The sequence below is a fragment of the Podarcis pityusensis genome (assembly GCF_964106645.2).
Source record: "Podarcis pityusensis genome assembly, chromosome: Z".
Classification (NCBI taxonomy): Eukaryota; Metazoa; Chordata; class Lepidosauria; order Squamata; family Lacertidae; genus Podarcis; species Podarcis pityusensis.
Window position 1 is genome coordinate 15,753,133 of NC_138044.1, and position 1,147,336 is coordinate 16,900,468.

At 45.2% G+C, this 1,147,336-nt stretch overlaps 26 protein-coding genes and 11 long non-coding RNA genes across 110 annotated transcripts; 19 read left to right on the forward strand and 18 right to left on the reverse strand.

Annotated features, from left to right (window-relative positions):
- Positions 1–21,152: 21,152 nt before the first annotated feature.
- Positions 21,153–31,261, reverse strand: EXOSC2 (exosome component 2). Of its 2 annotated transcripts, none has more exons than XM_080990515.1 (9): positions 31,063–31,261; positions 29,725–29,826; positions 28,471–28,516; positions 27,669–27,758; positions 26,911–26,976; positions 26,594–26,662; positions 24,185–24,361; positions 22,576–22,704; positions 21,153–21,734 (listed from the first exon to the last, which is right to left on the reverse strand). In XM_080990515.1, exons 1-9 carry the CDS (start codon positions 31,227–31,229, stop codon positions 21,654–21,656), a joined length of 927 nt encoding a protein of 308 aa, XP_080846641.1. In that variant the 5' UTR covers positions 31,230–31,261; the 3' UTR covers positions 21,153–21,653. The 2 variants fall into 2 exon arrangements, with proteins under 2 accessions (XP_080846641.1, XP_080846640.1); XM_080990514.1 differs by having other exon boundaries at positions 21,153–21,737.
- A 12,273-nt stretch (positions 31,262–43,534) lies between these two features.
- PRDM12 (PR/SET domain 12) lies at positions 43,535–70,323 on the reverse strand. 7 transcript variants are annotated; one of them, XR_013981651.1, is made up of 9 exons: positions 70,164–70,323; positions 65,021–65,180; positions 63,043–63,440; positions 53,662–53,852; positions 51,275–51,430; positions 48,475–48,586; positions 47,073–47,135; positions 45,258–45,694; positions 43,535–43,828 (listed from the first exon to the last, which is right to left on the reverse strand). XR_013981651.1 is itself a non-coding variant. In XM_080990650.1 (9 exons), exons 3-9 carry the CDS (start codon positions 63,305–63,307, stop codon positions 43,823–43,825), a joined length of 1,017 nt encoding a protein of 338 aa, XP_080846776.1. In that variant the 5' UTR covers positions 63,308–63,440; positions 65,021–65,180; positions 70,164–70,323; the 3' UTR covers positions 43,535–43,822. The 7 variants fall into 7 exon arrangements, 5 of the variants coding, with proteins under 5 accessions (XP_080846776.1, XP_080846772.1, XP_080846774.1 ...); XR_013981652.1 differs by having other exon boundaries at positions 44,621–45,694; XM_080990650.1 differs by having other exon boundaries at positions 45,471–45,694.
- On the forward strand, positions 51,371–52,584 carry LOC308468459. Its single transcript, XR_013981661.1, has 2 exons — positions 51,371–51,522; positions 51,636–52,584. It is a non-coding gene; the product is annotated as an uncharacterized lncRNA (long non-coding RNA).
- A 23,576-nt stretch (positions 70,324–93,899) lies between the features above and the next one.
- On the reverse strand, positions 93,900–156,369 carry FUBP3 (far upstream element binding protein 3). Of its 8 annotated transcripts, none has more exons than XM_080990694.1 (19): positions 156,255–156,369; positions 139,138–139,243; positions 127,325–127,375; positions 126,718–126,751; positions 124,895–124,941; positions 123,635–123,706; positions 122,492–122,549; positions 116,183–116,345; positions 114,919–115,017; positions 113,211–113,315; positions 111,878–111,980; positions 110,606–110,706; positions 108,805–108,946; positions 103,137–103,297; positions 102,008–102,081; positions 101,265–101,341; positions 99,419–99,490; positions 97,180–97,307; positions 93,900–95,553 (listed from the first exon to the last, which is right to left on the reverse strand). In XM_080990694.1, the coding sequence occupies exons 2-19, from the start codon at positions 139,238–139,240 to the stop codon at positions 95,545–95,547; spliced, it is 1,599 nt and encodes a 532-aa protein (XP_080846820.1). In that variant the 5' UTR covers positions 139,241–139,243; positions 156,255–156,369; the 3' UTR covers positions 93,900–95,544. The 8 variants fall into 8 exon arrangements, with proteins under 8 accessions (XP_080846820.1, XP_080846816.1, XP_080846818.1 ...); XM_080990690.1 differs by lacking the exon at positions 156,255–156,369 and adding an exon at positions 156,031–156,170; XM_080990692.1 differs by lacking the exon at positions 156,255–156,369 and adding an exon at positions 142,535–142,666.
- Positions 156,370–156,550: 181 nt separating this feature from the next.
- LOC308468477 lies at positions 156,551–159,613 on the forward strand. Its single transcript, XR_013981686.1, has 3 exons — positions 156,551–156,670; positions 159,215–159,292; positions 159,425–159,613. It is a non-coding gene; the product is annotated as an uncharacterized lncRNA (long non-coding RNA).
- Positions 159,614–160,817: 1,204 nt separating this feature from the next.
- Positions 160,818–165,136, reverse strand: LOC308468478. The gene is made up of 3 exons (XR_013981687.1): positions 162,521–165,136; positions 162,344–162,406; positions 160,818–161,367 (listed from the first exon to the last, which is right to left on the reverse strand). It is a non-coding gene; the product is annotated as an uncharacterized lncRNA (long non-coding RNA).
- Positions 165,137–165,147: 11 nt separating this feature from the next.
- Positions 165,148–194,880, forward strand: LOC308468476. Of its 7 annotated transcripts, none has more exons than XR_013981680.1 (3): positions 165,148–167,557; positions 194,113–194,180; positions 194,578–194,880. It is a non-coding gene; the product is annotated as an uncharacterized lncRNA (long non-coding RNA). The 7 variants fall into 7 exon arrangements; XR_013981681.1 differs by adding an exon at positions 175,793–175,874 and having other exon boundaries at positions 165,148–167,037; positions 194,113–194,880; XR_013981682.1 differs by having other exon boundaries at positions 165,148–167,037.
- A 45-nt stretch (positions 194,881–194,925) lies between these two features.
- Positions 194,926–203,033, forward strand: LOC308468479. The gene is made up of 2 exons (XR_013981688.1): positions 194,926–195,064; positions 202,591–203,033. It is a non-coding gene; the product is annotated as an uncharacterized lncRNA (long non-coding RNA).
- A 1,578-nt stretch (positions 203,034–204,611) lies between these two features.
- ASS1 (argininosuccinate synthase 1) lies at positions 204,612–287,386 on the reverse strand. 2 transcript variants are annotated; one of them, XM_080990214.1, is made up of 15 exons: positions 287,294–287,386; positions 284,644–284,756; positions 283,596–283,664; positions 282,293–282,481; positions 275,104–275,160; positions 272,780–272,854; positions 261,549–261,619; positions 261,305–261,335; positions 240,382–240,472; positions 236,971–237,055; positions 235,557–235,621; positions 228,479–228,610; positions 216,901–217,057; positions 207,158–207,223; positions 204,612–205,849 (listed from the first exon to the last, which is right to left on the reverse strand). In XM_080990214.1, exons 2-15 carry the CDS (start codon positions 284,749–284,751, stop codon positions 205,798–205,800), a joined length of 1,248 nt encoding a protein of 415 aa, XP_080846340.1. In that variant the 5' UTR covers positions 284,752–284,756; positions 287,294–287,386; the 3' UTR covers positions 204,612–205,797. The 2 variants fall into 2 exon arrangements, with proteins under 2 accessions (XP_080846340.1, XP_080846341.1); XM_080990215.1 differs by having other exon boundaries at positions 287,299–287,318.
- A 9,016-nt stretch (positions 287,387–296,402) lies between these two features.
- Positions 296,403–359,841, reverse strand: NCS1 (neuronal calcium sensor 1). Of its 3 annotated transcripts, XM_080989991.1 has the most exons (10): positions 359,600–359,841; positions 342,956–343,297; positions 342,274–342,798; positions 318,985–319,009; positions 309,205–309,343; positions 303,473–303,551; positions 303,027–303,115; positions 301,063–301,140; positions 299,972–300,089; positions 296,403–297,736 (listed from the first exon to the last, which is right to left on the reverse strand). In XM_080989991.1, the coding sequence occupies exons 3-9, from the start codon at positions 342,335–342,337 to the stop codon at positions 299,991–299,993; spliced, it is 573 nt and encodes a 190-aa protein (XP_080846117.1). In that variant the 5' UTR covers positions 342,338–342,798; positions 342,956–343,297; positions 359,600–359,841; the 3' UTR covers positions 296,403–297,736; positions 299,972–299,990. The 3 variants fall into 3 exon arrangements, with proteins under 3 accessions (XP_080846117.1, XP_080846118.1, XP_080846119.1); XM_080989992.1 differs by lacking the exon at positions 342,956–343,297; XM_080989993.1 differs by lacking the exons at positions 318,985–319,009; positions 342,274–342,798; positions 342,956–343,297; positions 359,600–359,841 and adding an exon at positions 310,035–310,353.
- Positions 313,064–327,162, forward strand: LOC308468073. The gene is made up of 3 exons (XR_013981446.1): positions 313,064–313,763; positions 322,790–322,905; positions 326,525–327,162. It is a non-coding gene; the product is annotated as an uncharacterized lncRNA (long non-coding RNA).
- Positions 327,796–342,264, forward strand: LOC308468077. Its single transcript, XR_013981450.1, has 3 exons — positions 327,796–328,272; positions 330,617–330,729; positions 340,597–342,264. It is a non-coding gene; the product is annotated as an uncharacterized lncRNA (long non-coding RNA).
- A 7,137-nt stretch (positions 359,842–366,978) lies between the features above and the next one.
- On the reverse strand, positions 366,979–419,964 carry GPR107 (G protein-coupled receptor 107). Of its 3 annotated transcripts, XR_013981401.1 has the most exons (19): positions 419,766–419,964; positions 403,578–403,697; positions 402,948–402,998; positions 401,870–401,958; positions 400,715–400,812; positions 399,923–399,966; positions 398,856–398,912; positions 396,848–396,946; positions 395,068–395,201; positions 393,161–393,236; positions 392,870–392,943; positions 391,921–392,038; positions 391,186–391,316; positions 390,588–390,631; positions 381,827–381,876; positions 376,928–377,011; positions 374,798–374,922; positions 369,031–370,707; positions 366,979–368,993 (listed from the first exon to the last, which is right to left on the reverse strand). XR_013981401.1 is itself a non-coding variant. In XM_080989860.1 (18 exons), the coding sequence occupies exons 1-18, from the start codon at positions 419,925–419,927 to the stop codon at positions 370,608–370,610; spliced, it is 1,656 nt and encodes a 551-aa protein (XP_080845986.1). In that variant the 5' UTR covers positions 419,928–419,964; the 3' UTR covers positions 366,979–370,607. The 3 variants fall into 3 exon arrangements, 1 of the variants encoding a protein (XP_080845986.1); XM_080989860.1 differs by having other exon boundaries at positions 366,979–370,707; XR_013981402.1 differs by lacking the exons at positions 366,979–368,993; positions 381,827–381,876 and having other exon boundaries at positions 370,683–370,707; positions 419,766–419,946.
- Positions 419,965–430,167: 10,203 nt separating this feature from the next.
- On the forward strand, positions 430,168–550,738 carry FNBP1 (formin binding protein 1). 15 transcript variants are annotated; one of them, XM_080989822.1, is made up of 20 exons: positions 441,844–441,991; positions 471,172–471,287; positions 479,748–479,804; positions 480,859–481,006; positions 500,142–500,204; positions 500,860–500,964; positions 511,522–511,650; positions 514,934–515,080; positions 517,333–517,527; positions 521,049–521,234; positions 525,331–525,420; positions 531,608–531,622; positions 531,795–531,830; positions 534,711–534,820; positions 536,242–536,374; positions 537,816–537,937; positions 539,930–540,069; positions 540,632–540,790; positions 543,509–543,540; positions 544,857–550,738. In XM_080989822.1, the coding sequence occupies exons 1-19, from the start codon at positions 441,935–441,937 to the stop codon at positions 543,520–543,522; spliced, it is 2,022 nt and encodes a 673-aa protein (XP_080845948.1). In that variant the 5' UTR covers positions 441,844–441,934; the 3' UTR covers positions 543,523–543,540; positions 544,857–550,738. The 15 variants fall into 15 exon arrangements, 14 of the variants coding, with proteins under 14 accessions (XP_080845943.1, XP_080845948.1, XP_080845941.1 ...); XR_013981399.1 differs by lacking the exon at positions 543,509–543,540 and having other exon boundaries at positions 441,841–441,991; positions 540,637–540,790; XM_080989823.1 differs by lacking the exon at positions 543,509–543,540 and having other exon boundaries at positions 441,845–441,991.
- Positions 474,235–476,532, reverse strand: LOC308468091. Its single transcript, XR_013981464.1, has 3 exons — positions 476,301–476,532; positions 476,013–476,197; positions 474,235–474,445 (listed from the first exon to the last, which is right to left on the reverse strand). It is a non-coding gene; the product is annotated as an uncharacterized lncRNA (long non-coding RNA).
- On the reverse strand, positions 549,693–587,726 carry USP20 (ubiquitin specific peptidase 20). 4 transcript variants are annotated; one of them, XM_080989767.1, is made up of 25 exons: positions 587,266–587,726; positions 583,558–583,655; positions 582,765–582,818; positions 582,463–582,525; positions 580,982–581,113; positions 580,270–580,366; positions 580,072–580,141; positions 579,494–579,607; positions 578,526–578,604; positions 577,075–577,507; positions 575,481–575,618; positions 573,131–573,279; positions 571,596–571,771; positions 570,032–570,126; positions 567,278–567,311; positions 566,882–566,927; positions 563,869–564,049; positions 560,958–561,084; positions 559,853–560,022; positions 559,530–559,611; positions 558,764–558,872; positions 557,548–557,650; positions 556,922–556,993; positions 555,955–556,139; positions 549,693–550,332 (listed from the first exon to the last, which is right to left on the reverse strand). In XM_080989767.1, the coding sequence occupies exons 2-24, from the start codon at positions 583,636–583,638 to the stop codon at positions 555,979–555,981; spliced, it is 2,766 nt and encodes a 921-aa protein (XP_080845893.1). In that variant the 5' UTR covers positions 583,639–583,655; positions 587,266–587,726; the 3' UTR covers positions 549,693–550,332; positions 555,955–555,978. The 4 variants fall into 4 exon arrangements, with proteins under 4 accessions (XP_080845893.1, XP_080845892.1, XP_080845891.1 ...); XM_080989766.1 differs by lacking the exon at positions 549,693–550,332 and having other exon boundaries at positions 551,684–556,139; positions 587,459–587,726; XM_080989765.1 differs by lacking the exon at positions 549,693–550,332 and having other exon boundaries at positions 551,684–556,139.
- A 1,329-nt stretch (positions 587,727–589,055) lies between these two features.
- Positions 589,056–601,191, forward strand: LOC308468038 (splicing factor C9orf78). Of its 2 annotated transcripts, none has more exons than XM_080989974.1 (9): positions 589,056–589,218; positions 592,939–592,998; positions 593,619–593,670; positions 594,655–594,725; positions 596,736–596,813; positions 597,396–597,593; positions 598,091–598,227; positions 598,982–599,080; positions 599,931–601,191. In XM_080989974.1, exons 1-9 carry the CDS (start codon positions 589,190–589,192, stop codon positions 600,020–600,022), a joined length of 816 nt encoding a protein of 271 aa, XP_080846100.1. In that variant the 5' UTR covers positions 589,056–589,189; the 3' UTR covers positions 600,023–601,191. The 2 variants fall into 2 exon arrangements, with proteins under 2 accessions (XP_080846100.1, XP_080846101.1); XM_080989975.1 differs by having other exon boundaries at positions 589,065–589,223.
- A 2,683-nt stretch (positions 601,192–603,874) lies between these two features.
- Positions 603,875–616,957, reverse strand: LOC308468081. The gene is made up of 3 exons (XR_013981454.1): positions 616,526–616,957; positions 612,677–612,738; positions 603,875–603,894 (listed from the first exon to the last, which is right to left on the reverse strand). It is a non-coding gene; the product is annotated as an uncharacterized lncRNA (long non-coding RNA).
- Positions 613,305–625,210, forward strand: SET (SET nuclear proto-oncogene). Of its 3 annotated transcripts, none has more exons than XM_080989947.1 (8): positions 613,305–613,563; positions 619,440–619,497; positions 620,792–620,934; positions 621,650–621,753; positions 621,891–622,004; positions 623,518–623,688; positions 623,789–623,935; positions 624,329–625,210. In XM_080989947.1, exons 1-8 carry the CDS (start codon positions 613,431–613,433, stop codon positions 624,350–624,352), a joined length of 894 nt encoding a protein of 297 aa, XP_080846073.1. In that variant the 5' UTR covers positions 613,305–613,430; the 3' UTR covers positions 624,353–625,210. The 3 variants fall into 3 exon arrangements, with proteins under 3 accessions (XP_080846073.1, XP_080846075.1, XP_080846074.1); XM_080989949.1 differs by having other exon boundaries at positions 623,789–623,879; XM_080989948.1 differs by lacking the exon at positions 613,305–613,563 and adding an exon at positions 617,148–617,433.
- A 12,126-nt stretch (positions 625,211–637,336) lies between these two features.
- Positions 637,337–645,443, reverse strand: ZDHHC12 (zDHHC palmitoyltransferase 12). The gene is made up of 5 exons (XM_080990202.1): positions 645,280–645,443; positions 643,428–643,564; positions 642,345–642,431; positions 639,655–639,821; positions 637,337–638,476 (listed from the first exon to the last, which is right to left on the reverse strand). The coding sequence occupies exons 1-5, from the start codon at positions 645,383–645,385 to the stop codon at positions 638,164–638,166; spliced, it is 810 nt and encodes a 269-aa protein (XP_080846328.1). The 5' UTR covers positions 645,386–645,443; the 3' UTR covers positions 637,337–638,163.
- A 2,864-nt stretch (positions 645,444–648,307) lies between these two features.
- Positions 648,308–669,558, reverse strand: ZER1 (zyg-11 related cell cycle regulator). 3 transcript variants are annotated; one of them, XM_080989797.1, is made up of 16 exons: positions 669,162–669,558; positions 663,954–664,252; positions 663,003–663,153; positions 662,061–662,491; positions 660,357–660,533; positions 659,573–659,687; positions 658,553–658,699; positions 656,743–656,916; positions 655,756–655,971; positions 655,297–655,338; positions 654,463–654,582; positions 653,074–653,189; positions 652,283–652,471; positions 651,833–651,930; positions 649,937–650,036; positions 648,308–648,735 (listed from the first exon to the last, which is right to left on the reverse strand). In XM_080989797.1, the coding sequence occupies exons 2-16, from the start codon at positions 664,109–664,111 to the stop codon at positions 648,678–648,680; spliced, it is 2,292 nt and encodes a 763-aa protein (XP_080845923.1). In that variant the 5' UTR covers positions 664,112–664,252; positions 669,162–669,558; the 3' UTR covers positions 648,308–648,677. The 3 variants fall into 3 exon arrangements, with proteins under 3 accessions (XP_080845923.1, XP_080845921.1, XP_080845922.1); XM_080989795.1 differs by having other exon boundaries at positions 649,937–650,039; positions 669,162–669,549; XM_080989796.1 differs by lacking the exon at positions 669,162–669,558 and having other exon boundaries at positions 649,937–650,039; positions 663,954–665,150.
- Positions 669,559–672,690: 3,132 nt separating this feature from the next.
- TBC1D13 (TBC1 domain family member 13) lies at positions 672,691–697,682 on the forward strand. 2 transcript variants are annotated; one of them, XM_080989903.1, is made up of 12 exons: positions 672,691–672,908; positions 680,719–680,792; positions 683,536–683,576; positions 684,162–684,223; positions 685,277–685,376; positions 685,667–685,749; positions 685,885–686,044; positions 686,685–686,895; positions 688,048–688,211; positions 690,321–690,481; positions 691,098–691,155; positions 693,372–697,682. In XM_080989903.1, the coding sequence occupies exons 1-12, from the start codon at positions 672,886–672,888 to the stop codon at positions 693,435–693,437; spliced, it is 1,203 nt and encodes a 400-aa protein (XP_080846029.1). In that variant the 5' UTR covers positions 672,691–672,885; the 3' UTR covers positions 693,438–697,682. The 2 variants fall into 2 exon arrangements, with proteins under 2 accessions (XP_080846029.1, XP_080846030.1); XM_080989904.1 differs by lacking the exon at positions 683,536–683,576 and having other exon boundaries at positions 672,694–672,908.
- A 2,592-nt stretch (positions 697,683–700,274) lies between these two features.
- ENDOG (endonuclease G) lies at positions 700,275–703,571 on the forward strand. Its single transcript, XM_080991053.1, has 3 exons — positions 700,275–701,104; positions 701,975–702,084; positions 702,305–703,571. The coding sequence occupies exons 1-3, from the start codon at positions 700,571–700,573 to the stop codon at positions 702,615–702,617; spliced, it is 957 nt and encodes a 318-aa protein (XP_080847179.1). The 5' UTR covers positions 700,275–700,570; the 3' UTR covers positions 702,618–703,571.
- Positions 703,572–706,289: 2,718 nt separating this feature from the next.
- Positions 706,290–732,883, reverse strand: LOC308468894 (uncharacterized protein). Its single transcript, XM_080991364.1, has 26 exons — positions 732,724–732,883; positions 731,298–731,356; positions 729,800–729,950; positions 728,823–728,972; positions 728,065–728,151; positions 727,513–727,641; positions 725,293–725,413; positions 724,913–724,989; positions 724,043–724,132; positions 722,908–723,094; positions 721,424–721,500; positions 720,680–720,766; positions 720,357–720,421; positions 717,152–717,326; positions 715,015–715,057; positions 714,271–714,387; positions 713,771–713,930; positions 713,048–713,137; positions 712,612–712,661; positions 710,876–711,006; positions 709,884–709,956; positions 709,487–709,585; positions 708,693–708,795; positions 708,453–708,600; positions 707,903–708,090; positions 706,290–707,656 (listed from the first exon to the last, which is right to left on the reverse strand). Exons 1-25 carry the CDS (start codon positions 732,805–732,807, stop codon positions 708,016–708,018), a joined length of 2,628 nt encoding a protein of 875 aa, XP_080847490.1. The 5' UTR covers positions 732,808–732,883; the 3' UTR covers positions 706,290–707,656; positions 707,903–708,015.
- Positions 732,884–734,240: 1,357 nt separating this feature from the next.
- On the reverse strand, positions 734,241–774,353 carry LOC308468895 (uncharacterized protein). Its single transcript, XM_080991365.1, has 27 exons — positions 774,235–774,353; positions 763,517–763,642; positions 760,427–760,560; positions 758,998–759,056; positions 757,504–757,654; positions 756,527–756,676; positions 752,897–752,983; positions 752,345–752,473; positions 751,305–751,425; positions 750,925–751,001; positions 750,059–750,148; positions 748,924–749,110; positions 747,440–747,516; positions 746,589–746,675; positions 746,263–746,330; positions 743,056–743,230; positions 741,880–741,922; positions 741,135–741,251; positions 740,635–740,794; positions 739,918–740,007; positions 739,482–739,531; positions 737,770–737,900; positions 736,779–736,851; positions 736,382–736,480; positions 735,586–735,688; positions 735,346–735,493; positions 734,241–734,983 (listed from the first exon to the last, which is right to left on the reverse strand). Exons 3-27 carry the CDS (start codon positions 760,508–760,510, stop codon positions 734,909–734,911), a joined length of 2,631 nt encoding a protein of 876 aa, XP_080847491.1. The 5' UTR covers positions 760,511–760,560; positions 763,517–763,642; positions 774,235–774,353; the 3' UTR covers positions 734,241–734,908.
- Positions 774,354–774,436: 83 nt separating this feature from the next.
- On the forward strand, positions 774,437–813,974 carry LRRC8A (leucine rich repeat containing 8 VRAC subunit A). Of its 4 annotated transcripts, XR_013981398.1 has the most exons (5): positions 774,437–774,571; positions 783,370–783,549; positions 801,548–803,711; positions 811,151–811,667; positions 813,687–813,974. XR_013981398.1 is itself a non-coding variant. In XM_080989787.1 (4 exons), exons 3-4 carry the CDS (start codon positions 801,555–801,557, stop codon positions 811,424–811,426), a joined length of 2,433 nt encoding a protein of 810 aa, XP_080845913.1. In that variant the 5' UTR covers positions 774,437–774,571; positions 783,370–783,549; positions 801,548–801,554; the 3' UTR covers positions 811,427–813,974. The 4 variants fall into 4 exon arrangements, 3 of the variants coding, with proteins under 3 accessions (XP_080845913.1, XP_080845914.1, XP_080845915.1); XM_080989787.1 differs by having other exon boundaries at positions 811,151–813,974; XM_080989788.1 differs by lacking the exon at positions 774,437–774,571 and adding an exon at positions 777,763–777,955 and having other exon boundaries at positions 811,151–813,974.
- A 2,785-nt stretch (positions 813,975–816,759) lies between these two features.
- PHYHD1 (phytanoyl-CoA dioxygenase domain containing 1) lies at positions 816,760–836,293 on the forward strand. 3 transcript variants are annotated; one of them, XM_080989950.1, is made up of 12 exons: positions 816,788–816,907; positions 818,015–818,339; positions 820,708–820,866; positions 823,009–823,084; positions 824,763–824,810; positions 828,205–828,260; positions 831,146–831,208; positions 831,325–831,346; positions 833,184–833,312; positions 834,568–834,684; positions 834,959–835,085; positions 835,578–836,293. In XM_080989950.1, the coding sequence occupies exons 2-12, from the start codon at positions 818,307–818,309 to the stop codon at positions 835,627–835,629; spliced, it is 882 nt and encodes a 293-aa protein (XP_080846076.1). In that variant the 5' UTR covers positions 816,788–816,907; positions 818,015–818,306; the 3' UTR covers positions 835,630–836,293. The 3 variants fall into 3 exon arrangements, with proteins under 3 accessions (XP_080846077.1, XP_080846076.1, XP_080846078.1); XM_080989951.1 differs by lacking the exon at positions 818,015–818,339 and having other exon boundaries at positions 816,760–816,907; XM_080989952.1 differs by lacking the exon at positions 820,708–820,866.
- Positions 836,294–836,599: 306 nt separating this feature from the next.
- DOLK (dolichol kinase) lies at positions 836,600–844,474 on the reverse strand. Of its 7 annotated transcripts, none has more exons than XM_080989848.1 (3): positions 842,460–842,596; positions 841,598–841,739; positions 836,600–838,623 (listed from the first exon to the last, which is right to left on the reverse strand). In XM_080989848.1, exon 3 carries the CDS (start codon positions 838,469–838,471, stop codon positions 836,897–836,899), a length of 1,575 nt encoding a protein of 524 aa, XP_080845974.1. In that variant the 5' UTR covers positions 838,472–838,623; positions 841,598–841,739; positions 842,460–842,596; the 3' UTR covers positions 836,600–836,896. The 7 variants fall into 7 exon arrangements, with proteins under 7 accessions (XP_080845974.1, XP_080845975.1, XP_080845971.1 ...); XM_080989849.1 differs by having other exon boundaries at positions 841,598–841,671; positions 842,460–842,594; XM_080989845.1 differs by lacking the exon at positions 841,598–841,739 and adding an exon at positions 840,377–840,511 and having other exon boundaries at positions 842,460–842,570.
- A 223-nt stretch (positions 844,475–844,697) lies between these two features.
- Positions 844,698–892,123, forward strand: NUP188 (nucleoporin 188). Of its 3 annotated transcripts, none has more exons than XM_080989709.1 (44): positions 844,698–844,743; positions 849,783–849,837; positions 850,971–851,044; positions 852,004–852,088; positions 852,407–852,487; positions 853,382–853,426; positions 854,616–854,708; positions 854,812–854,931; positions 855,245–855,456; positions 856,567–856,681; positions 857,009–857,206; positions 858,111–858,200; positions 858,380–858,445; positions 859,149–859,268; positions 859,576–859,702; positions 861,811–861,966; positions 862,563–862,689; positions 863,801–863,888; positions 863,994–864,070; positions 865,395–865,509; positions 866,001–866,121; positions 866,578–866,644; positions 867,612–867,740; positions 868,599–868,732; positions 869,230–869,336; positions 870,409–870,615; positions 871,779–871,948; positions 872,124–872,193; positions 872,990–873,057; positions 873,864–874,077; positions 874,384–874,458; positions 875,572–875,657; positions 876,571–876,716; positions 877,331–877,512; positions 878,143–878,343; positions 879,492–879,584; positions 881,625–881,783; positions 882,943–883,080; positions 884,903–884,977; positions 886,309–886,518; positions 887,680–887,811; positions 888,580–888,653; positions 889,002–889,131; positions 889,674–892,123. In XM_080989709.1, the coding sequence occupies exons 1-44, from the start codon at positions 844,718–844,720 to the stop codon at positions 889,842–889,844; spliced, it is 5,229 nt and encodes a 1,742-aa protein (XP_080845835.1). In that variant the 5' UTR covers positions 844,698–844,717; the 3' UTR covers positions 889,845–892,123. The 3 variants fall into 3 exon arrangements, with proteins under 3 accessions (XP_080845835.1, XP_080845837.1, XP_080845836.1); XM_080989711.1 differs by having other exon boundaries at positions 873,882–874,077; XM_080989710.1 differs by lacking the exon at positions 844,698–844,743 and adding an exon at positions 844,978–845,009.
- Positions 892,124–898,949: 6,826 nt separating this feature from the next.
- On the reverse strand, positions 898,950–953,825 carry SH3GLB2 (SH3 domain containing GRB2 like, endophilin B2). 4 transcript variants are annotated; one of them, XM_080989898.1, is made up of 12 exons: positions 953,529–953,824; positions 933,380–933,521; positions 929,995–930,123; positions 927,693–927,826; positions 925,846–925,938; positions 917,967–918,029; positions 912,824–912,847; positions 908,713–908,802; positions 906,113–906,213; positions 904,882–904,896; positions 901,865–902,138; positions 898,950–900,469 (listed from the first exon to the last, which is right to left on the reverse strand). In XM_080989898.1, exons 1-12 carry the CDS (start codon positions 953,589–953,591, stop codon positions 900,362–900,364), a joined length of 1,236 nt encoding a protein of 411 aa, XP_080846024.1. In that variant the 5' UTR covers positions 953,592–953,824; the 3' UTR covers positions 898,950–900,361. The 4 variants fall into 4 exon arrangements, with proteins under 4 accessions (XP_080846024.1, XP_080846026.1, XP_080846025.1 ...); XM_080989900.1 differs by lacking the exon at positions 917,967–918,029 and having other exon boundaries at positions 953,529–953,825; XM_080989899.1 differs by lacking the exon at positions 904,882–904,896 and having other exon boundaries at positions 953,529–953,822.
- A 2,769-nt stretch (positions 953,826–956,594) lies between these two features.
- On the forward strand, positions 956,595–978,919 carry MIGA2 (mitoguardin 2). 7 transcript variants are annotated; one of them, XM_080990220.1, is made up of 16 exons: positions 956,595–956,638; positions 961,207–961,431; positions 962,521–962,731; positions 963,536–963,648; positions 964,091–964,208; positions 964,753–964,886; positions 965,631–965,748; positions 966,912–967,018; positions 968,060–968,175; positions 969,641–969,713; positions 970,481–970,567; positions 971,617–971,715; positions 972,054–972,188; positions 973,842–973,895; positions 974,778–974,894; positions 975,495–978,919. In XM_080990220.1, exons 2-16 carry the CDS (start codon positions 961,336–961,338, stop codon positions 975,693–975,695), a joined length of 1,779 nt encoding a protein of 592 aa, XP_080846346.1. In that variant the 5' UTR covers positions 956,595–956,638; positions 961,207–961,335; the 3' UTR covers positions 975,696–978,919. The 7 variants fall into 7 exon arrangements, with proteins under 7 accessions (XP_080846346.1, XP_080846342.1, XP_080846347.1 ...); XM_080990216.1 differs by lacking the exon at positions 956,595–956,638 and adding an exon at positions 956,707–956,855; XM_080990221.1 differs by lacking the exon at positions 956,595–956,638 and adding an exon at positions 956,707–956,855 and having other exon boundaries at positions 965,634–965,748.
- A 15,770-nt stretch (positions 978,920–994,689) lies between these two features.
- On the forward strand, positions 994,690–1,017,184 carry DOLPP1 (dolichyldiphosphatase 1). Of its 2 annotated transcripts, XM_080989981.1 has the most exons (9): positions 994,835–994,951; positions 999,894–999,957; positions 1,006,664–1,006,764; positions 1,010,426–1,010,510; positions 1,011,544–1,011,643; positions 1,012,660–1,012,758; positions 1,013,736–1,013,864; positions 1,014,857–1,014,946; positions 1,015,368–1,017,184. In XM_080989981.1, exons 2-9 carry the CDS (start codon positions 999,930–999,932, stop codon positions 1,015,402–1,015,404), a joined length of 669 nt encoding a protein of 222 aa, XP_080846107.1. In that variant the 5' UTR covers positions 994,835–994,951; positions 999,894–999,929; the 3' UTR covers positions 1,015,405–1,017,184. The 2 variants fall into 2 exon arrangements, with proteins under 2 accessions (XP_080846106.1, XP_080846107.1); XM_080989980.1 differs by lacking the exon at positions 999,894–999,957 and having other exon boundaries at positions 994,690–994,951.
- A 1,074-nt stretch (positions 1,017,185–1,018,258) lies between these two features.
- Positions 1,018,259–1,045,050, reverse strand: CRAT (carnitine O-acetyltransferase). Its single transcript, XM_080989839.1, has 14 exons — positions 1,044,805–1,045,050; positions 1,039,807–1,040,070; positions 1,035,916–1,036,034; positions 1,032,552–1,032,605; positions 1,031,045–1,031,210; positions 1,029,731–1,029,905; positions 1,028,536–1,028,714; positions 1,028,036–1,028,136; positions 1,026,355–1,026,474; positions 1,025,749–1,025,871; positions 1,024,661–1,024,796; positions 1,022,443–1,022,505; positions 1,021,461–1,021,598; positions 1,018,259–1,021,191 (listed from the first exon to the last, which is right to left on the reverse strand). The coding sequence occupies exons 1-14, from the start codon at positions 1,044,829–1,044,831 to the stop codon at positions 1,020,976–1,020,978; spliced, it is 1,881 nt and encodes a 626-aa protein (XP_080845965.1). The 5' UTR covers positions 1,044,832–1,045,050; the 3' UTR covers positions 1,018,259–1,020,975.
- Positions 1,045,051–1,047,559: 2,509 nt separating this feature from the next.
- PTPA (protein phosphatase 2 phosphatase activator) lies at positions 1,047,560–1,071,254 on the forward strand. Of its 2 annotated transcripts, none has more exons than XM_080989942.1 (10): positions 1,047,560–1,047,712; positions 1,051,024–1,051,127; positions 1,052,695–1,052,781; positions 1,054,900–1,055,025; positions 1,056,385–1,056,502; positions 1,060,008–1,060,107; positions 1,060,439–1,060,563; positions 1,061,181–1,061,281; positions 1,068,268–1,068,375; positions 1,068,493–1,071,254. In XM_080989942.1, the coding sequence occupies exons 1-10, from the start codon at positions 1,047,688–1,047,690 to the stop codon at positions 1,068,565–1,068,567; spliced, it is 969 nt and encodes a 322-aa protein (XP_080846068.1). In that variant the 5' UTR covers positions 1,047,560–1,047,687; the 3' UTR covers positions 1,068,568–1,071,254. The 2 variants fall into 2 exon arrangements, with proteins under 2 accessions (XP_080846068.1, XP_080846069.1); XM_080989943.1 differs by lacking the exon at positions 1,047,560–1,047,712 and adding an exon at positions 1,047,731–1,047,860.
- Positions 1,071,255–1,080,290: 9,036 nt separating this feature from the next.
- Positions 1,080,291–1,084,371, forward strand: LOC308468095. Its single transcript, XR_013981468.1, has 2 exons — positions 1,080,291–1,080,573; positions 1,084,192–1,084,371. It is a non-coding gene; the product is annotated as an uncharacterized lncRNA (long non-coding RNA).
- A 3,080-nt stretch (positions 1,084,372–1,087,451) lies between these two features.
- On the reverse strand, positions 1,087,452–1,090,289 carry IER5L (immediate early response 5 like). Its single transcript, XM_080989888.1, has one exon. It carries the CDS (start codon positions 1,090,037–1,090,039, stop codon positions 1,088,717–1,088,719), a length of 1,323 nt encoding a protein of 440 aa, XP_080846014.1. The 5' UTR covers positions 1,090,040–1,090,289; the 3' UTR covers positions 1,087,452–1,088,716.
- Positions 1,090,290–1,107,123: 16,834 nt separating this feature from the next.
- Positions 1,107,124–1,115,456, forward strand: LOC308468071. Of its 2 annotated transcripts, none has more exons than XR_013981442.1 (2): positions 1,107,124–1,107,543; positions 1,115,324–1,115,456. It is a non-coding gene; the product is annotated as an uncharacterized lncRNA (long non-coding RNA). The 2 variants fall into 2 exon arrangements; XR_013981443.1 differs by lacking the exon at positions 1,107,124–1,107,543 and adding an exon at positions 1,110,768–1,112,113.
- Positions 1,115,457–1,147,336: the final 31,880 nt, after the last annotated feature.

Consider the following 1,147,336-nt stretch of genomic DNA (forward strand, 5'->3'; position numbering starts at 1 on the left):
ATACACAAACCCCCGCTGCAGGCTTGTTGACATTCTCAAAGAACTCTGGAAAATTTGGCAAGGCATGACTTAAGTCAAGGCATGACTTGTTATTGTGAATACAGTATTAGGCAAGCTTAGCGTTTCCAAAGCTTGAGACTTTGTTTACTAAACACCTACCAAATAAATATGCCTAAATCACTCTCTAGGGGTATCGGAAGATTTTCCAATGCAAATAGGCCTGATTTAAAAACATAGTACAGTTGTACCTTGGTTGTTGAACGCCTTGATACTCGTACGTTTTGGCTCCCGAACACTGCAAACCCGGAAGTGAGTGTTCTGGTTTGCAAACGTTCTTTGGAACCCAAACGTCCGATGCGGCTTCCATAGCTTCCGATTGAGTGCAGGAAGCTCCTGCAGCCAATCGGAAGCCGTGCCTTGGTTTTCGAACATTTTTTGGAAGTCGAATGGACTTCCGGAACAGATTCCATTCAAGAACCAAGGTACAACTGTACCATAGAATTGTAGAGTTGGAAGGAACCATAAGGGTCATCTATTCCAAGTCCCTGCAATGCAGTGTGGGACTTGAACCTATGACCCATGCATCTATGCATCTATGTGGCTGATGCCAATTGCCAGTGATTTAAGATAGGGAGTCTGCCCCAGCCAGAGTGGCTTGGCTTTGCAGTCAGTGTTATGAGAGGAACAAAGGCCTCCACAATCACATGGCAGAAGATTCCAGGGTCTGTCTTTGGAATCTTTAATGCTAACTGGCAGTGACTTTCTGGGGTCTCAGGCTGGAATCTTTCCCACTCCTTGTGTTTTAGGGAGTAGAGCATCTGCTTTGCATGCAGAAGGTCCCAGGTTTGATCCCCAGCATCTCCAAATAGGCCTGGGAAAGATTCCTGCCTGAAACCCCCCAAACACATTGTCAGCATAGGCAGTACTGAATTAGATAGACCAATATTCTGATTCATTAGGCCCAATTTTATTTTCATTTATATCCAGCTCGTCTCCATAAGAACATAAGAGCCTGCTTGATCAGGCCAGTTGACCATCTAGTCCATCCTGTTCTCACAATGGCCAACCAGATGCCCCAATGGGAAACCTGCAAGCAGGACCCAAGCACAAGAGGACTCTCCCCTCCTGTGGCTTCCAGCAATTGCTACTCAGAAGCATCTACTGCCTCCAACTGTAGAGGCATAGCATTGTCATCGTAGCTAGTAGCCACTGATAGTCTTATTCTCCTCCATGAATTTGTCCAATGCGCCCTAAAAGCCATCTAAGTTGGTGGCCATCACTTCTTCCAGCAGGAGCAAGTTCCATAGTTTAACTATGTGCGGTGTGACCAATCCCTTCCTTTTGCCTGTCCTGAAACTTCCAACATTCAGCATCCTTTGATGTCCATGAGCTCTAGTGTTTGGAGAGAGGGAGAAAGGTTCTTCCTTATCCACTTTCTCTATGCTGAGCATAATTTTATAAACTTGTATCTTGCTGTCTCCTACTCTCTTTTTCTCTCAAATAAAAAACCCAAAAAGCTGCAATCTTACTATGTTTGCCTAGATTTGAAACACCTTTATTTTTGCACCAGGTTGTAGTTTGTGCTAGTTAAGAAGAGGTGGTGTTCTAACATTGCTTGACGAAACAAAAACAAAAACCCTACTTTAAAAATGGGGGGGGGGGGTAGTATGGTTGGATTGGATGAATTGACTGGACCAATTAGTAGATGAGGAAGATGAATTATATATGTATGCTGTGTTAAAAGATAAATACCACTTATTGGAGATGGCCCAATTGCAATATTTGCAGTTGCAGAATTTGTTAATAACCCTGTTTGGCCAAGCAGCTTTTACAACATCTAAGACACCAGAGATATTAGAACAATTGATTAAACCCTTTGAGACTAAAAAGCAGGTGGTCACTTTTTATAGATATTTGGTATCAATAAATCAGTCTGATACACAGATTCTGAGAAATGAATGGAATAAAAAATGGAGGTTCCTATGTTATCTTCTAATAGTGGGAAAGTGTTTTAGCTTTTGTAGCAAAGGTGTTGGATTTTAAATTATGTCTTATATAACAAAAATTTATTGGACTCCATAGAAAGGGACTATCTACGAAAACATACTGCTGGAGAAGTATTAAGGATAATGCTTCTTTGAAACATATGCTTATGCAGTGTCCCACACAAAGTTCTGGGAGAAAATACTAGGTTGTATACATATTACTTTGGGGGGAAAACCTAATACTATCAGAGAATATTATTATTTAAAATTATCTACCCACTATATGGAATTTGACAACTGGTCAACATAAATGGATTCTTTGTGCCCTCACTATGGCTAAAAGACTGATTAATCCAAAGACAGATAAATCAATGCCCCCTTTAATCAATGAAAAGAAGATATAACAACTCTTGCAATATACAAACTGATTGTTTATAGAGGTAGATTGTTTATGGACAAATTGTTTATGGACAAATATAATGACATTTAGAATGCATTTGTAAAAAAAAAATATAGTAGGTTATAAATAAATAATAATTTTATTACTTATCCTCCACCCATCTGGCTAGGTTGCCAGATGTATTGGAATAATAATTTCATTTATATTAGGCAAGCATGTACACCCCTTCATGGATCACTGCCTTGCCGTGGCGAAGGGGCTTGAATAACTCAGAGAAGCTATGAGCTATGCCATGCAGGACCACCCAAGATGGACAGGTCATAGTGGAGAGTTTTGACCAAACGTGACCCACCTGGCGCAGGAACCGGCAAGCCACTCCAATATCCCTGCCAAGAAAACTCCATGGACAAAAACAACAGGCATATAAAAGTTATGACGCTGGAAGATGAGCCCCTCAGGTCGGAAGGCGTCCAACATGCTACTGAGGAAGAGTGGAGGACAAGTACAAGTAGATTCAGAGCTGATGAAGCGGCTGGGCCAAAACCGACAGGTCGCTCAGTTGCGGATATGCCTGGCAGCGAAAGGAAAGAAAACAATGCTGTAAAGAAAAATATTGCATAGGAACCTGGAATGTAAGAACCATGAACCTTGGTAAGTTGGATGTGGTCAAAAATGAGATGGCAAGAATGAATATTGAAGAGAAGACTCCCTGGAAAATACCCTGATGTTGGGAAAGATTGAGGGCACAAGGAGAAGGGGACGACAGAGGATGAGATGGTTGGACAGTGTTCTTGAAGCTACCAGCATGAGTTTGTTTAAAAAAAAAAAAAAATTTATTACTTTTCCAAAAAATTTAAACACTTAAAAAAACAACAATACAATACAATACATTAAACTAACAAACAAAACAAAAACAATAAAATAAATCAAACAATTTCATTATCCCATCTTTCATTCACTTATTTCCACGACCTCCTCACACCTCCCTTTTTGTTTTTTTGTTTTTTTAAATGATATTTATTAAAATTTCAAAAGAAAAAGATTACATTGATAAGAAAAATAACAATAGAAAAAAGAAAAATACATAGTACAAAAAAGAAAAAACAGTTAAAAACAATTCCATCTTTTCATCACTTCTCTTACAATTACTTGTTTCCCGGACATCCTCATACCTCCCTTTTTTGTATTCCAATTCAATTTTTTAGTCCAGCAATTCCTTTCCCTCCTTTTTAATCCTGATCTTTAATCTTAATATATTATAACATTAAGTTTTTACGTATTGAAAACCAATTTTTCCATGTTCTTTTATACCATTACAGCTAGAAACCACTTAACTTCAATCCAACATCATTCTAACATTCATTAATTTTACAATATTTCTGTAAGTAGTCTTTAAATTTCTTCCAATCTTCTTCCACCGACTCTTCTCCCTGGTCTCGGATTCTGCCAGTCATTTCAATTTTTTGCAAGCTTGACTGGTGTCATGTACCACCTGTATATCATTTTCATAATATTTTCTCTTAAGGCATTACATGCCGTAAACTTCATACCTGTGGTCCACAACTGTTCCCAGTCAGCCATCATTATGTTATGTCCAACATCTTGTGCCCATTTAATCATAGCAGATTTCACCGTTTCATCCTGAGTATTCCATTTCAGCAGCAAGTTATACATCTTTGACAAAATCTTAGTTTTGGGTTCTAACAATTCTGTTTCTAATTTTGATTTTTCCACCTGGAAGCTGATTTTCTTATCCAAATTGTATGCCTCCTGTGATGAGTATGAGTTACTCGTGCGTAAACTGGTGCCTCTCTAGGCTAATTTGCCTTGTTAAACCTTTCTGACTGCACAGCCCTTTCTCATCATGACTGTCTCAGTCACTAGCAGAATCCGTCAGTGGGCGTTTCTTGAATCTCTTCCAACATAAGAGTTGTTTGACACCCAGTCTCCTCCGCCTCTCACTGCGCGGGAGCCTTCTGCGCAGGGAGGGCGTAGGTAGTGGAGGACCTGTCCCCTCCTCACTGAGTTCCAGTGAAGAGTCCGTGAGCCCTCTCTCCGATTTCCCCATCTGCCCACTTTTGTTCCTGGTGTTGCGCTTAAATGCTTCCCCCTCCACTGAGCTGCTTCTCCCCCTGCTGCTGGGTCCTTCTCCAGCATCATCTAGGAGCCTCCCCTTCGCCTCCCGCTCTGATGTCAGTTCCCTGACATCCACCTCCCCCCCAGAATCCCCTCCACCTCTGGACCGACCTGTGGGACCAACTTCGTCCCCTTCGTCGGCCGAGGAGGCGGGGAACCCCCGGAAGGAACTGTCACCATCTTCTGTGGATTCGAAACCCGCTTCCCAATCGCTCTTCCACCTACCAACGGGGTGGTCTTCCCCGTCTGATGCTTCTTCCTCCGAAACCTCTCCTCCCTCCTCCTCGGAGTCAGAAAATCCCTCAAAAACCTCTTCCTCATCTGTGGTTCCAAATTGCTCCTCCCAGAATCTCTCCAGGGGTTTGGGTTTGTCCGGGAACCGGCGGTGGAATACCTCCACCAGATACCTGTCCTCGACGGCTTCCGTGGGGACCCACGTGTTTTCGGACCTGGGTTCCCCTTCCCACGCTACCAAATACTCCACCTGGCGCCCTTGCCACCTTGAGTCCAGTATTTCCGTGGCCCTGTGGTGGTGTTCCCTTTCTTCTACCTGCGGGTGTGTGGTGACTTCTCCCTCTTGCCCCTGGAATTCCCGCCCTTCCCTATGCGGTGAGAGCAGGGACCTATGGAAAACCGGGTGTATTTTCATGCTATCAGGCAACCTGAGCTTAAATGCCACGGGATTAACTTGCTGTGTTACCTCAAAAGGTCCCAGCCGTCTGGGCTGCAACTTCTTGCACCCCCCTTTGAAAGGTAGCCCTTGGGTGGACAACCACACCTGGTCCCCCACCCGTATGGTCTCCCCTTCCCTGCGGTGCTTGTCTGCCTGCCTCTTGTAAGTTTCCTTGGCCCGCTCCAAGTTCATCTTAAGTTGCTGGTGTAGGGCCTCCATTTCTTCCACAAACTGCTCTGCAGCGGGTACGCTCCAGCTTTCCTCTCCACTCCCCGGGAAGGCCCTGGGATGACACCCATGGTTGGCCATGAATGGGCTCATTCCCGTGGACACGTGTTCCGCGTTGTTGTACGCGAATTCAGCCAGCGCTAGTTTTTCTACCCAATCGTTCTGCCTCTCGCTGACATAGCAGCGTAGGTATTGCTGGAGTATACTGTTCGCTCTTTCTGCTTGCCCGTTGGTCTCTGGGTGTCTCGCCGTCGAGAAACCCACCTCCACCTGCAGTAAGCTCATGAGCTTCCTCCAGAACCGGGAAGTAAATTGTTTTCCGCGGTCGGAGATAACCCTCAAGGGGGCGCCATGCAGCCGGAATATGTGCTCCACAAACAACCGGGCTGTTTCCTCTGCTGTTACAGCATGTGAGCAAGCTATAAAATGGCACATTTTTGTCAGTAGGTCGACCACTACCATGACTGCTGTCTTTCCCCGGGACTTGGGCAAATCTGTCATAAAATCAATGGATACCACCTCCCAGGGTTTCCCTGGCGTGGGTAAGGGTTCCAGCAATCCTGTGGGGGCAGCCCGCTCCCCCTTTGCCCTTTGGCAGCGGTCGCACCCCCGTACATATTCCCGTACATCCTCCCTCACCCTGGGACACCAGAACTGCCTGGTCACAAGCATCATGGTTTTGTGCTGTCCAAAGTGCCCTGCTGTGGGGTTGTCGTGGAGTTGTTTGAGTACCTTTCCCCTCAGGGTCTCTCCCGGTACGTGCAGCGCTCCCCTATAGTACAGTACCCCTTCCTTCTCCTCAAACCCTTCTTGGGTCCCTCTTCCGTCTCGTAGTTCCCGGATTTTAGTTTGCGCGAACACGTCGTTTCTGGTCAGCCCGGCTAGTTCTCGTTTCCCCACCAAAGTTCCCCCACACACCCATCGGTCCTCGGGGATCACGTGTCGTTTCTCCGGCGGCCCCTCTCCTTCCAGGTACTCCGGTTTACGCGAGAGAGCGTCTGCTCTTACGTTTTCCTCTCCAGGCACGTAGCGGATTTCAAAGAAAAACTTGGAGAACTCCTGTGCCCATCGAATCTGTCTCTGGTTGAGTACTCGTGCGGTTCTCCAGTACTCCAAGTTCTTGTGATCTGTGCAAACCTGGATCTGTTGTTGCGCCCCTATCAGTAGATGACGCCAACGACGAAAGGCCGCGTAGATTGCCAGCAGTTCACGGTCATACACTGTATAGTTTTGCTCCGACTTGCTCAGTTTTCTCGAGAAAAAGGCACACGGTTTCCATTCCTGCTTGCCCTTCCCTGGCTGCAAAAGGACCGCCGCTACGGCTCTCTCGGACGCGTCGGTCTCTAGCCTCAGGGGTTTCTCCAGATCTACGTGCAGGAGTTGCTCTTCCGATGCGAACGCCTTCTTCAGTTTTTCGAAGGATTGCTGGGCCTCTTCTGTCCACACAAACTTCTTTTTGCTACTGAGACAATCCGTGATGGGCGCTGTCAAGTGGGCGAAGTTCTTGATGAACTTCCTGTAGAAGTTGCTGAACCCTAGGAACCTCTGTACGTCCTTCCGTGTTTTGGGAGCCTTCCACTCCAGCACTGCCTGCACCTTGCTTGGGTCCATCGCTAAGCCTTTGTCAGACAACTTGTACCCCAGAAACTCAACTTCTCTGGCGTGAAACTGACATTTTTCCAGCTTGACCCACAACTGGTGCTTCTGCAGTCGTTGTAACACTTCCCTGACGTCTCTAACATGTTGCTCCTCATTGTCCGAATAAATTAAGACGTCGTCCAAGAAGGCTACGCAGTTCTTGTACAGCAGAGACCCCAACACGTGGTGCATGAAAGCTTGAAAACAGGCGGAGCCCGACTGTAATCCAAAAGGCATAACTAAGTACTCAAAGGCACCTAGGGGTGTGAACATTGTGGTCTTCCATTCGTCCCCCTCCCTCATCCTGATCAAATTGTATGCGCCCCTGAGGTCCAGCTTGGTAAAAATTTTGCCTTTCCTCACTCGCGTTAAAATGTCGTCAATCCTGGGCATTGGGAAGGTCACGGGTTCTGACACCAAATTGACAGCTCTATAGTCCACTACGAGCCTGGGTTTATTTGTGTCCTTTTTGTCCACAAAGAACACCGGACTGCCCCCTACTGCCTTTGATTCTCTTATGAAGCCTCTTTTCAGGTTCTTGTCAATAAATTCTCGCAACTCCTTCATCTCCCTGTCTGACATGGCGTACAGCTTACCCACTGGCAGCTGAGCCCCCGGAAGCAAGTTGATCTGGCAGTCAAAGGGCCTATGGGGTGGCAGTCTATCTGCCTCTTTCTCGCTGAAGACCTCCCGCAGATCTGCGTATTGTGGCGGCACCTCCCCTTTCCGCTCCACCGCCATCCCAGCCACCCTGGCCACGGTCATTCTTGGGGCTTCCCCCCCTAGACAGTGTTCCAGGCAGTAAGCTGACCCAAAGGTGACTGTCCTCTGATGCCACGCCACCACTGGATCATGTTGTGCTAGCCAGCTCATCCCTAATATTATTGGGGGTCCTGCTAGTGAGGCGACGTGAAAGGCGATGGTCTCCGAGTGCCTGGACACCCTCATTCTCATTGGCGGGGTCTGGTGTGTCACTTCCCCTCCTAGAAGCTCCCTGCCATCAATGGTGGTCACTTGCAAGGGAAAATCCAAAGGCAGTAAGTGGAGCTGGTGCTCTAATGCAAAGTCTTTGCTGAAGAAATTACATGAGCTGCCTGAATCCAGCATCCCTTTCACCTTGACTGGGTGCCCGTTCGGGAGTTCTAGCACCACTTCGATGGCTATTGCCGCCTTGGGGGGGTCTGGTTGGGGCACTTTTACTGGTGGCTGGCCTGGCTGTTGTGCCCCTTGATTGGCAGCCAAGCGTTCCCGTCTCCCTGTTCCTGTTCCTTTACCACCTCCTCCTCACCCCCTGCGGTTCCCACCATTCCTTGCCAAGCCTTTCTTTGAGGGCAGGCTCTGGCAAAATGGCCTGGCCGCTGGCAAAGGTAACACTTCTTGGAGGTTTTCCAATCCTTTCCCTCCTTCTTGCGCCCTTCGCTGGTGCTTGAAACTTCCCGCGCGCGTGCCCCATCTATTTCCATTGGCTCTGCTGGCGGGGAGGGCTGCCTTGGTATTTCAGGAATGTGGTAGTCATGGCAACGTTGCTCTCTCCCTTCCCGCCTCTCCTGGGCCCGCGCTTCCTGGCGCACGCCAATCGCAAGCACAGCCTTGGTCAGCTGATCCATCCCCTGTGGGCGGGGTGCGCGGGAAAGTTCATCCTTAACCGTTGGGGACAACCCCTCCTCGAATAACATCTGTATGGGTTCGGAGCCCAGTTCCCACCCGAGGCGGTGAACTATCATGGCAAAGCGCGACCAGTAGTCCCTAACTGACTGGCTCCCCTGTTTACAGTTCATCAATTCCCGCTTTGTCACACTTTTTTGAACATCAGTGGAAAACATTGCGTCCATTGCTTGGAAGAATTTCCTCAGGTCCTGCATGGCGGCATTCTGCATCGCCATAAGGGGCCTGACCCATTCCCTGGCCCCGTCCTGCAGGTGACCCACAACATATGCCACCCGCGCCGCGTCGTCTTCAAAATCGTTATGCTGCAATTCCAATGCGTACTCTATTTCCGTTCGAAACGCACTGTATTCTTGCGGCTTCCCCCCAAACTTGTGCACCAGTCCCGGTACCTTCCTTGCTATGGGGGTGGGTCTGACCTGTGCATCTTGAGACCGCCTTTCGTCCAGCCGCGCCGTCAGAATGGCCACATGCTGCTCCAACTCTCGGTTCCTCTCCACCAGCGTTTGCCCTCCAGCTGCTCCCCCCTGGGTGCCTGCTTCTCCGGGCTTGCTCATGATGCTGCCTGCCTGCTGCTGCGCACGAGCAACTTTTCAGGGACTGACGGATTGCTGTGATGAGTATGAGTTACTCGTGCGTAAACTGGTGCCTCTCTAGGCTAATTTGCCTTGTTAAACCTTTCTGACTGCACAGCCCTTTCTCATCATGACTGTCTCAGTCACTAGCAGAATCCGTCAGTGGGCGTTTCTTGAATCTCTTCCAACATAAGAGTTGTTTGACACCCAGTCTCCTCCGCCTCTCACTGCGCGGGAGCCTTCTGTGCAGGGAGGGCATAGGTAGCGGAGGACCTGTCCCCTCCTCACTGAGTTCCAGTGAAGAGTCCGTGAGCCCTCTCTCCGATTTCCCCATCTGCCCACTTTTGTTCCTGGTGTTGCGCTTAAATGCTTCCCCCTCCACTGAGCTGCTTCTCCCCCTGCTGCTGGGTCCTTCTCCAGCATCATCTAGGAGCCTCCCCTTCGCCTCCCGCTCTGATGTCAGTTCCCTGACACCTCCATTATCTGATAATAATGAAGCCAGTCTCGCACTTTATTTTTTAGTTTTTCAAAACTCTGCAGTTTCAATCTATCTCCATCTTGTTCCAAAATTTCCCAATATTTCGGCCATTTGACCTCCATATTGAGCTTTTTGAGAGCTTTCGCTTCCATCGGTGACAGCCACCTTGGGGTTTTATTTTCGAATAAATCCTTATATCTTATCCAGACATTAAACAATGCTTTCCTGACAGTATGGTTTTTAAATGCTTTATGTGCTTTGACCTTATCATACCACAGATATGCATGCCTTCCAAATACATTGTTAAAACCTTCTAGATCCAAAATGTCAGTGTTTTCAAGAAGCAGCCATTCTTTCAACCAGCAAAAAGCTGCTGATTCATAATAAAGTTTGAGGTCTGGCAGGGCAAATCCACCTCTTTCCTTTGCATCTGTTAGTATTTTAAGTTTTATTCTAGGCTTCTTGCCCTGCCAGACAAATCTAGAAATATCTCTCTGCCACCTCTTGAAACAGTCCATTTTGTCCACAATTTGCAATGTTTGAAACAAAAACAACATTCTAGGCAATACATTCATTTTTACCGCAGCAATACGGCCCAGCAGTGAAAGCTTCAAATTTGACCAAATTTCTAAATCTTTTTTCACTTCAGCCTTTTGGTACTAGATTCTGGCTCCTGTAACGTCAGTACTAAGTCTTCTGCAAATGCTCTCAATTTGTACTGTTTGGCTCCGACCTGTATACCTTTAACCAACTGGTCCCTTCTAATCATATTCAGCAAAACCTCCAGGACCGATATAAAAAGCAATGGGGAAATTGGGCAACCTTGTCGTGTCCCTTTTTCTATCTTAAATTCTTCTGTCACCACATTATTTACAATTAGTTTAGCCTTTTGTTCTGAATAAATTGCACTTATACCGTTTTCAAAGCCTTGGCCTACCCCCATACCCTGTAAGTTCTTCTTCATAAAACTCCAAGAAATATTGTCGAAAGCTTTCTCCGCGTCCACAAATATCAAAACTGCTTTAGTATTTATGTTCACTTCTAGTTTTTCCAAAATATCAATTATATTCCTCAAATTGTCAGACAAGTGTCTTCCCGGGAGAAAGCCCGCTTGATCTTTATGAATCTCTTCCATCAACACTTTTTTTCAGTCTCTTGGCCAAAATGTCTGCAAAAATTTTGTAATCCACATTAAGTAATGATATGGGGCGGTAGTTCTTAAGCTGCGTCTTTTCAGTCTCTATTTTCGGTACAAGTGTGATATATGCTTCTTTCCACGACTCTGGTGCCCTTTTCCCCTCCATTATTTCATTACAGACCTCTTTCAAAGGTTGTACTAGCCATTCTTTCAAGGATCTGTAGTATCTAGAAGTCAGTCCATCCGGTCCTGGAAATTTACCCAATTGCATGTTTTGAATGGCACCTTCTATCTCCTGTTCAGTTATTTTGTAGTTCAACATTAATTTATTTTCTTGAGAGATTTTTTGTAATCCATTTGTTTTCAAAAATCGATCTACATCAGTTTCTTTCAGTGGCCCTTGTGTATATAGTTGTTTAAAGTACCTCTGGAAACAATTTCTAATCTCAGCTGGGTTCTGTATATTCCTTCCTTCCACTTCTAAATTTGTAACTGTATTTAATTTTTGTCTTTTTTTCATTTGCCAAGCCAACAATTTCCCACATTTATTAGCCGACTCGAATGTCTTTTGTCTCATTTGTTTAATTTTCCATTCTATCTCCTGATTCATCATTTTCATATATTGCACTTGATATAACTTTATTTCTCTCAAAATCTCTTGAGACTTTGATTTTGTTCTCAATCTTTTTTCACTTTCCTTTATTTTCTCCAATATTTTATCCTTCTTCTCATTTTGGATTCTCTTCTTTAATGCATTCTGTTGTATCAAGAACCCTCTCATAACCGCTTTACTTGCGTCCCAGATTACTCTTTTTTCCACATTGGTGCTCATATTTATCTCAAAATAGTCTCTCAAGGTTTTTTGGGCCTTCTTAAGCACTTCTTCATCTCTAAATAAGGTGTCATTCATCCTCCATCTAAAGGAGCCAGTTGGTGTTAGTTTCATTTCCATCTTAACAGCATTATGGTCGGAGCAGGTTTTTGGGCAGATTTCCACTTTTCTTGTCTTTGGTGCCATTCCTCTAGTTACCCATATTTGGTCAATTCTTGTCCATGTCATATTGGCTTCAGAAAAGAAGGTTCCTTCTTTAGCCATGGGGTTCCTTGTTCTCCAAATATCGACTAAGTCCAAGTTGTCTGTCATCTCAAAAAAAGTTTTTGGTAGTCTACCATCCTTAGTGACTACCTGTCTTTGTGCCTTGTCCATATGTGTAGATACCACTCCATTCATGTCTCCCATCAAAATCATGTTATAATCCAAATAGTCCATCAGGGTCTCATGCAACTTCTTAAAAAAATCAGATTTCCCCTCATTTGGTGCATAAATTCCTACTATCAAAAATTTTTCTCCTTGTGTTTGAATTTCAATTGCCACAAATCTTCCTTGGTCATCTTTAAAAATAAATTTCGGTGATAATCTGTCCTTTGCATAAATCACTACCCCTCTTTTTTTAACCTTGTCCGATGAAATAAACTCCTGACCAAGTCTTTTATTAATCAATAGTTTCCTGTGTAACCTTGTTATATGTGTTTCTTGTAGACAAATCAAGTCCAATTGTTCCTTTTTTAATAAATGAAACACAGATCTCCTTTTCTGAGGGGAGTTCAAGCCATTACAATTCCAACTTAGTAGTTGCAGAGCCATGATGTAGCTACTTTACTTCTCCTCCAACAGCACCCAGTGCCTGTTCCTGTTCTGTCGGTGGTATCACCTTTTTCAGGCAGTCTTTTAGTTCCGGAGGTAAATCTGGTGTGTCTAAAGTTTCTCTTACAAGTGCTCTTAGCTCTCCTGTAACTTTCTTCTGCAGGTCTTCTCCGTGGTCTCTCCAAAATATATCTTTGTCGTCTTCTGATCTTATTTTTATCTTCTTCCCTTTATAGCTAAAGGATAGGCCTTGGGGAAATTCCCACCTAAAAATGATTCCGTTGCTTCTCAACAGGGTAACCAAATCTTTATAATTGGACCTAAGGTCCAAAAGGTGTTTCGGAATATCCTTAAATATCTCCACTTTTGACTGTTGTATTTCCAAGGTCTTCTGGAAATGCAGGCTCAAGATTTTATCTCTCTCCTCTTTTGTTCGGAGGGTGATCAAACAGTCTCTCACCCTGTTCTTTCTCCCTCCTTTTCCAAGCCTAAAAGCACTCACTATCTTGAAACTATCCTTCCCCAAATCTGGGTTCCAAAAGTCTGCAAATTCCTGCGTAAGAAATTCAATCAAATTGTCTTTCTCCACTTCAGGTACAGCCCTGACCCTTAAATTCACTTGTTTCTCCTTCAACTCAATCATAGACAGTATTGACTTGTGGTCTTCAAGTTGTTTGTGTAACGATGGTATCTTCTCTTCTACAACAGTGGCTGTAGCAGTTGCAATTTCTTTAGCCTCTTCGGCTGTCTTTCGTGTCGAGGTGGATTCCTGTAATAGTTTCTGAATAGTTTCTGTATTGGTATTTACCTTCTGTCCCAAATTATTAATACTTGTCGTATTTTGATCAATTTTACCCGATGCCTCGGCTACTTGTTTACTTATTCTTTCCAAAGATTCATTAATTTTACCTAGTGCCTGAGCCAGGGCATCGTCAGCTGCCATACCTTTGGGTTTAGGTTGTGCCGATGAGGTTGCTGTTGGTAAACCAGGAGGGCCAGATGTTGAAGCCCTTCTTTGCAGCCCACCGTCTGTGCGAAATACTCTGCCAGACCTCGTTGCTTGTAACAAATCTATCTTCTCTTTCCCATCTGCCATAACCCTCAAGATATAACCCAAGGTCAATCTCACGATCAGAGTCAGAGTTGTTTTGAAGTGGAAAATTCCCTTAGGAAATTGAAGTGGAAAATTCCCTTAGGCCAGCTGCAGTTGTAGCAGTTTCAAGCTTCCTCTAGGGGGACACAGTAACAGTCAAAAATGTCTTAAAGTAATTAACTTCTCCCTTTAGCCCCCCAATTCACCAAAAAGACAACAGTTTCTATCTCAGTAGTTTCCTGTTACTTTAAAACCAGGAGATACCTGTCAGCAATATTGTATCTTAGTTGTATCTCAGATGCAGAGTTAACTGTCAAAGAGTACTTTCAACAACAGCGCAGTTCTCAATACGGCTTCTTACTGTCACTGGGAACCCGTTCCAGGGTTTTAAGCGGTGGATTTTATCTCCTCTTCCTCTCTTTTTTCAGGGAAATAACGTTCAAACCTTCTCCCCCCTCCTCCCCTGCAATCAAGGGGGGGAAATCACAGTTTTGATGCTCGAATTATAATCCTTTTCCAACGTCTTTTAAAGCTTCCGCTTTCAAGTTCATTGCTTTACTCCGTTTACAAGAACGGGAGGCAGACTTCCTGTTTATACCTCTCCGCTTCGGTGCCGAATTATTCATAAAATTTGTAAAGTTCCCTTAATTCCAAAGTTAGCCTACTCACGGATCGTTGTTTTACAGCCAAATTGTCCCAGGAAAAAGGCAGCGCTCTCCGGTAACAGCTGCACGGCTTCACTCCACGGAAGAAGCAGACAACTCACAGCACAGCGCCACTTCCCCGCTCCGCTCCGGAGCCCGTTGCCGGGCTCCTTTGCCGATTGGGGGGGCGCAAACGGTGCCCGCCGAGTCCCACGGTCACAGGCTTCACCCGCCTGTGATTTTTGAAGGGTCCCTGCTGTGCCGTAACGGTACAGACCCGATTTCCGTAGAGCCGGTTCCCTCCAATTTAGAGGGAATCCGCCATTACCGATGGCGACACCCCGGAAGTCCTCCACACCTCCCTTTTTGTATTCCACTTCTGTTAATTATTTCAGCAATTCCTTTCCATCTTCCTCTGTTTTCTATCCTATAATTATCTTAACTCATTCTAACCTTATTTTTTCCTTTAATACTCTATTAATCTATTTATACTTAATTCCTTATAACATTTCTACTAAAGCCATGTAACTTCATTCCAACATTTTTCTAAGATTCATTAATTTTACAGTATTTCTGTAAATAATCTTTAAATTTTTTCCAATCTTCTTCCACCGACTCTTCTCCCTGGTCTCGGATTCTGCCAGTCATTTCTGCCAATTCCATATAGTCCATCTACTTCATCTGCCATTCTTCCCGGGTAGGTAAATCTTGTGTCTTCCAATATTTTGCGATGAGTATCCTTGCTGCTGTTGTTGCATACATAAAGAAAGTTCTATCCTTCTTTGACACCAATTGGCCGACCATGCCCAGGAGAAAGGCCTCTGGTTTCTTCAGGAAGGTATATTTAAATACCTTTTTTCATTTCGTTGCTACCAGCATGAGTTTGACCAAACTGTGGGAGGCAGTGGAAGACAGGAGTGCCTGGCATGTTCTGGTCCATGGGGTCACGAAGAGTCGGACATAACTAAATGACTAAACAACAACAACAAGCATGTACAAAATTGCAGTTTTTTCTTATTCTTTATCTTTTTTTCCTTTTTGTATTTTTATGTACTTTCTGTTTCCTTTTTTATTTCTTCCATTTAATTTATATATTGTCCGTAAAATATAAATTTTTCAAAGAACAGTTGTGTCACTGGAGATCCTCTATTATTTTGAGCTCAGACTGGATATGTGTCACAGGTTGGCCACTGTGAGAACAAGATGATGAGCCATTAGCCTAATCCAGCAGTCCCTTTTTATGTTCTTACAAAAGCAATGTAATGCTGAAAAACTCTCTGTTCATACAGAATAAAATTTCACCTAGGTCTGGCCAAAAGGATTTAGAGACCCCGTAGTAGCTGATGCATGCCCTCTGGTCATCACAGGTCTCCAGATGTTTGGAGCTACAGCAGTCTGGCTGAAGCTGGTGGGAGCTGTCATTCAAAACACCTGGAGGGCATCATGTTGACGAAGGCTGCTGTAAATTCCTATTATTAATAACAATGCTATATCCTGCTCTTCTGAAGGTATCCAGCATAAATAAAACCATATCATATAAGTGAATAAAAGTGCAATGGTTTCCAAAATTGGTAATGAAGAATATGATATACAACCAGCACTTAAAAACACCTAAATGGCAGCAAAGGAACATAATGGCAATAAAACTAGGTATTGCACATTAAAAGCCTGCCAAAATGAAACTGTCTGTCTTCATTTTCTGCAGAAAGTCACATAAAAGAGGGAGCCTGACTTAATTTCTGTTGGGAGAGCATTCCACCACCGTGGAGAAGAGGAGGGCACAAATTGGCATAAAGTTTGTGTATTGTAATTTATGTACGTAGGTGTAAACTTACTGCTATAATCTAAATAGAAATGCAGTATGTCTCACTATAGTGGAGATGTGATCAGGAGACTTGTGTGCCTACTCATTCAGCTGTACATTTGAACATAAGAAGAGCCTAGCTGCTGGATCTGGCCAATGGCCCATCTAGTCTAGGATCCTGTAACACAGTGGCCAACCAGATGCCAACTCCAGGAAACCCACAAGCAGGACCTGAGCATCACAGCACTTGCCCCACTTGCACATCCCAGCAATCGGCAGTAGAGGCATACTGCCTCTGGAAGTGGAGGTAGAATGTAAGAAGAGCTGGCTGGCCCAGGCCAATGGCCCATCTAGCCTAGTTCCCACAGTAGGCAACTGGATGCCTCTGGGAAGCCTGAAAGTAGGACCAGGGCATGATAGCAATCTCCACACTTGTGATTCCCACCAGCTGGTAAGACCGTAAGAAGAGCATGCTGGATCAGATGAATGGCCCATCCCACCCAACATCCTGTTCTCACAGTGACTAGCCAGATACCAGTGAGGAACCTGCATGCAGGATCCAAGCACAAGCACTTTTCCCTCCTGCAGTTTCCAACAACTGGTATTCAAAAAGTGTTACTGTCTCTGACCATGGGGGCAGAATACAGCCATGATGTGTAGTAGCCATTGATAGCCTTGGTGGCCATTGCTAACTACTGTGTGTGTCAGGGGCTGACAGGGGCTCTGATGAGTGCGTGTAGCCAGTTGAATCCCTACCATTCTCTATTTTTAATGTTTGAGGTTTTACTGTGTTTTCAACATTTTGCTAAAAACTGCCCAGAATGGCTGGGGCAGCCCAGTCAAAAGGGCGGCATATAAATAATAAAATCATCATCATTATCATCATTCCACTGTCTCCTAGAAACGAGGGAATAGCAGTGATGGTTTCCATTCAGAAGCCTAAGGTTGCATGTGGTCATCTCATCAGATGAGGGTACATAAGCTGAAGTGGGGGTGAATGGTCCCACTGCTGCTGCAACTGCTCCATACAACACAGACCTGCAAACAGCTGTCTAGACTCTAGATGCTGTGTGTGTGTGCATCTGGAGTACCTTGGGAGCTGTTGTAAGTGTGCACTTCTGACAATAAATAAGGGAAGTCATGAATCTTCCAGCATCCAGCTTCTAGTGTTCTAATGTGATAGGAGAGGCATAAAAAGTTTGCTCTATTCACTTTCTTCATGCCATGCCTAAGATTATACGCTTCTATCTTTCTGCCTTTTCTCTTAAAAGTTCCAAAGGGGAATTTCTCCATCCCATGGATCGTTTCAGCTGCCCTTTTCTGAACTTATCCCAACTCCACAGCATCCTACTTGGGGTGAGGTGACCAGAACTACACACAGTATTCTAAATGTGGTCGCGCCATAGATTTGTATAATGTGATTCTGATATTAGTCATTTTATTTTCTATTCCTTTCCTAATGACGGCATGATGTTTCACTGAGGGAAGTACTATCTCCTGAACTACAGGGAATTGTGAACACAGCATGTTGGAGATATCCTCTGCTTCATTAACGGCCTCATCGCTAATAATGCCACTGCGGGGACCCCAATTTGCCTCTGCTTTCTGAGTACAATAATTAATCCAGCCATTTGTCATCTGCACAGAGACAATATCTTTCAAAAACTAGAGAGACTCAGAAGAAGACATTTCACTAGCGTCAACGTATCTCCTCTATCTTTATTACAGCAAGCAGGCAGCATGCCTAATCTGACACTAAAGCAGCCCCGGAGCTTAATAAACGTGACACTAAAATGCACATTTCTCGATTTATAGAACTTCTCACGTTGCCATGTGCCAAAAGCAGAAAACTGACTTTGCAAGGCAGCTACCGTGGCATTCTGGAAGACTTGAAAAAGCTCTCAGGTGCATGTTTGAACTGTGGTGTAAACAAGCTGGTAAGCCTGGGCCTTCTCTGAACTGCCACGTCATAAATTTGTTTTCCCTGACATCCATATTGCTTTGGGGACAGTTTCCTTCATTCCCCTCCCTTCTTTATAGCTAAGCAAAAACACAGGGAGATGTCTAGGTTGGTGAAAGATAGCAATGAAAGGCATTCCTGGTATGAGATAATTAAGCAGGGAAAACCAAAGAGTCATGGGGAACTTATGCATAGAAGGTCCCACTTTCGTATTTTCTTTTTTATTCCAGAAAAAGCTGCTTTGGAACTATGGCTCTGCCATAGTCCAGTCCAAAACAGCAATACCCAAACTCAAGTGCTGCAATCAGAGACTCCCCAGGTCAGCCATGCCCTGGTGTCCTCTATGTTGAGCAATTAGTATTACGTCACCTAGCTTCCCTAGGGAGTTCCAAAGTATGGGAGCAGCCACTGAGCAAGTCCTCTGTAATGCACTCTACGTGGGTCTGCCTTTGAAGTCTTTGTAAACTAATTCATAGGTCAAGTGGCTGATGGGTGCCAGGCCCTTTGTTTCCATTTCGCACAAGCTGATGTGTTCTCGAGTTCAGATCAAGGTGCTGATGTTACCCTTTAAAGCACTAAATCCCCTGCAACTTGGATACCTTAAGGGAAGCCTTCTTCCATATGTTCCTCCTCACATGCCCCAAATGAAATCGAAGGTCCTGACTCCAGCTCCCTCAACCTTTTGGCTTTAAGCAAGGTGAGATAAAATACAGTATCTTGAGTTGGATTCAGAGATTATAGGAACACAGGAAGCTTCCTTACACTGGGTCTACCGAGCTCAGTATTGTCTACACTGACTGGTAGCAGCTCTCCAGGGTTTCAGGCAGGGTACTATTCCAGCTGGTGATACCAGGGACTGAACCTGGGACCTTCTGCACCACTGAGCTACATCACTTCCTTAACTACCCTTGGGTCCCATTGCAATTATTATTATTATTATTGCTTTGCAATCCCAATTTCAAATCATCAGTATAGATATCTTTTCCACAATCTCCAGTCTGACTGGGTTCAAAAACTTAATATAGGGCATAAATCTAGGAAGATCAAGTCTATTTGATTGATTGATCTATTTTGCCCAGCTATGAATTTTATTTTTTATGTGGTTTCACTCTTTCCATTAAGCAGAGGAGCAGATGGGGAAGCTTGAATATATGTATTACTCTCTTTTATTTCTTATTCCTTTCTTAATGCTACTCTTTCCTCCCTTCTTTGTTGAGTTTTGTGCAAGTTAAGGAAAAATGAGTGGTTTTCTTCTTCTTTGACCTTGCTGCTAGAATCTATGTATAAAAACTTTGTATGTGCCACCATGACATTTAATAAATACAACAGTAAAGGGTCAACCTACCTTAGCTGTTCTGGTCACTGAAAACACCTAAGCACCTTGAAGCTTTGACAGTTTGTTCCTGCATCAAGGAAATAGGTTTCATGGTCTTAGAGAACTCTGACATGATTTTCTCGAGGAGCCGTCTGCCACCTAGCGCTTAGCTCCTGCCAGCACACTGGGATTTCCCCTCATGAAGAAACTGGATGGTTCAAAGAATATCCCTCTCTCCATCCTTCCTGGAAAAATGGTTGTGCAATGAGCTTAAACAAAACACAAAAGACTATTTGGGCTACCGGAGCCGTTGGTTGTTAGTGAGGCTGCCTCAGCCTCCCAAAAGAATGCAATGCACCACTATTTTTAACTAGAATCAGCTCCTCACACATGTACCTACCTGGAACCCTGATATGCTCCAGGTGCCCTTGTCAAACAAAGTAAAATGGATCGTTGCTGGAGAAAGGGCCTTTTCCAGAATGACCCTCTGACTGTGGAATGCTCTCTCCAAAAAGGCTCACTTGTTAGTGTCAGATTAGGACCTGGAAGGCCAGGGTTCAAATTCCCTCAACCATGAAACCCACTGGGGGACCTTAAGCCAGTCAAATACTCTCAGCCTACCCTACCTCACAGGGCTGTTGTGAGGATAAAATGGGGAAAGAACTATGCACATCACCTTGAACTCCTTGGAGAAGGTGGGATATAAATGCAATGATTAAATAAATTCAGATTTTAAAAGTAAATGTATTGGTTATGTTAGGTTGTATCGAAGTTATACTCAGTGTAGACCTATTGAAATGAATGGGCTTCAGTTAGACATGCCTATTCATTTAAATGGATCTCCTCTTGAGTAGGATTGTTTAGTCTTGTATTATTTTTAATGTTCTTGTAAGCTCCCTTAGAAAGCTTTGTTGTTGCGTGGCATATAAAAATGAGTCAGCAGGTAACACTAGGAGTTTGGGGAGTAATTGTTTTGTTTGTTACTATGCTATGCATTTTTGTCTTTTTATACTGTAAAGCACCTGGTGATCCTCAGATGAAGGGTGGTATAGAATTATTTTTTAATGGTTTCTTAAGCCATGGTTTGTTTGATCACCTGCATCCTACCTAAACTATGGTTTGCTTACTGACAACGAACCACAATTTGTTACTGGCTCACAAACCTTAGGTAAAGGTAAAGGGACCCCTGACCATTAGGCCCAGTCGTGACCGACTTTGGAGTTGTGGCGCTCATCTTGCTTTATTGGCCAAGGGAGCTGGCGTGCAGGGAGCTGGTCATGTGGCCAGCATGACTAAGCCGCTTCTGGCAAACCAGAGCAGCGCACGGAAACACCGCTTACCTTCCCGCCGGAGCAGTACCTATTTATCTACTTGCACTTGACGTGCTTTCGAACTGCTAGGTTGACAGGAGCAGGGACCGAGCAACAGGAGCTCACCCCGTCGCGGGGATTCAAACTGCCAACCTTCTGATCGCCAAGTCCTAGGCTCTGTGGTTTAACCCACAGCGCCACCGGCTTACAAACCTTACCTTGCTTTAATTGTGGCTTGGCATTATGGGTGAACCTGGCACCCATCCTTAACTATGGTTTGTTTGGCCAGACACATTAGTAGCCATCAGTAGCCTCGTTCTCCATTAATTTGTTCAATTCTCTTTCAAAGTCATCCAGGTTGGTGGCCATCTCTGCCTCCTATGCGAGAAAGTTCCATAGTTTAACTCTGCACTGCTTAAAGAAGTACCTTCCATGTGAAAACTCTCTCAAACACATATGCACTCATTTTTTTAAAACAACTAAAGTTTATTGAAATATCTCCAGTAAAAATAAAGAAATAATTCCCCCCACCCCACCCCGCACACACACACACACACATAGCTTGAAGCATCCACAGTATTACAGATGCTTTTTAGGATGCTGGCTACATGTAAAGGAATGTGATGCTGCATTTCGGCTAGATCAGGGGCTGAGGAAGCAGTAGCCATTGAGAAACTGTTGGACTCCTATCCTGCTGGAGCCCAACTTATCAGCCCCTGCAGGCAGTACAGCTAGTGGTTGGGGGTGGTAGTGTGAACTGTAGTCCAGCCTCATTGGGAGGGCCACAGGATAACAAATGATACCAAGATTCTTAAGCAAAAGTTCTCATCGTTTCCACAGTCCCCCTTTTTCTATTTGGTATGGAATTTGTAATGGAATCTCACACTGGGAAAAAAAAAACACATCAGGGAGGCTAGATCCCTGAAAAGAAAGGACCATCACTGCCTCGCCACTTTCCCTCTCCAATCACCCCTCCAGTTCCAGCAGTCTCTGACGCGTCTCCAGCACAATCTTCTCCATCACCTCTGGCTTGAGAAGGTCCTTGATCTGCTTTAAAAAAAAAAAAAAAAAAAGTTGAATTAGCATGCAAAGATGATCACAACACACAGCACAGACGGTTCAGGAACAATTTGTAGTCAATCTAAACCCGCCCTACAGCTTTTTAGAATGCTTCTGTTTGAGCAGGAAGAAGCTGGCTGACCTGTAATGTACAGCACTGATCTGTAATGTCTCCAACTCTCTCCCCCCCCCCCCCCAAAGCAGCTTTGCAATTGTTTTAAAAGTACTTGTAGGTTTGGGGATATTTCTCACCACCAGAACTTTCAAGGAAAAGGATAAATGGATAAGACAACATGTGCTTCAATCAAAATCTTCATAAAAGTGAATAGCCCGTCTGATGGCTTACTGGTTGGTGTACATCTGCAAACTGCTCAGTAGAAGCTGGGCTCACATCACTGGCAAAAAATATTCTCACATCCGTCGTTAAAGAGATTGTGTTTGTCTTCAGACTGTCATCGTTCATGAACAGCAGTGTAATGGCAAATTCAGTAGTGCAGGATCCCTTCCAGATACTGAGAGCCACACCCCATTCTAACATTATACTCACACTAAGATTGTGTAAGAAAGGGCGGTGGGGAAGAGAGACTGCATGAGTTTTGGAAGTCACACCCTTATGGCTTGCATTAATAACTGAAGAGGAAGTAGTGTCCTATAGATATACAAGGGGCCAACTCATTGGTGGGGAGAAATGGACACCCCATTTCATTACAGGAAAACATTATGGCCTGTGGAAGTGTGTGCACGTGTGGATGTATAGCCAAGCCAGCCTGCCACCACCCCTGCCACCCTTCCACAGCCCAGAACAAAGAGCAGCAATAAGATACATCACCTCATGAGAAAGGGAGGCCTCGTAGCAGTAGACGATGCTGGTGTCATAGAGCATCTGTTTCTGCTCTGCCAGAGCCACAACGCAGTTCCGGAGTCGGGAAATCACTTCACGGTCAGACAAGGGCACTGGCTAAAAGGGGGAAGTAAGGAACCCACATGAAGTCAGCGACCATTGTCTCAGGAGCAACAATGGAGAGTGATGAAGGAAGAACCCCAAGTTCACACACGTAACACCAAGCTGCAGTTAAAACAAACCCAAGATTTGCAACCCAAAGAATGGTTGCAGACTGTGGTTTGCTGGCAATAACAAGCCATAGTTAAGGCGCCAGTCAGAGTTCACACACAACACTAAGTCAGTCAATCTGGAAGTAGGCAGTGGAGTTACCTGGGGTGGGAAGGAACAGTAACTAAAAGGCAGGAGAGGTACTGAAGGCATACAGATCTATCAGACTTTGAAAAGCTGGTGTCACTGAATCATATTCACCAATTTTGTTGAATTAATTAAATTAAATGGTTTTAATTAGATTTTGAATAAATGTGCAAGTAACTGTTACTGTTTTGAACTTTGTTAATATCTTCTTTAGTGGGTCATGCAAACTGCTATTCTGAATAATGCTTTTCACAGGGTAGTAGGCGGGGGGGGGGCATTTATAGAATCAGGGTGGCAGGGGTCTGAAAAAGTTGGGGAACCACTATGCTAACCTGTGGTGTAACAAACTATGGTTTAGGGTTACGTGTCGACCATACAAGTGTGATGTGAAAGACTTTAGACCTAACGTGAACAGGACTTTAGACCTAAAGCGAACAGGAGAGAAAGCAAAAGACAGCCTCTAGTGATGAACATTAGTTCTGGTGAACTGTCAGTTCAGGTACAACAGCAGTCTATAAGACACCAGAAGACTGTTAGTTTTGCTGCTACAGGCTAACACAGCGAGCCCTCAAAGTCAAACACTCTCCAGCCAATCTTCCCAGGATCTCACACAGAACTTCCCAGTTTTACAATCTAAAACTGTAATGATGGAAATTGTGGACATATTGTGGATGAAGCTAAATGTTGGAAGATTCAGGACAGATAAAAGAAAGTTCTTCTTCACTCAGTGCATAGTTAAACTGTCAAACCCGTTCCCACAAGAGAACGTGATGGCCACCAAATTGGATGGTTTTAAAAGAGGATAAGACAAATTAATGGAGAAGGCTATCAATGTGTATTAGCCACAATGGCTACAAGCTATGCTCTTCCTCCACAGCTGGAGGCAGCAATGCTTCTGAATACCACTTACTGGAAAACACAGGAAGGGAGAGTGCTATTGCACTCGGGACCTGCTTCCAGGCTTCCCACAGGCATCTGCTCAATCACCGTGAGAACAGGATGCTGGACTAGATGGGCGATTGGCTTGACCCAGAATGTTCTTAACTAGGTAGGAGGCTGAACCTCATAACATGTCCAGCACCACTGCTCATCCCTTACCTTGGGGGGTGGATCAAGGGGAAGAGAAGAATGCCAAGACTTGGCTGCAGGCTGCCAGTTGCAAACACCTAGTAAATAGCTTATTCATTCAACTCCAGCCAAGGGCTTTTCTCTGCTGCGTTCCCAAGGCCTGTTGGCTCACCTCCAGGTTGGTGATGAATCCCCCAGCCTCCTCATTCTTCTGTTTGGGCGTTGGGTAGATCCAGATGAACCCATTGTTGCCAAGGATAACGGAAGCCCCACAAGTCAAGTCATGGAAATGGGTCTTCTGCCGCTTCACAAGGGAAGGGGACACCTGGACGAGCACACCTTGGCCAAGCTAGAGAGAAAAAGATGCAGACCTGAAGTCAGCATAGAGCAGTCAGGATGGGAAGGTGGTGGTTAATGCACCAAGGATGCAAGAGGAAAGCTCCAATGTGCTGGAAGAGGGCAAAGTGTGTTGTAGTGGTTAGCATGTCACACTAGGACCTTGGAGGCCACATGAAGCTCCCTGGCTCACCTTGATTCAGGACAGATAAAAGGAAGTCCTTCTTCACCCAGTGCATAGGTTAAATATGGAACTCCCTCCCACAGGAGTCAGTGATGGCCACCAACATGGATGGCTTTGAAAAGGATTGGACAGATTCATGGAGGTGAGGGCTATCAATGGCTACTAGCCACGATGGCTATGCTCCACCTGCATGGCCAGAGATAGTAACCAGTTACTGGAAGCCGCAGGAGGAGAGGGTGTTACGAACAAGATGCTGGACTACATGGGCCACTGGTCTGATCCGGCAGGGTCATCTTATATTCTTGGGCCCAATCACTGTTTCTCACCTTTACCTACCTCACAGGGTTGTTGTGAGGATTAAATGAGGACTAGGGCCTTCGAGAAACCAGGGTTTAAATTCCCACTGGGCCGTGAAGCTCTTTGGGTGACCTTGGGCCAGTCTTCCCTCTCAGCCTATAGCCTACCTCACAGGGCCGTGGGAACTAAATGAGGAGGGAGAGAATCATATATGCCACTTTGAGCTCCTTGGAGAAAAAGGTGGGATATACATGTGCAGACATTAAGTCTTGAATGCAGTCATCCAAATGGCATCAAAACAAACCTGGAAAATCTTTTACATTACAGATTCAGCTCACATCCACAGAATATACAATCTAAAGCACTGCGGTAATTTCTCTGGTAATTGTTTTTAAAATTTTCACTGAAGTTTGTTAAGGAAGGAAGGAAATGTATAAGGAAATACCTTACAGAGTGGTTGTTAAGGGTTACAGAGAACATGGATTGCTTTCAAAGTACTATTGGAATACCAACTAATTATTTAAGTTCCCAGGAAGCAATTAATGTGAGCACAAGCTCTGGAACAGAGCCTAACAGAGAAAGAACTCTGTTAATAGAAGCAGAGAATGCAGGTGATATGTAGGTACAGGACCCAACATTGCTTACTGAGAAAGTTAAACATACCTTGATCATGGGGCTACCAAAGAGATTTAAAAATCCATCCCTAGAGTAATAGCAAAGGCTTAATCAAGTCAGCCCATTTTAGCAGTTATTCCTCACCGCATTTTTTAATCCAGTTTGCTGTCCTTTCACCCTTTATTCCATAATCACACTTTTCCTTTCATCTTTTAAGTAAATGCTAATCCCCCAAAGTGGGTGGGTGGGCAGGATAATCCTCAATTGCAACCTACTCCCTGGCAGGGACCCTCCCTCCGCTTTTATCCCAAGATGGGGAAAGCAAAGACTGTAAGAAATTCCCAACCTCATAAAGCCCTAAATCTGAGCCCCAGGACTCAGAAAGAAAAAAAAAAGAGAAAGTTTTCCTGTAAATGTAATAATCACTTACGCTGAGCAGGTGTTGCAATTTCCAAAAAAAAAATAGGGGAAAAAAGGTAGGAGGGCTTTATGGTCTTAGAATCACAGCCCCAGGAAGATCAAAGTTCAGAGCCCAAAAACAGGGGAGTAGATTCTCACTATATTCTAATTGGGGAACTTGATCTCTTCATCTCCTCAGGCTACCTTCTGCAGGGAATTAAAAGCACCTGGCAAGGACATGCCCTGTCCTAGGAGCAAAAGCCAGTGGAGCAATCATCTGATCCCAAGAGCAAGCATTGAACGAAGGACCCCACTGATTTCAGGTGCCATATACAAAGCATTTGCCAGTACGGTATCTCTGCAGCCCAGCTGAGCCTTCTAAGAATGTAAGAGCATAAGAAGAGCCTGCTAGATCTGGCCAATGGCCCATTTAGTCCAGCATCTTCTTCTCACAGTGGCCAACCAGATGCTGGTGGGAAGGAAACCTGCAAGCAGGATTCGAGCACAAAAGCAACTCTCCTCTCCTGTGGTTTCCAGCAACTGGCACTCAGAAGAATTACTGCACCTGACTGTGGAGGCAGAGCATAGCCATCATGGCTAGCAGCCTTTCATAGTCCTCTCCACCATAGCTTTGTTTAATCCTCTTTTAAAGACTGGCACATGTTCAGGGACATGTCCAGATTTTTCTGTGGCACACGACAGGCAGAGTGACTTCACACAGAGAGCAGCAAGCAAGTAAAGCTGACCCACCTTTCCATATTTCAGACTCCGTGTGTGCAGCGATACAGCCCCATCAGAGAACACCGCTTGGACTTCTGCCTGTCAGGATCGCTTAAGGAAATCAGCCAATTTTGTACAGGCATTTGCTGATGGGGAGTAGGGAGTAGGGAATGCCTCTTCTTAGCTTAGGGAAGGAGAACCTATGGCAGATAGTGTTGGATTTCCCCAACTCCCATCAACCACAGCAAGTACGGCCAAAGGTCCAGAGGCGTCCAACAACATAGGGCGGTTATCAGATTTTTCACTGCCCTTGGCTTCCCCCTGGCCAAGTACTAGAGTATGGATACACTGATAAGGTCCCCTTCCTGCAGGTAATCTCGCATTGCCAGTTCATCCTCTGCTGATCTCCGCCTCTGAAAAACATGCAGGCGCACCCATTAAAGGAAGCAAAATTAGAAGGCTGTCATTCATTTAAATAGGTCTTAAGTCAGTTGAACTTAATACTGAGTCAGACACGAGGACCATCTCTCTCAGTATTGCCTACACTGACTGGCAGTAGCTCTCCAGGGGTTTGAGGCAGGGGGGATCTCTCCCATCCTTATGTGGGGATGCTGTCGGGGATTGAACCTGGGATCTTCGGCATGCAAAGCAGGCGCTCTACCACTGAGCTGTGACTGTTCCTCGTACAAGTAAAAATTCCAGTCCTTGTGATTCTGATTTAAATACGAATATAGGAAGCTGCCTTATACCAAAGTCAGACACTGACTGGCACCGGCTCTCCTGGGTTTCACACAGGGAGTATCTCCCAGCCCTGTGTGGAGATGCCACCTGGGAACCTTCTACTTGAAAAGCATGTGCTTTACCACTGAGCCAAAAGTCATTTCCCCTAAATGCAATAAGAGTGCCTCTGAGCATACGCCTGATATCAAACAGGCAGCAAAATCACAACATACACACTAACCATTACTAGGAGTGTTATTCTCTGTGTGCTCAGGAGTTGGAAATGGAGCCCTTGCTTATGTGAGGGCCCAATAAGCCTGCTAGGGTGTCTTTAGATAAAACACCCAAGGCTTCCTAGCTGATGCAGCTTTGGGAGGGCACTCACCAGCTCCCCTCCTGGAAGATTCATGGATGAAAGGAGCAAGACAGAATCCAGCCTGGAATTGGTCTCGACTTTCCACCGTTTCTGCTGAACCTAAAATGGAAAAAAAACACATTTTCTTAAGTACTTGTTAAAGTCAAGAGATTTCTCTTCAGTGGAGCATGGCAAGAGGAAGATCAGTCTGGCCTTATCCACTGACCCAAGAACCAAAAGTGCCTCAATTGTGTGCAGGTATGTTATTACCATGTAATGTTTTTACAGAGGAGGGGCACCTTTTTCAGCTCAAGGGCTGCACTATCTCAGGGAGAGATTCTTGGGGGCTGCACACCAGTTAAGGGTGGGGCCAGAGGCAAAAGCCCACACAGAAAGCTTTCTCTGTCCAACCAAGGGAGAGATGTAGTCACAACTCAAGGACATGATCCAGCTAGGCAAGAGCACTTGAGGAAGACTTTGTAGAGTGTGCAGCCTGGTGAGAGCCCCGAGGGCCTGACAGAGACCTAGAGGGCCGCCTCAGATTCCCCATGACAAACCATAAACTACCTTGATGACCATTTGAGCATTTTCCTCTCGACATGTTCTCTCTCATTAAATACTTTTAAAATACAAAAGTTGGTATGTTGTGTATGTTTCAAATCTGGGGTAAGGATGCTGTGTGGTCTGCCCCTAAGATGCTGTTGGTCTCCAGCTTCCATCAGTCCCTGCAGCCAGCATGCCAACGGACCAGAGCTGAAGTAAGTGCAGCAATGTCCAGAGAGGTGCAGGTTCTCCACCTTCAGCTTAAAAAAAAAAGTGATAGCCTCAGTACCTCTGTGATTCGTCCAACGACAATATCACCAACTTCGCCATTGTATCTGCAAGGAAAATAAAAGACAACTCTCAGAAAGATGATTATTTGGTAACCTGAATTCTCTTGACTGAAAGGCTAGGAATCTGCACACTTCCCTTGCCCCCAACTGTTATTCTCAACAGTCCACCTAAAGGCAGCAAGACCAGTGGCCAGGATTGATGGTGCAAGTTGCGGAAGCAAATGAAATCACTTTTAAACTCAAGGAAAGCATCTGAAACCAAATATTCACTGGGAGCGTAAATGTGTATTGTTTTTTAAAAGGGTCACCAGTTGCTGCGTAAGCCCACATCAACATCACAAAATGTAATGCTGCAACCACATTGAATGTGTTTTTGTTCTTGCTCCTTCTGGGTAGTTCGCCACCCTGACCTCAGCTCTCATCTGCAGCTCAAGAAGCTGTCAGCATGAGACAGAAGCCACACACCAGGAGCAGCTTCAACTGGCCAGCTAAACCAGGAGAGGGTAGCCAATGAATTTCAAACCCCTGGTGAATTAGATACTCCCCCCTGCATGTGAAGACAGGCTCCAGCGGATTGAGTAGACCAATCGTAGGTCCAACAGTCAAGAATGAAGTTTCTGCACGTGCTGTAGAGGGATGTGAGGGGCAGATGGGGCTCATCTACTTGGGAAGGTAGCCCACCTAGGAAAGGAAAACTCTGATCCTAAATCTCCACTTGTGCCTAGCAAGCCAAAATGCCAGGACCATGTGTCCTGTCTTGTCCACCAACCTGCTGCAGGTCAATGACTCACAGAAGATGGCCATCACTGACTGTGAGCTGAAAACACTCAACGCTCATGTTGCCACTCTACAAGAAACCAGACTCACTTTGAATGGCTGCCTCCGAGAGAAGAACTACATATTCTTCTGGCAAGGAGGGCATCCAAAAGAGCCAACTATTCAATGTGTCATCCGCATGAGAGACAAACTAGCCAACAAGTTTTCTTCATCTTGTATTTTTATGTTGTAAACCGTCCTGAGGGCTACAGATGAAGGGTGGTATACAAACTACAATTCCCAGTGTTAAACCACTCTAGGAATCGCAGCTCCCTGAAGGGAAGAGAGGGGTCCCCTAACAACTCTCGGCACCCTGAACAAACTGCAGTTCCCAGGACTCTTTGGGGGAAGCTATGACTGTTTAAAGGGGTGCAATACTGCTTTAAATGCATCGTGCAAATGAAGTGTATGTCAGCTGCTCTTCTGGAACCTCTTACCTTGTTTTCAAAGCTTTCACACAGATCAGCTTGTTCACCCTGTCCACAACACCAGCCACAGAGGCAATGAGCTTCTCGCCTCCCAGGTATGTCCCATGGCCTCTACCAGAGAATAGGAAAAATAAATGGTCTGGCGCACAACTCTGTAGATTATTTTAAAAACATCAGAATATGATCATTGCTCATCTGTGCATTATACTGTCCTTACTCTGCTTCGATATATAGAATGCAACTAAAAATTTTAGGCTTTCTAGTTTAGAGAAATAGAGGAATGAAGGGTTCTCTCTCCTGCCCTGCCCTGGTCACTCATCTGTCCACAAGGTTGTCTCACCTATAGCAACTACCAGGCGAGTGTTTGAAGACATTTAAAGAATAGCATATGGTGTGAAGGAAGCTGCTGCTGCCGCCACCACCGCCTTCACCTCTCAGAATTCTAGAATCTAGGATCATCCAATGAACTGAACTAGATTCTGGGGAATTGCTGCAGCTTAGTGAGTAGAGCACATGCTTTGCATGCAGAAGGTCCCAAGTTCAATCTCTAATGGGATCTCAAGGTAGGTCTGAGAAGAGACCCCCTGCCTGAAACCCTGTAGTCAGTGTAGATGATATTGAATGAGACGGATCATTGCTCTGGCTAGGTTTAGGGTAGTTTCCTGTGATTGTCATAGAGATACACTTTTTTCACAAATGTAACTGATGTCTGGAATTCAATGTCACAAGCTGAGGCCCCGCGGGCTTCAATGACTTTAAAAAGGGGGTTCAGACAAAATTAATGGAGGAGGAGTATATCAGCAACGATCCTGGTTTATCTTTTGTAGATTGCCTTGAGGCTTCTTTTTCCACAGTCAAGCAGGGTACATATCATGTGCAATAAATAAAATAAATAAATAAATAAAAGTGATTGCTCCATCACCGCCACCAAGCTCTTCTCCCCTATTATTTTACTGTTAGTATTATTATTTTTTACTAAACCCGCTAGCCACTTTATCCAGCCCAGGGCAGAACTAAGTGACTTGCAACCAACTAATCTGTAAACCAACAGTGCCTCTGAGAGCATGTGGTTTAATATCTAAGCAAGCACCGAAGCCAGGAAGATCCAATGCCACCCCTTGCACTGGGAGCATCGTTCTGCACATGCTCAAGGGTACTCTTGGCTGCTCAGGTTCAGGGGCGCCGATTAAGTCCCAAGAATAGGGCTGGCGGCAGCAGCACGATAGCTGTGTCCCCCTCGCTTGCCCCATAACACGAGCACAAACACGGCAGGTATTTTACCAAGCAACCAGCTACCCACGTGGGTGCTTCCATGAGAAAGAGCCTGCCTGCCCGCCTTCCCTTCACCTCATGTATCCTGGGTCGGTGGTGATGGTGTCCCCGGGGGCCACCAGGTCCTTGTCCCGCTCGCCCGCCTCGCGGGAGAAGCTCTGAGGCAGGCGAGGGCGGGGAACCGGGAGCCGCACTTCCACGGATGTCGCCGGGGCCGGTGCTGCTGCTGCAGCTTCCGCCATCTTGACTGCTGGCACGCGGTCGCGCGATTTCCCGAAACGCTGCCTCCGGTTCCGCCGTTTTGGCGAGTCAACATCGATCACTTCCGGTAGTCATTCGACAACATCTCTCTCTCTCTCTCTCTCTCTCTCTCTCTCTCTCTCTCTCTCTCTCTCTCTCTCTCCCCCCCCCCCCCCAATTTGAATTTACAGTACGTAACTGGACATTTAATCCCATGTTTGACCAGTTCCCGCGCTGCTGCACACACGTGTGAATGGGTTGTATGTATCCAACCAGGTTTTGCTCTGAATATGTCCACGGGGGTAATGCGTTCAAATGGACCAAACGTAGGTCCATTCCGCCATCATGGACTTATATTCAGCTAAGTCACGTTGAAGTGAGTAGGCATAGCTAGCTGAGGTTCATTGATTTCAGTGGGCCTTCTTTGAGTGTAGAGAAGTTTAAAATTAGCAATATACAGTAAATAGATTTGAAAAACAGTTAAAATACAGTACTGTATTTGTATGCTAGGTTTGGGATCCGGAAGTCTCATCTACTTTCATGGACCAGGAGACTGTGTCCCCTTTGGCGGTAGAGGCATTCAAAGCGAGGGTTGCCCAGAGAAGCGTGGCTGAGCAGCCATGATGGATTCTGGCGACATCGGGCGAAAGCGCTTTCACGTTTGGTCATACGAGAGGAAAAGGGCCCGAGCAGGTTTTGTGTGCCTTTGAAATATGCTTCTCTGGCGCCCTCTTCTGTCCACGTGTGTTATCTTTAAAAAGCAACAGCCCCTAAATATCACATGCAAATATCGCTGTCTCTCCTCCTAATCTACTTCAGGGGATTGTTGTGAGGATAAAATACAGTGGTATCTCTGGATACAAACGGGATCCGTTCCAGAGCCCCATTTGCATCCTGAAGTAAACGTAAGACACGACTGCGTGTGCGCAGGTCGCATTTCACCGCTTTCAAAGCCCCAATACATCTAAAGCCCTGCAAGGTCTCAGACAGGAACTCCTAGACCTCATGAGAAACTGGAGGTCCCATCTGAGGCCTTGCAGGGCCTTGAAAGTGGCATCCTAGGACCAATGGGGCCTCCAATGTCACTTTCGGTTCCTCGCAAGGAATGGAAGTGGTGTCAGAGGCCCTGTGAGGCCTAGGATGCCGCTTCCAAGCCCCCCCCCCCGGATTTTTTGTGGGTTCCCAGGCACCCAGGGCCCCTTGGAGTTAGTGCCAGTGCTGTGAGCAAAGGCATACCTAGGGTCCCTTGCGCCTTCACAAGGAGCTGTATCTGTAAAGGTAAAGGGACCCCTGACAGTTAAGTCCAGTCGCGAACGACTCTGGGGTTGCGGCACTCATCTCGCTCTCTAGGCCGAGGGAGCCGGCGTTTGTCTGCAGACATTTTTCCGGATCATGTGGTCAGCATGACTAAGCCGTTTCTGGCGAACCAGAGCAGCGTATGGAAATGCCATTTACCTTAATAGTGGTACCTATTAATAGTGGTATCTATTAATCTACTGGCACTATTTGGCGTGCTTTCAAACTGCTAGGTTGGCAGGAGCTGGGACCGAGCAACAGGAGCTCACCCCGTCATGACGATTTGAACCACCGACTTTCTGATCGGCAAGCCCAAGGCTCATTGGTTTAGACCACAGTGCCACCCACGTCCCGTGTGCCCCTCTTCAAAAAAAAAAATGACTTTACCGCTGTTATAAGAATCCTAAGGTCCCAAATGTAAAATAAACGTTCCTAAATGTACAAGGTAAACACATACATAAGTATATAAGCCACTTGTCTGAAATAGTACAGGAAAGCAATCATGAAGTCGTTTTGACTTTCCCAAACCATTTTGACTCTCCCAAATTGACCTCTGCAAGGGGCAAGGAAATGGGAAAGCCTTTCCATTGTCTTTTGCTTACCCGTCTTAAGGGTGTATTTGTGTATGAATAGGGTGAGCCTGTGACCTGGATTCAGGAATTACAGTATTTACCATCACAAAAGAATGGCGGGATTCCCAGGTAAAGCAATCAGTGACCATTGCCAGGTATCCTGGCAGACAGGATTTCTGCTGTAGACCGCCTCCTTCTGTGATGTATGTATGATGTTTTTGGGGGTAGTCTTGAGCTACAGGGTGGGAAATTTCAAAAGTCTTTATAAGGGTTTGCGCACCATTGTTCAGAGTCCTTCTCCCTCCTGTGTGTGGTGAGTGGGGACCATGTTGCAACAGTTTAATAAAGATCAGGCTTACTAGCTGCTTTGCTTCTCAATATTCTCTGGTTGGCCTCTGTTATTTTCCCCTACAGATAGGAACCCACTAAAGGACTCTATATGGGCTCTTGGATACCACATAAGGGAAAAGGAGCAGGGTGGCTTTTTTTTATAACACCACACTAGGCAGGAGCCTAGTTGGGTCCCCCAGGAAGTAGGGAGTTTGAGTGCTGCACACTCACACACAAAATTTGGGAGAAGTTAAAACAGTTGGTAGTGGGCATGAATAGGATGGCAGAGGCGGCACCAGTTGTCCCATCTCCCAACCTCAGCCCCAATTTCATTTTCTTCTGAGGCGATTATCATCCAGACAATCTGCCTCCTATGCCTCTTGCATATCCTCCAACATTTCCCCGCTGAAAATAGGGGTGTCCTAACTAAGCACAAACAGGACATTGTAGGATCAAATCAGAAACCAGGATGGCTTCTGAAAATCCAGGACTGTCCCTGGAAAACAGGGGCACTTGGAGGGTCTTGCTTCCCCATTCTGAAGGAGGAGCCAGAGTGGTCCAGCTTTAGTGTGGAGGCTGTTGTCAAGGCAACCATGACTCACCCAGCCCAGCCTATGTGACATCACTCATTGCTGGTTTCAAAGGCACCAACTGCAACTGATCAGCAGTTGGCAGTGAGGAGCAGAGTGAAAGAGTTGACAGTGAGTTTGAAGCCCTGGCCCCCAATGATCAGGTCCATTGCTGCGGCCCTCCTCTGCCTCATCCGGACTTCCCAGAGGTGGGCTGGGCAGAAGGAGGGGCTGGTCCAAGGTCACCCTGTGAGCCTGGGGCTGGAGGGGTGTCTTGAACCCAGGGCTCCAGTTTCTCAACTTCTCCCCATTCTCTCTTAGCTTCAAGAGGCTGCGAGAGCTGCTGCAAGAGGAACAAGGTCTACCCCATGGTCTCCAAGAAAGATCCTTGTGGGTCGCCAGGAGGTGGAAACAGGCAAGTCTGGGGGGTCCAGGTGAGCAATTGTTCTTTTTAAAAAAAATATCTTCATTGCATTTTTAAAAATTACGGAGAAAGCATGGATTAAACATTACATCCAGATATTCAAGAAGAAAAAATACAAAAAGGGGGGGAGAATAAAAAACAGAAAAAAATTAATCAAGTACACAAAATTGTTCAAAGGATACAAACAGTAATTTAACTATTCTATACGCCAGGTTCTCAGAAACAAATACATTTGTTATCCTTCTTTCTTTCTTTACAGTCATTTTCTTTCTGTTCCAGAAAACTAGTTTTAATCCCTGCTGTATTAGTTGACTTCCCTCTATTTCTTTGCAGCTTCAATACTTAAGTGACAAATATTCTGTATTCATTTATTAAAATCAGTTTTTTTCCATTATATCTGTGAGATTAAGCACAACCAAGTATTGTTTTTGAAACCATATTTTGTCAGGTAGTTTTTGAAGTAATCCCATTCCTTTTTTACCTTGTCGACTGAGTGATCTCTTATTAGTTCTGTCATTATGGCTAGTTTGAGGTACTCGCACAACTTTAATTGCCACTCGTCTTTTGTTGGTATTAACTCACTTTTCCAGTATTTTGCTATTAGCATCCTAGCTGCTGTTGTCGCATAAAGAAACACTCTTTTATTTTCATTTGGGATGATTATCGTTAGAATGCCTAATAGGAAAGCTTCCGGTTTCTTTTAAAAAGTGTGCTTTAGCATTCTTTTTAGTTCCTCGTAGATTATGTCCCAATTTTTTTTGATTTGGGGACATGTCCACCACATGTGAAATAAGGTTCCTTCATTTTGTTTACATCTCCAACACATATTGCTGTTATTTTTCTTTATTTTTGCTAATTTGGATGGGGTCAGGTACCACCAGTAAATCATTTTCATAAAGTTTTTTTTTTATCAGATAGCACGCTGTGAATTTCAAGTCTTTTTTCCATAATTTCCCCCATTTTTCCATCTCAACTGGATAGCCAAAATCGTGTGCCCACTTCACCATCACTTCCTTCACCTCCTCGTCCTGAAGGTTTCTGTTATGTATTAAGATTAGTTGCAGTTCTCACTCAGGGCCACCAGTATGTAAATGAAGGATTGAAAACTGTCGTTCCTGATTGGTTATCTAGTTGTGAGTTGTTACTGTTACAAGTTACTTAGTATTATATAAAGCAACCAGCTAGGCTGCAGTCAGTCTGATTCCAGCAGCAGTTCTAACTGCTGTAATAAAGAGCTGTGAATCCGACAGAGCTGTGTCCTTCGTCCATCTTTTCCACTATTCAACATTGGCGACAAGGATGGGATAGGATGAAACAAGACACAGCCAGAGCTGAACTGCTGAGCTGAACACTCAAGAGCTGAGATATCGCTGAGGCTAGTGTCCATCCTTCACCGTTCAACCGGCACTGGGAAAACATGGCGTCGCTACTGCCTCTACCCCCGTTTTGGCCAGAAACCGAGTCCTGGCAGTCTTATATCGTTCTGTTCGAATGCTACCTTGAGGCAAATGCTTTCACCGATTTGACGGACAATTGGAAGAGAGCTCTTTTCCTCACCGTCTACGGCTCAAAAGTTTTCGAGACGACTAGGGCTCTTGTGGCTCCGCTTGTGGTGCAGGCCGCACCCTGGGACACGCTGACTGAGAAACTCAAGGGACACTATGCACCCATGGTGTCCAGAATTGCTGCCCTTCCGCGTTCCATCATTGAATCCAAACTGAGGGGGAGACAACAAATTTTTATCGGCCCTCAGGAGGGCTGCATACCACTGTGAATTGCGGGACTTGAGCGATGCCCTGCTGGATCGAATCGTGTGCAGTGTGAGGGACGAGAAACTACAGCACCGTTTCCTCGCCAACTCCAATCTCACTCTCAAACAGGCCATCGAGGAAGCTCAAGCTGCAGAGGCAGCGAAACAATCAACAGCGGAGATCCGCAAGGCCAACAGCCCAACAATTTCAAAGAAGTCAACCTGGGTCCACCGTGGAGAGATCAGTGAATCCGAGGGCTGCTCAGACGAAGAGGATGATGTTTGCCGCATCAAGCAGGAACGTGGAAAGGTCAAACGGTGAACGACGGACCAATCAGACTGTGCGGGTTGCGGTGGCAACCACCCTCGGTCCAAATGCGGTTTCAAGGATGCCATCTGTTGGCGTTGTTCACTTAAGGCTCATATTGCGAGGGTTTGTTGCTCATCTATGCCAGCAGATAGGCTACCGGCACGGGGAAACAAGAAGGCATCGACAATGTATGCTAACAAGGACTGCCACGCTGTCACCAACTGCCGTTGCTCGGCCAAGCTGACAGTTGGCCAGGCTGATGGGTCTGAATACCGGAAAAATTATGTCACCGTGACTATTGAGGGAAAACCATGCGACATGGAAGTTGACACAGGCTCTGCCATGTCCATCATCTCTTGGAGTACCATCAAAAGATTGATTCCCAAATTATCTAAGAAACAACTGGACTCTACCTACCTGCATTTGAGGGATTATCAGGGAAATAACATTCCAGTTGTAGGTGTGGGCAAGTTCAAAGTGACCTTCAAGGACTTTTTGGGATCGCTGAAGTTAGTCGTCGTCGATGGAAATCGGCCCAGCCTGCTGGGACTGGACTGGTTTGCGTCCCTGGGGTTGGAAGTTACAGGCATCCACAGTGTATCACAGTCAGAAATAGACGCCATCGTCACAGAGCTTTCGGAAGTGTTTGATGGAACCTTGGGGCAGTATGTGGGATCGCCCATATCCTTTAACCTCGATCCGCTAATCACACCCATCAGAGTCAAGCCTCGATGCATACCGTTTGCGCTCAAGCCTAAGGTGAATGAACAACTAGACAAACTGATCGCACAGGGGGTCCTGGAACCCATAGACAAAGCTAAGTGGGAGACTCCCATCGTGACACCCATCCAGCCTGATGGGTCAGTGCTCATCTGTGCTGACTATAAGTGCACGATAAACAAGGTGCTCCAACAGCATGTGTACCCCGTCCCTGTCGTCCGACACTTACTACACTCACTGGGAGAGGGGCAAGGTTTTTGCGAAACTCAACCTTGCTCAGGCATACCAGCAGCTGCCAGTAGATGATGCCACTGCCGAGGCACAGACGATTGTCACGCACCGTGGGGCTTTCCGTTGTCATCGGCTGCAGTTTGGAGTCAGCATGGCACCGGGAATTTTCCAGAGCTTAATGGAGCGGCTCCTACAGGGTCTGCCTGGTGTTGTACCTTACTTTGATGACTTGCTCGTCTCAGCGGGAACAACACAACAGCTTTTTGATCGGCTGCAGGATGTCCTGACCAGGTTCCAAGAAGCAGGTCTCAAAGTTAAAGAGAGGGAAATGCCAGATCGCTGTACCACAAGTCGAGTTCCTGGGATACCTGTTTGACAGCTCCGGCATTCACCCCATGGAAGCAAAGATCAAAGCTATACAACAGGCTCCTGAACCACAAAACAAGAAGGACTTGCAGGCCTTTTTAGGTCTATTGAACTTCTATAACATGTTCCTGCCACACAAAGCGACCGTCGCTGAGCCCCTCCATCAACTGCTGGACAAAAAGGCATCATGGTCATGGGCCCCCACTATTAACGTCAGACTCTGTCCTCACCCAGTACAACAAGGAGCCTCCTCTTGTCCTAGTCTGCAGTGCTTCACCTTTCGGTGTCGGGGCCGTTCTCAGCCATGCTTTCCCTGATGGCAGAGAGGCTCCCATTGCATACTATTCGAGAACCTTGTTGTCAGCAGAAAGGAACTATAGTCAGCTTGACAAGGAGGCGCTGGCGCTTGTGGCAGGAGTTAAGCGTTTTCACAAATACCTCTATGGCAGAGTTTTCGACCTCGTCACAGACCACAAACCTCTTCTGGGTATCCTGGCTGATGACCGCCCGCCCCCCCCCCCCCGATTTTATTGCCATGAATGCTACACTGGACTGTTTTCCTTGCGGCTTATAACTATCGGCTCCTATACCGACCAGGCAAGTTGTCAGGGCACGCTGATGCACTTAGCCACTGGCCTTTGCTGACGCTAGTCGAAGATCCAGCGTCTTTGTCAGCGGTACTCCTGATTGAGGAACTGCCTGCATTTCCTCTGTCAGCAGCTGACGTCGCTCTCCGTTCTTCCAAGGATCGTACCATCAGCCGTGTTCTCAACTGGGTGTGGAGGGGGTGACCAAAAGGGCCAACTGATCCGGAGTTCCAGCCTTTCACTCAATGGCAGCACGAGCTCTGAGCTCACCGGGGTGTCTCCTATCGGGAGACCAGGTCATCATTCCAACCAAGCTTTGTCAGCGCGTCCTTCATGCACTCCATGTCGGGCACCTGGGAATTGTGCGCATGAAGGCATTGGCACGCAGTTTTGTTTGGTGGCTGGGCATGGACAAGGCCATCGTATCCTGGGTCGAATCATGCCAGGCATGCCAGGAGTCAAGACCTGATCCACCTGTGCATCGTGGGAACTCATGGGAGACCCCCAAGGCACCATGGTCAAGGGTGCATATCGATTTAGTGGGGCCTTTCCACAGACACACTTTTATGGTGGTCGTGGATGCATATTCTAAATGGTTGGAGGTGGTATTAATGTCCTCAACCCGCTCAGAAGCTGTTATCCGAGTGCTGCAGAGGCGTTTTGCCACACATGGGTTGCCAGACGTTCTCATATCGGATAATGGAGCCCAATTCACGTCGGGTACATTTGAGCGCTACCTCCTTGGCCGGGACATCTGCCACGCTCTGACAGCCCCATTTCATCCAGCCAGCAATGGTCAGGCAGAGAGAATGGTTTGCTCAGCTAAAGAAGCGTTGTCACATATGGCACAGGGGGACTGGCACAAATGGGTAGGCTAGTACCTGTTTGTACAACACATAATACTGTGCACAACAACAGGCTGGAGCCCCGCCGAACTTTTGATGGGCCGCCGCCTGCAATCTCCTCTCAACCAACTGCACCCAGATTTCACAGTGGCAGATTCCCCAGGCTGTGCTAGCACGCCACGTGTCTTAATTCCGGAAGAGAAGGTACCGTATTTTTCGCTCTATAGGACGCACCAGACGGTAAGATGCACGTAGTTTGGGGGGGGGGGAACAAGAAGAAAAAAATTCTGAACCCCAGAAGCCAGAACAGCAAGAGGGATCTGGCTTCTGGGATAGCTTGTGAAGCCTCCGCAGGGCAGCGGAGCTAACCCCAAGCTAGAACAGCGAGACGGAACTATGCGGGGGAGGTTCCCTGGGTGCCGGCTGTGGTGGTTGGGGTTACAGGGCCAAAGTCATATCAGCATATGGCGCCGGAGCATTGACCAACTGCACCCCCAGGCTGGAGGATTCGGATGGGGGGACAGTGCCTCCGGCAGCCCGGGCAGAGGTAGGCCAGCTGCCAAGTACCACTGAAGTTCAACCAAGCGAGGCTGGGGAGGAAAGTCCAGCGTACAGCCCATCTGTACCAGAAACCTTACCGGAGCCTATGGTACAGCTGCAGTCCGGAGCCTCCACTGCAGAAGCCGACATAGAAGCCTCCAAACCGAGCCATACACCTGCATCCCGGGGGGGAGCGTGTCATTGGGCTCTAGCAGCTTGGCTGCCCCTCCAGTGATACCTCGGTGTTCTACCCGGACCCATATACATTCAGCCTACCTGAAAGACTACGCGGTATGAAGTACCTGTAATTCTAATCAAATCCGTGGCTAGCATATATGGTATATGGTTGTAACAATTAAGGATTGGGGGAGCCTAACACCTCATCTAGGTTGGGAGGGGTGTTATGTATTAAGATTAGTTGCAGTTCTCACTCAGGGCCACCGGTATGTAAAGGAAGGATTGAAAACTGTCGCTCCTGATTGGTTGTCTAGTTGTGAGTTGTTACTGTTACAAGTTAATTAGTATTATATAAAGCAGCCAGCTAGGCTGCAGTCAGTCTGATTCCAGCAGCAGTTCTAACTGCTGTTATAAAGAGCTGCGAATCCAACAGAGCTGTGTCCTTCGTCCATCTTTTCCACTATTCAACAGTTTCAATCCAATAATCTGTATGTTTTTGATAATATATTTTTATTATTTAATAATAGTTCTTTTCACCCTTTTCAGTGACGGCTCCGGCCTGGTGGAATGCTCTGTTCCACGAGATTAGGGCCCTGCAGGACTTGATTTCCTTCCACAGGGCCTGTAAGACAGAAATATTCCGCCTGGCCTTCAATTTGAATTAGCCTGATCTTGATGTCTAATTGACTGGTCCCCCCCCAAGACCTCTGAGTTTTTGAATTTTATTGATATTGATGCTGCATTTTATGTTGTATTCTATGCTGTTTTATGCTGTTTTTAAGTTGTATTTTAATCAATGTTTTATATTTCCTGTTAGCCACCCTGAGGGCGGGGTATAAATAAAAAATTATTATTATTATTATTATTATTACTACTACTATCCAATATCTTTGTGTCAAATCCATTAATTTTTTTGTCTGATTTTAAAATGTTGTTTACCTGGCAATATTGTAGTCAGTTCACACATGCCTGTTTTAGTTCTTCGTATTTTTTAATTTTAAATTGGTTGTTTTCTTCTTGTAATATTTCCTTGTATGTCAGCCAATTGATATCCATGTTTTTCTTTTTCACTGCTGTTGCCTCTAACGGTGACAACCACCAAGGGGTTTTGGGTTCCAGTAATTTTTTATTTCTTTCCTATACAGTAAATAGAGATTTCCTTCTTATGTGATTGAGGAATCGTCTATGGATTTTAACTTTATTATATCCCAGATAACTGTGCCAGCCAAACCTATTGTCCCAGACTTTGATGTCTAATATATTTGCCTTTTTAAAAATCATCCATTCTTTAAGCCTTCAGGTGAGCAATTGTTCTAGTTGCTGAGAGGAAGACGATTGCGAGGCCTGTAAGACTCTGACGATAATGGAGTCCGGAGGAGACTGACCTCTGCTTGGAGGAGTCTTGGAGGAAGGCAGAAGTGGGGTTTTTTTGTGTGTGTTGTTGTTTTTTACGTTCTTTCTGTCCTTTTTTCTTTGTTTCACCTGCAGAGTTGCCAGCCCAGGGCCCACCGTTGGAGCTCCACTCTTTGAGGAGGTTCACGGTGGAGCCCCTTGGGAAGATGATCTTCATGTGGCCGGGCAAACTTGGGAAGGGTACCTCAGCCTCCACCATCTTTGGCATTTAAAGCCGAGCTCTGGGAGCCAGTGGGGGGGGCAGTCCTTGGATAGGACATGCCAACATGCCCCCCAAGGGCACCCTGGGGGCCAGAGAGACCGCCTCTGGTGCCCACAGGTTCACCTCTCACCCCCACCAAAATCAGGCTTGAAAGAAGCATCTTTTGGTAGCCAACAGAATAGGGGCAGTTTGGGTTTCTTTCCCTTTCCCTTCCACCCAGACGGAGTCCTCATCAAAGACCTTGAGACAGGGGAGAGGGAGATCTTGCCAAGTTAAGTCCGGCCAGAAAGAATGACAACCATGGGCATAGCCAGGGTTTTGGTTGTGGGGGGCCTTTCATTTTGGGGGCAGAACCTCAGTTTGCTATGTATTTTTATTGGTTTTTATTGATGGGGGGCAGCTTCCCCTCCCTGCCCCTCTGGCTATGCCTATGGTGACAAGAGACTTCCCAGGCAAGTTCAGATACAAGAATAAGATGGGAGAAAGCTCTTCTCTTTCGGCTCACACTAGGGAACTCTCCCTGCAAATGGCACATGGTTGCTATTTGACATCACAATGAATTTATTTTGTACACTTAGGGGTGCCTCCCCACCATGCCAGGATCCTGAGACCCACAAGCATATCTGGCAGGAGGGCACCAAACAAAGGGTCCTGGACCAAAGTATTTTCTGAGATCTTTTTGATAACTGGGCCAACAATTCACCCTTCTCCTTGTCTGGCTCTTTTGAATTTGTATATAACAAGGAACTGATTTTGTATCTGTTGACACTGGTTGGGACCACAACTGCCAAATTTTGGAAGACCTCAGCAGGGCAGATTCCTCACTCCTTCCCAAAGGTGAGACTGTCAAGGCCTTTCTTCTGTGGAGATCAGGATTGACAACTGGAGTCCCTGGGACCAAACTGCCCTCCTGAGACAAATCAGCTTGTCTAAGCCACAAACGTGTCTTGAGGAAATGGATTTCTTGGATTCTCCCTCCTTCCTCCTCCTCCAAAGCCCAACTGCCTTTAACTGTCACACACACCTGTCCCAACTGTCACCTGCCTATCACACTCCATCCTCAGCCAATCAGCACACAGCACACCCCAAGGTTCCATCCTCCTCTCACAGCCCACCCACTGCTCTCACTTTACTTTATATCCCACAGATGTTTCTCTACACAACATTTTACTACATGTCCCTTAATATACAAACACCACACACAAATACACGCACACACTCCTGAACGATTTGTGTCTGGCACCTCCTCTTTCCTTGGAAGTTTTTAAACCGAGGAAGTATGGCCATTCTAAGAATGAGGGAGGTGTTAATGGTAAGTTCTGGCATCTCTTTTTCTATAAGAATAGCACTATTTAAGCTATAGTTAAGTTGTATTGAAGCAAGGCAGTGGGGAGGTCAGTGTAGTGCAAACTCACCATCAGGAGTGCCAGATAGGTTGCACCAATGTATTTGAATCACATTGCCATCTCGCCCGCTACTCCTCTTATTTCCAGTAAGCAATTGCGACTCGTGTATAAATGCTTTGGACAAAGGAACAAATCGGTACAATGCTCCTGTAAAGTATGCCAGTATTAATTACCTGCCATTATTCATGGCAGGGAAGCGGTTTTAATCTGGGACTTCGAATCACACCAATTCTAAAAAAATTAAATAATGTAAACTCTGAAGTATCTACATATCTTCCATCGCCAGTAATTTGTGGTGGGTTGTTTTTATTATTATTATTATTTATAATACAAGAGAGAATGAGAGAGGTACAAAGATGTATATACAACTGTGTACATAATACAATCAAATTATATATAATATCAAATAGCGTTTTACACAGATTTATATTTACAGTGTTAAAGTGACCAGCATTTCATGGAAGTCGAACACCATTTGTGAGACAACTCTATATATCATCTCCTTACAATAGGAATAGATATCATCATCAATAGGTACTATTACAAAAAATGTATATTTTACAAAAACAGAACAGAAACAAATGCCTCCTTTATTGGATGCAGAGTTTACAAACAATCTTGATTGCCATGGAGAGAGAAAGAGGACTGAGATGGAGAGAGGTTCGGTCAGAGTAGACAATACTGATGGACAAATAGTTTGATTTGTTCTAAAGTTATGTTCCTACTTCACAGTACATCTGTGATGGGAGCAGTTAGCCTGGGATTATAGTGGTGCTGAAACTCTTGTCAATAGCTGATCCATAAGAATTTCACCAGAGGTCAAAGAGAGCATGAAGCTTTTCAGTGGAGATAACAATTCACATCTACGGCAGAAAGCAACAGGGGTCAACCTGAATTCAGAGCTGGAGAAGGTGTGAAGAGCCCAAGAGCCCAGAACCCTGTCCAGTTTGGCTGGATCATCCACCAACCATGAAGTCCCCCACCCCAACCAACTACCTGTTAAGAACTCCAGAGCTCAATTCAGGAACCTGGGATTGAATTCTACCACAGGGGACGATAATGGAGTGCAGGTGCCTGTGAGTGTGTGGGCAGGTTTTGTCGAATCCAGAAGAGAAGTGGGATCACCTGATAACTACCACCAAGCCTCTAGAATAGCCATGTGTGGTATGTGGTGGCTTCTGGATACTTCTGGACTCCATCTCCCATCAGCCTCTGCAGCAAGGATGGCAGGGCTGGCCCAAGATGTGTTGACACCTGAAGCTGACTCCAAAATGGCACCCCCCTCCCTGCCAAGGAAGAAGGGGGGAGGGAAGATCTACTTCGGGAACAAGGGCGGAAAGAAGTATTGACATTGGGATCTGCTTAAAATTCCTGACACCCGCAAAGTTGTGAGCTTTCTTTAGGAAGACCCCAAAATTGTTGAGCTTTTTTGAGGAAACCTAACCCAATAATAGTGATTTTAAGCTTTTTGAGCTGTTTCGCTGCTTTTTCCATCCTGGTTTTCTCTGACATTTTGACGATTTGGCAAAATTCCCCCCCACCCCCGACGCCATTTTTACACCTGCAAACCAGGACATGTCAGGAATTTTCCTGACATGTGACAAGTCTAGATCTGCTGCCCTGGTGGATCCTGCTGCCATAGGAAGAGATCTCACCTTGTCTAGCTCTGGAGGATGACCAACGGTTAAGGATAATGGAGTCTAGCAACATCTCGTTCCCTATTCCTGCTTTAAACTTAAGAATGGTGTGAAGAAGTGCTTATTCCTCTACCCTTTACTTTTCTCTCCATTTTTGCCATGGCTTCATCTTACACTCAGCCTCTTATCTCGTCCCCAGAAATATATCTAACTTGGATGCCTGAGTCAATGGGCAAAATAGGGAAGACCATACAGGCCTCACATCATGAACAAGAAACCAAGATGGTGGAAATCACCCAAGGAACTTGGATGGATATATTGAAATACTAAAATAAAAAATTAAGAGAGTCCCCCACCTAGTTCTCACACTCAGGAATAATGAGACTTTGCCAGAGCAGAATCCCCATATCATTCCAGACCAGACCAAAAGGTCCTTTAATCCCTCCCCAGTGCTCTGTTTCTGGCAGTGGGCAGCCGAAGGCTGCTGGGAATCTCGAAAGCAGGGCCCAGAGGCCCCGCCCTGCCCCCCCTTCTCTTGTTCAGACGGTAGACATGTGCCTGAAGATGTAAGTTCTATTTGCCAAGCCCCACTAGAAGCCGCTGCTGGATGGGTCCACCACAAAAATCCCCCTGCCCCTTTCCCCTGCACGCTCACCAATGCTTTGGTGCCCACCAGTTCACGGCAGTGCCAGGGGGCTTCTTCCCGACCTCACAGCACCATGGTGGGGATGTGGTGAGCTAGGGAGGTGGGGTGCGGCACAGGCAGGGCCGGCGAATGCGACTGCAGGGAGCCGTTGGGGGGCCGGTGCCTGGCACTCTTCTGGTGGGCCCGCAGGCCGGCCAGCTGGGAATAGGCACTTTGGCAGACCTGGCACTTGTAAGGGCGCTCGCCGGTGTGGAGCCGGACGTGATTGCGGAGGGTGGAGGACTGACTGAAGCGGCGGTTGCAGAAGCGGCAGACGAAGGGCTTGTCCAGGGTGTGGATGCGCATGTGGGAGCGCAGGTTGCTGCGGGAGTTGAATCCGCGGTGGCAGATGACGCAGCGCATGCGGCCGGTGGAACTGGCACCTGCTTCAGCTGCGTGGAAGTCCTCTGCAGGGGCAATGGACAAGAGGGAGAAGTTTAGGTTATTTCCAGCAACAAACCCCACTCCCAAACAAAACATCATTTTATACACTTAGGCTTCATCTGTAACTATATATTTAAAATAGTTTCATACCACTTTTTAAACACTTCCCCCAAAGAATCCTGGGAGCTGTAGTTTGTTCAGGGCGCTGTTATTTCCCTCCCAGAGCTACAGTTCCCAGAGGAATTGTTTAAACCAGGCATAGGCAAACTCGGCCCTCCAGATGTTTTGAGACTACAATTCACATCACCCCTGACCACTGGTCCTGTTAGCTAGGGATGATGGGAGTTGTAGTCCCAAAACAGCTGGGGGGCCAAGTTTGCCTATGCCTGGTTTAAACCACTGTGATAGCTGCAGCTCTGTGAGGGGAGTAGATATTATTTCATTCGGGATGTGACTTTCTAGATAAAATCTGGTGAATAAGAATGCCTTTTCAGGGGATGAAAAGGTTTTATAGTGCAGTCCTACATGTTATGTACTCAGAAGGCTGGTGAGAGTGAACAATTAATTTTAATTATTATTATTACAAGTTACACACCACTTGACTGTAAAAAAAAAAAATCCCCAAAATTGTTTACAAAGAGAATAAAATAATGAAATCATCAGTAAAAAAATAGTTAAAATCAATTATTTAAAACTTTTTAAAAAACAATAAATAAGCTAAAAGCCACTTCTTTGTGTCTGGGTAGGCGTCCCTAAACAAAAATGCTTTTAACAGGTGCTGAAAAGAATACAGTGAAAGCACCTGCTTGTTCTCACTAAGCAGGGAGTTCCAAAGTGTGGGTGCTGCCACACTAAAAGATCTGATTTCTTACAAATCTGGAATGAGTATTATGCAACTCCTGTAACAGGGCCTGTTCTGCAGATTGAAGCAGTTGAGTGGGTCTACTTGTGACCTTGCAGGTAAGCTGGGTGCAAGCTGCTAAGGGCTTTATATACTAATAGTAACACCTTGAACTTGGCCTGGTAGCAAATCAGCAACCAGTGATCTCTGAGTGCAGGTTTTATATGCTGATATGGCCTCACTCCTGTCAGCAATCATGCTGCAGCATTCTGCACCAATTGCAACTTCTGGGACAAGTGTGAGGGATGGCCCACTTAGAGCGCATTGCATTAATTCACTCCTGAAGTAAACGATGAGATATTGAGCCCCTGATTTTAATAAAAAACTATATAATCCTATAGGGCCTGATCCATCCCCACAAAGGAGCCCTCTTCCTTCACCCTGCCTGGCCTCAGTAGCTCATGTGCAGTGCAGGGGCTGCCACTTTGCATAGGGGATGTCACTGTCACCCTCTGGTTCACCCCCTCCAGCCATCCCTTGTCTCCCAAGGAGCACCCTACCTTGGAAGTTACTCATGCCCGGAGCAGGTGAGCCCACAGATGGGGACGGATCAAGCCCATATTCTATATGTATGTCATTAATGAAATAAACAATGCAATTAATATTTATCATGGAGGGTCGTGCAGCAACATCAGTACCACTCTATATACAACAGGAACGAAAACTTTAAAAAGACACAGCCCGAATGAAATAATATCTTTTAAAAATTCATTGCATGCCCTCAGATTCCCAAAATTAGAAACCACTTCTCTCCTTTCCCCTGTATAAATACTTCTCCTTGATAGCTTCAAAGACCTACTGTGGGCACAATTATGCCCTGGATTTTTATTGGAAGACTCTATCAATGTAGACCCGTTTGAGATCTGGATCTCACAACTCTGGAACTTAATGCCGATGGACAAACTGGCAACCCATATGTGAGAGAGTCGAACAGGCAAGAAACCTAGTATAGTTTTATTATGTATGCAACATTAATGGGACATGGTTACAGGCCTCCGAGGACATATGGCAACTTGCAGAGTGATATCTTTGTTTATAAATTGAAAGTTGAATGTAATTAACTAGATATTTGGTGCTTCTGTGCAGGAGACAGGAATTGCTGAATATTGATTGTCGCTTCTTGTATAAATAAGTGAAATTAAGAAAATATTTTGAGGCTGGATTGCATTCCAGCAAGCCCCAGCTAAGTAAGATAAAAGCATTAAAAATGGCAGCGGCCTAGTTGATGCATTCATTTGAAACACAGCAGCAAGATTAAACGTTAAGAGCTTTGTCAATTTTATTTAAAGGCTTTCCCTGAAAAGATACAAAGTGGCGGGCCTCCATCAGGAGACTACCCCCCCCCATACACACAAGTTGTGATGCTGCAACTGACGAACAACAAGAATTAAAGTGCATGTCTGCATTGCAGGATAAAAATAGTTACACCTTTCTTTCCCCCCAGGGATACCTAAAACATTTACAACAGATGGTATTAAAAATATGTGGCACTCAGCATCAGCTGGAAAAAGAATAACTCATAAATCGCATGTCAAAATGCTCAAAGGACCCTGAAAAATTCTGTGTAGTTTGGTGGGGTACCATCTTATGTGCATCAGACACGTGAGACTCCCTCTCCTTGGTACAGCGTGGAATTTGACTTTCCTGGTGGTCTTAAGTACTTTACCAACCTATTATTAAGTCTCTTCTCAGATATACTGCACTGCTTTTTGTATTTGTTTTTTATTGATTTCTTCAAATTACTTTTTTTAAAAGAGAGAGAGAGAGAGAGAAACAGGAGGGACTGATTCCCACTTCCTCCCCACTCCACCCCGCAAATCCCGCAAACTGGCAGAGGGAAATCTTAAGAAAGGCAAGTTTTATACAATGCCAACCCTGAGCAGAATTCAACCATCTCCTCACCGTGCTTACTCTTCTTCTGCTCTTCCTCAAGTCCCAGCACTCCAGGGATCCCCAGGAAGGTATTGTGGGAGTTCCCATACCAAACAAGCAATTCTTGATCCGGAGGAATCATCTATAGAGAGAGAAGTGGGGGAACGACTTTAAAAGAGGGTTAGAAAAATTTATGGAGGAAGAGGAGGCTCTCCATGGCTACTAGCCACGATGGCTAGACTGTGCCTCCATGGTTGAAGGCAGCAATTCTTCTGAGTGCCAGTAGCTGGAAACCACAGGAGGGGGGAGAGCTTTTGTTCTCAGGTCCTGTTTGCTGGTGCGTCTGGTCAGCTGTTGCGAGGATTGTGCTGATACCCTTCTAACCATTATTCTATATTATGATATGTCCAAAGTGTCAGTCCCTGTGCTTAAGGGCTGCAATGTTTAACCAATTAGATTAGGAGTGGGGAACACTTTTCAGCCCAAGGGCTGCATTCTATTTTGGGTGACCTTCCAAGGGCCACATAACAGTGGTAGGTGGGTCCAGAGGGAAAAGTGAATGGAGCAATGCATGTAAAAATGTCCCTTTGTTTTGTTGGCTAGTTTCTCTGTCCTCCATCCAGGAAACCAGAAGAGGCATTATCAGACCTCAAATTCTCTCAAGCAAGGTCATTGAGGGATAAGAAGAGCTCAAGGGCGAGAAAGCGAGACCTGGAGGGCCATTTCCCCACCCTTGAATTAGATTAATCAGTTGGAGAAAAAAGGATAATCTAAGACATGCCATAATCGTTCCGGCAGGAGATATTTATTTCTTATTTATATGTTTAATCTTTTGGCTGCACCTAGTAGAGGAGGATAGCCTTTTTGAAACAGAAAAGGAGCTAGCCTCTTCTGCCAGGCAAACAGCTGCAGTTTTAAAATATATATAAAAACTGTAGATGGAAAGCATCCTTTTAAAACAGGCATCCTCTCCACTCTGAAATATCCATCACATACAAGAGGTTATCTGAAATCAGGTGACCAGAGAGGGGGCCTCCTTAGCACTGCCTCCCCACATTTTTGGGAACAGCCTCCTCACCAAGGCTTGCCCAGTGCTAACTGTGATATGATTTCTAGTGCCAAACAAAAGAGAAAAGAAAGAAACATTTTCCAGGCTTGGATGAAAAGGTTACACCAGCCTTTTGCAGAGAAAGGTGGTGCAATTTCTCTGCAAAAACACCCTCACATTCCACTACATCACACAGAGAGCAGTTATTTTCTTTTACGAAAGCTAAGTAGCAAAATGGCAAAAGGCGTTAGAGAGATCTTCTGCAGGAGAAAAGAACCTCCCCCTCCCCAAAAATAAACCTACAAGTGTTGCTAAAATCTTAACTATCATTTTCACATTAGGAGACAAAACCCCAGACATGAAAGATGGTGCGTAATAACTGTTCTTACACTTGGGTGTGCGTAGGCTGTGTTTGCATCTGTGTGTGTTGCATTTCAGAATATGCTGCAGGGGTAGATGCTCGCTGTGTGTGGTCTTCAGGTTCCAGCATTTCCCCACATTTGCAAAGCTTCACTTGTCCACTAAAGTGAAACAGATAGATCACCTAAAGCCAGCAGTAGAGTGACCTCCAGCCCTCCAGATGTTGTTGGACTCTAGCTTTCCTCAGCCTTGACTGTTCGGCTTCAGTGGTTGGTGGACAATGTAGCTTGGCTACATCAGGAAGGCAAAAAGCTCCCCACCCCCTAAACTAAAGTCCTCAGTTGCAATCTCTGATGGACACATGCACAGATGAAAAAGAAGTGAGCAGTTGTGGCTGCCACCAATTGGAACTGGTATGGTGTAAGGCAGGAAGCGCAACAATAGGTGGTGCCAGAGCCAATGAGGGGCAGAGCTGATGGATTCCAGTTTTCTCCCCATCTTCCTCCTCCCGGCTGAATTCTACAAAGGCAACTCTGACACTCAGGAGGAAGAAGCTGGTAGCCAGTTCCGTTCTAAATTTAAGAAAGAAGGTAGACAGGTAAGGGCTGGCTGAGGGCAGACTGAAGTTGATGGGGCACCTCCCTATTTGCCCTAATGGTCCATTCTCCTATAGAAATTATGCAGAGATGTTCTCAGCTGCACTTTATATAAGAGGCAAAACTAAAAAGTGGATAGCCTCTTAACATGGGCGTAGCCAGGGGGGAGCAGGGGGTAGTTCCCCCCACCAATCAAGTAAATAAATAAAAATACTTAGCTAACTGACCAATCAAAGACAGCATAAAAACTTGTACAGGGAAAAGCATATTGTGTCAAACACCTAAAAGTCCACAACAAAATACAATTACCAATAAGAATTTCATAGAGCCGTTCCTTCTGGCTTCCGAGATTTCAAAGAAGAGCCTGCTGTATCAGGCCAGTGGCCCAACCAGTCCAGTATCCTGTTCTCACAGTAGTCAAGCAGATGCTTGTGGGAAACCTGCAAATAGGATCCGAGCCCAAGATCACTCTCTCTTTCTGTGGTTTCCAGCAACTGGAATTCAGAAGCATTACGTCCTCTGGTTGTGGAGACAGAGCATAGCCATCATGGCTAGTAGCCATCAATAGCTCTACCTGCCACAAATGTGTCCAATCCCCTTCTAAAGCCATCCTAGTTTAATGACAAAGTGCCTTTGCATTTCAGCAGCAGAACAAGTACACCAGTAAATTGCTTTCCCTTGGCGCTACATTGGATTCAGTCCTATGTTTCTACATTGAACTCCCCAGCACCAGAAGAATAATAAAAAGTCTGAAGAAGCATCAGCAACTTAAGTTGAAGGCAAGTATTTTTGCTCTCACCCATTCCCTTGTCCGTAACACCCTTACCTCAATGGCCTTGTAAAAGATGCTGTTCCCAATTTGGACCACCTCCAGGTTCTGCTCCTGCTCATTTCTGGCACACTTGATGTATGTCATCCAGCTGCGATGGTCCTCTTGGCTGGCATCAATGAAATAACGGACAGTTCCATCTTCATTGAAGACCTGGAAAGAAGGGCAAGAGGGTTTCAGTCCATGAATCACATCCACCTACCGCATCTGAATAGATGCATCCAGGTTATCCCACCCCAGAAAAGGTATCATCAGTGTGTTGGAAAAGTTGTAGAAAATTATCCGGAGCATCAAGGTTTTTAAAAAATTGGGCTTTTAAATCTTTCTGCACCCTACATAAAACTTATTTTTCTCACAGTGGCCAGCCAGATGTTCCAATGGAAAGCCTGCAAAACAGGCCCAAGTGCAACAGCAACCCTCTCTTCCTGTGGCTTCCAGCTACTGGGTATTCAGAATCATTACTGCCTCTGGCCATAGATGCAGAGCATTTAGCCATTGTGGCTGGTAGCCATGGATAGCCTTGTTCCATAGTTGAACCAAGAGCTGCATGAAGAAGTCCTTTCTTTGATCTGTCCTGAATCCTTCAACATTCAGCTTCACTGGATGCCCATGTGTTCTAGCATCACGAGAGAGGAAGGAAAGCTTTTCTCTATCCACTTTGTCCATGCCAGGCATAAATTTATACACTTATATCATGTCTATTATGGCAACCTAGTCAGCTTGTGTGACAGAGCCATCCATTCCACCGCCTCCTTCTGACTCATTCTTTCCCACAGGCATTCCCTGCGTTCCTAATAGCTGCATTAGTTCATAACCATAGAGTCTTCTGAGAAGGCCCATAAATGGATGCTGAAGGCAACAATGCCTCTGGAAGTTTGCCCACCCCCGCAAGTGATATTCTCAGGTACAGCGTCTCTAAATACCTCAAGGACTGCCTCTCCCCATATGAACCGCTCTAGACCCTGCAAGCTTCATCTGAAGCCGTTCTTTGTTGCCTCAGCCACAAGAGGCCTTGGGGGTGGAAACACAAGAATGTATATTTTCTGCGGTGGCTCTCCGTTTGTGGAAGGCTCTCCCCAGGGAAGCTCCCCTGGCACCTTTTGTGACAGGCAAAAACATTTGTCTTCTCCCAAGCCTTTGGCTAATTAAACATTCTATGGCCTTTTAAACTGGGAGGGGGGTATTGTTTTTGTCTATCTCACGTATTTTTGTGTTTTTGTATTGTAAACCACCCTATGATACTTGGATGAAAGGTGGTATAAAAAACTAATTAATAAGATAATAAATGGGTAGGTTTTATTTAGTTAGCCCGGCTCATAACCATTGATAGACTTCTAATCCTCTTTTCAAGCAATCTAAGATGGCAGTTCTCAAACATACACACTGCAGACCACTCAGAAATCACTGAGTGAGTGGGAATCGTAGAACTGGAGAGTTGGAAGGGACCCTGATGTTCATCTAGCCCAGGCGTCAGCAAACTTTTTCAGCAGCGGGCTGGTCCACTGTCCCTCAGACCTTATGGGGGGCCAGACTATATTTTTTTTGGGGGGGGGATGAACGAATTCCTTTGCCCCACAAATAACCCAGATGCATTTTAAATAAAAGGACACATTCTACTCATGTGAAAACACGCTGATTCCTGAACTGTTTGTGGGCCAGATTTAGAAGGCGATTGGGCTGGATCCGGCCCCCGAGCCTTAGTTTGCCTACCCATGATCTAGTCCAACCCCCTGCAATGCAGGATGTCTCTCAGCAGACTTCTGAATAAACTTTTATTTGTTCTGGAAATCAAAGCGTACATCACTCACACTTGAACCATTGTGATCTTGCCATTCTAATATGACAGGTGTGCCTGTTTTCATACACAGGACTAGCATCAATTTGTGGAAATTGTGGGCTGTAGACTAGGCCATTGTTAAGAGCGTTTGCTGCTCCAAATGGCCTCAATCTCTGTCATCAGGAATGGGAGGATAAAAGGAAATACAAGGCCAAGTATACTTATTATGGGCTGTTCCACAACCCTAAGTAAAGGGACGTAGCTTAGAGCTGGAGCATCCACTTTGCATGCAGAATGTCCCTGGTTCAATCCCTAGCACCCCTTCTTTCCCCTTCCTAATGGGGGAATGCCTGTTAAAAAAAGAGGCATTCTTCCATCTCTTGCATCCCATCTCTTCATTCAGGGATAGAAGACCTGTGGCCTTTCAGTTGTTGTTGGACTTCAACTCCCATCATTCCTGGACCATTGGCCATGCTGGCTGCAGGGGTTCATGGGAATTGGGAGTCCCACAACATCTGGAGAGCTATGGCTTCCCCACCCCGCTCCAAGAAGAGCCACCCTCCTCTCTCATGTGGACACACACATGCACACATCCTTGCTTCTTTACCTCCCACATCAGATTGTTGTTTTTGCAAAGGTCCACGTGCTCCGGGGAGATGATCCGGCCAGTGAAAGGTCCCATCTCTGTGCCCGCTTTGATCCAGGTCTTAGAAAAGATGCCCAGCCCTTCTCCAGGGATGGAACTCTGGGCAATAATGACCTCTGAAGGCAGCACCAAGCTGGATAACTTCTGGACCTCTGTGGGTCAAAGAGAAAGAGAAAAGGGAGGGAGGGAAAGAAGTTAAGCTACACCAGTGGTTCCCAAACTTTTTGGGGGGGCCCAAAATGCTCCCCCCCCCACTATAAAAAGCATCATTCACAATAGCAGTTTGCACAACCCATTAAGGAAGCTAATAACACAATAAAATTCAAAACAGCAATAACTAGTTGCAAATTTATTCAAAATCCAGTTAAAACAATTCAGTGGAATAGAGTGTAAGGAAGTCCACAAAGTTCTGATTTTCCCCATGATGACTACTGTACTTCGATTGTTGTTTTTTGGAAATATCAAATTATTTCATGATTTTCTCCTTTTTTATTGGTGCCCCTCCTTCACTAGAGCTCTAAACAAACACAAATCCCTGTGCTGCAAAATGTAACAATCTACAAAAATAGAAACGCAATACGCAACGTGCTTAGGCTGCCCTATGGGTAATCCAGCATTCGGAGCAAGCAGGAACAGAGCAATGGGAACTGCCTCATCTTTGGATCAAAGCAGCCCAGTATCCCGTTTCCACCAGTGGCCAGCAGATGTCTCTGAGCCCTTGTGAGCAGTTTGCAAAGACAAAGTCTGTCATCTCTGAACATCTTGGCTATACTGCCTCTGTAAATTGAGGGTATGGTTAGAGCAGCTGAGAGATTTGTCATGAATTTTCAACAATCCTCAGTTCTTGCTCCTGGTTAAAAATTCCACTAACATCAGTGGGTTCCCCCCCCCATGCCTTTTCTCAAACTCAGCTGTCCCCAATTTGCAATGTGGGAATAACAACAGAACTACCATAACAGAGTTGTCATCCGAAGTCCCAAAAACAACACCTGTTTATGTACATTGGGCATTTGAAAGGCGGCGGGGGGGGGGGGAGCTCAAAATCATGATTTGAGGTTCTGCTACTGCCACCGTTCGCATCAGACACCTAAGGCAGACACCACACTTTGCCTAATGGTAGGGCCAGTCATTCAATGTTTTATCATGATCATGCAATGGGTTGCTCGTACCTTCCAAAATATAAGAGCCTGGTTGCTGGATCAGGCCAAGATCCAGAGGTGAAACTAGGCTTTATTTCACCTGGGTCAAAGACCCAATTTGGCACACACACACACACGAGCATTTGTGTACACATACACACACAGGCTGAGAGCCTCAATGGTGCCCCTCTGAATGCTTCACACTACCCCCACCCCCTGTAGCTACAGCTCTGCAAAGGCCCATCTAGTCCAGCATCCTGTTCTCACGGGGGCTGAGCAGATGCCCATTGCGGGAAGCCCACAAGCAGGACCTGAGTTCAAGAGCACTGTCCCCTTCTGTGGTTTCCAGCAACCAGCATTCAGAAGCATTGCTGCCTCTGATAGTGGTGGGAGAGCATAGCTATCAGGGTTAACAGCAATTGCCTTCCCATTCACAATTCTCATTGTCCAGAGGATGCAAGAAAAGAAACACAGAACACCTGGGTTGGGTCAGGAAAAGAGCCCGGGGAAAATGGATCCCATATCTCACTATCTCCATAGTGGGAGGAAGGCAACTGGCTCGTGTGCCAGTAATATGAGCAGCTGACAGTGAAACCGAGAGCTCTCCCCCAGTTCATTGCCACTTTGCTTCCATTGTCATCTCTTCGAAGAGATGCTTTTTTAAAGGTGAGGCAGGTTAAAAAGAGGCGCTCACCTCTCCGGTGCAGGCAGAAATCTAGCAAATTGCATAATTGTGCTGGTGGTGCCCAAGCTGGAAATGCAACCCGATCTGGGGACTGATTTAGGTAAGAGTGTTTGTTGTTAAAGCAGGCTGGTGCTGTGTGCACACATTACTGGCTTAAAATGCACTGAGACCATCCTTTTTCACAATTTGGATTGAATCTGGGATTTTTTAGAGGGCAATACATCAAAATGCAGCATTTCCTAAGAAAGGACAGGATAGATATGGATGGGGGTTAATGTCGTGTGTACCCAGTGCTTTTTTTCTGGGGGGACGCAGGGGTACGCATACTCCTAAACATTTTGTGAATCTAAGTTTGGCCTCACTGAGGGGCAGTATTTCAATATGAGTAGGAAAATGAGAGTACCCCTAAACATTTTTTTTAAAGAAAAAAAAGCACTGTGTATACCACTTCCCAAACCAGTGAAGGGAGTGCTCTGGATGCAGAGTAAGATGAAGCGTATATACAGCCAAGAGTCTCTGGAGAATACCAGGGGGTTATGGCTGCATTACTGTTTTGCATTAAGGGCTATAGGAGCAGGCTGGAAGAATAATTATGCATTTTTCAAAGTGCATATGCCACTTGATTGTAAAGAAGAACAAAGCAATTTTATAAAATTATGAAATGATCAGTTTTCTAAAAAAGCAGTTCAAAGCAACTATTTGAAACCTAAAAAAATAATTAAAATCAAGGAGAAGCTAAAAACCAGATTGAAAGACACATTATAATGTCTCTCTGAGGAGGCTTGCCTAAAGAAAAATATTTTTAACAGGCGCTGAAAATAGATTACAGCAAAAATGGCTGCCTGAGGTCAAGGGGCAGGGAGTTCCAAAGTTGTGGGTGCCACAATGGAAGAAGTAGGATTGAGGTACACTGGGTCCCAAATGAAAGACCAGTGTAAAACCCAATCCATTCTTGATTTGTTGGTTTATAAAAAGGTTTCTAGACAGGCTTTTAGTTCTTAAAGGGGTCACAAGACATGTAAGGATGGTGCACATTCACACAAAGGGAACACCCATAAAGGAATTGTGAACAGATGCCCCTTTGCCTACACAAAAGAATGTTGGGAACTGTAGTCTTCCCCTCACAGAACTACAGTTCCCATCACCCTTCACAAACTACAGTTTCTGGTATTATTACTACTACTACTACTACTACTACTACTACTACTACTATTAGTGTGCTTTGCATGTACAGTGTGTACACAGCCTAACCCAAAGTATATAAATTCCTCTGGGAGATTTCACTCATTGCCCCATCCATATGTATAATGCATCACAGAACTGGGTGCACTGACTCATGCTCAAAACGCCACCATCACCGTTATTCTCAAACCTTTCCTCTGTCATCTCCTTCTCTGTCTAAATTTAGAAGCACCCTGCGGCAGAGACTTGTCCAGGTTACATTATTACGGAAGTATCACACCACTTGCATTAAACAGGCCATGCCCACCATGTATATTTAAAGCCTATTTAATGCACCTTTACATCATGTGGCTTCTCCCACCCACCCAGTATCCTGGGAGCTGCAGTTTGTGGAGGGTTCTGGGTAAACTACAGTTCCCATGATTCTTTGGGGGAGCCATGTGCTTGAAATGTGTACTAAATGTGCTTTAAAAGTATGGTGCAGTTGTGTAAAATTATTATTATTATTATTATTATTATTATTATTATTATTATTATTATTTTGGGTGTGTGCACGTGTGTAAGCCCTTTTAAATTGAGAGAGATTGACTATGTTAGATCTATCCCCTGAGTGAGAACTTAGTTCAACACAGCCTATTCATTCCAGTGCATAGATGATCAAAAGCCAGGAATGCAAGACGGCACAGGAACAGTTGTACTATCTATAAAACACACTCTGTTAAACCTACATGGCAGTCCCCGCTGCAAACTCACGTCCCTTTTTAAGAGGCGATTGGACTTCTCCAGCTAAGAAGCCAACACAGTTGATGAGTGCTGACTGCAATGGAGACAAGAGAGGACTGCTGATCCAGAAGTGGTGCCAATACGAAGTTTGCAGAAGTATGAAAAACATTTTAAGAAAACTAAAACAGGCACATCCCTCTTGTGTACAAATGAGAACCATGGGAAATAAAGCTAATGGAAAGAAAAATAGGAAAGGAATGGAGTATTATGGTGAAGGGCATGGGTGGCTGGGTGGGTGGTGAATACCCAGCAAACATTTTATCACAAGCCTCACTTGTAAGTAATGTTTGAACATATTTTGGATTCCACAGCTCAAGCCTTGTCCCTATAACAAAGTACATCCTATACACATAACAGAACGCTCTCCCGAGGGAGGCTTGCTTGGCACCTTCATTATACACCTTTAGGCTCCAAGCAAAAATGTTCCTCTTCAACCAGGCCTCTTGTACACATCTTATACACTTTTTAAATGTTTGGGCAGGGACAGTTATTGATTTGTGGTTTTTGTTCTTGTTTTTATTATGCATGTCGTGTTTTTATTTTGTATTTTATGTTGCGAACCGCCCTGAGATCTACAGATGATGGGTGGTATACAAATTTAATTAGTAAAATAAAATAAACACTGAACACCCGTAGAGCACCTCAGCACTCCACAAAAGCAGGTGAGCCACATCAGCATAACGCGTGGAGGAACGGTGTGCTTCCAAGCTATGTTCTCTTGAAGAGATTTGCGTTATTCTTTAGCCATAAGGTTACAGCAATCATTTTTTTTTAAAAAATGCTTACCTCTGAATATCAGGCGCCAAGAAGAAAGAATGGGGTGGGCTGTCCCTTTAAACCTGGCATTTGGCTGTCCTCCATTGGAAACAGGATCTTAAAGCAGATCAACCATTTTGTCTGATCCATCAAGGCTCTCCCTATATGCTCTTAAAATCACTTACGCTCCGGAAATGTAGCCTCCACATTCAGGAAATGGGCCAGTTACCAATTTGCCCAACACACAAGCGTGCATGCACACACACACACACACACACACACACACACACCCTACAAACACACAGAGACACACAATTCTCACAAACCATCACTGTTGTGTGTGGGGGACACTTCTCTGTTGAGTGGAACCCTGATGAGTGTCCTCAAAGTCTTATCTTGATGACCCCACAGACCCCTGCCAGGAACCAATCATGCATACTAGGAATGCACACGCTTTCATGATAATCCACACAGACACACATCTACAAATCATGCTGAACACAATGCCCATGTGAGGTATGTGGAACACATAGGTCCCCCTTGCCGCACCACCCAACCACAGACCCCAAAAGCACAATCACTTGGCCCTCAGTCGCCAACTTAGAGAGGTGTGCGGATGTTTGGGGTAGCTGTGAATTGGGGTCATCATGGAATATGTTGGCAGAGGATTATAGCCCACTGAATTTTACTCAGAGTAGACTCACTGTTGGATATAAGCAAGAATATTGGGGGCTCCTGGGTGTGGCTTTCTCAAGGAAAAGTATGCATTGGTTAACCAATTGGTTAAGATGTCCCACTGAAACTTTAAGTTCCACTTCAGGGGAAGGGGGAATGTCCATGGATAAGTGGAAGAGCATCTGCTATGAGTGCAGAAGGCCCAGGCTGAAACCCTACCACCACCACAATGGCATCTCCAGGGAAGGCAGGGAAGATGCCCCACCTGAAACTTTGGAGAGCTGATGGTGGTTAGTGTAGACAATACTGAGCTAGCTGGACCCAGGGTCTGACTCAGTGTAATACATCACTTTTTGTTTTAATCAGTTGCTTATTTAGAACCATGAGGACTAGGTCCTTAGTTATAGGGAAAGGCTGTAGCTCAGCAGCAGAGCATCCGCTCTGAGTACAGAAGATCCCAGATTCAGTCACCAACGGCATCTGCAGGTAGAACTGGGAAGGCACCCAATCTGAAACCCTGGGAAGCTGCTGCCAGTCAGTGTAGACAATACTGAGCTAGATAGTCCTAAGATCTGGACTGGTATACAAGCAATGTTTGTGTTCCAGTTGTGCATTGAAGTATGATTCAACTCTGAACTAAATAGTTTTATGGGGACCTCAAAATAAGGTAAGTCCCTGTTGCATTGGGAGTGGGGTCCTGCTCATTTTGCTGAGTGGGGTCTAGACATCTGCTGTGCACGAGTCTTGCCCTGTTCCTTGCATGGGCAGTGAGAAAAACAGTTCTCTTTCGTCCACATTCATGGGGCCCTTTTTTTGTTGTTTCAAAGCAGCTTTGTTGGCCCACCTCTTTCCAGTGGGCTTGCACACCCTCCCCCTCATCAGTGGCGCCATCAGGGCAAGACTTGTCTGGGGACCCTCTTGGCAGAATAAGCTGGAGCCCCCACCCCTCAAATGTATAACTGCCACAGTTGGAGTTAAGTGAAGTTAATGCACATTACCAGCTGAGCTGAGGAACACAGGGAGCTCCACATACTGTAGCTCCATTTTGTCTACACTGACTGGCAGCAGCTCTCCAGAATTTCAGACGGGGTTTCCCTCCCAACCCTACCTGGAGATGCCATCCGGGGTCGAACGTGGGAACCTTTGCGTGCAAATCAGGTGCTCTACCGCTGAGCTATGACCCTTGCCCTAAAAGCAAATTAAGTTTCTAGTCCTTGTTGTTCCGGGGAAATAAACATATTTATTTTGCAGGAACACAAAACAACACACACAGAGGCAAATGGTCATCAAGTCCAGAGTTGAAAATTGTGTGCTTGCTGGTTTCCCACAGGCATTTGGTTGGCTGCTGTGAGAACATGACCGCCAGACTAGACAGAACCCCTGGCCTGATCCAAGCAGAGATCTTTTGGGGATTCTAAACTGTGCCCCTGCTAACCTCACACACAGAGTCTTTTCACTCACAGATCTTCATTGATGGGGTGTGCAGCACAACGCCCCTTGACTGAGGCCCTGTGGGGTGCATATACCCCATGGAATGGGGTGGAGGAGAGCTGGTGCATAATCTTTTACAAGCCTCCCTTTCTAAGCCAACCTGGGAAAAAGTGGGATGTGGAACAAGGGGGTTCCTGGGCTGGAGGGGGGGAGGGTGGAGAGGGTTAAATAGTGTCCATTGCACTCCATAAAGCAATTTGTCACACTGTTTAAAGTGATCTGCATTCATTTAAGTCCCTTGGATAGAAAATCACTAATTCTAAATTCATTAGCCTTTGGAGATCGCTGTTTGCCCGTCCATGGTCGGCCCTGAATGCCCTCAGAAACTTGTTCTAAAAGGCCCAGGAATTTCTCTGGACAAAATGGGAGAGATTAGCTGGTTGACATCCCCTGAAAGGCCACAGAATGGAGTTTTCATGGCAAATTAAGAAAGGAACAGTAATCTTCCAGGGAGGGTGGGGGGAGTGTAGAAGCAGGGAGTCACGGAGATGCCAGCAGGGAAAATAGACCGTCCTAGGATTGATGAATGAGGGGAAAGCACTTGAGACATTTTGAAGAAAAAGAAAAATGTGACCCCCCCATCAACCCTTTCTTCTTCTTCTCTCCACCCCCCCCCTCCCAAATTGCCCTTTTAAAGTTCTTGGTTTAAGTGGGAATTTCTCCCCCCCACCCCCGGCCCTCAGGTCAGGCCCAAGTTAACTAAATGAATTTAAAATTTCCTTTATCAGTCAGCTGCTATTACACGCCTAATAAGAATTTAAATGCCAAAGGCTTTTCAAAGAGAGAGAGAGAATAAGGCTCATACTTTTTGGGGGGTGAAGAGCTAAATTCAAGGGGAAGACAGGGAGTGAGAAAGGCAGAAAAGGATTATTTTAAATACATATATATATTTAAAAGATAGATTTAAAAACATCTTTGGGAAGGAGGTCAGAATATGGCACAAATTTACACTCTGGCTATGTTGAGGGGCAGAAAAATATGTGTTTAGTTCTTCTGAAAGGGCGGGTGAGGAGAAGGAGGGGAGAGGTTTTTGGAGACCATTCAGAGAACACTGATGGGAAAATCCCAGTATCAGAGTGCTTTCAGAATTGGTCTGTTGGGCTTTTACAGAAGCTGGATGTGTTGGCTGATTTATTTATTTTGTTTTGGGGTTTTTATTTTTATTTTCTCCTGGGGGAGGGAATCAAGGTCTCCTGTTATTTCATCCTTTTCCAGGGGTGGGTGGGGTGGAGATCCCAACCTGATCAAGCTTTTTAGATTTCTTTTTGAGGACAGGTAAGTTACTTCCCATCCGCCCCCCTCTAGAAACACATACTTTTGCTGTTGCTGCCGGCATCCTTCTGTCTCGAGGGACAATGGAAGAGAATGCTACGGTGGGGTAAAGTGAAACTGTTGGAGAGTTACAGCGCCTGCTGTGGAAGCTGCCTCCATACTGACTCAGACCACTGGCTCCATCTGCTCAATATTGGCTACACGGATTAGCAGTGGCTTTCCCAGGTTTTCAGGCATGGTTCTCCCCCTACCTGGAAATGCCAGTGAGACCTTCTGCATGCAAAACAGCTGCTCTACCGCTGAGCTACTGGCCTTCCCCTTAAAAAGAACTAAGATTCCAGTCCTCGTGGTTCTGAATTCGAGTTTGATTTAAGTAGGGACGTGGGGAGCTGCCTTCTACTGAGCCAGACCAGTGGTCCATCTAGTTCAATATTGCCTACACTGACTGGCAGCAGCTCTCCAGGAGGTCTCTCCCAACGCTACCAGGAAATGCCACTGTGGATTGAACCTGGGACTTTCCACCTCTACCGCACTTCCCTTTATTTCTGGGGTTGCAGAGAGCGCAAGGAGAGAAACTCTGATTATTTTTAGCAAGACTTTTACGCATCGTTGGTTAGAGGGGGGGAAAATTATTTTCGAAAACCCATACTTTGGGGGAAGGATGTGAAATGAGGGGCGGAAGAGGGGGTGCTGGAAATTACTCAACACATTTTTCTTGTGAGCCAGGGGTTCTAAAAGAACTTTGTGCCTCGCAGATTTGGGGAAAAGAGATCCCTGATGAATCCACAGGCGGAATGGGATGCCTTTAGGGCATTTCTTAATAAAGGCACATTTTTGTTTAGGCGGAGCTAATACTGTCGAGAGCTACCTCGGGGCTTCATCGCGTCCGGTTTCAGTGGGAGAGATTTCGAAAGCGCGCCTCAGTTTTCCTCGTGTAAGGCAACCTCCCCCTAAGGCAACCTCTCCCCCTCCTCCCAAAAAGTACGTCTTGGAGTCCCGCTGAATACTGCCCAGGAATGCAACGCTCAGTTTATAACCCTCTTTGATTTTTTAAAATACAGACAAACTTCCTAAGGCTGTAACCCTAACCCACTTACCCACTTATTTCCACTTACCTGGGAGTAAGCTCCAAGGGATGCAATAGAACTTACTCCCAAGCAAACAGGACTGGGATTAAACTTTCCAGCTGCCATCCTGACCCCACTTACCTGGGAGCAAGACCAGTTGATGCAACAGGACTTACTCCTGAGTAGACACGGTTAGGTTTGAGCTTGGAAATTATTCTCTCACACCCTTCTAGACCTCTATCCACACACACACACCGACCCACCAGGAGGTCTCTGAGGGCGATAGACTCACCTCCAGAGAAGGACTGAGCCAGGACCTCCGCCGTGAAGGCCGTTTTGGGGTTGCTGTGCGCTCCTCCTCCGCCTCCTCCGCCTCCACCGCCACAGCCCCCGGCGGCCTTCTCCTCGAAGAGCTGCTCGCCCAGGACGTTCCTCCACCGGCCGTAGAGGAAGCTGTGCAGGATGTCCGACGTGATCACCTCGGCCAGCGAGAGCCCGGGCCCCTTCAGCCCCCCCTTGAGGACCAGGGCTTCCGCGGGGAGCACGGAGCCCATCATAAGGACAAGGTGGGGCGAGGCTTCAAGGGAGATGGTAGGTTTTGGGGTGTGTGGCAGTGTGTGTGAAAGTGGGGGGCAAGCTTGGAGCTGGGGTCTGCGTGGGGGTCAGAGATCCTGGGCAGCTGGCTCTGATCTGTTTGGGGAAAGAGAGAGAGAGAGAGAGAATGAGAGAGAGAATGCGAGGGAGGTGGGCTGTCCCAGGAGCAAGTGGAGACCCCCAAGCCACTGCCTGCTTAGCAAGTGGCAACAGAGTCTTCTGGGCCCAGATCCTGAGGGCTGGTACTATATATGCGCTCCGATGACCCCTCTAATTGGTTATTAATAACCCCCCTCCTCTACCACCCTGACGTCGCAAGATAGACTTGTTCTACCAGAAGGAGCCAGCGCTTGAGAAAAGGGAGAGAGTGGGAAGGAGGGAGGGGGGCCCTCCTCCTTTAGAGGGGGTGGGGGCAGCTGATCTAGGCAGAGGTGGGGGGAGAGGGAGAGGCGGAGAGTCTGCCTTTCCTAGCCCACCCTGAGCCCACCAATGGAGGCAGAGACAGAGAGAGGCAGGACGATGTGTAGGGGGGGGGGGGGAGAGAGAGAGAGAATCACATCTTTCGACACCTGCTATTTCCAAAGGTTCCTGGCACACACAAAAAGCCTTGCCAGCCTCTTTAAACAACTCCCGGGAGGACTAGACAGGAGAAGAGAGTTTAAAAATTAAAATAATAATGTTGATAATAATCTAGGAGGGGATTCTGGCACACGCAGAGATCTCATCGCACCTGCAAGGTCCGGGGATCTATTCCCCCCCCCCTCGATTGGAAAGAGGGGTCTTTTTTTAAAGCGCAAAGAAGGGAATACTGAGGCTAGGATGAAGTGGGTCTTCATTAATGGGGCAAGTGGAGAGCCTCCATACACCCGCCCAGAGGTGTAAGGAGCGGGCGATCGGCTGGCGTTCCAGCCGAGAAAGAGAAAACGACGAGAAAACGAGAACCGGGAATCTTAGACGTGAAACTGACCCGGGAAATGGACCAGACGCTCTGCGCTCGGGTTGGAAACTGAGAGACAGCGCAGATCGGAGGGGTCCTCTTATGTTTTTGAAACAGTGTGAATAAATATAGATAGATACTTCTTCCACCTGCCCCAGCTCCCAAATATTACGCAGACCTCCTCAAAATCTCGAATCCTGCTTCCCTTAACAAAATCCACAGCACACGCGCCTTAAGATGTTCGATTCCTTCCTAAGAGTTTCTGATCTAGTGGAGACTGGGATCCGCGCGCTTCTTTGGACGCTCGTTTCCACCCAAGCGCTTTCTCTCCCAATCCGATCGCCAGATATTATGGACGCAGGTCGTTTTGGGAAGAGACGGGGACGCCCGTCGAAGGAAAAGGGGGAGCTGGGTCCCCATAGGAAACTCGGGGGGCGCTCGCTCTCACGCAAAGATTGAGGGTTGTTCAGGAAGGGCAAGTCAGATAGAATTTCAGTGTAGGATTAGGAGTGAGAGAGATTGAGAATAAGAGACTACAGAAGAAATTGTATTAAGCAGATAAGTCAAGAGGAATTTTCTGAAGCGCTGGAGCTTGTTCGAAGAACGTCTCTACCTAGCTGGATGGATGGGGCAGAAAGAACGCGAAAGCCGCTCTGTGGATCCGCTGCTCGGAACCGCTTTTAAGCGGCAGAAACGGGAACGTCTGAATAATAATAATAAACTAGCCTTACAGAATTACCTGGGTGAAAATACAGAATGTCCTGGTCGCGTGCTGATTTTTTAAAAGCAACAATCTTTATCTGTCTCACGCATACCATACGCGCTTTTTCGTTTTAAAAACGAAAATGTTTTTTCACAGTTGACGTTTTGAGGGATGATCAGGAAAGGAACCAAGGATTCTAAATAAAAACAAATTATTATAAATCTGTCAGTCTCTTACTTTTTCAAATAACGCCGCCCCACTTTTTAAAATCCGGAGTGGAACTAGATTAGAGAGAGAGAAGCAATTTGTTTTTCTTACATTTCAGAACAGAAATCTCCCCCCTCCCCTCTTTAATACCAAAAATGATAATGTCGACGGCTATCGTTATAACCAATGATAATTAGATACGGATCGGTTCCCCTTCACCACCAATTAAGTTGCCTCAAACCGGATCAAGAAGCGAAAACGCTTTCAAATCCGTTTAGGCGCCTACGAGACAGGGGTCCAGGTCTAGGATGTCCTCTTAAAGCTTCGCAAAGTGCACCATCCCTAAAACTCTCCGGCGGAATACAGGATCTGCCCTTTTAGGCTGAAGGCTACGGGACCGAGAAAGATTTGATTGACGACTGAAAAAACCCCAGTAGGAAACATTTTTATTTTATTTTCTCCCCGACACCCCCCACTTTTGTAAGCATCAGTAACAGAAGCAGATTATAGGGGCGACGCGCTATTTTTCTCCCTGGGCATAAACACAGTCCTGAGAGAATAGAGAGTTCAAAAACAAAACAAAAACAACAAAAAAACCCCAGGCAGCCATCTGCGCAGCCCGGAACCAGGTTTGCAAGTCCCGAACAGGTAATCGGGAGTCTCTTTCCCAGGGGAAAACGGGCACTGCCAGGCTCCTCAGAGCGGCCACCTTTCGCTTAGGGAGGATCCGATATGTAAATCGGAAAGGAACTCAGAATTTCTATTATTTCTATTATTATTACTATTATTATTATTATTGGCGGCGGCGGCGTCATTAAACAGAACCACAGACATCTGAAATAGGTTAAAAGCAACGCCTTAAACTCGGATTTAGGGGCGCAAAGTTTGTGAACAGTTGATACACACAGAGAGAGAGAGAGAGACGCACAAGCGTACGAGAGAGGTAGATAGAAGAAACACGGAGGTACATACATCAAGATAGACAGGCTGACAGACACAAACGCACACCCACCAGAAAGAGAATTAGACATACACAATTAGATACACGCAGAGAGTTAGATAGATGTGCACAAAGGTATACACGCACACACGATAGAGAACGAGCGAGAGAACGAATTAGATGAGTTAGATAATACACATCGGTATGCACACGTTATTTAGAGAGATACGCAGAAAGTTAGATACAGAGAGACACACAGAGAGAGACACGCAATATATAGTTATGCACAGATATACACGGTGGAGTTAGACACATATGCACACTCTATACATACAAAATACACACATAAAGATACACACAGAAATACAGATAGATATAGGGAGTTAGACAGAAACACGAAAACCAGACGTATTAGAGACTCAGAGGTTCAAATTTAACACCCCCCCCCCGCGCAAGTCTTCTCAGCTCAGCATCTCCTCAGTCGTCCCCTTTGAGATCCTCACTCTTCCCCTCCTCAAAAGGTAATTTTGCCACTGGCTGGAGAGGACCAACTTCTCAACCGATAGGTGCGGTGGTGGGGGTGGGGGGAATAAAATATCTCCGGCCTCACCGTCCCCTAAGAAGATGTTTTAGGTGCAGAAAGATATGATATTAAAAGATTTAGAGGGGGAAAGCTATTCCTCAAATAAATGAGTAAAAAGTCTGTAGTGTCTTTAAAGCTCCCTGAATTTCTTGGGTAGAGGCGTAGGAAGGCTGATTTGGTTTGCCATTCAGGTCAAGAGATATGAGGCGGGGAAAGAACTTGCATTTGACTCTTTGTACTCTATGACGCGGATTCTCACAACCGCGTTACACGGATCATCTATTTCGCAAGACGTTGAGGTTGAAGACGAAAACGGAGCGGGGAGGTGAGGTTGGGAAGCTGGAAACCTCTTTCCTTTGACAGGCTCTTGTGATCGCTGACCCGCGTTCACACGGGTTTCCCATCCATACTAGCAAAGTTGCGCCTGTGCTGTGCAGTGCATGTGTTTGCTTGTTGCACGTACGGGTTTGTTTTTAAAAAAAATCTTTAGTAAGAAAGAAGCTTGAAACGGTGGGGTACAAATCACTTGTGAAGCAGCGCGGCCCCGTGGCAGATTCATCAACACGGAGTAAAAGGATCTGATCATGGATAGGGTGTTTTAATTGCAGAAATTTTATTGCTAAATGAAAATTCCGGACGGAAGGAGAATAGAGTACTCTCTTTCTCAACAGGCATCCATCCACGCTTGCGAGTTGCCACCTTTTTTTCCCGGGTTTGTCCTCGCGCCTTTAACGCGCCACACGCGTTTCGGAGGGGAAGCTGCGCGTGGGGTTCTGATCCTAGGAAAAAAACTCTCCCAGCTGATTAATTATTTTGGCCTGGCTGTTGCTGGTTAACAAAAGTAGGGGGTGCGGGCTGTTGACGTGAAACCCAATATGCTTTATCTCTTTAGAGACTTTTTGCTTCTCCTGATCAGAGGACACATTGCAAGGGACGAAGCTCCCGTTCAGCAAAGGCTTCCAGCAAGGTCCCATCAGCTGCTCATTTCAGGCAGGGGTTGTATGCGAGGGAAAGTTTGCAAATCACTCGGAGGACTACTCATGAGCATATTAACACTAAGGCTGCCAGGGACTTTACTAGGCACCCAGAATATTCGGAGAACAGACACCTGTTTATGGGCCATTTGCAAAGTTAGAAAGTACAGCTGCAAATGTGGGGTTTAAATGTCACAGGAAGCCAGTCAATTCCATCCAAAGCATCAAAGGTAAGTTATTTGACTGTCGGATCTCTTCACCTATCAGAAAAGTTCTTCAGCTAATTTGCATCCAACCTTCGGTCACCTTCCAAACCAGTTCCACTTCAGTTTGATTACACCCCCACGAACATCGAAAAGATCCTCCTCAGAATCAGTTCAATTGTCCGTCAGTTACTCCCATTTATTACTTCCCCAAGTCATCCCTGGGTAAAGTCTTCTTGATTTAATTTAAGAAGAAGTAGCAATCACCACCAACTCAGATGGCATCAAAAATTAGGCAAAATCACAGAGGACAAAGCTATTGATAATATCCTACTCAGCCACCATGAAAAGTCACACACCCTTCTTTTGATTTCCTCTGAATCTGTTACTCAGAAACACTCATGACAGTTGGGGTCCCAGGCTACGTCAGCCTAGTAAAGGCTACCACCCTGGTAAAGTAGCCTGGATGTAAGACCTCATGGGGACTCACCTTCAGGCTGCATTGGTTTATATCATGGATGGGAAAACTTTTTCAAAACTTTAGGCAACAGCCTTTAGGGCAGCCATGTCTAGAGGTAAGAGAGCTTTCAAGTCCTCCCAGCCAAAATATATGAACGGGGGATGGGGGGACAGGGGACGGACGATGACCCACATTCAGCAGCTCATAACTCATCCTTCTTCAATAAGCCCCTTCACAGGAAGACACCACTTCCAAGTTTGCTTCACATAAATTTAGGTGCATCCATTACCACGTTCTGGAGCACACCCTACAGGAGCTGATGTCTCAGCACTAGCCTGGCTCAGACTGAAAGCCTATATAACAGGTGAAAACTCTGCCCCTTTCTGGCTCTCAGGAAGGCCCCAACTCTGGCACGTGCCTACACAAGCTTCCTTCACCTCCAGAGCAGTCTTGTGCAGTTGGCTCAATTACCCTGGCCCTGGTGGCCACTCCATTAGGGCAAATGGGGCACTGCCCCACCAACCTCAGCGTGCCCTCAGCCAGCCCCCACCTGCTTTCCTTTCTTACCTGCAACCAGTCCAAGGGGCAGCCCTGTTTGCCAGCTTTCTCCTCCTTAAGTCTCAGGTTGCCCTTGTAGAACTCAGCAGGGAGGAGGATTGGGGCAAAGCTAGAATTAGTTTGTTCTGCCTGTCACTGGCTGTGGCGCCACCTACTGTTGGGCTCCCTGCCTTCCACCCTACCAATCCCAATGAACACCATCCATCACTAGTCCTGGAATTAATGGGGGGGGGGGCAGCTGGCCCAAGCTCCACCGAGAAGCTGAAGCAGCCACCATGGGAACCTTCAGTGCTGTGGCTGGAACTGCGGGATCTGGAGGTTCTTTAGGGGTTGCTGCTAGTGTGGGAGTGCCCTGGGATGTTTAGGGAGGCTTTTCGCCAGAGGCAGTTTTAGGGCAGCACAGCAGTGATTTAGAATGGTGTGAGAGGCGGAGAGGGATGCCAAATTTTAGTGTTGCACAGGACACCACTAAAGTCCGAGAGACCAAAGTCTGCCACTGCTTTCGCAGACACCCCAGGAGGTTCTGGAGGGCACACTGTCACCTGCAGGCACCACACTGGCAAAGCCTGACCTAAACAGCCTCCATTTCTTCAGCTAAACTGCATGAGGTGCTTAGATGTGAGGCTGCACGGGTGGACTTGACAGAGGGCCAAGAATGTTTTTATCTCCAAATGACTCAGCAAATAGATTTCTTCAGCTTAATGCAGAGCCTAAACTGACTGCCAAGTCTGAATTGTGGAAGGGGTCTCTGTTAGGTACCCACCACTCAGACTAGTCCCAAACTGGTCTGACCAGCTGGTGATATCTGAGGCACTGAGTACAGTGGTACCTTGGGTTAAGAACTTAATTCATTCTGGAGGTCCGTTCTTAACCTGAAACTGTTCTTAACCTGAGGTACCACTTTAGCTAATGGGGCCTCCCGCTGCCGGCCATGTGATTTCTGTTCTCATTCTGAAGCAAAGTTCTTAACCTGAGCAGAGTCTGTCACCTGAAGCTTCTGTAACCTGAGGTACCACTGTACTGTGGGGGGGGGGTTTGTGTCGATATGGATTGGGCTGATCCCTTATTTAATTATTGGCTCCACCTCCTTCAGCTTTGTCTGTGCCCCCTCTTTAAAGAAACACACAATCCAATCCAAACCAGGGCAATCCAGTGTGAACTACTCTATTCTCATATTGTATCATATCATCCTATCCTATCCTATCCTATCCTATCCTATCCTATCCTATCCTATCATATCATGGTGATACATACTTGTCTGGGCTTTAAGATAATAACCTGCTGTCTCCTGCCCAGCTTTATAATGTTACAGATACCGCAAGCTGGATACTTCCCCTCTCTGAAACTGCAGTCAGGATATAGAAAATTCTGAGCCAGATAGACCCCTACTCTGACTCAGTAAAAGTCTGATGAATTGTGGCCAGAAGCAAAATCAGTAGCCACTGCAGCATTTACTGGATCATTGTGACATCATTCCCATGAACTTTTGTGGCCAAGTAGTCATGGTTTGGCAGCTGTGATGCTCAGGAGTTGTGAAAGTGTGTGCAGAAGGTCAAAGAGCACCGGTTGTGGACACTTGGCTACTTGGTTGTGGACACTTCAGGAACTAGCTTGGCATAGAGAAAATGGATGCAGAAAAGTTCTGCTCCCTCTCTCATAACATGAGAACTCATGGATGTCCAACGAAGCTGGATGTTGGAAGATTCAGGGCAGATAAAAGGAAGTCCTTCTTGATGCAGTGCATAGTTAGACTGTGGAACTCACTCCCACAGGAGGTAATGATGGCCCCAACTTAGATGACTTTAAAAGAGGATTGGACTGATCAATGGAGGTTAAGAGCTGTTTAAAAGTGGAACAGACTCCCTCTCCTTCCTGGGATGTTTTTAAGCAGAGGTTGGATGGCCATCTGTCTTGGATGCTTTAGTTGACATTCTTACATGTCAGGGGGTTGAACTTGATGACCCTTGGGGTACCTTCCAATTCTATGATTCCAAGGCTATCAATGGCTTCTAGCCGTGATGGTTACATTCTGTCTTCACTGTCAGAAGCAGTAATATCAATTGCTGATAACCAGAGCAGAGAAGAGTACAGTGGACGCTCGGGTTGCGAATGTGATCCGTGCGGGAGGCACATTCGCAACCCGCAGCGCTGTGTCTGCGCATGCGCAGATCGCGATTCGGTGCTTCTGCGCATGCACAAAGTGTGATTTAGCTTGGCTGCGCATGCGTGAGTGCCAAAACCCGGAAGTAACCCGTTCTGGTATTTCTGGGTTTCGGCATGTCCGTAACCCGAAAACGCGCAACCTGAAGCATCTGTAATCTGAGGTATGACTGTACTCGTGTGCTTGGATCCTGCTTGCGGGTTTCACACAGGCCTCTGATTGGCCACTGTGAGAACAGGATGCTAGACTAGGCTTTATGGGTCAAAAGCAGCACTTTGAATTGGGCCTGGGAACTAATTGGCAGCCAATGCAGTCAGGCCAGGATCAGTATAATACGCTCAATACATCTTGCTCTGGTGAACCCCTTGGCTGCTGAGTTCCGCACCAGTTTAAGTTTTCAAAGTGTCTTAAGAGGCAGCCCCACGTATAAAGCATTGCACTAATCAAACCTGCAGGTTACCAGAGCACAGAGTACAGAGTTTGGCAATCCCTTTCCAAATAGGGGTGCAGCTGGGCCACCAGCAGAAGCTGATGGAAGGCACTCTGCACCATCAAGGCCACCTGAGCCTCGAGCAACAGCAAAGGATGCAGAAGGAGCCCCAAAGTGTGTACCCATTCCTTCAGAATGCACAAATAGTGTCTCTGCTTTATCTGGATTGAGCATCAGTTTGTTGGCTCTCATACAATCCATTACCAAGGCAAGGTTATGTTGAACCTCAGATTTGGGTTAGTTTCTTTCATCCCGTATTTGGACTTAAGAGGAGCTGCTGATTAGGGCACCCTGACTTTCATCTCTTAAAGGGAGAAATGAGCAGGCTGCAGCAATGTAATATTATGAAATTCATGAGACATAGCCTAGGGACTGCTCAAGAATCTAGCCCTGATCTCCATCTTCAGAAAAACATGATTAAAGTCAGGTTCGCTGCCACATACAGATATTCTTGATGGTTCCACAACCTCCATATGGACCACCTGCAGTTGGCAAACATCTGATTCAGGGCTTTGTAAAAAAAAGTTTAGAAGAAGCACCTTGAACATGGGCCAGCATCTGAGTCCTTTTCCACCACCAAAATATTAAAGCTTGAAGTTCCTTTTGGAGAATGCTAATCTCAGCCCCAAATTTTGTTGAACATCAGAAGAGCTGCGAGACAGAGATGGCCCAAGACATTTTGCCACTGTAGGCAAAATGCTCTGATGCCCACCAGCCCCACCCAGCAGATCCAGGTCCCCTCCCACTCCTTGCACATTACATTGCGCCACTGCTGCTTTCAGCCCCTTCATCACAACTGCATCCTCACAGTTGGTTAGAGTATGGTGCTAATATTGCGAAGGTTGTGGGTTTGATCCCCATATGGGCCACCTGCATACTCCTGCATTGAAGAGAAGAAGAGTTTGGATTTGATATCCCGCTTTGTCACTACTCTAGGGAGTCTCAAAGCGGCTAACATTCTCCTTTCCCTTCCTCCCCCACAACAAACACTCTGTGAGGTGAGTGGGGCTGAGAGACTTCAAAGAAGTGTGACTGGCCCAAGGTCACCCAGCAGCTGCATGTGGAGGAGCAGGGAAGCGAACCCGGTTCACTAGATTACGAATCCACTGCTCTTAACCACTACACCACACTGGCACACCAACACTGCAAGGGGTTGGTCAAGATGACCCCTGGGGGTCATTTCTAATTCTACAATTATCTGATTCTATGATTCTAAGCTGCAGCTGCACCCACGCTGCCAGCATGCTGCTGCTGCAGCAGCAGCAGTCAGAGTGCCGTGGTGAGAGCAATGGGGCTGTGTTGGTGGCATGGGTGAAGTCACAGTGAGTCTGGCAGCAGTGCAACAGAAGGGGGGGGGTTGGTTCCACTGCCCGAAGCAAATGGATCCACTTAGCCTAATGCACAGGCTGCCTCTGCAGCTGCTGGATCAGGCCAGTGGCCCATCTAGTCCAGCAACTCATTCTCACTGTGGCCAACTAGATGCCACAAGCAGGAACCAAGCTCAAGAGCACTCCCCTGTCCTGTGGTTTGCAGCAACTAGTACAATGGTACCTCAGGTTAACTACTTAATTCATTCCGGAGGTCTGTCGTTAACTTGAAACTGTTCTTAACCTGAAGCACCACTTTAGCTAATGGGGCCTCCTGCTGCCGCCACCGCCGCACAATTTCTGTTCTCATCCTGAAGCAAAGTTCTTAACCCAAGGTAATATTTATGGGTTAGCGGAGTCTGTAACCTGAAGCGTATCTAACCTGAAGCATATGTAACCCGAGGTTGAAGAACAGTCCAGTTTAAGAACGATTTGGTTTACGAACTCTGCAAAACCGGAAATAGTGTCCCAGTTTGCGAACTTTACCTCGGTCTAAGAATGGAATCTGAATGGTGGAAGGGCACCGGCAGCGGGAGGCCTCATTAGGGAAAGTGTGCCTTGGTTTAAGAACAGTTTTGGTTTAAGAACGGACTTCTGGAACGGATTAAGTTCATAAACAAAGGTACCACTGTATTCATAAACATTACTGCCTCTGATCATGAAGGTAGAATACCACCATTGGTACTAGTAGCCATCAATAAACTTTCCCACCGTGAATTTGCCCAATCCTCTTTTAAAGTGAATTTCAAGCGTGTCTGATATGTGCATGACTGCATGTGTGCACATCACACCAAACCCAGAAGTGACCTGAAACTGTTACAAAACTGTCACAAAAAGGGGTGGGGCGTTTGCAGGCTTTTTTCAATGGCATTTCAAATATATAAAATTTCATTTAAACACACAGTGCCTTGGAACTTTACCCCCTATGTAAATTGGGAGTTTCCTGTACCCCACTCACTGTTGGCAAGTTATGGCAGAGGACGATAGAACAAAACAAAATTTATTGAATTAGAGATGAAGGAAGTTAAAAATGAAATTAAAAATGATATGGACAATTTGGATTAAAAATAGACTGTGATGGCCTGGGAATCCGATCCAGAGGCTGAACCGGAGGAATCCCAGCCTGCACAGAAGCCCCCGCCTCCAGGGCCGGCTGAACTGGGGCAGGGCCTTGATTCTGAAGCGCCTGCACCTGTGCCGGATCCTCAGGAGCAGGCACCAGGTGAATCCACTCTGGCTCCGGAGGTGGTTGAGGACTCAATGCCTACAGGTGAGTCTCCCCCTGGGTCCAGTAACCCTTCAGCCTCTCCTGAACTGCAGAGGCTCAGGGCAGAGAGGCGAAGGGAACTGGTTTCTCCCAGGAGGAGTGCTCGCCTTAAGGCCAGGAGAGGCGGGTCTCCTGGGGGCCGGGACCGCCCCTGGCCTCAGAGAAGATAAAGGCCAGTCAGCCCGGTCCCAGGTTGCAGGAGCAACGTCGTTGAAGAGCTGTTTCGGCCAGCATCCAGTCCTGTTCCCCCAGAGTTCCTGTCCTTGCCCGGCTTCTCGCTGTGGACCCCGCTTTGCCTGAGGAGGACTGTCTGCCGACCCTCAACTCAGGTCCTGGACCTCGCCCCACGGTAACCTCCCCCCTGGACCAGCACATAGACAAACAAATTGGCAAGACTACAAGGAACAGTTAATAAAAATAGAATAATCTTATACATCTATAGAAATGAGGAAATTAATTGATAAAGTGGAGAATTTGGAAAGTAAAAGTGAAGTTCTAAACAGAGATGGGCAGATAGTTGGATAAAAAGGTAAAGGGACCCCTGACCATTAGGTCCAGTCGTGACTGACTCTTGGCACTAATGAAGCTAAGGGAAAAGGAGTTCTACCTAAGATTGAGAGTGATTGCAGAAAAGGAGGATGAGTATATTTTTTTTGGCATCTGTCTGTCTCAAGAGACAATGGAGTGCACCTCCGGGGGTGAAGCCAAACCGCTGCATTACCAGCACCAAAGTGACCTTCCTGGGCCTTGTCTATGGAGGTCCTGGGCTGCCCAGATGACAAGACTCACTGATGTGGTCCAAAGGAAAGGAAAGCAATACATCTTGCACCAGCTTCGCTGCCGGAAGGAGGCATATAAGACACCATCCAACCGTCTTAGGGACTCAACTCCAGATTTGCGCAGGGTTTACTCCTTAGCCTTTCCTTCTCCTGAAGATATATCACAGGCAGTGGAGGTTTAGGATCAGAGTTATCCATCTCCTAGATGGGTTACCTTCTCAGGCTGATGAGCCTCATCTGCTCCTATGATATTAGGGATAAAGTTATTAATTCCTTGGCATGCATTTTGGAAAAAGATGTGGGCAATATGGAGGCAGAAATAGAAAAAAAATACAGAATTAATACTCATTTTGCAAAATTAGCAACATACTTTATGGAGAAATCCAAACTGGAAATGGAAGAAATACAAGTGGATGAGACTGAAGAAACAGAATTGGGAGCTGTGGGTATAGGTTAACATTTAACTGAAGCCAGAACTTTTCCTTCTAGGAATAATGAATATACAATTAGAAAAGGACCATGGAACATTATTTCAATATATGATCTCAGTGGTGAGTTTTTTATATGCACAAAAATGGAAGGATTCATAATTACCTACCATGGAGGAATGGTTGCTAAAATTTTTGGACCTAGCTGAGATGGTGAAGTTGACATGTTTAATGGGGGGGGGGCAACCATTGTTGATATTTACTAAAGATCAGGTACTCCTCTTGTGTAAAAAAACAAAGAAAAGAACTTGTGATATCTGGGTTTGAGGATTAAATAAAATACTGGATTTTAAAAAGGGGAATAGTTGGGTATTACCTTGGAGTGAATGTTTTGAATAATTTTCTATATATATATCTGTCAGATGAAGAATAGGGAGTTTTCCTTTCCCTTTTTTGTTTTTCCGCCCTTTCCCTTTTTTCTTTCTATCCCCCCCCCCCCATTTTTAGTTTGTGGTTTTAATTTAATTAGATTCTTTTATCTTTGATATTGTGAAAGAAAATTGGATGTTTGATATTAGCTATTGTGTATCATTTTCCAAACTTTAATAAAATCTATGGGGGGAAAGAGGGACGCGGGTGGCGCTGTGGGTTAAACCACAGAGCCTAGGACTTGCGATCAGAAGGTCGGGGGTTCAAATCCCCGTGACGGGGTGAGCTCCAGTCCCTGCTCCTGCCAACCTAGCAGTTCGAAAGCACGTCCAAGTGCAAGGAGATAAATAGGTACCACTCTGGCGGGAAGGTAAACAATGTTTCCGTGTGCAGCTCTGGTTTGCCAGAAGCGGCTTCGTCATTCTGGCCACATGACCTGGAAGCTGTATGCCGGCTCCCTCGGCCAATAAAGCGAGATGAGCACCGCAACCCCAGAGTCGTCCGCGACTGGACCTAATGGTCAGGGGTCCCTTTATCTTTACCTTTATGGGGGGAAAGAAAGAAGAACAGTTGATGAAGTTGGGCATGTTTAGGCTGGATAAGAGGTGACTGAGAGGAGATATGACAGCAATCTTCCAATATCTAAATGGCTGTCACATGGAAGATGGAGCAAGGTTGTTTTCTTCTGCTCTGGAGGGTAGGACTTGAACCCATGGCTTCGAGTTACAAGAAAAGAGATTCCAACTAAACATTGGTGGAGGGGTGTCTGAGTGTAAGCAGTTTTCAGCAGTGGAACAGACTCCCTTAGAAGGTGGTGGACTCTCCTTCCTTGGAGGTTTTTAAGCAGAAGTTTAATGGCCATCTGTTATGGATGCATTAGTTGAGGTCCCTGCATTGTAGGGGGTTGGACTAGATGACCCTTGGGGGTTTCCTTCCAACTCTACAATTCTTTGATTCTCTGTTAGGTTGTGGTCCTGCTTCTGGGCTTACCATTGGGGCATCTGGTTGGCCACTGTGAGAACAGGATGCAGGAGCAGTCTATCAGGATTCTTATGTTCAGTTGGAGCCTCAGGTGAAATACTTTATCCCAGTCTGCATGCTTTCTGGAACCATTTTTAACTTCCATCTCAGGAGAGAGAATTCAAAATCTGCTCTTTAGCATCACAGTCCCCAGCTCCTCCAGTCAGCCCTCCTTCCTTTATTGGAGAGGAAGGGTATGTCACCATAAGCACAGCCTTTAAACCTGAACCCTTCTGCTGCCACCAACAGAGGGTTGATCAGCCTCGATCAACCTTTATCTGTGGGCAACAATCCAAATCAGCCTCAATCAGTCTTTATCAATAACGATGTACCAAATTTTGGTTTGCACTCACAAACTCCCAAATTGTGACGGCCCCTTTCTGAGTATGGGTTGGGAAAATGACGGTCATGTGGATCGGCTCTTAACTTTGAAGCAACCTTAATGGTGCCTATGGGGAGTCCCCTCCCTGGAATAAATAACTGCCCCCTGCACATCTGTGCAAGGTTCTAAACCTCAGGCTCTCCTGCACCTTCTTATCATGCCTTTATTTTATTTTATTACCTTTCCTCCCCCGCCCCTTTCTCAGTCTATCCAAAAAGAAAGATTTTGGAGGAAGCCAGTTTAATATTCATGACTGTTAATAGAGCAGACCCCTTTTCTTCCAGACTCATTGTTGCCCTGGTATTTCCTTCTCTGTACTCCCACAGTGATTCAGAAGGACTTTAATATTCATGGGTGTTAATAGAGAACCCCTAGTATATTGGGGCATTGTTCGGAGGTGTACATATTGCAAAGGACTCAATAGCCACTGTTTCCCTTTTCTCTTTCTTCTGCCCCCCTCCTTCCCCCCTCCCTTTCTTTCATTTTTTTTCCTGCACTCCAGATTGTGATGGGACCCTCCCCCCTCCCTCCCCCAAGTCCTTTTCTCCTTTAGAAAAGGAAACATCTTTATTCCAGCTTTAGACTTTCTGGTTTCCTATTCAGAAGGCCTCCGAAATAATGTCAGGAGCAAGAACAGTGCATCAAATCAATCTTGCATGGTCTTTTGGAGACCAATTTGACATCCATGGAGTCGTGGTCTCTTTTCGCTAGCTTTTTTTTTTTTTTTTAAACAGAGGAGGGGTGATGAAGAAAGACGTGCAAAAGAAGGAGGGGTATTTTGGGAGGGAGAGAAACTAGAAAGAGCCCAACGATGGAGTGATTCGAGGGGGTGGGTGAGAGAAGGAAAATGAGCAGAGATGTCAATGCGATAAAAAAAGATTAGCCCCCAACAGCTGCTTTGGGGTGGGGTGGGGTTAGCTGGGAGGGGTCTTTTCCAAGCCTCTTTCAGCCCCCCTAGTGCATGAATAGGGATGTTATGTGTGTTGGGGGGGCGGAGAAAGAGAAGAGGCAAGATTGATTTATGGTTCTTGAGCGTCAACATTTATTGCTCTTAAAGTGTGCAGGGGAAAGTCAAGAGAAAAGGGGGACCCCCCATGGAAAGAAGGAGGCCTTTTGTAGGAAAGGGGATCGAATGAAGAGCGGGGAGCTCATCTACAGGGACTGATGGGAATTTGATTGGCGAGGGGGGGTGTATATGCGTGATACAGATTCTTTTATCGCGCTGTGATCTCCGAGGCTCTTTTTTTGGGGTGGCGATGTGAGAGAACGGGGTTGGTTCTGCAGCTGATAACTAACTATTGGGGGGGGGAGGCAGATTTTCCTTTTCCCTCAAAAAAAAGGGGGGGAGGGAAGGAGGAGGGAAGAGAAATAGTCCTCAATAGCTCTTGAAGGTCTCTCTGTGGCTACAATTACCAATTTGTGAATTGGGGAAAAGAATAAGGTTGAGTTTCCCTCCCTTGAGTTTGTTCTCCTTTTCACCCCATATCCACACACACCTCTTTTCACCCCATGTATACAAACACCTCTTCTTTCCCCCCATCTTTTTTCTTTTGAAAGAAATCCACCCCAAATGATACTGGGTGGCCTTTCTGTGGCTGGTTGGTAGCTGAGCCACATGTGACTGTGAAATTAATGGACTTGAGAATTATATAGATGCAGATAGAGAGATAGATAGATGGATAGATAGATAGATAGATAGATAGATAGATAGATAGATAGACAGAGAGACAAGGATATAGAAGGATTATTACTTATTACCTGTCCTTCCACCCTGAAGCTTCAGGGCAGGTTACAACATTGAAACGTAACGTCAGAAGCAGTTTAGCATAATGTATACAGGTGTAATGAAATGGGGGAAAGAATAGGGTATTCTTTTGAGTTACACAGTTTATCTGCATTTACTGCTGAAAAAGCATAAGCACATTTTTTTATTTTTAAAAAAGGAATAAATTAATGGGCCTATGTTAGTCACGCCCATTCATTTCAATGGGCCTACTCTGAGTAGGGCTCCTGTTGGAGCCAAACTCCTAAGAACTCAGGCATAGCGATTAGAGTGTTGAACTAGGATCTGGGAAAGGCTAGGGTTCGAATCCCTGCCTTTTTGCCTATAGTCTGTCTTTTGGGAATTAAATGAGGACTGGGACCTGGGAGACCAGGGTTCAAATACCCTCTTGCCCCCCACGTACGTGGTTCATTCTAGTTTCACATAGCCACATGGGTCCCTCTCTGCATGCAATGAGCATGCAAAGCCTAAAACCTTTCAGGCAAAGTATTCGGAAGTTGATTTAAGTTAATTAAGGTACTCAGAGTAGATCTATTTAAATTGAGGAACACGACTCGTTTAGCTCCCTTTAATTTCAGTAACACTATACATTGCAAACATGTGACTCCCCCCCCCCCCACAAAGAATCATAGGAACTGCAGTTTCCCCTCTGGGGAATTACAACTCCCAGCACCTTGAACAAACTACAGTTCCCGGGATTCCTTGGGAGAAGTAATACATAAAGGTATGGGTCATTTAAGTTAGGGGGCATTAAAAAAAGATGGTGAGGAGAGAGCCAGAGGGCCCCCCCCCATTCCCCACTAAGCGGAGCTCTGATTCCTTTCATTCACCCCCTCCTTCCCAGCAAGCAAATCGATTGGGACCCCCCCTCCCCAGAGGCCAGAATGGTTGGGAGGGAGCGAGAGATACTACATTTTAAACCAGTGGCTGAAAGTCTGTCTTTTGAACTTTCTCTCTTCAATCCTCCCCCTCCCCAAAAGTCTCCCCTCCTTTCGCCTATGCTAGCACATTTCCTTCCCAACATCTGCTTGGCCCCCAAATCTGGGCTCTAGGGCAGATCTTTAAGCCTCCCTGGTTAGGGCGGGAAAGGGGGGGCAAGTCATTAAAAAGATATTAGCGACCCCGCGAAGACGCAGCTAAAGCACCGGGCCATTTATTGATGTAGTGGCTGGGGGGGGGGCGAGCAAAAGGAAACCAACCAATTTCTTTTAAAAAATAAAATAGGGATTTCTGGACCCTGGGAGGAAAAGGCACTCCCGCCTGCGCTGACTTTAACTGCCCCCCCCCCCCCGCCACTTCCAATGGGTCCTTTTAGGAAAAACGCCGCCGGTGTCTCTTGCAGCTGAACCATCTGGGAAGGGGGCTTGCTTGGCTCACCCCCCCCCCGCCCCATCAGCCTCTGCCTTGCTGCTCTTCCGTCAGTTTCCTGCCTTCTCCTCCGTTCCCCTCTGGTTGAGTTCTTGGGACTTTTCCTTTCTCTTCGTTTTCTATCTCTCACCCTCTCTCCGCCCCCCGTCAAACACGCGCGACCACATTCATTCTGTCTCTCGCCCACTCCTGCCTTTCTCATCCCTTCTATGACGACGACGACGACTACTAAATTACTATTATTACTGTAAATATTCTCATTATTGCTAAATAATAATGGGTTTGACGCAGAGTGCCCAAACAATGGGTCTGGTTTTACTCAGAGCTGACCTATTGAAACTAATGGAACCTTAGTGAGCCAGGTTCATCGAATTCAACGGGTCTGCTCTGAGTAGGGCGAGCAGCGGATACAACCCAGCTCTTCCCTACCAGCTGCTTCTTCTCCCCGCGCCCACCTCCTCAAATCTTTTCCATGCCATCTCTCCGCATTGACCAACAACAAAATAAAATTAAAACTATCCCTCTTTAAAAAAATAAAAAGGATAAACTAAGCCTGGAGCCATCAGGTCCTTTGCCAATGGAAGCCAAGCTCCCAAGCTCTTCCTCCTCAGCCTGAGATTATGCGCTCTCGTTTTTGGTGGGGTCCACCCCCCCCCCACCCCGCAGATCATTCTCAAGGTGTCATCGACGAGCACGTTCTTTCAGATTTCCCAAGCTCACAAAAGGCCAAGCTGCTGTTTGGGGTCTTTCCCCCTCTTCTGCTTTCTGGAAGCCCCCCGCCCCAAGAACAACAACAACAGCAGTAACAAAAGAAAGAAATAGCCAACGTTTTTCAACAGCTCTAACTCAAGGGGGGGAGCGGAGGAGGCGCCCCTTTTAACTAGAGGCGATCCGGGCCTGGGAGGAGCGGGGGGGGGGGGTCGCTTGTTTGTTGGGATCACGTTTAATTAGCTGTGGACAATTCCAGGAAGACAAAAGCACCTCAGTCTGGATCCAATCCGAAACTCATTTGGAACAGCCTGAACAAAAAAAATAAGAAAAAGAAGAGGGATCAAGCAAAACAGCTACAAAGGGGGCTTTCTTTGGGGAGGGTGAAGAGGAGAAGGCAGGTGACTGGCACGTGGAAAAGAACAAGCCTCCGTCTCACCCCCCCTCAGGTCCGAGGTAGGACTTCAGAAGAGTTTTTCAAAGCTGCTTCAACATCCTTGACGGGGCTCTCCCAGCTCTTAATGGGGGAGAGAAGACAGAGGAACCCTCTTTTTGGAGAGCCGCGCCTTTTCGCCCGAACGCTTGGGAACGTCGCCAACTGTTCCGTGCGCCCCGGCTGCTCCTCGCCTGGAGACAATGCCTTTGGAAAAGCGGGCCTAGGAGGGAAGGAAGGAAGGAAGCGGAGCTGGGGAAGGGCATCATCATCCAATTAAGGTTTTCATCGGGCATTCAAGGAAGCTGACTGTTGAAAGTGTGGAACAGATAAAAGAAAGGCCTTCTTCACACAGTGCATAGCTAAACTGTGGAACTCTCCGCTCCCCCAGGAGGCAGGCAGTGGTGGCCACCAAATTGGGTGGCTTTAAAAAAGGGTTGGACAAATCCATGGAACAAAAAAGCACTATGGCTGCGTTCTACCTCTATGGTAGATGGCAGTAAATGTTTCTGAATACTGCTTGCTGGAAACCACAGGAGTGGAGAGTGCTTTTGTGCTTGGGGTCCTGCTTGTGTTGCGGGTGTTCCATTAGGGCATCTGGTTGGCCACTGTGAGAATAGAACACTAGACTGGAACATTAAGCGCATAATTAAACTGTGGAACTCCCTCCCACAGGAGGCCGTGATGGCCACAATATTGCATAGCTTAAAAAAAGGAATGGGCAATTTCATGGCGGAGAGAGCTATCAGTGGTTACTAGCCATGATGGCTGTGCTCTGCTTCCGGGTTGGAGGCAGCAATACATCTTCAGACCAGTTGTTGGAAACCACAGGAGTTGTTGGTCCCTGTGAGAAAAGGATGCTGCACTAGATGGGCAAATGGCCTGAGCCAGCAGGCTCCATTTATGTTCTTAAGGGCACATCCCAGCTGGGCAAGAACATCTGAGGTGTGAAGCAACAGCCTTGGGAAGGGTTTTGGTGGCCAAGTAAAGGTAAAGGGACCCCTGACCATTAGGTCCAGTTGCAGATGACTTTGGGGTTGCAGCGCTCATCTCGCTTTATTGGACGAGGGAGCCGGCATACAGCTTCTGGATCATGTGGCCAGCATGACTACGCCGTGTCTGACGAACCAGAGCAGCACATGGAAACACTGTTTACCTTCCCGCCGGAACGGTACCTATTTATCTACTTGCACTTTGATGTGCTTTCAAACTGCTAGGTTGGCAGGAGCAGGGACCGAGCAACGGGAGCTCACCCCGTCGCGGGGATTCGAACCGCCGACCTTCTGATCAGCAATCCCTAGGCTCTGTGGTTTAACCCACAGCGCCACCCACGTCCCTATTATGGTGGCCAAGTAGAGAAGCCCAAAGGGCTGCATTTGGCTTGAAATATTTGCCACACCTTCTTTTGAGCAACAAGCCCTTGCTTTGGTTAAGTAAATAAATGACCCTATCATAGCTGGCAAGAGCTTAGAAATGAAAACAATTAACACCTTTCTTTTTTAAAGAAGGAAAAGCATGGTATCAGTTGATTCCCTTATACCCATTCAGCTACACTGATTGGCAGAACTGGCCTTGTGACAAGTAATGGCCATTCCACATTTGTAAGAACTTGTTGTTTTAGTGTGGCAGAACCTATCCCTTGGAACTCTCTGCCTATTGACATCAGGCAGGTGCCTTCACTGCACTCTTTCCCATCACCTGCTAAAATAATTTTTGTTTAGGCAAGCCTGCCCAGATGCTTAGGGAGTTGATGCGAGTCTTAACCTGTTCTTAGTCTATTGTTACTTTAACTTTTTGAGTGTCTTAAATTATTGTTGTTAATGTTCCTTGGTGATATTTTTATTGTTTTGTCTTCTTCGTAAGAAGCTTTGATACTTTGCAACAGAAATACAGTAATAATAATCAAGTGGCGTACAAAGTTTATGAAATAAATAAGTTAATAAATAAATGTAGGGGAGACACTTTGCAAACTTCCAAGAAGCAGGGCTTGTGTCGTCTTAAAATTAATTGCCAAGGTCAAGGATTTGGAAGTAGTGGGCAGCAACCATGTAATCAATTGGCATGCCATGCTGTGCATTAATGGCCTCCACTTTGAAAGATGGCACTCGGGGGATTTTGAAAATGTACCTGCATGGTGCCAGCCACCCAGCAGTCTGATCTTGGAGTGGCTGAGATATTTAAAAAGCCCATTTCATTCCCAGAGTCTTGACTTCTCTGCAGTCTCTCTGGTTCCTGTGTAAACATAGCCCAGGTCCATCAACAGTCTGATTATCATAGCAGAGAAGAGATTCAGGCATTGTGTCATTCTCTTTGCCTCTGTGGGCATCACCAGAACCATTGCGAGATATTTGTGCTCCTTTTCTGCTCCTATAATGATATTTTTTTCAAGATCACTTTAGCAAATAGTCCCGCACATTTTTAATGAAGTGGAAAAGGCAGCTTTGGGGTGAATGTGCCGTGTTTCTGAGCTATCCCATCAGTTCATAATAGGGTCTAGGGAATAGATAAATGGCTCAGTTTCAGCTTTTGCAGATTCTCATTTTTAAAATTATTATTATTATTATTATTATTATTATTATTATTATTATATAAAAGCCAGTGTGCTGTAGTGGCTAGAGTGTTGGACTAGGACAGGGAAGGCATCCTAAGGCCTGAGGGCTGGATGCCGCCCAATCACCTTCTAAATCTGGCCCGTGGAGGGTCCGGGAATCAGCATGTTTTTACATGAGTAGAACGTGTCCTTTTACTTAAAATGCATCTATGGGTTATTTGTAGGGCATAGGAACTTGTTCATTTCCCTCCCCAAAATATAGTCCGGCCCCCCACATGGTCTGAGGGACGGTGGATGGCCCTTGGCTGAAAAAGATTGCTGACTCCTGGACTAGGACCTGGAGACCAGGGTTCAAATCCACCACACTGCTACGAAGCTCACTGGTGACCTGAGGCGAGTCACTGCCTCTCAGCCTAACCTCATCACAGGGTTGTTGTGGTGTTTAAATGAGGAGGAGAACCATGTTAGCCATTTTGAGATCCTTGAAGCAAAAGGTGGGATATGAATAACTAAGTAAAATAAAAACAAAACAGTGTATATACAAAATACTCCAAATCAGCAAAATGGTGTCAATAAATTTAGCCTGGCACAATCTCACACTTTGTACAGCTTGGCATTTTGAAATATCAGAAAAAATAATAAAAGAAAATAATTAAAGAAAAAACCCTAATGAATAAGACTACCAACATACTAAGTGGGTTCAAGTTTGAATTTCAAATCATCAATAAGATAGATATTTATCTGTGTCAATTTCCCATTTTGCTCATAATATTGATTATAAATAATAATAGGTTTGTAAAACCCATGCTGCTCTGTAATCTTATATGATATATTTGTGTACATTAAGGTGGGCTATGAGTTCAAGAACTAAGCAACTAATTTGTAAGTTTGCAGCTTTTAAAAACTTACAAAATTATTTCCTTTTTTTAAAAAAACCTATATAGTGGAGTTTGACTTTTTTGTTCTCATTCTCAGATTCTTGCTTTTTAACTTTAAATTTAGTTATATGCATTTCCATGAAAAATCATTATTTATATCCACCAGCAGCACCCCATCTATCAGCAGTGAATTTTTCTGTGGTTTTCTATATGATTTTGAATAAAATACACATTCTGATGAGCAATTTCCCCCCTGAGATATTGCATTCCTGTAAATCATTTTCATGATTATACCTTTTTTTTTTTAACATACACTTTCCTTTAATATGTGCATTTGTTTGATATTTGGGGGTTGGAGAATTGTATTGCAAAATTCACAGAAGGGCGAATTACAAAGCCTGGCTGCATTTTGGTCTATGAAGCACAAATTAGGTCATTTCTCATCAAAGCGAAAACAAAACCCAGGGTTGTTGCCCCCTCAGTGTTTGTCAGAGTAGGCCCACTGAAATTATCAGGCCTAAGGTAGCCATGCACATTCCTTTCAATGGGCCTACTCTTGGTGGGTCTAACATAGGCTATAACCCTGAATTCTCCCCCCTACCAGGGTCTCAAGCAGAGAAGGTCCTTCCTTACTCTCCAAAGAGCTTTTGGAAAGAAAAAGATCCAGGGTGGTATCCTACACTCAAGAAAAAGGGAGCCCCCACCCCAACAATATGAAACACACATCACATCAAATTGTGGTTCCTCACAGGCTGTGTTTAACTACCAAGGCAAACCAAACAGATATACAGTACAATGAAAATCTGTGGCATTTCAGTGCCTGCTAGCAGTAGCAGGCCTACATTTTGGAGGCCCCTTCACAAACAACAAGGTCTGTTATCTTCTTCACTGGAGTTGTTCCACAACAGATCATCACAATTTTTAAAATTTAATTTATCTACTACATCTCAGATTTTGATTAAAATTGATGTGCTGGATGGTCTCACAGATCAAAATCCTATGCCTTATAGTTTTTGAATTATGTGAAGGGATGAAAATTACTGAACCTAAATTCCAGGACCCCTAATCTCAGAAGTGCCAGTTTTGGGGCCCTTCTGGGATTAGGGGTCCTGAAATGTAAACTTCGTTAATTTAATAGTAAATCTGCTCCTGCCTGCTAGAAAACATCAAAATTTGATTACTATAATGCAGATTGTGTTGGGCTCCCCTCATGCCTAATCTGGAGGCTTCAGCTGATGAAAAAACTGCAGCTAAACTCTTGATGGGGGCAGCCTATTGCCAGCGCATAACAACAGCGCTCAAAAGTCTGCCCTGGTTGCCTATACTCTACTGGGCCAGGTTCAAGTTTCTTAATTCATGAGGCCCTTAGCATCTTGGGTCCTGGATACCTCAGGGACCACCTGATCCTTTATGTCCCTGCCCAATCACAGAGGTCTGTTAGCAGGGGAATAGTGGGGGAGGAGGGGGGCTGTTGCCCCAGGTGCACAATCTGAGGGGGCACAAACCAGGCGCCCTCTGCAGAGATCCCCATGATGCTCTGCTTGCAGTGGGGGCTGGAGAGCACAGAGGATGAAGATCACTCTCTGCGCACCCCACCCAGCACATGAGTGCTCACCCATTGGTGGCGGGGGCTGGGGAGTGCAGAGGGTGAAGAGCACCCTCTGTACCCCATACCCCCATCATGTGTGCAATCCTCCCCTGCTTGGGGGGTGTGCATGCACACCTGCCCGGGACACTGGCAAGCGGCACTACACCCCCAGCTGTTTGTGGGTCCCCCGTGACTTGGATCCACAGCTCATATCCATCAGGAATCATGCTGTGTTCAGTATTGTAGGTCCAAGTCTGTGGAACTTCTTCCCACCTGAGATCAGAGAGGCCCGCTTGAAAAACACTTATCTATTCCAGCAAGGTTTTTTTATTTGAAGCCTGGTTTTATAGTTTAAACTTATTTTTTTACCCTTTTCCTTCACTGTTTTAAATTTTCAGACAACTGAGATAAGAGGCAGGATGAAACATAACCCAGATAAATGGTTATTATTTTGAATTATGAGGGAGCACTATAATCTTTTCAGTGTTTTCAGTGTTCCACTGGCCCTGGAAACACACCTAAAGTTGGAGAAAGACAAAGGGCCACCTTTTTAACTTTTCCCTGTTGACAAGTGATCTTCTGAGTGATGCTTGAAATATATCCTAGGAAAGCCACCCCTTCCTGGCTTTCCATTTTAACCATTGCCTGCCCACCTGGTCTGCAAAAATAAACAAAGACCAAGAACTACAGGAAGATTGTTGTCCTGCCTGGGGTTCTGGATAAGTTTAATATTCTCCAGTGAATAGCCCAGATATGGGTCCCTGCTGCTGAGAGTGTGAGGTGGGGTAGGGCAGCTAGGTTGAGTGATGCACCCCAGACAATGGGAAGGGCCCAGTTAATCGCTTTGGGGCAAAAAGGACACCTGCACCCAGGGATTAAGAGAGCCATCCAGGAGGGACAATGAGAGATCAGAGGCTTCATGCTCTCCCCCTCCCCGCTAAAAAACTAATTGAAAGAGGATTTCCCTCAGAGATAAGGGAAGGAGTGGAACAAGGATTTCTAAAGCAGGAGGCGTTGTGTTTGTGTGTGGGGGGGTGAGGAATTAAGAGATGGATACAAGCACATTACAGGATGCACGAAACTGTACCTGAGTCTTTCATCAGTTAAGTGGTTGGATTAATTGGTTAAAAGTTTTGGGTTGCATCTGGCAAAGTTTACCTGGAGGAAACCCACTGAAATTAATGGATATAATATATGAACATAAGAAGAGTCTGCTGGATCAGGCCAATAGCCCATCTAGCCCAGCATGCTGTTCTCACAGTGGCCAACCAGATTCCCCAGCAGGCAAACACTCAAGCAAGACCCAAGCAGAGCAATTCTCCTCCTGCTGTGGCTTCCTGCAACCGGTATTCATAATCTTTTCTGCCTCTGACCTTGGAGACAGAGCACAGCCATCCTGGCTAAAAGCCATTGATGAACCTCTCCTTCGTGAATTTGTCCAGGCCACTTAGACTGGTGGCCGTCCTTTTCTCCTGTGAGAGTGTTCCATAGCTTACCTAATGGGCTGCATGAAGAACTTTATTTTGTCTTCCTTCATCTTCCAAAATCCAGCTTCATTGGATACCCTTGAGTTCTAGTGTTACGAGAGAGGAATGACAATGTTTTCCCATCCACTTTCCCCAGGCCATACATAATTTTCTAAACCTCTATCATGCTATGTCTATCATGGTATCCACTTCTCACAGCAGCCAACCAGATGCCTATTAAAGGGAAGCTTACATGCAGGACCTGGGTGCAACAGATATTCTTCCCGCTTGTCATTCCCAGCAACTGGTAACTCTGACTGGGGAGGTAGAACATAAGCAGAGTCTGGATGCTGGATCAGATTGACGGCCCCACCTAGTCCAGCACCCTGTTCTCACAGTGGCCACCGAAAGAACCTGGGTCCAGCAGCACTCTCCCTGCTTGTGATTCCCAGAATCTGGCATTCAGAGACATGCTGCCTTAGACATTGCCGCTTTTTATTTTTTTATTTTAAACCATTTGGATACCAAAGTTTAGATTTTTTTTTATATATGCTGGTTTGCACACATATAATGCAAGCTTTGCAAAATGGAGTGAGAATTTTTCATTGTGATGACATTCAGTTTTGCTTGAGCACCCGCTGCTTTGGTAGAATCTTGCCCCAGCTTTTTTGCCTTTCATGTCATAAGGACGAGTGAAAATACACACGCACACGGCCCAAATCGCTGTAGAGGAAAGTGTTGGTGAATGGGTGTTTGTGTGTGTGTCCACCCCCCCCCCTTGAATCCCATCAATAAGTTATAAATACGGTGGAGGGAAATAAGATCCCAATAAATCAGTGTATTGTCAAATGAAAATCCTTAAGTTAAATAATGCTTGAGCCACCAGCAGCGAATCTCTCTCCCCCCACCCTGAGTTATACTTTGCTAATACAAATTACTGTAAATAAGGGGAGAGAGAGTGAGAGAGCGTGATTTAAGCACACAAGTTGCTTATGAGGAGGCATGCAAGGGAAGAGACCTATCTCCTTTCGTTTAAGAATGATATAGAAAATCTATCTTCATTTCAAAGAATGTTTGGTACATGACCCACACTGTGAGCTTCCTCATGTTTGTTTGAAAATAAATCTGTGTGCAGCAGGGATTGCTCCCATGCAAGGCTGTGATCCTTATCCAGTCTACCTAGGAGTAAGCCCCATTGACTTCAATATGGCTCATTTCTGAGTAATATCCAAGTGTGGGGAGCCTTTGGCTCTCCAGATGTTGCTGGACTAAAATTCCTATCAGTTCCAGCAAGCATGGCCAATGGATGATGGGAGTTGGAGTTCAGCAATATCTGGAGGGCCAATGGTTCCTCACATCTGGTCTACCATATCTGAACAAATTCCATGGGGCTTACTTACTGCCAGGTAGAGAAGAGGGAGAAATTTGAAGGAGTTCTGTGCTTGAAAGCCTCATAAACTTGAAAGCCTTGTTGTCTCTTGCTAGCTAGAGTAAGATGGGTTCATAAATTACCTTGGTGCTTTGGAAGTAAAGGATGTGGGGTGGGAGTGGGGAGAACTGAACTCAATTCACATTTAAAGGTGAACCTACCTAATTCACACTTTCTGAAACAATACATAAACTGAAAAGTAGCCATCCTTTGAAATTCACACTTCTCAGAATTTTGCAATGCAATTCTCTAGCCAAGTAGTGTGTACAAAAATTCACATACAATGCAGATTAACACACCTGTTAGGAAAAATAAACATACAAAATACATTTTACTAGGGAGCACTGCTTTACAAAAACTGTGTACTGTATATTGGAACTGCACAAAAAAATGTGTGTTGGGGGAAATTCATGTTAAAATGATGAACTTTCATGAGAACTTAAAAAAATAAATTTGCAAAAACTGAGCAGGAAATGTGAAAAACTGAATTTAAGATTGAAAAATTGAGTGGGGGCAGGAGAGATGGATTGGTGTATTCTCCACCACCCCTGTATGCCTGGAAAGATGGATTAGGATTGCAACCTCAGGCATCAGTGAACCCGATCCAGAGATGTGCAAGTCCAAAAGGACAGATGATCAGATCTAGACACCTAGAGGACTGATACTATCAGCTTTCTTTCAGTATGATAAATATTTATTCTTGCAATGTTGACAGAACAATATCCAAACGAAAGAATATGTATGGAAATAAAATATCCACTTAAAATGAAGACTAGAGCCACAGCAGTATATAAAAGGTCCCAAGTTCAATTCTGAAAGACATCACCTGGTAGGGCTAGGAAAGCCACTGCCAGTCAGTGTAGACACTGAGCAAGATAGTCCAATGGTCTGATTCAGTGAAAGAAAACTATCCCATCTTTGGTAAATTTATTTCATCCCACTGGACACACCTTATAAAAATCCAGAGAGGACTGGCTATAGACCATGGTAAATAACTGAGCTTCTGTGGTTAGAGGCAGCAGCTATCCTCCAAAGATCCAGCTGATGTTGCCTTTTATGTTCTGAGGAGCTGCTTCCCAGAAGCTTAGGTTTGTATGCAGTAGACCTTTGGCCCGAAGCAGCCAGATAGTTCTTATGGAGGAGCAGATAAATTGAATGGGGGGAGTTTGAGAAGATGCTGTATTTATCAGCAACTGGTAATCTTGGTGTTCCAGTGGAGGGTGAATAAGGTGCTGCCCCAGTGACCTCATTCTGCCCTCAGCTGGCCCTCACCTGCCTGCCTCCTTGCTTACAAACAATACGGGAGGTGACACAGCCCATCAGCTTCTTCCTCCTCCTTAGTTTCAATGTAAGAAGAGCCTGCTGGATCAGGCCAATGGGCCACTAGTCCAGAATCCTCTTCTCACAACAGCCAACTAGAAGCCCTCATGGGAAGCCCACAAGCAGGACCTGAGCACAAGAGCCCTCTCCCCCCTGTAGATTCCAGCAACTGGTGTTCAGTAGTATTGCTGCCTCCAGCTGTTCGGGCACAGCAAGGATATCCTGGCTGGTAGCCTTTTGAAAGCCCTCTCCTCCATCAATTTGTCCAATCTATTTTAAAACCATCGAAGATGGTGGCCACCACTGCCTTTTGTGGGAACAAGTTCCATAGTTTTAACTCTGTGCTACACTAAGTACATGTTGTGTGTTGCCCTCATAGAATTCCACAGGGAGAATGGAAGCAAAACCAGAATTGATTGAATCTGTTTGTCATTGGGGTCTGTCTCTATGTACTGTTTCTCTCCTTAACCTGTTCTGCAAGACCCAATTGAATTACCACCTTTTACATGGAAGCCTCAACAAGGTTAGTCTTCCTTGCTCACTGTACCAATGGCGGCTACCAATAGGGCAATTGCATGTATGTGAACTTGTGGCCCTTCAGATGTTGAACTACAACTCCCATCAGCCCTGGCTGTTGGCTGTGCTTGCTTGGGCTGACGGGAGATACAGCTTAGCAATTTCTGGAAGGCCAGAGGTTATTTCAGTCATAAAATAAGAGGTCCACAGTTCTGGGGTCATCACTGAGAAAGCCAACCTAACCAATCTTAACCGTAGGCAGCCAAGGAGGACCCCCCCAAAGTAGATCTTAGCATATGCACCAGGATTGATCTGGTGAAGGCAATCTACAAAATATAGAGGCTACAGCCTGCTTAAGGGATTTTTGGCTCTGCTTTATCAGGGCTTGCGTTCATAAAAATACTGGAGAAAGCTCATTGCAGGCACTGATACTGGAAGAACTTCACAGCGAAAGAGATGGGGATTTTAAACATAGAGCTAAATATAGCTGTAATTTCCAGAACATCAGGAGAAAGTGTAGAGAGGGCTGTAAGAAATGTGGGTGGTGCTGATGGTAGCTCAGAATGATTCTGGTAAGGATGAGCCACGTCACCAGCAGTTAGGCACAGGAGTAAACATTAATGGAAATATATGGTTCTGTAAAAGCGAAACCATCCACAGTTGGTTCTGGATGCCAAGTTCTCTCTCCCCCCCCCCCCGACTTTCCTGCAGCTCTTAGTGCTGGGTGGGGGTGGCAGAGATAAAGAGATGAAAAATCGATTGCTCGATTTGGTAACATTTCAAGCACTTAAAATACTTATTCCCTGACACCAGACTGCTTATGAAAAACTCGGCTCCATGAGGCGCCATTCTTAATGGCCGACCCAGTTCCGAGGGCCTAGCGAAAGTAGGTTGCCCCACCCACTCGATATTTAAAGGGGGGGGGGAGTGGGAGGACTAGGGCTGCATGAAAGCCAGTTTCCATAATTCATATTATGGACATTTCCACTAGGGAGCTGCTATCTCATGTGTACTTACAGATACATTTAAGAAAATGCATCCTCCCTAGCTTCTCTCCCTTGGACCATTTATGAGTCTCGGGTTGGACGAGCCGCAATGCTCCTGTCTTCAATTAAAGGACACCTTTGGGTTCATTATCACACAATTGCTCCCTGAGAAACCTACCAAATGCTCTTTTGGCAGCGAGCTTGGAAGATGAATTAGGAGGAAGTCTTCTCCGTAATGTCCTCCTCCTCCCCCCTTATTCCCCATCATCAGCATTTATACCTCCTCTTCCCTGTTGCATACCAACCGTCCGTCCATCCACCGCCGCCCCCCCGGCTTTTCTTCTCTTCTGCCCAAGTGGCTATTACCATTCCCATCTTTCAATATGTGCCTCTCGATTCTCTGGAGGTGTATTGAAGAGATGCCATACCCAACCCCTCCTTTCTTCCGGCTTTCAACCGGGGCCCCGAGTTGCCACTTTTGCAGATGGGGTCGTGTGTGTGTGTGTTTTTAAAAAGAGCGAGTGAACAGATGCCAGGCTGGTTGGGGAGGTAAATGGGTGGGGCGGGGGGGGGGGGGGAGAGAAGAAGATGAAGCTTGATAGTGGGTTTCATTCTTTTCTTTCAGAAAGTCAGGGTATGACCTAATTTGGGTTGGGAAACCAGTTGAAAAGTTTCTCTAATCCCAAAAAAGAAAAAGGGACACATTCAATCTAGATTGACAGAAGGGGGGGATTTTTTGGGGGGGAGGGAGGATAAATAAGGGGACAGACATGCACACACACATGCACACACACCAACATATATAATTTTATTTGTACGCCTCCTTTCCATAGGTCAAAGCATGCTCAAGGTGGCTTACGACATGAACACAACACATTACATGATAAGAAAAGCAGTCATAAACAATAAATAAAACATCAAAAAAAAACACACACAACCAAATCCATTCTCTCTGTCTCTCTCTCTCTCTCTCTCTCACACACACACACACACACACAGCTACTAAGAGTGGTAATGATACAATTATCTTCAGGAAAGGAGTTTTATGCCAAGAACTCGGGGGGAATACAGAAGCATTTTGCACCATAATCTGAGCCACAACCAACCCATGGAGGAAGACTTGTTGGGTTCAATAGGGTATACTTGCAGGTAAGTGGGGCCAGAATTGCAGACCTGAAATTAGGAGGGCTCTGGCTGGGAAAGGAGGGGGAGAAATGAGAGTGGTAGGCAGAAAAAAATGCCACCTTGTTCCCCAAGTTTGAGTTGCAGAGAAGAGAAGCAGGAAATCATCTGAGGTTTTTTTGCTTATAACATGCCTCCTTTTAGCGAGATGATTCCTTGCTCTGGGGCTGTTCCATAACCACCTTACTTTGGGGGGTGGGGAAAGGAGAGACCACCTTTGCAGCTCTGCGGTTGCAAGAGAACCTAGGTGTGAAATTTCAGCACAGTTCACAAAGAATTAAAGGTTTGATTGGGAGCTAACAGCACTATAATATACCCTTTAAAAAAGCTAGTCACACACACAAGCCCACAAAAAAAGATAAAATAGAGAGGATGGGGAGGCGTACTTTTTTTAAAAAAATGATGCTTCTACATGACATCTTTTTTTTTCAGGTAATGGAGCAGTGATAAAAAACAGACTTTTAATACTTAACCCACAAGTTTCCTTGTGGATTTGCTTTATTATAGAGAGAGTGTAAAATGCAACTGTCAGTCAAATAAAAAGAACAATTTTTCATTTGTTTAAAACACATCATGCTCAATATTATCCAATTGCATTTACCTATAGTTAGACATTTCAAGCATTATAAAGAAATCAGGGAGGGGGAAGGATCCTAGAACAATAACTTCAGTACAGTTCAAAACGGAATGTCCCGCAGGTCAATTAAAAATGTCAAGAAAAAATAGCTTTACTTCCCGTTATTATTATTTTTTTCTCCTTTAAAAATACACTGTTATCTGTACAAGAAAACACTACAAGTAAACATTGGAAACCATAATATCCCTTTTATTAAATCAAAAAAGTATTCAGCGGCATACCTGGGGTTAATACTAGATTTTTTTTTTAATTATTTCTCTAGGTAAAATTTCGACAAATATTAAGATAAGAAAATACTTATAAACGAACAAAAAAAAATTGAGGGGTGGGGGAAAGCAAACACACACACACACCCTGGAATTAAAAAATAGTTACTACTATTTTATATGACTTAATGTTCCACAGTGTTTGTTAAAAGTACTAATAATAGCAGTTTTATCTTAATATTAAAAATAAGAGTATTTATTTCTGAAATAGACAAAAAGTATTTTGTTTTTGTGTGTTTTTTGTTTTAGACAAAGCTTGGAGGTCTTAGATACGCAGATGCAACCAGAAAATGGAGAACATGGAAAGCAGAATAAAATTGCTAAAAAAAAATTAAACACATCTTTTTATATTACCCCTTTAGATCTCTAAAAATTATACAGCCCCCCCTACAAAAATTCCCCCCTTGATAACCAGCCTGACAGCAAACAGTAACTGTCTTGATAAAAGAATTCACACAATTAATTACAATAACATACCATAGTTCAGTTTCTTTTCTTTCTTTTCTTAAAAATGCAATAAAATAAAAAAGAGCCAAGATACAAGAAATTAGAAGTCATATATTTAATGAATTTACATATTTAAGAATATTTAAATACTGTTTTTCAAAAATTTCTTTCTTTTTTTTTTAATTTGTTACATATCACCTAAGACTTCCAAGCCTTTTTTGTTACAACAGAAAAGATTTAAACAAGGTGGAAGAAAGGGGGGGTGGAATACACACAATAAGAGGTGGGGGGACGGGGACTAAAAACACTTGTTGAAATGTCACAGCTCTGGGGTAAGATTCGATGATGGTTATTCTCTGGCTTCTCCCCCCAACCCCCAAAAAAGGACCCTGGAGTTTCACTTATTTTCTTACTCTCTCTCTTCTTTTCCTTATAAATTTGGAAAACAAACAAAAAAGCCTCCCCAAAATAATTAACATTTCCCCCCAGATTACCCAGCAAAGTCCATAAAGTTAAGTACATTACTAATTGTTCCTGATTCTTAGAAAAAAGTTCAGTGTAGATTATCCTAACAACTAGTGTTTCACCAAAAAAACCAAAGCAAGATTTCTTCATCAAAATGGTGCAAATCTAGAAACCCTCTGTTACAAAAAGGTTTGTTTCCACAATGATTCCGAGAGAGCAAGAGAGAGAAAAGGGGGGGGGGGGGCAGGGAGGGGAAAATAACAAACAAAGAAGAGTCAAGGATGTTGTTCTACTGCTCCTGCAAAGGGGGAGAAGGGGGGAGGGAAGAGAGAGACAAAATGAAAAACCACTGTTAAGAAAGAAAACTTTCAAGAACATTTTAGAACACAAGAACCACCTTGCTGGATCAGACCGGGAAGGCACACCTAGTTTAGAGGTGGCTAACCAGTGTGGATTTCCAGATGTTGTTGGGCTGCAATTCCCACCTGCTCCAGTGAGCATGGTCGGTGCTCAGGTGTGGTGGGAACGAGTCTTGCAACAGTTAGAAGGCCACAGGGTCGCCCTTCCCTGATCTGAGAAACAGCTTCCCTGCTGCATGCAAGAGGTGGGAAGATGCCTCTGTCTGGAAGAGTCATTATTTTGGGGGAATGGCAGCAGCTCCCAGGCCTACGTGGAGATGCCAGTGGGCATCGAACCTGGGAACTTCTACATACTATCTGAGAGCCAACTATCTGATTTATAGAAGACACCTGAAGACAGCTCTGTAACGGGGAGTTTTAAATGTTTGATGCTTTAGTATGTTTCAACATATGCTGTGAGCTGCACAGAGTGGGTGGTTTATAAATTAAATTAAAATAAATAAAATAAAATAAAAATTCAAAGTAGATGCTCTACTATTGAGTTACAGCCCCTTGGGGTGGGGGCTATAAGGCAGGGGAGTGGGCAAGAGCACCCCCTCTTCTCCAGTTAGCAGACATCTACCACTGGCTTCTGCACAGAAATGTAGGGGGTGGCAATTCTCAAGTATTCCATGCTACCTCACAGCACCTTAAAAAGCTAAAGTGAACGAGCAAAGTGTGACTTCAATTTCAATTCAGAAAAGAGGAGTGCAAACAAACCTCAGCTCTCAGAAAATTTGGGAAAACAGAAAATCAGCTGCTTGCCAGCAGGGAGCCCATTACTTGGAAACACAAGCTACACTATTAACATTCTGGCCTTTGCTTTCACCAGGTCCAGAAGAGGCTAAGCCAAGTTTGGAAAACTTCACGTAAGAAGAGCCAGCTGAATGAGGCTAACGGTCCTTCTAGTCTAGCTTCTGGTTCTCACAGTGGTCACAAGGATGCCCGTGGGAAACAGGATTTGAGCACAAGCCCTCTCTCCTCCTGCAGCTTCCAGAAACTGGTATTCAGAAGTGCCACTGCTTCTGTGGAGGCAGAGCACAGCCATCATGGCAAGTAGCCATCGATAGCCCCTCTCCTCCATGAATATGCCCAATCCTCTTTTAAAACCATCCAGTTTGGTGACCATCACTGCCCCCTGTGGGAGTGAGTTCCACAGTTTCACTATGCCCTGTGTGAAGAAGTCCTTTCCTTTCATCTGTCCTGAACCTTCCATTGTTCAGCATCACTGGCTGTCCATGAGTTCCAGCGTTATGAGGGGGTGGGGGGGGTGGGATCTAAGTTTCAAGTTTAAACGAAGTTAAACTTTGGTAAACTAGGTTTGGAAAGCAGTCACCCCTTCCAGAAAATGTTTCAAAAACTGGGAGGTGATTCTTTGGGAGCAGGCAGTTGCTGATATGTCACAAGTGATCTTGTAAGAGACACAGGGCTGGTTGTTTCTGCAAAATTATTTCATGACTAAACTATGCAAGGAAACAGCTATCAGGAAGAAGGGTGTAGATACAGCAGAGAGAAGCGAGACCCACCTGGTTGTGGGCCTGGCCTTGCCCTAATGTCTGCCCATAATAAGCAGCCTGCTGTCTGTAATACTCTGCCCAGGCCATCGTGTAGTCAGGCTGGGAGCTGGCTTGAGACACAGCAGTGGCAGCGTGACCTGGAGGGATAGGAGGTGGAGAAAGAACAACAAAGAGTCAAACGTCAGCGGAGGCAAGTAACAAAATACTCAAATGCACCCACCAAACCCTGATCCCGCCCCTTTCCAAATACAGGACCCAGGGCAGGCATCCTTTAATTATGATTAGTATCCCCCCAACAACCCCCAGGGTTAAGATCCCAAACATGCACAGTAAGCATGTCCTCAGCCCAGAACCTTGGAGAGCTACTGACAGTGTCTGACTCAGAGAACATCCGCTTCTTATATTCCTACTTAAATCAGACTCACGAGGACTAGAATCTTTATTTTTAGGAGAAAGGCTACAACACTGTGGTGGAGCATCTGTTTTGCAATACAGAAGGTGCTAGGTTTAATCCACTATGACTCAGGCCCCAAATACCTGGAAGATTACCTCCATACTCTACAGATTCTTTCTTGGTTGCTAAGACTGGTTAAAAGAGAAATGATGAGAGCAGAGAAACCCCTTACACATTGCATTCATAGACCTGATGAAGGCCTTTGACCTAGTCAACCAAAGAGACTCTTCACATAGCTTAACAAGACAGGATGTCCACATAACCTCCACAAGATCACTGTGTCCTTCCACAAAGAACAGATATAGCACCGTCCAGAAATCCATCTCATCCTCCAGTGACTTCCCTATAAAGAGTGGTTTGAAGAAGGGCTGTGCTCTCAACCCCATCTCCCTTTGACATATTCTTCTTCTTGTTACTCTCACATGAGTTCAGTTCAACTGCAGACGGTGTGTACATCCACTCAAGGAGCAATGGGGGTTTGTTCACCCTGGCAAGTCTCTGCACCAAGACAAAAGTGTTGCGGGTCCTGATCCGAGATGTTGTTTGCAGATGATGCAGCCTTGACAGTGCACTCTTGAGGAAACTACAGAAACCATCTACCATTTTGCCTGAGTCTGCAGGGAGTTCGGCCTCACCATCAGTCACCACCAACACCAACATTTTGGGTGAGGATGTCATCAGCACTGGCGACCACACGCTTGAGGTGGTAGATGGTTTTGTCTACCTGGGCTCCACCATAACCAGCAACCTCTTCATTGATGCTGAGCTAGACAAGTGTATTGGCAAGGCAGCTACAGCAATGGCTTGCCTCTCCAAAGGGATATGGGAGAATATGATGCTAATGTCCAATACCAAGATGAAGGTCCACCAAGCTTACATATTGAGCTTTATGGTAGTGAGACATGGGCAGCTTACACCTGCCAGAAGTGTAGCTTCAATGCCTTCCACATGCACTACATCAGGGAGGTTTTGGGGATCACATGTCCAACAGAGTCTCAAAAGAATATGTGCTCTTCCAGGCAGGCTCCCAAAGGACGTGTTCTACAAGGAGCTGGTGTCAGGCACTAGGTCTATTGGCAGACCAACTCTGTGTTACAAAGATGTCTGCAAATGTGAACTGAAGGCTGACAACATCAACCCTACCATGTGGTAATCCCTTGCAGACAACCACAGTGCCTAGAGACAGTCAGGTCATACATCAGTAGCAGTGACCAGAGGAAGATTGAGCACTGGGAAGAGTGTAGAGAGAAGAAACGCCATGGTGCATCTGCAGCAGCACAACCAGAGACATTCATTTGCCCCAGCTGCAACAAAACATTTTTCTTCCGTTTCTGTTTCTACAGCCACAGAAGGAGCTGTAACTCTCCAACAGTTTGACTTCACCTCCAAAGGAGCACTCTTTCATTGTCTTCTGAGGTAGACTGGGTGCCAACAAGAATGTTGTGGATGTACTTCTTCATCCTAGGTTTTGACACTTGAGATGTATATTTTTGGAATCCAGCTTATTTCTGTAGTGGCAAGTTGCTTTAAAGTGCTTTTAATTTTGTGTTTTAATTCTTGTAACCCACCCTGGGACCTTAGAGTGAAGGATGGGTAAACTAGTAATAACAACAGCCCACCTGTCCCTGTAACCTGTAACCCTGTGAGGAAGGCTAGGCTGAGAGGTAGCGACTGACCCATAGTCACCTAGTGAGTTTCATGGCCAAATGGGGATTTGAACCCTGGTCTCTCCCAGGTCCTAGTTCAACACTCTTAATTACTGCAACACACACACCCAAACTCATTTTCACTCACTCTGTTTCTTGTAATAGTCCTCCCACGCCTTGCTGTAGTCTGGTTGGCTGTTCTGCTGTTGGCTCTGTTGACCTGTACAAGACACCGTGGAGAGAGAAAAAAAGTAGAAGAAAGAATAATGGGTGGGAGGTGCAGAGAACAGTGCTTCTTGCACTTTGGGGGTGTTATTGGGTTGTTGTTTTTATTTTGATAATGTATTTTGCGGTTTTATATTTTGATTTTATTCTGTGAACCACCCTGAGACCTCCGAGTATAGGGTGGTATATAAATTCAATAAATAATAAATAATAATAATAACACAACACAACACACACAACACTAGCCCTGCGTGATAGGCAAGTAGGCCCCCAAAGTAGCTCATGGTGGAGAGTGTACTTCTTCCAAGCATATAATACCAGGAGTTCTCTACCACAACCTGCCCTAGTTTGCTAGTAATGCTAAGCTATACCATAGCTAAGCATCTAGCTTGGATGGCTTTGAAGGGGGATTAGACAAATTCACAGAGCATAAAGCTATCTACTTTAACCACTGAATTATGAACCTTCCTCTAAAGCAGCAAACCAAGGTTGTAGTCTTCGTAGTTCTGAATAAAGGGCTGAATTAAACAGGAGCAAAGGAAGCTGGCTGTTAATGTCTGGCCATTGGTTCATCTAGAGCAGCATTGTGTACTCTGACTGGCAGTGGCTCTCTGGAATTTCAGACAAGCATATTTCCTAGACTCACCTGGAGATTGAACTTGGGACCTTTTGCATGCAAATGATAAGCTCAAATGCTGAGCTGCAACCTGACTACCAGTCAGGAGACATGCCCAGAACAGTGTTTATGGAGAAGGCTTCCCTCTAAAGAGCTGGCATTCATGATTTTTAATGGAAACGGGGCAATAAAAACTAACAGCACCTTCTGACCACCTAACTACGCCACACACATCCTGTTGCAATGGGAAGTTTTTGAAGCAGGGTGGTTGTGTGGCGGGGGAAGAGGAGGACAGTGATGTGCAGGGAAGCAAAGTCCTAACTTGAAGAGTGTTGAGGGCAGTTAAAAAGGACTTGACCAAAGCATTCTCTTCCAAGGAGAACGACATAGAGTCTGCAGCAAGGTTGATGGGACACCGTGTTCCATGGCAAAGTGTTTTCACCCCACCTAATTTACTGAAGGTGGGGAAATTAAAATCTAGAGGACATGTGGGAGAGGGCTGTGGGGAGGAGAAGGTGCCCCCTCTGCTCAGAGGCAGAAGGGCAAAGAAGCAGGTACTTGTTGTTAGTTCTGATGAGCAGAGCTCTGAGCACGATTCAGTCTCAATCTTAAAGACAATGGAATTATTAGGGCGGGGAGAGTGGGAAGCCCAAGTTAATAGGCTGCTACAGATATGCCTAACATGCAAACTGAGCTCATGGTTTGTCTTGCTCCAGACAAACCAAGAGCCTAGATCTGGACATAGGGTTAAGCTAAACCATAGCTTTGGTGTGAGTTGTGTGGCAAGCAGGATGACCGGAGGGAGAGGGGGAAGGAATGACGTGCCTGTGATTTTTACAAGTTCCCATATGCACCTGCTTAGCCAAAGTTTAGCTAAAGTGCTAGTAGATAACTGGGCTGCCGCATGACAGGGAACTCCAGATATTGTATGTGTGAAGTCATGCTTCCTTTACGAGTCCCAGGGTAGGCAGCCTGTAGCCCTCCATATACTACTGGACCATGACTCCCATCAGCATAGCCAATGGTAAATGGGAGATGTAGCCCAGTGACATATGGAGAGTAAAAGGTCCCCCACAGCTGAGCCCAATCAACTTAAACGTGGGCGATCCTTGCACCCGTCCCCCTGCAATCTCTACAATTACAATACACTTACTTGGAACCTGCTGCCCAGGCTGCTGCCACGTCGGATAGGTGCCACCCCAACCCTGCGTCATGAACGCCTGAGGACCGCTGTGGAAGACAAGGCCATTAGCAACAAAAGAGTGAAAGGTAGTCCAGGCACATTGGTGAGTTGGGATTAAAGTTTGTTGAAAAGTATTGAAACAGACCATGCTGTGTAAGAGATTAAGTGTGGATAAGTTTCACTACTGACACATTGGTATAAAAAGGCGCTGGTTTCAGTGGAGTATTTTCTTAGAACCTTTCCCATGCCCAGATGCTGCTGTACTACAACTCCCATTAGCCCCAGCAAGCATGGGCAATAGCCAGGAATGGTGGGAGTTAACTCAGGAGAGCTAACAGTCTCCCAACTTGATTTAAGTCAATGGTAAAACGGCCTCCTGCCCAACCAATAATCCAATGGAAGGAACCAATGAGATTTATGACAGGGAAGAGAAGCCCATGCTATGTTTATCAACCTTCTAAGGCTGCATGTGGCTACAGGCATCCCAGTAACACTTGGGAGGGCCACAGTCCCTGCCCCCAACTCCCATCTCCCAGAGCCTCAAAATTACAGGCTTTAATTAAGTTCATCAGGGCAGCGCACAGACTTCTTGTTCTTCTGTAAAAGCATTGCAGACCAAGGATGCTGCTCAATGATAATCACACCTACAATCCTATTTGATGGCGGGGGAGCAGCCTAAAGGTGAAGGGAAAGCAGGCAAGTAAACTACTTACTTTTGGTGAGGTGTAGCAGGTGCCTGATTGAAGGGGCTCTGGCCAAAACCTCCAGGACCACCCAGACCAGTACCCTGGAGAAAAAACAAACAGGTAATTTATTCACCACTCTTTCTGGACTTAGTGAGACTGCACCTGAGATTTAAGGTGCTGAGGAAGGCTTCTCAAAATGAAGAATTTAATTCTCTTTCATGTTTACAGATTTATATACAGCTTCACAGTCAGAGGGTGTTCAAAGAGGGGTACAAGATAAAAGTAGGATAAGCAATGCAGAGCCCACTTTATTAAAAAAACAAACAGTAAAATCATTCCCTGAAACCTCTAAGAGCAATAAATCCCTATATTATGAATTCTAGAAAAACAGTAAAAAAAAGCCTATCTGCATATATGCAATTAGTATTACGTAAGGGATTGGGCCACCCACTGGGTAAGGCCTTCTCAAATAAAAATGCCTTCAAATGGGCGCCTGAGCATTGTGACGTTAGTTGCCTGTCTGATCGCAGATGGCAATTAATCCCAGAGTTCTTATGCAATATGCATAGGACGCGCTGAATGGGGCTGTTGGGTTTCCCCAGCACTGACTCTAGGCCTCAGAACAGTTTCCGCATCTGTACAATGGGAACAATGGTGCCCCAAATCACTTACTGGGACTCAGCATCCGGCAAAAACACCAACCACCTTTGCAAATTAAAAAAAAAGCCTCAAGTACTGAAGGAGAATGACCACGGTGGATGTTTTGATCCTGGTGGGGTTTTTTATAGGCAAACTCCGGACCTCCATATGTTTTGGTACTACAATTCCCATCATCCCTAGCTAAGAGGACCGGAGGTGAGGGATGATGGGAATTGTAGTATCAAAACATCTGGAGGGCCGGAGTTTGCCTATGCCTGTTATAGACCAATTGGATGGTGATTTGCAAGGAGTTGGACTAGATGGCCCTTGGGGTCCCTTTCCAACTCTACAATTATATGATTCTATTATTTCAATACTTATCACTTCTTTCTAGCTGTATACTGTAACAATGACATTGTTTTGCTAGTCTTGTTCTTCATTGGACTGCAATTTCCAAAATACTTTTTTATTTTAAAAAACGAAGAAGAAAGTAGATGGGGAAGGAAACGCAACTTACACCAACTTTCTCATCTATGAGATGTCTCGCAAGCTCAATCTGCTGGGAGATGCCCCGAATGGTGAATATCCGTACATTAGGGTCGGTGTTGGGAGGCGGGTTTCTCTGGAGCTCTACATGGGCTCCAGAATGTTGGTTTATGCTCTTGATATTCTCTCCCCCTGCAAAGAAGAAAGAGGGGAGGAAGAAAAAGGAGATGGAACCTGATCAGACTTTTACTTATATATTCAGCAGCTATTGTGAATGCATGAAAGAGAAGGAGGAAGGTCCAACCACATGGATTAGATCTGTCCTCATCACACTGCCGTGTCCTTCAACTCCCATCATGCCCCAGTAGCAACACACACACAGTAATAAACCAATGTTTCCCAACTTTTTTTGGCCCACCACCCTGCTCTGTGGTTCTATAAACTCACCCCAGTGCCCCCTATAAAAAGCGTTATTCAGAATAGCAGTTTGCACAATCCACTAAGAGAGCTAACAACACAATGAAATTCAAAACAGTAACAATTAATGGCACATTTATTCAAAACACAGTTAAAACTATTTAGTTTTAATTTACCCAACGTAATTGATTAAACCAATCCAATGATGCCCCCTTTTCAAATAGTCATTTACATCTCCAGACCCCACTGCCACCCATTTGCCTCTTAGTGCCCCCCTGAATCTGGCATGATAGTAAATTAAAGAGGGGCTGTATGCTCAGTGGCAGAGCACCTTCCTTGCACGCAGAAAGTGCCAGGGTTAATCCCCAGAATCTCCAGGTAAGGCCGGAAATGATTGCTGCCTGAAACCATGGAACGGTGCTGCTGGTCACTGCAGGCAATAGGCGTAGGTGGACCAACAGTCTGATTCAGTAAGGTAGCTCCCTATGTCCGTATTTAAACCAGCCCTCAATTCAGAACAATGAGGACTGGAATCATAAGTTCATTTTTAGGGGAAGGACCACAGCTCAGTGGCAGAGCAGCTGCTTTGCATGCAGAAGGCCCCAGGTTCAATCCTCACTGGAATCTCCGGGGAGGACTGGGAACATTCCCTGCTTGAAACCATGCTGCCAGTCAGTGTGGACAATACTGAGAAAGATGGACCAGTGGTCTGACTCAGCATAAAGCAGCTTGCTATGTTCCTGAACTGGTAGCCAGTGCAGATTAGAAGGAAACTGGTAGGTTAGAAGAGAGCAACCCCTCAGGGGACCTAATGTGCAGCTTCCTTTTGTAGGTGAATAAGCAGGTGAACGGACACTGGTGCAATTAGCTGCTCCCTCACGGTGAAATCATGCACCCAGAGCACAATTTATCCCAGCAAATTCCCAGAAGAGGTCTTTGGTTATCTGAGGAAGAGCTGGTGGGATGTCTGCCGATAGTGAAGGAAACTCTGAAGATGCTACCTTTGTTTTGTTTTTTTAAAACGAGTGTGAAACAGTAGCAGCTTGTACTAGGGTGGAGCACGACTAATGAAAGTTTGGTTTGACTTGGCGGGCCAGGAGGAGAAAAAGGCAGCAGCACACATACGGTCTTGGAGGAGGGTCTCCGTCTCTTAATGAAATTTGCTTAAGAAAGGCAGAGGCTACAATGGGCCAATTCTTCTTCTGTCGGAATTTCACACAAGAGGGGAGGTTAGCCTCAGCTTGGAGAGAGGGAGACAAAAGGGGTGGGGAGTTGTGATATGCTTGACCCCTCCTGGTCCTGGATACAGCCACCAGTCAAAACCCAAGGCAACAGGGTGGAGAGGGCACTCTGCCGATCCAAGCGGACAAAACCAATTAGTTGAGCATCTGCGGCAGCTTGCTCTGTTCCGCCAACTCCCTTTCCGATGGGTTAGCGCAAGTAACTGGAGCAAATCCCAAGCTGGCAGCCACCAGGCATAAGCACGCCCGCTGAGTTGATATCCATGAAAAAGCAAGCAATTCCACCTAGCATGGAACAAAACAGCTGCTTCTTCTCCCGACTCTTAAGAAAACCATCCAATCTGACCGAATGTATAAGAAGAGCCTCATGGCTGGATCAGGCCAGCGGCCCACCAAGGCTAGCATCCTGTTCTCACAGTGGCTAACCAGATGCCCCAGCGAGGAAACCCTCAAGCAAGACTTCAGCACAAGAACATTCTCTCCCCCCTCCTACAGTTTGCAGCAGCTGGTATTCAGAAGCATTGCAATCAAGCAAATGGTTAAAAAAAATCTTCCTGGACTATAACCAATTCAGCCTTTGAGCAGTAGATTAGATGTTATTTTATTACAGTCATAACCTGCCCCAACTCCCAAAAGGAAGCCAGGGCAGCAAACATACCTGTGATTAAAAAAATAATAATTAAATGAAAAGAAAATGTAAGTAAGATGTTTAACAACTTCTAAAAAGATTAGAATGTCTAAAAGACACATTTATGAACAGACTTTACCAAATCATTCCTCTCTGGGTAGGCCTGCCGAAATGGAAAGGTTTGCAGGGAGATGGTGCCTGCCTAATGTCAAGAGACAGGGAGTTCCAAAGGACCTCCCACACTAGAGAAACAACTCATAATGAATGCAGATCAGAGACAGTGTGGCTGTTGTAGAAATGGAAATTCTACAGACTGGAGGGACTTACTTGGCACACTTCCATTTACATCTGTTACACACACAAATGCAAGTTTGTGAAGGAGAAAAGTTGAAGCAACAGCCTTTTCATGGACATGCATGCTTTTTTCTGCATGTACAACTTAAAAATGGTGGGGCAAGTATTGTCACCGTAACTCCCCCCCCCCCCCGGTGATCAACAGGCACTGCCAGCTTTGCGTTTTGGGGGAGTCTTTGGGCAAGGCTGCCTCCGCGGGGGCTCCTCCTTCAGTGAGTCCGCCTTCCCACTGCATTCAGGATCCCTCTTTGGTTTGTTACTACCAACACAGCCCATTCGTAAGCAATACAATTCCAAAGGGACTTTGCTAAAAAGAGGACTTAAGGCATTATCTTGCAGCTCAATTTACTAAGTCATCACATCGCTCAAAAACAGCCCGTCAGTTAAAATCGGCTCATAATGAAACGCCGCCAGCGAGCCCACTATTTGAAATACGTTGTTTCAAAACATGACGTTAGGATGTCATGAAACTTAAATACACCATTATCCTCTTTCTTTTAGGAAGCTTCTTGTTTGGATGTTAAACGTGTAAGTGAGCGTCACCTTTTCCCCCCTCTGCCCCTTGAGAAGTCCACCCATCGGCCTTGGACCTTTTGCCCTCCCAGAGGCATTCAAAAGGGGAATCTCACTCCCAAAGACATTTCCTTCGAGGAAGGAGAAATGAGGACAGATAATTAGCCGCTACTCAATAAAACGCCTGCTTATGCCTCTCAGTTCCGCGTTAATTTGAGTATGAGATTCTTTGAAAAGAAAACAGAAAAAAAGAGTGTGATTCTCCGTTTCAAAATAATTAAATTCTTTCTATGGGCTAGGAGTGAGGAATTCTGCAAAGCTGGCTGGGGACGGACTACTGATCTCTCAATAGAGGAGAAAAGCGGTACAATGGAGGCAGTGATTGGTCACAGATTCACTTTTGTCTGACCATTGCCTCTGGTCAAAACCAAGTTTTGCAGCGTTCTCCCCCTTCCCGCCCAAAGCACTACAAAAACCCACAAACACTGAATGGAGGAAATATTTGTTGCTGCAAATATGAAAATGCACCACAGGCACTGACGGTGAGTTTCAACTCTCTGGGAAAGTCTAGCTTCCTCCCATCCCCATTCTGAGCAACTCTCAACCCGCACGGAGGAAGCGCCTTCAAGGGCAACACAATTTGAGGGGGGATGACATGACGTTGTGCTGCCCAATGCCAGAAGTTTCGCCTCTGTTCACGAGCGAGGGTCACCCGCTTCGAACATGGCGCCTTTCTGCACAGACCCATTCAACAGGAGAGCTTCCATTCTTCCACCTGACCACGGATGCATGTGGGTGGGTGGGGGAGCGACCGAGCAGGCGAGGCCCCCCGCAGCTGGACGTGAAATTGTAAAGCAATTAATCAAACGGGGCTAAAAGGCAATGTTGACAAGAGAAGGGGCTGGCCACGCTATCTGTCAAGACTGCTGCGTTTATCATGGAAATCCAATGGGGCCCCGGAGAGGCAGCTGTCTGTCTCTGCAGCAGTGGCACACACAGGAGGGAGGAAGACTTGACCACTGCAGAACAGGCTGGCCCCAGACCTCAACGCCACCGTTACCCTTTCAGAAAAGGAGGACCAGGCTTAATGCCACTTGACCCCCAGAGTAATGATTATATAGTGAGGATATTTAAAAGTAGACCAAAAAATTGAAAACTGATGCAGAAATGTAATGAGCTGCAGACTGGAAAAATGAGAGAACGTAACTTGCAGCTCCAACTAGTCCACACATTTACCTGATATATTTACAGTCTATGTTCCGCAGTCTTAAAGCGTTGTGAGCACAGAGGCACTCTTGGTGCCTGCTAATGTAAGACACTGATTCCCTTTCCCTGGAAACTCAATGCCCAAGTCTAGGTGTCACCTGGAAGCGGTCACAGTGTTGGACATAAGAGCAAGTAGGGGACCTAGTTCAAATCCCCTCCCATCTACAAAGCTCACTATCTTGCTTATCTGGGTTCTTATCGAAGGAGGGGGGAGCTGTTTCATGTACCTGAGGCTCCTCTGAAGCAGGATGAAAAGACAGCAAATAAATAGTGTCCCAAAAATGTATTCTTAAAGCAGCAGAGCCTGAACCCCATGAAAGAAAAGGAGCCAGGCAGGTCACTCAAGGGAATTTCAGTCTGGTGGCCACCACAGAAAAGGTCCTGCACACTGCACCTCTGTCAGCTGGCTGGGTTTTTTGTTTTGTTTTTAAAGAAAAACCCCAGAAGGCAGCTTGAGCGTGTAGGCCAGTTTCCACTGGGAGAGGGCAAAGAGATGCTATTGATTGATTGCCTTTATATCCTGCATTTCTTCCAAGTTGGGATTTGGCTTCCAACACTTAAAAACATCATTATAAAATACAGTAGCACCTCGGCTTACGTTACCCTCAGGTAATGTAAACTTCGGGTTGTAAAAGCGGCTAACCCTGAAGTGTTTCGCTGCGCACACATGTGCAGAAGTGCTCTACCACACCGTGCACATGTGCAGAAGCGTTCCCTCCAGTTGTGGAAACCTCAGGATCCAACCAGAGCTCCAGAATGGATCCCGTCCACAACGGGAGGTACCACTGTACAAAGTAATAAAAAGAAACTAGTTAATAACAATAGCTATAATACATCCAAACACATGGATGTGTTTGGATTAGAACCAGCAATTCAAATCCAGTTTGCCCCAACAGCAGCCCAGTGATCAGCACTGCCTACTCCTGAGTTTCCAAAGGTCCATCTGAGCAAGGAAATCTTAGCTTGCCAGTGGAAGGAAAACAAAGAGGGAGTTAGTCTGACCTCTTGGGAGGAACTCTACAATATGGAAGCAGCCACCAAGAAGTCTACCTCTCATGTCACCTCCAACCATGTCTCTGATGCTGATGGAAAACTGGGAGAAGGCTGACACCAGAACACTGGGAAAACTTCCAATATCTGGCAATGCAGAACTACCTCCCACCTTTAAAGCATAGAGTTTTAAGATTTCCATGCATTGAGTTCTGCTTCCTACAGTCGGTTGGACTAGATGCCCCTTGGGTTCCTTTCAACTTTACAATTCTATGATTCACGCTGCTTACCTTTGCCTATGACCAGGCCGCATTTGTCAGCTGGCACTGTGTAGGTGATTTCATGCATGCCTCCAGGGGTCCCAACACTCCAGTCTCCGCGGCTGCGTCCTCTTCCCCGAGCCACAGTGAGGCTTCCAAAACCATCACGCTCCTTGAAGAAGAAAGAGGACACACCTGTTAACATGTTTATGGTCCTCCTGGGACTTGCCGTTTGCTGCATCGCCATACGTTCAGACAACAGACTTGCTGCCCAATGGATGCATTGAGTCGCTTAAAATCAAAATTTGCCAACCTGGTGCCTGCCTGATGCTTTGGTCTACAACCCCCAACAGCAGCCCCTGCTTTAATAGCAAGACCCAGTGAAACCACAAGGATTCTACACTCAGCCATAATATCAGTGTTTACAAGTCCCTCCCATCCTGGATAACAGGCAACAAGTTTGTTGGCCTTCTGTGACTGTGGTGTGGATCAGCTGCTCTTCAAGGTCTTGATTTCTGACAGAAAGTGGGGTCATCCTCCTTTCCAAGTTTCTAGTCAAGGGAAATAATTTTGAAAATGGAAAGTCAGTGTCCAAGTGTTGCAATTTTTGGACAGGTATTTTGCCAAATGATTTTCAGACTAAATTTACTGCACCAGCATTCACCAGGGTTAACAGCCAACTTAAGGATGTGTGAATTACTGTATTTTTTCATGTATAAGACTAGGGTTTTTTTTACCAAAAAAATGGTTTAAAATTGGGGCTCGTCTTATACATGGGTAAGTGCTGAGTGGTGTTTTCTTAATCTGAAGTCCCAAAAAACAGGGAGCGTCTTATACACGTAAAAATACGGCAATTTGCTCTAAAGTAAAGTCTCTTGCTAGTATGCAGAAGAGATGACAACATCCATGTTTCTCAGCTTCAATATATGCAAATGAATGAAAGGTAGTATCAGCCAACCTGGTAACTCATCCAGCTGGTGAATTTCCCCCCTCAAAAATCACCACTGAAGTATGTAACTACCAACACTACCAGCACTTATAGAATAAGGGTCATGGCTCAGTGGTAGAGCACTTAGCTTTGCATGTAGAAGGTCTCAGGTTAACTCCCCAACATCTCCAGGCAGGGCTTGGAGTGACTGCTTGAAAACCCCAAGAACTGCTGCCAGTCAGTGTAGACAATACTGAGCAAGATGGACCAGTGCTCTGACTCAGCAGAAGTTAGTTCTTATTCAATTCAACCTTTTATTCAGAACTGTATGAGGGCTAGAATCTTACTTAATTTTGAGGTGAAGGGCCATAGCTCAGTGGTACAGAACTTGCTTTGAATTCGGAAGGTCCCAGCTTCAATCCTTGGCATCATCTCCTGGTGGGACTGGGATGAATTGCCCAGTCCAATACTCTGGACAACTGCTACCAGTCAGCATGGATAATATTGAACTATAATATTGAGCTACATAGACCAATTGTCTGATTCAGTATAATAATAATAATAATAATAATAATAATAATAATAATAATAAAATTTATACCCTGCCCATCTGGCAGAGTTTCCCCAGCCACTCTGGGCGGCTTCCAACAGAATATTAAAAAAGAATAAAACATCAAACATTAAAACTTCCCTAAACAACTTTGTGTAGGGTTAGGGCCACAGTTAAATAGCAGAACGTCTGCTTACAATGCGGAAGGTTGCAGTTTCAATCCCCCACAATGGCATGGGAATGTTCCCCTGCCTGAAACCTTGGAGAGCTGCTGCCAGTCAGTGTAGAAAGCACCAATCCAGACAGATCAGTGGCCTTACTCTGCATCTCAAACTTTCCTATGTCCCACCTACCTGTGCAGTGATAATGAGTTCGTTGATTATGTGAGCTGCGTGCTGACACCGATCCGGAAGGCCCATGACCTGCGCGACTCTTTCCGGACTAATCCCATCATCTGTGAAGCAAGAGGAAACAGACCCTAAATTAAATACAAATACAAAGAGGGAAAAGGCAGGGAGGAAGGAGCTTCCCATGAGAGAAGGGAACTAAACAAGCCACATGGTTACTCAGTGCCACCAATATATGCACATCTGGCTCATGCAAGACTATACAGAACCACCATTCTCAATACAGACAGAACTTAAAATGGCAGAATACTTTTATTATTTGTAAATGGAATCTCTGTCTGTGTTAATACTTTATCATCCCTTTGGATTTGTGTTGTATCTTTGTAATTTGGTCCTTCAAGGCTGTGACACTTTAGGGTTTAACTTTTAATTCTTCGTTTTAGTTACTTTTTGTTATGTCTGCATTTTTGCTGTCAATAAATCAATATAACCAACCAATAAATAAAAAAGAAAATTTCAAAAAGGGTTAAAACATGCCTCCAGGACTAAAGCTGAGGAAGCAATATTTACATGGTGGCGACAAGAAACTCAGGGGCAAAATCTCCCAGAGGAAAGACTGCCACATCACACGAGGAATTTAAGGCTATGCAAGCTGGCACAGGAGAAAAAACAAAATATGATACCTTGGAACAGAACCTGCCCTTGCCCCGGGCATATTCTAAGACTGACTTACAATTTTGTAATTGTTTTAACATTTTTATTGTGTGATGTTATTTGATGCTTTTATTTAAAAATGCAACATACACTGGTGAAATTAAGCTCCTGTTGCTTTGGACTGATTTACAGTGCCCCCCTCCAAGTGTTCCCTTGTGCTCTGATCCCCCCCCCCCCCAGATCTTTGGCTATGGGCCTTGCACCGAAATGAGATGGGGATGTGACTGTAAGCTCAGGGGTGCAACACCTGCTCTGTGTACAGAAAGCCCCTGGGTTCAATACTCCTGCCATTTGGTGGTGGCAGTACTGAGTTCAGTGAACCGACTTTGTATAAAGGCTATGTTCTCAACTTTAGGAAAGGGGCGTAGCTTGGTGGCAGGCTCAATTCTCAGCATTTCCAGATACAGCCGAGAATATCCCCTGCCTAAAACTCTGGAGAGCTGTTGCCAGTCAGTATACAGACACTTTCTGAGCTGAGTGAACCAATGATATAAAACAGCTTCCCTGGAAGGGGGAGAGAAAGTGGTTGCCAGTTACAGGCTATACACTAAAAATTAGACAGACCTGGTTTAAATTGAATCCTAACACCAGCATCATTCTGAATCTTCTTTATCATCTCTCCATTTCTTCCTATTACGATTCCCACTGCAAACCTAGGCACCGAGACCTAGCGGGAGGAAAGAAAAGCAGTGAGAGGAAGCAGACCCAGAAAGGTAGCACACAGGTGTCCCATTAGCTACATCAGGCAGCTTGAATACCAAGCCAAGAGACACGTTCACATACTTAAGAAAAAACATTGCTCCCACTTTCTGGAACAGGAAGCAAAGTCCAGCTCTGCAATTCCCAGAGGCAGCCACACCCATATCAGGAAGGGGGCAAATCTAAGCATTGTTTGCCCCCACTTTATACCTCAGATTTGAAAGAACCCTACACTCCACATCCAAAGCTGCACATTCTGGGGATGGGTAAATGGGAAACCTTAAAAGCCTAGCAGTCAGATGTGGCCCTTTCAGGCTTCTTTCTCTGACCACTGGGACATGCTGGCTGGGGCTGATGAGAGGGCACTGGGCTGGGGGAAGACTGTGAACACTGTTTTGTGCATGTAGTGCACCCTCTTTCCCAAACTTGTTTTCTGTATTTCTGGAAACCTGAAGGGCTGGGAAGGCAGGATGATGAACCCAGAGGAAGGAGGGAGGACAATGACTCCTTGTCCTACTGGCACTGGCTGATGGTCCTCAGGGATCATATTCCTCCGGACTCAACCCTGGCAATCCAGGGTGGAAGTCAAAAGGGTGACAAAGGCTAGACATGGATGAAGTTGACACCACTGGACAAGATGAATACACCAAGGTGCTGACTCAGTACATTCTTTTGCTTAGCATTTGCTTATGCTCTATTGCACACACCCATACCCCCCAAAAGCAGAAGTTGGTGTCATCAGCCCAATCCTGCAGAATCAGGTCTTCCAATAAGAAATTCAGCCAGTGTTTTCTATTTTAACCTTCAAAGGCTTGCTTTAAAATTGTCTTGGCCACCAGCCTTATGCTGACAATTAAGAAAACATTTTTTGTAATACGCTAGCTGATGACAGGTTGTTTAAAATCTTTACTGTGGTTGTTATAATTGTTGACTGCACTGATACTTATTTCTATGAAACTGCAATATAGAAGCATTTTTTTATATATAAATGTGAAATTTCCACAGCCACCTAAAACTATGCAAGTAACACTCAGCAAATGAATGAATAAACATGATGATGATGATAATCCCCCCACTCCCTATTTTTTTCCCCAGGGAGAAGATTCCTGTGCTGCCAGGGTGTTGGACTAGATGACACCTTGAGAGCCTTCCAGCTCTACAATTCTATTATTCTGTAACATACAAGACATGTCCATACCTCTATGCTGCCTCCACCCATTCTGGAAGTAAAGTCGTTGCGTACGCCTCTGAAGTCCGCCTGGTCTTTCTCTCGAATGATCTCCAGTACCATCTCTCGTGCTTGCTGTACAAGTGCAGGAAGAGGAAAACAAGCTGATTACAGATTCTTTGGACCCTGGCAATTAAATGTGATCCCTGCCTCCTAACAGGAGTGGCTTCTCCACAAGCTAACCATTTCCCCCAAAGCAGGGGTATTCCATTCCGCCTTTTCTCTTCTGACACACTCAACATTCCATGACTACTGAGCATGCTCAGTCGACCCTGTTTGGGATGCTGTTTCTTCCCCTTCCCTTAGAGCTTGGGGTTTCGTTTGGTATTTTGTTGTTCTGGTTTTGCCAGAATATGCCTCCCTTTTCATTCAGTGGCTTCATCTGCATCAGCCCGTTACCACCCGTGTTGAATATTTACAGTGTGCAACAACACTGCCCCGCCCCTACTAATCAAGTAGACTTGCAAACTTGCAGACTCTGGTTTCTGGCGGGGGCGGGGGGGATGTATCTAACTTCCTGAACTCTCTTAAGCTTTCATGAACAAAGCAAAAGTTTTGTTTCTAGACCTTGTGGAGGTAAGTTTAAAAATATTCAACCACCACAAAAAGCTTCCACTGTTTAAGAAACTGAGCTTTCAGATTTGGCCCTCCCTCAGGACCACTTTTTCAGGCCACCGATCCATAGTTAACCTCCTGCCATTACCTCACTTCCATTTCCAAAATACACCATTACTTTATTCGAGTTCCAAAGGTGTCTTCTCAAAAAAGAAGATTACACCTATTACACTTCTCTCCTGCTAATCTCCCAAGGCTCTCAAGCCTGCATATATGGGTTCCCCTATTTTTATTATCCTCAAAGCAACCACGTGAGGCGGGATTAAGAATGCAAGAAGAGCCCAGCTGCTAGTCGAGCATCCTGTCGGCCAATCTACTCGATGGCCCTTGTGGTCTCTTCCAACTCTATGATACTGGAAGCCTGCAAGCAGGACATGAGTGCAACAACACTTTCTCCTTCTGTGGTCCCTGGGACCAGCTATTCAGCATATGGCCTCTGACAGCGGAGGCAGAACACAGACATCAGGGTTAGGTTGGCCCAAGGTTCTCCAGGGAGCTTCATGGCTGAAGTGGGGAGTGATCCAAACCTAGGGCTCCCCTCACCTAAGAACATAAGATGAGCCCTGCTGGATCAGGCCAAAGACCTATCTAGTCCAACATCCTGTTCTCACAGTGGCCACCCAGATGCTTCTGTGAAGCCTACAAGCAGGACCCAAGCCCAAGAGCAATACTCTCTCCACCCTGTGTTTCCAGCAACAGATAACCACTAGCCTGAAACAGTTTTCCAGCATGCCACACTCAATCTCTTTATTGCAATTTCATGAAGCATGCAGAGGCAGCTTTATCACTGCAGTGCAAGGATTTGCATACTATTCTGGTTCATTAGTGTGGGTCACTAATGTAAAGGCAGGGTGGGTGTGGGGTGCAAGATGTAGATGGGAAAAGGACTGTTTGGCCCATAGGCCTGAGATGCCCCCACCCAACTCCATCGTACACACACACACACACACACACACACACACACTACGAGAGACTGTGGCTCACAAATACTGCCAACTGTGCCATTATTCTAAATCCTCCTAACGTTCCATCAGCACGACGGCAAATCCTCTTTGATACACACCTGTACTTTAAAAGCATCGCCGGTAATCCGGAGAGGTTTATCCGCTCCAGTCGGCAAAGGGCCATCTTGGATCATAATCATTTTCACGCCCGTTCGTTCCTGCAGACGTACCAATGGCGATGGGGAGGGAGAGATAGAGAAAGCGCCACAAAAAAATAAATGGAAATGCCAAAACAGGCAGAAAGGCTACGAAAGTAGGAAAGGGGGGGGGGGATTTTTAAAAAGCACAGATAAGCAATAGGAGCCCCACCACCACCACCACCGCAGCTATGGACATTTATGTAGTTAAGTGGCTTGGTCTGGCCAAGTTTTCCTGATAACTCCATAAAAGAAATGCAAGCAATCGTAAAATGAAGAGGGAAAAGCAGACAAGGAAGCCACACTTTACCACCACCACCCAAACACAGACAATTGCAATTTTACTTTGCATTAAAAAGCTAGTGGTCATGGTGCATTCATAGAATTGTAGAGTAGGAAGGAACCCCCACTGGTCATCTAGTCCAGCCCCTTGTAATGCAGGAATTCAATATATTTTATATAAAACCCTGCAGGGGTGGAAACATGGTTGCCAACATAAACTGTTGCAGGTACCATACAACCCAAAATGAACTGCACACTTATACTGGCTACAACTGAATGCTTCCTTCTAACCTTGCTTTGTGGGGGGTGGGGACCGTGTGGGTGCACCCACACACAGGCACACCCAATTCAAGGTGCTGGCTTTGACCTATACAGCCTTATTTAGTTATTTATAACATTATGTATATACTGCCTGCTGAATCTCTATCGGCAGAGCAACCCACTGGACTGGGCTAATTACACTAAAGGCTTGGTTTCTCTTTATCAAGTGAACCTCACGAATTCAGAGAATGATTAACAATGCTCCTGCAGATGATCTCAGTGATCAAGTGTTCAGGCCATCCCCGAGATACCCCAGACGTAACTTGCTATCCGGGTTTAGTGAATTAATACATGTATGGCTTAGGGCATCAATGCATCAAGGACTGCCTCTCTATACAAAATGAGTGGTGTCTGAGGCGCATCTAGTTCAGCCTCCTGCTCTCTCGGTGGCCAACCAGATGCCCACTATGGGAAGCCTGCAAGCAAAATATGAGCACAATAGCACTCTCCCTATCTGCAGTTCCCAGCAACTGGTATTCAGAGGCATCCTGTCTCCAAAAGCGGAGGCAGAAAATAGAGCCAGCGTGGCTGGTAGCCACAGACTCCTCCTACTAGCATCTGTCCGAAGCTGCATCCTGCCCACCTGTAGCTGCTTGATGGTTTCTCCACCTTTGCCAATGACGAGGCCCACTTTGGACGCCGGAATGAGGATCTCTTGGATTGTGCTGTTGCCGTCCACGTCGTTGTGGAACCCAGGCCCATTCCGACAGCGGTCCACAATCTGCCCCAGTAGCCGCTTTGCTTGTCTTTGGGGGGTGGGGTGTGTGGAAGGGAGAGAACAGAGGGGGAGAGAGAAATAGCCTCAAGGAAAACAGCTATTATATTGCAAACACCCCCATCTTGCTGGGTGTAAGGGGTGGGGACTACCACTGGAATACAGGGAGTTTGGGGAGGGGAGGAGAAAAAAAGAGAGAAAAGACAGGATACAGAAGGGAGAAAATAACCAGCGGCCATGATGGCAACTCTCTGCTTTGGATCAGATTCCCCTCTCTCAGGCGCACCCCATTTTGGAGTAGGAGAGAGTGGAGAAGGAGCTCACAAAGTCCAACCAGCACCTCAAATGCTTCCTTTTTACTGCGGTGGCTTTTCCTACCCGATATACCTCTCCCATCACCATGTCCACTTGTAGCTCAAGTGGTAGAGCATTTGCCTTGCATGCAGAAGATCCCAGGTATGATCCCTAGCATCTCCAGGAAGCCCTAGAGAGACCTCCTGCCTGAAAGGCTAGAGAGCCACTGCCTGTCAGCGTAGACAACACTGGGCTAGAGTCAGTGTAAGGAAAGCTTGGTGCTTAAAATCATTCCTTTATTTAGAACCATGAGACCAGGATCCTTTTGTTATAAGAGAAGGGCCATAGCTCAGTGGCAGAGCACTTGCTTTGCATGCAGAAAATCCCAGGCTCAGTGCTTGGCAATTCCCAGGCAGGGCTGGGAAAGTCCCGTTGCTCTCAAACCTCTCTAGCCACTGCCAGACAGTGTAGGCAAAACTGAGCTAGATGGAGCCAAGGTCTGACACTGTATAAGGCAGCTTCCTGTGTTCAGTCCCTGATGCTTCTGGTCCCTATGGCACCAGTTAGCCACTGGTGAACTGACACCTAGCTCACCCAGCAGCACACAAAAGGAGAAAAAGACACCATCCTTCCACCTTTGCATTTGTGCAGGTTTTGAAAAGGATGAAACTCAAGTGAGTCACCGTGATCATAAATTGCAGCAGCAAAAGGAAAGCGCTCTCTCTCTTCTCACGTAGCTCTGAAGAAACAGACCTTTAAGCAGAAAGCCACAAAGTATCCACCCAGGTACTCTGTGCAACAAATGAATAATGCACATCAGTTTTTCTGGATCTTATAGCTTCTTTGCCTTACAGTTTTCCTTTTGCTCCAAAACAAAAATACTGGAGGAAGGGTAGAGGTGAGAGGGAGCCCACTCCAGTACCAGCACAAAATAAATACGCAAAAAATCCAACCAGACTGCTTTGCCCTCTAACATGCACCTCTCAGTTATATTTATCCTTACACCTACGGAAGAAGAAAAAGAAAATCCAGGAAACCTCAATGCTTTTTTCAATCATCCAAACGCAACTGAAAAAAAGGAAAGAAAAAAAAGATCCCAACAGATGGATTTGGAAAAAACCCACCTACCCAAAGGCTGCGGGAGAGAAAGAGCAGCTCCATATGGCTAAGTGGGTTCCTGTTAAAGCCAAAGGCTCGTGGCTCCAAGTCCCAGCGGGGAGGTGATCCTCAAAATGGCTTGGGAAGAGGCAAGCTCAGCTCCTGGGGAGGGGGAGGGAGGAAACACTGACCCTAAATTTTTCTATAGGGCGAGAGAGAGAGAAAGAGAAAGAGAGCAGAATCCCCACCCACCATCCCCCAGCTGGGCTGCTGGGTGGAACATTCTTGCAAGGGGCTTTGGGAAGGGCAGGGGGTGAGGGGGGAAATAGCCAGCAGCACCTAGGACAATGTCTCACACCAAAGGAAGTGGCCGGTGGTGATGGTGGTGTCAACTGACACATGCCCGGCCCCAAATGGAAACATCTTGACCTGCAGGTTTCTGCAGAACCAATGCCTCATAAGTTATTAAGCACATAAGAAGAGCCTGCTGGTTCAGGGCAATGGCCCACCTAGTCCAGCTTCCTGCTCTCACAGTGGCCACCTAGATGCCCCAGTGGAAAGCCCCTCACAAGCAGGACGTGAGAGCAACAGCATCTCTCCCAGCTTGTGATTTCCAACAACTGGCATTGAGAGGCAACCTGCTCTTGATACTGGAGGTGTAAAATCAGAACAGCCCTGCCGGATCAGGCCAGTAGCCCACCTGGTCCAGCATCCTGCCCTCAGAATGGTTGACTAGATGCCTCATGGGAAACCTGCAAGCAGAAGCTGAGCACAACATCACTCTTCCCTCCTCTGGTTTCCAGCAACTGGTATTCAGAGCGCACAGGCAGAACATAGCCATCAATAGCCTTCTCCCTCTGATGAGGAGGATAATTAGTTGATTGAGGCATGTTTCTGGTAGTGCCCTTTTTAGACTGAGAAGGTAGATAAAGGAGGCCACTTGAGCATGCAGTCATCCTGGGGAAACCAAGAACTCCCCTCATTTGATCAGATGTGGCCAATGAAAACTAGCCACTAGACTAGTCCAAAACCCATCCACCTAGGCAAGTGTTTCACACCCTCCAAGCACTGGGGTTGCCAACGCAATGCTCCTCTCCAGATGTCTCTTGGGACTCCCATTTCCCCTCACCTTTGAGGATTGGCCTTACTGGCTGCTGGGTGTTAAATACTCAACAACATCTGGAGAATGCCACACTGTCTGGCAGGATACATTTTCTTCCCCCAAGAGAGCAGTGATTAAAGCATTGGACTAAGACACGGGAGATCAGGGTTCAAATAGCCACTTGGATGGACTTCCAGGAAAAAGGAATGGTGGACTGTAGTTCTACCAGAAGATAATTATGTGCTGATTGATGCTAGTCAGACAGACATTCTGGATATTAAATCACTCTGGAAAATAAGGGTGAATTAGTGAGAGAATCCTCATATGCTTTGATTGAGGCTGTTCTCTGCTATCTGTGCCTGGGGACTTGTACAGGGGTCAGAACAAGCTGAAGAGCGAGTACCTGACACTATGTAAGAAGTATGCCTTTATGGGTATAAAATCTGTATCCTCTCTTTCATAAACACTTTCATGATAAGAAAAACTATCTTGGATAGATTTATATGTCTGCTGGCTAAAATCTGTAATTGGAAATCCTGTAAAAACTACTTTCTGTTGTTAAGAGTAACAAAGGGAACATGGGTCTAAGCAAGAGCAAAAAGCTTGATTTATGAATGACAATAAAGATTAAACGGATGAGGCGATTACTTCTTTTCCTTCTTTTGGGAAAAAACGAAACTGAAAGTAAAGAACCCTCAGTGGGGAAGAATCTTGCTGTGGCTGTGAAGGTGCTCTTAAGGTGGAACCTTAAGGGGGAGTTGGAACTTATAAAGAGACTGAGTTACAAATAACATCAAAAACATCAAAAGTATCCAGTATAGAAAATATATCTTTGACTTTTCCAGTGACTGTTGGGATTATTCAGCAGTTGTTGGCTGAACAATTAAAAACTATCAGATCAATGTTTGATGAATCAGAGGGCGATGAAATGGGAAATATCTAGAGACATCAGACCAAATCAATGAACAGCTGGCAGGACTGGATGATGAAATAGTAAAATGGGGGAAAGCAGATGGTGGAATGGAATTGCCTTCTATTCAAGGATTTGGAGGAGAGAATGGAATCATAAATGGAGAGATGGAGAGTCATCTGCATTTGACACTGATGGAGCTACGAGAAAAAGAAGTCTAAGGAAAACCCCAGTCCTGGCCTTTCTTCAGTTCTAGCAGAGAGAAAGTATTCTGCATATGATTTGGAGTGGATTCAGATAATTATGCTAATAAATACATGGTGCTTTCTCTGAAAAAAAAAATGAAAAGGGAAGCTCCTAGAGGAGGAGATCCAGAAACTATCATAAACAACATAAAATGGAAAACAGGAAATTGAATGTGAACATACGGAACTGGGTAAGAACTGAAGAATATATAGTAAGGGGAAGGGGGAATTAATATTATTAATAGAGGTAAAGTTAATTACTAGTAATAACAATTTGGGAATCTCTCCTAAATATTTCGTAAGAAGAAGAAATGAATGATTAAGACACTTTGACTTAGAATATGGTTTGACAGAAAGAGGAGAAGATGGATATTAACACTGACAGAATGTCGTTAATAATCTTTTTCTTATGTAACCGACAGACAGAAAATTGGAAGTTTCTTTTCTCTATCTTTAATGTTTCTTTCCCCATTGTTTCCCCCCTCTTGTCTTCTCTTGTTTCCCCTCCCCCCCTTTTTTCTTCATGTTTCTTTTGGAATACTAGGTTTGGGGGCCTTTATTAAGCTCCAGGAATTAAGTATTTATGGGGTGGTGGATGGCTGATGGAGGACCCTGGGTGGAAGAAAGGGAAGTGTTGGTCTTCCAGGGTGAGAGGCTGGGGGAGGGATTCCAAGTGAGAGCTAGGAGGGACTGCTATCCTCTATAGGTTGTGGGGGCTGAGAATCACCTCCAGGAGAGGACTCAGTATTCTACTTGTTCTCTTTGTAGTTTCTGTAGCTATTATCTTATTGATAAACAATGTATTCAAATACCCACTTGGACATGAACTTCATTGGGTGGTGGCCTTGGGCCAGCCACTGCCACTCTCAACCTAACCTATCTCATGGGAGTGGTGTGGGGATTAAATGAAAACTAGGACCTGGGAGACCAGGGCTCAAATCCCCCCCCCCCCCCGGCTATGAAGCTCACTGGATGGCCTTAAGCTAGTTACCGCCTCTCCCAACGTTACCTACCTCTCTCAGGGTTGTGGTGGGAGAAAATGGGGAGCAGGAGACAATGTCACCTTGAGCTCCTTGGAGGAAAAGTGGGATATGAAAAAATGTAAAAAAATTAATAAATAAAAGCTCTTGCATCTGCTGTTTTTTCATTCCTCTGCTGCTGCCCTTTCTTAACTGATTGTCCTCACTGGCAGAGAGAGGAAAGAGGTTCTCTTTGCTCACCATGAGTGGGGTGGGGGCTTGGAAAAGTTTCTTCTCTTCAACAAGCCACTGTTCAAGTGAGCGAAGACCTTTGGATGCCTCTGCAACAGGCTTTTAAAAAAAATGATTTTTTACACAAAAGGGAGAGAGATCCTTTGCACTTGTCTAGGAGATTTGAGAGAGTATTGAGGGGTCTCTCCTCATTAACACTATAGCTTGAAGATGGTAAGTTACACCAGTCTTCGGGAGCTTCTTCTCTTCATCAAGCTACAATGCAAGTGAGAAAAGACCCTGGGTGTCTCACTCAAGCTCCCAGGTGTCTCTCCCACTGTTTACTTTCCCAATACAGTACTTCATTGCAAATGAAAGAGGACTTTGGGGTGGGGGGAGGGGGCAAGCAAAGTAAATAAACACAAGCATAAAAAGAGCTTGCTGGATCAGTCCAATGATCCATCTAGTACAGCATCCTGCTCTCATAGTGGCCAGTCAGATACCTGTGGGAAAACCTGCAAGGAGGACCAGAGCTCGAGAACACTCTCCCCTCTTGTGATTTCTAGCAACTAGTATTCAGAAGCACTGTGGAGGTAAAACAGTCATCACAGCAAGTAACCATTCTCCTCCATGAATTTGTCCAATCCCTTTTTTAAAGCCATACAAATTGATGGCTATCACTGCCTCTTGTGGAAGCAGGTTCCACAGTTTTAACTATGCACTGCATGAAGAAGTCCTTTATTTTATCTGTCCAGAATCTTCCAACAACCAGTTTTGTTGGATGTCTGAAAGTTTTCATGTTACAAGAGAGGTAGCAAAACTTTTCTGCATCCACTTTCTCTATGTAATTCATACTTCTATAAATCAGTTTTTATAAACAGAGGCTCCCCTGAAATCTAATTATTTATATGTGGAACCCTCCTCCAAGTGATGGGGCTCACCACTTGCCATTAATAACAAGAGTTGCATGTCAGAAGGCCAGTTAAATGCTTCTCTGGGGTCTTCTCTGCAACACCAGGGTAACTTTTCAACCCTTAAAAGGGTGCCCTCGTTCAAGCAAACTCACTCAAGAGTTTTTGTAGAGGACCACAAAGACAGTCTACGCTGCAAAATGGAGGTAAACAGCCCTTCAATGGGCTAAACTGTTGAGCTACTATGTATGAGATAGAAGTGTTTGGAGCAGAGTGAGTCTATGCTGGCTATAAAGAGGACAGCAAGCAACTGAAGAGAAGAAAAAGGGTAAGAGAAAAACAAAAAAGGAAGAGGGAAGAGGACTAAGGGGAAAAAGTGGAGGCAACCAATGTTATATAAATGTATATGCCAATTTAAAAAACTCACTCAATGCTCTCTGGCGTTCCAGTCAGCACGCAGGGTCTCTCTGGCATTCCGCCGCTGTCTGTAAAAGACAAAGCAAAAGAAAAGAAAGATCAACAGGTACTGGGTATCTGATAATTCTCAGCAGCCTATCAGTTTCCAGCTGGTTGAATAAAAAAGGATGGATTACTTCAGTGCATTCTATGTTAGGCTGCCCTTGGGCTTGGTTTGGAAGTTCCAACTGGTGCAGAACACAGAGGCCAGGCTGCTCATGGGGGCACCTGGCTGACAGCATGTGACACCTTTGTTGAAACATCTGCACTGGCTGCCCATCCACCACCAAGCCAAGTCCAAGGCAAATTAGTCTTGTACTAATTTAGAAAGCCTCAAATAACTTAATAAACTTAACTCAAATAAATAAAGCACACGCACAGATGCACACTCTGCCTGGCTTTGTGTAAAACAGAGTTTGGCTTTTGGAAGCACAAAATCTTGAGTTCTGTCCCCTGTATAAACCATCCAAGCAAGCAGGCAAGCAAATTCTGCACACATTCCCTTCAGCGTCCTTGTTTTAGTCTCAATATTGTTACTCATGGGGAACGGAGTGATGCCAGGCTTATACTAAAGCTAGCGTGAGCAACGAAAAAAACTCACCTGGCATTGAACAACTTAGGACCAAGGTTGCTATATCCATTGTCAGCCCTACTCAAGTGTAGACCCCTTGAAAATTAATGGACCTAAGAGAGTTGGTCAAGTTTATTGATTTTTCAGAGTCAACTCTGAGTAGGACTAACAATGGCTACATACCATGGCTCCAAAATTGTTCAGGGCTTTTAAAGCGGTCTCTAGATCACCGCCTTCTAGGGAGGAACGAAGGTACTGATTTTGGGAGAGGAATGTGGGGCATGTTTTTTTTTCCATTGGGACTGATCCTTCTTGTGAAAGGAGAGGGAGAAGGCTCTGGCCCTGGTGAGGAGCCTTGCAGGAGAGTACTTTTGGAGTATAATAGAATGTTTTACAGGACATTTCTATTATCCTAGCTTTCAAGTTGGTCAGACCGTTTCATATTTAATATACCAATCTAAAAGACTAGCAGGTGTGTGTAATCTTAGTGCTGCCTTGGTTCTTTGGGAAGCTGGAGGTGGTGAGGGGGTGAAATAACCTTACCTGGCGCAATCTGAATTTTGCAGCCTGACTCTGCCTGAATCCGAGAAATCTGCTCACCACCCCGGCCGATAACTGAAATAAAATTTGGAATTGATCAGGATTTTGCTGCTGCCAACAGACTAAAATATTGCTGGGTTTTTCATTATTTCAAGAGCAAGATGTAAACAAGCACATGACTGAAGTTTTGCATATATCTATGAAGGGAGCATTTGTAAACTTAAATGTCTGGAAGAAGATGAGGCGAAGATGCAATGCTCAGAAATCACAAGTTTCAGGTCCTCCACCCACCTATCTGTTAAGTGCAACTGAGTTGACACCTTCAGTCAACAAACAATTGACCACTCCCATCCAGCTCTGCTAAACCAATAGCTAAGTCTCAAATTCTGCTGGCAGGCCATCCTGCTTGTGGCCTTTGGGGCATCTGGAGAGAACAGGATGCTGGACTAGATGGGCCTCTAGCCTGATCCATCAGGGCTTCTCTTAAGTTCCACTTGCATGCCTGGAAGCAGAATGCCTTTGAATACCAGTTGCTGGGAATGCACTCAGCTTGATGACTTCCCACAGGCATCTGGTTCATCAGTGGGAGATCCAGATGCTGGACAAGATAAGCCGCCTTTGGCTGGATCCAGCTGCAAGGCTCTTCTTATGTTCTACCCCCACTACCTCCGAGTACTAGTTGCTAGGAACTACAGGTGGGGAATGTGCTGCTGTTGCGCTCAGGTCCTGTTTGTGGGTTTCACAGTGTGGGTGTCACAGTGGCACCTGGTTGGCCACTGTGAGAACAGGAAGCCAGACTGGGTGGACCCCCTTTGGCCTGATCCAGCAGGGCTCCTCTCCTGAACCTGGGACCCTGAGCAGGCAAGCACATGCTTCACCACCAAGCTGCACACCCTCCCCCTTGAAATAGCCCTTCAACGGTATATCCTCCCCCCCCACATACACCCCAAACCATTTCTCCTCTGCTCACCCCCTCCAACCCCTCCCTCCCAGCACATTACCGGCAAAGTTGGCCATCAAGGTCTTTAACTACAGGCCACTGTAGCACTCAGGAAGTAACTAAATTATCCTCAATTGATTTTAAGGTTCACGTGGAAAGCATTTCCCCCGAAATTGCCACGTTCTCAGCAGCATTAACAGAAATCCGCGCTGTTATGCTGAGCACTACCTATCATAATATATATTAGTCTTCAGATGGAAGGAGTGTTCACAAAGGCCCCGTATGAAGGAAAGAGAAAAATTGCTGCAAACCAGAATACTTACTGAATCCAACCATTTTATCAGGCACTTTGAATTCTTCGGTTATTACCCTGAAGAAAAGAGAAAAGGGGAGACTCATCACGACAAGATAGACATCGTCGCCTTTTCCAATAGCATCAACTGTCACAGGACATTTAGGAAATTGAGTTTCCATCCCCAGAAAGTGAAGTAGGAACTAGTTCCAATGTTATGGAAAACTGGGTGATGAAGAATGGAGCTTTTAGCCAGTAGCCCCTACCAGCTTCCTACAAGGGTGTCTGGAAAGGTGCCCTCAAACCAGTCAGCCCATGCCTTAACTGCTGTCGGGAAGGGCTTGCTCTGCCCCATCTCAGGGCATGAAGGACATTACAGACATGGGCATGAGCTTTTCAATGTGGTGGTGCACCAACTCTAAAGAAGGCTTGGCACCAATGCTGCTGAGTTTACAAGGCCAGTTGAAAGGACACTTCTTTGTCCAGGATTTTGCAGGGGTTTGATTCAGTTTGGCTGGCTGCAAATTAACAGCTAGCCCATGTGTACTACAGTCATACCTCGGGTTGAAGTAGCTTCAGAGTAAGTATTTTTGGGTTGCGTGCTGTGGCGACCCGGAAGTAACAGAGCGTGTTACTTCTGGGTTTCGCCGCTAGCGCATGCTCAGACGGTCAAAATGACATCACACGCATGCACGGAAGCGGCGAATTGCGACCCGTGGACGCGGGTTGCATTCGCTTCTGGATGTGAACGGGGCTCCGGAACGGATCCTGTTCGCATCCAGAGGTACCACTGTACTGAGAAGGAGAGGAAGGAAGTAATATAAAACTTACATATTGCTGACTGTGGAAAAACAACAACCTCAAAGTAGGTAGTGCCCAGGATCCTATTCCAAAGGCAAAAACTAGGCTGGGATCCAAAAAGGCAGGCTGTTTTTGAGTATACATCTGGTCGGGGTGGGGTGGGGGGTGGCTTTGAGCTTGCAGCTCTTGCATACCACCAGAACAGACATCATGCTACACGGCAACCTGCTTTCTAAACCAAGCGGGAAGGGCCACAGCTCTGCCAACAGCATTCCCCAGGTAGGAATTTTTTGTAAACCACTTCGAGGGTTTTTATACGATAAAGCAGTGAACAATTTCAACAAATAAGTAACTCAATAATAGGACTTGGGTGTCCTCTGGCCTCACACACGTGAGAGCTGCTGACAGTCAGAGAAGGTAATACTGAGCTAGATAGATTAATAGTAAAAGGTAACTTCCTATTTGGGAAGAGACATTGCTCAGTGGCAAAGCACCTGCGGTGCATGCAGAAGTTCTCAAGGCTCCAAACCTGACAGCATTCTCATGTAGGAATGGGAATGACCCCGGTCCCAACCCTGCTGCCAGTCAGAGTAGACAATACTGCACTAGATAGATTAATTGTCTGATACTGTGCATACACATACAAAAACAACACTCTTACTGATAGCTTTTCAAAAGAAGCCTATGCTTTGGCACAAAAATCTGTTGTTTCAAGGTTTTCGTGGGTTTTTTTCCAAACTCCATTTGGCTACCCTAAGCAGCTTCATGAATCTCAGCCCAAGACACAACGTTTAATTCAATGCAGACCTTCCTTTCTGCGTTACCCACTGCGTACGCGTGCCTCATCTCTTTCCAAACAAATGCATGCAATATCCAGGAACGCAAGCAGAAAACTTCAGTCTTGGGGCGGGGGCATGTGGGAAGAGGAGAAACTGAGCCTACGCAGTTCTGCCACGTTCTCAACCTCTGACTCTCTAACACTCCAGTACAGATGGCAGATCAATAAACAATTAGAAGTGATCAATAAATAATAAAACATAACCCACTGCTTACCTTTGATGTACCAGGGCCCCTAACTGGTTACCTACTGTGTCGGAGAAGAGAGAGAAAAGAAAAAAATCAAAGCATTAGTACGGATAAACTAACTTCATCTCTATAGCAGGGGGAAAAAAGAGTTCTTACCATTTTCATCAAGGGGGGAAAAGAGAGCGAGAGAGAAAATAAAGGAGAAGCAGCGCTAAAAAACAGCAATTTGGGTTCAGTGGCTGAAATGAATGTGTTACGTGGAACAAGAAACAGGAGGGGATTTCTTGATCAACAACAGCGGAGAAGCGAAGTGTCCAGCTGAACGCAGGATAGGAAATTGATCCACCTTGCTCCCATGTGGTGAGAGGCATGGGGAGGGGGAGAAATCCAGCACCTCAGGATCCCAGAATCCCTAGAAAAGTGCAGCCCACTCCAACCTCCCCAAATTAAACCCAATGTAAAAAATAATAATAATAAAAGATCAAGCAGATTGGTACAGCATTTAAAAGGTGGGGAGAATAAGAAGCCATAATACACAAGAGATTTGGAAGGATTTAGTCTAATCAAATGCACTGAGAGAGAAGAGAGAGAGAGAGATTGAGGAGGGGTTTGGGAGGGGGGACTTGCAACATACTTCTCTGGGTCTCTCTTAACTGTGCTCCATGGAGCCAATTTACCCGAAGACCTGTTAAAGGAATAGGGCTGTTAAAGAACCTTGCATCATCACCAAATTTTATGTGCTATGACATTTCTACTCAATACGACCAGGGGAAGAGCTATGTGCAAGGTTGTCTTCTGTGCGTGTAGACACACACCCGAATCGGAAAGTTTCCATTAGTTGTTGTCACTACAATTTATTACCTGCCCTTCACCCTAAGGATTACAATTATTAAAACACCACCTTAATGCTAAAACACAATACTGCATGATATCAGAAACAGTTTAACACAACTTAAAATTACAAAGAGCTGCATCCTAAAAATATACATCTCTCAAGTATATACAACTTATTCTTGCATTTGCAGCGGGGTTGAATAGATGACACTTTGGGTCCCTTCCAACTCTACCATGCTAAGATTCTATGTGCCAAAAGCCAGGGTAGGGTGATGTGTCTTCTGCATTCGCTGGAAGATACATAGTGAAGGCACCATATGCACCCACAACGTAGGAGCTTAGTACCAGGGAGAGTCTGTAGGGAAGGATGCAGTTTTTCAGGTATTTGGGGTCTAAGCTAGTTGGGCTTTAAACACTAATGTGAGCACCTTGAATTGGGTCCAGAAACAAACCAATACATCTATTTAAAAACAAGGGTTATAAGAGATCTGAAGGGAACCCCAGCCAGCAATCTGGCCACCACATTTGAGGCCAACTGAAGTTTCCAAGTTGTCTACAAGGGCAGCCCCATGTAAGACACATTGCAATAATCCAATGTGGAAGTTACCAGAACACGGAGTACAGTGGCCAAATCATCTCTCTCCAAAAGGGGCCGCAGCTAGTGAGCCAGTTCGAGCTGAAGAAAGGCATTCCGATCAGTGAGGTCACCTGAGCCTCAAGTGATAATGTTAAATCCAGGAGTGCCCCCTCCCCACCGAGCACAATGATCTCTCCCACATCAAAGGGCTGAATTGCAAATAAGAGACAGTAGCAAAGCTATGGGGGGGACCATGTTGTGTCCAACTAAATTATGAACAACTTCCTCAAGTGCAACAGAACTTCTCTCTACCCTACTTCACTCCTGCATCTGTTCCAGAAAACTGTGGTAGAAGAACACCCAGAGCAGATTGGCCAGGGGAGGTGGAGGCAGAGCAGTGGCGGTGGGAAGTTACGGTATGTTGTGCTCCAGAAAGCTATTTAGCACCCACAATAATTACATTAACTCCTCAAGTTGTGAGGCTTTGAATACATATATAATTGATCTAGAACAAAAGAAGAGATCCAATGATACATCAAACTCAAGGGGTATGCCCACACAAATAAGTGGACTAAAGTCTATGAGCTTCAGGGGGCCTACATGCCTAATTTAGATACCACCTGAAGAGTCTCCTGGCACCTTAAAGACTCATTGCATTAGCTTCCATGGACTCCAGGCCACTTTGTTGGATCAGCAGTTTCAGGGAAGAGTCATTCCTTGACCAACATGAACAAACCTAAAATTGTTGCTTAACTTTTAGAGACGATACCTGCCCATACAACAACTGTGAACACAGGAAGAGCCATAGGTCAGTGGCAGAGCACCTGCTTTGCATGCAGAAGGTCTCAGGTTCTTTCCCCAGCAGCATCTGCAGGTAGGACTGGGAGAGACGTCCTGTCTGAAACCCTAGACAGCCGCTGCCAGTTAGCTCCCTATGTCCCTGCTTAAATCAGTCTTCAATTCTGAACCCTGAGGACTGGAATCTTAGCTCATTTTCAGGGGAAGTACCACACACAGCTCAGTGGGTAGAGCAACTGTTTTGCAGGCAGAAGATCCCAGGTGCAATCCCCAACATCTCCAGGTGGGGCTGTGAAAGATCCTCTGACTAAAACCAGGGAGAAACACTGCCAGGCAGTGTAGAAAATACTTAGTAAGCTGGAGCAAGGGTCTGACTCAGTATATAGCAGCTTCCTTTGTTCATACAATGGTTTGTACCTTAAGGCTATGTGAACCAAACAGAATCCAATTGCCCACCCAAAAATGGGGGTTTGGGGGGGCATGCTCAGCAGGAAGCACCCAACATATCCCATTTTATACTCATGCAAGCAGAACCTTAGCAGAACGTCTCACAAAAATGAGTTGCTGAGATATAACAACTGGCAGAAACCATTTCAATTGCATCTCATTGCCGAGGGGCAAACAGACTAAACTTCAATGAGATAATTTTTCACCTAACCACGAACCTGGGCACCCACTTACTATTTTTAACCTGAGATTAAGTGGGCCATCCTAGGAATCAAAGTGGTGTTGGAAGGGCAGGTACAGACACACACACAACACGAAATTGAGGAGTGATAAAATACTACCAAAGCTCATCACGGTCTCTGATTAAATACATGTTTTAGGCAAATAAACACAACAGGCAAAAAGATGGCCAATCTATTTCTGCTCTACATCAATCACTTCCTGACAATACAGGTCCCCAAAGTCATCGACCAAGTGCCAATATTTTTATTGCTCTGCATCTCTTAGAATGGGAGCTGCCACTGAGCAATTAACACCCTGATATGCCTTTTGAAAGTTCCAACTGCAAACTGAAGGAAATTGCATAAATGGGGGGGGGGGCACAGCACAAGGCTAGGGGGCCACAGAGGGAAGGGAGAAGTCAAGGGGGGAAACAATTGTTAAAAATCCTCATTGGCTGGCTATCCACTTGGCCAATCACAAATGGCTAAGGGGCGGGGCCTAGCACTCCTTTTTGCCACATGCATTTTCTTTGAGCAGTCCTGGTGTGTTTCTGAACTCAGTGCCTAGCTGAGTGGAGTTGTCTGGTGCTACTGACTTGCACCTAGTATATAACTAAGTGTCTACTCAGCAGAAAGCTGCACTGAGTTCAGTGGGCCTTACTCTGAGGTAAGGGTGTGTGTGGCTACAGCGTTTTATCTAGGCAGCCAGGGCTCCTCAGGATGACAATATCTTTTTGCAACAGGTCAGTGAGGACCACTTGCTTTTTTATTTTTTCCCATATATACATAACTCTCTTTGCGCCTTTCGGACTGTATCTGTAGCTTTCCTCCTCTGTATCAAATAACTAGGGTCAAATGAGTGTTGCTTACTTTTAATAATACATGCTTCAACAACATTTCAGTATGTTCCTATCATTTTATGTAACAGTATTTTACATAATGGCGTGCTCTGGTCTATGGGGTCACGAAGAGTCAGACACGACTAAACGACTAAACAACAACAACAAATTTTGTATAAATTATAAAAATTATAAATAAAATATGTTTTGCTTAAAAACAAAACATTTAAATAGCTTCCTTTCTACCGGTGGGGGGGGGGGGGCATGGGCGTAGCCAGGACTTTTGTTAGGGAGCAGGCTTACGTTAAGAGGGCAGAACCTCTTATTTGTATTGAATTTTACTTATTCGGGGGACAGCTAGCCCTCTTCCCCCCTTGGCTACACTGAGGGCTGGGCACAGGAAGGAAACAAGGTTAGAAGAGGGCCATGGTCGGAAAAAGGTTGGGAAACACTGAACTAGAGGACAGAGGGGCTCTTACGCTAGCAGCTTAGTGAGTTTCAATGCCGTGCAACACAGGGATCCAACACTATGATGGAACTAAAAGAAACTCATCCAAATGGTGCCATCTACTAGGCAATCATCACCTGTTTATGCGCACTCTAGTGCAATGATGTTCCTTTGGGACAAAATGTTTTGCTGGTGGAACAAGTATGACATACACACACAAACACACATACAAACACCCCACATCGATTCTCGAAACAGACTGTGGGGAAAATTTCAAATTGCTAACATTGACAGCAAACTTCTACTATTGATCCAAGAACTATTCAGCAATACAGAAATAACGGTCAGAGTAGGTTTAAATAGTGATATGACTGATGCTTCTAAAATGTCACGAGGAGTGAAACAAGCTTGCCTTCTGGCTCCCACTCTTTTAAACTTTCATATTAATGATTTGGTGCCAACGCAAATTCCCCATCCCTAGTAATTAGGAACAGAAATATCTCAATATTAATGTAGACAGATGATTTAGTGCTTCTTTCCCAACTGGGCCTCAAAAATCTCTTGGAGGTGTTCAGTACATAATGTAAATAAGAAGGCCTACCTATAAATTACTCATTATTTTTGGCAAACACAGTCCTAGGTATAAATGTTCAGATCAGGAAGCCATAGGACAAACTTGCTCATTTAGACGCCTGGGTGTACTCTTTAGTGAAACCCCCTGTTGGAAGTGTCAAATGCAGGCAGTGCAATTTAAAGCACAGAAAACCATAGGGACATTGATGAAGTTTTATTACAATAAGGGAGGGCAGCTGGTTGAACCTGCCCTAAATATATTTGGTAGCAAGTGCTTACTCAAATTTTCTGTATAGGACTGAAATCTGGGGCTCTGATTTGAACTCCATTAAAGTTTTGGAAACACTGCAAAATATTTTTTGGGGAAGCTATACTCTCTACCAGAGCTTTTTTCCAGCTGGAACTCACTGGAACTCAGTTCTGGCACCTCTCAAGTGGGCACCATTGCCATTATAAGAGAACAAGGGAGGCATTCTTGGTGAGTTCCAGCACCTCTTTTTCTAGAAAAATAGCACTGCTCTCTACCATCAGGTCAACAGCTCTTCTCCATACAGAATCCAGGAAGTCAACAATTAAGGCAAGAGCAGGCTGCACTCAGTTAATCTTAAAAAAATGCTACTATGCCTATTGAGCCTCTTCCTGCGTTGTGCTATACAGAATTGGGTGATAACCAACTCCAGAAAGCAGCTTGTCAAGATGTTTTGGACTATTACTATTTTCAAGAACTGAGCTCTGCATTGACTTTGATAAGTGTCAACTAAGGCATTGGCTCTTCTGAATATAATCCAGAAGGGACCTACAACTAATCTGAAACACAAAAAATTTCCCTTGGTATCCACTCTTGCAAACTAGAGCTAGTTATCCAACTCTGACTAGTTTCCTTAAGAAATGCTTTCATTGAACTGTGTTTCTAAGTGATGCCCACTGCAGTCTTGGATGGTCACTACAACAGGGTCCCATACACAGGGAGATTTTGCATTAGTATTCATGTCATGTTTGCAGACATGAAGGCTGGCAACATCAACTTGGCCAAGTAAGAATCCTTTGCAGACAGCCACAGTGCCTGGAGGCTGACAGTCAGGTTGTGTATCCATAGCAGTGACCAGAGGAGGAATGACCACTGAGAGGAATGCGGAGAAAAGAAACGCCACAGTGCATCTGCAGGAGCATTACCAGATGCCTTCATCTACCCCAGCTGCAACAAAACATGTCTCTCCCATATCAGTCTCTACAGCCACAGCAGGCACTGCAACCTTCCAACAGTTTGACTTCAACCCCAAAGGCACACTTCTCCATAGTCTCCCAGGACAGACAGATGCCAACAACCAGAGGCACCAATAAACTCATCCAGTGTGATTTCAGATTAAACTTCCAAATCACTACAACAATTTATAGTGATTTCATCTAACTCCTTTTCCCCTGGTGTTTTCTTCTCTCTAGTATAGCATGTATGTTGGCAAATTAGGTTTTAAAAAGGCAAAATAATATTGGAGCTGTCAGAGATGCACAAGGGAAACTGTTTTAGTGCTCAGGAACTTGGCAATGTCTTTATTTTTATTATGGATAATTATATCATGGATATATGTTCTGTATTCTTTTATTAATACTAATACCTAATACAAGTTTGTCATGGCCTTTGGGCTAGAGCAATAAAATAACTTGAACAACGAGGGTTCTACAGGTTTCCTATAATGAGTGAGAAGGAAGTGATGGGTATTGTATCCAACTAAGTTTTGCTCAAAATAGACTTACAGAACTTAATGGACCTAAGCCTACATATGTACATATGAACAGATACTACTTCAACCCACAGTTTGCTCATATTTTTAAAGGACCATCGATTTTTAAATATTTGTTTTTTACAATCACTTCAAGTAGAAAATAAGTGCATCAAGGAACAGAAGGCTGAGTCAGAACCAGAACTACAGTTTCCTAGTTGCAAGAGCATCTGTCTCTTCTCATTTTTGAACAGGGTGTGGGGGACATTCAATGTGATACACACACCTGTAGCACAGTCCACTATCTCATGTCAAGTTTCTGCCAGGATTCAGAGCAACCTTAAGCAAAACATGTTCAAAAGATCACCTTTTTCCTCTCCTCTATAACACAAACCCTGCAAGACATGGAAGCATGTGCAAGCAGTTAAGACTAGAAGACAGTTATCCTTCCTGACAGCCCTTGTGGAGGAAATAAATTAAAAGAACATCAGAGCTCAAGGTTGCAAGGTACAGACAATCTAAAGCTCTATTTGCTGTCAAACAAGCCCATTTTGCTCTGAAAAGAGTTAGGCTAATAGAGAAGCAAACCTCTGGCTTTTTTTTTTAACGGGGAGGGGATCGTTCAGAATGCAAGCTGCCATTTACTATTGAGGCAGAAAAAAACTTCCCATCAGCCTCTGAAATAGAAGGGTCGGCTGAACTTGCAGCCCCCATCATCGCATGTGCACTCTTTCCCCTCCCCACTTTTACATCTAGCGGGCACAATTTTAAGTTTAACGGCTGTCATTTTACTGCAAAATAAGGGAAAACGTTGCATAAAAATCGGCCCCATTTTCCAGGAGCAGCCCCCATCATTCAAAAAAAAAAAAAAAAAAAGTCTGAGTCTACCTCAATTGAGATTTACTCTGAAGAAAAGACAAGCAACATCCACAGGATGGATTCATTTTTGTTTTGTCTAAATGAAAACGTTTTTGACAAGTGTTGAAAAGAGGACAGTGGCCAACCACAGCAGACTTAGACCACTTTCACCTGCTCCTATCTTCACTACCTTCACTAAGGGACATAGTCACAGTGGCCTTTGAGGCTCTTAGCTCCTGCTTGTTTCAAGACAGGCAGGCAGGCACATTTTGCAGCACATAATTTAAAAGGGGGGGGGGGGAATCTGTTCTGTGTTCCCAGCTCCATTTCAAGCCCAGGTCAGCTCAGCCAATTCCAGCTGCTGCTGTATATTAAGGATACTTTAAGGGAAGGAGGTGGGTGTTAAGATTGCATCCTCAGTATGGCCAATAAAAACCCCTCCACCCTCTCTTCTCCCCTTCCCCCAACACCCTAAGAACTTGTTACAACCAGCACACTGCTGTTAAGCGCCTCATGCATAATCCTCCATCAATCAGCTGCCCATTTACAGAAATGGATAGGTATGCTGTTAAAAGTCATATCTGACGCTGAAGCTCATTGCTGCTCATCCCAGCGGTTGAGAAAGCAGCCCCAAGAATATGCACAAGTAATAGAGGTGAAGAAAAGGAACAATGAGATTTCGAATGCAAGCAAGACAAGGGCCCCTTTTTCTCTTGTTGTCCCCCTGCCCCCCAGACAGGTTCAGCAGGAACAAAATAGGTAAACGTCAATTCAAAAAGTTCCCAGAACTTTTGCCACTGATGCAAAAATTTCCAGGCTTATTTGCACTGGGGAAAATTTCAGTGCCTTTGAAAGCAATATAATTTAGCATGCTTTAATAAATGAAACTTAAAAGCTTTGAAGCACTGCCATGCTAGCTAGATGTACTTAGGAAATAAAGGTGGTTTTCCCCCACCCCCCAAAAAGGAGAAAACAGAACATCAGAATAATCTCCTGGTTTAAGAAATTTCCTCACCCCACATGGTAGCTCAATCATCATACAACCAGGGGTACATCCTAGTTAGCTCCCTGCCAGCACCGGGGCTGCTGTGGAACCTTCTCTATGGCCCTTATTTCTCTTTCAAGTGAAGATCTTCATTATACTAGTCTGCATCTTTTTTTGAGTTACTTTTAACTCTTCTTATTTAAGGAACTGTTTGTTTGCATACTTCGTTGTGGTGGCAACCATTTTACTTGTTTTATAATTGTATATATTGTTGCAACCTGCCCTGGGGCTCTCTGGTAAAGGGTGGGCAAGAAATCAAATAAATAAATGAACAGAACAGGGATCAGCAACAGCCTCCACAGAAGGCTTGGGATCTGGGTGAAAGGGGTACATTGTGTAGCAAATTCTCTACATTTTCAAAGCTAAGCAGGGTCAAGTATGGTCTCACATTGGATGGGGTACAGAGTGTTGAGATTCCTACATGACCCTCAGGTTCTAACTTCTAACTCTACGATTCTATGAATTCTGAGTTTTGCAGTTGTATTAATGGTTTTTTTGAATCAATGTTATTGTCAATTGTTATAAAATGGTTATTGATTGCTTGAATAGTCTGTTGACTGCAAATAAAATGATGGTAATGGTAAAAAACTTAATAAAATCAAACAAATTGGGGGCCGTCTTCTCCCTTGCTGAAATCAGGCTTGAAAAAAGAACCTGCAGCCAAGAGGTTGCAGCATGCGTGCTTGGCTGCGCTGAGTGCTTGTGGGGCCCAGAACAGTCTCTCCGGTTCACAAATGTGCCCAGGAAACCTTGACGAACACAGTCATAACTGAACAACTCCAGGGCCACCAGCTGTTCCATGTGACAACCAAAGTTAAAACGTACATAGCAAGCACATATAGCTGACTGGTGCTGAAATGCATTATAATTTAAGTCAGTGCCTAGTCGCGTTGTCTGATACATTTGTGAAGTTTTTGTTTCAGAAATAATTATAGGGAGCTGCTGCCCACTAAAACACTCAAAATGTCTTTTTCGCCAAGCATGACATGGAGAGCACATTGCAGCAAGCCAAGAGGGGGAAGGGGGGGGGTCACCCCATAAGTTATTTTGTTTGAGCTTAGAAATAAAGTAAAACTCACTACAAATTAAGAAAAGAGACAAAAAGAGTTCAGAGAATGCACATCCTTTCAATGCATTTAGGATCTCACAGTGAGCTAGAAGAACATTTGCATAGTTAGCCTCAGACAACAGGGCAAAAGCATTTACACACCATGAACTTAAATATGCCTCAAGCATTCAGGATCTAATCACAGAGGAATACAGGTTTGATGGGGGACCAGAGACCTGCCAGTGACCTATAACTCCCATCATCCAGGCTGGTTACGGCTGAGAGGAGTAGAGAGTTTAACAATACATGGAGGGTGAAACAGTCCTGCAGCCCTAATCTAAGAAGAGGCATCCTTCCATCCCGATTGTACCAGGGAATTCTGTTACTTAGATCATCTATGGGGATACATGGGGCCTTCCAGATATCGCTGGATTCCAACTTCTATCATCCCAGGTTATTGGCCACTATTGGTGGCTGCAGGGGCTGAAGGGAGCTGGGGTCCAACAGTATCTGAAGGACCCACAAATATCCCCCAATTCTTGTTTGCACTAACTAAAGCATTTTGATCCAGAATTTATAACATTTAAACATTTCACTTTATATTCTGAAACCACTCCTATTTTTCCCTCCAATCTTTCCCAAACTCACCAATGGTTCCAATATTGGGCGGTGTGTGTGTGTTTGTATGTATGTTTCAGATGAGGGTATGCATTCTCATTTTTAAATCAAGGTTTTCCATGCACATACTGTACTTTTCCGTCTATAAGATGTCCCCATGTATAAGACACCCCCTATTTGGGGGGACTCAAATTTAAGAAAATGAGGGGAGATGGCCCAGAGTTGCTGAGCTTTTTTGTGGAGGATTGCACAAAATCCACCTCCCATCTGCCCCATCACCGTCAGCAGCTGCCTAACGCCCACCCAACTGATAGAGCGTCAGCCAATCAACACCACCCACTGATGCAGCAACAAATAACACACACAATAGCTGCTGACAGCCACGGCAGCAACCAATTAAATGTTCACCCTATGCACTACCCATGTATAAGGCGACCCCCCACTTTTTGGCATGATTTTTAAAGAAAAAAATATAATCTTATACACGGAAAACTATAGTACACTGATTTCGTCAACTTATTTCTGAATGCAGCCGCCCATGTGGCTGCAGTAGATGCCACGCCAAGAGGAGTTTTCTGGGAAGCCCTGGATGCAACTGAGGGATGCGGACAAAAGTCTCAGCACACCTGGCTCTTTGAAACCCAGCCAATAGGATTTTTTTTAAGGGGGTATTAAACTGGAGACCATCTTAAAATCACAGCAGGTGAAACAGACCACATTTAGTCAGGGCAGTAAGCTTTCAAATACCAATCTCAGGAGGGAAGAACTGTTGCACGCAGCTCCTGCTTGTGGGCTTCCCACTGATTTGCCACTATAAGAACAGAAGGTTGGACTAAATGGACTAGGGCTCTTATTATTTTCTGTTCACTTGGGTTAACATGAGCCAGCTCAGTGGGGTTCACCAGCCAACCTATCTATGGTCCCACGCACAGAGTCAGGCCAGTCACATAGTGAGTTAGAAGCATATCAGCCTATGGAAACCAACAGACCAATAGGACATACCTAACTCTGCAGCCATTGGGTTTGAACTAGCAGACTCCAGCTGCCCTCTCCCCTCCTCTCGCTTCCCAGGCACAGCTTCAACTGAATTTCACCATCAACTAATCAAGGGAACATTCAATCTAGCTTCATCAGCACTGCCAAAACCTACTTGTCATTTGACAAGCCCTGCCAGCCAGGTGCAAAGATTTGATCAGTGGCGTTTAACTACCACGGTTCTGCTTTGTCTGGAAAAAGAGTAAAGTGGCTGTCCAGACATAGTGACTGTGGAAGACATTATTCTCTTAATCACTTCTGGCATTCCAGTGTTAATCTTCTTTAAAAAAAAAATAATTTTATTCATAAATTTTAACAAATAAACAACATTTCAAATTTAGCAAACCATCATTCCTCCTACAACTTCCCCTCCCTCCCTCCATGGTTCCCTCAAAATTTCAGCTTATGCTGCATATTATAGTTACTCTATACCTTCACCTTATCTCACAATAAAAACAAAAAGTTCATCCCTACTGCTACTCTTACTCAAATCCTATTTGCGTTAACATTTTTCCAATGAGTTTTAAAGTATTCTGCAAATATTTTCCAATCTTCTTTAAAATCAGTCTCTAATTTTATCTCTAATTTTACATGTCAAAACTTGCCAATTCTACATATTCTATCCATTTCAGCTGTCATTCTCCTTTGGTAGGTACCACCTCATCACACCCTTTTTGTGTGTATAATATGCTGTCATATTCCGTAAAGAAATAGATTTATCTGTTTTGGAGGGGGGTGGATATCTGCTCCAGTTATCCCTAGTAAAAAAGCTTCCGGTCTTTTGGGGAAAGTTACCATAAATTCCAACTCATTATAAATCATCTCCCAAAAGTCCTTAGGTATTTTGCATATTCACCACATGTGGCAAAATGAATCTTCTACTACAGGGATGTCTAACAGGTCAATCGGGATTGACTGGTCGATCCCTGCGAGGTTCCGGTCGATCGCTGTTGATCGCAGGATCCTTTTCCTTTGTTTTTGCCTAAGAGCAGCCGCCGCCGCCCATCTCCCCGCCCTTCATTTTCGCATGATTGTAGGAACGGAAGACGGAGTTTCCGCTGTCTTTTGGTGAGTGACTAATCTCCTTTCCCCTTTACTCTAGTCCGACATTTCCCCCTTAATAACGGGGCTTTCCTCCCTAAAGCAAGCTCAAAAACTTTGAGCTGAAACCTCCCCCCCCCGGGGGTAGATCACTGCCAGTTTCCCCCCCTTGTAAGTAGATCACAGTCTCTTGGGAGTTGGACGTCCCTGTTCTACTACAATGCTATTCTATTAATTTGCAATAAGCACTCTGCCAGCAGACATCATGCCACCAACCCCCTCCCCAAAATAATATGATTAACAGCAAGTATCAAAAGGCAAAACAGAAGAAAACCAAGGAAACTTACTTCCATCATCCAGGGGCCGTTTTACTCCGTAACCGTACACTGAAGGGTCCACAAGCGGTGTGGAATTATTCAAGTGAGGGATCTCACCAATTTTAGCAGCCATTTGCTGTAGAGAAAGAAAGAAGAAGTTTGGAACAACATGAGCAAACTAGTTTACTTCTTATGTGGCTGAAACAGCAAGAAACAGCTTTTACAGCAATATAAATATTGCGGGGTGGGGTGGGGAATCAAAATTTCATCATGCTAGAGCGTGACCAAAAGACACACGATGCAGCATGAGTGAGAGACGGAATCCAAGAGGAGGCTATGCAGATGGCAGCAAGTTTACAAAGGCAGGAGAAGGAACTGATTAGTTAATGGACTGAGCCAACCAGAGCACAGTACAGATTACCTGGGACATTGGTGGGTTTGCTCCTATGGAAGTGGTTGACGCAGATACTGCCAACAAAGAAATAACAAGTCGCACCCCTCCAGGGTCACTGCAACATTATACTCTCCCGCTGCTCATGCCCATTTTCCTGACTAAATTAATTAGAGGTGCCTGTTCCTAGATTCTGTTAACAGTTGAGCAACAGGCTGAAAGCAACTCCCACAGAGATGCTTTAGGAGCACATAGGACCATGGTCTGGCTCACAACTCAGCCATGGTCAGCTGGAGGACTCCTCCACATGGGAGGTGTACAAGTCACAACTGTGGTGGGGTATGCAGGGAGTGTCCACCCAGAGGGTATGGTGCAGCAGGGAGGGGCTATGGCAGAAACATGACACAGTTTCACTGTTGTTTCAAAGGGCTGGTAGTGCAAAGGAACAATGCCATTTTGGTGGCTCAGCCAGAGGGAACCAACCCCACACTGGCAACCAAGAAACTGAATTAATGTCACATGTCAAAAAGGATACTGGGAAGCCCAGCTAGTTGGAGCTGCATCTCAACCAGACTCCCCGGGCAGCTTGGCTACACCAAGGGATGGCTAACATGGCACCTGCAGGCACCAGTGTGCCTGTCACTATCTCCAGTGGCACCCATTAACAATTTCAGTAAATACCCCCTCAAAAATCCAAAATGCACTTAAGACATTTTGCTCTCCCTGCTCAGTTCCTGTTTGCACTGACTCAGCCTATCAAACATCAATGTCATACCCTACCCACCAACAGCTGTCATTCTCCCAATGTGGAAACCCATACATGCTGCTAGAACAGCCACAACACATCACATGCCCCTATGTCAGCCTCAAGCTAATAGCTGACAAATCCTGAGCACCTTCTAATACCAGAACACAAGGGGTGGGGTACTAAGAACTCTCCCTCCCTCTATAAAATAGTAACAGGTCCAAACACATTTTTACAAATGCCGTATTAAAATGGAAGATTTATTGGGGGTGTCAGGAACAGAAAAGAGACTTGATTATGTTGTTCTTAAAAAAGGTAAAGGATCCCTGACAGCTAAGTCCAGTTGCAAACGATTCTGGGGTTGCAGCGCTCATCTCGCTTTAGTAGCCGAGGGAGCCGGCGTTTGTCTGCAGACAATTTTTCTGGGTCATGTGGCCAGCATGACTAAACCCAGGGGTAGGCAACCTAGCCACTTCTGGCAAAACCAAAGCAGCACACGGAAACACCATTTACCTTCCCGCCGGAGCGGTACCTATTTATCTACTTGCACTTTGACGTACTTTTGAACTGCTATGTTGGCTGGAGCTGGGACCAAGCAATGGGAGCTCACCCCATCGCGGGGATTCAAACCGCTGACCTTCTGATCGGCAAGCCCTAGACTCAGTGGTTTAGACCACAGCGCCACCCGCGTCCCTTATGATGTGGACATAGAAACGGAAGCCACCTTATCACACCAGGCAACCCTGACAACTGCAAAGCTGTTGCGGAGACATCTCTTTTTTCCACTTTAACTTGTCTCCCCCCCCCCTTTTTTTAAAAGTACGGCAGAAATGAGAAACCTGTGACGCTTGTGATGTTACAGGGAATCCAACTCCCATCAGCCCCTGCAGCCAGTATGGCTAACGTTCAGGGATGGTGGAAAGTGGAGTCCAGCAACATCTGACCCCTGATCTAGCTTGCAGCATCATTCCCTACTGCTTGCAAGAGAGGTTAGAAGCCCTCTTATTTAGAAGAGGCAATCATCATGAAAGAAGAGGTGACCTCTTCTTAGATCAGGGAACTGTGTGGCCTTCCAGACCATGTTGGGACTCCAATTCCCATCAGCCCCAGTCAGCATCGCCCAGCCCAAGCCCCAATACTGCTCCAGCTCACACAACCCAGAAGGGCATTAGGGCTTCCTTAAACTGCTCAGCTGGGGGTGGCAAGCCTCCCGCTCCCCAGCTGAGCAAGCCCCCACATTACTCTGGCTCAAGTAAGCTGGTGCGGCAGGGGGCTTCTTCAAAGGCTTAGGCAGGCAGAGCCTGAAAAGTGCTTGCTGTGGCTGGGAAATATATCGTCCAAAACTGATGTGAAGTCCATTTCACTCACTCTTTACTGACCCCTGCACACTCCTTTTGAATACAAGTGACAAACATTTTAGGTACGTCCAAATGATATATGATCACTAGCGCACAGGTCCTTTTGGACCTGGATGAGGGAAGAATGTAGGTGGAATGGGGGAGGGGCAGAACACACTTATGCGAGATCTGCCAATACATGTGGGGACCGGGAAAAGAAACTCCCATGTGAAATGGTTGTTGCCTATAGTCACATACATATAACCTTCCTAACTTCTCAAACTATGGTTTACACAGGTGAGAACAAGTGTCTGGCTTGTCTGCTTCCCACTGTGTTAAGGCTTTAGCATTCCATTGTGGCTCACATTAAACCACAAAGTATCTGAAGAAGTGTGCATGCACACGAAAGCTTATACCAAGAACAAACTTAGTTGGTCTCTAAGGTGCTACTGGACAATTTTTTAATTATTTAAATATATTTTGACTGCATCATACCAACACGGCTACCTACCTGAATTAAACCACAGTTCCCTGTTATAACTGGAGAACTCTAGCTTAGCACTGGTTTATGAATGAGACTGATAAACCTGTATCTCCTGACTTATTACAGAATCATAGAACTGTAGAGTTGGAAGGCACCCCAAAGGTCGTGGCCCAATTCCCTGCAATGCAGGAATCTCAACTACCCTGGTTAGATAAGATTAAACCACACCTCCCCACTTGGAAACTGCCCTTGCAGTGAGAATAGAATAGCGAAACAAAGGGAGTGGGGAGTGAGCAGCACAGCCATGATACATCAGTAGTAGCAGGGAAAAGAACTTACATAGACAGAGACAGAGACAGACGCATAAAATTGCTGCCCCAAACATCTGCCCTAAAGTACATCCCTCTAGGAAGAACCCCAACCTTCTGATCTACCCACAAAAAAGTCCATACCAACAACATACAACCTACATTCGAAATCAGCAAGAGCAGCATCGTTCAGGCTTCCTAAGAAACAAGAGTTATGTCAGCTAACTCACTTATCTGAGACTTGTGATGCCCAGGATAAAGGGGAGTACGGGGGAGAAAAAGACTAGAAGTTCATGAGTGCCTGTCACAATAGAAGACGGCTGTCACAATGGAATTGTCACAAGGGAATGAGCTGTGGGGTCTCCCAAGGATCTGCTCTGGGACCTGTGCTATTGAACCGGGTTCAAAAACAGGGTTAGAAACTCAGATATATAAGCTAGGCACCAGATGGCTCCTTAAACCAAGGTTAGTTGCTAAAACAAAATATCTAGTTGCCCCTTTCTTTTGGGTATTGTCGGCCAAGGGGTGGTAAAGAAGGACCGGACATTTTTTATGTACGCAACAACAGCAGCAAGGATACTTCTTGCAAAGCACTGGAAAGCTCAAGATCTACCCACACTGGAAGAATGGCAGATGCAACTGATAGACTATATGGAACTGGCTGAGATGACCGGCAGAATCCGTGACCTGGGAGAGGAGAGGATGGAGGAGGACTGGAAGAAATTCAAGATTTATCTACAAAAATATTGTAATTTGAGTGAATGTTAAGCAAGATGCTAGATCATAAATAATTGAGCACCACTAAATTAGATGATTCAAGATGATAAGTGAGATTGAGAAAATATAAATTTTTTTCGAGAATTACAAGATTATAAATAAACAGATGGGACATAAGAATGCAAACAAGATGATAAATTGCTGGCAAAAAGTTATAACGATGAAAGTGGGAGCAGGAGATGTGAGGGAGTCCAAAGAAGATGTGAAATTATGTTAAGACATATGCTATATTGTTTATTATATCTATTTGTATTTTAAATTCTAATAAACATTTATAAAAAAAACAACAACAAAATATCTAGTTGCCATTTAAGGGCAAGATGACTCTAAAGTCTTCTTTTTCATAGACTGACTGTGACTGATTATCAGTTAAACATCTGGCTAGTTCTGATGACAACCCTGGGCTAGGTTAAGAACTTTGAGAACTTAAAGAAGAAAAGTCACTTTATCCAGGGACAGTCCACATATATATTGGTCTATTCCTACCTCTTTTTCTTAATGGCAACACGGACCATTCATAACATAAGAATATTCTTCACAACTGTGAACAAAGCAGTGGGGTGGGGTAAGTGCAGACAAGTTACTTTTAGTTCAGCAGCCTGTCTTCAAAGTGCCCAGCCCAGGACTTCCGGGGTGGCGCCATCGGCAATGGCGGACTCCCTCTGAACTGGAGGGACCAGCTCCACGGGAAACGGGTCTTTTCCGCTACGGTGAAGCGGGGACGCATTCAAAAATCACAGGCGGATGAAGCCTGTGACCATGGGACTCGGCGGGCACCTTTAGCGCCCCCCCAACCCGCAAAGGAACCCACTAACGGGCTCCGGAGCGAAGAGGGGGAAGTGGCGCGGTGCTGAGAGTCAACTGCTTCTTCCGTGGAGCAAAGCCGCACAGCCGTTGCCAGAGAGCGCTGCCTTTTTCCTGGGACAATTTGGCTTTTAAAACAACCACCCGTGAGTACTTAAGTTTCGGACAATTGGACTCTAAATAAGGATTTGTGAGCAGAAAGGAAAACTGGACTTAAAAGTTTAATTTAATTTGGCATTGAAAACGGGAAGGTCTAAACAGGAAGTCAGCCTTCCGTTTCTTTGTAGATAGATTAAAGCAAAGACACAGCAAACTAAAGTTCTGAAAACCGTTTCTAAAGGATTAACTTTCATCATTTAAAATTGTGGAACCACCTTTGGAAGCAGGAGAAGAGGGCGGATTTTTTCTGGACTGTTTAAACCTGCAGAAGTGAGTGTAAAATAAAGTAACTTTCCACCGTCTTGATCCTGGAGCGGGGTGTCAGGACTGACGTTCTTTGAAGCTCATTGACCAGAGACAAACGTTTTTAACAGATAGCTAAAGGAAGAGATACATAGTGATTCCATTGTTCCCCTTCACATTTTAAAGGAACAAATATTGACAAAATATCTGAAAAAGGAAACTTTGTTGTTAAGATTTGTTTTTAAAAGAAAAGAACAAGCAGAAGTCTTTCCCCTAGAGGGAGCCTGTGAAACTGTAACTAATTTTGAATCGGGAAGCTCGCAGCTGTTACAGATTACGATCGTGGGAATAGACTTCTGACCTTGCAGGACAATGTATTCAGAAGCTCTGTTGAGTGCTTTCTGTAAAACAAGTGCCCTACTGAAACAGCTACATGAGAAGACGGATTTTATGACTGATGCGATTAGAAATTTTGGACAGGCAGTGGGATATTATATAGAGCAGTGGGATATTATATAGAGCCCACCCAGGAATTAAATCAGGAGTGTGCCCTGACAGAACAGATGAGGGAAGAGGATGTTGCTGAATCTTGGGCGCCAGAGATGGAGGGAGCTGTGGCCCAGCAGGAACATGAGCTTTTGGATTTGACAAATGAACTTGGAAAAAGCCAGATTTGGAAAGATAAAGTTGGTTTGGTTTGGAAATGGGGGGTTGGATAGACCCCCCTCTATGAAGGGAGGTTTGGACTTTTTGAGTCTGGCAATGGGCCGTGAGATGTTTGGGGTTGTGGGGGCTCTTAATTTTGGAGGGTTTTTGAAACATGTTCTTAAATACCACATGGAACTTAGTGGGGACTATGGAAAAGGGGCTGATTTGTCGAGAAGGGTCAAAAGCATTGTCAAGCTGGAGTTCCCAAGAGTGAAAGAAGTAGGAGATAAAGGAAAATATAGCTATAAATATGAAGAAGAGCTGCGGAAGGGACATGGAAGAGACTTAAGGGCCTCGGACATAAGGTTACCAGGTTAATGCGCTAGATTGATGGGATAGAAAGGACTGACAAAACCCGGGTCCAGGAGGAAGAGACGCTGGATGAAGATTGGATTGTTATTTCTTTTATTATGATTGTTTTATAAAATTGATGAATGTTAGAAAAATGTTGGAACGAAATTATTTGGCTTTAGCAAAAATGTTTAAAGAATTATGTAAGAATATTATGGTTATGAGAAATTGGTAAAAATAAGATTTAAGTTTTAAGTTTTAAGGTTTTCATAGTAAGATAAGATTAAAATAGATTAAGGTAAAGTAATGACAGAATATTATGAAATATGGAAAGGATTTGCTGTGACAATTAATAATCAGGATACAAAAAAAGGGAGGAGGAGGAGGTCAAAGAAAGAAGGTAATGACAGTTAAAGATATGAGAATATTGGATTTGTTTTTAAATGTTTGTGGTATATTTTTGTTTTTTAATTGTGTCGTGTTATTTTTTTATTTTGATTTTTATTAATTTGTATTGTTTGACTGTGGTTTGTCTTTTCTTTCTTTTTTTCTTTTTTATTCTCTTTTGTAATTTTAAAATTTTCAATAAATATCATTAAAAAAAAAAACAAAAAAAAAAACAAAGTGCCCAGCCCAGATGCCCATGTGGAACCAGCAAGCAGGATTCAAGTACAAGAGCACTCTTCTCTTATTTGGTTTCCAGCAACTGGTATTCAGAAGCACTTCAATGGTGGCAGCAGAGCATAATCATTGTGGCTAATAGCCATCGATAACCCTCTCCTCCATGAATTTGTCTAATGAAAACAAGGTGGTTGTTTTTTTTAAAAAAAACACAGGATGGTGAAAACTCAACCAGACTGTGAAGCACTCTAAAAGACCTCTCTGAACTAGATGAACAGGTGTCAAAAATAACAGATTTTAAGTAAAAGTAAAGTAATGCATACCAGGCAGAAGTAAATCCCTAACTCGACTTATACACTGATGGGGGTCTGAACTGGCAGTGGTTGACCAGGGAAAAGGATTTGGAATCATGGTGAATAATACCACCATTATCATTATTTAAATAATTTATATAAGAAATACTTCTGAAATTCATTTCAAGAAGAAATGCCAAGGTGCTTCAATAAACATGCAAAATCAAAGTTTGCATGTTGGTATTTGGCAAGATCACAACAATGATTATTACATGTATAGGGAATAAAAACAGACCCTCAGAATCACTTACTAATGAAACATTTTTGGCAAGCCTAGTGGATACTAGGGGACTCAAACCCATACCTCATCCATCACATATCTGCATATTGTGGGTTGAGCCTGAGAAACCCTAGTTTGCCTATGGCCAAAGATGAAGGAGTTGAAACCCAAGTTTCTCAAGCTACCTCTGACAAATCATGTGGCCTCCTCAGCTACAATGCAGGTCACTGATAGAGATCAACTATGCATGTGCAACATACGAGTTCAAAAGTTAAAAGGTCTTGACACAAACCTGCTGTCAGACTAGAAAGCAGTTTTATGGCCAACAAGATTCTAAGGCAACTCCATACATCTTTTCACATACGCTCTAGAGCAGCAGCCTCCAACTTTTACAGGCATGGGACCCACCTTTAACCCAACCCAACCCCCACCATCACATTTGTATGCCACCTTTCCATAGTTAGAATGCTGCTCAAGGCGGCTTGCAATATGAATCATTTTCATGATTGCAAACATAACAGAAGTAGCCATAAACAAGAAATAAAACACATCAAAGGGTACACAACAAAACTGAACAAATTCCCACATAATTCATTTTAAGATCTAAAAATAAAGATACAATAAATAATATCAATGACAACAACACCGCACTAAACAATACCCCAAGATTCTGTTCACCTCCCAGGTCAGGTGGGGAAAGTCTTGCAAGGTGGGGAGCAGGTCTTCCAGACCTCAAAGCTGAACACGTTTGGAGACCCATTCCTTTTTTTCTACAATAGATGCACTGTGTTAGGGCTGTGAATCCAGCCCACCTTAGATCAGTCCACAAGCCTTTTTGGGATGGATGGAGGAGGGTCTCAACACATCAGCTGAAGACCAGTGCTCTAGAGCAGGGGTAGGCCACCTAAGGCCTGGGGGCCAGATGCGGCCCAATCGCCTTCTAAATCCGGCTCGTGGACAGTCCGGGAATCAGTGTGTTTTTACATGAGTAGAATGTGCCCTTTTATTTAAAATGCATCTCTGGGTTATTTGTGGAGTCTGCCTGGTGCTTTTACATGAGTAAAATGTGTGCTTTTATTTAAAATGCATCTCTGGGATATTTGTGGGGCATAGGAATTCGCTCATTTCCCCCTCCAAAAAAAATATAGTCCAGCCCACCACATGGTCTGAGGGATGGTGGACCAGCCCACGGCTGAAAAAGGTTGCCAATCCCTGCTCTAGAGTCCACAAGGGTCCTTTCAACTGAAAAAGGTATTTAACACACACACTATGTGGTATCAGCCAAGTATTACATAGAAGCTGACATGTCCCAAGGGCAAAGTAGCAGGAAAAAATAAGAAAGTTCAGATTTCAGGGATGCATGGGGTTGGACTAAATGAGCTTTTGGACTCCCCTTCCAATCCTACAATTCTATGAGGTTTATTATCAGTTATACTGCTACAAAGCTTGAGGGCATATTTGCAGTTAGAGAACACTACTAGCCCTCCAGCATTTATCATCATGTCATAGACAGTGTACTCACCTAAATCCCCTTTTCACCCCCCTCTACTTTCAAGAAGATCATTAAGAGGCCTTAAGGAGTTCCTAGATTGCTGCCCCCTCCGCAAAGGATAACGGAGGGCAGGGAACAAGAACTTCAATCATTGCTGATTTCTACTTTCTGTCTTCCCGTCTTTCATTTTCCTTTCCAAAAGACCAGACCAGAAAGAGGAATCTCTTGAGAAAGATTCTAGACTGGTTTGTGCCCCACAATCAGTAATGATTATGAAACGAGACAGCCAATATGTCTTCTGGCAACTAACAGATGTTTGGTGGCACAACTTTTCACAGGCCAGAGCAGAAATTGGGAGCTCCCCAGTTTTCTACAACTCTCATCACCCAGCCCTAATTGAACATGCTGGCCGAGACTGATGGACTACAGATTCCCTATCCCTAGCCTAGAGTCTATTTCCTCAAGGTGTGTGAAGTATTACAGTCAACTAACAATGATATTATGTATAGCACTTCACACACACACACACCCACACACCAAAAAAATAAGAAGAGATTACTGGGAATTGTAAAGCAAGCCAGGTAGAATGCAGCTCTACCATTCTGAAGCAAACAGAAAGGTCTGTTGAAACATACATGTATGGCAGAGATATAAAGCAGAGCCTTTTGTCAGATAGCACAAAGGTGTTATAAATATGCTCTATGGGAGAGAGGCACCTCATGCTCTTTCATAAGTACGGAGGGCCAAAAGTTGAACAGGTGCTAAATACAGTACTGTACTGGTCACCATATCAGCTGGTGATGGTGGCTTAAGAGTTTGGCATAGCGTTGTCAAAAAGGTAGCACATGGGGGGGGAGTTTAACCCTTTCCTGCCCTGCCCACAGTCCCAACCAGAATATGCCAATGGAAAATAAGGCAAATTTATTTCAGGAACTGTTTGGGCTCTATTGAGAATTTGATCACATCCACAGCATACATTTAAAACACATTAAACCACAAAACTGCTCCCAAAGAATTATGAAAACTGTAGTTTGTTAAAAGTAATGGAACGTGTAGAACTGTGAGGAGTAAAGTTCCCAAGATTCTTGGTTGTGTGTGCTTTAAATGTATGAGATGTATGAAGCCTGACTGAGAGAACTGCAGTCCACAAAGGTTTATACTACAACAAATCTGTCTTTTAAGATGCCACAGGAATCTGAGCTGCCACGGAATGGCAGCCCTCTGGATGGCGAAACAAGCAAAAATCATTAAATTAGAAGAGAACTCTTCCAAAAGTATCATGCTGGACATCTCCTGGTTCTGGCCCCTATCATCTGACCCCTACTCCCCGCATTCCTCTCCAGGAGCCTCCCCCAAAAGAACTCAAGAATCTCTGACAAACACATCCCACTCACGCCCTGAAGAGATAAAACCAAATGAAAACAGTGAACAGAAAGACAAAATTGCCAGCTTCTTAATTCCTTTACACAAATCTGTGTGCTGAGGCCCAACGCTTACAGTTCCAGTTGCTGTATCTCAAGAAGGATACAGCACAGCTGGAAAAGGCATAGAAAAGGACAACTCTTCTATGAGGAAAGGCTACAGTGAGATTATTGAGAATGTTTGCCTTAAAAAGTAGGTACGTAATGTGCAGGGGGAGGAGAGATACCCCCATTGTCAGAGGCAACATACCTCTGAATACCAGTTGTGGGGAACTGCAAGTGGTGTGTGAGTATTGTTGCACTCAGGTCTTGCTTATGAGCTTCCCAAAGACAGCTGCTTGACTACAGTGAGAACAGGATGCTCAACTAGATGTGACTCTGCTGTAACACAGGTTTAGATTCACAGGGGGGTGGGGAGCTAGCAATAGCTACTTGCCATCTTGGTTGTATGGCAGGGGCAGCAAAACTGTAGCCCTCCAGATGTTCTTGGATTCCAAATCCTATTAGCTCTAGAGAGCACAGCAAATGGTCACAGTGATGGGATCATAGTCCATATATGGGACCCAAAGATTGAAGAAGGCTGGCTAAGGGGGTGGCAGGTACACCACATGATATACAATAACAGGCTCTGCAGGAGCATGATTTTCCATTGATTACCCTGATGCCACCGCCCATTCCCTAGGGAGCTACCTCACTATGTCCTAATGGTAGGGCCGGCTCCAGGGTCAGTGATCACACATTCCTAACTCAAGAACTCAACTCAGCCACATCTGCTGTATGTTACCTCCAAGTTCAAGAGGGGTACTGTACCAACGTGCTAAGAAGCAACATCAAGGACACTACTGCCTTCATCTATTTCTTTGCTTCCTAGGCATCTTGGGAAGATATCTAATGAGCAAAGCATTTGCCTTGCATGCAGAAGGCCTCTGGTTCAATTCACAGCAGCATCTCCAGGTGGAGCTGGAGAGAGAATCCTGTCCAAAACTCTACAGAACTGCTGCCAATCAATGTAGACAAGACTAAATGGACCGCTAGTCTGACTTTGTATCAAGCAGCTTTCTATGATCCCAGGAAGGGCTCTGGCCCTGCTGCAGAGCATCCGCCTTGCACGCAGAACATCCCAAATTCAATTCCTGGCATCTCCAGGTAGGGCTGCAGTTTTCTACATTACTGCCCACTGTGAGAAAACAGGCTGCTGCCCTTGATTCTGCAAGGCTCAGTTTTTACTAAGCCATCCTAGTAATACAACAGGGGTCAGCAAACTTTTCCAGCAGGGGGCCGGTCCACTGTCCCTCAGACCTTGTGGGGGGCCGGACTATATGGGGGGGAGAGAACGAATTCCTATGCCCCACAAATAACCCAGAGATGCATTTTAAATAAAACCACACTTTCTACTCATGTAAAAACACCAGGCAGACCCCACAAATAGCCCAGAGATGCATTTTAAATAAAAGGACACATTCTACTCATGTAAAAACACACTGATTCCTGGACCGTCCGCGGGCCGGATTTAGAAGGCGATTGGGCCGGATCCGGCCTCCGGGCCTTAGTTTGCCTACCCATTGAATAGAACATTCATGTCCAAAGGTAGTCCACCTGGCAGGTGGGTGTGGCAATAGCAGAAAAGGGCTGCTGTTTTCACCCCCAGCTTATGGGGCTCTCCAAGATGCTTTGGTCTTACTGGTTTGGGTGGAGGGGAAAATAGAACGCCTGTTTGATTCTACATCCAGCAGAACTCATTTAGAAGTTCCGTAAAAAAAAAAAAAAAAAAAAGACAAGAGAGACACCATCTACTTTTGGCTCTTCCTCAACTGGACGTTTACATCTGGCTGAAGAGCAAAAGCAGAGGAGCCCAGCCGGGCAATCCCACAATTTCTGCATAGAGACCAGCAGCCTTTGGTTCCCTCTCAACTGTCACCCAGTGGCAGACTGAAACTGTTATCTTCCCACCCACCCCCATTCTTCTTTCCTCTTGCATCATGTATTTTCGATAGCAAGCCTGTGAGGGTAGGGACTGTCTTACTACTGACCTTTGTTAAGCTGCTCTGTGAGCACCCTGTCCCCCCACGGCCACTGCCATGGAGCAGGGTAAACAAAATTCTCTGAACAAAATAGATGAAAACATCATCAGCATAATAAAACTTTCATTTTTATTCAACAAAGCCCTTTTGGTTTTATTAACCATGACAAACATTAACTGTCCAGAGGCAGTGTACCTTACAAAAAGCAACTGCTGGAGAGGGCCATCGCCCCTTATCCTGCCTGGGGTGCGGCTCCCAAACAGGGCAATGGGGTGGTTCTATGAAAATTATTATTATTATTTATTAAATATGTATACCCGTAGGTCTCAGGGTTGTTCACATGATAAAATCACAATATAAAAACACAAAATACATAATCAAAAGAAAAGCAACAACCACCCAATAATACCCCAGCACATTTTAAAAGGGCGTTGAATATCATATTGGCCACTGTCATGAAAACATGACAGTGCCCAATATAGACATTTTGGGACTAAGCAAGCAAAGCTCCACAATAGCTTTTTCTAGCTACAACAGGGAGCAAAGGCTTCATGCCCACAGGAAGTCTACCTTTGGAGACCAGTTGCTGAAGGAGGGAAACGGGTAGAGAGGGAAGCCAAGCAAGGGAGGAGAAGGGCAGATTTGGGAGGGCTTCCAAAAAAGCATCTGGGCTTGAAAAAGAGGCTGCTGGGCTACTCCTCCATGTCAGAGGCAGTCTACCTTTGGAGATCAGCAGCTGGGGAGGGGGGGAGCTGGAGGTGAGGTCATGCAAAAGAGAAGGAAGGCTGCTTCAATTCCTGCATTGCAGAGGGCTGGAGTATATGACCTTTGGGGTTCCTCCCAACTCTACAATTCTATGACTCTATGAAACATCCTGCTTTGGGAGAGGGCTTCCAAAGTTGGGAAAATCTGAGTTGGGAAAAATGGGGGGGGCAGTGTTAGAAACTCAAATACGTAAGATAATTGCCAAATGGCACCTTAAACCTAGGTTATGGTCGCCACAACAGAATATCTAATGGAAAATCTAATAGTAATGGATTTTAGTAGTAGTAGTAGTAGTATTCATTTCATTTCTATACTGCTTTATATTTTAATGAAAAAAATCTCAAAGTGGTTTACAACACATTAAAACATCAAACAAAACAATCCAGAATACAGTCATACCACGAGTTGAATGTGCTTCAGATTGAGCGCTTTCAGGTTGCGCTCCGTGGCAACCTGGATGTAACAGAGTGCGTTACTTCCGGGTTTCACCGCTCACGCATGCGCAGACGCTCAAAATGACGTCACACACATGCGCTGAAGCAGCAAAATGCGCCCTGTGCAGACACGCCGTCGCGTTCCATTCAGGATGCGAACAGGGCTCTGGAACAGATCCCGTTCGCATCCCGAGGTACCACTGTACAACAAATTCAAGCTTCAAGAAATATATTTCAGACCCTTCTCTAAGTGACATTTTGCTTTCCCCATATTTATTTATCTACGTAATTTATATAGCCACCTCATGGCAGAAGTACTCTAGGATGTCGGACTAGGACCTGGGAGATGATCAGAGTTTAAATCCCCACTAAGTCATGATGCTCACTGGGTGACCTTGGGCCAGTCACAGCCTCTTAACCTACCTCATAGGATTGTTGTAGGGATTAAATGGGGGGGAGGTGAACTATGGAGAAAAAGGTGGGATATAAATGCAATAAATACGCTCTTCCGCTTACCTGCTTAAGAAAGCTGGAGCGGCCAGTCAGATGGAGATGTCAGTTACCAACCTGACATCCAAAGATTCCCACATAGTCACAATTGGACCTGCACCAGTTGCAAAATGCACCTGGTGAATTTCTAGCATGGGTATGTGTGGCCAACATTAATTATACTCAGGGTTAGACGCACTGAAAATTATTTGGCATGAGTAGCTTGAAGTTGACTTATTTCAATGAGTCTGCTTCGAGTATTATTATCAATAAATTGTAGTTAAACTTACTACCAATCCTTCACCAGCAGGTCCCAGGATTGGTTCAAACAATTTAAAAACTAGAATTAAAAACAATTAAATTGTAAACAATATTACAATCACAGTAATGGGGTGAGCACCCAAAACACACCTCAGGTGCCGAAGGCCACTTAGGCAGGCTATAACATCCTAGGTCAAAGAGACCCACAGCTGGGCTCTTCTTGGATTCTTAACTTGAAAACCTGGAGAGCTGCAGCTAGTCTATGTAAAAAATACCGGGTTAGATAAACCCCAAAAGTCTGACTCAGTACAAGGCAGCTCCCTATTTAATTCAAAACCCTGAGGACTGGAACCTTGCTGTAACTTTAGGGGAAGGGCCCCTAAAGTTCATCATTAAAGCACGTGCTTTAAAGGTCCCAGGTTCAATCCTCAACATCTCCAAGTAGGACTGAGAAATACTCCCTACCCAACACCCTGGGAAACGGCTGCCAGTCATTGTGACAATACTGAGCTAGACGGACCAAGGGTCTAACTCTTTTTAGAGAAAGGCACCATTGCTCAGTGACAAAGTATGCATGCACAAGACTCCAGGCTCAACCAAAGCAGCATCTCCAGGTAGGGCTGGGAACTCTCCCCTGCCTGAAACCCTGGAGAGCCTCTACCAGTCAGTGTAGGCATTACTGAGTTAAGACAGATCACAATACTCTTTCTCAATATAAGGCATATCTTCCTATGTTCCCAGTTTTAAAACCATGACCCTATTCCTATACAGTTTGGTCACAAACCGAAAAGGCTTCTCCACACCTGACACACAGCATTAATATATGTCACCCTTTCCCACACTGGTCTCCCATCTCGCAAAAGGAAGCATGACAGGTGGCCCTTCTCCCATATGCCTCGTCCAGGCCTGCCCCAGACCAGCCTTCTGAGCTTGATGGACCAACAGTCTGATTCAGTATAAGGCAGCTCTGTAAGTCCCTATTCAAATCAGCTTTTATTTCAGAACCATGAGGTCTGGAATCTTAGTTCATTTTTAGGAGTAAGGTCACAGCACAGTGTTTAAACATATGTTTAAAAGTCTCAGGTTCAATTCCCTGCAGCATCTCCAAGTAGGGCTTGGAATTGCTCCCTGTCTGAAATCCTGGAGAGCCACTGCCTGTCAGTGCAGACAACGCTATCCAACAATGAGGTAGTAAAGGTAAAGGGGACCCCTGAGCATTAGGTCCAGTCGTGGCCGACTCTGGGGTTGCGGCGCTCATCTCGCTTTACTGGCCAAGGGAGCCGGTGTACAGCTTCCGGGTCATGTGGCCAGCATGACTAAGCCGCTTCTGGCGAACCAGAGCAGCGCACGGAAACACTGTTTACCTTCCCGCCAGAGCGGTACCTATTTATCTACTTGCGCTTGATGTGCTTTCGAACTGCTAGGTTGGCAGGAGCAGGGACCAAGCAACGGGAGCTCAACCCATCGCGGGGATTTGAACCGCCAACCTTCTGATCAGCAAGTCCTAGGCTCTGTGGTTTAACCCACAGCGCCACCCGCGTCCCTAACAATGAGCTAGACCCTAATAATCTTACGGTAAGGCAGCTTCCTGTGTTCCTATATTATGGGGAATGGTTGTAACTCGGTTGCATGCAGAAGGCCCCAGGTTCAATCTTCAGAAGCATCTCCAGCCACAGCTGGGAAAAGACCACTGCTGAAAGCTGCTGCCTATCAGTGTAGACAGCACTGAGATAAACAAACTCCAATGTTCCAACTCAGGAAGTTACCTTATGCCTCATTGTGTCCCATGGAGAAAAATGTATCCCCACACTTGACACACACCCTTTCCCACAATGGCATCCCTTCTCCCAGGAGGAGTTGTGATGGGCCCACCTTCCATATGCCTACTCCTCCTCCTGGCCTGGCTTAGCCTACCTACCCCATCCCAGCCCACTAAGCTAAACAGGACAACGTTCTTACATGGTATAAGACAGCTTTCTCATGCCCCCACTTAACTCATCCCTTTATTCAGAACCACAAGGGCTAGAGCCTTGCTTTCCTCTTTAAGAGACAGAACTGTGGCTTGGTGGCTCCAAGTCCATTCCCCCATGCCCACATCTCCAGGCGGGATTGCGAAAGGTCCCTGCCTGAAAGCCCTTAAGAGCCACTGCCTGCCAGTGTAGGCAACGCAGTCTGCCTCGTTTGGGAAAAGCGGCCACAGTTCAGTGCTAGGAACGTTTCCTTTACACAGGACCGTCGAGGTTCCCCCCAACACACACACACCAATCCGCCTGAAACGCTGGACAGCCTCTGCCTGCCAGTGCAGGCAACACTGAGTTCGACCCACGCCAGAGAACTCGGGAAGTTGTCTCGCGCGCCACGCTATGGCCCCTGGATGGGATGCAGTTCGGGGCAGACCCCTGGAAAGGACCAGAAACGCCTCCCCGCGCCGGCCTCCCTGCCTCCCACACCCCCCAGGAGGAGGCCCGAGGGGCTACCCTTCCCCACTTCTCCATATGCTGCCTCCTCCTGCTGCCAAGGCCGAGGCGAAGCGAGGGGCCAGGCCGGGCCCTCCTCGCCGTCTGCCATGCGGCCTTCGCCCCCACCCACCCGCTCTTACCTGGCGGACGCGGTGCAGCGCGTCGACGAAGCCCTCGCTCTTCCCCGCCCCCGCGGGTGCCGCGCTCGGCCCCAGAGCCAGCTCCGCCATGACGCGCGCGCCGCCGCCGCCGCCTCGGCCCAGGCCTCCTCCCGCCGCCGCCTCGGCCTCCTCCTTCCTCCTGGGCCTCCTCCTTCCTCCTGGGCCTCCCCCCGCCCGGCAGCTCCTGCCGGCCGCTCACTCACTCAGCCTCTCCTCCGTCCAGCGCCCGGGGGCTCAATCTCGCTTCGCCTTCCTCTCCCTCCCCCCCTTCTCCCTCTCCCTCTTTCTCTCTCCGCCTGGGGACCCGTACCCGGAAAGGGAAATCCCGCCCCTCGCTTCCGCCCGAGACAGGAAGTAGAAGGAGGGAGGGGCAGCCAGGGAGAGGAGAGACAGGCCGGGAAAGAGGCGCGGCGCTAGCCGCGCGAACCTCTGCTTCCGGGGGAGGCGGGCGGGAGGAGGAGGGGGTCACGTGGCCAGGGGCGGGCTCCGCGTGGCTCCTCAGGAAAGGCCCAGATGGGAGGAGCCTAGGAGAGGAGGAGACGGGACGGGGAGGAGCCTTAAAGAGTAATGCAATATGTACTGTGCATATTTGCGGTGATCAAAAGCACACCTGCTGCGGGTTTGTTTTTTAATCTAGTTTTAACGTTGACCACGTTTCTGTTTGCATGATTCAGGGCAGCTGCAGGACTCAGGCCTGTTGCAGCGCTTTCAGTCACCTTTTGTATTTTGATGATGATGATGATGTACGCAACCTGCAGAACTCCAACTTTGGAGTCACGTTTTATATTTGTATAATTTAAATAATAATGTCTATGCCAGCTGCAGGGCTCAGACTTGTTGCAACTTTTGGATTAACATTTTATATTCAGATAATTTAAACAACAACGAGAAGAACAATATTGTTGCATGCTGCCCAAGTCACTGAGCTGCGCAAAATTCCAAGGGTTCCAGGTGCTTATGCCATGTTAAGTTTCCTTGGAAGCAGGGATGGTGGATACTATATGGGTTTATTTACACAAATTTACCCTGGTCTCCCAAGGCCGAACACTCTAGCCCAGAGGTCAGCAAACTTTTTCAGCAGGGGGCCAGTCCACTCTACCCTCAGACCTTGTGGGCGGCCGGACTATATTGGGGGGGGGGGGATGAATGAATTCTCTGTGCCCTACAAATACAGTGGTACCTTGGGTTACATACGCTTCAGGTTACATACACTTCAGGTTACATACGCTTCAGGTTACAGACTCCGCTAACCCAGAAATATTGCCTCGGGTTAAGAACTTTGCTTCAGGATGAGAACAGAAATCGTGCGGTGGTGGTACAGCGGCAGCAGGAGGCCCCATTAGCTAAAGTGGTGCTTCATGTTAAGAACAGTTTTAGGTTAAGAACGAACCTCCGGAACAAATTAAGTATGTAACCCAAGGTACCACTGTAACTCAGAGATGCATTTTAAATAAAAGGTCACATTCTACTCGTGTAAAAACACGCTGATTCCCAGACTGTACACGGGCCGGATTTAGAAGGCGTTTGGTCTGGATCCGGTCCCGGGCCTTAGTTTGCCTACCCATGCTCTAGCCACAAACTTTCCTCCCCAATCAACCAAAAGAAATGGTGGGGGGTGGGGTCTGCCTGTGCTTCAAAAGGTGGCAAGGTGACCCTCCTGCTCATTCCACTGAATGGAGCTCTGGGCCCATTCACTAGTTTTTGACACAGCTCCCCCCCCCCCCCCCGAGTCAAAGCGCAGCTGTGTGCGATGATTCACTTAGGTGCCTCATCCTGCCACTTTTCAATGTGGTTTTCCCTTCTCATAACAAACATATATAAACAACATCCTTGCCAGCTAGCTCCCCCTGCCACCCCCAACTAAGCCCATGGGGCTGAATGCTGGGGTTGGAGATGCTCCCTCAGGATTACAGGGACACCAATCCTTTGAATTGTGCTCAGAAACGTACTGGAAACGTATCTAGGTTGGTGGCCATCATTGCCTCAGTCTTCCAACATTCATGGAGTTGCCCATTAGTTCAACGTTTTTTCCTACAGGTCTTTTCAGTGCTATTTTTCTAGAAAAAGAGGTGCCAGCGGTTGCCATGAACTCCTCCCTTGTTAAATTGGAATGGCAATGGCGTCAACCTGAGAGGTGCTGGAGTTCAGCTCTGGTGAGCTCTGCCTGAAAAAAAGCCCTGTGTCTTGCACAAAGCATGTCAGATAAATAGTGGAGTTTGGTGCCTATTTCAACTGCTAGGGTGGAAAACAGGGAGCCCAAACAGTAGGTGGAGCCAGAGCCAATGAGAGGGAGGAGCCAACTAATTCTAGTTTGGTCTACATCCTCCTTCCTAGTGAGCAACACTGAGAGTAAGGAGGCGGAAGCCGATAGGCCGGTCCACCCCTGGATGAGATGTAAAAAAAGAAGGCAACAGGTTGGGAACTGGCTGAGGATAGACAGGTTGGCAGCGCAGTGCTCCATTCACCCCAACGGACCAGCCTCCACTGCAGATAACCAATCAGGCCACTCTGCCAAACCTCCAAATTGCAGGGGCCCCCCATCTCTATTTTTTACTATTACAATCGGGATTTGGGCCCTGAAGTTCTAGCCACTCTCTGATGATTGCATTAAGGAGTAAGGGTTGCCATATATCCAGAATTCCCCTGACATAGCTCATATTCGGCCCTCGTGAACAGCGTCTGCGTGGAAATCGCTTAAATGTCCGGAAAATTCCAGACCTATGGCAGCCCATGTCGGAAGTGTTGTTTTTGGCAAATTTCATTAAAAATAGCTCAAAAGCTCAACAACTTTGGGCAAAAGAAAGGGCTAAACAACTTTTGTGTCACTTTTTTGAAATATGGCAACCCTATGATAGCTATGAGCACTCATTTGATGGTAATTGGCATTGATAGCTCTGGGATTTAGTGCTAATGGATCAACTAACACGCCGATGTTGTGCACACCAGAAAATTCAAGCCACAGAAAAATTCTATGCAGTCTGGTTAAGTTTTATTTCTTATGCAAAGATTAACGAACATGGATAAAAACCACCAAGTTCATAGAGTCTTTTCAAGGTCTTGTTAAAGACTTTGAACATATCTACACTATACATTTAAACTGTGCTCTTTTTCTAGAAAAAAATGGTGCTGGAACTCACCATGAATGCCTCCCTTGTTCTCTTAGATTGGCAATGTCACCTACCTGAGAGGTGCCAGAACTGAGTTCCGGCAAGTTCTGACTGCAAAAAGCCCTGAGTTTAAAGTAAGGTTACCAGATTTTTTTCAACGAATCCAGGGACATTTTTTTAACAAAAAAAGAGGATTTTTAAAAAAGTTATTTTTTAAAAAATTAAGAAGTAATATCTTCTCTTTTGTGGTCTCCTCTGTCGCACAGCCTTCCTCTGGGCCCTGACCTGCTCTCTTGGAGCGCTAGCCACAGTGGAGGAGGCTCAGATCGGGCCTGGGCTCGGCCACATGTCCTTGCCCTCCTGGTGCTCTCCTACTTCTTGTCCTCAGTTGGCGCAGCAAGGTCGGGGCTCCCCTCTTTTTTCTCCTTCCTCTTTCTCTCTCTTGCTTCTCCTCCTCTCCTCCTTCTCCCTGTGTCAGCCCCGGAGCGTCGCTGGGCTCTCGCTCCTGGCTCGATTTGGGTCACGGGGCAGGGTGACCCAGTTGACGCGGCAGGCGTCCCCAGATCCCCCTTGGCAGTGGCGGCAGCAGCAGCAGTCCCAGCAGCCCGGAGCCAGCCTGGTAGCACAGTTGGCTCTGGCTGGCTTCAGGAGCTGCTTGCTGCCGTGGCATCCACCATTTTGCCTCGTCAGAAGTCCCCATATGATGTGTCTTGTGCCGTTGAACTAATCACACAACATTCATTCCCTACTAATAAATCTACAACACTTAAAATATAAATCCAGGGACGTTAAATGAAATCCGAGGACATTCCAGGGATGGATTTTGTCCAGGGACAGATTTGTAAATCCGGGGGCTGTCTCCGGGAAATGGGGACATCTGGTAACCATAGTTTAAAGCACATTTCATGAGCATGGCTTTCCCCACAAAATCTTGGGAACCACTTTACTCATTGCAGAGAATTTTTTTTAGCAAATTAAAGTTCTTAGGATTCTTTGGAGGGGAAGCAGTGCCCTTTAAATAGGCTTTAAATGTATTGTACAGATGTGCCCATGTTTTGATACATACTTTTTGTGGGAATTGATCACTGCGCATTCCCATTCATTTTGCTATATTGTTTGGCTTTTGTAAAATCAATACAAATAGTTATAAAAACACATATTTGTTACATATGTTATATATGTTTGTAATAAATGTGTATATTATATACATGTTCAAAAAGTTTATGTGGAGTGTTAGGGGAGGGGTAGAATCTCTGGTGGGGGACATGTCATATTCCTTCTGGGGTCGTCCCCCTTTGGTCCCCACCCTGCACTCAGCTCTCCCCTGTAGCTCCTAGAAGCTGTCAGCATGGGACTGCGGTCACACCGCACCCCAGTAACGTATTTGATTGGTTGGCTAAACTAGGAAAAGTTTTCCATCTAGAAGGAAAACTCTGATCCTAAACCTCTACTTCCTTGTGGGATTTTTCAGGAGAAGAAAGGGCTATGGAGTAAACCCTACACAAATATGGAATGGAGTCCCTAAGACAGTTGAATGGCGCCTTGTGTGCCTCCTTCCGGTAACTCCTGCAGCCAAGCTGCTGCCAAGGGTGTTGCTATGCTTTCCTTTGGGTCACAGCAGCAAGGCTGAGAGGGGACCACTGTCTGGGCAGCCCAGGACCTCTGTACACACTTCCCAGGTTTGCACCCCTGGGAGCTCACTTCAATGCTGCTAACACGGCTGTTTGACTTCAACCCAGAGGTGCACTTCGTTGTCTCTCGAGACAGACGGATGCCAATAAAATATGTTTATATATTTATTTTGATTTATTTATGACACTTATTCCTTATCCATAGCGTTATGTGTAGGGTTGAAATTATGGTGGCCATTTATCCACTGTCCCCCATGAAGGAAGTGCATCACCCCTGAATGAGGAAAACAAATCTGCACTAAAAAATTATGCACTCATTTAGATCTATAGTTACAAATTAGAAACAAATACTATAATGTAAAGATAAATACATTTCCCTGTAATGGGGAAGAATGTGACCAGGTGACCTGTCCAGGTGCTCGCTACTGATAAACATATATTTCAAGGACTCTGATCTCTTTTCTTATCTTTACGCTGAACTTGCACTAGGTGGTCTTCAAATGGAGAACACTTTGGAATAACAGACTGCCCTGTAAAAAGTCCTGGGATATGATCTTGAAGGCACACGAGACCAGCAGCTTGCTGAAGTTAAGCAGGTCTGGGTCTGATCAAAATCTGAATAGAAGACTATCTGGGAACTACACATACATCACCTTGAGTTCCATGATTGAAGAAAAAGGGTATGTCTCTCTTTACTATTGTTATGTATTGGGTTTAACCCATTTTATGTTACAAGGCGTGTTCTAACCAATCACAGAAGCGTTGGTAGACGAACGTTCTAATGGCAAGTAAGCGCATGCTCTTTCAACTGTCAACTGTCAACAGTCAGTTTATGCTTGGGATTATTAGCATGTTGTCCAGTCAGTTTGGTTCTTGTGTTCCTATGAGTGAGCTGTTGTCACTAACAAATGTTGAATAAACTTAGTTGAGGAACTTATTCTGCCTTGGGCTTCTGACTTTTTCAGAACATTTAACATTGGCAACAAGGATGGGATGTTGATGAGCTCCCACCGGCTGCCAGAGGCCCAAGACTGCACCGCAGCACCACCGCCTGCTGCCTCGCAGTAAGCGCGACCTCACCACCACGCTGGACTCAGCAAATAGTCCTGGAAACGAGACCGCGCCTGCCACTTCTTCGCAACCACCCACAATCACACAAGCGACTGCTCCAGGTCTGAGGATGGCTACCAGTCATAGTCGGCCGCCACCGGACTTCAATATGAGCCATCCTGCAGAATGGCCGCAGTGGCTCTGCCAAATAAAGAGCTACGGCCGACTACAAGGCTTCACTAGGGAGGCAGACAAGGTGGATGTGCTACTGATGGTGCTGGGAAGTTCCACCATCACTCTACTGGAAGGTCTGGTGGCACCCAGGGACATAGAGGCATGCACTTTTGATGAGCTGACACAGGCTATGACAAGACACCTCACGCCTCAGCCAACTAAGAACCACCACCGCTATGACTTTGCAGACAGACAGCAACAGGTCAAGAGTCAGTGAGTGAATACATCATAGCGCTTCGGGTGATTGCAATGTATTGTCAATTCGCTGACATCGAGGAACGACTTCTCGAAAGGTTCATCAGTGGCATGCGAGACAGCCGTCTCCTCTGCAAGCTGCTGGCAAAAGACGACATCACAATGATGGAAGCAATGAATATGGCCACGGCCTTTGGGAAGGATAGCGCCCATGAGGCGGCCTGCAGCCTACGTACCAAAAGGAGAACTCACCGCATCCAGCAAGACCGGTCGTCTTCTGTAGGTCCCCACAATGAGGATGTCCACTGAGCTTCGGACCTATCCGACCGACACCACCACTCCCAAGCTACAAGCGCATCATTGAACCAGCGTTCATCTGACACACGAGGGACCTGTGCCAGCTGCAGAGAAAACCACGAGCGTCGGACATGCAGGTTTTGGGACGCCACATGTCGCCGTTGTGGGAAGACTGGGCACATTGGTCGAGTCTGCCGCTTCAAGACCTCTGCAGCATGACCCAAGCAACGTGTCCATGAGGCCTACATAGAGGAGTTACAGTCCACCTCTCCAGCCAGGGTACTTCAGCTTCCGTCTCTGGGGTCCAATAAGCTTAGGGTACAACTCAAGATAGAGGGAACCCCGTGCACTATAGAGTTGGATACTGGCTCATCCTATTCCATAATATCTGCTAAGACTCTGAAAGAGCTTTGCCCTAACGGCGGTCCTCCTCTCCGGCTCCCATAGTGCTGCAGGACTTCCACAGAAAAAGAATTGAGCTAAAGGGGGTGGGCACCTTCAAGGTCCAGTTTAACAAGTACACAAAGAATTTGAACCTCATCATAACTGAAGGCCCATTCACTAGCCTTCTAAGCCTAGCATGGTTCGGGCCGTCAGGCTTAGATATTTCAGGGTTTAATCAGATTTCCCCAGGGGCAGATTTCGAATCAATCTGCCAGGAGTTTCGAGCAGTCGTCAATGGAACCCTGGGCCTGTACAACGGACCCCAGATTTCCCTACGGCTCAACTCCACTGTACAACCCATTCAGGTCAAGGCCCGTAGAGTCCCGTTTGCGCTAAAACCCAACATTGCTGCCACAACCACGAAAGATAGGCTGTTGTCCCGCGTCTCGGACTAGGTGGGGAGGGGGTGACCCGGGAAGCCAGGTCCAGAATTTTCATGCTACACAGCCCACAAAGACAAGCTGTCTACTCACCGAGGATGCGTGTTATGGGGTAGCTGTGTCATAGTGACCCCCCCCCCCCGTTAAGGAAAAAAGTCTTAGAAGGGCTGCATGTGTCTCACCCGGGGATCGTCTGGATGAAGGCATTGGCCCATAGCTATGTATGGTGGCCAGGCATAGATGCAGAAATAGAGGGCTGGGTGAAACGTTGTGAGCCCTGCCAGGTCTCCTGGCTGGATCCACCCAAGGCACCAATAGTTCTGGGAGTCCACACAGTCCCCATGGTCTCAGGTGCACGTGGATTTCGTGGGGCGTTTTCAGGGCCAACACTTCCTAATAGTGGTCAATTCTCAGTCCAGGTGGCTCGAGGTGGTGCTGACCTCAACCATGTCCCCTAGAGTGACTATAAATGCGCTCAGGAAGCTATTTGCGACACACGGCTTGCCAGATACACTGGTGAGTGATAATGGGACCGCTTTTACTTCGGCGGAATTTAAAGAATTTGTAACCAAGAATGGAATCCGCCACATTCGTTCATGCTACTTTTCACCCAGCCACTAACGGTCAAGCTGAATGTATGGTCCATACTACCAAAGATGCACTCAGGTGCATAGTGCATAGAGACTGGACTCTCCAGTTAGTGGAGTTCTTATTGGCCCAACAAGTGCAGTGACTGGCCGGAGCCCAGCGGAGTTGCTTATGGGGAGCCCGACTGGGCTCTTGAGCAATGACCATCCACTGTGGTGTGGGGGGCTCCAAGAGGGTTCTCCCCGGGGGACACTGTGTACGTCCAAAACTATGGGCCCAGACCCAGTTGGGTTCCTGGTATCATTGCCCTCTGTACAGGTCCGGTTTCCTACAATGTAGGGTTGGAGGAGGGACTGGTTTGGAAGAGACACCTTGACCAGATCAGAGCCAGGGCACGTCCAAACACGGAACTTCGAGTGGAAAACAGAGGACAGAGAAATGGGTACTTCAGAAGATTGTGTGCCCAGGCCAGGGTGGGAACCAGACGGGTTGCCGGTGACTGAGTTATCCCAGCAGGGCGACTTCAGGCCGGAATCCTCAGTGGATCCATCGGCAGTGACCCCTTCCGAGCCAGCCTTGCTGACCGCCCCACTCAGACTGCGGGTACCAGAGGAACCTCGTGGGTCACCCACCTCCTGCGTACTGGAGGAACCTCCTGGGTCACCCACTCAAGCACAGGAACCCTGACAGTCCCAGCGGGAGCGGAAAAGGCCGGCACACCTTGATGACTATGTTTGTTCCTTTTGTTAGGAAGTTGGGGGGAGGAGTGTTAAGCATTGGGTTCAACACATTTTATGTTACAAGGCGCGTTCTAATCAATCGTAGAAGCGTTGGTAGACGAACATTCTAATGGTAAGTAAGCGCATTCTCTTTCAACTGTCAGCTGTCAACATGCTTGGGATTATTATCGTGTTGTCCAGTCAGTTTGGTTCTTGTGTTCCTATGAGTGAGCTGTTGTCACTGACAAATGTTGAATAAACTTAGTTGAGGAACTTATACAGTGGTACCTCAGGTTAAGAACTTAATTCGTTCTGGAGATCTGTTCTTAACCTAAAACTGTTCTTAACCTGAAGCACCACTTTAGCTAATGGGGCCTCCTGCTGCCGCTGTACCACCGCCGCACAATTTCTGTTCTCATCCTGAAGCAAGGTTCTTAACCCGAGGTAATATTTATGGGTTAGCGGAGTCTGAAACCTGAAGTGCAAGTAACTTGAAGCATATGTAATCCAAGGTACCACTGTACTGCCTTGGGCTTCTGCCTTTTTCTGAACATTTAACAACTATATTTTCTCTAGTCCATCACCGTGCTGTTTTCATTGGCTTTTCCTAAGAGACTAAAGGCAGAGTGGGTGGGAGCAGAAGGAAAAGGAGGGGACTCTTGTTTGTAGAAAATAACTTGAAGAGAGGTTAAGGAAAGGCCTTGCTGCAGAGAAGAAGGGTCTCTCTGTATATGACACCTTCAGCTTTCTGATGGCAAGGTGGAAGAGAAGGGAGGAATTGGGTGGACGTAAAGGTGGCGTATGGAGGAAGAGAGAAAATATGGTTGGGAGGGAGGTAGATGGGTGAGAGACAGTTTAGGGTTCTGGGCATGAGGAAGCTTGAGAGGAGAAGGAATTGGGGAGAGGGAGGAGGAAATGGATGGCGTTAAAGGGGGCATTTCCAGGAGGCACTAAGGTAAATGAAGGGGAATATGTCAGCATCCTTTTCTTCCTTGTCTGTTCCTTTGCTGCCTCATATGAGAGTGATAAAGGATGACGAGCCCTCACTTATTCTGTAAAACCTGCACACATTTCATCTCACCCTGGCACCATGTGTTGTGAAAATGAAGTCCTAGATCGGGGGTCAGCAAACTTTTTCAGCAGGGGGCTGGTCCACTGTCCCTCAGACCTTGTGGGGGGCCGGACTATATTTTTTGGGGGGGGGGAAATGAACGAATTCCTATGCCCCACAAATAACCCAGAGATGCATTTTAAATAAAAGGACACATTCTATTCATGTAAAAACATGCTGATTCCCGGACCATCCACGGACCAGACTTAGAAGGTGATTGGACCGGATCTGGGCCCCGGGCCTTAGTTTGCCTATCCATGTCCTAGATTCAATGTAGTAATTTAGAACAGGTATTTCATTAAGTAGTAAACACCCATGTATGTACAACATATGTAACAACACAGCTCATACCCTCCAACCGCCCCAGTTTTTGTGGGACACACCAATTCACAGAAGCATTCCCAGCTTCTGTTTGGATCTGGGAATGTCCCCCTTCATAACCGCCGCTGCTGAGCTCAGGAGGAGGATGAGCTGGCAGAGCCTCTCCATGGCCACCGCTGCCAGCCTCCTCCCTTTGGCAGCTCATAGTGGCTGCTGGAGAGTGGGCAGAACAGAGGCGTAGCTAGGGGGCAACGGGTGCACTGGGCACCAATCACCCAGGGGGCAGCACTTACCATGGGGCTTGCAGTGCGCCCAAGCTACACATCTCTCCTGGGAATGACGCAGTGGCTCAGGAGCCTGCAGGCTCAGTGCTGCCCAAAACAGCAGCGTGGGGCTTGCGTCTACCCGCCACATCCCCCTCAGCCACCCTACAGCTGAGGGAGAGGAGGTCGGCAGACTTCATGCAAGCTCCACACTGCTTTTTTGAGCAGCGTGGGGCTGGCCTGACTCAATAGAAGGCAAATTCCTGTGTTCCATACCAGGCCTCAATTAAAAAACATTCCATTTTTGCGGGCCCTGAAGTCTGAGTGGAGGGAGTTTGTACAGACCTAAAACATAATTCTTAGCACCTTCACTGAACAGTAGGTCCCAGGATCTTTTGCAGGGGGAAGCCATGACAGTTAAGCTGTATATTTGTATTGTAGATAATATGTGCTACTAGCTGCAACCAGACACCTTCAAGTTACTTTTGTTGTTTTGTGAGGTAAATGTGATGTCAAAAAGAGAGCTACAGCTGTTGGCAACACATGTTGAGATATATAGAGGGGCAAATGTGCACCAGGCAGGAAACTTGAAGCAGGAACCATGGCCGCTTTCCATGCCACCTTCCCCAAGAAACTCTGTTTTAAGGCAAGTGTGCCGTAAAATTACGTCAAGATCAGGAAGGAAAACGATCTGGCATTTGGGCACTCTTGACAACCCCAGGGCCTGCGGTGTTTTTGAAATGGATCAGCTAGGCAGCTGACAGCTTAAAGCTGACAGAAAGATTGACGGCGTTTTTGTGAGGAAAGAAAAACAGCGGCAAAATGAAGCTTAGGTGGGGGTGGGAAGCTGAGGGAATCAGACAGCATCAAATGGTAATTGAAAGAGGAGGAAATTACAGTCCTTAAACACTCCCCAGAAACAAATTTTTGATGTAAATCTTTTTTCTCTCATTCATATATATATATATATATATATATATATATATATGACAAGAAAAGAAATCTTGATTCAACAACACTCTTCTCCTCACAAGAGCTTGTGCATACAGACACACACACCCCTTTCTCAACACACACACACACACACACACACACACGCATTCAGGAGAATCAAAATTAGTTGTGACAGCTGAAATTCTGTACTCATCTAAGGACATTTTGACAGGGTACTTAAAAAAAATACACATAAGAAGAAAAGAGGAAAGTGGTTCGGCGTAGCGCTAGGGGGTAAGAGGGATGTGGGGGGATTCAAAGTGATACAAGACGCATAATTCGAACCTCCTTGGATTGCAAAGCTCCTTTTACCTAAGGGGCCTGCTGCCTTATTTTTATCCAAATGGCTCAATTACCTCAAAGCCCCACAGAGAAAATTATGGATGCTGGCCTTTATTTTCTCTCGCTCTTCCTTCCTTCATTTCTCTCTCTCTCTCCCTCTTTCTCTCTCCCTCTCTCTCTCTCTCTCATCTCAACAACTGTAGATATTTTGTTTTCTTTACATTCTCTTTTCATTCTCTTTTGTTTTGGGGTGTTTGGTTCCCCCCCCTCTCCCCATCCCCTCATGGTTATCAGGGAGGAGGGTGTGTGTGTGCGCGCACACACACACACCTTAAATGTGTTCTCATATAAAGGTTTAAGAAATTTCAAGAAATTACGAAAATTTGGAGGCGAGTGGGGGGCCAATGAGTTGTGGAAATAAAATGAAATAAATAAATAATGTGAAGGCCAATTTTTCTCAGGTAAATATTCCCACTGTGCCTTCTCCCCCCCCCCCCACATCCCCTCTCTCAAATTCACTTACTCTTTTTGCACAGTCACCCCACCTCTCATTTTCATTTTCCCCACCTCTCTTTTCACTGCCCCCCTTTCCCCACCACTCCATTTTCTCTTCTTTCGTACACCTCTTAAAGCTGCCATAATAGTAGCCTGTTTGGCACTTCACTCAGCCTCAATGAGAAAATATCCCCTCTCCCCATCGACGGCTTCGTTATTTCCAAACCCTGCAATAGCTCCTTTGCAAAAGGGCCACGGGGAGTAGCCATTTTTCGGCATTTTCCTTTGCCTCATGTTTGTCATCCTTCGAATTACCACTCCGGGGGGTTCTGCTCGGACCAACACTGGGCCTCGCTATTCACGCCTCTCCTGCTCCTTGAGATCATGCAGGGAGAAATTAGTTATTTATTTTGAGCGCCCGCTGCAACTCGTTTTATCTTCAGAAGTGTTTGTTTTGATTACTGGCAGGGGGAGGGGAGCAAAAAGAACGAGGCTCAGCAGGGAACAGCTTTGGAAACGCTGAGCCGTGGCGGCCTCACGGCCCCTCCACACCCAGCAGGGAGTGCTAGAGAGAAGTGTGCAGTGGATATGTAGTGTGTGTTTGTATATATAACAGACAGACAGATATGGTTGCATATGGGGGTGAAGAATGTTAGCAGAATGAGTGCAATGAAGCTGACGGAGTCCAGAGAAAGAGAAAAGTGATATTACTTCACTGATGTAAAAAGGAGGATAGCTGCAGTAGTTTTTCACAAGGGGAGTCATTCCATTCAGGGCCAGCCCACCCATGAGGCCAGGTGAGACAACTGCCTCAGGCAGCAGGATCTACCAGAACGGCAGATCCCAATGTCAGTCTTCCTTCCCCAGTTGTTCCTGATGTAAATCTTTCCTCACCTTATCCCCTGGTAGGAAGTGGTGGGACCATTTCGGGTTCCACCTCAGGTGCCCAAATGTCTTGGGCTGGCCCTGGTTGCAGTTTTTGTGTCCACTTTGTCCTCACATCCAAACTTAGCAGGTGTAAGTGCAAGGAATAGGGCTGGGCCATAGGCAGGAACACCTGAATCCATACCTAGGAGGTACCAAGGTATTCTGAGCAACTTGGGCAGATGAAAACCAGGAGCCTGAAATCTGGCAAGCACAACATTTATCTCTGCTTATCTGCCAGAGGCAACAGGAAGGACACAGGCTTAGGACTTCCGGGTTGGCGCCTCTGGCAATGGCGGAGCTCCTCCGTTCGGGAGGAACTTGCTCCGTGTAAAACAGGGTCTGACTGCCACGGCGAAGGTGGAGACCCATTGAAATCACAAGCGGGAGAAGCTTGTGAACCTGGGATTCGGCTGGCACCTTTTGCGCCTCCCCTACTCACGGGGAAACCCTGTTTTGGGGTTCCGGAGCGACGTGGGGTGAGTGGCGCAGTGCTTTGAATCGACTGCTTTTTTCACGGAGTGAAGCCGCATTGCTGTTGCTGGAGAGCGCTGACTTTTTCCTGTGGACAATTGGATTTTAAACAACTACTCGTGAGTAAATCGGAAAATTGGATTTTTAAATATTTTAATTTGGCACTGAAGCGGGAGGTCATAAACAGGAAGTCCGCCTTCCGTTTTTGTAAATAGACTGAAGCAAAGACGTTACAAGTTAAAGTCTATGAAAGTTTTTGGCAAAGGATTAAATTTCCATCGGTTTAAAATACAAAACCCCCCTTGGAAGCAGGAGAAGAGGGGGAAATTTTGGATCTAGTGAGCCTGCAGGAGAGAGTGAAAAATCAAATTACCACTGCTCTGAACCTGGGAACGGGCTGCCAGATGACATTTGGAGAGAGTGCATTTGACAGAACGGATTTGACAGCTAGCTAAATAAGAGTAAGATACTGTTTCCATTGTCCTCTTCTGCGTTTAAAAAAGAGGAAAAGTAACTGAAAATTTATCTTTAATGCTTGAGTTGTGCCTGAAAGAACTGATACAAGTGGAGACTGTTTCCCTCTAGAGGGAGCTTTTGAAACTGTTACAGGAATGTAACTGGGGGATTTCCAGCTGCAGATAAGGATTCTGAGAACCAGAGAGTGACCTTGGACCATTTAAAAATGTTGACAGGAGAGGCCATTGTGACTGTTTTATGTAAGATAAGCTGTTCGCTGGGACAGCTTCACAAGAAGATGGATGACATGACTTTTAAAGTTGATAATTTGGAACAGAAAGTGACTAATTTGAGTCAAAAAGCGAACACCAACACAGAAATAATTCAGGACTTGGTACAGGAATCCATTTTGGCAGGACAAATGGTGGAGGAGAAGGAGGAGAGGGAGAATGCTGCTGTTGTTGAACATAAAGTAATACAAGTAAGATCCGTGGCTTTACAGAAGCAAATTGAGGACTATAAGTTGAGGCCTTTTATGATTGAATCTAGGAAAAGTCAGACTCTGAGGAATGGATCCCGGCTTGGACTAAAGAAGGAAAGTTGGAAAATCCCTCTATGCAGGGATTAACTGACTTATGGGACATGGACTCGGGCCTGGAGGAGATTGAAGTTTTGGGGGCCTTTGGACTTGGAGGAATCTTGAAATACCGTATTTTTCGCCCTATAAGATGCACTTTTCCCCCTCCAAAAATGAAGGGGAAATGTGTGTGCGTCTTATGGGGCGAATGCAGGCTCCTTGGCTTCAGCGATAGCAACGCGAAGCCTCCGAAGCCTGCGCTCTGGAGGCTTTGCGTTGCTTCCGCTGAAGCCAGGAGAGTCTGCTCTTTGAGGCTGGCGGTGGGGGAAAGCAGCGCTTCCCCCATGGCCAGCCCCAGAGGATGGGGGGCATCCAACCCAGGTTGGAGGCTGGCGGGGGGGAGCAGCGCTTCCCCCATCGCCAGCTCCAGAGGATGGGGGGCAGCAGGAAGGCGCGCGACGCCTTCCTGCTACTCTCCAACCCGGCTTTGAGGCTGGCGGTGGGGAAAGCAGTGCTTCCCCCATGGCCAGCCCCAGAGGATGGGGGGCATCCAACCCAGGTTCGAGGCTGGCGGGGGGGAGTAGCGCTTCCCCCATCGCCAGCTCCAGAGGATGGGGGGCAGCAGGAAGGCGCGCGACGCCTTCCTGCTACTCTCCAACCCGGCTTTGAGGCTGGCGGTGGGGAAAGCAGTGCTTCCCCCACGGCCAGCCCCAGAGGATGGGGGCAGCGGGAAGGCACGCGACGCCTTCCCGCTACTCTCCAACCCTCCTGTGGGCTTTTGCGGGAGATGGGGGAATTCCCCCACCTCCCGCAAAAGCAGGCAAAAGCCGCGCGCTCTTTAAAGGGGCTCCGCGGCTTCTGCTGGCTTTTCTAGGAGGTGGGGGAATTCCCCCACCTCGTAGAAATGCCCGCAGGAGCCGCGCACCCTTTGAAGAGCGCGCCGCTCTTGGGGGCTTTTCCCCGAGGAGGGGGAAGGGACTGACTGGCCATTTCAGTCCCTTTTCCCTCCTGGTCGAAAAGCCCGTAGGAGTCGCGCACGGCTCCTGTGGGCTTTTGCGGGAGGTGGGGGAATTCCGCCACCTCCCGCAAAAGCAGGGAGAAGGTCTTGGAGTAGTGCACAGGCTGCATGCAGCCTGTCCGCTGCTCCCAGAGCTGCGGGGGGGGGAAATCATATTTTTTTCCTTGATTCCCCCCCCCCCCGAAAACTAGGTGCGTCCTATGGGCCGGTGCGTCCAATAGGGCAAAAAATACAGTATGCCCTGAAATACTTTATGGACTGTAGCTTTAACTATGGAAATTTGGCTGATCTGTTCAGAAGGAAGAAAAGGATTGACAGGTTGGAGTTTCCCCGAGATTTGCTCTTTAGCATTAAAGAAAATGAAGAAGACCTGCAGAAGGGACTTGGAAAAGAGTTAAGAGCCTCGGACATAAGATCACCAGGTTGATGGACTTTATGGAGTTGACGGAAAGGACTGGCAGAATCCGAAACCAGGGAGAGGAGATGGTGGAAGAAGATTGGAAAATTTAAAGTTTATATATAGACTTATGGTAAAACTAATGAGTGATAGAAAAATGGTGGAATGATTTTTTATGGGCTTAGCAGAAATGTTATAAGGAGTTAAGCATATATAAGTATTTTAGTTTTAATGGAAAATAAGGTTAAAAAATACATTATTTACAATATGATAGAAAATGGAGAAAGATGGAAAGGATTTGCTGAAATAATTAAAAGAAGTGGAATACAAAAAGGGAGGTGAGAGGAGGTCGAGGAAACAAGGGAATGAAAGATAGAGTACGGAAAAGAGATGATGTATGTTTTTAAATTGTTTTTGTTTTGTTTCATTTAGGGTTAAGGTTAGGGAGTGGGGTTTGTTTAGTTTAGTTTAATGTGTTTAGTTTTGAGTTTAGGTTGTTTTTTGCATTGTTTATATATTGTATTGTATTTTTTTTTCTTTCTTTTTTTTCTCCTTTGTCTTTTTTCTGTTTTTTTTTTCTTTTTTCTCTTTTTGTAATCTATAAAAGTAATAAATATTATTTTTAAAAAAACAAAAAACAGGAAGGACACAGTCTTGCTGTATATACCAAGCCTGGATAATTCCAGAGGACTTTGTACCATCTGCTAAGTCAGTGCTAAGGAAATGGCCCTCCAGATGTGGATGGACTCCAATTTCCATTACCATATTTTTTGCTCTATAAGACTCACTTTTTCCTTCCTAAAAAGTAAGGGGAAATGTGTGTGCGTCTTATGGAGCGAAGGCAGGCTGTGCAGCTATCCCAGAAGCCAGAAGAGCAAGAGGGATTGCCGCTTTCAATGCACAGCGATCCCTCTTGCTCTTCTGGCTTCTGAGATTCAGAAAATTTTTTTTCTTGTTTTTCTCCTCCAAAAACTAGGTGCGTCTTGTGGTCTGGTGCGTCTTATAGAGCGAAAAATACGGTAGCTTCAGCCAGCATAGCTGATGATCAGGGATGCTGGCAGTTATAGTACAAAAACTTTGGAGGTCCACAAGTTCCCCATCCCTGGTTCAGAAGAGGAGGAGGAGGAGACAGAGGCAGGTGGTAATAGTGTCTATATTTAAGTTATTCTAAGAGACCAGAAGATAGATTTTCAGACAGTTGGCATATATTCTGAATGGCCTCTCCGAATGGAGAGTTCTAATGAAGCAGCCTTCTCATTGACAATCAGGCCTGGGGACTTCAGGATTTTTTTTATTTCTGACACTGACAGATGGACACTCCAACTGCAAACCTATAATCCTTTGATTTTTCTTGGTGTTCAATGTGTTTAACTCCTCCTTCCCTGAAAATGCAGGAAGCCCCTTGGAGTCAGAGAGTTATAAAGAGCATAGTAAAGGGTCAAGACCAAGAGATGAAATGCAGCTACTTCCTCCCTAGAGATGAAACTGGTACCAATATCTATTAACACACACTCTCTCTTTAAATCCATTTGAGCTTTGAGACAATGAGTGTTGTGGGTTGATTTGTTAAAATGCCACATTCTGCTTTGTTATTTTAACTAATCTCTATAGGTTCTGTATCAGGACAGCAGTAATTATTTTAAAGGGCGAGTGGAGAACCTCAGGTCTGGGGCCCCAAAACAACCCTCCAGGGCTTGCTATCTGGCCCTTGAAATTCTCCCTAGGCCACACCCTTCATCACCCTTCCTTTGCACCCTCCTCAATCGTTTTTCTCTACTGGGATATGTCCTTGAACTGTATCTTGCTTACTTTGATGGAGGATGGGAAGAGGTGTATGTGTTTAGAAACATCTAACTTGTTAAGGGATGTAATTAAAAAAATCAAAGCAGTTTGCAGCAATAAAACATAAAACTGCACAACAGTTAAGGACCACAGTATGAAATTTACGGCATGTAATGCCCTAAGAGAAAACTTAATGAAAATGATTTATAGGTGGTACATGACACCAGTCAAGCTTGCAACAATTTACCACTTGCCTGACAATAAATGTTGGAAATGTAATGAGACTGAAGGCACATTCTTTCACCTTTGGTGGACGTGCCCAAGGATTAAGACATTCTGGGAGATGATTTATAATGAAATGAAAAAGGTATTTAAATATACCTTCTTGAAGAAACCAGAGGCCTTTCTCCTAGGCATGGTCGGCCAAATGGTGCCAAAGAAGGATAGAACCTTTTTTATGTATGCAACAACAGCAGCAAGAATACTCATCGCGAAGTATTGGAAGACACAAGATTTGCCCACCCGGGAAGAATGGCAGATGAAGTTGATGGACTACATGGAACTGGCGGAAATGACTGGCAGAATCCGAGACCAGGGAGAGGAGTTGGTGGAAGAAGACTGGAAAAAGTTTAAAGACTATCTACAGAAATATTGTAAAATTAATGAATGTTAGAAAAATGTTGAAATGAAGTTATATGGCTTTAGTAGAAATATTATAAGGAATTAAGTACAGATAGGTTAATAGAGTATTAAAGGGAAAAAATAAGGTTAGAATGAGTTAAGATAATTATAGGATAGAAAACAGAGGAGGATGGAAAGGAATTGCTGAAATAATTAACAGAAGTGGAATACAAAAAGGGAGGTGTGAGGAGGTCATGGAAATAAGTGAATGAAAGATGGGATAATGAAATTGGTTGATTTATTTTATTGTCTTAGTCTTGTTTTGTTAATTTGATGTGTTGTATTGTTTTTCTTTTTCTTTTTTTCCCTTCTTTTTTTAGTGTTTTTGGAAAAATAATAAATATTATTTTAAAAAAACACACCATAAAACTGCACAACAGGCCTAGCAAAATAGAAAAGTTTTCAGCAGGTGTTTAAAAGTTGATACAGAAGACACACACTGAATCCTACTGGCAGAGTATTCTGCAGGACTGGGCTAATGACCCGAAAGGCTCAGTTTCTTGTTAAATGAATGACCAACTACCTTCCTGCAGATGATCTCAGTGATTTCACTGGGATAGAAAGGTTTAGGCGTTAGCCACCATCAATCTGTTAGCCACCATCCATCCTCCACCCACCTCCAGACACTCACACAGGACAATCACTGCCTTCACTGGTTCCAATTTAAAAGAGAGGTAGAACTGGGTATCATCTGCATATTGATGGACACCCAGTCCAAACCCCCTGATGATCTCTCCCAGCGGCTTCATATAGATGTTGAAAAGCATGGGGGAGAGGACAGAGCTCTGAGGTACCCCACAGGTGAGAGCCCAGGGCTCTGAACACTCATCCTCCAGCATTACTTTCTAGACATAGCCCAGGAGTAAGGAGCAGAACTACTGCATAACAATGCGCCTTGCTCCCAACTCCTCTAGAAGCTCCAGAAGGATACCATGATCAATGGTATCAAAAGCTGCTGCTAGATCCAGCAGAAATTTGTAAGTTCAACCTGATTGGTGGAAGGTACCAGTTTTACAGGTTGCCTTCATCGGTGGGAGAGATTATTATGTCTCACTGGTCAGTTGCTGCCCACCTTTAGCTGGACAGTGTCCAGTAAATAAAGTGTTGACCTGTCATAGTCCACTTGCTTCAGTGGGTGCTCGGTACTCAGAGTGTCACTAAACAAATGGACTGAACTGCTTCAGGCAAAAAAAGAAAGAAAGAAACTGTCTTGTGCCAAGATAGCTAGAATGTCAGGACCATTGCAGGTCAATGATTCACGGAAGATGGCCATCATTGACCATGAACTGAGAATGCTCATCATTGATGTTGCCACTCTACAGGAGACCAGACTCATTTCAAATGGCTGCCTCAGAGAGATATACTACACCTTTTTCTGACAAGGAGAGCATCCAGAAGAACCAGGTATTCACGGTGTAGGCTTCACAATGAAGAACTTCCTTCTGTCTGTGATAAAGGGCTCAGAACATTTGTTTTCCCTCGACTTCTCAATTGCCTTCATTTTGGTTAACATCTTGAGCATCCAAGACAGACGGATGTCAACAAGGACCAAAACTCAGGCATCCTTTGAAATTTGCACTTCTCTGAATTTTGCAGTGTGGTTTTCCTGCCAAATAATGTGTTTTTAAAAATGGATATACTGGGGCAAAGTGCCCATAAAAATTAATCCCCCCTGCCATGAAAACAACATGAAAATGCTTTATTTTAGGGCAAAATGGCTTTGGAAAAATGTGTCTATTAGGGGAAATTGCAGCTTGTAAACCACTTAAAAGTTCTGTCGACGATCAAGCATTATATACATTATATACATTTTTTAAAAATTAAAATAAATCAATGAAATAGAAGGATGTATAGGTTGGCAGAAATTTGCATTGAAAATGTTGAACAATGTTATTTATTATCTACTTATCTGTTGTATTTATAACCCACCATTTTCTCGTAAGGAGCTTAGGGTGGCATACATAGTTCTCCTCTTCCTCATTTAACCCCATGAGGCAGGTTAGGTTGAGAGGCATTGAATGGCCCAAGCATAAAAAATGTCTGGTCCTTCTTTGCCACCCCTTGGCCGACAATACCCAAAAGGAAAGCCTCTGGTTTCTTAGTGAAGGTATATTTAAATACCTTTTTCAATTCATTATAAATCATTTCCCAGAACGCCTTCACTTTAGGGCAAGTCCACCAGAGGTGGAAGAACGTTCCCTCACACTCTTTACATTTCCAACACTTATTATCAGACAGGTGGTAAATTTTTGCGAGTTTGACTGGGGTCATATACCATCTATAAATCATTTTCATTACATTTTCTTTCAGAGCGTTACATGCAGTAAATTTCAATCCATTACTCCACAACCTCTCCCAGTCCTCAAACATGATATTATACCCAATGTCCTGTGCCCACCTTATCATAGCCGATTTAACCGTTTCATCTTGTGTATTCCATTTCAACAGCAAGTTATACATCCTTGAAAGTACCTTAATCTTTGGTTCTAACAATTCTGTTTCTAGTTTCGATTTCTCCACCTGGAACCCTAGTTTCTTATCATTTTTAAAAACTTCTTTAATCTGAGCGTAATGTAACCAATCTCGCACTTTGTCTTTCATTTTCTCCAAACTCTGCAATTTCCAATTGTCTCCATCCTTTTCTAGTATTTCCCAATATTTTGGCCATTTAGCCTCCATATTGGGTCTTTTTCGGGCCTTAGCTTCCAGAGGTGAAAGCCACCTTGGTGTTTTATTTTCCAGCAAGTCTTTATATTTTGTCCAGACATTAAACAGTGATTTTCTGACAATATGGTTCTTAAAGGCCTTATTTGCTTTAACCTTGTCATACCATAAATATGCATGCCATCCAAAAGCATTGTTAAACCCTTCCAAATCTAACACATCAGTGTCTTCAAGAAGTAGCCAGTCTTTTAGCCAGCAGAACGCTGCGGCTTCATAATACAACTTTAAGTCTGGCAGGGCAAAGCCCCCTCTTTGTTTTGCATCGGTTAATATCTTAAACTTAATTCTGGGCTTTTTGCCCTGCCAGACAAACTTAGAAATGTCTCTCTGCCACTTCTGAAAGCACTCCGTTTTGTCCAAAACCTGAAGTGTTTGAAATAAAAACAACATCCTTGGCAATACATTCATCTTGATAGCAGCAATTCGGCCTAACAAAGAAAGTTTCAATTTTGACCAACTATCTAAGTCTCTCTTAATTTCTGTCCAGCATTTTTCATAATTGTCCTTAAATAGACTTAGATTTTTTGCTGTTATGTTTACCCCTAGGTATTTTACTTTTTTAACCACATTAAGTTCCGTCTCATTCTGAAACCGTTCTGACTCTGTATCAGTCAAATTTTTCCCCAAAACCTTAGTTTTCTGTTTATTTAGTTTAAATCCAGCCACCCGACCAAAGTCATTAATCAGTTGTAATACTCTTTTCGTACTGGGCTCTGGCTTCTGCAGGGTCAAAACCAGGTCATCTGCGAAAGCTTTTAATTTATATTGTTTCTGACCGACCTGAATTCCTTCCACCAACCGATCCCCTCTAATCATGTTCAATAGCACTTCCAGAACCGAAATGAATAACAAAGGGGAAATAGGGCAACCTTGTCGTGTCCCTTTTTCAATTTTGAACTCTTCTGTAACCACATTATTAACTATCAATTTAGCTTTCTGTTCTGAATATATCGCCTCAATCCCATTCTCAAAACCCCGTCCCACTCCCATCTCTTTTAAATTTCCCATCATAAATTTCCAGGAGATATTGTCAAAGGCCTTCTCCGCGTCTATAAAAATTAAAACTGCTTTTGTATTTATATCTGTTTGCAAAAGTTCCAAAATGTCAATAATGTTCCTTGTATTAGCAAACAGATGTCTACCTGGGAGAAAGCCGGCCTGGTCCTTATGAATTACTTCATTTAAAACTTTTTTAAATCTATTTGCCAAAATGTCTGCAAATATTTTGTAATCCACATTTAAAAGAGAGATGGGACGGTAGTTCTTAAGTTGTGTCTTTTCAGCTTCCGACTTTGGTATTAATGTGATGAACGCTTCCTTCCACGACTCCGGTGCCCTCTTCCCCTCCATAATTTCATTGCTGACCTCCATCAAGGGTTGTATCAAATAATCTTTTAATGTCTTATAGTACTTGGAGGTCAGCCCATCTGGTCCTGGAGATTTGCCGAGTTGCATGTTCTGGATGGCTTGTTCAATCTCCTGTCGTGTTATTTTAGAATTCAGGATTGTCCTATTTTCTTGTGACAATTTAGATAGTCCATTTTTTGCCAAAAATTGTTTAATCTCAACATCGTCTTGCGGCCCTTGGGTGTATAATTTTTTGAAATATCTCTGGAAACACTTTCTAATGTCCACTGGATTCTGAATGTTTTTTCCATCAGCCTCTAAGTTTGTAACAGTATTTAATCTTTGTCTTCTCTTCAACTGCCAAGCTAGCAGTTTTCCACATTTATTCGCCGACTCAAACGTTTTTTGTTTCATTAATTTAACCTTCCATTCAATTTCCTGATTTATCAATTTAGAATATTGTGTTTGATAAAGTTTAATTTCTCTCAGAGTTGGCTGTGACTTCGGATTCACTCTTAATTTCTTCTCTAATTCTTTTATTTTATCCAAGATCTTATCTTTTTTCTCATTTTGTGTTCTTTTCTTTACTGCATTCTGTTGTATCAAGAATCCCCTCATTACAGCTTTACTTGCGTCCCAGACTATTCTTTTTTCCACCATATTATTCATATTTATCTCAAAGTAATCCTTCAAAACTTTTTGGGCCTTCTTGGTAATTTCCTGATCTCTGAACAAATTGTCATTCATCTTCCATCTAAAGGATCCAGTTGGTAGTAGTGTCATATCCATCTTTACTGCATTATGGTCGGAACAGGTCTTTGGGCAGATTTCCACTTTTCTGACCTTAGGTGCCAGGCCTCTAGAAATCCATATTTGGTCGATTCTTGTCCAGGTCAGTTGGGCTTCAGAAAAGAATGTTCCCTCTCTTCCTAGTGGGTTCTTTGTCCTCCAAATGTCAATCAAATCCATATTGTCAGTCATTTCAAAAAAGGTTTTAGGTAGTCTGCCGTCTTTTGTAACATTTTGACTTTGTGACTTGTCCATGTTAGTTGATACGACCCCATTCATATCTCCCATCATTATGATGTTGTTGTAATCCAGATAGTCCAGCATTGTCTCCTGCAGCTTCTTGTAAAATTCCGATTTCCCTTCATTAGGTGCATAGATTCCTAATATCAACAGTTTCTCTCCTTGATATTGTATCTCAATAGCCAAAATTCTTCCATGTTCATCTTTAAATAAGAATTTAGGTGACAGGCTCTCTTTTGCATATATCACCACGCCTCTCTTCTTAACTTTGTCCGACGATACAAATTCCTGGCCCAATCTTTTATTTATTAACACTTTTCTGTGGAGCCTCGTCACATGTGTTTCTTGTAAACAGATAATGTCCAATTGTTCTTTTTTTAATATGTGAAATATTTTCTTCCTTTTTTCCGGAATGTTACAACCATTAATATTCCAACTCAGCAGTTGCAGAGACATCCTGGATCAATCTGGTTATTTCTCCAGGGGTGGTATCTTCTCTGAATCTTCAGGTTCCCCAGGTGCTGGTGTTGATGCTGGCGTTGCCCCAGGCCCAGAGGGTAGTTCAATTCCTTTTTGAAGATCCTCTCCGTATGTAGCCAAAAATTTGTCTCTCTCTTCCAATGTTCTAACTTTGACCTTTCTCCCTCTAAAGGTAAAAGATATTCCTTGGGGAAATTCCCACCTGAATGGAATTGCGTTGCTCCTTAGTAGTTTAGCAAGTTCAGAATAGGCGGCTCTAAGATCCAGCAGTTGTCTTGGGATATCTTTATAAATTTCAATTCTTCTATCCAAAACCTCCAGTGACTTTCCGTAATGTAGGCCCAAAATCTTATCCCTTTCCTCCTTTGATCTCAATGTTATCAAACAGTCTCTGGGCCTCTCCTTCTTTATGAATCTTCCAAGTCTGAAAGCTGACACAATTTTAAAGTCCTTTTCTTCCAAATTCCAGAACTTGGAGAATTCTTTGGTCAAAAACTCAGTTAGATTTCCTTCTTCTGCCTCTTGTAATGATCTAATCCTCAAATTATTCTCACGATTTCGCAGTTCTATCATAGAAAGATAAATCTGATGTTCCCCAACTTGTTTAGTGAGTGGTCTTACCTCTTGCTCTAAATTTTCCAATTTTTGTCTGGTGTCCTCAGCCAATTTCCGATTTTCTGCTGAGGCCTCCGTTAACTGTCCAATTGCTTGTGTATTCTGTACCACTTGTATGGTTAATTTATTTAGACATTCTGTATTTTTGTCAATCTTTGCTGATTGCACATCTACTTTCTTGTCCAAAGCTTCCAATTTTTCGAAGATTTTGTCTAGAACAGAAACAGATACTCCTGAGGCCATATCTTCCAATTGTAACTGCTCTGCTTCACCCTCTCCCTCTTTTGCCTGTGACAAGGCAACTTCTTCAACTTCTACTTCTGAGGGCAAAGTAGGTACAGATGATCTACGTGTCTGCGAGGCTGAGGTTAGAGTTGTTAAAGTTGTTTGTCTAACTCTCCCTCTTTTTCTTGTGCCACTCATTCCAACGTTATCTGTCAGTCAAGGTCACACTGAGTTATTCCCATGGGAATGGAAAGGCCCAGAGCGAGCAAACAACAAGGGAATCGAAAGTAAATGTACATGTAAAGTCACTGTTTTAATCCAATCCTCTAGAGGGAGCTTAAAATGTCTTTCAGAGTCTAATTTAATGTCCAAGAACCTTCAGATACAAATGTTTAGCAGAGTTTATAAATGGTCACTTTGTTACAGACAGTGCTTATTTGTCTCCAAAAAGAATGTTTCAAATTTAAAAGGTCTCAATACCCTCAGATTGTTGCAAGTTCCAATATACAGTATCCAAATCTGCAGTACTGACAGCTCAATCTCTTAATGCTCAGGCAGCTCCTGACTCTGGGTTTCACCTTCTAATTTGTAATCCAATAAAAGGAGGAAAGTCAAGTGCAAGTAATAATTCCAAATCTTTAGCTTAAAGTCTTTACTTTAAATTGCAAGTTCAGTAGATGCTTAGATCTGTAAAGTTTAGAATCTCTTTCTTTCAGCCTCCACTCCTCCAGCTGATTGCTTTTTTCAAGTTCAATGGCTGCGGAAGACGGACTTCCTGTTTCCACGTCTCTCCGCTTTCAGCCAAGTTCAAGCCAATTAAGATTTTTCCTTTAAAGTCTCTAATTTCAAGTGATTCAGTCTTTTACTCACGAATAAGTTGCTTTTCATCCGAATCCGTAATTTGACAGGAAAAGGGATCAGCGCTCACCGGCAGCAGCAGCGCGGCTTCGCTCCACAGACTGTGAAGCAGCTCTCAGCGCCGCAACCCCCCTCCACGCTCCGGAGCCCCTTACGGGGTTCCTTTCGCGCTTGGAGGGTCGCTCAAGGCGCCCACCGAGCCTCAAGACCCCAGGCTCTTGCTGCCTGGGGTTTTCCGAAGTGGGTCTCCGCTTCGCCGTAGCGGACGACCCGTTGTCTGCGGAGCCTCCTCTCCCGTTCAGAAGAGGACCGCCATTGCCGTTCGCGCCGCCCCCGGGCGGTATGCAACAACAGCAGCAAGGATACTTCTCGCAAAACACTGGAAAACTCAAGATCTACCCACACTGGAAGAATGGCAGATGCAACTGATAGACTACATGGAACTGGCTGAAATGACCGGCAGAATTCGTGACCTGGGAGAAGAGAGGATTGAGGAGGATTGGAAGAAATTTAAGAATTATTTACAAAAGCATTGTAATTTGAGTGAATGCTAAATAAGATGCTAGACTAAAATAACTGAGCACCACTAAATTTAGAAGTTTTTAAGAAAATAAGTAAGACTGTGAAAATTTAACTCCTTTCGAGAATTATAAGATTATGAAATATAGAAGGGATATAAGAATTTAAATAAGATGATAAATTGCTGACAAAATGGTACAACGATGAAAGTGGGAGCGGGAGATGTGAGGAAGTCCAAAGAAAATGTGAAATTATGTTAAGACAAATGTTATATTGTTTATTATGTTTACTTTTATTGTAAAACCCAATAAATTGCTTTAAAAAAAAAAATGAATGGCCCAAGCAAGCTACATGGGCTAGTGGTGATTTGAACCCTAGTCCGACACTCTAACGACTTCATGTGGACCTTTCATAAAAAGAATGCAAGTTGATGTAGAAATGCTGAAAACCAAATTTAAAATTGGAAAAATGAGAAATGAAATTGAAAACTTCACCTCAGTGTGCCATTGCTTAGAATTGCAAGAGGGGAGAGAGTGCAGGGTCTGCTTGTGAGACTTCTATTAGGCCATTCAGCTGGTCATTGTGCAAACAGTGTGCTGGGCTAGTCGGGCCCCCTTTGGCCTGATCTTGCACATTCTTATGTTCTTAACAAGTTTTTATTTAAAAAAAGCTTGCTTCACAATCACATTCCACAAATGAAATCAGAAAACAAGTCAACACATGATATGTCTCACTCACATCTTGTTAACATATTGTTGAAAATTAAACGGGTCTGAATTTTCCATTCCAGCTCTCGTTCAGAACCCTCCCTGGCAGACCCCGTTGCATTGGGGTTTGAGCCTCCTGCAACCAAAGATACAAGCGCTGCCTCTACTGTAGGCTGACACAGGCCTCTATGGGGCAAAACCAGCTGCTTTGACATTACTGAGGCTTTCTACTCAGAGAGGGAGAGGGAGAGCAAGAGGCCTCTCTGCCTTGCCATACTGCTTTTGCCTCAGGGCTTAAGCTAGGCGTGTCCATCATGATTTCTGCAAAGCTATCTTTGTAAAAGTTAATGTCATGAGTCTCTACTCCCCTGTTTTCTTATCCTAGGCCATCTGCTGCATTATTAAAACTCCCCCCCCCCCTGCAACCTTAGAGAGCTCAACTCACCACACAGGATTTACTGCCACACCTTAAAAACCATGTTATTAGTGCTATGTAGCTTAGGGGTCAACATGTCACAGTAGACCTTTATTGATTTGGTTTATTATTTTCTTTTTTCTTTTTTAAGAAACCCTTTCCCCACGGCTAAAGCACTTTGCCTCTCAGAGTGGTCTCAGGCTTCACGGGCCTCTTTCCCCTACCTTCCATCGACTGACCTGAGCTTCTCTGAGGGGATGGAGGCGAGAGGGAGGGAAACCTCAATCCAACGCTGAAGGCCATCAAGTGTTTCTGAAAACATGGCTGGCGGGGTAAAAAACCAGCTGGGTGGTTGAACTCTTGACCCTTGAGGAAAGATGTAACGTGTCTCCCTAGTTTATTTTAATCAATACCTCTATAAAATAAAGCCGCATGAGGCTGGCTTTTGAGGGCTCTCTCTGAAATCCCAGGACACCTTCTGCTTGTTTGCAAAATCAGAAACTGCCATTTCTGGCTTTTGGTTTAGTGTTGAGCGGAATGGCAGATGGCCCACATGGCCTTGGGATGGGGAAAGGTCAGCGGACCTTGTAAGAATCTTCCAGCGGTCCTCAGATGAGATCTTCACAACCTTCCTCAGTGGGGAAAACAGAAGCTCGCTGTTAAAATGGTCACTTGGGACTAGGAAGGACCCCATAATCAGGACCCCATCCACAAGACCTTGTATAGGCTACCAAGTCAGGTACAAGGTTCTTGTATTAACAGGTACAAGCCCCTTAACAACTTGGTTCCAGGATACCTCAGGGACCACCTGACCCCTTATGTCCCTGCCCAGCCCCTGAAGACTTCTGGGGAACCACTGTTAGTGGCCCCCTGTGACACAGACGGCTTTGTTTTCCTTCCACTGTTGGAGGCAGCAAGCCTCTAAATACCATTTTCTGGGAATCACAAGTGGGGAGGAGAGTGCTGTTGCACTTAGTTCCAGTTTGCAGGCTTCCCATTGAAGCATCTGATCGGCTACTGTGAGAACCAGATATCGGGCTAGAAGGACCACTGGCCTGATCCAGCAGTGTTCTTCTTATGTTCTACCTCTATTGTTGGGGATAATTTTTACCTCTGAATACCAGTTGCTGGGATTAGCAAATGGGGAAGAGAGTGCTGTTGCACTCAGGTCCTTCATGCAGGCTTCCCAGAGGCAGCAGGATGCTCAAATAGTCTTTTGCCTGCTCCAGCAGCCAGGCTCTTCTTTATGTTCTGCCTCCATCATAGGAGACAGTAATGCTGCTGAATACCAGTTGCTAAGAATCGCAACTGGGGAGAATGCCATTCCACTCATGTCCTACTTTTAAGCTTCCTGTTGGGGCATCTGGTTGCCACTGTGAGAACAGGATGCCAATCTAGATGGGTCACTGGCCTGATCAAGCAGGGCCCTTCTTCTATTCTTATGGAGATAAGACAGATATAAATATTAATACTGGGCTGAATGAAGCAGCTGCCTGAAGCAGCAAGCCCTGAGAAGTTTGTGTGTGTCAGGAACACGCTGTAGTTGTAGGCTGTGTGCACCACACTGCCAGGCCTGTGCCCTCTAAGCCAACCTACTGCCCTCAGGTGTGGAAGAGAGCAGTGTTATAACAACACTCAGCCAGCATACCCTCCAACATTTCAGCCATGAAAATAGGGATGTCCCATTCCATAATGATAACTTTACTATTTATACCCCACACATCTTACTGGGTTGCCCCAGCCACTCTGAGCTGCTTCCAACATATATAAAAGCACAATAAAATATTAAACATTTTAAAAAACTTCCCTATACAGTGGTACCTTGTTTCTCGAACTTAATCTGTTCCGGGAGTCCGTTCGATTCCCAAAACCAATTGAAAACCAATGTTCCAATTGGCTGCAGGAGCTTCCTGAACTCAAGTGGAAGCTGTGTCGGATGTTCGGCTTCCGAAAAACATTCACAAACTGCAACACTTACTTCCGGGTTTGTGGCATTCGGGAGCCGATTTGTTTGACAACTAAGCCATTTGAGAACGAAGGTACCACTGTACAGGATTGCCTTCAGGAGATGGATAACTCCATACCCTCCAACATTTCTCCCATGAAAATAGGGATGTCCTAAGGAAAACTGGGACAGTCCAGGATCAAATAAGAAACTGGGATGGCTTCTATAAATCAGGGACGTCCCTGGAAAATAGGAACACTGCAGGGTCTAAGCCAGTACCAGTCCTGTCAGCTCCTGTAACTGAAATGGCAGCCATCTTGTTTTTCACCTCAGGCAGCAAAATTTATTCACCTGGCCATGACAGGAAGAAGTGAGGAGGAAAGGAGACATCCCGGTAGCCGTTAACCATCGCTTAACAAAAGTGGAAATTCATATGTCATGAGTGTGTTAACCAGGGAGGGAGGGGCCCCTCATACCTCTCTGTCACAATTCATGGGGTGGTTTAGTACTCTCCGAATGGGAGATTGATATCCCATGATGCATAAGTGCCTGCAATATAATATATGTCAGAATGTGTACGTGCGGCATATGTGTGTGAATGGGAGAAAAACTGAAAATATGGGGGGGGGGGATTGTGGAAACAGTCTCCAGTTGCTCCCTAGATAATGGAATAGGGATACAGGGAATTATGAAATGACCTCACTTCCCATTTTGCCAACCACACCAGCTGGGGTTTCTCACATTGTCCGATCTGATGGGGGACTCTTCAAAGTGTGAGTGAATTTTCAAGACAAGACAATAGCTGAGGTACTGTGGGAATCGTGATGGGAAAAGTTAGGGTTGCCATATTCCCAAAAGGGGGGGAGGCCTTTTGAGCTGCAAACTGGTGGGGAGGGGTTGCCCTGCCAGGTATAGCGCTGGAAGAGCCTAGGGGGGCTTTTCCTGGCGCTAGATGCCAAGGGAGGTGGAGCCTCAGGCTTCCAGTGTGGGGAAGATCGGGTAGTGGAGGGAGCAGGTTGGCTGACTGCACGCACATGTCTGTGCATGTGCCCAATGAGAGCTTCTCCTACACACCAGCTCCTGGCACACTCACAAACACCCACAGCCTGTCAGCAGAGGAGGAAGAGGAGGAGGCTTGACCTGGCGAGACAGTTAGTGGGGGGGTTGTTGCCCCCTCCTGCACACACACACCTCTCCCTATAGCAAAGTGCAAGGAGTTCTATGTTATTGGTGGTGGTGGTGGTGCACCAGGGGAGGCAGAGGCTGCTGGAAAGTTGCCCCCAGCCCTCCTGTAGTGTCCTCCCAGTCTTTACTGTTGGCTGCAAGGTCCGCTTGGAAACCTCTCCTTAGCAGGCACTGGAGAGATGATAAGCCAGCACTCACCTCACCAAGGCCGTGTTTGTGTGCTGGAGGAATGGTTGCTGCTGCTGCTTCCCCCAGAAAAGAAAGCCACTGCAGTCATTTGAATCCTGCGCTGCTTTTGTTTTGAGAAACATGAAATTGGTTGAGGCTGTTTTTGGATTTTTAAAGCATTTTTTAAAAATAATTTAAAAATATGTTTCTTTTTTAGACGTCCTACTTGCCACACGTCAGAGTTTTCCTGGACATTTTGCCAATTTGACAAAAATCCGCCCTGACGCCATTTTGTCAGTCCTATTCCCAGAAAGTCCAATTTCTTGGACGTATGGCAGCCCTAGGAAATTTCCATCCAAACCAAACAGCAGTCAGTTTTGTCTTTTGTAGGGTTTGACACTGCCTTACAGCCATGAGACAGACAACAATAATTTAAAACTGATTGAAGGTTAAATATCAAAGGGAACCACCAACTGACCTTGTGCTTGCTTATTGGACTAGCGCTGTCCCAAGATTTTGTCCTCTTATTTTTCACCAGTTTTCTTCCTCTGCAAAAGAGGCTTCCATTTTTCTGCCTTCCCCCCCTGCTTTTCACACTTGTGCATGTGTAGCTTCTGGAAGAGTTACACTAAGATCATAGCCCCAATCTATATTGCAAGTCCGGGGGCTGGGTGCAGTGCTCTGGGCCTCTCTCTGTGGCCCTTTGAACTCTCTCTCTGACCACACCCCATTTATCCAGGCCACGCCCCTCACTGGCCCTGCTTTTGTACCTGAGTGTTTTTGCCTGGCTGAGGGCTGCTTCTCAGTGGTGGGTGGGGCCAGAGGCAAAAGTGGGTGGAGCACAAAATGCCTTCAACACCCATCTCTTTCTATCGTCCACCCAATGCTTTTTTTTTACTTTCCTGGATGGACGATAGAAAGAGATGAGTGTTGAAGGCACTTCTTGCTCCACCCACTTTTGCCTCTGGCCCCACCCACCACTGAGAAGCAGCCCTCAGAAGACTGTCCAGAAGGAAATGTGTTCCTATCTTCTACTGGTTGCTTGAATATTAAACCCAAAATTAATTTCTATCCATTAGCTTAAAAAGATGTGGGTTTTTTCCAGTTTATCTTCAAAGGACAGCTGTGGTGGGCTTGCTTGAAAGAAAGACAACTGGAGATGCCAGATGGTACCTTTCACTGGACTGAACTCCTGATCCAGGAAATGCACATTCTGGGATGGAGGAAAGCCGTGTGGCTTTCTCCAGATGCAGCTGCTAGGACTGTGCATCCAGTGAAAGGTTATGTTTTGTCTGGGAGACAGGGAAAGAAGAGCTTCTGAGCTGGAGCAGTCTATCTGAACTTGGGATTTCAGCAGCAAGACCTTTTGAAGGCTCACACAGCTATTCTTTTCAGTGGCCCCACCTGCTGCCTATCACTCCCCCAGCAGGGATCTAACTCAATATGACCATTTCTGAACACATGCAGTTAACAGTTCTGGTAGAGATGAGCCTCTGAGTTTGAATTGGGTGGTGGGAGGGAGGGGAAGATGAAAGCCCTTAAAGAAATCTACAAACCACAGTTGGAGGCAGTAATGAATACCAGTTGCTGGAAACCACAGGAGGGGGCACATTGCTGTTGTGCTTAGATCCTGCTTTCAGGCTTCCCATTGGAGCAGGATGCTGGATGGGATCCCCTTTTGCCTGATCCAGCAGCCCGGCTCTCATGTTTTCCCTCCACTGTCAAAGAGAGCATGAATGCCTCTGAACACCAGCTGCTGTGAATCGCAGGAGGGGAGAACACTGTTGCACTAATATCCTCCTTGCAGGCTTCTGCTAGGCTACTGGACTAGATGGGCCACTAGTCTAGACTACACCAGAGCTCTTCTTTAATCCATCTGTGCCCCCCCCCCAGCTGTCACAAATCATCCTCTTTGCCCAAATGAGCTGAGTTCCCTGTAATTCACCGTAGATGTGTATTTTGTCAAGTTGCTCTGATGGTTTGTCGATTTTCAGTAGAAAATCTCTCTCTCTCTCTCTCTCTCTCTCTCTCTCTCTCTCTCTCTCGTGTGTGTGTATGTGTATATATATATATTCCCTGTTCCCCACAAACTCCCTTTTTGCTCCTTACTGGTGACTTTTGTCCTTGATGGGTTCAGCATCTGAATGAGACATTATTATATCACATAGAGGGAGCTATTAAGGAGAAAGTGGCGCCCATTCTCCCCTAGACAATGCCAGGTTTTGCTAATTCTCTCCTGTGTTATCCGCATTTGGGTCCCATCTGGCTGGCACAGTTTGCTCCAGTCCCTCCCGCCATTATGTTACCGCTTGCCTGTTTGAATAATATTGCTTCCCCCTCCCCTTCTACACTTTATCCACCTCTAGCCTCCCTCTCCCCTCCTCTCCCTTTTCTTCTCTCTTTTAATAGTCTCCCAAAGGCCAGAACCGAACTTGCTTAATAGAGTAATGTCAAATGTGTTCAAAACAGACCAATAAAAAAAAACCTAATGCATTTCCTGCTCTTTGTCTGTCAATCGCTCTAGTGCCTAACATTTTCCACTCTGAAAACCACTTAAAACACATCTACAACAATCCCTCACAAAACAGCCACTTGTTGGCTAATTGTAGGAACCTCCCTCCTCATTCCCCCCCACCTCTGCTGTTCCGCCTTTTCCTCGTCTTTTGCATTTGGAGGATCGATCCTGACTGGAGCACTGCAGAGCGCCTGTGGCTCTGAACCAGAGTGCCACAGCAATTCAGGGGGGTCTGTGCGGAGTTCAGCACCTGAACAGATCTGGCCTTTTCCTTTCAACTCCTGGCAAGATGGGAGGCCATATGCATTCGGGGCCTTCCGTTCCGACGCTACTGAGTCACTCTGGTGACCTTGAGCATGTTGCTTAAATGCGAAATTGTGTTTTTAGGTTGGCTGCCTGCTTTATATTCGTTTTGCTTTTTTTATTTATTTAAAAAAAAGGTTGGTGGGGAGAGAGGGAGGGGGAAAGTATTTAAGTGTTTCAAGTAGCCTTCCTGCAGGGCTTCATTATAAAAAAGAAAGAAAAGAAAAGACAGAGAGTATTTTCTATAAAGAGATGACATCCGATTGGCGGCTGCCATTGGAGAGTTATAGAACTACTGCTTAAGCAATGGAATAAGGGGCAAGGGAGGAGGGTAAACCTCAAGACTATGGGGCAAATGCAGCCCACCAGGCCTCTCCCCAGAGACATACCTCTTTTCCCAAAGCCACACTCTTCACTGGCCCTCTTTCACCCCTCAAATACAGTGGTACCTCGGGTTAAGAACTTAATTCGTTCTGGAGGTCCATTCTTAACCTGAAACTGTTCTTAACCTGAGGTACCACTTTAGCTAATGGGGTCTCCTGCCGCACCGCCGGAGCACGATTTCTGTTCTCACCCTGAAGCAAAGTTCTTAACCTGAGGTACTATTTCTGGGTTGGTGGAGTCTGTAACCTGAAGCGTCCCACTGTATATTTATCCTTGACACTGCCTCTAGCTTGTTTGGATGGGGAGCAGAGAGAGCAGCGTGTGAATTTGTCAGAAACTACCCTGCTTTCACATTCCTTACTCCACCCACTTTTGCCTCTAGCCCCACCCACCACTGGCACATGGTCTCAGAAGGCTGCCTTAAAGGGAATAGAGCCCTTGGACACTATCCCTGATTTAAAACAGAAGGACCCCAGGCTATTCAAAGTTGGTGCGTTGGGTATTGTTTACATCAAGGATGGACAATCGGTTGACATCTTGATGTTTTGCAAAGCTATTTCTCATAATATAGTTCATTTTTGTATGTTCGTTTCACTATGCATTTTCATGCACACACTACCCTGGTATATGCATTATTTACATTACTTGGTTGGAGAGCGGCATTGCAAAATTTGGAGAACTGCACTTTTCAAAGGATAGCAATGTTTCTGTTCACATTCTTTTGGAAAATGTGTATTGGTTAGGCTTGACTTTAAATGTGAACTGAATCAAATTCCTCCCCTTTCCCTTGCCTGGAAGGATCCATGTTTCCATGCACTTTTTAAGAGGGAGGACAATGATTCCTGTCCCTCTCTTCTGAACTGGCTTAGTCACAATGCGAGGATTGGCAAGCAGGCAATGCAGAGTGAGAGTGGGAAGCATTGTTTTTGCTCTGAATGGTTATTGAAGCAGAAGAGGAAATGATGGTGTGTCCAGCCAGTTAGATGGGCGAGGAAAAAATACTTTGCCCCTGTTCTTGGTGGCCACAAACATGGAGACTTAGCTTTTTGCAGATATTGCTATTTATATGGAGTACAGGCAGCCCCTTGTTTATCCAGGGGTTACATTCTGAGGCACCATGCATGTTGGTGAAATCAGGTATAATGGAAACCCACTGAAAAAGCCTGTGAACAACCTGTTACGCCCCTGCCTCAGCTCCACCCTTTTAGTGATGTTTCAGGGACATCGTTATGACGTTTCCGGGTCACTTCTGGGTTTGTTTGTGGTTTGTTTTTTAATGATATTTATTGAAAAAAGAATTTCTAAAAAAATTACAAAGAAAAAAGACAAAACAGAAAAAGAAAAAGAAAAAATAAAACCATCATTTTCAAATTCTCCACTTTCATTACCTTCTTTCTATGACCTCCACCTCCTCCCTTTTCTTGTAGCTTGATTAATAGTTGTCACAGCAAATCCTTTCCATAATTCATAGTATTCTGTCATTACATTACCTTACTCTATTTTCATCATATCTTATAAAAAACTTAAAGCCTAAGACTTAAATCTTATTTTTACCAACTTCTCATAACCATTACCTTTTTACCTAATTCTTTAAACATTTTTACAAGAGCCAAGTAATTTCATTTCAACATTTTTCTAACATTCATCAATTTTATAAAAATTGATAGAAAAAAGAAATAAGAACAATCCAATCTTCTTCCAGCGTCCCTTCCTCCTGGTCCCGGGTTTGTCAGTCCTTTTTATCCCATTAGTCTGGCACATTAACCTGGTGATCTTATATCCAAGGCCTTCAAGTCTCTTCCATGTCCCTTCCGCAGCTCTTCTTCATATTTTCCTTTCACTCGTGGGAACTCCGGCTTGGTAGTGTTTTTGACCCTTTTCAATAAATCAGCCCCTTTCCCACAGTCCAGACTAGACTCCATGTGGTATTTTAAGACATGTTTCAAATTCCCTCCAAAATTGGGAGCCCCCACAGCTCCAAACATCTGACGGCCCATTGCCAGACTCGGAAAGTCCAAACATCTCTGCATAGGGGGGTCAGTCCAACCCCCCATTTCCAAATCAATCCAAACTTTATCTTTCCAAATCTGGTTTTTTCCAAGTTCATTTGTCAAATCCAAAGGCTCATTTTCCTGCAGGGCCAAAAGTTCCTCCCTTTCTGGCGCCCAAGATTCAGCAACATCCTCTTCTCTCAACTGTTCTGTCATGGCACACTCCTGTTTAAGTTCCTGGGTGGGCTCCATATAGTTTCCCACTACCTGTTCAAAGGTTCTGGCCGCATTAGTCATCAAATCCGTCTTCTGACTTAACTGATCCAATAGGGCATTTATTTTACAGAAAGCACCCAACAGTGCTTCTGAAAACATTGTCCTGCAAGGTCACAAGTCCTTTCCCACGGTTGTAATCTGTGGCAGCTGCAAGCTCCCTAGAATTAGTTACAGTTTCACAGTCCCCCTCTAGGGGGAAAACTTCTGGTTGTTCTTTCTTTTAAGGACAATAGCAACAAAGTTTCTTTTTTTAAGATATTTTGTCAATATTTGTTCCTTTAAAATGCGAAAGGAAACAGTGGAATCACAATGTTACTCTTCTTTTAACTGTCTGTCAAAAACATTTGTCTCTGGTCAATGAGCTTCAAACGTCAATTCTGACACCCCGCTCCAGGATCAGGACGGTGGAAAGTTACTTTACTTTAAACTCACTTCTGCAGGTTTAAACAGTCCAAAAAAAGTCCCCCTTCTTCTCCTGCTACCGAAGGGGGGTTCAACGATTTTAAATGGTGAAAACCAATCCTTTGAAAGTGATTTTCTAAGCTCTAGTTTACGTTGTCTTTGCTTTCTTCTGACTACAAGGAAACGGAAGGCTGACTTCCTGTTTAGACCTTCCCGTTTCAGTACCAAATTAAGGTAAATTTTTAAGTCCAATTCCTTTCTAATCGCCAGTTCTTATTTGAAGTCCAATTGTTCAATGTTTAAGTACTCACGGGTGATTATTTTAGATGCCAAATTGTCCCGGAAAAAGGCAGCGCTCTCCGGCAACGGCTATGCGGCTTCGCTCCACGGAAAAAGCAGTTGACTCACAGCACCGCGCCACTTCCCCCTCTTCACTTCGGAGCCCGTTAGTGGGTTCCTTTGCGGGTTGGGGGGGCGCTAAGGGTGCCCGCCGAGTCCCACGGTCACAGGCTTCATCCGCCTGTGATTTCTAAAAGGGTCCCCGCTTCGCCGCAGCGGAAAAGACCCGTTTCGTGCGGAGCTGGTCCCTCCGGTTCAGAGGGAGTCCGCCATTGCCGATGGCGCCACCCCGGAAGTCCCACTTCTGGGTTTGTTGCACATACACTGTCACACACTTATTGAACGTGCATAAATGGGCAGTTTATAAAGTAACCTAAGCAGGAAGGACAATGCCTCCAAAGGGTTTACAATCTAAATGCTAAGCCAGAGACAGAAAGGTTAAAAGCAACCCAAGACTAATTGAAGCAACGCAGTTAAGTATAGCAATACAGAAGTTATTTAGTGGTTCTTGGTTCTTGGTTTCCAAACCATGCCACACAATTAGCTGGGGAAACTAAACAACAGACTTGTAAGGTAGATCAGTGTTAAGTGTCCTCACATTGCAAATGGACATACATTCAGGTTGAGAATGGCTTGCTTAAGACCACCTAGTGAACTTAAAAGGAAGGGCTTGTAAGTTAACTCACAAGGAATTGCAGGAAGAATTTGGGGAAGGGCTGTAGCTCAGTGGTAGATCCTGACATGCAGAAAGTCCCAGGTTCAATCCCCAACATCTCAAAGTTGGGCTGGAAGACTTCTCTGCCTGAAATCCTGGACATATATAAGGTCACTTCCAATGGCCTGTGAGGACTAGAATCTTTACTTTTAGATGGACGACAGTAATTCAGTGACAGAACACGTGTTTTGGACCAAGGGTTTGGCTCAGTACAAGATCACTTCCCCTGTTCCTAGCAAGGGTCATAGCTCTATAGTACAGCATCTGCTTTCTATACAGAAGATCCTAGGTTCAGTGCTCAGTGACATGCCTAGGTAGGGCTCATAGAGACCCCTGCCTTAAACCCTGAGAGCTGATGCCAGACAGTGTAGACAATACTGAGACAAATGAACCACTCAGTAGAAGACAACTTCATATGAAGATTTGGAATGGCTGGTCCTGTTCATCTCTCTCTCTCTCTCTCTCTCTCTCTCTCTCTGTCTCTCTCCTCACTTTTGCAGGTTGTCTCATGACCCAGAAAGGCTGTCGGGCCAACAGCAGCAGAGGGGCAGATAATGTCAGCGTCTAAGTGAGCATCTCACATAACCAAAGAGGTCACCCTGGTGACCTCCTCTCCCCCCCCCCCCCTTTTCTACAGAGAGGAAAAAGTCAAGAGAAAAAGCCAATATCTTCTGTTACGAGGGTCCAACAAAACATACCTGTATTTTTGGATGGCCACATTCTCAGTTTGGATGATGGGGAAACAGGGAGGGGTGCTCAGGCAGAAAGGAGACCCCACAAAGGGCCAACTGACCACTGCTATTGAGTGACCAGATGGGTGTCCGGAGTTCCTTGTGTGAGTCCCTTGTCTTTTCCTTTTACGGCGGTGAGGCTTTGAGGCCTAGACCCCTCGGGGCAGCCTTTTGTAATTGCCATGCTTATCTGCCCTCCCTGCTTTTGTGATCCCGCCTGTCCTTCTCCCTCAGGTGGTTCCCATGATGGCGTGGACCGTCAAGGAGGAATAAAGCTCCCTTTCAGCAATCGCTGGTGAAGACTTTGGGAAACTCCCGGGGAGAGATGCAAGGCAGATCCTTGTGAAATGCAGAGACAAAGCCACCTTGTTTCAAGAAGTTTACAAAGGGAGCCCATCTCCTCCTGGGAAGTTTTCATCCAAAGGCTCTCGACCTCAGCACAAAGGGAGTCTTCTCAGCCAAGCTGGGTGTATGTATTTAATAAACCTACTAGCAGCAGGCAAGGGGCCACAGATGATTTTTGGAGATGCTGTATGTGTTTTTGTCTCTGTTGTTCTGAACATTTTGTATTTAAGAACAGAAGAAGAGCTTGGCAGCTGGATCATGCCACAGGCCCATCTAGTCTATCACCCTGTACAGACATTGGCCAACCAGATGCCCCAGTGGGAATCTCACAAGCAAGACCTGGTTCCAACCGTGCTGTCCCCACTGGCAATTCCTGGTAATTGGTATTCAATCAATCAATCATTTTATTTGTATGCCATCTTTCCAAAGTTAAAACAATGCTTGAGGTGGCTTACAACATATAAAAATTACATAACTGCAAACTTAACAAAAGACACAAAATATTAACAACAACCACCACCACCACCATGCAAAAAATACTCCAGCCCAAAATTCTGTTCAGCAGCTTCAGCTATTGTAGCTCGAGTTAGTCAGGGCCTTGCCCTGCCAGGCCAGGTAAGAAAAGGTCTGAAAGGCAGGGAACAGATCTTTCAGGACTGACTGTCAAACCTCCTCTGCCAGTAGAGGTGGAAGATAACCATCCTCGAATGATGCATCTGACAAAGTGGATTCTAACAAAGCTTATGCCATAATAAAAAGAATTGTTAGTTTTTAAGGCACCACAAATCCCTTGTGGGAAACTCAGAAGCAGGACCTGAGTACAAGAGCCCTCTCCCTACCTGCAGTTTTCAGCAACTAGTATCCAGAAGCATTGCTACCTCCAACTGTGGAGGCAGAGCATAGCCATTGTGGCTTGTATAAGGTTACCAGCCCTCTTTTAAAGCTATCCAAGTTGCCACTGCTGTCCCCTGCTGGAGCGATTTCCATAGTTTAACTATGCACCGCATGCATAAAGTCTTCCTTGTGTCTCTTCTGAATCTTCCACCATTCAACTCCGTAGGACATCCATGAGTCCAAATGTTATGAGAAAGGGAGGAAAACATTTCTTTTTCCATTCAATGCATAATAGTATAAACCTCTGTGATGTCTCCTCTTCCTTGCCTTTTCTCTGAACTAAAACATCCCAAATGCTGCAACCTTTCCTCATCTCTCTCCCTTAAAAAACAAAACATCTGTTTTTCTCCCAATGTGGCTCTGCAAGCAGAACCAACACTCCCCCCAAAGTAGAATAGCAGGCTTTTATTTTAATTTTTCTCAAAGCCTGCATTCAAGGAGAAACTGAAGAAGATGGGGAGAGTTCAGCTCATCCTCCTCACACCCATGCTGTGTTGTAAACACCCCCACACAACTTTGGAGGTATTTTGAATGACCCCGGTTGGTGTGGCATTGTGCACCTTAGTCTCTTCACTGGGTTAATGATGTCGTTGAGCCCTCAGGGACTGAATTAACCCTGCATGTGGTTCCTTGAGGTGGCTGTTTATCTGCCACAATGCATTATTTATTACACTTTACGGCGCTGGACTCTGCTTCCGAGGGGTCTCCATCTGCCTCCCTCACTCAGGGAGACGGATGTCACATGTATCCCTGTGGGGGAACTTATCACTTTTCCCTCACTGTACCGCCTGCTTTGCCACAGCCTTAGGCCTACAAGAGGGGTGTGTTTAGTAGGGATGGGGAACCTGCAGCCCTCTAGATGTTGTTGGTCTCCAACACGCATCAACTGCATCCGATACAGCCAACTGCCAGAATGACAAATGGGATAGGAGTGAGGGGAATTGGAGTCAAACAACATCTCGGGAGCCACAGGTTCCATATCGTTGATCTAAAAAAGACCATTCTCTTCTGCGTAATGGGAGAATGCCTATACAGTGGTACCTCAGGTTACATACGCTTCAGGTTACAGATTCCGCTAACCCAGAAATATTATCTCAGGTTAAGAACTTTGCTTCATGATGAGAACAGAAATCGTGTTCAAGCGGTGCGCCAGCAGCTGGAGGCTCCATTAGCTAAAGTGGTGCTTCAGATTAAGAACAGTTTCAGGTTAAGAATGGACCTCCGGAATGAATTAAGTACTTAACCCAAGGTACCACTGTATGCAGAAGAAGCTGTCTGTCATGCGAGAGGAGGGAATGCCTCTTGTTAGATCAGGTTCCCCACTGCTGATCTAAAAAAGAGACATTCCCTTCTCAAAGGATGGATGAGTGCAAGTGAAGGGAGAATGTCTCTCATGAGAGAGATGGGACCTTCTGCATGCAAAGTGCCACAAAGGCAGTATCAAAATGACATTTCACCTGCCAACACGCCACCCGCAAATACATGCAACAGGGAAATTGTCAGCTACAAAAAGTGGAGCAGTTAGTGACTCAAGTTCAGGCTTGGAAGCTAAAGGCAGCCTTCCAGGAGTCTCTAATCTGGTCCTCAGGACTCTCCCTAGGCCACACCCCTCACCAGCTCTGTTTCACACCCTCTTTGACTGTTTTTGCCCAGCTGGAAATGTGTCTTTGGAACTCCAATCATGTATATTATTTACCCGGAGGGGAACAGAGGGGTGGGTGGGTGTGGACACCAACCTACTTACATTCATTTCTCCACTCACTTTTGACTCTGGCCCCACTCACCCACTGGCATGTGGCCCTCTGGTGCTTGCCCAGAAGGGAATGTGGTCCTCAGGCTGAAAAGCCTTCCACATCTTTCCACTAAGTGAAAGGGACTCCAGTATCCAGGGACTCTCCTGGCTTTGCTGCCTCCTGGAAATGTGGGAAGTGAGAACCCAGTGAACACATAATGGACTGCGATTCGTGGGCCATAGGGGTGGCCTGGCCCACTCCTTCCATGCCCCATAAGCTGTCCAGTTTGTCCCAGCCGGTGAAGATCTAGCAACAAAAAAGGGAGTCTCTGTGCCTTTAAAGAAAAGGGTCCTTTTTTCCCTCTTCTTCTCTTGTGTGCTGCTGTTGGGGAGCCCAGCGGTGTGTCGGGAGGAAGATGCCAGAGGCCACCTGCAGAGATCCTGTACAGCTGGGGAAGATTAGCCTTTTCCACTAGACCAGAGCCATTACCTTCTTCCAATATGCTATCACTTCCGCTAGGAGAGCCTGCAGATGAGATATCGATTGACAGTGACCCTGGAGGAGCCCCTGCACTCCTCAGCCTGAGAGGCGTACAGATCAGCCCTGCTGGCAATGCAGCGCGCCCGAGGCGGAAGCTAACGGGAAGGGTCATCCAACAGCTGTCCGTTACCCAGAGGCCTCTGGGCTTGGCTCAAGAGGGCTTGCAGCCGAGGGCAAGAGGGGGAAGGAGACCAGAGAAGGCTGCGTGGGAGGAGTTTCAAGGGGGGGGAGCCATAGTGATGCTGCCAATGTTATCAAACCAGCATTTCCTAGCCTGACTTGCACATACAAGTAACACTGGTTTGGTAAGTGTGCCCATTCAGTGTTTTCAGGCGGACCCTTGGACAAGACTCACTGGGGATGGAGTGACTCCCCTTTGAAGAAATTTTGTGGTCAGTGCTCCCCCCCCCCAAGTAAAATAGGTGCCAGAAGTCACCATGAAGTTGTTACAGTAAGTTGCTGGGCAACTTCAGGCAGCCCTGAACATATGCCGGTTTGACAACAGCCACATTCACCACCTGCGGATGTGCTAAAAACTACAACAAGCTGTCTCTCTAGCTGGTTTTTGGGTCACCCCTGGTTCTGGTGCAGGTGAAGCAAATGTTCCCACACCTCCCTTATTGTGTTAGATTTGGGCAAATGGCTAGGGCAGCTCGGAAGGACATTCACACAAACACTCTCAGACACTTCAAGTGTCGCTAGGGACGTCCCTGGTTTAGAGAAGCTGTCCGGCATTCTGATTTGATCACGGAATGTCCAGCTTTTCCTTAAGATGTCTCTATTTTCACTGGAGAAATGTTGGAGGGTTTGCACGCATGCATGCAATGGCAGAGGCCTGGCTGCAAAGCTTAAAGCCCGCTCCCACTACATGGGAGACACCAGGCAGATTGAAGAAAAGGAAATATGAATTGCCCCCACCCCATAGCTTGACCAAGGAGCAAGGTGGAGTCATAGATCTAAAAAAAGTTCAGACCCGCACATGCTGGCCAGCTTCCCTTTTGACTTGAAAAGTTTGTTTTGGGCTTCTCAGAAGTATGTAATGCAAGAAACTGGTTGGGGAGTGCTAGCCCACAATGGTGCCCACCTGAGAGGTGCCTGAACTATGCTCCAGTGCACTACAACTGAAAAAAATACTGATTTTTGTTCAGGGACTTTGGAGAAAAGAAGAGCGAAATGGGAAATGATGGAAGTGAATAAATTTAGGCATGAGGGTGGTGGAGACAGTGGGCAGTAACAATGGCAGTGAAGACAGGGGAAGCAGGCCCACTCAAGATGGGGGGGGGCACTGAGAACATGTGAAGAGCCTGCAGGGTCAGGCTAGTGGCCCATCTCATCCAGCATCCTTTTCTCATAGTGGCCAGCCAGATGCCTGCAGGAAATCCTCAAGCAGGACCCCAGCACAAAACTGGGGCCTCAAGAGCATTGTGATGGACAGACAGAGATTCCTAGAGGGCCACATTGAGCCTGTGGGCCTAAATCCCCTCACATATCCATATATTAATAGCCAATATTCAACATTAATAATCACAGTTACTGTGTGTAGGCCCTGCAGGCCCAGGATGATGGCAGCAGCCTGAGTCATGATGGGGATTTTACAGAAGCCCTGCAGTCAACACTGAAAAGCACACGAAGACCAAAGACTAACTGTTATGTAGTGTAGTTTCACCCTGGGCCAACAGGGGGATACTGTATATAGTTTTCACTCAGGTCTGTAGATAGTTTTCACTCAGGTCCGCGCCAGTTATTTTAGGCGGGAACTCTGGGCTGTTGTGGTTACAATGTTGACAGCCGGCTGCCTATAAATACAGGCCGGCTGAGCTGTTCGCAGTCAGTTCTATTCCAGCTTACCATAATAAAGAGCTACTTGAAGAAATCGCTGTGCCGGCTGCTATGTCAACCCACGACTTAACACTGGCGACGAGGATGGGATAGATGGACATCAGAGCACAGCCAGATGCGGCCAGCCTCTGAACTGAGCTGAATCACTGAGCTGAATCACAGAGCGAAATCACTGAGCGAAATCACTGGGCAGAACCAATTCAGAGCTGACTGTTCTGGCTAGAGCACTGTGTTCCATCCATCGCCCTTCACGCCGGCATCGGGATCATGGCTTCACTTGTGCCTCTACCGCTTTTTGCGCCAGCCTCTGAATCATGGGACTCCTACCTCGCTCGGTTCGACTGCTACCTCCAAGCCAACGAGCTGACAGAAGTATCACAGGAGCGGAAGCGGGGCCTATTCCTCAGCCTCTGTGGGCCTGAGGTGTTTGAGACGGCCCGAGCGTTGGTTGCGCCTGAAGCAGTCCAGGCAACACCATGGGACACGATCCAAGAGAAGCTCCGCAACCACTACGCACCAAAGCCGTCCAAGATTGCTGCCCGCCATGTGTTCTACCACCGGAACCAGGCAGAGGGGGAGTCAATCAACAACTACACTACATAACAGTAACCACAACAGCCCAGAGTTCCCGCCTAAAATAACTGCCGCGGACCTGAGTGAAAACTATCTACAGACCTGAGTGAAAACTATATACAGTATCCCCCTGTTGGCCCAGGGTGAAACTACACTACATAACACCCCTCCCCACCGAGATAAGGCGTTAGTTACAATCGTAATGGTTTCCTTATATACAGCACTACGCGTAATGGTTCAATTAAGCACAAAAGCATATCGGTTACATTTCCCATACTTAGACCACAACACTCAGATACTGGAGAAGACAAGCAATTTTCACTTGACCCAGGAAGTAATAGAATCATAGAATTGGAAAGGACTCTGAGAGTCATCTAGTCCAACCCTGCTGCAATGCAGAAATCTCAATAAAACATCCGTAACAGATGGCCATCCAACCTCTGCTTAAAACCCCTCAGAGAAGGAGGAGTCCATACCACTGTTGAAAAGCTCTTATTATCAGAAAGTTCTTCCTGATGTTTAGTTGGAATCTCCTTTCTTGTAACTTGAGTCCATTGATTTGGGTCCTACCCTCCAAAGCAGGGTAGAACCATTGCTCCATCTTCCATGTGACAATCCTTTAGATATTGGAAGATGGCTATCATATCCCTCTCAGTCTCCTCTTATCCAGGCTAAACATATCCAGCTCCCTGTTCCCTTATAGTCCTGCCTGTCCAGGAGCATCCAAGGCCTAGCCTGGGTAGGCAGAATTGCTTTCCAGGGCCTGAAGGTACTTTCACCAAGGAGGCTGCTACATGCACAGTTCAGTGGTTTGCTTCAGGGGGAAGCAGCTGCCATGGACTGGTTGGAAGCAGAGGAGTGGTGGGAGACACTAGCTGGGGAACCCCCAAGGGATGATGCCTCTTAGCCAGGGGATTGGTGGTGGGATGACAATGAGTGGTCAGAGGGAGAAGAGGAAGCAGACTAGGAAGAGGCGGTATCAGAAGCTGAAGAGGTAACAGGGTTTAGTGAGCAGGAAGAGGCTGTGGCAGAGAGCAGTTCAAACTCCGAGGCAGAAGCAGGGGCTAGAGAGGCAGTGAGAGGGCAGGCTGCTGAAGAATCCAGGGAGCCTCCCCCTCCTGATGTGACCAGCTCCCTTCCACTCTGGTCTCTTGGAACACAGAAATGAAAAGGGTGGAGCAGAGATTGGTTGTGCACAGTTTGCAACTGCTTGGGAAGGACCCTGGAGAGGAGAAGACTAAGAGAGCAGAGGGAAGGCAACTGCCTCAAGAGCAGAGGGAAGGCAACTGCCTCAAGGCAACAAGACCAATGGGAAGAGTTGTTGGGATCACTAGGCCTGAGCTGTTTTGGCATCTTTGGATAAAGAGTTAACTTCTTACGGATGCTAAAGAAAGAGGTGGTTTCGCTTTGCCAAATTTGAAATTATGTTATGAAGCATTTTGCCTTTGTTTGTTATGAGACTGGATTTTGCTAGATAACACAGATTTATTGGATCTGAAAGGTCACGACCACAGATTTGGGTGGCACACGTATTTATGGTATGATAAAGTGAAAGTACATAAGGGATTCTTGAACCGCACGTTGAGAAAATCAGCCTATGAGGTATGGGACAGATATAAAAACTTATTCGAAAGGAAAATACCTTGGTGGCTCTCACCCTTACCTTTCAGTTAAAAAGGTAAATACGAAAGGGAATTGGGCCATCTATAGAGATTTATTAATTGAGGCAGAAGACCAATTAAAATTGAAAACATTTGAAGAATTAAAAGAATATATGACAGATCAGTTACAAAACCATCAGATAAATGATATCGTTTAAATAGATTTAAAAAATCGTTTTGATACAATAAGATCAAGGTTTGAAATAGATCTGTTGGAGAATAAGGTGAAAATATTATCAAAAATGTTTAACTTACTTTTAGAACGGCATACAAAGGATGAAGAAGTTAAGGCAGTCATGATACACTGGGTTAGAGATTTTGGATATAATATTCAGTTGCCATCTTGGGAAAAATTATGAAAGGAAGAAAGGAAATTTACTGCATGCCGCTCGCTGAAGGAAAATATTATGAAAATGATGTATTGCTGGTATTTAACACCAAGCAAAATTGCAAAAATGTATAAAACGAGTTCAAACTTATGTTGGAAATGTAAGGGAATAGAAGGTACTTTTTACCATATGTGGTGGTTATGTGACAAAGTAAAAGACTTCTGGGAGATGATTTATAATGAGCTAAAGAAAATACAGAAGCCTTTTTATTAGGTATTATAGGTAAAGAGATACTGAGAGAAGACAAGCGACTATTTTTGTATGTAACAACAGCAGCAGTATGACTAGCCCAGAAATGGAAGCAAGATGAAGTGCCATTGAAAGAAGAGCGGCAAGCGAAACTGATGGACTATGGGGAGATGGCAAAACTGACGAGAAAGATTCGAAACCAGGAAGATCAAGCATTTGAAAAGGATTGGAACAAATTTGTACTTTATTTAAAAGATCACTGTAAAAATTTAAAGACACTGGCAGGAATGTGAAGATACTTGTAATGTGAAATTCTGCTATATTTTACTTATGATTTATATAATGTTTTGGAAAATGTAAAAGATGCAGTTAATTATGGGGTAAAGAAAGAACCCATGGAGGGGTGGAGGGAAGTTCAAGGGTTCAAAATAACCTATTAAGTAGAGGTGAAAAATGAATATTGTGAGGATATTAAAAATGTGGAAAATCAATTAAAAAATTATAACAAAATAAAAAAGTTAACTTCACTGACACTGTGTTTTTTACTGCTGAGCTACACTTGACTCCAATTCCTAACAGTAGCATGCAGATCTCAGCAGCTCCTGAAGTGGTCCTGGTGTGGCAGGAGAGGATGGCAAGTGTGGTGGGAAGGTTCAAGGCCAAGCAACATGTAAACATTGCAGTATGGTATACAGTCATACTTCGGGTTAAAGTTGCTTCAGGTTGAGCATTGTCGGGTTGCGCTCCACGGCGACCCGGAAGTAACAGAACGCCTTACTTCTGGGTTTTGCCGCTCGCACATGTGCAGACGCTCAAAATGATGTCACGTGCATGCACAGAAGCAGCAAATCGTGACCCATGCACACGCAGATGCGCGTACGCAGGTTGCGTTCACTTCAGGATGCGAACGGGACTCCAGAACGGATCCCATTCGCATCCAGAGGTACCACTGTAGTATTAAAATAATTGTTTTATTTGCAGAAGACGCATATATATCTTTTCAAGATTAAGCACTGCTGGGAGTTGTTAGCTTTTGTTTTTCAATGTATTTCTTCTCAATAAAAAAATTGGTGCTGCACAAGCAAATTTTCATTCTGAAAAAGTGTGGCCCAGAGAAAAAAGTTTGAGAACCACTGTCTTATGAAACTGAGCAAAGGGTAGGGAGAGGCGGACAAAGGAGTGAGGCTGTTCAGATTATAAGAGATTTCCCTAATTTATTGTTCCTCTGTTCTTCAGTTCTGGTTTGTAAAGTATGGGGTCAAAGTGAGATTTTTCAGGGTGCTTTCAGTCCTCACCAAGTCAAAGCAGGATGTTAATAAATGTTCCCAAAGTCAGATCACAACCCCCCTTCCCAAGTCCAGAGGAGCTTTGCATTGCTTCAGTACATTTTTGTACCTGTATAACTGTATGTTATCCTACTTCTCTGTTTCTGTAGGTCCATGGGGTTTGCCAAAAGTGAGGCTGTCTAAAATGCTGCCTGTGGAGCTTTGGATTTTTGTTTTGGTTGTCATTTTAAAAAGTAAAAAATCATCATCTGCTGTGCTTTAAGTTTCAAACCTTCATTTAGTGTTGTTCAGCTTTATAAAGGAGAACTCTGCAGGCAGCTAGACAGTGTCAGGTTGTAAGAACTATCAGAAACGATCAAACACCAGAAATGCTAGTATAAAATATGCAAGCAAGAATATACACCACTCAGCCAACTCTAAATTATTTTATAAAGAGCAACCCCTGCTCCCCACCTCTTTGAAATTTTGAAGTGTATGGATTTTGGAGTTTTAGCTGGTCTAATAAAAGTATTGCCCTAATATGAATTATGGAGGATAGTTAATACATAGGGCTATGGCAGTGATTCAGTTCACACTTAAAGGCAAATCGATGAAATTTCATAATTCCAAAACAAATTGAAAACCAAAACACAGACACCCTTCAAAATCTGCAGTTCTCCAAACAATTGATGTTTACCAAAATGTGTATATGAAGGGGAGAGTGTATATAAAAATAAATACATTTGTGAAACTAGCAGACAAAGATGCATTATCTTAAAGAACATTGCTTGCAAAAATGTGTACATGAGTCAAACAGACAAATTTGCACTAAAGCATTAATGAATTTTCATGAGGAATTATTTGTTTATTTGAGCGTTGTGGAAAACTGAATTTAAGAACAGAAAAATGAGAAACTGAGAGAACTGGAAATGACTAATCTTTCCACCCCTATTCAGGGACAATGGGAGCTTGAGTCCAAGAACACCTGGAAGGCTACAGATTACTCTCTCTTGGTTTTACACCCTTTCAGCTGCGTGACATCAAGCTCAATATCTGCCGAGCAGAATATAAGTTTTCCTCTAAAGACACTTTTGTACCTTACAGTAGCACAAGCAAATCTAATTCTCATTGGTTTTTCCTTCTATGTTTCAAGCTCTTCTGGAACCAGTTCAAGTCCACAGTTGACGCTTCAAGTGGAATATTGAAAAATTCCACATTTCCCCACTGCGCAACCTTCTCCATTTTTCTCTATCCTTTTTTACCTTGATTTTTATTTTCAAACTGAAGCATCCCTGTAGGGATGTGGGCGGTGGCGGGGAGGGGGGTGGAAGCAAAAACAAATTGAGAAATTCATTTTAATAAAGGGACTTTTTTTAAAGGGTGAAATTAAAGCAGACCTCGTTGCAATTAATGCAAAGACAAAGAAAGCAATGCTCTTAGTGGTGATCAAAATGGAACAAATTATTTTATTTCTTCACCTCCCTCAACCACCCCCATTCCATTTTCCCTTTAGTCTCCCCACAGGTGGAGTGATGGGCTTGTGTAGAGTCCAGGGCCCTCTTTCCTTTTGCTGTTTCTTCCCTCCCACCCACAAAAAAAAAAAAAGCAAGCCCAATCCAGCATGTCCTTCAGATGCACTTAAACTCGTATGAAAGGACAAAGACTAAAGCTTGGCAAAACAGCTTGGCTGAATAAGGGTGAGGGAAACAGTGAGAAGCAAAACAGAAAGAAAGGAGGTCCCGTTCATTAAGATTCCAGAAATAATGGCACAGATATTTTAATAACATATTCGTGTGCAAACTGACAGGCGTGGTGATGCTCCCGCCTTTCCACCAACCACCTTTTTCTTGATTCCATTTCATTGATGCCACTAAAAGACTGTAACAAAACCATTGTGGGATCCCTCAAGGCACAGGGAGATGAGTAACTATTACCAATTACTACTGCAATTAGCCGTGAGTGGCACATAGGTGTGTTAGCTGGGTGGGAAAAGAAAAAGCCTGCAGCCCCCACCCCACCCATTATATTATTTCTGCTGTGCTTTGACCTTGCGTTGTAGTCGATGATATTCCTTCAGCCTGGAAACCAACAGAAAGAAAGAGAACGTGAGAGAAATTCATTCTGAATTAAAATTAGTATTGGGCAAAGTTGAGACAAATAAATGAAACGAGCGGGGAGGGGGTAATAAGTGCAAGGTGATATGTGAGTTTTTCTAAATTTTCCTGTCTGCTGCTGAAAAACTCATCATTGTATAATTAATTTATCCAAAGGGGGGGGGGGAACAGTGTACATTAATGCACAGGACAAATAAGTTAACAGACTGCTACTGGGGGAGGGAAGGGGCAAAAGAGGCTATTAGGTAACTGTGTCTCTCTACCCCCTCTCCGATTTCAGAAGGGTGTGTGCATAGGACAGATTATGTAAAAACCCAAAACAAAATAGATGATTGCGGATAGCATTAATTAGCTGGGCTTTCTATTCCTGGAAGCTGGGCTTTCTATTCCTGGAAAGTTCCATTAGCTAAACAGGGCCATCTGATTCTCTCCTTTATAGAATTCATGACTGTAAGATGAAGGCATACTGCATGCAGAAGTCCAATGAATTAGGGAGGAATGCAGTCTTTTGCATGGGGTGCTAGGTTTCCCTGTATGTAAGGAAATCTTTCGTTATTGGGGAGCATGTGATGCCCCCACCCACTCTGAAATGGAAGAACTCAGCCATGCCAGTAAGGGCTGGTGGCTATTGAGACTGTCAGAGTGAAATGTAGGGAGACCAAAGAGGAGGTGGAGCCAGAGCCAATGAGAGTTGGAGCCAACTCACTCTAGTTTTGTCCCCATTCTCCTCCCTGCTCCTCCTCTAAGGAGACCCCATGTCCCACATCTGGGCAGGGTAGAAGCCACCCCAGGCTCCATCTCCACTGCTGGGTCTACAGGGGCCCTGCGACCCACCCAGCTGAGTGGCAGACCTTGGGTAGGAAGAGGAAAAGGCAGGAATTACCAGGTAGGGTTGGAGACTAGTGGCTGCTAGTATAACAATACTGAGCTATATTGACAAAGTGGTCTGATTAAGTAGATGACACTGTCCTGGGTTCCTACTTTAATTCAGAACCCTGAGGAACCTTATTTCATTTAAGGTAGGGGGTCTTCCTAAAAAAAGCTTTCGGGGTGTGGCAACCTTATTTTAGGGGAAGGGCACTTTGAATGCAGAAGACCCTGGGTTCAATCCCCAACAGCATATCCAGTTGGGGCTAGGAATGCCCCCTACCGGAAACCTTGGATAGCTGCTGCCAGTCAGTGCAGACAATATTGAGCTAGATAGACTAATGGTATAAAGCATCTGCCTAGAACATTGGCAGGCTTCTGAAACTATAACGCTTCAATACAAACCGAAGGGAGTTAATGTTGATAAAGCCAGTAGCGTCTGATGGCTCATAATCGCCCTGGACATCCATGCTGCAGGAAGGAAAGGCAAAAGAATGATTTGGTGGCTATAATAAAGACAGTAACGCAGTGCCAAGGTTGGCTTTCAGCGGTGGAAAGGCAGGCATCCCGCACAACTTCTAGAGACCAGGATAGGTATGTGTGTGTGTGATCTGTCATGGATGCTTTAGCTGAGAGTCCTGCATTGCAGAGAGATGGACTAGATGATCCTTGGCATTGCTTCCAACTCTGCATTTCTATGATTCAATGAGATGTTTAAAGAAGGGACAAGGAGGCCTTTTCAGCCCAAGGGCCACATTCCCTCCTAGGCAACCTTCAAGGGGCCACATGCCAGTGGTGGGCAGGAGCAGAGGCAAAAGTGTGCAGAGAAACAAACGTAAATTTTAATTTTGTACACTAGGCTTGTTTCCACACATACCTCTTCTCTACGCTTTATTCATCCAGAGAAGCAAGGGGCACTGGATGTGCATGTGCCATACCTCTGAAACACATTTTTTCCACTGCAAAGAATCCGGAGAACTGTAGCTTCAGGTCAGTTCTCAGGATTCTTTGGAGATATGGAACGTGTTTTAAATGAACTTTAAGTGTATGGTGCATATGCTGCCAGTTCAAGGACATGTTCCAGCTGAGCAAAAACACTTGGGGGGGGGAGCCTCTAAAGGGCCAGTGAGGGGTGTGGCCTCAGGAGTTCTTAGGGCCACATAGAGAGGTTTAAAGCAGGGGTAAGCAAACTTTTTCAGCAGGGGGCCGGTCCACTGTCCCTCAGACCTTGTGGGGGACCAGACTATATTTTGAAAAAAATAATAATGAACAAATTCCAATTCCCCACAAGTAACCCAGAGATGCATTTTAAATAAAAGCACACATTCTACTCATGTAAAAATACCAGGCAGGCCCCACAAATAACCCAGAGATGCATTTTAAATAAAAGGACACATTCTACTCATGTAAAAACACGCTGATTCCTGGACAGTCCACGGGCCAGATTTAGATGGCGATTGGGCCGGATCCGGCCCCCAGGCCTTAGTTTGCCTACCCATGGTTTAGAGGGTTGTAATTGTCCCCTGGGTGCCTGAGGTTTACCACCCCCATCAGTTAAAGAACGCAGCCTTGACAACCCAAAATAACATATTTAACACACACACACTCAGACACACATTCCCAAAATGACCCCAGGTGCTGCAGTGCACTGTGGGAGGCAGAATGTGGTTGTCCTGGAGTCCAAGCTGGGTGACAAAGCCCTCTCTGTTTCCTATTTCAACTGCATAATCAAAGGCTCTGAGCTTCTGCAGAGAGGGGAGTCCCCTCCATGAGCTTAAGTCCCCTACCTTACCAGTGATCTGTTTCCCTGCAACTTCTATCTCAAAAACCAGGAGCCCCATTAAAGGTGCTCAGAAATACCCCTTTGTTAAACCAAGCACAGTCCCATTAATTAGAAAGCAATAAAAGATACTCTACAATGGCTTGGCACCCCCAAAGTCTCCAAAGCAACCCATTTTTCCTCTCTCCCACCTCCCCGCATCACTTCAACTGCAAGAGGATGGTTTACTTTGCAAAATGTGGGGAGGGGGTGTCAGTGTGGGTGTTTCACCTTGAGACCAGCCTCTTAGTTTGACCCCATAGCAGATGTTTGAGGTCCAGGGCAGAGCTAGGAATGCTGCTCCCTCTGAAAACTAAATTTCAAAAAGTCAAAATCTCAACACAAAAGTTGTTGAGTTTTGGGGCAAAGTTGTGGAGCTTTTTTTTTTTTTTGCCCAAAGTTTCTAAATCTCTCTTTTTAAAAAAAATCTACACTTCTGACATGGGTTGCCATATGCCTGAATTTTCCTGGACATCTAAGCGTTTTCCTCCTGGGGCACTGTTTCCGGTGGCCGAATCCCGGCTATGTCCGGGAAATTCCGGATGTATGGCAGCCCTAAGAAAATGATATTATGTGTGTATGGTAAGGCTGAAGGCTAAGGGTTGGCACCAACCCTAGTCCTACTCAGAGTAGACCCAATGAAGTTAATGGCTATGATGAAGGTCACATTCACGCCATATATTCAAAGCACTATAATACCACTTTAAGCAGTCACGGCTTCCCCTAAAGGATTCTGGAAGCTCTAGTTTGCTATGGGTGCTGGGAGTTGTTAGGAAATATGCCCCCCCAACAAAGCTACAATTTCCAGAGTTCTACGTGGAGAGGAACTGGTTGTTAAACCACTTCGTTGCTGTTCTACAACTCTGGATGTGTCTGACCATTGGCCATGGTGGCTGCAGAGGCTGATGGGAGTTGGAGTCCAGCTCAACTTGTTCAGGCCCTGTTTTTAAGCTTCCCACAGGTACCTGGTTGGCTACTGTGAGAGCAGGAGGCTGGACTAGACTGGCCACTGGCATGATCCAGCAGGCTCTTCTTATGCTCTTACATCATCATTTCAAATCCTCTTCCATGCAACAACAACAACAAAAAGACAGAATATTTTCTGCTGAGAAGCCTCCATCAGATCCATTAATAGCAGCAGGTATTCCATCAGACTGCTACAGAGAAGGGAAGAGAAGCAGAACCATTCCATTGGCACAGCTGAGAAATGAGCAGCTTTTGGCCTCTCCTCTCGGACTTTGCCACAGCAGCTGGTCATTAAAGGAACTTGTAACTGAGAACTGGTACAAAACTTTGCTCATTTCCTCCTCCGGCCAATTCATTTTTTTCTTTGGTGCTGTGTCTTTTCTTTGTTTAAGAGCATAAGCCTGCGGACAGAGACTGTCTATTTTTAGTGACCTTCTCCAAGAGCCTTTTTTGGCCAAAGAGCAGGATTTAAAATACTGGGTTGTATCCAATAGTGGTCTTACTCAGAGTAGACCAACTGAAATTATTGACCATAACTAATTTAGGTCCATTAATTTCATCGGATCTACTCTGAGCAGAATCCAATTGGTTACACTTCTTTAAATATTCTCTTTAAAAAATAAAATAAAATGTTCCCTTACATAAAACAAACCTGTAATTAGAAACATGAATTTTAAATACTCTCCTTTGTAAAATAAATAAACACAAATAATTCAGAATACTGAATACTTTTTCATGTAAAAAAGCAGCAAAATCTGCAATTAAGAGAGTTGTGTTTTGAGTGCTCCCACGTGGGGAAAAACAAAAGCTTGCCTTTAAATGTAGTTTTCAATACTCTGCTGCATTTTAAAAATAATAATAATCACATCATATTTTAAGTCTGAAGGGAGGCACATTTTGGCCTCTGCTGCTAGCCAGGGGTTCAAGGGCCACACTGGAAGTTAGCACCTCCAGGGAAAACATCATGGCAAAGGGATAGCCACTTGGCCCCCATCCACTAGTCAATGAAGGACCAGCTAAATGTAAGAAACTTGCAGGCTCATCTCTTCCAGCATTGTTAACTGGATTCGGTGACCAATCCAATGCCCATGATGGGAAGCCAGGAAGTAGGACCTGAGCACAACAGCAATATTCTTCCCTCAAGCAACTCCCAGCAGTTGGTATCCATAGGCAATACCGCTTATAATGGTGGAGCTGCTCCAACTCTTGATTTCTTCATTCCACTTGTCTACTAGACAGTAGTAAGCCTGCGATCAGAGACGCCTTCATCTTTTAATACCTGCATGGCACTTAGCAAATTGCAAGCACTTCCTAAGTGTTAAATCATATTTTTTTAAAAAATACATAATGCTTCCTGATGTTAAAAGAAAGAAAGAAAATGAAACACAAACCCTTTAATTAGTACAGTAGCAGAGCATGAAGCGTTGCCATAGCTCTCTGGGCCTGATCTGCTAGTTTACAGCATGCATGGGATCTTTTTTCCCCTGCTGAGGAATGGCCTTGAATCTTATCAGCTCATTTTGCCTAATCCGCAGATTGTCTCAGCACTAAGAGCTGGGCAAAGGACGTCAAGGGGCTCATTGCAACCATGGCATAATCAGGGGGCTCTAATCACACCCTGTTAATTATTTTAATTGTTAAATATGGAACTGGAAAACAAGGATTGGGGATTAATGGCCATTATAGCTCTTCATTATCCGACACAGCAGTTTCAGTTTCCAGAAGGGGCAGGACAAAAATGGAAACACTGGCAGGGATCGTGATTTTGACAAAGCAATCACCTGAGTAAGGCATTTGCTTTTAATTGAAAGTGCTACATGCTGTTGCTTGCTGCTGCCACCGTGAGATTTTATTGCTTTAATATATATTCCGAAAGCTGATTTGAGGGTTCAGTCCTTGCATGCACATACATACACCCACAAGACTGAGGCGCATAAGATCATACACAGTGTGGATAGAGCAGATAAGGAAAGGTTGCATTTTTTCCCTCTCCTAGCAAAAGAACTCAGGAACACCCGATGAAGCTGAATGTTGGTGGTCCACCTGCACATTTTCAGGGGATGAGGTCATGGATTCAGACAAGGTATGGTGGTTGGAGAAGGTATGGTTCCCAGAGCCAGCCCTGGATAGCTCCAGATAAGTCCATCTTGACAGCATGTTTCCAGCCTGAGGAGGTCACATTGTCCTCCTCTGACTCCAAAAACCTCACCCCCAAAGCCCCAGCAGAACCACAGTCTCCCGTACCCCTGGAGTAATTGGCAGTTGAAGCAGGCTAGTCCTCTTTAACAGAAGATACATCTCTCAGTGGAGACAGGACAAGCTCATATAAGGCTCTGTCTGAGGTTGCCTGTTGCTGAAGCAACATTTGAGCTGTGCTCTGTGCTCTGTCCAAGGTCCTGGCCTCCAGCCTCGCTGGATTTGCTTGGGGCCCCAGATGTAGCTGGACTACAACTCCTATGTCCCTGACCCCTGGCTGAGCTGGCTATGGATTATGGGAGTTGGAGTCCCTCAATACAGGGAGGGTCACACAGTCCCTGATCTATTAAGAGGCATTGCTTTCTGAATGAGTTCCTAACAGGCCGACATAATTACAGTGGTACCTCGGGTTACAGACGCTTCAGGTTACAGACACTTCAGGTTACAGACTCCTCTAACCCAGAAATAGTACCTCGGGTTAAGAAATTTGCTTCAGGATGAGAACAGAAATCATGCTCCAGTGGCGCGGTGGCAGTGGGAGGCCCCATTAGCTAAAGTGGTACCTCAGGTTAAGAACAGTTTCAGGTTAAGAACGGACCTCCAGAACGAATTAAATTCTTAACCCGATGTACCACTGTATTTTAAAAGAAAACACACTTGGCTTTAATAACTGTGAGAATAAGACTGTGTATACACCACACATTAATCCACATTGAATCACAAGCTGGGAGAAAGAGGGGTTATACATATATTAAATAAATAATGTTAAAGAACCCCAATAACTTTGGGAACTGGAGTTTACCCTGCCAGTTCCCAGCACCTGCAACAAACTTCAGTTACCAGGATTCTTCAGTGTGGGTGAGAAATCTGCTTTAAATATCCTTTAAATGTCTGTGTATGCAACAAACATTTAATGCACCCCACTCAAAGAATCCGAGAACTGTAGTTTACTCCACAGAGAACTTCCATTCCTAGCATCCATAATGAACCACAGTTTCCAAGAATCTTTGGGGAGGGTGGTAAACATGGTTTAAATGTCCATGTCCACACCATACATTGAAAACAATAACCCCTATGAATCCTGGGAACTGTAGTTTACCCCAGAGCTCCAGTTCCCAGCACCCATAATAAACAACAGTTCCCAGAATTATTCAGGATGGATAGGTAAATGTGCTTTGAATGTCCCTGTACATACCATACATATAATCTTCCCCATGAGAATCCTAGGAACTATAGTTTATCCCACACAGAACTTTCATGCCCAGCACACACAACAAACCACAGTTCTCATTATTCTTCAGGGTGAGAAGGAAGTGCACTTTAAATATCCTTTAAATGTTTGCGTATACATCAAACATTTAAAACAAACATCCTAAAGACTCCTGGGAACTGTTGATTATCCTACACGGAGCTCCCTTTCCAGGCACCCACAACAAACCATAGTTCCCAGGATTCATCAGAGTGGATGAGATATGCACTTTAAATGTGCGTTTAACATATGCAGTGTATGCCTCAGTACGAAAACCCCAAATGAGCTAGTTTCTTGCCTCTGCAAAGGGGGTGGGGAGAGAGAGACACCCCACACGTATAACTCTGTTCATTTTCTAAAAATTGCAAAGAAAAAACAACCCTTTTTATTATTGGGGGGGGGGAGGAGAGAGAGAGAGAGTTTACAATGATGTTACCTCCCCTGACGGGCTGCAGAAAAACCTCTGCGCTTTTATTTTTGCTCAGCCGAGTGGTTCTGACCTGCTCTATAATTACGTTACTTTCTACCTACTGCGCGGAGGCATTTTTGCTGCGATGCACCTCGTTCGGCTCCCTCGCGGGTCCCCGCCATGCCGTCACTCAAACGCTTTTCAAACCAGTGATGTAGAAATCAAAAAAAGGAACAGGGGGAGGGGGGTAATGGGCTAAAGACACACTGGGAGTAAGTGCTCCTGTTTCAAACCCCCCTCTCTTTCACTTTCTCTCTGTTTTTTTACCTCCCATCTCTGGCTCCCCCATAAAAAAACCCCTCTCTCTTCTTAAAAAACGTTATTCATTTAATCTCCACCGCATGAGAATGCAAACGATAATGAAAGGTTGGGGGACGGATTATTAGGAGCTGTTGATTTCAAGAGGGAGGGAGGGAAAGAAGCCGAGATATGGGGGGAAGAGGATAATTTGACATTTACTCTGACTGATCTAAACTGATTTGGGTATATTTATGGCTTATAAAGTGTTTAGAAGGATTGAAAGGGGCTGAGAGGAGGGGTGGGGGAAGTCGTGAGAGAGAGGCAGACAGCAGAATAAAAGAGGGGGAAAGTGCAATGTGGGGAAGAAAAAAATAGATTTGACTTTTAAACAAGACCTTTGCTTAATTTATTTATTTATTATTATTATTTTAAAAAAACAGGTTAGATGAAGTACTTGCTCCTAAGTTATTCATGGGTTATGTCTGTGGGGAAACTTTCTCTGCCTCCACTTTTAGCACAGGGGGTGTAAGGAGTGTTGATTCCTTGAGTCAGGGAGCTGAGCTGTAGCTCAGGGGTTGAGCAGCTGCTTTGCATGCAGAAGGTCCCAAGTTCAATCCCCAGTGGCACCTCCTGGTAGGGCTCCAAAAGACTCCTATCTGAAATGCAGGTCTTGTTTAAAAGTCAAATCTACAACCTCCTGAAATGTTGAACCAGCTGCCTAGCCCTAGTACTTCAGAGACCGGTGCCACAGGGGAAAGGAAGAACCACAATTCCTTTTAAGAAAATAAGTGAGATTGAGAAAATATAACTCTTTTTGAGAACTAGAAGATTATGAAATTTAGAAGGGATATAAGAATGCAAATAAGATAATAAATTGCTGACAAAATGTTATAACGATGAAAGTGGGAGCGGGAGATGTGAGGAAGTCCAAAGAAAATGTGAAATTATGTTAAGATATATGTTACATTGTTTATTATGTTTATTTCAATTGTAAAACCCAATAAATAATTTTTTTTTTTTTTTTTAAAAAGGAAGAACCACAATTCTTACTTCGGTATTGGGTCTGTGGAGACCAGTGGCAACAAACCAGAGTACGGAATTTGCGGTAAAGTGTCTCCACGCAGTGCCATGTTGCCAGAAAAAATGTGTTGTCATTTTGAGAGGGGTTGGGTCTGTCCAGAACGCAAGACCAAACAGGCCGATTTCTTCAGAAGGAAGTATGGTGAACTTACACAAGCCCAGAAAATCATATCCTACCACTTTAAAACAGTTAACGAAAAGGCTTTGATGGTGGTCATACTTAGTTACCAATTTGCCCAAGCTGGCGAAGCCCATACCATCTCTGAAAACCTTATCAAGCCTTGTGTAAAGACATAGTTGAAGGTATATTGGATGGAAAAGGTATGACGCTCCTTTGTCAAATAATTCAATCTTGTGAAGAATTGGGGACTTAGTGGAGGATGTGAAAGCTACTTTACTCTCACAAATAAAATGCACTGAATTTTAGCTTCAAATGGATGACTCAATGGATGTGGCCGTGTTAGCAATTCCAACAGTATTTGTGCACTACCATTACTTGAAGTCTTTTTCAAGAGAATCTGCTTCTCTGCAAGCCGTTACTGACTAAGTTGAATTTTTTCAACTTAATAGATGAATTTTTCACATTGAAGGGCATCCCATGGGATAATGAACATGAAAGTAATTAATTTTATCAAATCATTACCTAAGAATACAAGGCTATTCAAAATGTTGTGTGGTAACATGGGGAGTCTGCACACATCTTCACTTCTTCACACAGAAGTAAGGTAGATTTCTCACGGCAAAACTTTGACTCAACTCTTTGAAATGAGGGCTGAAGTTTCTCATTTCAAAGTCAGATGAACACTTTGCTTTGGGAGACAGGTTGTGTGAGGAGCATTGGCTCATAAAATTGGCATATTTAACAGATTTTTTATAAAAAAGTTAATGACTTAAGTCTCTCACTTCAAGGAAAAGCAATAACTTTTTTTTTTAATGCTAGTGATAAAGTGGTACCTCTGCTTATGTGCCCCTCTTGTTACATATCCTTTGAGATATGCACATGGCAAACCCAGAAGTATATTTCCGGGTTTCGCTGCACACACATGCACAGTAGCACTCTACCATGCTGTGTGCATGCTCAGAAGCACTTTATTGTGTCGTGTGCATGCGCAGAACAGGCACCTCCGGTTGCAGAAACCTTGGGATCTGACCAGAGCTCTAGAACGAATCTCATCCACAACCGGAGGTACCACTGTACAAGCCTTTAAAAGAAAATCAAGTTTTGGGCAGAATCAATGAAAATTTGAAATCTAGACAGCTTCCAAATGGTAAAAGAATTTAGAGAAGAACTAGATTCTGACATGCCATGAGTTTCACAATCACCTGCTAAGTTTGCTCGATAGTTTCAACTGTTATTTTATGGAAGCACTCCATGAAAAAATTAAGGAAAATTTTTGGGTTGTAAACACATACTCTGCTGTGTCAGAAAAGCCAGTACGTCTGTCACTGCAACAGTAGGAGTGCTTGATCAATTTGACATCAGATAATTTTGAAACTAAGAAATCACTATCAGAATTTTGGGGTCAGCTAAAAGATGAATTTAAAGTTTCATCAGATAAAGCAAAAATAATCCTGCCCTTTGCAACAATTTAGTTATGTGAATCAGGGTTCTCTACCTATGTGGCTACTAAAACAAAATACAACTCTCATCTTAATGCACAGCCTGGTATTCGGTTGCAGATGTCTCAGATTCAACCAGATACAGCCACATTGTGTGAATCAAAACAGTCCCACCCCTCTCATTAGAATCTGAGTTCCGGGGTTATGCTTTATCATTTTTTTTTTTCAATTTCAGGTAACATTTCTTTTGTTTTGCAACTGTAAAAATGGTTTTAAATACCATATGAGTAACATATTGTGGATTTACACTGCTTTGAATTCATTCTTAAATGTTTTACCTTACTTTATGTTTTTCTGTTTTTATTTTTTGTTTTTTTGTTTATGTAATTAAGTAAATTTCCTTTTCTCTGGATTTAGTGGAGAAAATAATGTTTTGAATGAAATAAAACGCTATTTAACATGCCCAAATGTAGAAATCATTGGACCCATTAATGGCCTTGTTCAAATGCAAGGGAAGTCCCTAATACACTGAGGATTTGAGACACACTGGCCACCCTCACCATGCTTACCTCACTAGCTCCTCATTGTACAAGGACTGTGTGGACTCCCTTCCCAAAATGTAGACCTTGCCTTTCAGGACAGAGACCTGAACAGTCCCTTCCACAAGTTCTTGGGACTGGACAATGCAGTGGCGGATGTAGTCACACTCTGGGCTGTACCAGAAACCTGCAGCAGAAAAGGAGAACAGACAGGCTGAAAGTCATCAGTGGCACCTTCATAAGAACATAAGAATGTAAGAAGAGTCTGCTGGATCAGTCCAGTGGCCCATCTAGTTCAGCGTCCTGCTGTCACAGTGGCCAACTAGCATTGCTGCCTTCAGCTGTGGAAGCAGAGCATGGCCATGGTGGCTTTTAGATACCAATTGCATCCTCCATGAATTTGTCTAATCCTCTTTTAAAGCCATCCAAGTTGGTGGCCACCACTGCCTCCTGTTGGAGTGAGTTCCACAGCTTAACCATGTGCTGTGTGAAGAAGTCCTTCCTTCTATCTGTCCCAAGTCTTCCGATACTCAGCTTCATTGGCTTTTATGACCTAGTCACCTCCTCCTGCACAAGGCAGCTTATCACACTCAAGATCTGATCAATCCACATAAAGTTTCAGTTGATATTAGCTCCCAGCAGAGAAACATCTTCAGCACCAATGGAGCTGTCCGAGGTCGTAGGGTCACCTGCCCTCTGCTTGCGTTGGATACTGTCTGCATCCCATGCTAGCCTCATGTTCCCATGGAAGCAAACACTTCAGGTTGTGTGTGGAGGGTTTGGCTTCCTTTACTACCTTAAATAAGGTGGCCCAACTTCAAGCTCTGGCCCTCCATATGTTGCTGAGCTACACAGATAACACAGGACTTCACCCTTGTTGATCACATAGGAAACTGCCTTTTACTGAGTCAGACCACTGGTCCATCAAGCACAGTATTATGTACATGAACTGGCAGTGGCTTTCCAGGGTTTCTGGCAGCCCTGGAGACAGAGGAACACATATGACACTTACCTGGACAGAGAACACATATGACACTTCTTTACAATGGGTTGTATTTCAGCCATACAAAAGTTTATAATTTCTGTATCTCAAAACATACCCTCTCCATCCCCCCCCCCCCCCAAAAAAGCAAGAGGCATTATCACAATTCAAGGACACATTCCAGCAAGAAACTGCGGGCCACTGCCACGTGTGGTGTGCTGCATTGCTGCAGCTTCCCTAGTGAAACACCAGAAGGTTGTAGACCAGAGCCAGTGAAGGGTGTGGCCTGAAAAAGTGTGGCCTGGGGAGAGTCATGAGGGCCAGATAAAGAGATATGCAGAACCACATTTGGCCCCCAGGCAGGACAGAGGTATTCTACCTCTGCTCTCACTCCTTGAGTAAAAACAATTAGACCCACAGAACTTTAGATCATAGAACCCCCTGCAATGCAAGAATCTATGTCCACCAGTGGTAACTACTCATATTGCAGGGAAGCTAGGCATGGATTTAGGGAACATAGGGAGGGTCCTGACATCCTGCCAGTGCTGGATGGTGGGAAGAAGTCAAGAGCTGAGAACCAGAGGTCAGGACTGAAAAGCAACCACAACTGAAGGATCTGAAGAGCAATGTTAGACACATGAAGTGTAGGTGAGTTCCCATGAGGCAAGACACAGTGATAGCATCAAGAACCTTTACATAACTGGGAAACAGAGGCAAAGCAACTACTTATATACATTTCTGAAAGCCTGGGCCACTCCCAGTGTGATTGGCTATCTACACTTCCATATTGCGAATCATGACTCAAGAGTTCAAGGCCCAATGGCAGAGGCCCAAATCCTGAAATGTTCTGTGATTGGACAACATATATCGAATCAAAACACAGGAGCTCAGAATCCTTGGTCCTGAGTCAAGCTCAGGCAAACACAGACCACTGAATGCATAACAACACACATGCTTGAAGTCAAATAAAGCTTGTCAGGAATTGCCACTGAGGCAAGAAACCCTGTTAATTCTCCCTGCCTAGGAGGAGTCAATAGCCAACCTCAGTGAAGTCAGCCAGTAACATTCTTTGCTGAGAAACTGCAGTGATAAGGCTAGCCAGAAGGGAGCCAGCCGTTCCCAGCTCTTCACGTGACAAGCTGCAGTGATGCAACTTGCCACATAGGGCAGTGGTCAGCAGTTTCTGTTGCCCCCATCTTTTCCACTCTTCACCCCACCCCCATCCATCTTTCTTCACCAATCTCCAAAACCTTTGCCTCAGCTTCTGAAATTGGGAGCATTGAGTTGCTCCCAACTCCACAAATCGCATTCAGGAAAGAAATGAGGAATGCCAAAGTAATGGAGACACCTTCTGTCTCTCCCAACATTTCCAAAACCCTTGCAGGTCACTGTTGGAACATGACAAAGAGGCAGAATCTTGGTAATCGGCATTAATATACATGTAACATTACCAAAGACCATCTGGGGGGAATCACCTGAAACCAGGCAGCTGCAGTGCCTGGAACAGATGGCAGAAAGCATTCAGGTGGGTATGCATTTCCACGGGCAAGGCTTCCTGCCTACACAGGGGAACAGGAGCACCAGCAACAAATTCAATCTCACAAGAGGAACAGGAGCAGCTTGGACAGAATTTGGACCAAGAGCTGGAGACGATCAAGGATTGGAATCGGAAGACAGGAAACAAAGCCTTCTCAAGCCATATTTCCCTGTGGAAACCACTCTTTAGCACTCAATCAGAGCAAATGGCAATTGAGATTTTCTCTGGGTGGATGTTTGCTCTGATTTAGCACTAAAAGAGCAAGTTTTCCATGGGAAAGGAGCAGGGCAAGGGGAAAACCACTCAGACCCATGCCTAGAAAGCATGGGTCAAGTAGAAAACCACTCGGACCTGTGCTTTCTAGCCACAGGACTTTGAACAGGCATGAATTTCCCCAAAGAATCCTGGGTGCTGGGCATTGCTGGGAGACCCCTATTCCCTTCCCAGAGTGATTTAGCAATCACTCCTTCTTCACAAGGAACTCTGGGAAATGTGCGGGGAAGAGGGATCTCCTAAAAACTCTGAAGAGGGACCTCCTAACAATGCTCAGCATTGTTGTTGTTGTTGTTGTTGTTGTTGTTAAAATTTGTATACCACCCTATACCAGTAGGTCTCAGGGCAGTTCACAAACACAAAGTTACAGTATAAAAGCATAAAATACATAATAAAAATAATTTAAACAATTAACAATACTAATATATACAAACTAATAAAAAATACTCCAGACCCCACAATTCCTTGTGGGAAAGCCATGCCTATTCAAAGCGGAATGAAAATGCTTAAAATGTAAAGAGTCATGGCTTCCCCCAAGGAATCCTGGGAAATGTAGTTTGTTAAGGATGCTGAGAGGTGTTAGGAGGCCCCCACATTCTTCTCACAGAGCTCCAATTCCCAGAATTCCCTGGGAAGAGAGATTGACTGTTAAGCCACTTTTGCCTAAACTAAAAAAAATCTGAAATGCTGCAACCATTCTTCATAAGGGGAGTCACTCCATCCCACCTTGATCATGTTGGTTGCTCTTTTCTGAACATTTCCATATTCTACAATATCCTTTCGGAGGTGAGGTGACCAGAACTGTACACAGTTTCCCAAACGCAGTTGCACCAAATATTTGTTCCTCAGTCCCAACCACAGACACAGACTCTTCCTCCGCCATCAAGAAGTTACCTTTGAAACAGAATCCCTTGGTGGTGCTATCCGCCCCCCCTCCAATCTGTTGTACTTCTGCTGTCTTGGAGGTAAAACTGAACATGATAATTGGGCTTCCTGACTCTGAAGAGATAAGGCCTTTTGGAGCAAGTGAACTTTTCACAGAGGGTTCTCTTCAGAGCTCAGGGGTCTTTATCGGGTTGGAGATCAGGACCCATCTGTCCCAGGTGGACTCCCTTCCCCATCTCTTTCATATATCAAGTGACCTCATGCCGTCACTCAAGCAAGGGGGGGGACAGTCTCACCTTTCCCTACAGATCATGGCTGAGGGGGCATCTGTCTACCCTGAGCTGCCTCCTTGCCATTGTCACCAGCCCTCTGGTGGGAGGGAGTTCAGACCCTGGGAAACAAAGGACACAAGAAGGTACCTTATCCTGATTCAGGCCACTGGTCTATCTATCTAGCTCATAATTGTCTGCACTGACTGCACACAGCTCTCCAAGGTTGCTTGCAGGAATTTCCTCTCTCATCAACGGTAGGACCAGTCCATTTTCTTAATGGTAAAGACTGTCCTCTTCCTGAAAGCTGCCCTGGATTAGTTTCTACCCCTGTTGCCAATTAGACCATAACACTGCCAGAGGAACAGAGAGAGGATTAAAGAACTATCCTATTTCACTGTTTTTGGTGATCAGAACAGTTTATCCCTTTAATCCCTTTGCACTCTCACTTACACACAGGTGGCTCCCTTGCCGCCGCCCTCGGCTTTTCATTCGCAGCTGGCTACAAGTGCTGATGCAGTGAGCAAAACATGTTTGCCTAGGTCACACTGTACTTGCTTTTATAATTGCATTGAATCAAAGGTGGTCAACCTGTGCCTGGGTTAATACAGACTGCAACTGCAAGAAGGGATTTACACCATGGAATACTCTGGTGTAGTCATTTAAATAAATCCCTGCACCTAGAAATCTAGCATGTGGGCAGGAAGACTAGGCTTCATCATGCGAGCCGACACCTACTCACTGAAATGCAAACCTCAGACACAGGATTATTTTATTATCCAGATAGATAAGCATAGAATACTATGCATTCAGGGAAATGTTGGAGGGTATGCTGCCTGATGTCAAAAGGCAGAGAGTTCCAAAGGGCAAATGCCATCAGGCTAAAAGATTGATCTCTTACAGATGCAGAATGGGAGTTATGAGGCACCTGGAAAAGTTCCAGTTCCACTGATTGAAGTAGCTGACTGGGTAGAGGTGAGCTAAGGTGACCTTGCAGGTAAATTAATCATTATGATTACTATTAAATGTATCAATATCCTGCCTTTCGTAGGTACCACCACAGTATTATTTTGTTGTTATATATGAAACAAAATTGTTTCACTTCTTTTTGCCTCTGGCCCTGCCCACCGCCAGCACATGGCCCCCGGAAAGCTCTCTGGAAGTCAAAGAGGCCCTTGGGCCTAAAATCTTCCACCCCACCTCCACCCCCAGTTCAACATAATCGCTTCCTTAAAAGACCCTTCTCCCTTTTTCTCCATCCACTATTCCTGCAGCCCATCTGCCCCTTCAAAGCAAATTTCCTATTCAACGGGACACTGCCCCCCTTTCTTAGTCACCTTCTCACTTTGTAAGAGTAATTCCACTCCTAATCCTCGCAGTGGAGGGACCGTGGGAGAGATGGCAAGATTTCCAACACCTGGCTTCTACCTGGCAGCGAGAGAGAACAAAACGGGGAAGTCTCTCGCATTTGCCGTGCCACCTTTCCCACAGCATGATGGGGAGCAGGGGAGGGGGATTTTGCAAGGGGGGGGAGGGAAATGACAACCGCTAATTGCCTTAAATTCAGAGAGACTAGTTACAATAATTAGGTGTTTAAGGAAGACAGGGGCATGAAAGCCTGGCCTCCAGCAGGTTCCCTCTGCTGAGTGGAGTCCTCTGTGATCTGCAATATTGTTATTTGGCCTGTGTTTATTTTAATTTTTTTTAGGAAAGAAAATGCTTTTTTTTTAAAAAAAAAAAATGTTCTCTTTGCCTAAATGGTTTATTTATCATCTTGCAAATGGTTTCTGTTCTTAGAATGGAAAACATCATAAGCCTGGAGTGGGCACGGCTGTGAGGGTTGGGTTTTTTAAAATTAAAAATAAAAACTTAAATGGCTTTTTTTATTTAAAAGAAGAGGTGTTGTATGCTGGCGCTCAACTTTGATTCTCCGGAGGTATGTTCCCACCCTGTTGCAAAAGCTCAGGGCAAGCTGCAAACGATAGGACCTGTTCTGGGTCAAATGTTGTCCAAGAGACTTCATAAGAAAATAAAGAGCCTGCTGGATCAAGCCAGCAACCCATCTAGCACAGTGTTCTGTTCTCACACTGGCCACTCAGATGTTTGTGGGGAACCACAAGCAGGACTCAAGCACAACAGCCTTCTCCCCTCCTGTGGTTTCTAGCAACTGGCATTCCAAACCATTACTGCCTCTGAACATGGCGGTAGAATGTTATGGGACAAAACAACAACAACCCACAAAAAACTGCTTGAACACAGACCTAGTGATCTCAGACCTGTGTCTAGAAAGCACAGCCCCGAGTAAGACAGTTCTCTATGTTCCTATTTAATTCAGCCCTCTGTTTAGAACAATGAGGACTAGAAGCTTTTTACGTGAAAGACCACAGCTCAGTGACAGAGTGCATGCTCTGCTTGCAAGAAGGCTGCAGGCTGTATCCTTAACATCTCCAGGCCGGACTGGGGAAAGGCTCCTGCCTTAAACCCTGAGGAGCCTCTGCTAGTCAGTGCAGACAACATTGAACTAGATGGACCACTGGTCTGGCTCTGTTTAAGGCAGCTTCCTGTGTATTTTTTCTTTAAATCTGGGAAACAAGACTGAAGAAGGGCAAATAAACATAGAACTACCACCCAGACCCTCTCATAATGGAGGGGCTTCCCATGCCAGCCCCCATCTGGAATGTCACAGCCTCCAGCACAGCCGTTCTTTCTGCCCCTCCTCTTCTTTTCACCCTCCAAATTGCAGCAATTCTGTAATAGCTGGCCCTGCTGACCACAGGACTGATTGAAATGTCAGAGGTAACAGTCTCCTTTTCTCCCCGCTACCACTCTCCCTCACACACACCCAAAAAAGCCTTCTCAGATCTACCTTTGCAAACCAGAAATTTCACCTGCCATTTCCCATGGTTTGGTCATACAAAAGATGACCAGATCCTCAATCATGGGGAGTGAGAGGAAAAGGGGGATGCACAGTGCCCCAGTGTGGGCTCAGCATCACATAGCAGGTTTCCTTCAAGAAGGAAAGGAGGAACAAATTAAACTACAAAGATCCAACAATATTTTGCTGGAGCAACAACAAAATCTGCTTCTTAAAAATTCTATCTAGATTATTTCCAACCAAGCATCTCCCCCAGTTCACCAAATTTTATAGTACTTCCAAAAAACCTTGGGTTGATTGAACTAAGTCCTACTCACAGCACACCCATTGAAAAAAAGGGTCAGAAAAGGGCAAGGGAAATGATCGATGGGATGGAGCAATTCCCCTATGAGAAAAGGATGTAGCATTTCGGACTTTTTTAGTTTAGAGAAAAGGCAAGTTAGAGGCAACATGAAAGCTGCTTATATAAATGATGTATGGCATAGAGAAAGTGAACAAAGAAAAGGTTTTCACACACAGCCCCTAACATTAAGGACTCAGCTACACAGCTCCAATAAAACGTTTTAAATGTTTTGTAAAGGGCAATATACAAATGTGACACTAGATGGCAACAGTGAGCTATGCCAAATTCAAGGCATTTTTCAAAACTTTTTTTAAAAAAGCTTTTTCACAGCATTTTTTTAAAAAAAATAAAAATACATAGATTCCACCTAAAACTTGTAGACATCCAACGGATATGAATGTTGGAAGATTTGGGACAAATACAAGGAAGTCATTCTCCACACAGCAAAGAGTTATGTAAACTATGGAACTTGCTCCTGCAGGGAGTGGTGATAGCCACCAACGTGAATGGCTTTAAAAGAGGGTTGGACAAATTCAAGGAGGAGGATAAGGCTGTCCAGGGCTACTAGCCACAATGGCTATGCTCTGCCTCCAGGACTTTAGGCTGCAGCAATGCTTTTGAATACCAGTTGCTGGAAAACACAGGAAGGAAGTTCTTGTGGGTTTTGCTTTCAGGTTTCCCACAGACATCTGGTTGGCTACTGTGAGAATAGGATGCTAAACTAGATGGGCCATTGGCCCGATCCAGCAGTGCTCTTATTATATTCTTAAATTAATGGGCCTACATTAGCCATGCTTTCAGCCTGCAGGGAAGAGCCTGTGGCCCCTCCATTTGTTACTCAACTACAACTCCTATCATCCCTGACCACATTGGCTGCAGGAGCTGATGGGAGCTGGAGTCCAATCAGCATTGGGAAAGCCTCAGGCCTTCCTTCCCTACTGCAGGGAACTTGGAAAGACCTGGGGGAGATGGAGTGTCAGCAGGGAGCTGTCCAGCAGCAAGAGCAAACTTGTTCCACTCATAGAGTTTCCAAAAAAGCAAGACTACAGGAGGGGAATCAGGGAATTCAGAGAGCTGCCAGGAAAGGCAGATACTGATCCAGCTCAACTAAAGCCTTATGGTCTCATGAAGACTAGAGTCTCGTCTCTCAAGCAGAGCTGCTCACAGTTTAAAGGGGTGGTGTTCTAATGGAAGGAAGCCGAGCACTTTACTACTGTCGGAATGGCCTCTGATTATCCTTAGCTTTCTTCAAAGGGAGCAGTTTGGATCTGTGGAACAGACAAAGATAGTGGTGCTCCATAACACTCATTCTGCATTTCCAATAAATTGATCTATTAGCATAGCAGCACACAACCTTTGGAACTCCTTGCCTATTGGCACAAGACAGGTACTTTCACTGTAGTCTTTCTGACACCTGCTAAAAACATTTTTATTTAGGCAGGCCTCTCCACATATATAGAATGCTGACAGGCATTTCAATGTGGTTTTTAGCTTATCGGTTATTTTAGTTATTATTTTTTGAATGTGTGAAATAACTTTTTTTCAAACTGTTTTACTGAAATTACATTGTTTCACTTGTTTTGAAAAACTGTACAGTGGTACCTCGGGATGCGAACGGGATCTGTTCCGGAGCCCCATTCGCATTCAGAATGGTACGTAAGATGCGACGGCGCATCTGCGCGTGCGTGGGTTGCATTTTGCCGCTTCTGCGCATGCGCGTGACGTCATTTTGAGCGTCTGTGCGAGCAGCGAAACCCGGAAGTAACGCGCTTCGTTACTTCCAGGTTGCTGTGGAGCGCAACCTGAAAGCGCTCAACCTGAAGCACATTCAACCCAAGGTATGCCTGTATTATTATTCTTATTCTTATTATTTTAAAAAACAAGCTGTATGAAAAACATGCTGGAGCTGCTATGTTACCAGACAAGAACCACTCCCTAGTGCCCGTGGGGGGGGGGGTCAGAGACAAAACTGGGTGGAGCAATGGGATGTCAATTTTGGGTTGTCTCCAACTGAGTTCAACATAAATCAGGCCCATGGACTGTAATGCAACTTAGTTGTGCCTAGCAAATTCAATGCGTCTGAATAGGACTAGGACTAGTGACAACTCTTTACCTTTGTATAGCAGGCTTGTTTCTATTCACATGACTCTCTGTCCTCCATCCAGCAAGCTAAAGGCAGGACACACTTTCTAGCCAGGCTAAAAACACATGAGGAAGGCGCCAAGCAGAGTTGGTGGGATTTTGGCCTAGGGAGAGGTCAGAGGACCAGACAGAGAGTTCCAGATGTGTTGGGATGTCAGAGTTTTGTGGGTACAAGTCCCCCCTAATTCTTAAGGAACGAAGCAGTGTAAGGTCAAGGAAACCACCAAGAGAGATTGAAGACTGCAGACTCCAGCTGTGTGCTGGTGGGCAGAGACCAAAGTAGTTTAGGATTTCAGGGTGGATGATGTAAGCAAACAGGAGGAGAATGTTAGGTTTGCAAGCAGTTTAGAAAGCAGAGAAAGGCGGGGCGGAACATGATGTTGACTGATAGTGGCAAGCTGCTAAAAAAGGAGACAGAGAGCATGGTTTTCAGCTGTTCTGTTTTCATGCTCTGCAAACGCTTCATCTAGGTTCAGGTTGTATATACGTGTGAATAAACCATATATCATAAAGACACCACAGTCTCTGCTGTGCCTCATTGTCTGAAAGGAAGCATGAGCTCTGGGTAAAATGCACCTGCAACCCCTGGAATCCTACACTGCTGGAGAAGACAGGGGTGGAATGTAACAATAGCAAGTGTGTCAATTACACACAGAGACTCAGGAACTACATCAGTTACTGATGGTGCTCAAATCTAAAGCTGTTTCCCTTGAAAGGGATAGAATATTTGCAAATACTTAACAGGAGAGGTACAGTGAGCACTTCCAAGATATCTGAAGACCCCAAGATCCAGGCACTTACCTAAATTCATATTTAACACCAAATTATTAGCACAAAATGTTAATGTATGCATTTCTAGATGCATCTTATTCCCCAAAAGATGGATTTTAACACATTTTGGTCCTTTTGTGTGTGTTTTAAGCCAAGGACTGCATTGCAAGATTCAGAGCCCTGCAAAAGGAGAGCTGCATTCCAATCTTCACCTTAGTCGAAGAAGCATGGATCAGGCCCGTTCACATCAAAATTGAATCCCTCAACCATCCCAGGTGGGGAATTATGACTTTGTTCTCCAGATGGTGACTTGTGACTGGGAATTATCTATTTCATGACTTGGTCAGTGGCTGTGTCAGGAGAGGGCTTTGGGAGGCCACAGGTTCAGACATGGCGCCATATTGCAGATAGGAAGATTTACTAAGGCTGTTAGCCAATCACTGAAATCACAGTCTGATTTTGAATTGTTCCATCAGTATTGCACTTGCAGATGTTAAATAAAAAGAAGAGTTAGCAAAAAGCATGCTTTTGTCACATGCTCAGATATCTGAACATGATGCACTTCATCATGATCAGAGGCATCCCCTCCTATGGCAGGAAGAGAAGGGGAAACACCTCTTTTTAAAATTTTCTGGTTTCCCCCTTTTTTCTTCTTCCTGTACACTTTGTGATACATCCTCCTCAAATAGCCTCCTTGAAAACATTTCATTGAAAGTCAGGGTAAAAAAACCAAAAAAGAATTAGCAAAGAGCAAACAGTTAAATACAAAGATGGTGATTGCCTTCTTTGCTTTTTAGAATCCCTTGTAATACACACAAACACACATATAAAGTAAAGATACAGTGCGTTTCTTCTACATAAATGGGTGCTGGTACTCACCATGAAGTTGTTACAGTAAACGCCACATTTTTAACCAGTGCTTTTCTTCGAGAATAAAAGGGGCCAGTAGAGCATACCTTTGAGTACCCCCCCCCCCAAGCACTCCATATATGTTATGATTACTTATATTTTTTAATTTCTTGTTTGTTTGTTTTTAAACTGACTTATTGCTATGTTGTTGCTTTTGTTACCATTTATTATCTGCCCTTCACCTTAAGGTCCCAGGGAAGATTAAAACAACTGAAATATGATGTTAATCTTAGTAGATTAAATTTGTGAGCCTCCCCCCACACAACAGAAAACCTAACTAGTTAATGGAACAAACGTTATGGGCCTTATTTCATATGAAATCTGGAAAGAAAGATGTAACATGAAAGTGTGGACTGACAGTTGCTTATACCTTGAACTCTCTGTGTGTGTGGTGTGTGTGTGTGTGTGCGTGTGTGTGTGTGTGGAGGAGAGAACTAGGTTAAATTTATCTGGGCAACTGAGCCACCCCTAAAATACAAGGAATAAGCAATGGTACTGAGCGACATCTAAGATGCAGACTTCCTCTGTTGCTTTATACCAAAGCATAAATGAAAAACAGAGAGAGGCACTCTTGGAAGGAAAATGATTTTGTTTGTTTGTTTGTTTGTTTGGTGCTACATACCATTGTACACCAGCTCAGCAAATTTCAAGGCCAACGCTTGCTTGATTCTCCTCACTTCCCGGTCCATGGTGAAGGCCTCAATGTCTAAATGAGCGTGGTACAGTATGGTCCCCGCCGGAGTCTCGTAGATACCTAGCCATTTCACGAGGCAGGGGGAGAAAGAAAGAAAGAAGATGGGGGGAGAAGAGAAGAGGGGGGAGGGGGAGAGGAATGAATGAGACCCAAACTGTCAGGAAATGACAAAAAATAATGATTTGGCTGACAGAAGGAGCCGCAGTCCTGGCTCCATTCACTCTCAGCTTGCCGTAAAATGCATGTGTCATTATAGTCATGCTGAGGCCGAGACAGTCCACTCCGCACCTTGCGGAGAAAATTTCTAGATTCCCTTCTTTGAAGAGGCACTCCAACGAGGCTAAATGACAGGGTTTTGGAGGCGACTCCCCCCACTGAAGCAAGCCCACCGGTCTGTGCCTGAAAACCTGTAATTAAACAAGCCACGCGGGGCAAAGTCGTGGGGGTTTGGAAGAAAACCTTCCCCCTCGCTCCCCCCGCCCCGCAACACGGTTCCACTGAAGAAGAAGTGAAAGCCCCTCTCCCGTCTCAGCTGTGACAAAAAATGGAGGGTACCTGAGAAGGTGGGGGACGGACGGTAGTTTTAATCTACCTTCACTTGGGGGCTGCCAACCCAGACTGTCCCCACCGCAATCTGTTCCTCATCGCCAAGCTTAACTCAGTTTAGGGGATATGGGAGAATGTCCATTCGGAGTCCACATTTTAACATGCGGTTTACCTTGTGTTCTGTTTGTAGCAAGATGATGCATAAAACACAGCTTTCCTTTGAAATTTATCCATGCAAAGCAGGTTCCATGACCAGAATGAAATAGAATAAATGTGTGGAAATAACACATGGAAATGCATTGCGTGGCGAGGGGGGGGGGGGTTGCTTGCAAAAAATTACAAGTGGCAAAAGTGTGCATAAATAACAGCCTTGAGAAAGGCATTCTATGGAACGAGTTCCATAGTTTAATTATGAGCTGCATGAATAAGGATTTTCTTTTATCTGTTCTGAATCTTCCAACAGTCAGTTTCATGGGCTACTTTGGTTTTTCTTCGGACCGGACGAATCTTTCGCCTTTAAAGCTCCATGGGATCTCTACAACTTGTAGCATTATAAGAAGGGGATAAAAACTCCCCCCATCACTTTCTCCATGCCCTGCATCATTTTATAAAGGTCTATCCTGTCATCTCTCACTTGCCTTTTGTCTAAAGCAAAAAGTTCCAAATACTGCAATCTTTCTTTCCTCATAAAGGAGTTTCTGCATCCCCTTGATCATTTTGGTCAGTTTTATCTGTATCTGACAGGCAAATCTTGAAGGAGGGCTGCATTTCAGTTTGCATTTTGTCTCAGAAAGTGTGAATTAGGTAATTTTGCTTTTATACATCAATTGAATCATATTTCTCTCCCATCTCTACTCCTGGTTCACTTTCACCCCCATCTAGCAGAAGAGTTCCTATCTAACTCAGTACTTTCCTCACTGACTGTCAGTGGCTTTCCAGGATTTTGGGTAGGGGTCTATCCCAGCCCTACCTGGAGATGCTGGGGATTGAACCTGGGACCTTCTGCATGCAAGGCGGATGCTCTGCCACTGGGCTATGATCTTGCCAACCCAGAAAGACTGGGGGAAGCCTGACACCTTGATGTATCTCTTTTGATGTACAGAGAAAGAGGAGAAAAAGAAATTCATGCCATGGACAGGAGATCAAAGACCTTTCATGTCTCACAGGTTGGTTTGATGGGTAACCAGCCGGACCTATCAAGTCTTGATGTTTGTAGACTCTGGCTCACAGATCTTCACAGCCCAAGAAGCTAAGAAAGTTTCTACAGCAGGGCAGAGGAACCTCAGGCCTAGAAGCCAATTGTGGCCCTCCATGAGTTTCTACCTGGCCCTTGGAAGTGTCCCCAGGCCATACCCCTCAGTGGCCCTGCTTCACACCTCCAGGTGTTATTTGCCTGGATGGATGGAAATGTGTCCCTGAACTCTGACCCCACCTCTTGTTGGCTTGACGAAACATAGGGAAAGGGTGAGTTAGCATGTCTACAAACTAGCCTACTGTACAAAGCCAAAATTTACATCCATTGGTTCACCCACTCAGGCCTCTGGTTCTACCCATCACTGGCCTGCACCCCTCAAAAGGTTGCCCAGAAGGGAATGTCGTCCAGAGGCTGAAAAACATCCCACTTCCCTGCCTCACAGAGCTAGGAGGAACTGGTCTGATCCAATGATGGCACTGGCCAGGGTCCCAAGATTATATTAATCCTGGGAGGATGGAGAGGGCAGTGTGGAAACCCCAGGAGCCACTTAAAGAGGAGCTCCATGGGAAGGAATGGTGGGTGAAAAGTAGGTGGACACACACTGTCAAAGGGATCCCACTAGAAGGTTTCCAAATTCTCCCCTCAGCATTTGCAATTCCAAGTGAGCTTGCAATGTTTGGCAGTGGTTAAGTGACAGGGCTAAGGACACATGGCAGACAGTTGCACTGGTGCAATGCGAAGGAAGAGAGGAATGTGGTGGAGGGGATGGAGAGAGAGAGAGAGACCATCCTTGTTCCTTAATCCCTTGAGTGTGCAGCAGAATAAAAATGTTCTTCTACAGCATGGGTAGGCAAACTAAGGCCCGGGAGCTGGATGCTGGCCAATTGCCTTCTAAATCCGGCCCGCGGATGGTCCAGGAATCAGCATGTTTTTACATGAGTAGAATGTGTGCTTTTATTTAAAATGCATCTCTGGGTTATTTGTGAGGCATAGGAATTCGTTCATCCCCCCCCCCCAAATATAGTCCAGCCCCCCACATGGTCTGAGGGACAGTGGACTGGCCCTCTACTGAAAAAGTTTGCTGACCCCTGTACACCACAGAGGGCTTAAGAAACAACAACATAGAAACAAAAATATCTGTGGCAAGACAAGGGTAGTCTCTTATCACCAAATCTGTGCAGTAACCCTAATCCACTCCAATTAATCTGTCTTCTCCTTTCCTCAGAAGATGTTAAAGTTAATTTGGACAGATAAAAAGCTTGGTTTTCTCTGTGTGTATATATAAGCTTTCATCCACCCATTCCTCCTCCCTGGGCAGCCCTCCCCTTCCATATTGCCCCACACATTTCTCTGAAAGAAAAAAGGGAGTGTTAGAAATGGATTATTTTCTTCTGTCTGTCTGCCTCCCCAGTTCTCTCTCTCTTTTTTGTTTTTGTTTGATTTGTGACAGGAACCCGGAGCCACAAAGACTGCAGGCCTGGAAGCTGGGGTTTTTTCTTCTTGACAGTCGAAGTACGATCCACTGTGCGTGGGGGAGAGGAAAATGACAGGCGCCCGTCCTGCGTCGCCGCACAGGAGACAAGAGCCACCTTCAAAGTGACACTCACCGCCGCTCCAAGTGTCTATTTTCATCTCTCCATGTTTACAGGAAAAAGACAGAGGTGTCAGCGATGCGTGGCTCACGGCATTTCAATCACGCCGTAATTGCTGCCGTGAAAGTGGACGAGGATTGGGGGGGTGATGGGAGGAGGGGGGTATAAAAGACAGCTGCCGCTACTTAAAAATTTCTAATTTGTAACCTCGGCTGTCTGTTTACCTCCAGCAAAGCTGTTTCGGCTTCCTTGACAGCAATCCACCTGTGACACTCTGTAACCAGAGGCACTAACTCCAGCGCACTCCGGAGCATGAAAGGAGGGCGAAACCTCTCCCCTTCCATACATGAAATCGCGAGAAGAGCCTGCCGGGTCATGCCAGAGAGAATCCATCCAGTCCAGTGGCCAACCACAGACCCTCAAGGGAATCCCACAAGCAGGACACAAGAACAAGAGTATTCACCCTTCCTTTGCTTTCCAGCAACTGGTATTCAGATCCATTGCTACATCTGACTGCTGGTACCCATTGGTAGTTTTCTCCTCCCATCATGTGTTTGCCTAATCCTCTTTTAAAGCTATCCAAGGTGGAGGTCATTGCTGTCTCCTATGGGAACGAGTTCCATAGTACGACAGTGACCTCACCCAGACTGCCATTAAAAAAATAGTAACTTATGGACATAAACAAATCAATAAAATAGAAATAAATAGAATTACAAAACAGTTGCATAGTATATCTGGAAGAGAATTAGCTTGCCAAAGTACTTAAGGACATCAGGTAAGCCAAATTTCACATTGTACTGAGGAGACAAAGTCCTGTGCATCCCCATTAGTTGTTTATGAGATAAAATCCCACCAAGGAGCCTAAAATCTTTCTGGGACCTCCAAGCATTTTGTTACATGTAATTTATTATTGGTTGTTTTTCCGGCTAATGCTAAACACTACATATTTTTATATCAAAGCAAAAGTCACAAATCCTGCAAGATATAGGGGCAACTGAGGTTCTGGCAGCCCCTAGCACTCATGTCAAGAGTTCCTAAGAACTGAAACATTTCTGTCGTTTAATGTGGACAGTTAGCTTCCTGGGCCTCCATTAAGTCTCTGTGGTCCATATGAGGCTCTCCTCCAAATCACTGCCTTCCCACACTTTTCACTTCTTCAATCCATGTTTTCTTTTACTCTATCCTTTTCAAAGTATTCTTGGTGTGAGGAAATCCTAACCAACTGAGAGAAAAGAGTTGGGGAGGCAGAGATCTGGAGGAACAACAACTCCCCTATAAAGAAAGTTTGCAGCATTTGGGACTTTTTAGTATGGAGAACAAGGTGACATGTTAGAAGTTAATAAAATTGTGTTTCTTCCCCCCTCCTCTCATGACCCTAGAACTCATGGGCATCCAATGAAGATGAATATTGGAAGATTCGGGACAGATAATAGAGAGGACTTCTACGTGCAGCAAATAGTTAAACTATGGAACTTGCTCCTGCAGGAGGCAGTGATGGCCACCAGCTTGGATAGTTTTAAAAGAGGATTGGACAAATTAACGGAGAAGAGGGCTATCAATGGCTACAAGCCATGATGGCTATGCTCTGCCTCCTAGGCTGGCTTAACAGTCAATCCCTCTTCCCAAAGAACTCTGGGAATTATAGTTCCAAGAGGAGAATAGATTGTCGCCTAACAATCCCAAGCACCCTAAACAAAGTACAGTTCCCAGAATTTTTGGGGGGAGCCATGGCTGTTTAAACAGAAGCTGAAGCTGAGGCTCCAATACTTTGGCCACCTCATGAGAAGAGAAGACTCCCTGGAAAAGACCCTGATGTTGGGAAAGATGGAGGGCACAAGGAGAAGGGGACGACAGAGGACGAGATGGTTGGATAGTGTTCTCAAAGCTACAAACATGACTCTGACCAAACTGCGGGAGGCAGTGGAAGACAGGAGTGCCTGGCGTGCTCTGGTCCATGGGGTCACAAAGAGTCGGACACGACTAAACAACTAAACAACATGGCTGTTTAAAGTGGTACCACAGTGCTTTAAGTACACAATGCAGATGGGGCCAAAAAAAGAGCAGTGTCGAAATAGCAACAGGTTTGAATAACATATCTTTTAAAAGATTTGTTGTTGTTGTTTTACAAAGAAGAGAAAACCAGACGTCTCCCCAAGCACACACATACACATACACATACACGCATGCATCCCTACTGCCATCCGTCTAGGGGGCACCCACATAAAAGAGACATGCCATTCACTATTCCTGCAGCCGCTCCTAGAGATCTGAGGGGAGTTTGGTAGGAGAAAGGGAGAAATTGTTTCAAGGGAGCTGAAGAATCTGAAAGAATGGCACTTCCTGAGCTGCAAGCATGACTCAACATCTGCCCCTCACAAAGCCCATTCGCCGTTGCTGATATTGGGGTGAGCGTTCACACCATAGTCAAGGATACCTTCAACCACCCCACCTGCAATTCTTTAGAATCATAGGATCATAGAGATGGAAGGGACCCTGATGATCATCTAGCCCAACCCCCTGCAATGCAGGAATATGCAGCTGTCCTATATAAGGCTTGTACCTGCAACCTTGGCATTATCATCACCACCACGCTCTAACCAATTGAGCTATCCAGGCTATCAATTTATTTATTACTTTTATTAAATTTATTTAATGCATTTATAGAACACCTTTTATCTCCTCGGAGGTCAAAGCGGCAGATGTGGTTCTTCCCCTCCTTAATTAATCTCCACAACAGCCCTGTGAGGTAAGCTATAGGCTGAGAGGCAGTGACTGGCCCAAGGTCACACCCAATGAGCTACGTGGCCAAACAGGGATTTGAACCTTGGACTCCCAGGTCCCAGGTCGTAGTCCTCATTTAATCCCCATAGCAACCCAGTGGGGTAGGTTAGGCTGAGCTTCAATGGCAAGTGGGAGATTTGAACTCTGGTATCACAGGTCCTAGTCCAGCACTCTAACCACTACACCATACTGTTTCCAACATATTAGGAGCAATGATTGGAACAGACTGCTCCAAGTTTTGAGTGACCTTTAGATGTTGTCCCTTGTCCGGAGGAAACACAGGAAGCTGCCTTATACTGAGTCAGACCATCTAGCTCAGTATTGTCTACACTGACTGGTAGCAGCTCACCAGGGTTTCAGGCAGGCGATCTCTCTCAATCCTACCTGGAGATGCTGGGGATTAAACTTCAGACCTTCTGCTTGCTCTGTCACTAAGCTATGGTCCTTTCTAAGGTTCAGGAAAGGAGGAAATGGAAGTACAGCTTGTGTGTTACTGGATTATAGCCAACACCAGCCCAATAATTAGGCAAGGAGTAGGGCCAGATCTCCAACCAGATTTAAACAACTCAACCACTTCCAAAAACTTAGGCAAAGAGGTGCATCTCGAAGAGGCGCATGATTAATCAACAAGGAGTACAGCAATGTTGCTAGGCCCACCTCCAAAGAGTGGGCACTTCTTGGGCCTACCACCAATAAGGCACTCCCATACACCACAATCCGTGGGCCTCAAAGTACAGTGGCACCACCAGCAGGGCTTCCACAGATGATCCTGACATCCAGGCAAGCCAACATAGTAGGGAGCCCCCTTCCCTTCCGATAGAGGGAGCTCAAATTAGTGTGTCAGGTCTGGGTTTAGCTGCAGCTCTGCAAGTTCAGAAAGAACAATGCTTACCTCGAGACTTCATTCCGATGAACCGGTTCTCCACGATGTCAATGCGCCCAACACCATGCTTGGCACTGTGGAGAGGAAGGAGGCGAGAGTCAATGCTCACAGGCATGGAACAGACTCCCACAATACATGCTGGACTCTCTTTCCTTGGAGGTTTATAAGAAGAGGTTGGATGGCCAGCTGCTATGTATGATCTGTTTGAGATTCCTGCATTGCAGGTGGTTGGAATAGATGACCCTTGGGGTCCCTTCCAATTCTAAAAAAATCCATAGTTCTATGTGTTTCTAAACCTGCAGGCAAGGCAGTGCAAAGCACTAGAAGCAAAGGGAAAGGGTAAAGGTCTCTCTCAGGATTGCTGGGTACAAGGGTTTTGACCCCTTTTGGACAGATGACTTAGCCACTGTACTCCATGCTCTTCCACCTTCCAAATTGGATTCTGCAATGTGATCTGTGTGGGGCTTCCCTAGAAGATGACTCCAACACTTCAGCTGGTGCCAGGTTCAGTGGATCGGGTTACATTTAGAACTCACATACCCCTCCACCCATTTTAAATCAGCTGCACTGGTTGCCAGTTTGTTTCCAGACCCAATTCAAAGTGTTCACTTTAGTGTTTAAAGCCCTAAACAACTCAGGCCCCAAATACCTGAAAGGTCACCTCCTTCCCTACATACCATCCCAGGTGCCAAGACTGGCAGAGGGGGACCTCTTGGTTGTTCCACCACCCTCAGACACCCAGGAGAGGGCCTTCTCTGTGGCAGCCCCTAAGTTGTGGAGCTCCTTCCCCACAGAGATGTGTTGGGCACTTTCACTATACAGCTTCCAGTGAATGCTAAAGACACACCTCTTTATCCTAGCCTTTGACACCTGAGGTGTATATTTTTAGAGCCCACTGCACTTCTATGATTGCAAGTTGTTTCGAACTTGCATGTGCTTTAAATGGCTGTAACCCACCCTAGGTCTTTAGGATGAAGGGCAGGTAATAAACAAGAAAGACAAGGAGGGACATGTATATTTCCTCTCCCTCTTTCTCACAGGAACACTGCCTTATATGAGATATATATATATTGGACCCACCTTATTTTTGTGATTGTAAGTTGTTTTAAAGTGTTTTAAATACTGCATTTTGACATGTTAATCCGGGTAATATAATGCATTTTTGTATGTTATCTTCAGTACATACGTCCCTTTTCTTACACACGCTTTATCCTATTTGATGCATTTTGGGGCACATTAATTGGCTGGAGAACCACAGTGCAAAATTGGGAGAAGGGCAAATTTCAGAGGATGGCTGTGTTTGTGGTTCATGTATCTTCCAGAAAGCGCAAATTATGGTAGGTCTGATGAGAAACATGAACCAAAATGAATTTCTCTTCATCCTTCATCCTTCCATGGGGCCAACACAGACGGGGAAACTTACGCAATTTCATTCAGGTAAACGAAGAGCTCGAGGGACGAATGGTGGGCAGTGCCGTATTCGACATTGGTGACCTTGATGGGGACACCTGTCAGGCAAGAGAAAAGGGACATGGAGATGGACGGGGTGGGGGAGAGAAAGTCGGCACAGGAAACAGACGGGCAGGGAGGGTAACAGGGGAACTGGACTTTGAAATCCCCTTATTAATGTCAAGAGCGCCTCTTTAAAACATCACCCTGGACGTGTTAAATAGATGTGACAGATATGAACTCTAAATAACTTCTTAAAAAGGCATGGCTAAGCTGCTCCGCTCAGAAGGCTCTGGTGTTTTTTTCCCCCTTTAAAAAGCAGGGTCGGGTGAACCCTCACACAATACGAGGCCGAAAAAAAGCCCTGAGAGAAAAGAGGTGGGTTTTTTTTTTTTAAGGCAATAAAAGTTTCCCCCCTCCCACATACAACTGCCCCTTCCCACCCGCCCGTCTATTCCCCCCCACCTCTTTTTTTTTGAGGAGCTTGAAATTGCGGGTAAGGCCTCGACTAATTAAATTTCACGCTCCCTCATTGTCTCAGCCCGTCGCACCTTCTGTTCCACCAGCCACCGAGACTCGGCCCCGGCGGACAAACTCTACACCCCCACCCCACAATTAAAAGAGGAGGAGGAGGAGAAAGGACGGGAAAACTGAGGCGCAAGTGAAAACACAGCGCACGGCCCCTGTTAACATCCATTTGGCGGACAAATGCCGCACATGTCCCCAGTTATCCACCTGACAGGAATGAATAGGGAGCTTGACTTGGGACTGTTTGTGGCCAAAGACCGAGAAGATTCTCAGGGAATTCAAGACTACACTTACTTTCATTTTATTTTTAAGAGGGTGACAGTGAGGGGAAGTGGCGGGAACCCCGAGAGTGGGAAGCCCAGAGGTGTGGCAACCAAAACAGAAAGAAGTATTATTTTCTGTTCTTTTTAAGAGCATGAGGGAAAGACATGAAGAGCCCAAGGTGGTGACTGAAAGAGAAAGAAACCGCTCTTTTCTTCTCTCCCCCCCCCCCAGTATGAAATGAGCAATAAATGTATACGGAAGCAGGACACAGGGGAGATGTGTGAGGAGGTGGAAAAGAGGGTGGGAGACCCATAAAAGAAAAATAGGGGGAAACTTGGCAGTGGGGGGAGGCCGGTGAGCCTGTTCAGAGGCTAATCTCTCTTCCATCTGCCCTCCTCATTACCATATAGAGCTTTATCAGTCACTAATCAGGATTCAATAGCTTCCTTTCTAGTCTTTATTACAAAAGGCCCGCTGTGTGGTGAAGGCTGCCTGTCAGCGTCTCCATTCTAAACCCATTTATATATTTTATTTTTTTGTTGTCCCCCCTGCGCCTTACACACACATACACAGGAAAGAAAAAGTGGGCTAGGAGACTGGAGGGTTTATGAATTCGGCTGTAAATGACTATTAAATGTAAGCCCCGGCGATAATGAACCCTAAATCTCTTTCTGGTCAGCACAGCCGTCAGCACCTCCTCGCCATCGTCTTTCTCGGTCTATTGTAGCCTTTTCGGACAGCGATCGGACGTGGCCCGCCTGGAGGAGCGCAGGCATTGTCCAGGAAAGCTGCTTATCCCTTTTAAAATAGTTAATAATTAGATTAGAACTTCAAATAAATTAACTAGGGGGTAAAACAAGGATGTGTTTGCAGGCGAAAGGAGGGTAGCATGTGGGTGCGTGTGGGTTTCTGTGGGTGCCAAAGCACGCCTTTCTCTCAAAACACAGAGTGAGTTATTAAACCTCACTGCATCACTCTGTGTCGTCCGGTAGGGATGCTGGGTGGACACATGGTGATGGAGGGAGAATCCATTGATGGGCCTTCGCTTTCCCTACCGGTTAATTTATTTGTGCTTTGATCAGGCTATTAATTATATTGTGCCTTGGCGTTGTAGTGGATCGCTCTATGAAAATGTCGGCCCAGTGCACAGTGGCTGTGGAAAAGAGAAATTTCATGCTAGGGATCATTAGGAAAGGAATTGAAAATTAAAATGTGGATATAATGCCTTTATAAAAATCTCTGGTGTGATAGTGTTTGGAATACTGTGTACAATTCTGGTCACCTCACCTCAGAAAGGATATTGAAGAATTGGAAATTATCAAGGGGCTGAAGGGATTCTCCTATGAGGAAAGGTTGGAGCTTTGGGGATTATTATTATTATTATTAGTCTAGAAAAAAGGCAGCATGATAGACAATGATAAAATTATGCATGGCATGGAGAAAATGGATACAGAAAAGCGTTTTTCTCCCTCATAACACTAGAAGTTGTGGATATCCAATGAAGCTGAATGTTGGAAGATTCAGGGCAGATAAAAGAAAAGGGATTTTCATGCAGCACATAGTAACTCTGGAATTCACTCCCACAGGAGGCAGTAAAGGCCACCAACTTGGATAGTTTTAAGAGACAAATTCATGAAGAAGGCTATCAATGGCTAGTAGCCACAAAGGCTCTGCTCTGCTTTCATGTTCAGAAGAAGTAATGCTTCTGATCCAGTTGTTAGAAACCACAGGAAGAGAGAGTGCTCTTGGGCTCTGGTCCTGTTTTGAGTTTTCTCAGAAGAGGCATCAGGTTGGCCACAGTAAGAACAAGATGCTGGACCAGATGGGCCACTGGCCTGATCCAACAGTCTCTTAGGTTCTTAATCAGTAGATCAACCCAACTAAAGCTTGATTTCCCATCATCTGATTACTCTGTTTGATGGCCTTTGGATGGATATGTTAACAAACTCTACTGAAAAGCACCAAAGCCTCACCTCAAAGCTTGCTCCAAGCCCCCTGACTATTTAGAGCAGGCATGTCCAAAGTCTGTTTTGGGGGCCTAATCTGGTGCACCAGTCAATGTAATCTGGCCCCTGTGGCAGTATATGTCCTGGGGTAAAAACTCAGCAACTTCAATCCTAAAAAAACTCAACAACTTTGGTCGGCCCTCACGCATGTTCACTCCATCAAATCTGACCCTCTTTGAAAAAAGTTTGGGCACCCCTGATTTAGAGTGTCCTTTTCTGCACCATTTCCAAGCCTACAACACATTTTTATTTTAGATCATGGGTAGGCAAACTAAGGCCAGGGGGCCGGATCTGGCCCAAACGCCTTCTAAATCCAGCCTGCGGACATTCCGGGAATCAGTGTGTTCTTACATGAGTAGAATGTGTGCTTTTATTTAAAATGCATCTCTGGGTTATTTGTGGGGCATAGGAATTCGTTCAGTATTTTTTTTCAAAATATAGTCCGGCCCCCCACAAGGTCTGAAGGACAGTGGACCGGCCCCCTGCTGAAAAAGTTTGCTGACCCCTGTTTTAGATGTTGTGACCAGAACTGTACTCACTCTTCCGAATGTGGCCACAATGCAGCATTGCAAAAAGACTGTCCTTACCCTTCTTGAATTCAATCTCTAAGATGTCTGGAGTGTCTGGGGCTGTAGCAGGGTCTCTTGTCCTTGTGTAAAGGCCAGGGGGTGCCTGGTTCTGTAAGAGAGACAGAGAGAGAGAAATGAGTGTTAGCAACACTGGATGCAAATCACCTAAGCCCTGGAAATCTGGGAGTGAAGACAGGAATGGAAGGTGTGGTTTGGAAAACCCCTCCTGGCATTCCCAGTACAAGCATACATTTGTTTCTGACCCAGGGTGAGCTCTGAAATCAGTTCAGGGTGGCTTTGATCAGTTCAAACCAGGGGTGGGAGGAGAGGTGACTGTGCAGGCACCTACTGGCTAGTGCCTGTGATATCGTAAACACATGTCCACTCATGATTTGTTGTCAACCATACACAAGGACTGCAGGGAATGTTCTGCTGAATGTAGCTCATTTTCTGGGGGAAAGGGGTGAACAAATAAAATTTCGGGGGGGGGGGCTTAGAAAAAATCAAGCAATGTTCTGTCAATAGCAGACTTATGGAACATGACACTGGTTACAAGCAGAAGCGGCTTTTCCTAAAAGTATTGGTTAAATAGATAGGGAAAAGGATCTATTTCTAGAAACCAGCCATGAGACCTAGCAGCAAAAACTCTAGTTTTCAAAGTTTATATAACCTTTGACATACTAGATGCTGGGAGGGAAGAAGGTGTGAATGATGAGGCTGTCACTATGCCTCTATAGCTTCTGGTCAGCCACTGTTGGGAAGGAGAATGCCAAGATAGAGAGACAAGTTGATTGGATAGCCAGTGGCATAGCACGGGCTACCAGTGCCTGGTGGCCGCACAGAGAGTAGGGGGAAGGAGGGAAACGGACAGAGTACACATGCGCATTCAACTGCCTAATGGCATCTGCATCACCCAGGGAGATCACAGCTGCAGATATAAGAAAAAAAGCTGTTCTGTCGTCTGGAAAGGTCACTTCCTGGTTTGCATGGAGCTCAGCTACGGAAGCATGCAGCTGTATTGAGGCAGTACCAAGTGTTGAAATTTTGCACCCCTAACAATTTTGCACCTGGGGCAACTGCCCTTGTGGCCCCCCCCCACGCTATGCTGCTGTGGACCAGCATGTCCTGTGTTCTCACATGGTCCTGCCTACATTACAACATTCCCTGCAGGCTGTGGTGATGGCTACCAACTAGGATGACTTCAAAAAGAGTATCATACAAATCCATGTTCTTCCTCCATTGTCAGAAGCCTCTGAATACCAATTGCTGGGAAGCACAAGTGGGGAGAGTGTTTCTGGTGCAATCAAGTGCTTGCTTGTGGGACAATCTGATGTTGTAGAGTTGCCTGGCCAGAACTTCCTTTTAAGAAACTAAGCATTGCCTTGGCTGGATCAGACGAAGGTCTAGCCAGCAGTCTCTCCCCAACAGCAGCCCAACTGAATACCTCTGGGATCTCATGAATAAACCACAAGGCCTTCTGAGCATGGCAGTCTGGCATCTTGCCTCTGGTCATGGGGGCTTCGTTGGAGTTGCTAATGGCTTTAACACAGGAACATAAAAGCATAAGAAGAACCTGCTGGATCCGGACAATGGTCCATGTAGTGGACAACCAGATGCCGGTGGGAAACCCACAAGCAGGATTTCAGGAACTGGTGTTTGGAAGGACTGCTGCCTCCAGCCATGAAGGCAGAGCAGAGTCACCATGGCTAGTAGACATTGATAGCCTTCTCTTCCATGAATTCGTCCAATCTTCTTCTAAAGCTACCCTAGTTGGTGGTCGGCACTGCCTCCTGCAAGAGTGAGTTCCATAGTTTAACGATGTGCTGCTTGAAGAAGGACTTTCTGTAATCTGTCCTGAATCTTCCAACATTCAGCTTCATCAGATGTCCATGAGTTCTAGCATCGTGAGAGAGTGTGGTGGCCGGGCATTCAGAGATATACTTCCCCTGAGCATGGAGGCTTCCTTGGAGTTCTTAACAACTTCCCTTTGACAACTTCCCAGCCTCCTATGCATGCAATCCGCAAACCTTTACACACACACACACACACACACACACACACACACACAGACCTCTTCTTAAAAGCCTAAGACTGCTCAGGCAGCAAAAAAAGAAAGAAAGAAACCCTGCCAAAGGAAGGGTTGGGATTTTTTATTATTATTTTGCCACCCTTTGCAAAATGAGAGCACCGGAGGTGTTTGGGAACAAAGGGCCTTGTGGGGAATCAGACAATTTTTTCCCCTCAACTTGATCTCATCTTTTCCTTTGACGCCCCCACAGCTGGAGGTGGAATAGCTATGGAGGAACAAGTCAGGCAGGGAAAACGGCGGAGGGTGGGGGGAATGCGACTTTGGCAGAGAGGGAAAAGATAGAGGCAGAACCCCATACACTTCCAGAGAGAGGGAGAGGGAGAGAAATGGGGTTTATTCTGCACTGACCGAAAAACTAATGACTAGCCTTGACCCCAGCAGGTGCTCTGGGAGACTGTGCATTTTGACGGTGTCCCCAAGGTTAATACACCCAGGGGGGAAATAGAGGAACAAAGCAAAAAAGCCATTTCAAAACACATCAACCTTTATGTATATATATTTTTCCACCCCCCTCACCAGATTTTTACAGCACAGGGGTGTCTTATCTCTTAAAACCGGGCTGGTGGGAAAAAGAGCAACAACATTCCCATAATTAGTTTATGCCTCGGGGGCTTCTGATGAATTTCCACATTTGCGGGCATGCAGTAAGTGGGGGGTGGAGCTGAAGAAAAGAAAGGGGGGGAGAGAATAAGGGAATCTCTCTGGGCATGTGGAAATAAATTCCTCTGTCTACTTGCTGGCTTTGCAATTTCACAGAGTCCAGCTCTTTCCTGGGCCAGCCTCCGACTCCGAGGCGTCATGTTACACCAATGGCTGGAGAGCGGAACTGTGCACAACATCTAGGCCCAAATGCAGGATGGCTTGACGTTTACAGGGGTTTGAAAAGATAAATTCAGTTTGAGCAAGGGTGGGTGACATCTCTAGCTGTATAAACTGTACAACTGACACAGGTTTGCGTCAAGTCCACTGAGAAACCACTTGCCTCCCATCTCCAGGGACCTAGTGATGAACCAATCTGTCCATGTTGGTTTCACTCCCCTCCCAATCTTAAAAGTTTAGTTTGCCACATTTATGCATCAGTTGCCAAATTTAAAGGTGCATTTTTTAACATGTGTGTACAGTGGTACCTCGGGTTAAGAAATTAATTCGTTCCGGAGGTCTGTTCTTAACCTGAAACTGTTCTTAACCTGAAGACCACTTTAGCTAATGGGGCCTCCTGCTGCCGCTGCACCGCTGCTGCATGATTTCTGTTCTCATCCTGAAGCAAAGTTCTTAACCCGAGGTATTATTTCTGGGTTAGCGGAGTCTGTAACCTGAAGCATATGTAACCTGAAGCGTATGTAACTCAAGGTACCACTGTACTATATATTTTAAAAAGTGGTCTGTCTACTTGTTTGCCTGCTTGTCTGTCTGCCTGCCTGTCGCTTCTCTATGCATTTGGATGCCTCTTGAGATATACTTGGCATGAAGGCGGGAGTAGGTGGCTTTTGTCAACACGTCATTTTGAATCAAGATGGTGGACCAAAACTTGACTTCACCATGACTTTGACCAGTTTTTGGTGGGCCAGTTCCAAACTCACAAATTATACTGCCCATTAAAAAAAAAAAATCACCGTATTTGTTGGTTCCCATGCAGCATCAGACAATCCATACTGCATAATGCACATTTACCCAAGCCATTTTCTATAATGATACTAGAAAATGCTCCCTAATAAAGATTTATTTTCACCAATGCATGCATTTTCATACATACTTCCTCATGCATATTTTTAGACACATTATTTGCTTGCCGAACTGCACAGCACAGAATCTGAAGACACACATATTTCAAAGCATCATTGTGCTTCTGTTTTCAGGAAGTTCAAATGAGCTAGATTTGAATTAAAATGTGAGCTCAACTGAACCTAATTTCTGTTCTTGTCTTTGCTGGAAGCCCCACATTCCTTAAAGAGTCACAGATGAAGATTTTTTTTTAAAAAAACCACCCTACTAACTACCTATCCACAAACGTTGCTCAGAACAGCTAACAGCAATACGATGTCATGAAACAAATTTAAAAATATTAAAATGTGGGCATGGCTCCCAATGAAGAATTCTGATCTAGGAGGGTTCTTTTTACAATAAGATCAGCCCAAGGGCAGTAGTAGGTTCAGGGCTGGCTAAAGGAAGTATTCATTCTGCATGGTGCATGGTTAAGAAATCCCCTGTGAAATAAGGAGGCTTCCACCGCTGGTTGAAACGGTTTAGACAGATGCACTGGAGATCAAGCCTGTCAAAAGCTATTGCAATGATTACTAAATGAAGATATTACATTCTTACCTGTTGCTGGAGGCAGTACTAGCCCATCCAGTTCCCCTGCATGATTTAGAATAATGTGGAGCCTCTGCTTCTGCATGCAGGTTCAATCCCCAACATCTCCTGATAGAGCTCGGGGAAAACTCCTGCCTGAAACTCTGGAGAGGAACTCCCAGTCAGCATAGACAGTACTGAGCTAGATGGACCAGGGCTCTGATTCAGTATAAGGCAGCTCCTTATGTCCCCATTTAAATCAGCCTTTCATTCAGAACCATAAGGACTAGACTCTTAACTCATTTTTAGGGGAAGGCCTGCAGCTTAATTGCAGAGAGCTTGTGTTGCATGCAGAAAGTGCCAGGTGCAACCCTGAGCATCTCCAGGTAGGACTGGGGAAAGACAACACTGAACTAGATGGACCCAACAGTTTGATTCAGGAGAAGGCAACTTCCTATGCAGGAGTGGCATGTCCCATTTCACCACCGAAGATGAAATAGGAAGGTGTCTCCCTTGCGTGGGTTGTGTGGCAGTGCCAGCAAAGTGGAGGCAGCGACAGTCGGTTCCGGTGAGTTTTCCCGAGATCTTGCTGGGTCAGAGCTGTTGCTGGAGACACTTCTCTGCCACCAGCAGAGGTGGTGATGTGGGCAGGGTCCCTGCAGGGATGCCTCCTCTTGGGTTTCCACCACCTGAGGCGGCTGACTCAGCCTGCCTCATGGGTGAGCTGGCCTCTTCCTACGCCTTCCTATTTAATTGTGGAGTGTCCAGTCCTTCTCTAATTCAGAAGCAGAAGGACTGGATACTGCGCAAGCTCTTTCAAGTACCCCATAGGGACTAGAAATTTGTTTGTTCATGAAAGCAGAGATTCACCTCTCATGACCTACCACTGAGGTATATTTCTTCCCCAAAGGTACTGTGGCTCAGCGTTAGAGCATTTGCCTTTCACGCAGAAAGTCCCCAGCAGTCCCTGGTTTCTTCAAGGTAGAGCTGGGAGAGCCTCCATGTCTGAAAACCTGGAAAGCCACAGCTGCCAGTCAGAACAGGCAATACTGAGCTAGATGGACTGACTCAGTAATATAGCAGCTTCCTATGTCCTTATTCAGGGTGTGTGTGTGTGTGTGTGTGTGTGTGTGTGTGTAGGGTCTTCCAAGGAAACCCCTCATATACACACAGCCCCCTGGATCAGAAGCTGTTCATGTCACTGGGAAAGGCTTCCACTTAGTACAAAGAGCCCCTGGCTGTGGTCCAACTAGAACATTTATCCCATCAAGCAGACACCACCAGCAGATGGGAGTGCCCAAGGAGAAGGCTAGGGGGCAGCCATAAGGGGGGGGTGGAGCAGTGGGGAGATGTGCAACTTAAATTATTTAAACATTACAGATTGAACTCGCTCGCCAACAAAAAGTGGGTGCAACTCCATTTTGGTCAATGAAGCTCCCAATGGAATATATTCCCAGTACTGGAAGATAGGATCTTTTCCAGGTTTCTCAGGTATTTATTTCTTTATAGTAATAAAAAATATATATACCATCAAAAAAAGCAGAGCAGCTTGCAATGACGATATCTATATACATTTAAACAAAATTAAAAACCACTTTAAAAAATCAGAGATTATCAACTCACCATAGAAAGAAACTTCCTTAATAGCCTACAAAGGCCGGGCAGAATAAAATTTCTTTCAGCAGGAGTTTAAAAGTTAAAACAGAAGGTCCCTGCTGAATCTCTATTGGCAAATAGTTCCAAAGGGCTGGGGCCATGACACTCCAGGCTCAGTTTCTTTTTGTTTTCAGATGAAACTCAACAACTCAGGAAATGACTGCAATGCTCCTGCAAGAACGAGTGGTCGTTCTGGGATATAAAGGTTCAGGCCGTCCCCAAGGTACCCTGGATCAGAGTTGTTCAGGGATTTGTAAATTAGCAACTTGAACCTGGCTCAGTCATTGATGGGCAGCCAGTACAGCTGTTCTAACAAGGGTCTCCCATGTTGTTGACTAAGTGCCCCCATCAACAGCCTGACTGCCCCATACTGTACCATCTGCACTTTCCAAACCAGGCCTGCAGGAGGCCCTACCTAAAGTGCATTGTAGTAATAGAGCCTTGAAGATGTAGTTTGAGGCTTCTTTTTTCCAAACTGCATCAGAAACCAAAATTTGCTGAGAAACGAGGTCTCTGGACACTTCCGGGGTGGCGCCATCGGTAATGGCAGACTCCTTCTGATCCGGAGGGACTGGTTCTACGGGAATCGGGTCTTTCCACTACGGCGAAGTGGGCACCCTCGAAAAAATCACAGGCGGGTGAAGCCTGTGACCGTGGGACTCGGCGGGCACCTTTTGCGCCCCCCCCAATCTGCAAAGGAGCCCAATTACGGGCTCCGGAGTGAAGCGGGGAGGCGGCGCGGTGCTGAGAGTCAACTGCTTCTTCCGTGGAGCGAAGCCGCACAGCCGTTACCGGAGAGCGCTACCTTTTTCCTGTGACAATCTGGCTACAAAATAACTACCCGTGAGTAGGTTAATTTCAGAAATAAAGGAGAATAAAGACGTAATTTGATACCGAAGCAGGGAGGCATAAACAGGAAGTCTGCCTTCCGTTCTTTGTAAATAGAGTAAAGCAACGAACTTGTAAGCTAAAACCTTGAAAGATGTTTGAAAAGGACTACAATTCTAACATCAAAACAAGTGATCTCCCCCCTTGGCTGCAGGAGAGGAGGGGGGAAAGGTGTGAACTGTATTTCCCTGCAAAAAGAGGGGAAAGGAAGCTAAAATCCACCGCTTAAAATCTGGGAACGGGCTGCCAATGGACAATAAGAATGCCGTACTGTGAATTGCGCTGTTGGTGAATAGAGTACCTTTTGACAGCTAACTCTGCAAGAGAGATACAATGTTTCTGGCTGGCTTTTCCTGGTTTTAAAGTAACTGGAAAATAACTGAAATTGAAACTGTCGTCTATTTTGTGAATTGGGGGATTAAAAAAGGTTGTTGTTTTTTTTAAGGCAACAACTTCTGACTGCTACTGTGTCCCCCTAGAGGAAGTTTGAAATTGTTACAATAACAACTGGGCCAGGGGAATTTTCCACTTCAAAACAAATTCTGGCCGTGGGACTGACCTTGGGCTTTAACTAGAGTGTTATGGCAGATTTGCCTCCGGAAAAAACAACAAGGTCTGGCAGATCTTTTCACCCAGACGCTGGGCTGCAGCGAAGAGCATCAACGTCTGGCCCCTCTGCATCATCAGGGGCCGCATTTGTACAACCTAAACCTAAAGGAATGGCATCCAAAGATGTTTTAGCTCAGGCATTAGGTAAAATTAATGAATCTCTGGAAAAACTAAGTAAACAAGTAGCTGAAGCATCAATCAAAATTGATCAAAATACTACAAGTATCAACAATTTGGGACAGAAGGTAAATACTAATACAGAAACTATTGAGAAACTGCTACAGGAATCTACTTTGACTCGAAAGACAGCTGAAGAAGCAAAGGAAATAGCAGTTGCTGTAGAAGAGAAGATACCACCGATACATAGGCAACTTGAAGACCACAGGTCGATATTGTCTATGATTGAATTGAAGGAGAAACAAACGAATTTGAGGATCAGGGCTGTACCTGAACTTGAGAAAGACAATCTGACTGACTTTCTTATGCAGGAATTTGCAGACTTTTGGGACCCAGATTTGAAGAAGGAAGATTTTAAGATAGTGAGTGCTTTCAGGCTTGGAAGAGGGAAGAAGAACAGGGTGAGAGACTGTTTGATCACCCTCCAAACAAAAGAGGAGAGAGACAAAATCTTGAGTCTGCACTTCCAGAAGACTTTGGAAATACATCAGTCAAAAGTGGAGATATTTAAAGACATTCCGAAATATCTTTTGGACCTTAGGTCCAATTATGGAGATTTGGTTGCCCTGTTGAGAAGCCACAGAATCATCTTTAGGTGGGAATTTCCCCAAGGCCTATCTTTCAACTTCAAAGGAAGAAAGATAAAAATAAGATCAGTGGACGACAAAGAAAGATTTTTGAAAGACCATGGAGAAGACCTGCAGAAAGAATCTGGAGAAGAGTTAAGAGCACTAGAAAGAGGAATATTAGACATAGCAAAACTACCTTTTGGATTAAAAGACTGCTTAGAGAAGGTGATACCACCGACAGAGCAGGAACAGGCACTTGGTGCAGTTGGAGGAGAAGTGAAGTAACTACATCATGGCTCTGCAACTATTAAGTTGGAATTGTAATGGTCTCAACTCCCCCCAGAAAAGGAAAAAAGTGTTTCATTTATTAAAAAAGGAACAATTGGACTTGATTTGCCTACAGGAAACACATGTGATAAGGCTACATAGAAAAGTATTGATTAATAAAAGACTGGGCCAGGAGTTTATCTCATCGGATAAAGTTAAAAAAAGAGGAGTAGTGATTTATGCAAAGGAGAGACTATCACCGAAATTTATTTTTAAAGATGACCAAGGAAGATTTGTGGCAATTGAAATTCAAATACAAGGAGAGAAATTCTTAATAGTAGGAGTTTACGCACCAAATGAGGGGAAATCTGAATTCTTTAAAAAGTTGCACGAGACCTTGATGGACTATTTGGATTATAATGTGATTTTGATGGGAGATATGAACGGAGTGGTATCTACACATATGGACAAGGCACAAAGACAGGTAGTCACTAAGGATGGCAGACTACTGAAAACCTTCTTCGAGACGACAGACAACTTGGACTTAGTTGATATCTGGAGAACAAAGAATCGCTTGGCTAGAGAGGGAACCTTCTTCTCTGAAGCCAAAATGACATGGACAAGAATTGACCAAATATGGGTAACTAGAGGAATGGCACCAAAGACAAGAAAAGTGGAAATTTGCCCAAAAACTTGCTCCGACCATAATGCTGTGAAGATGCAGATGAAACTAACACCAACTGGCTCCTTCAGATGGAGGATGAATGACACCTTATTTAGAGACGAAGAAGTGACTAAGAAGGCCCAAAAAACCTTGAGAGACTATTTCGAGACAAATATGAACACTAATCTTGAAAAAAGAGTAATCTGGGACACAAGCAAAGCTGTTATGAGAGGGTTCTTGATACAACAGAATGCAATAAAGAAGAGAATTCAAAATGAGAAGAAGGATAAAATATTGGAGAAAATAAAGGAAAGTGAAAAGAAATTGAGAGCAAAACCAAAGTCGCAAGAGATCTTAAGAGAAATAAAGTTATACCAAGTACAATACATGAAAATGATGAATCAGGAGATAGAATGGAAAATTAAACAAATGAGACAAAAGACATTTGAGTCGGCTAATAAATGTGGGAAATTGTTGGCTTGGCAAATGAAAAAAAGACAAAAACTAAATACTATTATAAATTTAGAAGTGGAAGGAAAGAACATACAGAACCCAGTTGAGATTAGAAATTTAAACAACTATATACACAAGGGCCACAGAAAGAAATTGATGTAGACCGATTTTTGAAAATAAATGGACTACAAAAAATCTCTCAAGAAAATAAATTAATGCTGAACTATAAAATAACTGAACAGGAGGTAGAAGGTGCCATTCAGAATATGCAATTAGGCAAATCTCCAGGACCGGATGGACTGACTTCTAGATACTACAGATCTTTAAGAGAATGGTTAGTACAACCTTTAAAGGAAGTCTGTAATGAAATAATGGATGGGAAAAGGGCACCAGAGTCGTGGAAAGAAGCATATATTACACTTATACCGAAAACAGAGATTGAAAAGACGCAGCTTAAGAACTACCGCCCCATATCACTGCTTAATGTGGATTATAAAATCTTTGCAGACATTTTGGCTAAAAGACTAAAAAAAGTGTTAATGGAAGAGATTCATAAAGATCAAGCAGGCTTTCTCCCGGGTAGACACCTGTCTGATAATATGAGAAACATAATCAATATTTTAGAAAAATTACAAGTGAATATTAATACCAAGGCAGTTTTGATATTTGTGGACGCGGAGAAAGCTTTTGACAATATTTCTTGGAGTTTTATAAAGAAGAATCTACAGGGGATGGGGGTAGGTCAAGGTTTTGGAAATGGTATAAGTGCAATTTATTCAGAACAAAAGGCTAAATTAATTGTTAATAACGTGGTGACGGAGGAATTTAAGATAGAAAAAGGGACACGACAAGGTTGCCCAATCTCCCCATTGCTTTTTATATCGGTCCTGGAGGTCGTGTTGAATATGATTAGAAGGGACCAATTGGTTAAAGGTATACAAGTCGGAGCTAAACAGTACAAATTGAGAGCATTTGCAGATGACTTAGTATTGACTTTACAGGAGCCAGAATCTAGTACCAAAAGAGTTTTGGAACTGATTCAAGAATTTGGTCAGGTTGCAGGATTTAAACTAAATAAGTTAAAAACAAAGGTCTTAGAGAAAAACTTAACAGAGATTGGGAGAGAGAGGTTTCAGAATGAGACAGGTTTAACAGTGGTTAAGAAAGTGAAATACCTGGGGATTAACATGACAGCTAAAAATGGGAATTTATTTAAAGACAATTATGAAAAATGCTGGACTGAAGTGAAAAAAGATTTAGAAATCTGGTCAAATTTGAAGCTTTCACTGCTAGGCCGTATTGCTGTGATAAAAATGAATGTATTGCCTAGAATGTTATTTCTATTTCAAACATTGCAAATTTTGGACAAAATGGATTGCTTCAAGAAGTGGCAGAGAGATATTTCTAGATTTGTCTGGCAGGGCAAGAAGCCTAGAATAAAATTTAAAATACTAACAGATGCAAAGGAAAGAGGTGGATTTGCCCTGCCAGACCTTAAACTTCATTATGAATCAGCAGCTTTTTGCTGGCTGAAAGAATGGCTGCTTCTCGAAAACACAGACATTTTGGATTTAGAAGGCTTTAATAATGTATTTGGATGGCATGCATATTTATGGTATGATAAGGTCAAAGCACATAAAGCATTTAAAAATCATATTGTCAGGAAAGCATTGTTTAATGTCTGGATAAGATACAAGGACTTACTGGAAAATAAAACCCCAAGGTGGTTGTCACCGATGGAAGTGAAGGCTCAGAAAAAGCTCAATATGGAGGCCAAATGGCCGAAATATTGGGAAATTTTGGAATAAGAGGGAGACAGATTGAAATTGCAGAGTTTTGAAAAACTAAAAAATAAAGTGCGAGATTGGCTTCATTATTATCAGATAATGGAGGCATATAATTTGGACAAGAAAATTGGCTTCCAGGTGGAAAAATCAAAATTGGAAACAGAACTGTTAGAACCCAAAACCAAGATTTTGTCAAAGATGTATAACTTGCTGTTGAAATGGAATACTCAGGATGAAACGGTGAAATCTGCTATGATTAAATGGGCACAAGATGTTGGACATAACATAATGATGGCTGACTGGGAACAGTTATGGACCACAGGTATGAAGTTTACGGCATGTAATGCCTTAAGAGAGAATATTATGAAAATGATATACAGGTGGTACATGACACCAGTCAAGCTTGCAAAAATCTATCATTTGCCCGATAATAAATGTTGGAAATGTAAAGAAACTGAAGGTACATTCTTTCACCTTTGGTGGACGTGCCCAAGGATTAAGGCTTTCTGGGAGATGATCTATAATGAAATGAAAAAGGTATTTAAATATACCTTTCTGAAGAAACCAGAGGCCTTTCTCCTGGGCATAGTTGGCCAATTGGTGCCAAAGAAGGATAGAACTTTCTTTATGTGTGCTACAACAGCAGCAAGAATACTTATTGCAAAGTACTGGAAGACACAAGATCTACCCACTCTGGAAGAATGGCAGATGAAGGTGATGGACTACATGGAACTGGCGGAAATGACTGGCAGAATCCGAGACCAGGGAGAAGAGTTGGTGGAAGAAGATTGGAAGAAATTTAAAGACTATTTACAGAAATACTGTAAAATTAATGAATGTTAGAATGATGTCGGAATGAAGTTAAGTGGTTTTAGCAGCAATGTTACAAAGGAGTATGTAAAAATGGATTGTTAACAGGTGAGAATCTAAAGTTATGATATATTAAGTTAAAGGATTAAGATAAAAACAAAGAGGGAAAGGATTTGCTGAATTAACTAACTGAACTGGAATACAAAAAAGGGAGGTGTGAGGAGGTCAGGGAAACAAGTAAACGAAAGACAAGACATGGAAAGACTGATTTGTTTTTAAGTGTTTCTATTTTTTTGTATTTTGTATTTTTTCTTTTCTTTTTTTTCTTCTTCTTTTTTTTGTAATCTTTTCTGAAACTCTAATAAATATCATTTTAAAAAAAAAAAGAGAGAGAGAAATGAGGTCTCTGAACTTCCACCGCCTGCCTTCTCCCTACTGTGGGGCTTTTTCTACCCTCCAGGTTTCTGCACCCTTCATTCTAGCTGAGGTCCTGCGACCGGGGCCCTTCCCTACCATAATCTTGGTGAGCGGAAGGGCCCCACCCTGCTCCTTCCAACATAGGTGGAGCCTCCTGGTGGTGTCCAGATATGGTCTCCTCAGGAGCCATTGCCTGGTTGGTGCTTGGTGGTGAGGACTGGGGCCTGCAAAGGACCATCGAGCCCCTCTAGCCCATCACACACACTTCCAAGTTCCAGTGCTATTAAAGGACAAAAAACAAAAGCAAAACCTCTTTCTACCACCATGATGGAAAGCTTCTCTCCACCAACACCAAATGCTAGAATGAAGTACCAACACAAATAGAGGTGAAAGGAGTTCACTGAGGACAAAAGGAGATGTATTGGCATACTTTGGGGGAATCTAAAGTGTACCAAGATAATATCTGTGGGGCCAAACATGCACCCCAAATCAAACATGTGCCCTGAATTCTGAGCATGATCAGTTCTCATGGGATGTCATTTTGGGAAATAAAAATGGCAAAAGGATGTCTGCTTAAGCAGCAACAGCTCTTATATCTTGGAGGGGCTAATGGCTAGTGAGAACCCTAAAGAGGAGCACTCCTGCAAAAAGAGAAGTGCATGCTGCAACATTTTGTGGCAGGCCCCACTTTTAGTTAGATCGAAATCTGCCACAGATGCCCTTGGGCTTCTGGGGACCCATGAACTAGGTCATGCTAGAGTCCAACAACATCTGAGAATAAGAACATAGGAAGAGCCCTTGGGCAGTGACCCACTTAACCCAGCATCCCCACAGTGACCAACCAGATATCCCAATGAAAGCCCACAAGCAGGACCCAAGAGCGAGAGCCCTCCTCCCTCCAGTAGCATCCAGCAGTGTTCAGAAGCATGACTGCCTCCACCCATGGAAGCACCCCATCATGGAAGAACTCCAGCTTCCCCACCCCAATGTTCTGGTGTCCTGACTGTAGAGCACGTTAGGGGAACTGTGAGCCTTCCAGCCCTTGTTGGACCATGCTTCCCACCACCCATGGCTGTTGGCTAAGCCAGCTGGGGCTGGCGGGTGCTGCCACCCTAGATCCCCATGGACCAAAATGAACGGTGGGTGTTCAGGCTACTTTTTTTTCTCTGAAAACCTCTCTCTATTTTGAGTTGCAGCAAGAGTTAGATGGGGGGGGAGAGTAGAGGGTGCTGATATGCTGACACCCTGTCCCTCCGTCTTCTCCTCCTCCACCCCCTTTTGCCATCATCACCCCCCCAACAGACATGACCCCCCCCAGACCTGACAGCCGGAGGGATTTGAAAACAGATGGTTGAGCTATTTTCTGCCTCTGTGAGGCCCGATTGAGGAGCAATGAGGCAGCTAATACCTCGGAAGATAGAAATTTACTTGCTTTAACTTCATATGGGTACCCTGAAAAGAGTTCATTCAGTCCCAGGCACAACAATATCAACCCTGGATGAATAAACCATTTGCAGCATCGATAGCTGTACATCACACTTTAGTTCATGGACCATTTACTTCCAATTTTTTCCTCTTCTTGCCCCACTCCCTGATTCTTCATGCACACACACCCTCCCCACAATCACCCAGCCTCCTCCTTCCCTCCCTCCCTCTCCCCCCACCTTCTTTCTTTCCCCATTGCCCCTTCATCCCTTTAAAGATGACATCCCAAGACCAGCCCTCCTATGGTGTGGGATAAATAAGGAGGCATTGATATACTATAGCAAACCTCTATGTTGTTTGAACTGGGGCATTTTCCTTCTTCTTCTTTTTAAGGGGGGAACAGAATAAGCCAAAACATGTACCCAAATGATGGAATGGGGCCCATAATGCCATGTTGATGAATTTATTTATTTATTTTTAAAAAATCTATTTAGTTGTTTTATTTAACGGGCCTGGTTTAGGGAATTGTAACTATAGACCCAAGTTTGCTTTCAATTCATTTGGTTAAAGAGTTTTAAATATTTCACATACAGATGTGTGCCTTTTCTAGGCACTCAATTCTCCTCTACCTTTTACCCAGTGCTTTTTAAAAAAAAATGTTTAGGGGTACTCTCATTTTCCTACTCATATTGAAACACTGCCCCTCAATGAGACCCAACTTAGATACACAAAATGTTTAGGGGTATGCGTACCCCTGCGTACCCCCAGAAAAAAGCACTGCTTTTACCTCTCCCTTTCCTGATCCCCCCTCCCCCCGCCTTCGTCTGCTTCCCTCACCCCCCACCTACCCCACCAACCTGGAGTACTAAAGTTTTTCATGATCTGAGCACAGGTTCTTCCTTGCTTTCCAAATAAGTATGATCAAGCCTTCCTGAAAAGCACAGCCAGAGTAAAATTGGAATCTGCCGCCCGTATAATTTGGGCTTCTGCGTTTACGCATTTTGAGTACATGTGTGTGTGTTGTTAAAATAACAGACCCATACATGAAAATGCAGCATTTTTTTTTCTTTGATGTAAAAGATATCGTAGGAAGGGGGAAATGGCGCGAAGGGGGAGGGAGAATCCAATCTCTCTTGCTTTAGAGCGGGTCATAACCTTGTTTCATTAGGTTTTTGTACAGATAGGCTTGTTGCATGAGCGAGTGTGTGTTTTGAATATAGACATTTCTGTATATATACCCTAGGAACTGTTTTTTATTTTTTTAGGGGGGTGGGGGTGGGCAGGGACACAGAAACTTAAGGCATTGTTATGGGCACCAAAAAATGCCCATTTCACAGGAGGAAAAACGGGGGATCATTTATTAATTAGGTTTCTGGCACTGTGGGTTAAACCACAGAGCCTAGGACTTGCCAATCAGAAGGTCAGTGGTTCGAATCCCCGCGATGGGGTGAGTTCCCGTTGCTCAGTCCCAGCTCCTGCCAACCTAGCAGTTTGAAAGCACGTCAAAGTGCAAGTAGATAAATAGGTACCACTCCGGCGGGAAGGTAAACGGCATTTCCATGCGTGGCTCTGGTTTGCCAGAAGCAGCTTAGTCATGCTGGCCACATAACCCGCAAGCTGTACGCCAGCTCCCTCGGCCAATAAAGCAAGATGAGCGCCGCAACCCCAGAGTCGGTCACGACTGGACCTAATGGTCAGGGGTCCCTTTACCTTTACCTTTTTACCCTCACTCTTCAGCACAAGATTCAAGGGTAGACTGGAGAAAGGAGGAAATGCAATGGATTCACATAAGCTTCACTCATAGTGCACCTATTGAAATTAATGGACTCAAGACTGTCAGAAAAGCCTGCTGTGTCAGGGCAATGTCCCAGCCAGTCCAGTATCCTGTTCTCACAGGGGCCAATCAGATGTCCCAATGGGAATCTCGCAAGCAGGATATGAGTGCGCTGACGACGCTCCCCACTTGTGGTTCCCAGCAAAAGGTATTCAGAGGCATCCTGCTTCTGACAGTGGAGGGAGAGCATCACAAGAGCCTGGCTACTGGATTAGGCCAAAGGCCTATCTAGTCTAGCATTTGGTTCTCACAGGTAGGAACCCTAACAAAGAGGACATGAATGCAGCAGACCAACTTAGTTGTGTTCGTTAATTTCTATGGGGGAAACCTAGCTGAATACCACCCAATATCCAAACCCAGTCAAAACACCTTGCTGTGCAAAGAAATAGGATGGATCCTAAAATATACTTCTCAGTGGCTAAAGGCCAGAGTACAGAGGTACATTTTCAGCATATCTGTACAATGAGGGTGACCGGCGCATCTCTGCAGAGAGGGAATTCCATCATCTTTAATTTATTTGTGAGTTGTCTAACATGGGGCAGTGCTGAGGTGACTTAACATCAAGTTTAAAGACTTTACAGATTTCATCAAATGCCTGGGAGAAGTGAATTCTGTCTGTCTTTATTAAAGTTTAGAGGTGGTCCTCTGACTTTACACCCCCACACACAAAGGCTCAGTTTTCAATGTCTCCACACTCAGTTAAGCTCAAGCCCCACTACCTGAGTCCCCTACTTGCATCTGCCTTTTCAATTAATTGGTGACAAACCTAGAGTGCTGACTTGTGCAGAGATTCAACAGGCAGCCTCCTCTGTGAGTGGCTAATTCTGCTGGAGGAGGGTGTGTGTGAATGAAATGATACCCAATACCATGATGCTGCAGAAATGCCTATCCTCAACAGGGGTTGCCAAGAAGCAAGCAAGTCCAGAGCAGGGACTCATGCAGGGATATGATAGGCAGCCTTCTTTTGGGGCAAATTATTGTGCTCCTCTCTGCATTGCTATGATCAAAACACAGAGATTCAGAGCAGGCACACAGTAATATTATGCTATATGTTGTTAATGTTGTTGTTGTTGTAAGTTGCATTCAGTGCAAGTCCTACTCAGAGCAGATCCATTAAAATTAATAAATGTAACTAACTTATGTCAATTAATTTCAATGGATCTACTTGGGATAAACGTTAGTTGTATATATTTTACTATTATTAGGCAGGTGGCTTCTGTTTTAACTTTTAAACACCTGCTGAAAACTTTTCAGGCCTATGCAGGTAATTAAGAATACATATTCCCATAATGGTTAACTGATGTCTGTTTTTTAAGTTTTTAATGGTTTTAATGTATGGTTTTATGTGTTCTTGTTGTAAGCTGCTTTGATTTTTAAAAATGAAATAGTAGTCTATAAATGTTTTTCATAAATAAATAAATATACTAATTGTTGTTGTTGTTGGGTTGTATTCAATGCTAATCCTATTTAGAGTGGACCCATTAAAAATAATAAACATGACTAACTTATGTGCATTAATTTCAATAGATCTACTTGGTGCAAACCTTACTTGGATACAATTAGTAGTAGTAGTAGATTTATTTATTATTTACCCACCCTTCACCATAAGGTTCCAGGGTGGGTCCCAACAATTTGAAGTACAATACTATGCATGATTTACACCAAATTAAACTGCCTGCCCAACCTCTTTCAAGTGATGTTTCCTTGGGAGGAAAGTAATCATGCAGAGACATGACAGCACCCTCCCTTTGGGGGTAAGCTGGTGCTTACAGGAGCCTTTCATTTTACATCTCGCAGCACATTAGCAGTCCTCTATGGCAGAAAACTTCAAGAAGCCATAGTCTAGGGCATCACCCAGTTTCCAGGAATGGCACAAGAACCTTTATCCCAAACACACACAACTTTCTCACCCATCATCACCTCCCCCCCATCCCCGGCCAACCCTCCGTGCCTGATTGTCTAATTAGTGCTGATGGATAGTTTAAGTAGCTCCCCTGAGCGTGGCAAGTCCAGCAGAGCATAAAGTGGAAGCGATTAGGACCAGCAGGCAACAAAGCCATCCAGCCCCATTAAGATGCAGTGAGGGCCATGCCCAGAAACTCCGGAGTGACACGCAGAGCTGCTAGACAAGGAGGACAGCACTTGGAAGTGGGTGGACAGTGCCTGCTGGGCCTGCCCCCCCCCCCCATAGGAGCGCTTAAGGAGTAATGTCCACATGGGCTCAAGCAAGGAGGATCTCTGGAAGAGACGCAGGTCCAAGGCTTTGTGGGATGCTAGGGTGGCTTCCCTCAAGGAATCCTGGGAAACGCAGCTTGTTACAGGTGCTGAGAGTTGTTAGGAGATTCCTCCCCTCCCAAGAGTTACAGTTCCTAGAGTTCCCTGGGAAGAGGGTTTGAGTGTCAAACCACTCTGAGAGTTAGTTGGCTCTGCCTCTCATTGGCTCTGCCTGGCTCCTCCTATTGTTTGGCCTTCCTGTTTCCTGCCCTAACAGTCTCAATGGGCAACAGCCACCATGGGATTTTTGCACAGAACTTGACTGTTCTGATCCCATCAAGCTCTGCCCGCCTCCTGCACTGAGCATATGCCTGAGCTATTCATGTATTTTAATGCAGAATTATACATGGGGAATAGTATATTATAACTATAATATGCATTTAAAAATGCTATTCCTGTGTGGTACTATAGTTCTGCAACATCATGCTTTACCTATCAACATATGGTTATTTTTTTTTTTAATACAGTTGTGTATCTTGTTGTGTGCATCTGTTTTTGTACAGGAATAGCCAACAAGGACGCGGGTGGCGCTGTGGGTAAAACAGCAGTTCGAAAGCACCCTTAAGTGCAAGTAGATACACTACTTTCAGTTAAATGCAATGTTCAAAAAAGAGTTGTCAGAAAGAGGTTTTCAGGAAAAGAAATCTAGGTTTCATCAAGAAATTTTGGACAGTGATGTTAAAATTTTATCAAAAATGTACAAGTTATTACTTGAGTGGCATACAAAGGACGAGGAAGTTAAATCAGTTATGATTCAGTGGGCTAAAGATTTTGGTTATAATATACAATTTGATGAGTGGATAAAATTGTGGAAAGAAGGAATGAAATTCACTGCATGCACTACAATAAAAGAAAATGTTATGAAAATGATGTATAGATGGTATGTAACACCAGTGAAACTTGGTAAGATGTATAAAGTCAGTAATAAATGTTGGAAATGTCAGGAAAAAGAAGGAACATTCTATCACTTGCGGTGGGAGTGTAAGAAAGTGAAAAGCTTCTGGGAAATGATTTATAATGAGATGAAGAAAATGTTGAAATATACTTTTGTTAAGAAACCAGAAGCATTTTTACTAGGAATATTAGGGAATGAAATTAAAGAGAAGGATGTGAAACTATTTAGGTATGCAGTGACAGCAGCTAGAATTTTGATGGCCCAGAAATGGAAACAGGAAGAAATGCCGACGAGGGAAGAATGGAGAATGAAATTGATGGAATATGCAGAAATGGACAAATTAACGGGGGAAATTCGGAATCAACGTGACCAGAGATTCACCAAGGACTGGAATAAATTTACAGAGTATACCAAAAATGTATGTGAGAAGCAAATAACGCTTGTTGGTTTTCAAGAAGCTCTGTGAAAATGATGGATAGAAATGTTGCTTAAAAGATATGATAAGATTAAGATTGTTAAAGCGCAATATAAATTTAAGAAATGTGAGTAATTGTGATTATATGGAAAATTGTCAGATAGGCTGAGGGAAGTCTAAAAGATGTATATGTTAGAAGTGGATGTTAAATATGGATGGAATGTATATTGGAAACTGAATAAAAATTATTATAAAAAAAAGTGCAAGTAGATAAATAGGTACCGCTTTATAGCGGGAAGGTAAACGGCGTTTCTGTGTGCTGCGCTGGTGCTGGCTCGCCAGAGCAGCTTCATCACGCTGGCCACGTGACCCGGAAGTGTCTCCGGACAGCGCTGGCCCTCGGCCTCTAGAGTGAGATGAGCGCACAACCCTAGAGTCTGTCAAGACTGGCCCGTACGGGCAGGGGTACCTTTACCTTTACCTAGCCAACAAGGCACCAGAGATTTTATATTTATTACTTTACTTATCTCATTTATACCCCACTTTTTCCTCCAAGGGGCTCAAGGTAGCTTATGCGGTTCTCTTCCACCACCACCACCACCCATTTAATTCCCACAACAACCCTGTGAGGTAGAATGGGCTGAGAGAATCAGCAACTGGCCAAAGGTCACGCCCAGTGAGCTTCATGTTTGATTGGGGATTTGAGCCCTGGTGTCTCCCAGGTCCCAGTTCAGCTACTGCACCACATTATCTCAGACTGGTTTGGGACCACCATTCCTAACCACTGGGCATGGTGACTGATGGGAGATATAGTCCAAAACATCACATCAGCTATCCCTGCTTTAGGAAACCTGTTCATACGCATATAATATTGTATATATAATAATGTCTATAAATGAAAGAATTGTTCATATTTTTAGCAGAACTGGTAAAAACAAAAATCATTTTGCATCGTGTCAAGGCCAACGAGTGAAATGGGAATTAAGAGGAAAGGAAGGAGGAAGAGGAGGAGTAGTTTTAGACTTGATATCCCGCCTTTCACTCCCCTTAAGGAGTCTCAAAGCGGCTAACAATCTCCTTTCCCTTCCTCCCCCACAACAAACACTCTGTTAGGTGAGTGAGGATGAGAGAATTCAGAGAAGTGTGGCTAGCCCAAGGTCACCCAGCAGCTGCATGTGGAGGAGCGGGGAAGCGAACCCGGTTCACCAGATTACAAATCCACTGCTCTTAACCACTACACCACGCTGGCTCCCTGACTGGCAGTAGCTCTCTGGGGTTTCATGCAGGGGTCTCTCCCATCCCTACACGGAGATGCCACAGGGGACTGGACTTGGGGCCTTTTGCAAGCAAAGGAGGTGCTGTTCCATCGAGCTATGACCCTTTCCCATGTCCCCTCTGTTTTTTCTTGGTAGGCACTGCTTACCTTAGGGTTCTCCAAGATCCCGGCCTCATAGCTTTTGAATATGGAGATCAAGAAAGGGAGAAAAGGAGAAAAGTTTAATTAGTAACTGGGTCTCTTGTCCTCCTGAGCCGCTTGTGGCATAGGGCTGACCTCTGTCAGAAACAGAACACTGGGCTAGGTGGCCATTTGCTCTCAAGCAGCAGCAGCAACAACAACAACTTTATTATTCGTACCCCGCCCATCTCTGGGCAGCTTATTGTCTCACCTGATGTGCATAAGGTTTTCATCCATGCTCCATGGATTGGTGGGCGTCACTGGAATAGGGATGCCATGCTCCTACAGACAAGATAAAATGAAAAGGGGAGAAGGAATTAAATCTGGGAAACACAGCAGAGCAGCGTCAGGAGAATCAGCTTTTGCTATGGCAGACAGACAGCAGCGCAACCTGTTGCTTTTGCCTGCTTCTTGCTTTTCAGATCATCAGTTGTCACAGGATGTACGCCCCTTTTGCAATATTCCTGGGGCCACGAAATAAGCAATGTTTTTGGGGAAGTTAGCTGGAGCAGAATCATAGAATTTTAGAGTTGGGAGCGACACCAAGGGTCTTCTTGTCCAACCTCCTGCAATTTAGGAGGGAAGCTCTTGGATCATGTGAGGCTGAGTCCTGCCTATTATTTATTTATGTATTTCAACCATTTATATACTGCTCAATCACAGTTGTCAGTTGTCCAAGGAAACACAATACACAATGCAAATTAAAATCAATTAAAAATTACAAACTCAGAGTTCAGTTAAAAAGCCTCCTGGAATAATTTTTTAAGTATTCAGTAGGTGCCAGAAGGATACTTAACATCATGCACTTAAAGTACAACATTCAAACTTGCAGCACACTGGTGGCTTAAAGTACCTATGGAGTGTTGGTGTTTTAGCATTTTCCTGTTTAAAATCATTTTCAGCTTTGCAATTCAGCAGGGAATCCCTATCCACACATGAACAGAGGATAATTTGATTGGGTCAGTTGATATCAAAATTTGCAAAGACCAAACCCCTCAAACATTCTTACCTGCAAGTGAAACATATTCATAATCACATCTATGAACCCAGGGAAGTCTGACCGTTCATCTGTCTACCTCAGTACTGTCAACCCTAACTGGCAGCAGCTCTGTCCAAGGTTTCAGGCAGGAAGTCTTTCCTACCCTTACCTGGAGATGCCACTGGGGATTAAATCTGGGACTTTCTGCATGCAGTGCAGATGCTGTCACTGAATCATTGTCCTTCATCTAAAAATACTGTAAGGCTCATGAATAGAAGATGCTGGGGACTGCCCAAGGGATCTTCTGCATGTACAGTAGATGCTCTAGCACTGAGCTGTGGTCCTTCCCACTGACAGAGGTGTCTAGAGAAGATTCTCTTGTATGAACTGGCGGAGGAAGCGGAGTGCTGGGGGAGTGCACCGCCCCCGGCACTAGGTGCCACGCCTCTGTAGGTGGTCACCACGCCCTGCCCCCACCCACTCTCCGCCCCTCGGTGCTGGAGCATGAAGCTCCGCCACTGCTTGTATGGATTTTATTCAATCCAATTTTTTAAGTAAACTGTCCTGATTATCACATGCTGGACCTAGTGAACAGATCACAGCACAGTTAATATCCTTCAGTTAATATCCCCTCCAATTTTTTGCAGTCCAGTATTCATCTTTCAAAAAAAAGTCCAAAAAAATATAGCTTTTATAGTAATGTTGTGTGCTTTTTATATATACTTTCTAAAGTGCTCAGAAACCTATTTTGGCATTAAGCAATAGTTATACAAATAAATCACAGCAGTTTGCCAAATATTAATTTTATGCAGTTTTTTTAAAAAGTTAAAAAGTATGTAGATTTATGCAGAAACAGGATAGAAAGGTTATATGCATGAACACATGCCAGGCAGAGAGCAGACCAGAAATGGAATCATCCATCCTTATCCTATAAAAAGTTTCACGCTGTCCCTACCTGCCTTTCACAAGGCCTCAAGACGTTTCCTCCTCTATTAATCTCCTTATCCTATCTCCCCCTTTCTCTCTCTCTCTCTCTCTCTCTCTCTCTCTCTCTCTCTCACACACACACACACACACACACAGAGCATATAGATAGTCATAAACCTCAGCTCTGTTACGGGGTCACCCACTCAGTCAATTAGCCGGCGACATTTCTGTGGGTGAAATGGTCTGTGAAAACTGGGTGACTTACACGACGGGCATGGAATTAGCGGGAGATGTAGCAATGACATGGTTCTCAGCCTGACAAACGACACAGCAGCGGGGTGTTGATCGAGGGGGTGTTAGGCTCTGCCAGGGAAAGGCAAGGCTCCACCAGCATTTTCTTAACTTGAAAGATTTGACAATTGGGACAATAATTTATTTTATTTGCCAGAAGAGATGTTTGCTGTTTGTTTGTTTTTTGCAAAGTTGCAGAGAGGGGCATGCAATTCCTGGACAAATCCAGTCAGCGGGTGCTGACGTGGTGCTTGTTCCTTCCTGCATTAGAAAGTCTTGAATCAGAGCCTGGGTGACCATCTGTTAGGGACAGCTTTCAAGTCTAGGTTCTTTGCACTGAGGAGGGTGTGTGCGTGCCTGTTAATTTATTATTTAGTTATTAAGAGATTTATTACCCAACCCTTTGCTGCAAGGTCCCAGGGTGGGTGACAAGAACCATGTCACCATTCAATATTGAAATCCAAGAAAACACTTTAAAGCAACAGCAATGGCCAAAGAATGTACCTCAGGCTATAGCCCGTCCTACCTCAAAAAGGGGTATTGTAGGGTTCAAAAAAGTTCAGGAAAGGGCTACCCAAATGATGCAAGTAGATAGAGCTGCACTAAGAAGAAAGGTGGCAGCACTGGGGGCTTTTTAGTTTAGAGAAAAGATAAGTAAGAGATGATGTCACAGAGGTTTATCAAATGATGCATGGCTTGGAGAAAAAGAACACAGAAAAGTTTTTCTCCCTCTCTCATGACAATAGAACTAGTGGACACCCTATAAAGCTGAATGTTAGGAGACTCAGGACAGATAAAAGAAAGGACTTGTTCATATAGCAGAGTTGATGAGTGGAACTGATTCCCATAGGTGCCAGTGGCCACCAACCTGGATTGCTTTGAAAGAGGATTGGGCAAATTAATGGCGGAGAGGACTATTGATGGCTACTAGCCCTGATGGCTATGATCTGCCTCCACAGCTAGACGCAGAAATGCTTCTGAATACCAGTTGCTAGAAACCACAGGAGGGGAGAGAGGGCTCTTGTGCTCAGGTCCTGCTTGTGGGCTTCTCAGTTGGTAGAGCATGAGATTCTTAATCTCAGCATTGTGGGTTCAAGCCCTACATGGGGCAAAAGATTCCTGCATTGCAGGGGATTGGATTGGACTAGACTACAATTCAATGTAGTCCATAGCAGCCAGACTCTACTTATGTCCTACCACCACTGTCAGAGGCAGTGACTCTGAATACCAATTGCTGGGAATCACAAGTGGAGAGAATGCTGTTGCGTTCAGGTCTTGCTTGTGGGCTTCCACATCATGGGCATCTGGCTGGCCACTGTGAGAACAGGATGCTGGACTGAATGGGCCACTGGCCTGATCCAGAAGGCTTTGTTTACGTTCTTATGACAGAGGCTATCTCACAAAATCCCCCGCGAATCTTCACTGTTAAAGACCAGTGCTTCCAAGTTTCGGCAGGGAGGGACATGCCTTTCTGTTGCTTCCATGAGGGTGGCAGAAAAATAAATTACCCAAATCATTTGCATTGGCATTTCTCTTGTCGGAGGCTGGAGCACCTCAGGCCTAGAGGCCAAATGAGGCCTTCTGAGCCTTTCCCCTCCTGGATACCTCACCCAACACCAGCCCTGCTTCCACAACCTCCTTGAGTGTTTTGGCCTGGCTGAAATGTGTCCTCAAAATCTGATCGTGTCTCTTGCTTGCCTGGGTGGACGATAGAAAGGGTATGTTTGTAGAAACTAACCAGCACCGAGGGCCTTCTGGCAGTGCCCTCAGACTGTGAGAAATGAAGCTACAGGGAACCAGGCACAGGGCCGTCTCTGTAGTGGCTCCCGCCCTGTGGAATGCCCTCTCCCATCAGATGTCAAGGAGATAAAGAACTACACAACTTTTAGAAGACATTTGAAGGCAGCCCTGAATAGGGATGCTTTTTAATGTTTAATGTGTTTATGTTTTTATATATGTTGGAAACCACCCAGAGTGGCTGAGGTAACCTAGGCAGATGGGCAGGGACAAATAAAATATTATTATTATTAGGCAGATGTAACCTTTATGTTCTTTGCTCCACCCACTTTTCCCTTTGGCACTGCCCACCACTGGCATACTGTCCTCAAGTGGTCACCCAGAAGGGAATGTGGGCCCTCAGGGCTGAAAAAAATGCTCCTTGCCCCACGTCTTTCAGCTCACAAGGCACTCTTCCTGGCCTGCTGTTCTTTTCTCACCCATCCATCGGGGTGAGGCCGACTGCGCGAGCGTATAGTTGTCCACGCTCCGAGTCCTGTGAAAGGGAGCAACCCCCCCACCCACCCACTTCACACTCCAGCGACCGCACTGGTCCATTAGCTTTGAAGAGCTCGTTAGTCAATTAAAGCTCCCCTTTGTTTATACTGAATGGGCTGTTATAAGAAGCGGAGGGCAGGCTGGGGAAGCTAATTCTCTTTTTATGACCACAAATCTCTCTCTCCCCCACCCCACCCGCCATTCCGCGTCCTGGAGCCCACCCCGGAGGCTACGCGAACACACACACACACACCCTGACAAGCCTATGAAACATAGATTAGGTGTTTTATGCAACCATGGGTTTTAAAAGAGGCAGTGGTTTAAAGGTTTCAAATAAATAAAGTGAAGCAAAACCCTGGTCATTTTCTTTTCTGTTAGTGGCACTCTGAAAACGCTCCAATTCCACCTGTGTTTTAAATGACATTAGACTAAATTTTATCTTTATTTTTCTCGAATGACAGGAATACCTGTTAGGGATTCAGGAGACTGGGCGTTGGACTCCAGAAGCTAATAATAATTAGCACTCTTGAACTCAGCATTGCTTGGTAATTCTTAGGAACCCCCAAATCTATGGAGTTTTGAAATCTGGATAAAATCAATGCAGTTTTGAAAGGTACAGTCTGCAATCTTGTTTCGAAACGGCATCCAATTTTATCCAAACCTGCTCCTAGGTCTTGGGAACCGCTGTGCAAAATTTGGTTATGTCATCTCAAGAGGTATCCAACTGCAGAGTGAATAAGCAGATAAAATATACAGTGGTACCTCTGGTTGCGAATGGGATCCATCCCGGAGCCTCGTTCGCAACATGAGCAGAACGCAACCCACGTCTGCGCTGGTCACGATTCGCCACTTCTGCGCATGCGCGTGACGTCATTGTGTCCGTCTGCGCATGCATGAGCGGCGAAAGCCGGAAGTAACCCTTTCCAGTACTTCCAGGTCACCGCGGGACGCAACCTGAAAAGACGTAATCTGAACTGAACGTAACAAGAGTTATGACTGTACCATAGAGAAGGGGTAGAGAACCTTTGCCCCCACCCCAAGATGTTGCTGGACTACAACTCCCATCAGCCCCAGCAAACATGGTACTTGCCCACAGCTGGTGTAGAAAGTAATACCAGCCATAAGACAGTAATAGTACCAGTACAAGAATCTTTCCCAACCCTTACCAGAGATGGTGGGGATTGACACCGTGAACTTTGGTAGTAGCAGATTCTGGGTACTAGTTATAACACGGAATAATATTTACTGACTTTATAAGTCATTTGGTACACAAGCAAGGTCTCCAAGTGACTTGCAAGCATTTTCAAGAACTGTGCTCAGAGCCCTGACCACTGCCCAGCTACTCGCAGAGACAGATGCGGCAGGCCTCTTAAGGGTGTTCCACATCAGTCCCTGTGATAGACTGGTCTATGAAAGTTTTGTACAGTAGGGCTGCTTAGGTACTGGATCTGTGACTTTTAACATATAACCTGCAGGCTCCACCACTAAGTGATAGGTCCCTTTGTATCATCACTAAGAACATAAGAGGATAAGGACCTAAGAGCCTGCTGAATTAAGCCAATAGCCCATCTAGTCCAGCATCCTCTTCTTGCAGTGGCCCTGCTGGGAAAACTGCAAGCAGGTCCTGCGCACAAGAGCATTGTCCCTCCTGAAGTTTCCAGCAAGTGGCATTCACAAGCACTGCACAGCTGGCATGGCTAGTAGCCATCGATAGCACTCTCCTTCATGAACTCACGCTAATTCTTTCATACAGCCATCCAAGTTGGTATCCATCTGTTGCTATTCAAATTGGTAGCCACTGCCTCCATGCAGGAGTGAGTTCCATAGTTTAGCTTTGCACTGTGTGGATGAGTCCTTTATTCTCTGGGTTTCTCCAGCCACTCTGGGCGGCTTCCAACGGAATATTACAATACAAAAACCTATAAAACATTAAAAGCTTCCCTAAATAGGGCTGCCTTCAGATGTCTTCTAAAAGTCTGGTAGTTGTTTTTCTCTTTGACATCTGGTGGGAGGGTGTTCCACAGGGCGGGTGCCACTACCGAGAAGGCCCTCTGCCTGGTTCCCTGTAACTTGGCTTCTCGCAGTGAGGGAACCACCAGAAGGCCCTCGGCACTGGACCTCAGTGTCCAAGCAGAACAATGGGGGTGGAGACACTCCTTCAGGTATACTGGACCGAGGCCATTGGTCCAGTATACCTGAAGGTATACTCAAGGCCGTCTTAAAGCTTCCAACATCCAGGAGGAAAAACTTTCCATTGGGGCATTTGTTTGGCGCCCTGTGAGGATAACAGACAGTGCAGGGATAGATGGGCCAATGGCCTAATCCAACAGGTTATTCTTATGTATGTGTTATTTTTCGACTGCCTTTTAGTCTGGCTCTCTAAGCATTACAAAACCCTGGCTGAATCTGCTGGACAGGAGATAAAGGAACAGTTTGCTTGTGGCAGGACAGGCTGTCTAAAAGCTCTCCAATATCCTCATCCAGCACCTTAGATTCAAACAACAATACCCTGGTGGTGAATGAACACAAACAAACACAAAAAAACCCCAGGTTGTGCATCCATTAACCAACCATTTCCCCTTCCCCCCTGCCCTTTCCCTAACACACGGCCACGGTTTGAAAAGTCTGGAACGCAATTCTTTTCGTCCACATTAATTGCTTCGAGCGGGGGCCCTCTCCTCAGCTTATAGCTGTGGCCTTTTTTTTCTTGGAAAGAGAAAAGGCGCACACTTCAGTTTCCCATACAAATAACAATTAAAATACACACACATACATACACACAAACAGAGAGAGGGCGAAGTTAATAATTTGACCGTTTGGAAACATATGGGAGTCTCTTGGAAATTGCCTACTTAGGAATAAATAACAGATGGTAAAAGACAAGCGTCGGGAAAAGCACGTGCCTCTTTATTTCCAAAATATAAAATTTAAAAGGGAGGCCGAGAGCGACAGCATCCGGTCTCAGAACCCTCTGCAGAATAATTCTTTCTGACTCAACACAGCTTTGGATCCGCTTTAGATGGGCGTTGTTGTTGGGTGTTTTTTATTTTAAAAAAAGAACTAGGAAGGAGAGAGAGAGAGAGAGAGAGAGAGAGAGAGAGAGAGAGAACCTCAAGCAATTTTCTGGTTTATACACCGAACTGCTCTTTTCCTCTTGATTGATTGAGCCCAGTTGTCAACCATTTCCATAAAGTCGCAGGGAAAGAAAAGGTCCCCTGGTGGGCAGCCAAGGGGCTCTGATGCAAAACTTCTAATATGTTTTATTGAAACTTGTTCTTCAAAAAAAAAAAAAAAGCGGGGAATAAAAGGCATTGGGGAGGGGAGGGCAAAAAAGGCATTTACTTTGTCTCTCGAAGGAGCTATTGAAGTGGGGACAAGTTTCTGCCTTCAAAGTGGATGACAATTAACATCTAGGTAATTACGGGCCTTTTTTTAAAAAAAAAGGGAGAAGGGGGGAACTATCCTTACGCCCCAAAAACCGAGGATATGTGGAAGCCTCCTGCAGGGGGTGCCTGTAATTGCTGCGGTAACGAGCAGGCGAGATTGCGTTCAGCTAAAATCCAAAGTGGCCTTGAAGGTTAGAAAATTAAAGGTTCGTTGTGATGAAAGAAGGGGGGAAATGACACGTTGTGAACGGTGTAGAGAGAGAGAGGAGGCAGAATGGACGGCAGTTTTTTAAAGCACTCTGGAAGGTTTCAGCCCCCCCCCCCCCCAGGGGACATGAGCAAAGCAGCCTCGATTTCACAGGAACGGGGTGCTCAGTGATGGAGTAACTGTGTTCCAAGTTTGAGAAGGGGAAATGAGAAGAAGAAGAAGAGTTTGGATTTGATATCCCGCTTTATCATTACCCAAAGGAGTCTCAAAGCGGCCAACATTCTCCCTTCCCTTCCTCCCCCCCATAACAAACACTCTGTGAGGTGAGTGAGGCTGAGAGACTTCAGAGAAGTGTGACTGGCCCAAGGTCACCCAGCAGCTGCATGTGGAGGAGCGGGGAAGTGAACCTGGTTCACCAGATTACGAGTCCACCACTCTTAACCACTACACCACACTGGCTCAAGTCAAGTCATAGAATCATAGAATTATAGAGATGGAAGGGATCCCAGGGGTCATCCAGTCCAACCCACTTAATGCAGGAATCTCAACTAGCATCCATGACAGGTGGTCATCTAAACTCTGCTTGAAAACCTCCAAGGAAGGAGAGCCCACAACTGCCTGAGACAGTCCGTTCCACTGTCAAACAGCTCTTACTGTCAGAAAGTTCTTCCTGATGTTTAGTTAGAATCTCCTTTCTTGTAACTTGACGCCATTGGTTTGAGTTTAATCCTCTGGAGCAAGTTTGCTCCATCTTCCGTGTGAAAGGAAGCCCTTTGGATATTTGAAGATGCTTGTCATATCGGGGGGCCACCAGGTGGCACATTGGAAGATGGCTGACAATAACATCTCTCCAACCCATACGAGGTAATTAAGAGGCTGCTATGGGAAGTATGCAGTCTTCCTGCCCCCCCCCAGGAGATGGGGGGGGCTGCCTTGCCAGCGGTGTCCATAACGCACCCCCGGATTCGAAAGAAGGGGGTGCCAGTCACTTGGCACGAGCCCTCGATGAGGTCGGCTCTTCCTGACACCGGTTCCAATCAGCGCGTGATGGTTCGCTTTAGCTCGAAAATATAATTGGAAACATATAATTGGAAAGAAGCTAAAGCACATACATCAAGCAAAGTCCAGGAGATAAGACTGCTGATTAATGGATCTCTGTGACCGGGGCGACAGATGGGACAAATAAATCAAGTGATGAACCACCATTAAGAGACTGGTATGTTTGGAGTGAAAAAGAAAGGGGGTGGAGGAAAAAACTTTTCTTTACTTTGCCTTATGTGAATATTAATAACCCTCCACCCCAGAAAGAAGATCGTTGCGTTTTATTAATCACAAGCAGGAATTCAAGAACTGTGTGGAGTGGATTATAGTTAAAGAGATGACTGGTAAACAACGGAGAATGGAGGAAAATTTTATGACGCAGCTTTAAATGGCATCTCGCTAAGACAGGCTTGTCTAAGAAAGAAAGACAGGGGGAGGAGGATCAGGACCATCGGAATGTGAATGATGATTGGAATGTGATCTTAACCTGACAGAGCCCTCCTGATATACTTGGCAAGCCTGAGAAAATTAAAGGACAGACCGAAGATAAATTTTTTATGGAAGCGTGGAATGGCGGCTGTCCCTAAGTGATATGATCTTTGGAGAGTGCAAAACCCACACAGAGGATGTCTGTTTCTAATCCGCTTGTGAAGATTATCAGAGATCGCAAAGAAAGGAATATATGATAACAACAAGAAGATGAAGAAAGTAATAAAGGACTATCTGGATTGAACTGGATAGAACTGTTTAATTAAAGCAGCAATATAAGTGATGTTTGGACCCGTTCGGAGCTTGATGTATGGGTACCCCCAACAAAATTTAAAAATTTGGCTGTATAATTTGGAACTAGTGTGATTTGGATAATGTGATGTGATTGGCCTGTTAATAAAAATTATTTTTTTTAAAAAAAGAAGATGCCTGTCATATCTCCTCAGTTTCCTCTTTTCCAAGCTAAACAGGCCCAGCTCCTTCAACCATTCCTCATAAGGCTTGGTTTCCAGACCCTTGATCATCTTGGTTGCCCTCCTCTGCACACATTCTGGCTTGCCAATATCCTTCTTAAATTGTGGCGCCCAGAACTGGACACAGGACTCCAGGTGTGGTCTGACCAAGGCAGGACAGAGTGGGACTATTACTTTCCCTTGACCTGGACACTATAGGTGTTGCTGCAGTGTAGAATAATATCACCCTCTTTTACCTTTGCCTTCAGCCCCACAATAAAAACATCTGAGGGGGCAGGCACCCCCCAAAAAAAATAATTGATGGGCGTTGCCATTCAAATGGTGTGCATGCATCACATCACGATCAATTATGCAGCACAGGGCTTACCTCCCCCCCCCCCCCAATATTTTATTCAGGTTGGCACCCCTGGCCTTTGCTAACCCTGCTCTGAGTTCAAGACAGACAAAGGAACAGATTTCAAAATGTATACTCTGAGTAAAACTTATTTGAAGACCATTCCGAGGCTGCAGCAAATTTCCACATGGAAGCACATGCTGAGAATCCGAAGTAGCAAAATCCTGTTCATGACCCTTAAATCCAGCCGCAACCAGGGCATAGAGTTAGAGGCTACAGAGGCATCAGCTATGAAACAAGGCCAGGTCTAAGACTTCCAGCCAGCTGCTGCAGACCAAGTGACCACAGCGCCTGAGGCCCTGGAAGAATGTCCTGCACTAGAAAGGCCGAGAGCTGGGTTGCTCAGAGGCCCCTTCTTCCTGTGGGCCTGAGAAACCAAATGCCTCTCACATTGCACACCAGGAGGCAGGCTACAAAATGGGAAAGGGACATCTGCCTGGCCTGTTAAGATCCTGAGGTTCTTCTTCTGAGGCTAGAAGAAGCAGCCCAGGGGGCAGAGGCTTAAAATGCCTCAGGCTGCTCTCAATGGCGATGAGAGCAAGTGGCTCATTTATTACTAAATTTATTATTATTATTTATATACTGCCTATTCCCCCAGACCAGGGCTCAAGGCAGCTTACACAAACTGAAACAACACAGATAAAAAACAAAAAAACTAAACCATTATCTTAAAAAGTAATTAAACCCAAATAGGATAAAAACAATATTTAAAAAAACACACCAAATGTATTAAAATACAGATGACAGAAACAGCACAGCACTATTTAAAGCCCCATCCTTAAGAAACAGTCAATTCTCAAAGAACAAAACAGTCTTTCCCTGCCAGTGGAAGGACAAGGAGAGAGCCCAACGGGCTTCTCCAGGAAGGGAGTCCCAATACTCAAAAGAATCATACTTTTAATTGCAGGAATTAACAGGGGTATGGCAGTTACAGGAACAAGGGGAAAGGACTAATACAGGAGATGGGCGAATTCTCCTACCTTGGCATATTCCATGAGGTCACTTCGGCCCCGAAAGCGGTTGTAGAATTCCGGCATTCTCCAAGGAGCAATGATCTACAGAGAGTGGTGGGAAAGAACTGGTTATTCGGGGGTGTTGTCAGCAAATATGAGTTTGGTAGAATCGGGTTCTAACATAAAATCAAGGACAGAGTAACCAATGGCTTCTAGCCGCAATGTGTTCTATCTCTGCTGTCAGAGGCACTATGCCCCTGAATACCAGTTGGTGGGAATCACAAATAGGGAGAGAGCTGCTGGACTCAGGACCTGCTTGTGGGCTTCCCATCATGGGCATCTGGTTGGCCACTGTGAGAACTAAGATGCTGAACTAGATGGGTCACTGGCCTGACCCAGGAGCCAAGCTCTTCTGATGTTCTTCTGCCAGAAGTTGAAGGACAGGATCCACTGATAGTCCTCCTTAATGAGAGGACATGGCTAACTTAAGAACATTCATTCCAGTGAGTCTCCTCTGAGTAGTGCTTGGTAGGCTATAACCCCAGCAACATTTGGAAGATACATTATAGGCCACTTTCACACCATACATTCAAAGCGCTATGAAGCCACATCTAACAGCCACAATTTCCCAAAATAACTATTGGAGCTGTGTGAGCTATTTTCATGATTATATGCATTTTTATGCACACTTTACTCTAGTGTATACATTTTTATTTATTTTGGGGGGCACATTGCTTGGCTGGAGAAGGGCAGATTTCAGAGTGCAATTTCCAAAACGTGCAAATTTGGGTTGGCTCATATATAAATGAGGCCAGAGCTGGATTTCTCCCCCTTAGACCTGGTCCACAAGGTGAAGACCAACCCCCTGGGGGCAGTGGGATTACCTTCTAAGACACATGGGGATACTTTGAAAAGCTGGTATCACTGGATCAAGTTCATCAGTTTTGTTGAATCAATTTTAATTGGATTTTCAATAAATGCTAATTCATTGTTACTGTTTTGAATCTTATTGTGTTATTATCTTCTTTAGCGGGTCGTGTAAACTGCCATTCAGAATAATGAGTTTCTGGAACCAAGGTGATAGTGGCCTGGAAAAATTTGGGGACCACAGCTCTGGAGACTTTCCCCAAACCAGCTACTAGAATGAACCCTTGCCTGGAGGAGAGAGAGTTTCAAAGCTCTTTTGGATAGCCAGGAGCACTGGCCATTAAGCATCTCCTGCATTAATCTCACCAAACAAAGGTAATCCAAGATGCTCTCAAGCTGTTACTGTAACTTAATGACCAGCCCAAGGCAAGGTGCAATTCAGGTGTCCATTTCGCCTTTTCCAGTTTGGGTTAAAACAGGAGGCCGATTAAAAGATCAGAACAACCCATTCGAAAGCCAGTAGATTTGACAACAAATTTTCTGGGTTTTTTATGTAACTCAGAAGAACTGATTTCTAGTTTCAGTTGTTTGGCTGGGAAGGGACATCAGCTAAAATAGGATTGCCTTCAGATGGGCATCAGCAAAAAAATGGGGAGGGAATTGTGCGTAAGACAACAGAATGGAATTCTAGAGTATATTGAAGCTTCAGGGTTAAAAAAATGGTTCCCAAACTTTTTCTGGCTACTGCCCTCTTGGTTCCATACACATCTCCAATGCTCCCGTCCCTATAAAATAGCAATATTCAGAATAGCCCCACTAAGGAAGATAACAGCACAATAACATTCAAAATAGTAACAATTAATTGCACATTTATTCATAATCCAATTAAAACTATTTAGTTGAATTAATTCAACAAAACTGCTAAATTTGATCCAGAAATGCTAACTTTTCAAAATATGATGGTCATTTACATATCCACCAGCACCCTCTGCTGCCCACTTGCCTCTTAGCACCCCCACATGTAATCCTACTGCCCCCCAGGGGGCGGTATCACCCACTTTGGGAACCACTGGGTTACTAACTGAGGCCACATTTGCACCCTACATTTAAAGCGCTATGATACGACTTTAAACAGTTACGTTTCTGCCCCTGCAAAGAATTCCAGGATCTGTAGTTCATTATGGGTGCTGAGATTTGTTAGGAGGCCCTCTTCCCCTCCCAGGGCTACAGTTCCCAGAGTGGTTTAAACAATGATTCCCTCATCTTAAGGAAACTCTGGGAATTGTAGTTCTTGGGAGAGGAACAGGGGTCTTCTGCAATCACCAGAGAGAATAAACTCCCCCATCTCATGCTATGAATCGGCATCCCAATTGAGGCCCAATTCAGTTTGATTTTCTATTCCCCACTAAAACGAATGCCCCCTCCGATAATTTATCAACTTTGTTTTGATGGGAGATCATCAGTGCACTGGTATAGCTCCTTACCTTGATCTGAGGGCAGATGGCATAGTAGGTGAGCTCAAAGCGAATTTGGTCATTACCCTAAAAAGGACAGAAGAACACAGAGTACAATCAAACACTCCTGAATCACAGGCAGGTTTCAATTCCTGCCATGCTGATCAAGGGCTAGCATTTTTTTCCTGCCCCACTGTGACTGATTGGCTGCAGACTGACTGAGGTTCACTAGGAAAGTTGATAAAGGCCAGCTCTTTATGAGAGCCCCCAATTGCTTCCTTTTGCCGACTTTAAAGCTTATAGTCCTCATTGCAACTCTTGAAAAAGAGCTTTATGGGGAGATACATCAATAACTCTTGATTTAATACCTGTACAGACCTTCTTTTCTCTAAATTAAAAAAGGTAAACTTAAGGTTTGGTTTACACTGGCATCCTATAAAAGGTTCTTTTAGCATTTAGGGATAGGCAAATCAGTCAATTTTGGTCTCTTATTTATCGGATAGTTGACATTTCCATAGAAGCTGGCATTTTTTTAGTTTAAAAAAATATCACAAAGCCTGTATTTGTAGCAGTACCATGCCACTTTAAACAGTTATGGCTCCCCTCCTGGGAACTGTAGTTTGTTAAGGGTGCTGAGAGTTGTTAGATGATCCCTGTCATCCTACAGAGTTGCAGTTCCCAGTGTTCCTTGGGAAAGGGGATCGATCGTTAAACCACTCTGGGAAATGTAGTTCTGTGAAGGGAATAGGGGTCTCCTAACAATTCTCCTTAACAAACTACAGCTCCCAGAATTCTTTGGGGAAAGTCATGACTGATTAAAGTGATATGATACTGTTTCAAACAAAGCATTAATCAGAAGAATGGAGGGAAGAGGCTAATTAGTATCATGGAACATGAAGGGTGGGAGGTTAACCTGTTCCACTATCTGCAGGAAAGTTTCAAGTGCATTCTGGATATTTAGGTTTATGCACGTAAAGCAGATTAAAGTGTTCTGTCACCCTGGCTCTAAAAGAGAGAGACTTTTGCAGTTAGGAAAGTGAAAGGGAAATGCTTGAGAAGAGTGGGGTGAAGGAATGATTAATGGGAAGATGTGTAAAACCCTGCCAGCAAATCCAGAGATTAGCAGGATGAATACTCCTTTATAGTACATCCTCATTGCAAACAAACTCTCCTATATTGTATAACCTCCTTGGAAACAAATGAGAAAACATACTCATTAAGGTCTGGGCATAGCCTAACCCCTCCATTGGTTTTGTACAAGCAAATCAGGAGGATATTCAATAAACAGGTCATCTGGAGTAGTCCAGAGTTCCCACTTGCGACTCACAAGCTGTAGGAAGAGGTAATAAGTGTCAGGGAAAGCACCTATCTTTTAATGAGAACTGTAGCTAATGGCTTGATGGGCTCCCCCTGTACATCAATGGGCATTTTACACCCCCAGACAGTGTCTTTCTCTAATTAACCTTCTCAGTGAGCGTGTAATCCCTCGCCCATCTGCTTACCATTATTGCAAAAGGCAAATACTGGCACAAAGCCATCCCAAAGATGGATCGTTCCACTCAGTTATCAACCAGCGGGGCTGGGGGCTGGTCTGTTTGATGTCACCAGGTGCACATACATCTCACAATTTTCAAAAGCAAGAAGTGTGTCAGATTCCAGTGGGGAGGGGGACCTCTGCTTTGATTTGTGGTCAAAGTTTCTAGTCCCTATGGGACACTTGAAAGAGCTTCTGGTCATCTTGGTTCAGAACTAAGAGCTGATTTAAATAGGAACACGGGAAGCTGCCTTCTCCTGAGTCAAACCGTGGGGTACCTCTAGCTCAGTGCTGTCTACCCTGTCTGGCAGCTGCTCTCCAGAGCTTTCAGGAAGAGGGTCTTTACCCAGCCCGGCCTGGAGATGCCCACAAGGATTGGACCTGCAACTTTCTGCCTGCAGAGCAGGTAGCCTACAACTCAGCTAAGCCCCTTCCCCTAAAAGTTAAGATTCCAGTCCTCCTAGTTCTAAATTAAAGATGGGAATTATACAGGGACTTAGGAAGCTGTCGAACCATTGCACCACCAGCAGCAGCTGCTCAGGGTTTCAGGGCAGGGTGCTGGGGATTGAACTTGGAGGACTTCTGCATGCAAAAGCAGTGACCTCCTAGCCTTCCCGTCAAGGAGAGCTAGTGTGGAATAGGGGTTAGAGTGTTGGGCTAGGACCTGAGAGACCAGGGTTCAAATTGCTGCCTGGCCGTGAAGCTTACCGGGTAACCTTGGGTTGCCACTCACTCTCAGCCTAACCTGCCTCACAGAGTTGTTGTGGGGATTAAATAAAGAGTGTGAGGACCATGTATGCCACCTTGAGCAACTTGGAGGAAAAGGGGGGATTCCAAAAAACAGTCCCTTTACACGGTTTCAAGGTGAGGAGATAACTCAGAAGGTCCATAGTCTGGAGCAGTGCTTCGTAAACTTAGCAACGACTGCACACCGCTTTTGAGAGTTTACAGTCTTACCATCGCACCCCTTCTTGGGTGGAGACAATTGGGGGGTTAGTTGGGGGGGCATGACCTTGGACCTATCACTGTCTGAGAGCCTAGACTGCCTCACAGGGTTGTTGTGAGGTTGCAAGTGGGTAGCAGGACAACCATGTGTGCCGTCTTTGGAGAAAGACGGGGTATAAATGTAATCACAAGTAATAAACAGTGCCCATGGAAATTAGGTGGAGATGTTCTTCAGGAGAGGGCTGGAAAGAGAATACACATGGCTAAACTTGTTCCTGACTGCAGGAGCCTCCAGGGACTGTTACAAAACACTCTGGAGGAAACATCTATTAGAACACTCATTTCCCTTGCAGGCCCCAAACAGCCCCATCTGCTGCCCAGCTGCAAGGTCCTGCAGATGGTGCATGGTGCATTAAAGAAGTTGGCAATGCAACCAGAGGATGGACTGCTTTGGAGACGGGGAATCAGGTTACTGGTTCTCCTGGCCTCCCTAACCATTTCCCCTATGAGAGAATGGTTGCAGCATTTGGGACATTTCCGTTTAGAGGAAAGACAATTAAGAGGTGACACAACAGATATTTATGAAATTATGCATGACACAGAGAAGGTGTATAGAGGCAGGTTTCTCTCCTTTTCTCATAACAAGATTTCCCAAACTTGGGCCTCCAGCTGTTTTTGGACTACAGCTCCCACCATCCCTAGCTAGCAGGAGGTCAGGGATGATGGGAATTGTACTCCAAAAAACAGCTGAAGGCCCAAGTTTGGGAAACCCTGCTCTAGAACTTGTGGCAACCCACTGAAACTGAATGTTGGAAGCTTCAGGACGCAGCACACAGTTAAACCATAGAACTTGTTCCTGCAGGAGGTAGTGATGGCCACCAGCTTGGAGGGCTTTAAAAGAGGATTGGGCAAATTCATGGAAGGGAAAGCTGTTCCTTCATGGCTACTAGCCACAGTGGCTGTGCACAGTGGCTTCCACAGCTGAAGGCAGCGGTGCTTTTGACCACCGGTTGCTGGAAATCACAGGAGGGGATAGTTGTGCTTTTGTGCTCGAATCCTGCCTGCAAATTTCCCATTGGGGCATCCGGTTGACCACTGTGAGAACAGGATGGCAGTCCATCTCCCCTGTAGGTCCAGGGAGATTTTTTTATTCTTTTGAGCTCACATAAGCCGTTGTTTATTTCATTCCTCTCAACACCCAAGCAGTGAAGTTAATGGACTGGAATCAAAGGGGAACAGAGATCAGAGCAGCCTTTAATGGCCACGAAAAGCTTCATCCCTGATTCACGAACAGTCCACAGGCACTCCTTGGAAGGATGCTGGGGGTCCATTGCACAGTCTCTCTCCCCCCCTGCTGGACAGTTCCTGCCTTGTCAAGCCAGAGAAACTCTGAGTCAGCAACTTTAGAATGGGAAGGAAGCGGCTTTAAAAGCACGGTTTCATTGCACCCTCTCGTGGAAAGAAGCCTGCTATACAACTTTCTAGACCAACAACAGAAATAAAGAGCACTTATTATTTCCACATAGATTTCCAAATTATTTCCAAAGTGAGACCGAGAATGAGCGCTGTAACTTCACTAGAGTGAGATTTAAATGGGTAGCTGCTTATTTTAAACCCCCTATTTTATAATTAAAATTATAAAACAGATATGGTAGAATCAAAGAATTGTAGGGTCGAAAGAGACCTAAGGATCATTTAGTCCAGCCCCCTGCAAGGCAGGAACGACAGCTGGAGAATCCCGGGTTGCTGGAAGCCACAGGATGGGAGTTTGCTTTTGTGGTTGAATGTTTTGTGGTTGTGTTTCCCACACACATCCGGTCAGCCAGTGTGAGAACAGAATGCTGGACTAGATGGACCCCCTTTGGCCTGACCCAGAAAGCTCTTACATTTTTATGTCCTGGGATTAAAGGATCATCTAGTCCACAAATAGAGAGACTGTGTGGTTCTCCAGAACTTGTTGGACTATAACATCTTGTTGGGCTTCAATCCCTGATTGGGCACCAATTCCCATCAACCACCAGTCAGCATGGTCAATAGTCAAGGATGATGGGAGTTGTAGTCCATTAACATCCAGAGGCCTCAGGTTCCCACTCCGTTTGCTCCCACCTGATTGTGGCATTTCCTTTCAGCTGAGCTGTGCGCACCACTGCCATCATTCCAGCTTCATCGGAAGACACATTCATTTCTCTGGGCATTTGGAGAAACAGTGACTGGGGTTTGATGGGCTAGGATTTCTTGTCTGTAATACTGTGCAAGCTGTTCCCCCTGAAGATCTCCGCATTGCAGAGCAGATGCCCCAGGAATCTTGGGGTTCCTCAAGCGGTTGCTTAGGCTTAGCATGCTTCCATGGTTAAATAGATGAGCTAGCCAGCCAGCAACTCCAGGGCAACAGATGGACTCTCCCCTCTGCCGGAAAGCAGCTTAATTTTTAACCGAAAAAGAAAACACGCCAGATTTGAAAAAGAAAACACGCCAGATTTGCAAAAGCATGGCATCCAGTCTTCTTGAACAACCCCAAAGGGCATAGTCCGAAAAGGCTACATTATCTTCCTCCCACCCCTACCCCAACTTGGGATGGGTCTCGTGAGAATTCCAGATCCAGTTTTGTTTTTAAAACAAGCTTCTAGTTCTCATGTTTGTGCAGTGCTATCTTTTGCAGTGCAGTGCTAAAAGGCTATCTTTTGATTCAGTAGGACTGCATACACATTTAAAGCACTTTTAAAGCAAATTTCACAGCAGCCCAAGAGCCCTGAGGTCCATAGTTTATGCCTCACAGAGCTAAATTTCCCAGTAACCTTAACAAATTACAGCTCACATGATTGGGTGGTGTACTTTAAATGTCTGGTGTGTACACAGCCTAAGGGTTGATTAGGTTGCTCTTCCATGAAACCCCAGTCCTGAATTATGGGCTGTCTATGGCAGAGCACCTGTTTGACATGTAGAAGTTCCAGGTTCAGTCCCTGACATCTCTAGATAGGAGCTAGTAAAACTCTGGAAAGCCACTGCCAGTCAGTGCAGACAATACTGAGCTAGATGTATCAGCTGTCTGGCTCAGTAAAAGGCAGATTTATGTTCCTATTTAATTCAGTCCTTTATTCTATGAGGACTAGAATCTTGGGTCACATCTACATCATACCTTTAAAGCACCCTCGAGCCCTTTGAATAGGCATGGCTTCCCACAAATCCTGGGAACTGTAGTTAGCTTGGGCTGCTGGGAACTGTAGCTCCATGAGGTGGTCTCCAAGCAACTCTCAGGCTAAGCAGTTGAGGCCACTGAAAGAGCAAATGGGGCACTGCCCCAATCTCAGCCAATATGAATGTAAGAAGAGCGTGCTGGATCAGGCCAAACACCCATGCCTCCTGTTGTCACAGTGGCCAACTTGATGCCCGCAACAAACCCACAAGCAGGACCTGTGGGCAAGGGCCCTCAACTCTCCTGTGTCTCCTAGAAACTGTTATTTGGACGCACTGCTGTCTCCAACTGTGGAGGCAGAGCCGAGCCATTATGGTTAGTAACCATTGATATCTCTCTCCTCTATAGATTTGCCTTATCCTTTTCTAAAGCCATCCAAGTTACCGGCCTTCACTGCTTCCTGCAGTTTTGAGTTCCATAGTTTAACTTTGCACTGCAGTGCTCTTGTTCAAGAAAAACATGAAGTTGTTACAGTAAGTCGCTGGGCAACTCAGGGCAACCGTGAACAGATGCTGGTTTGACAACAGCCACATTCACCACCCGTGGAGGTGCTAAAAAATAAGGCAAGCTGTCTCCCTAGCTGGTTTGGAGGTCACCCCTGGTTCTGGTGCAGGTCAAATAAATACGCCCCTGCCTCCCTCATTCTCTTAGATTCAGGTGGCTGACTAGGGCAGCTCAGAAATGCCCTTGCAGAAACACACATGTGTGCAACAGTAGAGGCCTGGCTGCAAAGCTTATAGCCTGTTGCCGCTACATGGGATAATGATTGAAGAAAATGAAATACGAATTGGCCCTGTCCCATAGCTTGACCAGTCATGGCTAGGAGCTAGGTGGAGTCATAGATCTAAAAAAAAAGTGTAGACTGACACATACCGGCCTGTTTCTGTATTGACCTGAAATGTTCATTTTGGGCTTCTCAGAAGTACATACAGTGGTACCTCTGGTTGAGAATGGGATCCATTCCGGAGGCCCGTTCGCAACATGAAAAGAACGCAACCCACAGAGGCACGTCTGCACACGCGCAGGTTGCGATTCGCCGCTTCTGCACATGTGCATGATGTCATTTTGTGCATTTGCGCATGCGCATGCGCGAAACCCAGAAGTAACCATTTCTGGGTCACCGTGGGATGCAACCTTAAAAAACGTAACATGAAACAAACGTAATATGAGGTATGACTGTAAAGGCAAGAAGTGCAGGGGAATGCTGGCCCGCAATGGCACTCACCTGAGAGGTGCTGGAACTGCACTCCAGCACACTCCGGTTGAATAAAAGCACTGATGCACTGCATGAAGAAGTCCTTTCTTTTATCTGTCCTGAATCTTCCAGTCTGCGCTCAGCCAGCTCCCACCTGCCTACAACCAATCCAGCGAGTGGCACCGCCTGACAGCTTCCTTGTCTTCCTTAAGTCTCAGTGTTGTCCTTGTAGAACCCAGCAGAGGAAAGATGGGGACAGAACTGGAATCAGCTGGCTCTGGCGCCACCTACTGCTGGGCTTCCTGCCTTACATCCCGTCAGTCTCAATGAGCACCAGTCGTCAAATGCTTACCTTGCCTGTAGCTCCATGGGCAACATACTGGGCACCTTCTTTCTGCGCTATTTCCATCTGCTTACGGGCAATACAGGGCCTGGCCAGTGACGTGCCCAGGAGGTATCTGTCCTCGTAAATCGCGTTGGCTTGGACCGCCGGCCAGATGAATTCCTCCACAAACTCTCTGCTGATATCTTCAACGTAAACCTGAGACCGATGGAGAGGAGGAGAGGGGATGGGATTGTTCCCAGTTATTTATCAGAAGCTGAAGGGAGGCACATTTTGAACTCAGAACCCTGCCAAGGGGTGATGGGGCAAGTAAAGCCTGCCCCAAAAATTACATTCATCATCTGACACCCTGATTCAGGTGCCCACCCTCCCCGCTTCAGAAAGTTGGCAATCCACACAACAGCTATAGAAATACAGTTTTAAAACTGTAATACAAGGCTGTATTTTACAAAAGTTACAAAGAGTGCCTAGTAGGTATATCTTGGGAGTCAATGCACAACTAAGCTGTGCTTAGTGTTCCCAAGTGCAAACTCTGTGGTGCAGGGCCAGCCCAAGACATTCTGCTGCCTGAAAACCAAAAAATGGCATCGCTTCACCCCCCCACCCCCCACCCCCACCATGCAACCTCTTGCTAGAGCAGGGTGAGGTCAGCCTGGGGCTGACTTTGCCTGGCTTCAGCTTGGGCAACAGTTTTCCAGTGGTCCCCTTCAATGGCACTAACTTGAATAAAATATTGGGGAGGGGGGTACTGCCCAACACCCAACCAAAAGGTCAACAGAAGGAGGGAGGGAGGGAGGGAGGGAAGTTGGAGCCAAGTGAGTGCAGCCCAGGGAGAGGCCCCCAGCCCAGTGTAGCCTTCCTCCCTCACCCAGCACTTCCGAGGCCCAGGCAGTCAGGCACCAGGCATGGGAGGTGGCACTGCCCAGGCTGGGGCCAGTGCTGAGAGGCTCCTGTTGTCAAGCTGCAATTGGCATGGCCACCTATTGGCAGCCATGTGAACTGCAGAATGATGACAGTCTTAGATTTTATGTCTATAGGAAGATTTATACTTGGAGAGTATTTCTGTGCTGCCATTGTAGGCAAATTCCTCCCACGCCATCATTTCATATACATAGCTGTAGAGGCAACTTTCCAAATAATTCCCAGAGCAATCCACTTGCAATGCTTCTGACCTGTTAATAATGCATGCATAACATTCTCTCCCATCAACCTGACAAACTAACCCTGCAAATTAGGCCAGTCTGACAGCTCTGTGGATTTGCAACCCATTTGATTGACTGTTAGCATGTGGAGGGGGGGGTGTAGGAATCACCTTTTCGGCTCCCAAGGAAAGTGCTTTCTTTCTTGCCTTCTCAAAATCATCCTCTTGTCCAACATTGGCCTGGAAGAGTAGACACCGTGCCATATATTAATATTTGTTTTGGGGTAAAAGGGGTGGGGAGATGGAAGACACACATAGATCAGATTCTTTGCTGAACTGTGGCTAACCCAGAATTTCAGCCAGAACTGACCCAAGATTTAACCAAATCTTACTGCAAAATAGAAGGAGGAGGATATTGTGGAGTTGGAAAAGGTTCAGAAAAGAGCAACCAAAATGTTCCCCTGTGAGGAAGGGTTGCAATTTTTGGAACTTCTTTGTTTAGATATATATAGTGGACAGAAGAAGAAAAAACATTTTCCCCCTCTCTCATAACGCTAGAACTCATGGATCTCCAACAAAGCTGAATGTTGGAAGATTCAGGATGCTTAAAAATATGTCCTTTTCGCAGTGCAAACTATGGAACTTGCTTCTACAGGAGGCATGGATGGCTGCTAACCTAGATGGCTTTAAAACAGGATTAGACAAGTTCATGGAAGAGGATAAAGCTGGCCACAATGTCAGTTGCTGGAAACCACATGAGGGGAGAGCTGCTCTTATGCTCGGGTCCTGCTTGCTCAGCAGCGTAGCAACCCCCACTGGCACCTGGGGCAGGCCAAAGTTGTTGAGTTTTTTAAGGGCAGCCACCAGAATTCCATAGCTGCTGATTTCAGGCATGGGAAGTGGGTCTGCCCCCCTGCAGAGTCTGAAATGCCCCATTACCACCATGCCACCCTCAAGCTCCCCTGCTGCCCAGAATCCCACCTCCAGATGCATAGCATCCACTGTGCCGCACTACAAAGCTCTGTGCTACCCTAAAGACCCCCATGCCACCCTATGCCCCCACCCACCCAGTGCGGACTGCCCCCGCTGGCCAGCTACACTACTGTGCTTGCTGGTTTCCCACAGGCATCTGAGAGGCCCCGGTGAGAACAGGATGCTGAGTTACACCTATAGCCCTTCCTCTCCTGGATCCTGCTCGAACTCCACCTTGTCAACTTACCAAATAGGCGATGACCTTGTAGCCTTGTTCCTTCAGCCAGACCAGGATGCACGAGGTGTCCAACCCCCCACTGTAGGCAAGGACCACGACGCCTTTGCTCTGAGACATTGTCTCTATCAGTAGAAACAGAAACGATTCCTCACACTGGGTACCAGACAGAGGTTGGGACAAAGACTCTTTAGTCTCCCCCCCCCCACAACAACAGTGGTCTTTTCAGTGGTGGCTCCGCAGCTGCAGAATGCTCTCTCCAATGAGGTGCACTTTTCTCCATCATTATTAAATTTCAGGAGGAATTTGAAAGCCCCAGGGAATTCAGTGGCTGAGGAATACTCTTCTTGGCGACCAGAAGATTGGCCTTGGGCACATCCCTATTTCACTGGAATTTTTATCCCAGGGATTCAAAACCCTTTTTCCTGCCTGAGGGCCACATTCCCTTCTGTGCAACCTCCCAGGGGCCAGGGGCAAAAGTGGGTGGAGCGAGAAATGCAAATTTTACATTTGGATAGTAGGCTAGTTTCCATAGACTCTCACACATCCATTTCTCTAGCCTCCATCCAGACAAGGAAGAGGCATGGTCAGAGTTCAAGGACACATCCCATCCAGGGAAAGAGACTTAAGGAGGGTGGGGGGCAGGGCTGGTGGGGAAAGAGACATGGGGAGGTCTTTGTGTGGCAGAGGAGGAGGTAGTGTAGCCCAGAGAAAGCCCCAAAGGCCATAAAGACTTGGAGGGTCACATACAGCTGTGAGGGCTCCCCACTCCAGAAATTAGACTATGAGTCCACCCCTGTTTTAGACACCCAGGTCAAATCTGCGCCATGCACTCTGATACCACTTTCCCCGAAACCACAGGCATGGCTTTCCCTCAAAGAATCCTGGGTACTATAGGTTGCCAACTATAGGTTGTTAAGAAATCCTCCCAAATTCCCCCTCAAAGAGCTACATTTCCCAGGGTTCTTTGGGAAGAGGGATTGGTTGATAAAACTACTCTGGGAGCTTCAGTCCTGTGAGGAGAAATGGGGTCTCCTAATGTCTCTCAGCACCCTTAACAAATTACACTTCCCAGGATGCTTTGGGAGAAGCCATGGCTGTTCAAAGCAGTATGAGGATGTGGCCTCTGTTCCAAAGGCTAGTTTGAACAATAAAGTTCTTAAAAGACATCTGAAAGAAAACAGGGTGAAATCAGACTGCAGGCCGTTTGCAGCCCAAGAGCTGAAAGGTGTCCGGCTCTGCTTTAGAGATCCATGTGGCTGTTTCTACCATCATTTGTCCAATTAAAAGTTGTTTTTTTACCCCTCAGTGGACTTGGCACATTGTGTAGGTAGCCTCGTTGGCACCATCATGCCTGGCATCAGCATAAATGATTGAGAAGACCAAACAAAGACCTCCACAGTTTCTGCTTTGGACAACCAGCCTAGACTGCATTTTCAATTTCTTCTGTGTGCAGCCTGGGATTTATTTGGAGCAGGGGAAGAAGAACGAATGGGGGTACCAGTTGCAAATGGAACAAAAGAATAGCCACAATCCATAATTTTTCTGGGTTTGCTTTTTTTTGCCAAGTATTTGGGGGCTTCTGTACAAGCCAGCTCATGCAGCATGGTGTCAGGACCCGGGAGATTCAGGATCAGTCATGAAACTCACTGAGATGCCCATGAGCCAGTCCCTATCTCTCAGCCTAACCTCTGGGTTGTTAGGAGGATAAAAGGTGGACATGTCCCGAAGAGTCAGTGTGGTGTAGCGGTGAAAATGCTGAATTATTTGTTTATTTCTAAAAATTTATTTCTGTCCCCCTAACAAAAGCCTGCCCCCCACAACAAAAATCCTGGCTATGCCCATGTTTGTTGGGGTGTCACAAGCATAAAATAGGGAGAAAAACAAAATATTCCATTTCCAGAATCAAAGCTGGCTACAAGCAGATGATAGCTACTGTGAACAGTATCTTTCTCCCCACCCCACAATTTGCTGGATTTAAATACAACCCACCCACCAGCTAGAACAGAAGGCAAATAAGTTCATTACGAGAGGCTCCCTTTACTGAATATAGGGCAGAGCTGCTGGCGAATAACATTCATCAGAAGTTTTTCATTCTACTTTCCCCTTTTAACTCAAGGGGCACCAAAAATGTTTGCTTTGGAGGTCTCTACAAACAGCCCTGCAAGGTAGCACCTGCTCTTTGTTAATGCATTTTGTGGGCACTGGGGAAAACTTGAATCTAAGGCTTCCCAGGTCATTGCCCTTAGTGGCTATCATTCACCCCCTTTCCTTACACCTTTATGATACGAAAGCCACAGCTGTCAAGTTTCTAGTTCCACCTATTGCATAATGCATAGCAGCCCTGCTGGCATTTATGTGTGGCTATCTGAGGCTAGGTTTCAATGAGGGACTGGAGATGCCCAGTCAGTGGGGGTTCACAACGCTCCCAACTGCCCTAGTGAAAAGCAAAAGCCCCAGAATTACTCTTGCACTTTCAAACAGGTTAAACATATACATGCAGTCCTATTCAAATTATTTTTCCACGTTGCATTTATCCACTTTAAAACACAGCCTCAACTCTTCTTTCCTTGTCTTCCTGGATCTTAATCTCCTCTTTAAAAAAACCCCTTTGCAATTTATCTCCTTCACCTTCTGTAAAATTTAGAAAACCCTCACTCACCCCACCACAGGGAATCTGCCACAGATGGAATAGTGCCACTCAGCACACAAAACTATGTGTGCCTCTCCTAGAGAGCCACCCCAGATTATAAATCACAGCCACTTGTTTAGGGTGGGAGGAGCCGGGAATAACTGAGGTGTGTCTAACTCTCAAAGGGACTGTTCTGCATACTGCAGACCTCCCTCTTCACTCATTCACAATTTCCTCTCTAAATTGGGTTATGGAGTGAGGAGGGTTTTAAAAAGGCAGCCTTCCCCAGGGATCAAAAGGCCCCAACAAAGACCTCCGTAGTTCCTAAGGAAACCAAGACTTATGAGGAACAGTTGAGGGAGTTGGGTATGTTTAGATTGGAGAAGACAAGATTGAGAGGTGATATGAGAGCCATCTTCAAATATCTGAAGGCAAGCTTATTTTCTGCTGCTCCAGAGGTTAGGACCCAAACCGATGGATTCAAATGACAAGAAAGGAGGTTTCAACTAAACATTGGGAAGAGCTGTCTGATGGTAAGAGCTGCTCCACAGTGGAACAGTCTCCCTCGAGAGGTGATGGGCTCTCCTTTGTTGGAGGTTTTTAAACAGAGGTTGGATAGCTACCTGTCAGGGATTTTTCAGATGGGATTATTGCATTTCAGGGGGTTTGACAAATGGCCCCTTGGGTCCTTTCCAACTCTACAATTCTGTGATTCTGTACTTTGGACAACAAGCCTGACAGAAGGTATTATATAAGAACTGTAGTACTGCCAACTTTGGGGGGCACTTTTCTGCCTTTGACAGGAGCCAGGCAGGTGAGCAATTCGCAAGTGATGCTCTTCCTGGGTTAGAGGAAAAAAGTGCTGAAGAAAACTTTATTTTCTGCATGTCTGACAGTGGGTTTAAAGACACAGGAGCAGGTTCAGGAGCAGAATTTGGTAACCCCCTTGTCAACAGAAGATCCATGGCTTGTGATTGCTGGCTCAAGGCCAGAAAGAGAGAGAGATAGTAGCCTGCTGTGCCAGAATGTCACCTGTCTTTTTTGGCACCTGGGTGTTGACATGGAGATGTTTGCTGACTCTGCATTCTTCACAATCCCATCCCCCTTTCTTATGCAGTCTTGTGGATTCCAAACTCCATGTGCTGAGTCAGCAGCAGACAAAGCAAAGGGCCAAGGCACACAATCTTGCCTATTCTGGATGCAGCCGCGGGACATCCTCTCTGTAAACACAGAAGGATTGCCCTCTTGGATCAGACCCCAAAGTCCATCCAGCTCACATTCCAAAAGCAGAACATTTGATGCTTTAGGAAGTTCAAAAGCAGGCATAACTGGAAATAGCCAGCCGCCCACCCACCAACCCCCCACTCTAGGAATGCAGAGGTAAGGAATTCAGTTCACTTTGTATTAAGGAGACAAATCTATCTTGTACTTTGCAAAACAATATGCAAACTGAAATGCAGCTATTCTTCGAAATTCAGACTTATCCAAATTTTGCAATGCAGCTCTCCAGTCATGTGATACATGGAAAACCGCATGTGTTAAGTACAGTGTTCATTAAAATGCACACATTAGTGAAAATAACATACCGAACAGTGGGTGGAGTATCACTGGGTTCATTTCATTGGAAAGAGAAAATTCTGAAGACTTTATAATACCAGGTTATTCACTGGTATATAGACTAAGTAGGTGGGAAGTTACTCTCTAATATGTCATGAACTTTACCATTATTATTATCACAGAGTCATAGAATTACAGAGTTGGAAGGGACCCCTAAGAGCAGGGCTGGATTTAGGTTTGATGTGGCCCTAAGCTACTGAAGGTAATGGGGCCCTTTATATGTCCAGCTGTCCTTTGTCAACAATAAATTGTCGCTGTTTTTTGTGTTGAATATATACTATATGGCAGGGGTGTCCAACTCCCAACAGACTTCGGGAGCCGAAGTTGTTGAACTTCTTTTGGGGGAGCCAGCGATCTACCACAGATGTCCAGTGATCTACCGGTAGATCACGGTCCACCTGTTGGACGTGCCTGCTATATGGTCATTTAGGTATCTAAAGCCATTTGCCACTGTTGCTGTATGTAGGTTTTATTTTATTTGTTTTTTATCTTATATTTTGGAAATGTACATCCAGGTGGTTTTTTCCTTTAAATTTTTTGGGGCCCCCAAAGAGATTGGGGCCCTAAGCTATAGCTTGTCTAGCTTATACAGTGGTACCTCAGGTTAAGAACTTAATTCGTTCTGGAGGTCCATTCTTAACCTGAAACTGTTCTTAACCTGAGGTACTCCGGAGCAGCAGAAAACTAGCTTGCTCCATCTTCCATGTGACAGCCCTTAAGCTATTTGAAGATGACTATCATCTCACATCTCAGCTTTCTCTTTGCCAAGCTAAACATGTCCAGCTCCCTCAAGCATTCCTCATGAGGCTTGGTTTCCAGACCCTTGCTCCCCTTGGTCACCCCACTCTGTGCACTGTCCAGATTTTCTTCTTAAAACTTCCAGGCATGGGAACTCTGGTGAAGCACATCTCAGTCACTCCCTGCCCCTCGTCTGCAGATGTGCCTCTCTAGCAAATTTCATTTAGATACCAAGAAACATCAGCACATTTTGCAAATTTGCAGATGTTTACCCAGGGTAAATTTGTGAGCGTGTGTAACCCCCATGGCCATAAAAGGCAGACGTTCCTTCTATGCTTTTCTCTAAAACTGTTGTGAACCGCCTTCTGATTTTCAGATGAAGAGTGGTATACACATTTAATTTATTATTAATTACATTATAGATGTGATCATGCTCCCCCCTGTGGAAGTGCCATGGTCTGATCACTACGCTCTGAAAGCCAAGATTGACTTCCCGCTCCTCCCCTGCTCGGGTGGCGAGCCTATTTGGGCTCACCTGCGAAAACTGATAGATCCTGATAGATTCCGTCAAGCCTTGCGGGACCCTGCTCCTCCTGGCGACTCATTAGATGACCTTGTTGAGGACTGGAATAACCGGCTCTTGGCAGCCATTGATGAGATCGCGCCTAAGCGCCCTCTGCGACCCCATCGAAACCGGGCCCCTTGGTTTACTGAGGAGCTCCGGAAAATGAAGCAGGATCTCAGACGGCTAGAGCGAGTCTTGCGACGGACTCGTGGCGGAGCCTCAATAACATCTTATAGGACGCTTATGAAAGCCTATGAGATGGCTATGAAAGCTGCTAAGAAATCTTACGTTGCAGCTTCCATTGCATCTGCTAGCTCTCGCCCGGCACAACTTTTTAGATTAGGTCAATAACGTCCTTAGGAGGACAACCAAATTTAAGCACAAATTCAACCCACAGCTGTGAGGCATTCGCAAGCTTTTTTGCGGAGAAAGTCCTGTTGCTCCGCCGTAACCTCCCTGCCAATTTAGATACAGTGACTGAACTGGAGGCTCCTCGACTGACTTCAGGTCCAGTGTTGGACCATTTCGATCAGATACTCCCTGCTGATGTGGATAGATTCCTCCAAGTTGGTAGGCCCACCACCTGCCTCCTTGATCCGTGCCTGTCTTGGCTGATTAGGGGTTGTCCAGATGTCGCGTGGACCCCCCGGTTGAAATTATCAATTTGTCCCTTGGCACGGGGACATTCCCGGGGGAACTGAAGGAAGCAGTGGTGTGTCCACCCTTAATGAATTCTTCACTAGATCCCTTAGACCTATCCAATTACCGCCCAGTTTCAAATCTTCCATATTTGGGTAAGGTAATTGAGAGAGCGGTTGCTGAACAGCTTGGTAGGTTTCTGGAGGAAACATCGACTTTAGATCCATTTCAGTCCGGTTTCTGTCCTGGTTTTGGGACCGAGACGGCTCTGGTTGCCCTAACAGATGATCTCCGTAGACAACTGGATCGAGGCGGGTCAGGACTGCTGATCCTTTTAGATTTGTCAGCAGCCTTTGACATGGTTGATCATGATCTTCTGGACCACCGCCTCGCAGACGTGGGGATACAGGGCATAGCCCGTAACTGGCTGTGCTCTTTTATCTCTGGTCGGGGACAGAGGGTGGCACTAGGGAGGGAAATGTCGTTGCGGCATTCCTTGGTGTGTGGAGTGCCACAGGGCGCAATTCTCTCCCCAATGCTTTTTAACATCTTTATGCACCCCCTTGCCCAGATTATCCGGAGCTTTGGGCTGAGCTGTCACCAATATGCTGATGACACTCAGCTCTATCTGCTGATGGATGGCCACACCGACTCGGCCCCGAACACACTGACCAGATGCTTGGAAGCCGTGGCTGGATGGTTTCGTGGGAGCTGATTGAAACTAAATCCTTCGAAGACAGAGGTCCTATGGCTGGGTCGGGATGGCATGGGGATGAGGAACCAACTCCCTTCACTTGCGGGGGCCCAATTAGTGCCATTGCCTTCCGTTAAGAGTTTGGGTGTAATCCTTGACGCCTCCCTTTCCATTGAGGCACAGGTTACAGCAACAGCCAAGGCGACATTTTTCCACCTTCGCCACATCAAGCAGTTGGTCCCTTACCTTTCCCGCCCCGACCTGGCCACAGTGATCCATGCAACGGTCACCTCCAGACTTGACTACTGTAATTCACTCTATGCGGGGCCGCCCTTGAAGCTGTCCCAGAAACTCCAGCGGGTGCAGAATGCTGCGAGGCTCCTCACGGGGTCTTTGCCATGGGAGCATATTCACCCAGTGCTTTTCAAGCTGCACTGGCTCCTGGTGGAGTACAGGGTCAGATTTAAGGTGCTGCTTTTGACCTTTAAAGCCCTTCACGGCCTAGGACCCTCGTACCTACGGGACCGCCTCTCCCGGTATGCCCCACGGAGAGCCTCAAGGTCCATAAATAGCAACACCCTAGTGGTCCCGGGCTCTAAGGAAGTTAGATTGGCTTCAACCAGAGCCAGGGCCTTTTCAACTCTGGCTCCTGCCTGGTGGAACGCTCTGCCTCATGAGACAAGGGCCCTGCAGGATCTGATTTCTTTCCGCAGGGCCTGTAAGACAGAGTTGTTCCACCTGGCCTTTGGCTTGGAGCCAATTTGATTCCCTTCCTCTCTTTCTTTTTTCTTTTCCTTTCTCCTCCTGCGATGAGGCTACATTTTAATATTTTAATGTTTCAATATTTTAATGTTGTATTTTAATTTTGTTTTTAAGTTGTAATCATTCAACTTGTTTTTATTATTGCTTGTTACCCACCCTGAGCCCGGCCTTGGCTGGGGAGGGCGGGGTATAAATAAATATTATTATTATTATAATGATAATGATAATGATGACGACAACAGTGAAGTGTTGCCTAGAGTAGGAATGGTTTAACAATGAGGATACCTTAGAAAGGTGACTGAGGACAACCCCAACTGTGCAACATCTACTGCCTCCTCAAGCTTGAACTGTGACCCTGAGGAAGCAGACATGGAGCATAGGAAGCTGCCTTATACTATTTGGCCATTCCAGCTCAGTATTGTCTACACTGACTGGCAGCGGCTCTCCAGTATCTTTGAGAGGGTTTCTTTCCCAGTCCTAACCTGGAGATGCCAGGCATTGAACCTCAGACCATTTGCATGCAAAGCAGATACTCTGCCACTGAGAAGGTGAAGGCAGCACTGTTGGAAACTGGTTTGGATTTAGAGGGGGCAGCGAATCACATTACTTACTCCAGAGAGCTTTCTGTTCTGGAGCTGCTGAATGACTTCCCTTCGTTCGAAGCCACTTCATAAAAGCTGTCCTCTGCGGGGTCTTGCTGAGCAAAATGAAATATCCTTTCACTGCTTGGGGCTGCTGATGTGTGGCAACAGGCAACACCACTACGTCAGTGGGAGATGCAGTTGCCTAGCAACCCCACAGCTCCATCTCCTGCTAGGATGTGAATCCTGAATGAAACAGCAAAGACACATGCTCACCAGCCAACAGCACTGAAGCACCTTGTGGATGGATGGGCAACCCATTCCTTGCACCTTACATTTGGCAAAGTGAAAGCCCAGTTAATGTGTTACATGAAATGAACCAGAGGGGGGCGGCGAGAACTTCCAAAGGATGTCAGGTCCTACCACTGGTAACTCATGGAGACCAAAACAGGGTCTTGTGATGCTAGTGCAAAGTGGTAGCTTTATGTACGGTACTGAAGGGTGTGGGGGGTCTCTCAAAACTGGGTCTTCTACAACCAGTCATCATCACCTCCTCCACCTATCAGAATTCTGGTCTCTCCGGAAACCAAGGGCATTAGATGTGCCCTATAGGACACCACAGTAGTCTAGTGGCAAATTCAAAAGTGCAGGGTCCCTTCATGATATCCACAGCAACACTTCTTCCTTGTCCACCGTTGCAGCCCTCAATGTTCTTCCCATGTACTTTCTCCAGAGGGGCCCCAGGAGCCCATCCTCAGTGGCTGACTTTCATTGTGATTGGTACCCATCAGCAAAAAGGGTGAGAAGACATCTTCTCAGTGGCCAAAGAGCTGGCATCTTGAAGCCAATAGGGACACACCAGGCTTTATAAAAACCCTCACATCCATGTCAGTCCTCAGTCAAAGTAGCTACAGATGGGCATGCCTTGCCCTTCCAAAATATGATCCTGCCCCAACCTCCCAGCCTACCTTTGACCACATTTACTTCTGGCCCTGTGGGAACTCTGATGTTTGCAGGGTCTTGACAATGAAGCAGGAATAATCTGACCTACTGTTATGTAACCTGGCCATGTGTCCGCTTCAGGAATACTGTGTGCTGTTCTAAGCAGGCCTTCTCAAAATAGGATATTTAAGTGCTACTGGGGAGGGGGATCTCACTCCCCCCCTAAATAAAACTGCCAGAGGGCTGGAACATTTTTTTTCCTGACTGAAAAAGGTTACATGAGCTCTAGCCTAGGGGTGGGGAACCGACTAACAGCACAAACCTATCTTTGTCCACTGGGTGGGAGTCAACGTGAGAAGATTGGTGCTCTCACAAAGGAAAGGCCTTTGTGTAATGAGGAACACAGTTGGGTGAAAAGAGACTTTGTTGTCTCTCATGCACACACAGAAGACAGTTGTGCCCCGATTCCTGGAAAAGCTTGGTGGTGTGGTGATGAAATAACGTTCTCATCCCTGTCTGAATTGGGGGACTCATGCAGTACCCCCAAAATGGCTGAAATATATTCAGATGATACAAAAACCTGAAACTGATATAGACTCTGTTCAAAGTATCATAACATAAGAGTCTGTTGGATCAGGCCACTGTGGTTCATCTAGCCCAGCCTCTTGTTCTCATATAAACTACACAGATGCCCCAGTGGGAAAACAGCAAGCAAGACTAGTCTGGGTAGCTCAGTTGGTGTGTGGTGCTGATAATGCCAAGGTTGCAGGTTCAATCCCCATATGAGATAGCTGCATATTCCTGCATTGCAAGGAGTTGGACTAGATGATCCACGAGGTCCCTCTAAAGTTCTATGATTCTAAGACCTGAGCACAAGAGCCTTCTCCCCTCCTGCTGTTTTCAGTAATTGGCTTTCAGAAGCACTGCTGCCTCCATCTGTGAAGGCAGAGCAGAGCCCCTGTCACTAGTAGCCATTGATAGCCTTATATTTTCCTCTTTCAAAGCTGCCTGAGTCAGTGACTACGATTGCCTCTTGTGGGAGCAATTTCCATAGTTTAATTATGCATGGTGCTCTTTAACACCTATATGAAGCCACTGGATGTGGTCATTAGGGGTTTTGGAGTGAGGTATCATCCAAATGCTGATGACATCCAGCATCATCTCCCTGTAACATCTGAATCAGGCAGGCAATTCAAGTCCTGACCTGGCGTCTGGACAAGGTGATGGGCTGGATGGCAGCCAACAATCTGAAGCTGAATCCTAGCAAGATGAACACCTTGTGGGTGCATGGGTCCAAATGACAGGTCAGTTGCCTGTTTTGGACAGGTTTGCAATTCCCCACCCCACCTCCAGATCAGGGTGCCTTCTAATAGTTTTTGCTTATATGACAGCTACAACTATTCCTGGGCAGGGCAGCAGCTGACCTCAGAGAATTATCACATCCCACCATTTTCCAGTCAGGATCAACCCAGAGCTTGATTAGCCCTCGTGGGGAAAAGAGGAGCCTGCCATCCTCCAGGATTACACACAGGAGCTGAGCAGGCAACATCTCCAAATAGAGGCCCAGACCTGAAACATCCCATTCCTGAGAAGTCAGACTCCTCATATCAGGTATATACAACGTGGTGCCCTCCAATGTTGCTGGGCAACAGCCTGCATCATCCCTGACCACCATTGGCTGTACTGGCTGAGACTGATGGGTTCTGTAATCCAGCAACAGGTTACCCGTCTCACGTGACCAGCCAGCTATAAAATTGTTCTTTTTCATGTTAGCAGCTCCCTGGGCAGGTATGGAATTTGGAGCTCCACAGTAGCAATATCAGGAACAGGACTAGGCCTGGAGTTGGGAATTTATCCTTGACAGAGATGTGAGCCTGTGGCCCTGCAGATGATATTGAACTACAAGTCCCAGCAACCCCTGCAAGCATGGCCAATCGTCAAGGAAGATGGGAGTCGGACTCCAGCAACATTAAGAAGGGCACAGGTTCCCCTTCCCTGACCCAAGAAGGAACAATTATTAGAGGAATCGAAGTTGAGATCTATGTTTAGTGAAGTCAGCTTCACATGCGCAGGATTATGGCCTAACCACAAAATAATTAAGAACCAATTTTGGAGGGGCCTAGTTGAAAGTTAGAGTGAAAAAGAGCTCAAGATAAGATGCAAAGAGGCCTCTGCAAGTACAAATTGGGCTGGGCAACATTTTCCAATGACTATGATTGGCTGAGGTGAAAGAAGAGGGCAGAATAAAGTGTGTTTCATAATGGAAAGTTTTCACAGACTTTTTGGAATCTGACCTGTAATACATTACTAAGTAAAAGTCTAATTGAGAATCTGGTTTGAGCCTCTGTATTGAACCCCTTAAGTGAATTTTCTCCCCCAGGATCCATTTGCCACGTCACTACAGGGTTCTGCCCAAAGTGAGGTTGCAGCTGATTTTTAGAGGTTTCCCCCCTTAGACGAAACTTCCAAAGAATTCTGAGGAACTAGCTAAAATTCCCCAGTGGTGATATTAGCCTTAAAACAGAAGAGAGTTAGAGAAAGATTGGATGCTCCCAACAACAAGTAAGAATCCAAAAGCCCACAAACAAACAAAAACAGAGGTACTATTATCACCATCGTCATTATTATTACTTCCTTTCAGAAAGAACTGTGTTTTTGTTGTCATTTTTTTTAAAGCTCCAACAAGATTGGCCACATTAACACTTCTTTAGTTTCATGCAGAGAGAGAGAAAAACTTGGGGTACTGGATTGTTTCATCATTCCTCTTTTACAATGTAGGCAAAATGGCAAAATGAATGCAGGGGGGGCAGAAAATAAAGAAATACAAAAGAGGTGGGGAGACAGCATTCAGAGGGGGTGCTGCAGACATCGCAAGTCCCAGATGCAAGGCCTGCCAAGAGCAAGAGGTTTGGGGCCTTTTGGGGTAGGGCGATGGATAGATGGACGAAAGACAACATAATCAGAGGGCACACTGACCCCTTTCTACCCCAGCCAGGCAGCACAGCAGACATATATAAGTTGTGGGGATCTTTCTTTCTTTGTTTCTTTCTTCTTTTTGGCTTAGATTTCTTCTGTGAGGGACAACACCCCTGCAGCATGAGTTGTGGTTTTTTTTGTTCTTTTTCGGAGACACGAGACAAAAAAATTATACAGCAGCTTTGACACACAAAAAACGGCAAATAAATAACTACCGGTTGTTCAGAGGTCATTCAAAAGAAGAAAAAGCGTCTCACTTTTCCGTCACGCACACACACACAAAATGAGAGCATACAATAACAATGTCACACCCCAAATAATCATCATAATAATGTGTGTGTGTAGCATTGCAATTTGAACCACAAACCCAAATGAGGATGGACATCAATTTCAAATGGATTTTTAACACACACCCCCAAGCACACACACGTGCGACACCCCCAGGATTTTAAAAGCAAAAGCTTAGATGCGATTAAGCCATCCACTGACAGTTCCGGTCCAGTCCAGTGGTGCCCTGACACAAGACGTCTTAATGGGACCCTACATCTCCAGTCTGCATGATTCTGCCCCCCCCCCAAGAGATATTTAAAAATGGTACTCGTTCTTAATCCATTCGAAACAAACAAAACAGAATATTAACATGTGAGAGTATTCTTCATGGCCCCAAGGAAATGGCGCTTATCTTTTCATCATCCTCTTCATCACTACTTTCTCCTCCTCCACCCCCACTTTTCTTTTTTTCTTTTTTCTTTTTTTTTAAATCGTTGTTAAATGCAGACGCTGGCAAATGGAGATGTCGAGCTGGTTTTTGAGCACAAAGTGGTTGGGTTGACGTCACGCTCCAAGCACACCCCTCTCCCACGTTTTTAGCGCGATGAGGGGCTGGCATAAGTCAGGCGAGAGAGTCTGGTCTGAGGTGGGTGTTTGATGGCACTGGAAGGGGGTTCCTTCAGGTGTGTCTGGAAAAAAGGGAGCAGAAAAGCAGTTAAAAGGGGGACAAAATTGTTACAAACATTTTGACTTGATGGACATTCCTATGCTTACAGACTAAGGCAACATTCACACCATACATTTAAAGCATAATATCACTTTAGGCAGCCATGGCTTCTCCCAAAGAATTCTGGGAACTGTAGTTCATTAAGGGTGTTGAGAGTTCTTGCGAAAACTTACTGTTCTCCTCACAGATCTACAATTTCCAGAGTTCCCTGCAAAGAGGGACTGATTCATTAAACCACTCTGGGAACCCCTCTACTATCACTCTAATGGATGTCTGTTTTAGGTTTTATTAGTTCTAAATCAGATTTGGAAAGCAATAAGTTGGTCTCTCCAAATGGTCTGTTGATCCTTGGTGGTGTTTGCTGACTCTACTGACACAACAAACTTGCAATATGGACATCAAAAGCTTGCCAATTATTTGACCTCACAGGCAGAACCCACTCCTGTGACAGATTTCCAAACTCCCAGCACTTGCATTCAGGTTGATAAATGTGTTCTCTCATTGCATATCCAACTCAAAGGAGACCCACTGATATTAATGAACATGGCTTGCTTAGGTTTATTAATTACAATGGGTCTCCTCATGAGCAGGCTAACTGGATAAAACCCAATGTATTTTGACAAGCCACTAATCAGTATATTATTCACAGAATGGAAATCTTGAAAATTAGACAATGAGTTGAGCAATGTTATCCTCATATTCTACCTGTTCATCAGTTCAAATGGAAATTTTATCAAATTCAAGAACCCTAAGAACAGCCTGCTGAATTAGGCCAATGGCTCATCTAGTCCAGCACCCTGTTCTCATAATGGCCAACAATATGCCTCTGGGAAACCCTCAGGAGGACGTGAGCACAACAGCACTCTCCCCTCCTGAAGTTTCTAGCAACTGGTAGTCAGAGGAAGCATTACTGCCTCCACCCATGGAGGCAGGGCATGGCCATTGTGGAATTAATTTGTCCCCTCCTCTTTTAGAGCCACACAAGTTGGTGGCCTTTACTGCCTCCTGTGGGAGGTCCACAATTTAATTATGCACTGCATGAAGGAGGACTTTTTAAAATCTGTCCGGAATCTTCCAACGTTCAGCTTTTTGGGATGTCAATGATTTCTAGTGTTATGCAAGAGGGAGAAAAACTTTTCTGTAACCCCTTTCTCCATGCCATGCATAATTTTATAAACTTCTATTATGAATCATAGAATCATAGAGTTGGAAGAGACCACAAGGGCCATCGAGTCCAACCCCCTGCCAAGCAGGAAACACCATCAGAGCACTCCTGACATATGGTTGTCAAGCCTCTGCTTAAAGACCTCCAAAGAAGGAGACTCCACCACACTCCTTGGCAGCAAATTCCACTGTTGAACAGCTCTTACTGTCAGGAAGTTCTTCCTAATGTTTAGGTGGAATCTTCTTTCTTGTAGTTTGGATCCATTGCTCCGTGTCCGCTTCTCTGGAGCAGCAGAAAACAACCTTTCTCCCTCCTCTATGTGACATCCTTTTATATATTTGAACATGGCTATCATATCACCCCTTAACCTCCTCTTCTCCAGGCTAAACATGCCCAGCTCCCTTAGCCGTTCCTCATAAGGCATCGTTTCCAGGCCTTTGACCATTTTGGTTGCCCTCCTCTGGACACGTTCCAGTTTGTCAGTGTCCTTCTTGAACTGTGGTGCGCAGAACTGGACACAGTACTTCAGGTGAGGTCTGACCAGAGCAGAATACAGTGGCACTATTACTTCCCTTGATCTAGATGCTATACTATTATTGATGCAGCCCAGAATTGCATTGGCTTTTTTAGCTGCCGCATCACACTGTTAGCTCATGTCAAGTTTGTGGTCAACCAAGACTCCTAGATCCTTTTCACATGTACTGCTCTCAAGTCAGGTGTCACCCATCTTGTATTTGTGCCTCTCATTTTTTTTGCCCAAGTGCAATACTTTACATTTCTCCCTGTTATGTCACCTCTTCCTCACCTTTTATCTAATCTAAAAAGTCCCAAGTGCTGCAACCTTTCTTCATAATGGAGTTGCTTCATCCCCTTAATCATTTGGGCTGCCCTTTTCTGAACCCCCTCTTAAAGAAAGCTGAGGATATATTCCTCATAAATCAGGGAGGGGGCACAGCATCCAGATGTTCCCAAAGCAACCCCTCATCCCCACAGCCCCCCTCTATCTTTTTAAAAAAAAATACACCCACTTACCAAAGCATAAGACTGCAAGCTATACGAGTCCATCATAGAGGGAGAGCGCCTGAACAATGGAAGGGTCAGCCTTGGAGCCCTCCTGGAACTCCTGCAGGGTGAGTTTTCCATCTGAATTCTAGGACAACAGACAACAGTGAGGGATCAGAGAGGATAACCACAACAACTCTGTGAGGTAGGGGTGTGTGTGACTGGCCCATTATGGCTGAGGGAGGATTCGAGCTCAGGTCTCCCCAGCCTCACATTTTCTACCTAGAGATGCTAGAGACTGAACATAAGGTGTGGCTTTGCTTGCTCTCAGGTTCAATCCTCAACCCAAAATACTGTTTCTGTATGGAGTCAAGCCATTTGGGCCTACCTAGCCCACTACTGTTGATCCTGACTGGCAGCAGCTCTCCAGTACCATCAGGCAGGGAGTCTTAACTAGATATGATGGGGCCTTCTGCCTTTGAAACAGATGTTCTACATGTATCCCTTTAGAGCCAAAGGCCTCAATCCCTCATAGGAAATCTTCTGGGGACCAGATGATCATGATAGGTGGGACCATATGCAAAAGAGGGTGGAACAACAGGTGTTGTCTTGTATATTTGAACAACCAAAGTCAGAGGACTGCACCCACACACCTCTCTCTACCCAACATGTAGGAAAACAAGAGGCATGATCAGAGTTCAAGGCCAAGCAAAAACACTTCAGGAAGTTCTGGAGTGAAGCAGATAAGGACAGTGGTCTGAGGAGAGCCCCAAGGGCCAGATAAAGAACTGCAGAGGACCACATTTTGCCCCTGGGCCTGAGTTCCCTCTACGCCACTCAGCTACAATTCTTCCTCCTCCTGCAGAGGAGGACTGCCCATGCAGATCTCTGGATCCGTTTCTGCCCACATGGAGAGTTTGCTACATGTAGGAATAAGCCTGATGACAAACTGGAGGAGACAGCCTGCCTTCTGGACCCTCAAAAGGCACCCTCAAATTCATTGAAACAGGACATGGGGAACATTGGTTGTGATCTCTGGTGTGGGAGGGTGGCAGGGAAAATGGGCCTGGCAATTTCTGGATGGTTGCCTCAAGGTGAGACAACGTCTGGATGCATCTTACTTTATCCATCATGGCAAAAATCCGGTCCACCCGCTTCTCTGGGGTGTTTTCCTCTTCAGGGAGCTCCACGGTGTTCCCCTGAAGAGAAGAGAAGAGAAAAGAAGAGAAGAGAAGAGAAGAGAAGAGAAGAGAAGAGAAGAGAAGAAAAGAAAAGAAAAGAAAAGAAAAGAAAAGAAAAGAAAAGAAAAGAAAAGAAAAGAAAAGAAAAGAAAAGGTGGGGGGTTCAGTCTCTGCCTCCTGGCCTGGAATGAAATAAATAAACAAGCTTCTCCCAAAGAATTCTGGGAATCTGTAGTTTGTTAATAATAATAATAAATTTTATTTATATCCCACCCTCCCCAGCCGAAGCCAGGCTCAGGGCGGCTAACAACAATAAAACTGTACAACAGTACAACACAACACAACACAACACTCTAAAATCATTCATTATAAAATTAATTCAAATCAAACCACTGGCAACCATTGGGCCAGAGCTCCGCGAAGACTGCCAAAGGAGGGAGTCAGGCTGTGCCCTGGCCAAAGGCCTGGTGGAACAGCTCTGTCTTGCAGGCCCTGCGGAAAGATGTCAAGTCCCACACGGCCCTAGTCTCTTGTGACAGAGTGTTCCACCAATCGGAGCCACAGCCAAAAAAGCCCTGGCTCTAGTTGAGGCCAGCCTAACCTTTCTGTGGCCTGGGACCTTCAAAATGTTTTTATTTGAAGACCGTAAGTTTCTCTGTGGGACATACCAGGAGAGGCAGTCCCGTAGGTACAAGGGTCCTAGGCCGTATAGGGCTTTAAAAGTTAAAACCAGCACCTTAAACCTGATCCTGTACTCCACCGGGAGCCAGTGCAGCTGGTATAGCACCGGGTGAATGTGATCTCGTAGCGAGGACCCCGTAAGGAGTCTCGCTGCAGCATTCTGCACCCGCTAGAGTTTCTGGGTCAGTCTCAAGGGCAGCCCCACGTAGAGCGAGTTACAATAATCCAGTCTGGAGGTGACCGTCGCGTGAATCACAGTGGCTAGGTCAGGGCGAGAGAGATAAGGAGCCAACTGCTTAACTTGGCGGAGATGGAAAAATGCCGCCTTTGTTATAGCTGCAATCTGCGCCTCCATGGAAAGGGAGGTGTCGAAGATTACACCCAAACTCTTAACGGACGGTGCTGGCACTAATTGCGCCCCCGCAAGAGATGGGAGTTGCCCCCCCAATCCCATATCGTCCCGTCCCAGCCACAGGACCTCTGTCTTCGAAGGATTTAGCTTCAACCGGCTCCCACGTAACCATCCAGCCACAACTTCCAAACATCTGGTCAGTGTGTCTGGGGCCGAGTCAGGATGGCCATCCATCAACAGATAGAGTTGGGTGTCATCAGCATACTGATGGCAACCCAGCCCAAAACTCTGGACAAGCTGGGCGAGGGGCGCATAAAGATGTTAAAAAGCATCGGGGAGAGTATCGCACCCTGAGGTACTCCACACACCAAGGAGTGGCGCGATGACAATTCCCCCCCCCCCCCAGGGTGCTGAAAGTTCTTAGGGGACCTGCTTATTCCTCTTATAGAGCTACAATTAATTCCCAGAGTTCCCTGTGAATATGGACTCCTTGTTAAACTACTCATAACAAACTCCAGTGCCCAGAATTTTAGGGGGGAACCTTTGACCATTTAAGTTAGTATCATAGTGCTTTAAAGGTATGGTGTGAATTGGGCCGAAGACTACAAAAGCCTTTAGAGGTTTTATTCACCCCAAGGAGTATAATTTGTAGCAGCCTGGGGAAAAAACCAACATAAACTCCCAACTTCCCCCATTTACAGAAGCATCCTTGACTGGTCGCCTGGAAATTGTTTGTGAATTACCCAGGTGACCAAATTTTGCTCCTCCAGGGTGGAGCCTAGCATTTGCCCTTCCCTCCACCTAGTTTCTCTTTCTATAAATAACAGCTGGAGTCTTACTCATATTGCATCCTGCTCTTTCAAATACTCACCACCATCTGGTAAATGGCATCAACGATGTCCAGCATCTCATTCCTAGTGATGTAGCCATCATTGTCAAGATCATACAGCTTAAAGGCCCCTGAAACCACAAGTAGAAGATTAGGGAGAGCTATGCTGACCTGTGGCTTAAAAGCTCTAATTAAATGTTAGCCCCGCCCTCATCTAGGCATCATCTGGATGCCTAGATGGTGTGCGTGTCTGCGTGCGCATGTGCGTACTATGTACAGTCTTTGCAGAAGACTTTCATAAGCTGCCATCTGAGAGCAAGAGGGAAAGGGGCAAGATCCTGAGGGTGCCACATGCCAAAAAGGAAGCCTTCGCTCACATTGCAAAGGTCAGTTTTGCTTGGGGATGGATTGTGGGAGCTGAGCCCTAATTTAGAGTGTTGAATGCTGATAGGACCAGTTTTAATTTTCAAATCCAGTTGACCACTTACACCGCAGTTTCTCATCCAACGTCCCCCGGGAAGTGACCGACAAGGCTTGGATAAACTCGGAAAACTCAATCCTTCCATCCTGAGAACAACAGAAAAGTGATTTGGTAAGGCTGGAGCCACCTAGTATGGCCCAGGGCAGCGGGGCATCTCCAGGTAGGGCAGAGAGAAGCTCCCTGTCTGAAACCCTGGAGAGCTGCTGCCAGTCAGTGCAGATGTTATTGAGTTTGATGGAACAATAGTCCTGACTCTTATAAGGCTGCTTCCCAAACAAGGTAGTTTGTGATGACTGGGGAAGAGGGTGGGATCTCACAGTTGGAAAGGACACCATGCTGCAAGGGATAGAAGCCTCAATCTATTTCTGCTCCACATTAATTCCTCACACACTCTTTCAAAAATCTATCCTGTCCTGCATCCAATTTAATCTGTGCTTGTTTTGAAAAAATATGCACAAAAATTCCTATTTAAATACGTATTTCAGGAAGTGTTTTATCCCCAAACAAGATGTTCTTGTTGAATTTAAATTCTACATACACATTTGTAAATGCATTTTATTCCAAACTGCACTCACAGAATTTTCACATGTTTAAATCTGTTGAGCCGAGAGTTCTGTGTGTAATATTCTGGAGGATATTTTAATCCACACATCTAAGTCCAGGAGCTGCAAAATCCATGCCCAATTCACTTTGGGAGACACAGAAATCAAAATTCCTCAATCACCTGGAAATACAGCATAGCTGAGCATTGCTACAAAGGAGATTCTGTTGGAACTATCAAGGCCAACTTTCCCACCTACCTCGCCCTTCTCCATGCCTAGTCGGGGTGTATTTTGTGGATGTTTTATATTTTATTGTCAGGCATTATTTCAGTTGCTTTTAGTGTGAGATGTTTGCTTGTCTTACAGACATTTTGTTTAAATTGTGATCTGTTTTGTATGCTCCACCGCCATAGCTGGGGCACTAATGCTTCTGAATGCCAATTGCTGGAAACTGCAGGAGGGGAGAGCGCCCTTGTGCTCAAATCCTAATTTTGGCTTCCCACTGAGGCATCTGGCTGGCGACTGTGAGAACAAGATGGTGCATAACATCATGTTCGCTGACTGGGAAAAGTTATGGACCACAGGTATGAAGTTTACGGCATGTAATGCCCTAAGAGAGAATATGATGAAAATGATATACAGGTGGTACATAACCCCAGTCAAGCTTGCAAAAATCTACCATTTGCCTGATAATAAATGTTGGAAATGTAAAGAAACTGAAGGTACATTTTTTCACCTTTGGTGGACATGCCCAAAGATTAAGGCTTTCTGGGAGATGATATATAATGAATTAAAAAAGGTATTTAAATATACCTTCTTGAAGAAACCAGAGGCCTTTCTCCTGGGCATAGTCGGCCAATCGGTGTTAAAAAAGGATAGAACTTTCTACAACAGCAGCAAGAATACTCATCGCAAAGTATTGGAAGACACAAGAGCTACCCACACTAGAGGAATGGCAGATGAAAATGATGGACTACATGGAATTGGCGGAAATGACTGGCAGAATCCGTGACCAGGGAGAAGAGTCGGTGGAAGAAGATTGGAAGAAATTCAAAGATTATTTACAGAAATATTGCAAAATTAATGAATGTTAGAGTGATGTTGGATTGAAGTTAAGTGGCTTCTAGCTGTACAGGCTTTAAAGTTATAAATATATCAAGACTAAGGATTAGGATTAAAAAGGCTATAAGAATGGAAAAATTGGTTTTTAACAGGTAAAAATTTAATGTTATAATATATTAAGATTAAGGTTTTGGATTAAAAAGGAGGGAAAGAAATTGCTGGACTAACAAACTGAACTGGAATACAAAAGAGGGAGGTATGAGGAAGTCCGGGAAACAAGTAAATGTAAAAGAAGTAATGAAAAGACGGAATTGTTTTTAACTGTTTTTTCTTCCCCCTTCTATTTTTTTGTATTCTGTATTTTGTATTGTGTATTTTTCTTTTTTCTTTTTAAATTTTTCTTTTTTTGTGATTCTATTTTTTGTGAAACTTTAATAAATATTAATTAAAAAAAAGAGAGAGAACAAGATGGTGGACTAGATGGGCCCCTGGAGGAGGAGGCTTTAGATGGCTACTAGCCACCATGGCTGTGCTCTGCCTCCCTGATCAGAGGCAGTAAACACTTCTTCGTCTTTTTAGATTATATATGGCCTTTAATGAGCATTCATTCCAATTTGTTTGCAAGGTTATACAACAGGGAGTATTCTTCCTGATTTGTTTGAAAGGTGTTGACACATCTTCCCGTTAGTTAGTTAGTTAGTTAGTCAGTCATTCATCCCACTCTTTTCTATGCATTTCTCCATCATTCTCCAATACCAACAGTCACTGGGAGATCCAAAGGTACCTTTGCCATACTGGTTGCTTTTGATGTGTTGGGCATTATTAACAGCTCAGTCTGCCTTAATATTTCCTAAAGGTCACAGCTTCAATAGCTCTTATCTCAGAGGAATGCTGGAGTACTGGCCAATTAACTTTCAGTTTCCTTAATGACAAAAAGCAGAAAAAGGGGGAAGACACTTCACACCAAGAATTCCTTTGTCCATTTAAGATTTATTGTCAACCATAAATCAGGCTTTTCACTCTGTCTTAGCCAGATGGCCAAGATATAAATAATAAAATTGTTATTATTATTACTTTAACTACCAATTTTCCTTCTGTTCTTCTTAATGACAGAAATTTGTTATTCCAAGTTTCTGGACTGTAGATTTTCACCAGCAGACAGATAAATCTCTCTCTAGTTTGTGGTTTAAAAAACGTTTAAAAAAGAGAGGGTGTGAATATTTCTACCCATGGAGGGTGTTTACATGGTGTTTTGGCAAAATGTCCCTCCTTAGCTTGCCAGCTCTTTCTAGCTCCTGTCCAAGCCCCCAGGTGCAGGCAGCAGAAAACAGCCTTGATCAAAGCATTCAAGGTACTCTCTGATCACCCTTATCACCAGAGTGATTTAATAGTCGGACTATCTATCTAACTATCATCAATTGCGAGCTAACAGAGAGACAGCCGAAACACCATTCATCTCCCTGGAAGCCCACAATTCTCAGCACTCTTAACAAACTACGGTTTGAAAGGTTCTTGGGGGTGGATGTTATAAATGTATAGTGTGGATGCAGCCTAACAGAGGAATACAGTGGTGCCCCTCAAGACGAATGCCTCGCAAGAAGAAAAACTCGCTAGACGAAAGGGTTTTTTGTTTTTTGAGCTGCTTCGCAAGACGATTTTCCCTATGGGCTTGCTTCGCAAGACGGAAACGTCTTGCAAGTTTGTTTCCTTTTTCTTAACACCGTTAATACAGTTGCGACTTGACTTCGAGGAGCAACTCATAGAACGCGGTGTGGTAGCCTTTTTTGAGGTTTTTAAAAACTTTGGTGATTTTTGAAGCTTTTCCAAAACTTTCCCGACACCGTGCTTCGCAAGACGAAAAAAATCACAAGACGACAAAACTCGCGGAACGAATTAATTTCATCTTGCGAGGCACCACTGTACCTTTTCTAAGATGGGACCTTCACAGGTACTTTCCTTAAGTTAAATTATTCAATATATTTCTAGCCCATCCTTCATCAGATCACCCTCATCAAAACAATCCATTCAAACAGTAAACACTTATAAATATCAGTTGCTGGAAAGGGCAGTAGGAGAGAGTGCCCTTGTGCTCAGGTCCTGCTTTTGGGTTTCCCATTGGGGCATCTAGTTGGCTACTGTGAGAACAAGATGCTGGACTAGGTGGGCCATTGGCCTGATTGAGAAGGCTCTTCTTAGGTTCTTAAGCTCATTCTTAGGTTCTTATCTTTAAATGTTGTTGTATTTTATTCTGTATGTTGCTATGAGTCACTGAGCATGAAAAATGGAAAAGTGGCATACATATAAACTGATTCACAGTGATGGTGGTGAGCATAGCCAGGTGCTGGGCACCTCCAGTTCCCTTCCCACCTAAAAAGTAAATTAATCCACAGTTCTGCAAAAGATGCTTACAAGTGTCATGGCCTTTGCTCAAGGTGGGAGGGATGTTCCTCAGTGGGATAAACCTAATTTTCTCGGATCCCTTTTGGAAAGGAAAAGGGATGCATTAAAATGCCAGAGGAGGAAAGCGGTTGTGGGGAACAACTTAGAAAAGAGCAGGTGTCTGATTAGCATTTAGCTTTACTGCAGCTCTGTTCGTTTCGAGATGGTGAGGCTGAGTTTACCAGTTGGCAATGTTTAACCTGATGGATTGTGTAATTTCTGCTACTTTTACTGGATGGGGCAGTTGTCCCAGCAGAGGCTTTCCACAGTTGCATGACATGTCTTGCTTCCATCCCTCCTGCTTTGAGTGTTGCAATTGTTGTTGTTGTTGTTGTTGTTGTTGTTATCCTGCCTTTTTTGAGGACTGCTAGTCAAGTTGGGTTACACAAATTAAAATAAGCTCAGATAATTATGATTTGTGGCGGTGGGGGAATGAGACACAGAGGAAAATCAAAACTGACAGATCTACCAGTCCCTAGTGAGGGTTCAAACTAGGAATAAAATTATTTATCCTGCCTAAATAAGGCTACTGAAATGAAAGAAAGCTGATCACACATGGTTTTCTGCTTATGACAGGACTGTGAGCTTAGCTCAGTTGTGTAACTGCAAACAAATCTCTAGACTCAGAATATGCTCAGAGGCACCCTTGTTCTTTCATTTTAATGGCATGTCTTTTGCACCTTGGAGCTGGTATTGGTAGATGATATTATTATTAACTATTAATATTATTTATATTCTGCCTTTTTCCCAGACCAGGACTCAAGGCAGCTTACAGAAATTAAGACAAACTAAGATAAAATACACAAGGCTAAAAACATTTAAAAGATAATAGTGAAAAAGTAATTAATAGAATTAAATTAAATTAAATTAATAGAATTAAAAACATATAAAAACAAATCTAGTAAAATACAGATAATAAAAAAGCACAGCACTTTCTGAAAGCCCTTTCCTTAAACAGTCAGTTCCCAGAGGTCTGTTGGAAGAAAATAGACTTTACCTGCGAGTGGAAGTTCAACAAGGGGAGATCTGGTCTTGCTTTAAAGAGGGAGTTTTACTTAATCTCATTTCCTCCCTAATAACAACAGACCAATAAATGGGTAAATAAATAAATTCACCCCTAGGGACTTGAGTAGGCAACAATTTTCAGCCACCATGGAGCTAAGGGATGGATTTTCCTCCCTTCTTAGACCAGCTGTGCTGGAAATTGTTATGGTTTGGAGGTGGGACATTGGCCCAGGGTTTGTCAGGTCAGGAGCATCCCAGACCCTAATATTTCAGGGCCGAAATCTGAAACCAAGGTGTTGTCACAGGGGGCAGTGATGTCATGAGGATGGGCCCTAGACACGGAGGTTACTTGGGACAGGGAAGCAGAGGAGGACAGACACTACACTGTAATTTGCAGCCAGCTCCTGCCAGGCTGTAGCTTGCAAGCTGCATGCACAGTCCTCTTAATAATTTTGTTTATTATAATTAAAGGCCCTCTCACCCACCTGGAGATTCAAGCCCTCTGCCTGCCACCTGGAGGCAGCCAGGCCAATCTGGAGACTTCAGGTGACACCTGGCAACCGTGTGTGTGTGTGTGTGTGTGTGTACATGCTTTCAAACTGGCAAGCTCCATTAATGCTTCAGAGGGGAGGATAAGGAAGAATAAGGAAGTGAGGGGGGAGCGAATCACAGGGGAATGCAGTGGACTTACTTTGTTCTCGTCGAAGACGTTGAAGACGAATGTGGCAAACTTGGTTGGGTCCCCAAAGGGGAAGAACTGCTTGTAGATCTTTTGGAACCCAGCAGCGTCCAGCTGCCCACTGGGGCAGTCCTTGATGAAGCCTTTGTACCTGCGCAAGGAAGAAAGGGGAGGGGGAAACAGCTTGAAGCATATCACCAAGGTGCCTCACAGTATTGACAAGGCGCTACAGATTCTGTTCAAGGTGGCTCTGATGATACAGTCTTGAGCAAGGCAGAAAGCAAGGGACACGGAGTTATATCCAACTTGTTCACGGGGTTATATCCAACTTATATCCAACTTGTTCTTCTCAAGAGTATACCCACTGAAATTAATGAGCCAATACCTTTGGCTGGTTTGCTCTGAGTAAGACTGGCACTGGGTGCTGGGCACTGGGATCCAGCTCCCTGGAAATCTCAGGTTATACCTTTCCAGAGTTTATTTTGCCAGCGGCACTTGGCAGCCATTTTCCTTTCCCAGAATGTCCTTGGCTAACGTGTGGCTTGAGGGCATTCCTGGGGGGCGGGGAATGGCGGCCACCAGAAGGGGCACTTTTATTCTCCCCCACACTCCATGGCATGGAATAACACAACGTCCAGGACATACTGGGGAATGAAAATGTCTCCCTTGCCTAACATAAATGCATTAGAAGAGAAGAGCCTGCTGGATCAGTTAAGAAACCCTGAGAGTGAAGGCAGCATAACAGCTCAAAAGACTGAGCTAAAGTCAGCCATGGGTTCATTTCTTGCCTCTGCCATGAGTTGACTAGCTTGGTCTTAATCAAGTCCCTCCCCTAGCCTTACCCCCAATGTAGGGGAGAAGAAGATAAGAAGACCCCTGAAGCGGGATCATGACAATGGGCCTGCACCTCCTTGATGTTAGTATTTGGCATGTAATTTCATTGGGAATGTATTTCACAAAGAACAGATGGTATTGGGGAAAGGATGTGGCAGTAGGCAATTGGCAGTTGAGAACTGGCAGTTGAGAATAGGCAGTTGGCAGTTGGTTGGTTGGTTGGTTATTTCTGTTAGTTCTATATTGACTGTGAAGGTGAGAGGTGTGGGGACTTCATGCAGACGCTGCCTGGAGGAGTTTGGAAATAATACTTGTTGTTCAAATGTTACCAACCTGACAAGTAAAAAGATTTATACTCAGCTATTTGTGTAAAAGTGGGTGGGTGGGTGGGTGGGTGTATCACACCGGCCTCCTGTTCTTACAGTGGCCAACAAGATGCCCCAGTGAAGAAGAAGAAGAAGAAGAGTTTGGATTTGATATCCCACTTTATCACTACCCGAAGGAGTCTCAAAGCGGCTAACAATCTCCTTTTCCCTCCTCCCCCACAACAAACACTCTGTGATGTAAATGAGGCTGAGAGACTTCAAAGAAGTGTGACTAGCCCAAGGTCACCCAGCAGCCGCATGCGGAGGAGTGGGGACGCAAACCCAGTTCACCAGATTACAAGTCTACCGCTCTTGTAAACAGGACCTAAGCACAGGAGCCCTCTCCCTTCCTGTGGCTTCCAGCAAGTGGTGTTCAGAAACATTGCTGCCTCCAACCATTGTGGCTAATAGCCATGGAAATCCCTCTCTTCCATAAATTTGTCTGATCTTTTAAAGCCATCTAGCTAGGTTGGCGGCCATCACTGCCTCCCATGTTCCAGCTGGCCAAGCTGGCCTGATCCAGCAATGTGGTCTCATTTTGCACCCCCTTCATTCCACTGTGCTGCAGACAATGGCCCATCTAGCCCAGCATCCAGATCTCACAGGGGCTAACCAGATAGCCCAACAGGAAACTCATAAGCAGAATCAGAGCACAGTTCCCTCCTGTGGTTTCCCACATCCAAAGGGAGGCAAAACACAGTGGAAATCCATCTTACTCCCTTGAGTCTATGGTGGGAGCAACAGGAACAAATGGCCAAAATATTTACTAACCAGCACCCTGTTCCCCCAGCTGTTATTTCTGACTTAGGTAACACGGCAGCAGGAGTTATAATAATATTTACAGGAAAAGAGACCTTGATGGATGCAGCAGCTGTCACTGTGGGATTCTGGATTACCTTTCCTATGCATGCATGAGGCATATGGGTAGGCTGGCTTGATCAAAGCATGCCATTAGAAGGTTGAGGGTTTGTTTGTTTTTTAAATAGGTAGCTCTTCTCCATATAAGCCCACTTGCAGGGGGGGAAAGACTGGCTGGTACACCTCTCCTCTGACTGGCTCGAGAAGGCGCCTGATCCTCCCTACATGATTACAGGAGGTTTGGAATCCCAGGGATGATTTCACTATTCCCCTATACAGTCATACCTCATATTACGTTTGCTTCAGGTTGAGCGTTTTCAGGTCGCGTCCCGCAGCGACCCGGAAGTACCAGAAAGGGTTACTTCCGGGTTTCGCCGCTTGCACATGCGCAAAATGACATCACGTGCATGTGCAAAAGTGGCAAATCGTGACCCGCAGACACGGGTTGCGTTCTGCTCATGTTATGAACCGGCCTCCGGAACAGATACCATTCGCAACCAGAGGTACCACTGTATAGTATGGGATCATCATTCATGACAGAAGTTTATAAAGTTATACCTGGTGTGAAGAAAGAGGGTAGTGAAAAGCTTTTTCTCTCTCTCATAATACAAGAACTCACGGGCATTCAATGAAGCTGAATGTTGGAGGCTTCAGAGTGGATGAAAGAAAGGACATATTCATGCAGTGCATATGTACACTATGGAACTCGCTGCCACTTGAGGCAGCGATGGCCACCACTTTGGATGACTTTAAAGAGGACTGGACGAATTCACGGAGGAGAGGGCTATCAATGGCTTCAAACCATGATGGCTGTGCTCTGCCTCCATGGTTGGAGGGAGCAACGCTTCTGAATATCAGTTGCTGGGAATTACAAGTGGGGAGCGTTCCTATTGCACTCAAGTCCAGCCTTCAGGCTTTGCACAGGCATCTGGTTTAATCACTTTGAGAACAGAATGCTAGACTAGATGGGCCAATGGGAGCAGCCTTCCATGGTTTCAGGCAGGGGACATTCCCAGCCTTACATGGAGATGCTGGGAATTGAATCCTCTTTTAAGGCCATTCAAGCTGGTGTCAATCGCTGCCTACTACACATCAAAAGGCAAAAGAAAAGAAAAGGTCTCTGCCCCAAGGAGCAAGCTATCTAGATTTCATCAGTGGGAAGACCGGGGAGACAATGAAGGTGCTCTGCCCACCTGCCAAGATGGCCCATGGGGAAGGTTCCCCCGCCCCCCCGTGTGTGGGAGGTCTCTTTCTCAAAAGACACCTTAAGATACGACAAAGGGCTAAAGCAAAGAGTGAATCCATATCCCTTTTCTCATAGACACTGTAAGATGAGGAGAGAGAGACCATTCAACCCTGGCCCCCAAAACTCTGCTCTAAAAGAGCAATTCAAGATAAGCCACAGGGAGCCCTTGTATTTGGGGCACCCAGGGGAATCTGGGCTGATCAGGTCAGAGATCAGGTGCTTTCCGTGAAACCAATCCCTCTGACACACCTCAGGCCCACAAAAGGAACAGCTGATGATACATTTGCAAGGGCTGCCTTCTGCTGGTGAAGGCGAGGTGAGGGTGACCTGGTTTCAGACCCTGCTCTCCACTTTAATCTATTCCCTGAAATTATCTCAACAGCAAAACCTCATCATCTTCCACCTCCAAGAGCATTTAGCCAGATTTTCAGCAAACAAAGAGAGGCCAGCACCACCTACACCCCCCTTTTTTTGCATATATATTTTTTATTGAATTTGAATATTACATCACAAAATTAAAAAGGAAATTTTTTGATCGTTTTCAGCACAGCTGATCCAGGAGGCACCACCACAGATGGTAGGTGAGGAGAAATATCATTTTCAAATATTTATCCATGCTGATTAATATTTAGAAGAGGCATCGCCCCACAAATAGAAAAAGCGCTAGCTAGAAGCCTTCTGTCTTGCTCTGCTACTTTTCTTCTGGCAGGGAGCTTGCTTACTTATTTGTTTGTTCCTTTCTTGCATGTGTATCCCTTCTTTCTCTCCATGGGTGTTAAGGTGGCTTACATGGTTCTGCCCAGTGTTGATCATTCTAAGAAAAGGTATTCCCCTCTCAAAGGACGGGTAAATACAAGAAATGAAAGAAAAACTCTATTTGGAAAAGGCATTACTCCATGAGAGAGAAATGCCCCTTCTGAGATCAAGGCTGAGGAACCACATTCAAATATTGTTGGACTCCAACTCTCATCCAGCACCAGCCAACATGTCCAAAAGACAAGGATGTGAGTAGTCCAGCAACATCTAGATGGCCACAGGTCTCCCAAGTCTGCCTGAGGTACCGGCATAAAGTTGGCATGGTTGTGCTACTCAGTGTGGTTAACAAACCCACTTCAAACAATCGTTTCCCATTTCGGTTTAACCATTCAGATGCACCACTGAGACTGCAGCTATGCTCTACATTGCATCTACAGAGCACTGCACCATCGGAGTCCGCCTTCAGTTCACAATCTCCTAAAACAGGTCACACTATCAGACTACCTCACAAGGTGAGAGATGGCCCAAGAGAAAGCTCTTTTCTACTTGATTTAATTTAACACATTACCTATAAGAGAATGTCAGATTCTTTCCCACACACTCCCTTTTTCAGTTGCATGAAACAAAATTGGGGTGGGGATTGCTCCCTCTCTGGATACCATGGGCATAGCCAAGGGGGGGCATAGCAAACTGAGGTTCTGCTCCCTCAACAAAAGACCTGCCTCCCCCCCAACAAAAGGCCTTCCCTCGTAACAAAAATCCTGGCTACTCCCATGCTGGATGCTTAGTTTAACACTAGTTGAATTCCCCACCTTTACAGCCTGTTCTGATGGGGAATTAATCCTCCCTTCCCCAAACCAAGCTGTGCGGGAACCATCTCCTTCCCACGTGCCAAGATAAAATGGGAATAAACAAGGAACAGGAAGGGGGGGAAACACAGAGAGAAATAGCAGATGGGGGCGGAGAAGTGGGGAGGGGGTGAGATTAGGGGAGCATTATGCAACAGGGCCACCCGAATCTGTCAAGTATCAAACTGAGCGGCAAGGGAAGGGGGGGGGCTGTGTGTGCTAAGATGAAACTGATCAGGAAATATGACAGGGAAAGAGGCTGCATCTTCTTTCTCTCATTGCTGTCCATGACACAGCAGGAATCAGAAATGGGGCGGTGATGCATTTGAGGGCTGTTGGAACAAAAGAGAAATGGGGAGGGTGGCCACCTTTGTGGGAGTTTGCAGAGGGGGTAGCACGAAATCAGGAACACAGGAAGATGCCTTAGAATCACAGAACTGTAGCGCTGGAAGAGACCCCGAGGGCCAACCCACTGCAGTGCAGGAATATGCTGCTGTCCTATACGGGGATCGAACCTGAAACCTTGGCATTATCAGCACCACGCTCTAACCAACTGACCAAAGAACATTAAGATGATCCCACCTAGTCCAGCATCCTGTTCTTACAGTGGCCACCCACATGCCTCCTGGAAACCCACAAATAGGACCCGAGCACAAGTGCACCATCCCCTCTTGCCATTTTCAGGAACTGGAGGAGGAGATGGCCTCCATGGTCAGAACCAGAGCATAGCCATCGTGGCTAGCAGCCATCAATAGTCCTCTCCTCCTGCATGAATTTGTCAAATCATCTATTAAAGCCATTGAAGTTGGTGGCCATCACTGCCTTCTGTGGGAGGGAGTTCCACAGTGTAACAATGAAGTTAATCATTATTGTTCATTTATTATTATTATTATCAGCAGCAGCAGCAGTAGTAGTAGTAGTAGTAATATCCTGCCTTTCTCTTGAGACGGGATTCAAGGCAGCATCTAATATTTAAAAAACAACCTTATATAATGCAAAGTAATAAAAAGAAACTAGTTAATAACAATAGTTAAAATACATGCAAACACATTTAGAGCCAGCCTTTCAAATCCAGTGATCAGCATCACCTGCACCTTAGTTGGTCTCAACAGGAAGGTCTTAGCCTGCAGGCAGAAGGAAAGCAAAGAGGGAGCCAGTTCAACATCTCTTGGGAGAAAATCCCACAATATGGGAGCCACCACAGAAAAGTCTCTCTCTTTCTCTTGTGTCACCATAAACCATGCTTCTGATGGGACCAAGAGAAGGTGCTCACCCAAGGATCTGAGTACATTGGGTGGGTTTGTAGAAGGAGATACAATCTTTCAGGTAAGCCTGGGCCCAAGCCATATCAATCATGTGCTGAGCATGAGTGAAGCACAAAAGCTCCAAATCTAAGAGCTCTCCTGCCCCCATACAAGTTCACCTCCCATCCGCCAAACCATTCCCTGGAAGGAAACTGAGAAAGGAATAGAATGGAACATCCATGCCCAGCCATTTAACGCTTAGCCAGCTGATTAACTATAGGGGGCGGGAGAGTTGTGGGCGGAATTTTTCATTTCATTTCAGGCGGATGCTGTTCTCCTTCCCAGGAAGAATGAACTAAGTGTTTATTCTTCTGTGACTAACAGTGCAATTTGTTGTTCAATCTGGAACAAGCCAGGCCTGCTAGCATGGCCACACTCAACAGTGCAAATAAGTGAGCACGTTTGCATCAGCAAAGGGAATGCGCAGAAATGTTTCTGCGATGTGCTATGTGCTAATAAAGGAATCTCTGTACAAACTAAGGGTGCCTCTCCTCTCAATTTCCTGGAGCAGTTATTGGTAAGAGTGTGCAGTGATGGCCATCCATGTGAATGGCTTTAAAAGAGGATTAGATCAATTCATGGAAGAGAATATCAATCGCTACTAGCCAAAATAGCAATGTTCTTTCTCCCACCATTGGAAGCAGCATGTCTCTGAATACCCGTTTATGGGAATCTGTGCACCCAGGGTCTTTGCACCTTTTGATCATGCCTAGTAGTTATTGATAGCCTCATCCTCCATTTTTTGCCTAAATGCTTTTCAAAGCTGCCCAAGTTAGTGGCCATTCCCAGTCCAGTAGGAACAAATGTCCATCATTTTAATAATGCCCTATGAGTGAATGTGCTATTAGGTCTGTCCTGGATCATTGACCATGTTCTCCCTCCACAGCCTGAGGCAGTAATGCTTCTGAATACCATTACTGGAAACTGCTGGAGGGGAGAATGCTCTTGTGCTCAGGCTCTGCTTAAAGGTCCCCCATTGAGGCATCTGGTTGACCACTGTGAAAACAGGATTCTGAACTAGATGGGCCTTTGCTGTGATCCTGCAGGGCTCTTCTTAGCCACGGTAGCTAAGTTTCTCTGTTCAAATGCAGACTATCTCTGCATACCAGTTGTTGGGGAGCAACAACTACTGCACTCGGGTCCTGCTTGTGGACTTCCTATTGCAGCATCTCGCTGGTCACTGTGAGAACAGGAGGTTGGACTAGATCACCATTGGCCTGATCCAGTAGGCTCTTCTTATGTCCTACCTTCACTGTTGGAGGCAGTATACCACTGAAAACCAGTTAACATACATCACAAGGTACTGCTTGTGGGCTTCCCACCAGGGCATCTAGTTGGCCACTGTGGGACTAAGAAATGCCACTGGTTTGATCCAGTAGGGCTCTTCTTAGTTGCAGTTGCCATTTTCATGCATGTTCACCCAGTTTGGAGAGATTCCTTTGGAGTTCTCTGCAATCATCCCCTTCTATCCTTATGGTGATGAATAATTTGATGCCTTCTGTAAACTTGGTAAAGCTATAGCTCTGTCAGTGTTTTCAAATTCTGATATTTTGGTGTGGATGGCAATTTACAGAATTGTTGCTGTTTTATTAATTTAAAACATGTTTTACCCTGCTATTCAGCAGGAAAGTCTTCCTGGGCAGCCTAGAAGTAAAAAGTCTCTATGTATATGTGTAGATAGATAGATGTACAGATATGATAGAATATAAAGATAGAGAAAGATATAGGGGTGTTGGTGTGGGTGGGTGCTTACCCTGTTAGCTATCTAAAAGACATCACAGAAAAGAAAAAAAGAAGGGGGAGAAGCAAACTCAGGCAGCAGCTCTTAAGATAATGAAAATTCCTATAGAGAACTGGCTGTGATGGAAACAGATTGAGGGTTTCCAGGGTTTCAGGCAAGGGATGTTCCCAGCCCTACCTGGAAATGCCTGGAATTGAATATTCTGCTCTTCAGCTGCATTTGCGTTCCAGGCTGTAAAACAGTGGTGCCTGTCTTGCCCTGATAACAGATGGATGCCTTCCAAAAAAAACAAACTACAGAGGTTTGGGGAAGGAGCCAGCCTTTCTAGACTGTATGTATGCCCTGGAGGAAAGGCACCATTGATCGCACAGCACAGCCATTTTTATTATTTTTAAGTGTTATCTACAAGATGAAAATATAATGAGAAGGTTTTGCAAATCAGATACATGCAGGGTTTAATTCAAGCAGGGTGGGGGGGAATGGGAGCTTGTGCAATCCTAGCAAAGAAAAGAGAGCCTCTGAGGGAGTGCAGAGCATTTTTCCACCATAAATGTAGCACATAGCAGCCCTTGTTTCTTGAGCTACATCAAGTTTCTCACTGTAAATGGAATTTCTGCACCCTAACTTCTGCCAAAAGACTGATAGTGATTTATTGGAAAGATAAAACCATGGCCCGCTTTAAACAACTGATAGAAAATATGACAACACTCGCAATATACGAACAGATTGCATTTAGATGTAGACTGTGCATGAATAAATAAAATGATATTTGTAATGCAGTTATAAAAATGCACATGTAAAAACTGTAATATATTGTTAGTAATTTTTCATTAGTTGGAATAACTATATTGCTTACATAATTATATATATCACAATTTCAATTTTTTTGCTTTTTCTTTAATTTTTGTTTTTTTTCTTCTTTTCCTTTTATTCTATTCTATTCTATTCTCTAACTGAAAGTTTTCAATAAATAATAATAATAGTCTCTCACTGCATTTGGTTTCTGACTATACATTAGGCAGAACTGTCAGATAGTGAGAGCTGTTTGACAGAAGGTAATGGAATCTCCTTTATTGGAAGTTTTTAAACAAATGTTGGAAGGCCATCTGTCAGGAAATCTTTAGGTGAAATTTCTGCATTGTAGGGGGGTGGACTTTATGACCTTTGGGAACGTTTCCAGCTCTCCAGTTCTATGGTTCTATGTTTCTTTACAACTAACACAGCGGGAGTCAGAGGCAAAATAATTGGAGCAATGAATGTAAAATAATTACCTTTGTATAGTTGGCTAATTGTTGTTGTTGTTGTTTTCTCTCTCTCTCTCTCTCTCTCTCTCACACACACACACACACACACACACACAAACAGTGTCTATAATATCCCCCCAGGCAAGCAAGAAGCACTATCAGAGTTCAATGACACATTCCAGCCAGGCAAAAGCACTCAGGGTGCAAAGCTGAGTCAATGAGGGGTGTGGCTGGAAAGTGGGTGTGGCCTGAGAAGAAGGGGGAATGGCTTAGGGAGAGTTCCAAGGGCCAGAGAGAGGGGTCTGGAGGACCGCATTTGGCCCCCAAGCTTTAAGTTCCTCACCCCTGCTTTGTTCCTCTGCCCAGTCAAGATTTCATTCCTCCCAAATTATCAGGCCTACAGATGCTACATTCCATTCCAGAAATTGCATCCCACAAATGAGACAGGAAATTATAGAGACCATCAGGCAAGCATGTAACATGCACACCTGTGCAATGGTAGCAGCAGACTCCCCATTTCGCTTTTTTCGTGCTCACGAACACAAATGTGCATGCTTGTGAACTCACAAGACTCCAGAATAGCTCTGAGTACTCACCACTGCTGGACCTCCTTCTCCGTAACTGGAAAAAGAACAGAGAAAGAGAGAGTGTGTTTACTGGTCACTCAAAGAAAAATGCAGTTTTGAGTTCTCAGTTCTCACTACCTAAATGTTTTAATCTAGTTCATACATTCTGACTCACTGCTTTAAACTTGATTCAAGCACAGTACCATTGTTTATCAGCAACTGAAGCCTTGCTCACACTTTATGGTACAAGCTGCCTCTACACACATGCAAGTGTTTGTGTGAAAGAGTGCCCACTTGTTGCTTTGCACAGCTCAACTGCCTGGGTACACAGGCAAATGGACCCTACACTCCACTGAATGTTACATGTGAGTAAAGTGAGCATCTCAAATGTTTGTGAACACAAATTAGTCACTCATTGAATGTAACCACCAATTTGAACATTCTGCCAGTGCTGCTGTTGCTTCTTCTAATGTTGAAGGCAAGCAGTGAGTGTCAAGAGCTCCGGAGCAAAAGAACAGTGGGAGATATCAGCAACACATCTTTACAACAGCAATAAAATCTAAGAGGCAACCCCTCCCCCCAATATAATAAAACTCAGTCTAATGAGGATAATGCTCAGCAGCCAAATAACGTTGAATGTCATTTAGAAAACAAAAACAAGACGGGTTGGGTCAGAACGAAATGGAGTAATGTGGAAGAGGCTGTGGCTGGCTGGCTAGCAGGCTAGAACCTTAAAGAAAAAGAGATTTTATTAAAGCTTTTTCATAATGCAATAAAATAAAAAACTAATCTAACTAAAAACAAAGAGAAAAGAAAACATCAAAGGAAAACAAGAAAAGAAAGAAAAGAGAAGTAGAGAAGAAAAGTAAAAAGGACTTTTTATTTTCTGACTGTCAGTTACGTAAAAGAAATTATTCAAAATATTGACTCCAGAGTGACACCCACCTGATCTCCTTTCTGTTACACAATATTTTCCCAATCTTCTGACCCAAATAGACCAAAAGTCCAAAAGGGATTATCTAATTATTATTATTAATAATATTAAATGTCACCAATAATTTTTCTCTAATTTAGAATATTAACCTTGTCTCCTGTAACCTCAACATTCCTCCATATATTCAATAATAAGTATTTGTCCACACAAGAGTCTCTCCACTGTGATCATATATGAAAACAATATTTCATAATTTTTTTTACTCATTAGTTCGCACCCAGTTTCACATCATCTGTTCCTACTGACTGTTATAACTCCTGTGGTTTTCTATCTTGATTTTGAAAAAAATATTGCTTCTATTTACTCTTTACAGCCATTCCTATTCCAAGAAAAGCGCTAGAGGTTTGATAGCTTTTTTTCTCTAACTTCAAACTGCATACAGAGTCCTTTCTCTTTCTCAACTCTATCTCTGCCACCTCAGGATGTCTCTTAATCCCGTCTCTTAAGCTTAGGACCCTCGTACCTACGGAGAGCCTTAAGGTCCATAAATAGCAACACCCTAGTGGTTCCAGGCCCTAAGGAAGTTAGATTAGCTTCAACCAGAACCAGGGCCTTTTCAACTCTGGCTCCGGCCTGGTGGAACGCTCTGCCTCATGAGACCAGGGCCCTGCAGGATCTGATTTCTTTCCGCAGGGCCTGTAAGACAGAGTTGTTCCGCCTGGCCTTTGGCTTGGAGCCAATTTGATTCCCTCCCCCTCTTTCTTCTTTTCTTTTTCCTTTCTCCTCCTGTGATGAGGCTGCATTTTAATGTTTCAATATTTTAATGTTGTATTTTAATTTTGTTTTTAAGTTGTATTCATTCAACATGTTTTTATTATTGCTTGTTAGCCACCCTGAGCCTGGCCTTGGCTGGGGAGGGCGGGGTATAAATAAAAATAATAATAATTATTATTATTATTATTATTATTTTTCTGTCCATCCATACCTTCATTCCACTCCTCCACAACTTTGCTATTTGGAGGTTTCATTCCTCTAATCACCTTTGTGAAGGATGTCTCAATTTCACCATCTTTTGCTTCCAACTCTACCATTTCACCCTCCTTTTCTGGCAATCCTTATGTGTTCTCTTTAATTCCACTTTCCATTTCATCCTTCTCTGGTTTGCTTTCATTCACAATTTCATCAATCTTAGAGCTCTAATCTCTTTTATTTGTTCATCAGACAATTGCTGAAGAATGCCAACAGTCAATGGAATGTCCAACAATGTATTTGCCGTATGAAATATTCTTTATCTTATCAACAATTCAGTACCCATCTTAAAATCTTCACAGTCTCCACCTGAATAACTTCAATCTCCACCTTAAGATCTTCACAGCATTTTCTCTTATGAAACCACATTCCTTTCTCACACATGAAATGTGAGGTAGAAAAAATACTTTTGATTTAAAGGCAGCACTTTCATCGGGAAAACAGATCATCATCATCATCATCACCATCTTAGCATCCAGAACTCTCTTGATCATTTAAAACTTTACTGGTTCAAACAATTAGAACATGCTTCTTGTTCTACCTTCAGTCTTTTAATTATCAACAGGACAGAGCCCCCAATAGCAGTTTAAATATAGAAAAGTCAAGGAGTATAGTACTAGGAATATAGATTGTTAGACCCTTTTACCTATAGTCCACTTGCAAACAGTGTGCCTCTCTTTCTACCCCTCTTGCAATGAACAGACCACACACTGTTAAATAAGTTTAAAATGCTTTACTTACAAAACCTTCCAAAGGTCAAATTCATGCATTTATCCAAGCAAGGAGAATAGAGGCAGAATACCCTTAGGTAGAAAATACAGAAAGATAGCTTCAAACATGTGCCGTGGGGGGTGGGGGTGGAGAGCTGCCGCCCTAGATCAAGTAAAACAATAGAAATGCTTAACTAACTGACCAATCACATCGGTTTTGCCCCTCCTAACAAAAGTCCTGTCCCCCCCTAACAAAAATCCTGGCTACGCCCATGGCCTCATGTCTGCTTTCAAAGGAGAGGAGACAAAGCCACTGGGGCAGAGTGATTAGTGTTGGGCTAGGAAGTCAGGGTTCAAATCCCCACTTGGCTATGACGCTCACTAGGTGTGGTATTGGGTCACAGCCATTGCCTCTCAGCCTATAACATATTTCACAGGGGTGGAAAGAGGATTAAATGAGGAGGGAGAGGACCATGTACACCACATTGAGCATCTTGGAGGAAAAAGTGGGACATAAATACAATAAATCATCAACACCATCAGAGAATTCTGCACTGGTTACAGTGGTACCTCAGGATAAGAACTTAATTCGTTCTGGAGGTCCGTTCTTAACCTGAAACTGTTCTTAACCTGAAGCACCACTTTAGCTAATGGGGCCTCCCACTGCCGTCACACCGCCGGAGCATGATTTCTGTTCTCATCCTGAAGCACGGTTCTTAACCCGAGGTACTATTTCTGGGTAAGCGGAGTCTGTAACCTGAAGCATCTGTAACCTGAAGCGTATGTATGTAACACGAGGTACCACTGTATATTGTGCCTCTGAGTTTAGGCACAGCGTACCTCTGTGGGAGGGATGATCCATTATTTGAGGGGATGTGGCCTGGATAAGTAGTGCAGCCTTGAGAAGGCCAGTGAGAGAGGTCTTATAGGCGGCTCCTCAATTCTCTCTAGATAGATCAACGGTCCGTCTGGGTATAAACCAGCTTCCTACATTCAAGTTCATTTCTGACCTCCTTCCGCCCCTCCTGGTTCTTCCTGCTTCCTTCTAATCACCTCTTTATGGAGGCAATTGTACACTGGAACCTCAATGATGCCTTTATTACAGCTTCAGACCTGTAAAGTCTTCTCCCTGCACCTCATTAGCTCATTGCTGTCCTGACAGGCCTTGATGGAGCAAGTCCAACAAAGGTATCCGTGGCAGGAGGGGAGAGGCAGCCCAGAAATGTCTCAGAAGAAACCCTGATGTTGAAAATGAATATATGGAATAGGATGCAATAGGTGGGCGGCTGTGGTCAGGGAAAGGAAAGCCAATAGAAAATTAGCTTGAGAATCTGCAAATGGCAGAGATGGGCATTTTAGAGGATAGAGACCTGCCTTATTTTGAGTCAGACCAATGGTCCATTCAGTTCAGTATTGTCTACGCTGACTGGCAGCAGATCTCCAGAGTTTCAGGCAGGGAGTCTTTCCAGCCTTACCTAGAGATGCTAGGATTGGACTTGGTAACTTCTGCATGAAAAGCAGGTGCTCTACCACTTAGCTAGCTGCAGCCCTTCTCCTAACAATAATTTCATGGTTCTGAAATAAAGGGCTGATTTAAATGGGAAGCTGCGTTATATCTAGTCAGACCATCCAGCTCAGTATTGTCTACACTGACTAACAGCAGCTCTCAAGGGTTTTAGGTGGGATTCTCTCCCAGTCCTACCTAGAGATGCCAGGGACTGAACCTGGGACCTTCTGCAAGCAAAGCAGATATCCTATTGCTGAGCTAAAGCCCCTTCCCAAATGAACCCACTCTGGAGAGCTGCAGTGTGAACAACCCTGAGCTAGATGGCACAATGGTCTGATTCAGGATAAGGAACTTCCAATGTTTGTAAGTGAAATCCCTTGCGGACCTCAAAGGGCGAATCAAGCTTATATTCTCCCCCCATAAACACACACCTTGTTTTCAATCAGACATTACTGCTGATGATCAGTGACAAGATAACTGACACTGCATTCTCCTACAGAGAAGTGGCCTCAGTCCCAAATCTGAACATATCCATTCCAATAGGCAAACTCTCTCTCCTAGTCATTATTGCCTGTTTCAGTTGCTGGAGCAAGGAGGGCACATCACCATTATTACCCTAGCCCATGATCTCACTGTCCACACTGATTGGCAGTGAAATTGTGGAATTCCCTGCCACAAGAGACAGTGATGATGCAGTGGTTAGAGCACTGACTTCAATGGCTTTAAAAGAGGATTTGTGGAGGATAAGACTATATATGACAGTGGCTGCAATATGCCCCTGTATACCAGTTGCTGGGACTCACAAGCAGACAGAAAGCTCTTGCTCTCATGTCCTGTTTGTGGGCTTCTCATAATGGGCACCCATCCGGCCACTGTGAGAACAGGATGCTAGACTGTCTGGGCCCCCTCTAGCCTGATCCCTCAGCCCATTCTAATACCCTTATCATTCTAATATTCTTTTTCATCAATCTGTCCCCCTCCTTTACAAGATGCAGTGCTGACCACCAACTTGGATAGCTTTAAAAGAAGATTAACCAGACATGACTTCTATCCATGATGGCTATGTTCCTCCTCCTCCACTAAGGCAGGATTTCGAGTTGATGGGAATCATAAGTGAGGAGAGCGCTGTTGTGGACTTACCATCTGGTTGGCCACCATGAGAGCATGATGCTGGATTAGACAGCCCATTGGCCTCATCCAGCATTGCAGGGCCTCTTCTGATGCTCTAAAATTAGGAACTGGCTCCCTGAACCACCAGGATTTCTGGACAGGGCTGGCCCAAGTCTACAATGCCAGGATTCTCAGCATAAACTCATACACAAAATTCTATTTCCACCACTGGTGTAAGGGTGATCTGAAAGGGGAAGACGACCCCTTTTGTCAGGTATCATAAGAACATTAGAAGAGCCTACTGGATCAGGTCAATGACCCACCTAGCCCAGCATCCTGTTCTCACAGTGGCCAGCCAGACGCCCTAATGGGAAACCCACAAGCAGGATTCGAGCACAAGAGCACTTCCCTCCTGAGGTTTCCAGCTATTGATATTCAAAGCATTGCTGCCTCCAGTTGAGGAGGTAGAACATAGCCATAAAGGCTAGCAACCATCAATAGCCCTCTGCTCCATCAAACCAAGCTCACTCTCCCTCTCTCTGTTAGAATCATAAAAAGCATAGAACTGTAGAGTTGGAAGAGACCTCAAGGGTCATCTAATCTAACCCCCTGCAATGCAGGAATCTCAACTAAAGCATCCATGACAGGTGGCTATCCAGCCTCTACTTAAAAACCTCCAAGGAAGGAGAGTCCATCACATCCCAAGGAGTCTGTTCTGCTGTTGAACGGCTCTTACTGTCAGAAAGTTCTTTCTGGTGGTTAGTCATAATCTGCTTTCTTGCAACTTGAAGCCATTGGTTTGGGACCTACCCTCTGGAGCAGGAGAAAACAACCTTGCTCCATCTTCCATGCAACAGCCCATTAGATATTGGAAGATGGCTATCATATCTCCTCTCAGCCTCTTCTTCACCAGGCTAAACAGACCCAACTCCGTCAATTGTTTCTCATAAGGTTTGGTTTCCTGACCCTTGATTAACTTGGCTTCAACCTCTCGACTCATTCCCTGACAATAAATTTCCATTTTGTGTCAATTGGCAAGAAAAAAAATAACAAAGATTAAGAGAAATTAATCAATATATCTTTCCCTTGCTATCTCTAAGTCTTAAAAGCACGTAGGACTGAATTATTCTTCCAGGAGGGGTTTTAATTAACCTGAAATAAATCAATATTTATTCATTACTTGACAAGGAAGAGAGAAAGAGAAAGAGAGAGATTGTGCAGGACGGTGGTATTTTTTTAATCTGTGCGGCTTTGGGAGATAGATGCAGGAAGGAGCTGGCTTGAGCATGTTAGCAAAGGCTGGAAGGACAAAAGGAGCATTAGCCGAGTGATGGATTGACACACACATGCCTAGCAGGAAAGAGGGTTTTCTGCAGCAGAGGCAGCCACGCCGCAGTGACCACGCTCATCACACTGGTGAATGGGGAGGCAGGAGAACCATGCACTTCCTCTGCCAGGGACACCTGATAATTGAGTTCCAGCAGTGTTTAGGAACACGAGAAGCTGGCTTGTGCTGAGTCACAGCATTGGTCCATTTAGCTCAGTGTTATGTACAATGACTGGCAAAAGCAGATTTCCATAGTTTCAGGCAGGGATCTCTCCCAGCCCTACCTAGAAATGTCACTGGGGATTGAACCCAGGAACAAAGAAATCTTCCTTATACTGAATCAGAGATATTGGTCCATCAAACTCATTACTATCCATACCGACAGGGACTGAACCCAGGAGATTCTGCATGTCAATCAGATACTCTGCTGCTGACCTAAGATTCTAGTCCTTATAGAGTAAGGGCTGGATTCAATAGGTACATAGTAATCCTCTTTGCACTAGCAGATCTATGTGGTTGTCATGCTGACAGCTCTTGGCAGCCACCATAGCAGTGCCATCCAACTGTTCTCTCTCTCACTCAACTCTCTCCCCATTCACACAAAATGCGCCATCGCAGCTGAATGCAAGCACATTTCACACTTCTCTGCCCACCCACCAGCACCGCACTCCCATCAGTAGCATTTACACTTCCTTCACAAGCAGGGCAAAAGTAAAAAATAAAAACCGGCAATGCTCAATTATCATAACTTAAGCTTCTAGCAGATGGTGAAAAAATGCAGGAATGTGGGGGCAAAGAACATGTAATGTGGAGGGCTGTAATGGTCAGTTTTGTTTTGTTTTGTTTTGTTTTGTTTTGTTTTGTTTTGTTTTGTTTTGTTTTGTCAAGTAGTTTTGCTTGCATAAAGAGCTGGCTTTGAAAGAACTGAACTGGTGCATGCTTCCTCCCTTCAGCGGTAAAAATAAATAAAACTGATGACACACTTTCAAAGAGAGCAGGGGCAGTTGACCGGCCTTCTTGATGCTGTTGGAATACAACCCTCACCATCTGAGAATACTGGCTGGGCAGGGGGCTCAGGCTGATGGGAACTGGAGTCCTACAACATCTGGAGGGCCAACTGTTCCAGAACAGTGAATCAAGAAGAGGTATTATCCTTTCTCATATGGGAATGCCTCTCCTAAATAGAAGCAGTCTTCCATCTATTGCATTCATCCAGCTCTTGAGAAGGTAATGCCTCCTCTTTGCATTGCAGAGGGTTGAACTAAAATACCCTTTAGGTCCCTTTCAACTCTACAATTCTGTAGAGTTCTGCCGTGGGGAAGTTGATCTAAGAAGAGGCATTCTCCCTTCTCTCAGGAGGAATGCCTCTTCTATTTAGAGGCAACAGGTATGTCCTGTGGAGAGAAGGGGTGTGGCCTGCAGAGAGTCAGGTAGAGAGGAACTGAGGGCCACATCTAGGGCCTGGACTGGACTATTCCCATCCCTGATTTAAATCCTCATCAGAGTTTTGACTGCCGTGTGTGCTTTCTCTTAGAATGCCAGTCTCCTACACCATGATCAGTCACAGACACTGGCGGAGGAAGAGGGGGGGCGGGGGGAGCGCACCGCCCCTGGCAGCGCGATCCCGGTGGGGTTCCATCGTGGCTGCCACCTGGCCCACGCTGGGTGCCCCGCCCCCAGGACTTGCCCCTGCGGGCAGCGCGCCCCGCCCCCAGGACGCGCACCAGCCCCGCCCCTGGTGCCGGAGCATGAAGCTCCGCCACTGGTCACAGAAATTGTCAGTGCTGGAAAACAATCCTCATCCACTGACAGCCCTGCCTGTCATTCTCACTGAGGCTGTAAATCCATGTCTGGACTGTACTACTTTAAATGGGACACAGGTGGCGCTGTGGTCTAAACCACAAAGCCTAGGACTTGCCGATCAAAAGGTCAGCAGTTCAAATCCCAGCGATAGGGTGAGCTCCCGTTGCTCGGTCCCTGCTCCTGCCAACCTAGCATTTCGAAAGCACCTCAAAGTGCAAGTAGATAAATAGGTACCGCTCCGGTGGGAAGGTAAACGGCGTTTCCGTGCGCTGCTCTGGTTCGCCAGAAGTGGCTTAGTCATGCTGGCCACATGACCCAGAAGTTGGACGCCGGCTCCCTCGGCCAATAAAGCGAGATGAGGGCCGCAACCCCAGAGTTGGTCACAACTGGACCTAATGGTCAGGGGTCCCTTTACCTTTACCTTTATTTTAAATGGCAGAGGTAGAGTGGGGGAGCAGTCCCATGAGTGGCGGCTGCTCCTTCCAGGTTAGGTCTCAACAATCAGCACAGGCAGGGCTATGAAGAAGGAGGAGCTCATCTTTAAAATTTCCCACAATGCATCAGAGTGAGGCTAAGCTGGGAGTGTTGTAGGAAATGGAAATGGTTTCTTGGTGGAACATCCAGTGAGGCTCAGATAAAGGATCAGCAGTGGGGCCTACCAGGGCACGGGGTCCCTGGCAGTCGCCACAAGCTTCCAAGTGCTGGAGCCAACCCTGTTCATATCTCCCACTACGATCTTGCAGAAAAGCTCAACGAGGATCCGTGGCAAATTTCATAGCATATTTGCAGGATGTGGATTTTGCTAAACTGAAAACTTTGCATTTTCAGGCCCAGGCAAAAGCTTCTCTGTTAAAAAGCAATCCACAGGTTTCCTGCATCTGTATCCTGGGGACACCAAGTAAGTCCAGCAGACCTTTATCAACTTCATGTCAGATGTTAGCTCCACATACACAAACACCCACCTCCACAAAACTTTGCAAACCCATAAAACAGGCTATTTCTCACCTAAAAAACCCTTTATAAATTCATAATTCTGAAATTGATTATTACTTGAGAACTGAGATCCTGGTGGTGCTCTTGGCTTTTATTTTTTTTTAAATGCTTTTTGGTTCAGTGATTTCCTGCCCCATCAAAATTCCAGCAATTCAAGTTAAACATTAAAAGTGCAAAAAAAAAAAAAGTATGTAACTCATTCAAGTCTACATTTTGTTGAGGTAGTCAACCTACACCTGGGCTTCAGTTACAGTCCACAGGTGCATGCTGCTCCATACAGCAACAACAAAATCCCTGCATGTCAGGATAACGGATCCCAGCATAGCCTTCTCCCTTACACACTAGGTCTCTAAATGCAGGCTTCCTGCTTTTTGTATATTGCAATGGCTTTTCAATGTATTTAGAGATTTTAAACTTTTTAAAAAAGCTTTAGATTGTTTTAAATGGTTTCTAAACGCTTTAAATGTGTTTGTTTTAAATCTAATTTTAAATTGTGCTGTTTTAACATTTTGCTGCTTAATGCCCTGGGTCCCTTTTGGGAGGAAAGGCGAGGCACAAATTTAATAAATGAATAAATAAAAACCTAAAACTATATGCACACACACACAAAAAAAACCCCTATAAATATAAAAGCAGTTGTTAAACAACCACGGTAAGTGTGTGCTGAATATGTGTTTGACACCAATGTTTATTTATTGCATTTCTATCCCAACTTTTCCCCCAAGGAGCTCAAAGTGGCATACATAGTTTTACTCTTCTTCATTTAATCCCTATGAAATAGGCTAGATTCAGAGGTAGTGACAGGCCCAAGGTCACCCAATGAGCTTCATGACCACATGGAGGATTTGAACCCTGGTCTCTCCCAGGACCTGGTCCTCATTTAAACCCCGCAAGAAGTCTGCCCAGTAGGTCAGGCTGAGAGGTAGCAGCTGGCCCAGAATCACCTAATGAGCTTCATGGTTGATTGGGGTATTTGAACCCTTGTCTTGTTCCTCATTTAATCCCCACAATAACCCTGTGAGGTAGGTCAGGCTGAAAGAGTGACTGTGACCCATACAGCAAGCTCCATGACCTGATTCAAACCCGTCTCCCAGACCCTAGTCCAGCACTCTAACCATTACACCACTACCAGCTCTCATATGTGTGTGTGTGAATGAGAGAGACAGGGTGACTCCTCCCACTTCCCACTCTGATCCCACCCACTCCCATTTGGGCCCCACCCTCTCCTGGCATGAGGCCAGGGAGGCTGGCAGCCGTCACAAGTGCGGTAAAATGCTTCCTTGCTCTCCACTAAACACCTCATTGGGAAATAGGCCAGCAATTTCTCGTCCCCACCCTCCCTCCTCGCCAGGCTTAAATATGAGATGCCGACTTTCAGAAATTTGTTCCCAAAGGGGATTTGCAGCTGGCTTCCTTCCAGCACTGATTTGTTGCTAGGCCAGTGTCACACGACAGCGAGGGGAAAGGCGGCGTTGACGGGGTGGAACCTATTGTGTGCGGGGAGCTGGAGAATAAAGAAATCCCTGACACTCCTGAGCTTATTAAAACAATGCCTACGTATCTTCAGCCCTGGTGCTTGCATCTGTGCCATCTGAATGAGAGGAGAGGGTCTCTTCAAAGGCTAGCAACATTTTAAAAATTTGCTTCAGCAGAGCAGGCGTGGAAGATCCACTCTCCCCTTCCGCCACCCAGCTCACCCACCTATGCAGAATTTCTGCTCCCTCATGGACACCCGGCCGAGCTGTCAAGATACAAGGTTGGGTGGTCAAGACAAAAAACAGAGAACTAAAAAAAAAAACCTGCTCCAGATTCCTCACTGCTCTCCAAGCACCCAGGAAGCGTGGGTGGAAGTGCTGCTTATTCTGAGACGGAAGGCATGACACCCATGCATTTCTAGAATCAGTGGGCTATTAGGCAGCTGTGGCTTCCCCCATTGGATCCTGGGAATTGTAGTTTGCTGTTACATGCCAAGAGTTGTTAGGAAACCCCCACTCATCCCCTCACAGAACTACAACTCCCAGAGTGGGTTAGCAATCCTTCTTCTCAGGGAACTTTGGGAATTGTAGCTCTGTGATGGGTAAAGTGTGAGCCTCCTGACAACTCTTGGCCCCTAATAGCAAACTGTAGTTCCCAGGATTCTTTCGGGGAAGCCATGGGTGTTTAAAATGACATGGTTCTGCTTTAAAGGTATGCTGCAGATGGTGCCTTAGTGGACTACATCCTGGTGTTGCTGCTGTTGATTTCTAAAGGTGAATGATAATAATTTGCAATAACTGGTATTCCGAGGCATATTACCTCTGGCAGGGGAAGCAGGATGCTACAAAGCCTTCCAAAACCAAGTCCAGGGCTGGCAAATTTGAAAGTAAGTTCCCAGGTCTGCTGGAATCTTTATTTTATTTTTAGGCTTGCTTCCTAAGAATGCAGCAGCCAGTCTCTCCACTCCCAACACCCTAACAAAAGGCCTTAGAGCAGACTCATCTCACTCACCCACCCCCAGGGACAGCAACAGAAAGTTACGCTAATTCGCAATTAAAATCTCTTCAGATGCCATTAAATATTGAAGAAAAAGGACTCAGCAGGATTTGGGAAATGGAACCAGCAGACAGAAGTCTCTGAGTCAAGATTGACAATGTATCATGATAACTGCAGGGAGTGGCCTTAAATCAAATCACACCACGGGATCCATCAAGCTCAATACTGTCTGCAGTGACAAGCAGGAAGCAGCTCTCCAGAGTTTCAGGCAGGAATTTCTCCCAACTCTAACTGGAGTGGTTAATATTATCATTATATTACTACACTGGGGGTGCTGAGTTCAGATTCTCCACCCCCAGTGCCAAAATGTCAGCACCACACTCCACCTGGCTTCCACCACACTTTTGATGCTGTTCCCTTTCCAGCTAGCCACTGCCACATTTGATAACCTAAATTTCTGTCCTTGGGACTGAACCCCCTTGTGATTCCCAGGAAATGCCATTCAGTGGCTGGCAGCCTCTAAGAGGAAGCCGAATGATAGGTTATCCATAACCTCTGGTGGGAAGCTGGTTTGCTGGGAAAGCAAAACCAGTACAGTGGTACCTCAGGTTAAGAACTTAATTTGTTCTGGAGGTTCATTCTTAACCTGAAACTGTTCTTAGCCTTAGGTACCACTTTAGCTAATGGGGCCTCCTGCTGCCGCCGCACGATTTCTGTTCTCATCCTGAGGTAAAGTTCTTAACCAGAGGTACTACTTCCGGGTTAGCGGAGTCTGTAACCTGAAACGTCTGTAACCCGAGGTACCACTGTATTTATTTTACACATTCCTTTCCAGTAGGTATAGGCCGCTTTTCACCAAAGTGTGTTTTACAACAGTCAACAACAAACCAACCCTTCTATCAAAGTAATGTGGCATTTAAAACACAGCATTGCAGCATAGCTCTTCTCCCCAAAGGTGGAGCATGCAGAAGGTCCGATGTTCAATCCCCAGCATCTCCTATTCAGAATCAGGAGGATTGGTTTCTTAATTTATTTTTAGATGAAAGTAATAATTAGAAAAATTCATGGAGGAGAGGGCTATCCATTGCTACTAGCCACAATGGCCATGCTCTATCGCCACAGTCAGAACAGGAATGCTTCTGCATACCAGTTGCTGGAAGCCACAGGACGGGAGAGTCCTCTTGTGCTCAAGTCCTGCTAGAGGGTTTCCCTTTGGGGTATCTAGCTGGCCACTGTGAGAACAGTATGCTGGACCAGATGTACTCCCTTTGGCCAGGAGGCTCGCCTTATGTTCTTATGGGCCGGACTAAGTACAGGGCAGCTTCTTATTTTCCTTCCAGGTCACTTGTGAAATTCTGGGTTAGAAGAGCGACCAACTGGCACCCCATGGGATTAGGCTCTGGGGGCCACTAGTTGTTGCCCACCACCCCCAGGCTGCGACAGACTGCCAATCCAATCCAGCAGGACCAGCAACCTGCCATGCATTCTTTGGAAAGACGCTGCCTGCTCTCTGAGCCTTCTCGAAACGGTGCTGGCTTTTTAAGGGTTGTGCATTGCACCACTGTGCAGGGAAAACACATGAACCTGTGGCGTCCTCTTTGATTGCCTTTTTGGGTAAGCAATTCTGTGGACTGCAGCAGAGGCGGCAACAGAGGAAGGGGAGGGAGGGTGCGGAGTGAGCACACCTTTGCCTGGGTACGTGCTCTGGATTCAACAGTTTTGCCAAAGCTGGAGTCTCGGACTCAATCTGCACATTTCCAAGGCGAGAAAAGAAAGGAGGGGCAGAAACCCTACACTGCTTGAAACATGCCCCCAAATCTTCACTTAAAAACAGCACCACCTTTTTTTTCTTTTCCTTTTTTTGTCAAGAGAATCGCCCCATTCAATGCAAACTGATCACGCCAAATAGAATAAGTCAGTGGCTCGTTGACTAATGAAATCAGATTGTGAAGCATGTTAAACAGGGGAGTTGAGAGTCCTTTCAAAAGACAGATTAGCCCAAAGATCAGCAGAGGATGGAAAGAGAGCCTGTTAGGCATTGTCTGAAAAGTTCATTTGTACAACATTTAGAAGTGTTGTGTAGGGACAAAGCTGTCGTCTACCTAGGGCATTGGTCTTCAACCGGTGCTTCCAGATCCAAGGTGGGTCACAACAGGAGCATTACTGCTATGCAAATATATGATGAAAGATTTAGAAATGGGTCCCAGATGCATATTTGGGTTAAAAGAAGGCCCTGGATCTGGAAACGTTAAACACTGTTGATCTACCTGATGTTCAAGATCCTAAGAATGGCCAGCCAGACATCTCCAGGAAGCCTCCAAGCTGGTAGTCCCCATTGACTTTTATCGGTTTTTATCCTGCCTAATTCTCAGACATGACTCAAGGTGGCTAACAAATCCAGAGCTTCATATACATATGAAACAATCCACATGCTGACTCACACCACAAGATCAAAATATTATTAAAAAAATAAAAACCCAACAAACAAACCCAGGGCATCAATAATAAAACATCAAACCAGAAAAATAAATCAATAACCCATTAATAGCCTTTTATAAACATTTTTTGATTTTTAACTAACTTTTTTTGTTTTTAAATAAATAGAAATATTAGATACAAGTACCCAGCATTACATCTAATAGTGTTCATTCTATCCATTGACTTTAGACGTAAGCTTACACACTCAATATTCAAACATTTTACTTAACATAACCTCTCGACTGAGAATATCGAGTGGTTGGTATAATTTTGCTTGTTAACATAGTTAAAGAAAGGGGTCCGTGTTTGTTGGAGGGTGTTTCTATGCATATGCCTTTAATTGCCCTCCTCAGACTCTGCTGTATTCCATTTATTATTTCCCCATATGCTCAGGGATATTTCAGTCTGGTTCTTCCATTGCTGAGCTACTGCTAATTGTTCTGCAGTCATTAAGAAGCTGTCCAGTTCTCTGTGGTGGAGAACGGAGCCCAAGTCTATGTCCAAAGATCGTAGGGCTAAGGCAGGATTTGGAGAAAGGGGTTGGCTTATCATGGTGGCTATAATGGAGAATACTCTATTCCAAAAGTTTTTAACATGGAGACATTCCCACCAGACATGAATAAATGACCCCAGTTCACAACAACTCTTCCAACATGAAAGGGAAAAGGAGGGATTAATTTCTGCAAGCCTGACTGGTATCCAGGGCCAGTGCAGAATGACCTTGAGCAAGGCCTCCTGTAAGCAAGCAGAGATGGTTTTACGGCAGCAAGGCAGAGGGGTGTCCAGCTACCCTCCCATTTGTGATCTTCAGTTGGGTGGCCTAATTCCTATAAAAAATTGAAGGCCTCTAGCATCTCCTGCTTTATGACATTACCAATTGCTGTATATTAGGGAAGCAGCACCCATCAGGTCATAGACTGACTTGCTGTAGGAGGATTCAGACAAGGTAAGTGTGTGTAAGCCCTCTCCCCTGCTCTCTAAACAAGGTGCAAAAGAATGAGCCTGATTTACCTCAAACCAGGTGCTGTAGTTCAAATGCCTTTTAATTTAACTTGCAATTTCTTTTGGATATTGCTTTCCCTCTGGGAAGCAGGTCATGGATTATGTAAATGCCTACATCTTCCCAATCCTTAAACAGTTGATATTTATCTGTGTGGCTGAAAGCTAGATGATAGAGGAATGGGACCAGTGGTGAGGGTTAGGGCCCAGTGTTTCACTCCATGTTCTCCACACTATCAGTACTTATCTTGTAAATGGATGGTCTATTTTCCTTACCTCCTGCATATACAAAGGTAAGAAAAGGTGACTTCTCATTGAAGGTGTGGAAGGGACCATCTCAAGTTGGACCCAAGGGTCTTCTGTTCTTACCCTGAGCAATGGGATCAATGATTTGATAAGTAGCAAAACAGAACATTAAGTTATCATTTCCACTCCTCCTTTTGTTCAATGTCTACAAAGTTTTGTTGCTTATCCTAGATTTTTTGCCTCCCAACACAAATGCATTGAGTTTCTTTTGCCATCTCTTTAGATGAAGAGGAGGGACGAGAATAGGCAAACTTGAAGGGGGGGGAAGTGTAAGCATTTAGGTAACATTGACATTTAGACCATGGCTATTTGCCTCAACTAGCTAAGGCTAAGATGTTTCCATTCCCAAATTTCTTTTTATACAATTCCCTATAGCTTCTATGTCTCAGTTGTCTTGTGTCTGCAGTAAGTATTTAAATCCTCCAGGTGCTATGGCAAATGGAGAGTTAACTAGCAACCAGTCTAAATTGATAGGAGGGAGCAGGGATTTACAATAGTTGATTTACAATCCTGCTACCCTGTGATACATTTCTAACTGCCACTTAAGTGGATTTTGCAGAATTAAGAGGGTCTCATCTGCAAACATATTCATTTTGTGTACCTCATTCTCTCTATAAAAGTGTCTTTGTGCAGTTGAATGGCTAATACCTCTATGATCAATGCAAACAGCAATGGCAGCAGAGTGTCGGGTGTCCCTTAACAGCTCGATAGCCTGAGAGTCGAAGCCATTGATTGAAATGATTGGTTTTGATTTGGAGTATAATTGCTTAATGAGGTGCAAGGACTTAGATCCAAATTTCAGTTTGGTTAGCTGGTGTATCAGAAACAATGAATCAGTTCTAACAAAAGTCTTATGGCATCAAGAGAGATTATTCAGCTCTATTTAGCTCATGTATAACATTTAGTGTCCTAATGAAACTTGTGATGCTTCTCTTCTGGCCAGCATGAACCCTGTTTGGAGATATGTACTGAGTTATAAACATATTTAGACGCTTGACCATTATTGATGTGAACAACTTTGTGTCTACATTAATGAGAACTATATGACTCAAAGTAGCATCAGTGCTCCCCCCCCCCCCCCGTTCTAGTTGTACAGTTTGGTCAGCCATGGGGCAAGCTCATTGCGAAATGCTTTATAAAACTCTCCTGTAAAATCGTCCAGTCCTGAGGACTTTCCGGATTTTAAATTCTTAATTACCCCTAGGACTTATTCCCAAGAAATGGATTGGTTTAGGTACTAATATTAGGTCTAGTGTGGCACTGACTTATGGGGAAAACATGAGAATTCCCTGCCTTCTAGATGTAGTGTCTGCCAGGGGTCCACAAGGTCCCTTTCAGTTAATATTTCCACCTAGAATGGGTTGCAGATTTTGTTCACAGATCAGTGCCTACTTCGGTCCTTTGTGTCATTGCTGCAGCAATTGAAGTCTCTGCCTGTTATGGTTTGTCCTCTTTTTAAATGGTCTAATTATGTTAGCATCTTCCGGAGAAAGTCTTCTTGTGCTGAGTTGGGTGCATAAAAATAAGCAATGGTGATTTCATGGCTGCCTATGACACCTTGAACAAAGAGGTATCTGCCTGTCGGTTTCTTCCCAACTTTCCTCAACACTCAGAGGGCAGTGCTTGCTTATCAGGACACCCACGCCTCTGGCTTTCCCAGAGCCCGGGGGCTTGTAGTTTCTCGCCTATCCAGCAAGGCAGCCCTCTGGTTCCTGCACTGATGCGTCTCCTGCAGAAGAACAATGTCTGGATGTTCCCTCTGCAGGGCTGCCTCCACTCTGGCTCTTTTGATTGGTGATCCTACCCCTCTAACGTTGAAGGAGAGAAGCTTTTTACGTAGTTTGGCTTTGAGGAATCAAAGTAATGTTGGTAGAAATGTGCATAGCAGAGAGTTAAATGCTAAGTATGTAGTTCCTGCTCTATTAAAGATGGAATTTTTCAAGAAACTCGGTTTTTCTGCTAGACTTCTATAACTTGGAAATCAAAGGACATAAACTGAAAACTACATACACAAATGCTAGAGTGTGCTTCCCTGCTTGCCAACAGGAATGTGGGAGTGGTGGAGATCCTTCCCATGGTACCCAGGATCAATTAAGGGGGCAGGCGGGGGCTTGTTGCTAAGCTGCACACCTCCTAATGCCTAAGGACAAAGGCTCTTCCAAATTACTGTTGTGCTTGTTAGAGTGGAGTTCAGATGCTTTTCATGCATGAAAATAAAACAAAACAAAACAATTTCTTACTTTCTAATTGGAGTTGCCTTATTTCTTTCTGCCCTTTTTTGGTTGTCCAGCCTGAGAAGGTGCTCTTGTGCGCTTGAGCTGAGGAGCGATATCTCTTGCTTGGAGCTGGAGCTCTTTCCGTATGTTGCCAGTCTGCTGGTTATCACTTGCAACCCAGGTTCTGCTTTTTAGCCGGACTATCAGCTTAAAAGGGAAGCCCCAGCAATATGCTATGTCCACTTCTTTTAGAGCTGATGTATAAGGCTGGAGAGCCCTCTGCCACCGCGGTGTGGCTGGGCTGTTATCCTGAAATATTTCAGTGGTGGCTTCGCCATATTTTAGGTTTCTAACATTCCTTAGTGCTCTGAAAATTGAGTCTTTGAGTCTATTCTGTTCAAAAAGAATTACCACTTCTCTTGGGGCTTCCCTGGTTCTGCTTCTGCCTCCGGGAACCCGATGGGCTTTTTCTATGGGCGACAATGGTATGTTTAAATTCAAGGAGAGTATCTAGTAAATAATGAATTGAACCATGTCCCCGCCCCTCCTCCTGGTTCTCCAGTAGGCGTTGTAGATGAAAAAATTTCCTCCTATCCCTCTCAAATTGTTCCTTCAGCTTCCTAGCCATCATTTGTAAGAGTTGGATCTCAGATTGGTTAGTTAGAGCAAGATTGTGTGCATCATTTGTTGTTTTAGAAATATATGACAGTTGATTAGATAGCACATCAAATTTCTGCTCAAATAGCTAGAGCTGCTCCCCAGACCAAGACCAGTCCTTGCCTTATTTTATTAATGTACTCATCTAAGTCTCTGTCCTCTTCCATTGTGGCAGCTACTGTCCTTTGGGGCGGGGGGGCGGGCTTTATATTGCCTTTGGTCATGTCAGTGTCTGAGGCCTCCTCCGAAGCCTCAGACAGGGCTCTGTCTATTTCTTCTGAAGATCTCACCTCACAGATTTGCTTTTTGGTTCCCATATTGCTTGGCTCATCATCTTGCTGGGGCTGCATAAAACTTTTTGTTTAGATGTCAATACGCTCCATTCTGCTTAGATTTTGTCCCGGGGCAACTGGAGACAAAGAAATATGCCACCATTTAGCTTTCCAGATACCCCCCCATGCCCCCACCAACCTTTTAAAAACAGCTACTTTTTAAAATCAGCTGCCTAAAATAGGAAGAGCATAAGACGAACCTTGCTGGATCAGGCCAAAGGGGGTGGGAACCATCTAGTCCAGCATCCTGTTCTCAGAGTGGCTGACAAATGCCCCAGTAGGAAGCCAGAAAGTAGGACCTGAGAGCATCGGTGACTTTCCCCACTTATGAATCCCAGCAACTGGTATTTAGAGTCATTACTGCCTCTAACAGTGCAGGGAGAATACTGCCATTGTGGCTAGCAGCCATTAGCCATATCCTCCACAAATCTGCAATTCTGTTTTAAAACCATCCTAGTTGGTGGTCATCGCTACAACACCATCAGCCCCCAACCTGTCAGGGCCAATTCTCGTGGGTAATGGGAGTTGTAGTCCAGCAGGATCTAAAGGTCAGCTATCCCCTGGCCTATTAGGCCTTTAAAAGGTTAAACACCAGCAGCTTGAATTGAGCTTCTCGGCATCTCAGAGGTAGACTGCCCCTGAACTTGGAGGCACCCCTCCTAACTATCTCTGTTAAATGCTGTAGGCAGGCAGTTAATTTTATGAATTCCTTTCCTGAGAACCAGGTGGACTACCTAGTCATGTCAATGGAGCCATCCTGTTTAGCATCTGCCTTCTGAAAAGAACCAGCCAAAGACCTCTGCAAACCTCCCAAGCAGGGCATTAAGCCAGCCAGCCCTCCCTGGTCATCTGTCCCCACCATCTGTCTGCACAGGCTCCTTTTAGCCAGCATGGCTAAAAAATATTGATCAACAAATTTAAGGACTGGGTTAAGTCCTCTTTTTAAAAATCAAGGGCTGGCCACCCACACACCTCATATCAGCGTTAATTCCTTTAAATTAACTGTGTTAAAAGAGTCTTTGGAGACTGGTGCTCATTTGGGGCTGATAGGGCAGAAGGCAGAGTGCCCAAGCAGTGGGCGAAGCCAGAGGCAACAAAAAGCAGAGCCAACTAATTCTAGTTCTGTCCCCATCTCCTCCCTGCCTAGTTCTACAAGGGGCAACACTGAGACGGAGGAAGAGAAGGAGGAGGAGGAGGAGGAAGCTTGACTGGTTGCAAGAAGGCAGGCAGGTACGGATTGGCTGAGGGCAGTCTGAGGTGGGGGGGGGCAGTGCCCCATTTGCCCTAATGAACCAACCTCTACCATATTCCATTCATAGAATCATAGAATTATAGAGTTGCAAGGGACCCTGAGAATCATCTAGTCCCTGCAATGGAAGAAATGCAGTTGTCCCATATGGTGGTCGAACCTGCAACCTTGGCATTACCAGCACCATGCCCTAACCAACTGAGCTATCCAGGCTACATCTGTTCTGAAACTATGTCAATCAGATTTAACTGGGAGACAGCCGCACCCTCGTCACAGACTCCTAGCATCACAGGCACATTACATTTTAGGTGCTTCCAATTGGCATGCGATCGCAGACATACGGGTCCTCTTGGACCTGGGAGAAGGCAGAACAGGGGGCAGGGAGGAACAGAATGGGGCAGAGATACTTATACTCACTCTGCCAATGCACACAACAGCTGGCTGTATAAGAGAGAAAGAGCTGTCCATTAGCCCTCTCCATACTAAAAGTTTGGTCAATAAGAATGTAGAAAAGTTGCCTTATGATAAATCATACTATCGGCCTATTGAGAACAGCGTTGCTAACATCAACCTGGTGATCTCCAGGTGTGTTTGGACATCAGCACCAGTCAGCATAGCCAAAAGCTCATGGGCGCTGGGAGGTATTGTCCAGCGACATTTGAGGGCACCAGGTTGGGGAAGTCTGGTCTTCTCTAACTGGCAGTGGCTCTCCAGAGATTCAGGACTCTTTTCCCAGCCCTGTTGGGAGATACCAGTGGGTTTGAATAAACAAAAAAAAGTTATAGTCTTCATGTAATCAGGAACATGGGATGGACCCTACCTAGTTGAAAACAACAAAGCTCTTTCAAACCCAGCAATGGAAGTGGGAGACAGTGACATGTCCTCTCTAAAAGTTAACTACCCACATAGATAAATATGTCACATACATATTTTCAGCAAACAATGAACTGATATTCCCATGCAGTTCAATGTACTGTCACACACACACAACCCTTCTGAAAAGGTAGTACAACACAACAAACAACGGATCAAGCAGAGCCCAGAGACTCAGATTCAAATCCACACTCAGCCACAGAACTCACTGGCTGACCTTAGGCCAGCCCCCACTTTCCTTCCAGGCTCTTCTACCTTGCAGGGTTGTTGCAGTGAAAAAAATGAGGATGCAAGGAAGGAAAGCACTCTTGAGTTCTTTAGAAGAAATGAGGTTTTTTAAAATACAACTTTCATAATACAGAAATAATACTTCCAAAAAGTTGCTTTTTTATTTTTTATTTACTATGCTAAGATAGGGCACAGACAAGACAGGAAAAACAGGATCCCACTCCCTGAAAACAACTCCATGGAAAATGGGGTGGGAAGCCAACAAAAATAAAGAGAAAAGATGAAATTGAGTTTTGACTGTATACGTTAAAAATATTGAAACTTAATAAAACATAAGTGTGAAAAGGTGGGGGGGGGGGAGAAAGAGAAGCTGAATTCCTTCAATCTAATATAACCACATTCTGGCTTTATCTGTACAGCAGGAAACCACCCCTAAAGAGCAGAGCAGCTCTCCAGATGACTTGAGTAAGTGAGCCAAACTGAACAGGCAGAAAAGAGGAAGCAATCTCCAACACAGTTCCCGGCCTCTTGTTTTCCCTGAGGAAAAACAACTTGAAACACAGAAATCCCAAGCATGAGTTAAGAGCCATCTTCCCGCCATCGCCATAGGAAAAGTCATTGCACCACAAATCAGCGACCCACTTTCATTATTAGAAAGGCATTTTGCTTCCCTTGCACTAACATAATAGGGGAGAGGAAGGTACAGAATCTCAGAACTCCAAGGAGCGCTCTCCAGCTAAAATTCAGGACTTTGCGAACAAAGCTCCATCTAAATACCAAAGGAAACCACAAATGGACCAAATATATATACAAGTTGCCTGTCACATTTGTCTGCTTAGTGTAGACCCATTAAAATGAATGGGTCTAAGTTAGCTGTGCCCATTGTTTTCAATTTAGTAGCTGGCTCTTGTGAGAACAAGATGCTGAACTAGACCATTCATCTGATCCAGCAGGGCTCTTCTTATGTTATTAATGGGTCTACTCTGAGTAGGACTTGCACTGGCTAAAAACAAATGGGTCTGCTCTGAGTAGCACAAACTACACCCCCCACGGGGGTGCTCCCAACACTGTAAGTCCTTCTTAGAGGAAACCCACATTGAACATGATGCACATGGCTACAACTTGGGTCCATTCATTTCAGTGGGTCCTCCTTTGCACAGAACTTGTATACAGCCATCCATCTTCACCTAATGCCCTTTGTTTTATTTCTCCATATACACATTTTTTTTTCTCTCTCTCTCTCTTTTTCCTCTTCCAGATTGTTAAATCTCTCCCCGCCCCACAATGCCCAGTTTCAGGGTTGGCAAAAAGACAAACCGTTCTGCCTTTGCCACGACCCCCCCCCTTCCGAGCCCCCAGGCTACAGCGGGCTATCAGCTCCCCAGAAATGAACGAGGAGGCTTGGCTATTATGGTGCATGACGTTCCCCTTCCTCTCTCCTCCACACACGAGAACTCACACACATCCATCCTGACTCCATACTGGCTCACAGCCAGTCCCCACCCCCAGGAGAAGCTGAAGGGGGGGCGATGTTGCGATGCCGCCCGAGAGCATCTCAACACGACATGAATCACCACAGAACATGTGAGCCTCCTTGGCGGAAGAAAGAGAACCTGCTTGCCTTTTCTATTATTGTTTTTACTTTGATCTATGGAGGCGTGGAACTAATGACCCCACCTCAGCAGGCTTCTCCTTGCAAAAATTACTCCCTCCACGCCCACCCACCCTCACTCCCAACGCCAGCACCTCGGACCACCACCCCGCCTCTCCATCAATGCAGCAGATTTTGCACCACTCAACTACGGCAGGCTTGCAGACCCTGTATCCTGCCACTATCACCACCACCCAGATCTCCTGGCCAAAGTCTTTGTGTGTCATCACACAAGTACACCCCCTCTGCCTCCCAGCCGCCCCCCAAAATCCCCTACAACCAACAAAGATCCCCCCCCCACCCTCTGCAGTCCAAGGCCTTCTCTGCATCCTAGCTGGCTCCAGTACCTGGAAAGTTGCACCGTTAAGAGAACCCAAGATTATTATTTTTTTTTGCTGTTCAAAGTAATTTTTTAATTAAAAAGAGAGAGAAAGGAATGGCTTACAGTATGTCTTCCTCGTCAGTTCTTCCACAACTTCAGGCTTCAACTTGCTGTTCGATTTCCCCATCTCGATCTGGCAAGGTTTGTCCACTGGACTTTTTAACAGGGCATAAATTTCTCTCAAAGCCCTTCTTGCACTTAGCGGAGAAGCATATAGGAAGGCGGGCTGGGGGGGGTGGGGGGGCAGAGAGATCTGATGTGAAGGGTGGAGAACGACAGAGGGACTGTCTCAGTTTCAAAGCCAAACCGGACCCTTCCGATTTCCTTCAAGTAGCGCTAACACACACCCCAAAAAAATTGGGGGGGGGAGGGGATGGAAAGCGGAGGGGGGAGGGGGGAAGAGAGAGAGGTGGGGAGAGAGAAAGAGAAACAAGGGGGTAATAAGCTTTATAAGTTCAGCTGCAATTCCAGTGTCCGGATCCGGAGTCCCAGTGGAGGTTTACGTCCCCTTATTTTCTGGCATCCACAACTCAGCTCTGCAAAGCAGTCACAAGCAGATGGCGAGGCGGTCGTCTCCCTCCATACCGGCTGGTGAAAAAACGGGAAGGTGGGGAGTGAGAAGACAGAGAAAAACCTTTCGTTATTACAATTATTATTTCCCAGTGAAACAGGGAAGGTCGTATTGTTATGTTTCAGCAGGGCCCTCCTGAAATAAAAATGACGAGATTTCGCCAAGCTCACTTGCCTTTCCTTTTTTTTTGCAAAACAGAAACGGGAAATTCGTGGAGCTTTTTCTCTGCCTCTCTCCAGACAGCCTTTTCTCCTTCTTCCCTTCCTATCCGTTCTCTCTTGCTCGCTCCTCCTCGCTGGAGCCCAGTGGCAGTGTTGCTGCTGTCGTCCCTGGTTACAAAACTGCCCTCCCCTCTCCACCGCTGTCTCTGGTGCTCTGGGTTGCCGTAGCAAACGCAGGATCTGCCACTGCACTGATAAGGTGCTAACTGGAATCTGCCAGTCAGGCAGTCGGATGGGCTGCCTAGCAGGCTCTTCCTTTTGTCTTCTCTTTGCTTAGCCTTTTTTTAGATCAATCCTTTGGGTGTGGGGAGAGAGAGGAGGAAAGAAACGGGGTGGGGGGTGGGGAGAGAACAGCACAGATGAATAAGACTTCTCGTGCAAGCACTTTTTATTTTGCTTTGATTTTTTTAAAAAATCATGTCTTATCTTGTTTTTTAAGTCAGTGTTGCTTTGTTAAAAAAGAAAAGAAAATGAGAAAAGGAAAGAAGTTTATGCATCAACCTGCTCCAACCCTGAGGCCCTCCAGATGTTTTTGGACTCCAACTCCCATCATCCCTCTCCATTGCCCGTGCTGCCTGTGGCTGATGGGAGTTGAAGTCCAAAGCAGCTGGAGCACAGAGGGTTGGGTAGGACTAGCGTACATTATTGCCAACAATAAAAGTTGTGGGGGGGGGTTTATCTCCAGGTCAATGTCAGGAATGATTATGCTTCCAGTTGCTTTTTGGACATTTACCAACTGACGTGCCTTGGCAAGTGTTGAAATTTACCAGCAGGCAATGAAAAGGGGGGGTAGCATTTGGGGAATGAACAAGGTTTTGGAAAATGATGGAGGGGCTTGGGGGTTGCCTCTAATAGTAGTCCTAGTTTAGTCCTAGTCTATTAATTTCAGTGGGTCTGCTCTCAGGAGGCATAGGCTTAGCTAGGAGCCATAATGAATAAATAAAATAATGTATACAACTCAGTAGACGCACTGAAATTAATAGGCCTTAGATAGTCCTACTCAAAGTAGATGCATTGGCTTGCATCCAACTAAATTCACAGTAAACACATTTTGAAATTAATGGGACCTAAGTCACATTTGTTCATTTCAATGGGTGTATGCTGAGTAGGGCAAACATTGGAGACAACCCAATGTTCTAAACTTGGGAAATACATATGAAGAATACTCAGTGGTTCTGGAGACGAAAAGGAAACATCAGAGAATGCTTGCAGTTGTTGATAATGCTTTGGGCTAATGCCCAAATTCCATTCCACTTTTTCTCACCTACTGGTAAATATCAACACTTAACAAAGTAAATGTTAGTAAATGTTCAAAATGCAGCTGGAAGCATAATAATTTCTGACACTGTCCAGAGGACCATACTACTACTACTACTACTACTACTACTACTACTACCACCATTATTATTATTATTATTATTATTATTATTATTATTATTATTTCTTAAACCCTGGAGAGCTGCTTTCAGTGAACAAAGGCAATATGAAGCTAGATGGACCAATAGTCTCCCTCAGTATAAGGCATTGCTTCCTGTGTTTCTGTTTAAGTCATTCTTCAGAATGATGAGGCCTAGGATCTTAATTTCAAGGAATGGCTGTAGCTCAGTGGTAGAGCATCTGCTCTGCATGGAGAAGGTCCCAGGTTCAAGTTCCAGGTAGGGTCGGAAGATATCCTTGCCTGAAACCCTGGCAAGCTGTTGCCAGTCAGTGTGGACCATGCTGAGCTAGGTGGACTAATGGCAGCTCCCTATGTTCCTAATGCTCTTACGTGTTCAAAGAATGCTTTCTAATGGGAGTCAGCTCATACATTCAGCAGGAAAGTCACTAAGTGGTGACCTCATCGGCCCTATGAAATCATGCCTCAAGGCAGGTATTAGGTAACCCATCAACAAAGCACCAAGTCAAAAGGAGAGGAGACAGGCAAGGGAAGGGCAGACTCTCGAATGAATTGTAGAGTTGGAAGGGATCCAAGGATCATCTAGTCCAGCCCCCTGTAATGCAGGAATGTGTCAGTGGACTTTGATCATGTCTCTTGCTTGCCTGAAGGACACAGAAGGGTGTGTAGAAACAAGTCTACTGTACAAAGATAAAATATGCATTCATTGCTCCGCCCATTATTTCCTCTGGCCCCACCTACCACTGGCATGTTGCCCAGAAGGAGAATGTGGGTCAGGCTAAAAACACTTTCCCACTAATGACTCCAGTAGTGATACCCAGAGCAGGAAGCCAGTCTGACTTAGAAGCTTTTCCATGTGGCCTGTGGATATCACATGACCCACTCCAGCCTATCACAGTGAAGAGTTCTTGCCTTTGGCCACATGGAGGGTGGTGCTAAATTCCTTCCTCACCTCTCCAGGGTCCTGGGTTCTGGAGCTGGTACCTGCTCTCAAGCCCTAACGCCTGCCTGGGATAGTATTTCCAATCTCCACTAAGCTTTTCAGGAACCCAGGCAAGCAAGATTCTTGGGATCCTGCATTATTAAGATCATAGCTACTGTAGAAATTAGGGTAGCTCAGGTTTAGAGAAAGGCAAGCCTTATTTCCAAAGCAGATACTCCAATCACCATATGGAAAAATAAGAAGCTGCCTTAATCAGACCATTGGGTCCATCTAGCTCAATACCATATACGTACACTGACTGGCAGTAGCTCTCCAGGGTTTCAGATAGGGGACCTTCCCAGTCCTACCTGGGGATGCCAGGGATTGAACTTGGGACCTTCTGCATGTAATGCAGGTGCTCTACCACTGAGCTATGGCCCTTCCCTTTGCTCACAGCCCAGGTCTACGTACACACCACAACCCCATACTCACTACAGTGGTACCTCAAGTTACATACGCTTCAGGTTACATATGCTTCAGGTTACAGACTCCGCTAACCCAGAAATAGTACCTCGGGTTAAGAACTTTGCTTCAGGATGAGAACTGAAATCGCATGGTAGTGGCGCAGCGGCAGCGAGAGGCCCCATTAGCTAAAGTGGTACCTCAGGTTAAGAACAGTTTCAGGTTAAGAACGGACCTCCAGAACGAATTAAGTTCTTAATCCGAGGTACCACTGTACTAATAATTGTAAAAGTGCAAGAGCCTGGCATCAGACACAGAATTCAGCTTCTTGTAAACCTCAACTTTTTAAAAACAAACAAACAAACACATACACATTCTAGTCCCCTTGACGGCAAATACTACAGTACAGCACTTTTAAGTGAAATCTCAGCACCCAGAGGGGTATCTGAATACAGCGTAAGAAGAGCTGGCTGGATCTGGAGACTTGCTTCAGAGATCGAGACCATGGGGAGCTCTGAAAAATTAATAAATATAATTTGGACTATAATTTGGTCTTCTTTATTTTAGTTTTTTATTTTAATTGGAGTATTATGATTGGATATATTAATTGGATGTTTTTTATTGGAAAATCAATAAAAACTATTTAAAAGAAGAAGAAGAGCTTGCTGGATCAAGCCAAAGGCCCATCTAGTCCAGCATCCTGTTCTCACAGTGGCCACGCAGTGGTAACCCACAACTAGCTCCTCCTGGTGGCTTCCAACAATGGGTATTTAGAAGCATAGGAATTCCAAGGGGGTTGTGGGAGAGGTGCCGCTGCCTTTGCCCCAACCAACCTCTCTCTGATTATGCCAAAGCGCACAGATTGCATAATATATACCCAGGTTGCGAAATTCCACAGGGCACGGAGCGCGCGCACGCACACACACAGTACCACAGTCCTGCTCACTGCTGTCACAGCTATGATTTCCTTTTCCTTTTAGTGTGCTAGCCATCTACCCCTCCTGCTAAATCCCCATGTCCTTTGTTCCAGAAGCCAGTTTTCAATTAATGCCACTCTGCTACGCCTCAATTAACAGAAAAGGCAACTTTCTGTGAGCGGGAGAGATAAGGGGGAACCGTGTATAGATTGGATTGATGCAAAGTCTGGGTAGCAGAAAGGCCTTCTCAAAATGAAACACATCGTCATCTTTTGTTTGCCAGGTCTTGGCAAAAAGCCATCTGTCTAAGACTTCCGGGTTGGCGCCATCGCCGAATGGCGGACTCCCTCCGAGCTCCGGAGGGAGTCTGCTCGGCAGGGGCTGGGTCCTACCGCGCCGGCGACGCGGGGACCCTTAAAAACCACGGGCACGGAGTCCGTGGACATGGGTGACTCGGCTTGCACCATTAGCGGCCTCCCGACTCGTGAAGGAGCCTTTTTAAAGGCTTCGGATCGGGTGCCGGGGAGCGGCGTGGTGCTTTGAGTCTTCTGCTTTCCCTGCCGAGCGCAGCCGCATGCCATTCGACGGAGAGCGCTGACTTCTTCCATTGAAAATTTGGACTATTAACAACAACCCGTGAGTAATTGGGAAACCGGGTTCAAAATTTCGGATTTGGCACGAGCGGGGGCGATTTAAAAAGGAAGTCAATCCCCCCCCCTACTGTAAGCATTCCAAACAAGGACTGAGCAGCCAAGGTCCAAAGGGAAGTATATTTCTGATAAAAATCATTAATTCCACGATGGGAAATTATAAGAACTGTGCTGGAGGAGAAGAGTGGAGGGGGAGAAGGAAAATGCAACCCCCCCCCCCCGGGAACCGGGGCGATCCGCGGAGCCTGGTGAAGAGAGACGGAGACTTTGACAGCTGTCAAAGTAGCTGTCAAAGCTGGAGAATATAAAGAGGACTTTGTTACGAGGACTTTGCTGGTTAATTTTGTTACATTTGCTATAATATGGATACAAACTGTTGGAAAATAAGGAACAACAATTTGACTTTTGGATCAGAGGATACAAAGTTATTATAATCCCCCTAGAGGGGTATTGGGACATTACAAGAACGGTCGTAAGTGGAAAAATACTCCGGGATTTGCACAGGACTTGTTATCTTCTGGGAAAGCTGCAAAACTGAAATAGTATTTTGTCTACAGAGGTATTTACATTAAAGGAGACAATAGAATTTTCTATTGAAGAAAGGAAGGGACTGGACGTAAGTTTTTGTTCCTGAATAACAAACCTCTGTAGAGATACCAGATTTCTGAATAAGAAAGTTTTAGCAGCTGAACAGGACAAGAAACCTGAGAAAGTGAGGAATAAGAAGAACAAAGGACTGATTACGACACGGAAAGAACAATGGGAGGAGTGGTAAAGATCAAGGAAATTAAAGGCCTTTGTTAGATTGGACACTTGAAGTTAAATATCATTAAAATTAATAAATTAAAAGAAAACCGGCAAGATGGAATTGGGGAGAAATTTGGCCATGAATTGAGACTTCCAGGCTGATAATGTATAGACTGATGGACATGGGGAATTCAAACCGGGGAGGGGGGGGGGAGATTTGGAATCCAAAGGCTGTGTAACAATCTTTTGAATTTCTTTTTTTTATATCTCTATTTTCTATTTCTTTATATAACTTACGCATGTCATTTTATTTTGATTGGACGTGTTTAAAAAAAGGGAATTTGTGGAAGGAACTGGGGTGGATCTTGGGGAAAATCTTTTTTCTTTTCTTGTTAATGATGTGGGACGGTGTAAGATCTGTACAATTCAATTTGGATAGTGGGTTAAACAAATTAAGCTTCAAATTGGGAGTGAGAGCTTGTAGAACCAAATTAAGGAAAGGGGAATACAGTCGGGGGGGGGGGGGGAGTCCAAGAAAGCAGGCAATGAAAGTAAGGTTTTAAATATCTTTTTTTTTCCTTTTCTTTTTTCTTTGTATTTCTATATCTTTGGAAACTTTAATAAATATGATTCAAAGGAAAAAAAAAAAAAGCCATCTGTCTAGTCTCCACAGAGGCAAGGTTAACACCACCCTGGATGAAATATTAGACTCTTAGCTTGGCAAAAGAATCGGTCCCTACTGCCTGTCCCAAACTGCTGTTTATTTAGGAATCCTGACCCAACGTCACTTGTATTATTATTTACTTATTGAATTATATCCCACTTTTTTTCTCCAAGGAACTCAAGATGGCATATATATTTCCCCCCTCATTTAATCAGCACAGCAACCCTGTGAGGTAGGTTAGGCTGAGAGGCAGTGAATATCCCCCAAGATCACACTCTGTGAGTTTCATGGCCGAGTCGGGATTTGAACCCTGGTCCTAGTTCTTGTTCAATCCCCACAACTACCCTGTGAGGCAGGTTAGGCTGAGAGGCCATGACCCAACCAAGGCTTCACGACACTGGCTCTATTCCCAATTGATCCAAGAGCTCAGGCGGAGTGCAATGAAATTGAAAACTGCCCCCCCACACACACACATCAAAACTTCCAAAGTCTTTATTATAGTACAGTGGTACCTTGGGTTAAGAACTCGTTCTGGAGGTCCATTCTTAACCTGAAACTGTTCTTAACCTGAAGCACCACTTTAGTTAATGGGGCCTCCTGCTGCCGCTGCGCCGCTGGAGCGTGATTTCTGTTCTCATCCTGAAGCAAAGTTCTTAACCTGAGGTACTATTTCTGGGTTAGCAGAGTCTGTAACCTGAAACGTCTGTAACCTAAAGTGTTTGTAACCTGAGGTACCACTGTAATACTCTTATTAAGTCAACTGAAACGGCAAAAGCCCGTGTGGTATAGTGGTTTGAATGTCAGATTAAAAATCCCCACTCTGACAGGAACCTCACTGGGCAACCTTGGGCCAATCTCTGCTGCTCAGCCTAATCTACCTCACAGGGGTGTCGCAAGGATGAAACAGGGCAGGGTAAGAACCTTGTATGTCAAACTGAGGTCCTTTGAGGGAAGGTGGAATACAAACACAATAATAAATAAATAAAATAAAATGCAAACGAAACCTTGCTTCCCCGTCTCTGTGGGAGTAACTGCAGGGTTTTTATATTTCAGAACACTGGAAGGGGGTGACCACACTGTTGTGTGACCCTTCCCCTTGCCCCAGCCTTAGGTGCAACCTGAAACTACAGGAATTTTTCCGGAGCGATGGGGGAGTGGGCTGGTAGATAGATAAAACTTTATTCGCATTAGCCAATAGCCATAGCAACAGTAAAACATTACAGTATATGCAGAAAAGGAAATTTGATATAAGAGCACAATTTAAAGTCCTGAATCAGCCGTCAGTTAGCGGCCCTTATTCTGATTGCCCCTGCTATGAACCTAGCAACCTTTGCTGCTATCTGCTCATTTTGATCTGTTAGAAGAAAGGACATCTTGGCAGTGGTTGAGCGCCCTGGGATGGTTAGTATGAGTGGGGTGATGATCTCGTTCTTCAGGTATTTGTAGAGAGTACAAGACAGGAGGGCGTGGGGGAGTTGGGCTGGTTTTTCTCCTCCCCTTTTTGCTTCATGTCTCAATTTCATAGAATCATAGAGCTGTAGAGTTGGAAGGGATTCCAGAGTCATCTAGTCCAACCCCCTGCAAAGCAGGAATCACAGCTAGAGAATCCCTAGTCAACCAACCTTTGTATAAAAACGTCCAATGAAAGAGTCCATCACTGTCTGAGGTCGTTCATCCCATTGCAGAAAAGCTCTCATTGTCAGAAAGTTCTTCCTAGCGTTTAGTTGGAATCTCCTTTCTTGTCACTTGTATCTGTTTCAGGTTAATTTACAGTTTACCTTAGAATTAATTATTGGTATCCAATATAAGTCCTAGTCAGACAATACTCACTGAAGCTACTGGTTCATTAATGCCAGCGAGTCTACTCTGAGCAGAATTTGGCTGGATGCAATTCAGAAAAATCTTACAGAGACACAATGGGTAGACTCCATCCTCAGTTGTAGGCCTCCAAACTTAGTTGTGGAGGCTCCCAGAAGCCCGCTGAATTATTTTGGTTCCTTTCTCCCAGCAACCAAGCACAACCTCAAAAATGAAATCTGAGAACTCCTAAAGTTTCAAACTGAAGTTTTAAACCAATGGTTTGTTTGTTTACAATTAAGCAGTATAAAATTTTAGGAAATAAATAAACAATGCATAATTTAAATCATGGATATTTCAATTTATTTTAATTGCAGTCTTATATTTTAATTGTATTCTTAAACCGCAAATATCACTCTGTTTCTTTTTTTGAAGCAACAGTGACAAGATTCTCCCCTAACCTCTGCCAACTAATTTGGACTACTGCAACACACTCTGTGTGGGGCTTCCCTCGTGCTTTTTCAGCAAGCTTCAGTTAGTGCAGAATGCTACAGCCTTGTTGCTGACAGGAGTGAGACCCTGTCATCATCTAACTCCTGTGTTCAGAGATCTGCAATGGCTGCCAATCTGCTCCCAGGCCAAGTTCAAGGTGCTATTATTATTATTATTATTATTATTATTATTATATAAATCCCTTAACAACTTGGGACTGGTTTACCTACGAGATTGCCTTATCCTATAAATGTCCACTCAACCATTTTGATCTGTGCAACTGCACAATTACAGATTTCACATAAAACCCATTTCATACAGTATTTGTAAGAACTTGATCTTTAGTGTTGTGGCACCTGCACTTTGAAACGCCCTGCCTATTGATATCAGGCAGGCGCCTTCACTCAACTCAATTTGGCACCTGCTAAAAGCATTTTTGGTTAGACAAGCCTACCCTGATGTTTAGAAACCTGAGGCGAGTTTTAATCTGTTTTAGTGAATTCTTATTTTAACTTTTTGAAAGTCTTAAATTATTCTTATTAATCTTTCTTATGGACAATTTTATTGTTTTATATTTTCTGTACATTGCTTTGAGGGTTTTCTTTAAAACCAAGCAATGTATATATTTCATGAAATAAAATGATAATGAATAATTTCTAGCGATGTGAGCCTGACAGTGACATAAACAAAATAAAAACTGCTAGAGAGGACTGCCTGGGTGTTTTTTTTTAATCTACAGATTGGGGACTGATTTTTTTCTGAGAAGGAATTGAAGTAGCAATGAGATCAGCTAGAAAACATAGCTGAATGTTTTGTTTTCAAGAACCGAGCTGATCAAATCAGATCTTCAGGTGGGCCCTGGATGAAATTAAACTTTGATTAGGGCAAACTCAAGGACTAGAGGTCCAAATCATTTCATGATTTCACTACTGCATTGCTAATTTGATGCTTGATGCACAAAAGGGGGAGTGTTATGTGAGAAAAAGACTGCATCTTTTGGGGCTTCTTATCATTTAGGAGAGAGGAGCTGTTGCAGACCTCAGAACACACCAAGGTGGCTGTGGAAGGTGCAGTGGTGGTGATAGCTGACTCCCTACTGAGGGGCACAGAGGCAGTGCTGTGCAGAGGTAACAGCATGTTGTCTTTCGTTGCAAAGGTTCACAATGTGACAGAGAAGTTGCCAAGCCTTAAAAAGCCCACTGACCACAACCCCTTCCTTCTGGTTCATGTGGGTACAAACAATACTGCCACACACAACCTTCAACGTATAGCAAAGGGACTATGAGAAGGCCTTGGGACACAGGTGGTCTTTTCATCACCCCTTCCCATTGAAGGTTGTGGCCCAGGAAGAGAGAGGGAAATGCCGAAAGCAAACCACTGCGCAGGTGGTGTAGTCAGGAAATGTTTGGCTATACTGGCCACGATGGTCATGCACTGCCTCCACAGTCAGAGGCAGTAATGCATCTGGATACCAATTGCTGGAAACAGCAAGTGGGGAGGAGTGCTGTTGAACTCAGGTCATAAGGAGGTAAAAAGAGCCTGCTGGATCATGTCAAAGGCCCATCTAGTGCAGCATCCTGTTCTCACAGTGGTCAAGCAGATGCCTGTGGGAAACCAGCAAGCAGGATTCAAGCACAAGAGCACTCTCCCCTCCTGGAGTCTCCAGCAACAGACATTCAGAAGCATGACAGTTGCTGGCAGAGCATAGCCAATGTGGCTAATAGCCACTGATAGCTCTCTCCTCCATGAATTTGGCCAGTCCATATAAGTTAGTGGCCATCACTGGCCCCTGTGGGAGCAAGTTCCATAGTTCCACTCTACGCTGCCTGACGAAATACAACCATAATGTACAAGAATAAAAACATACAGGATAACATAAACCCATTTGTGTTACTTGGAACCTTGTGGTGTTAATTTATTATGCTTGGTTTTGGTATGGAAATTTGTTCCTATATGTTTGGTTCTAGGTATCCTACTTTTATTTTATTTTATTTGGAATCTGCTATTCTACTTCAATAGGTTTTTATTATAAATATACATTAAACATAAAAACGTTTCTGTTTTGCTACACCCCTGCCAATTCCATAGCCAGCAGGTTATATAAAGGCATGCTTCTCACCTGCTACATCTGGGCTGCTCTGACACAGAGCTTCTCCTCAAATTATTAGCACCCAGCAAAGAGTCCAAAAGGCATCTCTGGAAAGAGACACAAAGGCGATCCTGCAACTTTGCAAAGGCAGCAGCGGTTCCTATTGTTACCAAGAAGTGGGTGTGTGTGGCGGCTCTCTACTGTAAGAGTGAAGAGCCTTTTAACTTTTTTCTGCCAAGGACTGTACCCAGCTACAAATAGCCAATCCATTTATTTTTTGCTGCCAAATTGAAAGTTACCTGCCACTCTGAATGAAAATTAGTATGGCAACTGAGGGCCAAATGAAGGCATCTCAAGGGCAGGAAGTAGGGTTGCCATGAATTTGGTGTCAGGGAAGTGTGTGTACCCCTCCCCAGTCCCCACCCAACCTGTCCTTTATTTTGTCCAACCTGTCCTGTATTTTGCCCGACCAAAGTGGCAAGCCTACCCGGAGGTCTAATTAAAATTTAGTGAGACAACTGAGGGACAAATGAAGCCATCTCAAAAGAGGGTGACTCTTCACTCGGTGGCCCAGTTCAACTGAGTATGGCAAGTGAAGGCCAAACAAAGGTATCCAAAGGGAGGGTAGATCTCAGCTCAAAAAGGCCAATTACAAATTAGCATGGCAACTAAAGGCCAAGCAAGGGTATCTCCTTTGAGATGCCCTTGCTTGGCCTTTAGTTGCCATGCTAATGGCTCAGAAGACTAGTTTAAAATTTACTATGCCTTGGCTCAGAGGACTAGTTTAAAATTTACTATGCCTTGGCTCAGAGGACTAGTTTAAAATTTACGATGGCAACTGAGAGCCAAACAAAGGTAGTCGAGGGGAGGGTAGATATTAGCTCGGAGGCCTGATTCGAAGATTGCATGGCAACTGAGAGCCAAACAAAGATAGGGCAGGTGAATCTCAGCTCAGTCTAGCAATCATTCATCCCCTTAAGAAAGATAACAGTCATCTCTTCATGCAACACAATCACATTCCCGTAAATTGCAAAACTGTGTTGGTTTCTTCAAAAACGGGAGAGGGTTGGTTCATATTACCCATACAGAGTGATTCCTTTCCTAAGGAAAAGAGGCCTCACAATCAATCATCCAGGGACATATTCCCTTCAGCAGCCATTTGAAAAATACATAATCTGCTATTAGCCAGTCTTCTGAAAACAAGCTCATTAAAGCATCAGTGCTTAAAAACAGAGCACCCGTATTTGTCAACATGTCTCCGGAGTAGGGAATGGATTTAAATAGGCTGAGGCAGGGAAAGCGAGAGAGAGAAAGAGAGAGACGGGTAATCAGAGGTAGAGCACATGTTCTGCATGCAGAAGGCCTGAAGTCCCAACCCCATTGGCATCTCCAGGCAGAGTTAGGAAACTCTGGAGAGATGCTGCCAGTCAGTGTGGGCAATACCAAGCTAGATGGGCTAATGGTCTGATTCAGAAAAGGACAGCTTCCTGTGTTCTGATTTAAACCAGCCTTTCAATCAGAATCTTACTTTAAGGGTAGCCCAGCAGTAAAGTATCTGCTTTATCCTACAGAAGGTCCCAGGTTCGATCTCACCTGAAACCCAAGAGAGGAAGCTGCCTGCCAGATGGACCAACAGACTGATTCAGGATATGTTTTTGTTTAAATAAGCCCCTTATTCAGAGCCATGAAGACTAAGATATTAATTTTACAGAAGTGTTGTAGGTGAGTGATAGAGTATCTGCTTTGCATAAAGGTAAAGGTAAAGGGACCCCTGACCGTTAGGTCTAGTCGTGACCTACTCTGGGGTTGTGGCGCTCATCTCACTTTACTGGCTGAGGGAGCCAGCGTACAGCTTCTGGGTCATGTGGCCAGCATGATTAAGCCGCTTCTGACGAACCAGAGCAGCGCACGGAAACACTGTTTACCTTCCCGCCGGAGCAGTACCTATTTATCTACTTGCACCTTGATGTACTTTCAAACTGCTAGGTTGGCAGGAGCAGGGACCAAGCAACGGGAGCTCACCCCGTCGCAGGGATTCAAACCACTGACCTTCTGATCGGTAAGCTAGGCTCTGTGGTTTAGACCACAGCGCCACCCGCGTCCCTCTCCCAGTTCTTAGGGCTGCCAATATATATGTGCTTGAAAACACAAAGGCAATGTGGGGAAAGATGACTACTAGCCACAATGGCTATGCTTTACCTTCACAGTCAGAGGCATTAATGCTTCTGAATACTTATTGCTGGGAACCAGGAGGGGAGAGAACTCTTGTGCTTGAATCCTGCTTGTGAGCTTCCCACTGGGGCATCTGGTGGGCCACTGTGAGAAGAGGATGCTGGGCTGGATCAAGCAGGGCTTTTTTCTTATTTTATTTTTTGCATTCACACCCCATCTTCCTTCCAAGGAGTTTGATGTGGCATACATGGTTATCCCCGCTCCCCATTTCATCCTCACAACAAACCTCTGAAGTAGGTCAGGTTGAGAGGCGATGACTGTGACCCAAGGTCACACAATGAACTTCATGGCCAAGGGGGAGGATTTGAACCCTGGTCTCCCAGGTTATAATCAGACACGGTAACCATTACACCACACTGCCACTCACCCCTGCAGACTTGGTCTGGGGTAAAAAAAAAAAATTCCACCCTTGGAGACCCATCCTATTCTGCTTTTACCACATACAGAGGCAGAGGTGGCTGAGAATCAGGAATAAAACTTCTCACCCTCTGCACATTTGCAGAATCACGCCGTGTCGTTTTCTACGCAGGTCACAGAATTTCAGGTTTCCTCTGGTGAAATGTTTCATTTTGGTTTTGCCAGAACCAGGCAGGCAGAGACAAGGTCCTGACCTGCCTGCTGCCCACAGTGCATCAACTGACTTGATACCAAAAGAGAGAGAAGATGCAAACTGATTTGGTTCTATTTTAAAACCTGCCCTGCCTCCGACATCATGTGGCCAGAGCATGAAAGTCACCAGAAACAGCACAAGTCAAGGCTGATTTGCTCCCCCTTCCTAATTACAGGATTTGGTTCATTCGTAACGCCAGGAAGCAAAACTGGCAGCATCAGGCGATTTGAAGCCTAGATGCTCAAGGGATGGACAGCACAACATAAATAGTACAGAATTGCAAAGAGACCCAAAGCGTCATCTAGTCCAACCCCTGGAATCACAACATGAATGTGTCAATTATTATTATCACTGTCACCACAAATTAAATGCCTTGTGATTGCCTTTATTAATATTATGCCTTAAAGTGGAAAAACTAACTCAGAATTGTCTACACTGACTGGCAGCAGCTCTTTGGGGTTTCAGGTAAGGGACATTCCCAGTCCTACCTGGAGATGCCAATAATTGAACGTGGGACAAGATTCTAGATCTCATGCTTCTGAATAAAGGGCTGATTTAAATAGGAGCATAGTAAGCTGCCTTATATGGAGTTGGACGCTTGGTTCATCTGTTTCAGTGCTATCCACACCTACTGTGGTGGCTCTCCAATGTGTCAGGCTGAAGCCTTTCTGCAGCCCTACTTGGAGATGCTGGGGGTTGAACTCAGGACCTCCTGCATGCAAAGCAGATGCTCTACCACTGAGTGAAATGCCCTTGTCCAGAGATCCACCAGGTGCCAACTTTGCATTCTCCCCAGCACCAGGTTAAAACCTGGTTATTTATTCTAGCTTCCAAAGTCATGGTTAATCTCACTGTTGCATTTTTAAATGACCATTGCTTGGCTTTTAAAACTACTTCTGCTTTTTATCCACTCCTGACACTGCAGGTGGATGCATGTATTGTTTTAATTGTTAGGTGCCCCCCACTCTGAAACATTTGGAGAGGGGACGGGCTACAAGAAGCATTTAAATAAATAAAGCATTGAAAATAAAATCTTGCAGATGCACTGGTTCAGATTCCAAGTCACTATACGAACTACAGCCGGCTCTGGGATGAAGCCTCCGGTCTCAAATTTCTATGGCTCTTGTTACCTCTCTCTCCTTTCGCATGATAACTGCAATGTAATCGGGAAGCATGCCAGATATTTATTATTTTTTTTCCTGAGTAGCAACACCACACAACCCCAAAAGCAACATAAAGATATTTGAAACCCGGCAGGGGCTGCACTGAGCTTCCTATTCACATACACACAAACACTCATCCTGCTCATTAAGTGACTGTTGGCAACATACGGCCACACACCTTCTGTTCACCATATTGCAAGCTGCTAGTGCGAAAATGCGCATGTATAGATTTGTCACCTCTGGGGCGCGGCAAGGCTAAGAGAGAAACAGAGGAGAGAGAACATTTTGATGCTTGAAAACAATAAAAGCCCCTTCAAAGCAGCTACTTCAGTAGTCCAAAGCTAAAGATGGAGAAACTGGAGGTGGGTCCAAGTCTACTGAGGAATGCAACACTGTTGTGCTGGGAAGCCTGGCATTCTTTCAAGTTCCTAGTCCTCATTGTGAAATAAATTTATTTATTTAAGCCATGAAGCTCACTGGCTGAGCTTGGGCCAGTTACTGAGTTGATCAGACAGCTGATGGTCTCTTCCAACTTACATCTTCCACTAAGTCAAACCTAGGAGTTAAACAGCTCTTGTTTCTCCCTTGAGATGCAGTGGCAGAGCTTTGTGCTCCAGCATCGGGCGGGCAGAGAGCAGGAGGGGGTGGGGCTCACGTCCTGTGGGCGCGGTGCACTGCCCACAGGGGCATGATCCTAGGGGTGTGGCGCCCAGCGCAGGCAGGGGGGCAGCCACGATGGCACCCCACCGGGATCGCGCTGCCGGGGGTGGTGCGCTCCCCCCCCCCGACTCCTCTTCCTCTGTTGAGTGTTGAGATGTTACCTTTAAACCTTTGGCAAGAAAGGGAGATAACAGTTTTAATCCAGGCACCTATTAATTCCAGAATGGCATTCTCCATTACAGGTGCGATGATCATACCCTGCCAAAACAGATAAGGGGCTCTGTGCTGGTCACTGACCATAAAAATAAAGATTTGATTTAATAAGGTCATAAGCACTGGATGTTCAACAGAACGGAATTCAAGCGGGAGCTCTGTAGATACTGAACACACAGCTCCTGGTGGAAACAAGCTGTGCATCTGAGCCACGGGGAACCATCAGCAGTGACTCCCCCACTGACTGGGCACAGATATGAGGGATCAGGCAGTCCTTAATGTATCCCAGACCCAAGTAGTTAAGGGTCTTGTAAATTAAGGTTTCATATATCTCTTAAAGCTTAGGAAGGGAAGGATATACACCAGGATATTATAGTGAACCAGTGTGGTCTTGTGGTTGGTGTCTCAGACAGAACCTGGGAGTCTGGGGTCCAAATATTCATGCGACTATGAAGTTCACCGATTGAAATTGGGCCAGTTGCCAACTCAGCCTAGCCTACCACACAAGGTTAATATGGAGATCAGGAGGGCCATGTACACCACTTTGAGCTCTGTTGTAAATACAATTAATTAATACAAGAACCTTGAACATGGCCGGGTAATGCATGGGCATTCGGAAAAAGCTTCTGAGCACTGGAGCTATGCTCTTATGTGCAGAACATCCCACTGGTAGACCATGCACCTGCCACGGGCATCAGAGCTGTCCCACCTCCCACTCTGGCAACCATGGCCACCAAATGTCTCTCTTCCAAAGGCACATGAAATGTGGATCCGGCTTGCAACCCCTTTTTGCCAGTGATGATAGAAGGCATTTTAGGTCAAAAGGCGGCACTTCGGATGCACAATTTAGTCATTACCTCCCAATTACAGATGCAGGAAGCAGAATGCACTCAAGACAGTCTCTTAAAAGGATGGCTCTGGAAAATGGCATTGTTTGTGCATTTCAAAGTAGCTTATATAATAAGATTATAAGGACGATTCCCTTCCCTGCACTCTCAGCATATGTCCCAAATTAACTAGCATATCCAGTAGGGCTGAGGGGTCCCTGCTCCCCCCCCCCAAAAAAAACAACTATGGAGAGCTGTAGCTGCCAACCAGTGTGTAAAATGCTGAGCTAGGTGGACCAGTGACCTTACTCAGGATAATGCAGGACCCATAGCTCAGTGCTGGAGCATCTGCTTTGCATGTAGAATGTCCCAGCTATGAAAGAAGCAGCTTCCTGTGGAACCCAGCTCTTTACTAAGAATGATGAGGACTAGAATCTTGCTTTGTTTTTACGGGAAAGGCCATAGCTTAGCGGTCAAGCAATGCATGCATAAGGTCCCAGGTTCAATCACTGGCATCTCCAGTTAGGGCTAGGAAAAGACACACTGCCTGAAACCCTGGTGAGCCCCTGATGCCGGCCAGTGCAGACAGTACTGACTCCGGGTAAGACAATGCAACCAAGTGAGATTCCCAGCTTCTGATGGAGGAAAGCCTTGGCAAATGGGCTCCCATTCAAGAATGCGGGCTGGGAAGGGGGGGTGCAGGCGCAGAAGGAGGCGCCACGTGTATCCCGATCGAAGCCCGCTTGGGCTACTCACCGCTGCGGAAGGTCTCGGCTGCCGCTGCCGGGAAACCTCGGCGTGGCTGGAGGAGGAAGAGGCCGCGCAGCGGAGTGGGGGGGGGCGCGCTGCGGCTCCGAATTGGCTCCGCTCCCAAAAGGCGACGCGCCAATCCGAATTCGCCCACTCCGCTTTCTAGGATCTGGGGTAGCGTGGGAGGCTTTCTCGCGAGTCAGGGGTGAAGCCGCTACGATAGTAAGAGCTGGACTGGGCTTAACTCCCCACCACCACCACCCAGCCACTATGCAAGCGCGCTTCGCTGAGGATCGCGGCTTCCCCCGACTGGCCCCTTAATTCGGGAGGAATTGAGTAAGCAAAGAGACAGGCTTTGTGGAATGATCAGCAGTAAGGTCCGCGGCAGTCAAACGGACTCCAGTCATAGCCATAGTCAATGCGGATTTGATTTAGCAGTGCAGCCTTTAACACGGCTTATTCCGCAATAGATTTGCAATGTTAAATTACCTGATTTGGTCTCCTTTTTTCTCTTTTATTGAAGAATAACAGGGTGTATTTTAATGTCATCATCATCACAGAGGTGGCCGTGGAGGGGATGTATTGATTGAAAATGTCTAGCAAACCGGATCGGTAGTTAGGTTCCTATTGAGGGTATTCGACAAGTCAACATGACAGTGATGCGGGATAGAGGATTGGAGTGATCATTCTGTGATACCATAGCAGTGGACAAAGATGTATTGTTACTTTTGAATAGATGTTTATTAAAAAATAAAATAAAATACCTGTGTGGTTCAGATTTCTCACCTGCCTCATCCCAAGGAGACGGTAGGACCCTAAGAAGAGAGGCAGAATGGTGCAGTGGTTAGAGCATGGGACTAGGACCAGGAAGACCTTGGGGACAGTTACTTTCTCTTGGCATATACTACCTTGCAGGGTTGTTGTGGTGATGAAGTGGGGAGGAAGGGGAATCACAGGCACCACCTTGATCTCCTTGGAGGAAAGGTGGGATATGATTGCAATAGGTAAATAATAAATAAGAGCCTTGCAGCTGGATCAGGCCAAAGGGGGACCATCTAGTCCAGCAACCTCTTCCCATAGATGCTCCAAAGGAAACAACACCACTGATTTGTATACAGTGGTACCTCGGGTTACAGACTCTTCAGGTTACAGACTCCGCTAACCCAGAAATAGTACCTCAGGTTAAGAACTTTGCTTCAGGATGAGAACAGAAATCTCATGGCGACGGCAGCGGGAGGCCCCATTAGCTAAAGTGGTGCTTCAGGTTAAGAACAGTTTCAGGTTAAGATCGGACCTCCAGAACGAATTAAGTTCTTAACCCAAGGTACCACTGTACTGCCTTTCTGTCAAAAACAATGCTCAAGGCAACTCCTGGGGGGAAAGAATAACATGAAGTTACAAAATGCAGTAACATTTTTAAAACGATGCCTTTGTCATTCATAATAAGGCCTAACAAATAAAATAATAAAATAAAATAAAAAGACAGACAGACAGCCCAATGAGGACTGAGTGTACTAGGTAGCCATTGATTATGAAGCACTTGTGGATGGGAGAATGGAGAACTGAACTGGGCATGTGGGAGAACTGACAGAATAGCATATATTGAAAGAGGGCATAGTTGGTTGACTGGTACCCTGAACAGGAACACCCACTGCAACATTTTGTGGCAGGTCCCAACCATATCTCTCAAAGTACTCTTTGGGTGGGCAGCTGATGAGTTAGGGCTGTTGAGCAGGAGCAGCTAAACGATGGGCTGGGCATATAGATATTCCTGCTTTGCAGAAGACTCGATGGGCCTTTGGGATCCTTCCAGCTCTAGAATTCTATGAATCTATGATCTCAAGGATCCACTTGAAAACCATGCCAGCTGGGCCTTCAGGGCAATGCACAAAGGCTGTTTTTGATGCCCCCTGATTTTTTTGAGAAGCGGTTTCTTTGCCCGTTGAAAGCCACCCCCCCACCCCCCAGTCTCCAATCTGCAGACACACCATTGATCCACTCCTTGACTGGCAAGGCACAACCTCACAGGAGGGCTATTTTAAGATTGCCCCAGATGATTCAGTTCCAGACCACAGCAGCCAGAGATGGCTTCGGCAGCCCTTCCTGGCCTCCGGGAAGAAGCCAAGGACAACACTGGCAGAGTCTGCCTCTTTTGCAATGTTATTGTACGTCCAGGCATCCCAAAGACCTTCTGCTGCCTTAAGAGAAACTGTACTCTTTATATTGTCACCTCTTCCTCTGTCCCCCAGAACATTGGTGTGGCACAAACCCGTTTCCTCCATATCCCCCTTGCCCTGAATTTTAAATTAAGAACATAAGAAGAGGCTCCTGGGTCAGGCCAGTGGCCTATTTCTTCTCACAGTGGCTGACCAGATGCCCCAATGAGAAACCCACAAGTAGGTCCCACTCTCCCTTCCTGTGGCTTCCAGCAACCGGTATCTGTGACTAGCAGCCACTGATAGCCTCTTCTCCTCCGTGAATTTGTCTAATCCTTTTAAAGCCATCCAAGTTGGTGGCCATAATTGGCGCTTGCAGGAACAATTTTCATAGTTTACCCATGTGCTGCATAGGAACATAGAGCTGGAAGGTATCACAAGGGTCATTTTGTCCAACCCCCAGCAATGCAGAAATCTTTTGCTCAGGGTGGGGCTCGAACTCACAACCCTAAGATTCAGTCTCATGCTCTACTGACTGAGCTATCCCAGGCTCATCAAAATAGGTAATGCCCAAGCAGAGACTTGAATAAATGCTTTATTTTGTCTGTCCTGAGTCTTCAAACATTCAGCTTCTTTGGACACCCTCAAATCATGTATACAGTCATACCTTGGGTTAAATGTCCTTCAGTTTGAGTGTTTTCAGGTTGCGCTCCGCGGCAACCCGAAAGTAACGGAGTGCGTTACTTCCGGGTTTCGCCGCTAGCGCATGAGCACTCAAAATTACGTCACTCGCATGTGCAGAAGCGGCAAAACGTGACCCGCGCACGTGCCTACATGCCTTCGCATATTACGTTCCATTCAGGATGCGAACGGGGCTCCGGAACGAATCCCGTTCGCATCCCGAGGTACCACTGTATAAGAAAGGAAGAAAAACTGCTCTCTATCCATTTCTTGCATACCATGAATAATTTCAACCATGCCTCTTTCTCTAAACTAAGAAGGCCCCAAATGCTGGAACATTTCCTCATTGGGTCACTCCATCCCCTTGACCATGTTTGTATTGAAGATTTTCTTGGTTTACAAAAGTACATACAGCATTTCTGCTTTCAGTTCATAGTGTCTTTCTACAGATCAAGTTATATTTGACGTGAGGCTTTAATGTTGTATACAGTATCAGGTTGGGAGAGAAGAGGGGGTGGAGGGGGGTGGAGAGAAGAGGGGTAGAATCATAGAACTGTAGAGTTGGAAGGGACCCCAAGGGTCATCTAGTCCAACCGCCTTAATGCAGGAATCTCAACTAAAGCCTCCCTGACAGATGGCCATCCAACCTCTGTTTAAAAACCTCCAAGGAAGGAGAGTCCGTCACCTCTTGTGGGAGTCTGTTCCACTGCTCTTACTGCCAGCTCTTACTGCCAGAAAGTTTTTCCAAATGATTAGTCAGAATCTCCTTTCTTGCAACTTGAAGACATTGGTTTGAGTCCTACCCTACAGAGCAGGAGAAAACAAGCATGTTCCCTTCCTCCATATGACAGCCCTTAAGATATTTAGAGATGGCTATCATATCTCCTCTCGGTCTCCTCTTTTCCAGGCTAAACATACCCAGCTCCTTCCAGCGCTCCTCATAAGGCTGAGTTTCCAGACCCTTGATCATCTTGGTTGCCCTCCTTGCACACCTTCCAGCTTGTCAACATCCCAGAATTGGACACAGTATTCCAAGTGTGGTCTGACTGACATTCAGAATAAAGTTATACTATTACTTCCCTTGATCTGGACACTATAATGCTGTTGATCAAGCCTAGAATAGCATTAGCTTTTTTTTGCTGTCGCATCACACTGTTGACACATGTTAAGCTTGTGGTCCACCAAGACCCATAGATCCTTTTCACATGTACTGCTAGCAAGCCAGGTGTCCCCCATCCTATATTTGTGCATCTGGACGGCTCTTCCTGTCTAAGTGCAAAACTTTATGTTTGTCCCTATTGAAATTCATTTTGTTAGCTTGAGCCCAGTTCTCCAATCCGTTAAGGTCATTTTGAATTCTGATTCTGTCTTCTATGGCATTAGCTACCCCTCCCAGTTTGGTGTCATCTGCAAATTTAATGACCATCCCCTCAATTCCTTCATTCAAGTCATTTATAAAGATGTTGAACAACAGCTGGCCCAGGACAGAACCCTGGGACACCCCACTTGTCATTTTTTTTGCAAGATTATGAGGAACCATTAATGAGCACTCTTTGGGCTCGGTCAGTCAACCAGATACAAATCCACCAAATGATTACCTTGTTCAACCCACATTTTATCAGCTTCCTCTCGAGAACGTTCATTGTTATTTTACATAGTGCATGTGCAATGTTTCTGTGTCAGAGTCATGTGGGCAGGTTCTATTTTTTGTTGCTTTTTTATGAGCCTTTTCAAAGCTAGTCAAAGCTTGATTGTTAAGCTAATGAAACTGCAGACCCGGCCCTGTCCTCCTCTGTAGGTTTCTGCTCACATTAATTACACTATCTAAAGAGTAATATTCAACAGGTTCAACCCAAGGAGCAATTATGCTAATCTCAGATCCAAAGGACTGAGACCTCATACTGCTGTCGCGCGACTCCAAAGTAAAGTACATACATTTCCCTCCCTGATCAATTCTAACTTCTGGGAACGTCTAATGTCCTTCCTTGTAACTCAGTAATCAAGGCTCTTGTGAAATTTACCACCTGCCAATATCCTGACTCGTAATCTGAAGCATTTGACAGCCAGCTGTGTCATGTGTCATCTCATGACACAATGTGCCATCGCATTGTTGCGATGACTCGTGGCTCCAGGTGGGTGGCAGGCGGGTTAGAAAAAGCTTGTGGTGAGATGAGAAGCAAAAGTGGTGGAGAATGCAGGCCTCCTCTTACATTGAGTCCATCTAGCTCAGGATTGTCTATCTACACTGGGGTTGAGAAACATAAAAGCCACCTGCTGGGTAAAGGCCAGTGGCCCTCCTACTCCAGCATCCCCCTCTGTGTGGCCAATCAGATGCCTGTGGGAAACCCACAAGCAGGATTCAAGTGCAAGTACACCCTCCCCTCCTGTGGTTTCCAGCAACTAGTATTCAGAAGCATTGCTGCCTTCAACTACGGAGGCAGAGCAAAGCCATAATGGCTAGTAGCCATCAATAGCCTTCTCTTTTAAAGCCATCCATGTTGGTGGCCATAACTGCCTCCTGTGGGAGCAGAGGAGCCAACTCCTAGGAACCGAGGTGCCTTCGCCCCCCCAATAAAATATTTGTGTCTATACACTGTGTCTTTGCACTGCGTCATGTGATTATGTTGGGTAGGGCTTCCATGGGTCCCCCAATATTTTATTGGAACCCCTGCATGGGAGTGAGTTCCATAGTTTAACTACAGGCTGTGTAAGTAAGCACAGGTGGCGCTGTGGGTTAAACCACAGAGCCTAGGACTTGCCGATCAGAAGGTCAGCGGTTCGAATCCCTGCGATGGGGTGAGCTCCCGTTGTTCGGTCCCTGCTCCTGCCAACCTAGCAGTTCGAAAGCACATCAAAGTGCAAGTAGATAAATAGGTACCGCTCCGGCAGGAAGGTAAACGGTGTTTCCGTGCGCTGCTCTGGTTCGCCAGAAGTGGCTTAGTCATGCTGGCCACATGACCCGGAAGCTGTACGCCGGCTCCCTTGGCCAATAAAGCGAGATGAGCGCCGCAACCCCAGAGTCAGTCACAACTGGACCTAATGGTCAGGGGTCCCTTTACCTTTACCTTTATGTGCCCAGTATCTCCTAACCATTATCTAAATCTCCAAGATCCAAGAAAATCAGGTGTCACATCTTGTCACTCAAGCAGTTGAAGTCCTACTTTGTTTTTTCCTGTTCAGGAGGATCCAGTGGCCAGCCTGGGTGAGAAGGTCATCCCACCAGGACGTGAGAAGTCTGTTCTGTGATTTAATGAGGTGGAGCATAATGTATGCTGCCTTGAGCTCCTTGAAGGAAACACCTCTCCTTAGATCAGAGGCGACTCTCTCTCTCTATTGTAGAACTCCAGTTCCCATCAGCCCACCAAGCCTGATCCAGCAGGCACTTCTTACAATCTTATTTCCAAATGCAGAAATTCACCAAACAGGGCAGAAGGGAAGGTAAGAGACAGAAGGGAAGGTGGGGGAGGTTCTTAACACTGCCACTGAAAAGCATTGATTAAAAACTGTGCTGCCCTAGTTCAGAATTATCTGACAGGCAGGAATACAGATGAAGACGCTTATCAGCCTGAAGGAAGGGAGGTGTGCCAAACATCTTGAAATGAGGGCATTTGAGGGGGGAGGAAGACATTACACCAAAGGATAATCGACACACGGATCGTCACAGAATGGTGAGCAACCCAGGACAGACTTAGTAGGATATACACACAAGCATAATTAAAAGGATAATAGAATCATGGAATTGTAAAGTTGGAAGGGAACCCCAAGGGTCATCTTGTCCAACGGAGGATGAGGCTATCAACAGCTACTAGGCATGATCAAAAGATGCAAAGACCCTTCCTTCTACTAAATCAGTCCATTGGGGTCCACCCAGCTCACAGTGGCCAATCAGATGCCCCACTTGCAGGACCTGGGTGAAACAGCAACTCTTCCCACTTGAGATTCCCAGAAAGTGGTGTTCAGAGACATATTGCCTCTGACAGTGGAGACAGAACACAACAGCCCTGCTGGCCCATCTAGTTGAGAATCCTGTCCTCTCAGTAGCCGCCCAGGTGCCTACAGGAAGCCCACAATCAGGATTCAACCACAAGAGGATGCTTCCCTCCTGTGGTTTCCAGCAACTGGTATTCAAAAGCAGAGCAGAGCCATTGTGGCTAGTGGCCATTAATATTCGTCTCCTCCATGCATTTGTCCAATCCTCTTTTAAAGCCATCCAAATTGGTGGCGACCACTGCCTCCAGGGGGGACAAGTTCCATTGTTTAACTATGCACTGAGTGAAGAAGGACTTTTTATTTGTCCTCATCCCTGTGATGCTTTAGTGCAACCAAGAGGGAGTAAGAAAAAAAATCCGAGTCCAGAATCCGGTTTCTCACTGGCTGGACAGATGCTTGTGGAAGCCCACCAGCAGCGCCTAAAAGGAAACCCCCCTTCCTCCTTTAACCACTCCCTGTACTGGCTATAGAATATGTCAATATGAACCATGTCTCTCACAGCAGTTCAACCCAGCCCAGGAGGAAGCCATTTTTTAAATAAAGCAGCCCAGGAGAAAGTTTCCTAGTCATCAAGTCTTTTATTTTGTACATCTCTTCCATATCAGAAAAACCACATTACATAGAGAGAGAAAAGGTCCCCTGATTGGTATTGCCCCCTGCTCCCCTTTACAGAAATACTGCCATTTCATATATCTATTCTGATAAAAGGTTAAAAAACAACAACTTTAAAACATGAAGAGATTCATGAAGGAATACACAGATGTTTGAAGCACCCAATAAAATAAACCGCACACCTTTTTTTTCCTTTTTCTTTTTTGAAAAAAGGATCTATTATTTTAACTTCTAAAAGTTCCAGCAGTGAAGGAACCTGTGACCTTCCAGATGTTATCTGACTCCAACTCCCAGCAGCCAGCAAGGCCAATTATCCAGGGACAATGGGAGTTGTAGTCCAAAAACATCCAGAGGGCTGCAGGTGCAGCCCATGTTACAAATAAATAAATAAATCAGGAATCATGCGGACCTATTTTCTGAGATTAACCAAGTCTCTTTGCTAAGCTACCCAATTGGTCCTCCACCTACACAGGTCTTCAGGTGTTTAAAAAAAGAAAGCAGGACTATCCCCTGGGTTGATGTGGATGGTGCAAGCTCCTTTTTTCAGTGTGAGATGCCAAAATCTCCACTGGGAGTGAGGACACATCTGGTATGAGTGCACTCTGCAAGAAAACATAGGTTCCAGCACAGTCACATAATGGGTTCTAGAGCAGTTGCACAATGGATTCCAGAGAGAGAAAGGAGGAACTGGGAGCGAGAGAAGCTGTTCCTTCTTCCTACCCACCTTTAAAAAGGGATACTTTTTATTTTTTAAAAAGTGGCACAGTCCTGGATTTTGAAGCAGTGGGCTCATCATTTGAAGGGAACACACTGGGTGGAGAAAACTCTCTTGGCTGCTTGTCCAAAAGATTTGGCTGTCAAAGAGAGGAGTGGGTGAAGCACATAGAGAGGAAAGCTGAGCTCATTTTAGGATGAAGATGAAACATCAGTTGGGGGGGGGAGTTATCCACTCCCCCCGCCCCACAAAACAACCTACCCATTTTTTAAAAACATCAATAGTATGATTCAGAGTCGACAACATTTAAAAGCGTCGGGTTTCAACAAGCGGAAGAGTGACTGACTGAGCCCCCCATACTTGTACATGCCAGCTCCTGTTCTGCTGCAGGCCAAGAAACACTTCCCACTCTCAGCCCAATGGAAAGCTCTTGTTCTTGCAATCTCTCCTCTCTTTACAGGCCAGCTGGACCCAAAGGCCTTATAAAGCTTCAACCCAGAGCATCCAACTAAGTAATTGTGTTAGCAGAATGATTTCTACTTGTACAGTAGGACTTTCCCCTGCCTCCTCCTGTGAAAGCTGTGCACTGTCCCCAGATTGGCTCCAGAGGATCAGGGGAATCTCTGTAACAGACTTAGGGGTGTATACTGTGGCGGTTGGGGGAGGATGTTCCAATGGACAAGGAAAAATCCTTCCCATTTGCATTAGCGTTATGTTGCAATCTACTGAGAGGCATGGTTTTTTTTTTGGGGGGGGGGGGTAGTGCTTTTTGTCCAGTTCCTTCATTCTGCAGGAAGGATGGGTAGGTGGAAGATAAGGAAAGGAGTGGGATATGTGGAGATTGTAGTGCCAAAAGATGGCCTCTTCCTCAACTTCAACCCAAACTACTGACGTTGCCATTTGTCCGTCAACAAAACTTCTAATGGGCTGACTGAAGTTGGGAGAGTCTGGCTGGCCGAAGCAAGGTTGATGGCTACTGAATGAACCCTTAGTGGGCAAGCCATACCAGAGCTCAAGATGCTATGATCCTGGCTGGTGGCCCCACCAAATATCTGAGCGGCGGAGTTCAACACCAATGGCATCTTGAGGCTGATAGGGCTGTTCTTGTGGGAAGACGATACCCTGCCTCTCTTTGAGATAGCTTTGTGTGTCCTTCATGCAAACTTTGGGAGAGAGCACAACTTTGGATGAGCACAGAAGACATGTATTGACACTTCTGGACCTGCCAGCTGCTGTTTGAAGAGACCTCACTCACAATAAACAAGAAGAAAGGCTCTTAGGACCGCATGGCTCCTGATTCAACAGCAGGTCACTCGTTGATCCCGCTCTTCCAGAAGCCAGCACATCTAAATGGTAGGATGCAGCTTTTCTTTGTAACCCTTCATACAAACTTATCTTCCTGACTGGAGACCCCAGGCGTCCCTCCAGCTGCCAGGTGAACAAACTCTCTCTCTGCTCACCTGCTTTGCCAGCTTACATTTGCTCTGCCCAAGGGCAATGCAATTTCCACGCATTATCCCCAAGCTAGCCAGGTAGAGAAGGGGGCATTGGAAGAGGAGGGAGAAGGGGTTTTTAGCTCACAATGCATAAGCAAAAAAAGAGAAAAGGCTGATGTTCTCTTCACAGAGTGAAGACAGAATTTCCGTTGTGAGGTCAGAGACCTGCTTGGGCTGTTTTCTCAATGCAAAGAGAGATTTCTTGCACTGCTTGTGAATCACCCCATTTCACATATGAAAGCAAGCAGCAGGGGTTCCTTTCTTGAGAGTATTCCCAAGAATTTGGAGAGCTCGGCTTCACCGATCCTCTAGCCAAGAAACCCTCTAGGAGCAGCTGTTCATGGATCACTCCTTATATGCAGTAATTTATTTGGGGCGGGGATTTGAAACCTGACCTCACCACTTTTCAGCAAAGGGGGAGAAGAAATAACAATAATAACAATAATAATAATAATAATTCAGTGAATATCCCCCCCCTCCATTGCACATATTTGGAACCCCTTGAGGGAACTGCATAGAGTCAAAATGGGACCCAGCATTTTGGTCCACACCATTAAAGAGGGTAGTAAGGAAGCCTTGGTCTCAAAAAAGGAAGAAAAAAGAAAGAAAACATTCCTATTCCTATCTGGAGGCAGAATTCCTATTTGCTCCCCATTCAAATGAAAAAGGGGGAGAGAAAAAGATGCCTAAACTCAGCACAACATTTACAAGTAAACCCCAAAAGATCTCCCCTGCGCCACACCCAACACTTTTAAAACCATTTTGTCAAATCTCCCCAGCACACACAAAAGGTTACACATTGCAGGGAGGGGTGCATGTCAGAAGGCATCATATAAAATATAGATATACATATATACTTTTACATATACAACTCTCACCAGGTTTTTTCACATTTGGAAGTTGTGTCCCAAAGAGCCAAATAGAACCGATGGTTCTATTTTCTTTCTCACAGTCAAGTTTCCGAAAGAAAGCAGGAGGAGCGTTAAAAAACTTTAGCAAAAATGTTAAAAGGTTAAAAAAATTAAAACAAATCTGCCATCACCATAAAACAGGAGAGCTTCCTTGCAAGGCTCTAGAAGAGCCACAAATCCCCAGGACAAATGAATACGCAGGATTGTGATTCTCTCTCAATTTTGCACAGGATTTTGCCCCCACCCACCCCCAGCCGCCCTTTCCCACTGCCCTATGTTCTCCAGTTCCCATATCAGGAAACTCAACTTGCTCCCCTTCTGTTGAGGGAAGCAGAAAATCAATAAATTAAAGTTTATCTGAAAGTGCTGCCTTGTCCTAATTTTGGGGGTGGGGTGGGGGGCGCAGAAGGGAGAGAAGAAGAAACGGAGGTGGTGGTGAAAGTATTGACTCCATCATGCAGCACTCTCCCTCTCGCCTTGGGGCTCCGACGACGAGCCATTGACCACCTTCTTGACTTTCTTCATACCTTCCATGACCCCCGAAGTTGTCACCCTGTGGGGAGGAGGACAGCAGAAAAAATCGCTTAGAGATAAGGCAACGCTTCAGTGCTGTTCTTGCCCCAACCAGGGCCGCATGGCGGGAAGGTTCTCCCCCCCCCCCCGACAACCCATTCCTGGGTGAAAGAGATGTAATTTAGTTAAAAAAGAAAAGAGTGCACATCAAAAAGATGTGGCAATCTGTGGGTTGCCATCAAAAGACTCGCGGGCACATGTGCCACAAGCAAAAGCATTCCCTGCACCCTATTCCCCACCCCTTTCTCCCAGCTGGGATTAGACTCAACGAAGCTGCACTTTACTTATTTAAAAACACCCCCCCCCAAAAAAAAATCTCAAACCTGCGTACAGTTTAAGAAACAAACAATATATCATTAAAATAAATATTATTATTACAATAAGCCTGAAATTTATGTGCGTTTAAGTCTGTACATTCAGCATTATACACTTGGTAAATTATATATTAGAAGGGGGGTGGAAACGGAGCAGGTATCCAGCAAAAAAGACCTGGGAAATCTCACCTGCCATTGAAACCAATCTGTTTTGACAATACACAATTTTGGCTTTAGCAGCCATCTCTGAAACGTAACCCCCACATAGGTTGCAGGCTTACTACACTATTTTTATTATTAACCATTGGCTCTTCACCCTAAGGTCCCACTCTAACCACTACACCATGCTGACTCTCATTTGTATGTTCTTGGTTCTCTGCAAAAATTACACATACCGCAGTTAGCTTCTGCAAGAACCACACACACACCCAGTACTTGTGGATTAGTCTATTACTCCACAAGACAACTTCTGTGGTTTCCGTTGCAACGGGCTACACACAGTGACACCTCTGGGTTGCAGTCCCAAAGAACACATCATCATCATCATCATCATCCAGCTTTGGATTTGTTTTGAAAGCCACTCCTGTCAAGGCACTGCTCCTTTAAGCAAACAGAAGATCAGGCAAGAGTTCTCCAGGTCTTTAGGGGCAAAGACCACCTGAATGAATTCTGGGTTGCATCCAATGTCACCCCTTCTCATGAGTAGAACCACTGAAACAAATGATCATGACTAACTGAGGTATATTGATTTTAATAGGTCTACTCTGAGTAAAACTTTGTTGGCTGCAACTCTCTGTGCCTCCCCCACACTGCATCCACATGGAATTACACCATATACACAATCCTGAAAAATAAATGAATGAATAACTGGAATCTATTTGACCCCAATATTTTGACAGCAACCAGTCAGTGTGCTGCATTGGTTAGAGTGTTGGTCTAAGACCTGGGAGATGAGGTTTCAAATCCCAACTCACAACAAACCTCACAGGATTGTTGTAGGGATTACCGTATTTTTCGCCCCATAGGACGCACCGCCCTATAGGACGCACCTAGTTTTTTTTGGGCGGGGGGAAATAAAGGAAAAAAAATTATTTTCCCCCCAGGCACGGGGCTGGTGCGGGGGAAGCCCGAGCTTCCCCCGACCCCAGCCCCCAGAACAGCCTGCTATCCGCAAGCCTAGGGAGTCGCGCCGGTCTCCCTAGGCTTGCGGACAGCTGTGCGAAGCCCGGGCACGCTCTTCAGCAGGCCCGAGGCTTCGGAATGCAGGCAGCTCTGCGCGATCCTTCAGAGGCCGGCGCGGCTTGGCGCCGGGCTCTGGAGGGTCACGCAGAGCTGCGCGGAGCCCGGGAGCACAGGCAGCTCTGCGCGGGCTCTGGAGGCCGGCGTGGCTTCGCGCTGGGCTCCGGAGGGTTGCGCAGAGCTTCCTGAAGCCTGGAGAGCGAGAGCCTCTCGCTCTCCAGGCTTCAGCGAAAGCCTGTATTCGCCCCATAGGACGCACACACATTTCCCCTTCATTTTTGGAGGGGAAAAAGTGCATCCTATAGGGCGAAAAATATGGTAAATGAAGGAGAGTGCCTTCTCTGTGGCGGCACCTGAGTGGTAGAACTCTGTCCCCACAGAGGTGTGTCTGGCATCTTCACTGCATAGCTTCCAAAGGGTGCTGAAGACACTGGCCTCTTGACACTTGAAGTGTACGTTTCATGACCCGCCTTATATTTGTGGTTATAAGTTGCTTTCAATTGTTTCTAATGTTGTGTTGTACCCCCTGCCACACAGACACTCCCTGGAGACCTTAGGGTGAATGTTGAGCAATAAATTAATAATAATACTGATGATGAACATGTCAATGATCTTTAATGCAATGACCAGGGAGGGCTGCATTGGAGGATTTCGGTCCTTGCTTCCACCACCTTCATAAGCAACAAATGTCCAAGCTTTAACACTCTATTTGCAGCTGGCTCAGCAGCCTTGGAAGAAAAATTCTAACAGGTCAGCAGTCCTGGGAGTTTAGATTTAAAGCTTTTGCAAGACATCTGCGGCATTCAGATGTCTAGAAGAATCCTTCTCGTCAGGGGACATAAAGCCAGCAAACAGATCTTTGATCCTGCTGACAGGGACACAGAGAAGAGCTCAAGAGCATTTCACAGGACAATCATCCCAAGATCCTTTTGGGGAGTAAAGGTGTAAGACTTTAGCCACTGGACAAGAGTCAGTGGAAGGCTGAAACTGGAGCGTGGAAACCACCTCCCACCTTTTTCAACCCAACAGCCACATTTGCTTCAAGGCAACCTTCGGAGGGCCACATGCAAGTGGTGGAAAAGGCCAGAGCCAAAAGCAAGCAGAGCAAAGAATGCAAATTTTGTTTTCACACTGTAGGCTAGTCCCTTTGAAATGCTAAAGAGAACCATTGAGATGCCAGGTGATTTGACAGGTCGGTGGCTCCACCCATCCATCAAATTCAGCCCCCCCCGCCCCACCCGCAGGCCTGCCAATTTATTTTAGATATCTCATATGATTTATATAACCACCTGATTGTAATAAAGCACTGAAGTGTTTTAAGAAAGGTATAAAGCAATTAAACGATAAGCAAACAAAAACAACTATTTAAAACATTTAAAGAAAAATGAAACCAACGTGAAGCTATAAAGCAGATTAAAACACATATCAACGTTCTACACGTCAGGATAGGCTTGCTTTTAGAGATGCCAAAAAGACTAAAGTGAAGGCAGCTGCCAGATGTCAATAAGCAGGGAGTTCCAAAGTGTGGGGTCTGCCACACTAAAAGATAGCTAGATAATGGATCTGGAACCATGTATCTTGGGCAACATGAGTCAAGAACAAGAGCCACCCAAAACATCTAACGTGGGTATGAGAACCTGTGACCTAGGTCTTGTTCCAAGCTCCTATCATCCCTTGACATAGGCCCCACTGACTGGGGATGATAGGAGATGAAGATGTAACCACAACTGGAGCGCCACAAGTTCCCCACTCCTGACCTAACAGGATAGAGCAGATCATGGGACCACCCACCTTGTTAGGAGCTTCTGATTCAACACATCTCTCACCCAATTCCCCACCTTGCTGCTCTATGTAGGCCAGGCTGACTCCACAGGAGCTGGGCAGGAATCCCAATACGCAAAATACTCTTTGGATTGCCTAAAGTAGATTGTAGCAATGCTTCACACATTGCTGCTGCAAATCCTTTCCCAGGTGGACCAACATTCAAAATCACCTGGGTTTGAATGAGGGATCATGTAAAGTTTGTCCCAGATGGAGTCAGCTAAGATTTGGATCATAATATAGCAATTGTAACTGCTCCAATTTATTGGTCTTCCTTTCTAGTAGAAGTCCTGCACTACAAAAGTACCCTTTGGGTTTCAAATTATATATTAATTGCTGAAGTGGTGGGGAGGGAGGGATCATAAGTGACATTAAGGGATGCCCCCTTTCCTGCCATTTCTGCCACTGCTCCAGAGAACATTTCGTACTGAAGGGTTTGAATTTTGGAAAGACAGAGAGTTGGGACTGTATTAAACAGAAATGTTGAGATTGAATCAGTGTCTAACATTGATTCTTCCAGACGCACCCAACAGCAACAAGAGTCACATAATATCTGTTATAAGCAGAATGCACCAAAATCAAGAGACAAATTGCAGAGTCCTAATTTATCTGTTTCCCCCCTTTAAAAAAACTGTACTGTATATAGTAATGCTTAACATCTTAATATAAATTATTACAAGGAAATAGGCCCCTTACACAGCTTCCATGTCCAAGACATCATCATCGTCCTGAGAGAGCTGCAAGTAGGGGTTGTCAGAGGCAGGCCGGAACTTGTACCCGGTGAGGACGAAGAAAACCAAGGTGGCCATTTCATCCAGCAGCTGCAACAAAGAAGAGAGGGGCATTTGGAAAAGATTGCTGGGCAACAGGACTCCCACCCAAATGGGGCTCTTAGTTCATTAAACTCAGCCACTGCTGAAGCTACGATCGATCACCTGTGCTTACATGTGAAGCAACTTTATTCCAAGTGAAACCATTATTCCGTCTAGCCTAGCACAGGTCTGAAAAGCTGGTTAGTTTCGGTGGGTCTGTCCTGAATAGAACATGTCCTTGGGGATCCTGCCATCTTCCATTCTGTGGGCATGACCAAGCCAGCATAGATGTCACTGAAAAAGGGGTGTGAGTATGCTGGGAATGTGGGCTTGGGAGAGCACATCTTTGTTTGAGACTGTCCTGCCATGTGATGCCCAAAATCTTCCTGATGCAGCATTTGTGGAAGGCAATGGGGCATCAAGGCATTGCTCCTGGCGGTCGTAAGCTTACCAAAACTCACGTCCATAAAGCTATAGGTAAGATGTCCAAGAATAAGCCATCATACTGGACAGTGCCACACATGTTCTTGTATGAGGACACAATCATCTTGTGGAGCTAAGGTGGGCATTCTATCTTGTGGAACAGTGTGAAGAGTCCTTTTTGGCTGATGAGGTCAAAGGCCTTCATCAGGTCTATGAAGGCAATGCACAACAGGCCTCTCTGCTCTTTTCTCCTGCAGCTGACACAGTGAGAAAATCGTGTCAGCTGCTGACCTCTGAGCTCTAAAGCTGCATAATGACCCAGGACAGACCCTGTCAGTGAGTGACTGCAATCTGTTGAGAACTACAAGGCTTTTCCCACAGGACAAAGCAAGGAGCTCCCACGGTAGTTGTTGCAGTCACAGCGGTCACTTTAGTTTTTGTAAAGGGTCACAATGCTGGAGTTGCGTATGATTTGTGGCAGGATCCTTGCCCCCAACATTGGAATACGAGGCCGTGGAGGTGTCAAGAGGGAGGAATTGAGGCTGGCTTTCAGCACTTCTGTTGGGAATCCTTCCTGTCCTGGGGCTTTACCACATGCCTGAGAGTTGATGGTCTCTTCAGCTCGACAAGGGAGGGAGAGACATCCAGCTCTTTCAAGACAGGCAGGGTCTGAATGCCGTCGATTGCTGTGTGAGCGGCCACATTTTCCCACCAGTACAGTTCTAGATAGTGCTCTGCCCATCGCTTCATCTGCTTGCTGTGGTCTGTGATGATCTCTCCTGGCAAGGTTTTCAAAGGTGCAGTTTTTCCTGACTGTTGGTTCAAAGGCTTTCCATCATGCCTTTGTACATGTTGCAAGTGTTGCCATCGTCAGCAGTGAATTGGATGCTCTGACACAGCTTTATCAGATGCTGTCCATTAAAAATTTATGCTCCAATCGTAATGTGATTTGTATATCTACTATATGTTTTGGAAAGTTGCCTGCCTGTTTGCTATGCATTTGGACACCTCTTAAGATACTGTAAGCAAATTTTACATGATGGTTCCCAAGACCAACGAGCAGGTTTTCATCTATTTCCTGATAAAATTAGACACCATTTTTAATCGAGATGATGGACCAAACCAATTTCAAAACTACAATGATTCTCTTTTTTGTTTCTTTGACTTTCCAGGTATGAGGCTGTTACCCTTAAGTATTTTTATTATTATCTCTAATGGTTTATGGGTAGTTTTCATTTATTTATTTTCCAATTTAGGGCTTGCTTTTCTTGCTATGTTCCCACCCCGCTTCCCCATAATCTCTCCCTGACCCTTTCTGTGTTCTCAATTAATGTCTGAAGGGCATTTCTTGAATGTGTGTGTTCTCAGATCAATAAAGCAATTACTTTTCAGTCCTAGCGTATAATAACCTGCAGGAAGGAAAAAAAACTGGGGAAAGAGTGGGCGGGGGAACCAACATTTCAGGAAGGGGGGGGAGCATCAGGCTTGAAATATTGGCTACCAGTGCCAAAGCTTAAGAATAGGTTCCCATGATAGATTTATGTTATGTTACAGCATTGAAAGAAGCATGCTGGAGTGGGGGGTGGGGTACCTGGTACAGCCACTTCCACTGGAATGGAACGGCGATCTTGATGAGAATAGCAATGATCCGCGTGAAGTAAATGTAGCACACGATCTGTGAGCAGAGGGAGAGGATCAGAGTTAGCAGTCAGAACGATGGAGACACAGCCCTAGAGAGACTCACGCCCCACCAATAAATCAAAATCTCGCCAGGGATTTGGGGCAGAGCCACAGCGTACATAGAAAGCACACCCAACACACATTTAAAGCGCATGAAAATCAGTGTGGTGCAATGATCAGAGTCTTGGGCTAGGACCTGGGAGACCAGGAATCAAATCCACACTCAGATTCATGAAGCTCACTGCATATGAACTTGCTTCCCAGCCTATAACCTACTTCACAGGGCTGTTGTGGGGATAAAACGAGGAGGGGGAGAACCATGTATACTACTACCCTGAGCTCCTTGGAAATAAGGGTGGGATATAAATGCAATACACAAATAAACAAATGGCTTTCCCGCAAAGAATACTGGGAATGGTAGTTTCCCCATCACATAGCTCAAATTCAGAATTCCCTTAACAAACTACAGCTCTCAGGATTCTTTAGGGGGAAGCCATGTGATTTCAGTATGCAATGGATGGGCTTTCCATGCATCTGTAAGTCGGTTGGGAATGCCTCTCACAAAGGTGGAATTGGAGGAATGGCAGCACTTGATTTCCATCTGATCATTTGAGTCACAGCGAATCAACCTGTTACTAATTTTGATGGATCCCATTTGCGTTTCAATGGGCTGGTGCCTTCTAGGGAAGATAATTACCTCAAGCAGTGACTGCCCAACAAGCATATTCTTCTTCTCCTGCCAAAGAGGCAAGGCATTTGGCAACAGTTATAACTAAAACTCAATGTGGCTTATGGTGTGTGGAGGGGCAGGCGTGGCGGCATCCAAGCAGACTTCCCATCCAGGCACTTACCAGGGTAGGACCAATCTAATAGTCCATTCTCCAGGTCTCTCAGGGTAGCCTGTCCTTCACTGGCAGCTCGGTAGCAGAGCACACACAACGGAAGTTTGGGTGCCACTGAGCTTGCTGAGAGGGTTTTGCACAGGGTTAAAACAGAGCAACAGACTCCCAGATTCCCAGATTGTCCCTGTACCTTTGACCTATGGTGCTAACCTTCCTGTCTCTTTAATGTTAGACTGATACATCCTAGGCTGCATCCTGTTTGCAATTTCCTCAGAAGGTAATCTTTGATCTATTCTGTGAGAACAAAGGATGCAGCATGGCTGTCTTTGTCTTCTCTAGATTAGTGAGTTAGCTTAGAACTTGAAACCATTTCCAACCAAGTGACAAGCTTCCTATAATAAACAACTTTGCTGTTTTCTTACTGTACAAGCATCTCAGTGTGTGTGACTGCAGCAACTGAAGTCTACCCTCTGGCAAGAGACACAAGCCATGCTCTGCGCACTGGAAATTCTAACAGCACATGATTTGCACACAGAAGGTCCCAGGTCCAATCCACATGGGCATTTCCAGGTAGGAGTGGGAGAGGTTCCCTGCCTGAGACCCTGGAGATCTGCTGCCTATCAGCACAGACAATATGGAACCGGGGCTCTTTACAAAGCAGTTCCCCTTGGTCCCTTGCAGATGTTCACAGAATCATAGAAGTGCAGCGCTGGAAGGGACCCAAAGGGTCATCTAATGCAATCCCCTGCAATGTGGATGGACTCCCAACTCCAATCGCTCCCCAGCCAGCACAGCCAATGATCAGGGATGATGGGAGCAGTGGCCCAACAACATCTGAAGCCACCAGTCAGTGAAGAATAAGCATTATTATTTATTAAATTTGTATATACTGCCCTTCATCTGAATGCCACAGGGCAGTTCACAACATTAAAATATAAAACGAAAACAAGTAATAAAACAAAAATACAACAAACCAATAATCCCCCTTCCTCAAACAGATTTAAAAGGACATGGAATGTTAATCAGCAAAAGGACTACCGTATTTTTCGCTCTATAAGACGCACCAGACCACAAGACACACCTAGTTTTTGGAGGAGGAAAACAAGAAAAAAAATATTCTGAATCTCAGAAGCCAGAACAGCAAGAGGGATCGCTGCGCAGTGAAAGCAGCAATCCCTCTTGCTGTTCTGGCTTCTGGGATAGCTGCACAGCCTGCATTCGCTCCATAAGACGCCCACACATTTCCCCTTACTTTTTAGGAGGGAAAAAGTGAGTCTTATAGAGCAAAAAATACGGTAGTTAAAGAGAAACATTTTTGCCTGGTGCCCAAAGATACCATATTTTTCTGTGTATAAGACACCCCCATGCATAAGACTCAAGACTTTCAAACTCAAAATTAAGAAATCGTTATTTTAAACATCAAGCAGAACAACTTTGATATGTTACTAAATATTCAAAGTACCGGCACCAGCGTAGCAACCCCTAAGATCACCCGAAGTTGTTCAGCTTTTTTTTGTGAGACTGCGGAAGTGGTAAGTGAAAAGATTGGCGGTTCCGGCAGCTTCTTCATGGCAGCCACAGGAAGGCAAGTAGTGTTTTTTTAAAAAAACAAAACAAAACAACAACCCTGTGTATTCATAATCCATGTATAAGACAAACCCCTATTTCTGACTAAACAAATTTAGCAACAAACATTGTCTTATACATGGAAAAATACAGTATATAAGGAAGGCACCAGGCAAGCTTCTCTAGGGAAAGACTTCCACAAAGAGGAAGCCACCGCAGAAAAGGCCCGTTCTTACGTTTCTAGCCTCTGGACCTCTCGTGGAGGAGGCACAGAAAGAAGGGCCTCGGATGATGGTCGGTTTATATGGGGAGAGGCAGCCCTTGAGGTATTGCGATGCTAAGCCATTTAAGCTTTATAGGTCAAAACGAACACTTTGAATTGGGCTTGGAAACTAATTCGCAGCCAGTGCAGTTGTGTCAGAATTGGTGTAATATGCTTAAACCATCTTGCCCCAGTGAGCAACCTAGCAACTGAATTCTGCACTAGCTGACGTTTCCAAACCGTCTTCAGAGGCAGCCATACACACAACACGTTGCCATAATCTAACCGAGAGGTTACCAGGACATAGGCGACAGAAGTTAGGCTACTCCTGTCCAGATAGAAGTGCAGCTAGGCCCCCAGCCAAAACTAATGGAAGGCACTCTATGCCACCGACAGCACCTGAGCCTCAAGCAACAGCAATGGATCCTGGAGTACCCCCAAGCTACGTAACCACTCCTTCAGAGGGAGTGTAACCCCATCAAGAGCAGGCAACCTCCCACCCATCTGGTCTAGGGAACTACCCACTAATAGCGCCTCAGTCTTATCTGGATTGAGCTTCAGTTTAGTGGCTCTCATCTATCCCATTATTGCGGCAAGACAATGATCCAGCACATCCGCTGCCTCACTTGCTGGTGTAAAGAAGAAGAGCTATGTGTCATCATCATAATGCTGATAACACATTCCAAAGCTCCAGATGACTCCACTCAGTGGTTTCATGTAGATGTTAAACAGCATGAGGGATATGGAGCCCCATAATGAAGGCTCCATGGAGCTAAACAGCATTCCTCAAGCATCACACTCAGGAAATTGCCATCCAAGTAGGACCAGAACCACTGAAAAGCGGTGCCACCCATCCCTAACTCAGACAGCTGCTCCTCAAGGATCCCATGGTCGATGGTATCAAAAACTGCTGAGAGGTTGAAGAGAATTAACACTGACACATTTCCCCTGTTTCTCTCCTGACAGAGGTCATTCTACAGGACAACCAAAGCGGTTTCTGGGCCAAAACTGGGCCTAAACCCTGATTGAAGTTGATCTAAAATATCAGTTTCCTCCAAGACTGCCTGGATCTGGTCTACCACCATTCGCTCAAAAACCTTACCCAAGAAGGGGAGATTGGCAGCTGGCCAGTAGTTACTCAAGATTTTCCAAATCCAGGGAGGGTTTGTTGAGGAGTGTTTTACCACTGCCTCCTTCAAGCAGACAGGGATTAACCCCTCTAGCAAGGAGACACCTGCCTGGCCCAGCCAACTGTCCCCTTCCTGCTAGTTTTTATCTAGCAGGGACAAGAATGCAAGTGGTCAACCTGACTGATTCAAGCATCTTGTCCACATCCTTCAGCCTTACTAATTGAAACTCATCCAACACAACAGGACTAGACAGTGCTCTGGACACTCCTTCAGATTCATCTTCAGAGTCAATATCCCAGTAGATGCAAGCTATTTTATCAACAAATACTTTGCTAATAAGTTACAGCGAGCTACCACCAGTTCTGCAACCTTCTTCGGGCGAGACAGTAAGAGGCCCCAGCACCACCCAGAAAAGCTCTGCCAGAAAGTACAATGAGGATGCAATTGCAGCAGCAGAGTATGCCTTCTTTGCTGCCTTAACTGCCACTAGATAGTCCTTACCAGTGTTCAACTGCATTGAACTAGTTTTCCTACACTTGCGTTTCAGCCGTCTTCTAGCTTGTTTCCTCGCCCTATGCTCCGGGATATACCAGGGAGCCCAGTGGGCTCCACATAGTGGGAGAGGGTGCTCAGGGGCAATCGTGTCAATGCCCCGAGACATTCAGATGTTCTAGAGGTCAGTTGGGGCTTTGATGGGAGGGCCAGTCATATCAGCCAGAAAATCCTCTAGGGCCATCTGAAAATCCATTGGATCCATGGGTGGGCCATCCTAATAGGTTCTCTGCCTCTGCAGAGAGGGAAGAGTGCCTAAAATCTCAACAGGAGGTTACTTGTGAGATCTCCAAAACATGGCGTCTATTGAAAGAGGCTATGCAGCTGCTTACTCCTGGCCCCAATGAGCAAGCAAGAGCAGTTCAGAAGCAGTGGAGGAGGGTTAGTCAGACGGTGCCAAAGTGTGGGACCAGCAACGAGGACTCCCCGCTCACAGCTGCTCGTGTCAAACTCCTTACCATGACGTAGTAGTGCCGGAACAGCTTCAGCTTTGCTAGGTTAATAGCAGCTGTGGAAAAAGGAGAAAGTATGGATGGTTGAAGACGGGAGGGGCAAGATGGCAAAAGCTTGTCTGCAAAGGGAGAAAAATGTAGCATTTATGCAATTATTGTTGTTTAACCCAAAGGTCTCCAAGAGACTCAAAACACAAACCTCTGAGTTCCATGAGCTCTTCATGAACACACAAAAGTTTTTATTGACCCCTATCCACAACCCACATTCTGAGGAATGCAAGTGAAATGAAGTCAAGAAATATCAATCAAGTCATTTATCAATCATAAATCACCACTGGAATTAGAAAATGCAAAATATAAGGAAGTAGAACAAGTGAAAATAATAGGGTACCATAATACTCTGTGCATGTCCAGGCCCTTGACTTCTTAGGCTCATGGTCCCTAATTAATTTTTTCACACCATACCTTGTAAACTTCTTTTCTATCCATGGCCCTTTTGACCTCTAGATCTTTATTCACCTCCTGCACAATCTCATATTGACCCTGTGGAAAACCCTGCACTTTATCATTTTAAAAAATGATACAACACACCTGCAATTCAGTCTTCTCCAGGATAAACATACCCAACTACTCCTGATAAGACTTGATTTCCAGGCCCCTTATCATCTGGGTCACCCTCCTCTGCACATGGGTGGCTATCAGGCTTAAGAAGATTCACTACCTCTGCACTGGACCACATGCACACGCACGCACACACACACACGCAATCTCTCAGGCCAGAACCTATTCAGAAGGCCAAGATGCAGGGAGGTTGAAAGCCTCGGCTATAAATAAGCCAAAATTCTCTTTCCACCTGCCAAGTTAGCATTTGCTGGCTTCCGCCTTGCCAGAGACCCAAAGCCATGCTGGTTTCAAGGACAAGGTGTTGGGGGGCGGGACATGTGAGAGAGGAGTCCACAGAGTGCGGTGATGGAAAACAAGGCTAGCTGCAGTGCCATCAACTTAAGGAGGGGGAGAGTGGAAACAGAGAAGCCTCTGCTGCAACCTGAAGGAGAGAGTGAAGGTTGAGAACCTGCATTGCTTTGAGGAGGACAGACTCTCTTTGCCACGCAGAACAAAGTCCCTCGAATGAGGACACTGACTGGTCCTGCATTTTATGTTCACTGGGGACAAACCAAAATGGTCATAAGGGTGGAGCAACTCTCTTATGAGGAAACACTGCAGTGTTTGAGACTTTTTACTTTAGAGAAAAGGCAAGCAAGAGACGATTTGATAGTCTATAAAACAATGCGTGCCATAGAGACACTGGACAAAGAAATGTCCCATCCCCCTCTTTCTCTCTCCCTCTCCCCCTTCCTCTCGTTAACAATGGGAGTCACAGACATCCTAAGAGAGTGAATGTTAGAAGGTCCAGGACAGATAAAAGGAAAGGGTTCCCTCATGCGGTGCATAGTTGACCTATGGAACTCACTCCCACAGGAGGCAGTGAAGGCCAACAACTTGGAAGGCTTTGGAAGAGCACTGGGCAAATTCATGGAGAATTTTATCAACAGCTACTAGCCATGATAGCTATGCTCTGCCGTAACGCTTCTGAATATCAGCTGCTGGAAACCGCAGGAGGATAGAGGGCTCCTGTGCTCAGGTTCTGCTTCAGCGTTTTCCACAGGCACTTAGGGAAGCTCACAAGCTGAACCTGAACATGCCAGCACTCCCCCGTTCTTATTCCCAGAAACTGGTATTCAGAGGCTTAACGGCCTCTGGATGTAGGATGTGAGAGCACTGCTGGATCAGGCCACAGACCCATCAAGTCCAGCATCCTGTTCTCAGAGGGGCCAAGCAGATGCCTATTATGGGGAGCTCACAAGCAGGACATAAGTGCCTCCGGCAGTGGAGGTAGCACACATCCATCACAGCTTGCAGCCGTACCCAGCTTTATCCTTCATGAATTTGCCTGATCCTCTCTTAAAGCTGTCTGAGTTCACTTCGATCTGTCAAAAGAAGACGACAGACCCCACACCAGCAGCAGCTAAGGTTCATTCCGGTAAGTCGTGCTGTGGTCATAATGGGACAGAGCCACACTCAATCATAAGGAGCAACATGGTTCCCATGACACATCCTCGCAGGTTAGTCAATGAGCATTATGACGAGGGAGCCCAGAGCCACGGCGCTGGTTGACTGGAAAGGCTAGGGAGAGATCTTCCCCACCCAGGACATGGCTCTTCTTATCGGCACAGCCAGGAACAGCAATCAATGGCAGATGGTGCAGCTGTCACACTTGGCTTGAGGGCATGAGGAGTGTGGGCTCCTGTTGTTCCCCTGACCTTGCCGAGGGCAAAGGGGGCACCAGCCTAACAGGAACCGCCATGCAATTTGCTTACAAAGCAGTCAAGAACTCTCCTGCAGAACAACTGTGAAAAGGGGATAATTTACACCGCACGGGTCTTGCCCGGCACTGCGCAAAGAGAGAGAGATTTTCATTTGTCATTACTTTCAGAGACAAAAAAGAGGCCTCTCTGCATCAGAGACAGAGGGGTTTTTTTTTCAGCCCAAGGGTCACATCCCCTTCCAGTCTAAGTTTCTGAGGGTCACACGCCAACGATGGGTGGGGCCAACAGTAAAAGTGGGTGGAGCAACAAATGCTTTGGGGGTTTTTGCATTTTTTCCCCAAAATAATCCAGCAGTGTATAAGTCTTACAAAATGAATAAAATAGTTTTATTTCATAAAATGTATGCACTGCTTGATTCCAAGGCACCTGCCTGAAATCAACAGGCAGGGAGTTCCAAGATGTAGATGCTGGATTGACAAATAAATAAATAAATGGTCATTTGTTTTAAACATTTTTTTAATGCTATATTTTAAATTGTGACCCACTCCTGAGATGCTAGGGTGAAGCATAGGTAGTAAGTAAAAAATTGTTGTAATCAGGTGCTTTGATTTGCAGTGCTGGCACTGAAGAAAAATTCTGGAGTGAGAAACTATGTTTTTATTCATTGTTTTTAGCTATTCAGTTAAAATGTTAGGAGAAAAACATTTATTCTAAAGCAAGAGAGAGAGCGCTGGATTAAATATAGAGGGTCATGGGGAGAAGAGTGGAACGGTATACCGTGCGGTTATTCTGCATTTTTCTGTCGTTTCTTTTTTCCATTCCCACCTAGCCTCCCAATTAGTGGTGAACTGACTGAAGGGGGATGGGTTTTCTCTCTCTACGCACCCTCTTCTTCCAAACTTTTAAGCATAAAGGAAAAGAGACAGCAGCAGGCCAGAGGGGTGGGTGAGAGAAAATCACAGAGTCCATTTATGACTCAAAGCTACCAGCCCAATTGCCTTTAGCCTCTTATTTTGGGAACATAATGGATTGTGATTCATTTGGTATGCTTAAAAAAGCGCAAGGTGAGGAGATGATAGCTAAAGAACTTGCTTGCCATTTCAAAGGTTGGGGTTTTTTAATGACTTATGTTCCCCTGCAGAAGTAGCTCCTACTTGTTCTAATTTCAGTGTTGCAAGAAGTATGCATCTGAATACCTCCTGCAGACAGGCGGCTTGCATTGTCCTGATTAAACAGGTCCTAGTGGGCTTGTCCAAGACCCACTTGCATGCTCACCTATGGCAAGTGCTGATTGTCTCCAGGGAAGCAGGAACAGATGCTTTTCTAAATGACACAAGAAATTAGCTCCTCCCACTGTGCCCTCTCTTTGGGATTATTGGAGCATTGAAGACCACGCAGACAAGCGTGGCTGGAGAAAAGAGTTTTAAGAATATAAGAAAAGCCTGCTGGAAAAGGCCGATGGCCAATCTAGTCCAGCATTCTGGTCTCACAGATGCTTGTGGGAAACTCACATATAGGATTCAACCACAAGAGCAAGCTCCCCTCCTCCTGCGTTTCCCAGCGGCTGATTTTCAGAAGCATTGTAGCCTCCAAATTTGAGGCAAAGCATAGCATGTGGCTGGTAGCCATTGAAAGCCCTCTGTTAAATCCCCGTCTAAGGCCAGCCATGTTGGTGGCCATCCCTGCCTACTGAGGGAGGGAGTTCCACAGTTTAACTATGGTTCTGTGTGAATAAGCCCCTTCTTTCATCTGTCCTGAACCTTCCAACATTCAGATTCATAAGGTGTCCACAAGTTCTAGCACTTTCTCCATGCTGCACATCATTTTATAAGCTTTTATCGTGTTGTTTCGTACTTGCCTTTTATCTAAAGTAACGTCCCAAATGCTGGAAGCTTTCCCTACAGTTAAGTCACCCCATACCCACTATTTTGGTTGCCCTTTTCTGAACCCTTTCCAACTCTTGCAATATCCTATTTGAGGAGAGGCATGTGCTCCCTTTACCTGCCACACAGAGAGCTTCCTTCAATTCAAATAAGTCACCTTGACAGACACTTTCCCCTCCTGCGCCCCAGCATCATCTTTTACTGGGCTCCTTCCATTTCTCTTTCCCAGCCTTTTCCTCTAATTTTATTGCTTGCCCTTGCAATGTGCCCAGTGGCGCTGAGCAAGGGAAGCACAGAGTTTGAGAAACCAGAGTAGGTGTTCTCTTACATGCAAACACCTCTCACAGTGCCTAGCAGACTATTTTTACAACGCTGAAAGAAGTCAACAGGAAGGGAGAATGTCCGGATGTCACTGAAGATGGGCAGCCTCAGCTTAAACTGGCAAGAGCAGGCATTTTCCAGAATATGCCTGCCAGTTATGAACAAAGGAAGCTGCCAAGTCAGACCACTGGGCTCATCTAGCTCAGTGGTGTCTACACTGACTGGCAGCTGCTCTTCCAGCCCTACCCAGAGATGCCAGGGACTGAACCTTTGGACCTTCTCAATGCAAGGCAGATGCGCTCTGCTGAACAACAGCCCTTCAGCTAAAAACAAAGCAAGATTCTAGTCCTCATCAGTTCTGAATAAATAGGAACATAGAAAGCTGCATAAACAGAATCAGAACATTGGAGCCCATCTAGCTCAGTAGTGTGCTCACTGACTGGCAGCTGCTTTCAGGCAGGGGGTCTTTCCCTGGCCCTGCCTGGAGATGCCACCGAGCTATGGATGTAGGAATAGAATCAACCAACTTACCTTCATGTTTATTTATTAAGTTTGACCTCCGTTTCCTTCACTGAAATATGAAAAGGGAGAAGCAGAATACCTGAGGCGGGCACCTTTTCCCTATGAAATCACCCCAAGGGAAGCCTAGACTGCTCCTCTTTGTGGCCTTCCTTCCACCAGCCTACTAGCGTGATTTGATTCCAAAGGATAACTGAGGCCCTCCAAACTGCTGCATTAGGAATTCTTGCTTGCTGCTGCTGGTACCATTTGCACTCTCTCTCCCCCCACCTTATCGCCACATTCATTTACTACATCTTTTATTATTTCATTATCTGCTGGGCTCCTGGCAAGCCGCCTTGGGAGATGCACTTGCACAAAATGGCAGGCTATAAATATTTTTTAATAATTTAAAGCAAAAGCCCTCCAGGCTGCCAGCTTCAATGCAGGAAAGGTACACCGTAAATCAACCACCAGACAACTCTGGATGCAGACGCCCATCTCTCTCTCCCTCTTTCGCCAGCATCGACCGTGGGTGCACATTTGACTGGCCAAATATTTCACCGGCAGACCTATCCACCCTTGAACCAAGAACATATAAGTTTATGTGATCAATTTTGTGCAGAGCCTTTCCTAAATATCTGCACAGGGATTTTACTTCTTAAATAAAATGCATCAAGCAGTCTAGTATAACGGGCTCTAGCATGGGCTCACAAGACATTAAATATGCATATATATATTTTTTTAAGTGGAGAGTTGGGGGAGAAACGCAGAGTAAAAGTGATAGCAGTGTGTTTGCACGAAGGTCACAGATCACAGATTTATAGAATCCTAGAGCTGGAAAGGATGTCAAGGGTCATCTAGTCCAAACCCCTGCAATGCAAGAATCTCAACTAAAGCACCCAAGACAGATGACCACCCAACCTCTGCTTAAAAACCTCCAAGGAATGAGGGTCTACCATCTTCTGAGGGAGCCATTCCCATTTCCAACAGCTGTTACCGCCAGAAATTTCATCCTAATGTTTTAAAAATCTTCTTTCCTGTACCTTGGAAGCCATTGGTTTGGTTCTAACCTCCAGAGCAGCAGAAAACAAACTTGCTCCATCTTCCATGTGACAGCCCTTTGGATATTTGAGATGGCTACCATATCTCTTCTTAGTCACCTCTTATCCATGTTAAACATACCCAACTCCCTTAATCATTCCTCATAAGGGTTGGTTTCCGCACCCTTGATCATCTTTGTTTGCCTTCTCTGCACACGTTCCAGCTTGTCAATAGCTTTCTTAAATTATGGTGCCCAGAACTGTACATAGTACTCGAGGTGTGGTCCGATGAAGGCAGAATAGAACGGTACTATTACTTCCTTTGATCTGGACAATAGATCCTTTTCAAATGTACTACTAGTAAGCCAGGTGTTCCCCATCTTATATTTGGTGCAGCTGGTTCTTCTTGCCAAAGTGCAAAACCTTTCATTTGTCCCTATTGAAATTCGTTTTGTTAGTCTGGGCTCAGTTCTCCAATCTGTTAAGGTCATCTTGAATCCCAATGCTATCTTCTGCGGCATTAGCTACCTCTCCCAGCTTGGTGTCATCTGCAAATTGGATGAGCATCCCCTCAATTCCTTCATCCAAGACACTTTTGTCCAGGACAATGAGGAATCCTTAGTGAACGCTCTCTGGATTCAGTCAGTCAACCAGCTACAAATCCACCTAACAGTTACCTCACCCAGCCCACAGTTTACCAGCTTGTCAACAAGAATATCATGGGGCACTTTGTCAAAAGCCTTACTGAAATCAAGATACACTACACCCACAGCATACCCCTGATCCACCAAGCTTGTAACTCTATAACAAAATAAATATGATTCATCCGGCATGGCTTATTTTTGAGAAACCCATGCTGGGTCTTAGTAATCACAACATCTTTTTCTAAGTGCTCACAGACTGACTGTTGAATTATATGTTCTATGACATTTCCTGGTATCAATGTCAAGCTCACTGGTAGGTAGCTACATGGGTCTCCTTCCCTTTTTTTGAAGTTTGGGACATTTGCTCACCTCTAGTCCTCTAGGTCTTCACCTGGTTTCCAAGAATTTTGAAATATTATAGACAGAGGCTCTGAGAGTACACCTGCAAGTTCCTTTAGTACCCTTGGGTATAGGCCTTGCACATTTGAGCCAAGTGTTCCCTTAACACCTCTTTTCCTACCTTGGGCTGCAGCTCCATCTTTACATTCCTTTTTCTGTTATCATAAGGTTGGACACTATTGCTTTTGGGTGAAGACAGAAGCAATGCAGGCACGGAGCAGTTCTGCCTGTCACCCAATTGCATTTCTCCATCTTCACCACGCAGAGGACCTACTATTTGCTTATTCTTCTTGCTTTAAACATAGCCAAATACACCTTTTTATTATTCTTAAGCTCTCTTGCAAGCCTGAGCTCATTCTGAGCTTTGGCCCATCTGACCTTTTCCCTGCAACTACTGGCTACTCCTGTATACTCCTCCTCCATGAATTCCCTGTTCTTCCATTTCTTGCACATGCCCTTCTTAAATCTCAGCTCATCTGGAAGCTCCTTATGCAGCCACACTGGTTTCTTTAGATGCCTCCCACTTTTTTTTCTTGTTGGAATTGTCTGCATTTGTGCCTTCATTATTTCACCTTTAAGAAACTCCCATCCATCTTGGACTCCCTTCTCTTTGAGTATTTCTGACCATGGGATCTCATTCAGTAGCTAGCTCCTTAAGCTTCTGAAATCAGCCTTCTTAATGTCCAGAGGGCATGTCCAATTACACAGAGTTTTCCCTTGCCTCTGTAATCATGAAACCCAGGAGGTCATGATCACTTCCTCCCAAGTTTCCCAGTACTTCCACTTTGTCAATTAATTTCTCCCTGCTGATGAGGTCCAGGTCCAAGATAGATGATCCCGTTGATACTTCTTCCACCTTCTGGGAAATTAAATTGTCAGCAAGGCAATGGAGGAATTAGTTGGACCTTATGTTCTTGGCAGAGTGAGTTCCAATAGGTTATCAGGGAAGTTGAAGTCTTCCATAACTACTATAGCTCTCCTTTTTGAATGTTTGGTAATCTGCTCTAGGAAGGCTTCATCTGAGTCTTCAGGTCCCACGCTGAGTTCCTGGTATCTCCGTTTAATAAATAAAATAATGATGAGAATAATAATAATGGCTCTAGTATCAGGAATGGGAAGGGCTCTCTCAGCCTGAGAAAGCAGCTGCTGGTCAGAAGAGGTAATCCTGAGCTAAAGAGACCAAGGGGCTGTCTTGACATAGGCAGCTTCATATGTCTGAATGTTGCATCAGTTAACACAGGCTTCCTAATAAATCTTAAAAAATAAAACAGATAACAGAAGTAACGATAGAAGCTAAAGATGGCAAACACTGTCTTGAGAGGCATGTCCCCTTTCTCTCTAGTTCGGTGGTTCTCAAAGTGGGCTGCACTGCCACCTGGGCAGTGGGATTACCTAAGAGGCAAGGGAGCAGCAAGAGGGTGTTGAAGGTGTAAATGACTATCAGATTTTGAAAAGCTGGGAACTACTGATTTTGCTGGATACAATTAATAGGTTTGAAGTCTCACTCCACAGTGAGAAAATCTGAATGCCCTTAAAAAGGATCAACAAAATGCCAGCATGAGGTGGGGGCAGGAAGGGACCGGACTTGTGTAGCTTCGCTCCCCACAATAGTTTTATGGGGAGTAGGAGCTCAATGGTAATGAACAGCTTACCCTTCCCATCTGTTGCAGAAGCCTCCTGCAAATGTCTTATTGACCTAGAAGAGAGAATTAAGGTGAATTGGTAAGGAGACACCATCTTATGAGTTCAAGTCAATAGATGCTCAGAAAAGACAAAAATGGCACCACCAACCCACCAGAAGGAGGCACACAGACTGCAATGGGCTTTATGCAAGTGAGGAGCATCCTCTGCTGGCTAGGAAAACTTGCTGCTACATTCCCTGGACCAGCCAGGCATGCAAGACAGACAAAGGCAGTTTTGAAACAAAACACACACAAAGAATCTTTTAACGTATTAGGCTTAATCCATTTGGTATCAAAGGAATTAGAGACAGTTATCAAGGCAGAGTAAAAACAAGATGGTGGGTGGAGTAAGTATTACTTATTTAAAGCATTTGTACCCTGCTCTTCTTGAGCCCCAAAGATTCCCAGAGAGGCTTAACATGGCATCAATTCATACAAGACAGTCCCTGCCTGCAGGCTTACAATCTAAAGGCCATGGCACAAAAGCAAAAAGGGACAGGGAAGGTAGAGGGAGAAAGAGACGAACTTCACATCACACTCACAAATAGTTGCCCTCGCTGGTACTCACCATACAACTGGGAAGAGGATGGCCCCGCAGCAGAGCAAGTCGACCAGGAAAAGGATCTCTTTCCAGAGACCATACTCCGTTGTGCCTTCTTCTGTTGACTCAATGATGATGTAGGCTACGTTGGCCAGGACCTGGTTAGAAGGACAGTAAGCAAGACATCAGTCACCTGAGCATCTGGAAACCCAAGCCTTATAAAGAACAGCTGAAGGACTTGGGTGTGTTTAGCCTGGAAAAGAGGAGACTGAAAGGAGATATGATGGCCATCTTCAAATATCAAAAGGGTGGTCACATGGAAGATGGAGCAAGCTTGTTTTCTCCTGCTCTGGAGGGTAGGACCCGTACCAATGAATTCGACTTACAAGTAAGGAGATTCTGACTAAACATCAGGAAGAACTTTCTGACAGAAAGAGCTGGTACACAGTGGGGCAGGCTCCCTCTGGAGGTGGTGGGCTTCCCTTCCTTGGAGGTTTTTAAGCAGAGGTTGGATGGCCACCTGTCATGTATGATGTATTTGAGACTTCTGCACTGCAGGGGGTCGGACTAGGCAACCGTTGGGGTCCCATCCAACTCTAAGATTTTATTATTCTTGCCTTTGTTTCATGTAACATTCCTAAGAATCTGGGTTGGGGATCAATGATGACTTCATAAGCTCATAAAGGGTGTTCAAAGAACTCAGAAGTTCTTAGTTCATAAGTGCAACACAGCACACCCCTGCAGAGGTGGTCAAGACCTCACCTGGAGTGGAATGACAATCATGAAGATCTTCTTGTCCTTGTCAGAAAGGATGTGCTTAATGAATGCCCAGCCTGTGCCAATGAGAGCAATGGTGATGAAGAGCAGTGCCCCCTTCAACCTGGTGAAAAAATAAATTAAGTTAAATTGGCATCAGCAGGGGGAGTAAATGCTTCCTTGAACAACTGTTTCAGAAGCTACATGCATGAAAACCAAGAAGAAAAAACCATGCCCATGTGATGTTGATAGTGCTCTACAGAGAAACTGATCAATCTTTATGTAAATGTCACTAGGGATTTCAAAAACATGTTATTTAATTTCTGTGCTTACACTCCAAGCCATCTCAACAGGAGAAAGCAATTTAGGAAAATTAATCAATTAACTAGCAAAATGAACACAAAGGCACATATCAGAAGCACAGGAGAACACCAACCACATCTGCTTAAGGGTTACAGAAATGGGGTTGTGTCCAGTGCTGGTCTTACTCAGAGTAGGTGCACTGAAATTATTGAATGTGACCAACTTCGGCCCCTTAATTCTAATGGGTCTACTCTGAGTTACACTAGCATTGGCAGCAACCCCAGAATATAAAACATAATAAGGTAATCAGAAACAATATTATGAGTGTATATAGAGCAGGTGGCTTTGGCCCTCCATACATTTTTGGACTACAATTCCCATCATCCCTGGCCAACACTGTTGCAGGGGCTGTTGAGAGATACAGTTCAGGAACATCTGGAGGGCCAAATGTTTCCAATACAGCCAATACAGATGGAGGTGACAAAATAACTATTCTTGCACCTACAACAATGGGTACAGACATCAAGCAGGACCAACTCGGTGCTCCCCATGACCAATCATCTAAGGAGGAGAGGACCCACACACTCCCCTGGCAAGCCTCTGTGGAGGTGGCAAACCACATGGCGGACAGCATCATGAGCCACATACTTACAGGTGAGTGATGTAGTAGACAACAGCCCAGCCTTCGATGGGAAAACCTTGAGAGGAGATGTAGTGGTAATCAATCTGGAGGGGGAAAGGGCAGGAGTGATGTCAAAAGTGTGCAGCCAGCCAATAATCAAGCAGTATATGAACCTTGTTAAATAAATAAATATACCACCCAATGATTTGAAGATCTCACTGCCTTTTCTACATTTGAACGCACAGCTCATAATCATCAGTTTCATTTAAGACAGTTTTTTTTTCTTTGTTAGTTGCAACTAAAAAAACAGTGGTTACTTACTGCATGGAAGACTAATGAGAGGGACTTGGTGAAAGGAAGAGCAGCCATCAGCCAGTGGATCTTGAACACATCAGCCCTGAAACAAAGACAAGAGGGAAAGTCAGAAGAGAATAGTCCTGCTGACACTCTCCTGACAGCAAATAATAATAATAATAATAATAATATCTATAATAAAAAAGGCGAGTTTGAATCAAAATACTGTAGCAACAGAGCCCACTGACATCTACTGCTTTTTATTAAAATACTGTTACCCTTTTCTGGCAATGAATATTTATAGTCACAGGTATGCGCAGCAGGAAATAATAATGTACGCAAGACAGTTTTGATTCTCTCTCTCTTTCAGGACCAAAGTAAGGCACTTATTTACGACAGTTTGAAAACCTATCTTGGTACGGCTACCCACATGGAAACAGCCAATTTCTGGAAGAGTGAGGAAGGATCTCTTTGGGGAGGTGGGCATGTGGAAACTGATGCTTGCTGAGAAGCCCTGAGACCTGAGGGCATAGGGTGGCATAAAAATTTAATAATTTAATTTAATAAATAATAATAATAAATAAAAGAGTGCAAAACAGCCCTGCTGGAACACGCTAGCAGCCCATCTAGTCCAGCATCCTGTTCTCACAGCGGCCACCCAGGAGCCCATGCAAAACCTGCAAGCAGGGCCTGAGCACAACAGCATCCTGCACATCTGTGAATTCCAGCAATTGCTATTCTGAAGCATTACTGCCTCCAACCATGGAGGCAGAGCATAGCTATCAGGGTTAGTGCACAGTGATAGCCTTAGCCTCTTACACAGCAATGCAGGCTTGCTGGGGGCGAGACAGAACAGGAGGCCTTTACAGGGGACTGGTGGCCAAGTCTTGCACACATCAACCCCGACCCTGGATTTCAGAGGGATACGTTGACTTGATTGACATATATCTAAGATGTATGAAACAGATCTCACATCTGAGCACCAACTCTTGAAAACTATGCCTTGTGGAGTCAAGAGTATATGCAGTGGTACCTCGGGTTAAGTACCGTATTTTTCGCCCCATAGGACGCACTTTTTCCCCTCCAAAAATGAAGGGGAAATCTGGGTGCGTCCTATGGGGCGAATGCAGGCTTTCGCTGAAGCTTGGAGAGCGAGAGGGGTCGGTGCGCACCGACCCCTCTCGCTCTCCAGGCTTCAGGAAGACATCTGCAGCCTAGGCAGCCCTGCGGGAGTTCCCGCAGGGCTGTCTAGGCTGCGGATAGCAACCTGTTTCCCGGAGCGCCGGGCGCACTGAAAGCAGAGCGTCCGGCACTTCGGGAACACATCTGCAGCCTAGGCAGCCCTGCGGGAGTTTCCGCAGGGCTCCCCACGCTGCGGATAGCAGCCTGCCGCCCGGCGCGCCCTGACACAGAGCGCCCCTCCCGCCGGGCAGACATCGGCCAGCCCCACAAGCTCGGGGGACAGCGGGGAGGCGCAGCGCCGCCATCCCGCTGTTCCCCGACCTGGTTTTGGGGGAGAAATAAAGGAAAACATTTTTTTCCTTTATTTCCCCCCCAAAAAACTAGGTGCGTCCTATGGGACGGAGCGTCCTATGGGACGAAAAATACGGTACTCAATTTGTTCTGGAGGTCTCTTATTAACCTGAAACTGTTCTTAACCTGAAGCACCACTTTAGCTAATGGGGCCTCCTGCTGCTGCCGCACTGCTGGAGCACGATTTCTGTTCTCATCCTGAAGCAAAGTTCTTAACCCGAGGTACTATTTCTGGGTTAGCGGAGTCTGTAACCTGAAGTGTCTGTAACCTGAAGCATATGTAACCCGGGGTACCACTGTATACTCTTTTAAACTGATGGCTTTTATGTTTGCATTTATCTATTTGATTGCAGAAATTTGGCTCTCTATGAATGAGTGGCTGCTTTGCTGAGGAACTTTACCTGCGTTTCCGAAGAGTGTGGATCCACACGGCTCCAAAGATGAAGAAGAAGAGGGCCATGGAGATGTAGAGCTTAGGGAGAGGGATCTCTCCTGCTGAGAGGTAGCTGCTTGGATTCTTCTCCATAATTTCAATCTGCAAGCAGACAAAGCATTGCACTATTAGCATCGTCATTTACTGAATGTGTATAAACCACTCAACTGCCAAAGCTGCATCTAAGCCACTTGCAAGCATAAAACTCATTATTTAAAAAACTGGCACATTTGATAAAAATAAACATTCACGCCACACTGGAGGAATGGCAGATGAAACTGATGGACTATATGGAACTGGCGGAAATGACTGGTAGAATCCGTGACCAGGGAGAAGAGTCGGTGGAGGAAGATTGGAAGAAATTCAAAGATTATTTGCAGAAACATTGCAAAATTAAAGAATGTTAGAGTGATGTTGGATTGAAAATAAGTGGCTTCTAGCTATACAGGTTTTAAAGTTATATATAGATCAAGATTAAGGATTAGGATTAAAAAGATAAAGGAAATGGAAATTTGGCTTTTAAGAGGTAAAAATTTAATGTTATATTATATTAAGATTAAGGATTGGGATTAAAAAAGAGGGAAAGAAATTGCTGGACATACAAATTGAACTGGAATACAAAAGAGGGAGGTATGAGGAGGTCCAGAAAATAAGTAAATTTAAAAAATGGAGATGAAAAGGTGGTATTGCTTTTAAATGTTTTCTTTTTTGTCTTTTGCTTTTTGTTTCTTTTTTTTTTCTTTTTGGATTATGTATTGTGTATTTCTGAACTGTGTATTTTTCTTTTCTACTTTTAATTTTTAGTATGGAAACTCTAATAAATATCATTTAAAAATAAAAAGAAAATAAACATTCACGCTATACAATGTTAATTGTTATCTCTGTTCAATCCTGTTTTCCCATCATTTTTCTTTAAGCCAATTCAAGAATCAATAACCTAGATGTTGACCACTAGTGATGAACCATGTGTTGTAGATATTACTGCGAATTTACTATGCTATGTTTGTCATGTACAAATGACATGAGAAGATTTGGTCTGTTTATTTCTATCATTTATTTTTTCCTACGATTCCTGTTTATAAAACCCAATAAAAAGTTATTCAAAAAATAAAATCAAAATAAGCACCAACAATTAAAACATGCAATAAAACAAGACAAATGTAAAAGGAAAAAACCGTGTAGCAATTAAAGCAGTTTTAAAAAGAGGTTCAAGCCAGGAAATTAGGAAAATTGAAAAGGAGGTATCAGCATGGAGAATTCAGATCAGCAGAGGTTGCTCCATTTGGGTGAACTGTCTACTGCCCCACCAAACACTGTCTGCTCCCAGCCAGCCCCCACCTGCCTGACTTTTTGATTAGAACCAGTCCAGAGGGTGACCCTAGTTGTCAGTTTTCTCCTCCTCCTTAGTCTGTTTTGCCCCTTGTAGAACTCAGGAGGGGGGAGGAGGAGGAGAATAAAACCAGAATCAGTTGGCTCCGCCTGGTATGGTTCTGGCTCCACCAACCACCAACTCTGGCTGGGCACGTCACTGGCTGTAGCTCCCTGCCTTCCACCCCACCAGTTCCAATGTACACCAACTGCTGCCAATTTAGATGGTGCACCTGAGATACCATGGGGCATTCCTAGCCAATAAATATTTTGGATGTCCTTCTCACACTCTCCCAAAGCAGTCCAGAACACCAGGAGGGAGCTGGATGGGTGAGGTGTCTGGGTTCAAAGCAAAAAAAGCAAACTAAAGTCCAACTCACATCAAGAGTGAAGAGGAGCTGCTCATTCTTCGGGACACATTTGTGAAAATACAGACTGTAGAGGCCTTCTTGGTTTTCTGAGCTGATGTTGAAGGAGAACTGAGAAGAAGAAAGGAAATGTCAACAATCTGCGCAAATGTTCACGATTCATTCCACTTTAAAGTAGTCCAACTAAGGTAAACAATTGTTTAAGAATTGGTGCCTGAGTTTGATTTTTTCCTCTGCTCTCCCTATTCCTTTTCCCTTTTGTGTTATGGTTTTGTTTCCAGATAATAAATAATAATAATAATAATAATAATAATAATAATAATAATAATAATTTATTATTTATACCCCGCCCATCTGGCTGGGTTTCCCCAGCCACTCTGGGCGGCTTCCAACTGAATATTAAAAACAGTACAGCATCAGACATTAAAAACTTTCCTAAAGAGGGCTGCCTTCAGTTGTCTTTTAAAAGTAAAATAGTTGTTTATTGCCTTGACATCTGCTGGGAGGGCGTTCCACAGGGCAGGTGCCACTACCGAAAAGGCCCTCTGTCTGGTTCCCTGTAACCTTACTTCTCGCAATGAGGGAACCGCCAGAAGGCCCTCGGCGTTGGATCTCAGTGTCCAGGCTGAACGATGGGGGTGGAGACGCTCCTTCAGGTATACAGGACCAAGGCCATTTAGGGCTTTAAAGGTCAGCACAAACACTTTGAATTGTGCTCGGAAACGTACTGGGAGCCAATGCAGATCTCTCAGAACCGGTGTTATGTGGTCCCGGCAGCCACTCCCAGTCACCAGTCTAGCCGCCGCATTCTGGATTAATTGCAGTTTTCGGGTCACCTTCAAAGGTAGCCCCACGTAGAGAGCGTTGCAGTAGTCCAAGCGAGAGATAACTAGAGCATGCACCACTCTGGCAAGACAGTCCGCGGGCAAGTAGGGTCTTAGCCTGCGTACCAGGTGGAGCTGGTAGACAGGTGCCCTGGACACAGAATTAACCTGTGCCTCCATGGACAGCTGTGATTCCAAAATGACTCCCAGGCTGCGCACCTGGTCCTTCAGGGGCACAGTTACCCTATTCAGGACCAGGGAATCGCTCACACCCGCCCACCCCCTGTCCCCCAGAAACAGTACTTCTGTCTTGTCAGGATTCAACCCCAATCTGTTAGCCGCCATCCATCCATCCTCCATCCATCCTCCAATTGTAAGCCTGTGGGCACTGATTGTATGTAAGCCACACTGGGAGGCTTTTTGGCTGAGGAATGGGGTACAAATGCCCCAAATAAATAATAAATAATAAATAGCCCCAACTCTAAAACCAACTTCTTGCTTTCAGCTCAGCATTATTAATTTTTATACTGCTTCTGACCAAGAGAGAGGCTTCCAAGCAGTTTACGAAACTGAGTTACAAATCTATGACTGCTCTCCCAAGTGATGCTATCGAAACAGAAGGACCAGGCTTTTAAGAAAGAGATTATTGTAAAAGAAATTATGGCTGACTCTGAAGATGGTTTGGAAACTTTAATCAGTGGGGGAGAGAGAAAAAGGAGGCAGCCCAGGTGTTGGTGGAATCCAGAGAGATGGAATATGGAACACTGATTATGCACCAATGGCACTGGCTTCCTGTCCATTTCTCACCATCACTTATCTGTACACCACCTTTCCACAGTTAAAACAATACTAATGGCAGCTTAGCACACTGAAGAAGTTGAATAATTCACCTTAACAATCACAAAAATGTAACCATTTTTTAAAAAGTCATAAACAATAAATGAAAACATCTCAACGAGTGGACACCAAAATCAAGCAACCCCCATGTAATTCATAACAATAAAGATACAAAGAACTGTAATGTCATTAATGGCAAAAATGAAGCATTTCCAAAATCTCGGATTTCTGGGCCCCAAGAAAGGCTTTTGAAGCAGATTTTGGTGATTGTTCAAGTTTAAGATGAGAAAGTGGTATTTTAGGCAACTTCCAGCAAAGCAAACACTCACACACCCGACTTATGTTTCAGGAGCACTGACCTGGAATGAATAGTGACCATCTTTGCTCTGGATGGGATGTGTCTTCTCTGGCGGCAACTGGATCAAGAAGCAATTGAGACAAAGTCAAGCTATTGCCAATTCACTAGGAACAGGTTGAATTCGTCAAAGAAAATGCTAACTGCAAAACCACCCTCATCTGAGCAGCCTTAAGATATGCAAAAAGTTGTTGTTAACTGAATTTGTATTTCACCCTTCCTCCCCAAGGAGCCCAGGGTGGTAAAGAGGCACACAATTTAAAATCAAAAACAAGCAAAAGCAGATCAAAACATTCTAAAAACAATTACAATCAAAAACATTGAAAAGGGAGTTAGTTAAAAACTTTCTAAAAGAAGTTACAGCTAAAAAGATTCTTCCATCCTCAGGGTTGCCAGGAACAGGGTTCCTCAGTTTGGGTAAACAGAGCTGTTTTCAAACCCCTCCCGAAACTGAATATTGACAGAGAGGCAGACACACCTCGCTAGGGAGGGCATTACATGGGGGGGGGGACACAAAAAAGGCCCTGCTGCTCCTGCCTTGTGAACAGCAGTCATATAAAGGGCATGTTACACAGCGCAACAGCATTAAAGTTCTGACCATCCCCAGAACTGTGCAATGCCAGGGATGGCAAACCAGTGTTTGTCGCTAGGTTCAAACTCTCCTTCAACTCTACGATTCTGTGATTCATCCCTGTACTGGCTGCGCAAAAGGTGCTGAACTCTCCTTCACTGGAGGGTTTTCAAACGGATGTTGAGTTCCATCTGTCAGGGATTCTTTAGCTGTGATTCCTGCATTGCAGGGAGTTGGAATAGATGACTCTTGGGGGATCCCTTCCAGCTTCACAGTTCTATTACCCTATGACTCTTTTTAGATGATAATTTCAGTATTTGGCTCTCCCCTTTTCCCTTATGCTCTTCACATTCTTTGGATGGTGTACTTGTTCTTACATTTTTCTGTTTTGTGTATGTCCATTCTGTTCCTGGTTGCTACATATTCTATATAATAATGATAATAATAATAATAATAATAATAATAATAATAATATTCAAAATAAGGCAACACTCTCTTACCTGGAGTTCTGTCACGTTTTGCTTGGATTGTGGTTGCTTAGGATCTAGAGGAATAAAACACACAAGAGTGAGAACAGGGACCTTGGTCATTTACATGGTGGTCTGCACTACTGAGACTATCAGTCCTATGTGCTCAGCGCTCTCATGCTACCAGCTATGATGGCTATGCCCTGCTTCTGTAATTGGAGACAGCAATGTTCCTGCGTACCAGTTGCTTGAGTCCTGCTTGTGGTTCTCTCATATAGGTCTCCCAGTGATTAGCCACTGTGAGAAGAGGATGCTGGACTAGATGGGTCATTGGCCTGACCCAGAAGGCTCTTCTTATGGTTCTACTGAGAGCACAAAATGCAGGAAAACTCTTCACTGTGTTCCTCTTACAGTACATGGCGTAACATTTCTGCTGGGGCAAGTGGTGCTCTGCTCGGGTCCTGCTTAGAGCAAGAGGCAGGGGGTTGGCCACTGCGAGAAAAGGATGCTGAACGAAGATGGGCCCCTGTCAGCAAAAAGTTTTGATTTCCCCCAGTAAAAGAGATCGAAGAAGGCTAATTCTGGCATTTTCTCCTGCAGGTTCTGTACAGCCAGGACAGCTAACTGCCACTGACAGACAACTAGGCCAAATCCATTTCTAAAGTCACTGGAACCAGTAGTTGCATTGCGGTAGTGAACTCTACTGACAGGCCATTGACATGCACCTTTTCCTGATAAAACACAGGACTGTGATATAGAGCATGCAACTGAAGCTGTTCATTAAATTAATGGCCAGCCATAGGAGTGCGGGTAGGAGAGACTTACCTGAATTCTGCTTGCTTCCCGCATTCACACTCCCATCAGCGTCATCAAATACAATTTCTGGCAACTGGGGAATATTGGATTTGGGCTTGACTTGCACACTGGGGAGAAAGAGGGAATGATTTAATAGCACAAAAATATTTATATGGGTAGAAAAAATATATGCAATGACACTGGAACCCTGGAAACTGCTGCCTTATGCCAAGTCAGAACACTGGTCCATCTAGGGCAGAACTGTCTACAATGAGTGGCTCTCTGGGGTTTCAGGGCCAAGCTTGGGTGTGTAGAAACCAGCCTATTATATACAGGGTGAGTCCTTTAAAAGAGGCCTCATAGATACAGAGTACACATGTTCCACAGAGCCTCTTTTAAAAGACTCACCCTGTAGAAGTAAAGACTGCACCTAAAGCAAGGTTTGTTGTTGTTTAGTCATTTAGTCGTGTCCGACTCTTCGTGACCCCATGGACCAGAGCACGCCAGGCACTCCTGTCTTCCACTGCCTCCCGCAGTTTGGTCAAGCAAGGTAGATTTCAAATAGAAGAATGGCATAAAGTGTGGAACGTAGAGATTAATGATAAATTCATGTGTGCCATCAGAGAAGGGGAATATGGAAGAGAAATTATTTTGAGGAAATGTGGAAGGCATTTGTGGAATTTGTATTGTTAAAGCAGAAAGGGGTCAAACCATCTCAAGAAGTGTTAAATTTTTGGAAACTTGGATAATTATGATAAATAATGGTGTCTGGGGTAGGGTGCACATTTTTTGTATTGTTTATTTTATTTATTTATATAAGAAAAGCCTGTAACCTAGGGGCAGAGCACCTACCTTGTATGCAGAAGGCCCCAGGTTCAAACCCTAACATCTCCACGTAGTGTCTGGAATGTCCATCCTACTGCTTGAAAACCCGGAATACTTCTGCCAATCAGTGTAGACAATGTCAAGCTAGATGGACCTTGCATATGATGTCATAGCCGTTGCACTGCCCACCTTTATTTCTGGCCCCGCTCACGACTGGTATGGGGCCCTTGGAATGTTCCCCAGGAGGGAACGAGGCCCCTGGGCTGTAATTTTGTTTCCCAGAGCCTATGCTTTCTGCTACAGGCTCCAAATTGGGGGTGGCGGGTGAGAGAATGGAGAGATATGAGAAGCGTCTCTTACATCTTCTTTGTGAAGTCCAGTATCAGACGGGTGACTGAGATGTCATGGTCCGGTGTTTTATTCAAAATGCAATATTCCATTTCTTCATCCTGGAGAAGAAGGAGTAAGCAAAAGCTGATGATTCCAAACACCTGCCACCTTCTTGCATCAGGGGAGGAAGTAAATGGCCTATGGAGTTTGCTTGTCAATATTTTTATTATTATTCATTCTTTATTCTGAATTCAAACAAGGAATACATAAAACCAAAACAAAGGACGAAAATCAAATTACTTGCAAATTTCTCCAAACAAATTTAAGAGTGCATAAAAGCCAGAAAGTTGTTATATTTACATTTATTTATTTAATAAAACGTACGTACTGCTTGCTTGTAAAAAACAAGCAAACCAGAGATCTTGGGCGACACGAGGCAGGAACAAGAGCCACCCAAAGCATCTAATGTGGGTACAGGAACCTGTGGCCTTCTAGGTCTTGTTATCGACTACAAATGTAATACAAAATTCCATCACTTGCTGCATAGTTTTCAAGTTCTGTTTGCCCTCTCAAGGTGCGCAGATAATGAGTAAGCTTCTCAGAAACTGCCATAATTACAGCAATTTTTGGTACCAGTTCTCTATAACTGACAAGACAATTTTCTATCATTGTGAAGTAACTAGGCATGCTCCGACCATCAAATAAGTGATTACAGGTTTGCAAACACTCCTGGCATTTTCTCCATCTATATAGACAATAAACATAGTTTAGGATCCTATACTTCTCTCTCTCTGCTACTTCTGTCCGAAAAGTCTCTCTCTCTCTCTCTCTCTCTCTCTCTCTCTCTCTCTCTCTCCCTTTTACAGCTGGATAGGTCCACCAGAGGTTTTCACGTAGCAATAACATCACTTTTCAGAGAAGCAGACATAAATCTAAGGAGGTACTACCAATACATTGTCACCTCAGTCCATGTTGTGTCCAAGATGAATTTGTACAAGGCAGAGCATTCTTCTTCATTAGCCAAAAGAACTCAGCAGAAAACAATGATAAATTTGGGCGTTCTAATTGGTCTTGTCTGAGCTAGAATGTGCTCAACCTATGCCCTTACCAGATAGGTGGAGAATCCATCATTCCGTGTTCGGTCTAAACTGAATCCCACCTAAAAAAGAAAAAAGCACATACATTTTTTTTTCAAAGAAAGAAGCATTAAAATTTAAGGTTTTCAACAGATTTTAAGTATGTGTTAAAAAAAAAAGCAATCAAGCTTTTTATACTTCTTGATAAAAGCAGCCATTTCTCATATTAGAAAAACTTTGCTAAAGCAGTACATAAATGAAATTAAAAACAACAACAATGCCCCTCTCAGAAAGTGGCACTGTCATTGGAGGTGTTTAAGCGAAGGTTGGATGGCCATCTGCCAAGGATTCTGTAGCTGTGATTCCTGCACTGCAGGGGTTGGATTAGATAACCCTTGGGGTCCCTTCCAACTCTACAATTCTAGGAACTCCCATCACCCCTGGATGTTAGTTACCCGAGTCTGATGAGAATTGAAGTCCAGCAGCATCTGGAAAGTCAAAGGCTCCCACCACCACTTCTGGCTCGAAAGGATAGACCTTTGCAAAGGGCCAAGTGGTGTTTGATCCCAATACATGACCCTCCCTTTGACTGCTCAACCCTTCCATGAAGGCATGGGGGGTATTCCTTCAGCTGGGGTGCAAAATACAAAAGGGATGCCTACCAGGTAGTCTTTGACACCCACTCCGACTGGTTTTACTGAGAGGTTGTGTACGTTGACCGTCATGAAGCCATCTTTGAAGAAGCCGAAGGTGTTCAGATGGACTTTCTGACGTACGTCTTCCTGGAAAAAAGGAAACAGGGCTTCTTTTCAAGCTGCAGTGAGGCAAGCTGATGCAGGGATGGGCAGGGAGGGTGCTTGTCACTGGGGTTGGTGAATGCCTTGTCATTCAAGGAGAAGAGGGGGGCAATTGGGCAGGTGGGATGCTGCCCCATGGACCTCAAGTGTTTCAGCATAGCTCAGTTAGTTAGAACATGGTGCTGATACCACCAAGGTCACAGGTTTAATCCCTATATAGGACAGCTGCATATTCCTGCAATGCAGAAGGTAGGACTAGATGATCCACAGGGTCCCTTCCAACTCTACAATTCTATGGATAAGTCTACCAACAGCCAGCCCCTTTTTGCTTGCCTCTATAAGGGTGACCCTGCATGGCAGCTTCCTGATCCTCAGTCTCAGTATTACACCTTTTAGAACTCAACAGGGAGGGAGGATGAGGATGAGGCTAGACCTACAGTGAGGGGGGAAAGTATTTGATCCCCTGCTAAATTTGCCCGTCTGTCCTCTGACAAAGAAATGACCAGTCCATAATTTTAATAGTAGGTTTATTGCAGCTGTGAGAGACAGAATAACAACAGGAAAACTCCAGAAACCCAGAAGACAAAAGTCAGAGACTGGTGTGCATTATAATGAGTGAAATAAGTATTTGATCCCCTATCAACCAGCCAGATGTCAGGCTACCTGGTATCTTCACTGTATGTAACGAGCTGAGATTAGAAGCACCTGCTGTTAGGGAGAGGTCTTACCTGTAATCCCAGCTCGTTACAGTACCTGTACAAAAGACACCTGTCAACAGAAGCAATCAATCCAGCAGATTCCAAACTAGCCACCATGACCAAGACCAAAGAGCTGTCCAAGGATGTCAGGGACAAGATTGTAGACCTGCACAAGGCTGGACTGGGCTACATGACTATTGCCAAGCAACTTGGTGAGAAGGTGACAACAGTTGGTGCAATAATTCGCAAACGGAAGAAACACAAAATAACTGTCAACCTCCCTTGGTCTGGGACTCCATGCAAGATCTCATCTCGTGGAGTTGCAATGATCAGGAGAACAGTGATGAAGCACCCCACAACTACACAGGGGGAACTTGTCCATGATCTCAGGGCAGCTGGGACCATAGTCACCATGAAAAGAGTTGGTAACACACTACGCCGTGAAGGACTGAGATCTTGCAGAGCCCACAAGGTCCCCTTGCTCAAGACAGCACATGTACAGGCCCATCTGCAGTTTGCCAATGCACATCTGAATGACCCAGAGGAGAAGTGGGTGAAAGTGTTGTGGTCAAATGAGACCAAAATCGAGCTCTTTGGCATCAACTCAACTTGCCATGTTTGGAGGAGGAGGAATGCTGCCTACGACACCAAGAACACAATCCCCACTGTTAAACATGGAGGGGGACATATTATGCTTTGGGGGTGTTTTTCTGCTAAGGGGACAGGATACCTTCACCGCATCGAAGGGACAACTTTATAAAATCATTTACTTTATATTAATTTATATACTGATTAACACCAAAATAAGTTTCTAAGTAGTTTACCAAGTACAAATAATAGTCACCCCAGTAGCCTACACACCATACCCAATACGGCAAAGGGACCCAAAGAAGGGACTTCTTGTTATCTACCATTCCATACCGCCTGGAAGTGCATCAGATCTTGATAACCTTAGATTTTTTTTACATATGGGCAATGCCCTTAGTCCTTAAGGCTGTAGAGTCCTCTCCCCACAGCAGAAGAGAAGCGACATGTAAAACAATTGGTTACTTAGCAGACTATAGGCAGATTCTTGTGCTTGGGCTGGGCAGAGCTTCTGAAAGGCAAGGCAGCCTATTCTGGGTCTGTTTGGTTGTTCCCAATTATTGCAGACAGCTAATCGTTTTGCATGCTGATGCACAGGTTGACAGTTCAGTGCAGTTCCTTACACACCTCAATGCTCTTCCTACCATTCATACTGCTCTTTGCCAAGGAGGGGAAGAAATTGTGGGTGGTATTTAGCTAAGTTTTACTCAGGCACTATTTGCAATCCAAACATATATTAAATGCTTTGACACTGAAGCACTAAGTGCCCAGAGCCCCCTGAATGGAAGCTTCTGAACAGCCCCCTAAGCCAATGATGTATCTTTACCAAGCCCACAAAGGGAAAGTCCAAGCCAGGAAGAATTCCAAATCAAGTGGAGCTTGAAGTATACTTGAAGGATTTGAAGGAAATTATCAGAATTAGGCAGGCATTGCCAAAGATTCCTGAAGGGGAACCATCTGGTCAATCATAAGAAAAATATGAGCAGCACGTTCTAGCCGCCTTGGGCTTTGATGCCATTAGGAGACAGAGGAGGAGAATGGGCAAAACCATGATATAATTATAGTCTTAGCCTCATTGTGGTTAAAGGTATAATGGGGGATAGGCTCCAGGATAATGTGCTCTCCACAAACATGATGTCCTCCATTCATTTGTATTCACCTTAACAATGGTTACTGTCAATCTGGGTTTGCCTTGAAGAAGGATTTGAAAACCAGGGTTTGAAACTAGTTAGCAAACCCTGGTTGAGAGGGAAACTGGTTAGTGGCAACCTTGGTTTAAAAGGTGGTACTGACATACCTGTTAACCTGGTCAAGTCCACTGAGGGAGAGAAGAATGGCACTCTAGAGAGGTGGGAGCATAGGCTCTTGCAGCCTGTCACTGGTGCAATGGTTAGTGTGTTATACTAGAACAGGGGTTGGCAACTTAAGGCCCATGGGCCACAAGTGGCCCACGGGGGTCGTTTAACTGGCCCACAAGCCACCCTCAAACCGAGCCGCCCACTCAGTGAGTCCCCGCCCGCTGCGCTAAAACAGCACAGCATGGGGACTCGCTTCTGCAGCACCAAAAATCTCATCTGCACAGACGCCAAAAATCATGGGCACACAATCTGGCCCACGGAGGGATCTCCACTGGAATGAACCGGCCCAGGAGAGGTAAACTTTGCCAACCCCTGTACTAGAACCTGAGAGAGACCAGGGTTCAAATACTCACTCAGCCATGAAGCTCGCTGGGTGAACTTGGGGCCAGTCACTGCCTCTCTCAGACTAACCTACCTCACAGGATTCTTGTGGGGATTAGATGAGGGAGAAAAAGAAACATATGCCACCTTGAGCTCATTGGAGAAAAAGTTAGGATATAAATGCAGTAAATATATAAAAGCAATGCAGGGCAGCTTGATGTCCTGTAGTTGTTGTTTGGACTCCAGCTACTATCAGCTGCAGGCAGCCTGGCCAAAAGGTCACATCTAGAAGGCACCATACTGGCCACCCCCTCCAAAAGGGACAGGTGTACCAGCTTTCAACAACCTGGTGCTGCTTCAGATGTTGTTGGACTCCAACTCCCATCAGGCCCGAGCCAGTTGATGAACATCTGGAGAACACCATGTGTTGCTATGTTACGTCTGCACCAGCAACCCAAGAAATGCAAAATAAAACCACAGCTGCAAGTCTCTGCCTGCGCCATGGAAGGCGGACAAGGAGCGATTCATTCAAATGACAATCTGCCCTGCCCAAGATACACCTCATGGTTCTGTTTTCCCACACACACCCAACCTCAAGTGCACACACCTGGCTTGCTGATGGATGTCCAATATTTGCAGCGCTGTTTGTCTGGCCATTACTTCCAGTTAAGAAGTGTGTTACATTTACTCAATGGAAATCAGTTACATGTGAAATGTCCAGGACTCGCTACAGAGACAGAGGTTCTTAAGACACCCGCTAGATTTATCACTGAGACACAAACAAGAGCAACCTTGGAGCACTTGAAATCTGAAGATCAACACTTTCTGGTTTTAATCAGCAGGGGGCAACATCACCACAGCCCGTGTACAATGAGGGAACTAAAGGATTTCATGAAACAGGACTGGAAATGGTGGCTAACGCCCATGGGGGCATATCCACACACACAAAAGCCAAGTCTGGATGCATGGGGGGATCTTTAAACAATTATTAACAAGAGCATGGGAATGTGTCAAAGTTTTGAATGCTGAACCTGCATTTTCCACTACTTTAGAAAGCCTTACTTACTTACTTACTTACTTACTTCGAGCGAGATGAGCGCCGCAACCCCAGAGTTAGTCATGACTGGACCTAATGATCAGGGGTACCTTTACCTTTACCTAAGAAAGCCACCTATTGGGGGTCAACAGCAGGGGAGGGTTTTCTCTTCACGTCCTTTGGGGATTCCTGAAATCACTGGGTCAGTTAGCGTGTGTGTGCACTTGTCTGTGTATGCATATATGTGTGTATATATATATATTAAAAGAGTGAGGAATTCTTACAAACCCTAACCACATATCACAGCTAAAGTCTGAAGAAATAACTTGCTTTGACTCATAGCCACCATCCTTTTTTCAAAATAGACAGAGGGAAGAATTCAATCAACCTTGCATAGTCTTTTTTTTTTTTAATTGAAAACAATTTATATGCCACTTGCTCAACAGAAGACCTCTAAGCAGTTTATAAAGAACACCTACTGGTAAACCCTATACCTGCCATTATAAAGAAGTTCGAGAGAGCCGGACAAGAAAACCACTACTTTTCAATCAACCTAGCAAAGTTTTATTACACATGAAAAATCAACAGAACATGATTATAGGCCTCCAAGCACACATGGCAACTTGTGAAAGAAATTACACCTTTGTTTAAAAACTGAAATGACTTGAAAGTTAAATGTAATTAAATATAAATTCGGTGCTTCTGGAGGGGGGATTGTTGAACACTGATAATTGCTTCTTCTATAAATATGTGAAAACAATAAAATATTTGGTGAGGGGGGGAGGGGAGTCCAAGGATGCTCAGACAAGAACTATATACATGTAATACAATAACTTGGGGTGGGGGAATCACAGACCAGGAAATAAAAAAGGAAATGCATTAACTATCAGTTCAAACCCTTATTTTAAGCAATATAAGCATGTCAATTTACCATTAATAGGATTTTTAAAATGCTTAACTTTTGGCTGGATTGGTCTCTCCCCACACCCAGCCGTTGAATTTCACAAGACTGAATTAGTCATAGAACCACATTGAGATTTCAAATGTATATATTATCTATGCAGCCCATTATTCTACGGTTTCGGTTACAAGTGTTTTGCAACTTCTGAGAAAGAACTGCAGGCCAGCTAGGGAAATGAGTAAGATGTGATGGAGGAAACTGACAAGGGAGAAAAATAAAGTCAACATAGTTTTACTTTCAAGCATCAGCCTCACACATCTACTTTCGTTTACCCCATCCATACTCTTGCTTAATGGCGCATGTCTGTACTTGCAGCTTGGCAAACCACAATACCAGCTCACCAATCATGCATATGAGGATCAGAAGACCATGGCAAACCTCCTAACAAACGGCGTTACTTTTTTATCATTTTGTTCTCTGTATAGTTATTTTTAAGCATGTCACACACCCAAATGCTAGCAGTTAAGCAGTGTATAAGTGCCTTAAATTAAACAGTTATTTTCATTTTTAAAAGGGGCTAATAGGTTTAATGAATAATAATAGAGCGCGTGGTACAGTGTTTAGTGTGTCAGGCTAGGGCCAGGGAGACCAGGATTCAAATCCTCATTCGGCCATGAAACTCACTTGGACCAGTCACTGCCTCTTTCAGTCTAATCTACCTCACAGAATCGTTCTGGGGATTAAATGAGGAGGAAGACCTTGTATGCCACCTTGACCTCCTTGGAGAAAAAGGTGGGATATAGATGCAATAATAAATAAATGAAAATAATAAATGCACAAGGCTCCAAAGAACTGAACCAGAGGGGCTTCATATGCTGTGGTCCACCAGAATCCTGCCCTTGAAGGTGAAGAGATTCCAGCATCTTGGCCAAGAAGGTTCCCCACTCATGGAAAGAGAATTTGCCAATGGAATTGTGCAACAGTGAAAGGGGGGAAAAACAAAACATCCTCTCTGGTGGTAGGTGCTTTCCAAGGTGGTCCTGCATGTGTGTGAGGGACTCCACGGAACACGCCTACCCAGTGGCCACCTTCAATGTCAAGCCTGCCACAACCAAATATCCCACCTGGGATCACTGTTCACATCTCCTGGGGCACTATTCATCTCAGCAATGCCAAAGTTGGGAGAAAGGCTGGGGTGCACTTGCCACTGCAAGCAAAGATACAGAAGCCTGGCCACACCAGTGGTACAACAGCCATTTTATTTGCACATCAAACAAACACTCTACAGTTAATAATAATAATAATAATAAATTTTATTTATATCCCGCCCTCCCCAGCCGAAGCCGGGCTCAGGGCGGCTAACAACACTAAAATAGTGCAACATTATAAAAACATCAAAGAATTAATTAAAATCAAAATTGATGGCAACCATAAACTAAAGTATTGTAAAGATTGCCAAAGGAGGGAGTCAGGCTGCGCCCTGACCAAAGGCCTGGTGGAACAGCTCTGTCTTGCAGGCCCTGCGGAAAGATGTCAAGTCCTGGAGGGCCCTTGTCTCTTGTGACAGAGCGTTCCACCAGGTTGGAGCCGCAGCCGAAAAAGCCCTGGCTCTAGTTGAGGCCAGCCTAACCTCTCTGAGGCCTGGGACCTTCAAGATGTTTTTATTTGAAGACCGTAAGTTCCTCTGTGGGGCATACCAGGAGAGGCGGTCCCGTAGATACGAGGGTCCTAGGCCGTATAGGGCTTTGAAGGTTAAAACCAGCACCTTAAACCTGATCCTGTACTCCACCGGGAGCCAGTGCAGCTGGTATAGCACCGGATGAATGTGATCCCGCAGCGAAGACCCCGTAAGGAGTCTCGCTGCGGCATTCTGCACCCGCTGGAGTTTCTGGGTCAGTCTCAGGGGCAGCCCCACGTAGAGCGAGTTACAATAATCCAGTCTGAGCTACAGTCTCTCTGCAAAATCACTAGGAAAGTCCCGGTGTGCTCCATGGGATATGTTATATACAGAGCATTGCACAGACCCACTGAATCACACAGATTGGCTATTCTGGTCCACATACTGTTCTTCCTACAGTGGCTAATCAGATCAATACAGGATTCAGCTTTCATTACAGTGCCACTATGTTACTCAGAGTCCATCAGGCTCACTCCCAAGTCTGCACAGAATTGCAGTCTTTTTCTTTTTTTAAAAAATGATATTTATTAAGAATTTTTAAATTACAGGAAAAACAAAGAGAAAAAGAAGGGGAAAAACAAAAGAAAAACAAAAGAAAAACAAACCACAATCAAACAATACAAATTGATAAAAATCAAAATCAAAAAACAACAACAAAACACGTAACACATCACAATCAAAAAGCAAAAATAAGCCACAAAAATTTAAAAACAAATCCAATATTCCCAAATCCTTAACTGTCATTGCCTTATTTCATCGACCTCCTCACTCCTCCCCTTTTTTGTATTCTAGTTGTTAATTATCACAGCAAATCCTTTCCATTTTTCATAATATTCTGTCATTAAATTACCTTAATCTATTTTAACCTTATCTTACTATAAAAGACCCTAAAACTTAAAACTTAGATCTTATTTATACCAATTTCTCATAACCATAACATATTCTTACATAATTCTTTTAACATTTCTGCTAAAGCCAAATAATTTCGTTCCAACATTTTTCTAACATTCATCAATTTTATAAGACAACCCTAATAAAAAAAAAATTTAAAACTTTCTTCCAATCTTCATCCAATGTCTCTTCCTCCTGGTCCCGGGTTTTGTCAGTCCTTTCTATCCCATCCATCTAGCTCATTAACCTGGTAATTTTATGTCCGAGGCCCTTAAGTCTCTTCCATGTCCCTTCCGCAGATCTTCTTCATATTTATACCTGTACTTTACTTTGTCTCCTGCTCCTTTCACTCGTGGAAACTCCAACTTGACAGTATTTTTGTCCCTTCTCGACAAATCAGCCCCTTTTCCATAGTCCACACTAAACTCCATGTGGTATTTAAAAACATGTTTCAAAGTCCCTCCAGAGTTAAGAACCCCCACAACCCCAAACATCTCGCGGCCCATTGCCAGACTTGAAAAGTCAAAACATCCCTGCATAGGGGGGTCTATCCAACCCCCCATTTCCAAACCAAACAAAACTCTATCTCTCCAAATCTGGCTTTTTCCAAGTTAATTTGTCAGATCCAACAACTCATGTTCCTGCTGGACCACAGCTCGCTTCATCTCTGACACCCGAGGTTCAGCAACATCCTCCTCCCTCATCTGATCTGTCAGAGCACACTCCTGAGTTGGTTCCTGGGTGGGTTCTATATAGTTACTCACTACCTGTTCAAAATTTCTGATCGCAACAGTCATCAAGTCCGTCTTCTCATGTAACTGTTCCAATAAGGCACTTGTTTTGCAGAAAGCACGCACCAGAGCTTCTGAATACATTGTTATACAAGGTCAGAAGTCTATTCCCATGATCTTAATCTGTTGCAGCTGCAGAGCTCCCCGGTTCAAATTTAGTAACAGTTTCACAGGCTCCCTCTAGGGGAAGAACTTCTATTTGTATCCATCTCTTTTCTTTTTTTTTATTTCTTTTAAAAGCAGATCTAACAACAAAGTTTCCTTTTTCAGATATTTTGTCAATATTTGTTCCTTTAAAATGCGAAGGAGAACAGTGGAATCACTATGTTTCTCTTCTTTTAACTGTCTGTCAAAGACGTTTGTCTGTAGTCAATGAACTTCCCAAAAACGTCAGGACTACCACATTGTAGTCCTCATGGTTCTGAATAAAATGCAGAGTCAAACAGGAATGTAGGAAGCTGCCTTATACCGAGTCAGACCATTGGTGAGTCCAGCTCAGTACTGCCTATACTGACTGGCAGCATCTCTCCATCATTTCAGAGGCAAAGAGTATTCCCAGCTCTACCGGGAGACACCAGGGATGAACTCAGGACGTTCTGCTTGTAGGCAGAGGCTCTAGTGCTCAGCTACAGCCCTATCCTCTAAAACAGAGGTGATGAACTTGAGTTTCTGCAGATGTTGTTGGACGCCATTATTCCTGCTGCCTGGGGCCAAAGGGAAAGGGAACAAGAGTCCTCCAGCCCAGCTCTCATAGTTTTAACCTCCAATTGGAATAGAGCTAATTTAAGCAAATGCTTTACCTCTCAGCACAGTGTGCTAAGCTGTACCTGTTAAAATTCCAAAAGGAAAAAACATCATACGTGGATGTGTACCTAAGACCAACATTGTTGACTTCCTGCTGACATGACCTCAGGTCGCTTGACATAAGGTGCAGCAGACTGCAAGAACTAAGGCGAAGAAGTCTGCAAGAACAAAAAGCAAAACAAGTACAGTGGTACCTCTGGTTACGTACTTAATTCGTTCCGGAGGTCCGTTCTTAACCTAAAACTGTTCTTAACCTGAAGCACCATTTTAGCTAATGGGGTCTCCTCCTCCTGCTGCTGCTGCGCTGCTGGAGCATGATTTCTGTTCTCATCCTGAAGCAAAGTTTTTAACCTGAGGTATTATTTCTAGGTTAGCGGAGTCTGTAACCTGAAGCATATGTGACATGAAGCGTATGTAACCCGAGGTACCACTGTACTTGATTGAATCTCAAGCCAAAGGTTCCTCCAGTCCAGCCTCCTGCTCTCAGAGTGGCCAACCAGATGCCCCAATTGGAAGCTTCAAAAAGTTGTAACTTTTCCTCACAGAGGAGTTGATCCAGCTCCTTAATCAGTTTAGTGGCCCATCCCAGCTCTACAAAATCCTTTTTGAGGTGCTGCAACCAGAACAGTAAACAGTAGCCTTGTTTATACAACACAGAAAGCCAAATAATGGCTTCTAGGAGTGGAGAACAGTTTTCAGACAGAGGGTTGCATTCCTGCAATGCTGACAAAGTTAGAAGTAGCAAACAACAAAGCACTGGGAGAGAGAAATTATGCTTGTAAACTTCAACATTACTGTTAAGCAAACATCCCTAGGAAGTTGATTACAGTAAGGGTGGGAAAACCTCAGGTCTGGGGACCAGAAGCGGCCCTCTAGGCCTCTCTATCTGGCTCCCAGTACACTTCCTGGGCCACACCCCTTTCCCCAGGCCACACCCCTTCACACTCTTCTCAAGTGCTTTTGCTTGGCTGGAACACCCTTGAACTGTGACAATGCCTTTTGATTACCTCAGTGGAGGATGGAGATGTGTGTATGACATGGAGATGCAAAGGCTGGAGGAGGAGCAGACAGAAAACATTAGGGGAAACAAGGGCGTGTCAGAAACAAACAACTGAGAAGCTGACGTGAAACTGAAGCAAAGAAATATTTGCACTCCAGTTTCTTGCAATTTCTTCCCGAATTTTTCTGGGTTTTTTTCCAGGCCCTCACATTTCTCTGTATGTATAAAAATCTCCAAGCTTTGATTGGCTGGCAGGTGGGTGAGTCACATCCATGGCTTGGCCCACTTTTGCCTCTGGCCAAGCCCACCATTGGCATGAAGCCCCCCGAATGTTGTCCAGAAGGGAATGGGGCACTCACTCATCTTCAAAAAGTTTCCACACCCCTGATTTACAGAATGCCCAATAGCTTACATGTTTATTTCTTTTGTCCCTGTGTAATGAAGAGAACAAAGACAAGGTGAGTTTGGAGAAGGCAAATTAACCTGAAGCTTATGTTCAGCTGCAGTTTTCCAGTTTGAGGCATTATGCACTAGTCCTTACAACAGAAGGAAATGACCCGCTAAAAGGGACATTGCTCAACTGAGCCCTGATCTAAAGAATGCGTAAGCTTTTTTGTTGCCTGGTATTTCCTGACAGCTTTTGAGAAAACGGAACAAGAAATGGGAGGGGATGAAACAAGCTTGTAATGGGTGCAATTATAACACTGCCTAAGATGATGGCAAACAAGGCCACCCACATCTTCTGGTATGCTTAGCTCAACACATGCCACATCATGGAATGAAGCTCAGCTTACAAAGGGCAGGGCCTTCTTAGTCAGGGTTCCAACACTATGGAATGTCCCTGACCACCGGCATTGAAGCCTGGCCTCCAGCCCTCACCATCCCTGACCACTAGTCGTTACGGCTGGGACTGATAGGAGACCACAAGATATGCAAGGTACCACACTGGCTACCCCCAATTTTTATTATGTATGCGGATCCAGGGAATAGCCACAGCTCAGTGGTGGGGCATTTTGCCTTGCATACTGAAGGTCCCAGGTTCAATCCCCACCATATCCATTCCCTGCTTGAAACCCTGGAGAGCTGCCATATACAATACTGAGCTATAAGGCAGCTTCCCAGATTCACTAAGCCCTTTCTCCAGAAGTACAAACTGCAAAGACTAGAATCTTCCTTTATTTTTAGGGGGATGCACCAGCTTTGCATGCAGAAAGTCCAACATGTGACCTACCCTCCAAATAGTCCTGGGAACTGTAGGTTGTTAAGACCTCTGGAAATTGCAACTCTGAGTGGTTAACTACAGTTCCCTTGATTCTTTCAGAAAAGCCATGTGCATTAAATGTAAAGCATGGATGTGACCTGGATTGAAGCATATTTTAGAACCCCTATATTGTAGGCTTGTCTACACATTACACTGCATGATCTGGATGCAGGAGGCTCCAGGTTTAGGCCCTGGCATTGTCAGGAAAGAATCAGTTCTGAACCCTGGAGTGTTGCTGCTAGTTAAGTGTAAACAATGCTGAGATAGATGGACCAACAGCCTGACTCAGTGTGCATAGGAAGCTGCTTTAAACTGAGTCCCATCATTGGATCCACCTAGTCCAATACTGTCTACACTCACTGACAGCAGCTCTCCAGAGTTTCAGTCAGGCAGCCTCTCCCAGCCCTAGCAAGAGATGCCATGAGTTGAACCTGCAACCATCTGCATGCAAAGCAGATGCTCCACCACTGAGCCCTTTCCCAGATAAGGCAGGTTCATATCATCCTGCGCTTTACCATCTTAAAAGTTTGGTGCTATTAGCTGCCATAAGATAAAATAATTGATATCCTGAACTTAGAGGACTTTCAAAGATCTGAACTTACTGTACAATAGCCCTCATTAATGGTGTTTGTGTATAAGTAACACCAAGGTGGGAAACCCCAAAGTTCCAATTCCATTTGGCTATGAAGCTCACTGAGTAACTGGTCACTGTCTTAGCCTTACCTCCTCAAAGGATTGTTGTGAGGGTTTGGGGAGGGGTGTGTGACAGAGACTAATATTCAAGTCCCCTACATTGCCAAGAATCTTGAAAGGTGATCGTTTGACCAGTCCTAGAGGTTAGGATAAAGAGGATAAAATGAGGTGGGGAGGTGATAGAGGAAAAAATGAAGTACACGGTCTTGAGCTCCTAAGAGGAAGGACAGGACAGAAATGGTCTTTCATCATTATTTCTTAAAGAATAAGAATTTCCCTTATGAGCCAAACCTTTGGTCAGGCTCAGTACTATCTACATTGACTTTAAAAAATAATATATTTTTTAAAAAGCAACAGATAAACAAACACCTAACAGCAGCCACAGTACAACAAGCCATAAATGGGAAAAAGAGTCAAAGCAGCATGAAAGGCTAAATGACTACCTGAATAAAGTCTTTTCCTGAGAGCAGAAGGAGATTGATAGGAAGGTAATTCCATGGCTGGGCACAACCCCTGAAGAGGCCCATCCCTGCCACATGTGCCTTGGATACTAGAAGAATTGGCAGAAGGACTTTCTGGAAGATCTCAAAGGCAGGCTCATTGATAAGAAAGTAGAGAGTAACCTGGTCTTTCTAGAACTTTCCAGGTCGTGAACAACACTTTGAGCTCTGCCCCAAGAGAGCCACACAAGTTCTTGTAACTCTTCCCATTCAACACCTTTCTGCAGCATTCAGAGAGAGCTTCAAGTTTCCAAACACAGTTGAAAAGGCAGAGTTGCACAGAACATATTAGAGCAGTCCACATTAGATGTAACTAAGGCACATTATCATGGCCAGATCTAACACCTCTGCTATCCTACGGCGTTCCAGTCTACTGCCAAGATCTGGATACCCAGGCTCATTGATGGTTCCCGGAGAACACCCAGACTCCGAACAAGAGTCCTCTAGGGAAGCACAGCCCTAGCTAAGGCAGGATAACCCACATTTCCCAATTCTATTGACAACACAGGGTTCTGAAGTGGCTCAAGCAATTGTTCATATCCTCAGGTTGCAAAACCAGAGACACGCACATAATAACTAGATGAGTAGGCAATGGACATGCACATGATAACCACAGCACCTAAGTCCATATGCATATCAGCAGCTACCTACAAAGTCTCAAACTAACCACACCTGTAACTTATGCATATTTGACTTGTGCACGTTCAGCTTTAAGTGGGTGGCAAAAAAAAAAAAAAAAATTGAAAGAGGACAGAATTCTTGAAAAAATAACTTTGGTAATCCCACCCAACATTGAACCCAATGTGTTTTGATTATATACAATTTTGGCTTTTGGTGCGATACCTGAAAAATAACCTCCACATAAGTTGCAGGCTTACTGTAATGCTCATTATCATCCCAAATACTAAACACAAATAACTTTTAATTATATTGGTAACAAAAAGAATAGGTTGCATGCAACTTAGTCCTATTCACCATCGATCCATTGAACTTAACATATCTAAGTTACTCATTTGTTTCCAGGCCCAATTTAAGGTGTTCAGATTAGGGTTTAGAGCCCTAAACCACTTAAGCCCCAAATATCTGAGCTTCTGGACACTCTGAACTGTGACAGGACAGCACCTTCTCTGTGGCAGGTCCCTCCACACAGAGGTAGGTCTGACTTCCTTTGTTGTTGTTTAGTCATTTAGTCGTGTCCAACTCTTCGTGACCCCATGGACCAGAGCACGCCGGGCACTCCTGTCTTTCACTGCCTCCCACAGTTTGGTCAAACTCATACTGGTAGCTTCGAGAACACTGTCCAACCATCTCGTCCTCTGTCGCCCCCTTCTCCTTCTGCCCTCAATCTTTCCCAACATCAGGGACTTTTCCACCTCTTCTCTTAAGGTGGCCCAACGTATTGGAGTCTCAGCTTCAGGATCTGTCCTTCCAGTGAGCACTCAGGGCTGTTTTCCTTAAGAATGGATAGGTTTGATCTTCTTGCAGTCTATGGGACTCTCAAGACTCTCCTCCAGCACCATACTTCAAAAGCATCAATTCTTCAACGATGAGCCTTCTTTATGGCCCAGCTCTCACATCCATACATCACTACTGGGAAAACGATAGCTTTAACTATACGGGCCTTTGTTGGCAAGATGATGTCTCTCCTTTTTAAGATGCTGTCTAGGTTTATCATCGCTTTTCTCCCAAGAAGCAGCTATACAGCTTTGAGGTGATCCAGGGACAGTCTACATATATACTGGCCTATTCCTACCTCTTTTTCTTAATGGTCACTGCTCCTGCTCAGGCTGCACAGAAAAAGCATTCTGATTCATGAAACTCATTCCAAATGTACAGATAAAGCATAATAGAATTCTACAGGATGTGGTATTAGTGTGTAAAAACAGTCCAGATCCAATTATCCTCAGGCATGCACCTTCAGATGGTGGAGATGTCAGGCACCATTCTGGCACCCAGGCATCTTCGCTTGGTCACAAGTGGTTGATAGCCAGGTGCAAATGCACCAGGCACCTGGCTAATTTTGAACACCGATGGGGAGAGATGGTCCTTGACATAGTGTGATCCTGAGCCATTTAAGACTGTATAGGTCAAAACCAGCATTTTGAATTGTGCCCAGAAACTACTTTGCAGTCACTGCAGGTGGGCCAGGATTGGTGCAATATGTCCTTCCCCACTGAACTCTGCACCAGCTGAAGTTTCCAAACTGTCTTCAGAGGCACCCCATATGTACAATGCATTGAATTAGTCTAACCTAGAGGGTCCCAGAGCATAGGCGACAGAAGTTAGGCTATACCTGTCCAGATGGGGCGCAGCTGCGCCACCAGCCAAAACTAATGGAAGGCACTCTGTGCCACTGAGGCCACTTGAACCTCAAGCAAAATCAAAGGTCCAGAAGGACCCCTAACCTACATACCTGCTCCTTCAGAAGGAGTATAATCCCATCAGGAACAGGCAACCTCCTATCCATCCAGACTTAGGGAACCACCCAACAACACTGCTTTATCTGGATTGAGCTTCAGTTTGTTGGCACATCCACTGCCACACCTACAGATGTAAAGGAAAAGTAGAGTTGTGTCATCAGCATATTGCTGACAGAACTCCTGATGACCCCATTCAGCAGTTTCACGTAGATGTTGATCAGCATAAGCGGGGGAAACCAAACTCTGAGGTACCCCACATTGAAGGCTCCATGTGGCCGAAAAGCACTTCTCAAGCATTACCCTCTGAAAACAACCATCCAAGTAGTACTGGAATTACCACAAATCAGAACCACCCAACCCACAACTCAAGACAGTTTCTCTAGAAGAACCCATGGCCAATGGTATCAAAAGCCATTAAGGTAAAGAACTGGCAGGGATGCATTTCCCATGTCTCTCTTCTGCCAGGGGATATCATACAGGGTGGCCAAAGCAGTTTCTGCATCAAAACCCAGCCAAACCCCCAACTGAAATGAATTCATAAAAACCACCCCATTAAGTCCTTCTCAGAGATGACCTACTGGAAATCAATGACACCAACTCAGTCATAACCATCAATTTCCATGGGCCTGCACTGAGTAACATTAACTCTGGCTACAACCCAATAAAAACAGGTTCTAGCCATCTAAGTCCTACAATACCCACTGGAGGGCAGTGACCCCCGAGTCAGCCACACGGATCAATTTCAAGAGGTCTCCTCTTGGGTATTACAGTATTATTATTACTATTGTTGGTTATTTCCGATCCATTACCCACCGATTTCAACGGTTTCCTCTCGAGTAAGCCTTAACACTGCCTACAAACCAATAACGATAAGGATGGGCTTCATCCAACGAAGTCCTACTCAAGAGTAGAACCTACTGAGGTCACTGCCCACTATCTTTCAAAGGGTCTCCTGCCGAGTAAGAGCAAACAGTGATCGCAGCCCTAGCAAGGTGGAAGAAGTTGCCTCGCCGGCTTCAACCCTCGGCACACCGTGACCCGCCCGATTCGCTCATCTCCTTTTCTCTCCTCCCCCTCCTTTCCCCCAACCCTCCTGCCCCTCTCCAGCGGGCCTACTTTGAGAGTGAGGTGGTGAACTCGGGCCCGCGCGGGGTCTCCCAGGAGCAGAGCCGCCAGCAGGATCAGCGCCGCCTTAGGCGAAGGAACCAAGCAGGAACCGCCACCGCCTCTCCTGCTCCTGCACAACGCCATGTTTATTCCAGCATCAACACCGGGCATCCTCACAGGCCCCTCCTACTTCCGGGGTCAGGGGGCGACGTGGAGGAGGAAGAGCGACAGACCGGAAACTACGCTACAGCCCCCGGGTTCATAGAGAGATAGCGCTAGAGTAGAGAGACGTTTACTAGGGACGAAAGAGACGAGCCTTGGAAGCCGCGGGGTTTTTTCTCACCTAAGGGATGGGAGGGGCAATGAAAACCCCATACAGTATATGGAATTATTTCCTCCAAGAAGCTTAAGGTGGCATAGGTGGTTCTCCCCTCCCCTCCATCTTATCCTCACAACAACCCTGTGAGGTAGTTTAGGCTGAGAGAGGCAGTGACTGGCCCCAAAGTCAAACCCGGCGAGCTTCCATGCCCCAATCGCTTACTGCTGATTTTATTTAATTATTATCTGTGAATGCTTTAAATAGTTGCTTTGAACTATTTTTTTAGCAATCTTTTGATTCTAATTGTAAAACGCTCTGAGGTGTTATTACAGTCAAGCGCTATATAACTCTTTAAAACAAACAAATAAAAGATAATCAAACACAAGATTTTTTAGGTACAGTATCTGAGATTGAGCTAAAGCTACAGTCTACCAAAATGATCAGGGTGTGTGGAGCGAATCCCCTATGAGGAAAGGCTGCAGCATTTGGAGCTTTTTGGTTAAGAGAAAAGGGAAGTTGGGGGGACATATTGATATACAAAATTATGTGTGGCATGAAGAAAGCAGATGGGGAGGTTTCCCTCTCTTACATCCAACAAAGCTGGATGTAAGAAGCTTCAGGACAGATAAAAGAAAGTATTTCTTCATGCATCGCATAGTTGAACTATGGAACTCCCTTCTGCAGGAGGCAGTGAGGGCTACCAACTTAGATGACTTCTTTAAAAAAGGGACAAATTCATGGTGAGGGCTATGCTCTGCCTCCGCAGTCGGGAGTGGACCTTCATTCTCTCTTAATGCACTCAAAAACGCTGCATGGCTTCCTTAGTCCAATCTAATCCATTTGGTTCATCCTTGTGAGTCATAGCATTGAGGGTTCCCATTAGTTTTCTGTAGCTCGGGATCCAAGCCCAGCAAAACCTGGCCTGAGGCAGTGATGCTTCTGAATACAGTTGGTACTTCGGGTTAAGAACTTAATTTGTTCTGGAGGTCCGTTCTTAACCTGAAACTGTTCTTAATCTGAGGTACCACTTTAGCTAATGGGGCCTCCCGCTGCCACCGATTTCTCTCATCCTGAAGCAAAGTTCGTAACCCGAGGTGCTATTTCTGGGTTAGCGGAGTCTGTAACCTGAAGCGTCTGTAACCAAGGTACCACTGTACATACTAGTTGCTGAGAATCACAAGTGAAGAAAGTCTTGCTGTTGCAAACATGCCCTGTTTTTGTGCTTCCCATTGGGGTTATCTGGTTGGCCACTGTGAGGACAGGATGCTGGACAAGTTGGGCCAGTGGCCTGATCCAGCATGGCTCTTATGTTCTTAAACCCAGAACCGCACCCAAGCCAAAACCAGTCTGCACATTTTCTTGCATATATATTCCACTAGCATGTTGTTGTTGTTTAGTCATTTAGTCGTGTCCGACTCTTCGTGGCCCCAAGGACCAGAGCACGCCAGGCACTTCTGTCTTTCACTGCCTCCCGCAGTTTGGTCAAACTCATGTTTGTAGCTTCGAGAACACTATCCAACCATCTCGTCCTCTGTTGTCCCCTTCTCCTTGTGCCCTCCATCTTTCCCAACATCAGGGTCTTTTCCAGGGAGTCTTCTCACGAGGTGGCCAAAGTATTGGAGCCTCAGCTTCACAATCTGTCCTTCCAGTGAGCACTCAGGGCTGATTTCCTTAAGAATGGAGAGGTTTGATCTTCTTGCAGTCCATGGGACTTTCAAGGGTCTCCTCCAGCACCATAATTCAAAAGCATCAATTCTTCGGCGATCAGCCTTCTTTATGGTCCAGCTTTCAGTTCCATACATCACTACTGGGAAAACCATAGCTTTAACTATACGGACCTTTGTTGGCAAGTTGATGTCTCTACTTTCAAGATGCTGTCTAGGTTTGTCATTGCTTTTCTCCCAAGAAGCAGGCGTCTTTTAATTTCGTGACTGCTGTCACTATCTGCAGTGATCATGGAGCCCAAGAAAGTAAAATCTCTCACTGCCTCCATTTCTTCCCCTTCTATTTGCCAGGAGGTGATGGGACCAGTGGCCATGATCTTCGTTTTTTTGATGTTGAGCTTCAGACCATATTTTGCGCTCTCCTCTTTCACCCTCAATAAAAGGTTCTTCAATTTCTCCTCACTTTCTGCCATCAAGGTTGTGTCATCTGCATATCTGAGGTTGTTGAGATTTCTCCCGGCAATCTTAATTCCGGCTAGGGATTCATCCAGCCCAGCCTTTCACATGATGAATTCTGCATATAAGTTAAATAAGCAGGGAGACAATATACACTAGCATAGGAAAGGTGTCATCTTCACAGTGACCACTAGATGTCACATGAAGACAGCAAGTGGCTTTTGGTTGCCCAAACTTTTAACAATTTTTCTATTTGTTTTTAAACAAATACAGGAATCATTAAACACTTATCTAGCATTACATCTAATAGTGTTTGTTCCTATCCATTGACTTTAGATGTAAGTCTGCCCTCCTCAGACTTTGCTGTGTTCCATATACTGTATTATTTCCCCATATGCTCAGGAGTATTTCAGTCTGGTTCTTCCGTTGCTGAGCTATCTCTAATTGTGCTGCAGTCAGTAAGAAACTGTCTAGTTCTCTGTGGTGGAGAATGGAGCTCATGTCCAAAGACAGTAGGGCTAAGGCAGGATTTGGAGAAAGGGGTTGGCTTATCATGGTGGATATAATGCAGAATACTCTATTCCAAAAGTTTTTAACATGGAGACATTCCCACAAAACACAAATAAATAAACCATGTTTTCCCCAACCCTTCCAACATAAAGAGGAAAGGGAGGGATTAATTTTTGCAAGCCTGACTGGTATCCAGGGCCGATGGAGGATGACCTTGAGCAAGGCCTCCTGTAAGCAAGCAGAGATGGTTTGAAACGGGGGGGGGGGGGGTGTTCCAGATACCCTCCCATTTATGATCTGTATTTGGGCGACCGAATTCTGATTCCCATACAGTTCCAAGGCCTCTAGCACCCCTCACCCCTCATGATCCAATAGATTGCTGTATATTAGGGAAGAGGCACCCTTCAGGTCATATACTGGCCTGCTCCATATGGATTTGAACAAAATAGGCCCTCTCCCCTGCTCTCAGGGTTCTCCTGAGCAATGGGATAAAGGATTTGATTTGAAAAGCAGCAAAATATAACATTAACTTGCTTATCCTAGATTGTTTGCCTCCCAACACAAATGCACTATGTTTTGCCCTCTCTTTAACTGAAGAGGAGGGATGGGAACAGGCAAACTTTAAAAAACTATAAGAACATAAATATAGGAATATAAAAATACTGACATTTAGACCAAGATTGATATTTTTCCATTTCCTAAATTCCTGTTGATTGCCTTTATGCAATCCCCTACAGCAGCGGTTTTCAACCAGTGTGCTCTGGCACCCTGGGGTGCCCTCTCACATCTATGCCTCCCAAAGGCTTGCACAGCTGTTTGTTGCAGCAGCCCTGGCTACAAGCTCTCCAGGCGAATGGTGCCTCTGGGGCTGGCCAGGGGGTGCTAGCTGCCAGGAGCTGAGGCAGCCTCAGAGTAAGCAAGCAAGTGGGCGAGGGAGCCCAGCCAGCCAGTCTGCCAGCCCTTGCTATTGGGAGTGGACAGAGGGTCCCAGACCCCTGTGGGACAGTGTGAGGTGGCACCTCTCTTTGGGGCAGGGGCGGGGGCAGCTCAGAGACCAGGGAGAGGGGAGAGGAGAGGAGGCTGAGGGAACACTCCACAAGCGAGGGTGCTGGAAAAGGGGTGAGGGGCTGCCAGCTCTGCATGCAAGGGGTGACATAACTGGGCTCCTGAGCCCCACGGGTGTTGCAGAAAGAATGTAGTTGGTCAAGGGAGCTGTGGACTCAAAAAGGTTGAAAATCTCTGCCCTATAGTTTCTAGTAAAGCTAGAGAGACCCCTGACCATTAGGTCCAGTCGTGACCAACTCTGGGGTTGCGGCGCTCATCTCGCTTTATTGGCCGAGGGAGCCAGCGTACAGCTTCTGGGTCATATGGCCACATGACTAAGCTGCTTCTGGCAAACCAGAGCAGCGCACGGAAACACTGTTTACCTTCCCGCCGGATCAGTACCTATTTATCTACTTGCCCTTTGACGTGCTTTCAAACTGCTAGGTTGCCAGGAGCAGGGACCGAGCAATGGGAGCTCACCTGTAGCGGGGATTCGAACTGCCAACCTACTGATCGGCAAGTTCTAGGCTCTGTGGTTTAACCCACAGCACCACCCATGTCCCCTATAGTTTCTACATCCTGGTTTATTGTCTGTAATAAGGTTAACACCTCTAAGTATTTAAATCTTCCATGTGCTGTGGCAAACAGAGAGTTAAAGTCTCTTGTAGTGTCCTCTACATTGATAGGAAGGAGCACAGATTTAGAATACTTGATTTGCAATCCTGCTACCCAGTGATGCACCACTAACTGCTGCTTAAGTGTTTCCAGGGCTGTTATTGGATTTTGCAAAATTAGAAAGGTGTCATCTGCAAGCATATTCACTTTGTGTACCACATGCAGCACTGTGACACCCTATATAGAGGGCAGCTAGCCAGGTTGGTTGCCATGGGCTCCTGAGCCCCACGGGTGTTGCAGAAAGGGATGCCATTGAGGCTCCCAGCCTTTGTGTGTGTGTGTACGCAAATGTGCATGGGGGGTGTGCCAAACTGGGTCTTTGACCCAGGTGAAATAAAGCCGTTTTGCCCCTGAGGGAGGATGTGACCCAACTTAGGCCACAAATAGGGTTGGCAGCTTATTTACAACCCATGCTCCTGTGTGTTAATAGAACATTCCATTATTTTCCTACCACTTTCTTCCTCAGTTTTGATGTGCATATTCTGACCCCTGCATATAAAGCTGCAGTTAGAGCAGAAATGTAGCAAGAGGAATAAAAAAATCCCCATAAATTTGCTACCATGCCCCCAAAAAAGCCAGCTATAAATGTGTGTTTGTCAGGCTCTTTACTGTAAAAGGGAAATACAACAGAGCTGGTAAAAGCTTGGCAGACCTCACCAAATATGAGCCTGGCTCAGAGAGCAACAAGCGGACTCTCTCTCTCTGTCTGTCTCTCTCTCTCTCTCTCTCTAGTTTATTTTCAATTCACATTCCATCTGAGCTCTTCTACTATCAGCAGCCCTTTGCAGCCAGACGTTAGCAGGTGATAAGGCGTCTTATCCCACTCCCTGTTGGCATAAATATTTATCACCATGTTCACAAGTTTATTTTCAAAACACAAGAGCAGGCCATCCCCTTTCCTCTCAAGTAAGTTTGCACCCCTAACCTCAAAGGATTAAAATAACAAATGGAGGCCTTTGTTCCTCTCCAACAGCATCCTAGGGTGCCCCCTTTCTTCCTATCAGTGTTTTCACACTGGTTTTATTTTGAGTTAATGTTACACAGTTAGGTTTGGCAGGGGTGGGGATATTATTTGCCCACACCAGCCCCACCACTTTCCACCCAGAAACTTATCTGGGACAGGAAATAATTACCAGGAGAGGGGGATGATGCATTTTCCCCATTACTAGAGTACATTTCAAAACAACCAATTCTGCCTATATTGCTTCAGTGGACAGAACCTTGTTTTGGCCTTAATCTGTATAGAGCTTAATAAGGCTTAATTTGAAGTGTCTTAAATTTGCCCCCTCCCCTAGAAATCCCCCCTTCCCCCACATTACAGATAGGAATTGGTGGGGAGCTTAACAACATTTTACAGTAAGTTTTATTTTACAAATAATTTTTTTTAACAAAAATAATAATACTGTGCATAAACATTAATTACCCCCTCTTCCCATGAACGGTATTTCAGGATTCAGATTACATTTTTTTAAATACAATCTATTCTGCAAAGATTAAGAATTTTCTGTTCAGCATAATGTTCAACAGTGGTACCTCAGGTTACATATGCTTATATGCTTCAGGTTACATATGCTTCAGGTTACAGACTCCGCTAACCCAGAAATAGTACTTCGGGTTAAGAACTTTGCTTCAGGATGAGAACAGAAATCGTGCTCCGGCGGCGCAGCAGCAGCAGGAGGCCCCATTAGCTAAAGTGGTGCTTCAGGTTAAGAATAGTTTCAGGTTAAGAATAGACCTCCGGAACAACTTAAGTACGTAACCAGAGATACCACTGTATCTACCATCATATATAGTAGTATTGTTTTCCTTTACCATGTTGTTTTCTGTAACCGATATTAAAGGAAATGACTCAATTAAGGAGAGGCCATGTGGTGTCGTGGTTAGAGTGCCGGACTAGGACAAGATGCAAATCTCTCCTCCCCACCACCACCATAAAGCTCACTGGGTATATGACCTTGGGGCAGCCGCTGCCTCTCATATTAATCTACCTCACAGGGTTGTTGTGGAAATAACATAGGAAGGCGGAGAACTATGCACCGCCACCTTAAGCTCCTTGGAGGAAAGGTGGAATATAAATAAAGTAATGATTATAATTGGATTGACATTTCATGGAAATCAGGGGATTCCCTGTGGGCAGAGCAAGACACAACTTTTCTTCATACAGGGTGAGACTAGTGATCTGTGTACAGTGGTACCTCGCAAGACGAATGCCTCGCAAGACGAAAAACGCGCAAGACGAAAGAGTTTTTCGTTTTTTTAGTTGCTTCGCAAGACGAATTTCCCTATGGGCTTGCTTCGCAAGACGAAAAATGAAAACGTCTTGCAAGTTTGTTTCCTTTTTCTTAAAACCGTTAATACCCTATGGGAAACCGTGCTTCGCAAGACGAAAAAATCGCAAGACGAAAAAACTCGCAGAACGAATTAATTTCGTCTTGTGAGGCACCACTGTATCTCAGTCTTTTCTTCACTGGCAATAGTTCCTTGAGGTCTGTCGGCTGCTCTCTGAGACTATGATTGAAACAGAAACCCTCTGTGCTGCCCCACACCCTGGCCCAGGTCCAGTCATGGGCAGTGGACTGTGACTGGCTGTGGGGCATTGGTCTGGGACTGGGCATTGGTCTGGGCATGGGCATGGGTTTTGGACTGGGACTGGGTATGAGTCACTTTGCTTTGCCTTTCCCCTCTTCAGGCTGCTGTTCAACAGGCAAAGCTGACTCCTGGTCCATCATGCACAGTGAGAAAGAAATGCAGCGTTGCCACCCAAAGCAAAGTAGAAATGAGAGGGCCCTTGTGAGAACAGGAGGCTGGACTGAATGAGCCTGTTGGCTTGATTTGGCACACCTCCGCTTACATCCACCTCCAGCTGCAGCCTGTTTCTGAATCCCAGTTGTTGGGAACAACCGCACAAGAGGGCACTCAGGTCATGTTTGCTGGCTTCCCCGGCCCTACATGGAGATGCCAGAGACTGAACCTGAGGGCTTTCTTAAGAGTATACCACTGAGTTACAGTCTTCTCCCCTCCCCAAAGAAAATAAGATTCCAGTCTTCCTGGTTGTAAATAAAGGTATGATTTTAAAAAAGAAGCAACAAGCTATTGGTCCATCTAGCGCAGTACTGTCTACACTGACTGGCAGCAGCTCTCTAGGGTTTCAGGATGGGAGTTTTACCTGGAGATCCCAGGGATTGAACCTGGGACCTGCATACAAAGCAGGTGCTCCACCCCTGAGCTACTTGCCCTCATCCAAAACTTATGCCACAATAAATCTGTTAGTCTTTAAGGGGCCCATGCAACTGTAATAAAACTGTCTCTGTAAAAGAGGTACCAAAGCTGATGACCTCCAGATGTTGTTAAACTCTAGCTCCCAACAGCCCCGGAAAACATGGCCAAAGGTCAGGGGTGAGGGGAATTGGAAACTGCCCCTAGGAAATCATCAGTTGAAACAGTAGCTTTTGAAGGGCAATCCCATACATGTATACGGAGAAGTTAAGTTTCAAATCAGTAAAGTGGGACTTGCCCCCATGTAAGTAGCTAAAGAACTGCAGCCTAATTAGCATAAACCTATTCTCCTACTTCAAAGTAGGGCCCACTGTAAGACACAAGAATTGCCCACCCGAGAAGAACGGCAGATGAAAGTGATGGACTACATGGAACTGGCTGAGATGACCGGCAGAATTCGAGACCAGGGAGAAGGGTCGATGGAAGAAGATTGGAAAAAATTCAAAATATACCTTCAAAAATACTGCAATATAAAAGAATGTTAGAAAGAGGTTGGAAAAAGAATATTAGGTCATTCTGGTAGATATGATATGATATAATGGATTAAGCAAAAATGAGATGATGAAATAGAGGAGGTTTAATTATATTATTTTAATTTTAAAATATGTAAATGAAAATAAGGTTAGAAGGATTTGCTGGAAACACGATCTGAACTAGAATACAAAATCGGGAGGTGAGAGGAGGTCATGGAAATAAGTAAAGGGAAAAGGCTATGTAAAGGTTTAATCTGTTTTTGTTTTATTGTAATTTAATGTATTTTTATATTTTTTGTCAAGTCTTTTTTATTCTATCTTATTGTTCTTTTTTACTTGTTCATTTTTTGTTTTGTCATGGCTAAAGTTTTCTTTGTATTTTGTATGGTTTTTCTATTTCTTTTTTGTAACTTTAAATTTGGAATAAATATCATTTAAAAAAAAAACAAAACAAAGTAGGGCCCACTGTGCTTTATAGTTCTTGTATCTACAATCTTGTTGCTGAGTTTGCTTCTTTCCTTCTCCCTCCCAATCCACTTTCCCTTTGGTGCCATGTCTCTAAAGATAATAATAAGCTGGAGGAGGTTTTTTTAAAGTGACCCTGATAGCCTTTTTGGCTGAAGAGCAAGATAAAATACCAGTTGGTATTTTGGATTTGCTATATTGGATTTGATCTGATGCCTTGTGTGAATATTGTTTACCTTTTTATATAAACAACGTTTTTATACCTACACCTGTTTTATATGAAGTAAGAGAGAGGTTACAGGAGACACCAACAAACTCAATTCCAGTTTGCTTTCAAACTAAACTCTGAATCACAACAATTTATAATGATTGCATCTAACTATTTTTTTCTGATTTTTTTTGGGGGGGGGCAGTCAGTGCATAGAGGAGCCCCTCTGTCTGCTACGAGGCTATTATTGTCACTCAGAAGAAACCCAACTACTTCTGCTGGGATGCACCTGCTTGCTTGTGTGATCAAAGGTTTCAGAAACTGATATTCTGGGTCTCTATATAAGGAGCAGGCAACAGATAATGAGCAATGTCTTCCACTTGAGGTTGACCACAAATACAAAGTCTGTCTGAGTATAGGACCTTCTTGTAGTGGCTATTCAACACTGCAGTGGGCATCACTTGGAAACACAGCACAGTGAAGAAGGTGGCATGCATGGTTCCCCCCCCCCCCATTTAATTCCCATGATAACCCTGTAAGGTAGGATAGTCAGCTAGGCAGTGACTCACCTAAGGTCACCCAGCAAACTCCATGGCCCATTTTAACCCTGCTCTCCCAAGTCCTAATCCAACACTCTAACCACTTCACCACACTTCCTGTGAAGCACCTGGAAGCATTTTGCTATGGCTCATGTGTGTAAAAGGAGGATGATTTGGGGGCTGCAGTGTGCATGCCAAATATTCTCAAATATAGAATTATGGGTGGTGGTCTCTGGGTTCCACCTCCTGTCCGTTTACACGTGCCACAGTGGGCCACATTCCGAAACTGCACCATCTAATATTTTTCAAGGCATCTGGGACTATACTTGATAATGAGATTACGTTAATATTCTTTACGTGAAGGCAAAGTTTATTCATGCTCTTCTTTTTATGAGCTGGACTTCATCATTTTAACCCAAATGCAAATGGACTCATTCTACATGCCTATTCTATAGTTTTGTTTTTAATCTTTTCGTTTCCATCTGTAGTTATAACTGGGGTTTTTTCTGCTTTCTGTGCATTACAAAACGAAATAAGAAAACCTGTACCAAATCTGTACCACAGTTGCATCTGTGCTGCAAAGCCTTAGGATGCTGCACTGAGATTTGAGGAGCTTCACTTGACAGCTTGGCTCAATAAAATAAAATAAAATTCCCCTGGAGCATCAGTTGAGCCCACTCTTGGCGCCTGCGCAATCCCAGCACCAGACTACTGAATCCCCCCCTCCTCCTTGCATGCGCCTTACTGCCGGGCGCATGCGCGCTTCCCAGGTGCTGTCAATTCCTCCCTGGGTCTCCTCCCTTTACTACTCTGAGAGCTACTCGCTTGATTTTGCTGCCGCTGCTGCTGCTTTGGCCATTTTGCTCTGGAGGCAGCAATGAGGTGGTAGCAACAATAGCCACGAGAGGAGGCAACCCAGCAAGCAAGCAAATCAAGGGCACAAAGCTCTATTATTGTTGCTATATTGTAGTTTTGCAAGCTTATGCTCTTTTTGCAAGCGGTTTGGAGGGGTGCTGGCCTCGCTTTTGGGGTGGCAGGCGAAGGACGAGGGGGTGTGGACCCCCCGGCGTTGAATATCGCACCCAGGGCCGGCCCCGTAGCCCACCCGTCGCTGGAGCCATGAGTTGGGGCACGGAGCTTTGGGTAAGTAGAAGCAGCAGCAAGAGGAAGAAATGGGTTGGTGGTCGTGGAAGAGAGGCATGGATTTTTGCAGTGTGTGGGTGGGGGCTATTTCTACATGGCTGAGCAGCAGCATGTGGGGGAGAGGGATTGCATTATTCCTGAGCTGGGGTGGGGGGCGACGAGCGCGTCACTTCATGCATGTCTCCCTCTCACTTACTCACACACACAAAATGCTGGGGGTTTGGATCTGCATGGAAAACTGCGATAAGGTTAGATACAGATAGGCATTCTATTAGAGTTCTAAATCTGCACAGGAAAACAGTGCAATAAAGTTAGGTCTTTATTCTATTGGCAATTTAAGTCTTCCTAGAAAATGGTGTGAGAAAGTTAACTCCTCCAAAAATAAAAGCCAACCTCCAGGTTTCGGCCAATATCCGACCTCCTAAGAGTAGACCCATTGGAAATAAGGGGTATAGTTTGGGTCTATTCATTTTAGTGGGTACACTCTTGAATAGGGTTTGTTGGAATGCAAAAGCCGGTCTTTCTATGGGTGGAAGCCAAGTAAGTCTTACATAGAGTAGACCCGTTGAAAATCAATGGACTTACGGTAGTGGTGGAGATTGGGTACAACCCCCTAATAACCACAAGGTTGGTTCCGCGCAGAGCAGACCCACTTGAAATCAGTGTGCTTAAATTAGCCATGCTCGTTTTATTTCAAAGGGTCTACTCTTGAGGAGGGCTAACACTGGATACAAATCCTACGCAGTAAGATAACACAGCAGGTACCAGCAGTACACACACAAAAAATATTAAGGCCAGTTACCTTAAGCTTTTGCCATAAATATGTCCCTGAGTGGGGCTAAAAAGGTATAAAAACATAACATTAAATCAGTTAAAACAATTTGCAAGAAGAGGACCAGGGGAAGTATTTAAAACAAACACTAAAATACATTGATTGCAATGAGTCTACTCTGAGTAAGTCCTTAGATCTCAACAGTAGTTATCTCTGCTCGCCTCTCTACACGCCTTATTCTCTGCCGCCTGAAAATAACGGTTCTCCTCCTCGTGTTCCCTCCTCTGCAATGTAGTGTTTACTAGCTCCTTTTTTCTTTTTTCTTTTTTACAAAAAACCCCCAGGTGTTTCCACAGTTGAGAAAGGGGAAGGGAAGAGATAGCCAGCGAATGAGTATGTGCACACATGTCCGTATTAATTATATGCATAATTAATAATTGCCCTCTGGAATGTCATAATGAATACTGTCGTTAAAAGAACCCAAGCGCCGCACTAGACTATTCGGAGTAGACCCATTGGAATGTAAGGACTTGAGTTGGTCCTATCACGAGAGATTTCAATAGGTCTACTCTGCGTAGGACTAACATTGGCTGCAACCCCCTCCTCCTTCTCCCCTCCCCCCCCTCAAAAATATTGCAGCGTTGGTGAAGGTTTGTGAGAGGAGCAAGTGACGTTTCCTATTTAAAAAATAATCATTTGTATTTCTCAACTTGAGGAAGGAAATATGTGTCATTGCTGTGTTCACCCCCAAGACTGCAATGGAGAGAGGAGAAGGGGGGGAGGGAAGAGGAGGTGTGTTTTATGTCCATGATAAAACAGTTTCCTGGGAGAGGAGTCCTGGTGGTCTCAGCAAAGAAAAGGAAATAATGCATTTCTTTTTAAAGGATTTAAGGCTGGGGGAACAAGGTCGGAAATTGGGATCTTCCTTTCTGATGTGTTTTTGCCTTTCTGTTGCAAGGGTTTAGGATAGCTCAGTTGGTTAGAGAGCAAAAAAGGCAGGCAGTGGCTTTCATGTACAAAATGATCCAGCCTCAAGTACCCTTATAAGAGAGAAAACAGGCTGTGAGGAAACTGGTTTGAAATGGGAAGATCAGACTTGCAGGTTTCTATTTACCTGGTTTCTTGGGACTTGGCAGTTGATCTTGGGAAGTTAGGTTGCACCCTTTCTTCCTCTCACCCTAGAATCCAAGATTTGTAGAGTTGGAAGGAACCCCAGGGGTCATCTAGGCCACCCCCTGCAATGCATTAGCAGCAAAACATCTCTACCCCTAAACAGCCTCTTCACCACTAACACTGCCACCCCCAGTGCCTTTTATCTGCCCTACAATGGGGTTGGAGAGACCCACTGGCCATGGGACTAACTTGAGGCAGTCACAGCAATTTCTTAGTTTGGTCTACCTTGCAAGGTGATTGTGAGGATAGAATGGGGGAGGGGAATCAGGTCCCCCTTTGGGGCTTCCCATTGGGTGCATCTGCTTGGCCACTGTGAGAACAGGAGGCTGGACAAGACAGGACTTTGGGGGCTTGATACAATAGCTGGGCTCTTCCTAAGTTCACTGCGATGGGCTCTTTGGGAAAAAAACAGGCGTAAATCCTAAAAAACTTAAAAATAAGGTGAAAATTGGAGGTTGCGTCCGGCGCAGTCAACCCATTGAAATTGATGGATGTGGTGAATTTAGGGTCGTAAATGTCAGTAGGTCTCCTCTGAGTAGAACTTGGATGGATTAAACCCAGGATTTTTTTAAAAAAGCAATGCTTAGACATGCCAGCCTTCGAAGATTCAGCTGTGTGTGGGTGTGCGCACATGGACGCATGTGTGTTGGGTGTGCCCTGAGGTTACATTCTGAGACCACTGCAAGTCTTTGTATGAATTAAGGCTCAGTTTGCATAATCAGAATAACAAGTAGCCTTAGAATCAAAGAGTCGGAAGGGACTCATAGGGTCATCTAGTCCAACCCCCCTGCAATGCAGGAATAACAGCTATTAGTAGCCTTATCAGAAAAATTCACTGAGGATATTTACCCTGGTCTTTGACACCCATGGTAAATATTTTTAAGACCCACCACTGTTCTTGTGATTTGTCTTAAACTGCTTCTTAATTTTATATTTTGTAGCAGCATGCCCTGGGAGTGTATGGGGAAGATAATAATTTGAATTAATAATAATAATACCCCCTTTTTAAAGGCATCTAAGCCAATGGGCCATTTCAGCATTTTGTGGCAGTGAGTTCCATCAGTTAACATTGCAATTTTTTTTTAAAAAAATGTGTGTGTGTGGAGGAATACAATTTGTACTGAGTTGCCAACCTTTCAGCTTCATTGTATGACCCTGTTAGGTTCTGATATTGTGCAAAGGGGAGGGGAAGCTTCTCTCTAACCACTTCCTCCAACACTGTGCAAACCTAGACTCCTGCCCTTGGGAATCTGCTTGCAATGCCCCCCCCCCCGGCTGCTATCTTTGCAGCACTCCCTATGGCCTATAGCTGACCACAGTCAGCTATATCAATTGCAGGGTTTGTGTTATCTATGGCCCAGGTGTGCTTCCTCAGTTTGGACCTTTAACAAGCCATGCTTGAGCTTATCTTGGTTTTTGGAAGACCTGGAGGCAGGTCCCTTAGAGCAGTGTTCTAAAAAAAGGATGAAGAGTTTTGCGACAGGGATGGGGAAGCTCAATCTCAGGGGCCTAGTGTGGCCCCCTGGAACTCTGTCTGGCCCTAATAATTTTCTCCAAGCCACAGCCCATTCCATTTCACCCTCCTTCATTTTATTTTGCCCTTGAACTCTGTCATTGCCTCCTGCTTGGACAGCGGTACATGTCAGAATGAAGGCTGCTATAGAAAGGTGAAATTCACATCCATTGCTCTGCTCTCTTTGGCCTTGGACTCCACCCACCAGCATGTGGCCCCTGGAAGGTTGCCTGAGAAGAAAATGTAGCCCTTGGTCTGACACATGTTTTCTACCCTTGTTTTTGTTTGTTTTTTACACACTGGAAGAACACGGATGTATGAGCTGAGCATTGTGGGGAATGGCAGAGCAGAACTGTATTAAAGCTTCCTCTTTTGACGAGCAGGTTGGGATTTGTGGGTGCGCCAAATAGCTTAATGATAGGTGTTTTAGCTGCGGAGAGCTGGCCAAAGGGAATTTGAGCTGGAGGCCGAGGATGGCATGGCGTTAGTGGGCCTTGTGGCTTACGAGACACAGCAGGATTTTGCAGTTGTGGATGAGTGCCACAATTGCTCCTGAGGCGAAAATGCATTTACTGAATAACTCTGGAAATTGGTCGCGGTATCCCTGCTTCCTTAACAGCCATGCAGTTTCAGGGCCGGTCCAAGACATTTTGCTGTTTGAGGCAGATCAGAAAACGGCGCCCACTACTGCTGCCACAGGCAACTGGAGGCATCCCAGGGAAGCCTCAACACACCGAAGCTGGCAGGGGAGCAAAAAGGAGGCCATTGAGGAACGAGGGGCAGCAGCAAAGGAACTGTCCTGGGATGGCGGCTCCTATCAGCAGCCAAAGGAGAAATGAAGGCAGGCGAGGATGCCCTTCTCTTTCCAGTTATGCCGCCCCTCTCAGCTGTCCTCAGCCTGTGCCTGAGGCAAGTGCCTCAGTGAAGTTAATGGGTGGGTCGGCCCTAAGTAGGTCTACAGGTTGATTTGACATGTTGCTGCAGGAGAGATGATAGGCTTCATTTCCCAGGTGAAACAGCTAATTACAAACTTGTCTGTCTCTTTGGAAATTTCTGTGGTGTGATTCTATACACATGGATGATGCTATGTCTGGCTGTCATTATTGGCTGTCGGGTTGCATGGGACAATCTGGGTCAGGGGATGCAGTGAACTCCATGCTTGCCACAAGTAGCTGCTTTTTCTAACAATGTCCCTGGGAGGCAGGACAGACACTTAAACTCTTGGGATGGACTATGGCTCAGTAGGAGAGCATCTGCTTTGTGTGCAGAACCTGCCAGGCTCAATTCTCAGTGGCATCTCTAGGTGACGTTGGGAACGTTCCCTGCATGCAGTCCTCAAGAGCTGCTGCCAGTCAGTGTGGACAGTACTGAGCTAGACAGTAGCTAGACAGCTACATTTTGGCTCATTTAGAATTTTAATGACAGCCTAGCATAAGACAGCTTCCTGTGTTCCTAAACCAGTTTTGGGAATTGCAGCCCTCCATGAAACTGTCGGGATCTCAGGTTGTGAATTCTTGATGCAGAGCAGTTCTGAAGCTTTGGACAGGCTGGTTCAGCATCAGCAGAGGGCCCAAGCACCTTATGCCTACTACAGAAAAGCTTCAGGCAATATAGGAACAACATCCCTTTCCATGTATCGAGCAAGGCTTTCGCTTTGAGGAATACCCAACATTTGGCAAGAGTCTGTTCTAGTAAAGCTGAGGCAGGGTGGTGGGGCGGGGGAGAAGGATGATTGACATGTGCAGGCAGGATTTTGCAAAGCGGGGAGAGGTAAAATAAGCAGCTGTTTGCAAGTGAAAACAAATCTGAGGTGTTTTGTCCTAATCGAGTAGACTTGATAAGCACAATATGGTAGGAGCAGCTGGGAGCTACATATGCCTTGCAGGCAGTGGGTGTTGACTGAGGTACTTATAATGAGAGAATTGTTAAGAGTTGGAAGAGACCACGAGGGTCATCTAGTCCAGCCCCCTGCAATGTTGGAATCTTTTGCCCAGTGTGAGGCTCAAACACATGACCCTGAGATTAAGAGCCTCATGCTATACTGACTGAGCAATGTAGGACTTCTGCATAATAATTTCAACCTGTACATTTTTTTTTTAAGTTTCTAGTCCTCAAGGCTGAGGTACTTCTTCTGCAGGGGAATTTCAACTTGTTCATTAAAAAAAAAAAGTTTTTAGTCCTGAAGCTTTGAACACACAATGGGTATTCCAAACAGTCAGCAATGAAATAAAAGGGCACCTTGTACTGAGAGTGTAAAAGGCTTTGGGCATGCTCAAAGGTGATAGTTTCAAAAAAGGTTTGTTTGTTTGTTTATTCACTTAGTAATATTTATATCCCACCCTTCATTGAAAAAGATTTCGAGGTGGATCACATTCTGATAAAACAATACAAATGGACACGGTTTATAATCTCAAAATATTTTAAGAGTTGCCACAATCACAAAAACATATTTACTGTGAGGCTGGTAGCACTGAAATCTATTCTGATGTAGAGCGTTTTGTTCAATCCTTAATGTAAGATGGATCTCAATATTTTCAAAAGATGCTCAGCTCGCCAAAAAGGAAGTCAAGCATGTTTAACAGCAGAGAAACGTGTCTCCTAAAGGTGCTGTTTCTCGTTGCTGCAAAACTGTGACATCATTCTCAATGTCCTGCTTTACTACAGAACCTCTCCTTATTGAAATGCTTTTCAGCGGTTTGCTGGGGCTTCCTGAGATTAGCATTTTCCTCATTTAGATGTAGCCAGGAGGTAACGCATGCTGCTGTTGCAACAGATAAATCCAATATCGTGGAGGTAAACGTTTTGCAGAAAATGATAATCAGGAAGAGAGGCTCAGAGTGCAAGACTTTCTGCTCTCCTCATTTCCTCTTGTGGTGTGCTGGCAACTTACATAGCCAAGCTGAATGCTTAATTCAGCCCAATTCATGCACTTTAGGTTCTATATGCTTATGGCTGCAGATTGCTACAAAGCGTATGAATTTAGGGTTGCCAGTCTACCTGGTATTTTACCAGCCCATGGACAGTTTTCTATTTAAGTTACATTATAGTCCAAAGGCTATTCATCAGGAAATAAGGATTTATTTTAAGTTTTTGATGTGTGCTGAAGTCTAAGTTTGTTTTCTTAAAAAAATGTGTAACCACATCAGTTAACAAACATGGATACATATGCTATAACGTCATTGTTTTAGTTAAATAAATTGTTTAAATTGTTATTTAAGGAAATGATTATTTTTCTCCTTCCAATAAAGTACAGCAGAAAAGTTGTCCAAATATAAACAGTTAACTTATTAAACCTCACAATAATTTCATAATTATCTGTCTATGTATTTCTAATAGTATAACCAAATCAGTCATTTTTTACATGACTGTAAAAACTACTCTGAAAATTTATTACTCCAAAAATTAAACCTTCATCTGGCTGTAAATATTAAGATTATACCAGCAGGAATGTCTTTCTGTAAAAATAAATAAAAATGATTTTAATAATAATAATAATAATAATAATAATAATAATATCTTTATTGTCATTGCCCCCTTCGGGGACAACGAAATTACTTGACTGCTCCATAAAAATACTAATTAATCAATACAGTATAATACAGCAAGGGAGATTAGATGACTTTCAAAGTCCGGGCTTCCCATTCAGGGCCGAGATCGCTCTGGAGAAGAAGCTGTTCTTAAGACGGCTCGTTCTTGTCTTCATCGTCCTGTATCTCCGTCCCGACGGCAAGAGCTCGAAGAGACAGTGACCAGGATGCGATGGATCTTTTACTATGTCCAGTGCCTTCCTATGGCACCTTGTGGCATAAATCTGCTCTAAGGTGGAGAGTGGGCAGCCAACAATTCTCTCTGCTGCCTTAACAACCCTGCACAACCCCATCCTGTCCTGGGTAGTACAGCTTCCGTACCACACACATAAGCCATAAGTGAGCACGCTCTCAATGGCACAGTGATAGAAGGCAAGCAGCAGTTTCTGCGGAAGATGGTTTTTCCTTAGTATTCTCAAAAAGTACAGTCTCTGCTGCGCCTTCTTCACAAGCCCCCTTGTGTTGACACTCCAGGACAGATCCTCTTGTAATTCAATGCCCAAAAATCTGAACGTTGTTACCCTCTCCACACAGACCCCATCAAATCAAATCCACTCTGCCTGAGAGGTTCTTCCAGGTGCTGCCCCTGCATTGTGAGCACCTGTTCTGGGTCCATCCAGATCAGACTTCAGCACAGGGTGTATTTGTTTCGAGGAGAGCTTTTGAAATAGATATACCAACCATCACAGGCCCTACAATGGGCAGGTAAGGCCTTGGTGGTTGGCACTGAGCTACCACAGGGCCTTGCAGTGGTGGTTCCCCGGTAGTTGAATGCCCTCTCTAGCGAGATGCACCTGTCTCCATAATTATTAACTTTCAGGATGGCTTTAAAAACATTCCTGGTTACCCAGGCATTTCGTGCCTGAGGAATACTCATCCCTGGCCGCCTTGAGAATACCACCCATTTACCTTGGCTGGAAGGATGTTTTTTTTATTTACTGTAATTGAAGTTATAATGTTTTTAGCTGTGACTCCCTTCACAGAGCTACAATTCTCAGAGTTCCCTGGGAAGAGGAATTGACTGCTAAACCACTCTGGGAACTATAGCTCTGGGAAGGGAGTAGGCATCTCTTGTTCAGTACCCTGAACAAACTACAGCTCCCAGGATTCTCTGAGGGAAGCCATGACAGCTTCAAATGATATGATACTGCTTTAAATGTAAACAGCTATGGCTTCCCCCGAAGAATCCTGGGAGCTGTAGTTTGTTAAGGCTGCTGAGAGGTGTTAAGAGACCCTGGTATTAGTCTCACAGAACTACAATTCCTAGAGTTCCCTGGGAAGAGCAATTGATTGTTAAGCCACTCTGGGAACTGTAGCTCTTGGAGGGGTAAAGGGGTCTCCTGACAATTCTCAGCACCCTTAACAAACTACACTTCCCAATATATATATATTTTGGGGGGGGGGAGCCATGTCGGTTTAAAGTGGCATCATGATGTTTTTAAATGTACAGTCATACCTCGGGTTACGAACGCTGTGGGTTGTGCATTTTCGGGTTGCAGACCGCGCCGAACCCGGAAGTACCAGAAAGGGTTACTTCTGGGTTTTGGTGCTTGGGCATGCGCAGAAGTGCAAAATGACATCACACACATGCGTAGAAGCACCGAAACACATCATGCACATGCGCAGACACAGCACTTCAGGCTGCGAATGCTGCGGGTTGTGAACGTGCCTCCCGCACAAATCACGTTCGCAACCCAAGGTATGACAGCATGGTGTGATTGTGGCTGATGTTTTCATTTCCAAAATGGCAGCACTCCTCTCCCCAATTTTAGCAACAGTTTCATTGCTAACAGCAGGGATAGGCAACCTAAGGCCCGTGGGCCGGATGCGGCCCAATCGCCATCTAAATCCGGTCTGCGGATGGTCTGGGAATCAGCGTGTTTTTACATGAGCAGAATGTGTGCTTTTATTTAAAATGCATCTCTGGGTTATTTGTGGGACATAGGAATTCATTCATTTTTTCCCCTTCAAAATATAGTCTGGCCCTCCACATGGTCTGAGGGATGGTGGACCAGCCCACGGCTGAAAAAGGTTGCTGACCCCTGGCTAACAGCTTCATACTTGGGGAGCAAAGCATGCTTCAACCACCCATTAGTGGACCATTTGCTTGTTTGTGTACTGTGGGTGGCATAGCACCCTCTGGTAGTAGCTGGTGCTTTATATAGCACTCCTCCTAATCTAAATTCATAACAGCAAGCACGACAGATTGTGTGTGGATAGACTTTGCTCGGGGTTCATGCGATGCAATGACACATTATGTCGTTGTGTAGCTGGCTTTGGAGCAGGCAGGGGAAAACATAGAACCCTAGAATGGTAGAGCTGGAGAGGACCATGATTGTCATCTAGTCCACCCCCTTGCAATGCAGGAATCTTTTTGCCCACCGTGGAACTTGAATCCATGACCCTGAGATTAAGAGTCTCATGCTCTACCGACTGAGCTAATCCCAACTGAATCAAAATGATGGGCTGAGCCAAAACTTGTTCCCACAGTTCCCCCTAGGCTCAGACGCATGATCACACCTGGGGAACTCCAGATGCCAACACGACTGCAGTCCGGCAGTGGTGAAAACTGATGTGTGGATAATTCCAGTTATGGCCATGGTGGTGGGGCTGATGTAGTCCAAAACATCTGGAGGGCACCAGGTTAGAGAAGCCTAAGGGCCTGCCCATTGAGTCCACTCTGAAGGCTTCAAGAGAAACCTGTTTTGAGAATAGATCTTCAGCATAAAAACCACAAAATCTGTTAGCCAAAATTCTGGAAATCCAAGAACCTGACATAAATTCAGGAATGGTTAGGGGAGAAATATTAGACAGCGTAGAAATGGAAAGTTTGAGATCATTATGTGTGCTTTTAAAGCTGGGCACAGACTATCTTCTCAGTAAATGGATGGTATTCGACAGTAAATCGAATATCAGAATGCATCTGGTAAAAAAAAGAAAGGCTTGTTGGTCATTTGTTTTGCCAGAGGAATTATATATTTTTTCTCTCCTGCTCAAAAGTCCCTTGTCCTGGCTCCCCCTGGCCTGCAAAGAACTGTAACTCAAAGCTCCAGTTTTTATTTTGGGGTCAGATCGGTATATGAGGCAAGTGACAGGTTTGCAGGAATCCGCGGGTGCCTGAGGAAGTTGTAGTTAAACTTGAGCTAAGGTGTTGAATCAACAGGTGACACCCCACCCCACAGGGTGGACATAGCATTTAATAAGGCAAACTGCTGGAGTCCGTGCACTGGGCAGTCAAAAGGGTGGTCCTTCGAGTGGGCTGGCAGGGTGAGAACTGAGTGCCCCAGCACTAGGGTTTTCCTGGTGTAGGGGACAGGTGGGGTAAGGCCAGACACAGCATCATGTGTGCTCTTGGCCCTGCTGGAATGGGCATATCTGAGGGTGCATTAGAAGGGAGATCCCGACTACTTGCCTGCTCTCTCACTCAAGACATCACTGGGATCCTCCCCTGGAAGAGACATCTCTTGAGGTTCGGTAGATCCTCCTGATCCAGTTCCCCCAGTGCTGGCCCTAATTATAAAGATCAGAATTACTCACCTTCAGAAAAGCTAAACCTCCAGTGTCTCTCTCTCTCTCTGCATGAGTCACTATTCTGGGGACTTTTCCTGATTGGAAGCAAGGAAGGCCCAGAGCCCTGAATTGTGGAGAGATGCAACGGACAGCCTAACTTGACAGCAGTTGATAATTCTACTGCCATCAGGGCCATGGAATCAGTCCGTTACATCCTACCTGAAGCCACAACATACCAGAGCTACTCATCGCCACAAGGCTGATAAACCTGACAAGGCCAGAGAATAAGCTCATAGCAGCCTTTACATTTTAAACTAATTTCTTACACATACTGCCCACTTCCGGTTGTCTGACAGCGCCTTCAGTGTGCTCCTTCAAGCAGTTTTGAGAATTAACGGTGTTGAATCAATAATGATAAATGCTTGACGGCAGGCAGGGTGGTTTTTCCGTTGCACCATTCATTTCCTCTTTGACACCTTACTGATATTTGTTGGTGACATTACAGGTTTCGTAGTGAATAAGACATTCTTCACATGCATGGTCTTAAACACTGAAACGTGTTTAAATTCAGCTTGGTGTGGCCATTCTGCACCGCATCTGTCTTGCAGCAACTGCCGTTGGCTTTTTGGCATGCCTTGATCTTGATGCTAGCAGTGGAAGCAGAGGCACCTGCTAAGTGCCTGGTTCTTGGCAGCTATCATCAGTTGAAACTGCATCTTTGCCTGCTTGCTTCTCTACTCTGAACGGATCAGCGAGGCAAGATCCTCCCTGAAGTGACACGTGGAACCGAGTTCAGATCCTGCACCGGTTTTGCCTTTGTTTCTGCAACAGCTTTTAAGAGTTCTGGTCAAATGTCGTTCTGTTTCCTGAGCTGTCGTTGGCTATTACCAACGTGGATCTTTAAAAAGGTAATCGGTCCTTCCTCGTTTGTGACTGTGTCAGGGCGGAACCTCAGGTAACAGTGCAGTCATTAAATCATAGGATTGCAGAGTTGGAAGGGACCACGAGGATCATCTAGTCCAACCCCCTGCAATGCAGGACTCTCTTGCCTGTGTCGAGTCATCTGGCTGCCCTTCTTCAACAGTGCCAGCTGGGGATGATAGGAATTATGTTTATTTAGTTATTTTAAATATTTACCAGTATATGCTGCTTTTTGCCATCTGGGTCTCCAAATACAAACATAAACTAAAACCATCAAAGTAGCAGTCATTGGTGCAAATTGGTGCCTCCAGGAATCAAAACTGTTTTAAACTCGAAGGCTGAAACTTGGCAGGGACAGTTCCTGTCTGACTTCAAGTGGGAGGGAGTTCCATAGTGTTGTGGCCACTTCACTGAAGGAGTGACTCCTTGTGCTTCTGTTTCATGTGGGAGGGGGCTTGCTAATAATTAGGGATGGAAGAATTGTCAAATATGGTTTGGTTCATTTTCCCAGTCTTAAATTCAGTTATTCATACTTTGCAGCAATTTATTTATTTGTTTTAAATAATCATGAAAATTCAACAGTATTTTGGCGCAGATTTGGACTAATGTGCCCATTTTTTAGCCAACTTCTGTAATATAGTTCATTTTTAACTGTTATTTTCACTAATAACTTCATTTTCATGCACACTTTCCCCCAATATATGCATTTCTGTAAACATTGGTTACAAAATTTGTATAAATGCAAATTTCAAAAGATGTCTTTGCTTCAGTGATCATAAAGTTCTGGAAAGTGCAAATTTGGAAATGTACGCCTGTATAGGGAAGGCACCTGCCTGATGTCAAGAGGCAGGGAGTTCCGAAGTGTAGGTGCTACCACACTAGAAGATTGATTGATAAATGTGGAATGAATATTATTAATATGGCATCTATAACCGTGCCAGTTCTGCATATTTTAGTGTTCGCCTGATATACTGTACTCATTTTATGTATGCAATTTCCGCATTATGTACATTTTTGCAAGCAGATTTCCTTTATGGCACGCATGGCCTAGGGTGAGTCCTGAGGGCCACATACAGACCTGAGGTTCCAACTCGCGGTGTAGAAAATACTGAGGTGGATGGACCAATGGTCTGACCTCATAAATTCTTCCCAAAGTTTAATTTACCACCTCAGTGGCCTTAGAAGCTTCTGGAAATTGTAATCCTGTATTTGTATTATGATTATTTTATTCTGCTTCTGAACCGGGTACCGATTTCAGCTATTGTTACTGGCTCATTTTAAGTGTGGTTATTCTCTGGCCTGGTAACTTTCCTGAGTCAAAAACCTCTTGCAGGCCTCTCAAGTCTTGACATATTCAAATCTCCAGAAACGTCCTCCACCCTTAGCTCGCTGCGGGGAACTGAGGGAGGCAGGAAGTGGCGGCTACCAGAACCCTCTTTTCATGCTTTTTTTGTATGCAAGGGTGTTTTCTAGAAAGGAAGCTGTTGCTGTTGTTGCCACTGCTGTCTTTGTCCCTCATCTCATCCCTCCAATTTCTTATGCTCAGGTGTGAGAGATGATGCCCTTGAAGTCAAAACACTGCAACCCACAGAACAACAACAAAAATAGCTGAGGAACAGAAAACAACCCTAAGAATTCCTCCCGAAAGGGGAAATTCTTTGTCAAGCATCTTCTTTTTTTTGAGGGGGGGAGGGCAGAGGAGGTAGTCTACTAGCTAAGAGAGGTGTGTAGGTGTTGCATGGCAGCCAGGCAGAGTGGCAGGATGTTTGTCAAGAGTAGCATGTGCCATTCTGAGGGAGTTTTCCCTCCACATGGTTGAATGTCTCTCTGCTCTGCACAAGGCCAGAACTAGGAGAGCCAAACCCTCTCTCTTCAAATTTATGTGTTCTTTTTGTTCAGGTTGCTCAGTTGAGTGTTATCCAGACTTTTCTCTCTGGACTGCGTTGCTTGAGTGACTTCTCTGACATGCATATGCCTGGCAACTCCCTGCGTGCTTCTTACCTCTGGCCGTGCCCATCAGTGGCATATGCCAAGGGCAGACTTTGTTAATATGACACCCTGAGCAAGGACAAAATTTGGCGCCCCCCTAAATATTTCTTAATTTCAGGCCCTTCACCCTCTCACCTTCCATTCTGCGCATGTGCAGCAATGCAATCACCCATCTGATTGAGGCCTAACTTTGAGTATGTGTCTGTATAAAAATAGGCATTATTATTATTATTATTATTTTATTACATGCTCCCTTGGTTCAGCGCCCTGTGCAGGGGAATCACCTACAATAACCTAACTCCAGCACTGCATTCATTCCCTCAGTCCAGAATGTTGTTCATGAGGGGAAAGTCTCCCAAACCTTGTGCAATTTATTTATTAGGTTACCCTCAGGTAAATGGGCAGCAGGTTTTATATATAATATCTAAGTCATTGCTTTAATAGATTTTTGAGATGTTAAGTGGTCTATATATGCTTTAGAATTTGATACACACACACACACACACACACACACAAAAAATAACCTAGTCATAGACTCATATAACCGTAGAGTTGGAAAGGAGGTGAAAGTTTGAGAATCCCTGACAGGAGACAGAGCGCGCGAGAGAGAGACACCCACCCACCCACCAGTTCTTTCTCCCCCCCCCCCCAGCTGTTTTACGTGTATTATTCCATTGAAAATTGCTTTGCGATGTCTCATGGGGAATGATTCATGAATGTAATCAGTAACAATAATATTTAGGCCTCTGCTGGGTTTGTTCAGAGATTTGGTAAACGGAAGGATGGACTGACCAGCTTGGCTTATGTCTCCTGCTGGAAAGACTGGCTCCGCAGTATTAAGGTGCAGGGGAGGGGGTCAAGGAGCAGTTATCTTGGAAGAGGGGGCTTTTCTCTGGGCTCAATTACCATCTTGGGTTAACAGCCCTTGGCTGAGCCTTTGGGCCACCAGCTTCTCTAGCCAGTAATAATCCCTAGGAAATTCCCTGTGAATTAGTCTTGATGTGTTTAAATTACAGTTCTCACATTGATAGGAGCTCAGTTGTTGTTTGGGGGGGTGTGTGTTGAAGCAGGCTTATTCAGTGTCTGGTTTTTGTCTTGCAAACTTCTTGCAAACGTGCTTCCTGCATGTAGAAGACTGGTTCAGGAGGGAGGGTGCAGTGGATTCCTCTCATTCCCATTTTCTGCATGCAGGGACTTAGTGTGGAGGATCATTCGAAGATGGGATTCCCACAAACTGTAGTGGGTACAGTCTAGGAAGGATTCTAGCATAAAGGTCATCTCTTAACCCATTTCTAAATATTGTTGATAGTGTGGAATACATTTTCCTTTTGAATCAGGGCCTCTTAGATTTGGTGGGGTTTGATGAAAGGCGTGTGGGGCCTATTTAGACTATTAGTGGCTGCTTGCAACAATGGCTATGTTCTTCTTCCACTGTCCGAGGCTGTATGGTCTCTGAACACCAGTTCCTGAGAATCGTAAGTGGGGAGAGTGTTGCTATTGAACTCCTATCCTGCTTGCTCTGACTTGCAGGGATCTTCTTAGCCATGCCAGCTAAGAATGGAGCTTCCATCCTCAAATGCAGTCTGAGCAACAACTATTGCATTGATGTCCTACTTGAGAGTTTCCCATTGGGACATCTCATTGGCCACTGTGAGAACAAGATGCTGGACTAGATGGGCCTCCTTTGGCCTGATTCAGCAACCGGACTCTTCTCATGTTCCTTGTGGCCCTGATTTGAAGGGTTTTGAGATCTTGCAAGAATGGTCTGCGTAAGCTGTGTTTTTGTTTTAGGTGGACATGTTTTCTTTTGCCTCAAGTGCAGTAGGAGAAAATGGTTTCTCTCTCCAGAACTCCGTTGGCACTGTACATCTCCAGTTCTTCTTTGAAAACTATAGCCTACAATCCATTTAGTTTGCCTACACTGCAGGGGTGGCTGGCGACCCTCAGGACTGGCTGATTAAATATATCATTTAATAATATGAATGAACCAGACTGAAGGCCTATTAATCTGGTGACGAACCAGATGCCTCCTTGGAAAACCACAAGAAAGTGGATATGTAAGCAAGAAGAGGGTGCCCCTCCCCCATTCGTTCCACATACCAACCCCCTTCCCTGTCTCAGTTTTCCTCCCCACAGAATTTCTCTCCTCCTCACTTTGTCTGGGCCCTGCATCTCTGTCCTTCAGAACCCATTTCTTCTCCATGCCTTGCCAGGGCTGCCAGATGGCCCAGCAGCTCATCACGCTATGTAGTTTGCAGTTCCACCTGTCTGTGGGTAAGCGAACTGCAGCATGACAAGATCCTTATGATTTTATATATTAGAGAGTGATACCAGGTGCCAAAGAGCATGTCAAAGAGGTGCATCTTCAGCATGCAATGGAAACTGCATAATGAAGGTGCCAGATGTACCTCTGTGGGGAGGGAATTCCGCATCTTAGTGGCTGCCCCAGAGAATGCCCTCTCCTGGGCCACCCCATCCCCCGAGCTTCATAGGATGGTGGAGTGGTCAAAAGGGCCCCCTCTGATGATCTCAACAGAATGATGATGATGATTGTAATAGCACAGTCTTATGAAAAAATGCCTTGAACTTCCATCTGTTTAGGAAATGGGTGAGCAAAATGATGTGAGACACTCTCCCCCTCCCCCCCTCCCCAGTTCTGAAATATTTTCCTTTTATCTGGAAAAACCAAGCCCTGGAGAAACTGATCTGTTGGGGGCAGGGTATGCTCATTCCCATTCAAGCAAAGGGAGTATTAATGTCCCTTAAGGGCATGTTTGTTGCTCCTTAGATCTCTTAGCTGGGGTAGTTTTATTTGGGGGTGGGGTTGCTTCTTTTAATGCCTTTGGTTTACCAAAGTGTGGAGACGATGGCCCTGCGCTGCACCCCACCCTAAGCTTCTCTGAGGTACTGGGGCAACATTAAAATGGTTTGTGCCTTAATGGGCAAGCTGTAATTAACTCCGAGGTTTCACTTGGGTAAAGATGGTGGTGGTGCAGGGCTAGTGTTTAAAAAATAAATCAACCCACAAATGAAAGCGGGGGAGAGGGAGGGAAGAAAGCCTGGGGGGTAGGAACAGTTTGTAGGTCATGCTGCATTTTCATCTTTAGAAAAATGAGGGTTAGTGAGAGAAAGGAGAACAAATCCGCATAATAGCACTTACGTCGATACACCATGGATGTTCTCATTGTTCTGTTTCCCTGTTTTCTGTAGCTGATCCCACAATAACTACTACGCACACAGTTTCTATGTACAAATAAAACAAGTATGAGCTGAGATGAAATCATGCATTTTAATGTGATGTTTTGTTTGATCCAAGTTTCTGGTCCTTATGACTGCTTAAAAAAGAGTAAAAATGTGTAGGACACATCTGTTGAGGCCAAGTGGGGTGATTCATCACGAGATGTTCCTCTCCTCATGTAAATGGCACAGTCCAGTGTGTAAAATTTCTTCAGGTTGCAGGAGTCATTTCCTCTACTCTTCTACACAGTGTTGGGATAAAATTAAATGCACAGTTTTCATTTTCTCTTTGCACACGCTGAACTGCACAACAACCCTGTTCTACCTTTCCCTGCACAAGTAAAAACTGTAAAAATATTTCTTCTTTGCTTTGTGAACCACTAGTGCACCTCAGGATCAGGTTATTTAAGGATTTGCTCTGCAAAAGAATAATCTGACAAAGAATGCTTTTGTTCATCTAAATCCTCTGGAGAAGAAAATCTCAGGAAGTTTGTGAAAATACAAACTACAAAGCACCATTTAGTTACTTTTTGTTGGAAAGCAAGACAGGTGTGTACATTGATATGATCCTCATACAGATCTTCAGGATTTTTAAAAGCATTTTTCATAAAGCCAACGGTCTGTTTACTTTAGGAGTGTTAACTGGAGAAAGTTCAAGGAGGCAAGATGATAATGACCCCCCTTCTAGCATCCTTTTTTGTTGTCCATTAATTATGATTTGTGCTCCTGGTGTCAGGGCGTTAATATGCGATGCTGTTAGCACCCACGAAAGCTTCTGGGTGAGCATAAGAAGAGCACTGCTGGATCAGGCCAGCATCCTGTTGTCACAGTGACCAGCCTGATGCCCCCAATGAGAAGCCCCAAAACAGGCTCCAACCATGCAGGCCTCTTTTAAAGCCATCAAGGTTGATGGGCATCACTGCTTCCTGTGGGAGCGAATTTCACTATTCTCTGCATGAAGAAGTCCTTCCCTTTGTCTGGTCTGAATGTTCCAATGTTCAGCTTCCCTGGCTGTGCAAGAGTCCCAGAGTTATGAGAGAGGGAGGAAAACTTTTCTCCACTCCATGCATAATTTTATAAACGTCTTACCTGTCATGTTGCCACTTACTCACCTTTTCTCTAAACTGAACAGTGCCAAATGTGCCAGCCTTTCCTCTCAGGGCAGTCCCTCCGTCCCCTTGATCATTTTTAGCTTCCCAGAACAGAAGCTATTGTCTTACATCCCCAGCCTTGAGGGAGGGAAACAGCCTGAAGGTTGGGGAAAAGCTTTGGAAGGAATCAGTCCAGAGGGTTAGGCATCTCTTGTCTTGCTGGTGATGGATTCTCCAGTGCATTCAGGTTAAACATCAGCAAAATGTGGAGTGGAGAAGTCATGTCAGCTTAGTGCCTGAACTTGCGGTTTCCTGCAAAGATCTGATCTCTTCCCCCCTCTGATATTTCCTGTCCACCCTCAGATTTTGTGTGCATTTGTCCTGTTCCGTTCTTGCAGGGGAGCCTGTAGGACTAGTGTCGCAGTCATCAGGCAGTGAGCAACTTCCTCCAACAAAGGTTGGAGAACGCTGTGGCCTTTTGATGCTCCTCTTCCTCCCCGCTGCTTTTCCTAGGCTCCACCCCCTTTTATAGAACCAGGGTCCTTAAAGGGCCAATCCACCCCATCCTGCTTGCAGGCGGGTGCATGTTAGGTGTTCCTTGGCCTCCTTCTGGGAGCGTTCCCTGCAGAGTTGGACTGCTGAGGGTAGGTTAGGAGGACCCCAGTTCCTCAGGTCCAGGGATAAGAGAATCGTAGAACTGTAGGGTTGAAAGGGATCCCAAGAGTCATCTAGACCACCCCCTGCAATGCAGGAGTCTCAAATAGATCATACATGACAGATGACCATCCAACCTCTACAGTGGTACCTCTAGTTACGAACTTAATTCGTTCCGGAGGTCCGTTCTTAACCTGAAAATTAGCTTTTGCTAATGGGGCCTCTTGCTGCTGCTCTTGCGCCACCGGCACGCGATTTTCGTTCTCATCCTGGGACAAAGTTCTCAACTCGAGGTAACTCTTCTAGGTTAGCAGAGTTTGTAATCTGAAGTGTTAGTAATCTGAGATATTTGTAACTCGAGGTACCACTGTACTTTAAAATCTCCAAGGAAGGAGAGTCCACTACCTCTGGAGGGAGTCTGTTCCACCGCCACACTGCACTTACTAACATGCATGAGGATCCTGACTTACAGTCTATACCTTGGGTTACAGACACTTCAGGTTGTGTTTTTTCTGGATATGAACCGCCGAAACCTGGAAGTACTGGAAGGGGTTACTTCCGGGTTTCGGCGGTCACGCATGCACAGAAGCGCCGAATCGCAACCCATGCATGCGCAGACGCGCCGCTGCGGGTTGCGGATGCTGCGGGTTGCAAATGTGCATCCCATATGGATTACGTTCGCAACCCGAGCATCCACTGTATGGACCTTCATACTGTGGGATCTGGTCCATCTGGCCTTGGTCCCTCATGTCCTCATATTGGCTTCATCTTTTGATTCTGTGTCTCCATTGTTGCTGGATGCTGGAGGCCATTCAGACACTAGCGGAGGAAGGGGGGAGCGCCCTGCCCCGGCAGCGTGATCCCGGTGGGGTGCCATCGCGGATGACCCCCCGCCCGCACTGGGTGCCACGCCCCCAGGATGTGTGCCCGCCCCACCCCACCCCGGTGCAGGAGCATGAAGCTCTACCACTGTATTCAGACCTTCTTGAACGTCTCAGCTCCAGTTGGTCAACAGAAGGACTGGTTAACTGAGAACTTGGATCTGAGTTTGCACATTTCTTCCTCCTTCCTGATCAGTTTTCTTTTTGTGCTGCATCTTTTTCTTTTTTTTAAGAGCATAATTCTGACTCTGCAGCCTCTGACTCTGCATCTCTTAGTTCGCTGCTGGACTCTGGGCTCATGACAACATTAGGGAATGGCTTTTTATACGGGGGTTGTTGTGTTTTTTAAGTCTCCTTCATCGTTTATATTGTACATTGTCCTGTTGCAAACATGGTTGGAAAGAAAAGAGTTTGTCTTTCCATAGAGGCCCATGCTAGAGGCTTCATTAGTACCTCATTTACACTGCAATTTTTATAAATGAAAACAAAAACAACAGGTTGTACCCAATTCAGTCCTACACAGAGTAGGCCCACTGAAATTAATGGATTGAATTGAGCAATATTCATTGTTTTCAGTGCGTCTGCTCTGAAAGGTTGTACTGGCTGCAGCCCAAAGTAATTAAGCACACACTTAGGCAGATGGATAAGCATTTTTGCATACCTTTTATTATCCACAAGCTTTCAACACATCCCAAAATTAACCCTTTCTTTTCCTGTGATCAAAAGCCAAGTATTGCTGGGGAATTTCCAAATGGAATTGTTGGCATATTTCCTCCCCAGTCAATTTAAATATAACTCCTATACAGTATGTTGTACAGTATATGGTTTGTCAGGGTCCCCTTCGTATTCCCCCCCCACCCCCGTTTTTTTACACTGCTGCATGCTGAAGGATACCATATGGCTGTCCTGGATCAACCATCCAAGTTTGACCTTAATCTGCAGTTAATATTTGTTTTTCGACAGATTTAACACAAATCTGGTTTTGACTTGCCGCATACAATAGAAATTTCTTTTTACTGTGCAGGCAGGGCTAGGCTTGGATTAGTACATATTTTTCTGTGTGTCTCCTTTTTGCTGTGCCTATAAAAGGTTTTTTAGCTTCAGTTGTGTTGGATAGGGCTCTGGTTTTCAAACTAGGAACACAGGAGGCTGTCTTATATCCCATGAGACCATTGGTTTGTCTAGCTCAATATTTTCTACATTGTATGGAAAGCAGATGCCACATTTCCTTTCAAATAAAGTAGGGTTCTAGTCCTCGTTATTCCATATAAAGAGCTCAATTAAACAGGAACACAGTGAGCTGCCTTAGCCTGAGTCAGCCCACTCGTCCATCCAGCTCAGTATTGTCTGCACTGACTGGCAGTGGCTCTCTGGGGTTTGGGGCAGGGTGTTTTGCTCTGACCTCCCTGGAGATGCAATTGGGGCATAAACCAGGGGCCTTCTGCATGCAAAGCAGATGCTCTACCACTGAGCTGTGGTCTGTCCCCTAAATATAAAGTAAGATTCTAGTCTTCATGGTTTTAAGTGATGGGATGTTATAAATAAGAAGCTGGCTTGAGTCAAACCCTTGGTCCATGTAGCTCAGTATTGTCTACACTGACTGCCAGTAGCTTTCTGAGGGTTTCTGGCAGGGAGTCTCCCCCACAGTGTTCAAAATTTGCCAGGCACCAGGTGCGTTCCGCACCTGGCTGTCGGCCGCTTGTGACCAAGTGAAGATGCCAGGGCACCACCATCTGGAGGTGCATGCCTGGGGATCATTGGGTCCTGACTGTTTCCACACACAAACAACACCCCATCCTGTAGAATTCCATCTGTGACATTTTATCTGCACAATCAGAATGGATTTCAGGAAAACAAAAAGTTGTTTTGAAAAATACGACTTTTGAGACTTCTGGCCCCAATTTGGCACCTAGGCATTCCGTTTTGGCGACTGGTTTAAGGAGCCATTTGGCGCCTAGCTAATATATCTGAGTTTCTAGCACTGCTGTCCCAGCCCTGCCTGAAGATACCATTGGGGATTGAACCTAGGATTGAGAACATTGGGGATTGAATCTGCAGAGCAGATACTCTACCACCGAGCCACAGCCCTTCCGTGTTCTGCCCCCCCTCCCCGCCCCTGGTGGCACTGAATTCCTTTTCATTGTCATCCCTGGCATGCCAGTTTTTGAGTACAGTGATACCTCCGGTTAAGAACTTAATTCGTTCTGGAGGTCCGTTCTTAACCTGAAACTGTTCTTAACCTGAAGCACCACTTTAGCTAATGGGGCCTCCTGCTGCTGCCGTGCTGCGGGAGCACGATTTCTGTTCTCAACCTGAAGCAAAGTTCTTAACCCGAGGTACCATTTCTGGGTTAGCGGAGTCTGTAACCTGAAGCGTATGTAACCCAAGGTACCACTGTACTCTGGTTCTTCACAACTGGGTTACTCCAGAGAGAGAGAGAATATGAGTGTTGTGTCTCCACCTGGCTCCGCTCCACAGTGACATAATATTCTTGCCCAGGATTAGGAAACCCTTTTTGTCCTGAGGGCCGTATCCCCTTACATGCAACCTTCCAAGGGCCACAGTAGTAATAGACACATCATTGGAATGGGTAGGCTTATTTGGGGGCAAAATATCTTTTTTGGGGAGTGCTGTAGGAAGACAATGCAAGTGAGATCAGGGGTTGGGGCGATTTTTATGACTTGAGGACCACATTCCATTCTAAGTAACTTTCTTGGAGCCCATCTCAGTGGTGGGCAGGGCCAGAGGCAAAAATGGGCCAAGCTACATATGCCAATTTTACTCCAGCACAGTAGGCTGGTTTCTGCAGTTAATTGCATGCCCAGGAAGCAGGAGGCATTAATGTCCAGGAACTATGTCCAGGAAGCAGGAGGCATTAGTTATCAGGGTTCAATGACACATCCTCGCCAGGCAGAAACACTCACGGAAGATGTGTGAGTTATGGATTTTTACCCTGCCAATATGCATTAGCACTCTGGGCTTAAGTGTTTCTGAGGCATTTAGTTACAAATCTGAACTGATTCTCAGAACTGCTTTTGCTTGCTTCAGTGGTTTAGAAAAGACACCAGATGGGTCATTGCTCAGTGGTAGGACATCTGCCTTGCATGCCCAAGGTCTTGGGTTCGATCCTTGACATCTCCAGTTAGAGCTGAGAAAGACCTGTGCTTGAAAACACGAGAGAGAGAGAGAGCTGCTGCCAGTCAGAGTGGACAACCCTGGGCTAGGTTGCCTGATTTGGTATAAGGCAGATTCCTGTGTTCCAGGTCAACGTGTGCAAAGGCCTTGTAATTGCCGCTTGCTACTTGTAACACGGGACACGGGTGGTGCCGTGGTCTAAACCACTGAGCCTAGGTCGGCGGTTCGAATTCCTGCGACAGGGTGAGCTCCTGTTGTTTGGTCCCAGCTCCTGCCAACCTAGCAGTTCGAAAGCACGTCAGAGTGCAAGTAGATAAATAGGTACCGCTCTGGTGGGAAGGTAAACGGTATTTTCGCACTCTGCTCTGGTTCACCAGAAGTGGCTCAGTCATGCTGGCCACATGACCTGGAAGCTGTGTGCCGGCTCCCTCGGCCAATAAAGCAAGATGAGCGCCGCAACCCCAGAGTCGGTCACGACTGGACCTAACGGTCAGGGGTTGCTTTACCTTACTTGGAAGAGCACCAAAAGAGCCTTGTGTTTGGGTTAGCTCAAAGGGGGTCCATCAAAGTCCAGCATCCTGTTTTCATACTGGCCAACCAGATGCCCCAGTGGGAAGCCTGCAAGCAAGACCTGAGTGCAACAGCAACTTGACGCTCCACCTTGTGATTCCTAGCAATTGCTACTCACAGGAATGCACTCGTGCCAGGATATTTCCCACCCACCCAGAGCAACTTCTCCATTTCATATGCAGTATGTCAACTAGGTTTCAAGGGTGGCAGCTGGAAGGCCTGTCCTGGCATCTAGAAAGCCTTCCGCATAGGGGAGAGCGGTCAGTTTGGAGAGCCTTTGAACCAGCACTGTGCATTGTGAAGGGAGGCAAAACATCCTTGATTTTATACATGGACAATGAAAACTGCACACAATATGTAGTTTGGTTACATTTTCTATAGCTGCAATAGGAAGATATGATGAAACATCTCGGCAGGGAGCTGGGGGCGGAAAATAACTTTACAAGGCAAAAAAAAAGTGTGGTTGCTCTTTTCCACAGAGTGTAATGGAAGGAATTACCTCTAGGAAATAACCTGCTCTCCAGGACAATTTTTTTTTAAACACTATTTGTGGGGGTTGGGGGGGGGAGCTCACTCAATTTACAATACATAAAGGTAAAGAGACCCCTGACCATTAGGTCCAGTCGTGGCCGACTCTGGGGTTGCGGCGCTCATCTCGCTTTATTGGCCGATGGAGCCAGCGTACAGCTTCTGGGTCATGTGGCCAGCATGACTTAAGCCGCTTCTGGCGAACCAGAACAGCGCACGGAAATGCCGTTTACCTTCCCGCTGGAGCGGTACCTAGTTATCTATTTGCACTTGGACGTGCTTTCGAACTGCTAGGTTGGCAGGATCAGGGACTGAACGACGGGAGCTCACCCTGTTGCGGAGTTTCGAACCGCCGACCTTCTGATCGGCAAGCCCTAGGCTCTTTGGTTTAACCCACAGCGCCCCCCACGTTGCTTGTAAATATGAAGGCAAGTTTTATTCAATGCACCAGAAGCAACTCTTGACATGCCTGTTTAGTGAGGCTGGCTTGAGATTCTTTTGGAGTGGTGTTTTATCAATGGCTGTGGAAGCTACAACTCTGAAATAAGGCATAGACTAAAACCTGAAGGTGGTCGAGCAGGATTGCCTGCCCATGCCCAGTGAACATAAGAAGAGCCTTTTTGGATCAGGCCAGTGGACTATGAAAGATCCTGAAAGATCTTCATTGGCTCCCAGTACATTTCTGAGCACAATTCAAAGTGTTGGTGCTTTAAAGCCCTAAACGGCCTCTGTCCAGTATACCTGAAGGAGCGTCTCCACCCCCATCGTTCTACCTGGACACTGAGGTCCAGCGCCGAGGGCCTTCTGGCAGTTCCCTCGCTGCAAGAAGCCGAGCTAAAGGGAACCAGGCAGCGAGCCTTCTCGGTAGTGGCGCTCACCCTGTGGAATGCCCTCCTAGCAGTTGTCAAGGCAATAAGCAAGTATTTTACTTCTAAAAGACAACTGAATGTAGCCCTGTTTAGGGAAGTTTTCAATGTCTGATGCTGTCTTGTTTTTAATATTTGGTTGGAAGCCGCCCAGAGTGGCTGGGGAAGCCCAGCCAGATGGGTGGGGTATAAATAATATATTATTATTATTATTATTATTATTATTATTTAGTCCAGCATTCTATTCTCATAGCAACCAATCAGATGCCTCAATGGGAAGCCTGCAAGGACGACCTGAGAACAAGAGCAACACTCTCCCCACTTGTGATTCTCAGCAACTTTTATTTAGAGGCACACAACTTCCAGTAGTGGAAGGAGAACACAGACATCATGGCTAGTGGCCATCAGATAGACTTATCCTCCATAAATTTCTCTAATCTTTTAAGGCCATCCAAGTTGTTGGCCTTCACTCCCACCTGTGAAGAAGTCCTTTATTTCATTTGTCTTGAATCTTCTCAACATTCAGCTTCATAGGATGTCTGTGAGTTTGGGTATTAAGAGAGGGGGAGGGAAAAAAATTTCTCTGTCCACTTTCTCTGTGCCATGCATAATTTTGTAGACTGTCTATCATGCCTCCTCTTACCTTTTCCCTAAACTAAAGCATCCATGGTATATGAGTGCACATGTGTGCTCCAGGGTAAAGATGCACATGAGCTGGGAGCCACAGTGAATGGCACGATGTCTAACTGTGGAATTAATTTTTGAAATTATCCCAAATCAGGCTGGAATTCTGGATGAGTGGAAGAGTGGGCGTTGGGCCAGTCTTGCAAATATCCCTACTAAATTTACTAGCCTGTATAGTTAATTTGATAGTTTGTTAGGAAACTAGTAGCACAGAAATACAGATGGCTGACCGCTTAGCAAGGCTGGTGGAGCATGCAGGATCCACCTCATACCAAGTGTGTGGGCGACAGAGTGACCAGTCCCTTGGCCAGCCTGCTTGTACTAGCCATAGAAGGAGCCAGCCCATTGAACTTACCATTCCTCTGCGACTACCAGGCAAGCTGTTAAATGCAAGGCTGAAGCTGGAGGAGCCGTCTCACCCTGATCACAATATTGGACACTTTGGGACTGATTCTCACCAGCAAAGCGTTGACAATTGCCTCCCAATAAATTCAGGTTGCAAAATTAAAATGGATTTGGTGCTCGTGTGTGATTAAACCCGCTTCCAAAAATCAATTTAAAAATTAGTCTCTTTTGCAGTAAGGTGACAGGAAAATGCTCCAGAAAGTGTGGGAATTCCCTGGGAAAACAGTATGGCAGCAATGCTTCTGAATGCAAGTTGCTGGAAACCATAGGAGGGGAGGGTGCTCTTGTGCTTGTGTTCTGGTTGAGGGTTTCAAACTGAGTCATCTGGTTGGCCACTGTGAGAAGAGGATGCCGGACTAGATGGGCCACTGGCCTGATCCAGCAGGCTCTTCTTAGGTTCTCAGATGTTTGTAGACGCTCTCTGCAATTTAAATCAGGATTAATGTTCAATAAACAGGCTGTCTGGAAGAGATCCAGAGATTTCTATCAGCCTCAAACTCACAGATTGTTCCTGTTGAGAGGCTCATTCTGACAGAAATCCAAGCAAAACTTTGAGCCTTTTTTTTTATCTCACCAATTTCGATAGAAGATCCCAAACAGATGCTTTATGAACTGTTCTGTTGAAATATCTGGGACTTGTTAGTGCTAAGCTCTGGCTGGATCATAACCTTAATTTTTCTTCCCTAGTTATCCCATGAATTATGATGATTTTTTTAAAAAAAAACCTCTTAGCATGGAAAACTGTCCCCAGCCGACAGGTGCACTAAACAAAAACGTGTATGTGTGTGTGTGTGTATATATATATATATATATATATATATATGTATGGAGCTTTATTGATGATATTAAATATTGATGGTGTCCTATAAGCACAATATCACACATCCATTTGGTTGATGGAGAATTAATTTGGATCGGAGGGTAAGCAACTCTTTCAAGAACCTCCGTCAAGAAAATGGATTTCTCTCTGCGTTAAGCAAAGGAAGACGTCTCTCTCTATAGCTCCCAACTGAATCTGTCGTTCTAGCAGATGAATTTCAAAAGTGCATACTGGTAGCATGTATAATTTACTGCTCCCGCATATATTGAAAAATAGATGCTCTCAGCTCTGTAAAGAATTTAAAAGGCCTTTGCTTTCAAGGGTTCCTGGAAAGTGAGCAGAGTGTGGATTGCAATCTAGGACATACCCTGATTCCTTCACCCATCACCCTCCACTGTGGATGCCTGTGGAACTGCGGAACACTAAAGCAGTGTTCTTCAAGCTTGAGTCCCCAGATGCTGTTGAACTACAACTCCCATCGTCACTAACCATTGGCTAAGCTGATTGGGGATGATGGGAACTGTAGCCCACCTGGGGCCCAAGGCTGAAGCGCACTGCTCTAGACCAAGGCTGGAGAACATCAGGACTGTGGGCCAGATGTGCCTGCCGAATCTCTCCATCTGGCGATTGGTACACTTCCCTCTTTCCAGATTTTGTGCCCTTGTCCCTGGCTTGCTAGCTTTCTGTATACAGGGAATACGCTGTTTGTATGGAGGAGCCACCAGCCAGCGTTTATCCCTTGGAGCAAGATTTAGGCCTTGGTATTGCTGCAACATTTCTAAATGTGGCATGCTTAGTAATGGTCGAAGCCACAGAGTACAAATGAAAGAACTTGGGGAGGGTGGGGGAAGGCTTGCAAAAATTGTGTAAATTTAATGGATGCATGAGTTCCAGTTAAATTATTCATTCCCCTAGTTGAACAAGTGCCTTTGTCTGCTTTTAATGGGTCAGCATTCTTTGCAAATATTTTCACTTTTTTCTTTCTTTCCCCACCTACCACCATGCATTCATGTATTTATTTCTGTGGGGGACTCTTGTTAACTTTTGTTTTTTTGGTTGTTGTTTTTTAAAAAACCTACCTAGAGACTTCTTTTTGTTTTTTAAGGGGGGAGGATTTTGGGGTCTGGTGCGGTCTGTGAAAATATGGCTTTGTTGGTTTGGTTTTAAAAAATCTGCTTTTTTGTTGTTCTGCTCGCCCTCAAATATCCAAATTTCCTTCTATATCTCTCTGTCTGTCTATCTATTTATCTATCTATGGATCAACATGAGACATGGGTTTAACTGGATCCAGCATTACACAAACACTCTTGGAAGTCTCCAGCTCTCTCAGAGACACACAAATGTCCATATTAAATGGGGTAGGCATGTTTGGGATGCTGTTCTACATTTCAAATTAGAATACTGACTCGTTCTCCACATCATGCGCCTTGAAGAAGGCAGGGAAGTCAGTGAAACTCATAGTCAGTGTAGTGGATAGAGTGCCAAACTAGGACCTAGAAGACCACGGTTCAAATCCCTACTTGGCTATGAAGCTTATTGGGTGTGCTCTTCAGCCAATCACTGCCTCTCAGCCTAACCTACCTCACAAGGTTGTTGTTGCAGGTAATAAATGAGGAGGAGGAGAACCTTGAACTCCTTGGAGAAGATGGTGATGCATAAATGCAATAAATAAATAAATAGGTATATAACCACCATGGCTTTCTTTAGTGTTATATGCCCCAAACTCACAGCTAGCACAGTCTACCATCTTCTCCTTCTCTGCTGTGGATGCAAGGAAGTGCTTGGAAGACTGACCTTCCTTTTTCAACTAGCTGGGGTTCCTTGTTAATGTCTGAATACTGGCAAATGGTGCTTTGTGTTCACTATGGCTTACTGTGGGCTTCCCCAAAGGGGTTGATATTGATGCTCTTTGGGATCAATAGGACAGTGTGCAGGGAGTAAACAAAGACCTAGGAGTCTCAAAGGATGTGCAATGATAATCCTACTTAGAGTAGGTCTAATGAAATTAATGGGCATGACTAACTTATATCGTGAAGCTGAGGCTCCAATACTTTGGCCGCCTCATGAGAAGAGAAGACTCCCTGGAAAAGACCCTGATGTTGGGAAAGATGGAGGGCACAAGGAGAAGGGGATGACAGAAGACGAGATGGTAGGACAGTGTTCTCGAAGCTACCAACATGAGTCTGACCAAACTGCGGGAGGCAGTGGAAGACAGGAGTGCCTGGCGTGCTCTGGTCCATGGGGTCACGAAGAGTCGGACACGACTAAACGACTAAACAACAACAACTTATACCTTAGACCAGCGCTGTTCTACACTGACTGGCATTAGCTTTTCAAGCAGGAGACATTCCCTACTCCATCTGTAGAATCAATCGGGGATTGTACCTGGGGCCTTCTGCAAAGCAGGTGCTCTGGTACTGATCTTCAGTTGTTCCCTGGATTCCTAAATGCTGCAGAATAGTTTGTATACCCTGTTGTAGGGACCCACACAAACACACAGACGGGGTCTATCTTGGCAAGTTTCAATACTGCTGCAGCCTTCCCAAAACAAAAGTTTACGCTTTCGTTTATTTCTGCTCCCTAGAGAGAGATATCATATGATCTTCTGATGCATCGATGGGTGACGTTTTTTAGTAATTTGCCGGCATGCGCCCAAGGGGGAAAGACCCGTAGCTGAATTGTAATGCAAATTATTATGATGTTTTAACAGCTGGTGATATAAAAGGATGCGCTTCATGGGGTGAAGAAGAGAGGGAGAGTTCTTGTTGCGATGTAGGGTCAAATTTGAAGGCTGGCAGCAGCTGTGAGCACATGTTTTGCTTCTGTGGGGTCCCAATTCCAATCTGTGGGTTGAGAACTTACGGAGAGTTTAGCTGCTGGATCAGGCCAATTGCCCATCTAGGCCAGCTTCTCACAGTGGCCTCAGTGGAAAACCAGCAAACAGGACCTGAGCACAAGATCTCTCTCCCTTCCTGCAGTTTCCAGCAACTGGTATTCAGAAGCATTGCTGCCTCCCAAATGCAGAGACAGAGCATAGCCATTGTGGCTAGTAGCCTTCGATAGCCCTTTTATCCATTAATTTTGTCTATTCCTCTTTGAAATTCTGTCACTTACTCACCTCTTACTCACGTTTTCCCTAAACAAAAATGCCCTCCACTTCCTTCCAGTGTAAAGTATTTGAGGTTCTAAATCTGGGAAAGTTGAAGGGAATTTGGAGACCAGCTGTTAGCCAACAAAGATGGGACTGGGTGGGATAGGGTGACTGTTTGAAGCTTTTTTACCTTGATTGCTGCACCTCCAAGTTATGTGCTGCATACATATTCAGGTGCTGAAACCATTAATCCCCCTTCCTGATTTCTTTTCCCATATGAATTTCACAAGCAAAACTTGGAAAGGTGCCTGGATTTCACACTGGGCTTGCCGTCAGCCATATGGATCCAATTGCGGTAAAAATCGCACACTGTCCAAAACCTCAGTATGTGTAAACCTACTTTATGGGAATCTAACTGCTGTTACTTTTTGGCCAAAAAAAAGGACGCAGGTGGCGCTGTGGTCTAAACCACTGAGCCTCCCGGGCTTGCCGATCAGAAGGTCAGCGGTTCGAATCCCCACAACAGAGTGAGCTCCCATTGCTCTGTCCCAGCTCCTGCCACCCTAGCAGTTCGAAAGCAGCCAGTGCAAGTAGAAAAATAGGTACTGCTGCAGTAGGAAGGTAAACAGAGTTTCTGTGCTCTCTGGTTCCATCACGGTGTTCCGTTGCACCAGAAGCGGCTTAGTCATGCTGGCCACATGACCTGGAAAGCTGTCTGTGGACAAATGCTGGCTCCCTCAGCCTGAAAGCGAGATGAGCGCTGCAACCCCATAGTCGCCTTCGACTGGACTTAACTGTCCAGGGGTCCTTTACATTTACCCTTACTATTTGACAGTTCAGCTCTGAAAAGCTATGCTTGTGTGAGTGTGTCAAGGAAGCAAGCTTGTGTCCGATTACAAAATTGGGCAGCAGACGCCTTTCAACACTGCTCTTCAAAATGTTGCGGATTTGGGTTTGGCTCAGGGATAGAGCATCCGCCCGTGCATGCAGAAGGCCACAGGTTCAATCCCCAGTGGCATCTTCAGGTAGGGCTGGGAGAGGCCACTATCTAAAAGCCTGGAGAGTGTAGACAGTACTGAACAAGATGGACCAATGATGTGACTCTGTATTATGCAGTTTCCTATATCTGTATTTGATTCAGTCCTTTATTGAGAATTATAAGGACAAGAGTCTTTTTTGAGGTGAGGAAGGGGTATCATAAAAATTGTGGGTGGTTGCAGTTTAGCAACATCTGGAGGGCCTCAGATTCACTGTTCTGGTTTTATGGGTTGTGAGAATCGCTTCTTCCAACTTCCGAGTTAGACTTGCATGGTTGAACTGTGTTTGGATGATTGGAGCCATCCTATGTTCCTGGGCTGCAAGAATGTGCCCTTTTCAATATGAAAATGAGTAATAAAATCATACAATTGATTCTAAGGTCCCTCTGGAGAAGGCGGGTGGGAAGAATTCAGAGGACTTGTCCTGTGTGCTCCAACACTCAGCATTTAGGAACACTGAAAACAGAATTTTAAGGCACTCCGAAAGAAGATACTGGAGCACTCCAAATCATTTGCCCATGCATGAGCACAGATAATTAAGTAGAAAGAACTGAAAAGCAACACAGGGAAATCTTTAATGCATCCCTAATCATTATTATTATTAAAAGTATAATTGTAAGGTTATTGTATGATCTTAGAAGGTTATATAACTTTAGAAAGGGACATGGCTGTGAGGAGATGTGGCTGTGGTTATCATGAAGGGACCTTCACTTACGAATCTGCCACCATACTCCTGGTCCTCGGACTCCAAGGGGGATGGAAAAGCCAGTGCAGAAGGGGGTACTTGAGGCAAGTGGCTTGTGCATCATCTGAATGCACAACACATGGGGCGGCACTTAATCCGCAGGCCCCACCCCATAAGTAAAACTTTTGACTATGTTTTGAAACCCCAGACCCTTGTATGGGAATCAGCTGGACTGTGGATTTCTGAAGTGGGTGGTTGATCTACTCTGGGTCATGATCCTCTCAGATCAGATCAGGCACATCGGCTTTGGAATCAGAAAAGGGTAGACTTCTCTTGTGTACACTGATGATGGCATATTATTAATCCTCCAGCTTCTCTTTCTCCCACATCCTTGATTCTGGAATGAAGTGATTTAAATTGCCAGCCCCGCAAAGGTGCAAACATATTAGCCAAGTGCCAAAGTGTGCCTCCTGCAAAGTTAAGCCATGAAGCCTGAAATGCCTGGTTTCGCCTGTTTAAATGAGAGGCTGAGTTTCTCTGTCCAAAAATAGGTTAGAAGAATATTTCCACCTGCCAGTGTCGGCCCTGCAGTGGGCATTTCTGGCGCAGTGGGGCTGCTGACTCTCATGGTTGAGTTCTGCTCACAGGCTTCCCATTCTGCATCTGGTTGGCGGATGTCAGAAGAGGATGTTAGACCTGATGGGCTGCTTTTGGGTTCATCCAGGTTCTTTTTATCCTCTACTTCCACTGCCTCAGAATACTAGTTGCTGGTGATCTTGCGGCGAGTAATACAAGGGGCTTGGAATTTCACAGGAAGTGAGGAACGTGCTGCGTGGGTGGGTGAATTTCAGTTCAGTTTGGGATTTAACATGGACCCACTTAAACCTTCCTTTCCAAAATGGCCCTGTTCTTCGCTTTAGTTGTGTCAGTGCTCAACCACCCATGTTTGCTGTTAGTTGGAACAGTACCAATAACCGTGTGTGTGTGTGTGTGTGTCTGTCTGTCTGTCTGTCTGTCTGTCTGTCTGAAGCTTAGAAAGATCCAGCCACTCTTCCCCTCCTTCATCTTGTTCCTTTCCAGTGCAGCCAACCGCATGTACTCCCAGGAGGCCCAGATATGCAGCTCTCATTAACTGAGAACTGCCGACTTAATTAACAGACACAGTTTGTGAAGGAGGAAAAGGTCTTATGACATTAGAGGCAGCTGAGTGGGACAGGAAGCTTTTTTAGGCTCCTTGATCTTCCTGAAAAATACTCCTCCACCTCCACCCCTACCCCTAGCTGACTCATATTTTCTGGATGCTGCTTTTATAGTACAAAACCTGCAACCATTTCGGCCACAAGTTGAAAGGAAAAGACAGAGGTGTGTCCGTCCCTCTTTGGCCTCCGAGCTGCAGTGGGGGGGGGTTGCTCCTTCCACACCGCAGCGGCTGTGACCAGGTGTTTCTGCTCAGCCTGCTCTCCAGATGTTTACCATTGATGGACAACTTGCCCATTAAGCATAAGGAAGAACATTCTGGCAGCAAGAGCTGTTTGATGGTGGAATGGGCAGCCTCAGAAGGTGCTGGCTCTCCTATGTTGGAGACTGGATACTGTGGTATCCTCAGGGCCCCTTGACAACCCCCTTCTTAAAGTCCTTTGTCTTTAAAATTTGGACCAGACGTCTCTTGTAAAAGGAGACAGCCTTCCCTAAAGAAGGACACATGGCCACCTTGTATTAGGATGTCATGTGAACAGAAAGTCTTCAGAGGGAGTGGTGATGTTCTACCTCAGCTGTGGGAATCCCAAGTGGGGAGAGGGGTGTTGCTCTTGTCCAGGTCTTGTTTGAGGGCTTCGTTTTGGGGTATCTGTTTGGCCTCTGTGAGAACAGGAGGGTGGTCTAGGTGGGCCTTTGGCCTGATCCAGCAGAGCCCGGCTTTGGTACAACAAAAGTAGTACATTTTGTTTCTTGCGGTGGGCAGCAGGCAGTGTTAGGAAGCCCCCCCCCTCCTCCGGGCAGGGTGTGAACACAACAGTCCTCCATCTGCGTTTGAAGCTGCTGGGCGACACTCCTTCTGGAGTTAGTCAAATGCAAGGCACGGTGGTCTCTGTGACCCGCAAAACTGTTAATAAATACTCACAATAAATCTGATAACCTTTTAAAGCTGCCACAAAACTCTCCTTTCTGTTTTCACCCACCCCCACCCTTGCAAGGGAATAACAGGAGCAGCCCTCTGGAAGCAATTGATCCCTAGTAGGGTCACTGAGACACTTATCTCTGAGGGGAAAATCGCAGCACTGAAGGCTTGTACCTAACGACATAGACTCATAGAATTGTAGAGTAGGAAGGGACCCAAGGGTCATCCCCCTGCAATACACAAATTCTGCCCATTGCCACTCCTGGGTGGTCTCGAACCACCAACCTTCTGGTTAACAGCTAGGCTCACTGACCCATTGCACCACATTGAGAGCAGGACTTTGTTTATCTACTTTTCACCAGAACAAGTAAGAGGTTTCATCTCAGCTATGTTCTCCCCTTCTAGATTCCTTGAAGGAAATAAGAGCAGAGCTTTTGCCACCTATCTCTGAATATCAAGGATGGAGGACAGTGGAATAGGGGAAGTGCGTCCTTTCAGCATGCCGTGTTCATCAGCTTCCCAGAGTCCTTTGGCTGTCCCCTGGCAGGAACAGACAACTGGGCAGAGATGAACTTCTTTTTTTGGAAGCGAATGGCTTGGTCTCAAGTGGACTGCAGGTTGCAAGATTAACAGATTGCCTTGGGGGGGGGCAGAAAATGCGGCTCCCTGATTTGAGGAACCATCAACCTCCTTTACCAATGAAACAGCCTCTCCGTAGCTGTGAAGCAGATTCCAATTGGCAGAGTAACATGTGTGTCCCCCCTCCTTCCCCAGGAATGCCAGCACTGTTGCTATGGCAGCATCTTGAAAACTGCCCTCTTTGTAGTTTAACCCCCTCCCGCCTTTCAAACTGCTGGGCTGGGATTTTTTTTCTGGGTTTTTTTTCTTTTTCGTTTTAACCTGCCAGGACTTTCTCTCTCTGAAAACAGCAGTGCTGCATGATGTGATTAAATGAAATTTAACGTAACACAAGAAGCAGGGATGCCCACCAACCTGTCTGGATTTAGAAGAGGGTTGCACAAATTCATGGAGGAGGAGAGGGCTGTCAAAGGCTATTTAGCGGCAGCTTCATGCCTCACAGCCTGGGATCACCGCTCATTCCTCCTGCCTCCACAATAGCGGCAGCAGGAGCAATGGTACCAGCATGGTACCCTGGTACCTCATGCGAGTGTCGGTGCCCCCCAGGTGTGGGGCTGATTCTAAGGTTGGGCGATGTATCTTGGCTGCTTCTCCACACCTTATTTCCTCCTTTCTCCTTATTTCAGACATCATGATGTACTGCTATATCACCGTGTTTAGCTGGTTGAAATCTTGATATTGTCCAGCCCTAGTTGCAGACTCTTCTCCCTTGGAGGTTTTAGAGCAGAGGTTGGATGGCCATCCATGCGGTGTATGATTTAGCTGTGTTTCTTGCATTGCAGGGGGTTGGAATAGATGACCCTTGGGGTCCCTGCCAACTCTACCATTCTGTAATTTTAACCTTAATTTTAACCTATAAGTTTAAATGGCTTTAGAAGAGGATTAGACACAATTCATGGAGGAGCAGGCTATAGATGGCTATGATAACTCTGCTCTGCTCTCCGCAGTCGGAAGCAGCAATTCTTCTGAATACCAGTTGTGAATACCTTGAATACCTGTTGCGGGCTTCCAATAATCATGTGGTTGGCCGCTCTGAGAACTAGCTGCTGGACTAGATGGGCTCCCTTTAGCTTGATCCAGCAGGCTCTTCTTTTCTTATGCTTGGTCAAGAAATTGACCCTTGAAGTTTAGCAATGTTAAAGTTTAGCAAGGTGGCCACCTCTCCCGTTATACAAGTCAGGGTTTCACTTTACACTGGAGAGAGATCTCTTGCCTGCAGTGACACCACTTGCTCTGAAATGTTCTTATTCCGAAACTCATCCTCTTCGCAAGTGTTACGTTTATGCAAGATTCATGCACCGGTTTTCTCAGTAGGCCTTACTTATTTTCTGCGAATCGGAGGAAGTGGTTTATTTCAAAAGCAGCCGCTTTTTAGATGGCTTTAAGAACAAGAAATACTCAAGAAATACTTGCCCATCTCCTCTCAAGCAAAGCAGCATGCAACTTCATCTTTTGACACCAGCTTTATAGTCTAGTGAAAAACAGTGTCATATCAGACAACCGGAATCAACTCTCTCTCTCTTGATTAAGCAGTGTAATATGTAGGATAGTTTGCTGCTCAGATCACCCTAGGTCAGAAGGGAGGAGCTTCTGACCCTCCAGATGTTTGCTGTACTACAACTCCCATCGTCACTGACCATTGACTACAACTCCCAGCATCCCGGGCTGTTGGCTGCAACTCTCAGCATCCTTGACTATTGTTCTGAGGCTGGTGGGAGCTGGAATCCAGCAAAATATGGAGGAACAGGTTCTCACAACCCTCATCTAGAACAAAGACTTAGATAACAGGCTCAGTATGCAGTAACTAACCAATAATGCTTGTTTTGTTTTTAGGCAGGGCTATGCCACGTGGGTGGCGCTGTGGGTTAAACCACTGAGCCTAGGGCTTGCCGATCAGAAGGTTGGCGGTTTGAATCCCCGCAACGGGGTGAGCTCCCGTTTCTCGGTCCCTGCTCCTGCCAACCTAGCAGTTCGAAAGCACGTCAAAGTGCAAGTCGATAAATAGATACCGCTCCAGCGGGAAGGTAAACGGCGTTTCTGTGCGCTGCTCTGGTTCGCCAGAAGCGGCTTAGTCATGCTGGCCACATGACCCAGAAAAACTGTCTGTGGACAAATATCGGCTCTATCGGCCAGTAAAATGAGATGAGCGCCGCAACCCCAGAGTTGCCTGCGACTGGACTTAATGGTCAGAGGTCCCTGTACCTTTACCTATGCCAAATGTTCTCCAGTTTCAGTTTTAGGGTTGGAAATAAAAGATTTCAGCAGGTTATAATTTCCCCCTCAAAAAGAGATTGCACAGATGTTTAGCTTGCTTTGATCCCAGATGTTATATTACCCTCCCGTTCCCCAGGCCGTTCCTGGTACTTTGGTATAATTCTTTCCTAACTCTCCCACTGCATTCCACCCAGCAAAGCTGCTGCTTTCTCCTCCCTAGATCAGTCACATAGGTGATCCTAGCCAATTCAGGATCCCCAGTGCTCTGTTGCAAGAAGGAGCAGAGGCAGGAACCATGGTCGCAGGCCTCCCGTATTCATGTAAGAAGTTCATCTATTTGCAGGATTTATTTGAAGGATTTTGCAAACTAAACTTCCTTCTACTGCAGAGAAAATATCTGGGGTCATTAAGAGAGTCAAGATGGCTTCCAGATGGTTCTATGAACTCAAATAAAGAGATTCTTTTTTTTCCAGGGAATATTTCCTAAATTTTGAATGATGACGCATAATTGGTTTTTGTGCACTTTGAAATTTATGTCACACCACCAAACCTGGATGGGTTTTGAAAGGCAAATGAAGGCAAATTCATGGAGGATAAGGCAGCCATGAACCTTCTGCTTCCAGCCCCATGTTCTAAAACTCACCCCCCCCCCAAAAAAAAGTGAGAAGAAGGGAATGTTGTTGGTTAGTATAGCTGACAATGTTTGTAAAATGTTTCCAGTGGTTTTGTCCCAGCCTGGATCTGTCTGAATGTTGCACGAGGGTTTGAGTTTCACATCCCTGGGAAGGTTAATTTCAGAGCATCGTGGAAACATTGAAAGAGATTGCACCAAGCCCTACTGCGGAATCATTTCCCCAAATGGCCTAGGGACTACTGATACTGAATGTTAAAAAGGGGATCTCAGCCACCACACTGGAGAAACTGAAAGAGGCTTTGCATGCGGAAGATCCAGGCTCAGCCTTAGGCATTTACAGGTAAAAGGATCTGGTAGGACCAAGGCTGGAAACTCTAGGCCTGGATATCTGATGTGACCCTCTGGGAATGCCCCATTGCAACTTCCTTGAGTGTTTTGCCTGACTGGGGTGTCTCTTGCTTGCCTAGATGAAAGGTAGAGAGCAGGGTATGTGCAGAAACTGGCCTACTGTACAATGATAAAATGTGCATTCATTCATTCATTATAAATATTGAATATTATTTCATCACATTTATATCCCGCTGGATTGCAAAAAATAAAATAAAAATACCCACTTCAAAGCAGCTTACCAAAAAACATTAAAATTATCAGCAAGATAAATTAACAGTAATCTAAAGTGTTCGAAAAGTAAAAATAACAATGGACTAAAACATAAAAACTCACAGCAGCTTTCTAAACATCTGGGTAGGCTTGTCTAAACACAAAATGTTTTAGCAATTGCTGAAAAGAGCAAAGTGAAGGCGGCTGTCTGATATCAATAGGCACAGAGTTTAAGGTGCTGCCACAGTGAAGTACTGTAGTGCTTTCTTACAAATGAAGAATGGAGATTTGTTGCCACACCGACTTTCACCTCTGGTCCCACCCACCACTGGGTAACCAGCAATGGGAAAGACCAGGATAATTCCTGCCGGTCAGAGCAGCCAATATTAGTGTCGATCAGCAGAATATTTTGAGTTGTAGGGTAGTTTCCTATGTATCTTTTCTTGAAAAGTTATGTACCGTATATTAGGCAAAACAGTGTACAAGCCTTAGATTGGTTTAGAATGCAGGATGCTTGATTGAAAGGCGAGCAGTATTTTGAGACTTGGGTAAATAATGCCTGGAATCCAAGTTCAGTCTCTGAAGAAGTGGGGGGTTTGAAAAGAGGGCAGCTGAGATCTCTTGTTTAGGCTGAAGAGTTTTCTGTGTGTGAGATCATGCTAGAGGTCTCTCTGATTTTTTTCTTTCCATAAGGAAGCATGATGGTTCACAGGAAGTACTGCACAGGAAAAGGTGGTGTCACTTGTGCTTTGGAAGCAATGCAGCTAAATATTTAGAAAGGTTTCAGAGGCAGGATACCCTCAGAGTACCGTATTTTTTGCTCTATAAGACTCGCCTTTTCCATCCTAAAAAGTAAGGGGAAATGTGTGTGTGTCTTATGGAGCAAATGCAGGCTGTGCAGCTATCCCAGAAGCCAGAACTGCAAGAGGGATTGCTGCTTTCACTGCGCAGCGATCCCTCTTGCTGTTCTGGCTTCTGAGATTCAGAATATTTTTTTTCTTGTTTTCCTCCTCCAAAAACTATGTGCGTCTTGTGGTCTGGTGCGTCTTATAGAGCGAAAAATACGGTAATTGTTATCCATGCCACTATGCATCTTCTTTATATTGCACTTGTGGCATCAAATCTGATTGGCTGCAGTGATACGGAATGTTCAGCAAATGCTACCAGAATGTTTGCAGTGCAGCTTCTGCAAGGGGAGACGCAATTGGCATTTTGGCTGGGATTAAAATCTTCCATAGTCCCCAAGGGACAGGAGTTCTTGTTTACTTTTTTTCCTCCTGGGAACAGCTTTAGTATTAGTGAGAAATTCTAGGAGGTAGGGAAGCCATGGGGCAAGGAGCCTGATGAAGAAGAAACTTAAAGAGTGTGGAGTAGGTAGCGGACTGATATTTCTCACTGAGGTCATGTATTTGTGTCTATGCTATATTACTCCAGATGTGGCTCACATGTTTGAATGTTCCTCCATTAAAACACACACAAACAAATCCCTGCACATAGAAAATATGAGAGAGAAGTCCAGGCCTAAAATTCTTTTTGCTGACAGGCTAGCTTTCTATGTGCAGGGATTTTTATGTTTAGATTGAAAGAGCATTCAGCCATGAAAAACTCCAACTACAGCCTAAAGTGGTTGTGAAACAGGATAACCACAGTTTCCAGAGGCTTGGAGCTCATCTTCGTAGACACAATATGGTGCATTATATGAACATAAGAAGACCCTGCTGGATCTGGACAAATGAGGCCCATGTAGTGCAGCATCCTATTCTCACAGTGGCCAGCTTGATATACCATGGGAAGCCAGAAGCAGGACTCAAGCACTAGAGCCCCCTCTCTCCCTGTGGTTTCCAGCAATTGCTACTCAGAAGCATGGCTGATTCTGATTGTGGAGCCGAAGCATAGCCATTCTAGCTAGGAGCCATTGATAGCCATAAAGGTAAAGGTAAAGGGACCCCTGACCATTAGGTCCAGTTGTGACCGACTCTGGGGTTGCGGCGCTCATCTCGCTTTATTGGCCGAGGGAGCTGGCATACAGCTTCCAGGTCATGTGGCCAGAATGACGAAGCCGCTTCTGACAAACCAGAGCAGCGCACGGAAACGCTGTTTACCTTCCCACCAGAGTGGTACCTATTTATCGACTTGCACTTTGACGTGCTTTCGAACTGCTAGGTTGGCAGGAGCAGGGACCGAGCAACGGGAGCTCACCCCGTCACAGGGATTCGAACCGCCAACCTTCTGATTGGCAAGTCCTAGGCTCTGTAGTTTAACCCACAGCGCCACCTACGTCCCTATTGATAGCCATATCCTCCACAAATTTGACAAGTCCTCTTTTAAAGCCATCTACATTGGTGGCCATCAGTGCCTCCTGCAGGAGCGAGTTCCATAGTTTATGAACTCTGGGGGGGGGGGGATTCCCCTTCATCTGTCCTCAATCTTAAAAGATGAGTTATAGTGTCAGGAGAGAGAGAGGAAAACTTTTCTCTATCTACTTTCCCAATGCCTTACATCATTTTATGAGCTTATATCATGCTGCCCTTTACTCACCTTTCACTAAACCTTAAAGTCCCAAACTCTGCAGTCTTTTCTCATGGGGAGACTCATTCCATCCCTCTCAAAATTAATCCCCTAAAGTTTTTTATTTTGCCACCAGCCATCAGTTTTGTGATTTTTAGTGCATCCTTCCCCCTCCTGCCTGCCACAAAGACCGGAGGGGGGAGGAGAATTTGTGGGTGACCAAGAGGTCTGCTCTCCCCCACCTGATCTGCTCTTCCTCTCAGTTTGAGAAACTTTATAAGAAGCATCCGCCTTGCAGCTTCTTCTGAAAGCAGGGAGAGGCTGTGAGTCACACCAGTTACCTTCTCACATAGGGATATATCTTCATCAGTTACAGGTCATGTTTACTCACAAGATTCCCTGAGAAAGAGGGAAGTCAGGGAGAGAAATTGCTGAAACGTTTGTTAGGACAACTGGTGCTCATGGTTATTGGCCTTGCACCAAAGCCAGCGACTGCACTGCAATCCTAAAAGCACTTACTCAACAGTAAAGCTGTGATCCTGTATATAGGCTCAACTGGAAGCAAGCTGCATTGAGCTCAACCGAACATCCTTCTGCGCTAGGCATGTACAGAATCATTCTCGTAAGTCAAACAGTGGGGATTGCATCTAAGATGGGACTGGACCCCAGATAGAGTGTTTATTGGTGATTTTCTTTTTAATGACTGAAAATAAAAATGTCAATTGTGATTTGCACCAAGGCAAATGAATCCAATTTTATTTTCCTTTGTTTTTTGCTCTGCAGGATCAATTTGACAACCTTGAAAAACACACCCAGTGGGGGATCGACGTTCTGGAAAAGTACATCAAATTTGTGAAAGAGAGGACGGAGATTGAGATCAACTATGCAAAGCAACTTAGGTGAGTCTGTTTGCCAGTTTTGGAAGATTGTTTCATTTCTAGGTTTGGTCATAGGCTATCCTTTTAAAGATAATTTTGGGTGGTAGCTATTTAGAACTTCAAAGTATTTGGTATTTCCCAGCTAAATTGTACTCAGAGTAGACCCATTAATATGAATGTATCTGTGTTAGTCACATCCCCTAGTTTTTATGGGTTGTAAAAAAACACACACACAAAACCCCACCCTTAAGGATACCGCAAGCCTGCTGGTTGCATTCCTCTTAGTAAGGGGTCAGCAAACTTTTTCAGCAAGGGACCAGTCCACTGTCCCTCAGACCATGTGGGGGGCCAGACTATATTTTGAAAAAAATATGAATTCCTATGCCCCACAAATAACCCAGAGATACATTTTAAATAAAAGGACATATTCTACTCATGTAGAAACACACTGATTCCCAGACCATCCGCGGGCTGGATTTAGAAGGCGATTGGGCTGGATCCGGCCCCTGGGCCTTAGTTTGCCTACCCATGCTCTTACTCATGGTTAATTCTTCCATTGGCACTCAGAGAATTAAGTTTGCTAATACTATGTAAACAGGGATGGGAAATCTGTTGCCTACGGATGTTGTTGAACTACAACTCCTATCTTTCCTGACTGATGGTCATGCTGGTTGAGGATAACGGGGAGTCCAACTGTAGTCCATGCATTGGTAACTTCAAGACTGGATTACTGCAGTACGCTGTATATGTGGCTGCCCATGGGCCCGGTTTGGAAGCTCCAGCCAGCTGGTGCCGAATGCGGAGGCCAAGCTGTTGGTGGGGGCACCTCGCTGACAGCATTCAGCACCCTTGTTGAAGCATCTTGCACTGGCTGCCTACCCACCACCGAGCCAGGTTCAGGGTCTTTGTAATAATTTACGAAGCCCTTAACAACTGAAGTCCAGGGTACTGCCTGAACCCATTCCTCTCTGAGCATGATCAGTGAGAGCATCACTGGTTGTTTCCTGAGTTGGCGAGGCTAATTTAACAGAAGCGAGCATCCAAGCCTTTAGTGTCATTGGCCCAGCCCTGTGGAACTATCTGTCCACTGAAGATTCAGCAGGCACCTTCTGTGCCAACCTTTTAAATGCCTGCTGAATTTTTTTTCCTATTCCATCAGGCCACTGCAGGCAGCTAAGAGTACATCTTTCCACAATAGTTTGCTGATTTCTGGCTTTAACTTCTTTTATATAGCTTTTATTATATGGCTTTGTGTTTAATTGTAGTAAAATGCTCTTGTGTGTTTGTGTGTGAATGAACAGCAGTATATATATATCTTTTTATAAATGAAACAAACAGATAAATGAGCAGAATACTGTGGGGCAAAGGGTCCTCATCCCATGGGTACGGGATGCCCTTTTGTGTGATCCAACAAAGTTATTCCTGTGCTACAGCCAATGCAGCCCTCTTGACCGCTGGTGACTGGTGTCCATTGAGACTTGGGCAGAAGGCAGGGAGCCCAGGCAGGAGCCAGAGCCAACTCATTCCCGGTTTGCCCCTCCACCCTCCTTCCTGCTGAGCTGTACAATGGGCAACACTAAGAGGGGAAGGTAAATGAAGCTGACAGGCAGGGCCACGACCCGCTGGACTAGTTGTAAGTAAGAAAGGCAGGTGGGTGGAAGCTGGCTGAGGGCAGACAGGTTGGCGGTGCAGCCCTCTTCATTTATCCAAATGCATCAACTTCCACTGATCTCAGTCTCCTATGTGCAGCAGCTATCCTCTCCAAGATAGGCCTACTGTTATAAATCTTGTGGGCCTTTTTAAAAGCAGTTTTGAAACCCAAAAATGATTTTTGAGGGGTTTTTTCCCCCTGGTAACTTTAATCCCATGGCTAATCTTTCTCACACGCCTCCTAATCTCCTATGTTTGAGGCAAAGGAGAAAGTAACCAGTCTTTTCTCTTCGAGGTGCATCTGACTGAGGAAAGTCCTGCAGGCTCAGAGTTAATAATAATAATAATAATAATAATAATAATAATAATATTTTTTATTTATACCCCGCCCTCCCCAGCCAAGGCCGGGCTCAGGGCGGCTAACAAGCAATAATAAAAACAAGTTGAATGAATACAACTTAAAAGCAAGATTAAAATACAACATTAAAATATTGAAACATTAAAATATATTAAAATGCAGCCTCATCACAGGAGGAGAAAGGAAAAAGAAAAGAAGAAAGAGGGGGAGGGAATCAAATTGGCTCCAAGCCAAAGGCCAGGCGGAACAACTCTGTCTTACAGGCCCTGCGGAAAGAAATCAGATCCTGCAGGGCCCTGGTCTCATGAGGCAGAGCGTTCCACCAGGCCGGAGCCAGTGTTGAAAAGGCCCTGGCTCTGGTGGAAGCTAATCTAACTTCCTTAGGGCCCGGGACCACTAGGGTGTTGCTATTTATGGACCTTGAGGCTCTCCGTGGGGCATACCGGGAGAGGCGGTCCCGTAGGTATGAGTTAGTGGAGAGCAGTGTGGAAACTGCAACCAAAAAGTTGCAGTATACTTCCGCCTCTTCGAAAGAGCACCCCTGACGGTTCTTGCCCGCTTAAGAAGGGACTGTGGTGCAGTGATGAAGTGCATGCTTTGCACGCAGAAAGCCTCTGGTTCTGTTCCCAGCATGTCCAATAAGTTGGGTCTGGATGAACCCCCCCCCCCAGCAGTCTGAAGTCCTGCAGAGCCACTGCACTCAATGATACTGAGATAGATGGACCCAGTGGTCAGATTCAAATCATTTAGCTTAATTCAGACCCATGAGGTCTAGAATCTTAGCTTTATTTCTAGGGGGAAAGGACTGTTGCTCTGTAGCAGAACAAATTCTGTGCATCCAGAAGGCTCCAAGTTCAATCCCTGGCCTCTCCACAAAGGGCTGGGAATGTGCTGTTAATATTATTACCATTGCATTTTACTTCTACTACTACTAATAATAATATATTTATACCCGGTCTGTTGTGGCCTGTAATGGAGATAAAACTGGGCAGAAATTCAGAAGGCGGGGAGCCATCTTTAGACACAGCCATCACCTTGCAGCTGAAATCTCTGCTGTTATATGTTTCATCGTTAGGCTCAGGTGCCTCTCTTCAGGGGGATGACCTTGCTGTTCTTCTAACTTTCGATGTCCCCATTTAGCAAGGAGCACCATAAAGCACAGCTTGGTCTCCTTGCTTGTTGGGAACAAGGTGAAAGCAAATGTGTTACATATTTATCAGACGAGATGAATTCCTGAAGGTTTAGAGCTGTGAGTGCCTAACAGTGATCACAGGTGGGGAGTGCTGGTAGAAAGGGGACTGAACGTGGGAGCACTGAGAAAATAAAAGGATCAACAAGGTTTGCAGGAGTACGTTTAAAAAATAATTAACATTTAAGGGGGCACCGTGTCAAAAAGCAACATGGAATGTTGACTTTTGGTAAGGCAGGATGGCTTGGAGTCTCCTAGAAGAAGACATGGCTAGCTGGCTGGCTGGAACCCTGATCAGGAGCACTTCTGTTTAATGAGGATACGCTGCAACATTTTCCTGCTGACTCATGCCTTATGGCACATAATAGTCAGGCAGAACCTCAATTTTCAGCAGTTGTATACATCTGTCCAACAGGTACAGTAAAAAGGAACAGGAGAGGGGACTTCCGGTCTTGCTTGTTGGCTTTCCAGAGGCATATATTGGAAGCAGGAGGCTGGATTAAGCTGGTCCTGAAATCATAGAACATAGAGCTGGGAGGGACCCAAAGGGTGACCAAATCCTACCCCCTGTAATGCAGAAATTGCAGGTTCTCTTCATCTGTCTTAGCATGTGACCAATTTTGGGGGAAATGTTCCTTTCCAGCTAGGGGTGAACAAACCTGTAAATTTCAATTTCCCTCAGTATCTCACTCCTCCACCCCCCAGCCCCACTCAATTTCAGTTCTGCACGTGTCTCCAGCAATTTGCAGAAAAAACCTGTGAAGATTCCACAGCGTCTTAGTGTACGAATTTCTCTTAATAAATGCATTCTTGTACGCACATCTTTGACCAATACACACCAATATTGCATATGTTTGCTTAGGCAAGAGGCAGTGTTGCGTACTGGTTACGTTGTCAGACTAGGACCTGAGAAGGACCAGGTTTCAAATCCTCCACTCAGCCATGAAGCTCACTGGGTGTGACCAGTCACTGCCTTTCAGTCCAACCTTCCTCACAGGGTTGTTTTGAGGATTAAAAGAGAGAAGGCAGATAATCATGTTTGCCACCTTGGGTTCCTTGGATATGGGATACAAATACAATATAAATAAATAGTTTGGTGTAGTGGTTAGAGTGTCGGACTGGAACCAGGGAGGCCAGGGTTCAAATCCTCACTCGGCCATGAAGCTCACAGAGTGACCTTGGACCAGTCTCTGTCTCTCAGCCCTGCATGGTCCTTGTGGGGATTTAATGGGGGCAGCGGGAAGAGAACCATGTACATCACCGTGAGCTTGGAGGAAAATATGTTCTATAAGTGCAATAAATAAATAAAAATAATGCAATGCGTTTTTGCATGTCATTTCATGAGCGCATTCTTTTTAAGGCAAGCTCTTCCCTAATGTAACATATTCTTTACACTTTGTTTGTCTGGAGAACCACACTACAAAATTCAGTGCAGGGTGGATTTTGAAGTATCAATTGTGTTTTGGTTCGCAGGTCAGTTTGAGAAGCACAGATCGGGTAGCTTCTCATTAAAATGCAAAGAAAATGGGATTTCTCTCCCGTTTCGTACCTTCAGCATGACAGCGGCCAGATAATAAGCAGATGAAAATGTGTTCCTGAGGCATCTCCTGGGCATCAGCAGGGAGACGTGCGCACGTGTTTTTGTGCATTCTGGATTTGGGCACCCATCTCACTGGCATTCTCTCTGCGCTCCAGGAGAATTCTCAGGCATATCCGACTTCTTTCCGGAGTGATCTGGCGAGAATGAGGAGAGTCAGCCAAGCAGAACATCGGCCATGCAGGCCTTGAAATCCCTGAAGGGGGTGGGGGTGGGGGGGACAAGACCCTGTTAGCTCACCATCTCAGATGCAGCTGCTCCAAACTCAGTTGTAGAGAGGGAGGGAGGCAGCGGCAGATTTCACCATGGGCAAGATGCTGGTGAAGAAGGATGGGTTGGGGTGGCAGACATCTGCATGGAACAGACAGAGATGGGGTAGGAAACATAAACGAGACCCACTTGACCCACACACCAAAAGAATAATAATTCTGCATTTGGGATTGCAGATTCCTGCAGCCTCTATAAATTTACATGAATGGCACAGGTTTGCATGACTTCTGTTTTGAGGATAACTAGGGATGGGCGATAAATAAAATTTGGCTTTCATTTAAAGGCGAACCTGCATATAATTTGCACTTTCCATAACAATACATGAAGTGAAATACAGCCATACCCTTGGGATTCACATAGGAAGCTACCTTATACTGAGTCAGACACTTGGTCCATCTAGCTCAGTATTGTCTGCGCTGACAGGCAGTGCCTCTCCATGGTTTCAGACAGAAGTCTCTCCCAGCCCTACATGGAGACAGCGCATTGAACATGGACATCCACTTGCATGCAAAGCAGAAGCTTGTACCATTGAGGTATGGTACTTCTGCATCCAAACTAAAATGAGATTCCGGTCCTCAGGATGCTAAAGAAAGTGGTGATTTAAGTAACGAGCCAGTGGTCCATCTAGCTATTTTTTGCACTGACTGGCAGTGACTCTTCAGAGTTTCAGACAGCCCTACCTGAAGATGCCATTGAGAATTGAACCTGGGACCTTCTTAAGGCTCTGACACTGAGCTGCAGCCCCGCCCCACCCCCTTTGCACTTTTCCAAATTCTGCAAGGTGATTCTCCAGCCAAGCAATGTGTGCTAAGATGCATGTAAAGTGTGCATATAATTGCATATAATTAGTGAAAGCAGCATACTAATGTGCATTATATTGGGAGAAATTGCTTTGACCTGTGGGGCAGAACCAGTTGAGCACCCTTCCCAATTCCTGGGAAGGTTACCTTTCCCTAAAGGGACTCATCATGTATTTGGTAGCAGGATCCAGTTTTATTATGTTTTTATATGTGTTGGAAGTTGCCCAGAGTGGCTGGGACAACCCAGCTGGATGGGTGGGGAATTCTTCTTCTTCCAAGGAAGTGTACATTAGGAAAAGCAGCATACAAATGTATTTATTAGGAGAAATTCATACTAAGATTCATGCAGATGAATTTTCACGAGACCTTCTTTGAAATAAGTAAATAAATTAGAAACCAATGTGGAAATGTTGGCTGGAACTAAACTGGAAAATTGGGAGCCTGAAATGGACAGATATCCATAAGGATAACATTCTGCTTTATATTATATTATATTATATTATATTATATTATATTATAATCGTTCTTATTTATTTATTTATTTCTCTCTGTTATTTGTTTTGCTAGACAGAGGAAAAGGCAAAGAGTTACATAGAACACTGAAAGCTGCACATTTTTTTTCTTCTGTATCATACTTTTTACAGTATTCTAAATTGGCAAAACTTATACATCTGAAAAAGCAATTCAAAAGTTGCAAGTTAAAATCATGTGGCAGGTGGAATTACAAAATAACTGTGTCTTCCTCCTCTGATTTTGTACCTTAGTTTCAAATTTTTAAATGGTGTACTTTTAGTTATAATTTGGTCTGCAGTGTTTTGCCCATCCACTCCTCCAAATGTTGGAAACAGAAGGAGGTTGAATTGGGTTTAATAAAAATGCATCTGTGGAAATTACTTGGACTTTCCCAGAATTCATTTGCTGCGATTTTGCCACAAGTTAGAGAGCCCAGGAAAAAAAGGGGGGGGGGTTGAAACAAAATTCTCTCCAGTGGAAAAACTTGTTGATTTTGTTTGCATATCAGAAATCCTATTGCGAAAGGGGAAATAAAGAATACAAGAGATTTAGAAAGAAGGAAGCAATGCCAAAAAAATTGGTATTGACTTGCTGCAGTTTGGGCATAAAACAGACTTGTGAAAGTAAAACACAACAATGCAACAATTTTTTTTGTACTAAACTGCACAATAAATTCTCCTTTGGCCTTTGCTGTCATTCAAGTTCTCCTTTTAGAGTCTTGTGAAAAGAGAGCTTATTTATGAGCTATCCGGTCTGCATATTTATAAGGTTTGCATCAGTTTCTGGGAAAGTAGAGAGAGGTGGGAGAAAGCTCCTGTAACTTAGAAGGCAAATCTCTGTGCTGAGATTTGGCTGCAAGTTTTAGCTTTTGTCGTCACTTCATGTGTGCTTTTGTATTCAGGGATGGGGGGGGGGGATTTGGGTGAATTTTCAATTTAATGCAAGCCTACAAAATCTGGACTTCCTGCAATGATTTGCAAACTGAAACACTGTAATTTTTCAAAAAGCACCTTTCTCTGAGTTTTTCAATGTTGTTCTCCAACAAAAAAGTGTACAAAAATGTGTATATTATGTGGAAGCATAATAATGTACAAAATGCATTAAAATGGGGAAAATGTGTGTGCAAAAATAAAAGAAAGATGCATATACATTAGGAGAAATGTGTACTAATGATGTAGGAAGGTTGCAAAGAAGTTTTAAATTGGAAAAAATGAGAAACAGAGATTGGTTCCCGATTGCGCAGGCACGCCAGAAATAATAGCGGAAGCCACACCAGCCGTGTTCGGCTTCCCAAAAAAGTTGGAAAGCTGGAACACTCACTTCTGGTTTTTTATCATTCGGGAGCCAGAATGTTCGACTCCCAAGGCGTTCAGGAGTCGAGGTATGACTGTATATCTGGGCTTTCCCACAATGTAAACTCCGCCTCCAGAAATCTAGTGGAATACAGCAGAATTTGGTGATCATTTCCATGTTAATGTGTGTGTGTGTGTGTGTGTGTGTGTGTGTGTCTGTTTGCTGTCCCCTTAACCCAGAAAATCACAGGAGTCAACAGCAATACTGTTCTTTCCTGCCCTTTTTTTGGGGGGGGGGAGGTAGAATCATGGGGGTACAGAAGCTGACATCTGCAGGAAGAGCAGGGGAGCAGTGGCGTTCAGTGACGTCTGTCGCTGTGTCACGCTGCGCCCACCAGTGTGTAAATGAAATTTAGTGTGATGTGCCACCATTCTGTAATGAAACAGGTACTGCAGTGTGAAAGGAACATTAGAAAATAGGGCAGAAAATGGGATAATCAGGAAAATTAATGCAATATTTGCTACATCTGAATGCACCCTATATAGAGTACCCTCAGAACAATTGAAGGGCAGTAGAATAAACTGGATAAAGAACTGAAGGTTTTTTGCCTCCTTACAAAATATTTATAACACTTAAGTTAGACTCACTCAGTGTAGACCTATTGGAATTGATTGGCATGACAGACTTAAGCACATTAATTTCAGTGGCTTAAAGTAGAGCTTCACTGAGTACAGCTGGTGGGTAGAAAATTCACTGGCAATTGCAAATTTCATTTTTATTTATTTTGCTTCTTTTTTAATTATTATTTTAGGAACCTTTCAAAAAAATACCAACCCAAAAAGAACTCCAAAGAAGAAGATGAGTACAAGTAAGTTTCCAATGAACCTGTGCATGTTCAGCCTCTTTCTAGGGAGCAGCTGGTGATAGATACCGTATTTTTCGCTCTATAAGACGCACATTTTCCCCTCCAAAAATTAAGGGGAAATGTATGTGCGTCTTATGGAGCAAATGCAGGCTCCTTGGCTTCAGCGAAAGGAACCCAAAGCCTCTGGAGCGCAGCAGGAACTCCGAAGCACAGCAGGAACTCACTGAAGCCTGGAGAGCGAGAGGGGTCGGTGCGCACTGATCCCTCTCGCTCTCCAGGCTTCAAAGATAGCCACCCGAAGCCTCCAGAGCTCAAAGGGAGGTCCCGCTGTGCTCCGGAGGCTTCGGGTTCCTTTCGCTGAAGGGTGGGTGCCCTTTCAGCTAAGGCGCAGCGCCCCTTCATCTAAGCGGGAGGAGAAATGGAAGGGGCTCTGTTTCTCCTGCCGCTTCACTGAAGGGGCGCTGCGCAGAGAGGAGGAGAAAATTTTTTTCCTTGTTCTCCCCCTCTAAAACAAGGTGCGTCCTATGGTCGGGTGCATCCTATAGAGCGAAAAATACGGTAAATCAGTATTCAATTACATTAATTTGCCCACCACTTTCTGTTATGGCCCCGCCCAACCTTGGCATGCAGCCCCCAGAATGTTGCCCAGACGGCAATGTGGCCCTTGGGCTGAAAAAGGGTTCTGTCTGAATTCTGCCTTATGCTGAGTCACTCCATTGGCCCGCTCTTCCCCAACGGTACCTCAGTTGACCATATCCAAAATTCTCAGAGACATGTCTTCCCTTCTCCACCTCTGGGAAATGTGCCAGTTACTGAATCTGAGACCTTCTGTCTGCAGAGTTCAATGTTCTGCCTACTGAACTGTAGACTCCCCACAACCCAACCCCATTTATAAATATCCTTTACGGTCCACACTGGCCGTTGCCTTTGCAGAGAACTCTGGAGAACTTGATTATCTCCAAGGGATAAAGGGCAATGTGTCTTTTAAATTTAATTATTTTTTTTCCTCCTCTCCTTTTAAATGAGTGGTTCGCCTTGCGTTGTTCTGTTTTTTTAGATATTCGTCCTGCCAGGCCTTCTTAGCCACTTTGAATGAGATGAATGACTACGCAGGACAGCATGAGGTCGTTTCGGAGAACATGACCTCCCAGATCACCGCCGAACTGGCCCGCTACGTCCAGGAGTTGAAACAGGAGAGGAAAATGGTAGGTTCACTTTTCTTCAAATCTCTACCAAAATCCCCTCAATTTGTTTGCAGTTCCTTGCTTCCTGATATATGTACTTAAGAGCATGTGCAGGGAACCAGTGGCCCGCTGCATACCACTGAACTACAGGTGCAGTCATCTGTGACCATTGCTCATGCTTGCTGGAGCTGATGGGAATCCCAACAGCTGCCAGAGGGCCAAAACGCATCCCTGCCCTGATTCAGAATAGTATCCCTTACTATCATGAAGGCCTAGGACAGATAACAAGAAAACCCTGTACCCTCACTTGATGTAAGGTCGCTGACTGAAGCCAAGCCTGGTTTTTTGTGGCCCTCCAGAAGCTGGGGTCCCGCTGTTACTCACTGGGACGACTGAGGAATCCCTCCCTCTTTCATGTCATTTATGAGAGAGAGAAAGGGAGTGTAGTGCACAGAGAGAGGGGGTGGCGCGCAGTTGGGGGGCGCAGAGAAAGAGAGAGAGGCTAGATGGAACCGGCCCTGTGACTTGGCGCAAGGCTGCATACTCTGGCGACTGGTGCCCACAGCAGCAGCTGGTTTTACAAGGATGCTTAAAGGCTGTAAAGGACTTGCCTCGCCTGGCTTTGGCTGTAGCACTCGAGCTGGTGAATGCTAAAGCAAGCCGTGCTTTCTCTGCTCTTCCAATTCCCCCCCCCCTGCACCGTCCCACCCTGCTGCAGCCCTTTTGAGACATAGGCTCTCAGTTGTTCCTTTGCTGTAAGGCATAAATAATGCAGTGGCTCACGCCTTGAGGGCGCCGTGGGAGACAGAGGCTTTTGGTTATGATCTGGATCAGAGGGGGGTTGAGGCAATGAGTGGTTTCAGGTTTCCAGGCAGGATTCTCCTGCCTCTCCTTTCTTTCTTTTTCCTCCTCCTCCATGTAAACGTGCAATTAGCTCGCGGTAGGGTAAAAGGGATGATTACAGGCTGAAATAATAAACCAACTCCGCTACGTAATGCAATATGACACACACATTCTCTCTCAAGTAAACAGTGGCTGGCAGCCGGTAACGATCCAAGGAATCGGATTCTTAGCTGACTTGGATTCCAGTATTTGCCCATCAGTGATACCTTGCAAAGTCCACATTTTTGAATCATAGAATTGTGTAGTCGGAAGGGTCACCCGTGGGTCATCTAGTCCACTTTCCATGCAATGCAGGAACCACAGCTAAAGAATCCTGAAAAGATAGCTATACAACCTCTCTTCACAAACTTCCAATGGAGAAGAGTCCAAACCTTTGGAAGTCATAGAGTCATAGAACTATAGAGTTGGAAGATACCCCTAGCAGTCATCTAGTCCAATCCCTTGTAATGCAGGAACCACAGCTATTTGTTATTTTCATCTGATTCCTCCTGGCTTCTGGGTGAAGCCAGAAAAGCAAGCTTGAGAGGTTTGTGCACCTCTTAGTGGCTGGTTGGGGCTGACAGAGAGCCCAAATATGGATGGTGAGCACTAGGTGCATTCCCAAGGGTCAACATTTCAGTGCGTTTGTCCAGGACAACAGCATCACACGATCCTGGGGACAGACAGCAACAGCTGTTGGGGGGCAAACTGTGTACAGACTTCATCCGGAAAGTGAAGGCTCATAGAATGGAATGTTCTTCCATTTCAAAATTAAAACAAACATACCCGCACATAGAAAGACTAGCATCCCAGGCAGAAGTGGCATCTCGTTGGCCACTGGCCTCATCCAGTGGCCAGACTCTTATGTTCTTCTTGAAAGACTAGGACAATGGTGCAGTGATGGGAATGGGTGTGTTCCCCCCCCCCAATTGTTGGACTCCAATTCCCATTGGCTTCAGCAAGTATGGTCAGTGGTTAGGAATAATGGGAGTTTTAGTCTAGCAACATCTGAAGGGCCACGCCTTTGCCTCTTCTGGGCTAGACTAAGACCAGAGGTTTGGAGGGCCAGACGCAAATAGTGTGATCTCAGGCAGGCAGGCAAGTTCCAAAGGAAACAAGCTTTAGTCTTCCAAGAACCTATTGCAGCAAGGCAAGTTGCTCAGACCGAAGCCTCTGGTCCCAAAGCTTGCCTTTATAGGGCCTGGTGGATTGCTCAAGTCAAGTAGCTGGACTTGGATTGTAGCCTAGATGGCACCCTTGAGAAACACAGATTTTCAGCAGAAAAAAATACATCCCAGATAGCCCTGGAGGAAAGGCACTGGAATCTAGATCACCTCCATGAGGACTAGAATCTCTGATTGAGTCAAAACAGTACCACCCAGCTTGTGACGTTTGAATTTGAGTGTGATGCCTTTGCTCATCGCCAGTATATCTATTGAGTGGGTGGTTTGTTGAATCTCTTGCTTTCTGGCTCAGGAATCCACCTTAGGAATTTCATGATATCAGGCTAATCTCGCCTGCTTTTACTCACACGGGGTTGTATCCAACAAACTTCTCCTCAGAGGAAGTTGAAAGTCAGGGACTCAAGTCCTCTACTTTCATCTGGGCTGCTCTGAATATGACTGATGTTGGGTTCAGTCCATGGCACTGTGAGCACTTAGCATCATGTCCATGAGAGATGCATGTGGGTGGAGCCAGATATAAAGTGGGTGGGGCAGATTTGAAAAGTGGGCGGGGGCAGCCTCTTATCTCTCTTGCATTTTTACCAACCCCCCCCCCCTCTCCATCCACACCTGATTTTTCTCTCCTTGTTGCCTACATGAAACTAGTCCTCGGCCTGCCTGAAATTAAGCTCAGGCTAGCCCACCCCTGGTTCTAGAATGCCCATCCCAGTGGTCTGAATTCTACCTTGACTACAGCACATGGCCCAGTATAACATTTTTTAACGCGTCCCAAGTCTGACCCCGCTGACATAAACAGCATTGGGTTATGAACAACAGAGCAACCGATAGAAAACGTGCCATTGAACATTGTGTCGAGGCCTCATCTGATTGTAAACAGTCAAACGACTAAAATCAAAGGGGCCTTTCTTGAAGACAATAACGTGGAATTCAGCACAGGCCCACAGCTGGGGTGGGGGTGGGGGAGATCTGCGCCATTAGCTTCTTCCCTCTGACGTCTGAGGCCTGCCTGGATTATTGTTCTGACAGGTTTCTTTCCCACATTGCTGGACCAGTTGAGAGAACGGGACGGGAATGCAGAAAATTGTCATTTTTAAAATCATACCAGCAATTCCAAAAACTCTTGTGTGGGGACACATTAAAGATTTCAACATCATCATCATTATTATTCATAATAACAAATGAGGAGAGCATTGCTGTTGAGCCCATGTCCTGCTTGCTGACTTACTCTTCGAAGCATCTAGCTGGCCACTGTGAGAACAGGGTGCTGGACTAGATGGCCTTTTGTGCTGATCCCACAGAGCTCTTCTTCACTATGGTAGTTAAGAAAGGAGCCTCCATCTTCAAAGTTAGTCTATCTCTGAATACAGTGGTACCTCGCAAGACGAATGCCTCGCAAGACGGAAAACTCGCAAAACGAAAGGGTTTTTGGTTTTTTGAGTTGCTTCGCAAGACGATTTTCCCTATGGGCTTGCATCGCAAGACGGAAACGTCTTGCAAGTTTGTTTCCTTTTTCTTAAAACCGCTAATACAGTTGCAACTTGACTTCGAGGAGCAACTCATAGCATGCGGTGTGGTAGCCTTTTTTGAGGTTTTTGAAGACTTTGGTGATATTTGAAGCTTTTCCAAAACTTTTCTGACACCGTGCTTCGCAAGACGAAAAAAAACCGCAAGACGAAAAAACTCGCTGAACGAATTAATTTCGTCTTGCGAGGCACCACTGTACAGTGGTACCTACGCTTCAGGTTACAGACTCCGCTAACCCAGAAATAGTACCTCGGGTTAAGAACTTTGCTTCAGGATAAGAACAGAAATACGCTTCAGGTTACAGACTCCGCTAACCCAGAAATAGTACCTCGGGTTAAGAACTTTGCTTCAGGATAAGAACAGAAATCGTGCTCCGGTGGCAGCGGGAGGCCCCATTAGCTAAAGTGGTGCTTAATGTTAAGAACACTTTCAGGTTAAGAACAGACTTCCAGAACGAATTAAGTTCTTAACCCGAGGTACCACTGTACTGAGCAACAACCATTCTCTTGCTTGGGGACTTCCCACAATGGTTGACCACTGTGAGAACAGGATTCTGGACTGGATGGTACCTTTTTGACCTGATCCAGTGGCCAAGTGATATTACCTGTGGTTAACAGTTTGAAAGTGAAAGACCCTCTTCAGATGGACCAGAGTGTTTGATCTATTCATCTGTCTGCCGTTGCTGCAGAGGAAGAAGAAACATGGTGAAGGTTATTTCTTACCTGGCTCAAGTCCCAATGAATCCATTACATGATGAGCAAGTGTCTGTGGAGAAAAGTGTCTCCCCGCCCCACCCCTTTGTGTGCATGGATTGTTCTGAAGACCTTGTACCTGTGATCCCTTTTGCACTGTTGTGTGAAGGGCTTTGATCCAAAAATAGGGAGAATTATAGATGTGGCTGATGAAGAGTAGGCTCAAATGGACCTCAGCTTGTGTGTGTCCGTGTAGGGGGAGAGGCTGATGTCATTCCTGTCCCCAGATAGTTGTCTTTTGCCTATATGACATGACTACCAGCCACGATGTCTATGCTCTGCCTCCATGGTTAGAGACAGTATTGCTCCTGAATTAAGAAAACTGGAAACTGCAGGGCAGGGGGAGGGTGCTCTTGTTCTTGAATCCTGCTACTGGCTTTTCCATAATGGGCACCTGGTTGGCCATAGTTAGAACAGGATGCTGGACTTGGTGGACCACTGGCCTGATCTGGCAGGGTTCTTATTATCGTCACATCTTGGTATCCACATTTCCATGAGTGCTGCTGCATATTACCATATTTTTCGCCCTATAGGACACACTTTTCCCCCTCCAAAAATGAAGGGGAAATGTGTGTGCGCCCTATGGGGCGAATGCAGGCTTTCACTGAAGCCTGGAGAGCGAGAGGCGTCGGTGCGCACCGACCCCTCTTGCTCTCCAGGCTTCAGGAAGCTATCCGCAAGCCTTGGGAGCCCGGCAGGAGTGCCTGCCGGGCTCCCAAGGCTTGTGGGCAGCAGCCTGCAGACTGAAGCACGGGGCGCGCTCCGGAGCGCCCCCGTGCTTCGCGCAGATGTCCGCAAGCCTTGCGAGCAGCAGCCTGTTCAGGGGGCTGGGGTCAGGGGAAGCTCAGGCTTCCCCAGCCCCGCGGCTGGGGGGGGGAAATAATTTTTAAAAAAATTTATTTCCCCCCCAAAAAACGAGGTGCGGCCTATGGGCCAGTGCGCCCTATAGGGCGAAAAATACGGTACCTTCAGGGCTGCCTTGTCCTGTACGTCCTGAGTTGATCAATGGACTCACTTAGTGAAGCAACTATTAGTGGCCCCACTTAGGCCAGAAGCGTAACTTGTGCCAACGATAAAGCATGCCCTTCAGTGTCATGGAACTGACTCTGTGGAACTCCCTCCCACTGGAAGTCAGCCAGGCACCATCTCTGCTAAGTTTGAGGCACCTGGTTAAAAGTTTTTGATTGCAATCCAATGTGGAGATATGGAGAGCTGCTGCATTTAAGAATAACAGACAAACGATCAGAAACTGAAATTGACAGTCACGACCCATTGACTGGAAAATGCAAGGGTGCTTTCCTTAATTTTGTTTTTCATTTTGATTTTCAAAGAGGTTTGCAGGAAATGTCCATAAATAATCAGCCAAAGTGTTTGCTCCAGCTCCAGCCAAGATTATTCCTCTGTTGACTAGTAAATCCAAACAGTGCCTTGTGGGGACAATTAACCAATTGTTTCTTCAATACAAATGAGGCTTTTTCATTTTTATTTTTTTAATGGAACCTTTCATGAGCAAAATATTTCACATGATCCTTGCTCAATACAGCAGCACAAGCTGCTCGGTCCTGCCTCCCCCTCAACCCTCCCCCCCCCCGCTTGTTTTGGGATGCATTTATTGCAGTTCTTTATGTTTTGATTTTTTAAAACATCTGCTCATGTCCAAGGCAGCTCCATCGTTGGGACTGCACCGTGAGTCATTGTGTTTTGCACACGCAGAGAGAGCTCAGCTGATGTCATGCTGGCAGCCGTTATCCTTTTGTGAGACATTGAGTTTGGAGAAGCTTCCTTGTGGGTGCAAAGAAGGACAGAGGGCCTTCTCTGATTGCCTCACTGAGAAGAATATCATGGAGATTGGAAAGGTTCAGAAAGGGGCAACTGAAATGACGATGGGGATGGTGTGACTTCCCCGTGAGGAAGGGTTGCAGCATTTGGGGCTTTTCAGTTTGGAGAAAAGGTGAATAAGAGGCGACATGATAGAAGTTTATGAAATCATGGCATGGAGTGGCATGGAGAAAGGGGATGGAGAAAAGTTTTTCTTCCTCTGTTATATCACTTGAACTCATGGGCATTCAATGAAGTTAGATGTTGGAAGATTCAGGACATAGGGAAAGAAAGGACTAATTCACACAGTGCAGTTAAGCTATGGAAGACAATGATGGCCACCAACTGGAATGGTTCTAAATGAGCATTGAAAGGATTCATGGAGAAAATGGTTATCAATGGCTACTTGCCACAATGGCTACACTCTGCCTCCATAGTCAGAGGCAGCTATACTTCTGAATTACCAGGTGCTGGAAACCATAGGAGGGTGGAGTCCTCTTGTGCTCAAGTCCTGCTTGCAGGCTTCCCATTGGGGCAACTGGTTGGCCACAGTGAGAACAGGAAGCTGGACTAGATGGGCCAGTGGCCCAATACAGCAGGCTCTTCTTATGTTTTTTCTCTCTGTGTGTGTGTGGTCTGCTGGTCCTGAACATGATGTACAAAGTTTGGGTGTACATTGTGATTCTGCATGAAGTATAGAATGTAGAACTTTGCTTCCTGACTTCCACTTTCAAAACAATCAACCCAAGTTTCTGGTGAGCTGCATAATTTTTCTAGTGATCAAGAGGAGAGTTACATTGACATAGTTTTGTTTGATCCTCACCATGACTACCAAAGTCAGAATTATTATTTCCCTCCTCTAAGGAGCTCAATGTGATGGACATAGTTCCTCGTATTCTATTTTATTCTTCACAACAACTCTTAGATGTTGGTTAGGTGGAGAGTGTACAGTCTAAAGTCACCTAGTGAGCTTTATGGCTGAGTGAGGATTTCTTTTTCTTTTTTTAAATAAATTTTTATTGGTTTTCATACAATTATACATTTTTATCCAAATTTCAACAAATTGTCTCTTTTTGAGCTTCCTTCAGCGTCTCTGAGAATCATCCATATTTTATCTTTAATTACACATTCCCTTCTTTCGTATTGCCATTAAGCTTCCCTTCCCCCACTATTTGATATTAACAATATTCTCAATTTTTACAGTGCCTCTTGAAATCCCACTAACGTTGTGTCTACATCACATACATTTTTCAGATAATCTACAAACTTTCCCCAGTCTTTGATGAACTTTTGGTCTTTGGTATATCTAATTTTCCCAGTTAATTTGTCCAGTTCTGCGTAATCTATCAGTTTCAGTCTCCATTCCTCTATCGTCGGTATTTCCTCTTGTTTCCATTTCTGGGCCAACAATATTCTGGCTGCCGTTACTGCATATTGAAAGAGTTTACAGTCTTTTCTTCTTATTTCTTTTCCTAAAATCCCTAAAAGAAAAGCCTCCGGTTTTTTTACAAAAGTATATCTTAACATCTTTTTCATTTCATTGTATATCATTTCCCAAAAGCTTTTCACTTTCTTACATTCCCACCACACATGAAGGAATGTTCCATCTTTTTCTTTACATTTCCAACATTTGTTGCACGTCTTATACATCTTTGCTAACTTTACTGGTGTAATGTACCATCTGTAAAACATTTTCATAACATTTTCTTTCAGTGCCGTACATGCAGTAAATTTTATATTCTCTTTCCACAGTTTTCCCCACTCATCAAAATGTATATTATACCCAAAATCTTTGGCCCATTGTATCATTGCCAATTTAACCTCTTCATCTTTCGTATGCCATTCCAACAATATCTTGTACATTTTTGACAAAGTTTTACAATCATTGTTTATTATATCCATTTGAAATTTAGAATCTTTTTCTACATACCCCCTTTCCTTTAAATCCTTTTTAAACATTTCGTTTACTTGGAAATAATGCAACCAATCATATACATGATCTTTAACTTGTTCATATGGTTTCAATTTCCATTTTCCTCCTTCTTTAATTACCAATTCTCCGTATGTACTCCATTTACCTCTCATATTAATTTTCTTAACGCTCATAACCTCTAACGGAGATAACCAATGTGGGATTATTGGTTCCAATATATTTTTGTATCTATCCCATATTTCTATTAAAGAACTCCTGAAAATGTGGCTTCCAAATCCTTTATGAACTTTCTTCTTGTCACACCATAGATACGCGTGCCAACCAAATCTGTTATCAAAACCTTCAAGGTCTAATAACTCCTTATTTTCTAGTTTAATCCATTCTTTTAGCCAACATAGGCAAGCTGCTTCATAATATAGTTTCATATCTGGCAGGGCGAAGCCACCTCTTTCTTTTGCATCCGTCAATAACTTAAATTTTATTCTTGGCTTCTTCCCCTGCCAAATATACCTTGAAATCACTCTTTGCCATTCTTTAAAGATTCCTATACCCTTTATAATGGGTATAGTCTGAAATAAAAATAACATCTTTGGCAGCACGCTCATCTTTATCGTAGAGATTCTTCCCCAGAAAGATAATTTCATTCTGCCCCAGTGAGGATTTCAACCAAGGTATCTCTTAGGCCTGGGAGATATATCAATATATCGCCCAGGACTGGTATGAGGAGCAGACTGCAATGTTGGCTTCACTCAGCGGTATATCGCTAGTGAAACGACCACCACTCCTGAGTCCCTCTGCTAGTGACTTCCTCCACCCCATTCTGCCCTCATACTGTGCAGAGGGAGAAAAAAGGTGCATCAGTGAGGCACCGATACAACTTGTTCCTCCCTCTGCATCTTTAAACTGCTCGTCTGAGGAATGTGTGGTTGCCACTCCCCTCAGCTGAGCAGTTAAAGGATCCCTCAGCCTGGCACTGGCTCCCGCTCGGGGCGGTGGGGGCGACAATACCAGGGATGGTTCAGCTGGGGATCAGGAGCCCTGTCGCGCCCCAGCTGAGCTGTACAAACAAGCCACCTTGTCCCAGCCCACTAGGTGCTGGGGTGAAACTGCCTCAGCTCCCGCAGTGAGAGCTGCAGCAATTTCACCCAGTGCCTCACAGGCTGAGGCCAGTGCAGCTTGTCTTTTCAACTTCGTGGTATATCGCCAGACCATGATGTTTGGCTGGTGATATACCGCTATGTTGAAAAGCTGATACTGCCCAGCCCTAGTCTCTCAGGTCCAAATGCAACATTCAAACCACTACACCACACTTCCTTTCAAATGATCATATGCTACATATGAGAGCCAGTGTGGTGGAGTGGTTAAGAGCGGTAGTCTCATAATCTCATCCCCACTCACCTCACAGAGTGTTTGTTGTGGGGGAGGAGGGGAAAGGAGAATGTTAGCCGCTTTGAGACTTCTTAAAGGGAGTGAAAGGCGGGATATCAAATCCAAACTCTTCTTCTTCTACCTGGTGGAAACGTTAAATGATAATCACTTGTCGTGATGGCTTGACTGGTTAGAGGATAGAGAAAGGTGTGAAGAAATGGGCCTATTGCGCAGAGGTAACAATTGTATTTACTGCTCTGGCCACTTCTGCCTCTGATTGACATGTGGCCTTCAGAATGTGGTCCAGAAGGAACTGTTGCCCTGAGGTTGGAAAAGTGCTTTTGCTCTATGGCAGCAGTCATATTGTTCCACTTTACAGATAGAAAGAAACTGGAAAGTATAAGATCGAGAGGTAGGTGTGTGTCCAACCAGGACTTTCAGCTGGGGTATGAACCATGGATCTTCAAAGTCTGACACACGCAGTGTTTTGGACTATGTTGATATGGAGAGAGCTGATGTCAAGTTTCCAAAATCTGTCATTGTGAGAAACAAACACATTAGTTGCTTACCAACTGATTTTAAAAACAGACACACAAACGCGCTTTACAGTGACTCAACTGAAGAAATCTCTCTGAATATTTAGCAAGGATCTTGGGTATCTGTCGCCTTCCTCTCTGCATTTGAGGCATAAAATAGATTCATCCCTTGAAGGGGATGCTTGATGCAGTTAAAATAAATTCCTTTTAAATGTCCTGTTTGTCTTGAAGCCTCACAAGTGAAGAAATTAGGGCTGTGCACCAGATTTGGCTGAAGGCCAAAGCCCAAACTTGGGCCAGTTTGCAGAGATCCAGGCTTGGGCCAAGTCTTGTGAAAACCCACTGCAGAACCGTTATTCAGCATTACAGTGGTACCTCGGGTTACAAACAGCTCGGGTTACAAACACTTCAGGTTACAGACTCCGCTAACCCTGAAGTAGTACCTCAGGTTAAGAACTTTACCTCAGGATGAGAACAGAAGTCGCGCAGCAGCAGGAGGCTTCATTAGCTAAAGTGGTACCTCAGGTTAAGAACGGTTTCAGGTTAAGAATGGACCTCCGGAATGAATTAAGTTCATAACCAGAGGTACCGTTGTATTGTGCAAGGCATGGAAGAGGTGAAAAGAGAAAAGATTTTCTCCTTCATAATGCAAGAACTCATGGACTAGAATCCATGAAGGTGGAGGTTGGAAGATTTCAGGACACGTAAAAGGAAAGATTCTTTACACAGTGCAGAGTTAAACTGTGGAACTCCGAAAGGACACAGTGAAAACCACCAACTTGGATGGCTTAAAGAAGGATTGGGCAAATTCATGGAGGAGAAGAAGGCAACCATGGCTACTAACCGCAATGGCTATGTTCTCCCTTCATTGTTAGAGGAGAAATGCTTCTGAATATGAGTTGCTGGAAAGAACAGGAGGGGAAAGGGTTGCTCTTTCACTCAGGTCCTGCTTGTGGGTTTCCATTGGGGCATCTGTGAGAACAGGTGGGGTCACTCAGAGGAGAAGATGGTGAAATGCGAACAGGGGACACAGAAAGGGCTGAACTCCTCAATGCCTTCTTTGCCTCAGTCTTCTCCGATAAAGAAAACAATGCCCGACCTGAAGAATTTGGAGCAAATGATTCAGCAAAGGAAACACAGCCCAGAATAACTAAGGAGATAGTACAAGAATACTTGGCTAGTTTAGATGTATTCAAGTCTCCAGGGCCAGATGAACTGCATCCAAGAGTATTAAAAGAACTAGCAGATGTGATCTCAGAACCACTGGCAGTCATCTATGAGAATTCCTGGAGAACAGGCGAAGTCCCGGCAGACTGGAGGAGGGCAAATGTTGTCCCTATTTTCAAAAAGGGGAAAAGAGAGGACCCAAATAATTACCGCCCAGTCAGTCTGACATCAATACCAGGGAAGATTCTGGAGCAGATCATTAAGCAAACAGTCTGTGAGCACCTAGAAAGGAATGCTGTGATCACCAATAGTCAGCATGGATTTCTGAAAAATAAGTCATGTCAGACTAACCTGATCTCGTTTTTTGACAGAATTACAAGCCTGGTAGATGAAGGGAATGCAGTGGATGTAGCCTACCTTGATTTCAGCAAGGTGCCCCATGATATTCTTGTAAAGAAGCTGGTAAAATGCAGTCTTGACTATGCTACTACTCAGTGGATTTGTAACTGGCTGACTGACCGAACCCAAAGGGTGCTCATCAATGGTTCCTCTTCATCCTGGAGAAGAGTGACTAGTGGGGTGCCACAGGGTTCTGTCTTGGGCCCGGTCTTATTCAACATCTTTATCAACGACTTGGATGATGGACTCAAGGGCATCCTGATCAAATTTGCAGATGACACCAAATTGGGAGGGGTGGCTAACACCCCAGAGGACAGGATCACACTTCAAAACGACCTTGACAGATTAGAGAACTGGGCAAAAACAAACAAGATGAATTTTAACAGGGAGAAATGTAAAGTATTGCACTTGGGCAAAAAAAATGAGAAGCACAAATACAAGATGGGGGACACCTGGCTTGAGAGCAGTATATGTGAAAAGGATCTAGGAGTCTTGGTTGACCACAAACTTGACATAAGCCAACAGTGTGACGCGGCAGCTAAAAAAGCCAATGCAATTCTGGGCTGTATCAATAGGAGTATAGCATCTAGATCAAGGGAAGTAATAGTGCCACTGTATTCTGCTCTGGTCAGACCTCACCTGGAGTACTGTGTCCAGTTCTGGGCACCACAGTTCAAGGAGGACACTGACCAACTGGAACGTGTCCAGAGGAGGGCAACCAAAATGGTCAAAGGCCTGGAAATGATGCCTTATGAGGAACGGCTAAGGGAGCTGAGCATGTTTAGCCTGGAGAAGAGGAGGTTAAGGGGTGATATGATAGCCATGTTCAAATATATAAAAGGATGTCACATAGAGGAGGGAGAAAAGTTGTTTTCTGCTGCTCCAGAGAAGTGGACACGGATCAATGGATCCAAACTATAAGAAAGAAGATTCCACCTAAACATTAGGAAGAACTTCCTGACAGTAAGAGCTGTTCAACAGTGAATTTGCTGCCAAGGAGTGTGGTGGAGTCTCCTTCTTTGGAGGTCTTTAAGCAGAGGCTTGACAACCATATGTCAGGAGTGCTCTGATGGTGTTTCCTGCTTGGCAGGGGGTTGGACTCGATGGCCCTTGTGGTCTCTTCCAATTCTATGATTCTAGGATGTTGGGCTAGATGGGTCACTGGCCTGATCCAGAAGGTTCTTCTTATGCTATCTTGGATAGGAAGTATAAGCTTGTGCTGAGCACACCTTTTTCCAGCAGAGAAATGTGGGTGCATTCAAAACTGTTAAGGATTGACCTCTCCACTCACCAGCTCACCACAGGGAGCACCCTGGAGAGGCAGCACTCAGCAGGATTGGATCACCAGCTGGTGAGCAGAGGGTTCAATCCTGCAGGTGTCCAGGGAGGTGGAGGCACAGCATCTCCTTCCCCTTCCCAGTCACATTAATTAGGAGTTTAAAAACCCTGATTAAGCATTAGCCTTGCCAGTGAATGATTTCAGGACTGGATCCAGGTAGATTTGGGTGTTCCCTCAGTCAGGGCAATTTGGGAACCTGGATCGAGTTGGATGGACTTTGCACCATCCTAGGTGGGGGGGGGGGATTTATACCCTTTATTCCTTTGAAAATGCTTGAAATAATAGCAGTGTAGTTTAAACTGTTTAAAACTTACTATTCCCATCCTGGGTTTCATCCCCCACTAATCTTTGGTTTTAGTACCTTATTGCACCATTATTATGATATTGTTTTTAAAAAGCTTTTCTGTTCTGCCCCAGAGAAGACTTTCTCTGTGCCCAGACTGGGATTAATCTCTTGTCTCTTACGTATTTCGCAACCTGGAAAAATGAGAATTACAGATCACACTGAATTAAAATATCTTTTGTTTTGGCCAGGCAGCTATTTTAGCTGTGGAAAATGTGAAGTTGCTGGCTCCCCCACTCCCACCCCCCGCAGTTGCCTGGAAGGTTTGATATCCAGGAAATTAAGTACAGTAAAACAAAACAGAAGCAAAGGCCTCTGGGATGGTTCATCCACCATTCTGCCCTCACTGCTCCCAGTAACATTTTTGGGAGGTCAGGTTTAAAAGCTGGATACAAGGCGAGGTGGAATGAGGTTGGGCTGGATCTGAGGCTGTGCTTTGGGGAATACCGAGCTCTGAATATGCTTCTTTAAGAAGGATATTGATAAGCTGGAAGGTGTACAGAGGCGGGCAGCCAAGATGATAAAGGGTATAGAAACCAAGCCTTATGAGGAATGGTTGCAGGAGCTGGATATGTTTAGCCTGGAAAATAGGAAACTGAGAGGAGATGTGATAGCCATCTTACATACATACATCCATGCAACATTTTATTTTTATGCTGCCTTTCCATAGTTGAGGCATGTTCAAGGTGGCTTACAACATGAAAAAACTCTTAAAAGTTGTCATAAATAAAACATACAAACCAGATCAAACGATTTCCACACAAATCATAATAAGATCTAAAATAAAGGTGCAAAAAATTAATAGCAATAATAGCAACAACCTTCCCAACTAAAGCCCCTTGAATCTGTTCAGCAGCCTCAGCTTTTGTAGCTGGAGTCATTCAGGGCCCTGCCACGCCAGGTGGGAAAAGGTCTAGAAGGCAGGAAGCTGGTCTTCCAAGGCTTGCAGCCAAGTGATATATATCTGAGGGGCCATCACTTGGAAGTCAGAGCAAGCTTTCCCCCCTGCTGCTCCAGAGGGTAGGACCTGAACCAATGGATTCAAATGACAAGAAAGGAGGTTCCAGCTAAACATCAGGAAGAACTAAGTGCTGTTCCACAGTGGAACAGATGGCCCCTGAAGCTGGTGGACTCTGTTGGAGATTTTTTCCACAGAGGTTGAGTGACTATCTGCCAGGGATTCGTTAGCTGTGCATTGCAGGGGGGTGGACTGAGTGGCCCTTGGGGTCCTTCCAACACTGCGATTCTAAGTTGCTCCAGCCAAGAACAAGCTGGAGCTGAGACCTTTCTATAGTAGTAGCACCAGGTGCAGTCTGGTTCCTAGCAGTACCCATGTCACAATATGATGCTCCAATTAAAGGGACCCAGTTTTCTCTAGTCATTGCCTACTGTTACAAAAGGACGCGGGTGGGTTAAACCACAGAGCCTAGGACTTGCCAATCAGAAGGTCGGCGGTTCGAATCCCCACAACGGGGTGAGCTCCCGTTGCTCGGTCCCTGCTCCTGCCAACCTAGCAGTTCGAAAGCAGGTCAAAGTACAAGTAGAGCAATAGGTACCGCTCCAGTGGGAAGGTAAATGGTGTTTCCATGCGCTGCTCTGGTTCGCCAGAAGCGGCTTAGTCATACTGGCCACATGACCCGGAAGCTGTATGCCGGCTCCCTCGGCCAATAAAGCAAGATGAGCGCCGCAACCCCAGAGTCGTCCGCAACTGGACCTAATGTCAGGGGTCCCTTTACCTTTTACTGTTACAAAACAGGACAGATAAATGGAAGTCATTCTTTGCACCGTTCATAGTTAAACTGTGGAATTTGCTCCTGCAAGAAGCAATGATGGCCACCAATAGAACATCCTTTTATCATGAAAGCATGCATCACATCCACCCCATTTCCCTTGTGTTGGTTCCCCACAAGGGAACCAACACAAGCGAAATCTCACTTCATAAAACATAGTAATCAGCTAAGGGAATATCCTCCTAAACATCAGGAAATAAAATATTACAAATTAAACTCAACCAAAAAAAGGGGGGGGGGGTTGTATCCAATACTAGACCTACTCAGAGTAGACCCATTGAATTCAATGGGCATGACTAGCTTAAGCCTGGAATTAACTAATTCCATTGGATCTGCTCTAACCGGGCTAAGTTAGTCACACCCATTAAATTCTGTAGATCTGAATAGGGCTAGCACCGGATGTAACCCGTTAATTCCACATTTATAAATAATGTGATTCCTGCATTGCAGGAGGTTGGACTAGATTATCATTGGGGTCTCTTGCAATTCTATGATTGTCAATCAGGCAATGTCCAGGTAAATAAATACGTATATTTCTCTTTCCCATTCTGGGTCTATCTGGAACAGGCCTTAGTGTGCTTTGAAAGAAACATTAGCCCTGGAGGAGAGCAGGCGATCGTGTATTGCAATCCCCCCAGGAGTTGCAGGCGGTGTAAGCTGCCTTACTTTTATCTGCTTAGCAGGTATTAAAATATCCCACAGGTTGATGTGACAGTGAAGCAGCTCCAGAGAAGAGGAATTCATATTCAGAATGTGTTTTTTCTAATGCTGTATTGCAGTGGATGCTGGATTTTCCTTTTTTAAAAAAGGAGATAATTATTCTCCATGTGGTAGAAAAGATTGGCACAGGACGGGTGTCATCAGAGTTAATGGGAAACGATGACTCTTTCAGCTCTTGCCGTAATCCAGCTGCATTGCCTTTTATGGCTTCAGCTGGCCTTTAATTGAGTGTTCGTTTTAGGTATTAGTATGGTAACCTGGCTAAGATACTCTTGAGTAGATCTACCAAAAATTATGGGCATGACTTAACTGAGACCCAGTAATATCAGAGCAGAAGTTAGACAACCAAAAAATGTTCCCCTTTCCAGTTAGGGCTGGGGTGGCCAATGTGGTGCAACTCCCATCATTCCAGACTAACATCTGGAGGCAGAGGTGTAGTGGTCTAGGGTCTTAGACCCATTGCTGTTTCTGAAGCTGGGCCCCTGCCTCCTAGAGCTTTCCAAATAATGTGTCATTGGAGCCTATCAGAATTGAAAGGAGCTGAGTCAGCCACTGAGGATGGGCTCCTAGGGTAACTCTGGAAAAGGTGGGTAGAAAGGACACTTGAGGAGTTGTGTTTGCTCCAAAGCTAAGTGTTTAGGGACATTGAAAACATAAGGGGCTCCAGTTTCAATAGAATGGGGTGCAAGTTCTGTTACATACAATGGAACTTCAGAAGATAATTGGAGTACAGTGGTACCTCTGGATGTGAATGGGATCCATTCCGGAGCCCCGTTCGCATCCTGAAGTGAATGCAACCCGCATCTGCGCGGGTCGCAATTTGCTGCTTTCACGCATGCACGTGACATCATTTTGAGCATCTGCATGCGCAAGCGGCGAAACCTGGAAGTAGCGCGCTCTGTTACTTCCGGGTCGCCGCAGAGCGCAACCCAAAAATACTCATCCTGAAGCTACTTCAACCCGAGGTATGACTGTACTCCAAATCATTTGTCCATGTACATGCACAGATGATAATAGACCTAGCTGAAAGGCAACATGGGGAGATCTTCACTGATCATTGCAATGCATTCCTCCTGCTCCTCCTCCTCCTCCTCCTCCTTAAATTTTAAGAGCATTGTATAGTGCATGGGTAGGCAAACTAAGGCCCAGGGCTGGATCTGGCCCAATCACCTTCTAAATCCAGCTCGTGGACGGTCCGGGAATCAGTGTGTTTTTACATGAGTAGAATGTGTCCTTTTATTTAAAATGCATCTCTGGGTTATTTGTGGGGCATAGGAATTTGTTCATCCCCCCCCCCCCCCAAAAAATAGTCCGGTCCCCCACAAGGTCTGACGGACAGTGGACTGGCCCCCTGCTAAAAAAGTTTGCTGACCCCTGGTATAGTGCTAGAAGGTTGTATAATCTTAGAAAGGGGCATAGCTGGGTGGAATGGAGGGGTGTGGCTGGGATTTGCCACCACACTACTGCCTGGAGGGCACCATGTTGGCTAGTTAAGAGAAACAAGTTGCTGACCCAGAAACTAATGTGGCTTGGAAGAGAATCTCATTTAAAGTATATATATTTTTAAAATGCATTGTAAGGGGTTGAACTAGATGGCCCTTTGGGTCCCTTCTAACTCTACAATTCTATGATTCTATGACTGGGAATATAGAAATAGGTGGGTTATACAGTGGTACCTCAGGTTAAGAACTTAATTCATTCTGGAGGGCCATTCTTAACCTGAAACTGTTCTTAACCTGAAGCACCACTTCAGCTAATGGGGCCTCCCACTGCCGCTGTGCCGCCAGAGCACGATTTCTGTTCTTATCCTGAAGCAAAGTTCTTAACCTGAAGCACTATTTCTGGGTTAGCGGAGTCTGTAACCTGAAGCATATGTAACCTGAAGTGTCTGTAACCTGAGGTACCACTGGACTGACTTAGTTGTGTGTTTTTTTAATTCGAAAAATAATACCGTTGCATAAAGTGATAATGCTCATACATATTTCATAATATTCCGTTTTCCATAATGAAAGTATTGAAATAATGAAATACCATGGCCATTAGGTCACCAGTTAAAGTCCTTTTAAACAAATTCTCAGGTTAAAAATGAAGCCATAAGACAATTAAAAATATATGAAAAAATATTTGTTCAAGAAAATATAATGACAAAAGGATTAATGTCATATTTGTATAAATCTATTATAGAGGTTCCATTTTGCCCTCCGCAAAATTTGGGAATCTGTGGGAATTGAACAGGAATTTAAAAATCGAACAAGAGGCTATGGGTAAAAGCACGATATAAATCTATATGGGCAACAACAAAATAAAGAGCACTTAAAATTTTGCACAACTGGTACAGTGGTACCTTGGTTTTCAAACTTAATCTGTTCCGGTAGTCCGTTCGACTCCCAAAACCATTCAAAAACCAAGGCGTAGCTTCCGATTCGCTGCAGGAGCTTCCTGCACTCCATTGGAAGCTGCGGAAGCAGTGTCAGACATTTGGCTTCCAAAAAACGTTCGCAAACTGGAACACTTCCAGGTTTGTTGCATTCAGGAGCCAATTTGTTCAGGAGCCAATCCGTTCAAGTACCGAGGTATAATTGTACTTTACATAAAGACACCTATTCTATATAAAATCGAACAGTTATCCCATGTGTTGGAGAGGATGTCCCATTATAAGGACATATCAGCATATGTGGTGATAGTTTCCAAAAATATAAATATTTTGGTAAAATGTATTTACAGAAATGTCTTTAATTAAAAGCATTTCCGATTACTTCAGGACTAGCTCTACTTCATTTGTATAGTCATGATATGGTGCAAACTGGAAATAAAGAGCTCATAACACATTTATTAACCGCTACAAGAACAACCATTGCCAGGACATGGAAATCATTGCAATTATTAACCGTGGACCAATAATATAATGCAATTTGGTTAAGAGCATTATTGGAAAAACTGGCACAAAAATTAAAATTAGCAAGAGGCCAAAAGAAACATGGCTATTTTTATGCAGTTTGGTATTATTTTATTGATTATATGAACCATGAGGCATACAACAGAACAGTACCTATAGTTTACACCGTAGTTTGACTTGCATGAAACATGTTTTAATTTTCTTCCTTACTCCCTATAAATTCCTATAAACCCCTATAACTTAACATTGTTATTGATTCAAAATAACCTTTTATTAATGGTCAAAAATCTAAGCATATACATTATTAAACATAATTTAACACAACTTGATAATATATTGAGAAACGTTTATCTGAGTGTATACAGTTTTATTTTAAATCTCATTTTGTGTAACTGTTGCATATCATATGTCTAAATGTAATAAATAAATATAGGGCAAACAGGTGTACATACGTTTTTGTCTCAGTACAGTTCCTTAATAACTCTTTGCTATGGTTTTACAACAGCACTTTCATGACGGCAGAAAAGCTCAGCAGCACATCGAAACTTGCTGGAAGCAGCTTGAATCGGTGAGTTAAAAAAAGCCCCCCTCCTGACGTTGGTGGGTCTTACGCAGGGGTTTCACACAAGGAAGGGTCTCAGACAATCTCCACGAGGTCCAGGAACATTCTTTCCAGAAGAGGCAAGTCAAGTGGGTTAGGTGTTGTGCTCCTGAGCCACATCTTATTTTATTTATTCTTTATTTCACTACATTTATATACTGCTTGATTGAAGTTTATGTGAGGAGCAAAACATCAAAATCATAATTGAAAGCCCATTGCAAGCATTCCAAAGATAAATAGTGAAAAGAGATTAAAACACATAGCTTTCTACATAAGCTTGCTTAAACAAAACTTTTTTTTTTTGAAAAGGGTACAGCAATGCCTGATGTCAAGAGACAGGGAATTCCTTGCTCAAACCTTATTTCCTTCCATTATTATTATTATTATTGTTATTGTTATTTACATTTGTATCCCACCTTTCCTCCAAGCAGCTCAAGGTGGGTTAGATAGTTTTCCTCCTCCCCATTTAATCCCCACAATGACCCTGTGAGGTATGTTAGACTGAGAGGTCACACCCAGCTGGCCCAAACTTCATGGCCTAGTAGACGGGATTCGAACCCTGACCTCCCAGGTTCTAGTCTGGCACTCTAACCGCTACGCAACCCTGCCTTTCCCTTAACAGAGTAAAAGAAGATTTGAAAGGGACTGCAAAGAAGCAGACAGGGCACAGCAGTATTTTGAAAAGATGGACGCCGATATCAATGTAACAAAAGCAGACGTCGAAAAGGTAAACAAAAAAAAATGGAGGCCGGAGATTTGGGAATTTTCTGCGAAGAGGGATTACATGTTATAAACCACTTGGGAGTCGTAGTTCTGTGAGGGAAATAGGGGGCTTCCTATCAACTCTCTGCACCCAGGATTCTTTGGGGGAAGCCATGACTGTTGAAAGTTGTATGATACTGCTTTAAATTGGAATCATGACAACTGTTAGTATATTTTATTGATTGATTGAGCTCAAGGTGACGTAAATACTCTCCCCCTTCTCAATTGTTTCCCACAGCAACCCTATAAGGTAGATCAGGCTGAGAGGCAGTGACTGTCCCAGGGTCACCCAGTAAGTTGAACCCTGGCCTCTCCCAACCATTACACCATACTGGCTGTCAGAACAGAGGTCTTAGCTATCATATCACTGTCCTCACAGAGACAGAAGTTGCCCCAATGCTGTTTTAAAAGAAAGTCACACACAAACTTCATACCTAACTGAGCTCCCAAACGGACTGAGCACTTGCGAAACAGATAACTTCCAGTATGTGTTGGTTACTGCTGATTTTGAGAAAGCCAGGTCTGTTTCTGGTGATTGCATCCATAGCGCTCCTCTGGGAATTTCGATATTTCAGACATGGCTTGCTAAAAATAGCCAGGGTGCTCTTCTCAGCTAGAAATAAACTGCAACAAGGGCTAATCTCCATAACTTTTCTGGAGGAGCAAATTCCAGAAGGCATGTAGCTGCATTTGTCCCCCTATTAGGAAAGCTTGCAGCATTTGGGACTTATTCATGCAGCACTTAATTAAACTGTGAAGCTTGCTGCCATAGGAGGCAATAATGGCCACAACTTAGATGGCTTTAAAAAGGGTTGGGCAACCTCATGGAGGAGACGGCTGTTGATGGACAACCTCCATGGTCAAAGTGGGTGTTGGGGTGCATATGCCTATGTTTTTGTTCAAATTATTCAGAACCATGAGGACTAGGTTATTAATTTTAGGCTGTACCTCAAGAATAAAGGGTCTGCTTTGCATGAAGGAAGTCCTAGGTTCAATTCCTTGTAGCATCTCCAGGTAGGGCTGCCCTTCTTGCTAAGGTAGACTGCCTCTGGACATGGGGGTTTCATTTCAGTACAGTGGTACCTCGGGTTAAGAACTTAATTCGTTCCAGAGGTCTGTTCTTAACCTGAAACTATTCTTAACCTGAAGCACCACTTTAGCTAATGGGGCCACCATGCTGCCGCTGCGCAATTTCTGTTCTAATCCTGAAGCAAAGTTCTTAACCCGAGGTACTATTCCTGGGTTAGCAGAGTTTGTAACCTGAAGTGTCTGTAACCTGAAGCGTCTGTAACCCAAGGTACCACTGTATTGTGGTTCAGTGACCTTCACTAAGGCCCACATTACTCCCCACTGACCATGGAATTTTGACCCCAAAATGGCCAAATTGAAATATGGAAAACCCTCTGCAAAAGGCAAACAGGGAGAGAATAAATGTTCTCTCCTCTGTCTGACCTCCCCACCCCCAGGCGTATCTGGTGAAACAGCTGCCACAAACCAGCAAAACATGAAAAAGTAAGGCTTGTTTAAGGCTGCTTATTAGTTTACAGTACTACATGCAGGTCTGCCTGTTTGGATATCTGAATCTGCGATGTATAGGGAGGTTTGGGTACTAATTCCTTGTGTTTGGATATGTGAATTTTCATATAACAAGTGTTTGGATAGCGAGAGCTGCCTGTACGTCCCAATATGGACATGTCTTTCCCTTTGTTAAATTCTTGGCTTGCTGGGGATCCAGCAACTAGATACAAACCAGTCTCCTCCTATCTCACCACATTTCTTTGAAATGCAAAGTGGGGGGGCACTTTTGCCCCCCACACCCTAAATGTAAGCCTGTGCTGTTCGCTGCCAGCTTTAAAATTGCCAGAATCTCTCCCACCCCCAAATACAAAGCTGTACCACAGCAGATTGTCATTCCAAGGAGCATCACAGCTATCAAAACAGTGGCCTGTGTTTTGGCATTTAATTTTGTCAGAAATTATAAATAATGCCAAAGAAACAATTGCTCGTTGTCCAAAAATTCACTGAATATTTTCTGAGATACCAATGAATTGGTCTTATGTATCATCTTGGCAGCTCAAATAGTAATAGCAACTGAATGGAAAACAGCCCAAAACCTTACACTGTGTGCTTGGTGCCACTCAATCTGGAATGTAGCTATAATGGAGAAAACTCTGCAGATTTTGACAAGGACTAGACCCTCCAGGTGCTTTCTATAGGATTTGACATTCCTTTACAACATAGACAACGGAGCCATTATTTTCAAGACAGCCCTCGTCACAAGCCTGGCAAATCTGGAAATATATTTTCATAAGATTTTATTAAGGTTTTTTGCATAATACAATAAAAAGCAAACTAAATAAAAACAAAAACTGGAAAAAAGGAAAATGCAGAGGTAGCTCTGAACCCTTGTCACCCACAGAAAGGGATGGACCCTCCCATCTCTCACCTGGGAGCTCCCCCTTCTTCTCCCAGCCTCTCACCTTGGGAGATCCACCTTGGGAGCATTAAAAGATAAGCACTCTACTTCATTTGAGGTTTCTAAGCAGAGGATTGGGTGGTCACTTGCCCTCGATTCTTTAGCTGTGATTCCTTCGTTGTACTAGATAACCCTTGGGCATCCCTTCCAACTCTGCAGTTCTATGATTTTGTGATTTATCTGCTATTATAACTCTTCTCTGTGTCCTATGTACATTATAAAATGAAATAAAAATGTTATATATATCACTGGGGTTCTCCAAGCTTGTGCAACTAGCCTTGCCAGTAGCCACTTCTGAATGATGGGCCAATAAAATAGGAACTACACACAGAGAGAGCTGTATTTGCCTGCCTCCCTTTGGGTGCTTTGCCGTAAGCATGTGATGTGGGGCTCATCCTTACATAATTCGCAAGTGCAGAATAGGACATTGTTTAATCAAGGGACTGCTGTGATAGTTTGGGGGAAGAGGGGGAGGCAAGCAGGAGGAGGGAAGCTTGGAGGAGGTAGTTTAGCCACTCAGCTTCCAGAGGATGATGCAACAGAATCATTCCCTCTCTCTCTCTCTCTCTCTCTCTCTCTCTCTCTCTCTCTCTCGTGTTTATTTAGGAAGTTTTTAGACAGTTGGGAAAAAAGTAGTTCCTTTTTTTTTTTAGGAAGCTGCCTTGAACAGCTTCAGACTGTTAGTTCATCAGTCAGACTGTTGGTTCATCTAGCTCAGTATTGTCTACACTGACCGGCAGCAACTGTCCAGGGCTTCAGGCAGGGGACATTCTCATCTCTCCTGGGACCTTCTGCTTGCAAAGGAGATGCTCTGCCATTGCCCTATAGTCCTGGAAGGTCCTAGTCCTCATGGTTCTAAAATAATTTTGTTGTTGTTTAGTCGTGTCCGACTCTTCACTACCCCATGGACTAGAGCACGCCAGGCACTTCTGTCTTCCACTGCCTCCCGCAGTTTGGTCAAACTCATGCTGGTAGCTTCAAGAACAATGTCCAACCATCTCATCCTCTGTTGTCCCCTTCTCCTTGTGCCCTCAATCTTTCCCAACATCAGGGTCTTTTCCAGGGAGTCTTCTCTTCTCATGAGGTGGCCAAAGTATTGGAGCCTCAGCTTCATGATCTGTCCTTCCAGTGAGCACTCAGGGCTGATTTCCTTAAGAATGGATAGGTTTGATTTTCTTGCAGTCCATGGGACTCTCAAGAGTCTCCTACAGCACCATAATTCAAAAGCATCAATTCTTCGGCGACCAGCCTTCTTTATGGTGTCTAGCTCAGTACAGATTTTATTTGCTTGGCTCTCACCCTCCACATTCCCAAAGACTTCCTGGCCCTGAGACCAGATCTCTTGCTGGCTTCATTCAGAGACGGCTGCTGTTTTTCTCCACCGGCTTGATGACCTACTTTGCGTATTGTCTGAGCCCATTTTTGGAAGTGACACCCTAGCTTGCTTCTCCATGTGTTTGATTACTTTAGTAGAGCATATATTGTTCCCTTAGGTGTGCAGACACATATTTCTTTGCATCTCTGGGGAGCGCCAACATTGTCCAAAAGTGATGTGTTTGTTTGAATTATATATTTGTTTCAATTAAGAGCTGTGAGTCATTCCACCTGCCCGAGTGGGTAAATTAAGCGGGAGGCGGGGCAAGTTTTTCCTGTGTACATCATCACTCAGTTCATAGTTAAACTATGGAACTCACTCCCTTCAACCAAGATAGCTTTAAAAGAGCATTGGACAAATTCATGGAGGAAGATAAGGCTGTCAGTAGCTGCTAGCCCTGATGGCTATGCTTTGCCTACACAGTTGAAGGCAGTATAATTAATTAATTAATTAATTAATTAATTGTGTAAACTGCCCTTCACCCAAATATCACAGGGCAGTTCAATAAAAACAAGAACTATGACAGAAACAAACTAATAACCCTCCTCCCGCAAATATATTTAAAATGTTAATCAGCATTCCCCAAACAGAGAGCCACCACAGAAAAGGCCTATTCTCGTGTTGCTTCCCCTCATACATCACATGGAGGAGGTGCATGCAGAAGGGCCTCAGATGTTGAACAAAGAGTCGGAATGGTTTACATGGGGAGAACCGGTCCTTGAGGTATTGCAGTCCTGAACTATTTAAGGCTTTATAGGTCAAAACCAGCACTTTGAATTGGGCTCAGAAACTAATTGGCAGTCAGGGCAGTTGGGCAAGGATCAGTGTTACATACTCAAGCTGCCTTGGCCCAGTGAGCAACCTGACCACCAAATTCTGCACCAGCTAAAGTTTCCCAGACTCCTTCAGAGGCAGTCCTAAGTATAGTGTGTTGCAATGAATGCTCCTGAGTTGCTTATTTCCCAATGATGCCTCTGATCACCAGGTGCTGGAAGTCAGTGGCAGGCAAATTCTGTTTCCAGTTTTGCCCTTCCTCTGAGTTCTCCAAGGGTATCTGGCTAGACATTGACAGGAGACAGATGGGGGAAGTAGATGAACGTTTGATCTTACCCAGCATTTAAATTTGCATTTACAGATGAATCTTAACAAAATCACTGTCTCCAAAACAGTAAAACCTGCCTGCAGGTGTCTGGGAATGAACCTGGGACCTTCTGCATGCAAAGCAGATGCTCTGACCCTGAGCTGTCAGCGGGGAGCACACAGCTTCCAAATTGTTGGGGCTGGTGCTTCTCAGGAATCTGCACAGCCCACTTCCTTTACGATGGGTGTCTTGGGAAACGTTCCCATCCACCTTAACGCCTCCTCCCCCACATCTGCACTTGGTAAAGTTGAAAGTGCAAACATTTAACTCCAAGACTTTTGCTTCCTAAACTCTGCTGGAGCGGCAAAAGCTGGCTGGCGGCAGTTTGGGGATATGAGCCTCTTAGCCGTTCTCCTTTTCAAGACCACAGGTTTCTGTTTTGCGTTTCAATTCTTTGCCCATTTTGGGGAAACAGCCTCTCTCTCTCCGGCTCACGAGACTCTCAGAACCTGCCCCCATTTATCTTCCCTTTTTTCCCCTTCGTCACTAGCTCAAAAGCTGCTCCTGAGCTTTGGATATCCTTATTGGGTCACTCGGTTCTTAGAAGTTTTTGGAAAGCTGGGGGGTGGAAAGGAAATCTTCTTGCAGCAAGCTGCCTTGAACTGAGTCGGACCATTGGTCCATTTAGCTCAGTATTGTCTGCACTGACTGGCAGCAGCTCTCCAGGGTTTCAGGCAGGAGACCTTCCCAGCCGTTGGGGATTGAACTCAGGACCTGATGCATGTGAAACAGGTGCTGTGAGCTACGGCTTTTCCCCCATAATGAAGATCTCTGTGCCCCACCTTGAGCTTCTTGGAGGAGAGGTGGCGCAAATGGGTGTTAATAAATAAAGCCAAGTCTCTTCTTGCACTGACATTTTAAAAGGGAAATTCCTTCCTGTAGCACCTTAAAGACCAACTAAGTTAGTTCTTGGTATAAGCTTTCGTGTGCAAGCACACTTCTTCAGATACACTGATACTTCAGTGTATCTGAAGAAGTGTGCTTGCACACGAAAGCTTATACCAAGAACTAACTTAGTTGGTCTTTAAGGTGCTACAGGAAGGAATTCTATTTCGACTATGGCAGACCAACACGGCTACCCATCTGTAATTTTAAAAGGGGCGCACTTAGAAACACAAAACAGAGTTTGCAATTGAACAGCAAGAACAACAAGATGGTATTATAGGAAAGGATGGTTCCTAACAGGAGTTATAGGAAAGGGTGGTTGTTTTTTCTCTCATCAAGCCTCACTTCCTCAGTTGGTTAGAGCATGGTGCTGATAATGCCAAGGTTGCAGGTTTGATTCCTGCAATGCAGGGAGTTGGACTAGATGATCCTCAGGGTCCTTTCCAACGCTATGATTCTATGATCACAAACTATGTTCACATAGGGAGAGGCTGTAGCTTAGGGGCTGAGCCTCTGCTCTGCATGCAGAAGGTCCAAGTTTAAATCTGCAGCCCTGAAGAACCACTGCCAGCCAGCCTAAACAATCTTGAGTTAGATGAACCAATGGTCTAACATGGTATTCGGCAGCTTTTTATTTATATCATTAGAAGCCAGCTGCAGTTCTGGAAGCTCTTGACCAGGCATTTAGTGGGTGAGTTTGAGGGGAGGCCCAGAGTGCTTTTCCTCTATTCCAGGGGTCAGCAAACTTTTTCAGCAGGGGGCCAGTCCACTGTCCCTCAGACCTTGTGGGGGCCAGACTATATTTAGAGGGGGGGGTGAACGAATTCCTATGCCTCACAAATAACCCAGAGATGCATTTTAAATAAAAGGGCACATTCTACTCATGTAAAAACACGCTGATTCCCAGACCGTCCGCGGGTCGGATTGAGAAGGCGATTGGGCTGGATCCGGCCCCTGGGCCTTAGTTTGCCTACCCATGCTCTATTCAGACAACAAATATTCAAACTAAACATCAGGAATAACTTTGTGACAGGCAGAGCACTTCTAAAGTGGAATGGACTACCTTGGAAGGTGGTGGGCTCTCCTTCTTTGGAGGTTTTTAAGCAGGGGTTGATCTGTCATGGAAGTTTTAGTTGAGATTCTTGCACTGCAAGGGTTTGGATTAGACGACCCTTGGTGTCCCAACTCTATGACCATGTGATTCCACTCTGAAACTCCCTTTTTACGCCCCCCCCCGACTTTACTGACCTGAATGACATTAAATTGGACTGTTCCCCCCCCCCCTTTTTTGTTCCAACACCTTTAAAATGGATCCAAGTCCAGCTAAATGTCAGTTTGGCGCTTTCTTCTTGCACTCCCTCTAATAGCAAACTCAAGTTGTGAGGTGCCAATGGAAATAGAGGCAAAACACGATTGGCAAATAAATTTTGGGGTGGAGGGAAGTGTTGTCAGCATGTTCAGGGGAACAAAAGTCTTTACGGAGGAGGAGCACCAAAATTCTCTTCCGTGGATTTCGATGGTGAAAAGGTCAGATGCAGTGGGAATGTAAGGAACTGCCTTATACTTGTCTGTCTCTAGCTCAGTATTCTCCACACTGTCTGGCAGCACCTTCCCAGGGTTTCAAGCAGGAGCTGTGAGTCACACAGAACAGCAACAGGGCTGCCTCCCCCTCCCCACCCCTTGCTGGTATTTTTTCAGCATCAATTGAATCCCAGAGGGAGAGGCTGTGCGGAAAAGACAAGGACGGCCTGGGGCAGGTCCGATACAGAGAGGCAGCAGGGAACCTCTTCTCTCTGGCTGGTATTTCTGCAGTATCTGGAAGCATCTGAATGATCAAAGAATCACACCCCCTGAAGCCCAGAGGCAGAGGCTGTGTGAGAAAGGCACGGAAGGTCCAGGTCAGGGTCCCACACAAGAGGCAACAGAGAGTGCCTCCTCTGCAGGAAGGCTCCCACTGGGTCAATCCATTCCATGTGATTCAAATGGCTGCTGTCAGCCCGTCCAGAAAATCTTTGCACAAATATTTTCCCCTATCAATCCCTTTTGTTTTAGCATTACCCAAACTCCTGCCTTGGCTAGGATTTTTTCACCCTGGAGCCTCCTGTTTTTCTTTTTGTGCAACCTACTTAATGTTTTCTCCCCAGCTCTTCTCCCATCTGTTTCATTTTGGCTCTCTTTCCCTGCTCGCCGCCGGCATCTGAGCTGGGTTTTTCTCCTCCCGCCTGTGGCCCAGATGCCCTCTCTTCCTGTCTCTGCCACAGAGGCCTTTCAGCAGAGCCAAAAACACATGAGGATAAAGGTGAAGGGAGTGCCTCTGAGCGCCTACAGAATTATCAGTTGGAGGCTGCTCCATTGGAGCATGTTGTTCACTGCCCCCCCCCCACTCTGCCCTCAGCCAGCCCCTATCTATCGTACTTGTCTTCTTACAACTGCTTAGATACAGCCTTTCTCAACATGTGGGTCCCCAGATGTTGAACTACAACTCCCATCATCCCTAGCTAGCAAGGCCAGAGCTCAGGAATGATGGGAGTTGTAGTCCAACAACATCTGGGGACCCACAGGTTGAGAACTGCTGGCTTAGAAGGTGACTCTGCCTGCCATTGGCTCTGGCGCCACCTACTGGTGGCCTCCTTGCTTTCTGCACCACCAGCCCCAAGGAGGCTAAAAGTGAGGAGGGCACCTCTGAGCGTATGTGTAATTATTAGCATCAGCTGGAGTCTAGGTCCAATATGGCAGTAGCTGGCTGCAGATTATAACAGAGACATTTTGCAGCGGCTGGGTTGCCCTCCTCCTTTCCTCTCTCCCAGTTAACCTCCTTCTCTAGGCCCTTCCCCTGTGACATCCCCAGGGGCCTCCCCTACGTCTCAGGTTTGGCCCTGAAACCTCAGTGCTCCTGACCTGGCAGCCCTATGCCCCACCACCCTCAACCTTCCCTCAGCCAACCTCCACCTGCCTGCTTTCTTACAACCAAACAGATATAGTGGTACCTCGGGTTACAGACGCTTCAGGTTACAGACTCCGCTAACCCAGAAATAATACCTCAGGTTAAGAACTTTACCTCAGGATGAGAACAGAAATCGTGCGGTGGGGGTGGGAGGCCCCATTAGCTAAAATGGTACCTCAGGTTAAGAACAGTTTCATGTTAAGAACCGACCTCCAGAACGAATTAAGTTCTTAACCCGAGGTACCTCTGTAGCGGCTTTGCCTGTCATTGGCTCTGGCCCCACCTACTGGAGGTCTTCCTGCCTTCTGCCCCACCAGCCCAACGAGAGCCAGCCAGCGTTGATAATTACAGTCAACTATCATTTTGTGTGGGGGTTCCGTTCCCGACCCCTGTGTGTCAACAGTGCATATAAGCGCCCCTCGTTCCCTCCACCCTCATTTCTCCCTTTTCGTGATATGTTGAGTGACGTTTTGAGTCACTTCTGGGTGTAGCACACATGTATGATTGTGCATCTTTTGGACGCATATTAATCGGTCTTTGTATTAGATTAATTATCTGGTTGCTACAGTGCTTGTTGTTTGTTTAACCCACCTTTTTCTCCAGGGAGCTCAAGGTGGCATACGTTGTTCACACTCTGCTAGAAAGGGGTGTGTGTGTGAATGTGTTCAAATGAACCTACAGTATAGAGGTAAAAATTGCATCCATTGCTCTACCCACTCTTCCTTCTGGACCCACCCACCACCGGCATGCGGCCCCTGAGTGGGGCGGAGCGGGGGTGGTTGCCCAGAAGAGAAAGAAAAAGGTTCTCCACCCAGGCTCTCAGGAGTGAGGCATCTCCAAGGCTTCTTAGCAGCAATTCAGAAATTTGATTTCCAAGCTCAAAGTTAGCTGGACTTTTCCTCCTCCCACTTCTCCCGCAAAAGACTGTGTTGTTGTACCTCAACCAAAAGGCAGCCTGCCAAAACTGTAGTTCCGCCTCCGAGTAGATAAACAAGACAGGGACCGGGAGAGGCAGACACACAGGGAGGCTTCAAAAATAAACTAATGATAAAAACAGGCAGGGAGTGGGGGGAAGGAGAGGGTTTCTCCACTCCCGCTGAATCACTCTCTCGGCATCTTTTCCTTTCAGCGTTTGCCCAAAGGTTCTTGGCCCAGCGGCAGAGCACCTGCCGTGCATGCAGAAGACCCCAGGCTCAATCCCCAGCATCTCCCAAGTACTACTGGCTGAAACCCCTGGATAACCATTGCCAGGCAGTGTAGATAACACTGGACCTGATGGACCTAAGGCAGTATAAGGCGGCTTCCAATGTTCTGTGCATATTATTGTAACAGTAATAAACAATAGGATAAAGAAAACATTTCATATTAATAAAAATGCAATCAAATTGAACATACCACTGGTAATCTATAACAAGGACTAACAATAAAGGGGGACTCACTCTTTTCAGGAGGGATTCCATCACATACCAGCAAATTCAGGCTGCTCAATCAAAGCGGATTAGTTGGTTGCCTTAAAAAATGATTGTTTTATTTTATCTTTAACACTGTTTACAGGAGGCACATGGAACACAACTATGGCAATCCTCCAAAATGTGCACTGTATCTGGCAAGCATCATGCACCATGCCAGTGGTATGATACAGGATTAATTCCCCAGGTCACCCAAGTCACTGAGACTTTTATCTTTTTCTTTTTCCTCCAGGCACGGCAGCAAGCTCAGCTCCGCCATCAGATGGCTGAAGAGAGCAAAGCGGAATACTCCTCCACATTACAGAGATTCAACCATGAGCAGCATGACCATTATCATACCCACATCCCTAACATCTTCCAGGTGAGAGCTCCTCTAGCGACCCACTTTCTCCATCTCTTAGGTTATGCCCACATTGTGCATTTAAAGCACACAGTTTCCCCCCGCCAAAAAAAATCCTGTTTTCCCGTCACAGAGCTATAGTCCCCAGGGCTCTGAACAAACTACAGTTTCCGGGGGTAGCCATGTGTTTTAAGTGCAAGTTGCAGATGTGAACTCAGTGACTTATACTTGGTTTTGCTCTGTAATTGTCTTCTGAGCCACCACCTCATCAGGGCAGTTTATATCTAAGATAATTTAAAACACACACACACTTTAAAGCAAGACTAAAACCTTAATGAGCAGACACTTATGGTAAAACCCGATTTATCCAGCTGGAAAAGCCTGCATTCAGCTGAGCCCTACTCAGAGTATACCCATTGAAGCAAATGAACTGGAGCTAGCCATGCCCATTAGTTCCAGTGGGCTTACTCTAAGGAGAATCAACACTGGATCTGTCCCAGTGCAAATGGGCTAACCTAATTGAACGGATTGTCCTTGCAAGGGCTGATGGGAGTTGTAGTCCAACAATGGCCAACGGGCACCATGTTGGTTATCATTATATATTCAGTTCTGTATGTTGCTTTGCCTGCCACACTCCATGATATTGGCTGTCAGCTGTAGGGTGGGGCAGTGCTGGAATGGCAACACTCTGCTTGTTCCGTGTCTACTGCTTTGAAACATCTAGCCAAGGCCACAGTGGCATGGATATCTGCTGCTGCCCTCCCCCCTGGGGGGGCATAGTGGCTCTTCCACTTGTCTAGGGCTCAAGTAGCCCCTTGGTGGTGGTGGAGGAGATCGCAGGGTGGTTGGATGAGCCCATAGCTATTGTTCAAGGGAGCTGGATGGTGACATCACCGTTTCTCGTTCCGTTGCCACCTCTGTTCTGCAGCTGTGAGATGAGCAAAATTTTTTTGCATTGTTATGGGGTGGGCTGGTGTCAGCTGAAAACAGGAACAGCACCCCCACCCCCACCCCAAAGCATGTGCTTGAATTTGATTTTGCAAGTCTCAGGCCTCAGTAATGTATGAACTGCATCAGATCCATTATCCTTCAAGGCTGAACGTTCGCTGCTGATGGTTGTTTTTAATGTCACAGACTTAATTCTGTTTGTGGATGTCACCTAATGGCCAGTCTGCAATGCCTAGCCTGGGAAATAGGCTTCTGGGCATGTGCAGAGAGGATGTCTTGCAATCACCTCAGGAGGTTGGACTGCCCAGCTGCCTTGGTTACAGCTGAAATGGGCAATTGTTTCCCCCATTTACAAATAGATTGTTTGCTTGTTTTCCCAACAGTGTGTCATGAAATGATTAAGAACATCAGAAATGTAAAGTAGGGGCAAGGGGGAACCAAGCAGCTGCATTGAAATCTTCAGAATAAAAGTATTTTCTGGGCTTAAAGATGGACAGATCAATCACCCTTAAATATGGATGAATTTTTATGAGGACCTTTTCTTTTTTTAATTGCAAACTGATACAAAAATGTGGAAGACTGAACTTAAGACTGGAAGAATGGGTGAAACCTTTGTTGTGAATTGAAAAATGATAAACTGAATTGATAGATTCTCCTATCCTAAGTTAGCCTGATTTTTGCCCACTTTGTGCAATGGGTTAGACAAACCTAGAAGGGATTAGCTTAGTGTAATGTCTGAACATGGAAACCTGGGGCTTATCCTTTTGCCCTACCTTTTGCCCTGTTTTTTCCAGAGAGAGGTCTGCGATGTAATACTCTGTGTCTGAGTGTTTGTTTGCCCAGAGCTTTCCCTGTGGAAACCCACTCTTTAAAGCTGAATCAGAGCAAACGCCAATTCTAGTTTCCAGCAGATTGATGTTTGCTCCAATTGAGCTTTAAAGAGCGGGTTTGCATGGGGAAAGCTCTGGAGCCTAAAAAGGGGGAGGCACACAGCAGTGCTTTAAATTGCAGACTGCCTGAAAAGAGCAGAGGAAAGTTGTGTGGATAAGCCCCTGGCTTGCTTCCCCCTAGCAAGGCACGATTGCTAGTCAGCTTTAACATCTATTCGGTTTCAGCAGCATTTCCTTCACCTCTGCAAGAACCAGGCATATTTATTATTTATTCATTTGATTATTTATTTAGAGCATTTGTACCCCCTCTTCAGCCAAAAGGGCTCCCAGGAGTGGCTTATGCACAGTCAATTAAAACAAGACCACCTCTTTCCTCAGGCTTATAATGTATTAAAACAAAAAAAAACATGACACAGAAGGGAATGGGCAGGGAGGTCAGAGGAGAAGATCATACCCAAGCACCAGTTCTTAAACACCTGTTCTGACAGTAATCACTTGGCACAGGCTGTAATGTGAGCAAGCTGCCCCACCTCCTGGCTGGGAACCTTAAAAGGAGGAGCTGCTATTTAAGTACCTATTCTTGCTCCCTCTTAACATTTTTGTGCAGAACAATTTGTTGCCTTTAGGGGAGGAAATTGTATGCATTTTAATACTTTTGAAATATTAGTTCAATTTGTATTGTATTGTACAGTATTGTATTTGCATGGCTATGTTTGTGTCTGTATTTGTGTTGGGATGCTTGTTTTGGCCAAAAGGTGGCATATTAATAAATAGTAACATAACATAAGGGACGCGGGTGGCGCTGTGGGTTAAACCCACTTGCTGATCAGAAGGTCGGCAGTTCAAATCCCCGCAACAGGCTGAGCTCCTGTTGCTCGGTCCCTGCTCCTGCCAACCTAGCAGTTCGAAAGCACATCAAAGTCCAAGTAGATAAATAGGTACCGCTCCGGCGGGAAGGGAAACGGCGTTTCCGTGCGCTGCTCTGGTTCACCAGAAGTGGCTTAGTCATGCTGGCCACATGACCCGGAAGCTGTACGTCGGCTCCCTCTGCCAGTAAAGTGAGATGAGCGCCGCAACCCCAGAGTCGGCCACAACTGGACCTAATGGTCAGGGGTCCTGTTACTTTTTACCTTTAACATAACATCACAGTTCAGGGGCAGGAGGTCATAGTCATGGAAATATGTGGCTTTGATTCGTACCCTTCCCCATGCTTTTTCTGCATCCTGTTTTGCTGTGGGATTAACCCTTTTTTGTTTTTAATTGTCCTGCAAAAGGTATCACCCTTGTTTCTCCTTTTTGCCTCAAATCCTATCGGCAGTCATCACTTGAGTTTGCTATTTTGAGGGAGCGATGACAATGTTGGCCGACATTGCAGGATTGTTAGGAGGGTTGCAAGCGAGATAATGTACATGAAAAGCTTTTCACGCGTTGAAGCGCTGTATTAATGCCGATTCTTATACTTGCAGAAAATTCAAGAAATGGAGGAGCGGAGGATAATCAGGATAGGCGAATCCATGAAGACCTTTGCGGAGGTGGACCGGCAGGTGATCCCTATCATTGGGAAATGCCTGGATGAGATAACAAAAGCAGCTGAATCCATTGATCAGAAGCATGTGAGTTCAACGTTCAATGTTTCTTTTTAAGAAACACGGCTGCTGAATTCTCTGCCAAATTGGTTTTCAGGGATGCTTGACGGAGAATGGTGATCGGTCTGGACCTGGTTGGCTTTTTCTTTTGTTTTCCCCTATTACTTACATTTTGAAATAAAAACACAGCAGCGGTAAGGTATGACCAGCTTAAAATTAGTGCTTTGCCCTATCCCCAAGTGGAAAATAGGTCTGCCACCAAATTTGATCACTTGCCTCTAGCCTTATACTACTTAAGTCACATACTACCCACCCTACACTCCCTCCCCCCTTTCTGGCCTCTGCTTCCCCCCTTGTAGCATCTCCAACAAGATGGAGAGGATGACACAGCTGACGAGGAGCCCTCCCAGCAGTGACCACCAAGTGAACCTGTGTGGGATCTGCCCCCACCCTCCCCTTTATGCCAGGGGCAGACAAAGATCAATTTGTTCTGGGTTTCTGACTTCCTGTTTTTGACATCTATCCCTTTCTGCGGCAGAAAAGGGACTGGCTATTTTTAGCTCCATTGTAGTGGAAGGATGTTTGGATTGTTGTGGGAAGTATGTAATATGGATTTAAGGGGGGGGGGGAGAGCAATTAAAAAGGAGTTCTAAAGGTTGGGGAATCAGAGGAGGAAGACACCACTGCCCCCAAAACCTCAGAATGTGATTATCATTTGACATGTTTACTCTTTCAGTTTTGATCTCTGACTTTCTCTCTTCCTCTCTCCACCTCTTCCTCCCCCCATGGGTGCCACATGTGGGTGCCACAACTAGCATGCTTGTGGCTGTAGCTCTGCCCTCCACATCCTACTGGGAACAGGATGAAGGAAAAAATAAGATACCCTTGCTTTCCGCGGGGCAGGGGGGCGCTAAGCAGGAAAACGGTTGTGCCATTCCCTGCCTTTCTGGGAAATTATAACACCTGTGGTTGGGGTGGAGTGGGGGGAAATTCAGTTCAGGACCAGGTTGCATTTAAAAAGTGAACTTTCCTAATTCATACTTTTTGAAACAGTAAGCAGACTGAAATGCAGTTTTCCCAACCAAGGTTTGTGTGCAAAAATGTAGATATATATACTTGGCAACCTTGCATGCAGAAATGTGTATATGAAAATAATTTGCACTAAAATGCTGAAGAATTTTCACAAGGACTTTAAGGAAACAGATGTGGAAATATGGAGGATAAGATTGAAAAAATGAAAAACTGAAAGAAACTGAAAACGACAGATTCACCCATCCCTAGTAATCAAACTAGTGTCAAACAGCTTTTCAGAATCTCAGGCAGAGGCCTTCAGGTCCATTTACCTGAGGATTACGCATGGGACTATGTGCATGCAAAGCATATCCAACAGTTTGGGTCCAGAATATCTCCACCTGATCCCTTATATCCCTGTCTGGTCCCTGAGGTCTTTTGGGTAGTTTTTGTGGTTCAGATTCACAGCTGGTATTCACCAGGACCCGTTCTGCGTTCAGTATTGTGAGCCAAATTTTGTGGACCCCCCCCCCCTCGAAATGAGAAAGGCTCCCTCGTTGTTAAACTTCCAGTACCTACTGGATATTTTTCTCTTTTTTATTCCTGCAGACATTTTAATGGAATTCTAATGTTTTCACTCATTTTAGACTTTCATTGTATTGAGTGTTCTTTTACTTCACTTAGAGATGTCTGTAACTAATTGGTATGTAAATTGCAGAAATAATTCAAAAATACCACTAAGCCATGAAGCCCTTTTATTGAAACTCATCTTTCTGGGGAATTCAAGGGCTGTGAGATTTCCAAGACAGACAATCCCAGGAGCTTTGAGTTTCCATCAGAGGAGTTTCACGTCACAAACTTTTTTCAAAAAAAGTGAGTAATACTGCATTCTGGCAACTACAATCCTCTGTGCATCATTGGGCTCGTTTGCCAGAAGGTGCTGCTGCTGAGCTGGTCTTCTCTGCTTGAGCACCACTAGTGGCTGGAGTGTGGTACTGCATCATCTAGTCCAGTAGCCATCATGACACAAGTAGACCTATAGGACTCCACCTGGATGTACATAAGCACTCAGACCGGCTCCTCACTTTGAGTTTTTATGAAGGCTGACCTGCTTTCAGTCTGTGAACCTACCGGCCAGCTCTGCCTCCATATTGACTGTGTACAGTGTACTTACTAGTTCTGTCTAGTACACCACTTATCAATGGCATTTAAAAAAAAAACAAAACAAATTATTAGCATTGTTTTCTGTGTTGTCCTGATTGTTTCAGGATTCCAAGTTGGTGGTAGAAGCCTTCAAATCTGGGTTTGAGCCTCCAGGCGATGTTGATTTTGAGGACTTCACCCAGCCAATGAAGCGCACCGTCTCCGACTCCAGCCTTTCAAACTCCAAAGATGGGAAGCCGGAGTCCAGATTCAGCAGCAAGTCCAAGGGCAAGTTGTGGCCGTTCATCAAGAAAAACAAGGTACCGGATTTTTTTTTTCCAGATTTCGGCTTAGTTGTGTCAGTAGCTTTGTCGTTTGCTACTTGTGTGTTACTTTGTAATCCCAGCAGTGAAGACTTTTTTTCTTCTCTCTTTTCTCTTTCTTTTTCATTAGAAATTAGTTTCTAAGAACTAATAGCTGATGTCTTGTAATTTATTGTAATATTTTTAATTTATTGGATTTTGCTTTAATTTGTAAAGTTTTTTTATGATTTCTATGTACTTTTTAAAAAATATTGTGTTGCTTTTTATTGTTTTTAAAGCTGTTTTCTTCAGCTTGGTTTTGTTTGAGTTGTCATGTGTTTGCCATGGTGGTTTTTAGTTTCCCGTTCAATCCCAAAGAGTTGCTCTCTGCTTTCATTGTCTCATGCTTGCCTGTTGCCCTCTGATCACATCGCTCATCCCTTTCCAGCTAATTAACAACATGCTGTCTCCTTTACTGCATCCCTGATGCCTGTCTCTCTGTTGCTTTTCCACAACATAACTGAACTCATGGGATGCAACCTTCTTTTTCTTTTTAAAAACCCGCTTGATGAGGTCTTATTATTCCAAACATCTGCTCCAACGTATGTACCAACAATGGCTGTGTGATGCTGTTAGGCCGCTCGCATTTTGCCATGCTACACAGTCAGCCTTGTGGACAAGGATACGAAAGTTACTAGTCTATAATCTGTTCTTAGCTCATCTGCCCACATGTGTCTGTTAACTCATTGGTTCCACATAAGTGCTAGTTTGCCAGAGCTTTCCTAAATAGCCACGTCTTCCTTGCTCATGGCAGTTGACTTGGGCAATAAGTGTTGGCACACAAGTGCATCAGGCCCCTCCATCTGTGGCCTGGGCAGCAAATGTTTTGGATTACCCTTTGTAACTCATTCCCCATTCATTTACATTTCCTGCCGGCCTTTGTAACTTTATCCCCATTTGTATTTACTGTTTCTCTTTTTTCCCCATCGATGCATGAAGGCATGCTGTCTTGAAGTCCCATTGCATTCAGGGGGTGTGTGACTAACAGGATCCTTCTGTCTGATCGGATTCCTTTCCTCCTACCAAGTCCCCTGAAGTTCAAGAGTGGGTTAGAGAGTACGCATTTCTGTCTCCTTGATCCTCCCAGCTTTAGGCTATTAGTCGCAAAGAGTGCTATTTCAAACTCCCAGTCTTCAGGGAACCTTTCCCCATGCCAGGGTGTCTGTTTAGAGAAAAGGCAAGTAAGAGGTAACATGATGCAGAAATTAATAAAATTATACGCATGGCACAGAGAAAATGGAGGGAAGAAAGAAAAATTTCTCCCCTTCTCCTAACACTAGAACTTGTGAGCATCCAATGTAGCTGAATGCTGGAAGATTCAGGACAGATGGAAGAAAGTCCTCCTTCAGGCCGCATAGAGTTAAACTGCAGAACTCCCTTCCACTGGAGGCAGTGATGGCCAACCTGGATGGCTTTAAAAGAGGTTTCCCATGGGAATCTGGTTGACCGCTGTGAGAACAAGAGGCTGGGCTAGATGGGTTCCCTTTAGGCTCTTCTTATATTGGTGAATTTGTGGATATATGTCACAGAACTCCCACTAAGGAGTCTGGGAAGTAGTCTAGGGCACACTGTTCACACAGAGCCCTGCCCAGGCCCTTGGGGATGGAGATCACAGCTTCCAGAACACATCCACCCCCTCTCCTTCCTCCCAGATCTCTTCCAGTGAAGAAGTGTGTGATATTTAGGAGTCCCTATTAAGCTTCTAAGAACCAACCTGGGTTTCCTGATGTCGACTGATCCAGCTGGCAGATAACTCCCTCCACACCCACATGGAAACGTGAGCCAAGGAATGGGGGATGAATTCAGTCCTCGTTTTAAGTGCAAACTTTCAAAAGTTGAGCTTTCTAAAGCGTTATCCAAATGCAGCCATCGTTCGAAATTCATGCCTGCAAATTTTGAGATGCAGTTCTCTGGCTCAAGTAACATGTGTAAAAATGTGTGTGCAGTGGTAAAGTGTGCACGAAAATGCATCAGTCGGTGAAAGTAACATGCAAAGATGCATTATATTAGAATCATAAAGTTGTAGGGTTGGAAGGGGCCCAAAGTGTCATCTAGTCCAACCCCCTGCAATGTAGGAATCGCAGCTAAAGGATCCCTGGCAGATTAGGGCAAATTGCTTTGCAAAAAAAAAAAAAAGTATTGTCAGAGAAAATTGCCTTAAAAACCATGTGTGTTAGGATAAATTCAAACTAAAATACTGATGAATTGTCTTGATGACCCATTATTATTATTATTATTTATTATTAAAAAGAAAGAAAAAAGTCACAAACTGATTTGGAAATGTACGGAAATGAAAAGATAGCCCCCCCCAAAAAAACAGAGAAAAGAGAAACACAAAGCAACCAGAATTGACAGATCTACCCATCCCTGCTTGCCCCATCCTCATCTGCCTGCCAGAATTTGATGTAAAGAAATGCACTTAATTTTTTTTTTTTAATCCTTTGAGAAGAAGGGTGGGGTACAAATTTATTTATTTATTTATTTCATTTATCTCGCACCTTTTCCTCCCAGGAGCTCAAGGGTGCTCTTACATGGTCCTCCCCCTCCTTGTTTAATCCCCATGACAATCCTGTTGGGTAGCTTGGGCTCAGAGGCAGTGACTGGCCCATGGTCACACCCAGTGGGCTTCTTGGCTAGGTGTAGTATTCGAACCATCGTCAACACAGGTCCCAGTCTACAACTCTTAACCACTGTGACACGCTGGCTCTCGAATAACAAATGAATTAAATAAAATATGAGCTTTCCACAGTTTCATCTTGCCCGCCATCTAAGAATCTCAGCGTCCTGTCATGGCACGTGGGTTTATCCTGTTTGTACCTTTGAGGTGGAGAGAGCTGAGAGGGAGAGGGTGTGTCATTTGCCAAGGCCTCATGGTGAACTTCATAGCTGTATGAGAAATTTGAAAGTGGGGGCCCCTGGTAGCTTTGCCGTATGACTCATCGTGTTTTCCATAGAGGGAATTCGCTTGTACTCCGAGATAACAAGTTCCTGATGAATCCAGTTGTATAATCAGGGCTAGGGAAATGGGCTGTGGAAGGGAATCTCCCAATTTTCTTCGCTTCACCCTCTCATCTTGTTTGCATGTGGCATGATGAGGATTTCTGGCAGCGCAGGGTGGGGGTAGGGAATGCCGTGCATTAACTCTTTGCATTGACCACTTACTAAAACTCATCCCCCCCCATCACATGCTCCTTTAATAACACAATTTTTTTTTATTGTTAAAAACAATCACCTTCCCAACCCTTGATCCTTCCCTTTATGCGATATATATATATAAATTTTATTTGGGGGCGGGGAGGCGGGGAAACCATGGCTTTTTTTTAATTAAAAAAATGCTTTTGAAACGTTCCTTTTTTGCACTTTTGGGTTCATTTCTGTTCGGTTTTCTTTTGCGGACGTGCTTTTTTTTTCTGGGTTTGTTTTGTAACCGTTTTTTTCCCCTTTTTTAATTCTATCACTTCTCCATCTCTTATACGTAGTTTATGTCCCTTTTAACATCCCCCCATCAGCCCCCTCCTCCGCCCCCTTCTTCTTCTGCCTCACCTTCCGCTGTTCCTAATGGCCCCCAGTCTCCCAAGCAGCAAAAGGAGCCCCTCTCCCACCGCTTCAACGAGTTCATGACCTCCAAACCCAAAATCCACTGCTTCCGGAGCCTAAAACGCGGGGTAAGTTTGCCTCTGGGTGTGTCTCTGTCTGTCTCTTTCTTGGGTACCTAAACTGCAAATCCAATCATGACTTCTTTGAGTAACTGAATCTGTTTTTCCTACTGCATCCATCCCCCCCCTTTCTTCCCTGTGCGTCTGTCTATATGTTTTTAATGCATACCATACAAGTTCTCGTCACACACAACCTGCACATTTAAAGCACATGGCTCACCCCCTCTTAAGAATCCTGGGAACTGTACTTTTCCCCTCAACAGGGCCCAGCACCTTCAACAAACTACAATTCCCATGATTTTTTGCAGGGAAGTGCACATTGTATGTATGGAGTGGATGTGACCTCTGAGAAATTTTAAAAAGCTGCTGTCAAAAACCCCCACAATGAAACCACAATGCAAATATGTAGCTCTGGACTGCAGTTGAGTCAACAATCCAAGTGCAGCCTATTTGGAGGGACAACAGAAGGCATGGCATCATGCAGTGATGCAGCCTTTGCACGTCCAGGAGCATTTTTTATTTCTCGTAACACCCTGAACCTTTAATTGGCAGGACTCTGCCATAGAAAATTCCCCAGAGAAGAGTTTGCATGACTTAAAGGCCACATCTTTAGCCAGGCATTTAGAGCACTCCAAACTACCGTATTTTTGCGTGTATAACACGCCCCTGTGTATAAGATGCCCCTTGTTTTGGGGGACTCAAAATTAAGAAAATGGGGGGAGATTGCCCCTGTGAATAAGCCCCACCCCCTTTTAACATTATTTTTTAGTAAAAAAAAGCCTAGTCTTATACATGGCAAAGTACGGTACTTTACGTCATGGCTTCTTCCACTAAAGGATCCTGGGAACTGCAGTTTTTTAAGGGTGCTGCGATTTGTTAGGAAGCTCCTATTCCCCTCCAAAAGCTACAATTCCCAGAGTGGTTTAACAATCCCACTGGGAACTCTGGGAATTGTAGCTCTGGGAGGGAAAATAGGGGTCTTCTAACAACTCTCAGCACCCTTAATAGACCAGTTCCCAGCAGAGACACCACCTTGAATAAAACATTTTGAGGACCCAAATGAGCCTGCCCCCAATCATAGCAACAGATGGGGTGGAAGGTGCCCACCCACCCCACATTTTATCTCCAAAACAGCTCTGTGAGATTGGTCTCAGAAACAACGACTGGTCCAGGGATATTCTGAATTCTTAAAGTTAAAAAGGGACTTGAACCCAACTCTCCTCAAGCCCAAATTTCTAGGCCTCTGGTTGCCTCCTTGCACCTGCCCAAAATCAACAAGGGCTGGCTGCAAAATTATGCATTTGCCTGCTTGGGCATTTTTTTAAGACTCGCCTTATTTCTGTGACAGTAAGTTGCTTTTTAATATTGTGTGTTAATGGTTGTAACCTCCCCTGGAAGCCTTGGTGTAAAGGGCAGATTAACAATAACAACAACAACAGGTGGGGAGATTTCTCTCCTACTCATCTGAATTAGGTGCTTCTAGGTTTTTTGGGTTTTTTTAATGATCAGCTACAGCCGCTTCCTCACTCATTCCGGCAGAGCTCCGGGAACCTGCAGTTTGCATTCTCTCTTTCTCTCTCTGCTCCATTCACAAGGGCCGTAAGAAATGATGTCAGAGGGCTTTGCCCAGTCCCAGTTCCCTTGCCATCCAGCAACCCGTTTACAAGTTGGGAAACGAAGTCCAAATGTGGAAAAGAAAGAAAAGCAGCAATACCCATCACCGGGGAGAGGGACTGCCCCCTCAAATATTTTATTGGGGTGAGGGACACAAAGGAGTTGGCACCTATGTTTCCCAGCATCCTTTGGGAGAAGCCATCGCTGTTTAAAGTGGTATGGTAATGCTTCAGATCTTGCTTTAATGCACCACTTCATTCTTTGGTTTACACCTGATGGACTTTCCCCCCTCCTTTTGACTTGACTTGAGTCAGATCATTCCTGTACTGAGTGGGTGGATTCCTTTGCCACCATGAAAGCAAATTGCCATGAGCCAGACTCTGCCAGTGAACAAAACTGACTCTTCATTTGAATTTTTGTGGTTTTCATTCCGTGGAAGTTCTTGATGTGATTTCCCTTTCCTTCTCACTGTGTAATTAACTCTTCACTTCACACCAGGAATGTTACTTGATCATCACCTTGTTTAATTTTATATATGTGTGTGTGTGCATATAGCCAATAGTAGCCTTCAGTATGTGTAGATATTCCACCTTAATACTCTTGCAATCTAGCTGTAGTGATTCTTTCATCTGTGTTTGTGTACAGTCGGTATATAAGATATATAAATCAAAGTGTTTAGCCTGTGAAATTTTATTTTATGTCCTGGTTTGAATTATTGCAGTTAAATTTCAGTGGGGGAGGGGTTGCCCTTCATATTGTGTACATACTCACTGTTCTTATAAATGGAATGATTTTGCTGATTCATGGGGCTAACTGGGTTCAAAGGGCTGACTTTCCATGTTGTGATCTAACAACTCCACAGCACACTCTTGAGTCCCATCCGTGCTGGAAAATATATCCTGGAAATCATGTTCCATCTGGAAAATCATGTGGTCATTCTACTTCAGACCACAAACCCATAATTGAATGTCCTACTGCATCGAAGACTCCCTGCCTGTAGAAAGCTAACAGGGAGGACATTTTTTAATAGGCTTATGCTGGCGTGATAGATGTGTGGATTTTTTGGTATTTAAAAATATATTTATTTACATGGACTTCTCCCTTCTGTGTCTCAGAGTTCTTCTTGACATGCCAAATGGTGAGCTGAATGTACCCTGATGCCTCAGACAAGCTCCAAATTTATGGCTTGCTGTTTCTTAGGAACCTTACGAACAGATGAGCTGTGGAGCATGTGCAGAGGGCGACTTCAGAACAGAGTAGCAGAAAAGGAACCCAGCATGACTTTCCTAACATGTCACAATACATCAAAGCTGCTTAGAGCTGATTGGAGAACATATCCCTGACTGTTCTCTATACCTCCCCACCCCCCCAAAAAAAACCTCTTCAGCACAGAGCTGAGGGTTTATTGGTCTGCTCTGAGTAGGACTAACATTGGCTGCATCCATACATTGTGGGTCATCTGACTCTTTTGCCCCAAGCAGAACCTGGATGGTTGAACACTTGAAGATGCTTTCAACCGCATGCATAATTTCAGGATCTGCTTGCAGCAAAGTCTCTTAACTAGAGCAGAAACACCCCCCTCCCCACAGTTTTCTTTTGTTTGATGACAAAAAAAATCCTGCATGTTACCATGCAGGGAAGATTTGATATTCTATATCCACAGTGGAGTTCTGATTATTTATTACACCCCCCCCAAGTGATTTGACAACTCTGAGGCTGGAGAGGTGTTTTGGGGATTTTGCACTAACTTCAGTCTTTCGTTTCACCTACCAGGAAGGCATTAGAGCTGAGTGGTTAGGTTTTCAGTGTCGATTTTTGGAAATCCAAATCACCAGAATGCGAAAATGCATCAGATTCCTCGCCCGCAAAAAATAAAAGTTTGGTTTGGTTCTACAGCTTACCCATTTCCCACAAAGATAAAGCACTGTGAGGCCCCAGGCAGAGACATCCTCACAGCTTAGCAAAATGATCTTCTGATCTGTCCATCTCCAGGCACCTGAATTTCCTGCTTTATCTTTTCCAATAACAGGTGTGGCTTTCTGGGTGTCCCTCTGTGGGGTCAGATCCAGGGTAGTCAATGTGGTGCCTTCCAAATGTCCCTGTGGTGTAACCACTGGTCATAGTGGGTTGTATTGAAAGCGGTGCTAAGTCAACCTCCCACCAACACAACAATTCCTGCTGACTCAACTGGTCTCCCTCTGCACACACTCTGAAACTGATTCTGTTTTTTGCTGGGGGTGGGAATCCTTGTGTTTTTGGGGTGCACAAGTTGGGTTCCACCTGACAGCTGGGAACTGATGGGAGCTGTAGTGCAAACATCTGGAGGGCAGCACATTGGGTACCTCTGCTGTGTTAGATGATAATGTGGACGTCAGGCCTAAGCAGAGCTATCTGTTTATTTTTGCTGTAGAAGCAGTAAATGCAGAAGTCTATTTTCCCCCCTTTCCCCTCAACCCCTTTTAATCCATGTGTTTTTCTCTTGCTGACTCAGCAACAGTCACAGTCTTTGTATTTTCACAAAGAGCTCATGAAGAGGACTTTAGGCAAACCCACCTATGCGCTTGAGGCTAGGGAATATGTTGTAAGTCTGTGTTGACAGTGTGGCCAGGCTGTACAGTCGCTGCTCCAGTCACCGACCTCATTTACAACATTGCAAGAGGCGGGTAGAAAAGGTGGGCTGTCACTTTGCGGAAGGCTGGCATGTGCAGAATCATAATTTTTAACTCAAAAAACCCCTCCAAAATAACAAAGCCTTTTCACAGGCATTGCAGGGACCACGTGAAAGAAGGCTTGCTTTTTATTTTTAGGGTCAGAAGCAGCTCCCTTTGCTTGAACAAAACGGGAGCAAGAATTGGGTGCCAGAAGTGGGGCAGGAAAACCAGGCAGGCAAAAATTGCATTGACAGTGGAACTCCATTCAGGTGTGGGAGAGGACAAGCTGGGAGAATAGGCGTGGACTGCAAATCAAGTTTGCAAATTTATGGTGTTGGAAGGCCATGAAGACTATGCTGTTTAGACTTAGGAGCTAAGAATGCTTTTTCAGCCCAGGGGCTGCATTCCCTCATTGGCTGGTGGCTGCGAGCTGCATGCCAGGTACAAAAGTAGGAGGAGCAACAGGTGTGATGCATAACTTAATGCAGTCAGCTGTATCAGAGGGTTTCCATGCACCTGTGCCTTCTCCATCCTTTCAAGGACACATTCCAGGCAGGCAAAAGCAGGGCAGGGCCAATAAGGGGTGTGGCCTGAGGACAGTTCCAAGGGCCAAATAGAAAAGCATAGAGGGCCGTATTCGACCCAACAGCCATCCATTCCTGACTGTGAAGTGTATTCCAGTAGTGCTAAACTATGGTTTAGCATTCATTGCGTGCAAAATGGACCATTGCAACTCTTAAGGTCGCAATCTCCTATACTCTAAGTTTCAGTGGAGGGGAGGTTGAACTGAACTTGGGTTTACTCAAAAGACATAGTTAGATGGGAATACAAAACTGTAAAATTCTTCTAAATGTTATAGGAAAATGCACAGATAACACAGATCAGGTGAAGATTTTGGTCAGGCTTTGACCTGAATAGGCAAGTCGATTTGTTATTATACCATGGTTGCAATTTTATCTATTTTGACAACCGGTGTTTGGCCAATTTTGTTGTTATCTGTAAACTCTGTAAGGATTTTGGTCAGGCTTTGACCTGAATAGATAAATCAATGAGATTCCCCAGTGGGAAGCCCACAAGCAGGACCTCATAGCAGCAGCAACACTCTCCCCGGCCACGATTCCCAGCAAATGGGTATTTTGAAACATCCTGCCTCCAGCAGTGGCAGTAGAACATAAGAGCAGCCCTGCAGCTGGTTCAAGCCAACGGCCTACCTAGACCAGCATCACAGTGGCCAACCGGGTGTCCCAAAGGAAAACCTACAAGCAGGACCCAGGCATAACAGCAACTCCCACCTCCTGCAGTTTCCAGCAATTGGCATTCATAAGCATTGTGAATGCTCCAACACTGGACAGTATTATCTTTGTAATTTTATCCATTTTGATTGCATTTTCTTTCTTTTTTTTTACTTTGGATTAAAATTCTACTTCAATTTCCTATAACATTTTGAAGCCTCTTACATTTTATTTTTTTTAATTCCTACCCAATTAGTCTTTAATTTTAGTTTGGCAAGTGGAAGGTAGCATATCTTTCCTTCCTTCCTTGTTTATTTCTGAGTAGGCATGCCTTGGGTTGATTCCATTAAAAGACAACATATCCATGTCATTATTTTTAAAAAAAATTAACCTTGACCTAAAGTTTTAAAACACTGTTCTAAAGAAGACTGCCCCTAGAGAAAGCAACTTTCTTGTTATTGGTGGGTGTCAGTCTGGGACAGCTTCTTTGGACATGTACATGGCAGTACTAAGCAACTAAGGCCATTATTATTAACACTACTATTAGCAATTTATTACCCTCCCCTGACCCTAAGGTCCCAGTGTGGATTACAACAAATAAAACAACATTTTAAATCAGTTTAAAAACAACTTAAAAAGATTATTACAAACAAATTAATCCGGCCATTTCATCAGCTTCTTCTGCTAGGTTCTAAACCTTAGTGGATATGGAATCGCAGGCCTGGAAGGGACCCACAGATACCATCCAAACTGACAAACTCCCCCCCCCCCAAAAAAAACAAGTTGTGACAATGAAGAGGGTTCCAGCGTGGTTGGGAGGTCCTTGTGGCTTCCTGTTGCAAACTGCCAATACTATATATTTGCAACTGGAGATGCTTCACAGGAGGATAAGGACAAGCTTTATAAAGCTAAGAACATTCTGTATTGTTGTTGTTGTTGTTATTATATCAGTGGGCCTCATTTCTTTGAGCTACACATTAAACTTGGAAAGGGTTCAGAGAGATTTGTCCGAGGCTCTCAAAAGGAACTGTTGTATTGGCAAAACCAGAGACTTGGGGTTGGGGGGGGCAGGGTAAGGCCTGTTTTGCCCGTTGTAAGTGAGAGTCATCGTTTGTGACTTATCCAATAACACATAGAACTTGCTGGCTTTTTCATGCGCTCTTGTGTGTTATTGACGCTTGTGGCTCTTAGGCTTCCTCCATCTGCTCACCGCAAATGGCTACCTTAGAATCACCCCCAGGATGCGCGCCTGAAAAAGATTGACTCCTTTCCCCCTCTTCTGTTCTTTTTTTACATTTCCTAGAAATGTAATTAACTAGTAATCACCACCTCATCAGCTTCCCTGCGCTCCAGAGTCTCCAAAATTGGCTGAGTGAATATCTCAAGGTGGTTTTTTTTTAATGACATCCTAAATAATGTTGTAGGGCCTACTGGTCGAAAGGCAGAGTTGAAAGGAAGGACGTATGCTTAACTGATTAATTAACAAAGCCCACCCAATGCAGCAGAAAATTAGGAACAGATGAAATTGACACATGTTACTTCTATAGTGCAGCCTTTTAACAAGGCCTCATAAATTACTACATGCCATATTGGTCCAAATATAAGCTGCACCCCCCCCCTCCATATAAGCTAATGAGATCTCTTAAATCTCATCTTCTTGACTGATGGGAGTGTGATTATAGGCCACACTCAGGTTTTATACAAGCCAGATTGGGGTGGCCTATACTCAGCCCAAATACTATATATGTTGTTTGATTTGAAGGATACATAAGCTCGCCTTTTCCCATCTTCTTTTCACGACATTGTAACTAGACCACCATTGTGCCTATTTTATCAACCGGGATCACCTGAAACAAGGAGTTAGTAGCTTTTTTGCCTCAGGGCGAGAGTCTAGACTGGCTGGTGATCTGAACCCAGAACTCTGAAGATCCAGTATTATATTCTCTATTCTATTCCAGATGTTGTTGGACTCCAACTCCCTGCAGCTCCAGTCACTGTGGCCAATGGTTAGGGATGAAGGGAGTTGTAGTCCAACATCTGAAGGGTCCTAGATTCTTCACCTCTGGTCTAAGCAGTGGGTTCCTGTTGATCTTTCAAGGAATCACAACGTTCTGCAATATATTTCAGTAGTCACTGCTCTGTCTACATCAGTGTCCTTTGAACTTGGGCTCCCAGAAGTTGTAAGACTACAACTTCCATCGTCCACCGCTACCTTAGCCCAATGGCTAGGGATGATGGGAGATAAGAGTCCAACAACTAGGAGCCTCAGTTCAAAGAACACTGATCTATACTGTATTGAGCCCTGACATGTAGACAGTTTTGTTTTTAACCTGGGAATTGGTGAATCATAACAGCTAAGAGACCGACTTCCAAATCTGAAAGTCCCCTTGGTCAAATCTCACGGAGAGCTTATTATTTCTTTATTTCATAAAATCTATATACCGCTTGATTGTTGTTGTTTTCTAAAAAAAACTTCAGCGGTTTACAAAAAAAGGATAAAACAATAAAATTATCACTAATGAAAATTGACAACCATAATTTTAAGTCTTTCGAAAAGTTAAAATAACAGTAGACTAGAAACAGATCAAAACTTGCAAGCCGTGCTCTCGCTCTCTCTTTAGCATCAATTTTCCCATCTGCAATATGGGCATAATCATTCTCCATTCCCTTTCAGAGTTTCCATAAAGATTTACAACAAAATAATGTGTGGGGAACATTTAAAAGCTCTATGCAATCTAGTTTTGGTTTTTAAAACGTGCCATAGATTCAGAAGATCAGAAAACAAAAAACATCCCCCTGAGTCATTTGAGGCGCTTAATATGTTTACCTCGCTGCCCATTTAAGGGGGGGCGCACGTTTTCACCACTTAGCGAATCATGCTGCTTCTGTGGCCATTTGACAAGGCTTGGGTGAGCTTTCCATTAGGCGCTTGGTTGCTGTAGTATCTAGAAACAGACCCAGTCGAAAAGCTCCTCACCTTGATCCCTCCCGTCCCTTAAAAAGCTATAGGCATGCTCTGTGCTGTGTGGCTTCCCATTTGCTGGATTTACAGCAAAATGATAGATAGTGTTTGGTTGGCTGGCCATTGTCTGGCCTTGTGGTAGTCTTGCCTCTAGAAACTCGTTCTTCCGTTGGTGCACGTAACGTTGGCATCCCTGTGCCTTATATCTGACGTAGACTGCTTTTTTTGTAGGCAAGCCGGTTTTCTTCCCTCTCTCGTTACCGCCACTGCCATCTGTAAAATATGTACGAAATCCTCTCGACTTGTGTCATATGTGGCTCTGCTGAAGTTCACAGGGATGCTAGCATTCTGGCTGGGTGGGTGGGGTGTTAAAAGGTCTGCCAAAATTTTATGGGGCAGGGGTGGAGTAGAGGGAGGAAGCAAGCAGGTGGGTTGGGATCGTGACACTCCCTGCTTCTGCAAAGAGGACCCTGGATTGTTTCCAGCACAGGCCCATCAAAATGGCATTGCCTCCCCATGATTTCGGGGGAGTGGGATTGGTTCTTTTGTGTGTTTAGAATCAATTTGATGGTCCTTTCATGATCCACCCAGGTTCTAATTCCTGGACTGGTGGATTTGTCCTCTCTTTAAGCCTGCCCCATGCTTCTGTATCTATAGTTTTGAGGGACAGGGCTGTAGCTCGGTGAGGACTAGAATCTTACTTCGTTTTAGGGGAGCCACTGCATGCTTTGCATGCAGAAGGTCCCAGGTTCGGTCCCCAGCATCTCCAGGTAAATCTTGGAGAGGCTCCTGTCTGAAAACCAAGGGAGTCACTACTGGTCAGTGTAGACGATATTGAGCTAAATGGACCGATGGTCTGACCAAGTTTAAGGCAGGTTTCTATCCTAGCTGATCCTTTTAACTGCAGGTGTTAAGGGATTGAATCTGGGACCTTCTACATGCAAAGCATGCACAACAGTGGTTCACCTAAAAGGAAACAAGATTCTAGTCCTCGTCGTTCTGAATTAAGGGCTGATTTAAACAGGAACATAGGAAGCTGCCTTACCCAGAGCCAGACCATTGATCTGTCTACCTGCAAGTTCCAGAAATTAAACCTGGGACCTTCTGCACGCCAGGCAGCTGCTCTTCCGCTGAACTACGGCCCTCCTCTAATAACTGTAGAAGCAGAAACATTAAAAAATGCATCATGTTAGCAAGAGCTGCCCTTTGAAAAGGTGTATATTAGGGGAGTTTGCTTTCCCAAAACCATATATTAGGAGAAATTTGCAGACTAATTTTCTCAAGGACATTTTTTTAAAATTGCAAATGGGTCTAGAATTGTGGAGCATTGAACTTAAGTTTGGAAAAACGAGAAACAAAGATATCCTAAAATTCACCAATTTGTCCATCCTTACTTGAGACACTTCCCTGTGCTCCCACTCCACCCTCTGATAATGCATTTAGAATCATAGAATTGGAAGGGACCTCAAGTGTCATCTAGTCCAACTCTCCAATGCAGGAATTGCTTAACAATCCACTCCAGAATAAGAGGCAAACACTTTTAGAAACGGGCAATAGACGTTTCCCTTGTTCTCAGCAAAACAGCTAAAAGCAATATGTAGTCACTTTTTCACAGTGCACAGCCAAAAGTCAAGCACTTAAAATATAAAAAATAAAAATTACTTATCCGAGCCTGCAGACAAAACAGCAGGCCGTTGGTAACGTTTCTTACCCAGCTCTCGTGAACTTTTGAACAGATGTGTGACAAACGCAGTGTCCCATTTTCACAAGCCGTGTGAGGAGTGTGTGTGACTGTGTGTATAGACGTGCATCATTTGATTATAACGTTGGAACAGGTCGAAGTTCCACTCCTTCTGATATACCTTTGTGTTTTTTCCCCCTCTTTCTCTTTCTCCTCCTCTACTTCTCCGTTCTTACATGAAGCTTTCTCTCAAGCTGGTAAGCACAACCGCAGCAAATGTTCTTTCGCGTCTGTGTTTTGCAATCACAATTTTTTGTCCGCGTCAGTTGCAGCCCATCTTGAGCGAGCGCCCCTGAAATTAACTCAGATTTTCTGTTGTCTCTTTTCTGTGTGTGTTTTTGTTGTTGTTTTGCTTTGATATTTTATCAGATAACTCTGAATATGCAGGTCTGGAATCTAATGGAGGTGATCCGGTTTTAATGCTTATACTGAGCTGCTAAAAAATAATAACTCTTTAATTTTAGTAGTTTAGTACTTTAATTATTAGGTGTGCGGTTTTAAAAAATGCAATCTGAGGTTGTAAAAATGTAGTAGGATTTTTTTTTTTAAAAAAAATACTTTTCATTGGGTTATCAAAATAGAATGATTTTCAGTGTAACAAGCAATCACATAGCATTATAATTATTTATCTATGATAAAATCAAATGAAGTAAAGATGATTCCTGCTTTGATCTGTTGCTGCATCTTATATAATGCATGAAATATTCATTTATCTTTGGTTGCAAAGATATTTGGTATCAGTCAAAGTAAAAAAAAGAAAGTGTTGGTGGTTCAGTAAATTACAGACAAGAACCCAGATAATTCAAATGGTGTTGTGTGTGTGTGTGTGTGTGTGTGTGTGTGTGTGTGTATTTTTGTGTGTGTATTTTTGTGTGTGTGAAAGAGAGAGATCTCACACTTTCGATGTCAAGCCACAAAGATCCTAAGGTGGAAAGTCTAGATCAATGGATCTCAAACTTTTTCATCCCTCCTCCTTTGGTTCCATGCCCTCATTCCCATGCCCCCTACCCTATAAAAAGCATTATTCAGAATAGTGGTTGGTACAACATACAATAATAATTAATTGCACATTTATTCAAAATCCAGTTAAAACTGTTTGGTTTAATTAATTCAACACAGCAGATGAACTTTTTTCAATGATACCAGCTTTTCAAAGTCTGGTAATCATTTAGCAAGGGTCTTAGGTACAACACTTATTTAATTAAGGTATTTCACTTTTCAGTAAATTCTTAACACGATGGGTGGGCTTGATGAAGTGATACCAGTTTCTCAATGTCTGGTTGCAAGTCGCTTAGCAGGAGTCTTAAATCACCAGCTCCAGCTGCCCCTGCTGCCCCTTTGCCTCTTCACATTCCCTAGATAATCCCACTGTTCCCCCAACCAGGGGCAGTACTGCACACCTCGGGAACCACTGGTCTAGATTCAAGAACACGCAACACATATGGATCCTGATCCCAACGTGTATTTCTAGCCCCCAGGCCATTGTGTGGGGAATGGTCAGCCAGCCCTGATACTGAATTTTTTGGGATCCTTGTCTGTTCTTCACTGAGATCAGCTTCAACCACTGCTCTGATAATTCCAGTGACTGGCCACAAAGCATTTCCGTGTCTGGGTGTTGATATTCATTGGTCAGTGGCAAACTACGTTTTTCAGCCTTTACACAATCGTACCTCAGAACAACTAATGCCTTGTAATCAAACCCCCATCGATCCCAACTAAAAACGTTAACTCCATTTAATTTCAAAACTAGTAGTGATAGTGGAATGAAGTTTCTTACAGATATTAATCTGAAATCCTGAATCAGATAACAAAGGGTGGGGTTTGCTTCAAGATACGGTGCTGGAGAACCCATAAGCTTGGGGAATACAAAAGTTTTGATCACCATACTATTTATGAGGTTGTTCATTGGATTTTATGCCCTGGTTTTAACCTTGTTCACGACCTTTTCAGCTTGGCCAGAGTCTGGTCATTTAATAATATTAATTGGAATAAAGGCATCTTAGTGGATTAATCCCATGAGCTTTAGTTGCCAATAAATTTGTCTCAACTGAAACTGGTATGATTAAGCAATTAAGCATTTAAATTTGCTTATGAATGAAACTGATGGAGTATTGCCAGCTATCATTACTTAGAGCAGACCCACTAAAATGAATGGAGCCGAGTTTGCCGTGTTTATTAATTTCAGTGGGTTTACTCTGAGTAGAACTAAAATAGGATATGAACCAATAGTTCTGATGCAAAGCATGCTTCCCTGGTCCATGCGTCTGCCATCGATGGCATCACCTCAGAAGAGGCACCCACTGCTGATTGCCTCTCAAGAAGCTAATTAGTCTCTCCAGATTACTCTCTCTAGTATTATTATTTTCTTTCTCTCTGTCCTTTTAATAGCAAACTCAAGTGGTGAGGGATGACAGGACGGGAGCCAAAACAGGCCTTCAGGTGGCTCGGGGGAATCCCCTAGTGTCTCCATACGCACCCTCCAAAAAAAGAAGGAACAAAAATCTTTTAAAACTATATTGTCCTGGATTATCTCTGGATAGACAGGCAAATTAGTCGAAAAGGAGCTGGTGGATTATTTACAGCTAAATAAAAGTACATCCAAACGAACTGGGAGTTGTAATTCCAAAACATCCAGAGGCTGCCAGGCTGAGGAAGGCAAAAGCAAGTATGTAAAATCAAGAGGTGTTATCACCCCCCACACACCCCTCCAAGAGGCATTCCTACAGGTCAGGGGCCTGCTCCAGTCCAGCAGAAGGACTGGAGGATGGGATGGCACAGGGGCAGTGAGAGGCACGGCCTGCAAGGAGTCCCGTGGGCCAGTTGGAGACGACCATAGGGCCAGAGATTCGGCCCACGCACCAGAGATTCCTCACCCTTCGCGTGCACCGTGGGGAACAATGCCCCTGTCACACCGCCTTCATTCTCTGAAAGAAACAACAACAATTGTCTGCCTCCAGCCAGTGGCAGGGCTAAGTGGGCTGTTGTTCTGATGCCAAACTAGAGCAGCGCCTCATCATGAGAGGGTTTCTGTTTTCTTGCCCTAAACAGAACCACCATTTAAATCAATTTCAGGCTAGGCTATAGCAAGAACGTGCCTGATCACTTCCATCCTTGACGAAACCCTTGCAAGGGGCTGTCCTTCACCCCTTAGACTAGTGAGGACCCTCTGGGTCTCCAAAAACTGGGATATTCCTTGATGGGCCGAAATTTACAGACCTCTCTTTCTCCCTCTCCCCCCACCCCACCTTGCTCCCTCCTCTTTGACCGCTACTCTGGCATGTCTAGGGTGGCGGACCAGAGGACTTCAGCAATCTGCCCCCTGAGCAAAGAAGAAAGAAGCTGCAGCAAAAGGTGGACGAGCTGAACAGGGACATCCAAAAGGAAATGGATCAAAGGTATGTTTGGCAGGAACACGGAAAGAAGAACTTGTGGCTCAGTGGCACTTGGTTTACAATCAGGAGGTCCCAGGACAAAGTGCAGAGGACTGTCCTTAAATCTACCATTTCTTGGGCCCCAGAGCAGGGGAATAAAACAGATTCAGCCCTGGAGTGGTTCACTTGGCAAGCAAGAGGCATCTGGCAGGGCCGTGGCTCTCTGGGCAGCTTGGTCTTCTGTTCCAGGAACTTCCCTTCTTCAGATGCCCATCCTGCACCCTGGTCACTAGCACACACTCTGTAGAAATGTGCAAGCAGGATTTCTGTCCCCGAGCAAGCTGGGAGATTTCAGAAAGGTGCCTGAAAGCCAGGCCAGTCGCTATCATTTGCCCTAACCTACCTCACTAGGTTGTTGAAGGAAAGGGACCAGCCAAATGCATCTCTGATTCTGCTTTGCATTCAGAAGATCCTGGGTTAAATCTCCAGCGGCATCTCCAGGTATGCCCGGGAATGTCCCCTTCATGAAAACTTGGAGAGCCTCAGCTACCAGTCAGTGTAGACAATGCTGAGCTGGATAGACCACCAATGGTATAAGTTGAAATATATAAAAAAATTAAAAAATTGTCCAGTAGCACCTTAGAGAACAACTAAGTTTGTTCTTGGTATAAGCTTTTGTGTGCATGCACACTTCTTCAGATACCATGTACACCATGCACCATCCACGTACACCATGCACATGAAAGCTTATACCCAGAACAAACTTAGTTGGTCTCTAAGGTGCTACTGGACAATTTTTTTATTTTTTATATATATTTCGACTGCGTCAGACCAACACGGCTACCTACCTGAATCGGTATAAGTCAACTTCCTGTGTTCCTGTTTCTTTGAGCCTTTTATTCAGAACCATGAGGACTAGCATCTATCTTTATTTTTAAGAGAAAGGGCCATAATTCAGTGATCAGAGCACCTGTTGTGAAGAGGAATATAAGATAGGAAACAACCTGCTAGCGAAGATGTATCTTTGGGGGCATATCTTGAGCAGACTGGATCTCGCAACACCTCATGATCCCAGCTTTTGGTAGTGGGGGAGTATGCAATTTAATTATTTACTTACATGCTATTTTTATTGCATTTCCATCCCACCTTTTTCTCAAGTTCAAGGTGGCCTACATGATTCTCTCCCTCCTCATTTAATCCCCACAACAACCCTGTGAGGTGGGCTAGGCTGAGAGGCAGTAACTATGACCCAAGGTCACCCAGTGAGCTTCATGGCCAAGTGGGCGCAGAATTTGAACCCTGGTCTTCCAGGTCCTAGTCTGACACTCTTAATCGCCACATCACCCTGGCTTTCACGCAGATATGCTCTTTAAATTTTTGTTTTTTGAGGGGCGGGGCGCACTCTAGCCTCCCAGTCCCTGATATGCTTTCCTTGTTCCTTGCAGAGATGCCTTAACGAAAATGAAAGACGTCTACATCAAGAACCCGCAGATGGGAGACGCAGCCAGTGTGGATCTCAAGCTGGCCGAGCTGGCCCAAAACCTGGAGAAGCTGCGTCTGGAAGCCCAGAAATTCGAGGTATGGGAAACAGCTTTTAATTTGAAGACAGCAAAGGGAACAATGATACTTTAGGACAGTGAAGGGAAAACCTGTGACCCTGGGATGTTGCTGAACTACATCTCTCATCATCCCTGGACCATTGGGCATGCTGGCTGCAGGGGCTGATGAGAGATGGGGTCCAACAAATGTATAGGGGCGACCAGACCTGTCAGAGAACTGCCATCAGTGCCGGAGGGAGAGAGCAAAATCCAGAGGGATTCCGGAGAGCATCCCGGGATCGGGAGAGGCAGCCAATCTTCTGGGGAAGAGAATCAGCGTAGCACCAGTGGAGAAGGGGGGCAGATGGGGGAAGCGGCGAGGCGGTCCCATGACTCCTTGCCGGGGACCAGCGGGGAGAGTAGAGGTCCTCCGCTGCCTACGCCCTCCTTGCGCAGAAGGCTTTCGCGCAGAGGAGAGAGTAGGAGGAGACTAGGCGTCAAAGAGCTTCTTTGCTGGAAGAAGTTTAAGAAACGCCCACTGACGGATTCTGCCAACGATTGAGACAGCCACGGGTGAGTGGCTGTCTGGACAGAAAAGGTTCACTCAGGCAATCCAGCCAGGTGTTTGCACCGGCTTACGCACGAGCAACACCTAGAACCATTACAAGACCCCTGATCCAAGAAGAGGCATCCTCCTCTCTCATAATGGAATGCCTCATTAGGGACTGGCATTCTTCCACCCCTTGCATTCCCATTCCCAGTGGGGAACCATGATCCAAGAAGAGGGATTTCCCCTGGAGATTGGGCCCTAGCTCAGTGACTAGAGCATCTGTCTGAAACACTGGAGAGTCAATGTGGACAGTAGTGATCTAGAAGCACAAGTGGTCTGAGTATAAGGCAGTTTGCTTTGTTCCTGTGTTATTAGGAACAGTTCACTGTCAGTAAGCCTGTTTGAAGCTGCCTGTTTCTAGTTGGTGCTTGGATTCAAACTGCACCTGTAAACATGCATTTGCAAATGGAAAGCTTTGGGGTGTCTGCATAAGGAAAATGTCCATTCACAAGTGTCCAAACTGCTCTTGCAAATAGCAAAGCAGTGCTTTCTGTCAGTCCCACCCACCTGGCCCATGAGTGAGGTCAGAATCCAGCCTAGATGCTACCATCAACAAGGCCACTTCCCCCTTCAATCTCTGACCTGCCCTGTTAGAAGGAGATCTTAACTATCAGGCTTTCTTTAAAAAACAAAACAAAACAAAACATTTTTTATATTAACTTTTCAAATTCTACAAATTCTTTTAAACAACCGCCAGAACAAATCTCTTACCTCCATTGACTTCCCATCCACCCACGATGTTCTTTTCTTACCTTATAAAGCAGCTATATTACTTACATTTTACCCTTAACTGAGTGTCAGGATTATGTAGGATAAGCTGGCCCCAACCTATTGTGGACTGAGATTTAGTTTCACTCCTTTCCCACCACAGGGCTGGCTAGCTGAGGTAGAAGGCCGGTTGCCTGCACGTACTGAGCCAGCACGCCGCCAAAGCGGGATGTATGAGCCTCAGAACACCTTGACTGTCAACAACTGCGCCCAGGATCGCGAGAGGTACAGTATCTGTATTACACGGTGTCCGTTCTGCAACCTTGGGCTGCCATTTTTGCTCGAGACCCTCTCAGGTTACTTCTGTGCTAAGAATTCGTACCTACACTACCCTCGCATCCCTCGAATCTCAAAAGACACCTAAACACTCATCTCATGAACAATTGCTTGCTTTTATGTGCAGGGAGAATCCAGATGCGATTTCTGCCATTTCCCACACAGCTAGACTGGGGTAGAGGCTCTGCCTGTCCATTTAGAGAGCCAATGGCCACTAGGCAAGCTAGACCACTAAACTGAACTGATGGTATGAACCAGCCATGTCAGTTCACTATGGAAAAACATACCACCCCTCCTTTCTGCCCCTCCATTTCTCATGCACAAATTAGGCGTCCCAGAGTAGGGGTAAGAGAGCCTATTGGAGGAGAATGGCAACTAGCCCTAATGGCTATGTTCTGCCTCCTCAGTTGGAGCCAGTGATGCTTCTGAATACCAGTTGTTGGAAGGCGTAGGAAGGAAGAGTCCTCCTGCGCTCGGATTCTGGGTTTCCCTTTGTGTCATCTGGCTGGCCACTGTGAGAATAGGATGCTGGATTCAGTGGGCCACTGGCCTGGTGCAGCCCGGCTCTTCTGCTGTTCTGCCTCCCCTGTTTCCAGATACCAGGTGCTGGAACCCCAGGAGGGGAGAGTGCTGCTCTTGTGCTCAAATCCTGCTTGCTGGTTTCCCACAGGCACCTGGTCAGCAGCTGCTGTGAGAACAGGGTGCTTGGCTAGATAAGCCAGTGGTCTGATCCAGCAGGCGCTCCTTATATTCTTATGGGTTGGTAGGACACAGTAGCCCTGTGTGTACCTTAACTCATGTGTATCATGTTCACGGCATCAAGCCAGCTTCAACAACTGCACTTCCACCAGTTATCAAGCAGACATGATCCTGAGCACAGCAGCTCACTCTCACAGCTCCCAGGAAAACTTCCCAGCAGCTAGTGGCCCTTGGAGGAGAACTCTGGGCCTCTTTTCTCCCCCCATACACCCTGCCCTGAATCTGTTGCCCAAGCAAGACAATTCCCTTCCCTCTCTGGCTTCTGCTACTGCTGCTTCAGCCAGTGCTGGTTCTTACTACACAGCTCCCCCCTCTGGCTCTAGAAGGGAAAGCAGCAGCAGAGTACTAGAACTTCTTGGCCAATCTTTATATGAGGGATGGGTGGACAAATAAATCTGTCATTACCGGCCCTCCCAAGTTATTCATTCTGCAACAATTTCTGCATTCTTTTTTTTAAAAGAAAAAAAAAGCTTTTCGTAAATTGAATCGGTATTTTCTTGGGGATTTTTCTTAATAAATCATATTGTTGCATGCCGTTTCAACCAGTATATGTGTTTTTTTGCAAGTGATTTTCCCTGGCGAATTACGTTTTTTGTGTTGCTTTTATCTGCTCTGCTAAATGATGTACCTGCAAAATACGATTTAGGAAAGGTCGATCATACACGTGACAGGGCGGCAGCCTTGCATGTGGAAGATCCTGGAAGCATCGATCCTAGAAGGATCCCCAGGAAGAACAGGGGAGAGACTGTTTCCTGAAGCCATGGCGAACTGCGGCCAATCAGTGTTAGGCAGCACTGAGCCAGATGGATCAATAGTCTCACTAAGTGCACGGCAGCTTCCAGTACAATTCAACCTTTTATTCTGAACTATGAGGACTAGAATCTTGCCTTGCTGTAGCTCAGCGGTAGTGCAACTGCTTTGCATGCAGAAGGCTCCAGGTTCAGTCCCTGGCATCTTCAGATACGGCCGGGGATTACTTTGGGCTGAAATCTGAAGAGCCATTGCTAGTCAGTGTCAAACAATGCTGAGATGGATGGGCCTGTGCCGTCCTTCTTGGTGTAAGGCAACTTCCAAGACTGCTATATAATGACGCTGGCAGACCAGCGTCACCTCCTCCCTCCCTCCCTCCCTGGCCCTCTAAGCCTGTCGCTATAGTTGCTGTGTTTCTTTTCCTGTGTTGAGCAGTCCAGATGGCAGTTACACAGAGGAGCCGAGCCAGGAAAGTGAGGTGAAAGTGCCAGCACCGGAGTTTGACGATGAGTTTGACGATGAGGAACCGCTTCCCACGATCGGGACGTGCAAAGCTCTGTATACCTTTGAAGGTACGTCCCAGATCCCTCAGGGCCAGGTGCAGTTTGTGGCCAAGGGGTCCCACTGTGGCCAGGTGCAGTTCCAGAATGTGGCCAATGGGTCGCACCGTGGCACGTGCAAACAGACGTGAGGGGGAACCCAGGGACCACCACCCATACCTTTATATTTGAGGATCTTTGGCGCATACACAGCAGCCCCCAAGTCACACATGTGCCATTGCAAAAAGGCTTCCAGATGCTTCATAGGAAGTGTGGTGTAGTGGTTAGAGTGTTGGATTAGGACCTGGGAGACCAGGGTTCAAAACCCCACTCGGCCATGAAGTTTGCTGGATGACCTTGGGTGAGTCACTGCCCCACCTCACAGGGCTGTTTTGGGGATTAAATGAGGAGGGCTCCTTGGAAGGAAAGGTGGGATAGAATTGAAATAGATGGTAGATAAATAAATAAATGTTGTGGGTGCTTTTATCGTTTTAAAGAAAAGATAAAGAGAGAGAGAGAGAGAGAAATCCGCGGGAAACACTAGTCCTAATCTGTCAGGGGTTTTGCTTTGTTTTTTTTATCCCCTGTCTCTCAGGTCAGAACGAAGGGACGATCTCAGTCTCTGAAGGAGAAACGCTGTTCGTCATCGAGGAGGACAAAGGCGATGGCTGGACGCGGATCCGGAGGAATGAGGACGAGGAAGGTTACGTCCCAACCTCCTACGTCGAAGTCTTTTTGGAAAAGAATGCCAAAGGTGCAATGACTTACATTTAGCTCGCCTGCCTGGGTCGCTTTCTTTGCTTCTGCAGGGGCTGCCGTGGGCGCTTTTCCTCCGCTGCTGTGACGAAAGCCTTTTTGCACCAGGAAAGTGCATTACTCCCTATTCCGAAAGGAGCAGACTTGGGCTTCTCCAAGAACTATGAAAGCTTGGTCAGATGAGAGGGTGTCACAGGGAGAGAGGGGGGAGAGAGAGAAAAAAAGTATGGGTGATAATTGAGGGATATGCCCCCCCCCCAAAAAACTTTCCTTTCCTGACACAAGAGTTGAAATTGCTCAGAGTTTCGCTCCCTCAAGGCACAGAATGCACGGCTAATTATAGCAGACAGTCACTTGCACTTCTACTTGAGAGAACGCATCATTGTCTGTTTATTGGGGCTTACTCCCTAGTAGGCATGATTAGGGTTGCGGCCTTAATGAATATTTCCGTTCATATCTTCTGCAAGTAGGAAAGTGACATTTGTTTGTTGATTTCATAGTATCGTCTTGGACACAATTGACATACAACTTGTAGGCTTTCATCTAAGCTAGCAAAATGTGGCCTATTAAGCCTTTTTCTTTTCTAATTTTTTTTTGCTTTGGGGGGAGAAGCCTTAGATTCAAGGTCATACATCTTCTGTTCACCTTGCAATCCTGCCATTCACGTGTGCAGCATCTGAGGATCTCACTTTTTCCTTTTTTTGAGACACAGTTTCTAGCCCTCGTGACCGCGGGGGATGCATTTGAAAGCAAGGGAATGGTGTCTTAGGAGAAATGCAGAAGCAGATTGCTGCTGCTAGACAGAGGGGTGGTGGGATGGGGCAAGGGGCTGGACCCCTTCCCTTCTCCACCACTAGCAAAGGTAGGAAAAATTGTGAGCTTCGCTGGCTCTTTCTCTGGGAGCTGCTTTTCACCCCACCACAAGAGCACTTAGCTCAGAGATATGGAAAAATGATCTGCCCTGGCAGCAGCATTGTGAATATTAAGTCCGAACGTAGGGTTGTTGCCGTTTTCATTGTTCAACACACACAAAGATGTGTGTCTTTCTTTAATGCACACCGTGGTGACCCGGATGTGTGTTTTTATTTTATTTTATTATTTTATTATTGTGTTGCTGTGGAAAATCATGGGGTTTCTCAGAAGCTTTTACAGCAGTTCCCAAATGGTAAGACTATTTCCTGCCTCCCAGGAAGACAAGCTTGCTCACACCGCTGAGCGATCTTCCCTTGCAGCTTGTAAGAGAACGCCAACCTGTCTTTTCGGTAGAGGGAATGGCAAGGCCTGGAAAGCCTTGCTGGTGCTCTGTGTGAAAGGGATGTGTGCCCCAGGAATCTTCTACGGCATGTGGCGTTCCACCTGTCATTGGGTTCCTCACACACACTCACCGAATGGAAGAAGGTCCCTGAAGGCAAAGATCCTGAACCCACACCAATCCCCGTAAGTTTGGCTCTGTGCACCTGCAGAAATGGGCACCAGGCAACAGCTTCCTCTGCCACCTCAGCTTCCACTGTTTTGAAATCAGACGTTAGCTTCTAGCCCTTAAAACTGCAGAGGAAATAGTCAGCAGCAGGAGAGATTTCCAGCAGGTAGGGCATTGTGTATCCCACATAGGCGTTTTAAACCCTCTGTTGTTCCCAGCTGGAAACAGAACAAAACATGGAAAACAAACGGGTATTTGCAATTTAGTGCAAGATCAGGTTTTTGTGGGGGGGAGCAGACCTTTTGTATTATTTTGGAGGACGCTTGCAACCTTGTCTGATGGAGATCAGAAGTGCTGTCTCCGACACTCAAGCCGGCTGGGGAAGTTCTCCGGTTTTGCCACGGAGGGCACCCTGCTCCATGACTCACTGCTAACACGTGTCAACTCCAGAGAGGTGCTCGTGCATCAAGCATCATTGTGCCATACTGTAACCCACCCACCACCACCAAATGGACACCTGGGCCTTTTGCCATAATAACCATGAAGTATTACACTTGCTGACCTAAAGAGGGGACATCCGTCTGAGTCCTATCTGCTTGTCAGTGGGGCAGCATTATATGGCCAGGTAGTGGGGAAAGGAGATCCAGCTACTGCAAAGAGGCTTTTTCCCCAGCCCACCATAAGGCAGGCAAGTGGAATTGGCTGGAGAAGAGTGTTGCATTGCCTCATCTTCAACATTTTAGGGCGAGGGTGGGGGGTTTGCTTTCATCCCAGGGGAAGAGTCCCTCAGTCTGTTTGCAGATTATGTCTTGTGCAAACTCACTCACCTGCTGTACAGTATTATTGTTGCAAGGCAGACACAGATTTGGAAATGCATCTTTGCCCAAGGTATTATCCTGACCGGGGCAAGTTTTTTCTCAAGGAAACTCCGTCCACTTTGGGTCTCCTGGAATGTAGATCAGTCTTCCCAGGGAGAAGCCCAGAGACCTTGTAGTACAACCATCACAGTTTGCAGGCATTTTCCCAACAAGTCAGACTCTCCCACTGTTTAAAGGATGCCGATGCACTTTCGAATCTAGGATGATTTTTTAAAGTGATTATTTTCATGTTTGCCAAATTATTTTTTTAGATGTTCCTGTGAGCAACTCAATGGCAATTATGTAAAAAGCAACAAGGGCCATTAAGTAGATGAGCCATAGTGTGTATATGATGTAACTTAAACAGATAAAAAAACCTGTTTATGATGTTGAAGTTTCTTTCCTTCTTTTCTGTGTTTTTCCATACTTCCTGCTTCAGAATCAGCATTGTAGGAAAGTCCACCTTCTGAGGTTTGTTAAATCTAGAACTGTTTTTTTATTATAATTATCATTATTCTATTGAGTTCCTTCTCTTAATTATTTCGCTATCATTTCCAGCAATAAAAGAAAAAGAACCTTGTTTTTTTCTCAGACTTGTGAGATTTTCTTTACATTATCTGGCCACAGAAATAATTTGTTTACTTTGCCCATAGCTGCTGGAGACCATGGCATGACGCTAGATCACATCACTGCTTGTTCCTCCATAAAGCTGTTCATAGACAGTTGCCAGTTGCTTCCGTTTAAAAGTCGCTTTTCATCTGCCTTAAGAGTTCTCCATTTGCTTCTAGCTGCTGGTGCAGAAACCATAGATTGCTTGCTTTAAAAAAAAAACAACAGTTATTTGTGCATGCCACCTTCTTGAATTCAGAATAATTTTCCTTTCAGTGCTTGCTTTAAGACAGTCATTTTATTCGGGGGGGGGGGTCCTTCATTTCTCACATCCAGAAAATGATCTGTTGATGTTTAAGAGTCTGATTCTTGTCACAAATGTCCCCTGCCTGGAACCCTAGAGTTGCTGCTAGCTAGCATTTCGGACTTCACTGAACTGGATGGACCGATGATCTGACTCATTGCGCAAGAGGGCTTTTTAGAATTGCCCACAGAGAGGCTGGCTCCTCTGTAGATGTAACGCATTGCGCCAGAATCAGCAAATCAAGAGGAATCTAAGGTCACATCCATACCACGTTTAAAGTACTCAGATCACTTGGACAGTCATGACTTTGCTCCAAAGAAAACCTGAGAATTGTAGTTTTCTAAGGGTGCTGGGACTTGTAGCTCTGTAAGGGGTCTCCTTACAACTCTTAATCACCCAGAATTCTTTGAGGAAAGCCATGGCTGTTAAAGTGGTATAAGAGCGCTGTAAATGTTGCTAGTAGATGTGACCTAGGACAAATGATAGCACGATCATTGCCTGCAACTATGCCCGTCCATTTATTCTACCCCACCACTGATCTATCATTTGCATCAGTGTTGGAATAATAATATGAGGTTCTGTAATAAATAAGAGTATGTCATCAGCAAATAAAACCCAGTTAATAATCAACTGAGTTAGGACTGCACATCTGTGCCTTCATGAGAATCTTCCTAAAAAGGATCCCTGGGGAGACAATAATAATAATAATAATAATAATGTATTTGTTTTGTTTTCTTAATCCATTTCTGCTTTAGCTCTTCAAGGTACAGTGCCCCTGGGTCTTTGCTTTTTGAACACCTCCTTCCCCCAAACCTCTCCCAACTTGTGTGTATCTAACGAAATCTCTCTTTTCTTTCTCTCTCTCTCTGTTTAGATTCCTAAATGTGTTGGCTGCTGGTAACAAGAGCATCGGGGCGAGCAGGGGCACAGGAGAAACAAATGGTCTGATTTTTTTTAAAGCACCCTGTTTGCACCAGGGTTTTTTTGTGGGTTCCCCTCCCTTTTTTTTTTAACAACAGCAACAACCCTCCCTCATGTTAGGCTCCCCTCCCTTGAAACGGAGCTATCATTTGCAGAGGGAGGAATAAAACTCTTGCCCCAATAGTGGGTGCATTCCATGACTCCCAACATCATCACACAGTTGCTTGCTAAAACTCTCCAGCATGCCACCTGCTGCATCAAACTAACCCATCCCTCCTCTTCCTCTTACACCATGTGGAGGTTCCACCAGAGTCTCATTTAAATGGAGGGCGTAACCAAAAAGCTTCCGTCATGTCCGTGTTGCCCTCTGGTAGAGGCAACAGCAATTTGCTTTGGCTAGCTGACCGCCATTATGTGCCATCTTTGCTCATTCATCCTGACTCTGTTGCTGATAGTTTCTAAAAGGGGGTTTGCAAGGCAAGCTGCCTTTGTTCCCATTTTGTAGATGAGAAACCGAGGCTGAGAAAACACCGAGGTTCTGCTTTCCTTGCAACCACACACAGGCAAACCCACTTAAGCACAGGGCTTCTAAACCAGGTGTGGGGAAACCTTTGGATTTTGTTGAACTACAATTCCCATCATCCCTAGCTACTGACAGTGCTTGCTGGGGGCCTGATAGGCATTGAGTCGTCTTTCAGCAACATCTGGAGGGCCAAAGATTCCCAGCATGCCTGCTCTAGACAGCGGTGATCAGCGCTAAATAGTGAATCAAAACCAGTTTAAAAGTCTTGCATTCAGTTCTGGTTAGGGAGCTTGGCAAGCAGATTGCTGATTTTAATCAGGCCTAAACACTGAAGTAGTTCAATTGAAACCCAGCAGTAACATGGGTTGTATCCAATGTCTGCTCTGCTCAGAGTAGACACATTGAAATTAATGAGCGTGGCTAACTTGGATCTATTCATTTCAGCGTGACTTTACCCTAAGTCTGGAGGATCTAACAAGATGGCCCTAGTGGGCCCTGTAAGAACAGGATGCTGGACTAGATGGGGTCCCCTTGGGCCTGACCCAGCAGGCGCTTCATATGCTATTACTGCTTCATAACCGGACCTCAGCTAGGAACTCAGGAGGCAGCCGTTGAGGCTAAGCTGCCTTCTCTGACTCAGCCTGCCTTGTGCAGAATGGGAATAATAAGTGCTTCCTTAGGGCAAGTTTGGAAGGTCTACGAAGTGCCTATGAGAAAAGGACCGCAGAGATACCACATAATAGTATTTTCATTTTTAAAAAAATAGAACTTATTTAAATAATATTTAGTGCCACTCACTTCTGTCTCTAATCTTAAGATTGGCAATGTGGGAACAGGGTGGGGGAACTTGTGCCTTCCCATACTCTGATACATTGTGGTTGGACTCCAGCTCCCATCAGTCCCTGCAGCCACCGTGGCCGATAGGAATGATGGGAGGTGGAGTCCGACAGCATCTGGAAGGTCACATGTCTCCCCATCCCTGATCTAAGCAGCAGAATTCCCTAGTGCATGTGGGATATGGAAGGGTGTCTCTGTTGAAAGAGAGAGGGAAGGATGCCTGTTCTTAGATCAGGAGCAAGGAACCTGTGGTCCTCCACATATCTGTTGGACTCCAACTCCCATCAGCCCCAGCCAAGGATGGTGGGTGTTGGAGTCCAGGGAAATCCAATGGGTCACTAGCTAGCCATGCTTGCTGTAGCTGTTTATGTGGAAGCAAGCCCCATTGTGTTTAATGGGGCTTTTCTTCTAGTTGATATGTCCAGGGTTGTGGCCCTGGTCCTGCAACCAACTCCAGGCTGCTGCAAATAAGTGCCAAATCCTGCATGTTAACACTGCAGCGCACTGAGGACACACAGCAGCAAGCACAGCATTGTTCTGACAACTATTTTCCCCATTATGCTGTGCTCACTTGTCCTGTCCAGGCGTTGTGTTTCATTAAGCATACATGAAAATATGTGTAGGAAAGAACGTAATGTGTGAAGGGAAACCACCACCCACCAAGAAACAAATAAGAAATAGATGGGTTGAGTTGGTATGTGCCAATTGTTCAGATATCTTTTTTTGGGGGGGGGTTGGAGAGACTGAACACTTCCTAGCATCTTCACAGAGTTCAAGAGAAGTCAGCCCTTGTTCTGAAGGCCTTCCTGAGGTCTAGCCTCTTTCCTTAGTTTTTGCCCTTAGGGACTACATTCCCCACCCTCAACTGCATCTGCAGTGAGTAGGCCATTTCCTCTCATCCCAAGTTTAAATTTTGTCCACATTGTGGTTTTGCCCACTGTCAAGGATTTACTGGAGAGCCCTGAGAGGTGCTTGTTGGGAGGGGCCGGAGTGTGCTCTTGCTCAGCTGACGCTGGAAACCTCGCCATGCACCCCTTTGCAAAACGCCCGCCTACCTGTGCGCCCAAAACCAACGCCCACCCCCTGCACGCTTCCAGCCAGTTTTCTGCAGACCTCCGTTTCCACTGCCTCTGGGCCCGCATGCTCGCCCCCTGCTGCCTTGCCTGCACCTGCCTGCCTTTTTTTAAGGTGCCCAGATTTAAACTCTCTGCTGCTGTTCTTAATTTATTTGGTCCTTAGCATCTCAAGAGCTTCCTTTCTTCCCTTCTGCATGCTGTCTCTGCCTGCTCTTGCCTTTATTCTGCTTATATTCCCATACCATGTCGAAACAAAATCGCACTCTTGATTTATCCTTCCCTGCCACCCCAACCCGAACTGGAACGTCATAGCCCAGCACTTTGGCAATGTAGGCGTTCTGTCTTCAATTCCCTTTTTGGCAATGTGACCAGGTTGATTAACTGAGCAGTAGTTTCATCTGTGTTCACGCTGGACAGCACACCTTCATCATGGGCGGCTGACTGGAAGTGGCTTTCTTGCTGCGTGAAAGATAAAATACTTTGGGTTTTGAGCTCATGCCTTCGTCTCCCAAACACCTGCATTTTGACAGCGGGTGACGGATCACAGATCACACTGAAAGAGCCTGGCCCAGTTCTCATTTAAAAGACCCACGTGCACACACTTGTTACAGAGTGTCTGCCATACATATGAATGGATCGTTGCAGTTAAGATCGTCAGTGCTGGAACTTCCACGGTGTGCTCATCGATAGAGGCAGTTCGAGACAAACAAGTGTGGCCCGTTCCAGGTAGTGCAAAGAGAAGGTTTCAGACTGAGATTAGGGGACAGATTGATTTCCAAAAGCAACCTATTGTTGGTTGTATTACAGCTGGTCACCTGCCAAATGGGGGAGGGTCTTTGGCTCAGTAGCAGGGCATCTGCTTTGTATGCAGGATTGTCCTAGCTCAATTCCCAGGGTCTCCAGGTAAGACTGGGAAAGATTTCGTTTTGACACCCTGGAGATCCACTGCCAGTCAATGTAAGAAAGAGCAGGGCTAGAGGACCTGGGTCTCCAGCTCCCACCAGTCCCAGCATGGCCAAGGAGCAAGGACAATGAGAAGGCCAACATTCGAAGGGCCAAATGTTCCCCACCCCCTGGCAAACTGTTGTATGCGTTCACCCAGCATTGGATCACAAGCGGAAAGGATGAATCAAGTCTGAAGGGGATAAAGCTCTTGTCTACTCTTTTCATGGCAGTGGAAGGGCTGGTGTGTTGGAAAGTTGCATTTGTGGTCTGTGCGTGTGCATAGCTGGCCATTTGAACATCATCATAGCATAGCAAGTAAAAAAGGGGGGACCCTGTTCACTAGGCTGAATTTCTGGGTGAGGAATGTCCTTGAGCACCAGCGTTCCTGTTCAGGAGGGACGCAGAATACAGATCTCAGCTGCCATAGCATCTGCTTCAATTATATATTTATCCAGAGGACAGCAGCCTGAAAAGCAGCCAAGCTGTGCTGTTTAGTCATGAAATTAAAAAAATGTAGAGTTGGAAGGCACCCAAAGGGTCATCTAGTCCGACTCCCTGCACTGCAGGAATCACAACTAAAGAATCCTGTATGCTCCTCCTTCCCGAGATCTGCAGGAAGACAAAGTGGATATGAAACTTACAGCACCTACAGCTATTTCTGTTGGCAAAGTCTGTAACATCCCTGATCGTCCAAACATGTAAATAAGATGAAGGGATCTTCTTCCCAATTTATGGTGCCACTAATGTAAGAGAAAGTCTGCTTTTCAATAAACAGACATTAGATATAGATAGATAGATATATGTTAGGTGGACAGTATATTATTGTCACCCTGTACCAACAATGCCCAAATGATTGCTGTGTCCATGTGGCTACATCACAAGCTGGGGGGAGAATCATTTCTGCCTTTATAACTAGGCTGTGAAAATATGGTTTCCTTGAGTTTCTACAAAGTTGGCAGCTTCTTGGCAAATCTTTGCTACTCTTAAGAACCAAACAGGTAGAAAAAGAAAACATCGAGCCACCTTTGACTAAAGGGTCCTCTCTCTGTTCTACTAGGTGGACATTTCAGGAAAGAATTTAACAGAGGCACTTTTCTCCTGCCTAGGCACAGAATTGGAAGTCAAGAGAGCACCCATGTGGGTTAAGATTTTTCAGACAGCAGCACTAGTTTGTAAACACTATGACCCTGTTCCATGAAGTGTCAACCCCACCCCCCCATCCAACTGGGAAATTTGAGGTTTGATACAGCACCAACCATTTTAAAGTAAGGGAACATCACCTAGGGGGTGGTCACCTATTGGCTAGCACCTGTAGCATCACTACCACATCTCCTGCCTCAACACCTTGCCAGAGAAATTGTGTGTGTGTGATCTGGAGATAAAAATGGAAGCACAGCACACAAAGAAGTAGATGGGACACTTTATTTTAAAAAACTTAAAAAAATTAGATAGCTCTCAAAGGGACAACTGATCCACCCTTTGATTCATTTCAGAACATATCCATAAAGCAAGTTGCAAAGGCAGGGGGGTGATGTATTTGCAAGGGGCTGCTCTTAAAATCATTCCAAAAAGTGCTTATGTCTTCTGTACATCCATGTCAAGACTTCTGGTCCATGCTGCAGGCTGCCACGTGGGTCACTTCGTGACTTTTTCTTTTATGTAGCAAAATAAAAATGTGCAGAGACATTCAGGCCTTAGGTGTCTCCCAGATCCAGAATGGCCCTGGGCTCCTGGAAACCCCAAAGAATATGGGCTTCAGTAGCCAGAACAGCTTTGCACAGAAAAGGATTGAGACACTTTGCTAAGATGAAATGAGTGTATTGGTGCTCCACACACACATAAGGAGTTCAAAAGGCACTCTGGAGCACGTACAGAGCTCTGAGGCAGAGCCTCCAAATTTAACCTGAAGCAGATTAATCTAGTTTGCAAAAACATGTGACCGTCTCATGATCCTATTGAAGAGGGAAAGTTATGATCCTTGCCTCTAAGAAAACAAATCAGCCTTCTCCGCCCTCTGCTCCCATCTCTCTCTTACTCTCCCTTAACATCTGTAAATATACAAAGAGAAAAGAAACATATTTACTGAAAAGTTGTGTTTTAATGCTGAATATTTTTCAAAGTTTCCTGCTGCATATTGACTCCATCGCTCCCTGCTCCCTCATGCTTGAAGTGTCAAAAAAAGATTTTTTTAAAAAAGTAAGCCAAATTATATTTTAACATATAATGTCAAGCACTTTTTTTATTATTAAAAAAGAAATGATTTCTGTGTGAGTTTTTAGGCACTGGATTATTTTGCGTAGGTTTCAACAGCATCTTAATGTATGTGTGTGTGTTGTCTCATAACCCCCAAAAGTGTGTAAAAAAAAACCGACAACAAAAAGGTTCTGGTGTTTGACCCATTTGTTTCTTGATGAAAGAATTCTATCAAATAAAGTGCTTCCATTTGAGAGCAAACACAGGACTTGTTAACTGTGATTTGGGGAAACAAAACACTTTCATCAATGTTTGGCTCTTGGTCCTGCAACACCATCAAGAGATTATCTCTAGCTTTTAGTTAAGCACTGAGCCCCCATTTCAAACTCAGAAGGAGGAAGTCTTCTCAGCCATCAAAGGGGATGGTGATACAGCACACTCTGAATCCTGGAAGGTGAAAGCCAGACAAAAGGAAATAACACCTTCACACTGCATTATAGTTGAACTGAACTTCCCGCAAGACACAGTGATGGCCACTGACTTTGGATGGATTTAAAAGAGGACTGGCCCATTTCATGCAGGAGATAAGGCTAGCTATGGCGGCTCAGCTCTGCCTCCCTGATCAAAGGCAGCCATTCTTCTGAATGCCAGTTGCTGGAAACCTCAGGAGGGGAAAGGGCTCTTGTGCCTGGGTCCTGCTTGTAGGTTCACTGGGGCATCTGGTTGGCCACTGAGAACAGGCTACTCAGCTGGAGCCAAGCTAGTAAGGTTTGCAACTGACAGCTTGCAGCAAAATTCCATGACGGGAAATGATGCCAACTGGGCATGCAGACATAGGCAGTTAAAAGCGAAGGGAGAAAGGGAATAGAGGTGATAACAGAAACCACGTATCTGATGGCCCCCACTTAAAACTCTTTCCCCTCCCTTTCCAGGTGAATGCTTGCTTGTCCCATCAGGCAGGATGCAGAAGTTTGTTTAAAGGGTGGTGAGGGGGTTTGGCCTTGGGGAGGGGGGGTCCCAAAGTCCAGGTGGCAAGGCCTTGGGGCGGGGTACATTTGGCCATTAGAGCCTGATGTTCAGCACCTCTCCAGGCAGAGGATAAAGCAAAACCAGAGTGTCCCTTCTGAGGCCAACCTCAGCATTTGGGGGGGGGGGCACTGTGATGGAGAATAAACACATGGACAAGCAAAGCAATATTTACACAGCTTCTGAATGCAAGCGTTTTTTATTGGCTCAACAGTCTTAGCACAAAAGGAAGGAATTTGAGCACAAGAGTTTGACACTCCATAACGTACTCGGTCTCTTTTAAGGCACCACCCACAGAGCACAAACAGAGGCTGCCCTCGAAAAGGGCGTTCCATGGTAAGAGCAGAAATGACACCCCCCACAGCAAGTCATCTCCCCACACGCTCCTCGGGTGCCTAGGAGGATGCTCTTTTAGGCATTTACAGATCCAGGTCAACAGGGAAAGCAGCAACAAAAAGATGGAGAAACTTCTGCAAGAGAGTTCTCTTTAAAAAGAGGCGGAAGTGGTTGCTGTTTGCAGCAGAGGATTTCGTGCTTCCAGAAGGCCACATCTCACTAAAGAGATCTTCATGCTTCTCCCTCCGTTATCCGCTCTTATCCATTCCCATAAACAAAACAAAAAATGGTTGGTTTGGAGCAATCCCATTAAAGCCTGGGAGTGGCCAGAGAGGCAAAGAGGTGTGGGGAGGTGAGACTGAACTAGACCAATTACCAACACAAAACTATGTTGAGGGTACATGTGGCTGGACAGAAACAGAGACTGTGCAAAGCAACATGAGACAGGACCTCCCTCAAAAAGGTATCTCTTGTCAGCTGCTAAGCAGAAAAATGCAGTAGTGGTTCCTGGAATTGGGGAGGGGGGGCTCTATCTTCACAAGTGTGCCAGACTTGTTGGGCTACATGGTTTTCCCTCAGAAACTGTCCAATCTGTCACCACAGATCAGAACTGTTCTAACCGCTGGTCCTCCAGCAGTCTGGATGCAGGATGCATTTCAGAAAGACAGAGACACACCCCTGTTCTCCCACAGCCAAAAAAGGAGGAGGGTGGGGCTGCCGGGTCAGGTGGGACAATCCGTCTTCCTTGGTTTCACAGGCAGCTGCACACAAACATCAAGTATTGCCCACCTCCCTAGGAAGATGCTTCCAGTGTTCCTGGCTGCACATGCAATCAGGAGTGGGTCGTGCTGTTGTGTGGGTGCGACAAGATTAGTATGGGGTCATCAGGGGCTAATTCATGGGTACCCATTTCCTCAAAATTCCTTCCTTCCACACACCCATTTTCAGGGAGGCCACAGTCAACGGGATGAGAAGAAGCTGATCAGCTGCACTTGTTCTTTATGTGAATGGGATTGTGTTCAAGGAAGGGGTGGGGGACAGGCATCCTGAATCGGAAGGTGGAGTTTTGCATCTTTACAAACAAATAAATAAATAAATAAATCACAATGATGGGATCCACTTTGTGGTTTGAAAGCTCCCCGCCGCCAATACACACCAGAAAGGGGGGGGGGGGAATTATGTGCAATAGTAGGGGGAAATTTTGTCACTCTAATGCCTCTGGCTGAGAGAGAACATGAGCAACTGACATTACTCTGAAAGGTCATCCACCCCACAAACATCTTCTGTGTCTGACTCCAGCAGAACTGCTACATCAACTACTGAAATGGTAGAAATCCAAGAGGAGGGAGGCAGGCAAATTAACAAGAAGAGGTGTGTGGCTATGCTTGGTGCCCGAGGAGCGGGCTAAAAGGTCAGGGCTGTTGAAAGGCCACAAGGATCGCCAAAGGGAAAAGGACAAATGGGGAGGCCAGCAGAAAGAAGGAAAACTAGTTCTCCAAGCTTCCTCCGAGGTCACACCAAGCAGAATGAAGACCTATCCAGTCAGGAACTAGGAAGGAAGGAAGCAAAAACCAGACAAATGCAACTCTGGCAAAGATGTCTTCCTCTTTCTCAGCAAGGCAAGACTTGCAGGGCACTCTCTGGCCTGTGAAGCTGCAAGTGGACACCTGATAGGTCTCATTGGTGCTAGGCTAGGCATCAAATTTGTGGGGAATTGCAGTCAAATATAGCTAGAAAAACATAGGGCTAGTTAATGCATGAAGGGGTTATTATCATACTACTTTGCTCCTAGACTCAGCTAGGTCACACCCCTCACCTGGAAGTAAGTTAAGTTTCTTCCTTTGTGAGTTTGCATGGTGAAAGAGAATGAACAGAAATAGGACATGCCTGAGCTTGCTTGCTACAAGCTCAGACTGTGTGCTATTTCTGTATTTTGTAAACACCCTATGTTCTTCTTGCTGCTGCATGGAATAACACATGAATCTAACCTTTGGTGTTTTGTAAGTAAAGCATTTAAACTTAGTAATGCTGTTTTCTGTCCGTTGCAAGAAGGGTAGAGAAGGGGAAGTGCTGTACATGGCTATAACAGGATATTTAAAAGGTCTAAAAACTTATGTCCCTCTTGCTTCACTGTGCTGCATGATTCTGTGATTTTAAACCCAGGGAGGTGTTTCTCTTGCTAAAGTGTGTTAAGTCCTGTGCTTTGGATCTAGGGACCCAGCCAAGTCTTTTATTAATTACTCCACACAGGTGATCTATATCTATTTTCCCCACAAAATTAACATCGCTTCCTACACGTGTTACTCACTGTGAACAGGACAAGGTGACGGTGGTGGGGGCTGCGTTGTATGCTTTTTCAGTTCCATAACATGAGAGAAAGGGAAACAAAGAAATGCAGAGTGTTTGGACTCACTCCCAAGAATGTCCACTCCCCAAGGGGAAGTCAGGGCCAGCCCAACCTGTCAAGAGCACAGGAAAGAGATCAGAGCTGTGCTTCTTTTTAGAACACAGCTGGGGAACCTTTTTCAGCCTGGGGGCCAAGTTTCCTTCTGGGCATCCTCCTGGTAGCCACTTGGGTGAGGCAAAACATTAGGAAGAACTTTTTGAAGGTGAGTTGTTCGACGCTGGGATGGACTATCTTGGAAGGTGGTAGCCTCTTCCTTTGTTGGATGTTTTTAAACAGGTTGGATGGCCACCTGTCTGGGATTCATCAGCTGTGATTCCTGCATTGCTGGGGGTTGAACTAGATGACCCTTGGGAACTTTCCAAGTCTACAATTCTATGATTCTATTAAAAGTGGGTGGAGCAATGGGTGCAAATTTTACCTTTGAACTGTAGGCTAATTTCTACAAATGCCCACACACCTCTCTCTATCCTCTGTGCAGGCAAGCAAAAAAGCATGGTCAGGCAGTGTTGTACAAAGATGGCTTGATGAGCAGTATGTTGAGGGGGCATAGAGACTATCGATCCATGGTAGTGAACACACTTTGCATGCTCACGGTCCCAGGTTCAATCCCTGGTACCTGAGGTGAACAAAAGGGTCTTAGGTAGCAGGGCTGAGCACCTTGAGCCAGAAGAGTGGATCACGGATGGGGAACTTGGTAGCCCAACAAGACTCGTGGAATGTAGCTCAGCAGTACAGCATCCGTTTTGTGTGTCGAAGGTCCTGGCTTCATTCCCCAATGGCATCTCCAAGTAAAGCTAGGAATGTCCCCTGCCTGAAACCCTGGAGACCCACTGCCAGTCAGTGTCGGCTGTACTGAGCTAGATGGACCAATGGTCTGACATGTTGTAAGTAATCTCCCTAAGTTCTTATTCAGTTCAACCCATACAGAACCATGAGGACTAGGGTCTTTCTTTTATTTTTAGGTGAAATACAATGGCTCCATGATAGAGCACCTGCTTTGTATACAGGTCTGAGGTTCAGTTCCCAGCTTCTCCATGGAAATCTCTCCTAGACTCCCTGCCTGAAATTCCCGAGAGCCGCTGCCCATCACTGTAGATCATACTGAGCTAAATGGACCAATGGTCTGGCTCGATATAAAGGAAACTTTCTATCTTCCCACTTAATTACTTCATGCTGGCTGAACAATTGGACTAGAATCTTTATTTGGGGGGGGGGGTGCAGCTCAGTGGCAGAGCACCAGATTTGCTTGCAGAAGGTCCCAGGTTCAATCCGCAGCAGTATCTCCAAATACGGCTGGGAAAGAGATCCTGCCTGAAACCCCTGGAGAGTCCCTGCCAGTCAGTGTAGACGATAAGGAGCTAGATAGAACAATGGTCTGACTCACTACAAGGCAGCTTTTTATGCTGTGTTTTAAAAAAAAAACTGTTGAAAGGTTTTGGAACAGAGGGGTTTGTTTAAATAAACTCTTCAGGATTCAGAAACATTCTAAAGGCAGCTTCTTAACTCCCATCATCCATTGACCACTGGAGCATGCTAGCTGGGGCTGATGGGAGTTGTAGTTCAACAGATGGGGGGGGCACAGTTGCCCCATCCCTGGAGTAGACTGTAATGGGTCTAGATGGGGAAATGGTGCGACAGAAGGTAAAGCAGCTATCCACATGAGCCTAACCTCAGGGGCTCTGGATGCCCCTGCGCCTCTCCAGTGTACCTTCCCCACGTGGTCCGTTGTCTCTCAGGCCGCCCGGGTCTCAGCCTCAATCTTCTGCTCCCCGTGCATGTTCTCCACCTCCTGCACCTGGGCCACATTCTGCCGGATGGCAATCTCGGGGCCTCCGCTATAGATTGTGCTTAAGTAAGTCCACGTCTCCTCGGAAATCTGCCCGTAATCGGCTCCTGCCAAAAGAGCATAGGTAGCGGTAGAGAAAACGCTGGTGTGGGCAGGGCAGATCCAAACGGCTTCTGTCAACAGCAAAATTTTCTCACAGCTTTGCTCAAAGTAGTAAAAGCATTATTAAACGGTGAGGGGAATTACTGCTATTTTAACAGACAACTTAAGAGCATTGCAAAAGAGTGTTTATAGTGCTGTACAGGAACCCTGTGAGGTAGGCTGCTACTCTTTCCACGCTGCAAGTTGCAGAAGAGAAGCCCAGAGGGAACTAAGAACACAATAAGAGCCTGGCTGCTAGAGAAGACCAAAGGCCCGTCTATTGAAGCACAGCGACCAGCCAGATGCCCCCATGGGAAGCCTGTAGACAGGATCCAACTGCAACACCAGCTCTGCCCACTTGTGGTTCCCAGCCTCACTACTGGATCAGACAAGTGGCCCATCTAGTCCAGCTTCCTGCTCTCACAGAAGTCAACCAGATGCCCCAATGGGAAGCCCATATGTAGGACCTCAGTGCAACACTCTTACCACATGTGTTCCCCAGCAACTGGTATTCAGGAACATACTGGAGGGCTGAACACATCCATCCTGGCTAATAGACACTGGTAGCCTTACCCCTCCATGAATTTGTCTAGTTCTCTTTCTAAAGCCACTCAAGGTCCTCTCCCAAGCCCCAGAATTTTCTCCTTTGCTTCAGCTTCACTAAGATCCTGTCTCTTGAGGGAGGCAGACAGAATGGAAAACAGGAAAGGAAGGGAGGAGCTGAAATAGCTGCTGTGAGGAGCCTTACCCTGCTTGACCTGCATGTGACCGCTGCCTTTTGCCACAGCAATCTTGCTGTTGTCGATAGGTCCAGGCGGTTCTACGGGAAAGAAGGAATACTAGTTAGCAGGTAGTACAGTTCAAAATTAAATTTGCCATAGTTCCATTTATTTATTCATAGCCCACTTTTCCTCCAAGTAGCTCAAGGTGGTGTATACACAGTTCTCCGCCTCTCCCCAGTTCATCCTCACAACAACCCTGCGGAGTAGGTTAGGCTGAAAGAGAGAGACAGGGGCAGGTTTAGACTGCCAGGCTAGGATATGGCAGACCGGGACTCAAGTGCCATGAAGCTCACAGAGGACCTTGGGCCTAGTCTCCGACTGTCTGCCAAACTCTCTGCTGTGAGGGTAAAATGGGGGAAACCATTCCCATCACCTTACATTCCTATAAAAGTTTTATCATACTGTGACTTTGCCAGAACCACCATACTTGGGCCAGGGGCAGACGGGCTTGCCAGCATGCCAGTTGGCCATCCCTACAGATTGAGAGAAACCCCCTCCCCCTCTGAGTCACTTCCAAGGCACTTGGTGACAACCCTGTTCTCTCCCCATCCCTCCTTTTCCACTGCCAACTCCCCTCCCTGCCAGTCTTTACCGTTGTCCTTTCCTTTGACGAACGCCTCCCACTCGCGGAACCACTGCATGCTTATGCAATAGATGACTCCAGGAGATTCTTCGGCCTGGAAGGCCTTGTTCAGCTGATGGGCAGAGGGCAAAGAGGGAATTACTGCTATTGTCATTTGTTTTATGATGGCAGCTAAAGGCAGTGATAGGTAGAAAACACCAACACTGCCACCAGCCACCAGCTTTTGTAGGTTAGTTTTCAAATCTTCCTTTTATGCTGAACTGTATTTTTAAGGGCTGGCATAAGCTTCCTTGCAAGCCTCTGGAGCTGAAAGGTTTCTAAGGTTTGTGGATGTGTCTCCTGCATTTTATGGATTGTATTTTACTGAGCTTGCAGAGATTCGGAGCAGATCATTTGCTCTGTCACGAGGTGGATGCAGACAATGGCAGCGTCAAGGGTGGCTGCAGTTAGACTGTTCCCTCCCCAACCACCAAAGAAGCCTTGGTGGAAGGAGAGTCTGACACCAGCTGCCTGGCCACTCAGTTTCAATTTGTGAGCAAATGGCTCTTGGTGTATCTATTGTGTTTTATGAACGTCCTCAGCTGCTTTGAGGACTTGTCAAAAAGTGGGGTATAAATCTACCAAGCAAACACATGAAATCAAAGCTGCAAACACCTTTGGGCAGAGGAAGGAATCGGTTGCTTGCAGCAAATTAACGTGCTGATTCTGAATGACATAAAAAGAGATTGTTTCCACTGCCAGTCAGCAGAATCCATAACTGAGCCGGAGCATTGTTTGTTTATTTAATAAAATTTATATACTGCCTGACTACAAAAAAAAAACCCCTCAAAGCAGTTCACAAAAAATATAAAACGATAAAGTTATCACAAAGAAAAATTTGCAACAATAATTGGAAAAAATAAAATAATAATAGACTAAAAACAGATTTAAGACTCACATCAATTTTCTAAATATCTGGGCAGGCTTGTTTTTAGCAGAGAAGAGCACAGTGAAGGCGCCTGCCTGATATCAATAGGAAGTTGAGTTCTAAAGTTTAGGTGCTGCCACACTAAAGGATTTAGTTGTTACAAATGCAGAATGGGTCTTATGTGGCAGCTTCCAGATCAAGCATAAGGGAAGCCACACATAAGGTGCAGTAGATGGAATGACACTGACAGCTAGTGGTACTACTTTGTACTACCACTATGTTTCCCTACCCCAGCAGGCCTATCTGCTGTGGGAGTACCTTGATGAAAGTGTCAATTTCGATCTTCCTCCTCTTGGCCAGGGCTTCGATCTCCACCTGGCACACTGAACACACGTAGAGGTGGTTGACAGCTGGGCCGCCACCGAACCTGAACACAAGAGGAGACTGAAGCATAACCACAGAGGCAATGGGGGAGAAAGACCAAGCACACCAGCACCAAATGCCCATATACTCCAAGTATTTGTGAATGCAGTGTTGAGTCCCTAGAAGTGGGTGGACTTCAACTCCCATCAACCCCAACCAGTATAGCCAATGATCAGATTTGATGGGAGCTATAGAACAGCAACATATGGAAGGCCAGCAACATCTGGAAGTTTCCCCATCGCTGACAATCAATTCTGAGGCCATCAGCCACAGAACTGCTATGCAGGTGTAGTACAGCTTTGCAGACCTTTATTTCTTTTACGTTGCACCTTCTAGTGGCGCTTCCCAGAGGGGAAAAGACTAGGCACCTGCCCTAGCTGGATTACAATCAGCAGTTCAACTTATGAGAGATTATATTGGAGGAAGGGGAGACAAAAGCAAAAGGGAGAAAAATAGAGACCAGATGCCAAAAGCTTCACAGAAAAAATGGGCACTGAGAAGGAATTTGAAGGGACAGAAAGCCTGCATTGTGCTTGTGCTCTTGCCCCAACTGTAAGTTTTCAACTTGCTCTCCACTTACCCTAGGGACTAGGTACTTGATTTTACTAAAACAAAATAAAACAAAACAAAACACCCCCACCCCCAAACTTACTCCCCTTACCTGTTGTAGAGATACTCCCAGACATTCTGGGGAAGAATCACCACCAGGTCATCGATATAATGATATTTATTTGGAGGGATGCCTGCGAGTAAATGAAACAGAGAAGAGGTAATGAAAAACAAGGTACCTTCTGGGTAGTTGCTAACACACCTGCAGAACACAAGGAACCACACGGGCTGTGCATATCTGCCACCGGACATTTAAATCATGTGGCTTCTGAGAGGAAAACTGGCTAGCTACAAGCAGAAGCCAAGCAGATCCCTGCCTCTCAGCACAGCACCAAGTAACATTCCCTACAGTGCAGCCCTCCCTCCCCCCCTCACCTCCATGGGAGCAGAGGAAGGTATGGTTGGTGATGGGGCCTGGCTCTGCAAAGGTGTTGAATTTGTTGAGCCACTCCCGAGAGATGTAGAACTGGAGCAGCCCAGGTTCCTTCATGGTCGCCAGCGAGACCACTTTCTGCCGTTCCCGCACAGCCTCCTCGCTGCTCTTCCTGGAGGAAGATTATGAGGAAAGCGCAGAGGGTGGAGGCGTCAGTATGAAGCAGCAGGAGCCACCACCATGCAGATGATGGGGCTGTTCCATGTTTAATTGCAAATCACGGGGATTCTTTCCTACAAGGCTGCCTCATCATAATTATTACTATTATTTAATTACCTGCCCTTCATGCTAGGGTCCAAGGCTGGGTTGCAACAATTAAAATACTATATTAAAAACAGCTGGCAATCATAGAAATAAGCTGGATCCTAGAAACTGAGCCAGACTCTTGGTTCATCTAGCTCAGTATTGTCTACAATGACCAGCTCTCCAGGTTTTCAAACAGGAAGTTCTTCTCAGTCCTACAAGAGAGGCCATTGGGGACTGAACCTGGGAATTTCTGCATGCAAAGTAGATGCTCTGCCAGTGAACTATGGTCCTTCTCCTATAAATAAAGTTAAGATTCTAGTCCTCGTGGTTCTAAATAAAGAGCTTATTGAAACAGGAAGCTGAACTATACCAAGTCATCCCATTGGTCCACCTAACTCATGGTTATCTACAGTGGCTGGAAGCAGCTCTTCAGGATTTCAGACAGGAAGGGAGTACCCAGGCCAACCTAGAGATGTTGGGACTGAACCTGGAGCCTTCTGCATGCAGGGCAGGTACTCTGCCCCTTCGCCACTCCACTTTAAGGGGAAAGTGGAATTCACCAAGGAAATTCAAACTTCTAAGTTGGTTTCCATTGCAGTTCACTTGCATCCAAGTTAATTCCTATTTCTGCTACCTTGTTCTACTTCTGCATTGTTAAACTTTGTTTTGTAAGTGTCTAAGGACTAGAAATAAATAAATTTGAATCTTCCTCCCAGGCAAACACTCTCTCATCAAGCTCTTCAGACATTTCTAAAAATGCTAGTTTCCCCAGCAAGGGCCAATTACTTTTGAACATCTTACCTGTAGAACAAAACATAGGCCTCTGCATTTTGTACAACTGTTTCGTGGACCTCCGTGACATACTGATCATCAAATTCGTACCATTGGCCATTGATTACATTCTGGCAATACGCGATGTAGTGCCCACCTTTTAAGAAAGCAAGATTGGAAAGAGTCCCAAGTGAATGACCTTGAATATTGGTATCAAAAAATCATGGCATGTGAAAACAGCACAAGATCTTACATTGGATGTAAGACTTACTCTAGATTAGAATATAACTGTAACAGAATTTTTTGCACAATTTGAGATTTCAACAAGGACTAGAACCTCCAGACACTTTTCATATAATTTAGCATTCTGTTATTACATATACAACAAAAGCATTTTCAAGACAACCTTCAGAAAAAGCCTGGCAAATCTGGAACTATACTTGATAATCAGATAATGGTAATATTCTTTAGGTGGAGACAACTTTTATTCTCACTATTTTGTTTCATAACTTGAATTTTATTTTAACCCATGTGTCCCTATTTTAGTTTTGTTTTTCATCTTTTAACTATCATCTGTTTTTTAAAAAATAATTCTTTTTCTTGATTTACAAAAATACGTGCATTGTCTTTTTTTCAGGTTGTAAAGTCTTTTCTACAGATAGGTTACATTTGATATGGGACATCTGTGTTGTATACTGTATAAGGTCAGGGAAGAAGAGGAGGAGACAGGAGAGATGGGGTGGTGAAACTTGTATTCTTTTCTATAGTGTACGTGTGGGGTTTTGTGTCAGCATCAACTGGGTAGATTCTCCTTCTATTCACTTATTACATTTCCTTGGTAGTAAGAGGGATTAGGAGGGCCCAGGGTGTGGTTGGTTGTCTGTAGTTGGCTACAGTGAAGTTTGTTTGCATTTGTGAGTAGGGGAGGGATTGTTGAGTCAAGTAAGTCATATTTATTTGTACGCTGTCAGTGGGTTCTTGTTGTCTTGTTGGGCTGTGTATGTGATCATGTCAGTTTCAGTCTGTTGGTTAGCTTTTCTAGTAAGGCTATTTCCCATACGATTTGGTATCAGTGGTCCATGTTTACTCCTGCCAGATCTCTCCAGTGCCTGGCTATGATGCTTCTGGCTGCTGAGAGTAGGTGGGTTATAACCTTTTTATAATGCGAGTGGACATTATTATCTTGGAAAATGTTCTGGGGTGACTTCTAATACCTGTTCTGTTATTCTACATATTTCTTGTATGACTGCTGTCCCAAAGGGTTGGATTTTGGGGCATTCTTACCACATGTGGTGGTACAGTCATACCTGGGGTTGAAGTAGCTTTGGGATGAATATTTTTGGGTTGCGCTCCGTGGCGACCCAGAAGTAAAATGACATCATGCGCATGAGCAGATGTGGCGAAACTGCACGCGCAGTCACGTCTTACGTTTACTTCAGGATGCGAACGGGGCTCCGGAACGAATCCCGTTCGTATCCAGAGATACCACTTTATGTGCCTGTAGAAGCACAGCCTCTCCAGCATTTTGGTGAGGTTCCTGGGTGTATCATGGTGTTAGATACTACCTGTAAGTAAGTTTCAGAGTGAGTTCTTTTCTTTTGGCTGAGATGGATTCAAAGGGAGGTTTAGACTACATTCTAGTCCATTGGGTGGGGTTAATTTCATTGTTGTGCTCCCATTGTTCTTTGATTGCATCAAGGGGGGTTGTGGGATTTTGGAGCAGTATTTTGTATATTGTGGATACCATCCCCTTGCTGTGTTCTTCTGCTGTCCAGAGGTTTTCAAAGGTGGACAAGGACCTAGTGGCTGCTGAGTCTATGGATTGTTTAAGAAGGCATGTAGTGTAGTTGGTGATTAGCCAGGGTATTTGTCTTGCATTTCTTGTGTCAATATGAATTTGTTATTTGGTAGAAGTCTGCCAGGCAGTGGAGGCCTTTGGTTTGCCTGGTTTTTATCTGGAGGTTGCATGTTGGAATAGTGGGTTGTTATAACTGTTCTCTTTGCTTTATGTACATTATAAAATGAAACAGAAAATATTTGCCCCCCCCCAAAAAAAACTGTGGCACATTGCTTTACTAGAAAACCTCACAGAAAAGGGGGAATGGCCAGGGATCAAAAGCATACAGGCTAAGTCTGTAGCTACATAGCATTGTTTTATTGAGGATACAAGAGTCAATGGAAATAGCTGCCCCACACCTGCAGCAAATTATCATTTATCGTTACAGTCATAACCTTTGGTTTGGGAGAAGGGTAGCCTGGAACCTGCTAGGAAGATGCTTATGAATTTGAAATTGTCAACAAGTTAAGGCTTTATTTATCTGCCTGCTCAGTTCCTCCAGCTGATTATGCAATAGGAGGTGATTTATTTGCTGTGATCCTTGACCTGGCTTTATGTTTTGTAAATTGTTTTGTACTGATTGAAATGCCTCATTTTCACATTTTCAATTTATAAATATTATTGGGGGGGGGGGGGAGAAAGGGAGATTAACTCACAGGCACTTTTAATAACATAAGAGCCCTGATAGATCAAACCAATCACCCATCTAGTCCAGCAACCTGTTCTCACAGTGGCCAAACAGATCCCCTAATAGGAAACCTGCAAGCAGAACCAGAGCCCAAGAGCCTTCTTCTCTACTGTAGTTTCCAGCAACCGGCTTTCAGAAGCACTGCTGCCTCCAACTGTGGAGGCAGAGCAAAGCCATACTGGCTAGCAGCCATTGATAGCCCCCATCCTCCATGACTTTGTCTAGTCCTCTTTTAAAACCATCCAAGTTGGTGGCCATTACTATTTTCTGAAGGAGCAAGTTCCACAGTTTAACTCCATAATTATCTGGCTAATCTTTATTTACGAGAAGTGCTCATCACACACAACACATATGTCATTCCAGGATGCAAGCTCCCTCCAGGCAAAGAAGAATGGGAGGAGGGACAGACAACTCACTGCCAGCTGTGCCATGGTGGCAAATCACAGAGAGGAGGTCATAGGTGGTGATCTGCGAGATGCTCTCCTTGGCGAGGAAAGGCCGGAGGTCCAGTCCCTCCAAAGGGAAAGAGACGTGACTGTTGATTTTGAAGGAGTACATGACCTCATGTCGGAAACGCTTCAGGTGAATGCACAAGATCTAGAAGAAAAGGCATCAGAGCTCAGAAAGGGACTTGCGGATGGGCAAGTTCAAACCCCTCCAGACTGCCCTCATAGGTAAAACAATCAACTAGGCTTATCCTATGATACATTCAGCCAGGGCTGTGTGTGCATGGTATCATAAAGCCATCATAAACTAAAATCCTGGGGTAAAAAGCCTAAGAAGATAAAAAATAGTCCTGCTGGATCAGGCCAGTGGTCCATTATTATTATTATTATTATTATTATTATTATTATTATTATTATACCCGCCCATCTGTCTGGGTTTCCCCAGCCACCCTGGGTGGCTTCCAGCAGGATACTAAAATACAATGATTCATCAAATATTAAAAGCTTCCCTAAACAGGGCTGCCTTCAGATGTCTTCTAAAAGTCCGATAGTTGTTTATTTCTTTGACATCTGATGGGAGGGCGGTCGACAGGGCAGGCGCCACCACGAGAAGTCCCTCTGCCATCTAATTCAACATCCTGTTTTCACAGTTGCCAACACCCCAAACTCATGGAAACATGAAATGCAATCTGCTGCCATGAGGTTGGGACTCTCTGCCTCCTTTTTTGTGGAACAGGGTTTTGAGATAGCTAAAGAATTAATACTTCAAAGGCTTAGAGCATGGGTAGGCAAACTAAGGCTTAGGGGCCAGATCCGGCCCAATCACCTTCTAAATCCGGCCTGCGGATGGTCCGGGAATCAGGATGTTTTTACATGAGTAGAATGTGTCCTTTTATTTTAAATGCATCTCTGGTCATTTGTGGGGCATAGGAATTCATTCACTATTTTTTTTTTCAAAATATAGTCCAGCCCCCCACAAGGTCTGAGGGACAGTGGACTGGCCCCCTGCTGAAAAAGTTTGCTGACCCCTGGCTGAGAGACACTGAGATGCTAGCACAAACTGCTGAGATCAAGATCTGTCAATCCAACAGACTGTATGCTTTTTTCCCATTGTATCCATCCTTGCAAAGATATCTGGTAGACTTAAAGGTAAAGGTAAAGGGACCCCTGACCATTAGGTCCAGTCGTGACCGACTCTGGGGTTGCGGCGCTCATCTCGCTTTATTGGCCGAGGGAGCCGGTGTACAGCTTCCGGGTCATGTGGCCAGCATGACTAAGCGGCTTCTGGCAAACCAGAATGGAAACCTTCCCGCTGGAGCAGTACCTATTTATCTACTTGCACTTTGACGTGCTTTCGAACTGCTAGGTTGGCAGGAGCAGAGACCAAGCAATGGGAACTCACCCCGCCAAAGGGATTTGAACTGCCCACCTTGTGATCGGTAAGTCCTAGGCTCTGTGGTTTAACCCACAGCGCCACTCGCGTCCCATAGCAGACAACAAAAAGAGGTCTTTGCAAGAGATGTCCTTCCCTTCTGCGATCTTAACAATGGGTGGATATAATTGTTTGTAAGATTGTTATAAAAAGAGCATTCAAGGAATACATCAGCTATATCTTCAATTGACACAGTGTTGCAGCTGAAAGCTCTATCCTTAGGAACTCCTTTATGTCAGCCCATCTAACAGAAGGGACATTTATAGAGCTTTCAGCTGCAACACTGTGCCAATTGAAGATATAGCTGATGTATTCCTTGAATGCTCTTCTTATAATAATCTTAGAAATAATTACATCCACTCATTGTTTGTTTGTTTTTATTAAAGATTTTGTTGATTTACAAAAGTGTGCAATGTTTCTCGTGTTTTTCCCCCATGTAACATTTTTACAAATCATTTTCATTTGTTGAGACATTAGGACGAAAAGGGGGAAAGAGGTGGAGGGGGGGAGAGATGGGTGAGAGTGGGGTCGGGTGGCGATGTTTCTACTGTATTTCGCTTACTGTATGTAGGGTTGGTGTCAGTGTTGCTTGTGCAGGTTCTTTGCTATTCGCTTGTGTTCCTTTGGTGGTGAGAGAGGTTGGGGTTGGCCCAGGGTGTGGTTATTCATTTGTGGTTGGCTGTGGTGGTCTTTGTTTTCATGTGTGAGTGGGGTGGGTGATCCACCCATTGTTAAGATCGCAGAAGGGAAGGACGTCTCTTGCAAAGACCTGCTTTTTGTTGTCTGATGTAGAGAGGTATATATCCTAGAACATCCAAATTTATCGCCAAAAGGCTTTACAAATTTGTGTAATAAAACTTAAAGAGGGAATGGGAAATGATTTAGCCTGTAAAGGTCAGGGAGAAGAAATGGAAACCACTATTATTAGCAGTATTCTTGTTATTATTATTTTTATGTGTGTAATGGCTGCTCACTAAACACAATAAATCGAACTGAACTTGAACAGTGGCCAGCCAGATGCTCCAATGGGAAACACACAAGCAGAACCCAAATGCAACAGCAATTTTCCCACCTGTGGTTCTCAGCTACTAGCATTCAGAGGCTTATTACCTCCAAATAATATCCTCCAGCTATATTATTATGATTATTTATTAAAGTTGTATACCGCCCTTCATCTGAAGATGCGAGGATGGTTCACAACGGAAAAATACAAAACAAGAATACAAAATGCATAATAACAAAACAAAAGCAAAAACAAACCAATAAATCTCCTCCCATAGATAAATTTAAAAAGCCATAGAATGTTAACACGATTCCTTTTATTAAAAACCAGGACCTTCTGCATTCAATGTGCATGCACTCAACCAATTAGCTATAACTCACTTTATGTAAACTATGCTGGATGAAGAAGTGAATAAAGGACTATTCTCTCTTTTCAAAAGTGAAAAATAAGGGCCACATCAGAATGCCTTTCATCTCCAATTTCCTCACTGCATGGAATGAAGAGGTCGCTGTCTCAGGATATAAACCAACATGGCTTTATCTGCTTACCTCAGGGAGCCGGAGAACTTTGCAGTACTTGACTCCATTCCGCAACCTGGGGAAGAGAAGGGGGGGGGGGGGGAATGAAGAGTGAATTGGCCATCTGGAATATTTATTAAACTGCAAATCCCAACAAGGACCACTTCTCCCCATACAAACCAACCCACTGTAACCAGGCCTTTGGCTGATTTAACAGTCTATGGCCCTTTTATGGGAGTGGGGGTGTTATTGGTTGGTTTTTGTTTTTGCTTTTTTACATATTTTGTGTTCTGAGTTTGTATTTTTAGGTTTGAACCACCTTGTGATCTTTGTATGAAGGGCAGTACACAAATTTAATAAACAAATAAAATAAAAGGCAGAGTAGGGCAGTATTCAAAACACTTAAAAAAGGAGCCAGGGACTTACTTTTTACATCGTTCACAACTGTACATGTTGTCACCTATAGAAAGAAAAATGAAAGAGGGTGGAGGGAAGCACTTTATCCAATCTGTTGCACACAGCAGGGAAGCAGATATGAATACAGTGGTACCTCAGCTTATAGACGCTTCAGGTTACAGACTCCGCTAACCCAGAAATAGTACCTCAGGTTAAGAACTTTGCTTCAGGATGAGAACAGAAATTGCGCGGCGGCAGAGGGAGGCCCCATTAGCTAAAGTGGTACCTCAAGTTAAAAAAAGTTTCAGGTTAAGAACGGACCTCCAGAACGAATTAAGTTCTTAACCCGAGGTACCACTGTATAGGAAGCTGCCTTATGCTGACTTTGGCCATTGGTCCATCTGAGTATTATCTACACTTACTAGCAACAGCCCTCCAGGGTTCCAGAGTTGGAATGAACCAGGTGTGGGAGATTTGCACTCAAACCTAATGATTCTATTAGTATATGAAGGGGTTAAGGACCACAGAGTTCTAATTTCTAGAGCAGGCTCAGTGACTCTGGCACCCTCTTCTCCTGAGAGGAAGGAAAGCCTGTTTCTTGTTCCTTGCTCTCTCTGTGTGCAATGGAGGCGGACATACCTCAGCTTAGCTCCCAGCCTCAGGCACACTTCTGAAGCTGCTTTGCTGCATTTGTAATGTAAGAAAAAACCCTGCTCTTTTATCCCTTATGGGGTATCCAAGAGCCTGTATAGAGTCCTTATGTAGGTTCTCTATCGGTAGAAGAAAATAACAGAGACCAGCCAGAGAATACTGAGAAGCAAAACAGCTAGTAAGCCTGATCTTTATTAAACCGTTGCAACAGGGTCCCCACTCACCGCACACAGGAGGTGAGTAAGCCTTTATATAAAGGTAAAGGTACCCCTGCCCGTACGGGCCAGTCGTGTCCGACTCTAGGGTTGCGCGCTCATCTCGCTTAAGAGGCCAGGAGCCGGCGCTGTCCGAAGACACTTCCGGGTCACGTGGCCAGCGTGACGAAGTTGCATCTGGCGAGCCAGCACCAGCACAGCACATGGAAATGCCGTTTACCTTCCCGCTATAGAGCAGTACCTATTTATCTACTTGCACTTAAGAGTGCTTTCGAACTGCTAGGTGGGCAGGAGCTGGGACCGAACGACTCTTGAAATTGCCCACCCTGTAGCTCAAGACCATCCCCCAAAACATCATACATACATCACAGGAGGCAGGGGTCTACAGCAGAAATACATCAATTGGGAGGTCTACCACAGAAATCCTGTCTGGCAAGATACTGATAATGGTCACTTGATTGCTTTATCTAGGAAGTCCAGCCATTCCTTTTGAGATGCTAAATACTTAGTTCCTGAATCCATGTCACAGGCTCACCCTATTCATGCACAAATACACCCTTAAGACAGGGTTTGTGAACAAAGAGACAATGGGGAGGCTTTCCCCATTTCCTTCCTCATTGCAGAGAATATCTGAGGTCACTGGAAGAGTCAAAATGGCTTCAGGATTGCTCTCCTGTACTATTTCAGACATGTGGTTTGCCTTGTAGATTTATGAACATATGATTTATATATATAAGACCTTAGAATTCCTATAACACAAAGAATATCATTAGCTGAGTTATTTTATTATTCTTGCATAAGGAAAGATGCATGTCAGAGGCCTAGTAAAGCTTTTTAAACTTCCTTTGCAGTCCATTGTCTGTTTCACTGAAAAGGGGGTAAATGGGGGTCAGCTGTAACATGCAGCTGAACAGAAGGAAAGAAGGTTTAATAGCCTATTCCTATGCTTCATTAATCTGCCTAATGATTGGATTTAATACTCTTGTTTGCTGGCCCTGTGTTTTAAAAACAAGTACCAGCCGTTTTTTCCTTTGTTCATTAACCCACACGTGGGTCTGTTAGTAGAAGATTAACTATAATTAATATATCCTCTTACCAACTCCCATCACCAGGGACCCTTCTGCATGCAAAGCAGATACTCTATCACTGATCTATAGCCTTTCAGATATAAAGAAGACTACTGGCCCATCTAGCCCAGTATTGCCTGCCTCAGGGACAGCCAAATGCCGTGCCCTCCAAATGAAGTTGGACAACTACTCCCCTAATCCCTGGCTGCTGCCCATGCTGGCTGAGGCTGATGGGAGTTGTGGTTTTAAATTTTGACAGCTATTTTAAACAATTTCACATACCCTTAAACTTGATTTTCAGTCAGCTCAAGACTGCTCAGTGTTAGACAACTAGTAAGTGATATAAAATAAAATAACCCTGTTTAGACAGCCTCACATCCAAACAGGATTTGAACCTGAAATCTCCCTCTGCCCTTGCCCCCCCCCCCCACCACTTTAGACCTGGAATTCCCTTCATTCAGCTCATCAGCTGATCAGCCTGGCTCACAAGGAAACTCCCTTAGAGACCAAGAACAGGCAAGATGAAGAAGGTTCTGAATGAATTCATCCGAGGCACCACTCTTTGGAATTCCCTCCCATCAGAGGCACCATCGCTGTTGTTGTTTTTGACAGCTGCAGAAGGCCTTCCTCTTTTCAAGAAGCCTTTTAAGTAGAATCTGCATTCAGTCTATATGGGAGCTGCATTTGCACTCTTATATACAGAACTGTTTTTCTTTTTTTAATACGTGAAACTGCCTTTAATGGCTTTTATACTTTTTCTTTTTTTGCAGTTGTTAACAGTCTTAGGAGCAAAGGGCAAGACATTTAATAAAAAGAAACAAACATCTTGGCCTCCTTCCTGGCCAACACACCTTTCAGCTCATCTGCAGCAAAGAAGGCAGCAAGGCAGTCCTCCAGGGTGACCACCGGGCCCCAAAACCAGCTGGGGATGCAGGACACCACAAACCTGTAGGAGGAGCAAGGAAGGTATTACTCAGGGCTGACTCACAGGGAGTTATTGACTCCAAAAAGCTTAACAAATAAAATAATAAATGTTTATATAATATATAGAACATTATACTATTACATGTCTGTATAGTGGTGAGCCTCATACTATTTGCTTCTCTCTCAGCCTTTACACTCTTCACATGTAAAACATGGGCATTACCATTACTGGCTCCTCTAGCCAGTTCTGTCATGGAATGGGCCAAAGCTCAGTAGCAAAGCAAACATTTTGCATGCAGAAGGATCCCTGGCACCTGCAGGTAGGGCTGAGAAAAGCCCCTGCCAGAAAACCCTGGAGTGCTGCTGCCACTCAGCATTACCAGTAGTGAACTGGGGGAACTGATGGTTTGGACCCTGCCCAAGGCAGCTTCCTGTGTCCCTACATCCAGGAAGTCAGATACAGATTTGCTCTTTTTACCTGCAGGATATTCCAGTGTGTGGTTCATGGGGGTGCTGTCGGCATTTGGCTCTGCCCCCAAGCAAGCATTTTGCATCTGGCTTCACCCCAGGCATTTTGGGAGGACACAGATTATTTAGATCCATTCCAATGTGGATTCAGGCCTGGCAGTCAGAACTGAGGTGATCTTGGTTGCCTTGAATGGATGACCTTTGTAAAGAGCAGGACGGGGGAGTATGACTTTGCTCCTGCTTCTTGATCTTTCATTGACTTTTGACACCATCAACCACTGTATTCTCCTGGACCAGCTCTGGGAACGGTAATTGGAGGCACTGTATTACAGTGATTCCAATCCTACCTTCAGGACTGAGTCCAGAAAGCAGCATTGGGAGAGTGTATTTCAGCCCCTGGCTGTGTTATTGAGTGTTGTAGTGGACTATCTTATCTCCTGTGCTATTTAATATCTACATGAAGCTGTTGCAAGCGGTTCTCAGGAGTTTAGGGGTGAGGTGCCATCAGTGTGCTGACAACACTCAACTCTCATTCTCCATAAGATCTGAATCAGGAGGGGATGTGTGGTCCCATTTCCTGAACACAGTGGTGGAATGGACGAGGAACAACAAGCTGAGCTTGAATTCTGGCAAGACGGAGGCACTTTAGGTAAGTAGCGCCCATGTCAAGAAATTGGTCAGCTGCCTACCCTGGATGAAGTTGCACGCCCCTCAAACGAGCAAGTTTGAAGTTTGGAGATGTTCTGGATCCAGCTCTGTCATGGGAGGCTCTGGTAGCCTCAGTGAATAGAAGTGCCTTATACCAACTGCAGCTGGTTCAACAGCTACAGCCATTCCTGGTCTGGATTGAAAAATTTTCACAGTTTTATGTTTTATCTTTGGTATGCTTTGAGGGTTGTTGTATAAATTTTATGAAATAAATGAGACATGCTTTCCCCTCATTTTCATCTTGAACGCACCTGGCTGAACTTTGTCCCTCCCACAACTCCAATACCTGAAAAGGTGCTTCTGCAGCCTGCTCACCTCCGGATATACTCCATGATGAAGGCGATCCAGCCCTGCGAGGCAGCATAGTTATCCCCACAGGCTCCTGTCTTGGCTGGCACATTCTGGTAAATGGCAGAGTGCAGCTTGGCCAAGTCCTCCTTCCCAGGGATGGGAAGCGACAAGTCCTGGAATGTCTCCACAGTGGTGGACACCTGGAGGCACCACAGGAGGAAAACGGAGGATGTCAGTGGCTGGTGGCCACTATCTCAGAGGCAGTACCCTCCTGAAAACCAGCTGCTGGTGTAACTGGAAGTTTGGAGGTGTGGTTGGGCTCGTGTTCTGTTTGCAGGCTTCGCTAAAAACCTTAAACAGAACAGTATCAGAAGAGCCCTGCTGGATCAGACCAATGGCCCACCTAGTCCAGCATCCTGTTCTCACAGGGGCCAACCAGGTGCCCCAATGCAAAGCCTGCAAACAGGATCTAAGCGCAACAGCAGAACTCTCCCCACCTACAATTCCAAGCAACTGGTATTCAGAGGCATACAGACATTGACAGTGAAGGAAGAAAACTTGAGCTTTGCTAGATCAGACCAACAGCTCATCTATTCCAGCATTCCATTCTAACAGTAGCCAACCAGATGCCTCTGGGAAGACAGCAAGCAGGGAATGGGTGGGAAAGCTCTGTTCCCACGTGTGATTCCTAAAAGACTGTGGATAGCAAGACTGGGACATTTCCAGGGGTTCTGGAGAATACACAAATGAGCAGACTAGGGACTCAGCTACATTAGTAAAGAAACAGCAATTTGAATGTGTTATAAATGTGCAACACCTGATGATGCCAGAGAGCAGGAAATTTTAAAATGCGGTTTTCCATAGGGATTTCTTTTGTTATAATGATCTAATTTCTGACTTATTTATAGCGTTTTTTTCCTGTGTTTAGATCCACCCTAGGAGCGGGGAGCCTTTTTCAGCACTGGGGCTATATACTCTCATGGGCGACCTTCTGAGGGCCACATGCCAGCATTGGGCAGGGCCAGATGCAAAAGCAAGTAAAGGGACAGAAGCCACTGCCCATGGTCTTTTAGCTGGAGATCAGCATGTGAGCTGGACCGATTAGCTGCGATCCATCTCCTCCTTATGTGGTCAGGCGGTCGGGGCTGTATAAAAGGAGTTGAAGGAGAGCCTTCAAAACACAACCAGGCTAACATATTGAAGGAACCTCTGGGAGAAAAGGGGATTTCATGGTTCTGCCTTGTGGAGCAGGCCACATCAGAAAAAGTCAGTGATTTCTACACACATCTCTCTCTTTCTCTCAGACATGCAGAAGAACTTGAGGAGGCTAATGAGAGGAGGAATGGTCTAAGGGTGTGTGGCCTGAGGTGATTCTTGAGGGCCAGGTGGGCAGGTGGGGGCACACTGGGCCCCTGGGCCTGAGCCTCCCCACTCCTGGAGCAGGCACTGCTTTGCTAAAAGGGGCCAATGATCTGACTTGGCATAGATGTTCAAACCAAAGGCTCCCCCACCCCCCACCAGAGGAGGAGGAGGGGATTTGGAAAGTGTGGGCCTCTTGCCATTTTCCCTGGATCAGCAGCAGTAAGGGAACGCACTCGGTCACAGGTGAGGCACTGGACCAGGCTGAGGATGGAGCCGTCAAAGATGTCAGAGATGACGCTGCGGTAACGGATCTCCTTCTTCTTCTTGCTGGAAGTCAACATCTGAGCTGAGGAAGGAGATTGTATTTTTACTACTATTATTATTACATTTACTGCCCCCCCTTTCCCAGCAGGTCCCAGGGCAGGTTACAACAATTTAAAATTCAGGATTGAGAACAGTTAAAAGAGATTACAATATAAAGGAACAGAGTGGGTCCCAAAAACACACATCTTAAATGTGTCTGAATGGACCTCACATCCCTGATTCAGGGCCAGCTCTGCTGTTTGCCAGGATGTGGCCCCTCTCAGAGGGAAGTTGGGTTTGTTAAGGGCAGTGTGATGCCAATTATAATTTATCATAATCAACAACAACAAATGTATATCACACACCCTTTGGCCAGCAGGTCCCAGGACTGGTTATAATTTAAAATTCAGAATTGAGAACAGTTAAAACACATCACATTCACAGAAACAGGGTGGGTCCTGAAAACACACATTTTGGGTGTCAAAAGCCAGGGTAAAGAGGTGTGTCTTTGCTGAAAGCTGTATCGCAAAGAAGCCAGACCCACCTCTGTGCAGAAGGAATTCCTCAATTTAGGGGCTGCCTCAAAGAAGGCCCTCACCCAGGATGCTACTACTAACCCAAACTTCTGAAGGAGGTGGAACTACCAAGAAGCACAGAATTAGAGAACTGTAGAGCTGGAAGGGACCTCAAGAGTCATCTAGTCCAACCGCTTGCAAGGATTTCAGCTAAAGCATCCATTATAGATGACCATCCAAACTTTGCCTAAAAGCCTCCAATGAAGGAGAGTCCACAGCCTCCTGAGGGAGTCTGTTGCACCATCAAACTGCTATTACTATCAGAAAGTTCTTCCTAATGGAAGATGAAAGGGCCCCCAGGAGGTTCTGTAAGGAAAGGAGGCGGTCTCTCAGATAATATGGGCCTGGATCTTTTAGAACTTTGAACACTGGAGTGAGTACTTTGTACCCAGAAATGAACTGGCAGCCAAACAGTTTTATAGGTTTGCTAATCTTCCTGTGGAGATGGCAGTACCGAATCAGTGGCACATGCCCTTCTGGCTTGCACTCTTTATAAAGACTTGAGGAATGAAGTTATCACACCTCTTTAATTGTCCATTCTGGGTCACCCAACCACTGCCACAGTGTCCTTTCTCTTGGCAGATCAAGATGAGCAGGTGACAGCAAAGGTTGCAAGGTTTTTAGCTGGGGCAATCAGAATAAGATCCACTATTTGACTATTGATTCAAAGCCCTAAAATGTATTTTATATAACTGACCTTTTATTTCTATTCTTTGTACAGTGGTGCCCCGCAAGACGAATGCCTCGCAAGACGGAAAACCCGCTAGACGAAAGGGTTTTCCGTTTTGGAGGTGCTTCGCAAAACGAATTTCCTATGTGCTTGCTTCGCAAGACGAAAATGTCTTGCGAGTTCCTGCGGGGTTTTTTTCCTTTCCCCCCCCTTTTTCCCAAGCCGCTAAACCGCTTATCAGCTGATGGCTAAGCCGCTTATCAGCTGATCTTTAAGCCGCTTAACAGCTGATGCTAAGCCGCTTATCAGCTGATGGTTAAGCCGCTTATCAGCTGATCTTTAAGCCGGCTAAGCCGCTAATACTGTAGCGCTAAGCCTCTAAACCTCTAATGGGCTTGCTTCGCAAGACGAAAAAACCCGGAAGACGAAGAGACTCGCGGAACGGATTCTTTTCGTCTTGCGAGGCACCACTGTATATCGTATTGTTGTTTTATTGCTATGGCAATAGGTTTGGGCGTTGTTGTTTGGTAATCGCCTCACCAGTTCTCTCTTTGGAATACTATCATAGAAACTCTGCACAGATGGAGAGGATTGAATGGGAGGTGGGTCCACATAAAGAACAAGTAGGATGCCCTCAGGAGATGAATAACACATGGTTAAACTATGTAACTCCCTCCCATAGGAGGCAGTGATGGCCACCAGATTAGATGGCTTTGAAAGAGAATTGGATAAATTCATGGAGGAGATGGAGGAGGAGACTAGCGATGGCTATGCTTTGCCTTCATGTTCAGAGGCAGTAATGCTTCTGAATACTAGGTGAGAGCTTTTGTGCTGGGTTCCTGCTTGAGGGAGTCCCACGGGCATCTAGTTGGCCACTGTGAGAACAGGATGCTAGACTATGTGGGCCCACTGGTCTGGTCCAGTAGAGATCTTCTTATGTTCTTATAGAGAAAACAACTACCACAGAAGCAGCTCAACCCGGAAGCTTCCTGGACTTACCCTTTTTCAGCACATAGGAGGATCCCAGCCGCACAGGGCTCGAGCGTGGGGGGCTGCTCGAGAGCTTGGAATGCACTTCGTGATGAACAGGGCTGCAAGGCCGAGAGGAGCAGCGTGTGTAGGCATCATTATCTGGTTCTGTTGCAAGGAAAGGAAACAAATTGTCTGTGGAGAGGACTGGAACACAAGTTTTGTCTGACAAGCTCAGCCAGCCAATCCCTCATCTCTGGGCACCAACTCAGCCCCAATTGTTTTTTATTTAATTTACTTCTCAGATTGGCTACCAAGCACTTGAGCACCTTCTACTCATGGCAGAAGGTGGGGATATTATGGCTTTAGCAAGACAGGCATAGTTCTTCCAGCCTGACCCTCTAGTTCAGGGGTCGCCATGTGGTGCCTCTGGGCGCCATGGTATTGTTGAGGTCCTTCCCTGGTGCCTAAAAGGCCTCTGGGCTTCCCCATTCACTGCCCATTTGGGCATGGAGTGGTGGGACAGTTAACCTTCTTCTCCCTGGGAAAGTATATAGAGCTGAAGGAAGAAATGGGGAAGGGTGACACTCTTTTCCATTTCCTATTTCAGCTCTATGGGCTTCAAAGGCTCAGATTAATTCTTCCGGATCTAACTTTCAACCAGATCCCTGGGAGAAGGTGCACGCATTTTCCCTCTTTCTCTGGGGTTAGGGACTGATCTGTGTGCAAGGAGTGAGAAGCAACTAGAAAGAGTAGTGGCCATGGTGCTCATACTGGGGTGTCAGCCTAGCACCTGGGAAACCAGAGTACAAATCCCCACTTGGCCAACAAGCACACTGGGTGACTTAGAGCTAGGCACTTCCACTCAGCCTAACCTACGTCACAATTCTAGTTACAGGTAGGTAGCCATGTTGGTCTGCCATAGTAGAAAAATTTTTTAAAAAATTCTTCCAGTAGCACCTTAGAGACCAACTAAGTTTGCATTCGTGTGCATATCTGGAGAAGTGTGCATGCACACGAAAGCTCATACCAATAACAAACTTAGTTGGTCTCTAAGGTGCTACTGGAAGGAATTTTTTTTATTTTGTTTTGACTACGTCACAATATTTGTTGTGGGGTTTAAAGAAGGAGGGGGAGAAGCATGTATGCCACCTTGAACGCTTTGGAGAAAAAGGCAGGATACAATTTCCAAATGTAGCCAGAGTCTGCTTCAGCTATGAGATTCCTCATCAAGGGAGGACCAGGAGGCCACAGCCTTACTCCTAGCCCTGAGCCAAGCTCCATATGGGGGTAAGGAGCAGAGATCCTGCAACAAGGCCAAAGCAGGGTGGGCTGTCTGCACCCAGAGTTAGTTCATCCTCTGGCATAAAGGCCAAGTCCCAAGTCCAAGGGAAAGCAGACACTTCAAATGCAAAATCCAATGTCCTACTACACACAAGGACTCCTCAGGAGTAAAGTTCTCCTAGGGAAGTTAGACCCCCTTTCAATGAGAGATGCTATGGGCTATGGCCCTTCCCTTAAAACTAGTGAAAAAATATGAATAATGGTGCGTACGAGAGATGCAGCTTCCAAGGTTCAGGCACAGGTGCCAAGAGCATTACACACTGAACCTGTTGTGGAGTACCTGGGGTCCTAGAGGGGCTGGCTGGATGAGGTGTGGAAGGAGGGAGTGCTTCTGGGGAAGCCCTGCCATCCACTGCTGTCACAGAGGTGTCAACATCAGCATCTTCATCCACTTGTTCCGAGTTGCTCCGCCGGTGGCTACACGAGAACTTCCGGTCCTTCATCCGCTCCTTTTCAGAAATCCCCCGCCCAGCCTCGTCCTGGATCAGCAGCTCGGCCTCTGCCAGGGAGCTCCCAGTTTTGCTCTGCCCATCCCCTTCACCCCGGTCACTGCTTGAGTCACAGGAAAGGAATTCGTCCTCTGAGGGGCTGCGGTCACACTCCCGCTTGTCTTCCATGTCGCTTAAGTCGGAGTCCCGGGTCTCGGCCATGACTGGCTCCTTCAGCTCTTCGTGGAGCTGATCCATCAAGCAGCGTAGGAATTCTTGGGTGTCCTGGGGTGGATGTGCAGAGAAGAAAATATTGTATGGGACACTTCAGGCCTGGGGGCCAAATGCAGCTCTCTAGGGTGCTCTATTCAACCTCTTTCTAGGTCACACCCCCTCTCCCCAGAACTTGCCTTCCAACAGCCCTGCTCTGCCCCCTCTTCTTGTGCTTCCCCCTGGCGGAAATATGGATGGAAGATGTGGGGAGAGAGGAGGAGTGTAGAAAGCTTAGGCTTCTATCTGTGGTTGGAGTGTAACCTACTGTACAAAAGTAAAAATCACGCCTGTTGCTCTGCCCACCACTGGCATATGCCCCCAGAAGGTCCCCATGTGAAAATGCAACACTCAGGCTGAAAAAGATTCCCTACTCTGACTCTACAGGCAGCAGATCTCCAGACAGAGGCTTCTTCAAGCTGTACCTGAAGATGGTGGGAATTGAGCAAGACACCTTGTGCATGCAAAGCAGGTACTTTGCCAATGTGTTATGGCCCTTCTCCTTAAAAAAAAAGGTAAGATTCTAGTCCCCATGATTCTGAACGAAAGGAAGAATTAAATAAAAAGCTGCCTATACTGTTGAACTGTTAGTCCATCAAGCTCAGTATTGTCTACACTGACTGGCAGTAGCTCTCCAAGGATCTATCGCATCTGTACTTGGAGATGCCAGGGACTGAGCCTGGGGCCTTTTCTTCAGGCAATGTAGATGCTGTACAATCCTCCCATAAAAAGTTTTGTGATTGCTGGGGAGGGGGGCAAAATTGCATGTGGCCCCCAGATGATTGCCCAGAAAGTAATATGGCCCTCAAGCTTAAAAAGATTCCCCACCCCTGCCCTATTATACTTCATGGCAAATGGAATCCCGTGCTTGCTGGAAGGCTACATGTTGTATCAGTATCAGTCTCTGCCTTGGCTCCCTAACTGAAACAGCATCTGTTTAACTTCTCACAGCACAGGAGAATATAATTTTCTTACTGCAGCAGGAAGAGGGAATCAGAAACATCTGGGATTGCCCCTTTGCCATCCACCTCACCTGTTGTGCATACCCTCGAAACATAGGGTTGACCAGCTTGATTCCATGCGACAGGCTGCTGGGGACGACATAACTTGGGCTGGTTTTAGGGAAGAAAAAGCAAAGTTGAAAATGTATAGAATCTCTGGAGATGTGCAAGATAAATTTCAAGTTCAAGGTGTTACAGGTGGTACATAGAGCCCCTAATAACTTGGGGTCCTGATGAGTTTATTTAAACAAACCTAATTACATTAAAAACCATTGGTCTATCTAGCTCAGTATTGTCTATAGACTAGCATCAGCTCTCCAGGGTTTCAGGCAGAGAGACTTTTCTTAGCCCTATCTAGATATTATATTTCATAAAATTAGAATGCCACTGGGAACAGAACCCGAGTCAGAAGATTGGGAAAGTATTGCCTAACAGAATGTAGATCAGTTGGGTGTCATTCTACAGTGAATATTCTGAATAATGTCTTTTATGTAACTGACAGATGGAAAATCAGTACAGTCATACCTTGGGTTACAGATGCTTCAGGCTGCATGTTTTCAGGTTGCGCACCGCACCAAACCCAGAAGAACCGGAACAGGTTACTTCTGGGTTTCAGCGCTCGCGCATGAGCACAAATACTAAATCACAACCTGTGTGGGCGCAGATGTGGCACTGCGAGTTGCGAACACTGCAGGTTGTGAATGTGCCTCCCGCACGGATCACATTCGCAACCTTAGCATCCACTGTAGTTCTTATTATTTTTCTTCTCTTCTCTTATTTTTCTTTTCTTCTATTTTTTGTTTTCTTTCATTGTTTTCTTTTTTCTTTCTCTCTTTGCTTTTGTTTTAATTTAAATTAGTTTCTCTTACTGTATCATGTAAAAACCTTTTTAAAATCTTATTAAAAAAAAAACAAAAACACCAGGACCTTCTGCATGCAAAGCAAGTGCTCTACCAGTGAGCTGTGGTCCCTACAGCCACAGTGTCCTAGATTTACTCACCGCTTCTTATGCCACACTTCAGAAATCAGCTTATGGTAACTTTTGCAAAGTGCTGGCTTCTTGTCAGTGCGCACGAGACCGCCACACTCAAGGAAGAATTGAGTGAGTGGGGGACTGATAGGAAGACAAGAAAGAAAGGTGGGTTATAATTTATCCAACAACTTCAATTGGGGGCAGAGAGAAAGGGAAAACATTGATGCCTTTAATAAAAGGTGGAAGAAACCAAGCAGCTAAAAAAAAAATCTGCCTGGTCCCAATGAAGCCACCAGATCTGGCCTACAAGCAGCCTTTGCCAAGCTGGTGCATCATCCAGATGCTTTGGACTACAACGTGCTGGCTTGGTGGTTGATGGGAGTTGTGCCAAACATACTAATTGGGGGCTGATGGGAGTTATAGTGCAACACATACTGGTTGTGGGTTGATGGGTGTTATATTGCCATATATGCTGGCTGGGGGATAATGGGAATTGTAGTGCCAAACATACTGACTGGAGGGTGATGAAGGTCTGAAACATCTGGAGGGCACCAACCTGGCAGTCTGTAAATAGCAATTATCTGAAAATGACTCTGAAAACCTACCAGTTTGAGAGAGCCTGGAGTGCAGCGTTCATGTAGCAGGAGTTCCCAAGATTTTTCATTCCAGTAAGGCCTAGAAAAGGAATGAAAAAGGAGAGGGGATTGGAGGCTTGTTCATTATGCCCACTGCTACGTTTTTATTTTCTGTGTTCAAGCAAAAAGGAAAGGGGTATTTTCACACTCTAAGACCTTTGGATATACCTCTTGGTTTCAGGTCATCATCTTCCGACTCGGACTCCCCTTCATCAGCAACTGCGATGGGAACGGCTTTTAGGGAATGGGTGGGTGGAGGAGAATCCTGGAAGTGAAAGTTGGGGAGTAAATATCAAAGGCAATTCTGCTTTGCCACACAGTATATTTCTCCAAACTAAGAAACAACAGCTGAGTTTTCTTTTTTCCTCCTGTCTCCTAATCCCTTCTCTTTTCATGCCATGTATTTTAGACTGTTAGGCCTGAGGACAGGGACTGTCTCATCACTGACATTTGTAAGCTTCCAGTCATTTGGGGGCCAAAGAACGAGATTAAAATGCTTTTAATAAGTAAAAAAAGAGAAATGTTATTATTATTTATTAAAAGTGTATACCACTGCCCATCCAAAGATGCCAGGGTGGTTCACAACAGAAAAATACAAAATGAGAATATAAAACACATAATAAAACAAAAGCAAAAGCAAACCAATAGATATCCTCCCACAAACACATTTAAAAAGCCGTAGAATGTTAATCAGCCGAATTGGTTGAAGAGAAATGTCTTAGCCTAAAGATATGTAATGAAGGTACCATACTGTGTTGTAGATCCCACTGGTCCTGACACTTCTCTGCTACATTCCAAGTTGGGATAGTCTTACACATTGACCACTTGAGCTAAGAAAAAGAGTAACTCAAAGCATCCAGCTTTGCCACAAAACACTCACCTGGTCCATGAATTTTGATGGAGGGACTGGTGTGTGGGAGGACAACCGCTGGTCTAAGAAAACCTCCTTCTCGCAGGCATAGCACCATACCCGGAACGTTGTTAGGTTTACCGTCAGGTTGTGCTTTTTGGCCTAGCAATTTAAAAACACAAAAACACAGAGAGCACGCCAATTAATCTGGGTTGTGTCCAGCTATGCAGTGCAGACCCATCGAAATTAATGAGCCAAAGTCAGTCATGTCCATGAGTTTCAATGATGGGATGCTGCTCTAGGTAGAAGTAATACTGACTAACTATCTTATTTTTCTGATCTATGGTACCCAAGAAGTGGGACTGTGAAATTGCACAGGCAAGATCCAACTGATCTTGAATTCTACTGCAATGCAGTCAGAGCAGAAGCAGAAGATAGAGCCTCAGGTTCAATAAGAATATAAGCATAGCTCTGCTGGATGAGGCCAAAGGAGTGCTAGGAAGTCCAGCATCCTGCTTTCCTCGCAGCCAAGCAGCACCTGAGGGCAACAGCAATTCTCCTTGCATGCAATTCAGAGCACCCGGTACTGAGAGGCATATCACTTTTGATAGTAGAGGTGTAGTATAACATCCCTATGAGGGAAGTTGCAGCATTTGGGACTTTTTAGTTTAGAGAAAAGATGAGTAAGAAGTGACATTCTAGAAGTTTATAAAATTATGCATGATGTGAAGAAAGTGAATAGAGAGGCATTTTTCTCCCTCTCTTCAACAAAGCTGGATGTTGGAAGATTTAGGACAGGCAGTGCATAGTTAAGCTATAGAACTCACCCCCACAGGATGAAGTGATGGCTACAATCATAGATGGCTTTAAAAGAGGAGTGGACAAATTCATGTAGAAGAAGACTATCTACGACTACAAGTCATAATGGCTATGCTCTCCAGGTAGCAGTAATCCTGACTAACAATTTTATATTTCTGATTGGAGGCAGAAATTTAATGCTACTTGGAGGTAGTAATGCTTCTGAATGCCAGCTGCTGGAAACCGCAGCAGTGGGGAGTGCTCTTGTGCTGGAATCTTGCTTGTAAGTATCCCTCACGTATCTGGTTGGCCACTGTGAGAAGAAGATGCTGGACTAGGTGGGCTATCAGCCTGATCCAGCAGGCCTCTTCTTACATTCTAATGCCTCAACAGGAAGCCCAAAAGCAGGACCTGAGTGAAACAGCAACTTGTGATTCTGAGCAGCTGGTATTCAGAGGTATATTGCCTCCAACAGTGCAGGGAAAAGATAGGCACAAGAATTGGCCAAAACAGTGTGTTACGTTTCCAAAATATGTCCCTCAACTAGTACAAAAAATTAGAGGACTTCAGATCTAGACAATACTTGTGTGTTTTCAAAGCAACATGGCTGAGAGAAGTGTTGAATGCTAAACATTTGGGGGAGTGTTACAATTAAGTTCCAAGGAAATTTTCCTGGCTGCTCACTTGCTTCCTGGGGAAACTAGATCTCTTACCTGTGCATGAATGGTGCTGTGGTCAGCAAAGGATTCCCCGCAACCAACATAAGGGCAGGAAACCTGGAGTGAAACAAAGCCTATTGACAGTCACAGTGGAAACATGGCAAAAGAAATTCAGAGCAATAAAAATGTTGGTGGGTGTGGATACACACACAATGCACAGAAAATAGTGCTACTTCACACCCCAAAGGTGAAAGGTCTACCTGTACAGTTCAGTAACTTGCTGTGAATGACATTTTACAACAGGAAGAATAAAAGTCATGCATGCAGGAAAATCTATTTGAAAAGAATGTCTTTACCTGAAGACAGGCCCACAGGTTTGGTCCCCCTGCTCCACAAGACTGGCAAGTACCCTGTTTTCATATGAGGAGAAATAATTATCAGTGGCCTATCGTCCTCAGAGACAGACTCATCATCAGACAAAGGAAAGGGAAATGATGCACCTGCAGATGCTGAACTCATATCAGCTCCAGCCAGTGTGGCCAATGAAGCTTGGATGATGGGAGTTGGAAGTACAGCAATATCTGGAGGGCCATAGGCCCCTCCATCCCTGATCTAAGGAGGAACATTCCCTATGGCATGCAAAAAGATGAGAGAATGCCTCTGTTCAAAAGATGTATTCCCTCATGAAAGAAGAAATGCCTATTCTTCAATCAAGTGTGGGGAAACTATGACCCTACCTACATTGTCGGACCTGGATCTCCCATCAGCCCCAACCTGCATGCCCAGTAGTCTGGGATGATGGGAGTTGAAGTCCAACAATACAACTTGGTGTCCTCCTCTGGAGTTTGCAGGGCTCCAACTCACATCAGCCTCAGCCAGCATGGTCAATGGTCATGGATGATAGAAGTTGCAATCCAGCAAGCATGTGGATGGCCAAAGCTTCCCCCCCCCCCGATGCTATGTATAACTTTTCCTCTTAGGAATGAGCTTCAGACATGTAGGGCATACTTAAGTCAGACTTGCACTGGTTTAGTAGTCCTATCTTCTCCCCAAGGATATTCTCATGGTACTGAGGATCTCCTCAATCCCAGTCTTAAAATGTATTTGTTTATGGATTGCAAATGAATTTGCAAATGAATTTTTCCTTACTTTGGATTTAAGAAGCAGCTCATCCTTAGTGACTTCACCTATGGAATCCAGGTGAGGACAAATGTCTCTGGGATCACTCATTTTGCACCTGGGTTCACCTGTGTGGATCAAGAGAGAGGGGGGGACAGCAAAACAGGTCAGATTGTTCTCACATTCAGCTTGCTCATCTGTTCATGTTTTAAATGAGAGGAGCTGAACCACAAGCCTATCTTGTTCTATTTATTTATTTATTTATTTATTTATTTATTTATTCATTGCATTCATATCCCACATTTTTCACCAAGGAGCTCAATGTAGTATACATGGTTCTCCCCACTGTTCTTTAATCCCCACAACAACCCTGTGAGGAAGGTTAGGCTGAGAGGCAGTGGAAAGCTGAAGGTCACCCAGTGAGCTTCATATATGTATCAGCCTGTCACATTCCAGCGCAGAGTTGACCTCTAGCTAGCATGGCCTTAGCTTGGCATAACCTGGAGCTGACTTCAGGTCACTGGAGGAAAAAAAGGTTACTGACAAGGAAATCTACCTGGACTTGAAAACTCTGGGCCTTGTACAGATTGACACAATCTCCTGTTGCAGGAGAGCAGGTATTGAAACACACTTCTGTGTCCTATGATTCAAAGGACAGTTTAGTACATGTCTGATGACCCATGAAACAAACCACTCAGAAACTGGGAAAACCACATACAACATTAGGGATATGTGGGGAGTTGTAGTCAAAACCAGCTGGAAGACACTAGTTTGTGGAGGACAGCTGCAATAGAGTGAATAATAAAGTGGAACCATGACTTCTCATGAATTGGATGTCTATACTACATTGCATAAACAGACCCTAGTCTTGAACCAACTGCCACTTTGGTATGAATCAACAGGGATGGCCCATCCCAACACAGAATAACCATCATGGCTAGTAGCCCTCAATAGCCTTCTCCTCCATGAATTTGTCCAGTCCTTTTTTAAAGTCATCAAAGTCTGTGGCCATCCTGTGGGAGTGAGGCCACACTATCCATTTAAAACACAAAGCTTCCCCCAAAGAATCCTAGCAAATGTAGTTTGCCCTGGACACAGTCACAATTCCCTGCACCCTTAACAATATAATTCCTGGAATTCTTTATTTCTTTTTTTTGTGGGGTGGTGGTGGAAGCCATGTGCTTTAAATGTGTGTGTGCAGCTGGTATCTCTGCCACTTGAGGGTGCTGGCACTAGGAAGGAGACAAAATCTTAGGCTCTGCTAAATCAACCAAAAATGGTTGTTACTGTAGGGATTAATTTTCCCCTAGGCAGCGATTCCCAGCTACTGTGGAAAAGGAACAGATCGTTATTCTGAGTACTGGCAGAAGAGGGCAAAAACAAATGAACCTCCAAGCAACAATGACAGGAACAGAAAGCTCCAAAGAGCACTCGCAAGAATGAGCAGCCAATTGTCCTTCCAGTGAGCGAATGACGCATTACTCATCATTTTTTCCCCTTCAACAGCTGGAGCTGCTGCATCATCCAACCTGACATTTCTCTCCCTCCGTTTCTCACAGATGCCTGCACCCACCCACCCACCCATTCCTGCAGCCATGGACAGACAGACACAGACAGTCCAATTCTTTTATTTTCTTTGTCCAATATTCAGAAGTCCACCATATTTCTACAGGGTTCTGTTTGGGGCAAAAAACGATTCCCAGAATTAAATGCAAATCAAACCAGAGACTTTGGAAACAATTGAGAATGAAAGAAAATCAGGGTCACATTTGGCCCTCAGTCCTGATGTTCCACACCCCTGCGCAAACAATTTACTGGCGATAACACAAGCCTTGAACAGATTAATGATTCAACTTTTTCTAGCAATCCAAGTATGCTGAAAGTCCGGAAATCATATCACTCCAAGCTAGCAAAGGCAATGAAAAGGTTTGCCATTCTTCTGGCTATCATTTCCTCTATCATCTTGTAGAGTGTCGTGAGCCATGGTGGAAGGGAAAGCCTCCATTCTACCAAATAGTTACTGACATGCCATTTTAAAAGGCACAAGTGCATTTTGTTAAATCCTACATGCACCAAACCTTACTGTGACATTCACAGCTTTATCTGGGTGCAGGCACACAAGTCTGCCTACACAACACAAAGCTGCAGTTTTTCCAGCGTGCCCTCAAACTACCCAAATTTAAAACAAAAAGATACAGCATCAGAAACCTAATTTCCATTGAATTTTTGCATCCCTGAGATTTCCAAGGAAAGAGTGGGCCAACTCCCAGCACAAGCCCTCTGTTGCCACCCAAAGGGCATAACTGACATCCTTTGAGGGCATATTCTGCCCTAATTAAGAAACATCAAGTCCACCTTGACTGCACGGTCCAGCTGTCACATCAACACTCTTGCGTATTATCCCAAAGCAATGCTTTCCACCATCAAGTTTCCTATATTTAAAATAAGGTTAGACAAACTCCTGGAGAATAAGGCTACATCACTGGGTACTAGTGACAATGCCTATTTGCTGGGAATCACAAATAGGAAGAGTATTATTGCATGGCAGGCTTCCTATAGACCAATGGTGGGGCGCCTGTGGCCCTCCAGATGTTACTAAGCTACAACTCCCACATGTGCTGGGGCTGATGGGAGTTGGAGTCCCAACAACATATGGAGGGCCACAGGGTCCCCATCACTGTCAAAGGCATCTGGTTGGCCACTGAGAGAACAGGATGCTCAACTAGATGGGCCTTTAACCTTATCCTTCTGCCAGGCTCTTCTTATATGTGACCCAGACATGTTCCTATGATTGCCCTTGTGTCAGTGTCACAGAAGACAAATAGATATTGGAGAACATACGTATTATTATTTTTTAAAGGACATATTCTATATACATTATAGTTTAATGTTGAAATACCATCACTATCCCAGTTCAATGCTGTCAGTCAGATTCAATATACATAATTATAGACAATTGAGGGGTGTAAATTTCACACCACTCCGCAGAAAAGGGACATCAAAATCATGTTAAACAGTAACAAACCAATATTAAGCGATCAGAACTTTGAAACAAACTCTTCCTTTCAGAGTAACTCATTAAACAACAATGCACACAAAAATCCACAACCAAAGAACTCCCCCTTTCAAGAGGAAACATCTGAAGAAAATATTTTAAAATCCATCTTCATACCCCACTTCCCAAAAAGTAATGTCACATTACAAAGCTGGGTGAGACGGGGAGAATCATGAACTTGTTTGGAGCTGTTCCCCCCAATTATATTTTCCACTAAAAATAATGAACGGGCACAGATGGCTGCCCCACCCCAAATTCAGCACATGTGACAGATTCTCCCCACACAAACCCAAATGTAATAGTGTTAATAAAATTATAAAGGCATCCACCTCTCCCAGTATCTCCACATAGTAATAACAGGGGACTGATGCATTAATAATGCCCCCAAAGGAATAAACAGCAGTTAATGCATTAAGGTTCCCCATAATAATAAAGGGGGGGGGGTTGATACCTTAATGAGCGCTTTTAAAGAAAAATCAACTTGGACCTCCTCTTCCCACCACTCAAGCTAACGGTGGTGTGCATTAAAAGGGCTGCCCCCTCCCTTCATTTCCTCCTTGGGTCAACATCAGAAAGCATTTTATTAAAACCCCAACTTTCAAGCGGCTGATGGCTCCCCCATACCGATTTTTTTGGGGGGGTGACCCAATTTGCATCTGCCCAACTCCAAAATCGCCACCTACCTCCCCGTTCGCTCCTGGAACGCTCTTCTCCGGGGCGACGGGCCAGGCGAGGCCGGTGCTTCGGGTACCCCAACTAGGCCCAAGGCTGCCCCCGCCCCGCGCTCATCGTCCTCTCTGCAAGCCTAAGAGGCTCGGGGCGTCCAAGGCCAAATGCGGGGGAAGGTTTCCCTTTCTCAGGTAGATCGCTGTTTACCTGCTCAGGCCTCCTCGGGAGGAGGAGAGGCGGCTGCCTGACGGCAGCTTGGATGAGATGGGCGGTTTTGACAGGAGAAGGAGCAGGCGGAGGAAGAGGAGAAGGAGGTGGTACCAGCAGCCGGGCTGGGAGGGAACAGAGGCGGGCCTGGAGGCGGGGATAGGCCGACAGTAGCATGAAAATGCGAATTCCTCAGAAACCAGGGACGTTCTACTCATGTAGAATAGAATGTCCGTGTTTTCTGAGGAATGTTGGGCGCGCTCGAGCGAGCACACCCTGTTCTGTCAATGCCCCCCCCCCCAAGAGAAAAAGCTGTGGTGATACGTGTGCTCCAGGGCGGAGGCGGGGGGAGACAGTGGGGCAGCTGCCCCCCAAATCTAGTAAATCAATTTTAAAAAACTAACTGAGGTTCTGCCCCCTCCCTAACATGAAGCCTGCCTCCCTTAACATAAATCCTGGGTTACACCCCCGGTGCCCCACTAGTATAGGATCTGATGTGAAGAGCCTCCTGATCAGTTTGTGACTCTCCATAAAGCATCCTACAGTTCCTGCGTAGGATGCCCACACGAAAAAAAAATCATCTGCCAAGAATAGTATCTACCCCCCCCCCCAGGTCTCCAGAAGAGAAAATTTGTGCCCCAAAAATATAGGGTTTAAAGGAAAAGAGCCTCCTGCTCAGAATATGTGTCGCCTCTTCGAGCACCACCCCTACCCCACAAAAATCTGTCAGCAATAACTATGGCTTTTTGGAATACCGTATGGTCTCCACTTCCTTGACAGCGGTTGTTGCCCCAGCAGATTATAGGCTGGCAAATGTTGTCCCCATCTTCAAAAAGGGGGGAAAGAAGGCGGCCCTGGTAACTACAGAAGGGTCAGCTTGATATCAAACCAGGAAAGGTCTTAGAACAGATAACTAAACAGAAAAGGATGCTGTGATTATTAAGACCCAGCATGGGTTTCTCAAAAACAAATCTTGCTGGATGAATCTTGTCTTCTATGGAGGCTTTTAAGCAGAGGTTGGATGGCCATGTGTCATAGAATATTTAGTTGAGACTCCTGCATTGCAATGGACTAGATGACCCTCAAGATCCCTTCCAACTTCACAATTCTGTGATTCTATGGGCAACACATTGAGCCCCTTGGAGGAAAAGGTGGGGCACAAATTGAGTACTAAACCACTAGCGAGGGATAAGGGGTTATGAATGCTTCACAAGCCTGGGAATAAAAATTAAGATATTTGGTTATATATTAATCTGTACAGAGCCATGCAGACTGATGTCGCTATGTAAATAAATAAATAAATGATGATGATGATGAATGTTTTGAAGAACATACAAGTTTCCTGCAAAACCCCCAACTGCTTTCTAGGGGAACAAACACAGAGACACTCACGCACTCTCAGCCAAGGTCACCCCTCTCTTCTGCGCCCCCCATGCGCGCGCCCTACCGCGCGTTTGCACGTAGGGGAATCAGAACTAACATCAACCCTGCCGACCTCCCAAACCGCTGGACAGCGCCACACTCTTGCCCACACATTCTAAGGGCAAAGCGACGCGGAAGCGGCTTCGGCGTGTCACTCTAACGGCGCAAGGCGGAGGAGCAAGGCGGAGACACGGAAGCGGCCATTGTTCCTCCCGCAAGCGACGGGGCGAAGAGGGTTCTCCGCCAGTGCAGCCGGGGACATGCCTGCGGGGAAGGCTTTCCGTCGGAGGAAGGTGGACTCTGACGAGGATGACGAAGATGCGCAGGTCACCGAGGAGGTCCGGTGGGTGCTGGGGGAGTGCACGACACACACCCCCCACCTTAGTTAAACTTCGGGGGGAGTGCGGTTAGAAAGTGGTTTGGGGGTCGGGTTCTCTTGCAAAGTGGTAGATACGTTTATTTTAATGACGACTGTTGTTGTTGTCCTCCAAAAAGCTCCAGGAAAGGTTGATGGTTCACTTTCCTTCCTCCGTGCTGTATTGTACCTTCACAGCAGCTTTGTAAAGCAGGTTAGGCTGAGAGATTGGCCCAGCTTCATAAAGTAAGCCCTTCATAGACTGATCAGAATCTGTTCTCTCTCCCTGGTTTAATTAACCACTACATAGAATGGGAAAAACCAGAGATCTGTTCAAGAAAATTGGAGATATGAAAGGAACATTTCGTACAAAGATTACCATAATAAAAGACAAAAGTGGAAAGGACCTAACAGAAGCAGAAGACATCAAGAAGAGGTGGCAAGAATACACAGAGGAACTATACCAGAAAGAAATGGATGTCTCGTATACCCCAGGTGGTGTGGTTGCTGACCTTGAGCCAGACATCCTGGAGAGTGAAGTCAAATGGGCCTTAGAAAGCATTGCTAATAACAAGGCCAGTGGAAGTGGTGATATTCCAGCTGAACTATTTAAAATTTTAAAAGATGATGCTGTCAATGTGCTACACTCAATATGCCAGCAAATTTGGAAAACTCAGCAGTGGCCAGAGGATTGGAGAAGATCAGTCTACATCCCAATCCCAAAGAAGGGAAGTGCCAAAGAATGCTCCAACTACCGCACAATTGCACTCATTTCACACGTTAGCAAGATTATGCTTAAAATTCTACAAGGCAGGCTTAAGCAGTATGTGAACCGAGAACTCCCAGAAGTGCAAGCTGGATTTAGAAGAGGCAGAGGAACCAGAGACCAAATTGCAAACATGCGCTGGATTATGGAGAAAGCTAGAGAGTTCCAGAAAGACATCTACTTCCGCTTCATTGACTATGCAAAAGCCTTTGACTGTGTCGACCACAGCAAACTATGGCAAGTTCTTAAAGAAATGGGAGTGCCTGATCACCTCATCTGTCTCCTGAGAAATCTCTATTTGGGACAAGAAGCTACAGTTAGAACTGGATATGGAACAACTGATTGGTTCAAAATTGGGAAAGGAGTACGGCAAGGCTGTATATTGTCCCCCTGCTTATTTAACTTATATGCAGAATTCATCATTCAAAAGGCTGGGCTGGATGAATCCCAAGCCGGAATTAAGATCGCCGGAAGAAATATCAACAACCTCAGATATGCAAATGACACAACCTTGATGGCAGAAAGTGAGGAGGAACTAAAGAACCTTTTAATGAGGGTGAAAGAGGAGAGCGCAAAATATGGTCTGAAGCTCAGCATCAAAAAAACGAAGATCATGGCCACTGGTCCCATCACCTCCTGGCAAATAGAAGGGGAAGAAATGGAGGCAGTGAGAGATTTTACTTTCTTGGGCTCCATGATCACTGCAGATGGTGACAGCAGTCACGAAATTAAAAGACGCCTGCTTCTTGGGAGAAAGGCGATGGCAAACCTAGACAGGATCATTAAAAGCAGAGACATCACCTTACCAACAAAGGTCCGTGTAGTTAAAGCCATGGTTTTCCCAGTAGTGATGTATGGAAGTGAGAGCTGGACCATAAAGAAGGCTGATCGCCGAAGAATTGATGCTATTGAATTATGGTGCTGGAGGAGACTCTTGAGAGTCCCATGGACTGCAAGAAGATCAAACCCATCCATTCTGAAGGAAATCAGCCCTGAGTGCTCACTGGAAGGACAGATCGTGAAGCTGAGACTCCAATACTTTGGCCACCTCATGAGAAGAGAAGACTCCCTGGAAAAGACCCTAATGCTGGGAAGGATGGAGGGCACAAGGAGAAGGGGACGACAGAGAACGAGATGGTTGGACAGTGTTCTCGAAGCTACAAACATGAGTCTGACCAAACTGCAGGAGGTAGTGGAAAATAGGAGTGCCTGGCGTGCTCTGGTCCATGGGGTCACGAAGAGTCGGACACGACTAAACAACAACAACATCACACTGGCTCTTAGTAGAAGAGATATATTTTTCTATATATTTTTCTACAGCAGGGGCAGGAGGCAACATGTCCTTGAAATTTTCTCCTGGTACCTGTGAAGCTTCTGAGTCTGCCCCTCCAGCTTCCTTGGACATCAACTGATGCGGGTGGTTACCTTTTTCCCTTTGTATTATTTGTATGCTGCTTTTCCACCCACACACAAAAAAAAGCATGCTCACTGTGGCTTACAACAAAGAAACGGGTGCATTTCAAACATACACTACAAAAACAATTTCATAATAACATACCAAAACCATGGGCTGGGAAATGGTTGCTGTGTAGCAGGGCCTGCTGTGGTCCTGCCTTGTACCAGCTAGGCTGAACTTGCCCTAGATGAAAACCTGGGACACTCCTTTCTAGGGTCTGCCCTGCGCAGTAACAGGTGTGAGCATTCTAGCAGCAGCTTGATGGTCATGTAGGATACTGCATACAGATCTGTTACAACATGCAGAGAAAACCCAGACTGTGTTCTGTACTGTCACTGACAGACTTAGATATGGCAATATCTGAATTGAAAGACAGGCATAGGCCATAGGTTCAGGCTACAAGGGGTAAGTTGCCCAGTTTAATCCTTTTTAACTTTGGTAGACTTAGTCGTAGATTTGCAAAATTCACTTGTTATGCTGATTAAGCTTTGCCCCTGTTTCAGATTGCCTCTGGGGAACATATTATTCAATATTACCAATTTATTCAATACTGCCTATTTATTATACTGAAGAAATTATTTGGAATATGCAAATAGATTTGAGGAGGAATGTGAGCCCTTCAAAGTGTTTTTGGAATTTGAAACACCTTACCCACATTTCAGTACTATAAATATAATAAGATTACTTAAAACAACATGCAGCATCCAATAGCATCAATAACAAGGGAGCTTCACAGTTTCACCTTAGTCCTAGAACCACCCTTCCCATGATGTTGCTCACAGTCCCCTTTCCTGCAACAGCTTCTTATAAGGTTTCCAAGGGCAAAGGGGGGGGCAGCTGGAAACACCCCTCCCATGATATCGCTCCATAGAGTGGAGGGCAGAAGTAAGGAAGAGAAATAGAGCTAAAGGGGGAAGAGTGTTTAATTCTACTGAATCTTAACTTTTATCCAGACCCCTTGGGAAAGTGATGTGTGCATGAGTACACGTTTTCTGTCTCTCGTGAGGGTGGGGACTTGTCTGGAAGAGACAAGTGCCTGGGGTAGTGAGTGCTCACAACACATTATCAAAAATTCAAATGTGCCCATAGGCTCAAAAATGTTGATAATTCCCAAGGAATAATTTATTTCATTTTGATTTAATATTTATGTGCTTTTCCCAGCAGCAGCGTATCTAGAGAGGGTGGGCGGCAGGGCACACTGGGCACCACTTGCCCAGGGTGCAGCACTTACTGCTGGGCCTGCAACGCACCTGAGCCACGCATCTCTCCTAGGAGTGACAAGGTGGCTCTGGTGCCTGCAGTCACCACACCACCTGAAAGGGTAGTGTGTGGCTCGTGGCCACTGGCTGCCTCCCCCACAGCCACCCTGCAGCTGAGGGGGAGGTGGCTGGCAGACTCCTGCAACCACCACACCACTTGAAAATGGTTTCCCATACTATTGTGTGTTTATGTGTTGTGTCTCCCCACCCCCACCCCTGCAGGCTAAAACTAGAGGAAGCAAAAGAAGTGCAGAGTCTAAGGAGGAGGCCAAATGGAGTGAGGTAAGTGGTGTCCAGGAGTTCTTCTAACTGTAAAGATCCTCAGACTTCAGAGACACTGTGGCCATGGATGTCTTTGATCTGTTGTGGGACATTGACTTCCTAAGAAGCTCAGGTTTTTTCCCTGGGGATTAATTTGCTTTTGAAAAGTTTCAAGTACCCATGATTGCAAAACTAATTTTTGGCCATGCTTGCTGGGGCTGATGTGAGTTGTCTGGAAGAAGTAGCTCACATATTCTCTCACAACGACTCTGCAGCATAGATCGGACAGAGAATGAGTGACCGGCCTGAGGTCACCCAGTCAGTTTCATGGCTGCGTGAGGATTGGAACCCAAGCCTTTACCCAACCTGGTGCCCTCCAGATGTTTTGGACTACAGATCTCATCCGTTCCAATATCATATGATTGTGTTGACTAGGGCTAATGGAAGTTGTAGTCCAAAAACATCTGGAGGTCATCAGGTTAAGGAAAGTTACTCTAACCAGTGCTCCTACACCACACTGGCTCTGAATACTGTTCATTCAGGTGCCACCTGTTGCTGCAGATTGCCATGCATTGTCAAACCTGAGAGCACGCTGGGAGCATTGCCGCTGAATGACTTGAATTTCTTTTGTGTATTTGAAGTGCGGCTGCTCTACTTGTGGGGGAGAAATTACAAGAAGAAACCACCCTGGCGGTAAGATTGAACTTTTCTCATTTATCTTACCTAGATAGAACCGTAAAAAAAAAAAAAAATTCAAGATCCTTAGGCACAGTTCATCACCTTTTCTTCTTTTCCCCCTTTGCCTGTCCTAAACAAGGCTGACAGAAACGTTTCAGATTCCTAGCTAATGGTGTCACATTTTCTCTGCACATTATTGACAAGGGCTCTGTTTGATCTGCTTTAGCAGTTCTTATGGGATCCATTGACCTCAGCAAAGTTAGGACTTCATTACTTACAAATAGATTGCCTTAAATTTTGTTTTAGATGTGAATGTGATCTTATACAGTGGAACCTTCGTTCTCAAACAGCCTAGTTGCTGAACAAATCGGCTCCCAAACGCCGTAAACCCAGAAGTAAGTGCTCCTGCAGCCAATTGGAAGCTGTTCCTTGGTTTTCGAACAGTTTCAGGAGTTGAACGGAACAGATTAAGTTCAAGAACCAAAGTACCACTGTATTAAACTTGATCGCTTTTATTCCGCTTCTGTTGTGTGTGATAGATGGATACCATATGAAAGAAAGTAGGGTGAGTTAAATATGTGTGTTGTTATCAGCTCGACCCCTAGTAAGTGCAGAACTGTTACAGAATTCTTTACCCTTAAATAAACATTCATAGAAGTACAGCCTTACAGTGCAATCCTGACTGGGTCTACGCAGAAGTAATTCAGTGGGACTTAATCCAAGGGAAGTGAATATGTATGATTGCAGCTATTCTGTGTACACCCATCTGAGAGTGAGACCTATCGAGCACAGCAAGACCAACTTCTTAGAAAACATGCCCTATGACATTTGTGTGATGGAAATGTAGCCCAATGATGTATTCCTCTGGCCCCACCCACCACTGGAACGTGTCCCCCATGAAGGGATACAGCCCTCCGGCTGGAAAAAAAATCCCCACCTCTGTTATACTGCAATAAGTAGGATCAGATCATGGACTGTCTTCCTTCCTCTTCCCACCAGGATGATCCCTTTAAAATAAAGACCGGTGGAATGGTGGACATGAAGAAACTGAAAGAACGGGGCAAGGAGAGGTATGGAAAAACATTCCATACTCAGATAATAAACAAAGAATACTCCCACCCAATAATTAGCAGATAAACAACTATTTCCCCCCTTTAACCACCCCACCCCACCCAAAAATATGTTATCAGACTAGGTGTTGCAAATCATTGGTGAATGGGTCCAGCATCCTCCTCCAGGGATGGTCCAGCATCTCTCCTCTCCCTTTGGGGGAAGTAGTAGCAAGGAAAAGCAGGAAGACTGTAGCAAAAGTTCTACCTGCTTTCCTGTTGGTATAGCTACTGCTAGCACTGGTATCAATCTATCACCCAGGACCAGTATGGGGGGCGGAGGAAACCGCAATGACAGCTTCACTCAGCTGTATATTGTTGGTGATACCATCACCACTCTTGAGTCCCTCTGTCTCTAGTGCCCAGTGTGCTGAGGAAGAAAAAATCTAGCCAGGAGCTAGAGGCAGAGGGATTCAAGTGGCAGCAGTTTCTCCAGTGATATACTGCTGGTGAAACTTCCATTGCACTCTGCCCTGGCAGAGGGAGAAGCAAGCTGCATCGCCGATACATCTTGTTCCTCCCTCCACTTCTTTAAACTGTTTGGCTAATGAACATGCTGCTGCCGTCCCCTCAGCAAAGCAGTTCTATGGAACTCCCAACCCACCACCAGCTCGCAGGAGCCAGCGGTGGCATAGGGGCTCCGTTAAAGTTCTCCCCCTCTACAGCTGAGAGAGCCCCTACCTTGCTCCTCCTTGCATGCGAGTAGGAGCGAGAACGGGGCTGCTCAGCTGGGAAGTGCAAAGCCTGCCCTTCCCTGGTGATAGAGCCCCGCCCCCGCTCCTGCTTGCACTCAAGTAGGAACGGGATTGAGGCTGCAGGCTTGGTTTGGCTACCGCCAGGCTGACTTCATCTGGGAGGGGGTGCTACACCTTTCCTCCCAGAAAGACAGAGCCGACCCTCTTGGTGGAAGGCAGTCAGGTGGTGTAAGGATTCTTTGATGCTGCTTGCAGGCCCAGCACTTGCCAGCAGCCCCTCTCCGCAAGTTGCAGTTAGGGTGGCTTCGCACCTTGCACCTTGCAGACTTTGCCCAGGAGGGTGGACTGCATCTTTCCTCCTGGGGTGAACAACCCCCAGAGGAAAGAGGCAGTGCACCCACACAGGCTCAGGCTAAGGCAGTCAAAAGCACAAAACCTGAAACGCACTCAACCACCCCCCACACCAGCAAAGGCGGAGGCAGCCTGGCCAAGGAGCCCCAGGGTCCTTGCTGTTTAGGCACAAGTGGCAGGGACACTGGAGCTGGCTCCGCTGGGGGCAGGCACCCTCCCGCCCCCAGCAGAGCCTGGCCAAGGAGCTCCGATTCCCCTGCTGGTCATGCACAAATGGCAGGGGACTCTGGGCTCACTTAGCTGGGGGCAGGAGCCTTTCCGCACCCCCAGCTGAGCAGCAGACTGGAGCCAGCTGTATTGGCCACAGCCCACAAGGCACCAAGGTGTAAGTGCCTCAGCTCCCATGGTGAGAGCTGCAGCAGGTTCACCCGGCACCTCGCCGACTGGGGCCTGTGCAGCTTTTTACAACATCACAGTTTATCGCCAAACCACGATGTTTGGCTGGTGATACACTGTGATGTTGAAAACCCAACATCACCCAGCCCTAGCTACTGCTCTCCTGCTGCTGGTGGTGTTGGCCACCACAGCATCTTTTGGGGGTGAATTTCACAGTTTAATTATGCACTATGTAAATAAGTACAGTCTTTTGTCCCATCTTCCAGCATTCAGCTTCACTGGATGGCCCCAAATTCTTGTATTACTGGAGAAGGTGGAAACAGTTCTCTATCTGTCAAAATCAATAAAACTTTAAAATGCTTATCTTTGACTACATCAGAATTGTGGTGTGGTATACATTTGCTAGCTCAAGCTGTAGTTTAGAGCAAACTATGGTTTGGCTTAACATCTCAAATGAGACATTGACATTTTAACAAATTATTTGTTACTGGTTAAAATAGCTCCCCACCTCCCTGTCTCTTTTTTCCAGGATCAGCGAAGAAGAGGACCTCAACCTTGGGACTTCTTTTTCTGCAGAGACCAACAGGAGGGATGAAGATGCTGATATGTAAGAATCTTGTCACATCCTGTTTAGTACATCCTGTTTAGTACATCCAGGAGTAAGGATTCCTTTATTGTCCATAGTTCACACTTATCATTCCTACCCTCCATATGTTCCTGTTGGCACTTCCTATTATTCTGTGCTTAAGAACATAAGAAGAGCTTGACTGCTGGATGATTCCAAAGCCCACCTCAATCCAACATCTTGTTTTGTACAATGGCCAATCAGATACCTTCCAGAAGCCCACAAGAAGGGCAAAAGACCAATAGCCCACGCATATCATTTTTTGTCATCGTCCCTCCATCCCACCCCAGCAATTGGTCTTCAGTGGTACAAGTAGGATCTGCAATAAAATAGTGCCAAAAATCAATCTGGGCCCAGAGTCAGCCCAGTGACATTGGGCAGTCAGTAAGCCCATGGGAGGACCCTACCACCTACTCTGCTGCCAACCAAAAATGCTGACCACAGCCTGCCACCAAGGCCCTGTGTGAAGGCCTGGTGTTCTGACACCTGAAACTTAGCAGGGATGTGCAGCCCCACATAGATTGAGTGTGTTCTTGACTCCTGCTCTACTGACTCCCTGTTCAGGATGAAGTACATTGAAACTGAGCTGAAGAAAAGGAAGGGAATTGTGGAAAATGAGGAGCAGAAAGTGAAGCAGAAGAATGCCGAAGACTGTCTGTATGAGCTGCCTGAGAGCATTCGGGTCTCTTCAGCTAAGAAGACTGAGGAGATGCTGTCCAATCAGATGCTGAGCGGCATTCCAGAGGTGGACCTTGGAATTGAGTAGGTGACTTGGGTGGTACTTGTTTATTTCAAGCATTTTTACCCTTAAAAAAGGCTCTCAGAGCAGCCTCAAATATTGTAACAAGACAGTCTCAGAGCAATCCATAAGCTCAACAAAATAGCCATCAAATGGACTTGCCTGATTTAGGAACTTCATGCAAAACTCCAAGCTGGTGAGAAGTTTTAGGCATGTAGTCTGTCTGGAGGTTCCACTGCGTCAAAGGCCTAAAAGAGAATCCCCAGTGGCCTTCACCCATTAATAAGCCAGGTTTTGTTTCCTAGCTGAATAGGGGTCTCCTAACAAATTTTCAGCATCCTGAACAAACTACAGCTCCCAGGATTCTTTGGGAAAGCCATGTCTCCTTAAAGGGGTATGATAGTGCTTTATGTGTATAGTGCTGGTCTTGCTTGGGTTGCCTTTCCCCACCAAATCTGGGGTGATCGTCTCTACTTTGTATGAAGAGAACCTCATATACATATATTTCTTTTCCTTTCAGAGCTAAGATCAAAAACATCATTTCCACTGAGGAAGCCAAAGCACGATTGCTGGCTGAGCAGCAGAACAAAAAGAAAGACAGCGAAACCTCCTTTGTCCCAACAAACATGGCTGTCAACTACGTCCAGCACAACAGATGTGAGTCTCGGGCATGGCTGTGTTGCCCTCTTTGCATAAGGGCCTGTTGGGCAGACGCTGATCCAAACACTGGTCTAGTCCTCTTTGCCTGTGCTTTAGACAACCTGTTCTTTTTGAGGGACTGCAGAGCATAGGTATTGCATCTTCAGCATTACCACCATCATTTCTACACAGCTTCATATTCACTGTTTTCAGAACTTGGTAGAAAATATTGGCTCAAATCACAGAAAGCACTGTATTCTCAGAACAGATGTTTAAGTGCTTCTGGAAATGCTTTCATCCCTGATGTAAACGAAAGTACTGGTTCAGACATAATGCTAAACCCTGGCTTGGAGCTATGTAAATGAGCCTTTAAGGACCTTATGGTCCGCCAGGTACCCTTTCCTCGTTCGTTCTTCCTTCCTTCATGCATCATGATTCCCTCCCTTCCTGGTTTCAAAATTGTAGTGTGCTGCTCTGACTGAACTAGGTTTGCACTTACCCATCACACCAGGATTGGAAACCATGGTTTCAAGAACAAGGCAATCCATAGTTGCTGGTTCAGATGCCATGGCAAACTGTGGTTTGATGAAACCAGAACAAAAATCTGAATTGAAGCAAACCAAATGCAGAGAAGAGAAGGAACCTTGGAACCCCAAAGACATAAAAGGCTCATTCTCAAAGCCCAATACTATGATTTGGTGCTGGATCTGAATTGAACCATTGTCTTAAACTCTGCTGCCCTGCATTATTGTAATATTCTGAATCTTTCCAGTTTATCATGAAGAGCTGAATGCACCAGTACGGAGAAACAAAGAAGAACCCAAAGCCCGTCCCCTCAGGGTGGGAGATACTGAGAAACCAGAACCTGAGAGTAAGTTCCTGCAAAACATCAGTGTGTGGATATCTGGAATGCCTGTGTGTGTCCACAGCTTGCATACATAAGCTGCCTTTGTCTTCTGACTCTCAGCTCTGATGCGGTTAACATGCAGGTGGGGCATGAATCTTAGAGGGTCCACTCACAGTGGATGGATCCATTAAAAATTAACGACCATGACAAAGTTAGGTCCATTAATTTCAGTGGATCTAATCTGAACAAAACTTAAATACCATTCAGAGGCTTAACTATATATGGCCTTCATGCAGGTGGTCTGCCACTGAGCTGCATCCCTTCTCCATGCCTACGCTGCTGTAGTTCTCCTGCTCCAGGAAATATATTCTCTTTCATAATAATAATCAGTTCCCAGCATAATAATTGCTTGTAGTGTTGGGGATGCAGAAATAAAACCTGTAGATTCTCTTTAGCTATCCTGGCTAATTTGGTAGACCTTTCCTACCACTGAGAGACATATCCTCCACCAAGGAAAATGGAACCCTTCATAGCAGCATGGACCATTTATTTATTTATTTAGCTTTGTCTATTTTACCCCTGAATGACAAGTTGAAATTTGTTCCTCTATGCAACTGTTTAAAAATATATAGGAGCCCCTGCCTCTTTTTTGCTTGTGGGCACCCTAGAGGGGAAAAAATATAGGCATATATGATGTTTCCCATTTTTTAAAACAAACAAACAACAAGTTACATTTGGGACTAATTCTGGATTAGGTCTGGAAAGGTTGAAGGCTACCTCTTGGCGTCACATAGGCTTTTATCTAGATCTCATCGCTTATCATCTCTTTATAAAAGTTGATTTAATTAAGGTTCCCTCTTTCTTTATAACATAGGGTCCCCACCAAATCGCAAACGCCCCCCAAATGAGAAGGCAACCGACGACTATCACTATGAGAAGTTCAAGAAGATGAACCGGCGGTACTGAAGCTGGCTTTTCCGGAACGCAAAAATTCCTCTTCAGATATTAAGGGCAAATACACAGGGGACTTTGAGAAGGTGGGGGTTCACTTAGAATCATCCCTGCAACTGGGAACTATTTTTGTAAACAGCTTTGTTTTTGTTTGTTTTTTGTTTTTTGCACTCAAGCAGTGTTTTATGAAATAAAATAAATAAAATCAACTCTTGATAAAAATAAATGATAATAATAATTACAGTGGAATCTCAAGCAAAGGGAAGATTCTAAGTGCATTTACCTAAGCCATGGGTAGACATACTAAGGCCCGGGGGCCAGATCCGGCCCAATCGCCTTCTAAATCTGGCCCACGGACGGTCCGGGAATCAGCGTGTTTTTACATGAGTAGAATGGGTTCTTTTATTTAAAATGCATCTCTGGGTTATTTGTGGGGCATAGGAATTCATTCATTCCCCCCCCCCAAAAAAAATACAGTCCGGCCCCCCACAAGGTCTGAGGGACAATGGACTGCCCCCCTGCTGAAAAAGTTTGCTGACCCCTGACCTAAGCCTACTTAAATACCCCCTCCCTGCTAAATATGGGAATGTTTGATATCAAGCTAGCACATTGAGTGGAGTGGGGGGGACAGATCTGAGATGCAACTTGAGTGCATATGGGATGTGCCCAATCTCCCTTCCCCTCATTAGGCCACACCCCATAAGCTTGATTAAAGTTGCTGAAAGAGTAGATTGTCTGGATGTTAGCAGCTTCCATTGTCCAAAGGAAGAAGTGTAAATAGCTCTCTGCAAGTGTGAATATTCCTTATGACTTCTGGGTGAAGAAGAGTAGAAGAGTTTGGATTTGATATCCCACTTTATCACTGCCCTAAGGAGTCTCAAAGCGGCTAGCAATCTCCTTTCCCCTCCTCCCCCCACAACAAACACTCTGTGAGGTGAGTGAGGCTGAGAGACTTCAGGGAAGTGTGACTGGCCCAAGGTCACCCAGCAGCTGCATGCGGAGAAGTGGGGACGCGAACCCGGTTCACCAGATTACGAGTCCCCCACTCTTAACCACTACACTACCCTGGTGTTAGTTCTGCCCAAGCATCCTCCATAGGCCTACTTATACAGCAGTTCCTGATTTGCCCTTCTCATGTTTATAATGTGTGTGTGTTTTCAATAATAAAACTTTCTATTTTAAAACACAGTTGGAGTATCTTTATTGCCCTCCCGCCTTTTTAATGCTTCACTCAAAAACTGGAGATTTAGAAGTTTGTGTCTGTTTTTTACAGGTTGCTACCCCTGCTCATATACCCACCACCCCCATTTCCAGTCCCCCACCCTCCTCCCTTTACAACTCACCCAAACCCCCCATAGCTACACAGGTCCTCTCATGTCCCTCTGTCCCTGCTTTGTTCAGTTATCTGCTATTGTTTAAAACCTGCCTCCTCTTTTGTTCCTCTCCTGCACCTTGACTTCATGCAAATCCAGAATTGTGATGTAGCACTGCAAATCCTCCAGTTAAACGCAATGACAGCTTTATATTCTTACGTATATAGAAAGAAATTCCCCCTTTCCTTGAATGAGCTCAAGGTGGTGTACATGAAATGATGATGATGATGATGTGTATGTGGTTCTCTCCCCTTAAATTTATTTGCACAACAACCCAAGCATTTTTTTAAAAAATCTTCCTCCTTCCAGACCATCAGCTCTGCCCCCCAGGAGCTGCATTCTATCAAGCTGCTCACATGAACTGTCCTATGTAAGTGCCAAAATCTTTGGATTGCATCCAACTAAGTTTTATTCTGAACAGACTAATAGAAAATAATGGTCCCGAGTTAATTTTTTAATTCATATTGCCGCCCTTCCTCCTGAATAAACCCAATGAAGAAATAAAACACTAAAACATCTTGAACTGTCCAATGCAGATCCACACTGGGAAAGATCTCAAAAGGCTTGTTGAAAGAGGAAAGACTGCAGTAGGCCCCCAAAATATCTATAATACCTGGTGAAGGATTTTCCCATGAGTGTTGGGTGGATTCTTGCTACAGTCTGAACAGTTTATGTATTCAATAAACATTTGCCATATGTTATAAAAGGAATAGGGATTTTGCTTCCCCTTTTCTTCTCTGGCCATACTCTGGTATACCAAGAATCAGTGTTCAGCCCAACACCAGTTTTCCAGCATCTGGCTATCTCCATACAGGCAACTGTCAATAGAAAGGCTAAGAGGTCATAATTAGGGTAATCTTCGCCTAAGTAGTGCTAGTGCAAGAGATATTTCAATGGTTTTGTCATATATCAAGCTTATTTCTTTGAAGACAGCACTCTTAAAAAGTTTCAACAGTCACTTGGACCACAAAAGCCATCCATTTTTTATTTGGTATGTGGGTTTATCAAGCATTTTAACAGCTGGTTTAAATAGCACCATGACCATTTAAGGTTTGGTATGTCAGCTATGAATAGTTCTTTTTGTAGAGAAATACCATTTTCATAAAAGTCTTTTAGTCTCTAAAAGTCCACCTGTTCCAACCATTCCAGTCTAAGCATTCACCTGCTTTTTAAAAGGATTGGTGGAAGCAAAGGGGAGATACTGTAAGAGCCTATTTTTTTAATGTTTTCCAAACATTCAGTGTGGTGAGGAGGAAAAGGTTTATGGTTTTTAGTGAGTTAAGGGGTAGAAAATATATTCTCAATATATTGGATATGAAATTTCTATATCTACCCATGGTTTACCCTTTCGTCCATAGATGAATGACATCAAATGCTTTGTAATCAGTTTGGAGGTGTGGGATTCCGAACCCTCCACTTCCATACATAATTCTGGAGCCTAGTTGTGCTTTCCCCCTTCCTGTATGAAGTTTATTGAGCACTGCCAAATTTTAATTGAGTGTTTATTGAGCACTGCCAAATTGTTTAGGTGTTATCATTCTTGGCAGCACACGAGGAAAAAAATTTTGGGGGAAGGATAGCCATATTTACAGCAGCTATATATCCTGATCATGATCTAATTCCAAGATCTAAGATCCCATCATACCTGTAAAAAATAATGGTGTAAAGTTTGCTTTCTTTTAGCTGATAAGATTTTCGCACTCCCAAATATTTTATTACCTTGCGGCAGATTTTACAGCTCATCTGTTTTTGAATGATTGACTGTTCAGATGGAATAATACCCATATAGATTAAATTCCAATTTGGATTTGTTGATTTTTAATATGGCAATTTTACCAGAATTGCTTAGTTCTTTCATTAATACAGGTTTTGTTGTTTAGTCGTTTAGTCATGTCCAACTCTTCGTGACCCCATGGACCAGAGCACACCAGGCACTCCTGTCTTCCACTGCCTCCCGCAGTTTGGTCAAACTCATGCTGGTAGCTTCAAGAACACTATCCAACCATCTTGTCCTCTGTCGTCCCCTTCTCCTTGTGCTCTCCAACTTTCCCAACATCAGGGTCTTTTCCAGGGAGTCTTCTCTTCTCATGAGGTGGCCAAAATATTGGAGTCTCAGCTTCAGGATCTGTCCTTCCAGTGAGCACTCAGGGCTGATTTCCTTAAAATTAGATAGGTTTGATCTTCTTGCAGTCCATGGGACTCTCAAGAGTCTCCTCCAGCACCATAATTCAAAAGCATCAATTCTTTGGTGATCAGCCTTCTTTATGGTCCAGCTCTCACTTCCATACATCACTACTGGGAAAACCATAGCTTTAACTATACAGACCTTTGTTATTACAGCTTTAATAAAACAAAAAATGCAGCAATGCTAGAGAAGAAGGAAGGGGAAGAAATGGGCTCATTTCCTCTTTCTACAACTTCTTGGTCATTCCAGCAAAGGGTATTGCTCTAAGTGGTGTAGAGCCAGCTGTATTCTGGCAAACTGCTGTAAAAATCAGTTTTGCGACAAGTTCCCTGAAACAAACCACGGAAGTCAACAATGAAACTAAAGGCAATGCATTTTGTTCTCCCTCAACAGCACATGCAGATACTGTTGTCTTGACCATTGGATCTGTTATTGGTCTCGTCCACTCAGTCCGCCTGAGCCTGTCTTTGCATGCAGGGGAAGTCTCTAACTCACTGAGTGTTAGAGACCCATCAGCTGCTCTCACCTGGCTTAGCCAGCCAACCAAAGTGGTTTCCAGATGTGGCCGCCGTCGCATGCTGATAGCTTCTAGGAGCCACAGGTGAGAGCGGAGTGCAGGGTGAGGACCAAAAGTGACAAACTACTCCAGAAGGAGCATGACGTGTCCCCACCAGAGGTATTACCGTACTGGCCCGAATATAAACCTCATTTTTTTTTCCAAATTCCAGCTGTGAAAAGTTAAGTGCAGTTTATATTCGGAACCAAGCACTGTGTGCCCACCTCCTGACACTACTGCCCTGAATGGGGGACGGGGGGGGGAGCTGGCTCCGCCTTGGGGAGTTTGTGCCGGGAGGCGGTAGTACCGGGAGGTGGGTGCACAGTGTGCTCAGAACCAAGCGCCAGCGTCGGCCACCCCCCCGTTCAGGGCAGTGGTACCAGGAGGTGGGCCACACCTGCAAATAAGCCTTCAATTTTAAAGGTGCCGCTTATTTGTGGGTGCGTCTTATATTCGGGCCAATACAGTATCTCTCGTGTAACACCACACACACCCCTCGTATATCACGATTGCATATTTCGTGATATCACACAATCATGATATACAATCAAGAATGCATGATACCATGATTTCGTGCCAAGATGCCACAGAATCATGATTTCACGAATCACAACCACACAATAATGATATATTGATCTCACATTATGATATGAAATGTGGTTTCGGAAATTCATGATTTCATGCAATCATGATTGCATATCACAAAATCATGATTTCATGATTTCATGAAGCCTATACAGTGGTACCTCGGGTTACATAAGCTTCAGGTTCCATACGCTTCAGGTTACAGACTCTGCTAACCCAGAAATAGTACCTCAGGTACTATTTGCTTTGCTTCAGGATGAGAACAGAAATCGTGCTCCGGCGGCGGCAGCTGCAGCAGCAGCAGCAGGAGGCCCCATTAGCTAAAGTGGTGTTTCAGGTTAAGAACAGTTTCAGGTTAAGAACGAACCTCTGGAACGAATTAAGTACTTAACCCAAGGTACCACTGTATCATGATTGCTTGTGGAATGATATGATTGCATGATACCGTCTTGGCCAGAATATAAGCCACACTCCCCCCCACCCCCAATTCCGGCTGTGAAAAGTTAAAATGTGGCTTATATTTGGAACCAAGCGCTGCACACCCGCCTCCCGGCACTACTGCTCTGAATGGGGGGGGCGCCGCCAGCTTGGGAAGGTAGTGCCGGGAGGCGGTAGTACCGGGGGGGGGCAGGCCACGCCCACAAATAAGCCTTCAATTTTAAAGGTGTGGCTTATTTGCGGATGTGTGTTATATTCAGGCCAATACATTATTAGAATATTATGATTTTTTATTATTTGTTTTCGTTCTTTGTGCCTCTTTAGAACAATACATGTTGCACTTTAATGTCATTTTCTACAAAGATCCATTGACCTCACTAGGAATGCCACCCAGAATGCCTGCACTCTCGTTCTTTTGCAATGGCTTTGTGAAATGATGATGGTGATAATAATTAAATACTGCCAAAATTCACCCATAAATATCAACTTTTGTTTTGCTTTGTCCCTTAACGTGAAGCTGAAGAGGAGGATTTAAAGACTGGTTGCGGACAAGCAATTTTCAAACATATTTTAGCTTATTTGCTTCTCTTAAAATTGCAGCCTGCAATTTAAAATTGCAAAAGAATGAAAGCTTCTCCAGAGGGCCAAGGGAACTGGACAGGAGACCAGAGGAGGCTGCCTTGTAGCAAGTCAAACCTCAGATTCATCTCATTCAGTCCTGCCAGCCCTGACTGCAATACGCCCCTCTTGCCCCCCTTGCCAGCCAAGCGGCTGCTCCAGCCCTGCCAAACTGCCCTTCCCTCCTCGGGAAGCCACAAAGGTCTTCCTCCTTGAGGACCCCTGACGTACAGAGCCAACCAGACACCCCCAAAGTGCTGCCGCCCAAGCTGAGACAAGGAGCCAGACAACTCTGGAGTTGCCCACTGTCAGAAACTCACCTGCCTTGGGACTTCTTGGGAGGAGGAGGTGAGGCAGTGCGCAGGGCCGGATTTAAGTTTGATGTGGCCCTAAGCTACTGAAGGTAATGGGGCCCTTTATATGTCCAGCTGTTCTTTGTCAACAACAGATTGTCACTGGGTTTTTTGTGTGTTGAACATATGCTCTATGGTAATTGATGGACCTCATAGGTATCTCAAGTCATTTGCACATCACAAAAGATGTATTTTATCAAAGTCATTGTTGAACTGAAATACAATTAAGAAGAAGTATATTCATAGTGACATAATTATTCAGTTCTAACTTGAAATGATTTTTCATTCATAAACTTAATACTGCAAACACATTGGCATTGGGCAAGAACAAAAGTTCCTTTAGGAACACAATTTACAAAGACTAATCATCTAGTCTCTAGAAACTTGCTATAACATGAAATAATGATAGGTGTAAATACGTGATGCAAACGACTCATAATGATAAATAGCTTTATTCATATGGAATTAAGTGTTATAACCTGTACAATGCAACTGTAGTTCATACAATGCATTTTTTAAATATAATATCAATATCACCTTTGTAGTTTACACTGTTCATTGGGACAGCAGACCTTTGTACCCTGTTACACTTAGTGAGTGTAAAAGACGGTATTTCTAGTAATATGTCACATTCATAAATAATACAAATACTATACATGCCTGTACATCAAAAAAAAATTAACAGGTCTAATTATATAAATGCATCTACCCAATACCCATTCAATTGTATAATTTTATCATGATTCATTGTTAAATTGCTGTTTTAAGGGTTGTTCTTAAAAGTCTGGAACAGAGTAATCTGTTTTGCATTCCTTTCTGTGGGAAACATGCTTTGGTTTTGGAATGCTTTGGTTTTGGAATAGACTTCTGGAAGGGATTAAGTTTGAGAACCAAGGTACCACTATATATAGAAATGAGCAAACCAGTGATATTTTAGGGAGCAGGCTAGCAGGCGGGGCCCATTCCTTATATCATAGGAGCCGATACAACATAAAACACTGTTGCTTTATGTAGGTTTTATTTTATTTTATTTTTATCTTATATTTTGGAAATGTACATCCAGGTTTTTTTTCCTTTAAATTTTTTCAGAGCCCCAAGACAGTGGGGTTTAAGCTATAGCTCAGGGGTCAGCAACCTAAGGCCCATGGGCCGGAAGCAGCCCGCAGAGGTTGTTTGACTGACCCATGAGCTGCCCCCGAACCGAGTTGCCTGCTCGCGTGCTGCGCTAAACTGCCACAGCACAGCGTGGGGACTCGTTTCCGCAGCGCCGAAAATTGCGTCTGTGCAGACACAGACGCTGAAAATTGCAGGCTCGGGCGCAATCCAGCCCACTGACAGATATCCACTGGACCGATCCAGCCCAAGCAAGATAAACCTTGCTGACCCCTGCTAGAAGGAGAAGAAGAGTTTGGATTTGATATCCCGCTTTATTACTACCCGAAGGAGTCTCAAAGCGGCTAACATTCTCCTTTCCCTTCCTCCCCCACAACAAACACTCTGTGAGGTGAGTGGGACTGAGAGACTTCAGAGAAGTGTGACTAGCCCAAGGTCACCCAGCAGCTGCATGTGGAGGAGCGGAGACGCGAACCCGGTTCACCAGATTAGGAGTCTACCGCTCTTAACCACTACACCACACTGGCTCTCTTATTGCTATAGTTTGTTTAGCTTATACCTAAATCCGGCACTGGAATGGTTCAATAAGATGGACGATAGATGCCATCCATGTCGTACCTACTCCCCTTGCAGTGGAGAAGCTTTAGAATCTATGCCACTCATCCTGACTTGAGCATATGAGTTTTTGTATAATCTCATGATAGAAGCCATGAAATACTGTCCCATGTTCATTTTTTACATCAACACTTATAGGAACTGCCAATTGACTCGTTTTGGCAGTTTTACATGCATCAAGTGATATGACTACTAGTGGTAAATTTTTGCTTTTGCTGTCACGGATGACATTTAGTAGCCTGGGGATTGGAACAGTTGCGATGTAGGAAGAAATAAATGTGTTAAGCCTTGCAGTAAAGATTGCTGTAAATATTTTAGCATCTTGATTTAAAAAGCCTATTAGCCTATATCAGTGGTTCCCAACTGGTGGTTCGCAGGGGGTCTGCGTAACCCACCAAGGGGGTCTGTGGCACCATTCACATTACAAAAACTACCACAGAGATATCTAAATGTTCAAAAGTAGGGGGTCCCACCTGCTCTCAGCAGCCAGAAACACCATAACCAGACACTGGAGAGACCTGTCAGGAGTAAGCATGGACCAATGGTACCAAATAGTATGGGAAACAGCACTACTAGAAAAATTAACTAATAAACTGAAACTGACACGGGGACAAACAGAAGAAGACGCCTTCACCCCGGTATGGCTCCCCTTTATCAAATACACAGCCCAACAGGACAATGACAATAATCCACCAACAGCATACAAATCAATATGGCTAACCTGATCCAAAACACCCACCCACCTCACTCACACACAAAAACAAAGATCACCACAGCCAATCACAAGCAAACAATCACACCCTAGGCCAACCCCAACCTCTCTCACCACCAAAGGAACACAAGTGAACAACACAAGCAACGCTGACACCAAACTCTACATACATTAAACATAATAGAAACACCGCCACCCGACCCCACCCCTATCCATCTTCCCTCTCTCCACCCCCCCTTTCTTTTTTCTTTTTCTTTTTTTTTCCTTCTCCCCCTAATGCCTCAACAAATGAAATGGATTTGTAAAAATGTTACATGGAAAGAAAAAAATACGAGGCACTACACTTCTGTAAAACAAGAAAATCCTTAATAAAATATTTAAAAAAAAAAAAAAGTAGGGGGTCCATGGCTTGGCTTTTGAAAAACAGGAGGTCCATAGTACTTAGTGAATTGGGAACCACTAGTCTATATGGTTTACCGACTCAGGATGGCAAGATAGCAGTGACTTAATAATGTACAGTGGTACCTCGGGTTAAGAACTTAATTCGTTCTGGAGGTCTGTTCTTAACCTGAAACAGTTCTTAACCTAAGGTACCTCCTAAGGCTAATGGGGCCTCCTCCTGCCGCCTCGCAATTTCTGTTCTCATCCTAAAGCAAAGTTCTTAACCTGAGATACTATTTCTGGGTTAGTAGAGTCTGTAACCTGAAGTGTCTGTAACCTGAAGCGTCTGTAACACAAGGTTCCACTGTACAGCTACTTTTTCTCAAAGAATGAAATTTAAGCATACTTTTGGTGAGTAAGTGTGCTTATTGCAGTGTGTGGCTTGACCCTAAGACAGCAGAAGGAACCTACTGCCCCCAGGATAACAGGTGAAGAGGATGTTACTTTCAGGCTATGGTGTATACCGAAAGCGGGAGTTTGTCCCTTTCAGCATTTTGGGTTTTTCCCTTTTAAGCATAACTGGTAGAGGACTAGTTGTGTCCCCCCGCCCCCCGCCCCGCAGCATGTCATTACTGAAATAGTGCATCCAGCTTGATATAATAAAAATTTGGGGTTAGTATTTACAGCTCAACTCCCCATCAAGTGACCCAGTATCCCCTAAGTTAATTATCACAGAATCATAGAATCATAGAATCATAGAGTTGGAAGAGACCACAAGGGCTATCGAGTCCAACCCCCTGCCAAGCAGGAAACACCATCAGAGCACTCCTGACATATGGTTGTCAAGCCTCTGCTTAAAGACCTCCAAAGAAGGAGACTCCACCACACTCCTTGGCAGCAAATTCCACTGTCGAACAGCTCTTACTGTCAGGAAGTTCTTCCTAATGTTTAGGTGGAATCTTCTTTCTTGTAGTTTGGATCCATTGCTCCGTGTCCGCTTCTCTGGAGCAGCAGAAAACAACTTTTCTCCCTCCTCTATGTGACATCCTTTTATATATTTGAACATGGCTATCATATCACCCCTTAACCTCCTCTTCTCCAGGCTAAACATGCCCATCTCTCTTAGCCGTTCCTCATAAGGCAGCATTTCCAGGCCTTTGACCATTTTGGTTGCCCTCCTCTGGACACGTTCCAGTTTGTCAGTGTTCTTCTTGAACTGTGGTGCCCAGAACTGGACACAGTACTCCAGGTGAGGTCTGACCAGAGCAGAATACAGTGGCACTATTACTTCCCTTGATCTAGATGCTATACTCCTATTGATGCAGCCCAGAACTGCATTGGCTTTTTTAGCTGCCGCGTCACACTGTTGGCTCATGTCAAGTTTGTGGTCAACCAAGACTCCTAGATCCTTTTCACATGTACTGCTCTCAAGCCAGGTGTCACCCATCTTGTATTTGTGCCTCTCATTTTTTTTGCCCAAATGCAATACTTTACATTTCTCCCTGTTAAAATTCATCTTGTTTGTTTTGGCCCAGACAGAGAAGAAAGAGTAGAAGCAGGAAGCAGTCAAAGCAAGGCAGATCTTTAAAGTTCCTCTTCCTCCCCGCCTTGCAAGGAGGTGAGGACCCAGATGTGCGTACAGTGGTACCTCGGTTCTCGAACATAATCCGTTCCGGAAGACCATTGGAGTTTTGAAATATTTGAAAACTGAGGCACAAAGGGCTGGCTGCAAATGCGAAAATTGAAAAACACGCAGCGGAAGCCATTTGACTTACAAAGCACATTCAAAAACGGAAGCATTTACTTCTGGGTTTTCGTCCGGGTTCCAAAACATTCATCAACAGAGACATCCGAGAACCGAGGTACCACTGTAACAACTTTTAAATTGCCCAGACCCTTAGTCAAAGATCATCCAAAAGCATCAAACAGAAAGAGACACGTTGTCACTGGAGAATATTTCTGACCCCCTTCTCCCAGAAATTGGCATTTCTTAAGAGTACAGGAGCAAAGGACTCGGAGACAATTGGCCATGGGCGGCCACTGTAAGGGGAAATGCTGTTGCCAGAGAGGAGGGAAGAGGAGCTCAGTTGGAGCAACGTCATTATCAGGGCATACTGCATTCTTGTCTCTTGCTATTATGAATGAATAAACTCATTAAAAAGGACTCTCTACCTTGTTTTCTCTACTTCTTGCTGCCAAGGGATGGGGGTGGGGGTGGGGAGGAGAATTCCCAAGCCTGACAGTGTGACCTGTCTCCTCTCTGTCAAGACACCTGATAGTGCTTGCTGATTGCCTTATTCTGGACAGTGTAGGCCATTATTTGGAAATGGTAATACTTCAGTTCTTGAGTCTATTGTTACAGACCTCCCCTATTCATGAGAGATGTTTTATGTATTTGGAGGAGTTTGCAAATGAAAAGAACTGTTGGGAAAGGTTTTCCCAATATACTTCTTTCTACAGCAGGGAACATCTTTGGGGACATGAAGAGAGTAAAGAGAATCAATATTTATTTTTTTAAGATTGTTTTCCTTATCACACCTGGGAAAACAGGGTGATTTCCTTGTGTACACCCTGAACATCTCTCTTCCTCCCTTATTTTCTTTCCCGTTAGTAGTTTCCAACTTGTTTTTCAAATTGGTGGCCATTTTGTGAACCTCTACCACTTCACATTCTACCTCAGCTACTTGGTTCGCTATCACTAATATTAGTATTTCATTAATTACAGTGGTACCTCGGGTTTACAGACACTTCAGGTTACAGACGCTTCAGGTTACAGACTCCACTAACCCAGAAACAGTACCTCGGGTTAAGAACTTTGCCTCAGGATGAGAATAGAAATTGGGCGGCGGCACAGCAGCAGCAGGAGGCCCCATTAGCTAAAGTGGTGCTTCAGGTTAAGAACAGTTTCAGGTTAAGAACGGACCACCAGAACGAATTAAGTTCTTAACCCGAGGTACCACTGTACTTTATGCTGAAATCCCTGTCTTTATCCTACTTTTAAGTAAATTTTAACCCTGTTTATCCAAAAGTTCCCGGTCACAGTTAGCATTGAGGGAGCTATTTTAGGCCCAACCTGAGGTAAATGATTGGCAAGCTTCCTCTGTAGTGATGAGGACATCATCACTGTTACAACACCTGTATTACTTACAAAAATGACCATGAAAGACAATTGTAAAACAATCTTAAAATGCTTGCCGTTAATATACAAAATAAATGTTTTTCACCTTCACTGTTGGGTTGCTAGTTTTATGGGTTTTTTCACTTAAGAGTAAACCTGCTTAAATTAATGGACCTACTTTAGTCATGCCCATTAAATTCAATTGGTCTATTCTGAGTAGGTCTAACATAGACTGCAGCCTTTTAATTAACCTTAAGTTTTTTATTTTTTTAGCTGTTTTAATTGATCATTTTTTATATTTTTAATACACCACTTAAGACGCTTTACTACAATTAATCAGTATTTACATTTTGTTAAATAAAACGAAATGGGGAAAAAATAGCATTCAGTTGGCTGTGCACATTCTGCAATACTTTGCTCCTTGAGGTTCAAACAGCTATTCTTCTGTGCCCGTTTGGGGTTAGTGAATATTTTTCTATTTATGCAGACTTTTGCTACACCAAGTAAGAAAGGGGTCTGTGTTGAGGATAGGTTTATCTGACACTCTTTCCTTTGTTTGCTTGGGGGGTTGGATTTATATAATATTTATTTTTTATTATTTGTTTACCATTTAATACCCTACCTTTCCTCCAAGCAGCTCATGGTAGCATGCACACTTCTCATTTCCTCATCCTCACAACAACCCTGTGAGACAGGTAAGGCAGAGAGATAGTCAATGATCCAGTGAACTTCATGGCTGAGTAGAAATTTGAACCCTGGTCTCCCAAGGTCCCAGTCCAACACTTGAAGCACTACACCACACATTTTGATGATATTTGAGGAAATGGTTTTAGATATCAGATTTAGATGTAACATACCATAAGCATATTTTATATGATGGCTCCTAAGATAAAAGGGCTTAGGATCAAAGCGAGATGAGTGCTGCAACCCCAGAGTTGGTCACGGCTGGACCTAATGGTCAGGGGTCCCTTTACCTTTTTAAGATCAAAGGGCAGTTTTATGTCTATGTTTGGATACAACTGGGTGCCATTTTGAATCAAGACTAAATCTTCCAAAACTGCAATGATTTTAACAAAACTTTTGCATGATGATTCTTGAGATCAAATAGCAGGGTTTTCTTGGCCTATATTTAGATACAACTGGATGCCGTTTTGAATCAAGATAGTGGACTGAACCTGTCTAAACTGCATGGATTTTAACCACTGTATTCAAAACTGTACTGATTTTGTTGTTATTTATTTTACTATCAGCAATGCTGGATAAGAGGCTGCTGGTGTTAAAGAAAAAGCAAATGGCAAAGGAAACATCCCATAAGTGTGGAACTACCACTAAGAAGGCCCTCCCAGGAGTGCCCATGCATTGAACTTCAGCAGAAGATGGAACTGCAAATAGGGCCTGTTTTGCAAATCTCAGTTCCCAGATTGGTATGGAAGGAGGCATTCTTTCATATATCTGAAGGATATGAAAGAGATCTTGCTACTCATCACTGCTCAAGAGTGAAATTTAAGGGTAAGAAGCAATATTTTTATTACATTGTTATTGTTATAAGAAAAAAATGCTCATTTTCCCTTATGGTGTATCCTAGAGCCCATATAAAGTCCTTAGGAGAAAATAACAGAGGCCAACCAGAGTATATTGAGAAGCAAAGTGGCTAGTAAGCCTGATCTTTATTAAACAGTTGCAACAGGGTCCCCACTCACCACACGCAGGAGGGAGGAGAACCCTGAACAATGGTGTGCAAGCCCTTACATAGACTTTTGAAATTGCCCACCCTGTAGCTCAAGACCACCCCCCAAAACATTATACATACATCACAGGAGGCAGTCTACAGCAGAAATCCTATCTGCCAGGATACCTGTTAATGGGTTTACCTGGACAGCCTGGCCATTCTTTTGTGATGATAAATATTTAATTCCTGAGTCCTGGTCACAGGCTCACCCTATTCATACACAAATGTGCCCTTAAGGCAGGATTTGTGAGCACAGAGACAATGGGGAGGCTTTTCCTATTTCCATCCAAACTGCAGAGGAATATTTGAAGTCACTGAAAGACTCAAAATGGCTTTAGGACTGTTTTCCTATAGTGTTTCAGACATGTGGTTTATATACTTATGTATGTGTTTGCCTGGTACATTTATGAACATTTATTTTATATCTTAGACCTTATAATTCTCATAACAATTATAATAGTGTTTCTCAAGTCTAAATCATCTTGGCATGGTGATTCATTGATTTATTGTCACATGGATTTGGCCGCCATCAGTTTCGTGCACTTTAACTGCAAGTTTTACAATTACATGAGGAATCAAAGCATAAATTGTAAAGCCCATGACCACTTGCAAAGGATTTGCAACCCACTTGCAGGTTGTGACCCACAGGCTGGGAAATGCCAATTTGCAAAACATTTAGCACAAGCTGTCCTCAGGATTTCCCTGCCTGTTTCTGCCTGCTTGAAATCTCTGAATTTGTTTTATGTACTTTTAGATTTTTAAAAAAGTATTACTGTATATTAGATTGGATAACATTAAGGGACTTTGATGTATTATATTTGGAGGGATATGATAATCGGTATGGGTGGCATGCCTATTTAATATATGAGAAGGTAAAGGGGCTTCTTGAATCATCTAATAAGGAAATCATTATATAAGATCTGAACAAAATATAAAGGAATACTAGAACCCAGGATCCCCCTGTGGACCTCACCTTAAGAAGCGCAGGCAGTTAAGAAAAAGAATATGGAAAGGGAATGGGCCACATACCAATTATTATTAGAAGGATGACAGGAGGAGCCTACACTGAAAAAATATGAAGAAATGAATGGGCATTTAACAGATTGGCTGCAATATTTTCAAATACATCAAAGATTAATCATTGATAAGAAAACAGGACTTACAAAAGAAACATCAAAATTTGAAAAAGAATTGATACAAAGTAAAGGAAAATATATATCGCGGGTATACAACCTCCTATTAGAATGGGAAGCAAAGGAAGAACAAGTGAAAACCGTAATGGTGAGATGGGCACAAGATCTGAATTATAATATTTACATGGAACAATGGGAAAAATTATGACAGAAAGACACAAAATTCATGGCCTGTTATAACCTCAGGGAAAACACAATGAAGATGATGTACAGATGGCACCAAACTCCAGAAAAACTTGCTAAAATGTATAAGAATAGATCACCTATACTTTGGAGATGTAACAGAGAAATTGGGTTTTATTTGCATATGTGGTTTAAGTGTACAGACATTTGTGTATTTTGGAATAATATATATGAAGAACTTTAAAAACTATTTAAATTTACATTAAAAAAAGGCCAGAAATATTTTTATTAAGCATCCTGCCAAAAGAAATAGGGAAATCAAAAAGAACATTGTTCATGTACGGGATAACGGCAGCCAGAATTTTAGTAGCAAGAAATTGGAAAAATACAACAATACCCAATACGGCAGACTGGCAAAACCTAATGGTAGAATATCTGCAGCTAGCGAAGGTGACAGGAAGGATAAGAGGCCAACCAAAACAAAAAGTCTACAAGGAGTGGAGAATCTTTAAAGAATACTTTAAAAACTATGGTATAAAAGGAAACAGAACTAGAGTGATCCTTGTATTGTATAAATATAAGATAGTAGGGAGATAAAAAGACTATATAAGAAATATGCAACTGTGTGGTATAAGGTAATTGATAAAGTACAGTGAGATTAATTGGAAGTCATTTTTAATTTCTTCATAAGTTTTATAATTTCAGTATCAGGAGTATAAATGATGTTAGTTATACTATTTTTGTTGTTTCTTATATTGTGGTTGTTTGTTTTATTTCTTCATTATTTGTTTGTTTGATTACAGTAGGTTTGTTTATTTGTTCGTTTGTCTGTTTTCCCATAAATGTATTTATTTTAAATTAATAAAGATATACTTTTAAAAAGTATTACTGTATGTTAGGTTTTAGGGTTTTTTATTTTAATGACAGCTTCTTTAGACTGTACAGCACTTTAGAGATTTCTTAAAACAAGTTGTATATTTCTTGATTTATTGGTTTTAGGCAGTGTTTTCATTTTCAGGATGTATTATTTTGTTTCACAGTATGCCACTTAAGATATTTTTGAAATGTTAAGCAGTATATTTATTTAGTTCACTTTTGGAGATATGGCAACCCTGTTAAAACGCTTTTAAATAAATAAAAAGTTGAGCTTCTGGGAGAAAAGGCAGGATTTCAGTATAAGGTGGGGAAGGCAAACAAAAAAGTAGTTGCAATATAGCCTATATTATTACACTGCTAGGAAAATTCCTTGGAGAGCGCATGGCTCTCTTTTGGGCGCCAGTCAGTGCTTAGAAAAATAAAAATTTTATGTGACATGTCTGTGCATGCGCAGGGACCACCGTTCTATTTTCGCTTCTCCAGCATAGCTCCATACAAGGCCGCGCCCACTCCTATTTATACATATGCAAATATTAACTTATAGACGCACATCCATGGCGACCAAGCAGCATCCGAAGAGGAGGCGGGATTAAAGGCGACACATCCGCCCCTGCGTTTAAGTTGTTGCCCATCTTTTAAAACCTGTGCCTATAGAGGAGTGTATTTCTGCGCCTGCGCTTTGTCATCCCTCTCCTGCTATCCGTAGCCCCTCCGTGAGCAGTTATCCTCTGTACGTCCCATGCACAGATAGCGTATGCGCCTGCGCAAGAGAATTCTCTCGCTACCTGATAGGGAGGAGGGAGCTACATCTTTACGTTCTTTTCTATGATGGAAGTAGGGAGAAGAGTAAAGGCGCCTGCGCAGTAAGCTCGGTTTTCTCGCACCCGTTGGGGGAAAAGCAACATTGGAGCTTCTGCGCATGTGCCTTTGGCTCACCCGCGTTCTCTAGTCTAGGCGCAGGGACGCGTCTGCGCTTGCGCAGCCACTCACGCGCACAGGAGTAAGCGAGGGGGCGGGAGGAAGAAAAAGTCCGCATGCGTATTTCGATTCTACTATCCCTCTGGTGGCGGCCGCGGGAAAGGAGAGATAAAAACCAATCTGCGCGCCTGCGCGCAACTCGCTTTCCCCTCGCCAGAACCAGGAGGAGGCGGCAGAGGAGGAGGAGGAGGCGGAGGCTCTCGCTGTGTGGAGATAGCGTGAGGGGAGCCCAGGCTCTGCCGCCACCCCGTCTTCTCCCACGCATAGGAAGACCCAGGAGAAGGAGGAGGAGCAGAGGCAGCTCCAGCTAAGCCCGGTCTGAGGCGAGGCTGCGCAGCTGCTCTGCTCTCTCAGTCCTTGCCTGCCTGTCTCTCCCCTCTCTTTCCCCGCCTCTTCTCGCTCCCAACATGTCGGCGCCGCCGGCCAAAGTCAGCAAGAAGGAGCTCAACTCCAACCACGACGGGGCCGACGAGATCTCAGGTGCGGGTGCCGGAGGCGGGGGCGAAAGGGGGTCTTGTGTGGCGCGCGGGAATGGCGGACGGGACCCGGAGGTGGGAGGGAAGAGATGCACACGCCGAGGCTCTTCTCCTTTGCCCCCTCCGCAGCCGCCATCTTCTCCAGCAGCAGCAGCGGCCGCCACCGGAGGCGGGAAGGGAAGCGCGCCTTCGAGCGGAGGGGGGCCTCGCTCGTGTGGGCCGGATGTGCAGGCCGCGGCGGCGGCTGAGTCCAAGCGAGGGAGGGAGGCCATGTTAAAGCGCCCCTTTTGTCTCCCGCGCGGCGCGCTCTCGCCCGCTCGCTCTCCTTGCGCCCTTGGCTGCTTTCTTCTTCCCGCCTCTCTGGCGGCGGCAACAGCAGCAGAAGGCCTCGCTCTTCGCTTCCGATCCCTTTTATACCGCTTCCTCGCACACAGAGAATATATCCTCCCCGGCCGCGCTCCAACCGTGCTTTCTTTCTTTCCCGCCCCCCGCTTTTGCTTGCCGCCATGATTGCCTTCCCTGCAACGCATGGCTTTTGCCTTGCAGCAGCTCGGAAGAAGGTTTTGTACTTTGGAGGCGGAGGAGGAGAGGGGCGCGTTTTGTGGGTGTCTTTTTTTACTACAAAGCGGCGGCTTCCCTCCTGCAGTTTGAGGGGTCGCAACTTCCCACCACGTGCAGTTGTGCCATGGCTTCGGCGGCTCAGATCAAACCCGAAACTCGTGGCTTGATCTCCGCCCCCAAATCATTTATACTGTATATGCATATACGCACCTACAGATGCCCAACAGCAGATTTCTTTAAAAAATGAATTCATGTTTTCATTGTATTTGAGAGAAACGGGGCACTCCCCACCCTTTAAACGATGCTGCTTGTAAAAAGGAAACCCACAATTGTCTGGCAGGGACCAACCCTCAAAAGAGTGCCCAGCGTCCGTTACTCTGCGCACGTGTTGCTTCTACCGCCGTCTGTAGCCGCCTTTTTTTTAAAAAAAGATTTTCTTACTGGGATGAGTTTTAAGGTGATCCTGCTTTCATTGCCTGAAGCTGCACGCCACTAAGCCACGCTGCACATAGAGCATGTCGTGCAGAATTCATTGTGCCATGTTCCCAAAGAAAGGGGCCTGGAATAGCAGGCTTCCTTATGCCAAGGGGAGGAGGGGGTTCTCCTCATCCCAGGTTTTGGAAAGAGCCCATTTGTCTCCAAATAATGCAGGCTAGATTAAGAGGTCCGTGGAATCCCGCCTTCTGGGTTTTTAAATAGGCTGCTTCCCACTCTTTCAGCTGTCTGAAAGCACACTAGACAATAAGCATTGTTTCTTTTAAAGGAAACATAGTGTAGCGTGTTCACTTGCTCAACAGGGGTTTTTTATTGCCTTAAAAATGCTGATCCAGGAAATTAATGTGTTCTCAGGTGTGCTCTTTATTACATAGCTTTTTTCAGTTAAATGAAACTGATGGGTTGATTAGTTCAACAACTTGTGGCTCTATATAAAGTGCCATGAACATTCTTAAAGTCTATTGGCTGTATGATGGGCCAGATGAGAGATGTAGAAGCAAAGTAACCATCTCATGGGTCCCACCAGGTGAGAATAGTTGCAAGATTAGAAGTATAGATTGAAAACAATCTTGTGAATACATGAGAGCAGTTCTTTTCACCCACAGACCCTGTGGGGCTCAGATTTTGGATCAAATTCTTTCAGCACAGTACTGTGTGAATTTATACTTAGGAATAGGTTTGTCTGATTTGTTTATTTTTAAAACCATATTCTCAACTTCCTATGTAAGTGTACATAGGTTTGGAGCCTAAGAACGGAAATGGAATGTTTTCTTGTTAAAATGCATGTTCAGTGTATGGGGGAGAAAGCATGTGCAAAGGAATACACAGTCAAAAGCAAAGCAGATCGAGAAACAATATAGATCAAAATTCCATCCACAATATTGAGAACAAGCATTATATGTGTTTATTGTGTTGCTAATTAGAATCTGACTTGAGGCACATTTTTTTTTCCAGACAAAGAGCAGCAGGAAGCAATTGAACATATTGATGAAGTACAGAATGAAATAGACAGGTAACCCAGATGGTGTTATATGTTTATTTAGAATACATTAACAAGCATCTCAATGCTTACGTTATAAAACAACATAGCTGATAAAAGCTTTTTGTCTGCTATTTAGTAATTTGCTTATAAAGAGTTATAATATAAGGCAGCTGGAATGTACTTCAAAACTTGAAAACATGAGCTGTGCTTATTTGGATTTCATCTATTAAATACAAAAGTTGAAAAGGAAACTGCTGGTAGCAGTAAGAAGCTCGTATATTTTGGACAGAGATTTTCATAAGTGATGTGAGTCAATGCTGCTTATTAAGATGCCAGCTATGGGTGTGGAAGGGGAAGGAAATCAAGCCCCCCACTCACCCCAGCAGCCAAAGATGCAACCTGCAAATTACACACATCCTCCTTTCTGTGGATTTTACAAAGACTATTCATGGTATTTCTTAAGTGTGAAACAATGCACCTGGTTCATAGGGGTTGCAAAATGAATGAACGTTGATTTGTTTCATTTTTCATTCCCTGCGTGCGTACCTACTGTCAGCAATCACATGTGGGGCAAACTTGAGTTTTCTGAGCTAGTGGCCTTTCTGAACCTTGGGTCCCCAGATGTTAATGAACTACAACTCATATCATCCTTGATCACAGGCCGTGATGGCTAGGAATGATGGGAGTTGTAGTCCAACCACATCTATGAACCAGAGTTAAAACTGAGATCTATATATGGGAGATGCTGTGCAATATGGTAATAGGGTGTATTTGACTCAATTAATGCCACTTGAGAATGTTTACTGCTCTACAATTAGGACTGAATTCATCATCATTCAGATATAGTGGTCACTCTGGTTACAAACTTAAATTCGTTCTGGAGGTCTATTCTTAACATGAGGCATGCTTTCGCTAATGGGGTCTCCCGCTGCTGGTGCTGCGCTGCCGGCGCACGACTTTGCTCACATCCCGGGGCAAAGTTTGCAACTAGGGGCATCTACTTCTGGGTTAGTGGCGCTCGTTACCCGAAGCATTTGTAAGGAGAACGGTACGTAACACGAGGTTCTGTATTGGGCTCTGATCTGGAAGGATAGATAGTTTGTTGCTTATTTGGGCAAAAAAGTCACCCTTATTTAACAGTGCATCAATGACCTGGTCCCATTGGTTTCAGATTAAACTTTCAGGTTGTTAGAGATTGAAATAAACTAATCCTTCTACTTAGTGTTCTATTTCCCCCCCAATCTGCTGTGAAATGTCATGCTGCTTTGATACTTCCCCTACACTTTGGATCTCCCATTTTGTTTGAATCTTGTCTTTGCTATAGACTGAATGAACAGGCCAGTGAGGAAATTTTGAAAGTAGAACAGAAGTACAACAAACTCCGCCAACCATTCTTCCAGAAGAGGTCAGAATTGATCGCCAAAATCCCGAACTTTTGGGTAACAACATTTGTCAACCACCCACAAGGTACATTAAAGTGCTATAAATTCTAAATATTTATTTTATAAATTAATTTGTGCTAATTTCTCAAAGTGACTTGCGATACTGAATATCCTATCCAAGATATTTTTTTTGTTCTGGACTGTGTTGTTAATGAACCTTTTTCTATTTTTATCAGTGTTTACTTAGATTTTATTAATTGTCTTTTCTATGTTTTTAGCTTGTTCTGTTTTTGTAAGCCACCTTGAGTCCTGGACTGGGAAAAAGGCAGATATAACTAAAGATAATAACAGTAACAACAAGATGAGAGTCTATGAAAAACAATGCAGATGTACTCTCTCTAATGCAAAACCTTTTATTCAGATTCCTAAACATTGGCTTTCTTTTGTATTATTTGGCTATATTGAGCAGTGTTGTTGAGGTGAAAGCACAGCTTCCATCAGTGGAATCTCTGAAGAAGTTCCTGGTGGGGAGGGGACGGTGGCAGGGAGAAGTTTGTTGTCAGATGCAGCCTACTTCACTTTAGCTTCAGGCCTCAGCATTCTATAAAAACAAGTCAGAAATAATTTATTAGAACTGAGTTTATATTAGTTGATTTCCATTATGTGGATGAAGTTGAAGAACCCGGCAGCAATATATGTTTCAGAGCAGGTTAGGAAATAAAATTCTGTAAGGTGGTGATGCTTCTGCTGATGAATATGTAAAATGCACATGTGATGGAAACTTTGTAATTCTCTGATAGTATCTGCACTGTTGGGAGAAGAAGATGAAGAAGCGCTGCATTATTTGACCAGGGTGGAAGTGACAGAGTTTGAAGACATCAAATCAGGTTACAGAATAGATTTTGTAAGTAAAGGTGTGCTGCAGCTTCCTTACCACGTTTGTGGATGGCTGGGAGAACAGCCTAGTGCTCCCTGAGGCCGTGCTTTGAAATATCTATGCCGTGTAGTGGTATTGACGTTCTTATATTTTCTTGACTGCAGTATTTTGATGAGAATCCATATTTTGAAAACAAGATGCTCTCCAAAGAGTTTCATCTGAATGAGAGTGGGGACCCATCATCAAAATCAAGCGAAATCAAATGGAAATCTGGAAAGGTACGTAGCTGCAGATTTCTTTGAATCCCTGTTGGTTTTGTGGGATAGTTGATCCCAGACACTAGCAGCTTCTTCTCCAAACTCTCTTTCCTCCTTGCATGGGTGAAACAAAGCACGGTTGTATCTGATGGATTTTGTGTGATCTGGTGTTTCAGAGGATGGAATTTATGAGCTGCTGAGATTGCTGTGAGAACTTTTGGAAGCAAATAATACATGTGGACGCCAACCTATAGGTTATATCCAGTATTAGTTATACTTTAAGTAGACCCATTGAAATGAATGAACACGATTCAGTTAGGTGCATTCCATGGGTCTACTGTGAGTACAACTTGGTTGGGCACAACCCTTTTGTGTAGTGTGAAGGGAGGCGGTTAATTTGCAAAACAGCATGGTACTGCTGGGAGATGGAAAAGGGACAAGCATATAAAGATATTAAAAACTAATTGTTTTAGTTTATTCATTTATTCCATCCTTATCCTGCTCTTCCTCCAGGAAGCACAGACACATACATGGTTTCTCCCCTCTGTCTTCACAGCAACCTTGTGAAGAAGGTTAGGATGTGAGAGTGACTGACCTAAGGTCACCCATTCAGTGTCATGACTGAGGATCTGAACCTGAATGTAATCAGGTTGGCTCCGAGCAACTCCATAAAGATGCTTGAGGAGGCTTAGAAGTCGGATTTTAGTAATTCAGTTGTTATGTCTTCTACTTCTGTGGCCTAAAATTGCCTGAAGAATCATATTAGATGCAAATCTGTTGGAATCTTTCCTCTCTCCCCATCCCACCCAGCCAATGCTTTAATGGAGAGAACCAGAAATAACACTAAAGAAACTGGAATGGCCTAATTCACCTGCTTCTTTAGCATGGCAGCGTGGGATGTTTCCCTGAGCTACGATAATTCCACTTGCTTGCCTGAAGGGAAAGGGAGGTGTGTTTGTAGAAACCTCTAATTTTTGTGTTGCTGGGATGTGATCTGCTGTGTCTAGGTTGTCCGCAAGGGGATGTGTCCCTGCTGAAAAAGTACAGTTGTAGCCGTGGGATATTCCTGATGAAAAGGTCTGTTTCATTCAACAATCTGGAATTCTCTGCCATGTGAGAGTGTTGCACCACAGCTACACCATGTAAAGAACCCTTAAGGGTGCTGAGAGTTGGGAGATCCTTAACAAACTACAGTTCTCAGGGTTCTTTATGAGGAAGCCTTGACTGTTAAAGTGCTGTGAAAGTAGAATTACTTTAGAATGGACAGTTCATCTGTACCATCTGAGGGCCCTTAATCTTGTGCTCCTAAATTATGTTTTCTCTGAATTTGGTGGGGAATACCAAAAGCAGTTTGCTGCTGCTGCTGCTGCTGCTGCTGCTGCTGCTGCTGCTCCATAATCTTGTTCAGTAAGTGGTCCAGTGCTTCACAGTTTCTGAATAAAGATGACAGATTAGCAATCTGAGTATCTTTTCAGTGGAAAAACTCAGTTTCAGAAGGAAGTTTTGATGTTTCTGTTGCCTTTCTTTTTGTAAGGATCTGACAAAGCGCTCAAGTCAGTCACAAAACAAGGCCAGCAGAAAGAGGCAGCATGAAGAACCGGAGAGCTTCTTCACCTGGTTCACTGACCATTCTGATGCTGGTGCCGATGAACTAGGCGAGGTCATTAAAGATGACATCTGGCCGAACCCATTACAGTACTACTTGGTAAGAGTCTTTAAATGAGTTTGCATCATGCTTCTAGGAGGGGGGGAAGTTGAGTAATTTAAGATAAACATGCTAACGTTTTAATTGTTCTTCAAATAAGGTTCCTGATATGGATGATGAAGAAGGTGAGGGAGAGGAAGATGACGATGATGAGGAGGAGGAAGAAGGCTTGGAGGACATTGATGAGGAAGGTGACGAAGATGAGGGCGAAGAAGATGAAGATGATGACGAGGGAGAAGAAGGAGAGGTTGGAATGACACTTGCCATTTAGCAATGGCTTGTAAATAGGCTTAGGAAGAGCAGAACCAGTCATCTTTGCCATGGCATCTTCTCTGCATGCCGTAGTCTTGAGTGACTTGGGTTAAGTAGCTGTAATTTGAAGGATCTCCCCTTCATGTGGAAGATCAGTGTTTTGAACAGTACAGGAGCAGAAGCTTGTTCAGTGTGTTTATTAGGACAGGCCCCTTAGCAAGCATCGTCAGGATAGCAGTTTTGCCTTGTGATGTAGAAGTAGAGCAGAAAAGAGTGTGGTAGAGCCTCTCCTGAAAAGTAAAAGAGGGGAGGGAATGGATGGTATGAAATTTGGATTCTTATGGTGATTACTTAACAGCGTGTTTAAATGTTGCATTTCTTTCAACAGGAGGATGAAGGAGAAGATGACTGAACACTGACAGATTCCAACCACCCTCTTTCCTCCCCGTTTCCCCCATCTCCAGTCCCTGGGAGCAAGTTGCTGTCTATTCCCCACCCCCACCCCCAATCCTTTTCGTGCTCAGTCGCCTTGTTCTCCTGAGGTCTTTTTTTCCTCTCTTCACCATGGTTCACAAATAATTTTGCAGAAAATATCAAGCAGCATTTGGTGGAAATGAAATCTTTACTCATTTTGTTACCCTCCCCACTTCCTCTTTCTAAACAAAACAAAAACTTTTAATAAAATCAACACACTGTGTTCTGTGGGGAAGAAAGAACCTTCTCCTCCCTTCACTCTGCTGGAAGCTGAAGAGTGCTAGGCCCCTGTGTAGTAGTGCATAGAATCTAGCTTTTTCCTCCTTTCTCTGTATATTGGGCTCAGAGATTACACTGTGTCTCTATGTGAATATGGACAGCATTTACCAACATGTATCTGTCTACTCTTGTTTTTTAATTAAAAAAAGCTTAAAAAAGGAGGGGGTTATAGACAATGTAAGCAAGGGTGGGTTTCAGATGTTGGGGTGGGTTAAAGGGGCATTTGAACAAAACAATACGTCTCCTTTGGCATGTTTAATCCCAATAAACATCCTTGCAGTTTAAAATATGACACTTAGGAGATTTTTTTTTAATTACAGTTGAGCCCTGCCACTTGATGGAGAATCAGCAGAACCTGTAGGACTTTATTTGGATTTCACATTCTCTATTGTAATTTTGTTCTTTGTTTTGTTTTTTCAAAAGAATTTTGTTTTACTGGAAAAAGAAAGTTGCTCAGTTCTGAATGTTCAAAAGTGTACAAGTTGCTTTGTTACAATAAAACTTAATGTGTACACAAGGGGGCTAATAGTCTTCACTGGAAAAATGAAATAAAAACATGTTTGACCCCACCCCTTTAGTTGCTTTCTCAGTATGGACTAATCAATATTACGTTGATGGCAAGAAAACTCTTAAAAGTAAGTTATATGATTAGCAACATAGCAGTTTTCCTTTTCGTGAAACAGGCCCCTCATGCACACTTAATTCTTGAAAGCATGATTAGAGGACATCAAAAAACTAAGAGTAAAGTGGGTAGAAGAATGAAAAATAGAAAACACAGTAAATAGAAAGGACTTCCAATTCTCCGTCTGTCACTTATGTATACTGTATAAAGATTATTCAAAATATTAAAAGTATTCACGCCAGGATGATATGCAGCTGTTCCTCAATCTACTAGACAGCGTTTTCCCAGTCTTCCCAATCTTCAACCTCTGACATCTCAAGTTCGTTCATTTTCCTTTCCACACATTTTTTTAATAAAAAAGTCCAAGGTTTTTTTTGATGTTGCTAAATGTCAAGAACAGTCTTTCCTCTGGTACTCTATGATGAATTTCTCTCCAAAGAAATTCCAACACCCATTATTAGAATAATCCATAATTATTTATTGTGTGTTCATTAATTTGTACCCAGTTCAATATCTTCCAATCCCATTTCCCAGCTTAATTTAGGGGGGGAAAGTTCTTTCCACTCTTATTCCAGAAGAATTGCCAGAGGCTTGGTAGCTTTTTTTGCTGAGTTCACTCCAATTTGCACACAGGATCCTTTCTCTGCCATCTCAGTATGTTTCTTGATGTGTCAATGGTTTCATTCTACTCCAGCAGCATAATTTGATTGTTCGTTTCACTCCTCCAGGCACCTGTGTGGAGGTCGTCTCCCATCATCATTTGCCTCCCACATTCTTAACAGTTTATAATCTTAATTACAAATAATTTAGACAGGCTATCTGTTTTATTTTTCAGCCTGTTAGTGCCTTCTTATGCCGGCCATCAGTTCGCATTCTGGGTGAAAATTGGCAGACAGATCAGTCGTAATTCAGTCGTAATTCATCCCAATCTTAAAAGTAATTAAAAGAAGGGAGGTTTAGCATTATAAAAAGCTACACAGCTGGAATGTGTGCAGAATCTGCTAATGCTTCTTGCTTGCCTGGATAGAGAGTAGAGGAGCATGTGTAGAAAATAGCCTAGGGCAAAAGGTAACATTTTCACTAGGGGAAGGGCTGCATAAGCAAGAGGAGTACAGAGCTGGCTGCTGCTTGTGCACAGTTGTAGATGATGGCAACACTGAACTGCTCAGTGTTGTGTTAGAAGTTTATTTTTTAATTTTTATTTTTGCACAGAAAAACCATGCACAACATAGAGAAGCATTTTATGAATATAGGGTTCAGGGTTCTGCGTATATAGCAAGCCTGACTATCTACCTTAGTATTGCCTGTTTGGACTGTCAGAGGGCTTTCCAGTCAGCTGAGATAACTAATGGGAGACTGAAGAAGTGTGAATGCCTTTGCCACTTGATACAATGCTGCTTCCTGGCCAGTTCTTGTGGTTTTACAAAAAAAAGGGATGCTCTAAAACTGCTTTGACTGATGTGACATCGTAGAAGCATGGGACCACATAGAATGGTAGGGTTGGAAGGGACCCTGAGAGGCATCTAGTCCACCCCGCTGCAAATCGGGAATCTCAACTAAAGCAACCATGGCAGGTGGCCATCCAACCCTCTGTTTAAAAACCTTCAAGGAAGGAATGAGAGGGAGTCTACCTTGTTAGTTTCTCAGTGTGCAGCTGCCTGCAGTCACAGGACTGTGTTTACATTCCACAGATAGTCCAGGCTATTGGAAGTCTCACGGGAGTCTGTTCCATAGTCAAACAGCTCTTGCCATCAGAAAGTACTTCCTGGTGTTTAGTCAGAATTGTCCTTGTAACTTGAAGCCATTGGTTTGGGTCTCTCCCTCCAGGGCAGGAGAAAACAAGCTCGCCCCATCTGACAGCCTTTTAAATACTGGAAGACTGCTATATCAGTCTCTTTCAGGCTAAACATATCCAACTCTCAACTATTCCTCATAAGGCTGTTTCCAGGCCCTTGATAATCTTGGTCATTTTCCTCTGCACACATTCTAGCTTGACAATATCCTTAAATTGTGATGTCCTGAACTGGACGCATTACTCCAGCTAGGGTCTGACCAAAGAAGATTAGAGCAGGACTATTACTTCCCTTGATCAAGAAACTATACTTATGTTGATGCAACCTAGGATAGCATAAAAAAAAATGTTGCTGCATCACACTGTTGACTTGTGGTCTACTATATCCTTTTCACATGTACTGGCAATCCAGGTGTCCCCCATCTTATATCTGTGTAGCTGGTTCTTGGTGTCTTAGTGTAGAGCCTTACATTTGTCCCTGCTGAAATTCATTTTGTTAGTTTTGACCCAGGTCTCCAATCTGGTACGGTCATCTTGACTCAATTCTGTCCTCGGTGACATTGGTTACCATCCCAGTTTTATGTCATTGCATATTGGATGAATATCCCCTCAATTCCTTTATCCAAATCATTAGTTAAGATGTTGAACTACAACGGGCCCAGGACAGAACCATGTGGTACCCCATTTGTGACTTTTTCCCCAGGATGTTGAATCATTAGAGTTTGGTCAATCACCTACAAGTCCACCCAACCATTATCCTCACCCAGACCACATTTTGCCAACTTTTTCACAAGAATATCATGGGGAACGTGTCAAAAGCCTTACTGAAATCAAGACACACTACATCCACAGCATTCCCATTACTCACTAATGGGACTATCAAAAAAATAATATTTGTCTGGCATTACTTCTTGTTGAGAAACTCATCCTGGGTCTTAGTAATAAAAGCATAAGTTTCTAAGTGCTCACAGACTGACTGACTGACTGACTGACTGACTGACTGACTGACTTTTAGGATGTTCCTGGTACTGATGTCAAGCTGACTGGTCAGTAGTTACCTGGGTCTTCTACTTTTCCCTTTTTGAAGATGCAAACAACATTTTCCCATCTCCAGCCTTCAGGGACCTCACCTGCTCTTCAATAATTTTCAAATATTATAAACAGAGGCTCTGAGATTACATCTGCAAGCTCCTTTAGTACTCTTGGATGCAGCTCATCAGGCTCTGGAGATTTGAATTAATTTAAATTAGCTAGGTGTTCCCTGACCACCTCGTTTCTTATATTGGGCTGCAGCTTCCTCCTGGCATCCTTTATTCTGTTGTCAGCAGGTTGGGCACTGCTTTCCTTTTGGGTGACAATAGGGGCAAAAGATATGTTGAGTAGTTCTGCCTTCTCTCTGTCATTTCTCCCTCTTTTCCATGCAAGGGACCTACTACAGTACTTGCTTGTTCTTCCTCTTGCTTCAAACATAGCTGAAAAAACCTTTTTGTTTTTTCAGCTACGTTTGAAGCAAGAGGAAGAACAAGCAAGTAGTAGGTCCCTTGCATGGAAAAGAGGGAGAAATGACAGAGAGAAGGCAGAACCTATCCCTTGCAAGCTGATGCTTGAACCTGGGACCTTTGGCATGCAGAACAGGTGCTTAACCACTGAGCTACCATCCTTCACCCTAAAGGACTTCCGATCTGGAGAAATCACTGAGCAATTGTCTTTCAGGTTTTGCCTCTTGGTTCCCCAGTGCCCCCAAACCTACAGAATAGAAGTTTGCACAACCCACCAAGGAACATAATAGCCTAATAAACTTCAAACAAGTAACAGTTAATTGCACATTTATTCAGAATCCAGTTAAAACTTTTTGTATATTATACCCCATGTGTAGAGTCGTCTCTTGTGTTGTTGGAAAATAGTGTTTGTTATGACCAGCTTGTTCTCTTGGCAGAAGTCTATTAGCCTTTGCTTTGCTTTGTTTTGAACTCCAAGGCCAAACTGGCCCATTGTTCCTTTTATCTCTTGACTCCCTACTTTAGCATTCCTATCCCCTATAATGAGAAGAACATTCTTCTTTGGTGTCATTTCTAGAAGGTGTTGTAAGTCTTCATAGAATTGGTCAATTTCAGTTTCTTCAGCACCAGTAGTTGGTGCATAAACTTGGATTACTGTGATGTAAAAAGGTCTGCCTTGGATTCATATCAAGATCATTTTATCATTTTTGAGATCGCATCCCAGCATAGCTGTCACCACTCTTTTGTTGACTATGAGGGCCACTCCATTTCTTTTACGGGATTCTTGCCCACAGTAGCAGATATGATGGTCATCCGAACTGAATTTGCTCATTCCCGTCCATTTTAGTTCACTGATGCCCAAGATATCAATATTTATTCTTGCCATCTCATTTTTGATCACATCCAACTTACCAAGGTTCATGGTTCTTACATTCCAAGTTCCTATGCAATATTTTTCTTTACAGCATTGGACTTTCCTTTCGCTTCCAGGCATATCCGCAACTGAGCAACCTTTCGGCTTTGGCCCAGCCGCTTCATCAGCTCTGAATCTACTTGTACTTGTCCTCCACTCTTCCTCAGTAGCATGTTGGACGCCTTCCAACCTGAGGGGCTCATCTTCCAGTGTCATAACTTTTCTATGCCTGTTGTCTTTGTCCATGTTCTTGGCAGGGATACTGTAGTGGTTTGCCAGTTCCTGCTCCACGTGGATCACGTTTGGTCAAAACTCTCCACTATGACCTGCCCATCTTGGGTGGCCCTGCACAGCTTAGCTCTTAGCTTCTCTGAGTTATTCAAGCCCCTTCGCCATGGCAAGGCAGTGATCCATGAAGGTTATGCTTAAAATTCTACAAGGCAGGCTTAAGCAGTATGTGGACCAAGAACTCCCAGAAGTGCAAGCTGGATTTAGAAGAGGCAGAGGAACCAGAGACCAAATTGCAAACATGCGCTGGATTATGGAGAAAGCTAGAGAGTTCCAGAAAGACATCTACTGCTTCATTGACTATGCAAAAGCCTTTGACTGTGTCGACCACAGCGAACTATGGCAAGTTCTTAAAGAAATGGGAGTGCCTGATCACCTCATCTGTCTCCTGAGAAATCTCTATGTGGGGCAAGAAGCTACAATTAGAACTGGATATGGAACAACCGATTGGTTCAAAATTGGGAAAGGAGTATGGCAAGGCTGTATATTGTTTCCCTGCTTATTTAACTTATATGCAAAATTCATCATGCGAAAGGCTGGGCTGGATGAATCCCAAGCCAGAATTAAGATTGCCGGAAGAAATATCAAGAACCTCAGATATGCAGTTGACACAACCTTGATGGCAGAAAGTGAGGAGGAACTAAAGAACCTTTAAAGGAGAGTGAAAGAGGAGAGCACAAAATATGGTTTGAAGCTCAACATCAAAAAAACTAAGATCATGGCCACTGGTCCCATCACCGCCTAGCAAATAAAAGGGGAAGAAATGGAGGCAGTGAGAGATTTTACTTTCTTGGGCTCCATGATCACTGCAGATGGTGACAGCAGCCACGAAATTAAAAGACACCTGCTTCTTGGGAGAAAAGCAATGAAACGTAGACAGCATCTTAAAAAGTAGAGACATCACCTTGCCAACAAAGGCCCATATAGTTAAAGCTATGGTTTTCCCAGTAGTGATGTATGGAAGTGAGAGCTGGACCATAAAGAAGGCTGATCGCCGAAGAATTGATGCTTTTGAATTATGGTGCTGGAGGAGACTCTTGAGAATCCCATGGACTGCAAGAAGATCAAACCTATCTTTTCTGAAGGAAATCAGCCCTGAGTGCTCTCTGGAACGACAAATCCTGAAGCTGAGGCTCCAGTACTTTGGCTACCTCACGAGAAGAGAAAACTCCCTGGAAAAGAGCCTGATTTTGGGAAAGATGGAGGGCACAAGGAGAAGGGGACAACAGAGGACGAGATGATTGGACAGTGTTCTCGAAGCTACCAACATGAGTTTGACCAAACTGCGGGAGGCAGTGGAAGACAGGAGTGCCTGGCGTGCTCTGGTCCATGGGGTCACGAAGAGTCGGACACGACTAAACAACTAAACAACAACAACTTATACCTTGCCCATTTGGACAGGCCACCTCAGACACAGAATATTAAAAGATTAAAAACACAATAAAATATCAAACTTTAAAAACTTTCCTAAGAAGGGCTGCCTTCAGATGTCTTCTGAAAGTTAGATAGTTGTTTATTTCCTTGACATCTGATGGGAGGGCATTCCACAGGGCGGGCACCACTACCGAGAAGGCCCTCTGCCTGGTTTCCTGTAACTTGGCTTCTCGCAGTGAGGTAACCACCAGAAAGCCCTCAGCGCTGGACTTTAGTGTCCAGGCAGAACAATGGGGGTGGAGACGCTCCTTCAGGTATACTGGGCCGAGGCCATTTAGGGTTTAAAGGTCAGCACCAACACTTTGAATTTTGCTCGGAAATGCACTGGGAGCCAATGTAATTAATTTAGCATAATGGATGAACTTGACCCAGTGATATCAGTGCTTTGAAGTCTGACAGTCATGCACACCTGCAGCAACCCCCAATAGGGAATCCTACTTCCCAGGGGGTGCCAGAACCCACTTTGGAAAAAATGGTTTAAAACATTTTACTGGCCCTTTCATACTTTATGGGGGGAGGGGCGGTGCCAAGAGAGTAAATAACAGGTGCAGGAGGAAACAGGTAAGGCTGGTGAAGAGTCAAGGACTTCCTCACCTCTTCTTCCTGCCCCACCTTTCCTGCTCCAGGGTCTCCTAGGAGCAAAAGAGGATTGAAGCGGAAAGAGCAGGAGGTTATGCACAGGCAGAGTTTTCGCCTGCTTGCATGCAGCTCAATATGAGAGATTATAAACCAAGGTCAGCATCAGGGGATGCACAGCTAGGAGTAGCTAAGAGGTATAGGACTGATGCACAGGCCCTTCCCTAACTGACAAGCATACTTTTTACAATACAGTGGTACCTTGGGTTACATACGCTTCAGGTTACAGATGCTTCAGGTTACAGACTCCGCTAACCCAGAAATATTACCTCGGGTTAAGCATTAATTCCTTACTCTGGACATTCTGTGCCTGACAGCATCGAAATGCAGACTATGCATAGTAAACATTACAGGGTAGTAGCCAGCTAAGTTCTTCTCAGAGTAGAACTCATTGAGATGAATGAACCTAAGCTTATCATGTTTATTAATTTCAGGGTGTCTGCTCTGAGTAGGATGAACACTGGGGAGACAACCCAGCGTGTTTTCAACTTGGCCCAGAACTAGGAATCTCTCTGGCTGTGATTGCCATTCTGATGCTGACTTTTCCTGAATGAATTTATTTTATTACGTTCACAGACCAGCATAAGCAAAACATCTAAATAAATAGCATAACAGTATCTCTAAGCGGATAATTATTAAATTAATTGGGAACAAGAACAAAACGTAGATTAAAACATATACATAGAATACTTGATTAAGCATAGGAAATGGATGAATAAAAACTGATAAGGAAATTTTAAAGGAGATCAGTTAAAAAAGAACAGCTGTATGGGGTGGGGCTTCAGAAGTGCGGATCTAGCAATATGGGCCTTCTATTTAGGACTGATTTGTAGCATAGACCATCCTTCGACGAATATCTATCATGGCAGCGCAAAATTTGGTGACTAGATATGTGACTTCTGGGTTTTCGTCCTGTAGTGATAGGGAGATGTAGTGTTGTTCTGAACGCCCAGGGAAGCATATATAGGATGGGCTGGATAAACCTAGCTCGAATGTCTGTGTAATACTGGCAATGAAAAAGGGCGTGCTCCCTTATTTCCTTCTGCCCAGAGTCCCATGGGTATTCCCTCTCCTCATATGGTATCTTCCTATAACAGCCTTCCTTAACTGCTGAAGGGAAGGCCTGACAACGGGTCAAGGTATAAGTCCTTCATTGTTTTGGTATTTCACGATTAGCATTTGGGATTAGCATATGTATGGTATTTGGGAAGGCTGACTTTTCCTTTTACTTTTTTTTTAAGAAGAGCTGGTTCCTAGCCCTTATGGTTCTAGGGAGAAATTAGTGTTGCCATATTTCAAACAGTGAAAATCCAGACAGAAAAGTTGTTGAGCTCGGATTTTCCCAGACATTCAAAGAATTTCCGCCCAGACACTGCTGCTGACTGCGATGTTCAGGATATGTCCAGGGGATGTTAGGGGTAGGGGTGGGGGTTCCCTGCGTGTGTTTTTCCCTGTTTAGTGAAAGGTTCTTGTGCCTCCTGATGTTTTCTCCTCACATAAGCTCAGCAGCATGAATTGCAAGAAGTGCATATTTCAAAGTGGCTAACTCCACAGGCAGCCCCTTCCTGGTGCCCATGCCTACCCAGCCTGTGCCTTCTCCTCACACCTTCTATCTTCACAACAGCCCTGTGAGGCAGTTTAGACTGAGAAGCAGTGACTGGCCCAAGATCATACCTGGTAAACTTCATGGCTGAGTGGGGGATTGGAACGCTGGTCTCCCAGGCCCTAAAAGGTTAAGGTAAAGCGACCCCTGACCATTAGGTCCAGTCGTGGCTGACTCTGGGGTTGCGGCACTCATCTCACTTTACTGGATGAGGGAGCTTCCGGGTCATGTGGCCAGCATGACTAAGCCGCTTCTGGTGAACCAAAGCAGCGCACGGAAATGCCATTTACCTTCCCGTTAGAGCGGTACCTATTTATCTATTTGCACTTGGACGTGCTTTCAAACTGCTAGGTTGGCAGGAGCAGGGACCGAGCGATGGAAGCTCACCCCGGTGTGGGGATTCGAACCACCGACCTTCCGAGCAGCAAGTCCTAGGCTTTGTGGTTTAACCCACAGCGCCACCCGCATCCCCTCCCAGGCCTTAGACCTCGTTTAACCCCCTACAACAATCCTGTGAGGTAGGTCAGGCTGAGAAGCAGTGACTGGCCCCCAAGGTCACCCAGTGAGCTTCGTGACTGAATGGGGAGTTGAACCCTGATTTCTAGCAGTCATAATCTGACACTAGAACTGTTACACCACACTGTCTCTCTGAATGTGAATGAAGGTGGTTTAGACATAGTCATACCTTGAGTTGAATGTGCTTCAGGTTGAGCGCTTTCGGGTTGCGCTCTGCGGCAACCCGGAAAGAACGGAGTGCATTACTTCCGGGTTTCGCTGCTAGCACATGTGCAGACACTCAAAATGACGTCACGCGTATGCGCAGAAGCGGCGAAACGCGACCTGCACACGCGCCATTGCGTCTTACGTTCCATTCAGGATGCAAACAGGGCTCTGGAACGTATCCCGTTCACATCCTAAGGTACCACTGTATTTCATATCCATACAGGGCATTTGTAGGAGCTAAAGCAGAGCAAAGGAGCTTGGGAATTCTCCAGAACATACAGCTATTGCCCAAACTACTATACAACACTGCTTGTCTATGGAAAAAACGCCTTTCTGTAGGCTCTACTCAGCCTGTGTGGTTATTTCCTAAAATTCCGGAATTAGCCAATCATGTGCAGCCCATTGTGTAAATAATGTATATAAAGCAGATAAAAGTATCTGCTTTATATACATTATTTACACAATGGGCTGCACATGATTGGCTAATTCCGGAATTCTACTGTAAGCCAATCAGGTTGTGGATTCACTTCTATCTGGAGCATGATTGGGTGGTTCCTGCCAACCAATCATACTGCTGCATTGTTCTAGGACCAATCAGACTGCTGCATTCTGAATCCTATTGTTCTAGGACCAATCAGACTGCTGCATTTTGGATCCTATTGTTTTAGGACCAATCAGACTGCTGCAGTTTGGATCCTATTCAATTCAGTACATAACACTAGGACTCTGAGATAGGTTAGTCTGAGGGTGAATGAGTCACTGGCCCAGGACTGCTGAAACAGTACTGCTGGATTTAGTTGTAGCTTTCCTGGGAAATCCAGTATTTATTTTCCCCCATGTTGGCGGGGGCTGACAACTAGAGGTGTTGTGCAAAGCGCCTGGAATGCACCAGATTGGTAAAGGTTCATGTGTTTAAGTCTGTGTGGAGTGGACATGACCAAAATATATAATTATGGCCCACACTGAACACATTAAATAGGCCACATAAATGCTAAGATGATGGCTATGTTGGCAGTTCTTATTCTTTACTCCCGCTAATAGCAAACCCAGCTGGTGAATGCTGATATGACTGCAACCAAGATAGGAGAAACAAAGCATCCCCCAAAGCATACTGGGAACTGTAGTTTGCAAGCGGTGTTCAGAGCTGTAATTTCCCACATGGATTAACAACCAATCCCTCTTCCCAGGGAACGGTAGCCCTGCGTAGGGAATAGGGGTCTCCTAACTATTCTCAGCTCCAAGAACAAACTGCAGAAACTCCCAGGATGCTTTTGGGGTAGGCACAACTGTTTAAAGTGGTATGATACTGCCTGAAATGTATACAGTGGTACCTCTGGTTACGAACTTAATTTGTTCTGGAGGTCCGTTCTTAACCTGAAACCATTCTTAACCTGAGGTACCACCGCCGCGCGATTTCTGTTCTCATCCTGAAGTAAAGTACCCGAGGTACTACTTCCAGGTTAGTGGAGTCTGTAACCTGAGGCGTTTGTAACCTGAGGTACCACTGTAGTGCAATTGGGGCCTTAATCCTCTCCACTGACTTCCCTGGGTCTACCCTGAGTAAGAGTAGCTTTGGCTACCAGCCTATGTTTTTTCTTCCCTCTCTGTTTCCCAAGAGATCAGTTGGGATGCCATCTTTGCCAGGACTCTGAAAACACCCTTTGCACCCACATTGGGTAGGGCTATTGATATTGGCCACTTTGTCAAGGTCCGAACTCCTCTGGATCATCTCCACCCTCTTACCTCAGAGGGGCAGAGGTTCAAAGATTTACCGTATTTTTCGCTCTATAGGACGCACCCGAGCAAAGGATGACCTAGGTTTTAGAGGAGGAAACCAAGTAAAAAATATTCTCAATCAAATCAGTGTCGGGGCTGAAGGGGGATGCCCGGGGTTTCCCCATAAAGCCCCGGCATCCCCAAGCTAGAACAGCGAGACGCTGCGCAGCGCTCAGTCTCGCTGTTCTGGCTTCGGGGACAGCCTTTCAAGCCTCCACAGGGCAGCGGGGTGCCTTCACCCCGCTGCCCTGCGGAGGCTTTGCGCAGCTAACCCCGAAGCCTTTGGAGCGCAGCGCGAGGTCCCGCTGCACTCCAAAAGCTTCAGGGATAGCCACTTGAAGCCTTTGGAGTGCAGCGGGACCTCGCGCTGCGCTCCAAAGGCTTCGGGGTCCTTTTGCTGAAGCCGGGAGAGCAAGATTGAATGTTGTGATGATGATGTACTGTATTTTTCGTTCTGTAAGACGCACCAGACCACAAGACGCACCTAGTTTTTGGAGGAGGAAAACAAGAAAAAAAATATTCTGAATCTCAGGAGCCAGAACAGCAAGAGGGATCGCTGCACAGTGAAAGCAGCAATCCCTCTTGCTGTTCTGGCTTCTGGGATAGCTGCGCAGCCTGCATTCGCTCCATAAGACGCACACACATTTCCCCTTACTTTTTGGGAGAGAAAAAGTGAGTCTTATAGAGCAAAAAATACGGTAACTTTTGAATGTGGAACCAGAGTATGGAGCTTCTTTCAAGAATGTTGTGATGATGATGTAACTTTTGAATGTGGAACCAGAGTATGGAGCTTCTTTCTGGAATTTAAATCTGTTCTTTATTCATGACCATGAGGACTGGAATCTTTTTTCTTTTCTTTTTAAGCAGAGGTTGGATGGTCATATGTCATGTATGATCTAGTTGAGATTCCTGCATTGCAGGGGGTTGGATTAGATGACCCTCGAGGTCCCTTTCAATGCTACAATTATATGATTCTATGTTCCATGGCAGAGCATCTTCCAGTAGGGCTGGGAATGTCCCCTGCCTGAAACCCTGGAGAGCTGCTGCCAGTCAGTGTAGACAATACTGAGCAGGGGACGAATGGTCTGGACTCAATAATTAGGCAGCTTTCTTTTTTCCTTGAGAAAAGTTGAGAAAAATTCAACCCATCATAACATGCACTAGATTCAGGCCCAAAAAGGGCCAACATCAAATAGAAAGACACAGTTTAAGAACTCTCGAATTAATCTTCAAGTGAGGGATAAATTTAGGCTTGTTCTTTTAAAAAACAACCTGTCTAGAAACTGAGGTAGAAATATTAGGAAGACAGTTTTTTGGGGAAAGTTGCACTGGAAGTGAGGAGACCAGAAGCAAGAACCAAGGTTTAAGCTTTTAATAATGTAAAATTTTATTGGATTACAGAAACAGAATGTAAAAATGGAGCATGTAAAAATTGTCCCCCCCTATTGAAGAAGCAGAAACAGGTTTAAACTCCTCTCCTGAGGAGAGGCTCCCAAAAGGACCTCAAGAATTATTAAACAAAGCTTTAGTCCCTGAGAGCTACTTCTTGAAGGCACGCCGTGAAATGCTGGAGGAATACTGGGAACATAGCTCTTTGTTTTAAAAAAGAGTGAGCCCAGCCTTGACAGAAGGCACACCCTGCCCCACCCCAAACAAAACCCCAAGTACCACCCCAACAAGACTTCAGGTCTTCAATATATGGCCTCCTCCTCTTGGTCCATCCGTGGTGGCTGGGGCCCATTGGGGCAGAAGGCAGGGACGCCATGATAAGTGCAACCAAAGCCAAGGACAAGCAGAGCCACTCCTTCCTGGGGTTTAAGGAAGGCACGTGGGGGGCAGACTGAGGCTGGTTGGGCAGCAGCCCACTCTCCCAAATGGACCAGGCTTCCTAGCTTCCCTGCCCATCTCTCTCCCCCAAAAGCTGTTTGAGCAGCAAGGTCTGAAAGCAGGGTCTGCGGGGTTCACTTTCTCAAAGGACACACCTCAGAACAGCTCCGTCTTGGCTTATGGGGAAAGGCCGTTTTTTTACATATTTTGCTGAAATATGTAGGAAAGCTACTGGCAAAAGTGAGCCTCTCCCCTCAGTTCCATAGCTGCTGCAAGAATAAACAAACATCTGCTTCCACCCGGCTAACAGCTTTCTCTCTCTTAGTCCTGGGTTGGGTGCTGTCACCCAGCCCACGATCACACGGTGTGGCCTCCCACTTCGGCGTACAGGGTTTCCCAGGCAATGAGGCGGCAGGCGCAGAAGAACTGCCAGAGGTTGAGGAAGATTCCTCGGTCGAAGGGATTTTCCACTTCACAATCTCTCAGGTAGGAGATGCGGTGACGGGACATGAACTCCCAGGTGGTGATGTTGTGGGAGGCAAGGTAGAGGTGGCAGCCCAGGAGCAGAATCATCACCACAGTGAAAACGGCAACCACGAGGAAGGAGAGAAGGAGGAGAAGGTTATACTGAAACCATGCCCATGAGGGATGCTCAAAATCAAGCCCAGACCTTTTTTTTTTTTTTTTTAGTGGTGGAGGGAAAAAAAAAAGAACAACATCAGAGTTATTGCAAGATTCACAAAATTATAAAAACAAAGCTTTCGCGGGTGATATTGTCTTAACTTTGGAACATCCTTTAGAAAGTGCCTCAGATCTAGCTGCATTCCTTTCATCAGGGGCAGGGAACCTTTTTTCCCAGCTGGAGGGCTGCATTTCCTCGCAGGCATCCTTCCACGGGATGCATCCTTGGATCTGGGATGGCCAAGGGCCCAAAATGGGCGGGGCAACAGATGTACCTCTGTAGAGTAGGCTCCATTAAGCCATGCACTGCTCAAGAGTTTCCTATCCATAACACCTCTGACATTCAAGACAATCAAGGGAGAATTCTCAGTCCTATGAGTGGGTGGAGCAGGGCAGTGAGGGAGTGTGGCTTGAGGAAAGGGGTGTGGTCTGGGTCAGTTAATGTTGTGTGAGGTTCCCATGAATGGATGGATGAATGAATGAATGACTATTCTTTCATCCCTGGTTACGAGAAAGGAAATTACGACTAAACATCAGGAAGAGCTTTCTGATGGTAAGAGCTGTTTGACAGTGGAAAGGACTCCCTCCGGAGATGGTGGACTCTCTCTCATTGGAGCTTTTTATGCATTGGTTGGATGGCCATCTGACAGAGATGCTTTAGTTGAGATTCCTGCACTGCAGGGGGTGGACTAGATGACCCTCAGGATCCTTTCCAACTTTACAGTTCTATGATTCTATGGTTCTATGGTTGTTACACACACACATAAAGGTAAAGGTACCTCTGCCCGTACGGGCCAGTCGTGTCCAACTCTAGGGTTGTGCGCCCATCTCACTTAAGAGGCCGGGGGCCAGCGCTGTCCGGAGACACTTCCGGGTCACGTGGCCAGCGTGACGAAGCTGCTCTGGTGAGACGGCACCAGCACAGCACACGGAAACGCTGTTTACCTTCCCGCTATAAAGCGGTACCTATTTATCTACTTGCACTTAAGGGTGCTTTCGAACTGCTAGGTGGGCAGGAGCTGGGACCGAAAGACGGGAGCTCACCCTGCCGCGGGGATTCGAACCCACAGCGCCACCCACGTCCCACATACACACATACACACACACATACACACACCAATAATAATAAAAAATGTCTGGGGGTCTCCCGCCATAAGCTTTGCTTACCAGGCCACTGGCAGCGCCCACAAGAGAACCACAAGCTGAACAGCCAAATAGGCGACGAAGAATGGGTGATTCCTCTCCCCAACACAGTTGTAAATCCAGGGGCAGTGGTGGTCATAGCGCCGGACGCAGTGCCGGCACGCCTGGCAGTGCCTGGCCCTCATTGGCTGCTGTGAGATAGAAAAGAACAGGATGTGTTTCTGTGCTTCCTTACATTTTCATCTCCAGGTAGATCTGGGAAAGAGACACCCCACACCCACCCCACCTGAAACCCAGGAGGCAGCTGCTGCTGGCCAGTGTTGACAATACTGAGCTAGATGGGTCCAAGGGTCTAACTCTGTATAAGGCATTGCTTCCTAGGTCCCTTTTTAATGCACCCCATTCATCTGAACAAAGAGGACTAGGATCTTACTTTATATTTAGGGGAGCGGGGTCATGGCTGAGTGCTGGGCCACATGTTTTGCATGTAGAAGATCCCCATTGGTTTAATCCCCAATGGCATCTCCAGGTAACGCTAAGGAAGTCCCCTGCCTGAAACTGTGGAGAACCATGAACAGTGAACACAAGACTGAGCTATGGTCAGTCTTCAAGAGAAGGCAGCTCTCTATATCCCTATGTAAGCCACCCTTTATTTCAGAACCATTGGGACTGGGATATTGGTTCATATTTAGGGAAAGAGACACAGCTCAGCGGTAGAGCATGCAGAAGGTCCCAGGTTCAATCCCCAGCGTTATACATAGGACTGCCTCTGAAGATGGTTCACAAACTTCAGCTGGTGCAGAATTTGGTGGCCAGGTTGCTCATCAGGGCAAGACGGTGTGAGCATATTACACCGATCATGGCTCAACTGCACTGGCTGCTAATGTTCCCCAGCCCAATTCAATGTGCTGGTTTTGACTTAGTTTCAGGGCCACAATATGTCAAGGACCACCTCCCTCCATACCCAGACCCTGAGATCATCCTCTGAGGCTGTGATGGCCTGGGAATCCGATTCAGAGGCTGAACCGGAGGAATCCCAGCCTGCACAGGAGTCCCCGCCTCCAGGGCCGGCTGAACTGGGGCAGGGCCTTGATTCTGAAGCGCCTGCACCTGTGCCGGATCCTCAGGAGCAGGCACCAGGTGAATCTACTCTGGCTCCGGAGGTGGTTGAGGACTCAGTGCCTACAGGTGAGTCTCCCCCTGGGTCCAGTAACCCTTCAGCTTCTCCTGAACTGCAGAGGCTCAGGGCAGAGAGGCGAAGGGAACTGGTTTCTCCCAGGAGGAGTGCTCGCCTTAAGGCCAGGAGAGGCGGGTCTCCTGGGGGCCGGGACCGCCCCTGGCCTCAGAGAAGATAAAGGCCAGTGAGCCCGGTCCCAGGTTGCAGGAGCAACGTCGTTGAAGAGCTGTTTCGGCCAGCATCCAGTCCTGTTCCCCCAGAGTTCTTGTCCTTGCCCGGCTTCTCGCTGTGGACCCCGCTTTGCCCGAGGAGGACTGTCTGCCGACCCTCAACTCAGGTCCTGGACCTCGCCCCACGGTAACCTCCCCCCTGGATGAGAACAGAAGCCCTTCTTTGTGTGCCTCCTCCACGAGAGGTCCAGAGGATGGCAACACAAGAACAGGCCTTTTTCAGTGGAGGTTCCTTGCTTGCATAATGCTCTCCCCAGGGAAGTGTGTCTGGTGCCTTCATTACATATTCTTGGACACCAGGTGAATATGTTTCTCTTTAACCAGGCCTTTGGCTGATTAACATCTAATATCCGTTTGGAATGTGTTGAGGGGGTGTTGGTTTGTGGGGGGGGGTTGTTCATGTTTTTATCATGTATTTTGTGTTTTTATATTGCATTGCTATGTTGTGAACTACCCTGATATATTTAATTTAAATAAATCATCATCTCCAGGTAGGGGCTTGGGAAAGACCACTTGGCTTGAAAGCTTGAAGAGCTGGTGGTGGTGTGTCAACAGTACTGAGCCTAGCTGGGCTGAGGGTCTGGCATAGGATCAGGAAATTTCGTCCAAATAAGGCCTTAGCAGACTGAGATGGATGCTCTATGCAATGATTAATGGTGGGAGGTCTTCAGATGTTCCTTTCAGCAGCAGCTGGGGGCAACCTTGAAAGAGAGATCTGGGACTGACTGGAACAGGGATACACCCATTTATTTACCGTAACTGTTGAAGACGTCTAACCCAAGGGAATTATAATTGCACATTATTTCACTAAAAGGCACCAGCTGGTCAAAAATTAAGAGTAAAAGAAGAGGATTATTTATTGTTAAGATTGGACTAAATAGAACTCAAAATAAAAGTAACAATATTAATCTACTGCTCTGGACATTAAAACTTTTTTATTTTGATGTTGATGGTTGTAAAGATCTGAATATATAATTGCAAAAACCTAACTGTGAGAAATGTGGGAGAGCGGAAGGGAGTAGGCGGGAAGTACTGTTTTTTTTCTATTGAGCTGAGTGGAGTGTCCTTGACATAGTACTGATAAGGGTAAAAATAACACTCCTGGCTGTGAGAAAGGATCTTTCATTATGGAATAAAATTCTACAGAGGAAGCCAGGAAACAGGGAGAGAATCAGCCCTCTCTGTTTAATTCAGAAATGGCAGAAGGAATTTTTTAAATTTCAAAACAAACCAGCCAGGCCACAATGGAAGAGTTTGTATGATTGGCTTTTAGATTTGAAAAAGACTATTTTTCAAGGAATATCTACCTTCAGCAAGCAGTAGCCACAGCGCCGGAGCCAGAGGTTTAGAGCTTCCTGGGAGTTCATTGCTTCCTTCTCATCGCTTACAGGTTCCTACCAGAAACAAAAAAATAAAAAAGAGTCCAGATGAAGGAAAAGGGAAAAAAGAATATAAGCATTTAGGGATTGGAATGGAGGAGTGTCTAAAGCAGCGGTTCTCAACCTGTGGGTCCCCAGATGTTGTTGGACCACAACTCCCATCATCCCTGAGCTTTGGCCTTGCTAGCTAGGGGTGATGGGAGTTGTAGTTCAACAACATCTGGGGACCCACAGGTTGAGAAAGGCTGGTCTAAAGCATTTAATGTGACACACACTCCATATTTAAAGCCCATGGCTTCCCCCAAAGGATTCTGGTTTACCCCACAGAAAGTTATGATTCCTAGCACCTTTAACAAATGACTGTAACCAGGCTTCTTGAGGAGAAGACATGTGCTTTAAATGTATCCAATGGCATTTCCTGCTAGGGTTGGGAGAGGTCCCCCCTGCCCAAAACCCTGGAGAGCCATTCCTGCCAGTCAGTGTACACAATGATGAGCTAGGTGACTCTGTTTATGGCAGCTTCCTGCATTCCTGTTTAATTCCACTCTTTATTCTGGACAATGAGGGCTAGAATCTTACTTCATTCTTAGGGCACAGGGTTGTAGCTCCATTGTAGACCTCAAGCTTTGCCCACAGAAGGTTCTAGGTTCCATCCCCAACAGCTCTCTAGGCTGCGCTGAGGGCGGGGAGTGGGGGAGAACTCTGCCTGAAACCCTGCAGAGAGCTGCTGCCAGTCAGTACAGTGGTACCTCGGGTTACAGACGCTTCAGGTTACAGACTCCGCTAACCCAGAAGTAGTACCTCGGGTTAAGAATTTACCTCAGGATGAGAACAGAAATCGTGCGGCGGCAGCAGGAGGCCCCATTAGCTAAAGTGGTACCTCAGGTTAAAAACAGTTTCAGGTTAAGAACGGACCTCCAGAACGAATTAAGTTCTTAACCCAAGGTACCACTGTACTGAGACAGACAGGCTAATGGAGTGACTCAGTAGAACACCATTCCCATGACATACCTTCTCCTCTTCATCATGCTCAACATATCCTGGGTCCATGAGAGAGACAACAAAGTACAGCAACATGGAGCAGAGAACCAGTGCGAGGAACAAGAGCGGCTGGAGGAGGTCTCCCTGCTCTTCTTGCCTTTGCAGGTCTGAAAAAGAAGGGAAATTATCACGGGGAAAATGTACTGTACATGATTCTGTTTTGGGGGCTCTGACCATAAACAACCCAGCATCTCTTGGGAATGAGCTCCCAGAGATGCAAGGCATCCACTCCTATTGGAAATGTCCCAGTTGGCCAGCCCTGCACCTCCTGGACCACTGATCAGCCTCCACTATCCAAGGTAAGGCAGGTAGCAGCTGCAGAAAGAGAGACAAACAGAGCCTTGCTATGGGGGCTCCCCACCTCCAACATGATTGTCCTTTGTAAAGGTAAAGGAACCCCTGACCATTAGGTCCAGTTGCGGACGACTCTGGGGTTGTGGTGCTCATCTCGCTTTATTGGCTGAGGGAGCAGGCGTATAGCTTCCGGGTCATGTGGCCAGCAGGACTAAGCCGCTTCTGGCGAACCAGAGCAGCGCACGGAAATGCCGTTTACCTTCCCGCCAGAGCGGTACCTATTTATCTACTTGCACTTTGAAGTGCTTTCAAACTGCTAGGTTGGCAGGAGTAGGGACCGAGCAACGGGAGCTCACTCCGTCGCGGGGATTCGAACCACCGACCTTCTGATCGGCAAGTCCTAGGCTCTGTGGTTTAGACCACAGCGCCACCCGCGTCCCTGATTGTCCTTTGAGTGCCAGGCAAATACTTATATTGGGGGGACAGGACATTCCCATGTTTTCATCATTGCTGTAAAATCTATCCATCTGTGCATTTCATATCCCCCTTTTTCATCTTTTGGTAAAGGAAACAAATAGAGGAGGAAGAGGAAAACCTGTATTACCTCTGACCACGTGCAAAGTGCTCCCCCCTTAACCCCACCGCCCTCAGTCACAACCCAACCAACAGACTATCTTGCAACTCCAGCTCTCTGCATTAAGTCCCCTTGTGTATATTTATTTCCGAATAAAGAAAACCAACTGCAGCCTGGGCATGTAAGGAGAAAAAGAAATTGTACCCTCTTTTAGGTTCTTACGTCTTTAAATTTGTTATATTTATAGCCCCCTCTATTCCTTCCTCTTGGGAATGTAGGGCAGGGGCAGATGGTTCCCCCACCCCCACCCCTTTACGCTCCCAATAACTCTGTAGAGTAGGGTGGCCCAAATTTTAATATCAAGTGGGCCACAAAAGTGCTTTGACACAGAACCCACAAGCCCCACACTGCCTTGTTGCGTGCTGGGGGGCAGGCAGGACAAAATTTGACGCTCCTGCCCAGCTCTATCACTGTGGGGAAGCTCGGGGGGGGGGAGGGTTATAAAATTTTGCAGAGAGCTGCCAAAAAAGTCCTTGAGGGTTGGACCACCCTGGGCTAGACTAAGGCCACTCAGCATACTACACAGAAAGGTGCCTTCATACAGAGTCAGACCCACTGGTCCATCTAGCTTAGTATTGTCTGCACTGACAGGGAGCAGCTGCTCTCCAGGTTTCAGGCAAAGGAGATTCCCAGCTCTGGAGATGCTCCACCACTGAACTTACAAACGTTCCGCAATTACCCATGGTTTTATTTTATTTAAAAAATAAAAAAATTATTAAGGTTTATAGAGAAAAATACACAACTTAATATCTTCCCCCTTTTTGAAACCAAACCAAGATTTTTTGGGGTGCCAGAATGCTTCATCTGTAGCCTGAGTGCAGATCTGAACCCTAGGGGTCCTGATCCTACCGCCCCACTTTTGGGGAGAGGGAGGAGAGGGAGAGACTGCCTCACCTGTAGGGTAGAGGAAGAGCCCCAGCAGGACACCGCAGGTGAGCCCCACGTACACTGCCCGGACCATGAAACCCCCGCTGCCCCGCGCCCCTCTCCACGCCATCATCGCTGCCTGCCGGGAGCAACGGAGCTCGGCAGCCAAGCCGGCCACAAAGTTGCGGAAAGAGACTGCGAGAAGCGGGCGGGGCGTGTGTCATGGAAGATGCGTGGCGATTGGTTAGCGTCAGAGGCGGAATGTAGCGAATTGGATCCGAAGTCTGGAAGGGAGGGGCGGGGCGGACTTCGATGAGGCAGTGAAGGGCTCCCGAGGAGCTTTGTGGCATCTTATCAGTCGTTTTTTATTAATGATTTAAATAACAGTAGCAATGAAGTATTCTGATTATCGTTAGAACCATAGAACTGTAGAGTTGGAAGGGACCCCAGGGATCATCTAGTCCAACCCCCTGCGATGCAGAAATTAAAATAATAATAATATATCATGGACAGGAGCCCCTTCATCAAATGCAGACGTCATCATTAATATATGACAGAGGTGCATCCAAACAGCCCTGCTGGACACGTGCTTGCTCCCCAGCCCTCCATCTCTTTCAGGCCACACTAAGGCTGCCAGACTTCCAGGGTTGGCCTGCAGTCTCCATCTTTGCCTGGTGATGGGGGCAGTCTTGAATCTCCAGGAGAGCCAGAGCACCTTTCAGGTTTTTTTGTTTTGTGTTTTTTTGTACCGTGTCCAGCGTGCAATCAGAGGCATACCTAGGCTCCCCTCCTCTGCACTCTTGGCAAGGAGTTTCTGAATCTGGGAGACACCATGGACCAGAAACTCAGAAAGTTTGCTTTTCCCTGCCTTTCATGCTCTGCCAGTGACTTCCTCCATGGCCATGAAGTCTGCTCTGCTCCACCTCCCCTCTTCTGGCTTTAAGGTGCCCCAAGTGGCACCTGGCTTTCAGGGTGGAAATGACTCTCCACTCCTGCGTTAGGAGACTTGTTCCTCAGAGTTTCAGTCACGGAGGAGGGGACCCAATGGTGAACTCAACATGTTTTTGTTTAATGGTAGCCACTGATGCACTGAGTGAAGAAGTATCTTCTGTTGTCTGCTTTGAACCTTCCAGCATTCAGGCTCTGAACTGCTTTCATGATGGGTTCATCATTTTTATTGTGAGCTTGGCGCAACCCATTTGCTACAGTTTTGTGGTATGGACACTGGATAAGATTGGTCATAGGCATAGCCAAAGGGGAGCAGCTGACCCCCCAATCAATACAAATCTAAGATTCTGTCCCCCCTAACAATGTCCTCCACCCCCCAACAAAAATCCTGGCTATGCCCACGCGAGTGGTGGAGGCAATTTCAGTTTACTTATGAGCACACCTGCTTGATCTGCACGTTCCCATTTAATTTTTTCGTATACAGATACCTTAAGTAAAATGCAGTGAGGGAAAAGGCCTTTGTGAAACAGCACTAGGAAGGACCCCATCTCGTTCACATCTATTCATCCTGCATAGGTAATTGTGTGTTGAGGCAGTGAACATAAGAACCTGATGGATCAGGCCAATGGCTAGTCTAACCCAGTATCCTCTTCTTGCCACAGCCAACCAGATGCCTGTGGGAAACCTGCAAGCAGCACCCAAGATCAAAGGCATCCGCCTCTCCTGTGGCTTCCAGCGGCTGGTCTTCAGGAACATTGCTGCCTCTAACCATGGAGGCAGAACACAACCATCATGGCTGGTACCTCTCCTCCATGGAGTTGTCTAATCCTCTCTTCAATCTATCCAAATTGGTCACCACTGCCTCCTGTGAGAAGGAGTCCCACAGTTTAACTATGTGCTGCATGAATAAGTTCTTCCTTTGACCTGTCCTGAATGTTCTAATGTTCAGCTTCAGTGGATGCCCACAACCTGCAGTGTTAGGAGAAAGGGAGAGAAACTCTTTCCATCTTTCTTCAGAGGAAAGTCCCAGAGGTGAGAGTGCTGAGTTCATGTGGTCTAGCGATTGCTTGTTCCTGGCCGCTGCAACTCTGGATGGTAGTGTAGCAACCAGCTCAACAGGGCCAGGTGACACAGAGCGACCAAGAAGGTTCCACTTGGCTCTGTATGAATCTGTTGCTGAATCTGGCCAAAGTCCTCCACATGAGCAGCTGGGCCCTGAGCAAGGAGAGGAGAACCCCAGGCATGGGCTGTGTGTATATGCATGCACCAAATGCAGTTGTCCAAGCCTCTAACTCCCAGGCCTCTCTGCAGGTCACGCCTCTCAGTGGCCCTGTTGCACTTCCTTCTTGAGGCCTCTTGCTTGCTGAGATGGAGGGATGGTTGTGGGTTTCCCAGAAGCATCTGGTTGGCCACTGTTGGGACAGGAGGCTGGACTAGATGGGCCAAGGCCTGATCCAACAGGGCTCTGCTTATGTTCTTAGGTCAAATTAATGAACACGGTTGCCAATCATTTAATAGGTCCAATCTGAGTGAAATTTAGGCTACATACACACTCTACATTTAAAGCACCATGATACCACTTTAAACAGAGATGTCTTCCCCCACAGAATCAAAAAATTGTGGAGTTGGAAGGGACCCCAAGGGCCATCTAGTCCAACCCCTGCAATGCAGGAATCTCAACTAAAGCATCCATTACAGATGGCCATCCAAACTTGGCCCACCACCTCTAGTCCCTCTAGTCCATTCCACTGTCACAACAGCTCTTATTGGATAAGAAATGTAAAGCATTTTGACTCTGCACTGCACGAAGGAGGATGATTCTGAGATTCTTTTTATCTGTCCTGAACCTTCCAACATTCAGCTGCATTGGATATCCATGGGTTCTAGCATCAAGAGGGAGAAAAACCTTTCTCTCTCTGATTTCTCCATACCATGCATAATTTTATAAACTTCTATCATGTTGCTCCTTACTTGACTTTTCCCTAAGCTAAAACACCCCTAAAAGAAACAGGGAAATTATTATTATACCAATCACACAGCTAGATAATTGGGCTTACATTCATTTGAAGCTTTTCATATTCTCCAGAAAACACCAACAGACACAGGATATGGTCATTGCTTCATTTTCCTTTTTTTATATATATACAGAAATCATACACATACACACAAACTCCAATCTGAACCATTTGAAACAAAACAAGACAAAAAAAAGAGGAAGTTGTAGTGGTAGAAGGGGTTAAGGGAGAAATCCATTATTTAAAGGAAAGGGATTGTTGTTGTGCAAAATGGTCCCCACAGCTGGTGCTACTCGGAAGCGCTTTTGTTTGCTGGGGGTCTTTTTCAAAAGACGGACACACACACGTATTCATAAAGGCTCGTTCCAACTGCTAAGCTGGTGAGAAAGTCCAACCTATGTACAGTGAACGGGAGAGATGTCGAATGCAATGCTGGCAGGTGGTGGAAAGCCAGGGGTGCCTCTATCTAGACGTGTCCATGTTCTCGTCCATAAAGTTATTGCAGTGTTCTATGACTTTCCTGGAAAGGAAACAGAGGTCAGTGATTTAGGAAATGGCAAGGAACACAGACTGAGATATCACTATTATAAAACTTTTCCTCCTTCTCTTGTAACAACAGAACTTGTGGACATCCCCTGAAGCAAAGTGCTGGGAGTTTCTGGACAGATAAAAGGGACTTATTCACACAGCACATAGTTAAACTGTGGAACTCACTGCCACAAGAAGCAGTGATGGCCACCAACTTAGATGGCTTTAAAAAGAGGACTGGACAAATTCATGGAGGTGGAGAAGGCCATCAATGGCTAGTAGTCACAATAGCTATGCTCTGCCTCCACAGTAGGAAGCAGTAATACTTATGGAAAACAGTTGCTGGAAATGGCAGGAGGGGACAGTGCTTTTGTGCTCAGGTGTTGCTTGTGGATTTCCCACTGCAGCATTTGGTCAGCTGCTGTGAGAATAGGATGCTGGACCAGATGGGCCCAGGGCTCTTCTTATGTTATTACTATTAAATTTATTACCTGTTCTTCATCAGTGGGTCTGAGGACTGGTTGCAACAATTTATAGTTCATAATTAAAAACAGATTACAGTCATAGGAATAGAGCGGGTCTCCAAAACATCTCAGGTGTCAAAGGCCAGGGTAAAGAGATGCGCCTTCAGCATCCGCCGCCGGAAGCTGCATAGTGGAAGTGCCAGACACATCTCTGCAGCGAGGGAGCTCCGCAACTTAGGGGCTGCCACAGAGAAGGCCCTCTCCTAGGCCAGCCCCAAATATCTGAAGGAGGTGGAACTACCAAGAGGGCCCCCTCTGCTGATCTTAACAGCTGGGAGGGTCTGTAGGGAAGGAGGTGGTCGTCAGTCACTATTGACACACTGCTCCGTGGCTGCATCTGCATTATAGCTTGAAGCAGTATCACACCACCTTAAACAGCTGTGCCTTCCCCCAAAGAATAATGGGAGCTATAGTTTGTTCAGGGTGCCCAGAGTGGTTAGGAGACCTCTCTTCCCCTTCAAAGAGCTACAGGTTCCAAGGTGGTTCAGTAACGGATCTCTCTTCCCAAGGATCTCTGTGAATTGTAGCTCTTCTGAAGGGAACAGAAGATGCACCTTTAACAAGCTACTGGCCCGGTATTCTTTAGAGGAGGCAGCAACTGTTTAAAAGTGGTACGATACCAATATAAATGTATAGTGCAGATGGGGCCTATTTCTCCAGAGGACTTACCTTCCCATCTCCTTCGTTTCTGGCCGGGCTGATGCCATTTTGATCATGTCGCTCAGGAGAAGGAGGCCACCTTCTTTGATCAGTAGAGGGCAGTATTTGTCTGCTGTGAATGGGGAGGGGAAAAGATGAGTTTACAGTGGTACCTCGGGTTATATACGCTTCAGGTTACATACGCTTCAGGTTACACACTCCGTTAACCTAGAAATAGTGCTTCAGGTTAAAAACTTTGCTTCAGGATAAGAACAGAAATCGGGCTCCGGCGGCACGGTGGCGGCACGGGGCCCCATTAGCTAAAGTGGTGCTTCAGGTTAAGAACAGTTTTAGGTTACTGTATTTTTCGCCCTATAGGACGCACCGTCCCATAAGGCGCACCTAGTTTTTTGGGGGGGAAATAAAGGGGGGGGGATTTTTTTCCCCCCAGGTGCGGGGCTGGGGCAGGGGAAGCCCAAGCTTTCCCCGACCCCAGCCCCCAGAACAGGCAGCTCTCTGCAAGCTGTGGGAGCCCAGCGCCGGCTCCCGCTGCTTGCGGAGAGGTGCGCGAAGCCTGGAGAGCGAGGGGGTCGGTGCGCACCGACCCCTCTTGCTCTCCAGGCTTCAGCGAAAGCCTGCATTCGCCGCATAGGACGCACACACATTTCCCCTTCATTTTTGGAGGGGGAAAAGTGCGTACTATAGGGCGAAAAATACGGTAAGTATGGACCTCCGGAACAAATTAAGTACTTAAGCCGAGGTACCACTGTACTCCCAACTACACTGAATTATAAAAGGAAAAGTGATCATATTTTGCTCTTAAAAGAGGGGCTGTCTACACTTCCCAATGCTGGGTTTGACTTCATTGAGGGCAGAGGAACTCTACCCAGGAAAGGATATAAAAATAAGGTAGAAGGAAGAGAAATACCATCCTACTTGATGATCCTAAAAAATGTTTGGATACATCCATAGAAGTTATCCTGTAAGTTCAAAAAATTATTTTTCATTGAAGGTTCCCTGTCCTCCCATTTTTATCACATTATTCTTAACTGAATGTTTGCAGGGGAAGGGAATTGAAGAGCAAGAAGTAAACTATTAAAATAAGAGATTAAGTAAGCAGAGATTAAAATAAGATGCCACATTAGAGTTGGGGAACCTGTGACCCTCCAGCTGTTTTCGGACCACAACTTCCATCTTCCTCTGAGATGATGGGAGTTGGGAGTCCAGCAACATCTGGGAGGTAAAAGAAAAACCTGCTGCCCCCACTCTAAGAGAAACCACCTCTCTTGGGACGGAATGCCTCTTCTAAATAGAGGCTTTCTGGCATTCCTCCTTCCATCTCATTCAGGAAGGAACACTGCTTTTTAGAGCAGGAAGGGGAAGCTACAGTCTCGCAAATCTTCATTCAGTCATTTCATTCTTTTTAATAGTTCATATATCTCTTAATATAACAAACTCTCCAAGTGGTCTGCACAATTTGCAATCACATACATAAAGAGTCTAGGAAAACATGAGAACAGAAATACTGAAATTATGTCTATGGGCTCCTAGCAATGCTTCAAAGAAAATACATCAGTGATGCATTCTCATACCCTAAACTGTGACTAATTTTAACTACTGCTTGCTGAAACAACTCCCAGTAACCCCCCAGCAATGGCAAGGGATCATGGAAGTGAAGCCTAGGGGGTAGTTCAGTCAATACAGTGCGAGACTCTTAATCTCAGGGTCATGGGGTTCGAGCCCCACTTTGGACAAAAAGATTCCTGCATTGCAGGGGGTTGGACTAGATGACCCTTGTGGTCCCTTCCAACTCTTAACAATTCTATGATTCTAACATCTGGTGCGGATATTTCCTTAGAGGAACATTCTTAACTACCTAGTCTAAACCTCAGCTGCTGCAGTAGAGGTTTCTCAGGAGGGACTTACGGTAGACAGACACAAGGTTGAAAAGGGCCCACGTAGCCCAGTGCTGGCTCACTGGAGAGATTCCTTGAGGGATGAGCCTGAGGATTGGCTCAAAAGACCTGAAAAGATGACAAAAAGCAGGGTAAAAAAGTGATCAGGAGAAAGAATGGGAAACCTAACATTCTGCAGGTATTTTGTGGAGGTCAAACAACAATGACAACAATAACCATTTAAAAATGGTAAAGGAAAATATTACAAAACTAATAAAATACAAGGTTTTCCAGGCCAATGTGGGTAGGGGAAGTGAATCGCAGTTTAAGGATATGTCCGAGCCTAGCAAAAGCACTCAAGGGGGGGGGGGTGGAGCAGTACCCCTGAGGGTGGTGTCCTGGGGAGAGTCCTGAGGGCCAGAACTGAGAGGGTCACATTTGGTCCATGGGCCTGAGATTCCCCAGCCCAGTCTCTGCCTACCTGTAGTTGATGTTCCTCCTGGAATTGACATCCCACCGCTGGATAGCTGCCCACATCCGGTCAACCACCTCCTCCCTGCGGGGCTCACTGATCATCCAGGCTTCCGGGCCGTCAAACATGATGTGGGAGAGGACTCCACAGGCATTGTAGGATACTTCAATGCCGTCAGCTTCACTGTCCAACAGGTTGCTGTCGTGTATAAAATAGACGTATAAGCCGAACTGCATCAACCTTTAAAGCCCTGGGTCCTGGATACCTAAAAAGCCACCCTCTCCCAAAGGATTTTCTCCTCTGCAATCTTCCAACATCTGAGTTGTCTGTGGTTGGGACATGGGAAAAGACCTCAGCTCGTTGGGCAGACCTAAACATCCCCAGCAAGGGAGGCCAATCACACACCTGACTGATGGCTTTTCATTGCTATACCAGTTGGTGGGGAGAGTACCTTCACACTGAGGGCCCAGCTTGGTGCATCTGTTTGACCACTGTGAGGACTGGGTACCATACTAAATGGCCAATAGTCTGATTCAACAGGGCTCTTCTTATGTTCTATTTATTCACTCATCGCTGGAGGCAGGATGCCTCTGAAATCTAGTTGCTGGGAATGAGGTGCTGCCGTTTCACTCGGGTTCTGCTTGTGGGTTTCCTGTTGGGACATCTAGCTGGCCACTGAAGAAGAAGGGGCTGGACTAAGTGGGCCACTTTGGTCCATTCCAGCAGCCAATCCCTTCAGATATTCTCTTTTACCAGAGCAGAAGAGGATGGTGGTACTTAGCCCTAAAAGATGCACCCACCTGAATACACTGATGAACTGGGATGTCATCAGTTGTGGGCGGAGCTCTTCCACCTCTGCCACGTTTCCTAGGAGGCCCAGCATGTTGCGATGCAGTTCTTGCTTGTCGGGAAATTCCTGCAGGGAAGGCAGGTGCAAGGAACAAAGATTGTAACAGAAGAGGGAGAGGGATTTAAAATGGTCATCATGCCAACCTCCCAGCCTACAGCAAGTCACCCTATGACCCCACTACATGTTCCTGGCCTACAGCTCCCAACATGCCTGCTGGCTGGGGCTCATGGGAGCTTGAGTCTAGCAGTATATGGAAGGCCACAGGTTCCCCACCCCAATCTAAGAAGAGGCATTTCACTTTCTCATAAGGGGAAGCTTCAAGAGACATTGTTGCATCTCTTGAGAAGGAAATGCCTCTTCTTAGATCAGCAGTGGGGAATCTGAACCAGAAAGAAGCATTTCTGCATTGCTTGCAAGCTGCTTTTTAGATCAGGGATGAGAGATTTGTGGCCTTCTAGATATGATTAGACTCCAACTCCCACCATTCCTGGCTCTTGGCCAGGCTTGTTGGAGGCTGATGGGAGTCGGAGTCCAGCAACATGTGAAGGGCCCTGCAGGTTGCCCACCTCTGCCCTAACACACTTCTCACTTGGGGCCAATGTGAGACACTTTGCCACCCGAGGTAGAAAACATTCTTGGCAACAGATATCCATGCACACACAGACACAGTGCACACGTCTGGTACATTGCTTCAAAGCATACCATTCATGAGAGTGTTCCAGTGATCCCACCCCCATGTATTTACTGAATGCATGAGAGAAGGTTTCAGTTTGGGTGGGAGAGGTTTATGCACATCACACCTCCGGGAAGCTCGCAAACAGGACCTGAGCAACAACACTCATCCTACTCATGACTCCCAGCTACTGCCTTTGACAGTGGAGGTTGAATGTAAGGGTCCTGAAGGATCAGGCCACAGGCCAATCTAGTCCAGCATTCTGTTCCCCCAGTGGGCAATCAGATGGAATCCTACAAGCAGGTTGTTGAGTGCAACAGCACTCTTCCCCTTACCCCTGCTGAGATTCCCAGCAATTGGCATACAGAGACAGGGGAGGGAAAATGAAAGATTCTAGGGTAATAATCTAATTAATACATGAAGGAGTTAATTAATGCATGAAATAGGTTGTCCTGCCAGGCTTGGCCAATGTCACTTCCCCTCACCTCAGGAGGATATGGGCAACCAAGGCTTTTGTTGTACTCATGCCCCAATGGGAAGCCTATAAACAGGACCTGAGCACACCAGCAACTCCCCCACACTTGTGACTCCCAGTGACAGGCATTCGAATGTGATTATTCTGTTTCTGTAGTTCATGTAACTAATAGCGTTTGAAATTCTGCATACCTTCAAGCACTCCAAGAAGAGCTTCATGCCACTGTAGTTGAGGAACATTTCACAATTGTTTGGGGTCTCGTCCGTGATGTTCCACAAGGCGCTCCAGGAGAACTCCATCACCTGATCACACTGCCGGAGTAATGGAAAAGGAAAAAAAGATTCAATCTATTGGGGTCTCTAAGGGGCTTCAGCCTCTGGCTTCTGTTTGGCTGGAAATCCTTCTTTGTGTCCTCACCACCAATAGGAGTGTGGTGGGCAGGGACAACGGACAGCATGGTTTTGGAGGCAGCACTTTGGAATGCTGGAAAAAGTGAGGCATCCCCCTCAAAAGCAGCAGCAGTGTGTGTGATCAGCACCACCAGGGTTAAAATCCTGATGCTGCCCCCTGAAGGTCACTGGGTAGTCTTGGGACAGTCTACCCGCCCCCCCACCTATCCTACTTTGCAGGGTCGCTGTGATGGTGAAAGCCGGAGAAAAGTCAATACATTTCCTTGGAAGAAGGGGGCAGGAATGAAAATGTAATATGTTTGAAAGATTTGTTCTTTGGGGAAGAAGGTAAAATCTGGAGCTACCTGGGAGATCCTCAGAGTGATCTGTAAGTCACATGAACATAGAAAGGTGCCTTCTTCTGATTCAGACCATTAAGGCCCATCAGTATCAGTACAGTCTACACTGACTAGCAACAGCTCTCCATGGTTTCAGGCTGGGGTCTTTACCACACTCTACCGGCCTTTTGTAGTTTGATTAAAACTATTTGATTTGATTTGTTCCTGGCTCTGGTGACCTTGTGGGGTTTGCGGGGGGTGGGGGAGGGCAGGACAGAAAACCAGATCTGAGTCATACCGTTTTATCCAACAGCTTCTTCTGAATCAGTTTCAGCATGGTCTGTTGGTGGGAAAAAGAAGCTATGTAAATGTTTAGGATAATTGAGGACAAGGGGTGGTCACTGGATAAAGCAGGCCCAGGGGCCAAATGCTGTCCATCAGTTTCTTCTCTCCCCCCACCCAATGTGGCCCCCAGAACTTGGCCAAGGCTGTATCTCCCTCACCAGGCCACGTCTCTGTTGACCCTGCCCATCATTCACTTGGCATGCCCTCTTTTATCCCCTGTCCCACCCACTTCCAGCCTCTGGTCCTGACCACTTTTGGCTTCCCTGGCATGCCAGCCCCAGAAGGTTGCCTATAAGGGAATCTGTATGGTTTAAGTGGGAAAAGAATCCAGAAAGCGCCCTGGAAAGAAATTTTGGCTCAGCCTCCGTTAGCATTGAGCAGACGCCTGAAGGTTGCGTTCACGAAAACCCACCATGACAAACCCCATCTTGCCCACAGCCTCCTTGTGGTCGTTGTCCACCTGGCACACCAGGGCGTTACAAAGGTGCACCGCGATGCGCTGAATCGACTCGTCCTGCCGCGTTGGGTTTAGGATATTCAGGAGCAGCTCATTGACCCGCCGGTACTGGAACTCCACCTCCTCAGGGATGCTGAAGTTGCACAGAGTCAGGCAGCAGTTGCGCTGCACCTGGGGGAGGGAAGAAGGGAGGAAGTAGTGGTAACCAGGCAGCCAGAAAGGGCTGTCCTGCTTTAGGTGAGCTTTGGGCAATGCAGTCTCCCCAGTTTCCAGAAGGAAGCTGCCTTTCACTGAGTCAAACCGTTACCCCACTGAGCTCAGCACTGTCTACAGTGACTGGCAGTGGCTCTCCAGGTTTCAGGCAGAGAACATTCCCACATTCCTACATGGTGATCCTGACTGAACGTGGGACCTTCTGTTTGCAGTGCAGATGCTCTGCCCACCAACCCACGGCGCTTTCCATGTCTGCCAGAGACACTGGAGAGCTGCTGCCGGTCAGGAAGATATTCTGACATGGTAGAAGGCGGCTTTGTTAAGCGCAGAACTCTGAACCACTTGAAAAAGTCAGCAGTAATCAATCAATAAATCAGAAGCTTCAGCTAATAATTAACTGAAGCTTGCTTGGATTGTTCGTAAGACTGGGCATGGGGATTTTAAATCAGTGGAGATGCAAGTTAATTTGTTGCCCATTTTGATCCTGGTGCATTTTTTCACAAGGAAGTTGAGAACTTTTGCTCTCAGCTCTGCCTCTGAGCCACCAGGAGCAGCCAATCAGATGCTTTCCCCTGCTAGACTCCACCGCAACAGGCTCCACTCCTGATGCAAGATGCACTGCCCCTCTCCCTGACTCTACCTCTTGACTCTTGGGAGCCCCAGCAGACCTGGCCACCCAGGACCCACAATTATGTCAGTGAAATTATAAATTTGGCAGTGACCACTTACAGTGACTTCCTGGTAAGACTCCATGCCACTCAACACCACCTGGACAACCTGGCGCCGCAACTTGATGCTCTGCTCCAAGCGGTATTCTGCATTGGTGAGGTAGAACAGAGTGGCGCTTCCTGTCACCTGGATATTCTTATCGTATTTGTGGCACTTCAGAGCTGTTATAACTAGCTGTGGAAACGGAGCAGAAAAATGCCATTGTCATTCAATTTTTTCTTGATTTTATTTTTAGCTTTTTTGCAAACCACTTTTAGAGGTGGTTTTTTTAAACAAAAACCACAACAATCAAGCAGGGTATACATTTTATGAAATAAATACAATTCTATAAGTCTATGATTCTCCTCCATGAGAATGTAAGAGCCCCGGCTGATCAGAGAAAAAGTTCTCTCTTATACAACGCCCTGGGATCTTAAAAAATAAGGATTTTTATATTTCATTTAAAAATTCATATAAAACAGAGAAAACAGCTGTAACAACAGACAAAAAACAAAACTGTAACATAAGCATGTGGAATAAGCACAACTGAACTTGGTTTAAGATAACAAAGTAAAGAATATTATCAAGTCTAGTTTCAGATTTGCCCGGCTTGTGACGAGAGCTGTCTTGAAAACGATGGTTCCATTGTCTATGTGGTCAAGGAATGCCAGATCAGACAGAAAGCACCTGGAGGGTCCAATCCTTGTTAGAATCTCAAATTATGCACCATTTTCTCCATTATAGCTCTGCTCCAGAGTGAGTGGTCCAGTGTTTGATTTGGGGCTGTTTTCCACTGAGGTGCAATTACTCTTTGTATAAGCTTTGAAGATTATCTGTTGCTGCTACCAGTGGGGATCTCAGAAAACAGCAACAGAAATTGCCGGCATTTGGCTGTTCATCCCGTATTCGGAATGGAAACCAATCCAGTGAATATAATAGGTATCTGCTGTTGTTGCTGCTTTCAGTCGGGGGACTGAACCCAGGACCATTTGCATGCAAAGCAGATGATCTACCTTTCCTTCTAAATAAAGTAAGGTTCTAGTCCTCCTGGATTCTAGTCCAGCCCTGAATAGAGGGCTGAATTAAGTAAGAACATTGGAAGCTGTCTTATACCAATCAATCTCAGTGCTGTCTTCACTGACCAGCAGCAGCTCTACAGGATTTTTACAGGGAGGTCTATTTCCAAACCTTACCCAGAGGTGCTGTTGAGGATTGAGCTTGGGACCTTCTGCGTGCAAGGCAGATGCTCTATCACTGAGGTATCACCCTTCTCTTAAAACATAGTAAGCTGCCTTCTACGAGATCACACCATTAGTCCCAGTGTGCTGACTGACAGCAGCTCTCCAGGCTTTCTGATAGAGTATTCCCACCCCCAGCACTACTTGGATATTCCATTGGGGACTGAACCTGGAGCCTTCTGCATACAAAGCAAATGCTGTACTACCGAGCTATGGCCCTTCTCAAAAAAGAGAATAAAAGAATCATAGAATTGCAGTTGCAATGCAGGAATATCAAATAAAGCATCCATGACAGACAGCCATCCAAACTCTGCTTAAAAACCTCCAAGGAAGGGGAGTTCCCACACCTTCCGAGGGAGTCCATTCCACTATTAAATGGCTCTCACTGTCAGAAAGTTGCTCCTTTTGTTTAGCTGGAATCTCCTTTCTTGTAACTTGAATCCATTGGTTTGGGCCATACCCTCCAGAGCAGGAGAAAACCAGCTTGCTCTATATTCCATGTGACACCTTTTAGCTATTTGAAGATGGCTATTGTATCTCCTCTCAGTCTCCTAGTCCTCATGGTTCAGAATAAAAGACTACAACTTGCTCACCTTGAGGGCTCTCAGGTGTTGGTTGCAGTGCTCAATACGAGTGATGTCAAAAAGGTTGTTGATGGCTCGAGACGTGATCTCAGGACGATGCTCGGTATATGCCTCAATGGCGTTGAGCACTTGCTCTTCACTCTTGCCCCCAGTAACCTGGCATGGAGAATGGGGACAGTTCAGAGGTGGCACTGGAGGTGTGAAGTGTAGGGCAGTGGGTAGAGCATTGGCTTTTGGGATGGGGAAGACTTGGCTTCAAATCCCCAACCAGCCGCACATGTTTCACTTATTTTGTTTATATATTTTGGATCCCAAAGGGGTCCAGAAATGCAAACGACAAGCAATAAAACAGCTTTAACATGTTTAAAATAATGTTTAAAAACAACTTCAGTGCAGATGCAGACTGACAGAAAGATCTCAACTTAAAGTGCTTGTTGGAATAGGAAGGTCTTCAGCAGGTGCTGAAAAGGCAATAAAAAAAGCACCTGTCTAACATTTTAATGGGACAGAATTCCAAAGTGCAGGTGCTGCTATACTAAAGGCCCAATTCCTACATTGTGGCTAATGGATCTCCTGAGAAGACAGTATCTGCAGGAGGCCCTCACCTGCAGAGTGCAGTGTTCAACTGAGTATACAAAGGGTGAGAAAAACTTTTAGGTATTTTCTACTTAAGACCACTGAAATCGCTGATGGGAGCAGATTAGATTGTGGGGTCAGTAATTTGTTTATGTTACCAAATTATGGATGGCACTATGTGAATAATATAATGATCTCCCAGTGTAGCCTATGTGTGTGTGAGTGTGGGTGTGAAATCTGATTGAGAGCTATGTTTTTTGAACACATTGGCACAAATCAGATCAGTCCCTTTCAGAATCCATGGAGATCACATTCCTCAAGAAGACCTAATATGCATCTATGAGCTGTGTTATTTTGCCAAATGATTAAAAATATTTTTCCCTCAGCTAAAAAGATGCCTCAGTAGCAGATATAGTTATTATGAATACTTTTTGCCGTCTATTCTTGCTTTACCTTGTAGGCTGGGATGTGTGAGAGATGGCAAAGGGAGGTCTCGAAAAGGCCCAGGAACTGGAGAGGCTGCTTCAGGTTCCTGAAGGGGGTGATGCTGCTCATTTCAGGGCTGATGCTGGGGGAAAATAGGAAAGACATGAAAAACCTCACCCAAAAGAAGCAGACCGCTCGTCAGTCTGGCTAGTATGACTCTGACTGGCAGCAGCTCTCCAAGGTTATGCCTTCAGCTCCCCCAAGAACCTTTTAACTGGGAGATGCTCAGGGTTGAGCCTGGGACCTCAGCGCTCAAAAAAGAGGAACGTGTGGATTGAGTTGTGGCTCATTCCAGTCTTCTGTGCACATCAACCAGAGTCAGGCCAGTGCCCATTTAGTTGTCTTCAGCAGGGATGGGCACCCTGTTACCCTCCAAACATGGTGGGACTCCAACTCCCATAAATCCTGGCCAATGACCATGATGGCTGGGGCTGATGGGAGTTGGAGTACAATAATATGTGAGCACCCACTGGTTCCCCACTTCTGAGGTTCCCTCATGAGGAATGTGTCTTCTAAATAGTGGCATTCCTTCATTTCTTGCACGCAGTATGGAATGCTCCTTCTTAAATCAGGGATGGCAAACCTGTGGCCTTCCAACCATTGATGGACTACGGCTCCCATCATCCCTGACCTACTGGCCATACTAGCTGCTGGAGGCTGATGTGAGCTGTTGGGAGTCTAGTAAGATCTGGGAGGGCCCCAGGTTCCCCTACCCGTTTGAAGCCACCAAGATAGCTCCCATTTGACTCACCTTGTCTGGCCCACTTTCTCATCCTCACTAGAAGAGGAGCAATTCTCCAACATGATGTGGCCAGAGATGTCCAGAGAGGTGAGGTTGACCAGGTTCTCCACAAAGAGGTTCAGGACCCGCTGGGTCAATTTGAATTTGTAATAACTGGAGAGGCGGTCCCTGGAGATGTCCAAGTGCCTGGGAACAAGGAAGAACAGAAGCATGACGGCAAGATAGAAGTGTGTAAAACTATGCATGGCAAGGAGAAAGAGGCTAGAAAGGAGTCATTCTCCCTCTCCCGTGACACTTGAACTTTTGCGGGGGGGGGGGGGATCTAATGAAACTGAATGTTCAGGGCGATGCATGGTTCAACTATGGAACTTTCTCCCACAGGAAGAAATGATGGCCACTAACTTGGCTGGCTTTCAAAGAGGATTAGATTAATGCATGGAAGAAGACAAGGCTATCAATGGCTCCAGCCACAATGGTTATCCTCCGCTACCATGGCTGGGAAGCAGAAATGCTTCTGAATACCAGTTGCTGGGAATCACAAGTGGGAGCAGTTGTGTTGTGCTCAGGTCCTGCTTGTGCGCTTCCCAGAGACACGCAGTTGGATGCTGAACTAGACGGACCAGGGGCTTGATCCAGCAGGGCTTTTCTTATGTTGTTATGATAATAATATTTATTACTAGGGGCTGTGGCTCCTGCTCACCAACCCCTCTTACTCTTTGCCATTCATCTACACCTAACCAACATCCCCCCCACAATGCCTTCCCCCTCCATTAAACAGTTCACATGAGCTGGCCTGCTGCCCCTCACACTGCACTTGCAATGGCTACTTCTTGGCAGCTACGCAAATTGCAGAGTGTGCCCAACCCCTTCCATTGCCACATATATTAGAAAATGGTATTTATTTATCTATTTAGTTAGTTAGTTTGTATATCGCTCTTCATCTATAGATCTCAGGGCAGTTCACAACATAGAAATACAGTATAAAAACACAATGTAATAAAAATAAGAACAAAAACAAACCAATAATCCCCCCTCCCATAGCACTTTTGAAAGGGTATCAGACGTTAATCAGCCAAAGGGCTGGTTGAAGAGGAAGGTTTTTGCCCGGCACCTAAATATATCTATTCTAGCTCATTCCTTCTGCAGTTCTGCTACAGTTATTTTTAGAAGGTTCTTACTGTGAGTAAACATTGGATTTTCATAGGTTTTATAGGGTAATAGTCAAATAAGTTATACTCAGAGAAGTGCTGTTGGTTTCAATGGCTCTATTCTAAGGATGACCTTGAGCTTTGGCTTACAGCAAGGAAAGCATTTAAGCACATGCTGCCTGGGGGCTCATGGGAGTTGCAGTCCAAAGCACCTGGAGGACAGCAGGGTGGAGGAGCCCGGACTAAATGCCTGCAAAAACAGTCACATCTTTGGGGTAGAAATTCAATCAATTAGAAAGGCATTATCTTGTGGCGACAAGTTCCACAAGTTGGCTCTATCCTGGATGGAGAAGTTAACAATCAGGTCAACCCAGCCTTCGCCAACTCAGTGCTCTCCAGGTGTTTCGGACTACAACAACCATCCATGCAGGCTGGGGGTTGGTGGCAGTTGTAGTAAAAAAAACATGCAGGCTGGGGACTGATGGGGGTGCTAGTCCAGCCAGGCTAGTAAAGGCGGGGCAAAGTGGCTGCAAAAACAAGCGGGTCAACAGCACCACCAGCTGACCTGAGCTTGCGCAGTTGGGCGATGGCCTGAACATGCTCCTCACAGAGGTCCATGTTGTAAAGCACCAGGGAAGCCAAGCTGTCCTTCCATTGGGTGAGGAAAAAGATGTCGTTGAGCTGGATCCCAGAGAGGTCCAGTGCAGTCAGTGAAGCCAGAGGTCGGAGCAGGCTCTCCACATTCACCCCTTTGGTCATCTGGCCCAAGTTGAGGAACCGCAGGCGGCTGAAGCCCTCAAATGTGAAGTCCTTGACCAAGACCTGGCGGGTTGGGTTTAAGTCATCCTCGCAGCCCCCTGGATTCTCCTCCTCATAGAAAATGTTGGTGCAGCCGAAGAGGCTGAGGGAGACAAGGGTGGGGCTGAAGCTGCCCAGGGTCTGGAGGCTCTTGGCTGTCAGTTTCTCGCAGTTTGTCAAGAATAATTCGACCAGGTCCTAAGGGACGGAAAGGTAGAGTGAAAAGTTAGAAAAGTTCGGCTGACTTGATTTCAGGCAGCTTCTCATGTCCCTATGAAAGATTAGGTTTGGGAACGATCCTGTGCCCTGGAGAGTGGTGCCTTCTGTGGAAGATGCCAAACAGAGGGAATGTCTGTTGCTCAGTCATAAAACAACTATTTTGCATGCAGAAGGTCCTAGGTTCAATCCACCATTGCATCTCTAGGTAGGGCTGGGAAAAGACTTCTATTCCTATTTAATTCAGCTCTTTATTCAGAATCATGAGGACTAGAATGTGATTTTATTTTTTAGGGAAAGGGCCTACAGCTCAGCAGCAGAGCATCTACTTAGCATGCAGAAGGTCCTAGGTCCAATCCCCCATGGCCTCTCCAGGTGGGACTGGGAGAGACCCCTGCCTGAACCAGCAAGATTCACTGCCAGTCAGTGTAGACAATGCTGAGTTCAAGGGACCAATGGTTCAATGCTACAAATTGGCTTCTTCTGTTCCTACCTGTTTTCGTATGGCTTCCAGGTCCTGATCTTGCACAATATCCTCCCGCAAATGGATTCTTGCCAGCCTGGTGCTCCGTGGATCTGAGAAGAGCGTGAAGAAGTTCTCATTGTGCTCAAAGATAGTGTCGGCGTTTACCAGCTCCACATACCTATGTTTAGAGACAGAGATCAAGGTGGGGAAACGATCTGAGCGTTTTTTGTTAATCAAACATCAGCAGACAGAGGGGCTTGGGTTTGGCCGCCAGAAATAAGGATCCAAATCTTTGCTTAGCCCTGAAGTCCTTCATGGCTCCTTCCTGAACGAATAGAATTTTTCCACCTACACTACCTCACAGGGTAAGTCATGAAGATTAAATACAAAAAAGGATACATTGCTACTCATGTGTAAGCCTTATATATTAGGGCACTTAAGAAATTTAAATACAGTGGTCACATCCAGACCATACATTTAAGGCACACAGCTTCAACCAATAATCATGGGAATTGTAATTTGTTCAGGGTGCTGGAAATTGTAGCTTTGTGGGCCGTAAAATCACAGAGTTATATTCGCACTACCTTTAACAAACTACAGTTCCCAGGATTCTTTGAGAGAAGTTATGTGCAGCACAGCTATGACTAAAGTCTGTTTTCTGAAGCATGTGCTACCGTGCTCAAGACTTTACCATGAACCTCAGGAATGAGCAGCACTAGTAAGAAATTCAGCAGCAGAGCATATGCTTTGCATGCACAAGATTCCAGGTTCAACCCCCAGCATCTCAAGTGAAAGAGACTCCTGCCTGACACTCCAGAGAGCCATTTCCAGCCATACAATGCAGAGCTAGATGGAGCAAGGGTCTGACTCTGTGTAAGGCAGGTTCTTTTAGAAGCGTCTCTCTGCTAGGGACTGAAGTGACAAGGCTGGGATATTGAAGATAAGGTGTTCCCAAATACAATAAATAAATAAACTTACTCATTGACAAGTCTGTCACAAATCTCACTCGGCAGGAAGATGTCTGGGTGGAGACGGAGTGTCTCGTTGTCCAGCAAGTAGCAAAGAGTCCCCTCCAAGTTGTAAAGACAATAATCTGTGCAGAGGGTCATCAGAGGGTCTGGGCTGTCGGAAGCCATCTTGTGGCAGTGAACAGGGGAAGACCAGGGAGAGTGAGGGAGAAGGGGCAAATGTGGGGCAAAAAAAGTGCTTCTTCGTCCCCACCTGGAGTTCCTGTTCCTTTGTTTTAGGGATATTCCCCACTGGACTTTGCGGGAATGCTGCAGGCCGATGGCGGCGGGGTGGAGAGAAGAAGATAAATCAGAGAGTGGGGTGGGACATTTTCCACCACAAAGCACAGAAGTCCTTGCAATATTTTCCCACCCTCAAGCCAAACAAAGATTTAGTTTCAGTGGCCTGAAGGCAGACCAAACAGGGATGGGTGTGTGGTAGTCTTGGATACCAAAACTCAACCTTGACTAAATGTCTAATGAAACGGGGGTGGGGGGGGCAAAGGGGACTTTATGGGGTATTTTAAGGGACACAAAGGAGGGGTAGACAACATGGTGCGCTCCAGATGCCTTGAACTACAACCCCCCTACTCCTCGACTGTGGCTAACGGGAACTGTAGTCCAGCAAAGTCTGGAATGCAGCAGGTTGGGGAAGGAGCCTCCAGTCCATTCAAGCAACATTAAAATTACACACACACACACACACACACACAACTTTATTTTATTACATTGTTCTTCTGCTGCTCCCCAAGGAACATAGGCTAGCATACATTATTCCCCCTCAATTTTAATCTCACAACCTGAGAGGTAGTTTGATGAAGAGGCGTGTATCCTGCTTTACAGAGAAGAGGCCTCTATTGGAAGGCTCTTATTTTGAAGAGCTGCCTTTTTTGAAGTCCAATTTTGGCTTAAAGGGGAAGAATCCCAGGAAGCAGAGGAACATCAGCAGAAAACAGCTGGGCAGTAGAGTAAGCAAGCAGGCTGCTGCTCACAGTCTTCCCAATACCCCACTGAGGTGAGCTGTACGTTTCTTTCTATTCAAATTATAGTCATTATTTCTAAATTTGCATATACAGGTATAGATCAGCATATGCACATTTTATGCAAATGTGTCCTTACATCTGTCTTTTTCAATAATGTGTAAGTGACTATCTTAGTAGCCCAGAGAGAGAAAGAAAGAAAGAAAGAAAGAAAGAAAGAAAGAAAGAGAGTGTATTAAAAAGCAGTGTTAATAAAAGAAAAAAGAAAAAATATGCACAACATTACAAACTTTTACACCGTTTATCAAATATGTGAGAAAGAGACAATTACTTACAAAGTGCCAAGAAAACTTACAAACTACCTAAAATAAAGTGAACTTGCAATATCAGATTTTACTAGGTTCTTAGAAATTCTTGACTCAGTTTTTCGTTATTTCTTGTTTTTTAAATAAGTTCAAGAAGATTCAAGAAAAGGGTAAGTTCAACACTGTTCCCGGTAGCTGTGAGGTCCACATGTTATGCGATTACCCCAAAATCTAACCCTTCTTGTCCTACAAGAAATATGCAAAGTAACTAAACAGAAGCCACCCCAGAACTGGTCCTATTGAATATTTTCCAAGACAATAGCACACACATTATGAAGAGCTTATAACCCACCTACTCTCAGCATCCAGAAGCATCGTAGCCAGACACTGGAGAGACCTGTCACGAGTGAACATGGACCACTGGTACCAAATTGTATGGGAAACAGCCTTCCTAGAAAAGCTAACCAACATACTGAAACTGAAAAGGGGACAAATAAAAGAGGACGCATTCGCCCCAGAGTAGCTGCCCTTTATTACACACACAGTCCAACAAGACAACAAGAACCCACCACTAGCACACAAATCAATATGCTTAACTTGACTCAACAACCCCACCGCAAAGAAATCTGCAGTCAACTGAAGGTAACCAACCATGCCCTGGGCTCCCCCCAAAAAACTTTCTAACTGCCAATGAAAACTAATAAGTGAAAAGAAAGAGAATCTACCCAAGTGACGATGACACAAAAACCTCACACATACACTAAGTAAAAGAATGTAAGTTTACTACCACCCGTCCCCTCAATCTCTCTCCCCACCTCTCTTCTCCCCCAACCTTATATTGTATACAACATTAATGGCTCACATCAAATGTAACTTATCCATAGAAAAGACTTTGCAACCTGAAAATAGACACAAAGCAATACTTTTCTAACCCAATAAAATCTTTAATAAAAGCTTTTTAAAAAACAAAACCATTTTCATCCAGCGCCTAAATATCAAGACATTAAGCACTTTTCTAATTCCAGGTGGGAACTCATTCCAGATGGCTGGAGCTGCAACATTAAAAGCCTAGCCTTTACTGCATACATAGCACACCTCTGGGGCATGCAATACTCTCAGCAATGTCCCACCTGAGCAACAAAGTTGACCAGCAAGGATATGGGGCCGAGGCAATTTCTTAGGTAATCTGATCCCAAGGTGCAGGAAGCAAAACACTGAACTGCACCCCATAGCACACTGAATTCTCTTCCAAGATATAAAAAGATGGCGGGCACTAAATACTTATTTTAAAAATAAGTAACCTTCCTAAAAATGCACTGCTTAATTAACTGTGTGTGCCTTTTTAGTTAAGGAAAACAGGTTTTAACTGAGTGGTGGCTATTAGCCATAATAACTATGTTTGACCTCCACTGTTGGAGGAAATATATCACTTGCTGGCAATTGCAGGTGGGCAGAAAGCTCCTGTGCTCAGGTCCCGACTGTGAGCTTCCCATTGGAGCATCTGATTGACCACTGTGAGAACAGGATGCTGGACCAGGTGAATCACTGGCCTGGTCCAGCACTTCTCTTCTTATGGCCTTGTAACTGATAAAAGGTTGCAGCTCTACTACTTGCCCAAAGACTTGAAGTCTAGTGCTACTCCTGCTTCTCAAGGCAGGCTGTGCCAACCTCAAGTAAACTGTGCACCTGAGTAAATCCCTTTTATAGCCTTCTGACAATCTAGCACTCTTTTATAAGCTGCGTAACCTTCCTAGCCAGGGCGACAGAATTGCATGATCATAAGTCATCGCTGCAGCCAATGCTGCAGTTGCAGTCAAGAAGGGAGGTGTGGTGGAAGAAGACAGCAACACAGACCAACATCCAGAGTGGACTAAACCAGACCATTAGATTCCAGCAGAGCCTACAGTTTTGAAGAGGAAAGTGCTTTGACCTTCCTGCTGATGTTCCCATGGATCCCCACAAACAAAAAACTTGGAACAAATCAAAGGCAACCTGCCTCTTCACCTTCCCTCTGCATGAAAGTCTGAAGCTATTTCAGAATATGTTACTTAGTGCATGTGTGTTAGAAGTCAGTTTTCCACTCAAATCTATGTGTGTTCCTTCCAAATGATGTAGATATAAGATACAGGAGGAAAAGAATGAGACTAACCCTGCAACATCAGATTTAAACCTGATGCACTAGTATTCTTCAAACCTTTATTACACATTAACTTGAGATCTGTATGTACCATCGTAATTGATTTAAATGGGATGGTACGTCAGTTTCATACACAAGCATTGTTGAACACTCTGTTTAACAACACGTAGAGTTGCCAACTTTACAAGTATCGTCTGTAACTGACGTTTATCAGCCATTCATCTGCAGCAAATTAGCAGGTGGCATAAGGTTTATCTCCAGGCTGTGAAGAGCCTCATGGTGCTAATTTCTGCAGATCAAGCGTACACAGAATCAGGGTAGTGATTAGAATGTCAGGTTTGAATCCCCACACACTGTCATGAAGTTCACTGAGTGACCTGGGGTCTATCACAAATCTCTTAGCCCAACCAACCTCACAGAGTTGTTGTGACGAGAAAAGGAGAACTCCATGTAGAAAAGGCAGGAACAGAAATGCAATAATAAATGCATGACATTCAAAAACAGCAATTTAAGTCCCAAAGAGTTGCTCTGGGCAAAGGTAACTGTTTGATCCTCCACTAACATCTACTTTTTTTTGTCCTCCTCAATTCCAAGTGGGCATTTGGACATTTTATAACCATTCAGCAGCCATTAGGCACTCCACACCATCCTCTGTGTTTTCTTTTTCCACCCTCAACATTCCTGCCATTCTGCATACACATAGTGCCTTCCAATACAACTTTTAAAAACTAAACCAGTCTATTTTCTGCAACTGATCAATAAGTATATTTATCTGCAGGAGGGAGTATTGGGGAAATGGATTTACCAGGAGAGTCCTTTCTATGCATTATATTTTGAGGCATCTCAGCTGACACAGAGCCCACAGCACCAGATTATAGTGGGTAGACACCACATTTTCCTATGGGGCAAGTGGATTCTAAGGTTCCTCTCGTTTTAAGGAATATTTATTTATTCATCTTATATACTGCTGTTACATGCTACTTGTAGTTTAGGAACAGCATTACTATATCCTGCACCAGAGGTGGAAAACCCTTTGGTTTCCAGATGCATCTGGACTTCGACTCCCATCATCCCTGACCATTGGCCATGGGGTTGATGGGTCTGAAGTCCAACAATACCCAGAGGGCTGTAGGTCCCCACTAGTGCCCTATGAACACTCACTCACCCCAAGTGGATCCTGAGGCAAAGCTGTCTGAAAGGTGCTGTGTGCCACTTTCCCTGTGAGTCTCCCCCATTCCCAGCAACAGAACCTGCACAGATATCTGCCTTGGCACATATGCCATAGGCAAAACACAGATGGATTTTGGACAATGCATCATTTGTCAACCCCTCCTCTCAACAAGTGGGCCTCAAGGCTGAGATTTTCCAGTGATGGAATTTCAAGGTTGTGGTGAGATATGGGTTACTAGCTTTCTGAAGAATGTGCACATATTGGTGCCCTTGCCACGGGCAGATCCCAGATGGATCAGCTGTCACCCCTCCTCTCAACAGGTGGGTCTCAAGGGGCTTGATATCCTTCCAGTGGCGGGGTTTCGAGGTTTCGCCAACCCACCCACTGGGCCCACCGACTGCGCCCTTGCAGCGAGTAGCTCCCATGCAATTTGGGTGGGGTGGAAGGGGGGGTGCTGCCCATAATCTCCGCCCCCGCCCCGTTGCAGCAAGGTGGATCCCAGCGGGTCCTCCGCCCCTCCCAGCAATGCAGGAATTGCTCCCAGGGTACCACTTCCACCTTCCCCATCAGTCACACGCGCACTCACCTGGCTCCCCGGCTCCCTGGACGAAAGAGAGTGTCCGGGTTGGAGTTGGTTCCGTTTCCGGTAGGGATAAGAGAGAAGGGGCGGAGGGGGGGGGCTGGATAGAGATTAAGCGAAAGAAAAGCTGCGGGGGGAGTCCCTAGTTCCCACCCGGGTCCCCTCTCTTTCTTTCCCAATTCTCTCTCTCTCGATCGCTCTCTCCACCCCGCCGCAAGCAGCAGCAGCACCAGCCGCTGTCAACAAATCGCAACGTCACTTCCGGCAGCCGGTCTCCTCTCCTTTCCTAGAGAATCAGAATGACGTGTCTTTCTCCCCTCCCCTCCCAGAAAATAAGGCTACGAGCGGAGGGTTCCGACCCGCCCATTTCACCTCGCAGACATGGATCGCACATCCACGCTATAAACCTCTGAAGCTCTTTGGCTTCCACCGCCTCACCCAGCAAAGAATCATGGGAACTGTAGTTTGTCCAGGTTGCTGAGGGACTGTACTGTAGCTTTGCGAGGGTGACGCTACAGTTCCCATGATACTTGATGGGAGTGTGTGCTCTAAATGTGCAGTTAAGTGTATGGTGTGGATGTGACCTCTAAAGGAGATTTCCCCTTTATCACAGCGACCTGGCCGTTGGCCATGCTAGCTAAGGCTAATGGGAGCAACAGCTGGAGGACCAAATGTTCCCCACACCAGTTCCAAAGGGAGCCCCCATACCAACTTGTCAAGCTTCAGCTGCAGTTTATTTACCCAAATCCAGCCTGTTACCAATTCCACATAGCAGTTTTATGTTTCCATCTTTCACACCAGAATCCTTGTAGTTCAGTTGGGCTTATACTAATACAGAGCCTATTGGCACCTACACCAAATGTGTTCTGACTATACACAATTTTGGTTTTAAGTGTGATCCCCATAATGCAACCCCTGCATAAGTAGAGGGCTTACTATATTTGTGACCCTGTCACTGTATTACAGCAACCAGAGGGGCATAACGGCTTGTTGGTCTGTTGCAAAGCAAACAACAGAGTCCTGAAGGCCTGTAAAGACTTAACCAATTTTTAATGTAATGGGCTCTCATGGTGTACAGTCCATTATTTAAATGCATTAAGTGTTACACTTAGCAAACATGTGGGGGGGGGATGTAAACAGTGGGGTTAAATAGCAATGAGATACCAAAAAAAAGTCTGTGACAATTCAATTTAAATTGGCAATACAATTTAAGTCAAATACACGCACGCATAAAAGCACAGTGATCTTTCACAACAGCAGTTCTAGGACACAATCATCTAAGTAAGGCACCTGTGAGCAGGACAAGTCTCTGTTCTACCCTATCTATCAAAATTCATGCTACATAGACAGCTCTCCTAGGATACTTCGGGCTTGAATAAAAGCAAGTTTCCTATTTCGTTAACTCTTAAACTGGGTTTAGGGCCTGCCTCAACATACAAGTTTGGTGATAAATATTCTACAAATTGCAATAGAATAGTTCTTTTAGTTTGGAGAGTCCCCAGAACTCTAGAACTAGGAGGGTTTTTTAAATTGTTTCTTCCTATATGCATAATAATATAAGGTTATTATCACACATCACTGAAAGACTTGTAGTACCTCATCACAATCCAGGATTTGCATTAACTCAATGGTGAGGGAGGAGAGCAAAGCAGGTTTTAAAATGACAGAATTAAGCAGGATTAAGAGAAAAACAGAGCAACCTTGAGAGGCTGGGGGGGGCTGAAGAAGAAGAAGAAGAAGGAGAAGAAGAATTTTTTATTTCTACCCTGCCCATCTGGCTGGGTTTCCCCAGCCACTCTGGGCGGCTTTAAACAGAACATTAAAAACAGGATAAAACATCAAACATTAAAAACTTACCTAAACAGGGCTGCCTTCAGATGTCTTCTAAAAGTCAGATAGTTGTTTATTTCCTTGACATCTGATGGGAGGGCGTTCCACAGTGCAGGCGCCACTACCGAGAAGGCCCTCTGCCTGGTTCCCTGTAACTTCGCTTCTCACAGTGAGGGAACTGCCAGAAGGCCCTCGGCGCTGGACCTCAGTGTCCAGGCAGAACGATGGGGGTGGAGATGCTCCTTCAGGTATAATTTAGGTAAAGACACTCCTTCAGGTAAAGAAATACTATAGAGGTTTGGGTGACAGGTTGGCAAGGTGTGGGGGGGTATGTAGGGCTGGCGAGCAACTAGAGTAGGGCATGATAATAATCATTCATCTAATGAGGTGTCCTCTCTAGTTCACCAAACCTTTGTGACAATAAACCTGTTATAGCTTATTCCTATGTATGTCTGCTCAGAATGCCCATTTAATTCAATGGGACTTACTGCCAGGTAAGCCTTCATCAGCTATTCTAAACATCTTGCCTAGGAGTAAGTTCTGTTGACTCACTGGGGATTCCTTCTGAGTAGACGCTAGTAGGACTGCACTGCAAGTCTTAAGGTATCACAAGGGATATATTAAGGGGCATTTTAAAAATAAAGGAATATATCCAATTCATAGTAGAACCACTGAAAAAAAATGGAATTACCAGGTACAGTGGTACCTCAGGTTACATATGCTTCAGGTTACATACGCTTCAGGTTACAGCCTCCACTAACCCAGAAATAGTACCTCAGGTTAAGTACTTTGCTTCAGGATGAGAACAGAAATCGTGTTCCGGCAGTGTGGCAGCAGCAGGAGGCCCCATTGGCTAACGTGGTGCTTCAGGTTAAGAACAGTATCAGGTTAAGAACGGACCTCCGGAACAAATTAAGTACTTAACCCGAGGTACCACTTTATGTTCATTAACTTTAGTGCATCCACATTATGACAACCACTGAATTGAACTCAAATGGCTTAGTTTCTTTTTCTTTATAAAGCTAAGAGGTATAAAAAAATAGGAAAATTACATCCAGCTAAATAGACCCCACTGAAATTAATGGAGCAAAGTTAGATGTCCATTAATTTAAATAAGTCTACTCTTAGTAGAAGTAACATGAATGCAATATGTTCTAGTGAATAATTGTAATATATTTTAACTGTTTTTAATTCTGAATTTTAAATTGTTGGAACCTGCCTTGGAAGAGTGTAATACATTTAATACTAAATACTAATATTAATGGTATAATTAATAGCTACAACCCAATGGTTCTACCCTAAGTAGGACTAATCTAGGTCATATTAATTTCTAAGTTGTATAGGTGGCTCGTTATTTATAAAGGCTTGCATTTAATGCTCGTCCTCAGGGCAGACCCACTGGAACTAAGACCTAAGCTACTCCTTAGTCCCTCAGTTTCAGTGGGCCTACTCTATATAGGACTAATTTAGGTCCTATTGATTTCTGAGTGGTGTGCACCTCTTTGTTTATTGTGGCTTGCATTTGATACTAGTCCTCCACAGACAGAGCCTTTCAAATTAATTAAGGCCTAAGCTTGCCTTTACCTTTACCTTAAGCTTGCCATAGCCCTTATTGTCAGCGGGTCTACTCTTGAGTAGGACTATCACCGGCGCCCACCTCCCCTTCCCCTCCCGCCCAATTAGGCAGGCCAGCCTCCCTGGGGCACCTCCTCCTCCTCCTCTCCCTTGATTTATATCTTCACATTCCCCTTCGCCGGGCGGAGTCTCTGCCCGCCGCGAATGGAGCTGGCTGGTGCTGGGCTGCTCGCCAGTGGCTCCGCGAGTCCTGCGAGTGGGAGAAGGGAACAGAAGAGGAGGCGGAGGAGGAGGCGGCGGCGGAGGCTCCTGTTCGGCCTTCACCATGTCGAGTCTCCACAAGAGCAGGTGGGGCGCCCGCGGGACTAATGGTGGCAATAGCGGCCGTTATGTAGATTGGGGTGGCAGGACTTGCAGTGGGCACAAGCGTGGGCAAATGTGTGCTTGTTTGTTTCGTGTCTTTTCTTCCTTCTCCCTCCACCCCCGCCGCTTTCTCTCTTTTGAGGAAGGGTGTTTGCTTAGACTAGGAAACGTTTTCTCCTCCCCACTTTTTTTTTGCATGCAGATTGCAAGGGGTGATCTTGATATATTAATGTGTGTTAATGAATTGAAGGCGAGAGGTTTGCAATGGGCAAATGTTTTCCTCTTTTTGGGGAGGGGAAGGGGTTGCATTTAGAAAGCCAGTCGTCCTTCCCTTTTAAAGGAAATATATATTTTAAACTAATAAATAATAACTCGTTTTTTGCAAGAAGTCTGTAAGGGGTGAGTTTGATATTTATTGATATTTAATACGTATTAATGAACCGGGAAATGAGATTTGCAATGGGCAAATGTTTTGGGGGTTCCCCACTTGGCGGCGGGGGATGTATGTGTGTGTTTGCTTAGACAGTTTTCAGCACAGCACGATAAAAAAATTAAAGCATTCAATTCATTTGTTTTCTCTTAGAGAAAAACCTATCCCACCCCCACTTTTGGCATGCATTTTGTAATTGAGAACTTGTTATTCATAAGTAAATTGGGAAGGGAGACGTTTGTAATGGGCAGTGCAAACGTTAATGGCTTTCCCTCGTTTTTTGAAAGGGTACTGTTTGCTAGAGCCACCCTACTGTTTTGGAAGAAGTCTCCCCCTTTCTCTCTTGCATTGCATTTTATTATTTATCAAATGTTTATTTATTATTCAGTCTTATGTTCTGCCCTTCACCCCAAAGAAGCCCAAGGGCTGCAATGGATAAGCTTTATTTATTGCTGTTTAGTAGATACTGATATTATTTATCGGATTTGAGAAGGTGAGGTTTGCAGTGGCAAGTTTCTGTAAACGTTATTGCTTTTCCTTTTTGGTGTGTGCTTGTTTGCAGCAGTTCTTAACCTGTGGGTCCCCAGATGTTGCTAGCTAGGGGTGATGGGAGTTGTAGTTCAACAACATCTGGGGACCCACAGGTTGAGAAAGGCTGGCAGAGAGTCATTCCCCCACCCCACACAAAAAGCCCCTCTTTTTTCTTTTCCTTTTGCATGTATTTTGTAAGTGTGATGTTTATTGATATTTAATCCCCTCCCCTTTCCTGTTTTGCAAGAAGGATGCCTTCTCTTGTCCAACATTTGAGGGGGTTTCTTTTCCTCTCTGCCTCACATTTGCAACCTTCCCTCTTCCTCTCTCTCCCCCCCCCCCCCGCGTTGGTTCTTCATCTTCTTTTCCCTTATTTTTCAAAATGTAAAGTCACATTATTTCCCTCAAAGAATTCTGGGCAGTGGTCACTGTAGTTTATCCTTCAGAGGGACAATTCTCAGCAACCCTTAACAAACCACACTGCCTGGAATTATTTAAGAGGGGGAAATGTGCTTTGAAAGTATAGTATGTACACAGCTAAAACCACATTTATAACCTACCTTCAAGGAGCTTGTACTAGTATATGTTATCTCCTTTTAATACACACAAATTCCCTGTGAGGTAGGTTAGGCCTAGAGAGAGTTACTAGCTCAGGGTTGCTCAGCATAAACTTGATAGTTGGGTGAGGATTTGAACCCAGATCTCCCTGGTCCAGTTCTGGCATGCTAGCTATGATACTACCTTGCCTAAATTGATTGTTGCTACAGAAGATTAATCATCCTGGTAAACCCAGGTTGTTTTACTTTGAAACTGATTGATTCCAGCTCCATAGGGAGGCAATTCTCCCTCAAGTTTTAAAAAATGGATTATAATTATTCCTAGTTCCACTGAACCCCATTTTTTTTCAGGGGAATGCCATAGCATAGTGGTAGAGGACCTGCTTTGCATGCAAAATGTCCCATGTTCAGAACCTGGCATCTGGAAATGTTCCTTGTCCAAAACCCATGAGAGTCACTACCACTCAGAGTTGTAGAGTTTCAAGGGACCACAAGGGTCATCATGTTCAACATCCTGCAATGCAAGAGACTTGCCCGACATGGGGCTTGAAGCCACAACTCTGCAATTAAGGGTCTCATGTTCTGCCAACTGAGCTACCTGGAGAGCCACTGCTGGACAGTTTACGCAGTACTGGTGGCGCTGTGGGTTAAACCACAGAGCCTAGGACTTGCCGATCAGAAGGTCGGCGGTTCGAATCCCCATGACGGGGTGAGCTCCCGTTGCTCGGGCGTTTCCGTGCACTGCTCTGGTTTGCCAGAAGCAGCTTAGTCATGCTGGCCACATGACCCGGAAGCTGTACGCTGGCTCCCTTGGCCAATAAAGCGAGATGAGCGCCGCAACCCCAGAGTCGGTCACGACTGGACCTAATGGTCAGGGGTCCCTTTACCTTTACCTTTAAGCTAGATGAACCAGTGGTATGGCATAGTATAACTAGGCAGCTTCTTAGGTTTCTGCTTAAATTAGCCCTTTATGTAGAACCACAAGGACTTGGAATCATGTTTAAATTTTAGGGGAAGGTGGTAGCTCAGTGGTAGAGCATCTGCTTTGCATGCAGAAGTTCCCAGGTTCAATTCCCAGTGGCATCTCCAGGTAGGGCTGGGAATGTCCCTGCCTGAAACCCTGGAAAGCCACTGCTTATCAGTGTAAACAACAATGAGATAGGTAGACCAGTTAGTGGTCAGACTCTATAGTAAGATAGTTTTCTATGTTCACGTTATGATGATTATAATGCTTACTAACCTGTTGAATGGTGGTGTAAACAGAAGTCACTTTTCCACCGGTTTTAAATGTTGATGTGTTTGCTACCAGCTATGAGTTTGGGGGGTTAAAATACCACCACATAACTATGCTGCAGGAATATTTTTTTATGGTTATTTAAAAATGTGTTTTCTGAAGAGCTCCGTTATCTACAGTGTCAAGGAAGGAAACCACTGTGGCTTGAAAATCACTCCTCCAGCATTTAGCAATCCATCTTCCTTCCTGGTTTTTTTGTTTAGGTAGGGAGTCCATTTTCCCTCTGAATGCTCAAAAAATGCAAAGTAAGTTGTTGTCTTCTCAACTGATGAAATTCTCTTCACCAATTTGCATGAACTAGTTTGCTTGAATACCATCCAAGGGTGCCAGCTCCTTGCAGAATCTTAACAGTTTCTGCTAATTGCTAGGCATCGAGTCTTCTACAAAAGTCAGGGATGTGGTAAAAAGAAGGCAAGGGGGAAAGCCCATTGTAGCTCAGAAATGTTTCTGAAAACCAATTGCTGGAAACCACAGTAGAGGTTCTCAAGTCCTGTTTGTGGGTCTTCCGCAGGCATCTGGTTGGAGACTGGTTGGACACTGTGACAACAGGATGCTGGAGGAGAAGGGCCTGTCTGGTTTTTTTTCCTGATGGTGGCCAGCAGTGGTGGCTAGAAGGCGTTGGGACTGGTGGGGTGGAAGGCAGGGAGATCACCACTAGTTGGAGCCAGAGCCAGTGGCAGGCAGAGCTGCTTCCTGATTGGTTGTAAGTAAGAAGGCAGGCGGGACGCGGGTGGCGCTGTGGGTTAAACCACAGAGCCTAGGACTTGCTGATCAGAAGGTCGCGGTTTGAATCCCCACGGTGGGGTGAGCTCCCATTGCTCAGTCCCTGCTCCTGCCAACCTAGCAGTATGAAACTGTGTGATGCAGTAGCAAAAAAGAAAAAAAGTTAATGCTAGTCTAGGCTGTATAGTGTCCAGGTCAAGGAAAGTAATAGTACCATTTTCTTCTGCCTTGGTCAGACCACTCCTGGAGTACTGTGTCCCACAGTTTAAGAAGTATATGGATAAGCTGGAACGTGTGCAGAGGAGGGTGACCAACCTGATCACAGGTCTGGAAACCAAGGCTTATGAGGAATGGTTGAAGGAGCTGGGTATATTTAGCCTGGAAAAGATGAGACTATGATAGGCACCTTCCAATATCTAAAGGGCTGTCCCAAATGGAGCAAGCTTGTTTTCTCCTGCTCTGGAGCGTAGGACCCAAACCAATGGCTTCAAGTTACAAGAGAGTCCAACTAAACAAAAGGAGCAACCTTCTGATGGTTTTTGACTGTGGAACAGACTCCCTCAGGTGGAGGACTCTCCTTCCTTCCTTGAAGGTTGGATAGCCATCTGCCATGGATGCTTTAGTTGCAATTCCTGCAGCGCAAGGTGTTGACCCTGTTGACAGTCAGGATCCCTTCCAATTCTACTATTCTGTGATTCCATGGCACATTTTTAATATCACACTTTTAATAGCAGTTGTTAATTGGACACTACAAACTTAAATGGGGCTCAGTCTCAGCAGTGGTGGCCAACCATAAGTATTTATGAATTCTGGTACGTGTGTACGTACGTATCTTGCTGAATTGGGGCTTACTCCCAGGCAAATGGGATTGGGATTGCAACCTAATTCATTATTTTTGAGCATTACCTCTCCAGCAGCATGGCTTTGAATACTTCATTTGCCAGATAACATTTTTTGCCTGTACAGCTGAGCCTTCAAAATCCTGTTACATGAAAGGTTCTGGGTACCTACATGTACTGTGGCAAACTATGTATATGTTAATGCAATTTGCAGATCTTCCTTTTAATATCCAGAATCTGAGAATATATTAAAACATTAATGTAGGCATCATTCTCCTTCTCCCTTGATGGTGGCCGTGTACTCAAGAGTTTTTAAAATGCAACAACACGCTATTACTAGACAAGTAGCTATCTCTCAATTGAGAATTGAGTACCACTTTCTGAATTGAGTACCACTTTTCCTGGTGAGTGCCTAGGGCTGCAGCATATGCACATCAGACAACAAGTCAACATGTGATGCTTATTTTATCACTGTATGTCTGAAACGGGGAGGTTCCAGCAGTTTTGACTTCTGAATTCTGCCTGTCATCAAACTGTTGAAGGTACAGAAACCCTGTCATTAAAAAGTTGTAACTCTGGGTGGGACCTTGTTTATCAAATAAGAACGAAACCATGTTTGCTGTGTAATACATTTAACTTAAGTTTAATGATTTTGATAATACAATTTCAAAACCTTGATTCAGTACCTGACAGGGGTGTCATAAGGATTTAAGGAATACGTACCTGCAGCATCTGAACACTCAAGCACAATGCAAACACTTATTATGTTTAATTTTTTATTGTTCAGCAGTTCCTCCTAAATAATGGGAGTTGGGAGAAGAGAGGAGGTCCCAAACCTCTCCAAGCCAACCTTTCGGCACCTTATTACATAAACAAGAAAGGAATGCCCACAAACAGAATGAAATAAACTTGGAAAGATAGGTGTCAAAACAACAACAAAGCAACCTCCCCAACTCTTCTTTTATTCCCTTCCCACATCAGTCATGCTTGCCAGTCTCTCTTTCTCTCTCTCTCCACAACTCTGAACAAAGCTCATTTTGCTTAAAAATACATCCATTCACACCCTTTTTTGCTCCTCTAAATTGGACTCGGGGCTCTATCTGGGCTTTCCAAACCACATTCTATCTGAAATAACAGGCTGATGCAGTGTTTGAAACTTGCATTGTTCTAGGCACATTTTGCAACAGGGAATTTCATTAGCGCTGAGCTCTGGGCGCAGTACTACACCTAAGCTGAAGGAAACATTAGCGTAGCCATGTTTTGTTTTGTTTTGGAGGGCAGGCCTTTTGTTAGGGGGGCAGAACCTCAGCCATGTGTTTTTATTGATAGTCCTGCCCCACTCCTTGGCTATGCACATGGAAGGAAAGGAGGACTTTGTTCTGCCTCCCCACTTCCATCTACTCTCTGAAGACTGGAGAAGAGACCCTCTTAAGAATATTAAGAGGGTGGGCAGGGGAAGGACTAGACCATGTGAAATATGAACATAATATTTTAGCTGCAGTTCATTCATTTTCAGCTTTGTATTCTTGTTATTAAAAAAAGTGCATGTAGACATTCTGTTATTGCGCCCATAACCTAGGTTTTTGGTGCCATTTAACTCCTAGCTTTCATATCTCAGTTTCTAACATTGGGGTGATGGCAGAGAGGGGCTGGAGCAGATGACTGCCTGGAGGAGAAGGAAGAAGCAGAGGGACACCAATCCACCCCTCTCCTATTCTCCAGGAACCAAAAGCAGAGTCAAAAATGCAGAGGAGCAAAGGGAGAGAGAAGCATGAGGCACTGGTGGCTTAAAAACAGGCTGCTCTGGAGGGGGTGGGCAGGATGAAAAATCAGCTGAAACAGCCTTTGGAATCATGGGGGTAGAGGGTGGGAACAGTTGTCATGCATAACCATAGAAGGACTGAGCTAAAGGTGGTTTACATGGTTCTCCTCTCCATTTTATCCTCACAAACAACCCTGTGAGGTAGGTTAGGCAGAGAGAGGGGGTGACTGGCCCAAGGTCACACCCAGTGAGCTTCATGGCTTAGTGGGGATTTGAACCCTGGTCTGTCAGCTCATAGTTCAACGCTTGAACTGATGGGTCTTTAGACAGAAGCTGTCACATTTTGACACGTATTGGTGGCAATGATGGCCCCCAACCTGTTGTTGTTACTTAGTCATTTAGTCGTGTCCGACTCTTCGTGACCCCATGGACCAGAGCACGCCAGGCACTCCTGTCTTCCACTGCCTCCCGCAGTTTGGTCAAACTCATGCTGGTAGCTTCGAGAACACTGTCCTACCATCTCGTCTTCTGTCGTCTCCTTCTCCTTGTGCCCTCCATCTTTCCCAACATCAGGGTCTTTTCCAAGGAGTCTTCTCTTCTAATGAGGTGGCCAAAGTATTGGAGCCTCAGCTTCAGGATCTGTCCTTCCAGTGAGCACTCAGGGCTGATTTCCTTAAGAATGGATAGGTATGATCTTCTTGCAGTCCATGGGACTCTCAAGAGTCTCCTCCAGCACCATAATTCAAAAGCACCAGTTCTTCGGCGATCAGCCTTCTTTATGGTCCAGCTCTCACTTCCATACATCACTACTGGGAAAACCATGGCTTTAACTATATGGACCTTTGTTGGCAAGGTGATGTCTCTGCTTTTTAAGATGCTGTCTAGGTTTGTCATTGCTTTTCTCCCAAGAAGCAGGCGTCTTTTAATTTCGTGGCTGTTGTCACCATCTGCAGTGATCATGGAGCCCAAGAAAATAAAATCTCTCACTGCCTCCAACCTAGGCAGCTTTAAAAGAGGATTAGGGAAGCTCATGGAGGAGAGGGCTATCAAAGGCTGCTAGCTATGATGGCTTGCTCTGCTGCCATGGTTGGAGGCACAAGTGCTTTTGAATACCACTTGCTGGAAAACAAAGGGAGAGGAGAGCGTTCTTGGACTTGAGTCCTTCCTGTTTGCTAGTTTATCACTGGCACCTGCATAGCCACTGTGAAAACTAGATGCTGGACTAGCTGGGCCACTGGCCTGATCCATCAGACTCTTTTGTTCTTTTTAAGAAACTTCAGTAGTTTTGGAAGGGGCAGCTGGCTGCTTCCTTCCCCCCACCCCATAGTCTCAACGTTTCGTTTTGCTCCAATAAAAGTCCTTAACTGAACGGCACATTTCTCTGACTGTTTACAATGGGCTTGGCTAGATTGTAGGTGCCCTTGATGCAAATAGTAATAGTAATATTGAACACGATTCAAGCCTGGGCATTAACTTAGTAAGATTCGGGCCTGGTGGAATTAAAAAACAAAAAACCTCTCTTGTACCCAATGTCTAGATCATATAAGAGCTGGATAATAACAAGTAGCAACCTGGAATGCAGTTGCATTAATACTGCATCCTTCTGATGATTGTTGCATTTATCACCTGCGTGTGTGTTACCTTCTCCTCTTCCTTTAGGATTGCAGAATTTCAAGACATCCTTAGTGAGGCCAACATCTCGCTAGAGAAGCTCCGTGAACTTTGCTTCAGCGGTAAGTGACTTTGGCAAATTCTCCCTCATAATAGACATCTGCACAGGTCTAGTTTTAAGGGCTCAAGCTAAGGTAGTGTTCAAAGTTTCCCAGGAGGGATGAGCTTCAACTGATGGAGCCTAGCAAAAAATAATGCTTTGATCAGGGGTGAAAGCAGCATTCTTCAGTCAACTAAAAACCAAAAACAACCCATTTCTGGATTTGGAGATAACCCTTGCTGTTTTTCACTAGGCGTGCCTTGTGGTTGAAAACACGGATGTAACTAGAACAGCATTGTGATGTGTAGAAGGTTGTCTGAATCTGCTGGCATAGCAAAGTGTTTCCCTCCTGAAAAGACCACTTCTCCTCCACTATCAGTCTTTCCCTTCAATGCACACAGTTAAACTGTGAAACTGACTCCTGCAAGTGGCAGCTTGGTGCAGAGCATCTGCTTTGCATCCCCCATGGCATCCCTAGGTAGGGCTGGGAATGTCCCCCTTCCTGAAACCTGGAGAGCCACTTTCTGCCCGTGTTAACTGTGCTGAGCTAGATGGGCCAAGGGTCTGGGTCAGTGTAAGTCAGCGTGTCACCGTCAGTCAGTGTAAACAGTCAGCTTGCTATGGTATGAGCCAGCTTCTATCCTGAAAATTAAAAATATACCGTAACACAACTGGGCATTACCAAGGGCTAGAACAGGCAGGAGATCTATGCTCAGAGGGCTGTAAGTGGGTCCCTTAGCCATCAGGGCATCAAGTGGCTGTAAGCTGGTCCCTACACCCATAGTTTTTGTTCTTTTCCTACGTACCTCTAATTCCCATCTTAAATACATCACAATCTGTTCCCAGGGCTTTTTGCCTTCGATAATTTGCATGATGAATAAGACATTTTGCAAAGAGAATCACAGGCTGCCTCTGTACTTGGATTGCCTTGTTTGAAAGCACTGTGCAAGTGGTCAGTATTCGCATACAGTCTTGTGTCATTTTGTATTCTTCCCTGCAGTGAGTTAAGGGAATGCTGAAATGTTCTGGATAAAAGGTTCCACAATCTACTTCTGGCTGCTGTTTCAAACAACCAAAGGCCAACCTGGCTGTCACTGAGTTACTATTTCTATAAATATTTAAACATAGTAACTCTTGGAAACTTAAAAGGGCTTGTGCAACTGATTTTTTAAAAATCTTTTTACGCTGTTAGATGTGTAAATGTTGCTTGTCTTGAGATTTGTGTGCTTAAAAAAGAACTTAAGAACAGAAGAAGAGCCTGCTGAATCAGGCCAATGGCACGTCTAATAGACGTATCAGTAGACGGTGGAGAAGTGGGCTATTGATGGCTATGGGACCGCCTCTCCTGGTATGCCCCACGGAGGACCTTAAGGTCCATAAATAGTAACACCCTAGAGGTCCCAGGCCCTAAGGAAGTCAGATTAGCCTCAACCAGAGGCAGGGCCTTCTCAACACTGGCTCTGGCCTGGTGGAACGCTCTGTCTCATGAGACCAGGGCCTTGCAGGATCTGATTTCTTTCCGCAGGGCCTGTAGGACAGAGTTGTTCTACCTGGCCTTTGGCTTGAAATCAGCTTGATCCCCTCCCCCTCTTTCCTCTTTCCTCTTTCCTTTCTCCTTCTGTGATGGAACTCCTATTTGGGGACTTCCCTGGCTTTTTTTCTGGCCCACGTAGGACCAGTCTGGATAGTTGGCCTTGGTGAAGACTTGACGTTTTCATCCCCAAAAAGTTTTTGATTTGAGTTTCTACTGAAATGAGGCTGCATTTTCATGTTGTATTTTAATCTTGTTTTCAAGTTGTATTTCAAGCAATTGTTTTTATACCTGGTGCTAGCCACCCTGAGCCCAGTCTTGGCTGGGGAGGGCGGGGTATAACTAAATTTTATTATTATTATTATTATTATTATTATTATTATTATTATTTATTATAGCATCCTGTTCTCACAGCTATCTCATGGTTAGTTTATTAGATTTGGCATAAGGCAACCCAGCTTCAAAACCCTAATCGGACATCTCTGTTGCTCTCTCTGTCTGTCTGTCTTTCTGTCTCTGACTCTTTTTTTTTTCTCTGCCTTGCCTACCTCTCAGCATTGTTAGGAGGATGAAACAGAGAAATGTGCTAAAGAGCCAGTGTGATACTGTGATTACAGTGTTTGTCTGGGACCTGGGAGGCCAAGGTTCCAATTGGTGGGATAAAAGGGAAGGAGAACCATGTCTGCCTCCTTGAACTCCATGGAGAAAAAAGTGGGATGTAAGCATAAAAATTAGACTAAGGTCCAGTAAAAAAAAAACAGGTAGAGAATACTGGAGGGAATAGAACATACACACACACTTGTTGAAGGAGAAGCTGCTGGATGCCTCCCTCCTTTACTTGTTTATTTCCCTTTTTCTGTTTCTCTATTTGTTACTTCTCTGCCTGTTCATGGAGTATACGGCTATGCTGCCTGTGATCTGCCCCCACTGTCCGAAGGCAGGATGCCTCTGAATACCAGTTGCTGGGAATCACACGTGGGGAGAGTTTCTGCTGTTCTTGGCTTTTGCTTGCAGACTTCCACATTAGGGCATCTGGTTGGCCAGTGCGAGAACAGGATGGATCTTTGACCTGGTCCAGCAGCTAGGCTCTTCTTAGATTCTTATCTTTGGAGTGTCACATTTCCCCTCTGAACTGAGAGAAGGGAAATCTAGGCATGAGGATGAAAGTCATGCACTTGGTGGAGAAAGACAGCAACGCTTAATTTCAGTAGTCCTGTTTTTTCTTGTTTCACAGGGATTCCCTTTGAAGGTGGCTTGCGCTGTCTGTGTTGGAAGGTAGGGTTTTTTTGACAAGGAGCCTGAGTCTTCTCGGTGTTTTGTACAGGCTTAAGAGGTTGGGGTGATGTTTTCAAATCATACTGTATCCACTTGGGCAGAACTCCTAAGTGCTTTACAAACACAGAGCCTTCTTGGTTATGCTTCCCAGTTTGTGGAATGCCCTCCCTGGTGGGATCCGTCTCCCTTGTTATTAACTTTCAGGAGGAACTTAGAAAAGCATTCCTGTTCAACTAGGGATTTGATAGCTGAAAGTGACTGTTCCCAGAAACCTTGAAATTATTAACTGATTGTTTTTAGGTATGCTTTTAATTGCCTTGTTGATGTGTTAGCCATCCTGGGCTCCTTCTGGGAGGAAAGGTGGGATATAAACTTAATAAATGAATAAACAATAGGTTGATCCTTGCAGCAAATTCCCATTTGACAGATGGGAGAAATGTGATTTTGTGAGAACACTTTTACCCCGTGGGAAAATTCCTTACAGATTCTTGTGCTCTAGAAAAACAGGTAGCCGTAAACATTTAGCTAAATAACTGCTGCTCAATAATATAAGGCCCTTCTAGTCATCCTGCTCTCTTTATACAGATCCTCTTGAACTACCTTCCCGTGGAGAGAACCTTATGGAGCTCTGTTCTGCAGAAGCAGAGGTGAATTTATCTTTTCTGGGTCCTTCATCCCCCTGTTTATGGACTTTATATCACTACTATTTTTTAAGATCATTCTCTCTTGACTTCACAATAGCAGCCAATGCTGCAGTGTTTGATTCTATAAGTATTAATTCAAATACCCTTGCACTTGCTTCTCTACTGGAATGTCCACTGTGGTAATTTCATACTGCTGATTGTTTCATACTGAGGGCCATACTTTTTTCTTTTTTAGTTGCTGATAATAGCAACAGATCAGCAATGAAAAAGCCTTTTTAAAAATAAGCAAAAATTACCTGAATTAAACTAAATTCACTGTGAATTGATCTTCCAATTAAAGCTTCCAACTCTATTTTTTTAAAAAAACACAAACCAAAACTTAAACTAGATGCTCCAGTCAGATTAGAATAATGACATTTGGATAGCAAGATAAAATGTAAGAATAAAGCTTGGCACTTTCTATGTTTATTTAAAGCATATCTAAGAATACTGAGTGGGATGTGGGTGGTGCTGTGGGTTAAACCACTGAGCCTAGGACTTGCCAATCAGAAGGTCAGCGGTTCGAATCCCCACAACGGGGTGAGCTCCCGTTGCTCGGTCCCTGCTCCTGCCAACCTAGCAGTTCGAAAGCACATCAAAGTGCAAGTAGATAAATAGGTACCACTCCAGCGGGAAGGTAAACGGCGTTTCCGTGCGCTGCTCTGGTTCACCAGAAGTGGCATAGTCATGCTGGCCACATGACCTGGAAGCAGTATGCCGGCTCCCTTGGCCAATAAAGCAAGATGAGCGCCGCAACCCCAGAGTCGGTCACGACTGGACCTAATGGTCAGGGGTCCCTTTACCTTTAAGAATACTGAATACCAGAAGAGCCCACAATCAATTTTGCGTCATTGATGCAACTTTCTCTTCCCTCTCTTTCATTGTAGAGCAGGGTTGGGCATCATATCATGGACCTTCTGGGGTAATCTGGGGCTGCACACTGACTGGGTGGTGCCAGTAGGCATTTGGGTTTAAACCTGGTTCCTAACATATAATTCTTTCCCCTCCCTCTTGAAGAGAATTGTATACCCAGTTTTTGAAGGAAATGATTATACAGCCTGGAATAGCCAAAGCCAACCTCGGAGTCTCTAGAGAAGATGTGACCATGGAGGATCATGTAAGTGCAGCATCAACACTAAGGCTAAACCATGGTCAGAGGCAGTATGCCTCTGAATAATGCCTGTTGCTGGGAACTGTAGGTAGGAAGATTGTGGTTGTGCTCGAGTGCTGCTTGCAGGCTTCCCAGAGAGGCATCTGTTTGGTGACTGTGAGAGCAGGATGCTGAGCTAGCTGGGCCTGTAGTCTGATCCTGCAAGGCTCTCCTTAAGCTCTTAGAAGCCCTGCTTTAGTGTCTGAAGGCCTTTCTTACTCTCAACTTGGCTTCTTGTCTTAAACTCTTCCATAAAGCCACTGAATCCGAACCCTGATAGCAGATGGAACACTTACTTCAAGGACAACGAAGTGCTGCTGCAGATAGACAAGGATGTCAGGTATGCAAAGACATTGAGTGTAGGGGGTGTGGGAATCCCACTGCCAAAGCTTAATCTGTTTTGGGACGGCTCCCTTTTCGCCATGGTGCTTTGCTTGTCCTTTTTACAAGCCCAATGAATAATTATTTCACCCAGGAGGCTGTATCCTGACATGGCATTCTTCCAGAGCATGACCGAATACCCCTGCCTGTTGATCCTGGACCCCCTGAATGATTTTGAGACCCTCCGGAAGCGAGTGGAGCAGACAACGCTCAAGTCACAGACAGTGGCACGGAACCGGAGTGGCGTCACAAACGTAAGGGAAAGAGAGCTGTGTATTGTTGTTATTGTTGGACTACAGCCCCCATCATCCATAGCCAGTTTGGCCAGCATTCAGGAATGATGGGAGTTGTAGTCCAACATCTGGAGACCCAGGGTTAAAAAACAACTGAAATAGAAAATGCCTTCAAATAGAGGTCTGTCCTCTCTAAAGTAGGGACATTCGGCTACAAGATTAGCTTTCAGCTAGTTTTAAGGCCTAATTCAAAATGATGGTCTTGAGTTTAAAAGGCCAAGATATCTCAAGTCCCATCTTCTCCTGTATGAACATGAACTTCTGAGGTGTTTGTGTGTATAATTGAAATTTTAACAATATGAAATAGCAAGAGAGACAAAGTACAGAATATTTATATACAGTAAAATAAATGGAACAGTGAGGATATGAGTAATCACTCATCATGTTCCAATTCTTGGACAAGGTTATGAATATGGAGGCATATAGAATCTGTTGATTGATATTGTTTGGTTTTAGGAGTGTGGTGATTTTGTTATAAGCATGTTGTGTGCTATTTCAAAAGGTGGGATTTAAGTGACGAAAATAACGGAGGTTCCATTTGCTCCAGATCTGGTATCCTCAAATGGTTTCGTATGTTGTTCTCCTTCCTTTGATTTCTTAGGTAAGTTCTCCTCTGAAAACGCTGGCCTCTAACTCGCTGAATGAGTATGAGGTTCTGCCCAATGGCTGTGAGGCTCATTGGGAGGTCGTAGAACGAATCCTCTTCATCTATGCTAAACTGAATCCGGGGATAGCCTACGTCCAAGGGATGAATGAAATCGTAGGACCTCTTTACTACACGTTTGCTACAGACCCCAACAGCGAATGGAAAAGTAAGAAGAGCACATGCCCTTCTTGAACATACTGTCCAGTTCTCAAATATTGTAATGCTGAATGTTCAACAAACTGGTGTTTTTTCCCCTTTTTTCTTTTTCTTTTTTATTGACTTAAGAAAATTATACAGACAGCAAATTGAAGAAGCCTAAATTAACATTGCCTTCTACCGATAAGAAATAATAATAACTATTACAATAACTGGGACGCGGGTGGCGCTGTGGGTAAAACCTCAGCGCCTAGGACTTGCCGATCACATGGTCGGCGGTTCGAATCCCCGCGGCGGGATGAGCTCCCGTCGTTCGGTCCCAGCTCCTGCCCACCTAGCAGTTCAAAAGCACCCTTAAGTGCAAGTAGATAAATAGGTACCGCTTTATAGTGGGAAGGTAAACGGCGTTCCGTGTGCTGCGCTGGTGCTGGCTCGCCAGAGCAGCTTCATCACACTGGCCACGTGACCCGGAAGTGTCTGCGGACAGTGCTGGCTCCCGGCTCTAGAGTGAGATGAGCACACAACCCTAGAGTCTGGCAAGACTGGCCCGTATGGGCAGGGGTACCTTTACCTTTTTATTACAATAACTAAAATACTAAAAATACATTTACTTCCCCTTTTGAACTTCTATTCTGGTTACAATATATTACTATTCTATTAGAATCTATTATATCCTTTGCTGTCCCATATATTATTTTATTTCCCAAATTCAACCTAACCCTCCCCTCCTCCCCACTGCTTCCCTTTAGCTGTGTGAGATCTTCCCATCATATTTTTTTTTCTAGTTGCTTTAACAAAATAGAATAACATGAAAACTGTTAAATTATGATTACTTCTTTTGTCCTTACACGCTTAACAATTGCCAATAAGAGTTCTGCTTTAACACCATATTTCTTCATGTATTCCCCTATGCATTCCCATTCTGTATAGAATTTTTGATTGGAGCAGCCCCTGATTGATGACTGTATCATTCAACAAACCCTGGTTTGTTTCTCTATGGGGCAACTTGTGGCTTGTTGAACAAACCATCGCTATGGGCTGACTTGACTATAATGCTGCGTTGTAACTTGCTGAGATCCAAGAAACGTGCAAACCAGGTCACTTCCTGGCTTGTGGTCTCGATAACAAAGCTGATGGTGTCTTCCTTATCCCCCTGCTTTAGAACACGCAGAAGCGGATACCTTCTTTTGTTTCACTAACCTCATGTCTGAGATCAGGGATAACTTCATCAAGAGTCTGGATGACTCTCAGTGTGGCATCACCTACAAAATGGAGAAGGTGTACTCCACCTTGAAAGAGAAAGATGTGGAGCTCTACATGAAACTGGTAAGGAATATTGTTCCACAGTGGCCTTCAAACAGAGTCCTAGGAAGCCTTGGTGTGTGTGTATGGGGAGCATCCTTAATGAAGGGATCATCCATCGTGGCATTAAGTGGTATATCTTCCTAAATACATAAAAAGGACCAACTGCTCTCTGAAGCACCTGCCCCTTTAAAACTGTCGGGATAGATATGAGAGGGTGGGTGAGCTGTAACGAGAGGGGGAATTGGTGAGCAGGGGCAGCAGAATTTTGAAACAGAAACACTTAATATAAACCAGGGTTTAAATCTCTACTTGGCTATGAAACTCGGGACCTTGGGCCGGTCTGTACCTCTCAGCCTAACCTACCTCACAGGGTTGTTGTAGAGATTAAATGAGGAGAGGGAGAACCATGGAACTCCTTGGAGGAAAAGGTGGTATATACCGTATTTTTTGCACCATAACACTCACTTTTTTCCTCCTAGAAAGTAAGGGGAAATGTCTGTGCGTGTTATGGAGCGAATGCCTACGGATGGCGGGGGGGGGGATCTGCTGCAGTCGTGAGCAGAGGATCCATGGTTCCCCTTCCTTCCCTCCTCCGTGGCTCGCTTTGAAACAGCAAAGCGGGAGAAGAGCCGCTGAGTGGGGAGGAGAGAGGGACAGAGAGCCTGCTTCTTTAAAGGAGCAAAGCGGGAGAGGAGAGGAGCCGCTTACACGAGTGTAAGCGGCTCCTGTCCGGTTGGTTCCTTTAAAGCAAGCAGGCTCTCTGTCCCTCTCTCCTCCCCACTCAGCTCGCTACATAGCAGCAAAGTTTTTCAGCTCGCTAAGCTGGGGATGAGCGGGGAGGAGGAAGAAAAGCAGGGCCTGCTTGCTTTAAAGGAGCAAAGTGGGAGAGGAGAGGAGCCTTCTCCCCTTATACCCCTCTTCTTCATTATTAGCAGCATCCTTCTCCACTCACCCCACGCGTGCTCCTTCTCCCCTTAAACCCCTCTTCTTCATTATTAGCAGCATCCTTCTCCACCCCCCCACGCGTGCTCCTTGTCCCTTGAGTGCTTTTCCTTCCCTCCCCACTTAAAACGTGGTTACAGAGCACGGATCCACATGGATCCTCAGGATTTTTGCACTGGGTCACCCCAAATTCACCATCAGATCACATAGCATGTCCATGGCTACATCTTGCACCAAAAAAATCACGCACCCACTGTTGCCTGGGGCCGCAGTGGTACAAAAACGTGGTTACAAAGCATGGATCCACATGGATCCTCAGGATTTTTGCATTGGGCTACTCCAAACTCACTGTCAGATCACATGTCTGTGGCCACAGCATGAACCACAAAAATCATACATCCACTGTTTCATTTAGAAAAAATTTTCCTTGTTTTCCTACTCTAAAAACTACGTGCGTGTTATGGTCGGGTGCATGTTATAGAGCGAAAAATACGGTAATTGAAATACATAAGTCATTTGAACGAACCCAATGGTTACTTGTTCCTTTGCAAAGAATAGCTCCAGTGATCTGTAGCAATTTTTATTCTTCTCAAAAGACTTGGAAGGGGGAAGGAAACTTCTTGAATCAAAAATCCTCCAGAGAGGTGTAGATGCTAAACAAAACTTAAATGTCTGCTGAACAGTAACTTAAACTTGCAGAGAATTTAACTGCCTTGTAGGTTTGGTTAAGGAAATGAAAAGAGGACCAGCAAGAGCTTTTTAGTAGGCTCAGTTCTGCTCCCCAAAATGTCCCTATTTAACTCAGCTCTCAGTTCAGAGATTGGAATCTTTGTGGTTAAGAGGAAGAACCATAGATCTGATCCCTCTGCTTGCTTGTGGGCCACAGCTCAGTGGCAGAGCATCTGCCTTGCATGCGGGAGGTCTGACGATCAATCCCCAGCATCTCCAGGCAGGGCTGGGAAAGACTCCCTGGCTGAAGCCCTGGAGAGCCACTGCTAGTCAATGTAGACAGTACTCAGATAGATGGACCCAATGCTCTGACTATGTGCTCTGATACAAAGGAAGCTTCTTAAGTTCCCTCTCCCCCAGGTATCAAGGGAACTGGAGCAGATATCTCCAGTCCCTAGTCCCCCTGCACACACACTTTTAAAGTGGTCTGAAATAATGCTTTTGTCTCTCCCCCGCCAGCAAGAGCAGAACATCAAGCCCCAGTTTTTCACCTTCCGCTGGCTAACACTGCTGCTGTCCCAGGAGTTTCTGTTGCCAGATGTCATCCGCATCTGGGATTCTCTCTTTGCTGACGACAACCGTTTTGACTTCCTGCTGCTAGTCTGTTGCGCCATGTTGATGTGAGTTCCAGCACAACTGTTGGCAATGCCCCGCATGGATCGCCATTCCATCATGGTGATGGCTGTGGCAAACTAATTCTCTTTTTTCAAAGGAACAGAGCAACTCGTATAGGAGGTCAGGTCTGTCTATGGCCATTATGCAGTATAGCTGTAAAGAGTCTGTGTCCAGAGGTAGCCTAACTCTGGAATATGTGTCCAGAGGTAGCCTCTCCTCTGGAGAGAAAAGAAGGATGCATGGATGGCTGTCACCTTCATTGTCTGTTTGTGAGTTTGTAGCTGAGGGTTGTTAGGGATCCTGTTAACATCTCAACGCATCCTGTTAACAAAGCACGGGTACAGTAGGCGCTCGGGGTTGCGAACGTGATCCATGCAGGATGCATGTTTGCAACCTGCAGCAGCGCGTCTGCGCACGCGCGGGTTGCGATTCAGCGCTTCTGCACGTGCACAAAGCGCGATTTAGCGCTTCTGCGCATGCGCAACCACCGAAACCTGGAAGTAACCTGTTCCGGTACTTCTGGGTTTCAGCGGTCCGTAACCTGAAAAAATGCAACCTGAAGCATCTGTAACCCGAGGTATGACTGTACTTTGATCATTTCTTTTCCCCCCTCTCTTCCAGGCTCATTCGGGACCAATTACTAGAAGGAGATTTTACTCTGAATATGCGACTTCTGCAGGTAAAATGCAGTAGGGGAAGTTCTTCAGTTGTACTGCCTCTAGTCACTACCTTGTCCACCTCCATGCTTTGATTAGTAAGCTAAGGTGGGCAACCACTAGAGAGGACATAAAAAGAGGCCCATCTGGCCCAGCATCCTGTTCTCACAGCGGCCAACCAGATGTCCCAATGGGAAACCCGCAAGCAGGTCCTGAGTGCAACAACAACACTCTACCCACTTGCAGTTCCCAGTGACAAGTATTCAAGGGGGTAGTACAGATGAGAACTCAGTTGGATACAACTCGTATGTATGTGTGTATGTATGTATGTACAGGCAATGACCATTCTGCGTGCATCCACCGCAACCTGGAAGTGGACTGAAAAGGGGGGCATAGGCACAAAAGGGCAGTGTGGGCTTATGCAGAGCAGGGTACACAAACATAATCCCCACGCAAATTGGTTGTTGCTTATATGTACTACATTTACAAAACGTAAAGAATCGTTCATCCTGGTTTGGAGATACTCAATATGGATATAAGAAATGAACAAGAAATAAAAGGAATTGCATTAGGGAGCAAATTAGTTAAGATCTATAAATTAAAATCTAACACTTGCTGGAGATGTAATATGGCAGAAGGAATGATGTACCATGTATGGTAGGAATGTGAAAGAAATAATTCTGGTGTATTGTACATGACAAATTGAAAAAGATGTTTAAAATATCGAGAAAAAACCAGGTGTTCCTATTAGGTATCTTATCAATAGACATCCCTAAGGATAAGAAAAAAGTTTTTTTTATATGCCACAGCTGCTGCCGGAATATTAATAGCCAAAATTTGGAAAGGGGAAACAGTCTCATCAAAAGCTGATTGGCAAAATAAACTATGTGAATATATAGCTGCTGTCATCTTGGCCAATTATATCAGACATCAAATCAGAAACTTAGGAAAGAATGGGAAAGTGGAAGAATATATGATAAAACATTGTTCCAAAATAAAACAATTGATATGCATTGATGAGATTTATTGATTAAATAAAATGTGGATAGACAAGTTAATTGCTTTATGGAAGAAAACAAAAACAATATTCACAATAGAAAAAGAAATGTAAGTAGAAGAAGCTGCAGCGTGGTGGTGGGAAGTCACAGGGACAGGAAAAGATACGATATTGAAAATGGTTATAACTTGAATGTAATGTAAAGATCATTAGAAATGTGCAATTGTATAATGAACGACAACTAAATAAAAAGCAATTTGGAAAAAAATGAAAAAAAGGAATTGCAACATGGCACCACTGTTAAAGTGCAGAAAAAACCAGTTCCGTTAAATACATACAACTATAAATGACCATGATTAAAATGTGCAATAAAACGTTTCCTGTTAAGGCAATTAATACAAGGGACCAAGGGAATGCCTGTGTAAACAGGCGTGTCTTCAAAAGCCAATGGAACACCGATTCTGACGGGGCCTCCCATGTTTGGCAGCGACATCAAGTTGTCGGGCTTTATTGTTACTTTATTACTTGCCCTTCATCCTGAGGTCCCAGGGCAGTTTACAATGATTTAAAATACAACATAAAAAACTTAGAAAGGCTTAAAATGACCGAATATGCAATCGCCCCCAAAAATAGTTTTTTCTGGCAGCAGATTTTTGGGGTGTGATAAGATGTTCATCCTTCATGTCATTTTAAATAAAACGAAAACCCACCAGAAAAGGGATGTTTGTTTTACTCCTGCTGAGTGAAGCCTTTGCCCTTATTAGTCATGTGGGTGATCCCAGCCAGTGGAATGTCCAGTCTCCCTCACTCTACAACAAATCCCCACCCCCACAATTCAGGTTATTTTTTCACCCATTGTTTCTTTTTTAATTTTACTGATATGTTAACCAAAAGAAAAGAAACAAAAACAAAGAATTAAAAATTTAAATCATTGAGCATCATGCCCTGGAAGGACCAAAGGTACAAAGGCGCAGCTCCAAGGGGATAATAAAGTATTAATTCATAACAGATATTCCCTTTACAGATAATTAAGATAAATAATAATAAAAGTATTATGTGAGTTCCATCATTGCTGAGAATAATGGTTCTTTATGGTCTTTAATGAGCAAGGCATTTGCGTATAGTGATGGCACTGAGTGACCATGTCCCTCAATGTTTGTCTAAGAAATAAAACAGTGCCATATTTGGGGTGGGGAATTCGAGCTCTGCCCTTTAGATTTTTGCTCTTTTCTTTTCATGCAGGATTACCCCATCTCTGATGTTCACCTGATCTTGAAGAAGGCAAAAGATCTTCAAGACTCCAAATAGCCCTGGATCGTAGAGAGAGTCTCTGCAGGTACCTGGAGGTGGAGTCCGTTGCTGAAAGCTCCTACTTCTGCCTCTGATCAGGGGCCTGACTTGTGTCCTGGCTCTCTGCCCCAGGGGAGGCTTCTCCCCGCTCTATTAATTCACAAGAGAGTGACTTTCAGTTTTGCTGAGCCCTGCACTCTTAACATTTCTTGAATCTCACCTGCTGAAATGATTCCACATCAAGTGACCTATTCCCTTTTCAATTTTGTATTTCTCTGTTAAATGACTCCAGACAGGGAGATGGAAACACCTGTTTCCCTGTCATTATGGAATGAAGAATATCAAGGGGCATTACTGCTGCAGGGCACTTAATGCGCACACACACAAAAAAAAACCTTTTTGGGATACAGACAGGACAGGCACCAGTGGAATTTAGCCGTATGAGGAGAGAGCTAGCATATTTCAAACCTTGGCTACTTTCTTCTGTGGGGAGTTGCTGGACTCTGCTTCTACTTGTTAAACCCTATTCTGTTCAGTTCCTTCCCGCAGCAGCTAAATGCCAGATGGATCTCTGACTTTCTTCCTTCAAGGAAATGGGTATATAGCACTGAATTTCCCCAAGCAAAGCCCTCTCCAAATTCACCTCTTATCTGATCCCCTCCCCTTTTGATCTTGGCTGTACTTGGAAGCTAGTTCTAATCAGTGAAAACAAGAGCTTTGTTGAATGAAGTTGGATTGGCCTTATCACCCACTGCCTTAGAGAGGGCGCCCTATTTTCCCCCCTCCTACTCTTATTCCCACTACTGAGAGATTGCAGACCTGCTGCAGCATTGCTACATAGCTCAGGGCCCTAGAAGCTATTGGGCTGTACGGAAGATCTTGAGACACAAAAGGCCAGTGAGTGAGAGAGAGAGAGAGAGACCAAGCTTCTAGGTTTGCTGAACCGAGGTCGCTCCTCAACTGTGGGTTTCTGGTGTAATCCTTCTATCCCTCATTCCAGCTCCTTGGTGTGTGGGTAAAGATTGTCAGTCCTTCTGTAAGTTGGTGGCTTCTAATGAGCCCGTATCTCCCATGTTTTCCTGGAAAAATTAAAAGATTATGGCAAGGCTCGTGTGTGCTTGTGGTGCTGGGATGTAGTTCATCCACAAGGTTGTCATCCTGAGCATATCTGGGTAAGAGTGACAGCAAGAAGGAGGTGTCCAGCAAGTGTGGGGAACCTTTGGCCCTCCAGATGATGAACTACCACTGCCATCAGTCCCAGCAAGCATGGCCAATGGACAGGTATGATGAGAGTTGTAGTTCAGGAACATCTGGAGGGCATCACAGGTCCTCCACACCTGGTGTAAAGGCTAATGATGGCACAGCACCTACAGCCACTTGATGTCTTTTCAGAAGGGTATAGCAAAATTAGGCTTTTCAAAATAGGACTGGTAGCTTATTTTACCTATATAAGGAAGGAAGCCTGGCAGAACTGGCTTTTTCTAAATGAGGTGGCAGTAGTTTTATCTCTCTCCTTATCTAACACAGCCTGAGTCTTGACACTTCCGATTCTATATTTTTATCTTGTGTTTTCATCTTCTGGGGCAAACCATAGCACTAAAGGTTGGCTTTGATGCTGCTCTGCATCAGAACTGGTTTGGAAAAGTTCCAAGTCCTGTTTCTGAAGCTTATCAAAAGCTCAGCACATGAGCAGTGCCTCAAGTCTCAGAGGGAAGACAAGATGAGCTTTGGGGAGCAGCTGGAAGTATAAGGTTCAGTGTATTCTGGTATTCTGTGTATTCAGGGTATTCTGGTACCCTTATCCTGCTGTCCTCTGTTTACAAACTCTTGGAGTGCTTCTGTTTTACTAGAAACAACACTAGGATAGAACACGTTTCTCAGTTTGTAGGCAAAGGAAAAGATGGCTCTTCCATTCTGCCTTCAAATCTTTGCATTAGAAGAAAAAAGGGACAATTCTGCCTCTGGCTCTGTTAAGAGAAGCAACTGCTTCCTCTGAATAGTGCTGCTGTTCTGATTATAATTAAGAGTTACTTCCCAGGGGCAGGGAGAAGAGCTGCTGGTTTTCTAAATTTGTGACACTCTATTAATATGCCACATCCACGCCAAACATTTGAAAGCATGTTTAAAACGAACTGCTGCCTGCCTCAAAGAGTCCTGGAGACTCTTAGGTGCTGAGCATGGTAGCTCTGGGAAGGGGATAAACTACAGTTTCCAGGATTCTTTGTGGGGTCATGTGCTTTAAACATATGGTGAAGATGTGGCCATAGATGTCAGAGTTCATGCCTTTTGGAAGTTTTTTTTGGGGTGGGGAGAGGTTGCAGAATTTCTTGGTGCTTTTTTGTCTTTTTAGCAAACCAGAATCTGCATGGTAACAGGTCTATAAAAGACCCCTTCACAGACATCTAAATCTTAACCTCTTTCTCTGCATATAAGCAGATTTGTCTTACAGTGGTGTTTACACAAGACTAGAGCGGGTGCCCTGGATAAACTGAAGAGATTTCTGGATAAAATGGTGTCCTGATCTCATTGAGAGGAATGTGTTTTATGGGAACCATGGTGTGGATAAAGCTTGTTGGTTATGGGAAACAAGGAGGTGGGTGAGCACTATCTCTCCAAAGAATGGAATTCTCAAGGAAACGTCAGCCCTAACTCACCACCAAATGTGTATGAGAGGCAAGGGAAGAGGTGACCACAGGAAGCTTCCATTGTAAACTTGGTCAGGTCTTCAGGGATGGGGAACCTGTGAACCTCCCAGAGGTTGTTGGACTCCCAACTCCCATGAGCCCTGGCCAGCATGTGACCCTACAATCAGGGGTGATGGGAGTTGTAGTCCAGGGATATCTGGAAGGCCACAGAATTCCCCTTCCCTGAACTGGATCCTAGTTTACAGTCCATTGAGGGGGGTACAAATAATGACATTATTATTATCGTTACTATGTGCCAGAATGATGTGTCAAGTAGACCACCATGCCAATGTGGACTGCAGGTAGAAAATGCCATTTCTGAATGCTTCTTCATGTGAAGGAAAAAAACTAGTGCATTGGTGGGAGAGGGAGAGATATTCTAGAGTTTTCTTTTCCCTGTTCTGCTTGCAGAAATTAGTCATGTAGAGCATTTGCAAAAATAAATAAATGCCACTGGCATATTTCCAGCCACCTTGGAACTCTTACCACATCTCCCTGTGTGGATTTTGTCTCAGTGAAGAGACCTAAGGGATAGCCTGTTGCATGCTTAGTTTCTTGGTCTCGGCTTGCATATTTGGCAGTTAGCAAATTCTGGATGTTAAAAAAACTCTTTAAGTAGAACTTTATGCAGTTTCTGAGATGAGTTCTCTAATATTCTAAAAAAAGGAAGGTGATAGTTTTCTGTTACCTGTGGGAGTCTGGGCCTTGGCGTCTGCATTTATTTTTATTTTTTCAAAATTACATAATGACGTTTTGCAAAAAAATTGTGGATTAAATGAAGCCAATGGTAACACAGAGAGAAATCTGACTCAAATATGTGCTCACAAGCATTTAGTTTATGTGGAAATGCTCAATGAAATGGTACAGGCTTGGCCTCTCAGCTCACTAAGGTGGAAAGGGGAAACTGTTTTTGAGAGAAGCTGCAACGTTCTGCTGAGTATGTATAGTAGGAGTAGAGAACCTCTCATGCACAGGCTTTGCTAGACCTGGAACAGATCCCAGTTTGGCCTACAGGGACATTTCCACCCAAACTACATTTATCTGCCCCACCACAACTGATGTCAGCTCTGGCACAGGTAAGAATGAAAATAAGGGGCATTGAAAATAAGCTGATTGTGTTCCTTTGTAAGAAGGGCTCACTGTCGTCACTGACAGCAAGCCCTACTGGGATCTGCTATACACAGGAGTTCCCACTGTATGTCCATTAAATGCACTAAGGATTTCTCTCATTACAGATAAGGTGCCTAGATTATTATTTTTTAAGTGACACAGGGTAAGGAGCTGATTGTCAGATACAGAATGTTCTCCCACCCACCTACCCCCCATTCTTCTACATTGTATTTTTCCATTATCTTCCTCAGACTTTTTCTTTTTAATTGCCTTTTGGGAAGTTTAGAGCATGAACCACAAAAAAAATGGTTCTGGGGTTAGTGCGTGTTCTGTAGTAGCCGAATATTAATGGCTTTATTTCTGTATACTGGACCACCTACAATACTGTTACAAATTCTGTTTTCATCAGTGTGGCCTCCCTCTTGATTTCCCCTGCCCCCTCAAAAAAATAAACATGAACCTTTGTAAATCTTGACTTGATTTTTTTACCCTCTTCTGACAGTAACCATAAGGGTGGAAGTGACTGGTGCTAAAATGAAGGAGGCAGGATGTGGCAAATGAGTTTGTACAATCTCAAAATAGGTGTGGGCATGAGGTTTTTTGCAACATGGTCTTCTGCAAAAAATGTGCCACCATAAACCCTATTATTCTGTTATAAAATAAATAAGATGCTGCACAAATTTTGTTGCTATCATGGGCTTGTCAAGTGGCCTTTTAAACCTCAAAAGTTTAAATGATGGAAAAAATCAGTCTTTCAAGAACACAAGAATGTGGTGGATCAGGTGAATGGTCCATTTAGTCCAGCATCTTGTTCTCATAGTGGCCAACCAGGTAACATGTGGGGAACCAGCCTGCAGTATTTGTGCACAAGAACACTCTCCCCTCCTGTGGCTTCCAGCAACTGGTATTCAGAAGCATAGCACTTGTGGCTAGTAGCCATTGACAGCCCTCTCCTCCATGAATCTAGATTGGTAAACATAACTGCCATCCTGTTCCATAACTGTTGCATAAATAAGTACTTTATTTTACACACATTTCTTAGTGGTTTTTGCTGCATCAGACTAACCAGTAACCCCTCTAAAAGTGATACTGGCATTTTCTCCTGTGTATTTTTTGGGAAAGGATGCGGGTGGTGCTGTGGGTTAAATCACAGAGCCTAGGACTTGCTGATCAGAAGGTCAGCGGTTCGAATCCCCATGACGGGGTGAGCTCCCGTTGCTCGGTCCCTGCTCCTGCCAACCTAGCAGTTTGAAAGCAGGTCAAAGTGCAAGTAGATAAATCGGTACCGCTCCGGCGGGAAGGTAAACGGCATTTCCGTGCGCTGCTCTGGTTTGCCAGAAGTGGCTTAGTCATGCTGGCCACATGACCCGGAAGCTGTACACCGGCTCCCTCGGCCAATAAAGCAAGATGAGCACCGCAACCCCAGTCGGTCACGACTGGACCTAATGGTCAGGGGTCCCTTTACCTTTATCTAGATTGGTAAACATAACTGCCATCCTGTTCCATAACTGTTGCATAAAGAAGTACTTTATTTTACACACATTTCTCAGTGGTTTTTGCTGCATCAGACTAACCAGTATCCCCTCTAAAAGTGATACTGGCATTTTCTCCTGTGTACTTTTTGGATACATCTTTGTATCTGGACACATGGGTGCTTTCTGAGTTCAAGCAGGAGGCTTTTGTCTTAAGTTTGCAGACAATTGGACCCTGTTCTGAATCATGATGGTGAACCAGAGTTTCCAAAACCACTGATTTTAACCACTGATTTTCAAAACAGTGCTGCTTTTACTTCTTAGAATTACTGAGCAGGGTTGGGTCTGAGGCTGCTTGGTGACCTATAAATTACATCTTGGTAATTTCTTGAAAAGTTAAAAAGTACAGTTGTAAAATATTATTTAAAGTTATAGTGGTTCTGTTATTGTACTGGTTGAACCTACCAACATGCTCTACACAGTGGCATGCTCTCCACACTGTTGGAAATTATTGTTAACAGTCTTAATTCATTACAAGAAGGAAGGCTTTAAATGCGGGTTTATGGAATATAATATGAAGACAGTTGTAGTGCAATACACCTTTGCTTCAGGCCAGCCAAAGCACCAATCATCTTCTAACGGCTCCCTAAGGTCAAAGAATCAGCAAGGGCAAGGACCGTAAAGTGTGACGGGCTTTTTAGTGTCCTTAAAAGGGCAATGTTCTACATTTGTTACATGCTCCGCATATACTGTGAAGTAATCATAGAATCATGGAACTGTAGAGCTGAAAGAGACCCAAGGGTCATAGCCCCCCGCCCCTACAATGCAGAAATCCCAGCTAAAGAAACCCGCTGACATGACCATCCAACCTCTGTTTTTAAAACATCCAGCGAAGGAGGACCCACTACATCCTGAAGAAGTCTGCTTCACTGTACAGGACAGCTCTTTTGGCAAAAAGGGACTGCCTTCTTTTCCTGTTAGTGTGTGGTTTTGTAGAAGCAAGCACTGCTTTTTCTATCGTGGGCTTTTGCTCCCCCTGCTTAATCTTTGCTAGAGCCACAGCAGTACGCTCTCAGGCGCCCTTCTTCAGGAGAAGCTTACGTAGCCCTCAGCCTTTCCAGAGCCCCAGGAACCGACCTCCTTAACTCCAGTGTGCATTTGGAGGCTGATTTCTTTAGTATCAGGGCCAGCAGAAGACATTTGGGTGCCTGAGGGTGAACCCCAAAATGGCATCCCCCACCCACCACGGAAGAAAGGGTGAGTGAAGATCAGGAATAAATACTGACATCAGGATCAGCTGCCCCTGTGGGTTCTGCCACCCGAGGCGATTGTCACACCTTGCCTCATGGATGGGCCGGCCTGCTTAGTATTATTGTTACCGTGGGTACTTGTTTTGAAGACAGGAGTGCCTGGCGTGCTCTGGTCCATGGGGGTCACGAAGAGTCGGACATGACTAAGCAACAACAACAGTACTTGTTTTGTGGCAGAGCTGATGTAGCAAGCCACCTTTAGATCACGGCCCGCGCGACCCTGTAGCGGGCCCAGGTACCTCCACCAGTCGCAAGACCAACGCGGTATAGCCCGTCTTAGCTTCCTGTTCGAAAACATTGCCCCTTTAAGAAGTCGGCACGACCGACGAAGGCGGGGCTACAGTGTATCCCTTTTTGTTCCTCTTCGAACGTTCTGTCCCACTCGCACCTTCCCTGACCTTCTGCTGATCGAACGTTTCGTTCCATTCACACTTTTTTCTCATTTTCGGCGTTCCGCTGATCGGACGTTCCATCCCCATTCACACTCTCCCACCCGCAGAACCGAGAGTCCTCGTGTCTGTAGCAGCCGCTTGCAAGCTGCCGCTGGGTCGCTTCCGCCAAGCGGAGCGGATGAAATGAGGCGCTTCTGCAGCGGCAGCCGGTGGCTGGTGCCGGCGGCCTCCCTGGCTCTCGGGTTGGGCTTGGGCGCCGGCTTGTCCAAGAGAGGGAGGCAGCCGAGCCAGCTGGGAGCGGAGGCGGAGGGGCTCCTCTCACGGCTGCCGGTCGTGCCGGTGGTTGCCGCCGCCACCACAACTTCGGATTTGGCTGCCCGAGGCGGCGTTGGCGACTCGGGGGATCTGGCCAAGTACGGCTTGCCGGGGCTGTCCCTGCTGCGGACCCGGGAGTCCTACGTGCTGTGCTACGACCCGCGAGCTCGTAGCGCCCTCTGGGTGGTGGAGCAGCTAAACCCGGCCACGCTGAGCGGCTCCTCGGACCGCGCTGCCTGCGACTTCCGTTCCGACGACTCGATTCACGAGTACCACCGCGCCACCAACGCGGATTATAAGGGCAGCGGCTTTGACCGGGGACATCTGGCGGCCGCCGCCAACCACCGCTGGAGCCAGAAGGCCATGGGGGACACGTTCTACTTGAGCAACGTCGCCCCCCAGGTAAGGGAGAGTGTACTGGATTGGCTTGTTTGAAGGCAGCGAGCGACCTATTTTCCCCGGGCGCTCAAGTCCCTCTGTTAATGGTTGGAAAGCTGGTCTTGTCCCCCACCCTAAGCTGTGGCAATTGCACTCTGCATAGCCTCAGAGGCACTTCTTAATTTGATATCGAGGAAATAAAGAGAATGCCTGTTCATGAGACCAAAGGCAGACCTACATTTGGGGGCCCCATAAGCTTTAATTGTTATGGGGGCCCCTTTGCAAGAAGCAGTTATGTCTGGGTAGCCATTGTTAGTTTCTTCAGTGGGATTGTTCCATGACAATCACCAGTTGTGTTTTTGATTTTTACTACATCTCAGATTTTGATTAAAATTGCCCAACTGGATTATCTCATGTCAAAGTCACAGAAGTGAATAAAAATTTCCTATGCCTTACAGTTTTTGAGTTGTGTGACTCAAATTAGGTCTACTAGACCTAATATTTTTAAAGCAATGTGAACTAAAGTCACTTCTGGGTCACCTCTGGGATTAGGCGCCCCACAGAGGCTTTTAAAAGGTGAGCATAGAGTTAAACATAGCACCACACACATAAAGGCTGCTATGGAGTCAGGTCAGTGAGGTCCACCTAGTTCAGTGCTGTCTACTCTGACTGGCAGCAGCTTATTTGGGGCTTCCAGCAAGGGACACTCCCAGCCTTTCCCAGGATTGAATCTGGGACCTTCTGCATGCCAGGCACGTGTTCTAACCAATGAGCAACAGTCCCCCCCCCTTACCACCTTGTGGTTCTGCAACATTTGGACCACACCTAGCCTTTTAACTGCTTCATTATCATCCTCACTTCAGCTACTGAACACAACATTTATTTTGCTTCTAGAATCCTCATCTGAATCAGAATGCCTGGAATAACCTGGAGAAATACTGCAGGAGCTTAACTAAATACAACAAGAATGTTTATGTCTGTACAGGACCACTTTTTCTACCCAGGTAATTAATAAAAACCAAAACAACTTACAGACTTTCCCCTCTGGTTTACTCTGCCAACATCCCCCACCCCGCAATCACAGTTATTATTTTATGAAATAATAAAATATCAATTTTGTTAAATAAAAATTATAATATTGTTTCACATTTTTGTAAAAGGGGTGCTGGAATTACCCCACATCATGGCTTCTAACCTCCCCCCCCCCCCGATTTCGCCATACAGGATGGAGGCAGATGGGAAGATGTACGTGAAATACCAGGTGATTGGGAAGAGCCACGTGGCCGTCCCCACACACTTCTTCAAGGTGCTCATCCTGGAGAAGTCAAGTGGGGAGATAGAGTTGCGCTCCTACGTCATGCCAAACAGCCCTGTCAATGACAAGATCCCTCTGGAGAATTTCCTGGTCCCCATTGAGAGCATCGAGCGGGCCTCTGGCCTCCTCTTCGTCCCCAACATCCTTAAGAGGACTAGCAAGTTGAAAGCAATCTCTGCTGGAAGCAACTTGAAAGCAATCACAGCTGGAAGCACCACCTAAGGAAGTGATTCCTGAGACCTTGCAAACAGACACTTGCCAGGCGGTAGGATCTGCCCAAGTAGTCAGTAGCTATCCCAGCTCCAACAAGCAACTCTCTCTTTCTCAGCACACTCAAGGAACAGTACCTGCTTCTCTCTAAAGACAAGAGGCAGTGATGGCCACTAACTTGGATTGCTTTCTTCTGCTTGCTGTAAAGGGGAAACTTGGGGCAGATGGGGCTTGTCAACCTGGGAAGGGAGCCCATCTAGGAGAAGGAATCTCTGCTGCCTTGTGGGATGTCTTCAGGAGAAGAAAATGCTAAGGAGTAAACCCTATACAAATCCAGAGTGCGCCTCCTTCTGGCAACTCCTGCAGCCAAGCTGGTACCAAACAAATTGCTCTGCTTTCCTTTGGACCACACCAGCAAGGCCAAGACAGGGGTCTTGCCATCTGGGCAGCCCAGGACAGCCCAGACATGCCCTCCAAGGAGGTCACTTCGGTGCTGCTTAAGCAACACAAACAATGTAGGAGGCAGCAATTATGAGTTACTGGTCTCTGCAGCCACAGCTGGCACTGTGAGTCTCCAGTAGTATGACTTCACCCCTGGAGGTGCCATCCATTGTATTTTGAGAAAGATGGGAGGCCAATAACAAGTATTCGTAAAAACCACTTAGCTGAAAGCCACTTCTGCAGTTTCCCCTCCTTTCTCACTGGAAGCTCCGCCACTCCCCAAGAGGGTGTCAGCAGGGGCACAGGGCTTTATCAGTTGTGGCTTCTCAGCTGTGGAATGTTCCTCCCCAGTGAGGTCTGCCTGGCACCATCATTAACATTATTTTGGCGTCAGGTGAAAACTTCTCTCTCCTAGACATTTGCAGGATTAGGATGGTTTTGTCGCTGGTACATTTTTTTGCTGCTGTTTTATAGGATGTATTTGTTCTGATTTTGCTTTACGCTATTAAAAATTATGCAAGTTCACTTGGAGGCTCATGTGATAAGTGACTAATACACTGAAGTAGTATGATTATCATCATCATAGGAAAATATATCAATAAGGGCTTGTATCCAATGCTAGTCCTACTCTGAGTAGACCCATTTAAAACAATGGGCATGACTAACTTAGATCCATTAATTTCAGTGGGTCTGTGGTGGATGATCTTAGTTGGAGCCAACCCAGTATTTAGCAGGAGAGAACACTGATTTTCTGTCTGCCTGTAACAACCAGGCAAGTCTAAGAGCTGCCTGAACCACTGTTCAACACCTATTATTGGGGGGGGCGGCAGTCATCCACACATATTCTTCTCCCCACTGCAGAGGTTGTGCAGAGGGAAGCTGCAGGTTATTGAATAATAGGAGGTGGTGCTGTTAAACTGCCAGCTAGCAATTTTGTTGATTAGTGAGATAGGTTTTCCCCTGTCTGAAGCTTGAGAAAAGCTATGTGAGTTGAAATTTCGTGTCAGTGTGCACACACACACACACACACAGTTCACAACAGTGGTTCCCAAACTTTGTTTGGGCCAGCGCCCCACCCTCTGCTTCCATTAACTCATCCCCGGTGCCCCCTAGCGTATAAAAAGCAAACCGTTTGCACAACCCAATAAGGAAGATAATAGCACAACAAAACAGTACTGTGTATTCCTCGTACCTTAAGAGCAACATACTGGCATTTGTAGCGAGGGTGTAGTTATGTACACAGGTTCTGGAAGCAGGTTGTAATGGAAATTAGTGTTGGCACACAGGTCACATTGGATGCTAAGCTATAGCTGTTTTTGATGCTGCCAAGGCTGACCTTATTTGTCAACAAATAATTCTGTATCTGTTGGTTGCCACTCATCTCGTGATCTCCTCTAGTGATCTAGTAGGAGGACACATACTGTTTATTCTATGGATGTATGGTTTTAAAAAGTCACTGCCATTTCTGAAAACCGACTCATTAAATACATGTCACCAGGGGTGATGCAGACGCCTCCGACTTTGCTTCTGCTTGGGGCGCCATTTGTGATTTATATAACCAAATCTAAACTAATGGTTGGCATATTCCCACTAAAGAGGAATTGGTTTGGCAAAATTAATGAATATTCAATATGTTTGCTAGAAATATGAACCTTACATTCCACTATGGAATATATCTTACATAATTTTTTCTTTCCAAGCTTTCTGTGATTATTAGTTTATTATCTTGTAATTTGATTCTTCCTGTTTTCATGGCAGTTTTTAACTGCAGGTAGGGTGAATCTACATAATCAGCTGTCCTTTGCAACTTTTTTTATCTATTAGGGCTGCTTGCTTTTAAGGAAAGAGCTGCTGCTGCTGTGATACTTTGTATGTATAAAATCACAGAATTGTAGAGTTGGAAGGGCCCCCAAGGGTCATCTAGTCCAACCCCCTGCAATGCAGGAACCTCACCTAGATCACACGACAGATGGCCATCCAACCTCTGCTTAAAAACCTCCAAGGAAGGGGAGTCCACCTCCTTCTGAGGGTGTCCATTGCACTGTCAAACAGCATTTACTGTCAGAAAGTTATTGCTCATGGTTAGTTTGAATCTCCTTTATTGTAACTTGAATCCATTGGTTCAAGTCCTATCCTCCAGAGCTGGAGAAAACAAGGTTGCTTCATCCTCCATGTGACAGCCCTTGAGATATTTGAAGATGGCTATCATGTCTCCTCTCAGTCTCTTATTTTCTTAGCATACCCACCTCCTTCAACTGTAATAATAATAATAATAATAATAATAATAATAATAATAATAATAATTTTTTATTTATACCCCGCCCATCTGTCTGGGTTTCCCCAGCCGCTCTGTGTGGCTCCCAACCGAATATTAAAAACAATACAGCGTCAGACATTAAAAACTTCCCTAAACAGGACCGCCTTCAGTTGTCTTTTAAAATAGTTGCTTATTGCCTTGACAACTGCTGGAAGGGCGTTCCACAGGGCGGGCGCCACTGCTGAGAAGGCCCTCTGCCTGGTTCCCTGTAACCTCACTTCTCGCAGCGAGGGAACCGCCAGAAGGCCCTCGGAGCTGGACCTCAGTGACCGGGCTGGACGATGGGGGTGGAGACGCTCCTTCAGGTATACAGGACCAAGGCCGTTTAGGGCTTTAAAGGTCAGCACCAACACTTTGAATTGTGCTCAGAAACGTACTGGGAGCCAATGCAGATCTCTCAGGACTGGTGTTAAGTGGTCTCGGCAGCCACTCCCAGTCACCAGTCTAGCTGCTGCATTCTGGATTAGTTGTAGTTTCCGCTCACCTTCAAAGGTAACCCCACATAGAGCACATTGCAGTAGTTCCTCATAAGGCTTGATTCCCAGATCGTTGATCATCTTGGTCACCCTCCTCTGCACGCTTTCCAGCTTGTCAGTATCCTTCTTAAATTGAGACGGGCAGAACTGGGCACAGTAGTTATTCCAGGTGTGGTCTGATCAAGGCCAGTACTATGACTTCCCTTGATCTGGACACATCCCTTGATGCAGCCTAGAGTAGTATTCACTTTTTTTTACTGCTGCATCACAATGTTGACACGTGTTCAGCTTGTGGTCTAACAAGACCCTAGATCCTTTTCACATATACTACTGGCCACCCAGGTGTATGTGATCATTTATATGTATATATTTTACTTCTATTAATGCTTAATGGTTTAAATAATAAAAATGCAAAAACTCCCCCCCCCAAAAAAAAACCCTGCACAAAACTGAATTAAAACCATTTCATTTAATTCAACAAAATTGATGAACTTGATCCAGTGATACTAGCTATTTAACATCTGATAGTCCTTTTCACTCTGCTAAGTAATCCCTCCCCCCCCCCCCCAGTATTGCCCACTTTGGGAACCACTGGTTTATACCTTAAAAAGGTTGGCCGTTTAATACTCCTGGAATATCACATTAGGTCATACACTTGATATGTTTCTTCTTAAACTGTACGTTGCTTGGGGTAGGGGGCGGAGATCATATCCCTAGCAGTCTTAATTGTGTGGATAAAGTTGTTGCTCCTGTGTTAAACATGAATGTGTTTGCAACAGATTGCATTTGAGCTGGAGGGCATCATCCTCCAGTCAATTGCCACACTTAGGTCTTCACTGTTTCCCAAAAGTTCGAAGCAGATGCCTCCTTCTGAGAAGTGGCAGCTGAGCTAGACAAGCCAGTCTCCAAGTCCTTCCCCCTTTCCCCTTCTGTTTGTGCCTGGCTACTCTCCAACCCATGGGTAGGCAAACTAAGGCCCAGGGGCTGGATCCAGCCCAATCACCTTCTCAATCTCATCTGCGGACGGTCCGGGAATCACCGTGTTTTTACATGAGTAGAATGTGTCCTTTTATTTAAAATGCATCTCTGGGTTATTTGTGGGGCATAGGAATTCGTTCATCCCCCCCCAAAAAAATAGCCCCCCCACAAGGTCTGAGGGACAGTGGACCGGCCCCCTGCTGAAAAAGTTTGCTGACCCCTGCTCCCTGGCAGCAGGGAGGTGAGTTTCCTGACCTCCCAACAGAGAGAAGTTGGTCCTACATCACATTTCGGTGTTAAGTTGGCTGGGAGAGGTGATGATTAATTTATTATTTCGGTCACAGACCAGTTCCAGCCCACATACAATATCAAAGAAGTCATAAAACATGATAGGGATACATTTGAATTTGCAATTAGGTATAACAGGGACAATACAGATATAGCAACAGTTTAAAAATATACAAATTAAAACTTAGTCACTAACATATAACCTAAAATTATCATTTAAGGCCTTAATCATTATGATAGCACAGCTTGTTCCCTAAGTTTTATGGCAATTGCACAGAATTTGCTACCCTTAACGTGATCTCAGGATCCTTGTGCTCTACCAGGGATTTTAGACATTGAAGTTTGGATTCATTTAGAGATTTTTGCATAGCAGGGGTAATAAATACCGAGCGTATATCCCCGTACAAATGGCAGCGTAACAAGGCATGAGAGACAGTTTCTACCTCCATCAAGCCGCAGGAGCAGACTCATTTCACATATGGTTTACCCTCGAATCTGCCCTGCAATAAGGCAGATGGCAGCACGTTGAATCTAGTGAGGGTAAATGACTGTCTATATTTAGTCAAAATAAAAAAATCCTTCCAGTAGCACCTTTAAGACCAACTAAGTTAGTTCTTGGTATGAGCTTTCGTGTGCAAGCACACTTCTTCAGATACCAAGTGCTTCAGATACCAAGTGCTTTCGTGCTTGCACACGAAAGCTCATACCAAGAACTAACTTAGTTGGTCTTAAAGGTGCTACTGGAAGGATTTTTTTATTTTGACTATGGCAGACCAACACGGCTACCTATCTGTCTATATTTAGGTATTTGTAATTTTGACAAATAATTTGCTGGGGCAAATCCTGGGCTGGGAGAGGCAAAGACTGATGATGGTCTGCCCATGTTGGATGCTTGAGTTTCTGCTTCTGTTCAGAGGTTGCTGCCTTTCTTCACTGCTTCTTCGATCCGAGGTCTCAGCGCCGACAGAGAGATGAGAATTGCTTCCTAGAAAGGGAACCCCAAAAGGAAATTTATGGCCACTGAGAGAACAGGATGCTGGACTTAGATGGGCTGTTGGCCTAACCCAGCAGATTCTTCTTTTGTATGGGTGCAGGAGGCCACCATAAGGAACAAAGAAAGAACCTGGCTGTCGGATTGGGCACCTATCAGCATCCTCTTCTCACAGAGGCCAGCTAGGTGCTCCAATGTGAAGCCTGCAAGCAGGACGTAAGCACAGCAGCAATAACAACAACTCTTCCCCCCTTGTTATTTCCAACATATTGCCTCTAACAATGAAGGGAGAATATAGTCACTGTGGCTAGTAACCATGAGCCTCCATGAACATCCTTTTTTTTAAAAAACCTCACCTCGGTCCTGATGGTGCGGCTGCCCTGCCCCGGACAGGTGTTTAAATAAAAGTCAAACAAAGTGCTTGGATCTGTGACCTCCAGGTTCAGGTCTATGTCCACGCTTGCCTCCAGGCCTTGCAAGCCTCCGAAAACTATCAAAGCATGTCTGGGAGACAGAAGAAAGGGTAAAGCAGGTTTGCGGGATGTAGAGAGACGATTCTAGTCCCCATAAAACCTGGTAGGATTGTAAAGGTGTACCTGAAAGAAGGCAGAGTTGCCTGGTCCACAGAGGCCCCTCGCTCAGAGGTTCCAATGGAGAGATCGTAGCCTTCTTTATATGGGGACTCAGCAAACACAGCGCCTGACCAGCAAAAGACAAATGTCAAGCAATGCACTTAAGCCATGGACGGGGAAAACCTGCGGTTCTCCAAATTATTTTTATTAAATTTACAAGCCACTTAATGCCACTTAAATTTATAAACTACTTAATGACTTCTAAGCAACTTAAGCCTAAGAGCATACATTTCCCAAAAGAATGCTGGGAACTCTAGTCTACTTTATTTCATTAAATTTATACACCACTTAGGTGTAAATTTTTTTAAAAAAATCTCAATGCAGTTTACAAAAAGGATGATAAAAGAAAATCATCAATAAAAACAGCAATAATTCCAGGCTTTCAGAAAATCAAAATATCAATAGACATAAACAGATTAAGACTCCCACTAACTTTCTAAGCATCTGGGTACACTTGTCTAACTAAAAATGTTTTTAGCAGGCACTGAAAAGAATGCAATGGTGGTGCACGCCTGATTTCAATAGGCAGGCAGTTCCAAAGGGGAGGTGCCTCCCCACTAAAAGATCATTTCTTTACAGCTGCAGAGCAGGTATAATGTGGGGCCTGTAACAGTGCCTGTTCCCCCATCAAAGCTGTTGAGTGGGCATAATGACGTAAAGCAATCTTAAGTATATAAAGCCAGTTGTTAAAGGCTTAATATACTTAATCATAACAGTTTGTTATGGGGTCTTTTTAAAAAGTAGGCGTGTACACTTACTCAGACAGGATGCCAAGCGGACGCTGTAGCCCCAGTAGAGCCCAGAAGCAGTTCGGGGCTGGTGCGATGAAACAACCACCCCCTTCTGTGTTTTGCTCTCTAGGGAAGAAAGTGGGGAGTTAACAGGGCTGGCTGGCCCACAAGAACCCAGGTTTTTGTTGGGATGCAAATGGGCAGTCCGCCTCCCAGTTGCACGGGAAAAGGAGAGGGTTGCTTGCAAATTATGAAGTTTTTCCTCACAACTCTTGAAATCATGAAGCTCAGGGAAATGTTATGAAAGGGAGATTCTGCCCCCCACATCCTTGTCTGGGACAAATTTGAGCAACCTGAGTGCAGTGGTAGATGTGGGGCTAGCCCATTCAGCATTTGGGCCAAGGTATGAGGTCAGTCACGTTACCTGGATTTTGCTGTGGGTTGAGACGCACTGTAACACGAAGGCCTGCCTCCAGCTGCTTATCGATCTGTACCTCCTGTAGGAAGAGAACATTGGCTTGGGATGTGGCAGATCTCAGGCCTGCCGAATGCACAGCCAGGCAAGGGTGCAATATAAGCTATAGGGGTCAGGTAAGGTGACAACGGGATGTGGATGGTGCTGTGGTCTAAACCACAGAGCCTAGGGCTTGCCGATCAGAAGGTCAGCGGTTCGAATCCCTGCGACGGGGTGAGCTCCCGTTGCTCGGTCCCTGCTCCTGCCAACCTAGCAGTTCGAAAGCACGTCAAAGTGCAAGTAGATAAATAGGTACCACTCTGGCGGGAAGGTAAATGGCGTTTCCATGCGCTGCTCTGGTTTGCCAGAAGCAGCTTAGTCATGCTGGCCACATGACCCAGAAACTGTACGCCGGCTCCCTCGGCCAATAAAGCGAGATGAGCGCCGCAACCCCAGAGTCGGCCATGACTGGACCTAATGGTCAGGGGTCCCTTTACCTTTAAGGTGACAACACAGTGTAGTGGTTAGGGTGTCGGACTAGGACCTGGTAGACCAGGGCTCAAAATCCCACCGGGCCATTAAGTGAACTGGGTGACCTTGGGTGGGTCACTGCCCCACCTCACAGGGCTGTTGTGGGGATTAAATGAGGAGAACCATAATCTCCTTGGAGAAAAAGGTGGGACAGAAATGCAACAAATAAATAAATATGAGTAGCTACAGTTTCACATCTATTGCTCTGTCCCCTTTTTGGTCTTTGGCCACATCCCTCACTGGCAAGTGGCCCCCAGGGAGTTATCCTTGATGCAATGCAGCTCTAGGGTCTCCCCCTGATCCGCAGGGACATCATGCTTGCCTCTGCAGAACTCACTCACTCCATCAAGGATAGAGATTGGTTAAGGATCGTGGAGGGTTAAAAGTAGGACCCCCCTTAAGGTATAGCAGCAGGACAGGTGAGGGTTTACCTTTTGCATTCCACAGTTCACAAAGGATCCCCGGCCGGGCTTGGTGGGCCGTGACAAAACCACTCCTTCCCGATACTCCGATTCCTCACTTATCCGCACGTGGTGGGGGCTGTCTAGGGGGTTTAAGAGCCCTGAAACAACATGTCCAAGGTGAGTAATATGGAGTCACCCCCACCCTCCCCATCCAATGCAAAACAAACTAACACTGCTTTTCACATGTGCACATGTGTGCTGTCCCTACCCACTAAAAAACAACAACCCAAGACAGGACTAATTAATTACTCCTGAGGTTCAGCCCACATTGTTCACCTTCTGGCATCCACTGGAGACCAAAGAATTCCTCTAAGTCTTTCGGGGGTGGGGGTTATATACTCAGCTACTGATTTATTCCAGGGAACCAATCAATTTAGTGTAAAGTTTATGTGCTCTTATTTTATTTTTTGAGGGACCTTATTGAGTGTATAATATTTGTTTATCTGACTGTGACCTGACCTAAGACTGTTTGGCTGGAAAACGTCATTGAACTCTGATAATGAGGCTGCATTTTAAATTGCATTTTAACCTGTCTTTTAAATTGTTTTTTTTCTTTTTCTTTTTTTCTTATTATGTTTTTACTGAAATTTTATTGATGTTAGCCGCCCTGAGCCCGGCTCTGGCCAGGGAGGGCGGGGTATAAATAAAAATTATTATTATTATTATTATTATTATGCCTTTTCATTAGGAGGAATGAGTGTGTGGGGACGATGTCTGGTTTCTGACATTGTGACATACCACTGGCTAAACACTGAAATATACCAATATATAATGGTGTCACTATGTAGAGGTGCGACACAGAAACACCCGCACACACACACAGAGAAGAGGGAAAGTAAGGAAGGAGGATTAAACAACAGGGCAAATTTTATTATTATTATTATTATTATTATTATTAACAACTCAGAAGTAAATAACCCCAGTTTATTTTTCCATGGGACTAGCAGTGGCTTCCAAGCAAGCCCCGGCTGGGGGCAGCAGCCTTTCAAAAGTCAGGCTTGGGCAGCAACATGGGGGAGGGGCCTTTTAGGAGGTGGAGCCGAAAGGGCTTCCTGCTCTCGCAAGGGCCCTGGCAACCCTCAGGCATGAGGAGGCAGCTCTGCCAGCAGAGAGAGTCCAAAGGAGGAGAAAGGCAGGGGAAAGGGGCTCCCAGCAAGAAGCCTGGAGGTGCTTTGACAGGCGTCTCCCTCAACCACCTACCAGCCTGGGTCTGCACTTAAAACAAGAAGCTCATGGTGTCTACATTACTGAGGAAAGCTCCCAGGTAGGCTTCTTTATTCGGCACCTGCTCTTGTGGTTCACTGCCCCCTATAAGAGGCAGTGGAGAGCTGGGGAGGCAGAGCAATAGGGGCAGCAGGAAGCACGAGCGAAGCGATGACTGGCTTCACGGGTTTTCCAACAGCATGATTTTTTAACATAGTGCATGCACACGTTGTGATTCGAGATATATGGCCATGTCAAATATCATGAAACTATTTTGGAAACTGGTTTTGGATGATGTATTTATACATACATCGTGTGTGTGTGTGTGTGTGTGTGTGTGTGTGTGTGTGCGCGTGCAGAAATGAGCCTACTATACAGAAGGTAAAATCTGCATTAGTTCTTCTGCTTGCTTTTGCCTCCAGCTCTGTCTACCACTGGAATACGGCCCCCAGAATGTTGCCTGGAAGGGAATGTGGCCCTCCCATTGCTCTAGGCCTTACCTGCAAACTGAAGGTCCTGGTGTTTGGGGAAAAAAGACTTCCTAAGGTATCTGTCCAATAGAGGAAAAGAAATGCTTTTAGAAGGGAAAATGAGAAGAAGCAGCTTCCAATATTCAGCTGCGATAATGGTCAAGTTATCCAGTGATGATAAAATAAAACACAGCAGCCAACAGAAAAATCAAGCCAGCTAGACCTAAGGCCCCCAAGCAGAAGTGGAGTGCACTGTGAGATATACATGGGGCGGAGGGTCAAAATCTCCCCTTCATCCCATGAAGGACCTGCTGAGAGACATACAAGCCTGTCTAATCCCTGGGGCATTATTGTTCTCTCTCTCCCCCCACCAGCAAATTCCAGTCCTTGACAATAAATATTGAGGAAGCATTGGTAGCGTAAAACCATTAAAGGCGCTTTCCCATGTTTTTGCAGAATGACTTACTGGGGACATTCCAGGTACTGCAGAATCCGGGCCAGCTGCACACAGTCCTGACCTCTCTTCTTGATCCCTTCAAATTCACCTTCCACCGTCCTGAAAAGATTGAGGCAGGGGAGGGGGAACAGTACAATCTTTGGAATTAAATTATAAAAAGTTACGCCCTGTTGGCTTTCTATGGGCCACTCAGTAATTATTATTATTATTATTAATAATAATAATAATAAATTTATTTATACCCCGCCCATCTGGCTGGGTTTCCCCAGCCATTCTGGGCAGCTTCCAACAGAACACTAAAATACAATAACCTATTAAACATTAAAAACTTCCCTAAACAGGGCTGCCTTCAGTTGTCTTCTAAAAGTCAGATTGTTGTTTATTTCCTTGACATCTGATGGGGGGGCGTTCCACAGTGCAGGCGCCACTACCGAGAGGGCCCTCTGCCTGGTTCCCTGTAACTTGGCTTCTCACAGTAAGGGAACCACCAGAAGGCCCTTGGAGCTGGACCTCAGTGTCCGGGCAGAACGATGGGGGTGGAGATGCTCCTTCAGGTACTCAGACGCTGCTGCAGTGTGTCTTATTATAAGAGAGCATCTGCTGTCTTTGTGGTAACAGGTCCCTACTTTCATTCCCCACTGACATTTCCAGGTAGGGCTGGGAAGGAATCCCTGCATGGAAATGATGCCAGCTAGCTAGGGGGAAAGCCTCATGAGCAACCAGAGTCCTTACTTTGAATCCTCCCCTTGCTCATCAAACACCACAATCTCGTCCACGCAGAAGATGACGCAGGCCCTGGCGATCTGCCCGGCAAGGTAAGTCCGCAACTCTGCCGACTGGGCATTGCTGAGAATGGAGCCCGGAAGAGCAACACTGACTGTGTAGTTGCGTCCTAGGAAATAAGGAAGTTACTGTTTAGGAGAAGCAGCGCACAATAAACATTCCTAGTTTTCACGAGGAGGGTTTTTGTTTTATTACCCATCGTACCCGGCTCAGTGGTTAGAGCATCAGCTTTGCATGCAGAAAGTCCCAGGTTACTTCCCTCCTCCATAGCAGCCTGAACCAATCCTGCGCCCCCTCTAGATGCTTTGGAGTACCATCAGTCGTGCTGGCTGGGGCTGATGGGAGTAGTTGTCCAAAACATCTGGAGGTGGCTCCAGATTGCCGAAGGCTGTTCTGTAGCACATTCCAAGCAAAGTCCAGTTTCATTCCCATTTGTGGTTATCCGTTACCTTTATCTTCAATGGGCTTTGCCTCCTCTTTCTGTTTTTTTGCCGCTTCCTGCATCATCTTCTTTTCCAGTGTCCTCAAAAGCTTCAGCTCCTTCCATTTCTTCTTCTCCTCGTTCTCTGGAAGAGAGATGAGAACACAGAATGGACAATAAGTGAAATCCCTGAGAGTTAGCATTGGGGTTAAAACAGTTCCAACACAGAAGGCCTTGGACTAAGGTATACTGGGAATAATCAAGCAAGGACTGTGCAGTGCTTTTCTCCCAGGACTCTCAGGCTTGGAATACTGCTGGTGTGCCAAGCTAAGCCAAAATGAGACATCCACTTGGAAGGCAGAAAGCAGAAACACAAAGTTGTTTTTCTTCGTGTGCAGTTTGACAAAAATGTTGTGTTGCAAGGGGGTGGGGGGATTTGGAAAACCAATAATGTACAGTTTGAAAACGGATAAACTTAAGACACCATAAGCATATGTGTTTATTAGGCACTCAACAACAGGCAATGACAGGGGCAAGCCTTTACACACATGGTATAATGGGAGAATGAGCTCATTTTCTACACTAATGGCAAATGGCCCAAACCATATCAAAACACCCTCTTCTTCTGAGCTGGATGGAATGGCCTTTGGCCTGATCCAGCATGGCTCTTCCTATGTTCTTTGGCAGGACAGATTCCCAGTGCTGACTTGCCCCCCTAAAAAAAGTCTGTGGGGGTGGGGAGAAGACCCAGGAACCCAAAGAGCATTCTTACTTTCCTGCTTCCATTTGCGCCAGTCCATTTTTCTGTCTTCCCCCTAGGAAGGAGGAAAGAACACAGATCCCATTAGCTGCTTCAGCGGGATAGGTGCCTTAAGGATGGTCACACAGGTAGTTCACATCACCCACTTCTGTTCAAGACACACACTCCATTCCAGGACCGATTGGCAAACAGTTATGTACTCATAATAACGCATTGTTATCATTATTAATTACCCACCCTTCTCTGTAAGGTCCCTGGGATACAACCTAAGAAAGAGTCTGGCTGTTGGATCAGGCCAAAGGCCCATTTGGACCAGCATCTTATAATCATGAACATCATATAGTAATCACCATCAGATAATCAGCATCTTAACCAGATGCCCCACTAAGAAGCCCACAATGGGTCCCATTTTGTGGGTAAAAGATGGACAGCTCTGCTCATGAGCCTCCAGAGGTGCTTGGCAAGCACTGAGTTAGACCAATCTCTCTGCCTGGTGTTTGTGGGACATCTGTAGGGCACCAAGAAGGAGAAGGGGTCCGGGTGAGGAACTGGTATTAGATTAAAGTCTGTGGCTAAAATTGGACGCGGGTGGTGCTGTGGAGCCTAGGACTTGCCAATCAGAAGGTCGGCGGTTCGAATCCCTGCGACGGGATGAGCTCCCGTTGCTCGGTCCCAGCTCCTGCCCACCTAGCAGTTTGAAAGCACGTCAAAGTGCAAGTAGATACAGTGGTGCCTCGCAAGACGAAATTAATTCGTTCCGCAAGTTTTTTCTTCTTGCGAGTTTTTCGTCTTGCGAAGCACGGTTTCCCATAGGAATGCATTGAAAATCAATTAATGCGTTCCTAGGGAAACCGCTTGCCAGGCTGGCGGTGCGGAGAAGGGCTTTTCTCCCCACCGCAAGCCTTCAGGACAGGTACGGGAACAGAGGGGAAGGCGCGCAGCGCTTTCCCTCTGTTCCCGGGGCTTGCGTGGGAGGAGGGTTTTTCCTCCCCACCGCCAACATTCAGAACAGCATTCTGAATGTTGGTGGTGGGAAGGAAAACCCTCCTCCCACCCCAAGTCTTCAGGAAAGCCATCCGAAGCTGGGCGGCGGGAGAAGGTGTCCCCGCCCCCCCCGCCCGGCATCGGAGCTTCGTTCCGATGCCGGGCGGCGGGAGGAGGCGTCCCCCCCCCGCCCGGCATCGGAGCTTCGTTCCGATGCCGGGCGGCGGGAGGAGGCGTTCCCCCCCCGCCCGGCATCGGAGCTTCGTTCCGATGCCGGGCGGCGGGAGGAGGCGTTCCCCCCCCCGGCATCGGAGATTCGTTCCGATGCCGGGCGGCGGGAGGAGGCGTTCCCCCCCCCCGCCCGGCATCGGAGATTCGTTCCGATGCCGGGCGGCGGGAGGAGGCGTTCCCCCCCCCCGGCATCGGAGATTCGTTCCGATGCCGGGCGGCGGGAGGAGGCGTTCCCCCCCCGCCCGGCATCGGAGATTCGTTCCGAAGCCGGGCGGCGGGAGGAGGTCCGAGGACAGTGGGGAAGACGCGCTGCGCTTCCCCGCTGTCCCGGAGATTTCCCTATGGGCTGTCGTCTTGCGAAGCAAGCCCATAGGGAAATTCGTTTTGCGAAGCGCCTCCAAAACGGAAAACCCTTTCGTCTAGCGGGTTTTCCGTCTTGCGAGGCGTTCGTCTTGTGGAGTACCACTGTAAATAGGTACCGCTCCAGCAGGAAGGTATATGGTGTTTCCGTGTGCTGCTCTGGTTCACCAGAAGCGACTTAGTCATGCTGGCCACATGACTCGGAAGCTGTACGCCGGCTCTCTCGGCCAATAAAGCGAGATGAGCACCGCAACCCCAGAGTCAGTCACAACTGGACCTAATGGTCAGGGGTCCCTTTACCTTTACCTTAAACCAAAAATGACAGCTGAGTGAAACCTCCATGTCCCAACGCTGCCTACCTTGGAGTATGAGGTTGTTGGGAAGGATGTGACTTTACCCTTTGCCTCGCCCTCTCAAAGGGTCTCATTTTCTCCCACCACCATTATTTAAAAGATGTGCCCCCTCCTCCAAAAGAACAAGAGGTCCCCCGCTCTCCTCAAGCATCAGCGCCATCTTCTTATTCACCCCGAGTGGCCCCGATTTCCCACCCTCCAAGAAGGCTGAGCCCTCTCACCTTCCCCCGCGTAAATGCCCAAGCTGAACCTAATGCACAGCAGCCTCTTCCTTCCACCCCCTGAATCCCACGTGTACCTCCCGCAAGCGCTTCGCCTGGCTTTCCTCCGCCATGTTCCACTCGCCCAAGCACCATCCTACAACTTGGGGGCGGGGCCAGTATTATCCTACGACCGCTGATTGGGCGAAAAAGGGAAGGGCCACAGAGCTATGAAACAAAGAAGAGAGGGCTTCTCCCTGTATAGATTTGTCACTTCCTGGTTCATACTGAGAGGTTTTTCCCCCAGTGTGTGTTAAATCGTCTCTTAACCCTTTCGCGTTCGCCCCTCAATCCCTGGTAAAAGATTGGAGAGGGGAAAGGGATTTTTATAAGGCTGGAAAGGGTTGCATTTCCCCAGATCTTAACGTCGAACGCTAATATCTCATTCGCAACAAACGTGTGTTGTGCGTGTGTGTAAAGCGTTTCTCCGGTTGCGTTCCTGCAGGGTTTAGTGATAGTTCGCCTTGCTGACAATATTAAGTGCCCAATTAGTTATTTCTCTAATCAGGACAGAAACCGAGCTGAAAAACCCTTCTGCGGGGAAGGACAGTGACACATCAGGAAGGGAAGGCAGGATTAATCACGCTTTCACTTATTCCTCGGAAAGTTCATCCTCCGTCCTAGCAGGTTTAAAAGATGAAGAATCAGAGTCACACAGTTCTTTTTCTTCCCTTAGGAAGAAAAGGCTGAGCATTAGCAGCGGCAGCGGCACATTTCCGTGATGACAGGAGAAGTGTTACTGGAAGAGAGGGAGAAAGGAGACCACTGCTGCACGTGGCTGGATCCTCTTCTGTTATGCTTTGTGGAAGGTGCTAAACTTTTCTCTAATGGGCAGAAGCAGCCCGTCCCTGGCTAAACATACATCAGATTACACTCTTTCTAAACCAAATAAACATACAAGTTCAGGCGTTACACAGCCCAAATATTTTTTAAACAACTTCTTGACACGACTAGCCTAGTAGGGAATTGTTTTTCAAATATATAAAATTCTCACACTGTTATGTACTGAAGTTCTCACCCTGGGCCAGCAGGGGGATATTGTAGATAGTTTTCACTCAGGTCTACATATGCAAATGAGGAATTGAAAGTGATGTTCAGTGATTGGATAGTTACAGAAAGTTGTTATGTTGCTTTGTAGTTGAGCTCTATCTAAGCAGGTTGGCTGAACCCTTCAGCCCTGTTCTGGGCCTGTGAATAAACAAGAGCTGTTTGAAGAATTGCTGTGTCGTCTGATGTGTTCACCCACAACTTAACACACATAGTTGGCTTTCCTGCCCCTTGTGACATTATGATTAAAATGGGAGAAAGACTCTGCAGAGGAAGTAGATGAACAACTTTGGAATAGCTTGCCAGGTTCGACCTCAGTCAAGACTTAGAAAAGACTTTAAAAATAGCACATTGCTGGTACATGTGTCTGGTCTGACTGAATAAAAAAATAAAAACTATGCTGACAGGAAAGTCATTTGCCTGGGTCTCTAATATATATGCGGTGGCCTTGCCCCAAAATTATTTTCTTCTGGGATTTTTTTCCCTTGAACAATTGATCAAATGACAAAACAGCTTGGACCCAAAATTGATTTTATTCTTCACTCCCCAGACTCAAAATGCAACTGGTAGAGCTCTTATCCTCCATTCACTAACAGCAGCTAAATTAGTGGTAGTCAAAATTTGGAAACCCATAGATATCATTTTGAAGCTGGGATATTTTACATATAGACAAATTAACTGCTCTACAAAAAGGAAAAAGACCAACACCATTTACACAACCTGGTATCCATTTACTGACTTTGTAAAATTTATTAAGTGTGCTTTTCATCCCCCATCAACACATGGGATATTATGGAACAACATCTTTATTTGATTGCCTATACTGGAACATAAGTGACTGCAACTTTCAGCTTATATTTACCTCAATCTTTTATCACTCTCTGCATTCCTATTTAATGACATTCTATGATCATTTTGTATGTTTATACTGTTAACTTGAAATTAAAAACCCCCAAAAGTTTTCTTTTTCTTTTTTCATTTTTCATGATTATGTTGTCCTCTAAGAACCTCAGTCCCAGCCAGGATGAACAGCGGTAAGGGAAGATGGGAGTTGTAGTACAGTCACACTTTAAAGGGGCTGCAGGATCCCCCACCCTTGTTCAAGAGCAGAATTAAGGGAAATGCGAGGATTTCTCATATTGATAGGACCTGTCCTACCCTTGAAGGAGAGTGAGGGAAGATAGGACCAGATGTTCTCCTTCCTTGCACTGGAAGAGAAGTGGTCAAGTAACAACTGCGGGGTACAGGCAGGGGGAGAGATCATTCTAGACCCATACCAGTGTTACAAACCACCTACCTGCCCCAACACACACACTTCCCAAAAAGCAAATTTGTAGTGAATTGCAGTCATAACATCACATGCTCAGAAATTTCGTTCGTTAAGGAGCTGCTTCTAAAAATTATTGCACTAATAAGGACAGCCCAGCAAGAAGCACAGTCACAGTTTCAGTTAAAAATTCAGATCAAAAGTAATGCAGGGATGCCTTTGGAAGCTGTTGAGCAGGGGATGGGGAGGACCTGGGGCTTTCCAATGTTGCAGGACTACAACTCCCATCACCCCTGACCATAAGGCCATGCTGGGAGCTAATGGGAGATATAGTCCAACAACATCTGGATGGGCACAGATCTCCCCATTCCTATTTATGGAGATGCGTTAAGAGTTTCACAAGTAACACAACAAATTGTAGCCTGTTAAGGAAACGAGGAACTGTAGCTTCCTAAGGAGGAAATTACAGTTCCCAGGATTCTTTACGGGTGGGGGAGAAACGTACTTTAAATGTATGCTGGATGTGCTTTAAATGTATGGTGTGGTTCTGACCACAGATATTGGAAGCCTGACAGGCTGCGAGGAGAGTGGCCAGGAGCAGCATTCTCCATTCTGCTGCCTTCCAGATCTTTTGGACCACAACTCCCATCTGGGAGACTATGACAGGGCACCATCACGTTGGTGAATGTGCGATCCCTAGGGCCTAACACTACTTCCCTGCTGCATATGCAAATTGGCAACAGAGGGCTATTCTGCACCCTGATGTCAAGCGGCAAAATAGGCACGTGGGTTTTCTTTCCTTCCTTGTTCCAACATTCTAGCTACAGAGCCTGCTTCAAATGATCATATTACTGCCCCTGTGTCTCCCGACTCCATTGCTGCAAGATGCTGTCTGCGGCTTCCAGAGTTGAGTCTTCCTAATGCACAAAACAAAAGTAAGTTTTAATTGCTGGTGTTTGGCACTGCCAAGATTTTTTATCTGACGCCTGCCCCCCACCCCCACCTTGCACAATCAAAAATAGCTGTTCAACATCTGGAGGGTCACAGGTTTCCCAGCACCCTCATTTTTTGCTAAAGCAGCTCACAAGATACAAAGAAATGTATGTAAACATGTCCCCCTCAAGTGGTGTGAAAAATGTGGGAAATCATTCCAAATAATCCCATGGACAGCTCACCTTGGCAAAGCAAAAGCGAATGAGATGGTCAAAGTTCTTCTTCTGTGGTGGGCTAAAGAAGGCAGAGACCGGAATGGCGGTTAAGCCCTATGGAGGTAGAAGAATTGTGTATTGACAGATTTTCCAACTACATGATAAAGTATCTGCCTTAGGGTTTTTTTAAAAAAAATTGAAAACGGACACCTATTCTTTGTAAGATTAAAAAACAATTCCTGACTGTTTTTAAATGTTTGTAATTCACCTTGACACACAAGTGAAAGGGGATTCATAGATTAAATACTGTTGCTATTCTTATTAACATTATAATTACACGTATCATTGTAAACCACTTTGAGATTATTATTTTTTTACAATCAAACAATGTACAAATTTTATCAAGTAAAGAAAGAAATCTTATTATAATTATTATTATACACTCTCACTCGTCTGGCTTCATGTCCTGAGTGTTTTCCCCCTGGTTGAAATGGGTGTCTGAAAATGTCTCTTGCTTGGATGGAGGATAGAGGGTTCACTGTACAAAAGCTAAACACTGCATTCATTGATCCATCCACCTTTGTCTCTAGCCCAGCCCACCACTGGCTCATGGCCCCTGGAAGGTGGAAAAAAGTTCTCCACCCCTGGAGCTGTCAATAATGAGTTGGATGGAGTATGTAATATTGCCACCTTCAGTGTTTTCCCAAATCTGCCACCTAAGGCAGCCACCTCACTAATGGTCTGGCCGGTCCCAAATCTTGGGTCACGTACCTTGTTCTTGATCATCCACTTTGTAAAGCGATAATCGTACGGCTCCTCGGAGTCTGGCTCATCAGGAAGTTCATCTTCTAAGAAGAGAGCATGGGCATTGATTGAGAGGCTAAGTGGCTAAGATTGCTAAGTGGCAGAGCACATGTTTTCATGAAAAAGGTCTCCAGTTCAAATGCTTGGCACTGGAGAGACCCATAGTCAGAAACCCTGGAGAGCTGATGCTGATCAACAATGCAGGGCTTTATGCACAAACTATCTTAAGTGCAGTGGACGCTCAGGTTGCAAATGTGCATCCCGCATGGATCACGTCTGCAACCCGCAGCTGCGCATGCGTGGGTTGCGATTTGGCGCTTCTGCGCATGCGCAATGCGTGATATAGTGCTTCTGTGCACGGGCGACCACTGAAACCCGGAAGTAACCCATTCCGATACTTCCAGATTTCGGCGGTCCGTAACCTGAAAAAAACACAACCTGAAGCGGCTGTAACCCAAGGTATGACTGTACAGTGGTGCCTCGCAAGACGAAAAGAATTCGTTCCGCGAGTCTTTTTGTCTTGCGAAGCACGGTTCGTCGCAACTGCGCCTCTTCAAGCGGCTTTAAAAAAAAAGCGCAAGACGTTTTAGTCTTGCGAAGCAAGCCCATAGGGAAATTCGTCTAGCGAAGCAACGCAAAAACGGAAAACCCTTTCGACTAGCGAGTTTTTCGTCTTGCGAGGCATTCGTCTTGTGGGGCACCACTGTATAAGGCAGCTTTCTATATACAGTGGTACCTCAGGTTAAGAACTGAATTTGTTCTGGAGGTACGCTCTTAACCTGAAACTGTTCTTAACCTGAGGTACCACTTTAGCTAATGGGGCCTCCTGCTTCCGCTGCGCAGCCACCATGCAATTTTCTGTTCTCGTCTTCTGAAGCAAAGTTCTTAACCCAAGGTACTATTTCTGGGTTAGCGGAGTCTGTAACCTGAAGCGTCTGTAACCCAAGGTACCACTGTATCTCCACTGAAATCAACCCTTTATTCTGAATCCTGAGGACTAGAACTTTACTTTATGTTTAAGGGAAGGACCATGGTTTAGTGGTGGGGCATCTGCCTTGCATGCAAAAGGTTCTAGGTTCAATCTCCAGGCCTGGTAAAAACCTTTGCCTGAAACCCCAGAGAGTTGCTGTCAGTCACTCTAGACAGACAGTACTGAGCTAGGTGCACCAATGGATCTGAATTTGGACTGGGTCTCAAAACAAGCAATATTATGGCTGCAGACCCACCATACATGTACAGCACATGACTTGACTCAGAGAATCCTGGAAACTGTAGCTTGTTAAGCATGCTAGGAATGCAGCTGGTGAACTACATTTCCCGGGATTATTATTTTTTTGAGAGGAAAATGTGTTTTACATGGATGATGTTCTCTCTTTAAATGTATGTTCTCTCTTTTAAAAAAATAGTAAGTGTCCACCATTAACTGGGTGAAGGGGGGGTGTCACGCTTACTGAATTCGGAGAGGTCGGCCACTACAAAATAGGAACCCTCTGGGATAATGGGCTTCATGCCAACAGCAAGCAAGCTCTGGACCAGGAAGTCTCGTTTTCGCTGCAGCCGTTGAGGTAGCTGGGCAAAGTAGCTCTCGGGCTTCCCAAAGCGCTCAAACTCTTTCTCTAGCCCACAGGCCACGGCTTCCTAGAGACTCATGAATAACAACAGATGGACATCAACTGCAAATGCAATTATCAGGCAAGGTTAGCAGCGTCAAAGTTGTCACTAATTCCCCCTCCCCCAGGTTGATTATTCCAGTAAGTATATACATTCCGTGCTCAGTTCTTTGAGATGCCAAAAAGTATTAACGTGGGTCTTCTTCGGTTTTAGTCCTACTCCGAGTAGACCCACTGACAATAATGGGCATGATTTAACTGGCCCAATAATTTAAATTGGCTTGCTCCAAGCAGAAGAATAGTTCCCCAAAGCCTGCGGGAAAAGAAGCTTCACCTGCTGGCGGAAGGACAACAAGGAGGGAGCCAGGCTGGCCTCCCAAGGGAGGGAGATTCAAAGCCAGAGAGCAGCCACCAAGTAGGCCCTCTCCTGCAACCCCAGTTAGAACTACAGTGGTACCTCGCAAGACGAATGCCTCGCAAGACAAAAAACTCGCTAGACGAAAGGGTTTTTTGTTTTTTGAGCTGCTTCGCAAGACGGAAACGTCTTGCAAGTTTGTTTCCTTTTTCTTAACACCGTTAATACAGTTGTGACTTGACTTCGAGGAGCAACTCATAGAACGCGGTGTGGTAGCCTTTTTTGAGGTTTTTAAAGACTTTGGTGATTTTTTAAGCTTTTCCAAAACTTTCCCGACACCGTGCTTCGCAAGACGAAAAAAATCGCAAGGCGACAAAACTCGCGGAACGAATTAATTTCGTTTTGCGAGGCACCACTGTATTATTTAGTTCTTTCTAGATTAAGACTTGCTTTAATGGATTGCATGTAAACCACTCATAGGATCCATTTGGGCAGTACAAATGTTCTAGATAAATAAAAATAGAAAAACATGGGAGATTGTAGTCCAGCAGCATCTGGAGGGCAACGCATTGGTTACTCCTGCAGTGGAAGGGACTGTTTTGTCCAGCGCTGTTTTCTTACCTGAGCTGCTGTTGCACAATGATAAACTGAGTTTTGATGAACTGTCCTCAGGTGCTTCAAAAGGTGGTCGGGCCCAATTGTCCAGCCAACCTATGGCCACGGAAAAGGAAATGCGGTTATTTTGCAGATCTCTGGATAGCTGGTGTTCTTCATATGTCACTGAGAGTGTGGGAAAGTCTACAGTGGGCAGGTGAGGGGCTCTGCAACCAGAGGGCCACATTGCCGCAGAGGCAACCTTCTGAGGAACACCTGTCAGCAGTGGGAGGAACCAGAGGCAAAAGTAGGTGGAGCAGTAAAGATAAATGCTACCTTTGTACACCTGGCTGGTTTCTACCCACAAAGACACCCTCTAGCCTCAAGAGGCATTACTAGAGTTCAAGGACACATTAGGAACAAAGGAAGCTGCCTTATATTGAGCTAGACCATTAAGGTCCCTCCAGCTCAGTATTGTCTGCACTGACTGGCAGTGGCTCTCCAGGGTTTTAGGCAGGCTCCCAATGGCAGTGCTTGTCCCCCAAGCCTGAGGTTCTCCTGGTCTACGGGATAGTCTCCTGGTCAACACAAAGATAGCTAGGCAGCTCTACTGTTTATGAACAATACAAAGCTATGCTATGACCATCGTCCTAATATTTGATGAAATGCTGTGTGCTTTGAATTACCTGTCGGCTGATCCATTTTTCATGTGTAGATGAAGATGATTATTAAAATTGCTATGCTGCCCTTCATCCGAAGATCACAGGGCCTGGGACCTCTCACATGAAAAGTATGCACCTTACCATGGACCTATTCCTTTGCCTGCAAAGGATTAGGTAGGAATTTCAACTGGAAAACGGTCCTTAAGTCTGGCTCCTCCTACACCTGCCTCCTCACCTTCCATCCCGTTGCACTGAAGGTTTTTCCGGCACTTCCAATGGTCACGGTTCGTTCCCACATTCCTGGTAAACTGGCTGTCAGCAAGGAAAGAAAATGAAGCTGAAATCTACACGGTGGTGCATTCAAGAGAAAGGAAATCAGAGCTGGAACATTCCTCCCATAAGGGAGAAGCACCCTGAGTATCTGCTCCTTTAAAAACACTGTTCTTTGCAGAGTCTGGAAAGTCCAAGGCAAGATCTTGCAGGAGTCAGACCACTTTGGTCCCAAAAGGGAGAAGAAGGCATAGGGACCCACAAATGCTCATACCAGCTCAGGTTCACAGATTAGGAGGATGATCAGGTATGAAGCCAAGTGTCCAGAAAGCGGATCTGCCTTACCCATCCGGATATGCTTGTTGCCATCGTAGACCAGCCACTCGTATACCTCATCACTGAAGCAGAGGACGTCATGTCTCACACACAACTCTGCAATGAGCTCCATCTCCTTTCTACTGAACACCTGCACAAGAGGGAGAAGACTGGCAACTCTGGGCCCCTTTGACATAGAACAGTGGCAGCTACTCCCACTGTTGGAATAAGGACGCTCCGAACACCCATGGGAAGGGTAGTCTGCTATGCTGAGGAAGGTGTTCCCAGGTGGCAGAGAGAAGTTAAGGAATTTGACACCCTTTAAGACAATAAATAGGGACACGGGTGGCGCTGTGGGTTAAACCACAGAGCCTAGGACTTGCCGATCAGAAGGTCGGCAGTTCGAATCCCCGCGACGGGGTGAGCTTCTGTTGCTCGGTCCCTGCTCCTGCCAACCTGGCAGTTCAAAAGCACATCAAAGTGCAAGTAGATAAATAGGTACCACTCCGGTGGGAAGGTAAACGGAGTTTCCATGCGCTGCTCTGGTTCGCCAGAAGTGGCCTAGTCATGCTGGCCGCATGACCCGGAAGCTGTCTGCAGACAAACGCCAGCTCCCTCGGCCAATAAAGCGAGATGAGTGCCACAACCCCAGAGTCGGTCACGGCTGGACCTAATGGTCAGGGGTCCCTTTACCTTTTTTTTTTTTTTTTTAATATTTTATTAAGGATTTTCTTGTTTTACAGAAGTGTAGTGCCTCGTATTTTTTTCTTTCCATGTAACATTTTTACAAATCCATTTCATTTGTTGAGGCATTAGGGGGAGAAGGAAAAAAAGAAAAAGAAAGAAGAAAGGGGGGGTGGAGAGAGGGAAGATGGATAGGGGTGGGGTCGGGTGGCGGTGTTTCTATTATGTTTAATGTATGTAGAGTTTGGTGTCAGCGTTGCTTGTGTTGTTCACTTGTGTTCCTTTGGTGGTGAGAGAGGTTGGGGTTGGCCTAGGGTGTGATTGTTTGCTTGTGATTGGCTGTGGTGATCTTTGTTTTCGTGTGTGAGTGAGGTGGGTGGGTGTTTTGGATCAGGTTAGCCATATTGATTTGTATGCTGTTGGTGGATTATTGTCATTGTCCTGTTGGGCTGTGTATGTGATAAAGGGGAGCCATACCGGGGTGAAGGCGTCTTCTTCTGTTTGTCCCCGTGTCAGTTTCAGTTTATTAGTTAATTTTTCTAGTAGTGCTGTTTCCCATACTATTTGGTACCATTGGTCCATGCTTACTCCTGACAGGTCTCTCCAGTGTCTGGTTATGGTGTTTCTGGCTGCTGAGAGCAGGTGGGTTATGAGTTCTTTGTGGTGTAAATGGGCATTGTTGTCTTGGAAGATGTTTAGTAGGGCCAATTCTGGGGTGATGTCTATTACTTGCTTAGTTATTTTACATATTTCTTGTATGGCTGTTGTCCAGAATAGTTGGATTTTGGAACACTCCCACCACATGTGGAGGTATGTGCCTGTGGAGGTGCACCCTCTCCAGCATTTTGGTGAGGTTCCTGGGTGTATTAGCGCTAGTTTCCTTGGTGTTAGGTACCACCTGTAGGTGAGTTTCAGTGTGAGTTCTTTTCTTTTCGTTGATATGGATTTAAAGGGGGGTTTAGACCACATTCTTGTCCATTGAGTGGGGTTAATCTCATAGCCTATGTCATTCTCCCATTGTTTTTTGATTGCGTCTAGGGGATTTGCGGGATTATGGAGTAGTATTTTGTATATTGCGGATACCGTCCCTTTACCGTTTCCCTTTGTTGTTAGGAGGAGGTTTTCGAAGGTTGTCAGGGGCCTAGTTGCTGCTGATTTTACTGTTGGGTTGCTTAAGAGGGCGTCCCTTTACCTTTTAAGACAATAATTGCTGCTTCATCAGGAACAGATGTCATTCATTCACTCTGTTCCTAAATGGAGACTTCAGACAATATTGCTGTCTTTCAAGATTGGTTTATGAAGAGTTTTCTTTTTACAACAAAAGTTGGGAGAATCCTCAACTTTTCCCCCAATCTTGCAGGAGAGGAAAATCTGGCTGCAATGGCATACAAGACTGGGGAAAGGTGGTGGTGGTGGCGGTGGTGGGGATGGGTTCAGCTGAAGCAGAGGTTGGTGCCTATGCGATGCCCTCAAGCTACAATGATTCTATGGCACATACTGAACTGCACATACATATTTCAAATGTACATCAAGTGGCCTGTACAAAATTGCAGGGTTCTTAGTTACCTTCCCCAAAGGGTTGTTGGGAGAGTTCAGCACAATGGCTTTAGTTCGCTTGGTGAACTTTGCTGCCAGCTCGGCTGGATTCAGTTGCCAGTCTCTGCTAGAGTTCAGCTTGCCACCTTCTGCAGCATTCTGGCGGAGGAGATGGAGAAAAAGAGAGAGTCAAGGGAGAGTCAAGCCACTGGACTTCTGCCAATGGGCAAAGGCCCCAGAACTAGCTGTTTCGTTTGATTCAGGTGAAGCTGTGGAAGAGCGGAGCCACCATCTAGGATCAAGGCCAGTAAACTAAAGCTGCATTGGGACAGGACAGAGGCAGTGTTGAGACAAGACAAAAGTACTGTTGGTGAGTGACTCATCCATTCAGGGATGTGGAGTTCAGGTTGTTTTGGATGAAGTAGCACTGCCCGTAAAGAAGAGTTGGGCTCCAACCCCCATGACACCCACCCATACCCCAGTCTGTGTGGCCAATGGTCAGGATTGATGGATGTTGTAGTCTAGTGAATCTGAAGTATCAGGGTCACTGTCTACAAAGGCCAGCACAATCAGTCCACTTACTAGTTGCAGAGGTATGAACACAGAAGTCCCACCAGCCATTTTCACCATGGGCTCATAGCAGTCAAAGTAGGGCTCAATAATAATGACCTAAGAAAATGCAAAAGAGGTATCAAGCACATCATTGGTTAGTTTTTATGTTCTGTGGTTACAGGATTTCAGACCTCAATATATTACTTGATTTTGTCTGTGTGTGTGTGTGTGTGTGTGTGTGTGGATCATTAACAGCAGTGATGCCACCCATCTGCCTGTCAGGAAGAGAAGAAGGAAGTAAAGAACACGAAACAAGGCTGGCTGATGGATCAGGCCAAAGGGGGCCCACCTAGTCCAGCATCCTGTTGTCACAGTGGCAAACCAGATGCCTTAACAAAAAGGCCACAAGCAGGACCTAGATGCAACAGCAACACTCTCCCCCACTGCAATTTGCAGCAAATGCTATTCAGAAGCATACTGCCTCCCGACAGCAGAGGCAGGACACAGCTACCAGAGTCAGCAGTCATTGATACCCTTATGGATTTGGCCCATCCTCTTTCAAAGCCATCCAGTTTGGTGGACATCACTGCCTCCTGCAGAAGTGAATTCCATAGTTTAGCTACATGCTGTGTGAAGAAGTCCTTACTTTTCTCTGTACTCCCAACATTTAGCTTCATTGGGTGGTTCAGGGAGGCAGAGGCTAGAACCCCCACTTTCCAGTTTCATGAAGTCTGAGAAGCATTGTCCTAGCCATTAATATGTCCCAAAGCACACAGGCACTCTGTTACCTCATCTCCATCATCCACCAGAGCCTGGAAGCAGCAGAAGAGGGCCTCATAGGCACCAACAGTCACCATCACATTTTTCAGAGGGTCCAGGTCTCGTCCGAGCAGCTTCCCAAAAAAGCGGGCCAAGATTGCTACTAAACGTGGGTGGCCCTGGGGAAACAGCAGAGGCTGAGAACACGGAATGGTAACCTGAAGCAAGCAGGCTAGTAGACGTTTATTGCATATTTGTCCTGAACTTGATCGTAAAAACAAGTGTTCTTTCTGCTTACTTGCTGCACTTAGATTGCAGCCTCCCCAGAAATCCTCTTCTGCAGCCCCATCTGCACTATACATTTAAAGCACTATGATACCACTTTAAGCTGTCATGGCTTCTCCCAAAGCATCCTGAGAACTGCAGTTTTTGAAGAGTGCTGAGAGTTGTTTGGAAGCCCCTATCCCCATACCTAAGGGACACGGGTGGCGCTGTGGGTTAAATCACAGAGCCTAGGAATTGCCGATCAGAAGGTCGGCGGTTCGAATCCCCACAACGGGGCGAGCTCCCGTTGCTCGGTCCCTGCTCCTGCCAACCTAGCAGTTCGAAAGCACGTCAAAGTGCAAGTAGATAAATAGGTACCGCTCCAGCGGGAAGGTAAACGGCGTTTCCGTGCGCTGCTCTGGTTTGCCAGAAGTGGCTTAATCATGCTGGCCACATGACCCGGAAGCTGTACGCCGGCTCCCTCGGCCAATAAAGCGAGATGAGCGTCGCAACCCCAGAGTCGGCCATGACTGGACTAATGGTCAGGGGTCCCTTTACCTTTACCTTTTATCTCCCTACCTATAGAGCTACAATTTCCAGAGTGGTTTAACAACCAATCCCTCTTCCCGTGGGATAACTGTGCAGGGAACTATGTATAGTAGTGTTCTTGCATAGCAACACATCAGACTTATGTAAGGTATGCATGCAGCCTGAGAGAGAAAAGGAGGAGATTCTTACGTACAAATTCTCGGGTATATTGGTGCAGCAAGGTATTCTCTCCACCAACGGCCTCTACCAACGCTTCCCTGACAAAGTCCGGTGGGGGGAAATTAGGGAAGCCTTGGCCCAGGTTCACGGTCTTGTACGTGGCCGCCAACTTGACAAACTCCACCCTAAGGAGAGTGAAAGGCAAAAGAGCAGAGAGGAAGAATTAAATCCCACTAGGCCAGCCTCCTGCGATCTCAACCCCAGCTGGATTACAGATACTGTCTATTGCTGGGGTTCAGGGTGTGCAAAGAGGCAAGCCTTGGTTGGGTGGATGGTTTGAATCCCATCATTCACTGACTCCCTAAAGCAACCTGCCAGCTTAGAGCAGACAGATATAGCAGAAGCAAGGGACATGAGATAAAGGAAGGAATGCTGAAAGCCTGATGGAGGCCTGGTTGCTAGGGGAATGGTGACAGAAGTGTGACATTTGAGACCCAAATGGCTTAGGCATTCTTGGTGCACCTCTATGTGATTATGGGGGTGAAGATACCAGTATGGAGCCATGCTTGTTTTACTTCTCATGACCTGTAACCTTCCTTGATATATGTAGAAGGATGTTTATGTTTTAAGAATGTTTAGATGTTTTATGACTCTGTGTGCAATCTCTATAAAACCCTCATTCTAATTCTCCTCGTGAAAGAGCTTCTTCTTAAGTGGCAGTTCAGCTAGAACAACCACATTAAGTTTGGTTCTGCCCTACTGAAATAGTATCTAATAAACTCTGGGTCCCTAACTGGATCTGCTGAAGCTTGCTGTAATTGTAATTCTCTTGGTTCCATGTTTTCCTAAAAACCTGTTCCCTCTCATCTGGGTAATGAACAGGTGGTGTAGAAGTAAATTCTTACCACACTTGGACTGCCTGGATCATGTTTTGGGGCTGAACTGATGCTCTGTGCTTGGCTGGCTAAGACTATGCTGCTCCTTGAACTCTGCTCTCTCGGGCAAGCATTTTGACAAAACGCTTTACCCTCCTTGGACAGAGGCCCTAGCACCTAACAGCAACCCTGGACCATAACCAGTACCCCTTCGCCCAAGCAAACAAGATGTTGTTGTTGGTTTGTCAGGGTGGGACTGTGGCTGAGTTGCAGTGTGCCTGCTTTGCATGCAAAAGGTCCCTGGTTCAATCCTCAACAGTATCTCCTGTTTAAAAGGATCAGGGAGTGGGTGAAGTGACTAGGCTAGATGTAAATATAAGGCCTCTTTATCCTGAAAGGGCTCAGCACCTGTTCAGCTTTTATTTTTGCTTGGCCAGTTACCTTAATAATGCTCTGTATTTCTTTTCATTTTTAAGAATGGTAATTTATGTTTGCACGTTGTAAGCTGTCCTGATATTTTTATTATCTGGCCATACAGAACTACATTTATTAGTAAAGAAAGAAAGAAAGAAAGAGTCTGGCCTTGTATAGTCTGGCAGCTGGGCAAGTATGGACTGGGCAAGTATGGTGTATGGGGCCCACGCAAGAAGGAAATACCAGATATTCTTCTCTACGCCCTCCAGCCTCCGAGCCTGAACCATCCTGGACATTTTTGCCTAGAGAAAGGAGGAAAGGGTGGGGGGAAAGAAAGAAGGAAGGAAAGAAAGCATGTTAGAATTGCTGCTGATAATGGCTCTTTAATAACAAAGAACTGCAGAACTTTTTCATCTTCTTTCAGATCTTTTATATGCCAGTAGTTGATATGGTCCCTATAGGTTCGCTTATTTTAGTTTACAGCTGGTCTGTGGAACCTTTGGCCCTTCAGATGTTGATGGACTACAACTCCCAGCAGCCAGCATAGACAATGGCCCAGGATAACAATGGGAATTGTAGTCCGGCAGCATCTGCAGGGCCAGAGCTTCCCAACACCTCATTTAGTGGCATTTAAGAGGGTCTTCTCTAATTTTTCTATGGTGCTTTATAGTGTGTAATTCTTATTAGGGTTTTTTTGGTAATTTTTATAATGTTGAAAACTGCTCAAGGACTAGCGTTTGATGCATAAAGTGGTAAATAAATTACTAATAAAAAAGGGAGCAACCTTAGCACAGCAGGCAACAAATACCCTGACCTCCCCTGCTCTGTTCTGTCATCACCAACAAAAAACTTAAACTCCATCCATACAAAGCACAGTCACATTTTCCAGCTGGCTCCTTTTGGTTAAATGGTTTTTCCTATGGCAGGGCAGACTTTTTCAGGCCTAGGGCCACATCTCCTCCAAGGCAACCTTCTGGGGGCCACATGCCACAGGGTAGATAGGGCCAGTGGTGAAAGTAGGAGCAGCAACAAAGGTGATTTCCCCCTTTGTACAGCAAGCAACACCCACTCACACTTCTCATCCTCTATCCAGACAAGGAGACTGGAATGTCTGCAGAGGGTGACTAAGATGATCAACAGTCTGGAAACCAAACCTTATGAAAAACAGTTGAGGGAATTGGGCGTGTTTAGCCTGGTAAAGGCAAAAGGTAAAGGTAAAGCCTGGTAAAGAGACTGAGGGGAGATATGATAGCCATCTCCAAATATCTAAAGGGCTGTCACACGGAATATAGAGCAAATTTGTTTTCTGCTGCGCTGGAGGGAAGGACCCAAACCAATGAAATCAAGTTACAAACCTTAGGAAGAACTATCTAATGATTGACAATGAACAAGCTACCTCGGGATATGATGGATTCTCTTTTATTGGAGGTTTTTAAACAGAGGTTGGATGGCCACTGTTAGGGATTCTTTAGCTGGGATTTCTGCACTGCAGGGGGGTGGGACTGGATTGTGTTTATGGTCCCTTCAAACTTTGAGACTCTACAACTTTAAGACTTGTTCCAACGAGACCAAAACACTCAAGCAGGGCCAGTGAGGGGGAGAGTTCCAAGGGTTTGGTAGAGAAGCCTGGGAGTCCACATTTGGCTCCTGACACTCCTGGTCTTCCTACCTTAGAGTGATACCAGCAGAATCCAATACGATTATTCCTTCCCAGTAGGCAATGAATCAAGGACAGAGCGATACTTCTAACCATACCACTACAACACTGGTTTGCTGTGCCCTATGCATGGACCTGTGTTATTTCTTACACAGAGAGAGGAATGGGGAAGAGGAAAAGAAATGAGAGATCAATTGCATTCAGACATAAACCCAAAGCTGCTCCTTGATCTTGGGAACCGTCATGCAAAATGTGGTTAGGATATCCTAGGTCCAAATATCTCATAGTCCAAATGCACTATGAGAAAATGAACAACTTTGCAAAATACATAGCTGATGTATGAGCATACGTGGGGAGCGGATGGGACAAATTGTAAAAAGTGAGGTCAGAAGGAAATGAAATTTAGAAAAGTACGGAGGGTTATAATTATTTACTTGCAAGTGCCAAGATGTCTGTGTCATCAAACATTGTTTTGTAAATTACCACTGTTAAGCACTTAATTATCACTTTGTTTTTATATACCTTTTAACTGTTGATTGATTAATTGATTATTGATTGATTGCTTGTTTGCTTGCATTTATAACCAACCCTTTTCTCTCCAAGAAGCTCAAGAGGGTGTACATTCCCCTCTTCCTCTGTAAGGGAGGTTAGGCTGAGAGGCAGCATCCGGCCCCAAGGTCAGTCAGTAAGCCTTATGGCTGAGCAGGGGGATTCGAACCCTGGTCTCTCACAGGTCCTAGTCAGGAACTGTTAACAGCCATACCACCACTGGTTCTGTCTTTACCATTAAAATATTTCAGGATGTTTTATGAGAGGCATTTACACACACACAAGATACACACTCATATACACACAAAATCAGTGGTTAAGATCAGTGCAATTTTGAAAGGTTCAGTCTTCGACCTTACTTCAAAATGCCATCCAACTGTACCCAAACATAGATGAGAATGTGGTCTTCAGTCACAGGAGCCACTGTGCAAAGTTTGGTGGTGGTAATTTAGCAAACAGACAACTTTCCAAAATATATAGTAAAAAGCAACACACACAGGTTCCATATAAAATCCGTAACTCCCAGGAACTTGAAATATGATAGCAGAGCATATGGGTTCAGCTACCTACATTTAAGTTAAAAACAAGAAGATATAGCTGTACATGTGTTTTGGTGGAAAGTACTAAGGACCCAATTCATACATGTGTACATCTTATATGTATTCATATTAACTTTGTACTCCTAAAAGAGAAAAGAAGGTTAGAAATAAATTAAGATGGTTATGAAATTGGAGGGAGGGGGTTATCAGTTTGCTTTCGGTCTTGCTTTTATTACTTTTTCTTAATCTTGTATTTTTATGTTTAATTTGCCCTGAAATGTACTCATGGAGGATGGTATATAAATTTAATTAATAATAACAACAATAACAAAACTTTATTTCATAAAATTCATATACTGCTTAATTGTAAGAGAAAACTTAAATGCAGGGAGGTGAGTTTCCTGACCTCCCAACAGAGAGAGAATATGGTCCTACATCACATTTCGGTGTTAAGTTGGCTGGGAGAGGTGATGATTAATTTATTATTTCGGTCACAGACCAGTTCCAGCCCACATACAATATCAAAGAAGTCATAAAACATGATAGGGATACATTTGAATTTGCAATTAGGTATAACAGGGACAATACAGATATAGCAACAGTTTAAAAATATATAAATTAAAACTTAGTCACTAACATATAACCTAAAATTATCATTTAAGGCCTTAATCATTATGATAGCACAGCTTGTTCCCTAAGTTTTATAGCAATTGCACAGAATTTGCTACCCTTAACGTGATCTCAGGATCCTTGTCCTCTACCAGGGATTTTAGACATTGAAGTTTGGATTCATTTAGAGATTTTTGCATAGCAGGGGTAATAAATAATGAGCGTATATCCCCGTACAAATGGCAGCGTAACAAGGCATGAGAGACAGTTTCTACCTCCATCAAGCCGCAGGGGCAGACTCATTTCACATATGGTTTACCCTCGAATCTGCCCTGCAATAAGGCAGATGGCAGCACGTTGAATCTAGTGAGGGTAAATGACTGTCTGTATTTAGGTATTTGTAATTTTGACAAATAATTTGCTGGGGCAAATCCTGGGCTGGGAGAGGCAAAGATTGATGATGGTCTGCCCATGTTGGATGCTTGAGTTTCTGCTTCTGTTCAGAGGTTGCTGCCTTTCTTCACTGCTTCTTCGATCCGAGGTCTCAGCGCCGACAGAGAGATGAGAATTGCTTCCTAGAAAGGGAACCCCAAAAAGAAATTTATGGCCACTGAGAGAACAGGATGCTGGACTTAGATGGGCTGTTGGCCTAACCCAGCAGGTTCTTCTTTTGTATGGGTGCAGGAGGCCACCATAAGGAACAAAGAAAGAACCTGGCTGTCGGATTGGGCACCTATAAGCATCCTCTTCTCACAGAGGCCAGCTAGGTGCTCCAATGTGAAGCCTGCAAGCAGGACGTAAGCACAGCAGCAATAACAACAACTCTTCCCCCCTTGTTATTTCCAACATATTGCCTCTAACAATGAAGGGAGAATATAGTCACTGTGGTTAGTAACTATGAGCCTCCATGAACATCCTTTTTTTAAAAAAACCTCACCTCGGTCCTGATGGTGCGGCTGCCCTGCCCCGGACAGGTGTTTAAATAAAAGTCAAACAAAGTGCTTGGATCTGTGACCTCCAGGTTCAGGTCTATGTCCACGCTTGCCTCCAGGCCTTGCAAGCCTCCGAAAACTATCAAAGCATGTCTGGGAGACAGAAGAAATGGTAAAGCAGGTTTGCGGGATGTAGAGAGACGATTCTAGTCCCCATAAAACCTGGTAGGATTGTAAAGGTGTACCTGAAAGAAGGCAGAGTTGCCTGGTCCACAGAGGCCCCTCGCTCAGAGGTTCCAATGGAGAGATCGTAGCCTTCTTTATATGGGGACTCAGCAAACACAGCGCCTGACCAGCAAAAGACAAATGTCAAGCAATGCACTTAAGCCATGGACGGGGAAAACCTGCGGTTCTCCAAATTATTTTTATTAAATTTACAAGCCACTTAATGCCACTTAAATTTATAAACTACTTAATGACTTCTAAGCAACTTAAGCCTAAGATCATACATTTCCCAAAAGAATGCTGGGAACTCTAGTCTACTTTATTTCATTAAATTTATACACCACTTAGGTGTAAATTTTTTTTAAAAAAATCTCAATGCAGTTTACAAAAAGGATGATAAAAGAAAATCATCAATAAAAACAGCAATAATTCCAGGCTTTCAGAAAATCAAAATATCAATAGACATAAACAGATTAAGACTCCCACTAACTTTCTAAGCATCTGGGTACACTTGTCTAACTAAAAATGTTTTTAGCAGGCACTGAAAAGAATGCAATGGTGGTGCACGCCTGATTTCAATAGGCAGGCAGTTCCAAAGGGGAGGTGCCTCCCCACTAAAAGATCATTTCTTTACAGCTGCAGAGCAGGTATAATGTGGGGCCTGTAACAGTGCCTGTTCCCCCAATCAAAGCTGCTGAGTGGGCATAATGACGTAAAGCAATCTTAAGTATATAAAGCCAGTTGTTAAAGGCTTTATATACTTAATCATAACAGTTTGTTATGGGGTCTTTTTAAAAAGTAGGCGTGTACACTTACTCAGACAGGATGCCAAGCGGACGCTGTAGCCCCAGTAGAGCCCAGAAGCAGTTCGGGGCTGGTGCGATGAAACAACCACCCCCTTCTGTGTTTTGCTCTCTAGGGAAGAAAGTGGGGAGTTAACAGGGCTGGCTGGCCCACAAGAACCCAGGTTTTTGTTGGGATGCAAATGGGCAGTCCGCCTCCCAGTTGCACGGGAAAAGGAGAGGGTTGCTTGCAAATTATGAAGTTTTTCCTCACAACTCTTGAAATCATGAAGCTCAGGGAAATGTTATGAAAGGGAGATTCTGCCCCCCACATCCTTGTCTGGGACAAATTTGAGCAACCTGAGTGCAGTGGTAGATGTAGGGCTAGCCCATTCAGCATTTGGGCCAAGGTATGAGGTCAGTCACGTTACCTGGATTTTGCTGTGGGTTGAGACGCACTGTAACACGAAGGCCTGCCTCCAGCTGCTTATCGATCTGTACCTCCTATAGGAAGAGAACATTGGCTTGGGATGTGGCAGATCTCAGGCCTGCCGAATGCACAGCCAGGCAAGGGTGCAATATAAGCTATAGGGGTCAGGTAAGGTGACAACGGGATGTGGATGGTGCTGTGGTCTAAACCACAGAGCCTAGGGCTTGCCGATCAGAAGGTCGGCGGTTCGAATCCCTGCGACGGGGTGAGCTCCCGTTGCTCGGTCCCTGCTCCTGCCAACCTAGCAGTTTGAAAGCATGTCAAAGTGCAAGTAGATAAATAGGTACCACTCTGGCGGGAAGCTAAACGGCGTTTCCATGCGCTGCTCTGGTTCACCAGAAGCAGCTTAGTCATGCTGGCCACATGACCCAGAAACTGTACGCCGGCTCCGTCGGCCAATAAAGCGAGATGAGCCCCGCAACCCCAGAGTCGGCCACGACTGGACCTAATGGTCAGGGGTCCCTTTACCTTTAAGGTGACAACACAGTGTAGTGGTTAGGGTGTCGGACTAGGACCTGGTAGACCAGGGCTCAAAATCCCACCGGGCCATTAAGTGAACTGGGTGATCTTGGGTGGGTCACTGCCCCACCTCACAGGGCTGTTGTGGGGATTAAATGAGGAGAACATAATCTCCTTGGAGAAAAAGGTGGGATAGAAATGCAACAAATAAATAAATATGAGTAGCTACAGTTTCACATCTATTGCTCTGTCCCCTTTTTGGTCTTTGGCCACATCCCTCACTGGCAAGTGGCCCCCAGGGAGTTATCCTTGATGCAATGCAGCTCTAGGGTCTCCCCCTGATCCGCAGGGACATCATGCTTGCCTCTGCAGAACTCACTCACTCCATCAAGGATAGAGATTGGTTAAGGATCGTGGAGGGTTAAAAGTAGGACCCCCCTTAAGGTATAGCAGCAGGACAGGTGAGGGTTTACCTTTTGCATTCCACAGTTCACAAAGGATCCCCGGCCGGGCTTGGTGGGCCGTGACAAAACCACTCCTTCCCGATACTCCGATTCCTCACTTATCCGCACGTGGTGGGGGCTGTCTAGGGGGTTTAAGAGCCCTGAAACAACATGTCCAAGGTGAGTAATATGGAGTCACCCCCACCCTCCCCATCCAATGCAAAACAAACTAACACTGCTTTTCACATGTGCACATGTGTGCTGTCCCTACCCACTAAAAAACAACAACCCAAGACAGGACTAATTAATTACTCCTGAGGTTCAGCCCACATTGTTCACCTTCTGGCATCCACTGGAGACCAAAGAATTCCTCTAAGTCTTTCGGGGGTGGGGGTTATATACTCAGCTACTGATTTATTCCAGGGAACCAATCAATTTAGTGTAAAGTTTATGTGCTCTTATTTTATTTTTTGAGGGACCTTATTGAGTGTATAATATTTGTTTATCTGACTGTGACCTGACCTAAGACTGTTTGGCTGGAAAACGTCATTGAACTCTGATAATGAGGCTGCATTTTAAATTGCATTTTAACCTGTCTTTTAAATTGTTTTTTTCTTTTTCTTTTTTTCTTATTATGTTTTTACTGAAATTTTATTGATGTTAGCCGCCCTGAGCCCGGCTCTGGCCAGGGAGGGCGGCGTATAAATAAAAATTATTATGATGATGATGATGATGATGATGATGCCTTTTCATTAGGAGGAATGAGTGTGTGGGGACGATGTCTGGTTTCTGACATTGTGACATACCACTGGCTAAACACTGAAATATACCAATATATAATGGTGTCACTATGTAGAGGTGCGACACAGAAACACCTGCACACACAGAGAGAGAAGAGGGAAAGTAAGGAAGGAGGATTAAACAACAGGGCAAATTTTATTATTATTATTATTATTAACAACTCAGAAGTAAATAACCCCAGTTTATTTTTCCATGGGACTAGCAGTGGCTTCCAAGCAAGCCCCGGCTGGGGGCAGCAGCCTTTCAAAAGTCAGGCTTGGGCAGCAACATGGGGGGGGGGGACCTTTTAGGAGGTGGAGCCGAAAGGGCTTCCTGCTCTCGCAAGGGCCCTGGCAACCCTCAGGCATGAGGAGGCAGCTCTGCCAGCAGAGAGAGTCCAATGGAGGAGAAAGGCAGGGGAAAGGGGCTCCCAGCAAGAAGCCTGGAGGTGCTTTGACAGGCGTCTCCCTCAACCACCTACCAGCCTGGGTCTGCACTTAAAACAAGAAGCTCATGGTGTCTACATTACTGAGGAAAGTTCCCAGGTAGGCTTCTTTATTCGGCACCTGCTCTTGTGGTTCACTGCCCCCTATAAGAGGCAGTGGAGAGCTGGGGAGGCAGAGCAATAGGGGCAGCAGGAAGCACGAGCAAAGCGATGACTGGCTTCACGGGTTTTCCAACAGCATGATTTTTTAACATAGTGCATGCACACGTTGTGATTCGAGATATATGGCCACGTCAAATATCATGAAACTATTTTGGAAACTGGTTTTGGATGATGTATTTATACATACATCGTGTGTGTGTGTGTGTGCGTGCAGAAATGAGCCTACTATACAGAAGGTAAAATCTGCATTAGTTCTTCTGCTTGCTTTTGCCTCCAGCTCTGTCTACCACTGGAATACGGCCCTCAGAATGTTGCCTGGAAGGGAATGTGGCCCTCCCATTGCTCTAGGCCTTACCTGCAAACTGAAGGTCCTGGTGTTTGGGGAAAAAAGACTTCCTAAGGTATCTGTCCAATAGAGGAAAAGAAATGCTTTTAGAAGGGAAAATGAGAAGAAGCAGCTTCCAATATTCAGCTGCGATAATGGTCAAGTTATCCAGTGATGATAAAATAAAACACAGCAGCCAACAGAAAAATCAAGCCAGCTAGACCTAAGGCCCCCAAGCAGAAGTGGAGTGCACTGTGAGATATACATGGGGCGGAGGGTCAAAATCTCCCCTTCATCCCATGAAGGACCTGCTGAGAGACATACAAGCCTGTCTAATCCCTGGGGCATTATTGTTCTCTCTCTCCCCCCACCAGCAAATTCCAGTCCTTGACAATAAATATTGAGGAAGCATTGGTAGCGTAAAACCATTAAAGGCGCTTTCCCATGTTTTTGCAGAATGACTTACTGGGGACATTCCAGGTACTGCAGAATCCGGGCCAGCTGCACACAGTCCTGACCTCTCTTCTTGATCCCTTCAAATTCACCTTCCACCGTCCTGAAAAGATTGAGGCAGGGGAGGGGGAACAGTACAATCTTTGGAATTAAATTATAAAAAGTTACGCCCTGTTGGCTTTCTATGGGCCACTCAGTAATTATTATTATTATTAATAATAATAATAAATTTATTTATACCCCGCCCATCTGGCTGGGTTTCCCCAGCCACTCTGGGCAGCTTCCAACAGAACACTAAAATACAATAACCTATTAAACATTAAAAACTTCCCTAAACAGGGCTGCCTTCAGTTGTCTTCTAAAAGTCAGATTGTTGTTTATTTCCTTGACATCTGATGGGGGGGCGTTCCACAGGGTGGGCGCCACTACCGAGAAGGCCCTCTGCCTGGTTCCCTGTAACTTGGCTTCTCACAGTAAGGGAACCACCAGAAGGCCCTCGGCACTGGACCTCAGTGTCCGGGCAGAACGATGGGGGTGGAGATGCTCCTTCAGGTACTCAGACGCTGCTGCAGTGTGTCGTATTATAAGAGAGCATCTGCTGTCTTTGTGGTAACAGGTCCCTACTTTCATTCCCCACTGACATTTCCAGGTAGGGCTGGGAAGGAATCCCTGCATGGAAATGATGCCAGCTAGCTAGGGGGAAAGCCTCATGAGCAACCAGAGTCCTTACTTTGAATCCTCCCCTTGCTCATCAAACACCACGATCTCGTCCACGCAGAAGATGACGCAGGCCCTGGCGATCTGTCCGGCAAGGTAAGTCCGCAACTCTGCCGACTGGGCATTGCTGAGAATGGAGCCCGGAAGAGCAACACTGACTGTGTAGTTGCGTCCTAGGAAATAAGGAAGTTACTGTTTAGGAGAAGCAGCGCACAATAAACATTCCTAGTTTTCACGAGGAGGGTTTTTGTTTTATTACCCATCGTACCCAGCTCAGTGGTTAGAGCATCAGCTTTGCATGCAGAAAGTCCCAGGTTACTTCCCTCCTCCATAGCAGCCTGAACCAATCCTGCGCCCCCTCTAGATGCTTTGGAGTACCATCAGTCGTGCTGGCTGGGGCTGATGGGAGTAGTTGTCCAAAACATCTGGAGGTGGCTCCAGATTGCCGAAGGCTGTTCTGTAGCACATTCCAAGCAAAGTCCAGTTTCATTCCCATTCGTGGTTATCCGTTACCTTTATCTTCAATGGGCTTTGCCTCCTCTTTCTGTTTTTTTGCCGCTTCCTGCATCATCTTCTTTTCCAGTGTCCTCAAAAGCTTCAGCTCCTTCCATTTCTTCTTCTCCTCGTTCTCTGGAAGAGAGATGAGAACACAGAATGGACAATAAGTGAAATCCCTGAGAGTTGGCATTGGGGTTAAAACAGTTCCAACACAGAAGGCCCTGGACTAAGGTATACTGGGAATAATCAAGCAAGGACTGTGCAGTGCTTTTCTCCCAGGACTCTCAGGCTTGGAATACTGCTGGTGTGCCAAGCTAAGCCAAAATGAGACGTCCACTTGGAAGGCAGAAAGCAGAAACACAAAGTTGTTTTTCTTCGTGTGCAGTTTGACAAAAATGTTGTGTTGCAAGGGGGTGGGGGGATTTGGAAAACCAATAATGTACAGTTTGAAAACGGATAAACTTAAGACACCATAAGCATATGTGTTTATTAGGCACTCAACAACAGGCAACGACAGGGGCAAGCCTTTACACACATGGTATAATGGGAGAATGAGCTCATTTTCTACACTAATGGCAAATGGCCCAAACCATATCAAAACACCCTCTTCTTCTGAGCTGGATGGAATGGCCTTTGGCCTGATCCAGCATGGCTCTTCCTATGTTCTTTGGCAGGACAGATTCCCAGTGCTGACTTGCCCCCCCCCCAAAAAGTCTGTGGGGGTGGGGAGAAGACCCAGGAACCCAAAGAGCATTCTTACTTTCCTGCTTCCATTTGCGCCAGTCCATTTTTCTGTCTTCCCCCTAGGAAGGAGGAAAGAACACAGATCCCATTAGCTGCTTCAGCGGGATAGGTGCCTTAAGGATGGTCACACAGGTAGTTCACATCACCCACTTCTGTTCAAGACACACACTCCATTCCAGGACCGATTGGCAAACAGTTATGTACTCATAATAACGCATTGTTATCATTATTAATTACCCACCCTTCTCTGTAAGGTCCCTGGGATACAACCTAAGAAAGAGTCTGGCTGTTGGATCAGGCCAAAGGCCCATTTGGACCAGCATCTTATAATCATGAACATCATATAGTAATCACCATCAGATAATCAGCATCTTAACCAGATGCCCCACTAAGAAGCCCACAATGGGTCCCATTTTGTGGGTAAAAGATGGACAGCTCTGCTCATGAGCCTCCAGAGGTGCTTGGCAAGCCCTGGGTTAGACCAATCTCTCTGCCTGGTGTTTGTGGGACATCTGTAGGGCACCAAGAAGGAGAAGGGGTCCGGGTGAGGAACTGGTATTAGATTAAAGTCTGTGGCTAAAATTGGACGCGGGTGGTGCTGTGGAGCCTAGGACTTGCCAATCAGAAGGTCGGCGGTTCGAATCCCTGCGACGGGATGAGCTCCCGTTGCTCGGTCCCAGCTCCTGCCCACCTAGCAGTTTGAAAGCACGTCAAAGTGCAAGTAGATAAATAGGTACCGCTCCAGCAGGAAGGTATATGGTGTTTCCGTGTGCTGCTCTGGTTCACCAGAAGCGACTTAGTCATGCTGGCCACATGACTCGGAAGCTGTACGCCGGCTCTCTCGGCCAATAAAGCGAGATGAGCACCGCAACCCCAGAGTCAGTCACAACTGGACCTAATGGTCAGGGGTCCCTTTACCTTTACCTTAAACCAAAAATGACAGCTGAGTGAAACCTCCATGTCCCAACGCTGCCTACCTTGGAATATGAGGTTGTTGGGAAGGATGTGACTTTACCCTTTGCCTCGCCCTCTCAAAGGGTCTCATTTTCTCCCACCACCATTATTTAAAAGATGTGCCCCCTCCTCCAAAAGAACAAGAGGTCCCCCGCTCTCCTCAAGCATCAGCGCCATCTTCTTATTCACCCCGAGTGGCCCCGATTTCCCACCGTCCAAGAAGGCTGAGCCCTCTCACCTTCCCCCGCGTAAATGCCCAAGCTGAACCTAATGCACAGCAGCCTCTTCCTTCCACCCCCTGAATCCCACGTGTACCTCCCGCAAGCGCTTCGCCTGGCTTTCCTCCGCCATGTTCCACTCGCCCAAGCACCATCCTACAACTTGGGGGCGGGGCCAGTATTATCCTACGACCGCTGATTGGGCGAAAAAGGGAAGGGCCACAGAGCTATGAAACAAAGAAGAGAGGGCTTCTCCGTGTATAGATTTGTCACTTCCTGGTTCATACTGAGAGGTTTTTCCCCCCGTGTGTGTTAAATCGTCTCTTAACCCTTTCGCGTTCGCCCCTCAATCCCTGGTAAAAGATTGGAGAGGGGAAAGGGATTTTTATAAGGCTGGAAAGGGTTGCATTTCCCCAGATCTTAACGTCGAACGCTAATATCTCATTCGCAACAAACGTGTGTTGTGCGTGTGTGTAAAGCGTTTCTCCGGTTGCGTTCCTGCAGGGTTTAGTGATAGTTCGCCTTGCTGACAATATTAAGTGCCCAATTAGTTATTTCTCTAATCAGGACAGAAACCGAGCTGAAAAACCCTTCTGCGGGGAAGGACAGTGACACATCAGGAAGGGAAGGCAGGATTAATCACGCTTTCACTTATTCCTCGGAAAGTTCATCCTCCGTCCTAGCAGGTTTAAAAGATGAAGAATCAGAGTCACACAGTTCTTTTTCTTCCCTTAGGAAGAAAAGGCTGAGCATTAGCAGCGGCAGCGGCACATTTCCGTGATGACAGGAGAAGTGTTACTGGAAGAGAGGGAGAAAGGAGACCACTGCTGCACGTGGCTGGATCTCCTTCTGTTATGCTTTGTGGAAGGTGCTAAACTTTTCTCTAATGGGCAGAAGCAGCCCGTCCCTGGCTAAACATACATCAGATTACACTCTTTCTAAACCAAATAAACATACAAGTTCAGGCGTTACACAGCCCAAATATTTTTTAAACAACTTCTTGACACGACTAGCCTAGTAGGGAATTGTTTTTCAAATATATAAAATTCTCACACTGTTATGTACTGAAGTTCTCACCCTGGGCCAGCAGGGGGATATTGTAGATAGTTTTCACTCAGGTCTACATATGCAAATGAGGAATTGAAAGTGATGTTCAGTGATTGGATAGTTACAGAAAGTTGTTATGTTGCTTTGTAGTTGAGCTCTATCTAAGCAGGTTGGCTGAACCCTTCAGCCCTGTTCTGTTCTGGGCCTGTGAATAAACAAGAGCTGTTTGAAGAATTGCTGTGTCGTCTGATGTGTTCACCCACAACTTAACACACATAGTTGGCTTTCCTGCCCCTTGTGACGTTATGATTAAAATGGGAGAAAGACTCTGCAGAGGAAGTAGATGAACAACTTTGGAATAGCTTGCCAGGTTCGACCTCAGTCAAGACTTAGAAAAGACTTTAAAAATAGCACATTGCTGGTACATGTGTCTGGTCTGACTGAATAAAAAAATAAAAACTATGCTGACAGGAAAGTCATTTGCCTGGGTCTCTAATATATATGTGGTGGCCTTGCCCCAAAATTATTTTCTTCTGGGATTTTTTTCCCTTGAACAATTGACCAAATGACAAAACAGCTGGGACCCAAAATTGGTTTTATTCTTCACTCCCCAGACTCAAAATGCAACTGGTAGAGCTCTTATCCTCCATTCACTAACAGCAGCTAAATTAGTGGTAGTCAAAATTTGGAAACCCATAGATATCATTTTGAAGCTGGGATATTTTACATATAGACAAATTAACTGCTCTACAAAAAGAAAAAAGACCAACACCATTTACACAACATGGTATCCATTTACTGACTTTGTAAAATTTATTAAGTGTGCTTTTCATCCTCCATCAACACATGGGATATTATGGAACAACATCTTTATTTGATTGCCTATACTGGAACATAAGTGACTGCAACTTTCAGCTTATATTTACCTCAATCTTTTATCACTCTCTGCATTCCTATTTAATGACATTCTATGATCATTTTGTATGTTTATACTGTTAACTTGAAATTAAAAACCCCCAAAAGTTTTCTTTTTCTTTTTTCATTTTTCATGATTATGTTGTCCTCTAAGAACCTCAGTCCCAGCCAGGATGAACAGCGGTAAGGGAAGATGGGAGTTGTAGTACAGTCACACTTTAAAGGGGCTGCAGGATCCCCCACCCTTGTTCAAGAGCAGAATTAAGGGAAATGCGAGGATTTCTCATATTGATAGGACCTGTCCTACCCTTGAAGGAGAGTGAGGCAAGATAGGACCAGATGTTCTCCTTCCTTGCACTGGAAGAGAAGTGGTCAAGTAACAACTGCGGGGTACAGGCAGGGGGAGAGATCATTCTAGACCCATACCAGTGTTACAAACCACCTACCTGCCCCAACACACACACTTCCCAAAAAGCAAATTTGTAGTGAATTGCAGTCATAACATCACATGCTCAGAAATTTCGTTCGTTAAGGAGCTGCTTCTAAAAATTATTGCACTAATAAGGACAGCCCAGCAAGAAGCACAGTCACAGTTTCAGTTAAAAATTCAGATCAAAAGTAATGCAGGGATGCCTTTGGAAGCTGTTGAGCAGGGGATGGGGAGGACCTGGGGCTTTCCAATGTTGCAGGACTACAACTCCCATCACCCCTGACCATAAGGCCATGCTGGGAGCTAATGGGAGATATAGTCCAACAACATCTGGATGGGCACAGATCTCCCCATTCCTATTTATGGAGATGCGTTAAGAGTTTCACAAGTAACACAACAAATTGTAGCCTGTTAAGGAAACGAGGAACTGTAGCTTCCTAAGGAGGAAATTACAGTTCCCAGGATTCTTTACGGGTGGGGGAGAAACGTACTTTAAATGTATGCTGGATGTGCTTTAAATGTATGGTGTGGTTCTGACCACAGATATTGGAAGCCTGACAGGCTGCGAGGAGAGTGGCCAGGAGCAGCATTCTCCATTCTGCTGCCTTCCAGATCTTTTGGACCACAACTCCCATCTGGGAGACTATGACAGGGCACCATCACGTTGGTGAATGTGCGATCCCTAGGGCCTAACACTACTTCCCTGCTGCATATGCAAATTGGCAACAGAGGGCTATTCTGCACCCTGATGTCAAGCGGCAAAATAGGCACGTGGGTTTTCTTTCCTTCCTTGTTCCAACATTCTAGCTACAGAGCCTGCTTCAAATGATCATATTACTGCCCCTGTGTCTCCCGACTCCATTGCTGCAAGATGCTGTCTGCGGCTTCCAGAGTTGAGTCTTCCTAATGCACAAAACAAAAGTAAATTTTAATTGCTGGTGTTTGGCACTGCCAAGATTTTTTACCTGACGCCTGCCCCCCACCCCCACCTTGCACAATCAAAAATAGCTGTTCAACATCTGGAGGGTCACAGGTTTCCCAGCACCCTCATTTTTTGCTAAAGCAGCTCACAAGATACAAAGAAATGTATGTAAACATGTCCCCCTCAAGTGGTGTGAAAAATGTGGGAAATCATTCCAAATAATCCCATGGACAGCTCACCTTGGCAAAGCAAAAGCGAATGAGATGGTCAAAGTTCTTCTTCTGTGGTGGGCTAAAGAAGGCAGAGACCGGAATGGCGGTTAAGCCCTATGGAGGTAGAAGAATTGTGTATTGACAGATTTTCCAGCTACATGATAAAGTATCTGCCTTAGGTTTTTTTAAAAAAAATTGAAAACGGACACCTATTCTTTGTAAGATTAAAAAACAATTCCTGACTGTTTTTAAATGTTTGCAATTCACCTTGACACACAAGTGAAAGGGGATTCATAGATTAAATACTGTTGCTATTCTTATTAACATTATAATTACACGTATCATTGTAAACCACTTTGAGATTATTATTTTTTTACAATCAAACAATGTACAAATTTTATCAAGTAAAGAAAGAAATCTTATTATAATTATTATTATACACTCTCACTCGTCTGGCTTCATGTCCTGAGTGTTTTCCCCCTGGTTGAAATGGGTGTCTGAAAATGTCTCTTGCTTGGATGGAGGATAGAGGGTTCACTGTACAAAAGCTAAACACTGCATTCATTGATCCATCCACCTTTGTCTCTAGCCCAGCCCACCACTGGCACATGGCCCCTGGAAGGTGGAAAAAAGTTCTCCACCCCTGGAGCTGTCAATAATGAGTTGGATGGAGTATTGGTCTGACACAATCCCAGGTGACGTTCTATGTTACCAACCTTCTGAGTGCCTGAGGCAGAAAATCCAGTGTGGCCATCCCTTCCCCGTGTCAAGAAGCAGCAGACTGGTAATATTGCCACCTTCAGTGTTTTCCCAAATCTGCCACCTAAGGCAGCCACCTCACTAATGGTCTGGCCGGTCCCAAATCTTGGGTCACGTACCTTGTTCTTGATCATCCACTTTGTAAAGCGATAATCGTACGGCTCCTCGGAGTCTGGCTCATCAGGAAGTTCATCTTCTAAGAAGAGAGCATGGGCATTGATTGAGAGGCTAAGTGGCTAAGATTGCTAAGTGGCAGAGCACATGTTTTCATGAAAAAGGTCCCCAGTTCAAATGCTTGGCACTGGAGAGACCCATAGTCAGAAACCCTGGAGAGCTGATGCTGATCAACAATGCAGGGCTTTATGCACAAACTATCTTAAGTACAGTGGACGCTCAGGTTGCAAACGTGCATCCCGCACGGATCATGTTTGCAACCCGCAGCTGCGCATGCGTGGGTTGCGCTTCTGCGCTTCTGCGCATGCGCAATGCGTGATATAGTGCTTCTGTGCACACGCGACCACTGAAACCCGGAAGTAACCCATTCCGATACTTCCAGATTTCGGCGGTCCGTAACCTGAAAAAAACACAACCTGAAGCGGCTGTAACCCAAGGTATGACTGTACAGTGGTGCCTCGCAAGACGAAAAGAATTCATTCCGCGAGTCTTTTCGTCTTGCGAAGCACGGTCCGTCGCACCTGCGCCTCTTCAAGCGGCTTTTAAAAAAAAGCGCAAGACGTTTTCGTCTTGCGAAGCAAGCCCATAGGGAAATTCGTCTAGCGAAGCAACGCAAAAACGGAAAACCCTTTCGTCTAGCAAGTTTTTCGTCTTGCGAGGCATTCGTCTTGCGGGGCACCACTGTATAAGGCAGCTTTCTATATACAGTGGTACCTCAGGTTAAGAACTGAATTTGTTCTGGAGGTCCGTTCTTAACCTGAAACTGTTCTTAACCTGAGGTACCACTTTAGCTAATGGGGCCTCCTGCTTCCGCTGCGCAGCCACCGTGCAATTTTCTGTTCTCTTCTTCTGAAGCAAAGTTCTTAACCCAAGGTACTATTTCTGGGTTAGGGGAGTCTGTAACCTGAAGCGTCTGTAACCCAAGGTACCACTGTATCTCCACTGAAATCAACCCTTTATTCTGAATCCTGAGGACTAGAACTTTACTTTATGTTTAAGGGAAGGACCATGGTTCAGTGGTGGGGCATCTGCCTTGCATGCAAAAGGTTCTAGGTTCAATCTCCAGGCCTGGTAAAAACCTTTGCCTGAAACCCCAGAGAGTTGCTGTCAGTCACTCTAGACAGACAGTACTGAGCTAGGTGCACCAATGGATCTGAATTTGGACTGGGTCTCAAAACAAGCAATATTATGGCTGCAGACCCACCATACATGTACAGCACATGGCTTGACTCAGAGAATCCTGGAAACTGTAGCTTGTTAAGCATGCTAGGAATGCAGCTGGTGAACTACATTTCCCGGGATTATTATTTTTTTGAGAGGAAAATGTGTTTTACATGGATGATGTTCTCTCTTTAAATGTATGTTCTCTCTTTTAAAAAAATAGTAAGTGTCCACCATTAACTGGGTGAAGGGGGGGTGTCACGCTTACTGAATTCGGAGAGGTCGGCCACTACAAAATAGGAACCCTCTGGGATAATGGGCTTCATGCCAACAGCAAGCAAGCTCTGGACCAGGAAGTCTCGTTTTCGCTGCAGCCGTTGAGGTAGCTGGGCAAAGTAGCTCTCGGGCTTCCCAAAGCGCTCAAACTCTTTCTCTAGCCCACAGGCCACGGCTTCCTAGAGACTCATGAATAACAACAGATGGACATCAACTGCAAATGCAATTATCAGGCAAGGTTAGCAGCCTCAAAGTTGTCACTAATTCCCCCTCCCCCAGGTTGATTATTCCAGTAAGTATATACATTCCGTGCTCAGTTCTTTGAGATGCCAAAAAGTATTAACGTGGGTCTTCTTCGGTTTTAGTCCTACTCCGAGTAGACCCACTGACAATAATGGGCATGATTTAACTGGCCCAATAATTTAAATTGGCTTGCTCCAAGCAGAAGAATAGTTCCCAAAAGCCTGCGGGAAAAGAAGCTTCACCTGCTGGCGGAAGGACAACAAGGAGGGAGCCAGGCTGGCCTCCCAAGGGAGGGAGATTCAAAGCCAGAGAGCAGCCACTAAGTAGGCCCTCTCCTGCAACCCCAGTTAGAACTACAGTGGTACCTCGCAAGACGAATGCCTCGCAAGACAAAAAACTCGCTAGACGAAAGGGTTTTTTGTTTTTTGAGCTGCTTCGCAAGACGGAAACGTCTTGCAAGTTTGTTTCCTTTTTCTTAACACCGTTAATACAGTTGCGACTTGACTTCGAGGAGCAACTTATAAAATGCGGTGTGGTAGCCTTTTTTGAGGTTTTTAAAGACTTTGGTGATTTTTGAAGCTTTTCCAAAACTTTCCCGACACCGTGCTTCGCAAGACGAAAAAAATCGCAAGACGACAAAACTCGCAGAACGAATTAATTTCGTCTTGCGAGGCACCACTGTATTATTTAGTTCTTTCTAGATTAAGACTTGCTTTAATGGATTGCATGTAAACCACTCATAGGATCCATTTGGGCAGTACAAATGTTCTAGATAAATAAAAATAGAAAAACATGAGAGATTGTAGTCCAGCAGCATCTGGAGGGCAACACATTGGTTACCCCTGCAGTGGAAGGGACTGTTTTGTCCAGCGCTGTTTTCTTACCTGAGCTGCTGTTGCACAATGATAAACTGAGTTTTGATGAATTGTCCTCAGGTGCTTCAAAAGGTGGTCGGGCCCAATTGTCCAGCCAACCTATGGCCACGGAAAAGGAAATGCGGTTATTTTTCAGATCTCTGGATAGCTGGTGTTCTTCATATGTCACTGAGAGTGTGGGAAAGTCTACAGTGGGCAGGTGAGGGGCTCTGCAACCAGAGGGCCACATTGCCGCAGAGGCAACCTTCTGAGGAACACCTGTCAGCAGTGGGAGGAACCAGAGGCAAAAGTAGGCGGAGCAGTAAAGATAAATGCTACCTTTGTACACCTGGCTGGTTTCTACCCACAAACACACCCTCTAGCCTCAAGAGGCATTACTAGAGTTCAAGGACACATTAGGAACAAAGGAAGCTGCCTTATATTGAGCTAGACCATTAAGGTCCCTCCAGCTCAGTATTGTCTGCACTGACTGGCAGTGGCTCTCCAGGGTTTTAGGCAGGCTCCCAATGGCAGTGCTTGTCCCCCAAGCCTGAGGTTCTCCTGGTCTACGGGATAGTCTCCTGGACAACACAAAGATAGCTAGGCAGCTCTACTGTTTATGAACAATACAAAGCTATGCTATGACCATCGTCCTAATATTTGATGAAATGCTGTGTGCTTTGAATTACCTGTCGGCTGATCCATTTTTCATGTGTAGATGAAGATGATTATTAAAACTGCTATGCTGCCCTTCATCCGAAGATCACAGGGCCTGGGACCTCTCACATGAAAGTATGCACCTTACCATGGACCTATTCCTTTGCCTGCAAAGGATTAGGTAGGAATTTCAACTGGAAAACGGTCCTTAAGTCTGGCTCCTCCTACACCTGCCTCACCTTCCATCCCGTTGCACTGAAGGTTTTTCCGGCACTTCCAATGGTCACGGTTCGTTCCCACATTCCTGGTAAACTGGCTGTCAGCAAGGAAAGAAAATGAAGCTGAAATCTACACGGTGGTGCATTCAAGAGAAAGGAAATCAGAGCTGGAACATTCCTCCCATAAGGGAGAAGCACCCTGAGTATCTGCTCCTTTAAAAACACTGTTCTTTGCAGAGTCTGGAAAGTCCAAGGCAAGATCTTGCAGGAGTCAGACCACTTTGGTCCCAAAAGGGAGAAGAAGGCATAGGGACCCACAAATGCTCATACCAGCTCAGGTTCACAGATTAGGAGGATGATCAGGTATGAAGCCAAATGTCCAGAAAGCGGATCTGCCTTACCCATCCGGATATGCTTGTTGCCATCGTAGACCAGCCACTCGTATACCTCATCACTGAAGCAGAGGACGTCATGTCTCACACACAACTCTGCAATGAGATCCATCTCCTTTCTACTGAACACCTGCACAAGAGGGAGAAGACTGGCAACTCTGGGCCCCTTTGACATAGAACAGTGGCAGCTACTCCCACTGTTGGAATAAGGACGCTCCGAACACCCATGGGAAGGGTAGTCTGCTATGCTGAGGAAGGTGTTCCCAGGTGGCAGGGAGAAGTTAAGGAATTTGACACCCTTTAAGACAATAAATAGGGACACGGGTGGCGCTGTGGGTTAAACCACAGAGCCTAGGACTTGCCAATCAGAAGGTCGGCAGTTCGAATCCCCGCGACAGGGTGAGCTTCTGTTGCTCGGTCCCTGCTCCTGCCAACCTGGCAGTTCAAAAGCACATCAAAGTGCAAGTAGATAAATAGGTACCATTCCAGTGGGAAGGTAAACGGAGTTTCCATGCGCTGCTCTGGTTCACCAGAAGTGGCCTAGTCATGCTGGCCACATGACCCGGAAGCTGTCTGCAGACAAACGCCAGCTCCCTTGGCCAATAAAGCGAGATGAGTGCCACAACCCCAGAGTCGGTCACGGCTGGACCTAATGGTCAGGGGTCCCTTTACCTTTTAAGACAATAATTGCTGCTTCATCAGGAACAGATGTCATTCATTCACTCTGTTCCTAAATGGAGACTTCAGACAATATTGCTGTCTTTCAAGATTGGTTTATGAAGAGTTTTCTTTTTACAACAAAAGTTGGGAGAATCCTCAACTTTTCCCCCAATCTTGCAGGAGAGGAAAATCTGGCTGCAATGGCATACAAGACTGGGGAAAGGTGGTGGTGGTGGTGGTGGTGGTGGGGATGGGTTCAGCTGAAGCAGAGGTTGATGCCTATGTGATGCCCTCAAGCTACAATGATTCTATGGCACATACTGAACTGCACATACATATTTCAAATGTACATCAAGTGGCCTGTACAAAATTGCAGGGTTCTTAGTTACCTTCCCCAAAGGGTTGTTGGGAGAGTTCAGCACAATGGCTTTAGTTCGCTTGGTGAACTTTGCTGCCAGCTCGGCTGGATTCAGTTGCCAGTCTCTGCTAGAGTTCAGCTTGCCACCTTCTGCAGCATTCTGGCGGAGGAGATGGAGAAAAAGAGAGAGTCAAGGGAGAGTCAAGCCACTGGACTTCTGCCAATGGGCAAAGGCCCCAGAACTAGCTGTTTCGTTTGATTCAGGTGAAGCTGTGGAAGAGCGGAGCCACCATCTAGGATCAAGGCCAGTAAACTAAAGCTGCATTGGGACAGGACAGAGGCAGTGTTGAGACAAGACAAAAGTACTGTTGGTGAGTGACTCATCCATTCAGGGATGTGGAGCTCAGGTTGTTTTGGATGAAGTAGCACTGCCCGTAAAGAAGAGTTGGGCTCCAACCCCCATGACACCCACCCATACCCCAGTCTGTGTGGCCAATGGTCAGGATTGATGGATGTTGTAGTCTAGTGAATCTGAAGTATCAGGGTCACTGTCTACAAAGGCCAGCACAATCAGTCCACTTACTAGTTGCAGAGGTATGAACACAGAAGTCCCACCAGCCATTTTCACCATGGGCTCATAGCAGTCAAAGTAGGGCTCAATAATAATGACCTAAGAAAATGCAAAAGAGGTATCAAGCACATCATTGGTTAGTTTTTATGTTATGTGGTTACAGGATTTCAGACCTCAATATATTACTTGATTTTGTGTGTGTGTGTGTGTGTGTGTGTGTGTGTGGATCATTAACAGCAGTGATGCCACCCATCTGCCTGTCAGGAAGAGAAGAAGGAAGGAAAATTAATGGACTACAAAAAGTATCTCAAGAGAGCAAATCAGTATTAAACTCTATAATATCTGACCAAGAGGTGGAAGGAGCCATTCAGAATATGAAATTGGGCAAATCTCCAGGACCAGATGGTTTAACTGCAAAGTACTACAAATCTTTGAAAGAATGGTTAATGCAACCTTTGAAAGAAGTTTGCAATGAAATACTACGGGGAGGAAAAGCACCCGAGTCGTGGAAAGAAGCATACATTACACTTATACCAAAAACTGAAGTGGAAAAGACACAGCTGAAGAACTACCGTCCCATATCCCTACTTAATATGGATTACAAAATTTTTGCGGAAATTATGGATAAAAGATTAAAAAATGTATTGGTGAAAGAGATTCATAAAGATCAGGCGGGCTTTCTCCCGGGGAGACATCTGTCAGATAATACGAGGAATATTATTAATATTCTAGAAAAATTGCAAGTTAATATTAATACTAAAGCGGTTTTAATATTTGTAGATGCGGAGAAAGCCTTTGACAATATTTCTTGGAACTTTATGAAGAAAAATTTGCAGGGGATGGGGGTAGGCCAAAGTTTTGAAAATGGTATAGGTGCAATTTATTCGGAACAAAAAGCTAAGCTGATCGTAAATAATGTAGTCACAGAAGAATTTAAGATAGAGAAAGGAACAAGACAGGGTTGCCCAATCTCCCCATTGCTTTTTATATCGGTCCTGGAGGTCTTGCTCAATATGATTAGAAAAGACCAATTGGTTAAAGGTATACAACTCGGAGCTAAACAGTACAAATTGAAAGCTTTTGCTGATGACTTAGTTTTGACACTACAGGAGCCAGAATCCAGTACAAAAAGAGTATTGCAATTAATCCAAGAATTTGGTCAAGTAGCAGGTTTTAAATTGAATAAGATGAAAACTAAGGTATTAGAGAAAAACCTTACAGAGATTGAGAAAGAGAGGTTTCAGAAGGAGACAGGATTAATAATAGTTAATAAAGTGAAATATTTAGGGGTGCATATGACTGCTAAAAATGTGAATTTGTTTAAAGATAATTACGAAAAATGTTGGTCAGAAGTAAAGAAGGATTTGGAAATATGGTCAAAATTGAAGTTATCATTGTTGGGCCGAATTGCCGCGATAAAGATGAATGTATTGCCTAGAATGTTGTTTTTGTTTCAAACATTGCAAATTGTGGATAAAATGGACTGCTTCAAGAGGTGGCAAAGAGATATTTCCAAATTTATCTGGCAGGGCAAAAAGCCTAGAATAAAATTTAAGATATTAACAGATGCGAAGGAAAGAGGTGGATTTGCCCTGCCAGATCTTAAACTTTATTATGAATCAGCCGCATTTTGCTGGCTGAAAGATTGGCTACTTCTTGAAAATGCGGACATTTTGGACCTAGAAGGTTTTGATAATGTGTTTGGATGGCATGCATATTTATGGTACGACAAGGTTAAAGCGCATAAGGCCTTTAAGAACCATATTGTCAGGAAAGCATTGTTCAATGTTTGGGTGAGATATAAAGATTTGTTGGAAAGTAAAACACCAAGGTGGCTGTCACCAATGGAGGCTAAGGCATTGAAAAAAACTAATATGGAGACAAATTGGCCAAAATACTGTGAAATTCTAGAACAAGTTGGAGATAAACTAAAACTGCAGAGTTTTGACAAATTAAAAACTAAAGTTCGAGACTGGCTTCACTATTATCAAATAAGGGAGGCTTTTAACCTAGATAAAAAGATTGGTTTCCAGGAGGAAAAATCCAAACTGGAAACGGAATTGTTAGAGCCTAAAATTAAGAACCTGTCAAGAATGTATAACTTGTTGCTGAAATGGAATACACAGGATGAAACGGTTAAATCTGCTATGATTAAATGGGCACAAGATGTTGGACATAATATTATGTTTGCTGACTGGGAACGGTTATGGACCACAGGCATGAAATTTACGGCTTGTAACGCCTTAAGAGAAAATATAATGAAAATGATTTATAGGTGGTACTTAACCCCAGTCAAGCTAGCAAAAATCTATCATTTGCCCGATAATAAATGTTGGAAATGTAAAGAAAACGAAGGTACTTTCTTTCACCTTTGGTGGACGTGCCCAAAGATCAAGGCCTTCTGGGAAATGATATATAATGAATTAAAAAAGGTATTGAAATATACTTTTCTAAAGAAACCAGAGGCCTTCCTCTTGGGCATGGTCGGCCAATTGGTGCGAAGGGAAGATAGAACCTTTTTTATGTATGCCACAGCAGCAGCAAGAATACTCATTGGGAAATACTGGAAGACACAAGAATTGCCTACCCGAGAAGAATGGCAGATGAAAGTGATGGACTATATGGAACTGGCTGAGATGACCGGCAGAATTCGAGACCAGGGAGAAGGGTCGATGGAAGAAGATTGGAAAAAATTTAAAATATATCTTCAAAAATACTGCAACATAAAAGAATGTTAGAAAGAGGTTGGAAAAAGAATATTAGGTCGTTTTGGCAGATATGACATAATGGATTAAGTAAAAATGAAGTATAGAAATTGAGGATAGAGGAGGACTAATTATATTATTGAATGTTAAAATAAGTAAATGAAAAGAAGGTTAGAAGGATTTGCTGGAAATACGATTTAAACTAGAATACAAAGCGGGAAGGTGAGAGGAAGTCACGGAAGTAAGTAAAAGGAAAAAAGGTTGTAAAGGTTTAATTTGATTTTTGTTATATTTTATTGTAATGTATTTTTATATTTTTTGTTGAGTTTTTCTTACTGTCTGTTTTTTGTTATATGTTTATTCTATTTTGTATGGTTTTTTCTTCTTTTTTGTAATCTTAAAATTGGAATAAATATCTTAAAAAAAAAAAAAAAGAGAAGAAGGAAGTAAAGAACACGAAACAAGGCTGGCTGATGGATCAGGCCAAAGGGGGCCCACCTAGTGCAGCATCCTGTTGTCACAGTGGCAAACCAGATGCCTTAACAAAAAGGCCACAAGCAGGACCTAGATGCAACAGCAACACTCTCCCCCACTGCAATTTGCAGCAAATGCTATTCGGAAGCATACTGCCTCCTGACAGCAGAGGCAGGACACAGCTACCAGAGTCAGCAGTCATTGATACCCTTATGGATTTGGCCCATCCTCTTTCAAAGCCATCCAGTTTGGTGGACATCACTGCCTCCTGCAGAAGTGAATTCCATAGTTTAGCTACATGCTGTGTGAAGAAGTCCTTACTTTTCTCTGTACTCCCAACATTTAGCTTCATTGGGTGGTTCAGGGAGGCAGAGGCTAGAACCCCCACTTTCCAGTTTCATGAAGTCTGAGAAGCATTGTCCTAGCCATTAATATGTCCCAAAGCACACAGGCACTCTGTTACCTCATCTCCATCATCCACCAGAGCCTGGAAGCAGCAGAAGAGGGCCTCATAGGCACCAACAGTCACCATCACATTTTTCAGAGGGTCCAGGTCTCGTCCGAGCAGCTTCCCAAAAAAGCGGGCCAAGATTGCTACTAAACGTGGGTGGCCCTGGGGAAACAGCAGAGGCTGAGAACACGGAATGGTAACCTGAAGCAAGCAGGCTAGTAGACGTTTATTGCATATTTGTCCTGAACTTGATCGTAAAAACAAGTGTTCTTTCTGCTTACTTGCTGCACTTAGATTGCAGCCTCCCCAGAAATCCTCTTCTGCAGCCCCATCTGCACTATACATTTAAAGCACTATGATACCACTTTAAGCTGTCATGGCTTCTCCCAAAGCATCCTGAGAACTGCAGTTTTTGAAGAGTGCTGAGAGTTGTTAGGAAGCCCCTATCCCCATACCTAAGGGACACGGGTGGCGCTGTGGGTTAAATCACAGAGCCTAGGAATTGCCGATCAGAAGGTCGGCGGTTCGAATCCCCACAACGGGGCGAGCTCCCGTTGCTCGGTCCCTGCTCCTGCCAACCTAGCAGTTCGAAAGCACGTCAAAGTGCAAGTAGATAAATAGGTACTGCTCCGGCGGGAAGGTAAACGGCGTTTCTGTGCGCTGCTCTGGTTCGCCAGAAGCGGCTTAATCATGCTGGCCACATGACCCGGAAGCTGTACGCCGGCTCCCTCGGCCAATAAAGCGAGATGAGCGTTGCAACCCCAGAGTCGGCCACGACTGGACTAATGGTCAGGGGTCCCTTTACCTTTACCTTTTATCTCCCTACCTATAGAGCTACAATTTTCAGAGTGGTTTAACAACCAATCCCTCTTCCCGTGGGATAACTGTGCAGGGAACTATGTATAGTAGTGTTCTTGCATAGCAACACATCAGACTTATGTAAGGTATGCATGCAGCCTGAGAGAGAAAGGGAGGAGATTCTTACGTACAAATTCTCGGGTATATTGGTGCAGCAAGGTATTCTCTCCACCAACGGCCTCTACCAACGCTTCCCTGACAAAGTCCGGTGGGGGGAAATTAGGGAAGCCTTGGCCCAGGTTCACGGTCTTGTACGTGGCCGCCAACTTGACAAACTCCACCCTAAGGAGAGTGAAAGGCAAAAGAGCAGAGAGGAAGAATTAAATCCCACTAGGCCAGCCTCCTGCGATCTCAACCCCAGCTGGATTACAGATACTGTCTACTGCTGGGGTTCAGGGTGTGCAAAGAGGCAAGCCTTGGTTGGGTGGATGGTTTGAATCCCATCATTCACTGACTCCCTAAAGCAACCTGCCAGCTTAGAGCAGACAGATATAGCAGAAGCAAGGGACATGAGATAAAGGAAGGAATGCTGAAAGCCTGATGGAGGCCTGGTTGCTAGGGGAATGGTGACAGAAGTGTGACATTTGAGACCCAAATGGCTTAGGCATTCTTGGTGCACCTCTATGTGATTATGGGGGTGAAGATACCAGTATGGAGCCATGCTTGTTTTACTTCTCATGACCTGTAACCTTCCTTGATATATGTAGAAGGATGTTTATGTTTTAAGAACGTTTAGATGTTTTATGACTCTGTGTGCAATCTCTATAAAACCCTCATTCTAATTCTCCTCGTGAAAGAGCTTCTTCTTAAGTGGCAGTTCAGCTAGAACAACCACATTAAGTTTGGTTCTGCCCTATTGAAATAGTATCTAATAAACTCTGGGTCCCTAACTGGATCTGCTGAAGCTTGCTGTAATTGTAATTCTCTTGGTTCCATGTTTTCCTAAAAACCTGTTCCCTCTCATCTGGGTAATGAACAGGTGGTGTAGAAGTAAATTCTTATCACACTTGGACTGCCTGGATCATGCTTTGGGGCTGAACTGATGCTCTGTGCTTGGCTGGCTAAGACTATGCTGCTCCTTGAACTCTGCTCTCTCGGGCAAGCATTTTGACAAAATGCTTTACCCTCCTTGGACAGAGGCCCTAGCACCTAACAGCAACCCTGGACCATAACCAGTACCCCTTCGCCCAAGCAAACAAGATGTTGTTGTTGGTTTGTCAGGGTGGGACTGTGGCTGAGTTGCAGTGTGCCTGCTTTGCATGCAAAAGGTCCCTGGTTCAATCCTCAACAGTATCTCCTGTTTAAAAGGATCAGGGAGTGGGTGAAGTGACTAGGCTAGATGTAAATATAAGGCCTCTTTATCCTGAAAGGGCTCTGCACCTGTTCAGCTTTTATTTTTGCTTGGCCAGTTACCTTAATAATGCTCTGTATTTCTTTTCGTTTTTAAGAATGGTAATTTATGTTTGCACGTTGTAAGCTGTCCTGATATTTTTATTATCTGGCCATACAGAACTACATTTATTAGTAAAGAAAGAAATAAATAGTCTGGCCTTGTATAGTCTGGCAGCTGGGCAAGTATGGACTGGGCAAGTATGGTGTATGGGGCCCACCCAAGAAGGAAATACCAGATATTCTTCTCTACGCCCTCCAGCCTCCGAGCCTGAACCATCCTGGACATTTTTGCCTAGAGAAAGGAGGAAAGGGTGGGGGGAAAGAAAGAAGGAAGGAAAGAAAGCATGTTAGAATTGCTGCTGATAATGGCTCTTTAATAACAAAGAACTGCAGAACTTTTTCATCTTCTTTCAGATCTTTTATATGCCAGTAGTTGATATGGTCCCTATAGGTTCGCTTATTTTAGTTTACAGCTGGTCTGTGGAACCTTTGGCCCTTCAGATGTTGATGGACTACAACTCCCAGCAGCCAGCATAGACAATGGCCCAGGATAACAATGGGAATTGTAGTCTAGCAGCATCTGCAGGGCCAGAGCTTCCCAACACCTCATTTAGTGGCATTTAAGAGGGTCTTCTCTAATTTTTCTATGGTGCTTTATAGTGTGTAATTCTTATTAGGGTTTTTTTGGTAATTTTTATAATGTTGAAAACTGCTCAAGGACTAGCGTTTGATGCATAAAGTGGTAAATAAATTACTAATAAAAAAGGGAGCAACCTTAGCGCAGCAGGCAACAAATACCCCGACCTCCCCTGCTCTGTTCTGTCATCACCAACAAAAAACTTAAACTCCATCCATACAAAGCACAGTCACATTTTCCAGCTGGCTCCTTTTGGTTAAATGGTTTTTCCTATGGCAGGGCAGACTTTTTCAGGCCTAGGGCCACATCTCCTCCAAGGCAACCTTCTGGGGGCCACATGCCACAGGGTAGATAGGGCCAGTGGTGAAAGTAGGAGCAGCAACAAAGGTGATTTCCCCCTTTGTACAGCAAGCAACACCCACTCACACTTCTCATCCTCCATCCAGACAAGGAGGAGAATGGAATGTCTGCAGAGGGTGACTAAGATGATCAACAGTCTGGAAACCAAACCTTATGAAAAACAGTTGAGGGAATTGGGCGTGTTTAGCCTGGTAAAGGCAAAAGGTAAAGGTAAAGCCTGGTAAAGAGACTGAGGGGAGATATGATAGCCACCTCCAAATATCTAAAGGGCTGTCACACGGAATATAGAGCAAATTTGTTTTCTGCTGCGCTGGAGGGAAGGACCCAAACCAATGAAATCAAGTTACAAACCTTAGGAAGAACTATCTAATGATTGACAATGAACAAGCTACCTCGGGATATGATGGATTCTCTTTTATTGGAGGTTTTTAAACAGAGGTTGGATGGCCACTGTTAGGGATTCTTTAGCTGGGATTTCTGCATTGCAGGGGGGTGGGACTGGATTGTGTTTATGGTCCCTTCAAACTTTAAGACTCCACAACTTTAAGACTTGTTCCAACGAGACCAAAACACTCAAGCAGGGCCAGTGAGGGGGAGAGTTCCAAGGGTTTGGTAGAGAAGCCTGGGAGTCCACATTTGGCTCCTGACACTCCTGGTCTTCCTACCTTAGAGTGATACCAGCAGAATCCAATACGATTATTCCTTCCCAGTAGGCAATGAATCAAGGACAGAGCGATACTTCTAACCATACCACTACAACACTGGTTTGCTGTGCCCTATGCATGGACCTGTGTTATTTCTTACACAGAGAGAGGAATGGGGAAGAGGAAAAGAAATGAGAGATCAAATGCATTCAGACATAAACCCAAAGCTGCTCCTTGATCTTGGGAACCGTCATGCAAAATGTGGTTAGGATATCCTAGGTCCAACTATCTCATAGTCCAAATGCACTATGAGAAAATGAACAACTTTGCAAAATACATAGCTGATGTATGAGCATACGTGGGGAGCGGGTGGGACAAATTGTAAAAAGTGAGGTCAGAAGGAAATGAAATTTTGAAAAGTACGGAGGGTTATAATTATTTACTTGCAAGTGCCAAGATGTCTGTGTCATCAAACATTGTTTTGTAAATTACCACTGTTAAGCACTTAATTATCACTTTGTTTTTATATACCTTTTAACTGTTGATTGATTAATTGATTATTGATTGATTGCTTGTTTGCTTGCATTTATAACCAACCCTTTTCTCTCCAAGAAGCTCAAGAGGGTGTACATTCCCCTCTTCCTCTGTAAGGGAGGTTAGGCTGAGAGGCAGCATCCGGCCCCAAGGTCAGTCAGTAAGCCTTATGGCTGAGCAGGGGGATTCGAACCCTGGTCTCTCACAGGTCCTAGTCAGGAACTGTTAACAGCCATACCACCACTGGTTCTGTCTTTACCATTAAAATATTTCAGGATGTTTTATGAGAGGCATTTACACACACACAAGATACACACTCATAAACACACAAAATCAGTGGTTAAGATCAGCGCAATTTTGAAAGGTTCAGTCTTCGACCTTACTTCAAAATGCCATCCAACTGTACCCAAACATAGATGAGAATGTGGTCTTCAGTCACAGGAGCCACTGTGCAAAATTTGGTGGTGGTAATTTAGCAAACAGACAACTTTCCAAAATATATAGTAAAAAGCAACACATACAGGTTCCATATAAAATCCGTAACTCCCAGGAACTTGAAATATGATAGCAGAGCATATGGGTTCAGCTACCTACATTTAAGTTAAAAACAAGAAGATATAGCTGTACATGTGTTTTGGTGGAAAGTACTAAGGACCCAATTCATATATGCGTACATCTTATATGTATTCATATTAACTTTGTACTCCTAAAAGAGAAAAGAAGGTTAGAAATAAATTAAGATGGTTATGAAATTGGAGGGAGGGGGTTATCAGTTTGCTTTCGTTCTTGTTTTTATTACTTTTTCTTAATCTTGTATTTTTATGTTTAATTTGCCCTGAAATGTACTCATGGAGGATGGTATATAAATTTAATTAATAATAACAACAATAACAAAACTTTATTTCATAAAATTCATATACTGCTTAATTGTAAGAGAAAACTTAAATGTGGTTAGAATCTCAAACGATGTACTTAAGAACACATTGCTCAGTAACAAGGGTGCCTCTGAGCACATGTAAGCCAGACACTAAAGCAACTTGGGAATTCAGAGAACATGGCTTTCAAGCTCCGAAGACTTTCACTTTACAAGAGTTACCTTGCAATCTTATGCACAGCTGTGAGTAACTAATGGGACTTAGTTCGGAGTGGACATGCATACATGTGCGTTGCAAGGACTGGCTAGGGTGTTGGTGGAACTGGTCACCCCTTGCAAGAAAATATTAACATGACCTTCCATGGGATCTCAGTTATACTGGTTAGTTATTTCCTGTTTAGGAACTGAGGAAGATTGCATGCAACTTCCTTACTTGTGGGCAGATCAACAATAAAGAAGAGCACTAGCAGACTTCTCACAAGCAAGTCAGTTTGGACAAGGGATTTAGTTGCTGCTGTGATCTGCATACTCTTGCTGGAAGCAAATAGCCTTGAGCCAGCAAGGTGTAGTGATTAGTACTGGACAAGGGTCAGGGAGCACATTGGTTCAAAAATCTCCAGTCATGAAATTCACTCTGTGACCTGGACCCAATCACTAACTCCCAGTCTAACCTGACTCACAGAGTTGCTGTGAGGATAAAATGGGAAGAGAGAAAACCGTAAGAACTGTCTTGAGCTCCTTGGAGGAAAAGTGGGATATTAATGTAATGCACAAAACAAATGCTGCATTTGGAATTTGAAGGATGTCACAGAAGCCTCTCTACAAAAGGAAGAGATGCCATCCATCCCTGTCCTGAAGTAAGAGAAATAAAAGCACATTTCCTAAGAATCACATGCTTCCTGGCAGGATCAGAGCAGCTTTCAGAACCAAGCTGAGTTTTGTTGTTTCCTAGCCACCAAATGGATTATTAGGTGTAAACAGATAATCTCAGAGGAACACAGGATGACAAAACTAAGCATATGGGGTTTAATCAAGAATTTTAAAAAACAAAGAGCAAGAACTGTTAACAACAACATGACCACTATATTTTTAAAGAAAAGATTCCAGAGGAGTTCAAAAGCTGTCACACTTTCTGTCTTATTTCTAGATAAACATATAAATACTTAATATTAATAATAAAACAAGTCTTTAAACAGGGGGGGGGGGGGAAGGGGATCCGCTTTCTCTAAAGTTTTCTGGTCTTTTCCACGCCACAAAATTCACCATGCTTGGCACCTTTCTATTTCCCTGTGTGTGGTTTTGTGTTTTGTTTTTTGAACAAGTGAAATATTTCTGGGAGGAGATATGGCAGGGCTTCCAGCCAATCACAAAAAGCAGAGGGAGGATTTTAAATAAAGGGAAGGGGATCTTGTGGCACCCCAGCTAGGGGTGACAGCCTTTTTTCTTTCTTTTTTGGCCTGGGGTCCTCAGCTGTGTTTGCAACAATGCCATGCCTGGGGGAGGGGGGAGGAAATTGTCACCTGATTGTTCAGCTTCTATTAATGGCACAACTGTACATCAAGGCTGTGTTTAAAGCATTATACTGTATGTTTAAAGCATGATCCTCCCAAAAGAAATCCTGAGAGCTGCGGGTTTGTTAAGGGAGGGGGAAATTTGCTTTAAATGTATGGCGTGTAGGCAACTATAATTGCCCTGTTCCTTACCTTTTTCTGACTAGCTGGCAACCTTAATTCCGATGTCCCTTTTGACCAAGCTGGTGATGGCAGAAAGGAGGCAGGCGGCTCCTTTTAAAGAACTTTGCTCCTCAATCTAGATAAGTAATAAGTAACCTTAAGAAGAAAAAAGGAAATGAAACAAACAAAGCTGGAGGAGGTGTGAATTTGCATGTGCTTGACAAGCCCTCTGCTGGGTGGAGAGAGAATCAACACTGCATACATTCCCCCACCCCGACCCCAGAAGAATCCTGGGAAGTGTAGTTTGTTAAGGGCAGGCACAGGCAAACTCAGCCCTCCAGATGTTTTGGGACTACAACTCCCATGATCCCTAGCTAACAGGACCAGTGGTCAGGGATGTTGGGAATTGTCATCTGGAGGGCCAAGTTTGCCTATGCCTGGTTAAGGGTGCTGGGAAGGGCAGCTCTGATAGGTAAATTCCAGGATTATTTGGGGAGGAGTGTACTTCCATGGAGGGCACAAGGAGAAGGGGACGACAAAGGACGAGATGGTTGGACAGTGTTCTCGAAGCTACCACCATGAGTTTGACCAAACTGCGGGAGGCAGTGGAAGACAGGAATGCCTGGCGTGCTCTGGTCCATGGGGTCACGAAGAGTCGGACACGACTAAACGACTAAACAACAGTACTTCTGACTCTGATCCACACAAAACATTTAAAGCATATTCAGCACACATTTTTTTAAAAAAAACAAAACCCAAAAGAAACCTGGGAATTTCAGTTTCCCCTCACAGTGCTGCTATTCCCATCCTTTGGCAGGCATGGGGTTTAAATGTATAGTGTGGATCTGCCCTAATTAAATGTACATTGTGTATCTAGCTTTCATTTGAGTGACACTCCCCTTCAAAAACGGGGATAAGAACATAAGAGTCTGCTGGGTCACACCAGCCACTCATCTAATAAAGCATCCTGTTCTCAAGCAGCAACACTCTTCTTATGTTCTGATACCTTTCAGATTACAAGGCTGCCAATGGCCACCAACCAAGCTCTCCCTTCACAGTTGTGTGATAGGAATTTTGAGGTCTTAGATATATGGAAATGTTCATAAATGTACTAACCAAGCACGTACATAGATCAGCCCAGGAAGACCAACCTGGAACCATTTTGATTCCTAAACTGAGCAAATGTTTTCTCTGCAAGGTCAAAGTGGGAAACCTCCCATTGTCTCTTTCCTCACAAATCTTGTCTTAAGGGCACATTTAAGATATGAATAGGGTGTGAGCCTGTGACATGGCCCAGGAACTAAGTATTTATCATTACAAAAGACTGGCCAGGCTACCCAGGCAATCCAATCAAGTAACCTGCCAGACAGGAGATAATTCAAATTTCTGTTTAGACCGCCCTTTCTGTGATGTAGGTATGATGTATCTAAGGGGTGGTCTTAGGTTACACCCCTTCTGTGATGTATGTATGATGTTTCTGGGGTTGGTCTTGATCTACAGGGTGGGAATTTCAAAAGTCTTTATAAGGCCTTGCGCGCCATTTTTCGGGGTTCCTCCTCTCTCCTGCGGGTGAGGGGAGCACCCTGTTGCAACAGATCAATAAAGATCAGGCTTACCAGCTGCTTTGCTTCTCAATATTCTCTGGTTGGCCTCTGTTATTCTCTCCTACCAATAGGGAACCTATGTAAGGACTCTATATGGGCTCTTGGATACCCCATAAGGGGAAAGGGCAATTTTTGTTTACAACAGTTGGAGGCAGTGATGCTTCTGAATTTCAGTTGCAGGAAACTGCAGAAGGGGACAGTGCTTTCGTGGTCAGGTCCTGCTTGTGGGTTCTCCCTTCAGGGTACCGTTGGGCACTGTGATGACAGCGTGCTGGACTAGATGGGCCACTGGCCTCATCCAGTAGGTTCTTCTTATGTTCTTAAGTGAGAGCTATTTGGGGACTTGGGCTTAGATTTCCCTCTCCCTGTGGGAGGTTATGTCTTCAGGGTGTCTGGATAAGTGAAAGGGTCAACAGGCTACCAGTCTTTGCAGTAACGTCTGACTTAAATCTCAAGAGGCCTGCTTTGCTCTCTGTGCTATGACACTGGAGGTTCCCACTGGAACCTAACCAGAAAGCAAGATCTGTTGGGAGTTAATGCTGCAAAACACACCCCAGTTTTATGCTTATAGGAAATGACACCAGTTTCTAGCAAATCACATTCAAAGCAAACCAACCCAGGAGGCACACTGGAACCCTCAAAACCTTTCACCCCTCTGAGACTGGGGTGTATTTACACCCCAAAAAACAATATTTACATGCACAAATGGAACATACATCCTTGTTCCGAGACTCTAATGACATGGAGGGCAGATCTGCACCATACATTTAGAGCACATGGCTACCTGCAAGGAATCCTAGGAACTGTACTTTTCTTCTTTCATAGCTACAAGCCCCAGCACAAAACTACAGGGCCTAGGATTCTTTAGAAAGAAGTCGTGTGCTTGAAATGGCCCTAAGAAGGGCTATAAAAATCAATGTGATTTACTGCCAAGTAAACATACTTAGAAATGCAACATTGGTGAAATCTCTAAAAACCACCCCTTAGATTTTAATATGGAAATATATTTGTAAAGACACAGTATTTGTAAAAAAGAAAAGAAAAGACCACCTTAAACACTGTGGTTGCTTTCCTGCTCTAATGAAATTGGAGTGAATGCCTTTCAATTCTCCTTTATCAATATTTCAGGAATTTACTATGCAATCAAAATTTTTGTGATGATCCAGCCCAATAAAAATGTTGGTGAGTGAATCATCCAAGTGCATCAGAAAACCCACTTTTTATTGATGCTCACACAAAAATTAACATTGGAATCTGTTACAATCACAGGCTTGAAAGAAGGCTGCTATCTAGCGGGCAATAAAAGGAACATTTATCTGACCAAATGCCTTGACATTGGGAAACCAAAGTCACAGAGATGCTTCGGGTTGTTAGCAAAGCACTTTTCTGTTTGTGAAGGCAAATTATGGAAGGGTAGTCTTCTGGTTTGTTTGCTTTAAAAAATAAATAGTGTGTTGCCCAGAACAGGCAGTAGTTGCAACTATCATTACTGTCTGGAAGAGTGTGGAAGAATGCTTAGAGAAGGGGTTGTCAACCTGGTCCCTGCCGCCCATTAGTGGGCATTTCAGGATTTTAGGTGGGCAGTAGGGGGTTCTACAGTACAAGCTGAATCCTCTTTCCATCGAGCACTGGTGGGCGGTAAGGAAATTTTGCCATCAAGAAAGATGCATTAGTGGGCGGTAGGTATAAAAAGGTTGACTACTGTGATAGGAATTTTATGGTCTTAGATATATGGTAATGTTCATAACTGCACATACATAGATCAACACAGGAAGACAAACCTGGAACCATTTTGATTCCTAAACTGACCAAATCCTTTCTCTGCAAGGTTACCCCATTGTCTCTTTCCTCACAAATCCTGTCTCAAGGATATGTCTGTTTGAATAAGGTGTGAGCCTGTGACCTGGCCCAGGAAATAAGTATTTTACCACTACAAAAGAATGGCCAGGCTCCCCAGGCAATCCAATCAAGTAACTTGCCAGACAGGAGATAAACAAGGACAAGAGAAAAACAACATTTAAATTTCTGTGATGTAGGTGGGATGTATCTGAGGGGTGGTCTTAGGTTACACCCCTTCTGTGATGTATGCATAATGTTTCTGGGGGTGGTCTTGGTCTAGAGAATGGGAATTTCAAATTTTTATTTACAACACTACCCCGGCTTAGAGCATAAAATTAGGATCAGATAGACTCTGGTTAAAATGCATGAAGCTCACTGCGTAATGGTCATCATCTCTGTGGCCTGGGGAGAGTCCTGAGGGCCAAAAAGCAGTTGGCCCTCTGGGGACTGAGATTCCCTTCCCTTCTCTGTATCTTGCAAATACATATTAAAATGCTAACAAATTTTTGCCAGGCCCTTTTAAAAAATGATGATGATGATCTGCAGATTGATGCAGAAATGTGGAAAACTGGACTTGCGAAGCCTAGATAAACTGAAATTGACATATTTGCCCTTCTCTAGATGCAGGAGGAAATGATGGGAGGTAAAGTGATTTCCTGTTTACACACATTACCCATCTGTCTGTCTGTCGCTCTGCCAGTGAAGAGTGTGGAGTGCAGTCATTGTGTCGGTAGGAGCTGGGAAGCCCAGGTTCAAATCTCCCACTCAGCCATTGTTATAGGGGTAGGCTTTTACAGCCCAGCTCTCCATCAAGGGATTCAGTGTCCCCCAAGTCCGTTATCAGTCAGAGGAAAATGAGTGGAACCAGTAGAAGGAAAGCAAGGAAGATATTTATTTTTCTGTTGCATCAGAATTCCCCCTCCCACCACCTTGCAATGAGGCGAGGACCCAGAACAAAGGTGTATAACAGCTTTTAAAGACTTAAGAAATTTCCCACCCCTTAGCCAAAGACCACTCAAAAGCATCCTACAGATTCGAGAGTGTGTCTTATCTCCTGTTTGTCAAGACAGCTGATAATCCTTTCTGATTGCATTATCCTCCCAGTCTTTTGAAGTGATAGATACCCTAGCTTCTGAAACCTTTGTCACAGACCTCCCCTATTCATACACAAAATGTGCTCTTTGGACTGGATTTGAAGGATTTGTAAGTGAAAAGAACAATTGGGAAAGGTTTTGCTAAGATACATCCTTCTGCAAAGAAATAATGGGGGTCAATAAGAGTCAATAAGACTTCAGGATGGATCTCCCATACTATTGCAGACATGTGGTTTATGTGCTTAAGTATATGTGTTTATCTTGTGCACTTATGAACATTCATTTTATTTACAACCCCTTAGAATTCTTATCATGGATCACTGCCTTGTCGTGGCGAAGGGGCTTGAATAACTCAGAGAAGCTATGAGCTATGTCGTGCAGGGCCACCCAAGATGGACAGGTCATAGTGGAGAGTTTTGACCAAACGTGATCCACCTGGAGCAAGAAGCAGCAAACCACTCCAGTATCCCTGCCAAGAAAACTCCATGGACAAAGACAACAGGCATATAAAAGTTATGACGCTGGAAGATGAGCCCCTCAGGTCAGAAGGTGTTCAACATGCTACTGAGGAAGAGCGGAGGACAAGTACAAGTAGATTCAGAGCTGATGGAGCGGCTGGGCCAAAGCCGAAAGGTCGCTCAGTTGTGGATATGCCTGGAAGTGAAAGGAAAGTCCAATGATGTAAAGAAAAATATTGCATAGGAACCTGGAATGTAAGAACCATGAACCTGGATGTGGTAAAAAATGAATTGGCAAGAATATTGACATCCTGGGCATCAGTGAACTAAAATGGACGGGAATGGGCAAATTCAGTTTGGATGACCACTGTATCTACTACTGTGGGCAAGAATCCCGTAAAAGAAATGGAGTGGCCCTCATAGTCAATAAAAGAGTGGCAAAAGCTGTACTGGGATGCAATTTCAAAAATGACAGAATGATCTCGATACGAGTCCAAGGCAGACCTTTAACATCACAGTAATCCAAGTTTATGCACCAACTACCGGTGCTGAAGAAACTGAAATTGACCATTTCTATGAAGACTTACAATACCTTCTAGAAATGACACTCAAAGAAGGATGTTCTTCTCATTATAGAGGATAGGAATGCTAAAGTAGGGAGTCAAGAGTTAAAAGGAAAAATGGGCAAGTTTGGCCTTGGAGTTAAAAACGCAGGGCAAAGGCTAATAAAGTTCTGTCAAGAGAACAAGCTGGTCACCACAAACACTCTTTTCCAACAACACAAGAGATGACTCTACATATGGACATCACCAGATGGGCAGCATCGAAATCAGATTGATTATATTCTCTGCAGCCAAAGATGGAGAAGCTCTATACAGTCAGCAAAAACAAGACCTGGAGCTGTGGCTCAGATCATCAGCTTCTTATAGCAAAATTCCAGCTTAAACTGAAGAAAGTAGGAAAAGCCACTGGGCCAGTAAGACACAATCTAAATCAAATCCTTTATGAATACACAGTGGAAGTGAGGAACAGGTTTAAGGATTTAGATTTGGTGGACAGAGTGCCTGAAGAACTATGGATGAAGGCTGGTAACATTATACAGGAGGCAACAATGAAAACCATCCCAATGAAAAAGAAATGCAAGAAAGCAAAGTGGCTGTCCAATGAGGCCTTACAAATAGCGGGGAAGAGAAGGCAAGCAAAATGCAGGGGAGATAGTAAAAGATACAGGAAATTGAATGCAGATTTCCAAAAAATAGCAAGGAGAGACAAGAGGGCCTTCTTAAATGAGCAATGCTTTTTTTTTTTTTTTTAAATGATATTTATTGAAAATTTTTTAGAATTACAAAAGAAAACAAGGTAGAAAAGGAGAAAGAAAAAACAAAGAAAAAACAAACCACATCAAACAATACAAATTAATAAAAATAAAAATAAAAAATAATAGCACAACACGGTCAAAAAACAAAAATATACCACAAACATTTAAAAACAAATCCATTATTCTCAAATCCTTAACTGTCATTACCTTCTTTCTTTGACCTCCTCCTCCTCCCTTTTTTTGTATCCTAGTTGTTAATTGTCGCAGCAAATCCTTTCCATATTTCATAATATTCTGTCATTACATTACCTTAATCTATTTTGATCTTATCTTCCTATAAAAAACATTAAAACCTAAAACTTAAATCTTATTTTTAACAACTTCTCATAACCATAATATTCTAACATAATTCTTTAAACATTTTTGCTAAAGCCAAATAATTTCGTTCCAACATTTTTCTAACATTCATCAGTTTTATAAAACAATCCTAATAATAAAAAAGAAATAAAAAAACAATCCAATCTTCATCCAGCGTCTCTTCCTCCTGGTCCCGGGTTTTGTCAGTCCTTTTTATTTCATCAATCTAGCGCATTAACCTGGTAATCTTATATCCGAGGCCCTTAAGTCCCTTCCATGTCCCTTCCGGACATGGCTCTTCTTCATATTTATAACTGTATTTTCCTTTGTCTCCTGCTCCTTTCACTCGTGGGAACTCCAGCTCAGCAATGTTTTTGACCCTTCTCGACATATCAGCCCCTTTTCCATAGTCCACACTAAACTCCATGTGATATTTAAGAACATGTTTCAAAGTCTCTCCAAAATTAAGAGCCCCCACAACCCCAAATATCTCATGGCCCATTGCCAGACTTGAAAAGTCCAAACATCCCTGCATAGGGGGGTCTATCCAACCCCCCATTTCCAAACCAAACCAACTTTATCTTTCCAAATCTGGCTTTTTCCAAGTTCATTTGTCAAATCCAAAAGCTCATGTTCCTGCTGGGCCACAGCTCCCTCCATCTCTGGCGCCCAAGATTCAGCAACATCCTCTTCCCTCATCTGTTCTGTCAGGGCACACTCCTGATTTAATTCCTGAGTGGGCTCCATATAATTTCCCACTGCCCGTTCAAAATTTTTGATTGCATCAGTCATCAAGTCCGTCTTCTCATGTAGCTGTTCCAGTAGGGCACTTGTTTTACAGAGAGCACACAGCAGAGCTTCTGAATACATTGTCCTGCAAGGTCAGAAGTCTATTCCCACGATCGTAATCTGTAACAGCTGCAAGCTCCCCGATTCAGAATTAGTTACAGTTTCACAGGCTCCCTCTAGGGGAAAAACTTCTATTTGTTCTTTTCTTTTAAAGACAAATCTAACAACAAAGTTTCCTTTTTCAGATATTTTGTCAATATTTATTCCTTTAAAATGCGAAGGGGAACAATGGAATCACTATGTTTCTCTTCTTTTAGCTATCTGTCAAAAACGTTTGTCTCTGGTCAATGAGCTTCAAAAAACGTCAGTCCTGACACCCCGCTCCAGGATCAAGATGGTGGAAAGTTACTTTACTTTACACTCACTTCTGCACGTTTAAACAGTTCAGAAAAAATCCCCCCTCTTCTCCTGCTTCCGAAGGGGGTTCAACAATCTTAAATGATGAAAGTTAGTCCTTTACAAGCGATTTTCTGAGCTCTAGTTTGCCATGTCTTTGCTTTAATCTATCTACAAAGAAACGGAAGGCTGACTTCCTGTTTAGACCTTCCCGTTTCAGTGCCAAATTGAAATAAACTTTTAAGTCCAATTTTCCTTTCTGCACGCAAGTCCTTATTTAGAGTCCAATTGTCCGAAATTTAAGTACTCACGGGTGATTGTTTTAGATGCCAAATTGTCCCAGGAAAAAGGCAGCACTCTCCGGCAACGGCTGTGCGGCTTCGCTCCATGGAAGAAGCAGTTGACTCTCAGCACCGCGCCACTTCCCCCTCTTCGCTCCGGAGCCCGTTAGTGGGTTCCTTTGCGGGTTGGGGGGGTGCTAAAGGTGCCCGCCGAGTCCCATGGTCACAGGCTTCATCCGCCTGTGATTTTTGAAAGGGTCCCCGCTTCACCGTAGCGGGAAAGACCAGATCAGAGGGAATCCGCCATTACCGATGGTGCCACCCCGTAAGTCTCTTAAATGAGCAATGCAAAGAAACAGAGGAAAACAGCAGAATGGGAAAAACCAGAGATCTGTTCAAGAAAATTGGAGATATGAAAGGAACATTTTGTACAAAGATTACGATAATAAAGGACAAAAGTGGAAAGGACTTAACAGAAGCAGAAGACATCAAGAAGAGGTGACAAGAATACACAGAGGAATTATATCAGAAAGATATGGAGGTCTTGTACACCCCAGGTAGTGTGGTTGCTGACCTTGAGCCAGACATCCTGGAGAGTGAAGTCAAATGGGCCTTAGAAAGCACTGCTAATAACATGGCCAGTGGAAGTGATGATATTCTAGCTGAACTATTTAAAATTTTAAAAGATGATGCTGTTAAGGTGCTACACTCAATATGCCAGCAAATTTGGAAAACTCAGTAGTGGCCAGAGGATTGGAGAAGATCAGTCTACATCCCAATCCCAAAGAATGCTCCAACTACTGCACAATTGCGCTCATTTCACACGCTAGCAAAGTAATGCCTAAAATTCTACAAGGCAGGCTTAAGCAGTATGTGGACTGAGAACTCCCAGAAGTGCAAGCTGGATTTCGAAGGGGCAGAGGAACCAGAGAGCAAATTGCAAACATGCATTGGATTATGGAGAAAGCAAGAGAGTTCCAGAAAAATATATACTTCTGCTTCATTGACTACGCAAAAGCATTTGACTGTGTCGACCACAGCAAACTATGGCAAGTTCTTAAAGAAATGGGAATGCCTGATCACCATTGATTGTCTCCTGAGAAATCTCTATGTGGGACAAGAATATACAGTTAGAACTAGATATGGAATAACTGATTGGTTCAAAATTGGGAAAAGAGTATGACAAGGCTGTATATTGTCTCCCTGCTTATTTAACTTATATGCAGAATTCATCATGTGAAAGGCTGGACTGGATGAATCCCAAGCCAGAATTAAGATTGCCGGGAGAAATATCAGCAACCTCAGATATGCAGATGACACAACCTTGATGGCAGAAAGTGAGGAGGAATAAATGAACCTTTTAATGAGGCTGAAAGAGGAGAGCGCATAATATGGTCAACATCAAAAAGACTAAGATCATGGTCACTGGTCCCATCACCTCCTGGCAAATAGAAGGGGAAGAAATGGAGGCAGTGAGAGATTTTACTTTCTTGGATTCCATGATCATTGCAGATGGTGACAGCAATCATTAAATTAAAAGATTCCTGCTTCTTGGGATAAAAGCAATGAAACCTAGGCAGCATCTTAAAAAGCAGAGACATCACCTTGTCGACAAAGGTCCATATAGTTAAAGCTATGGTTTTCCCAGTAGTGATGTATGGAAATGAGAGCTGGACCATGAAGAAGGCTGATCGAAGAATTGATGCTTTTGAATTATGGTGCTGGAGGAGACTCTTGAGAGTCCCATGGACTGCAAGAAGATCAAACCTCTCCATTCTGAAGGAAATCAGCCCTGAGTGCTCACTGGAAGGACAGATCCTGAAGCTGAGGCTCCAATACTTTGGCCACCTCATTAGAAGAGAAGACTCCCTGGAAAAGACCCTGATGTTGGGAAAGATGGAGGGCACAAGGAGAAGGGGACGACAGAGGACGAGATGGTTGGATACCGTTCTCGAAACTACCAGCATGAGTTTGACCAAACTGCGGGAGGCAGTGGAAGACAGGAGGGCCTGGCTTGCTCTGGTCCATGGGGTCACAAAGAGTCGGACACGATTAAACGACTAAACAACAACAAGAATTCTTATAACATCAGGAAGCTCACCTTTGGCACCTTTGCTCACCTCTCAGCCTAACCTACCTCACAAGGTTGTTGTAATGGATTAAAAAAAAATGGGGGTGGGGTGGGGAGAGAAGCATAGATGCCGCCTTGAACCTTTTGCAGAGGTGGGGAGGAAAAGGTGGGATAGATATGCAACAAATAAATAGCAAACATGCAATGCTAGTCCTATTCAGAGTAGGGCCATTGAAATGGATGAGCATGGCTGATTTAGCTCCATTAATCTCAGCAGGTCTACTGTGAGAATTTATTTGGACGCAACCCAATATGTTGCTTTTTATATATTATATTGTATATATGGTTTATAAATCTGCTATAAAACATCACATTAGTACCCGTTGTCATCAGGATGTGGGGATTAATATTGCCGTTTTTACATAATGAGTTGGAGATTTCCCTCCCTTTAAATACGGAGAGGCGCAACGTGTTAATTATATATATTTTAAAAAGAAAGAAAGAAAGAAAAACGTACGTGCGGAAAGCGACCTTCCCTTACCAAGATGGCAGCTTTGCGCTCCTTTCCCCCTCCATACTCAAGATGACCTCCAGGCATCTTTCGCGCTTTCCATTCGCTTCCTCTCCCTCTCGCTCCGTGGGGAATGCCTTGCCCTTCCCAAGATGGCTCCTCTCGAGATGGCGCCGCCTAGTGGAAGAGAGGAGCAAGAGTCGCGGCTGCTGCTTACTTCCGGTTCTGCCGCCGCCGCCGGGGGATGCCCATGCCGGCCGGGTGAGATCAGCTCCGGGGTGGAGCAGCCCGGTGGTGCAGTGAGGAGGCTGCGAGGGGGGCAAACAAAAGAAAGCCCGAAGCGACCGAGCCGGGAAGCTGCTGCCGGGTGAGTGCGAAGGGTCGCAATAATGACACTGTCAGGGGCTGGCGTTTCCCGCCCCGTCCTGGGGGGAAAGTGGACTGGCAGGGAATCTGATGAGAGATACGAGGGTGTTGAGGAATGCCGAGGCGAGTCCGGAACACTGAGGACTAGTAACCCCCCTTTTTTTGATGGGGAAGCGGGGACGTCGGGTATGTCCCCTCCACACACACACTTGCGCTGGGTGGGTTTGTTTGGTATTTCTTTTTAGTATCGAGGTGGTGGACCAGTAACCGTGTTTTAGCTAGTGAGTGGCGGGGGGTCGGGGAAGGACGTGGATCTCGGGAAATAGAGAGGAAGATTCCCCATTTCCACACGCTGTTTTAGAGTATTGGGAAGGAGAGGGGCGTCTGGGCAAGAGGACGTCCTCAGAAACCTCGGGGACCAGCAACTTTTATTTATCGATTGGCATAATGGAGGAGGATTCTCTCCCACCCTCACTTCCAACCTACACTGGTTTTGTTGAGGTGGAAAGGGGCGTCAGGGAAAGGACAGCCTCAGGAACCTACAGAACCTGTAACCTTGCTGCCAGTGAAAGGGGAAGGAGAGGAACTTGGGCAATGCAGAGCTGGGAGAAGGATCCCCTGCCCGTCGCTGCTTTTGAGTATTGGGGTTGTCTCTGGGAAAGAGAGTAGGCTTAGGACCTGGAGGACTTAGTAACCTGGTTTTGTATGATGTCAGTGAAGAGGAGGGTGAGCGAGGATGGCGAGAGATGTGTGCCCGGCAGGGTGGAGAGGAGCATGCATGCCTTCAGCTTGTGAGCTTTGCAAGCGTGGGGAGTGGAGAGAGATCTAGGAACCCCTAGGAAAATCCTGGGTTGCAGAAGGACCCGTGTGTGTGTGTGTGTGTGTGTGTAAAGTTTAGGACTGGCAATTCCTCAGTTGAGAGGGAAGGCCGTAAGGAAAGGAAGGGGGTGCTGCACGTGTATGAAAGGAATTTCTAGGGGGCTGGGATGGTGGGTATGATTCGAGAGTCCGGTAAGACAGTAGAAGAGGTATGGATGTGACATGGCCATCAACAATCAAACCCGGGGCTTGCAGAGGAGTTGGTGGCAGAGGTAGGGAGAGTGACAATGGGGGGGGGGAGTTAGGAAGAGTGGGTTCTGAGACTGGGTTTGTTGTGGGCATGGAGAGCGAGTGAGGGGGGATGTTAGGAAGAGGGAATTATCTAATCCGCCAACCCCAAGATCTGCTATGGCAGAATATTCTTGCAAAGAGAGCCAGTGTTAGAGTAGGACCTGGGAGACCAGGGTACACTCAATCAGGAAACTCACTGGGTGTGTCCTTGGGACCAGTCACTGCCTTTTAGCCTAACCTACCTCACAAGATTGTTGTAGGGATTATATTAAAAAGGGGGAGAACAGTGTAGGCCCTCTTGAGCTCCTGGGGAGAAAAAAGGTGGAACATACATTCAGTAAATAATTCCTGGGTAAGGTGATTGAGAGAGCGGTTGCTGAACAGCTTGGTGGTTTTCTGGATGAAACATCGGCTCTGGATCCATTCCAGTCCGGCTTCCGCGCTGGTCATGGGACCGAGACGGCTCTGGTTGCCCTAACAGATGATCTTCGTAGACAGCTGGATCGAGGCGGGTCGGGGCTGCTGATTCTTCTAGATCTGTCAGCAGCTTTCGACATGGTCGATCACGAACTTCTGGACCACCGCCTTGCCGACGTGGGGATCCAGGGCACAGTCCTTCAATGGCTGCGCTCGTTTCTCTCTGGTCGGGGACAGAGGGTGGCACTTGGGGGGGAATTGTCATCGCGCCACTCCTTGGTGTGTGGAGTACCTCAGGGTGCGATACTCTCCCCGATGCTTTTCAACATCTTTATGCGCCCCCTCGCCCAGCTTGTTCGGAGTTTTGGGCTGGGTTGCCATCAGTATGCCGATGACACCCAACTCTTATCTGTTGATGGATGGCCATCCTGACTCGGCCCCAGACACACTGACCAGATGTTTGGAAGCTGTGGCTGGATGGTTACGTGGGAGCCGGTTGAAGCTAAATCCTTCGAAGACAGAGGTCCTGTGGCTGGGACGGGGCGATATGGGATTGGGGGGGCAACTCCCATCTCTTGCGGGGCGCAATTAGTGCCAGCACCGTCCGTTAAGAGTTTGGGTGTAATCTTCGACACCTCCCTTTCCATGGAGGCGCAGATTGCAGCTATAACAAAGGCGGCATTTTTCCATCTCCGCCAAGCTAAGCAGTTGGCTCCTTACCTCTCTCGCCCTGACCTAGCCACTGTGATCCATGCGACGGTCACCTCCAGACTGGATTATTGTAACTCGCTCTACGTGGGGCTGCCCTTGAGACTGACCCAGAAACTCCAGCGGGTGCAGAATGCTGCAGCGAGACTCCTTACGAGGTCTTCGCTGCGAGATCACATTCACCCGGTGCTATACCAGCTGCACTGGCTCCCGGTGGAGTACAGGATCAGGTGTAAGGTGCTGGTTTTAACCTTTAAAGCCCTATACGGCCTAGGACCCTCGTACCTACGGGACCGCCTCTCCTGGTATGCCCCACAGAGAAACTTACGGTCTTCAAATAAAAACATCTTGAAGGTCCCAGGCCACAGAGAAGTTAGGCTGGCCTCAACTAGAGCCAGGGCTTTTTCGGCTGTGGCTCCGATCTGGTGGAACACTCTGTCACAAGAGACCAGGGCCCTGCGGGACTTGACATCTTTCCGCAGGGCCTGCAAGACAGAGCTGTTCCACCAGGCCTTTGGCCAGGGCACAGCCTGACTCCCTCCCTCGGCAATCTTCGCAGAGCTCTGGCCCAATGGTTGCCAGTGGCTTGAATTAATTAATTTTATAATGAGTGATTTTAGACTGTTGTTTATGCTGTACTTTTGTACTGTTTTATTGTTGTTAGCCGCCCTGAGCCCGGCTTCGGCTGGGGAGGGCGGGATATAAATAAAATTTATTATTATTATTATTATTATTATTATTATTATTATTAAAACGAATGCAGGACACTAGTAGCCATTGAAGGTTTATTGTGAGCATTGAGAGCGAATAAAAGCGGTCTATAAAAAGGGAGCTTTGCTTATGATTCAGAAAATAGTGGGGAAGGGATATTTGGAAGGGGTGGGGGAGGTGCAGAAGGGTTTGGAAGGCTTGGCAGTTGGAAAACAGTCACCTTTTTGTAGGTTCTCAAATTAATTGGTTATTTTCCAAGTGGGGAGGGCGGGATTTATTGGCTGTCTCCCACCTCTAGCACTTGTTGAATAAGAGATGGTGGTGGAGGGTTGTGAGGTGGCACTAAAGACGGAAACTGAAGCATTATGGATAGGAACAAATTTAGGGTGTGTGTTTATCTCTTGTGCTGTTTTTGAAAGTGGATCTCAAAAGCGAGAAGGTGAGTGATGATAGTTCTTCTTAAGCTGTTCTTGGAACTTAGGGGGCTGGCAAGGGGGAGGGTAAATAGGGGCAGAAGAGTTGTCAAAGGGGCTGAGTCTGAGAATGTGCCCCAGTGCCAAGTAACTTTTTATTTTTGGGGTGACAGGGGAAGTGACATTTTGGGGTGACATTAAGGGCAAGGAGAGGAAACAGAGACTCCTTTGCCACGTTGTGTTGCTGGCAATTAAGGGGTGGCAGACAGTAAGTGAAGGAAGGAATAGTGCCTGGTTGGCAAGAAACACTGATGAGTCAAGCTGTGAGCAAGTCACAGAAGGGCTGGAGAAGCTGGGTGGGTGGTGTTATCATGTTACTAGTCCATGCAATGTGAGTAAAGGGGGGGAAAGGGGGGCATCTGGCAGGGACCGTGAAGTGAAAACAAAGGGGTGGCATTCTGTTGAGGAGAGTTAGGTGTGTGTGTGTTATTGCATTCAGCTACCTCAAAGAATGGGTGTGCAAGCAAACTTTTTGGCACCCGTGGGGAAGGTAGGTTGTTGGAAAGGAAGCAGGAGTATCGGGAAGAGGCAGGAGAAAGGGTGTCAGTGGAAGGAAAAGGCCGGGGTGGAGGCGGAAAATATTTGGGTGTGGGACATTGGAGAGCAATGTTTAGCTTTAGGTGCTGCCTGATTGGGATTTTTGCAGTCAAGCCTCCAGAGTGATCTCTGTTGCTGGATGCCTCAGAGCCCTTTAAACTGCCATGAGCCTGTTTTATGATTGTCCTGGCCTTCCAGTAATTGGGGATAGCAGGTTGCTGTAAAAACAGCGAGAGGGTGTGCAAATTTACACTGCAGCAATGTGGCCTCTTTTAAGGTTTATGGGATTATTCCATTTACAGAGAGCAAGGTCATCTGAGGTGATGTCTTTTTGGAGTCCTGGGGCAAGTAAAGGGAACACTGTCAAATGTGAAGGTTCCAGGAAACTAGCCAGTGTCCTCAAGGCAAGGATGTGCAAAATCATGGCTTGACTGAATTTCTTTTTTAAATGGAGTGGAGCTTCTGCATTGCCTAATTCTGAAATGCATCACTTTTGGGGAAAGGGTGGGGCTCCTCCTTTAATTACTGCCCACTTGATTTCAAAATTGTGTGTGTGTCATCATTTCAGCAGTATACTGTACATGATATTCTGTACATTTAATGCACCCCAGTGAATCCTGAGAGCTGCTGTTTACCCTCCACAGAGCTGGAATTCCCAGCACCCTTAACAAACTACAGTTCCCAGAATTCTTTGGGAGAAATCATGTTTTTTAGAGTTATAGTGTGGATGTGACCAAAGATCTTATTTAATAATCTTGAAAATGTCGGGTTAGTTTTTACCCTTTTTATTGTGAAATTGCTTCAAGGTACTTTACAGGATGGGACGCGGGTGGCGCTGTAGTCTAAACTACAGAGCCTAGGGCTTGCTGATCAGAAGGTCGGTGGTTTGAATCCCGCGACGGGGTGAGCTTCCGTTGCTCGGTCCCTGCTCCTGCCAACCTAGCAGTTCGAAAGCACGTCAAAGTGCAAGTAGATAAATAGGTACCGCTCCGGCGGGAAGGTAAACGGCGTTTCTGTGCGCTGCCCTGGTTTGCCAGAAGTGGCTTAGTCATGCTGGCCACATGACCTGGAAGCTGTCTGTGGACAAACGCCGGCTCCCTCGGCCAGTAAAACGAGATGAGTGCCCCAACCCCAGAGTCGTCCGCGACTGGACCTAACGGTCAGGGGTCCCTTTACCTTTACTTTACAGGATGTGATTCACAAATGGAATGAAAGCAACAGAAAGTAAAATGCTTGTTGTGTTTTAAATGTATCGTACTTATGCAGCCTTACTGCTGTGAAATATACTAATACTGTATTCAGCAACTTTGCATGCTGGGACGGAGAAATAAGCTAAGTGGAGAAAGTATACTAGTTCAGGAGCAAAATTCAAGGTGTTGATGTTGCTGGGCGACAAATCCCTTCATCCCTGACTATTGGACATGCTGGCTGCTGCACTCCCATGATGTCTAGAGGACTGTTGGTTTCTGAACCCTGGCTTACAGCTTTATGCTGTGGCTCACCCAGTGAAGATGGATCGGCAGTTGATTGCAAAGTAATTCATCATAAGATACACAATTCAATTAAGGCTTTTTCTGCCACAAGATGCGGCAATGGTCACTTGGCCTAGACATCTTAAAAGCGAGACAAGTCACATGGCAAGGAGGCAGGAAGATACCTTTCAGTGTCTACTCAGCGAAACCTCTCTCTTCAGATAAGTTATGCCTCTGAAGGGATAACAATGGGCTGTAGTTGCGTGGTAAAGTAAAGGTAAAGGGACCCCTGACCATTGGGTCCAGTTGTGGTCGACTCTGGGGTTGCGGTGCTCATCTTGCTTTATTGGCCGAGGGAGCCGGCGTACAGCTTCCGGGTCATGTGGCCAGCATGACTAAGCCGCTTCTGGCGAACCAGAGCAGCGTACGGAAACGCCGTTTACCTTCCCACCGGAGCGGTACCTATTTATCTACTTGCACTTTGACATGCTTTCAAACTGCTAGGTTGACAGGAGCAGGGACTGAGCAACGGGAGCTCACCCCGTCGCGGGGATTCAAACCGCCGACCTTCTGATCGGCAAGTCCTAGGCTCTGTGGTTTAACTCGTGGTAGAGTACCTTATTTGCATGCAGAAGGTTCCTGGTTCCAGGCATCTCCAGGTAGGGATGGGAAAGATACCTTCCCGAAATACTGAAGAACCACCTCCAGTCAGGATAGGCAGTGCTGAGCTAGATAATCCCTTGGCTTGGAATAATGTAGGTTTCTCTGTTCCTGTGAAACAGTTACTGTCCTCATGCATTGCTTCTGGAATTTCTGAAAGCATCTGTTTGGCCATTGCTAGAACTTTACTAGTGGTGAAGCCTTCTATTATGTTGTTATGTCTGTTGTGGAAGTTGAAACAGAGGCCTTGTAAACACCTGGTGGTGGTGTTTTGGTGTTTTAAGAGTAGCCAAAATTGAAAGAGTGATGCCCAAGTCATGCCAGTTATTGCTGACAGCATTCTCTGGACCAAGAGAGAGTTTGGTTTGAAACCTGGTCCATCCCAAAGGGCTGAGGAAGAGAATTGCAGTGTCCCAAAAATCTGGACACCCAACAGCATGCAATGCACCAGTTTGCCCCACTGGCTTGTGGGAGATATGACAATGTCATGGCCACACCTGGAGCTGCCAAGCATACCCTTTGGCCTTAGCGGTAGCTACAAACCAGTTCAGAACTGTAACTAAATATGAAAGCTGTGTAAGTGTTGATGCCTGGGGCCCTTCCCACCCCATCCTGGGAACCACCCAGTTGTGAAATTACCAGAGGATTTCTCTTTGTGGTGAAGACCGTGTTTTCTTTGGGATTTAGGGCTCACCCTGGTGAAGAAGGCTTGACTAGGAAATCCTGATGTGTTACTCAGTTAAAGTACATTTGTAATTGTTTGCTTTTCTGTCAGTTAGTGAACACCTTCAATAAAAAATTACATATGAGTAAGTAAGTAAGTAAATAAATAAATAAATAAATAAATTTTTATTTATACCACGCCCTTCCTGGTTCAAAAACCGGGCTCAGGGCGGCTAACAACTAATTTAAAACACTTAATTGTAAAAGCAGCATAAAATACAGTATAAAAAAACGAATACAGTGGTACCTCTGGTTATGTACTTAATTCGTTCCGGAGGTCCGTTCTTAACCTGAAACTGTTCTTAACCTGAAGCACCACTTTAGCTAATGGGGCCTCCCGCTGCCGCCATGCCGCTGCCGCACGATTTCTGTTCTCATCCTGAAGCAAAGTTCTTAACCCGAGGTACTATTTCTGGGTTAGTGGAGTCTGTAACCTGAAGTGTATGTAGCCCGAGGTACCACTGTAACAATAAAATTCAAAGTTCAGAAATCAATTTAGGGGAAATCCATCTAATAAGCATTAGATAATCACCAGGGCTAGCTGGCTGAATTAGTCCTACTTGGGCCAGCGAGGAGGCCAGGGGGAGAATTAGCTGTGGGGTCTCAGGGCGGGTAATCTTCATAAAAGGGGAGGGGGAGGGAAGAGAAGGGAAATAAAAGATCAGGCTGAATTCAAATTAAAGGCCAGGCAGAATAGCTCTGTTTTACAGGGCTGACAGAAGGAGGTTAAATCCTGAAGGGCCCTAGTCTCATGGGACAGAGCATTCCACTAGGTCGTAGCCATCACTGAAAAGGCCCTGGCCCTGGTGGAGGATAGTATGACTGCCTTAGGGTCCGGGACCTCTAAACTATGGTTATTCATTGACCTTAAGGTCCTCTGTGGGGCATATCAGGAGAGGCAGTCCCGTAAATACAACCCTAACCCTAACCCACAAATAGGAAAAGCTTCCTTTGTTTTCAGATGCCCTGTCAGGCTTCATCTTGGGCATTTCCAACTTTATGTGCATCTCTTGATACAAGTTTCCCCCCAGCAATATTTGTATTCATTGGGTGCATGTAAGTTCTAGTTGTATTGTGAGACTATAGAGAGGTGATTGCTCTCTGCACTTTTTGCATTCCCTGCATTCCAATGTATGTGTACTTTATTGGCCTTGCAGGCCTAGGGGCCAAATGTGGGCCTCCAGGGATCTCTGTCTAGCTCTTGGGACTCTCCCTAGACCACACACCTCACTGGTCCTGCTATGCATCCTCCTCATGTGCTTTTGACGGGCTGGAATGCGCCCACAAACTGTGGTAGCACCTTTTGCTTGTCTGGATATGGACGTAGAGATAAATGTGTAGTGCGTGGCTGGAATGCTGCATACCTGAATAGTTGCTGCTGTTGTAATGCCTGCTTCTGCCCCTGGCCCCCTCCCTCCGCCAGCATGCATGCAGGAATGTGACCCTCAGGCTAAGACAGGTCCCCATCCTTGAAACCAGCCATTGATTTGATTTAGCTGTTTTCTTTTCCTATTCTTAAGGGGCTCATTGGGAGTATGAATGTCACTGAGATGTTTTGTATCCTAAAAACAGTTATTACTAATACAGTGGTACCTTGGGTTACATACGCTTCAGGTTACATACGCTTCAGGTTACAAACTCCGCTAACCCAGAAATATTACCTCAGGTTAAGAACTTTGCTTCAGGATGAGAACAGAAATCGTGCAGCGGCGGCGCAGCGGCAGCGGGAGGCCCCATTAACTAATGTGGTACCTCAGGTTAAGAACAGTTTCAGGTTAAGAATGGACCTCCGGAACAAATTAAGTACTTAACCTGAGGTACCACTGTACCGGGATGGTTTTTGGATGAAATGTGCCTTGTGTGTTGAAAGTGGGGAGTGGCTGTGTAGGGATAGCGGCCTTTGGGTTCCTTAGTCAAGTATTTTGGGTTGGACTATAAAACCTAGCCACACTCGGCCCACCTTAGTAAACTGTGTGCTTCTTTTTCAGGAATTAGCTCCCATGGCGCTTGGGAAAAGCCTCCCTTCAGCACCCGCCCAGAACTCGACCCTCAGAGGCAGCCTCTATCTTCAATACAAAGGACTGAAGTGCAGATAGCAGTATACCCGGGCACAGAGCGGCAGCCTGCATCCCATTCTTCCAAGGGCTCCACTGGTGACAATGTACTTGGTAATGCAATATTAGTATTAATATTATTTTGAAATGCAAAAAGCAGCGGTGGTGGTGGTGGGGAATGCCTGGTCTGCAGCCAAATGGAAAAAGCCTCCAGGCGAAAGGGTGAAGCCAGAAGAAGGGGAAACAATGTTCTTGCATCTCATTACTGCTTAGGCATGACTTGAATTGGAATAGGAGAACTGAGTGCCCTTCGTTGTGTAACAGCTTCCAAGCCCAGGCATGGAAAAGGGGATTGATGCAGTTTCCGTTCCTTTGTATTTCCCATGCCTTGAGGCCCCCAGCATTCCTGTCCATTTGTTTGTGTAGCGTTTCAAGTTTTCTCCTCCAGGAAGTTGGGGCCTGCCTGCTTTCAAGCCTCCTGGGTGTGAAGTTTCTGGGCGTTGGGTCCTCCAAGTGCTGCTGCCTGTTGGGGTTTTCCAGGTCCAAAAAATCTCAGGCCCATGGGGCTAATGCAGCCCTCAGGACTCTCCCTACCCCACACTGCCTCTTCTCAGACCACACCCACTTTGCACCCTCTTTTGAGTATTTTTGCCCGGCTGGAATGCGTCCCTGAACTCTGATCATGTCTCTTAGTGGTCTGGATGGAGGAAATAGAGGGTTGTGTGAGTGTTTGTAGAAACTTCTGTACTGTACTAAGATAAAAATTCACATTTGTCACCCCACTCACTTTCGCCTCTGGCCCTGCCCATCATGGGCTGTGGCCTCTGGAAGGTTGACCAGAAGGGAATGAGGCCATTGGGCTGACAAAATGTTCATCACTGTTGAGCTCGTGGGAGTTGTGGTCTGGTTCTTTGGTGGCCTATATGTGTCCCTTGCAAGGGAGGCAAGGTGCAGAGATGGTCTTTCTAGGGCTCTGCTGCGGCTCTGTTTCTTCATTTCCTAACCTAACCCCCACTCCAAAAACAATCCTGTCTTTCTCTTCTCCCCCAGCCACAACCAGAGTCTCCCCATGGGATGTCCCAGCCTTGCATTTTAGAAGTAATGGAGTCATTATTCAATTAAAATGTTGACTTTAATTAACCAATTACAGCTTTCTTCCACCAACAGCCCCTAATGGATATCCTAGTACTGTAATAAAATGCTGTACAGTGTTTCGTTTTGACAGCAGGATTCTGGCTTTGTGTTGTGTTAATGCTTGAAAAGCAGGCAAATAGATTACTCATTTACTTATTTATTACCCACCCTTCACCTCTAGAACATTAAAACATAATATTAAAAACAATTAAAAACAATTTACAATCATAAAAATAGAAGTGACTGAGCTAATCATAACTTTGGAGTTCATGTGAAACTGTATTTGGTCCTTGCAAGGGGAGATTTCTGCCGGGGAGCCACACAGACGCACGCTCTCTCTCTCTCTTTCTCTCTCTTTTTGTGTGTGTTGCTGCTGTTAAACTACATTGGAGATTTAAACAGCCAAACGTTCCCTGTGGCGAAGAAGCTTTGCCCTCCCTTTCTTTGTTAATTACTGTGTATGATTAACATCTAATGGAAGACAGATTTTGTTAGAAAAATGAAGTCATTTGATGCCTCTTCCTCTTATCTGCCCCACCCAGTTCCTTGCTCAGTTCTTGAATGCATGTTGTGGATCTGCATTTGGGGTTGCTACCTTCCCTCCCCATATCAGCCTGCCCTCCTTGAAACCCTCGTCTGTGGAAGAGGATCATGGGAAATGTTCTAGGAGAGGGGGGAACCCTCTTTAGCCCAAGGGCTGCCTTCCTTTGGGGGAAACCATGCAGGACCCGCGTGGGCCAGAAACAAGAGTGGTTGGAATACTAAAAGTAAATGTTACCTTATGTACAGTTTTTACATACATTTCCTTCTGTCCCATCCAGGCATTTTCAGGGTTCAAATTTCAGGGTTCAATATTTATTAGTTTTTTAACATATCATTTTCAATAGTAATTAAACATACTTTTACATATTATTCAATTTTTTTTACTTCCATCAGTCCTGTCTGAAAATTTTCCAATTTAATCTCTTAGTATGCATTTCTTATTTTCCCTATTACATTTCAAACTCATAACCAATATCTCTATCTTTTTCTACTTTGTAACACTTTGTATATTTCTCCTTACAAAACTTCTTGTAGTCCTACTAATGTAATTTGTTGATTACAATTGCTCTTCAAATAATTCATATGCTTTTTCCAATCTTCTGTAAATCTCTGGTCCCACAGGTTTCGAATCCTTCCTATCATTTTGTACAATTCTGCATAGTCCATTAATTTCATCTGCCATTCTTCTTTCGTCAGAATTTCTTCTTGCTTCCATTTCTGGGCTAACAATACTCTTGCCGCTGTTGTTGCATATAAAAACAGTTTGACATCTTGTCTATTAATGTCTTGGCCTATAATACCAAGTAAAAATTCTTCTGGTTTTTTAGGAATGTATATTTCAACATCTTTTTCATCTCATTACATATCATTTCCCAGAAGTTCTTTACTTTCTTACATTCCCACCACATGTGATAAAATGTTCCTTCTTTTTCTCTACATTTCCAACATTTATCATTTGTCTTATACATTTTAGCTAACTTCACTGGTGTAATATACCATCTATACATCATTTTCATCATATTCTCTTTCAGAGCATTACAGGCTGTAAATTTTATCCTTTCATTCCACAACCTTTCCCATTCTTTTAAGCTGTATATTATATCCAAAGTCTTTTGCCCTGTGTATTATTACCGATTTCACTTCCTCATCTTTCATTCCAACAGTATTTTACATTTTAGACATTATTTTACATTTATTGTTTAATATTTATATTTCAAATTTTGATTTTTTATCATCAAATCCTTTTTCCTTTAAATCCTCTTTATACATTTCATTGACTTGGCGGTAGTGCAACCAATCATTTACATATTCTTTAACCTCAAAGGCGCATTGTCGGCAGGCAAAAGCACTTGAGTGTGCAAAGCAGGTGTGGCATGGTTTGGCACAGGGAGAGTTCATGCTGGGCAGGGTGGCTTAGAACTCCTTTTTCTCCCTTGCTATCTGGGTAAAAGTGGTGACTTCAATGTCACAATTGCTGGAGTTTAGAACACTTGTCAAATCTGCATTCTAGAATGCCCAGCTTCTGAGAAAATTGGATATGGGTAGGCAAACATAAATCTTCAGCATTTAAATATTATTTTCTTAGCTAACCATCTAATTCAAGGCAAGCATCTCCCTAGGCAATTGACAAGCAAGCTTTTAAGATTCTGTCAAATGCCTGGAGGAAAATGAAAGTGTTAACCTGGCAGCAGAAAGATGTCTGGGTCAGCACCAGGCGGGCCTCACTTGGGAGAACATTCCACAGCTGCTGGGAGGGTGGGTGCCAACCAAAAAGGCGCTCTCCCTTTTTGCAAACCTCAAAGCCTGGTCGGTGATTTGTGGAGATATGCCTGTGAAGATGCGAGCAGGGTGGTGAGAAAGTTTTTAGTTTCGTTTTTCTGATGCAGCAGGTCCTCTTGAGAGATGCCCATCAAGAGAGGAGGGATTCCACCTCTCCTCTCAAAAAATACACATGGGGTGCAAACTGATTTGGGCAGTGGTGTATGACCTGAATGGCTTGCTGCACATAACGTGGGTTGATTGTACTGGATGGTTTTTGCTTGGATATCCACATACTTTTCTTCCTCCTGGAAGGGTTGCTGTTACTTTCAGGTCTTCCTTGCAGTCTTCCCATTGGGGCATCTGGCTCGTCACTGTGAGAACAGGATCAGGATGCTGGACTAGGTGGGCTGTTGGCCTGATCCAGCAGGGCGCTTCTTGCATCCTTACGTTCCTCTGTTTACCCCTCCCTCCATCTCTTGTGCCCCTTCCACTGCTCCTTTCCCCTGAATTGAGTTTTAAGATTGTCAGCTCCTTGGGGCAGGGATCTGTACTCTTGTGCACTTGTCAAATGCCACAGCCCATGGGTGCTGTACAGGAGATAAACAGTTGTTATTTGGAGCACCCTACGGGAAGCTGCCTTCTACAGAGTCAGACCACTGGCTCATGTAGCTCATTATTACCTACACTGACTGGTAGCATCTCTTCAAGATTTTAGATGGAGAGCTTTTTCTTGGGCCTTCCTGGAAATGCTGCTGGGGCTTGAACCAGGGACCTTCTGCGTGCAAAGCAGATGCTCTGATGCTGAGCTGCGTTCCCTAGTTCCTTCACTTCACCAGTTGCGTCAAACTGCCTTAATTGCAAACAGTTCCTGGCTTGGTGCAGAGAAGCAGCGTCTGAACATGATGGTTTGCATCAGCTCCATCCCACTGCTGCAGCTCCATCCATAAACACCATGTACCCTCCTCTGCCTATCTCTCTTGTCCTTGAATACACCTGTGTTCAGTCCCCTACTAAAATGCAAACGCTGGTCTTGGACAGGAAGCTTGCAGGACGTGGTGACTTTGCACTTCTATAATTCATAAGGAGGCACTGCCTACCTGGCTAGCTGTCGTCTTGCGTCACTCTCCAAATGTGCCCTGCTCTTGTGCAGCCTGCTTTCATGCTACGTCCCAACTGCTGCTTCAGCACATCTCCTGCATCTTCCCAGGAAGCAGTGGAATCACACACACGTGCTAGAGCTGCAGTGTGCTCCCTAGAAAGGGGGATTAATTGATAAACCATAGCTGTCAACTTTCAGATTTGAAAATAAGGGATCAGCAGCATAAGTGTCAACTTTCGGATTTGAAAATAAGGGATCAGCAGCCTCATCTGTCCCGGAGACAGTCTACGGGATATTGAACAATCCGGGATAGCAGCAGGAAACGGTGCTGAAATAAGGGAATTTCCCGCAAAAAACGGGAAGGTTGACAGTGATGTGTTAAACCATGCTGAGAATTGTAGCTCTGTGAGGACAGTAGGGGGGTCTCCTAATCACTCTCAGTACCCGTAACCAACTACAGATCCCAGAATTCTTTGAATGGGAAGAAAGCTGTTTTAAAGTTATATGATAGTGCTTTAAATGTATGGTACCCTTGAGGGTGGCGCTGTGGGTTAAACCACAGAGCCTAGGACTTGCCAATCGGAAGGTCGGCGGTTTGAATCCCTGCAAAGGGGTGAGCTCCCATTGTTCGGTCCCTGCTCCTGCCAACCTAGCAGTTCAAAAGCACGTCAAAGTGCAAGTAGATAAATAGGTACCGGGAAGGTAACCGGCGTTTCTGTGCACTGCTCTGGTTCTCCAGAAGCGGCTTAGTCATGCTGGCCACATGACCCAGAAGCTGTATGCCGTCGGCCTATAGAGCAAGATGAGTGCCACAACCCCAGAGTCGGTTACAACTGGACCTAATAGTCAGGGGTCCCTTTACCTTTACCATTGAGGTCCCTCCTTTCCTTCCATTGTATATCAGGGTCCCCAGCCAGAGTCAGGAGGATAAATTAGTTAAATTGGACTACCGTAATGGCTGTCTGCAGGGCTTCCCTTGAAGATGGGGGGCGGGGGCCTGCCGCCAGTGCAGAATGCACCTGCTAGACTGGAAAGTGGGGCATTCTGATGGGACCATGTGCCGCCATCCTGAAAGTGAACTAAGGATCTCAATTCAGGGTGTTAATACTACTTATTTCTTTATTTAAAATACTTATCTGCCACTTAGTGTCAATAATCTATAAACTGTGTACAAGAAACATGATGCAGAAAAGGTAAAAATCAGTTAAAACTATAAAATCAAGCTTAAACTAAAATGCCTGTGGAATATACTAGCAAATAGCAATGGTTCTTAACTTTTTTTTTGGGGGGGGGTTGTCTGATGAAAGCTTTCAGCCCTCTTCCCAGAAGAATGCACATAAACACATACACAATAAATTTTCCATCAGTGCAATTATATTCCATTGGTAAAATAATCTCTGTTTTCTTTTTCTTTTTTGCTCCCAGTTCACAGACCACCTAAAGGTCCATGGACCAAAGGTCAAGATATAAAGCTCTAAATGGCTTGGCACTCAAGTACCTAAAAGGGCACCCAACAATTGGCAGGTGGAGGCCTTGTTCTTGGTACCATCACTGAGGGCTGCTAGATTGGCATTGACCCATGATTGACTTCTCAGTGGTGGCTCCCCATTTGTGGAATGCCCTCCTTTGTGAGGTGCACCTGTCTCCCTCTATATTGACTCTTGGGAGAAATTTTAAAACATTCATGATTTTGATGGCTGAAAGGTATGGTAACCCTAAGGCCAATGGTTCGAGATAATGTTTAAAAACTATTTTCAGGTTATTTTTTAATGTGTTATCATTGCTGTGTCTGCTACCCTGGACTCCTTTGGGAGGAAGGGTGGGAAATATGAGTTGTCAGCAGAGGAGGGCAACCGAGATGATTTAGGGTCGGGAAACTAAGCCTTATGAGAGATGCTGAGGGAGTTGGGTATGTTTAGCCTAGAAATGAGGGGACTGAGAGGAGACATGATAGCCATCTTCAAATATCTAAAGGGTGTCACATGGAATATAGAGCATATTTGTTTTCTCCTGCTCTGGAGGGTAGGATCCAAACCTATGGCTTCAAGTGACAAGGAAATAGATTTTAACTAAATATCAGGAAGAACCTTCTGACAGTAAGAGCTGTTCAGTGGAACAGACTCCAATGAGAGGTGATGGACTCTCCTTTCTTGGAGGTGTTTAAGCAGAGGTTGGATGGCCATCTGTCATGTATGGTCTAGTTGAGATTCCTGCATTGCAGGGAGTTGGACTAAATGATCCCTGGAGTCTCTTCCAACTCTACAATTCCATGTTTCCATGATTCTATGAGTAGACGGGCCATTGGCCTGATCCAGCAGGGATCTTATATTCTTATGACAGAGCAACAGGATCTCACCCCGTTGCGGGGATTCAAACCGCTGACCTTCTGATCAGCAAGCCCAAGAGGCTCAGTGGTTTAGACCACAGCACCACCCACATCCCACAGCTCTGTCTCAGCTCCTGCCAACCTAGCAGTTCGAAAGCACGCCAGTGCAAATAGATAAATAGGTACTGCTGCAGCAGAAAGGTAAACGGCGTTTCCATCACGATGTTCCATTGCGCCAGAAGCAGTTTAGTTATGCTGGCCACATGACCCAGAAAGCTGTCTGTGGACAAACGCCGGTTCCCTCGGCCTGAAGCGAGATGAGCACCGCAACCCCATAGTCGCCTTTGACTGGACTTAACCGTCCAGGGGTCCTTTACCTTTACCTTTTTACCTCATATTCTTATAATTTTCTCTCTGTTGTAACAATGGTACTTTGCTTAATGGCCTCCCATCCCAAATTTGAACCCAAAAATCTTAACCCATTTCTATGCTGCTGTTTGTGAGCCTTTGGGATGCCTCCTCCTGTATTTGCCCTCAAAACTATTGCAAGAAGATTGGGGATTTGCCTTAGCTGTGGTACTTCCACATGCACCCATTGTTTTTCATCTTTTCTTTGAGCTCTCTTGTTGCTAAGAGAAGTTTTCCTCAAAAGAGATTGCAGAGTTCTTTTCTAAAGTTACACCCACCCTCTCTATCTGTTTGTAACTGCTCTAGTTTTTGAGGCTGAGAGTTTTTCATTGGCCTCCTTCCTCTGCCGGGACAGAAGCAGCTTTGTTCGCACACCCCCCCTTTTTTTTTAGGATTTCAGGTGGTGCTTTTGAGAAGTTTGCTGTGGGCATGACTTCTAGAAAAGCAAGATTCCTGTTAGCTTCCCGCCTATTGCAATATTATATTGCATAATAATGATTAAAAAGGCTGGATATTGAAGCAGTCGAGACCTGTAGATTCCCACCCCTTCAGTTTTCCTGTCTTAAAAACACAGCATGGGGAAGAGACTATGTCTGAGACGCCCTTTCCTTTGTGTTTTCAGACAACAGAAGCTAACTTTCTGGAAGGGGAGGCAGGTAGAATAATATTGCTAGAGAACAAGTCTTCTGTATTTGTGGAAGTCGGGTGATCGAAGATGATTGATTAATACTGTAGTCTGTATGAAATTCCAGGGGGGAAATGCGTGAAGATTTTAGAACCTGTGGCCACTTAAAGTACCGTAATACAGGAAAAAAATTTTTTGCTGAAAAGGACAGCTAAGTCTTGTGTTTGTCTCGATTGGTTGTGTAATGTCCCAGCTTAGAATAGCATTATGAGGACAATGGTTTAAGTTTCTTTTTTCTGTGAATGTATACTTTTGTATTGTACTATTTGGCAAGTTTTTTTATGGTTACCCCACTCCTTGGCAGGCTGTAGCCTGCATTTGGTTGCCTCATAAACTTGATTGATTACAGTGGTACCTCCGGTTAAGTACTTGATTCATTCCGGAGGTCCGTACTTAACCTGAAACTGTTCTTAACCTGAAGCACCACTTTAGCTAATGGGCATCCTGCTGCTGCCGTGCCGCCGGAACACGATTTCTGTTCTCATCCTGAAGCAAAGTTCATAACCTGAAGCACTATTTCTAGGTTAGTGGAGTCTGTAACCTGAAGCGTATGTAACCTGAAGCGTATGTAACCCGAGGTACCACTGTAAATATTTCTGTTGGATGTCAAAGTTTTAAGATTTTTAGGCCCTTGAGGGAGGTGGGGAGGACAAGTAACCCAGCTATTAAATTTAAACAAGGGATTATTTATATATTTCATAAAAATTTGCTTGGTTGTAAAAACAACCTCAAAGTGTTTGTCTGTAAAAACAGTTGTTTAAAACCTTCAATAAGCTAAAAATGGATTAAAATGCATGTCAACATGCTACAGGTCTGGGCTGGCTTGCCTAAACCAAAGTGTTTTTTAGCGGGCAAGGAAAAGAGTACAATGAAGAAATCTGCCTGATGTCAATTGGCAGGGAGTTCCAAAGTGTGAGTGCTGCCACAATGAAAGATTTTAGAAGTCCAGATGTCCGGAATCAAATGTTTCAGAGGCTACATGAGATTACATCAAAAACAAGAAGAAAAAAGTATGTTCTATGCAGCATAGGCTAGTGGCATATCTGGGCCTTCCTTGGATAGAAACGGTGACTGGAATAGATTTTTACGTAACTTCTTGGCTGTATTAAAAGAAGAGACATATTAATGACTCTCTTGACCTTGAGAATCTGAAGATGCTATATTAAGGAATATGTGGAGGTGTGAGAGGAAATTGATTGCAAATAGGCCAGGAAATGCTTTGCTGCCGGCTCTTCAGATGGTGGTACAAAATATTGAATGCTGTCCTATCTTTAAATATTGCTGGCTTTTACAGAAGCCTAAAAACAATTGCAGGTCACCATGTTTCCTGATTTTAGTTTCTGTTGATAGGCTTCTCAGTGCCAGTACCCATTTTATTAAAACCAGGGGTCAGCAAACTTTTTCAGCAGGGGGCTGGTTCACTGTCCCTCAGACTGGACTATATCAGGGCCCGGACTATATTTTGGAAAAAATAATGAACGAATTCCTATGCTCCACAAATAACCCAAAGATGCATTTTAAATAAAAGGACACATTCTACTCATGTAAAAACACGCTGATTCCCGGATCGTCCACGGGCCGGATTTAGAAGGCGATTGGGCCCTGGGCCTTCGTTTGCCTACCCATGGTTTAAACCATGCTCTCTGCAGGGGTGTTGACAGACCATAGCACGTTTTCCTGAGGCTAGTAGGCATTTCCCCCCCTTGATTCAAAAGTGTTTTGTCTTGAGGCTTCAAGGTCCTCATAGCTGAAAGAGACAAACTTGTAAATGTGAAAATGATGCCTGCCAAAAATTAAAACCATTATAGAAAATGGATATTACAGTGGTTAATATTTTGCACTTACGTATTTGCTGTGTAATTCTAGCCACTTGTGACTTTCTGTTTCCCCCTAGAACACAGCTTCATGTGCAGCGAAGGCATCTGCCATAGGCAGCGATACCCATAGTTGATATCCTTATATCTACAACAGATATCAGGCTATTTTTTGACACCTATTAAAAATATTTTTGTTTAGGCAAACCTACCTAGATATTTAGAAAGTTGATGTGAGCTTTCCTATGTTTTTAGTATGTTGTTATTTTAATTTTCTGAAATCTTTAAATTATTGTTGTTAATGTTTCTTATTGATAATTTTATCATACTACCTTTTTCTTGCAAACTGCCTTGAGGTTTTCTTTTTACAATCAAGCGGTATGTAATTTTTATGAAATAACAAACTACTGTATCCACCATCGTTGCTTTTGTATTCAGGCTGTAATATGGATTAGAATCCCAAAATCCTTCCCATACATGTTCTGTGTGGGGAAGGGCCATAGCTCAGTACTAGACCATCTGCCTTGCATGCTAAAGGTCCCATGTTTAAGGTCCCATGTTTTAATTCCCAGTATTTCCAAGTAACACTAGGGGAGGCCCCACTAGAAACCCTAAAAAGCCACTGGCTGTCAGTGCAGACAACACTGAGCTAAGTGGTTTGATGGCCTGTCTTGCTGTAAGGCAGCTTTCTGTGTTCTTATGAAACGTTGGTACAAATTCCTCACCACTTTTGGCTATTACAAGGTGGTCATAGACATCCATTCCATACTTGAGAATAAATCCCTTGAAGCTCAGGAGGGTACTTTTGAGTAGGCATTTATCAGGACTGCACTGTAAAAGCTTGTTTGGGATAACTAGTCTGAGTTAAAGTATCTTCAGTGCATGTTTTCTGAGTAAGCAAGACCTTGTCATCTTCCACCCCCACCCCCCATGGGTCTAATTAATAAAAGGTTTTGCAGATTTCCTGTCCTCATAGCTCCTTTGGCTGCAGAGGGAATTCACTGGGGTCCACTCCTGGCTTTGCCAAGGAACAGGAGATAGATGATGGTGCAGCTTCTGTTAATATTTCTAGAGGGGTATATCAGGTGTGGTTTTCAAGCAGCATTTGGCATTTGTATTCTCTGCTGCTTGGACCTGTGATCACTTTTTCTGGGCTCTTTGTACTCAAAGTATCCCCCACAAAAAAAAAGAAAGATGCTTGTATTTGTTCCATCTTTCTGTCTCTTTTGCTCCGCCATCACTTTAATGAACTGCGGTTGCCAGGGTGAGCCAGCAGAAATGAGAACTCTTTGCCATCCAGTTGTCATCTCAAATCTAGCAAAACAACATCACACAAGCCATGCAGTGCCTCTATGTCAGAGGGCTGGAGAGGTGGGGGCCTTGCTTTTTTGCTGGCGGAGGAAAATTTTGCTGGATCCACATCCATCCCTTAACTTGTTGTCATACCTGGAGGCCCTGCCTGTAGTCATTATGCAGCTCATCCCCACACCCCTTTTTCAGCAATGCTAGCTTCTGAGGCTGATGGACTGTGCTGGGTGAAATGAATTTCTGTATGATTGCTCAAAAAGCAAGACACCCAATATATCCCGGCCATTGCATGATAACTGTCAGATAGGAAAATCTTTGCCAAATGAAACAAATCCAGCACTGACGGTTTTTAGAACTAAAACTGTTTGTAGACCCAAGTTGCACACCAGGCAAGAAATGTCTTTTGGCACACACTTTCTTGAGCTGTTTGTTTTAAGCATTTGTAGCCCATTTCAACAACAACAACAACAACAATTAATAATAATCACCAGCGTCTTTGATTTCTTATTACAGGTAGGTAGCCGTGTTGGTCTGCCGTAGTCGAAACAAAATAAAAAAATTCCTTCCAGTAGCACATTAGAGACTAACTAAGTTTGTTATTGGTATGAGCTTTCGTGTGCATGCATTTGTTTATTTTGATTTCTTATTCATCCTTCAGCATAAGGTCCCAGGGCAGGAGACATCAAATTAAAAATGTTTAGAACATGGCTTAGATGCGCAGTCTGATGCATGATTTATCCTTGTCATATAAGGTGCCTACACTTGTGTCAGTGGATCTCAGCAACCCCTGCAAAGGGGAAACTTTTTTTCTGTGTCTCATCATGCACAAGTTGCGCTGGCAACCTCCCTCTTGGTTACCTATAGGATCTCTTGTCTTGTAGATGGCTTAATGTCAGGGCCATCATCTGCCCCTGCCTCTCTGTCTGGCAGAAAAACAAGCCCATGCATACACACCGTATCTTGCATAGGTGCTGATTCAAGCATTCTGCAGGTGTTTGTGTGCTTGAGTGCTTTAAACGTGAAGGTGAGCTGTCTGTACTGTACTATTTTTGTTTTTCAGCTGTTGAGTGGAGAGGCTATTACAGGCATGTACACTCTCTCTTTGCTCAGTCCCTAAAATCCGGCCCTAAAGCAATTTGTTTTGCTTCCAGTGAAGTCATTAAACTTGTGGAATGACTTCGGCTTGCACAACAGACCTTTCATTCTCCCCACTCGCCTAAATATTCTCTGGAGGGTTGGGGTGAATCCAGGTGTGGGGAAACTTTGGCTCTCCAGATGTTGCTGAACTACAGCTCCCTTCCGCCCAAGATAGCTAACAGCCAAGGATGATGAGAGTTGTAGCTGAGCAGCATCTGCAGGACCATAGGTTCCCCACACCTAACTTAGCCAGTAAGACAACTATTTATTGCTAGCCCCAAAGAGTCACACCCATTCTAAAATTCATTTCTATTGTTATAATAATTTTAAGGTCATATATAAAAAAATTAATGTTCATAACTGTATATATAAACCACATGTCTGAAACCCCATAGAAAAGGTCCTGAACAAATTGACCTCAAATACTTCTCTGCAAGGTCAAAGTGGGAAACCTCCCCCTTGTCTCTTTCCTCACAGGTCCTGTCCTCACAAATCATGTCTTAAGGGCACATTCAAGATGTGAACAGGCTTGTGACCTGTGGCCTAGATTCAGGAATTGAGTAGTTATAATAACAAAAGAGTGGCCAAAACCCAGATAATGCAATCAGGTAACTTGCCAGACAGGAGATAAACAATGCACTCAGATTTCCGTTGTAGACCGCCTTTTCTGTGATGTAGGTATGCTGTTTCTGGGAGTGGTCTTGGTCTCCAGGGCGCGTAATTTAAAATATCTATATAAGGGCGAGCACACCTTTGTTCTGGGTGGTCCTCCTCTCTCCTGCGTGTGGGGGAGCACCCTGTTGCAACAGTTAATAAAGATCAGGCTTACTAGTTGCTTTGCTTCTCAGTATTCTCTGGTTGGTCTCTGTTATTTTATCCTACCGATAGAGAACCTACAAAATAACTCTATATGGGCTCTTGGGTACCCCATAAGGGAAAAGGAGCAGGTTTTTTTTTCTTATAACACTATGTTTGTTCTTAAATTGTCTTGTTCAGTGCTACTAGAAAAACAAAGTTTCTTCTTGTTGATGTGAGCTGATTGGAGTGGAAGGGTTGGGTGTAATGCAATAACTCTTTGCAAAAAGTGAATTGGTTTTTACTGACACTTTTGTGCGATGAACCTGGAATCTTTTGGTGAAGGGGTGGTTAAGGAATATATTATAAAACATATAAAAAAATCCAGAAGGCAAAAGCTTGATGGAGAACCGTCACAAAATTGGCTCTTTTTATGATTAGAGAATTAATAGTTCTAGCTCTTGTCATTCAGAGCCTGGGATGTGGTTTGGAAAGTTTTTCAGCTTGAAAAATTTCCACGGTTTCATTTTTGCAATGGAACCCCACCCCCACCCCCCGGTTTCATAAGCTCATCAATAACAATGGATGGAGGCCAATTGCAGATACGATGTAAGACCGGCTTGGCAGTATCAAAACTGTATTTTTCCCCCCAGGTTGATTAACCCTGGCAAGTATATGACTCAGCACACAATGTGCAGTTCTTGGGAAAATTAAAATTTATTAGTCTGCTAAAACTCTGTATTACATCTTCTTTTCTTAACACCTTTGCATCATTTAAGTAATATCTTCTAATTTTTACAAGTGTTCCAATAAAAACAATATTCATCGTGTAACATTAAGCATTGTTTACTTAAGAACCTGAGAAGGGTCCTCCTGGATCAGGCCAAAGGGGGCCCATCTAGCTTAGCATCCTGTTCTCATGGTAGCCAACCAGATGTCCCAGCAGCAAACCTCAAGTTGTGTTTCCCATCATCTGGTATTCATAGATACGCTGCCCCTGGGCATGGAGGTTCTGCTGTCACAGAAGACTTCCATATGGAGAGATGTGCTGGATTGGACCAGAGCTCCATCTAGTCCAACATTCTGTTCTCACAGTGGCCAGCTAGATGCCCCAATGCGAAACCAGAAAGCGGGACCTGAGCACAAGCACTCTTCCTTCCTATGGTTTCCAGCAACTAGTGTTGAGAAGCATTACTGACCATGGAGGCAAGCACTGCTAGCCACTGTTGGTAGCCTCCTCCTCCTCCTCCATCATCATGAATTTGTCTAATCTTCTTTTAAAGCCATCCAGTTTGGTGGCCATTACTGTGGGAGCGACTTCTACAGTTTAAATATGTGCTGTATACTACGGTATTTCCTCTCAAAACATTTCAGATCACATACTTATATATGGGGGGGTGGAGAGAAAAATCAACAAGAGTGATTTTTTTTTTAGCTTTGTTTATCAAAAACAAGTCAAATAAACATGCTAAATTAGATCACTCTTTAGGACCAGAATAGGGAAATCTGTGGCCCTCCAGATGTTCAACTCCCATCAGCCCCCATCAGCATGGCTAAAGGTCAAGGATGATGGGAGTTGTCATCCAACAACATCTGGAGGGCCATAGCCTCTCTGCCCCTCTGGGGCATGAGAAAAAAAAAATTATGACGTAAATTACCTTGTGCAGATTTTGTTTTTGTTAGAAAAATTGGCATTGCTTCTCAAAGCTCAATTAATTGGTTCCGTTGGTGGATCAGACCTTGAAGTATTGTGTGTGAATGTGAGCAAGTAGTGCTACAAAGGGATATTTGTTGAGTGTCTCAAGTGGGTAGGTTGTTAAGCAGAGCTGACATCAAACAGAATGTGGGTAAGGATAGAGCAAACATCAGAGCAAACGACCAACCCAGCCATTTTTCAGTAGTATATAGGGGATGTTTGATCAGGATATGGGATTTATTGCTTCAATCAATATAATGGGACCATCATATCTGCTTAGGAAGAGAGAGAGAGAGAGAGAGAGAGAACCCATTGAGTGGGTTATTTATTCATTTTCATTAAAAGCATTTCCAAAATACTTTAATATATAAATACATGAGTGGTATACAAAAAGTTATGCTTATATCCAACCATAGTCCTTCTCTGAGTGGGCCCATTGAAATCATTGGGCCTAAGTTTGCCATGCCCATAAATTTTAATGGGTGTCCTTAGCAGGAGTACTTGTTGGCATCCTTCTGTCTCAAGGGACAATGGAGTGCACCTCTGGAGGTGAAGTTGAACTCCTGCATTAGCAGCACTGAAGTGGCCTCCCCTGTGTGCAAGCCTGGGCTGTGTGTATGGAGGTCCTGGGCTGCTCAAAAGACAAGACACTTGGCTTCACGGATTTGGCCCAAAGGAAAGCAGAGCAATATGTTTGGCACTAGCTTGACTGCAGAACGCGTGTGTACAAGACGCCATCCAACTATCTTAGGGATGATCCCCCACCCCCGCCGATTGTAATCTTGTGAAGAGGGACAGTTTTGTTTCAATCAATTGTATGCAAACCTGTCCAGGAACCTTTTTGACTGAAGAGGGGGTTGCAAATATCTCCAAAGATTTTTTTTTTTTTTTTAAATAAAGCATTATATTGTAGACAATAGGATAGAATCACAGAATTGAAGAGTTGGAAGGAACCCCACGGGTCATCTAGGCCAACCTCCTGCAATGCAGGAACAGAGTCTTGACATTTGCTTGGTTGCAGTGTCTCTGTGCGATGCCCACACCAGTTTATCCAGATGTGGCTGTGGGCCCCAGGAAGGTTGGTGACTCCAGAGTGGACTGCTTCTGGTTACCCTCATGTGAACCTTTGTCTCTTGAGTCCTAGCAGAGGAGCCTACTGCCAGGTGGGAGTGGCCACAGCCAGGAAATAATCTTTTGATTCCCATCTCCTTTGCGTTTCCTTCCGCTTGCTGAGCTCACGGAAATTAGAAAGAAAACGAACAGTGCTTCTTGCACAGAGGCCCAAGTGACTTTATCCTTAGTGCCTATTCCTTTGCATGCATTCGCGTCCACACACACAAAGCCCCCACCATAAAACTTTGTGATTTATACATGTGCACTGCACTCTGTCTTCTTCTGCTTCTGCTTCTCAATGTGGTTTTGCAGATACCAGGTGAAAGTTTTGCATAAAGTCACAAGGCAGGTTACCATATCTCAGTGGCTCTATGCTTGGAACAAAATCGGCTGGTTAATGTGTTCCGCAACATTTCTCTGCATTGGGAACAACCAGTTTTCCTGCTTCTTGGAGGAGGACATAAAAAAACCAAAACCACAACCTCTGGTTCTTTGGGTTGAATCCCACAAGACTACACTTGCAGTAGACCTGTTAAAATGAATGTGCCGAAGTTAATTCTGGCCCCAAATATCTGAAAGACTGCCTCCTTCCCTGCAAGATCCTCCTGGGTGATGAGATCAGCAAAGAGGGCCTTCTTGGTAGTTCCTCCACCCGCAGAGGCTCTGTGGGTGCCATCTTGGCAGAGGGAACTTTCTGCGGTGGTACCTAAGATATGGAACTCTCTCCCCCCAGAGGTGTGCCTAGGACCTCCTTTATACAACTTCCTCTGTACCCTGGCCTTTGATACCTATTGTGTCTGTTTTTAGGATCCACCTTGTTTTTATGACTTCAAGTTGTTTTAAATTGTTTTTGATACTATGGTTTAATGTTGTAACCCTCATAGACAATTACAGGATATTTTTAAGGAGGATAACAAAAAAGGCTTCTCCTATTCCGTGTTCAACTTCCAAAGGGAAGTGATAGAAGAAAATACAAAATTATTTTAAAAGGCATATAATATTCTTTTGGAGTGGGAGACCAAAGATGAAGAAGTAAAATCAGTAATGATTAAATGGGCGCAAGATGTAGGACATAATATACAATTTCAGGACTGGATAAAATTGTGGAAAGTAAATTTGAAATTTACAGATTGCATATTATTGAGAGAGAACTATATGAAAATGATGTACAGATGATATGTATCACCGGTTAAATTGGCAGAAATGTATAAAAATGAAAAGAAAGGGTGTTGGAGATGTGAAACAGAAGGTACGTTTTATCATATGTGATGGGATTGTAAAAAGGTAAAACCCTACTGGGAAATGATATATAATGAATTGAAGAAAATGTTGAAAATAACTTTTGTAAAAAAAACCCAGAAGCCTTTCTGTTAGGTATTTTAGGTCAAGACATACCAAGGGAAATGAGGACTTTATTTATGTATGCCACTACAGCAGCAAGAATGTTGACTGCACAAAATTGGAAGACTGGAGAAATACCAACTAAAGAACAATGGGAAGAGATGTTGATGAACTATGTGGAACTGGCAAAAATGACAGATAGACTTAAGAGAAAAAGACAACAGAGACTTCGAAAAAGATTGGGAACCATTCATATTATATTTGCAGAAACAAAGAAAGTCAATAGACTTGATGGCAGGATTTAAATAAACATTCACATTATTAGCATTAGAAAATGTTTAGAAGATAGTGAAATATGATGGTGCATTTACTGTTACTTTTATGTTTTTAGGCTTGATGTTATGTTATTAATAACTTTCTGTTAAGAGATAACAAAGTGGGTGAAAATAGAAACAAACCAGAAACGGAAGTTGAGGGAAGCCTTGGAGGGGAGGGAGGGAGGGAGGCATATATAGTAAATGTTAAGAATTTGAGATGTATGCAATGAATGAAAAAGAAAAATGAATAAAAATTTAATGATGATGATGATGAAGATGTTGTAACCTGCCCTAGAACCTTACAGTGAAGGCCCCCTCTATACTATATATTTAAAGTGCTAGTTTCTCTAGGCACTTTTGCCTCTATCCCACCCACCTCTGGCATGTGGCCCCCCCAAAAGTTGATATAAAGGGAATGCTGCCCTTGGACTGAAAAATCTGCCTCTCCATCTCCTTCTTTTGTGCAGTTCCATTGACTGCATGTATCTTTGTTGGAACTAAATGTACGATGATTTCAAACCTATCCTTTTGTTGTAATGTATCCCTTGCCACCTCATAGTCAGTTTGGAAATGTGCTGTTCTTTGTTGGTAACATCCTGCCTCTGTGTTTTTGTGTCCTCCTTCCCCCTTTCCAGGTGAACCATGATTCCGGTCACAGAATTGCGCTACTTTGCCGATACCCAGCCAGCGTACCGCATCCTAAAGCCGTGGTGGGACGTTTTTACAGACTATATCTCCATTGTGATGCTGATGATTGCGGTATTTGGTGGGACGCTGCAAGTCACCCAGGACAAAATGATTTGCTTGCCTTGCAAATGGGTCACCAAAGACGCTTGCAACGATTCCTCCAGGGACTGGCCAACTGCAAGCCTGGACACAAGTTATTTTAACTCCTCCTTAGTGGCAGCCATGGAGCCAGGGCCAACGGGGATCAAATATGAACTTGACAGGCACCAGTACAATTACGTGGATGCTGTGTGCTATGAAAACTGCCTTCATTGGTTTGCCAAGTATTTCCCTTACTTGGTGCTAATGCATACACTGATCTTCTTGGCTTGCAGTAACTTCTGGTTCAAGTTCCCACGGACCAGCTCTAAGCTGGAGCATTTTGTCTCCATCCTACTCAAGTGTTTTGACTCCCCATGGACCACAAGGGCCCTCTCTGAGACCGTGGTGGAGGAGAGTGACCCCAAGCCCACCTTCGGGAAGATGAATGGCTCCATGGACAAGAAGTCTTCCACAGTTAGTGAGGATGTGGAAGCCACGGCCCCGATGCTACAGCGGACAAAATCTCGGATTGAGCAAGGAATTGTGGACCGGACAGAGAACGGTGTCCTGGACAAGAAGGAAGGCGAGCAAGCCAAGGCACTCTTTGAGAAGGTCAAGAAGTTCCGGACACATGTGGAGGAAGGAGACATTGTCTACCGCCTCTATATGAGGCAAACCATCATCAAGGTGATCAAGTTCATCCTCATAATTTGCTACACCGTCTATTATGTCAGCAACATCGCCTTTGATGTGGACTGTAAGGTGGACATTGAGAGCCTGACAGGCTACCGTATGTACCGTTGTGCTCATCCTCTTGCCACCCTCTTCAAAATCTTGGCGTCTTTCTACATCAGCTTGGTGATCTTCTATGGCTTGATCTGCATGTACACCCTCTGGTGGATGCTCCGGCGGTCCCTCAAGAAGTACTCCTTTGAGTCCATCCGGGAGGAGAGCAGCTACAGTGACATCCCTGATGTGAAAAATGACTTTGCCTTCATGCTACACCTCATCGACCAGTATGACCCCCTCTACTCCAAACGCTTTGCTGTTTTCCTCTCCGAAGTGAGTGAGAACAAACTCCGGCAACTGAACCTCAACAATGAATGGACCTTGGAGAAGCTGCGCCAGAGGATCACCAAAAACTCTCAGGAGAAGCTGGAGTTGCACCTCTTCATGCTCAGTGGCATCCCAGACACCGTCTTTGACCTCCTTGAACTGGAGGTCCTGAAGCTAGAGCTCATCCCTGATGTCACCATCCCACCAAGCATCGCTCAGCTCACCAGCCTCAAGGAACTGTGGCTGTACCATACAGCGGCCAAGATAGAGGCCCCGGCCCTCGCCTTCTTGAGGGAGAACTTGAAGTCCTTGCACATCAAGTTCACGGACATCAAGGAGATCCCTCTTTGGATTTACAGCTTGAAGACTCTTGAAGAACTCCACCTGACTGGGAACTTAAGTGCTGAGAACAACCGGTACATTGTAATTGATGGCTTGAGGGAGTTGAAGAGGCTCAAGGTCCTGAGGCTGAAGAGCAACCTGACAAAGCTTCCCCAGGTGGTGACAGATGTCGGGGTGCACCTCCAGAAGCTCTCCATCAACAATGAGGGCACCAAGCTCATCGTCCTCAATAGCCTCAAGAAGATGGTTAACCTAACAGAGCTGGAGCTGATCCGCTGCGACTTGGAGCGCATCCCCCACTCCATCTTCAGCCTCCAGAACCTCCAGGAGATTGACCTCAAGGACAACAACCTCAAAACCGTTGAGGAAATCATTAGCTTCCAGCACTTGCACCGCCTCACTTGCCTTAAGCTGTGGTACAACCACATTGCCTACATCCCCATGCAGATCGGCAACCTCACCAACCTGGAGCGCCTTTACCTGAACCGCAACAAGATTGAGAAGATCCCCACCCAGCTCTTCTACTGCCGGAAGCTTCGGTATTTAGATCTCAGCCACAACCTCTTGACTTCGATACCAGCAGACATCAGGCTGTTGCAAAATCTGCAGAACCTGGCTGTCACAGCTAACAGGGTAAGAGAAGGGGATTGAATGTGGTGCGGGGGGCACAGAAGATATTTGGGCTGGGAGTGGTCTCCCAATATCTTTTGTACAGGGCAGGCCCTACCATAGGCAAGGTGAGGCGACTGCCTCAGGTGGCAGATGATGTCAGGCGGTGGCAGTGGCAGTGGCAGCCTCCTGGCTGTTCCTCCCTACTGAAGGGCAGAGCTGTGTTAGCTACATGGCGTAAGTTTGCTTCTCTAGGCTACAACTAGGCTACAACAGGTGGGTTATGGCAGAGTCATTTCTGCCATGTTAGATTCTAGTTAAGATTGACTAGACCAAAGGAGCTCTGCATGCATGGATTGGGCTAGGGCGCATTCTTCTGATGGTTGTTCTGAACAAGCTGCCAATTAGGGAGGACTGCCTTGAACTTACATAGGGATTTCAAACACACCACACCAAGGGTCAAAAAACTTCAAAACATCTACATTCTACATTCTACATACATCAAGAAAGGTTACCGGTTATTATGGGACGTAAACATGCATTGCTCCATACTGATAACAACTTCCCAAGTTTCCCAAGCCATTTGGCCTCAACTATCATACTTTTAAAATTTTACTTGTTTGTTTGCTTCCTTGATTTATTAAATTTGTATACTGTTGTAAACAAAAATTGTCCATTTCCCTTATGGGGTATCCAAGAGCCCATATAGAGTCCTTACATAGGTTCCCTATTGGTAGGAGAGAATAACAGAGGCCAACCAGAGAATATTGAGAAGCAAAGCAGCTAGTAAGCTTGATCTTTATTGATCTGTTGCAACAGGGTGCTCCCCTCACCCGCAGGAGAGAGGAGGAACCCCGAAAAATGGCACGCAAGGCTTAAAAAGACTTTTGAAATTCTGACCCTGTAGATCAAGACCAACCCCAGAAACATCATACATACATCACAGAAGGGGTGCAACCTAAGACCACTACTCAGATACATCATACCTACATTACAGAAAAGGCGGTCTAAACAGAAATTTGAATGTTGTTTTTCTCCTGTCGTTGTTTATCTCCTGTCTGGCAGGTTACTTGATTGGATTGCCTGGGGAGCCTGGCCAGTCTTTTGTAATGATAAATACTTAGTTCCTGGGCCATGTCACAGGCCCACACCCTATTCAAACACAGACATACCCTTAAGACAGGATTTGTGAAGGAAGACAATGGGGAGGTTTTTCCTTTTTCCTTTGACCTTGCAGAGAAAACATTTGGTCAGTTTGGGACAGTTTGGGAATCAAAATGGTTCTAGGTCGGTCTTCCTGTGCTGATCTATGTATGTGCTTGGTTGGTACACTTTTGAACATTTAACATATATCTAAGACCTCAAAATTCCTATCACAATACCACCCTATACCTGTAGATCTCAGGGCGGTTCACAACATAAAATTACAGTATAAAAAACACAAAACACACAATAAAAATAAGAACAGAAACAAACCAATATGCTCCCCCTTCCACAGCACATTTAAATGGGCATCTGATGACAATCAGCCAAAGAGGTTAAAGAACCTTTTTTGTCTGGTGCCTAAATGAAAGCGCCAGCGAACCTCCCTGGGGAGAGCATTCCACAAACGGAGAGCAACTACAGAAAAGGCCCATTCTTGTGGTGCCACTCTCCAGACCTCTCCAGGAGCTTCAAGGAGATGCTGAATTTACACCCTAGTGTTAACATTAAGAAAACATCCTGGCTGGCCATTTGTGCCACTTTTAGGATCAGAAAAGATTACATGTTTATATCTTGGAAAGGAAAGCATGAGGGTTGCAAAATGCAGGCACACAGGAATTATTCATTTGATGCATTCTGTCTAAAAGTTAAATGCAATTAACATTGAAACAAAAGCAAAATCTGTATCTAATGTCTAATCAAATTTCTACATCAACATCAATGGACAGGGCACGTTTTTTGGTCCTGTCTCCTCTGTCATCTTCTGCACCATCACCCCAACCATGTCGACATGAAACTTTCCTGACTGAATCGGCTGTTGACGGCTTGATTTCTTCCGTAATTGTTGCAGTAGCAAAGACCTGTTTTTTGTTCTTCTGATTGACTGTTCTGCACACAGGCACTGTGTACCCTTTGGGTGTGGACTTGCTTGTGGAGCTTAAAATACAAAGCGGAGGAATGCTACTTACAGGGGGGTGCAACATGACCATTCATTCTTGGAGTATTTGCCTAGCACTGAGCCATTATTATCAGTATTTGCCCAGCACTCAACCATTGTTTTCACAGTATTTGCCTATCACTGCAGAAGCCAAATGCTGTGCTTTGATGAACCTACTGGGCCCCGGGGGCTTACCCTAAATAGTGTATGATTTATCAGAGCAGCTCTGCCCTAGACTGCTGTGCTTCCCCCCCCCCCCAAAAGGCACACAGGATGTTACCTTATATTGACTCAGACCCCTGGTTCAGCTAACGATTGGAGGATGGATGGCGTTTAACAGATTGGGGTTGAATCATGACAAGGCAGATTTACTGTTTTGGGGGGACATGGGCTGGCCAGCCATGGGGGACTCCTTGGTCCTGAACGGGGTAACTGTGCCCCTGAAGGACCAGCGCAGCCTGGGAGTCATTTGTCACAGCTGTCCATAGAGGTACAGCGCCATCTGGTACGCCCACTGAGGCCCTACCTGTCCGCAAACTGTCTCGCCAGAGTGGTGCATGCCCTGGTTATCTCCCACTTGGACTACTGCAATGCACTCTACGTGGGGGCTACCTTTGAAGGTGACCCAGAAACTATACCAGTTCCAGAATGTGGCTTCCAGTATGTTTCTGAGCGCATTTCAAAGTGTTGGTGCTTTGGCCTTGGTCCAACATACCTGAAGGACTGCCTCTACTCTCATTGCTCAAACTGGACACTGAGGGCCTTATCGGCAGTGGCACCCTCCCATCAGATGTCAAGGAGATTACACAACTTTTAGAAGGAAGCCCTGTATCAGGAAGTTTTATATGTTTGATGTTTTACTGTGTTTTTAGATGTATTGTAAGCCGCCCAGAGTGGCTGGGGAAACCCAGCTAGATGGGCAAGGTATTATTACTACTACTACCACTACTACCGTATTGTCTATACTATCATGTAGAAGCTCTCTAAGCTTTTCAGAAAAGGGTGTTGTTGTTTTTACCAGCATGACCCTTTCCCTAAAAAAATAAGTAAGATTCTAGTTCTCATAGTTCTGAATACAGTGGTACCTCGTAAGACGAATGCCTCGCAAGACGAAAAACTCGCAAGACGAAAGAGTTTTTCGTTTTTTGAGTTGCTTCGCAAGACGAATTGCCCTATGGGCTTGCTTCGCAAGACGAAAAACGAAAACGTCTTGCAAGTTTGTTTCCTTTTTCTTAAAACCGTTAATACCCTATGGGAAACCGTGCTTCGCAAGACGAAAAAATCGCAAGACGAAAAAACTCGCAGAACGAATTAATTTCGTCTTGCGAGGCACCACTGTATAAAGGGCTGAATTAAATAGGAATGCCAGAAGTTGCCTGAGTCACATCCTTGGTCCATCTAGCTCAGTATTGTCAATAGTGATCGGTAGCAGCTGTTCAGGGTTTCAGGCAGGGAACCTTCCCAGCCTTACCTAGACATGCCTTTGGGGATTGAACCTGGGACCATTCTACGTGTAAAACAGGTGTTCTGCCACTGAGCTACAGCACAAGAAGACAGATTCCATGCTCCAAGGATCTCTCACTGCATCTCTTAAGGGACAGAGAACCAACCCAACCTTTCCACCACTTGGTAATACTTAGCAATTTGGCTTCCCTTAATGCTGCACATACCATTTGGTGGCAAACAGTTTCCAGTTTCAGTAATGTGTAAAGGTCTGCCGCATTTTTTCTTTTGCATCTTTGCCTTGCAAAGGATCTAGGCGTTCCGAGACGGATCCCAATAACTGCTGGGCTTTTTCCTTTCGTTCTATTTTCAGAGTTGGAGAGCATCAATTACTCCTTTCATTCCAGTATACTTTTGGTGCAACCTGAGAGCTTTCTGCACTTGGCATAAACTCACTTATTTAGTCTGCAAAGAGCTTCCTGAATCACTAAATTAAGACTTCCATCATGCAGGCAGGACTGTTACCATCTGCATCTGCAACCTTTTTTCTTTCTCTCCCTCCCCAAGCTGCTATTTTTTCTAATTTTTTAAGCATCCACTCTCTGAAGACAAAGCCAGCTCGTTGGTGGGTTTTTTTTTCTGTTCTCTTTTGTTTCTGCATATAGTAGGTTTGAACAAAGGCATTGGTATTACTGCTGTGTTGAGCCCCTCCTCACCAAATGGGTCAACATGGCTGGCTGCATGCTTAATTAAGTATTGATTTCTCTCCCTTTCTTGCCTCCCAAGCCTTTGCTCTGAAGGTTGCCTTGAAGAGAAATATGGTTGGCCACTATGAGAACAGGATGTTGGACGAGTGGACCATTGGCCTGATCCACCTGGCTCTTCTTATGTTCTTAGTCTGTTGTACTAGTGTAGAAGGAAGTCTAGAAGCAGTTCGCTTGCCCACCTCTCTTTAAGCTGGCTCCTCCCTAAAGCCTCATCTGCACTATACATTTAAAGTGGTATTTTTCCCAAGCCTACCTGGGGGTGCTGCTAGGGACTGGACCTAGGAGTTTTTTCCTGAAAAGCAAGTGCTCTACTACAAGTGCCTTTTCCCTTAAAAGTCCTCATACTCTGAATAAACACTTGAATTACATAGGAAGCTACTTCATAACTAGGACCTTCTACGTGCAAAGCAAATGGTCTACCATTGAGCTCCTTCCCTCTCCTTAATAGCACAAAAACCTATGTTTCAATGTATGTCGTTGATTCCCTCCTGTGAAATACTGACGGTCTGGAAACATCCCTCATCCTCAGTAGCTAGCTTATAAGAAGCCAAGAAGCAGGGCTGGGTCCCATCACCTGTTATGGCTTCTTGGTTTTTGTTTTCTTGGAAATAATGTGTTGATCTCATTAGCTCTATGACAACAAAGGATGCAAGTTGGAGAGCCATGGCTACGGTGGATAAATTAACAAGTTCCCCTGCTTCTCCACCCTGAACAAGATGCTTCCTGTTTTCTAGTGTGGTTTTGTTTTCTTAGGAACACTGTTTATTAATAGAGAGTGATTTCTCGAGGGCAGATCTTAGTTAGCCGCAGCAGTGTCATGGCAGGATCTCCCAGAAGATATTTCTGTGGTCCAAGAGTTAAAGAACTGTTTGAATCAAGAGCATATTTGCCTGCAGAGGAAGACTTGCTTGGCTGAACATCAGAGCTTTTCTGGATCAGTACAGCTGCCCCTTCCTCTCCCCCATGGCTAACCAGATCTCAAGTGAATTTTAGACCTTCGTTTTCAGCAGTCATCGTTTTCATGCATTATAACTGCTCCATTGCTGTTTTATAATGGTTACTCGAAGCATCCGAGCAAAAATTCACTTAATGCCTTGCTTAATGTGGGATCTGGTGAAATCTCTGCAGTTGTGACAAAGTTATTCACACTTAATTTTTTTAAAAAAGCCTATACACTGCTTGATTGTAAAGAAACCTCAAAGCAATTTACAAAAAAAGATAAAACAATAAAATTGTTGGTAAAAAACACACAACCCCCCACCAAAATTTGTTAACACCTTCAATAAATTAAAAACAGCAATAAACTAAAAATGGGTAAATCATGCAACAGCATTCTAGCTACCCGGGTATGTTTTGTTTATGGGAATGTAAGAATGCCAACCATCCGATTGCAGGATATTGCTTCGTAAGCTGTAAATGCTTACCCTAAAAACATGCCGGTTTTTGGATAGAACGAACTATGGCCATTGATAGTAGTTTTAATCACAATAAAGTCAACTTTTGCAAGTGTCAGTCGAATGGCTAAGCTGTCATTTTGCCAACGGGGAGGTCACTGTAGGGACTGACTGGCAGGAGATGGAACCTCAGATCATTACTGATGCATAGGGCAAAGGTATTATGTATTCAGCGCCTGCCCATCAGAGAGAAGCTGTCCTAGTCACTCAGAACAACTGCTTGCATGGTCACCTTCTGACGAACTGCCAGGTCTGCCTCCAGAAAGTGGTAACTGAGTGTTGGAGCATAAGGCTCAAGCCTTTCTGAAGTCCAGTCACAATGCAGCATCACAATATGCCCAACAAAACAAAAAGCTGTACAGAGTTTGTTCATTATACAAGTTAAGGATTAAAAGCACCCATTATTTGGGGTTTTCTTATAAATCCCATGACTGCTTGTGCAGGCTTTGCAGCTCCCCGTTTGGGAAATGCTTCTGCAGAAGCATGGCAATTCTTAGCCCTACAGTGCACCTGGATAAACTGAAACAACTCACATATGGGGAGCATAGCGACAGAGTGTTAGGAGACATCTATACCAAGCATGTGTCTGCCACTAGATTATGGGCTCTAAAGTGTCTTGCGCCTTCCTGATATTTACTTATTCATTGCATTTATATCTCACATTTCTTTCTCTCGGGATCTCGAGGTGGCAAGCGTAGTTCTCCCCATTTTATATTCCCAACAACCCTGTGAGGTAGTCCAGGGAAAGCATTGGAAGTCCCCTGCCCCACCACAAAAAATCCCATGGGTTCAGTTTGGATGGCCAAAATAATCCAGGCCCCCAAACAGGACATCTTTATTAAAAGCATTGCTATGTGTTGTGACCCATAGAACCAGTTGTAGAGTTGGAAAGGATCCCAAGGGATCATCTAGTCCAACCCCCTGAAGTGCAGGAATCTTTTGCCCAAGTCTTTCAAACAGCAGTATTTACACACTTATTCAAGCGAAGAATAAGCCAATGGGCAGTTATGTCCATATATGACAATCTTTCATATATGGCAAAGGGGTTGTTAGGTCCATATTTATTCTGCTGGCTTATACTGGTTTAATCATGAGGCATAGCAATTTCCTTTTCCTTCTTTCCCTCCTGCTTCCTCAACAGCTATAGCAATAACTCCAGTATACATGCCATTCCACCCTTCTCTCAGGGTTGTCTTGCAAACACAGGCTTTACATTCTAAATGTCAATCGCTCAGCCCTTCTCTCAGTTACAGTACAGTGGTACCTCTGGATACGAACGGGATCCATTCTGGATCCCTCTTCGCATCCTGAAGTGAACGCAACCCGCGATTCGCCACTTCCGCGCATGTGTGTGACATCATTTTGACTGTCTGCGCATGCGCGAGCGGCGAAACCCAGAAGTAACGCGCTCCGTTACATCCGGGTCGCTGCGGAACGCAACCCAAAAGCTCTCAACCTGAAGCGTATTTAACCCGAGGTATGACTGTAGTTGTAAACGGATTTAGAAGCCACCTAGGCATTTATTTTTTTTGTTTATTTACTAGATTTTATATAACGCCCTTCATCATAAGATCTCAGGGAAGAATGTTTTATATAAATTGATGATGATGATGATGATGATAATAATAATAACAACTTTTCTCCTTTTTCCTCTCCCAGATTGAGAACCTCCCAGCAGAGCTCTTCCAGTGCAGGAAGCTTCGGACTTTGAACCTGGGCAACAACGTCCTGCAGTCGCTGCCTTCCCGAGTGGGTGAGCTGACGAAGCTGTCTCAGATTGAACTGCGGGGGAACCGCCTGGAGTGCCTGCCGGTGGAGCTGGGCGATTGCCCCTTGCTGAAGCGCAGCGGGCTGGTGGTGGAGGAGGACCTCCTTAACACTTTGCCACTGGAAGTCAAGGAACGGCTATGGAGGGCTGACAAGGAGCAAGCCTGAGAGTCTCCACAGAAGAGGAGGTGGGGAGAGGAGGAAGGAAACCCAACACCTCAGGCCAAAACAGCCAGGGGGCGCGGGTATGGGGAGCCCCTCAGGCAACCTTGTCCCCATGTTCTGTTACCCAAGAAAACCCGAGCCAAAACAGACTAGCCAAGGACACCCTGCCCAAGGACCGTCTTGAGGAGGTGGGAGAGGAGGTTGCTATTTTCCTTCGGAATTGCGGAGGTGGTGGTGGTCCAAGGTGAGGACTGTGGCTACAAACGAGAGTTTGTGGTTTGTACGGCATAGGAAGTTGAATGCAGCCGCTGTGACCGACCAGGAAACGGAACTCTAGAACTCTTGCACTGAGTTGTTGCGAGTGTCGGGAGGAGCTGGCTGGCATCCAAGCTGGTGGGGTGGGGTGGGGTGGGGGAGTGAATGAGTGGGACCTATTGATCCTGTCCAAACCGCCTGCTGCTATGGTATCTCTGTGAGGGCTGTCCAGGAACCGGGTGTTTTACCGTTGTACAATCAAGGATAGGAACTGTGTTTGGCCTTTGGCCACACATCGTGACACTAGCTTTTTATTGCACACACTGATTTATTAACTGTTGACTCATCAGTCTGGATGATTTCAGAGGAGCTAATAGGAAAGGACTTCTTAATTTCTCTGTTTCATGCTGACGTTGTTGGTCGTTTCTGTCTTCGGTCATTTTACCTCTTGATCACTACATGCGGAATTTTACTTTCCTTTTAAAACCTTCAATTAAAAAATCCCCTACTGCCGCCATGTGGTGGCCTGATAGTAGGATGTTCCCACATCTGAATCTCTTCCTGCTTGAATCCGGCGTTACATCTGCCTCCGGGTGGGGTTGTGTTTCAAGAGTGGCAAGTATGGCTTAAGTGGGGAGATATATATATGAGAATGTATTATTGGAATCTCATGCCCAAAAGCTAAGGAGACAATCTGCAAAATTATTTTCAGTTGGCAAAACCACAGTACTGCTGTTTTTGACTACGTAGGGAAGGCAGGGAAGGCATACATTCGGATGTTCCTTTTCGCTCAAAACACTGGAATTCAAAACATGTCAATTCAAAGCATCCCTTTTTTATCACAAAGCATGGGCAGTGGGCATTAAAACTCTAAAAAGCAGGAGTGGGGAACCTGTGCTCCCCCCCCCCACAACTTTACTGAGCTCCCATCACTTCCCCTCCACGCCAGAATGACCAGTAATCAGGGATGATGCGAGTTGTAGTCAATGAACATCTGGAACGTCACAGGTTCTCCATCCTTGATAAAAAGGAACAAGCCAGCTATCCTCTATACTCTTCAGCCTCCTCCTTGCCTAGTGCCTTCCAGATGTTTTGAGCTATAGTTCCCATCAGCCACAGCTAGCATGAGCTAATGGGAATTGCACTCCAAACATCTGGAAGCCCCCAAGTTGGGGAAGGCTGATGTAGGTCCTTGTTCTCCCCTCCCTCCCTTAGGTGCTGCCAACATCTTCCATGAGATATAAAAAACAACTTCCATGAGATATAAAAAACCAATTTCTTCTCCCCTCTCTCCTTACTATTTTTATAGCAGCTGGTCTGTGTTTTAATTTTTTATATTATTTTGCTAGCTCCCATGGAGATAGCATTGATACTTGCCTCTTTTATCCGAGTTGTCATTCCATGGGGCAAGAGGCCTGGTTCCCCTTCTCTGCAAACGTAGCGGAGTCTCTCTCTCTCTCCCCCCCCCCCCCCGTTTTTCTACTTCCCTCTTCAGTGTTAAAAGGAAGAGCATAAAATGCCTCCCAGGGTGGACTCTTCCCTCCACCCTCATTTTTATTGCAGAAGTCTTGCTCTGGGGAGCAAGGAACACGTATAGAAGAAAAGTAAAATTTGCACTACTGTTTAATACAGGCTTTGCCAAGATTACAACCTCCAGGTGTTTTGTTAAGGCTATCAGTTGTAGTTGTAGTTCAGCAACATCTGGAGCTCACCAGGTTGGCCAAGGCTTTCACAGAATCATATAGTTGTAGGGTTGGAAAGGGACCCAAAGGTCATCTAGTCCAACCCCCTGCAATGCAGGAGTCACAGGTAAAGAATCTCCAACAGCTAGCCATCCAACCTCTGTTCAAACATCTCCAACGATACTTAAATTTTAATTCTTGGGGTCTAATACAAGCATCTAAGCTGGTTTAATATACCTATCTATTGGAAAAGTAAACCATTTAACAGCTAGTGATCTATTGCAAAACAGGTACTGCAAATCTTAACGTACCGTCATTTATTTCAGACAGTTGTTTTGCTTTTTACTGAGATGCCAGGATGGTGTTGGTTTCAGACAAATGTTCGTGTGTATGCACGTTCGAAAATCTCCCCTCCTTGGATGTTTCTGGCAGTGAAGAGAAAGAATAAAATATACTGCTAGCTTCCTGTCTGCGTCTGACGTCATAGGAAAAAGACCTGCACGCAATTTAGCAATGCTGAGGACACACACAGAAAAATCAAAATCAAATAACCAAACCCAACCAATGTTAACCAGGTATTGTCAATGTCTAAATAAAGCTACATGGAAACCTTATGGAAGACTCTCTTTTTATATGTTTGTTTAATACACACGCACACCAGCTGGAAGAATCCTACTGAATCAGGCCAAGAGGAGCCCATCCAGTCCAGCATCTTGTTCTCACAGTGGCCAACCAGATGCCCCAAGCATGACCTGAGCTCTGGCAGCAACACTCTCCCCACTTGTGATTCCCAGGAACTGGTATTCAGGGGCAATGCTGCCTCTGATGGTGGCACTGACAGCCTTATCCTATCAACATCCCCAGTGACTAATGTGTGGACTTTTCAAGAACGACTTTCTGGCTACAGAAACACCTGCAGTGTTATTATTTTATTATTGTTATTAAAGGGGATAAAGGTAGTTTCTAGCTCTCTGCACAAAAGGTATCTGTCAAGGAATGCATATCTATATTGCAGTGTGCTATCAGTGTTCAAGCAGGGGCAGGCCATGGTATGAGCTTAGTCACTGCTGCCACGAACATGGTTGGTTAGAACAAGGGTTCCCAAACTTGCCTGTGAGCTTCATTCAGGTGGCCCATGCTGTGTCTATGAAGAATACCTACAATTTGAATTATAGATAGATTTGCCTGAGGCGACTGGCAAATGCAGTTAACAATATTTAATACTTCATTACCTTTACAGGTAGATGGAGCTTTCCAAACTCCACTTTGTGTTCGTTCTGCTTTGCGTATCCCTGTGTTAAAAAGGAGACCCATTTGCTGGCCTGTCAATCCACTTTAAGGAGAATCAACTGACAAAGAATCCCTGCACTGGGTTGTTTCCTCCATTTTATCAATACGATTTCCCAAAAATGCAGATAAGCACAGCCCTCTACCACATGTGAAAGCCAGATCCTATAGAGTTAAATGAGGTTTCTTTGCACTCTGCTGGCCAAGGCTATTATTGCCTCTCGTTCGGCTTAACCTTTAAAAGTATCTAGGCTGTGAAAGCTAAGCCTTCAGGATGATGCTACGGCAGCATTTTACTGCTGCATTCAAAGTTGGGCCCCAGCAGCTACTGTTCCACCATACACAATTGTGGCTTCCCCCAAGGGATTCTGGGAGCTATAGCTCATTAAGGTGCTGGAAATTATTAAGAGATCTCCTAGTCTCCAGCCAGAGCTACAATTCCTAGAGTTCCCTGGGAAGAACGATTGTTAGACTGCTCTGGTAATTTTAGCTCCCTCTGGGGAAGCCATGACTGTTTAAAGGGATATTAAAGGTAAAGGGACCCCTGAACATTAGGTCCAGTCGTGACAGACTCTGGGGTTGCGGCGCTCATCTCACTTTACTGGCCGAGGGAGCTGGCGTACAGCTTCCGTGTCATGTGGCCAGCATGACTAAGCCGCTTCTGGCGAACCAGAGCAGCACATGGAAATGCCGTTTACCTTCCCGCCGGAATGGTACCTATTTATCTACTTGCACTTTGACGTGCTTTCGAACTGCTAGGTTGGCAGGAGCAGTTGCGGGGATTCGAACCGCCGACCTTCTGATCTGCAAGTCCTAGGCTCTGGTTTAACCCACAGCGCCACCCCCAGTGCACTAAATGTATGCTGTGAGAGTAGCCTTAAGATCAGGGGCCCAACAATCTCAGTATTGGCTATGGCAGAGAGAAGCCAACATAGGGCCCTGGCTGGGACTGACAGGAGTTGGGAGTCCAAAAAGTTCTAAAGAGCATCACATTGGCTGGTCCTGGGTGACACTGTCAGCACTGTCCTGGAGATGTCAGGGGTTGAACCTGGACCTTCGGCGTGCAAGACAGAAGCTTTACAACCAAGCTGTGGTCCTCTCATTAAATGCAAAGTAAGATTCTAGCCATCCTAAAGGTAAAGGTAAAGGGACCCCTGACCATTAGGTCCAGTCGTGTCCGACTCGGGTTGCGCGCTCATCTCGCTCTATAGGCCGAGGGAGCCGGCGTTTGCCCGCAGACAGCTTCCAGGTTATGTGGTCAGCATGACTAAGCCGCTTCTGGCGAACCAGAGCAGCACACGGAAACACCATTTACCTTCCTGCCGGAGTGGTACCTATTTATCTACTTGCACTTTGACATGCTTTCGAACTGCTATAGGTGGGCAGGAGCTGGGACCGAGCAACGGGAGCTTACCCCGTAATGGGGATTCGAACCGCCGACCTTCTGATTGGCAAGTCTTAGGCTCTGTGGTTTAACCCACAGCGCCACCCACGTCCCTTTTCTAGCCATCCTAGTTCTGAATTAAAGGCTGAATTAAACAGGAAGCTGCCTTATACTGAGTCAGACCATCCGAGTCCATCTAAGTCAGTATTGTTAGCACTGGCTGATAACAGCTCTGCAGGGTTTCAGGCAGGGGGCTTTCTTAGCCCTTCCTGGAGATGCCATTGGGGATTGAACTGGGAGCACAAAACAGGTGAGTTGAAGGCTCAATACCTGAAATCGCAGAATAGCAAACCTCTATTACAAGTGCAGAAAGAAGGAGCAGTAAACAAGTAGGCATTGGTTGGGGGTGGGAGGACTTTTTACACTGGCTCTTCTTACATTACGGGGTCGTAGAATGCAGGAAAACAAGTTCTAGCAATCAGATCCTAGTAATCTGGTTGTCATTCTGCACCCTTTCCTGCTTGCAATTCTTTGGCAAAATACTATGAATTCTTCTTCTCGTTCTGGGAAGTAATATAATAGTTTTACCCAAAGAAGCCTCTCTTTTGGAGATTTATTAAGGGGAATGTTCCAAGAAAATTGGCAGGATTTGGGCTGTGCTGTTTGCAGAGCACTGCATGTTCCCCCGTCCTTGGTTTCTTCGCCCTTTGTTCGTCTTTTGAGGACAAGAGGCATTGGCGTGACTCACTGTTCTCCCCATTCCCCTGAGAGTAAATGCCATCAGAACTCCTAACAGCAAAAAAAGAAAAGAAAAAAAGAGGAAAAATACATCCTCAGCTCTTTCGGAATGGTCTCTGGTGTCCTGAGAACTGACAGGTAAGATTCCAACCAGCACTTTTCTGGCTCAGGGTTCCTGGCTTGCCACATTTATTTATATATATTTTAAATATTGTAAACAACCATCAGCAAGATTATAATACACAACAGCAAAGGAAAGGAATGAAGGAGACCAGGTCTGGAGAAGGAATCATTGGCATATTGGACACAGAAGATCAAAACAAAAGAGTGTAAAAGTGAACAATTAGGAAAGAGTACCCTGTCCCCCAAACATGAGGGACTCGGGAGCAGTGACATGCAAATATGCCAATTTCACGCTCTGTCAATTTCTAATTTTTCCCCATTTTAAATTCAGTTCTCTACATTCCCATATCAGTTTGTGATTTAAAAAAAAGTCATGAAAATTCATCAGCATTTTAGTGCAAATTTATCCTAATACACCTTCAGAAAGTGATTTCCCCTAATATATTGCATTTTGTTACATCATTTTCACTATTATAAGCATTGATATGTGCACTTTAGCCTAATGTAATGCATTTTTGTGACACATTACTTAGGTGGATAACTTCGCTGCAAAATTCAGAGAAGGGTACATTTTAAAGGATGGCCGATTCTAGGGATCATCTACAGGTCCTAGGATTATTTGCAAGAAGCCATAACTGTTTAAAGTATTATAAAGGTGCTTTATAAATTCATTATGTGGCCTATTTCTACTTCAAAATAAATCCCATTGAATTTACTGGGGCTGACTTCCCAGGGAAGTGGGGTTTGTATTGAAACCTATGGGTTGCATTTCATAAAGTTCTATTAAGAGCAGACCAACTGAAAATAGTAAATTAGTTATATCCACTCATTTAAATGTGTTGTAGCCACTGCTAGTCATACTCAGAGCAGGTCCACTGGAAATAATTGACATGACGAAATTAGATCCATTTCATTTAAAGGGGTTCTACCCTTGAGTTGAACAGATTTGGGTGCAACCCAGTAGGCCTCCTCTGAGTAGGACTAATATTGGGTACAACCCTAAGTCTATATTTTATATTATTTTTTGCATTATAGAAGCTGCTGCCTTTGATGAGCTTGCAAATTAGCCAGAATATAAAAGGCAGCATCACTTAAATCTTTTTATAAACGTTTGCTTTCCAGCTTAAAAAAAGAAGAAGAAGTAGCAAAAGGATAATATGCTGATTCCATCTGGACTCTAGAGTCCAAAGAAAAGAACTCAAAGTCCGCCCAAGAGGCCCCTGAAATCATACTGTACGCATATATATATATATATATATATATATATACGCCTGTGTCCTCATTGGCAATATCACATGGTCCTGGAAGGGATCACAGATACAAGCCGTGGAACATTAACTGTGGAGCCTCAACAAGATTGCACATTGACCACGCTTCCCTTACCTCCTGGCTGAACTTCTTTGCTTTGCCTTCGATGGCATCCATAACCGAGGAACAGATCCATAAGGTAAGGAGGGAAATGCCAACAAGAAAATGTGGATAAAAATGTGTGTGCCCTGGTGAGTCGCTTTGAATTAACAAAGCTTTCCGCTGATTCCCCCCACCCCCACCCCCGCCGGCCACCCTCTGAAATTGGATTTAGCAATGATTAACTCAATGAATTTATCTCTGTTTTTTGTGCACCCATATGGAGAGAGAAACATCCTGCCATGACTTGAAATATATTGTTGGCCTTTTGCATACCCTTTCTTTTGATCCTTCTCATTCATCCCCTGATCTTTCTCTTTATCCGTTGCCTCTCTTAAACTCTGAAAATCCGCCGCTCTTTATCCATAATCTCCTTGGGCAATGTGTTCTCCAAAGTAAGCAGGCCCTTCATTCCAGGGGGTTGTTGCTGCAATGGTGTTGCAAGTTAATTTTCTTTTCTTTTCAATGTTGTTTTGAAATTTATTTTATAATATACAGAACGATTATAACAGATGAAAATCAAAACCGTAAAATAGGCACACAGAATAAATACAGTTACCGAACAGTTCAGTAACAAAGTCCAGGTCAAGAAAGAAAAAAGAATGAAAGTTGTCTTCACATGAAGGAAGAATATATAACTGTTACTTGATTTTCAAGTAGAGTTCCCAATTTCCCAGGCTTGTAACGAAGGTTGCATTGAAAATGAGGGTTCAGCAGTAAAGGAATGCCAAATCATATAAAAAGGTTCTAGACCCTGTCAAAATCTCAAATTATGTGCAATTTCCTTCACTATACCTGCATTCCTGAGTGGTACCAAGTGTCCAGTGTAAGATTTGGGGCTGTTTTCCATTGCGTTGCAATTACTATTTGAGATGCAAATACCATATACAAGACAAAACCTTACGAAAATAAATCTACATTGGTATCCTCAACAATTCAATGACATTAATTTTGAACAGCAAACAATAGTTCCTCTGGCAGTACTGATCATTTCTGTCAAAATTAAACAATTAAAGAATTCTAAGAATCTTGAACCAACGTACATTCCCACCATAAATGTGTTGTGGTTTGATTTGATAGATAAGAAACAATGGCAAATTTGAGTCAATAAAGCAGAAATCTCTCTTGATTTCTTGCTACTTCAGGGGGAACGTTTATCAGGACATTACGTATCTCCTAAAAGTCAGAGCCTAACATTATTGTGAGAAGGACCACCTCTAAGTATGCTAGGAACTCAATTCTTTGGTTGAGAGAGCCCTATACAGTGCCACTGAAACCACAGATTTAGGGGTTTTATGGTTTTATTTATTTTATTTTATTTTATTTCAGTTTCAGAGGCCCCACATCCCCCCCAGGGCTTAGAGCAGGGGTCGGCAACCTAAGGCCTATGGGCCACAAGCAGCCCATGGGGGTCATTTACCCGGCCCATGGACCCCCGCTGCCCGCTTGGGGACACCACCACCCGCTCGGTTGGCTGGCTCCCATGTGCCGTGCTAAACCAGCACGGAGCAGAGTGGGGACGGCCTTCTGCGATGCTAGTCAGCTTCCCATTGGCTGCTGGAACCTCCTGCAGCCAATGGGAAGCTGCACATGTCTCCTCCGCGCCGGAAGGAGCGCTGGAAATAGTATTTGCACATGCGCACGCTCGCACACACTCCGGCCCACTGTGGCATCTGTGGGACCGTGAACCGGCCCAAGCCCCAAAAACTTTGCTGACCCATGGCTTAGAGCAAGGGAGAACAGCAGATGCTTTTGGGCAACAAATGAGTCATTGGAAAGAGTTAAGACTTATTGCTCAAAGACCTAGGGCCATCACCAGCTGTATCAGATGATTCATTGAAAAAGACTCCAACATAACTCTATGGAGCACTATGATTTGTAGTACCGTCCAGCAGGGAATAGGGCAGAAATTTGATTTGGTTCACATTTAAAGGAAAACTTACCCTAATTTGCACTTTCAGAAACTATCTGTGAACTGAAATGCAGTCATCTTTTGAAATTTGTGCTTCTCTGAATGTTGCAATGCTGCTTTTCAGCCAAGTCATGTGTAAAAATAATAATGCACATACTAGGGTATAGCATGCAGAAAAATAAACACCCAAGTAAAAATAAAATACCCCACCCCAAAATGCATTCTGTTAGGGGAAATGGCATTCTTCGCCAAAACGTGTATAAATTGCATACAAAAATGTGCATGTTGGGGAGAGAGTCACACTGAAACGCTGATGAATTTCTGGGAGGACTTTTTGAAAAAGTAAATAAATCACAAACTGATATGGAAATGTGGAGAAAAGCGGGGTGGGGAGAGAAACTGAGCAAAAGTGAAAATGCCAGATTTGCCTATCTCTTGATTCTAGTTGTTGTGGTGATGGTGATGATAACAAAATGTCCTCCCTCCTACCCCCCAGTTCCGCCAAGATGGCTTCCTTGTTCTTGACCAGTTTTTCAGCTCTGAAGTGTGTGAGGCCATGAGGGCCCAGATCCAAAAGATCATTGCTGACATGGACGTGCCTCCTCACTGCCGTACAGAGTTTTCAACCCGGGAAGACGAACAGCTCCAGGCACAGGTGCAGAAACTAGCTTCTGTCACATCTCCCACCACAAAAACCACTGAAGCATGGTTAAAAGTGCAGGCTAGTACCAGGGAGACCCCAGGGTTCAAATCCCCACTTCCTTGTAGCTAGATTCAGTTTAATTTATTTGTTTCTAATCCTTAGGCAGTGTGAGCTGTATCTGTATGACAACCAGCTTTAAAAAAGAAAAGAAAAGAATAAGTTTTTTTATTTGTTTTATTGCTTGCTGTTTGCAGCCCTGGGCTCCTTTGAGAAGAAGGATGGGATATATATATATATATAAAGAAGGATGGGATATATATAAAGGAATAAGTAACATGAAGTAACATGGCACCTCTATTTTGCTATTTGCATTTTTGAGGACAATATATTGTTGATGACAGTAATAATAATGATGATTTGCTTCCAACAACTTACACTTTTTTCTGTCTTTCCTTTTTCACTATGCCAACCTCTTTTTGGGGACAGATGCAGGTAAACCTCTTTTTTGCCATGCAGAAAGGATAATGGTCTGTTGCTGCAGAGTAACTCAGAAGAGCACCCTACCCCTCAGCCCCAGCTTTTTGAACTATTAAGAGCCAGGGTGGCAGAGCAGTTGCTCTGTTGGATAGGAAGCAGGGGGAGAGTTCAAATCCTTTCTCAGCCACACAGCTTGCTAGACAACTATGGGCCTGTTGCAATCTCTCAGCCTTAACCTACCTTACTTGCTGTGGGTTGCTGTGAAAGTTACCGTATTTTTCGCTCTATAGGATGCACCCGACCATAGGACGCACCTTGTTTTAGAGGGGGAGAACAAGGGGGGGGGAATTATTCCCTCTCTGTGCAGTGCCCCTTCAGCGAAGCGGCAGGAGAAACGGAACCCCTTCCATTTCTCCTCCCGCTTAGCTGAAGGGGCGCTGTGCCTTAGCTGAAGGGGTACCTACCCTTCAGCGAAAGAAACCCGAAGTCTCTGGAGCGCAGCGGGAGCTCCTGCTGCGCTCCAGAGGCTTCAGGCGCTATCTTTGAAGCCTGAAGAGCGAGAGGGGTCTCCAGGCTTCGGTGAAGGCAACCCAAAGCCTCCGGAGCGCGGCAGGAGCGCTCCCACTGCGCTTCGAAGGCTTCGCGTTGCTATCGCTGAAGCCAAAAAGCCTGCATTCGCTCCATAAGACTCACACACATTTCCCTTTAATTTTTGGAGGGGAAAATGTGCGTCTTATAGAGCGAAAAATACGGTAAATGGTTTGAGACAGTATCATTGTGTGCTCCCCTGATCTCTTAGGAGGAATATGGGATTAAAATATTATATTATTGAAGTAAAAACAATGCACTCACTTCTGTGCATGGATGTACACTTGTGCAACAAAACTCCCCTCCCCTTCTTCTCCCCTCAGCAGCTTCCCCAGTCAGTTCTGTAGGGTTGAGGGAACCCCATAACATATTTAGGGGGTGCATGAGGTGGGGAGAGGTGTGGAAGTTCCATTGCACAAGCATAAATCCTTGCACTGGTGGAAAGAGTTAGCGCTGCATTGGAGACAACCAGATATATATTATAGAAGCATGCCTTTATCTAACTGAATAAAATTCCAGTGCCAATTCCAGTGTGTTGTAACTGACAGGAGTTATCCAAATAACAGGATATTATGGGCATATTCAATTTCTCATTAATTTGGAAGCTACAGTTTAGTACACAGGGCTTACATCTGAGTGAACACACATAGGATTAAACCATGACATGTTAAGTTTGTACAATCTCAAAGAAAGAGGAAGGGCTATAGCTCAGCAGCAGAACACCTGCCTTGCATGTAGAAGGTCCCAGGTTCAATCCCCAATGGCATCTCTAGGTAGGGCTGGGAGAGAATCCTGCCGGTCTGTGTAGACCATACTGAGCTAGATGGATGAATGGTTTGACGTTGTTTAATGACAGTTTCCTAAGTCTTAAAGAATGGGTTATAGCTCTGCAGTTAAAGGGGCCACATGACTTCATCGCAAACAACATTTTAAATAGCTTATCATCATTTCCATATTGAACTTCTTACCAATTTTATAATTTGTATTTGATTTAAGAGAGGAGCACCTTACAAACTGCACAAAATATTAAAATAAACAGCCTCAGTATTCATTTTGAGATGATAATATTTTTATTTTGGCCTCCAATAGGGCAGCGCGGAATATTTTCTAACCAGCGGAGACAAAATCAGATTCTTTTTTGAAAAAGGTGTTTTTGACGGAAAAGGTAAGCATTTTCTAATTTTTTAAAAAAAGAAATCTAGATTAAAAAAAAATGAAATTAAAATAATAATCCAGTAGAAAAGATGAAGAAAAAAGTACAAACCCCTCAATATACTCCACATTTAATTAGATGTTACAACATAAAGCAGCCTGATACAGGAAGAGGAGAAAGCAAATGTTATGATAAATACCAAATAAAGCCACATTTCATTGGGACTTGCCACCCCCATGATTGGCCTATCATATAAGTAGCAAATGACTCCAAAATGAATGTGAAATCACAGGTACATTAATATATGACAGTTTCTCAGAAATGAGAATAAACATTACTCTGTGGAAGCAAATGTTTAATGAAAAACCAGAGGACTCCTTTCAGTCCTGTGATACGGCCAAACTATTTTGGGAGTGGAGATGGGGTCAGCTTTCCCTCCCCCCCCCATAAAATTTTATGATGGTTTTTTCATAATACAGTACAATAAAAAACAAACTAATCTAAGCAAAAACAGAAACTGAAAAAGGAAAGGAAAATGCAGAGTCCTCTCTCGGAGGCATAGCTGTCAACGTTTCCCTTTTTTAAAAGGGAAATTCCCTTATTCTGAATAGGATTCCTCGCAAGAAAAGGGAAAAGTTGACAGCTATGCTCAAAGGTAGCTCTGAACTCTTGTCACCCACAGAAAGGGGTGGACCCTCCCATCTCTCACCTGGGAGCTCCCCTATCTTCTCCCAACCTCTCACCTTGGGAGATCCTCCCTTGCCTGCCTCACACACACAGGGTCCTTTACCAGCCCAGTCATCACCTTCATGTATGTATAATCTGAAATATACTTGGAGTCGAGAGTGGATTTCATGCTCTTTATGCAGCTCATAGTGAGGAGGAATGGATGTTCCCCCAAAGTATCTGCTTTATACAATATTTACACAATGGGCTGCACGTGATTGGCTAATTCCGTAATTCTCCTGTAGGCCAATCAGGTTGTGGATTCACTTCCATCTGGAGCTGGATTGGGTGGCTCCTGCAGACCAATCAGACTGTTGCATTGTTCTAGGACAATCAGACTGCTGCATTCTGAATCCTATTGTTCTAGGACCAATCAGACTGCTGCATTTTGGATCCTACTGTTGTAGGACCAATCAGACTGCTGCATTTTGGATCCTATTCAACTCAGTACATAACATAATCCTAGAGGAGAGGACACCAAGGAAAACAAAAAATAAAGACAGAATAAGGAAGATAAAAGGAAGTGAGAAATAGAAGGGGGGGGGAGAGAAAAAAGAAATTAAAAGGGCTTCTGATTTTCCATCTGTCAGTTACATACATTTCTTCCTTAGAGGGTTGTGCAAACCAATATAATTAATGTTGCTTTTTGTAGGATGGGGGGAGTGGGGATGAGTTGATGGAACCAAAGGCGGCAGTTGCTGAAAAAGTTTGGGAACTTTTCCTAAATTGATCTAAACTGATATAACCAGTGCTTTTTTTCTGGGGGTACGCAGGGGTATGCATACTCCTAAACATTTTGTGAATTTAAGTTTGGCCTCGTGGAGGGGCAGAATTTCAATATGAGTAGTAAAATGTAAGTATCCCTAAATATTTCTTTTCTTTTATTTATTTTTTAGAAAAAAAGCACTGGATATAACATATGTGCTATGTGATTTATGTTGCATTCAACATTTTTCTTTCCTAGGAGATTTTCTTGTTCCAAAGGAAAAAGCTGTTAATAAAATTGGCCATGGTAAGTATTAAAGACAGCAGTGTATGAAAATGATACACACTTGGCAGTCCATTTCTCCATAAAGCATTTTGCAAAAAGCATTTTGCAAAAGCCAAGCCACGGACCCCCTACTTTTGAAAATTTTTATAACTCTATGGTAGTTACCTGTCCAAAGCAATTTTTTGAAGAAAATGTGGGGTAGCCCCTAATAAGAAAAGGATTTTAGGTGTACTAAAAAACAGACCATAAAATTTGTGATATTACCACAACTTGTCTATCCACAGAAAGTAGAAACAACTTGTTGCCATTGTTTCATTACAACTGAATTTTTTAAAAAGCAATTGTGTCCCTAACTTGCAAGTGCTCTATACGCAGAAAGCTTTTTATATGAGTATTCACACATGCTATTCCTTACTTGTAATCTGAGACGGTATATTTTAGCAAAACTTTGCAACATAGGGTTCTGCTAAGTGTGGGATCTTGCACCTTCAAGACATAGGTGAAGGCTTGGTCAGGGCTTGATAACACATTGGTGAAGACTGAGTAGAAAACAACTGGGATTTTGTAATGTTGGTAATACTACTACTACTACTAGTAGTAGTAATAGTGCATGCAGGTATCTGAAGAATGCAGGTATCTGAAGAAGTGTGCATACACACAAAAGCTTATACCCAGAGCAAACTTAGTTGGTCTCTAAGGTGCTACTGGACAATTTTTTAATTTTTTAAAAATAATTTATTTAGTCTTCCTGTGCCCAAGTTTCATCCTTGGCTTAAAGAGCTTAATTAAATACAGTACTTTTTTGGAGTGAGGTTTTTATTTTTGCTGATTACCCAATAGGAACAACCAACTATTTAATTTATTAAGATTCAGCTGTACATCCGTTTCCTCCCCTCCCCCCCCATTGTAGCCATATAGCTTCCCAAAGAAAACAAAAAAACAACATCCACGCAGGCTGCCTTTTGCACTACATAGGCCTGGGTGATGTACTGATACATCTCCCAGGACTGGTATGAAGGGCAGACTTCACTCGGTGGTACAGTATTGCAAGTGAGATCACCACTGCTCTTGGCTGCCTCCAGCTGGAGCTGATAGCTGAGGGACACAGGAGCAGGGGGGAGGTTTCACCAGCGATATACTGCTGAGTGAAGCCACCATCCCACTCTGCTCTCATACTGGCAGAGGGAGAAACAAGGTACGTCGGTGAGGCGCTGATAGAACTTGTTTCTCCCTCTGCTTCTTTAAACTGCTCAGCTGACGAGTGCACGGCTGTACTTGCCTCAGCCAAGCAATTTTACAGAACCCCTAACCTGCCACCTGCTCACATGAGCCAGTGGCAGGGTGGTTTTCCATGAAAATGCTCCACTAAGGGGTGCACGGTTGCCCCTCTCCTCAGCTGAGCAGAGCCCCCAGCCCACCACTTGCTCCTTCACTCGGGGGCAGGAAACCTCTTTCATCCTCCAGCTGAACAGTTCAGCGCAGGTGAGCCTGAAAGGGATCAGGACTCGACTCGTTCACTGTGTAGGGTTCCCTAAGGCAGGAATGACCGTGCATGCTAACTGTTTCCCTTCAAGGTCAATGGTTGTTGTCTTTCAGAGCCGGGAAGGAATTCCCCTGCTCTGCAGGTTTTGCCTTCCCCTTAGGAATTGTCACAACTTTGGTTGTTTTAGGCCTTGGGTGGAATCCTTTAGTCCATCAACGGAATGGAGGGGTAATGCACCCTTCCCACGGCAGTGTTGCAGGGCCCTGTTAGAGGGGAGTCACTGACCATAAGCACTCATTGGAGGGTCAAACTCCCCTCAGCAACAGGAAAAGGGGAGGGCAGCTGTGTTAATGCACGTTTTGCAGTGCCCCTCATATTCCTGACTGACCCTGCCTAGCCACAGACCCCACTAGGAGGCTGAGAGAGATACGTGCCCAATGCCTAAGCCAAGGCTTTACTACATCTGAAATTAATAAAGTTGTAGCCAATTTAATCCCATATCTACACTGTCTTGTGTCTTTATTGATTTGGGGCCTGGCTCCCGGGGAGCTGGGTTTGCTCCTGGGCCCGCAAGAAGCAGCCGAGATAAATTCCAGTCACTGTGATGTATCAGCGTATACCGGTATTTAGTTGCTGATATATCACAATGTGAATGGGATGCAGGTGGCGCTGTGGGTTAAACCACAGAGCCTAGGGCTTGCCCATCAGAAAGTCGGCGGTTCGAATCCCCACGACGGGGTGAGCTCCCGTTGTTCGGTCCCAGCTCCTGCTAACCTAGCAGTTCGAAAGCATGAAGTGCACGTAGATTAATAGGTACCATTCCGGCAGGAAGGTAAACAGCGTTTCCGTGTGCTGCTCTGGTTCGCCGGATGCTACTTAGTCATGCTGGCCACATGACCTGGAAGCTGTATGCCGGCTCCCTCGGCCAATAAAACGAGATGAGCGCAGCAAACCCAGAGTCATCCGCAATTGGACCTAATGATCAGGGGTCCCTTTACCTTTACCATTATATCACAATGTTGAAAAGAAAGTATTGCCCAGCCCTAAATCATCAGAGGATGAGCTGTTGTGCTAATCATAGTGGCAATTTGCTTAGCTATTTCCCCTGTGGGACTTCCAAGACGAGACATGAATCCCAAACTCGTAAGGGAAGATTCACTGAAAACCCTACCTACAAGCAGTGGGAGAGTCCTCTAAACTTGATAGTTGTTGAAAGCAATTAGAAATCATTTTCAGTTTAGAAGTAGATAACAAGGGGAAGGAATCCCTTACATTTTAAAAAATGATAATAAGCACTTGAGCTGTTTGCACTCCCCCCCCCCAATCGCAAGAGCCCATGGGAACTGTGTCAAAGGTTTGTGCCCAATCCCAGCTCACCTGCCATCCAGCAACTTTTCCACAAGTTTTCCCCCTGCCGGCAAGCAGGCACTGGTCATGAGCAGAGGCTGGAAGGATCCATGGAAGGCTTTCACTGTAGAAATTAAGTGAGCCCCTGGCAGGAGATGATGCCGCAGACTCCCTGGGTGTGTTCTGCGGACCCCCAGGGGCCCCCGTACCCCTAATTGGGAGCCACTGGTGTAGACAATACTGAGCTAAATGAACCCAAATGGCCTCCTTCACTATAAGACAGCTTCCTATGTTCTGCAAATGTGTGCATTTCAAACTGAATCATCTGGATGTGAGGCCCGAAAACTCATCAGCACACTTACCTGGTAACGCATTCCATTGAAATAAGTGTGATTTACCTCTAAGTCAAGATGCATAGGATTGCGCTTTCATTGATGGACCCCCTTCATTGCTGTTTTTAAAAAGGGTATAGGGATGTCCCTTTCCCTTGATCAGGAAGGTGATTGGATGAGATACAGTAAGTTGCAACAGCAAAAAAGCAGGGACAATTTCTACTTGCTTCATCTCTCCCCCGCTCTTTTGCAGCGTTGCATGCATACAATTCGACCTTCAAGCAGATCACTCACTCCTCAGACGTGCAGGTGAGTTTGAGTGCCAACCGAAAGCCCCAAGTCCATTTAGACCACATTTCCACCATGCATTCAAAGCCCCCCTCATACCCCTTTTAACAGTCATGGCTTCCTCCAGCAAATCCTGGTAGCTGTGTTCAGGGTTCTGAGATTCATTAGATCATCCCCCATTCCTTTCCCAAAGCTATAGTTCCTTGCGAAGAGGGGTGGATGGTCCAGGCACTCTGGGAACTGCAGCTGTGTGTGTAGAACAAGGGAGTTTTCTAGCAACTCTCAGCATGCTGAACAAACTGCACCAAAAACCATGGCAACAGCAGTTACAAGGGTGGTGAGAGTTGTTAGGAGACCCCTGTTTTGCACAGAGAGCTACAATTCTCAGAGCAGATCCATTCCTCTTCCCAGGGAACTCTGGGATTTGTTGCTGGGGGTGGGGGAGACAGGGGGTCTCCTAACAACTCTCAGCACCCTTAACTAACTACAGCTCCCAGGAATCTTTACATTAAGTCATGACTGTTTAAAGGGGCACAGTATGGTGTGAATGTGACTTTGGAAAAAACAATACAGTGGTACCTCAGGTTACATACGCTTCAGGTTACATATGCTTCAGGTTACAGACTCTGCTAACCCAGAAATAGTGCTTCAGGTTAAGAACTTTGCTTCAGGATAAGAACAGAAATTGGGCTCCGGTGGCGCGGCGGCAGCAGGAGGCCCCATTAGCTAAAGTGGTGCTTCAGGTTAAGAACAGTTTCAGGTTAAGTACGGACCTCCGGAACAAATTAAGTACTTAACCTGAGGTACCACTGTATGGGGAACTATTGGTTCATACTCTTTCTGCTTCCAGGTTCACAATAGCCTTATTTTGAAAGGAACTGAGCTACTGGTATGACAAAACCTGGCATGTAGCTTTGCTGGATAAACTTTCCCACCAATGACAGGTGATGAGAGGACAATGGGAAAGTGACCAGTTTTCGGCCATCTGGTTTCCATTGGTTGAATATGCTAATGCACTGGAAAATGACTAAAGGTCCCAATGATGTAGAAATAGGTGTGACTGCTCCAAACCTTCAATGGAAAACTTTATCCTCTTTGCATTTGACTGTAAGGAATCTCCTATTCTGAAAAATTGTAACAGAAGGGGAAGAGAGCATTTAAATAATTTAATTACTGCCTCTGACAGCTTCTTTTACATGACTTGCATTGTCATAGTCCAGTGGTTCCCAAAGTGGGCAGTGGAGCCACCTGGTGGAGCACAAAGCGATAAGGGGGTAGTAGGGGGGCGCTGGAGGTGTAAACAACTTCAAAGAGCTGGCACCACTGTATCAAGTCCTTCGATTTTGTTGAATTAATGAAACTAAATAGCTTTAATTGGGTTTCAAATAAATGTGCAATTAATTGTTACTGTTTTGAATTTTATTGTGCTATTATCTTCCTTAGTGGGTTTTGCAGACTGCTAATCTGAAACATGCTTTTTGGGGGATAGTGTAGGGAACACCAGGGATGAGTTTATGGAACCAAGGGGGCAGTGGCCCCCCAAAATTTGGGAACCACTGGTTTAGTCCACACTGCACCTGGAATCACACTGTGCAAAGTCTGGGCCTGGACACACTGGCGGAGGAAGAGGAGTGCGGGGGGAGTGCACCGCCCCCAGCAGCGCGATCCCGGTGGGGTGCCATCGCGGCTGCCCCCAGGATGCGTGCCCCGCCCCTGTGGGTGGCGCACCAGCCCCGCGCCCGGGATTCGTGCCAGCCCCACCCCACCTGCTCTCCGCCCCCTGGTGCCGGAGCATGAAGCTCTGCCACTGCCTGGACCCTGCACTCATACATCTGAGGCCCTTCTTTGGGTGCCTCCTCCATGAGGTCTGGAGAGTGGCAACACGAGAACAGGCCTTTTCTGTGGTGGCTCCGTGTTTGTGGAATGCTTCCCAAAGGGAGACGCACCTGGCATCATCATTACATATCTTTAGGTGCTAGGCAAAAACATTTTTTTCCAAACAGGTGTTCAGCTGATAAACATCCTTTGGCTTTTTAAGTGTAGTGTTGTTTTTTTGAGAGGGTATTGGTTTTTCTTTTCGTATTCTCATTTTGTATTTTTCTGTTGCGAACCGCCTTGGGATCTTTGGATGAAGGGCAGTATACAAATTTTAATAGTAATAATAAGGTATGGGTCCTGTTTCTTTCCATCAGGCACGGAGGGTTGTTTTTGGTAAGGACATTTCACTTACCTGTCCTACTATCCTTTTTCTGTATACTTTATTTCCCTTTTGCAATATGCAAAACTTCATAAATAACTATATGAGGAGGAATGAAGTTCTCAAGCCCCAAAGGGAGAGATGTGCCTTTGTTTGATTGATTGATTATATTTCTGTCCAATAAATTAAATATGAAGAGTTGAAGAATATTTACACGTTATAGCCATTAAAACCAAATCACATTTTAAAAACTATTTCTGATTGTTAATGCTCTCATTTCAAAAGCCACTGTTTGTGTGAATGTATAATGGAGTTGGAGCCAATGAAGTTGGAGCCATTACAATGAATGGACCTCAGTTAGTCATGCCCATTGATTTCAATGGGTATACACTGAGAGTCCCTATATTTTGTTACCTGCTTCTTTGTAGTTAGCTAGCTTAACAAGCCTGCTTCATAAACTATGGTTTGAAGGTGGCATATTTTGAAACTGACCATAGTTTGTAAAAAAGCCACAACTGCAAGCAGAGTTTAACAGAAACTGAAAGTAAGTTCCCAAAAATCTCTTCCTGGCTATGTGGAACTAAGTGGTGTGTAGGCACGAACCTGAGGCTAGTTATAGCTTGCACATGTAATGACAAACCATATTTCACCATGATGTGTTAACTACTATTTTTATCTAATCTCGTGCAAATTTTGGGATATTTTTCAGGTCCTGGCAAGAAAACTGGGCTTTGAAAACCCAGTGGTGGTGCAAAGCATGTACATATTCAAGGTATGGTAACCTTTAACTCTGCTTATTAACTGAATTAATGAATTAAATGCATTAATAGGACAATCTTTTTGTACTTTCCTCCTCAATAAAATGGTGTTTCCCCCTTCGTTTTCTAGCAACCTGGCATCGGCGGTGAAGGTGAGGTTCATACTCGGCCTATTTCTACAATGAAAGTAGTTCTGAATAAAGGGCTGGATTAAACAGGAACAGAAGAAAGTCAGACGATTGGTCCGTCTAGCACAGCATTGTCTGCACTGACTGGAGGTAGCTCTCCAAGGTTTCTGGAAGGGAACATTCCCAGCCCTACATGGAGTTTCCATCAGGGATTGAACCTGCAACCTTCTTCCCTGGCCCTTCCCTCCAAATTAAAGTTCCAGACCTCATGGTTCTAAATAAAGGAAATAAGCTGTTTTATACAGAGTTCGACCATTGAGCCACCTGGCTCAGTACAGTACACTGGCTGGCACCACCACCATAAGGATTTCAGACTGGGGTCATTCTCAGTCCTATGTGGAGATGCTGGGGACTGAACACTCCTTCCTGTGTTGCATCACTCTCTGGCCAAGCTGAGTGCCCTCCTTGAATGCTTTTGGAGGGCACACACGGACTTTGATTATGTATTTTGCTTTTGTATGTTTATGTACAAACTAGCTTACTGTGCAAAGCTAAAATTTACTCCACCGACTTTTGCATCTGGCCCTGACCACTCCTTGCATATGGCGCCCAAAAGGTTTGTTCAGAAGAGAACATAGTGTTCCCTTCTCTTGGGAGTAGATGGGACTTTTGATCTGATGTAGGAAGGCTCTTCTTATATATAAGCTGTTGTTTGGCCAAAGATTGATTCTGGTGAGGGGCACGTACACGGCTCCTGATAATCTGGTTTCAGTATAAGTCAGTGTTTCCCAAACTTGTCTCTCCAGCTGTTTTTGGACTACAACTCCCATCATCCGTAGCTAGCAAGACCAGTGGTCAGGGATGATGAGAACTGTAGTCCAAAAACAGCTGGAGACACAAGTTTGTGAAACCCTGATCTATATTAAGAGAGAGAGAGCCAGTGTGGTGTAGTGGCTAGAGTGTCAGACTAGGGCCTGGGAGAGACCAGCTTTCAATTCCGCCACTCAGCCATGTAGCTCACTGGGTGTGACCTTGGGGCAGTCACGGCCTCACAGCCAACCTACCTCGCAGGGTTGTTGTGGGGATGAAGTGAGGAGGAGGACTGTGTACTTCACCTTGGAGAAAAAGGTGAGGTATAAATGCAATAAATAAATAAATAAATAAATGAATGAATAAATAAATAAATAAATGCGAGCACATCTCTTGTTACCTGCTGTCACTAACAAGCCAAGGATATAATAGACCAGTGGCATGGTTAATAGTGAGTGCTGAACTCTTGCACTGCTTTGAGGCTGCAATTCAAGTCAGCAGCGTCCCTCTGCAGTATTACTGTCAATGATAATGTTACAGTCAAGGGAAGGGCAAGTCCATGGAAGAGGAAGGACGAGAAGTTGTTTACTTTGCAGGAAAGCCCATTTTGATTGCATGCAGAAGTTTCCCCCGTTAAGGCTGGGAAAAGCTCCCTGCCTGGAATCCTGGAGAACCATTGCTGCCAGTAAGTTTGAATAATACTGGGATAGATGGACCAATTATATGACTTAGAGAATTACAGAATCATGGAACAGCAGGGTTGGGAAGGACCCTCGGGGCCATGTAGCCCAGCTCCCTGCAGTGCAGTAATCTCAACTACAGCATCCCTTACAGATGACCATACAACCACTGCTTGAAAACCTTCAGTGAAGGAGAGTCTACCACCTCCCGAGGGAGTTTGTTCCATTGTCAAACATTTCTTACTACCAGGAAGTTCTTCCTGGTGTTTAGCCAGAATCTCCTTTCTTGACTAAATGAGGGTTGGAGAAAACCTTTGTTTAGTGTGACATTCGAGCCAGCTGTTTGCATCTGTGCGATCTGTTGCTTCCAGTGACGCCACACCAGGATGCCACCTTTCTACATACGGAACCTTTGGGGCGAGTGATTGGCCTCTGGATCGCCCTGGAAAACGCCACCCTAGAGAATGGCTGTTTGTGGTTCATCCCTGGCTCTCACACAAGTAAGAAATTAGTAGCATGGCATTTGACTTGATAGGAAAGCAACTGCAGACCCACAACATCTGGTTGGCACCACATTGGCTGCCCTTGCTACAGCTTCATTTGGCACAACAGTGGTACATTTGTCCCGTGCCCTCAGTCTTGTTACTGTACTTCAGTGACTCTTCTGCCTATCTTGTCCTGAGAAGCTTCCTCCTCTTGCAGGCTGGTTGCTTGGCCCCTCTCCCATCAGCAAATGAGCACTGCTAATGAGAGAGTACAGGCATGAGTGGGGTGAGTGGGATGCTTGAAAACCCACCAAAGGGGAGAGCTGGGCACTGGATGTTTCAATGACCTGCCTTTTGATTGGCAGGCCAGCACAGGGACACAAAGTGGAAGTATGGCTTGGAGGCGGCACCCTTTTGAGGGATGTGGCAAAGGAGGAGGCAGAGCTGAGCTGCCAGGTTGGAGAAAGGCTGTGATGCAGCCCAGGACCAACAGAGACAGGGTGCACAGCCAACCAGCCAGTGGGTGGGGAGCACTTAGTGGGACCTCTATCTGCAGCTCTGCGGGGCAGGTTGACTGCCCCTGGACATAGAGGCTGTACTGCTGGCTGCCCTGTTTGACAAATGGCCCTGTTTGTGGCCATTTGCTATGGATTGCAAATTGGGCTAGAATTATGATGATGATGATGATTCTATGTTGCTTTTTTATATTGACAGGGACTCAATCTCCCCACAATCTAACGATTGTGTATTTAATTATATATACAGTCATACCTCGGGATGAATACGCTTCAGGTTAAGCATTTTCGGGTTGCGCTCTGCGGAGACCCAGAAGTAATGGAATGTGTTACTTCTGGGTTTCGCCGCTCGCGCATGCGCAGACGCTCAAAAATGACGTCATGCGCATGCGCAGAAGCGGCAAAACGTGTTACATTCACTTCAGGATGTGAACGGGGCTCCGGAACAGATCCCGTTCGCATCCAGAGGTACCACTGTATATTAAATTTATTAATTGTATTAAATAATATTAACTATATTATAAACACTTTAATTTACAACATGGAAATTTAAATCAGTGTGTGGCCGGCAGGTTGTGTGTCCAACTACTATTGCAGCCCACTTGGTCTGAGAGGCTGGACCACCTTGGCCTAGAGTATTGCTTTGCTTGGAGAGATCTTGCCAGGGCATCTGTGTACAAGACACAAGTCTGTCAACATGTCCTCCTTGGCACTTTCTGTGGCATCCTTCACGTTTCCAACGTGCTGTTTTATAGGTGGGATCACTCGGCGTATGGTTCGTACTCCCCCAGGCACAATCCCCTGCACAAAGTTTGTTGGCTCTGAGCAGACGTACGATGACAGGCAATTCATCCCAGTGCCTGTTGAGAAAGGTAAACTTGACAACAAGGGTAAACATTAAGAGGAATATAGATATTAACTGCTGGGCATCATGCCACTAACACAATGCAGAGAAGACAGGGGGATGTTCACGTAAGCATCTCACTCTCCTTTCTTTGCTACACAACAAAGGTTACCTCAGGTTTTGATTCAGATCCAATAGACAATACTAGGCTAGGGGGAATGGTAATGTGATTGGTGCTTTGACTTTGCAAATTCATGCACTTGCTTGGTATGACGGTGTGTTGCTTTTAAATCACAAAATAGGTGGCCTCATTCTGATCCATGGTGAGGTTGTCCACAAAAGTGAGCTGAACCTCTCCGAAAAGTCCCGCCACGTCTACACTTTCCATATCATGGAGGCGAAGGACACGGCTTGGAGCCCAGAGAACTGGTAGGAAGGAGGCTGTAGATCACAGAACTCTTTGCAATATAAAAGGGACCTCGGAGGTGATCAATTGCTAAGCACTATGCACTTGCCCCCTCCACAAAAGCTTTCAAATCTTAGGAGAAGGGCTGCAGCTCAGTGACAGAGCATCTGCTTTGCATGCAGAAGTTTCAGAGGTTCAATACCCAGTAGCATCTCCAGGTAAGGTGGGGGGAAGACCTCCCAGCCTGAAACTCTAGAAAGCTGTTGAGAGTCAGTACAGACCATCGTGTGCCAGATGGACCAAGGGTCTGACTCAGTATAAAGAAGCTTCCTATATTCCTATGTAAGCCAGCCCTTTTCCTAGAAGGTTGCCCAGAAGGAAATGTGCTCATTGGGTCAAAAAAGGTTCCCTACCCCCACCTTCCTTAGGGAGATTTAATTTCCACGCATGTTGTGCTCTAGTTAATCTGTTAGTATTCTATGTTCCAACATACCATACCTTTTTTTGTCTTCTAGGCTTCAGCCAACCCCTGAGTTGCCTTTCCCCTCTTTGTACACACAAAACTAACAACTGGAGTGCAAAGTGGTGACTGACCAGCCCATGCCTCGGAGTTCACTGCCAGCTACTTTTCCTTTTTCAAAATCTAGCTCTGTGATTTCTTGTTTCTAGTCTCGTCTCATCTTTAATGTGGAAGATACCTCTTCCGGGCAGGATGGGAGAATCAGAGTCAGTGCGGTCCTTAGTGCTAGATTGGGGAAGACCCAGGTTCTAATCTCCACTTGGGCCAATCACATACACTCTCAGCTTAGCCAACCTCACAGGGATGTTGTGAAGATAAAAGGATGGGTATGTGTGGCAGGGAGGAGAGAACCACATACTGTGGAGTTGTATCCAATGGTAGTCCAACTAGCCTAGATCTACTGGGTTGTATCCAATGAAGTTCTACTCAGAGTAGGCCCATGGAATTTAATCGACCTAAGCTAGTCATTTTCATTCATTTAAAAGGCCAGGACTATAGAAGGCATTGAAATGGATGAAAGTGACGAACAGAGGCATTCATTTCATTGGCTCTTCTCTGAGTAGAACTTTGTTAGAGACAACTCTCTGTCTCTTATTCCTTGGAGGAAGCCTGGGATACAAATGTAATAAGTAAATAAGATTTGTATAAATGATGGAATATAATTACACTAAATAGACTGGCAGCACCAAATAAATCTTAAATGTGTAGGAATATTCTGTGTTTTCCGTGTTTTACAGTGTTACTTATGAACAAGGGGGATTTCAGTAAGGCACCAGCTATGTCCTGCAAAAATAACCTATGCATATCTACTGGGAAGAAACTCTCACTGAATTGAGTGGGACATACTCCCAGGTAAAACTGCATGTGTAGAACTGCAGACTTAACAGCACACAAAATCTACTGTTCAAGATGTCCATTATGAATTGCCTCCTGACACGGTTGCTTCTGAGCCGCACACTGACAGCCATAGAAAAGACCTTTAATCACCAGGACCATTAAGCCACGTAAAGAGTCCAATATGCTTAGACACGTTGCCTTTCCTTGATTTATCTTTACAACACTGCAATACAACAGAACTAAAGTTGCTCAACTAATTTTGAAAGCACAATTAAAAATGACAAGCTGACAAAGATGCTTTTGCATGTCCATTTTTAAATATTCATTTGATCCAAGAGCAATTATCTGAACACTGTTATCCCTCTTTTTGAACTTTATAGCCTGATACTGTGAGTTCACTACAGTGATTCAAGCCATTGCCCTACCTCTAGCCTCCATCCCTGCACCGGTCATGCCAAGATTCCCAACCAAGGTCCCCTAAGTCATCAGTAGTATTTGGAGGTAGAGAGGCAGAAGTAAATTGTCCACTTGGGTAGTGTAGGCTTCCAAAAGGGAAACCAAGCTAATAGATGCCAGAATCCAGGAGTAGCTGGCATTTAGATCCACACCACTGTCAAAGATCAGAATGATGGCAACAGCAATGATCTGGGAAAATATGCCCATCATGGTGCCCTCAAAGGTCTTCTTGGTCCCCGGCCATTTGATCTCCCCCACTGTGCTCCCAAAAATAGAAGCTACTGAGTCCCCAATGCCCACAGCAAGCACCCCAGAGTAAGGGGCCAGGGCTCCAGTCCCAGGCAAAGTTGCCTTTGAGGCACAAGGTCTGGGGAACAGCCAAACAGGAAGGGACATCCCCAGCAGAAGATAGATGTGAGTCAAGATCAAAGGCCCACTGTCCCGTTCATCCAAAAAGAGAGATAGCAAGTTCCTGAGGGTGTGCCCCAAGGGTTTGATGGTGAAGTATCTGATGTACTCTAGAAGAATGAAAACTGCCAAGCACACCACAGCAGCTACGTAGAGGAGCTGGCGGTCGTAGATGAGTCCTGGGACATACGTTGCCACCACAATGAAATGGAAATATTTCCTGGTTATGGTTGATGCTTGGTGTTTCTTAGAACCAGATGACCTCTTGGCGTTTTGATAGAGAACCACTGTGCATGCCAAAGCAGCCAGGAGGATCCAGTAGGCAAGGAGATAAACTCTGGTCTGTGTTTGAGAGAGGAACTGGGAGAGCCAAAAGAGGGGGTTCTGCCGGATCAAGCGGTAGAGCCACGGCATGACAACCCCCAGACCCAGCACCGCCGTCATCATATGAAAGAACATGGAGGAGATCCAGGTCCCAGAATCCATGAAGAAAAAGAGGGCGGTGAAGAATATCCCAAGGAGAACCACCCCGACCACCACCACCAGGAGGAAGAAGTCAATCGGGTCCCCTCTGCTTTCGGTTACGTTCAGAGAACGTTTGATGAGCTGATTGAGGACGAAGCTTATTCCTGTCAGGACGAGCAGAGCCTCACCAGGAGTGAAGCATCGAGGCAGCAAGTATAGCAGTATCATACTGAGGTAGACAAAGATAAGCAGGACCTCCAGGACCTCAATCACTTCAGAGACCGTCAACGAGTGCTTCATGGTGTAGATGATCAGGCTGCCAGCAATGCCAGAGAGGATGCAGGTATTTGTCGGCACAGGTTTGGTAACACCGAGTGCTATCACAGAGAGGAACAGGGCGATGATCATGCCAGTGGAGGCTACGATGATGCCAAAACGCTCAAAGTACACAATACCAGCTGCTTGGCATCTCTCTTTCATCACAATGCCCAGCAATGGGACAGCCATGCAAGCTGGGAAGAGGCCACTGTTTGCTCCTGCCCGAAACTGGAAGACAGCACTGCCCAGGCGGAGGAGGTTGTCCCATTTAAACTGGATATAGAAAGCTTGGATTGCAAGCGCAATGGCGCACCAGGAAAAGCGATCCCAGACTGTGCTGTGCACACAAAGCACGATGGTGAACATGATGAGGGATTCCACAAGGATGGGTTGCTTGCTTAGCATGGTGACAGCCAGACTGTTGCGCTCCCTGTGCTCAGAGAACCCTGGCAGCTGTTTGTTCTGGTCCAATATTTTCAAATGCGGTCTCTCTGTGTGTGTGTCTGTCTGTCTGTTTCCCTCACTGTCAAAAGCTCTCTTGTATCTTAGTGCCCTTCCTAGAAGTGAAAGCAAAAACCATCCCATTAAAAAAAGAGCGTATTATATACACCATCTGCTTCTTCCCTTGTACTGAAGGAAAGCTTCTCTTGTTTAATAAAAACATTGACACGCTCTGGAACTCCATGCAAAGGGAGGATAATTTCTGCCCCTCCTTGCTAGTTTTCCATCACAGTTAAGACCTTCCTATACCGGAAGGGCTTTTGTGGCTGGAGCTCATTGCTTGCCTTGCTAGAATTGATAGGGAATCCTTTTCCTTCTGAAAGCGTAAATTCTAAATTGTTTATTGCTGTTATTATGGTAATTTTACTGTTGGTTTCATTCTATGTGATTACGTTTTTCTTAGCTGTTATGAACTATAAGAGGAAAGACAGTGCAGATAAATAAAATATGGTTCAGGCACACTCCTTTGTTTACATGACTTCTGGTATACTCTGTTTAAATCACTCTTGCCTCTCCCTGTTGCATGCAGTGTACAGATGCCAACATGGTGCCCTCCGGATGTTGAACACCCATCATAGAATCACTGTAGAGTTGGAAGGGACCCCAACCACAGCTAGCATGGCCAACAGAGAGAGGTGAATGGGAGTTATAGTCCAACAACACCTGGAAGGCACCAGGTTGGCTATACCTTTGATATAGAATACTTGGTTGCATCTAATGATACCCCTTTCTCATCTAATGATACCCCCTGAGACCTTCAGGTATAGAAATAAAATAAAATAAATACTCAGATTTGCCTCATTGAAATTAATGGACGTAAGTTAGTCATAGAATCATAGAGTTGGAAGGGACCCCAAGGGTCATCTAGTCCAACCCCCTGCAATGCAGGAATCACGGTGCAAGAACCCTTGACAGAGAGCCATCCAATTTCTGTTTAAAAACCTCCAATGAAGGAGAGCCCACCACCTTCTGAGGGAGTTTGTTCCACTATTGAACAGCTCCTATCAACAGAAAGTTCTTCCTAATGTTCAGTTCTTATAATTTGTATCCATCTGGTTGAGGCCCTACCCTTTGGAGCAGCAGAAAAGAAGTTTGCTCTGTCTTCCATATAACAGCCCTTTGGATAACTGAATATGGCTACCAAATCACCTCTCAGTCTTCTCCTAAGCAACCTAAATATACCCAACTCCCTCAACTGTTTCTCTTAAAGCTTGTGTCATGAACTGGGAGGACAACAGGGAGGAGGAACAGGATCCTGGCAAGCTGTGACTGGGACCCACCAAGGCAAGCTGGGGATGGGAAAGGAGAGATTGGAGTTGCACAGGATGACGGGATGGCAAGGGGGTGGGGGTCAAGGTGCAGGGACCGAAGAGCAGGATCCCTCAACAGAATCAGAGAGGCCTCTGTCTCCATGAACAAGGCAGGCTCTGGAGCATAGTGAGCAGTGGGAGGTATGCTCTGGGAGGCTGAGGCAGGCAAGGCTCCACAGCCCAGGTGAAGCTCATTAGCCCCACAACCCGGGGGGGGGGGGAATGTGTGATTCCTCAGCTGAAATACGCTCAGAACAGGTGAGGATCATATGGCTTGTCAAGCCTAGATGCCGCAATCAGGATTCAAGAAATAAAAGGGAAACAGGTGAGGGGCTGCATCTGCTTAGCTGCCCATGTCGCTGGACCTTGGCTTAGATGCTCCAGGACTTCCAATGGACTGTTTTCCCTGACTGCTAGACTTTGGACTTGATATACTGTATAAGACTGTGGGACTTGCTGCCATGTATGCTGGGGATTCAGGACAGCTTGGTTTACAGACCCTTGATCATCTTGGTTGCCTTCCTCTGCACATGCTCCAGTTTGTCAATATCATTCTTAAACTAGGGTGCCCAGAGCTGGCCACAGTGGTGTTTGACAGGATCACACTTCAAAACGACCTTGACAGATTAGAGAACTGGGCAAAAACAAACAAGATGAATTTTAACAGGGAGAAATGTAAAGTATTGCACTTGGGCAAAAAAAATGAGAGGCACAAATACAAGATGGGGGACACCTGGCTTGAGAGCAGTACATGTGAAAAGGATCTAGGAATCTTGGTTGACCACAAACTTGACATGAGCCAACAGTGTGACGCGGCAGCTAAAAAAGCCAATGCAATTCTGGGCTGCATCAATAGGAGTATAGCATCTAGATCAAGGGAAGTAATAGTGCCACTGTATTCTGCTCTGGTCAGACCTCACCTGGAGTACTGTGTCCAGTTCTGGGCACCACAGTTCAAGAAGGACACTGACAAACTGGAACGTGTCCAGAGGAGGGCAACCAAAATGGTCAAAGGCCTGGAAACGATGCCTTATGAGGAACGGCTAAGGGAGCTGGGCATGTTTAGCCTGGAGAAGAGGAGGTTAAGGGGTGATATGATAGCCATGTTCAAATATATAAAAGGATGTCACATAGAGGACATCTGCTGCTCCAGAGAAGCGGACACGGAGCAATGGATCCAAACTACAAGAAAGAAGATTCCACCTAAACATTAGGAAGAACTTCCTGACAGTAAGAGCTGTTCGACAGTGGAGTTTGCTGCCAAGGAGTGTGGTGGAGTCTCCTTCTTTGGAGGTCTTTAAGCAGAGGCTTGACAACCATATGTCAGGAGTGCTCTGATGGTGTTTCCTGCTTGGCAGGGGGTTGGACTCGATGGCCCTTGTGGTCTCTTCCAACTCTATGATTCTATGATTCTATGACTATGGCAGAATAGAGAGGCCCTAGGACTTCCCTTGATCTGAACACTATACAATGGGTCTACTCTGAGCTCTGAGTAGGAATACCACTGGATACAACCCACTGTGGTTTGGTTGTTTAAGATAGAGAGAATTCTGCCTCACTGTGAGGATGGAGTAAATCATTCCTTCTGTTTCTACTGAAATCCATCTCCCTGATTTGGGGGGGGGGACCACTTATCTTACTTCATTTCATTTATGTGCAAACAACCTATATTCTGATGGTATAGCTATTTAAAGCATAAACAATAAATTGATATACTTACATGAATCCATGGCACATCCACATCAGAAATAATATGTGTTGCATCCAATTAAGTTCTGTTTAAGAGTACACCTACTGGAATTAAGGTCAAGTCATGTCCAATCTTCTGCCCAAGCTGGTTTTGCATGGTTGCTCCATACTCCCTGCAGCAAATGCTATGATTGTGTTTCCCACATAACACATGCAAGGAGTGTTGGCTACACCCACACCCACAAACCATCAAACACTTAAGCTAGAGTGGTCCAACTTTTCATGCCAAGTAGGCTGCAAGAGTACTTTGACACAGAACCTGTTGCACACAGGGGCAGGAAGTGAGTGAGGCAAACATCTGACAACCCTCTAGCCCTCATGTTGCCTTCCCAAAGCAGGCTAGGTGAGGCACAGGGATTGGGAAGGAGATGTAAGACTCTGGCAGGGTCCTGAAGCCCTCCCATCTCCTTCCCAATGATGGGAAAGTGCAAACTAGGCTTTGGGGAAGGAGGCAGGAGGCTTCAAGGACCCTGTCAGAGCCCCCATGCCTCCTTCCCAAAGCTGGGTAAGGAGGCACCAGGTATGGCAGTGCAAGGGCTGTGGGGTGGGGCGTCTAATTATTATTACTATTATTATTATTATTAATTTTTTATTATTTATACCCTGCCCATCTGGCTGGGCTTCCCCAGCCACTCTGGGTGGCTTCCAACAAAATATTAAAATACAGTAATGCGTCAAACATTATAAGCTTCCCTAAACAAATGTTGTTGTGGGCCACCAAAAAAGGCATCACATGTGGTCCCTGATCGGCATGTTGGACCACCCTGGCTTAAGCACATGCATTTAGCAACCCTAGATCCATCAGTTGCATTTTCCAATACTATGTTTCTTACCTATCACATTCGGTCAGTGTGATATAATGGAGAAAGCTGTTGAGCTTGGGTGTTGGAGGACCAGCCTCAAATCCCTGCTCAGTCATAAGGTCATGAAGCAGGGTACATGTACTTGGACAGGTCAATCACAGCTTAATCTACCTCACAGGGCAATTCTAACAATAAAATGAGATAAAGTTAGAGAGTTACACATCCTGAGCACCTGAAACAGGCTTAGAGGGGAAATCTAAGCACACAACCACCCTACACTAGGCATGCAGAACTTTCTGCAAACAAGCTCTAATTTAACCTTTAAAGCTTCCCCACCCCAAGCCATGGCCATTTGCCCCACAACAAATGTCTCACATGTAACTACAAAGGAACAATTGCACTCCTGCTCACTCCTTGGCAAGCGGGACTTGGTGCTAAATGATCCACTGTTTAGCACAGACAATCCCCATTGGATCTTCCTTTGAAGGCCTGTTTCAAGAACAAGCAGGACTGCAGAGTAAGAAAGGGAAGAATCAGGAGCACATGCCTAGTTCTTTCCTTTGAAGTTGTGTCACCTGATGTCACAGTGGCACCAAAAGGTTGACAGGTAGGCAGTTCCACCAACCTGAAAAGTCGCCCATCCGTGGGGTGGAATGAGGATCTAGCCCACCAGTCCTCAAACCCTGCTCTCTACCATAGAATTAAGTAGTGTTCACTCCCAATAATTCACTCAAAAACAGTCTTATGCAATCCATTTAAATCAGTCACAGACCTACCCATATCTACCCCTCCTACAACCGTAATGAAGCAGCGGCCACAGTGAGATACAAAAGGCACCCACTATTTGCACTTTTCAGAAACAATTGCAGGCATTTTTGTTCTGGCAGGCTTTCCCAGCTGGATAAATGGGTCTTTACTGTGAGTGTCCACTTGTTAGAAGTTTAGTTTTGTTCTTTGCTGTTTTTAGTTACCTTATTGCCTTGAGATGGTGGTTTAGAATGAGATTAAAAAATCAGTGGTAATACCTGCCTTGACCCATTTTCACATTTCTACTTTCACACCCAAATGTCACCTTTATTTTCTATGCCTCCTCAATATGCAGTAAAAAAACAAACAGCAGCAACAATAAGAATACACCTCTCTATCCCCTCTCCCCACAAAGTTGCTTAATAATATTATCCCATTTTAAAATTTGCATCAACATTCTGTATAGCAGCAGAGAAAACAACTGAGCCTAATCTCACAAGGTTACTGTGAGGGCAGAATGACTTTTGCACACTTAAATGAGTCCATGAGAACCATTGTTAATTACTGGTGTGCTGCCAATGCTTCCCATTGCCATTTACTGAGAGGGAGGAAGGCTACTTTGTTCTACTTTTAACGATACATGAAAGGTGTTTGTATTTATGTTTCTAAAGATGCCATTAGGTGCTTGGAGACCTTTGCATAGCATGTAAGTAACGCATCTGATGGATTCTGTACTTGACCTCCTTTGTAATGTTTTATTTTGAAATCTTTAAGATAATAGCTTGGTTTCCTGCTAGTTATGTCTCTTTCAATGTATACTTTATATCTGACTTCCTTCAGTAATGTTTTATTCTAGATTGCTGTCTTCATGTATTGTAAGTCACTTTGAGATTCCCCCCTTAAAAATATAAAGCGGAAATGAAATGAATAATATTAATATAGAACAGTAATAAGCAAATAGCAAATAACACAACGACCATGAACTCCAGGGTAGCGTCAGGTTGCCTCACTGCGCGTTCGGTTACTTTTCTGCATTCAGCACCCTACAATGGGCTACCTTGGCTCTGGCAAACACATTTAATTTATCAAATCTAAATATATAAATAATATTAATAAGCCAAATAAAGAAATGCATTAAAAATATTTATACCCAGCTGCTCTTTCTCCCGCACCCACCATAAATTTTAAAATATATTTTTTTAATGAAAGCAACCTCAACAGGCCTCCACAAACCTTCCATTGCCTCACCCAGCTGATCCCTCTTCGGTAATAAACCCACCCTACTGGGCGCCGCCATCATGTCGACGTGCTACGCACAACACGTCACGTCGCTTCCCTCACCCTGCGCCCCTCACGCTTCCTCCCCCCACCACTGGGGCAAGAAGAGGCAAGAGAGAGAGAAGGGCCTTGTGTCACGTGACTCGCGGACAGCGGGAAAGAGGCGCTCTAGCCGTTCGCTCCACCTTCTTCTTTCTCCCTTTCTAGCTCATGGATTGGCTGATTTTGGGAGGGAAAGGGGGTGGGCCAGGGGAAGAGGCAAGATGGCGACTGAGGGGCTGTGCGCGAGGTAAGGGAAGGCGCGCGTTGCGAGGAGCGACTGACTGATTGGGTGAGGGCGAGGGGAGAAAAAGATCGTGCAGTTTCAAAATGAAATAAAATGATTTTATTTTAAATTGTGGCTAAATCAGCCCGAGAAGGGAGATTGTTGGGCCAGAGCTTAGCCCTACTCCAAAGTCGGCCCCTTTGAATGAATGCATGTGGTTGGTTTTAGTCGTTTTAATGGGGTCATACCCGCAATTAGAAGTTAGTTGGATTCATGCTTAGAAAGTTGAGGTAATTTTAATCTGTTTAAGTCTTCTAACTTTTGTTTGTTTCAAAGCAGGGTTGTTGATTTTTCTTGATTTTCTTGTTTTATCTTTTTGTAAACTGCTTTGAGGTTTTTTTTCTTTTAAAGAACCAAGCAGTGTATAAATCTTGTGAAATTAAATAAATGAATAGGAAGCTGCATTCTTATGAGTTAGCCCATTGGCCCGTCTAGCTTGGTGCTGCCCACACCGACCGGAAGTAGTGGCTCTTTGGGGTTCCTGTCAGGGGATGTTGAAAGAGGTACATGGAGATGCTGTTTGGGACTGAACCTGGGAAACTTATGCATGCCAAGCAGATGCTTCAGTCACTGGGCTATGGCCCTTCCTTTGAAGACACACTCTTCCTTTTACTGAGTTGCACCTTTGGTCCATCTAGCTCAGTGTTGCCCACACTGGCTGGCACCAGCCACTCTCCAGGTTTTTGGACAGGGTCTTTTCCCCAACCTTACCTGGAGATGCAGCTGGGGATTGAATAAGATGCTCTGCCGCTGAGCTATATGCATTCTCCTAAATGTAAAAGAAGGTTCTAGTCCTCATGGTCTTGAATAAAGTGCACAGTTAAACAGGGGGCAGGGGAAACTGCCGTATACCAAGTCAGACCATTGGCCCTTCTAACTCAGTATTGCCTACACGGACTGGCAGCCACTCTCCAGAGTTTCAGACAGGGGACATTCCCAGCCCTACCTGGAGAGGCTGCTAGGGATTAACCCTTTGCCTTTCTGTGCACCAGACAGAAACTGTAAGCACTGAGCTATGTCTCAGTCTTTTACTGAGTTAAAGGCTGATTTAAATAGGATCTTAGGAAGCTGTTTCTTGGTCACTCTGGGTTACATTTTCTTCAGGTGCACAGGAATGGGAAGTTCATATTGGCAATGTACATAAGTGTGCTGTGTGTGTAGAAGTAACTGTATTTAGGGCAGTGTTAGAAACTCGGATATATAAGCTATTCACCAAATGGCCCCTTAAGCCTAGGTTAAGAGTGCGCATGCGCACACACACACACATATATATACAGTGGTACCTCAGGTTACATACGCTTCAGGTTACAGACTCTGCTAACCCAGAAATAGTACCTCGGGCTAAGAACTTTGCTTCAGGATGAGAACAGAAATCGTGCTCCAGCGGCGCAGCAGCAGCAGGAGGCCCCATTAGCTAAAGTAGTGCTTCAGGTTAAGAACAGTTTCAGGTTAAGAACGGACCTCCGGAATGAATTAAGTACTTAACCTGAAGTACCACTGTATATGCAAGAGTATGAAGCAAAAACTGGACAGCCAGTTAGGAGATGGTCCCCCCAGAGACTGATGGAATTTGATGGATTCTTGACTTCTCTGGGGGATTTCCCAGTGGATAGAGCAGGTAATCCAGTTGGTAATTGCAGAAGAAGGTAATTGCAGAAGAAGTTGAATGTTCCCAAAGTGCTGTATCGAAGCACATTAGTGGAAAGTTATGCGGAAGGGAAAAGTGTGGAAGAAAAAGGTGCACAAGCAGCAGAGATGACTGCAGCCTGGAGAGGATTGTCAGGAAAAGACCATTCAAACGTGTTTGGGGACTTTCACAAGGAGTGGACTGAGGCTGGAGTTAGTGCATCAAGAGCCACCACACACAGATGGATCCTGGAGATGGGCTTCAAATGTATTCCTCTTGCCAAGCCGCTCCTGAACAAGAAACAACGTCAGAAGCGTCTTATCTGGGCTAAAGAAAAAAAGAACTCGTCTGTTGCTCAGTGGTCCCAAGTCCTTTTTTCTGATGAGAGCAACTTTTGCATCTCATTTGGAAACCAAGGACCCAGAGTCTGGAGGAAGAATGGGGAGGCACACAATGCCAGATGCTTGAAGTCCAGTGTGAAGTTTCCACAGTCTGTGTTGATTTGGGGAGCCATGTCATCAGCTGGTGTTGGTCCACTGTGCTTCATTAAGTCCAGGGTCAACGCATCCGTCTACCAGGAGATGTTTTAGCACTTCATGCTTCCTTCCGCAGACAAGCTTTATGGGGATGCTGACTTCATTTTCCAGCAGGACTTGGCACCTGCCCACACTGCCAAAAGTACCAAAACCTGCAGAATGCAGAAGAGCTGAAGGCTGCTATTGAAGCATCCTGGTCTACCTTAGCAGTGCCACAGGCTGATAGCATCCATGCCACGCCACATTGAGGCAGTAATTGATGCAAAAGGGGCCCAAACTGAGTACATATGTATGCTTCTACTTCTCAGAGGTCTAATATTGATCTATTTGCAATCCTTTTGCTGATTGCATTTAATATTCTAATTTTCTGAGATTGTTAATTTGGGGTTTTCATCAGTTGTACACCATAACCATCACAGTTATAACAAATAAAGGCTTGACATATCTAGCTTTGCATGTCATGAGTCTATCTCATATATTAGTTTCACCTTTTAAGTTGAATTACTGAAATAAATGAACTTTTCCACGATATTCTAATTTTTCGAGTTTCACCTGTATGTGTTTTACTGAGAGTTGTGAAACTCCATTTATTTGCTGCTTGTTGTTGCATATTTATATCATGATTTCCCTCCCTGGAGCTCCAATGCTCAATAGAAGGCCAAATTTAAAAAATAAAAACTTCAGAGTATTTTGAAAACTAAAGTATGGTATCAATATTTTTATTGTATAAACAAAATAACACATGTATGTTCTATTTATTCATTCACCTTTTGTAACAAACTTCAGTTTTTTTCTCCTTGTCACAGTACTCATAACAAATTGGACAGTACTCTTAGCAAATTAGTGTTACACACTACTGTAGTGATAATAGTGCCGCCTTATAATTGGTTATGGATTTAGCACAAGTAATACATACTATATTATTGTCATTTAAAGCAGTGTTGCATACAAATCTAACACAATATTTTATGTAATACACACACATATATACTGATATTTATAAATTTTAATTATTCAAATGACTTATGGTGTCACTCATGTGAATTGTGTTTCTAAGAAAATGGATTCTAAGAAAAAGGATTACTGTAATTGGTAAAATGTGTGACTGAATTGTAAAATATATTACAATATACACAATTCATTTTTTGCTTCACTGTCTTTAGGGGAAAATGGTGACTAAACATGTCGTTGTTGCACTTTTAACCTAGGTTTAAGGGGCCATTTGGCAAATAGCTTGCTTATCTGAGTTTCTAACATAGATTCACAGCTGGTTTTGAAATGGAATCAGCCTTGGTTGCCCTGATGGATGACCTTTATTGTGAGAGGGACAGAGAGTGTGTGATCCTGTTGCATCTTGATCTCTCAGCAACTTTTGATACCATTGACCATGGTATCTTCCTGAACTGATTTAGTGAGATGGGCATTGTGGCGTCACTGTATTAGAGTGGTTCTGTTTGTAACTTCAAGGTGGTGACCAGAAAGTAGCACTGGGTTAGTGCTCCTTGGCCCCTGGCACTTGTGCTATGGGGTTCCACATACTGCCGTGTGGTAGGCAGGGATGACACGCAGCTCTACCTCTCCTTAACATCTGAATCAGGAAAGACTGTGAAAGCTTTGAACCTGTGTCTGGATGCAGTGGTGGACTGGATGAGGGCCAGTTAAACTGTGTTTGAATCCTGGGAAGACTTAGGCTCTTTGGGTGGCTGGTTCCCAAGTTTGGGAAGTTGGCAAGGTACCTGCTCTGGATAGGTCTGTACTCCCTCTGAAGGAGCAAGTGCATAGTTTGGGGGTACTCCTGGTTGCATCTTTGCCACTTGAAGCCCAAGTATCCTTTGTGGCTAGAAGTGCCTTTTATCAGCTTCATCCGGTTTGCCAGCCACAACCATTCCTGGACAGGGATAGCTTGGCCACGATAGTTCATGCATTGGTAACTTTGAGGCTGAATTACTGTAGGGCAGTGGTGTCCAAACTTTTTTCAAAGAGGGCCAGATTTGATTAAGTGAAGGACTGTGAGGGCCTACCAAAGGGCTGACAAAAATTGTTGACCATTTTTTAGGGTTGAAGTTTTTTTTTTAGGATTTTACCCCAGGAAATAAATTGCCACAGGGGCCGGATTAAACTGACCAGTGGGCCGGATTAGGCCTCCAAAACGGACTTTGGACATGCCTGCTGTAGGGTGTTGTATGTGGGGCTGCCTTTGGTCTGGTTTGGAAGCTCAAGTTGCTGCAGAATGCTGCAGCCAGATTACTGATGAAAATTTATGGTTAAGTCCATGTGACACTAGTGTTCCAAAAGCTGTACTGGCTGCCCATCTGCTACTGAACCAGGTTCAAGGTTCTTGTATTGATTTACAAAACCCTGAACATCTTAGGTCTAGGATATTGTAGGAATCTCCTGAACCCTTATACTCCAGATTGATCACTGAAGTCATCTTCAGCAGTGTCCTTTGTCATTTGGTGACGCTTGTTTGACAAGAGTAAGAAATCAAGTCTTATTTAGTATCATCAGCCCAGTCCTGTGGAATACCCTGCCAATAGAGATTTAGCAGACACCTTCTGTGCCAACTTTTAAACTTTTCTACTCCACTAAACCTATGCAGATCCTACAATGGTCTATTGATTTTTTAAAAAAATTCTTTTTCTTTTAACTTGTTTTTTACTTTTTATGATGTTAGTGTTGGTTTCATGCTTTAATGATGTAAACAGCTGTAATATATGTTTATGATATGGCAGTGTATAAATATTGTATATAGAAGTAAATAGATACATTACAATAAAAAAGACCGAAAAGAAGCAAAACAGATACAGTTTTTTCTCTTTCAAAATACATTCTTTTTCTAGAAGCAGCAGAGAACTGTGGACCATTCTGTTGGGCAGATCAGCTCTGAGAGAACCAGTAAGTAGAGGATGGGTTTGCCACCTCTTTTTTGTTGGGGATGCTTTTCTGGGATGTCTGCCATCATCATTGTGTAGCCTCCATCCCTGAAACGTGTATACAGAGAGGATTTTTCCATATCGTTCACTTCCCATGTAATATTTGTTCTTCCTTATGCTGCACGTTTGTGTAGAATGGTTTCTGGTGTAGACAGGCTATCTCACCTGGAATGATAATAATAATAATAATAATAATAATAATAATAATAATAATAATAATAATATTTATACCCCGCCCATCTGGCTGGGTTTCCCCAGCCACTCTGGGCGGCTCCCAACAGAATTATAAGCACAATAAAATATGAAACATTAAAAACTTCCCTAAACAGGGCTTCCTTCAGGTGTCTTCTAAAAGTCAGATAGTTGTTTATTTCCTTGACATCTGATAGGAGGGCGTTCCTCAGGGCAGGCGCCACTACCGAGAAGGCCCTCTGCCTGGTTCCCTGTAACCTCACATCTTGTGGTGAGGGAACCGCCAGAAGGCCCTCAGAGCTGGACCTCAATGTTTGGGCTGAATAATGGGGGTAGAGATGCTCCTTCAGGTGTACTGGGCTGAGGCTGTTTAGTAGAGCAGCCTGCTTCCCTTATTCCCCAACCCCTAAGGAAGGAGTCCCTGATTGCGAGCTGAACATGCGCAGATTCTGTCTTCTTCCACCTCAAGGCAAAACAAAAACAAGTTTCTTTTCTTTTTATTATAATTTTATCTTTTTTTAAATAGAAGAATCCAAACTGTAAATCAGGGATTCCCTGCAGAAATTCTGGACTACAACCCTATCCATTTCATCAATATAGCCCTATGGTCAGGGATGATTCTGTTATGCATACAGTAATTTGAATTCTAGGTTGTGGGGGGGGGGGTGCCACCATGGTGCCCTCCAGATATTGTGGACTGCAACTCCCATCAGCCCCACCCACCATGGCTGATAATCAGGAAAGATTCTTTTCTGCTTATGCTGGAATCTAAACCAGAGGTGATTATGATATTCCTTTGTTGATCTTGTCAGGCTTTGTACATGATAGTGGAAATGAGCATGTTCCTTTTTAAGTTCCAAGCATGGAGAATGATGTATTTGCTATTATTTTGGTCTTTTCTAGGCTCAGATTGAGGAAGAGTTGAATAAACACTGGCGGAGGCTGCTCGAAGGGCTTTCATACTACAAGCCCCCCAGGTACAGTAATTTAGTCATTATTATTTATCAAGGCTTGCATCCAGCTCAGTAGGTCCACTGAAATGAAAAACTGAAATAAAAGCATATCTGAGACATTTACAAGCTATTAAAAATGAGTAAAACCTACTAATTGGCTATGTAGGTGCTATATTGTCAAAGATCTGTTATTGGAACAGATCATAGAAATGTAAAGTTGGAAGGAACCACAAGGGTCATCTAATCCAACCCCCTGCAGTGCTGATGGCAGAACCAGACTCTTCAAAAATAAATCTTTAATTGAAAATTTTCAGCGGGAATAGAAAATAGCTAAACCAAATAGGAGCGTCAAAATGATGAAATAGAGCCAGGTTCTTTACCACATACTCTGGAGGCTTTTTGAGAATCCTTATGGCTTTTATTTCATTCAGTGTGTGGAAAGATGTGGTGCTGGAAGATAATGTGCTGATTATTTTACAAAAATACTTGTGAAGGATTGGTGATGTGATAGATTAAATGTCACCCATGGCAGCTATATGGAACTTCCAAGTTCAGAGGCAGTCTAGCACAGAACTTCAGGTGCTGGGGAGGCAACAGCATGGAATAGCTCAGCTGTGACCACCAAAAACCCATAGAAATTAGGGTTTCTGATTGGCTACAATTGGAAGTGGCATGCCGGACTAAATGTGTGCTTGGCTAGAACTGGTAGAACTTCTCTTATGTTCTTAATTTCAAATGAGTCAGATGAAGTTTCTATACCTTGTTTCAAGGGCTTGAGCTAGTTGGGTAACATTTCCAGTGCCTAGTTGATGGAGCTTAGTCCTTGTAAGTCCTTCAGAGGGGAGGAAATAGTTTTCACAATACAGCTATTATAAAGATGTCTAAATTTCATGCTTGTTTTGCTTTATGAACAAAAAGCTTTTGTGACTTTTCATTACCACAAGTTAACTTTTTAATAATAATAATAATAATAAAATCTGCAGTGCAAGTTCGGCCGAGAAAGTGAAAGCTGACAAAAATGTTGCTGCTCCGCTGAAGGAGTTGGGTCTGAGAACCAGCAAGTTCTTGGTGAGTAGGTGTAACAGGCAGCTCTGTTACTTCCTTTGTTATTTCCTGATAAGCTTTCCTCTGGACAGAAGTGGTGGGAGGAATGCAAGAAAGAGAGTTATCACCATCTAATTCCCTATTTGAATGGCAGTAGTTTCTGGTGGGGTTTGAGATTTGACTCAGCATAATTTGGAAGCACGATACTTCATAGAAGCCTTGAGAGCTAACGGGGACAAATTTAATTTGCTGTACTCTCCTTAAAAAAATATTGTCCAAAGGAGGGGTATTGAATGCGCCCACCCCTTAACGGAAGCTGGCTGAATGTGTGTGTTACTCCAGGGTTTGGATGAAGAGCAAAGCGTGCAGCTGTTACAGTGTTTTCTTCAAGAAGATTATAGGGGGACCAGAGACTCATTAAAGGTTGGTAATTTTCAGCTGTGTGGGGATCTATCTTCAGTGTTTATGTTGACATATGTTACTACAGATGGGTCTGTGTAGCTGGGAATCTGCTAATCCCTTTCTCTGTGTGATGCTGCAAAGTTGGGTAAGGCCTAACTTCTTGGCTACATTAGCCATTCTAGCAATCTCCTTAAAGTGAATTTCATTAAGTCTGCAGTCCTTTCCTAACTTGAGGGCCCTCCAGACATTTTGAATTACAGCTCCCATCAGCCTCTGCATCATATGGCTGTGCTGTCTGGGGCTGATGGGAGTTATAGTCCAAAACCCTTGGAGGGCCCTGGTCTGCTGTGCACACTGCCTTCAGGCAACAGTGATGGCCACCAGCTTTAGCCACCAGCTTTAATAAAGGATTAGACATAGCAATGAAGGAGAAGTGGCAAGTAGCCATTGATGGCTTTAATGACTATGCCCTTGCTTCCATGGTCAGAGGCACTAATGCTTCTGAATACCAGTTGCTGAAAACTGCAGATGGGAAGAGTGCTCTTGCACTTGGGTCCTGCTTGTGAGCTTCCCATTGGGGCATCTGGTTGGCCACTGTGAGAATAGGATGCTGTTGGGCCAAAGGCCTGATCCAGCAGGGCTCTTATTATATTCTTTTGTGTTCTAAAAATAGGTCCCATTGAATTTAACAGTAAGCTAGTTCTTGGTAAGATTTTTAAATGCACTAATAAACATTTTTAAGTGAGCCAAGTTTGAAGCTTGAAATCCGGAGGATGGTGGGGTGGGGAATGTTAACCAAATTCCCTTGCAGTGCTTCCAGTGTACATGAGATTTTGTTTCATGCCACAAGCTATTTTATGATGCTGTTAATGGTTATCAGTTACTTTATGTTACTTTTATTATGTTTCTGCATAGGCTGTTCTAGAAGACGAAAGGCAGAGTCAGGCTTTGATACTGAAGGTCAGTAACTTGATGCTGCAATCTTATTTTGGATGGTCATTTCTACACACTGCTTTTCTGCAGATAGATGTGGAATCTGCTGATGGTCCTTGCAACTTGAGGAGCTGTGGTGGTGATGACCACAATGGACGTGGATTTGCTGGCACTTGTGACAGTTGCAAGGCTGCCTCCCTCCCACCTTATCATCCAGATGTGTAGCATATTACAGTCATACCTCGGGTTGAAGTAACTTCAGGATAAGTATTTTCGGATTGTGTGTTGCAGCGACCCGGAAGTAACGGAGCATGTTACTTCCGGGTTTCGCCGCATGCGCAGAAGCAGCGAATCGTGACCTGTGCAGATGTGGGTTGCGTTCGCTTCTGGATGCGAATGGGGCTCCGCAACGGATCCCATTCGCATCCAGAGGTACTACTGTAATTGTCCTTGGAGCAGTCATAAAGCCATTTCCCTTCAGAACAGGTGTTAAAATAAGGGAGTCTTCTAAAAATATATATCTCCCCACCACCACTAAGTAAATGTTTTAATGGATAAACATGCTGGGTGTGTGTGTGTGTGTGTGGATTTTAAAATGCCACAGTCTTAAGGGACAAGATGAGAAGAAAGACCTTGAGATTTTTGGTGGAAGGTCCCTTTAAGTAGAGTGAGTTGAAGAAATTGATGACATTCTGGGACCTTTAATAGAGAGGTTGGGGAATATTTTAGTGACAACTCCTCCCATCAGACCCAAGCAGGTTGGCCATACAGTCAGGGATGATGGGAACTGGAGTCCAATAGCATCTGGAAAGCCACAGGTTCCTTAGCCCTGTTTTATAACCCAGAACACCATAAAGTCTAGGGGTTAAGGGAAAGAATTGACTACAGTGGTACCTCTGGTTACAAACTTAATTTATTCCAGAGGTCCGTTCTTAACCTGAAACCGTTCTTAACCTGAGGTACCACTTTAGCTAATGGGGCTTCCCGCTGCCACCGTGCGATTTCTGTTCTCATCCTGAGGTAAAGTTCTTAACCTGAGGTTAAGTTAACTTCCGGGTTAGTGGAGTTTGTAACCTGAAGTGTCTATAACCTGAGGTGTCTGTAACCAGAGGTACCACTGTATTTAGTAGAAAATTAATAGAAGGATGTAGGGGAGGTCATCTAAAATCAAAATGCAGCTACTAGTGTTAACGGGTGGTGATATACATTTCCACAGCTTGCTGACTATTACTATGAAGAGCGGATCTGTATCCTGCGCTGTGTCCTCCAGCTTCTCACATATTTCCAGGATGAGAGACACCCTTACATGGTGGGTATTGGGCTTTTATTTCCTGGTTCTCTGCACAATAGAAATATTAAAATAAATCTGTCCCTGGTGATGCTCTTAATCAAATTATTTTGCTTTATAAAAGGCCCAGTATTCTCATTGTGTGGAAAAACTGGATAAGGAGCTGGTTCCTAATTACCGGAAGCAGTTTGAGGAGCTGTACCAATCCGAAGCACCCACATGGGAGACCCACGGGAGCCTAATGGTATTTTGTTCCTTCCAGCTTTTTGTATTTCTGACTTTCATTATTTGAATGTTTTAAAATAGTGGTTTATAACTTTTTTTGCTGGTAATTTCATTATTTTATTCATTGTGTAATTCATTTTAAAGGGTTGTTTCTGCTTTTAGAACCAAGCGGTATATACATTTTCAGAAATAAATGAATAAATTAGCCCCAGCCAGCCTGACCAAAATCCACATGGGATTGAGTTGCTTAAAAGCTATCTTTTCTCTCTCTCCCCGCCCTAACCCCCATGTTGTGTTTGCATGTAATTGTAATTCGGATCCTGCTTATTCAGACCGAGCGGCAGGTGTCTCGCTGGTTCATGCAGTGCCTCCGGGAGCAGTCAATGCTGCTGGAAGTCATTTTCCTCTACTATGCCTACTTCGAGATGGCAGCAGAAGAGCTGTTGACTTTCACCAAAATGTTCAAAGATCAGGGGTTTGGCTCCCGGCAGACCAACAGGCACCTGGTGGATGAGAGCATGGATCATCTCGTCGAGCGCATCGGGTGAGTAGGGGGGCCTCTCAAAAAGGCTGTTGCAGTCCCAAGCATGTTCCAAATTGTTGGAAGATTTAGGGCAGGCAAAAGAAAATCCTTCCTCACACAACAGGTTGTTTAACTATGGAACTTGCTTCCGCAGGAGGCAGTAATGGCCACCAACCTGGCTTTAAAAAGGGAATTGGACAAATTCGTAGAGGAGGGGGGTATCAATGGCTACTAGTCACGATGGCTATGCTTGCAGTTGGAGGCAGCAATGCTTCTGAATATCAGTTGCTGGAAGCCACAGGAGGGAAGAGTGCCCTTGTGCTCAGATCCTGCTTGTGGCTTCCCTACAGGTTGGCTCCTGTGAGAACAGGATCCTGAACTAGATGGGGCTAATGGCCTGATTCAGCATGACCTTCTATTCTTATTTATTCATTGCATTTATATAATGCCTTTCTGCCAGGGTACCCAAGCAGTTTACAGTTTTAAAGCACTAAGACAAATGATATAATATGTAAAGGTTTTATTTGGGTGGGGGCAGGCCAACTGGAGCAGACCCTGATGTTGTCTGGGCTGCCTCCCTTGCACTCCTCTCTCCCTTTTTCTTAATGTCTTCACAGCCTGCTTCTCCCACGACATTGTTTTATGTCCAAAGGTTTATTAGGGTGGTGGGGTAGTACACAGATGTATGTGAAAAACATCCATGCATCTGTTTTGCCACATCTAGGTGGATGTGTTGAGAATATGTAGGGAGATTCTGCAGCCAAAGCATATAATACTCTGTGTTTTTACATGTCTTTTTTTAAACCATTGTGGGCAAAAGGGCCCACTTCGCTCTTGGCATTACAGTGCCACATCTAGTTTGCTCGTGAGCATTACAGAAACTGGAAGAGAGACATTCCTTCATTTTGCAGTTAATGACTTTGCTGTCTGTTTTTGCTCACCAGCCATCAAAGCTGCTCTGATTTTTTTCTTTTTTACATCACATCTCTCAAAGAAAAAATATGGTTGAAAAAAATAAAGAAATAATTGCACATGATCTCCTGAATATTTCTTATTCCAGTTCTAACTTCCTTGACCCACCCCGTCCCTCACCTATATTTTTTTCTTGCCACCTTACTCCTTATCTTCCAGGTACTTCAGTGCTCTCATTCTAGTGGAAGGCATGGAAATCGACTCTCTGCATGAGCGCGTGTTGGATGACAGGAAAGAGGAGCATAAATTCTCTGGCAGCGGGCAGATCCGCCAAGTAAGCCCATTTCAAGTCCTGCCTGTTCAGTGGTGAAACCTACAAAAGAATAATCAGGAAAGCCAGTGGGGTGTAGTATTTAGGGTATTGGGCTAGGACCTGGGAAACCAGAGTCCAGATCTCCACTTGGCTATGAAGGTCATCTTGAGCCAGTCACTTTCTCTCAGCCTAACCCATCTCACAGGAGGATAAAATGGGGAGAAGGATATCTATGTACACCACCTTGTGCTCCTTGGAGGAAAGATGGGATATAAATGTAATTTTAAAAATGAATGCTTCTATGTCCAAATTCCCCGAGTAAGAGCTTGATTCTCTTGTTCCGAGTAGGAGGTGGACTGCTTGCTGTTAACTCTTGGGGATGTCACACATCATGCCCCAGTTCTCTTGGCCTGGGCTTTGCTGCGCCACATGTTGAGCCCCGAAGAGTCTCCTAGCGCGATCAGAAGGATGGGCAGCACAGCTATTCAGCTGAATGTATTTCAGTACCTCACCAAGCTTCTCCGATCAATAAGCGGCGAGGGAAATGTGAGTCCCATGTCTTGTGCATTCTCATGGAAGCTCTTGAGCAGAGGCGGGTGGAACCTCCAGCCTCTGCGAGCCTATCCTGGCCCACCCAAGGGTCCAGTTTGACCCCTGAGACACTTTCCGCATAACTGTGCCAGCTGTCAAACAGGTGACAAGTTGGAACTTGTGCATAGAAGGGCAACCAAGATGATTAAGGGTTGGAAATCAAGCCTTATAAGGAACGGTTGAGGGAGCTGGGTATTTTTAGCCTGGAAAAGAAGAGACTGAGAGGAGAAATCATAGCCATCTTCAAATATGTGAAGGGCTATCACATGGAGGATGGAGCAAGCTTCTTTTCTCATGCTCTAGAGGGTAGGATTCCAACCAATGGATTCAAGTTACAAGAAAGGAGATTCCACCTAATTTAAGGAAGAACTTTCTGATATTAAGAGCTGTTTGACGGTGGAACGAACTCCCTTAGGAGTGTATGGACTCTCCCTCATTGAAGGTTTTTAAGCAGAGGTTGGATGGTTGGATGCTGTAGTTGAGATTCCTGCATTGCAGGGGGTTATACTAGATGACCTTTGTTGTGCCAGGCAACAACATTCCTTTTCAACCAGGCCTTTTGCTTTTAATTATGGCTTTTAAAAATATGGGTGTGATGTACTAATGTTGTTCTCCACACCTCCCCCCAGTTTTAATGTATGTGTTTTAATTTTTTTTAGATGCTGTGGCAAAAAAGCAATTAACAAATTTAATAACTAAATAAATGTATTCATTTTTACATTTGCAGAGTTTGGGCTTGTTACTTTGGGTTCTGTGATTGTAATAGATGTCTCATTAAATTCTGTGCTCAACTTCTGTAGTTTCTGAATGAGTCTTTGTTCACTCCATATCCTTTCCTCCCACTCTCTTTGCTCTGCAGTGCATCGCCAGCACAGCCTGCATGTGCATTTATGGCCTGCTCTCCTTTGTGCTGACCTCCTTGGAGTTGCACACATTGGGCAATCAGCAGGTAGGAGGCCAAAGGCTTAAGACGGGAGTTGGTGGTTCCGACATTGGGTGGGCACCCAAGTTTGGTGAAGTCTGGTTTAAACAGTCTTGAACCTGGTTTAATTCTTGAGGTTTACGGTGGAAGAACCAGAAACAAGTGATGTGTAATGTTGTGGGTGGTTTTCTCTCTCCTTTCTAAAGGACATAATAGATACAGCGTGTGAAGTTCTGGCTTCTTCCAGCATTCCTCCACTGTTCTGGAAAACAGTAAGTTAGCTGCAGTTGGCCTGCATTTTCTTACATTGTATTCCTTTGACCAAAGCCTTTATGGGGAAATCATCTTTCGAGCTTTGGACCTCTGCTTGCTGTTTTGAGCAATAGACTTATTGTGTTGCTCTTCTTTGCATTGTGGCCTTCGGAAAACTATTGGTGATGGGCATTATTATAGTTGTGATGGGCAGATTGTGTTCTTTACTTCATTCTGATTAGCAGCAGTGGATTCCAAGACTGACTGGGGAGTAGGAAAGTGGCCATTTGCAGTGCTGGCCAGCCTGGGCTCTGCATCCATGTGGACTCTGAGGCTGGCAGACAGAGAAACCAGCAGAGCTGGGGATCTGCTGCTGCAGTCTGTTTGGTCTTTACCTCCTTTGATGGCCTGGGCTGCCCATCCACTGCCTTTTGTCATGCTGTAGTTTGCACTGTGGCCAGGGGAACTGCCACATGGCAACACACTTTCATTTTTATTACATAGTCTGTTACAAACTTTTCTATCTCAAACTTCTATTGCTCATGCACCATCTCCAAACTTGTCCACCTCTAAACTTCCAGTGGCTAGGAAGTGGAGCACACTTGTGCTCTAAAGCTAGGAACTCCCAATGCCCAAGCTGATCTGATGTTAGCAGCTCAAGAAAATGCCTTTGATTAGCACCAGTTTGTAATGGACATTCTGTGCATGTCTTTCTCACACCAGGAGCCAAGTGCAGGTCTGGGCATTATTTTGGACAGTGTCTGCGGGATGTTCCCCCACCTCCTCTCTCCTCTTCTGCAGTTACTCACAGCCCTTGTGTCTGATAAATCTACAGCAAAAAAGGTACATTTGGAGGCTAATAAATCCTAGAGTGCTTTTAATTACCACTGTCTGGAACCAGTGCAGTTGCTAGAATGTGGAAATTATACTGGGGAGACTGGTTTAAAAATCTGTATTCAGTCACAGGCTGGAGCTTGGGCTTTTAAAGTCAAGCTTTCAAAAGGTAGTTGTGGTGATAAAAATAAGATGGGGCATGCACACTACCTTAGATAAAAGAGTGGGGTGGTTATGTGAAAGATATATCAGACTTCCAACTCCTTCCCACAATGAAGGAGTCTCTGCCTTTGTCCCCCCACCTCTCTGCTTAAAGGTCTATAGCTTCTTGGATAAGATGTCCTTCTACATAGAGGTCTACAAGCACAAGCCTCCAGATGTAGTTTCTCATGAAGACGGTACCCTGTGGCGAAGGCAGGCGCCGAAGCTGCTGTATCCCCTTGGTAAGAAAGAAGGAAGGGCTCTTTGCCCCAGGGTCGTCCCAACTCCTTGTTTGTCCTCTCTAATTATTCTTATTTTTATTACACTCGTATCCCACCTTTCTTCCAAGGAGCTCAAGGTGGTGTACGTAGTTCTTCCCGCTCCATTTAATCCTCACAACAGCCCTGTGAGTTAGGTCAGGCTGAGAGGCAACGATTGTCCCAAGGTCACCCAGTGAGCTTCATGGCTGAGCAAGGGGATTTGAACACTTGCCTCCCAATACCTGTCAAGCAGCATGGGAAGCAGAAGTTGGGACCATTTGGGATCCTACAGTTTTATGTTCTGCTGAGGCGGCCAGCATCAAATGCCCAGGGCCACCTTCTGGACCATAATTGCCACCTTGGAACTGTGACACTATCTAATAGTCCAAAAGATTTCCATGATAACTAAATGATACTGCAAAGATGCAAAACAATGGAGAGGCATATGTGTGGCCCAAAAAGTGAAAACTTTAGGAGAGTAATGGGACAATAAAGAGGCAGGGCAGGAGTGGGGAATATTTTTCAGGCTGAGGACCACATTCTTTTCCAGGAGCCACATGCCAGTGGTGGTGGGGCAAAGGCAGAAGCTGGCAGAGCAGCAAATGTGCATCTTACCAGTAGGCTAGTTTCTACAGAGTCATGGACACACCTCTCCATCTTCTGTCCAGACAAACCAAAGGCAGCATCAGAGTTCAGGTGCATGTTCCAGGAAGCTGAAAACCTTCAAGGCGGGTGGGAAGCAGGAACAGGAGTGGGTGGCCTGGTGAGCTTGAGATAGAGGATGGAATATGAATGATAGGCGTGAGAGGTGATGGTATCAGTGTGTCAAAACTTTGCTTCCTTAATAGAGCCAATAACAAGAAGCTTCTGTGACATTTTCTGATAATTGTGTTTTGATTGAGTTGGTGGTGGTGGGACATAATAAATATTATCACCATCATCATTCCCTTGGCACATAAGTTTGGTGACTGTATGGTAATTTCTATTTTACACCTATCAAAAGAATGTGAAAGTTAAATGTTGGTTTGTTAGTTGTTCTGTATATACTACTTGCACTTAGCTTAAAGGTAAAGGGACCCCTGACCATTAGGTCCAGTTGTGGCCGACTCTGGGGCTGCGGCGCTCATCTCGCTTTATTGGCTGAGGAAGCTAGCGTACAGCTTCTGGGTCATGTGGCCAGCATGACTAAGCCGCTTCTGGCGAATCACAGCAGCGCACGGAAATGTCGTTTACCTTCCCACCGGAGCGGTACCTATTTATCTACTGGTGCTTTGATGTGCTTTCGAACTGCTAGGTTGGCAGGAGCAGGGACTGAGCAACGGGAGCTCACCCCGTTGCAGGGATTCGAACCGCTGACCTTCTGATCGGCAAGTCCTAGGCTCTGTGGTTCAACCCACAGTGCCACCCGCATCCCGCACTTAGCTTGGGTGAAACCAAATGATCCTGTGATATTTTTCCTTGTATCTGGCTTGGTTTTGTCTTCTTTTGTTCTTATGTAATGCCACAAGGTAGTAAAATTATTAACCAGGCAGGTGCCTTCACTTTGTTCTTTTTGGCACCTGCTAACCCCCCCCCCTTTTTTTAGACAAGCCTGACCAGATATGTAGAAAGTCAATGCAAGTATTAATCTATTGTTAACCTATTGCTAGTTTAACTTTATGAAAGTTCTAAAGGGAGAGAGTGGATTGGTTGTCTTATTCTGCAGCTGATTCATACTATCCTGTATATGTGCCCTGAGATGGATCCTCACAGCAGGTAACGTTTTTAAGCAGAGGCTGGATGGCCGTCTTACCATGGATGCTTTAGTTGAGATTCCTGCATTTCAGGGGGTTGGACTAAATGACCCTGAGGGTCCCCCCAACTTTATCCAATTCTATGGTTGTTGTTGATTCTTCTTATTGATAACTTTTTAACTTTTGCTTTTAGAGCTTTTTTATACAATCAAGCTGTGTATGAATCTTATGAAATAAATCATTCTGGAATGTTACTTGTTTTTTTCCTAAATACAAATGTCCGTAGTTTAAGAAATTTCAACTCGCACGAAGGTCTTGACTTTGTTTTGCTCCTTGTCCCCTTTCCCCGCTTTTTAGGGCTAGGCCAGACAAACCTACGGATACCTCAGGGAACAGTGGGCCAGGTGATGCTGGATGACCAGGCCTATTTGGTACGATGGGAGTACTCCTACAGCAGCTGGACGCTGTTTACTTGCGAGATTGAGATGCTGTTGCATGTAGTGTCGACTGCAGGTGAGTCTCTCCCAGAAATTTGGAAAAGCAGGGTGGGGACTCTGTAAAATATGTTGTGAGGTGTACTGCTAACTCAGTGACAGAGCAGCAGCCTTGCATTCAGAAGGTCCCAGGCTCAGTCCCCAATGGCATCTCCAGGTAGGACTGGAGCAGGTAGTGCTAGGAGACACTCCCTGCCTGAAACCCTGGAACGCAGCGTTGCTGCCAGTTAGTGTCTACAGTACTAAGCAAAATAGAACCCAATGGTCTGACTCAGTAGAAGGCAGCTTCCTACGCTCCTGTTTAATTCAGTCCTTTATTCAGAACTATGAGGACCAGAGCTCGGTGACATTTGCATGGAGAAGGTCCCAAGTTCAATCCCTGATGTCTCCATGTAGGCGTGGCTGAAACCACCACTGAGAGCCACTGCTGCCAGTCAATGTAAACAATAGTAAGCTAGATGGACACTAGTCTCACACAGTATAAGGCACCTTCCTGTGTTCCTATGATGAGTAAAACAAAAACCCATCAGCTCACTAGTAGCTCCTGCTTCTTTATGTTCCTTGCTTTTACCTTGTCTGGGTGTCTCACACTAAATGCATTCCTTTTTTCCCCAGATGTCATTCAGCACTGCCAGAGGGTTAAGCCGATCATTGATCTGGTTCACAAAGTCATCAGCACTGATGTGTCAATCGCCGATTGTCTCCTGCCCATTACTTCACGGATCTACATGCTGTTACAAAGGTAAAGGCAGCCTGTGTGGTCATTCTACTTAAGCCTCTCCAAGAGAGATGGAGATAAAACTCCCAAGTACTTATTTTTTTTTTTAAAAAAATTAATTGATTTTAACATATAAATTATAAAATGTACCACAAAACTTATCACTTATACAATCTTTTTAGTCTTCCATCAGCACCTCTGATGATCCACCGTTTTAACCACTTCTTATGCATTTCTTAACTTTATATTGCCTTTACATCTCTTAACAAATCATCCTTCCCCTTCTCCATTTTTGCAATACTTCCAATAATACTCCTCACAAAACTTCTAGCAAACCTACGAACGTCGTCTGATCTTCAGAAATACTTTTCAAATAGTCTGTAAATTTACTCCAGTCTTCCGTGAATTTCTAGTCCCGCCGGTTTTGAATCCCTGTTAGTTTATCTAGTTCTGTATAGTCCATTAACTTCATCCTCCATTCTTCAATCGTCGGTAATTCTTCTTGCTTCCATTTTTGGGCCAGTAATATTCTTGCTGCTGTTATTGCATATAAAAAGAGCTTATATTCCTTTCTATTTATATCACTTCCAACAATGCCCAGTAAAAATGCTTCTGTTTTCTTTATAAATGTATATTTCAACATTTTTTTCATCTCATTATATATCATCTCCCAGAAGCATTTCACCTTTTTACATTCCCACCACATGTGATAAAATGTTCCCTCTTTTTCTTTACATTTCCAACATTTATTACTGACTTTATACATTTTCACTAACTTGACAGGTGACATATACCATCTATACATCATTGCCATCACATTTTCTTTTAGGGCATTGCATGCAGTAAATTTCTTTCCATAATTTTACCCAATCACTCAGCTGTATATTTGGCCCAGTGAATCATAACCAACTTAACCTCCTCGTCCTTCAAATGCCATTCAAGCAGCAATGTATACATTTTAGACAAAATTTTAGAATCATTACTTAATATTTCTAATTCAAACTTTGATCCACTTTCATCAAATCCTTTTTCTAAAACTCCCAAGTACTTAAGCCGGTGCCGGAACGACGAGATGGTATCATCCTTTTGACTGTTTTGAAAAAGCTCTGTGTATTTATTTTTGCCTCTCTTCCAGGCTGACTACTGTTATTTCTCCCCCGGTTGACGTTATTGCTTCTTGCGTCAACTGTTTGACCGTCCTAGCCTCTCGGATGCCTGCAAAGGTAAAGGGGCCCTCTCTGGCTTTGCTTCTATTGGAGTTGTCTCCAACAGGTGTAATGATCAGATGTAATGAACAGATAAATACACTTTTTGCTCTCCCTTTTCAGGTTTGGATGGATCTTCACCACACAGGCTTTTTACCATTCGTTGCCAATCCGGTCTCTAGTATGAGCCACATGATCAGGTAATTTGACTGACATCCATGGAACAATGAATCCACTGACTGGATGGCCACCGTGTTTATTGTTACTTAAACACTTACAAACCATTAATTTTTAAACATTTTCTAAGCAATGTACAGCATAATAAATTGTAGCATTATAACAATAAACATATAGCAATTTAACAAAAACACAACATAAAGCCAGTGGAACAGTAGTAGAATCATAGAATGGAAGGGACCCAAGAGTCATCTAATCCAATGGAAACAGATATGGCCAAGCGGAATAATTTTATTGACTGTGGTTGGTAATGTGGTTTATTACCAAATACGATTTCTGGTTTGACAATGTTTGAATGTATAGTAATAAGCATTTAAGTCATTGAAATATATCTTACTTTCTTTCTGCTCCCTAATTGGATCCCTGACATCGCCAGGCAAGGCTGGGGGAGAGACCCTGCCTGAAACATCAAGAGAGCTGCTGCCAGTCAGTGTTGATAATGCTGACCTAGATGGATCAGCGGTATGATTCTGTCGAGTGCAGTTTCCTACGTTCCTGACTGGCAGTGACCCTTCAGGGTTTTAGAAAGTTTTGCCCACTTTTACCATTCACCATACAAAGGAAAGTGCTTTGCTACCGAGAGTATCCTCTCCATCTTGGTTTTTTTTTAAAAAATGATATTTATTAAAATTTCAGAAACAAAAAATTACGCAGTTAAAAATAAAAGAGACAAGGAAAAATACAGAAAAAAAGGAGAAAAAACATACAAAATACAAAGTATAGAATTTTTTTTTAGAAAAAACACTTAAAGACAAATTAATCCTTCCGTATCTTACATTTCATTTCCTTGCTTCCCTGACCTCCTCTCACCTCCCTTTTTTGTATTCCAATTCCATTGGTTAATTCAGCAATTCCTTTCCCTCTTTGTTTTTATCTTAGTCCTTTAACTTAATATATTATAGCTTTAGATTCTCACCTATTAACCATCCATTTTTGCATACACCTTAATGACATTGCTGCTAAAACCACTTAACTTCATTCTGACATCATTCTAAGATTCATTAATTTTACAATATTTCTGTAAGTAGTCTTTAAATTTCTTCCAATCTTCTTCCACCGACTCTTCACCCTGGTCTCGGATTCTGCCAGTCATTTCCGCCAATTCCATGTAGTCCATCACCTTCATCGAGTATCCTCTCCATCTTGGTATTAGGCAGCTTCCTATATTCTTGCGTGTCGTCGACAATTGCACACTCTTGCAGTTTCCTCAGTCATGGATTGGAGTGCACAGTCTCACACTTCCCTCACTTTCTTTCCCTGTTGCTTGTTTGTCCTCTTTTCTCACAGTGCAGAAGGAATGAATGCTGGAGGCTATGGCAGTCTGCTGATGAGTATTGAGCAGCCGCAGGGCGAATATGGTGTAACGACCTCCTTCTTGAATTTAGTCATGACACTCATACGGGTAAGTGCTTTTGGGGAGAAGGAATACTTCCTGCATCATGCAGTGGGGAACATTTATTAGTTTTTTAGACTGGGGTCTTATTGGTTTAAGGTGTTCTTGTTTTATTTTATTTTATTTTATATTGTATACTGCTTAGTGTTTGTGTAAAAAAATAAAAAAAATGCGAGCTGTTTCTGAATGTTTTTGAATAAATAAAAAATCAGCAAGGAATGTCCAGGCTTTTCTGCTTTTTTATTTTTTTGGGGGGGGGGATTTCCTGATTGACTTGAGATTCTTTACATTTATCCTGTTTTTCTACAAAGCATCCAAAGCATCTTATCTAAAAAGGAGAATATATATATATTGCTAAAATAAAAAACACAGTTGCATAATGGTTGCAGTAACTTCAGAAATACAGAAACAGGGTTTGGAATCGGGTAATAACAAAGAAAGCTTGTGGTCTCTTCATTCCTTTGATTTTGGTCTTGGGTTTCTTGACTGCTTTTCCTTAGGGGCAGCTTGGCAACACCCAAAGCCAAGGTCTGGTGCCGTGCATCGTGTTTGTCCTGAAGGAGATGCTCCCCAACTACCACAAATGGCGCTACAACTCCCATGGAGTGAGAGAGAGAATTGGTAAGCACGACTTCTGTGGGTGGATGGAGCTAAGGATTTGGGGTATTCCCACCCCACCCCAAACCTATAGCATTTGTGACCTGCTTTTCATCCAAAAAGGCTCCCAGAAGTGGATTACAATTGATTGAAACAAGACAGTACCTGCCCTCAATCTTGCCATCTTAAAGCACAGCACACAAAGGATTTTCATTTTTATAAAGAGAAACAGAAAGACATAGAGCCAACAAGTATAACAACCATTCAGAAAAAGTTACCTTGGACCTTACAATAACAAAAAAATGTGAAGGGTTGGCGTCGGGATACGGGTGGGGACCATTTTAAGCACAGCCAACTGACGCGCAATCTGGCGTGCAGGTCGTTTTGGACGCAGAAGAGAGGTGGGGCAGAACTGGCAGTTTAAGTCCACTCCCCACCCCTGTCCTGACAATGGTTTCCCTCTCCCTCTTGGTTTTTCAGGTTGCCTTATCCTGCAGCTGATTCATGCTATCCTAAATCTGTCCCCTGAGATGGAAACTCAGAGCAGGTAAATTTAAGGTTTTTAAACAGAGGTTATATGGTCATCTGCCATGGATGCTTTAGTTGAGATGACCCTTGGGGTCCCTTCCAACTCTGCATTTTGTGTGTGTGTTTTGTGCCTATGATTTTTTTGTCATAGGAAGCTTCCTTTCTGTCAGGTCAGACTACTTGTTCCTTCTAGCCCAGTGCTGTCTGCTCTGAGTGGCAGCAACCTTCCAGCGTCTCTGGTGGAGAGAGGGGTCTTTCCCATTATTTGCTAACTCCAGAGAAGCCAGAGTGGTGTTCTCCAGCTGTTCTTAGGCTCCAGCTCCCATCAGCTCCAGCCAGCATGGCCAGTGATCAGGGATGGTGGTATTTGTAGTCCAGCAACATCTGGAGGGCCCCATGTTGGCTGTTGGCTGGGACCTTCTGTATGCAAAGCATGTGTTTTCCCCTACAGATTTTGTTTCCCCTATCCCAATAATAATAATAATAATAATAGTAATAATTCACAGCCGCATGCACACTTCCTTTTCAGAATGGGAGTTGTTGTTGTTGCTCCTTACATCATTTTTATAATAAATCTATCTTAAACTTACGATGAAAGTGGAACAAATGAAACATAAGAAACTACCTTGTACTGAGTTGGTTCATCTAATTCAGTACTGTCTACATTGACCTGCAGTAGCTCTCCAGGCCTACCTGGAGATACCAGGGATTGAACCTGGGACCTTTTGCATGCCAAGCGGATGCTCTACCACTGAGCTACTGCCCTATCCCTCAGAATGGGATGAGTTTTTAAATTTATACCCCCACTCTTCCTCCCAAAGGAGACCAGGACACGACAACCCTGCGTAAGAGTTGAACTGCTAGTACTCATGGCTATGGAGACGTCAGCTCTCTGTCCACTTTTTTTTTATAGCGCTGGTTGTATTGGGGGTTAACTGTGAGGACTTTCACATTGAGTTGAGATCCATGTTCTTGCCTTTTTTCAGCGGGGCCCCTAGCCTGCAGTCCCTCTGCATCTTCAGCCTGGCCAACACGGAAGCAGGACAGGCCGTCATAAACATCATGGGCATTGGTGTGGACACCATTGATATGGTGATGGCCACACAGTCTAGCAGGTGAGTACTTTGTTGCCTGCCCCCCTCTCAGCTCCCCAGGGGCATTCTTTTGTAAGGAATAGCAGATAAAATATTGACATGTTGCATTGTAGCAAATAAAACAATACGAAAAAATGCAGTGGTTCAATAATTCCAGCAGCTAGTAAGCCAACGGAAGTAAACATGGTGAAGTAGAAGTTAAAAACAGTACAGTAAATAAACCACCAAAATCCTAGGTGAATAGGTACCCTGTTGGAGGTAGGGTATACCAATTGCTGGGAATCACAAGTGGGGAGTGTGTTGCTGTTGTGCTCAGGTTCTGCTTGCAAGCTTCCGATTGAGACCTCTGGGTGGCCACTGTGAGAATAGAATGCTGGAGTAAATGGGCCACTGGCCTGATCCAGCAGGATTCCTCTTATGTTCTCTTTCTCCCCTGTCAGAGGTTGTTTGAGTCTGAATACTGGTTGGTGGAAATCGCAAGTGAAGAAAGTCGCTGTTGCCCTTGGATCCTGCTCATGGCTTCCAAAGAGGCCAATTATTGGCTTCTGTGTGAACAGAGTGCTGAGCTAGATAGGCCATAGGTCTCATCTAGCAGACTCAACCACCTTAGTTAGGCACCAGGAACCCAAGGATGCATGGGGTGGTGTAGGTCTTGAACAAAGGCCCCAGTGGGAACTCTGCCAGTTGTGTGTGTCTGCTTGCACTGTGATCTTACAACCCTAAAAGGAGGGTGGTGGTTATGTGGCCCCTAATACAGAGGTGTGCTTGAGTTTCATGCATTGATTTGAGGTTAGCCATTAGCCTCTAATGTGATCAGAGTGCTCTGAAAAAGTGCTGTGGAAATGATGGGTGCTAATGCAATTCTTGCTGACAATGCAGTGATGAGTCTCATGGCCAGGGCCAGCTGCTCATCCAGACAGTGAAACTGGCGTTCTCTGTCACCAACAACGTTATCCGGTTGAAGCCGCCGTCCAATGTGGTGTCTCCTCTGGAACATTCCCTTACGCAGCATGGTAGGTACCTCCTTTTATATGTTCTGTAGCCAGGAATGTGGCACACTAGTTTTATGCCTATACAGCCTGTGTGTAGTTTTCTTGTTTCCTTTTAATTACATGTTTACCAGAGAGAGGAAGGGAAAAGGAAAAGAAAACTACCTCATCAGCTCACATTAACAATTGTTATAGCCCTTGAATTTTTAACATTTAACAATTACAATTTCTAATCTACTGTATTCTTCTTCACATTTTTGTTTTAAAAACAGCACCTTTTAAGAAAAAAAATCCAGTGACTATCAGTACATCCATTTTAATTTAAACATATTAATTGATATGTGTGATTGAAACAGGTACCTACAACCTGTGTGTGGTTTTCAAAATTTGCATTTTGAGAAAGGGATGTGGGTTGATGAAGGAAGCTGCTTTTTTTTACACTTCCTTCGTAAGGAAATATTTTCCTCAGAGATGCATGAATCTTCTTTGTGATTTTTTTTAAAAAACTCTGCTCTTGCCAGGTGCCCACAGGAACAACCTGATTGCTATCTTGGCCAAATATATCTACCACAAACACGACCCTGCCTTGCCACGCCTCGCCATCCAGCTTCTGAAGCGGCTTGCCACAGTAAGTCTTTTACTGTTTTCTACCCATTAAAGGGCTTTTGTGGTTTTTCCATGGAGATGATTCATTATATTTGTTAGTCGCAATTCTTACAAGGCCATTGAAAGCAACTTCATTTCCCCATCCTTAAAAATAGGACCTCCTGTGTGGTTGGGGGAAATCAGTACAGTGGTACCTCAGGTTACATACGCTTCAGGTTACATACACGTCAGGTTACACACTCCGCTAACCCAGAAATTGTGCTTCAGGTTAAGAACTTTGCTTCAGGATGAGAACAGAAATTGTGCTCCGGCAGCGCGGCAGCAGCAGGAGGCCCCATTAGCTAAAGTGGTGCTTCTGGTTAAGAACAGTTTCAGGTTAAGAACGGACCTCCGGAACGAATTAAGTACATAACCCGAGGTACTACTGTAGTCACTAACTGTTCTATCTCCACTGTTGGAGGCAGCAATGCATCTGAACTCTGGTTGCTGGGAACCACAGGAAGGGAGTGTGTTGCTGTTGTGATCAGGTCCTAATTGCAAGCTTCTCATTGGGGCATCTGGTTGGCCTGATCTAGCAGCCAGGCTCTTACGTTCTTATGCCCACCCCCTACAGTAAGCAGGACTTCTCAGAATTTCTGAAAAGTCCTGAAGGGGTCACCACTGCTGAATACACAGAAAGAGTCCTGCTGAATCAGGCCAGTAACCCCTCTTATCTATCATCCTGCTCTCACAGTGGCCCACTAGATGCCTCCATGAGAAGCCCTCAAGCAGGAACCAAGCACAAGAGCAACACTCTCCCCTCCCGTGGTTTCCAATAATGGGTATTCAGAAGCATTGCTGCTTCCAACACTGGTGGCCAAGCATAGCTGTTGTGGCTAGTAACATATTATAAAGCTTCAGTGGATTAGGTTTGGCAAATCTGAGACCTTCTTCCTCTCTATCCTGTTACAGCATCCAAAGTCAATCTCTCCTGAACAAGCATAAGAATAGTGAATGCCTAAGCATTTTTGAAAAGCATTGCAATGCTTTTTAAAAATTGGATTGGATTTTGACAAATTTGGTTATTTAGTAGAGTTTTATTTCATTTATTTTAGGTTGCTCCAATGTCTGTCTATGCCTGCCTTGGGAATGATGCTGCTGCCATCCGTGATGCCTTCCTGACACGCCTGCAGAGCAAAATCGAGGACATGCGCATCAAAGTCATGATTCTCGAGTTCCTCACCGTTGCTGTGGAAACGCAGCCTGGCCTCATTGAGCTGTTCCTCAATCTGGAAGTAAATGATGGGACTGATGGATCAAAGGTAGACTCTGTGTGTGTGCACGTGTGTGTCTGAGAGAGAGAGAGTGCGAGAGCGCGCGAGAGAGCACACAATAATTTTTCACTTTTGTGACCTAGAATCGTTACCTTAGCCACCTCCCTTTTGCTTGAATGATTCAGCCCACATATTTTGATCTGCTTTAATATTTGCATGCTGCTTTCCCATTCACAGCATTGAGTTCAAAGAAGCTTGAGAGAATAGCAGAGCATTAAAAATTAGAACCTCCATACAGTTCAGTGTGCAAACTCACAATAGTTCAAAGAGTATTGTGATAATTCAAAGATCAGAAGTTGCAGGTCAGCATCAGCCCTGAAACCAGCTGACATAATCTCTCTGACATAATCTTTCTTCACTCACCGCAGCAGCCACAATCCTAGGCTTTCCACAAAGGAGATCTGGTTTCACTCAGCACTTGATAGAACACCCACACACAAAACCTTTACAAAAACTTGCACAGTCGCTGGCTACTAGTTCGTGCCTAGGTTTAGGCACAAGGTGAGAAAGTTTGCAGTGTTTGGGACTTTTTAGTTTAGAGGCGACATTGTAAGCTTATAGACATGTGACAGAGAAAGTGGATAGAGAGAGGTTTTCCTTCCTTTCTCATAACACTAGAATGTGTAGTCTTCCATTGAAGCTGGAGTTCTTCAAGCAGCACACAGTTAACAATGGAGCTCGCTCCCACAGAAGGCAGTGATGGTCACCAACCTAAATGGCTTTGGATTGGACAAATTCATAGAGGAGGATAGGGCCATCAGTGGCCACTAGCCATGATGGCTATGCTCTGCCTCCACATTCTGAGGCAGCTATGCTTCTGAATATCAGTTGTTGGAAAGCACAGGAGGATCTTACAGGTTTCCCATAATGACCATCTGGTTGGCCACTGTGAGAAAAGGATGTTGGGCCAGATGGCGGGTCATAGGTCTGATCCAGCAGACTCTTATAAGTTTCCTCTCTGCCACAGAAGGGGCAGAATTCAGCATTCTCTTTTCTCTCCCAGTGACTTGACCACATTATATGGTCGCCACACAGACTTCTACACTCCTGCCACCCTGCTTTTGTAGCTTCTGTGAACTAAAGCATGTCCTTAAAAGTTTTTCTCCTCTCCCACTGCCACTCTTTTTGCATTTTGTTTTTTTCTGGTATAGGAATTCAACTTAGGAGAGTGGAGCTGCCTTCACGTAGTTCTGGAGCTGATAGACACCAAACAGCAGGAGCGGTATTGGTGTCCCCCGCTTCTCCAGCGAGCTGCCATTGCCTTCCTTCATGCCCTCTGGCAGGACCGCCGGGATAGTGCTATGTTAGTCCTCCGCACCAAGTAAGTGATAAATTTTCTCGTCTCATGTTGCAACCCGTCTGGGAGCAGGCACAAAGTAGAGCACTTTAATCACCAACACAAACACAGTTATCCTTCTATCCTTAGGAATGTTTTGAAGTTGGCAAAAAAATGTGAACAATGCCTGATTTTGTCTGTTTTTCTGCAATTTTTGTAGGCCAAAGTTTTGGGAAAATTTAACTAACCCACTCTTTGGAACCCTTCCTCCGCCTTCCGAAACGTCTGAGGTGAGTTGCTTCCATAGTAAGTAGCACTAGTTTGTGGACCTGCATGTCTCCTGCTACCATACAGTGGTGCCTCGCAAGACGAAATTAATCCGTTCCGCGAGTCTCTTCATCTTGCGGTTTTTTCGTCTTGCGAAGCACGGCTATTAGCGGCTTAGCGGCTGTTAGCGGCTTAGCGGCTATTAATGGCTTAGCGGCTTAGGGGCTATTAACGGCTTAGCAGCTTTAAGAAAAAGGAAACAAACTCGCAAGAACTCGCAAGACGTTTCGTCTTGCGAAGCAAGCCCATAGGGAAATTCGTCTTGCGGAACGACTCAAAAAACGGAAAACCCTTTCGTCTAGCGAGTTTTTCGTCTTGCGAGGCATTCGTCTTGCGGGGCACCACTGTATTTTGGGTGTTACAGCCTTTAATTGCTATTCCCCCTAGGTAAGATATACAGGATAGATACATTTTAAAAGAGTAAAGTAAAATTTGATAGATTTCCAAGTTCCAACATCCCCACCCCATCAGTATGCTTGATGGGACAGAAGGCATGAAATATTCCCAGGTAAATTTGGTTTCTGTCCTTTTGTTTCTGTATGAGCCACCAGCCTGATAGTTCTCAAATCAAAGCAAAACAAATCAAAATTTATTGGTCAACCAAATACAGAATATAGAAATGAAGAAAAGAGAACAAGCAAACAGATTTTAGCAAGCAAACAAAGTTAATAGCAGCATAATAAAATGTGTAATAAAACACATATGATACATAAAACATGCACATATACATTCCACATAACTCCCTTTCCCTCTCTGTAGCTCAGCATCTTGGACACCTGTGCCTTGATCATGAAAATCATTTGTCTGGAGATCTACTATGTAGTTAAGTAAGTATCATTCAGAGCATATCGTAAAAGCCGGTGACCTGCTTCTGCCAGCTCAGTACAGATGTAATAGGAAATTATGGGTTGTATGCAGTGCATACTAAGTTGAAATCACTTAGTAGTGCATACTAGTTCTACTGGTGAAAAACGTTTTGCATCAGCAGAATGTTGTGCAAGAGAATTGTATAAGCATATGTTGCACAATAGATGGCACAATCTGTTGTAGAGCATGTTACCGCCAGCACAGTTGACTTTCCCAAGTGTTCCCAAGTGGCGTTGCCAGTCCTGTGCTGCTCCGTGTTGCTCCTTTCCACCTCCAAAATTCAAGGTTGAAAGGAGCAAGGCAGGGCGGCTTGCAAATAAATTGAATGGAAACTGCTCCTCTCCTTGAACAAGGCTTGCTCTGACCACCCATCAGAGGATGGGCAATTGGGAGAAATCCTTGCTCCACCAAAGGAACAGTCTGGTGAGCTGTGTTTGGCCCATGGGCCATAGGTTCCCCACCACTTACTTACAGCTTCCTGTAGAATGGCACCTGTTTATTTTTGTATACCTTGTTTTTCATTATCTGATATATCTGCTATAGCTTTGATGTGAATTCTTCAAGGTGACCTATTCCAGCCTGGTGCTGTCCAATTGTTTTGGATTGCATCTCGCTTCAGCCCCATCCAGCTCGGCTTTATGATGTTGGGGCTGATGGGAATTGTAGTCCAAAGCATTTGAGGTCAAAGCTGCTTTAGCAGGAAGGGACACACTTCTACTTTTCTGCAAAACCAAGAGTAATCAAGAGCAAGAATCACGGCTCTCAGTTTCTCATTTGCCCATAGGGGTTCTTTGGACCAGTCGCTGAAAGACACACTGAAGAGGTTTTCCACGGAGAAGCGCTTTGCTTACTGGTCAGGCTACGTGCAGTCCCTGGCGTTCCACATGGCAGAGACGGAGGACAGTGGCTGCACCTCTATGTCAGAGTATCAGATGCTGATCTCCGCATGGCGGATGATGCTCATTGTTTCTTCCAGCCACGTAAGGAGGTTTTGTCTCTTTGCCTGTCCATAAAATGTTACAGTATAGAATGGGAGGTGGGATTGAATCACATTGCATCCACGTAAGTTAGTTGAGCCAGTTAACAGATTTGTCAAAAACAAAACAGCTATTACTTGAGAGAAAGAAGTTGCAACAGATTCTGCTCTAGTAATCTCAGATTTTACAGTTACCTGGTACTGCAGCTGCTGATTTCTCAACAAACATGCATCTTGCATATAAAGGAAGAAATGGGGGCAGGGAATGATTCTGTTACAAATTTTTAATGATGGACTTTGATCCTCTCAGGCCGACATCATGCACTTGACTGACTCCGAAGTCCAGCAGCTGTTCCTGGAGGTCCTGAGTGGGACTGAGGCTTTGGTGAGTGTTGTTAACATCGCTGCTTTTATCATCAATTTATTAATTGCCTTCTGAACCACTGTCTCAAGGCAATTTATGCGTAAGATAAAACAGTTAAAACCACCAAAGCAGCAAATGCATTTTAAAACAAGACTAAAGCCCTAACAAATGGGTACTTGTGGTGAAGACCCATTTATACAGCTAGGAAAGCACGTGGGAACAGAAAAATGCCTCCAGTTGGTTTTGGAAAGTGGAAAAGTGTCACACTATGAGTTACTGCAGAGTGGGCTTCTCACATCTTTAGAACTTGTAGGAGAGACTCTTGCAGACTGCGGCAGTCTGCTAGGTGTATAAGGGATAAAGCAAGCTGTATAGGCACTTAAATGTTAGTATTAACACCTTAAACATGACCCTTGGTAGCAGATTGGCAGGCAGTGATGGGTTCTAAGGTACCATTGAACTAGATCTTACTTTGAGTAGGCCTATTTCAGTTAATGAACATGATCCTTTTAACAGGTATACTCTGAGTAATACTTAGTTGAATAGCATCCTTGGTCTTCTACAGCTTGAAGTCATAGAGTTTGTTTAGCTGCTTTAAGTGAAGAAGAATGTATAAAAACAGTATGTAAGGGGGAAAGTATAGTTCCCAGGGTTCTTTCACAGGGAGAGCCATGTGGATGAAACACACTTCAAATTTATGGTGCATACGTAGGCTGTGTTTCTCCATTTCACTGGAGCATGATCAATGAGAAAAGTTTGTCCTGGTGCGCATTGCAGGATGCACGAACAGTTGTCCTGCCAACTTAAAGGTGCCCACAAAACTTAGGACCATTTATGTAGCAGTCTGGATCTTGGATCACACTCCTTTGAGATGCCCACCTGGCTCCCCCTCTGTCCTGAAGCCACTTAAAACATTTCCCTTTCTGTTTTTGGAAATAGAATCAAACATGCTTTTTTTCTTTCCTCCTCCCCCTGTGCTGTCGGTTTATTGACTTGTATCACATTTTTATTTTGTGGTTTTATTTTAAGGCTTGATGGTTGTCTATTCATGTTGCTTTCTCCTTTGGAAATGTTGTTTAGGGAGGCAATGTTAAAATCTTGTTACTCAGTCAGAATAAATAAATATTTCTGCAGTTGCTGGTTCCCACTTCGGTGTGTTGTCTACAGCTGGGATCCATGCTGTGCACCCTCCTCTTAATCCTGCTGAGACAGTGGAAGAGGTAGGTCTCTTGGGGGAAAGGATGCAGTAGCTTAGTGGCAGAACACATTCTTCTCATTCAGGAGGTCCTAGGTTCAGTTCCAAGCATTTCCAGGTGGTGGGTTAAGAAGGACTCCTTGCTGGTACTCTGGAGAGTTACTGTTAAGAAATCGATCCATAATTGTAAGAATTTGATCTTTTAGTGTGGCAGTACCTACACTTTTGAACTCCCTTCCTATTGACCCCAGGAAGGCACCTTCACTGTACTCTTTTCAGCCTCTATTTAAAACAAGCCTATCCAGACGTGCTTTAATTTCAGGTTTTTTTACTGCTCTAATAAAATAATCTTACGTTTTTACTTTCTTATTTGGTATTTTTTATTGATAATTTAGTATTTCTTGTAAACTGCTTACAGGTTTTACTGCAGTCAAGCAGTATATTTATTATTTTTATTATTATTTCAATCAATCAAATAATTCTTAAAATATCTGAAGGCAGTGGAAATGTAATATGCGATCCCAACCCTGTCTACTTAGCCCTATTTTATTCAGGGGATTTACTCTCCATTAAGGGGCACTGTAAACTTTTTTCTGTGCTTTATGGTCTCTAAAAGTCCTAATCCAGTTTTGAAGATGGCCAACACAAAAACAGGTGTGAACTATAGTGAACCACTGTTTAAGGCGGAATTGTTTGTTGATGGAGGAAACTAGAAAGTGAAGTGGTTTTACCATGCCCTCCGTGGTCTGCTGCTGGCAGATGATCAAGAGCAGGCAGGTGCTGGATGCGCTATGGTGAGGATTATTTCTCTCTTCTAAAGCAAACTCACCCAGGGAGGTTGTGAATCATGCAGAGCAGATGACATGCTGACATGTGTATAATTTTATGCATCTTAATATCTTTTCTTCCATTCCCCCCCCCCCCATCCCTGTTGTCAGTGAGTTGGGCTCTGTGGATAAAATCATAAATTCCTTGACAAAGATTCTGGATGGAGTGCTGCAGGCAGACCAGCAGATGATGGAAAAGACAAAGGCCAAAGTGTTCTCTGCTCTCATCACAGTCCTGCAAATGAAGCAGATGAAAGGTGGGGAGCTTTATATGGACAACTTCTGCGGACATCACTCTTGCTGCTTAGCGTAATGCCTTGAGCAGAGATGCTTGTGTTGTGTTATGTTGTTGTTTGTATATATGCCGCTTCTCTCCCAAAAGAGCCCGCCTTCCCACCCCCTGGGCAAATCGCACAGAACAATACACAGATGCAAAATTCACATGCAATACAACTTATTTAGGCAGCAGTTCCTCCTTGTAAGGGTCCCAAGTAGGAGTGTAGGGCAAGGCAGGCGGAAAATCTGGTGCCCTTTGAAGGTTCCGGTGTTTGCATGGGAAAGAATGTGGTTTCTGAACCCAAGCATTCCCGAAGTAGTTTGGGAACAAACCATGGGACAATAGCTTTGGACGCAGTGCCAGCCCAATACATTTATCACAGCTGAGGGGCAGATTCCAGCTAGGCAAATGCACTTGAGGAAGGAACAGAGCAGAGCTGGTGAGGGGGTATGGTCTAGGGAGAGTCCTGAGGGCCACATTCATCCCCTGGGAGTGATTCCCCACCTCAAAGTAAGGCTTTTGTCCAACACTAGGCTGCTCTATATGCTTTTCCTCGTGCTCCATATCAAATTGCTGTGTGCATGTGTGTTATAGTGAGTGAAGTTCCTGAGTATTCCCAGCTGGTGTTGAGCGTGTGTGAAACGCTCCAGGAGGAATTCATTGCCCTTTTTGACCAGACTCGGCATTCCCTGACTTCTGGGGACTCAACAGATGACAAAGACAGCATGGAAACAGACGATGCCTCCCGGCACAAGCAGAAAGACCAGCGAGATGGGGCAAGTGGCTACATTAGTCTTGGGGAAAGACTGGTGGGGGGTGGCATCTCCAACTGGGGCTTAGCTGCCCCTGTGTTCCTCGAAGGCAGGAAATCCTGAAACTTCAAAGAAAGTTGTTAATCCTTTCTCCCTTGAGGCCTCAGTTCATTTCCTGCCTTCATTCAGAGTGGACCACTTGATTCAGCTGACCTGCATAGCAAGAAGACAGTGATTTAAACTAAAGTTGTCTGGAGCCAAGCTCCACCTGACAGTGAATACATAATTGCACGGCAGAGTGGCCCTACTATGATTAAAATTTGATTGGATTCAACTCTTGGTCTCCCAGGTCTAGCCTGATGCTAACTACTGCATGCCACACTGTTGTGTAAAAGACGTAAATCCTTTTAAAAAATATTTTTTTGATAAAAGTATTTAACACTGCATTAATATGTATATGATGTGCAGTATGTATATGTGATGTGCACTAATATGTATACAATTAAACACCATATAAAACTAACACAAACTTAAAAACAACTGTTTGCTAGTAGCAGTCATCCTAAGTGGCTTGTTTTCTGACAGTCAGTATCCTTCCTTCCCCACCTGGGTGCCCATGTGCTCTTCGCTCCCTGCTCTGCCTCCTCCCAGCAGGTGTGTGTGCTGGGGCTTCACCTGGCGAAGGAGCTCTGTGAAGTGGATGAGGATGGGGATTATTGGCTTCAAGTTACCCGAAAGATCCCACTGCTCCCAACTCTCTTCACCACCCTGGAGATAAGCTTAAGAGTGAAGCAGAACCTGCACTTCACAGAAGCCTCGTTGCACCTGCTGTTGACCTTGGCCAGGACCCAGCAGGTGAGAAGAGGCAAAAGCTTTATGTTACTTCCACACAGTTTTAGCTAGCTAGTATTGAGCTATATGGCTGATCCCCGTTTCCCCCAACTGCTTGTGGCTGTATAATCTGTGGGGCACAGGTGGGGAACACGTGCCCCCTCAGCTGTTGCTGGGCTCCAACTCCCCTCATCCGTCATAGCTAATAGTCATGAGGTGATGGGAGTTGTGGTCCAAGCGACAGGTTCTGTCACTCCTGCTGCGGAAGGTGTTGGTATGGTTTTGCCGTTCGCCCCCAGCGTATGATATTCAGTGCCATGCTGCCTATAAGCATGGAGAGTCTGAGGATTCTCTGAATCAGAAAACACGTTGCATAGTTTAAAGTACTGGGAAGAATGACTCAAAGTGGCAAAGTCAAATGACATGTGGAGGAGAATGTGCGCATAACACAATCACATGGTTAGATTTCAGGGAAGATTGGCACATTGGGGATTTGTATCAGGTGAGCTTGCCAGCATGAAAGAAATATACAAAATCATACTGTTGTAGGAAGGAACCCTAAGGGTTAAACCCTCTGTAATGCAGGAGTCACAGCTAAAGAATCCCTGACACTAGCCATTCAACCTCTGTTCAAACTTATCCAGTGATATTTAATTTTCATTATTGGGATTTAATACAACTCCCTAAGCTGCGTACCAGCTCAGAGCTGAGCTCATTGTTTCATCCTCTGCTTGTCTTGTGGGTGGGCTGTTGGATCCAGATACTGGAGAGCCTGAGAGATGAGCAGGTAGAATGTTTTCCATTGTAAACATCAGAAGAAATCTGAGGGTCTTGTCAGAGAGCTCTGTGGCGGCTTCAGTTTAGCTCCACCACCTGGAGAGAGAGGCGGGTGATACCACTTCTCAAGAGCTGTTGACCCCCAACTCTTTATACAAATTCATGGAGAAGGAGAGGGCAATCAGTGGCTACTAGTCATGATGCCTTTGCCTTGCCTTCACAGTTGGAGGCAGCAGTACTTATGATTACCAGTTGCTGGAATCTGCCATGTTAGGTGGGAAATGCTATTGTGCTTGGGTCCTACTTATGGGTTTGCCACTGTGAGAACAGGATGCTGGACTAGATGGACCCCCTTTGGCCTCATTCAGCAGGGCTCTTCTTATGTTCTCTTGCAGGGGGCAGCAGCTGTGGCTGGAGCTGGCGTCATGCAAAGCATTTGCTTGCCTCTTTTGAGCGTGTACCATTTGAGCAGTGATGGAGCTGGTCAGGTGAGTGACTCCTCTTCCTTTTCCAGTGTGGGTGACCCACTTTGTCAGAACTTTGCTTTGCTGCCATGGTGAAGCAAGGGGTTACTTTAAGTATACCATTATAATTATCTGCTGCTGTTACTTATGTAATTCCATTGGTGTATCTGGCACTTTAGGGATGCGGGTGGCGCTGTGGGTAAAACCTCAGCGCCTAGGACTTGCCGATCGCATGGTCGGCGGTTCGAATCCCCGTGGCGGGGTGCGCTCCCGTTGCTTGGTCCCAGCACCTGCCAACCTAGCAGTTCGAAAGCACCCCCGGGTGCAAGTAGATAAATAGGGACCACTTTATAGCAGGAAGGTAAACGGCGTTCCGTGTGCTGCTCTGGTGCCGGTTCGCCGGAGCAGCTTCGTCACGCTGGCCACGTGACCCGGAAGTGTCTGCGGACAGCGCTGGCTCCCGGCCTCTAGAGTGAGATGAGCGCACAACCCTAGAGTCTGTCAAGACTGGCCATACGGGCAGGGGTACCTTTACCTTTTATGTGGCACTTTACAAAGGTGTTTTTAATATACATACCACTGAAGTGAAGGACACGGGTCAGGTGTTGGTCATCAGGTGAGCTGTGCATAAGCAAGCTGCCAGCTAGCTCTGCTGAGGCTGTTTTTATTAGCACAATATGCAAAACCAGTCAGATACATTTTGGACGGTGACCTTTACACATCTTCCAATCCCGAGATCGAGGGGTGGTACAAAGTTATTTTGGCACCTGTTTCCACCGCGTCACTTTCCCCTTGCACAATGTTTAATCAAAAGAGACAAAGGTCACAGACAGGGCACGGCAGACTTCTAAGAGAGCAAAAGGTTAGATAGAGGGCATGATGTTCAGACAGCTATGGCTTGTCTGCGGGTGGAAGTGTGCTCCACACCCAGCAATCATTCCTTCATACCATCAATTTACATAATATAGTGTGGTATACAGCAGCATATGCAGTAAAATATAAAACACCATAAAGGGAGATGGGGGTTATCAGGGAGGTTTAGAGGGTGGTGACAAGGGGAAAGGCCTCTTCCATTGTGGCTCCCTGTCTCTTCCCAATAAGACCCGCCTGGCTCCTTCACTGACATCTTTTTGGTGACACATAAAGATAGACTTATAAGATGTTGCTTTGTTACTAGTGTTCTGTCAAAGCTTCCTTTGGTTGTTAGGGGGTTATTTGCAGTTTTATGCGGTATAATGTTTTTATATTGTTTTTAAATGTGTTGTACGTTGCTTGGAGACATTCTGGTAACAAACAACTTGAGAAGTCTAATAAATCATATTGTCACTTAAAATGACTGTCTGATCAGAAAATGCAAGCAGTTGTGTAGGCTTGTCTTCATAGAAAGGGCTTTCAAGAGAAAGTCAAAAGCAAGGTGCCTGCTGAGTCTCCTGGAAGAGCATTCTGCAGCAGGGGACTGACCACAATAAATGCCTAGTGGAGGCCGATTAGGCCTCTGTAACATGAGAGACAACTAACAGCACTCCTCTGGATGATCTCAGTGATCAGGCTGAGATACACGGGCTTGAGCATTTTTGAGTATAAGAGCACTGGTCTCTGACCTGAGGAGCTTTCAATCTAAATTTTACCTTAAGGATAAAGGAGAGAAATTGGGAGAGGGGAGGCGGAATATCCAGCTGTAAACAGGGTCTATCAATGTTGACATCCCTGGAGAAACCCAATTCTATCAGAAAGCAACTGGCCCCTTCTCAGAAACATCTGCATAGCAATTATTTGTGTATTTGAATGGTGTGGTCCTCATTCAAATGGAGCCAGTATGGTGTAGTGGTTAAGAGCGGTAGTCTCGTAATCTGGGGAACCGGGTTCGCGTCTCCGCCCCAGTTGCTGGGTGACCTTGGGCCAGTCGCACTTCTTTGAAGTCTCTCAGCCCCACTCACCTCACAGAGTGTTTGTTGTGGGGGAGGAAGGGAAAGGAGAATGTTAGCCGCTTTGAGACTCCTGAAGGGGAGTGAAAGGCGGGATATCAAATCCAAAACTCTTCTTCTTCTTCTTCATGTCATGCAGGCGCAGGCTTCGTTGCGGAAATCTCTGGATGCCCCTTCCTGGCCAGGAGTCTATCGCCTTTCCATCTCCTTGATGGAGCGCCTTCTGAAGACGTTGCGGTACAACTTCCTGACTGAAGCCTTGGACTTCGTGGGCGTCCATCAAGAGAGGATCCTTCAGGTTTGTTGGGAAAGTTGTTTGTCATTAAACTAAACTCTTCCATATGTGTCTTAATTGTTTCCCTCACTAATGATTGGTGTGTTTTTTTCATACAGGTGTATTTCTATCAAGCTTAGAATCCAATATTTCATTAAAATCTATCACCATTTCATCATAAATATACTCATTTAGGTGTCAAAAACATTTGTAAATCATAGTGGGGGGAATCTGAATTAGGTCCATAAACATTAAGCATGGCTATTAAAGTCTCTGCTATTTTAGCACATAAAATTAAATAACGCCCATTTACATCATCTGTTTTAAGTCATTTTTAAGCTCTGATCTCGTTGGATCGGCTTTAAGACTTGTCTCTTTCAACAAATTAGTATGAGGATCCTCCTCTGCCAATTCCCCTGGCTCAGCAGATAGTGGCGCAGTTAGAATTAAGTCCAGTGTTGATTGTTTAGTCCAAGTTGTCATCGCAGCAGGTCATTAAAAGCAAAATAATATGTAATGAGAACTTTTTTTCAGCTGATAATCAAAATCTTTGTCCACACAGTCCAATGATTCAGAAGTTTGAAAGCATTTTTATCAGGAAAGAGCTGAGAGCCTTTCCTCACAGCGTCATCCTACACCAGAAGTCACCATCATTTCATTTTTGAATCACTTCCCATGGGCCATCCTGAAGCTATTTACAGTATACTGTAATAAGAACATATTTAAAACAATATATAAAAAATATTTTTAAAGCTGCGTATATAAAAATTGTGTGAGTGTGATGATACACACCGAGAGTTTAAAATCACAACAGCATGTACCAAAGATCAGTTCAGATGCAATCCACATGCCAACTTCAATAAAGATCTCCATCTAGAAGTCTTGTTGAAAGATGGGCATCTTTAGCAGGTGCCAGAATGACAAAAGAGAAGGCGCCTGTCTGTTATTAGGTGCTGCCACACTGACATGCAGAACAGATGTCTTGACCAGCTTTTCCCTGTTCAGAAAGAAAGTGGGGTGGGAGATGGTCAGGATGTCTTGTTAGATTGATGAGAGACGGTAGGGATGCTCCAGTATTCCTGTAGCTGTGGCACAGTGAATATCAGAGCCTGCACTGAAAGACAGAGAGAAAAAGAGGAAATTCCTGCTCTTTAAGGTCTTTTCCCCCCACCCCCTTTTCCAGTGCCTGACTGCAGTCCGGACTGTACAGAATTTGGCCTGCCTTGAAGAAGCAGATCATACGGTTGGGTTCATTCTTCAGCTCGCTAACTTCCTGAAGGAGTGGCACTTCCACCTGCCTCAGCTTCTAAGAGACGTGCAGGTAGGGAGAACTAGTTGTCTGCATGTCCCTCTCCTATTAAATTTTGTTTGCATATTGCCTTTACTGTGTTTACACACGATTAAACACTTTTGCACAACTTTGTCCTTGTGGTTAAAGCAGCATGAGTCATCAAATGTCACCCTCACCATTACCCCATGTCACCTTATTGTTGATCAGAGCAAAGTTCATTATCCTTAAGCCTGAAACCAAAGCCTAAAGCCGAATTGATTTCTCTAATGAGAGAGCCCTACTTGGAAATGGCTATTGGGCCCAGATTGTAAAGAGGAGGTTTCTAGAAGAAAGGCTTTAGAGGATGGGCAGAAATCACTTTTAAGTAGTAGTTGTTGTTAAATTGCCAGACTCCTTCACCCTGAAGTGCATTTTATTGTTCTCTTTTGGTGATTTTTAGTAGTATTTTGCTGTATCTGCAATGCACTGTGATCGCTCCTAGCAAACTTCTATGGAAAAGGAGGGATCTGTTCTCTGCCTGTGTTTACAGTAAAGTTTGCTGCCTTTATAATAATTCTGGTGATGAACGTTCCTGAGCAGGGGGGATATTTTTGTAGTGTACATTCTGCAACGTCCCAAGAGGTGGCCGCTCAGTGACTCCCCTCTTTCTCAGTCCTGTAATGGGGCTTGGGTCCCATGGCACTCTTGTCATGGTGGAGTCTCCATATTGCTTTCCCCGAGTGTCATGTGTTCTGTCCTCAGCAATGCACAGTCAGTGTGCCATGGATGTTATGGCTTTGCCTGCTGATTCAGCCACCTCTGGACAAGATGGTCGCCGAGGAGGGGTCTGGTGAAACTCTAATGGCCCCTCCTCTGGTTGTGCTTAGCACTTTGAGGCAGGAGCTCCCCATTCACCCACCCATTCTGCAGGTGGGGTGAGCAATACTATTTCCTTTGTCAGATTGCCCCCCCCCCATTGGTACACTCTTGCATTTACAAAGAGGTAAAGAACTCCCTCCCACATAATAAACACAGAAGGGGGAGCTCCTGTTCATAGGAAGCCTGCAAGGGAAAGAGGTGGCATCATCCAGGATGCATAAAAGAGGATCTCACAGAGCTCCATCAAATAGCAGTTCTGTGAGGTCTCCTTCTCTCCCTGTTTTAGGGGCTCTTCTCCAGTCATCATGGAGCCAGCTAAGGGGGCGGATGGTCCTGCTAATGCTTTAGCCTGTGGACAGTGGTCCTCTGTAGGGAAGAGCTGTTGGGGTGGAGGGTGAACTTTCTGAGGAAGAAATGTTGGTGGTTCAATCTTAACCAAGGTTGTTGGCTTCTGAGGTTTTTCGCCTTTCCAGGCAAAAGGACCGAGGTTGTTAATAGCTTACCGAGAATGAAGTTCGATTTTGTGTTGCATCACACAAGGACCACACCATTCAAGTCCTTGAATATGGTTGCCCTCTGCTTATTGTTAAAAGTAAAAAACAAATAAAAAAGCATAATACTTTTCCTACCTTGGTCCTGAATCGGTTGAGGTATCATTGGTATGGAAGGGTGTTTAATCCTGCCTTTCCTGCTATGTCAGTGTCTTTCCCTGCACAAGGGTTTCTGCTCAGTTTTCTATCCTGGTTAAAGGCTGTTTACACCCAGGAGTTTAGGTGGTCTTTCCCCTTATAATTTGGTCTGCTTTGGCAAGGGAAGATATTCTACATCCAGATGAAAAATAGAGGTTAAGAGGTGACTCCTTCAAGATATCAGGCTAAAATTTGAACTTGGGCTCTTTGAGGTGGTTCATCCTCTATCCTCCTGATGTGACATTGGCTTTATTTTCCATTTATCAGGAGATTTGTTATAAGAGACATTTTCTTGAACATTTCAGGTGAACCTGTGTTACCTGTGCCAGGCCTGCACTTCACTTCTGCACAGTCGGAAAATGCTGCAACACTACATACAGGTAAGGGGCTGAGATGGCTGGTTCTCACTGAAGCTAGGCTTGGCCTGTGCCGCTTCAGACTGCAAGTGGAGACTCCCAGGATTGAACAAGAGACCAATGTTCTGATCTGGACCTGGAAATAATTTGAATTACTCATGAATGGCCACATGTGGGCAGCCATTGTTGTTCCATGACTTGCCTACTACTACAGTGGTACCTCTGGTTACAAACTTAATTTGTTCCGGAGGTCCGTTCTTAACCTGAGGTACCACTTTAGCTAATGGGGCCTCCCGCTGCCAGTGTGCGATTTCTGTTTTCATCCTCAGGCAAAGTACTTAACCCGAGGCACTACTTCCGGATTAGAGGAGTCTGTAACCCGAAGTGTTTGTAAGCTGAGGTGTTTGTAACCCGAGATACCATTGTATTGTTACTGATGTGTGTGTGTGTGTTGGGGGGCAGGCAGTAATTTTACAGAAAGTGGAAGATAAGTTCCAGGAATAGGAAACCTTTGGTCCCGGGGCAGAAACCGCCCAGCAGGCTGCCTCATTTAGCCCCTGAGGTCATTTCCCATAAACCATGACCACCTGCCTTGCTAGCGGATGTCATAGAATCATAGAGTTAGACCCTGTGTGAGAGGCAAAGAAGGGAAGATCTCCCAGGGTGGGAGGCGAATGGAAATCTCTCAGGTGTGAGCTGGAAGGGTCCACCACTTTTTGTGAGAGACTAGGGTTGAAAGAGGACTCTGCATTTTCTTTTCTCTTTATTCCTTTGCTTTTATTTCAATTTAGATTAGTTTCTTTTATGTTACTGGATTATGATAAAGCTTTAATAACCTTATTAAAAAAGAAGAAAAAATAAACCCCATAAACCCCAGCTAGCATAGTCAATAGCCAGGGATTATGGGAAGTGTGGTGCAAAAAGCCTGGAGTGCACCAGATTGTGGAAGACAGCTTTAAATAGTAGTTTTTCAAAAAAAAATTAACTCATAATTTCATTCTTTTTTTGTAAACTGCATTGAGGTGTGCTCCACCCCCCCTTTTTACAACCTAATAATATATAAATTTTATGAAATGGAAGTAAATGAGTGAAATTTCACTGCTTCCAGTTCTTTTCATACTTTGTGTGAGGGGCTAGTAATTCAAAGGGGGACGAGCACACATACCAGGATTCCAACTGGCTGCCAGCTTGACCTGAATCTGAACAAAGCAAAGGCTCCTTTTGCAAAAACCTCCCCAGTAGTGGTGATAGTTTGCCTGGCGTGCGTGTGTGTGTATGTGTATGCCTGTGTATGTGTATGTAGTCCGTGCTCTTGTCCCATGTCCCTCCCTTCACTTGCTTGGACTTCTTTTCAGACCAAGAATGGAGAGCCGCTCCCGTCTACCATCCTGCCTCATGTCCAGCGCCCCCCACAGACCTCTGCCAAGCCTCCCAGTCCGGAGACGGAGGCTGCTGAGCAGAAGGCTCTGCGCGCTGTGCAGTACAGCCTCCTTAAAATCCTCAGCAAGTCCCTCGCTGCCCTACGCCACTTCACTCCAGATGTCTGCCAAATCCTTCTTGATCAGGTATAATAAGCCAGACTCTTAGGAGGAAGAGTCCAGAATTCTGCGGTGGTGCCCCTGGCATGGACTTCCCATGGCACCCAGGAAGCGCACCCATTCCCTGCCCTCTTGGTGCTGGCAATGATTACTTTTTATATCCCTTGAAAAGTGCATAAAGCTGAAGGAGGAAGTTGGAAGAGCGACACTCTGTCCAATTTCCTCTTTCAAGCTCTGTGGTGCCATAGTTGCTGATAAGTGTCACTTAGACCATATTTTACCCAGATCTGTTGGGAAAATGAAGTGTGTGTCTAGATGTTCCTTATTTCTCTCTGGGGTGGGGGTTGCTAACAAGGGGAAGGGGAGAGGAGAAGTGATTACGGTGTGTGTGGCACCCATGGCACTCACTTACAAATTCAAACATATGCCCATGGATGAGAACTAAGCCTCTGTCATAAGTGAGACTTCAGATGTGACCAGTTGATGTTTCTCTCCAGTTTCTGCATAATGGCTTGGGACCCAAGTGGCTTAAAGAGCGCCTTCATTATCAACCATCTCAGGGCCTACAATTGGGCCCCTTTTGGTGGTGCTGCCACTGGAGGTCGCCCGGTTGGCTTTGAGCTGTGACAGGGCCTTCTTGAGAGTGGTTCCCTGTGTGTGGAATGCCCTCCGTAGGTGTGTGGAATGCCCTCTGTGTGTGTGGAATGCCCTCCGTAATACAGAGCTACCTCCGTATTAACTATTAGGGAGGATTTACCAGGTGGCTGAAAGGCATGGCATCTGGTAAATTACTATAACCTGAAATTATTAGCTGTGAGGGTAGGTGATAGTTTGTTTTTCTGAAATTTTTAAAACTGCTTTTAAAAGTTTCATTTGCATTTTTTAATTATTGACATGTTTGCTAACCAGGGCTCCTTTGGGAGAAAGGGCTGGATGTAAAATGAACAATAAATAGATCAAGTGACTCCTGGTGGTATTGGTGAAATAAAGATTTAGCTGGTCTTTGCATCTGGCCGGCAGTCCTCCGACTGTTGCTGAACTAAAGCTCCCATCAGCCTCAGCAAACATGGCCAGGGATGGTGGAGTTGTAGTTCACCAACACCCAGAGGGACAGAGGTTCAACTACAGCCTCAAGAGAAGACTGATTTTGACTTCCATTTGGTTTTGACCCTGTTTTTTCTGTTGTAGTCACTGGACCTCGCCGAGTACAACATCCTTTTCATGCTGAGCTTCACCACTCCGGCTTTTGATTCTGAAGTGCCCCCCTCCTTTGGGACCCTCCTGGCCACAGTCAACGTGGCCCTGAACATGCTGGGAGAAGTAAGGATCAGGAGAGCACAAGCTGACCCTGTGGAGGAGCCCACAGTTGTTTTTCCCCCCTAAAAAGGAACTGGGAGGGGATGTGCTTGATTGCAAGGAGTTTAAAAAGTTGTGTGTGAATCATAGAATTGTAGATTTGTAAGAGACCTCTAGGGGGTCATCTAGTCCAATCCCCTCCAGCACAGGAATCCTGCCCACAGCTGTCCCTGGGTGGGCTCAAACCACCAACCTTCTGGTTAACAGCCAGATGCACTGACCCATTGCGGCCACAGAGACCAATAGTGAGAGATTGTGGTCAAGGGATGTCTCAGTGGATGTTTTGAGATGGCTGGTGGGGATTGAACCTGGGACCTTGCACAGGTCCCTTAGGCTACATCTTTTCCCAGGAGGCTATCCTGAGACACATGGCTCTGCCCAGGCAAATCAGAACAACGTTACCCCTTCCTTGGGGGATAGTATAGTCCCTTGCTTTGTGGCAGCAGGGATTTTCCAGAGCTGCTCCTCCATTCACTGTTCGATCAGCAATTTTGTCTAGACATTGTGTGCTGTTCCTTCCTCAGGGTAGAAAGGAATCAAAACTACATTTCCTTTATTGGGAAGAAGCTCCCTAAAGGGTGCTCTAAAAAAAATGAAAGCTGAATTCTGCATTCAGTGCTGAATTCTGCATTCAGTGCTGAATTCTGTGCTTGCATGGGGTTACAGAATACACTGGGCCTGGCTGAATGTCTGGCTTTTGAATATAACACAGCTTTTCCCTTCTCCCCAAAGCTGGATAAGATGAAGGAGCCTTTCACTTTGGCTGCAGAGCTGGCCACCCAGCAGGAGGGGAACAAGACCCTCAAGTAAGTACCTACGTTCCTTTTACTGCCCTATGGAACAGGAAACAGGGTGGCTCTTCTCCCTCCCGGCAATACTGTACACTTTATGCTTGATTTGCTCTGTAGATCCTAGGTTCATGTTTTAACTTTTTGCAATTGTCAGTTAATCGGTGGGACATGAGAAGAGATACCTACAACTTTTGCAGCTGCTGTTGGACAGGCCCAGTCAGTGAGAATGTCCTGAGTGTAGAATCTGTGCTCATGTTTACCTAGGGTTGAAACGGCACCTCTAGCTCCCAGGCTTACCACTGAGTTTCATCTGGTCTTTTGTTTGTCAGCCGGCTTGACACTACCTCTTCCCTCCTCCTCCAGGTCACTTCTGATGTTTACAATGGAAAACTGTTTCTACCTGCTCATCTCTCAGGCTCTCCGGTACCTAAAGGATCCAACAGTCCACCCACGAGACAAGCAGCGGATGAAACAGGAGCTCAGCTCTGAGCTGGTAAGTAGTTTAGATGCTTGTATTATACCCCAAGAGTTAAAATTAAATAACATTGGATATGTTTGAACAGAGGTTTGAATGGCCAGCTGTTGGAGACTCTTTAGCTTCTGACTCCTGCATTTCAGGGGGCTGGACTAGATGTCTCTTGTGGTCTGTTCCAACCCTACAACTGTATGATTATGTAAAAAGCCCAAACTGTACCAATGTGTCAGTGTCTACGGTTGTTAATGTCCATGCATAGAGTGAATTAATGCACATCTTTGAAATTCCATGTGGGTTGCCTCCCGTGCTAGTCCTACCTAGAGTAGATCTGCTGAAATTAATGGCTAATACATTAGTCCAGTTTACCAATTTCAATTTCACTTTGCATAAAACGTAAATTCTACAACCCTGTACACCTGTCCCAACTGATCTCCAGGTAAATGTCAGTCTTTGAAATAGTAGAAGAAAGTAGAAGGTAGGGTTGTGTCCTGGACTGAAACAAAGTCTGACGGATACCGTATGAAGGAAGGACTCTAACTCTCCCTATGTCTTATTTCCAGAGCACGCTTCTTTCCAGCCTGTCCCGTTACTTCCGCCGGGGTGGCCCCAGTTCTTCTTCTGTGAGCATTCTCTCCTCTTCACAAGGGAAGTCTTCCTCAAAGCTAGGCCCCGAGGGACAGGAGCCGCTCTTCCAGCTCGTCCAGGCCTTCGTTAGGCACATGCAGAGATAAGACCCCAGGTGCCATTTTGAAATCCCATCTGAGTTCACTTCCATCAGCTTTTGGATGTAGCCCTGCCACCTGCCTTGCCTCAGCCAGGCAAAGGAAACTGTGAGATGCCTTCACCAGAAGAGCACAACGTCTAGAGGATGTGGAGTGGTCTGCAAACAGTGCCTCGTTCATACAAAACGAGCCTTGTGTGTCAGGTAAACCTGACGTGACTTTATATGTATTGATGAACTGATTCCTTTCCTTAGCTCTTCCACAACTTGAAGAAGGAAAGAGGATGGAGAGGAAAAGGTGGCTTGGAATCTCTTCCCTACCCCCGCTACTACCCTGGATTGGGCATTATTTAAATGTTGCCTCTTCTCTGGTGAAGCACAGGCCAAATGATTGATTTCAGCCTAGAGATCATCTTCCAAGTGCTGTTTTTTATACTTACTGGACCATTCAGAAAGCAAAGGCAAGATGTTTTTAAAGGTGACCACCTTCTCTTCCTGTTTCAGTATGAATTTTGAAGTTAGAACTCCATTGCTTTGTTATCTCACATTTTTGTACCACCCATTTCCTGTTTATACTGATTAAAAAGCATATTTCTAAGTGGCTGTGGAATTCTAAATTTCTCGAGTCCAGTTGGTGTCAGGCTGCTGGTTTATTATTATTATTATTAATTCAACCCTTCAGGGCAAAGTAATTCATAGTAAAAACAGAAGATTCATCAAGCAGTGTGGGGGCTAAGCCTGCTACAGAGCACCACATACCCTACATCCTTAAATGTCATAGCTGGCAGAGAGCTGATGCATTAAGTTTACATGACAAATGAGTAGAGTAGGTAGTTCTGTTTTCTGCAGGGCTTTGTAGTGGCCATATTCGCACATAACACTGAGATATGCTTCCATTTTCCAGCTGACTTGCCTCGTAACCCTGGCACTTGGTGGGCATTTGGCACGGAGTGGCTGAAACTAGACTATTGGGTTTGGACGCATCACCAAACCATGATTGAAACAATCCGTGGCTTGAGTAGTAACAACAAACTATGGTTACTTTGTGCTGGGTTTGTAGCTCAGTATTATGTGTGAAGCAAACCCATGGCTGCATGCTGTATAAGTATAACATTTAAGGAACACCCCACTTGTGCACTGGGCAGATTATAGTGAAGGAGGGGGCTGTATTTCTTTTGAAATAAGGGTGGTCAGGAGACATTTGTTTTCCTTCTACCAGCCCCTACTGAAAACAGAGGCTTTATTTAGTCCAGCCTCCATCTGCTGGTGCCCTTCAGTTGTTGTGGACTTAAGACTTAAGAACATAAGAAGAGTCCTGATGGATCAGGCCAAAAGGAGGCCCATCTAGTCCCACATCCTGTTCTCAGTGGCCAGCCCACTAGCACAGTTTGAACACAAAAGCAGTCTTACCTCTTACGGCTCCCAGCAACTGATATTCAGAAGCATTTACTTCCTCTAATCATGGAGGCAGAGCTCAGCGTCGTGTTTAGTAGCTTTCAATAGCCCTCACCTCTATGAATTTGTGATGGAGAAAAACCTCATGCTTTGATGATTCCATTTTCTTTTGAGCCTACGGCTAAACTGAAAAAGGGCTGCACCTACATTTTACAGTACAGAATGAGTTGCTTTCAGGTACAATATACAGTGGTACCTCGGGTTAAGAACTTAATTCGTTCTGGAGGTCCTTTCTTAACCTGAAATTGTTCTTAACCTGAGATACCACTTTAGCTAATGGGGCTTCCCGCTGCCGCCGCGCGATTTCTGTTCTCATCCTGAAGCAAAGTTCTTAACCCGAGGTACTATTTCCGGGTTAGCGGAGTCTGTAACCTGTAGGTACCACTGTAACCCGAGGTACCACTGTATAGCGAATGTTCGTTCCAGAACACTGAAAACAAGAAACACTTAGAATCTGGTGACTTGCATGAAAATCAGCCAGGTATGGCAGTTGTGCTCAATCTTGAAATGTTTTGTAGATAGATGAAAGAGGGTATCGGGAAACATTTAATGAAGAGAGAAACCAGCAAAATCTTAATAAAGAAAATGATTATATGTTATCACATGATACAGTGAGGGCTGATCTGAGAAGCCAAATGATTTTGATTGGTTCAGGATGATGACACTAGGTTGCAACTGCAAAGAGTGTTGTGATTTTTTGGTGAATAGAAATCACTTGTGTAATCTGGAAGTGTGTATGAAACATTGCTTTGGATGTGTTTTTTGGCAGTAGCAGCCTTATTTTTGAGGCTGTCCCTATATGCATTTGTATTTCAATAAAGGACTATTCACTTGAAGCCAGCATCCTTGTCTTTCGGGTTTCTGCAAGGGATACCTTGCAGTCTAGGAACCCCTTTTAAATTTCTCCAACAGTTTGGTCATTGGGATAGGGATTGACTAGAACACCACAGAGTTTTGGGAACCAGACTGAGGTGGAGAGACTGGGATGGGCAGAAGTGCCTCAGGAGATCCAACATTTTAAAAAATCCCACTCTTTGCCTGCCCTGCCCCTCCTTTCAGCACTAACTTCTCTGAAGCTCACGTGGCAGTAAGAGTATTAATCCCTATGTTATTTGACGCAGGCATTAAGTGAAAATCCGCTTTCATTTATTTATAAATGACCGTATTTTTCGCTCTATAAGACGCACCAGACAATAAGACGCACCTAACTTTCGGAGAAGGAAAACAAGAAAAAAAATATTCTGAATCCCAGAAGCCAGAACAGCAAGAGGGATCGCTGCGCAGTGAAAGCAGCGATCCCTCTTGCTGTTCTGGCTTCTGGGATAGCTGCACAGCCTGCATTTGCCCCATAAGACGCCCACACATTTTAGGAGGGGAAAAGTGAGTCTTATAGAGCAAAACATACGGTACCTTTGGGGCTGATTTGCTGGTTTTGTTGTTTCTGGTTATATAGTGGTACCTCGGGTTAAGAACCTAATTCGTTCTGGAGGTCCGTTCTTAACCTGAAACTGTTCTTAACCTGAGGTACCACTTTAGCTAATGGGGCCTCCTGCTGCTGCCGCGCCACCGCCACACGATTTCTGTTCTCATCCTGAAGCAAAGTTCTTAACCCGAGGTACTACTGGGTTAGCGGAGTCTGTAACCTGAAGTGTCTGTAACCTGAAGCATCTGTTACCCGAGGTACCACTGTATTGGTATTTTTTTGGATTTTTGCTGGGTGATTGCAACCAAAAATCTTGTGATGGGGTTCTTTTCTTTTATTCTATTACATTTTGTTTGTTCTATTTGTTTTGTTTGTCTTGGTTGTCTATATGAACCTGCAGTGTGACTGGTAGCTTAGGTTTCTGCATGTCCCTTGAGATCAGCAGTCTCTTTCCTTTCTCCATCCCTCGCCCCAAACCCACAAATGACCCTATTGTGATTGGTAAACTTTCCTTGTGACATGGTTCCCTGTTGCTGTCAGCAGAGATACCACAAAAAGGATGCCCTACACAAACCTTTCTTAAGCGTGATTGGGGCCCTAGTACACCTCCCCAAGTCTAAAAAGAACCTGGCTTACAGGAGTTCAGTAAGCTCTGTTTAGTATGATGTCTAAAAAGGACTCTTCCCAGCATTCTTTTCTGAAACTGGTTTGCTCAGGGTACCCTGAACTCAGAGGCAGAGCATATGCCAGCGCTGCTCAGGGCGGGCGCGCTCCCGAGAGAGGCGTGGCGCAGAGGGTGCCCTCCCAGGCACGGAATAGCAGCTTGGGTGCTCGGAACGGCATGCGCTCCCTGCAGCCGCGGGCGGAGCGTGCCACTCATGGGGGTAGAACGAGCTGCCCATGGTGGGCATTAGACGCACCGCCTGCGACTCCCAAGCTTCCCCCAAGCTGTCAATATAAACTTCAGGGAAGTTTTTAATATTTAATGCTGTACTGCTTTTAACACTTGATTGTGAAGCCGCCCAGAGTGGCTGGGGAAACTCAGCCAGATGGGCGGGGTATAAATAATAAATTATTATTATTATATTATTATAATATGAAGGGGGAAGGGGGGGTGCCACTGGCAAAGCGACGCAGCTCCTCCCCTTACCCCGACGGCTCAGGGTAGGCTTGGGAGTTGCAGGCAGGCGGTGCGCTGAATGTCACCCAGGGCGGATTGCCCCCCCCTTTCTACGCTCCTGCCTGAACTAGTAGTTCCCAGGTGTTGAATGTTTCTCCTACCTATGAGCCCATTGCAGTGATATAAATTGCAAGGCAGCATCCTTTGATTTGGATGAGTTTCCTATTTATGATTCCATTGCAGTGAATTTTCGTTTGTGATACTGCTTTAAACATTGTTGAATGGAAGTAAACTGCAAGGAATCAACCTTGTATATAAATGGATTGAAGTGAGTGAGTGGAATTGTAGCTGTTGTCTAAACAAGTCTTGGACAGACGGATCTCTTGTTTTGTAACACATATTTTATCTGTGGTTTCTTTTGTAAGTTTTTGTCTTGTTCTGTGTTGTGAATTTATGGGAAATAGGGTTCAAAGTTTGATCCCTCTCAAATTTCCAAATCAAAAATTAGTGTCATGACTAGTAAAGAAAATTCAAGAAGCAATTAGAAGAGTATAAAGTATGCCCAGTTACTGTTGTTTATCCAATATCTACACCCCATCCTCAGTTCCTTAATTTTCCTCTCAATTTTCTTCTCTAGCATTTGCTGTGATTTAGCAACATTTGCTGCTGTCTTTTTCCTTTTCCCTTTTTTCCTATGGGCTTTTGATGTAGGCTTATTTGTGTCAAGAGTGGAATCTGTTGGTATCACCTTGTAAAGCTTCTGTAATTGATTTTTATTTGCACAATGAGTTTACTTCTGCTTCTTAAAGTTTTTAATATTTTTACTTTTCTTCAACGCTTTAGATTTTTTTCTTATACCGTCTGGTACCGTCTGGTGACTTCTTTTGCATTTGTCATTTCAGTGATTACTGGCTGGTTTTAACTAGATGACCTATCAGTATCTTTTGACTCTAAAGCTCTTTCTTGAAATCTAAAACTTTCCACTAATGTTGTAAGCAGCCCATTGCTGATCATAAGGAAGTTTTTGATGAGGGTTAATTCTGAGCAAACCATATGAAGCTGATCCTGGAGTTGTGTCTCTCTCCTCTGTTTGTGTGCCTTTACAGATGACTGCTTGTCGGGAAATGGCTTTTACTGAGCTCAAAAGACTGCCTCTGTATAAGCTCATCGGTTTGCCCCAATTTATTTCTCAAATTGGCCTTGTTTACGTCCTCTGCCAAGGCCAGTTCTAGGGCCAAATTTATTGAAGGGCTTTTATTGCTAGGTTCTTGCATGTCAATTTAAGATTTATTGACCAGTCCAAAGCAAGAAATATAGGAGATACTTCATCTTATATCAGCTTGCTCAACTCTTTTTCAGGCTCCTGACGGAAAAACTGTGATTTTACTTTGACTTCTCTGAGGTTCAGGAGAGCTACTTGTAAAGTTTGGTGTAATTCCCAGGGCTTTACATGCCTTCCTTGTGTACATCATATTGGCCAACCACTCAGGGAGAGAATGGAGCTAAGCCTTAAGCTTGTGCAGACTCCCACAAAGAGTTACCGTACTTTTCCATCTATAAGATGCCCCCATGTATAAGACTGATGCCCCTATTTGGGGGGACTGAAATTTCAGGAATGGGGGTAGATAGCAAAATGTTGTTGAGCTTTTTTTTTTTTGCAGAGGATTGGATTGCCCAGAGGAGGGGATTACCAAAGGTTTTTTAGCTTTTTTAGGGGAAATGCCGAAAATTGCTCACCCGCACATAAGCTGCCAATCGCCTGCCCAACTGCCACAGCGCCGGCCAATCAACAACACCCATTATTGACGCAGCAACAAATAACATGCACAATAGCTGCTGACAGCCGCGGCAACAACCAATCAAATGTTCACCCTATACACTACCCATGTATAAGATGACCCCCACATTTTAGCATTATCTTTAAAGTAAAATACCTAGTCTTCAAAAATGTTTTCCATTTGGGTTTTCTTATTAGAAGATCATGAATGAAAGCTTCATCATTTCTGATGTATCAATATATTTTTTTTACTCTTTAGCACAACTTTTTAAACCTTGCTGTTCCTTATGCAGTGCAGGTTTATTCCACAAGAACCAGACTCAATAAACATTCTTTTAGGTTTCTCTATTAGGTTTCTGTACAGCCGTTCATCACAAGATCTCAAGGAGATTCACAGGATACAATACAGTTGTACCTTGGAATCCGAACGCCTTGCGAGTCAAACGTTTTGGCTCTTGAATGCCGCAAACGTCGCTTTGGAAGCTGAATGTCCGTGGGGCTTCTGCAGCTTCCGATTGCGTGCAGGAAGCTCCTGCAGCCAATTGGAAGCCGTGCCTTGTTTTTTGAAAGTTTCTGGAAGTTGAACGGACTTCCAGAACGGATTCTGTTCGGCTTCCAAGGTACGATGTACAAGGTAAAACAAGTAAATAGTTAAAACAACAAAATAATAACCCTGCCTTCTGATTCTTGCAGTCCCCCGCGAAAGTGAACTCCGTGAGACTTTAGTGAATATTCTTTTCTTTCTTTTCCCTCACCCTGATTTGATTTGTATAAAGGTATAGGTAAAGGGACCCCTGACCATTAGGTCCAGTCATGACCGACTCTGGGGTTGAGGCGCTTATCTCGCTTTATTGGCCGAGGGAGCTGGCGTACAGCTTCCAGGTCATGCGGCCAGCATGACTAAGCCGCTTCTGGCAAACCAGAGCAGTGCACGGAAACGCCGTTTACCTTCCCACTGGAGCGGTACCTATTTATCTACTTGCACTTTGATGTGCTTTCAAACTGCTAGGTTGGCAGGAGCAGAGACCGAGCAATGGGAGCTCACCCCATTGCAGGGTTTCGAACCTCCAATCTTCTGATCGGCAAGTCCTAGGCTCTGTGGTTTAACCCACAGCACCACCTGCATCCCTTTGATTTGTATATTAATAGCTTATTTATTAATAGTAATAAAAAAGGGGCTGCCCTTAGTACAGGTGAGTTTCCTTCCAGAATTCACTGTCATCCTGGTCCTAATGACTGTCCTTTTTTTAACCCTGATTTGATTCTGTATTCTGATGGCTCGTGTAAAATAAGATAACCAGGCATGAATTTATAATGGTCATGTTGTGGTATCTGATTATGAATTTTTTTGAAGTTTATTTCCTTTCAGGTATTGAAAGGGGTCCAATTTGCTGAGCAAATTGCTCCAGTCTGTGCCTATACCCTGGCTGGAGAATTGTTTATCCTTGTTTATATCCTGCAATACTGTACCATTCTGTGTGCCAAAATATAAAAAATAATGAATTTTCTTATTTCTGCGAATTTTTCTATGCTTATTATTGGTTCCTCACTGATGCCTTTTTTCCATACTGTAAAAAAAAAAAATTGATACTATCCTTTTGCTTTAGGAAACCTGAACATGCTGCTGCTCTTGGTTTTCTCACTATTCCTGGTTGTTGTGTGAATTTTCTTTTATACCTTCTAAAATGTTCTTGCTCTTCCAAAAAGGAAAGAAGAATAAAGAAAAAGCTGAGTAACAATATTTCAGTGTTTACCCCCCATATGCTCATAGATCAAGCTGCTTGTTGCTTTATGAACATGAGAAGGGGAAAATATTGAAATATTGTTATACAGTCTGCTTAGTCTTGATAATAGTCTTTATCATAAAGTAAAAATACCTTTGGTTAAGTGAATGTATACAATCTCATGGTTTTGTTGGTAATTAGAGTTGTGGGTTTAAATGTTTTCTCCACAACCATCAGAATGCCAGTGCCCTGAACGTAAAGAAAAGTTTCTAAGATTTTGCGCATAGAGCTGATCAAATGTTGCTGTTAGTTTTCTTTTCTCTTTTTCAGAGACAAGCTGTCCCATTTGCCCTTCCAGCCTGACGAAAAGAGCCCTACTAGGTGTGGTTGGCAACCAATATATCCTATTACAGGTGAAGGAAAGAACCTCCTGATTCCACAGAGGCCACATGTCCTGGATGGCAAATCCCACCAAATAAGGGGATTTGATTGCAGAGCTGCATCAGGAGGAAACTGACCCTTTGGCCAGAAGCTGACAAACTGGACGAAAGAACAAGGGAAACAGATCTCTTGATATTCTGAATGAAGACTTTGCTGCAGGGCTCACTATAGAAGAAAGCTTTAAGCTGATGCTGCTCGCCCAAGCAAGGGAAACGGACAAGATCCCAAGCTTCCCAGAACAGGACAGTCCCGAACCCTGGTGATTGGCAACACAGGTGGCTAAATCTGTGAATAGCTGTTTGGCAGTGCTTCTGTGCATGCGCGTGACATCATTTTGTGCGTCTGCGCATGCGCGAGTGGCAAAACCCGGAAGTAACCCTTTCCGGTACTTCCGGGTCGCTGCGGGACGTATCCTGAAAGAACGTAACATGAACCAGACGTAACATGAGGTATGACTGTACCTTCAGACCCTTTCAGCAGTTACTTCAGCTTTAAATAAAGGCAGCAGTTGGGTTTGTGAACGGATACAGCAGAACACAATGTATTGGTTTTGCTAATTACAGTCTTGCCTTTATTAAAGTATTTAAGTTTAAAGACTTTATTAAGACTTTAATATAATCTTAATACTTGAATAATATACAGTGAAAAATGATTATGTTATTACATGATAGTATAATGAAGGCTGATCTGAAGAGCTAAATGATTTTGATTGGTTCAGGATGATGACACTGGGTGCAACTGCTAAGAGTGCTGTGCTCCTTTGGTGAGTGAAAAATCACGTGTGTAATCTGGAAGTGTATACGAAACATTGCTTTGGCAGCCACTATGGACATTCGTATTTCAGTAAAGGTCTATCTTTTCACTTGGAGCTATCCAAGTTGGTGGCCATCACTACATCCTGTGGGAATGAGTTCCACAGTCTAACTACACACTGTGTGAAGAAGTACTTAATTTATCTGTCCTGAATCTTCCAGTTAAGACACCATGTTGAAAAGCAGGGCTTTTCCACCTGTCAAAATTCTGTGTTCCTCTTTGAAGAGGCAGGAGCCCTGTCTTACAAATCTGTAAGCTCTTACCTTGATAACATTACCTTCTGTGGAATCTGGGTATTGGGGAATTGCGCGCATATACACACACACACACACAGCCCCAAAGAGAGCCAAGACAAGGAGGAGTGCAGGCTAGGTGTTTTATTGGCAAAAGTCAACCATATGGAAGTGCTCTGAAATCTGTTACATCAGGATAATCCACAAAAGGCTCAAGATGAAAAAATAAAAGTTCAAAACACAAAATAAGCCAGCCAGGTTGTGTCAGCCCAGGAGCAGCAGGATGGAAGGTTTAATCTGCACTAAGACCTGTCCTACAAAATAAAGTACCCTCCCCCCCTCTCAGACAGGTTCTTGTCTCCAGCAAAAGATTTATGGCTTACTTGATACCTGGGCCAGGTGAGAACTGGAGGAGGCCCATAGGTAAGGATGGGCTGTTTCAGAATGCATCTCGCATTACTCCAAGAGTCTCCTGCCCTCATGGCTGGGGATATGCAAGCTGAACCAATGTGGGGCAGAATCGAAGGGCATGTCAAGAAATTGAGCAGTGGACTCTGGTTATGAGCCTTGCCAGTTTCAACAGGAGGGGGAGAGGATAAAGGTAGCTTTTTGAAAGGTGGAATGTTATTTTGGGGCGGGAAAGACAGCTGGAAATGTAAACTCAGAAATAACACACACACAAACAAACAAATCAGCCCCACATAAAATCATAGCAAGTATTTTAAGCAGCTAAACCAGGCCAAGACAACTATAACCCATTAATTTTTCAGTGTTTTTCATCTTCCTTTCATTGCCACAGCAATTGTTGGCAGGAGTCAAGAATAATGGGAGAAAGTGAGGATTTTGCCTTCCAGGAGGTGCTACATATTCAGTTGGGTTGCTGACATTTACATCTCTTTACCCCCCCCCACCCCCTTCATCCTCTGGTTGACTCACGGTTCATTTAAAACATTCTTCTTTGCAAGGGGACTCCAAAGGCTTGGCTTAAATCTGAAAATAAACCAGATTTTTGCGCCACAGATGCCCAGCTCTCCCTACAACTGACTCCAGCAGAATACATAGAATAGTTAAAAGCAGGACCAGGGTGGGTAGGTTGTGGGTGGGTCAAAAACAATTGCGGGAACAAAAAGGACGGGGAAGACACAGCCTATTACAGGTGACTTCCATTAATTCCATTTGGTTTGACCCAAATAATTGCAGCAGAAACAAGGAGGAGGAGGAAAAAAGCAAGGGGCTAGTCCTCATTTCACCTGTCAGCCATCCTCAAAAGGGCTTATTGGACCAGAGAGGGAATCCAAGTTTGGTCCCACCAACTCTAGAAGCCAGTTGTGGGAATGGTTGACAGAGTCAATCTTAAAAGCCTTGGAAAGCTCATTGGTCGCCTCTGTGCCTTAATCCAAACACAGAGTGAGGGGGAAAAATCTGACCCAGAAGAGAGCAAATGGCCTTAGATGGAAGTACGTAGTCAGCAGCCTCTGAAAAACGATGTCAGGTCATGGGAAGGGTGTGTGACTTGCTTGGAGGATCCTCGGCAGGTGTGCTTAACTGAGAAGTTCCAAGTAGGTAACAGGGACTTTGCCCTTTTGATTGCCCCTCTCTCCTATGAGCCAGTCTGGGTCCATCCCTGGGAGGCTGTACACAGTGATCATCTAACAGAGAGTTGTAGGCAATATGTTAGATGCAAACCATTAAAAAGGCAAAAGTCTTTTGACAAAACTTACTGCAGCATTAGTTTTTGTGGACTATAGTTCACAAAGTGTTATCTGGAGTTACAGATCTCTTTCTAAAATATATAAAATATATATGGTTGGCTGGGGAGGGGGTTATAAGAAGTGAGATCAAAGGGAAACGAAATGCAGAATATGAGAGCAGCTTGTTGGGTCAGGCCAATGGACTATCAGGTCTAGCATCTTGTTCTCGCAGTGGCAAACCAGTTGCCCATTGTGGGAATCCCACAAGCATGATCCAAGCACAAGAGTACCCTCCCGTCCTGTGGTTCCCAGCAACACTGCAGTTGGTGCTGCAGAGTGTTAGCTGGCAGGAGTGAGGCCTTGTCAGGATATCACACCTGCGCTCAGAGATCTGCACTGGCTGCCCATTTGCTACAGGGTCAAGTTCAAGGTGTTACTGTTAGCATATAAAAAGCCCTTAACAACTTGGGACCAGTTTAAAAGATCGCCTACCCTACATGTGCCCATTTGACCACTTCAAACGGCAGAAGTGGCATTACCAAAGGTGCCACAAAATATCCACTCTGCATTTGTAAGAACTTGATCTCTTAGTGTGGCAGCACATATACTTTGGAACTCCCTGCCTTTTGACACCAGCCAGGTGCCTTTGCCACGCCCTTTTCGGTGCCTGCTAGAAAGGTTTTTATTTAGACATGCCCACCCAGATGCTTAGAAAGCTAATGTGAGTTTCCATCTGTTTTTACTCTATTGTTATTTTAACTTCAAAATTTAAAATTGTTAAGGGCAGTTTTATTGCTTTTATAAAAGGTAAAGGGACCCCTGACCATTAGGTCCAGTCGTGACCGACTCTGGGGTTGCGGAGCTCATCTTGCTTTATTGGCCGAGAGAGCCGGCGTACAGCTTCCGGGTCATGTGGCCAGCATGACTAAGCCGCTTCTGGCAAACCAGAGCAGCACACAGAAACGCCGTTTACCTTCCCGCTGGAGTGGTATCTATTTATCTACTTGCACTTTGACGTGCTTTCGAACTGCTAGGTTGGCAGGAGCAGGGACCGAGCAACGGGAGCTCACCCCATCGCAGGGATTTGAACCGCCGACCTTCTGATCTGCAAGCCCTAGGCTCTGTGGTTTAACCCACAGCACCACCTGTGTGCAAAGGGGGGGGGGGAAAGAACCCCAGTTTACAAAAAATAATTGCTTTTCTATTTTTTTGTAAACTGGGGTTCTTTCCCCCCTTCTCTTTACAATCAAGTGGTGTATAATTTTTGTTAAATAAATAAACAACACAACAGCTTTGCCCCTAAACCACATTTTGTCTGTAGCATCACTTGGCAGAAATGAGAGAACCACCAACCTCATCTGAGAGCAGAGACAGCTCAGTGCTGTCTGAGGCTTCATAGTCATAGAGGACCCGGGCCTTCCGTGTCCCGCTGGCAGGGGGCTTCACATCACTGGGGTTCAGGGCTTCAACAGCAGGGGCAGAGTTGGGTGCTCCAATGACAGTGGGCACCACTGGAATGATGGGTACAGCTGGGCCTGTGGCAGCACCTGCAGCAATGGTGGTGGGTGAGGCAGTGGCTGGCGGAGGTGAGGTGGACTCTGCGTTGCCCACAAAAGTTCCAGGAAGCCTTTGCAAGGCAGAGGAAAGAAAAGGGAGAGTAAGAGACAGGGGTGATCGGGCCTGAGCCCATCACACAACAGGTACCTCTTCTTCATTTATTAACAGGTTGGTCAGGTGTTTCTCCCATGCAAAGCAGGATAAAATAAAATAAAAGGCTATCAGAAAAGTGACACATCTGTCATCTTTGGCACCTTCAGAAGAGCTTCAACTTTCAACAGTCCTTTTTAAAGCTGAGGTCTATCCCAGTCTGCTTCTTTATCGGAATTGGTTTCCAATATGCTTTTTATCGCTTGTTGTTTGAGGCCCTAGACTCCTCGGGGAGAAAGGCCACGGTGGAAATCCCATTAATTTATTAATTTACAAACAAAAGATTTAAAATGCACATGTTAAGAAAAAAGATGCCCACACCCATAAACTCAACAGTAAACTTTTATCCATAGATAAGGAAAACTCTTGTTGTTGTTTTTAAAATGATATTTATTGAAAAAAAAAATTTTTTTAAATTACACAAAAAAGACAAGACAGAAAAAAAAAAAAATAAAATAAAACCATCATTCTCAAATTCTCCCCTTTCAATACCTTCTTCCTTTGACCTCCTCCTCCTCCCTTTTCTTGTATCCTGATTAATAATAATCGCAGCAAATCCTTTCCATAATTCATAGTATTCTGTCATTACATTACCTTAATCTATTTTCATCTTATCTTATAGAAAACCTTAAAGTTTAAAACTTAAATCTTATTTTTACCAACTTCTCCTAACCATAACATTCTTACCAAATTCTTTAGACATTTTTACAAGAGCCAAGTAATTTCATTTCAACATTTTTCTAGCATTCATCAATTTTATAGAACAATCCTAATGATAATAAAAAAAAGAAATAAACAATCCAATCTTCATCCAGCGTCCCTTCCTCCTGGTCCCGGGTTTTGTCAGTCCTTTTTATCCTATTAATCTAGCACATTAACCTGGTAATCTTATATCCGAGGCCCTCAAGTTTCTTCCATGTCCCTTCTGCAGCTCTTCTTCATATTTTCCTTTCATTCGTGGGAACTCCAGCTTGGTAATATTTTTGACCCTTTTCAACAAATTAGCCCCTTTTCCATAGTCCAGACTAGACTCTATGTGGTATTTAAAAACATGTTTCAGATTCCCTCCAAAATTGAGAGCCCCCACAGCTCCAAACATCTGACGGCCCATTGCCAGACTCGAAAAGTCCAAAGTCCAAATCTCCCTGTATAGGGGGGGTCTGTCCAACCCCCCATTTCCAAACCAAACCAAACTTTATCTTTCCAAGTCTGGTTTTTTCCAAGTTCATTTGTCAAATCCAAAAATTTATGTTCCTGCTGGGCCACAGCTCCCTCCGTCTCTGGCGCCCAAGATTCAGCAGCATCCTCTTCTCTCAGCTGTTCTGTCATGGCACACTCCTGTTTTAGCTCCTGGGTGGGCTCCATATAATTTCCCACTACCTGTTCAAAGGTTCTGGCCGCATTAGTCATCAAATCCGTCTTCTGGCTTAACTGATCCAATAGGGCATTTATTTTGCAGAGAGCACCCAACAGTGCTTCTGAAGACATTGTCCTGCAAGGTCACAAATCCTTTCCCACGGTTGTAATCTGTGGCAGCTGCAAGCTCCCAGGAATTAGTTACAATTTCACAGTCCCCCTCTAGGGGGAAATCTTCTGATTGTTCTTTCTTTTAAAAACAATAGCAACAAAGTTTCTTTTTTAAGGTATTTTGTCCATATTTGTTCTTTTTAAAATGCGAAAGGAAACAATGGAATCACTATGTTTCTCTTCTTTTAACTATCTGTCAAAGACATTTGTTTCTGGTCAATGAGCTTCAAACGTCAATTCTGACACCCCGCTCCAGGATCAGGACGGTGGAAAATTACTTTGCTTTAAACTCACTTCTGCAGGTTTAAACAGCCCAAAAAAGATCCCCCTTCTTCTCCTGCTGCCGAAGGGGGGTTCAGCGATTTTAAATGATGGAAACCAATCCTTTGAAAGTGATTTTTAAAGCTCTAGTTTATGTTGTCTTTGCTTTATTCTGGCTACAAGGAAACGGAAGGCTGACTTCCTGTTTAGACCTTCCCGTTTCAGTACCAAATTAAGGTAAATTTTTAAGTCCAAATTCCTTTCTATTTTGCCAGTTCTTATTTAAAGTCCAAATGTTCAATGTTCCAGTACTCACTGGTGGTTATTTTAGATGCCAAATTGTCCCAGGAAAAAGGCAGCGCTCTCCGGCAACGGCTATGCGGCTTCGCTCCGCAGAAAAAGCAATTGACTCACAACACCGCGCCACTTCCCCCTCTTCGCTTCGGAGCCCGTTAGTGGGTTCCTTTGCGGGTTGGGGGGGGCGCTAAGGGTGCCCGCCGAGTCCCACGGTCACAGGCTTCATCCGCCTGTGATTTCCAGAAGGGTCCCCGCTACGCCGCAGCGGAAAAGACCCGTTTCATGCGGAGCTGGTCCCTCCAGTTCAGAGGGAGTCTGCCATTACCGATGGCGCCACCCCGGAAGTCCGAGATAAGGAAAACTCTTGGAGTTGGGTGGGGGTACAGCCCAGTGTCCGCCTGAGAGGTCACTTCTGTAAAAGCAGGGATCACAGAAAAGAAGCCTTCTCTAGTGGAGCTAAGCAGTGTGCCATGAATGCAAAAGGCAACACAATGAAGACACTTGCCAAGGGTTCTTCCCCCTTCATCTGTCCTACCCTAGCTCTCTATTACCCAGAATGTCTTTGGTCTTTTACTTACATTTCTCCTCTGGAACTGAAAGCATGGGAAGAGAAAGGGACAGAAGAAGACAATGAACAGCCCTCCTGTGTCAAGAAAAGTTGCAGGACCAACCCCAGAGAGCAAAAGCAGGGAAGCTTTCCCAGCCCAAGGCAGGTTTCTCTTTGGGGCAAACCTTTGAGGGCTGCATGCCGGAAGTGAACAGGGCCAGAGGCCTGGAGGAGGATGAGCTGCGGGTGTGACTCTTACCTCTGTGCAGTAGGGTAAATTTATTCATGTAAAATAATAATTCAGCCGTGAAAAATTCGGTAGCATGTGCATACCCTTCTCTGTCCTCCATCCAGGCAGCCAACAGGTATCAGAGTTCAAGGACACATCCCAGACAGGTAAAAACACTCAAGGGGGTGCAGAGTGCTAGTTAGGGGTGTGGCTTGCAGAGAGACCCAAGGACCAGACACGAGGCCTTGAGGGCCGCATTCGGGTCCCTGGCCTGAGTTCCGCTGCCTATGTCTCACAGCCACCTGAGCAACAGAAGGGGGCTCCAAGGAGGCTTGTCGTAAATACTTATTTCATGCATCCAAATCCCTGCACGCTAGTTTGGTCTGCGCATTGCATTAAGCCCCGAATGAAAAAGAAACATGGTTTAATGTGAATGGGTGGCAGGTGCTTGTTCATGGAGGAAAACAAACCACAAGACTGAGCTGGGGGCAGGCAGGACAGTGGCTAGCAGACCCCTGCAGTAGGTAAAGCCAAACCCACCCCCATATATTAAAAAGTAGGAGGGTGGAACAGTTAAGAGTCATGGAGCTAAGAACAATGGATGGTGCTCAACTGCCCTGTCCCATCAGCTCACGGATTTCCACTTGTGCAACGGGACTTTCCACTCTCCCCCCCCCCCCCGCATAGGCCCCAGGCCCTGCCCAAATCCCCTCTGATTGGTTGGGAGGACCTCTGGAATAGATTTAGGGTGGGGGAAGAATGTTCTGTTGTGCAAGGAGAAATCCCTGCACTGGCAAAAGGAGAGACTTAGCCCTGTGTTGGATTAAACCCAAGGTCACCATACATTTAAAGAAGTCTAACTCCACTTTAGAAGCAATCATGGGAACTGTAGTTCCCAGCACCCTTCCTAAACTACAGCTTGCCGTATTCTCTTTTTCTGGGGTGGGGAATGGTATGAGAGGGGTGTAAATGTATGGTTGCAGTTGTGACCCAAGTTTCCAAATGGACGCATCTCGTTGGGACAGCTTGTTACCTTCCCAGCTGCTTCTGCAAGTCCAACATGTACTGGTAGCATTGGGCATAGTATGTGGCCTGAGCTTCAGCAAACTCATGAAGACAGCGAAGGTGATTGACCTGAAGAAAGAAGGAGAAAAATGGTGAGGTCCAGGCACTGAGGAGGGGGCTCTACTGGCAGGCTTCCCATCGAGGCATCTGGTGGATCCAGCTGCAAGGCTTATCTGGTTTTCTTTTTCATTTTGTAAAATAGTTTTTATTCATTTTCATCTTTAAGCTGTTTGACATGGTTGCGTTTAGATATATCTTTGTGTGCATTAGAACATATGGCATGCAACAATTACATTAAAAAAAATAAAAAATATAAAACCCTCAAACATTTCTGAATACATTAACAAAGTTGTGTCGAAGTATATATGCCAAAATTATTAGTTTCTATAGCTATGAAATGACATGAATTGCTTAGACTTGTAACCATTAGTAAAATGTATTCTGCATCAACAACAATTATAATTTATAGGAATTTGTAAGAGGGGAGGATTTTTTTTTTTTAAAGGGTTTGTGCACACCAGACTTTGCTGTAAACTATGGGTACTATTCTACCATATGCCTCATTATTTGTGTAATCAATAAAAGTTACAGTATACTGCATAAAAAAGTTGTGTTTCTTTTGGCCTCGTGCTACTTTTAATATTTGTGTAAGTTTTCCCAGTAAAGTTGTTTGCCAAATTGCATTATGCCATTGCTCCATAGTTAATAATTAATCTGTGATAATGATTTCTGTGTCCTGGCAATAGTTGCTCTTGTAGTGGTTAACAGATACGTTATGAGTTCTTTGTTTCTAATTTGCAACATAATGTTACTGTACAAATTAAGTAATGCCAGTCTTGGGGCCATGGGGACTGTCTGCCTTGTAATCAAAGATATTTCTGTAAGTACAGTGGTGCCTCGCAAGACGAAATTAATCCATTCCGCGAGTCTCTTCGTCTTGCGGTTTTTTTCGTCTTGCGAAGCACGGCTATTAGCGGCTTAGCGGCTACAGGTATAAACTCGTTCCCGCAACTGCAAGCCTCGACCCCTAGGGAGCATCTGGCCATTGCATAAGCCTCGTCCGGCCTCTTAAGCAGTCCCTCCTGACGCGCTTACGTAACACAAGCCCCGACCGCCGCCATCCGAGCGACCCCGGAAGGTAAGATCTGCAGCAAGCACCCCGCACCTCCGATCCCGGGGCGCGCTCAGCCAAAGCATCCCCGGACACCTGTCCGCCGCGCCTTTGCGCAGCGCTCTGCAGAGCGGAGCGAGCCATCCCAGCGACCCCGGAAGATAAGATCTGCAGCAAGCACCCCGCACCTCCGATCCCGGGGCGCGCTCAGCCAAAGTGTCCCCGGACACCTGTCCCGCTGCGCCTTTGTGCAGCGCTCTGCAGAGCGGAGCGATGAGCCTGGCCGATCGCAGGCAGGGCAAGCAGCGGCGAAAGCGGAGAGAGCGAGGCCCAGAGGGAGGAGTCTCCAGCAACGCCATTGACGGCCCCGCCGCAGCTCCGTGTTCTGGAGCCCTCCGGCTGCCGGCTGCCTTTATTTTGCTGCAGGAGCCTCCTCTGCACCGGGATCCTCGTGTGCTCCCTCCGTCTCTCCATGCCTTTTAGGTGAGGGGCGTGCTCGGGCTGACTTTGGATGACCCACAGCGGGGCTTCCCTCGGCTGCGCGACCGGAGCTTGCCTTTGCGGTCACTTTGAGAGGCGATGGCGCCAGCCTCGGTTCGGGGGCACCGGCTGCTGGCAAATGGGTGCCCCCTTCTTCCCTTGACAGGGATCATCTCCCCCCGCTTCCTCGGAGATGGGCAGGCAAAACTTTTCACGCCCCCCCCGCCCAGTCTGCCGTCCTCGGGATCTAGCGGTCGCCGCGCGCGCTAAGAGCGCAGATGGGGAAATCCCACCCCGAGCCGGGTGTCGCCGCCAGGTCCCCTCCCAGTTCTAAGGCTGAAGCCTAGGAACTTTTCGAAGCGGCGCGGGGCAGCATCACCACCGGCTGTGTGTCCGGACGCTAATAATGTATCGATTGCTATTACTATTAGATTCCCCGCTGCCGCATAGATAGATTGGCGGTGAAAGCGGTTTGCGCGCGGCGTGGATCAAGCCCTTCGTCTTGCGAAGCAAGCCCATAGGGAAAATCGTCTTACGAAGCGACGCAAAAACGGAAAACCCTTTCGTCTAGCGGGTTTTTCGTTTTGCGAGGCATTCGTCTTGCGGGGCACCACTGTACATTTCCCCATAACTTTTCTATTTTTGGGACACTCCCACCCCATGTGCTGATATGTCCCTATAGTGGGACATCTTCTCCAACACATGGGAGAACTGTTTGGTTTTATACAGGCTAGGCATCTAGGTGTTTAGAACCAACCTACATTATAGGCTCTATATTTATTTTTGAGAACCATCGTGGAACTGTAATGAAATAATGGGTGAGAGGCCTGGGACCAGAATCTTTGCCCATTTTGTCCAGATCTTGAAAGTTGTATGTGTGAATGGATTTGTTTTAACAATGGAACTGTTTTAACAATGAAGTGCTGTGTGCCTCTTGGCATGAATAGCAACGCGATGTCTTTTCCAGAGAGACTCACGTGTGTGCTGCTTATCCCTTCCAGGAGGAGACGGGTCACTTCTGCCTGCCGGTCAAACTCAGTCTGGGCCATCCGGAGCTCGTGTTCTGCCTACAGAGCAAGAGAGTGGGGTGTCATCGGAGAGGAGAGATGGGGAGCCACAAGCCTGAGAATCAAATGTGGATCCCTAGACCTCTCAGTCTGGCCTTTGGACTCTTGCCCAATTAGACTCCCTTTCACCATCTGAGCCCCCCTCACAGCCACTCCTTGAGAGCTTTCGCCTGGTTGGAACAAGTCGTTGAACTGTAGTAATGCTTCTTTTCTTGCCTGGATGGGGGAGGGGGTGTATAAATCCTCTGACTTTTGCTGAAATGGCTAGAAACTGGATGAGAGGAAACGATAAATGAAAGTGAGGGTTGCCTCCTTCGCTGTGCCAGCTCTCAGCTCTGGCCCCATTGGCCACTCCCATGCAGCCCTTGAATGTTGCCTATTTGGGAATATGGCCCTCTGGCTGAGAAGGTTTCCCATCTCCTATCACAGAGGGTTTGGGGAGCAAGGGAAAGGGGTCAACAAGCTGGAAAAAGCTGAACACACAGCCTGATCTTTTTGCCGGTTCGTTTCCGGGCCCAAATGAAGGTGATCAGGCTATTGTTTGAAGCACAGAACGACTCAGGCCCCAAATATCTAAGGGACTGCCTCCTTCCTTACAGACCTATAGGACATTTAAGATCAGCAGATCTTGATAGTTCTGCCACCCTCAGAAATGCTGGGGAGGCAGCCCCAGGGAGTGCCTTCCCCAAGTTATGGGATTCCCTCCCCACAGAGATGCACCAGGAACTTTCCCTGTAAAGTTTTTGTTGTATGCTGAAGATGCACCTCTTTGCCCTGACCTTTAACCCTTGAGATTGATTTTTTTTAGGACCCACCCTATTCTTGTGATTGTAGTTCATTTGTTTTAAAATATTGCATTTTAAATAGTTTTGACCTGCCCTGGTTGCTTAGGGTGAAGGGTGGATAATAAATAGCTTTGATCTGTGAAACTGGTGCTGTTACAGGTGCCACGTAATACCAGTTTCACTTGTGCAAGAACTTGATCTTTTAGTATGGCAGCACCTACGATTTGGGACTCCCTGCCTCTTGACATCAGGCAGGCACCTTCACTGTACACTTTTCGGTGCCTACTAAAAACATTTTGGGTTAGGCAAAGCCTGTCCGGATATGCAGAATGCTGGCTTGTGCCTTAATCTGGTTTTACTTTATTGCGGGTTTTATTTTATTTTTTAAAAAAGGTTTTACCCATAATTTCCTTGTTTTATTCTTTTCGTAAATGGCTTCAAGGGTTCTCCTTACAATCAAATGGTGCACAATTTTCTTGAAATAAAATAGTTGTGAATGGGAGAATCACTGCTAGGTCATTCCCCTCCCCCCTGAACAACCCCTTTCTCCACTCCAAATGTTTCATTCTGGGGAAAGTTCAGCCCTTACAAGAGTCAGAGCTCATAAGCCAACCATCCTAAACTGCGGGACATCCACCCAAGAAAGAATGCCAGCAGCAGGGCTCCTTCATTAAAGAGGTTTAGACAGCATTAATATTCTATTGTTTCAGAGGGCCCTGGGGAGAATAGATCGTTAGCGGTCCCTACGCTTTTGCTGCAGCTGTTTTAATTAAATTCAAGTTGTGAAAGTTTTCACATCTCGTTCTGCTGCCTTATGGAGCTTGATGGTAGGGGCATAAATGGGTATATTAAAAAATGTGTGCTCAATGGTCCTGAGTAGAAATAAAGTAAAAGAACAGGATGCATCCAATGCAGGCACTGAGCAGTATATTTGTTCCCGTTAGCAAAAAATTTTCTGCTTGCGGGATTTTGTTGTGAGCGAGAATACAGAAAACGAGTTCCTGATCACTTTGCTGAGGGACAGAGAGCACAACCTGTTGTGCCTTGACTTTTCCCTCTAGCGCATTTGTTGCGTTGGAGTTCTCTGTTGCGCAATGCAGAAACTCTCCCCAGCTGCCATGGGAAGAAGAGACAGCAGGAATGCTTTAAGGGCAACCAGCCTTACTGCCCAGAACTTTCACCAGCAGGAGGCATCCTCCACTGGGCTCACTTTCCTTTTAAAAGGACATTGGCCACAAGGGGGCAGCAACATGAGTTTTCCCACAGTGAGTTTCCCGAATGATGCTCTGCGGAGGGTCATTGTGGGTCCTGCAACTGTCTGGTGAGCCCATTTGGGAACTGCCAAAATAATGAGAGCACCCCACTCTGCAAAGCAGCTCCTAGAAGATGTGTTGTCATCAGCTACGGAGAGGAAAAACAAATACGTTTAGGAAGCCACTCTCTGCCCAAGTCAATAAGCTTGTCCAGCCTCTCTGAAGATTTTGTGGTACTAAGATTCATGAGCAGATTCACAATTTCTTGGCCTTTTCAACCTTCATATCCAGTCGCTAGTGGGGGCAGGGGTTCCGTGGTCAAAGTGCCAGCCTAATGGAGCAAAAAACGGAGGTGGAAGGATACCCACAGCTTAGTGATAAAGCAGGCAGTGTCTATGCAGAAAGTTCAAGGTTCAGTCCCCAATGACTTCTCCAGGTAGGGCTGGGAAAGATCCCTGTCTGAAACCCTGGAGAGAGATGCTGCCTGTTGGTGTGAGCAATACCGAGCTGTATGGACCAAAGGTTCTCCTTCCCTGACAACTGCACACTCTTTCCTTTCCTCTTCTTCCTGTGATGTCACAGCAGTCACCTCCTGACCCACAGAAACACTTAGGGCAGACCCCGCGCTGCCACTCCCCACCCCTTCCCTGACACCAGTGGGAGCGTCTGCTTCCACCTTCCTTCTCTGGTCAGAACATGCACACCACTCACCTCTAAGCAGAACTCAGCCCACCAGGCAACAAAGCACCCATCCCCTTTGACATGTTTAGGCTTCTGCACTCTGCCGTCACAGAACCTGAACCTTCCACACGTCAGGCCTCCTCCTGTGACCTCACAGCATCCACACAGAGCCCTGACCACCCGCCTGCCAGCCATTGGAGCACCCGCCCCTTTCATCAAGGCATGAATTGCCTTGCTCTGACAGCCTAACACTGCCCCTGACCTTGCTGGGCCTCTGCTTGTGGCTTTCCAAAAGCCAACCTGCCACCATATGTCCCCTGGCCCACCTCACATCAAAGAACATCCTCCTTTCATCCACATGAAGATTGCCCTGCTCTGACGTCACAGCACCCTTGCCTCCAACCAGTAAGATGCTGCGGTACCTGCATCAACAGCATCCCCAACCCACAGGACCCACTTTTGTGACATCACAACACCCATGCTCACACAGGGGCCTTCTTCGATGGCCCAACAGCCACACTCACACAAGGTCCTTCTGTGATGTCATGGCATACACACACACACACACACACACACACACACACACCTCCCTGTCCTGGTCCCTCCCTGCCAGCCTTCCCTAGAACAGGATCCCTCCACTGGGACTTCCACCATCTCTCAGCTACACTGACTGGCAGCTGTGGCTTTCCAGGGTTTCAGGCTGGTGTCTCTCTCAGCCCTACCCACTGGGGATTTTAAAAGGGGGGGGACCTTCTCCATGCAGAGTATGTGCTCTGCTACTGTGTTACGGCCCTTGCCCTAAAAATAAAGTAAGATTCTAGTCCTCATGGTTCTGAAGAAAAGGTGGAATTAAATAGGAAACCGCTTTCAATGGAGTCCACCAACCATTGGTCCATCTAGCTCAGAACTGTTCACACTGAATGGCAGCAGCTCCCTGGGGGTTTCAAACAGGGGACTGAAGCTCGGACCTTCTGTACACAAAGCAGATGCTCCAGCATGGAGCTACAGCTCTCCCTGCCGCAGCCAAGATTCTAGTCCTCATAATTCTGGACAAAGGGCTGGATTAAATAGCAGCACATGTGCATGTAGCTCTTTATTGTTGACAATGACTGGCAGCGGTTCTACAGAGTTTCTGGCAGGGGCTCTTTCCCACCTCCAGAGATTCAATCTGGGACTGCCTGCAAACAAAGCACATGCTCTACCATTTGAGCTATGGCCTTTCCCCCCCGTGAAACTCATCCTCATCATGGACATTTCTAGCAAAGGAAAAATCGGAGAGCTGGAACATTGGCAAATACTTACTTTTTCCACCTCGTCACTCCAAAGCTGTTGGGGCCACAGAGCAAACAGGAAAAGGTCAGCGTTGGAAGACACCGAAAAGCAACATTCCACAGTGAAAACAACTGTTGGAAGAGGCAACGACAGGGCACACCAGAGGAACAAAACGACAACAACAATGGGGCCCTGCCACCAGCAATAATGAGAGCAGACAGCGATGCTTCCTCCCAGACGTGAGACCTCTGCTTTGGAAAGCTGCTACCCACCCAGGCCATTTCCACAGGGGCAACTCTTTGTATTTTGCACAAGCCAGGTTTTCAGCAGCTGTACCTGCACCCCTGACTGGTGGAGCACTGCCAAGTTAGATGTATTTAACAGTATCTGTAGTTCCAGGCTCAGGGACAGGGAGGAGGAGGAGGAGGACTTAGGAAACTGCCCAATACAGAGACAGATCATTGGTCCATCCAGCTCAGTACACTGTCTACTTGAGATACCAATGAGTATTGAACCCGGGACCTTCTGTGTGCAAAGTGGTTGCTAAAACACAGAGCTGTGGCCTTTCTCATTAAAAATGAGTAAGATTCTAGTCCTCATCATTTTGAATAAAGGCCTGGATTAAACAAGAGCACAGCAGAATGCCTTATCCTGAGTCAGGCCATAGGTCCAGTTAGCTGAATATTGTCTGCACTGACTGGCAGCAGCTCTCCCAGGTCTCAGGCGGGGGAGAGGCTAATGGGGATTGAACCCAGGACCCTCTGTATGCAAAGCAGATGCTCTGCCACTGAGCCTATGGACTTCCCCCTAAAAATAAAGGTTCTAATTCTCACCAACAACCTCCCATGGAAGGCCAGCGCTACAGGGACCAATTTTAATTACTAGATTCTAGTCTTGACTCTGGCAGATACTGTACATACATTCTGTTTGCCAGTTGCCTCATATTGGTTATGAAAATGGCGCATTATAATTTTCTGTTTTTGTTTTTAAAAACAAAAGGTGAGCATGAGCCCATTACACAGATGGGAGTGCAGAGGACACAACACAGGTAGCCAGAGACTGCTCACACTTAAGTTAAGGCTTCTTACACAACCACATAATATCTCTACCCCCCACCCCCACCCCCTGCTTTTTTTAACTAACTCGGACAATTTGGGTCATAGCAAGACTGTCTGCTGACATCTACTGGCATTTGGGCTCTGGGTTATGGAACCAGACAACAGATGCAACACTCGGTTCACAAAATAAATAAAGTAAATGCGCGGACAGGTTAGGGGGCAGAGGAAAAGGGAGAAAAGGGTACTGACACCTTCCAGAGAGGAGACTTCAACATTTCTTTACCACAGCATACCACAGCCACCCCACCCTTAGTCAACACAGGCTAGGTTCCATTAGCAGATATTCATCCTATGGGATTTAGAAAGCTGCAAGTTGGATATTCGGGGCAGGAACCAGGAATGACCAATGTAGCAATTTAAGTTTCCAAGAGGAGGGTTCCAATTCGCAAGGACGTTTCAGCAGCAGCCAGTATGGCCTAGTGGTTAGAATGTCGGGCTAGGACCCAGGGGAGAACAGGGTTCAACACACATACACACACACCCCACTCTGGCCACGAAGCTCCCCGTGTGTAACATCGGGTCACAGTCCCTGCCTCTCAGTCTCTCCCAGCTCGTGGGATTGTTGTGACGATTAAATTGAGGTGGGGGAAATTTGTACACTACCTTGGGCTCCTAAGAGAAAAAGCTGGGATGCAAACACTACTTGTCATCTACATTTTGGCAAGAAAATAAAAGAGAAGTTGCATCTAGGAGTGGAGCAATCACTTCTAACCACCCCCTTCCCCCCATCCCTCCCCCCACCTTAGACTTGTGAAGAATCTGGAGGAGGGAAGGGTGTGACATTGTAAGGGTCCCTATTTCTAAGGGTTGGGAGGTATTGGTGCCTTGCAAGGGAGTGTGTGTGTTTAACAAGAGAAAAAATAAACACACCCCTGCAAGGACCATCAGAATGCATCATTCTTTCAAAATGGCTTTTGGTCCAGATGACTGGTTAGTTGGAAAGAACCGATGCAATTTCCTTGGTGGTTAACACTCTTGCATCTCAGTACATCACCCTGTTAAGCCAGATCCTTGAAGACAGTGGTGGTCCTCAAACCCATCCATACAGTTAACGGGGGTTGGTGTTGGTGGGGAGAATAATATATTTCCTGCCGGCCAATGCACTCAGACAACCCAACAGCAAAGCGTAGAGCAGGTAGCAAAAAGAAAAGTGGCCCTTTTGGGGGAGAGAGGAGAGGAAGATGGCGAATTGCAGCCCAGAAACAGAATCCAGCCAAGTTATCAGCATGCAAGACCCCTCCCTCTCTTCTGCTGGGCTGTAGACAAAACACCTTGAGGCAGATGCTGTGATTACAACCATTGGGATGGGGCAGGGTAGCCCCGCTGTTATCTGGAGGTGGCTGTGGTCCTGATGCCACCTGAACACTGCTTACTCGGGGAAACGGGGGCTCTGAGCCTTGGCCTTGCCTTAAAACAATAAGGCGAAATTCTAGTCCTCAGGTTCCAAATAAAGGGGTGGATTTCTTAAAAAAGAAAAGAAAAAAGGAACATATACTGAGTCAGATCACTGAGCACATCTAGCTCAGTGCAGTGGTACCTCTGGATGCGAATGGGATCCGTTCCGGAGCCCTGTTTGCATCCTGAGTACAGCGTCTGTGCGTGCGCGGGTCGCGATTCGCTGCTTCCCTACCAGCGCGTGACATCATTTTGAGCGCCTGCGCAAGTGGTGAAACCCGGAAGTAACACGCTGTTACTTCCGGGTTGCCGCAGAGCGCAACCCGAAAATACTTAACCTGAAGCTACTTCAACCCGAAGTATGACTGTATTGTCTACACAGACTGGCAGCAGCTCTCTGAGATTTCAGACCAGAGTCTTTCCTAGCCTTACCTGAGGACAATGTTGGGAATTAAGCCTGTGACCTTCTGCATGCAGGGAGGCTCTTAACACTGAACTACAGCCTTTCCCCTCTTGAAGGGATGGCCACTTGTATTGTATGCTACTATCATCCCCAGGGTGCTGCCTGCTCAAGATAGTTGTTGCAGCCCATGGAGAAAGATCTAACCAATTTGCCTGGACCTCTCAAGCTCCTGGTTTCCATATGCTTTTGTACTAACGTTTTATAGAATGCATTCTTCCGAATGCATTGTTATACAGCAAACACCGCTTCTATATTTTTCCAAAGAAAACAAGTGGTTTATAAACACTCCTGAATTATATAAGAAAAGAATAAATATGTTTAATCTTCCTGTTTGGAGGATTCCTGGCCAGAATCCAGAAGCTCCCCACCCTTTTAAAATTGAGAAAGCAACTTCTTCTCTGCCTCATCACAAGTCTGAAGGCTGCCGGTTTGGGCTGCAAATACCTCTCTGGAAAAAGACATGTGGAATTACTGGGGGGGGGGGGGACGACGACGACACACTAATGCTTTAGACATCTCCACCACCACCACATGCAAATATTAGCATTTGCTACCTGAGAAGGGTCCAGAGAGGATCCCCTGTAAAGCCAGCACTGATGCCGTCCCTCTATACACAGAGAAGCTCCTTCCCAGCAAGAGAAGGCCCATTTTAACCTAATTCATAGAAATGTAGGGTTGGAAGACACCCAAAGGTCAACTAGTCCAACCCCCTGCCATGAGTCGGGGGATTAAGCCATTTAAGTCTTCCATTTTTGGCTAGTCCCAAGCCTTAGGAGGGCATCAGTGTGGTTCTACCAGCGACCCCCAAAGTGACAGTACAAGGCACACACAGAGTTTTCAACATTTTAACGAGACAGTGCAAATAGATCGTGCAATCGGGGAGGTGGAAGAACAGCTCGTGCAAATGCACTTGTTAACAAGACAATGGGATACAGGGGAGAGAGGGTGGGCTTTTGTTTGCCTGCTGTTGTCCAGCAGAAAGCAATATTTCCGCCCGTTGAAGGGAACTTGAAGGAGGGGGTGGTGAGCAGAGAAAGGAAGATCAGAAGTTGCCTTCATCAACCTGGTGGACCTCCTGGCAGATGTTTTGAACTACAGCTCCCATCAGACCCAGCTGGCATGGCCATGTGAGGCTGGGGGCTGATGAGAGTTGTAGCACAGTGGGCCTGGAACGGCTGAGCCCAAGACAAGCCAGTGTTCGTTGCTGCCAGTCTTGCCTCTGCTATTCCTTGAGAAGTGTGGCGTAGTGGTTAGAGTGTCGGGCTGGGTGACCAGGGTTCAAGAATGCAACCTGGCCATGAAGTTCACTGATAGTGACCTCGGAACAGTCACCTCCCCGCTTTTCTCAGCCAGGCCTACGCCATAGGGTTGTTGTGGAGATTAAGTGAGGACGAGGACCTGTGGACCAGGGTTCAAATCCCCCACTTGGCTATGAAGCTGCCCAGAAAAAGCATCCCCTGCTCAGCACTGGACTGGAAGGAAAAGATATAGAGGAAGCACCTTAGCAGAGTCATGGCAATCACCAGTTTCCTAAGAATGCTTCTCTATCCTGCCACCCTGGATGTTGTTACCTGCTCTGTTCCTAGTTCTAATCTGGGGAGGGACTGCTCTTTATCTAGAATGCCAATAATATCCCTATTAACTTTAAGAACTGTAACCTTATAGAGCTTGTGCTACAGTTTGCTTTTTCCTCCTCCCTCCAGTTCCTTTTTCCTTGTGTGTTGTGTCTCTTTTTAGCTTGTGAGCCTAAAAGGACAGGAACCATCTTAGAATGGTGGTTTGTTTGTTTTTTTGCAGGCTGCACGTGGTTTATTTAGCAACTCCTGACTTTAATGGTTTATCAATAACTTTAAGGTTTCTTTTTCTTTGTAAACCGCTGGGAGATTTGTAAAAACAAAACAATCAAGCTGTGTACGAATTTTGTTAAACAGAAAATAAACAATAAAGTATAAACACTGCAAATAATAATACAATAAAACAAGCTGCTCAGCCTATGGATCAACAGAACTCAGGTTCCTCTGCCTGAAAAGCTCTGGACACAGTCCTGGATAGCTTCCATTACGTTAAAATGTTGAAAACCAGCAGTAAAAGGCTTGCTCCAGGATGATAAAGGGAAAGGAAAAGGGGAGGAGAGAGAGCAATAAAAAGAGGTTAAAGCACAAACTGTCTAAGAGATGAGGGAGAGAGTTGATCTTACCGCTGATGCGCTGGCGGAGAGAATGTAATTACGTGGTCTAGTCTCGTTAAAGTCAGGCACAGCCTACGGAGGGGGAATAGAATTTCACGTATAGATCATGCAGAAGGGTGAATGGAAGGCTTTCTTTTTTTCTGGGGGGGGAGGGGGGGAACTAGAGGGACAGGTATTTCCTGTAAGAAGCATTAGAGGCTTCCTTGCAGTTTGTGTTGCGAGAGAGAGGGCCTCCAGGGGAACATTTGGAAGCAGAAATACTTCTGAAAAATACCAGCTGCTGGAAACTACAGGGGGTGGGGGTGGGGAGTGCTCTTGTGCAGTCTTGTCTTGCTTGTGGCTTTCCCTTGGGGGCACCTGGGTGGCCACTGTGAGAGCAGGATGCTGGACCAGATGGGACTCATTTGGCCTCATCCAGCTCCAGGGCTTTTCTTACGGTCTAGCAAGCTCCTTTAACTATAGCTCAGGCATAGGCAAATTTGGCCCACCAGATGTTTTTGGGACTACAACCCCCATCACCCCTAGCTAACAGGACCAGTGGTCAGGGATGATGGGAATTGTAGTCTCAAAACATCTGGAAGGCCAAGTTTGCCTATGCCTGCTATCGCTGGACCAACGGGGACTCCACTCAATCAGGCCTACCTTTTGACTTGGTGCCTCCTTCCCCAAAGATTTCAACTGCTAGAGATTAATCCCACCCTCTGAAATTTGCTCAGTTCACACTTCAATGTGAACTTGCATTTTTTCCAAAATAAAATGCAGCTGTCCTTAGAATTCACAGTTCTCTGCATGATGCAGTTCTCCCAACCAAAGCAAGCAAACAAAAAACAAACAAAAAAAGCCCCCAAAATGTGCATATAAGGAAAAACAGCAATATACCCCCCAAAAGTATTCTTTTAGGGAAAATTCACAGAATCATAGTTGTAAGGGAACCCCAAGGGTCATCTAGTCAAAAACCCCTCCCCTGCAATGCAAGAATCTAAAGAATCCCTGGCAGGTGGTCATCCAACCTCTGTTTAAAAGCCTCCCACAAAGGAGAGTCCATTGCCTTCCAATGGTGCCAGTTCCACTGCTGAATGGCTCTTACTCTCAGAAAGTCACTTGATTCCGTTGGTTTGGGGCTCACCCCCCTGGAGCAGCAGAAAACAAGCTGCTATGTGACAGCCCTTCAGATATTTGAAGATGGCTATCAAAATGATGCTTGCCAAATATTTTACATCAGGCAAAACTGCATACAAAATATGTAATAATAATAATAATAATAATAATAATAATAATAATAATTACAGTAACTGATGTGGAAATGAAGCAAACTGAATTTAAGATCAAGGGGGAAATGATAAACTGAAACAGTCCAATTTATCCATCTGTCAATTACAGGTAGGATCTGGCTGCTGCACCCCCAACCCGCAACCTTCCAGAAAGTTCCCAGTGATGGCCTAAGATAGAAATTAGGTGTGATAATGGATAATAGATCTGTCAGTGGATATTAGCTGAGATAGTAAATGGAGCTATCCATACACCACTGAATTCAAGTGCTAAGGGCAGACAAGTTAGACCAGTTGCCTTCATCCCTGTGCTGGGTGGACTCCTCAAAGGATTGGGCTGCCCGCTGTTGGAAACATGATGCCCGTTCTTTGCCTGGTGCACCAGGACTCTCATGCTGCAGTGAAAGTCCTTCTGAAAGGAACAGGAGTAGAGCAAGACCAGCTGATGGGGTGAGTATGTGTGGAACATCTGTCCCAGGCGCACCTAGGGCTTCTGACATCCATCAGGGCAATCAGAGTCTGTTCTGCTCCCAAACTAGGCCAGAGCCAGGCAGAAATGGGGCAAGATAACCAGGTGAACCCCAAAGCGCCCAAAACAGAAAGGCATTTTGGTGACCAGGTGGCAGATAGCATAAATCTCTAGATAGAAATGGGGTGGTGGCGGTGTTTCATTCTGGAGAGGCCTTCTCATGAGCTCCTTTAAGGCAGTAAGGGACCACATCATCATCAGGACTGCAGTGGGCAAAGGGGAGAGGTTTAGCCCCTTGCCAGCTAACTGCTCCTATTTGCTATGGGCCACAGCAAAGACATCTTAAGGGTTGTTTGAAGAGTAGCCTGCAACTTCAGAGTAAGGAATCCTTCTATCACAGTTCAAGTGAATGAGTCTCTAGAAGCAAGGGTTGTTTTGTCCAGATCAAAAAACTCAGTGCTGGATGGAGAGTTTGTGAGAGAGCATTTGGAGTGTGGAAGGGGAGTGACAGACACACAAACACAAAGAAAATTACGTGTGCAATTGCTTTGCCCTTAAAGGTAAAGGGACCCCTGACCATTAGGTCCAGTCGTGACCAACTCTGGGGTTGCGGTTCTCATCTCGCTTTATTGGCCGAGGGAGCCGGCGTACAGCTTACGGGTCATGTGGCCAGCATGACTAAGCTGCTTCTGGCGAACCAGAGCAGTGCATGAAAACGCGTTTACCTTCCTGCCGGAGCGGTACCTATTTATCTACTTGCACTTTGACGTGCTTTCGAACTGCTAGGTTGGCAGGAACAGGGACCAAGCAACGGGAGCTCACCCCATCATGGGGATTCGAACCGCCGACCTTCTGATCAGCAAGTCCTAGGCTCTGTGGTTTAACCCACAGCGCCACCCGCGTCCCTTACTGTGTCATTAAACCTGACAGGGTATTTTGGGGGAGCACATTTGCCACTGCAAAGGCAGCATTCTGGACAGCCCCAAGTCTTGGCTCCTCTGCTGCAGATGCTTCCTCATTTATTTAGGTGCATGGAATACAACCATGGTCAGTTTAAAAGCCAGTGCAAGCGCCTGGCAGCCCCTCACTAAGACTTCTGACCCAACTGCAGTCGTGAAGCACCCATTTACTTTTAAAACAGTTAGCCAGGCAAGATGACAAAGCACAGAGTAACCCCTATCCCAACTGATTCCTCCAACCACAAAAAGGCAACATATATTTAATTAAGCAGACACAACTAACTCAACCCTGATTTAAGAGTAACTTTTAAAATCAACGAGATATGCTTAATCTGCAGAGCAGAAATGTCCAGTGGGCAGGGCTATCATTTTATAAGTTTTGCATCAATATACATAAATTTCGACAGCCAAGGGGAGTCAGTATACTGTAACCTGCATAAAATTATAAACGCATAGGAAACCCCCGGCAATATTTATCAAATCTGCACAGTATTTTTCCTGCTGAGATTGGCGGATAAGCAAAGCAGTTTTTTTCTCCCCCAAAACCCTCCTTAGTTTTCACCAAACACTCGCAAACTAGTGCCTTCAAAGCAATAGTGATGAGAAACTTGCTTCTTGGGTGCCAAACCTAGCACTCAAGTTCTGCCTTTTTTCAGGAACACCCACACCCACATCTGTGAATTGTATATATACAACCCTCAGCAACAAAGCCAAAAATAAAATACCAGTTTTATGGGAAAAGGAAGGTGACCACCCTTAGGGCCCAAATTCAGGTAAGGTTTAGAGGCAGCAATAAGCAACCTAGCAAGATGTTCTTGAACAGGATGTCTGGAACACCTTAACCCTCATTTCTGAGACAGGGAAGCGGCAGAAGGAGAAAGGGAGCCCATTGTCAAGAGCAGGAATCCTGAGGTCATGCCCATGCTTTCTCTTTTTTGACTGCACATTATATATATAGATATATAGATATATAGTTATGAGAGCCTCTCCACGTCTTGTGGCTCAAGTATGCAGTCTAGCCAAGATACCCACAATGACCATTCTGGCAAAACAAACAAAAAAAGGAAACTGCAGAAGAGGCAAGCCGCTTCATGCCAGCAAAATAGGAGCTGTGGAAGAGGCAAGCCTCTTTGCGTGCCAATAGCCACCATATGCAAGCAGTGATCAAGAGGCAGTGTGGGAAGCCTGAGAATGTATCCCCCTTAATACTGTGCTGCAAGGATTAGGGCAGGGGTCTGGAACCTGTGTCCCCCCAAGTGTTGTGGAACTACAGTTCCCATTAGCCTCAGCAAGCATGGCCAATGGCCTGGGATGATGGGAATTGTAGTTCAGTAACATCTGGAGGGCCAAGGTTCCCCACACCTGGATTAGGGAGAAAAAGGCTGAGTTTGGTAGCTCAAAATGCAGTCAGACAGCGCAGCACTGCAGGAATTTTCCAAAAAGCTCATACCCTTCTCGAGAAAGTCTGAGCCCTGATCCTCCATTATCCAGCCCATTATTTATAGCTGGAGAACCATAATCTTGTAGTTCCCATGATAAATCATACACACAATCCACACATTCTTTAACCACACCAGGGCTGTGTGTACTCTGGCTTTTTAATAAATAATAATAATAATAATAATAATAATAATAATAATACATGTATCGGAATTCTGCACTGAAGTTCTGTGATCTGCCCAGATTATGCAAACATGCATGATGCCTAATTTGTGCAAAGCGAGCAAAGTGGGAAGGTACTGAAACAGAAATCTCAACCCAGGAAAAATGCATCCCCCCCCAAAGTATCTTTGCACCCATTAAGGACTAGAAACTTAACTTTAATTTGAAAGTCAAATTTTGCAGCTTAAAACAAAACAAAACTGTATCGCAACAGGTACACACACCACCCTGACTGCCATTCTCCTCTCCCCACCCCAAAACTCTGCCTCTTGAGCAAACACTTACAAAAAGGCTTTGGAAAACAGAAATGATTGTAGGCTCTGTGGATGAAATCAGCCAGTCAGCTGTTTCTGCCACAGGCAGGTCTCTCTCTCACACATACACATACACAGGCACTCCCTCTCCCTCTCTCTCTCTCTCTCTCTCTCTCACACACACACACACACACACACACATTTCAAGTGCATTCTCCAGGGCGAGTCCCCGCTGGGCAAAGAGGACTCTCTTTAAAAAAAAAAAAAGATTTCTGGATGGAAGTGGGACAATAAGAAGCATTTCAGGTCAAAACGTCACAGCACCATAAACACAATATAATACTCACATCTCCCTCACACTGAGCAAAATCACAGAATAAAAAAAAAGACAGAACAGAGAGGTTAGTGGACAAAAACATCAGCAACACAAAAGGCAAGAGATTCAGAAGTTAGGAGGGGAAAGAAACTAACAGACAGGGAAAGAGTCAACTCAGGAGAACAGGAAAGAAATTTGCTTTGGATGGCAAAATCAGCTCTATGAGAGGATAAGGAAGTCAGAGAAAGGGAGAAGGTTTGCAATTCTGCAGTGGGGAGAGATGGTGGGCTGTGGATACAGATGGAGAGAAGGGCGATTCAGTTCACATTTTAAGGAGAATGTTACCAAATCTGCACTTTCCAAAACAGTGTGGAAACTGAAACACACCCAGCCTTCAATAATGATCCAAATTTTGCAATTCAGTTCTCCAGCCTAGTAACGTGTACAAAAAACCATTTACTGAGGTCAAGTGTGTACAGATAAATGCATGTATTAGTGAAATGCAGCATAAAAAGGTGGCGTTATAAGAGGAGGAAATATGCAAAAGTTATATATGTGTGTGTGTGTGTGTGTGTGTGTGTGTATGAGAAATTTGCATGAAAATTTAATGCTGCTGAATTTTCACGAAGACTTTAAAATATATATATTATCATATTGATGTGGAAAAGTGGAGAACTGGATTTAAGACCGGAAATATCAGGAACCAGAGATAAGCAGAAATTGACAGCACCCCTATTGAAAGATTCACTCCTTCCAGCTGAAATGGTCAGATTCACCCTCCCTTAGTTTTGGGCGACTGGATTTAAGAGAATGTGGGATGGAGGTGTGTTTCTTTCAGGCTCCTCCTATTGAAAGGCTGGGGACCAAGGAGGGATATAGGGGAGGGATAATGGCAGGCAAGCCCCAGAGAGAGGGTGGTGTGGGGTCGGAACACAAGAGAAGCTGGTGCTTCAAACCAAACACTTTTCAGTTCTAGCAAAAAAGGCAAGTTCACACAATCGTTTTCCCTGTTCAGGTGGTAGCTGCAACTACTTTATTACGCGCCACACTCAGTACAGTTTCAGTGTAAACCTCCCAATCCCCTGCAATTATTATTTTTAAGCCCTAGAAAAAACAGGACGAGACTTTTGACAAAATGTGCTGTTATCAGAGAGGTTGGCTAGAATGTGGCCTCACCCTGTAACAGGCACTCAGTTTGCAGGGAGGGGGGAGAGGGAAACCTTAGCCCTCCAGACATTGTTGTACTACAACTCCCACTGTTCCTGAGTATTCGCCATGCTGGCTAACCTGGTGGGAGTCAGAAGTCCCAACATCTGGAGAGCCAGAGGTGTGTGTGTGTGTGTGTGTGTGTGTGTGTGGTATAAATAGGAAACTGGGCGAGTTTTTTATTATTATTATTGTCATCATGGTTTTTAGTAAGCAGGCAACCCTAAGAACCAGAAGCACTAGGGCCAACTTGTGTATTTGGCAACCTAGTAAGCTAATAGTTCTTGACAACCTATGTGGAATCAGCCAGTCGGATATCTGAAGTTTGGTCGGAACAGAATGGGTAAGGTGGAATAAAGAAGCAACATCACGTTAAATGCATTATTGCATTTATAGATGTCTGGGTCGGTTTTGCTTTTTGTTAAAACAACTGTGCCCCTGCCGCCCAATATTGTTGGACTACAACTCCCATCATCCCTGACTACTGGCTATGCTGGTTGGGCGCTGACAGTATTTGGAGTTCAGCCCACCAGGAGGGCCACAGGTCCCCACCTACATTGGTTGAAGGTTTTCCTCTGTGCAACACACAGCCCTGGTTAAAATCTCCCCTCCCCTCTAGCTTCTGACTCTTGCAGGAGGGAATTGGCTATTGGTACCACGGCGAACAGCTTCTTTCCTACAACCAGTAGGGGCTGGAAGAACTGAGCACAGCCTCCTTGTGACACTGGATCCCAGCTCTACCCTTTCCCCCCGTCAGCTAATATGTAACATAAAACTCAAGATGCATTAAAGGTGTCAAGAGTTTAAGTCCTACGAACAACCACTGCTCAGCCCAAAACTGGGGTCAAGCCTTTTCGACAATGACAGTGATCAGTTAAGGGTCTGACTGTGACATTCAATCTCTCCATTGCGTGCCTGGCCTGTTTTATGTACCAAAAAATGGCAGACTTGCCCATTTTTAATGCAGGGTGTGGAGATGAGGTACAAACACCTCGTCCCCCAACAACTTCATTCCAGCTGTTCTGCAGGAATCTGCCTCCTCTTGGAGGAAAGTAAGAGTTCAGCTACTCTAATTCACACTCAAGCCCACACTTGGTGCTGCAACCTAGATCCTATCACCTCCCACTTAGAGGACTGGGCTTTCTGAAGGACCACCTAGGCGCATATGACTTTAGATGCAGAATCCCACAGCAAGTGCCAAATGCAGACACATTAGATAGGGCAGGGGTAATTGGTTGAGTTAAAAAGTGGCTGGCCTCTCACTAATGAGCCATGTTCAAGGCCCTTGTATTAATGTACAAAGAGCCCTGAACCACTCATGTCCAGGGTGCCTCAGGGACCACTTTAGTTGGTGAGGTTCTTCTGACCATAATGAGAAACTGAGCCTTTAATGTCATTGACCCAGTCCTGTGGAACTCTCTGCCACTGGAGATTCAACAGGCACCTTCTGTGTCAACCTGCTGAAAACTTTTCTATTACTCACTCCGGCTTGCAGGTATGTGGTGGGGGTCAGGGAAGGAGAGAGGAGAGTTCAGACATCCTAACCCTTCCTCCCCTCCCGAGATGATGCATTGCATGCAGTTCAGAAGAGATTCAGGCCCACCAGAGGGGGGTGGAGTAGCAGAGCACATGTTGGAATCTGTCACATGCAGGCATGAGTAAAAAGACTATGTGGGTGAGAAAGAGGGGGGATAAAACACACGAGAGGATTGTCAACAAGGAAGTAAGTGGGGAGGAGAGGAGAGGAGCATTACCGCTGCTTTGGCCTCTGCAGCCTTTGCTTTCTTCAGCCTTGCTTTGCACGCATCCAGGTCTAGACGGCGGTTTTGCAGGATCCGTCTCTCCTTCTGGGAAGGAAGAAGGGAAGGGTGGGGAGAAGAGTCAAGATTGCAAAAGGAAAAAGGCTCATTTTTCTTTTTTTCTTTTTCTTTTTTTTTTTAGATAAATTTTATTTCCAATATGCACTATTTTAAAATCACAAACATACCACAGAAGAAAAAATAAAAGAAAAAATAAACAAAGTTAAACAGTAAAACATCATCGTAAATACATTTCTCCAAAAGTACTGATTAACATATCATCGTTCTAACTTCCCTCCACCACGATTTGAGCTGTATCACCTTATTACCTTTCTTGCATTTCCTTCTTTCAACCTTTATGATTACTTCGCAGATTCTATAATTCACCTACTGTTATTTTAATATTTTCCAAATTTCTTTCCATGTATAGTATAAATTTCTTCCAATCATTAATAAAGTTTTTGTTACTCTGGTGCCTGATCTTCTGTGTCATTATTGCTAGCTCTGAGTACTCAAATAGCTTGTTTTGCCATTCACTAATAGTTGGGATCTTAGATGATTTCCAATTTTGTGCCAACAATATCCTGGCTGCTGCCATTGCATACTGGAACATGGTTTGATCTTCTTTCCTAATCTCCTCACCGACCATTCCCAGAAGGAAAGCCTCCGGTTTTTTAGGAAATGTATACTTCAGTATCTGAAAAAGGCTCATTTTTCTTACTGCATAGCTACATAAGAACATTCAAAGAGCCTGGCTGCAGGATCAGGCTAAAGGAGAGCCATCTAGTCCAGCCTTCTGTTCTCACAGTGGTTGACCAGGTGCCCCAATAGGAAGCCCTCAAGAGCCCTCTCCCCTCCTGTGGTTAGCAGAAACTGCTGTGTTAAAGTGTTATTGCCTCTGGTCCCGGAGGCAGAGCATAATAGTCTTTGTGACAAGTAGCCACTGATAGCCTTATCTGTCTCCCATTAACGCATCCAATCCTCTTTTAAAGTGACCCAACTGCAATAGTCTCTAAGTGGTTTGCAAAGATGAAAGAAAAAAGAAAACCAATTAAAAGCTATAAAACCAAGCAGGAATTAAAACAGCTTCCCCCTAGAGAGCTACAATTCCCAGTGCTCTTAAACTACAATTCCCAGGATTCTTTGGGGGGGGGCATGCATGTGCTTTGAACCGACTGAGGTGGTATTTGGCCAAGTTTTACCCAGAGCAGAGCCCATGAAATGAATGAACATGACTAAGTTAGGTCCATTGATTTCCACCGGTGGACTCACTACCACCCATGGCACAGATGCCGGTCTAACACAACTTATTTCTTGGTCGGAAAATATCGGAGCATTTATTTAATTCCTCCTAGACATTAATTAACCCCCTCTCATCTCTTTGAAAATGTCTCAGAAGTCAACTCCTCTCTCTCACTGCCACAAAACTGGCCTTCTCATAGGAAGCTGTCTTCTACTGAGTCAGGACCTAGCTTAATATTGCCTTCACTGATTTGCAGGGGCTTTCCAGGATTTAGGCAGCCCTTCCCCTAAGTGAGAAGCTACAGCCCTTTGCCTAAGCATAAAGATTCTAGTCCTCAGAGTTCTGAAGAACGGACTGAATTAAACAGGAACACAGGAGACTGCCTTATACGGAACAAGACCATTGGTCCACCTAGCTCAGTATTGTTCACCCAGATTGGCAGCGGCTCTCCAGGGTGCCAGGCAGGGGATATTCCTCAGCCCTACCTGGAGGTGCCATTGAGGGCTGAACCTGGGACCTTCTCCATGCAAAACAGGTGCTCTGAGCCCCAGCCACTTACCGAAATAGTTCTCCAGTCACCCTCCAGGAAATTGCGCAGAGGGCTGAGGAAGTTGATGGAGGCAGAGTGGATGAAGTCCCTCTCTGCTCCACCCAAGCGCCGCTCTGTTTCACCAACTTTGATGAGGGTCTTCCCTGCGAGAGAGAAGACACAGCAAAGGGACTTCAGGCAGCTGACCTGGGCAAACATCTTCACCTGTGTCAGGCCAGCTCCACCTCTCCGCAGGCGAGAGGTGACAATGGTGGTTCAGGGCACTTTTATTAGCTCAAGGTCAAAAGGGCAAAAAAAGGTTTGGTGTCAGGTACATGTGCAGAATTAGTAGATATTTATACCAGCTTTAAACGTATATGGAAGATGTGCTTTTGAACTGCTAGGTTGGCAGGAGCAGGAACTGAGCAACGGGAGCTCACCCCATCGCGGGGATTCAAACTGCCGGCCTTCTGATCAGCAAGCCCTAGGCGCCACCCGTGCTGTAATAACCCAAACCATACAGGTCTGCCTGAGCTCATGTGAGAGTATTCCATAAAAATCCTATGCGGGTGGCGCTACATACCAGCGCAAATTGCCTCTATGTCACAATCTCCTCATAGCTGTTGGAGGGATTGTGGGAGGAAAGGAACCTTTCTCCATCTATGGTGAGGCTGCCCACAAGTACAGTGGTGCCTTGCAAGATGAAATTAATTCGTTCTGCGAGTTTTCTCGTCTTGCGAATTTTTCATCTTGCGAAGCACGGTTTCCCATAGGAATGCATTGAAAAGGAAACAAACTTGCAAGACGTTTTCGTTTTTCGTCTTGCGAAGCAAGCCCATAGGGAAATTCGTCTTGCGAAGCAACTCAAAAAACGAAAAACTCTTTCGTCTTGCGAGTTTTTCGTCTTGCGAGGTACCACTGTATTCCAATTCTGGACAATGGCTTGCCAAGAAATGACCAAAATACTCAAACATCCCATTCCAACTTCACCACAGCTTTGTTAACTAAATCTATGGGTTGATAAACTGAAAGGTTTCAACTCTCAGGAACTCTTGACATGGAAACTGGCAGCTACCAGAAGCTCAATGGTCCCCATATGGAAAAACCTTGCAGAACTTGAGACTTTCAGTTTGTAATTTAAAAAAATGCAGAGTTTTATACTTGCTCGGGGGGGGGGGGACACACTCATAAATTATGTGCATAAAGGCTTGGAGGATCCTGAAAAAAATCCTATGCTGTTTGATGCGATTATATCTCATAAACAAGAAATGAGGATGCCCAGGATTCCATCTCCACAGTACAACGTGAAATTGGGCTTTCCTGATGGTCTTAAGTATTTTACCAACCTAATGTTTTGTCACTCCCAGATACAGTATAGTGCACTGCTTTTTTGCACTTCTGTTTGTTTTTATTGTATTGATTCGTTTGATTTACATCAATAATATATTTCTTAAAAAAGAAAAGGGCAGGAGTCAGGCAGGGAGTCACCCCCCTGCTTTAGCGAGGGTGGGGAGAGTAACAGGAAGGCAGGAAACTAAGGCAAGGGTTAGTCAGGAGGAGACTGAATAGTTATTTCAGTTAGACTGATTTTGGCTGAGTTGCAATAATGTGAAGGGGGAGCAGTGATTACAGGCCGAAGAATGAGGTTACATCCCCAAGCAATATTGCACCACTCCCAGACTGCAGCCATTTTCATTTGGATGGGCTAAAGGGAGTTGCGTGGAGTCTCCGGTGTTTGGGTGTGGGTGTGATCACCATGCAATTACAGGAGACCGAGATCATTAACTTGAGCCTCGGGGCCGTAATGGATTTTGCAAGAACCCAACATAATCAAATTGAGGAGCACCAGAGCAGAGAGAACAGGCAAATTCGTGCCTGATTGTCCGAGAGTACAAATTTTAGGAGGTTCTGGCTGCGGCAAAAGAACGTTTATTGATTTTTGTGGAAGCAGAACTCTTCAGATGAGCAAAAGGGATGTAGGGGACCCCAAACTTGCCTTCTCTGTCGCAGGATGACCAGGAAAAGGCCACCCACATTTGGAGAGTTTGCCACTCCCATTGTGCCTGACTTCTGGCCATTTTGGCTGGGGCCTGCTGGAGAGTTAGAGGCTACCAACAATAGCGTTGCCTCATCTGCTTTATGGGCAGGAAGTAGTGGCAGTCCAAAGACTTAGTATGGCTTGTTTAGCCAACCATTTTTTCACAGCAACCACCAACCTCCACATGCAAGTCCTCTGCACATCCCTGAAGATACAATGGCGGTAAGGCTTGATGAGAGACTCACCAACCCTTATCTTCTCCAAAAAGCTATGTGCTACGTCCACAAAACTCACCATAAGGGGAATTAGGGCCAAAGTCATTGGCTGCCTCAATCATATACTGAGCCAGGAGCTCCCCGTTGGTGACCCGAGAGGGCACCTTTCGGTCCAACTTCTCATAAAGGAACTCTTCAACTCTGGCACCTGGTGGGTGGGAAAAAAGAGATTGTGTTAGGTCCTGAAAGCATTTTGGGAAAATATATTGTCTCTCTGGGGAGAAGTCAAGCCTGCAGAGCCAGGGGACTTCCGGGTTAGCGCCTCTGGCAATGGCGGATTTCCTCTGACCAGGAGGAATCCGCTTCGTGAGAACTAGGGTCTGGACCGCCGCGGCGAGGCGGAGACCCATTAAAAACCACAGGCGGGAGAAGCCTGTGGACGTGGGATTCGGCTGGCACCTTTTGCGCCTCCCCTACTCGCGGGGAAACCCAGTTTCGGGGATCCGGAGCGACATGGGGTGAATGGCATGGTGCTTTGAATCGACTGCTTTTTTCACGGAGTGAAGCCGCATTGCTGTTGCCGGAGAGCGCTGACTTTTTCCTGTGGACAATTGGATTTTAAACAACTGCCCGTGAGTAGAACGGAAAATTGGATTAAGAAACTTTTTAATTTGGCACCGAAGCGGGAAGGTCTAAACAGGAAATCCGCCTTCCGCTTTTGTAAATAGATTGAAGCAAAGACATTGCAAGCTAGAGTCTGGAAAGTCGTTTGTAAAGGACTAAATTTCCATCAGTTAAAATCACTAAACCCCCCTTGGAAGCAGGAGATGAGGGGGGAATCTTTTTAGACTGTTTAAACCTGCAGAAGAGAGAGTAAAGAAAGATAAATTTCCACCGTCTTGATCCTGGGAGCGGGGTGTCAGAGATAGACACTTTGGGGAAGTTCATTGACTGTGGACAAAACGTTTTTGACAGATAGTTAAAAAAGAGAAACATATTGATTCTAATGTTCAATTTTGCACTTAAAAGGAACAAAATATCTGGAAAACGAAAGGAACTTTGTCGCTAGATCTGCTTTTAAAAAGACGGATAGAAATAGAAATTGTTTCCTCTAGAGGGAGCTTGTGAAACTGTTGCTGGAGTCGATCTGGGGAATTCTACAGCTGTAGAGATAAAAGATCGTGGGAACTAGACACCGACCTTGAATAAGAATGTGCCCAGAAGAAGCTTTAGTGCTTGCTTTTTGCAAGGCAAGTGCTTTACTGGAACAGCTACATGAGAAGATGGATTTGATGACTGTTGCAGTTGGAAATCTTGGACAAACAGTGAATACTTATATAGAAACCACTCAGGAATCAATCCAGGAATGTGCTTTGACAGAGCAAGTGGCGAAGAAGATAAAGGAGGAGGTAGTTGCTGAACCTCAAGTACCAGAAATGGAGAGAGCTGCGGCCTTGCAGGAACATAAGTTGCTGTCTTTGACGACTGAACCTGGAGAAAGTCAGATTTGGAGAGATGGAGTACTGTTTGGTCTAGAGACGGGAAGTTGGACAGATCCCCCTATGCAGGGATGTTCTGACTTTTCGGATCTGGCTTTGGGCCAGGGGGAGTTCGGAGTTGTGGGGGCCCTTAATCTTGGAGGGACTTTGAAACATGCCTTTAAATATCTTTTGGATTTCAGTGTCGACTATGGAGAATGGGCTGACTTGTCGAGAAGGGATAAATATATTGTCAAGTTGGAGTCTCCCCGAGAGAAAGGAAGGAAATTAAGAATAAGATCAGCAGAAGATAAAGTAAAGTGCAGGTATAAACATGAAGAAGACCTGCAGAAGGGACATGGAAAAGACTTAAGAGCCTCGGATAGAAGGTCACCAGGTTGATGGACTAGATGGATGGAACAGAAAGGACTGACAAAACCCGAGACCAGGAAGAAGATACGACGGATGAAGATTGGAAGAAAGTTTTAAAAATTCATTTAGAAAATCATTGTAAAATTAATGAGTATTAGAAAAATGTTGGAATGAAACTATTTGGCTTTAGTAGAAAAGTTAAAAAGAATTATGTATAAATATGTTTTGTTAAAAAGAATTAGGTATAAATAAGATTTAAGTTTTAAGCTTTAGGGTTTTTTATGGTAAGATAAGGTTAAAATAGATTAAGGTAATTTAATGACAGAATATTGTGAAAGATGGAAAGGATTTGCTGAGATAATTAATAACTAGAATACAAAAAAGGGAGGTGTGGGGAGGTCGATGAAACAAGTTAATGAAAGATAAGGATTTGGGAATATTGGATTTGCTTTTGAATTTTTTGTTTATTTTTGTTTTTTTGATTCTGATGTATTGATGTGGTTTTTTTGTTTTTTTTTACTTTTGTTTTTATTGACTTATATTGTTTAATCTCTTTTTTGTATACCTTTTTTCCTTTTCTTTTTTCTTGTTTTTTCCTTTCTCTCTCTGTAATTTTAAATTCTCAATAAATATCATTAAAAAAAAAAAAAGCCTGCAGAGCCAGTGACGCAGGCACTTCAGCAGGGATGGCCAACGTTTTTAGATTAATTCTTTAATTGTACAGTGGTAGCTCGTGTTACGGACCGGGGTCTGTTCCGAAGGCCCGTCCATAACGTGAAATGCCCGCAACTCGAAGTGCTGCATCTGCGTAGGCGCGCGGCATGATTTGGTGCTTTTGTGCATGTGCAAAGTATGATCTTCTGCGCATGCGCAAGTGGCGAAACCCGGAAGTAACCCATTCCGGTACTTCCAGGTTGCTGCGGGACGTAACTCGAAAAGACACAACATGAAGCGAACGCAACACGAGGTATGACTGTACAAAAGTGCCTCTATGACAGTGTCCAACTTTGGAATACCCCCCACCCCCGAAAGGCTGGCTTGTAGACTTTACAAGCTTTTTGGAAGCGGGTTGGAGACCCTGCTATTTGTTTAGCCAATTTGGATGATTTCTTGTTGTTTTTACTTTACGAAACAAAAAACAAAACCACAATACAGTACTTAAGCTTTTTATGTTTTTAAATCTTGGGCTTGCGGTCGTCCATTATGGTTCTGTGTTACTTGAAATGGCTTTTACATGCTGCACGGATTCATTTTTGTGTGTGTGTGCGCGCGCTTTTGCCTGCTGCCTTGCAAGCTCTTTAATGAGGTGTGGTTAAGAAATGCTTTAAGCAAAACAAAACAACATTTGGGGCTAGCGGCAAATATGAAAGGGGCTCTGCACAGGGTGGTGGAGAGAGGTGGCAGATCTGCTTCCTCCTCTTCGACAACAATGATTACAAGGAGAGGACCTCTCTCCATCCCTAGATGCCAGCCTTCCAGGCCCCACATCGTGTGCTCCTTCTTCCTCCTTACATCTGGGGCTGCCAAACCATGCCAGATCCTGACAGAGCCAAGGGGGCCCCCACCCATGACACCCAATGGATCAATTTCTCCAAAACCTAAAGAGGTGCTTACTAGGGTTTGGCTGCAAGAGGACTTCAGTTTGACGTAAGATTTTCTCTGTCCAGTTCTTGGTGCAGTCTGCTCGGGCCAGGAGGTTTTCAAAGTGGGCATCCAACTCTGTCTTCTCGGCCTGGCCAAACTTCTCCTCTGTGAACTGCAGTGGGGGGTGAGGGAGACAAAAACTGAAAGGTTTTAATTTGCCCAAAATGGTATTGGGGGTGGGACGGGACTAATGTATCAGAGCTAGTATGGTGTAGGGGTTAGTGTGCCTTTAAAGGCATTGAACATTGTGCGTCACAGAATGCTGCTTCTTTTCCTTTTTAAAAAAAGCATGGATAGCTCAGTTGGTTAGCGTGGTGCTGAAAACGCCATCCCCATATGGGACAGCTGCATACTATATTCCTGCATTGCAGGGGGTTGGACTAGATGACCCCCAAGGTCTGTTCCAACTCTTTGATTCTATTAGTCTAAAGTCCACCCTTCTAGGAAGTGGTGCAGTCTAGAACCACAACTCAGAATTCTGCATGATGGGTGCAACAGAAATTCTAGGCTGCAACCTACGTGCCAAATATTTGCACAAGAATACAGCCTGCTAGTTGCTTTGCTGAGAGGATGGAGAGGCAAAAATATTGTAGGGCACATTGCCAGTTCTTTCTTGAGAGCTCCAGCAGAGCTCATCGCTTAGCTTCATGATGCCTCGTTAGAATGGAACCACAGAAGGCTTTTGAAAAGCCACAGATCGTAAATGGTGGGAGGTCTCAGGGTATTACTTAGACAGCAGCAACTGTTCCTACCTTGCCTTCCATATTTCAGGAACATAGGAAGCTTCCTTATATCAAACCAGACTACTGGTCCATCTAGTTCAGTATTGCCTACACTGACCAGCAGCTGTGCTTCAGGTTTTCCATTGTCAGCCCTACATGGAGAGGAACCTGGGACCTTCTGCATGCAAAACATGTGCTCTGCCACTGAGCTGTAGCCCTTAAAAAGTTAAGTAAGATTCCAGTCCTCAATGTTCTGAAGAAATGACTGGTTTTAAATAAGAGCATAAGAAGCTGCCTTATCCAGAGTCAGACCATTGGTCCATCTAGCTCAGTACTGTCTACACTGGCTGGCAGCAGCCCTCTAGGGTTTCAGGCAGGGGATCTGTCTTCCCAGTCCCTCTTGGAGATGCTGCTGGGTATCGAACTTGGGACCTTCTGCATGCAAAGCAGATGCTCTGTCACTGAACTATGGGTCTTCCCAGTTTTATTTTAAAACTCTGGCAACATACAGACTTTACCAGTATATTTTTGTGTGTGTGGCTCTTGCTGCAAAACTGGCCACGTTTCCAGCAGTTGTACAAATCCTAGCAGAAGCAGGTCTGACTCAAATTATGACTCAGCCACAGTCTTCAGGCTACATACGCTAATTGTCTGTAGCCTGATAGATTTGGGTAGCAAAGCAATATGTTCCTTTTTATAGGAATAATGGGAAATACGGTAAATGCAGACAGGGACAATGGAAGCTGCCTTCCACTGAATTGGAACACTTACTCCATTTAGCTCAATATTGTCCACAATGATTGGCAGCTGTTCTTCAGGGTTTCAGGCAATGGGTCTTTCCCTAAACCTATCATGAGATTCTAGAAACATCTGTGGGGCACCAGGTTCCCCATGCATGCTTTTCAGAATGACATATCGACGCCCAAACCATTTTTTAAAATAGTAAATGGGTACACACAGGCTCAGCACATTCCAGGCTAGGATTTGCTTATGGAGAGAGAGTATTTTCAGCAAGTCCTACAAAGCCCTCTCAACTGCAGCAGCAACAACAACTCAAGCATTGCATTGTAAAGTTGACCGGGGGGCGGGGCGGGGAAAGCAAACAATGCAGGAAAAGCCTCCCAAACAAAAGTGGGTATTTTTTTCTTGGTGGGTGCTGTGGGGGGGGGGGAGAAAGTATGTTTCAGCACTTTCAGCTCAAAATCAGGGAAGTGTAATACAGTGGTACCTCGCAAGACGAATGCCTCGCAAGACGAAAACTCGCAAGACGAAATAGTTTTTCGTTTTTTGAGTTGCTTCGCAAGACGAATTTCCCTATGGGCTTGCTTCGCAAGACGAAAACGTCTTGCGAGTTTGTTTCCTTTTTCTTAAAACGTTAAAACGTTAATACCGTTAAAACCGTGCTTCTCAAGACGAAAAAACTCGCAGAACGAATTAATTTCGTCTTGCGAGGCACCACTGTAAGCAAAATGGAACCAAAACACCCCAAGGCAGACCCACTGAAATTGAAGGGCATGACTCACTTAGATCCATGAATTGCAATGGGTTTTCTCTGAGTAGAACTGAGTTAGCTGCAATACACTGACTGTATAGCATCCGGGGGTGGGGGCAGCAATGGGTGGTTTACAGATTTTGAATTGGAAAATTTCCCACTCCATATTATGAGTAAAGGTAAAGGTAAAGGGACCCCTGACCATTAGGTCCAGTTGTGACCGACTCTGGGGTTGCGGCGCTCATCCCGCTTTATTGGCCGAGGGAGCCGCTGTACAGCTTCCAGGTCATGTGGCCAGCATGACTAAGCCGCTTCTGACGAACCAGAGCAGCACACGGAAACACCGTTTACCTTCCCGCCAGAGTGGTACCTATTTATCTACTTGCACTTGGACGTGCTTTCGAACTGCTAGGTTGCCAGGAGCAGGGACCGAGCAACGGGAGCTCACCCCGTCGCGGGGATTTGAACCGCTGACCTTCTGAGGAGATATCATGAGTAGGCAGGGGCTAATGTCATTCTCGGCATATTCAATATATGTTTGGTGTCCAGATCAAGGGAAGTTATTATTTCCTTTTCTTCCTTGGTCAGACCATGCCTGCATAGTTGTGTCCAGTTGGGGTGACCTAGGTTTAAGGATACTGACAAGCTGGAATGTGTGCAGAGGAGGGCGACCAAGATGATCAAGGGTCTAGAAACCAAACCTTATGAGGAATGGTTGAAGGAGCTAGGTCTGTTTAGCCTGGAAAAGAGGAGACTTAAGAGGAGATATGATAGCCATCTTAAAATATCTCAAGGGCTGTCACATGGAAGAGGGAACAAGTTTGTTTTCTCCTGCTCTGGAGGGCAGGACTCAAAGCAAGGGATTCAAGTTACAAGAAAGGAGATTCTGACTAAAGATCAGGAAGAACTTTCTGACAGTAAGAGCTGTTCAACAGTGGAATGGTCTCCCTCGGGAGGCAGTGGACTCTCCTTCCTTGGAGGATTTTAATGGGTGGCCATCTGGGATTCTTTAGCTGTGAGTTCTACATTGCAGGAAGTTGTACTAAATGACCTTTTGGGTCCCTTCCAATCTTATGATTCTATGACCTTAATTTCCTGCCCTAAGACACACATTCCTTCTTGGGATCCAACACATAGGAGTAAGTGCAAAGTTGGCAGCAACTAAGCCTCCCCCCCCCCAATCATCCTTTTTCAGTCTTTGGGCCAAGAGGAGTAAAAGTAACTGGCCTTGTTTTCAGTCCCAGGAAGGCAGGGTCCCATTTATGCCAGCAATGAATAATGTAGGCTGGCGTTTTTGCAGGGAGCCTCTCGCCCACATTGGCGAGGGGAGTTGAGCTGCAGCCCAGGAAAATCAATATTTCATGTTGGAGTAGAGTTTCCTCAGCCTGGAGGTGGGGAGGAGAATCTGCCGCTCAACACGAAATGCGTGCATTGTTTCACTCCCTGGCTAACAGAAGGGGAGCAACAATGGAGAGTGGTCCATCGCCTCTGGCACAAAGACTTACTGTTAACCTCAAAGTTAAACCCCTTTTTTTGCAGACTGGGGGTTCCCTCCAGCAACCTATTTATTCAACATGCATCCTGATTTGTCTGCAGAAAGCTTGATTGAAATTTAGATTATATGTCTGGTTTTGAATCCATTCCAGTTTGTCTCCAGGGTGGTGATATGACTATTGTTATTACATCCCACCTTTCCCTGCCGGAAAGGTACTCAAGGCAGCTTACAGATAAAATAGGAAAAGCTAAAAACATAGGAAACAATCATTAAAAAGCAATTAAACACTAATTAGAATAAAATCTCTCTCTCTCTCTCAGCTCTATTAAAATATACAGATAGTTACAATAAATACGTAACAGAACTGGCCCTTTCCAAAAAGCCAGTTAATTCCCAAAAGCCTGTTGGAACAAAAAGGTCTTCACCTGCTAACAGAAGGACAGCAAGGAAGGACCCTGTTTAGGTTCTCTAGGGATGGTGCCTTCTCCTATGTGCCCACCATGTGTGCCTGGGAGGGTACTGGGTCCAAGAGCAGGGCCTCCCTTGAAGATCTCAGAACCCAGGCAGGTTTGTATGATGGACTACGGTCTAACCAAGGTGGAATAGAGCAGTACTATGACTTCCTTTGATTTCTTGATGCAGCCTAGAATGGCATTAGCTTTTTTTGCTAATACATCACACTGTTGACTCATGGGAAGCTTGTGGTCTACTAAGACCCCTTGATCTCTTTCACCTGTACTACTGGCAATTCAGGCATCCTGCATCTTATACTGCTGCAGCTCGTCCCTATTGAAATTCATTTTGTTAGGCTGGATCTAGACACATCAAAGAAGCATTTCAGGTTTAAGCAGTGTAAATTTAAACAGGGAAAACAGGTAGAGAAAAATGGGACTCCATGTCGCCATCTGGTGGCACAATGTTATATTGCACATACAATGCATATAAATCACTTTTTCTTTGCCAGCCTAGCTGAGTCCTCAGTTTGGTCCCAGTTTTCCAATCTGTTAAGGTCATCTTGAATCCTGATTCTGTCTTCTGTGACAATAACTATCCCTCCCAGTGTGGTGTCATCTGCAAATTTGATGAACATCCCCTCAATCTCATCCAAGTCATTTATAAAGATGTGGAACAACAACAACTCCCATCCATCTTTGATTCCCTTCTCTTTGAATATTTCTGACCATGGGACTACACCCAGTAGTTCCTTAAGCTTCTGGAAATCAGCTTTCTTCAAGTCCAGAGTTCATGTCCAATTACACCCTTGCCAGTGCATAATGAAAGACATGATCACTTCCTCCCAAGCTTCCTAGTACTTCCACTTTGTTGATCAATTACTCTCTCTTGGTGAGGACCAGGTCCAATACAGATGACCCCCTTGTTGCTTCTTTGACCTTCCAGGAAATGAAATTGTCAGCGGGTCAATGAGGGAATTGGTTGGTCCTTACATTCTTGGCAGTCTGAGTCCTGGCTGATATCAGGACAGTTGAAGTCTCCCATGACTACTACCGTATTTTTCGCTCTATAACACACGCCCGACCATAACACGCACATAGTTTTTAGAGGAGGAAAACAAGAAAAAAAATATTCTAAACGAAACAGTGGGTGTATGATTTTTGTGGTTCATGCTGTGGCCACAGACATGTGATCTGACGGTGAGTTTGGGGTAGCCCAATGCAAAAATCCTGAGGATCCATGTGGATCCATGCTTTGTAACCACGTTTTTGCACCACTGCAGCCCCAGGCAACAGTGGGTGCGTGATTTTTTTGGTGCAAGCTGTAGCCATGGACATGTTATGTGATCTGATAGTGAATTTGGGGTGACCCAGTGCAAAACTCCTGAGGATCCATGTGGATCCGTGCTTTGTAACCACGTTTTAAGTGGGGAAAGAAGGAAAAGCACTCAAGGGACAAGGAACACGCGTGGGGTGTGTGGAGAAGGATGCTATTAATAATGCAGAAGAGGGGTATAAGAGGAGAAGGCTCCTCTCCTCTCCCGCTTTGCTCCTTTAAAGGCTCTGCTTCTCTCCCTCCTCCCCAGCTCTCTGTCCCTCTCTCCTCCCCACTCAGCAGCTCTTCTCCCGCTTTGCTGTTTCAAAGCGAGCCACGGAGGAGGGAAGGAAGGGGAACCATGGATCCTCTGCTCACGACTGCAGCAGATCCCCCCGCCATCCGTAGGCATTCGCTCCATAACACGCACAGACATTTCCCCTTACTTTCTAGGAGGAAAAAAGTGAGTGTTATGGTGCAAAAAATACGGTATATTTCTCCTTTGTGAAGGTTTGGTAATCTGCTCTAGGAAGCCATCATCTGTTGTTTCCCTCTCCTGCACCCACATTCAGTCTGCCTTCCATGGTCCAGGTCATGGATCTCTTCACAAGTGTACACATCCTTTACATAAAATGCTCCTCCTCCTCCCTTCCTGTTTGATCTATTTCTTTTGAGCAAGTTGTAGCCCTCAGTTTCTACATTCCAGTCATGAGTTTCATCCCGCCAGGTTTCAGGTAATGCCTGATGGGTCATATTTGACATCCTGTATTTGAGTTCAAGTTCTTCTTGCTTGCTTCCCATGCTCTGTGCATTTGTGTAGAGACAAGTGAAACCATGAGTCATTCCTCCACACACTGATGCCTCTGTCCCCTTCCGTAGGGAGTCACTTGCCACCACCAGACATCTCTTTCTTCTCTGGGGAATCGTGTGAGGAATCATTATGCGCACTGTACCTTCCACTGCCACTTTGGTGTGGTCTGAGGTCTGCAGCCGCTGTTCTTGCTCCTCCGGTTGAGAATCTGTGTCCGAGGTGAGGGCATGGAATTGATTTTGCAGCTCCAGAGCCAAAGCATGGATCCAGGCAGCCTTGTTTTTTGTTTTGTTTTTTTGTCACGTTCCTCTGGGGGTTTGTCTCCTGCATTGTTTTCCCTCCTACCACTAGAAGGTGCTGCTCCTCTGTTCTCACTGTCTCTCTGTGTTTTCATTTTAAAAATCGCCTACCATTGGCAGCTCCCCCCCCCTTGCCAAATTTTCCTCTAGCATCATAAATTACTTAGGATCTGCTATTCAGGATTTCAAAGTAGAGCGGATAAATTAAACTCTTTGACAAAGCAATGCCCAGTGATGGAGGACTAACTTGGCCTTTTGACCTTAGTACCTTATTTACTGCAATGTCAGAAAAACTTGCTCATTCTTTACGAGTTTCCAGAGGTAATGCCAAACCTATAGACTATGCAGCTAAATGGTGGTAATTCATTCAAGTATGATTTTATCTGGATTTGATTCCTGCATTGCAGTATGTTGGATGAGATGACCCTCAGGGCCCTTTCCAACTTTATTTTTCTGTAATTCTATGTTGTCCAGGACTTATCACTGACTGCTCTGCTGTGCTTCTGTGGCATCATTATCTTATTACTCGTGGCATTGTTTTTATCTCTCTGCAATAACCATTTCTCTGCATAATTTTCTTTCTTAAGTTGCAGGCCATATGATATCAAACAGGAAAGGCATTGTTCATTTCTGTATCTCTCACTCTTTGTATCGTTGTACATAACAAAATAAAATAATTCAAAATAACAGTAATAATATACAGTATTATTAAAGTAGTAATATACAGTATTATTATTATTAAAGCAGTATCCTACCAACAGCCTTGGCTTTCCCCAAAGCACCCTGCAAACCATAGCTGAAGGGGTGTGCTAAGTGTTTTTTGCAGATCCCTATATCCCTCACAAGGGACGCGGGTGGCGCTGTGGGTTAAACCAGAGCCTAGGACGTGCTGATCAGAAGGTCAGTGGTTCGAATCCCCGCAACAGGGTGAGCTCCCATTGTTCGGTCCCAGCTCCTGCCAACCTAGCAATTCAAAAGCACTTCAAAGTGCAAGTAGATAAATAGGTACAGCTCCGGTGGGAAGGTAAACGGCGTTTCCGTATGCTGCTCTGGTTCGCCAGAAGTGGCTTAGTCATGCTGGCCACATGAACCGGAAGCTGTACGCCGGCTCCCTCGGCCAATAAAGCGAGATGGACGCCGCAACCCCAGAGTCGGCCACGACTGGACCCAATTTACCTTTATATCCCTCACAGAGCTACAGTTCCCAGAGTTCCCCAGGGAAGAGAGGCTGATTTTTAAACCCCATCTCCAAGTAGAAGGCCCATCAGAAACCTTGGAGAGCTACTGCCGGTCAGTGAAGACAATACTGAGTTCAATGGACCTTTGGTCTGGCTCTGTATAAGGCAGCTTCTGATGTTCTACCTCCACTTTCAGAGGCATTAAGCCTCTGAATACGAGTTTGCTGGGAATCATAAGTGAGAAGAGTGCTACTGCTGCCCTTAGCTTGTAGGCTTCTCATTGGGGCATCTGGTTGGCCACTGTGAGAACAGTGTGCTGGACAAGATGAGCCACTGCTCCAATTCATGTGGTCTTTTGTGGGAATATAACCTCCGTGCCCAGGGTTAGGCTACCTCTGAATACCAGAGAGTGGGAAAAACAACTGGATAGTAGTGTTAGGCTCAGGTCCTGCCCCATTTGGGCGGGCATCTGCTTGGCCACTCTGAGAACAGGATGACCTCCGAGAAGCCCAGTTGTATGCAAGCCCGTTTCAGAACTTTTTGCTGCATCACGACCAAGACATGGACTCACTCCTATGAGCACAGCCTGACTTCTTGGCTCCCCAGACAGATGCAATACGGCCAACTCTTTTGAGCTACAGCAAAGGTCTCCCACTAGTTGATTCCATTTGGCCAATGCAATTACAGTGAGAACATTAATTTTGTTAAGATCGATCGGTGCTGGAAGAGGGATTCTCTGGTGCCACATAAAACTGGTGTTCTGGAGTGGACCATTTGATTGCAATGTAATGGGGTTGAGCAAAGAGCACGCAAAAACCAGCTTCTAACCAGCACCCTCTTAACGCAATGGGAAGCCACCTTTACGCTGCTGTTTGGGAGTGAAAACTACTTTGAGAAAACAGGTAACAGGTGGAGGAGGGAGACTTCTCTTTCTTTTTAAAAGAAATCATAGTGAATCATAGAATCACAAGAGTTGGAAGGGACCCTAAGAACCATCTCCACTCCAATCCCCTGCAATGCAGGAAAATGCAGCTGTCCCGTGCAGGGATCAAACCTGCAACCCTGGCATTATCAGCACCACACTCTAACAAACAGTGCCCTCCCTGCTTTACGCGATTTCACATATACGCAGAAATGTAACCCCCGGCATAAGTGGTGGGATCACTGTATTGTTGCAGTGTTTGCATTTCTTTTTCCTTTTGGTAGCAGAGGGATTATACAAGTGATTCTGAAATTGCCGGGTACATTTCAAGGGGTCTTAATTCTTACTGTCAGGTGCCTGAGCTCTCACAAAAACCTTAAAGACAAGGTTCCACAATATTTGTGATTCCCCCTTTTTTATATTAAAAAAGCCTCCCAGTTAGCAATGTGGAACGTTTCATCTCTAAAACAATATGAAGTGGGTGCAATGATATGAATTGCTATTTATAAACACGCCTCTCTCCCTTCTGATATCTGGTGCTGACTCCAACCTACGCCTTATTTTTTTATTTTTAAAAGTCTTCAGAAACCCTTACAGATCCGAAACAGGGTATCCTCCCCCGCCGCCCCTGCCCCCGCAGCCAAGAAGACTCTTCTTTCCTTTTCCTTTCTGAAGTCATTTGTATGAGAATTGAGAAACTGTTTCAGGTAGAATAAGGAGGAATACTTAGAGAGCTTTAAAGACCTCATTCCCATTTCCATTACAATAGCAATAATCAGAGCAGCTGACCTAGGTAGCAATGGTACAGGAGTGTAGAATGCTTTCATTTAAAAATAAAAATAAAGTTTCTAGTCTTGATGTGGGCGGGAAATGACTGCTGGAATCTAGGAAGCCAGAAAGGCGGCTTAAACATGTCTCTCAGCCCTCCAGTGAGCCTGCCCTTCTCCCACAGCCGAGAAAATTAGAATTAGGCAAAAACGATTTGAGGAATTATGCACATTTACTGGGAACATGTTGCTGTTCTATGTCTAATTAAATAACCATGATAATGCCAGGTATTTATATCACAGCTTCAAGGTAAAACTCCTTTGGCAAAGCAGCTAACAAAACCCACCAAAAATGAACAATCGGAAGCAATTGTAAGTCAATTCAAACATGAAAACCATAGGAACACAGAAAAATGTATAAAGAACATAAAAATATGAAGCAAGTGTCAAATGCCTTCCAAGCCCATTCAAAACCAGGAGAGGTAGCTGCGCCATTCTCCCAGAGGGTGTGAGTTTGACCGCCACAGGGCTCCCACTGAAAAGACTAAGTGCCATTGACAAAATGGGAACTCAGATCAGCCTGCAGTTTAGCCTTCATAGGAAGCTGGCCTTGTCAATATGCAGGGCCAACCATGTTGAGTCTCACCCTGAACTTGCTTTGGAGGAGGCAGAGTGGGGAAGGGCCATGCAGCTCAGCAGAGCATCTACACATAGAAGATCCCAGGTTCAATCCCCGAGGGCAGCTCTACATAGGGCTGGGAACACCCCCTGCCTGTAACCTTTGCCCATTGGTCTTCAATTGGTAGGTTTGGACCCACTATTGAGTTGTGGCCTGATCCATGTTGCAACAGGAGCACCACCACCATGCAAATATATAGGAAAAGACTAACAAATGCGTGTTTTGGATTAAAAGGGTTAAAAGTGGGACCTGGGTCTGAGAATATAATAACATAAGAAGAGCACTGCTGGATCAGACCAATGTTCCATCTACTCCAGCATCCTGTTCTCGCAGTGGCCACCCAGATGCCCATGATGGGAAGCAGGACCCAAGCACAAGAGCCATCTTCCCTCCTGGGGCTTCCGGCAACTGGTATTCAGAAACATTTACTGCCTCCAACCATGGAAGCAGAGCATGGCCGTCATGACTCGTAGCCATTGATAGTCTTTTCCTCCATGAATTTGTCTAATCCTCTTTCAAACTTGAAGATATATGGTGCAGTCAATACTGACCCAGATGGACCATTGGTCTCTGGAGAGACACAGCCAGCCTGTGTGTCAGACAGTGTATGCTAGATGGACCAATGTTCTGTCTAAACAGAATGAGAGGGTTTCAGGAGGAGGAGCCTTTGTTAAAATACTAGTCCTCGTTATTCTGAATAAAGGGCTAGATTAAATAGGAAGCTGCATTATTCAGAGACAGAACATCAGTCCATCCAGTTCAGCACTGAACCAGTAGAAGGCAGCATCCTATGTTCTTATAAAGGTAAAGGTAAAGGGACCCCTGACCATTAGGTCCAGTCGTGGCCGACTCTGGGCTTGTGGCGCTCATCTCGCTTTACTGGCCGAGGGAGCCAGCATACAGCTTCTGGGTCATGTGGCCAGCATGACTAAGCTGCTTCTGGCGAACCAGAGCAGCGCACAGAAACGCTGTTTACCTTCCCGCCGGAGCGGTACCTATTTATCTACTTGCACTTTGACGTGCTTTCGAACTGCTAGGTTGGCAGGAGCAGGGACCGAGCAACGGGAGCTCACCCCGTTGCCGGGATTCGAACTGCCGACCTTCTGATTGGCAAGTCCTAAGCTCTGTGGTTTAACCCACAGCGCCACCCATGTCCCTCTTATACCACTGTATAAAACTGGAAACTCCGATGATTGGTATCTGCTCCACTTTTTTTGGGGGGGGGAGCTTTTGTAAGACTTCTTCCATTCCCCCTTCTGTCCGTGAGTCTACCTTCTCATAGCAGCAGGCAGTGATGTCGGGTGCGAAGTATTTCAGCACCTTCATTTTTCTGTGGAAATCCTCCAAGTTCATCAGCAACAATGAATGGATGCTGATCGCTAATGGCCACATTCAGGCAAGCTTGGCAGTGTCAAAGCCTTTCACTTTGTTTACTAAACGCAAGTAAAACAACATAGTAAATCAAATTATTCTCGGGGGGGGGGAGCAGCGGAGACGGGAACACACAGGGAAACATCCAGTATAATCTAAAATATTCCTGATGATAATTACCTGAAATTGCCTAGGAAGATTTCCGAGTGACACGTTTTTAAAGCTCCTTTGCGTGCAAAGACTCCCTGCAAGGAGAAAGCTATTTCAGCCTCCTCCCTGCTGTGTTCAGGCCTCCATCACTGATATATTTGTCTCATCTTGCAAGGGGTCCCACCACCACCACCTCAATACTGGGGCATATTCAACAGTGGTGACTGGGAGTGGCCGCTGAGACCATATAACACCAGCCCTGAGAGATCTGCATTGGCTCCTAGTACGTTTCCGAGCACAATTCAAAGTGTTGGTGCTGACCTTTAATGCCCTAAATGGCATCAGCCCAGTATATGTGAAGGAGCGTCTCCACCCCCATTGTTCAGCCCGAACACTGAGGTCCAGCACCGAGGGTCTTCTGGCGGTTCCCTCACTGCGAGAAGTGAGATTACAGAGAACCAGGCAGAGGGCCTTCTCGGTAGTGGCGCCTGCCCTGTGGAATGCCCTCCCAGCAGATGTCAAGGAAATAAGCAACTATCTTACTTTTAAAAGACATCTGAAGGCAGCCCTGTTTAGGGAAGTTTTTAATGTTTAATGCTGTATTGTGTTTTTAATATTCGGTTGGGAGCCACCCAGAGTGGCTTGGGAGGCCCAGCCAGATGGGCGGGGTATAAATAATTAATAATAATAATAATAATAATAATAATAATAATAATTTCCCTCACTTGCGATCTACCACTTCAGGGCTCTACCACCTCATTCCAGTTCATAGGCAGGCCAAGCCTGAGGTTTATTGCATCAAGCAGATGCTCCACCTATGAGTGCAATGTAAATTCCAAGTACCATGACCACCATGGTCAAATCTACACCATGCCTTCAAAGTATATGGCTTTCCCCCAGAGAATCCTGGGAGCTGTACTCCACAAAGCACTACAATTCCAGCACCTTTAACAAATTACAGTCTCTAGGATTATCTGAGGTGTGCTTTAAATATATGGGTGTGGACATGGCAGATAATTCCAAGGGTTATATCCAAGTAAGAGCAGACCCACAGGAATGGAGCCAAGTTCTCCATGCCCATTATTTTAAATGAGAGAGGGTTGTAACTTAGCGGTAGAGCACCTTCTTGGCATGCAGAAGGTCCCAGGTTCAATCCCAGATGGGATCTTCAGGGAAGGGCTGGGATTGTCTCCTGCCTGAAACCCTGGAGAGCCCCTGCCTGTCAGGGTAGGGGCTCAGATAGACTGGTAAAGAAAAAGCTATTTACGGTATAGTATACAGTATATGGGGACGCGGGTGGTGCTGTGGGTTAAACCACAGAGCCTTGGACTTGCCGATCAGAAGGTCGGCGGTTCGAATCCCCGCGACGGGGTGAGCTCCTGTTGCTCGGTCCCTGCTCCTGCCAACCTAGCAGTTCGAAAGCATGTCAAAGTGCAAGTAGATAAATAGGTGCCGCTCCAGCGAGAAGGTAAACGGCGTTTCCGTGTGCTGCTCTGGTTCGCCAGAAGTGGCTTAGTCATGCTGGCCACATGACTCAGAAGCTGTACGCCGGCTCCCTCGGCCAATAAAGCGAGATGAGCGCCGCAACCCCAGAGTCGGTCACGACTGGACCTAATGGTCAGGGGTCCCTTTACCCTTTATATGCACTGTACATGTGATATAACATTGTGCCACCAGGTGGCGATGTGGAGTCCCATTTTTCTCTACCTGTTTTCCCTGTTTATATTTACAACACTTTAAACTGAAACACTTCTCAGATGTGTCTAGATCCAGCCTAGATGATACTGAGCTAGATTACTGTTTTCAATTAATTCTTTATTCAAAACTATGGGAACTAGCATCTTGCTTTTCAGGGAAATGGCTGTAGCTCAGTGACAAAGCATCTGCTTTGGATGCAGGAGGTTCCAGGTTGAAAAGGAGGGTGGAGAAGGTCTGTTGCCAGTCAGTTTAGGCGGAACAGTACAGGGTGGACCCAACACACTAATGTTCCTAAAGACAAGATGTTGCTAGCCCTCCTAAATAGCACATTTTCCACCAGGTACAAAACACTGAGCTTTTTAAGTGCCCAGAAAATAAAACATCACCACAAAAGTCCAGCCTCAAAGGACGGCAGAGGTTCTGTGTAGGCCAAATGAAAATGTATCAGCAGAAGAACCTTCCGCATCTCTGAGATGGAAGGTTTAAAACACAATTTCTTGCACACCAGGAGTTTCACTCTCCTCCCTCCTTTTACACTGCTGGAAAGTCAGACTCCATCTGCTCCTTTTCATAACTATGAGACAAACCATCCTCTGCACAGACTCTGAAGCAAGAGACGGTGCTTGTCCTTTCGATTAAAAAAACAACAGCAATAACAACTTGCTCAAAAGCTAGTCATCCCACAAACAAACAGCTCAGACTGGTGCGCTACACAACACTTTTTTATTTTAAACAGGACTAGATCACTCTCTCCTGCCCACCTAGCAGTTCGAAAGCACGTCAAAGTGCAAGTAGATAAATAGGTCTACTGGCAGGAAGGTAAGCGGCATTTCCATCCGCTGTTCTGGTTCGCCAGAAGCGGCTTAGTCATGCTGGCCACATGACGCGGAAGCTGTCTGAGGACAAACGCCAGCTCTCTCGGCCTATAAAGCGAGATGAGTGTGCAACCCCAGAGTCCGTCACGACTGGACCTAATGGTCAGGGGTCCCTTTATCTTTACCTTTTTAGATTACTCTCAGGGACGTGGGTGGCTCTGTGGTCTAAACCACAGAGCCTAGGGCTTGCCCATCAGAAGGTCAGCAGTTCGAATCCCGGCAACGGGGTGAGCGTCCGTTGCTCGGTCCCAGCTCCTGCCAACCTACCAGTTCAAAAGCACGTCAAGTGCAAGTAGATAAGTAGGTACCGCTCTGGCAGGAAGGTAAACGGTGTTTCCATGCGCTGCTCTGGTTCGTCAAAAGCAGCTTAGTCATGTTGGCCACATGACCCGGAAGCTGTCTGCTAACAAACGCCAGCTCCCCTGGCCTATAGAGCGAGATGAGCACACAACCCCAGAGTCGTCTGCGACTGGACCTAACGGTCAGGGGTACCTTTACCTTTAGATCACTCTTGGAGGCCCTTCCAGCTCTACAGTTCTATGGTTCTACTATTCTATGGTCTGCATATGTCAGAGACTACTGAAGTGGGGGTGCAACAAAGTGTAGCAGTTCAGACCTTTGGCCCTCCATATGTTGCTCACCTCCCATCATCCCCAACTGCTGGCCGTGCTATCTGGGGCTGGTGAAATAGGTTAGGTGTGAGGCAGTGACTAGCTCAGGTCCAGCCAGTGAGCTTCATGGCCGAGTGGGGAATTTGAACCAGGGTCTCCCAGGTTTTACTCTGACCCTCTAACCATTGCACCACACTGGCATGTTGGCAAGCTTGGAAGCTTCACAAAAGGAAAGTTTGGTTTTGCTGCTGCTGTTCTTTGAGGGTCAAAAATGACCAATACCCATGAATAGATTTGCAAACCTGTTTTAAATTTCCCGGTAACACTGCCAAGTTCAATAGGTGACATTGAAATGGTGCTGGGGTGTGCATATATGTGCTGAATCATATACAGTTTAGATGTTTAAACTTAAAACACTTAAAACATATTTATACCAGCCTCTTCTTCTCTTTATATGAACTGCTCCAAAGGCAGACCATCAGCCATGAGCACCTGTACAGAGAAACCTTAAGCGACAGGCAGCCATGTATTACCGTACTGGCCCGAATATAAGCCGCACCCGAATATAAGCCACACTTTTAAAATGGGAGGGGGGGAAAGAAATAAATATCCGAATATAAGCTGCTCCATTCCTCGCTGCTCCTGGCTGCATACTGGGGGTGGATTGGAGCCGCACTGCGTTGCCAGCGGCCTTTCCCCTTCCTCGCTCTCTCCCTTCCTGGCCTTGCGAGAGAGGACGGGGGACTACACATGGGGCAGACACGGCTTTGCCTGCTCCTGGCGCTGTTTGCCCCCGTGCTCCTGGCTGCATACTGTAAGGTCGTGAATATAAGCCGCACTTTTCATGGTCGGAATTTAGGGGGAAAGTGGGGCTTATATTCAGGCCAATACAGTATGTTTTTATTCCATCCTTTCTGCAAAGAGCTCATGGTGGAGTACATGGTCCCCCAACCCCTTATCCTCTGCAGGGGAAGACTAAGCAGAGACAAAGCAAGCCCTACTGCCCCTTCCTCTCCACCGTGGGGCGAGTCAGACCATTGGTCCATCTAGCTCAACATTGCCCACACTGACCAGCAACAGCTATCCAAGGAACATTCCCAACCCTATCTGGAGATGTCAGGGATTGAACCTGGGACCAGCTGCGTGCAAGGCAAAGGCTCTGCTGCTTAGCTACAACCTTTGCCTTAAAAATAACGTCTTCATGGTTACAAACAGAAGGGCTGAATTGGATGCTGTCTTTTACCAAGTCAGACAACTGGTCTATACAGCTGAGTAATGCCTACATTGACTGGCAGTAGCTCTCCAGGCTTTTTTGCACAAGGGATGTTCACAACCGTAAAGTTAAAGGGACCCCTGACTCTTAGGTCCAGTTGCGGACGACTCTGGGGTTGCATGCTCATCTCGCTCTATAGGCTGAGGAGCTGGTGTTTGTCCGCAGACAGCTTCCAGGTCATGTGGCCAGCATGACTAAGCCACTTCTGGAGAACCAGAGCAGCACACGGAAACGCCGTTTACCTTCCCGCTGGAGCGGTACCTATTTATCTACCTGCACTTGACATGCTTTCAAACTGGTAGGTTGGCAGGAGCTGGGACCGAGCAACAGGAGCTCACCCCGTCGTGGGATTCAAACCGCCGACCTTCCGATCGGCAAGCTCTAGGCTCTGTGGTTTAGACCACAGCGCCACCGATGTTCCCAACCCTACCTGGTGATAAAAACAGGGGGGAAACTCAGGACCTTCTACATGCAAAGCTCCACCATTGAGCTTGACCATTTCTGTAAAAGGTCAAGGATCAGGAACAATGTTGGGGAGCTGGCAACACCTGTAAGGCCAGAGGTTCCCCATTCTTGCACAAGACACCTGATGCACCTACCACACCCAACCTGGACTTCATTTTTATGAAGTCTACCTGCTCAGACTAACAAGAGGGTTCATTTGGCATCTCCAAAACCCACAAAATATAGACAATGATTTACTGAAGAAGGGAACCAGAAAACATCCAGGTGAATAAATCCAGCTGACAAATGTGCCAAGTCTCAGAAGCTTTTTCATCTCTGGTACACAACAGAAGCAAACGTGGCAAGATTAGATTAGATCACGGTACAGCTCCAGCCTGCACTTTAAAAACAAAAGGAAACAGGACATTCTTTCAACCTTGACACCACTGACTTGCCAACTCAAACAGAGCCTGTCAACTGGCTAACCTTCTAATCACATATGTGCCATTATCCAAGATGGACCAACACCATGAACTCAGTACCTTGTCCATGAAAAGCCTCCCTCCTGAGAATAGATTGATTTAGAAGGCAGCTGCAAGGCTTCAAAACTGGGGCTCATTGTGAGACACTGCATTTCCTTGTCGTTTAAGTGAGAATTGCAGGTACTGTAGATCTGGGGTGGTTCAGCAGTAGAGCATCTGCTTTGCATGCAGAACGTCCCAGGTTCAATCCCCAATGGCATGTCCAGATGGGGCTGCCTGAAACCCTGAAGAACTGCTGCCCATCAGCGTAGACCAGGGGTCAGCAAACTTTTTCAGCAGGGGGCCGGTCCACTGTCCCTAAGACCTTGTGGGGGGCCAAACTATATTTTTTTATGGGGGGAATGAATGAATTCCTATGCCCCACAAATAACCCAGAGAAGCATTTTAAATAAAAGGACACATTCTACTCATGTAAAAACATGCTGGTTCCCGGACTGTCCGCAGGCCGGATTTAGAAGGCAATTGGGCCGGTTCTGGCTCCCGGGCGTAGACAATGCAGAGCCGGATGGGACCAATGGCTTGACTCTGTGTAAGGCAAGCTTCTTACATGCTTTTCAACGCAGTTGGAGGTTCTTCCACTAGTTTCCATACTTCAAGGCATCAAATTTATCTGCTCACATGATTTTAAGGGCCAAAGGATTCAGCAATAGGCTCTGTAGGACCCAACCCTAAAACCCTGGAAGACCATAAGGCAGGACCCAGGGTGCGGTGCTGACTAGCAGCTACTGTTCAGTATCAGTATCAGTGATATCCAACAGGATTCCATGAACATAGAAAGAGCCCGACTGCTGGGGGCAACCAGATGTCCCAATGGGAAGCCACCAAGCAGCAACCAAGTATAACAGCAACTCTCCCCACTGCAGGGATTTCAAATAGTCCCTACAGAGAGGTCTCAGCCAAGAAAGTGAAATAAGGAGTGCAAACCCTGCAGTAATCTATTTATGGCTGCATACATACCATACATTTAAAGAACATTTCCTCCCCCCAAGAATCCTGGGAATTGTAGTTTGATAGGGGTGCTGGGGGTAAACTACAGTTCCTTGGACAACTGGGTGGGGGAGTAATCATTGTTTAAAGTGGTATGATACTGCTGCTAATTACAAGTGCAGATGAGGCCTATCGCTGCGTACACCCAGTACATTTAAAGCACATGGCTTTCCCATGATAGTTTGCCCCCCCCCCCGCCCACATAGAGCTACGATACCCAGCACCCTTAGTAAACTACAACTTGCAGGAGTGTTTGGGGGAAGCCCTGCAGTTTAAATGTATGGTATGCGCAAAGTCCATGTAGCTCCATGTGCATACTGGACTATAAGACCAGACCAGCAGCTGCCCTATGGTGGTTACACATCTAGATTTCAGAGGCAAGGAAGAGGAGGGACCTCTCAAGAAATGGAGATGGGCAAGTAGAGTTACAACAGTTTGGTTTCATCACATTACATGTTTAGGACAGGCGAATTAAGTGCGTAACTTCAAAGGGTTCCAGCCAAAGAGGCCATGAAGTACGCATCACGCTTTTTGATAGAACAGCAGCAGACACACCTGCCTTTTGAGCCCGAATAAGGCACAAATTACAGGCCTCCCTGATCTTGGGCAAGTTTATTTAGACAAAGCAAATGTCAAGTTCGATGGGGCTTACACTCAAGCAAGGCTGCAATCCCAGAAGCAAAGGCTCAGGCCCTGTCCTTAGCAGGCTTGTGCTTTACTCCTGAGTAAGAAGGCAATCCTAGATACATGCTAGAGGGCCCATGTTTACATAGGAAACTGCCTGATACAGAGCCAGAACATTGGTCCATCCAGTTCAGTACTGTCCAGTCTCCCAACCCTAGCTAGAGATGCTGCTGAGGATTGAATCTGGGACCTTCTACACACAAAGCAGTTGCTCTGTCACTGAGTTATGGCCCTTCTTAGGAAGACAGTCAAACCCTTGGCCTACCTAGCTCAGTATCGTCTGACTTGCAGCAGCTTTCCTGGGTTTCAGACAGTGAGTTTATTTCCCAGCGCTGCCTAGAGATGCCTTTGGGGATTGAACCTGGGGCCTTCTATATACCAAGCAGCTGCTCTACCACCAATCTATTGTAGAGTTAATTTACCCTCAAAGCTGCAATACAGTCTGCAGCATGTTAGGTTCCCTTACTGAAAAACCTTTTCACATTTATACTGCAAAGATAGTGGGTCAACTGTGGAGATGAGAAGCCCACTCAGGAGGTTTCTAGCCAGCTTTAGAATCAAGCCCTCTCCACTGCTGCATAAGTCATCGGATGGGCCAACCTCACTTCTAACCATCTGTCTCTTTGCAGGAACAGCGTACAATCCAGGCACTGTATAAAATGTCACACTTGCTATTATCAGGGGACTGCAGTTAGATAAATCAAGGTGTGGGGTTTTTTTTGTGGAGGGGAGAATACTGCCAGACTCAACCCTCTACCAGGGAACTTAACTCTCCCCTACTCACAAAACACTCAGCCATTAGTTAAATAAGCTCCCAGTACCAGAGATTCTAGGAGATAGAGGTAAAAAATTGTTTGCAGAGATTATGGATCAAAGCCCACCCACAAAGGCAGGAACCAGGCTGCAAAACCAATTTACTTATAGAAGAAAAACAACAAAAATTATATTAAAAGGAAGCCGATCTGATCCATCTGCAGGAAACCATGTGTGGATATATAGATACGATTTTTCAAATGCCAGTTTTAGGTGTCTTGGTCAATGCAGTTATATGTAGGAGACAGGCTGGGAAAATCTGCTCATTAAAAACAGCAGTTGGGAATATCTATATCTGTATCTATATGGGGTGGTGTATTTTATATGCAAGCACAGTTTTAAGCGCAAGGTCAGAAACTGAAGTAGCATCTGTTCTATTAAACCCCTTAACGCTGGAAGCGGAGTGGGGGGAGACATAAGCAAGTAAACATCTTTTCCTCAGTGCAACAGACGGAGGGAACCCCACCCCCCGCCCGCAATTAAGTTCCTGGTAACAATGCCCTGGGACTGCTTTTTATTTCTCTCCTCCTCTATCTTACCTGAACAGCCCTGGTGAAGAAAACGCCCGCGTCGGAGGCTAGCTTCTTCATGTTGAAATCCATGCCCAAGCACCCACAAAAAAATGGGACCGCGGAGAGAGGAGGCCGAGCTAGCGAGGCTGCCGGGGCATCCGTCTCAGCTGCTCCCTGCTTGGATGCTCAGCTCCTGCGCCCTCCTTTCCGCCCACCTGCCCAGCTCTAGGGAGGATGGAAATAAATAAATATCAAGCGAACGAGGCAGATCCTCGAGTGCACACAACGCCTTTTCTCCTCCTCCTCCCACCCCCCGGGAGGACCCATCAGCGCCCTCTGGCATCCTCTGGGCGGCCTCTTAAAGCGCAGGGCGCACGGTGGCCCGGCCAGGAATTTCCATACGGACAGCCTGGCTACTGGATCAGGCCAAAAGGGGCACAGCATCCTGTTCCCACGATGGCCAACCGGATTCCCCCAAGGGAAAACCCCCGAAGCAGGAAATCAGTGCAGTGGCTGCTGCTCCCAACAGAGTATGAGATAGACTTGCATTTGAGAATTTAACTCCTACTCTTATCTGCCATGGAGAAGAAGCGTGCTGTGAAATAAGGCCAGTGGCCCAAATTGTCTGGCATCCTACTCTCACAGTGGCACAACCAGTAAGTGCACAAAGGGGACCTGAGCACAAGAGCCCCTTTCCTCTCTTGTGGTTTCCAGCAAGCATTCAGAAGCATTACTGCCTCCAACCCAGTAGGCAGAGTATGGCCACTGCCAATAGCATTATTCTCCTCCATTAATTTGTCTGATCCTCTTTTGAAGTTAACCTGGAACCATTGCTGTCTTCTGCAGGAGCAAGTTCCATAGTTTAACTATGTGCTGCATGAAGGACTTTCTTCCATGAGCACTTGTCTCCTCCATAGGGGTGATTGGTTAATGCGCCCCAGGCATTGAAGAAGAGGGGCACTGGGGATCCTAAGGATGCAGCCCCCACAATCTGTTGGCTGTACGCAATGCTGGCCCTACTTAAAGTAGGACTATTGAAATTAATGGACACACAACTACCTTATCTGGGTGGCTACCATGAGAACAGGAGGCTGGGCTAGATGAGCCAATGGCCTGTTCCAGCAGACACTTTTTATGTTCATTATTTTCAATGGTTCTACTCTGAGAAGCACCAGCAGTGGAGACATCCCATAATCATAGAATTGTAGAGGTGGAAGAGACCTCAAGGGTCACCTAGTTCACCCCCTGCAATGCAGGGATCTCAAAGCATACAGGAAGGAGAGTCCACCACCTTCTGAGCGAGTCCGTTCCACTGTCAAACAGCTCTTACCATCTGAAAGTTCTTCCTAATATTTAATCAGAATCTCCTTTCTTGTAACTTGAACCCATTGGTTTGAGTCATCTTGGTCCATCTTGGTCACCCTCCTCTGCACATTGTTCCAGCTTGTCAATATCCTTCTTAAATTGTGGCACCCAGAACTGGACACAGTATTCTAGGTGAGGATAGACCAAGGCAGAATAGAGTGGGACTATGACTTCCCTTTATTGGGACACTAGACTTCTATTGATGCAGTGTAGCACAACATTTACTTTTTTGCACCTACATCACACTGTTGATTCATGTTAAGCTTGTGGTCTACTAAGACCTCTACATGCTCAGTGTCCACAGGGCCCTGAACCTAGGTATGCTGGGTTAGACAAAGAAGCAAACAGTTGAGTTCAACAGGGCTCTCAAGTAGAGCTGTGATCCTGGGGGTTGTATCCAATGTTAGTTCTACTCACAGTAGACTGTGAGTGGACTAACATTAAAAAGAATGACTATGACTAAATTAGGTTCACTGGATCAGAATAAGAGTAGGACTAAGAATAAGAGTAGGACTTAGTTACATACAGCCCTTGGGCACAGTGTAGTGGCCCTGAACAAAAGTGTAGTGGCCCTGAACAAAACATGTCAGTCTGCTGTTCTTGAATAAGACCCATTGAAATTAATGGAGCTTAGTTAGTCAACAGATCCACTCTGTGTATGTCTAATGATGGCTACAACCCTTCACACACACACACACACACACACACACACAAAGTATCCTAAACCAAGTAGGCTTATCATTTCAGAAATACTGTTTTTAGGCACGTGCAAACTTTAATCAATAAATTAATGAGCACCTCAAATCTAGAAAGCCAGAAAAAGGCTCCCAGACCTGTTCATTGTGGCAGCTAAAATCCAATAATAATAATAATAGCAGCAATAGCATATTATTGTGGATCGGGGAAAGAAGGATTCTATTATTATAATACTAACAATAAGAAGGGTTGTCATATTTTGAAGAGCAAAAAAGAGGATGCTATGACGACTCTCATTTTAAATACCCCTACTATATGTAAAGGGACGTGAGTGGCGCTGTGGGTTAAACCACAGAGCCTAGGACTTGCTGATCAGAAGGTCGGCGGTTCAAATCCCCGCCCCGGGGTGAGCTCCCGTTGCTCGGTCCTTGCTCCTGCCAACCTAGCAGTTCGAAAGCACGTCAAAGTGCAAGTAGATAAATAGGTACCGCTCCGGCAGGAAGGTAAACAGTGTTTCCGTGCGCTGCTCTGGTTCGCCAGAAGCGGCTTAGTCATGCTGGCCACATGACCCAGAAGCTGTCAGCGGACAAACACCAGCTCCCTCGGCCAATAAAGCGAGATGAGCACCTCAACCCCAGAGTCGGTCACAACTGGACCTAATGGTCAGGGGTCCCTTTACCTTACTATATGTAGGCTATAGAGAATCTGGGATATATTGCTGAGGGGGGCAGGAGAAGAGAATAGGAAAGCAAGTCTTCAGCCACCCGTTATGTCTATGTCTCATCCAGAAAGTACATATAGCTAGAAACATTTCGGCAAATTTAAAAAATCCGCCCAGACAGAAATTTTAAATGTCCTGGAAAGAGAGGACACATGGCAACCCTAATTTTCTAGTCTCAGGTTATTGATCTCAAGATTCCCTACTGTACAGGAGACGTTGCCCCTTTAAGAGGAGTCCCGCCCCTTGAGCTGCACGTCAATCAGCCCTGAAGCGCACGCCCCCTTTCCCACGGGGCGGGGGCAGGGGAGGAAGAGGGAAACTCCATTGCCTCTCAACCGCACTCGATTTTGCTGCGGTATGTTAAACCGGCGACGCGGTGGAGGGGCCAAGGGCGCCCATTGGCTCTCGCACGGCGTTGAGGGGGCCGCTTTCATTGGCCGAGAAGGCTGCCAATTGGAGGTCTCCCCACGGCGCCCTGCCCCTTGCTGACAACAGGCGTGTTAGGCTGTGAGGCTGAGTCGTAGCCGGGAAGGAGACGCTGCCCTTTTGAAGCCATGGAACGCCGATGCACGGTGAGGGCTTCTCAATCCCCCCATCAGGAAGGTGGTATTGTCCGACCTGCTTAGGGCAGGTGCGCGGTGGTGTGTTCCATTATGCGGAAAGGGGTGAGGGGGAATGAGGGAAATCTGTTAGTACCTTTCATTCCAAAGAGCCCTGCGCGAACGAAAGGAGCTCTTGGGCAAGTGCTTTGCTGGAAAATGATAAGGTCTCAGTTTACGTTGCTGCTGCCGTTTCCTCGTATTTGCCATCACTCCATTTGTGGTAGGGTCCTCAGCCCATTTGCGGCATGGCATCCTTTGGCCAAGCCTTTTCCTACCTTCCCAGTTTCCGTTTGTGCTTCCAACTCCGTAAAATTTGGCAACGTTACTTAGGCTTGCTGCCTTAATGGGTCTCCCTGGTTCAGGTGCAGTTTACCTCAACAAAAGAAAACGCTAGTTCGTTGCTGGGGGTGGTGGAACTTGAGATATTGCTTGGGGCTGGACGCGTCTGTGACTTAGGATGCCTTTAAAACGGGGTCAGGGAGAGTGGATGAATTGATGGAGGACTGAGCTGCTGGCAAGCTAAGGACAATCTCCATGGCCAGGGGCAGCCTGCCTCCAAAATGCCAGCCCCAGAGAGTAGCAAACAGGAGTACAGTACTGTAGTCTCTTTCTTTGCATGCTGTTGCTTTGGGGTTTCCCCAGCATTTACACCTGGTGAAATGGGACTCTCGGCTTTTGTTCTGATTGAGAAAGTCTTTTAAAAGCAAAAGTAAAAGTAAACTGAACATAGTACAGTGGTACCTCGGGTTACAGACGCTTCAGGTTACATACGCTTCAGGTTACATACGCTTCGGGTTACAGACTCCACTAACCCAGAAATAGTACCTTGGGTTAAGAACTTTGCTTCAGGATGAGAACAGAAATCATGCTCCGGCGGCGTGACGGCAGCAGGAGGCCCCATTAGCTAAAGTGCTGCTTCAGGTTACGAACAGTTTCAGGTTAAGAACGGACCTCCGGAACGAATTAAGTACGTAACCAGAGGTACCACTGTATGTCGCTTTGCTAGTGGTGTTTGGTGATGATTATGAAATAGGAACTTAGTGTCCAGGGGCTCTAATCATGTGGGAGGGGGGTGAGGATGGGATGGCTGTTGGCTTCAAGAGGGCATTTCAGAGGGCTTATTCTGGCTGCAGGCTGCTGAAAGATGCTTTGCATGGAGAGGATCCCAGGTTCAATCCCCAATGGCACCTCCAGGTAGGGCTGGGAATGTCCCTTACTGAAACCCTGGAGAGCCATTGCTGCCAGTCAGTGTAGACAATATTGAGCTAGATGGACCAGTGGCCTGACTCAGAACATGGCAGCTCCCTGTGCTCTAATTTGGTTCGTAACTCAGTTGTGGAGCATCTGCTTTGCATGTAGAAGGGCCCTGGTTCCATCCCTGGCATCTCCAGATGGGGATGTCCCCTGCCTGAAACCCAGGAGAGCTGCTGCCTGTCAGTGTAGACAGTACTGAGCTAGATGGGCCAGTTGTCTGACTTAACATAAGGCAGCTTCCAATGTTCCTATACAATACAGCCCACTTACATTAGGACTGGAATATTACTCTGTGTTTCAGGGAAGGGCCAGAGCTCCGTGACAGAGAATCTGTTTTGTGTGCAGAAGGTCCCAGGTCCTATCGCCAACATTTCCAGGTAGGGCCTAGGAGAGACTCCCTGCTTGAAACTCTGCAATGATATTGCCTGTCTGAGTAGATTGTATTGAGCTGGATGAACCAACAGTCTGACTTGAGACTATTCCATTTTAATTTAGCCATTTCTTCACAACCATGAGGCCTGGTATCTTACTTTATTTTTAGAAGAAGGGCCATAGTTCAGTGGCAGGGCACCTGCCTTAGACAATGAAGGACCCAGATTCAATCCCTGGCATCTCTAGGTCTGCCTCGGTATGTCCTGTTGCTGAAACCCTGGAGAGCCTTTGCTGGCAGTCACTGCAGGCAAAACTAAGCTTAGATGGCCCAATAGTTTGACTCGATATAAGGCAGCTTCCTATGACGGCAATGATATAGTCACTTAAAAGTTCTATGCCAAGGATTACAACAGAGACGTGATTGAAAATGAAGGAGGGATGAATGCCAGGAAGGAGTAGGTGTCCATCAAATTGTAACAAATGTAGCTGGTGTTCTGCCCTCCTACAGACAAGAGAGTGATGAGTTGGGTTGGGACAACTGATAACCTGGGTGCCTGATGGTAACTAATTTGTACCAACTGTACTGGGTGGTTGTGTGTGTGTGTGCCTGCTCCATTGAGCAAAGGTTGCTGTAAGGTGGGTGTTTTTTTCTGCACAGCAATTTGGAAAAGATCTGACACGGGTGTATCAAAAATAAATGCATGCATACATTTAAAGTTTTCCACCCTCTTGTTGTCCAGTTGGCATCACTGTTCATAAGCACTGCTTGAGAAAACCCTGTTGCTTTACAAATAATCTGACAATTACTGTATTTTTCCGTCTATAAGGCTCCCCCATGTATAAGACACCCCCTATTTTTGGGGATACAGATTTAAGAAAATGGGGGGAGGTGTATCTGTGTATAAGACGCCCCCTAATTTTTACATTATTTTTTAGGGAAAAAATGTAGTCTTATACATGGAAAAATACGGTACATAGAGCACCTTCTATTCATTTATTTTGAAATCATTGCATGTAGAAGAGTAGCATGTGAAAGAGAAAACCTGATTAGAGTCCTTCCCCTTACAAGCTCCTTTTCTATGTGCGGGGACTTCTTTAAACAAACAAAAAACTATGGAGGAACTAATCAGTCACGTGGAAAGCTTAGTGTGCCCAGAGACATGCAGCTGAGAAGCAACCCTGACTTGTTACTCTTTGTATCTCTTGGAGTTCTGATTGTCCTTGATTGTCCTCTCCTACAATTTTCAGGTTAGGCAACAAAAAGTCCAGCTGTATCACCTTAGGGGAAAAAAAAGTCAGCATAACAAGCTATTCTTTAACTCCCACTCTAGTTCAGTGGTTCCCAGAGTGAGCGGATTACCGGGGATGGGGGAGAACAACCAAGAGGCATGGGAGGGGCACTGGAGGTTTAAATTACAATCAGACTTTGAAAAACTGGCATCACTGTATCAAGTTCCTTAATTCCATTGAATGATTTAAACTAGTGTTAGAGTTGGATTATGAATAAAGGTACAATTTTTAGTGTTCTGAATTTTATTGTGTTGTTATCTTCCTTAGTGGGTCATGCAAACTGCTATTCTGAATCATTCTTTTTATTGGGTAAGGTACGGTATGGGGCACTGGGATGTGTTGATGGAAGCAAGGGGCAGTGGCCCCAAAAAGTTTGGGAACAGGAACATGCTGTCCTGTGTTACAATTATGTATTCTAGGAAGATGCAGCTGTTGTTGATCTGGCTACAGCAAAACAATTTTGTTTGAAAAGATGTCCCATGAACTGAAAGTATCTAAAGGGTAGAAATAGAGGGACCTTTTTAAAAAAAAAAAAAATACATATTGTGATATTGAGGCACATGGTCACTCGGTGCTACCAGGATATGCAAATGTCTGGCTCATTCAAGACTATATAGAACCTTTATCCTAAATAACAACGGAACTCACAAGTGGATAATGTTTTTATTTTTATAAATAGTTATTATTTGCGAAGGGAACCTTTGTATGAGTCAATACTTCATTTTCTGTTTGGAACTGCATGGTGCCCTTGTACTTTGCTTTTCCTGGCTGTGACGCTGCAAGGTTTAGTTTTTTTTAATTCTTTTCTTTCTTTTTGTTATGTTTGCACGTTTATTTTTGTTAACAAATAAAAATGAAAACTTTTTTTAAAAAAAATACTCATGTTTGCTTTCTTTTGTTTTTCTTTCCCTTGACTTCAGTCGCATTGCATACAGTAGTTTAGTTTGGTCTGATATGCCTCATAGAGAAAAGCCTTAGTGGAACTTCATGTTCAGGTGCAATCTACTTGTGTATATTATTTATTTGTTTGTTTGTTTGTTTGTTTGCTGCTTTTTATCTCCATGGAGCTCAAGAACAGCCCTGCAAGGGTAGAGTAGGTTGAGAGGCAGTGACTGGCCCAAAGTCACCCAGTTAGCTTCATGGCCAAGTGCAGGATTTGAACCCTGGCCTCTCCCAGGTCCTACTACAACACCCTAGCCACTACACCACAACTGTCAGAAGAAAAGGGATGTCTTTTGCCTCCCTTCTCTGCTCATGAGCTGGCCCAAGATGGTCTTCGCTGTTTATTACCCCATGACTGTGCCATTCTGGATGCGCTCTGTGAAAGGGCCCCTCCGTTAGTTGTGTCTGACTGTCTTCCATTTATTTTTAATTATTTAATTATTGTTTCGTACCTCTGCAACAGGGAGGCGATCTTCCAAATAAGGCTGACTGTAGGAGCCTGCCAAAGGAGAGCTGGGTCTCTTGGTGAACTTCTTGGCCAAGGTTGTTCCTCACAGCATTTTCCAGCGCATGCCTAGAACGTCTGTCAAAAATGGCATTTCAGAGAACTGAGGGGATGTCCATTATTCAGGCTCTGGCGATGACTGTCGCAGAGATACCGGTATTCCTTTACACAACGTTTGGTCAGGTGAATATGCACATTTAATTCATCCCTATGTTTAGAACTGGAATCTTAATTGTATTTTTAGGAGAAGGCCCTAGCTCAGTGGTTAGAGCACCTCCTCTGCATGCAGAAGGACCCAGGATCAGCCCTCAGCAGCATCTCCAGGCAGGGCTGCAGAATGCCCCCTGCTATCCCATGGAAGATGGTGCATGCTTGTTTTCTGCTGCTCCAGAGGGCAGGACTCAAACTAATGGATTCAAATGACAAGAAAGGAGATTCCAGCTAAACCATAGTAGGTGGCGGACTCTCCTTCATTGTAGATTTCTAAACAGAGGTTGGATGGCCATCTGTCAGGGATCCTTTAGCTGCAATTCCTGCACTGCAGGGGATTGAACTAGATGATCCTCGGGGTCCCTTCCCACTTTACAATTCTGTGAAGCCCTGGGGGAGCAGCTGCCAGGCAGTGTGGGCAGTATTAAGCTATGTGGTCTGAAATTGCGGAGAGCAGCTGCCAGACAGCGCAGGCAACAATAGGCTAGATAGATCAATGGTCTGGTTCAGAACTGGACAGCTTCTTATATGAGAAAGATTTAACTGTGCTGGATAAAAGTGCCTCTGCAAAAGAATATATTTTTTTAAATGAATATAGTGACTACGGGATAACTCAGTCAGTAGAGCATGAGACTCTCAATCCCAGGGTTTTGGGTTCAAGCCCCATGTTGGGCAAAAAGATTCTGGCATTGCTGGGGGTTGGACTAGATGACCCTCGTGGTCCCTTCCAACCGACCCATTTTATGCTTCTATGATCACCCGCCCTGTCACCCTGTGGAATGCCCTCCCATCTGATGTCAGACAGACAAACAGATATATGACTTTAAGAAGACATCTGAAGGCAATCCTGTATAGGGAAGTTTTTAATGTTTGGTATTTTGTTGTGTTTTTATATTTTGCTGTTTTACTGTGTCAAATGTTTTAATTTGTTGGAAGCAACCCAGAGTGGCTGGGGCAACCCAGTCAGGTGGGTGGCATATAAATAACAAAATTATTGCTATTGCTATTACTACTACTACTACTACTACTACTACTACTACTATTTCTCTTCCCCTTTTAAAGTCTGCCTTTTCTCAGCTGAGGCTCACTCCAGGCCTGCGTAAGGTTCTGTTCGCCACAGCACTTGGGACGGTTGCCTTGGCTCTTGCAGCACACCAGCTGAAGCGCCGTCGTCGTCGTAAGAAGCAGATTGCCCCGGAGAAGGCAGGGGTGAAGCCCACAGGTGTCCCTGTTCCCATCTTGCCAACGAGGCGGGTCCCCTCCGTCAAGAAAGGTGGCTATGATATCAGAGGGAAGCCAGCAGAGGAGCTGGCTACCTGATATTTAGTGAGGGCGGAGGGTGGAGAGGGAGTACCAAGGGGTACAAGGTGCCGCCACACTTAATTGTGTGGAACGGGCCTCCTGGTGGACTGGTGCCACATCCTGCAGGACACGGTGATAGGCTGAGGGTTTAAAGGACAAGCTAGCCTGGTCCCAAGCTGCTTTAGGTGGAGAGGCTGAGATTGCAGGGCACCTGCAGGCCCCGAGTTATGTTAACGTTACTGCTTGCTTATATATATATATATATATATATATATATATATATATAGCCTTTCAGCCAAAAAGGCAGCTCCCATGAGTAATCGTAAAAATACAATAATGTAAATGCAAACAGTATGGATACTTATTCAAAACATTTCAACAAGACTAAATGCCAAACACATCCTCATTTCTGCCCCAAAGGCAAATTATGTCTTCTACAAAAATATTAAGGGAAGAGAAGGATGCTTAAGCAGCACCTTCACCTTTTAAGGGTCCCAGGCAGGGCTGGGACTGGGGCAAGGCAGGGGGGGGGGAGTTGGTGCCCTTTGATGGTTCCAGCAGACTCTCCCTGTAGCAATGCCTAGAAGGCAACTGGTCCTTCTTATAAGGGTCCCAAACAAACCCCCAGCAATCGGCTAGTCAGAGATTTCCGACTGCTGCCTTTGAAAACAGATGTACTGCAGCTGAGGTTGTCCCCATTTCATCATGGCAATTAAGACCCCTCATCACAAAGCCTTTTTTTGTTGTTGTTTGAACCGCATGTTCTGTTTTGCAGGTTACTCCAATAAGCGAGTGCAGAGCCCAAGCAGCAAAAGCAACGACACGCTCAGTGGGATCTCCTCCATCGAGCCCAGCAAGCACTCCAGCTCTTCCCACAGCCTCGCTTCAGTACGAGTTTCTCTTTGCTTTTTGTCTTCTATCCATAGCTCCTAGCCAGGGTGCTGGGCACAGACTTGTGGCCCTCTCTGTCTCGCCCTCAGGACTCTCTCCCAGGCCATACTCCCCCGCCAGCCCTGCACTGCCCTCCCCCTGCAGTGCCTGTGTTGCTGAAAGGTATCCTTGAAGCAGGAGCATGCCTGTTGTTTGTCTGGAAGGAGACAGAGGGGTGCAGGTGGCAGGGTGTAGAAAGCACTGGTTTTGCATGGCCAGAATGTAGCAAAAATCACAGTTGCAGTGTTTGGGATTTTTGGAGATAATATGAGTAAGAGGTTACATGAAAGAATTTTAAAAAGTGTATGCACCTTAAAAAAAGAGAAAAGCATGCTTAATGGGGTGGGAACACTTGAGGCTGCTAACGGTTCTTTTTCTTCCTTCTCTTCTCACTTGGTAGATAGTGGTGGCCAACTCTTCCAGCCCGACTCCAGCGTCAGCAGGACCCTGGGAGACACAACCCATAGAAGATCCAGGAGCTGCAGGGGACTGTAGTGCAGAAAACCTCTACTTCCAAGGTCAGGACCTGGCCTGTTGCTGCTATGTGTTGTATGAAGTGAAATGGTTGTCCCAGGGAAGCTGGAGCAATCTTGTTTTCTGTTGCTTCCATGGATTCAAATTGCAAGGAAGGAGATTCCAAGTAAACGTTAGGCAGAACTTTCTGAGAGGAAGAGCAATTTGACAGTGGAACAGACTCCCACAAGAGGTAGTGATCTCTCCTTCACTGGAGGCGTTTAGGCAGAGGTTGGATGGTCATCTGTCAGGGATATTTTAGCTGTCATTTCTGCCTTACAGAAGGTAGGACTAGACAACCCTTAGGGGTCTCTTCCAACTCGTCAATTTTATGATTCTGTGAAAGCAAATGCTAACTTAAAAAAATGTGTCAGGGAGTCTTTTGTGTTGCCAATGGAGAGTTTTCCAATGGGGCCAGAAAAAGAGGGAGAAAAAAGATGGACCTTTTTGACTGCTATATTTTCCCCATCTACTGTAAGAAAACCAGTTGATTTTTTTTTAAAAAAAGTGATTCTTTGGCCTTCTTTTCTGCCTACCTTGCCTTGACAGGGATGGAGCTGTTTGAAGAGGCCCTGCAGAAGTGGGAACAGGCTCTGACTGCCAGGCAGAGGGACCACACCAGCCCCTCCATCACCTGGGACAGCCGTAAAGAACAGGAGTTACTGCCAGAGGATCTCCTGGAGGTATAGCCCATTAGCTCAGATGTGGGGAAACCTTTGTGCCTCCAGTTGATGCTGAACTACAGCTCCTGGGGCCATTGACCATGTTTCCTGGGGCTGATGGGAGTTGCAGTTCAGCAGCATGCAGCCAGGAATGGGGGAGTAAAGGGTTCCCCACACCTGAGTTAGTTGAGTGACAGGAGTGAGGAATCTTTGGCCAGAGCACTGAGTTCTAAAGATGCAGGAGCACTGGCTGCACACTCTGTTTTACAGCCCACACCCCTGCTACACCTCTCCACAGAGTTCATTTATTTATTGCATCCATATCCCACCTTTTTCTCCAAGGCATTCAATGTGGCACACATGGTTCTTTTCCTCATTTAATCCCCACAACTCTGTGAGGTAGGTTGTAGGCTGAGAGTCAGTGAGTGGCCTCAAGGTTACCCATAGAGCTTCATGGCCAGGTGGTGATTTGAACCCTGGTCTCCTAGGTCCTAGTCCAACGCTTACCACTACACTGCACTGGCACTCATGGTGGTTGCTATGGCAAGGCTGCCTGAATGAAGCTCATGGATCACTGATGGTCTGCAGATCTTTTCTTTGGGTACCTCCGGCCTCCCTTGCTGCCTGTTGGGGATTTCATTGGATGTTCTTTTTAAAAAAATCATGCTTGCTGTAAATCATGCCTACTAGCTTCGGGGGCAGGGTGTTGATGGGTGTGAGCTCTGCAAGGTTTAATAAATGCTATATATCTTTTTTTCTATTAAGCAGGAATCCCAGAAAATAGAGTTTGCAGAGAAGCTGGAATCCCTCTTGCACCGGGCGTATAACCTCCAGGAAGAATTTGGTTCCACCCTCCCTGCTGACAGCATGCTGCTAGACCTGGGTGAGTGGCGCTAGGATCCAGCTGTGGGCCAAGTTCTAGGTATTACTATTAGTATATACAGTCCTTAACAAACTTGGGACCAGTTCACCTATCAGATTCCCAACTCCACTTGTGCTTACTTGACTGCTTTGATAGGCAAAACTGGCACTGCTACAGGTCCCGCATAATGCCCGTTTCACACTTGTAAGACCTCAATTTTTTAGTGTGGTAGCATCTACACTTGGGATCTCTCTTCCTTTTGATACCAAGCAGTCATAGAATCATAGACCTTGGTGTGGTCTGACCAAGGCTGAATAGAGTAGGACTATTACTTTCTTTAATCTGGACACAATACTTCTGCTGATGCAGCCCAGAATAGCATTAGCTTTTTTTGTTGCTGCATCACCCTGTTGACTTATGTTAAACTTTTGGTATACTAAGACCCTTAAATTCTTTTTACATGTGCTACTGGCAAACCAGGTGTCCCCCATCTTATGCAAATGGAATGAGCATCCCCTCAATTCCTTAATCCAAGTCGTTAATTAAGATGTTGAACGACAACAGGCCCAGGCCAGGACAGAACCCTGTGGCATCCCACTTGTTACTTTTCTCCAGGATGATGAAGGACCATAAGTGAGAACTCTTTGGGTTCGGTTAGTCAACTAGCTACAAATCCACCTAGCAGTAACCTCCTCCAGTCACCATCAGTGTACTCTTTTGGGAATGTACTAAAAACCTTTTTGTTTAGACAAACCTACCGAGATGTTTAGAAAGTTGATGCATGATTAATCTGTTTTTAGGCTTTGGTTATTTAAACTTTTTGAAAGTCTTAAATCATGGGTTATTTATTTTTCTTAGTGACCATTCTATTGTTTTATATATATATATATATATTTGTAACCTTCTTTGAGTTCTTGGGGATTTTCTTTGAAAAATCAGGCAGTGCATAAATTGAATGAAACAGGTAAACAAACAAACAAACCAACAAACAAACAGAGGCAGGACAGACTCCCACTTGACTTAGCAGGAATGTTCTTTGATATTATACAGGCAAAATTGGGGGTGAGGGTGGTGACCTCAGAAACGTGCTTTTTTCTCTGGCCCTCCAGCATGCTGTGTTGAGCATCATACTAGTTTGCTTATTATTTTGATGTCTGAGTCTTCCCACTCCCCATCTTCCCCAGAGAGAACACTCATGTTCCCGCTGACAGAGGAGTCTCTAAGACTCCGGGCTGATGATGATGATGAAAACAGCTTGACCTCTGAGGATTCCTTCTTCTCTGCTGCTGAGGTGATTTGTACTATGTGCTGTGGTTTTCCAAACTTGCTGCCTTCGTGGTGATGGGGAATCCCTTTCATGTTTGCTTGTCCATTTCAGTAAATTTGCTTTGAGCATGTTGCAGAGGATTGAGCTGTCTTCAAGGCAGTATTGCCCACAAACCATTCCTTTTTTGGGGAAAAGTCCTATAAATAACTAACCAGATTACAAAGCAAACTACCGTATTCCTATGGACCCAGAGGTGGTACAGTCGTACCTTGTTTGCCGAATGCCATGGAATTCATATGCTTTGGCTCCCGAACGATCGAAAACTGGAAGTGAGTGTTGCGGTTTTCGAACGATTTTTGGAAGCCAAATGTCCAGCATGGCATCCACGGCTTCCGATTGGCTGCATTCTGTTCAAGAACAAAGGTATAACTGTACTATCAGTTTCCAGAATTTTGAAGCTTAATGAATAAAGATTTTATCATGCATCTGCTAACAGCTGCAAAGCTAGTAATCACTGTAGACTGGAGATCTCTCAGATCTTTTGGGAGCATGGATCTCACAGGTCTGGGGCTTGACGGTCATGGACAAATTAACTGCCTTAAAGCTTGAACATCATACAGGAAAGAGGAGTATCACCTTCTATGCAACATGGTTCGGTTTTATGCAGCATTCACAATCTTTTTAACATGGCTTTTGCCCACCAAGAAGAACACATGGAATACTCTGGAATGACACTTGCAATTAATTATATTACTGATGCTTGTGAAAACAGAAGCTGTGTCCTACTTAGAGACAAATCTGCACTCTGGGAGGGAGTTTTATTTGTTGATGTTATTATGCAATTCTGTTTAAGTTTGGAATCAATAAAATATGTTTTTTAAAAAAAACAAACAGAAAAAAGAAGGGCAGTCCTGGGTACAGTGTCATTGCAGTAATCAAGTCTGGAACTCAGAGAAGCATGGATCAGCCTGGCACAATCCAACCCAACATTGCCTTAGGGCAGCTTGGTATTTAGGAATTGTGGCCTTTGGGTGACATCAGTTTTATTCTGTTACATTTTTGCAGCTCTTTGACTCTTTTCAAATCGGGGAGGCTCCTTTCCAGCTCTCCAAGCCGGTCGCGGCATATGAAGAAGCTTTGCAGTTGGTGAAGGATGGACAGGTGTCATGCAGGACTTTCCGGTGAGCAAGTGAACTGATCTGTACCAGAAAGCTCCATATAGTCTGTGTATTATGTGCTACTACCCCTGGGAGGTGGTGGGATTACCTAGAGCAGGGGTTGACAACGTGCGGCCCATGGGCTGGATGCGGCCCACAAAGACCATTTTACTGGCCCACGAGCCACCCCCAAACCGAGCCCACCCACTTGGTGAGTCCCCCACGTGCTGCGCTAAACTGGTGCGGCGCGGCATGGTGCAGGGACTCGCCGAGTGGCACCAGAAATCGCATCTGCACATGTCCAGATGCCAAAAATCGCTTCTGTGCAGGCGCAGTTTTCGGCATCTGGCCGTGGGCAGAAGTGATTTCCAGCGTTGCGGATATGCGCAGATGTGATTTCCGGTGTTGCGCTGTGCCAGTCCGGCCCATGGACGATGTCCGTGGGAGTGATCCGCCCATGGCCAGTAAACCTTGTCGACCCCTGACCTAAAGGGATGCTAAGAAGAAGAAGAGTTTGGATTTGATATCCCGCTTTATCACTACCCTAAGGAGTCTCAAAGCGGCTAACAAATCTCCTTTTCCCTTCCTCCCCCACAACAAACACTCTGTGAGGTGAGTGGGGCTGAGAGACTTCAGAGAAGTGTGACTAGCCCAAGGTCACCCAGCAGCTGCATGTGAAGGAGTGAGGAATCGAACCCGGTTCACCAGATTACGAGTCCACCGCTCTTAACCACTACACCACACTGGCCAGTTTCCACACTGGGTTCCATTGTCTCCTGGCCAAGAAGCAAGGTGGCGGTGGCACTGGAGGAGTTAACAGGTGTAAAACATTCCTGTTTGGAGAAGCCTACCCAGATGCTTAGAAAGTTGAAGTAATTTTAATCTGTTTTAGTATTTTAATCTGTTTTAGTATGGTATACGATATCTTTATTGTCATTGTCCCATACAGAAAAATGAAATTGGAAATCTACATAAAACATTCAAAACCCCCTAAAAACTCTGAAACCCCATTTTAAAATATAATATACTATAGAGACTGCTTATGCTGCGTTTAGAACCAGAATTGCATTTGCGTAGAAACTGTTTCTCAGGCAGCTAGTCCTGGTCTTTATAACCCTATACCTTCTTCCAGAAGGCAGAAGCTGAAAGAGATCATTTCCGGGGTGCGTACTATCCTGCGCTATCTCTGCAGCTTTCTTATGGCACCTGCCAGCATAGATTTGATCTAAGGTGGGAAGAGTGCACCCAGTTATTCTTTCTGCAGTCTTTACAACCCTGGACAGCATTGTTTTTGGTGTGAATATGGCCAGCAATACATTGTCCTGTCTCACTTTTGGAGATCCCAGTCATTATGTGTCCTGCCTTGCCCCTTGCGGCAGCCATTTTGTCATTGGAACCCATAGGTTCCCTTTCCTCAAGGGATATGTGCCTAAGGAGCGTCCTGAATGTTTACAGGTACCTCCATTTTCACCCCTCTCTTCTCTTCTAGGACAGAGCTTTTGGGCTGCTATAATAACCACGACTTCCTGGCAAAGCTCCACTGTGTCAGACAAGCCTTTCAGGTAGGGAAATCCCAAGTCTCCTCCAGACCCCTATTCCACCTATGTGGGAATGTGGTTCTGTTTTGAGAGGTCAGTGGCTGGCTGGGCCCATGATTGGCATGTAAGAGGTCCCATGTTCAACTTCTGGTCTTCTCTGGTTAGACAAATAAGTTGCCTGATAAGAGGAACAGAAGAAGTTGCTTTATACTATGAGTGAGGCCATTGGTCTATCTAGTTCAGTACTGTCTAAATTGACTGGCAGAGGCTCTCCAGGGTTTCAGACAGGGTTTCTTCCCCAGCTCTACCTGGAGACGCAGTTGGGGATTGAACCTGGGACCTTCTGCATGCAAAGCAGATGCTCTACCGCTGAGCATTTTACCTAAAAAAAATAAGGTTCTAGTCCTCATGGTTCTAAATAATGAGCTAATTTAAATAGGAAGCTGCCTTCTACTGAATCAGGCCCATTGGTTTATCTAGCCCACTACTGCCCACACTGACTGGCAGCAGCTTTCCAGAGTTTCAAGAGGGAGACATTCCTAGCCATACTTGGAGATGCCACTGGGAGGGTTGAACCTGGGACCTTCTCTAGGCACAACAGATGTTCTAACCCGTGATCTACAGCCTCTTCTTTTCCTGAGAGCTGCTCTCGGTCAGAGAGAAAATAACAGATAGACAATTATTGTCTCCTGGCCAAGGGCTACTTAGAATCCTTTACATCAATTACACTACTATTTTCCACCCTCTTTCCAAGGAAAAGATTGTTATCTGAATGGAACTCTCTTTTGCAGGAACTTCTTCGGGATGACAGAAACCAGTCCTTTTTTGGGGAGGTGGGGAAACGGATGGTGATGGGGTTGATGATCAAGGCTGAAAAGGTAAGTGGGCCAGTTGAGGGAGAGAGGTGGCTTCAGCCATCACCATGGTTGCAGGAGACAGTTCTTACTCCTCATCTATTCCAGTGTTTCCCAAAGTGGGTGATGACGCCCTCTGGAGGGAGATTCCCTGGGAGTCTCTAAGAGGCAAGGGACCGGCAGGGATGCCGGAGGTGTAAAGGACTATCACATTTTGAAATGCTGGCATCACTGGGTCATGTTCTTCAGTTTTGTTCAATTAAATAATTGAAATAGTTTTAATGGGGTTCTGAACAACTGTGAAATTAATTGCTACTGTCTTGAAATTGTTAGTTATCTTCTTTAGCGGGTCATGCAAACCGCCATTCTGAATAATGCTTTCTGTAGAGTAGCAGGGTGATTCTATGGAACCCCAAGGAGTCAGTGGCCCAGAAAAGTTTGGGAACCACCGATCTATTCTCTTTATAGCAAAGTCAGGGGCAACTTCTGTGGTCATCCAGATGTTGCTAAACTACAACTTTGGTAGTTTCTGCACCATTGGCTGGAGGCTGGTTAGAGCTATGAGCCCAGCCATGTCTGTCTACCCAGTTCTCCCACCCCACCTCTAGCAGGGTGACCCAGTTTGAACAAGACTGATCTGAAACCACAACCACTTCACTCCACTTTTTCTTTATTTCTCTATGTGTATATCCCACAGCTACAATTCCTAGAGTTCCCTGTGAAGAGGGATTGATTATTAAGCCATCCTGGGAAGGGTAGCTCTGGGAGAGGAGTGGGGGTGGTTTCCAACTCCAGCAACCTGAACAAACGGCAGCTCCCAGAATTCTTTGCGGGGGGAGGAGCCATGACTGTTTAAAGTGGCAATATATTGCTTTGAATGCGTTGTGAAGGTGGGGCTTACTTTATGCTTAGAGCTGACCTGATGAAATGAGCACATATACGGTAAGTTTAATCATGCCCGTTTTCAGTGGGTCTGCTCTTAGTTAGACTAATGTTGTTCAGTCTGCTGTGGTGCTGAGTTGTAGCATAGATTTAGCAACTGAGCTGTCTCTCTGTTCCTCCCCACATCCCAGAACACCAAGGGCTTCCTAGAAAGCTATGACGAGATGCTTCAATATACGCTGAGGCAGGAGACCTGGCCCACAACTCAGAAGGAGCTGGAAGGACGAGGGGTTTGTGTCGTTTTCTCCTTTTTGAAATAAAATAAAAAGTAGTCAGTGAAAGCTGTTGTTATTATTGATTCATACAATTTACATGCCACTTGATTGTAAAAAAGAACAAACTCTAACAACCCTCAAAGCAGTTTGTAAATAATAAAACAATGGAATTATCAGCAAAAAAGTTTTTTGAAAGATTCAAGCATTAATTAAAATAAGTAAATGGTTCTAATTTTTTTTTAACATTGTGTTTTAATGCTGTAACCCATGCTGGGATGTTGTGGTGAAGGGCAAGCAATAAATAAACTGTTGTTGTTGATGCCTGTCAGTTTACCTGTATTTATCCTTCCCAGGTGGTCTGCATGAGCTTCTTCGATATTGTGTTGGATTTCATCCTTATGGATGCCTTTGAGGACCTGGAGAACCCACCTTCCTCGGTGCTGGCTGTCCTGCGGAACCGCTGGCTCTCGGACAGCTTCAAGGAGACGGTGCGTCTGCTGGACATACCCCCCACTGGGAAGGAGAACTATTTGTTTTTATTTATTTGCACTTACACCTCTAAGGAGCTGAAGATGGCATACATGGTTCTCCTGCTTCTCAGGAAGTAGGCTAGGCTTAGAGAGGCAGTGACTGGCCCAGGGTCACACCCAGTGGGCTTTATGGCCGAGGGGCAATTTGAACTAACCCCGGTCTCCCATGTCCTAGTCCAGCACTCTCACTACACCACCTCACTGGCTCTGATTTATGCCACAGTGCAAATCTTACCCTTAGGGCATCGTTCAGCCAGGTTCCAGCTTGTTCTGTGATCCCTGATCCCCAGGGCCGGATTAAGACTTTTACGGGCCCCATTTGTAATTTGAAATAAAAACAGCACTAAACTGTAAATTTAAATAAACAAACACAGATTTATTGCAACCCATGACGGGATCTGATTTCCTTGCATTATTTTGAACTACACTAGTAGGATGTCCCCCTGGTTTAGGTGGGGATAAGAAAAAAATGTGTAAGAGTTGTAAGGAGGTCTAGCAAAGTTCTGATTTTTCTCATGATTGTTTTGAAATATCAAATGTCAAATTATTTATAAATAAATACATTCTATTTTCTTTTGCTTTGCTATTGCCCAAAGCACATTTGGGTTGTCCAGCAGTTCTCAGCCCCCACTTAAAATATAGGTCCATTTTCAGTCCCTGGACTTGGTCTGGAAAAGTGAATTTCCTCCAGCAAGCCATGAATTGGCCATTAATGCACAACAAGACGCACAAAAATGGGAGGACCTGCTTGACACGTTTAGGGTAGAGGTGGGTTCTGAGACTGAGAAGATGGAAGGCTGTGAATTTTAAGGGCTGTTGTTCCAGGAGGTGTCTGGATAATGGTTGAGTCAGGCGGAGGGGAGACTAGCCTTGGTGCTCACTGAAGAACAGTCTTCTCCCTTCTCTTTCAAGACTAGAATTCATGAACATCCATTGAAGCTGAATGTTGGAAGTTTCAGGACAGATAAAATAAGGTCCATCTTCATGGAGAGCATAGTTAAACTGTGGAATTCGCTCTCACTGGAGGCAGTGATGGCCATCAACCCTAATGGCTTTAAAAAGGGATAGGACAAATTCATGGAGGCTGGCTGTGCATTGCCTCCGTAGTTTGAGGCAGCGATGCTTCTGAATACCAGTTGCTAGAAACTGCAAGAGGAGAGAAGACCCTTGTGTTCAAATCCTGCTTGTGGGTTTCCCATTATTAGAAGCTGGTTGGCCACTGTAAGAAGAGACTGGACTAGATAGGGCATTGGCCTGACCCCCCAGCAAGACTCTTTTGATGTTCTCAGGATTTTTAATTTTTTTACTGGTTCCGTTCTGAGTTTTTTGGAGTGCAACCCTCCCCGCCCCCTCTGTAAAGTGCTTACATATTTCTTAGACCCCAAAGCACCCTGTTCTTTCCAATCTGAACTTAGAAATCAGCTTCAGATAAACTGAAATAGCAACAGATTCCTTGCAGAAAGGTGCAATGGAAAAGATCTGTTGCTTCGTAAATTGTAATGTGGAGACTTCAGATTGTCGTGGTTCAACAGCTGTAGGTCGTTGGCCTTTGAAATAAAAGTTGGCAGCATGATGACAGTCTTGCTTTTTCCTATATGTATTTAATTTCAGGCTCTTGCCACTGCCTGCTGGTCGGTTCTGAAAGCTAAGAGGCGACTTCTATTGGTAAGTTTAATGGTATAGTTGACTTACATACAATGGTTGGTTAGCAAGTTGATTTGGGGGGGGGAGGAGGCTAACGGTCTAATTGATTCTCATTTGTAAAATTTTGCTTCCTGATGTCTAGAGGATATTTTGTTTAGTTGTTTACTATGTTCATTATGAATTTTACTGGTTTTTTGTAGCTGATATTTTATGTGTGATGTTTATCTTGATACTAAAGAGGATGCTTTTAAGTCACAATGTGGCTGTATCAGTTTGATTTGCAGTCCTTATGAGTGGTGTAGTCACATTGCAATGTACAAAGAATTGCTATCACATCATCATTTTTATTTCTTAAATTTATATCCCGTCCTTCATCACAGAGCAGTTTACGGTATAAAAACACAAAATACACAATGCTAGTCCTACTAGGAGTGGACCCAATAACATTTTTTGTTTTATTATTTATTTATTGCCAGCACCCCTACACCTTAAGGTCCCAGGGCAGTTTACAACATTAAAACATAGTATTAAAAACAGTTTGAAACAACTTGCAGTCATGAAAATAAGGGTTAATGGCCACGACCAAGTTAGACCCATCCATTATAGTTGGTCTACTCTCAGTATGCCTTAGTTGGCTACAACAACCCAAAGTATTTTAATAAAATTGGGTTGCATCCAATGTCAGTCCTGCTCAGAATGGACCTGTTGAAACAGATGGACAAACTCGGGTACATTTATTCTAATAGGTTCTGCTCTGAGTAAAAGTTAAAAAGATACCCCATTACAGTGTGTGTGTGTGTGTGTGTGTGTGTGTGTGAGAGAGAGAGAGAGAGAGAGAGAGAGAGAGAGAGAGAGAGAGTGAGTGAACCACTGTTCAGTTTGTTTTTCTTTCTCCCACATCAGGTCCCAGATGGCTTCATATCCCATTTCTACTCCGTATCGGAGCATGTCAGCCCTGTTCTTGCCTTTGGTTTCTTGGGGCCAAAGGAGCAGCTCTCTGAGGTTTGCTGCTTCTTCAAGGTAAATAAAGTTAAAAATCATAGAACTGGAGAGTTGGAAGGCTCCCAAAGTCCAACCTCCTGCAATGCAGGAAATATAGCTAATTTTAATTTACCTAAACTTTTCAATTCTAAAGATAAAGAAATAATACCAGTTGCACTGTAACTTAAAAAAAATAATAATCCACTTTTGGTCGTACGTTATTTATCTATTTCATAACATTTATATACTGCTTGACTGTAGAAAAAAACTTCAAAGTGGTTAATACTTACTGATTGTTTCTTGCAACACTGCAAACCCACCCCCAAATGGTGTTATGTATTTTTTTCTTTAATATCTGGGATGCCCTTTGAACATTGAAAAGGAATCTGAGGACTGCATGAAGTTTCGAGTTCACAAGTTTCCCACCTGCAGCCTAAGACAATGTTCAGTTTTTATTACAAGCTAACTATCTTGCTGGTTCTTTCTCACCCCTTTCCCCAGCACCAGGAGATGTTGGGGGCCACATGAAATGAGGCCAAGGGCCACATGTGTTTCTCAAGCCACAAATTGCCCACTCCTTCATTTTTTATTGCTAACTATGCTGCTGATTATCTTTCTCCCACTCTCTCTCCTCCCCAGCACCAGATCCTGCAATATTTGAAAGACATGTTTGACCTAGACATTGTGAGATACTCCACTGTCCCGTTGCTAGCAGAAGATATCCTCCAACTCTCTCGGCGCCGCAGTGAGATCCTGCTGGGTTACTTGGGGGTTGAGACCATCCCAGAGGTGAACGGGACTCTGCCCAGTGACATTGTACCCTTTGAGGAATTCAACTGAAGCTCATCCAGGCAACAAGCATCTTCTCTTCTAACAGATTCTCTTGCCCCCACCATCCAGCTGTCCATCCCAACCAAGTGGCTTAATAATTGGCAGCAAAGACACTATTCCGTCCCAGCAGTGAGTCAGGGTATTAGCCACTGCCCCAGATGTTCCTTGTTGGATCCAGAGGTTTGGCAAGGGGCATTCAAGGGCACTCAGTGAACCTGTTTCTGGCTCATCTGTAGTTCCTGTTTCTTAAAAATCTTTTTTAGCTCTAGCATAAAATGTGAAACACATACCAGGGCCTGAGCCACCCCCCTCCAACCCCCCCTCCCAAACCTGCAAGGTTTTGGGGGGGTGTAGTGCACAAGAACACTTTTCCTTCCTTTTAAAATGTGTGAATGGATTCCTAATGAAATTGGGGAAGAGAAGATAATTGATTTGTTTTGCTGTGTCTATGTTTGTAAAGGCTTCTGACTTTGTAAAAACCTTAACAGTTCTGGTGTGAATTATGAGGATAGCAGATTGCTATCTCTCTGTGCTGTGCTGTCTTTGCAGCTGCATTTCACTACATCATGAATTTTAAAATGCCATCATAGTATTTCCTGTGTGCCCCCTTCCATTTCCTCTATCTCTCTGAGTGGGCAGTATCCTCTTGTTTGTTTATTTTTTCACTGAGCACAATGACAATGCGGTGGGGGGGGAGTTATGTGTTGTTACTGTGGGGAGCAAGTAGCCTTGGGCATTTTAAGCTGTGGGGAGGTGGTGTATCGATTTTGTTTGTTACCATGTTTGTTACCTGTGATCCTCAGATGAAGGGTGTTACAGAAATTGGATAAATAATAATGATACGGGAAGCTATTTGGAGCAGTAAGTTGTATAAAAGAAGATTCAGTTCAGTTCAGAGAGCTTGGGTCCCTGGAAGGGAGAGGCTGATGGCAAATACTTTAACCCATTCACACCACCACGTGTGGAAAGCACCACATTTGCACTGAGGGATTATCCTTTGACAAAGGTTATGGGACAGACTATATACAATGCATTGAAAAATCAAATTTGGGGCTTTTGGGGGAGAGATGGCTTCCCACTAGTGAAGGTTGGCAGTATTCTTTATGGAAGAATTAGTGATCGAGGGTCAATTCATTCTGTTATTTAAAACTGAGAATTTGTCTCTTCTTCTCCACCTCCTCCCTTGAGCACACAAGGAGCACTTTAATGTCAGGAGAAACCAAAGCTGTTTGTTACTTACAGACCCAGGGAACTATGGTTTGTTCTACCCAAAAAGGTGGTGTAAAGAATTGAAGCATGCTCTATTATCTTGGTTTGTTAAGTATTGTGCCACATTCATACTGTACAATTAAAGTACTGTGATGCCACCCTTCAATTCTACAATCCTATTCTGTGTCCGACCCCTTGCAATGCAGGAATATGCAGCTATCATAGTGCTTTAAATATGTGCTGTGAATGTAGCATGCAGATGCCTTCCAGCTGTTCCTGGACATGGTGTCCTTGTACATAATCTCTGGCCCTCGATCACGTTAGCTGTGCCTGATGGGAGTCCTGCCAAGTCGGAATTGCATCCTGTTGGCTAAACCCCTAATTTGAGAACTTAGAATACTAGAAGGCTTGCAGATGCCTGGAAGGAAATAATGGTGCTTGAATGCCTGAAAATGACGGCTAAGAGGATGAGGGATATTGTAAGAGCTGGTTAAGATATTTCTCTTGTATATTTTCACTGTTTTGTCGTCTTGTGTAGCTAACCCATCATGCAGCCACATTCTCTAGCAGTGATGGAGAGACTGAGGCACCGTCCAGAAGTTGTTGGACTCTAATTCCCTTTAGCCAGCATGGCCACAGGTGATGGGAGTTGTAGTCCAGTATCAACTGGAGGGGGGCCCAGGTCCCGCAGCCCTGCAGTGTAGGACTTTCTGTGTGGGAAATGGAAGGGGAAAACACTACAGAGCAAGTGTGGGGAACCTTTGGCACTGCATTTTGTTGCTAAACTTCAACTCCCACTATCCCTGGCTATTGGCCGTACATACTGATACTAATGGGAGTAGTAGTTCAGCAAATATCTGGCTGGGGGGCAAGGGTTCCCCACACTTGCTATCAATGCTGGTGGCAAGTGAATGCAGGAGGATGTATTGCTAGTTGTCAAGGACCAAGGGCCCGATCCACTGGAGATGCAGTCATGCAACAAACAAATACTTGTGTTCATATTCACAGATAGTGTCAATAACCAGCAGCACTGTTGGAGTGCTTTTCAACGAAGCCTCTTAAGATGCTAAAACATGTCCACACAAAAAATGGGTTTTGGTTCTCTGTCCAGTCCTAGGAGAAAATGAATGTGACTTGGCGTATTTTTTGCAGATTTCAGAGGTCTTTTTACAACCTGTTCCATTAGGTTAAAATGTGTGGGTTGTTTTTAACGAAAGGAGATACACACAGAGCTTTTTCTATTTGCACGTTAGAATTACTTGTGTAGATATCTGGTTTCTTTGCTAGAACTTGACTAGAGTTGCCAACTGACCAGAGAAGGAACCTTGCCAAGACTGTTCCTGCGCCTTTTTAACAGCCGCTTGTGCAGAAATCAGCAGGTACAAAGCTTACACATGATCATTTCCTTATGGCAGAACTCATGCATCATGGCAAACCACAGTTTGCCATCATAAGCTGATTGAGCTTGCTTCACCCCTCTCCACTAATGGGCAGAGCAGACCAGTCATGACCAGCAGCTTAGTGTTATGATCGAACCATAGATTGTAGACAAGGTTCGTTATTGACTACAGGCTGTGGTTTGTTTCGGAGTGAAACAAACCATGAACTCCACTTCAGATGTAACATTAAGTGAGTGATTGTGGTTTGTTACTCTTAAGCATGAGAGTGGAGGGGCACAGCAGCCGCTATCAGCTCATGAATTGTTTGGTTAACCATTGTTTTATAGCGTATGGTATGTGTGTGAATACAAGCGGTGAGTCTTAGATCAAGAACGGTTTCCTTTATCTCTTTTTAAAGGACATTCCTGTTAAACCTGAAGCTAATGAATGTAACATTTGTGCCTAATCTGTTTCTTTTTAAAAGATTTCATTTTCCTTAATTGTAAAATATTTGTTGGGAGTTTTGTTTTGTTTTGTTGTGCTGCATATCTCACGTCTTTTGCAATTTAATTTAAATCTCTTTTTTTCGTATCCCATTAAGGTTTCGGCATTCAAAATCAAATAAATCTTTCCTTCATTAACAAACTCTTCACTGAGTCTTCTTTTGCTCATACACAAGTAGAACCTGTTCTTCAGATCAGGGGTTGCAGAGGTGGGCAGTCTCATGCCTTGTGGCCTAATGTGGCTTGCTAGACCTCTAAAATCTGCCCCACAACATCATTATTCCTGAGAGCCTTCCGTTTAGAAGATGAGGTGACAGAGGGTTTTCTCTGAGTGTGTGCTTTAAACATCAAAAACTTTGCTGCTACTGCAGTGTTATTATTTTATCCCCAAACAGCCCAATGGGTGTGATTCTACTGCATCATTTGGGGGAGGTGGGTGGGGGGAAAATGGCTTCATTGTTGGCTAACCTGTTGCTGGAAATGCCTCCATGCTTTTTTTGTGGGGAAAGAAATGGACCCTGCAAAAGGAAGACGCAGGAATATTCAGTACAGTACTAGACTAATTCACACCTGGGTGAATGTGATTTAAGTTATAATAATTGTGTAGGACATTCAAAGCATGTTGAACACACATGACTCCCCCCACACACCTAAAAAATTGTAGGAAGTCTAGTCTGTTAAGGGTGCTGAGAACTGTTAACTCTGTGAACATAGTGTCCAATTGCCCTAGAAATGTTGGGGCTGTCATGAAAACCCTTAAGCCTTCATGAGTTCTTACTTTGTCATGCAGAGTCCCAAATTCCTTATTCAGCCCCCTTTTTTCCAAGGGGCCAATGGGAAGCGGTGGCAGGTTGGTTTCCTGGGGCTCTCGCCCAGCTAGGAAGAAGAGGGAGCAGGGCGATGCAGACAACAGCTGGATGGTGAGGCAGCCAATGGGAAGCACAGAGGCCCCACCAGCATGGGAGGTGGGAGGGAAGGTAACAAATCAAACGCAGGGGCAGGAGGCTGCAGCATCCTTGGCCAAGCCAGAGTAGCAGGAAAAGGGCTTTCTTAGAAGCAAGACCTTTTAACTTCTATAGGGCTTACTCCCAGATAATGGCTGGAATCACATGAGGTGAGGCGTGCATCCCAAGTTGTTGATGATGTGATATGCAGTCCTATGACTAAATGGTAGATTAAATGGTGCTTATCTACCCCACCCCCAAAGTTAATCTGGTTTGGGATTGCAGCCTTGACTGGGAGATAAGAATGGCTTTGCTGAATCAGCTGTCCCTAGAGAATTCTGCTTGCTGGTTGTTTACAGCAAAACAAGGACAACAAAACCAAGAGAGTTAAAAAACGAACAAACCAACCGAGAGTCTTGTGGCTCCTAAGATGATCACGCACTTGTTATTTCAGCCCAAGTTGTGCTGATCTAGAGTCTTACTTTACCATATACATGGTGTGAGTGAGAGTGTGTATACACATTCATGGCAATGGAAGGGGAGTTGTGTGCAGTGGGGTCAGAGGGAAGTGAAATTCCAGAAACGCAGATAGGAACCATTCAAATTAGAGCTATAATGTAGGCAGAATAAGCACAGGGACCCTCTAGAACAGCAGTAGGCTATGACATAAACCGTATTGGTAATGGTGAGTGAATTTACATCTGCAAACCATTGCCTCCATTCAGACCCAAATCATAGAATTGTAGAGTTGGAAGGGACCCCAAGAGTCATCTTGTCATCTTGTCCAACCCCTTGCAATGTAGGAATCTCAACTAAAGCATCCATGGCCATCCAACCTATTGGTACGCTTAAAAATGGTACGCAAGTGGCTCTTTCTATGTGTATGTAAGTGACCCAAAAGAACACCATGAAATACTTAGACTAGCCTTCCCTGTGCTTGGGTCCCCAGATACTGCTGGACTACTTTCCCCATCACCCCTGGGGATTAATATATTATTAATAACAATGATAATGTCGCCCCCGGGGATTGGATAGTAATGCAATATTGATGATGACAATGATAATAATAACTGCAGTCCAACAGCATGTCTGTCATGTTTGTTTGTTTTAATATTGTGCTTCTCCCAAGTAGTTCAGGGCAGTGTACATGCTCTCTTCCTCACTCCTTTTCTTCTGGCAACCTCCCTGTGAAGGCAGTGACAGATTCAAGGTCAACTGGTGAGCTTCATGGCAGGGGATCTGGACCTCTTGCCACCCCAGTATGACACTCTAGCCTTGAGGTTGGGAAACTTCCTTTCCTTTTTGTTGCCCTGAGGCAACATGCCCTGGTGAGGAACCTTCCAGAAGCCATGTGCCAGTGACGGGCAGGGCCAGAGGCAGAAGCAAGCATAGCTATGGGGGTTATGTTCCACCCATACAAAACCAAGAGGATTCTACACACACACACACACAGAGAGAGAGAGAGAGAGAGAGAGAGAGAGAGAGAGAGAGCGCACAACAGCTCAGGCTGTAGTGGCCCCAGGGGCTTCAGCAACCCCCCTCAAGGCCAGCGAGCCAACACTCACTACACATGAATTGCACTGAATGTCTTCAATACTTGTAATGTGCTGGGGCTCCGGCTGAAGCCCTGGAGACAACAGCACTGAGCTGTATGGACCAGTGGTCTGACATGGTGTAAATCAGACTATGCTTCTAACTGTATAACACAATTATGAACAGGAAAAACTGGAGCAGAATGGTACAGCATTTGCCTTGCATTCGTTCAAGCTCCACGGAGAGCTGGGAACGAACGTCAGTGAGCTCTATGCACCATTGGTCTGATTTAGCGTAAGGCAGCTTCCTATGTACATGAGGACATAAGAACATTACTAAATATGGCCAATGGCCCATCTAGTCCAGCCTCCTGTTTTCACAGTGGCTGACCAGATGCTCCAATGGGAAACCCGCAAGCATGATGCAAGCACAAGAGCAACTCTCCTCTCCTGCGGCTTCCAGCAACAGGTAATTCAGAAGCATTTCTCCCTCTGACTGTGGAAGAAGAGCAGAGCCATTGTGGATGGTAGTTGCTTATCTCATATCCTACAGATTAAATGCCCTCCAGTGCATCCAAATAAAATAAAGCACCAGGCACTTTGGGCAATTCCACTTTTCTGTCTTCTGCTTCCGAGGTTGTGAAACTAGATCTAACCACTACAACTCTTCTTTTGGATTCCTCATTATCATCTTGTTATTGACTTTTGCTCTCCTCCTACGTGGTATCTGTTGCCTTGCCTGTAATTATAGTATGAGAGCATCCTGGGGGAATGTATCTGGTGCCTGAGGCCTTGCTGCCAGAGACCCTTGTGTGGAGTCAGTCTAGAGGATAGGGGAGAGAAGGAAAATGAACTACCGTATTTTTTTGCTCTATAAGACTCACTTTTTCCCTCCTAAAAAGTAAGGGGAAATGTGTGTGCGTCTTATGGAGTGAATGCAGGCTGCGCAGCTATCCCAGAAGCCAGAACAGCAAGAGGGATTGCTGCTTTCACTGCGCAGCGATCCCTTCTTGCTGTTCTGGCTTCTGAGATTCAGAATATTTTTTTTCTTGTTTTCCTCCTTCAAAAACTAGGTGCGTCTTGTTGTCTGGTGCATCTTATAGAGCAAAAAATACGGTAATTCCCTCTTACTATCATACAGTATATATTAAGGCTTAAACACATAACAGAATCTTTGGTGGAAGATTCAGGACACATAAAGTACTTAACATAGCACATAGTTAAACTATGGAACTCATTTCCACAGGAGGTAGTGATGGCCACCAACTCAGATGGCTTTAAAAGAAGATTGTGGAGGCAGTGCATAGCCATTATGGCTGGTAGCCTTCAATAGCCCTTTCTTCCATGAATTTGTCCAATCCACTTTTAAAGCCACCTTGGCTGGTGGCCACTATTGCCTCCAGTGGGAGTTCCAGGCCCATGTGTGAAAGTGTGGAATTATGCACCGTGGCAATCCTGTAAATAAAACCCAGATCTCTGCATCAAATTGTTACCTGTTTACTAGAAGTATGTAGGGTCTTCGTGGGATGAACAAAGCCTGCAGGGTTATTTATTTACCCTCCAGCTGCCTAATCCTTCCCAGTTCATTTGTGTTCTGACACAGAGCCGCCCAAATTGATACAAGCCATCTTGTTAGCTGCCACTACTTCTGTATTTATAAATAGGCAGCTGGAAAGCACTCTTGTAAAAAGAGCTTTTTTAAAAAAAATTACTCTGGTAGCATCAGCCAACGTTGTAGTATGAGTGGGTGAAGAGTGAATCACCTACAAGGCACAAGGTTGTAATTACAAGGTAAAGCTGAATGGAAATCAGCGTTTGCATAGCATTATAAGGGAATAAAAAGGAGGAAAACTACAAAACATTAAACCCATATATGCATGTGTATAAATAGCATGCATATACCAGGGACTGCCATCCCTGCCTCCAACACACATCATCCTTCATTCCTCCATACCTAGGCAACCCCTCCTCCTTGCATAACCCCTCACTCACTGATCCTTTCGCTGCTCACCCCACCCTTCCCTTCAGAGAGGGCTTTTCTGCAGCAAAGTTTAACATCACAGAGCAGTTTGACATACCGCTCTGTGAAGTACCCTCACATTAAACAGCTTGCCTGGGTCGCCCCCTGCCCCGTGCTGCTTGTTTGCCTCTCTGCCATCAAGCTGCAGTGGCCAGCTTCACGTTTGCAATAAGTCAGAAGGTTTGTGCCCGTCAGCAGCAGCAATGTATTGCATCCCGTTTTAATCAACTGCTACTAAAAGTTTATGTACATTTAAAAAACAAGAAGGGGGTTCCCAAGACAAGTAACAAAATAAAGCCACAGGAATGAAATTAGTAAATATGTCTTTAAGTATAAACAGGGACGCGGGTGGCACTGTGGGTTAAACCACAGAGCCCAGGGCTTGCCGATCAGGTCAGTGGTTAGAATCCCCATGACGGAGTGAGCTCCTGTTGCTCAGTCCCTGCTCCTGCCCACCTAGCAGTTCAAAAGCATGTCAAAGTGTAAGTAGATACCATATTTTTCGCTTTATAGGACACACTTTTTCCCCTCCAAAAATGAAGGGGAAATGTGTGTGCGTCCTATGGGGCGAATGCAGACTCCTTGGCTTCAGCGATAGCAACGCGAAGCCTCCGAAGTGCAGAGGGAGAGCACCCCCCGCGCTCCGGAGGCTTCGCGTTGCTTTCGCTGAAGCCCCCGGACCGCAGCGCGAACTCCCGCTGTGCTCTGGGGGCTTCAGGCAGCTATCCACAAGCCTTCGGAGCGCAGCAGGAGTTCCCACTGTGCTCCGAAGGCTTGAGGATAGCCGCCTGAAGCCTGGAGAGCGAGAGGGGTCGGTGCACACTGATCCCTCTTGCTCTCCAGGCTTCGCTTCATTGGAGAGGCGCTGCACAGTTTTCCCTCTCTGCGCAGCGCCCCTTCAGTGAAGCGGGAGGAGAAATGGAAGGGGCTCCGTTTCTCCTGCCGCTTCGCTGAAGGGGCGCTGAGCAGAGAGGGGGAGAATCCCCCCCCCCCGTTCTCCCGCTCCTATGGTCCGGTGCATCCTATAGAGCGAAAAATACAGTAAATAGGTACCGCTCCAGCGGGAAGGTAAACAGCATTTCCGTGCGCTGCTCTGGTTTGCCAGAAGCGGCTTAATCATGCTGGCCACATGACCCGGAAGCTGTCTGCAAACAAACGCCGGCTCCCTCGGCCTATAGAGCGAGATGAGCGCACAACCCCAGAGTCGGTCACGACTGGACCTAATGGTCAGGGGTCCCTTTACCTTTATAAGCAAACAACAAAGTCACTATTAAGTAGTGGGTTGACAAAGCAGACGACACAGAGAGTTCTCCAATTGGTTCTTTATAGTAAGCTTGAACTGAACTGAACTGAACAGCTCAGCTGGCCTGCTTTTATAGGCAGCTGGCTGTCAACATTGTAACAACAACACCCCAGGGTTTCCCACCTAAATTAAGTGACGTGGACCTTAGTGAAAACTATATGCACAATACCCCTGGTGGCCAGGGTGAGAACTTCAATACATAACAGTCACAGTATGTAATTATATACCTGGGCGGTCCAACTTTTCATGCCAAGTGAACTGCAAAAGTACTTTGACATGGAACCTGTTAGGTGGTGGGTTGACATAGCAGCCGGCACAGCGATTTCTTCAAGTAGCTCTTTATTATGGTAAGCTGGAATAGAACTAACTGCGAACAGCTCAGCCGGCCTGTATTTATAGGCAGCCGGCTGTCAACATTGTAACCACAACAGCCCAGAGTTCCCGCCTAAAATAACTGCCGCGGACCTGAGTGAAAACTATCTACAGACCTGAGTGAAAACTATATACAGTATCCCCCTGTTGGCCCAGGGTGAAACTACACTACATAACACCCCTCCCCACCGAGATAAGGCGTTAGTTACAATCGTAATGGTTTCCTTATATACAGCACTACGCGTAATGGTTCAATTAAGCACAAAAGCATATCGGTTACATTTCCCATACTTAGACCAACAGTGATACCTGTCCAACAACATAGTCCTTTAAATAAGTTGGGCGCTTGGAAACTCTGCCAGACCGCCGGGGACTGGTAGCCAAGTCCGGAGGGCCACACAGTTCTCGCTGAGGCTGTGGTGCGACCCTAGGTGCGGTTGGAACCAACTCCCCTGGATCCGCTGCTGTGGGTGGAGCCTCCGCAAGTGGAGTGGTCTGAGTCTGTTCTGAAACGGCTTGGTTCGGCTCCACGCTGGCAGTTTGTGAGGGAGGTGTAGGTGGGGCCTCGCCATCTGTACGTGTCTCTTCTGGAGCCGCAAGCGCAGTTGGGGGCACCTCGGTAGTGTCCAAGTCCCCAACCCTGCGCCTAAGCTGGTCTATGTGCCGTCGCCACAAGCGTCCGTCTTCGAGTGCCACCTGGTACGAGCGAGGTCCAGTGACTCCCACTACTGTGGCTGGCACCCAAGGGATGTCCCCCACATAGTTCCGGGCAAAGACCTGGTTTCCTGGGACAAATGACCGTGGTGCGTTGGCACAGCCTGGGGGTTCAGCCACGGCAAAGTCTGGGTGTAGCCGGTCGAGCGGTGACCTGAGGCGGCGGCCCATAAGCAGTTCAGCAGGACTCCTCCCTGTGGCCGCATGAGGGGTGATGTGTTGCACGAACAAGTATTCGGCGACCCGCTCATGCCAGTCTCCCCGGTCCAGGCGCGCCAGTGCCTCTTTTGTCGAGCACACCATTCTTTCCGCTTGCCCGTTGCTGGATGGATGAAAAGGTGCCGTTAGGGCATGGCGGATGCCCAGTCCCAAAAGATACCGCTCAAACGTGCCTGACGTGAACTGCGGTCCGTTGTCAGAGACAAGGACATCAGGACACCCATGCGTTGCAAACAGGCCTCGCAGCACCCGGATGACAGCTTCGGTAGTGGTGGAGGGCATCAGGGCGACCTCCAGCCATTTGGAATAGGCGTCCACCACTACCATAAAGGTCCGGCCGTGAAAGGGGCCAGCCAGATCGATGTGCACCCTCGACCAGGGTGTCTTTGGCGTCTCCCAGGTGTGTCCCTTAGCTGCCGGTGGTGCAGGCCTCGACTCCTGGCACGCTTGACAGGCGGACACCCAGGCAGTGATGGCATCGTCCATATTAGGCCACCAGACGTAACACCGAGCCAACGCCTTCATTTTGACAATTCCCGGGTGGCCAACGTGCAGAGCCTCCAGGACGCGCTGACGGAGTCCCTGGGGAATCACGACGCGGTCTCCCCACAGCAGGCAGCCACGATGAGCTGAGAGTTCCTGTTGTCTGGTTGCGAAGGGCTGGAACTCCGATGCAAAAGGCCCTTGTGGCCACCCCCTCCACACCCAGTTGAGCACCCGGCTGATGGTGCGATCCTGGGCAGATGCGGAGGCCACAGTGGCAGCCGATACAGGCGCTGCCGGAAGATCCTCAATCAGAAGGAGCGATGAAGCTGGAGCCGGGTCTTCCACAAATGCTGGAAGAGGGCAACGGCTGAGGGCGTCGGCATGGCCCATCGATTTCCCCGGGCGATGGATGAGCCGGTAGTGGTAGGCAGCCAGGAAAACAGTCCATCGCAGCATGCGTGGTGAGAGGACCGGTGGAGTTGGACGATCACCGGCGAGGAGGCCCAGGAGTGGCTTGTGGTCAGTGATGAGGTCAAAAGTCCTGCCATAGAGGTATTCATGGAACCTCTTCACTCCAGCCACAAGTGCCAATGCCTCCTTGTCGAGCTGGCTGTAATTCCGTTCCGTCGGAGATAGTGTCCTGGAAAAGTAGGCGAGCGGTGCTTCTCTTCCATCTGGAAAACGGTGACTAAGGACAGCACCGATGCCAAAAGGTGAGGCGTCGCAGGCAAGGACCAGCGGCCTGGATTCACTGTACTGTACCAGCACACTGTCTGAAGAAAGGAGAGCCTTGACCGCGTTGAAGGCCGCCGTCTCCCGATGACCCCAGGCCCAAGGCGTCTTAGTGCTAAGGAGTCGGTGAAGAGGCTCAGCCACTGTGGCTTTGTGGGGCAGGAACATGTTATAAAAGTTCAGCAGCCCCAGGAATGCCTGCAACTCCGTTTTGTTCTTTGGGGTGGGGGCCTGCTGGATAGCGCGGATCTTGGATGTGGTTGGATGAAGACCGGAGGCATCGATAAGATAGCCCAGGAACTCTACCTGTGGAACGGCGATCTGGCACTTCTCCCTCTTTACCTTGAGCCCGGCCTCCTGGAACCTGGTCAGCACGGCACGGAGGCGCTCGAACAGCTGCTGGTGTGAGTCTGCAGACACCAAGACGTCATCAAAATATGGTACCACGCCCGGAAGCCCTTGCAGGAGACGCTCCATAAGGCTTTGGAAGATGCCAGGAGCCACACTCACCCCGAACTGCAACCGGCGGCAACGGAAAGCCCCCCGGTGGGTGACGATCGTCTGGGCTTCAGCAGTGGCATCATCGACTGGCAGTTGTTGATAGGCTTGGGCAAGGTCCAGCTTAGCGAAGACCTTACCCTCACCCAGGGAATGCAGCAGGTGTTGGACAACAGGAACCGGATAAGCGTGCTGCTGAAGTGCCTTGTTGATCGTGCACTTGTAGTCAGCGCAGATTCTCACCGACCCATCTGGCTTGACAGGCGTGACGATGGGGGTTTCCCACTTTGCGTGGTCAACCGGCTCCAAAACTCCTTGGGCGATCAGTTTGTCCAGTTGTTCATCCACCTTAGCCTTGAGAGCAAAGGGAACCCGGCGTGGCTTTAGCTTGATGGGGGCGACTTGTGGATCAAGGCTAAAGGAGATGGGCGTACCTGTATATTGGCCCAAGGTGCCGTCAAAAACCTCGGCAAAGTCTTTGACCAGACCCTCAGTCTCTGCGTTAGAGATGCAGTTGATGCCGGTGACTTCCAGGCCGAGGGCATCAAACCAGTCTAGCCCTAGGAGGCTTGGCCGCTGACCTTCGACCACCACCAACCGGAGCAGGCCCGAAAAATCCTTGAAGGCGATCCGGAACCGGCCAACGCCTACCACGGGAATGTCGTTTCCCTGGTAGTCTCTCAGGTGTACGCGGTGAGAGTCGAGTTGCCTTTTGGACACTCTGGGTACCAGTCTTTTGATGGTGCTCCATGACACGATGGACAGGGCAGACCCGGTGTCGATCTCCATGTCACATGGAGCTCCTTCAATGAGCACCGTGACGTTCAGCTTGCGTCGCGTAGGCGAGTCGGTTTGGCCAATCGTGGTTCCAGACGGGCAGCGGCAGTTGGTGAGAGCGAAACAACTTTCCTTGGCAGACTGGAGTGAAGACTTGGACTTGCGAGTCGATGAAGGGGGGGTGTCAGACGGAGCCGATCGGCAGACCTTAGCGATGTGGCCCCTTCTGGAACACTTCCTACAGATGGCGTCTCTGAATCGACACTTGGCACGGGAATGGTTGCCTCCGCAGCCAGCACATTCCGGTTGGCCCTTGGACTTCTGTTGGAACTTCCTGCGCTCCCGCTTTGTCTGGTGCACGTCATCGTCTTCACTGGAGGATGCCTCCTCACTGCTGGCCTTTTCATGATGCACCGGAACTGGCTCCCTAGCAAGACGCGGGCTGCTGGACTTGCGGATCTCCTGGGCGGAGCGTTCAGCAGCTTCTGAGGCCACAGCCTCCTCAATGGCTTTCTGTAGCGTGAGGTCTGGCTTGGCTAGGAGGCGCCGTTGCAGATGGATGTCCCGGACCCCGCAGACGATTCGATCCATCAGAGCATCGTCTAAGTCTCGGAACTCACAGTGCATTGCAGCCTGTCGCAGGGCGGTGGTGTAGTTGTTGATTGACTCCCCCTCTGCCTGGTTCCGGTGGTAGAACGCATGGCGGGCAGCAATCTTGGACGGCTTTGGTGCGTAGTGGTTGCGGAGCTTCTCTTGGATCGTGTCCCATGGTGTTGCCTGGACTGCTTCAGGCGCAACCAACGCTCGGGCCGTCTCAAACACCTCAGGCCCACAGAGGCTGAGGAATAGGCCCCGCTTCCGCTCCTGTGATACTTCTGTCAGCTCGTTGGCTTGGAGGTAGCAGTCGAACCGAGCGAGGTAGGAGTCCCATGATTCAGAGGCTGGCGCAAACGGCGGTAGAGGCACAAGTGAAGCCATGATTCCGATGCCGGCGTGAAGGGCGATGGATGGAACACAGTGCTCTAGCCAGAACAGTCAGCTCTGAATTGGTTCTGCCCAGTGATTTCGCTCAGTGATTTCGCTCTGTGATTCAGCTCAGTGATTCAGCTCAGTTCAGAGGCTGGCCGCATCTGGCTGTGCTCTGATGTCCATCTATCCCATCCTCGTCGCCAGTGTTAGGTGGTGGGTTGACATAGCAGCCGGCACAGCGATTTCTTCAAGTAGCTCTTTATTATGGTAAGCTGGAATAGAACTAACTGCGAACAGCTCAGCCGGCCTGTATTTATAGGCAGCCGGCTGTCAACATTGTAACCACAACAGCCCAGAGTTCCCGCCTAAAATAACTGCCGCGGACCTGAGTGAAAACTATCTACAGACCTGAGTGAAAACTATATACAGTATCCCCCTGTTGGCCCAGGGTGAAACTACACTACATAACAGAACCTGTGGTCTGCACACTGCCTTGTTGCATGTGGGGGTGGGGAGAGGCCAAAGTTTGACAATCCCCATAGCCCTTGTGCTGCCTTCCCAAAGCTGACTAAGTGAGGCACTGGGCTTTGGGAAGGAGGTGTGAAGCTTTGACAGGATCCAAGTCCTCCCTCCTCCTTCCCAAAGCTGGGAAAGCGCTAACTAGGTTTTGGGAAGGAGACAGGAGAATTCCAGGAGCCAGTCACAGCCCTCATGCCATAATCACAAAGCAGCGGGAGGGCTGAGGGTGTGGTTAGTTGTCAAGGGCCACTGAAAAAGGCTTTGAGAGCTGTTGAAACACCCTGTTATATACAAATATGTAATTTACTACTGGGTGAGTGTATAAAAGAGTGCTTGCTGAGGGACCAGATGGTTAAAGGTATACAGGTTGGAACTAAACACTATAAATTGAAAGCATTTGCAGATGACTTAGTATTGATGTTACAGGAGCCAGAATCTAGTACAAAAAGGGTTTTAGAACTGATTCAAGAATTTGGTCAAGTGGCAGGATTTAAATTGAACAAGTTAAAAACCAAGGTTCTAGAGAAAAATTTAACACCGTTTGAAAGAGAGAGGTTTCAGAATGAGACAGGTTTAACAGTGATTAAGAAAGTTAAATACCTGGGGATTAACATGACAGCAAAAAATGGGAATTTATTTAAAGATAACTATGAAAAATGTTGGTCAGAAGTGAAAAAAGATTTAGAAATTTGGTCAAATTTGAAGCTTTCACTGCTAGGCCGTATCGCTGTGATAAAGATGAATGTATTGCCTAGAATGTTGTTTTTGTTTCAAACTTTGCAGATCGTGGACAAAATGGATTGTTTCAAGAGGTGGCAGAAAGATATTTCTAGATTTGTCTGGCAGGGCAAGAAGCCCAGAATAAAATTTAAAATATTAACGGATGCAAAGGAAAGAGGTGGATTTGCCCTGCCAGACCTTAAACTGTACTATGAATCAGCAGCCTTTTGCTGGTTGAAAGAATGGCTACTTCTTGAAAACACTGACATTTTGGATCTAGAAGGTTTTAATAATGTATTTGGATGGCATGCATATTTATGGTATGATAAGGTCAAGGCACATAAAGCATTTAAAAACCACATTGTCAGGAAAGCGCTGTTTAATGTTTGGATAAGATATAAGGATTTGCTAGAAAATAAAACCCCAAGGTGGCTGTCACCAATGGAAGCGAAAGCCTTGAAAAAGGTCAATATGGAGGTCAAATGGCCGAAATATTGGGAAATTTTGGAACAAGACGGAGATAGACTGAAATTGCAGAGTTTTGAAAAATTAAAAAACAAAGTGCGAGACTGGCTTCATTATTATCAAATAATGGAGGTATTTAAATTGGACAGGAAAATTGGCTTCCAGGTGGAAAGATCCAAATTAGAAACAGAATTGTTAGAACCCAATACTAAGAACTTGTCAAGAATGTATAACTTGCTGCTGAAATGGAATACTCAAGATGAAACGGTGAAATCGGCTATGATTAAATGGGCACAGGACGTTGGCCATAACATTATGTTTGCTGACTGGGAACAGTTATGGACCACAGGTATGAAATTTACGGCATGTAATGCCTTAAGAGAGAATATTATGAAAATGATATACAGGTGGTACATAACCCCAGTCAAGCTTGCGAAAATCTATCACTTGCCCGATAACAAATGTTGGAAATGTAAAGAAACTGAAGGTACATTTTTTCACCTTTGGTGGACGTGCCCAAAGATTAAGGCTTTCTGGGAAATGATATATAATGAATTAAAAAAGGTATTTAAGTATACCTTCCCTAAGAAACCAGAGGCCTTTCTCCTGGGCATAGTAGGCCAAATGGTGTTAAAAAAGGATAGAACTTTCTTTATGTATGCAACAACAGCAGCAAGAATACTTATCGCAAAGTATTGGAAGACACAAGAACTTCCCACGATGGAGGAATGGCAGATGAAACTTATGGACTATATGGAATTGGCGGAAATGACTGGTAGAATCCGTGACCAGGGAGAAGAGTCGATGGAGGAAGACTGGAAGAAATTCAAAGACTATCTTCAGAAACACTGCAAAATTAAGGAATGTTAGAGTGATGTTGGACTAAAAACAAGTGGTTTCCAGCTGTACAGGTTAAAGTTAAGGATAGATTAAGATTAAAGATCAAGATTAAAGATGTTTAAAGAAATGGAAATTTGATAACAAAAGGGAAAAATTTAAAGTTGTATGACATTAAGATCAAGGATTAGGTTTAAAAAAGTTGAAGTTATATATCTTAACGCTTTATTAAATTAAAGATTGGGATTAAAAAAGTGGAAAAGAAATTGCTGGACAAACAATGTAGATTGGAATACAAAAGAGGGAGGTATGAGGAAGTCCAGAAAATAAGTAATTTAAAATTGGAAATGGAAAAGAGAGTTTGTTTTTAATTGTTATGTTTTGTGTTTTTATTGTTAAGTTTTGTATTTTTTTTGTGTGTGTTGTTTTTCTTTTTTTTTTGTTTGTTTTAAAAATTTAATAAAAAATTATTGCAAAAAAATAAAATAAAAGAGTGCTTGCTGGTGAAAATTGACTATTATTGGACCACAGTAATTGGAAATCACAATATTGATAGCACCTTCATTATACAGCTTTCAGTAAATGCTGAACAACCACCTGTCTTTTGACACTTGAGAGGTATATTTTTTCGACACACCAGATTTTTGTAATTTTAAGTTGCTTTAAACAGTTTTTAATATTGTGTGATATCGTATTTTAATATTCATGTTGTTTTATTTGCTATAACCTGCCCTGGGACCTTAGGGTGAAGGGAAGATAATACATTGTAACAACAACAACAACAATAACAACAACAACAGGAGGCATCAGAGCATCCAATAGAACTCAGCAGGGTTTACAGTCTTGACATTCACCTGAAAGACGGGGAAAATACTAGAAAACTGAGGGGGAAAGCTGTCATTCATACACATTTTCCATTGGTTGAAAAAATATGAAGAGTTTTAATGATGGAGAATTTGTCTTATCATCTGGAGAATAGTTTGTTTACTTGCCTTGCGCTGTTTGAATCATTTCAGTTTATTGTATACAATGAACTTTTTTTATCACATGGTGACCATGACTGGTCTTTCTTTCTTTCTTTCTTTCTTTCTCTCTTGCTACATTCATTGCATTATGTTTATGTATGATGTACAGTACTCTTTGGCTTTTTCTAAGGTGGTTATATAAACACCTGGGTTGTATATTTATTTATTGATGGGATATCCATCATTACAGGGGAACAGTCAATTCAGGACCATCTTGAAGCTGGTGCAATGCATCTTTTGACAAGGCTGCTGACACCAATAGAACTTGCACATCCTGGTTTATTTCTGGGCAGAACTATCAGTTTTCCCACAATAAACTGACCCTATGGGGAAATCCAACTTTAAAAACTGGGGGAAATTGTATTATGGAAAAAAATATTATCCTTAGATCAATTAGTAGATGAGAATGATTTTTAGTTTTACACGTTACCTTAATATAAAAGTATTGCTTAGCAGGAATAGCACAGTAGCAATGTTTACAATTGCAACACATGCTAACATATTGGGACAGGCAGCATTTATAGCATCCAAGAAGCTGGACATACTCAAACACTTGAACCTTAGAGGCTAAAAAACCAGCTATTACTTTTTATAGATATTTGGTATCTTTTCATCAATTTTTTATCGAATGCTTGCAGATAGGATTGCCAATGCTACATTCTGTACAGTCTTGATAGTTATGTCCTGTATTTCAGGTTTTTTTCTTTCTGACAAATTAGGGATCCTCTCCAAATGCATGTGTTTGAAAAGGTATCTGAAACATCATGTATTGAAGCTGTGGATAACCAAGCACCAATTTGAATATTTATGTGTCTGTGTCAGTGTTCGAAACTTTAACTGTTTTAGGCACATTTTGCGACGGGTATTTCATTAGTGTGAGCCGTTTCTGAGCTCTGAGTGCAGTACCCAAGATTTCAGATTAAAACTGCAGTGGAAGGAGGACCTTGTTCTGCCTCCCCACTTCCATCTACTCTCTGAAGACTGTAGAAGAGACCCTCTTAAGAATATTAGGAGGGTGGGCAGGGGAAGGACTAGAGTAGACCATGTGAAAAATGAACATACAGTATTTTAGCTGCAGTTCATTCATTTTCAGCTTTGTAGTCTTGCTATTAAAAAGGACGTCTAGACATTCCGCTGTTGCGCCCACAACCTAGCTTTAAGTGCCATTTAGCTCCTAGCTTTTATATCTCGGTTTCTATTCTAACACTGGTCTGTGTTGTGCGGGACAAATTCCAGAGAGGCCATCCTGTTAGGGGGCATTAAACTGTAATGCAGTTGGTCTATGGGGTCACGAAGAGTCGGACAAGACTAAACGACTAAACAACAACAACAAACTGTAATGGGTTGCTTTGAAGCCACTTCAGTGCCAGATGGAAAAAAATCGCCCAACAGCCCCACCCTGTATTTTGCGAGAGAACAAAGGTGGCAACCCAGTTGCAGAAGACCGCCCCCCCTTCAAACCCTGTCAGGGTGGAGAACTCTGTCTCAGCTCTATTTCTTTAGCGCCCCTTAGTTGTACAGTGGAGAAGCCCCCCCCCCTTTTGAGCAACGATAATACCCACAATACACCTCACTCACTCAAGTCGCTCTCTAGCCCGCCATCCACCCTCAAAGACCTGATTGGCTCAGACGGGGGAGGAGTCGGAGAGAGGATTGGCGAGAAGGGCCAGCCAATCCCCGGGCGCCGCCACGCCCCCACTTCCTCTGCCATTGGCCATCTTTTCTACCTGGGCCCCGCCGAGGATTGGACTTGTGGAAGTTCCCCCGCCCCAACTCGTTCTCGCGCTTCAGAGCGGGGTGGGCGGGGTTGCTGTACGTTGCGGTGCCCGCGGATTGGCCAGTGCCTCACCTGCGGGGCACGGCTATTGGCCGTGCGCGTCTCCCCCTCCGCCCACTCCCATTTGCCGCCCCGCCCTGTGTGTGCCGCCCGATTGGCTGTGGCGGCCCGGCCCGGTATCCGGGTAAGATGGCCGCGGTAGGAGAGTGCTCGGTCTCTGTTCCGTGGAAGTCGGTTTCCCTCACTCACGTCGAGTACCCAGAAGGTAAAGCCTCCAGCCTCCGGCGCTTCGCGGAGCCTGTTTTCTTCTCTCCGCTGTGGGTGGGCCTTTCGCCCTACGCCCAATTCATATCCGTGAAAAAAGGCGAGGTTTGGGCTTCGGGGAGTTCCTGAGGGGATCGGGTGGGAGCTGCCAAATAGTGAGCCATTGACTAGCAGCGCTGTGAAGCCGGGCGGCGGCGCATGCGCGCTTCGGCTGCCGCTCTTTGCGAGATAGTGTACTTCGGGGGCTGCATTGCGCATGCGCGGCACCCTTTCTGCTTTGGATTTCTCGTCCCAAGAGTGCAGAGTTTGGAGGGAGGAATCACCTTTACATTTATTGTATTTATTATGGTCCCGCTTCCGATCCCCTATTGGCACCTCCCTCTTCCTGGCCGGTTCCATCTAGATCTATTCTGTTTTATTGGAGTTAAGTTTTCTTTTGACATGCCTCTTTGTCACACCAGTTACCAGATGCTACTTTTGCAGGATCACAGACCCATTCCTGGAGAGATCCTTTTCCTAACACACTTGGAACACAGAACGCTGCCTTATATTGGGCCAGACCTTTGTTCTTTCTAGGGCAGTGCTGTCCACATTGACGGGCAGCAGCTCTACAGGGTTTCAGGTGGGGAGGGGGGCAGAAATGTATTTTCCCGAACACTACTTTGAGATGCTGTTATGGATTGAAGCCAAGACCTTACACATGCAAAGCAGGTGCTCCAACCACTGAGCCAAATGCCCTTCCTCCGAAATAAAATAAGATTCTAGTCTTTGTGCTTTTAAATAAAGGGTGGGATTCAACACAATGCTAAGGTGATTGTTTTCACAATGCAGGGGGAGGTGCAGATGAGGGGGAACCTAGCTAGCAAGAGTCCTTGCACTGATTTCCACTAGTGCAGTAGTTCTTAAAGGGTGTGGCATGCCATACTGGTGTGACAGGAGAGGGTGGCAAGTGTGGCAGGAAGATTCAATGACAATCAAATAAACATTTAAACATTTCAGTGTAGAATATTTAAGTATAGTATCGTATAATATAGCATCAAAATGTTTTTTTAGATATACAACCAGAGACAGTATCCATGCCTCTTTTCAGGAGCGTTGGCTATTCATCTACCATTTCCCACAACATATTGTTGTGAACGGGGATTTTTAACTGACAGATAAGAAACAGCAGAAAAGAGAAAGGTTTCTTTGTGTTGATGAGATGAGAGTTTATTTGTCTTAAATTAGACATAATATAAATGAGATTACTTGGCAAAAGCAAGCTCATACCTCTCATTGAATTTGTATAAATATGTAAGGTACATATTAAAAGCCTTGCTTATAATTATATTTTGGGAATTATTTCTGTTCTTATGTAGTTGCATTTTTTAATACTTTCTGGATGTCCCACAATCAAATTATAAAGTAGTTGTGTTGTATGTTTTAATCAAGCATTGCTAGGACTCGTTTCTTTTTGTTTTCCAATGTATTTCTTATCAATAAAAATATTGGTGTAGCACAAGCAAATTTTTATTCTGAAAGTATGACCCAGAGAAAAAAGTTTGAGAACCACTGGAGGAGCAGAACAGAGTAGTTGAATCTGGTCCAAAGGGGTGATTGAAATAACAACTCAGATCATTGTCTTGTCTAGCTCAGAACTGTCTACACTGACTAGGAGAGGTTTTTGAGGGTTTCAGCCAGGGACTCTTCTCCCAGCACTAACTAAAGGTGCTGCATGTGGGAACCTGGCACCTTCTGCATGCTAAAGATGTGCTCTGCTACTGAATTGTGTCCCTTCCAAATAACATGCAAAGCTGTGTTATTCAGAGTCAGACCCTTGATCCATCTAGCTCAGTATATTGCTCATACTGAGTGGAGGAAGTTCTCCTGATTTTGAAAGAGGGCTCTTACCTGGAATTGTCTGCATGCTAAGCATGTGCTCTGTTATGCTTTTTTTCTAGGAAGCTTGCAGGCAGGGTGCAAAAGCACCAGTCTTTCCTGCCTCCCATCATGTGACCCTGCAGCCATTGGCATTTAGAAGCAAACTATCTCTGAATAATGGGTTTCTAAATGATCAACAGGATAAACCATAATGGTGCAAAATTGTATTAGGGTCAGTGTCTGAGGAAGGGGGTCGCAGTGGGTGCAGGTCGCCCCGGGTGTCATCACTGAGGGGGGTGACAAAAATATGAGATAAAAAAAGGACTCATGAAACTTTTTAGTTCAGTCAATAAACTTAATGAAACACGGCTGGCACTGGGCGTCACACCGCGGGGCTGGCACTAACCACGGGGCCTGCAGCATGCCCAAGCCACACGTTTCTTCTGGGAGTGACATGGTGGCTTGGGTGCCTGCAGGCTCCACACTGCCTGAAATGGCAGCATGGGGCTTACATCTGCCCACTGCCTCTCCCTCAGCTGCCCTACAGCTGAGGGGAAGATGGTGGAGAGGCTCCATGCAGCTTGCCCTGCTTCCATGGGCAGATCGCCCTGCCCCTGGCTGCAGGACGCATGCACCGTACCAGGTGCCTGAGTGACTAGCTACACCGCTGATTAGGGTTTGGTGTTTTTTTTTTTTGTTTTGTTTTTTTTTACATTTCCCCCACATATCTTTTTCAAGGCACTGAAGACAGCATACATGAATCTTTTCCATCCTATCAATTTTGCTCTCAGAACAACTCTGCATTGTTGTTGTTTGACTGAAAGATAATGACTGGCCCACGGTCACCCAGTGAGATCCCAACACTCTTAACCACTGCTATGAACACCTGGATGTCTCTAGAGAGCACCTGAATAGGAACATAGGGAGCTACCTTATACCGAGTCAGATCATTGGTCTAGTATTGTCTATACCACCATTTCTCAACCATGGGTTCCCAGATGTTGTTGGACTACAACACCCATCATCCCTAACCAATAGTCCTACTAGCTAGGGAAGATGGGAGTTGTAGTCCAACAACCTCTGAGGACCCACGGTTGAGAAATGCTGGTCTATACTGACTAGAAGCTACTCTCCAGGATTTCAGGCAAGGAATCTTTCACAGCCCTACCTGGGAATACTGCTGAGGATTGAACTTGGGACCTTCTGCATGCAAAGGAGACTCCCCACTGATTTTGTAATGTATCTGTAAAGCTTCATTTGACTGTACATTTGATTGGGATTGTCCTGCTGATTTCAGGAGACTTGTTTAAAGAATAATTTATATGGCTGTATTAGTGTGCATGTCGCTTTTCAAAACAAAGCCTAAAATGTTTGTGCTTTACAAGTTCTGTGATCCATCTCTTGCCTGGCATTTAATTTTTAAACTTTAAAAGCAGCTACAGAATGTTCTGATTTTGATCAGAACTGGCATGATGAAAGGAATGTGTTGGTTTCCTTGATCTAAATCCCCTCCTCACAAAAAACTGCTATTCATCCTGATGAGCAAAATAAAAATACAGGCAACTGTATCACCACCACCACCACAATGGGGGCATGATAGCATATTTTTTTAAGTGAAGGGAAAGGGTTAAATTCAACTGCTTTAAAGTAACAAAATGACAGGATGACCAGTAATAAATCTGCATCATACACACCAAGGGGTAGGGCGGAATATCCCTGCCCCAAGCCACTTGCAGTCTATGTAATGTAAACTTCCACTTTACATGTACCAGCAAAATGTACCAAAGGACAGATGGGAATGAATGGAGTTGCAATGCCAGGGGAAGCTTTGCCTTTCCAGATGTTGCCTTACTAAAGTTCCCATCAGCACCAGCCGCCAATGTCAGGGATTATGAGAATTATTGTTCAGTAGCATCTGGAGGGCCACAGGTTCCTCACACCTGACTTAGACTATGTGTGTGTTGTCTCAGCTTAGGGAAGAGGTGACTTTGAGAAGGAGGAGGAGGGAGGCATTCTGGTACTGAGTTCCAGGCATAGGGAACAGCAATGTAGGATGGGAGGGTTTTTAAGGGAGCGGGAGGAGATCATTGGGTGGCAGAGTTAGGATCAGCTTGTACGTTTGTAACTGGATCTCCCAACCTTGCTAGCCTGTGGCCTATTTATTTATTCATTTGAACTCTGAATATTTCAGTAACTCAGAGCTTTAAATTCTGACATGACTTAGTGCTGCCATTTGCTCTCTTAAGTGCCAGAGCCCAACCCTAAAATAGTGGAAAGTGCTTCTGAGAAGGTTCGGAGTGCATTTCCCCCGAGTAACCAACCGAAAGAGGTTTCTTTGTGTCCAGGCTTCCTTACTAGGGTGTGGTATTTCCAGGCAGACCTGCAACTTGGTATTCTTGTTTTTTTCATTTCCAGACACTAAGCACTGTGGGAGTTAGACGCATTGTGGTAATGAGGGGGGCGGGAATCACATGTATTATTTATCTCTCTTTCTGATACTTGGCTCCCTTACCTTGTGCTTCCTGCATTAAACTGGGATTTCTTTCCGCCTGGCAAGCTGACTGTAGAGGAGTATTATAGAGTTGTGTGCGTGCTGCTGAGAAAGCCCACTCAATTCCCATGATTTTGGCACGGGGGTGGGGAGAGGCAGAGCTTCTGAGTGAGAGAATGTATGGCTTTCAGGCCAGCCCAAACTCATCCTTTGATTCCCCCACGCACCCACCCGCACACACATCCATTAACTAATGGAATTATTGGATTCAGTTTTTATAAAGATTGCATGCTGGAAGACAGGGCAGGAGATAAAAATCTCCAAAGCCGCACCTTATGTACTCTGAAAAGCATAGTTCGGCAGTAGAGCAGCTGCTTTGCATGCAGAAGGTCCCAGGTTCAATCCCACCCTGGGGATGCTGTGATGACATGCTGCCAGCTTGTGTAAGCCATAGTGAACTAGTTGGACCAATGTTAATGCCTTGGTTGAGGCCACTTCCCAAAAGCAGGTGAGATATCGGGCTGTTCCTTATATACAAAGAAAATGGAAGTAAATGATCATAGGCAGCATCCTCTTCATATTTCTAACCCAGGATATATAACGCCAGTGGGAGCCAGTAAGCTGCTGAATGCTTCTTAATGGAAACTGCAAGAAGGGTGAGTTGTGGTTGTGCTTATGGGATTCCCATGGGGCATCTGTTTGGCCACTGTGAAAACAGGATGTTGGACTAGATGGGCGCCGGCAATATTTAGCAGGGTTCTCATCAACGCCAGCCAGCATTGCCAATGGTCAGAAATGACAGTTGCTGCCAGCCATCCCTTGATCCCATATCTCTAATGAACAGATTGATCAGCTGCAGATTTACCCCAGTCTGAGTAAGGAGAGCCACATAGGTAAGCAGGTTTTCATGCTATTTGCTGCATCAAGGACTACAGAATGAATTGGATGAGCACAGCTGATCCAAACTTTTTTTTTTCTTACATCCTTAGGATATGCCTCCCACACCACATCCAGTGCATTTTGCATTCACACCCACTTAAGGGTCATGCAGCATGGATATGTAGCATCTGTTCTCTGAAAGGCATTCTGATTTATATGAGTGGCGACCCAACAAGTGATCCAGTTAACCCCCCAAAAAATTCTTTTCCTGGATCAAAGTGAAAAATGGCTTAAGGCCAGATTTGCACCAAGATCCAATTACAAGCCTTTTTGTGAGTGGAAGTAATATGGCATGTGCTTGGCCACATCTGCTTGTTTCCTACTTGAATGCTGGTGCATGTGAGAGTAAGAGAAGCTGGTAACTGTATCTGGAGAGCTTCTGGTTTCTTCGATACTATTTCTAATTCAAGGAATGGGTCAATGAAAATAGTGAACACACAGCATGTCTGTGGTGTTTTAAAGTTCTGAGGCACCAGGCTGGCAAAGTTTGAAATGGAACCTGCCTTTTATTCAGGTAGGTCAGTGATGGTGAGTCCATGACCCTCCAAATATTGTTGGACTCCCACCTTCCACCAGCCCCAGCTAACACAACAGTCAGTCTAGGGATAATGGGGGTTGGAATTTCACATCATTTGGAGGGTCACAGGTTCCTCACTCCTAAGTTAAGAAGCAGAATTCCCTACTGTGTTTAAGAGATGGAATAAGGCCTCTTATGTACAGTTCTGGTCCTGGTTGTCTTGCCTCAGAAAAGGGCTACCAAAATGATCAAGTGACTCCTCTATTAAGATATTAAACTAAAAAGTTGAGTAAGAGGAGACATGAAAGAAGTTTATAAAATTATGCATAGCATGGAGAAAGTGGATAGAGAAACCACAGGAAGGGAGAGTGCTCGAATCCTTTTTCCAGGTGTCCCACAGACACTATGAGAACAGGTTGCTAGACTTGCTAGGCCATTGGCCTGATCGAGCCGACTCTTATGTTGTGTTAGAAGAGTCATTCCCCATAAAACGGGAAATAATGCCACTTCTTAGGCTGGGGTGAAGAACCTGTGGCCCTCAGGTTGTTGTTGCACTCCAACTCCCATCTGCCCCTTAGTCAGCATGGCCAGTGGTCCAAGCATGATGGGAGTTGTAGTCCACTAATAGCTGGATGACCACAGGTTTTAACCACCCCTGCATGACACCACCCAAACTCTTTGCCTATATTAGCAATCATAAACAGCTGCCTTGTAAGGAAAATCAGCTTTAAGACACACAAGGATTAGGACTGAGGGAGAAGGGAGTGTTCATTTTAAGGCTGTCTATGGAATTTGTAGCTGAATAAATTCTTAGTTGACAGCTCCATCCCTTGGCCACTGAGCTACATGCCTGGGAAAGCCAGACCCCTCTTTAAGCACATCAGAGTTCAGATGCTGATGAACTGATAGAAGCCGAGTCAGGATGATGAAGAACTGACTTTGTACTTTCTACACCAAATCTATGCCTAATGAAGGCACCAGTCAAGCCTCCCTGGGAAGAGCATTCCAGAAACTGGGAGCCACTGCAGAAAAGGCCCATTCTCATGTTTCCACCCTCACATGAAGAAGGGCCTCAAATGATGAACGCAGAGTCTTTGACAGTTTATAGGGGGAGAGGCGATCCTTGAAGTATTGCAGTCCTGAGCTGTTTAAGACTTTTATACGTCAGCCAGTGCAGTCAGGTCAGGATCAGTGTAATATGCTCAAACCATCTTGTCCCACTGAGCAACTTGGCCACTGAATTCTGCATCAGCTTAAACTTCCAAACCATCTTTAGAGGCAGCCCTATGTGTAATGTGTTGCAGTAATCCAGCCTAGAGGTTATTAAATATATATATTTTTTACAACCCTCCCCCTCATTAAGATGTTACCTCAGCCAGTTCCATCAGAACTTGTTGTACTTTCAGTCAGTCAACAAATTTTTTTTAAAAAAATGAATGGCTTGTAAAAGATGAAAAATCCTGACATCTGAAAAAAGAACACAAGTAAATGAGTTTAATAGCATTAATTATTATTATTTTTGAACAATCTTAAATTTAAATATAGAAGTGGCATTGAATTTTGTGGTTTAAGTATCTCAACTTTCACCCAAGGTTCCAGCTCTCATGCCAGTGGAGAGCCTTGAGAGTAAGTACACCTGCTGACATTTCCAAAGCCTCTCCAGAGAGGAGGGGTCTCTTGGAGGTCTCTGGGGAGCTCTGAAGGTGAGAGGTTTAGACTGCCTTCACCAACATGGTGCCATCCAGATATTTTGGACTTCCATCAGCCCTAGCCAGCAACTAAAGAATATAAGAATGTAAGAAGAACCGTGCTGGATGAGACCAAAGGCCCATCCAGTTCAAATCTTCTGGAAGTCACCAGGTTAACAAAGGCTAAGAAGTGGCTTACAGTGGATTTCTTCAGATCAAGCACCAGATCACAATCTGTGGTAAGATTCATTTAGACTGCGTACATACCAAACACCATCTCCCCCACCCCCAAAAAGAGTCCTGGGAAATTTAGTTTACCCTGCCACAAAGCTACAATTCCCAGCACTCTTTACAAACTACAGTTCCCGGGATTCATTGGAGAAAAAGCAAATGTGCTTTAAATTCATGGCATGTGTCCAAACCATGATATGGATTACATGGTTCCCCTCTCTAGCCACCTTCCCTGAGAACCCCCAGAGGCCCATCCCAAACAGCAGGTTCTGAGGGTGTAACAGCATCCCAAACCACAATTCATCTTCTCAGATGTAGCACCAAGCCACAGCTTACTGTACTGTGCAAACCAGCTTCATTTGCTATATTTAGGCATAATTATTGTCCTAAGGGATAGAAACTTGTCCCTAGTGTTAACAAAAACCTATGTTTTTTTGATGTTGTGTTCTGCGCTCAGTATGCACTTTGTAGATGGGAAGCATTGCCCCCATGTTTGTCCATATATGTGTACATAGATTCTGCATTATGCAAACACCTAAGGGCAGGAGGAGGCATCTATGGGGTCGTCCCCCAGGATGGCAATTAGCAAGCAGAGACCTTAGGAGTGTTTCTTGGGGCCAGATTCTGCCTGCAGGCCACCTGTTGTATCCTGGAGCTGCAGCGTGAATCTTCTGCTCTGGCTCGCTAAATTAATTGGTCCCTGCTGTGGAGCCATCTGCGCCAGCTTCCTTGTACGGAAATAATGGTGTGTGTCTGTGTGTTTTCACTGAGACTCATGTTCTGTTTACGCTGCTGCATGGGCAAATGAAAACCCTCTCGATCCCATGCCTGTTGTCTGGTTCTGGTGCTGAAAACATTTTTAGCTAGCTCTGTAAGACCCACGGCCTGTTGTACATTTTAGAGCCCCTAGAGTAGACAGGCATGATCCATGAAAACAAAATAAAGATCACTGGTCCATCTAGCTTTGGATCCAGCTTTGTATTACCTGCACTGACTGGCAGTGGCTCCCCAGGGTTTCAAACAGTCTCTCTGTTGAATATTGAGATGCTGTTGAATATTGAACCCAGGACCTTCTGCATGCAGAGCATGAGTTTTAAGATATAGATATGTCTCTTCCCCTAAAAATAAAAGTATCCTGATGATTATGGATAAAAGGGATTTTTGTGTGTCAGAGTGGGGCATAGGAATATAAGAAGGGACGTAGGAAGTTGCCATATACCGTGTCAGGCCATTGGTCCATCTAGCTCAGTATTGTCTACACTTACTGGCAGCACCTCTCCAAATGTTTCAGGCAGGGAGTCTCTCCAGCCTTACCTGGGTATGCTTCAGGTTGGTTCTCTACTGCTCAGCTGCAGCTCTTCCCTGTACAGCACTTTATTTGCTTTCCAACAAGCACATGTTGGCACGTAAACAAGCCACATGTAACAGCCACCCCCAACAGGCCACTTGTCAGCATCAAAAGGATGAATAGAGAGCACGATGTAATAGATATCCTTAAAATATCAAATTACTTTCTTTGAGTCCACAATGCATTTGATGACATGCCTGGGATTCCCTTCTAGTCTGTTTCCTGCTGATGTTCAAACTTGGACCACTCCTCACAAATAAAAAAAAAAAGCAGAGGTGAGAGGGTGGCCGTTAGAAAGTCTTGTGCAGTTGGACAGCCCCCCCCCCCATGCTTTGGACAACAACTCACATCAGCCCCAGGCTCCCATTAGTTGAATGGTAAGCTATCAAAACTGTAATTGTGAGTATCTTCCTGGGTCAGCCTTCACCAACCAGGTGCCCTCTGTATTATAAGACTGCTGCTGGGAGAATGGCTGTGCTGGCTGGGGATGATGGGCCAATGGCTTCAAGTTACAAGAAAGGAGATTCCAACTAAACATCAGGAATAACTTTCTGACAGTTCGGCCAGATGACCCGTTGAGGTACTTTCAGTCTACAGTTCTGTGATTCTATGAACGTACGAAAACAATACTTTCTGGGGAGAAATAAAGCACTAGGCAATTTCCCCAATTTTTTCCCATCCTTGGCCAACCTGGAACCCTTCAGATTTTTGTCTTACAACTCATAGACTCATAGAATAGAGTTGAAAGGGACCCTGAGAGCCATCTGGTCCAACCCCATGCAATGCAGAAATCTCAACTAAATCATCTGTGATAGATGGCCGTCCCACCTCTGCTTAAAAACTTCCAATGAAGGAGTGTCCAACACCTGTCAAACAGATCTTACTGTCAGAAAGTTCTTCTTAATGTTTAGGAATCTCCTTTCTTGTCATTTGTTCATTAGTAGCAACAAACAGATGTTGTTTGCAATTGAAACATCAGGCCAGGCTTGGCAAATTTCAAAGTTTTGTTTACCAAATGCTGATGAAATAAAACATGCTAAATTAGATTATTCTCTAGGAGAGGGATGGGGAACATCTGTGGCTCTCCATATGTCATTGGAGCCCAATTCCCTGACTAGGTAAAATTCACTTTCATTGCTCCACCCACTTTTGCCTCTGGTCCTGCCCAACGCTGGAATATGGCCTTCAGAAGGTTGCACAGAAGAGAATGTGTCGTTCAAACTGAAAAAGGCTCCCCATCCCTATGGTTTAGACCAGAGCTTTCCAACTTTTCATGTTGGTGCCACACTTTTTAGACGTGCCTAATCTCGCAACACAGTAATTCAGTTTCACTAGCAAACTGGAGGTTAAACTAACCCCTTTCCAGCCCCAGGAGGAGCACAGGGAGCGTTCAAGTGAGATACCTACACACTGCAGCCAACACACTAACGTGTCACAACACACAGTTTGGAAAGCTCTGGTTAACACAATACTGGACAAGATGGACCAATGGTCTCATGCTGTACTGGACAGCTTCCTCTATTCCTTTGATGCATTTAAGAGGTGTGTTTCTACTCAAAAGTAGTTCCCATTGAGTTTAGGTGGACCTAAATTCCAGGTACTTGTGTGAGTATATCTCAGAGGTGCAGAAAATTTGGCACTCCAGATGTCATTCAACTCCCAATTCACACCAGCCCCAGCCAGCAGTGGCCAACAGTTGGGGGTGTTGGGAGTTGTAGTCCACCATCATCTGGAGGGTAATAGATTCCTCATTACTGGTGTATAAGTATGCAGCTACAGCAATCTTCATATGTTGGCCAAGCTTTTGTATCTTTACAACAGCCCTGTAAGGCAGACAAGCTTTGCAGTTTTTATGTAGCAAGCAGGTGACAAGGTGGAGGGAGGCTGATGATGTGAAGGGGGAGAGGACGGCTTTCAGGGCCTCCCCAAAAGCCTATTGCCAGGGTGAGTTTCAAACCTTGTGTTCCTCTGTGAATGGAAAGCTTTGTACTGATGACCCTGAGATCATTGCCCTTTAAAGCAACTGATATCCTGTACCAAGTTATCATGCAACCAAAGGTTTTGCCACAAGCAGACATCCAACAGGAAATGGTGGCGGCCGGGTGTCTGGGTAAGAAGGATGTGGTTTGGGTGCTGTTCATCTATAGGCTCTGTTTTTTATATTTAGACTATGCTGCTGTGGTAAACCTCATAGTTTCCTCTGGAGCTGGAAGGAACCTGTTCATTAGAGCTCCCTCTCTTTTGTTCTCTCTAGCTCTTTTTTAATTGCCTTATTCATAAAGTACAATGTTACTAAGTTTTTAATCCTCGCAGCATCCCTGTGAGGTAGGTCAGGTGGAGGGAATAAAGTACTGGTGCAAAGTCACCTAAGAAGCAAGTCTTGTGTGGGGATTTGAACTCGAGTCCCCCTTAGTTCAAGTCCAACACAGCCAGGGTCCTTGGGCCTTTCTCCCCTCAAAGCACAACTCCTATTACATAGTTGTCTAAAGACGGTTAAACTTAGTGGCCTGTAGCACACCTGCTTGCGGTTAGTTCCATAAGTTGCTCACGTACTTGAAAGTAAAAAAAAACAAAAACCTTTACAGCCAGGCAAGATTACCTTTTGGGCAAGTTTTATCTCTTTTTGTCTACTACCCCAGGTGACTTCACTGGATTTATTCTCGCCCAAGCAAGCCTGAGCCCAATTTTCATCATATTTGGATTCATCACACTCATCGTTTTCAAGAGAGAGCTTCACACGGTGAGTCCTGCTCCTGCTTCTCTGCCCCCCTCCCCAAATCTGGGTCTAGCCTTTTGTGTTCCTGAACTCACATCTCCTGCTGGGGCCTGGTAGCATCTGCTTTCCTTTCTCTCGTTTCCCCTTTTCTGAAATTGTCCCTATCACTCCCTTCACCTTGACCATCCCATGACTTTCCTTTCTCTTACATCTGTAATTATAACTATTATTAATTCAATTTCTTACCTGACTGTCACCATCAGGTCCCAAGATGGGTTGCAGCAGTTTAACATTCCGAATGAAAAACAGTTTAAAACAAAATTACAGGCACAGAAATAGGGTGGGTCCTTAAAATATGCCTCTTGTCAAAGGCCACGTTGAAGAGGCTCACCTTCAGCATGTAACAGAAACTGTATTGTGACAGTGCCAGAAGCACCTCTGCAGGGAAGGAGTTCCACAGTTTAGGGGCTGCCACAGACTAGGCCCTCTCCTGGGCTGCCAAGAGGGTGGAGGAACTACCAAGAGGGTGGAGAAACTACCAAGAGGGCCTCCTCTGGCAATCTCAACACCCTAGAGGCTCTCTAGGGAAAGAGGTGGTATTGACAATACCTTGTCAGTTGTGCCCAGTAACTGAATAGAATAATAGAATTGTAGAGTTGGAAGAGACCCAGTTCCTGTCGTGCTGGAATCTCAATGAAGCATCCATTACAGATGGCCACCCAACTTCTGCTTTAAAACCCCTAAGGAAGGAGAGTAGAGTCCACAACCTTCCGAGGGAGACCATTCCACAGTTGACTCTTCTTGACAGAAAATTCTTTTTGATGTTAATCGGAATGTCTTTTCTTGTAATTTGAATCCATTGGTTCAGGTCCTCCCCTCCAGAGGAGAAGACAAGCCTGCTCCATCTTCCATGGGACAGCCCTTTAGATATTTAAAGATAGCTATCATTTCTCCTCTCAGTCTCCTCTTTCCCAGGCTAAACATACCCAGCTCCTTCAACCATTCCTCATAAGGCTTGGTTTCTAGTGCCTTGATCATCTTGGTTGCCCTCCTCTGCGCTCATTCCAGATTAACATGACCTTCTCCCTGCAACTGTTGGCTACTCATGTATACATCAGGGATTTCCTTTGTGATTTTCTCTTTCTTCCATTTCTTATGCATGCCCTTCTTAAATATCAGCTCACCTGTAAGCTTATGCACACTGGTTTCTTTAAATGCCTCCCACTTTTCTGTTTTGTTGGAGTTGTCTTCATAGATGAGTTCCAGAAGGATAGATGCCTTTAGTTCTATAGCATCAGAAAGAGGAAAGACCCTTTGACACTATGAGGCAGCGGTGGGAAAACCCCAGCTCTGGGAGCCACACCTCTCCTCAATTTTTTTTAAAGCCTGACTGGAATGTTTCCTTGAATGTAATGATGCCTCTTGCTTGCCTACACACACACACACACACACACAGGCTTTGGCTTTTTGCCCCTCCCACTTCTGCCTCTGGCCTCACCCACTACTGGCATGTGCCCTTGAAAAGATGCTTGCGAGGCAATGTGACCCTCAGGCTGAGAATGGTCCCCCGCTCCCTCCTTGAAGATCCTACGCTAACAGATGCTTGGAGTAGGTACCTCTTTGGGCAGGGGATTGTCAGGTCTGGAGTCAGATGCAGGTCAGCATGAAGAAGCAGAGTCAGTTGTCAGTGAAGTTAGCTCTTTATTCAAGGAAATGGCATACAATTCAGCAGCACTTCCCAGTCTTCCCCTATAGAGCAGTTGCCAGGGCTGAAGGTGCCTGCCTTCTACCCCTCCTAAGATGACTGCTCTCCCAGATGTTTCCCGAGAAGCCTCAAACGGTGTCTGAGCACCTCCGGTCCCTGTTCTGCCCTCCTCATTATCCTGTGCATTCCTGGAGATCATCGGGGAGAGGAGATTCTCTGGATTCTTCAGCAGTCCCTTGACACTCCTTCCCTTCTGCCTCAGCCTCAGAGTCTGAACTTCTCCCTGTCACAGGTTCCTTCTGCTCACTGAACCCTGTTGTCCCTTCAGGATCCAGCACTCCCTCCCAATCTTCCCCCTCTGACGTCTCCTCAGTGTCCCACCGCCAGTCCCCGGGCTCTGAGCCTTCCTTCTCTGGGATTTCCTTTGGGGCTTCCCCAGCTGGTGCCTCCCACCACTCCTCTTCATCCAGCTAGTCCCTGACAGTATCAAAATTCTGAGTTACAGAGAGGAGGAGGAAGAGGAGGGAAGAAACTTCAATCTGTGTTTTTTACAGTGAGGCCAAAGGTTCAAGCAGTGCAAGAGAGAGAGCCATAGGTATGTTGCCATCCAGTGGGCAGCCAGTCAACCTGGAGCACCACCCCACTCCTTTATAGCAGCTGGTGGTGAATAGTCATAGCGATCCATAACAATCAATTGTCTAAATAGAGCCAATGAGATAGCAGTACGTATGTTGCAGCAACATGGCAAGCCAACGGAATAAGAGCAAGAACCAGCTGACATGTTCGTGCATGCGTGACCTGGTCCTGGCTGTCAGCCAGAAGTGAGGAACAGGCATAACAAGAACAATTGTAGAAACCAGGGACAGGGAACTTTTGTCCCTCCAGATTTTGGGGTTGAGCTCCCAACTCCTGTCAGCATGGATCTCCTTGTGCCTTGGCACAAGCAGGACTTGCTCTCACTGCCCATCAGCCACTGACAGCCAGCCCTAGTGGTATTGGGAGTCATTTATTCCAGTGGGTCTGCTTTGAATAGGACAAACATAGGATAGAGCACAAGGTTTCTGAAGGGCTTCCTGTTCTATATGTGCCTGCTCACCTTTGGAGGTCATCATCTTTAGTTGCCCCTGGCTTTGAAGGTTGGGCAGGTGGTGAGAGGGTTTCTTCTCCTGTGTTGGCGCTCTGGTTGCAGAATCCCAGGGACATTGGCCACCTTGGTGAGTCTCAGATGCAAGGTTAAAAACAATTTGATGCCTTTGGAAGTTGTTTATTGGCCAAGAGAACATGTCAAAAGAAATCTTGATGGGACTTTGGGGCATATTAAATGAAATTAATATTCACAAATCATATCATATCAATCATTCATATCATTCAATCGTATCATAGCATATCATTCTATCATATGTGATATCATTCAATCAATCGTATCATAGCATATCACATATCATACAATTGAATCAACCAATTATTTAGAATTCATTGCATTTCCAATTTAACCACTTGCAGTTAGAGAAATATGCAGTTCACCCTTTGAAGTCACATTAGCTGAATATTCGAGAAGGCAGAGATCACTTTGCATCAACATTCTGAATCAAGTTATGTTTCAGAATTTTGACAGAGGTTGGGGGGGGGCTCACATTTTTGGTTTCACCTTTAGAAATCCCAAAAGCAGGAAGATATTTGCCCGTCTATTTCATGGGAATTTTTTTTAACAACAACAACAACAAAACAGTTGCTGCTGAACTTTATATATAATGTTTTTATGCTATTTAATCAAATTATTTGGTATTGGACTCTATTATGATGCTTATAGAGCTTATTTTAAACCAGAAGTAGCCTAATGAATTTGATTTTTGGCTTTTAATGGAAAGGTGGGATGATAATGCTTTCTAAATCCCTAGAAGAGTCAAGCTAAACAAATTATCCTCTGTGCTACAACCAGTTGATCTCAAAAATCACACATCCCTTTTTGTCCTTTTGCAGATCTCTTTCTTGGGGGGCCTCTTGCTCAATGAAGGTGTGAATTGGCTAATAAAGAATATTATCCAGGAGCCTCGTCCTTGTGCAGGTGGAGTATTGCTGGCAGGGAAAGGGCGCAGCTGACTACAGACCTGGGCATTGTTAATGAGGGTAGCAGTTCTCATCCACTGCCTTTGCTGTGGAACGATAAAAATAACTCTACATTTTGTTTTTGCTTTTTTAAAAATAGTTTATATTTTTCACATTACAATCAACAGCAAAATTCAATAATGAAAGCAGCCAGCTAACAACCAGCTGACTGGGAAACTTTGAGAAAAATCATTGGCGCGGGCTTGCAGGTAGCAGCACATCAATCACCAAAGCAGACTTTATCATACAATGAAATGCTGCTGCTGCTTCTCTGCCATCGGATTGCATTGAGTGCGTCATCCATCTTCCCTGTAGTAACAGAGTATAAAAGTGGATCTATTTCCAAATATTTACATTTTTATTTATTCATTTATTTACTGTATTTAATAAGATTTATACACCACTTGTATTGTTAACAAACACACCTCAAAGTGGCCTAAAAAGAGATAAAACAGTAGAATCATAAAAATTATAATAATTTAAGACTTTTGTAAAAAAAAAAAATTTTTTTTTAAATCAAAACGTGCATTGACTTTCTGAATATCTGGGTAGGCTTGTCTAAACAAAAATGGAGCTGCTGCCAAAAGCAGTACAGTGAAGGAGCCTGCCTGATATCTCCAGCAGGGAGTTCCAAAGTGTGGGCACTGCCACACTAAAAGACTGAATTCTTACAAATACAGAATAGGTCTTATGCGGTGCCTGTAACTGTGGCTGTTCCGCTGATCATTTTTAACTGTTCAGGTTGCTTTAGTGCAAAACGTCTTTACTGCTTCAACTGCTTTGGGGGCAGCTGGGAGAGCACTTCCTTCAAGGGGTTGGGGGTTTCTATAGCCAGCAGGTAAGAGGTAGCATCTTCCTCCACATCCTCTGGCAACATTTAACCCAAACATATACTCTTGGGGAGTCGGGCCCTTCTTGATCGCAGGGGAGGAGAGCCAAGCAATGCTCCTACAGTCCAACTAACATTTGTGCTTCTTCTTCCTCCTCCTCAGAAATCCACACATCGGTTTTTTCCAAGTACGCCATGCCTTCCAGCCATTCCCAGTTCATCTGGTTCTTCTCCATTTACTCTTTTCTCTTCCTCTATTTAAGGTGAATAATCCCTTTTCCTTTTGATGCTGGTGGATAGGGTGTTCCAGCCTTGCTTTTAAGCTTATGTAGAGGTCAGAAAAGGGGCTCCATTTACAGTGGCCTCTTCCTTTTTCCATTCAGTTAGATTAGGCTCCCTTTGTCCCTGACCACTGGCCATGCTGGCTGCAGGGGCTGATGCGAGTTGGGAGTCCCCACAATATCTGGAGAGCCGCAAGTTCCCCATCCCTGATCTAAGAAGAGGCACCCTCTTTCCTCTCATGAGCGAATGCCGCTTCTACCTAGAGGCATCCTTCCATCTCTTGCATGCAGCCAGGAACGCTGCTTCTCAGATCAAGGATATGGAACCTGCAGCCCTTCAGATGTTTGTTGGATTATAGCTTCCATCATCCCTCACCACTGGTCTCGCTGGCTGGGGATAATGGGAGTTGGAATGGCATCGTAAAAGCAACAAAAAGCTGGATTTATGGTGTGAAATCAGTATGTTTTAAATGAACAGGGGGAATCTTTATGAAGCTTTAAGTGGATTATTTTTATTTTTATTTTTGCTCTGCCTTTGATTAAAGTGTTTTAAGAAATTGATCCAGCAAGCACAGAGTCTGCTGACTTTTTTGGGGGGGGGGATCCATCAAAGTCAAGTTTCTAGTCCTTAAAGAGGTGAGAGAATCTTGAAACACATTAAGGTATATCTGTATGATGCATGCACTTGCCGCACAGGCACACGTTGAGATCTTAGACATTTACCTTAAGGTACTATCTTAGGTGTAAAAATAAAAGATATTTATATGTGAACAGGTCTTGAAACTTAGGATTTTTTTTCTGTGTTGCATAAAATCAAGTATCAGGCTCCTTGGGGTTTTTTTAAATGAAGGATACAGGGCGGAAGTGTGATAAGCTTTTTCTTTTTTAAAAGAGCAAGCTCTAAAGTATCTATGTGGGCTTGAGCTTGCTGGATTGTGATTTGGATGTCTTGCTTGTTTAGTGAGAGGTCATTTCAGTTAAATATTTTTGTCTCCCAGAATGCATCAAACGAACAATGCAAGGTTCCTGGACTTATTGTGGAGACATATCCTCTCCCTCTGCCTCTTAACCGTGGCCTTTGTCGTCTCCTATAGTAGGTAGGTCAGTTCCATTTTGTTGGATGCTTTCTTGGGGCAGCTCTTGGTTTTGCTATTGGGACTGATGCATTCATTATTAATGGTTTAAAAGCTTCAGTTGTTCCTGGAAGCAATGCAAGAACTCTTTATTCAAATAAATGTTTCAGTAAATATGCAGCAGGGTATTTTGATGGTGGGTGGGTGGCTTTTTAAAATTATATTTATTTCTAATCTCTTCTCTTAGCATGAGAAGAGCCCTGCTGGATCAAGCCAATAGCACATCTCGTAGACCTTTTGCCTGACAGTGCTACGCTGTGCATCTTTCTCTTGCTGTCCATCACTGGTGGATGCTAGAAGGGCAGATAAATGCTCAGCATTGCAATATCAGAACAAATTATCTTCTGCGTGGTGAAGAAGGAGAGGGGCAGGAGCTTAAGACTGGACTCCCATTTTTTGCCTCTGGTCCAAAGTACAATTCCACTTTGAGTAAGCAGTGAAATGCCCATATAAAAAAATATGTATTTTTTCCATTAACTCTTCAACTTGGGTCCAGTCCAGATTGCACAAGTCAATCCCATAGTTTGGTCATCTGTGCTGTTCCTCAAACTCATGTGCTGTCTTCCCCTGCTCTGCTGGTGTGCTCCCAGCTCTCTTCTCCACTTCCTGTTTAGCAGTAACCATAGTTTTGTCTACAAAGTGATTTGAACTGTGACTTTCCAGTTCCAGTTTGGAGGCAAACTGTGGTTAGTGGTAGCCACTATTGGCCTCATTCATGTACCACATCAAGCTGTATGATTAACCATGAACCAGGATGGGAAGGTGGCCCTGAAAGCCAAGCAATGAATTAGCTGTCCTTGGGGGGGAAGCGGGGATAGGTGAGGGGTAAACAGGGTCTTTGTGAGCTTCCCTCTTTTGAGAAAAGGTGACGGTTGTGCTGTAACCAGCTGTCTAGTATGCTCTCTTCTTGATGTGCTTTCATTCTGTTGCAACACACACAGAGTCTATCTGATGTACCACTCCTGGAGCCAAGTTGTATATGGAGGGATTGTGGGGAGCATCATGGCGATAGTTTGGTTTGCATTCACACAGGAGATCTTAACACCATTGTTCCCAAGGATAGCTGCATGGTAAGTCCCCCTTATTTGTTCTGCCCCCCCCCACCTGAGACCAAATTGCTGCTCTGGAATCTTTCTAAATTGAAAGGCAGGTCAGAAATCCTTTGAGTTTTATTGGGCAGCGGGTGGGAGAAGCTCCTTTGTGTGTTGGGCTGGGGTCCCTTCATATAGAAATCCAGTATGTCAGGGAGAATATAGTACAGAAGGAAACTCAGGTGGCTAAGTGCAGAGTTAATTGTCATGCATGATGCCTCATAGGAGAGTAAATAAAATAAGCTTATTTTTGAGCACTTGCTATCCGGATTCTGCTTTAGCGATGAATACCTCAGTTTCAATATCACAGCAAACCATAGTTGAATATTTGTTTTGGTGTCTGCCAACCATGGCTTGTCAAATTCAACCAACCAGCAAACAAATCAGTACTGGAAACCATGGTTGGAGGTGCAGTTGCCAGCCATGATTTGTGCTGTGTTGTTTTCGATGATCTCTGAATTGACAAGCCATGGTTACCTCCATCGCTTCACCTCCAAAGGTTTCTATACTATGGGCACATGAGGAAATCTGGGGGCTGAACAAAAATGAAAGCAGGTAAGCAGCCGTAAGCCATAGTTTACCTGCAACGTAAGGAAGCTCAGGTCATGGTTTGTGTTCCAGAACCATTCTTGGCACAGAGTTTGGTTCTAATACACTCTCTGAATTTAGACCTTAAGGAAGTCACCACTGTCATTTGGCAAATCCCTTATATTTGTCAGAGTGAGGGAAAGGAACCTGGGACTGAGTGACTGTTCTTTTATTCTTAAGCAAAATGTAATTAGACCATCAACTATCCCAAGTGTATCAAATGCTTTCATTCAGAATCTGCCTTGTTTTTTGCTATGCTGATTCACTTACAAGAATTAACAGACTTTACAAAAAACAAGTTTGCTGAATTCTTGTTCTCTGTCTCCTTATTTTCTCCCCCTCTCCCGTCTCCTTCTTCTGCCAAACCTTTCCACTTCTTCCAGGCAATTATCAGAGTTTTTCTTAATCAGAGACACCAGTCTCATCCCAAATATATTATGGTTCGAGTACACAGTGACCAGAGCAGAAGCCAGGTGAGGATTTAATGCACGATTGGGGTTGGGAAGGGTGCTGCTGAGAGGAGACCATTATTCCCTTCTGAGAGATACATTTCCTTGAGGAATAGGGGTTCTCCTAACAATTCTGAACACCCTGAACAAGCTACAGCTCCCAGAATTCTTTGGGGAAGCCATGACTTATGGAGTATCATTGTGCTTTAAAAGTACGATGTGGGTGTGATTGTTCTATAGAAATCTCTTCCATTCTTGAGTTACTAGATTTTATTATTGACTCCTTGGTTGCAGGCTTGAGTCTTTCCAGCTGGGAGGTGCTGGGGACTGAACCTATGGCCTTCTGCACACAAAGTGCACCCTCTGCCCTCTGAAATCAAAAGTCTGGGCAGGGCTCAAAAAGCACCTTGATAAGATTTGAACCCACTTCCTTTTTAAATTGCAGGAACCGACAGCGTAAGCTGGGTACAAAGCTCCAGTGAATATGGAAGGGAGATGTTAGGAACTGGACTGCACGAATTCTGTAAGACAAAAAATAAAAATAAAAATAAAAAAGCAAGGGCCAGCATTAGAGAGAGAAAGAGACCTGTACAGAGCTGGAAGTGAAGGAAGGAGCCTGTTAAGAGATGGACCAAAAGGAACGGAGGCAGGGACCACCACACCCTGAAGACCAGAGGCCTTTTCCAGCTAGCCGGATCCACACTCTGCTGCATGCCGAGGACCATTCAGGAACCAGCGACCCATTTATATACCGCAGCTGCACAGCATCTGACCGGGAGGGTGGGAACAACCCCTTCCCCTCACTCGGCCACTGCACGTCTCTTGCGCAGACTCCGCTGATGCAAACAGAATTGCTGGAGGGAGAGAACTCCAATGCGCCTTCTCTCCCCCCTCCCCCCTCCACCTGTCCCTTCATTTCAGCAGGGCCTGCGCAAGACACCCTTTTGGGTTGGTTTTACCTGTGAATTTTGAAAAGTCTGAAACAGGGAAAGGGGGGGATATATTTAGCGTTTTGTCGGTGGGGGAGTCAAAATATTATATGTCTGTGACTCCCCCCACAAATTGATTTCCCCTTTTGCAGCATGCAATGTACACACTATTTATTATTCCTTTTGAAATAAAAACTGGTTTGCGAAAAGGGGGGGTGGGGACCCTGTGATCAAGTGTTTTGGAAGGCAGCTGATTCATCTCCCTTTGGCAGGAGTTGAGAAACGTGGATCACTGGAGCGGAAAACAGGGGGAGCCTTCTTTCTGTTAGTTTAAAACTTTATCATGACTGTTCAGGGGCATCTGGGCCAATCCCAACTGCACTTTGTATTGATTTTAAGAAAACTACACTAGTGATGTTTCTGCACTGTGTCAGCACAATACAAAAACTCAATAGTAGGGCTGGGTGATATATCAATATGTCATCCAAAACCAGTTTGAAGTCCGTATTGTGATATTGGTTTCATCATTTTTGACCTGGCAATATATCGCGAATTATGATGTGTGTTAGGGCTAGGCGATATGTCAGCCAAAACAGCTTTGAAGTCTATACAGTGGTACCTCAGGTTAAGAACTTAATTTGTTCTGGAGGTCCTTTCTTAACCTGAAACTGTTCTTAACCTGAGGTACCACTTTAGCTAATGGGGCCTCCCACTGCCGCCGCACCACACTGCTCAATTTCTGTCCTCATCCTGACCAAAGTTCTTAACCCGAGGTACTATTTCTGAAGGGTCTGTAACCCGGGGTGCCACTGTATCGTGATATTGGTTTCATAATTTTTGACCTGGCAATATATTGAGAATCATGATGTGTGTTTGTTCGCTATGCAAAAATCACAATGCGGGAAAAACCGTGAAGCCAGTCAATGCCTCTACATGCATTCATCCATATTGCAGACATCGTGATGTATCAGTATATTGCGATGTTTAGCTGGTGATATATCACGATGTTTAAAACCAGGTATCACCCAGCCCTACTCAATGCTATCTTTTTATTATTATTCAGATACCTGTACAAATTGTTTTGTTTTAATTGTTTTATTATTTTAGAGCCAACTTCACCAGTGACCCTATATTTTCCTTCCTTTATACGTTCTACCCTAATCTTTTTTCCTTCCCCAAAATACTGCTGCAGACTTTCTTACTGGTAGTTTAAAATGCAAAAGAAGAAAGCACCATCAAGGCATCACTCATTCCCTTGGTGGTTTCAAATTTATCCCCAAGTTGCCCCCCCCCCAAACTTTTAAATACTCAATAAAATGTTTTTATGGTCGTTTTTGGGTTGCCAAGTGTGTTTGTTTGACAAGTGTAGCTATATGGAGAGACCTCTCCTCCACACATTGGTAGAAGCCTGAGGACATGTGCCTTGCCCACAGGTTTGCCTCAAACCCATCAAAATATGCATCCAGCTATATATACAGCCAGCCATGATCCAAACAAACATCACAATTACTTCCCCTTTGAAATCAATGAGCCTTCAGGGAGTTGAGCACACCCAATTTACATTGCTTTCAACAAAACGTAGGCTGAAATGCTGTGTTTCTTACCTGGGAGTAAGTCACATGAAACTCATTGGGATTTACTGCTGTGTAGAGCCATGTAGGATATGTGCTGCTGATTGCAGGATTATGTACCCAGTATATTGCTTCCACTGAATTAACTTTAGGTGGATTACGTACCTAGAGAAATCTACTCTGATGCACAGGAGCCTGTTCCTGGATTGGAGTGAAAATATATGGGGCTAAAAGAATCCCCATGATGACCTCTCTTGGTGTCCACAAAACCTCTGCATACTCCCCACCCACTTTGGCCTCCTTTAAGAAGAGAGCAACCACAGCCTTAAACAAGTACATAGAAGCCAGAGGGGACCATGAAAATGACACTGCTCTTTCCTCCTCTCCTTTTCAATTGTTCAACTTTTCCAGACTAAGATCAAGACCAGCGCTGCTAATCTCAGTCTTGAAAAAAATCCATAGAAGTGAGAGAAAGGTCGTTTCCAACTTCCTGTGTCAACTTTATGGACTTTGGCACCCTGGGTTGCAAAGTAGAAAAAGCACCCTATACACAGTGCATGTTTAAAAACACAGAAAAGGGTCAGTTTGAGGAACAGATCTGATACAATGGGGCAGAAGGCGAGTGAAAAAACCCAATGGTGAGAGGGGAATAGAGTGGCTGATGGTTCCTGGAAAGAGCTACTTCTGTCAGCCAGCACAGAGAGGAGGAAGCTAGCTTTCTTTGTGTCTAATAATGCATCTACAATCTAAGCATTTACAGTAATGTTTCACTTTTTTGCTATGCACAAGTGAAGAAAATACACCATCTTCAGTACCAGTATGCAGAAACAAACAGCTTAAAATTTCAGTTTTAATTGGGTTAAGTTTACACACAATACCAGTGAGCGTTTTTAGGCCCATCCATACATATATTACAATTTACAAGCAGATCATGCAAACATTCATCAGAAGCATTATAAAATTACATGCACCAAAGATTCTGCAGTGCTTTGAGAAAGCACCTGTTCTAACATTCCAGTATGCTAGAAGCTACTGCTGAACGCTTGGGCAATGAAGATTTTATCTTTTTAATACCATAAGTGATGGGAAACCAGCATACATTAAGTAGTTTGGCAATTCAAAATGTAATTGTTTAGCTCTTGAGAGCTCAAAGTACATCTCGACGATCCTTAGAAATGAACAACCCATCAGGTAGGCCTGTACTAAGATTGCAGGGACATTCACGGCTAAGGTAAGATTCAAACCCTAGACTTCTGTTCATGCTCTCTCCACTTTCAATAATTTTACATAGAACACTGATGTATAAATATCAGGGTTGGTTTTTTTAAAAAATATATCATATTTAACACCTGAATCTAGCACTGTAAGCTTCAAAGAAGTGATGAGGTTAAAACCATTAAAACCACAAACATACCAAATACAGTTTAAAATGGGGAAACACATGGCAACATGTAAACAGTCCTACATTAACACAATCTCCCTTTCTCCCTAAGAGTGGGCAATATAAGGCACTTGTAAAACAGGAGGATTTTCTTTAATCTCAACCTCCATAAAAGCCAGTGGCTAGTCCTCATGACTGCCAAGATGCCTCTTGAACACATTGACAGCAGAAAATGGTATTCTATAAGGGAAACAACGCAGATCTCTTCGGCACAAATCCAATACAGACTTGAGTGGGCTTAAGCCTTTAAGAGCACAACTCTGTGCTGCTGCCTCTAATGTTTCTCTTCTCATGCCCAAAGTGATAGGAATTTATTCAGAACTTGGCATATGGCCTGTGTTTGGCCTTGCTATTTTGCCTTTAAAAACAGGGATGGGCAACTTGGAAGTGCCCCTCCCCCCCAAGATGTTGGACTTTCAACTCCCATCACCCCTGGCCATGCTGTCCAAAAACACCCAAAGGGTCACAGGTTCCTCATGCCTGTTCTAAAAATCTTATCAAGGCAAAAAGTTTGGTGCCAATTCCACACCTGAGCCAGATTTGAGAGATCAAGTAACAACCACAAAAGTCATCTCAGCAATTACAAATTTAACATGTTTATTTTGGCATAAGCTTCCTAGACCACAGTTCAATCAGATGCAGGGGAAGACTGAACTGGCAAGCAGGCACTTGTGGTTTGTGTGCAAATGGGTACATAATGCTTGCTAACCTGCATCTTCTGCAGTTGAAATGGACCATAGTCCACAAAAATCTCTTATTATAATGAAACTTTTTCGTCTCTAAGGTGCTATAAGTCATCTGGAGGGCTGCATGTTTCCCAGCCCTGCCATAGTATCAAGAGTTTCCAAAAAGAGGGAGGATAGAACAGGGGGGTTGGAGACACCCCCCCCGGCAGATTCTTACTTCTAGCCAGGCCCCATCCTTTCTCCCCGACTAGTTGACTTCTCACCAGTTTCTCGTAGATTTTACCAAGACCCAGCAAATCCTTTAGACTGCTTGATCTTCGCATACTTCTGTGTCAGGTGGGGTGAGGTGTCGGCAATCTACAGTGAAAATGGCCAGAACACCTACTTCTTCAACAACGAAGAGTGCTTTATTATCAAACAATAAAATGGGTGGATCTGCAGGGGGATAGGAACCTGTTACAGCAGGGGGTGCTCCCATCCTGATGGATTCCCAAAACACACAAGGATATTAAAAAACCCAAGCAAACATAAAACGGAGATCTGAGCTGTGGATGGGTGTTGAGGGCATAGAAAACAGATAAAGCTACACTGCAACGATCCCCTCTCCAAGCTAGCAGCAAAGTAGAAAGGCGACCATATTTCCTTGGTTTGAGAAGCCCACCTCCCCATCATAAAGCAAACCACCCCAAGCACACAGGATTGGCACAGAGCTGCCAGACCGAACCCAGGGGGCTGGACTGGATGATCCTTCCCAACTATAATTCTATGAAGAGGCCATGAGGAAACGCAGCTGGTGACAGATCCAGAGGCGGCCTCAAGTTAATTTCAGTTCCTTCTCAGTGTCTACAGCAGGGGTTGTCAACCTGGTCCCTGCCGCCCACTAGTGGGCGTTTCAGGATCCTAGGTGGGTGGGAGGGGGTTCTACAGCACAAGCTGAATCTTCCTTCCATCGAGCACTGGTGGGCAGTAAGGAAATTTTACCATCAAGAAAGATGCATTAGTGGGCGGTAGGTAAAAAAAGGTTGACTACCCCTGGTCTACAGGGAAGCAGGAATTCCCTGCCTGCCCTCTGGACTTGTTTGAGGTGGGAAGCAGGCTGCCATTCCTATATTCTTGTTTTCACAGCAAAAACAAAATGCAGGTATGACAAGAAAAAAACCTATCCCCCCCAATTCTGGGGAAGCAATAAGGCACTTCATGATCACAGGATAAAGTCTGTCTGTTCCAAGCTCCTTTCAAAACAAAAACCAAACGTATTTTTATTTTAGCTTAGTTTGTTTGTTTTTTGGCCTAGCAGTCCTAGAACCACAAACCGGCCTCGCTCCATGGAGATCAGGGTTGTAAGACACTCCCTGCAGCTGAAGCCTTTGTGCAACTGTCTGGATTTTGGAGCCTCCAAGGCTTTAAACCGCAACTCCCCCCACCTTTAAAGTTTAGACCTGGGGTTCGATTTGAGGAGCAGCTGCATGTCCAAGAGGGCCTTCTCTAGGTAATGTGCCATCCGGGCTGCATTTGTTTCGGCGCAACTGTTGAAGGCCGAGATGGCAAAGTTGATATGTTCGTCCATGGGGTTGTAGCAGATCCCGTAGCCATCTGGGACCACTGGGCCGAAACACATTACGCAGTCAGTCTTTGCGGGGACCTACAGAGGAGGGGGAGGAGACATATTCATTTGTATCAGTGGTCCCCAGGCTCTTTCAGGACACCACCCCGCTTCGTTCCACCAGAACCCCCCCCCCAAAAAGCATTCAGAATAGCGGCTTGCACAACCCACGAAAGGTCATAACACAGTAAAATTCAAAACAGTAACAATTAGCTGCACTTTTATTCAAAATCTAACTAAGGTTATTTAGTTTAATTCAACAAGTCCACATGTCCCCTCCTTGATTAGTCAGGCGAGCTGCTGTTTACCTGGCTGGTGGAGAGCTTGAAGTGCATGGCAACAGCATACGCAGTATCCATAAACAGTTCGGGCATGCTGACAAGGTCCTCAATGGCCTGGAGCTTCAGCCCCAGGAGGTGGCGATCTATTGCGTCCCCTCTAATTGCCTAAAGGGTTGAAAGAAACGCATTGCAAAAAGCTACACCAACAAACAATGGGCAGCAATGCTCTCTCTGCAGCCAGATACAGCTATAGCACCCAATTTTTTATTTTATTTTATTTTATTTTACTGCACTGCATTTTTATCCCATACTTTCTCCAAGGAGCTTAAGGTAGTTCTCCCCCTCCTCGTTTAATTCCCACAACAATCTTGAGAGGTCACCTGAGGATCTTCATGGCCAAGTGGGGGAATTTGAACCCTGGTAAATACTTTAAATAGATTTTTGAAAAAGGGATAGTAAAACATCAGCAGGTGGGGGCTATCTGGGCAAATAGATTTCCAGCAATTGGTGGAATTCAGGTGCCTTCCACGAGGTGGGTGCCACTGCAGAGTAGACTCTACCAGACAGATTTCTGCAGGACAGGCATGGCCACAAGGGCTTTCTCTGACAGTTAAAGTGGGCTAGTTGGTCTAAATTGGGGCAGGGGAGAAGGCTCTCTCCTGGATAACTTGGTACCAAGTAGGGATATGAAGTGAATCCAGTAAAAGTTGGTCCTGATCTGCACCAACCTCCTGAACAATGTGTGAATTGGTTTGGGTGTCCACTCAGCAATGGGCATATAGATGGATCCTCACCCACCTTATGGATCTCATAGGAGGTGGTCCAAGGGCTACCTCTTTTGTTGTTTTCTTGTTTTATGCAAGTAATTGCAAGCTCACTAGCAGGCAAGACTCCTGCTGTGACACACTGAAAACCCTTCCTTCTAGGCACCTATTGGAGCACCAGAGAATCTGCTCTGTATCAATGAAGGGTGGCTTATTAAGGCAAATGGGGCATTATAGGAACTTACCATGTCAGTGTAGGCACGATGAGCCTGGGTGGCTTGTCTCAGTAGTTCCAACTTCTCCAGGTCCTGAGGGAGGAATGAGAAAGCACAGCTGCCGAAAACTACTCCATTTCAACAGCCCACCTGCCTAACAAGAGTTCCAACTCTTTCATTTATTTTCCATTCTGCATTTGTAAGAACTCAATCTTCTATTGTGGCAGCACCTAAACTTTGGAACTCCTTGCCTACTGACATCAGGCAGGTGCCTCCACTGCACTCTTTTCGGTGCATGCTAAAAACATTTTTGTTTAGACACACCTACCAAGATATTTAGAGGGACGCAGGTGGCGCTGTGGGTTAAACCACAGAGCCTAGGACTTGCCGATCAGAAGGTCAGCGGTTTGAATCCCCGCGACGGGGTGAGCTCCCGTTGCTCGGTCCTTGCTCCTGCCAACCTAGCAGTTCAAAAGCACGTCAAAGTGCAAGTAGATAAATAGGTACTGCTCCGGCGGGAAAATAAACAGCGTTTCCGTGCACTGCTCTGGTTCGCCAGAAGCGGCTTAGTCATGCTGGGCACATGACCCAGAAGCTGTACGCCGGCTCCCTCGGCCAATAAAGCGAGATGAGCGCCGCAACCCCAGAGTCAGTCACAAATGGACCTAATGGTCAGGGGTCCCTTTACCAAGATACTTAGAAAGTCAATGCAAGTTTCAAACTGTTTTTAGGCTACTGTTATTTTAACTTTTTCAGAGTCTAAGATTATTGTTCATTTTTCTTACTGATAATTCTATTGTTTTATTATTTTTGGAAAATCATTTTGAAGGTTTTTATTTTTTAAACAAACAGAATGGATACCCACAGCAGAGGTGCACAAAGGGCTTGAGGCTCGCAGAGTTTTCCTGTAAATTTGCTAGGGAGAACTCTGTGAGAACACTCTCCTTGTGCCCTGACAGGAAGAGGGTGTATCTATTCATCCTTCTCCCTGCCTGGGCACATTCTCCTTTCTGCTCTTCTTCACTCTTCCGCTCTTCTCCAGCAAAATGAGAACATCTGCTAGGGGAAGCTTGTTGAAAAAAAAGTATCTTAAATGGTTCCTAGAAAGAGCAGATAGTGGGAACCTGTCATGTATTGTCAGGAATTTCATTCCACAGAACAGGGGCAACCACACTGAAGGCCCTGCTCCGAGTTACTGCACAGCAAGCTTCTGAGGTCTTTTAAACTAGCAGGAGAAGCTCTCCTGCAGACCACAGTGACCTACTGGGCATATAAAGGGATAATCCTTTATATACCGAGTAGGTTGCTGTGGTCTGCGGGAGAGCTTCTCCTGCTAGTGACCTCTGAATTACAGTAACCTGGTCCTAAGCAGTATAGTGCCTTATAGGTTAGCAGCAACACCCTGAACTTGGCCTGGTAGCCAAGGTAACTTTTCACACATCTGTGCTGACTGTTCTTCATCAAGAGTATTATTTTTCCAGTAAAAAGGGTCATCACAGGAAACCTCTCCCCAGACCCTTTAAAGCTCAAATGGTCTTTGGGTAACATGGGCTGTCCCATTGCTCGTTGTCTGTCATATCGCCAATCTCAAGCTAAGATCGTTTCGGTGATTGATATGTGGTGAATAAAAGATGTTTATTGTGCGATCCTAACCATTTTTACATAGAAGTAGGACCTACTGAATTAAGTATGGATTACTCCCAGGTAAGTGGGGCTTGGATTGCAGCCTCTCTTAGTTTTAATAGCCATATCTCAATTTTCTATTAATATAATATACAAAGCAGCTTACAATGAAAAACAAAGATACGGTATACTGAATATGAAACATTAACGTTTTCATAAAAATAGCAAGGAGAACAGGTATGTTCCAGCAGAACAGTTTCTGGGCCTCTGCTGCACCCTTAGGGGTTTCACTTCCTTTGGTAACCATGAAGCAGGACTTCTCCTCTCTATGATCACATTTGGGCTGCTCTGGTTGCCAAGGACAACAGTCTCTAACTGGTAGTTCTAATTGCTACCTGTTATCACTGGCTGACAGATCTTCTTTTAACAAATGAAGCCTTTATTCATAAGAGACCATTCTGAATGGTTCGATCCAGCATGGTTTATAAGTTCTGTTTGGGTTCCATCCAGTGCTGCATGAGCTGAAGGCCCTCATGCAATGGGGAACTTCCCTCTTGCTCTCCATGGGGAGGGGGGAAGCCATCTAAGGGTCAATATGGGCAGCAAAGGAATCCGCTTTTCCCACCTGCTTGCCAGAATCATCCATGGCTTGCACAAACTTGAGAGAATCTACAGAGGCAGAACGGATCGTGTCTGTCCGGCCCAGGCGGAACATCCGGAGTGAGGCACTCTCATAGGTGGAACAGGCCTCCCCATACATCCTAGGAGGAGGTTGACAGAAAAAACAAGCAGAAGAAACAGCCAGCAGATCAGAAATGACTCTCTGAAGAATTTGAGAGAACGCACATCAGATGAGCCCTGCTAGATCAGGCCGAAGGGGACCCATCTAGTTCCAGCATCCTATTCTCACAGCAGCCTGTCAGAGAGGGTCCTTTTACAGGTATTTTTGAATACCCCACAATTACTGGGGTCCCATTAGTCTCCTTTGCTGGAAGTTCTCAAGAAGGTTTCAATTTGAGGCCTTTCAAATATCATTACCGCTTATTCTTGTGCCTTTCTTTTTGCAGGGGGCAAGGAGTGTCGCAGAACCTTTGGGCCTCTGCAGCTGCCTGTCGCATCTCTGAATGAACCCCTGCTCCTTCCAAAGCAGTGCACCTTGCAGGGACACAGGAGGCGAGTTCCTCCTAGAGGAGGGAACCCCTCCTGAATTTAAAACTGAATGCCTTGGGGTGCGGGACCGAAGGATGCCTCAGAAATTGGAAAAACATTCCTCTATGGAATTTGGAACCCGCTGGCTCTAGGCCAGGAAAGTAGCCCTCCAGCCCTCTCTCTCTGGCCCTTGGTATTCTCCCCAGACCACACCCAATGCCTTGCTTTGCACTATCCATGAGTTCTGATGTGCCTAGAATGTGTCCTTGACATCTGATAACAGTCCATGCTTGCCTTGTTAGAGGGTAATGAGTGTGTTACACTACACTATTACACTAAGTACTACACTAAGGTAAACTTATCATTTGTCGCTCTCCCACTTTCCCCCCAGCATGCGGCCTCCCGGAAGGAATGCAGCCTTTGGGCTGAAAATTTTTCCCTAACCCTGGTTTCAGTATGTTCAGACTGCATAAACTGTCAAGCAGACCCAAGAAAGTTGTTGTGAATGTTCTGATTGCTACTAGAAAGTAAAGTAGAGCACCTGACCCCTTCCCTGTCACCTACCTGTAGTAGGCCAGCTGCAAAGCAATCTGGATAAAAGCATCTGGACTGATCTTTTCCGACTTGGGGAAATTCTTCCCAAACTGGTGGAAGACAATTGCACTGATATCCAAGTCTTGCACCAGGCTGCAGAAGGACAGAGGAAGACGTGCTTTCTTGAGATGTTTATCAATAGGCTGGAGAGCTAGATGTTTCTGGCAATATCCCTGCTGGTATCTCCATCAGCTACTGCTCCAATGCTTCCTGCCTGCTACACATTTAACTCAATGCTTCCTGCCTGCTACACATTTAACTTAAGAGGACTAGGAGAATGACCGGCCCTTTAAGAGACTGCAGATTACTTCTTTCTGCCCGTCTGTGATACCGCATGCAACAGCAACAAAAAAGATAATTACTCTGAGCCCAATGAAAAGATCTTCAAGATTCTAAACAGCCCCTCACAGGAACTAGAAACTTGATTCCCCCCTCTTCATATTTGCTTTAAGTGGAAGCTGAGATAGCCAGTCTCCATCCTGTGTTGGCATGACTCTGGGGAAGTCTTTTTCCTCTTGTTCATTCCTGAACCTGTCTCCTCTGGAAAACTCCTATTGTGCCCCATGGATAACTCACATGTTAAGGTTCTGTTTCGCTTTCTCGATATCATTCTTCACTTCTGGGGTGATGTTAAACCGGAGTTTCTTAGGCATTGGCAAGGGAACCATGGGAGATCTCACCAATTCTGGTTTCTTTCTACCAAAGAACAACCACCAAAGAGGTGTTAAGAACAGAAGGTGGTGTTTTCAGTTATGAGCATCACATCCTATACAACACAGCAAAGAACAGGATCCTGGATGCATAAGGCCCTGCTTCATGTGCCCCCTCCAAGGGAGGCGTGAAATGTGGCAAAAAGAACAAGGTCTTATCAGTGGTGGCTCTCTGGCTGAGCATTGCCTTCCCCTGTGAGGTGCACTTGGCACTATCAATATTAGGCACCAGGCAAAGATGGTCCTGTTTACCTATGCATTTAGGTTTTAATCGGGATTTTAATGGTATGACAATGGAAGGCAGGGGGAGAGAACAACATGTCTTGTTCATGCCCCTTACAACTTATAATATCCTGAAAATGGCATGGCTCCCTGGTACTCCATAAACAGAAGAGCAGTTTTTAGGTGTACGCTGCAACATTTTGCTGCAGGCCCATTTGTGGGAATAATATTCATTCACCTTACAAGGCTGGTGTAAGGCAGGGGTAGTGAACATCAGCCCTGGAGACTGAAGTGGTCCTCTGAAAACACCCCCTCAAGATCTAACAAATATGGAGAGTAATGGCTAAAAAAGATTTATAAAATAAAAATAAAATAAACACAGAGCTGGAGAGGGTGAAAAGGTTTAAACCTTTCCACCATGCCCAGAGGCCTGGTCATCTGTTGAGTGTATCCCCATCTGCATACATGAGGAATGGGAGGCTATGCACAGTCTTGGTGGGTGTTCGTACATGTAAGTTTATACAGCAGGTCTCCTGCAGGCTTGTGTGGCTGTGGCTGTGGGGTGGCCAAAGCCACTGCTGGCATGAGGCCCCCAAACAATTGGCCACAAATGAATGCAGCCCTTGGGCCATAAATATATATATATATATGCAACCCCTGCTATAAAAAATTACTATGAAGTAATATATGTGCATTATATAAAACAGTGGATCCCAAACTCGCCCCCCGCCCCATGGACCACTTGAAAACTGATGAGGGTCCTGGCAGACCTCTTAATTATTTTTTTCTGCCTACATACTAGATGCTGAATGATTTTTAATTGTATATTTATTGCTTCTTTGATTTCTTATACATCACAGTTTACTGCAATTTGAATTCCATAGAATTCCAAACTGTAATGCGATGAGATACTGGTACAGTAAGCCCGCATCTTATATGCATTTAACTTGTGTGCATTCAGCTTTATGTGCTCCGCAATTAAAAAAATTAAGGGGGTGGAAAGTAGGTAGGCTTTATGCGCTTTTGGCTTCAGGTGCGATTCCTGGAACGTAATCCCCATGTAAGTTAAGGGCTCCTGGACATAACAGAAGCAATAGCCAGAGTTAAAAATGAATATGAACACTTAATGTGATGCACGTGCCATCTCCTGTCTTTGGCTAGAAATCCACAAGTATGCCATGGACCACCTGAATGCAGCTTGCAGACCACTGGGAACCCATGATATAAAAGATAAGTATTATCATGAACAATCCATCATGGGCACAGCCACTTACATTCCCAGGAGGAGAAAGGATCACATTCACAGAGAAACAACAGAAACTTACGTATAGTTCACAACATGATCTAGTAGGGCGACAATAGGGGGACCCTCCGAGGGAGCATGTTCGTACACCAAACCACAGGAGCCATCCTCGGCCACGATAAACTGCAAAGCAATTTTTGAGACAGTGAGAGAAGGGCTGAACAAGCCAGAGATGAGGGGCAAGGAAGCTCATAATGGGGATCTTTTTTCATATTATGTTATGCCAACCTTTATTTATGCCATGATCTACAGTAATAAACCAAAGAAAAAGTTCAGCCTAACACACACCTTTGATAGAAGATAAATAGATAGATAGATAGATAGATAGATAGATAGATAGATAGATAGATGGATGGATGGATAGATATGGAAGGGGAGCTATTTAAGGGAAGAGCTGTCTGAGTGGTGGAACTTCATCCCTGATGTCTCCCTACAGTGAAGCTAAAACAGAGTTTTAAACCTTCATGGAACTGCTGTAGGAAATAATTCTATTGCACTTTAGCCACACATCCCAGCACCCACCTGAAGCGTTTTATCAAACCAGCGGTTCCCACTGTTCCAGCGACTACCCCCACCGTGCAACATCTGGGCAGCCACACGGCTCCTGTAGATATCGTCTGAGACACGGGGCATTGGTGCATCCAGGCAGACAGTGAAGATACTCTTTTCAATTGAACGCACAGACTCTTTGTTGGTTTTGTCTGGAGAAAAAAGTCGGGGGGGGGGGACCAGAAATGGTGCAAAACATTTTACCACACATTTCTCCACGTGCATTCAATAACCGTTTATAATTTTGTCTTAATATACACTTTTTCTTTTTGCAAGTAAATTTCCCTAATACAATGCAATTCTGCATGCTTTTTTAAAATAATTAAAAAAACCAATAGAGCTCTTATTAGTGCACATTTTAGCGTATGCATTTTACAGTCCATCTCTTGGTAGAATCAGAGCTATTTTCAACTATTTTTATATATGGAATTGTTTTTAAATGTCTGTATCATTGGTTATATATGGGATTGTTTTTACATTTTTATGGTTGGGACTGTGTGTGTGTGTGTGTGCGCACACACACACACACACACACACACACACTTTTCAACATAAAATACAAGAAAGAACAAACTAATCTAGGTTGGAATTGTTTTTATTGTGTTAATCCACCCGGGTACCCAATGGTGGTTAAGAAATTTATTGTATTTAAACAATTTATATACCACTTGACTACAAGAATCTCTCCGTGGTTTACAAAAATACAATATAACAATATAAATCCGCTGAAATGAAAAAAATTGAACCTCAACAAAAATGCCCATTGGAATAAAAAAAGTAGGGGTTGGAAGTTCAACAGGAAGAGAGGGTCTGTCTGACCTTGACTGGAAGGGAGCTGCATAAAATTAGGCCCACAATAATACTAAATGCCCAGTTCCTGGTGAATATGCACCCTGCATCTGAGCCATGGGGAACCACAAAAATATTTTATTGTCCACCTTATGCAGTTGGAGAACTGCATCAACACACCCTGAGATGGACATGTTTTCAAGGATAACTGTGTTTGGGCTTGCATATTGTTCTGGGAAGTGGGAAGGAGGCTGGGCCAAATTTCAACCTTCACCCCCACCTGCTAGGGAGGTACACTCCCCGTCCCCAGTTTGGCATCTCCTTCCACAAGGGTAAGGCAGCCAGTTCAATGGCACGGGTACCATTTCAAAAGACTGACCCTTGATGAGGTTATTGTAGGCCTTGGCCCAGCTGTTGCGATGGTTGGTGGTCAGGATCCCAATTGGCTCCTTGTTGGTTTGGAGGGAGGTGTTCCAGATCTTCTCTAGCTGAATAAATATCTGGTCAGTCGTCAGGGGGCTGCCGTCGCTGCTGTAGACATCCAGCTCAAAGAACTGGGAAGAGGGGAGGAGAGGAGAGGAGAGTCTGGTGCCTGGCACTCATATTTATTCATTCAAAATAGACCAAGTGAGGATCACACACATAAAATGCTGAACTTGGTCCATCAAATGGCTGACGCGTTTTCCCCTTACACTTGAACCTGAGGACATCCAGTGAAGCTGAATATTGGAGGACAGATAAAAGGAAGTCCTTCGCACAGTGCATACTCCCAAGCATCTGAAAGACTGCCTCCTTCCCTACAGACCCTCTTGGATGCTGAGATCAATAGAAGGGACCCTCTTGGTGGTTCCTTTTAACTTAAAGGCTTGGGAATGTCAGTGCCCCAAGGAAGGGCCTTCTCTGTGGCAGCCCCTAAGCTGTGGAACTCCCTCCCATCAGAGGTGCACCTGGCACCTTCATTACACAGCTTCCGGCAAATGATGGAATAAATATGCTTTGCTTTGCCCTGGCTTTTGACACTTGAGGTGTACAGTTTTAAGACCCACCTTACTTATGTGAAGGTAAGTTATTTTTAATTGTTTTTAATATTTTGTTTTAATGCTGTAACCTGGGACCTTAAGATGAAGCGCAGAAGTAGTAAATAAATAAAGCTGCGCTATGGAATATTCTCCCACATGAAGGTAGAGATGGCCAGCAACTTGGATGGCTTTAAAGAGTAGACAAATTTGTTGCATATATCAATGGCTCCCAGTCACAGGTGGTTATTCTCTGCCTCTATGGTTGGAGACAGCAATGCTGGGAACCACAGGAAGGGAGAGTGTTGCTCTTGTGCTTGAATCCTGCTACCGAGTTTCCCATAATGGGCATCATGTTGCTACTGCTAGGATGCTGGACTAGATGGGCCACTAGCCTCATTCATCAGGGCTCTTCTTGCATTCTTATTTTCATTATTGTTTTTGGAGTAGTAAAGTGCATCACAAAACTCAGATGTGTGCAGAAACTAGTAAGGGCATTCCAACCTGCTTATTAGGCTGCTTGTGTGAACTTATTTAAAAATGTGAACTAAACAAAACCCTCCAGCAACCCTATGCCTACCCCACCTTTATACAGAGATGGCACAGGGAATGTGAAGAAAAAAGGAGCATGTGGTCTAGTCCCAAAACTTCAAATTAACTGAGAGCTGCCTGCATACCTGGAAGTTGTGGACTACAGTGATATGCGTTGAAGGCTTCTTTCCTTTTGCGTAATTCACAACAGAGTCCCGTTTGGGGCCAGGGATACGGCAGGAAGAGAGGATTTGGTAGTATTGGTTCATGCAGAGGGGTTTCCCACCCAGGTATTCCACAGGAAGTGTCTCACTGGTCAAGGAACAATGAAGAGAAAGAAGATTCAAAATTGTTGTTGTTGATGATGATGATATGCTGTCTGTCTGACTGGGCTGCCCCAGCCGCTCTGGTCTGCACAGCTTCCACCAAAATATCAAAACATAAATAACCTGAAACACTGAAAACCTCCCTGTATAAAGCTGCTGTCGGACGGCCTTCGAGGGAGGCTGTTTTATGGAGCCAGGCACAGTTCCACAATCAAACATTCAGTTTTGTCGCAGGCATGGGGAACTCGGGTCAAGAAAAAAACATCACTATGGCTCTGTTTTTGAAATCAGGGCAATTGACTCAAGGAGGCCGTTTCAAATTTCAACAGATCAGACAAAGGTGTGTGTGTGTCTGCAGGAGTGTTCACATGTTACATTCAGCAAGTGTACAATCTGTGTCCACAAACAGTTGAGCTGCACAATTCAACAAGTGTACCCTCTTTTGCACAAAAACCTGTACCTATGTGGAGACATTGTGTACCCATGTTCTGTGTAACGTGTGAACAAGCCTTGGTGTGTATAAGACAGGCAGGGGGATTATTTATTGCATTCCCCCCCCCATCTTTTTCTCCAAGGCGCTCAAGGTGAACTACATGGTTCTTCCCCTCCTCATGTAATTCCCACAACAACCTTGTGAGGGAGGTTAGGCTGAGAGCAGCACCAAATTTAGGGCAGTGCAGGCAGGGTGCCAAGTCGAGGGGGCACAAAATCCGTAACTGAGAAGATCCATTTGGAGGTGCCAAATTTTACCCTCGCAAAGGGCACCATGTTACAAAAGATTACCAAAGTCCACCCCCTCGCAAAGGGCACCATGTTACAAAAGATTACCAAAGTCCACCCGCTGCTGAGAGGCAGTGACTGGCCCAAGGCCACATCCAGTGAGCTTCATGGCTGAGGGAGGATTTGAATACTCCTGATATATTCAGAATTAAGTCTTGCCTGTAGTCAATTAGATTAAGACTAAAACCCTAACAGAGCTGAAATACGTACTACTGAAAATAACAGTGTATTGCTATCCTGTTTTCTTTTGTTGTTTACTCTCATGCAGGAGTTTGAATTGTGGGGCAGAGATCTGCCCTTTTGTACCTAAGCATCATGCATACAGATACTGCAATACGAACATATATTTATTTAAAACGTCGTGACCCAGCGCTCTTCAGCCAAAAAACAGCTCCCAGGGTGGCTGATGGCGATTAGTTATAAGACAGCCTCTGCCCTCAGACTTACAATCTAAAGGGCACAGAAGGAAAGGAAAAGGAGAGGAGGGAGGGATGGGGGGGGGGAGTGAACCACTGGGAGGGTGGGTGGGAAAGAAGAGGCAACTCACTTGTCAATCATGGTTTTGAAGTCCAAAGCCCCCTCAATCAGCTTCGCAGCAAACCTGCAAAAAGCAGAAAGCAGTGGGGAAATGGAGATGTAACACAGATTAAACAGCAGGAGTGCAAGAGCTCTTACCTTATGCAGATCCTCAGCCAGCGGCCTTATACTTAAAAAACACCTGGAATCCCAGTCTAGTTTATACATTCCGTAGAATCACACGATAAAACTGTCCCATTTTTCAGGTCCTGCTGGGTGCGTGTGCCTGCTGCATGTCTGAACGCAGCTGCATGATGGTCAGTGGAGATGGAGTGACACAACTCCCCACATGTAAGAGCTGTTCGACAGTGGAGCAGATTCCCAAGAGAGGTGGGGGGATCTCCTTCCTTGGAGGATTTTAAGCAGGGGTTGAATGGCTATCTGTATGTTGGAGTTGAGAGTCCTGCATTGCTGGGGGTTCGACTAGATGACCCTTGGGGTCTCTTCTAACTCTATGATTCTGTGATTCTATGTAAAACCCAGCACGGTTCAGTTTAGATTTCTTTCTGATGAAAATGCACCTCCCCCGCAAACGCACATGTGTGTGCGCGCGTGTGCGCACACACACGGTGGTTTCCCCTCTGAATTCCTACAATGAAATAACATTTAAAGAAAAGAAAAAATCCAAGGAGCCTTATCTGAGAGGATCTACAAAAATGCAGGGCAATTATCTTAACAGATAAAACTATTACTCTTTAGCAAAAGAGGCAGCTTTAAAAAGCTATCAACATATTTACTAAGAGTTTGAATCCATTTATTTTTTATTAGAATATAAGATATAGGTACAAAAAAGAGAGAACAGGAGCCAATTTCAGCCAGAGGGCCACATTCTGCCATGGGTTACCTTCCAGGGGCCACATGCTGGGGGTGGGTGGAGCGAGAGAAAAACGTGGGCAGTGCAACAGATGTGACTGGTTTTTCCCCAGGAGACTATGTTCTAGCCACAATAAAGTCAGAAGGCTATTTCCAACGCCATACTTAGATAAGACCCACAAAAGTTGACAGAAATTAATTTGCATGTGCCTACCACAAATGAAATGTAGCTGAACCCAACCCAGAACACATACACAACCCAGAATACACACACAAATAACATCCCTCCACCCTCCATCCAGGAATAAGAGAGGCATTGTGACAGTTCCGCAACATATTCCAGGTAAGCAGCTGCACTCAAGGGGAGTGGGGAGGAGAGAGTAGCAGCCTGGAGGGGTGTGTGTGGCTGAGGGGGAGTCTCAAGGGCCTCACAAAGAGATTTGGAGGGCCAAATTTGGCCCCCAGCCCAGATGCTTGCCACACCTGGTTTTAGGACTACCAACTGCCTTCACTGACGCAATCAAAAGCAGCAACATCCACAGCCACCTGGGTTACCTCAATAACCTGCTGAATTGCAACACCTATCCTGCAGGTGGAAAGAGTTCTGAACTAGCAAACAAATCACCACTGAACTCAGCCAGGACTTACTTACAAGCAGAAAGGCCTAAGACTGAGAGGTCAAGCTTTACTTACTTTCAAATAAACACAATATGCCATTTGGGCTAAACATCTACAGATTTTTTTTTTAAGTATCACTGCTCCTCTCTTCATTAATTTATTTGGGATTGAGCATCAGGGTTCAGTACGTTCTGGGGCTGAACCCTGGTGGCAGATTTACCCAGGACAGGCAGCCTTAGACACTGGAGTGTCAACACAAAGAGGCAGAGGATCTTTTATTCCACTGGTCCTTGCTCTTTTCTCTGATTGGGCAGTATTTATAAACACAGCAGGAGAAAAGATGAAAGGTGAACAGAGGCTGATGGGGGAAGTGTGGGAAAGGTGATCCTGTACAAAGGTCAAGGCGTCCTTACAGGGAAAGGACAACACAGATCCCTGGGGCAAAGGTGCAATTAAATATATATTCCATCCTGCTACACCCAGAGAAGCTGCCCTGTTGCATTTCATTCCAGTCTCACCTTTGGTTAATTGCTCCCGCACTTTCATCTATACCCTGAAACATTCCACCTCCGCAGACTGTGAGCTCAGGTTTCCCTTCCCCTTGACACTGAATCTGCAAAGTTAAGTCTGTGCACCCAGCCCCAAAAAGTGTGATAGTGTGTGCCAAAAATAAAAAGGAAATGAGTGTGTGTCTGTGTGCACATGCATAGAGGAACATTGATATGGGATTGCAAAGCAGCCGGGCGGGGGTGTATGTGATATTTAAAGTACATTGTGTTATACCCGGAACTGCCTTTAAAGACAGTTCGGAAACTTCAGCTGGTGCATAATTCGGTCGCCAGCTTTCTCACCAGGGCAAGATGTTTTGAGCATGTAACACCAATCCTGACCTGGCTGCATTGGCTACCAATTAGTTTCCTGGCCCAAGTGCTGGTTTTGACCTATAAAGCCTCATGTGGTTCAGGACCCCATACCTTACAGACTATGTCTCCCCATATGAACTGACCCAGTCCTTGTAACCATCATCTGAGACCCTTCTTTGTGTGCCTCCTCCATAGGAGGCTCACCTGGCGCCATTGTTATATATCTTCAGGTGCCAGGCAAAATCACTGCTTTTTAACTAGGCCTTTGGCTGTTAACTGCCTATGGCCTTTTAGAGTGCAAGGAATGGTTTTTAATGTATTTCCCCCACTACCCACCCACCCTGGTTTTAAAGTATGTATATGCTGGGTTTTTCTGGTATGTCGCTTTGAGCGGCCTGTGTTGGCAGGCGCTGGGACAGAGCAACGGGACCTCACCCCGTCGTGGGGATTTGAACCACCGACCTTCTAATTGGCAAGCCCAAGAGGCTCAGTGGTTTAGACCACAGTGCCACCCATGTCTCACCTCTGGAGTGTACCTGCTTTCTGCAGACAAGCTGATCATCCTCCATGAAGCTTCATCCTAACAACTCTCAGCATCCTGAACAAACCAGTTTCCAGGATTCCTTGGGTGAAACTACAACTGTTTAAAGTAGTAGGACACAGCTTCAAATGTATGCTGCGGAGGGTTCTTGGTTAAAGATAGGCAGTGTTAGCTTCCAAATTTTGAGCTGAGGCCACATTAAGGAAGAGACCTGCTGAGTAAATCACAGAATCATAGAACTGTAGAGTTCGAAGGGATCCAAAGGGTCATTCCTTGCAATATAGGAATCCCAGCTAAAATCACAGGAATCCCAGCCCAAAATTCTGTGTTTGCCAACCAGCATCTTTCAGGAAGCCTGAAAGCAGGGCATGGAGCCTTACTACCACCGTTACCTTTCAGTAGCTGGTATTCTGTGATAAGAGTTCACAATGCATAATTAAATCAGCATCCTATTTTCAAACACATCTTGGAACCTGAACCTCCAATGTGGTCACAATTACCTTAGCTGCCCTTGCCGATCCAGAAAATCCTGTTTGGGCAAAACTACTCCTGGACTGGAATGTACCACCACAGGCAGCCGATACTCTAGATATGCGGTTTTCAGCCACCAGTCAGAAAGCTGGGATGAGAACAGAGAAGGTATCATTAGCCCAATGCCATTTGGGAGTAGGGTGTTTCACTCAACGTGTTGTTATCAGTGCATGGGTGGGAATCGTTGCTGGCTAGCCCCACCCTGCCATAGTGTGCCCCGGATGGCCAAAACTCCATGGGTGGGGCTAGCTGGCACCGCTCCACTTCCCTTGATACCCTGTGTGAACAAGACTTTTGGAGAGGGCAAGGATCCTTATAAGCTTGAATATTGGCTACAGGCTAATCTAGCTGCAGAATGGAAAATAGAACAGGCAGGTTTTTCCATACAATATGGGCCTCGGTCCTCAACCCAGAAGCCCAGCATGTTTTGCCTGAACTGGAAATGATAAGAATGTCTTTTCTAAGTATAACACAGTTTTTATGTCTTTACTGAGTTTTTCTAGTATATATAGATTGCTACTGGTGGGGGAGGGGTTCATTCCTTTAGAGTTCTACTTAAAATTTTTTATTAGTGTTCTAAGAGAATTGGCAATGTATTTTTTTTTGCCGATTCCTGACATTTTGCTTGTGTTTCACACACATGTAGTCACACACAAACACACACATTATGAGAAAAAGATTATGATAGAAGGGTGGACAACTTACAGAAATTTATTAAAACAAGAGGGAGGAGAGTATAAATTAAAACAATTTAAGGAATTATCAAGGAAATTAACAGCATGGTTACAATATCATCATTTGAATGAAGTATTTAAGAAAGATAGGATATGAGGGTTTGGGGAACAAAGATCACAACTGGAGAGAGACCTGTTGGAATGTAAGGTAAAAGTGTTGTCTAAAATGTATAAAATATTATTGGAATGGGAGACAAAGGACGAGGAAGTAAAATCCTCAATGATGCACTGGGCAAAAGATATCAATCATAATATAGACATGGAAGCGTGGGAACGATTGTGGAATATGGATATAAAATTTACAGCATGTTATGGTATGAGAGAAAATTATATGAAATCTAACCAGTGGCGGAGGAACGGGGGTGCAGCCTGCCACAGGTGTCATCACTGAGGGGTGTGTGTGACAAAATGAGATTATTTTTTAAAAAAAAAAATAGGGCTCACAAAACTTTTTAGGAGTGATGTGGTGATTTAGGCGCCTGCAGGTTCCACGCTGCCTAAAACGGCAGCGTGGGACTTGCGTCTGCCTAGAGTGGTACCTCGGGTTAAGAACTTAATACGTTCTGGAGGTCTGTTCTTAACCTGAAACTGTTCTTAACCTGAGGTACCACTTTAGCTAATGGGGCCTCCTGATGTCGCTGCGCCACCGCTGTATGATTTCTGTTCTCATCCTGAAGCAAACTTCTTAACCTAAGGTACTATTTCTGGGTTAGCGGAGTCTGTAACCTGAAGCGTATGTAACCTGAAGCGTCTATAACCCGAGGTACCATTGTACTGCCTCTCCCTCAGCTGCCCTACAGCTGAGGGGGAAGTGTTGGAGAGGTCCCAAGCGTCAGAGAGACTCGCCCAGTCCCATGGGCAGATTGCCCTGCCCCTGGCTTCAGGACACCACCCCCGCACCAGACACCTGAGTGGCTAGCAATGCCGCTGTATCTAACACTGAGTAAACTGACAAAAATGTATAAATCTAAATCAAATAACTGTGGGAAATGTAAAGAGAAAGAAGGTTCTTTTTATCATATGTGGTGGTCTTGTAGTAAGGTTAAAGCTTACTGGGAAATGATATATAATGAATTGAAAATGATGTTTAAAGTAACCTTTGTATAAAAAACCCCTAGAAGCTTTTCTCTTGGGAATTATAGGGACAAAATTACCTAAACTGAATAGAAATTTAATTATGTATGCGACTACAGCAGCAAGAATGCTACTTGTCCCAAAATGGAAAGAAGCAGAAGTCCCAGCAAAGGAAGAATGGATACAAAAACTTATGGAATATGCAGAAATGGTGAAACTTAAGAAATCAAGATAACAAACATTTTATAAAAGAATAGAAATGGTTTATTGAATATTTACAGATAAATTGGCAGGATTATTGTAATAACCTGCAGTTTCATACGAGTATATATTTAAAGTAGATAATTAAATGAGCAAATTAAATGAGTTTGGATATGCAGAAGATATTAAAAAATAAATTTAAGGAACTGCAGAAAGAGGGGGAAGTCAAACCATGAAATGTTAAAATGATTGTAAAACTAATGAAATGTATAACGGTAAATTTGAAAAGTATTTAAAAAGAGAGGCTGGGTGGAGAGGAAGAACAGGGGATGATGACATATTAGGGCCTAGAAGATGAAGATGTGAAGACCTGGTTGGGGGGGGGGGGAGAGAGCACAGAAAAATTGCAGGGTGGAGAAAATACTGTCCCTTTCCGCCTATTTTGCCTCTCCCCTTGAAAAATGGTTTCTAGTTTTGTTTCCAAAGACCAGGGGGGTGGGGGAATCCAAAAATTTGTGTGTATGGAGGGGGGAGGTGATTCCCCCACCCAATTTTCCAGTTTTTTTCTGGGCTTTCACATCTCTACCAGCAGAGCCAGGGGGGATGCTCATTAGCTTCTAATGCAATTTGCACAACTTCATTTCAAACTGGACAAGGGTGCTGTATACCTTAACAACTCTAGCCATGGTCGGTCCCCCACCCCCATTTCCCCCTCCTTGTAAGAACATAAGATAATGGATCAGGCCAGTGGCCCATCTAGTCCAGCATCCTGTTCTCTCAGTGGTGAAAAAGACGCCCCAAAGGGAAGTCCATAAGCAGGACTTGAATACAAGAGCAACACTCTCCCCACTTGTGATTCCTAACGACTTGCACTCAGAAGCATTGCTGCCTCTTTGGAGGCAGAGGATAGTTGGCATACAAATAAAATGATTGAATGTTTGATTGATTGATCATGGCTGGCAGCGATTGATAGCCTTATCCTACATGAATTAGTCCAATCCTCTTTTAAAGCCATCCAAGTTGGTAGCTTACATTGGTTCCCAGTACATAGAAAGACCTAATTGGCGCCCAGTATGTTTCCGAGCACAATTCAAAGTGTTGGTACTGACCTATAATGCCCTAAACGGCCTCGGCTCAGAATACCTGAAGGAGTGTCTCCACCCCCATCGTTCTGCTAGGACACTGAGGTCCAGCACCGAAGGCCTTCTGGTGGTTCCCTCATTGCGAGAAGTGAGGTTACAGGGAACCAGGCAGAGGGCCCTCTCGGTAGTGGCACCCGCCCTGTGGAACGCCCTCCCACCAAATGTCAAGGAAATAAACAACGGACTTTTAGAAGACATCTGAAGGCAGCCTTGTTTAGGGAAGTTTTTAATGTTTGATGTTTTATTGTGTTTTTAATGTACTGTTGGAAGCCGCCCAGAGTATAATTGTTGTTGTTGTTGTTGCTGCCATCACTGCCTCTTTTGGGAGTTCCAAAGTTTAACCTTGCACTGTGTGAATAAGAATATTCTCTTCTGTCTGTCCTGCATACTTCCATCATTAAACTTCACTGGATGTCACGACTTATAGTATTATGAAAACTTGTCTCTACCTACCTACTTTTTCTGGCTAATTAAACAATCAATGGCCTTTTAAACTGTGTGTGTGTGTTTTTGCTTATTATGTTATGCATTTTTCTGTTTTTATATTGTAAACCGCCCCTTGATCCTTAGATCAAGGGCAGTCTACAAATTTTTAGTAATTTCAATAATAAAAACAACTGCCTTCCCCAGATGAAAAAGGGACCACATGACAGCTTTAACACCTTCACACCTGCTACAGCAGTCCTGACCTCCTCCAGCTGTGACCTACCCAGTTCTCATGTTTCCGGGCTCTTCTCTCCAGTCCTTTCTGTAGCCTCTCCCCAACACCGCCCTGTTTCAGAAAATCCTGCACCAGCTCCCTGGTATGGCTGAGTTCCTCCTCAGTGATGATGGGCTGGAGCGCAGACAAGTAGCGGTCCAATGTCTGCTGGAGAGGCGGGATGGGGAGGCGAGGCAAGCTCTCCTGGTGGGCAAGGTACCGGCCCGGAAGTTTCCTCAGTGCCACCGGCCTCAGCAAACCTGATGGCTTTGCCTGAAAATCCGCAGAAAAAAACATATGGTCACTTACTTTATAGCAGAAGAGGAAGCACCTGCCTCCCTCTCCAAATGCACCCATTTCACAGGCCTCACTGAGGTGGTCCACCTTTTTACTTCAAGACAGGGCTCACTAAAGAGTGGTTCACCATACTCTGTCCCTAAATAATGGGAGGTGGGAATGGTTTATTACCCTCTCAGTAAATATTGCCTGACTAAACAGAGACATGATGCAACATAATCCAAAACCTTTGGCCATGAGGCATTTTCACTGGATAATTTGCCATCAGAGACCAGAGGCAGATCTTTCTCTATGTGTGAAAGGAAACTGAGCAAGTTCATTTCGTTGAAATCCAAGGGTGCATTCCAGTGCATGCTTATTTGGAAGCTAGTCCAACAGAATAAGCTGGGACTTGATTCACAGTTAAGGATCAGGGAGGTTACTTACTGGGCAAAACAGGGTTTCAGACTCTGGGAAACCCGCAGTAATGCATAGCATGTGTAAGGACACCAGAAGAGCCCCACAGCTGAATCAGGCCTCCAAAGCCCAAATAGTCCTGCCTCCTATTCTCATAGTACCCAACCAGTAGCAGGACCTAAAGACAACAGCAACACTCTCCCCAACTGGAATTCCCAGCAAATGGTATTCAGAGGCTTATGGTCTCCCACAGTGGAGATAGGACATCTTGCCCTTAGTAATGCTAAACCTCAGTTTTCTTCCACATTTCTTTTATACAGTAGTGTTTAACTCTGGGCCTGAAAGGAGGTCATGTATTACTTTTAAGAGATTAGAAGCGTAGACCATTGTGACTACCAGCATGTTTCAGTGCTGCTTTACAAACAATTTAACCTACCGGTATCTTTATTTATCAAAAATACATATACAGCACAATTTCATTAGAACAAAAATCAAAGCAGTACGCAATAGACATAGGCACAAGAAAAGTTTTTTAAAATCATACATCACCAATTAACTGTAACAGACTTGTCACTTTGTCTCTCTGTCTCTATATATAATTTTTATTAACTTTTCTGTTTTACAATTTAAAATACTCATTTAAACATCCTTAACTCTTATGTACTAAATTTGGATCCTAGATCAATAGGCAAGTAGGATCCTAGAATGCAACAACTGATTAGCCTGCAGTAAAAGACCAATCAGGCTCCAGGAGGGAAGCAGAATCAGCCAATCAGACGGGACTCATTGTGTAAATAATGTATATAAAAGCCTGATGTTTGGGGGGCAATTCAATGACTGTTTTACAAGCTGCAATAAAGAGCATGAAGTTACTACAGGACTCAAGAGTATATTTCATTAACATATCAATGACTTCCCTTCTTCTCTTTCCATGGTTCATTTTGCATATCATAAATCTCTGCATATTTTACAAAAACTAAACCATTCAGTATTCCATTATTGCATCCATCAAAACTTATTTACACTGTTGAATTTATCTTAATGTTGCCAATGTTTTCAGGTGTACACTCCCCCCCCATATATTCAATAAACCTTTTCCAATCTTCTCTAAATGTATGTTCTTGTTCTCTTATTCTGTATGTTAAGTCTGCAAGCTTCACATATTCTATTAGCTTAAGTTGCCATTCTTTAGTTGGGACCTCACTCGTTTTCCATTTTTGGGCTAACAAAACATGGGCCGCAGCAGTAGCATACATAAATAACCTTTTTTGACACCTGGGAATTTCAGTCTGAATAATCCCCAACAAAAAGAACTCTGGGGTGGTTGTTGTTTTTAAAGGACTTTAAAACCTGTTTTTTCAATTCATTATGGATTATTTCCCAAGACTTTTTTACCCTTTTACAAGTCCACCACATATGAAGGAACGTTCCTTCAACCTCTTTCCATCTCCAGCATTTTTCAGTCTTATTCAGTCTTATACATCTTAGCAAGCCTACTTGGAGTTAAATACCATCTGTAAATCATTTTCAAGTAGTTCTCCTTCAGAAAATAACATTCTGTAAACTTCAAATCACTTTTTCTAAGTTTTTCCCAGAGGTTAAAATCTGTATTCTGCCCTATATCTATTGCCCAGTGTGTCATAGAGGCTTTGACAAGCTCGTCTTTTGTTTTGCAATCTAATAACAGATTATACGTTTCAGACAAAGGTTTTTCTTTGTTTTGTAGTTCTTTTTCAAATTGTGAGCTTTGGTCTGAAAAACCATTTTTCCTGTCTATTTTAAACATTTCATATAACTGATGATATTGTAACCAATCTGTAGCATGGCTCCTTACATTTTCCATTGATTTCAGTTTAGCTTCCCTCTCTGTAAAGTGCAGCAATTCCCTGTAAGTTTCCCACTCTCTAGCCATATTAACTCTCTTAATTGTAACAGCCTCGATAGGAGATAGCCATACATGTGTTTTCCTTTCCTGCAGATTTTTATATTTCTCCCAAACTCTATACAGATTCATAAAACTTTTATAAATTTTCGCCTTCCCATACCAAATACATGCATGCCAGCCAAATTTTAAATCATGACCTTCCAAGTCCAGGATGTCTGCATTATCCAATGTAATCCATTATTTTAATCAACACAAACAGGCTGACTCATAATACATTAGCAGATCTGGCAGGGCAACGCCTCCTCTTTCACAATTTTATGTTTAAGTCTTGGATTTCCCCATTTCCAGATGAATTTAGAAATATCCTTCTTCCATGTTTTGAAGCAGCTTGAATTATTTACAATTGGAATTGATTAGAATAAAAACAGCATCCTAGACCACAAATTCATTTTGATAGCCGAGATTCTGCCAAGCAGGGAGAGCTGCATTCTCGCTTTTCTCTATGTTACGTCTGACAATATAGAAAAGTCTTCAACAAACATTTTAAAAATTGATGCCAAAGACACCTGCTGCATTCATTTCCTTCTAGTCAACTCAGATTTTCTATGAAGCTAAGGTTATTTTGGAGAGACTTTAGCACATTTTTCTAATAAAAAAAGCAATTTTTTAAACATTTACTATTTTAAAATTATTTTTAAAGATTTTTTTACACCTTGCCCCATCATCTGCAATTACAAGGGTGATGTTCTTGTTTAAAAACGTATTATTAAATTTGCACCCCGTCTTTCCTCCAAGGAACTCAAGCTACTATATATGGGTCGTTCCCCCCCCCCCATCTACGCTTTATATTCACAACAGCTCTGTGAGGTAGGCTACTCTGAGAGGGTGTCAAACCCAGTGAGCTTCATGGCCAAGTAAGAAATCTAAACCCTGATCTCCTAGGTCCTAATCTGTCACCCTAACCACTGCAGCAAGAGGGACGTGAGTGGCACTGTGGGTTAAACCACTGAGCCTAGGGCTTGCCGATCAGAAGGTCAGCAGTTCGAATTCCTGCGACGGGGTAAGCTCCCATTGCTCGGTCCTTGCTCCTGCCAACCTAGCAGTTCGAAAGCATGTCAACGTGCAAGTAGATAAATAGGTACCACTCCGGTGGGAAGGCAAACGGCATTTTGGTGCGCTGCTCTGGTTTGCCAGAAGCGGCTTAGTCATGCCAGCCACATGACCCGGAAGCTGTACGCCTGCTCCCTCGGCCAGTAAAGCGAGATGAGCACCGCAACCCCAGTGTCTTCCGCAACTGGACCTAATGGTCGGGGGTCCCTTTACCTTTACCTAACCACTTTAGCACACTGGCTTTGCATGATAATACAGGCCTACTTTACAAGATTTTTTTATTTATACTATTTCATGAAATTTATGCACCGCATGATTGTAAGAAACCTCAGAGCAGTTTACAAAAAAAGATAAAACAATCACTAAGAAAAATGAACAATTCTATAATTTAAGACTTTCGAAAAGTTAACAATGGACTGAAAACGGATTAAAACACACCAACTTTCTAAACCCTTGGGTAGGTCTCGCCTAAATGTTTTTAGCAGGCGTTGAAAAGAGGACAGTGAAGGTGCCTCCCTGATATCAATTGGCAGGGAGTTCCAAAGTACAGGCACTGCCACACTAAAAGATTGAGCTGTTACAAATGTCGTGAGCATTATCACAAACATGTGTGAGACGTCCTTCGAATATTAAAAATGGGCTATATAAGCATTTTATTATTAACAACAACAATATTACATATATGTGTGTCGTATATGCCAGTGTGGTGTTGTGGATAGAGTATCAGGACTTGGGAGACCAGGGTTCGAATCCCCACTCGACCATGAAACCCACTGGGTGACCTTGGGCCAGCCACTCACTCTCAGCCTAATCTGCCTCACAGGGTTGTAGTGGGGTTTAAATGAGGACTAGAAACCAGAGACCAGGGTTCAAATCCCCCCACTCAGAGAACCAAAAACGAGTCTCTTTCTGTTTTCTATCATTCTTTGGCTAAGAATCATCCTGTACTTTTTAAATTAGAGAAAAAAGATTCTCCTGTTTGCATAACTTCTCACATGATCTGCCAAAGAAAACCACACATATCTTGGAGACGAAGGGTGCTCTGCCAAATATACACACCCACTAGAGAGGGAGAAATCAGGAATGTTCCTTCTCCAGAAAACAAGCAGCAAGAGTTACAGGACACGAGTTAATTCTTCCTTTCCTCCTTCCAACAGCCCTGCCCCTGGATCTTCCCCGAAGTCAGACCCCCTAATCCACCTACCCTGCACCCCACCCCACCCCCGCCAAAACCCCCTCTTCTTCCAGCCACAGAATCTGAGCCCTTTCCTCGCAGCTGTACCCCCAAAGATTCAAAGACAGCAGAGAAAGTCACTTACCATGTTCCTCGCTAGGAAGGCAAGCATTGCACTATACAAGTTTGCACCACCCCTTTTTTCTGCTTAAGAGTCGAGGCTCTGCCTCGAGGCCAAAGTCCTGAGCTATTGGCCTTGGAGAGAGCAGAGGGCAGGGAGCTGCAGAGTGCAACTTCAGTAGCCCAGCAAGAGGCACCCACCACCGCAGCTGCAACAAGAATTTGCAGCTGCTGTGGGGAGGAGCTAGCAAGCAGCCATCTTTGGAAAGGGCAGCAGCCCCCCTAAACAGAAAGGGGTAAGGAAGCAGGAGAGGCTCCGCCATCTTCAGGTTGGGCACACTCCCCCCGCCCCCCCCATATTTTGGGAAACCGCTGCGTAGTGTTACATGCAAGGGAAGTTTACTATTGGTTGCATGCTGCATGCTTTCCTGGAAGTAAGCCCTAATGAATACAGCTAGACTTACATCTGAGATGCACACACGTTTGGGTATATCCAGCTGAGTTGCAGTCAGTTATTTCCATTATTTTCAGTGGGTATACACTTGAGTAGGATTTAACATCAGATGCAACACTAAATAGTGCCCCCTGTAAATTGCATAGATATTATGATGGTTTTAATTTAATCATAATTGAAAAATAATGTCTGCAGCTAAGTTCTACTCAAGAGTTGACCCAATTTGGCGGGTGCATTCTACAGATATTTGATGTTATGCATGCTATATTTATTATTATTATTATTATTATTATTATTATTATTATTACAGTATTATTATTATTTTCAAATAGGTTTTTATTGCAATGCCCCCCAAAGCAAACAAGCAGTACTAAACAGGAAGAACCCTACAAACGTTATAAATGTGGTGCTTCATTTATTATTATATTCCTATGTTGCAAACCACGCTGTGGCCTTTTGAGAAATATACATTTCTAAAAAAGTGAGAAAAGAAGAAGAAGACAAATATACATTTCTTAAATAAATAAAAAAATAAAAATAAAAATCTTACAGGTATTTACCAGAAAGTGCCCCTGAACTGCCACATCATTGACATCATCATTATCATCATCATTTTACAAACCACTTAATGGTCTGAGGCCATCAAACCAATGTGCAACAAACTAAAAATTCTACAAACTATTAATACCATTGCAACAAACTCTAAAAACAAGGAGCTGTCCCCAGTGCTAGTCCAACTCAGATTGAAATGAATGAATGTAGCTTTCTCAGGTGCTTTAATTTCAGAGGGTTTACTCAGTGTAGAACTTAGTTGAATAAAACCTGATAGAACAGGCCTACTGGATCTAGTCCAGCATCCTGTTTTCACAGTGGCTACCCACAGATGTGAATCATGAGTAACGAGGAGGTGTTTTGCATGGGTGTTTTAGCAGGCAAGGTAGTTTTCCTTGTGGGGAGGGTCAGAGAGATAAGCAGCAGGGCACTGGTTTTGTGCTGCAGGAGTTGAGGTTGTGAAATTATTTGAGGTGACCAATGAGGTACCCTCCAGTTGTAGTTGAGTTACAATTCCCATCATCCCCTGCTGGCCATGCGAACAGAGTCTGAGGGGACTTGGAGTGCCAACAATTTCCTGGCTTTCTCCTCTTATACTGTTGTCCTTGAATCCAGCAGTACCAGTTAGCTGCTGGATCAGGCCAGTTGCCCACCATAAGTTATTAAATTTTGTTTGCTACCTTTATCATCTTTTTCCAGGAATCACAAGTGGCAAAACTTTCTATAGCACTCAAATCCAGCTCACAGCTTCCAAAGAGGCATTTGATTGGCCCCTAGGAGTACAGGGTGTTGGACTAGATGGGGTCCTTTGGGTATGATGCAGCATGGCTTTTATGTGGGGTAGTGGTTAGAGAACTGAGGTGACCCAGGTTTGAAATCTCAGCTAACTGTGAAGCTCATGAGGTGATCTTGGTCCAGCCACTGGCTTTCAGTTTAACCTACCTGACAGGGGGAGTTGTGATAATAAAATGAAAGCAGAGACAACTAAGCTGCATAACTACAAGTTCCTCAGAGAAAAGATGGTATGAATAAATAGCTATGCCACGTTTTTCCTGTTGAAAATCCACTTGAGAACTCAGAAGCAGCATTCAAAGCGAACCCAGAACTTTTCTCTACAGAGAATGAGCTGCTATATCTAATTTTCATAAGTCTATTCTTACTTTAACGAGAGAGAGAATGCAGAATGACACACTATCTGAACTTCCGGCCAAAATGGAAAGCCAGTCTAGATCACGATCCTTTATGGGCTCAGTAGCATCGTCCTGTATAGTATTATCTCTTTGATACCAGACCTTCTATATGTTGCCTTGGAAGTTGGGGACTTGGGAGTCGGGGAGGGGGGAAATCTCAGGTTACTGTCAAACCAGAAGTATGTTCTATACTATTTCAATTTATCTAGATTTCAGGGGCGGGAAGAAGCTAAATTGCCCTTCCTCAAGATGGATGCACAAGGGCGCGGAAGTAGGGCAGCGAAGTGTTCGATGTAGAGATATAAATGTAGAGGGACACATGTAGAGGGACGCTATGTAACGTCTGTATTTAAAAAAAAATGAAAACTGTTATAAATTCTAAATGGTTACTCTTAACTGTTGTTTTTACTGGAAATTTCATTGTTTTATTCTTTTAATAAACCGCTTTGAGGTTGCGTTCTCTTTTTAACAATCAAACGGTGTACAAATCCCCCGTCTCTCTGATGTTTGGAGAACTCGTAATCCAACCCTGTGTAGGTCGCGGTGCCCTTTATCAAGATGGCAGCGTCAGGTTCACTCCGCCCGCCCCCGCCCCTGCCCAGCCCGCCTCACAGCGACGGCCCCGGTGCCCGTATCCGATATGGCGAAGCGGCGGTTATTTTCCAGTGTCAGGTGGTGAGAGGTGAAAGGCGGCGGCAGCGGCTCGAGGAAGATGGCAGAAAGCGAATGGCAGCCAGGTAAGGAAGAGAGCCACCCAGCCTCAGCCCCACCTTGGAGAGTGGCCTACCTTTCAGGGTTGTTGTAACTCCTTTCCGTGTCACGGGGACTTGCTCGCGAGGAGGGTTGCTGTGGGGCTACTCAGGACCGGCTCACCCATGAGGCAAGGTGAGGCGACAGAATGCACCAGAGCAGCAGATCCCCATGTCGATCTTTCTCTCTCCCCCCTTGTTTCTTCTCTTGCCCCTTCCCTGGTGCCATTTTGGGGTCTGACTCAGGTGGCAAAATATTGGGGCTACTCAGGGTAAGCCGAATTGTTGTTGTTGTTGTTCTCAGGGTGAGCCTGAGCTGCTGCTGCTACATTCTATCCATGATAAGTGGGTGTTGGCACCCCATAACTGGAACCAAGCCATGAGCTCCCCTAACCCCACTGCTTCCAGGGTATGTCCCCAAAGCGAGAGAATGGCCATTAAAATGGCAAGTGCAGATACAGTATACGTAGTGTTGCATGGCGGGGCAAAATGCTGTAAATAAATCCTAATGTCACACATGCTGCGTAATGAGGTTTGTCCAGGAAAGAGATCTCAAAGATGTAGCGAGGAGCTCAGTGGTGATGTGGACCCAGGGGTGGGGCACCTGTGAATAGCTGGGGGGTGGGGTGGGGCGAAGGGTAAATTCCATGCTCAGGATTGTTAGAAAAGGTGCTGAAAATAAAACTGCCAAGATCATGATGCCATTATGTAAATGTAATGCATCGCCACATTTGGGATGCTATGCACAGTTCTGCTCACTTCACCTAAAGAAATGAAATTGTGGAGCTGGAAAAGATTCGGAAAAGGGCCAGTGAAATTATCCAGGGGGTGAGGAAAGGTTGCAATGTTTGGGACTTTTAGGGAAAAGGTGAGGAAGAGGCAACTTGACAGAAGTTTGTAAAATGAGGAACGGCATGGAGAAAGTGAAGAGAGAAAAGTTTTCTCCCCTTCTCTGAGCATTAGAACTCATGGGCATACAGTGCAGCTAAATGTTGGAAGATTTAGGACAGAATTTAAAAAGTCCTTCACACAGCACATAGTTAGAAACCCTTCCTGTGGTTTCTTTCAAATAGTACTGTGAAGCATTACCGTCTCCAAACATGTCTTGCCAAATGTGGAGGCAGAACTAGCCATTGATAGCCTTCTCCACCATGAATGTGTCCAATCTTTTTTTAAAGCCACCCAAGTTGGTTGTCATCATTGGCTCTTGTGGGAGAGAGTTCCATAGATTAGCAATGTGCTGCATTTAGAAGTGCTTCCTTTTATCTGTCCTGAATCTTCCAGTATTCAGCTTCATGGGGTGTCCATGCAGTCTAGTGCTGTAAGAGAATGAGAAAAAACTTTTCTCTATCCACTTTCTTCATGCCATGTATAATTTCATTGAGTGCTTCTGCCTGGCTGGGATGGGTCCCTTGAACTCTGATAATGGCCCTTGCTTGCCCGAATGGATGGAAGAGAGAGATACATGTGCAGAAACTAATCACTTATATGACAGTAGAATTTACATTTGTTGCCCTACCCACTTTGGCCTGTGGCTCCACCCACCACTGGCAGGCAGACCCTGGGAGGTTGTCCAGACGGGAATGCAGTCCTCAAGTTGAAAAGGGTTCCCTAGTTTTTTCCCCTAAACTTCAGGGTTGTTGTAAAGTTTCTTGGAAGAAAGCGGGATGTAGATATGGGCAACGATACTCCACTGGTAACCAACTGCAGATTTTCATTTAGCAATGTTGGGTTTAGAGTATCAGGGACCAGGTCCCGCCCTACAGCCAGGAAGGTCATCAGGTGACCTTGGGCCAGCATATCTCTCCCTTAGACCACAGAGGGCTTTCATGTGGCTAAAACGCAGAGAAGGCGAGAATGTGTCTGGTGGTATAAGATAAGATCCACGCGCCGGATGCGATTATTTTTGGCAGTGAAAGATACAGACTGAATGGCTTTGATGCTTTGACACTCTGCAACCTTACTGGGAGAAAACTTAAGACATTGGCTGTCGCCTTTGTGGTTGGGGACCGAAATCCTCTCTCTGTTCCCTGCACATCTCGCCTCCCCCCTCCCCCCTCCCCCCTCCCCCCCTCCGCTGCTTTTCTGTTCCACTTCTCCTTTCCACGATTCTTGGCTCCCTTGCGGCAATGTGACTACATTCACCTTGTTTTGCTGGAACAGGAATGTAGAGCAGAGCCATTCATCCTTGAGAGCCCTCAACTTTAGAAAGGGAGCCTCCCTCTGTGCAGGAGCGGGAGGGGATCAGGGCACTTTTGACAAGGCGCTGGGTGAGGGGAGTGCTTACCTGCTTCCTGGCTAATGAGGAAAAATGAACCAAACCATCTACCTAGTCTGCTGGTGGTGGGCAGGAGGCTGAATTCCTGCTGACTTTGCAGTTTGATAATCTGCATTCTCCCCCCCACCCCCTTCCTGGCACTCATCCAAAGGCCTCCAGGGACTTTAGAGTGCTTTGCAAGCTCTAAACCTCCTTTGAAAGCCATCCGTGCCAGGGGTTTCTCTCTGGGCTGCAAGTTTGCTCCACTTTTAAGGCCAAAGTGATTTGTGGAGACAGCTATCTGAAAAGCAAGGGCGTCCTGTTTGCATTTAGGCCCCTCTCCTGAGAGCGGTTGTGTTAAATTTTACTTGCATGTGCTAATTTATAGAATCATGGAACTGCGGAGTTGAAAGGGACCCCATGGGCCTCTGCGAAGCAGGAATCACAGCTAAAGAATCCCTGACAGATGGCCTCCCAACCTCCAATTAAGGAGACTCATTTCTTGCAATTTGAATCCACTGGTTTGGATCCTGCTCTCTGGAGCAGCAGAAAACAAGCTTGCTCTGTCTTCCAAATGACAGCCCTTCAGATATTTGAAAATGACTATCAGGGAACAGTGGAACAGACTTCCTTGGAAGCTGATGGACTCTCCTTTACTGGAGATTTTAAAACAGGTTGGCTCGCCACATGTCAGGGATTCTTTAGCTGTGATTCCTGAATTGCAGGGGATTGGATTAGATGACCTTTGGGGGATCCCTTCCAATTCTCTGTTTCTGTGATGCTGTAAGGTCATCTAAGTTGGTAAGGTCATCTTTGCCTCTACTGTGGGGGTGAGTTTCACAGCTGAACACTACTGAGTGAAGTACTCTCCTTTATCTGTCCTGAATATTGGATTTTAATCATGCTCCACATAGGGAGTCAATACGAAAGGTAAGTGGATTTTAATAATGGCCTGTAAATATTTTCTTTAGAAAGGAACTCACAGTTGAGAACATAGCAACATCTTCACAGTCCAAATGGTTTGAATTCTTTCTCCTTCCAGAATCCCCCGAGGAGGCAGCACTGCCTCCTCCCCACCGAAATTTCATGATCCCCAAGAAGGAAATCAACATGGTTCCCGACATGGGGAAGTGGAAACGCTCACAGGTACAGAATGTTTGGTATATTTCTGGGGAGGTACCATTGGCATGTGGGTTGAGCAGGAAATAGTTCCTGCTGAGGGGTCACTTTGGTATCTCGGCTGTACCACCTGAGACTGAAGTTGGGAGGGGTCTCCTGTGTTAAATCAGGGGAGGGGAACCTCTGGTCCTCTGCATGTTGCTGAACTGCAACTCCTATCGTCCTTGGACAGTTGGCCATCCTTGCTGGGGCTGATAGGATTTGGAATCCAACAAAATTCAGAGGGCCACAGATTCACCCCCCCTCTGGGTTAAATGACACTCCATGCTTTCTCTGCACATAGAAAGCTAACCTGTCTGGGAGAATGGTCCCACTTAGTCTGTGACAGGGAGCTAAAAAAGCCAGCTTTCTACTTTCAATCCTTTGCTGCTGCAGAAGACTGCTGTCTGTCAGCACAGAGTTGCTGGGAGGTTGGAGAAGAGTGGCAAAATCTCATTTTCCAACATCCTTCAATATTGTGGCAGTGGAATACTTTTAACTGACAGCAGCCTGACCCAATCAATCTCTGTCACATTCCTATCAATTTTGTATTCCATAAGAACATAAAGAAGAGTCCTGATGGATCAAGCCAAAGACCCATTTAGTCTTGCATCCATTAAATGTTGTTGTTGCTTATTAATCGCCTCCTATGTATGTCCCAAGGCGATGTACAAAATATAATAAAAATATAATTTAAAAACCACAGTTCTCACAGTGGCCAGTCAAATGCTTATGGGAAGCCCACAAACAGGACCCAAGTGCAACAGCAACACTCTCCCTGGTATTCAGAGGCATCTTGGCAGTGAAGGAAGAACATAATGGCCATTGATAGCCTTATCCTCCAAAGATTTGTTAAAACTCCTGTTATAAGAACTTAAGAAGAGCCTGGTTATTGGATCAGGCCAGAAAGCACCCATGACAGTGGCCATCATCCCTGACTGCTGGCTCTTCTCACTAGGGATGATGGGAATTTAGTCCAACAACACCTGGGAAAGTTGATAAAGGCTGATTCAGGGGGAAACTGCCTCTGACATTGGAGGTTTAATGTAAGAACCTAAGCAGGGCTCTTTTGGATCAGGTCAGTGGCCCATACAGTCCAGCAGCCTGTTTCCATAGTGGCTGACCAGATGCCCATTATGGGACGTCTGAAAGCAGGACCTCAACACAACAGCAACTTTCCTCACTTGTGATTCCCAGCAACTGGCATTCACAGGCACCCTGCTTCTAACAATTAGGCATTACAGCTAATTCAATGTGATGATTCTTAAAATTTGCAGTTGTTTCATGCCAAATGCTTGTACCTCATTTACTCAGTGCTGATTCTGCTGGCCATCTTGACTGCACTGGTGGAAAAGTGGGCAATCAGTCTTAAGAAACGTGCCTTCTCCCTGGCATGCTTATTCCCCATGGATGTCTCTCTCCCCAGGGCGGGATAAGCAACATTGCTGGATTTTTCATGGAATGTTGTCTGGCTAATGCTCCATTCTTGCTTTCCCTCTCTCTGATATTATTATTATTATTATTATTATTATTATTATTATTATTATTAAAATAGGCTTATGCAGACTACACAGGCTTCATTCTCAAGCTGAATGAAAGCATCAAGGGCAAGAAGCTGACTTGTGAATACAAAGTCTCTGAGGTAAGCCAAAGTGTGAGGGCTCCATGCTCTTCTCTTTTCCAGTCCAGGCCAGCTCTTTTCCACCAAGCTTTTGAATGGGCTAATTTTTATTTATTTTTTGGATGCTGTTGCTGAATTTGTATTTTATCCAATTCTATTTTTTAGTTCTGAGTTTGATTTTGGGGTTGCTTCATTTATATATTGTTTCCCAAGGCCAAAAAGTCTCCAAGCATTTGGTGCATCTAGCTCAGAACTGTCTACACTGCCTGGAAGAGGCTTCCCCAAGATTTCAGGGAGGGGATATTCCCAGCCCTACCTGGAGATGCCAGTGAGGATTGAACTGATTACCTTTTGTGTGCAAAGCAGATGTTCTGCTGCTGAGCAATGGCCCCTTCCCCTGAGAAAGAAAGCAAAATTTTAGTCCTCATGGTTCTGAATAATGGCCTCGGTTAAAGCTTTCTTATACTGAGTAAGACCATTGGTCCAAATAGTTCAGTGTTATCTACGCTGATTGGCAGCAGCTTTCCAGGGGTTGCAGGCAGGGGGACATTCCCAGCCGTACCTGGAGATAGCGTCAAGGATTGAACCTGCAACCTTCTGCATGCAAAAAAGAAATTGTGCTGCTGGAATCAGCCTTGTACTGAGTCAGAGCGATGGTTGTCTGTATCAGTACTGTCAACACTGGCTGGCAGTGGCTCTCCAGGGTTTCAGGCAGGAGTTTCTCCTAGTCCTACCTGGAGATACCCAGGAATGAACCTGGGACCTTTTGCATGCAAGGCATGAGCTTTAAGACTTAGATGTGCCTCCTTCCCTAAAAATAGAGAGTCTAGTCCTCATAGTTCTAAATAAAAGGCTGGATTAAACAAACACAGGAAGATGTTTTAACCTGAGTCAGACCACTTGTCCATCTAGTTCAGGCAGAAGAAATGATGGCTCTTGGCTTGGAGATAGCATGATGCTGTCAATTTCCCCCATTACTCTCTCCTCCTGCTGCTCCTGCAATGCTTCAAGGGCTAGAAAAGCTGCTGGACTTGGCACTTCCCCACGGCCTTCTGACACAGCAAAGGATCAAATTCAGCCTTGGGAGACTAGAGGATTTCTCACGCACGAGGCCTCCGGCAAAGTCAGAGGAGTTGCTCCTGCTGTTTTTGTCCTTTGTCTACTCTTAAAGGAGGAATTCCTTCCCGGAGTATGTGCTACCCTTTGGAGCGGCAGCATTGCAAGCCCCTACCCCCCATCATTCAGGAACAGAAAATCCCCCACATCCCAAATGAACATGTTTAAAAAGTATATACAAGAGGATCTGCAGGGCATCTTCTCTTCCTGAAAAGAGTTGGTTCCTATTCACAGCACTAGCTAGCCCACCCCACTTATTGGAACTCCATTCTGTACACTCTTCTGAGTTTCATTTTTTTTTTGTTTTGAAAAGAATGCTCAGCCCTCATTGTGCTAATCTTTGTGGGATGTATGGGGGAAAGGGTTGCCTCGTTAGTTGTCCTTTTTTATTAATAAATAATAATAATGGTGTAGTTGTTGGAGTTATATAGACCAGGACCTGGGAGAGACCAGGGTTCAAATACTCCCACCTGGTCTTGAAGCTCACTGGCTTTGACCTTGAGCCAGTCACTGCCTTTCTCAGCCTAACCTACCTCACAGGGGTGTTGTGAGGATTAATTGAGGAAGGAGGGAACCATGTGTGCCACCTTGAACTTCTTGATGGAAAAAAAGGTGGGATATACAGTGGTACCTTGGTTTTCGAATGTGATCCGTTCCGGAAGACGGTTCAAGTTCCGTTTTCGAAAACCGAAAACTCAATAGCTGACAGCTAGGCCTCCGCATCTTGCACTCAGCGGAAGCCACGTGGCATGTTCAACTTCCAAGATGTGTTCGAAAACTGAAGCATTTACTTCTGGGTTTATGGCATCCGAAAACCAAAACGTCCGACTTTTGAAACTTTTGAAAACTGAGGTACCACTGTAAATGCAATAGGTGAAATAAATAAATAAGAAATAGTAAGTTCTGCCAATGATCAGCTTGGGATGTGTGCTGATGTTTTGAAACATTTGGTCTCTGGTGAGCAGGATGTGTGATGTGTGTCTGCCTTCTGCCTAAGTAGACTCCTCTCCCTTCTCTTGTCAGCCAATTGAAAAGCTGATTGATCTGCTGAACACGCTTGACAGGTGGATTGACGAGACCCCACCAGTGGACCAGCCATCTCGCTTTGGGAACAAGGCTTTTCGGACGTGGTACACCAAACTGGACCAGGTAAAGCAGTAAGTGTGTGTCTGTGTCTGTTTCTGTGGTAGTGAATGGAGTTGCCCAATTCTCTTCTAGCTTCATTTTCATAGAATTGTAGAGTTGGATTGTGGAGTGTCATATCATTGTAGTGTGTCCTATGATTCAGGTATTGCCTTAAAGCCATTTGCTTTTTTTGCTTGGTTTCCTCTGCACACGTTCCTGCTTGTCAACAATCTTTTTAAACTGTGGTGCCCAGAACTGGACATGGTATTCCAGGTGTGATCTAACCAAGGCAGAATAGAGTGGTACTATGGCTTTGCTTGATTTGGATTTTGTTCATGGCCAAAGGAAATCTTTTTATTTGGCTCTTGCATTGAAGGGGAAAGGGTTCTACCTTTGGCATAGTTTGACTTGCTTATTTTCCTGTGTACATAAAAGCACCTAGATACACCTGTTCTCTTCTTCACCACCACCTGGTAGTCTGATTTGGTACTTCCTAACAAGAGCTGTACCACGTTGGCTCTGTTTTTTAATTTTTGTGTCATATAATTTATACAGTGGTACCTCGGGTTACATATGCTTCAGGTTACATACGCTTCAGGTTACAGACTCTGGTAACCCTAAAATAGTACCTCGGGTTAAGAACTTTGCTTCAGGATGAGAACAGAAATCGTGCTCTGGCAGCAGGAGGCCCCATTAGCTAAAGTGGTGCTTCAGGTTAAGAACAGTTTCAGGTTAAGAACGGACCTCCGGAACGAATTAAGTACTTAACCCGAGGTATCACTGTACACCACTTAATTTTTTTAAAACCCCCAAAGCTGTTTACAACAAGAATAAAACAATAAAATTATCAGTAAAAACAACTCTTAAAACATTAAAAAAAATAAAAGCAGCAATAAGCTTGAAACCAATCCAAACACAAACTTCTGTTATACATGTCTAGGTTAGGCTTGTCTAAGTACAAATGTTTTTTGCAGGTGCCAAAAGCATTCAGTGAAGGTGCTTACCTGGTGTCAATAGGCAGGGAGCTCCAAAATGTGGGCACTGCCACACTAAAATGTCTTGCAAATTGGCTCTGAGATGCATGGTGAATTATTATCAAGGGATAGCAGCCTCTTTTCAGCAAACACAATAAAAAATATTTTGGCGCCTTTAAAAAAGGAGAAGAAAAGAGACTAGCAGATTTTTTTAACTCATAAACTTCTCCCCCTTTTTGATTAACCCCTCCTAGTGGTGAAATCTCCCTAATTACATTAAAGGAGGAGCTGAAAGCTATAAGAAAAAGGGGGGTGGGGAGAGAGAAGGGCAGTGATCTGACGCTTCTCAAAGTTTGAGTGTGGGAATAGCACCTGACCAACCTAACACCCTGGCTGTTTGTTCCTTTAGGGGGCTGAGAACCTGGTGGCCACTGTGGTTCCGAGTGAGCTGTCAGACGCCATCTCCGAAGTGGCAGTGTACCTGAAGGAGTCAGTGGGCAACTCTACTCGTATTGACTATGGGACAGGTATCTGTCAGGGGATGAGCAGACTGACCTGGAAGCTTTTCCCCACCCTCCCTGCTTCAGTAAAGGGGCCTGGACCATCCCAGGTGGCCTGCTGGATGTCCTGGAAGCTGCTCTGCTGATGCCTCTGGGAAACCTGCAAGGTGGACAGGCTGTTCCCTGGCAACCAGTATTCAGCAGCAAAATGCCTCTGATTATAGAGACACCCATCTAGCCATCAGGGCTGATTACTGTTGTGGGGTGGTCAGCACCCATCTTTTATAGCATCCTGCTCCTAAAGGGATTTCTCTCTATTCCCAGCAAGACTCAGAGATTGGAGAGGGAGCAGTAATGGGCTCTTTGGGCTCTTTCTGCTCAGACGTGGTGTTACAAAATCTGTTTTGCTTTCAAAATAGCACCTTCTTCTGCAGGAGGAGGCTTTCTTAGATTTGCTTGACTGCTAATGTGTAATAAAAGCAACGAACATTAAAATGACTGCTGATCTTCAAAATGCCCACGAGCAGGGCAAGCAGATTTGGTGTGCCAGTTAAATGTTTAAAAAACCCCACCTCCAGGCACGTCTGTTGTCTAGTCGGTTGCAAAACTGCTGTTGGTCACGAGGTGGTGCTATTGTATTGCTGTTAAAAGTGAAGATTGTTCAATGGCGGTTCTTACTTTGTATGGGAAGCCTGCTGTTTTTCCTTTTGAGGTTGATAGTTATAAAGGTTGTTGATTTCTTTCCTCCTCTTTTTTATTGAATTTTATTGAAAATTTTCAGTGGACAAAAAAGGTGAAAGAAATGAAACAAAAACAAAAAGGTGCTTGAAACTGTAATACAATACGATACATAAGTATATAAGTAATGTTATTATTCCAATGAGTATACAATTATTAACAAGTCATTATAATTTTTATAAATGCATTCCAAATATCATTATATTTATCCACACACAACCTGCATCTTAAAAGTAGTCCATTCATATATTGCAAGAGTTGTCATATCTTCTATCCATTGATCAAAGGGGGCCATAGTATTAGCTTTCCAGTGTCCACGCTGACCAGTTGTCAAACCCCATATCATTGGTATGTGGTGTAGGATAATATTTTAATCTGACAATTTTAATTTCCACCCCCTCCTCCAAATAGAATTTATACATCCTAATACTTACCTCCAAGGGATGCGGGTGGCGCTGTGGGTTAAACCACAGAGCCTAGGACTTGCCGATCAGAAGGTCGGTGGTTCGAATCCCCGTGACGGGGTGAGCTCCCGTTGCTCGGTCCCTGCTCCTGCCAACCTAGCAGTTCGAAAGCACGTCAAAGTGCAAGTAGATCAATAGGTACCGCTCCGGCGGGAAGGTAAACGGCATGTCCGTGCACTGCTCTGGTTCTCCAGAAGCGGCTTAGTCATGCTGGTCACATGACCCGGAAGCTGTATGCCAGCTCCCTTGGCCAATAAAGCGAGATGAGCGCCGCAACCCCAGAGTCGGCCACGACTGGACCTAGTGGTCAGGGGTCCCTTTACCTTTACCTTAATACTTATCTCCAAAAAATCGTAGGTGGATAAACCATGCATTCCTTTTTATAAACAATATCACTTGTTGTGCTCTAATTACCAACATTGTTGTTAAAATCTTTATATAAACGTTAAATTAATGAAATTGGGTGGTAATGAGCACATTGAGTGTGGTCTTTGTCTGGCTTTGGTATAACAGCAATATTTGCTTGATTAAACATCATTGACAGAATTCCCCTATTAAATATCTCGTCATATAATTGGCAAAGTTTTGGTGCTGAAAGATCTACATATATTTTATATTGCTGAATAGGAAATCCATCTAAGTGTTTTACCACTAGCCAACTATAAAATTGTTTTCTTGATTTCTATTTCAGATTTTGGGTTTATTAATAGTTGTTTCTGTATATCATTTAGATATGGTATTTTTTTAACAAAAAACCTGTATCTTCATTCACTATTTTCTTTTGATTGTTATATAATTCTGAATATATATATATTTAATAATTGATTATTAATAGTGATTGAATTTTTATATACTTATTGAATTTAATTTTTATATAATTTTTCTATTGACTTTTTCTATTTTTGGATATATAATGTAGTTCCTAAAAACTCCAACAAGTTCAGAAATCCTGCAAATACTAAGCTGATCCGTTAAATTCAGTTCTGTTAGACAGAGTATGCACATAGTTCCCAGATTGGGAATAAGCCTCAATTCTGTCAACAGAAAGAATTTTTTAAAAGTGCTTGCGTGAATGAAACAAAACCTTATAGATAGCATTTTATTTAAAAAAAAAAAACAAGTTGCAAAAAAGAAAGTAAATAAAATGAAGAACCGCACCACAAATAGCAATGAAAAAAAGAAAAGAAGAAGAAAAAACAAACAAAAATACAAGAGAAAAAGCAAAAAAATTGACCTGCTTGACTCAAGTTTGTGACATCCCTTTATTCTTAACAATGAAATTACAGGTCACTCTTGAGAAGATAATAATATTAATAAAAAGAAGAAAGGGGGGGAGCCATCTTAAAATATTTTACAGAATAGAAAGGAAAAATGCCTAAGCACTTAATTCATGACAAAATATGCTTCAGTATATGCTTTCCTGCTCCCTACATTTCTGCCCTTGGTGATTGAAAGGGCCTAGCAGGCTGTTTACCTAGATCCAGGCCTCACTTGCCCCATACGTGACATCATGTGTGTGGCAGGTGGGCTGGAGAAAACAGGACTGAGCTTTCCTGTGCATTAGCTGACATGCACAGGGTTCAGTCTTGCTTGGGGAGCTTCTCTCCACCTCCCCATCATCAAGTGCCAACTTTACCAGGTTAGGCAGGACAACCTGCCATCATTATTGTGCCAGATGATTGACTGGTGGGTGAGATAAAGATTTGGCCTCCCAGGACAAAAACACTCACGTCCCCATCTTAAACAATGTTGCTTATATGCTTGTACTCATCCTGTGTTTCCCAGCTCTCCAGATTAAGATTGGAAGCTCCTTCAGGCATAGAATTGTCTCTCCCCCACCTTAGTGTGTGTGAAACTTGGTGTAGCCCCACATTCATAGGTGTCTCTCTGCATAAATGGTTGAGAAGTGCTGCCTCCTTCACTACAGATCCTCTCAGGTGCTGAAGTCGGCAGAGGGGGCTGTCAGGGAGGGGCTTCTCTGTGGTGGTCCCTAAGCTGCAGCACTCGTTCCCTACAGAGGTATGCCTAGCATCTTCATTGCACAGCTTACAGCAAATGCTGAAGACACACCACTTTATCCTGGTCTTTTGATACTTGAGGTGTGTTTTTTTAGGACCCACCTTATTTCTGTGATTGTAAATTGTTTTAAACTGTTTTTTAATATTGTGTTTTAATGCTGTCATCCACTCTGGGACTTTAGGGTGAAGGGTGGGCAATAAATAAATAAAGGTAGCCATGTTAACATGTAGCCCTCCAAAGCATCATGCAAGTGCAGAGTGTTTTCGTCCCTTGTCCTGAAAGTTGTTCCCCTTCCTGTCCTTTCATCTCAGGTCATGAAGCAGCGTTTGCTGCCTTCCTCTGCTGCCTTTGCAAAATTGGAGTTCTCCGGGTGGATGACCAGCTGGCCATTGTCTTCAAAGTGTTCAACAGGTGAAGCTGGTGTGTGTGTGTGTGTGAGAGAGAGAGAGAGAGAGAGAGAGAGGGAGAGAAAGGGCTAAAAATCGACCCTGTGGTATCTGAAAGTGGGTTTTTAATAATGGCTCAGCCCAGCAGAGGACGAAGCCTCTGCTACAGTCTTGCATGAGAGGGATGGGGGGAGGGGAGAGAAGAATAAGTAATCACTCTCACCACCTTATGGTCAAGAGGGCAGTGAGAGGCTCAAAGGCTTTGTAGGCAAGGCCTCATGAGAGCACCTTAGAGAGGCTTCCCTGGGGACTAGTCATTTATTTAATAGAATTTAACAATCCCCCTCTTCCTCCAGGTATTTGGAAGTCATGCGGAAGCTGCAGAAGACCTATAGAATGGAACCGGCTGGGAGCCAAGGAGTCTGGGGCTTGGATGACTTCCAGTTCCTTCCCTTCATATGGGGCAGCTCACAACTGATAGGTAACCAGGGAAAGCTTCCCCACTGCCAACTCCATCAGCTCCCCAACCAGGGCTTATTCCATTAAAAAAGAAAAAGAAAAAAATAATTTTTCAATCAGGCACCCTAAGGCAAATTGCACCCTCCTTTTCCACATTTCCTCCATTGCCTTGCATGGGAAGTAATGGTCAAAATGATCTCTCCGTTACCTTGCATGGGGGTCCTCAAACTGTCTGGTGGGAGAAGCAGCTGCCCCCTCGCCCTTTGCCAGGGACCCTTAGAATGCTAGCCTGTTGATACATCTTCTCTTCTGTGAAATTTGTTCCATTGTGGCGAAGGGGTTGAGGGATGGGCCTAATTTTTCCCTTTCCTTTGCTATTTGTAACTCTGATCAAAGCTCACAGTACTGCCAACCTCAAATATTACCCGTGCTCCCTGTTAACGAGTGATCAAAAGTGCCCATTTTGTTGCTGGTTAAGAGAGGACCCTGCTTCTGTTGCGTAAGAAGTGATGATGGGCTTTTACCTTGAACAATTCTCTAACCCCCAATTTGCCACACTAAGCTGGGGGGATGGGTGGTCCCGATAAGCCTTCGGCATCTAAATGGAAACTGCCCTGAAACGTAATGCTTCCTTCTCAGATCACCCAAACCTGGAACCTCGACATTTTGTGGATGAGAAAGTGGTGAATGAAAATCATAAAGACTTCATGTTTCTTGAGTGCATCCTATTCATTACAGAGGTGAGACTGAGTCCCACCCCCAATCTTTGCTACTGAATCATTTTATGAGATTTTTCAAAGATGCATGCTTTTGTAGATTCCTGCATTGGAGGGGGTTGAACTCAATCCTTGGGGATTCCTTCCAACTGTGCAGTTTTATGATTCTATGCCAGATCATATCTGGGCTCCTTCCCTCCACTTCCTAACCCTCCTATCTGCGCTTTGTGAGATCTCCTTTCCAACGTTCTTATGGGCAAGGTTCCAACAGTATCAGCCTCAAAGCACATTAGCAAAAGAGAGAACCCCAAAGATAGAGAACTCAGGAAGCTGAGAGAGAGAGGAAGGTAGAAGCAAAGGATAGGAATGTACCCCTGCCAATAGCATGAGCTTCTTCAACATCTTGGCCACTGTAAGAACAGAATCCTGGACTAGATGGGTCTTTGGCCTGATCCCTTATGCTTCCTGGCACCTGGTGGGTACCTAGTTCTTTAAGGCGTCTGAAAGGAATTGAAACTGCTGACATGCTAATGTTATGGTACAAATTACAGTGCAACAGTATTTGGAATAATGTGTAGAGTTCTGGCCATCAGCCTCAAAACGGATGTTGTAGAGTTAGAAAAGATTAAGAAAACAGCAAGCAGAATGATCAAGGGGTGTGTGTGGAGTGACTCACCTATGAAGAAAGATGGCAGACTTTTTAGAGAATGTGTATACAAAAGCCACATTTAAATGGGGGGAGGACCATAATTCATTGGTAGAGTACCTGCTTTGTGAGCAAAAGGTTCCAGGCTGAATCCCCAGTGGCATCTCCAGGTAGAGCTGGGAATGTCCCCTGCCTGAAGCCCTGGAGAGCTGCTGTCAATTGGTGCAGGCACTACTGAGCTGGATGGGCTAATGGGCTGATTCAGTGTTCTTCCTTAATTCAGTCCTTTATTCAGAACCATAAGGACTAGAATCTTACTTTATTTTTTGGGGGGAGTAGTGCCGTGGCTCAGTGGTAAAGCTTCTACCTGCTTTGCAGGTAGAAAGCCCCAGGTTGATTCTCCAGTGACATCTCCGAGTAGGGCTGTTTCCTGCTGAAACCCTGGAGAGCCTCTGCCAGCCAGTGTAGACAGTACTGAGCTAGGTGGACCAGTGGCCCAACCCAGTATAGAGCAGCTATAGGTGGACCAGTGGCCCAACTCAGTATAGAGCAGCTTTCTGTGTAAAGCCTTGCCCTAGCAGTTTGCAGAGGGCTTCATGGTCCTCATTCCATAGTGTCTTGTGTACGGATGGTGGTCATGCCTGTTTAATTTTTTAAAACAAAGTTATTAGGGAAGGGAAGGAAAGAAATGATGTTGCATGACTTGCCTAGGGCCACCGAGCAGAGTGGCTCTTTTCCAGCTGGGCCTGAGTCCAACCTGCCCTTTTTTGTTGATCATGCTGGCTTTTCTTGAGCTTAAGACCCACCTGATATTTGCAAACCCTGCTCTTAGGGATGCAATGGAATGTGCTCCCTCTTTCCTCTCCTCCTTGCTACTTTGGAGAGCATTCACAATGTTCTCAGCTTGGGTGCTCTCCCAAAAGAAACATCCTTTTAACAAAGGGTTATCTTTCTCCTTGGTGGGCCTTTTCCCCTTTTGCCTTTTCCTCTGCTAGGCCACTAGATGCCGCCAGAGTACTATCTTTGGTGTCTGCCAGCATTGAGAGCCCTCTATCGGCATCTAGTGGATGAGCATGATCATTGCAACACCAACAAAATAATATGGAAGGAATTTTATTTACGTGTTCTACTCATAGAGAGGAAACAACCCTCTAGTTTCTGCTTCCAAACTTCATTGCTCAATAAGCATGCTCGGCTGATTGGTTGAGCCCCCTCAAGTTACAGCTGTCATACCAAAGCAATCATTTGGGAGGAAATATGACTATTGCCCCAATCTCTTGTTTCCCTAAACAGGGCACTGTTCTGATGTCAGCTACTTGCCATGAGTTTGGACCTAGACATCCTGGTGGTGCTGTCTGGGTATTGCTGGACTCGTAACTCCAATCATCCATGGCCATTGGCCATGCTGGCTGGCGGTAGGGGTAGTGGGAGCACTGGCGAGAGAAGCGCTGCCAGCCTGGGGAAGGCTGGGTTGGTTGTTGGATTTTTTATTTTTATTTTTCGAAACTTCCCCCATGCCTCTAGGTATCTTCAAATGCTAGAACAGCACCCCTTTCACATCACACCCCTCGTTCCCCTGAGGTGGGGGAACATAAGAAGAGCCTGATGGATCAGGCCAGTGGCCCACCTAGTCCGGCATCCTGCTTTCACAGTGGCAAGCCAGAAGCCCACTAGTGGCAGCCCAGAAGCAGAACCCAGGGCCAAGAGCACTCTCCCCTTCCTGTGATTCACAGCAACTGGTATTCAGAAGCATTGCTGCCTTCAACCACGAGGGCAAAGCATAGCTGTCATGGTTAATAGCCATCAAATAGCCCTCTCCTCCTCCATGAATTTGTCCAGTCATCTTTTAAAGCCATCTAAGTTGGCAACCATCATTGCCTCCTGCGGGAGCTAGTTCCGCAGTTAAACTCTGTGCTGTGTGAAGAAATCCTTTCTTTTGTCTGTCCTGAACCTTCTAGCATTCATCATCGTTGGATTCTTGCGACTTCTACTGTTACGAGGGAGGGTGAAGGCGACGGAGCAGATCCAAGAGCAGGAAAAGCAAATGTTGGATTGGCTATTTGCAAGTTCTGCCCAAGTTGGCGTTCTTTTAAAAAAAATCCCAGAGAAGGGCAGGGCAGCCCTTTTCCCTATTTCACTGCCTCCCAAATTTGGAGGGGTTTTTTGGGGGGGGGGGCAAGGGAGGCTGGGCTCTGGTTTCAGCTGGTAAGGAAGCAAATGACAGGAAGGTGCTGTGTTGAGCTTGCCCCCCTTTCCCTCCCTCCCCGCCAATACCTCCCTCCTCATTTTTTTTTAACCGACAGAGGAACCTTTTACAAAAGGCTTATTCTCTCGGGAATGGAGAGGCAGGAACGCAGCGTCTGTGAGTAATTTCCTGCTCAATATGGCTGCCCTGACTCACTCCGTTCCCCTGGGGTCACTGCGGGTCTGTGGCGCTCCTGCTCTCTCGCTCTCTCCCCCTCCCTCCCCCCCCACTCTGCTTGCCTACTTTTCTTCTCTCCCTTTGTGGCTAGAATGAGCCACAGGGTTCTCTGCGTGTGTGTTTGTGTATGTGTGTTAGTTTTTTCCTCCTCCCTATTCCCCCCCCCTTTTCCTACTTCCAAACAATAGCAAAAGGGCTTCAGTGAGAGCAGATGTTGGTTTGGAAAAGCTGTGCCCGCCTGGGTGGGGTGTTGTTTGTGTTCTGGTTCTTTGGGGCGCACAAGAGTCTGGTCCTTGCAAGCCAACCTGTTTTTCTTCATTTTTTTCAAGAGGCAATACCCATTTTGAATGCCACCAGCAATCGGCCTGAAATTTTAAAGCCTCGAGGGCCAGGATGTTGGTGGTCAGGAGGGGACCAGCTTTCTTTGCACTACACAGACAGGGTGGTGATTGTTACCAAAAAAACCCAATGTGAAGCCCACAAACAGGACCTAGCACAAGAGGAGCTCTCCTCTCCTGCAGTTTCCAGCAGCTGGGTATTTAGAAGTACTTCGGCCTCCATCTGTGGAGGCAGAGTGTAGCCACTATGGCCAGTAGCCATTGATAGCCCTCTCCTCCTCCATCAATTTGTCCAATTCTCTTTTAAAGCCAACCAAGTTGGTGGTCATCACAGTTCAATTGCCAGCATTTCCAAGATGGGCTAGGCAGGTCACCTGCCTGGAGACCCAGCTTAGGCAATAATGAGCTATACAGACCAATGGTCCTGGCTTGGTATGGATAGGATAGGATAGGAGAGGAGAGGATAGGAGGATCATCTATTCCGACCTCCTGCAGTGCAGGACTATGCAGCTGTCCCTTATGCAAGGCTGATAACCTTGGTGTTATCAGCACCACATTCTAACCAACTGAGCTTCTTTTTTCCTAAGTTCAGGGACTTCCTACCGCCAAGGCAGATGACCTGTGAACTGCGGTGTGGAAAGTAGGAGAAACCGCTGTTGCAACTTCAGCATTTTCCCAAGTTCTTGAAGATTAGGAGCTTGCAACAGTAAAGGTTTGCCCCAGTGCAAAGGCATGCTCTTTTACTTTCCTTGATTTTCCCCATCCCACCTCCTCTCTTCGGAAAATGCCATGGCTGCAGTAAAAGGCATAATGCCCCTCAATGGCCATAGCTCAGTGATTAAAGGACCTGCTTTGTATGCAGAAAGTTCCAAATTTAACCCTCACAGGCACCTGCAGGTAGGGCCAGGAGAGAGACCTTGTCTGAAACCCTGTGCCAGCCAGTGAAAATGGCCCTGAGCTAGATGAGACCTAGTGGTCTTGCTTCCTGTGGACGCGCTGCACTGTGCTGTCTCTTCAAAAAAGGAAACTTAGTACAGTCGTACCTTGGAAGTTGAACAGAATCTGTTCTGGAAATCAGTTTGACTTCCAAAATGTTCAGAAACCAAAGCGTGGCTTCTGATTGGCTGCAGGAAACTCCTTCAGCCAATCGGAGGTCGTGGAAGCCCTGTCGGACGTTCGGCTTCCAAAAATAGTTCACAAACTGGAACAGTCACTTTTGGGTTTGTGGCATTTGGGAGCCAAAACATTTGAGAACTAAGCTGTTCGAAAACCAAGGTGCGACAGTATTTTAACCCACTGAGGGCTGAGCTCTTGACTGCTATCATGAGGAATTCCAGCCAACATTTTTGTTCTGGGAACTCAGGCACACAAGCCTGTCCTTCTGTATGCAAGGGGGAAGTTTCCTGGGAAAATTTTGGCCTATCTTATTTTTTCTGGCGCTCATGTACGCTGACAGGAAGTGGAACTTAACATCCATTGCAGCTGTTGGGGGAGAACAGAGGATATTCTTTTTGTGGCTTCCTTTCTTTTTCCTTTTTACCCAGAGTGCTTCAGTGCTGAGGTCACCAGATTCTAAACATATGACTGAGCTCTTTCTCTCCCTCCACTCCCAAACATCCCTGTGTGCTCATGAACACTCACCCACCCACATCTTCCTATATACATAAAACGGTAAGGCTATTGCCATGTAGCCCCCATTGGAAGGTTTGTAGTGCCTCATCACAATCCTGGATTTGCAGGAAGGAACAACTCAACAGGCCACAAAAGTGAGCTTGCATGGGATGAGAAAGAAAAGCTTTTCTTTAGGAATTCTTTAGCTGTGATTCCTGCATTGCAGGGGGTTGACGTAGATGCCCATTTGGGCCCTTTATAGTTCTATATTTGAGGGGTTAATGTGGAGGGAATGGCCAAGGACTTGGCGAGCAGAGGAACCGCTAGTATAGATCTATATGCATAGACAGGTGAACACACAGACACACACTGTGGGATACTTTTTCACTTGTACAAACCTACCTGTAACAACAAACCGTTTGGGCTTCCTGCACTGGAAAAGTAAGTTCAGAAATGCAGTCTGATCCCCTCCTGCTTTTAGGGGATAGCCGTGACTGTTTCGGCAGTTTTGGATTTTGGAAGGGGGAGGGGGAGGAAGTGAGGTTTTCTTCTTCTTCAAAACACCCCTGCATTGTCAAAAGTTCCTTATTTTCCCAAGTTCCTTTTTTTGGCCTTGTGGTTGATGATGTCACTGAATCTTCCCACAAGAAGTTTGCCTCCATTCCCCCTGCCTTCCCTTGAGAGTAAGTTGCATTCTCTGGGTGTGCCCAGAATCTATTTCTCTCTTCCGCCCCCACTTCCACTCCAGGCCCAAACTGAGTTCCCCCCACCCTTGTTTTCCCCTAACCTTATCTGTGGGTTATCTTGGTCTCTAGAAACTGCTGTATTTTTTAAAATAATACTTTATTGACTTATACCTCACTCTTCCATTAAAACAACAACCCACTAACAATCAAAGCAAACCGTCTGTCAAACCAACAATCAGTTGTTGTTGTTGCCGTTGTTGCCCAGAACATAAAACAGACACACAATTTAAAAACAAAGCAAAAGCATCCTAAAGCAGATCAAAACATTGCAATCCATTTTAGAGTTAGAAACATTCCTAAAGCAATTACAATTAAAACTAAAACGTTGTTAAAAACATTAAGTTCAGCAACAATGTTTTTAAAATATATGAGTAGCAGAAAACCATCTAGGGTGGTGGTTTGATGACAAGAGAGTGAAAGGACAGCTGAAGGAGGATAAGGAGATTGTGGCAGCGATGCTTTTGAATCTCAGTCGCTGGCAGGCACAGGAGGGGAGAGTGCTCTTGTGCTCAGATCCTGCTTGGTTTCGCAGAAGAGGCATCTGGTTGGCAACTGTGAGAACAGATGCTGGACTAGATGGGTCAGCAGGGCTCTTTTGATGTTCTTAAAACATTCTAAAAGCAATTATGAATTAAAGAAAAAATCCATCCAATGATATTGGGATTGTCAGGAGCAGTCTTTTTCAGCCATCAGACGCCTGGGTAAACAGGAATGTTTAAAAATTTCTCTTGAAAGCAGAGGGAGACAGGATGCACCTTGTTAGGGAAGGCATTTTGCAGTGGGAGAGCAAACACCAAAAAGGCCCCATCACAGGTCAGCATCAGGTTTTGCTTCCATTCTGCGTAGTAAATTTAGGTGGCTATAAATGATGGTGATAAATAAGGAGAATAGAACAATTGAATCATAGTGTAGTGTTTGGGTCCCTTCACTGCAGGGAGTAGGACTAGGGTCATGATGCCTGGGGTAAGGAGGAGGATGCCTTTGTGCACATGTCAGGAGGAGGAACAGCAGATTCCAGTACTGGAGCCATGCTAGAGGGGAATGGTGTAAGCACCAGAGCTGCCCTGCCCTTGTATTTCTGCAGAACAGATTTCATTGGCCTGGATGATGGCATCCAATGGGAAATAAGGAGTGCAGATCAAGTAGCTGTGTGGTTAAGGACATTGGGGACATCCTGTCCAGTGGTGGTCTAGAACGGGGTGTGCCAGTGCCTTGTGGTGATGGTTTGTCTGTGTCTTGTCTTCCAGATGAAGACAGGCCCATTTGCTGAGCACTCCAACCAGCTGTGGAACATTAGCGCTGTCCCTTCATGGGCGAAGGTCAACCAAGGCCTCATTCGCATGTACAAAGCAGAGGTAAGGTCAAAGCAGAGGGAGGTGGGCCTGGAGCAAAACCTCTCTCCAGCTCAAGTTGTGGGGTGGGTGGGTGTTGAAAGAGGCCCCAGCCAAATGTTCTCTTTGTCTTCTTCCCAGTGCCTGGAGAAGTTCCCTGTGATCCAGCACTTCAAGTTCGGCAGCCTCCTCTCCATTCAGCCTGTTGCATCTTAAGGAGGTTTTGGAGGGTATTCTTTCCCCCATTTCTGGAAAAAAGAGAGGGGGTCAGAAAACACTGGAGAGAGCAGAGTGAAGGGCCAGAGCTCTGCCCATTCAGCCCCACCCCCGGCCCTCAGGCAATGCAGTCCATTCATTTCCGCGGATTATTTTTTTCCAACTTTTGGGGATGTGGGACAAACCACCAGGAAGATTTTCTGACTCTCTTAAAGACCCCTCCCCCTGCATTTTGAAGAAGGGAAAACCCGCCTTGGAATGTGATCCCATGACTTTTAACACTGGACCACAACAGTATGTGCCCTCTCTTTCGCTCTCCCTCCCCCTGCACAGGACTATCCTTTGCGCCCATTGCTTTTGTTCTATTTTATATCTATATTTTTAAAAGCTTGCTGTATTTCAGTCTAGGGAATCCAGTCTGATATCATCCTGAGGGACTCCACATTTCCTATCTGAGGCCTCCCTAAATGTTTTTATTCCTGGTTGCAAAAGTGTAAGAGGGCATCTGTGTTCTCCCCTCCCTCCCTCCCCCCCGTCATCTTAGTTATGGGTCCTGTCTACATCATCAAAACCTGTCTCTAACCTACTTGAGCTGTGACTTGGCTCCTTCGCAGAGAAACTAGGGGCTAGTAGTTTAGGGAGGAAATGGGGTGCTCTCCCTCCCATTTCCAGTACTGTTGCCAAACTAAATGTGTTATGCTTTTGGAGAGAGGCAGGACCATCAGTTCAGCTTCAAGCTGGTTCAGATGCATCCCATTTCATGATCCCCTTGTAGGCAACATGTTGTCAAGTGCTCCCTCCCTCAGGTTCCTCGCAAACAGGTTCACAGAACATTTTTGCAGGCACCAACTAAAAAAAACCTACCCTCCATCCACATACAAAGAGGGTTTGTCTGTCGGGGGGGGGGGGGTTGCTGCAAAGCTTTTGGGTGATCTTTGCAATAAAAAATAAAAATTCAGAGAGGTGTTCAAGAACGTGGCTGTATGCTCCCCTTGCAAGGTCTGCTGGGCTGCTTCAGAAAGACCTGGGCTTTACTTCATTCAACCCAGGCAGCACTCAGGGCTTTTTGCTACACTTGGCAGGGCTCTTAACAATTTGATTGAGTGCTGTCTGGGTCCTGTACAGCCTTGAGTCCCACACCGTGCAAAGTTTTGTGCAGGTGATAATTAATTTTGGCTTGTATTTTTACAGAGGGTTGCTTGAGAGCTCCTTTTCCTAGGAGCTAGTGGAAGAACTGAGAGCCAAAGGTTTGCTAGGCTGAGCAAAACTGGTTTGAGCTCACTGGGAACTGTCCCAACTCTAAACTAGGCAAAAGACCTTGCCGTGCCCTGCCTTGGTGTTAATTCTTTGCTTCTTTCAACCACAGGATCACCCTTCCCCACTGCTAATTACTAAATTCTGATGGTAGGTTATTTTTTATTTTGCACGTTGGAGATAGCCTTTAAAAATAATTTTCAGCATTGCCAAAAATTGCCTTTATTGTCCCCTTTTCCAATGGCTGGACTTCTTTTGGCTGGCAGGTTCATGAGTGTGGACCTTTGGGTGTTCAGAGGTGGCTCCACCTTGGCTGAACACTACCTCTGCTCTAGACCTTGTTCTAATCTCGGCACTCTTGACTGGTTCCAAGGGAATGGAGCATTTTGAAGGTCTCCCTTATTTCTTTTCTTTTGGAGGCTTGTGTGCAAGTTCATGTTTAAACAGACCCCAAAAAAGGAGGGTTCAGCCACTTTGTGTGGACTGCACACACTACTCTTATCCTGCTGTGAGTTTGCAGCCTCTTTAACTCTTGGTGTGGAGCTTTGTGAGAGAGATGTGCAACCCTTCATACGTTGTTTTACTCCCAACTTCCATCAGCACCAGCTGCGAGTCCTAACAACATTGGGAGGGCTAACAACATTGGGAGGGTCCCACCCCTGATCTAAGTGGTAGGCATGAGAAGGAAGGTGCATAAATGCAGGGGTTGCACCCCCCTCCCATTTGCATATCCTACGTGGAAAAACCAGCACAAAATCATTATATGTGTAATAGCTGGAGATGAGCTTTCTTTTGACCCATCCAGTTAAAAACCACACCCCTTTTCCACATTTAACCCTCCACACACTTAGTTGGAGATAGACAACTTAAAGAAGTTTGGAGTTGGCTTGAGAGAGAGTGGTTTCACATTTCAGGGACTGAAGCATTAATGTTTCATTTTGCTCTTGCCTCTGGGTGAAACAGGCTTGGCAGGTTTTGGAACTAAAAGCTTGGCAAACCTGTTTATCTAAGATGTGTCTGCCAGGGCAGCGGGCTCCCTTGGCCAGCTTGCAAATTGGAACAGGATACCTCCCTGTTAATGTATACACACCATCCTTTGAGAAGGCCTTAATTTTGGCACTCATTGAATGCATCAACCATTAGTGGTGTAACAGCTGCCACCTCTTTCGTCTTTTGCAAAAACCTGGGTCCTTCATTGTAGCTCAACTCCTCCCATGGACCACCCACCCTCCTGTTCCTTGGGCATGGTTTCTGTCGCCTCTGCTGACTGTTGCAAACACCCCCCACCCAAGAAGCGCATGTAACTCCCCTTGGCCTAGAATCACCACCTGACAAGGCTCTCTGTGCATGGCACTCTTTCCTGACTCCTCTGGTTTCCTCTAGCATTGTGGTTTGAATTAAAAAGAAGAAAAAGTTTCATGTTTTGCATCTAATGGCTGTCGTGGTTTGTTCGGTGTGAGGGGTTGGTACAGTCGTATGGAAGGGGATGGGGCAGAATTTTTTTTCTGGCAGCACTGAAAGCCCTGGGTTCAATCCCTGACATTTGGACCAGCCCAAGACATTCTGCTGCTTGAGGCAAAACACAAAATGCTGCTCCCCTGTCACTACCTCCTTCTCTGCCCCCATTGCTGCTACTGGTGCCTCATCCTCTGCTGCCACCTGAGGCAGCTGAAGGTGGCCTGGGGAAGCCTTGGTGCATTGAAGGGGATGGTGATGAGTGACAAGTAAAGGAGGCATCAAGTACTGTGCTCCTTGGGAGCCCAGATCTGCTGCTCTTCCCAAATGCAATTGCCTTACTCTGGATAGAGGGTGGGTTGGCCCTGCATGACATCTCTAGGTAGGTTTGGGTGACACCCCTGACCCTGAAATCCTGGAGAGCTGCTGCCAGTATGTGTAGACAGTACTGAGCTAGATGGACCAATGGTCTGACTCTGTATAAGGCAGCACCCTAATGCTCCTATTTAATCTGGCCTTTTATTCAGAACTATTAGGACTAGTTTATTACTTTATTTAAAAGGAAGGGCCATAGCTTAGATGTAGGACACCTGCTTTGCTTGCAGAAAATCCCAGGTTTGATTGTGACCTGAATCTTCAACTGCCAGTCAGTGTTGACAGTACTGAGCTAGTTCTGATTCAGTATAAGGCAGGTTCCAATGTTCCCAAGAAGGGCTGTAGTTTAATGGCAGAGCATCTGCTTTGCTTGTGGAAGCTTGTGGGTTCAGTCCCAGACAGCATCTCCAGGTATGGCTGGGAATGTTCCCTCCTTGAAACCCTAGAGAGCTGCTGCTGGTTTGTGTAGATAGTACTGAGCTAGATGACCAATGTTCCCATTATCCCATTAAATTCAGCCCTTTATTCAGAACCTTGAGGACTAGAATTTTACCTTTATGGCAGTGGTTTTCAACCAGTGTACCGTGGCACCCTGGGGTGCCTTGAATGATGGAGTGCCGTGGGCAACACAGGTCCTTGTCCCTTTTTCCTTCCCTCCCTGCTTTGATGCCCTCTCGCATCTCTGCCTCCCAAAGGCTTGCACAGCTGTTTGTTGCAGCAGCCCTGGCTACAAGCTCTCCAGGCGAATGGTGCCTCTGGGGCTGGCCAGGGGGTGCTAGCTGCCAGGAGCTGAGGCAGCCTCAGAGTAAGCAAGCAAGTGGGCGAGGGAGCCCAGCCAGCCAGTCTGCCAGCCCTTGCTATTGGGAGTGGACAGAGGGTCCCAGACCCCTGTGGGACAGTGTGAGGTGGCACCTCTCTTTGGGGCAGGGGCGGGGGCAGCTCAGAGACCAGGGAGAGGGGAGAGGAGAGGAAGCTGAAGGAACACTCTACAAGGGAGGGTGTTCGTAAAAGGGTAAGAGGCTGCCAGTTCTACAGGCAAGGGGTGACACAACGGGGCTCCTGAGCCCCACAGGAGTGTCACAGAAAGAACATAGTTGGTCAAGGGAGCCATGGACTCAAAAAGGTTGAAAACCTGCTTTAGGGGATGCAAAAGGCTGCAGGTTCAATCCTCAGCATTGCCAGGTTTGCCTGGGAATAAAACCTCAAACCCAGTTTGATCTGCTCCAAAAACAGATCAAAGCAGATTACCTTTAACCCATCTCAAACTTGAGGCTCCACCCATTTCCCCCTCTGCCCGTGCCCACTACTGCAGTGTGGGCCCTGGGATTGAAAGAAAGTCCCCCAGCCTAGTTTAATGGAATGTTAATCCTGTAACGGACCTTCGTGTACTCACCATAGAATAGTTGCAAACCAGAACACATTCTGAGGACCAGTCCCTGCCCTGAAACACTTACAAGCTAAAAATAAGCCCTCTCTATGCCTTAAAACAGAAGATCTGCAAAGTGAGGGCATGGCAGGGAAGTGTGTGTTGTGGAAGGCTGAGCTCTGCCTGTCTTCCTACAGCTTGCCCTGTCAGGCCTTATTTCCTTGTTTGTTTGTTGAATTTATAGCCCACCTTTTTATCCAAGGAGCTCAAGGTGCTATACATGCTTCTCTCCCTCCTCATTTAATTCCTAACAACATTGATAGGTAGGTTATAGGCTGAGAGGCAGTGTTTGGCCCAAGGTCACCCAGTGACCTTCATGGCAGTGGGGTGGGGGCTGAACCCTGGTCTCCTTGGTCCTAGTCTGACACTTTTAACACAGCCTTTCTCAACCTTTGGTCCCCATATGTTGTTGTACTACAGCTCCCAACATCCCTAGCTAACAGGACCAGTGGGAAGGGATGATGAGAATTGTAGTCCAACATCACCTGGGGACCCAAGGTTGAGAAAGGCTCCTCTAACCACTGTACCACACTGGCTCTTTTCTGCCTGCTGCTATGCTCAGCCTCCATTGTGGGTGGCAGCGATGCTTCTGAATACCAGCTACTGGAAACCTTAGGAGGGGAGAGTACTGTTGTGCTTGGCCACTGTGGGAACAGGATTCTGGACTAGATGTGCCACTGACCTCATTCATAGTCTGCCTCTGCTGTTCGAGGCAGTAATGTATCTGAATACCAGTTTCTGCAAATCACAAGTGGGGAGTGTTCTCAAATCCTGTTTTTGGACCTTCCTGTTGAGGCATCTGGGTGGCCACTGAGAAGAGGATGCTGGGCTAGATAGACCATTGGCCTGACCTAGCAGGGCTCTTCTTATGTTACTATGTTTGAAGCAATTAAACTACAAAATGTAACAGCTCTAGATAAAACTGTATGCAACAGTTGCATAGTCTTTTTAACATTCCTCTGGGGTTGATTTACCGTAATTAAAACTGAAATTTCAACAGGAATTTGATCCAAAGGAGTGTGTTGCAAAACATTTAGAAGACTTTTGGAAGAATTGTTTACTTTTTCAAGCCCTTCAGTCAAGAGTTCCAAGTTGGTTTCATCAGTCATCGCTATCAGGAGGCTATCAGGGAAGAAACTCTCTGAAGGTTGCAATCTTAGGTCTGCTTACTCAGGAGTAAATCCTATTTATCTGGAGCTTTCTTCTGTGCAAAAACCCACATTGACCTTTTGAGCTGCAAATGAGTCAAATCCAAATTGCATTTTCCACTGTTTGTGGTGCTGGTCATTTCTTTGGCTTTAAGGAGCAAACTGGTTTTGTTTTTTTTAAATGAACTGTTCAAAACAAGAAGACCCCATAAAGTAGGGATTTATTTCCTGGTCAAACTACAGGGAGGAACTAATGCATATGGGATTTTTACAAACAGAAAACAGAAAGTGCTAGATAGCCTATTTTCCTAGTAAAATAAAGCATGATGCCGTATTTATGAACCCACACTCCTAGATGCCACCTGGCTTCTGCCCTCCTCAAGGCTGGCTTAAGAGCATGAGCAGGCAACAGAACCTCTATAATAGCTCAGTATCCACAGTATCCAGGTTCAATCCCCAGTGGCATATACAGGTAGGTATGGGAATATTCCCTGCCTGAGAGCCTGGAGAGCTGCTGCAAATCAGTATAGACAGTACCGAACTAAAAGGACCAATCGTCTCTAACCCTAAGTAGGACAGCTTCCCATGTTCTCATTTAATCCAGCCCTCCTGAATAATGATGACTAGAACCTTTATTTTTAGGGGAAGGGCTGTAGCTCATGCTTTGCCTACAGAAGGACCCTTGCTAATTCATCTGGGTGTCATGGGCTACCATTTTTCTGCTTTCCGGGTTGCGTGGAAGACATCTAAGCCACTTCTTAGTCTCCTGTTTTAAGGCAAGGGTGGAAAAAACAGTCAATTTCTTTGCAATCCTTTTAAAGCAATCAAAGTAATCGGGTGCCAAAGGTCACCTTTCTAGACCACATGGAACAGCCTTAATCATTAGATGTAGCTATCAGGAATTACTAGCTACAGTGGAATCAGCTGAGCAGCTCATCATGCCATTGGCCAGGAAAACCCGATGCCTTCATCCTATGTGTATCCAGGAGGGTGAAAACACACTCTTTGCATGCTCAGATGTCTGTTCCTACTGTTATTAATTTGCAAATCCTTGTAGCTTGGGGGGCTGAAAGCAGAGGTTGACCTTGTGCTCCCAAACAAATCACACACACCCCATTTAATTTTTTTTTCCAAGGATGAGTTCATTTTATCTAGCTAATTCAATCACTGTTCTTTGAGAGAGATGCCTGAGAGCAGTGTTTGGAAACCAGGAACAAAAATCAAGAAAGCGGTAAGCCAATATGAGGGAAAGATGCTGGGGAGAGGGCAAAATTTGCCTGTCACCTCCCTTGCAGCCTGAGTGTTACTGACATCATGATTAATTTATCAGGTGCTTATGAATATGCATATAAGGCTGGGTTTGGGCTTTCAGGAGAGAGAGAGACTGACTCTTGTCAAGAAGCAAACTCTGTTCCTGCACAGCCTGCACCACTGTGCACGTCTGTACCCATTTGTCTGTGTTATTTAAAAATAAAATAAATGGATTTCACTGCTGAACAGGATCTGTGCAAAGCGCTCTCAAGTCCATGGTGGGAGCAAGCGAGCAGAGCATATTGATGCTTTGGGAGGCACCTTTGGGATGCACGTGGTGACGCATGGGGGCCTCCAGTGTCTTTCATTCTGCGTCTGTTGCAGCATCCAGAAAGTAACTTTCACCCTGAGAAAAGAGGAGATGCTTGATTTCCCTGGAGGAAGGAGATGGGAAGAAGAAGAGGGGGTGCATTCTCAGCAGCTGGAGCCTCTAAACACCCCCCCCCCCGCTAGGCATTCAGGCCTTTGTCTGTCCCCCACATTTCCCTCTCTCTCTCACAAACGCACACCTATACTTCTATAAATTGGATTATTCTGATTAAACATTACAATTATTTTATTTCTCAGAATACACTTATAGGTGAAAAAGAAAGGGAAATGGTCGTACCAAAACCACAGGAAAAGGGAGAAAAATGAGATATATTTTACACAAGAAGGAACTGAACAGCTTTACCAGTTTCAACATGCATATTTATTTTCCCTCTTCAACTGAATGCATCCAACAATATATTGGGTTTTAAGAATTAAGAATACATCATTCTATAATAGTTAACTGATTTCTGATTTTAACATTTTACATAGTTTTTAATTGTATGTTTTATTTGGAATTCTTGTAAACCACTCTGTTTTTAACACACACACTTTCTTACCATCTCACCCCGCCCTCCTTCTGAGAAGACCACATGCCTCCTATGTCACCTTAGCAAAAACAACAACCCTGTATGGTAGGTTAGGCAAGAGAGAGTGACATGCTTGAGACTGGCTCTGGGAAACAGTAAGCAGCTTTGTAGAGATGGATTCACATGGCAAAGACTGAAAAGGATACCTTGTGTGGGTCAACTGCAGCCTTCAGCTGCTGTTGGACTTCTGACTCCCACCAGCCACCATGGCGCTTGGTCAGGGATAATGGGAGATGGGGGACAACTATGTCTAGAGCCCTTCCATTTGGAGCCCTTCCAGTCGGGATTCAGGCCTCATCATGGGACTGAAACTGCCTTGGTCGCACTGGTTGATGATCTCTGGCGAGCTAGGGACAAAGGTGAGAGTTGTTTCCTAGTTCTGCTGGATCTCTCAGCGGCCTTTGATACAATCGACCATAACATCCTTCTGGACCGTCTAGAGGGGCTGGGAGCTGGGGGCACTGTCATACAGTGGTTTCGCTCCTTCCTCCTGGGCCGTGTTCAGAAAGTGGTGGTGGGGGATGAGTGTTCAGACCTCTGGGCTCTCACTTGTGGGGTGTCTCAGGGTTCCGTACTTTCCCCCATGCTTTTCAACATCTACATGCAGTCACTGGGAGAGATAATCAGGGGGTTTGGGCTGGGTGTTCATCAGTATGCGGATGATACCCAGCTCTACCTCTTTCAAATCAGAACCAGTGAAGGCGGTGAAGGTCCTGTGTGAGTGCCTGGAGGCGGTTGGAGGTTGGATGGCGGCTAACAGATTAAGTTTGAATCCTGACAAGACAGAAGTACTGTTTTTGGGGGACAGGAGGCGGGCAGGTGTGGAGGATTCCCTGGTCCTGAATGGGGTAACTGTGCCCCTGAAGGACCAGGTGCGCAGCCTGTGAGTCATTTTGGACTCACAGCTGTCCATGGAGGCACAGGTCAAATCTGTGTCCAGGGCAGCTATTTACTAGCTCCATCTGGTACGCAGGCTGAGACCATATCTGCTTGTGGACTGCCTCGCCAGAGTGGTGCATGCTCTGGTTATCTCTCGCTTGGACTACTGCAATGTGCTCTACATGGGGCTACCTTTGAAGGTGACCCGGAAACTACAACTAATTCAGAATGCGGCAGCTAGACTGATGACTGGGAGTGGCCGCCGGGACCACATAACACCGGTCTTGAAAGACCTACATTGGCTCCCAGTACGTTTCCGAGCACAATTCAAAGTGTTGGTGCTGACCTTTAAAGCCCTAAACGGCCTTGGTCCTGTATACCTGAAGGAGCGTCTCCACCCCCATCGTTCTATCCGGACACTGAGGTCCAGCACCGAGGGCCTTCTGGTGGTTCCCTCACTGCGAGAAGCCAAGTTACAGGGAACCAGGCAGTGGCGCCTTCCCTGTGAAATGCCCTCCCACCAGATGTCAAAGAGAACAAAACTACCAGACTTTTAGAAGACATCTGAAGGCAGCCCTGTTTAGGGAAGCTTTTAATGTTTGATGTATTACAGTATTTTAATATTTTTTGGAAGCTGCCCAGAGTGGCTGGGGAAGCCCAGCCAGATGGGCGGGGTATAAATAAATAATAATAATAATAATAATAATAATAATAATTATTATTATTATTGGCTCACAGATTCCCCCCATCTCTGCCTTATAGACTGGAACACACATGTGTTTGGAATGGCTTTGAGTGGCCCCTGCTGGATCAGGCCAAAGGGGGCCCTCTAGCTTGGCATCCTGTCCTCAGAATGACCAACCAGATGCCTATTACAGGAAGCCCCCAAGCAGGACCTGAGTGCAACAGCACTCTCCAGTTCTTGTCCCCCCCCCCCCGGTACACAGAGGTAGACTGCCCCTGGATGTGGAGGTTCTGCTATGACCATAGACTTCCCTAACAAAGGACAATAATGATAATATGTTTCTTTGGCTGTGTTTGATGGAAGAGGAAGAACAAGCAAGAAGAGATCCCTTACGTGGAAAAGGAGAAAATGCTATTGTGAACAGAGAGAAGGTGGAATTGCTCAACACCTACTTGCTTCTGTCTTCACCCAAATGGAAAACAGTGACCAACCTGCTGATAACAGAATAAAGGATGCGGGGGGTGGGGGGAAGGGAAGCTGTAGCCCAAGATAAGAAAAGAGGTGATAAGGGAACACCTAGCTAATTTAAATGAATTCAAATCTCCAGGGCCTGATGAGCTGTACCCAAGGGAGCAAAAGGAACCTGTGGATGTCATCTCTGTCTATAATCTTCGAGAATTCTTGGTGAACAGGTGAGGTCCCTGTGGACTGGGTGCGGGCAAATGTTGTTCCCATCTTCAAAAAGGGGGGGAAAGAGGACCCAAGGAACTACTGACCTGTGAGCTTGACATGAATACCAGGAAATGTCCTAAAACATCATTAGTCGGTCAGTCTGTGAGTGCTTAGAAAAGGATGTTGTGGTTATTAAGACCCAGCATGGGTTTCTCAAAAACATTATGCCAGTCAAATCTAATTTATTTATTTTTTTGATAGAGTTACAAGCTTGGAGGATAGGGGGATGCTGTGGATGTGGGGTATCTTGATTTCAGAAAGGCTTTTGACAAAGTCCCACATGATATTATTGCAGAAAATCTGGTAAAATGTGGGCTGAATGAGATAACTGTTAGGTGGATTTGTAGCTGATTGCCTGACTGAACCGAAAGAGTGATCACCGAGAGTTCCTCATCATCCTGGAAAAAAGTGATATGTGGGGTGCCACAGGGTTTGTCCTGGGCCCATTGTTGTTCAACGTCTTTATAAATGACAGGTGAAGGAATTGAGGGGATGCTCATCAAATTTGCATTTGACACCAAACTGGGAGGGATAGGCAATGCCACTGAAGACAGAATTGGGATTCAAAGATGACCTTAACAATTTGGAGAACTGGGCCAAAACCATAGCGGTCAACTTACAGATTTGAAAATAAGGGACCAGCAGCCTCGAAAATAAGGTATCAGCAGCCAAAATAAGGGATTTTGCTTACCCGGATCCTCACGATGCGCCCCTGAAGGGGAAAAGGGAGAGATGGAGACGTGGCAGCTCGTGCGCACGCGCGTTCTCTCTCGTGGTGGAGGACCCCGAGCCGCTGCTACCCTCCTGAGCCAGGCGAGCATGAAACCCAGGAAAATTAAGGGACATCATCAATAAGGGGCAGCAGTGGGACATGGTGCTGGGATAAGGGAGTTTCCCGCCAAATACGAGACGGTTGACAGCTATGGCCAAAACTAAAAAAAATAAATGAATTCCAATAGGACCAATTGTAAGGATCTAACCTAGCAGTTCAAAAGCACGTCAAAGTGCAACTAGATAAATAGGTACTGCTCCGGCAGGAAGGTAAACGGCATTTTCATGCGCTGCTCTGGTTCGCCAGAAGAGGCTTAGTCATGCTGGCCACATGACCCGGAAGCTGTACGCCTGCTCCCTTGGCCAATAAAGTGAGATGAGTGCCGCAACCCCAGAGTTGGTCACGACTGGACCTAATGGTCAGGGGTCCCTTTACCTTTACCTTACACTTAACAGGAATAACCGGCAGCACAAATATAAGATGGGGGACACCTGGCCTGCCAGTACTAGTGAAAAGGATCTAGTGGTCTTAGTAGGACACAAGCTTAACATGAGTCAACAGTGTGATGCAGCAGCAAAAAATGCTAATGCTATTCTAGGCTGCTTCAACAAATCTAAGGAAGTCATAGTACTGCTCTATTCTACCTTGGGTAGACCACACTTGGAGTCCTGTGCCCAGTTCTGGGCACCACAGTTTGGGAAGGATATTGACAGGCTGAAATGTGTGCAGAGGAGGGCAACCAAGATGATAAAAGGTCTGGAAACCAAGCCTTATGAGGAACAGTTAAGAGAGTTGTGTATATTTAGCCTGGAAAAGAGGAGACTGAGAGGAGACATGATAGCCATCTTCAAATATCTCAAGGGCTGTCACGTGAAAGATGGAGCCAGCTTGTTTTCTCCTGCTCCAGAGGGTACGACGCAAACCACTGGCTTCAAGTTACAAGAAAGGAGATTCCGACTAAACATCAGGAAGAACTTTCTGACAGTAGGAGCTGTTCAACAGTGGAATGGACTCCCTCGGGAAGTGGTGGACTGTTATGTACTAAGCTTGGAACCTAGAACAATAGGCAAGTAGGATCCTAGAATGCAACAACTGATTGGCTTGCAAAGACCAATCAGGCTCCAGGAGGAAGTTAATCAGCCTATTAGGCTGGTAGGATTGTAGAATGCAACAACTGATTGGCCTGCAGGAAAAGACCAATCAGGCTCCAGGAGGGAAGCAGAATCAGCCAATCAGACAGGACTCATTGTGTAAATAATGTATATAAAAGCCTGAGGTTTGGGGGGCAATTCAATCACTGTTTTACAAGCTGCAATAAAGAGCATGAAATCACTACAGGACTCCAAGTATATTTCACTGGTGACGAAGGTGGGATCCTGCTGAGCTGTCTGCTGCGCACCGCACACAGCTGCCACAGGCAACACAGCACCGCACCGCACATCCAGGCTACAGCTCCAGGACCCAAGGACCTAGAATGGCGACAGACAACAGCTTCATGCCATTCAGCCCAGCCTCAGGAGACTGGGAAGAATACGCCACCCGCTTCCAGTTCCTCCTGGAGGCAAAGGATGTCACTGACGCAGCCAAGAAGAGGGCGACCTTCTTCAGCGTCTGTGGAGAAGAAACGGTCGAGATCGCCCGAGCCCTCCTCGCTTCCGCAAATATTGCAACTGTTCCTTACGACATGATAATGGAATGGCTGAAGGAGCACTTCTTGCCACAGCCCTCAGTGGTAGCATGTCGCAACGCCTTCTACGCAAAGCGTAAGCCCCAGGAGAAACCATAACCGGGTATGTGACCTCCCTCTGCCAGGCTGCCCAGCTCTGCAACTTCACAGAGCTGGAGAACATGCTCCGTGACCCCCTCGTGGGCGGCCTGAGGGATGAGAAGCTGCAGCGGTACCTCTACGCCAAGAAGGACCTGACGTTCCAGGTCACTCTAGAGGAGGCTCTAGCAACTGAAGCCTCCGAGAGGTCAGCGCAAGGATTCCGGTCAAACATGTCTTCCCAACCGAGGGTCCACCATGTGGACCTCACTGATGACTCAGAATCCGACCGGGAAGATGTGCACCGAGTGCAGCAGCGCACACAAGCCGCATGCCCACCATGACAGCCTCGTCCGGAAGAGGGGAACTGCGCAAGCTGCGGGGAGAGCCATGAGTGGAGGACTTGCTGTTTCCGCAACTCATAATGCCAACAATGCAGAAAAGTGGGACACATTGCCCGGGTGTGCCGTGCCCGACACCTTGAACCAGATGGCCGACCCAAGACTCCCAGGCCCTGTGGTCTGACACACCAAGGCAACTCGATGGAGATCACAGACTGTCAGGTATACCAGTTGCCTCATTCTAACGCGGAAAAAAATTACATCAAGGTACAGATAGAGGGAGCCCCGTGCTGCATGGAGCTTGATACAGGCTCAACCCTGACCATATCTTGGCATGGACATTAAGGAAATTGTGTCCCAGTGGCGGCCCCAAGCTTAGGCCGGCCCATTCACCCTCTGGGACTTCCAAAAACGCAAGGTCCCCATGATGGGGGTGGGAACCTTCAATGTACAATATCAAGGGCAGAAGCGGCGATTGGACTTGATCGTGGTCAAGGAGCCCTACGTTAGCTTACTGGGGTTGGTGTGGTTTGGGCCACTGGGGCTAGCCATCACCGGGGTGAACCGCACTACCTCACACGTGGATGTGGATGCCATCTGCAAAGAGTTTCCGGAGGTTTTCAATGGGGCATTGGGACGATATACAGCCCCCCCCATTGGCCTACAACTAGACACCACCGTACGACCCATCAGGTTCAAGGCCCACTGGGTCCCATTCGCCCTTAAACCCCGGATCAACGAGGAATTAGACTGGCTTGTGGAGCAAGGAGTGCTCAAGCTGGTGCCTAACGCCCCCTGGGAAACCCCAATCGTCACACCTGTCAAGCCCAACGGCTCAGTCCGCATCTGCGCAGACTACAAATGTACCATAAACAAGGCCCTTATGGCTCATACATACCCGGTGCCAGTGGTCAGCCATGTCCTCGCCACCTTGGCGGGGTCTAAGATTTTTGGCAAGCTGGACCTGGCCCAGGCCTATCAGCAGTTGCCAGTGGACGAGGCCACCGCCAAGGCACAGACAATTGTAACACACAGGGGCATGTTCCGTGTCAAGCGGCTGCAATTTGGCGTCAGCGTGGCGCCAGGCATATTCCAAAATCTAATGGACTCTCTCCTCAAAGGAATTCCTGGCATCACCCCCTTCTTTGATGATGTGTTGATCGCTGGGACCACGCCGGGGGAATTTGGGGACCGACTCCGCACCATCCTGCACTGCTTCCAGACGGACGGCCTCAAGGTGAAGCAGGAAAAGTGTCTGCTAGGAGTGCAACAGGTAGATTTTCTAGGATTTACAGTGGACGCAGATGGAGTCCACCTGACCGGCAACAAGGTGCGGGTTATTTGTGATGCCCCAGCACCTAAGGGTAAGGCGGAACTCCAGGCCTTCTTGGGACTATTGAACTTTTACCATGCCTTCTTACCGCACAAGGCAGCGGTAGTGGAGCCCCTACACAGACTGTTAGACAAGTGGACCCCGTGGGTGTGGGGGCAGCGCTCCAAGCAGTGAAAGATCTGCTCGTCTCGAACTCAGTCCTGGCACACTTTGACAAGAGGTTGCTGGTGGTGCTGGCATGCAACACCTCACCCTATGGTGTTGGCGCCGTACTAGGCCACCAACATCTGGATGGAAGAGAGGTGCTGGTGGCTTGCTTTCCCCAGACCCTCTCCACAGCCAAGAGGAACTATTCGCAATAGACAAAGAGGGCCTGGCAATCATGAAGGGAGTAAAGAAATTTCATGATTTCTTGTATGGGTGTCCCTTTACCGTCGTGATCAACCACAAGCCACTGCTTGGACTATTCGCTCCCAAGAAGCAGACCCCTCAAGTACTGTCACCCCGCATCCTCAGGTGATCGATTTTCCTCACCGGCTACCAGTATACACTGGTCCACAAGCCCGGGAAGGCGATGGGCCACACGGATGCCCTCAGCAGACTGCCACTACCTGAGACCGGCCCCGACCCAGCACCTGTACATGAGGTCATGAGCCTGGAACAGCTTCCTGACCGTCCCATTCAGGCGCCGGAAGTAGCATGCTACTCCATGAAGGACAGGGTCATCTCCCAGGTCCTGGACTGGGAGTTGCGGGGATGGCCCAGTAGCAACCCTGGGCTGGAATTTGCAGGCTATAAGACCTGCAAACATGAACTGTCAGCCCACAAGGGGTGCCTGTTATAGGGAAGCAGGGTGGTCGTTCCCCAGCCTCTGCGCCAAAAGGTACTCACAGCCCTACACGAAACACACCCAGGGAGGGCTGGACAAAGGAATCCCAAGGGGATAGCAGAAGAGTGAGGCCCATAGAGCAGGAGGAGCGGGTAAGGGAGGCAGAACTAGGAAGTTCAGAAGTGACCCCCGAGGCCGAGCAGCCACAGGAACCAGAATCACGACCGAGTAGACCAGCAGCGCCCAACTCAATGGCCCTGTCACAGCTGGCAGCCCCGGAACAAGAGCCAGAACCAGTAACCCCTACCAAGAGACACCCGAGACCACAACGCATACGTAGGCGACTGGCATACCTCAGCGACTACGAATGCTAACCTGGGCGCAACGGGAACTTAGAGGGGAGGGGTGTTATGTACTAAGCTTGGATCCTAGAATGCAACAACTGATTGGCCTGCAGGAAAAGACCAATCAGGCTCCAGGAGGGAAGCAGAATCAGCCAGTCAGACGGGACTCATTGTGTAAATAATGTATATAAAAGCCTGAGGTTTGGGGGGCAATTCAATCACTGTTTTACAAGCTACAATGAAGAGCATGAAATCACTACAGGACTCCGAGTATATTTCATGGACTCTCCTTCTTTGAAGGTTTTTAAGCAGAGGTTCCCCTGCCAACCTAGCAGTTTGAAAGCACGTCAAAGTGCAAGTAGTTAAATAGGTACCGCTCCGGCGGGAAGGTAAATGGCATTTTCGTGCGCTGCTCTGGTTTGCCAGAAGCGGTTTAGTCATGCTGGCCACATGACCCGGAAGCTGTCTGTGGACAAACACCAGCTCCCTTGGCCTGTAGAGCGAGATGAGCGCCACAACCCCAGAGTCGGCCACGACTGGACCTAATGGTCAGGGGTCCCTTTACCTTTAAGCAGAGGTTGGATGCATTAGTTGAGATTCCTGCATTGCAGGGGGGTGGACTAGATGTCTCTCAGGATCCCTTCCAACTCTACGATTCTGATTCTAAGTGCTTTAATTTCTCAAAATATATGACTGTGGCACTCAGCATACTTGCTCGAAATATTATTCTTGTGCTCAGAAGCACATTATCACTTTGATTCTTCAAAGGTGTCAGCACATATGGGAAAGGGAGACACCTAAATCAGTGTTCCTCAACTTGCTGCCCTCCATGGGCTTTCAGCTATCAGTCACTCTCAGCAGCCAATGGTTAGGGGTCCTGGGAGTGCTAACCAATTCCTAATTGCAGGGCTGTAGAGAAGTTTCATCCAAACTCCCAGACCACTTTCATTCATTTGATCTGGAAAGTCGGTTTTTTTGTTATTTTTAAAAAATGCAACTTATATGAGAGATTTTGTGGGTGGGGTGGGTAAACTTTTTACTTTGAACATATTCACTCCAGTCTTAACTGAAGCGAAAATCCCGTTTGCTTCCAGCTTCCCCCAACCTCACCCGAACATCCTCCTGCAAAAATGTGCTTTGGGGGTGGGAAAAGAACGCCCCGGTCCTTTCTACCTGAAAAAGCAAGTTGCAGCCATTCCCAGAGCTGGACGCTAGGAGGAGCTCTAGCAACTACCTTAGTTAAGCCAACCACCTAGAGGCGTCCAGCCCACGCCGCTGTTAAAAAGATTTTAGTTGGAGAAAAACAAACTATTATTTTAAAAAATAAATCCCGACTTTTAAAAAAGGAGAGGAAATTACAAATCTTGCTTTAAAAAACAAAAATAGGCGATTAGTTGTGATAAAAGTCAACCCTATTACAATTTAGAGGTTTATATAATAAAGTTATTTTTTGTAAAAAACGAAAACCTCAGTTTTAAGGAAGATCTTTTTTCCACCTTAACGATTGCGTGTGTGCGCAAGGTAGGAAGATCTTCACAACAGACTTTCAAATGCAAACGCGGCTGGTGCAAAACAACGGAGAATAAAAGCGCCCCCCGCCCCGCAAAAAACCCCCACACCCAAGGTAAGGCAGCAATTTCTTACCTTTAAATTTGGAGCAACCGAAGAACAGAAATACCCTCCCATCCTATGAAGCTGCTCTGGAAGCCGGAGCTTAAATAAAATTAAAATCAAAATCATTCTGAGGTCAGCCTGCAGGTGGTCAGAAAATATTTTTATTACCTTCATTCATTTGGTTGGAAGAGGGGTGTGCGCGTGTATCTGTGGAACACACTCATATACACCACCAAGTGGCACAGAGCAGAGATTAACCAGCTATAAAAAAAGCAAAACCTCAGGATGCCTAAAACTTCAGAAGTACATCTTAGACACAAGGGAGCAAATGGCATTTTAAGGTTTCCCTGCAAACGCCTTGATTTAACTTCCCAAATATATTCATCTTTAAAACAAAAAAAGCAAGCTTTGAGATTACTTGGGAGTAAGCTGCTTTGCTGGTGGCTTGCTTTTTTTTTGGGGGGGGGGAGAAAACTTGTTTGGGATCAGGGAAAGCAGACTGGGTTTTTCCTCCTGGTGTTGAGAAAGTTTTCTACAGTTCTCTGTCCCCTTTCCCTGCTGATGGATCCCCTACAAATAAGAGAGCCCCTGTTAAAAAGTACTGGGTGATGAATTAAACTCTCCCACCCCAAGGGAACTCTGGTTAAGCAGTTGGAGTGAGCAAATATTTTGCCTGTATCTTGTGATAAGTTCAGAGTCTTTCCACAAAAGGTGTAATGTATAAAAAAAGTTAACATCACAGATGTTTCAGGAATAAATATTCACAAATCAGTTACTGGATTTAGAAGTCTCAAAAGAATACTCTCCTAACATCCTGACCCAATGCTTATTTAACTCAGATCGAGGGAGCGGACACTCCAAAAATGTGTATAATAGGAAAATTTACTTGAGAGTAGCCACTTTTGTAATTAGTGGGTTGGATTCAGTGCTGGCTCTGCTTTGAGTAGCCCCACTGAAATCAATGAACATGAATACCCTTGGTCCATTAATTTCAGTGGGTCTTCCCACAGTTAAAATTCAGCTGGATATAACCCCAATGAGATCTAACTCCAAGAGGGAAGGGGAGTTTTGAATCTGGCTGCGAACTCTGCTTGATACCAGGTCTTTAAAAATTGCCATCTATAGCCAGTCTTTTTCAGGGTTGTGAAGGTACACACACTTCAACATTTTTTATAATTGGACTTTTTATTAAGATTATAAATTTAAACAAATCTGAACAGTTTTACCCGGTGATATACAATTCAGTATGCACACACACAAAAATATACAGAAATACAAAGAGGGGAAAAATAATGCTTAGGGACGCGTCCTTTAATACACACAGTGCTTTAATGTGAAAGCTGGATGGCAAAAGCAGAAAAATCCACCTTTTTACAACAAAAGGTTCTTTATTTTCTCCCTTTAATAAAAAGAACACAAAGTTTATTTGAAAGAAAAAAAGAATAGGGTTACAGAAACACAGACCTTGTTTTGCACATAGGACCAAACAATTGCTGGTTGCATCAGGAGAGTTCAAAATATTTTGAGAAGGGGGAAAAACAAACCACCCACCACATTTAAAGACATGAAAATAGTGTTAACACATTTACTTGTGGCATTCACACACACACACATTTGGGGGGAAGGGAGGGAGGCAGGACCTGTGAGAGCGCTATGCATGATGGGTAAAGTAGTTGAGATCTCATCACTCCCCACCTTTCCTCCCCCAAACTTTTTTTTAAAAAAGAGCAGTGTTGGACAGAACTATATACTTCAAGGAATGGCAAATAATACAAAAGGGGAAAGAGACCCTCACATGAAATTAGGCTACATATACTTAATCACATCATCCAGATTTCAACTAGGAAAAGTTGTACACTCTGTTGATGTTTTCAACTATGTTTTTTTATGTTAGCAAGTTTTTATTATTATTTAGGGGGGGGTTTCATAGAACTGTAAAGTTGGGAGGGACCCCAAGGGTCATCTACTCCAACCTCCTGCAATGCAGAAATCATAGCGAAAGCATCCTTGACAGATGGTCAAGGAAGGAGAGTCCACCCCCCACCCCCGTCTGTTCCACTATCCCAAAACTCCTATGAACCCCTAGCAGGAATTAGGAAGGACCACCCCACCTTCCCCTTATAAGAACTCAAGTGACTACGCAGGGAAACATCCCAGCCCCATAGAAATGTGTCTGTTTTGGGGGACAGGAAGAAGAAAAGCTATAGAAACCCACCCCTTTTAAAATGCATTTTGGAAAGTTTAGATTGCTAAAGAAACAGAGCCAGTTTTCTGGTTTAAATGTTTTTTAAATAATAATAATAGTAATAGTAATAATAATAATGCATAAAAGCCCCCCATTCAGCCCATAGTTCTGCAGACTATTCTGGGCTCTGTTGAAAAAGGCAATGTGTCAAGTTCTACAACACTTCTTGTGGGAGGGAGATAGGAGTTGCTTCAGGTATTTAAGTTCTCCCCTAATTTTGGAGAGTCACAATTCAATGGCCAGAACTACCTTTTCCCTAAAGCACTATAACCTCGGGTGTAAACTCTTTTCTCTCACACACAGCTTATTCTCCTTATCCATCTTTTCACCTCCTGCATTCCTCCCCTCCCCACCAATGTTTTTGGGGGGCAAATAAAAATGAAATACAATAAAGCCTGGAAAGAGTTAAATAAAAAAACGAAACAACTCAACACCATCCAGGGGTGGGGGGGAAGACACAAAAGAACTCTTGTTGTTGTTGTTGGGGCTTTTTGTTTAAATAGGTACTATTTCTTCATCATCTCTGGAAAAATAAAGGCGCAAGAATCTTCGAAGTAAATTCTATGGTACAATTTAGAAAAAAAACAAACATTCGCTTGGCTTGTCAACTGCCCCAAGCCACCCCCCTCCCCACAACTTCAGTCTTTGTTTCAGGGTCTCCCCAACCTCCCCACCTCCACCAAAAGAGCCAAGCAGCAGGCATTTCTTCCTTCCCGCCCCGTCGGATCTTTCCCCGTCCCGGCTAGAAGGCCACGATTGCCCGCGTCCAAGCCCCCAAGCTGGCCAGCGCCTGCTTGCTACACAGTTGCCCGTTCAAGGGCTGCTCGGGGTCCGGCTGCGGCGTTTGCTGGGGCGTCTGCTGGTGGTGGGTTTGCTGCTGCTGGTGGGCTTGGTAGGGGTGCTGTTGCTGCTGCCGGCTTACCAGCCCGGTAAAACCGGAGCCGAAGATGGAAATCAAGTTGGAGATGTTGGACGAGTCCTGGGGAGGAGACGCCGTCGGGGGCGCCGTCAGAAGTGGCGGCGGCGGCGGCGAAGGAGCCGTCGGGGGCTGCTCCGCGCTGAAATCCTCGAAGCGGGCGCGCTTGGGGCAGGGAGCGAAGGCGGGGTGAGACGGAGGAGGGGGACCGCCACCGCCCACACCACCAATGGGGGTCGCCGTCCCCACGACGGACCCCCCTCCTCCTCGTCTCCCACCGCCTCCTGCTTCTTCTCCTTCCTCCACGGCCTCGTGACCAGGGTAGTATTTGCGCTTGTAGCCCGGGCTGGGGGGGACGCCCATCACCGCGGCGCCTGGGCTGCTGCCGCCGCCGCAAGGACAGGGCGAGCAACAGTCCTGGTGCAAGTAGCCGTTCTCCACCGTGGTCACCACGTGCGTGTCCAAGTCCAAAACAGTGGTGCGGCTGGAGCAGTGCGGAGAGGCGGAGGGGGACGGAGCCGGGACCAGCCCCGACGGCACAGCAGAGCCTGTGCTGGCGCTGTTGCTTCCGCTGGAGAAGTCGCAGCTCCCCGGCACTGCGTAAAGCAGCCCGGGCGCCGGCGGCGTGGCGGCGCGGTGGTAGAAAGCCAGAGGAGAGTCCCTGCAGAGCCCCGAGAGGGTTGCCGGGGGTTGAGCGGGCGGCATGAGCGAAGGCAGTCCGGCCAGAGGTTCCTCGTCCTGGGCGCACCCGGACATCTCCAGCGCCGACTCGCCGCCCCCTCTAGCCAAGGCGCAGCCCCGCAGCTGCCCGTGCTGGAGACCGTCGTCCGCCTCGTCGGCTGCCTCGACGGGCAAGTGGAGAGGGCTGAAATCCGCCGCGATCTCGCCCAGCGAAGCGGGCGTGCCTGCTCCTCCGACGGGCGACATGGCCAGCAGCCCGCCTTCCTGGGGGTGGTGGTAGTGGTGGCTCTGCTGGCGGCGGTAGAGCTCGGCGTAGCGCTCGCTCAGGTAGAGCTGCCGGGCGTTGCGGAGCACATAAGAGACCAGGAGGTTCTTGTGCAGCTTGATGCCGCCGCGCTGCGTCCGCGAGCTGTGGATCTTGCGCAGCGAGAGGCTGATCAGGCTCTGGGCGTCCAGGGCGCACTCCATTCCCGTCCCCGGGCCCACATCCACCCCGAGCCCGGCCTGGAGCGGGGCTCTCTCTCCGTCTTAGCAGCCCGGCGCACAGCTCACCATCCCCGGGCAGGCGCAGAGCCGCACCCCTCCTTGCGCGCTCTCTCTCTCGCGCTCGCTCGCTCTCCGCCCTCCACCGTCCGCCGTGCTTGGTGAATGCAGCGGGCAATAAGCCCTTGCTTAGCCGACCCCCGCTATTTATGCACCCTTTTCGGCACCGCCCCCCGGCCTATGGGAGCACGGTTTTCGGCTCGAGTGGCGGCCCGCGCCCGCCCCGCCGAGGACCGGCCGGCCAATGGAGGCGCGGCGGTTCCTTTGTGCTATTCAAATACCTAGCAGGCTTTTTTGGCACGGCTGGAAGGTTCTCTGGAGAGAGAGAAAAAGAGAGAGAGAGAGAGAGACGGGAGCAAGCAGCGGGGAAGCCGGGCCAGCGGGGAAGCTTGGGTGGGATCAGAGCCCCCGTCGGGGGTGGGTTGAAAGGGCCCGATCCACGGATAGCCCTCCACCCACCTAGAGTGTGCGCGCTTCCCCGGACGCCTGGCTCCCCTTCTCAGGTGAGGCCCTCGCCATGTGGACGGAGGGCGAGGGGGAGGGGCCTCGGAGGGGGAGGGGCCTCTGGAGCCAGCGATCCGCCTCCGTTTCTCTCTTCCCCTCCGCTTGGCAAGCAGGTGCAAAAGCGTTGGCACCAGAATGGCTCAAGAAATGAAAAATTTATTCAAGGGATGAGTCCAGATCCTGGAAACAAACAAACAAACAAACACAGGTAGAACTTTAAAAAGAGTTTTTTAAAATAAAAATGAAAGTGATTCTCTAGGGAATATTATCATTATCATTTACTTTGTATTGCTTTTTTCTGTGCAGGTACATGGCAAACAATTTGGAGTGCGCCAATACTTTCTTCTAGAGTAACTTAAGTTGCATTTTCCTTCAAATTCCATTGTATGTAACAAAGCTCTGGCACTGGAAACCACAGACCATACCAAGTGCAGAAAGCTGGATTCAAGACACCCTGAAAGTAGCAGTTCATGAGGCAAGAGAGTGGGGGAATTAAAGAACAAGACTTCCAAAAGATATGGAGTGACTTTCTGGAGCTCTTTGTTGAGGACTTTTCAAAACCTGGAGATATAGGAAGCTGCAAGCAAAGGAACCGAGACTCATGGACCCCAAAAACTTAGCTGGGTATAAAAAGAGTCTTGATGGATCCTGACAAAGTGGGCCCACTTAGTCCAGCATTTTGTTCTCACAAGGGCCAACCAAATGCCACAACAGGAAATCCACAAGCAGGACCTGAGTACAAGAGCCCTCTTCTCTCTTGTGGCTTCCAGCAACCCGTATTCAGAAACATTTATTGCCTCTGACTATGGAAGCAGAACATAGCCATTGTGGCTAGTAGTCCTCTCCACGAATTTGTCTAATTCTCTTTGAAAGCCATCCAGGTTGGTAAACATCACTACTGCCTGAGGGAGTGAGTTCCATAGTTTAAGTATGCGCTGCATGAAGAAGTACTTTATTTTCTATGTCCTGAATCTTCCAATGTTCAGCTGCATTGGATGTCTATGACTTCTAGTGTTGTGAAAGAAGGAGAAGAACTTTTCTCTATCCTCTTTGTCTGTGCCTTGCATAATTTTATAAACTTCTGTCATGTTTCTTCTTACTCGTCTTTTCTCTAAAGTCCAAACTCCCCTTATAGGGGAAGAAGCAGCTAAGGGCTCCTCAGAGGGGACCATTGAAGCAGCATCAGTACACACCTGTCTTCATCCTAACTTGAACATAACACCCTGAACAATGTGTTGTGCAATGTTTCAGATGATTGCATGGCAAACAGGAAAATACTGTAATAAAAAACCCACTATTTTACAGAGGAAGAAAACTTTTGAGGAATTTGAGGGCAGATTTTGGCACTACCTCAACATTCTTCCTGGGATGTCTTCCTCTTTAGGGTGTGCTGACATCACAAATCCAAATCAGAGTGAGGAGCTGATTTCTAAATGGGCAAACATTTTCTCCACACTCAGAATGAGCAAACACTCACTCTGAATGGGAAAACTTTTTTGTCTCCCATACCCTCTGGAAAATTGGTGAAACTGCACAGCATGTTTTCAAGGGGAATACCCTTTTACAAAACTGCCTTTGTTTCCGAGCGAGACTATTCTCTCTGCTTGCACTCCTGGCTGTTGCGGCTTACACCCACACATTATGAGAGTGCAAGGCATGTACAGTTTCCTACATGGAAGTGTTGGAAATGCTTCTAGTGTGTGCTGACTCTGAGGACTTTTGGCCCCCCTGGGGGTGCAACACTCCCCATCTTTATTCATATTTAAGGAAGCTAGAATCTTCTATAAAGCCACCCATTTGCTGGCCCGTACTGTGGCTGCACAATATATACTTCTTCCCAACCAATTGCTGTGGTGTGTAAATCCTTCTGTGCAGTTGTTACCAGCAGCTAAGTATTGGGGCCTTATGAATGAGAAGCTATATTTGTGTTGTTGTTGTTTCCAGATGTCATTCTAGACGATCAAGTCATTTTGACAGTTTCCCCCAAGGAGAGCAAAGATGTCTTAAAATCTCTCTTCCCAGGCAGAGTTTGAGGGGTGAAAGACCATGGCTTTTTATTTTATTTTATTAACCACATCTGCTAGCTCTGTGTTGGCAAGATCCTTCACATTTCCCAATATTTTCTTCCGGGATATATTATCCTAAGAATGCAACCCTGTCCGTACTCTGCCCCCCCCCCAAGCTCCATTGCATTCAATGGCTATAACTCTCCAGAGCCTACAAAGTGCTTTTTAAAAATAGATTGTGGCCTAAGAACAGTAGGCTTAAGAGGAGACACCTGGTGTGATTTACATTTTGAGGGGCAACTCCCCAATTTTCACTTTCCGAAAGGATCTGTGAACCAAAACACAGCTATCCTTTGAAATTCACACTTCTCCGAATTTCGCCAAACGAACATAAAAAACGGTGTACAAAATGCATATTAGCAAAAAATAAGATATAAATCTGCACTATGCTAGGGAAAAATAAGACCCAAGCATGCCTTATGTAAGGGAAATGGTTTTGCTAATAGGTGTGCATTAGGCAAAACTGCAGACAAAATGGGTGTATGTTAGGAATAAGGCAGACTAAAATGCTGATGACTTTTTTAAAAAAATGCAAACTGATGTAGTAATGTGGCAAAGTGATCTTAAGGCAGGAAAACTGAGGGACAGAGGGAATTCAAAATGGGAAGCTTCTCCGATCTTTAAATGACTGCTCTAACAGATTAATTGGCTTCCCAGTGTACAGGTTCTACTCACAAGAAAGCTGGGTTGAGTTCTTTCTCCACACCCTGCATCATATATATATATATATATATATATATATATATATATATAGGGGGGGGGGTCCTATATTTCCCCCCTAAAGTGATAAGCCCCAAATGTTGCTAGCTTTCCTTGTAGTGGAGTTGCTCCAGTCCACCTGTGAGTTAAATTAACACAACATATTTTTAAAAATTCTTCTTCTTCTTCTTCTTCTTCTTCTTCTTCTTCTTCTTCTTCTTCTTCTTCTTCTGGTGCTGCACACGTTTCACCTCCATTTATCACACCGACTGTAATGTTTGGATCTTGCTTTCCATTCAACTCGCACCTTACAACTCTTCTCTCCTGCATGCCTGCCTATTAAGATTTCACTTCACCTATCCAAAGAAGTGGGCTTGAGTCCATGAAAGCTTATGCCTGTTAGCAGGCGCATTAGCCTTTAAGGTGCCACAGGATTTTTTTGTCATGTTCCAAGTCTGGTTAGTCACACCATCACAATATTTACATTTAGGTTTTCAGTTCCTTTGCTGATGATCCCTAACATGGAATCTGCCCATTTCACAGCCGGGTAAACTGCATTATTTATTGGGTTATCTTCTGTGACCCAAACATCTGTGCGGCTCAGACCCCCATCAACATTCATTGATATGTCTTTATGCGCTCCTAATTTGTTGCCTATTCATCCATTTTATTGAGCTCTTTTGGGGGCCAATTTTTTTTTTTTTAAAAACAACTAAAACAAAGACACCTACTCTTCAGCTGTAGGTCCCAGGGTGGGTTACAACAGTGCTGTATTTAAAACAGTTAAACCAAATTAGAGTTGCAGGAATGGGGGTTGACCTCCTTCGATTGTGAGAACTGTCCAGTTCAGTTCTTTCTCTTTGCTTCCTGTTCTTTAACAGGACCTTAACACTAGTACTGGTCAACATCCAATGAAACTGAATGCTGGAAGATCCAGGACTGATAAAATGAAGTTCTTTTTCATGCAGTACAGAGTTAAACTATGGAACTCCTTCCCACCGGAGGCAGTGATGGCCAGCCACCTAGCTGGCTCTAAAAGAGGATAGGACAAGCTCATAGAGGAGGAAGGAGAAGGGGTATCAATGGCTACCAGCCATGATGGCTATGATCTGCCTCCACAGCTGGAGGTAATGCTTCTGAATCCCAGTTGCTGGAAACCACAGCGGGAGAGGAGAGGGTTGTTGAGCTTGGGTCCCGCTTGCAGGTTTCCCACAGGCATCTGGTGGACCACTGAGAGAACAGGATGCAGGACTTGATGGGCCATCCACAACTGCTAAGCTTTCTGCAAAGTTTCCTGAGGAACTTTGTCAAAAGCATTTTGACACGTATACAATGCCTACCAGATTGCCTTTCCTTTGGGGAAGGGGCCATAGCTCAGTGAGCAGAGTACAGTGGTACCTCGGGTTACAGACGCTTCAGGTTACAGACTCCGCTAACTCAGAAATAGTACCTCGGGTTAAGAACTTTGCTTCAGGATGAGAACAGAAATCGTGCAGTGGCAGCGGGAGGCCCCACTAGCTAAAGTAGTACCTCAGGTTAAGAACAGTTTCAGGTTAAGAATGGACCTCCAGAACGAATTAAGTACTTAACCTGAGGTACCACTGTACCTGCTTTGCATGCAGGTTTGATCCCTGGCATCTCCAGGTAGGACTTGGAAAGACCTCCCTGTCTGTAAACCCAGAGAGCCAGTGGTGGTCATTGTTGACAATACTAAGCCAGGTGGACTTAACATGTGACATGTATAAGGCAGCTTCCTCTGTTAGCTAACCCAGCCCATCATCCAGAAGTATGAGGTCTAGCGTCTCAGCAAAGGCAACTCCTGAAAGCCTGTAAATCCACTGCCAGTCAGTGTCAAGCAGTAGTGAGCCAGATGGACCTGTGGTCTTGATATACAAGGCAGCTTCTGTGTTCCTACGATGGGAGGTGTGGCAGGATCCTAGTCCTCCCGCCAGAGCTCAGCTCTGGCACAAACTTGGATCCAGGGTGCTGCAGGCTGTCAGGAAAAAAGCGTGCTCTCAGATCCTCATTTGACTGCAGCTGTTGCCTCCTCCCCCTGGGTCACCAGAGGCCCCTGCAGGAAGTCCCTCTGCAGTGTGACAGCTGCCCTGCTTCCTTCCCAAAGCTGGAGTGTCTGCTGTTTGCTGCCCTCATCCTGCACCCTCCCAGTTGAGCGGTGACTGTATCAATTTCCTGACTTTGTGTGTGGTGATAACCATCTCCTGGCTCTGTCGCCCAGGTCCCTTCTAAACTCCCCAGGTTCTCTGATCCGTTCCACCCTTCCTCATGAGCAGGACAGCACATATTTTCGAGTGTCCGTAGGGGTGGCGCCAGTACAGTGGTACCTCGGGTTACATACACTTCAGGTTACAGACTCCGCTAACCCAGAAATAGTGCTTCAGGTTAAGAACTTTGCATCAGGATAAGAACAGAAATCGTGGTCCGGCGGCGTGGTGGCAGCGGGAGGCCCCATTAGCTAAAATGGTGCTTCAGGTTAAGAACAGTTTCAGGTTAAGAACAGACCTCCGGAACGAATTGAGTACTTAACCCAAGGTACCACTGTAATGCAGAAAATGCAGTTCAGGAATTAAGACTCTTAGTTCCCTCCCCCCTTGATTGCTACTTGTTCATAGTTAGTTAGTTAGTTAGTGATTGATTGATTGATTGATTGATTGCATATCTGCTCCACCTTTTGCTCCAAGGAGCTCAAGGTGGCCTACATAGTTCTCTCCCTCCTCATTTAGTGGTCCCGGGCCCTAAGAAAGTTAGATTAGCTTCAACCAGAACCAGGGCCTTTTCAACTCTGGCTCCGGCCTGGTGGAACGCTCTGTCTCATGAGACCAGGGCCTTGCAGGATCTGATTTCTTTCCGCAGGGCCTGTAAGACAGAGTTGTTCCGCCTGGCCTTTGGCTCAGAGCCAATTTGATTCCCTTCCCCTTTCTTTTTCCTTTCTCCTCCTGTGATGAGGCAGCATTTTAATATTTTAATGTTTCAATATTTTAATGTTGTATTTTAATCTTGTTTTTAAGTTGTATTCATTCAACTTGTTTTTATTATTGCTTGTTAACCACCCTGAGCCCGGCAAAAGTATGTATTCTGAGACGGATTACAAACGCAAATAGAGATTAATCTCTATTTGAGTTTGTAATCCTCTATTTGAGTTTGTAATCCTTGTCAGAATACATACTTTTGAATGGATCAGTTTTTGTTAAAATTGGTTATTTATTTGTGAGTAGGGACTACTCCCACTATTGAAACTTACATTGGCCCGAGTTCTTGGTGTGCTTTTTTCTTGGCCTTGCTAATACAGGCAACTCCTCGCTTACTCGGGGTTTACATACCAGGTCCCCCCACGCATAAGTGAAATTCTGTAAAGTGAGTACCTTCCAAACACACTTTAAATGCCCTCTCTGCCACTTTCTCTCCAATCCATACCAAAAGAAAGCTGTATCAGAAAATAGCCACAACTGGAACTGAAGCTCAGGGGCTGACAGGAGGCTGTAGGATGTACAGGAAAGCGGCTGCTATGCTGTTAGGCAGGGAGACTGAGCAGCATAAACAAAGTCCCGCTGTGCCCCAGGTCTCTTCAGGGCTTCTTTCACCCTCAGTGACATCCTCTTCGAGTTCTGGGGAGGGTCTCCTCACAAGCCACAAGGACTCTCCAGCTCTCACCATTTCTGGGTATGAATTGAATTATTTAATTATTTCCAGGCACCACACGTATATGTGGTTGCATGCAAGTAGAATGCATGTAAATTGGTGTGTGTGTGTGTGTGTGTGCCTGTACACCAGTCCAGCTCAGTGTTGATGGAGAGGTTGCTGGTTATGATGGAGCCCAGGTAGATAAAATTGTCTACCACAGGGGTCAGCAAACTTTTTCAGCAGGGGGCCGGTCCACTGTCCCTCAGACCTTGTGGGGGGGCCAGACTATATTTTGAAGGAAAAAAATGAACAAATTCCTATGCCCCACAAATAACTCAGAGATGCATTTGAAATAAAAACATTCTACTCATGTAAAAACATGCTGATTCCCAGACCATCCACGGGCCGGATTTAGAAGGCGATTGGGCCGTATCTGGCCCTGGCCTGGGCCTTAGTTTGCCTACCCATGGTCTATCACCTCAAGCATGTGGTCACCAATGCTGATGCATGGAGTGCTGGAGATGTCCCGTCCCAAGATATTGATCTGCATCACCTGTAGAGCTCCCCCAGAACACACTGCCAAGGCTGCATTGTCTGCAAACAACATCCCTCGGATGAGGACCTGCCATACTTTTGTCTTGGCATGGAGACATGGCAGCTTGAACAGACCCCCATCACTCCTTGCATGGATGTCAACACCGTCTTCAGTCAAGGTGAAGGTGTTTAAAAGCAACAGGGAGAAGAATATGCCAAAGAGAGTTGGGGCAAAAACACAGCCCTGTTTTCCACTCCTCTTTATAGGGAAGGTGCCTGAGGATGAGCCGTCATATTGGACGGTGCCAGGCTTGTCCTTGTGGACGGACAGAATCATCTTATGGAGCTAAGGTGGGCATCCTATCTTGTTGAGCAGTGTGAAGAGTCCTTCTTGACTGATGAGGTCAAGGGCCTTTGTGAGGTCTATGAAGGCGATGTACAAGGAGTATCTCTGCTCCCAGCATTTCTATTGCAGATGACACAGTGGGAAAATAGTGGTGGCTGTTGACCTCTGAGCGCTAAAGTCGCATTGTGACTTGTACTTCCTGCAAGTGGTAGTTGTTACAGTCATGGTGGTCACCTTTGTTCTTGTAGAGCAGGGTGGTCCAACTTTTCATACCAAGTGGGACGCAAGAGTACTTGGACATGAAACCTGTGGGCTGCACAGTGCTTTGTTGCATGTGGGTTGGGGGAGTGAGCCCAAAATTTGATGCCTTCTTGTTGCCTTCCCAAAGCTAGCTACGTGAGGTGCTGGGCTTTGGGAAGGCTGCATAAGTCTCTGGCAGGGTCCTAGAGCCCTTGCATCCCCTTCCCAAATCTGGGAAAGTGCTCACTAGACTTTGGGAAGGAGGAGGGAGAACCCTGTCAGAGCCCTCATACCTCCTTCCCAAAGCCCGGCACCTCTCTTACCTGGCTTTGGAAAGGCAAGCAGGAGGGCTGGGTGGGTGGGGGTCAAATGTTGCTGAGGGTTGCCAAATGTTGCTGAGGCCCTCTGGCCATACATTGGATCACTCTGTTGTAGAGGGTCACAATGCTGGAGTTGTGCGTGTTTTGTGGCATGAATCCTTGTTCCCAACACTGCAAGAAGAGGCTGTGGCGGTGTATCATGAGGGAGGAATTGAATCTGGCTTTTGGCACTTCTGTTGGGATTCCATCCTGTCCTGGGGCTTTACCTGAAAGTTGATGGTGCTCATCAAGGGAGCGGGGGGGACGGGGGGGGGGGACGACGACAACGACTTCCAGCTCTTCCAAAACAGGCAGAGTCTGGATACTGTTGAGTCCTGTGTCATGTTTTCCCATGAGTACAGTTTCTTGATAGTTCTCTGCCCATCGCTTCATCTGCTTTCTGTGGTCTGTGATGATCTCTCTACTTTTCCTGACTGTTGGGCCAAAGGCTTTCTTCATGCCTTCATACATTTTGTGAGTGCTGCTATTGCCAGCAGTGAGTTGAATGTTCTGACACAGCTTTAGCCAGTGGTCATTGGCACATCATCTGGCAATCTGCTGGGCATCATTTCTTGCCTTTCTTGGTGCAGCAAACAAGGTCACAACAGCCTCACGTTTTGCAGTGATATCAGGCCACACATTCTTCATGCTGGCCTCAAATCAGTTGGGGATCTACTGCTCTCTTTTGCCAAAGGAGGACATAGCTGTGTTGTAGGTTACCTCTTTGATGTAGTTCCACCTTACTTTGACACTATCTCTGGGGCAGTTCAGTATGCCTTGTTGAATGGAATCAGATAGAAGTGTTCATAAAGTTCAGGTACGACTGTTCTGGCAGTGTTGATTCGAGGCTGCACTTTCTGCTTTGTGCTATCTATCCTCTTTGGCTGGAGATGAATCTTGCTCACCACCAGGGAGTGATCTGTGTAGCAATCAACATAGTGGGAGTGAATGATCGCCTAGTGACTATCAAGTCCAGCTGGTGCCAGTGGCCTTGACCTGGGACATATCCAGGACATTCAGTGTTTTGCCTTGATAGAGAAGATAGTGTTCGTGACGCAGAGGCTGTGATTCAAGCACTGCTCAAGCAGTCTTTGTCTGTTCTTGTTCATGGTGCCAATACAAAAGTGACTTATGTAGTTGCCCCATTTGTGATGATCGTCCCCAACTCTGGCATTGAAACCTCCCAGCAGAAATAGGTGTTCATAGCCTGAGACCCTCCTGACAGCCTAGTCTAGTTCCTTGTAGAACTTGTCCTTGGTTTGTATGTCAGAGCATACAAACACACAGTGGAAACATAGACACTCAAGATGTTAACCGGATTGGAGGTGGTTGAGAAGCGGGGGAAAAGCAAGTATTCTGAGCCCTCAGTCGGCGGTTCTATCACTGACAGAAGGGAGTTCTTCATTGTGAAGCCTACATGGTTCTTCTGGATGTCCCCCTTGCCAGAAAAAGGTGTAGTTTTTCTCTTGGAGGCAGCCATTTGAAGTGAGTCTGGTCTCCTTCAAAGTGGCAACATCATTGTTGAACATTTTTAGCTCATTGTTGTTGATCTGCAGGAGAACAAGCCAGGACGTATGGTCCTGACATTACAGCTTGCTATGTGCAAGAGGTTTGTTTATTTTCTTTTCTGCCTGGTGCATGCACCCATTGAAGCAGGTGGACAGTGGCAGCTCAGCAATTTATTGTCCAAGGGCTGCTTGGTTTAAGACGGGTAGTAGCTGATCAGTAAGTTATGATTATCTCTCCATCGAAGGAAACCTGTAGCACTTGTACCTTACAGCAATCAGCTTGGGCTTATAACCCATAACTGCTGCGTCCAGCACTGTTTTCGCTGCACTAGGAGCACCAAAGTGATTTCTCCAGAGCGCAAGCTTGGAACATGTATATGGCGGTCCTGGGTGGCCCAGACAACACAATATCCCTCTCTGCCTTGCTGATGTGGTCCATAGGAAAGCAGAGCAGTACATTGGGCACTAGCTTGGGTGCTGGAGTTCTTACTGTTTTGCAAGGACTGTCAGGGGGGGGGGCGCTAAAAGGATAAAAGGGAAATTTTATGATTCCGCTTGGGCGTGGGAAGATACTTTCACTTTTGGGCTGAACTAAGAAACTGCAGGTGTGACCTTGAACAGATCAAAAGAAAAGCATTTAATTGTGGGGAAACTTTCTGGCCACTGCGAGAATAGGTTGCTGGACTGAATTGGCCATTGACCAGATCTAGCAGACAGGCTCTTTTTATGTTCTTATGTCTTTGATTCAAAACCTGCAATTTCTCTTTGCTGGCAGACACCATGATCAGAGCATCTTCAGCAAGGAGGGGTGTGTGTGTGTGAGAGAGAGAGAGAGGGAGGGAGGGAGGGAGGGAGGGAAGGGTGCCCTTTTTAGGTATTTCCTAATCTGTTCAAAAGGCCATCAACTGAAAACAATGAGGCAATCTCCCTAACAAAAGGGACGCTCTGCAACTTTGCAGAAATGGTTAAGCCAGCCTCCAGCAGAACTTTTGGATCCTTTCACACTCTCTTGCACATCCCTCAAAAGTTCTAAACTTTTGATGTGTAGATGGACTTGGGGATGGGATAGAACTGATCCCTTCCCACGCCAAGAAAATGTAAAAAAATGTTAAATTGAACAATAATTTGTACTGTGGCAATTCTTTGTTTCTTTGTTTCTTTATTTTTTTAAAAAATTAGTGGACCCTGTTTTCTAAGGCTCTGAAGTAGCTAAGGCAGGGCGGGGAAACTTCTTCTTGTTGTTGTTGTTGCATTCTCCAAGGAGATCAAGCTGGCATGCATGGTACTCCCCCTCCTCATTTAATCCCTAAAACAGCCTTGTGAGGTAGGTTAGGCTGAGAGGCAGAGACTGGCCCAAGTCTGCTTTCCGGGCTCCTTCGGCTCCTTCGTCTCTATCCTTTTCCCTTTTGCGTCATGTCTTTTCAGTTTACAACCCCACGGGCAGGTACTCTGCACTTGATTTGAATTGATCTGGTGAGCAACTTATGGGGTGTGTGTGTGTGGGGGGGTGCTTTTTCAAGGAAGTGCTTTTGGTGCTAAATAGGTTTTTTGGGAAACCATCACAAAGTGATCAGCTGGAACTGTTTTAGGTGTAAATGCTAGCACTACCATGGAACAGCTTGCTCATTCCTAAAACACTAATTCAGATTTTAAAATGCTGCACTAGCAAAATATCCATCATGCTGGCCCTCTAGATGCCCACTCCCCTACCCCTGTTTTTAAACTGTTATTCAACAACAACAACAACAACAACAACAAAACGATGACAATAAGCCACAAAGATCTGAACAATCCAGTGCAGGCTGGTCCATTAGGGCAGTATGGTGTAGTGCTTAGAGTGCCAGAGTAGGACCTGGGAGTCCAGGGTTCACATCCTCACTTGGTGATGAAGCTCATTGGGTGACCTTGGGCCAGCCTCTGCTTCTCAGCCTAACCAACCTTACAGGGTTGTTGTATGGATTAACTGAGGAAGGTGAGAACCATGTGTGCTACCTTGAGCTCCTTGGAGAAAAATTGTGTGATATAAATGCAGTAAGGTAAAGAGACACCTGACCATTAGGTCCAGTCGCGGATGACTCTGGGGTTGCGGTGCTCATCTCGCTTTATTGGCCGAGGGAGCTGGCGTACAGCTTCCGAGTCATGTCGCCAGCATGACTAAGCCGCTTCTGATGAACCAAAGAAGCGCATGGAAATGCAGTTTACCTTCCCGCCGGAGTGGTACCTATTTATCTACTTGCACTTTGACGTGCTTTCGAACTGCTAGGTTGGCAGGAGCTGGGACCAAGCAACGGGAGCTTACCCCATTGTGGGGATTCGAACCTCTGACCTTCTGATCGGCAAGCCCTAGGCTCTGTGGTTTAACCCACAGCGCCACCTGCATCCCATAAATGCAGTAGTGAAGGATAAATAAATATAAATAAGATCCGTTTACCCTCAGCCAGCCTCCACCTTCCTACCTCCTTATTTACAACCAATCTAGGGCATTGGAATGGGTTCAGTTTCCTGCTCCTCCTCCGTCTCAGGGCTGTCGCTTGCAGAAAAGCTATGAGACAAAACTGGAATTAATTAGCTCCAGTGGTGGATCTTTATGCTCCGGCACCGGGGGGGGGGGGAGGTGGTGCGGGGCAGAGACCAGGTAGGGGTGTGGTGTGGTGTGTGTCCTGGGGGTGTGGTGCCCAGCGCTGGGGGGGGAGCCGCGATGGCACCCCGCTCCCCCCGCATACCTCTTCCTCCGCCAGTGGTTAGCTCTTCCACTCATTGGCTCCATCCACCACTGGCTCTGGCATCAGTGGCCCTTAGGCTTTCTGACTCCCACCAGCACCACCAATGGGCACCTGACTCCACTGGAAACCGATAGATTTCACTGTCCTGGTTTCGGAAGCAGTACTTATTCCAGTGAGTGTTGCATAAGGGAGAGACAGTGTGGCATAGGGATTAAAGTATCGGCCTAGGACCTGGGAGACCAGGGTTCAAATCCCCAGTTTGACACAGCATTCACTGGGTGTGACCTTGGGCAGGTTGCTTCCTTTCAGCCAAACCTACCTTACAAGCTTGTTGTGAAGAGGGGGAGAACCACCTTGGAGAAAAAGGTGGGATAGAAATGTATCAAACGAACGAAAGAAAACGAATGAATAGGAAAACAATATGAAGGGGTTTTTCTGATCACCAAATTTGATGCCTAGAAATGGGTAAATGAGTGTGATCTTCACTTGGAGATGTAAAAGAAGTAAAATCCCACCAAAATGTTGCAGAATGGACCTCCACATGTTGGCCATAGCCCCAAACAGCATAATCAGTGGGATGGGGAGATGGGAAATATAGATCCAGGATCAGTTGGAAGATTGCAGATTAGCCAATTTTGTTCTGAGTTGCAAATAATGCTTCTTTGGTGGTATCAGAGTCTTGTGAAATGCTCTGCCAACAGAGGATTGAGCGGGTGCCTTCTGTTTTAATGCTTAAACACCTCTGAAAACTTTTCTATTCTTTTAGGCTTATACAGGCAATGAAAAGAATACATATTTCCAGAATAGCTGATTTCTGATTTTAGAATGTTATATGTTTTTTACTGTATGGTTTTAGGTATGACTGTTGGAAAACTGTCAATTTTTTAATTTATGAATAGAGATGTAGAAATATGTTTATAAATAAAAAGACATGACGAACTTAGGTTCATTAATATATGTGGGTATATTCTGAATAGGCCTTGGGTCATATCATACATTTAAATCACATTCTCTCCTCCAATAACAATACTGGGAACTAGCTTGATAAGAGTGCTGGGAATAGTAGCACTGTTAAGGGTATGCAGTTTCCAGGATTCTTTGGGGTGAAGAATGTGCTTTAAATGTGTAGTGTGTGTACAGCCTTTCTGAGTAGATCTAATATATTGGATTTGAGGCGGAATTTTTATTTCAAATTTCTAGGTGCCACTCTGCATAGAGCTCTCTCTCTCTGTGTAAATGTGTGCGTGTATGTAATATTTTCAAAGTGCCAACTTCAAATGGGAATCTCCTCACTCCTCCCAAATTATTATTATTTTAATATTCTGTTTATGAACCACTTCCTTTAAAATACCATGAATCAATTTCACAGTAAAAAAAACAAAAAACTTCAACAAGGAAAAAATCACACCTCTGTATGTAAAAACAATTACAATGGTATCTCGGGTTAAGAACTTAATTCATTCTGGAGGTCCATTCTTAACCTGAAACTGTTCGGTACCACTTTAGCTAATGGGGCCTCCCACTGTCGCCACGCCACCGCCACGCAATTTCTGTTCTCATCCTGAAGCAAAGTTCTTAACCCGAGGTACTATTTCTGGGTTAGTGGAGTCTGTAACCTGAAGCGTCTGTAACCTGAAGCGTCTGTAACCCGAGGTACCACTGTACAAACAATTTATGAAACCTTTGTTTGCACAAGCAGGTACAACCTGATGGGAGTGGTTCAGTTTCTTGTGAGTGGCAATAATAGTTTTGTAACACACAGAGTGGTCCTCTATGTACCAGTTACCAAATAATAATAGTCGTACCTTGGTTCTCAAACACCTTGGTACTCGTAAGCTCCTGCAGCCAATCGGAAGCCGCGCCTTGGATTTTGAACAGTTTTGGGAGTTGAACGGACTCCGGGAATGGATTAAGTTCGAGAACCAAGGTACCACTGTAATTGAAGAAGAAATCACTACAGTTGTTTTGGAGGTTTAACCTGACATCAAGCTAGATTTAAACTTGTTGGAGCCACTGTTGTCTTCTGTCTCTTACATCATGTATGTTGGCTTATATTACAGATCATAGAATTGTACAGTTGGAAGGGACTGCAAGGGCCATCTAGCCAACCCCCTGCAATTCAAGACTCTCACTACTGATTGCTAATGTTAGGCCAGGCGCCATCCACAGACAGCAACTAGAACTGACTGCCCAGTCTGAGAGATGCCAAACTGTCCTCTCTTTTATGGGCTTCTGTGCCCAGTTCCACAAATGGGCCAGCCCTGCAGGGATGCCCTGCCAAGGCTCCCCTTTCACCTAAACATCTGGATCAGAAAAGCCACTCCCACTCCCAACCTTAACCCTGCCCAGAGGGTGGGTGGGTTTGCCTTGGGTCCCCTCTCAACTTCTGGCAGTGGAGCCAGGATGTGGGAGAGGAACAAAATAGGAAGGAGGAGTTCTGGGATCCTTCCAGGGGGTCAGAAGGTGCTGTGGTTGTCACCAGAGGTGCCCTGGCTGGGTCCCACCCCCCTAACTGGCAGCTGACATGTGCCTTGGGAGGCCCTGGTTCAGAAAGTGGGTGTCGTAGTGGAGGTCAGAGGCTTGGGTAGTGGTAGCTATAACCCACCGTGCACCCATCTCCTTGAACCCATCTGAGCCAAGTGTGGGCATGTTCTGTATTACAGTGGTACCTCGGGTTAAAAACTTAATTTGTTCCGGAGGTCCATTCTTAACCTGAAACTGTTCTTAACCTGAAGCACCATTTTAGCTAATGGGGCCTCCTGCTGCCGCTGCACTGCCACCACGTGATTTCTGTTCTCATCCTGAAGCAAAGTTCTTTACCCGAGGAAGTATTTCTGGGTTAGCGGAGTCTGTAACCTGAAGTGTATGTAACCTGAAGCATCTGTAACCCAAGGTACCACTGTGTTATATTAATACCATTGCTTCAAGTCTGTCCTGGCCTTTGGTTGGAACAATAAACTTACGATAAATATATGATTAAAAGCTATCCCATATATGAAAAACAAAACCTCAAAACAATTTCAAATCCAGTACATATACAGGCTGGCATAAGGATCTCGGCTTAAGTCTTGCTGAAAAGAAAGGATAATTCATATTTAAGAACTTTTTGATACTTTGCAATATTTCCCTTGGCCATTTAATTAAACAACAATTTATTCATTCATGGAGCTGTGTGGCCATGGGCATAGCCAGGATTTGGGGGGGGGGCAGGCTTTATATTGAGGAGGGGCAGACCCAAGTTATCTGTGATGCAATTGGTTATTTTTATTTATTTACTTGATTTGGGGAGTTGCCCCCCCCAGCCTACGACAATGTACAGTATGTGGGTTTTGTTACAACCCAACCCAAGCTATTGTCTACCCTGAAATAAAACCCACTACATTTGGGCAGGCTCGTTCCAAAGACAGCTGTGTGGATTAGCGTAGTGATTAGAGTCTTGGGCTAGTACATCGGAGACCAGGGTTCAAATCCTCCCACTCAGCAACATGAAACTCATTGGATGTTGACCTTGAGCCACTTCCTCTCAGCCTAGCCTTCCTCAAGGGGCTGGGGCAATGATAAAATGGAGGGGAGGAGAAGAGCCACCACAGAGCTGGTTGGAGGAAAAGTGGGGTATAAACCACATAGTAATGAAAATGAATGGTGGTCTGCAGTCTGGTCTCAGGCATGTTTACCTCCAGAGTAAGCTTACTTCGGATGTTTACTCCGAAGTAAATATGAATAAGATCGTAGGCATGCAACCCGGTGTGAAAAAAGAAAGATCCACGGATAATTCAGTGTGGCTTAAGTCTGCAGAAGGGATCACAGCCTTAACAGCGCAAATATACCTACCCAAACCAGCCCATGGGGTGTTAAAAATCGCGGGAGAAGAAGGGTTAAAAAGCCTGCCTACCTCGCTCCTTCCCTTTTTAATGGGAAATGCAGCTGTTTCTCCTCCTCTCTTTCTCTCTCTCCCCCCCCCCCGTCTTCTAATTTCGATCCTGCTGGAGATAATGATGAGCCGCAGGGGTGGGGGGGGGGGGAGAGGAAGGGGTGCAATTAAATTGCACGGCGTTGCAACGCATGAGCCCTCTCGGCGCCCCTTCTCCGACGCCCCCCGCCCCCAAAGGAGGCGCTCCCCTCTAGGGGTGAACTTTAAAAACGCGCGCGCACGCACACGTGTAAATAATACTAATAATGACGGCGACCACAACTGCAAGCAAAATAATAATCATGATAAATAAGAGACTACAATTGCCATGATAATATAAATAATAATAAATGACAGACGACAATTCTCAGCAAATTGATATTAATTACCAATAGGCTGCAATTGCCAGCAAAATGATAATAACAGACTACAATTCCCAACACCGTAATAAAAGCAGAATCATAGAATAGATTACAATTGGCAGCGAAATAATAATAAACTACAATTATTATTAATAATAATAATAACTAGACTACAATTCCCATCATAATCAACATTAATAAAAGACTACAATTCCCAGCAAAATCACCCTCATCAATAAAAAACTACAATCCCCAGCGAGGGGGGTCTTTCTCCTCCGGGCTTGTCATAGCAAGCGAGCAGCAAGGCATGCTGGGAATTGCAGTTCCTTCGCCCCCACCCCTTTCCTCGCGACTGCCCGCGGGGAGTCTCTGCCCGTTCACGGCGCCTCCCTTTTTACATCTGGAGCGTGGGGGGATCCGGGGGGAATGGCCAGGAGCCGCCGCGGGGGAGGAGGAAGCCAGCCGGGCTGGGCTTTGCACTTAGAGAAGCCTTAGAGAAGCCTCCGCGTCAGCCGAACACGCTTTTCAGAGCAAGAAATGTGAGCTGTGAAAAAAGAAAGAAAAAAAGAAAGAAAGAACCCAAATTAATAAATCCCCCCTTTTTTTGGTTTGGTTGGTTCTGCCCTTGGGCGATCAATGAGCCTCCGGGAGGCTGCCGTAACCGCCTGCCTGCCTGCCTTCGCCCACGGAAAAAACTGCAAGAGATCCAGCCAGGAGGAAGAAGCTTTGGGAAGTGATGCAAGGAGGGATCGGACTTTTGGATCTCCCCCCCCCCCCCCGCAGAGCAGCTGCTTTGCATGCAGAAGGTCTCCTAGTTAGTAGCGAGAATTCTGAAGTAGCTGGACCAGTGGTCTGACTTGGTAAAAAACACCTCTGTTCCTGGGAGGTGCTTTGGCTTAGTGGTAGAGCACCTGCTTTGCATGCAGAAGTTCCCAGGTCCAGCCCCCCTCCGTCCTTCCAAGCAAGGCAGGCGAAAAACTTCCTGAAACTCTGGAGAGTTGCCTCTGGTCAGTGCGGCAGGACTGGGCTAAATGGAACAACAGCCTGGCTCCGTGGAAGGTAGGGTACCAGCTCTGCATGCAGAAGGTTGCCGACTCAGTCCCTGGCATTGGGGCTTCTGTGTGCAAAGTAGATGCTCTACCACTGAGCTGCTGCCCATTCCCTAAAAATAAAGCAAGATTCTAGTCCTCATGGTTCCGAATGTTGAACACAGGAAGCTGCCTTCCCCTGCATCTTGCTCACTACCACATGCACTCATTGGCAATAGCTCTCTAGAGCTTGAAAGTATTTCAGAGCTCTGCATGGAGAGGCCCTTGGGTATCGAAATTGGGAACCTCTGCATGCAAAGCCAATGGCCTGCTGCTGAGCTGCATCCTTACCCTGATCAAAGAGCAAGGCCTGCTTGTTTCATCCTCCACACCCCTTCTTCTTTATCTGGAAGAGCCTTAGAGGTGTGCTCAGAGCATCCCCTATTATTCCAAAAGCAGGCCCATCCCACGCAGTGTGTGCCCCTGCTGGTATGCAGAGGCCCTAGTTGGCTGCTCAGTTTCAGCTCTCTTGCACTGCAGGCTCTGGGGATGAAAGCACTCCAGGAACTAAGAACGAAAGCCAATCCCACGCTGCTTTTAAGCAGACGGCCATCTGTCAGGGGTAATTCCTGCCTTGTAGGGGGTTGGACTAGATGCCTCTTGGGGTCCCTTCCCGCTCTACAATTCTATGATTATATGAAATACATTTCCTCCCAGGGAAGTGTGTGTATTAAACCTCTGTGCGGCCATGATGCTTTTAAAAGCATATTGCAAGCTGGTTCTTGCTTGGGAATAAGAGGAATCCTCCTGCCTCAAGCCAATGGCCCATCTTGTCCAGCATCCTGTTCTCACTGTGGCCCAACCAGATGTCTATTATGAGAAGCCTGCAAGCAGGAGCTGCTGGAGCGAGTTGCTTGATTGGAGCTGGCCTTGCAGTGACATGGCCCACCCTCATTGACATGTGGCCCTCAGAAGGGCAGGTGGCCCTCAGAAGGCTGACAAAAGTCCGCAGTCCATGAGTTATCAAAACTTTGGAAGATTCATTTTTGCATACCTGAAGCTGGAAGGAAATCATAGGATTGTAGAGTTCGAAGGTACCCCAAGGTCATTGAGTCTAGCCCCATGCAATGCAAGAATCACAACTAAAGAATCCCGGATAGATGGCCATCCAACTTAAAACCTCCAAGGAAGGAATCTCCACCACCTTCTAAGGGAGTCCGTCCCCCGTTGAACAGCTCTTGCCCTTCAGAAAGTTCTTGCTAAAGCTTAGTTGGAATCTCCTTTCCTTGTCATTTGAATCCCTTGGTTTGGTTCCTACCTTCCAGAACAGCAGAAAACGAGCCTGCGCCTTCTTCCGAGGGAGTCCGTTCCATTGTCAAACAGCTTATAATTGGGGAGACAGGATGAGATTTTTATTTTGACATCCCTCTTTCAAAGGGCTGCCTGGCAGGACCCAGTTGCTGCCTTTTTCAAAGATGTGGGCTAGAACCTCCGACACAGATCATTGTGTAGAACATAACAAAATGTTGGTAGACTTTGCAAGGGATTCTAGCAGGAGTTCATGGAGTAGACCAGGGTATGTGTCTGTGTGGGTTACCAGCTGAAAGCAACTGGAGATGTGTGCCCTGGAGGCAAGGGGTTTAGTAGTAATAAGAATAAAAATAAAGTTCCTGTACAGATACATATTTTTTTGAATGCCCCCAAATTAAAAGAATGGCAGCTCCAGTTCTCTCCCCCATCCCCGCAAAGGATTTCACCTCATTGCCCAAGTATAGCTGAAATGAAACAACTGATTTTGAAAGGGTGCTTGCCAATTATGTATAGTCTTAGGCACCACAAATGTAGAGTGGGTCCAGAAATCTACAGTGGTTCTGTTTGCTTGTTGGGCATTAATTTCCCTTAAGTATTTAGACAAACAAAATTAGAGCTTCATTGCCAGTAGGAAGAGTTGCAACCTTAATCAATCCAGCATTCCCTCTGCTTCACAATATTCTTTTCTTAAATAAGTGACTTCACTTGCTTTATTTATTTATTCCTGATTTTTTATTTTTCTGATGTCTGATTTTTCTGATTTTTTGATTTCAAAATTCAAAAAAATCATAAAATCAAAAACACACATACAAAAGCAAATAAAAAACAAAAAGCAAACTAAACAAATAAAACAAAAACCATTGAATGACTTTTTCCTGATTTTTTGATTTTTCCGATTTCTGTGATTTGTGACTTTTTTATTTCAAAAATCAAGAAATCAAAAAACCAGAAACACATACAAATAGCAAATAAAAAACAAAAAAGCAAACAAAAAAGCAAACTAACCAAATAAAACAAAAAATATTCACCTGCATTTTTTTAAAGATAGGAATAAAATGTTTCCAAGTATATGTGTCATAACATGAGCTAGCCTTTTCTTTTTTATCTAGTTGTTTACAAAATTGAAAGTAGGCATTTTGTTGGTCAATTTGTTCAGACGTGATTGTGTCTGAATGTCCAGTCTATGTAATAATATAAGCTGCATAAATCAGTATAATTTCTCCATCCCTTTTATTTCAAGAGTTGTCAGTCTTAAGAGATGAATGAATGCATCATTCATTTCATCTCTTAGCATTGGAAATTTTTGACTTTGTACCACCCCAGTGCAACTGGAATGTTTGTGGAGGAAACTTTTGAGTCTCAAAAGTTCAGATATATGTTTTTTTAATCAGCTAAATAAATTGGGGGTGGGGGTAACTGGGACAAGTACCAAGGGAACTAGTGACAAAGATTTTTTTTAAAAAAATTAAAATTAAAAGCATAACATTGAATCTGGAATAGAAACATTTTTAGACCTTGTTTTTGGAGGCAGTAATGTTCGAAAGCACGCCAAAAAGTGCAAGTAGATAAATAGGTACCGCTCCAGTGGGAAGGTAAACGCCGTTTCCATGCGCTGCGCTGGTTTCACCAGAAGTGGCTTAGTCAATCTGGCCACATGACCTGGAAGCTGTATGCCGGCTCCCTCGGCCAATAAAGCGAGATGAGCGCCGCAACCCCAGAGTCAGCCACGACTGGACCTAATGGTCAGGGGTCCCGTTACGTTTACCTTTTAATGTTTGTGAATACCAGTTGCTGGAAACCACAGGAGGGGAGAGGGCTGTTGTGCTCAGGTCCTGCTTGTGGGCTTCCCATTTGGGCACCTGGTTGGCCACTGTGAGAACAGGAGGCTGGGCTAGATGGGCCTCCTTTGTCCTGACCCAGCAGGGCTCTTCTTAGGTTCTTGTTTTCAAAACAGGCTCTTTCATTAACGGAAATGCTGTGTTTTCCTTCCCGTGCCCTCAATTTTATAAGGAAGTTAGAGCAACAAAAAGTGAGAGCTGCAACAAAATATTGCAGCGTGGAGTGTTATTCAGGTGTTCGGGTCAGCCAGCCACCCTCTCCCAGGATACTCCATTGCATTGTTGTTACCCCCACCCTTTGTCAGTCAGCATTCTGTGGCCACTGAGCATGGATTATTGTTGGTTTTGGTCCCCTTAGTTATACATCAGAAAGATAATTTGGTTTCCTCATAGTCTGCTAATAAATATCTCCATTTTATCTTTTCTTGGCTCCATTTCTCTTCCATAGCTATTGGTGCTCAACCCCTGAGTTTGGGCAATTGTGAATGAAGTGAGTTCACTTTCAGATGTGAACAGATCCGAATTCTGCACCCATTCCTATTTAATCATAGAATAAAATTTGTTGCTGCTGCTGAAATTACCCCTGTAATGTAACTTATCATATGATTTCCTCCCCTGGTTTCCTGGATTCTGGTCTCGTGCTCTCACAAAAAACCAACAACACACACTCACACACCCTTCTGACAGCCTTTCCTGCTGTGTAATACAGTGTGATCGTTTGCTCCAGGAGTCTTAGGTGGGTGTAGACATGGACGACACCCCAAAAGGAGCACTTCAAATATCTGATTGCTCCTGACAGGAACTCCACCCCCCCCCCCCAGCTCTTGCACATGCTCTGAATCATATTAGAACCCACATCACTTCCATTTTGCTCTGGATTTTCCCAATAATGAGCTGTTGATAAAGAGCCCAGGAATAGAGAACACTAGCAGGTAAGTCAGGAGTGAACTTTTAATCTGTGAACCGATTTGTATTGGTCATGATTGTTTTATGGGAATATGCAAGTAAACTCCTTAAATATACTAAGGGAAGCTGCCTGCCATTGTTCAAGGATGTGTGTGCACTTGTGAAGAGATCCATGACTTGGAGCACGGAAGGCAGATTGAGAGTATGTGGGTAAAAATCATAGGGGAGAAACAGCAGTGATCTTACTGTGGGTGTCTGCTAAAGACCACCAAGCCAGACTGAAGACTTGGGTGATGCTTTCCTAGAGCAGATTACTAAACATTCAAAAAGGAGAGCTACAGTAGAGATGGGCAACTTCAACTGCCATGGTATCTGCTGGGACTGTAAGGTCCAACAAATTCCTCCAATCCCTTGCTGAAAATTTCATTTCCCAGAAGGGGATAATCATATCTTGGACCTGGTCCTCACCAGGGGGAAAGAACTGATTGACTGAACTGGGAAACTTGGGAGGATGTGATTGTGAGTTCCTGGGTTTCATGATTACAGAGGCAAGGGAAAACTGAGTAGTCAAACATGCACATTTGAGTTTAAGAAGGCTGATTTCAAAAAGCTTAAGGAGCTACTGGGTGAGATTCCACGGTCAGAAAAACTTTTTTATTATTATAAAGAGGTTCAAGATGGATGCTAGTTTCTTAAGGGGATGGGCTGCTCAAGACATGGACCAAGCACTTCCACCCAATTTCCCAAATTATACCAACAACACAGAGCTACAATTTAGCATCACTTACTCTCTGTGGCATCTATTCTTGCATGTGTGGCCATGCCTAGGAACTCCCTCCATATTGATATTGTTGTACTGTTGATTTCAATGCCTTCTAAAACACATTTGTTCGGGCAAGTCTACCCAGATGTGTCATTCTATTGTGCACATTGGTTTTTAAAAATATATTGAATTTATCTGTATTTTCATAATTTTATTGTGCCTATTGTTTTTAAATTCTGCTTTTTGCTGTATTTATTTAAATGAGCATTTTATACCATTTCACGTAGAGATTTTAAACAGTATATAAAGCTATAAAAATAAAAAAATTAAATAATTTGTGAGCAATGGAAATAATAAGAACATAAGAGCCCTGGTGGATCAGGCCTGTGGCCCATCTAGTTCAACATCATGGAGAAAAAGGCTATTTATGGCTACTAGCCATGATGGCTATTCTCTTCCCACAGTGGAGAGCGGCAGTAATGCTTCTTAGATAGCAGTTGCTAGAAAAAGCAGGAGTGGAGAGGGCTCTTGTGCTTGGATCCTGCTTGAGGGTTGGCCACAGTGAGAATAGGATGCTGGACTCAGTGCTGGATTTACGTATAAGTTAAACAAGCTATAGTTTAGGGCCCCGCTCTCTCTCCCCCCCCCCCCAATTTACTACTTCTTAATGGTATTTCAGTTCAACAATTACTTTGATAAAATACATATTTTGTTATGCTAACTGCCTCTCATCTCAAGACGGGGCTCCACCCATTTACTGACTAGCACATTCTTTGGATGTTAATATTCTGGTTTAATATCCCAGACCATGACTAGGCTTTGTTCTCCTAAAGACCAACAAGCTATCACCAGGCTTGCCTAGCTGTATCTTATGGTCTTCAGAATTTGGCACAGTTTAACTTCCCAAACCTTGATTAATTCTATTTTTATTGAATCCAGGGATTCATGGTGTATGGCACCCTACAAACACATAACAGTGGTTTTCAAAGTAACAGGGGGGGGGAAATGGAATCAATCTTTTTTTCTTTTTATGGCCCCTGGTTCATGGAACCTTCCAAACCGGAAGTGGTTTTATGCCATGTGAAAGATCACTTAAGATGTGGAACTCGGAAGATGTGGAAGATGGAATAAAGTGTTGTTTGAAAGCATCCTAAGAAAACGTCAAAACACATGAAGAGTGGAATGTGCATGTTTTCAATTATTTTCCCCAACAATTATGACCTTAAAGCTAAAAGGACTAAAAAACCTATGTAAAATAATTAACTTGAAGATGAACTGGAAATTGTTCAGAGCTCCTCCCCAAAACAAACTTAATTCATGTCCCAGTCACTCCACAATTACTGGAATTGGTTTTAGGTATCATTCAGAGATTTTCAAACTAATTTGGTGAACTTTGTTAAACTGGTCTACAGTTCATTCCATGCACTGCTGTGTCCTACTTTACAAGGCTGCTGTGTAAATTCCAAAGGCAATCTAGCAGAATATGATATGAACTATCTGAATAAATGGGAGGCTCGCTGCATGGGATCATGGCCGCTTCTGGAAGGGAAATAGCAAACATTTCATTTCTGAGAGCACAGATTCCTGGGCATTTGAGCATCCACAATGCTGGTCAGTATGCTGGCCTCTTGCAGAAGACACGTCCCTGATTTCTGTGGATCCCGTGGCATGAACCAAGTCAGTTCCTCTGAAACTACCTTTTTAGAGTTTCCTATAAGCCACCAGCCACTTATCCAGAAGGATAGATTTCTGAATGGGGCTTCAGTGGGGGGTTGTGAGGTGGGGAGGGGAAGAGTGTGTGGAATAAAAGGTGTTGTGATCCTTTTGAATGACACCTTACAATCGTGACCCATGTGCCGCTGGGGACTGAGTGCTGCCTGTGTGAACTACACCTTTGCAAGACTGAAAATTCTGGTGTGTGTGTGTTTTAAGTATTAATATATATGGGGGGGAGGTGTTGACTGGGGAGGACATTGCGGTCATCCGTGGCACTGTCCCCCCTTAGGCTGAAAAAGTCCCCGGCAATAGCTTTTTTTCACTTGCCTGCAGCTGATGGGTGAATGTCCCAGTGACCACTGGAGGTCACTTTTTCAATAATATAGTTCAATCCAACTTTATTTGAGCGAATATCTTTTCATGCCGTAGTGTCTCTCATAAGCCGCCAGGCACAGGGAGAGGAAGAGAGGGAGAGAAAGGGGGAGAGGGGGAGAGAAGCAGCAGCAGGAAGATGAACAAATAATAGCAGAGGAAAGGAGGAATGAACACTTGGCCAAACCGGAATAAATGGCGAAATACGGTATGTTGCTTATGGGAGAGGAAAGATAAAGGTTTGGAAAAATTGTTGCATCAGACCTGACTCATGCGATGTTCTTTGAAAATGTTCCTAAAGGATTGCATCTTATGCTAAATAGGCTATGTTGAAAGTCTCCAGGTGGACCAGGGACCCTGATTGCTGCGTTTCTTGTCATTGCAGGGATCACACAACAGGGGAGAGCTACTCTTCCAAAACTGTGTGCCAGGCCAAGGAAGGCTAAAGTGATGTTGAAGAATAGCCAATTTTGCCACAAGAAATAAATACACGTATTAAAAATGTTAGTTTTAGATAAGTGTGCCTAGTTGTGTCTCTGCTTCACTAACCTCAACCCTGCCATGTTGGAATCCCTTGCAGACGACCGCAGTGCCTGGGGAGAGGCAGTCAAGCTGTGTATCCATAGCAGTGATCAAATGAGAAAAGACTGCTGAGAGGAGTGCAGAGAGAAGAAATGCCATGGTGTATCTGCATATGCATAACCGGACAAATTCATCTGCCCCAGCTGCAACAAAACATGTCTTTCCCATATTGGCCTACAACCACAGTGGGCACTGCAACCTTCCAACAGTTTGACCTCACTCCCAAAGGCACACTCCTCCATTGTCTCCCGAGACACATAGATGTTAACAGCCTAATTGTGTCTCTGCATGAGTAACAGCTCTGGGTTTATATTCACCCTCTCAATCCACATCTCTACTGTTGCTGGAGTGTTCATTTCTGAGAGCGATAGGATTGCTTATTGCCAGAGGAAGCTGCTATGCATCTCTGCACGAGATGATGTTGCTTATGCGTTTCCCGTCTTTCAGTCAGTTTCTGCTGGGGTGGGCAAGTAGTTGTGTTATAGGCCTCTGCACCAGGTGCCATTGGATCACACAGGCACTCCCAGTACAAAGATGCAGCATAAATACCCAGGGGAGGCTTCCAAGTTGTGTCTTTGCATGAGTCTCTGCTCTGGGCTTGTCCTCTTCCTAGACAGCTTCTGCCAAGGATGGACAATCTGCCATATATCAGCATCACATATCTATCACTCCCAGTTATGGCTGATGGCAGATTCAGAGGAGGCTGCCTGAGGCATCTCTGGTTGAGTGACTGCTTTTGGGCTTGCTGCCTCCTCACCAGGAGGCATGCCCAGATTAAGATGCCACCACACTAAAGGTCCAATACCTATATTGACACTAAACTGGGAGGGGTAGCTAATGCTGCAGAAGACAGAATCAGGATTCAAGATGCCCTTAACAGATTGGAGAACTGGGCCAAAACTAATGGAATGAATTTCAAGAGGGAGAAATGTATAGTTCTACACTTTGCCAGGAATAACCAGCAGCATAAATATAAGATGGGGGGCACCTGACTTGCAAGTAGTACATGTGAAAAGGATCTAGTGGTCTTAGTAGACCACAAGCTTAACATGAGTCAACAGTGTGATACAGCAGTAAAAAAACAAACCAACCAATGGGATTCTAGGCTTCATCAAGAGATGTATAGTGTGCAGATGAAAGGTTAGTAATAGTAATGTTCTATTCTGCCTTGGTCAGGCCACACCTGTGGGCACCACACCAGTTCTGGGCACCACAATTTAAGAAAGATATTGACAAGCTGCAGCCAAGGTGATAAAGGGTGTGGAAACCAAGCCTTATGAGGAACAGTTGAAGGAGCTGGGTATATTTAGGGTGGGAAAGAGGAGATTGAGAGGAGATATGATATCCATTTTCAAATATCTAAAGGGTTGTCACATGGAAGATGGAGCATGCTTGTCTTCTCCTGCTCTGGAGGGTGGGACCAATGCCTTCAAGTTACAAGAAAGGAGATCTTGGCTAAACCTTAGGAATAACTTTGTGATGGTAAGAGTTGTTCGACAGTGGAATGGACTCCCGTGGGAGGTGGTGGACTCTCCTTCCATTGAGGTTTATAACCAGAGGTTGGATGGCCATCTGTCACGGATGCTTTAGTTGAGATTCCTGCATTTCAGGGAGTTGGACTAGATGATCCTCAGGGTCCCTTCCAACTCTGCTATTCTATTTTATGATTCTGTGATACTGTGCAGAACTGACTAAGGGCTGCATCGTTATGTGTGTGTGTGCACATTCTGAGTTTCCCTATTCCTGGTCTCAGAGGACCACCAGGAAAGGAGCCTGTTCCTTTAAGGAGAATGAGTAGAACCCTATTCAGGGCATGCTGAACACCTTCTAACTGGGAAGGCCAACCAGCTACCAAGAGTGCCCTCACCATGTCTGGATTGACTGGTTGTTTATTTTCTACCATCCACTCCATGACCAAGCCCAGGTAGTCATAAAATACTCTCTTTCCAGTGCATCCTGGCTTTGAAAGATGGGCTTGAATTAGCTGTGCTAATTGATCAGTTTGGAACATCCATGAGACACTGTCATAAACCTTTCTACTCATCATAGCATGTCTGCTGCTGCATAATCACCCCCCCTCAAAAAACACACCTGAAATCCTCTCCCCCATATCTGCTGACACAGAGGTATGAGGAGCAGGAAGCGAGAGGAATGGCTTGGCATTTAGACTCAGAGTGGGGTGATTCATTATCCCAGTTGGGTTTAGAGCCCACTAAACACAGTAAGGAAGGGAACAGACACACACAAAAGCTGGACCTTATTAACGTTTCCCAAAATGCCTCCTGTGGTTTCTAGCAACTGGTATTCAGAAGCAGAGTATAGACATCACCCAATCCTCTTTTAAAGCCATTGAGTTTGGTGGTCATTCTGTAGGAGTGAGTTCCATAGTTTAACTCTCTACTGTGCGAAGGACTTTCTTTTCTCCGCCCTGCATCTCCAACATTCAGCTTCGTTGGGTGTTCATGACTTCTAGTGTTAAGAGAGAAGGGGGAGGGGTTCTCTGCCCAGTCTCTCCATGCCAGGCTTCATTTTATAAACTTGTAGTGCATCAGCTCTTGCACCTCTTTTCTCTAAACTAAAAATCATGGTGGACGTGGAGCTTCTGAAAATAGACACAATCCATTGTGCTTTTCACATCATGAGAATCACAATGTCCAGGCATGATGGATTAATCTAACCCCATGGCAAGGGGCAGCAAGTTAAGTAGCAGTACAGCATGGAAGAAGCGACGCGGGTGGCGCTGTGCGTTAAACCACTGAGCCTAGGACTTGCTGATCACAAGGTCAGCGGTTCAAATCCCCGTGACAGGGTGAGCTCCCATTGTTCGGTCCCTGCTCCTGCCAACCTAGCAGTTCGAAAGAACGTCAAGTGCAAGTAGATAAATAGGTACCGCTCCAGCGGGAAGGTAAACGGTGTTTCCATGTGCTGCTCTGATTCGCTAGAAGCGGCTTAGTCATGCTGGCCACATGACCCGGAAGCTGTACGCTGGCTCCCTCAGCCAATAAAGCGAGATGAGCGCCGCAACCCCAAAGTCGATCACAACTGGATCGGGGGTCCCTTTACCCCAAAGTCGATCACAACTGGTCAGGGGTCCCTTTACCTTTAACTTACAGCATGGAAGAATAGGCTGTTAGACCCTTTTATCTATCTTGTTTAGTTTGCTTACAGAGCTTTCCCATTTCTATCCCCCTCACAATGAATAGCCTACACTGTTCAGTAAGTTTAATAAGTTTTACTTACAAAATCCACAGTTCTGACTCAAGGGTTATTCCATGCAGCAGCAAAGAGAACACAGGTATCTTCATCATAACTTTTATGTGAAGAACATCCAGATTTCACATTACAACTGTTTACAGCTAGATTCTTCTCATGCAACAGAAAACTGCTTCCTTTATATTTATGCTCCTCTTATTTTGACTTGGTTGCTTAAATGAAGGGGATTTTGCTGATTTGGGGGCTTCACAAAATTTATATCTGTGTCTCTCTTTGTTACATATGAAACACACCTCTTTTGGATGGAGCCTTGGCTGTCCTCTGAGACTGGGACACATAGTTTGATTCAGCGAATTTTCCATTCCTGGCTGGAGAGATTTCTCTTCTCTCCACACACTCCTCTCTCAAGTACACAGTCACACCAGTTAGTGCTAACCTTGGTTTGTCAACCATGAGAGTGGCCAAAAGTTTCAAATTTTCTTCCTAGTGACCCCAAGGAAATAGCAAATTTTCAGTTAACCATCCAGTTTGAAATCTGAAAGTTCTAGCTTCTCAATAATGGCTAGGAACTCTATCACTTGATTGTTACAGTCATTCTTGGATTCAAGCTTTAATTTAAATATATATTTCCTCCATGCTCAATGAGAACATTACTTGTAAATCCAAAAGCCTTTTGCAAATTCTCAGTTATCTGAGCAGCTGTATCACATCTGTTAGTGTGAATCATATGAGTATCTGAAATACTATCCTGAATACTAGACAGTGCTAGATCATTCTGCTGTTGCCATCTTCTCTGGGTTTTGCTTCTAAAATTCCTCTCAATCTCAGTCTGGCTTCCAAACACTTTTTCCACTGAATGAAATTGCTCCAGGAGTTCATTCAGCTATGGAATTCTGGCTATTCATTTTAAAAATGAAAAATGGGGGAGGGGGGATCCCCCAAAGAACAAAAATGATGACAGGGAAAAGTGTCAAAAATAAAATGAATAAAGCACCAAAAATCTCGACCAGAAAATAAAGCTCTTTTGCTTAGTTGCTGTCTAGGTGCATTGGAAGGGGTAGAGGAAAGAGTGGGGAGTTACGGTAATCCTCTCAAAATAGAACAAAGCAAGGCATCTTGTGGCTTCCAGGAAACAAACAAACAAACAAACAAACAAACAAACAAAAAAACTCAATTCAAAAATTACTTAGTAAAATAAAAATTTCTGCAAAATATTTTTACATTCTGGGATCTATTTGTTTCCTGGGCCCATAACCTTCTGGGGCGGGGGGGGGGGGGAAGAGATCTGTATGACCCTTGTGTGTCTCCTTTGCTTGGCACTCAATCCCTGAATTCATATGGGTCACTTTGCTTCTCAGGTCCTTCAAATCCCTGCTCAAAACAGACACATTTTCCACATGACACCACCAAGTCAATATGGAGATTTCTGAGCTAGATGGGCCAATGGCCTGACTTAGTATAAGGCTTCTCAGTGCTTTTTTTTCGGGGGGGGGGTTACGCAGGGGTACACATACCCCTAAACATTTTGTGCATCTAAGTTTGGCCTCATTGTGGGGCAATATTTCAATATGAGTAGGAAAATGAGAGAGTACCCCTAAACATTTTTAAAAAAGAAATAAAGCAATGACGCTTCTTCCTGTGTTACTATTTAATCCATACCTTTCTTCAGACCCAAGAGGACTAGAATCTTGCTATATTTTTAGGGGGGAAGGGCCATACTTTGAGCACACGCTCCCCAAATGCAGAAAGTCCCAGGTTCCATCCCTGGCTCCCCTGAGTAAAGCCAAGGCAAAGACTCAAACCACAGAGAGCTGCTGCCAGTCAGTGTTGGTGATATATTGGGACAGTTGGATCAGTGGTCCAACTCCATATATGGGCAGCCTTCTCTGTTCTGCTTTGGAAGGCACAGGGTGTTGTGTAAGAATCCCGGCCATTACCCCAGGGTAAAAAGGAAGGGGGCTTGTGGTTTTTTCCTCCAGTTTTGTTTCTCGGTCTGCCACATCCATGTGGGAATCATTTTCTGGGGTGAGGTGGAGGGAAACTTTCTCCTCTGGGGACTAGGGGGCTGCTGCAGTGCAGGTGGCCTTCCTCACCCCCCCCAGCAAGAAACAAGCTGCCTCAGCACAACCCTCCCCTTCCCCACAGCCACCAAGAGGAAGAGACCTTCCAGACGGCGCAGCTGCAACGAGGCTGACCACAATCAGAGCAATGACGACAGGCAACTATTTCTTTGCTCCGGATAGAGAGAGATAGAGAGAGATAGCACATTCAAGTCTTTGACCATTGCTGCAGAAGTTCATGGTCATGCTGCCTCAACCAGAATCCAGTATAAAGATGGGCGGTTGATTTCCGTTTCATCCAATTTCTCGCTTTTCCAGTCTCAAGTTTGGTCTGCCACAGTTCTGCATTGATTTGCATTTTTTAAAAAATCTGCACAAAAATTCATTGGCATTGTAGGGCACCTGTACAACTGCAATGCATTCCTCATAGGGCTGCCCTTGGAGTTGACTCTGAAACTTTAATTGCTCCAAGAGGTGCTAGCTAAAAATGTTATTACCCAGCCCTGTGGATTTTACTTTTAGCAGGAGTTGGATCTGTTTTTAAATATATTTGCCGTGCATTTTATACTGTTTTATTCTTGTTCTTAATATTCATTTATTGGTAAGTTGCTGTGGGTTTTGTTTTTGTTGGAAAACAGCAGCAAATAAATATAGTAAAACTAAGCTAACAATGGACATAACTGAGTTGTAGCCATTCATTTCCATGAGTTTGCTCTGAGCAGGGCTAGCATTGGAGATACCGTATTTTTCGCTCTATAAAACGCACATTTTCTCCTCCAAAAATTAAGGGGGAATGTGTGTGCGTCTTATGGAGCGAATGGAGGCTCCTTGGCTTCAGCGAAAGGAACCCGAAGCCTCCGGAGCACAGCGGGAACTCCCGCCACGCTCTGGAGGTTTCGGGTTGCCTTCACTGAAGCCTGGAGAACAAGAGGGGTCAGTGCGCACCAACCCCTCTCGCTCTCCAGACTTCAGAGATAGCGTCCTGAAGCCTCCAGAGCGCAGCGGGAGCTCCCACTGCGCTCCGGAGATTTCGGGTTCCTTTCGCTGAAGGGTAGGTGCCCCTTCAGCTAAAGTGCAGCACCCCTTCAGCTAAGCAGGAGAGGAAATGGAAGGAGGAGAAATATGGTAACCTATAGGAAGATGCCTTGTACTGATTCAGACCACTGCCCCATCTAGCTCAGTACTGTCTACATGGACTGGCAGTGGCTGTCTAGGGTTTCAGGCAGAAATTTTTCTCAGCCCTATCTGGAGACATGGTGAAAGAACCGGGGACCTTCTGTGTGCAAGGCAAATATTCTGCAAGTGAGCTATGGCCCATAAAAACCAAGTAAGATTCTAGTCCTCATTTGTTGTTGTTTAGTCGTGTCCAACTCTTTGTGACCCTAGTTCAGAATAAAAGACTGAATTAAACAGAAACACAGGGACCTACCTTGTACTGGTTCAGAACACTGATCCATCTAGCTCTCTGAGATTTCAGGCAGGATTTCCCCTCACTTCTATGTGGAGCCATTATTGGGGATTGAACATGGGACCTTCTGCATGCAAGGCAGATAGTCTACTACTGAGCTACAGCCATTTCCCTAAGACCATTCCCTGTATTTTTACATTTTAGTTTAGGTAGGAAGAAAGCAAGAGAGAGAGAGAGAGAGAGAGAGAGAGAGAGAGAGAGAGAGAGAGGTCTGCTTCCTCTGAAACTGGCCTGTATACAGACCCACGTCCCACCCCAGGCCTTGCGAGTAAGCTACTAAAAAGTATTGGCAGGGGAAAAGCTTCTTGTGTGTGGTGAAGGCAGCAGCTGTGACACCCCGCCCCCCCCAAGCCCTGGGGGAAGTTTGTTAGGAGGAGCAAATATTTGAAGATCTGTTTTTATCCTCCATGCAGGCTGTTTGGGACATCAGCTGCCTGCCCATGTCCTTCTGGAGCGGCAACACAGCGGCTCCTGGCTGTTTGGTAGAAAACAGCTTGGTTTGGTTGTCATCATAGCAAGGGGAGTGGTGCTGGTGTTCAGCCAAGGGAGGGTTCTGTTCGCTCCTGGTTTGAGGGATGAGGCTCACTCACAGGAAAGGAAGTATCTCTGGATCACTGGAAACCCATCTCAGCCTTCACCTGTTTTCTAAAGCAGGGTCAGGGATATCTACTTCTGCCTTGAAAATCTTGTTTTTAAATGTTTGTTTATTGTATTTCCATCCCACTTTTTTATCCAAGGAGCTCAAGGTGGTATTAATGGTTCTCCCCCACAATTAATCATCACAGCAATCGTGCGAGTTAGGTTAGGCTGAGACTGGCCCAAGCTCGCACCGTTAGCTTCATGGCCAAGCGGGGGATTTGAACCCTAGTCTCCCATGTCCTAGTTATGCACTCGTACCACTACATCACAAGCTGAGCTGGGTCCCCTTTGTATGCCAAGTGTTTTGGCCTGGCTTGATGTGGTGTAGTGGTGAGAGCAGCAGAGTAGGACCTGGGAGAGACCCGTTTCAAATCCCTGCTTGGCTATGAAGCTCTCCCTAGGAGGTGACCTTGGGCCAGTCACTGCCTCTCAGCCTAACCTACCTCACAGGGTTGTTCTGGGGATTAAATGAGGATGGGGTGCAAACCATGTGTATCATCTATAAATGCAATAATTAAATAAATGCGTCCTTGAACTCTGATCATGCCTCTTCCTAGTTTGGATGGAGAGGGCCACATGAGTAAGTACAAAAAAATAGTTTGCTGTGCAAAGGTGAAGCTTATATCCATTGGTCTGCCTGCTTTTGCCTCTGGCCTCACCCACTACTATCATGTGGCCCCTGGATTGTGGTTGAGAATGGAATATGGCCCTTGGGCAGCGCTGTCTTCAGCATATGCGCTGCCGGGGTGCAAAGATCCGCCCAGCACATAATATTTTGATGTAAGAGTTAATTTCGTGTGCACGCCGCCATTGTGAATGACAAGCGCCGCCGCTGGGACGATGCGTCTTTGGTAAATGAGCGCACAAAGTCGAAAGTTCTTTAGTGAAATAGTAGGTATACATTTTGGTAATACCTAGGTATATATGTATTTTGTTTTTCTAGCTTTATCAAAATTATTTATTATTTCATAACAGGTAGACAGTTAAAAGATTAGGCGGCTTCAGCGGTGGGCACCTGGCACCCCCCGAATTTGGCGCCCAAGTGCCCCGCACGCCTTGCACCCCTGGGTAAAGACGGCCCTGCCCTTGGGGCAAGAAAGATTTAGAAAGTGAAGAATGTTAACTTATACACGCTCATAATACAACAATTCCATTCAATCATTAAAATATATGTATGCATAATTAAAATAGACTATGCAACAACCTCATTAAAATCCCACAGCAATTAAAGCAGGATATTTAGGTGGAGAGATCCAGGGAATACCTGTGTAAAGAGGTGCATCATCAAAAGCCCCATATTTCAGGTAACATGCTCCATAGTTGTTTAGGGCTTTGGGCTAAGGTCTTCCCAATGGGGCATCTCATTGACCACTGGGATAACAGGGTGCTGGACTTGATGGTCCAACCCAACAGGGTTCTCCATATGGAGGTCTACTGTGACAGTAGAACCTCCATACCCAAGGGGAGTCTACCTCTGAATACCAGATGGTGGTAAACAGGGGTGGGAAGTCCCATTTTGCCTGCTGAGGCAAAACAGGAAGGTATAGCCTCTCCTCCATCAAAGCCTTGCTTATTGGGGTTGTGCAGCTGTGTTGGCTTCCAACAAGATCAGTGGGGAGATTTAGCAGATAAAACATAACTTCCAAGAACAGTGTAAGTCAACATATGAAATGGGTTAAGACCATAGAGCTGTTTTTGCTGAAAGGCAGACTCAGACCATAGAAATGTAATTGAAACAGTAGGCACTGCCCTGTGAGATTCCACTTCCTGAGGCAGGAGCCTCAGTCCACCTCATGGGCAGGCCGACCCTGGTGGGAAACACAACTAGAGTGCTGTTGCACTCAGGTCCTGCTTGTGTGCTTCCCATAAATGACATCTGGTAGACCACTGTGATAACAGGATGCTGGACTAGATGGGGCCCCTATTGTCAAAAAACAATTAAAATAAACACCAGATTAAATATCAACATTCCATGTATCTGGATAGGGTTGCCTAAACAAAAATGCTTTTAGCATGCACCAAAGAGAGTACAATGAAGGGGCCTGCCTGGTGTCACTAGGCAGGGAGTTCCAAAGTGTGAGTGCTCTGCCACACTAAAAGATTGACTTCTTACAAATGTGGAATGAGTATTGATATGGCACCTGTGATTGTGACAGTTCCAAAGATCAGTCAAGTAGGCGTGCATGGGGGTAGGTGATATCTCACAGGTAAACTGGTCCCAAGATCTGAAGGGCTTTATATATTTCATAGACAGAAACATACCTTTTAGGGACCTCCCAAAATGTCACAAAGTATTGAGAAGCCTTTTGAATTTGGCTGATCTCTTCTTCAGGTTTAATGTTAGTAATGGGCAGTGGTTAGAGTGCTGGACTAGGACCGAGAAGAACCTGGTTCAACTCACCCCATGAACCTCATATGAACCTCACTGGGCACCCCTGATTCTCCTCCCCACAAATTATTTGTTGCATTTATTTCCCACATTTTTCTACAAAAAGGTCCAGGCTGATATGCAGTACATTACTTCTCCCGCTCTTCATGTTATCCTCACAACCACCCTGTGAGGTAGGCTAGGTTGAGAAGCAGTGCTTGGTCCAAGGACACACTGAGTGAGCTTCAGGGCTGTGTGGGGATTAAAACCTTGGTCTCTTCCAGGTCCTAGTCTGGTGCTTGCTCATAAGTAGACATTTATGTACCAGAATGTAATCCTGGTTCCATTTTTCTGCTCTGTGTCCCTGGGTGGGGGGAAGAAAGTTCCTTTGTTTGTTTACCTTTACATTTTGTGTGTTGGGGGGGGGCAGCTGTTGAATGGCCAAAATAAAGAAGTCCCCCTCCCTTCCCTTACCTGTCTATGAGTCTGTCTTAGGTTTTCATTCGCTGCAACACCTTCTAATTTGTTTTATTTTTATTTTTTGCAAAGGAATCCCTTCGATTGGTGTCTGTTTCTATGGTTACCGGAGCTCTTTGCGCTGTGTGTGTGTGTGTGTGTGTGTGTGTGTGTGTGTGTGTGTGTGTGTGTGTGTGTGTGTGTGTGTGTGTGTGTGTAGGGAGGGGTGGCAAAGTTGAATAGTAGGAGCTGGCATCTTTGAGCAACCAGAAATTCGAGTCCCTCCGGATGGCGCAGGAACTTGACAGCGGAGGGGCCGCGGCTGGCAGGGTGGATTTGAGAGTGACAGGGCATGAGACAAAGGAGAGGGTAAGGAGAAGGGAAGGAGAGAAGGAAGACCCAGTGCGTGCATCGGGTACCAGGGTTGCCCCCAACAGGTTATCTTCTGAACAAGCTTTTTAAGGAAATCCAGATCACATATGTGTGTTTATATATATGAAGGGAGAGAGAGGGAGAGAGAGAAAGAGCGAGAGAAAGAGACCAGCAGTTGCAGGATGGGGAGGTGGGTCGGGGCAGGGAGAGTGTTTGCTATTTTGAGCACCTGGAAAGAAATATGTAATAAATCAAAGGGAAGAGGATAATTAAAAATCATAGTAATAATGAAAAAAATAAATCAGAGGGGTGTGTTAAGGATGCATGTCAAGGATAGCTGGGTATGTCAATTTTTGCTCTTTTTTACAATCCTAAATCCACCCCACATTTGCTCCTGCAAAAATGATATTCATATTTCCTTGCCTGATCTCGGATTGCACCTTTTTTGATGCTCCAAAGTAATCTCTAACCAGGGATTACAGATCTGTAACTGCAAGTTACCACTTGGTTATTTGTTTAGCTGTTTGTAAAATGTTCTGACGACCCAGTGAAGTCTTTAAAACTGAAAGAAAATAAACACTGAACACATAAAACATTGCAGTTTTATGTATATATATATATATATATATATATATATATATATTTGTTTGCCGGAAGCTTCGTATGAATTTTCATGCGCCATTCTCCTCATCCACACATTTTTCATGGAATCTTAGAATTATATAGCAGGAAGGGATCCCAAGGGTCATCTAGTCCAACCCCCTACAATGTAGGAATCTCAACATGAGGTTCCCCATCCAATTAGAAACTGTACAGACCCTGCTTTGCTTTCTAAATGTGCTAGCAGTTTTATTGCTGCAGCACTAATGTATCCAGTGTTCCTGACACTCATAGCAGAGCTGTTGAAACGAATAGGTGTGGCTAACTCAGGTCTGTTAATTTCAATGGGTCTCATCTTAGTGAAGCATAGAAAAAAATTACCCGCCATGCTTTTGCATGGATACAAGGCTTTTCATTGTATTTTCCTAATATGTACATATTTATATGAAATTTTCCTAGATATATGCTGCTTTTTGCGGGGAATTACATGCATTTTTGGGTTGGTGAGCTAAATCAAAACAGTGAAAACTGAATTCTTTGGGGTGCACACATTTGTGTTTTAATGTTGTATCTTGCTTTGGGACCTTGGAATGAAAGGCAAGTAAACGGTTGCTGTTGTTAATTGTTATTATTACAGTTTGTGTATTGGTTTTGGAAGTGCAGCTGAGTTTTGCAGGACGGATTTCTCCCCTCTTCCTATTATATGGATCTTCTTTGGGAATATGTCCAATCCCAATCCTAAATATACTCTCCTGTACTCCAAACCATTATTTAGTATTGCATTTATAGCCCACCTTTTCTTCTAAGGAGCTCAAGGTGGTGTCCATGGGTTTCCCCTCTCCTCCTTTAATCCCTACAACAACTCTGTAAGGTAGGTTACAGGCTGAGAGGCAACAACTGGCCCAAGTTTTCCCAGTGAGCTTTATGACTGAGTTGGGGGATTTGAACCCTGATCTCCCAGTTCCTGGTCTGACACTCTAACCACTATACCACACCAGCTCTTCATGTTGGTGTGGGTCTACATATCACAGGGGCCAGGAGAGAAAGATCTGCTTTCCTTGCAATAGTTCTACCCATGAGAATTTTACCTTGTGGTGTAGGAATGAATGTTAGTCCTTGGGGCAGGGGATGGGTCCCCTGGCCCCAATATTCTTGGAGAAGAAGGACTGTGTCTACTACCTTGAACTCTTTAGAGCAGGAGTCGGCAAGGTTTACCTTGCCTGGGCCAGTTCTCTCCATCAGAGATCCCGCTGTGTGATTTTTGGCATCTGCGCATGCGCAGACAAAATTTCCAGTGCAGCGGAAGTGAGTCCCTGTGCTGCGCTGTGCCATTTTAATGCTGGTTTAGTGCAGTGTGTGGGGACTCACCAAGTGGGCAGCTCGGTTTGGGGGCAGCTCATGGGCCGGTTAAAAACGACCCCCGTGGGCCGCTTGTGACCCATGGGCCTTAGGTTGCCGACCCCTGCTTTAGAGGGAAAGGTGGGAGAGTGATGCAATAATGTGATTTGGAAGCAAGTCTGCTCTTACACAGCTGCTTAGCTCCAGGGTTCTGCTTCTTAAGGCCAAAATTTGAGGAGAGACCAGTGTGCGACTAAGGCCAAACTAGATGAGAGAAATTGTGCGGCTGGTTTTCAGAAAGTAAACTGCAGGTGGAGAAACCTCAACCACATCAAGACCCTGGGGTGCTACTCACCTGTGTGGAAAGGTTGCAGCATCTCTGAACTGAGTGAGAGGCGACATGATAGACACTTATAAAGCTCCATGCATGGCATGGACAAAGTGGAAAGAGGAAAAAGTTTTCTTCCCAAACACTAGAGCTCGTGGCCATCCAATGAAGCTGAAGGTTGGAATGATAGAATTGTTGAGTTGGAAAGGATCCTGAGGGCCATCTAGTCCAACCCTCTGCAATGCAGGAAGATGCAGGGCAGATAAAAGAAAGGACTTCTTCACACAGTGCTAAAAGATGGTGGGAGTTGTTGTCCAGCAAGATCTGGAGGACAGTAGGTTTTCAGTCCCAGCTTTACATGAAACAGAAGCATCCAAAGGAGATGTAAGGGGTGACAAGGTCATGGGATGTTGACTCATTGTTGGGAATTATTATTTTTATTTTTATTTATATCCCGCCCTCCCCAGCTGAAGCCGGGCTCAGGGCAGCTAACAACAATAAAATAGTACAACATTCTAAAATCTTTCATTATAAAATTAATTCAAATCAAATTGATGGCAACCATTGGGCTAGAGATTCTGTGAAGATTGCCAAAGGAGGGAGTCAGGCTGTTCCCTGACCAAAGGCCAGGCGGAACAGCTCTGTCTTGCAGGCCCTGCGGAAAGATGTCAAGTCCCGCAGGGTCCTAGTCTCTTGTGACAGAGCATTCCACCAGATCAGAGCCACAGCCGAAAAAGCCCTGGCTCTAGTTGAGGCCAGCCTAACCTCTCTGTGGCCTGGGATCTTCAAGATGTTTTTATTTGTAAGTTCCTCTGTGGGACATACCAGGAGAGGCGGTCCTGTAGGTACGAGGGTCCTAGGCCGTATAGGGCTTTAAAGGTTAAAACCAGCACCTTAAACCTGATCCTGTACTCCACCAGGAGCCAGTGCAGCTGGTATAGCACCGGGTGAATGTGATCTCGCAGCGAGGACCCTGTAAGGAGTCTCGCCGTGGCATTCTGTACCTGCTGGAGTTTCTGGGTCAGTCTCAAGGGCAGCCCCACGTAGAGCGAGTTACAATAACCCAGTCTGGAGGTGACCGTCGCGTGGATCACAGCTAGGTCAGGGTGAGAGAGGTAAGGAGCCAACTGCTTAGCTTGGCGGAGATGAAAAAATGCCGCCTTTGTTATAGCTGCAATCTGCGCCTCCATGTAAAGGGAGGTGTCAAAGAGGGGCCTCTGCATCTCACCTATACCAAGATGCAAGATATCTGATTAAAGTTTGAGTAGTCAACCAGGTGCCTTCCAGATGTTGAACTCCCACCAGCCCCAACTAGCATAGCCGGTAGTCAGGAATTATGGGAGTTGTGGCACAGCAGCACTGTACTGGTCTACATAAAGCTCTGAGCAACTTAGGTCCAGGGTACCTCAGGAATGTCATGAACTCTTATGTTCAGCTCAATCACTGAGATCATTTTCAGGAACATCACTGGTCATTCCCCAATTGGGCAAGGCTCATTTGACAATGAGAAACCGAGCCTTTTGTGTCATTGGCCCAGTCCTGCGGAATCCTTTGCAGATAGAGATCCAACAAGCCCTTTCTGTGGCAACTTTTAAACTCCCACTGAAAACTTTTACAGTATATTCCTGTTGGTCTGTGCAGGCAATTAAGAAGACATATTTCCATGGCAGCTAGCTGATTTCTGATTTTAAATTTCATGGTGAATTTTTATATATCGTTGTTGCTAACTGCTTTGATTTTTTTTTTGTAAAAAATTTTTTTAGAAACAAACATCTGGAGGGCACTATGTTGGCTACCCATGGACTAGGGTGTCCAGCAACAGATATCTCTACAGGGTGCTGCTCAAGGTCCTATTCTGGATAGCAAATCAGAAGCTTGAACAGCTGATGCACGAGCCTTGTGCCATTCTGTGGCCCCTGGGATTTCTTACAGTTATAAGAAACACTGTATATTCAGAGACACACAGTTGCTTGTTCAGCAGACACCATCAGGGCTTATTGGCCTGTTTTGCTCATCAGCTAGCTTGTTCCAGCCAATGTCTGAAATAGATTTAAAACTCAACAAAATGTTTTATTATGTTTGTGGGATGTAGGGATATGGGTTGGGGTGGGGATTTACACTTTCCAAAACAACGCACAAACCCAAACCCAGCCATCCATCAAAATTCATGCTTCTCTGAATTTTGCAATGCAGTTCTCCAGCCGAGTAATGTGTACAAAAATGCATATACTGGGGTAAAGGTGTGCATTAAAAATGAACACATTAGTGAAAATAGCATTAGAATGCATTGTGTGAGGGGAAACGGCTTTGCAAAAATGTGCACAATAGGCAAAATTGTCTACAATGATGCACATCTGAAGAAAATCACAAAAATGCTGCTGAATTTTCATAAGGATTAGTTTCCTTGTCTTTCCGGATCAGGAATGTTATAACACACACATACACACCCACCCAACTCTCAGCAGTGTGGTACAAGTACAGGTGGTACCCAGACAAGTCGATCTACTAGGGCTAGGGTTTCAGTTTGTATGATAGCGCCCTCCTCCCCATCCTCTCCCCGCAAGCCCCCAACACACTCCTCAAATTGGCTCCGAGGGTTGGGAGATGCAAGGGGCATATGAGGGGCAGGAGGGGAAACTCTGTTGCGCAGCCCAAAGTCAATGCACCAGCAGATCTGCTGTGTCTTCATCTCTGTTTCATGACTTTCCTTCATTAGGAACCTTAGGAAAGGGATTGCAAATGAATCAGCCAATATCACAATACCAGTTCTACAAATCTATGGTGCGACTGCATTTGGAGTTCTATGTCCACTTCTGATCATGTCACCTCGAAAAGGATATTGTAAAGGTGGAAAAGGGCAACCAAAACCATCAAGGGGATGGAATGGCTCCACTATAAGGAAAGGTTGCAGTGCTTGGGACTTCTTAGTTTAGAAAAGAGGTGAGTAAGAGGCAACATGTTAGAAGTTTATAAAATGATACATGGCATGGAGAAAATGGATAGGGGAAAGTTTTTCTACAGTGGTACCTCGCAAGACGAATGCCTCGCAAGACAAAAAACTCGCAAGACAAAAGAGTTTTTCATTTTTTGAGTTGCTTCGCAAGACAAATTTCCCTATGGGCTTGCTTCGCAAGACGAAAAACGAAAACATCCTTTTTCTTAAAACCGTTCAATGCATTCCTATGGGAAACCGTGCTTCACAAGACGAAAAATTCGCAAGATGAAAAATTCGCAAGACGAAAAATTCGCAAGATGAACAAACTCGCAGAACGAATTAATTTCATCTTGCGAGGCACCACTGTACTTCTCTCAGGAACTGGTGGGCATCTAATGAAGTTGAATGTTGAAAGACTCAAGAAAAATAAAAGGAAGTCCTTCTTCATGCAGCACTGAAGAACTTGCTCCTGCATGTGATGATGCATATTTCCAATCCCTTCTCTGTCTGGGGGTCTGAGTTCACACAGTTCATGGGAGATAACTGGCCCTAGCCTTGTTCAGTAGCAGATCATCTGCTTTGCATGCTGAAGAACCTAGGTCCCACTGAGACTTTTCACTCCTATAATAAAGATACTGCCAATCCCCCAACTTTGTAATCATGTATGCCTGTTTTAAATCTGTCTTCAAATTTTATTGGCTCTGTCATATTTTTACTGGCTTCTTTTTTTTTTAAATGCATCGTGGAATTGTGAACACCTGGTGGTAGGTATCATTATGGCAAAGTTCATACTGCTGAGCTTTGCCAGTGTTTGGTATGGATCTGACTGCTCCTGCCCAAGGTCTTGGCCTGCAGTCTGGAGAGGAAATTGTTCCCCTGAGACAACAGACACTGGACACCCCTAGCTTAAATAAAATGGAAAGATAATGAAAACATCAGCTTGAGGGCCCTAGCAGTTAGTATTGTGTCTGAAGCACCCCAGAGGCAGCAGGGATGGGCAAATCTATCTATTTCAGGTGAATCCATCAGTTTGGGGTGAATCTGTCAATTTAGTGTAAGCAGTCCACAGGCAACAGAGATTGGTTACTCATTTCCCGAGTCTTAAATTCAGTTCCCCACACTTTCACATCGGCTTGCATTTTTTTTAAATAAAAAAAGTCCTCATGGAAACTCACCAGCATTTTAGTGCAAACTTCCCATAAAATCTTTGTTGTGCAATTTTGCCTAACATGCACATTTACTTCACAAAGCCATTTCCTCTGATACAATGCATGTATAGTTGGTGTGCTATTTACACAAGGATTCAGTTTTAGGGGTCTGCACAAAAAGGCAAAATCATGCAAAGTCAGGATCCCCCAGAACTGCCACCCCCCAGTGAGGAGCAGGGAAGGTTGCAGGAGGGCCCTTGAACACTCCCAGAACCCTCTTGTGACATTGCCTTCCTTACTGGCCCCTGGGTTCTGTCTGAGCTCCTTCACCTCCTTCCCAGAGCCCAGTAATCAAGGAAAACTGACAGGGCCTGCAGATAGGCTAAATATAAATGCAGAGTAGCACATTTTCCCCATTCCCCATTTATATAGAATCACAGAATTGTAGAGTTGGAAGGGACCTTGAGGGTCATCTAATCCAACCTCCTTCAATGCAGGAATCTCAACTAATGCATCCATCATAGATGACCCTCCAACCACTGCTTAGAAACATCAAACTAACCGGTTGGTATTTACCTGGGTTTTCTCCCCCTCCCTTTTGAAGATGGGGACTACATTCGCCCAACAAAGTCTGCAGGGATCTTACCTGTTCTCCAACAATTCTCAAAAATTATAGACAGAGGCCCTGTGAGATTGCATCCTTTACTACCCTTCGATGCAACTCATCAGGTCCTGAAGATTTGAATTCACTTAAAGCAGTTAGATAGGAAAAAGAAGCTTGCCCCATCTTCCATGTGACAGCCCTTTAGGGATTTGAAGGTGCCTGTCATATCTCCACTCAATCTTCTCTTCTCTGGGCTAAACATAGCCAACTCCATCAACTGTTCCTCATAAGGCTTGGTTTCCACACCCTTTATCATCTTGGCTGCAGCTTATCAATATCCTTCTTAAATTGTGGTGCCCAGAACTGGACACAGGACTCCAGGTGTGGCCTGACCAAGGCAGAATAGAGCAGTACTATTACTACCTTTCATCTGGACAGTATACATCTGTTGATAAAGCCTAGAATCCCCCTAGGTTTCTCTCCCCCCCCTCCCCGCTGTATCACACTATTGACTCATAATAAGCTTGTGGTCTACTAAGACCCCTGGATCCCTTTCACATGTTCCCCACTTTATATTTGTACAGCTGGTTCTTCCTGGCTAAGTGTAAAACCTTAGAAGTTCATGTTGTTAGTTTTGGCCCAGTTCTCCAATTTGTTAATGACACCACCTATAAGAACCAACTCCTAGGGGCTGAGGGGGCTTTGCCCCATAAAATATTTGAGGGGGCCAGCCCCCCCGTTGATAGGTATTGCCATTCAAAAGGTGTGCATATGCCATGTCAAGTGATCAATTATGCGGGGCAATGCCTACCTGGGCTCCCCCAATATTTTATTCAGGTTGGCACCCCTGATACCACCTGTGCAGCCAGTGGTTTACTTCCAGTGTTTTCCTCTCTTTTCCTCTCTTTTCCTGAGCCATGACCTTTAACAGGAGGGAGTGACACAAAGACCAGCTGTGTGGCAGTATTGTTTGTACCCACATGAATCAGAAGGAAGGGGTTGTGGTCAGTGGGCTTTTTAAGACATGGCAACTTCTCTGTCACATTGTGAATCTTTGCATTCTTCCTGCGATATCCTGTTCATATAGGATATATAGGATGTTAATCAGCCTAAGGCCTGGTTGAAGAGGAACATTTTTCACCTGACACCTAAAAGTGTATAATGAAGGCTCCAGGCAAGCCTCCCTGGGAAGAGCATTCCACAAACGGGGAGCCACTGCTCATCTTGCCACCCTCTGACCTCTTGTGGAGGAGGCACATGAAGAAGGGCCTACGATGATGACCACAGGGTCCAGGTAGGTTCATATGGGGAGAGTCAGTTCTTGAAGTGTTGTGTTCCTGAGCCGTCACTTACAAGGATGGAGAGAACATCTGTTTCTGCAGGTTCTCAGCCTTTGCAAGAGACATTTTTTTAGAAGCTGCCAGCAGAAATGGGTAACACAGCAGCAGACAGAGAGAGAGAAGAGATCCATTCTTTCCAGATGTCCTGCGCTGTCTAATAACACCAGGTGTCATTGTACACCCAAATCACCGCTCCATTTCCTATCTAGCCATCAAGAGAGGAAGCAAAGAGAGCAGGCAGGAGGGGGGGGGGGAGAAATTCCCCTCCCCTCTAGGAGGAGACTCTGCATTTCCCCCCTCTCGGCAAGATCAAGAAGAAACACAGAAGGAATATTTTGCATTAATTTCTTATTATTTCAAGGAAGCAGGTAGCCTGAAAGGTATCCACTGTTCACTGCCTAGGTAATCAATGCTGCGTTCACAGACTCAAGAGGAGCCCTGTCAGATCAGGCCAAAAGGCCCATCTGCTTCATCGGCAATGTGAGAAATTGAAACATCCAAGTGGGAGGTAATGTAACTGGGGACCCACGAAAGATGCAGTGATCAGCCCTATCAGGCTGTTTGGGGCCCAAGGACACCCCATGTTGATGCCTGGCCTGCTGCCTGGCTGCTCCCACATACAAGGCAGCTTCCTAAATGCAATAGTGTTGCTGGCCATGTTGGTCTGTGAGACCTTCTAGTCTTGTATCATCTATGCCATTGTTCTTCAACTTTGGGTCCTCATAAGATGTTGGGATACAACTCCCATTATCCACAGCCAGGTTAGCCCGTGATCAAGGATGATAGGAGTTGTAGACAAACAACACATGAGGACCTAAGGTTGAAGATTACTGGTTTACAAGGATGGGAAACAGCTCTCTAGGGTCTCAGGAAGAGGTGGAAAACCTCAGTCTCAGGAACTGAATCCCCTCCCCCAGCCTCTCTACAGGTATCTAGCCCTCATGACTTTTTTTCAGGCCATACCCACGGGTCCTGCTTCTCACCTTCCATTAGTGCTTTTGCCTGGCTGGCATGTACACTTCAGTTCTTGCAAGTGAATGTGTAATGCCTCTCCTTGCCCAGGTGGAGGAGAGAAAGAGAGATGGGTGTGTTGGGTATGCATATAGGTAAAAAGGTAAAGGGACCCCTGACCATTAGGTCCAGTCATGGCCGACTCTGGGGTTGCAGCGCTCATCTCACTTTATTGGCCGAGGGAGCCGGCATACAGCTTCTGGGTCATGTGGCCAGCATGACTAAGCCACTTCTGGCGAACCAGAGCAGCGCACGGAAACGCCGTTTACCTTCCCGCCAGAGTGGTACCTATTGATCTACTTGCACTTTGACGTGCTTTCGAACTGCTGGTTGGCAGGAGCAGGGACCGAACAACAGGAGCTCACCCCGTCGCAGGGATTCGAACCGCTGACCTTCTGATCAGCAAGTCCTAGGCTCTGTGGTTTAACCCACAGCGCCACCCTTGTCCCTATGCATATAGGTACATCCCTCTTATTTTTACTGCACAATGTTAAAAAGTCACACCTGGATGGAGAAGGATGTGTGAATGTATGTGCAAACTAGCCCAGCGTATAAAGGTAAGATTGCATTCATTGCTTCACCCACTTTTGCCTGTGGCTCCTCCCACTATTGGCATGTGGCCCCCAGAAGGTTGTCTATGATGGAATTTGGCCCTCATACTGTAAAATGTTATTCAGCTCTGGTCTCAAGCAAAGAGAGATCTATCCCCAATCACTTCTTGTCCTATCTTTTTCACCTGAACTGGACAAGGGACCTTTGCTGTGCAAAATGCTGAGACTATAAGGAGAGCCTGGCTGCTGGATCAGGCCAATGGCCCATCTAGTCCAGCATCCTGTTCTCACAGTGGCCAGCCAGGTGCCCCAAAGGGAGGCCCCGAAGCAAGATCTGCATGCAAAACACTCTCCCCACTTGCGATTTTCAGCAACTGGTATGATCTAGAGGCAGCTTGCCTCTGACATATTTCTGAGCAGAATTAAAACTGCATCGCTTAGCCTAGAACAGTGGTGCAAACACACACACACACACACACACACACACACACACACAGGGATAGGTGAACTTTTTCACCTGTTCTAAGGTGATAATGCCTCCTTCCTGCACCTGTTCTGGCTGGATAGTTTTTCTGGGGGGGCGTCTCCTGGAAACCACCACTCAGTTTCCCAGGCCCCCTCCTCCTCTTTGCAAAGACCCAGGGCAATTCCATTTGGCCTGAAAAAAACAACAGAGCAGCTGCCACAAAGCCAGCAAAGCTGATCTCTCCCCATGAGCAGCATCAGCACCGCCACCCCCCTCACCAGTCCTTGGAGCGAGTTAAATGGCTAATCCACAAGATAGACCAGGTGTCTCAGGTGCAAAAGCCTATCCAGCTTCCAGATTGTCTGCTGGGGCTTGTCTTTGATTGCCGGCTCCACCCGCCCTCTTCCTGTCTCCCATTCATCCGCCCCAAGAGGAGAAGAGGGGAGGGAGGGGAGGGAGCAAGCAAGAGGCAGCTCTGCAGAATTACAAGCCCCAGCAAAGTGAAATGCCAAGTCGGTGACTCAGAGAAATATGGGAGTTGGGAATACTGTAGATATATATATATAAAAAGACTTCGTTGGAAAAGCCAAGAAAGGAAGGTAGAGAGAAATAAGCATATCATGCAAGAGGAACCTCTTGGGGCTCAATCCTCTGACTCACACGCTCTCTACAAGCTGCTCCAGGATGACGTTGCTACCTGCCAGGGCCCCACAAGATGATGCTAGGGGTGACAACACAAAAAGAGCCCGTCTAGTCCATCATCCTGTTCTCACTGTGGCAAATCACATGCCGCCCACAAGCAGTACCTGAGCACAGTAGCAACTCCCCTACTCTTTACTTTCCAGAAACAGGCATTCAGAAACATTGCTGCTTCCAGCAATGAAAGGAGAACATGAGAAGAGCCCTCCTGGATCAAACCACAGGAGGTCCAGTCCAGTCCAGCCCGGTATACTGTTCTCACAGTGGCCAGCCCACAAGCAGGACCTGAGCACAAGAGCAGCCCTCTCCCCTCCTGTGGTTTCCAGCAACCGGCATTCAGAAGTATTGCTGGCTCCAACTGCGGAGGCAGAGCACAGCCATTGTGGCCAGTAACCATTGGCAAGCCTTCTCCTCTGTGAATTTGTCCGATTCTATTATAAAACCATCCAAGTTAGTGGCCACCACTGCATCCCAGGGGAGGGAGTTCCACAGTTTGAGTCTGCGCTGGCTGCATGAAGGACTTTATTTTATCTGTCCTGAATCTTCCAACATCCAGCTACATTGGATGTCCATGACTTCTAGTGTTGTCTGGTAGGGGAGGTGGTGGTGGTGGGGTAAGGGAGATATTTTCAATGGAATCTGCCTAAGTCGCCCTATTTGCACCAATGCATGAATCAAAATGCAGCTACCCTCCACAATTCACACTTATCTCCATAGTTCCCAAAGATGTTCTTTGGGTGAGAAATGAGTTCAAAAATGCACATACTGTACTGGGGTAAATGAAAATGCATATTCTGTTGAAAATAGGATCCAGTGGGCCCACAACTTATACAGCGAGGGAGCTGCGGCAGTAACCTGCAACACCTGTGCCATGTTTGTCTTCCTGCCTGAGAATGTGCTAAAATACACCTGCAGCAAGTGCAAGCTGGTTGCCTTACTTACTGGAAGAGAAGGTACAGAAACTTGAAGCCTGCCTATCCACACTTCAAGATGCAAGGTAAGATGAGGAATTTCTCAATAGAGTGGAGTGGACAGTCCTGGAACAGCAGGTGGGGTGCCCCTAGGGAGGAGGAAGATCACCCATTGCAGGAGGTGAACCCCTGGAGGAACAGGACACAAAGAAGCAGGACTGTCAGGAGCCATGCTGTCAATGTCAGTGCAAAATAGATTCCATGCCTTCACCTTGGACACTGAGTCTGGGCCAGAGGAAAATGACAGAAGTTGCAGACCTCAGAATACATTGAGGTTGCTGTAAAACATATGGTGAACAGAATGAGTCCTGCCACTCCGCAGAGAAGGTATAGTTGGTAGTATATGTCTCTCTACTGAGTGGGAGCAGTGTGTGGAGGTAACAGGATGTCACAGGAGGTGTGCAGTCTTCCAGGTACAAAGATTCACAATGTGACAGAGAAGTTGCCACATCTTATAAAGCCCACTGACCACAACCCCTTCCTTCTGATTCGTGTGGGTCCAAACAATACTGCCACACATGACCTTCAACTATGAGACTCTGGGCAGGAAACAGAAGGCCTTGGGACACAGGTGGTCTCCAGGGAGGGCTGTGGATGTATTGCCTCTCTGAAACAGTGGAGAGCTGCCAGACAGTGTGGACAACACTGAGCTAGGTGGGCCAATGGTTTGATTCGGTATAAGGCTCCTTCCTGTGCCCCCACATTTATTTCCAACCTTGTTGGATCATGAGGCTCACTAGGAGCTGTCCATGGTGCTGAACTGCTTTCTTTGCCCATGGGCTTTTATATGGTGTCGTGACAAGATGCCAGAGAATGGAATATCCCACCAGTCTGGACCTCCACATTTGGCTGCTGGTGACTGCTTTTGCTCTATTGGAAAGTTTCTTGGGGTTGGGTAGATGGAGTGATTGGCAGTCCATAATAGCAGCCAACATATCCCCCTCCACAGAATGCTATGTTGGCATGTAGCTTTGCACTGTCCACCTACTACCAGGTGCCTGCTGAGAAATCTAGAAGGGATTATGAAGCTCTATTTGAGAATTCCCACCTCCTTAGAAAACACACAGGAAGATTCAGAATAGACTGAAGTACTTCTTCACACAGCACGTAGTTAAACTCCCACAGACGGCAGTGATGGCCACCAACCTGGATAGCTTTAAAAGGGGATTTGACATGGAGGAGGATAGGGCTATCAATGGCTACCAACCAGCCACAATGGCTATGCTCTGCCTCCATGGTCAGAGGCTGTAATGCTTCTGAATCCCAGTTGCTGAAAACCTCAGGAGAGAAGAGGGCTCTTGTGCTTGGGCGCCTCTTGCATGTTCCCCACAAGCATCTGGTTTGTCACTGTGAGAACAGGATACTAGACCAGATGGGCCACTGGACTTTTTAGTTCAGAGAAAAGGTGAGTAAAAGGCAACCTGATAGTTCATAAAATGATGCATGGCATGGAGAAGGGGGATAGAGTAAATATTGTCTCCTCTCCAAACACTAGAATTCATGGACATCCAATGAAGCTAAATGTCGGAAAATTCAGGCAGATAAAACAAAATCCTTCTTCACACAGCACAAACTTAAATTGCAGAACTCACTCCTACAGGACACAGTGATGGCCACCAACTTGGATGGTTTTAAAAGGGGATTAGACACACTCATGGAGGAGGAGAGGGCTATCGAGGGTTCCTAGCCATGATGGCTATGCTTTGCCTCCGCAGTTGAAGACAGTAATGCTTCTTTCTGGATCCCAGCTACATGAGATCTCTGTAGTTAAGAATGTAAGAACATTAGAACAGCCTGCCAGATCAGGCCAAAGGCCCATCTAGCCCAGCCCCCTGTTCTCAGAGTGGCCAACCAGAAGTCCCTAAAGCAGGATTTTGAGCACAATATAATTCTTCCCTTCTGTGACTTGCAGCAACTGGTATTCATAAGCATAGTTATACAGTGGTACCTCTGGATGCGAACGAGATTCATTCCAGAGCCCTGTTCGCATCCTGAAGCGAACGCAACCCGCCTATGCATGTGCACGGGTCATGATTCTCTGCGTCTGCACATGTGCGTGTTGTCAGTTTGAGCATCTGCGCATGTGTGAGCTCAACTCAAAGCTACTTTAACCCGAGGTATGACTGTACATTTTCATTAGGAGTGTGGCAGCGCAGGCTTAAGGGCTAACCTCAAGCCCACCACATCTTTCTGCCTGGCCCACAGGACTCTCTCCATGAGAATACCCCTCTCCTTACGGAGGACAGGACACTGGAGCACCCCTGTCCTAGGTCTTGATCACCTGTCTGGTGCTGAGGAGGATCCCCAAAATGCCCCAGTGAGGCACGTCCAGGCTGCTGCGGCTGTCCTTCTTCCTGCCTCTGCTGTCTCCCAGTGAGGCAGTGAGTAGAAGGCAAACGAAACGACCACAGAGGCAGCAGATGATGGTAATTGCTCCTGGCACCAGTTTCGCCTGCAGGTTTCTTCCCCGCCTCCCCATGCAATTCCTCAGTCTTGATTAGCTGGCCTGGGTGCACCACTCTTCCTGCAGGAGGCTGACCTAGATAGCTACTTTTCTTTCCTTGGCAGTTGAACTCTATGATCCTGAGAGTTCTGGAGCAGAATTCAGGGCAAGGCAATCGGCCACAGAGTGAAGCCCTAACTCTCTGGGATGCAGAGCAGGGTTGTAGCCTGGCTGATTTTCTTTTTGGAGCTAAAAAAAAAAAAATGTAATAAAAATTAATGTAAAATCACACACACGCGCCATAACCAAAGCTACAACACATAGGAGCAGTACAGAAGTTGCATTTTCCAAATAAACAGAGAGCAGATAATGTAGAAAAATAAAAGCAGCAAAACACATCTTGAAATCATCTTGATTGGAGGGAGGGGGAGAGAGACTTTTGTATACTTAGTTTCACACGTCAGAAATGAAATCCCACCAAATGGCATAGAAATGTTCTAGGTCCTCCTTACCCTTAGAAATGTGTAATTTGCAAGTTAATTCTTCAGCAGCAGCTGGAGTCCACATAATCTCATATCACAGTGAGCTGAGCCAGTGTAGTGTAGTGGTTAGAGTGCTGGACTGGGATCTGGGAGACCAGGGTTCAAATCCTCCCTTGGCCAGAAGGAGAGGAAGAACCATGTACACAACCCTGGAGAAAGAAAAGGTGGGATATAAATGTCATAAATAAGCAATACATAAAAATATTTAGAGGATTAAGTCCTGCAGCACCTTTCATTCCTGGGCAAAAGAGGTTCTCACTGTGGTCCAAGGAAGAAGTGCCTTAGAGCTGAAAGTTGCTGTTTGATCTTCCCATGAGTTTAAAAGCAAAAGCTGTGGGGAGGCTCAGATGGGGCATTTAACTGTTTTCTTATGTTTCTTCAAAGACATTGATCCAAAATTTGGATGCTGGAGGGCATTGCTGTCCCAAGTGGAAAGATGTCCCCCTGCTACCCCCTGCTACACCAATGATCCTGTAGGCGTTTAATGTCATGTGCGGGAGCTGTATACTGCCACCTGCACAGAATTTCTTAGGCATATTCCTCTTACATAAGCAGAGGTTGATTTATAGGACCACCTTGGAGATCTTCCACTTTTTCTGGTTTCACTGCTGCAGATGCTCCCCTCCTTTTTGCATCTGGAGGTGGATCCTGGATGGTGCCCAAACTAGCCATCCCTGATGTTTTGGTTTTGGAGTCCAGCAGTTCCCTTCGGCTAAAACTATTTCTTTTATCCCCCAGACAGCCCCCTCCCATCACTTTGGGGACTCTTTTGAGAGTATCCCTATGTTATTTACTTATTTATTTCCCACTCTTCACCTTAAGATCCCCAGGGCAGGTTACAACATTAAAACACACTATTTAACACAATTTAAGGTGGGTATTAAAAACATACACCTCAAGTGTCAAAAGGCCAGGGTAAAGAGGCATACCTTCAGCATTCTCCACAAGCTGTAAAATGAAGGTGCTAGATACACCTCTGTTGGGAGGGAGTTCCACAGCCTAGGGGCCACCACAGAAAAGGCCATCTCCTGGACCACCCTCCCAAGCCTCTGAGGGCAGGGGAACTAAAAAGAGGGCCTCCTCTGCTGATATCAGCACTTGGGAAGGTCTAGCAAGGCTCATAAGTCACCTCTCTGTATGATTGCCAAAACCTGGATCAGAATGTGGGCTGAAAAAAATCTCTGCCTTTCCGAAGCTCTCCAGTAAGTTGGCAGTAGTATTAGCTGAGATTTCTGCATTGCAGGGGGTTGGACTAGACAATCCTTTGGGTCCCTACCAAATCTGCAATTGTATGGCTCTCTCTGATGCTTTTCCTTCCTTCTTCTCCTGTCTTTTCGTCTCCGATAGGAAAAGTGCATGCATGTGCTGTAGTTAAACAGATACCATTGGGGCCCTCCGTTTTTGCCACTCATGCTTGAAGCTGCTGCCTTACCCCACCCTCCTTCACAGGGAGAGAGAGATGCAGAGTGGGCAGTTTTCCCACCTTGGTGGTGGGGAGCCAGGAAGGACTCCCCACTATGCGGGGCCTCACTGCCTGGCTCTCCTGTGCCGAGGAATACTGCGGGGAGGAGGACAGCACAGAAAGAGGCTGCCTGTGGGGGAAAAAAGAAAACGAGAAAAATAAAATAAGAGGAGAGAGATGGAACAAACAGAATATTTTTTTTGGATCTAGAGGGGGAAGCATAGAGCTAAAAATAAAACGGGGAGATCAGTATCTGTCAGGCTGACAGCTGATTGGCTCTCTGGAAATGCATCTAATTACCGAGCTGTAGGTAGATATTTGCATGAAACGAATCACAAGGCGGGGAGACAAGGTTACGCTTTAACCTTTCTCAGTCCTGTATCGGCTGCTGCTGCTGTGGGGCGGGGAGGAGGAGGAGAAGCAGCAGCAAACCCCAAATGAAGGGGAAAAGAGCTTGCAGGAAATTAGCTGAAATTAATAGAGGAGCTGAGATTGTGTCATCCTTCGGTGGATGTCACTTATCTCTGCAACGCAGCTCATAATTTTTTGTTTGGGGGTTTTCTGCACCCGCACCGCTCTCCCTCCGCGAGAGCAGTTTTAGCCTTTCAACAAAGAGCGGCTGGGTGGATTTCTTTCCCCATTTGGGGCGTGGGTGGGTGATAGTTGGAAGGAGACAGAGAGGGCGCATGGCTTCTAGACCTGCCCAGGTGTGGTTGTACCTGGCTAGTTTTTGTTTTTGTAGTGGTGGGGGAAGGAGGTGAAGAAGATCAGATGAGTGTTTTCAATGAATCCCAGCTCTTTGAGAATCTAGTGCTGTTATTTGTCTGTCTGTCTGTCTGTCTGTCTGTCTATTTATTGCATTCATAGCCCACCTTTCCTCATCTATTGAGCTCAAGGTGGCATACACCATTCTTCTTCTCTTCTCCATTTTATCCTTACAACAACCCTGCAAGGTAGGTTAGGCTGACAGTGGGTGACTAGTCCCAAGATCACTCAGTGAGCTTCATGGCTGAGTGGGGATTTGAACCCTGGTCTTCCAGGTCCTAGTCCTCATTTAATCACAACAACCTTGGGAGGTAGGTTAGGCAAAGAGGCAGTGACTGTGACCCAAGGGCACCCAGTGAGGTTCAAGATGAGTGAGGAAATTTGAACCCTGGTCTCCCAGGTCCTATTCTGACAATTAATCATAGTACCACTCTGGCTGTCTGCAGTACCAGTCTCCCACAGAGCCAGATCCTACCTGACCCAAATCATTTGGAGTTGCAACAACAACATCCCCAAAGGAAGCTCCCATCCCCAACACCTGCAGTGTTAGTCACTCCACCATTCTTGCTAGAAGCTGCTGGATCTTGGTGGATACTTTCACCTTGCGGTGCACCACTGAACAGCAGCCTTCTCAGTGAAGTACCTTCAGGCCTTGGAGCAACTCCATCCACCCAGGCTGGCCATTGGATCCTCCAGGACAAGAAGAAGAAGAGAAGAAGAGTTTGGATTTGATATCCCACTTTATCACTACCCGAAGGAGTCTCAAAGCGGCTAACATTCTCCTTTCCCTTCCTCCCCCACAACAAACACTCTGTGAGGTGAGTGGGGCTGAGAGACTTCAGAGAAGTGTGACTAGCCCAAGGTCACCCAGCTGCATGTGGAGGAGCGGGGAAGCGAACCCGGTTCATCAGATTACGAGTCTACCGCTCTTAACCACTACACCACGCTGGCTCTCCAGAGGGCTTCATCTTCCACTTGAGTCTGACTTGAGCAACTCACCCTCCTGGACCCTGGTGTGGTCCTATATCATTGGTCATCATTTGGTCCTGATTTCCAGTTGCTCCTCAACCCTGTCTCCAAGGTTGACCCTTGGCTCCCCTGAATTGTTCTTCAGTCCTAATTGGTGGCTTTGCCTACAGCTTCTGACACTTCATGGCACTCAAAGCTGTACCAGGGCCAGCAGGTCAAAGTGAATCAGGACCAAGGTCACAGCAGGCTGCAGAATCAGGAGAACAAGCCATGTGTCAAGACCAAAGAGAAACACCAGAAACATAAGACATGGTGGAGCTCAGGAGGACTTTGTTGCTCAAAGTTTCACCAAGACAGGAAACCCTCTCACACTCCTTCCTGCCTAGGAGGAACCAATGACCAGAGTGGGTGGAATCCATCCAGAAGGCTCTTCTGGAGAGCCAACGTGGTGTAGTGGTTAAGAACGGTGGACTCATAATCTGGTGAACCGGGTTCGCTTCCCTGCTCCTCCACATGCAGCTGCTGGGTGACCTTGGGCCAGTCACACTTCTCTGAAGTCTCTCAGCCTCACTCACCTCACAGAGTGTTTGTTGTGGGGGAGGAAGGGAAAGGTGATTGTTAGCCGCTTTGAGACTCCTTAAGGGGAGTGAAAGGCGGGATATCAAGTCCAAACTCCTCCTCCTCCTCCTCCTCCTCCTCCTCTTCTTTTTCTCCTCTTCCTCCTCCTCCTTCTCTGAGGAACTATAATGCTACTACTTGTTACAGGGGTCAACACTCTTTATGAGTGAGAACTGGCTAGCTTCTGCATCAGGCCAAATACCCATCTAATTCAGCATCCTGTTCTCATAGTGGCCAACTAGATGACTCTTCTGGAAAGCCCATAAGCAGGATCTGAGCACAACTAGACTCTCCCCACTTGAAGAAGAAGAGTTTGGATTTGCTGCTCCAGCCTCTCAACATAAAAGTTTTATGATGTTTTGATGGCACTTGACCTGTGGCCTCTTTGAGGTGCTGTGGTGGAGTAACCTTGTGTTTCTATGGGAGATAGGTTAGAGTTGCTGGGTGTATGTGGGAGAGTCTTTGGGAAATGGGGTTGCTGTGGTGGATGGAAGGGAAATGGGAGCCCCCCTCATTAAATGTCAAAAGCCTTTAATGATTCCGCTCTGAACCCCTGCCCTATGCCAATCTCCTTTTCTCCTAGGTACCCAAACACCTAGAGTGTAGAATTCTCCCCATCTTTGATGGTCTCTGATGGATCAGCTGGGGTTTTGAAAGAGTTAAAATCTCACAGCTCTCTTGGCCATGGTTTGCTGGCTTTGAGGTTTGCCTGGAATGTATGCAATGCAGAGAGTGAGAGAAAGAGGGGAAAGAAAGGGGGGCAGGAAAATCGGACAGCTGGAATGTTTCTACCTGAAAGTTGGGGTTGTCTGCTGGCTCCCCACTTTGGGCAGCACCAATTGTTTCCTACAGCAGTTTTTTTAAAAAAAGAAATACATGCAGGCTGTGGCAGTTGGCTTATTCAGGAATACATGGGCTGCTGCCCCACCAATCCTGGTCTGCCCTCAGCCAGCTTCCACCTGCCTATATTCTTAATTACAACCAGTAAGGGTGTGACTTTACCTGACATTGGCTCTGGCTCTACCTACTTTTGATCTCCCAGCCTTCTGCCTTATCATTGGAAGCTGGTCCATTCAGGCAAATAGGGTGCCGCTCCACCAACCTCAGTCTTCCTCCAGCCAGTCCCCACCTGCCTAACTCCTTACCTGCCAGCTTCCTCCTTCTTAGTCTCCATGTTGTTATTTTAAAACTCAGCAGAGAGAAACTAGAATGGCTTTGTCTCTCATTGGTTATGGATCCACCTACTGGTGGCCTCCCTGGTCTCCACCCTACTGGTCCCAATGGGCACCAGCCACCAGGGCTTACTCAGAATGCAGGAAGAAGACTCTGCTGGATCAACACAAAGAGTTAGTTAGTTAAGTGGCCTGCTAGTTCAAAGGTGAGGCACCTCCAATCTGAAGGCAGAATGTGGCCCTCAAGTCTCTCTGTGCAGACCTTGGGTCCCTCTTCCCAAGGCCACACCCCTCCCTGACCCCCAGATATCTTAGCCTGCCTGGGATGTGTCCTTCAATTCTGATTGATCTTCTTGCTAGTCTGGATGGAGAATAGAGAGGGGTGTGTGTGTGTGTGTGTGGAGAAACTAGCCCAGTGTGCAAAAATGAATGCCCTTCTGCTCTGCTCACTGTTGCCTCTGGCCCTGCCCACCACTTCCATGTGGCCCCTGGGAGTTTGCCTAGCAGGGAAAATAGCCCTTAGGCTGGGAAAGTTTACCCATCCCTGAGTTAGCTGGTGTGGCTATACCGGTTTATAGACCACTCATCTTTCAAGCTCTTGCCCATATTCACAAGCAACACATGACCTGCCTTTCTGTGGGGCACAGGATGAACATGGGCTGCATCTTCAGGAGCCAGACTCATCAAGGGTTGGTACCTGGCAGTTTCAGTTTCAAGATTTTGGGCCCTGACCTTCAGACACTGCCTTCCAGGCTTGTTCACTGAACACAGGTAGAAGCTGTTCTACACAGGCACAAGGCTTTGTGTGAAAGAATGTATGCTTGTGGATTTGTGCAGCTCAGCTGTTGTGTCCAAAGACTTGATTAATGTATGGCCACACTCAACCATGAAGCTCACTGGGTGACCTGAAGTTGATGGACAGTGTCTTCCTTGGACGTACAGAAATATCTCCCAATGTCATCCTCTCCACCCATCAAGTCAACAATATTTTGGACACCAGTTCTCCTTTCCTTACTGTCATCTGAGCACAAGTGTTTGGATTATAATCTCCCTGAATGCATATCATGCTGTGCGCTGGATGGTTGGCAGAACAGCATCCACAGCAACCTTCTTTTGCAGCCTAACCTGCCACAGCTGAAACAAGATGTGGTGTGGGCTTTCCACCCAAGAGTTTTTTACTTTGATGTTGAACCGGCGGGGTAGTACACATAGATGATGTATTCTACCATCAGTCTTGAGTTGCTGAGGGTTTTGCTTTTAAGATCATGGTTTGAAACC

What these genes read in the sequence shown, in the direction of transcription:
- SH3GLB2 (XM_080989898.1), bottom strand. Translation starts at nt 953,591, where the DNA reads ATGGATTTCAACATGAAGAAGCTAGCCTCCGACGCGGGCGTTTTCTTC. An exon ending in GTGACTGGAGAACTATTTCG is followed by an intron (nt 925,939 to 927,692) that starts GTAAGTGGCTGG and finishes CTTCCTTCCCAG; the next exon opens with AAGGAGAGACGGATCCTGCA. An exon ending in TGTCTCTGCTCTCAGATGAG is followed by an intron (nt 900,470 to 901,864) that starts GTTGGTGGTTCT and finishes ACTCTCTGTTAG; the next exon opens with ATGATCACTGTGTACAGCCT.
- LOC308468895 (XM_080991365.1), bottom strand. Translation starts at nt 760,510, where the DNA reads ATGGTTAGAAGTATCGCTCTGTCCTTGATTCATTGCCTACTGGGAAGG. An exon ending in GAGCAAGGGGAGGATTCAAA is followed by an intron (nt 740,008 to 740,634) that starts GTAAGGACTCTG and finishes CAATCTTTTCAG; the next exon opens with GACGGTGGAAGGTGAATTTG. An exon ending in GCCGCACCATCAGGACCGAG is followed by an intron (nt 734,984 to 735,345) that starts GTGAGGTTTTTT and finishes TTCCCTTTCTAG; the next exon opens with GAAGCAATTCTCATCTCTCT.
- MIGA2 (XM_080990220.1), top strand. Translation starts at nt 961,336, where the DNA reads ATGGCATTTCAGAGAACTGAGGGGATGTCCATTATTCAGGCTCTGGCG. An exon ending in AGGAGCTGGAAGGACGAGGG is followed by an intron (nt 971,716 to 972,053) that starts GTTTGTGTCGTT and finishes TATCCTTCCCAG; the next exon opens with GTGGTCTGCATGAGCTTCTT. An exon ending in CTAAGAGGCGACTTCTATTG is followed by an intron (nt 973,896 to 974,777) that starts GTAAGTTTAATG and finishes CTCCCACATCAG; the next exon opens with GTCCCAGATGGCTTCATATC.
- PRDM12 (XM_080990648.1), bottom strand. Translation starts at nt 63,307, where the DNA reads ATGATGGGCTCCGTGCTCCCCGCGGAAGCCCTGGTCCTCAAGGGGGGG. An exon ending in TCTTTTACAAGGCCATTGAG is followed by an intron (nt 48,587 to 51,274) that starts GTAAGGGTGTTA and finishes CTCTCTCTATAG; the next exon opens with ATGATTCCTCCGGATCAAGA. An exon ending in GGGCATGAGTAACTTCCAAG is followed by an intron (nt 45,695 to 47,072) that starts GTAGGGTGCTCC and finishes TTGCCCCTGCAG; the next exon opens with AGGACTTCCACGCAGCTGAA.
- FNBP1 (XM_080989815.1), top strand. Translation starts at nt 441,935, where the DNA reads ATGTCGTTCTGTTTCCTGAGCTGTCGTTGGCTATTACCAACGTGGATC. An exon ending in AAAGAAGAAGATGAGTACAA is followed by an intron (nt 479,805 to 480,858) that starts GTAAGTTTCCAA and finishes CTGTTTTTTTAG; the next exon opens with ATATTCGTCCTGCCAGGCCT. An exon ending in GCTGGAAGCAGCTTGAATCG is followed by an intron (nt 500,205 to 500,859) that starts GTGAGTTAAAAA and finishes TTCCCTTAACAG; the next exon opens with AGTAAAAGAAGATTTGAAAG.
- IER5L (XM_080989888.1), bottom strand. Translation starts at nt 1,090,039, where the DNA reads ATGGAGTGCGCCCTGGACGCCCAGAGCCTGATCAGCCTCTCGCTGCGC.
- TBC1D13 (XM_080989903.1), top strand. Translation starts at nt 672,886, where the DNA reads ATGTCGAGTCTCCACAAGAGCAG. An exon ending in CCGTGAACTTTGCTTCAGCG is followed by an intron (nt 680,793 to 683,535) that starts GTAAGTGACTTT and finishes CTTGTTTCACAG; the next exon opens with GGATTCCCTTTGAAGGTGGC. An exon ending in TGCGCTGTCTGTGTTGGAAG is followed by an intron (nt 683,577 to 684,161) that starts GTAGGGTTTTTT and finishes CTCTTTATACAG; the next exon opens with ATCCTCTTGAACTACCTTCC.
- NCS1 (XM_080989992.1), bottom strand. Translation starts at nt 342,337, where the DNA reads ATGGGGAAATCGAACAGCAAGTTGAAGCCTGAAGTTGTGGAAGAACTG. An exon ending in GAGAAGGAGGTCCAGCAGTG is followed by an intron (nt 309,344 to 318,984) that starts GTGAGTACTCAG and finishes TTCCTTGCGCAG; the next exon opens with GTACAAAGGCTTCATCAAGG. An exon ending in GTTGGATGAGAAACTGCGGT is followed by an intron (nt 303,116 to 303,472) that starts GTAAGTGGTCAA and finishes TTGTGGTTTCAG; the next exon opens with GGGCCTTTAAGCTGTATGAT.
- LRRC8A (XM_080989787.1), top strand. Translation starts at nt 801,555, where the DNA reads ATGATTCCGGTCACAGAATTGCGCTACTTTGCCGATACCCAGCCAGCG. An exon ending in TGGCTGTCACAGCTAACAGG is followed by an intron (nt 803,712 to 811,150) that starts GTAAGAGAAGGG and finishes TTCCTCTCCCAG; the next exon opens with ATTGAGAACCTCCCAGCAGA.
- DOLPP1 (XM_080989980.1), top strand. Translation starts at nt 994,876, where the DNA reads ATGGCCGCGGTAGGAGAGTGCTCGGTCTCTGTTCCGTGGAAGTCGGTT. An exon ending in TCACGTCGAGTACCCAGAAG is followed by an intron (nt 994,952 to 1,006,663) that starts GTAAAGCCTCCA and finishes CTACTACCCCAG; the next exon opens with GTGACTTCACTGGATTTATT. An exon ending in TTTCTCTTCCTCTATTTAAG is followed by an intron (nt 1,011,644 to 1,012,659) that starts GTGAATAATCCC and finishes TTTGTCTCCCAG; the next exon opens with AATGCATCAAACGAACAATG.
- FUBP3 (XM_080990690.1), bottom strand. Translation starts at nt 156,120, where the DNA reads ATGGCGGAGCTGGCTCTGGGGCCGAGCGCGGCACCCGCGGGGGCGGGG. An exon ending in ACGGCCCCTGGATGATGGAA is followed by an intron (nt 127,376 to 139,137) that starts GTAAGTTTCCTT and finishes TTCCTTTAACAG; the next exon opens with GTCTTCGGGTAAATTGGCTC. An exon ending in AAACCATCAAGCAGCTACAG is followed by an intron (nt 115,018 to 116,182) that starts GTGGGCAGGATG and finishes GTACGTCTGCAG; the next exon opens with GAACGAACGGGCGTGAAAAT.
- ASS1 (XM_080990214.1), bottom strand. Translation starts at nt 284,751, where the DNA reads ATGTCTCAGAGCAAAGGCGTCGTGGTCCTTGCCTACAGTGGGGGGTTG. An exon ending in TTTCCTTGGGAGCCGAAAAG is followed by an intron (nt 282,482 to 283,595) that starts GTGATTCCTACA and finishes CATCGGTCTCAG; the next exon opens with GTTTACGTTGAAGATATCAG. An exon ending in TACAATGAGGAGCTAGTGAG is followed by an intron (nt 207,224 to 216,900) that starts GTAAGCATGGTG and finishes TCCTTCCTGCAG; the next exon opens with CATGGATGTCCAGGGCGATT.
- LOC308468038 (XM_080989975.1), top strand. Translation starts at nt 589,141, where the DNA reads ATGCCTGCGGGGAAGGCTTTCCGTCGGAGGAAGGTGGACTCTGACGAG. An exon ending in AAAGAACGGGGCAAGGAGAG is followed by an intron (nt 594,726 to 596,735) that starts GTATGGAAAAAC and finishes TCTTTTTTCCAG; the next exon opens with GATCAGCGAAGAAGAGGACC. An exon ending in TGAGAAACCAGAACCTGAGA is followed by an intron (nt 599,081 to 599,930) that starts GTAAGTTCCTGC and finishes TTTATAACATAG; the next exon opens with GGTCCCCACCAAATCGCAAA.
- LOC308468894 (XM_080991364.1), bottom strand. Translation starts at nt 732,807, where the DNA reads ATGGTTAGAAGTATCGCTCTGTCCTTGATTCATTGCCTACTGGGAAGG. An exon ending in GGCCGACCTCTCCGAATTCA is followed by an intron (nt 721,501 to 722,907) that starts GTAAGCGTGACA and finishes CTCTCTTCTTAG; the next exon opens with AAGATGAACTTCCTGATGAG. An exon ending in AAAGCCCATTGAAGATAAAG is followed by an intron (nt 713,931 to 714,270) that starts GTAACGGATAAC and finishes CTTATTTCCTAG; the next exon opens with GACGCAACTACACAGTCAGT.
- PHYHD1 (XM_080989950.1), top strand. Translation starts at nt 818,307, where the DNA reads ATGGCATCCATAACCGAGGAACAGATCCATAAG. An exon ending in CTCACTCCTCAGACGTGCAG is followed by an intron (nt 828,261 to 831,145) that starts GTGAGTTTGAGT and finishes GATATTTTTCAG; the next exon opens with GTCCTGGCAAGAAAACTGGG. An exon ending in CCCAGTGCCTGTTGAGAAAG is followed by an intron (nt 834,685 to 834,958) that starts GTAAACTTGACA and finishes ATCACAAAATAG; the next exon opens with GTGGCCTCATTCTGATCCAT.
- ZER1 (XM_080989795.1), bottom strand. Translation starts at nt 664,111, where the DNA reads ATGGCTTCCGACAGCCCAGACCCTCTGATGACCCTCTGCACAGATTAT. An exon ending in CAACCTTGTGTCTGTCTACC is followed by an intron (nt 650,040 to 651,832) that starts GTAAGTCCCTCC and finishes CCCCATTCACAG; the next exon opens with CAGACAAATACTGCCCTCTA. An exon ending in GAAACGAAGGAGATGGGAAG is followed by an intron (nt 648,736 to 649,936) that starts GTAAGTCCTCTG and finishes TTTCCTTTCCAG; the next exon opens with GAAAGTCATAGAACACTGCA.
- CRAT (XM_080989839.1), bottom strand. Translation starts at nt 1,044,831, where the DNA reads ATGCTTGCCTTCCTAGCGAGGAACATG. An exon ending in GCGAAACAGAACCTTAACAT is followed by an intron (nt 1,025,872 to 1,026,354) that starts GTGAGTTATCCA and finishes GTCCTTCTGCAG; the next exon opens with CCTGGTGCAAGACTTGGATA. An exon ending in TTGCAGCTGGCCTACTACAG is followed by an intron (nt 1,024,797 to 1,025,748) that starts GTAGGTGACAGG and finishes ACCTCCTCCTAG; the next exon opens with GATGTATGGGGAGGCCTGTT.
- PTPA (XM_080989942.1), top strand. Translation starts at nt 1,047,688, where the DNA reads ATGGCAGAAAGCGAATGGCAGCCAG. An exon ending in GTGAATACAAAGTCTCTGAG is followed by an intron (nt 1,052,782 to 1,054,899) that starts GTAAGCCAAAGT and finishes TTCTCTTGTCAG; the next exon opens with CCAATTGAAAAGCTGATTGA. An exon ending in GGGCAGCTCACAACTGATAG is followed by an intron (nt 1,060,564 to 1,061,180) that starts GTAACCAGGGAA and finishes CTTCCTTCTCAG; the next exon opens with ATCACCCAAACCTGGAACCT.
- SET (XM_080989947.1), top strand. Translation starts at nt 613,431, where the DNA reads ATGGAACTGCAAATAGGGCCTGTTTTGCAAATCTCAGTTCCCAGATTG. An exon ending in TCAAATGGAAATCTGGAAAG is followed by an intron (nt 622,005 to 623,517) that starts GTACGTAGCTGC and finishes TCTTTTTGTAAG; the next exon opens with GATCTGACAAAGCGCTCAAG. An exon ending in ACGAGGGAGAAGAAGGAGAG is followed by an intron (nt 623,936 to 624,328) that starts GTTGGAATGACA and finishes TTCTTTCAACAG; the next exon opens with GAGGATGAAGGAGAAGATGA.
- ZDHHC12 (XM_080990202.1), bottom strand. Translation starts at nt 645,385, where the DNA reads ATGATGGCGTGGAGAGGGGCGCGGGGCAGCGGGGGTTTCATGGTCCGG. An exon ending in AGCATGATGAAGAGGAGAAG is followed by an intron (nt 642,432 to 643,427) that starts GTATGTCATGGG and finishes TGTTTCTGGTAG; the next exon opens with GAACCTGTAAGCGATGAGAA. An exon ending in GTGGCTACTGCTTGCTGAAG is followed by an intron (nt 639,822 to 642,344) that starts GTAGATATTCCT and finishes TCTATCTCACAG; the next exon opens with CAGCCAATGAGGGCCAGGCA.
- GPR107 (XM_080989860.1), bottom strand. Translation starts at nt 419,927, where the DNA reads ATGCCCGGTGTTGATGCTGGAATAAACATGGCGTTGTGCAGGAGCAGG. An exon ending in AGCTCCTCTTCACTCTTGAT is followed by an intron (nt 395,202 to 396,847) that starts GTGAGTTGGACT and finishes GTCTGCTTGCAG; the next exon opens with ATTGAAATTATGGAGAAGAA. An exon ending in TCCGGCACTACTACGTCATG is followed by an intron (nt 377,012 to 381,826) that starts GTAAGGAGTTTG and finishes CTCTGCTCACAG; the next exon opens with ATCGTGTGCTACATTTACTT.
- EXOSC2 (XM_080990514.1), bottom strand. Translation starts at nt 31,229, where the DNA reads ATGGCGGAAGCTGCAGCAGCAGCACCGGCCCCGGCGACATCCGTGGAA. An exon ending in TCGTTGGACGAATCACAGAG is followed by an intron (nt 27,759 to 28,470) that starts GTACTGAGGCTA and finishes TTTCCATTTTAG; the next exon opens with GTTCAGCAGAAACGGTGGAA. An exon ending in AGGCCTCCCTTTCTCATGAG is followed by an intron (nt 21,738 to 22,575) that starts GTGATGTATCTT and finishes TTTTTTTTAAAG; the next exon opens with CAGATCAAGGACCTTCTCAA.
- ENDOG (XM_080991053.1), top strand. Translation starts at nt 700,571, where the DNA reads ATGAGGCGCTTCTGCAGCGGCAGCCGGTGGCTGGTGCCGGCGGCCTCC. An exon ending in TGAGCAACGTCGCCCCCCAG is followed by an intron (nt 701,105 to 701,974) that starts GTAAGGGAGAGT and finishes TTTTGCTTCTAG; the next exon opens with AATCCTCATCTGAATCAGAA. An exon ending in GGACCACTTTTTCTACCCAG is followed by an intron (nt 702,085 to 702,304) that starts GTAATTAATAAA and finishes TTCGCCATACAG; the next exon opens with GATGGAGGCAGATGGGAAGA.
- NUP188 (XM_080989709.1), top strand. Translation starts at nt 844,718, where the DNA reads ATGGCGACTGAGGGGCTGTGCGCGAG. An exon ending in TGGAGTGAGAGAGAGAATTG is followed by an intron (nt 866,122 to 866,577) that starts GTAAGCACGACT and finishes TTGGTTTTTCAG; the next exon opens with GTTGCCTTATCCTGCAGCTG. An exon ending in ACATTCCCTTACGCAGCATG is followed by an intron (nt 868,733 to 869,229) that starts GTAGGTACCTCC and finishes TGCTCTTGCCAG; the next exon opens with GTGCCCACAGGAACAACCTG.
- USP20 (XM_080989767.1), bottom strand. Translation starts at nt 583,638, where the DNA reads ATGAGTGATCCCAGAGACATTTGTCCTCACCTGGATTCCATAGGTGAA. An exon ending in TGATGACCTGAAACCAAGAG is followed by an intron (nt 580,142 to 580,269) that starts GTATATCCAAAG and finishes TTCCTTTTCTAG; the next exon opens with GCCTTACTGGAATGAAAAAT. An exon ending in ATCATGGAGTATATCCGGAG is followed by an intron (nt 570,127 to 571,595) that starts GTGAGCAGGCTG and finishes CTCCTCCTACAG; the next exon opens with GTTTGTGGTGTCCTGCATCC.